General features: G+C 41.0%; 1 protein-coding gene and 3 long non-coding RNA genes across 4 annotated transcripts; 3 read left to right on the top strand and 1 right to left on the bottom strand.

Annotated features, from left to right (window-relative positions):
• Positions 1-95,102: 95,102 nt before the first annotated feature.
• On the bottom strand, positions 95,103-742,083 carry ADGRB3 (adhesion G protein-coupled receptor B3). Its single transcript, XM_045011262.1, has 33 exons — positions 741,666-742,083; positions 740,085-740,255; positions 738,203-738,971; positions 458,905-459,015; positions 453,011-453,172; positions 436,477-436,641; positions 433,058-433,222; positions 431,990-432,154; positions 420,171-420,272; positions 419,617-419,723; positions 396,637-396,831; positions 384,127-384,195; positions 379,547-379,655; positions 339,729-339,875; positions 337,915-337,990; positions 324,259-324,361; positions 317,021-317,064; positions 207,999-208,125; positions 206,242-206,345; positions 202,716-202,818; positions 145,378-145,528; positions 144,711-144,780; positions 140,337-140,403; positions 135,615-135,700; positions 131,717-131,815; positions 131,220-131,391; positions 122,681-122,776; positions 121,124-121,163; positions 118,205-118,848; positions 108,890-108,925; positions 99,083-99,187; positions 97,558-97,689; positions 95,103-95,801 (listed from the first exon to the last, which is right to left on the bottom strand). The coding sequence occupies exons 3-33, from the start codon at positions 738,954-738,956 to the stop codon at positions 95,613-95,615; spliced, it is 4,695 nt and encodes a 1,564-aa protein (XP_044867197.1). The 5' UTR covers positions 738,957-738,971; positions 740,085-740,255; positions 741,666-742,083; the 3' UTR covers positions 95,103-95,612.
• LOC123367179 lies at positions 198,144-214,144 on the top strand. The gene is made up of 3 exons (XR_006578339.1): positions 198,144-198,267; positions 208,010-208,074; positions 214,038-214,144. It is a non-coding gene; the product is annotated as an uncharacterized LOC123367179 (long non-coding RNA).
• LOC123367178 lies at positions 521,720-532,842 on the top strand. The gene is made up of 4 exons (XR_006578338.1): positions 521,720-521,805; positions 522,807-522,854; positions 526,248-526,323; positions 532,345-532,842. It is a non-coding gene; the product is annotated as an uncharacterized LOC123367178 (long non-coding RNA).
• LOC123367181 lies at positions 633,274-656,832 on the top strand. The gene is made up of 3 exons (XR_006578340.1): positions 633,274-633,326; positions 636,847-636,901; positions 656,703-656,832. It is a non-coding gene; the product is annotated as an uncharacterized LOC123367181 (long non-coding RNA).
• Positions 742,084-913,441: the final 171,358 nt, after the last annotated feature.

Here is a 913,441-nt window from a genome sequence, read left to right as displayed (position 1 = left end):
ACGAGCTTTCACTTCTCTCTGCATAAACCTGGAATAACTCCACTGACTTAAATTCCCACCATAACTATAGCTCATGCTCATTTTGAATGTGCTGCAAATCCTGTTTTGGCAGCAAAAGGAGCTGGTGGAGGAATGAGCTATTATCTCATCTGGTGATGTAATTTAATAATACTACTGGTGTCACTACTGATTAAGGTAGCTTGACAGCCTTCTAAAGAATGCACTAGATGCAAAGCTTCTAGAGAGCACCTGAGTCTCTACATATTCACAGACGTTCTAGACTTTGCATAACTCATTCTATTATTGCAAAGACAGCAAACAGCTTTGCAAGTTCCCAACAAAACTAAATCTAAAAGGTAATCCTCAGGTGCTCTGTGGAGTGAAATTTCATGTTACTATCCATTCACTCTTTCTTGGGTCCCTTCCAGGTCCAGATGAAGTGCAAATTGATGAGGGCTAAGGAAACATTTTGAAGGAAGTATTCTGAGCTGTTTGGTGGCAAAAGGTTTGAAGCAATTTTAATTATATCTAATTTTGACAACAAAATAACTTTAAAGCACATGTACTAAACTCCAAAACCATTTCAGCATGATGTATTACTATAATGCAAATCTGTGCCATCTCCCAAAATAATGTCAAATAACAATAGCAAAGTGCAAATTTTTAAGGGACCCTCTAATGACCTCAAAGAAAGTGAAAATACTATGAATGCAAATTTCACTACCTTTTTTAAAATGCCAAAGGGAATGAATTACAAACTGCTGTGAAATAATTAAGATTGTGACCTAAACCCCACAATATGAACATCAGAAAATGTTAGTTCTGCCACAGCACGTGCACCTCATTCATGCTGTGTCTGAGCATTGCAACATGCATGTGATGTAAGGTAACCCACTTTTCTGAACTCCCCTAGTAGATGACCATCTGTGCTACACAAGGTACAGTGGCCAGTGTGAATGAGTTAAGAAAATTGCTGCCGCTCAATTTTTTGCTTTTGTACATCAGTCAGTACCATGGTAAAATGTGTAGGTTTGTGTTTACATATGACATTTCAATTCCTAAATAATATTGTACATTTTAGCAGCCCACTACTGTTCTATACACATTTTAACACAGGGCATTCATCCCTGTTTCCTTTTAACCCTATAGACACGAATTCTAACCTGAAATGCCTTAAGTTGGTTTATTATGGTATGTTACATTTTTAATGACAGCGTCAAAGGTGCTTTGTTTTGTAGCATAGATTAAATCAATAGCATTAGACAAAGCTAGAAGGAGAAATACTCACAGTTGGGATGAAGAATGCAAGAGGTAAGCAAAGTGGAGGAGGGGGAAAATAGGTGAAAGGATGGAGAAGCGGTTCCTAGCACACAATATGAATTTTGCCCTTACATATATTTACCAGATCTTGGGCAGAGAAGAATGAGGATGGAGCACTGCGGTTGACAAATGAAAGGTGGTGAAGAGACACTAGAGATTAGAGGTCTGCTTGTTGTGCGAATCAAGGGTTAATTAAGAGGGAGATGGGTAGATTCCTAGGTAGACTGGCTGATACCCACCTAGATTCTCAATGGTTCTGGCCCATGTTTCTTATTGAAAAAAATGTGACTCATTGTCCTTTTTATACATTTTATTAAAGCTAATAAATAAAACCAAGAAAGCATATCACTAAAATTAAACTACTATCAATACTACTAACCTGAGAACTAAGTTATAGAATAATCAAATAAACAAGTTAGCAGCAATACTGGAATAGAAGCAAAACATCAAATCAGATAAATCATACATTGAATCCTTCTAAATCCTAAACAGGAATCTTAGGAAGTGGCTGTGCATTTTTAGAATTTTACCAAAAGCAGTGAATTCAGATCTTAGCAGATCGAATATTTCACTACCGAAACCAAATTATTGTTTAATGTCTATGCCACAATCTCAAAGCCAATGAAGGCTTCTTCCTTAGATTTACACTTTAATGTGGTGGCTAGCCAGTTCCTCCTACCTCCTCCGCCCCCCAACACAGCTTCATAGATTCCAAGGCCAGACAGTACCATTGTGATCATCTAGTCTGACCTCCGGTATAACACCGACCACAGAACTTCTCTTTCAGATTGAATGCTTTAACATTTAAACATTACGTGATACAGGAAATCTGCACCACTTTCCAGCATCTACATCTACCCTGATGATGACCACTAGATATGCTTAACATGTACTAGCAATACAATTTTTTTAGCTGATGGTACCCTAACATTAATACAACCCCTTTTTAAACCTGGTAGACCAAATTGGTTGCAAACAAGACAATTTGTCAATTTTTATATTTTAAGAATTGAGTTCTAAGTCATGCAGCTTCTCTCTTTGGAAACATCCATCTTATAGGAGGAAAAGCTTACTTTAAAGCTTATCAAGATAAAATCCATTTAAAATACAAATAATGTTTAGACAAGGTCTGTATTTTCATTTATGCTAGTTCATCATATTTTCAAAAATGGGTGCCAAACTTTAGACATCCAAATAAACAGCTTGATGTTCAGAAGTGCTGAACACCCAGCAGATCCCATTAGGTTCTGAGATGTGGGAAACCTGGGTTCAATTTCCCCCTCTTCCTGATGTAGAGAAGGGATTTGTGACGTGGGTCACAAATCTTACAAATAACAGAGAATTAGTCTTTCCAAGACAACCGAAGGCTGAGAGGAACTTCTGATGGATCTAACAGCCTGTGTTGTTTCCCCTTGTTTTTAATTTTCCTTTTCTAGATTAATGGCACATGGACAAGGCGCTCAGTGTGCATCTTACCAATGCCCTATGGCTTGGGATAAGTTTAAATCAGCATCCCTGAACCTCACTTGATAAGTGGTTTCTCATATTCACAGGTTTGAGCTTTAAGACAATCCCATGTATTGAGTGGTTTGTGTATTGCCCTTGATTATCAATAGAAAGAAATTTTCTTTAGAGGTTGAATGGGAAATAACTGCGGTACCTCAGATAACCATTGGATAAACAGTGACATTGAATTGTGACCACTATAGTGGTGCTACCTCTTTTGCACAGAGCAGTTAGCCAGAAATTCAGGATCTTGCACATTGTTCCAGGTGTGAGGAGAAACTGATGGGATCAGGTACCTTGAATGTAATCTTTATATATAAAGAATGCACACAGTCCTGTTTTCCTGAACATAGGAGGAACCAAACAGCAGGAGACAGTTGCTCCCAGCCTCCTGGTCCTTTTAACCAGCACTCAGCTCAAACCCTTCTATCTAGGTTTTTTCAGGACCATATGCTCAGTGCTTGTTCAGGCTTTGTCTGTTATTCCCTTGCTGCCTTCTCTTCTCATGCACACTTACCCAAAGCAGCACCCAGCATAGCCCTCTTCCCACCTAGTTCTAATTCCTGGGTGGACTCACATGTGCTAACGAGTGCTGCTATGAAGGAGCTTAATTGTTTCCTACAACTATCTTAAATGACAGGTGGTGGTTACAGACACCAGCTTCAGTGATGTTCTGACAATCCACAGCAGTATAAATCAATTACACCTCTACCTTGATATAACGCTGTCCTCGGGAGCTAAAAAATCTTACTACGTTATAGGTGAAACCGCATTATATTGAACTTGCTTTGATACGCTGGAGCACGCAGCCCCGCCCCCCCCACCCCCCGGAGCGCTGTTTTACTGCGTTATATCCGAATTCCTGTTATATTGGGTGGTGTTATAATGGAGTAGAGGTGTACTTGTACTGATAGAGTTATAACTGAAAGAGCAGAGCAAAGTAAATTCTTAGGCCATTGCCTTGTTATATGAAATTTGACAAGCACAGACACACTGAGAATGAGAACTGAATTCAGATAGCATACTATTAAAGTATAACAACTTGTTAACACGATTTACAGGCTTTTTTGAAACCAGATAGTTGAGTCATCAGTGACCCAATGACAGAAGTTTTATGATCTGCAATTGCTGGATGTCAGCTTGGTATATTGTGTGGATTTGTTAATGCTCAGTTAGATGAGATCGCCAATGTATATAATAGCTGACACCAAGTTTTTTCACATGGCTTCTGCTGCTAAGTTTTCTAAACAAATTAAATATTGTGGTTTGTGGGCTACATTTGTAATAAAATATATGGGGTAAACCAGAAACTAAGTGTGCTTGTAGCTTATTTTCAGCACATATTGAAATCTGAAGGCAGTTTATAGTGTCCCCATGGATTAGAATTTCTGTAAAAACAAGTAATATGATTTACTGCAATTTGCTCAAATTTTATGCATGTCTGACTGCCCAGATATCACTCTTTATCAATTGAAATCAAAGTAATTGCACCAAGATTAAAAATACATGAATTAATGCAATAGTGATTCAGGCTCTATGTTTCATATGAGTTACAACACAAGAATTTTCTGTGTTTTTGTTTACTGTTCCCATGATCCCACATGCTTTCAGTGCCAGGAGCCAGTACACACCGTGCTATCTCCCCCACAACAATCAATATCTGTAAATTACATAGCACAATTTCACACTCATAGTCACCTTCTGTTGTTTGTTTTAGGATTGCTATAGTGAAACGAGCTAAAAAGGAACTTCTAAGTAGATATTTTATGTGCCTGCCTTTGTCATTCTCAGTGCACTGGATAGTCTTTTAAAAAACTTTAGCTGATGTATGATTTATTTAAAATTGCTAATATTTAACTTGATTTCTAAAATGCTCACATTCTGTTTCTGTTTGGCTCTATTTTCTTAATGGTTTTACACTGTATTTCTATTCTGACTACAAGCTAATAGCTGTTTTAAATATTAGGATGGCAAACTATATTTCACAAAATCTGGTATAAAATTCAAACCTTTACATATGTATTTTATGTATTCCAATCTATGAAATAAAACGATAGGTGTCCAGAGCATTGGATAGGCCCCTACCTCATAATTTAAAATTTATAAAATAAAGAATGACCTGCCCATAAATATATCTACCTTAGTCCCATCTGCAACAGCCTTACAGAAAAAAAGATGGGCCTTGCACCACGTCCAGAAGACTGACAAATCTGGGCTCTGGCAGACCAAGGGGTGGAGCAAGTCCCAGAATTGAGGACACTTTTTGCTAGTGGAGGTTCTTCCCTCTGTTGCTGGAGCTCAAACTTGAGCATCGCTGCTGATTTCAGCTGGGGCAACTGGTCATTTGAGGGGAGGGGATGATTTCATGGTAAGCAGGTCCCAAACCATTAAGTGGTACAAATAACTTGAATTGCATCTGGATTTTATAGGGTTTCTAGGTGTCCAGTTTTCAACCAAATACCCAGTCGAAAAGAGACCCTCCCCAGCCCAACGAAAATGAGTGAGTGAGTGAGGGTGAGGGACAGTGAGCGACAGAAGAAGGGGGGATGGAGTGAGTGGGGCAGGGCTTCAGAGAAGGGGCGGGGCAAGGTTTTCGATTTTGTTCGGTCAGAAAGTTGGCAACCCTACCTGGAAGCTAATTGGAGGCCAATGCAGATCCCAGAGTACTGGTCTAACATGTTTCCAATGCCCAGCTCTGCAGCATTCAACGCTGGCTTCAGCTTCCAGATGGTCCTAAAATATAGCTCCAGGACATTACAGCAATCCAGCCTTGATATGACAAAAGCATGGCTAATTGTGGCGAAGTCTGCACTTGGAAGAAAAGGTCACACTTGTCTTACTAGGAACAGACAGATAATAGCACTCTTAGACACAGCTGCTACCGAACATCCAGGAGCAGCCCGAGATCTGACAACACCCTCATGTTTTGCACCTGTTTTAGAGATGGTGATCACACTCCCTGTATGAGGGGCACTCCACCCTTTGGTCTGCCAGAGTTCCATGAACTCTTCTGGCTGCTTCTCCCAGCATAACAGCATTACCCAGGATCTCACCACAGCACTAGATAATTTGTTCCACAGCTCCCAGCTGGGTCACAGGACAGAGACCTAAAGCAGGGTGTTGTTAGCAGCAATACTACTGCAATCAATGTCTCCTCACTAACACTCCTGGAAGCCTCATGCACATGAAATGAGAGATGACCATACCTAGCCCTGAGACCAACCCACAAAAGAGTTCTTAGGGCAGAATAACAACTGCCCCCAACTCTGAGTTGTGTAGAAAGATAAGGATGGACAGTGCAAGAGCTAGCGCCTGCTAACGAGTTTTAAAAAAATCTCATTGTTAACAGAATCAAAGGCTGCCAACCAAGTAAAAGAATCAGCGTGGATACTTTATCTTCATCCACTGCTAGGAGGAGATCATCAGCTAATACAATCTGTGCAATTTCTCTCCTATAACTAGGCTGATCAGGGTCATTGAATGTAAAAAATGAATTAAGAACATTTCTCCAGCAATGCTGCGTAAGACTGACCGTCTCTTAAGGCAGGTTTGGAACTAAACAGGTTCATGGTGTCCATTAAAACCTCTTACAAAACAAAAACAAAACTGTAAATGGAAATAGTAATTGAGAACAAGAAGTTCAAAAATACCTTTTTATCCATTTACGTCTCTCACTAAACATAAAATCTTAACCTTACACCTGTTCAAGATTTGGCCCATTTATTTGAAAAAACACTGAAATAGCATGGAAGCTTTAATAAAACATGTTCTCAGACCCTTTAAAACAATCTTTGGGAGTAATCCTCCTTCTGTGGCACTAAGGCAGGAAGATGTATACAAAGCAGCTGAGCTCCAACATCACATTTGTAAGGTAAGTGTAATGTCTATTGTCCCTGCAATATGACAAAGATGTTTAGAAAGGACCCTTATTCTGCAATCCTTCTCATGTTCAGCAGTGCCATAAACCAAAAGTGATACCATTAAACTGGAAGAAGTGCCTTGCAATATTTCAAATGCCAAGCCAAATAAGAGATTGTGACACATCAGATGTTATCAATACATTTGGCCTGCTGAAAGACAAATTTCCTTCTATGCCAGAGCCTCATGCTTCTTCCTAAAACTGAAGGCATACCAGGTAAGGCTGAAATGTAGGACCAATGACACTGGTCAGGCTTCTGACCATGGCAAGATGGTACATTTCTGGGGTGCAAGGCTGTGGGCTTTGGAGATTTGTTGGTGCCTTTCTCTGTGTGATTTGTGAGTAGCTCTGGGAGCATTCATGCAATCTAGCTGAGTGGGGGAGCTCCACATGCTGTTGTGTTCAGTGATAACAGCACCTGGAGGGGGTTTGCTGCTTGTCACTAGTAAAGCATTGTGAGAGATAGCCCTGGCTGGAGAGTTAAGGGGGCACAGCGGTATCCCAGTTCCAGGTTGTACCCCAGCGATCCCAGCACAAAGGCACTTTGGGTAAAATTCATCTCTGTGAAGGGAGATCAGTATAAGGACCAGTCACATCTCAAGTCCCACTTAAGCTTTATTTTGAGGACTTCAATGGAATTTAAGTTGTGGGGAGGCCGTGTGCGGTCCCTCTGTACAGGAGATGAATTTCAGCCTTCCTGCGTTGTCTTTTTTGTGCTCAGTAAACTCCTGCTCAGTTTTAAACAGAGATGTTGTATGACTTCAGTAAATGCTAGCCCAGTATTCATATTTGTGCATTCCTGCTCGCTTTGTTACAAAGTGGCAGCGTATTGCCACTTCTAGATTTTCCTATATATCATTTCCCTCCTGCAGGTAGAGAGACAAGGCATGTAATTGCTACACTGTCCAATCTTTTGCCAGTTGTTTTACAGGAAAACTAACAGGTCAGTGTTCCATGCCCTCTGGGATGCCACCTAGATTTTTGACTTTCCTGTTTTCAAGAATATCTAAATTGTTCTCAAAGGCTTTTTAGTTAGCAATTAATAACATGTGCCTCATACATTAATACAGAGCTCTTTAAATTAGCCACCTCTATCCATCACCTTAGGCAGCAGTACAGGGAGAGGTCTTTTAACCACGATGTCCTGGCACTGAGCTTTCTTGCCTCAGGCTCAGGCAATGCACACAACCCGATTATTCTCTAATCAAAACTGCTTTCTCCTTTATAACTATTCTACATTCCCCATCAACCTCTTCCATCCCAGAGCCCCATGCCTGCTATAGGCTTGCTAACATGCCCCTCACCAGGAGGGCTGTTCAATATATATCAGAAAGTAGAGGAGCAAGGTAGGGTGGACATGTAGCAAGGTAGTGGATCTGGATGGACAATGATTCTTTGGGGGCAAGCATGGTGCAATCTGAACTGTACTCTGAGGGGTGCTGTGGGGAGGTAAATGGGGCTCTGTGTGGGGACATGAAAGAGGAATGAAAGTCTGTGATGGAGTTAGGAGAAAAGGCACGGGAGCCATTGGGGCTCTCCAGGGAGGATTATGCATTAAAAATCTGGGAAATTCCCCTCACAAAAAAACACTTATAATTGTGAGTGACAATTGCTGGAATCTATAGCCAAGAAAATAAGTCTTTACTTTCCACAGACCACATCTTCAGCCTCATCCTCAATAACCAGTGTGCAACTTTAATTCTGACCATACATATATAATCTATCACTGAATCCAATTCTGAAATTACTACATGTAAACTAATGGCAATTTTTCACAATCATGTGCAGTGTTTCTCAAACTGGGGTCACCGCTTGTGTAGGGGCAGCCCCTGGCAGGCCGGTCCGGTTTGTTTACCTGCTCTGTCCACAGGTCCGGCCGATTGCGGCTCCCACTGGCCGCAGTTCGCCGCTGCAGGCCAATGGGAGCTGCTGGAAGTGGTGGCCCTCGGCCCACGCCACTTCCAGCAGCTCCCATTGGCCTGGAGCAGCAAACCACAGCCGCGATTGGCTGGACCTGTGGATGGGGCAGGTAAACAAACTGGCCCGGCCCGCCAGGGGTTTTCCCTACACAAGCGGTGACCCCAGTTTGAGAAACACTGATGTACAGCATAGATCACACATCCATGTAAACATACCTAAACCGCACAGGAAAAAACATTGTAATCTGATACCATTCCTCTCATTGCTTACACTCAGCAATACAAAACCATGGACAGACCTACATACAATGTAATTTAAGAAAGCCAGTGCAGCTATAGATCAGGGTGGAGAAAAGTTAGATCTTTTTTTTTTCAATCAGATTTTTGTAATTTATATTAAATACAGGCTTACTTTTTAAAATAAACCTATTTAAAATTATATTTGAAATTGACAAACTATGTAAAGGCCTAAACTTATAGTCTATTAAAATAATTTAAATACAAAAATATAAGTAGTACATATTTTTTACCAAGTTTTAAAGAAAGTAAAACCACTGAACAGGTGGAAGTCCGTGCTAAGCATCTGGAATCAGTTTGCTGAAGTGCTAAATCAGATTTTGACAGCAATAGTCTCTTCCATAGGTGTGGAAAGAATATTTTCTTCATTTCAGTTTCTTCAACTAGTTCAATTCATTTCCAAGTTCATTAAACAAATTGGGAGGCGAAAAAGTAGGAAAGCTTGTTTTCCTCTTCCAATCTATGAATAAAAACTAGGTGTTAGAAGATGAAGTTTACTAGTTCTAAAATCCTGAAGGACAGTGACCTGAAATAACCTGTTCAATTGGCTAATTAAAGATTATACTTGCTTTGTTCAATAAGTTAGCTAGTTGTAAATGAAAAACAAGTTTAAATTAACTTTTTTGATAAGCTTTTTTTCCTTATGTTTCCAGCACATTTAAGGTAGCTTTATTTAATAATAATAATAATAATAATTAATAATAAAATGCTTTTTATACATTTTATTTGACTTTCCATCCAAACAGAGCATGACACAAATCACAAGTAAAAGAATTGATCATGATTGAGTAAAGAAGAAATGCATCATCCCCCATTTTCTAAAATAATAAATGTAAAAATAATCTGATAAATGTAAATGTATATAATTGCTTCAATGAATGTGTATAGATATGGTGTATTCTTCTGGTTAGCAAAAAGAAACACCAAATTTTGTGTAAAAGGCTATATTTAGTTGCAAATCAGCATTTTTAATGGGTCATGAACCAATGAGAATCAACCTTTGTTTAGGAAAGTAAATAAACAGTGCAAGTGCAAAATGCGATTAAAATTGATTATTTAATTCGTTTCCTACTTGCAGATTTAAATCGTGATTAACATCAGTGATTTAAATCAATCCACTCTTCTCTAGATCATCAAAACACATATAATTGTTAAACATGGTCAGCAATCACATGTACCCCTTGATTGTTCAGTATGAGGATTGACTTGGGTGGTGAAAGGAAGGTAATCAAGGCTTAGAAAAAGAGCACTGGTAGCCATGTTGAATGTCTTAACTGTGTATTGCCCTAACAAGCAGACTTACTAAAAAATTAAATCTTGACTCAAGGTGAATACTGTAAGTTTGGAGAGGATACACTATATCCTTCATTCATAATAGAATGTTAATTTTTTTAATCAAAAGCACATTTGATGAACAAGTCTTTCTGACCAAACCAAACATTTTTTGCAGAAATTTTTCATTTTAGTTGAATTTTTCCATTTTTTCAGTGAAAATAGTTTAGTTCCTTCTCTCATCCTTCTCTACTTTTTCTCTTTCTCCTCCCCTTTCATCCCTCTTTTCAAGGAGGAAGTTGAAAGAGAGAGAAGGAGGGGGGGAATTACAGCTGAATTTTTTTAGTGTTCATTTTTTGAAAAACCAGACAGATTGAAGAAAATGAAATTTTTTTGTTTCACTTCAAACTTTTTGTGGAAGATGTATAGTAATTTTTGAATACAGAACAGAATACAAAATATGTATTCCTGACTTTAAGCATGAAACACGAATCACTCTCAACTATGGAGTCTAGAATACATACAGCCTCCCTTGATTAATTTCCTTTCTAATTTTATGCATCTCTCCTTGTTTATTCATAAATATTAAGGCCAGAGGGGACTACTGTGCTCATCTTGTCTGACCTCTTGGTAACACAAGCCAAAGAACCTCAATCAGTAGTCTCTGCATCAAACCCATAACTTCTGCTTGAGCAATAGCGCATCAGTTGGAGAGAGATCTATTTTTGGTTCAAAGACTTCAGTGTTCTGACAAACTAATAAAGCTTCTTTATACTGCTGAGTGGAGTTTATCTGTTTAGCCTTTACTTGCTCTGGTTTGCCCTTCCCTTTCTAAATCAGATCCTTAGTTTGATCATTCAGATGGCGTGATATGGACATTTCCTCATCCTCCCTTGAGCTAACAGTTTCACTCTCTAAATGCTGCAAAATATATTTGATCAAACCTCTGCAGCTGGGACAATAGGATGACTCAGTCTTTGTCTGTGAAAGTTTTTCTAAGATGTAGGAGTAGTGTTCCCTTGAATTACCTTAGTTTGTACAGAATATACTACTTGCCTGTGGCTGTGGAACAGCAATTAACTAAGCAAGTCAGAGCCTTATACAAAGAAAAAGCAATTAGCGTGGCTGCCGCCCCCACCCTAATGCAGCAAGGTTCCCAGACAGTTAACTATTCCCTCCCTAGCCTCAGCCCGCTGTCACAGAGAGATGTACCTCATTGTCCCTGAATGTCAGATATCACTTCACACAGCTACTGGCCTTGTCAGTGCATGGATCCCTGCCAGGTCCCCACCATACCCTTTTGTGCAGCACTTCAGAGCAATTTACAATCAGCCTCAGGATAAGTTACTAGGGTGACCAGATGTCCCGATTTTATAGGGACAGTCCCAATATTTGGGGCTTTTTCTTGTATGGGCACCTATTACCCCCCACACTCTGTCCCGATTTTTCATACTTGCTATCTGGTCACCCTACAAGGTATTGACTCTGCCCTATGTCTCTTTACCCTGATGACCAAATCAACCCCTTGCAAATCATATTCACTGAGGTGTACAGTAACCATTTCAGGTGGTTGCTTCCTGGCTGCCAAAGAGCATAAGGGGGCAGCAGCTGGCCTCAGAGCATGCCCCTCCTGCCAGGCTATCTCAGCATTGCCTCACCACCAAGGCCCAGGTGAGAACTTTCAGGTGTCCTGGCTGCCCCTTATAGGCCCAGTGCACAATATCATGCCCACAGATCCAAACATGTTCCCTTGCTCCCCAGAGCAAGCACTGCCATCCATGCCAACACAGAGATGTCTCAACTCTGAGACCCAACAATTGATTTTCCCAGGGGAACTGACCAATCTGTGAGCCAAAAGCACAATATTACACCCAAGCACCCAGTCACCAACTCCTGTGACCCATATAAACCACATATAAACCGTGGAATTATCCTCCCTAACTGGGCCCTCCATACCCTTCTATGCGTCTGGTCCCACCATTGAGAGGCATAACTCATTGGGGTCTGTTAGGTATAAAAAAAGTTGGTGGTGTTTAACATGTTCGATTAGGTATTTTAATAATGTATTTTTGAAGTAATGTTAAGTAAATCACTGGCTTCAATACAATTTAATATGGAGTATATGAACTATGACCCTTGGACTCCATCTTAGTAAGCAAAATTGTTTACAACTTAGACACTGGAGTCCTCTGGCTCAAACCAGACTGAACTGGCTTTTCCCACCTTAGAGATTACATATGATCTTGCTCAGAGCCTGCACAGAGCTGTCTATTCCAGCGGCAGTGCGTTCACGGTCGGGTCTTCCTAATGCTCCAGAGCTAGAGAGAAGAGTACCATCTATCCCGCAGCAAAGTTGAGGAAGGAGAGGCCTGTCATCACTATCCCTGCCACAACAAACTGAATCCATTTTACCTGTGGAGAGTTTTGCTTTCCTGGTGTCCATCATCCCAGAGGGCCTTCCTGCCTGCGACGAAATCCAACAGTCATCGGGGACTTCAATAACTCAGACATAGGGTAGGGTTTTGTTATTGAAGTGAATAGGTGAGATTCTGTGGCCTGCACTGTGCAGGAGGTCAGACTAATTGTCTCTTCTGACCTTAAACTCTATGAGTCTATGACTCCCCAGTAGTCCTCTTTGAAGGCTCTAAATCAGCCAGAGAATAGAAGGTCCTGGGCTTTGCAGCTGTATGCTGTGTCCACTGTGCCTAAATCGTAGGAAAGGTTTCTGTATTGGGGTTTCATTTATTGTTTTTCTGAATGCCAAGGGAGATTTCGTGGGTTTCAGCTTCAAGCTTCTAAAGCCAGTCACTGAATCACTATATGGTTAAGTCTGTGTTTCTTCCTCTCCATTTTTTCCATTTTCCGTACCTTTACCCTTAATACATTTATCTTTGTTTGCACCATATTACCTTGTCTTTTCTTCATTTTTATTACATCACACAGGGAAGAAAGGACACCCTTATTGGAAGCTAAATCCACCGGTGACAGACACAGAAGGGAGCCGAGTCTGCTCTTCTGAGAAAAGGGGCTTTCCTTTTCTATTTTTTCCCCTACCATTTCTCGAGTATTTTCTCTTGGATGCGTTATCTTACTCCCCTTGGGGTAACAGGTCCTAGTCCAAGCTGTGATGTGGATGTAATCACTCCAATTCTGAACAAATGCGATCCCACTTCACCAGAGGAGTGTCAACAATTTGTGCTCTTTGACATCACCATGAACTGAAATTTCCTTTCCCAAGACAATCCTTTTCCCCACAAGGAAAGTGGGTCTGGCACCAGCAGTGTCCACACTAGGGCAGTCTGTACTGCTTTGAGAGGGCCAATCCCAATCCTCAAATCTTTGTAGCACTATAACATACCTTACCAGCCTTTTATTGGTGTTTTGACACCCTGAGAGTCAGGGGGGTCAGGTCTTCCCCATGCTGCAGAATCCAAAACCCTCTTTAAATCCTCCCTTGCTGACCCCTTATTAACCTTGATAGAGAGAGCTCCTCCAATAGCCCAAGTAAAACCTGTTACCAGGGTTCTGGTAACCAGATATCCTCATGCAAAATGTGCTGCTTGATAAATGACCCGCAGGAGCAAATGATGCCAGCCCTCAGTGCACCCATGATGGCACCACATGGAGACCTGTCTGTTTTTTACTTTTCCTCTCATGCGTCTTCTAAATCAAATTTGTACTACTTACCCTGGTGGAACCCAGACCGGGATGTCCCCGATGCAACTGAATCAGCTTCCAGGTCCAATTCTGTCATGCATTCCTCCCTTCAAGGAAATGCTACGGCATTGATTCAAGAACTGTCTAACACTCAATAAATCCTCTTTCTCTTAATTTTTCCAATAATAATAAATTGGGTACTACCTAGGGTATGGAACTGAGGAAGGCCAACCTTGTAGTTCATGAAAAGTAATCTACTTTGGATGCCCCAGCCCTCTTAGCCAAGGGATTCTTTGAATTGTTTTTTCTGGCAGTACTCCTAACCTACCTGTCAATCTACCATGAAGTCAACAGATATATATCTCCTCTTGAATCCATCTTTGTCAAATGAAGTTTTTTACCAGGGGGTCTATCTCCTCTAAGTCACAAATCTGATTTGTGTCCCATTATCCACTCTGACATGGTACTACTCCTTTGGAGGCTGCGTGCAATCATGAGCATATCTTGGCCTAGCCTGTGAAAACAACTTGACCCCTGTAATAGAGAGTAGCTGGAAAGCTGCTTTCTGAAAATCTTGCTTGTAATCTGCTAGCCCTCCCATGTTTCCAGCAGGGCATAAGAAGAAGAGAGATCATTAGTCTAGGTCTTTCCCATCAATCACTAATGTCCTCGTATGAAGGTAGTGCCTCCCGCTGGGGTGGCATAGAAAACACTCGCCTGACAACTGGTGGGGGTCAGGACAGGCCTGGCCATCTGCAAAGCCATTCTTAACCTAGCAGCAAGGGACAGATTTCTCTCCGTGTGGGCTGTGAGTCAGGGTCCCTTAACTAAAGGGTCCCCCAATATCCACTGCCACTCTCTGTTATAGGCAGCAGCCTCACGGGTGCTTTATATGTATCTTGGGCTTTTCCCACCATAGTGTAGGAATCATATACAGTACTCGTTAAACACCTCCCTTTCCCTACCTTCAGTTGGGTTCTTAGCCACAGTAACACTCAGCTGTGCCCCAGTTTTGCCAGTAGGGGAAGGGAGTGGGCTAGCCCCTGAGCCTGGCCTAAGTGGATTTGGGCAGGCTTCCTTCCACCTCCCCCCACAGATCATACGAAGAGGGCTATAACAAGAAGGCCAGCGCTTATATATCTTCCCCTGGGTGCACAGGGACCAACGGCTTAACCAAACCCTACAAATCTGCCTTCCCATTCAGGTTATGCTTTCCCCCCTTTCAACCTTGGGGGCCACTACCTCTTTTTTCCTGCCATTTCAGGCAAAGGTTGAGGTTGTAGGGAGTGTATTCTAGTCCTGAACTAGGTGCCTACAGCTGTGCATAACCCAGACAATAACAAATGACTTTTCTTAGAGAACAACAGAAAAGCAGCCAAAAGACAGTCACTCCCAGCTATCTTCGAGACACCACTGACTTCCTCGGGAAACTACAATCCATCGGTGATCTTCCAGAAAACACCATCGTAGTCACTATGGATGTGGAAGCCCTCTACACCAACATTCCACACAAAGATGGACTACGAGCCATCAGGAATAGTATCCCCAATAATATCACGGCTAACCTGGTAGCTGAACTTTGTGACTTTGTCCTCACCCACAACTATTTCACATTTGGGGACAATATATACCTTCAAGTCAGCGGCACTGCTATGGGTACCTGCATGGCCCCGCAGTATGCCAACATCTTTATGGCTGACTTAGAACAACACTTCCTTAGCTCTCGTCCCCTAACACCCCTACTCTACTTGCGCTACATTGATGACATCTTCATCATCTGGACCCATGGAAAAGAAGCCCTCAAGGAATTCCACCAGGATTTTAACAATTTCCATCCCACCATCAACCTCAGCCTAGACCAATACACACAAGTGGTCCATTTCCTAGACACTACTGTGCTAATAAGTGATGGTCACATAAACACCACCCTATACCGGAAACCCACTGACGGCTATACTTACCTACATGCCTCCAGCTTGCAACCAGGACACATCACATGATCCATTGTCTACAGCCAAGCTCTAAGATACAACCGTAGTTGCTCCAATCCCTCAGACAGAGATAAACACCTACAAGATCTCTATCAAGCATTCTTAAAACTACAATACCCACCTGCTGAAGTGAAAAAAACAGATTGACAGAGCCAGAAGAGTACCCAGAAGCCACCTACTACAGGATAGGCCCAACAAAGAAAATAACAGAATGCCACTAGCCATCACCTACAGCCGCCAACTAAAACCTCTCCAGCGCATCATCAAAGATCTACAACCTATCCTGAAAGATGATCCCTCACTCTCACAGATCTTGGGAGACAGGCCAGTCCTCGCTTAAAGACAGCCTCCCAACCTGAAGCAAATACTCACCAGCAACCGCACACCATACAACATAAACACTAACCCAGGAACCTATCCTTGCAACAAAGCCCGATGCCAGCTCTGTCCACATATCTATTCAAGTGACACCATCATAGGACCTAATCACATCAGCCACACCATCAGGGGCTCGTTCACCTGCACATCTACCAACGTGATATATGCCATCATGTGCCAGCAATGCCCCTCTGCCATGTACATTGGCCAAACCGGACAGTCTCTACGCAAAAGAATAAATGGACACAAATCTGACATCAGGAATCATAACATTCAAAAACCAGTGGGAGAACACTTCAACCTCTCTAACCACTCAGTGACAGACTTGAAGGTGGCAATTTTGCAACAAAAAATCTTCAAAAACAGACTCCAAAGAGAGACTGCTGAACTTGAATTAATATGCAAATTAGATACAATTAACATAGGTTTAAACAGAGACTGGGAAAGGTTGGGTCATTACACTAATTTAATCTATTTCCCTATGTTAAGTTCTCCTCACACTTTCTATGGGTCATCTCAATTATCACGTCAAAGGTTGTTTTTTTTTCTGCTGATGATAGCTCATCTCAATTGATTGGACTCTTCCAGTTGGTATGCATACTTCCACCTTTTCATGTTCTCTGTATGTATAAATATCTCCTGTCTGTGTGTTCCGTTCTATGCATCCGAAGAAGTGAGCTGTAGCCCACGAAAGCTTATGCTGAAATAAATCTGTTAGTCTCTAAGGTGCTACAAGTACTCCTGTTCTTTCTTTAATCTGCATTACTAACATTCTCCCCCTGCCATCCCCTCAAACCTCCTACCAAAACAAAATGTTTGTCCCCACAAGGAGAAGACCAAAATCGGGCATGAAAGGAATTTTATTTCTATGCTTTAAGCAGAATTGCAGAAAAAAGAAAAAATCACATCCAACCTTGATGGCTGAGGTTGTCTGCACAGCTGCACCTGTCAACTCCGCCTGCCTTTTGTTCTTTCAGGCCTCAAGCAAAAAGTCTTCCCTTCTCAGGCTGGAACATTCAACCTGCTCAGGGACCCTGGTTCCAAACTCTCCTATACTGAAACTACAGGGTGGTTCGACCTGAACCCTGCAGGGTCTACACACACTACCTTTAAACTTCAAGGATGAGTGTCTATGTTGCCTCTCAGAGTCCAGGGGAGAAGATGATAAGCTTTAAGCTGCCTTTTGCACCCTCCTGACTGAGGGCTGGAGTGGCCACTGGTGTAACTTGCAGGTGGGGGGGGCACTGGGTTATGTGAGGGCCTTGGAATAGATGTTCTAGATTGATATTATGCATATTTAGTAATACTTTTGAATATCTTTCTTATTGTAGATATTGATAATAGTGACAAAAACTATAGAAAATAAATGGGAGCTGTCCCTTTAAGTATAGTGTAGCGCACAGTGTGTGAGCTGCTGCAGGGGCTAGAGTGTTCAAAGCCTAGCGCATGCTGCTGTGAGAAGAGGCTGGCCTGCAGCTGTGCGCTGGGGAGGTCTCTGTCTGCAAGAAGCTGCTAAAGCAAGAGGTTTGACTCAGAGAATAAAAAAGGTTCTCTTTGAAAAACTGTGCCCTGTGAGTAAGGGCGCAGCAATACATCTGGAGGTCCCTCCGAAATTATTTGTTCTGGGCCCTTTTGAAGGAGTGCAGTTGAGCAGGCCACAAAATGGAGACTGAAAATTTGCTGCTTGAGACAGAAAACTGTCTGCCTCCAAGCAGAGCAAGAGCTCCTGATTGTGACTGAATGGCTGCAAATTTCAGGGGACGATCAAACAAATGTAAGGGGCAAAAGCTGCAGAGGTTTGATCAAGTATATTCTGCAGCATTTAGAGAGTGAAACTGTTAGCTCAATGGAGGATGAGGAAATGTCCATATTACTCCATCTGAATGATCAAACTAAGGATATGATTTAGAAAGGGAAGGGCAAACCAGAGCAGGAAAAGGCTAAACAGATAAACTGCACTCAGCAGTATAAAGAAGCTTTATTAGTTTGTCAGAACACGGAACAGATAGTGCTGCAGCAACAAAAGACGACAGGGCAATTTAGAGCTAAACGATTGAAAACTGAATCAGTGCAGCCTACTGAAAATGAAAGTAATAAGGGAACAGCCTCAGATCAATCAAAACCTGCTATCAGTATTTAGGAAAGATTTCAGAATTACAGGACAGACTGGTGATTCCACACAAGGCGACAAATTGTTTAATAGTCTGGATTACCAAATTGAAATGGATTAAATAAAGGTTATCCATAGTTAGAAAATACAGAAGGTGAAATTTATGCAGCCAACCCAAGATTAAATCTCCAAAGTTATCTGGAGGGCAAAAGTGAGCTTCACATTGCCCAAACTAAGGCAGATCCTAGAAACAAATTAGAAAGAAGAAAATGCCACTGATCTCTATCAGAAATTAAGTAAGGCAGTTCAAGAACCCAAAAGAGATTCTACTGGATTTTCTGGAGCATGCAATGAATGGATCTTTGTCAAAAAATTAACTTTGCATCAGAGAAGAAGACAGAGTCTTGCACTAAGATATCAGCTTGAATTGTTCCAAAGTCAGTTTCTACAGTCTCTTTGGACTGGGCTGCAAAATTAGAATATTATAGCTGACCTAAAACAGAATTTACAAGATTTAAAAGTAGCCGATAAACTTTTGTTGGAAAAACTGAATATTGCCTGCAGTATTGAAATGGAGCACCAGCAAAAATTAAGAGCATCAGGGCAACTAAGGCCATTACAAATAAATGCTATGCAATCTGTTTTGAAAGAAGGAGAAACCAAAGATCTCACCATGCTCAAAGAATATAAATGGACAAAGACAAATTCATTAGCTATTCAGGCGGAACAGAACAATGAAGCAATCTGACAACCAGCAATTGAAATGGCTGCTTTCACAAAGACCGAGTTATGGGAAGACCTCTAGTAATTCCCCAAATTTTGCAAACCAGAAAGGACAAGCACCAAAGAGTTACCAGAGATGCTGCCAATGGGAAAACTCAGCTAGATATGATCGCTGCTACAAGTGTGGTAGCTGTGAAAGGTGGGCAGTGTCAGCAACTGGAAAATGAGAGGTGCATTACCAGAGAGACCAGGGACAAGGAGTGATCAGCCCAAAATGGAAGTCCCAGTACACTTGCTCCTTTTGCCAAAAGAAAGGAAATGAAGAACATTTTCTTCAGTGTTCCAGGTGTCTTCGGGCACTGCATTGTTCAAGGAATTGTCAAATATAGCACTGGAGGAAACCTAAAACTAATTGCCAAACCCTGGAGAACAGCAGTAAGTACCCAATCTGTGAGTCATCAGAGCTTTAATAGAGGGGCTCCTAGACAGCAAAGAAAAGTTGCCAAGTTGGTTGGGAAAATGGTGTTTAGTGTGGTATTATATCAATGACAGGAAAGTAACAGCATTATGGGATACAGCTGTAGGGTTGACAGCAATCCCTTATTTTTTCATCTCTGTACAACAAGATTGGGAGTTGCAAAGTGCTGCAAAAAGCAGCAAGAAATACCCATGGCAAACATAGGTGTTGGAACTAGGGATGCTGTGGGTGCTGCCGCACCCCCTGTCTGGAAGTGGTCTCCATCATATACAGCGTTTACAGTTTGGTTCAGTGGCTCTCAGCACCCCCACTATACAAATTGTTCCAGTGCCCCTGCCAGGGCCGGCTTCAGCCACTAGCATTCCAAGCAGGTGCTTGGAGCGGCAATCTGCAAAGGGTGGCAGCCTGTGTGTTTTTTGCCCCCAAGCAGCACGCCGAATTGCTGCCACGGACAGCGGGGGCAGTCCATGTGCCGTTAGGGCAGCATGCGTGTTTCCACGGTAGCGGCAGTTCGGCGGCAGCTTCTATGTTTGGCTGTCCACGGCGGCGCAGCTTCTGTCTTCCGGCTGAAGACAGAAGCTGCCTCCAAATTGCTGCCGCCACAGAAACACACGTGCCGCCCTAATGGTGCAAGGATTGCCGCCACCGTCAGCGGCGGCAATTCAGTGCGCTGCTTGGGGCGGCAAAAACAGTAGAGCCGGCCCTGGCCCCTACTGGTGAATGTACGTGAGTACTGCTTATTATTAATTATTATTATTGTTGTTAACGATAATATTGGGAGGTGGGGTGAGGATGCTTAGAAAACAACCCTAAGGTGCCCAGATATCAATGATGAATAAAAAAAAATGGAAAGAGGGGGCCATCTCCCAGAGCAGGACACGAGACTCATTGAAGAGGTGTTAGATACTGAAGGCAGACTAGATTTAAAAGCAGTGAATGGCACTGAAGTTCCTTATGAAAGCAGCCATTAATCATTTCCCTGCCATTGTGGGGGCCTAGGGCATTGGTCCCCCTTGGTTCCTCCTATTTCTCTGCCTGTGACACCTAATAGTCTAATCTCTGTGGGCCGCAATACTTTGGTTCAGTTGTTGGGTTTAGTGTGCAGGTGCTGGGTGGGAGGCCAAACTAGATGATCTAGTGGTCCCTTTTGGCCTTGAACTCTGATGCTATAAAGGTTGGCTTGAAATAGAATTCTGCTTATCCCCCACTGCCAATCATGCCATTAAGATACATGTACTTATGCTATGAGATGGAGCGAACTGTAATGATCTGCCTCATGCCACATCTTCTGTGGCTCAGCCCTCCAGCCAAGTCACATAAAGTTCAGTCCCGATCTGGGAGTAACAACAAAGTCCAACTGAAAGTTCACAGAACTTCTCAACGCAAAAAAGCCTTCAACCCCACCCCCTCTTGGGATATTCGTCAGTCCAATCTTTGGGGTAAGTCTACAGCCCTACTCTGGGCTCATTACTCCTTCCATTGGGCTTGCATGCCCCTTCCTCAGGCATGGTAGGGAAACACAGGCTTAGCCTTTGGTCCAGGTTTCTACCCTGGGACCATGTATTAGGTCAGCTTCTTCTTCAGACATGCTGCTGTTTCCGTGGACCATTTCTTACCACTAATCACCTCGTGCTTTATCCCTACAGCCAATGCTTAACACAGTCTCCCTTTGCTTCCCAGGCCTCTCTGGCTTCTCCATAAGTCCTCCCAGCTACTCCTTTATCTGATGAACTAATCACTCTTCAACCCTTCTTGGGCTCCACTAGAATTCTTTCACTGACCGTACTTAGAGTCTCCCCTGTACAAGTGTAACCTACTCCCTGTGGTTTGTCCTACCTGGGTTCTTGCCGGTTTAAACCCTATATCAGGGCTCCCCCACCACAGGAGCCTGATCTGCTCTCAGTGGGTTTCTTTCTGCAGGACAATCCTACCTCTACTGAGTTCCCTCTACTGAGTTCCCTCTGGTTCCTTGTAATGTCCAAGTGCCTAGTGATCTTTATCCAGCTCCCCCCTTTCTGGCCTGTGTCAATCACAGGTGCACTAATTGGCTCTAACACCTTGTCTAACAGGTGATGGGACTAAGCTCCATCATGTTGTGCAACTCTTAACCTCAGCTCTTCATATAGAGGTAAATTGTGCAAAGTCCATAGTTAATTTAATACAGTAGAAGGGCAAAAAGGCAGAGGATATTTGCACAGTCAAGAAAGAAGCAAGCGTTCTCACTGTTACAAGAGGACAAGCAGTTGAAGTGATGTGTATAGCCACAGCGAACGGCACAGAAGGAAGTACCATTTATTCCAAATGAAACAGCACCACGGCCTGAAGATCTGGAGATTACAGAACACCAAATGTGTTTTCCAAAAGCAAACTCTCAGATGTGAGTAAATGTCAGGAATATCACTAAACATGGTATCATCTTAAAGAGGAGAACCATAATAGGATGATTACTGCAGGTCAATGCTATCTGCCCTATCCAATTACCACAGAAGCCAGAAAGTGAGTCCCCATTGAAAGGAAATGAACATTGTAATAACCAATCAACAATGCAGGCTGAGTATAAAGATGCATCACAAATCCCTAGTGAAAGATGGGCTCCCCCTGTCAGCTTGCAATACCTCTCAGAGGTGGAACAAGAAGAGGTCACAGAGATGCTGCAAAAGAATGCAATGGGATTCAGATGCAGGGTGTACTGAAATTTTGGAAATGAACATTAAGCTGGCTGACACGGTTCCTGTCCAGAAAACATAATGTCACTCTCTGACCATTGTACAATGAACTAAAGAGCTACAAAAAAGATCTTCTTGCCAGAGGGTGGATAAAAAAATGTAAGTCACCGTATTCCCCACCTGTGGTTTGTGTCACAAAGAGAAATGGAACATTTTGACTAGGCATAGACTACAGAGTTAAATAGACCAAAAAAACAAAAACAAAAAAAACCCTATTACCGATGGACATCCTACCCAGAATTAAGAGATCCTCAATAATTTAGGCAGCAGTTTATGGTTCTCTGTCCTTGATCAAGGTAAAGCTTATCATCAGGGTTTTATAAGTGAGGAAAATGCACACCAGATTGCCTTCATCACACCCTGGGAATTATATGGATGGTTTGCATTACTCATAGACTCAGTAATGCCCCTGCAGAATTCCAGCACTGAATGGAAGAATACCTGGAAGATGAGAGATGAAATATGCATACCCTACCCACCTTGATGTGCGTGTCTGCAGCAAGGATTTCATGGATCATGTAGATTATGCTAGGAAAGTTCTCAAAAGTCAAAAGAAAAGTAGTAACAAACTATGCCCAAGTACCTGTGATTTGTTCAAGTAGGGGGTGCACTATTGTACAAAGATAGTGTCAGTTCAGGGGTATAAAATGAACCCAAAAGATGTACAATCTTTGAAAGAAAGAACTCCTTCCATGGTAAGGGAAGTAAAATTTGGTTGGGTTCCTTAGCTGTCACAGGGTATTTATACAGGATTTTGAGGGTTGGAAAACAATAGTGTGATATTCTTTCCAATCCCAAATATCCTTGCTTCAAAAAGAAAAAAAATGTCTAGGGAACAGGACAGTTACCTGTCAACAAACCAGTGGTATGGCCAGAACTACATTGAGGAGTTTTAGAACAACAGATTCATAGTCTGTCCAATTCTCTGATTATGGCCTACCTAGATTTCTAGAAACCATTCAGTTTGAGTACTGATACCTCAAATGAGGGCGTTGGGGGCAATCCTGTACCAGCATCAAGAAGGAAATCTCAGGATGATTGCTTCTGCATCCACAACTCTGACGCCTGTATAGAAGAACTACCACTTACAGTCTTGGAAACTGGAGTTTCCAGCTCTGAAGTGGGCTATATCAGAAAGGTTCAGAGATTACCTCTTCTATTCACCTTCATTTACACTCTGCAGTGGCAATCCACTAACATATGTGATGACACTGGCTAAACTAAACGCTGCTAGTCATAGATGGGGTTCAGGAGCTTTTAGATTTCAACTTCACCACAAAATACCATCATGAGACTGTGAACACTGATGCTGACAATTTATCCAGGGAACCTTTAAATATGGAAGCACACATGAAAGAATGGAAACACGATTATAATCCTGGGAGCATTCCAGAATTCTCCAAGCTGTGAAAATCCAAAATGAGGGTGATGTGGAGTGGGTTTTGGCAACTATGCCAAATCTATATACTCCACAAGCAAACAAATACAACATATTGAACCCCATAGCTTAAAAATTATGTCCTGATGAGTTAAAACCCCATTCTTCAAATACTCTCTCCTGTGCAGTCAGTGCAATTATTATTACTATTACTATCATTTATTTGTATTACCATAACTCCTAGGAGCCCTCGTCATGGACCCCGTTGTGCTGAGTGTTGTACGGACACAGAACAAGAAGACAATGTCTGCCCTAGAGTGCTTACAATCTAAGTAAGAGCTTACAATCTAGTGACAACTACCTTTCTTCCAGGCTGGAGTGGGGTTTACTGCAGGGGTAGTTCCCCAGAAGAGACGCTTATAACATTGGAGGTAGGGAGGTGGGTCCACAAATTAGAAGCTGGGTGTCATGTATTTCATTTACATGCTATGTTTCCGGGCTTCTACTAGCAGGTAAGGCTTCTGTACCAGATCTGGCTACAGAGAGCTTTCTTCCCAGAGAGATACACACCAGATGCGTTCACTGTAGGATACTTTATTGTTCTGCAAGGGATGGCTGAGGTTAGCTGAAATAAGGTTTGTTGCACACAGTGCCACCTAGTGGCTGAACACAATACATTATGCATTCCATTCCATTTGGAAGTCAGCCTATATACGTGTCTTTCTCAACGCAGCAATATTTTAACGTTACTCTTATGTGTTATTTTCAAACCAATTCTGTTTTCCATGTTGTGTGCCTATCCTCTGCTCTTACACTTCAATTTCACTGTCATTTGGAATCTGATATAAAGAGAGAGGCTTGAACCAAAACTCTAGATCTGAACACCCTCAAACACGGAGGGGCTTTAAATCTCAGTATTGCTAACTCCAAGTGTTTCAAAATCACGAGTCAGGTCTTCAAAAATCATGTGATTAACTTAAAAATCATGAGATAATATCCATGCAGTAATGCATTTGGAGCTCCGTTTATTTGCCTTCTGGCATTTTAAATTTTAGAGTTCACATTTTCAAGCTTTTCTCTGGAACCAGGAAGGCTGGGAGTTAAGAATTGTTTTTAAAATGAATGCTGAGAGTCTGTAGTCAGGGTCTAAGGCTTTAAGAAAAACACCCAATATCATGAGATTTGTCATTAAAATCATATGAGTTAGCCACACTGAAACCCGGATCAAATGTTTGTGGTATTAGCCTATTTCTAGATATAACTCTATATGAAAAGAGGGCATAATACTCCTTCCTCTGTCTATAAGCACAATACTTGTTAACTGACAGCTTGTTAAACGATTATTGCAGTAATTCCTGGTTTTAATATCTGTAATAAAATGTAGCATTTGTCCTCCCTTTTTTAGTAGAAATGTATTGATGCTGGCGATCATGCCATGGTTATTCTTCACAGAAGAGGAAAGCAACTATCAATGAAAGATTTCTATTGAAGTAGCAAACTGTAGTGTGAGTTTAAAATTATTGATTTTCACTGAATTTATTACTTGAAGCTTTATGCTGAGAGACATACATTCAGTGTTTGTCTGATGCCAAGGTGCAGGGAAACGTTTCTGACAGTGTTTTCCTTGTGCCCTGCACTGACTGATCTAAATTTACAGTTGACCTCACTGACAATAATTCTGTCAGTAGATAGGTCCTTCAGGCAAATTGCCAATTCAGACATGAAACTCTGCAACTGGAAGAATGCAGAAAGTCTTTTACATTAAAACTCTAGTGTGGTGGAAGATGTAAATTTTTCCTGACAAAGCTGGCATTACAGTTCCTTTGCAACTCTCTCCTTTATCACTTTTCTTCCAAGCAAAGGGAAAAAAATGATTTGTCCACATAAATGAAAATTTGTAGCTACTAATAACATTTTCTTTATTTCCTCATTCTGTGTTCTGAAATAACTTTTCTACTAACTACTAATGGAAGAGTTTGAAAATGTTGAATAAGTGAGAAATTTTTTCTTACTAATAATTTGCTGCAGGGGTTTTACTGATTCAATATATTAACTTTAATGTTGGTAAGTGTATTAGATTTTATTTTATATGTAGGTGTGTGTGAGTGCATGTGCGTGTGTGTGTGTGTAAATCATGCATTTACAAACATTAATCTTACCAGATTCATACTTTTAGTGAACTAGATACTCAATGGTATGAGTGAGTTATAGGGAAATTTCTTACAAGGAAAGTAAAAAAGAATTATAACTCTTCAGTGATTATACTGTTTTATAGGATATTGTTTTTCTTTTTCTTTACAGAAAAGCAAAGCTTTCAGCGTAAGTGTAATGTGTCCTTAGATGAGTGTTTTGTGCTGGCATCTGTTATTGATGTATGTTATTTATGTAGATATGCATGTTATGTGTAGGTGGTAAAATATCTTTGCCTGAATAGGCCTGTCTGAATTTCTAAACCACCTTTTGCAACTAGTCAATAAGCTATGGTTCACAAATGAGTGCCTCCCAGTTATATAGCTTGATATAAAAAATATTAACATATGCTAGATATGGCCTTATCAATATAACAAGATAATATGTCCATAATTGCTGAATTTGAGCTATAGCTGCAGCTGTACTGCCTTATATTGTGAGCCCATCAGATCCGCCAGGTTGGGTCGCATCATTAAAGTGTAGGGTGACCAGATGTCCTGATTTTATAGGGACAGTCCCAATTTTTGGGTCTTTTTCTTACATAGGTTCCTATTACTCCCCACCCCCTGTCCTGATTTTTCACACTTGCGTTCTACAGTGGTCTCCCAGAAAGTGTGGCAGAGAGTGGTGGACAGACTCTTGACCCCTGAATTGATACCCAGCACAGTGCTAGCAGATACTTATGCTGCTTAAAGTGCCATCTTTTGGACAAGTTCTTGACCAAATGTTTAAATATCTGGGGTCACTTTCAGAGATTTAGGTGTAGCCTTATGTCCTAGATAAATGCCAGCTTGGATAACTGCATTCTGCCTTCCTCAGATTCTCCTTTAATATAATTAATTCTTTACTCCCGGACCCTATACCCTTGTTCGCTGTTGCCATGTATTGTCAAATAGCTACTGCATTTCAGTGTCTGGTACACTGTACGTTTGTATACAGATTACCTTTGCTAAGAGAGCCTTTGGGATGAAAAGTACAATATAAAAGTACTGTGGTGAGAGGAAGGATGATATTAGGGTGCTCGAGTAGGGATCTGAAATCTGGGTTCTCCCACAGACTCCCCCCGTGGCCTTGGGCCAGTCACTTGGTCTCTCTTGGTTTCATTTTCCCATTTGTAAAATGCAATAATAATTGTTTCTTTCCCCCATGCTAGTCAGTCTTGTCTGTTTGGATTCTAGACTCTTTCAGACAAGGTGTCAAAATATATTTGTACAGCGGCTACCACAGTGGAGCCCTGACGTCACTTGAAGTCTCTAGGTTGCTGTAATACAAATAATTAACAACAATAATGTAAATGTGATTTATGGTTGTTTACACCCAAATGGCTACAAGTTTCTTCTGTTAATTTGCTTATACATGTAGAGCCCTCCCCCTCCGGCCTAAATGCATTTTTGCTTTCACATAAGATTTATAATGTGAGGAAATACTTCATTTGATTAACCTTCTGATTTATAAAAGTAGACGTTTATCATTATTTCAATGACACATCATCACTGTATTTGAAGAAATACAGTAATGAGAGTTCAAATGTACATCGTTTTCTCTTGGAAACTAAAATTAGCTATTTAAAACAAAGCCACGGATTGATCCTATGTTGATTGAAAACAGAGGGGTCAAATATGTATTTTAGGCAATTTTGAGCCCTTTAAGTATGGACTGACAAGGGAGGTGGAATGTTACTAATATTAACAAGGAACTGTACAGGAGAACTGATATAAATTCAAGATTGACAAGTCAAATTATTTTGGGAGGGGGGAACTCTGGGAAAAATTAGCATAAGACATATATTATAAATAAGCACAAAACATTGAGATGAATGTGGAGAACTCCCTTTAGTGCTAATTAAGAAAGCTAATAGGATTGACAGAAATGTAAATGGGAGAGTGAAAAATCAAGACTTTAAGAGCAGAGAAAGGTAACCTGAAACCTGAAAATGTCCAAATGTTTAAGCATCAGAAGAGCACAGTGTTTAATCTTCCCTTCTCTACCTTCTTTCCTCCATCCCATTTACTGTTAGTCATTAGGCAGCTTCTCACTACTGAGAACATTTCACAAGTTATAAACAGACATGGTCCTGAGCCTCACATTTCAGATTAATTCAGGTTTTGCTGATCCTGGGTTTTATTTCTGGGCCATCTCTGATCTGAGAGCAGCTCTGTTCGTTTTGATGTCTCATTTAAGTACTAGTAATCCTTATCCAAAACCTAAAATTGCTATTTACTATAAAGTAATACACGTAAATTAATGTCCACAATATCGGTCTGTAACACCCTTCTCCAGGCATGTACATACACTGAAGGTATAACAGATTCCTGGCCCCTTAAATATAAAAGTCTCTTAAGGGCAATTACCACTTCCTACCACTGGAGGACCAGTCAATCCATTCAGTGGAAGCCAATTAGGTTCAGGAAGAGTTTTTCCCTTAATAACATAGTGTTGCATAATTAGATGTATTGTGCGGAGGCAAGGTAGCTAACAAGGAGCTGGGAGTGAGTCCTGGCCAAAAACCAACCAGATGATGATATTTAACTTTTTACCGTAGTGTCTGAGGACTCAGGCCCAGGTCCCCTTTGTGCTAGATGTTGTCCAAAGAGAGAGAGGACTGATCCCTCTTCTGAAGAGAAAAGCCACGTAAGAGGTTTGTGTACGGGGAAAGTGATTATCAAAATAGGCAATTATATGCATACACACACACACACATACACATTTTGCCATTACACTAATAAACGTTGACTTTTCACAACTGCAGTGCAGTCCAGTCTATAAACATTGGCTGATTTATTGTAGGTATCATAACAGATGTGGTTCTGTGAAGGGTTTCAAACAATATTGGGTCATTGGGCTGTTCACTCTGATGAGAATGTTTCATGTGTAGTGCCCTTTTAATGCTGATTGTAACACTGTGCAATGAGCTTCATTTATACTCTCACAAGAAACTCATTTTTACTCTTCTGCCCAAAAGCATTCTTTCCTCTAAAATATCCGCTTAGGGCCCAGATCTCTTCCTACCAAAATTAATAATAATATTTCCACTGAGTTCAACAGGAATAGGACTGGATTCTAAGGTACTGATTCAGCAAAGCACTTATACAAGCTACTTTGAATTGTGGATGCAGTCACTACCTTTCTAGAGTTTTAACAGTGTTTTCTTTTCTTGTGGATGATAAGGAATACAATTAATAGTCTGTGGGCAGTAATATGTACCGGTATGAAAATTCCAGAGCTGCTCTTCCTCATAACATATAGAATCCATAAATTATTTTTTTTAAAGAATTATACCTCTAACCACAAAGAAAATTATTAAAAGGAATTAAAAAAAAACAAAAAAACCCCATTGGTTCTGACTTTTCAAAATGTAACATGCTTTCTAGAGCCTAGAAATCTATTTTATTGCTTACCTTGAATGCCCTGGATGATATATTCCTTTTTATTTTTAATATGCTTATTTGCAATATGGAATACCTGTGACGAATCACAACTATGAACCAAAGAAAGCAGAGTTAAATGAAATATACAGGGTACCAAGCAACCATATATTCTTACTAATCTACACAATGTACTATTCATAAATAACATAGGTGCCACTCTGCTCTACAACTAGAACCCTGTTCTATGACTAATATAAAATGACCAGGAGGAAGAACAGGCAACTTCTTCTATTCATTTCTGGTCAGTCTTGCCAAGCCAATTAGAAAGTGCATCTCTATTAGCTCTTTGGCAACCAGTAGAAGATTCACGACCACCGACTACCCATATCTTGATAAAACAAACCAGTCTTATGTGCCACTAACAACAAAATCTTTGTCAATAGCTAAAATATATGAATGAGGCATTAACCAATGAATGAGTTTTAGGTTCAATTCCTGCTCATTTTTCTCAGTCACATAGTTCCATTAACTTCAGTGGAACTACTTGTGTGAGTAAAACTAACAGGCTTTTGCCTCTAGTGGCCTATTTCCAAAGAATTAATTTCTGTCAAAAACAAAACTGAGACGTGCCCCTCACATCAGATCCAATAAGAAGTTCATCAAAATCCACTAGGATTTGGGACATTTCTTAACCTGGAAGGTGTGGCTGTGGGAAAGTCAGAAAAGTGTTTGCAATATGAGGGCACAGAGCAGTTACACTATTCCAGTTCAAGTGCTGTGAATCTTGGGCCCAATCCCAAACTGAAAACATTTTATGTTCACCATAATAAGGAAGGAGAGTCCACACACAAGTGGTCAGTAATCTGTTTTTAACACCCAGCTTCTGCCAAATGCATAATAGTGGTTCATCGGAAATCAATACAATCATTGATTTACAGCTGTGTCTTGCTCGGGGAACATTTCAGGGTGGAGCGGAGTGGGGGCTGGACTTAAAATTAGGACCAGCACCAGAGCAAGAGGGGATATTGGTGAGGAGGGTGGGGGATCCACTGTAATTTACCAGCCCAGGGTTCTGGTTCCTGCTGTGGCTTGGGGTTTTCCTTGGGTTTGTCAGTGCAGGGGAACTTCCTCAACTGGCTTCTCTGGGTAGAGGTGAAAAATCACATGCTCCTTGTGCTCTTGGTCTTCTGGGGCATCCCCTGTGGTCCTTCCTGCCTCTTTGCCTCGGCTCTCATCAGCATTCGAATGAGGCCAACGAGGTGGAGGAGAGGGTCATGAGCGACTTGAGGCTCTGTACTGGGAGCCCTTGACAGCACCCAGTCCAGCTCATCGTAGAAGGAGCATATACAGTGAGCCCTCCCAGAGAGACACTTGAGTTTTTTGCTCTCCTATTCCAGAGCATCCAGTGCTTGATCCATTCCCGGCATGGGCCAGAGTCTGCTCAATGCCCTCCTGCTCCAGTCTCTGTGAATGATCCTGCCGCTCCGTGAGAAGTCAGGGAGTGTGGTGTACTCTGACCACACATTGATCCGTAGTGACCCGGGTGTGATCAGCAGGCCAGGCAGTTGCTCTCAGAACAGGAGCCATGTTCACCTGCATTGATCAAAAGAAAGTGGCAGAAAACTGTTCTGATGTGGTCAGCGCAGCTTGCTACTACTGGCAAAAATAGGGGGCAGGGACCTTTATAGATTGGGTAAGGGTCAGGCAGAAAAGGCTTCCGTGCAATTGGGGGGGAGGGGGAGGACTATTGAAACTCAAGATCTGTCACTTGCCCCTTAACCTTGTATGCACTGCAAATTGGCATGGAGATGGGCCGTGCCACAACCTGAGATGTGTACCTACTACAGCCCTCAGGCATGGTAGTTTACTCACCTCTCCTTTCCTTCAAACACATGATTCTTGGGGCATCTAGATGTGGACATGGGGGAGAGGGTCATGGCACAGCCACGTGCATGGACACATGGACAGGCACTGGTGTAGAAGTACCCCAAGATTCTGAGGGGTCTAGATGAAGGTAGAAGTTATAGCAGCTTAGACTACTGGAGATTTACTTAAAATCACCTCCGAATTAGGCCCAGTGAAAGGCAGATTTTAGTGAACCATGTATTATAGTCTTGAAACACTTACATAAATGTAACCACCTTTGATAGGAAGCAGTAGAAAGATATTAATTTTTAAATTGGGTGTACTCTTCAGTGAAGGTTTCTGACAAAATCTATCTTAAATCCTATTTAAAATGGAAATCTAAACAAGGTGTCAGAGTAAGAAACTGAATAGGCCTGTCAACTAACTTCTAGTACAATATATTACATAAGAAAGATTTCCAGCAATATTCTGTTACTGTGAAAGTCTACTTTTAAGCATTTCTGATAAAACAATAAAACATTTATTAGAATCAATTATGTATGTCTAGATACATCGCCTTTTAACTATAGCTTTTAAATGAATAAAGATGGATACGTGCATTAAAAACCACCCCAAACCTGTATTCCTCTTGCTATTTGAAATTCTCAGTGCATAGTCCCCAAATCTCCATTCTGAGTGTGAATTTAGAGACAAGTTTTTGTGTGTTCAACTGGTGTGAGTCTCCAGAAGGAGTTGAGATGGGAATAGTAATGGCATGCAGATCTCACATGGCGTTTTGGTCCTTTACAGTGTTGGTGTAACCCAGGCTAGTTGTCAGGCTGACTTTAATGTTTATGCAGAAAGTTGCTGTTCAAGATTCTGTTTTTATAGCCACCATGCCAAATATGGGCTATGAGAAGGCATCTCACTCTCTGTATTCTAGCAGGCACACATGGGTTCTTGTTTCGGGTGACATTTCATTACTGGGGAGAGAGTGAATAATACATTTCCCCTCCTATGATCAGACCATTATATCTTGTAATGTGAGATGTGAGTCTGCCTTTGCTTAGATTAGGATAAAGAATCAACGTCAATGGTCCGCCTGTGAAGACGACTAGACCAAATCCAGTTTCAGAACTTCCTAAAGGATTATATTTTTAGCTATCTGTCAATGGTCTCATAAGGCAGTATAACTATCGCTTGTTCTCAACCATTTATCCTAAGTATCATTTTTCTGTATGTCATGCACACAGATCATTGTAATTTCCAGTTCCATTAGACTTATACAACAAAGTATTTAAAAAAAAATAGAAAGAGACCTTTCAGATCTCTGTCAGAAACAGGTACAAACTGGCCACTTTCAGTGTGGTTGGGTTTTTGCTATGTCTGTTTGTTCCTAATTCAATGACAGATTGCTACATAGGAAAGAAAAGGCAGAGCTCATGCTTTCTGCGGAACTAGAACATTGTACGGTTTTTCCTCAATTTTTTAATATTTTTTCTTATAAGTTAATGCAAGTTTCTCCTGCTTTGGACAGTGGCATTTATAGATGTCTTGCAACAATTGAAACATATAAGACACACGATAGAGTGACAATATTGGAAATTGCATTCCAAGTCAGATTGACTGTAGCATAAGAGTTTTTAAAGTCCTGCATGGAGTCTCTGGTGGACATAGAGAGATCATTCTTTCCTTGCACCATTGCATTTGTGGAATTTCATCTAGCAGGACTGGTGGTGGACACCTTGGTAAGTTCTATCCTCAGAATGAGAACCAGATTTTTTCCCCTGCGGTTAGGAGTTGTCTCTCTCTTTCACAGAAAAGATCAGCTAGCTATGGTCTGAGTTGGAGGGTACAAATAGACCATCTTCCTGTGGTTGAATTTAAACCAGTATTTCTCACTGAGAGGCAGCTCTTCAGTTGATGTAAATTGGCATAGCTCCATTGGACCAATAGAGCTATGCCAGCTTGCATCAGCTGAGGTTCTGGTCTTGGGTTTCATCTGGCAACTTTCCCCTCATGCCTGATTAAAATCAAGTGGAGATGAACTGAGTCCACTGTTGGTTAAGAATGTTATTGCCTCCCGGTTGGAGGGCAGGGTGCTAGCTTCCCTTAAGCCTGCAGTTCTTAGGCCCTTGTTCAAGAAGCTGTTTCGTGATACTGGAGATCTTGCATGAACCAGCTGCATATCTGACAGAACGGGAAAGCTATTGCATATTAGTGCAAGTGCCCCACAAATTCCTAGCTAGTGGTCTTTAATCATGCATAGAAATATGTTGTATCTAGAAATAAAGAAGGATAAAAGCAGAAGGGAACACACTACTACTTTATGTGAGAAACATGTAAAACAGAAACAGTGAGGAAAAACTGATCAACTACTAGATACACGAGCTAATCATAGCTACAAAACAGAACTCCCCTATATAACTAGGAAATCTTTAGTCTTTATTATCTATTTAGCCAGTTACCCAGCTATCTAAGAGGAGAAAGGTAATTGAAGAAGAAAGGTAATTCCAAGAAACTTGGGAAAATGTTAGACACAGCTGTGGGCCCATTCAAAGAGCTTTTCCTCACCAAATATTCATATTTTGCCCTTGGCTATAGTTGTGCCAAAACAACACTGGATGAATTCAGGCTGATGCTTCATTTGTGCAGTTCAGTCAGTGGTTTTACACAAGTGGAGCTGACTGGTGTAGTGATGTGGAAGAAATGCAGTAATGGCAACAAGTTACATCAAGTCAATCTTTTGCCTGCTAGTAGTGGAGGCTGAGGACTGAACTGCAAGGCTTACTTTGGCAGGATGGCAATTATTTTTATTTGAATAAAGCATTGTCCACACATTATTCCATTTCATACTGCCCACTGAGCGCATGTACATCCCCTTTCCACTATCTCCTATGTTTTTCACAGCCTTCCTTTTGGTGTCTGTACAACATTATTATGAACAATGGCTCGATGCTTTACTAGGTGTGAGAGAGAACACTGGTTGGTACTAAAAGGTGTGATCCCCAGTGAGTCAGTGTATTTTGGAGATGAACAGGATTTCTTGCTTACAGCTGCTATAGCTGTAATCATGCAACTAGGATTAATTCTGAGTTTCTGTGTAGTCCCATTGACTTTAGTGGGGTTACTCAAAGGTAAAAAGTTAAGCATGTTTGTAAGTGTTGCAATGTTGGGGACCATGTCAGAAGGGTGAAATGTTCCCTTGACAGTGCTAACTGGGAAAGCATCATAGGCAAAAGAAATCATGTTTAGAGGCATTTGTCATAATATCGGGGCCACTTCAAATTTGCATGTAAATGTGTGAGAATGTTTTGTAGACAGGATGGATGATGCAATGCATAGGGCACCAGTCTAGCACTTAGAAGATGTAGGTGCTGTGTGGCCTTGGGCTGTCACACAGCCTCTCCCTCCCTCAGTTTTGCCACCTGTACAATGGGGATAATGACATTTCCCTGCCTCACAGGGGTGTTGTGAGGATAAACACATTAAAGATTGTGACATGCTCAGATACTATGGCAATGGGAGCCATATAAGTACCAAAAAGAGATGAAAATAGGTTGGCTATAGTAATATCTTCTTCAGAAAGCTGTGTTCCGTATAGATAATCTAATAAAAATGATACGGAGAAGAGATCTCTGTGTTGCTGGTGCAGTTGGGAGCACATTTTGACTTGTTTTTATGGTAAGCAGCATGTTCGTGCACGTTGTGGTGTATTGCATGTTGTTGCATATACCTATCATTTCAAGGAAGAATAGCATTGGGATTTTGATAGCTGGGTGTTAGTGACATAGAACTTGAATAATAATATTTTGCATTTAAATAGTCCCTTCATTTAAAGATCTCAGTGCATTTTAAAAACATTTTTAGTTCTCACAAACATCCGTGTGATACAACACTCACCATTAAAAATAAACATTTGCTAGCAAGTAATGTGTGAGAGTGAATGCGTTTCCTATTGGAATATAGCAAATACAGCAGGATCTGATCTCACAGTGTGGTAACTATTGGTAAATGCTACATTTTAATGGAAGGCATTATAGGCAAATCCTATTATTCTCATTAAATAGATGGAAAAATAAGTCTGAGAGGTTGAATGACTTACCTAAGATTACACACCAAGTCAGTGGTAGAACTTTCTCTGTCTTGTCTATTAGATTTTAAGCTCGATGGGGCACCCTTGCTATGTGTTTGTAGAATGGTTTGCATATTGTATCATTATACAAATAATGAATAATAACTCGGAATCAAACCCAGTGTTCAGGATTTCCAATTCTAGGCCACATTTCTTCCCTAAAAATCATACTCTGTGACCAAACAACTGAAGTGTGAAGGCAAGTTCTGTCTTAGCTCTTGCCAAACTTAAGTAAAATCCATTATAAAAGATGGAAACTTTTTGTTTATTAACTCAACTCACATTTTATAAAGAACATGTTCATCTTTCACCTCCTATGATATCAAAGAACAAAAATCCCATTTGAAAAGGACAAACTTTCCTTTTAAAATCTTTGCCAGTTACAGGGAATTCCCTCAGCAGGAGACTGAGCTCCAGAAGGCTATTGGAAATTATAGCCAGAGACAATAAATAAGTGACTCAAAGTTTTGGTGCTCTCGGACTGAACATTTGAACAGTTGGGCTCTCAATTAATGGTAACAGATGGGAAGTTCTCCACCTAGACTGTTCAGCATGAGACCACAGTAATGCTGTGACAGGGCTTGCTACATAAAACTCCATGTAGTATGGTAAATTTATTAGGCTTGTGGGTCTTCCAGAAAATTCGATACCAAATTTTGCTGAAATGCTGATGGAAACTCTGGGAGCTAATAACCCACTATTTCCTTCATGTTTTGATGCAACATCCCCATCTTTAACATGAAAACATCTGGTCATCAGTCTTTCCTTATATTTTTAGGATCTACTCTCAGTATAGACAATGACAAAGTTCACACTGGAGTATCAAAACGCCCTTTAATTTTCTCTACTTATCTATTCATGTTTAAAATAATACTTGTATATGATCTTGCTGGAGGCATTTCCAATGAAGACTAAAATATGGATGGATGCCTAGCTGTTGCCAAATTAACAGCAGTCTATATAGTAAGGGTTTTGATGATATCCTTTTTCTTACCACTGAGTTTAGAACTGTCATCAGAGGTCTCACTTTTATTTTCTCCACCCCAGGAGATGCCAGAAAATGTACAGGACATTCAGCATACATATGGGACCGCTAGGAGAATTAAAGAGGAAGAACGAGCTGTGGTGCTTTTTAGTATGCAAATGACACTTCGCTTTCTATCTTAATTTCACCCAATCCATCCAGTGGTGTTGAATGCCCCGCTCAGTGTCTGAGTCTGGGGCATGGATGAGAGATAGCTGTTGGAAGGTTAATCCACATAAAACAGAAGTTGTCTCCCTGGATTTGAGTGGTGTGTAGATCTCAGAATGTGATCAACGATTGCAACGATATTATGCTTATGTCTGTGTGTGCTTAAATCTAATAAACTGCAGTGTTAGACAAGAGCATGCTTACTTGCTTTTAATCCTTGCTCAGACACAAGTGCTGTGTTCCTGTTGATTTATTCCTGACACCGCCTGGAGTGAAATAGTAAAGTTGCCCCTGCTGGGGGTTCTGAAAACCCCAAGTAACGGATTTTGGCAAGCCGAGCCAGGAGCTGGTGTAGAGGACAGGAACGATTGATGCAAGTGGTTTGTTTGTTTGTTTGTTGCAATAGGTGAAGGGGGCAGTGCAACTGGGTAGCAATCTGTAATTCTCCACTCGTGAGTTCTCGTACTCTGTGAGTTGATTAGCGGTCACATTCCGTTGTTGATTTACGGCCTCAGGCTGAAAAGCCTGGTTGAGTAAAAAGATATTTCAGAAGGACAGGGAACACCTGGAGAGAAAGAAAAGCTAGAAGTAGATTTGTATAAGATTTCATGCAGGTGCATGATGATGGTTTTGGGAAGCCTGGGAGCTGTACCAGTCCCGGAGCGTTCCTGCAGCTTTGTAAGCAGATGGTAGAGTTAAAGGCAGAAATACAAGAGTTAAAGAGAGAAAAAAATTAGAAAGACAATATCCAAATTGAGGGCAGATGAGGTAGTGGTACTGCAGGAGCAGGAGTGTGACAGTGAGAGAGAAAATAACAGGCTGGCACAGGAAGTATCTGGATTGAAACAATAGAAAACTGAGGCAGATCTCGGGGAATGTAAGGGTGAAAGTTGTGCCCTCAGACCCATGTGGGAAGAGCAGAAGGGAATAGTAGTTATGATTCCAGGGAGTCAGGGCAGGGGTGAGTCAGATCTGGATCTCTACTCGTATTCTTCTCATTATGAGGTTGAGAGGAGTGATACCCTTGAGCGTCCGTGTTCCTTGGACTCTTCTGGGCACTCTTGTTTGAAACGCTGGAAGAGCTGCATGTGCCCATAGGCCCCATGGCAAGCGAGCTTTGTCCCCAAGTCACAGTGGGTAACCCAGAAGAATGGGTAGAGATCAGGCTCTTCACCCCTGACCAGGCTAGAGCCACAGGAAAACTGGTTGGCCCATTAACCCAGAGCACAGCCTGGATTGGCTGGCAAGGACAGTTGGGACCCCCATGTCTCACTTCAGCGGATGTGGCAGCAACTCCCACTCTCCTCTCCGAGCCAGGACAGGAGTTGAGGTAGGGGGTTCCCAGAGTCTTTGGCCCCTGGAGCCCTACTTCTGGATTCCTTGTTGCTGTCTGTACTTTCCTTGGCTTAAGTTTTCCTTTTTCCTTAAATCATTCTTTTCTCACCCTCTCCCCTTCCCTCTCCCCCTCCCCATCTCCTATTCCTCTTTCCACCCTCACTCTCTCTGCTTTTCCGGTCTCTGCTTTTTCTCTCCCCACCCCGCACTCCCCCCTCCCCCCACTCTCTTCCCCTACTTTCTTTCCCACCCTCCCCTGCTGACAGTATTTACTGTCTTTGAAGATATGGTTGCCAGGCAATTACTGATTTAGGGCCTGGAAAAACAGTTTAGAGAAAAGCAATACATTAAGAAAAGAAAGATCAGGCCCAAAGACTGAAAAGTTTGTGCCCGCATGAAGCAACCTTGTTTAAAGTCATGGCCCCTCCTAAATAAGATTTTAAAGGAGGGGGAAAAGGAAAAGGGGAAAGTGAATGAAGACAGGCCCTTCAAAGGTTGAGTCAAAGCTCTTGATCCCTGGTGGGTGGAAATTTGGAGACAGCTTTTAAGACTGGTCCACCCTGGAATTTTTGTTAAGACTGACTGAGCACATAGGGAAAATCCTGACACTGCTACTGCAGCCAGCTGCTTCCCTGTAGGGAGGCCGGGCACCCCCTGCTCCCCCAACAGTGGCACATTTTGGACACCGATGGGTGGGGAAGGTTTATGGTTTGTGTGGACTTTGAAGGAGGGGCGTTTGGACAGAATTTGTTGTTAGATACATATACCACTTACTCTTTGATAAGAACCTGCTTGGCCCTCTAGCTGGAGTTAAGAACTAGCAGGGGTTCAATGAGACTGTTGTTCCCTTTTGCAGAATAACTTCTTAGGTGTGGAAGAGGAGAAATAAAAAGCAATTTGGCTAAATGAATTTGGGAGGAGAAGGATTTTGGGGAATTGATGTTTTAAGAGAATTAAAATTGTTAGTTGATTTTGCTAACAGGGTTCTATAGAAAATGCCTCCTGTCACATCCTGGGAACCAGTAGAGATTTCAGCAAGCAACTGGATAGTGGCTCTTAAGACATCTGAAGAATTGGAGTGGCCCACATGGACTATAGAAATTCTGGCAATTGTAGAGAAACACTGGGAGGTGTGGGCCAAGAATAAAATAGGATGTGGTAAAACTGAGGCAGAAATCCTAGTTACAGGCCCTGATCCCCCACCCCAGAAGCAGTACAGGTATCCAAAGGAGGCAGAAGCCAGCCTGAAATAAACAATTGATGGGCTTTTAAGCCAAAGAGTTTTAGTGGAGCAGTCAAGCCCCAATAATGCTGCTCTCTGGCTGATCCTTGAAAGGGATGGCAAGACCTGGAGGGTGGTAGTTGATTCCTCCCCTCCTTTAATTGGGTGACATCACTGATAGCCCCTATAGTGGATAAGTATCAGGAGGCCTCCACTGTGGGGAGAGAGGCACAGCGGTTTTCAGTTTTGGATTTGGTCAGTGCTTTCTTTGCTATCCCTTTGCATCGGGACAGCTATTACAAATCTGGTTTTCCCTTTCAAGGGAAGCAGTTGTTTTTTGCTAGGGTCTCCCTGTAATCAAGATGTGGGATGGGATGCCTGAAAGAGACAGTGTGATTTCTTATGTGGATGACATCCTGATTTGTACTCAGACAAGAGAAGAGAATGTGGAAGTATTGGATAGAGTGTTACAAAAGAGTCAGAAAACGGGGTTTAAAGTAAGCCCAAAGAAAGCCCAGTTGTGTTCCCAGCAAGTGAATTATTTTGGGGCAGGTTTTTATCATTTCAACTTGGCCAGGAGATTCTGGACATCATTTTCAGATGTGGGTCTGGCTACCACGATCCATGAATTTGTTGCCTCAGGACTGCATTACTGCAGTGCTTTATGGGTGGTGCAATACTTTAAATCTGTGCCAAAACTTAATCTGGTACAGACGGCAGCATGCTCACTAAACAGCACCTCTCAGTTATGGGCACATCTTCCCAGTGCTCCAAGATCTGTATTGGATGCCTGTTGGTTTCCAGGAATGTTTAAGGTACTGATTCTGAGTTATAAAGCACCAATGGCTTGAGACCTGCCTATCTGAGTGACCACTTCCCCATAATGTCACATTCTGGCACAGTTAAAATCAGCAGAGACCTCTGAGTTTAATCCCGCTCATGAGACAGAGGGGGGCTTCCGGCAGAGCATTCTCTGCAAGATCTCTTTTCCTAGGATTGCTCTGCTAGTCAAGGTCTGGAATTACCTGAATTTGTTGATGTTCCAGGCATGCTAAAAGAACCATCAGTAGAAGGTGGAGGCATCTGAGGATTTCTGTCTAGTGGGAAAATGGGCAAAGAGGCTTTAAGGTATGTTGGTCACATGACTGATCAAATCCTATGTGGTCAGGTGGGAATAAGTGCTGCTCCTTTAATCACAGTTTTCTTTGTATATTGTATGGTCTTCTGCTTAAATGTACTTTGGATGGGAAAACCTGTGAAGCTGAGTTTATATAAAACTGAAAACTAACTAAATGAAGAGGATAGCTCAGTAAGCAGTTACATTCTGCTTGCGAAAGTGAAGGACTACCTGAATTGTCCTGTAACAGCTGAGTGACTATTTAGTGTGTGTACTCAGTATGCATTTCACTTGTCTGACCCAAAAGAATGGGTGACTGTGTGGTACATACTGAGTGGGATTGGATAGATTGGTGGAGTTAGTGGATCCCCTGCTCTTATTGTCATCACCAGGGAGATATATTTAGGCATTTCCCACAATGTTGTATCTCCACCATGTCTTTGATATTAAAGTTAAAATAGTTTTTCTTATCCATACTTGTTACTACCCAACAGTGGAGCCACTGATTACATTTCCTTAATAAGAAATATATTTCAAGAAATCAAGTTCAACTCTTCGGCGGTCTGGCAGGGATAATATACTGCAAAAGTAGCTGTGAAAACTAGTTTTGTAGCTTTGAAAGAGGTCTCTCTGAGTCGTCAGGCTTAGATTAGCCATTAACGTTATTTTTTTTATTACAGTAGCTCCTAAAAGGCCTTCCCTGAGGTCATTCCCCCATCATAGTGTGGGCTTTATACATACATGTATGCATACACACACATGTAAATGTCCCAGCTCTGGTCTTTTTACATACAGACACACCTGCCCTAAAGAGCTTACAATCCAAGTAGATATGACAACGGGTGGAAGAAAAGAAGCATTATTTTTCTATTGCTTGGGCAAAGTCACACAGGGAGTCTGTGGCAGGGCTGTGAGAGGAACTCTGAGTCACAGTGAAGTGCCTTAACAAGACCATGCTCCAATGAAAGATTTCTTCCTCTTTTTTTGTTCTAATCATTAGAAGAATGCTCACTTACCCTACACTTGTATGTCAGTATTGGTCCTGTTACTTTTTTATATTCCTGATATTATGCTACTGTTGGTCAAACATGATTCAATAAAGAGAAATAAAAATAACAACCCCCGTCCCCTCCCCAAAGAAACAACCCACATGTGACTACCTCCCCTGCACTTAATGCATTTGGTAATTACTACAGATGGGTATGTATTTTTGGCAGTACACTTTTAAGGCTCTTCAGCTGGTGCAGAAAGAGGATGGCTTCCATTATGGGAAGAAACATTAAGTGCGGTATAAAAATGATCTGAAATCCCATAAGGCGTGAGAGAAATAACAGGAACTCTGCCAATCAGATAATGAAGCTGTGGGTGATGGAAAATATCAATAAAGAGTCAACAAAAGCTGATCTAAGCAGTGAGCTAATACGCTCCTGTTTAATAGCATTAGACTTTTTTCCTTTAAAGAGGCACCGTCAGATAAATAGGCCTCAATGTGATCTTCTATTAAGGTAATTTTAATCTGGTGGGAATGTCCTCTTGTGCTGAAATGTCTATTTTGTCTTTAAAATCCCTCACTCTGTGGGAAATTTGAAAAAGAGAGTAACTGCTTAGACAGGATTTACGTATAAATAATATGTTATGCCCTTGTGTTCCCTCTAATACCTTTGCAGCAGCCAAAACATGTGCCAAGATTTTAAAAAAAAATCATTCTTAGTCATTTAATTACTAATGGAAGCCAAATCAGTTTACTGAGAATTAAATATGGTTTGGAAATCACTTGAATACAAATGGAAAAGAGCCAAGGCCACAAACCTGCAACTCCTGCATTTGGGCTTGGGTGAGGAAGAGGTATCATGCCACATAGGTCTCTAATGTTTCTGGTTCCAGACAAAATCAAAGCACTGAGAACCACATTTTGGTTCCAGTTTAGATAGGGCCTATCTTAGGTAGCACCCATTCTTGTGATATTTACCTAACATCAGTAGTAAGGCTCCATTTTTATCTCCAAAAGATTCCCCATCCCCATCTGCCTTCACTGCTCTCCCCTCCCTTGTACATGCATCTCCCCAAACCTTTCTTGCTGCCTGAGGAGAGGATGAAGAGTCATGGATTGTATGGAGGGAGCGGAAAATGAAAATATCTTCCTTCCACACTGATCCAAAGGGGATCATTTCTCCCATTAACCACTAGTAGTCCCTGGACTTCCACCCCTCTTTAAGTGGACTAAAACGCCTCCCTGTGAGTTCTTCCTTCCTGCATGGTCTTAAGGAGCTGCCTGAACACTCCCCAGATCCCCATATCACTTGTTTTAGGAGCATAAGCCCTCAAAGGCTGCAGAATTCTGGGTGTGGAATGGATCAACCTTGAGGAAGGGCAGCCAAGTGCATAAGGGAGGAAGAAGGGAACCCACACTTATTTGGTGGCCAAACAGGTGGAGCTACTTGGATGGGAGGGAAGAAACTATAAAAGAGCTTCTCCAGACAGCTCTACCCATCATTTTTAACTCCTGATAGGACTGTGTAAAGAGAGAGTCATTGCATCCATAGGATGTTAGCTATTCACTTTCATGGCTCCTAATGGGGGCTGAGTGGAGGGGGCCAGGGACTGGTCCTCAGCTGCTTAAAAACAGTAATCTGCACCTTATGAATGTCTCTCTCTTCTCTTCCCTATTTACCTGTGGGGGGATTTTTAGCCTGATGGATGTGAAGGAGCTCAGATTCCAGTGATGACTAGGATTAAAGACCCTGAATAGTATAGCATAAGTACTCTTACTGAAAGGCAACACACATGCTCACTGCCACTTCTTTTATCATTCTTCAAGGGCCAGATGTGGTGGATGGGTGGGTCAGAGTCTCAGACTACACCTCTCCAAAAGGAGAGAAATTGATCAGTCATATAGAAAGCTGCCTCAAAGTGGCCCTAAAGTATCTGTAGAAGCCTCCAGAACTCCCATGGAAGCTACTTGAGGACAGGATTATATCCATAATGTATACCTGCAAGGGACAAAAAAGTTAATGTTGGCACAGGAATCTTATTTATAAATTTTGGGTTTAAAAACTTAAATTTAATGGTGCATTAACTCAGTAACTAAGGTTTTAGATAAGCTATATGTTTCAGAGGATAACGGTATCTTAATCTCAAAGGCTCATAAATGGAACAGTCTCACTTCTATTTGTTCAAACATTACTCTGAATTGAGTGACGGTCTCCCAGACTTGTTGATTCGTATATCAAAGTCTGACTTGGAAATAAAGGTTTATGACTGAAGGCAAGCTCACTTGCTAACAAATTGGCTGAATCCTAAGTATCCTGCAAACTGATTTAAGATTTGGATAATGGTGGTTAATAAATAGACAGACAAGTTGGCCTAGCAGGGGATAAAGGGGGAAAAAACCTAGCAGCCCTAGAGAAGTCAGTTTGTTGTGACTTTAAAGAGATATTCTCTGTTCTGCCTCTGGAGTGTCTGACAGATGATGAGAGAGAGTCTCTATGAGAATCCCTGCATCCTGCATAGTTTGTAAATAAACATACCATTATTTCTGTAACAATTTGATGAGCATGATTTATTTTCCAAGAGCTTTTGAACTGACTTACGGAACTGGTTATTAAGGCAATCCATGATGATATAGATCAAGTGTAATAAGTCTCAGTTCTCCATTGCACTCATCATCAGCTCTCATTATGATAGGTTTATCATTGAAACCTGCTTATTGCTACACTTGCTTTTAGACTGTAAGGGCTTTGTGGCAGAGATGTTACATTTGGCACTGACACCAACCTGTAGAACCATGTATATGATAAACCCCAGCAGATTTTAAATTATTTGCTCTTTCTAGAAATAACTCCACATTCCCAGAGATGAAAATTGACACCCTTGACAAATAACTTCCTTAGTTTTTTCCAGCCAGTGTATTTGGAATGATGTACCCTCTCTTTGTTTTCATCTAGTGTAGCTTCCTCTGCTTACACAGGGAGTTAGAAAGGGTGTAATGGATATAAAATTGCACAGCTGACTGAATAGTTGCAGTCTGACTAGCTTATAAAATAGGTTTGCCATTTATTTTTGTCATTTATGGTGAAATCCTGGTATCTCCTTAAAGTTAAAGTTAAAAGGCTTTTCCCAGGTGACCAATGTGGGATTGAGAAGAAGGAATCCCTTGCCAACCTGGAGATGGTTTGAAGTTCTTAAGCAGTTATGTTTAGGCTTACCATGGAAGAACTGGGGGGGGGTTGGCCCTAGAAGAGCAGTTTATATATTGAAATAAAATATTCCCAAACTTTTTGTTTGTTTCTCTTGTCACTTTAAAGATTGCAAGCTTTTTGGGGGCATGGAATGTTTCTTCCTATATGCTTGGAAAGAGATTGGAGCAATCACAATACAAATAATAAATACTAACAAACTACTAAAACTATTTTGTCTGTGGCTTGAAGTCATCAATTTTTGAAAAATATCAGTAATTAATGGGCAGTCATAGAAAAACTCATTGGCTGACACAGCTTTAATTTATTGCAATAAAAACAGTTATTGTAAGATAGGAAAAAAAAGAGAGATTTTAATGGAACCATCAGATATGGCCTCTTTAAATGCCTATATTCTGTTTTCCTGCTTGAGGCAGTAACTAAACATTGATGGAACACACATGGTGTTTTGAAAGCTGGGAATGCAATGTAAGGTAGCAATTTGCATCTTCTAGTGCAGCTGCAATCTGGAGTAACCATGAATAAATCAAAGCTGGAAGGCTTGAAGTTGCTGTTGAGATATATATTACTATTTCTTTTTGACTGTAGTCTACTCTGATTTATATTGAGTACCCATTTACGGTTGCTAGGTTGTTCCCAACTCTTACCACTTTTCTGGAGGCAGGAATTCATGCAGGATTCACTCTATCACACAGATCTCCCCCAACGCCTTTATTAGCATGTGCTATCTTTGCAAAGAACAGTCAATGGGAGTACAATGTAAGCCCCAAATGCCTAAAAGGAACTTTACCTCCATCAGTCAGTCTTTACTGCCTCTCCAGCCTCAGCTCCTTAGTTCTGGATTAAGACTTCCTTCCTGTTGGGCAGTATTCTATTCATAATCTGGGAACAGCTCATAGAGACCACAGCTCAGGCTGCTTCCTAGGCCTGTCCCCCAGCTCTAAGAACAGACTCTTGGCCTGCTATGTTCCTGCAGAAGCATGTGCTGTCTTCTGCAGCCCATGCAGTTCCTTCTTGTATGTCATTCCCCTATTCTAGCCAGAGGAGAGCTGGCAGCAGGAAGAAGGGGCAGGATTGCCTGCCAGCTCTCTAGCCAATCTAGGTTGTGAGGAAGGGAGAGGCCAACTTCTCCAGTCTGCCCAGTCACAGGCATTTGGGGCTCCAAGGGCGGAGCCAGCCTTCACATCACTGCAGCTGATCTGTGGAGTAGGGCTTCCACACCAATTCACAGCAGCCAAGACAAGCATAGTTCCATTTTTCAGGGGGGAGGGGCAAGGGCTTCCATTAGGTCAAGGGACTTCCCTCAGTATTTGGGTAAAGGCTGAAATGGGGTCTTGATGAAACTACTATAAGGTAGGTGCAAAACTGGTTGAAAAAACACATGCTCAGAGTAGTTATCAATGGTTCACTGTCAAACTGGGGGATGTATGTAGTGGAGACCTGCAGGGATCAATCCTGAGGCTGGTATTAGTTAACATTTTCATTAGTAACTTGGATAATGGAGTGGACAGTGTGCTTATAAAATTTGCAGATGACACCCAGCTAGCATTTTGGAGGACAGAATTAGAATTCAAAAGGACCTAAACAAACTGGAGAACTGGTCTGAAATCAACAAGATGAAAGTCAATAAAAATAAGTGCAATGTACACTCTTAGGGAAAAATCAGATGCACAAATACAAAACGGGGAATAACTGGAAAGGAAGTAGTACTGCTGAAGAGGATTGCGGTGCTCTAGTGGATCACAAATTGAATATGAACCAAAAGTGTGATGCACATGCCAAAAAAGGCAAATATCCTGGGGTGTATAAATAGGAGTGCCCTCTATGTAAGGAATGAGAAGTAATTTCCCCACTTGCCTCAGCACTGGCGAGGCCTCAGCTGGAGTTCTGTGTCCAGTTCTGTGCACCACTTTTTAAGAAAGATGTGGAGAAATTGGAGAGAATCTAGAGGAGCAAATCAAAAATAATAAAAGGTTTATAAAATCGGACCTATGAAGAAAGTGTTAAAAAATTGGGCATGTTTAGTGTTGTGAAAAGAAGACGGGCGGGGGGTGGGGGAGGGAACCTGATAACAGTCTTCAAATATGTTAAGGGCTGTTACAAAGAGGATGGTGACCGATTATTTTTCATGTCTATTGACGGTAGGAAAAGAAGTAAACGGTTTACTCTGCAGCAAGGGTGATTTAGGTTACATATAAGGAAAAACTGTCTAACTCTCAGGGTAGTTAAACTCTGAAATAGTCTTCTACAGCAAACTGTGGAATCTCCATCACTGTTTTTTAAATATCGGTTAGACAAACACCTGTCAGGGATGGTCTAAGTATACTTGTTCCTGCTCAGTGCAGGAGACTGGACAAGATGACCTGTTGAGGTCCCTTCCAGCTACATTTCTAGGATTCTTTAAATCCTAATTGACAGAATCTGATCCTCACCAGGACCCTGACACACTTGCCCAACTTTAAGCAGGTGAGTAGCCCCTTTGACCCCAGTGAGACTACTCATTTGTTTAAAATTAGAAATGTGCTAAATTCCTTACTAAATAGGGGCCCATGTGAGCATAGAAAAGAACCTGCCAGTCATGACTAGGAGTGGTTCCTGCCTGTTAGGCCTAATGATTGGCACTGGGACAAACACTTGTCAGAGATGTCTAGATAATACTTAGCTTTGCCTAGAGTGCAGGGGACTGGATTGGAAGGCCTCTCAAACTCCTTTTCAGTCCTACGATTCCATGATTCTGTGATTGTGAGGAATCCTGCTGTGATGGGCTGGGTCACAGAAAGCCCCCTGGGGACTCCCATCTGATATTCTGAGACTACCTCTGAGCCCGTTTTCCCTGGCAGCTTGGGACTTCAGTACCCTGTCTTGTTGAGCCAGACATGCTAGCCTGCTACAAACACAACAAGCCCATGTCCCCCACAGGCTGCAGGCTTAACTGAGAACAGCTTAAGAAGTGCTCCTGTCTCTAGCACCCCAACACCCAGTTCCCAATGGGATCCAACCCCTCAATAAATCCATTTTACTCTGTATAAAGCTTATGTCCTGTGAGACCCCAAGCCTTCATTTTCCCGGCCTGACTGACAGAAAGGCTTGCAAGTAAACAGAGCCATCTACAGTCAATTGTGCTAGTTAATGGGAGCCATCAAGATTCCAAACTACCATTAATGGCCCACACTTTGTATAATTACAATAAGACCTCAGAGCTATATTTCATATTTCTAGTTTCAGTTACAAAAATGATACATACATACAAATAGGATGAACATACTCAGTAGATTATAAGCTTTGTAATGATACCTTACAAGAGACCTTTTGCATGAAGCATATTCCAGTTATATACATTATATATACATTATAGTCACACTTATTAGCATATTTTCATAAAATCATATGGAGTGCAATGTCACACCTGCATTACTGCTACCTGTGCTGTATCTGTTCTATGGATAGAAGATTTCAGTCACCAAGGCTTTCCACCTGGCACCTTTCATGAACGCTAAAGCCACTTCAGTTCTTAGAATTTTTCAATCCTATAAGGGAGCAGGGGAGGAAATGGCTAAATATACTCTCTTCCAGCCTGAGAGCAAATGTGCCATGTTTGAACCTGAGAGGATTTTATTTTTTTTAGCCAAGTTATAAATCTTTGAAAAAATACTTATTTATGTATCACATTCTATCCAAAGATCAACAGATGTTCCAGAAAAAAATATTTGCAGCTCCCCTGTAAGATGAGGGTTGAAATGTTATCCCAATTCTACACGAGGAGAAAAGGGTATGGAGGTTAAATGATTCATCCACTATCACATAGAAAGTGTGTTGAAGAGCCAGGATTAAAACTCTCACTCCCAACTCACAGTCCTTTGATCTTTGCCACTTAGCCTTTCCCATTATAAATAATTGCATACACTGGAAGTGCCTTCCCTATAGTGGAGCTTCAGCTCTGCTATAATGATTTTTGAAAAATAAAGCTGAAAAAGGCATTTGCTCTAGTATCAAGCTTTTTCAGCCATTTTCTACTTTCAGTGACTGCTCTACAGAGAGACTTCACTGGACATATTAGATTCCTCTCTTTTAATTAGAACATTAATATTCCCACTGTTTCTCTAGCTTCCAACTATGACTAGTTTTAATCCCCCGCCTCCAGTCACTTAGCAAAGAACGTGAAGACTTAGTATCCAGATGAAGTTCTGTGTGAAAAGCTTTCTGAGTCACAAGAGAGAGGGGTGAGTGTTATACCTGTCAGATTTTTCATATGTACATATCCATGCAGACAAATATCACTATCTCTGCACCACAGTAGGACTTATTTGCTTTGCTTCTTTACTCCCCTCAGCAATATTATCCTTTATTTTGAAGTGGAGGGAATTATATAACACAATCATGTTAAAAATGGTTGCAATGCAACAAAAGTTTACCTCTCCAAATTTTTTTTTAAATCAAGCTGTGCAAATGAACATGTTGCCTAGCAACATGATACTGCAAGCTTGAGCAACTGCTGGGTCCATTGAAATTGACAAGGGAGCCATAGATGAGTGACTGAGCTCCACTACTTAACAATTCTGGCAATGAAAGGGGGAGAGCGAGCAAGCAGAAAAAAAATAAAATTGAAAATCAAGAAAGATGAACGCGCACAATGAGAACCTAAGAAAAGAAAGATGTCAATAGGGAGGAAATAGGAAAGAAAGAGAGAAAATACAAAGATTCAAAATAAAAAAATAAGGTGGATAGAATTAAATTGAAAAAAAAATAGTGGGGAAATTATTTTGGCCAGGTGATATATTCAACATGTGCATCTAAGTGTCTTAAAGAAAACTGTTGTATACAATATCAGATGTGAAATTACGTGAATATGTAGGGATGTGGAGACAGCCATTTGCAGATGTGGTTATGTCTTCACTCACTCATATGATTCATGCTCAGATTTTTTGTTTACAGGTCAAAGTGATTGTTTTACCACTACAACCTTTCAACAACAAGTTGAACACACCCTGATGGAAGTCATTAACCTGCATAAAGATTCAAGTCTACCTCCTTCTCTACAGTGTGTAAAGAGCATGGATGTGGCAAGCTGGCACAGCTAGTGTTTCCCTGTAGAGTTCTGGCTCCCATGTCCCTTCCTGGAGGCCACTAGCAGCTGGCCTCACCTAGAGCAGTCTGAAATAGGAACAGGTAAATTATAGCAGTAGTTGATCAATACATTTCCAAAGCAACAAGTTAGTGAGCCTTTACTATAAAATGATGTAGAAAGTGAACCCCAGGCTTTAGTTATAGTCAAGACATGCACAGGGCAGCTCAAGGTTTGGGAAGTAAAAGTGGCCCAGTCCCAGGCTGACTTGTCATAACTAGACTGACTTAGCACTGGACTAATCCCACAGTGTAATCCACTGGGGGAACACAAAGGCTGTATTTATTCCCCGCCATTCCTGAGCTGAGCTTCTGTTGTGTCTCACTTGAATGTAGCTAATGATCTGGACCTGCCATTCTAAAGCACTTTGCAGGGTATGCTCACTGAGTTGTACTCTGAAAATGTATGCAGCAATAATTATTAATACTTTAACTTCAACTCTTTTCGTGGTGCTTCTCATCTCAAAGGATTCCAAAGTGCTTTAGAAGTATAACAGAATGAAATACATACTGTTTCAAATTCTGCTTTCATTTATTATGGTGTCAAGCAACAGCAGTTCCAGAGATTTTAACAGCTACTCCAGCCCTACACCAGTGTAAATGAAGGCACCTACTCACTGTACCTTCACTGTACATCACCAGCTTTGGATGTGCAAGGAATATAACACTGAGCCCTGGGTACATAGACGTGGCTTCACATTCTCCTCAAAGATAGTAACCTCTGGTTGTAAAGCGTGACAACTGTCTAACAACAAAATAACTTAGCTGTTTATAATATACCATAATCCTTTGAGCGATGGTTGCAAAAACATGTTGTTTATGTAGTTGGCCTTCAAATAGTTTCCGGACGTGTATTTTATTTCAGATGATTAATTACAACAATCTCTCTAGTCCTCCAAAATAATGACATTTTAAATCACATCTGTTATCATTGGACTGACATTGATTGAATATGTTGACATGTTTTATCATTTAGCTGGTAGGTAATTTTTTGGTTTTCTGTGGGTTCAATCTATACCTTCTGTTAGAGATAGAGTATCTTATATGCCATTATGATCATACATTGCTGACTATTGCAGATGATTGTAAAAAGAAAAAAAGCGCACTGGTTCCCTTTGAATAGTATATCTCAGGCCTGGTCTACACTAAAAAGGGGGTTCGAATTAGGGTACGCAAATTCAGCTACGTGAATAGCGTAGCTGAATTCGAAGTACCCTAATTCGAACTACTCACCCGTCCAGACTGCCGTTTGCAGTGGTGGAGTACCGGAGTCGACCGCGGCGCTTCCGGAGTTCGAACTATCGCGTCTAGATCAGACGCGATAGTTCGAACTTCGAGAAGTCGAACTCACCGCGTCGACCCGGACGGTAAGTGTAGACGTACCCTAAGTCAATACTATGATCCATAACCCTCTATTATTTAAGAGATTATAGGTGATGTCCTAAGTTTTAAGAATATTTTCTTATGAATTTACTGAAACATTGGCAATTAATTTAGGAAAAAATGAGAACCAGACAGATACCAGAGGGATCGGGAAAATGTATGTGGTACCAGTTTTGAAAAAAGTGAAAGAAGGTCTATCCTGGCAGTGACCATCTTAGGAAATCCAACATCATTCCCTGTTAAACAATGGAGCAAATATAAAAGGGGGGAGGGGAAACCTTTAAGCAATGTGAGATTTCTTGCTTTCCTGCCAGCTAGGTTAAAGATAGTATGTGAGCTCAGAGGGAGAAGGACAGCCACATCCTCATGCAGCTGGCCCTCGCCTGCTAAACTTGTGTTATGATGCAGCATCCGAGCGTAATGCTTTCTGCCATCTTTGGTTCGATAGGAGACTATGCCATCCTGGTGGGCGATGAACTGGCCTCAGCAATATATGCCTTTGTTACCTCCCATTTGGACTATGGCAGGGTTCCCAAACTTCATTGCACTGCAACCCCCTTCTGACAACAAAAATTACTACATGACCCCTGGAGCGGGGACCAAAGCCTGAACCTGCCTGAGCCCCACTGCCCTGAGTGGGGAGGCCAAAGCCCAAGCCCCACCGCTCCAGGAAGGTGGATATAGCTGTAGACCAAGGGCTTCAGCCCCAGGTAGGGTGCCTGCAACCTGAACCCCACCACCCAGGGATGAAGCCCTTGGGCTTTGGCTTCAGCCCTGGGTAGTGGGGCTCGGGCTTCAGCCCCAGACCCCAGCAAGTCTAAACCATCCCTTGCAACCCCATTTGAAGGGGGTTGCAACCCACTTTGGGGTCCCGACCCACAGTTTGAGAACTGCTGGACTATGGCAATGCAATATACCTGGGCGAAAAGCCCGATCCCTTAGGAGAGGCCAACTAGTACACAATGCCACATCACATCTCAGCAACATAGGCTATTGTGAGCATATCAGACCTAACTTCTGCTTTCTGCAGTAGTTTCCCATAGAATATAGAGTCAGGTTCAAGGTCTTGGTTCTTATCTTCATGGCATGGTCTTGGCTCAGGATATCTAAAAGAACTAAAGCTCCTAGATGAAGACCATGATCGACCACTCCACTTCAGAGGCAAAATAGAACTTTCTACCATAAGGATAAAGCTCATCTGTGCAGTAGACAGATTTCTCAGGGACCTGTCTCAGACTATGGAAAAAATTCCCCCTGGAACTAAGGACCATCACAGCTTCACGACCTTCCACTCAAAGTACAAGATGCACTTCTTTGATCTGCCTTCTCTAAAATAAACACAGACAAGTGCATATAGTTAAAAAAATAGTCACTCCCAAAACTCTATCAGAACAGACTACTACAGTATACATGCAAATATCTTCTGGGATGAAGATAGGGAATGAACCACACATGACAGATGTTAGTAGTGTCTCTTCTTGCATTGTTGGCAGCCACGCAGATAGTAAGGTAATGAGTGCAGTATAAGAACCTATATAGGATAGACAAGGGTCACAAACCTTTCAGAAGTGGTGTGCCAAATCTTCATTCAGTCACTCTAATTTAAGGTTTCATGTGCTGGTAATACATTTTAACATTTTTAGAAGGTTTCTTTCTATAAGTCAATAACATATAACTAAACTATTGTTGCATATAAAGTAAATAAGGTTTTTAAAATGTTTAAGAAGCTTCATTTAAAATTAAATTAAAGTGCAGAGGCCCCAGACTCGTGGCCAGCACCCAGACAGTGTGAGTGCCACTGAAAATCAGCTCGTGTGCCGCCTTTGGCACGCGTGCCAGGGGTTGCCTACCCCTGGGTTAGAAGTATCCATTCAACTCATGTTCAAGCTTGGTTCAGCTGAGTCCAGTGTGGCTGGTTCAGGTAGGCTCAGATTACCTCTTTAATGGTGTTCCCAGTCTAGATTGATTGGAACTGTGGTTTATAGTGTAAAACTCTTGGTCTCTGAATTGAAAAGTGAATGTGTGAGACAATGTCCACTCATGGATTTAGGTTAGATATTAGGATAAACTTTCAAGCTATACGGATAGTTAAGCACTGGAATAGTCTTGCAAGAGAGATTGTGGAATCTCTGTCTGTTCTAAAAACAGATAAGATAAACAGGGTGGTGCAGGCGGGAGGGGGGAACTAGTGCCCTGCAATGCAAATACTGGGCAGACTCCTCCCTCTATGTAAATTCATGTCTGCCTGGGAGGAAGGGAACAGAGGCAAGAGTGGGACCCAGAGGGGCTAGAGTGGTTGCTGCAGGGCCTGGGAATGGGCTGGGAGCAGGATGTAGATCGGCTGGAACAAATATTCAAGAAAGAACTCTTCAATCTAGTAGAGAAAGGTATAACATGATTCAGTGGCAGGAAATTGATGCTAAACAAGTTCATACTGTAAATAAGGCATGCATTTTTAACAGTGAGGTTAATTAACCATTGGAACAATTTACCAGGGGTTGTGGTGAATTCTCCATCAATTTTTAAATCAAGACTGGATGTTTTTTAAAAGGTATGCTCTAGTTCAAAGAGGAATTATGCTAGGGAAGTTCTGTGGCTTGTGTTATGCAAGATGATCACATTGGTCACTTCTGGCCTTGGAATCTATGACTATGTTAGCCACTTTAAAAATAAATTAATAAATGAATGGAACTGCTGAGGAGAGAGAAGACAGTGCATAATTGGCTTCAACTATATTACCCAGACACACTTCACTGGAGGTACAGTTTTAGAAACCCATCCAAGTTTTAATCCAACGTGCTTAAAAAAGGAATGAGAGATGCACCAACCAGATCCCTGCCTGTTTCTGGTGATTATTCAAGTGGAAATTAAAAGGTCCCATAACACCCTTTGAAAATGGGGGGGGGGAATAACACAGATTTCCTGGCACACATTCCATCTCACAATAAAAGAGTCTGTGATGTCTAAAGCTGTGTATGCGTTACTGCTTGAGTGCACAATGCTACTGCGTTTGTCAAAATAGCCACTACACAACACTGGCATCTGACTTATTATTGTAAAGTCCTCTGGGATATCTTCACTAGGAAAAGCACTCCCCAAACCCTCCTATCATTTATTAAAAATTAAATTTACAGAGACACATCTTCATGTTGTTTTCAAAGGGCCTTTTTTGTCCCCACTTTGACACATCAACCAGTGCTTAATTTGTGCCAGGGCTTGCCAGGGCTGAGCCATGTCACCTCTAGGCTTGGCAGTTCATAGCCCCTGCACCTCTGGGGTTTGCTGTATCAGTTATGAATGTAAGAAAATTGCTTGAGCCCTGGCACCTTTTTCATTGCAAATTAAGCACTGACATTAACCATTTGATTTTTGTGCAAACATCAATGTTCTTTCTGAGTATTCGGCAGAGGTATTTGTTTCCTGCCTCCGTATCTCAGAGAAATGTTATATCTACAACCAGGACCGTCCCTAGGGGGGTGCCAGGCCCTGGTGATAGACTCGTCACTTCCGGGACTGACCCGCCACTTCTGGGACTGACGGCGCCCCTGCAGCTTTAAAAGATTGTATTAAAACATTAAGTAATTGCCGATGAGATGCAACTTATCTGTTATTGATGATCAGTTAAAAAACCTTTCTAATGTTTCAGAAATGGAATGTGAAGGATTGAAAAAACTGGGAAGTAATGTCTGATACAGTGTAAAACTGGCAGATAAAGATACTTCTGTGTAACTAAAGATTACAGACCAACAAAAACTAGACAATTAAATGATGCCATGTATTGTTCTCATCTAGTAAAACACAGTTCTGCATTGGAATTTCTGTTAGAAAGTAACAGGCTTTCAGCAGAGAGCATATACACAGCTTTCGTGCTAATCTTGTCCTCTGTTAAACATTTACCCTGAACTTCTGACACAATTCTTTTAAATTTGCTGAATTAGGCCAGTTTTATTTCTGTCCTTGAATCTATTTTACCTTTGTGGACTCATAAAAACCTTGTCGTATATTTTTGTATTGTCGAAATCTGTAATAGATTTATCAGACTGAGTTCAAATACTTCAAGGCATCACAACACTACTTCAGGAGTGGGACATGCAAGGGTTTCAGTTCTTTGGGGCTCATGCGAATTACTATACTTGATTAGACCAGCAGTCAACCTAATCCAATATCCTAAGAAGTATCACATAGTTCTGTACTCTATCCAGCTACTCCACCAATATTGCTACTCTGACACTGAGGCCTGGTCTACACTAAGAAGGGGGGTCGAACTAGGGTACGCAAATTCAGCTATGTGAATAGCGTAGCTGAATTCGAAGTACCCTAGTTCGACCTACTCACAGGTCCAGACGCGGCGGAGTCGAACTCCGCGGCTCCCCCGTCGATTCCGCCACCGCCGTTTGCAGTGGTGGAGTACCGGAGTCGACTGCAGCGCTTCCGGAGTTCGAACTATCGCGTCTAGATCAGACGCGATAGTTCGAACTCCCAGAAGTCGAACTCACCGTGTCGACCGGGAAGGTAAGTGTAAACCTACCCTGAAAGTGGTTAAATTACAAGAAGGATGGTCTAACCATTCTATTAGAGCTGATTAATATTTTGCATTCTATGTATTCTATGAATTATATCCTCTTTCTATTTGCAAACTGTCCATGAATGGATCTCAGTACTGTCTAATTTAGATTTATTCCTGTATTTCTGCCCTAAATAATTCTTTGCCTGTTGATCATTCACAAACAATTAATTATGAATATTAGCAGTTCACAACCTATGTTGAACTACTTGAATAGGTTGAGTCTTAAACTTGTTCAAGAGACCAAATAACCAAACTTAGCAAAGTTTATTGTCTGAAGATAAAACAGTACAATACACGAAGGAGACATACATACTTTCCTTCCAGCAAGTAAATTCTCGTAATATGTTCACTTAACACTGAAGATGTGGTTAAAAAATACACATATATAGTAGTATTTGTAGGATTATTTTACAAGTTACAAAATGCTTTATGTCACTAAAATCCAACCCACCAGTCTGTACCATTTCCTTAACTTGCTGTCCTGTACCTTCCTTATTTTTACTTTGGATACTAGCATTCCAGATGGTGGAAGAAGACTGAGATGATATGAAGAGTCTTGGTAGATAGACTAGGACTGATGGTATGTCTATCCTGCAAATAGAAATTGGTGGCTGGCCCATGCCAGCTGACTCAGGTTCCCAGGGCTTGTGCTGCAGGTCTGTTCCATTGCAGTGTAGACTTCCAGGCTCCCACCTCACAGGTTCCTAGAACGTCGGCTTCAACCTGAGCCCACAAGTCTACACTGCAATGAAACAACCCCTTAGCCCAAGCCCCAAGAGCCTGAGTCAGCTGGCATGGGCCAGCAGTGGTTGTCTAATTGCAGTGGTGACAGGGGACATGGGTGAGAAGGGAGGGTGGGCAATTGAAAAAAGGAAGGAGAGGCTGGCAGAAGGGGGACAGACAGACTGGATCAGGAGCCAGGAAGAAGGGAACTGGCTGTGCCAGAAGACAGGGACTGGGATGAGAAGCCTGAGAAGTAGAGACCGAGGTTGTCTAGGTGTGGAAATGGGACTGGAATTAGGAGCCAGGTTTGGAGAAGAGACTGGACTGGGACAGAACAGCTTGGAGAGGATGGGGAAGAAAGGGTTAAATTTGAAGGGAATGTACAGAATAGTCTGTGACCACTAGAGAACATTCACCTTCAGAGCCTGGAATGAAATCCACCATTTCTGAATCTCACCATTCCTCTGCTGTCAGCAAACATCTGTGGAACCCATGGCAAAGTGTCTGTTTCAACCCCCTCTAGTGCTGTTCCATATAGAGAAGGACAATCTGTTACTACTATCAATTGCTCTGTTAGCTCAGGTGGCATGTGCAGTGGGTGTAAAAAATCCAGTACTGCTGATGACCCATCTGGGGGTGGATATGATACCACTGGATGGGATTTTTCTTTTTTTCAGTTTGTTTTTTTAAGACCTAGGAAATCACGTACAAAAAATACATTAAAACATTATTAAGGGGGTCAAATTAAGCACTCAAAAGATAGCAAATGCCATAATTAATGCCTGTTCAACCTTAATTCAACTCACTGGTGCATATGTATTATAATACAGTCTTTGACCTCTATTTCATTCAGTGCACAGAGTGAACGATACTTAATGAGACACTATTCAATATTTTGTTTTAGTCTCGTTGTTCAATATGTGGATATATATCCCAGTATCTGCTAACATATAGGATCAGTTGTAGTCCAGGCAAATAACCTGTTTGTTAAGAACATTGGAATGAAGTCAAAGATAGGTAAAAAGTATTATTTTATTATACCCATGTAATGGATATTAATAGATGGAACACAAGAAGGAAAATTATCAATGCACAAAGCAATCCACGATATATGGCAGTGGTCCCCAACCTTTTTCGTCTGACGGGTGCCAGACGACGAGCCATGGAGGACTGTGGGGGCGGACAAGCAAAATCGGCGGCATTTCGGTGGCGAAGCCTCTGGATGATGCAGCTTGTTGGCGGCATTTTGGCAGATGCTCATCTGCCGTCCAGTACGCGGGCGCACTTAGACGCCTCGGCGGGTGCGATGGCGCCTGTGGGCACCGCGTTGGGAACCCCTGGTATATGGTAACTCTTAAGCAAATTATCAGAGAAGACATATCAATTCTGTGTAACAAATCATATCAATTTCCAATATCACTCTGCATATTTTTAACTTTGCTCTTGCTGAGGAGCTTTCAGATAAAACAGAGTTGTGTCTGTAAACAGCAAGGCTTTCTCTGCTGGGATAGCCTTCCTGTGAGGAAGAATTATAGTTGGAATAGAACTTTACAGTGCACTTGGGCACTTTCTCTTTATTCGGTATTTTTAAAAATACTTTATCTACTTTATTGTAAATAGGAGCCCCTATATCTATAATCCTTCTCTGGGGGTGTCCAAACAACAAGGGCTTACAGCTAATATCACCTCTTGATCCCTGTAATTACCCCTCTGTGAGATGATCTGAGTTTAAAAATGGCAATATGGACATTTATTCAAATTGTTGATTGCTAATACACTGATACAAGTCTGTTGGATTGCTCAGTCTGTCTGTTACCTGCAATCATAGCACTATCTTTTACCTTAACTGCTCTCTTGTCAAAGCATTGCTGGCTTTCTGTAGCAATAGAGAGTTATGTAACTTAATTCCAAACCATTTTACAATGCTTATCACATGCAATCTTTCCAACAGAGGATTTGTGAAGTTGACCTGGCATCTTAAAAAGACGTTGGCTTTCCTTGGAGATGATTTCTGGAGCAATGCTGCATTCTCTGGGAGACAACAAAATTCTCTAAAGGCTCCTTAAGAAATTAGACCTGTCTTAAAGGGAGGATTGAATACAGCTGGTGAAGAGTAGCATTGTTCCTTTCATTGTGAATGATGACCTTCTTCTTAGGCACTGAATTCCATTAGTTTGAGGACTGCTCATTTTTATAAATAAATACATGTCAGAACCCCAGCTGGAGTAATAGGCATAGCTTAGTTTTAGTCAGTGGAGCTACACCAATTTACATCACATGAGGATCTGGTATCATATTTTTTTCTGTGGTGGTCATAACTATAGTATCTGGCCACCTGGTATATATTAATTAATTGAGCATTGCAACACCCCGGTGAAGTAGGAATGTATTAAAATAATTGTATAGTTGAACAACTGATTTTCAAAGGTATTTAGGAGCCTAAAGATACAGATTAGAGACTAGTGGGATTTCCAAAAGCACTTTGGCACCTTTTAAAATCTTACTAAGCACCTAGCTGTATTTTTAGGCATCTAAATACATTTAAAAATCTGACTCAAAGAGATTAAATGATTTGCACAACACTTCACAAAAAGTCTATGACAGAAAACTCAAGGCAGATTTTAAATGTATGTAGGCACCGAAAGATGCAGGTAGCTGCCTAATGGGATTTTCAAAAGTGCATAAATGCCTGATTCCCAGTGTAGTAAAAGCACCCTTTCAAAAATGGCCCCTCCTGACTCCCTTCCACTGCCTTAATCACAAGATCTTACAAGGAAGTATGTAACTAGCTAACATTTACCACTGGTTATGGTATAAAACATAAAGTGATGTTGATCACAAAATTTATTCAAGCTCAGGGATTTGTGTCTGAGAGCAGGGAGACATACAGTGGTCTTTTTTTAAAGGATGTACAATGATTGATGATCTGCCAAGTTCTGTCATTAATGAATACACTATAGTATTGCATTATAGTACTTGAAAGGCTTCTTGCGATAACAAATAGTTCAGACAATTGATTTGTACACAAATTGTTAACGTTTCAAGTCTTTGTCCATATAAATACGTCTTGAAAATCAATTACATCAGACCTGTACAATTTCTGGATGTTGCTTAACTTCCAGATAAATGTGATTTTTTAAATTATAATAATAATAATTATTAATATTAATATTTTATTTATTTTTATTACCATGATGCCTAGGAGACCTAATCATGAACTAGGACCCATTGTGCTAGGCCAGGGGTCAGCAGCCTTTCAGAAGTGGTGTGCCTAGTCTTCATTTATTCACTCTAATGTAAGGTTTCGCGTGCCAGTAATACATTTTAACGTTTTTAGAAGGTCTCTTTCTATAAGTCGATAATATATAACTAAACTATTGTTGTATATAAAGTAAATAAGGTTTTTTAAATGTTTAAGAAGCATCATTTAAAATTAAATTAAAGTGCAGAGGCGCCAGACTCGTGGCCAGCACCCGGGTAGTGTGAGTGCCACTGAAAATCAGCTCGCGTGCCGCCTTTGGCACGCATGCCAGGGGTTGCCTACCCCTGTGCTAGGCACTATAGATAGATCTGTTGTCAGCATAGAGATGGTAGTTAAATTGGTGTTTGCAGATGAGATTTCCTAGAAATAAGTTTCAGAGTAGCAGCCGTGTTAGTCTGTATTCGTAAAAAGAACAGGAGTACTTGTGGCACTTTAGAGATTAACATTTATTTGAGCATAAGCTTTCGTAGGCTACAGCCCACTTCATCAGATGCATAGAATGAAACATATAGTAAGAAATATATATACATACAGAGAACATGAAAAGGTAGAAGTAGCCATACCAACTCTAAGATGCTAATTAATGAAGATGTGCTATTATCAGCAGGAGAAAAAAAAGACTCAGTCCTGGGACGCAGTGACTCTGAAAAAGATTTGGGAGTCATGGTGGATAATCAACTGAACATGAGTTCTCAGTGTGGTTTTGTGGCTAGAATGGTTAATGTGATCCTTGGATGCATAAATAGGGGAAACTTGAGTAGGAATAGTGAGGTTATCTGGCATTGGTGTGACTGCTGCTGGAATACTATGTCCAGTTCTGGTGCCCACAATTCAAGAAGGATGTTGATAAATTGGTGAGGGTTCAGAGAAGAGTCACAAAAATGATTAAAAGATTAGAAAACATGCCTTATAGTGATAGACTCAAGGAGCTCAAGCCTTTCAGATTAACAAAGAGAAGGTTAAGAGGTGAATTGATTACAATCTATAAGTACCTATAAGTACCTGGAGAACAAATATTTCATATTGGGTTCTTCAATCTATCAGTCAAATGTATTACATGATCCAATGGCTGGAAGTTTAAGCTAAATAAATTCAGACTGAAAATAAAGCATAGACTTTTAAAACTAAGAGTAGCTACTCATTGGAGCAATTTATCAAGACTTGTAGTGGATTCTCCATCATTGGCGATTTTAACATCAAGGTTAGATGTTTTTATAAAAGATGTGCTCTAGGAATTATTTTGGGGAAGTTCTATGACCTGTGTTATACAAGAGGTCAGTCTAGATTATCACAATGGTCCCTTCTGACTGTGTAATCTATGAGTACAGAGGTGATCTGAATGCTGCAAGCAGCTTGGTGAGATATTGGAATTCTGCATACAGCTCTGCTGAATTTTAAAAAGGATGTTGAAGAATTAGAGAAGGTGTGGAAAAGAGCTGGACAAAGTGCTTCACAGTGAGACACTTAAAGGTTTCAGTCTGTTTAGTTTATCACAAAGAAGACTGAGAGCTGACTTGATTACAATGTATAAATACCTGAGTTAGAAGAAAATACTGGGTACTAAAGGGCTATTTAATTGAGTGAAGAAAGGCATAACAAGAACCAATGCTGGAAGTTCAAGCCAGATAAATTCAAACTAGAAATAAGGAACACATTTTTAACTGTGAGGTTGATTAACTATTGGAAAACTACAAACAGAAAAAACCTACAAAAACTACAAAGGGAAGTGGTGAATTTTCCATCTCTTGACATCTTCAGACTTTTCTGGAAGATGCACTTTAGTCAAAGCCAGGTTATTGTATGCAATTCAGGGGTAACAAGGTGAAATTTAATGGCCTGTGTTATACAGGAGGTGAGACTATACGATCTAATGATTCCTTCTGTCTTAAACTCCATGAGTCTAAGAGCTTTTTATAATTATGAATTTGGAAAATACCGCTGAAAGGGGTGTGAAAAGTGCCTAGAGGATTAAATTGGTCCTCCTTATACAAACAACTCATGGTGGAAAATGTTGCCTGTGCATTTCACAGCTTATTTTAGGGATTCAAACCCCATTTCAACTGTACAGCCAAGCTGATATCTTACTTAACTATGGAGCTGTTTGGATAGTTCCATTATTAATAGAAGTTAAATTTGCAATATATGCTGAGAAGATTTTTTTAAAATTAAAATACTGGATTCAATTTGTAGCGTACATCTTCAGAGCATTTTAAAATTACATAATTGCCTTTGATTGATTGACTTCTGGATTTCTGAATCACACATTAATTGCATAATTAAATAATGAAAACCTATATTTAGTTTTAGTTGTTTTTCTCACTTGATTGTAGTGTGAAATATTTGTAGGAATAAAATCTAAAGCTCTCAGAACTGAAAGAAAATGTACAACACTTAACATTCTGTACATCTTATTACATAATTCTTTGCCTAAAGGTCTTAGGTTAGGCGAATAGCTGCTAAATAAGACCTGCATGAATATAAAGGACAGCTCTCTTAGAACTGACCCTGTATGTTTCTATTTGGAAAAATCTTCTTCTTGAAAGGTTTTGGAAGATGAAATTTTTACCATTACAAGCAAAGTAAGTCTCCTATGTGTTTGGAATTTCAAATATTGTTACTGAGATATGAAATCAGTGGGGTGTTTTTTCTATATCTCAGTTGTGTTCCTGAGTTTTAGTCATGTCTGTATGAGAAAAATTGAAAAAATTATCACTTTCTTTGTATTAGCATCTTCCATGAGGCTTTCAGGACTCCTACCATTGCCCACCTCACAGAAATCCCTCTCTCCTTGTTTTTTAAAGAAATTTTGTTCTTTCACAGTTCTGAAATTGCCTTTCTGCATTTTGTTAGGGATAATCCTCTCTTGCCTGACCCTGATTCTTCAAGTCTCATCCTGCTGGAACTCTGTGCTACATTTGATACCATAATTAACTTGATAGTTTAACTTCCTCAAATCCATTTTTTTCAGGCACTATTAATGCAAATGTAGGGAGAGGGTTCATATGCCAAATTCATAACTACTTTACACCATGTAAAACCCCATTGATTTCAATAGGTTGCATGTAGTGTACAGAAAGTCAGTGCATGATTTGACATATGGTGTGATGTTTAATTACTGAGCATGCCAAAATACAGTAATAAAATATCTTGTCATATCTTTGTTATAGTTACCATGGCCATAAACAAGCCAAACTTTCAAGTCACACTGGGCTTTTTTGATGGCTATTGTGAATATTACAGAAATGCAGGCCAAGATGTTATGAGCAGTGAAGAGCCCATGTGTTATCATTTATAGTGCAACACAGCAGGAGCTGAGAGACCTCACTTCGCATATTCCATTAGGGTCTATGTACCAAGCACTCCACATGAATTTATTGAAAGATTATTAACTCCTTTATTAATTATCTTGTAGAGGGGTTTTTTGCACATTCTCCCTTCTGTTTTGCATGCAGAAAATGTCTATATGATCTAGTCAGGTCAATAAAGAGACCTCATTTGCATTAACATGTACAGCCTTGGAACCAGCTATATGGTTAACTACCAGAAGTAATGTAAGCTTACCGATAATAGTTATCTTTAGTTTTCCCTTTTCATTCAGCAGGTGCTGGTTGCTATAATTCACCAATAAAAACAATCTTATTTAATGTGATGAAAAATGTTTTTTGTTTTGTAAATATGGGTCTTGCACTGCATTGCATCATGCCTCTTTCTCATCCCCGCTCTAGTGGTAATGATGGCCTCAAACAGCTTCACTCAGGGCCAGGCTGTGAATCCTTCCTCAGCTAAGGGAGCACCTACTTACATGAGTTGTCCCAGTGACTTAAACCAGTGAGACTAAATATGCAAGTAACTACTCACCAGTGGTGGGGGGGGGGGTAAGAGGGTCACAGGCCTACTACTAATGTGGGAGTGGATATAACAAATAATTCTGAATCTAATGCAAAATGTTTCATGCAAGCCAGAGGGAGGGAGTCCCAGTTGGTTGTGAATAGGTCTCATGGTCCTGATTTTGTTTTCCCTTAAGCTGGTTTTACATTGATGTAACTGTCACAGATTTACAGGGTCTATGCTATGCCAAGGCCTTTAAACAACAGTCCCTGGGAGTAGCCCACTAGTGCATTGGATCTCCAAAGGGTCACACTTGTTCGCAAGGCAAGCCACATGCCTTCCATGACTCCTGACTTGAGCCTTTGGCCTCCAGCATCCCCTGTTAGGCACTGGACTGAGAATCAGGAGACCTTGGTTCTGTTCCCAGCTCTACCATTAACCCATTGCATAAAAGTGGGTAAGTTTCCCATCATTTGTCTGTATTGTCTATTCTTATAGTAAGTTCTTCAAAACAGCGACTCTTATGTGGGGTAAGTTCAGCACCCAGCAAATGAACTCTGGGGTCTTTATGTATCAATGTAATGTAGATAATAATCAAATTACTCCTGATTTACACCAGTTTAAGTGGGATCAGAATCAGTTCCCTTTTATTAGAATTAATTTATTGTATCTATTGATGTAGCGCCAAAAAGACCCCAATCATTGTGCTAGGTGATGTACAAACACATAGGAACACACAGCCCCATCTCTCAAGAACTTACAATTTGGAACAAGTCACAAGAAAAGAATATACTAAATGCTAAGAGGAGTTGTGGGGAGGGAGGATGACTAATGATAAAGTCATAGGTTGATCACGTTAACTTCTTGGTGGTTTGAGTTATTTTAAAATGATAATTTTTTTTCTCTTTATAAAGTAAGAGGTTTAGGTCTGCTATCCTTGATGGCTAGGTGTTACAGCAGATGTGGTCTCGAGGAAGGATTTTGAGACAGAGATTGTTTTTGTGAGGAGAAGTAGAATGTTTTTTCCAGAGATCATTATTGCAATATTTAACTTAAACAGTTATGACCTCCAGGACAGGTAGATTCTTGCAGTTAATGATGGTCTGAGCATTTAGCATTGCCCCAAACTTCTAACTGCTCCAGAAAGTCATTTAAGCATGACTTAACCTGCCCGTCTTTATTGTTCAATTTTAACATGTGCTTTTAGGAGGCCTCTCAGCCTTTCAACATTTCATGGTGCTGACTCTTCTTCCACCAAGTATGGTCTGAAAGCATAGTGTACTCTATATATTTTCTTTACACTTTGGTGGTTTTCAGGATAATAGCTGGCCATTAACTTGGGTTGTGAGAGGGTGGATGAGAAATTTCCCCGGCTCCTGGTATTTATTTTAATATGATGGAAAAAACACAGAGTATTAAATAATCTATGACATTATAAATCAGAAAACAGCTGAGCACTAAACTGTATTATGACAATATTCTCCTGCTCTGTTTGTATGGTTCATAGAAACAGATATTACAGTCATATCATCTGAATACAAGAACTACATAAACTGTTTTAATTGTTATTTTAAAAAGCAGATTCAGCTACCAGTCCCTTTTCAGTGTAGATTTAAGTACAGTTTAGCATAATATTTGTTCAATTATACGACATCTGCAAATCTTCCTAAGAGTCCTGAATAGGTCTAGTATGCATGAAAGAATATGTTCTCATTCTGCAGCAAACAAATTGAAGTTATTTCAATGGAGTCAAGATTAGATGACAAGATACAATTTTCAAAGGTCATTCTCAGTATTTGGTATGAGCAAGAAAGCAATATTGCTCTTATTCCTTTGCCAGGTCAGGGTCTACTAATCAGGATATGTACCTCTGAGTTTCCAACTAGAAATAATCAGCAAATAATAAGTCTTTTCTTCCATTAAAGTGTTGTCCTTGTTTTTAAAGGATGCAGTCTGACCTTCTCTCACTGTTTTAACAGTAAGCCTGTAGAAATGTGGATGGCCTATAATTCAGTAATATATTTAGAAGACGAGTTTGGCTGCTTTATATTTGTCTGAATCTCTATGTCAGTATCTTTGCCTCTTGGTGAAGGGTGGAAAACCAGAAACAACTTATTTCTATGAACTGGATATTTCAATTCTGTTCCATATAGGAAAGGCATTCAATTATTTATTGCTTGTAATTTTTCTAAGCTTACCAATGCAGTTGAGTTCTTTATTTGGCAATCTTACCATGGGGTCAGGCTGAAGCAAAACATAAAATAAAATAAAATAAAATAAAATAGATGGAAAGTGTTCCACTGTTATTCTAGAGAACATTTTGCTACTGGAAGTTGGAACTATTGGGGAGAAAACACCAGCATCCAGGTTTGCATTTAAAATATATATTTTACAAACTGGAGAATGAAGAGTGAGTGGGGCATAAAGAGTGTTGGTGATGCCAGCTGTGCATTTGCATTGGCAAACTAAGTGCAGGCATAGAAAATCTCCTCTCTCAAAAAACACCTGATATTGATCTGCCAGCTGAATTGTGGGGGCATATATACGATTCATTTTACTGTTCATGTTTTGCATCATTCTTCCAGCAGTAATAAATAAGTAGCAACAGTCATACAATATAAGATCTATTCCAGCTGCATTAGTATATTCTTGTATTCATGCCCCTGGTTCCTCCTGTGTACTAAAACACTTCCATTACTCACCCCTCTCTCAAAATCATACCTAATACAAAAGCAGAGAAGGTAAAAGACTAACATTTTTATAGCATTGTATTAGTTGCTTATCAAGAATCAAATTCTGTAGCCCTACTTAGTGGAAATTTCCATTGAGACAATAAATGGGAGTTTTGTCTGATTAATAACAACTGAAGGTGGCAAGATTGGTCCCCAAATGAGAAATTATGTCTTATGAAGATATGTTTATCTTCCCTAAACATTGTAAAACATTCACTCAAAGTACTTATGAATCTGGAGTTATCCATAGGGACTTATATACCATATACTGCAATATAGATGTTTCTGTGATATAGTTATGAGAGCAAAATCATTCTGTAGCATGATCTCCTTCCCCTTATGAATTAAGGTCAAACCAGCCCCCACCCCCATTACTCTTGATGACATTTAAATTAATACACGTCATTTACATAGGGGAATGGAGAGAAATTGCACCATTTTGTTAAGATGTGATATTGCATCACTGTGTCCACTGCTCAGCTATGCAGACAATAGGCTCCTTAAAATATCCATGATAACTACCCCTTTATTTCTGAAACTGAAGCATTTTGAAAAGTGATCTACTATATAAGTGGCCGGAGGTAGTTACTGCTACTTTGGGCTATGAATGATTACTTTTCCATTTGGCTAATGCAGCTGACACTTCAGGCTGGTGCAGAGTGAAACCCTTAACTGTAAAGAGATTATTGCAATTAGCTTTATTAATCTTGGTCAACGGATTCATTATAAAAAAAAGGGATGTTATGAAGAGATCGCCTTCCTCACTTGCCTCTCCTTTCACATCCAATTCAGACTCTGCAGTGCACTTTTGAAACAGCAGTACCCAACTATGCTGCTGCCTTTACCTCATCTTTGCTTGTCTCCTCCTGCCCGCACCACGTCCCTACACTCTTTCACTTCAGCTTTTCTTGTAGCTCCCTAGGATTCTTTCTCCCAGAAATGACTCCCTGCCTTGTTGGCTGCTGTCCTTTATATCTGGAACATCTGCCCAGAGACTATATGCCATCAACCTCATTCTCCTCCTTACAATTCCTGCTCAAACTTGCTTCTTTCATTAGCATTCCAATACTGAACTCCATTCCTCTCTTCTTTCTTGACACTGTCCCCAAATAATATAAATATAAAAAGGGATTGAGGAAATGTTTATATGTCAATACATAACAGGGTGCCAAGGTCTACAGACATAGGGGTATGGTGGATTCTCCATTGCTTGACATCTTTACAGCAGGATTGGCAATCTTTCTCAAAGATATGCTCTAACTCAACAGGAAGTTATGGGCATGATGCAGGAATTAGGGGGGGAAATTATATGGGCTGTTTTATGTAGGAGGTCAGACTAGATGATGAAGATAGTTGCTTCTTGCTTTAAAAAAAATCTATGAATTTAGGGATGCAGATGGATGGAAAAAGCTTAGACTGAGCTTTGTGATCTGTTTCTGAATTGCCAATAAAGCCAAACTCCAAAAAGAGGGGTACATTTGACATCAGACAAAATATAGTCTTGATTTGGAGCAGGACTGCTTACATGCGATGTGAGCTTGGTTGAAATCTCCCTCTTCACAAGAAGGGAAAATGGAGGAGTTCCTAGAAATGGATCATGGCATAGCAGAAATGACTACATCCACTGTAGCAGCAGCAAACCCTGCTGCAATTTAGGAATGAAGAGCAAGCCCAACAGGAATGACAGCAGACCTAGGCTACAGCTGTTCTAGAATTAATGACTGATGCGAGATTCATTAACATAGGTGCGCTGCCCAAGCTGGCAGGACCGGTAAGTCCTTTTCTAGATAAGATGGAACCACAAGATGACCCACAGGCTTACCCAGTCTCCTCTGGGCAGGCAGCTATTGCTGGCGAGTGTCAGAAGGAAGTGTTGGCAACCTGTTGAAAGGAAGGAGGTGTCATAAATAAACAGATCAGGGTTAAGGTCTCTTTTACCTGGAAAGGGTTAACAAGCTCAGTAACCTGAGAAACACCTGACCAGAGGACCAATCAAGGGACAGGATAACTTCAAATCTCTGTGGAGGGAAGCCTTTGTCTGTGTTCCTTGTTTGCTCTGTGTTCTCTCTTTGGATCTAAGAGAGGCCAGACATGTCTCCAAGTTCTCCTGGAGTAGTTCCTACTATCCAATAGTGAGTATTAATTAGAAAGGCGGATTAGTCTTATAATTTGATTTCTACATTTGCAATTGTGTGTTTGCTGGAGAAATTCTTTATTCCTGTTTGCTGTTACTTTGATTATGCTGAGGAGGAGGGAGGGGAAGTCTCTCCAGTTTTTATAAGTTAGACCCTGTATTTTTGCATCCTGGTAATACAGAGATAGTGTACTTTCTTTTTGTTCTTTTAATAAATTCTTTTCTTTTCTTTGGACTTGGTTAATTCCTTCTCTTGTGGAAATTCAGGGGAAGGGGAGGGGGGAAGAGTGAGTTCCTCCTGGTTTGATTCACAGAGTTGAATCGGTGCGTATCTCTCCGGAGTAGGCTAGGAGAAAGAGGGAGGGGGGAAGTGGGCTGCTTCTCTTTGTGTTGAGATTCAGGGAGATTGAATCTGTGTTCCCAGGGGAAGTTTTTGGGGGAACAGGCAGTGTGTCAGACACTTAGAAAACTGACTGACTGGTGGCAGCGAGAACCAGATCTAAACTAGGATTTTAGTTTAGAGGAGTCCATGCAAGTCCCCATCTTGGAACCCAACAGCTCCAAGTGGGGGAGAAACCTATGACAGGAGGGTTCAGTGATTAGGCTGCCAGCCTAAAACATAGGAGACCTGGATTCAATTCTCTGTTCTATTGCAGGCTTCCTGTGTGACTTTGGACAAGTCACTTAGCACCTCTGAGGCAGCCTCAGTTCCCCATCTGTAAAACAGGGGTAACAGCAATTCCCTATCTCACAGGGGCGTTGGGAGGATCAGTTCATTAAAGATTATGGAGTGCTTTGAGTTCTGCTGATATAAAGTGCTATATAAAAGATAGGTATTATTATTTGTCCTGTGTCATGACAGGAGAGGTGTCAGTCAATGCAATGAACCCCAGAGAGCCACTGATTAGGAGACCCTGCAGACTGCTGTTTTGGCCTAGCTGGGAATCATGAGAGAAGAACTGGTGGGGGATTTGAGGTTAGTTTCCTTCTTCAGGGCTGTAGCTACACTCCTTTTCTCAGTGCTTGACAGACTAAGGGGATGGCTACACTGTAATGTAAGCCCGGTGTTCAAACTCAGGCTCAAGCTTAACCTCTGCTTCCATCTACACACAAACTGTGTTAAACCATGGCTTGAACCCAGGAGGGTCTGAGTCTGAGTCAAGCCTGGACCCAGGGCTCAAGCCCCATTGCTTTGTAGTGTAGACACAACCCAGCTTGACTTGTGCTCTGAGAGTGCATCATAAGTATCCCAACTTTCTTTGTCCTCTGGACAGTCAAATTTGGTGCACAGTCACATTGCACAGGTTGGGATGCTGGGCTCAAAAATTCCTAACTGGGCTTACAAATATATGTAGGCATTCAAGCCCAAGGTTAACAAACCCAGAGTCTACTAACTCCAGTACAACTAACCCATTGTAGTGTAGGCATACCCTAAGTGATTCATTGGCTAAAACCTGAGACCAAGAACAGCTCTTCAAAAGTCTGGCTGGGAGCTGTGATGCTTGCAAACCAGGTGCCAGCTCTTACCAGGGCTTTCAACCACAGCTGAGCACTGACAAATTCATTGCTGGACACTAGTCTATTTTACCTGTGTGTTAGTAAGTTTAAGATGGGTATTGACGTTGTAACAAGATGTTTAGTGTTTAGACTTCATGAAATGCTTGTATGTTGCTGCATACATTAAGCTTACCTATACTAACTTTATCACATGCTATTAGGTGATACTTAATATTTTGCTTTGTAACTGTAAAAAATGTTTGCTCCGAAACTGTGAACCTGTCAGGAGGAATTGTCTCCTAATCATCGAGAAGGCCTAGCAAAACTAAGTGGGCCATTGTATCAGAGGGGTAGCTGTGTTAGTCTGGATCTGTAAAAGCTGCAAAGAGTCCTGTGGCACCATATAGACTAACAGACATATTGGAGTATGAACTTTCGTGGGTGAATACCCACTTCGTCAGATGCATCCGACGAAGTGGGTATTCATCCACGAAAGCTCATGCTCCAATACGTCTGTTAGTCTATATGGTGCCACAGGACTCTGGGCCATTGTAGGACATCACAATACACATTTTTTTAAAATTGCCGAAGAGTCTATGTGCAAAAGGACTTATCCCATCAGCTTGAATTCTGGAAGAAGGAAATAAAAACAGCTGACAAGAAAATTTTGGATCTCTCTCTGTTTTTTTGCTGTTTAGACTCTGACAGGCCTGGAGCTATGAAATAGAAGCAGTGAGCCCCGGGCTCAATTTTGGTTAGTCCTAAGGACATTCAGAGTTGACAGATTACTACAACTCAGTCACATTTTAAAACCATAGCCTGTAACTCATTTGTGTATGTTTGCTTGCCTTACCCAATCATCATAATGCTCTCATTTCTTTTTCCTAGTTAATAAATCTTTAGTTAGTTTATTACAGCATTGGCTGCAAGCATTGTCTTTGGTGTGAGATCTGAGGTACAAATTGACCTGGGGTAAGTGACTGGTCTATTGGGACTGCAAGCGACCTGCATATTTTGTGATCTTGGGTGTACAGCAACCAACTATCACTAAGTCCAACTTGCCTGGGTGGCAAGATAGACTAGATTGTCCAAGGGGACTGTCTGTGACTCAGTGGTAAGACTGTTATAATGCTTTAGGAGTTCACCCTTTTTACTGGGTTGATTAAATCTAATAATAGAACATACAGCCAATTTGGGGTCTCTGCCCTGCTTGTTGACAATCTGCCCTGAGGTTGGCACCCTCAGTCGTGAGCCACTCCAGACAGTGTGACAGGAGGTGTCATAAACAGACAGTTAAGGGTTAATTCCTCTTTTACCTGTAAAGGGTTAAGAATTTCACATAGCCTAGCTGACACATGACCAGAGGCACCAATGGTGGGGACAAGATGTTTTCAAAGAGGGAGGAGGGAAATCAGTCTTTGGTCTGTTCAGAAAAGTTTGTGCCGGAGTGAAGGATCCAGGAATCAGCCATCTAATATTTCTTAAAACTAGTAAGTGTTTAGAGAAGGAATGTATTAGATTATGTTTATTTTCTTTTGTGACTTCGTTTTTGCATAGTGGGAGAATCAAATTGGGTGTCTTTGTGTAACTAAGAATCAAATTGGGTGTCTTTTTGCCCAGAGGGACATCCTCTGTGTTTTGAATCTGTTGTCTGTGAGAGTAGCTTGCATGCTAATCTCACAGAGGTATTTCTTTTATCCCTTTTTCCTTTAATTAAAAGTCTTCTTTTAAGAACCTGATTGATTTTTCCTTGTTTTAAGATCCAAGGATTTTTTGGATCTGGGCTCACCAGGAATTGGTGGGAGGTGAATCAGTCTCAATCCTGCCAGAAAAAGGGGGATAAAGACTGGGGAAATATTAGGGGGGAAGACAGAGTTTCCAAATGACTCTCCCATAGACGTTTGTTTAAACTATTTGGTGGTGGCAGCTACTAGATCTAAGCTGGTAAATAAGCTTAGGGGTTATCTCATGCAGGTCCCCATATCTGTACCCTAAAGTTAAGAGTGGGGGTGACACCTTAACAGGAGGGCATAGACTTTGGTGTGTCGAAACAAACTATCTACATTCCTAAGGCTGGGCAGCAAACTGGGTTACCTAGGGAGCTCTTCCAGAGAGCTCCTAGAGAGACTTCTATGGCCACAGCTGCAACTTAAAACTGATGGGTATGTCTACACTGCACTAAAACACCCATGGCTGGCCTATGTCAGCTGATTCAGGCTCGTGGGACTCGGATCGCAGGGCTGGAAAATTGCAGTGTAGATGTTTGGGCCCAAAGTGAAGTCTGGGTTGCAGACATACACTGGGGCAGTCCATGATCACCATGGGGTTCATAAAAAATGAAGGGACTTGAGGATCCTAAAAGTGAGCCATAAAGATGTTCACTCAGAATGTAGAGGGAACCACCAGTCCCTCCAATTAACTATTGCTACCATTTGTCTAAAGAGGAGTCTGGGAACACTTTTGATTCTTCCTAGGATACGAATTGTGTCCAGGGAACCATGGAACTTGCTTATAACAAGGGAGAAGGAAACACCACAAGGAGCCTGAAAACCAGATGCTCTTGCAATGACAGGAGCTTTTGAGACTTGAGTCCTGAATGGGCTCTATGGAGGAGGAGAAGAAAGAGTTCCTAGCATTGCTGTGGATGGGGCAGCTCTGACTCTGCTTAGGGATGCAGAGTTCTCCTCTTTGTTTATTTACTGTTTATTATTTCTCTCAATTTATGCTCAATCCATAAACATCTGCTTATCCATTGATCCAGTGCTCCATGACATATTTTAAAAATACGTTACACCAGGAGTTCCCTTTCACCTCAGAATATACCTATGTAATAACCATATTTAAGATTTTTTTAAAATCTTCCACCAGTCATCACTGCCCCTCACAGCTAGGGAAAACAAATGGGCCTTGCTGCATGGGTATGTATACTGCCTGCTCACACCATATCTCAGGTTTCTGTTGTTACATCCTCTAGTGTGGTTTTGCCCATCCATTGCTTATTGTCAGACTTGCCATGTTATGTTTGTCTCTGTCGTGAGGCTGATATGGCCCAGAGAGAAGGGTTAACCCCTGCTGCACCAGTGAAGAGCTGATGCATCCCGTAACAGTCTCCCATTTAATTTTAAAGATTTTTATTTCTGATAGGTAATATACCCCAAAAAAGGCATAACAAGATTCCTTGGTTGAAAGCTGAAGCAAGAATAAGTTTTTAATAGTGAGTAATTAACCATTGGAATACCTTAACTAGGGATTCTCCATCATTTGAAGTCTTTACATCAAGAATGGATGTCTTTCTAAAACATATGCTATAGCTCAGGCAGAAACTATAGACTTGATGCAGAAATTACTGGTTCAGGGTACATATCCTGTGTTATTTAGGAGATCAGACAACATGATTATAATAGTCTCATCTGGACTTTGAATTTATCAGTAGGATGTATCTGAGAGAGAATTTGCAATTTCTGCTTTGTGGTTATTTGAAAGGATATATAATTATGTTACTTACCAGGGACACAAACATTATAGTTTATTTTTCATGTTTTCTAGTCCCTGAAATGGTGGTGATGAAAAGTAGGTATAACAGGTTTGGGGAATGCACTATTCAAATATTTGGTATAATATTTCTTTCCCTTTTCCATACCTCAGTTTACCTCTCTGCTGAGGTTCAGATCAGAGTTTAATCTATTCAGGACCTTAGTGTTTATATATAATACAGAGGTAAATTTCAGAGAGAAAAAACATGTAAGCAAATCTCGAAAGGAAAAAAATATCTATTGCTCATCTTCGTAACAATTTACTTCTAACCTATGAAACGGCTGTGGCTGTTGTAAATAACAACACTTTTAAAGAAAACACTCTTAGGGGAGTTTCTGCCACATGTTCAAACTGAAAATATAATTATGCATGCTCATATACACACTATTCTCTAGGGCTCTTCTCTGGGAAGATTTACTCTTCTCAGTCTCTGTGGAATGGCGTCTAAACTCGCTTTAGTCATTTAAAATCTGGAGGGAAAGTGACAATCCCACAGCCTCCTTCAAACTTCCCTTGAGTCCCTACAATATCAGTCTGAAATTTGCACAGAAAATCTAGTCCTCTTCTTCTTCTCCAGCAGGGTGAGGGAGTCTGTAGACTAAATCCAACAAAAATGGCAAAGTCTCTGGAACACAATCATTTCAGCAGACCTTTCTTCACCACTGGGTTCTTCAGTCTGGCTCCCACTTCTTCTATTTATAAACTCTTCTCCTTGAGTTCTCATTGGTTCCACTCTTAGAGAGTGACTCTGGGTGTGTGCTGCCATACTGCTTGCCCAAAATGGAAATCACTCAAGTAGCTTCACTCAGCTAATGAGCATACCTAGTGCCCACTAGAGCCCTATTTCTGGATGATTGTGGCTCATCCAGCAGAATCACCCTGTCTGGCTCCAGAAAGTCTGTAGGCACACACAGTATCGCAGAGCAAAACCAAGAAATTATTTATCCTTCTCACTGTTCCTTTCCTTATTTACAGGTAAAAGCTGCAATGGAAGCATGTTGGTTATGCAAGCACAAAGGAGACCCCGGCAGTGACCCAAAGGCTAGTGAATCTGTACTACAGCAGGAGGAGATCCAGGGAGGATGTGTTGCAAAATATGCACTGGCTGAAACCTTGCAATTAAGTTTATTTTAAATTATACCTCCATCTCTGCCCTCTTGTGAATAAAAAGATGTTCATGGAGAATATTTAATACCTGAGCCTGGTTCAGCATCCTACCTCACCTTAAATCACTATTTCACTCCATATACAAATCAAGCCTATGAGAGCATACCATGGCCATGATGTATTAGCATAATTCTATGGGACTCAGCTCTGGGACCAGAAAGTAGGTACTGGGACCAGCAGGTAGGTACTGGGTCATAATCAAAATATTCCCTCTTCCTCACAAATATCCATATGAAATACATGGTGATAAATGCACTGCAGTCCAAGTGCATTTGCAGCAATGTCGCTGAAATAATTGCTGACTGAACAAATGAGCAAAACTGTGCTGATGCCATTGATGGCACATACATTTTAGGGGGGCTGAAACTATTTGGGTGACCCTGCCTACTCTCCACTGCCAGGGATTCTAAAATGCTGGGAAAATATCTTCTTTTTCAGAACAAAAAGTAAAATTTCCTAAATTTCCCACAGAAAGGAAAATCTAAAACGTTAAAACTATTCTAATTTCATTTGAAAATTTCTAAACCTAATTGACCTCGGGAGCCCAATCTCTAAGGCTTCCAGCTCAGCCATGACTCCCAGAGCTGCTAGGCTCCTGACTCCCTCTATTCCATCTGCCAGGAACCTAGAATGCCTGGCAGCCATGGCTGAGACAGGTGCCTCAGAACTTGGACTGTCAAACAGCTGTCACCACCACACCCACGGTTGACTTGCCAACCACAAACTGATTACCCACAGGTCTGTCACCATCTAGGATGGCCAGCATCCAGAGGGTGCTTCCGGTCTGGAAGCAACATGCTTCCAGACTGGTATTGTCTTTTTTGTTTTTCTGTTCTAGGGCTGGCACAAAGTCCTCGCACAGCTCCAAGAAGATGGCCTGGCTCATATGAAAGAGCTGGTTGCATTGGTGGAAATCCCATGTCTCCACGCCAATGTAGTCCTACCACCATGTGCGTGTGGGCCTGGTCCACAACCACTACTCAGTAAAGGGAACTACTTCTGACATGAGAGCATGCACTAGCTCCACAGATATTGGTGAGACCTGTCCTCCATCTCTGCATGTGGTTGGCATGCTCTCTGTTTGACATCAAGCCTCTGCATTTTTCAGAACAAGCCTCTGCAGGAACACCCATTGCCACCTTGCAGCCCTGCTGCTGTGGCCTCTCAACAAAATGACAGTTGCTGTCTTAAAAGTGCCACTAGTGGGTGCAAGTCATCAGTCTATGTGAGTTTCATGCCTTGACACCATTTGAGAGGTAGGCCAGATACTGAAATAAGCATTGCTACGTGGAACTACCGAATTGTCTGAGTGCCTGGGTTTATCATCTTTCCACTCTCAGTCCCCAGAAGGGACAGACAAGTTCTCTCACAGAACAGCTCAGTTTTCAGTGGTTCTATGAACCGGGACATGCACCCCTCAGAAGGCTTTGCATCTAACACAACTGAGTGTAGTACCAGTGTGGAAACAGGCAGTAGCAGCAAGCTTGTGGAACATGGTTGTTGTTTTCAGTGTAACCACTCTTTCTAATGCTAGCCTGCATGGAGAAAAATTTTCCAAGATTGACTTGGATTGTAAATTAATCTCGGGACAGGAACTTTTCTTTAGATCTGTCTGCAAATTATCAGGCTTATGTAATACCTATGTTGCTATATAAATTAATACTAGATGAATAATAATAAACTTAGAAAAGATTATTCCAGTTACTCTACCTACACACTAAGAGCTATGGAAAACTAAATTCAAACATTAGTCCATCATCCTGAATTAACTCTCCTATTTGTTTAGGGCATTTTTCATTATTTGTTATCTACAAAAGTGCACCATTTCCCCAGAACATTGGCTCTTTTGAAAGCATTTCCAGCAACCATGAAATGCCTGGTAAGTAAGTTTTAGTTGTTGTTTGCAACATCAGCTAATGCACTGGTGTATAGCAGGTTTTGTGTATACAGTATCATGTATGTGTTGTCTCGGGCCTATGCAGTCCCATCTTGCAACTGACTACCACTGTATTTCATCACTCCTCTCAATTTCTATGTCTGCCTCACCATTGCTTTCTGTTTAGGTTTCTCTGTGTCATTAACTTCATCTGCTGTACCTAGTATCATATTGTCCTGCACAGTGTCTGGCCCACGACCATATACTTTTTATTTTCCAATGAGTCTTGCATGCTGCTTCCCTGTCAAAGGCACCCATTTTTTTTCTTGTCTCTCTGTGCTATTCTCAGCATGCACCCTTTTATATTAATCTCCATTTAGTTGAAGTTTCTTTCTTTCTTAAAGATCATCCATGTTTCTAATCCATAAATCATTGCAGGAAGGACACATTGATTGAAAACATGTCTTCAGGCAGCGTGGCAAATTGCTTTTCAGGATGATTTAGATTTCTTGAAGTCTCCAATTCCACTAGGTCCTCACTAAAAAAAAATAAAAATGATTAACAGTAGGAAAACACTGGGGATGTACAAATTTATTTTGCATACATAGCTTTAAGTACAACTTAGTGCAGGAGTGGAAAACTGATTTTAGTGGCTGCGTCATGGCAGTATTTATTGATAGGAGCAACAATTGTGATTGACTGTTTGGGGGAAGAAAATAATAAAATGTTTCATCAGAAGTCTTTTATGTAGCCAGAGTGGATTATGCCTAACAAAGAGGCTATTGTGTTATTCACAACTTTACTACTTTACACCCTCTAAATAGTTGGATACGAAATGCTGGATGGCTCTTCTTTTTAACTTTAAGATAACAGGAGGGGCACTTCACTGACAGGAGAAAAGAAAGTGGCTGTTTCCTATGATGAAATCAGAGTCTTCTAGCTTTTTAGCACACAGAGGTAATTAATCCATGATGAAGAAGGAATCATTGGGCATTAATATCTGAAAGAAAAGCTACAGTCCATTTGTGTTATGCCTTCTCTTAGCCAGATTCTGCCCCCTTATGCTGAACAGTACTGTGCTTATCAGCTAGCTTCATTGATTTCAATGGACTCAGTTGTTCTAGTCTTACTTAAGGCTACAATTCTGGCACAGGTATTTTTAGTAAAAGTCACAGACAGGTTGCAGGCAATAAATGAAACTTGATGGAAGCCTGTAACCTGTCCCTGACTTTTACTACAAATTCCCTGGGGGGGAAAGGGGTAGAAACAGAGCACTGCTGGGGCATGCAGCTGCTCCAGATCTGCTGCTGCTCTTGTAACGGGGCTAACTACTGCTGCTCCATCCCCCAGGGGGGCTGACCCAATCCCAGCCACTGCCCCGAGGGCCCTGGGGCTGGCTGCCAGTCAGCTGTTCCTGTGGCCCTGGTGCTGGCCACTGGTTAGCTGTTCTGGCAGCCACTGCTCCAGCAGCTCTGGGGCTGACGGTTGCTCCAGTCCTGCCACAGAAGAAGTCACGAAGGTTCCAGAAAATTGTGGAATTCGTGACCTCCATGACAGAACCGTAGCCTTAGTCTTACTCACAGTAAGTATTGTCTGATTATAGCATCACAGATTGCAATAGCACAGTTCAATAGTAAGGTGCTACTTAATGTGAGTAAAGGTAGCTGAATCTGGCTGTTTAGAGCTACTCACATGGTAAAGTCCTGGTACTATACAACATGAGTAAGGACTAGACTCTACCACTCTGTGTAAAGATGTGTTTGTCCCCTCATTCTATTACCCATACAGTAATGAAACTCTTCCAAAATAATAGCCACTTAGCATGCATACACGAATAGTTTACTTTTTTATACAAGGAAAATTGTCTGTATCTTTGTTACAGAGGAGTCTACTCATAATACATGTATTTCCTCTTACTCAGAATACTGCAGAAGGCCATGGAACAGATTTTCACACAGAGCTCGCTGATTCACTGTCATATCTGGCAAGTCTAAGAAAGCATGTTTTGGCCTTTTCCCCAGTGCCTTTCAATGAAGAGACAAAAGAGTCGGGAAACATGATTTTACTAACTCTCTCCCCATGACCATCACGTCAACTGGTTTAATGAGGTCAAATTCAAGCTCCATGCAGCTATGGAAGTTATGTTCCCTTTTTAAAATTGTCTACAATTTCCTGGCACCTATCCTATCTCTAAGAGGCGTGGAAGCTCAGGACAGAGAGTTATTTCAAGCACTGGGAATCAAAACATTTGATGTACATATTTGTTTCTTAGCTCCTTAGACTCATGCCCAATCTGTTATGATGGCATACAGCCTACTCGCAAATTGTTCAGACCCTTACCCTAGAGAATTAAATAATCAGCCAAGTTGGGCATAAAGCAGCAGGCAGGATACTACCAATACTGTGCTCTTCAGACCACTTCTTGTCTGTGACAGCAGCCTATTGGAGACATGTTGGGCTAACTTCTGCTCTGGTCTGTTTGTATATAATTGGAGTAGCCTGTCATGTTTTACACTTGCTCACACCAATCGATACTCCCATCCAGCCTGGCTTTTCAAAGAGATTTTTAAATAAAGCTGAAACCCCTCAGTCTCCACATATAGTGAGTTCTGCTTCAGAGCAGTGATCATTAAAATATGCAAAGGCTCACCAATTTTCTCCCTCTTTTTGCTCAGACTACTGAGAATGGCGTGAATTGAGTAGTTATATTCATGGGCAGTATCATTTTCTGTGTTTCGACCTTTGCTACATCAGCTGTGAGGAGGTTAATTCTTCACACCCAAAATAACAGTGTGGCATTTTGAGGTGTCTTATTTTTCCAGCGTCTTTGATTTTGAAATAAACTGCAGTGCCTGGAATAAAGAGATTTTAGAGTCTCAAAATTAGAAATACACCGCTACCTCGATATAACGTGACCCGATATAACACGAATTTGGATATAACGCGGTAAAGCAGTGCTCCGGGGGGGAGGAAGGGGAGCGCACTCCGGTGGATCAAAGCAAGTTCAATATAACACGGTTTCACCTATAACAGGGCAAGATTTTTTTGGCTCCCAAGGACAGCGTTATATTGAGGTAGAGGTGTATAGTAATATACTCAGGGTGCTGGAACGATTTTATAGTGGGGGTGCGGAGAACCACTGAAACAAACTGTAAACCCTGTATATAATGGAAACAACTTAAAGCCAGGGGGTGCGGCAGCACCCCGGCACTCCTAGCTCTAGCACCTATGAATACATTTTTGTCACACATATCCAAAAACACAGTGAGACACATATAGCTATGTTAGAAACAACTCACTCTTCTGAGTAAGTGTAAGAAATTGTTAAACCCTAACCCTTCAGGTAATAGAAACTCCCCTCTGAGGAGAGTTAGACGAGAACCCGTAAGAAAGTTCCAAACAAGAAAATTTCCGTTAGTGGTTCCAGTGAATGAGGAATATCCTCATACAAAACATTTGGGGAGGCAGTAGATGTAAGAGGGCTCACTATCTGGCTTCTCTCTCTGGTGCCTATTGAGATCTTCCTCTTCTATAAGGGCAAGAGAAAACAAAAAGACCCAGACATACAACAGAACAAGGTGCATATATAAAAGAGGAAGAAATTACTCCACCTATATATACACCATGCATGGAAATCTATGTTTATACTAGGGCAGGGAAAAAGTGAACTAAATTTTGCTCTTAATTACACACATGTAAATGTAGAGTAACTCCAATATGCCAATAGAGTTATTCCAGATTTACATTAGTATAATTGAGAACCAAAATCTGGCCCATGCTGTTTATGTCCTCAAGTAAACTGATTTACCTACTGCTAAACATAATTTCATTTGTAATATTTCTTCTATAAATTTGAGAATTAAATCGACGTTATTGTTCATATATGAGAGATAAGTACTTCCTAGGATCTGAGACGTGGCACTTCCAGGTTTTGCTTGTCCCTAATAGTGCTTAATGAAGGGCCTGTCTCTGAACCAATGTGCTGCAGAGATAATGGTAACAAATGTCACATCCCGTGCTGGCTAGAGCAGTTGCTTATGCTCCCCTGGATTGAGAGGATTCCAAATTTTGCATGTGTATACTGTACCAGCACTTCCTATGTGAGATTTAATCCAGAATCTGATTGTATTAGACGTGACAGGCTTGCTGGACCCTCCAGCTGTCACAAAAATTGATTCTTTACCAGCCCTTCTGTCTTTCCAAACACGTCCTTAGAAGGCAGAGAATATATGTTTCTGGTTCTGGTTCATCTGTGATGACATGGAGCAAAACAGGGGTAAAGCTGAGGTTTTGTCTTTCCTGACATGAGGTACTCATAGTCTGCAGGCTTTTCTCTCATCCAGGGTAACAGTTTTTCTGAGGTCCAATTCCAGCATCCTGGCCAAGTAGCATAAAGCTAAGCCTGCCAGCTTTGCAGATCAGTCTCTTAGGTTGTGAGAGGAATTATCAGTTGAGGTTGGAGACTGAAGTTTAGTAAAATGTTCACACCCCAGAATCAATTGTGTGATTGGCTTTGATAAGGAGGCAGAGCTGACTAGCATGCCAGAGTCTCTATCTTTGGAGACACCCGTGAAAGGCTAAGGCTGACACATATGGGTTTGAAGTCATGATGAACTTACTGATGGCCTTTCTTTGAGCTTCAAAATCAAAGACTACGGTTTAATTCCTGAATGAGAAACCTTAGCAGCTGGTTCTGATCTGACCAACACAACAAAGTCTCTGTGACCAACATTTTCAAAAGCTTGAGTTCCCGCAAATAGTATTTGACTGTCTAAACGTTTGTTTGTTGGTTTGTTTGTTTTGGATGGGAAGCATGTCCCTCTTGGTACATAAGGCATTTTCAGCAAAATGTGTTAATACTCATGTCCCTTTCAAGTTAGTTCAAACTGACTGCCTTCTGTCTCATTAAATCAACTAAATAATCCCCTCTACCCTCTAAGTACATCTCTGCAGGCAGTAGATCTGTGAAGAGGAGCCTGCACCAGAGCTCTCTATACCTTCACCATCCATGTGCATTCAAGAAGGAGATTGTGATATACAGCCCCCTCTCACCAAGCATGGCTGGGGCAGGGAGGGACTCTCAGTTTGCTTCTTCAATCCTCACTGGCCTAAGCAGGGCCGGCTCCAGGCACCAGCTCAGCAAGCAGGTGCTTGGGGCGGCCAAGGGGAAGGGGCGGCACATCGGGCTCTTTGGTGGCAATTCAGTGGCGGGTCCCTCGGTCCCTCTTGGAGGGAAGGACCTGCCGCCAAATTGCCACCGAAGAAGAAAGCGGCGCAGTGGAGCTGCCACCGATCGTGATCGCAGCTTTTTTTTTTTTTCCCCCGCCGCTTGGGGCGGCAAAAACCCTGGAGCCGGCCCTGGGCCTAAGTGAGGAGTGCCACTAAAATCTCCATGTCCCAGAGGAAGGTGAGCAGCAGATTAGGATCTTCCATTATCCCTACACACCTGAGAGGGGTATTGGCACAGTCACTGATATCTTCCCTTCTTTCACCACCTAGACTGCAAAGCAGTGCTGCAGGGATCTTCACATTCATGAGAGAAGGGACAGCTTTGCCAGGACTTTCACCCCCACATGCCCTTTCAAGTCCTTGGGAGGAAGAGGGACAGTAATGCAAGGATCTTCTAGGCCCACACAAGTTTTCTGGGATACTTCACCCCCTCAGAGGCCTGGGAGGAAAAGGGATAGTGCTGCACCGATCTTCACTTTATTTCGGGGGGTGGAGGGGAAGGAATAGCACTACTATGCTCCTCCCCTCCTCTCAGGCATAGGAAGCGTGAGATAATACTGCCAGAATCATCCTTAGGAGGAGAGGGTTAGGAGGAAGTGGGTTAGCAATGCTAGGATCTATACTCCTTCCCCTCTCAGGGCTGGGGTAGGAGAACTCTGCCAGGATCTTCTCCCCTCCCTCAGGCCTGGGCAGGAAGGATGGGAGCAGTGATGCCCACATCTTCTCCTCTCCTCAGGCTAGGGAAGGAGGAAGGAAGCAGCTGTGAAACCTATTATTTCCCAACTAATTAAGAGCTTCTGGAATGAATCACACAGGTGCCATATATAGTTTTAAAGTAAGATTCCACAGACCATGCAGCTTCTCTGTAGCTAACTCAACTCTCTAGTCAAAACCAAAACCTGGAATGGACCGAAATGAGTTGGAATGGACCAGCTGGTATACTGAGTATTCTTAAAGACCAGCACAGATCATGGAATGGATTCTCCATAAACATTAAATCCCTCTTTCCCCCAAAAAACTTTAAATGAACAATTATTAAATTCACCACTTTGACATACTCCTTATAAATAAAATACAATCATAAAATAAATGAAGCAATGTCAAACGTTTGAAGATTGATCAGCGTGTCCACAAAAACACAGTCATTGATTATATAGTCCATCAAATGCACTGGCAGCTAATGGCTACTTCTTTTCAGAGGATGGAGATTTTCCAACTCCGGAGCACAGGGAGCTCACTTGCCTTGGAGAGAGTACTGGAGGTTCAATCTCTGTACGGTTGTCATCATCACCACCATCATCTCATGGGGTATGAATATCAGGAGTGCCACAGGCTTAGGGGAAAAAGGCGCAGAGTGTTTGTAGCAAGGCTGAAAGTTTCTGACTAGAACTATGTCTCTGACATTGAAAGATGTGGTCTTGGCCCGTCTGCGCTGATCAGTATATTGTTTCATTATGAGCTTCACTTTGTTGTCATGCTGTTGTAGAGATTCATCATTTGGTTTTATCTCAACTTATGGGAATTTTGTTGTTAGTTAACTGCTGAACAAGAAAGTTGCAGGCACCATGCCAGTTGAATAGTGAAAAAGGGTTTGATATTTATGGAGGAAACGAAATACTGTAACTCCCTTTTCATGTCCAATACATCAGCTGCATTAATTCAAGGTGCTTTTTTCACATAAACCTCTCAACTTCTCTTGCCTAGTTTGGGTATAATGGCAATGGCAGAAGTAGTAATGACCATTTCAACTTCCAGCTAATGAAAACAGTTGTCTTTAACAACCAGTAAATGTTTTCCATTAGGGAGATCACAAAAATCCATGCTACTTCTGTCCATGGGCAGAGGAGATGCAGGTAGTGGAGGATTGTGCTTTTCCAGAACTGATGCCTGCATAATCTGCAGAATTTAATGCGATCTTCAGAATGGCTATCAATCCCAGGAACCAGAGCTTTTATCTGAGCAGGGATTTTGTTTTTCCCAGTCCCTGATGACCTTTGTGAGCCAAATCAATTGATCCCACAAACAAACATGGACTAACAAGTCTTGTACCTCAGAGTAGGAGGTCATCGTCTGTGACAATAAATTCACCTTGAACACAGGCAAATTATTGTAGAACAACTTGCGTTTCAGGCGTCAAATGTTGTAGGCTCAGAGGAAGTTTTTTTTCCATTGACCACTTCAAATGGTTTTGATGACCATTTAAATATGTGTCAGACTCTGCGGCTGTTTTTGTTTGTTGAGAGAGCTCTGGGAATGATGTGTGAGAGGAGTTTCCATGTGCTTCTGCTTTATCTGTAGTGTTGTAATTGTTAGCTGTTTTGGGAATAGGATGCCTGGAGAAGTAGTCAGCAGGATTAGCCTTTCCAAGCTGATAGATAACTTTGTAGTCATAATCTTGTAGTTTGAGCATCCGCTGCTCAATATGAGTTGGTGGGTGAAAAGAGAGATTGTTCATCATATGATCAATAGGTGTGTGTGATCAGTCAGCATTGTGAAATGACATCCATAAATGTATAAATGAAAATTATTCCTGCGGGAATTCTACGCTACTGCACACTACTGCATAATTAATGAGCCCCGCAGATTTCTAATTTTTTGCGCAGAAAAAAGCTTCTGCCAAAATATTGGTGCAGTTCCTCTGCCTTTTGCCCACCAGGGGCGCTGTGGCATACGAGCAGCCTCAGCTCCCAGCAGAAAATAATTTCTGCAGTGCTACCTTTTGCCCACCAGAGGGCGCTGTGGCAATAGAACAAAGCTGCAGCTCACCGCCAGCTAATGAAGAGAAAGAATGACTTCTTCACAGCGCTTGTGGCCAGGTCAGGAGATATGGGCTATGGGGAGACAGACAGCGTAGGGTGCTGGGTGAGTTAGATGTGCTCATAAGGGCTAGTGCGGGAGGACAGACTGGGGCAGGGGCTGAATGGGAGTGGAGGCACAGGGCCACAGTGGGGAGGTAGGTGCAGAGACACATGGAGATAGGGGAGGGGGTACAGGGAGACATAGGGACAAGGGAGTGGCTGGGTGAGGGCACAGAGACACATGGGGACAGGGGCAGATGTGTCTGTCTGAATGGGAGAGGCTAGGGGTCAGCCAGTGTCTGCATGGGCAAAGCTCCCTAACAATCCCTCCCTCCCCCCCAATAAAACCTGTTCCATACTTTTCCCACCCATACCCAACAACCCTCCAAGTTCACACCCAGGCTCCTCCCCAGCAATTTACTTCCCTTTCCCTGAGATCCTCTGTTACCTCTGACTCCCCCAAGCCTTTGTACTGCTTCTGAGGGGTGTGGGAAATATAGTTCTGTATTGTAGTTTAAATGAATTATTACTCAGAGTTCTGTATTAATACACCTAATAAGGAATCTATTTGTCAAAAAAAATTTCCTGAATCTTTTTTGTTGTCTGTATTGTTATAGACATACTTGTTGACAGGTGTTTTGAAAGAAATGACCAAAAATAATTGAAACATGTTTGATTATATGGTGTTATTTTGATAAATAAACTATGCAGAATTTTGCAGAATTTTAAAATATTGTGTGCAAACATTTTTATTTTTTGCTACAGAATTTTTATTTTTTTTTGGCACAGAATTCCACCGGGAGTAGAAAATGGAACTATCCCCATGCTACAGCAAGAGCTTCTATTTCTGTCTGAGAGTACTTTTGTTCAAAGGGACAAAGAGCCTTGCTGGCGTAAGCAGTGGTGTAAATTTGACCATGCTAGTCAACCTAATCTAACATCTACCAAAAGTTCCGTTCTCTTACTAGACTCAAAATACGGCATGACTACATCACCGGTAAGGGATTTCTTTACATTCTCAAAGGCATTTTGATGTCTATCTGACCAAACCCATATTTGATCTTTCCTGGTTAGAGGTGTCAGCGGCTGTGTGATAGTGGCTAACCTTGGAATGAATCTGCCACAGTAATTTGCAAGCCCTAGTAGGCAATGAATGGGAAGGTCCTCCACTTTCTTTGGATCTGCTGGCATGCCATCTTTGGAGAATGTGTATAAAAAAATCTAATGTGAGTTTATTGTACTCTCATTTGTCTATATTTAACTTGAGATTCTGCTCGTGCAGTCATTCAAAAACAGCTGCTAGTCGAGTTAGATGATCTTCAGATGTGGTGCCAAATACTTAAATGTCATCACACACATTAAGAACTCCAGAGATTCCAGCTAGTATCTCAGATATGGTGTTTTGAAATATTTCTGCAGCTGAAGAAATGCAAAAACTGACATATAGACCCACATGTCATGAAGTTTGTTATGTACCTGGGCTTAGGGTGGAGCTCAAGTTGATGCAATAATGTCATCTACAGGGGGGTGATGTGTTGCTCACATTTGATAGCCTGACTGGATAAATGCATATCAATTCAAATTCAGATTTTGCCTGGTTGCGTTGGTTCCTTGGGTGTGGGGCCTCCCACTTGCTCAATGATGTCAAGCTCTTCCAGGCATGCTAACTCTTCTTCCACCAGCTTTCTGAAATGGAAAGGAACGAGTTTGTGTGGTAGAGCTATTGGCTGAACTGTGTCATCTATATGCAATTTTACTGGCTGTCCCTTCAACTTTCCTATTTCTTTGAACATGTCCTCATGAGACTGAAGGAGTTGATTTAGCTTGTTAGGCTATACGATTTGGGTCATCTGAATCAGTCCTAGTGCACTTGCTGTGGCATAACAAATCAGTGTATCTGTGCCATTAATCATCACATACATTGGACTGGTAACAGACCTGTCCTTAATTACAAAATGAGCTGAGAATACACCACACATTGTCAATGGGTCTGGATTTCCATAGGCATATACTTTTACTGCTGTTGTGGTTTCTGTGGTATGGCATCATAGACACATTGAGCCATCTCAATCAGTGATGCACTAGTGTCAATTAAGACTTCAGTCTCATATCCTTGTATGATGATGTGGTGTCATGGCTGAACGCTGTGCTTTCGAAGACTTTGTTCTCAGGAAATACTCTGAAGACATAAGAATGGTCAACTTCTAAGGTGTTGTTTAAAGCATGTTCACTTGATCTTACATCTTTTTTAGAAATTTGTCTCAATTTGTGAGAGAGTAGTACATCTACAGACTTTTGCATAGAGGTTTTGTTTTCCACAGCTATAACAGAGGACCCCTTTTCTGGACAAACATGACATGTTGGTGTGGTTATGAGCCTCCAGATTTGTACATTTTACATTTGTTATCTTTGTGGCTGGACCCTGATTCTTCCATGGTTGGTTGCCACACTTAATTCCTGACTGAGTTCTTAGTGTGGCGTGAATGTGCTGCTTCTGTACTTGTCGTGTTTCCTCGCTTTATTTGGTTGAGCATATGTTTCCAACATCTTGTTCACTCGCGCAGTGTCCAGTACTCCGAAGAGAGTCATTTAGGGTCTCGGAAAATTTGTCTTCTCAGCTTAGCTGACAAGCATCCTAATATTATCTGCCCTTCTTAACTCATGGTCCACATTTGTGAACTCCCATGAACTCAAAAGTTGGTATAGGTATGCAAGATACTCATCCATGTTTTCCCTTTCTTGATGATTTGCTTGCCAGAACATATATTGTTCATAGTCAATGTTTCTTTGTAGTTTAAAGTACTTTATGAAGACTGTTTTTGCTTTCTCAGAGTCCTTACTATCCCCAGTGTCAGGCAATGGTTTAAAAATATTATGCTCCTCACTTCCTGAAAAATTAGTTTTGTCAGGCTCCTGCCAAACAACTTTTGGAATCTATATGCAGGGGTGCTGGAACAATTTTTATAGTGGGGGTGGTGAGAGACATTGAACCGAACTGTAAACCCTGTATATAATGGAAACCATTTCAAGCCAGGGGTTGCGGCAGCACCCCCAGCACCCTTAGCTCCAGCACATATGTCTGTATGAAGCTTAAGACTCAAGGGAGCCCAGAGGATGGACTGCAGCTGAAACCCCAAAGAGCAAACTCTTTATCAAATAGAGTCTTTACTTCGAAAATCTATGTTTTGTAGTCTTTGAATTGTTTCTAAGTATATTTAAGTTAGCAATAAATATCACAATCCAAGATTTAATAAAGACAATAAGGGTTTGTGTACACTGTGCCACAGTGCAGATTACAGGTGTGTGAATTGCCAAGTGCACCAAAATGTTGTGTCCTGCATGGACACTGCTGGCATGAACTAAAATGTAACTAGTTGACATTAAGGTAGTACAGTTTGAAGAAGACGACATGAATATGATCTAGGTATCTTTTAGTTCACACTAAAGCAGCATCCGCATGGGGCGGTTCCAGTGCAACATTTTGGTGTGCTCTGCATTTCACACCCCCGTAGTTTGCACTGTGGCGCAATGCAGATATAGCCTAAGAAAATATAATTAATGTGGTATTGGCTCCCTTTTGGCAATGTTTAAACTGTAAACCCTTCAGGGGTGAACCTTATTTCCATTTTGTCTGTAAAACATCTACTGCACTTTAGCTGCTAGGTAAATAGTAATTAACAATAATATCTGCCAGGATTTTTTAGATTGTAACTTAGCATCTAGGAACCACATCTTCATACATATGCCTTGTACAATGAGGTCCCCATACTGATTACAGATTCTGGTCACTACTCTAATGAAAACATTAAATAATCCAAGTTGCACCACACATGATCATATACAGTATAAGTTGCAAATTATATTTTGCAGTTAAATATCATGACTTTATACTTCTTGATATAAGCATATACCATACCACAAAAAATGTAAGCAATGCAACATAACTGTTTTATTTTTTTCTGTCAAATGCAGTAGAAGCCAATGAAGAGTTTTTAATACTGCCCACTATTATCACCAAGCATACAATGGTAGCTACAGTTATTTTCTATCTTATTTACAGGGGGAAAGAGTGGTAGTCTCACATAGTATTATATAGTAACTAACTAATTCTGGCTTTTAATGGTGATCTCTGTATTTTTCAAACTTTATTTTATAAACAATGTTAGAAGTTAGTTTTAAACACTAATTTTTCAAGTACTAACCATTAATCAGAACTGGACTGAAGTAGACTTTTTTTTATTTATTTTAATTACTTTGTTTAGTTGGAAATTTTTTAGAAATGCCAGCACTATAAGCTTTAGGTGCCTCTTCTTGCTATGATGCTAATATTGTTTACATTTGTTTATTTGTATGGTATAAAATACGTGATGGTTGACTCTGACATATATACAGAATATTGTGAGGTCTGAGGCTAACTTTCTACACATAAAAGGTACATATATTTCAAGTGAATACCAAGTAGTTGTTGTTGCTATTATCAAAAGAAATCTTACCTGAATTCTTTTCTGAATATAAAGTCTGAGAAGGGATCCATGTCTGAATTCTTTGTGAAACTATAGGTGGAATGTCAGAGAGCTGCCTATAAGATTTCAGAACATCAGAGGCAACCTCCTATAGCCCAAGAAGCTGACATATCCTGAGCTGAGTGGGCTCTCACCAACAGTGGAGAGGAGGCATCTTCTACTTGGTAAGCCTCCTTGGTACATGGCCACATATAGAGATCCAACAAGCTAGAGAAGAGAGAGAGAGGCTTTCAGCCCCCTCCAATAAATTTGGTCCACTGACTCCAAAGGTACAAAGAGAGGAAGATAATGACTGCTCAATATGAAGTTAAAGTTCCTGCCTGGAAAACTTGACAATTAAAAGATGTGTCCCTTGAGTTTGGTCTTTGATGTCTCCCTAGTCATGCACAGTGCTGCCACTCAACCTAAAGATTCATTGCAACATTTGAGAAACTCAATTGGCCTCATACTCCCTTAGAAAGACACCACTTTGAAAATGCGTCTCTCTCTCTCTTAATATCTAAAGTATGTCCTAAAAATTACGTATGTCCAGGAAACTATTAGGGATGGATCCATCTCAATTATTATGTTAATTCCAAGAAGCAAGCCTTCAGCAAGCAGAAGCAAGCAGAGTCCATGTTGCAACCTCTGGAGGACGTAATATTGGGAAAGAAGTGCCATGTCTGTAGGAAATGGGATGAGGTCCATGGATGACAGCTGCAGAAGTTTGGAATTTCAGACCTTGCTAGAACAGTCCAGTCCAGTCCAGAGCAATCAGGATCAGATCTGTTCCCTTGCTCCTCACCTTCCAGAAAGCCCTAGAGATAAGAGGAAAAGGCAAACATCAGGCTCCTCAGTATCCACCTATTCCATTGCATTTATTGTAGACAATCTTCAGCTGTGTTTTGCTGTGGGTTGTGAACAGTTAGCCCTTGGATAGCTCCCATGTTACCCAAATTAGCTAAAGCATATTTGTTGAGAGACCATTCCTTAGGAACTAGGTCTTGGTAAATAAGTCAATCTGCTTTCTGGGCTAGTTTTACAACCAAATGAGTAGCCATTATGGGAAGAAAGTATGACTCTGTCTAGAACATAATTTTTAACACTTGCCAATAAAAACTTCAGCTCATAACATGCCCGTTGATATAAATGAACTGTGAAGGGGAGAATGACACACTGAACTGTCCTAAGGCTCCAAGCTATTGTTGTGGAAACTATCTGTTCTTCCTGGGCCTAATTTGACCAATTTGGTCATGCTTAATTTATACAGCATGCATCCACAGAGATTACCATGTATGCCACTGATACAACAATGGCAAAAATCTCTTTGATAGTGCTAACGGTTCTCCCTCCATTTTACAGATTGAGGTAGAGGGTGCCTGAGAGAGAGAGATCTTGGATCTCAGTTGAGCCGCTTTCTTCATCAGAGAACAGCAGGGAGGCCATGTCTTTGAAGGACCTCTCATGTGGGTGGGTGAGCTAAAGTTCTGATGTGTACTAAAAATGTTGGGTTTTTCTCTTAGAATTAAGGGACCTCATGTTGAACAATAATTGGCTGCTGAGAGGAGGTGAGCATACTTTTTTCTGCATTGATGCTGAATACCAGATTATACAGTAAATGAGTAGTTTTCTCTATTGTCATGACAATTTTATTGGGCAATAAGGCCCTTACCAACCAGCTGTAAAGCAAAGGAAAAGACTATTGTGAATCTTCTGTTGCTACAATGTAAATCCCACCATCTTCTGAGTTGACAAAGGTTGACAATTAAAGCATGGTAAAAATCTTAAATTTTCTGAGTCTATTTCACTCCACGAAGATGGAAGTACTATAGATATGTCCTTTCAGTCAACTGACACATAAAAGCCACCAAGTTTTATCATGATAACCCTGCTTCTTAGTATTTATATTTTCAAAAGTTTGTATTATGCAAATGTGTAGAGCTATTTCAGATCAAGGACTAGGTATGGCTCTCTGGATCTTGGGGCACCTCATAGAAGTGTGAGTCTACCACTGAAACCTCCCTCCCTCCATTTGGCTTGGAAAGCTATCAGACATTGGGTCATCACCTCCTTTTATTTCCCTGGCTCTGATGAGGTAGGTGAGGATACAAAACATGTTTTGGGAGGGATATTAGTGTTTTCTATATAGTACCTGACAGATACCATTGACAACACCTTCATTTTGTGGTATTGCCCCACAGATTAGTGTAGTGGGGCCTTCCGCCCCCTCTTTTCCTTCCCCTCTCTGAGTGGTGAGGGCTGAGTATGTCTTCTGGAGTTATAAGTTCACTTTGGTCCTTATGGTATGATTTCTTGGCCCTGCCTCTGAGAGCTCTGGCTGATTATGACGTGTGATAGCTTAAAATCCAGTCTAAATTTGGAAGGAAGTAGCCAAACCTAGTGCTATTCTTGGAAAAGTAATATATGTATTTGTTGTCAGACAAGGAGGCTCTAGGTCTGCGCTATCCCAAAGAATATTCTCTAAGGTGTACCTGAAGAGACATCAGTCCTGAAGACCTCAACCAAGGCTTGCTTGACTTGAGAACCTACTTAACAAGGACAGAGTCCTAAAACTGATCTTTCTTTTACACTATTGATAAGAATGACAGGGTGATGAAGTGGTTAGATCCAGGGAAACTTTGAATAAGAAATCCAAACATCATTCTAAGCAGTTCTTTCTTCTTTTTTGTACTTCACACATCACTGTTTGCAATTTCCTGAATCAAAAGGCCAGTTTGACACAATACAATGAATCATAGACATTATGATGGAAAAAACACCGAAGAAGCTAGCTCAAAGCACTTTTTAAAATTGAATTCTAGGGATCTCCTATGAATAAAAATTGGTCTTTTTTGACAACAGCGGTGGCACCCAAACCACTCTGAACTCCTACCTAACCTGGCATTTGGGCTTGGGAGTTTTGTGAATTGGACTCATGATTCTTCAATATGCTCAAGATTGGGGTGTACAGGAAAATACTTGCCCATTCCCTCTTCTGGAGAAAGAGGCATTTTGGGTTTCCTTTCTCCACAGGAGTTAAGGAAAGTGTCCTGAAGAATTTAGTATTTAATAAGAATTGAATGCAGTCAACTGCAAAATGAGGTATCTTTCTAGGGCTTTGCCTTCTTGTGGCCTTGGCTGGTATCTTCTGAAAACTTCCCTTCCTCTGATAAAGTTGTGCAGTCTACTCTCTTACTTGCCGCCAGCCACCAGCCACCTTTTTCAGGGGCTGAGGATAGGGGCTATTAGTGGGGAAAGAGAAGCCTTCTCAAAAACTTTGCCTTGAAGCCAAAGAACATTTTCTTTTAGATGGTCATCAGCTTGAAGAAAGAGTGGGATGCTGATTGTGATTAACTGATGGGCTGTCTGACTGGGAGTGCTGAGATTAGTAGGAATGCCTGTTCTCACAGGAGGTGGACTTTCCTGACCTGACTGTGACTTCTGTGCTTTTTTTCAGGGAGGGGAATTCCTGGGCTCTCCTGAAGAACTTGAAGGGGAGTGTGAAATACGAGAATGCTTCATCAAACCACACCTGTTTGCAAAATTCTTTTCTTTGCTTACCAGCCTCCTGGATCCTGTTCACAGACTCAGCCTCAAAACCTTTGTCTATCAAGATGTCTACTGTGCCCTAGGGAGGTTTCAATCAGTGAGCTTTCTACATCCACCCCTCTCCCACCCAGAGTCAAAGCATAGCCCTAGGGGTGTAAAATTATCCTAGCAGTAGATTGAGGAAACATAACCCCACAGTCAACACGCGGTATCCTAACCCTCTGTTCCTAATTAATGACCACTACCTCTTCTTTGGTTGTCGGATGGTTATCACCATCTTGCTTATACTGTGATAGAAGATTGAGACCTCAAGAAAGTTGCTGGAGCGGGAGGGAGGTGGTCCTGGTGCTAAATCTTGCTATGACGACTAGCTCATCTACTGGCAACTGAGAGAAATGGCGGCTCATTATTTCCAGCCTGGGGAAGCTAGAGAAGAAATTGATATTTTATTTAAACCAGCTCAATTTAATCAATTCAAAAACAGCACAAGGTGGATTATGCCTTTCCTCCTGCATAAAAGAGGGTGTTCTTACAGGAAATCTCTGTGTGGGCCAAATGCCTCAAAGACACACCACCCCATTTCCCTGCGTATGTGGGGCAGGTACTAGACAATTGCTATGGCCCTGTAACTTTGGGACTCTATTGGTACAATCTCCTCATGTATCTCAGTCATAAAGTCTCATTCAGTGCCATTGTTTCTATGCAGTCTTCAGGCTCACACCTAAGCACCACACTGCCAGCATGGTTGGCATTACCATGCTGCCATTGGTTGCTTGGCAGCAGCATTATTCATTTACCCCCTCCAGTGGATGTCACACAGCATGAAAGGAAACTTAATACTGATTTAACACTATTAATCCTCATAGAAAATTCTGGTAACAGTTACATCACTTTGCCATAGGCTCATGCAAAACAGCACAGGTGTTTCCTAGCTCCTTTAGGCTGGCTATATCCCTGTTACCCATACTGCATAGTAAAGGCATGGATGTCTTGCATTGCTATCTGACAGATGCGTATCTGCTGCGAGTAGCATGACTTATAGGCACTGCTTCCCCATACAAAGGGGTCCTGGCCATATTCTGACTAGCAGCAAATTGTTAGAAATCATCCCTCACTGTGCTTCAGAGCAGGTGGAGAGCAGATGGCCTTGTGCAATTAATGTGTATTTACACTGTTGAAAAATAAGTTCTTTCTTTAGAATGTATTTGCTTTTTAAAACACATTTTTGGCTTAATCAATTTGTAAATTTAATTAACATTTTTTTTCAAAGAATGTTCTCTGTTTAGAACAAAATAAATGACTAACACATAAAGATGGACAGGATGTTGGGCCTGAACTGTTGAGTTTTCAGCTTCATATTCAGTTTTAGACTTGGCTCTTAACATAAGAAAAAGATCGGTACTTTTTAAAAAATACATTTTATCTCCCTCTTTTGGGTATCCCAGTACATCTGGTCTTCTCTGTGAGTAGCTTCTAGGCTGTAAGCTCTCTTGAGTAAGGCTCTTATTTTTGTTTGGCTTTAGTGTAGTGCCAAACACACTGTCAGTGCTTTACATACTATTAACAAATAATAATACATTTATACATCATTTTTTCTCAGTGCTTGTTTCAGCTTGAGCTGCACCATTTGAAAAAGACAGTGAATGAATGTGCCCACTCAAGCACTTGACTGTTTAAGACAGGACAGGTCAGATTTAACATTAAGTCAATCAAATAAAAAATTGAAAGCTTGGTGGTCTAGTTTGCTTTTAAAGCCTCCTATTATTGTAAATATGAAACGATATTAATATATAATATTCCCTTTCATACTGATTTGAGGGAGAGTAGTGCAGCTAATGAGATCTGAATAGAGATGAGCCTAGTAGGTTATGTTAAAGATTAGGTCCTAGACTCAATCAAGGGTAGGACTGTAGTTTGTGCCTGGATTCAATGGTACCAAAAATCTGCAGAGCTGATCTTGAAATTTCACAAAATCTGCTGTTCTGGAGAGACTTCCGGCATTTTGTAAGAATGTGTAATTTCAGCAGCGTCTGTAGAGTATCTGTAAAGTAGAAAATAAAAGTTCTTTCCTCTTTTGGATTTGAGTCCATAAACAAAGGTACAGATTCATATACAGGAATTCAAACCCCCTCACTCTTGGAAAAAGATTGTGTTTTTTGGCTTATTTTTAGATCTGACCAGAGTGACTTTACCAAATCACACAGGCAGGTTTGGTAATCAGTGCCTTCAGTGTTTGCCTCTTGATTAATTGTATAGTTGGACCCCTAATACGAAAATACATTATGTTCTTGATTTATAATGTGAAGTGTATTCACTTTTATTTAACTAAAAGATATGTTCCTGAGTTTTTGATCCTTTATAGGTGCATAAGTCTTTCTTGCTGTTTGTCATGCAGCAACAAGAGGCACCAAGTGGCTGGCTTTCTTCCTATTGTGTATATACACACAATTTAATTACTATAAATCAACATTTTCCTTGAGGCTTTGAGCATAATACCTTACTTGTTTTCTGTTAGTTGTCTTTCTGCAACAAGACAGAAAAACATAATACTTGTATAATAGAACAATTGTAGCAGTATTCTGACAAGTCCAATTTACATGGTACATTGTTTTCAAAGAATATCTGAGTAGAAAATACAGAACAGCTATACAAACCTACTATTACATTTGAAAATCATTAGCCTCGAAGGAATAATAACAGAATGCTATTAAAACTCAGAATACATTTTCAGTATCTGTGGTTTTAAAGAAAACTTTATAAATATGCAAATTGCAGATCAACAAATCCAAAATAAAATACACTAAAAAACTGATATGTAGACAAAAGTTTATTTACACCATACAACATTTTAAATATTTTATACACAGCTGCAGCAGAGAAAGCTACTCTGAGCTTTCCAGAGAAAACTGCAATAATAAAGATGTGAAATATATTATTCATATAAAAGTGAGATTATTACTTTATTGCATTTAAAGCAATGAAGAATGTAGCTCAACAGACATTCATTTAATGACAAAAACTTTGCTTTTATATTATAAAGTAAAAAGTGTAGTAATGGCCAAACAGACTGTTATAAACTTTAAAAACTGCATAAATATATACATTGTGCTTCATGGTGAAGTTTTTTGAAAACTAAACCAAATGAAGCTGTTACAACATGAATCGTTGCTTGAGGTTTATCTATAAAGATTACCTTACAAATCCATTCCACGGGTACTTACAACACACGATGGTAAGAATTGTACACCTGGTTCTCCACTAACTTTACTAGTGGGAATATATTGTACGAAAAAACCACTGACATTTGGCACATGAAGATCCTGACATAAAGTAGTCACAATGTTCAGACACAAATGTCAGGCTTCCCAAGTCTCTTTAGTGTCAGTGCAATGAATTCATTTTTGTTTTGTTTTCATTTCAGTTCATTTTGATTTTGTTAAACTTCTGTTTGAAAGTCACCTTCCTGCACATCTAAAGGCAAGTTCAGACACTTCTCCCATTCTGCTGGTCTTAGTTCTAAAGCATCTTTTGCCTCTGTATCTAATACGTTTATTGTGGTATAGTGTTGGTATTCGTTTGTGTTTTTGAAACTGTCCCATGGAGCCTTGTTTGGTGTTGGGTTTTCCTGAGGACAGAAAAAAACAGGAAGAAAAAAATTAAAAGGAAGAAATAAATGATTTTCTGTTCATAATTTTGATCATGGGATACAGAAGTCACTGAGAGGAAATGACTTTGAGGGAGCTGAAGTGGCTGGTGTCCAGCATCATTCAGCTTGTACTTCTCTCTGAGCAGTTAGCACTTTGGAAGCCTCATCACCTGAGCTGCCAACTAAATCCTCTCCTTCTAGCATCTGCCAATTCTGAATAGAGAATGGCATGTGGTATGTGGGCCAGCACTGAGAGCCATATTTTAATAACTACCAGTATGTTATAGAAAAGTAGGAGGAAATAAAGGAAAATAAGAGATTTTTTTCTTGAATTATGGAGTGATGTAAAATACAGGTTGCTAGCTTGGTTATAAATTGGGATAACTTGATGATCTGCTAATGAAATAACAACAGTGGCCTGATTCCAGCAGGGGCTGAGAGCCCTCAACTCCTGTAGAGTACAATGGGAATTGATGAGGGTCTGTATGGTGGGATGAATATAGCCTGAGGTTGAAGGCTGACTATTGTAAATAAGTCCCACAAATCATTTTAATGTCAAATTTAAAAAAAAAATTCACTTTTCAAATCAAATAGTGGGATTTTTTCTCATATGTTTGAATGATCCTGAAATTGACTCTGTTATTTCTTCTGAAAAACAAAATCTTCAGTTCTGTAACCTCTTTTTAATGCCAAAACGTTATAGTCATTTGTACCAGCATCAACAGATTGATGTCAGCACAGTCCCAATGTTAATGGTGGCTGCACAGTTAAGTTAGTAGAAGTAACACAAAACATCATGTGAGAACCACAAAATAATGACTATTATTCCCACCTTTAATATCTATGGCAACATCTAACTGCAACCAGCAGTGTAATTTGCAGCTCACGTAGATGTACTGTACTAGTTTTAATCTACTTGGCTTGCAAAAAATAGCAGTGTGAGCCTCAGGATATGTCTACGCTGCAGTTAGACACCCGTGGCTGGTCCATGCCAACTGACTTGGGCTTGCGGCGCTCGGGCTAAGGGGCTGTTTAATTGCAATGTAGATGTTTTAGCTCAGGCTGCAGCCCAAGCTCTGGGACCCTCCCACCTTGCAGGGTCCTAGAGCCTGGACTCCTGGAGCCCAGGTTCCAGTTCAAACCTGACCATCTACACCATGATTAAAAACCCCTTAGTTTGAGCTCTCAGCCCGAGTCAGCTGGCATGCACCAGTTGCGGGGTTTTAATTGCAGTTTAGACATACCCTGAGACCCATGCTGCCATGCCCTCGCTATTGTTTTTAGCAAGCTAGATAGACTACAGCTTGTGTAGGTATGCCTACATGGGCTGCAAATTACACCTTCTGTTGCAGTGTAGACATATCAATTCTTAGGGATTAACTTTAAGAAAAATACGTAGAACCCAGAAGTCATTTTTCACCAGATTTTGTTCAGAAGGCATTTCCCAATAGGTAAGATAATTCAAAGTTTTGGATTTAAAAACAGATTTGCACAGAATCCTCCTGAGAGGGCCTAATGCCATATTCCTTGTGCATCTAAAATTCACATTGACTTCAGCCTAAAAGCTGTATAATGGGACCCTAAGTGATATCAAGTTCTGAATACTTCATCTTACAGCGTAGATTAAAAGATAAAACATGGGTTTCTTTTGAAGATTTGAGTTTAAATACAACATCTTCAGCATATAAACACCCACTGATTTCAGTAGGCTTTGGAACAAGCCCTAAATATTCACCATTTGACCTCCATTTGGTTCCTGATAGAAATCGAAGGTCACGTGATTATGCCTCTTGTGCCTCCTAGAACAACACTGCTTCTCTTGCTGCACTGCAAATTTGTTTTCTGAATTGCAGTCTGGATGTTTGTTCTGGAAAATAAGTTTGGCCATAGAAATCATTTCTGAGAGATTTTGCTTTATAAAATGACAATCAGGCCAAGAAAGCACTATAATTTGGACAGCAGAAACCAATAATTATTTATTTTAGTCACTATATATAACTAAGGGTGCATTTAATATTCAGAAACAAAAGCATCTAATAAATATTAATTATAATTAAAATCATTGTCTACCTAGGACATACAATCTTTTACTTTTATTATAGATGGCACTAGTTGAGCTGTGCAAAATGTTTACAACAAAATGCCAAACCATACAAATTTCATCTGTTGTACAGATGAAACTTACACCATGTTTGTACATTATGTTTTAAAAATCTTTCAAGAATGCTTCAGCCAGTTGTATGGTTTGTATCAAAATCATATTAAATATGTAGATTTGAATGGTGCTGATGTGAAACCAGGTGAGATACAGTGGTTTCAGCTAAGTTTTCCTTTGAGATTTTGAATTCATTCAAACCCCAAACATAAGGCAAAACTTGGATGAGGGAAAGGTGGGAACTGGGTACAAATTCGCAAAGATCATAGCTAAAGAAAATACTCAACAAACCCCTGTGGAACACAAATTCAGGGCCAGATTTCGGTTGATGTAAACTGGCATAGCTCCATTGGCTTCACATTGGCTGAGCGTCTGGCCCTCAGAGTTGAAAATATATAAAGGGAAACACTTCTAATTTATTTTTAATGTGCTCTTTTGAAACGATAATGATACTATTGCTGATTAATAAATGTGGCACAATAAGCTATTTGTTTTAATGAAGGAGAATCAACCATTCTCTCTTCTCATTATTAAGCATACCTACATAAAGGAGGTTATTTTTGTTAGTTATTTTTGCTGTGCACAGACAATTAGGGTAACAGTCAACTACAGATTACTGTATTTTTGATTTTCAAATGGTAAATATTTATAAATCTATTACAGACAAGGCATGATAATACAGGACACTGTATACTCTCATAAGCATGTCAGCTGTGAGTGATTTTAGCTGAAGATATAACAAATGATTTTGGCTAGGACAAGAAAACATTACACTAGCCACACTGCATTGATAAACTACTTTCTCGGTATAAATGTGTTAGGCTTGGTAGACATATACAGATTTTAAATGTGCTTCCTTCAATTCAATTACTTGTCAGCAATAATGATGTTGTGAGTCATTATAGTCTAGTTATGAAATCTAATGAGTCTTGTCAAACATAAGAATACTGCAGATATCTTTGGTTCTCTGTCCTAGGGCTATTTAAGAGTAGTACACAATAATATTATCTTACCATGAAATGGTGTTATATAATCCATTTGCTTGCTTGCTAAAGTCCACAAACCAATATATTTTAAATTCATAAGAAGATAACAATATACTTACCATACTTCCTGATTTTGGTACGTCCCGAAATCTGTCCAGAGTCTGAAATTTCTGATTTAATTCCTGAAACAATTCCATGTGCCTCTTCCTTGTATGCATGACCTTCTGCGAAATGGAACATAATTGGCTATAGTTGTAATTGAATCTGGCCATTTTTCAAAAAAAAGAACCATTATTTCCCCCAACATAATAAAGTAAATTGAATTTGGCAGGACCATCTTTTCCTTATAGACTCAGTAAATGGAAATGAATTGCACTGAGCCTCCTATCTTCTGTTTATAATGTTCTGTCTGTACACAAAGTGTTGCTTTTACTCTTCCATGTATTGAATTGATGAAATCAGGAGATGTTTCTTTTGTGCTAGTCAGATATATTAGGAATGCAACAGCAGCCCTTCTGCAAGTTCTTCATCAGTCACAAGTTAAAACTGTTTTCTAGATATGCATTCAGCATAGAAGAAATGAATATCTTAATTTCAACATGAAAGGAATAGTATCTGCATCTTAAGGGTATATTTTTTTCTGAAAATAGTGGAGGTAGAGCTGACATATTGATGGTGAAAACGAATTTGTCATGCTGATGCTATGATGAGTATGAGTTGCTAATGTATACCACCTCTGAGTTGTGATTATGGTCCAAAACTTTATGTATTATAATTAAATGCCTTCCTGTCATTCACACCTCCCCAAAAGAAAGTTTAATAAATGCTAAAGTTGTGACATGTAAGGATAGATTTTCAATGTTGCATGGGTTTGTATTTGAATAGCGTGAGTTGCTCAACTGTGTAAATCCATAATTAGCATTGTATCCATCTGAGTTTTGGGACATATTCTCTGCTGGTATAAAAGTGGCGCAACTCCACTGACCTCAGTGCAGCAGCACCAATTTACACCAGCAGAGCCTGTGGCCATGGTGTTGTTATGATATTCATGGAGACAGAATTGCTGTAGAAAGGATGCTACTCACGTTCAGTAGGTAATTTTCCAAAAAATAGTATACCCATTAATTTTAGTTTAATGAAGTATTAAGAGAGTTAATTTCATGTTTTGGGCTAGCCAGAGTTACATTTGAAAAAATAAGCGTTTATATGTTAAAAATGTGTAAAAGAATAACTTATGCATAGGGCTATGTTTTAGTCACAGGTATTTTTAATGAAAGTCATGGACAGGTCACGGGTAGTAAACAAAAATTCACGACCCGTGACCTGTCCATGACTTGTACTATATACCCCCTAAATCTTGGAGGGTGGGAGAGCAGCCTGGGGGCGCCCCAGGTGCTAGGAAGAGGGGGGTCCGGGGCTACCACGAGGGTGGGCGGCGGCACGAAACCTGGGACCGCCACTGGGAGGGAGTTGTGGGGATATTTGGTGGTGCTCGTAGGCTCCCTACATGGTTCCTCACCTCCCCGGAAGTGGCAAAATCCCCCTCCCTCAGCTCCGAGGTGGAGCTGACATGGCCAGGCACCTCTGCGTGCTGCTTCCACCCTGAGCACCATGGCCAATGAGGGCTGAGGGGGCAGTGCCTGCAGGCAGAGACAGCCATTTCCAGGGAGCCTCCCCAAGGTAAGCACTGCCCAGAGCCCTCACTCCCTCCTGCACCCCAACCCCCAGCCCTGAGCTTCTTCTCACACCCAAACTCCTGCTGCTGGTGGGGAGGAATGCGCGGTGGCCCGAGACTGTCCCAGCAGCAGCTAGTGTGACTTTCTCAGGAGCTGCCAGAACTGCTCAGGTGGCCCCCAGGCCAGCTGCATCGACCACCGCAGAAGTCCTGGAGGTCCCGGAAAGTCACAGAATCTGTGACTTCTATGACCTCCATGACAAACTTGCAGCTTTACTTATGCATATTTAGGAACTGTATGTGCCAGACGGTGACACAACCTTATGTGGGAGGAGAAGTACACATGTATACCTTGTGCCTCCCATCCTTTATGTGACCCATTCAAAATTGCAGTCTCTATACTGGTGGGAGCCTTCTATAATCATTATCTCCATGCCTGATTCTGCCACCCTCACTCACAGTGGATAACCAAATTAAGCACAATACTACTCAATGTAGGGTGTCAGTAGATGGCCTTGAAATAATCCTTTAGCCCTATGTTTTAATTATTTTATCTTCCATTTGGTGTTTATAAATTGTGTGAAAGGTTCCTGCCTTGTTAGCCATGTATTTTTACCAGTGTTATATAACAACTATATTATCTGTAACATAGCTACTCTGAAACTTAAGCATTTGTTTGATGACAGCTCAAGGAGCCATCTGAGTCCTGGAAATTGGCAACATTATTCACAATAGGCACATGAGATATCGCAAGCAATTAGAGACTGATTAATTTAAGATGAGTTGTGGGGAGAACACAGGAAACAATTTTGCAGGATTCAGTGAGAAATACCTTGCAAAACATTATTTAACTACAGAGAGCTGACCTAAACTCAGAAAGGGGGTCTCACTTAAGTGACTTGCTGGAGATTTTTGAAGATATTACTGCTCTGATAGACAAGGGAGCAGGGTTCATATACACAGAATTTCAAAGGCCGGGTGCTTCTTCAAAGGTTATTATTGGCTAAAATAAGAAATCATGGTATAGGGAGTAAAACAAATTTTGCAGGTTAAAAAACTGGCACTAAACTGGGAAATAGCATATGGCTGTGAAATAAATAATGCCAGCTGGAAACTTTGTAATAGTGGGTAGGAAATGGAATGTACCGAATGCTACCTTTTTTATATTTGTCTGAATGTTTGTCTGAAGTATTTGTTAAATAGCAAATATGAATAAAGCAAATATGTCACATACTTCATTATATAGTTCCTGAAAAGAAGCAGGTGGGAGGGGAAATTAATCATTTTCTGTGTAAGTCTGGCAGGTAAATACTTTAAAAAATGTTGTTGAAAAAAAAAATACAATCCATCTAACTATGGATATTTTCTGCTGCTTTGTATTTTCATGGCTACCCTTCTTTATTCCCTTCTTGCTGATTCGGTGTACATATAAGGGTACGTCCATACTACCCGCCCGGGTCGGCGGGTAGCGATCGACTTCTCGGAGTTCGATATATCGCGTCTCATCTAGATGCGATATATCGAACTCCGAATGCGCTCCTGTCGACTCCGGAACTCCACCACCGCGAACGGCGGTGGCGGAGTCGACGGGGGAGCCGCGGACTTTGATCCCGCGCCGTCAGGACGGGTAAGTAGTTCGAACTAAGGTAGTTCGAGTTCAGCTATGCGAATAGCGTAGCTGAACTTGCGTACCTTAGTTCGAACCCCCCCCAGTGTAGACCAGGCCTTAGTGTGTAAAGAGTAATTTACACTTAAGCATTACATAAATAATCTCTACCTTTAATTCTTCCTATTTCCACTTTTTAATTCCTTGTTAAAATTCTCAGTTTTAACTATTTTTCAAAAAGTAGACTGCTATAGTATTCACTCTAGTGAATGCCCTGCTTTCTCTTCTATGGGACAACAAGCCACAAAAGGAGAGAAATAATTCTGAGTTCAAACTTTTGGTTTTGTGCCCACTTGTCTATTGAGTTCAACAGCCATGGAATAAGTCAGAATCATGTGAAGTCTGTGTGGCATTTCAGATAGCCTCAAGATGTACTCTGGTGATTAGAGGGGTATAAGAATCTGAACAAGATACAATAAAGAGAAAGGGAATCCTTTCTTCTGCCCTGCTGCTTTACACCACAGGCTCATGCTTTCCCTGGACAGCCTGGCTTCTTTAGCAGCCATTCTTCTGGGGATTGTCACAACCACAACCACTCACGAAGCCCCACCCATCCCCCCAAGGCCTGGAAAGGGGGGAAGCAGTGCAAGTTAACATTCAAATATATTAACTTGTGCCAGTTTCCCCCATAGTAAATGGGGGGGAGGGAAATCCAGAAGAGAGAACCTGGCTCCCCTCCTCCATCCCCATCCAGTTCTGCACTGTCCAAAGACCGTAGTGTCCCTGTGAAGGGACTTCCCTAGGGTTGGGGAACAGAGAAGAATGGCACAGAGGCTGCATTTCTTCCTTGTGCACCTGCTTCTCTCTGCATGGAGTCCTATGATTTTATTCTTCCTTTCTCTGTCTTCCTTTTTCTCTTACTGTGCAAAAATAATATCCCTTTTCCCTCCCCCAGACTGGATCAGTTTCTTCTTCCTGCTAGATATTTATTTACTGTTTCTATCTAATTTTGCCCCTCCAGTTCTTTCATTTTTCTCTTCCTTTGGTGCTGCTGTTTGACTTTCTTTACTTCTGCTTATTTTTCTCATTTTCTTCATTTTCCTTCTCCCTCTTCCCAGGCTTTCTCTGTTTTTGCTTCTCATCTTGGTGCCTCTGTGTGTGTTACCCCAAATCCTGCTCATTTACTGTACTCACAGAAAGCGAGAAGTGGCCTAAAAACAGGGCTGGGAGCTAGCAACTCCTGAGTTCCAGACCTAACTCTGACAGTGACCTGGGTAAATCACAGCCTCTCTACTTGAGGGGGGATATACCCCATTCCAGCTTATACTGCTCAAACTAGCAAAGCACAAAGATGGGATGCAGTATGTGACAAGGACCCAAAATGAGAGACATAAAACATTTATGAATGCAGGAAAATGAAAACCCTGTGCAATTCAGTCCTTTAGTGGAAACAGCTCGTTCTTTAACTTCAGTTTATGAATGTTTGTTTCTAATGTAAATACATGTCTACAGTTTTTAGCAGTAAAAGTAAGGCAACACCAAACTATTGTGGAACATAGCTAGCTTTGGGAATAAAATGAGTAACATTCCACAAAATGAGGGAGTGTTGATAAATATGTTCCACCTAGTAGTTCTACCTACAGTTACAGAGTAGCTCCATTACACTCATCGTTTAGACTACTGCACAAGTGACTTTCTCAGTTGCTGCATGGCCCATTGCAATATGCAGTACTATTGTGACATGTGCCCCCTCCATTAAAGTTCAATGATAATAAATGTGTGACCTTCTGCTTTAAAAATCTGTGTCTGTGTTTCATTCTCCTGTGTGTCCTCATCAGTAACAGAGCTTTTCTCCCCATGGCACATCTATTATAGAGCTTTTTGGGGGGGGAGGGGAATTCCCATGACATCTTTGTGACATACACTGTTTGACACAATTAGAATTAATTTTATTTGAACTGACAGCCATACACTGGTACTGAAATCTCCGTACAGGAGCAGCTCTGTAAAAGTTTTACGGGAAAGCAGGCTATGTGGCTAAACAGGGTGCCACATAGCTAGGGGCACCACAGCCAATAACACTAAGGATTTTTTTAAAACCAACAATATTTTTGAATGTGAAAATGTATCAAGGCCCTAGTGAATGTCCCTTATAAAGTAATATTCGACTGGTTTGCGATGGAAACCAGTGTGATTTGTGACTGCAGCAGGAACACAGACAGAATATAAAACTGGCTGTGTGACTTTATGGGTAAATATAAGACAAACACAACATTTTTTGTGGCCTGCATTCTGTCCTTGACTCCATAAGGTTCCATGCTGGATGTTATGTGTAGGGTGTGTGATTCAGCGGGAACCCTGAAGAGAAATTCTGGCTGAGTCAGTGATAATTCCAGTTTCACGGAAGGCCTGTGGTGGGGGTGATCCTACAGTGGTAATGGCACTACCTTGGGAAAAGTTCTGGATTTGTAGGAGCTGGTGGAATGCAGAGCCACAGCGACTATCATTTGTGAGCACGTTAGACAGGGGCAAGCAATATTCTCCTCAACTAGATTCTGGCCCTTCCCCCACCCCTAATGTATGGGTTAGCCAAAATCTGGATTTATTTGTTATATTCTATCCTTGTTTTTTTTTTTTGAAGCATGGATAAAATAGCCTGTGTGGAGGGGCTTTGGCACATAAAATAAGGGGTTTTCCTTGCTGAAGGACGAAAAGAATGAAGCAGGATATTTTTATTATTTACACAGTAGTGAGTGATGAGGTCTTAGGATGAAAGGATGCATTAATGTGTCCAAACCCCAGAACTGCCTGTAGTTAATACCACCAGAGACAGTTTATGATGGGACTGCATGGCTGTGCATGAGTGAGAGATACAGAGGACAGCTGTACAGCTACCGTGGCTTGTGACTGGTCATGCAGGAAGATTTCAGAGTTCAAAGAGATTATAAGGTACTTTGTAAAGACTAACAAAATATAGTATATATTTGGCAGTAATGCCGTCTGTCTACAAAATGAAACCCATGTTTCAGCCAGTGTTAAGTCCCCCATGTAAATAGTACTTTTAAGAACTATTAACTGTTACATAACCCTAAACTGTTTACAAAGGCAAAACAAGACACAGTTGGCCCACTTCTTGAGTCTGACCAGGCTCCTCTCAGTGCAGGGGGCAGCAAAGGTGGCTCATGGCTACCTTTTTGTCCCCTCCAATCCTGGGTGCACATTTGGCCCACAAAACCATTTAGGGCATTCTCAGGGCTATTCTGAGTTACAGTCAGTTGCAGCAGCCTCGAAGAGGCCATTTAGGCTTTAGGCATTAACAGAATGCATCAGCATTTTGGCCCATGACCCCACCCTACCTCACGCCTCTGTCTTACACCTAGGACCAGGGGTGGCTCTAGGAATTTGGCCGCCCCAAGCACGGCGGCATGCCGCAGGGGCGCGCTGCCGGTCCCGCGGCTCCGGGGGACCTCTTGCAGACATGCCTGCGGAGGGTGCGCTGGGAGGGCGGCAGGCGGCTCCGGCGGACCTTCCGCAGTCATGCCTGCGGGAGGTCCACCCGAGCCGCGGGATCAGCGAACTCTCCGCTGTCATGCCTGCGGGAGGTCCGCTGGTCCCGTGGCTCCAGTGGACCTCCCGCAGGCATGACTGCGGAAGGTCCACCAGAGCCGCCTGCCGCCCTCCCGGTAAAATGCCGCCCCAAGCGCGCGCTTGGCGCGCTGTGGTCTGGAGCCGGCCCTGCCTAGGACCGTGAGGGAGGTTGGGTGGTCATGGTACCATTATGGGATTTCCCTATCAAGGGGAATCCTCGGGTGGCCACCCAGGTCAGCTTTCAGAGTGGTGCAAAGCAGAGGTCATGATCTGATTCAATACCGACAATGAAATCTAAAAGCAGGGAAAGGATCTGGTTCAGCACTTCTGCACTACCACTGCCACTGGCACAATATCATTGCTGTTATTATTATTATTATTTATACTGCGGTAATCCCAAATGGTCTCCGTTAGGATTGGTGTCACTTGAACAGAGTAACGTACACACATATAGGATTACACATTCCCCTTCCTGACGTTTTATATACAATGCATGTATATAATATGGTATTTAAAAAAAATCTAGGCAATGCAGCAATTGAAAACAAAACACAATAAAAGATGTAAGTATCATATATACACAATATGAGTCAATTGAAAAAGCATTCCATGATAACTGATACTTGAGAACACAATGTGCATAGTATTGTCAGTAGTTATCTGGTGCTGGAATATGTTCCCATGAGTGCTGTGATGGATGTCTTTGTAGCAGTTGCCATAGAGAATGTTCTCAGAGAGAACTGCACTGAATTCCTGACCTTCAAAATGGAATTGTGTGATTCAGAATTTTTTTCATTGCTGTGATTGTATAATTTATGTTGTGCTGTTTTTATTTAATTTTAGAATTGCTTTTTTTCCCCTTAGATTGTTGATGCATATTTTTCTTCCTTCTTTGAATGTAAGTATCCTCAAGAACATTAACTGATGCTCTTTTAATTTTAGTGTGTGTGTGTGTGTGTGTGTATGTGTATTTCCAGAAAAAAAAAGTAAGTTGGAGTTAAATTTGAGAGGTAGCTTAAAGGTTAAAAAAAACTGCAGGAATATTTTAATTATCCCCAAAATAAGTGTTGCACACCTATGAAATTCAGAGTTACTGTTAAACTTCAAAGAAATTCAAACATGCTAATGGAATGCACAATTAATGCACTCAAATAATCTTAACTCCTTTAGTGACACCATGCAATAACAATAAAATTATGATTTTTTTGTGTTGTGGTAAAAAATTAGATTAAACTGATTGATAAAGAAAGAGGGTTTGTGTCCTTTCATATTTTTTCCCTCAGTGTATCACCACAGGTCAGAACTGATTGGCTGAGTTATCTCAGATATTGCAGTGCCCCAGTTAAGGGTGATCTGAGCTGTTGACTTATGCCTGTCTAGATTCTGTGTAAACATAAGAGTTAGATACCACAGTCATTAATAACAGCTTAATTATAACCTAATTTCTTCAAATCTAGTTTATACACAAGATTTCAATGAGTGTTAACTATCTGGGAATTTTAGTCTCAGATAGTTATTAAGGCTATGTTAGTCTGTTATTAAGATCATTTGAGGGAAAACAAGGCCTGAAACTAAATTGTATTTAAATGGAACCATATTTAAATAAATTTGAACTGACACTAATTAATGGATTCATTTGTAAATTCTGAGAAATTTCATTCTGTATTCAAACAGTAAGTGCTATAATTTTTGGGAGTACACACTGTATTTTTCATACATAAGACAGAAGTAGACTCCTTCCTTTAACTGAACAACTCAATTGCGTTAACTATGGAGGCCTGACCAACTTGTCCATAATAATACTCTCTTTCATAGCATGGAGCATTCCTAGTGAAACACTAAAAAGTATGGCATCCAATATATACTGTGCGTTTTCAAATGTTAAAGATTTTCATAATTCAAATCATTTTGGTTTGGTTCTCTGAACACATAATTTATTGCTTAGAATTTAACACTTGGATAGCCTAAAACTCTGGAATACACAATATTATATACTGAATGATTCACAAGATGAGATAATAAAGGAACTGCCATAGTTTTTGTATCAGTAACTGCAGGCCAGATTCTGACTTCTGATCCAAGATATGCTTCAATGCATGACTAGAAAAATCCACTACCATGGTTGTCCATGGAAACATAGACTATGATTTTTCAAGTATGGATATTACTGGATATTAAAATTTGGTCCTAAGTATGTAAGGTTCTATGCAAACAGTGTGAGAGGCTTCACTGGACAAACACATAATGAATTACATCAAATTATTAATAAGCATGAACAAGACAGTTTTTGCAAAAAAGAAAAATCCATAAATCATTAATATTCTGCTGATTATAGACTTTAACTACACAGAATAGTCACTTAGAGCAACCATACAAATAAATAGGAAGATAAATACCTTCACCAAAATATTTGTGCCTGTAAATCCTTGCATTATCTTAACAACCAGAGCCTACATTTCCAACAAGAACTACAGATTTTGCATGTCTCAAATTTTGGGTATCCAACTTGAGACACCTAGGGGGCCTGTTTTCAGAATGTGGTTGCTCAGCATCTTTGAAAAGTCAGGCCCCCTTTAAGGTGTTTCAACTCAAGTACCCAAAATCACTGACCAGTTTTGAAAATTTAGGTTCCAGAAGCCAGAAGAATCCTAAAGAAAACGAGAGATTGGGCTTTCTCATATAGAGAATTTGTGGAAGGAAGCAGACTTGCTGTGAGAACACCACTTATCAAACAAAAGAGACAAACTTTTTCAAATAGACAATCAGCATCTACAACCAGTGGGGAAATTAATAGATGTATACAAAGGAAAAAAATACATGCAATTGAAATGGTGGAGAACTTAGAACAGAAGCCATGATGGTTCATTTGTATTATGTGGTGGTTCGATGTTAGAATGTTTTACAAGTAACTTTCACCAACGTAGTTTTAATGAAACTCCCATCATATATTATACAGCACCCATTTAAACCATCATATTAATATTGCCTATATCATGTGGCTTAAACTGAAATTTTTTATTAACTTTATTTTAATAAGCAGGAATAACTTAAACTTACTTCAAAGTCAAGGTCCGAATAACGTGATTTTCTTCTCTGTTAAGCATCAGAAAAGGAAAGAAAATAATAGGTGCATTAACATGGGGTCTATTCATGCAATCATAGTCATTAGTTTAAATAACACTGGTGTTTCCTTTTGAATATTTATATTAAAGATTTCTTAAGAAAGATGTACTTTTTGTTTTAACAATTAAAGATTAAGTTGTGATATGACAAACAGTTTGTTAGAAATAAGACGAAATTGCATTTCACAGGGAGGTCTGCATGTAATCAGGCTCCTCATTCAGTAAGTTGTGTAGCTGGATACCATGATCTTGGCTATATTTATAAGACGCCTATCACTCTGGGATCATAGAGACACCCAGAACTTGGTTCTTCTCTCTCACCAGATTGATTTCAATATAGTTACTTCAGATTTACACTGGACTTAGTGACAGAGGAATCAAGCCAATGGCAGCTATATCTTCCATACAAGCTTCAGCTTGTTTGCAATGATGACTTCGTTTGGAGAGAACAACTTCAAATTAGATTCACATTTATGACAAATATTAGTCCAGGAATCTGAATGTAAAAGAAATGATTCTTCAATTGTGATGTATTTACTGTTATACAATACAACAAAATGTCATTTTGTATAGTATCTTTTACCTCTCACATTAACCAGGATATTTAAAGACTAATTGGAAAAAATGTGTCTCAGCACCAATAACAAAACAAAACAAAAAACAACCTAGAACAACAGTGGTAAAAAAAAGTCAGAGAGATTATAATCATTCTAAAATGAGCTAGTACCTCAAGAGATTTATATACCCTCAAAACACAAACAGGTCTCTCAAGGACTTGTGGACACTCAGAATATTTAGTATTATGTTTGGCTGTGTGGTCACAAAAGGAAAAAGGCCCATTCGTGAGTTAAACTTTAGAGTAGTTGTCCCTAAAAAAGAATTGTTTTAAGATATAATTCAGTAATAAACCTGGTTTTGCTGATCTGCATGAATGAGGATGCTAAATCAAATATAGTTTAGAGACCTGGTTTGCAAGAAATCATGATTTAGAAAAATGGAGGATTTAAAACCCATTTTGCATTTTGCCTGCAAGTCTGCTCATGGGCTGCAGATGTACTCTGGCATTACCTATAAGCAGAGATGGGTGATTAGGTTTAAGCACATAACTCTACTGTTCACTTTAAACGTGAGCAAAACACTGAACCATACTTTACTGCAATCTGATTGGATAGATGTCACAGTCGCAATTCAGCTTTTACATCACATCTCCTTGGCACTGTGACTCAGCAGGCTCTTTTGTGTACGTATTACAAACAAAATTCTTCTGGAGTCCAACCAGAATGGAACCAGAATGAGGACATTTATTTTTAACTGTACATTAAAGAATATTAGTTTTGTGCTTTTACTTTATAGTTTTCAGGGCTGCATATGGTGATCAGTCATAGCCTATTCCCCTAAAGTCATCAAAGACATGAGCTGCTGTCATAGGTCAGAGCAGCAATAGTGCTGTGCTTTGAGCTGAAGTCCATTGGAGTTCTGCCAATGACATCAATGGGTAGAAGGTCAGGTCCTATCACACTGGTAACACTGAACAATTTTAATGTTATTTTGGACCTGGCAAATATGTTTAAGGGCCTGATCCAATTAACATTGGAGTGATCAGGAGTCTTTACATTGACTTAAGGAATTTGGATCCTTCCCTAATATGCTATCTCAGAAGCTTTTATTTCTGGATGCCACTATTTCTACTTCCATTTTCTCTGGTTCACATATGTGGTACAGTAAAACCAAAAGAAGCTGCCCATCCACCTCAAGATTACTTGCATGTTTAGGTTCCATAAGTAATCTGACAACCTCAAAAATAGTTTCTTTCTTAAATCAACTAAAAAGATGATTTTCCAGGGTGGTATCTCAGTTGGCTAGGGAAGAGGGTTTGTATATGCACCTTCATGGTCCTATAGATCTAGGCAACCATCTGGCTCATTCAACAAATTAAATTAATGGAAGTCAAAAGCCTAATGAGATTGGGCTAAGGAAAAAAAAACAAAAAAAACCCCTCTGGTCGCCAGTGAATGCATAGCTTGATGAAGGTGGTCCATGGTTGGTCTCTTCTTAGCGTAATTGCATGTATCCACCAGTAAAACCGAGTATTAGTTTAATCAACATAAACTTTACAATGAGAGCCAGAGGGGTTTTCCAGGATCAGTGTTAGCCTCAGCTTTATGTAGTATCTTTTATTAATGATTTGGAAGAATAAGTAACCTTCACATGAAGCAAAATATGTAGATAATATAAATTCAAATATATTGTAAATAGTGAGCATGGAGAAGTAAAAACAAAGTCCTAGAGAGGTGCAAAAATTACAAAATCAGATTCAATCTAAAATATTGAACACGAAGGCATGTAGCTATTCAATGGCAGGAAGAGAGCTGGGAAACAGTAATGAGGAAAAAAGCCCAGGGGTGAAAGCAAACAATGAGCTGGGTATCAATTTGCAATTCAATATGCCATCAAAAAAGTCCAGGCTGCATATACTGGCCCAAGGAGGTGTAAGTCTCTCTCTATGCAACTCTGGTGATATTGCACAAAGCTCTGGGCCAGTCAGTAATAGAAAGATGTCAATACATGGGAAACAATTCAGAAAAGGACAACAAAAACCATTCAGAGGCTAGCAAGAGTGATTTAAAAGGAAAGGGCAAAAAAGCTTATGTACCTTGGCTGAACAGTGGGTGTGGTGGTGGTGGAGTTGGAATACATAATCACAGTTTAGAAGTATTTGGGTGTAATAATGAAAGAAGCTAGTTGGGGAAGAACATGTCTAAGAAGTTATAATTCAGGAATAATGGGATGAAATTAAGGCAACTTTAGACTGGTTATCAAGAAAGCATTCCCAGTAGTGAAGTTCATTTGACCAGGGAATGATCTCCTAAAGGAAGCGGTGGGATGCCCATCAGTAGAGTACCTGAACATTAGGTCGGGCAAGGTGTTGGAGGAAAATACTGCAGAAAATATTCCTGCATTGACAGGAGGTGATCTGGTGGGTCTTATCCATCTCTAATTTCTCTGGCTGTCTGATTTCAGAGCTAAAGCCCACATCACAGGAAAAAGCCCTTACCCCCCTCTGGAGGAAGAGAGGAGGGGGGTAAGGGCTTTTTCCTGTGATGTGGGCTTTAGCTCTGAAATCAGACAGCCAGAGAAATTAGAGATGGAAAAGACCCACCAGATCACCTCCTGTCAATGCAGGAATATTTAAAACCAAAGTAAAATTCTGTGGAAAGGAAGTCTGCAGCGGCAATTCATTTTAAATCAGTTGTGTTTTGTACTAATTGTGTATAGCTTCTCTGTATAAAATTCCAGAATAACTTTTAACTCTGTTCATTGGTGGAAAAAAATTGAAAAGTGCTGAAAGATAATTTCCACACACCAACATGTACTACTCTGCTGGCACCAGGAAGGTGCTGCTCCCACTAAATGACTAATATAATCCCTTTCCATCTGTGTAAAAAGATGAATTCCCGGTTTGCTCCTTATTCCCATTTGCATTATACTGCTACCTGATTAATTACTTAAACTCCTGAAGATATATTATGCAGTGCAAAGTATAATTGAAACCAGAGATATAATAGTGACGGCTATCTCCATGTTTCCATTAATATAAATCCTTATTATCAGCAGTTGATAATTCACTCTGAGATTAAACGTGACATAATACATTTTAGCCCAAGGGAGGATTTTTTCCCCCTACAAAATTAAAGAAAAATCTCTTTTGGCATTTTGGAGACATAAAAGTGCAGCATGAATAGAAGTTCTGATTTTTTAAAATGCTCATTCGTGTTCATGTTAGTGAAAAAAACCAGCTTAGCTTCAAATACAAGGTTGTACAGGCTATTAGTCTTTAGTGAGTCATAAGGCGGTAATTTTGTGTGAAAAAAGTGCATAACCACATAAGTGTGGGAATTTTTGAGTGCTGAATGTCTCCTAGCAATTTTAGCACACAACACACTTGCAACACCCACGAGGCCTCAGTTCACAGCTATTTTGATCTACTGGGCATAAGGCTCCTTTTTATAACAGCTCCTACACACACATTTACTGAATAGTCTATAAACACCTGTTTTGGAGCTGCTATGCTCTTTTGGGGAAGGTATAGGCATTTCTTAATTTAGTACATGACTGAAAATATGTATTTTTCTTAAATATCACATGCAGCTAAAATAGGTACATGTAAAACACTGTCTCAAATACATGTTATTCTCTAGGGTGTTGACTAGAATTCCAGTTCAATACACCTTCAATTACTGCCCTCTCATTGCCTGGTTCAACTTCCACCTTTATAAAGGTTATATAAAATGATGTAGTGGCAGTTTTGGAACTGGAGGAACTCAAGATCCATCCAACAAATCAAATAAAGCGGAAGCTATAATAGGCTTAGGCTTTCATTAAGTCTGAGAGTCACAGAACTGGCAAGCAGCACTGCTTCAGCACATGATTGAGAATGGAAGGAGGAAAGAAAGATAAATCTATGTAAGGGTGGTCCTGAAAAACTGATGCAATCTGGGTGCATTTTAAAGCAGAAACTCCCACAATGCTCTTCTCATTCTATTCCCAATTATTGCTTCAGTTCTCATATCATAGGTCAAAAGGACTTGAGACTACCGTATTACTCCTAAACTGCCTGATGACTGAGTCTTTCCTTGACAAGAAATGCTGTTTTGGTGGTGTACTTCTTCTATCTCTTTCTTTCCTCTCTTGTTACCACACATGTTTTTAACCTTGTTCTTTAATTTTGATTTCAATGTTCTGTTTCTTCTCCCTTAATTTTAAGCCTCCTCTGAACTTCCCTTTCTGGTGTCTCTGACTTTGCCTTTCCTCTGTCTTCTCTTCTGCCTTTCCATTTACCGGTATTATTTTCCCCCTTCTTCATGTTGTCAGCTCCTTCACTATCTTTTTACTTCTCTCATATTTTCCTGTCTGTGATGATGCTCTCCTTCTGAGGCCATACATCAGATCTTTGACTAAGGAGGTCTGAAAGGAGCTACCCTTTGGGATATGTTAATGCCTCTCATTAATGAGTCAGAAGTGATATTTTAGTGATATAACCAAGTGCCTCCCACTTATGGCAGTGTGCCTGTCTCTATAGAAATCTCAGATTGGAGAATGAGGGACTAGGACCTGAAAAAGGAATACAGGGGAATGAGAGACTGGAACTGAATTCCAGTCATTTGTGTGCCAAAGCACCACACTAAGTCCTCTGGTTTAGAGGAGAATATTGAAAAGAGAATACGAGTTTCTTCCTTGTCTGCCACATTCACTTTTAAATTAGAGTTGCTCCTTTTCTTTGACTGTTTATCCTTTTGTCATCTTCCTGCCTACCAGAGCACAGTCTCTCTTTTTCCTTGTTAATATAATTTCCTGCATGTTCCACCTTCATTTTTTTTTTTACAACTCTTACTCTCCTTTTTCCTTTTTGGTCTTTTTGTTTCTAAATATCCCTTTCCCCCCCTTTTCATTTGAAACAAATCAAGTGCAGTGTTTCTTTCATTCTCTGTATTCCTCTAAAAGAAGCAGCTACTCCTGCTCCACTAAGATGCTCCTGCCAGTTCTCCCTGCATTTTTGGGGAGCAGGTGCTCTTCCCCTTCCATAGATCTACAGCTTTCTCTGCATTTAGACTTCCAACCCCCTCCCTCCCCATTGTGTCAAAGTGGATGGGATTGCCCTGCTTCACTTCAAAGTAATTTAGTTTTAATGAGCACAGCACTCTGAGTGTGCACTTTCAAAACAAAAACCATTCCAAAAGAGGACATTCAGAGTGGTTTCTTCATTAAAATCAAAACACTCTGAACTGAAGAAGCACATTGAAAGCCACTTTGATGCCAACTTTATAGCCACTTTACAGCCAACTTCAATACATGCATATGAAGAAGGTGCAGGAGATAAGCAAGATGTTAAATTATTCCCTGTAAGAACCACCATGGTGTACTAGTATGCCCGCCTGTGTCTATGATAACAGCAATACTGTATGGAGCGACAGAGTGAAACCTCACTAGATTGTACCTTGTAATCTGCAAAATCATACATGTATATGTGTGCCTGGGTAATATTTGTACATAAATATATCACCTGCAAAGAACTATCTAACTAGAGAAGCAGATCTTCTCGATACAATAAAGCATAAGAAAAAATACTAACATACAAAAACTGGAAATAAGTCTATGACACACAGAGACAAAAGCTAGGAAATTCCAGCATGCCTGAATATTACAGCTATCTTCTTAAACTGTCATCTCCAGGCATCATACAATGCAATGCCCAGGTATGAGAGAGTATATTAATGACCTCACATCTCAGCCTTAACTTTGAACTGGTAAGGATTTTATGATACAGGTCTCATAACCTTAGTATCACATAAAAGCAGTTTTTGAAGTGAATTGTTCTAGTGGATAAAGCAGATGCCCATTGATGTAACTGTGGAACATTTTTGAGATTTGTAAATATGGAAAAATCAGGAATTTTGCAGACTTTGTAAGAGTGTTAGCGCAAAAACCCCTCAATTTTCCAAGTGCGATGAATATTTTATGTGAGGACACGTATACATGTATGATGTAAGAGACTCGGTCAATGAAGTATGAGATTCTGATTTTTCAGAAATAAAATGGAAATGAGTTTCAAGTGAATTGTTTTTTGTTTTGTTTTGTTTTGTGAGAGCACTTAGAGCTAAAGGCCTAAATTTTCAGAAATGTCCCCTACTTCTGCAGGTTCGGTTTTATGCCCGCAATAAATTGAGAGAACAAATAATAGCAACTAGGTATACAAACTAGCTGTTTTGGGACACAATGTTCAGCTGGAACCAATTACACCCATAATTCTTGATGAGTGTATCAGCAGGTGAAAAACTGCACCCACAAAATCAGAAGTTGGTTTGAGTCCCTCTGAAAATGGGGCCTATGATATCTAATATTATTCCTGAAGCATGGTAAATCATTTCCCAGTTATACCATTTTCCTAATTGCTTTATAAACTTTCTTCCCTTTATTATGTGCTCAATAAATAGTGATCTTAAATTTTAAAATTTTAGAATTAACACGTCAGAAATCACCCAGGTGCATTTCACTTACATGTTAAATGTTGACTATTATAGAATGACATGCTAAAAACACATTTGCAGAGTGATTACAGAGCAACTATCATGATGCCGAGGATTAAAATATGGAGGCGTGCAGAGGAACACAACTCCCTGTCCTACATTGAATGTAAAAGAAGAGCTCCTCCTTCTCTTTCTGACTTAAGGCATCCCCCTCCTCTCTTGCTAGTGATAAGGGAACATGACGTGGGAGCCTTAGGAGGAGCCTGGCAGAGAAGCTTCTGGGGCTCCCAAATTTTCCTATGGATGGAGAAGAGAAGCAACAGGTCCTGATGGGAGAAGAAGGGCTTCTCTGTTAGGTATCGTCTTGCACGCTTTGTCTAAGAGAAAGGAAAGAAAGATTTCCCCTCTCCCCTCTGAAGGGAAAGATGCATCAATAATACCTGATACAAAGTTTTGCATTGAATCTATCTTTTGAAATGTCTTAAAGTTTTCTAAAATGGCGGAAGTGGAACTGGATATTTCAAAAATTTTGAGGAATGATCTCCCCCAAGCTCTACTTTAATTTGGGCTTACATGAGTAAATATTCAACAGTCTTGTCAAGTCTAAGCAATGGCATTTGTAGGAATCTGCCTCTACTACTATTCCATACATGTTACACAGACACACACATGCACATTTTTTTCCAGTTGGCTAGGTACCTGCTAGGAGCCATGAACTCTTTTCACATATAGAACTCTGAACAGCAAATGCAACTGTACAAAGTTGCAAAAATGTATCAGAATGATCCTGTGTGATTTCCTTAGTAAGAGAGAATACATATATTATAATGACCCTAATCATCACTCTTGATTTCAGTGTAGTTACATAAGCATAAAACTGGAGTAATGGAGTGGTAAATCAGACCCGGTGTCAATAACACATCTTACAAGTGAAGTGAAAAGCTTTTATAAATGAAATAAACCTTTTGGATTCTAAAGATGTAAGCCAATATTGTCATAGACTTCAAGGCATATTTTCAAATGTGGCACCAGGAACTGGGCCCACCAAACCTGGAATTGTGCATGCATATCAGGTAACTTCATGTCTACCTAACTAATGTATGCATGCAACTGGACGTGTGTGCAAAATGCAATTTTAAGAAGTCCATTTGAAAATGTGTCCCAAGATTAACTATACATTTACATGTTAATGCAACTTACAAAAAATAGCCAATACTTGGCTTACCTGCCGAGCCCAAAATTCATCTTCTTTCTTTTTAATTTATTTAATTAATCTGTGTTTCTCATGCAAGAGTTGTGGATATTATGAACACAATATAAGGAGTGAGGGAAATATTTTGCTTTCAAAGTTCTTGATGAGAGAAACAAAATTCTGATCTCCAGCCCAAATTCTCTAGTCAACACACTCATAAAAACTCCTACTGGCCTCACTGATATTGGTTTTGCATAAATAAAGACTTTTAAAGAACTGAAATATTTGATCCTTAGGTGTTAAATAAACAAGCAAATGGTTTTCACGTGCAATTTTCTATAATGTTTAAATCCTACAGACAGATTCCAGTAATGATTTCCAAAACAATTTACTAGCCAGAATTACAGCTGAGCAAACTGTGCAAGAAATGTACCTGCACCTGCTGCACAATGCAAATTCTACACATGTTGGCACAAACAGGCACCTGTACATGCAAATTAGGTCACTTCATGGAATGCTACTTAAGAGAGTTACTCTGATTTACACTAGGGTAGAATCAAGCCCATTGTCCGTCCATAATTACTAGTAAAAATTATGCACATTTAATGAGGTAAATAAATAATGAATAATGTACATTGTTTGAGGATGCAAGTAAGTTCAGTGATTAAAATGTTATCCTGTAGGAATGGGTTTTTCTTTTTCACTGGAACTCAGGGTTATTTAATAGAATTCATCGTGCAGCTCAGGACATTTGTGACAAGGCAGGTGGAATTTTGAAGCTCCAAGATTGTATCATTCCATCCTGAAGGCGCTAAAACTTTACTTTGATTTTTATTCCAATTCTAAACATTGTCAGTATTGTTTTATAGAAATAGAATAAGCAAAGCATGATTCCAAACAGTAATTTAATCTTAATTAAGACATTAGCTGTACCCTCAAACATAAACACTGGTTGAAGTCAAGGAGCCATGACTTATTATGTTGCCATATAATTAGAACAACAGAACATGTAATTTCCTTATGCATCACTGACCTCTAAAGAACTCATTGATATTGTGGATCCAGTTTCACTTCTTGCTAATCCTGCATTGTCATCCAACTCGGAGGCTATGAAGTTCTTTACTGCTGTGCGGGGCTCAAAGGGCAAATTCTGCATATGTTCCTGGGTGGGAAGATGCTGATCTAAATTGATATTGAATTGGTCCATTACAGAGGGATTCATGTTGAATTCCGGATTAACTTTATAGTGCAACAGCCGTTCATGAGGCAAGGTATCCATGCCTATATTCAATTTGCTCTCATCTTTCAATGATTGCTGGGTGTTTACTGAACCTCTGGGCATGACAATATAGTCACTTTCCATCATCCGTTCTTGAGGATTGACTATGTCCATATCTGCACCTCTCAAGTTATCATCAGTGCATAAATACACAGTCCGCCGCAACTCACTGTTGTCTTTTTTCAAACACTGATTGGCCAGCTCACTCATGCTCATAGGCATGTGGAGGCCTGCGGGCTGCTGAATGATGACTTTGGAAATGATGCTTCCAGGCAATGTTGAATAGCTCAGACCTTCAGGGTTTGCTCCTTTCTCTTCTTCATCATCATTTAGTGAAATCCTAGAAAGTGTTCCTGTTATTGTAGCTGCTCTGCATGGTCCAATATCCTTATGTAGAACTGTGAATTACAGAACAGGATTCTCATAACAAGGAGTTATCTTTGCTGTTGCTTATTTTACATTGTCATGGTTTTGTTTACCTATGTTCCTTTCACCAGTGTATTTCCTTATATTTTTTTCTATCCATTTAATAACTTTGTTTTATTTCATAAACATTAGTTTGAATGGGCTTTTATTTAATCAGTTTCTTTTAATCTACAGTATATAGCTGACCTGGATCTCTCCCTAAGCCCTAGATCATTTATATAAATTAAAAACAGCCCTTTATCTATTTCTACATTCTGTGATAGACCTTAGGTAAGCTACAGCCTAAGCAGAAGCTTGCCATGTGGAACTTGATTAAGGGCTTCCTAAAAACCCCAATACACTATGACATCTGCACGGCCCTTATCAACTCTGTGTAACCTCTTGGAAAACATCAGACAGCTTGTGCGGCTAGATCTTTTCATCAATCCATCCTAATGATCTCCTTAACTGTGTACATCTTCCCCTGACTTTACTCCTAAATGTTCTTTTCTGCTGAATTTTGTAACTCTCCTGTATTAAATTAATCTCTGAATACATGCAGCATATGGTCAAACTAGGCAAAGAAGCTTATTTATATGAAATAAACATGCTTTGGTGCACTTGAAGAGTCTATAGATTTATATAAACATGGCGAATAAAACAGCCATTCACCACTTTCAGTGAAGGTCTCTCCAGTCAAAGAAGAAAAAGAAAGCTTTGTTTCAGGACTTGAAGGAAAATGAGTGGCAAAATAAGAAAGATAAATTTAAAATATCCAACTGCCACAAATCTTTGACTCTAGCACAAGTATAGCATTTCCCCCCATTTAAACGAATGGATTTAAAGACGATAGTGCTAGCATGTGCAGCAAAATTAAGATTTTGTGAGTTAGACAATAAGAAGTACAGAAATACCCATAAATGCATTTACTCCCTTTCCTGTGTCCTGAAGTTCATGGTGGCTCTAATATTACAGTGTGTATCAGTACACTGATATACAGTAGTAATCAGCTCACCAACGCAGCCCCCTGTGTTAAATCATACATGATTGTCTGTAATTTTTCAAGAATTATTTGCCCTAAAGCAAAGAAATGTAAGTGAGAAATGGGGGCATTTCAACTACCCAATAGCATTACTTAGCAAAAATGAAAAAAAAAAAAGGGAAAAAACTCATTTTAGGAAATGCAAGTGGTTATTAGATTGTTTCTAACCACACATGTCATGACAGCTCACCCAGTCACCTTTTACTAAATCTTTCATTATAGGAAATTGAATTTAAATCACTTAATTTTACATGGTGAAGTCCACTCATGTCTGCATTAAAAGTATCTTTTTTTAAGTGTGTCCTTGACATGACTTTCTGTACTCCATAGCTGATAAAGTGCACAGCTCATGGATTAAGTCTGAACTTATCCTTCAATTAGGAAGGTAGGAGGAATGTATTTGTTTTTAAATTCCATTGCCTTACTTCTTTCAAAACACACCAGCAGTAATGAACATTAGTTAATAAGGAAGAACTATTACTCTATTGTGACAAAATGCATGGAGGGACTCTAAAGCTTAAATTCCCAATGGGTTATAAAGACCCTTAATTTTTCATCGTATTTTATTTAAACTACGTTGGCTGAGTAAGTTGCTGAAGACAAGTATTTTTAAGTAGCAGAAGCAGACAGAAATGGAGCCAATTAAAGTACAGAGTACTGAAATAGAATAAAAATGTGTACCTATAATGTGAAATTAAAATATATTTTTATTTTTTTGTTGCTGCACTGCTTAAACTAGAATAAACTTTAGTTAGTTAGATCCAGAGAAAAGTCAAGCCCTTTAGATTACATACTGATTGTTTTCGCTACTATATATTATATGCATATTTTCAAATGCGCTGTATCTAACAAAAATGTGGTTTGCTAGCTGTATGGCTATTTCATATTTGCATGTTTACTGGGGTGAAGAAAATTCTTGTATGCGTGAAGTTGATTTTATCACCAAATCCATTTGTTTGCTAAGATATAAAAATTCCTGTGGGACACTTATCAACTACCTGAATCCTGTTAAAAGACTCTTACACAATTTGCTTTGATAATGAACTACATTTATCCATATAGCAGCATGTATCTAATGAAAACAATTAGAAAAGGTATTTTTCTGTAAGCAGGTAAAACCTCATCGTTTTTCTGTTTCTTCCTTTTACTTCACAGTGACACTAGTACACATCTTCTTCATTCTTTGTTTTGTTTTGGTTGACTACATATTGTTTCGGTATCCTTACCTGACCGACAAGCAATGTCCACATCTTTTTCAAAATCTGTCTGTAACAAGAAACAATGAAACAAGACAACCATTATTAAATTAAAACCAAACCACAATACCTTTTGCCAACCAGTGCTTCCAAAATGTCCTACTTACAGAATCACAGTCTCTTAAAAGTGGTTTCTTGTTGCTGGGAAGGTGGAGTTTATTGTTTTACAACAGCAGAGTAATACAATTTTTCCTAAAGTATAAGTGGGTTGATTTCAAAGTATGCTGCCTGACCACAAAATAATAAAATAAAATAGATGGAAATATAGTATGGAATTTTAATAAGATGATACAGTATGTAATTTTATATTTACATGGAAGAATAACTTCTACATATCATAGTAGGGTTATTGTTGAAAAAACTTTTCACAGTGATTGTATAAACAAGAATACAGAAAATAGCCTGCAACACACATTACCATTAATAACCTTAATCAAATTAGTTCACTTTATCTGAAACATTCTTATTAAATTTGGTATTTGTTATATAGCACTCTGTATATCTCTGCTTCTAATGCAACCACAGTAAGTTCTGCAGCCCTCTCCGCCCCCAACCGTGAACATAGCTATTATTCATTTCAAAGTGGGGTAAAGATGCTGCCAGGTTTAAGAATGATGCTTTAACATTTAAGAATCTATAGTCACTCCGTCACAGTGAAAGAAATACTATTTAAGTTGATACAGAGATTAAATGCATTTCAATTTTGCTTTCATCGTTTCCTCACAGTTTATTTACATGTATCTAATACAAGCAGCAAATTTTCTCTTTTTTCAGAAAGGGTCATTTTATCCTTTTTCCTGACATCTCAACATTGATTTTTCTCTGCTCAAACAGCTCTTTCAAGGGCATTTGCTAAGAGATCCTTGCATCATCTAGGGCCTGATCCTGTTCCCATTGAAATCAATGCACCTAAGGATATTAGCAAATCCTAATACTTTAGGGTTGCCAACCCTCCAGGTTTGTCCTGCAGTCTCCAGGAATTAAAGATTAATCTTTAATTAACGATTATGTCATGTGATGAAACCTCCAGGAATATGTCCAACCAAAACTGGCAACCCTAACTTTCACTGACTTCTTAACTCTAGCCAGTTCTTTCCCCTGTAGAATGCCCACTACTGTCTCCTCAGTAGAAATAATAGATGCATTTGCTTTGAAGCTAGGGAGGCGGGAAGCCTCTTAAGTCCCCCCAGACTCCAACTTTGCTCTGCAAGCAGACACTAGTGGGTACAGAAATTCAGTATATAGTATGTTTCACACTTCACCACTCATCCTTGAGATTGAAAACATCATCTATACAACACTGTAGTCCCAGCTGCCCACAAAGGCAGAGTCTCAGCTGCTCTTGAACCTTGGTATTCAGAGTTTCAGCACATAATAGCGCCACTGAACCAACAAGCTGAACTTTTCTAAGAAATTTCAGGAGCTGAAGGCAGACTTGTACTCAAGACATGTACAGCAATGTATGGTCATCTTTTTATTTTGGCTAGGGACACTGAATTAGAAGTCCAGGATGAAATAAAAACTCACCATGATTTGAGCATGTCCATTAGGAAAAGAGCTCGAAGAATCTGCATTGATTGGATCTTGGCAGTTTCTTAATCGACATCTAAATGCATCTTGAACCTGTGAAAACAATATCATGCACTGAGTCTTCTGACATTTTTAATACAGCTATAGACAAAATTAAACTGTAAAGTTAGTTTTACTTTAGGATACTAGATATATCACAGCCAGTAAATGCACATTTTTTTATCTCTGTCATTTCACACTCTTGCTATACCCCAGTGCTGATACAAAAGTCTGCCAATCTGCCAGACCCAGTTCACAGAATTAAATTTGTCAAGGAACATAATTAATTAGCAGTCAGCGATGAGGGATTACTCAGGCCCAAACTGTCTTCAGTGGCAGTGTTTGGCTCTGCTCTCTCACTCAGTTTGACTGCAGCAGCAGGTCAGAAGGTAGGTTTATAAAAAGTACTTTATTCCCATAGCAAAATAAAATGTATTGTATGCCTGAAAAATGTAAAGGCTTTGAAAGGTGACCCTTAGCAGCTATTTGCATTAAAAGTGAAGTAGTTTCCTAATTAGAGTGGTTGGTTGCACTTTAAAAAAAATCCATTTTGCAGGGTGTTACTGGCTCACATTGTAGTCTCTAGTTTTAAGTATAGGGAATATTTCTTAAACCTCTTGCACCAGTAAAACCTTTCAGAATGGACAAAACTTATTAAGTGTGAGCACAATGAGTAGGACAGCAGTCTGCTTTGTACTGGACAAAAGTGTAAGATTTTATTATTTATCTCTTCTATAGAACTTGATATAAATTGTCACCACTCATTAATGAGTATTATTCTGTCCAAAAATGACTATATTTCAAGAGTTACTACTTCAGAAGGTTTGATGTAGAGAATTTATAAGAAATTTGACCAAGATCATATGTTTAAGTATATATTAGCAGAGAACAATTTCTAAGGAAAGCAATGCATAAATAGAAAGTAGAGTCCAAAGGGGTAAAGCAGTTCGTGCTCATTGGCAGTCTAGTGTGAGTACATTTGGCTGCACAAATCAGAGATTAAAAATGGAGGAAGCAAGAAAATTCTTGCAATGGGAAAAGATATTTATAAGTGTGGCCTTGGAATCAAACAAGAATATTTCTTTGAAGTAAGAACCAAATTTGCTTCAGTTTTGCTTATGTGTCTTCTGTATTCACTTGCTACAGACATTCTAGAAAACCAGTTTATTGGGAGGAATGTTTGTATTCATAAAAAGAGAATTTAGATTTAATAAATGTTAGTATTTATATTGGAAATCTGATTCTAAGAGTTACCATCTTCCAACCTGGATACAGAAATTTGGCAATGTCACCTGTGTCTCATCTAAACTAACCAATACCATTTCTATTCTGAATATCAAACACTCTCAATGAACTTTCAGGGGAGGGATAGCTCAGTGATTTGAGCATTGGCCTGCTAAACTCAGGGTTGTGAGTTCAATCCTTGAGGGGGCCACTTAGGGATCTGGGACAAAAATTGGTCCTGCTAGTGAAGGCAGGGGGCTGGACTCAATGACCTTTCAAGGTCCCTTCCAGTTCTAGGAGATTGGTATATCTCTAATTATTACCTTTTAGCAGTCTACAGACCATTCATTATCTGTAGAAATTGGTTGATTTAGAATAATCAAATCAGAGAAAATCATAAGCTACTCATGGACATTTTGTAAACAGTAAACAAGGCTAAATGAATCAACTGAAGCTGAGCCTAAGGCCTTGCTTTCTGAATGCCATTATTTTATGCTACAAATTCTTTGAGAGCTTGGACAGGCTTTCCCAGCAGGAAAAAAAAAAGCAGATGGAAAACTTTGCCTTATCTTTATAATTAGAAAGCATTATCTTAAAGTGCTCAACCCTTAAATGAGTTAAAGTGCCTTGCAATATTTAAGTCTAAATGAGTACTGCAGATGGAGGAAGACTAATATAGGGCAGAGAGAAAAGATGTAGCAAGTGTGAAAGGTTTAGTGTGATTTTAAGGCACTGAAACTCCCCAAGTGTGAGAGAGTAATTAAAAGTGTGATTGACCTGGATTATGAATCAGACTTTGAGTTCAGGCATTATGTTTGTTGTGGTTTTGCATGCATCTGACACCAATCTGATTTAGCATCTCTCAGTTGTTACAAAAGTTAATTCAAATCTTTTCCCTCTTTATCAGTGCTGAAGTCCTGCGTCAGACTTTAGAGTTCTATATTGTAGGGAAATCATTGGTGAACTAAGTTGACAAAATGAGGACTACCGTGAATTTCAGTCAAATCTCAAGGTAACTGAACCCAAATCTATTAATGCTTCAAAACACATTAAGTGACAACTTCCCCTACCCAAAACTCTCTCTTACATGTCCATAGAGGCTCCCCATGCCTCATATAGATGTCATTAATCTCGCTCACGTACTCCATCAGCAATAAACTGGAGAGTCTTTGGTGATAGATGCATTCTAAAATGTGTCTTAAATGCAAGCAACATCCTATTAGGATGTTACAGCTGAATGTCTGAGATAACTGTGCCCATCAAAATGATGTAAATTGCAACTTGTAAGCTTGCACCATGAAAATACTATTTTTTTGTCCTCACCAACCCATCCATCTTCTGTTTAATCATTCAGAGACATATTGGAGACAAAAGTAGCTGAGATGAAGAATTATTGTTGCTAATTAAGAATGCTATAGAGTTTTTGGTTTGGAGAAAGAATTTAGAACCAAATCCGCAACGATTTAGGCACCTAAATTCCAGATTTAGGCATCACTGTGATCCACAAAATTCCTGCTCAGCTGCTAAGTCTGTAGGTGCCTAAACTCACTCAGCATCTGCATTTACAGTGTAAAAGTTCCCTAGATGCCTATGTTTCTGCCTCTGGGCATGTGCACTGCTGCCTCAGGCAGGACCCTGCATGCCTGTCATGCCATAGCCCCAGCACAAGCCTCAAACCAGGAGAAGATAGGTGTCCCCTCACCTATCTTGCCTGTGGGTCCTGATCCAGTGGGTGTGCTCAGAAGATGCCTATCTCCATATAAAACATCCAAGGGGGAAAGGCAGGCCCCCCCCCCATAACCTTTAGCGCATTGGTTAAGGGACTCAGCTGGGATGTGGGAAATCCCAGTTCAATTCCCCACTCTGCCTGAGAAGGAATTTGAACAAGGGCTTCCCACCACTTCCTAACCACTGGAATACACAGACAGTTTCACTGTTTCTGTGGCCCAATTATTTATAACAAAGTGAAACAGCTTCAAAAATGGAGTGAGAGAAGCCCTCCTGTGAATATCCCATAGCTCAGTGGTTAAAGCATTCACTTGAGAGGTGGGGAATCCCTGTTCAAATCCATTCCCCTCCTCAGGCAGATGGGAACACTGAACCAGAGTCTCCCACATTCCCCTGGGTGATCACTTGAACCACTGGCTAAAGACTCTGAAGGAAGTCTTGCTGTTTCGTGTGGAGTTAGGCAGCTACCTAAGGCATTCTCACAAGAAATGGCTATGGTACCTGACTCCAAGAGAGAAGGGGTTCCCAAATGTGGGTTGCAAGAGAGAGAGAGCCTCCTCCCCCTCCCAGCTGAACGTAGGTCCCTAATTCCCTGAGATGGGCAGGGGCTGAGGGAACTCCTCTGTCATTGGCATCTCCTATTGTGTAGCAGTGGTGGCTCTCTGTCTAGCATGCTAGCTTTTGTGGATCCCATTCTCAGGCACCTATCTCTCTCTGTGCATTGTATGGAGACCCTTGGTGCATAATGCAGCCTTTGTGGATTCCACTGATTTTCTAGGCTACTGAAAGCTAGGCATTGCAATGCTGAGAGTAGCCTAATTCCCTCTGTGGATCCAGCCCTTACAGACTTTAAGGGCTTTTGTCAAAGGGAATAACCTGACCCACCTATTGGTTTCCTACTCCACAGTCGTAGTACAGGCAGAATCCTCAGACAATGTCACAAACAAAAGGTGGGCCTTTGAAATGCTCATTTGTTTTTCTCCAGCATTCATTCGGTATTGTTTTGTAGTTTATTTTTTTCTTTCTAACATCAAGCTGTAAGATTGTTTTAGAGCCAGGCAGACTAAGAGAGACAGATGTGATGAATGTGCACGAACCAAGGAAGTGGTTTCCTTAGCAACAGTAACCAATTCAAGATTCTTATAACTTATCCTCTCTCCCTAATCATGCACCTTTTTTCTCTTGCAATATAGAAATGTGGGTTGAGATTTAGACACCAAACATATATTTAATCCGAATGCATTTCAATCAGTAGGAGCAGGGAAAAAGCAGAAAATACACATGGGTTCCTCCCATCACCACCAGCCTTTGGAGTTTGTTCAGCATGAGTCATATTAGCTTCAGAAGAGGCTGTGTTCAAGCACGTCAGGCATACTGTTCTGGTATTCTGGTAAGGAAGACTATTAGCACTAGGCTTTTCTATCATTCTCTGTTTTATGACAGAAGCATGCACACCACACTCCCTCTATGTCTCATTAGGTACTTTAACAGCAAGAAGACAAGAATGAATAGTGATATGATAGGGTGGGAATATCCCCATTAGTCTTCAAGTTAAAAATACTAATACTTAGCTCTTCTATAGCATTTTTCATCTATAGGCCTCAAAGCATGAAGGAGGGGAAAGTATCATTATCCTAACTTTACAGGATTGGGAACTGAGGCAGAGGGATGTGAAGTGACACTCCTAAAGTCACACAGCAGATTGGGAACAGAATCCAGGTCTCTAGAGTTCCACTCTAATGCCCTATCGAACAGCCACACAGCCTTTTAAACAGCTCACTTTCAGACAAATATACTGAAGTGTCAGACTAGTGGGTTTTGGATGGAAAGAGAGGGTAGATACACACACATTCTTACATTTCCAATGTTTATGTCCAAACCAATACATCAAGTATAATGAGAAAAAGATTATATATATTTACATGAACAAGAATGCATCATTTTTGGAATATAACAATAGAGCATAGTAAAGCAGATCTGACCTTTTCTTTGCTTGAATTTTTCTATGATATATTATAAGTGGTATGTTATTTGACAGTCTGAATTAATATTTTGCTTACACTGGCATATTATAAACATTAGATGAATCTTATGGAAGATATAATGAGATGGCTTCATTATTTGTATGGCATTCATCATCAAATACATTGGTAAGATTTCAATGTCATGTATGGATAGAGAGAAATGTCTTCTTTGGACTCCGTAAAGTAATGGACTACAATTTCAGGTAAAATGTATTCTAAACAATTTAATAACTAAATTGCGCCTTGAAAATGTGCACGTGATAACTGCTATTTTAGCTTACACCAGGAATTGAACTGCGAACCTCCCAAGCTAAACGCATGAGGATGTATAGCATGATTAAAGAACCAGGTTCTTGAAGTCCTCAAGGCAATAGATACAGAGTGGGACATAACACACCTTGAGCAGTGGTTACATCCTGTCTCTGAACAGAGGAAGTTCCTCCAGAGGTTCTGTGGACCAGACCACTTTGAATCACACATGAGTCCCCACTTAAATATCTTACATCACCTGGATGGAATCAAGGCTGCCCAGAGCTAAAGGTGTGAGTTCCCACAGCTTGAACTAAAGAACTCTTTAGCTGAAAACTGTTATAGACCCATATCCTCTGTGCACTGGGCACAGAGGGGGACATAACACATGCCAATCAGTGGATTATACAAATGTGTTCTCTGAGATGAATGGATACATGAATGCACATACTCTGTTTGTGCAAGCAAATGTATATGTCCTTTTGCAATTATTTTGGGCAACAAAATGGCAAATGAAATGTAATGTGGATAAATGTAAAGTGATGCACATTGGAAAAAACAACCCCAACTATACATACAATATGATGGGGGCTAATTTAGCGACAACAAATCAGGAAAAAGATCTTGGAGTCATCATGGATTGTTCTCTGAAGATGTCCACGCAGTGTGCAGAGGCGGTCAAAAAAGCAAACAGGATGTTAGGAATCATTAAAAAGGGGATAGAGAATAAGATGGAGAATATATTATTGTCCTTATATAAATCGATGGTATTCCCACATCTTGAATACTGCATACAGATGTGGTCTCCTCATCTCAAAAAAGATATACTGGCAGCAGAAAAGGTTCAGAGACGGGCAACTAAAATGATTAGGGGTTTGGAACGGGTCCCATATGAGGAGAGATTAAAGAGGCTAGGACTTTTCAGCTTGGAAAAGAGGAGACTAAGGGGAGATATGATAAAGGTGTATTAAATCATGAGTGATGTGGAGAAATTAGATAAGGAAAAGTTATTTACTTATTCCCATAATACAAGTACTAGGGGCCACCAAATGAAATTAATGGGCAGCAGGTTAAAAACAAATAAAAGGAAGTTCTTCTTTCACACAGCGCACAGTCAACTTGTGGAACTCCTTGCCTGAGGAAGTTGTGAAGACTAGGACTATAACAGCGTTTAAAAGAAAACTGGATAAATTCATGGAGGTTAAGTCCATTAATGGCTATTAGCTAGGATGGGTAAGGAATGGTGTCCCTAGCCTCTGTTTGTCAGAGGGTGGGGATGGATGGCAGGAGAGAGATCACTTGATCCTTACCTGTTTGGTTCACTCCCTCTGGGGCACCTGGCATTCTCCACTGTCGGTAGACAGGATACTGGGATAAATGGACCATTGGTCTGACCCAGTAAGGTCGTTCTTATGTTCTTATGTACTTGTCTGAGAATGTGTGTGCATATTATAAGCGTAGAATTTAGGGATTTTTAAAATGTGGGTACTAAAGTGGTATGAGAAGGCTTCTTGCATCAGTGCCTTATATCCTGTGACAATTAACTAATGCGATGAAAGAAAATTGCTTCAGTAGCGTATCATCTCTTTGATCCCTTTCCCATTTGGAAAAAATAAATCTTAATTAGTTCCTCAATTTTTGCTCCAGCTCTTAAATTTGGATGAGTGTTAGGATAAGAAGGTGGGGGAAAGAAGATTCTGTGTGTGAGCACTTGAGGAAGAAGGGATTCAGCTAATAGTTCTACATAAGACTGCCATCACTTTTTATTGGCCAAAGAAATGAGTTATCAATAATTGTAGTCTTTTACCATTTCACTGTAAGAATGTATGATCTGGTGGCTTCCAATTCTGCAAGTACCTGCCAACCCAATATTAGAAAGGTATACAAAATGTGGAGGGAACAGTAGGCCTTGTGGATGATAAGTAATAACAATACTATACACATTTTTTGAAAAAAAATTCCACTTTATATATAGTGCCTTTTATATAAAGATTTCAAACTGGTTTACAAACATTAAATAATTTTGTCTCCCAACACCTTTGAGGGCTACTGTTAGTATTGTTATCCTTTTTACAGATGGGTAAAATGAGGCACAGGGACTTGTCCAAGATCACACTGCAAGTCAGGAATAGAGCAAGGCATATTAGTTCAGTTTTTAGAACCCAGGAATCTCTTGTTTTAAGCCATAGCCCATATTCCCTCCATTTTCAGACTCCTGCCTGTCTCTAGTGAAAGAATCGAATGACTTAGTGGTTCACAAGGTGACTCCCCCGCCCCTACACACTGGGTAGGATACAATAGTCACACAAATTAGAATACCACAGGAAGACTGAAATAGATTGGGTCACTATCCTGCATGCTGTTTTTGATGAATATAGTGAACTTGAGTTCTTAGGATGGTGAATGATGGAGAGAAGAGACACTGTGCAAGCCTCCTCACTCAGCATGGCCAATAAACCTTAAATGTGACCCGAAGCACCCTGTTATTCCAGCCCTGCAGCTCCCTTGAATAGATACTGCCAATCACTGTGAATTGTGCTACACATGTGGTATGGTTTAGTGATGTTGATAAACATCCTAACCTAGATAAATTGAAAGCACCACACTTACTGTGACCTAACACGATCTGAACCGAGATAGAGTTGAAAGGCTTGTTCATTAAATGATCACACCTAGCTCCTACATTTTTGTATATTTTCAACAGTTTTCTGTTTAAGATGGAATAGTGTAAATGAAAGCAATTATATATTTGATCAGTCTTTCTACACGTGAAAAACTCACAGAATCTGTTCTTTTAGAAAAGGAATCTTAGGTCTGCACTTATTGTGTATAATCATAATATCAAAGATGAATAAAAGTTAGAAATAAACAAGACCTATTTGGCCCAATTTAAAAATGACCTGTAATTAAGTGGACCCATTTTTCCACTGAGATTAACTGTGCTGCATTTTGCATCTGAAAATAAACAATCTTCCTTCAACCTCACGTCCATCTACTCTCCATCTTGTTCATTCCTTTATTCACTTTCAACTTCCCATCTGTCCCTGTCCACTGAGTTTCTACATTTGGGGCTGTTCTCTTTCTTCTGCTGCCTCATCATTTGCCTAGAACTGTTTGAGATCTTTATTCACTTGCCCCTCTTTAAATCTTATCTCAAAAATTTCCTTTTTTCTTTATACCAATAAGGGGATTTCTGAAAGAATATGTTGTATATAATATTAAATAGTATGTGAGAAACACAGCACTTTAGCGATCGAGAAATTATTCCTCACCTCCCTTCGGAGAATGCAGTGGACCATGACAATAACAAAGCCTTGCAATGAATCAAATACTGCGAATAGTATCTGAAATAATATTGATCTTTTGTCTGTCATGGCCAGAACTGCAGACATCCACGTCAGAGCCAGAAGAGGCAACACAACACAGGAACTCCAAAGGGATGCCCTATTGAGAGAGAGAGAGAGAAAACAACATTATATAACTGCAAGTAGATAAATAAAAACCCACTACTAAAAAAAAATCTTTTAGGATGGCAACTTATTAGTTAATTTGAAAACCACAGACAAATATATAAAAAACGTTGTACTTTATGTTCTAAAGAGTATCCCCTATTCAGTTAATAAACACAGTTGCCAATTTTAACAAGAATATTTAAATATGTTCAGTGCTCTAATACAGTATTAGCAAACACAATTTTCATCATCAAAGTATTTTCTCACATGCACTGTATAAGATTTGTAACAAGAAGATGTAAATGATTAGGACTAACATGGCATTACTGGCGGTGGTGGCTGACAAAGCTGTTGTTGAAACTACTCCACACTTGGCACATTTGAGCGTCAAACCGCTATGAGGCTCACTCATCTGACTGCAAACAAACAGAACACCCACAAAAAGAACAAAATATTGAATTTTCACTGAAAAACGTTGCTACTGAAATTTAGCTTTTAAATATGACGTCATGCAGAAAAAGTAAATAGACTTATTCAGGATGAATGCTCTAGGTTGTTGCAAAAGTATATTGATACTATACATTATTAACTTTAACTATTAATACTATGGGGCTTAATTTCATGCAGGCTCTATTTCTTCCATTTAAGCTAAAAAGGCCCCAACGTCCAGAGATTGAAGTTGCTCAATACATGGAGATAAACATAAGCACGTGCTCGTGTAGACACACACCGTGAAATCCCTCTATTCAGACCATTTACAAAACTAATGCATCAATGCTGTATAAAATATTGATTATTATATGAACATTAATAAAGGAAGAGACTTCCAAAATGTGCTCAGGTCATTCAGTCATGATGGACTTACTGTACAGTCAGTAAGCAAATGACTTGGTATAGTAATTTGAGTGTGCTGGCTAAAATCTGGAGACAGCACTTTACCTAGGAGTTCTTGTTCCCATTGTATAAAGGTCTGTATATAGGGGTTGAAATGTATGGAATTTGATGAAAATAAATATTACTTGGACTAAAGAGGGGTGATATGTTATTCCATTTTAATAAAACACAGTACACAAGCATTAAGCTTAAAGCATTTTGTTCAGACAACTGTATTACAAAACTCATCACAGTTAAAATGTAAAACCTGGTATTAGAATTTTCTTCGTCTGTGTACAGCATGCATTCGAATTCGGAAGTTTTGATTAATTAAACAACTTCTTTGCTATCCTATTTCCCACCTGCCACCAGAACCAGTGATTTCCATATCATATCAAGAAACATACGACAATATAAGGAAAGGGTTTTTTATCCATTGATAACTGGAAAAAAAAAACAACCAATCCAACCAACCAACTAAAAAAAACCACAAAAGTTTCCTATATGTAATGAAGAAAAGCAACATTTGAGAAAAATATTTCTCAACATTTCAACTGACTTTGAGCTCTCACTCTTCGCCCTCCCATTTACCGCCAAAGCTAAAAGTTTGCTTTTGCTTCTATACATAATGCACAGAAATAAAGGGCCAGATCCTCAGAGGGTGTAAAATGAAATCAGTGCAGCGAGGTGATTTTCACTATCTAAGGATATACCCAATAGTTGCTGGAGACAGAAAGAATTAAGTCTTGATCTTGATGCTGCAGCACTTACTCATATGAAAAGTCTCATTATTATTGCAATATGCAGAACAGATCTATAGATTTAGAGGGCCAAATCCATTCCTCACATAACTTGGGAACATCTGTGTATATATTACAAAAGAATAGAATGTCTTTCACCTAACATATGATAAGTCTTCTCAAATAGCTCTTTTCTAATTGAATATTTTTGGGGCAGATCCTCAGCTGGGGTCTTATAGCATAGCTCCACTGACTTCTGATCACACCAGATATGTTATTTCACAGCAGTTCATGATCTGGCCTGTTATTTTTACCTGTAGAGTCACCATGTGCTTTACTAAGATAGAATTCTTTGGAGTGCCATTATTTTGCCTCTGTAAATGCTCTAATCCTATTTAAATAGTTTTACTACTGAACTCATCACTGGGCCTAGATGGTAGGTGGGGCTGGTAGGAATACTTAACTAATGAGTGACCATCCTCTTTTGATTGGGGGTTGGGGGAGAGCTAAAGAATTTCCACTGCCCCAGAAAATAACTCAAGAATCTGGGTCTGCATCACTTAATCAAACAGTGCTGAAGATAGATTGTTACCATCTTTATCAGGGTTTCTCAAACAGGGGTCGCCGCTTGTGTAGGGAAAGCCCCTGGCGGGCTGGGCCGGTGTGTTTACCTGCCCCGTTCGCAGGTCTGGCCAATTGCGGCTCCCACTGGCTGCGGATTGCTGCTCCGGGCCAATGGGAGCTGCTGGAAGCGGCGGCCACTACGTCCCTCGGCCCGCGCTGCTTCCAGCAGCTCCCATTGGCCCGGAGAAGCAATCCGCAGCTGGTGGGAGCCGCGATCAGCCATATCTGCGGACGAGGCAGGTAAACACACCGGCCCAGCCCACCAGGGGCCTTCTCTACACAAGCGGCGACCCCTGTTTGAGAAATCCTGATCTTTATTAAGGCATCTAGTTCCTACTCCATCCCTCTGGGAGTGCAGTATTATTTCTGACAGCATATGTTTTAGTGCTTTGTCCAGTTTAGCTTTAAAAATAACATTCATTTTACTGAGATACAAACTTTCAGACAGCAAAGTATTTAGTAAATCAGAAAACTATACTATAAGCAACAAGATTTAAATTGTGCATAGCTGATAACTAGAAAGCTATTCTGCAGTTAAAAACGATTTCTCCTATCCTTTAAATATTACACAGAAAAATGATCAATAGATTTATAGGGTCAAAACTTCTTGAGTATAACTATTGAAAAAGTTCTCACAGATGCTGAAATATTGTGGCTGGTTTTATAATATGGCACATTTAATCAGAACATGAAGAATATATTACAACAGTTAAGAAGGCAGATGGAACATTGTAGACAAGGGGAGAATTAAGAAATTATTATTTTCTAATAAGAAGGAGAAGAAAAAAAGAAGAGAACAAAAAAGAGGTTTTGGTGATGGTTTTGGTTGTTTTTGAAACAGTGCACTAAGTGCACTAAGAAAACCACAAGAGGTTTTAACCAACACTAAATGGCAACGTAAGCACACCAAAGTGTATATGATATCAATATGGACATCTAATCAATTAATTGAACATTAGGAATGATGCTATTACAGGAATGATCAAATAATTCAAAGTAAGGTTTTAAGAAAAGTTTACAGACAGCTGTAATATATGCATGTAAAATAGAGAATCATCATTGCTACCAATGCCAATATTGGGGTAGTCACCTACAAATGATGCAGAAGAGAGAGTACTACAACAAGTGGAGAAGTAAAAAATGCTGATTGCTTATCATTACATGAAGCATTAAAAGACATTTACACATACATTCAGAAAGCTAAGATACATTTGTGAAATGTTTCTCTTTTATGTGGACTGCAGTCATATCCACCGCAGCAGACCTTGAAACCCACCTGTACCTGCTGAAGTCAACAGCAAAATTATTGCTACCTTTTATTAGGAGCTAAGCTGCAGACCCTCCCTCTTTTATCACTAGAAACCCAGAATTTGAATATAAAATTGTAAGTATATTAATGAAAGGAAATCATGGATACAAATACATAGAGAACTTCTCTATTTACACTTTTTTTGCTTTCTCAATTTACATTCAAATTCTGTTATGCTTATTTTAGAAAACTAACACATATACATGTATATACAAACACAGAGCCAAATTCTTCTCTTAATTACAATGATGCAATGCTATTGACTTCAGTGAGGTTATACTGGTATAAAAGGTATAATAAAATACTAAGAAAGAAAGAAAGAGAAAATTTGGCTTCTTCTATACACACATTTTATACAACTATATTGCCGATTTCAGGAATAAAAATGTATGTCTTCCCCATGAAATCCCTGCTCAGTATTGTAACTGTTTAATCCTCATTCTTATTAACTTAATACTGTTGTACTTGTGTTTTATTTTCAGTTTGCTCAGTCACATTCCCTCAGGATAATGCAACTGCAACTTTTGCAATGAATGAAATCTGTTAGACATACTGTTACATTGAGAAAAAAGTTCAAAGCACAATCAAATGCATTTTTGGTGAATATCTGTAATTGAAAATATATGATACATTTGCAATATGCTTTAAAATATCCCAATTGTTGCTTACCCCGCTCTGTGTTTGAGCTTTTTATCTAGGATCCCATCTCTGGAAACAAGTTTATTAAATACCAAAATGCCAATCACCATGTTGACCTGTCAAATAGAAACAAACAGTTGACCTTTCAGTGACAGTGAGGGAAAATGCCTACATGCATTATTACAGAAAATGGTCTCTTTTACATTTGCCAACATGATGGAATTACAAACGTGGACTATAGTTGCACGATACATTTCTGAAGAATTTAGTCTAATGTACTGTATTAGTCTCAGGACACAAAGTGTACTTAACTTTAGGGCTAAATTCTTGCTTCCCGTGCATATCCTCTAACAGGTGGAACAAACATATAAAATCAACAGCTGTATTAATTAAAGCCTGAATTATGTCCTGTATCTGGCCATATATATGCCTGCCTGTTAATAAGAAAGTAGGCAGCTGTGACTCTAAATACTGATTATACGTAAACTTTAATTGTAACAATGTAGTCTGTTCCACGTTAGAGGTAGAATATTTTATCTGAATTTTGTGTACAAGACTAAAGGATTATGTATTATTTGTATTGCCATAGCATCTAGGAGCCCCAGTCATGAATGAGAACTCCATTCCACTTGGTGCAGAACAAACATAAAACAAAGATAATCTTATCTGGTTATTTTAGGTATCATGCTTTCTTGAGTCCCAACTATGCCTTTTTGCTGCAAGGTGTTCTCACTCATGCAAAACCAGAATCCAGGGTTTCTGGTTGTTGGTTTTGTTTTGTTTTTCCAAATTGACGACTGTCTTCCTCATTCCTGGGTTCCTCATGTGTAGGCTTGGCAGAATTTGATTTTTTTTAGATAATTTCTATGGATAATAGCAATGTTTATTTTTATTTTATTTTTATCCCATTTAAATTTTCACAGATGGGAAATTGGTATGTGTGTAGACAGTAGACCTTGAGATTCAAAAAGTTAAAACTTTATAGCTTAAAAAGCAAATTGTCAAATTCTCACATCAAAAATATATAAACAAATATTCTTAAATAAAACTCTAACAAGTTCTCAAGCAGCATTTTTCTGTTCCTACATGGAAATATTTATTCATCGGTTTGTGTGTGTACAGTGAAATTGACATTTAATGACAAATATCTAATCCTTCCAAGCCTAGTCGTATGCCAAAATGTGATTTTGGTTGGCTATATATAGGATTGTTTGGTTGCGCTTTCTTTTTTTATGGGCCAGATCCTTAGCTGGTATCAACTGGTGTCAATCCATAACTGAATAGAGCTATAATAATTTGTAACAGCTGAGTATTTGGCTCAAACAGCCATGCGGTTCTAAAGTCAGTATTTGGTCCTTAATACTTATTCTATGCATCATACTAGGATTTTAATGTAGCCTTTAAATGGACCTGCCAAAAATAATTTTTAGTTAAGAAATGTTTTAAAATGGACTTTTGAGAACTACATTAAACACTGATAGTTTGCCAGTGTGCCCTGCCCACAGCCCTACTCTTTTAGGCCTTTCTTAGTTTCAATTTATTTGAGCTTTTACATTTTTCAGGTGAGATTTTTCTTTTGTATACTCAAATCTATATGGCTAGATGAAAAAGCTCCCTCTACACCTGCTAACTAATGGGGGAGCAAATCATGTCTGTGAACATCAGAGATCTCTGAATAAAGTTTGCCAATTGTACAGAGAACATATCGTCCCATGTGGAAATTATGATTGGCTTTTTGTAAACATCCTTGGCTTCCTCACTGTGCCATGGACTGTGAGCTGTACAAAAGGTTCATGGCTTGACTCTATATGAAGATGAGACATACTCTGTGGGAGCTGCAAACATTAACATCCAGGTAATCTTTGTAGCTATATGCCTAGATCTCTGATCATTACAGATTTCCTTCTCATTTATGCCAATGCAAATCAGGACTAACTCAGCTGAAGTCAATAGAGGTTCACTGGTCTAAAAGTGCTGTAAAGGAGAAGAAAATCAGACCCAAACACTGTAAACTCCATGCTGAAATTATTACCAGAACTTAGTGAAAGATACTAGAGCATTTATTACACAGCGACCAAATTGGCTTCAGAAATAGGTTATTATTAGCTGATCATAAAAGATGGTCCTAAACATCATTGGTGTAGAAGAGGGACAAGTACTGCCAATGGCTGCAGTTTTATTTGATGTGATAAAGTCATTTGGTCAAGAGGACTCACCATTCTAATTTGTGGAACATTTGGCTTCAGCAAAACCTGTATTTGCTGGCTCAGATTAGCCTATGCTTCTCTTAGAGTGACAGTATGTAGAGAGGGGGAGGTATTGTTTTACCAGCGATACTAAGCAAATGTTGTCCCGTCTGTCCCCTTTTATAGATTGTAATGAGAGAAACCTGAGAACAGCAGTTTAGGAGGATGAGCTTATTTGTGGCATTGGAATTCAGCATGATAGTTTGAAAACAAGTATTAATGCTGGTGATATTCAGGTGACCTAGTCTAATTCTCACTTTATCCTACATCCCTTGCAACTTGTAGATAATAGTCGGCTCTTTGTCAGGGGATCGTGTTTTTGGATACATGGCAAAATATAAGATGAGGAAATTTGGAAGAAATATTGTATTATATTGATAAAAGACGTTCAAGATAAGCAAAGTATGTTACTTTATTTTGCTTTGTTGACTAAAGAGTTCGAGAAATCAAGGATTTCCCTCCCGAATTTATTAATTACACACCAATCATTCAAAGATGTGGATTTTTGGGTGGAACAGCTTCATAGCAAATAAATGTACAGTGAGTGGGTTGAGGATAGAGTCAATGCACTTCAAGAGATAGCAAAACTAGGAGGCAAATTTACATTCATAATGTTTAAAAATTTACAGTCAGCATTGTGTGTGTATATGGGGGGGTAGGGAATGTTAGGGATGAGGGCTGGTTGTATGCATGTGGGTGACATGGGGGCTTCTAAAATTAAATTCTTACCTTACCTCATACATTACAGCTACAAGGGGAGGAAGAAGAATCAGTGATTAGCATGTTCTTGGTGGTGAGGTGAATTACCCTATTCATACTGGCCTCTTCTGTGTAAAGTGTACATCCTATAGGACAAGGTCACTGGATCATTTTGTAAGGTACCAGAGCCATATCTAAGAAGGGCTTTGGCCCCTGAAATTAGTATACAGAGCCTGAAGAAGGAATTTCTGGATCAAATTTTCAAAAGAGTGTATGCGTGCACAGGTATGTTTACATGCAAATCCCCAATGTGCCTGCATGATTCAGGGGTTTCATAAATCCAGCTCTTTCCAATATGCGTAACAAAACCTTACAGCAAACCCATTCTGATCTGAGGGCTAGTCTACTCTACCGCGGTACATCAGCATAGTTGCACTGCACATCTGGTGAAGATGTGCTATGCCAAAGGGAAAGCGCTGTCCCATCAGCATAATTACTTCACCCCAACGAGAGGCAGAAGGCACCACTTTAAGTAGATGCAACTTATGTCAGTCCGGGGATGGCTTTTTCACACTCCTGAGCGACGTAACTTACATCGATTTAAGTGGTAGTGTAGACAAGACCTAAGACTTTTTAATACTCTAGAACTGACCAATATAGAACCCCCTGTCAACAGTGCAGGATCAAGATCATGGAAAATTTAAACAAATGGTGACAGATGTTGTATTACCAATTATCTATGACGTACTTTGGATTATTCGATCCAAATATAGGATTTCTCAGATATGTAGATACATTTTCAGGTTTGTGGAAGTTTAATACATAATAAGTTACATTTTCCGGCCATCATGATTTTTTTTCTTCCAAGACAATAGCCACAGAAGACTTGCCTCTGATTCCATCTTTCCTGCCTGCCATCCCTGAAGAACAGTGGCACAGTGCTTTGCACCAGGCCACCAAAGCTGTCACTGAACTTCTCCATAAGAGAACAACCGTTACATGGATACAACTGATAAGAATTCAGTGATGCTTGTAATAAAATTCTTGCGTTAGCAACCAGCATATCATGCTTTCCCAGTTTTATTTTGTGTGGCTCAGGAGTAAAAAATGAACAAGGCATCTTTTGCAAAACAATCATTTTTCAGTTGTACCACAACCCTTTTCTAGAATACCGTCTTACATCCTACTTTACATATAATGAAATATGTTAATTCCTAAATAATTAGAAATTATAACCTATTTTTATAATTATTTAAGTCTTAAATATATTTCCCCTGCCTTTTAACTGGCTCCTCCAGAAAAGAGTAACAATTAGACATTATCATGGATAATAGCATTGGGTGAATCCTGGCCTCATTGAAGTGAATAGGAGTTTTGCCAGTGGGGCCAGGATTTCCCCCTTTGACCTCATCCTGGTAATAAACTCTTGCCAAATCCTGTTGTTGCTCCTAGAGACTTTTTTTGAAGGTGTACAGGGTACACACATATAATATATAAACCTGAATAAAAATATATGCACTAATAACAATATATATGATGAGCTATTTGTGCATACAGAAATGTCTTTGGTTATGCTTGATGTTCATGTGGCTTTGTGTAAACGATGACATACATAGTGTTGATGTAAAATACATAATAAAATAAACAATCAGAAAAATAGCATATTCAAAACATTGAGGGAATCTTAAGCCATTTTTCTCAGGATGTTTGCAGTAAAATTAATACCACTGCATAACTAACCACTCTGTAATTCAGACAGTATTCCACCATTTCTAATGAAAATACTAAAAATAATTTAAGTGTTTACCAAGACAACAGCAGCTGCAGGCCCAACAAATGCATAGAGTAGTCCTCCTTCGAGAGACAGCCAGCAGCTGGAAAGAACATTAGAGGAAAACAACTACCACACATTAATAATATCTTTTACACTATGGAGGTGTGATGTGAATAAAACATATATAGCATATCTATTCACTTGACATAGGGTTCAATCCTACATAGAGAGTTGTATAAGCATAGAAAAAGGAGTGAAATTACAGTACTCTGTTGACGTAATGGTGCTATAAGCAGTCGATACATGAGTTTCATTATTAGGCCCCATTTTCATGCTTTTGCAACTTTTCAAAGAAGTTACACTTACAGTGAAATTCCTTATGCTTATTCTGAGTCCACAGTTAAATATTTCTGTACATTTTTTTAAAATGTCATTTAGCCATTTTTGAGTTAACTGTGAATGACAAAAAGGATAATTTCTACCTATTAAGAAATTCTTCAGAAACTTATTTTGTCTCAGGGAATAAAACCACTTTATTTTTAAAATGTCAGACATCTTATACTTAAATGCTCATTAAGGTCAAGTGCATATGACATGGTTGAATAAACTTGATTAAAAACCATAGTTCTCTATAAATCTTCACTGGTGTAATTTGGTATTTAATACTAGGATAAGGTCTTATGGATTATATGCACTTTAAAAAAGTTATTATACATCATGTAAGGACTAAGGACCAATTGGTGTCTCTGAAATATTAAAAATATTAAAAAACTAATACTATATGTATGAAAATTGTACATCTCTTTTGTGCTATGTCCTACTAGAGGTCCAATAGCACAAGGCCTTTCTGTATGGTGCTTCCATACAGATTTCCAGATCCAGAGGGCTTGCAGAATTGAGTCCTAAACATTTAACACAGTGCTAAGCTTAGATATACAAACACTATCAGGAGCTTCACTTACTGAAGTAAATGTAGCTGTTTTCCCCCCCAGTGATTACACATTCATAGAAATGCATGTTTGTTGGAGTGTGTGATCGTACATAAGGATATGCAAGTAACTGCATTCATTTGAATCTCACATACAAATAAACTTACATAAAGATGCCCTTATCCTCTACCCCCATTTCCCCCCCTTTCTTTTGAAAACCATATAAACACACAAATACATCTTAATGTTACTGTTCTGTTATGGCTGAAACTTTAAAGGCAAAAAAAAATCACTAAATGTAATTGTTTCCCACAATAACCAAAAGCAGAGCTGAACAATGACATTTTAATTTAATAACATTAAATTAAAATATTAAATATTAAACTTTGCCACATGGACCCACCTCTGTTAGTGTGTTGGATGCTAATATGATACACTGATCTAAAATGTCAATATTTGCCAGCAGTTACCCTCTAACAAAAAAGCAATGATAAAATATCTCAGATACCATTGTATGGTAACTTTTTAATGGACCTGGACCTTTTTTTTTTATTTCATTGAAAATATGTTTGTATTGTTTTTTTGCTGGTTTTCTACTGGTTTATAGAATAGTTGAAAGTTGGATAAAAGTTTTCATTAAAAGTTTTGAATTTTTTCCCTGGATTTTCTGACCAGTGTACATGTGAATAGAACTTCCTTCTCAAATTACTGTCGACCTCCTGCATGGCACAACCACTCCCCCATTTACTTTGGTTTTGTACTAGGAATCACAATTTTACCTATAAGGTGGCCACTATAAGGGTGTGATCCAAAAGCAGACTTTTCTGGGAATGTTTCCATTGACTTCAGTGGGCTTTGGCTCAGACCCTAAGCCTTAGGCAAAATTTTCAAAATCTCTTAACTGACTATTTTCAAGAGCGACTATGGCACATAGGACCCCTTAAGTCTCACTGATTTTGTTTTCCTCCCTCTTTCAGACTGACTATTAGGGCTAGATCGACAAAAGGATTTAAGTGTCCAACTGCTACTTTATGAGCCTAAGTCCAACATTTAGGTGCCACTGAGATCCTCAAAAACTCCTGCCTAACCCTGTAGCTGCTTAACCCTTCGGCACCAAAATTTCCACTGTTAAAGTCCCACTGACACCTACATTTCTGGCAGTGAGCATGTGCGCAGCCACTTTGGTCCTATCTCACAAATCCTCAAACTAGTTGTTCCCCATCTGTCTCGCCTGTGGGGCCCAGTCTGGTAAGCATGCTCTGTGCCCACATAAACCCATATAAAACAACTGAAGGAGAAAGTGGTAGTATCCCCCACCCCAACTTTTAGCCCAGTGGTTAGCACACTCACCTGGGATATGGAAGACCAGGGTTCAATTCCTCATGCTGCCTGATATGGAGAGGGATTTAACTTGGGTTTCCCCCAATCCTAGGAGGGGACCCTAACTTCTGGGTGATGGGTATTCTGGGCAGGTCTCTCTCAGTGTGTCTTGTTGACACTGTTACACTGTGTATGAATAATTAAATACCACCATTTCTTCTGGCATAATTAATTATTATTATTTTTACAAGACATTGGTTAAGTACCTTACTCCAGGAGAGAGTTCACAGCTGACAATCCCAAGTGGAGATAGGTGCCTTTGAGAGGTGGAGCTTAGGACCCACTCCTTTCCTCACCATTTCCTATTAGCAAGTTTAGGTGGCTCCCTGCTCTATATGCTAGCTTTTGTGGATCCCTGTCTTAGGTGCCTGTCTCTCCCCCTGCATTGTACAAGGAGCCTATGCAGCTAACTTGGGGCTGTGGATTCCACTGGCTGGCAAAGTTCCTAAAAATTAAGTGCTCCATTGCTCACTGTTCCTCTGTCCCATGAACCTCTCAGCTAATTTGGCACACCTTCCAAGCAGGGCCTGCTCCCCATGCTGAACAACCCCTCTATAATGGGAACCCCTTTACTGGGAACCCCATAGTCTCAACTATGGCGGTTTAAGGGTTAAATTAATGCATAAAGTTATGTGAACTGCAAAGTAATTCAACATGCTGCTTATATGCAAGTGGATCAAGGTGGAAGGCTAACCATAATTTGGAAATCCCTTGCTTTTGAAATATCAACAATAACATCATTGGAATAATGGAGTTTTGCATAAAATATTTTTCATATGTGCAGTAGAAATGACACAAGTTGCTGATAACTAGGGCTGTGTGAAAAATTCAGGTAGAAATCTAAGTTCACCTCAAATCAAGTTCAAGTTCTAACCAAGCCACTCCCAACAGCCCAGGCATACAATTGTTCCATGGATCTGGTCTAACGCTATTTCCCCAGCTCCCCCCCTCAGAGGTGTTTCTTAATCTCCCCTCCTAATCAGTTTTCCCCCGACTTGTTCTAGGACCTCCCTCTTACCAGTAGGTATCTTCATGTGGGGACCAGGACCAATTTCCCTCTTTCCATTCACTGCTCTTTCAGTCTGGAAAAAGTCTTCTGGAAATGGCACCCTACAATCTATGAGTAGCTGGCAATAAGTCTTGTTCCTGCTGCCAGCACCTTTGTAACTGTGGAGTGGCAAACAATGCTACTAGATTCCTTAATACAGGGTAGCTAAAGAACCCACAAAGTTATTTTAGCGACCACAATCTAGGAGGGATAGGACAGAATTCCTACTGGATTGCTTTAGCTACACAGGGCTAAGGATGAGGAGGCACCACCTATCATTGATGAGTTCTAGAGTGGGACAGCTCCTCAGCTCCTGATGCCTGTGTTGAGTGGAAATCATCACCCGCCCTTGTCTGCAAACTGGGGGATGAAGTGGCCAATTGTGGCAGCTTCCAAAGACCTGAAGAGTGGAGGACTGTACCCCACAGCAGAGCTGATGACAGATTGGTCAAACAACAGGAACATGTTTTTGTAAACATGTTTTGAAATCCAGGTCCATATGCATATCCTTTCATGTTTTTTAGTTCCACAAGCATTTGGAAAGCTAGTTTTGTTCATGTGGTTGTTTGGAGAGGAGCTGTCAGGCATACAAGCACCCATATATATCATTGCATTTAAGGTTACTCCTTATTAGTTGGTTATTTCCATCAATATTTCAGTAATCTCCCATTTAAAAAGTACCAAGCATCTCAGGAGGAAGCAGGAAACAAATATGCAGCTGAAGTAACCAGTCCCACATGAATAATCTTAGCAGGATAAGTACAGTGCTACTAACAATGGGCTTGATCCTGCAAAGGACCGAGCATTTCCTGAGATATGCTCGTATCCTCAGTGCTCACTTGGAGTTGAGTGTACTCAGCACTTCACAGGACTGAGTTTAACACTGGACTCTGATTTTCTTTTCACTCTTTGTATGGGGCATTCGGCTTCCAGCAGTGTCCTGCACATGAAGGGACACACAATGGGCCCTTATACTGTGTTGTATAATCTCTAATGGGCATGGCAGCCTTGTTAATCAAAAACATGATTTATCACTGCAGACTGACTTACTAGTGAGATGTTCCATATCCTTTCGTCTTGGTAAAGCCTATTGATATTGCCACTACTAATGCTGGCAAACCTGGAAAAAAACAGCAATTGTCATTAAGGCTCAGCTAAATACCGCTGTTCTACTGGGTATGAAATGATGAGACTGAACTACTTTCATCTAAAATGATCAATTTGATATGGAATGAATCATTTAACAAAGCACTGCTCTGCTGCAGCGTTTGTTTCTTCCCCAAGCACAAGGGAAGAGCTAGATTTTTAGCCCAGTATGCATCATTTTCGTGTTGCTAAGTTACCAGTATGTTTGAAATGGCTTAAAGTGAACAAATAACACAGAGATTCAGTGGATTTTCAGTGAGGGGCTTTTGTCTGTATTACACTATTTTTCAGAAAAGCTACTAAAATGATGCTAAAAGCATATATGTTACAGCATAATAAAGTACCAGAACATTGGAATATTCATCAACTGTATCTTGAACCAAATCAAGAGAATAAAATTACATTGGTGCTTCCAATAAAAAGGGAAATCTCCTTGTACTGATTTTCTGTTTAGTAACTATACTATCGACAACCTGTCAGGAGTATTGAAATAAATACCAACACCCCCAACTGTGTAAATGCATAACGTTCAATTCTAATGATTCTGGCTACATGATTTTTATGGGCTTACCCCATCCAAGGCACAAAAAGCGTTTCCTTATGAGTCGTGTCCTAATTTTTCCAGTAACAGCCATGTACGACTGCCACGCTTCTGTCAAAACCCAACAGAACGAAGCTAAGAAGAAGAAGTGTAAAAATGCGGTGGTCGTGGTGCAGATGCCCTGCAGGGAGCAAAGAAAAGCTCATGCTGAATACTTAGGGACAATCATTTCTCCTTCAGAGGGTTGTCATATTCTATCAGCTTGACCTTTACCCCGAACATCACACCTCCATCTTAATAGCACATTTGACACAGAGATTTGGATTATACAGAACAGGTTGAACCTTGTTTTGAAATACACTAACATAGACAGTTTTGATGAAAAATATTTAAATATAGAAAAGAGCACAGTTTCTTACATCTTTACTTTGGCCAAAGAACATTCCAAAGCCACTGCAGTGAATAGGTTACATGGTTATTGAACATTGCAATTTCACTACACTGAACAGAGTGAATGTGCAAATACAAACAAACCTAATTGCCATTTTTATGTTCTTTCCCCTCATGCAGACAAATCTTGACTATAAATCTGAACTCCAGGGGGCAGATTAAAGCTTCCTGCTTTATTTGATTTTTCATTTAAATCTTACAGAATGTAATGCCATGGGAAGCTTTTGGCATATATGGCCTGACATTTTTTAGTCAGGTTTAAGCAACGTTTCCTAAGCAATTATTTTGGTTATTGTTTTTAATGCATGTCAGTAATTTGTCATCTGAAAAGTACTCTGAACTCATCCAGCACATGCTTTGCTCTGTCACTGTAGCCTTTAATTAAATTTGACATTTTGGCTCATATAAGTAAATTTGACTCTCCCTTGGAAGTAAATTATAATCCATCATTTCACTGCTTTATTTCAGTATGGAATTCTAGAGACAGTAGAATTCAGACTATCAAATGCAGTATGTATAATACCCCTGCATCAAAACCACACCAATACCGTAGAATATAAACTGTATAGATCTTTATTACTTTTTAAAAAATGGTTTAATCAGATCAAGATCAAAACACCCTGCCAAAACAACAGATGTCAGCAACACAAGAACTTAGCTTGATATGGATTTAGAATTTTTTAATATTAGTGTTATTATTAATCTATCTAGCATACTTCTAATAATAAGACAAGTTCCTCTCCCAAAGAGTTTCTAGCTAAGGCACCAGTTCAACAATACTTAAGCATGGAGGCTCCGCAAGAATTAATATTATGCAGGTACTCAAGTACTTTGCTAAATCATATAAATATATAAAGTACAGATAAGAAGGCAAGGGATATACCACGTGTTTATTTTTTAGTTTGCTTTATATTTTTCAATTATTTTAAACTCATCCTATTTTGTGTTTTGTGATTTGATTTGGGTTTTGATCACACTGATTTTCCCAATTCCTCATCTGAGACAAATTACATTCCTTTAATTTATTGCACTTATTACTACTGTAGTTCTGCTGCTTGTTCATGGTTCACTTTTATCTTTAATATTTCTCTCATATGCCTGGTTCCATTGAATTTCTTAATCTGCAAACTACCAAATAATTTCTACATCTATTTCAAGAGTCCAGTAAAGAAATTGATACATACTTTAGTATTATGAATTCAAAGTTGTGACAAATCTTTAGCTTTCTTTAATGAAAATATCTGTGAGATATAAGAGACCCTAGAGGAATTACTTTAATATTAATGAGTCCAGTCTTGCAGCTTTACCTTATCTGAATATTCCCTAGGACCAATTCTGATTCACACTGGTTTTCCACTAGTTGTAACTCCACTGACTTCAGTGGAGATATTCTTGTTTTACACACAGGTAAATGAGATAAGAATCAAGCTTAAAAATTATGCATACAAGTATATACTTTATTTTAAAATAAGTTTGCCATGCTGCACTGAGAAAATTTATTTTGACTGTCATAACAGCCACGTGAGAAACATGGAAGCCTTCAACTGTCACAGTGATGTGTGTGGAACGAAAAACCTAGACAGCGAAAGAGAGGTTGATTTCTGAGGTTATATTGCAGGAGTGCTTCTGACCTAAAATCAGATTGAATCACATTGCTGAATTGGTACACAACCGATCTCAGTGCCTGTTTAAAACAATTAGCATTGAAGTTACTTCCATATAAGCTAATGGAAAAATTCCCACCAACTTCAGTGAGTGCAGAATTAGGCCCACAATATACACCTGAAAATATCATCAGGCAATAAAAAGATATTGTAAATCTGGTCTGTAAAATTATTGCATACTGGAAAAGCACTCTATTTTATTCCGCTACTTCAAAATAAAAAACAGGATCAAGGCATATCATGAAAGCAATGTGACCATTCCATATCTCTTGAGAAACAATTATAAACAGATGTGCTGGAACAACTTATATAGTGGGGGTGCTGAGAGCCAATGAACCAAACTGTAAACCCTGTGTGGTGGAAACCTCTTCAATCCAGCGGGTGCAGCAGGACCCACAGCATCCCTAGATCCAGCACTTATGATTACAAGGGGTAGCCAGTGATCAAAATATTAATTTATTACCATTCATTTTTAAATTTAGCTGCTCCAAAACTATGTGAGCTCATAAAATCCATCCCAGTAAAGCCACAATGACAGTATTATTACACTGGGTGGTAATATTACAATAAAAAGCTTGGCCAGATAAACATATGGATTTGCAGGAAGACCAAGTATTATATCATGGCCATATAAGCATACTTGAGGTGTTAAGATTATGATGAACTAAAGTAATGTGCATTTTAAATCCTGGATGTCTGTGCTTTAGAGCTTTTATGTGTTAAAGCACATACGATGTTTTCACAAATCCTGACATTCTAATTCTAATTTCTATAATATACACTCCTGTATTTTGTCCACTAAGTTAACTGGAGACAGTATTGCAACAGAAAAGTCTTAAACTGTCCTGAATTAGTATTCATCTGATAACATTACTATGCAACATGACTGCAAGCTCCAGAGTTCCATATCATTACACTAAAATCCTGACGTCACTCACTTAGCATGGGCCTCAATTTTTTTTTTTCAGGTCACTTACATCCAACCTCTCTTATTCCATAGCCAACTGTAGCCAACAACTATAGTATCTGGTTTGTGACTATCCTTCCAGCTGCTGTTGTTAATGGTACATCATCTGCAATGTCATTTGTTTACAGATGCAAAATAAGCCTTTCCTTTTTCTCTTAGATAAAAAATCTTAGCCAATGCATTTAATTTCAGCGTTCCATTAAAAAATGCCAATAGAAGGGCATCAGACCTTTTAGAAAGTGTTGTGTAGGATTTCTTCCCCCTGACAGTGGTAAACTGCCTGGCAGGAAGTATTACCATAATATAAAATCTTATTTAAAATAAAGAATATATAGAGAAATGCACAGTAAACAAAATGACAGAAAATATAGAAATGACTGTGTTCCTGTAGCAGCTGGCTCACATATTATAAATTCATATTATAAAACTTTAATTTGCCTTTCTGTCAGTCTTTTTGTAAAAGCTGAGACATGTTCTATGGAGCACAGATTTGCTCCCCAAAGCTGTTTTTTGTCAATGTTAGAAGCTTTCAGAGAAAAACTGCATAGGTAACACAGAGAATTACCTACCCTGAAAACAAAACAAAACAAAAACCACCACAAAAATCAAAGCTTATTACTTTTCATGTAACAAACTATACAACACATACATAATGCATATGGGGACAAAGCGTATTCTCTTTATTTAGTCAAAGTAACTAATAACTGCCATGGAAGTTTTGACTGAGTATGGACTGCAGGATTTGGACCAAATTTATATCTGTATTGAAAGAAAGATAGATGCTAATAATTTTCTGACATAAATATGAACCTGGCGCTTTTTGAGCAAGAACTCATGATTAAAATGTTAACTATCACGTTGGCCCCAAAACCTGAAAACAGGTGAAAAAAGTTTTGCTACAGACTCTAGAAATTACACACGCTGGAGTTTGAGCAGGACATAGGGGTTAATATCTCTAACTCTTCTGAGTCATACATGGGATCTTTAATGAACCCCAGAGGTAAAAACCTTAGTGTCACATATCATCCAAGAGACATTATCTCCATCAGCATAATGTTTCCTAACATCTACTGGAGAATCCTGATTATAGAATCTATTATATTCCCCCTCAAAAAGCAATGTTGGGATATATCCTAGAAACATAAATTCAGTAAGACCCTACTAAATAGTGGCAAATTTTCATTCCTACAAGTGGCTGTCAATGGAACCAAGCAACGATACCCAGAAACGTATGCCTAGAATCCTTAGAACAAAAAGTGAACCAGCAGACCCAAACACAAAAAGGAACAACCCCACTTCCCACCAGCATAACTACATAACATTCTTTTTTTAAGAGACAGCAACATAGGCAAATAATATCTTAGAAGCACTTTGAACAAACGATGGCTGCTCCAGCATAGGTGGGTTGGAGATGGAGATGAGTGGATGAAAAGTCCCTTCTTGAACCCCAATGTCCATGTGCAGGAAGCAGCCATAATGCTGCCTCCAGCACTTCTTGAGTGCAAGGGGCTGGGACAGTATCAGTACCAGTCTCTCTGAAATCTGAGAGGCTGTTTCTGGGTGTATTCAGGGTCTTGAAAATGGACCCAAGCACCTGCATATCAGCAAGTACCAGGGAACTGTCCTCTAAAGACAGTGTATGCTACACTTTGCTGAAGGTGTGTAGCAAGGATTGCCAGTGAATTTTTTTCCTATGGATCCTGGTAGCATTGCCCAGACAATACCGGAAGAAAGACAAGGCACCAGGAATGTAGTTTAAGTAGGTTGCAGCATTATCAAGTAACACATCTGGAAATAATTTATCCAGTACATGTCATCCTTCCTTTGTAATCTGTTCCACCTGCTGAGGGGCTACCATTTCCCCCACCCCCAACTCTGTGAACTTGGTCCCTGAATTGTTGCTGGGATCCAATTGCCTTTCCCTCATCTGGGGTTAAGGGGTTTGGGGAAAGGAGTTCTCTTCATTGTAGTAGAAATTAGGAGCCACAACCCCATTCTCTGCCTTCTTTGATCCATTTAATCTCTAATCCATTTTCAGTTCTGGTCTATCATGGAACCAGAAACCCTGCTGAATGATTACCTCTACTGGGCACATGCCAAGTTGCAACAAAATGAATTTAAAATCTAAATCTATCCACCAGGTTCATGAGCTGCTGAGAAGGTCAATCTGGCAGTGAGGAAAAAATTCCTTTCCAGCCCCCAAAAGGCAACTAGTATGATACCCACATTGAGACCCCCAAAGCTGGTCCAACTCTAATCCCAAAGGAATGGAGCGGGAAGCTTTCCTTCCCAAGGAAGAATCTATGGCTCTAGTAGCCTTAATTGATCTTTCAATTTTTAGCTAGCTTGAATATCTGAGTAACCAGCATCTTCTCTTTTTAATGAACAATTTATCTTTGAATGCAGGAGCCTGTATTAGGTATCAAATTATTCTGCTCTTTTCTGCTTGTGGGGAGACACAATCGTATTTTGAGCACTTCAGCACAGCTTGGCTATTTAAAGGACAAATGGTGGAAATCCAAATCAATTGATTCTAGGGCTTTTATTTTGGTATGTAATGATTTTGAAAGCTATCTGGGAGAGTTATCCACTTTTATTAGTGTGCCAAAAAGATTGGATCTAACCAGGCAGTAATTTCACAATCCCTCTCATTTCACTCAGGGGTTGAGGCATCTTAAATTTTTAATTCAACAGTGGTTTTTGAATAGCAATGTGAACAGAACTCCCACACAACTATAAAAAGCAAGAACCAAGGGTACTTGATTATTCTACTTCCAGGCAACCTGTTTCTTTCATCTACAACAAACAAGAAAGGTGCCTGGATGCTGAGAAGTGGTCTAAGAGCCAAAGCTATTGGAGAGTAAAAAAAGGAATAGAATTTATAGTATTAATAACAAATAGAATGGTCCTAAAATCCACTTAATTGTCTTCAAAGGCAAGAAACCCTGGAAAATGTATGGAAGTAGAAATGACACCTGTATCCAAAAAAACTCACATAAGTGATAGCAAGTCCTTTATGATTACAACATTAACTCAGTCTTCATTTAGATCGGACCCACAGGACAAGGTCTCAGGAGATAAATGAAATGAGTAGGACTTGTACTCCTAAGAAGCCTTGACTCTGGGCATAGCAAACTACACAGAGAGGAATTATTGCCTTGTGTTTAAGACATTGGAGTGGGACTCAGGAGATATATGTTCAATTACAGACGTCCTGTGTGACCTTGGAAAGTCTCCCAGTTCCTCATCTCTAAAATGGGAATAACAACACTATCTTTTCCTTTTCTATTTAAACTATAAATTCATCAGGGCAAATATAATCTCTTACTATATGTGCACAATGGAGCTCCAATCTCTGTTAGGATCTCTAGACATGACTGTAAAAAAAAAAGTACTAAGACATCGCAAGGCATCACGATAAACTCTGGAGTAACATGCCCTTGTGTTTTTGACAATCTTTCAGAGGCTGAGTGTCCATCATTTAAAGGTTTGCCTCAGGAAATGCTTTTTATAAAAAATGCAAAAATGACTTTATAAGATTTCAAAGGAAGAAAAATGTACTGGAAGTGTAAGGCAGGCTGTATTTAAAAAAAATTAGACTATTATATCTTAACGTTCTGAGAACATAAGCTGCAGAGAACTATAAGCTGCAGACTTTTTGAATTCTCTTCCAGGATGAGGAACAATAATGGTAACATAAAGAAGTTTGAAAGAACCAAATTAAACCTTATTTTCTTTCCTTTTGTTGATTTACAGTACACCTCTACCCTGATATAACGCTGTCCTTGGGAGCCAAAAAATCTTACTGCGTTATAGGTGAAACTGCATTATATCGAACTTGCTTTGATCCGCTGGAGTGCGCCCCCCCATCTGGAGTGCTGCTTTACCGCATTATATCTGAATTCATGTTATATCGGGTTGCGTTATATTGGGGTAGAGGTTTACTTATAATGTGACTCTAGCAAAGAAATCAGCTCATATTTCTAAAAACCTTGGGAGGGTGGGGGTGAGAGGGTAGTGGTGATGTGGCAATTCTGCTACAGTACAATGATAATTAATTTTTAAAACAACAGCTATGAAATTGTCCTCTTTGGGTATTTTACAGACAAACTTAGATTTTTGCAAAATTCAAGCAGTTCACTTTTCAGGGTGGAGTGTAAAAAGGCTTAATTTTAGTGAAGTATGTGACAATATTCATGTAGAACACTGCATCTCATTTGACAGCATTGGTGTTGATGTTGTAGAGACATGCATACTAGGATGTGCAGGGAAAGATCCTGGATTTGCTCACACAGGTCCATATTTAATGAGCAGGAAGGACATTTCATTAGGTAAGAAGGATGCAAAGGCAAGGCCATTGCTACTGTGGCCCAATGCTCTCGGGATCAGTTGAAATAGCCAGCGAGCAGAGGGAATGTAATGGCTGATTCCAGCAGCCTACAGAGATGAAAGGACTTCAGTAGCATGTATGTTCAATTGCAGGCACACCTTCTGCTTCCTTGTCTAGCAAATGGCAGTTTTGAATGGATGCTCAGAGCCCCAAACCAACCCCAATTTCTGTTTTGGGGATCTAATTTCTCCTTAAGTGGTTCATTACCATAGACTGCTGGGCCCTCGGAATAGCAGGGAACAGCTACACCATCCAGTACATGCTTCAGCCCCATACATTCCCCATGCCAGCCATGGGTCATTAGCACTGAGGCTGGAAATGGAAATGGGAGTAGGAGAACCGATTCCTTTCCTTCAGAGGGATAAGGGACTTTACTCTGAATATTTTCTTACTCCAAACAACTTAGTAGATCTCTGCTTCATACTCTCTTACAGACGGATCAAGTTTCTCACGGTGACTTTGAATGCCCCAATTCTTTCTCTGCTTCCTTTAGGCTGGTTGGTGCTGTCAGCCTTCAGGTTGCCTACTTCCACAGAACAGAGAGTATCACGGCTCTGGCTGTGAGACAAACATTTTCAGTGTCATCTATTGATTCTGGTACTGAGGTACTACCAAGTGGTAATTACCATAGGGTTAGTCAAATGTTTGGGTTACCAGGATGATATTAGCACAGTCGCAGAACTCAGTGTGGTCTGCTAAATTATTCCGGTTTTCTAATATCCCACCTCTTGCTTTGCTTACTCCTGATCTTCTGTCCCAGATTTGTTCACTCCTTCATCTGGCAGTTTGAATTCAGAAAACCTCGCTGCAAAAGCCTTGCAGTCCCATAAATTTTTACAGGAAGAAAGTTTATGCTTTACAGTGGAAGCTTTTTTTGTCCTATTGAACTTCCAATCAAGCTCTAAACCCTAATCTTATAGCATCCATCTTGGAGCACTTATAATACTTTCACTGATGAGATTCAACTAGTGCTCATAATTCCACAAATTTCACTTGGAAGCTATTTATGCATATCACTTCCCATATCACCATTACTCACATCCACTGAGAAAAGAATTCAGTAAGACCTTCTTGTACTTTTCCCCCCTCATGCAGAGACCAGAAACTTGATGCTATTTACATCCAAGCCAGTACCAGCAACACGAAGCAAGGCAGTTACCAGAATGTCTTCTGCACAGGATTCTGGAATACCACCCTTGGAATGGTAGTGATAATGTCGCATACCAAAAAAGGGTAGTGTGGATGTGGGCACACGCTCTGGCAGTACACAGGCAAGTAACTGCGTTCACTCGCAAGTGCAGATGAACCCTAAAAGTGCTTGTTGGATTACAGTTGCCCGTTACCCACATGAACGATGAAGCTATGACTTGGTACTGCATGGTGATACTTTGGTCTCGCTGATATCTCTTAAAAGCCACTGCTAGTATTTATCCAGAATAATCCCTTTCTCTGCCAGTTTTCTTCTCCAGACCCTTATAAAACATAATGGACAACTTTGCCCCACAAATTGGATGCGAGATGGTTGCTCGATTATTACTTGGATAGTATCAGTTCTTTCCAGAAGTCAGGCAGGTTTTTTATTGCATTTGGAAAGCATTTCTGCTTTGGTCTTATCTCATTACAGAGCATCCAACTGGATTGTTTATCATATTCAGAGCCATTATTTGCAGGCAGGGATTCAGGTAAGTGAGTACTTTAAATCCCATTCCCCTATGTCTATGACAGCCTCCCTAACATGGCAGCATCATAGAATCACAGAATCATAGAATATTAGGATTGGAAGAGACCTCAGGAGATCATCTAGTCCAATCCTCTGCTCAAATCAGGACCAACACCAACTAAATCATCCCAGACAGGGCTTTGTCAAGCTGGGCCTTAAAAACCTCTAAGGATGGAGATTCCACCACCTCCCTAAGTGACCCATTTCAGTGCTTCACCACCCTCCTAGTAAAATAGTGATTCCTAATATCCAACCTAGACCTCTCCCACTGCAACTTTAGACCTTTGCTTCTTGTTCTGTCATCTGCCACCACTGAGAACAGTCGAGCTCCATCCTCTTTGGAACCCCCCTTCAGGGGATAGAAGTTGAAGGCTTCTATCAAATCCCCCCTCACTCTTCTCTTCTGCAGACTAAATAACTCGAGTTCCCTCAGCCTCTCCTCGTAAATCATGTGCCCCAGCCCCCTAATCATTTTCATTGCCCTCCGCTGGACTCTCTCCAATTTGTCCACATCCTTTCTGTAGTGGGGGTACCAAAACTGGACACAATACTCCAGGTGTGGCCTCACCAGTGCCTAATAGAGGGGAATAATCACTTCCTTCAATCTGCTGGCAATGCTCCTACAAGGGCACACTACTGATTCATATCCAGCTTCTCATCCACTGTAATCCTCAGGTCCTTTTCTGCAGAACTGGTGCTTAGTCCTCAGCCATATTCCATCTCAGATCTGTAGCGCATTACCCAGTACTGATCTCTTGATGCTAAGTCCACAGTAAATTGGCAGCAAGGCTAGGAAAAGTTATCTTACAGTCCCCCGTTGTTTATACTCTCTTCAGCTCTTCTCCTGGTATGGATTGCTACTGCTGGCTTATATCCAATTATGGAGGGTCTATGCAGGTGATATAATGGAAGGGAAAGGTACGGAAAGGTAGATTACAGACTAGTAACTGTAATTCTCCACAGTAACTCTCCTCCCTTCCTAGTTTTTTGAACCTATGTATTTCCTGGACAGTCAGACAGGAAGTGAGGGAGGAGGATTCTGTACTTGTTCGTGGGTCTGACCCACAACCCACCAAAGTCAATAGGAAGACTCCCATTGGCTTCAATGGGCTTTGAATGAGGCCCTATAGCCATAGAACAGATGCTGGGAGGTGCATTAATGATGGCACATGGCCTCTCCTTGGCCCAACTGTTTCCAATATTTCTGAAGTATGCATGGCAAGGCCACCCAGGTTACATAAATAATTTCTGCCTATTATATGAATAATTTGACTGTTAAACAAATATGGCCTTAATAGGACACATCGTGAACTTTGTTCTGTTGCTTCTGATATTAATTTTTATGCTAATCTTTAAACATGGGAAATGTCAACCCTATCAGAACAAACCAATGTGCCCTTACATGAGTGTGGTATGTTTCAAAATGTATGCAGCACGGAGGAGCATGCCTTTAGGGAGAACTGAGAAAAAACACAACCTCCACAGCTTGAAAGTGTAAACATGAATGTGAATGCCAGTTTTTAAATATCTTTCTGCCTATGTACACACCCAAAGGTATATGTTGTGTTGTGACAGTGATGCTATCATTAACCCAGAGATGATGCTTATTATTAACACCTTTATTTTCAGTTTCTTGATAACTTTGTTCAGAAAAAAATTACCTTTTAGGGCTCAAATGACTCATGCTTGATCTGAGCACAAAGGTGAACACTGCAAGGAGGTTTCATAAAAATCTGATCACCATGTGTGAATTATCCAAGCATGGAAATCATTTTAAAGTTTTTACTCCAACCCAGAAAGTGACTCTGCAAAAAATGGCTTTGTGGGTTTCTATGTTTATCAGGTCTGAAAGATTTCCGGCTCATTTTTGAAGTAAAAAAAGATTAGTTTTTGAACTGCCAGCCATGCAAAATCAATCCAGGCTCTGCAAGTCAAGCAGAATTCTTACCTTCTTCCACATGACTGAAGGCTAATGTTATTGAACAGGTGTAACTGATTGAAGGCATAATCTGAAGACATTGGGGCTGCACAGACTTAATTTGAAAGCATAATTTGGCCTGCAGAATCTTTGTTCCAGGTTATGACAGATGAGAAAAAAAAAAGAACTTTGACTGACTGTCAGGGTGAGTTTACTGGGCTGGCAGTTAGAAACAATTATTTTCACTTGCAATCTGAGCAAATTAAGCCAGAAATCTTTGATGCATGAAACATGGAATTCCACAATGCCATTTACACAGTTGCTTTGCAAGGCAGGTTTGCACTTAAAGGAATTTTTCCGATGCTTTTGTTATACTTAGAAAATTCCGAATTAGTTTTGTTTTAGAAATGTTGAGCATGGACTGTGCAGGATGCAGGCATGAATGAAATATAGTGCACTTGAGAGGCTGGAAGAAATGTAAAAATGAAGATTTGTAATTGAATAATGAAGCTACAGCTTTTTGATGGTAGCATATTGGATATGTGCTGTACATTAGTTTTAGCTAATTTCATAAAGAAACATCAGGCTCCAGTGCTCTCTCCAAATACTCATAGGTGTAAATATTTGAACATATTATCATGCTCACAGATACAAATTATATGAGAGGAATGTGGGATACAACAGAAAATAACAAATTAGAATCATGAATAGCCAATACTAAAGAGTGTTTCTAGAATTCTAAATCTTCCTAAGCTTCTTTGTTTAAAAATTCATTGTGGGGGCAGTGAACCAGTATTGATAGTGAGGGGGTAGTTGAGCTAAACAGAAGGGCGATGTGTCAGCAATCACTGCAACTGGGGAAAAAAGTGCAGTTTAAAGAGTAGTTCAGCAAGAGTTCCCTAGGAAGTTCTAAGAGAAGGTGATGGAAGTGTCTGGGCCCTCACAAATACAAACAATCGAAGCAGTTCCCTTGAACAAACAGTTCTGTAAGTGGGTTACAGAATGGATATTGATGGGACTGAGGTAATCTGATGTGTGAAGCCTGGTCTACACTAGGCGTTTAAATCGGTTTTAGGAGCGTAAAACCGATTTAACGCCCAACCCGTCCACACCAAGAGGCCCTTAATATCGATATAAAGGGCTCTTTAAACCGGTTTCTGTACTCCTCCCTAACGAGAGGAGTAGCGCCAATATCGGTATTAACATATCGGATTAGGGTTAGTGTGGCCGCTGATCGACGGTATTGGCCTCCGGGAGCTATCCCACAGTGCACCACTGACCGCTCTGGACTGCAATCTGAACTCGGATGCAGTGGTCAGGTAGACAGGAAAAGCCCCGCGAACTTTTGAATATTTCCTGTTTGCCTAGCGTGGAGCTCCGATCAGCACGGGTGGCGATGCAGTCCGAAATCAAAATAAAAAAAGAGCTCCAGCATGGACCATGCGGACGTGATCGCTGTAAGGGCAGGCAAATCCGTTCTATCAGCGCTCCGTTATAGAAGATGAAATTCAGAATCATTTTTTAAAATTCTCCAGACAGAACCCGGAAGTTCCAAGGGGCGGGGGAGGCTGCGGGAACTATGGGATAGCTAGGGAATAGCTACCCACAGTGCAACGCTCCAGAAACCGACGCTAGCCTCGGACCGCGGACGCACACCACCGAATTAATGTGCTTAGTGTGGCCGCACGCACTCGATTTTATAAAATCTGTTTTACAAAACCGGTTTATGCAAATTCGGAATAGTCCCGTAGTGTAGACGTACCCTGAGACTCTCATTTCCTGAAGGAGTGATGTCTGCATCCACCAGCCTTTTCACATTGGGAACTCTCAGTGTCCTTAAAGTTTATTTTTTTAAGAACTTGTATATGTTTTTCATTCAGAACATACATTTCTGTAGAGAATCCACAATATTTTGGTAAAACATGAGGAAGCTACTATTACTCCATGCTGTGTGTCCTAAGCCTGGACTGAACACAGACGTGTACATCAATCATTCTTTCTTTCATACCTACATATTCACACTTTAAGTTATTTTCTCTTTTAAAATGTTGAATTAAATGATTCTGACAGTACCAACTGATAAAACTGGGTAGCAATGTCCTCCCTATAATTACGGAACATGGACGGCACACACAGTTGGGTGCAAGTTTCTGACCTGGCGTGACCAGCTGTGGCAGTAAAAGTCTAGTACAGTTCAATCCTTGACTTTCTCTGCAGGTTACACAGCAGCAGTAACTGTCAGGGTGTTTTTGTGATGGGGACAGCCAGTGGTTAATGTAGATTGATACGGGAAGGGGGAACTCTTGCTACCAGTCCAGGAGGTGTGTGAGTGTTGCTTAACCAGCCCAAGGAGAAGATGTGACTCTCTGCTTCTGCTTTTAGCTGTGGACTGGGGACAGGACTGTACTCCCTTCTCTCCTTTATTATTTTAACTCAGAAATACACCCTTGGTATCAACTAGCAACAGGGTTGAAATCACAAACATATTTCACATGCATTACCGAGGAGTTCCCCATTAGACAGTAATTCAGTCTGTATCATCATGGTCTCAGTCCGAACAAGCAACCTAAATGTGCAATGGTCTGCATTTCATCATCAGTCTTTTGAATTAGATAGTTCCCCCTTTCTTCTAGTTCAAGTATGCTTTCTTCCAGGGATAACATCCATTCATAGTAGCCGAGAAATTAGAGCAAACACTATTGCCAGATTTCAGAAAAAAATTAATGCAGAAAAATAGCAGAATCTTGTATTGCAACGAAAAAAATTGAAATCCATCCAATATCTGTAGCACACAAAGTACAGGGCAGTAGCTACATTAGTGCACCTTTCTCTCTCTGGGGTTTTTGGTAGGGCTCACACTGAAGCTACAATTCATGCATCAGATAATGGGATGGCTGCCGGGCAGGAAAGACAGGTGCAGACACCTCACAACAGATCCTCATGGATTATATTGGCTCCTCATGAGATTCTGAGCCTAGCTAGAGGCCCTGATATTGATCGTCAAGGCTCTCAAGAGATGGTGGCTGGGCTGAAATCCCCTTCTTCCTCTGACCAAGAGAACTATGTGGATGGCAATGTGGCAATTTCACATCCAGGGTGAATTTTCAAAAGCTAGAGGCAGGAAATTCTTAACACAGGACCATAGACTGTGGAGCACCCATTACAAGAAATTGGACTGAGCTCAAGTCTAAGTGTGCTAGGGGAAAATGTAAACCCCCTTTTTGCATTAGTCTTCCTACTCCAATCATAGAATCATAGAATCTCAGGGTTGGAAGGGACCTCAGGAGGTCATCTAGTCCAACCCCCTGCTCAAAGCAGGACCAAACCCAATTAAATCATCCCTGCCAGGGCTTTGTCAAGCCTGACCTTAAAAACCTCTAAGGAAGGAGATTCCACTACCTCCCTAGGTAACCCATTCCAGTTCTTCACCACCCTACTAGTGAAAAAGTTTTTCCTAATATCCAACCTAAACCTCCCCCTCTGCAACTTGAGACCATTACTCCTTGTTCTGTCCTTGATATCTCCTTGATATTGTTGAAATCTCAACACTTCAAAGGGGAGGAAGATTCTGCATTCATGCATGTATGAGCACACAGAGAATCAAACAGAGAGCACTGGTTCTCTTTGGACTGACAGTCTGTCCAGCATTGCCAAAAAGGCTTTATAATCAGTTATAAGAACCTTGGCACCTCCCAACTCAAGCATTACTTCAGAAGACAAAGAAATACATGAGGCGAGTCAATTCACATACCTTGGTAGTAATGCACAAGCCAACAGGGATGTCTGGAAGGAAATAATGTCATAAACTGGTGAGGCAGCAGCTGCGTTCACCAGCTTAAACAAGATTTGTTCATTGAAAATCTACAATTTAAAGACCAAGTTGCAAATCTCTAACTCCAATTTTATTTCCACCTCAACCTATGGGTGTGAAAGCTGAAAAGCCACCAAAGGTACAGACAGATGTCTAAGTGCCTTTGAAAGCAAATGCCTCAGGAAAATAGTAGGTATTAAATGGAATGAGTTTATAGCAAATGCTGAGATTCATCAGAGTTCAACAACCACTTATCCCTAAAAATGGCCACAAAAGATGATGGACATATTTGGTGCATGTATTAAGAATGAAGCCAGAATGTCTGCTGTGGCAGGCATGCCACTGGGCAGCTGTAGGACCATGCAAACAGGGCTGACTGAAAGAATCCCGCCATCAAATATCACACCAAGAGAGAGAACCTATGGGACTTAACAAGACACAAAGAGCGGCCTAGGATAGACAGGGATGGTGGAGCCTTGTTCAAGCCCTAAACACCACCTGGTCACACAGGAAGGATTCATAATTAGATTTCGGTACAGAAATCTGGGAGGACAGCAGCACTTCCCTTACTCCAGCTCTTTTCTTTCTCAATCTTGCTCCAATTACCCCTATTCTTGGATCTTCCTTGTTGCTGAGCCCCAGAAAAGTCAGGCCAAGAATAGGGGTATAGTGTGAGGCTACTCATTCCTTCCCCATGCAGTCATTGGGGAAGAGTTGGGCCATTATAGTTATTTGTATAGCATTGATATTAGAGGTAGGTGTGTTACAGATAGCTATGAAGGCAGGTTCAGACTCCAGAGGGCTTATATTCCTAAGTATATACTAACTATATTCTCTCCACAGAAACCCCTAAGCATTAAGATGTGGCCCAGTAGTCTCTCTGCTAAGCCCTGATTCTGATTAAAGTGTAGCAAGATCTGCTGGAGAGACTTTTGGGTCCCCAAAACAAGACAACTTTCTCCAGGTGGGCTCCTGGCCTCACTCCTCCAGATGTTTGCTATGGAGAACAGGAAAGGTTGTGGAGCTCCCCCTTGACCATGCTTACTGCCAGGGTAAAGGCCATGGAGCCCTTCAAAAGTCTGCTATTCCAAGGAGAGGGAGGAAAGGCAGCATGACTCCACAACCCTCCTGGAGAAAGCCAGGTCTATTTCTGAGGAACAGACATGTAAGCATCAGCAAAAGGAAGGGAGACAAAGGTGCAATGTACAGAACTCCTTTCTGGACATTTTTCTTAACATTATTTTATTTTTGGGATCCATGTATTTTTCATGTTGAGCAAGAGGACATTCTTCTACTGATAATACTCATCTTTCTTTGGGCTATTTATCTTCTTTTGGACTCATGGTAGAGCACTGGCTATTTGCATATTCATAGGAAAGAGATAAATTCTTAACAGGAAAGTTTAATTTCCTAATGAAGTGTATGAGATCACTATGTGAATGGAATATATGTCCCCTGTACTCGGCCTTTAAATGATAACATACCAAAAAGAGAAGGTATTTAAATAAAATTAAATCTTCACTGCTTCAAGTCTGGAGCTTTGATTTGTGTCTGATATGTGTCTGATTTAGACTGCAATCTCTTTGAGGAAGGAACCATTTCTTCCTCTATGTTTGTACAGAACCAAGCAATCCAGTGGCACTCAATAAATAAATAATATCAATAGTAATGTAATAAATATAGGAGCTGCTTCACTAGCATTTTAAAAATCTCTCCTGGGGAAGACAATATATTGAAATTAAAGAGCTTTGTGAAAATGTACATTTCCAGTGAAGTCCAGGCAGGGGAAAAGCAAGCACATTTCTTGAAGGTTTGTTTTATAAATCATTCAAAGGGTGCACAAAGATGCTAGGTTTACAAAACTACTAAATTAGCTTTACACCACATGTCAAAATAAGCACTGACTGTTCAGTAGTTATTTCCCTGTATCTATCATTGCTTAATAAATTACTCATTTGTTTTTGACTGCCTCTTCTCATTGATTCTAGCTGTGCTTAGCTTTAAGTATGCTGTTATTTCCTGACTCTGACGTTCATTAATATCCCCTTCTCAATCTATGCTAGGCACACAGTTTCCTGGAGATAAATTGTTTTCAGCCCTTCAAGGTGTTAACACAAGGACAGCTTTATGGTAAGTTCTTGTTACTAATTATTTTAGAACTAGGATTGCAGTGACTTCTACATGGTGAAGCAGATGTTTTGCTGTTTTTCTCTCTCTCCCTTCTGTAATTAACCTGGCTATTCTTAGATGCTAACTACATACTGTATTTTGTGTCAGGATCCTTGACTATTTTATTTTACATTTGGTTGACCAGTTATCTGGTGGGTTTTCTCCCTAGATGTAGCATATTATCTTTGGGTGATATAATTACTGAGCATGAATTGATTTTATTTTATATTTATGCTTATGACACGCAACCCAGTTTATCAACTGAACTGAATAACCTGCATTGGCAGCTACATTTCAGAAGTGCCCTACAAGTCTTCTAGTCCTGAATCACAAATCACCCACTACTAAAGACTAAATCTTTAATTAAAGAAATTCAAGGTTTTGGCAAATTTATAGCAGATTTGCTGGCCCCTAAAAATGTGACTATATTCTGGAGAAGATGAAATACCACATAACACTTTGACATATATCACCACATTATGTCAATCATGTGTGACAGGTTGGAAATGAGACACAGCAGACCACAATGTAACTAGTCAGTGATGGACACAGACAAGGGAAAAAAAGTTAAAGGCGAAAGAACTTGCTTTCACTTCTCACGCTGTTTTTCCCCCCAAGTGCTTGTAGCTAACATGAGGCTCAACATAAAGACAAACTGTAATGAAGACACAGATCTTGATTTGCTTAGTATTCAAAGTAGTCAGGAGCCTCCCCAGACTAGTTCAGCTTTAGAACTTTGGCATACGGTGTGGCCTAGCAGCTATCTGCTTTTGAGAATCAGGTGAAACATTCTCATCACCCCTCTGCCCCAGTAAAATCTATATATGAGGTACAGAGTGTGGAAAATTCAACAAGGCTCCCTTGCAGAGCTCCTCCAAAATGGTCCTCTTGGGAGCAGGAAGGTCAAATTGAAATAGGCTGTGGGAACCTCCCTCAAACTCCACTGATCCTGATGGATCAGTGTCAGCAAAGAGCCATCTGTATGGAGAGGCTGTGCCCCTTGCTGCCCCTGTACCATTCTCTGGCAGTACGGCTCCATACCAAGGCTCCCCCTGAGCACAGTTGCTCTAAGGAACTCCCACTGAGTATCTGTGACAAAAGTTACACAGGCCAGTCGCCATGTGCATCCCCATTTTGTTACTCACTGCCCCCACTGCAAGACAAGCAGAGAGCCCTCCATGAGATCTTGTAGAATAAAAAATGTTCCTGCAAAGGCATCTAACTACCACTGCTGGAGGTCAGGGTGGGAGCTGGGAAGGGACTGCATCTGTGTGAAGAAGTCTCCTTCACTCGTATATCTAATGGGGAGGAGGAGATCCTACTTGGGTGTGATTTCACAAGTACCCTGCTCAACTGTGTAACACCTCTATGTATACAGCCCAAAAAAGCACTGACTGTTTTTACTGCCATATCACACTGAAACCTTGTCTCTAATTCACCTTCCATTATCATCCCTTGGTCTTTTGCAGAATTACTGCTTTCTCCCTTCATTTGGGTACATGTGCTGTATACTTCTGATTCTTACACATAACAGCTCAGATTAATATAACTGGGTGAGATCAGAAGAATCAAAGTCCCTCTATTTGTGCAGTTCATTTGCTTTGAGAGTTTACCAGTATATTTTAGTACTATCAGTTTAGCTGTTTCCAGCATATTATCAAATTTCCTTGATGTTTTGTGGGTCTTTCCCACAGCAACAGGAGGGAGAAAAACATCTAAAGAACAGGAATACTTTACTGTAAGTCCACAAATTATGAAAGGAGGACTCATGGGTAGGTGTAGTATTGGAAACAATTTTTAGGGTGAGGTAGTGAGGTTCTGTGGATAGGGTACTAGACTAGGAGACAAATGGCCTTGTTTGTATTCCCAATTTGGGCACTAAAATGCTATTTGACCCGGGTAAATTATTTTACCTGTCTGTGCTTCACCTCCCACAAGTATATAGAAGAATGATACATATTGTTCTTTCTAAAACACTCAGATTTGCAGATGATGAATGATATAATATATAACTAAACTTCAAATTGACAGAGCCCTTCAAAAAATATGAAGTTTCTCACAAGAAATGTACATAAAAGACCTTAGTGAAATGTCTTGGAGTTACACTGGTTAAATGCTTTGAAAGTCAAGCAAAAAAAATAATAATCTCAGATTGTTATACATGGACACTATCAGAAGTGTATTTATTGCTATACAACAGTCAACAAATACCACGAAGAGGAAGATACAGAGCTGCTTGAAAAAATCTAAATGGGCTAAAAAAAAATGTTGCCATAGATACGGACTTGCACACCATGAAAACAGCTTCACTTATTGTTGATACTGTTACTTTGTTTTCTAGTATTCTAGGTGACTGCAGCAGACAGCCTCAGCAGGAGGTTTAAAATTATCAAAAGGACAGAAGCAAATCCATGCAGGGTGTCAGAGATTGCTTTAAAATAGTGGCTAACTGCTTATTTGTCCTAAAATTGTGATACATTCAAAATCCAATAATGCAACTATTGGAAGCCAGGCCTGGATGTTTTGGCGCTCAAGCTGTTTCAATATGTACCAGCATCAAGGGAGTAGTGTGGATTCCTACACGTAAACCCAAGAGAAAAAAACAGAAAGAAGAACAGTTGTTTTGTTCCTGCACTTTGCCCTCGAGGGGCAAAGCTGCTGTTAGTTCTTTTAGGGAGAAGGGGTTGTGATTTGAAAATAAAACTCTATTCATGGACTTTCTGGGCAGATATATATTGTTAATTGTATAGTTCTGGTTATACTTACGTACTCAATGTGAGCTCTTTGGATGGACATTTTTGTTTCTGAGTTTAATAAATTGATAAACATGAAATAAATTATAGTTAAATGAATATTTTCAGAATTACTGAGTTATCTACTCACATCTGATAGACTCATATGAAACACAGGAATCAAGTCACAGCCCCCTTTTAGTATATACTGGACACAGTTGTTAGGAACCAGTTAAAAACATATGTGTTGCAATATATTTCACATGAGAAATCAAGCTGTGTTAGAAAAAGAATGGTTTAGCCATATGAATGGATGGATTCTAGAAAAGCAGCCGTATATGTAAAAAAGTAAGGCATATAAATGCTCAAAACACAGCAGGCATGATTAAGGCTAATGCTATCCTGCTTACTGCTTTTATCTGTGGTTTAATTCCAGAAGGAGAGGCAGTGTAAGCATAATTATGCTTTGTTTAACTTGCCCATTTGAATGGCTATACTTTTCCAAGGGAGGCTGTTCTGCTAGGCACTGGTCTGAATTCTGCTCTCCCCGCTGTTAATAATAACTCTTATATGACATATCAAGGTTGAACAGTACTTTTCCTAACATTGCTTATATTACAGGTGAAGGGTGTTAGATATTTGTATTTTATTGCTTTAGAAAAGTAGTAAGAGTTAATCGAATTATAACTGCTGAAAAAATCATGGTAAATTTTAATAAAATAACACCCCCCCCAGCACAATCTGAACTCAGTGGGCCCACAGCTGCACCCTCAGTGTTTATGCTTTGCACTGGTGGAGAATGATATAGGGCTGACAGAGCACCTCCTCTTCCCCGCACAGTGCTGAGGTGTGGCTGGGGATGAGGTGTGGCTGGAGTGCCCTTGCCCTCTTGGGAACTTTGGCTACTGGAATGAGCCTTTGAGCCCACTGCAGTTAGGTACAAGTTAGAATCCCCAGTTGGTACTAGGATGGATGTGGGAGCCATCACAATTGTATTCATCAGGGCTCAGCCAGACATGGGGTTTTAGCCAGTATCTTGATGATAGGTAAGGGTCTTTGATTAATATTCCTGGCAATGTGCAGGTGTTATTTTGGCCTCCAGAAGAGAAATAGAAACATGATAATAAAACAGGAGAGAACGGATAGTCCAGAGGTTAGGGTGCTAACCTAGGAGCTGGGAGACCTGAGCTCTATTGCCTGGATTGCCACTGACTTCTGTGTGGCCTTGGGGAAGTTCCTTAGGGACTGGTTTATAAAGGTGTTTAGGTGCCTAAAGATGCAGCCAGTGAGATTTTCAAAAACATGCGGGCACCTCACTCCTGCTAAAATCATCTGCATTTTTAAGGCCCCTAAATACCTTTACAAATCTGGTCCTGAGTCAATCTGTACCTCCATTTCTCCATCTGCAAAAAATGGAGATAATAGCACATCCCTATCTCACAGGTATGTTGTTACGATAAATACATTAGAGGCTGTGAGATGAACAGATACTATGTAATGAGGGGCGTAAATGCCTTATATAGATATTATGGTTCAGAAGGATTTTTTTAAAAACAAATGCTTGGGATACAATGATCAAACTAAATGCAACTCCTAATTCACACCAATAAAGACATGCAATTCCTGCAAATAAACTGTAATAAAATAATGTTCCTGTGTTTTGTATCTGTATGCTTTAATACATAGGTCACTTATTAAAAGACTCCAAATTACCCATCAGGTTCAAACTGCACAAACATTAATGCTCTTGCTCTAATTTGGATTCTCAGCTAAAAATATTAAAGTGTTCATTGTTCATAGTATCCATCATGCTTAATGTAACTCTGGGGTACATTAGCACTTAGTGCGCTAATTTGCTATTGTCTTGCTCTTTGTTCAGTTATTTATATCTGTGCAAACTGTAAATGTATCATTCAAGGGCTAACATTCCAGGTTGGTGCCATAAGTCAAATGCCAACATTCCAGATTGGTAGCTTTTGTACAGGTGTAAACGACTGCACAAAGGGAGTAGAGAATCAAGCCTTTTATTTCATCATTCTGGGATGTATTAGCAAAAGTGTTGTAAGCAAGACATGCACAGTAATTCTTTTACTCTACTCCGCTCTGATAACACCTCAACTGGAGTATTGTGTCCAGATCTGGGCACCTCTGGGCACCATATTTCAGGAAAGATACAGACAAATTGGAGAAAGTCCAGAGAAGAGCAACAAAAATGATTAAAGGTCTAGAAAACATGACTTATGAGAAAAGACTGAAAAAATGGATTTGTTTAGTCTGAAGTAGCGAAGACTGAAGGGGACATGATAATAGTTTTCAAGCACATATCAAGCAATACCTATGGGTGTACAACAGTAACACTTTAAAAGCCTCTTAAATTCTGAAATATTCTATCAGTATGACAGTGATTCCTCATATATGAAATAGGGAATCCTGTTGAAATTAGTAATAACTCACTTTTATTTTTGAGATAGAATTGCCACTAATATATTGATATATAATGTTAAGAATTGGGAGTGGGTGAGTAGTATCATTTAGTAAAATTTCTATTCTAAAAATTCTATTACTTTATTAAGGACCCTAGAAATTATTTATTATGAAAAGTAAGAATCATAAGTCCTCAGCCTGGCCATTGCTGATTTTTCTTATCTCTTCTGCTGCACTTTTATTCTCCTAATATGTGCATTCTGCACGGGTCCATCTCTTTTTAATACACTGTGGAGCACAGAAGATTTCAGTAATAAGCAAAAAGAGGCAGATTGGTGGATCACTCCTCTAGTAATCCACCAGCAATGAGCCTCAGGGTAAAATTTTCAAAAGTGCATAAGGTCCAGATCCTCAAAAGATACTTAGGCACCTAACCTCCACTGAAATCACTTTTGAATTACCTTTTAGAATCTGGGCCCAGTGAGGCTCTAGGTCATTTTTAAAAGTGACTTCTTAGAAGATTTTAGGGAGGAGAGATAGCTCAGTGGTTTGAGCATTGGCCTGCTAAACCCAGGGTTGTGAGTTCAATCCTTGAGAGGGCCATTTACAGATCTGGGGCAAAACTCTGTCTGGGGAATGGTCCTGCCCTGCACAGGGGGTTGGACTTGATGACCTCCTGAGGTCCCTTCCAAACCTGATATTCTATGATTTTCAAAAGCACATAAGCTTACTCCCATTGATTTCAATGGGACTTGGGGTCCTAAACTGTTTAGGCATTTTTGAAATTCTCACTTTTAGAAGCTTAAGTGTAATTGAAAACCAATGGGACTTAAGTTCCTAAGGGCCTGATTGTAAAGGTATTAAGGCACTTAAAGATGCAGACAAATGTCTAGTAGTATTTTCAAAAGCATCTAAGTGTGTTTGGTACTAACTCCTGTCTGGATCTTTAGATGCCTAAATATCTTTGAAAATCAGGCCTTAAAAGTCACTTTTGAAAATCAGATTTAGGCTCTAATAACATTTAGGTGATTTTCTCTTTATACAGTGATGAACAGTAATTGTTTCAAACTATTCCATTGTACATGAGTAATGAGCAGCATCATTTTGTTTTCCACAGGCAGCTGTGTTGCTTGAACCCAGATGCTGGTTTAGTAACTTCACTGTTCAAAATACATTTTTATAACGAAATAACTTTTCATGCAGAGTAACTGAAAATATATCCCATTTTTTAAAAACAAAGTATATCTTACAAATCTCTAAAAACAACACTGATAAATGTCACTTGGTTATTATTGTTATCGGTCATTTTATGTAGTTATTGGTCCACTGCTGGTTCTGCTGGCACCATTTCTCTTTCCTCTCTCCAGAATTTTACATTCTCTCTTCCCCACTCTGTCTAGTTCAGAAGATACATAGCATACATAATTTCTTTCAGTACAATGAAAAGTAATGTCTGACTTTGGGTATTTTTATACCTATATGGCTTTTGATGTTTAATAATGCTTAAGTACACCTATCTAACTATTTGCCTTTTACATCAGCGTTATCATTTTAATTGGATTTTATGCTTTTGTCTGATCTTTTTTCTTAATTAAATTTGCTTTAATTTCCCAGTTTTTATTTAACTTTTATCATTTTTCTTCCTTTTTTTTTAGTTACAGCTACAAATTGTTCTGAATAGATTCTTCTTTGTTATTACCTGTTCCCTGCCCCTGTCACCCTTTTAGTTTCACAAGCCTCAAGCATCTTCATCTGTCACCCAAAAAACAACCTTGAGCATGTGCCGAAGAACTCTCACTTCCCTAATGCAGTGACTGAGAAATCAAAGGGAAGGTACTTGCACATTCATCCACTGTAACTTTCTGGGCAGTCATATTTCCAGCTTATGCATCACTCTCAGTCCCCATCATGTTGCATATGGTAGCTGTGATCATAAGCAACACAATCATGTAACTGATAAAGGAAATGAATTGCATTGTTACCTATTCTCAGTCCAGGGAGCCTAACACCTGCATCTGCCTGACATTGCTAGCTGCCCACACTATTAGCCCCCAGTATGTAAGTGTATTGAGGTTGCTCTTGAATTCAGGCATCATGAGTGAGTTGCAAGCCAAGCCCGTTTGTTGGTGTATTGTGCCTTGTTTTGTTTTACTGACCCTCCATTTTTCTTTAGTTCCTCTTTATCCTCCATCATTTGAAATGATGTGTTCCCTATATCCCTATCCTCACTGATATTGTTAGCATCATGCCACTTTACCCTTATAGTTACAAAAAGTTCATTTTCTTTGTGTAAACTCTTTTGTTACCATTATTCATTTGGGTTTTGGTTTGCCTTTGTGTTTAAATTCCTATCCGTGTGCTGTATTGACACCAATGCAAAAGTGACCATCACCCAGCTGCACTTAAGAACATAAGAATAGCCAGACTGGGTCATACCAAAGGTCCATCTAGTCCAGTATTCTGTCTTCTGACAGTGACCAATGCCAGGTGCCCCCGCTAACAGCCACTGATGGACCTATTCTCCATGAATTTATTTAGTTCTTTTTTGAACCCTGTTATAGTCTTGGCCTTCACAATATCCTCTGGCAAATAGCTCCACAGGTTGACTGTGCATTATGTGAAAAAATACTTCCTTTTGTTTGTTTTAAACCCACTGCCTATTTGTGTTGTTGGTGGAAAACTGTACCTCCACTTTAAAGGCTGTTTAGTACTTTTCAGATTTCTGTGAGTCAAACCTCATTGATTTCATTCAAACAATAAAAATAATTTAAAAGGAAAACCTCTGAGGGTCTGAACCCTGGACATAATACTGAAAATTTTCCTGAAGATTATTGTTGAAGGATATAATTACATTTCTAATTATTATACATTTATATAGCAAAAGTGAGGTAAGAATGGAAACAAGGTCTTTGCCACAAGGAATTTATTATCCAAAGCTCTGTTCCTACAAACAGATCCACATGAGCACATGGGTCTATCTGTGTAGATCTGATTGCAAAAACTGAACCTAAGCCCTGATTCAGTATGTTATTTAGGCACATACTTACTGTAGTACCATGCTAAATCAGGGCCTTACTTTAGAATCTAAGTACTTGCTCAGTTCACAATGTAGAGTTGTACTCTAGTACACTGGATTCAGTTCATCTTCAGCTTTGTGTATGAATTAAATCCAAATATGATGGTGGCAACCCAAACAAACATACCGAGGTTTTGTAGGCTTCAGAAGCCCAGGCTGAAAAATATATTTACTAAACAAAATTCCTATGGGAGCATCTGGTGTCCTGAGTCCACTATAAACCTTCAGTTACCTGGCATCTTGTGTCTCAGAGGCTTGGACCTTTCCCACCAAAAAAACACAAACAAAACAAAACAAAATAAAACAACCTCTGTGGACCTCTCTTCTCACCACATTGTTTCATACTGCTACCTACTCCTAACTACTACCTTTCATCTATTGTTTGACTTAGCTTAGTGGTTGCCTGGTAGGCAGTTGACTACAGTTCACATAAGATAATGGGGCATACTTCAGCAGTATTCAGTTATTTAATCAGTTGTTTGAAATGTCAGGGAACTCCAAGAATTTATGGGTAATCTCTGGATGTCAGATAAACAGCAGGGATAGCACAAAGCTTAATTTCCTAGCTCAGGAATGGTTCTCCTCTACTGTTTTCAAGTGATAGCTACTAGTATTCATATTATTCATATTTGGATTAAAATGGTCTTAAATATGCAGATATTTGAATTTAAGGACTTGCTCTTGATATAGCTCCATGTTACTCGTGTAATTCTTTACACAGTCAATCTGCATTTTTTCTTATTTTGGGGCCAGTACCCATGTGTGACTACCATATTTCTAAATATCCAGTTCCAGAAGATACTTCTATATGGTCTCCAAAAATCACATTGACACTTAGAGTTATTTCTTGGTCTACCCATTTAATTAAACTGCTGCGAGGCTGACTGAGTCGCTCTGTTCTCAAGATGACATTTTCCTTTTGACTAAGCTTTCATGCTAATTAATTGGCAAGCTGATATATATTCAGGAAAGAAATCTTTGAAAGATCTATTAGTTAAACCTTTTATTTATGTAAAACTGGGATCCCAAAGAGTATTTTGGTCTTACAAATGCAGTAGTACTTTAAAAAAACCAAATAAATAGTTTCCTTCTATGTTAACTTTCTTCACTTGTTGAGATGAGTTTTCTTTAAACAACAAAGATGGAACATGTTTGATATTTTGCTGATCAAGACCTGATCTAATTTGCATGCTGTAGAATAAATAGTGTAGTTTCAAATGAGAACAAAGTCAAATATAAGACACAAAATATTTTAAATAGCAACGTATCCAACCGCAAATGGATACAAGACAAAAACTCAAAAACCTCTGCCTTAGATCTTTGCTTATTTTTCTAGAGTGATCGTGTAGACTTGCTTATGGCATTAACTTATTTCAAACTAATCACATTTTCTGTGTTGAAGGAAGACAAAAAGACGAGGTTGGATATTGACTTATACTGCACCTATGTCTTATGTGCCAATTATTACCCTTATCCTCCAGCTAACAACTTTAAAGAACAACCTGACGAACAATCCCTAACATAAGCAGAACTTCAGTCACAGACAGGATTAAGACAGGGAAAATGTTAAGAGTGTAATATCCTTTACATTTAAGTGTACAGCATAAAAAGTACTGCATACAATTAACGGGTAATTATACCAAGCAGTGATAGTTCATAAGAGAGTAGCCAAAAGCCTTGTTTCCCCATTACCAGAGCTAAAACCTAGGTTAGAGAGTTACCCAAAAAAGCTTAACATTATAATTTATTAAGGGTCTGATTTTAAGTGCTGAGCTCACACAACACTCCCTGAAGTCAGTAGAATTGTAGGTGCTCAGCACCTCTGAAAACGTTTTCCTTGCCATCCTACCATTTCTGTTGCTGTCACCAATCTAGGAGGTGTGCTGGTGTGAGTCCATTCTATCATACAGAGCACCTCCTGTCACTCATTGATAGAAAGTGAGGTACACAGGGGTAGAGACTGCAGTAGCAGAAAGAAGACTGTTGGCGGTGGGAGAAATTGGCTCTCTCTAATCCAGATTTTGTTGAGAAAGGCAGAGTGGAGAAGAGAATAGGGCAGGGCAAGTGTTGTGTGGGGTTAAGAAGAGTAGTGAATAAAGATCAATTGCCATTTTCTTTTCAGTGGGTTACTCTTTGTATCAGTATGCCATTATTTAGGCAGGGCTATACTTTTAAAGCCACCATTACCCGAGCAAAAGATTCAATACACAAATTTACTAAGGTCTTTTAAGCAAAGTAAGTTATGCTTGCAGGGCCTGACTGAAATACTTGATGGTTGTGGGAAGTACTCAGCTCCTTTTAAAGACAGCTACCTTATGTGATATGAATAAATTCAAAATCACCAGTGAGTATCTCACCATTATTTAGTTACTGGATTTAGTAGGGATTCTTCCAAAGACTATTTTCGAAAGGTACTCAAGTGGGCAAGATCATTTTGGGAACAGCAGGGGATCAGTGTAGAGAATGTGGCATGCACAGCATTACGTTGTCAAGTGTAGACCAAAAGGAAGAAAATTGAAAGTTTGAAATGAAATAGCTGGTACAATATTGTCAAGATCAGGATAGGAGAATGTCACAGGTAGAGATATGCCGGTACAGAAGCACCCTTCTTGTGAGAAGCTAACTCAATACCACCAATTTGGCATGAGCTTCTTTCTGAGTGGCTATGATTAGTGGGTAAGGATGGAGGCTGGGGCTGCAGAGACCAAAGGCCATTCTCCATTCTGAAGGTGAGGCTCTGGACTTCAGGGGGCAGAACAGACAGTGCTGGCTAAAGCTTACAGCAGGCTCAATTATAGAAATACAAGTAATTTAATTGTTAAATACAAGCAGTTTGTGCTTTAATAAGTGTCCACTGTGTTTTCCACTGTATTTACTTTTGAATGCAAAGTTCTTGATAAGAGAGGCTGTGAGTTTAAAATTTTGTAAATATGGCAGCCCTCTCCAGCTTTTAGCATGGTCAAGTGTCCATATTCAGGAGCTTTTAAGTCCTAGCATCACCATTCACAGATTTAGTTCTGCAGGAGTTAACACAAATGAAGAAATACACAAGAAATTAAGAGATACCAACTCTCTTCTTTTACAGAGGCCCTATGAGGATTGCACTAAAGGGCCAGAACAGTATTGTGTTTGGATGTAAACAAATACTTGTTGCAAGAACTGATTCGGTTAAATTATAACATCAGACTCAGACATGAAGACTCAAGAATCAAGTCCCGTCCCCTACTTTTTGCTGCATTTTTACTCAGGTCACAGTGCTCAATGTTCTGTTCATTGTTGCATTATCATTTATTTCTTACTTTAATAATGACCATGGAAAGGACTGTGTGTGTGCACGTGTGTATGAAATCTCACTTCATCCCTGGAGACTCAGCAAAGCCTTGCAACTATGGAGAGGAATTCTAAAGACTGTCTTAAAAAGGAATATGATACCATAGGCCTGCTTGAGCCATGAACTGATGAAAAAGTTTTGTTATAACAGCAGCATCCTCTCCATAATTTCAGTGGTTTATTCCAGCACTTACCTTGTGAATAACTTGGAATACACTTGACATTTATGGAAAATGTCCAAGCAGTGCTGGTTTTGTGTAAGCGATCCTCTAAGTATATTTTCTCTTTACATGTCAGAATGTTTTAATCTTTGTTATTATTACACCAGGAGGAGATATTGGAAACCTGAGAGAACATCAGGATTGATATTTTGACTGATTAACTTTGAGTGCAGGGAAACCTGAAATGACCTAGGAATATAAAACATGGGATGCTATACTGAGACTTTTAAAAATTGTGCTGTTAGCGTCTTAACCTCACCCAGTCTTGCAGACCCTTTAAATAATTCCTCCTAACCAGAATTTTAATGCAACCTTTGATATTAAGCATGCTTGTAACAGGGTGGCTGGGGTCTTCTGCTGACCCACCCTGTTAGCAAGAGTTGGGCCCCCTGCAAAGAGATGCTATTGAGCCATGCTGTTCACCTTAGCTCTTTCCGGTTGTTAATCTGCACCAAGAGAGGTAGGAATATCCTCTCTTGTCAGAGAAATCTGGGGCTTGGGGCCAGATCCCTAGGAACAACCAAGACAAGGGAGAAGGCTTGAATTAGAGTTTGATGTTTATTTTAATGTTTAACTTGTTAATAAAGGCAAACTCCAGGGAAGGGATGAGTTTTGACCCAGACAAGCATATGCTGACAGTATTGAAGCAGGGTGGTAAGACAGTCTGCACAGAATCCTAAATTAGAACTCACTGTTTTTAAACTTCATTCAAAGTCTAATGACCCAAGTTGTCTCTCTCTTTCTATTCCCATTTAAAAGGATGATTTAAAAAAAATAAAATAAAATGACACTTTAAATTGAAATATACAGGGTGTTGATTTTCCCTGTGGAGGCTAGGGATTTAACCCTTCAATTTCCATTAGCATTAAGGGATATCACAAAACTATGTACCATAGTTGCAGAAACCACAAACAGCTGTTTTTACTGTCAAAAATGTCAGAGCTATGACATACTGATAAAGCACATTTCGAGAGTCTTGTTGCACCCTGTAGGCTCTACCTGCACATTTTCATTTTAATGCTGATGGCTTTTTAACATTTGAGTGAATGTTATTACTGATGAAGTTTATAAGTCGTGGAAAATCCTGGAGGGAGGCATAAGATGCGTGGGCCCAGTGCAAACTTCCTTATACACAGTTCTGCCAATGCATATCCATACTCAATAGTCTAGGAGGGCTGAGAATACCAACCATCTGATATGGGTGGAAGTTTTCTAGATGTGGCCGGGGCCTAAACTTATGACCTAATCTATTTTCTGGAGATTAAAGACTCATGTATATGGGTTTCTCCCCAAATGTTTCCCATTACTTCCTGTACTTGATGGAAATCTGGTGTGTAGCTTCTCTCTCTCTCTCACTCGCTTTCTCTTTCCTTCCTTTTTAAAAAGATTTTTGGGCCAGATTCTCAACTGGAATAAATCAGCATAACTGCACTGAATTCAGTGGAGTGTCTCCAATTTACATTAGCTGAGAATCTACCTCTCTGGGATTTTTTCTTCTTGTTCATTGGACACCTGTGAATATCTGGTAGCCTGAACTTTGTTCTAGTTTCATTTCCATGCTCTGTGCCCAGATTCTGTCTAACTTCTCTGTACATAGTTGTGAATAGTAGTCCTCCTTTTAATATAGTGTACCATCTAAATGATTTCTTTCTTGGGGGTCAAGGACATATAGTATAACAATATGTTGCATATTACAACAATGAAGATGCTGTTAGGCTTCCATAATTTATGAAGCCATAGAACCATGTCCTCCAGGATAGCGTCGCCATGTAGCACCACTCTGCAGGGATAGTCTATCCATAAAGCTATTTTAAGCAACCCAGGCATGAACAACCCCAGTATGATCCTTTCAGCCCAGAGCAGCACAGTCATTGTAAGAGCTCTTATAATACACATCTTATCTGCTGCTGGCATAGCAGGAGAAAAAGGGTGTGGCTGGAGAAAAGGAAGAATAGTCTGTATACCCCTACACAAGGTGGATCAAAGGCTCCAGTTTTGTCCTGTTGATGCCTGATGTAAAATAGAGCAAACCTCAGGCCATTCTAACAGCATGAGGGAACAGCCATGCACAGACCGGCACCAAAATTAGAAGAATGAAAAGGAAAGCCATCTTTGCACAACACTCTGACTTGTCTTCTGTGCACTTTGGCCGTACCTGCAGATCTGACCCAGAATATCTGAGAATTATTAAATTAGATCTATCCTTGAGTCCTGCGTTACATTTAAAAACGATGTGGGCTGCCACTAACAGCAACTAACACAAAATTATTTGGGTGGTGAAAAGCAAAATGTCCAGACCAGCAGGATGCTCTTTGTCAAACTAAATGAGACAAACCAAATTCACCACTGTTATAAACTGGCCCAGTGCTGATGGAGTCAATGGAAGTGTGCTTGCTTACACCAGTAATATAACTGGCCCAATGCCTTCTGGCACTACCTTCTGGGGCAATATAATGCTACAGATTGCATTACATTTTAAACAACAGAAGTTCATTATTCAAAAGGAGAAAATATGTGCTGCTGAAAACATGTTGTCACTGAGTGGTACAGAAAAAATAATAGAATAGAGAAAAAATATTTACATTGGTAACAACTGGTAAAATCAAACAGACATTAACATTCAAGACAATTAAAAAGTAATTTCAGTGGATTATAATGTTATCACAGGATAAGGATCTCCCACTACTAGATAAATCCTGAGGCTATTTACTTTCAAAGCAGGAGCTATTTAACCTGTAACAAAATACTTAATCCATCAATTAGTTTCTTATATACCAAGTAACTAATCAACAATTAAAACAGACTGATGGATGCTGGTGCCAGAATGACACTTGTTGAAACAAACATCAGGATCTTTTACTAAAAAGCCTCATTTTGTTTGGCTAGGAGTTCAAACCTTCCTTCATTTAAGTTGATGGCAATCTTCCACTTGATTTGAAATCAAACAGGATGAGGCCATTATACAGTATTTAAACAGCTCAGAAAATAGCTTAGTTCTAGAAATACAAAACTGTTGAAGATTAAATTCAGTAAAGAGAAGTGCAAAGTACTTCACTTAGGATGGAAAAATCAAATACACAATTACAAATCGGGGAATAACTGTCTATTTGGTAGTACTGCTGGAAAGGACCCAGGAGGTCTAGCAGATCACAAATTAAATATGGGTCAATGTGTGACGCCACTGCAAAAAAAGCTAGTATCATTATTAGATATATTAACAGGAGTGTCGTATGTAAGACACAGGACATGACTGTCCTGCTCTGCTTGGCACTGGAAGCCTCAGCTGGAATGCTGTGTCCAAATCTGGGCTCCACAGCTTAGGCAAGATGTGGCCAAATTGGAGAGAGCCCAGTGGAGAGCAACAAAAATGATAAAAGGTTTAGAAAACTTGATCAATGGGGAAAGGTTAAAAAAACTGGGTGTGTTAAGTCTTGAGACAAGAACACTGAGGGGGGACTAGATAATCTTCAAATATGTTAAGGGCTTTTAGAAAGAGGATGCTGATCAATTGTTCTCTGTGTGATGAAGAGGGAGAAAAACTGTTCTCCTTAACCTCTGAGGATAGGACAAGAAGCAATGGACTTAAACTGTAGCCAGGGCAGTTTAGGTTGGCCATAAGGAAAAACTTCCCAACTGTCAAGTGGTTAAGCACTTGAATAAATTGCTTAGGGAGGTTTTGGAATCTCCATCACTGGCGATTTTTAAGAGCAGGATAGACAAACGCCTATGGTCTAGATAATACTTAGTCCTGTCATGAGTGCAGGGGACAGGACTAGATAATCTCTTGAGATCCATTCCAATTCCACAATTCTATGATTCTATGTCCACTGAAGGTAGAACAAGAGGTAGTGGGCCTAATCTGCAGCAAGGGAGATTTAGGTTAGATATTAGGAAAAACTTTCTAACTATAAGGGTAGTTAAGGTCTGGAATAGACTTCCAAGGGGAGTTGTAATTCCCTGGAGGTGTTTAAAAACTGGTTGGACAAACACCTGTCAGGAATGGTCTAGGTTTACTTCCTCCTGCCACAGTGCAGGGGGGTGGACTTGATAACTTCTCAAGGTCCCTTCCAGCCCTACATATGAACTAATTACCTTTTCATGAGTAAATTCGTTTCTCATTGGCAGGAGGATTATTTTTTAAAATAATTTTAATACCAAACACTGTGAAAATGATGATTTGCGGCCAGATCCACAAAGGTATCTAGGTGCCTAATTGCCTTTTTAAGTACCTAACTCCACCATTTAGGCACCAGTGATATTCACAAAAGCACTGCTCTGCTGCCACCTAACACCATAGACACCTAAACTCCCTCTGGTGCCTACATTTCCACCAGTGCCTAGGCATTCAGTGCCTAAGTGCTGATGCTGCCCCACAAGTATGACCTGCTCAGAGGCCTAGTTCCAAATCAGGCAGAGCAAGGATTTGAATCTGGATCTCCTACATCTCAGGTTACTGTCCTAGCCACCAGACTATTGGTTATGCTGGAGTGGGGATCTCTCTTGTTTCCCACTTATGAGAAAGCGGAGCTTCAGTTCAGGAGAGCATAGAAGGTTGAGAATCCTGAGCAGCAGGAGGCTCTGGGAGGCACCTATTTCTAGCCTATTATGGCCAAGATTAATTAGAGTTAGTTGCCTAAAAACTTTCGAGGCTCTAGGGCTAAACCCTGACCCTTTTCTTTGCATTTAACTTCTGGCTAGCTTAGGCGACTCCCCCCTCACCTTGCTGGTTTCCGAGTCTCCTTTTCTTAGGTGCCTCTCTCTTCCTGGATAATGCCTGGGGCGCCTTGGCACCTAACTTGGGGCTGAGAATTCGACTTGGCAGCAGGGCACTTAGGTGCTGCAATGAATCTAGAATCATGCCCTGAGATATCTCAGTTGGGTTCACTATTGCTTGCCTTATTCATTCAAACTGTCCAAAATGCTATTTAGATTAGTCAATGAGTTTATTCAATACATATTCACTAACATGATAAAACAGAAAATGGCTAATTTTCATTTTTGAACACAGGTTATTATTATCATGATATTTGTGATCTGGCATATGTTAGTTGCAGATGTTATTTATTCTGAACTGTCATTTAAGCTGTTTTCTCAACCTGACCATAATTATAAACTCTCAAATGAAGGATTTCCGTACAAGACAACAGTGTCACAAATATTTTGGTTTGGACAAAAAATTTTCAGAATGCATTGGAGCTACTGATCACAGAGTCATAAAACTTAAGGTCCGAAGAGACAACTAGATCATCTAGTCTGGGGATCGGCAACCTTTGGCATGCAGCTTGCCAGGGTAAGCACTCTGGCGGGCCAGGCCAGTTTGTTTACCTGCCACGTCTGCAGGCTCCCACTGGCCACGGTTTGCCGTCCCAGGCCAATGGGGGCGGCGGGAAGTGGCGCAGGTTGAGGGATGTGCTGGCCGCCACTTCCCGCCGCCCCCTCCCGCTGCCCCCGTTGGACTGGAACGGCAAACCACGGTCAGTGAGAGCCGCGATCAGCCGAACCTGCAGACGCGGCAGGTAAACAAATCGGCTCGGCCAGCCAGGGTGCTTACCCTGGTGAGCCGCGTGCCAAAGGTTGCTGATCCCTGATCTAGTCTGACCTCTTGTATATAACAGGCCACCAGCACCACCCTGCACCCAAACACTACCCCCAACAACAGAAATGTCCCACAGGAGATTATACTATTATGTGCCAGAGGCAAAGAATAGGAGGGATCAATGCTTGAGACCCCTACAATGCCAGGGAAATGATTACTATTTATACACATCTAAACAATTTACTACCACCAGGTAAATCCTTCTATTCCATGTACACACATACATACACATACACATACACATACACACACACACACACACACACACACACACACCTGGCTACTACCAGAGATATGCATCACTTTGAGCAAAATTCATAATCAAGTCAAAATCCAAGTCAGCAAAACATCCAACCTTCTATAGTCTGAGAAGTATTCTCTATTATGTTACTGTCTTAACAATAGTGTGTTCACTTAGCATTTAATGGATGATTGTATTTGACATTATCTACCAAAAGCTCTAATCATGAAAGCCTGAGTAATCTAAAACCCATCCCTGACAAGATTTCACTGCTGGAAGTCTAATTTCAAAATGTCAGCCAAAGTGGTGGAGCCATATATTGCATGCTCATTAAAGGTAATAAACCCATCACAAACTAAAAAATCTGCTGTAATCATGCCCGTAACCCTGAAATGAGTATGAGACTATACAAAGATGAAAAATGTTGCCTTTCAAATCATGTGCTATATGAAAATGAGGCTTAATAAGGGTAACTGTTTTCATCTGCCTAATTGTATAGTCTATAACAAAGCTTTATCCTTTTGTGAATTAAATGATACTTCAACTGTTTAAATTGCTAGAAATCTATAAGGCCTGAGGGCTTAAAATACAACCTGCAAAATTACACACATATTCTAAATATATATTTTTCATCTCACCCTCTGTATGTCACATACGCACACTACCAACAAGGAAACAGAGAAGATTCAGCCTGACAAAACATTTTAGAAGGAACAGGACATTGCTGTGATTACTTCCCTCTCTTATCAAAATGCTGCTTCGTGCTGTAACAAAGGAGCAAACAAATTATAGGTATATGTTAAAAAGTAAGTGTCGTATCAGCAGATTTATTTTTTGAAATATTTTAAAACATAGATGGAATGGGCATCAGTTTTTGAAAGCAGGCATTTAAAGGTACAGAAATGGCTAATGAAGTAGGGCTAGATTGTGATTTAGATTATGTGTCCATGTAGGGGAGCAAGAAGAAGTAAGGCTAGAAGGAGTTACTCACACCTTGAGTCCAGCATGCAGGAACAAGCGGATGCTGTGCATACACTACTCTACCCTCCCCAGAGCAGATAAGCAAGGTGGAGTAGCAGGGACAGGTAGTAGGCAGAGCTTTAGCTAAACTACATTGGCCACAAGAGAGGTATTATAATTGTAGCAAGTTACTACCCTGCCCTAGATCAAGGGAGAAACAGGGAGAGGACTGTGCTTCAGAGGAGTTTCTCTGAGGCACAATATCTCCCAGAGACATTCCTGAAATGGAGAAGCATATGCAATTACAGAATTAAACACTACCTATAGCTATCTATGGGTTGATTTTGAAATTCTATGGCAACATGATTATTCTCTATCACAATTTCTAGGACTTTCCCATAAAGGAATATTGCTTAATTTCCAAATTTCCATGCATGTATGTTTGATGCAGTATAATCTTTGCAGTCTGTTTCAGATGGTGTCAAAGAAGTGTGATTTATTTTCATCCTGGAACTGGAGGAGGGGCATTTTATTAAAATTTAAATTATTATTTCAAAATGAATTGGACACAAGATACTTGGTAAAAATGCTGACTCTTGCATTAGAAATACTTCAGAAGAGCAAACACTTACTTATAACTTTTTAATCCCAGAATTTGTAGGGCTATTAAAGCATAGGACAGCACTTTGGGGACTTATGCTTCTTTTCCTAGCTCTGCCGCTTGCAAAATAGGGCAAGTCTTTTTATACCGTCTGGGTGAAATCCTGGCTCCATTGCAGGCAAAGACAAAATTCCCATTGAGGTCAATGAGACCAAGATTTCACCCTTCATGCTTGTACAATGGGGATAATTGTACTTATCTCACAGGAGTAAAATCAGAGTTAATTCATGAGCACTTGTAAAGCACTTTCAGCTGAAAGACTTTATATATGTCCAAAGTGTCTCCATATGTCTCAAATGAAACTGGTGGAAATAACTAGCGTGGATGACAATTGCATTTGCACGTTAAGATTTTCCATAAAATGAAAAAAAATATTAGTGTGTTTCTTTATCCGGAAATGCCTTCAGTTAAATACAAAAAAATCATAATTATTTTTAAAATACAAAAAAAGGTTCTCCCTTAACAGCATGGAAAACATGGAAAATGAGGTTAAGTTAATGACTTCTTTATGGCACATGAACTTTCACTAACATGGTAAATAAGATCTGTAACTGAAGAGTTGCAAAATTAAATCAGTTTAATGTTTCATGGCAAATCAATAGAAAGTTTGCATTCAAATACACCTCTATCCCTATATAACACCACCCGATATAACACAAATTCGGATATAACACGGTAAAGCAATGCTCCGGGCGGGGCGGGGGGGGGGGAGGCGGGCCTGCGCACTCCAGCGGATCAAATCAAGTTCGATATAACTCAGTTTCACCTATAACGTGATAAGATTTTTTGGCTCCCAAGGACAGCGTTATATCGAGGTAGAAGTGTAATAGATTGATAGAGGGGATCTAGAGGCCTGAGGATAAAGGACATAATCACTTTAGGGAGCGAAACCTGTCACTGCTTTTTGTAACATGATTGGAAAACCCACAATGCAGTTGCAGCCTATAGGCAAATCAACCCCCCTAGCAGCTTTTAAATGTTAACATGGCTGCCTTGTCAGTATTGTGATTGTTCACAGAAAAGTTTAATAGAAAGAGCAATAAATTCAGTTGGATATAATGTCATAACTACTTAATGTAAAGCATGACTTGACTCTCTCCGCTCATCCAGAACCAAACAGATTCATCATGCAACATAAGACCCAATTTAAGTCATTTGCCAGTAGAAACGCAACACATTCATCTTTTTTGCCTCAAAAACCTTAGATATTCACTTCTAACTAGGACTGTCAATTAATCGCAGTTAACACATTCAATTAGCTCAAAACAAATTAATGCATTTTTTTTTACAAACGTTAATCGCACACCCGGGCATTGTACTCTGGGGGTGCCACTGTGTGTCTCCGGGGTAGGGGTGCCTGTCCTCCCACTGCCCTGGCTCCACTGCTGCACCCACCTCCCACCCCCCTATGCAGCCACCCCTAGCTAAGCTGCTCCGGACCGGAGCCTGCCTCCTGTCTGCTGCGCAGAGTGGGAGTGGGAGCTGCTGATGTCAGGATGTCCCTCTCCCTCTGCCCATGTACCCAGTTGCCACTAAGCTGGGGTTAGGGTGCCCAGATAGCAAGTATGAAAAATCAGGACAGAGTGTGGGGGGTAATAGGCGCCCATATAAGAAAAAGCCCTGAATATCGGGACTGTCCCTATAAAATCGGGACATCTGGTCACCCTAGCTGGGGTCAGGGAACAGGGAGGAGCCAGTCTGCTGCTGGTGCTGGCTCAGGAGCAGGGCTGGCCTTAGAGGTAGGCGGGCTGGACCACCGTCCAGGGCGCCATGCTCAGGAGGGCGCCTCTGGAGCAGGGGTGTCCCTCCTCTCCCCACTGCTTTGCTTGCTGCTGTCTGCTGCCACTGTTGCTCCTACCCCTCCTTCCTTCTAGCTTGGAGCTGCCCCAGCCAAGCTGCTTGGGGCTAGGGGGCCTCCAGTCTGCTGCAGGGCCGCCCAAAGGATTCAGGGGGTCTGGGGCAAAGCAATTTCAGGAGCCCCTTCCATTAAAACTATAAAATACTATATTCTCGTGGGGACCCCTGCAGGGCCCAGGGCAAATTGCCCCACTTGCGGCCCCCCCCGGGCATCCCTGGTCTGCTGTGCAGAGCCAAGGAGGAAGAGGGGCTGATGTTGGGGTGTCCCTATCCCCCCACCCATGTGCCCGGTCTCTGGTGAGCTGGGTTGGGGGGACAGGGAGCCTGTCTGTGCTGCTGCCTCTGGGTCAAGAGTAGGAACTGCCTTCAGCTGCTACTGTCTGAACAAGCATTCAGGCTGATGTGTGCTTTGCTTAAAGAGACAGCGCGCTGACACACTCCCTCCCTCCAACACACACTTCCCCCCCAACACCCAAAAATATTTAAATAAATTGTATTCTATTGTTGTTTAATAGTGTGATTAAAATTGCAGTTAATCACTAAATGTTTTTAATCTCATGATTAATTGTGATTACTTTTTTTAATTGTTTGAAACCCCTACTTCTAATGTACACTAAATGCCATGACTGTAAGACAAGTGATGGAGGAAATAACATGATGTATAAATACCAGATGTCAAATGTACAGGAAATTGTTCAACCTGCTTTTACATGAAACACCTCCCCTACTAGTGTTACTATGGTTAAAAGACTAAAATTTACTTCAAACCATGCAGAATAATGTTAAAAGAAAACAAGACACATGATGAATTGTATTAGCTTGATCAATAAACATTATTCTAATTAATTTCAAATGCCAGTACAGGAATGTATAAGTGATAGTACTAGCCATTACAAGCTTAGAAGAAGAAGAAAAAAAAATTCCTTTGTACATGTACTTTAATGTTCAGAAATACACAGCCCGCTTTAATCAATATTTTACAAACTAATCTTAAAAAAACCCATCTGAAATGACACATCAGTGACATGAATTAAGTATTATACTTGAAGTCAATGATGTTTTGCTGATTTATACCAGCTCTGGAGTTGGTCTATTTTCATTTGACTAATTTCATTATTTGTTAATGCTTGGACTATAACAGGGAGGGTTTGCATTTTGATTTCATAATTGTGAATTTGACTGATGTAATCTCCGGTGGGCCAAATTCTGCCCTCTGATGTGCTCACAGCTCCAGTCGAGGTCAGTAGAAGCTGTATAATTGATGGCAGAATTTGGCCCAATGCTGCTTCCAGTATGCAAAAATCATTTTGTATTAAACCAATATGGGTCTATAGAAGTATAATTAGAGTCTATAGAAATTACTCTAGAAACCCCTGAAATGTAATAGAAAGTGTTATCTTTTCTTGAGGTTTATTGAACCATTCTACAACAATCTACAATTTTTTCTATTAAAGTCTATAGAGAATGGTTAAAATATAGAAAACTCATTATTTTTCCATTATGCTTAACAGGAATTTTCCATAACGGTATTTTGACAATTGAATCAGTAAGTGCTACTCAGTAATGATGCCATAAAACTAACTTAGTCACAGCTCTGTACATTAATAACTGTTCTATCATTTTACCAAAGTCTTGCCACAAATCATACAGAACAAGGCCCCAGTCTTGTAAGGAGCTGCTGCCTGGAGCGCTGAACTTTTGTGGGGCACCAGTGAAGTCAATGGAGGACTGGGGCCAAAATCAAATGCAGTTGCAATGTCATCTCACAAAGTTAAGCAGTTCTGATTAAAGATCCTGTTTACTACATCTATATAACAAAGTTTGTGCATTTGACTGTCCAACTCCCCTTTATACTTATACCATAATGACCACCTCACTAAACGATTCAGACTTAAAAGAAAATCATGGATAGGAACTACTATATATAATGCAGAAACTGAGCATCCCACCAAGTCAACAGATTAGCACCATGGCAAGTACAAACTCTGCTTTTATGGTCCATCTGTCGCAATTAAGTTTATAATAATGTTATCTAAAAGTATGAAGCAATATGGTTTTGTGCTATTCTGCCTGGAGTACTTACAGTTAAGGAGTACATCTTCAGTAGGCGCTACATGGAATTAGTTGCCTGTTTTCCATTAAGATTTCCTGAGGCTCTTTCCCATTCTGACTTCACCTCACACATGCTATAAACGTCTCTCATTTTCAAAACACTGTAGGGATTTATGCTGTATAATTACCATTCTGATAAAGAGGTATTTTACCGTTTAAAAACCTATGCAAAGTTTAGAAAATGTACCCTAAATAATATTTTGGAGGCAATAAATCTCATGATTTGGATTGCAGTCACTGAGGAATTAAAGAAACTAAAGGAAAAGTGACCGTTTTGCTAGCTTTTAGAAAAGCAACTAGTAAATGTAAACAAATAGGGCCAGATTCACCAGTTTGCTCCAGCTACTTTATGTTGCACTGTGACACAAAGCAGTTGTAAACCAGGTACTTAACCAAGCAATGAAGATGGGTTTATGGCTTCTTTGCATCACCAGAGCAGTGCAAAGCAGCTGAATCATACTTAGTGCTTGATTCCTACTACCTTGCACTTTGCGTAGTCACCCACACCTGTGCAAAGGGAACACAAAAATGTTACCATTCTGCTATTGTTCTACCCCTGCTTTGTATAGATATTAATGGAGACATAAGGTACAAGGCAGTAGAGAATCCAGTCCTACATAGTTTGTTTTCAACCAAATTTGTATATGGATTTCAGCAGGCAGGCTTTAGTGCACATGTGCATTAGTTATACTGAAAAGACATACAAAGACAAGCTCTGAACATCAGCAGTGTGATGTTCCTAACCTCTGATTTGCAATGTGCAAAAGCCCAGTGTGCAAAAGCCTCAGGCCAACCTGGAAAGTGGGTTTCTCACATGACTGGAGGGTGAGGCGCAATTTGTTGACTAATTTGACTAGATTTAATTTTCTTTGCTTTTAAAAAATCTTTGGGTATAATTGCTTAAAAATTGTTAAAAATAACAATCCATAAAGGCAGCTTTGATTTTAAAAAAGGCACCATCATAAATTAATCAAAATGTTCCTGACTTAGTATAAAAGATCACCAAATATCTCAAGATTTGATAAAGCTACAAACACCAACTTTCCAAAATAGAAAAAAAACTACACAGGTCTGTCGCATCTTAGGCATCTATTTGGCATGCGCGATTTCAGCTTTACGCGGTCGGCAAAAACAAGAAAAAACAACAACAAAAAAAGAAAAAAATAATAATTTAAATACTGTTTCTGTAGTGCGGGTGATTCTGCCCGCCATTACACTCAATGTAATTTTGACTATACACGATTTTCGCTTTATGCGCTGACTGCGGAACGTAACCCAGCGTAAGATGAGACAGACCTGTATAGCTGTATCTGGTATAGCAATAGGAAAGACGTATAAAAACAAATCAGTCGCCTTAAAGGATGGTCTTGCGAATAAGGTATAGGAGTAGAACTCAAGATTTCTGGGTACAGTTCCTGGCTCTGCTGCAGACTTGCAGAAGTCAGTTTTTCTGTGCTCCAATTCCCTACCCGCAAAATGTTGATAATAACACTTCTCTACATCACAAAGGATAAATGTTTGCATAGCACTGATATGCTGCAACAATGGGGGTCAAAGTAGCACATACATAGACGCTGGAATATAATATTGGGTCAGTAAATTCTGAGGGTGAATCTCTCAAAGAAAAAGATTTAATAATTCCATAAGAATTGAACAGTGCTGGTCCTGTTGTCTTTTAAAGCCATACTTTGATAAAAGAAAGGAAAACAAAGCATCTCTCATAGGATTGCTCAGTGATGGTGAACCACTCGCTCACAATGAATGTACCATTGGCATGGGATGCGAGTCCTCCTAAGGTAGCACAGGGACTGATGGAGGTTCAGCTCAAAATAATGCACTTGTCCACCTATCTGGGAGGCAGAGCTAATATAGGCATATGCTATACAAGACTTGAAACATACCTCCGTTGGAAGTCTGACATTTTGTAGGGAAGGCCAGAAAAGGGGTAGGATACCATTTTATAAGGGGCAATCTGACAGAGAATATGGAGAGAGGAAGATCACCTAGTCAGAGGGGGACACAGAACAGACAGCAAGAGAGTAGGGAGAGTGAACCAGGGAGGGAAGAGAGGCCAGAATGAGGTGAAGTGAGGGGAGCCAGGAAAAATTAGAGAGACAGAACAAGGAAAAAGGAGGGGAGAAAGGAACAGAGAGTAAGAAGTAGAACAGGTGTGTTGGAACAAGGAAATATTAGAGGTGGACAAGGAAAGAAAGGACAGTAAAAGGGTCCAAGGACAAGGAAGGGAAGAGTGAGGAAAGCAGGACCAAAAGGAGGAAAGAAAAATTATAATGAAAAAAGGAAGAAGAGTATGGCATGGAGTAAAGACAGAATAGAAGACAGATAGAAGAGCATGGGGGGTGGGAAAGGGGCTGTCAGACTGAAAGAAGTGATTCATCCCCAACCAACTCACAGTTTGTTTTTCCAACATCAGATCTCTCTCACCCCATCCTATGCAAATCATGGGAACTCCAGCCCTAGGACTGATGGGCCTCCCACATACCGCATGTGGTAAATTGGCTACTTGTCCTCTCCTCAGCCCAGCAATATAACAACTCTGTCTGCTCACATAGAGGATTTTCCTTTAAGGCAGGAAGTGGGACTGGAGAGGGATACAGTGGTTTTGTCCAGTAAGGTAACCTGTCGCCTGAACAAGTTGGTCTGCTGTGCACCTGTTACATTATTTGTGGTTTGGAAGTCACTGGATAATTAAGGCTAGATAAACTCCATCGCTAGTAGCACATTATCTCAGCTTTTAGTATTTTTCCCCTTAAATAGAAATCATTAGCATATATAAACATTCCCTTTCCAGAGTGCTTTGAGCTCTGTTCTAATTTGGATTTAGTTACTTTGAAAGATAAATAACTATAAATATTAAATAGAACTCAACATTACACATAATGCTTAAAGAAACAAGGATGTCTACCATACACTGAGAAACAGCTTCAGATTTAAAAAAAGCACGAACCACTGCATTGTTTTCAGCTTGTGTGACATCATGTTGCTTCTAAATAACACAATTATCATTGATTAAGTTTAGAGATTTTATTATATGCAAATTATGACTTATTAAATGATGCATTAGTAGTATTTTTAAGGAAATAAAATCCTCTCAGTTATTTTAAACGATTAACCACGTAAAGCTCTGGCTCTCTGACTGGCTGAATTTCAAATAAAACATGAGCCAAAAAATGGTGAAAACAGCCCCCAGAGAAAACCATAACATTTTTAACCTAGGTTACGCATAAAGAGGCTGTAAACTGGGCAAAAGTAGTCCCCAGGGAAATCCCCAAATTTAAGGAGGTTCCCCAGCTGGCACAGAGCTGCTAGAATGATTCTGACTCCCTTTGCAGTCCTTGACTTAAGGGCATGCTAGGGGTAGTCTGGGGTGTTGGGGAAAGAAAAGAACATGGGTGAATACACTTTGGCTATTCTCAGCCTGCACAGGAAGCTGGTGTGGCTATTACATTCTGATCATTTAAGGGTTCTTCAGTCCCTAAGAAGAAAGAGGACTTCTGGAGATATCCCTGGATTTACACATACATGCTGAGGCCAGAACTGCCTTTTTCCATCAGCATCTGGATAGAAGGTTGTGACTTTTCCTCTCTGATGTGGATTTCACTAGTTATCTCACCTTTTGTGACCTGATTGTTGGCCACCCTTGAGGACCACTCAGTGAACTAGTTCAAAAAATGGATCCTCATTTTGCACCTAGTCTTGGCACCACTGAAGTCAATGAGAGCGTTCCCATTGGTTTTGATGGGAACAGGATCAGACCCTTTCTTAGCAACACTAGCCATATTAAGCATTGGACACCTCTTCGCCATCAACAATTCTAGCTTCCACTCTACTGCTCGGTACAATTCAAGGTATTTATTTTGATCTATAAAGCCTGACAGTTTCAGTCCCAGTTACCTTGGAGACAACTTCTCCCCCTGTGCACCATTCACCGGTTGAGATCAGCAGCGGGGCACTAAAGGCAGGATGTTCTCTGTGTAGTTGAAGGTGTCCTCCTTTCTTTCCATCCCCTCATGCTTCTACAAGAGAGCTGATAAAGCTCAAGGGTGCTGACCTTGAATGCACAATGCAAGGATAATGTATTTACTCAGGTGTTTCCCTAGTGGGGTGAGTGTGAAAGGAGTTGAGGCTTTTTATATCTGTTAATACATTACATTGAAAGTTTGCTCAATTGGAAACACTCCCAGAGCTTTGAGGATGGACTTCATTTTTATCAACAACAATAATTATTAATAATTAATCCTACAATCCTCTCAAATGTATTTTAGCAGCTAAAATTAGTGAACCTAAAATGCCCAGTTTTAAATTATTCATATGTCATAGATGCCTCCTCTTGCGCAATCTTCCATACCACGTTCATCCAACCTTTCCCAAGCTGATAAAGCCCAAATATCTCAGGGCACTTTGGCCATACTCTGCTCTATCTTTTAGGGTAGGAGAATTCCCTTAGTGTAGGGGAATCTTGAGGGCACAGAGGGGAATTTTTTTTACACAAGGGACAGGAACATGTGTTTAGTGCCAGCACACCTTAGCTGCTGGATGGACTACTGGGGGCCATGTCAAGCCAGGCATCCCTGAGGATGATGCTGGCACCTTAGAAGCCAATCCTGCATTGTGACCTGTGTGAGCAGACTGCTGCATCCACCTGGAGCCCCACTGAAGTCAGTGGGTTCCCATGGGGGCACAGAAATCCTCCATTGCAGATCACAATGATGGATTCAGATCTTTGTGTGGAGTCAGTCTCCACTGCTAGAAGTTAGCATGGGAAGGATTTTTTCTGTATTACCTAAAACTGTGTACCGTCATATAGCTCTGTTTATGTGCCTTAATAGAAGCCATTGAAAACAAAATTCCATATTTAACCACAAACAGAGAAACAGCTTGTTGCAGAAAAGTGTTACCAATATGAAATCAACAAAAAGGACATAGAAGAAATTAACTAGAGACTGCACTGAAAGACCAGTTTTTTTATGTACCCATAATTGTGCATTTTCAATGGCTTTATTTTCACCATCACTTAACATTCCTTCCAGAAACTGCTAAGCTATTACCTAAGCTTTTATAATGCACTTGCAGGTTTCTGCTTGCCAGCTTCTAAGGGAAAGCCATGGGAATCAAACAGTCTGAAGTATTTGAGATACAATGCAAACTTGATAATTTAATGGGGAAAGGAAGCCCTACTAGCTGAGAATTAGCAGGACCCTCATGGCTTTGGGGTTTCTTGAATTATTATTTTTAACTTTAATATTGCATAGCACTGAGAGGCGAACCAGGTCACAGACAGGAAATAGCATCATACAAACACAGGAAATGCTAGCCTCTGCCCCCCAGAGCTTCTTTGGCTCTTCCTCACTTATCACACACACTCACCTACTTTTAAAAACTTCAGCAAAGTCACTCAGGCTTCTAGTTATTCTTGAAAAGACATTGTCACCATCCAAATGATGCATCAATTTACTGACTTTTGTGACCATTCAGCCACAATGTGTCCAGGTCACATATTGCTGACAGTAGGAAATTCGGGAGGTCACTTTGCCAGACAACATACATTTGACAGCAGAACTATGCAGTTTTTGGGAGGCTTCACATCCTGCTAATGCCACTTCTTTGAAAATAATGAGCCTGTTCTAACCGATGTCTTCCTAGAAACAAAAGGGTTAATAACTTCTGCTTACTGAAGATGCACAAGAAAGCTTCCTGTCTTTAGCTAGGGAACACTTCTTAGCATTAAAAATGCCTATTTTATTAATACATAATAGAAAATTGTTTAGTGACTATTGTTTAATGAAGGCATAAATATTGTTAAGATATTTATGGAATTGCATTCATTTTTCTCCCTAGGGTTTAAAAATCTGGTTGAAATACATTTCCACTGCTCTTCAGCAATTCTATGGCTTATCAGGATAGTACAGCCTTGTTGCTAAAATCAAAGGAAAATTCAATATGCTGATGGAGTGATCGAAAAAGATATTTGCTCAGTTTCTGAGCTCTTGCAAATTGGTCATTGGGGGTACAGGTATTGTGAAAATAATGAGCAAGTGAGTGCTGTGACCAGTTTGTGTACAGCATTACTGCTGTCCCTTATATTGAGGTCTAAGGCTATGATTTGTAGCAACAATCACTTTGTTGTCCATTGTGGTGCAATTGCTAGGCCTTGTGAGATTACTCGGTTCAGTGGCACATTATTACTATTCTGTATTTACTTTAAAAGATAAGAAGTACCAAAATGAAGGTTTTATAGTGGTAATTAAATTGGTAACACTCAAGTCTGAATTCTGATTGACATGACATAAGAGGATATGCCGTAAAAGACAGAGACTTGAGAGCCCTTTTACATACAAGAAGTATAAAATTTCAATGCAAATAATAACAGATTATAAAATTAATCCCATCTTTTTAAAACCCAAGTTTCAGCAGCAGTAGGTTCTGACATATTGGGAATTGTTGTCCTGTATGTCTCAGCTAAGCTTATTAAGGATACAATTTTCATTCTAAGCCCTTACCTAACTTCAAATGGGATTTAAGGAATAATAAATCCACTTAGATTTTCTTCCTTAAAGAAATTATTGAACAACTATAGTATGTTTCTGAGATGTGATAGTTATGAAATACAAAGACATACCATAAATTACATGCAGTTCTTCTAATGATTTCCAGTTATGTAATCACAGACTGGTGGTAAAACATTTTGTGCCAACCTTATTCGCACTTCCTTCCAACTGATGGACTCTTTCTTCCAGATACACTTCAATTTTTTCCAGAACAAAGAGATATTAAAATGTTTTTTCACCTGTTTTTAAAACCCACAAAGCTAGTGCAGGCTGAACTTTCTGACATTGCAGAAATATTATCAGTTTTAACAGCTGGAGGCCTTTTTTATTACAAAAATGTAAGTTTCCCTGCAGGGTTCTGAAAAGTCTCACCATTCCATTCATTAAGAAAGGTCATGATTATACTCCAAGGCAGTGCTTCTTAACTTTAACTTTACAGTTTTTCTTTCACAATTATTCCTAGGACAATTTTCAATTCAGTTGCACAACTGCACGTAATTATTTACCCATAAAAGTTTACTTAATCTAAATTCTGATGAAAACAGCGGAAGAGGAATAAATCAAAACACAGACATTGTCAAGTCATTTAGACCCTAAACTGGACCTCCAGCGAATGGTTATCATTTGGTGGAAAATTTCCTTCAGATCCTAAATATCACTTTGACTTCAATGTACCACAAATTAACCAATGTAATAAATAAAACCAACTATTCCAACACAAAGTTCTCATAACTCATATCTCATAACTGCCTGCTACAAGGTTTCTTGTGCCTTCCTCTAAAGTAGCTGGTACTGGCTATTGTCACAGACAGGATACTGGACTGGACTGATCACTTAGGAATTTCTCAGACTAGATCAAACTAGGTATATGATTCTCTCATATCTTTAATCTGCTGCAGCAAAATAAAAAATAATCAGGCATAAAAGGAACATTGATTAACTAGCAAGATCTGTTTCCAGAAGTCATGATAACTAACCAACCCAGTAAACAATCTCTTGCCATATTGGAATATGATCCATCTTCGGACCTGATTCGGTCAACCTTATACATGTATAACCTCTGCTACTAATTACTGGTGTGTAAGGGTGGCAGGATCCAGCCCTATATCTGTTAAATAGGAAAGGAAAAATATGTCAAGGAAATAATTATTTTAAGTCTCTAATCAGCCTATTTGCATAGTCATTGTCCATAAGAGTATTCTCAATGCCTTGACAACTGCAAGATCAGGGCCCTAAGAAGCTATTACTTAGATAGAAGAGTGAAAATCAAAAATTTATATTGTAAAAATGAACCTGACAGTGTTTTTTAAGGTTGAAACTTACCATATGTTGTTGAATACATATAGAGACAATGAGGAACACTAAGGAAGTATAGAAGAAACCTAGTAGAGTAAATGGATAACCCTATTGCACCAAATTTTCATCTTGTGCTTTTAAATGATATTCTTCTAAAAGGACTTTATATTTTCCTAACATGTTTTGGTTTGTACAAAGGAAGAATATTGAATAACAGATTTATTATTATGTCCGTTTTCTATTGCATTAAGCCCAGAATTTATTCTTTTACAATGCATTATTTTACCAAAGGCTGTATTGTGTTTCTATATCCATTTTAGTTTGTGTTACAAATGGATTTATCTGTGTCTGTTGTAATATGAGGACTGGTAATCTGTGCCGCCTACAGTGGAAGACTAACAAGCAAAATGCTGCCTCCCACAGAAGGATGAAAATCACCAAATACTTGAATGCTGATTTATAATTATTATTATAATGGAGTCTATGGAGTCTGTTACTGTCATATCTGCACTTAAAAATCCTATTTCACCATTTTTATTTAGGAACAAAGTACCTCCCCCCTGAAATCTGATAGTATGAATCAAACACATGAGCATTTAAACTGTGCTGGGCTTTACGAGTCTCATCTACCTCCCATTGACTACTTTGCAATTTGAACTGGAATCCAGTAAACAAACCCAAAAGGAACAGAAAGAATGTGTGAAGCCAAAAAATAGGTAGCTTGAGTCATCAACAGCTTGCCAGAAACTACTCAAATAGGTGTTTGAGGGGATGAGCTATTTATCCTGAGGGTTGTGGGGGTGACTTCCAGAGGAGAGGTAGCAATTGAAAACAGGCCTTAGTGGACACGGAGAGAGAAACTCCATATTGGGAGCAGTATGATAAAATGTCTGTATGATGGGGCAATTGTGACCCTGAATCATACAAGGAAAAATCACTATAAAATTTCAGAATGCCTGTAATAAGACTATTTCCCCCCCTTTTTTGTAATGCTGTTTAGAATAGCTTACCAGAGCTCATAACAGGAGTCTGAGCATCACTGGTAGTATTTACACCTTTCTAATTTCTATATAATCTCTTTCTTGTAACATTAAAAGTCAAATTGGTTTACAGAATCCCAAACTGACTGCTACAGTTGATCTATTTTGAGAAAGAGACCGCCTGGTGCTTTCAAATCAAACCTTCTCCGAGGCAGGTATCAATAGTGGGAGTGACAAGCTGTGTACTCATCTTGAGGTAGGAGACAGCAATGTAGGGTCTGCTCCCCAGAAAGACTCCTAAAAGTCTCAGGGTACGTCTACACTACGGGACTATTCCGAATTTGCATAAATCGGTTTTGTAAAACAGATTTTATAAAATTGAGTGCGCGCGGCCACACTAAACACATTAAATCGGTGGTGTGCGTCCATGGTCCGAGGCTAGCGTCGATTTCTGAAGCGTTGCACTGTGGGTAGCTATCCCGTAGCTATCCCATAGTTCCCGCAGCCTCCCCCGCCCCTTGGCATTTCCGGGTTGAGATCCCAGTGCCTGATGGGGCAAAAATCATTGTCGCGGGTGGTTCTGGGTAAATGTCGTCAGTCACTCCTTCCTCTGGGAAAGCAACGGCAGACAAGCATTTCGCGCCTTCTTTCCCTGGATTGCCCTGGCAGATGCCATAGCATGGCAATCATGGAGCCTGTTTTGCCTTTTGTGACTCTCACCGTATGTGTACTAGATGCCGCTCACAGAGGCGATTCAGCAGCGCTACACAGCAGCATGCTTTTGCATGACAGCAGAGATGGTTATCAGCCATACTGCACCATCTACCAATCCATAAATTGGTAATAAGATGATCATGGCTACCAGTCCTTTTGCACTGTTCCATTTGCTGCTGTCATAAGTGCCCCTGGCTGCTCTTAGCCAGGGGCGCAAAAGCCAAAATTGGGAATGACTCCCTGAGTCAATCCCTCCTTTTTGGTATCTAAAAATAGAATCAGTCCTGCCTAGAATATGGGCAAGTGTACTAGAGAACCACTGTATCAGAGAACCAGAGAGCACAGCTGCTCTGTGTCAGATCCTGCAGAAATTATGAGCTGTATGCTATTCACAGGGGGTGCTCCTGCAACAACCCCTCCTGTTCATTTCATTCTTCCCCCAGCCTTCATGGGCTACCGTAGCATTGTCCCCCCACTTGTGTGATGAACTAATAAAGAATGCAGGAATAAGACACAGTGACTTGTTAGTGAAGGCAGCCTCCAGCTGCTATGATAGTCCAGACAGGACAGTAAGGAGTGCATCCCTCTGCTAGTTCAGGGGCACTTGAATCTTTTCTTTACACATGAAGGGTGGGGGCTGATGGAGCTCAGCCCCCTGTTGCTATGACGATGATGGATATCAGCCATACTGCACCATCTACCAGGAAAAATTAGGACCAGGCGACCTTGATCGACCTGTCCCAAGCAAGTTGGTATGGTTACCAGTCCTTTTGCACTGCCCCATGTGCCAATAGGCTGATGATGAGGACGGGTAGCAGTCCTATTGTACCATCAGCCACCCATGGCGGGGTGGGAGGAAGGATGTTGTTGTTGAGTGCTGCACCATCCCGTCTATCTGCAGCATTCAGTAAAGATAGGGTGACATGTAAAAGAGTCAAGACAGGATTGTTTTCCCTTTCACTTCTGGGGGTGGGTGGGGGGGGTGCGTAAATTGCCTAGCTATGCCCTGACCCACCGCGGACACTGTTTTTGACCCTAGAAGCATTTGGAGCTCAGCCAAGAATGCAAATGCTTTTCAGAGACTGCAGGAACTGTGGGATAGCTTGAGTCCTCCAGTCCATGAGCGTCCATTTGATTCTTTGGCTTTCCGTTACGCTTGCCACGCAGCAGTGCGCTGAGTCCCTGCTATGGCGTCTGTCTGGAGATATTTAAAAAATGATTTTGAATTTCGTCTTCTGTAACGGAGCGCTGATAGAACAGTTTTGCCTGCCCTTACAGCGATCACGTCCGCATCGTCCATGCTGGAGCTCTTTCTTTATTTTGATTTTTAACTGCATCACCACCCGTGGTGATCGGAGCTCCACGCTGGGCAAACAGGAAATATTCAAAAGTTCGCGGGGCTTTTCCTGTCTACCTGGCCACTGCATCCGAGTTCAGATTGCTGTCCAGAGCGGTCAGTGGTGCACTGTGGGATACCGCCCAGAGGCCAATACCGTCGATCAGCGGCCACACTAACCCTAATCCGATATGGTAATACCGATACTAGCGCTACTCCTCTCGTTAGGGAGGAGTACAGAAACCGGTTTAAAGAGCCATTAAAATCGATATAAGGTGCCTCCTAGTGTGGACGGTTGTGGCGTTAAATCGGTTTTACGCTCCTAAAACCGGTTTAAACGCGTAGTGTAGACCAGGCTTCAGAGTAGTGAGCTTATCCACCGGAAGTTAACAGGTTTTGTCAGAGTTTGGCATAGGGAAGCAGCATTGTTTAAACAGGCCTAATACTTTAACAGGTATTCATTTAAGTGGGCTCCACTGCAGTTAATTGGTTCTGTGCTGGTCTTTGGAGCACAGACACATTCCAATAACATGGCTGTACCAGCCCTTCAAAGAGCCACTGCATTCAAATTCCACACACAGGCAGAGGTGAGACTCACCAGTGAAGGGGTTAAAATGGCTTCCTGGTGTTCACATGGGTGGGAGGACCTATGCCAAATCCTCAGCTGGAGTTAGTTGGTTATGCTCCACTGAAGTCACTAGTTTAGGCTCAGAGTTTACTTCCTCAACTGTAAATTACCTTCTTCATTCATTGCTTTCTAAACACAACCTCAGTGTTGTTTTCACACTGTGTGTGTGTGTGTTCCAGCTGCCTGAGCTCTTGCCTGCTGTTTCTTAGCTGTGTTGCTACTGGTTCCTCTGCCTCCACAATAACCCTTTCTATAAGGTGGCTTCAGGTAGGGTGCAACAGTTAACATGGGCTAGAAGCAGAATTAATACCCACATGGATATCTGAGGTAATCATGCCAGATAAAGTGCTGCTCCCTGGTTCCGCCCCTCCACAAAGACTCCTCAATCCCCTGGTGAGCTCTAATTACACAGCCAGCTACTTCAGGGAGTGAGGAGGGGACATGTTACACTGGCTCCTGCTGCTTCTGAGGCTTTTTCCATTGCTTTGTAATTTCATGGGCTTCAGGCCATGTGTCAGGGTGGAGGGGAGTATAAAGGCATCTATTTTGTAAAAAGAAGCAACTTGATAGCTTCATCCAGTCAAGGGATCTAATCCAAATTGGTTAATGATCTGCAACACTTTAGGCATGTTTGGTTTGGTTTCTAAGCCATTTTTTTCCCCTAAAGCATTTATGCAAACTGATTATTAGGTTTTTTTGTACTTTAGATGGTCAAAGAGTATATTCAAATCCCCCTCCCTACACATCCAATGTAATGCTCCAAGTTTTAACACAAAGCAGACTTTATGGCTGAGTTGTAAACCCATGTAAATAAGGGATTATCACCAAAATGCTGCAATAGTGAGCATCACAAACCCTAGGCTACAATTAGAGAGGATACAGAAAATTAAACATGCTGTGATCATCTACCTCACTCTAAAGGATATAATCATCCCTTGATGGGCATACATACACCCTATTACAACTAACAGAATGGATAAGTGTGCATGAAGGGAAGAGCATACACTCTGGAAAATGCACCTATTTCTCAAAAGCCACACAGATTCCCTTTGAGGCACCAATGCAGGGCAGTCAGATAACTCTGAAACATGGTAGAAACAGGTAAGATGGAAAAGAATTAATTTCCCCCACCTGTAAAATGTATTTTTGTGGTTTGTTTAGCACTGTTTTCTTCCTAAGGAAAACAGTATTTGTTTCTCAGATGACTAATGTGTTTTAATTTACAATGCAACTCTGAATGAAGCCAGATATTTTAGTATATGCACATTCAGAAACTAAAAAGGGAATTTAGAAAAAAAAATCAGGACAATACCTATCAGTACCTTATGGGGGGTTGGGGAAGCCTACTTGATGAGTTAGAGCTGGAGCATAATCAAGATTTATAGTTTCAAGCAACAAAGTCCATGCAGTGAAGAAATGCAGCCATTTTTCTTTATGGCAAGGAAAGCAACAGTAAGCAGATTATATGGAAAGAGTTACATGACATAATCAAGCCTTCAAATCACTGAAATATAGTTCCCCCCCAAAATGGTAGTTTCTACCAAGCAAAAACTCAGTGTTTGTGTCGGTTTTAGGGACACTTTCTAGTATTTGACAAAACACACATCCATTTGTCCTATTAGCTTATTTATGCAACGTGGCATCTTTACTATTGACTCCAATGGATTCTGAATCAGGCTTTTAATACCAGTATTAATGAGTTTTAAATCAGAATTGAAAGGAGTATCTTCAGCACACTAATCATATTAGAAATATCCCCATGTTTAAGTAAAGTAATATGCCTAATATTTTATACAGAACAAGTTTTACCTAAGAAAAGAAACCAAGAAGCAGAAAGTAGTATCAAAATGTTTCAATAAATTAACATGCTTCATATCTCCTTCCAAGTGCAACACTGATTATATTTAAGCAGGATACATAATCGTAGAAACTTTATAGCCTTTTTGAAAATTCTGCCTCCAACAACCTTTATTTCAAAACAGGTGCTTGAGAGAACAGGAGTCTTTACACATGTCTTATGCATGGTTTAAGAGAATTTTCAACAAGATTTTTCTGCATTTGGAAACTTCTTTGGAAAACATATTGAGACCAATTCTCTCCTGTCTCCTTTAAGAAACTGCACAATATCTTTCACTATGAAGAGAACAAAGAAAAATGCTTTTCTGGTGAAAACAGCTATTCAATCCCAAATCTTCCAACAACCATCATCCTTTATTCCCCCCTCTCTATCTTAAAACAGGTGAAAAAGCTCCATGGCCTATACCTCAGGTCTAATGTCTGAACCCTCTAGTTGAAATACTTGAGAGGAAAGAATTTTTGCCTTTAAACACTGAGTATTTGAAATATAAAAGCTATTCCATCTTTGAAGAACTTAGACTACTTTTATATGGCCCTATCAGTACACTGTCCATTTTTGCCTCTGTGAAATATCGTGACCTTTTAGTGGAAAAAAAGGACAGAACATACTTTTACAGAGAAAGTACAGTATTTCAAACTCACTTAGTCTTAATTAATTCTTCATACACAAAGAAAGTCAAACCATGAATAATACACTCAGCCTTAAAATACTATTGCTAGTTTTAATATGCAGAATACCTATGGTATATTTAAAGTAAATAAAAAAATAAGAAATAATCTGCACTTATTTAGTGCAAGAGTCATGATTCCTTTATTCACCAATTGCCAGTGTGAACAAAAATAGCCCCACAGAAGTACAAGTTTTTTAAAGTTGGAACAGTTTTTAAATAAATAAAAACTGGTCTGTAAAGTGATTAATGCAAAGAGAGAAATCTACAATCTGTAAACCAGGACAACAAGATGCTGTCTGTAATCACTGTATTTTCATTTTGCTTAATTTACACACTGCTCCAATTTACTACTAGAACTTGGCCTTGACCATATCTAAACCTATCCTAAACCCAGATCCAGTTCTAAGTCCAATAATAAATGGAACAAGTGGGGCTATATAATGGAACATCATATGTGAACACCCTTGAACTTTGTGGTGTTGGGATTAGTACACAGATACTGATTAGTGGTGATCAGATACCATGGTGATGGTGGTGGTACAAAAGGAGAATAGGATAGTATAGAATTCAAACTTGGTAAATCAGGTCTCTCTCTCTTTACACAACATGAAGACAAGTCCTCTTATATTTAATGTTTAAAATGCTTCCCTTCCTTCTCAAGTACCAGAGCAGCAACACCTATTCTCCAAGAATCAATTCCCTGCAGTCCTTATTCAGGGAAATTTCTGGCTGACTTGAATGAAACCTTCTCCTGAGTAAAAACTGTAGCATTTGGCCCCCACACCTTTAATAAACTCCACCACGGGATCCTGTTTGTATTACCAGGGAATAACATTAATATAACTCATATAAAAGGCTAATGTCAAAAGGTTTTTTCCTCTCAAACGATGGTTAAGACACAGATCTTTTTTCTATTTCTGCCTCTTCCAGATCAAATTTTCTCAGTTAACATGGCAAACTAAGATTCCCCGCCCCCCAGCTGTTGGCACTGAAATCTAAATGTGGGGTCTTTTTTCGTATATCAACATCAAAAATAAAAATTCTACCATGAAGAATTTAGACCCCGGGATTCAGCAAATCTCAAATGCTTTTCAGCATGTGTTAAGTATATGCTTCAGTTACTCTGATTTCAGTGGGACTTAAGCACATGCCTAAGAGTTTTGCTGAATCATGGCATTAGCTGGCAACTTTTCTGATGATGCATGGCATAGACCTGGTGATCTTCTGGAGCTACAGTATACTAGCTCTGAAGTGGACACAGTAGTAAAAACCAGTTTGAATCAGTAAACAAAGAAAAGAGAAACCTTTGGCCTTGGAAAAGAGAACCACATTTTGCCCTTGATCCATTTAAGGTACTGGGTGTTCTGCACATGGATCAAGGACAACATATGGACTACAGAGAACATATATGGATAGAAAAATGTCCATTTTTAGAGCAGCTTTTCAGACCACAAAACACTTTAAAATGTAGACTTCATAATGTGCTCTTTTTCTCTCATAAATTGCATCAGAAGATCTCCATTCTTAGGACCTCTTATTCTCAAAAAGAAGTCAAAGAAACATCCAAACACTTTTCTGGAATTCAGAAAATGAGAGGGCTACTGATGGAATGACTAGGGCTGTGACTTTCAGAGGAGTTGAATTAGATATTGCCTTGGTTCCAGGCTCCCCATGCTGGAGTGCGATTATCAGCCCCTTAGCTAGGGATTCTGTCTAAACCAGGATCCACAGCCCTTACAATGCTCACAATCTCTGGTCCAACCTCTGTTTTAAGGAGCATGGTTTTTTTCCATGTCACTTCCTATTCTTTTCTGAGAACAGTGGCCAACTACTGGGGATCTCTCCTTTCAATTAAATGCAACTTGCTGTATAATAAAGTAGAATATAAAACGTTTCCAGTTAGTGTTCTGGGGTAAAATTTTCCAAAGTACTGAAATGACTTAGGAGTCTAAGTCTCACTTGCAGTTGGACTTGGGGTCCTAAATCACTTGTGCACTTTTAAAAATTTTAGTCAGGCCTTTAGCTGCATAACTCCTCTTAAAGTCAATCAGATTCACATGACTTCCTTCTGCAGCACCAAATAAATACTTATACAATATTATATTATGAATTATTGTACAAGTATATATTTTGAAGTACATTTTTCAGCATGTTGCCATGTGCCTTTCATTGACTAAGTGGAGATATTCAGCTAAATTCCTAAGCACTGATTTGAAAAGTGAATGACAGTAATGGGGATGGATGAAGGCAAGTACTGTCTGAAATTTAGGTTTGTTGTAGAAAAATATAGTATTCTGTTTTTCTAAACCATTTGAACGGTTTTATTTAATTTAAAACAACTGCTTTTTGTTGCTTGGAAAAGCTACCCAGCATCACTCAGAGATTTGTGATGACCCAGTACATAGAAGTGTCTACATATGATAAAGATAGTCTGAAACCACTAATAGTCTGAAACCAGGTTCTGCAAACTGTACATAAACAAGATGCACAAGGTTATTACTATTCTATATCCATTAGAAATCAAAGGTTTAATAGTTCTATATTTATCTAGTACCCATACAGCCTTGCTACAGCATCTGAGAATAGCTGCTTGTGCACATTTTCAAGAGTTGTACTCTAACTTCCAAGCAATTTACACTTGCCTTCTGAGTGTCAGTGTATTAATAAAAAGACAAAAAACAAAACAAAACAAAAAAAACCCACAACATTGTAGCACACAATCCTATTACAACTATTATAATGAGCCAGAATTTGTGCTTTTGATGTTTTATGTCTTTGAACTATCTCAGCTTTGAAATTTAGTTATAAAACACACAGGTCTACCACAGAGAACACAGCATGGCCAAAGGGAATGATACCAACAGGGATTTTTGGAGGAAAAAAATTAGGAAACGTTAAATAATTTCCTTTGCCTGTTAATATTTTACCAAAAACTCTCTAGTTCTGTGAGAATGGATTTGTATCCAAATTAAACACAAAAAGATAGATATTAAAATACAAAGTCAATATAATCAACCATACCTTATTATGTGTCTGAGTTTGTCCAACCAGTATAAGAATATTTGATGAGATAATAGATAGGCAGAAATTAATTAGAATTATTGACCTCTCAGATCTGATGTACCTGTCCAAATAAATATAGAATAAAAAGGTTCTAGAGCCATTGAAAATGAAAATATTATCATAACAGATAAGCAACCATAAATACTTGAATGCAATTCTTAGAAATGTGGGTGACATTTTAAAATGTAAGAGCTCTGTTACCAGAATTTCAAGAGAGAATTTTCTATTAAACTATTACATTATTTCTCGTTTGGTCTCTCCTACTAATACAAAATAACATGCCAGTTAGAAAAGTTTTTGTTTCCATTATATATTTTATAATTCCCTCAGAATGTCTCAAGACATTAAAGCTAGAGTCTATCAGTGCTTCCATTATAAGCTGTTGGTATTATTGATATGAATCATATTGATAATAATGTGACTGCATAAATTCAGCTTAATAGTAATATAATTTCTTCTGCTGTCTGCTCCTCTATGGGAGTGTTCATAGAGGGGCAGATCCACAGCTGGCATAATTCGAAATAGCTCCATTACTAAGGATACGGCCCACAATATGAATTAAGATGCAGTATAGTAGATCATAACATGGCAGTGCATTCTTAAACACTTACATTATTAGGATAATTATAACATAAATTAATTTTGAAGTTTAAACTACATTTACAAAATAATTTGTGTGCAGAAGTGATAATACAATAAGTCCTTCATCTCCATATGTCCAAATAGCAAAGATAGCTGATCTTTGTACTGGTAGATATTAAATTATAATAGTGAGCATTACATATTCCCTGTTGCCAACTTTTGTTACGTTATTCATTTTACAAGTCTATTAGGAAAATAGTTTATAGGATAACAAAGTAACTGTATCAACTGGTTTCTTAAAAATGTAAATGTCCTCATTTTGCTACACCATGTTTTATAAGCTGAAACACACCAAAACAATGATGACTATTTCAAGAAACACGGCTACCCCTCTGGTATTATTGCTCTGGTTTTCAGACCAATCACTGGGAGCTGTGGGCGCCTAGATTTTATGAAAATTATGCAATTTATTTATAGCTTTTAGTTTGTCAGTACTGCTCAGTTGATGCTATCTCTCCAGTGGGCCAGAAAGTCATGGGTTTAAACCCCATGTCGGGCCTTAGATGCATAACCACAGCTGACACTTCAGGGCACAGTGAAGAGGGGTAGTTTGAGGTGCTGTGCTTTGGATAGAAAATAAATCATTGTCCTTTCTGCCCAGTTGTCTAATTACACTTTTCATAAAAAGAGTACAAGATAACCCAAGAAACATTCCTCCTATAAATAAAAAAGTATAATGCCCAAGGCTGTGTGTGATTTGGCAGATGAATACAAAAAGGCTAATGAATTTGCCTACATACTACTACTCTAACTCCTTATTAGAGATGGACCTGAAGCAGACCCAACATCAAACACCCTGGAACTATGAAGAAGCTCAAATTTGAACATGGTACAAGAACAGTTTTTTGCTACTCAATGTGTGGGTAGATTTAGTGCTCAGGAAAGTTAGGGGCCCACAGTATTGCCCTGAGCCAGGCAGATGATGTGCAAGCTTTCAGCAGCTTTGCTAATGCACCTGATTTCTTCTGACCAGCAGTGTTACTATTCCAAAGTTTTTTTGAGCAGACACTGCTAATCCAGACAAATTGCAGGGGTTTTCTGCTAAATAAAAATATTTTCAAGGATGACATAACCAAGCCCACAAGAATCACAAAAGTTAGTGAAGGAAAACCCTTATTACATCCACTGTTCATCTTTCTGCCAATGCAGGACTGTTGACTAAAGTGCACTCCTGAAAGCTTTGTTCACTCCAGCTTTAAATAACTCAAATGCTGGGAATTTCAAAGGTCATTTCTACAGTTAAAAAGGCCTCACTTTTAGCACATACTTCCTGATATAAATCTAAATTGTCTTTTTGTCAGTTTCATCCAAACTCTGTTTTTATGCCTCTCAGGTCACATGAAACAATTCCTTTCCCAGCTTAGAAGCCCTTCTACTGGGAACCACCACTAATACATTCAGCCTCATACCAGGTCTCCAACAATGCTAGATACATCACAAGACACAGCAATAACCCCATAATGCACCTAGCCAATTCTGCAGTTGGGGAGTTGGGAATCACTTCCTGAAGCCATCTTATACTCAGTTTATTTCTTATTTATTTAGTTAGCATTTGAATATTAGCCAAGCAATAGTGTTCTTAGTGGTCAAGTAGAGCTCCTGGAGCCCTCCACTGCATTTGGTTAGTGGACACTCCTCGACGATGTGAGTCATTGTTTGAGTTGCACTGTCGCTGCAGCTTGGGTTATCTTGAAGATCCCAGTGGGGCTGGTTGGCTGCACAGAGGCCTGCCCAGTTGGAAATCGGTTAAGAAGGGGCCACTGACAATGTGACAGGTTGAAGCTGGGCAGGGGGAGCAGTAGGATCTGTGACGAGGAACTGATTGGTGGTCGATGTTAATTCCTTAAGACATGATGGTTGATAATCCTTATAATATTTTATCCTGGCTGGAATAACCAGGTTTTCTATATTAAACAAAAATGTCTAATCCCCCCCCTCTGTCTGAGAGAGAAATTTAGCTATTTATTTTGGTAATTAAGCTATTTATTTTAGTAATAATGTGTGGCAGCATATTCCATTGGTTAATGTTACAGTTTCCATGCTTTTAAGCTTGATGTCTTTTAATTTCATTAAGTGCCCTTTTGTTTTTGTATTATGGGAAAGGGTAAATAGCTGTCCCTAGTTTGCTGACTCTGTCCCTCATTATTTTATATACTTCTCACTCTTCTTCCTTACTAACTAATCATGCTATTTTAAATCTCCCTCCTACTGAATTCCTCCATGCCTTTCAGTTGCATTTATGATCCTAGGGGTCCCTAAGGTACAAAGCAAGTTCAGTATTAGACTGTGCCACAAAGTCCCAACCAAACATGTTTTTGAAGGCTTACTGCTTCATTCTATGCCCTTCAATGAATGATGCAGCTGAAGTGTGCATAGTAGTCTGAACATCTGTGAACCTGAAAAACCTGAAACTTGTGTGACTTTCATATGTAGCTTTTATTACACAGATACCTCATGTTCAAATGTAAATGGAGGAGAAGTGGGTCAGGAAATAGGCCAGAAGCCTTAATTCAAATATAAGAATTCACTTCTGGAGGAATCCTGTAAAATGTTTATTATCTGTCTGACTACTGCACTGAAAGGGCAATATCATTAATACTGAAGAGGGGAGAGAAGATATGGACTATAACATCACCAGTAGACCAGGACAGACAAGCAAATCAATTACACTAATCGGATTTATTACAGATCAATTGCAGCATGCACTGTATAGCTATTTTGTTTAAAAATGCCTACTATTACTACATATAGAAGATAAGAACATATCTAATGGCATCCTGAACTACTAATTTAATTCTAAACAATTGTGCATTTCCATTCAACCATGTCATCAATTACATACCTCCATAGTGCTGCATAGACAACTGCGAGGGTGATCAAAGCCAAGCATGAGAGACCACTGCCTACTATTAGGGTTACTGAGGGGGTGCCAGATGATTCCATGATCTGTAGGTTACAACAAACTACTATGAGAAAAAACCATCTTCCAGGAATTAAAATGCCAGAAAAGAGCAATAAAGGAAAATGCCTAAAACAGCTACTGTATCATAGCCAGCCTTGGTAATATTAGGTATGAAGCAGACATGTACTCCTTCTAACTTAATTCCCAATTTGATCCATACACATCTCTGAGATATCTTTAATTACTGATGCCATCCAGAGAGGCCTTAGAGCCTTAAAATGTTTTATTATACCATTACATAATGTTTTGTAAAATAAAGCAAATGATGATATTACAACTTAGTAGGACACCACAATATTAATTTAGGTTTAAAAGGCACCCTAGTTAAAATTAATGTAAATACTTAATTTTCCTTGAAAGGTAGAAATATTTTGAAAATAATGTGCTAAACAAATAGCTTGTTTTATTGACAGCTATTAAATATCATCCAGTACTTTATCCAAGATCTGATTCATGTTCACTGCAGAATTACCAAACTTTAGGACTTTTAATAACTTTGTCTGAAGTCCAGTATTCTCACACGCTTAGTTTTCTTGGGCCTCTGATCATATAGAAGAAATGACAATGTAAGGGAACACAAAAATATTGTATGCTTCTTCTGAAGAACTTGGAAATCTAGAATTATTTAATCTGTGCTATTCTGAACTAATAACAGTTGAAAAATAAATACATGACCTTGAAAAAACAAACTTGCTTACTTGCTGTAAAACAATTAGTCTCAGACATCACTATTATGCATTAGGGATATCTGTGTGTATTCTAAAATTAACATGATATTGGCTAATGCAAATTAAAGGATTTAGACCTAAAAGTTTGGCAAAATATTCTATATGGCTTATCAATATGCTGTTTAAAAGTCTCAAGTATGCATTGTAAATTACATTGTATCAAGGTATATTTCGTCAACCAAACAAGAGCTAAGACTAATGTACTTTTAGGCCAGATTTTACACAGAAAGTCATGCTTTATTTCAATCACTTTGTTTCCAAACAGCTGAAGCTTACTGCTAAAAACAATCTCTGATCATACACTTCCAAAAAGAGGAAAACCAAATAATTACCCTTTGGGGTTCAACTTCAAAACAATTTGCTTTTTAGACTATTTTTAAATGCAGTAATACCTAGAGTTTTTGCTTCTATATTTTATGTCACTCCTTTCCATGCAAACTTTGTTATTTTTCTTAAAGATGTCAACAGACAACACAGAAAACCTGTACTAAACATGTCCAATGCAGATCTGCAATCTGTTTAACTACCTTATCTAGGGTTTTCGTTCTACTAACAGCAATAAAACCTTCTACACTCCTCTTGAAAGGATAACACACTTGAAAAAGGCTGTTAAGTTGATAATCATTCAATATGAAAGTTTTCGACACATTTGCATTACAATTAGAAGGCCTTCCTATAAAATACTGAGATGGAAGCCGTCCGAAATTGACTAGGATTTAGTTATATCACAGAATCTGGAATTCATTTATCTGAGCTACTGTAGATAACAGGAGACTAACAACATTTTGCCAACCTGCAGTATTTAAACAATTCCTCGATGCAACGTCTGAAATCTACCTGACAGAGAAGCTGGACAACAAATCTTCCTGCTTTTGCATTAAATCTGGATTTTTTTTCTTTGTTACTTACTATTTCTCTAGGTTGCTGAGCCAAAATGGCGAAGGTAGAGAGACGATCACATAAGCATTTCGTATGGGATGCATCGGTAAGCACAGTTTTACATCCCTGGGTGGACCAGGTTCCCAAAGAGTCGTTCCTGCAAAGGAGAGAGAGAGAGAGAGAAATCGGGATAATTATGCTTGACGGTCAATTCCATGAAGCGAAAATGCAGTTTAATTGAGAGGGGAGTCTAGGGTAGTTCCCGGACAGAAGAGATCTACTTGTTGTTCAATAAGACTTAATTTAGATGCATCTCCAGCTGTACAGTAATGCGAGGGGAGAGGGGGAGAAAAGGCAGGGAGACGGCGAGGCTGCGTGCAGTGAGCTGTCCAGCGTTCTTCGTGCTGAAACCTCGCCTAGCCCTGCTACCAGCAGCAGCCTGGTGCGCGGCCGGCCAGCCACTTCCTAGCCTCATCAGCTCACTGCAAAAACTGATCGGGGGTTGGGGGCGGGGGGGAGACAGGCTTGTTTCTTTTTCATACCAGCTCTGTCTGTCTCCTGCGCCTTGTTTTGTGGGGTGGTCGTTAGCGTTGTCTCTTTTGTGTGCGTGGTTAGTTTAAATGCAGATGGCTTTAAAATGTCTGTCTAGGTTACACTGGTTGCATTGGAAGATGCCGGCTCTTCTGCTCTTCTGGCTATTTTTGTTAAGGGTGGTTTTTTTTTAAAAAAACGATCAGCCTTGGAAATTTCACCCTGGAAACGGCAGCATCAGATGCCTCCGACTATTGCCTTTGCCTCAGCTCAAGCAGAGGGACGGATTTCAGCACAGCAGCCCACAACATCGCCAAGAGACACGAGTTCGCCCTCCAGACATCACTCAGCCCAACTCACCTTTCCCCATCTCCCTCCCCCCTTCCCTGTTTATTTGGGGGCAACAGTACCGGGCTAACCCCAAGCCAAAGGGGTCGTTTTAATAGGACTTTCCACCCTCCACTCCCCCCAAAGACTAAACCAGCCTCCGATTTAATTAGACATTCAAAATGCTCAAATCCACCCCAGCTGAACAATAAAAATGGTATCGACCCACGTTTTCTTTTTGCGGAAAGCGAAAGAGAGGGGAAAACCCCAACTCCCCTGCCTGTGAAACGCAGGAGAAAGGGCTCGGTTTCAACTAAATCAAGCCTGTTATCTTTACATAGGTCATATTTAGAGTATAACCATTGGATTTCCCCCCCCCCCATGTCTAGGGATCAAATGGAGACACTGCAGCTAGTAACAGCATGTGTTGTCAATTCTTGTCTATTTCACTCTAGGTCACTAAATGACTTGAAATGAGAAAAGGAAACAGGAAGACGGGGGGGGGGGGGGAGGAGGGAAATAACTACGTTTAATTTTCATTCACCGGGATCACTCTTCTGTTCATCTCTTCTGCCTCTGATAACCCATATGGGTGTGATTTCTCCAAGCCAGGGCCCTCAGGAAATGGAAATTTGTGATTCCTAATTCCCATTCAGAGTACAATTCACACTATTCCACGTTGGCATCTTACACCACTAGCTTTTTCAGTGTCCAAAGGCAACACTTGTATCATATTCCCTTCAAATCAGTTTCACATAAAAAACAAACAGACACAATGGAGGAATCTCAGATGAGAGAAAATCACCAAATCTCTAACTACTAAAGCTTTTCTTTAGTAGCCTCTATTCACACATTGTCCCTTGCACAAAGCCAAACGATACTATACCAACAGCCACTTTAAAAAATGCTCATACATTTTATTTAAACTATAATAAATTCTGAAACATATCTTCTGGTTCACCTTACAATTTTATTTTATTAGCTTTCCTTTCTCTTATCTTATTGTGGCACACAGTTAAGGCCAAATGAAGTACATTTATCTGAGCTGATTAAATATTTAAGACAAATGATAGCTTAAGAGAAATTGACATGTTTTAAAACATAAGGACAGTATTATTCACTCTGAATTTAGTACACTCTGAATTTAGTACACTGAATTTAACCTGTGTTTTGCATGCACAATGCATCCATTTAACACTAAATCTTTCAAGATTGTTTCCAATGAATAGCGCTAGTTGAGTTATAATAATAATAATAAAAAAACCCGTAGACAGTTATATAGACCAATTCTATTTAAAACAAAATAGCCCTGATCCTGATCACAATTAAACTGGTGTAAATCAGGACACTCCATTTAATCAGTGGGTCTGATTCTGCTTTCAGGAGATAAAGTCACAAATGAGTTGAACCAGTGATTGCAAATGGCTACCAATAAAACCACTATGTCACACCAAACCATCATGCATTCAATATATGTCACATATTTCACAAAAGAATGACACTAGAAATACTTTAAAGATTTAGGCTAGGATTTTTCAAAAGTTCTCAGTGCTGGCCTAACTTCTCCTGTTGAACTCAAGAGTAAAACTCCCATTGATGTCAACGGTAGCAAAGTTAGGCCAATACTGAGCACTTTCAAAAATACCACCTTTACCTTTTTTCTCCCTTTTGATGCAGGATTGTGATATATTGAAATTTAAACTATCACATATTCAATATTGCCCTTCTTTCACCTCTTTATTTTGGGGGGAGAAATTCCACTTTTTGATGACAGCGAGACGCATTTCTGTGGCAGGTTGATTATTTTGAGAATGATGGCTGTTTGAAGCTGTTTAGAATGTCAGTCTAAGTCTCTCAGGGTAGACAGAATATAATACACCAGAAACAATTATTTTTACTATTCAGTAACTTTCCATGCAATTTTATGTGATATACTTAAAAATATTCTCATTCTGGAAACAATGGGGCTAGTGGCTTAGATTTTGAAATGGGACTTTGTACGGTAAAATATTATGTAGGGGCATTTTTCTATAGTAAGATTAATTCTCAGAGGCACAATTGACAAAACTGATAACAGACTGATGATTGGGCCACATCTGATGTGCTAGCAACCACATTTTGCTTACCTGTACTTTTCTAGGTATCATGGCACAATATACCCACTTATTATTGATATGTTTTGTTGAAATTAAGGGTACAAATGTCCTATTAACTGCCGTGCTATTTTCTCTACATAAAAAAATGATTATAAAATTCTGCAGTGGCACTGCTGTCAAAACTACTCACTTAACAATGGACTTATTACATAATGTACACTAACTACCATATTATTCTACTCGGAGTCCTGGCCAATAATACAAAATAGGATGGGTTTATTATGGGCCAGCTTGTTTACTGTTGGTCCACACTGGTAAATAGAGAGACCAATAGAACTATCTGGGTAATTGATCACCAATGTGAACAAGAGGTTTACAAGCTGGCCCTGTGTGTGATACTTTAGCAATGTGTTTGATGGTGGATAGTTGTGTTTTAAGGTAGGATGAGCAGCCCTTTACATTGTTAAATACAAAAAAAAATCTATGTTAGTAAAATAATATGGTGCACAGTTCAGTGCTTAGAAGTTAAGAAATGTCAGAACTAAGGTAGCTGGTGACACCTTAATTCACCCCCTTGTGCATATGTTTTATGATACAGTTTTTAATTACACGATCATATACTATTTTTTCCATAGGACCATTGCCTCATTCACTGCTCATACAGAGACGCATACTTTGCCTTCTTGGTTTCACAATTAGATCCTGCAGCAGAGGAATGTTGGAACTCAAGAATACTGGGTTTAATTCTATGTTCTTCAGGGAAATGTGTTGTAGTGGCTAGAATACCATTTGTATCTGTCCACACCTACTCTGCCTCTACCTCCCTGTGCACTTATCTCTCCCTGAGCTCCTATCTCTGCTCCCTCTGATTCTAGGTGCTGCTGGGTTCTATCATCCTTTTTTCTGATCTCTGCTCTTAACCTCTTTTGCATTTCAGTTAGAAAGATTCCTCCTCCTTGACACTGCCTTGATATTAGCAGGAGGAGCATTGACAGCACAGGAAAGAGTTTCCCTGCTGTCAGTTCTAGTGTCCAGCACCATAGTGGCCCCTGGCAACCAGGAGGAGCAACAGCAGGGAAAGTCCTGCTCAGCCCCTAGAATGGCACATGCTCAGTCAAGCTGTGGGACGGAACAGGCTCATTCTGGTTGATATGTAGGAGCTTTGTGGGATGGAGCATACTCAGTACAGAAGTAATGCTCAGAAAATAATGCTGCCAAACCATAACAAAACTCTCCTGAGCATGTGCAAACTACAATCTTTAGAAGCTTATCTCTTGGTCAAATTTTGACAGAAGTTCATGGGGATGGCAAAAGGTACAATGCCTTTTGCCAAATTTGAATTCCCTGTCACTACAGCTTCTCAGTGAAATCATTTTTTGAGGTTTTTAAGGTCAGGCTTGACAAAGCCCTGGCTGGGATTATTTAGTTGGGAATTGGTCCTGCTTTGAGCAGGGGGTTGGACTAGATGACCTCCTGAGGTTGCTTCCAACCCTGATATTCTATGATTCTATGAAACTTTTAACATGGGCAAAACAACATATTTTCCTCTAACCTCTTACTCAGAAATGGCTGGACTGTTTTTGCTGAAATTGGAAAATGAAACATAAAGAAACAAATGCCACTTTGGCCTGAAGCAGACACTTGGCATGGAAAATTTCAGCTGAAATGGTTGAAGTTTGACAAACTTATAAGCAAATGAAAACAGAGTCTTATAATGGAAAGTGTTGGACAATCTAAACTGTGGATATTGCTACTAGCTGCACCTATAATATTATATTGTATGATTGTTGCTTATATGAATGTATGTAACTCACTGATCATTAAATAGGTGCTCATGGAGGTTTATAAACTGAAATAAAGAAATATACTGCTTTTGATTTTTGCATTAACTCCTACTATCAACTGAGATCAGTGCACATAGAGATAAGGTAATATTTGGTCTTTAGGTCTAGATTCTGTCTTTTCAGTGTACTCTTCATAAAGGGTGGTATGTAGTTGTGAGAAGCACAGGTAAGGAATCATACTTCAGAATTGTGATCCTTCCCTTGCTCCAGAAGAGTTCATGGTCCTTACAAGTAGCAAATTACTACTTCCCCAAACCTGTCCAGCTGTGCTGGCTGGCACGTTGGGAAGAATAGAGCCAAGGCTCCACTCACTCTCCAATCCTCCCAACTCCCACACTGACTTAGGCTCAGAGAAGCCACAGAGAGACTTGGGAAGTATATACTTCCCCATAAACCTCTCCATGTCCACACAGACTTCATGCACATAATGGGGCATGACTTCGTGCACGTAATTCTTAGTGCGATCAATCTTCTGAATATTAATAGTGTACTACAACCAACTGGGCATCACTATAGGTTTTGCTAGTTGGGAAAAAAGATTAGAGGGCAAACACTACATGCAACAATATTACACAGAAATATTTTTGCAAAACCCTGGAAATTCAGAAGTTTATTCTTATGTAATTTATAAAAATGACATTACGGAAACATCAAAATGAAAGTAAATATGTTGGACAAAAATATCTAATACCACATACTGCCACTGAGCTTGTGGGAGGCCAAAAAAAGTAGAAACCCCTGAGAATTTTGTTTCCTTGCTGATCTCTAAATTGAAAATGAATCCTATTTGCATTTTTTTTTTTTAAAAACAAATGTGCACCTGGACTGGAAACCAAGTTTTAGTCCAGTGTGATTTGAAACAGATGAGATACTAAACCCTGAAAAATAGGATTTGTAGGAGAAACACTACAATAATGAGCATATGTTAGTTGTTATACTCACTCTGTAATAATTCCTGACCACCCTTTCGCACAAAGTATGGTCCTAAGTAAAACACAGCAGCCTTGATCATCCCTTCCACTACCATGCACAAAGACAGTCAGATGCATCTAAGCTGGAGCTATGGAAGAAGGGAGTAATGACTCCATGGCATGATCCCACAGATGTACTTCTGCAGCTACAGCACAGAGCTGGAGCACAGCAGAAGAGAAAGAAATGAAGTGGGAGGATGACCACTTCTTCATATTTCTTGGGGTCTGGGAAACATAAGATATTACCGACCTCCTTAATATTATGTTATTCTGACTATTTTATGATTTATCCCCTGATAGGAGTTTGGGAGCAGAGATCAATCATGATAGAAGGGAAATATGGCTCTGGAAGCAACTGTGCTGCTATGGAATGGGAAAGGGCTGACCTGGGCATCTATGAAGAGGATCTCGAGCCATGAATGGATCTCGAGCCATGAATGGGATTTGAGAGCCTGTCTCACAAAGTATGGGGAAGATAACCCCTGCCATCTGAGGAAATGATCTGAAGAAAAAGTAAGGGATTGAAACTCAAAGAGTTTCCTGGCCCCTGCTTGGTAATTCCCATATGGTACGGGATGGTACAGATCCATTGTTATTAAAGTTGTGGGAACCCATGTTTGTTTATACATAATGTCAACAAACTATGGAACAGAACGTTCCTCCCCTACTGTTAGCTGAGGGACACACACCTGTGCAAGGGGCATTTGATCCATAGTATTGTCTCTTTCCCTGCCAGGGCCTCTACAGAAGCTCCTCTACAAGAACTGCAGGGAGTCAGGACCTCACACAAATTTGGGGAACAGAAACATCAGCGCAGAAGACTAAAAACTTTCCATGGCTTCATCTCTGACTAAACTTGTAGATTTCCCTGTAGAAAGTTGATCTGGACTTAATTCTATGCCTTTCTGCTACATGCATGCTGCCAAAGGGAGGAGGGCAACATGGGATGGCTTCGCCCTACTTGTGAGATCTAGGGTTTCCTTTCCCAGGATGAACAGAGGTGGAAGGTTGCACTTCCTTTCAACTCCATTCCTTCCCAAATCAATCCCCCCCCCCGAGGGAATGATTGCAAATAAATTAGCGTTGGTCAAAAAGGAGGAAAATATTTGTAAAAAATTCTTTGTTTTTGTGGAAACATTTTGAAATTAAGTGTTTTTTGACCAGCTTTATTGCCAATTCCACAGAATAATTTCTTATCCTCTTTCCTGCTTCCTATTGTTTCCTCCACATGAGGAGATGATCTGGACATGAGAGTATTGGTCATTATTCTCTGCTCTGATTGTTGCTTCTGTTACAAAACACTTTTGCTGTGTTTGTTGAGAGTGAAAAGGAGAGTATATAAAATACCTGATAATACTTAATATTGTGCTGAAGAATCAAGCTACAGAGAGATCACATTACTATTTTGTAAACAAGTACTCTCTATGTTGATGCTGGGTGATCAGGCTCATTTGTGACTCTCTTTATGACAGAGATTTTGCCTGTTATTTCTAACCTATGTGGTAAACAATAAAAGAGTCATGTAAAGGGTCTAGCTGTGTTAAAAGGAATCTGTTCTTATTTATATTTTCAGTGTTGAGGTTAGTAGTATTTCAGTTGTGATAGAAATAACACATTAATTAAATCAATGTTATACATTACCATTACAAGATATTCAGTAGAAGGCAAAAATATGGGGGTAACATTAATAATACAGTGTTTATGTTAAAATAGGACATAGGATTGGACGGAATCACCTGAATCACTGAGTCCAGTTCCCTACTATTACAGGTAAACACTTCATATAATTCCTTTCATAAGCATATCAAGTTCAATCTTAAAACTAGTTAAGTTGTTAGCCCCCAGTATTCCTGTTGGAAGACTGTTCCAGAACCTCATTCCTTTGATGTTTAGAAACCTTCTAATTTCTAGCCTATATTTATTCATGATTAGTTCTCATGAATGTATTCATGACCAGTTTATACACGTGTTCCTCTATTCAGAGTTTTATGATCATTTTTATTAGCTTTACTCTTCACAAAATAGGCATAAGCTTTGGTAATCATTTATTCAGATTATATAAATAATTTGTACAGATTTATTATGAGCTAGAAGAAACTTTGAAAACTGATATTTTCCCTGTTATGAACCTGAACAATCTGTCAAATGTTACCATTATTTACAAGTATCCCTAGCAATAAGGGACCCCTGTTAAAGAGCATATTGCCAGGGGCTTAAAAAGATGAGGTCAGAAGTTTTGTGGAAATTAAAAATGGAGGGTTTGTCTAAGGCTGCAGAATAGCAGTAGCTTTTCCTGATGTTTTCTTCCAAATGACAAGGAGAGGAGCAATACAATCCTGTAACTGTTATATTATTATTAAACATTTTCAGGCCAGATATGCACAGCATGGAGGGGAATACATGTGAATGAGATTGGAGTGGGTGCAGAGTGAAGGGCAGAATAATTGTTAGGTGATGGTAGTTCATTTACAGTCTGACTCAAACTCCCTTATTGAAGTCAATGGAAAGAATTTCATTGTCTTCAATCAGTGTTAGATCAAGACATATGTGAACAGTGTATGTTAGGGGTCTGTGATGGAATTCCATCTGTTCTGAAGGTCATTATAACAGCATCAGCATCATCATTAGGTTTTAGAGTTAACACCTTTTAGAGTTCAACCTTCAAAGTGGTTGAAGCTCAGAGTCATTATTTCAGGTGGTCTGCAGACTTAGGAAAATGACAATACTTTGGTGACACTTGGTTCACAATTGGAAGGCTTTCTTCAAAATCAAAAGGGCAAGAAACTTTCTTTTTGAAAATAAAAGCTTAGATACTGCTGAATCTGACTATGCCTCATGAGTCATGTGAATACATCAAGCAGGCTAATGTGTCTGACACCACTGAGCTATATAATGCTAAATTGTATGCCATATATAAAGTGTACAAAATGTGTGAATTACGGTTGATGAGAAAAACTAACAGTTTACAGCTCTGATTTCTTCTGTTTATAATATCAAGTAAAACATTGCAGTGATTTTTTTTGATATATTTGGGGGGCAGTGGTGAATAATCAGCTGAACATGAACTCCCAGAGACCTAAAGGGCTAATGCAATGCTTGGATGCATAAATAGGGGAATCTTGAGTAGGAGTAGCAAAGTTATTTTACCTCTATATTTGGCATTCATGTGACAGCTGCAAGAATACTGTGTCCTGTTCTGGTGTTTACAATTCAACAAGGATATTGATAAATTGGAGAGGATTCAGAGAAGATCCATGAGAATGATTAAAGGATTAGAATACGTCTTACAGTGATAGGCTCTAAGAGCTCAATCTATTCAGTTTAACAAAGAGAAGGTTAAGGGTGACTTGATTATAGTCTGTAAGTATCTACATGGGGAACAAATATTTAATAATGAGCTCTTCAGTTTAGTAGAGTAAGGTATAACATACTTCATACATTTTTATCAGTGAGGGTAATTAACAACTGGAACAACTTACCCAGGGTCTTGATGGAGAATCCATCAATGACAATTTTTAAAATCAAGATTGGATGTTTTTCAAAAAGGTACACCCTAGGAATTATTTTGGGGAACTTCCATGGCTGGTGTTTTACAGGAGATCAGACTAGGTGACCACAGTAGTTACTTCTGGCCTTGGAATCTATGAGTTTAACACTTTACAGTTTTTAAACAGGAGACAAAAAAATCTCACTGATCACATAGCCAAATAAATGTATATTTAGAGCAGAGTCTCTCATGCGCCAGAGTTCTGCTCAGCATCAAGGAGAGATGGATGTATGAGGCATACCATTATGGCTCTCTGATTCTCCGGAACAGGGACAGTCCCAGCCCTGATATCACTTAAGCTGGTCAACACTAACACTTAGGTCAACCTACATAAATTGCTCAGGACTGTGAAAAACTTAATGCCCTATGTGACATAGTTATGTTTACCTGACCCCCACTGTAGATGCAGCTATGTGGATGGAAGAATTCTTGGAGGGGTGGATAAACTACACTCGATGGGAAAACACATCTATTGATGTAGTAAGTGTCTACACTATGGTTCAGCACTGCTGCTGTAGCACTTGCAGTGTAGACATACCTTTAGAGCTGCTGTCACTGTCATAAGGTCCTTAATGGAACTATGTTAGCAGAGGATAGGTGTAGTGTAGCACAAATAATAACCTCCCACACCCCTTTAAGGCCCTATCTAGCCTGGGAAAATGAAATATGATTAGCAAACATACTAGCTAACATGTTGAGACATTGTTCAACCCCACATTGCATCTACTTTAGAGAATGGTGGTTGTTTAAAAATGTGTTAGCTAATCATGATAAATCCTAGAGGAGAACCTCTTGGTTGACCACAAGAAATGTGGTTAAATACCACTGTCTTTGTCTATACTAGACAATTGGTGATATCGGAAAATGTCTCAGTTAACATGTATTAGCTAATATGTTGGCTAAGTACACTTCATTTTCCTAGTCTAGACAGAGTGTAAGGGGGCAGCTTATCCCTGCAGCTCTATAGCTGGCAAGTCCCTCTGACCAGTATGTAGAGGGTGATGCTAATGCCCCACCTACTTTTCTCCTTTTCCCGCCTCCCTTTTAGAGAGGTGCTTCTGAGGGAAGCAACTCAGTAGCAGCCCATTACCTCCTGGGGTGCAGGTACTGTGATTCTGGGCATCCCTTCTGTGGGCTTATAAAGAGGAGGGCTTTACTCATCTTGCCTTGCAAGTGTGCAGCTGCATAAGGACTGGCAAACATTTAGCTCTAAATAATTAATAATAATAAGTTCACTTACATTATATAGTACCTTTCATCAGAAGATCTCAAAGCACTGTATAAAGGTGGATAAGTAGTATTAGCTTCACTTTGAAGATGAGGCTCAGGGAAGTTAAGCATCTTCCCCATGGTCACACTGAGTGAGGAGCAAAATAAAGATGGGCAGGTAGGTTTCTTCTTGTTTATAACAATAGTGTAACTATTTATACCCAATTTTCATATCCTATATGTGATTTCTCCAACTTCAAATTATAGCTCAGTGGTTTGAGCATTGGTCTACTAAACCCAGGGTTGTGAGTTCAATCCTTGAGGGGGCCATTTATGGATCTGGGGCAAAAATCTGTCTGGGGGTTTGCTCCTGCTTTGAGCAGGGGGTTGGACTAGATGACCCCCTGAGGTCCCTTCCAACCCTGATATTCTATGATTCTTAGTATTATGTACCTGACCAATATATATAGTAACAGTATGCAGTTTGTGGCATGGAGTCAGCTTTTCTCACTGGAGTGAAAGGCATATCACTTGCTCACTTTTTGTCTGTGACAGGCCACTTAGATGTGACCTGCTTCAGTTGAAAATTCAAAGTCTAATATACTTTCACTTCAGTGAGACATAATGCTACAAATAGAAACTGCTGCAACCTCTTCTTATATCTCACCAAAGTAATTTACATCCTCATGATACATGATATTTTGAGAAGTGCAATAATGTGAAGAATACAATTAATTTATGTTAGGTTACTTACATTATATTTGGATTTCTTAATACAGGAAGTTTATTATCCAGGATATAGTTTCCAGAACCTACATAATGATGAGCATAATGCATTCATTGTCTGTGTACACACAGTATCCCAGGGAGTGTCATAAATCCACTTCATGTCACTGTGCATTGTGTGGGCCTATTGACTTCAAAAGAGTTGCATCAATATAACTCACATCAGAATCTGGCACTATATTTTGATTTCTGAGACAACTCAATGATATCTAAAAAAAAATCTCACATAAACAGACATCTTTCTATGGACTATGCATCACAGGAGGCTTATGTGTATTTTTTTTCCCCAAGGAGGCTAGGGATTGTATGAAGTACATGAAATGTTCTCCTGGTACATTATTTTCAGATGAGAGTTTGCAAATAAACTGTTGTGCAGGTCTCAAAACTTTCACTTTAAGTCCAATCATACCTCATTTTGGTGCTTGTGATGGGGTATACCGGGCAACAAGGGGTTAAGGTGCTGCTCTGGACTCAGCCAGCCCCACCCTGCCACACCTGCAAGATTGCAAAGACTAGAGGAGGAGGGAAAAGAAAGCAGAACAGCTCACTTGGCAGCAGACCAGGGAAGAGAGCAGATCTGCAACTTGCAGCTCCTGAGAAAAGAGCTGAGGAATGGCAGGATCTCTCCCAACGAGAACTGAGGGAAGGGAGGAAGTGCTACAGCTACACCCTGAGAGTGAGGCATTCCCTCCCTCCCCCACATGGACTCAATTTTTTGTGTTAATTCCCCTTGTTTTGTTTAGGGACTACCCTGGCAGGGGAGAGACAGGCTGAGGATCAACCACAGGAGAAGGCAGCCGCTGCTGTCCCCAGAGAGAGGAAGCTGATGCCACACATGGCCACAAGGAGGTGCCAAGCGGTGACCTGATCCCCTACCATAAATGGATGGTAAGAAGTGGCCCAGGGAGGGCAGCCTTAAGGAGCCCTGGCTGTCATACCTTTGATAGCCCTCACAGGGCTCTAGGCCAGAGCATGGTGGAGTGGGAGGGTCCCCACTACAATTTGAAGAGACTGAGCCCTGACCACTAGGCAATGCTCTCCATGAGCAAAAACCATTACAGTGCTCTTTCAGCCTATGCACATTGGACATCTATATCTGACCAGAGCATGCTTCCTGAAGGACAACAATACTGCTCTTAGTCCCTGAACCCTAGCACCCATGTTTGGAGATACAAGATCAGAATGAAGCCTTTAACGCACAGCGGTAAGGTCCAGATCCACAAAGGGACTTAGGCACTTAAATCCTCAATTTAGGCACCACTGTGATCCACAAAATGCCAGCTCAACCCCGTAGGCACCTAAAACCACTTGGTATCTAAATTTGCATTGTAAAAGTCCCTTAGGCACCTGTGTTTCTGCCTCTGAGCCCACACAGTGCTAGCCTGAGCCACAGTACGATCCTCAAACCAGGTGAAGTTAGGCAGGGCAACATGTACCTTGTCTCCAAGGCTGATCCATTAGCTTTAAACATGCTCAACTCTACACAAAATAGCTAACGGGAAGGCAGCTTTCCTTGTAACTTTTAATCCAGTGGTAAGGGAACTCAGCCAGGATTGGGGAGATACCAGTTCAATTCCCCCTCCCCCCCAGCTTGATGAGGAGAAGTGATTTAAACAGGTCTGTGCCATTTCTCAGGTCAGTGCCTCTGTTGTGGGTTGCTTTCATTCTCTCTTGTTGAAGCTGTTCCACTTTCTTTATATACCGGTAATTAAATAGGCATTGGACCAGAGAACTAGTACAAATATATCCATAGTCCAGTGAGTAGGGAACTCAACTGAGAGGTGGGACATCCTTTCAAAGGAATTTGATCCTCACCAGGCAGAGGGGCAAATTGAACAAGGATCTCTTACATCCTAACCACTGGGCTAAAGGTTGAAAGACAGCCTCCCTTACTCCTCCCACAAATGTTTCGTGTGGACTTAGGTGCCTAATGTGTCCAACTCCAAGACAGAGCTTTCCAGCAGTGGAACCCACACACAGACAGGCATCTCCCACACGAGGAGTGGTGTAATTTTGGGGCAGAAAGTCCACCATGGCAGAGAGAAGAGGAAACATTTTTGTAAACATTTAACAGTTAACACTTTTTTTGGGAACACCTCTCTCCTCAGCCTCAGCTATTGGCTAGCTTCGGTGGCTCCATGCATAACATGATGGTTTTTGTGGATCACATTCTCAGGTGCCTCTCTCTCGCCAAGCATTGTATAGGGACAATAGGTATATAACCCAGGGTTTGTGGATTCCATTGGGTGGCTATGCTCCTTAAAGTTAGGGCAGGTCAGAGATCTCTCCCATTGGCTTAATAATTCCACCTCTGCGAGAGGCAGTAGCTATGTTGGTGGGAGAAGCTCCCCCGCCGTCATACCATTGTCTACATGGGAAGGGGGTTAAGGTTGGTGGTGTGGATCTTTCACATCCCAGAGAGACATAGTTATACCAAAGTATATGGCTCTAGGCATTGCAAAGTCTCAGTCTCTTTGTGGATCTGGGCCTAATAGTTTCACTGTTGTAAGTAAAGCATTTCCTGATTCTTTGACTTTATAAATCAGGGATGGAATTTTCAAAAGCGCTCAGTGACAGCCCAACTCCCATTGAAATCCACAGGAATTTTATCACAGAGTTTAGTGGGAGCAGATTGGTGCCAACACTCAGCATTTTTGGAAACCCAACCTGATGCTCTCAATTAGATGCATCTTCTCTTCCTTTGCTGAGCTGTTGTGTTGTGTGCTTTGTAACACAATTGTAGTATTTTCCATAAGAGTGGCTGCATTTCACTGGTAGGCAAAGTCATTAATCCAGCACCACACTGTGACATTACATCACAGCTGTGCACAGGGACTGGTACAGAGCTCTACCATTACAATGGGAGCTCAGGGAAGGATAGTGCAACAGAGGATTTTTCTGGGATGCAAGATGTATAAATACACATGCTCTGTATGCTATATACTCCATACATGGTGGCATTATCTATGTGTTAAATTGATGGGCCATATGATGAATGCATCTGTGCCTCCCCTGCTCATGACCCACTAAGCTATCTCCCCTTCGACTTACCCTTACAGCAGCTCCAGACAGACACCTTTAAAAAACATTAATTATTTAAAAAAAATGTTCCCTTCCTCTTTACCCCCAGATTACACCTCCTTGAGGTCTAGAATGGACAAGTTTTAATCCTGGCTCTGAAACATCTTTTCTGTACCTAAAAATGTCACTGCTTTAAAGTCCAATACCTTGCAGTCATGCAGGGCTGGAGGCAGTAGCTTTGTAAAGGGAAGATTCTCAGATTTCCAGCTGGACACACAGCACTTGCTTCTAACCCTGCAGGTCTGTATGATCAAACTTTAAAGTCATGACATTTTAAAGAAACTGTATAAAGAAGCTATTTTACTGAAATATTTTTAGGTCATTTTAGGATTTTTTTATTGCTCTGTTCTGTCCTATTGGTAACTCGTTTACAGGTGTGGGGATACAAAAAGAGTCCCAGCAAAATGCTTAAAAGTCCCTAAAGTATTCTAAATATATATATGATACATTCATGCAAAAATATAGCATCAATATAAAGTTAAAATTTAGTATTCAAGAACTCAGAGTCAGGAAATATGGAGCCTTAAAGTATAGGGTTTCTTTGGGCCCAATTCATCTCCTATTAAAACCAATGGGTGATTTTCAGTTGATTTCAGTGGGAGTTGAATTATGTCACCTTTCACTGTAAGTTATTTATTAATTAATACAATAAATGTGATACAGCAGAAATTAGAATTTCTTACGCAAGCTTATACAGAGGAAGTACATACAATATTCAGACAAGGATTTTAAATCTCCAGGAAATCTACCAAACAAGACAAGTTTGGGAAAAAAATCAGTTTAGTAATTTTAGAAGTATGAATATTTAAAGCTGCATGGTTAAGAATTTGAAACATTCCCAAATTTGACATGAATTACACAATGAAATGATACCGAGTTTGAGGTGCTTCTGGGTTTGAGATGGCCCCATGTTTTTAAACCACACAAGATTTGCACTGATTGAAACAAACTGAATGAAACATTTAAAACTCACTGATTTTGTCAAAAATAATATTTATTGCAGGGATCCGCAACCTTTGGCATGCGGCCCACCAGGGTAAGCACCTTGATGGGTGGGGCCAGTTTGTTTACCTGCCGTGTCCACAGGTTCAGCTGATCACAGCTCCCACTGGCCATGGTTCACCGCTCCAGGCCAATGGGGGCTTCAGGAAGCGGCACAGGCTGAGCAATGTGCTCGCCACTGCTTCTCGCTGCCCCCATTGGCCTGGAGCAGTGAACCACAGCCAGTGGGAGCCGCGATTGGCCGAACCTGAAGATGCGGCAGGTAAACAAACCGGCCTGGGCTGCCAGGGGACTTACCCTGGCGGGCTGCATGCCAAAGGTTGCTGATCCCTGATCTATTGAATTGATTTTCTTCAAACAGGGTAATCTTAACTCTGAGACAACTTTGTCTATGAGACAGTCTCATTCCAGAACTAACATTTTTAACTTAGTAAATGAACTAAAAATGATTATACTGCTGCTTTGCCTTTTGTAGGCTCCAGTTCAGCAAGGTATGTAAATATATACATAACTTTAAGGCTGTGAGTAGTCCCATTGATTTCAATAGGTTTACTCACATGCTGAAACTTAGCTTCACGCGTAAGTACCTTGCTGCATCAGAGCCATAATGTTTTTCATCTCACGGTCTGAAAATATTAATGAATTAACTCTCAAAATACTCCTTTGAAGAAAGAAAGGATCATTAGCCAGATTTTACAGGTGATACAGTTCCATGGCCTGGGTAATACAGCAGGTCAGACTGCTGTATTACCAATGATCACAATGGTCCCTTCTGGCCTTAAGTCTGTGTGTAGGAAGCTGAGGCACAGAGAAGTTCATAGCCATATTTACAAAACTGTGCACATACAAATGAATGCAAACTACCATATGCTATGTTGGTAATTGTTCATTCAAATTGCCAGTTTTGTAGATCTCGTTGATACTTAAAAAACCCAGACAAAATCCAAAACTGCATATACTATATTGTAACTTACTGCGTGGAAGGGTACATAAAACATTCCAATTTGTAACATATATTATATTGTCTGACAAACAATTATAATGATATACAGAGATTAGTTTTTCAGTTGTGAGATATTTGGACTGGAACAGTTTCTTACTTGTATGTGTTTGCACAGCACCTAGCAATCTAATCGGGGCAGTTAAGGTGCTATTGCAATGCAAAAAATAATAATGTTGCCATCCTTAACAGAAGTCACCTGAGACCCACCACTCAGGATCAAAGCCACCCTGTTATTGTTTTCTGAGTAGCCAAGAAAATATACCCTTTAATTTTTATTTGGCAACCATGTATCAATAGATCAGAGATTAGAATATTCATATCTGGTTAACACCTAGTCAACCAGTTGGTACTAGCCACAGTAAATTTATCCCTATTTAGCAGATTTCATGCTAATATTGTCCCACTTAATAAATAGTCATTACCATTCACTGTTATTGGGCTAACTCAATAGTTATTGAGACATCCCAGCAAAGCCCCTGGCCTGATTCAGCATGTCCCAGTAAAAATTATACTCTAATATTTTTATATGCATATCATAATTCACCCCTAAACAGATTCCTTGCAATACCAGACACCTGAAGTAGCCACTATGGATGTAGTTACACCAATAAAATTAGGACCTACATCTGCAATCAGCAATGGTGCAGCTCCACGGGTGCTACCAATGGGAGAAGCATTAATGTGTAGCTGCAGCTCAGGCATTTTTACTATGATGTCATGAAAAACGACATGATGGTAAAAATGCCTGAGTCTGTTTAAACCAGCACATGCATTTCAACTTTGGTAGAAGCTACTGTAATATTTATACTAACTCTTCTAGTGTAGGCAAGGCTAAAGCTGGAGGGTAGCAACCAGTAGGGGCTCAAATGCTACTGAATAATGGAGTGGGTCAGCAAGGGAGAAGGAAAAAGGGAGATTTTTGTGCAATGATAATACCCTGTCTCTTACCAAAAGCATCATGGGTTCTTTTATGGTTGCATAATGCAGATAGAGCTTCAAATTTTGCAAGTTTGGGCAAAGTTTTCAAAATCACCTAAGTGATAGAGGAGCACATACCTAAGTCAATTTTGAAAATGGGACTTAAGCTCCTAAGTCACTTAGGCCTTGTCTACACTACAAGACTATTTCGAATCTACTTAAGTCAAATTTGTGGATTCGACCTTATGAAGTCGAATTTGTGTATCCACAGTAAATACACTAATTCGAATTTCTGAGTCCACAGTAACGGGGCTGGCGTCGACTTTGGAAGCGGTGCACTGTGGGAAGCTATCCCACAGTTCCCGCAGTCCCCGCTGCCCATTGGAATGCTGGGTAGAGCTCCCAATGCCTCCTGGGGGAAAAATGTGTCGAGGGTGCTTTTGGGTAACTGTTGTCATTGAACCGTCAATCACGCCCTCCCTCCCTGAAAGTTCCGGCGGGAAATCTGTTCGCGCCCTTCTCTTGTCAGTTACAGCGCGTACGCCACAGCACTGCGAGCATGGAGCCCGCTGCGATCATCGCTGCACTTATGGCCGTTGTCAACTCCTCGCACCTTATCGTCCACCTCTTCCACAGTCAGCTGCTGAGAAATCGGGCGAGGAGGCTCCGGCAGCGCGGTGAGGACAGGAATTCACAGAGTGGCGCAGACCTCTCACAAAGCAGGGTACGCCGCGCAGTGGAGATCATGGTGGCAATGGGTCAAGTTCATGGTGTGGAACGGCGATTCTGGGCCCGGGAAACAAGCACGGACTGGTGGGACCGCATAGTGCTGCAGGTCTGGGATGAATCACAGTGGCTGCGGAACTTCAGGATGCGTAAGGGCACTTTCCTTGAACTCTGTGACTTGCTGTCCCCTGCCCTGAAGTGCCAGGACACCCGGATGCGAGCAGCCCTGAGTGTGCAGAAGCGAGTGGCCATAGCCCTCTGGAAACTTGCAACGCCAGACAGCTACCGGTCAGTAGCGAACCACTTTGGCGTGGGCAAATCTACCGTGGGGGTTGCTGTGATTGAAGTAGCCCACGCAATCGTTGAGCAACTTCTCTCAAAGGTAGTGACTCTCGGAAACGTCCAAGACATCATAGATGGCTTCGCCGCGATGGGATTCCCAAACTGCGGTGGGGCTATAGATGGAACTCACATCCCTATCCTGGCACCAGCCCACCAGGCCAGCGAGTACATTAACCGAAAGGGCTACTTTTCAATGGTGCTGCAAGCACTGGTAGACCATAGGGGACGTTTTACCAACATCTTCATTGGGTGGGCGGGCAAGGTTCATGACGCGCGTGTGTTCAGGAACTCTGGTCTGTTTAAACGCCTCCAGGCAGGTACTTTCTTCCCGGACCACAAAATAACGGTTGGGGATGTGCAGATGCCTACAGTGATCCTCGGGGACCCAGCCTACCCGCTAATGCCCTGGCTCATGAAGCCCTATACAGGCGCCTTGGACAGAGAGAAGGAACTCTTCAACTACCGGCTGAGCAATTGCAGAATGGTGGTGGAGTATGCTTTCGGACGTCTCAAGGGGAGATGGCGGAGCTTACTGACTCGCTCGGACATCAGCGAAAAGAATATCCCCGTAGTTATTGCTGCTTGCTGTGTGCTACACAATCTCTGTGAGAGCAAGGGCGAGACCTTTTTGTCCGGATGGGAGGTTGAGGCAAATCGCCTGGCTGCAGTTTACGCTCAGCCAGACACCCGTGCCAAGAGAATATCCCAGCGGGAAGCGCTGTGTATCCGGGACGCTTTGAAAGCAAGTTTCCTCGGAGAGCAGGGTAACCTATGACTCTCCACTTGCTTTCAAGAGAAACTGACCCTGGGCCTGTGTCTGTATGTGTCGATTTCGATCTGCGGTTACATACCCCGTTCTCAAAGTTTCCCCCACTTCCAAAGCACGTTTTAAAGCAAATTAATTGTTACACTCATTATTAATAAATCTTTGTTTTACTTTGCATTTCTGTTCAGGTGTTGAAACATGGACGCATACTGTGCTGGGCACGGTGTGCACTGATGTACAGACCGCTTGTTCCATAGAGGAATGACATCCTCCAGCTCCTACATAGGTCTCTGGGGTGGGGGACGGTTGCAAGTGGTTGTGCATGAAGGGGAGGGATTGCAGGAAGGGGTGGGTTTGAAGGAAGGGGCGAGTGGTGCCTTCTTTGGATAGGGGTTTGGATGACGGCATTGGGCTGCGGGTTTGGGCGTAGGAAGGGGTGAGGGGTATGGGGGAAGGGTGAGTATCTGTCCGTGGATGAGGGCTCTTGTTGGGGCTCAGGGCAGCGGAGAGGCTCGTTGCTACGGTGGAAGTTCATGGTAAGGGCAGCGTGCCTTAACATTAAGGGGGTGGCAGGCGCTAGGACCTTGGACAAGCATACACATCACAGAATGACCTGGGGCAGCATACACCACACAGAGTGACCCTGGTGCCTACTGACTGCAGTGTGTGTGTGCCCTGCAGTTGATCATGGCCCCAAGTCTGTACCCTGGTAATGTAGGCTATACCATGCAATTATAAATCCCCTCCCCCCCCATACACAAAAAAATCCTCTGACACGAAAGATGTGACCGAAACAGTGAATAACAGCAAACAGCTTTTAATAATCTAATACACAGTGGGGGGATGAAACTTGGATTTGGGACTGGGTGAGCCTGTAAGGGAAGCACTTCTACAAATTTATAGCGTGAGAGGTGTGTGGTACATTAGCGCTATGCAGTGGTGCAGTGACAGTTCTCACGGCCCCTACCGCCCCTCCGTCTTGTACTTTTGGGTGAGGGGGGGGCAGGACTTCTTGGCGGGGGAGGGCGGTTGCAGATACACTGCAGGGGGGCTCTGTCCTCCTGCCTGCGGTCCTGCAGAACATCAACAAGGCGCCGGAACGTGTCCGTTTGCTCCCTCATTAGCCCAAGCAGCGTTTGAGTCGCCTGCTGGTCTTCCTGCCGCCACCTGTCCTCCCGTTCGATGTGTGTGCGATGCTGTTGACATAGGGTCTCCCTCCACTGTCTCTGCTCTGCCACCTCGGCTCTGGAGCAGGCCATCAGTTCCGCGAACATCTCGTCCCTAGTCTTTTTCTTTCGCCGCCTAATCTGCGCCAGCCTCTGCGAGGGGGATGCCGGGGCAGTCCGGGAAAGAGCCGCAGCTGTGTGATGGGAAAAGTAACTGATTTCCTTGAACAGATACATGTTTGCGAACAGTGAACACAGTCTAGTCAGTTTCTCTGAACAAGACCATACAGGGCAACAAGTCTCACGAGATCTCAGGACAAGTTCGAGATTTCGGAATACGCTCTCATTGGCTGCGGCATTGCACAGGAGAGCGGACAAGTGGGGAGAGACAGCTGAATCCATCTAGCAGACAGTCCTGGTAAGCCTTACAGTACATTCTGCTTATCAGTTAATGGATAGCTGTGCCCTCCCGCTAAAGGCAATCTGGAAATCATATACTCTGACCCTTTTCCAGCCACTCCCGCCAGTGCACGGGAAAGATCAATGTATGCTTTTCCTATGTGGCCTACAACACGTGGCTGTTAAGCGAGGGTCATTGTTATGCAAAGTAAAAGTCAACCATTCACAACAGTAACAATACACTAATTGCCCTAATTAGATGCAGCATTTCATGAACGAGATCACCCTGATGCGGGTCCCTCGGAGTCACAAAGAGCGGATGCTAAGGGAAGCCCTGCAGAGACCAGGACCATATGCGGCCATGCTTGTGGAGGCGATGATTCCCATCTACATAAGGATGTCCTGGCGCGGAAGAGTGTGCTTCCACGGAGCACCCAACAAGGCACCTCTCCCCAGGAACCTCCTGCGGAGGCTTTTCGAGGACCTAAATGAGACCTTTCTTGAATTGTCCCTGGAGGATTATTGTTCAATCCCTATATGTGTGGACCTACTTTTCATATAGTTTTTCATTGAAAATTTTATATATAGTATTTCTATTTTTTTATACCTGTTTTATAAAAAATAAATGTTTACATGTTTATAGCACTTACCGCCTGATCCTTCCCCTGATTCTGAGTCCGGGTTAACGGCCGGGGAGGGTTGGTAGGGGATCTCTGTGAGGGTGATGAAGAGATCCTGGCTGTCGGGGAAAGCGGTATTGTAAGCGCTGTCGCCTGCGCCATCCTCCACAGACCCTTCCTCATCTTCCCCATCGGCGAACATCGAGGAGGAACTGTCCAGGTTCACTATGCCATCCACTGAGTCCACGGTCACTGGTGGGGCAGTGGTGGCAGACCCACCTAGAATGGCATGCAGTGCCTCGTAGAAGCGGCATGTCTGGGGCAGGGCTCCAGAGCGTCCGTTTGCCGCTCTGACTTTTTGGTAGCCTTGTCTCAGGTCCTTGATTTTCACGCGGCACTGCATTGCATCCCGGCTGTATCCTTTCTCTATCATTGCTTTGGAGACCTTCTCGAAGGTCTTTGCATTCCGCTTGCTGGAGCGCAGCTCCGACAGCACAGACTCCTCGCCCCACACACCGATCAGATCCAGGACTTCCCGGTCTGTCCATGCTGGGGACCTCTTTCTATTCTTGGATTGGCCGGACTCCTCTGCTGGAGAGCTCTGCATCCTTGCAGGTGCTGCGGAGCTCACCCCGATGTCCAGCCAGGACGTCAGGTTCAAAGTGCCCAGACAGGAAAATGAATTCAAATTTTCCTGGGTCATTTCCTGTGTGGCTGGTCAGAGAATCCAAGCTCCGACTGCTGTCCAGAGCATCAACAGAGTGGTGCACTGTGGGATAGCTCCCGGAGCTACTAAGTTTGATTTGCATCCACACCTAGCCTAATTCGAGCTAGCCATGTCGAATTTAGCGTTACTCCACCTGTCGGGGTGGAGTACCGAATTCGAACTAAAGAGCCCTCTAGTTCGAATTAAATGGCTTCCTGGTGTGGACGGTTGAGCGGTTAGTTCGAATTAACGCTGCTAAATTCGAATTAAAGTCCTAGTGTAGACCAGGCCTTAGGTACTTTTGACATTGTTACCCCTTGTCTGAAAAAAGATACACAATAAACTGTAGGGATGAAGAGTTAAGCCAACCCTGCCTACATAATGTTGGCATGCATATTGGTCAGGTATATATATATATATAAATTGCTCGGTGGTGTGAAAAGTGTGGTGCTAAAAATTAGAAACAAGATAAGAGAAATGGGGGGAGGGAAATCTATAACATGGTTTTCCTTGCATGGTGAACTTGTTTAGATCAGCCAAAGACTTAATTTCTCACAAAACTGTAATCATAGTGTGACAAAGTTCCTCCTCTGCCTTGGTGGGCCCTGCGCTTTTTGACAGATTTGCTCGCCTCAGAGGTTCATGGCTGCCCTCAGTTTGGCCGAGTCTGCTAGAGGTTGAAATCTGCCATTCACTCAGCTAACCTCATCACTGGCCAGCATGGGGAAAATGGAGAACAATCGCCACAGTTTCTGTGTCCCACCTAGTGGGTCGGGGACAGGCCAGATCTCTTTCCAAATTAGATCTTCCCTTCTGGTGTTTCTCACAGACCAGGTCAACACCTCCTGTGTCCAATGAGGAGTTGGTGGGATGGGGGGTACCTGGGCCCACCCTCTACACCGGGGTCCAGCCCAGGGGCCTGTGGGTAGCAGCTGTCTACAATATCTTCTGTATCAGCTGCGTGACAGCTACAACTCCCTGGGCTACTTCCCCATGGCCTCCCCCCAGCACCTTCTTTATCCTCACCGCAGGATCTTCCCCCTGAAGCCTGATCACGCTTGTACTCCTCCATCCAGCAGCACGACTTCTCACTCCCTGATCCTTGCACACCCTCCACTAACTGATGGGAGGTCCTTTTTAAACCAGGTGTCCTGATTAGTCTGCCTGCCATAATTGATTCTAGTAAGTTCTTAATTGGCACCAGGTGTTTTAATTAGCTTGCCTGTCTTAATTGGTTCTAGCAGGTTCCTGATTGCTCTAGGGCAGCCCCTGCTCTGGTCACTCAGGGAACAGAAAACTCTCCATCCAGTGGCCAGTATATTTGCCTTCTACCAGACTCCTGTACCCCACTGGCCTGGGTCTGTCATAATAGTTACACTGGTGTGTCACAGAGCTCATCCTTTAAGGGAGACAGGTCCAGCCCAGCTGTGACAGGCTCCACTGAAGGAAATGAGACACTCCAGTTCCGTCTGGGAATAGTTAACTGCCTAAGTAGTTGAAAGACAAGGTGGGTGAAGTAATATCTTTTATTGGACCAACTTCTGTTGGTGAGAGAAACAAGCTTTTGAGCCACATCAGGCTCTTCCTTAAGTCTTAACTTTTAATATTTTTTCCTTAATTAATTCAAACTCCTAGAAATGTCTTGACTAACTCCTTTCTTAAAGCAATAAACCAAAATCACTGAAACAATACAAATGAGGGAGTAGAGGGAGGGAAGAGAGCGCGAGAAAAAAAATCCGCTGATAGATCCTTCCTAATAAGATAACACCTGTTCCTAAATTGAATATTCAAGACAGTTCTGCCTTTTTTCAATCAAAGTCTAGTTTAATAATAAAAATTTAAAAAAATTGTGAGATTGATAATTTTTTTTCACAGAACTCTTTCAAGAGGTAAACTGATTTTTTTTTAAAAAGGGGTTGACTATGAAGCTATTTATAAGCATGTGGCTAGAACAGGGATCGGCAACCTTTGGCATGCGGCTCTCTGGGGTAAGCGCCCTGGCGGACCGGGCTGGTTTGTTTACCTGCCACGTCTGCAGGTTTGGCTGATCACGGCTTCCACTGGCTGCGGTTCACCGCTCCAGGCCAATATGGGTAGTGGGAAGTTGCAGCCAGCACATCCCTCGGCTCTTGCCGCTTCCTGCAGCCCCCATTGGCCTGGAGTGGCGAACCAGTGGGACCTGCAATTGGCCAAACCTGCAGACATGGCAGGTAAACAAACTGGCCTGGCCCACCAGGGTGCTTACCCTGGCGAGCTGCGTGCCAAAGGTTGCCGATCCCTGGGCTAGAATTTGCCCAGAATGGAATTATTGGTGAAAATATAATGTGTTTACAGGGATTTGTATGTTTAATATTGAATTGATTTTGGACTCAATAATGCAAAGGCAAAAGTGGCTTTTTACTGCATTGCAAAGATTCAAAAAAAGGTGGCAACATAAGGTCACTTGATCAGATGCCAGCTATCAATTGCTTCCTTTGCCTAATGGCACCTTTCCATAAACTGATAAAGGAAAAAGTAAATCTAGGTATTAAAGACAAATTATTGTCAAATGACACTAAGTCTCTGCAAGTAAATAACTTAGTGCATGTGAGTAGTCCCTCATTCACACATGGAAGTGTTTGAAGGATCAGGGCCTAACATTGTGAACAACAGAAAATACAGTTGCCTACTGAAATGCAAACCACCGTATGAGTGTGATTGATTTACAAAAACTCTGCAATGAAAAAAACCTACAAAAGTTGATTGCATGTTAGTAAAAGTGTGCTTCTTTAAGAAGGTCTTTGTAAGCAACAAGGCAACATATCAAACATTGTTACAAATAGATGTACTGTACGTACTTGTTTTGAATGATAAGTAAATAGTCATTAAGGAAGGCAAAGGGCCTTCAGTAATCTTGTAACTTCTGCACTATTCCCTTTACCAATTTTTAGTCTTTTAACGAATGCCCACCATATTTTATATGCTGGAGTACTGGAATCATTTTCTTATTGCCCTTTCTCCTTTTGGGTGAGTGAAAGGAGACAGATGGCTGTTCGCATGTAGAGGAGAAATAGTATAAAGAATTACAAAAGCTTTCTTTTGGAAAAGCAAATTCCTCACTATTTCCCAGGTGAATTCTATGAAGAGCTCATGCAAAGAGTATGTATCTTTTTTTGTGACTCAAGCTATCAAGTTGTAGCCACAGACTGTACTTCATTCCATATTCACCAGCAAACACAATTGCTCCTCTTCTCAGCTAATCTTTTATCTCTGTAGTGCCGATTCAGGAATCTCATTAGATTAACAGGTCACTGAAACATTGTTTGATCATATAGTTCAAACACCTTTGTCAACCTATGACTCAACTTTGTAACATAGGAGAGAAATATTATTTTTTGCCCTCACCTTCTCTAACAAATTTTAAATATTTAACGCTAAATGATCGGTTCACTCCCACCTTCTCTTCTGCGCTGCAAGGCAACAGACCTCTTAATTCCAGTCTTATCTGAACAGTGGCAAATGCTGCCAAGATTTCAAAGCCATTAGTTGGTTTTTACTGACAGACATGTCAAAAGCAAATGCCTTCAGTATAACGCCACAGAGTTCTCTCTTTCCAACCTATTGTATTTTCTTAAGAAAACACAAAATTCAAACTCTGGAATAAAAAAATCTAAATAGTCCTATAGAGGATTTAAAAAATAAAATACATCACTCAGAATATTCCTGCTATAAATGTGAGGGAAAAACTCAGGAAACACACACCAATGATTCCCTTTTCTCTGCAATTTGACCTCTGATGAAGGGGACATATTTCTGTCCAGAAAGTATTTTTATATCTTATTTTACTGTTATAGCTATAGATAAAGAGCTCAATGCCTTCAAGTGCTGAACATTCCTGAAAAATGCCAAAGTTCCTTCAACTCTCACTGTTTATGATAGGAGCTGCTCAGAATCTTGCAGAATTGAGCACAAATTTAGGAACTTGAAAAGATACCTTATTCAGGTGGTATAGAGCTCTGCTTTGTTTTCTCTATTATGGTACAATTAAATTTTGGACTCTGAGCTAAACTTGCAAAGCCGGGCAAAAACTTCATACAAGTGCAAATGTGAACACAAATACCTAGAGTCAGATCCAAAGGCCGCTGAAGTCGGTGGCAATCTTTCAGTTGACTTCAAGGGCTTTTAGATCAGGTCCACAATGACTATTTGTGTACAAAAACAATGAGGAGTCCTTGTGGCACCTTAGAGACTAACAAATTTATTTGGGCATAAGCTTTCGTGGGCTATGACCCACTTCATCAGATGCACGGAGTGAAAATGAGTAGGCAGGTATAAATATACAGCACATGAAAAGATGGGAGTTGCCTTACCAAGTCGGGGTCAGAGCTAATGAAGCCCAATTCAATTAGGGTGGATGTGGCCCATTCCCAACAGTTGACAAGAAGAGGTTAATATCAACAGAGGGAAAATTACTTTTTGTAGTGCTAACGAGGCCAATTCAATCAGGGTGGATGTGGCCCATTCCCAACAGTTGGCAAGAAGGTGTATCAACAGAGGGAAAATTATTTTTTGTAGTGACCCAGCCACTCCCAGTGTTTATTCAGGCCTAATTTGATGGTGTCAAGTTTGCAAATTAATTCCAGTTCTGCAGTTTCTCATTGAAGTCTGTTTTTGAAGTTTTTGAAACCCACAAAACCTTATGCCCAAATAAATTAGTCTCTAAGGTGCCACAAGGACTCCTCGTTGTTTTTTTTATACAGACTAACATAGCTACCCCTCTGAAACCTATATGTGTACAGTTATTTACCCTGTCTTAGAAAACGTGGCCCTTTTGCATACAGAGCATGTAGGTTCTCATTGAGTAAGGCACCTCCCTAACTATAAGCATGTGAGTAGTGCTTCAATGAGAACATAATATAGAACACAAACCAGGGTGATGGAATTATTCAAAAAGGGGTGTAGAGTCAGCAGCGGCTCCAGGCACCAGCACTCGAAGCACGTGCCTGGGGCGGCAAGCCGCGGGGGGCACCCTGCCGGTCCCTGCAAGGGCGGCAGTCAGGCAGCCTTCGGCGGCTTGCCTGCGGGAGGTCCACTGGTCCCGTGGATTCAGTGGCAATTTGGCGGCAGGTACAATTAATCAACAAACCGAGAAATCCAAGTTGGAAAACATCCCCTAGTCAAATCAGTGGTAAGAAATAGTTTTGATGTTTTTTTTAATATATTATTGTTCCATATGAGGACACAGTAATTGTGCAGAAAACTGATTTTCTGAGAAAAGTTCCCAAGTTATGTGTTGCATTCACCAGGCTGGAAACCAATGGGATTTTAAAACAGAATTAATAAATGATTCAGGCAAGAGTAACAAGATCTTTCCCCTACAGAGTTAAACTCAGGTTGCTAAAATGAAGAATAAAATTGGTCAATGATCTAATGCCTGAATTTCTTACACAGATGTCTCTGTATAAAGGGCCTACTTGATCATGAAAAGTGCAGAGCACCTCCTGTGAGGTGCAGAGCTGACAGGCCATTGCACCTCCCAGGAGATCCTCAGAACCTCACTGGGTCAGTTTGTATGTGTTATACGTGCTATAATTCTGGAAAGCATTACAGCTATCTCTCATCCTTAATCTGTGCATGCAATTCCTACTGACTTCAGAGGGAGCTGTGTTTGTGCACTGAGGGCAGTATATATTCATATTTTTATACCTATAATGAACAAACATATTAGAAAGGAAATTTTAAAAAGTTTTTTTTTCCTATCCAGGTGTCGCATCATACTCTGGGAAACAGTTAGGGGGAAAAGGATTCCAGAGTTGAGGGACCTTAATGAAGGTATTGATTTGTATCCTATCTAGATCAATCTTAGGGACATTCAATGGTTCCAGCCCCTTCAGTTTCAACACTGCAGTTATTGTGAACCATATCAATCTGCTTGGAGCAAACTCCCTTAGTCAACAGGGTAACCATTGAACAGGCAAGATCCTTGAAATGTTCATTACTGTGGTTACTGTAATGATGAGTGGCCCAGAGATGCCCATGAACGAATCAAAATGTCTCTTCTACCCCATAAGCAATACCCCAGTATTGTCTACATTTAATTTGTACCTGCTCTGGATTCCCATTGAGACAGCAGGATAAGATGCTGTCACTGAATGAGATAGACAGATAGATTTGGGCATTATCTGCATACTGATCATGTTGTACCTCTTATCATGACACTGTGTCACTTCTCCAAATATTCACAGTGTGCACTGTTTGCTATGCTTTGGCAGTTGTGCCCACCAACCTCAAATACCAGAGGATGTAATACTTTATTTTCAATCAACATGTCTCCAATGGAGATTTGTAAACCTGCCCACCTCCCACAGTTTTTCTTTGTGTCCCTATGTTTTTATTATTCTGAGCTCAATGCTTTTTTGTTGTGTACATTACTTCTTCTGATAGGAGTTCATCCAGAAGGTTTTAGTTTTGGCAGTTATGTGCGTAATACAGAACTTAACATTTTTCTTTGACAGCAGTGCTTTTTAGTGCCATTTAATGATCGCAAACTTTAAATCATACACTTGTAAATTGATGAGCTCCAATTTTCTTCAACACATTTTATTTTTTGTCATTTCAGTGGATGCTGCATGATTTGAGTGGTGATGAATTGGCGCTTGGTGATTATCTCACATATGGTCCAGCTGGAGCCTTTGCTTGACTCTGGAGTCATTTTAGAGGTTCACATTTGTATTGCTGTCAAGGATTCTTTCCCCCCATCTAGGAACAATATTTTGATTTAAAAAGCTAGAACAGTATCAAATTATCCCAGCACACATTAAATGGATTAAGAGCTGTCTAAGTGATAGGTCTCAACATGTAACTGTAAACAGGGAATCATCACCAAGAAGATATGTTTCTCATAGTATCCTGTTCTTGGCCCTGTGCTATTTAATTATTTGATTCATGGCCTGGAAGAAAATATAAAACTATCACTGATAAAGTTTGCAGGTGGCCCCAATATCAGGAGAGTAGTGGACAATAAAGAGGGCAGGGTGACTGATGCAAAGTGGATCACTTGGTAAACTGGCTGCAAACAAACAATATGCCAATTAATATGGCCAACATGTAAATGTATATACAGGAACCAGGAATGTAGGCTGTACTTACAGGATAGGAAATGCTATCTTGGGAAGCAGGGACTCTCAGAAAGATTTGGGGGACATGGTGGATAATCTGCTGAACATGAGCTCCCAGTGTGATGCTGTGGCTAAAAAAGCTAATGCGATCCTTGGCTGCATAAACAGGAATCTTGAGTAGGTATAGAGAGGTTAGTTATTTCTGTATTTGGCACCGGTGCGACCGCTGCTGGAATACTGTGTCCAGTTCTAGTATCCACCATCCAAGAAGGATGTTGATAAATTGAAGAGGGTTCAGAGAAGAGCCACAAGAATGATTAAAGGATTAGAAAACATGCCTTATGGCAATAGACTCCAAGAACTCAATTTATGTAGCATAACAAACAGAAGGTTATTGAGTGACTTGATTACAGTCTGAAAGTACCTATGGGAGGAACAAATATTTGATAATGGGCTCTTGATCTAGCAGAGAAAGATATAACCTAATCCAATAATTTGAAGTTAAAGCTAGACAAATTCAGACTGGATATATAGGTACGTTTTTAACAGTGAGAGTAATTATCCGTTGGAACAATTTATCAAAGTTTGTGGTGGATTCTCCATCACTGAGGATTTTTAAGTTCAGACTGGATATTTTTCTCAAAGCTATGCTCTAGAAATTCTTTTGGGGAAGTTCTATGGCCTGTGTTATGTAAGAGGATCAGACTAGATGATCACAATAATAACTTTCACCGTCAACCTTACTTTTAAATTGCTCTTTTGCAGGTTTGGAGTAAGGTAAGCTGGGCCGCTATGATCCTGCCCCATGCCATAGTCCCACCTCTCACTTGGAGTTATAGTGGCAGGGAGAGGGAGCAGAATAGGGCTTCTTTCCTCCCAGAGAAAGGTAGAAGGGGTCCCCTTTCCCCCAAACAAATGCAGGTGGCAGAAGGAAAGTCACCCGTTTTTACCATATCAGTTAGGAGTACCTCTGACTGGGTGACTAGGTGGGCGTGGCAATTTACATTCTTCCCTTCGTGCCACGCAGACTCATATGCTGGGATGATGATGGTGGGGGCCCCCCAAAGTAGTGGGGTTTGGAGGTAACACTGGTGTATGGTGTAGTGCACACCTCTCAGAATGAGTGCTTCAGGCTCTCTGCAAACAGATATCAGTGGATCAGTTACACTCCGTTCATATTTTCTAGCTTTACTTTTTACCTAGGAGGATGAGAATCTTCATTTTTTTTAAATGACTGCTCAGATGCTGTTGACATCAAGAGACTCCAGAAGCAGGAGTCTTAGACATGAACCTATAGTGTGTATGTCTTAATTAGCCCCTGCCTATATATGGAGATTCTTATTTATCTATCCAGACTTGTTAGATTGAAGCACAGTCAATAAAGCAAAATAATCAGAAAACTGCACACTTACAAATACTCTCTTGCCTGTCCTTTCACTAGTTTCAAAAATATAGCCATACTAGTGGAAGAAAATAATGCTTTACAAAGCAGCATGCAGATATTAACTAATCTTCATCACACCCCTGTGGGAAAAGCGGATAAGGGCTTCTTCTCCAATTAACGAGTTGATGCAGAGAGATGAAGTGATTTGCCCAAGGATACTCAGTGTCAGGACCAGGATGAGAACTGAGCAGCTCCTCATGCCTACTGCTATGCTCATTTCTCCAGATCAAACTGCTTCTTTGAACATCAGCTATGAGTAGGTATGTTAAGAATGCTCCAGTTATTACACGCCTCTATAAAATGGGGATGACACCACCAGCTTACCTTCCTCACAGGGATTCTGTGAGAATTAAGGCACTAATATTTGTATATCCCTGATGAAATATAAGTGGTGGTGGTGGTGTTATTCTGGCATTGAGGACATCAGTCATTATATTACTGAGACCTTATTGGAAATCTGGGGGAATTTACCCTTCCAATATAATATGGCAAGACCATCATCTCTTAAGCATCTAGGAGGTATTCAGATCTGACCATTCACACACTTAGCCCAAAACCATGTACCATGTTTTGTATAATACTTCATAACATGGAAGCCAGATATTAAATCCAAGAAAGGAAAAACTATCCTTCAGTAACATATTGCACAACTTCATCCATTAAAAGTTTAAGGCTTCATGTTTTCCTATTCTTTCTTACACTACTGCCTATTAACTACATTAACTATTAACTCTTGCATCTGACGAAGTGGGCATTCACCCACAAAAGCTCATGCTGCAAAACGTCTGTTAGTCTATAAGGTGCCACAGGATTCTTTGCTGCTATTAACTACATTGTTGATTACAATCTCTGTTAACAAATGACTGACATGGAATTGAAGATCCCAAGTAGCAGCAATTTTTAAATGCCATTTACATTTTGTTTGAGAATTTAAGGCACGATCCTGAAAACCTTGACTCTTGAGCTCACATAAATAAGGATCTCAGAATCCAGTCGTAACTGTGATCACTATATATGAGCACTGAGGCCCAAAATGGTTGAAGGGGGCACTGCACAGTTTAGGAAAAGAATGAAAAGATGCACCTTGTACTCCCTCAATCCAGGGCCAAGTGTGCATGGTGGTTTGTTCCTCTGGTGTAATTCAGTCAATCCTTAAAGCTGCTTTAAGTCCTGCTGCCTGCCAAGCAGCTGTGGATTAGTAAGATCCTGAGAAGACTTGGCCTTGTCCCGTTTCCTCCAGGCGATATGGAAGGAGGTGGTACATAAGTTTCTATGCTTGCCCTACAACACCAGATGATCCTCTTACACCAAACTGTTCTCCTATGGTTGGCTATGCTGAGTTCAGGACCAACATCCACCAGTGGCAGTGCAAAGCCGCAGAGATTCTGGGCCTGAGAATTTGACTAATGTTGTGTTTGCTCACATTGTGCCAAAACAAAAAACATCCAAACACCACCTCCAAGGAAAATTTGCTCTGAAAATGTTTACACCAGTATACACAAAGCAATGGGTAAACATTTAAAGACTAATTGCTTGTAAAATGAAACCTGGAAATGAATAAAAACTTTTTCTCCCGCATTTATAAGTTTGATAGTTACAAAATATTGTTTGTATAATATTCTATCACACACATCTTTTAGTTGAAATTGTACTTTTAAAGTTGCAGCAATTAGCTGAGTTTTGAAAAAGCTTTTCTTTAATATGTAATTGTTGGTTTGTGTGTATAGGTTATTTTTGTGTGTGTGTGGTTGTTGTTAATACAAGCAAATTTTGATTCCCATTTTTCACTCAAGGTTCTCAAGCATGCGGTCGCGACTCAAATTGTTGCCCATCTGGAACAAAACTGACTCTAAGAACATTTTCAATCTGGTTTTCAGGCCTCACATAGCAGCAAGACTGCTCTTTTGAGAATAAAAAATGGTCTACTGGCAAGTGAGACAAGGGTTTTATTTTCCTTCTCATTCTTTTAGAGCTTACTGCAACATTTGACTCTACAAACCATGACATTTTACTCTGTAGAACTGAGATGTGAATTGGAATTTCTAGCACTACACTTGAATAGTTCTACTTTGATTTAACATACTGTAGATGGCTTTTAATCATCCAGGTAGAGTCATAGCTGAAGCATCCCCAGGGCTCAATAATCAGTCCTTTACTGTTTGTGATCAATATGTTACCACTGGATACTTATTGGCCATCATGCTACTAATTTGCACATAGAATAATGTTTGCACTTATGGACATACACTTGTTTCAGTCTGGGCTAATTTAATTCTCTGCCATTACTGCTGAAGATCAAGGTAACTCAGGAGTCTTTAACTCTAGTAGTGCTAAACAGTGTCCCTCTGCAATTTCCTCTGATCTGTGTAGAATCTGTCGATTTTTCTGTTGCAAATTTAAGGTGATTAGGTGTTGAGAATATTTTGCTAGCTTGGCAGTTGGTAGTGTGGGAAGCTAAGATGTTTAGGTTTTTAGGATGGGTTAATTAGGCTTTGAGCTTTGTTTTGAGAAGTTGGCCTTGGCTAGTTCTATGAAGTTACAGCTGCGGGTGTGTTAAATTTGTTAACCAATTAGCAACTGCTTGCTTGCCTGCTTTAAGAGTATAAAGAGCATGCTGGAAATGAATAAAGTACTCTCTCTGCTTATGATCACATGGGTTGTCAGACTCTGTCCCTGCTCCTCTGCGATGCAACAAATGGTGACCCCGACGTGATTGAATGAGGACAGTGTTGGTGGCCTGAACTGAAAGGAGGAAAAGGAGGCGCACCTGAGTCTCAGTGTCGAGCGGCTAGGAGCCGCAGGGCGTCCGAAAAGAGGGGCGCACCTGAGCTCAGTGTCGAGCGGCAAGCCGCAGGGCGTCTGAAAAGGGAGGCACACCCCAGCCCAGAGGTGAGCAGCTAACATGGGAACCGCTGCATCAGCGGAAGAAAGGACGGTGCATGAATATTTGATGCGCATCGCGGAGCGGCAGGGAGAGAAGCTCCCCTCTGATAAGTTATCCCGTCTGCTGCGGTGGGGACGGAGAAGGGGACTTTCTGTTCAACCAAGTACAATTTTTGATAAAACTGTTTGGGAGCGGCTAGGCTCCGAGCTTTGGAAGTCGGTGGCTCGGGGCGATAAGGAGGCCTTCTCCCTGAGTCCAGTATGGAATAAGGCGAAGGAGATAGTAGAAACTCTCGCGGCCGAGGCAGGAGTGCAGGCGGCCCTTTCTGAGCTTTGCCGCCCAACGCCCGGAATGCCTTCTGTGTTGCCGGTTGGAGCCAGAGAGTTTTTCGGTGGTGAGGACACGGTGATACCTTTGGCTTCCAACCCCTACCCTATGGATGATGTTGCCCCTGCTACGGCCCCACTACCCTCCAATGTGGCTATCGGCCCCGACATGATTGATCCTGCTACGGTCCCGTTACCCCCCGATACGCCCGAGCCTATGGAGACAGCCTTGCTGTATGCACCCCCTCCAAAGCCATGCCGTGTCCACGGGGCCTGGGGGTGCCTCGATTGCGGGGGGACAGAGGAGGCTCGGGTGGAACGTGTGCCATCAAACCCATATCCCGATTTGACTACGTTTCCTCAGTTTACTCAGTCTGATGCCTTCTATAAGGAGATGGAGCGCCAGGGTCGACAGCTGCAGCATATATGTGACAAGTTGGACCAATTGGAAGGTCTTCCACCTGGATCATCGCGATCGCATCTTCACAAGTGCTTTCATTCGACTCGCCCCCCCGCCCCGCCTGGCCCCGGGGACCCTCCACCTGGAGACCCTCCGGATCCGGTACAGCGCTGGCATGGGGTTTTAAGAGAAGCCATCCTTGAAGGTCTAACACCTGAGGCCTTTCCGGTGATTACGCCAGACCCTCAACACCCTAATCAAAGACGGGGGGCCCTTTGGACTGGAAGTTGATCCGTGAGGCACAGAAATCGATCATGGCTTATGGACTAGATAATTCGTATGTACAGTCTATCATTGAACAGATATTTGTTGGCCAAGCAATGTGTCCGTACGATGCGATTAAGCTAGCTGACATGCTTCTTACACCTACACAGAAACTGTTGTGGAAAGATGATTGGGCTAAGAGAGTTGACTTGGCTCTTGTCCGCAATTTGGATTTACCGGATGATGATCCTCGGCGCCTGGCCACTGCTGATATGTTTTTGGGAGCCGGTCGCTTTGTTGACCCGCACTTGCAAGCTCGCCTTGAGCCCCGGATCCTGCAGCAATCACAGGAACTAGCTTTGGCTGCCTTTAAAGCGGTGCCCCAGATGGGAAAGCCGGTCCCTCCCTATGCTAAAATTACACAAGGCCCATCGGAACCGTATTCCACCTTTTTGGATCGCCTTCAAGAGGCTATTGATAGATCTCCCAATCTGACGCCAGAAGCCAGAACTGCAGTTGGACTTGATCTTGCCACCCAGAATGCAAATCCCACTTGCCGCCGTATATTAGCCACCTTGCCCAAGACTGCGACCCTGATGGAAATGATTGAGGCATGTGGTAGGGCCGCTATGCTTGAGGAGACGGATAAGGCGGCAATTCATGCTAAGGCACAGGCCTCTGCACTGGCCGTGGCGTTACAACCCCTGCTCGGGGGACAGCGGGGGGCTAGAAGACCGACCCGGCCAGCCGGCCCCTGTTTTGGTTGTGGAAAACCCGGGCATTTCCGGCGGGACTGCCCTATGCAAAATGGGCAGCAGGCCTCTGATGTGTCACCTGAAGCTGCAACTGGCGCTTGCACACGATGTGATAAGTTTGGACATCGCGCCGCCGACTGTTGGGCGCGTTACACGAAGGATGGAACACCGCTGCCGGGAAACGGATCACGGAGCGCCCCTCGGAGGAGCGCGACGACACAAGTGCCTCCACCCGCCAACCCGGCTGCCTGGAACACCTCACCGGAGCAACCCGTGGCAGTGCCGGAGTGGACTTGGCCACAGCGACAGATGTAGTTTTAGAGACTGACGAGGTTCAAGTTCTTCCTTCCAACACCGATGGTCCATTAGGATTTGGACTGAGTGCCCTTTTGATTGGCCGTTCGTCGACATCGAAACAAGGTATTTTTGTTTTGCCTGGCCTTATTGATGCCGACTATACGGGGAATATTGGGATAATGGTACGCGCCCTTTGTCCCCCTGTGACTATAACTGCTGGTACACGTCTTGCTCAGTTAATACCTTTCAAGGGATGTGTGCCCCGACCGACCCCGATTGACCGCGGGTCTCGAGGGTTTGGATCCACTGGCCCTCCCCAAACTGCCTTTGCTATGGACATTACTTTGTGCAAGCCCACCCGAACTAATCGGCTTCAGGGATCCGATGGGCGGCAGATCACTCAGGAAGCTTTTATTGGGGATGCAATGCAGAGTGGGGTAACTGAGGCACCTGGGACGACAGAGGTAGAAGATACTGTGTTTACCTTGGAATCAGAGCACACTGAAGCGGTTGCAGCTGAGGCCCCCATGCAGAATGATGTAGGAGATGCGCCATCTAACCTAGTATCAGAATTCCCAGGGGCAGTTGTAAATGGGGCCCCTCTACAGAGCGACATGTGTCCTCAAGAACTGCCTGTGTGTGGAAGGGGAGACGAAGAGGAGCAAGAGAATTTAGCTGTGCAGCTGGCAGATACTGGCTCACCCATTTTTAGTATTGAAAGCTCTGGGGCTCAAAAAACATTTGTGCCTGTTACAGCTGCAGCAATTGAAGAACAAATCATTGCAGAAACTGTAACATCTATGGAAACCTCAGCTGAAACTTTAAAGCCTTTAGAAGCAGTGCCTGGAAAACTATTTCCTGAACTAGTCCAAGATATTACCACTGCTCATTCGGGATTTGAGGCTGCAAACAGTAGGACTGAAGAAATTGCAACTGTGTTAGTATCAGAGATGTCTGCTGCAGTGGTGGATGGAATGTCTGAAAGAGCCACACGATGTACACAACCTGGGCCCCTGGAGGAAAGTTGCTTGTTTGCTATGCCAGGATTCTTTTTGTTTGATCCTCCCTGAATGATTTAATTGATTGAGATAATTTTTGCTTTGCCTGAATGTATAGGATGATGTCCTGATAATTTCCCCCGTAGAACTTGAACCACGATGGTGGTGGAACAGGAGAAAAAACACTCACATCATTGATATTGCCAATGTCCAGAAATTCCATTGAGAACTGACCCTGGTAAAGAAGCAAAGAATTGCACACTGGCAGGAAAAAATTTGGGACTCCTGCTAAAAACTGTGGTATTGATTGGATTTTGGGGTTTATTTTGCAGGCTGCGCCCTGTGTTGTGGAATTTTTTTTTAGCATGTATTGCCCTCCCTAATTGGATTGTAAATGATATTACCCCTCCCCATTACTAACCCCTGTTTTTTAGAGCCTATTTGTTTTTTGTTTTTGAAGTTTGAGAAAATTCGGCCTAAAGGTTTGTTGAGTATTCTTAAAGCGGGGAGTTGTAGGCATAAATCTAGGAAATTTGGGAGAATGGCTTTGAATTTATGTGACCCAAAATACCTTTATGTAAAGTGCTTTGGATCGGGCCCAGGCAGGCACGCAATAGATAGAGAACTTGAGGAGGAAAAAAGGATCGGGCCCAGGCGGCGGGCAACAGACAACAAGCTTGGAATACTGGTTGATAACCTTGAGGGTGTAGTTGATAGAAAAGGTAATTAATTACTAGCGAGTAATGTTAGGCAGAGTACAAAGTTAACTCTGTGGTTGCTGGAGGGAATAGCAGTTGAATTTAGAAGTAAGTTAGGATGCAATTGTATTACTGTAAATGATTTAATTGATGATGTAATTTTCCTTTTTTGCCTGATGGTACTAAGGGTATTTGTATATTGTATGTAATGATTGATTGCCCAGTAGGGGTAGTTTTGTTTTGTTTTTTAGATATTAAGAAAATTGGTGTTAGCTGCATAGCATTTTATGTACCATGCATTTATTTACAGAGTTAAATTTATGTTATGTGTTTTTTGTTTTGTTTTGTGGTGTTTGTTTGTTTGTTTTTTTCTGGCCAGGATTGTTTTTTGTGTTTTATGTGGTTTATGTTGTGTTTTTTCTAGGACCCCCCCCTCCCTCAGTGTCAGTTTGATCGCCTGACATCTGAGGGATAATTTGGTAATAGAAGTTTGCCACAAGTTGGTGTGCTATTGAGTAGGGGGGAATCCTGTAGAATTTACACCATTTATTTGTTGTGCTTTGTTTTTGTTTGGTGTTGTTGGGGTTATGTTAAGAATTGCATGGTTATATAGGTTGGCTTTATAAAGTTTTAATTTTGGTTTGTGATAGATTGTGGTGTTATGTTATAAGTTGGAAATGTTTTGCTAATGTTTTTATCCCTTTTTTTTTTCCCCTCCTTTTTGATTTTGGGTGGAGGGGGGAGGTGTTGAGAATATTTTGCTAGCTTGGCAGTTGGTAGTGTGGGAAGCTAAGATGTTTAGGTTTTTAGGATGGGTTAATTAGGCTTTGAGCTTTGTTTTGAGAAGTTGGCCTTGGCTAGTTCTATGAAGTTACAGCTGCGGGTGTGTTAAATTTGTTAACCAATTAGCAACTGCTTGCTTGCCTGCTTTAAGAGTATAAAGAGCATGCTGGAAATGAATAAAGTACTCTCTCTGCTTATGATCACATGGGTTGTCAGACTCTGTCCCTGCTCCTCTGCGATGCAACAATTAGGCCCTCCTTATTTTCTGCTGCTACAGTTAATGTTACAGACTTTCCCACACACTCTTCTATTCTTGCATCCAGATTTACATATTTTTCCAAAATTTCAAGTACAGTAGGGTCCAAGGTCTTCAAAACACTGACAGTTAATGATAGCTAATAATCACTTCTATTTAGTACCTTGACTATTCAAAGGATCCCAAAGTGCTTCCCAAACTTAAATTCAAAGTATATCTAAGCATCTCCTCACTATAGATGAAATGCAGTCACTATTACATATGTCCCTCATCACACCTTTATCATTGGGAGCATGATTTAGTCTCATTCATTGTGTGCCATACTTTTTCTTAGAGGCACATATAGTCTTTGCTTTACCAGAACTGGTTATCTTTTATGCTGATACCTATAAAAATTTACACTGGACCCTGAAATTCACTGTCATTTAATTTCTAGTTGAAGTTCTTGAGTTGATTGTAGCTAGCCAACTCTGTCAGCTCTCTGATAACTACCTCTTTGTCCAGCCCTATTTTTTTTCAGACCACAATACTGTTAGTTAATTTTTTTAGCAATCTCTTGTAAAATGACAGAAAGAAGAGTTTTCTGTATTTAAACTCCTAGCTATTATAGCTGCTTTTGACATAAGTGGCCACCTGATTTTCCTCAAATGACTTGCAAAAGTTGTTTTGAGCTGATGTGTTGTTTCTTGGTTCTGCTTCATTCTGTTCACTTGAGAGCAACCTGCAGCATGTGATTTGATCTGCATAAAAATCTTTTCTGCTGGAGTCACACAGGTTTCTGTTCTCAGGCCCTTGATTTTTAATTTGTACATGCTTCTCCTAGATAATCTGATCTGTCAACATGGGCTTAAATTTCATTTATATGCTGATGACAAAGGAGATTGATGTTATAAAATTAGGCCTTAATATTCCTTCTGCCACATTTGTGCTGTCTGCTTGCCAAACTAATGTCAAAGTTGGGATGTATAGAAATTTCCTACAATTTAATGCTACCAAAATAGATATCACTTGAAGGAAATACACACCACTTTAAATCACCCCCCTCTCATACACTCTCTTTTGTTTGCTCTCTCAGTGACATATTCAAATGGATAGAAACTTCATAGATTATAAAGCCAGACCTCCTGTATAACACAGGCCACAAGATTTCCCTGAAATAATGCCTATTTGAACTGAAGCATATCTTTTAGATAAACTATCCAATCTTGATTTTAAAATCTCCAGTGATGGAAAATCTACCATCAGCCTTGGTAAGTTGTTCCAGTGGATAATACCCTCACTGTTAAAAACTGCCCCTTCTTTCTAGTTTGAGTTTGTCTAGCTTCAACTTCCAGCCCTTGGATCTTGTTCTGTGTTTGTCTGCTAGCCTGAAGAGCCCTGTAACATGAAATTTCTGAGCCCCAGGTAGGCAGATAGACTGTAATCAAGTCAGCCCTTAACCTGCACTTTATTATACTAAAGAGAGAGGTGTTCTTGAGTCTACCACTGTAAAGCATGTTTTCCAATCCTTAAGCCTCCATATGCTCTAACACTAAAATCATGTATCTTTGCTGTGGCAAAACCTGCCCTCTGCCAATTTGTAACAATGGCTGGAGTACCTTCTAATATTTCTTATGTAGAAGAGAGGTCTTTGGATCATGCTTTTTAAGACAATTCAGAACTCTCATGTTGGTCTTTTATACACTTTATTATCAGTCTAGAGACTATATTAAAGGTTGATAATAATACCGGACCTAGATCCAGACATAAAACCCAGTGAGGATATAATTCTGATTGTGGCTCAATTACACCAATTTCTGATAGAGACCTTTCAAATGGCTGCAGTTAAATCTGAAGCCATGTGAAACTGATGTGGTTCCATGATCACAGTTCATCATAGGAATCCAGGTGGAGAGGGAGGGGAAAGGTGACTTTATATCACCTTTGTGCTATCTCTATTCTGAGTTCAGCCATACACATTTTACAGTGGCCTCAGAGTTGAGGGTTGACGGATCTGGTGCATAATTAACGGAACTTTTCCACCAACATTTTTGGAGTCAGACCTTTTTTCCTGTGGGTATCCTCGTTAAGTGCAAATCTGAAGAAACGTCCCCCCCGCCCCCACAATTACAAAGATAAATGACTAAAGCAATTATATGTTCTTCCTGCAGGATATTTTAGTAATTTTTGATATGCTATGTAATTCTGTAATATTGCATGTGTGCTTCATTGCCTTCTCAAAATCCTGGCTGGGTGAAGTGAAGACTTGCTCTTTTCACCTTTTGGAAGTTAGAAATGATTTTTTTTTTTGCCAGTGTACCCTTAATTAATAATTTATTATACCATTATAACATGATAAAAATAATGATACTTTTTTATGATGGTAGTGCCTAGAGATCCCACCCAAGGATTGGAACACTTTGAGCTAGGGGCTGAATACACATATAACAAAAAAGATGGTCTCTTCCCCAAGGAACTTACTATTGAAGTATACAATCAGAGACAACATGTGAATACAGCAAACAAACAGGTGGAGCATCAGGTAATAGCAAGATAGCTAATGATGACTACAAAGGTCACAGATAAAAGTTTGTGTATGTGTTAAAGAGTTTTAATTGCTTTCGCCAACTTGACTAAAAGTTTAGCAGAATTTTTATTCTGTTGACAAAATTAATTAAGAAGTAATTGACCTAATTATTTTTCAAAACTCACAAACTCAATGTAATTGGCTGATTAAACTGGGTTTATGGCTACTTTGTGCCACTGGAATGTACTGGTGAATCTGGCCTTCCCTCTTTAAAAATGAACATCAAGTGTAAGTAACTAGAGGAAAACCCCACTATTCTTGTAAGAGGCCTGTGTAAAATTTGTTACTTCTAATTTTGTGATTAAAGGAGCCAATAGCATAGTGTATCAGGCTACACAACACAAATTTGCGCAAAATACAAATTCAGACCTGAGTTGGGATTGCAAACCATTCTTTGCTCCCCAAATGTTCAGGGGAGCTTGGGTCTATGGTTTTGTTTTTGTCTGAAATATATTACAAATATTGATCCTTAGGCAGTAGGCAAGTATAATTTCTCCCATTTTTCAGATGAATTAACTGAGAATCTGAGACGTGCAGCCAGTCACTTCTGGCAAAGCTGGAAATCGAATACAAATTGGCTTGAAAGGTTAATATTTGTATTGGTAAATGTTGGTAAACTTTGATTTCAACACACCCAAACCAATAAAAATATTTCCATTGATGATATTCAAAACTTGAAGATAGGTAAAGTAAGGTAAATACTGCTTGAGAACTTAGAGACTGTCAATAACTAAGTATTGTCTGACAACCTCATAATTTCCTGCAACTGTGACAATGTAAATAGATAAGAATTAAAAAAATGCTGAAAAATAAACATCAATATTATCCATCGAAAGCCTAAATATATGTCATAGAACGTTCCTGTTCCTAGTCTTTTTGTATATGTATACAGATGTATTGTATAACTAACAGGTGGCAATGGCATATTATGTAATCATATAGTGTAATGCAGGGGTCGGCAACCTTTGGCACGTGGCCTGTCAGAGTAATCTGCTCATGGGCCACCAGATAGTTTGCTGACATTGACCGCCTACAGGCACGACCGCCTGCTGCTCCCAATGGCCATGGTTTGCCCGTTCCCAGCTAATGGGAGCTGTGGGAAGCAGTGGCCAGCACGTCCCTGTGGCCTGTGCCGCTTCCCACAGCTCCTATTAGCCGGGAACTGTGAACCGCTGCCACTGGGAGCTGCAGGTGGCTGTGCCCGCAGCCAGTCAATGTCAGCAAATTGTCTCGCAGCCCACCAGTGGATTACCCTGATGGGCCATGTGCTGAAGGTTGCCGACCACTGGTCTAATGTCATCGCTGATGTTACCACCCCCATCACCTATTTGTATACCCAAGCCACTGGACAATACACATGCTATTTATCTGGAGAGGACATTTGAAGCAGGGCACAACATGATGGTAGTGTCCCTTTCATAAAGAGAATGATTGGTGTATTAGCCTAAAGCCCATTTTTCACAGTGCTTTGACATTTACAAAATTGAATAAAGAATTTTGAATAAGACAGAGTTAAAAATTCAAGAGTTAATATCTCACACTAAAAGCATGATTTGACTTCATGTTCACAGGCATTGTTTAGCTTATAGATTTTTAATTAAATATTAATAAATAAATTGAAATTGAAATTCTGGCCATGTATCTGTAATCTAATTTAGAATTTATTAGAGGTCTTTAACTATTGTACAAGCACTTCACTTTGGAAAGATTGGGGGTTTGGGTCTAGAGTATACAGCAATTTAGAGTTACTGGAGCGCTTCACAAATTGGAATTCCAATTTCGAAGAATGAAGGTCTCCTAAAAATGTGAAGCACACCAATAATTTTAAATTATTTTATACTTTGCAAGCCCAGAACCCTAACCATTTACAAAGAGAGGCACTTATAACACACTAAAGTGCTACAATAATTTCAAATCATTGTGTGTAATGTAGGGCAATTTTAAGGCACTGAAATACTACAGCTTTTTTTTTTTTGTAGAAGACCTTCAATCAGAAAGCAAGTCAGCAAGTCAAGGAGCTTAAACTCTGCAGAGATTCAAGATATATTGAACTGATCTGAAATGTAACTAAATACATATTACAAAAGAGTGCATATAAATTTCAGCTGAAACTACATTGAAGATATATGTATGTGTTTAGTTTCTTCTGAATTTCATATGCCCACTCTTTTTACCATATTTTTGTTATATTATAAATCAGTTCAATAAAGAGGTGCACTTTGTGATTTTTTTCTTCGTGACTGAGAAAGTGTGCCTGTGTGTATGCCTGCAAGTGGAAACACAAGCATACTTTGCTTGTGGACCTTGGTTCTTACTGGGAATAAAAAGGATCTAAAGAAACCAGTCTGTACATATTAACGTATCACTGAGGTGGTGAAGTGATCACAAATTGAATAGATCCACATTGTGTAGAGAGAAGGGTGACTAAGGTAACCACAGATAATTTAATATACAAGTCTCCTATTTTGCTTCATCTGAAACACCATCAAAAACACCTCCTTGCCATCTCTCTGCCCACATCCTACTTCCTGTGAAACCATTTCTGACTTTGTTTCAACCCTGAATAAAAGCATTTCTCATTTTGACTTCCTTTTTAATACCCTGCATCCCTATCCTTTCCTCTTATATCACCACACAATTAACCACTTCATGTCTACCTGATCTTTCACACATTCACTCAAACTTACCACTATTAACCCACCTTGTGAAATCATCCCCATTTGACACTTCCTTATGTGTGAAAGACAAGATAGCCTCCAACCTCCCTTTACTCAATAAGGGTAACCTTCTCACATCTCACGCCTTCTTGACAAACTCTTGCAACACAACCTGTCTGATTGCTTTTAGTCTGTGTTTGAACCTTACCTTGTACCGAAAATTTCTTCTCTAAGTGGTTTGTGATCTACCTCAGGATTATGATAATAGATTTTTCTCATTTCACTCTGTATGGTCTGTGCAGCTTTCTATATTATTGATCCCTCTTAAGCATCTCAAGCAAGAGGTATGTCTTCAGCATCCTCAAATCCTGTGAATCCCGCCTATCTAACTGCTACTTTTCTCTTTTTTCCCTGCAGGATCTATACCCTTGCCCCATCTACTGTGAAAGCTTGCTTCTTGGTATTCTTTTATTTTCTCTCCTGCTTGCTGTATAGTATCAAATGTGAACATCACATCCATCCAGGAAACACCCAATTCTACATCTCCTTCAGTGTAGTCTCTTTTGTCTCCATAGATTATCTGAGAGATTAGATTCAGTCAAAGAAACAAAGGGCAAGCAGTGGAAAAGACCAGGCCATGAGAATCACTGAAGGCAATTAGATGAATTAGTCCATAGTGGTAGATAAAATGAGGATTTATCCAAGGGAAGTAAGAGGTAGCCAAGTCAGATTTGTTGTCAGCCTTGAAACTGAAGTCACTTCAGATGAAGGAAAGTAGTAATAAAATAATAATACCTAGTTCTCATAACTTTCATGAGTAGATCTCAAATCACTTTACAAGGGAGGTGAGTATCCTCATTTTACAAGGTCACCCAACAGGCCAGTGGCAGATCGAAGAATAAAATCCAGGTAATTTGAGTCCCCGTTAAGTGCTCTATTCATTAGCTGACACTGCCTCCACTTGGATTGCACTTCTCTATTTAGAAACTACAAAAATGTTCCCTGAAAATAGTGTCAAATAGAGCTGGGCAAAATGTTATGTGCAAATCATTTTTTCACTGAACAATGCAAATTTATATTGACCAAAACAATTTGCAAATCTGGGTCAATTTTGGTGAATGTTTTGGTCAAATTTAAAAAAAAATTGGCAATGTCAAAACAGTTTGCTTTGTCATTTCCAAAATAAAATGTTTTGACTTTCCAGAAATACATTTTGTTTTGGAATTTCACTCAATTTTGTTTAAAAGACTTCAAAAAGCCACACAAATGAAACAAAAGGCTTTGTTTTGGGTTATACAAAATATTTTGTTTGACCCTAATTTTTTTTAAACTTTTTCATTTCACCAGAAAACCCCAAAAGGTTTTGTTTCAGGTTGACTTGAACCAAAGTGTTTTTGATTTTTTGATTCAGCAACCAAATTCAGATTAGGATTTTTGACCATATTCTATTCTGGGTTTCCTCCCAATTTCTAAATGTGATTTCTCCTTTTGGCTATGAGAACTCTCCATGGACTGGCTCTCTCCTATATCTGACATAATGTGTGACTGCCTGGCTACTCATTCAGTTGGTTCTTATAGTCTTTCCTAGTTCTGTCCCTTCCACTATAATTCTTCACAGCAGATGGTGGTTCTTTCACTTGTGCTGCTTCATCTGTCTGGAAACCGCTCTTCTTTCCCTCTAAACCAGTAGTATTCAAACTGCAGGTTGCGACCCAGTACTGGGCCATGGAATGTAAGGCACTGGGTTGCAGTGGCTCTGGTCAGTACTGCTAAAAGTCCCCTCGACGGTGCTGCCCAGCTAAGGCAGGCTAGTCCCTACCTGTTCTGACACCGTGCAGTGCCCTGGCCAACAGTAGGTCCGGCTCCTAGGTGGGGGGGCTATGGGGCTCCACATGCTGCTCCCACCCCGAGCATCGGCTCAGCACTACCATTGGTCGGTTCCCAGCTAATGGGAGCTGGGGGGCGGTGGTGCCTCTTGTACACCTCTGGCTAGGAGCCAGACCTGCTGTTGTCCACTTCCGGGGTCCTGCACGGTCCATGGTGCAAGGACAGGCAGGAAGCCTGCCTTAGCACCCCTGCTGTGCCGCTGACCGGGAGCCGCCCGAGGTAAGCCCGCACCCCGACCCTGAGCCCCAATCACCTGCCCCAGCCCTGAGCCCCCCCCCAACCCAGAGGCCCTTCTGACACCCCACACCCTTCATCCCTGGCCACACCCCAGAGTCTGCACCCCCAGCCCAGAGCCCTGACCTCCTCCTGCACCCCAACCTTCTGCACCAGCCCTGAGCCCCTCCCACACCCCAAATCCCTCATCTCCAGCTCCGTTGGGTAGCAGGCATCAACAATTTTCTTCAACTGGGTCGCCAGAAAAAAAAGTTTGAAAATCACTGCTCTAAACCACTTCTGTTCTTTTAAACTAATACCTGCTTTCACACCTTTCTTTTTACTTTATCATAAGATGGAGTCTATGTGTCATGTATTTTTGATGTCCCTTGAATATCATTACATAAAAAACAATTAATACGTTCTTGAAGCTTGTACAAGACACTTGATGAAGACAGTCCTTGCTTCAAAAAGCTTACAATGTAAAAGACAGACACAAATCATTCTTGTCTAATATTTTAGTCATTTCTCTGATGCAATTTTTCAATGTTCAAAATATGTTCCTTTTGATGTACATCAAATGCAGTTTTACACTGAAATTTCCAGTGCTATGTGAGTGAGATTTTCTTTGATGGGCACCCCTTTATCAATAGGCAGAAAAGGCCATCTCTCTCACAGAGACAAGGTTCTCTGTCCTTAAATATGCAAGCACACATTATCACCTTGTCAGCTGGTGGTTTACATGTTGTATGTGGACACAATACACTCTGCCTCCTTGATCTCAAGTCCACCCATTGCCTCATCCACTCACTCTGCTCCTTCCCTCTTCTTCTCCTCTCTTTCAGGCCTTCATAAGTCTCCAGTCAGAAGTTGCTCTTTCACTTCTGACCCAAATATCTATGACTCACCCTCCCCTCTACACAGTGTCTTCTTGTTAATTCCCACCTTTAAAACCTTTTCTTCTTTATAGTACTGTAGGTTATTTATGATTCTCTCTGTACAATGATTAATGATGCTCTCTGAATGAAGGATGCTATATAAATTATAGTTTGCTTACCTTATGATACGAACAGCCAAAACAGTTTTAGGTGCAGTTTTATCAAGCTTTAAATAAAATTTGAATTAATTTTTAAAAGTACACAGTGGGCCTGTTTACCCTGAAGTGAAATAGGAGTAACTGCTATGAAATCAATGGCAGCTACAATGGCTTAACACCAGAATAATGCCTAGTATCTTTTTTCAGAGTAGCAGCCGTGTTAGTCTGTACCCGGAAAAAGAACAGCAGTACTTGTGGCACCTTAAAGACTAACAAATTTATTTTAGCATGAGCTTTCGTGAGCTGCAGCTCACTTCTTCGGATGCATAGAATGGAACACACAGACAGGAGATATTTATACATACAGAGAACATGAAAAGGTGGAAGTATGCATACCAACAGGCAGAGTCTAATCAATTGAGATGAGCTATCGTCAGCAGGAGGAAAAAAAACTTTTTGAAGTGATAATTAAGATGGCCCATAGAAGGTGTGAGGAGAACTTAACATAGGGAAATAGATTCAATTGGTGTAATGACCCAACCATTATCTTTTTGTTCATTTTACCAGCAGGTTAGGCCTTTCCATTATTTAGGGCTCCAGAGATTCCAGATCTGTTTATTTTTGAATTAACTGAACTTTACATTTCAGTTGACTGTTTAAATTCATGCAGAGATATGCCTAATTCTCTAGGCTTTTGCTCACTTGAAACCTATTTGTTACTCATTGCTGATCCAAATATCACTTGTACAGGGAAAGCAAAAACGTTCTCTCTTTATTAAATTTAATCTATGAATTAGGCCATATTTTCAAGGGCATTTACTTAGCCTCTGAGAATGTGAACCCAAGTTTTGGTACACCAAAGCCTGTATTTGCATTCTACAAGTCTAGTACAGTAGTAGGGCACATGGGTCCTGATCTGAAACCCACTGAAATCAATGAGTCTTTCCATGCATGCATGCAAATACCTATTTACACACATCAATGCAGTAAATGTATGCACAAATAGATGCACAAGCAATGTTGCATTTACTAAATAAGGACTACTTTTATAAATGCAGCCCTTTGCTAGATGTAAAATATATGTACTTTATTGTATGAATTAGTTTGTTTTGTTTTAGTGCAAAGACCATTCTAATAACTTTCAAATAAAGTGAAATAGCCAGAAAAGCAGCATGTTAGGGGAAATACTGATCCAAACAGATTTGTTAATATGGAGTTCTGTGCCTATAAAACATTTTTGGAACATTTGGCTATTTCAAGCAATAATTTTCTTATCAGAGCTTTTAATCAGTGGATCACTTTTGAACAAGCCTTTTTAAAACCTTTCTTTACTGACTAGGGAAAGGATGACCTGTAGCCATCTTGTGTTGGAAATGAAGCTAACAAAGAGGTTATTTCTTTCTGCCCTGTCTTTGAGATGATTCAGAGAATTGCTAACAGGTTGAATCAAATGTTAGCCAGAATCAATAACTCAGAGGTGAGAGTGTGAATGGAGTAAATCAACCTGAGTGGAAGGAAAAAAGTGGCCACAGGAGACAGAGTCACTGCAGGAAAACCTAAGTCATCCTCTGGCACTTCAGGAAGAGAAAATGCAAACTTGAAATTAAGGATGGATTCTATAGAATTATTATACTCATTAGGAACAGAAAAAACAAATAACGTTGTATAGTCAGTTTCTCTATCAATTCAAGTTGGGTTCCTACCAAAAGAATATTGCAGTTCATGCAAATATGAAATGTTGCCAAGGATTGCAAATAGCACCTCATAGAGACATAACATATTGAATATGTGTTGAGCAGAAGATTGACACCATATATGTTTAGTTCTTTTAAACTTTCCTCACATAATTCCCCCCAATCTTTATTGTACTTCTCTGATTCACCTCTAGATTAGTGGTTCTCAAAGCTGGTCCGCCGCTTGTTCAGGGAAAGCCCTGGTGGGCCTGGCTGGTTTGTTTACCTGCCATGTCCGCAGGTTTGGCCGATCGCGGCTCCCACTGGCCACGGTTTGCCGCTCCAGGCCAATGCGGGCTGCGGGAAGCGGTGCCGGCCAAGGAACGTGCTGGCTGCCCTTCTCGCAGCCCCCATTGGCCTGGAGCGGTGAACCACGGCCAGTGGGAGGTGCGATCAGCTGAACCTGCGGATGCGTCAGGTAAACAAATCGGCCTGGCCCACCAGGGGCTTTCCCTGAACAAGTTGTGGACTGGCTTTGGGAACCATTGCTCTAGATTAATATACATTCCCTGTAGAGAGCTGACCAAAATGACATACAGTAAAGTAAAAATCTTAGAAAACCAAACACCTTGTGATCATTCAGTTAATTCTGGCAACACATTTCTCATGTGCCCATTACTGTGCTATCTACATAGCCTTTTTTATTGTCAGGGAAGATAAGTTTATATGACTGGAGGTAACAATTACATTCTTTGGTTCACAACTCTGCAAGATTTTGAGTTCCATAGAGCCATAGATCTTCAGGCTGGCTTTCCAGAGGTTGCCTGCACAGAATGGACATTTTAAATGCATAATGGCACTGATCCTCAAAATATCACTATTAGAACTGTAGCACTTCACCTGGCTCTAGTGGAGCCCACAGGTTTGACCTGAGCTCTTTTCCCTCGAAGGAGAGAGAGGTGAAGAATTCTCAACTCATTCTCTCCTAGTACCCTGAAGAGAGATTGGGTGTAACAGGGTGTAAACAAAAAATAAAGTTGTGATTGATACATGATAATTTTACTTCCCGACTATGCAACATTGTGACATGGGCACCACAAAGCCATAACAAAGTGCCATTCCATTGTGACTTTCTGCATCTCCAGTCTCCATTCACCAGGGAAGTGGCTTTCCAGCTCTGCAAGGCTGAGGATCATTGTGTGACAAATTTAATGCATTTTTTAAAGAGACTCATTGGCCTCAAAGCAGCAATCTCCAGCTTTCTGACAGGGCTGCATATTCTATACAACATGAATGCAAATATGAGTAACTATTTCATATTATGGCCATGGATAAATACTAAATTATAACAAACTTGTAAAGACTAATCAACACATATATGATAATATCCTCCCACATCTGTGATAGAAAGCTACATGTGCTGCAATGGACAGGCACCAGCTGCCTTTAGCTGTGGGTATTTTGGCAGTGTTATCTCACAGAATATTCTTGAATTTAAAGATTTTTTTGTTCCACACTTAAAATAATTTTGCTATAATTTTCATATATTTTATAAATAGCAAAATAGACGGGAGTAAAATGATACCTGGGATTTATTAGAAATAGCAAAAAGAAGGATGAGCTGCCAAATTTACTAATGAGAAGCAGTTTATAAACACCATTGCTGTTGTGGTTATCTGAAATGAAGCAGCTTTAGTACCTGAGTTGAAAGCTGCTACAAGTGTTGGGCCTTGATGTAGCTTTGAGCTAGAGGTCTGAACTGGAAGGTTAGGGGAGTACATAGCCACACAGTGCTGCAGCAGGAGATGTTTGGTCGCTCCTTGGTGTGTAAGGGAAGTGCTCCCACTGCTATGCAACCAAAAGGGGTGCTACATGCACAGTGTTTTGTGTATATAATATTCTTTCTTTGGTATTTTGGGGTTCAGCTGCTTATGCCTGGAGGTTTAAGTATATTATTGGTTCTTCAATATCTTTTTAATTTGGAAAACCTTTTGCAAAAAAGGTGATTTTTTCACAGATGTCTGAAGACAGTAACTCTTGGGCTCTTTTGATTTCCAGGAAGAGATGCTACTGATTTTGGAGCAATTTAAATCAAGTACTTTTGGGGCCAGATTTTTAGCCAACCACAACCTGATCTCAAGTGACCAAATTCTGCTCTCAATTAAACATATTTACACCTGGAGAAAGTCGAGTGATGTCAATGCAGTTACTCTAGATGTACAAAAATTTGACAGAAAGTAGAATCTGGTCATTCATTTCCATATGCTTATCGTGCATGCGCACTGCTTTATGTATATTATTATCATGCTTGTGCAGGTGAAGGAGATTGTTAGACTTCCGCTGGGTGAGATCATGCCACTTAGTCACAGTCTTGCTCTGGAGGCTGCGTGGAGGTGTGCTGTTTTGTGGGAATCACTGTAGCCTGCCTGTCTGATAGAAGTCAAATGCCTCCTGCTACTGCAGTGAGTCTGGCCCTGGCTACACCGTTTTGTGAGATGCGGTGCAAAGAGGGCAATGGTGCCACCTCCTCCATTTATTTGTATCATGGTGCACCATCAGGAGACAGAGCAATCTCCATATTTCCGTGAGCACCGGGACTACAATTCTACTTGGCTTTTAAATGATCTGTGCAAACAGGGGTAAGGCTGTATTGCATTTGTGAACACAAATGTGTGTTCACAAACTAGAAGCTGCCCTCTAGCATTTTAAAAATATAAATGCCCTCTACTTTGGACACCAGTGTGCTCATCTGCTTTGTACCATTCTGGCCAGATAAAGCAGCTGGGGTTTCAGATGCTTCGTGTTGCTGGACCATCTCAAAGTAACCAGAGTGTACCAGTGATTTGGCTCAGAAGCTAGACTTACCATGCATATTTCAACAATTTCAAACATGTTGTCTTTTGTGTTTGCCGGTTGTTCTCTTTGCTAATGCAGTTACTGGCCAGACCTTTTGACTATCTCTTTTGAGATCTGGAGAAACCATCAAAAATCCTTGACAACAATGACCTAATTTACTGGCCAATCAGCAATATGACTGTCAAAAGTATTGGCTAGTGAGGTCCTGATGATCAGCTAAAATGGTAAAAAAAAGTAAACCAACCAACTATCCTAGCCCCACAGCAACTAAAACACCAAGGAGCTACATTTCATGTACAGAGGATCATTGTGGGTTGAGTGAATGCAGAGCGAATCCTCTGCTGCTATTATAGTGACAGAAATTTCTAATGTTTCCTCTCCTTTTTAAGACAAAGTAATTTCTCAGTGGAAGATGAACTGAGGATCTCTGTTCTTGAAGGCAGCATATTTCCGAGAGAGAGAGAGAGAGAGAGAGAGAGCACTTTGAAATAAACCTGATAAAACACTCAAATCACGAGTACCTCAATCTTTTAAATTTCTCAAGGCAGGGAATATCAAAGAATCATAATAATGTAGGGCTGGAAGAGACCTCAGGATGTCATCTCGTTCAGCCCCCTGGACTGAGGGAGGATCAAGAAAACCTAACCCATCCATGACAGGTGTTTGTCTAACAAATTCTTAAAAACTTCCAATGACGGGGATTCCACAGCCTCCTTTGGAAACCTATTCTAGTGATCAGCTATGCTTATAGTTACACAATTCTTCCTAATATCTAACCTATAGCTCCACTGCTACTGTTACTTCTTGTCCTACCTTTAGTGGACATAAAGAACAATTGATCACTGTATTCTTTAGAAGATCCCATCACTTATCTGAAGACTGTTATCAGGTCCCCCCTCACTATTCTTTTCTCAAGATTACATGTGCCCCATTGTTTTACCCTTTCCTCATAAGTAAGGATAAGATTTTATCACGGAGGTCATGGAAGTCATGGATTCCATGACTTTCAGAGACCTCAGTGACATTTTATGCTTCAGCTTCACCCCAGGCCCTGGGGCAAAAGAGCTAAGGCTGTCAGCTGCCAGGGATGGTGAGACCCCCAGAATCTTAACCTTACTCATAAGTCATCTTTTCTAAACCTTTTATCATTTGTGTTGCAGTCCTCTGCATTCTCCCCCGTTTGTCCACATCTTTCTTGAAGTGTGGTGTCCAGAAATGGATGCAGTACTCCAGCAGAGGCCTCACCGGTGCTGGGTAGAGCAGGATAATTACCTTCCATGGCTTACACATGACATGTCTGTTGATACTACCTCAGAAGGCTATTAGCATTGTTTGCAACTGCATCATACTCTTGGTTCATACTATAGCTGTGATACACTATAACCCCCAGATCCTTTTCTGCAGTATTACTGCCTAGATACTTATTCATCATTTTGTGTCTGTGCGTTTGATTTTTTCTTCCTAAGTGAAATACTTTCACTTGTCCTTATTGACTCTCATCTTGTTGAGTTCATACCAATTCTCCAATTTGTGAAGGTTGTTCTGAATTCTAATCCTGTCCTCCGAAGTGCTTGCAACCCCTCCCAGATTGATGTCATCCACACATTTTATAAGCATGCCCTCCACTCCATTATCCAAGTAATTAATGAACATATTGAATAGTATTAGACTGGAACAGACCCCTGCTGATCACATTAGATATGTTCACAGTATGACTGTGAACCATCTATAACTACTCTTTGAGTATGGTCTTTCAACCGGTTACACATCCACTTCCAGTTAGACTACATTTCCCTACTTTGCCTATGAGAATGTCATATGGGACTGTGTGAAAAGCCTTACTAAAATCAAGATAGATCACATCTACTGCTTCTCTCCTTTCCACCAGGCCAGTAAACCTGTCAAAGAAGGAAATTAGGTTGGTTTGGCATGACTTGTTCTTGACAAATCCATGTTGGCTTTTATTTATTACCTTTAATATAATCTTCTAGTTGCTTACAAATTGAGTGTTTAATAATTTTTCCAGCATCTTTCCAGTATCAAAGTTAGTCTGATTGGTCTATAAATTTTGGGCCGTCTTTGTTCCCCTTTTTACATGCAGGTACTATGTTTGCCCTTCAGTCATCTGGGACCTGACCCATCCTCCTGGAGTTCTTGATAATAATTGCTAACGGTTCTGAAATTGCATCCTTAAGTGCCCTAGGAAGAATTTCATCAGGTCCTGATAAATTAAATGTATTCAAGTATCTAAATATTCTTTAATATTTTCTTTCCCTATTTTGTCTAGTGTTCTCTCCTCGTTGTTAATATTGTGATAAGTATCGGGTCACTGTTAAACTTTTTCACGAATACTAAAGCAATATAGGCGTTAAACATTTCAGCCTTCTTAATGTCACCTGTTATTAGCTCTCCTTCCCTGCTAAGTACTGGACCTTTCCTTCATCTTTCTCTTTCTCCTAACGTGTTTATAGAACCTCTTCTGATTGCCTTTTATGTCCCTTGCCACATGTAACCCATTTTGTGCCTTTGCCTTTCCGATTTTGTTCCTGCAATCTTGTGCTATTCTTTTGTACTCATCTTTAGCAATTTGTCCACGTTTTCACTTTTGGTAGCTTCTTTTTTGATTTTCAGGTCATTGAAGAGCTCCTGACAGAGCCATATTGGCCTTTTACTATTGTTTCTATCTCTCTATATTTATTAGTCTATGTTTTGTCCAGGACTAAACACATTGTAGTCACTCAGGACCTCATTTGCCATTACTCTGCACCTTGTTTAGTAATTTACACCATTGCAAAGTTGGTGTAAAATGCTGCTATTCTGATTTGGTAACATTTTACACCTATTAGTATTAATGAATACACAGTGCTCAGCGCAATGGTGAATTTGGGCCTCAGTTAATAATGCCAGGAATAATCATGAAGAAGAATCAGTCAAAGAAATTATAGCTTACCAAACAGTGTGTAATGCAGAGAGAGCAGGAATTACTATTGTTTAGTAATATTTCACTCATGTTCTGAAACAATACAGTTTAAAATAATGTGCACTTCTAATCAGTTGTGATTTAGTTACAACATATTCCAGATTATCAGCCTCTCTTCCCAGCAGCTGAGGAGAGCAGCCCATTCACTATGAAGGTGGGTATGTGTTCACAATTTCCTTCAAGTAGTTTCAGAAGAGCAGTTCAGAATCAAAAGGAATACAATAGTGCCTTCAGAAGCTTTGGGAGAAAAACATTAAATTTATGTCATTCTATCCAGCAGTGCAGAGAGTGGTTTATGACAAAAAGAGAAAGTAATATTTTTTCACACCCTCTCAGTGGTTTCACAATTTTGGAAGGCTATCTCTTGAAATGGAAAGATACATGATCATAAATTTTCTTTTACTAATATGGATTTCCAACAAACTGCCTGCCTTTCTGCTCATCTTTTGTGCAGTATTAAAACCCTTTATTTGTGAACTATAGTTCTGAAACAGAATGTAACCTTCAGTCAAACTGAGCTGTTGTAAATGATTGGATTAATCTGTGTTTATATTTGTTATTTATATTTTTCAAGCCTTTATTTCACCCTGGTTATTTTGGTTGCAGCATTGTACATGGAATTAAAAATTACTTGAGTTTACATGGTTTATAACTTCAAGGTTTAAGCACTTTGTTTAAGTGGAATTACTCTGAATGGAAAAAGAGGTGGGGGAATTGGAATAAATGGCTGGTGCTTTTTGGGGAACTTCATGATTAAACTCTATTGTGTTATTTCTGGGTGGGGGCACTAAGCAGGAAGAACCAGAACTGAAATTAGTTTTAGACATTTTGCCACTTGGATCAAAGGAGCTCACATATTTTATGAATGTGCAGTAGTAAAGCAGAAAATATGGACTTATGATTTATCTGCAGCCTTTCAGTCAAGGGACTGATTCAGCTCTCTGTACTTTACTTCAATAGGAGTTTTGCCTGAACAAGTCTTGTCAGTTAGGGACCTAACAAAGTAGCAGTTATGTTGGTCTTACAAGCTACTCACCCCTCAGATATCAAGAGGTGTAGCCGTGTTAGTCTGGATCTGTAAAAGCAGCAAAGAGGCTTGTGGCACCTTATAGACTAACAGACGTTTTGGAGCATGAGCTTTCGTGGGTGAATACCCACTTCGTCGGATGCATGACACCCTCACAGTCAGAGGATGAGTTGATATTTAAAGAGAAGATGGTTCAGGGGCAAAAAATATTGATGATCATAGTGGAGTGGAATTTCTTAGGCCAGTGTACTTGGGAGCTAAGAAAACAACACACAGATGCCTGGGAAGTGAATCATCACTTGTGAGAAAACTGGACATAAGAAGAAAAATATGGTGCCTGCCTTTTCGTTGTTGTTAGTAAGGAGCTAGATAGCTTAATCATTGTCACTCAAATAGTTTTCTCAGTCATTTAAAGCTGTCAGTGAAAAGGAGTCTACATTTGAAAAGCATTTTTGCATTTTAAAATCAAAGTGCAATGTTTTGCTCTCCTAAAACAATTTACCTGGCAATTTATCCTTTTGCAGAGTTAGAATTGTTTATTATTATGTACTCTGGCCTTGTTAAAGGAAGAGAAAATTCACTAATATACTTCATATATTAAATTCTGCTTCTTTCTACATGCTATCACCTGTAATCTCCCTTCTAATAACTGTCAGGTTAACAGGAAAGATAAAAGATAAAGTACAAGACTCAAAGCACAAATTTGAAATAACCTATTTGATCTGGAGGAGCAGATGAATTTTAACAGTAGATAATATAACCCAGTGCTGTATATATGTGCTGTTGGGATGGACTGGAATGAAAACTGGTCGACCAATTTTTGAATCTCACAGTTTGGATGTTAACAGTCCTTTAGATGTTTCATATGTTGCTGAAACAAAGAGGTTAAGAGCCATTTCTTGAAGTATCTCTCAACTGTGAGACTCTGTATTTTCTTTATTCAGCTACTGCTCATAGAAATGATTCCCCTTTTAGATACCAGTAGTAGATTGTCTGATTAAGACTGATATAGGCTGCTCTCAGATACCAGTTCAGTGATGACTCAGTTTTCTCTTGGCATCTAATAACCTTTCTTTTATAAACTGGCAGTTTAATGTTTTTATGATGAGGAGTTTATAAAGCACTTTGACGAAGCAGATATATTTATGAAACTTAATGACAGCATAACATCAGTTGCTGTATCTTGTACAAAACCAATAAAGCCTCTTCAATAAGTACTAATATTTATTTTTTGTCAGGCAGAGCAAACAAATTTAAGCCTGCCTGGTGGCTGAGACTGCAGTGTATTAGGCCAGTGGTTCTCAAACTTTTGTACTCGTGACCCCTTTCACACAGCAAGCCTCTGAGTGCGACCCCCCCCTTATAAATTAAAAACACTTTTTAATATATTTAACACCATTATAAATGCTGGATGAAAAGCGGAGTTTGGGGTGGAGGCTGATGGCTTGTGACCCCCCCATGTAATAACCTCATGATCCCCTGAGGGGCCCCGAACTCCAGTTTGAGAACCCCTGTATTAGACTGAAATATGGAAGACAGAGCTCTGGAATCTACTCGGGGACTCCTACTCCAGGGTTAGTGTAGATTAAGAGCTCTCTAGAGGTGACATGGGGCCACTGTTAAAAAGATTCTATGGGCACTACTCTTTAGCATCACTTACTGGCCATGTTTCAGAATGACATTAATAGTGGTTTCTAAAGAGACTGACTAGTCCAGGGATCAGCACACTTTGGCATGCAGCCCATCAGGGAACTCCGCTGGTGGGCCAGGTCGGTTTGTTTACCTGCAGCGTCCACAGGTTCGGCCGATCTCAGCTCCCACTGGCTGTGGTTCGGTGTTCCAGGCCAATGTGGGCTGCAGGAAGCAGCGCGGGCCAAGGGATGTGCTGGCTGCGGCTTCCCACAGCCCCCATTGGCCTGGAGCGGTGAACCACGGCCAGCGGGAGCTGCGACTGGCCGAATCTGCTGATGCTGCAGGTAAACAAACTGACCTGGCTCGTCAGCAGATTTCCCTGACAGGCCACGTGCTAAAGGTTGCCGATCTCTGGAATAATCTAAACCAGTTGGCTGAGGGACATGTGCATAATTCTTTATGAATCACACAGTAGAACTGTAGAAACTAGAGATGGAAAACCGATTAGTCATGCAATCCACCTCCTTTCTACTCCAGGGTAGTTCTCTACATTCAATTTTGTAGTGCTTTACTCACTTTGGTTTTAAGATATTACAAGCTACGGTGCTTCTGACCCTTCTTTGGTAGACTGTTCTACTGCTTAATAGTACAAGGAAGTTTCTCCTGTACCCTTCTCCCCTCACTGCCACTAGCCCATTTCATGGGCCAGTGGAGAAGGTGTGGGGCTATGGCTGACCACTTCCCAACCTAACCCTGCCTTCTTTGAGAGACACATCATGTGCCCCAAGTGTGCAGAGGCAGCAGTCCCTGTAATCATAACTAAGGCTGCGTGTCTGTCACAGAGGTCACAGAAGTCATGAACTGGGCAGCCCCTGGGCCAGCAGCAGCAGCAGTTTGGGTGTGTGGGAGGGGACTCAGAGCTATGGGCAGGGATTTGGGGTGAGGGGCATCTCCTACCTCGGGGTGGGGACTCCCTGGCTTCCAGCAGCGTATCCCTGCAGCTGCTAGGTGGAGGGGCCAGGGGGTTTCCAGCCAATGGGAGCTGCAGAGCCGGCGCCTGGCCTTCCCTCCCTCTAGGAGCTGCAGGGACACGCGGAGTCAGGTAGGGAGCCTGTGAGCCCCACCAACCCTCCACCCCAGCACCAGTGGGGATCCCAGGCCATGCACCGCTGCCTGCCCCCCAGCACCAGCAGGAGTCCCAGGCCGTGTGCCACTGCCTGCCCCGCCCTATAGTACTACCCTGCCCAGTAGTAGCGGGGATCCTGGGCCGCGCACTGCTGGTCCCCCCCCTGAGCACCAGTGGGGGTCCCGGGCCATGCACCACTGCCCGCCTCCCCCCCCAGCACCAGTGTGGGTCCTGGGCCACCCCCCCAGATCACCCACGGTGGCCCCCCAGAGCACTCGTGACACCCGGTCCCGAGTTTTAGTTAGGGGTATATAGTAAAAGTCATGGACAGGTCGGGGCCGTGAATTTTTGTTTACTGTTCGTGACCTGTGCATGACTTTTACTAAAAATACCCGTGACTAAAAAATAGCCTTAATCATAACAGGCCCTTACTTTGGCTACACAAAGAATTCTTGGCTGCTTCCCCAACTCTTACAAATCTGCAAAAGTGCCTGCCACAAGCTGGCTCAAAATAATTCTTCTCTTCTCTTAGTATTAACAGTGTGGACTCCGTCCCCTCTTTAGTCATTGCTGGTAAGTCATTCTCATCAGCCCTCTGATTATTTCAGTTCCTTTTCTCTGAACTCCTAATTTGTCAACATTGTTCTGACTCTTTGGTTTGTACCAGAGATATATAAAGTGAAGTTCTTACCCTGGTGCTTTAAGATGATGCCATTTTTAATACAGCATGAAAATATATTTTGGTCTTTATTGAAGCCATAGCACATTGTCAAAACATATCTAATATACTGTCCAGTACATCATCGGGTAACTTTCAAGCACAATTGTACCCCAGATTTCTCCCTCCTAATCAGGATGTGAATGTTTCAGATTATTTTGACCCAGATGTATTAGATTCTACTTTTCTAAGATGAATAATGTTTGTTATTTCAGATCATGTTTCAAATCTTTCTAGGTTCCTTTGTGTTATTTCTGTCTTCAGTGATGGTCACAACTCCTACCAATTTACTATTAATTAGCAATTCCATTAGTATATTGTTTACTTCCTCTTCCAGATCATTACTAAAGATATTGAAATAAAACCAATCCTCACACCATTCCCTGAGGTACTCTCTAGATTCCTCCTCTCAACTTGATACATTGCTGTTTATTTTTTTTTTTTAGCCATTTAGCCAGTTCACAGCCTGCACAATTGTATTCTCATTCTCAGGCCAATCTGAATAAAAATTTTAAATTGAGATTTCATGAAATACCCTATCAAATGCTTCACTAAAATCTAAATATATCTACTTCAGTCCCCTCACCCATTAATTTTATAATTGTATCCAAAAAACAACCAAGATTGACTGATGAGATTTATTCTTCATAAGCTCATGATGTCTACTGTTCATGGCTCTGTTATTCTAGTTATTAATGATGTAATATTTATTCACTATTTCTAGGTATTGAAGTTAGATTTATGGGATCCTAGTTGTCAGGATCAATCTCTTCTTTTTTGAAAATCAGTACCACACTCATTTATCTCCATTCACCCAGTACTTTCACACTTATCCGTTGTCAGTGGGTTCAGTAAATTTAGTAATTCTTTTAATACCTTAGAAAACATGTCATCCTGACATACTTATTTGCATATGTACACCTTTACCTACTCTATGCACAGATCTTCTAAAGGGTCTACCTTCTTTTCTGAATTTTTCCCTTGTTGAAGATAGATATTAAAAAAGGAGTTCACTATCTCAGCTATTTTGAGTGATTATCAGTTTTAACTCCCTACTCTACTAATAGTCCCGCTTTCTTCCACGTACATTTTTACATCTTGATGTATTTGAAAGAACCCTTTTTATCCTTCTATTAGCAATAAGCCATTGGCAACTAAGGAAATGGGCCTAAAAGAATCAAATCTGAACTTGGGTGTGCACATTATCCATTACATGTCTCCAAATTCGTTAAATCTAAATTTGTTGATATTTTATTTTTGATATTCCCAACTCAAGTTGTGCATTTTATGGCATGATTGTTTTGAAGAAGCCAACTATTTCCCAGAGCTGTGCCTATATATCAGATATTTCAGAAACAACTCACTTCTTCAAATCAGTCATTGGCACACACCTTTATGGTGCCCTCTTTCTAGTTAGACCAGGACTGTATTGGCAGCATGTTGCTGCAGAGCCCACTGGTAGTCAGCAATTTTCTTCCAATGATCATGTTTAGACCCATAAATGAAAATAAGCTAAAAGAAACAAGAGAGTAACAGAAAGTTCCCAGGGTGCAGACCCCTGTCCTTCTACAGTCTCCTACCCTCTTTGTCTCCCAAGCAGCCAATGTATAGTCCCTTGCCCGCAGTACATATGGAAGGAGAGGGGGAATCAAAGTCCTTTATTCACTGGGGACAAAGTAGGGTCCCTGCATCTATTACAATGTTAACCCCCCCACAACAAAAAGTTATATTTCTCTTTCTTAAATCCTTGTTGGCTGTTTCTAAGCAGGCTGTCCTTCTCTGCCACCGAAGACTGCAAAATTGTTCTGAATGTTTTCCTCATAATTGAATTTGGACCAACTGCCTGCCTCGTCTCTTGACCCTCTTTTGAATAACCATTATGTCTGTTTCTTTACAGTTCTCACAAATCTAGCCTATAATCAGAGAACTTCTCAAATAGCAGGCATCAGTAATCTTTGCCCTCATTTCTTTTTAATCAGTTGATTTATGCTATCTGGACAATCCAATCATTTCACAGCCAGTTCCTTTGTTACCTTCATGCAATTAAGCCCTTCCAGCTCTCAAATCAGAAAATATAAACATTAGGTTATGGCAGCTCTCCATTCTTTCTCTTTTCCTCTGGGAAGCATAAAAGTAAACTGCTTAAAAAATCCATGGGCCAGATCCTTAGCTGATGCAAGTCCATATAGCTTCCCTGACTCACTCAGTTAATGGAGCTACACCAGATTATACCAGTTGAGGATCTAGCCCCATTAATTTAACTCCATCTCAAATAACCCACTGCTGTTTATAGAAGAAAACTTTTCTTCTTACCTTGTCTGTTGATAAAATGTTTGAAGAACTCTTCGTTAGTTGAAATATTCTCTGCAATTCATCATTAAGCATCTTTTTCCTTCTCTAATTAGCCTCTTAAACTGTTCCTGTTTGTAGTTATAGATCTCATATCCTCCCACCCATGTAGCCTATAGTAATAAATCAATAATTTAGACAGATTGTTGATTTGTCTGAGTGGGAGTCAAAATGAATGTTACTTCATGACACCTTTTGGAGCCAAATTTTAGGGAGCCCTTTTTAAAAATCATTTTATTGAAGTGTTTTGTGGGAGTGTTTTTTGTCAAACCAATGATGTTAACAAAGAAAGATGATGCTATCTAGGTTTATTTACAGCACTCCCAAATGTAGCTACCGTTTTTCTCTTCCCTTTTATAGAGAAAGTAATAGTGCATGTAAGTCTGGTTTTAAATTTGGAGGAATAACTTTATAACTTAATATCTTAGCAAAATAGTTATGGCCAAATTTTAATAACTGGCTTCTAATTTGCGCCTTTGATCAACACTGTGGCACGATGTTGCACATGCTATCGGCTGTGCATACAAATCATGAGTTCAGATGTCTAACTACCTGATATATGGGGGTAAATGTCTGCCCATGCAAATCAGTTAGTTAGATGCCTAAGAAGAGATTCCCAACTGGTGTAAAACTCAGCTACTGTAATCATGGCCAGAATCAGGAAAGGGAACTCAGTGGAGTGACCCTGATTAACACCAGCTGAAAAACTGACTGCTCACCTACAATGTATGCATGGAAATCGAACTTCCTTTGACTGAGAGTGTAAAATAAAAGGCTGGTGTTAAAGCCTCTTAGAAATGTGGCCTGTAATGTTTGAAGAATAAAACTTATTTTATCTACCACTAAAGTGGCAGATGCCAAATACTATTAAGAGCCAAATTCTGTCCTCATAAACATAGGCTGGAATTCCCTTGATGTCAAATGTAGTCCCACAGGCAAATCTGAATTAGGTCTTAAAAGATGGAGGATGCTAGTTTAGAAGCCATGACAATGGGGATCCTACATGTGAAATCATGGCTCAATATCATCCTCACTTCTAGAAAGAAATCCCCAAACCCCTACTTTAAACAAAAACTTCAGCATGGATCTACTTTGAAAAGTGGCTGTAAAAATGGCATTGTCTCTTTCCATATTTAGGGTATATCAGTGACGTCATATAAAATATTCTCCATTTACAGGTTGAAAAGATTGCACAGATATCACTGATGGCATATGGCCTGCAGCATCTTTATTATCAGTGACATGAGAAGTAAATAACCCAGTTTCACACTAAGAACCCAGGTTGAGTTTCCAGAAGGCAGACAAATGAAAAAAAAGTCTATATTTATGAACTGAGCAAGTTGATGGAGTCTGTGAGCAACAACAAACTTAGAATCCTACAATATTATGTTATAGAGTTAAATTTCAGAAAAGCACTGCACTCTGACTGCAAATATAACTGATGCTTTTGATCACAGCAAGAGGTGATTCTCAGTACAGTAAAAGCTTTTTTATCTGGCATATTGGGGGAATTGGGGGTGCCTGTCAGTGAAAAATTCTGGTTAACTAAGATGGAAGGAGTTTGGGTGTGAGAGGGAGCTTGGGGCAGGGGGTTGGGGTGTGGGAGGGGGTGCCGGATCCGGATGGCTTCACCACAAGCGGCGACTTGTCCCTGCTGCTCCTAGGCAGAGGCACAGCTAGGCAGGTCTGCACGCTGCCTCCACCCCCAGGCTCTGCCCCTGCAGTTCCCATTGGCCATGGTTCCTGGACATGGGAGCTGTGGACCCAGTGCTTGGGGCAGGGCGGGAGCAGCACGCAGAGCTGCCTAGCCATGCATCCACCTAGGAGCAGCAGGGACAGGTCACCGCTTGTGGGACAGATCACCGCTTGAGCACCACCTGGACCCAGCACCCCAAATCTCATCCCGCGCCCCAATTCCCTGCCCTCTCCCATACCCAAACTCCCTCCCAGATTCCGTGCCCCGCACCCCCTCCCATACCCCAATGCCCACCCTGCACCCCTCCCGTACTCAGACCCACTCGTGGCCGTTCCTCCACCTAGGAGCAGCAGGGACATGTTGTCACTTCTGGGGAGCCCCATGGAGCCAGGTGGGGAACTGCCGGTCCCGCACCAACTGTACTATAAACCAGATTTTCAATGAAGATCAGAAATGCCAGTTTATAGAACTTTCTGGTTGGTAAAGCGCCAGATAACACAGCTTTTACTGTACATGAATTTTCAGAACACAGTGCTGAACAAAATAGGCTTCTTTTAAAGCATTAAGGAACTTACAGTAAAGCAACGGAATCTTTGCATAAAGGTACATTGAGTCTATTTAATACATGTCAAATCTGATCTGATTATTTCCATATAGGTTTGAAATTACTCAACAATTCCCCTTCTCAAGTTATAGGTCAGTTTTTGTTTTTGCTTTTTTAAGTTTGAGGCAAAACTACCAAAGGTTATGGTTTGCTAGCCCTTCTGTGGCGAGCGCTTCTCAAATAGACATCCGGGGATTGTTTAGTTGATAGATGTGAACTGAAATACTATAAATAAATAAACAAACAAACAAAAACAAATAAATAAAACCAAAATCTATGTAAGATCTGAAGTCTCTAACAGAATGTGTGTGTAGGCTTAACATAATGAATATAATTGAAAAAGCAACTTAAAAGGTTTTTTTTTAACCTGCCAGAACATGAATTCAAATGTGAGTTTCTGCTTCAGCACCCAACACCTACCCAGTGTTCTTCACACCTAATTTCTGCAGCACTCAAAACATCTAAGCCAGTCATACTCAGACTGGGGCTCAGGAGCTGCAAGTGGCTCTTTAATGTGTCCACTGCGGCTCTTTGCAGCACGTGATATTAAAACACTGTGTTATTTAATTATTAACCAATCTAAGTTATTAACCAATCAGGAGGCTTTTACCAATTGTAGTTGATAAAATAATAATACTTGGTCAGTTATTTTGCTGTGAAAATTATATGGTATTGTGTATCTATATCTATATCACATATATACAGAAACACACATAACATATATTTCCTGTCATACTGTTTAAATATAAATATATAGTACTATAGTAAATGAAGCAATGAATTCACTCTACTGTGGCTCTTTCGAGTAATGTTAATCACTAGTTTGGCTCCTGAACCACTGGGATCTGAGTATCACTGATCTAAAGAGTTCAGGGACATGCATTCCTAACAGTGCTTTAGGCATTTGGCTGTCATCAAACTTTTGCAGGAGAAAAACAGAACCTTAATGTTAATGTCCTAGCAGGTAAACGAAAAAGGAAATGCTTTTAAAAGTATTGGGCCAGATGTATGCCAACTTTGTTCTCAGAAACCCAGGTAGAGAGCCCCAATGGTGGAAAGTGGCAGTTGAAAGTGGCTTCAATATCCCCTACATTGTGGACCTCTGCAAAGAATGTGCAGGCCCCAAAAAGTGGTAGGGTCAGAAACTGCCCTTACCAGCTATGAGTTGCCTTTGCAACTTAGCAAGTTGCCCTCACCAGATGCAAAGTTCTAAGGTAGCATGGTTCCAGTAGCACAGTCTGCACTCCCTCAGGGAGTATTGGGGGCCACATACATAAAGCCTCAGGGAATCTGACCCATTTTGTTTTAACCTTCCGTACACTGGACAATTCTAAAATTTGACATAGTTAAAGCTTTGCCTTTCCTAAATACCTAAGAGTTGTCTGAAGCCCCTTGGTGCAGGGTGGGAGCAAGGGGACGAGGAGGGAGGATGTGTGTAACTGGAAAACAGGGTCAGGTTGGATTTCTCGCCAAAAGCAAAAGCAAGAGATTATTTGTAATCAGCCCATGTATCCTGACTGTGATTTAAAAGTACTGGACTGTTCTTATATTCATTTATTTTAAAGGCATTTCAGCTCCTCTGTAAGATACTCACAAAGACAACAAATCCTCTTAACAGAAATTTAGTCTGTATTAACTACATGAAGACTGACTTAGAAAGAAAATGCCACATTCCAATGTCTAGGTTTGCTGAAAGCACTGTGAGATGAGCAGTGTACTAATAGCATTAGGGTTGTGAACAAGAGAGGATGACTAGAACCAGGGAGGCTAACATCAGAGGGGTAGGAGGAGGGAGCATTTCTGTCATGTAAACGCCAGCACTTGTAAATAGCTTCTGCATAGCACCACAGATTAGTTGAACATGCTGCTAACTGGGGTGCATCCAAGCAGATAAATAATTAGCAAAGAACAGAATTTTCAGTCCTAGAGCCACAAAATCAATTGTACCAATACTCCCCTTATTGCTTTTAGATAAACATGGGTGTGAACTGGAACTCCAGAGCCAAATTCCTCAGAACATTGGGTGTGTTTGGACCCAGGACAACAGCTCTGAATCTACCCAGATCTCTAGCCCACAAAATTCTAAATTCTGGGTTTGCAGATTGGAAAGGGGAAAAATTAGACTTCTCTGATTACAACTTCCTTTGTCCAGGTCCCCCATGGCGCATATGCTAAGATGATGACTCACCATTGCCTTCTGGGAGGTTTGTGCCATAGCCCTCCCACACCCCAACTTTATCCACTTCTGCCAATGTCTTCAGGGAAGCACTAGTGGCCCAATTCCTTTACACTGCTTATCTATTTGCTTCTTTTACTCCTTCTCTCTCATCACTTTTTTGCTCAGCTATCTTCCCCTCTTTGTTTTTCTCTCTTGCCTCTATGCATTTCTGCCTTGCCTCTCTTCCCTGTTCCTTTCTTTGATTTTATTCCCCTTTCTGCTTCTCTCTCCTTCCTTTTCCTAATATAACAGTACCTAAATTTTACATTCTTTCCAAATCATGTTGCAGTCATTAGCTAACCCTCATAACATTGAGGTAGCTAAATATTGAAGTATTGAAACCCTTATTTTAAAGAGAGGGGAACTGTGGCAGCCAGGTCACCTGACTGCCTCAAGGGCATGATGGGCATTGGGAAATTTTGGCTCATATTCCCTAGCTCAATCCCACTTCCTCATACTTTACCGTATTCTCAGTTACTCTCTTCCTGCTTTGCTCACCTCATTTCTGCTACTTGATACCCTTTTTCTTCATTACCCCTTGCTCATTCTTTTTCTTACTCCTCTTTCTCCCTCCTGTTTCCCTGTCCCACTCCATTTCCACGTCCCCTTTTTTGTCCATTACTTCTTGTTAAGTACAACCTGCTACACCTGAACGAACTGGACACATCAGGAAGCATCACCTTTCAACAGGTACCATGTACTACAGTGCTAATTCAGTGATAAGAAGGGAGGATGGCCTGATGCCGGCCATAACAGACATTTAAAATAAAGGCAGTGTAAGGCTTTTTGTTGTTTTAAATTAAATTACTGTACGTCTTCCTATTGATGGGGGACGGTGATGCATGTCTGACTCACTCTGCCTCCGCAGCCACAGGTGTGTAAAGCCTCCCACGCAAAGTAACTGGGATCCTTCATGTCCTTTACAAATGCTCTCAAGCTACACTGTGATGTGAACTATACGTACATTTACTGTTTGAAAAATGGTGTGAGGAGGAAGTATTGCTACCACATTTACATTTTTATAGTATGGCTTGTTCTGGAAGTGTTAGAGTAGATTGTCTGGCTTAGAGCCTGGCTCAATGATTCCTAGAGGATTTTTTTTTCCTGCAGCTCCAACTACCACATGTACTGCCAAGTAGCATAAAAGAGATTTCAGGAGCAATTCCATGGTCGCATTTACCATACATTAAAGGCACAGAAGGGCTATTGTAAATTATCTGAATGTTTTCTACATAATACATTATTTTCCTCAAGTCACAGATGACAGGCTTCCATAACAGCCCGTTTTATTTAAATGCATGGCAATATTTTTAAACAAATGACTGCTAGCAGCAGAACCTCTGTGATCCCGGTAGTATCTAATCACAGCTCTGCCATTAGCCTGCTGTGTGACCTCCAGTAAGTCACTTCCCCTCTTTGTTCCCTTTGCCTGTCTTGTGTATCTAGACGGTAAACCATCTGAAGCAGAGACTCTCTTATTATTTGTTTGTACAGGGCTCAACACAATGGAGCCTCAACGGGACTGAGACCTGTAGGCACTAACAGGGTCAGCTGCTAGGAAAATATGACTGCCAGGCAAAAAGCAACAATCATATTATTCAGAAGGTTTTGGCATGGGGGAATCTAGGTGTCACTTTATTTTCCTTTTTGTCCTGAAAGAAGCTTCACTCAGAACCAAAGACTAGAGATGTAACAGACATAAAATACCCCACAAAATCAGATAATGGGCTAAAAGACATAGGTTTTGTGTCCCGTGCGTTACAAGAAACAGAAAGGGTGAGAGTGAGGACAGGGGGAGAAATGTGGCTTGAAGTCACTGTATTCTGATCCCAGCCTTTGGAGTAAATTAGAACAACTTCAACAGTGCTCTAACCTATGCGCAGCTGCAATGGCCCCCTTCGAGCCATTTTGCAGCTTGGAAAAAACAGAATGCAATGTAGTCTATATATGTCCCCCCATACGCCTCCTATGCATGGTGGCTGCAGCTAGGGCAGAGTAATGGTATAGGGCTGTTGCAGCAGCTTTCTGATGCCTTGGGAATTCCCCTATATTGGAAGCATTTCCCAGAGGCTGATTCCACCATACTGGGAGCATTTCCCAGAGGCTGATTCCACCATATTTATAACGTAAAAGGGTCTTAGTTTATTGCAGAACCTAACTTACTTTAAGTAACATGAACATTAGCAACTAACCATAGTTGCTAATGCCCTTTAGAACTGTCCTTTGGAATACCAAGAAAGGCAACTGAAAAGACAGGTCTGCACACTTCTTGGCTATCCTGATGATTAAGTTTGTTACTAAGTAAAGACTTCGAAGATTATTAGTGTTAAGGATATTGAACTCCATGGGTAAGCACCATTCATGAAGGACCAGATTTAGGCTCCAGGTGTGAAAAATATACCTGGTAAGGAAGTCAGCCATAAGGAAACAGATCAATAGCCATAAATCCCTACTTGAAAGCGTCTCTCTCTCACTCCCCCAGGGTCTCAAGTCAGGCACTCCATAAATGAAGAACACACAATTAGTGACCACCTGTGAAAAGTTTGGTTCAAGTGACCTGCCCAGCTTCACATAAGAACTCTGTAGCACCAGGCAGAGAGAGAATCCAGAAGACCAGGATATTGTTTGACTGCCTTAACCTTGAGACCATCTATTTTCTGTCTGTAGTTGCTTGCCTTATTCACTACACTTCTTTCAACTTCTCCTACAGATGAGGGTATGGACAATGATCTCATTAACTACACAATCCTGATTAATTTCCTGAGCACCATACATCCTGTGCACTGAATGAGGCCAGGGTCTTGTGGAAAACATAATATGTGATCATATGATTGAAGATTATATCATAATGTATACTCATATGGCAAGGTGGGTGAATAAAGGTTGCAAGGGCAACCTTAATTCTGGTGTTTCCTTAATTTTGAGTGCTAGAATTTGCATCCTTAATGTTTTAAAGTCATTTTTATATGTAATTTCTTAGGTTTTTAAAAAAACTAGTTGAAACAACAGAAATTCCATCATGTGGCATGACACTAACTCCTATTTGGTTCATTAGTAGGATTAGAATCTTCAGATCTATTGCTTAAGACATCTGCCTTGAGCTAACAAAGTAACTGATAGCAGTAATAAGTTGTCATCTTCTTTGTGGAGAAGCCACCAACAGGAGCTGAGGCACATTTTCCCCTGGGTTTCACAGATATCTACTTGACAGCAAAGGAGTGTTGAGGCTAAAGAATCCTGGTTTCTATTCCAGGTTCTGAGGTGAGTGGACTCTAGTGGTTACAGACCCCTTCTGCCCCATCCCTGCCCCAATCCTGACCCTGCTTTGCACCTGACCCCTCCAGACAGTCCTTATCCCAGCCTCAGACATGCTCCCTATCTTCCCCTTGATCTTTTCCCCAGCCTCAGTCTCTCACCAGTCTGCTCCATATGCCAGTCCCCTGCAGGTTCATGTCTCCTTTCAGTCCATCATGCTCAGCTCTTCTTTCCAGCCTCTCTCTCCCGCCACTCATGTATCAGTTCCCTGCTGACTCATCTGGTCCCTTATCACAGTCTCCCTCTCCCTCCTGGGCTCCTCATCCCAGTCACCCTTATTTGGCTCTCATTTGGCTCTTCACCTCTATACATTCTAGCCAGGCTCCTTCCTCCTGCTGCCTAGTTGCCAGCATGGGGATCACTGACAATGCAGGAGAGACAGTCCTCCTGTCTTCAGTTCATGCATCAAGCACCACAGCAGTGTCATAGTGGTGAGTGGAGCAATTTTAGGGAAGTCATGCTGAGACTTTGCTGCCTTAGGCTACAGCATGCTGGGTATAGAGGGAATCTTCATAGAATTTAGCAGCCAAACTCTAACAAATCTCGACCAAGCCTATGGAAACTGAGACTTAGACAGGATCAGAACTTGGTCAAATTTGTTTGACTGCCCTGATTTTCACAGGGATGACAAAAGGCATATCTTTAACAGCCAGGCAAGCCCCCCTGCCAAATTTCAAGTCCCCGCTTCAAAGTATGGAGGCATGAAAGCTTTACATTGAGACAGCTATAAGAAATTTTTAATACAGGTAAAACAACATATTTCCCCTAATCTCAGTCTGAGTAATGGCTGAAACATTTTTCCTAATTTTTTCCCAAAACATTCAGTCTGAGGTAGACGCACCTCATGCAAAAACTTCAACCTAAACAAAGTTTGGCAAAGTTATAAGCAGGGTCTTATAATGGAAAGTATTGGGCAATCTTAACTTTTGGCTATAGGTAAATACCTATATGTATTTACACACACACTATCTACTCTGTCTCTGCCTCCATTATTTAACTACTGAAATTATCTTTATAACTGTATGACCACCATTACAATAATACTTGAGCACTCCCAAAATGGCTGAACTTATAGGGTAATAATAATTACACTTTTGTTTGCCCCCAAGCCCTTTCTAGAATGCAGGAAAGTGCCAATTACTTGAGATACTTCTCACATATCACGCCATCACTTCTAGTATCTTGAGAGAGAAGAGGATTATACATTTGTCTGTGGATAAGTGAAACAGACCTGTGAACTAGGCATATCTGAACTACAGCATGGTAACAACAATGGCACTGGTTTTTTCCACCATAATCATGTGGATGGAGGACTGAAAAAATGTATATAGGATATCATGGCTACATACACTCACAGAAACCTCAGTGTTTGTTGTTTGAATATCATGGTAGCAGTTGTTTGAGGATCAGCTGGGATGGTTGACTTTACCAGTGATGCAAATAGATCAAGAAAGATGGGTACTCCCATCAAGACATAAGGAACTGGGATCCTGAATGAAGCTGCAGGAATCGGTTCACTGCCAATCCTTGTATGACAAACCCATTGGGTTACATGTATGTGATGCTTGCTAACCAGATCTAAACTAGTCAAGCTCCTGTTTCTTTAATTTTCTTTGCAAGAGACCAGTGTTTGGAAGAAATGTGTCTCCACCAATCCTGAATGACAAGGAGTCTATTCCTAGGAATTTTCTGAAAGGTAGAGCAATCAAAAGGGAAAGACATGGATTAGCCTGATCTGAACTTCAGGTTGGAGAGGAATGATATGAACCATGTGCCTGGAAATGAGCCCTACTGGGCTTACATGAGAAAGAAAAATATCTAAAAGTCTTAGAGAGCAAGAAAGACTTGGGCTTCTCTTGGCTGACTGACATGATACCCCTAGAATCCTAAAGAGCTTGTCATAAGAGCATGGCAGAGAAGAAGAAAAAAAGGTTAATTAATTAACTGTATCTATAGTTAACTGGTGATTTTCAGAGGAAATTACAAAGCAGTTTTAAAACCAGAGTATGTGTTTTGTAGTTTACAACTGATCACATGCAAATGTGTGGAAAAACTTGATTATGGCTTATTTTCATTAATATCTGGGAAAGTATTTTTGAATTTGTAACTTTAAAGCTAATTTTGATAATTTTCCTGACAGTCATAAATACTGACTGGGATAGTTTCAATGGCCTTAAAAAGATTTGTATTAAGGATTCATTTTTGGTCAGACCCTGTCTTCTAAGAATAACATTATATAGATCATGGCCACATGAATTTGAGTGAACTTGGTAGAGTGTATTGGTATTAGGGGCTTGTAATGGGGTGGCAGCTACCTCTCGTGAGCACCCCGTGGCCGAGTGCGTGTGCCTGTACTCTTAGTCTGCAGTGATCACTCTTGGTGATTTCTCAGGTGGATTTTCAATGACTCAACCCTCTGTCCGAGTCTCAAACACAGTCTGTATGTGAAATAAACATACCTCTTCTGGGGTATACAGTCCATCAGGGGTCTATTCCAGTACCGCTCTGTTGGTATCTCTGTAGCCATCTTCAGATTCAGTCTTTAAATAGTCCAAGCCCTGGTATAGGGCAATACACCCCGGTCTTCCTACCTGGAAACTCTTCACCCTTTCTGGGGCTTTCTTGCCTTAGACATTTATCTATATTAAGTCCCAGCAGCCAGCCAGAAGCTTCTTCTTGCTCTCCCGCTCCCTGCCAGTAACTGATCTGTCCACAGTCTTGCTGCTCCTTCAGCCACCCAGGAACACAATCCTCACTCCTCCAACTACAGGCAGCAATTGAGTGACTCTAGCCCTGCAGCTCCTTTTATGTCAACCTTCTGGGCCCTGACTGGCTGCTCCTTGCAACCTCTCACATTGGCTGCTTCCCCCGCAGCCACTCTAGGCAGCCCAGAGGTCTTCTCTACTGCTCCTTTCTGGGACGGGGCATGGTAGGACCTTGAAGCCTCCAAGACTGGTACACCCTGTCACAGGGTCACTGAGATACTATTTGTAAGGCATTAATGGACTGATGAACTGAAAATCCCCCAGAAGTGATAGCTGGAGTACATATCTTAGTTCTGGTTAACTTCATGTTCGCTTGACATGGGAAAAACAAATCATCTACTAAGAACCATTGTGAAGAATGTGGTTCTTCATGTTCATCTTTGGGAAAGAAGGACAGGACTTCATATTCTCCCCATCACCTGTTGTGATTCATAAAACTACAATGGAAATGAGATAAATGAAGGATGGACAGAAGCCCTTAATTCAATGGAAGAAAATTTCATGTATTCAGTTTCCTGATCAAGATTTGTTATGTCAATGCTGATTAACTTAAAGAGATCGGATGAAGCAGAGAAGTGGAATAGCAGATGTTGATGTCCTGGAAAGTGCAACAGTTCAGTTTATCTTACACAGGGAAGATTAAGCTAGAAGTCCTGCTTAAACTGTACTTTCCACAGAAGCTTTGGCAACTAGTGAAGGGAGATTTGGTAAAGAAGACTGGAAATGCCACCTTCCAGTTGGAGAAGTTAGGAACAGAAAAAGTGCATTTCTTACCTAATCAAGAGGTTTCTATGCCATTGATACTGACTTTTCTGAGCCATTATTAAGGCAGAAGGAAGTAAACTTATAGACATTTGAGTCTGCGTTACTTGACAGTTAGATGTTGTCAAGGCAACAGGCACAAATAGACTCTACAGTAATGGTTGAATAGGTTCTCTGTAAGGGCCTGATCCAGTACCCATTAAAATCAATTGAAAGACTCCCATTGATTTCAACAGGTATAGGATCATGTCTCAAGTGAGCCCCTCCTCTTTCTTTTCTTCCTCCCCTCTGCTTGATCTCACCTTCTCTTGGGACTCCCCCCCCACATTTTAAAGAAAACTAATTTCCGTGAGACATGATAGTGCAGGTATTTGTTTCCAAGACTAGCTATATGGGAGGATGATGGAGCTCTACTAGTGAAAACTGGTATCAGTGAGAGCACAATCAGGCCTGGTGACATTAACATATTCATGAGACGTTTAATAAATGAATCCAAGTAATTCCCCTATAAAACACTGCCCACACCTGCACATGCTATACAAAAACTTGCACCAAACACCCTTTTTTCTTGGACTTTTGGGATGAAAACAATAAAGAAGAGCTGAGTAGAGCAGGCCATCAAACATTAATCCTGAATCATGACAAAAAGCCAAAACTTCAACAATTTTTTAATGGAAGTTAAAGTCCAGCAGGAACACTTTGATTATTCGGAAACAAAATATGCTCCCCAAGTTCCCAGGCTCCCCGGGAGTCTGGGAGTCCTAGCAAGAGGCAAACTTGCAAGATGCCAGACAGTCTGGTTGCTTGGGAGTCCCAGCTCCATGGCAGCTGCCAAAGATTCAGGAGCCTGGAAGCCCAGGCTTCCCAGCAGCTCACCAGAAGAGCTGCCAAGGAGCCTGGGAGCCTGTGCTACCAACGAGCCAGGATGTTTGAAGCCCAAAAACCACATGGGCTGCTGAAGAGCTTGGGAAGCAGGCAGCTGGGTGGGTTATCTGGCAGGAAAGAAAACTGCTTTGTTTCATTCAAAACCTTAGTCGGAATTGTTATGCACCCATAGATCATTTACTTGAATTTGACATTCCTTCAGAAAATTTCGACCAGCTCTAGAAATTAGGTTTGCCTATGAACAGTGGTACACACAGTACTGAGCCTTAGCCATATCAATATTGTCAATGTTGCATTTGCTAAAAAGAAATAAACATATCAAATAGAGGAGACAAAGTTAAGCCATCCCATTTTCTCTCCCTCTCTAACACCCAGAGTTATGCAATAAAAAGAGATCATAAAGATCTTTCCTGTAGACAACTATGCAGTGATACTAAATAATTCACTAGATTCCTTCTGCAGCCCATGGGAAAAATAGCTAATTCTTTGCCCTTTCGGTATAAAACTAAATATATGGGAACTAATTTATTAAATCTGGTTGAGGTAGGGTTGGTCCTAAATAAAGTGAGGGAAGTGAAGAAAAGCAGGAAAGATTACCTCAAATATTTAAATTACAGTGTATAATTTTGTATATAGTATATATTATAAATCTAATATTAGTGTAACTAAACCAATTTATAATCTACTTTGTGATGCAGATAAACTTATTATTCAAAACCTCTTGGTTAATCAACATGCTTTCAAACAATACCATGTTTCATGTAATTATTTTTAAAGAATAATCATCTCTTTTAAGGCAGGATTTTTTCTTTAATAGCAAGAAATGCCACAAAGCAATCTACGGCAGTTGGGAGGCAGTGTGGTCTGATGAACACTGGGGTGGGAATCAGGAGATGGATTTTATTCCTGCTTTGCCACTTATCTGCTGTGTTACCGTAGCAAGGTCAACTCACTTCTTTGTGGCTTTGTATCCCTTCCAACTCTATCTTTCTTGGCTACTTAGATTGTAAGCACTTTAGGGTTGGGATGATCTACCACTATGTATTTATAGGGCCTATCCTAAGAGGATCCCAGTGTCAGCTGGTGCTTCTGTTATACAAATAAATAATGAATACTAGTAAGAAGCATGCATTACAGCAACAGCACATTTGAGATGTGCATTAGGAAATAAAGTAAAAAATGCAGTTGCGATCCATCTGGGTCACAGAAATAAATTTTATATTGTCCCTTAGATACAATAATGATTAAGCTTTCAAAAGAAACTCATAAAAGGTTTTGCACATTTCACGTGTAAAAAAGACCTGCAAATGGTCAATTTTTAGGCAGAGTCAAAGATCAGGATTTGAAAGGATCCACTAGAACAGACCTTCAGATTTTATTTTGTAATATTTGAAAGAAATAAGGGTGATATGGGGATGGATGAACAGATTTTTTTTTTGGTCTTTTAATTTGTATTTATTTCTAGTGACAGCTCTTGTTTCTGAAATGAACCCAGCAGGAGGGAAGAACCTGAATAGATTTCAGAAGAACTGTTATCTGGGTGCTAATTTTTTTTAAAAAATATCTGAAAGTCTTTGTTCTGTTCTTTGGATTTCCAGCTACCTTTATTTCATATCTAGTCATACTATCACCAGTAAGTTGCAATTCTGGAGGTCTGTCTCAGTCATATGTGGACCCTCTGGAGGGTTATTGAGATATCCCAGTGGCATTTGGAAATGAATAATACAAACAAATTCTATATGTGATTACACCTCAGTCACGTGCAACACAAAGAATATGAGGCACATTCTCAGTTAGTGTAAAACAGTGTAGCACAACTGATTTAAAGCCTTATACCAACTGAGGGACTAAAATTCTCATGACTTAGGCACCCTCAATACCGCTTAAGCACTCTAGCACACAAACATGAGAGGAGACATTCATGCATGAAAATTCATGAATTGCCAATATCCGCAATAACTTATCTAGTCTTTTATTAGAACTGAGTCTTTTGTTGAGCTGAATGCTTCCTGTGGGAGGCTGAAAGTAATAAGAAATGGGCCACTCAACACCTTGCAGGAATTGGGCCAAAATGCATAAACCTCTTTCCTTATTGGTAGAGCTCGTTGAAAAAAATTTGATGGAACAGTTTTCTGTTGCAAAATGCTGTTAAGTCAAACTTGAAACATTTCATGGACCATGTCTATTTTCATTAAATTTTCAACAGAAAAGTTTCAAAACAATTTGAAATCAAAATGGAATATTTCATTATGACTTTCTCATTTCTTTACATTGCAACTCCATTTTTTGTTTGTTTAGTCTTTCTTGTTTCATTTTGTTTTGACTATTATATCATTTCAACATTATAAAAATATATCCTCTTCATAAGGCTGATTTGTTGTTTCTGAAACAAAATATTTCTAGATTTCAACTTTTTGTCCCAACATGGAACAAAAACAAAATCCAAAATTTCAGAATCCCCCACAAGATGGAAATTCTATTTTCTTACAAACTCTCTTTATTGGATCAAAACTGCACTGCTAAATCTTACCATTTAATTTTCATGGTTTGATACAGTTGTGGATGGGAAGCTTTATCGCTTTGATGACTATTAAAAAATCCTTTTAAAACTGAGCAATTCAAAACAAACAATGCCAGAGGGGAAAGGAGGCACCAAAAGGGCAAGGAACAGTTTTTTTTGCGGTATTAGTGACATGTGGCCACAACAATATGGACTCCAAAGGTAGCCACAGTAGGTAAGTGGTTTTATTTTTGCCTCTGGATCTTTAAAGTACTACGTATCCAGATGGAGTACTTGGGCTGACATAGCTGCTCCTTGACATTAATTGCATTGACAACATTGTTTTGATTGTACAATAATTATCGATTATCCCCATTGACACAAAGCAAGCACTAATTAGTTGCACTATTTTGTTAATAAATTCTATCTAAAAATGTGTAGGAAGGCCCTGATTGTGTATTAAGTCATCTCTATGAGCTGCCCACTCAAATTTCCCATCAGCACCACTGAATCTTTGTGATTAAGTGGTGAGAAGAAAGCTACTATCAAAAGATTTCCCCACCCACGAGTGAAAAACTGGAAATTCCAAGGTCAAATAAAGAGCCTGGGATCTTAAATTCATAACTCTGCTAGACACTAAAAATCATGGACTGAACAGAGACACTCGATTCGTGGTTTATTACAACAATCTGTAACCTACTAACTCCCTCTTTTTGTCCTTTGACTGTAGAGGTGTTAACGGGCCACTGTACCTTACAGTATGTTCTAACTCCTTATGCTAAACAATGTGTTCCACCTTGCATTTTGCTCTGATGCTGGTAGTACCTTTCCCAGACCTGAAGAAGAGCTCTGTGTGGCTTGAACACTTATCTCTCTCATCTACAGAAGTTGGTCCAGTAAAAGATATTACCTCACGCACCTTATCTCTCTAAGGTGTCTAGCTGTGATTCCTGATGTAATGGACTGGAATTATAGTTAGATGATTATAGTGACCTTTTAACCATCCCTTCCCCCATCATTTAATTGGCCATGGCTCCAGTTACTTTCATTCGGGTTTTCTGAAAAACCATGTGTGAATTAAAGACATACATTTTTCTCTAAGTTGAATGGTAAGGAATCCCTACATGCAAGAGCAAAATGTAATAAAAGTAATCTGATCACAGTACTTAAGGTAAATTGAAATACAAGTCCCATCGACAAAATGCTGTGACCACATTTTGGTGTGTGTTTTAAACCATTTCCTTCTCTTTGATACTGGGAGCTTTCAGTACCCCTTTCTCTCTTCTGCATTATGTTGGAAAGACAAGTCTTTGGCACAACTATCCACCTGACTCTTGCAGGTTTTGATTTCTTCAGCAGTTAAACATCCTTCATTAACCAGTCATACATGCAGGAAACTTGTTAGTAGTTTGCAACAGCAGAATGGATAGTTGGCTCAAAGAGGTCTTTTAATAAGACAATTTCTATGCAACAACTATCTGACAGCTGAGTATATTTATGCAGTAGCATCTGGACCTGAAATCAAAGGGAGTTTGTAAAGAAATCTCTGTGATTCAACATAACTGCTACTCTTAATGCTAATACATTATTTTAATTTGCTGGTAGAAATTAGCATTTAGAAAATTTTCAAATAATCTTTTAGTTGTGATAATGTTTTAAATGAACCTTGATCATCTGAGTTTATATTTAAACAAAAATCCAATTTTGAGACAATGTTGGCCTGGTCCAAAAGATACCATCCAAAGGCAAATCCATATGATGAGACCCTGAGGAATAGTTCCATATTTTGAAAGTTCATAGTAAGTCCACAAAAACTGAGATATGGGTACAATCATCTGTCTAGGAATGTTTTATGCTGCCTATAGTGGTGAACAGTAGGCCATCATACAGCTGTGTTCTAAAGAAAGCATATAGTGTAAATAGACATTTGAAGTTACAAGTATGCCTCCTTAAAAAAAATTGCTTTTGGCTCCTAATTGGAATACGTGTAGCCCTTATTGCCAAACAGTGAGCATACCTCTAAAATTCAAGGATGAGTTAAAAGAAGATGTTATCCAGGAGCAGAAATCATGCAGCAGACTGACCCTGAAACGGTTCCAGAGGTAGCCTCAGAATTATCAACACATCCATTAATGGAGCCAGCCACAGAGCCAAATACTAGAAAAATATATTTTGAAGTCTTGCCTTTGGGCCTTGAAATGTCAATCATGTCCTGAGTATGACCTTGTGTACAGACTACACTCATGGAAAAGATAGGGGAAAAGTTGAAAAAAAATGAAAAGGAGCAGCATAAAGAGTTTCAGCAAGAGATAACAGCATGATCCAGACAACCAATATTGATATTGCCTTCATTTACTTAGCAACTGCTATGTTAGAAATGTATAATGTGGATTTGCATATGTGGAGATTTGCAAGTATACTGAGGTTGTAATGGAGAAGGAATGGTCTCCATAGAGATGCATGCACACTTGAAAGCTCAGCTGACTCTAGTTAAATAAAAATGGCCTTTTCTGATAAAGGAAGATAGACATGGAAAACCTGCTTTTGCTCCTAGGTAGTTTATTTTACCCATGTTTTTAAGCTCTCTCTTATAAGCATACCTAGAATGAAAATTAAAGAACTTGATACACTCATTTTGCTAGACTCAGCCTGCTATCTTGGTTTAGATAATTAAAGGCCTGTGCTTTTAAGCACCGCCAGCAGGAAAATGAAGGAAATATACCGGAACAGCCCAAATTTGTCAGAGGAAAGGGGGTTAAGCCAATGTAAATAATTCCCTCCTCCAATACCCCTTCCATGCTACAGAATTCCCTACTTGGGTTGTTTGACATTTATGTATTTGGGGTGGATGGGGAAATTAGAGGGTCTGGAAAGAATCATCCTCCATGGCACCATATTTGTCAAATCAAAGCTAATTTGTTGCATTTATAAATTATGATGATTCTCACAATTCTCCCAGGGGTATAGAGCACCTACTTTATATAGTCCCCGATTCATGAAAGCACCTAAGTACATGTTTCAGTCTATCCCTCTTCAGGACAGTATTTAAGCACACACTTAATCTTAACCTATGCTTAAACCCTATTGACTTGCAGTGATTTTTCTAGCCCTTCATGCTTAAAAATGCAGGGTATGATCTAGCCTCAACACAAACCCCAAGTCTGGCAAAATGAGTGTATCAAGCACTTCAATTTGTCCTTTTTGGTGTGATTAGAAAGAAGTGAAAAAGAGCTTGTGGGGTTACTAGTGTCCCAGCGAGAGGCAGGGGGAATTCACTGTGCTTAGGAGACAGCAGAACTACAGTTACTCCTGGTCCCTTCAGTGTTGGAACTCCTTTTGCTGTCTCCACTTTACATCCCTACACCAGGGCAAGATATGAGCTTGCCCTGAATTCTATACACTTTTATTGTGCTAAGGAATTGTATCACTAACTAATTCATACACCATATGAGGGATAGAAATGGCTTGCTAACATGTTCTCTATTATGGGTTTTCTCAAATTATAAATTGCTCTTTAAAAGCCTTGAATTTCAGTGGAAGTGTGAAATTGAGCTATGCAAATTGAAGAAGTGCTTTTTTCTGTGTGAAGTACACTACATGAGAGAGAGAGAGAGAGACAGATTGTCTAAGTGAAAGATTGTTCTTGTGTTTTATAGCAGAGAGGGAGAGAATGTCATTTTATTGAAATTATATGCAGAAAGTTTAAGGAAAGCAACATGAACTGAAATACCAGAAAAATATTGCTTATAGCAGCTTTTGCTGACCAAAAAGAAGCAAATGCTTATTCTGTACTTGCAGCAGACTGAAACAAATGGCTTTTTAAAGAATTGATGACTCAAAATGTTTTCTATTTTTCCCTGCCTGAAAGTCCATGTATATGCAAGTCTAATGCCTGGCATTCTACAAAAGGGCTGCATTGAAATATTTAAAAAGTTGTCTGTAATATGAAAAATGGAAAGTAACCTGCAGTATTCATATATTCCAAAGCCAGAAAGAGACCACCGTGATCATCTAGTATGCCCTCTTGTATTAAGAAAGATATTAATTTTTCATATTCTCCTACTGCAGTCACTACTGGTAGCCTGAAAATTATTCACTGTAGGCTGATCCTGCTTTCATAGATATCAACAAGTAAACTCCCACTAACTAAGGTTCAGAAGCAGGCCCTAAAGATTAATGGATTATTAAATTTGGTGGGTTTTGAATTTTAGATCATCTACTGTTTTAATCAAGAACAAGGGGGAGATTGGGATTCTCATTCTCAAGGGCCATGTGCAATAGATGAAATCTGGACTAAAGCAATTGTTCCTAATGTGTTTATAGTAACTCCCTTTCTTCCCTTGTAACATGGACCCAAGTTACCCTGGGACTCAGGCTCTGACCGCTCCTCCCTCCTAAAAAAGGTCCTAAGATCTGGATCCTGAATGCTTGCTAATCTGAGTCAGACTGATTTGTGTGTGGATAGACTAGGGGCTTGGGCTCAAACCTGAGTCAGAGCCCAGGCTTAGTTTGCAGTGAAGACATGCCCTAGTGTGCAGGACACTAGTGCACTGTAGATTCACATGCCATTTTGCTATGCGCTACCTGTTCATCTAGACTAAACCTTATATTTCATTAAAAAGAGACATTAACATCATTCTAAAATATGAAACAGAAGTGTAAAGAGGTGTTATAAAAATAGTGATTATAAAGTACAGTAACTGGGAACAAGTAGCCCTATATCTAAGATCCTTATTATGAAGGTAGAGTGTGCATATATGTATACAAACAATGAACACTTTGATCAATGTAATCTGTGAAATAAAAAGTGTGTTATTCCAGAATATTATAGTACAAAGAAACCTTGGAGTGACCTGTAATATCTTCCTACAAAATCCCCTTTTGGTTTCATTCGGGGACTGTGTTAAAGCTATAAAGACATCTGAGTTATTCAGGCTCTTCTCCCACGAGTAATGGGTAGTTAGGTCCATGAAAAGCTCATAATTGCTCAGGTTAGCACGTATATTAGTCAAAATATATTTCTCCCCATGGAAACATGACAGTGTATAGTCTGTTAAGAACCGTGTAATCTTAACACAGGCATTTGTTATATCAAGAGCAAATCCTACAATCTTTAGCCAGGAAAAAACTCCCACTGAATGAAATGGAGATTTCCCAAAGTAAGGGCTAAAGATTGCAAGATTTTGATTGCAAGATTCCATTACAGTTAATTTAATGCATAGAACAAACATTTATACAATTTCTGCACATATCATAAACACATTACATTAAAACCAAAGGACCTGGTATCAATTGAAAGTGATAAATCAGAATAAATGGCTAATTATGTGCATCTAGAACCAAAATAATGCAGTCTTGGACTCTGGAGATATGAATTCTAGGCATTCACTTTCAAAGGACATATTTGTAAGCATGAGTTTGGGGGTGACAGCATTACACAAAAGCGGTGAAGCCATGAATGAATTATGCAGGCTATACCAAACAAGCGCCAGTAAGACCATTATACCACACTGTCATGTACTCCATATATGACATACAGGCATCCCATATACTTTAGGGATGTTTCAGAGCATTTAAAAAAAACAAGTGAAGCACACAAATAGTTTTACTGAACTAGAGCTGGGGAAAAATAAAATAAAAGTTATTAACATTTCTAAATTTGAAAGTTGCTTCCATTGTGCATGTTTCAAGAAGGACTTTTTTGAAAAAAAAAATCCTGATATTTAAAATAATATTTCAGAATTTTTTGTTTAGCAGTTTTCAGGAAATGGAAAAATGTCAATCACCAGTTTGAGAATGATTTCAATACAAATGTTGATTAGAAATGTCACAAAAATTTGTGAAAAACAAAACCATTTCTAACCCTGTTTTTGGTGAAAAAAAATATTGCATGAAAAATTTTGACTAAGGTACAACTCATGTGCGTAAGGACCTTCTCTAGATAATACTTAGTCCTGCCAGGTGTGCAGGGTGCTGGAGTAAATGGCCTGTCGAAGTCCCTTCCAGTCCTATGATTCTATGGGTCTATGAATTTGAGACCACTGTTACTATGGGCCAAATCCCACATCCATTGAATTCAAAGGATCTAAGTTTGGGCTCCATGTTTATGACTGAACACGGTTTAGAATAAATTATTTAAACATCTAAAAATTACCTAAAGTAGCCTTTTCATACCTGAAAACTATCATGATTTTAAATATTTTGGGATCTTCCAAGCAAATAAGTAAGTGTTGGGTATACTAATGAAAATTTTCCCTTTTCAGTGGTATACAGCTCCCATTTCTCACTCTTTTGCAGCTATGAGAAATCTGACTTAAAACTGTTGTACTCTTGTTTTGAGGGAGACAGGAGGTGTATATGCATGTGTGTGTATGTGTTTGTTTGAGAGAGTAAGAATTCCACATTTGGGGAAACAAAGTACACATTTCCATGGCAGATTATTATTTATTTATTTTAAATCATGGTTGTTTGAAGTTGCTCTGAAGTTTGGAAAGTTAGTACAGTACTTGTCCCAGGAGAGATGGGCAGAGTGCAGGTTAGGCGGTCAAAGATGGATGATTAATTTAATTTCTTCTTATCTGTTTATTGAAGTTTGTTGTTAGATGTGATAAAAAAAGCTTGATCAAAATATTTCCCCACTAGGAAATTATGGGTTTTGCTGAGAATGAAATATTTTTGCTGTAAAATATAATTTTCAACAAAATTTAATTTTTGATGGGAAATTTCAATACAAAATTAAATTAAAACTTTCAAATTTTTAATTGCATTTTTGGTTCTGAAAACTGAAATCTTTCTTTGTTTTGTTGACTGATGGATTTTTAGAATTTTCCCCTTCCCCTCCTTTTTTCCAGAGAAAAAAGAGGGCCAGTGTAAAAAACTGAGGGGAAGTTGGAAAAACTCTCTCTCTCTCATACGTTTTCTCCCCCATTGAAAACAAACAAACAAAAATGTGTGCTAAATCTGGGGTGATGCTGCCCTGCCAGACCTACCTTACACATTTCTACTTCTTTTCTATTGTGTGTGGGAAGGAGGAGGGGGAGTAAGACCTTCCTATTTTTTTTAAACATTTTTTTACAGTTTTCCAATTGATAAAAGTAGAAAAGTATGAGAAAGGAATTTATTTTTCATGCTTCTTTTTTTTAGCTTTTTCCTTCCCTTGTGGAAAAAGGGACTTTAAAAAAGAAAAAGAAAAAAAAAATGAAAAACTGAAAAAAATGCAAATGTATAACCCATAAAATTCCAAAACAGAATCATTTTGAGAAGTTTAATTTTGTTTTTTAAACAAAATTAAACTCTTTGAATTAAACTGAAAACATTCATTTTATTTCAAAAAATTTCCTGAAAATTTTGAATGAAAATTTTCTGTTCTGAATTTTTTTTGAGGAAAAAAAAGCAGAGGTGGGAAGGGGTTTCCTACCCACTCTATCTTTTATACAATGCCCAGCACCATGACATGGTTTCTACAATTTTTTCATATTACTCCTGCCATCAGCTCTTTGGGCTGTATGGGTATATTTTGTATATTTGTTTGCCTGTATATTGTCTGTGCATTTTTACATTTATATGCAACCACAATCACACTGAGAATGTTTCTTTTTGATTTTTTTATGAATATAAATCAGAAAGTCTATTGTACTCCTGATTCAGTGGGAACAGTCCAGATTTAGATGAATGTGGGCTTACATAGGTAAATAATAAGAAGTTTTGAATGAAAATTAAATATTGGTATAAAGTAGTACTTTTATTTTAACCACAGAAAGATTGGTCTTGTCTTCAAATGGAATAGTAGTTAGCTCCAGTTCATGAAATAGGCCAGGTACCACTAGTTTCTGCAGAATTTGAAAGATATTTTTCTCTTTAAACTCATATTCCTTCAGAGATGACATACATCTGCAGTGATACTTGAAATATTGTGATCAATGTCATAGTACACTGGAAATGAAAATCAGGGATCCAGAAATAGCAAAATGTGGGATGCATCTTGGTAAGTGTTATTTGCAATCCATCACAAGTACAACACTGAAATGTTGCCATTAGCCACATGTACATATTGCTATTTTTAAACATTCAAGAAAGACATTAAAATGAAAAAAAAAACCACAGGAGAAATATTGGGACTTAAATATGAGGGCTTTATTTTTGCTCTCCCAAAATATTTGTAATAAAAATAATAATATAAATTGAGCATTGTACACTTTGTATTCTGTGTTGTAATTGAAAACATTATATTTGAAAATGTAGAAAAACATCCAAAAATATGTATAATAAATTTAAATTGGTATTCTATTATTGTTTAGCAGTGCAATTAAAACTGTGACTAATCATAATTAATTTTTTAATAAAGTTAATTTGTTTTGCATTAATCACTTGAGTTAACTGTGTTTAATAGAAACCCCCAGTTTACACACATGCTTAACTATATACACATTGTGAGTTGCGCCATTGACTTAAATGGGGACAACTCACTGTGTAAATTTAAGCATGCTTTCTCTAAAATCTGGTGCAGTCTGCGGCTCAGGAGCTATTTTGACAGATAGAAAGACACATTTGAGAATTTTCTCATTGGTGAATTGGAAAAGGCATAATGCTTTTACAGGCACCACTGGATTTTAAAAGGGCACCAAAAGACCAGTGGAGACCTAAGCTTTGACCTGTGGAAATGTAAAGGATGTGACTCAAACTGATTTCACACCACTGAATTGAATTGATTTCAATGAAGTTATTCCTAATTTACACCAGGTTAGCGGACAGTAGAATCAGGTACTAAATCTCTAGCACTGTTCCTATAGCCAGAGCTCCTTATTTAAACACCTGTTCATGGAATCTTTTCCTTCTTTCTGCACCTTGCCAACGGGACAGAAATCAGTGGAATGGCTGTTTCCTTGGCACTCTACTTAGATATCTGCTCTTAAGTTGGCTGGCTGTGGCAGCATTGGCATCAGTAGAAATTGTTTAAATCTTTGTCCAAGTATCTGGGCCAATATTGCTTCATCCCATTTTAATTTGGAGAAACGACGTTCCACTGAGGACTTCAGATGTGCTGTCCCCTTCCCTCCCAAAACATTTTTCTCCTCCACCTTTGGTTCTGCAGCACCAGGCATTATCTTGCCCCCCCCCCCCCCGAAACCTTTTTACAACCAGTCTCAGTAAAGACAAGTGGGCACAGATAGTGGTGTACTTCTGTAGGAGTTTTTAAAGCCTCCTTCAAGGTTTGTATGGAGATATAATTTTGAACCCTTGGAGAGGCTGGTGGGCACAGAATCTTTACACATGTAGTGGTAGACTAGATAGTTTCCTCACTTTTCTGCATGTTCACAATAACCAATCATGAATTTATATGAAGATGACAGGAGGTCCATGTGGCAGCATTTTCTGCTGTAGCAATGGCACTTCTTAGATTCCAGAGCAGGGGAAAAGGGAAAGCCAATGAACCTGAAGAAACAAATGGTGAATAATGGAATCGATGCTTTCTGTGAGCACTGTCCTGCTGCTCACATATGGTTAGCAGAATGCTTTGCTATTTGTGCTACAACATGTACAAGTAAATAGTGTGGAGATAGAGCCACCATCAGCAGGGCCTCAGCAGGGCCTCAACACAGGCAGAAGGACTATGAATGCCCCTGCACCTGTCTTAATGTCCTGTGGAGCTCAGCTGGGAAAACCAGTTCCCTGTCTCCTTTGGCCACCAATGCCTGAGGTCATAAACATTTCAATTTTCTTTTTAAATAGGCCTGACCAAAACCTTGCATAAATTGGAAATAAAATTAAGACTAACTTAAGCATTGTCACCGTTAAAATTCACCCTGAATCCCCAACTTTTTATTAGCCACCCAGGAAAACTAGCAAACATCTTATGGCATGGAAATGCACAAGTAGAAACATATTTTCAGAATAATGGCCTCCCTTTCATGGTTGCAAGTTGCATCCACAAAATGAAATGTGCGTGCCATTCTGAGTATTAACCCCTTACCTGCTGCTGCAAATCAGTGCAGGGCAAAAACATGGGCACCAACTTAGTCATGCAATTTGCTCTCACAAAATGCAGCCTGGGCCTTAGCCCAGCTAAAAATGTGCTTCTTGTGTCATACAAACAACCATAATGCTGCCCACTTAATGCTATGAGAAAAAAATAGAAATTCTCCCAAATCCTAGCTGGTATAAATTGGCATCTCTTCTTTGACTTCAATGGAACTATGCTGGTTTACATCCACTAGATCTAGCCTTCTGAGACATTTACCCACTACGAATAGATTCATCTAACCAATGACCACAAAGACTGGTATGTCTGGCTCTTAAATGTTCAGTGGTTGTGCCTCCTCTATCATTCTTTATGCCTATAGTCAGACCACAGAAAAAGACATACTTTAAAAATTCCTGATTAGATTAATACAATTCTGAAGACAACTCTTCATTAAGGCCTCATTCAGGAAAGCGCTCAAGTTCATCCTTATTCAGGAAAGTACTTAAGCACATGCTTAGGTACTTTTCTGAATAAGGGTGCTTTCTGAACTGGGGTCTAAGATTTTGTATGCCTCCAATTCTACAAACATCATTTAACAAAGAGCTTGAGTGTTTATATGTAGAAACCTAAGTCTGCATCATGAAATTCCAACATTTACATGAAAACTGCTAAGGTTATGGTGATGATGAAACATCATACTTAGTACCTGTAGCTATGAAACTAATTGTAAAATCAATGCTTTGTATGAATGTTTTCAATGCTCCATTTGTAAGCTGTATAAATACAACTTCTCTAAATCTGAGATATTCTTACCCACAGTCTGTAGATTTCTGAAAAGCCCTTGTGAAAAACAATGCTGAAGGGAAGATGAATGAAGGTGAGTGTACTGTCCCTGTATCAGTACAGAGATTGCAAACTGCAAAGCCCTTTGAAAAAGTTACTGGAGTGATATGCTGGACAATATTCTCAGGAGATTTTCTTTTCAAATTATTCCATCTAACTGATTGGAAGGCTGGATTGATTTCCTTGACATTTATACAATTCTCCCTCTCATTGGATACGGTTAAATTAGTCTGACCAGTTATTACTTGTCTTTCATGGATCATATTTCAAAAAAGCATTTTTTCCTTTATAAAGCACCAATTTGCAACAAGCATCAAATAATTAGGAAATGTATTGGGGACCCCAGACCTCACAAGCTCCTCCTATGTAAGCTCCACTTCCTTCCACTATTTCAAATGGATCCATGGTGAAAATTACGTTTTACTGTCAATATATTAATTTTCAGGAACAAAGTATTCCAACAAATATATATTTATTCAAAATGTATGTCTCAATATAATGTCATTTCCCCAATGGTATTGGATTTTGATCATATTATGGGAAAACAATTGATGTGAATATAGAAAATATTAGAGACAGATACAATAATGTGGTTAAACACAAGAGGCAGCAACATTATTTAAAACTATTCCTCAGCTGGGGTAACCACCACAAACTACCTGGCAGGACTGTTCCAGTAAAGATCCCAAGTGGTACCAATCGCCCCGGTGCACTATAATCCTTTAGTTAAGTGAGAAAGACCCTGATTAGAAGCCAGAGTCTCAACCCACTCCCCTCCTCCATACCTAAAGTCAGAGAGATCAGATGAAGGGAACCACAAACCATGCAAGACACAGAGGAAAACCCATTCCCCATGCAGTGGAAGTGCCCGCGAGCAATCTTAAGCAGTCTACTATGTTATAGTTATGAGAAAACAGTTTTGCTCAAATGGGAAAGCAAATGAATACATTCCCCGAATCTCATTCCTCCTTTTTCTTTTAACGCTAACATTATTCATATGTACTTTTAGCCTTAGCTTCAGGTTAATGAAGATTTCTGCCTGGGATATTTACATCTACAAAATATAGATGCAGCTGAAAATAAATTAATAGAGCTGATTGCAGAAAAGGGGGGGAAATGTGATTGTTTTTCCTCAAATTCCCTCTCTTTTCCTGAAATATAACATTTTTGAATTTCACTGAAATTTTAAATTCAAAACATTTCAACCGGTTCTAGAAGGTAACTGTTATTATGGTAGGGACGCAAACCTCACACAGTGCTACTACACACATGTATTACTCAACTGTGTTACAGCACCAAGACTAAATGCTCCCTTCCCTTACTGACAGAACCTCAGCTGTGTTGGGGGATTAAAGAAGCAGTAAGTTGTGTTAATAGGTTAGGAGTTTGAGTGCTCCTGCTTTACTGGAACTAAGTTTCAAGAGTTGTGAGGACAGGAGGCAACCTACACATTCATATAACAGGTCAAGGGAGCAGGAAATGTGTTGGCTTAGAGAGTGCCTCAGCTGCTTTGCTGGTCTGGGGGGAGCAGGTTCAAAGCAGTGGAGCCATGCAGTTTGCATAGAAAAGACAGGTGAATGCTGGGGAGACTGCCTCATTGAAGGTGTATACACCTTTTTGGGGACTGGGGCTGTTCTTCAAATATATGCAGCTGATGGGAGGAGAGCAAGATATGTGGATGGTAGGACCCCATTGCTGGATAGCACTGAGAGTTAGTTCCAGGATGCAACTATGATATCACTTGCAGACATAAGCAGATGACATGGGGATATGATTTGGTACCTGTTGACATGGTCTAAGGTTTGTCATTTAAGGGCTTCCAGTGTATCAGCTTAGAGTTGTTCAGCTGAGTTACAGCTAAGTGATTGCTTATACTCTAGCAGTTTAAAGTTATGATAATTGAAGACCACTTGTTAATTTTATGTAACAAATGTATTCTTCATTTATTCATCCTGCCATTTAAACAATTTAAAAATATATATTAATTATTAGGATTACGTGGGGTTTACCTTAATTTTTCCATGTCCTTTGAACAAAAAAAAACGAAAAAAGGAAATAAGAGAAGAAATATGTGCATTTTACTAATATGTACAACACATGTAACTCTGAATACTCTGTGTGCCATTAGCAAGACTATATTGTAATTCCCCAGCCCCCTACACACAAAGATTTACTGCCCATTTCTTATAGTTGTACAACCACTGACATACTCTGGAGAATCATTTTATGCTGCAAAATCAAGGCACAAGAAGTTACAATTATTATTATTATTATTGTGAGATATTTATATTGCAGTAGTACCTAGAGGTCAACCAGGTTGGAACTCCATAGTGCTAGACAGAATGCGCTACAGAAAATGACAATCCTTGCCTCAAGAGCTTAGTATCTGAAAGACAAGACGTGACAGGTGGATGAGAGAAAGGGCTTGTCTATATGGCGCATTAGTCCACACCTGAGGAGTGTAAATTTTAATCTTTATCAGCATGACATGCATTAACTGGCCCACATGGACCATAGTCAAACAGGACTATGTTAATACATTAGGGAACTTTTATAATGCACACTGTCAGGGTTTACATGGGTCAGTCAGTTCATGAGTGACACGCTAGTGAGGAATAAAATTTACACCCTTTTGGTGTGGACTAAAGCACCATGTAGACAAGCCCAAACAAGGGATCAGAGTTGGAGGGAGAGAGAGTGAGACAGAGAGAGAGGGGGAGAGGATAATATTAAAACAACCAGGAGAAATAATCACAACTTGTCACTTGTCTTCTGATACCAGAATGCAATTTAGGGTTTAGTAGAGATACATTTTAAAGTGGGGTTTGAAAGATTTTGAAGGAGGACAAGGAGGTAGCTTTATAGATTTTCTTTGGGAAATTTACCCACTGATAAGGGAAGGCCAAAAATGCTTGTTGGTGAAGTGGAGAGTTGGGCTTTTTGAGGTTGGCATCACTCATCATCTTGTCAGAAGCTAAAAGATCTGATAGGTAGGGAGGGACTATGTTATGAAGAATTCTGAAAATTAGGACAGGAAGTTTGTGGTGCAAAAGGTGGAGGGAGTTAAGAGGGGGACTGACTTAGAATGATGAGCCAGTAGCACTTAGCAGCAGGATCTTAGACGTATGGGCTCTGGATCAGCTTTAGATTAGAATCTCTTTACCTCTGAATCACAGAATTTAGAGATGGAAAAGATCTATTATCTCATATAGCTCATCCCCAAAGCTCTGAAAGGGTTTGGAGTACAGTTAAAGATAGAAAGCTGACTGGAAAAATATTACTCAATATTTCTTCACTCACCAGATCTGTTTCCCTATATATTTCTACTGTGATTAATATCAAAGATAAACCAGTGCATTCCAAGAGACAGGCACTAGAACCAGGAGTCAGGAGACCTATGTTCCATTCTCCGCTCTGCCACTGACCTAATTTACGACACTGGGCAAGTCACAGGAGTGAGTCTGTGTCTTGGTTTTTGCATTTGTAATATGGAGGTAATGATGACACTTACTTTCCTTTATAATATATTCTGAGATCCACAGATGTAAAGTGCTATACTTAAGTGGTACATATTATCATTTTTACTCTTGTTAATGCTGAAGAGCACATACAGCTAAAGGAGAGTGAACTGGAGAGCAGCAGCTGCAGAATTGTGTAACTGTTCCAAAAGAAGACTCTTTACCTCAAGATGTACAGGTGCACCTTTGCCACTTCAATGGCACATTTCAATCAGGACAGAATTATTGATGACCCAGAAGAAACACAGCTTGACTTTCAGATTGCGGGCTGATTTTTACAGCTGGTGGTTAGAAAGAATAATCTTTTATTTAAAAAGTAAGCCAATGTGAAATGGAAGGCACGGAAAGACAGTAAATATGGAACCTCAGGATGCCACTTGCAGAGTCACTTTCCACAGTAGAACTGCACTCCAAGTCTTTTTATTTTTGCATTGTTTTCCCCATTGATGAAACAGAAAGTAAGTTCTACGATGGACAATGAAACTATATAGCTGGAATATAATTTATTTTCCTACAAAAGCAAATCTCAATTTTAGAATCAACATATAAACTTATGACTATATGTACTATATTTTAACATTGTCATGCATCTGCTTGTGTTTGCATCAGGTTTGATACCTTCACTTGGGGATGATCATAATGTAGAGAAGCAGAGCTTTTATACAAGATAAGTTACTCTGTCCTTACTGAGGACTCACATATTTTACTGCCTGGTCAAAAATGGATACTCTTTGACATTAGGTACATTGTTTATTTCAAACATTTCCTCCAATGTTGGGACCTGTGTTAACTGCCTCCTGGAGCTAAGCTTTCTTTTGGTGGATAAATGAAAAACAATGTCCCAGTCCAGCAAAGTAGGTGCTTAAATAGACTCACTGATGTATAAAAAAAATCATTAATTTAACATGGAGATATTAAGTTAAACTTATCTAGTTTGAAGTTAATGGGATTTTTCACATGCTTAAAGTTAAGCATGTGCCTAAGTGCTTTGGTAAACTGAGACTTTGTTTCTCATTCATCCACTATAATTTAACTACAAAGGCTACAGCTGCACTGCAAGCAATGGAAAATTTGACAACCATCGCTGACATCACAATTTGTAAATAACAGTGTTTTCTACCTTTTGAAAAGCAAGAGGAAAACACAAAGTACTTTAACTTGAGTATGTAAAAAACAAAAACAAAACCATACCATATGCTGATATTCAAAATGCTTAGAAAATAGCACATACAATTAGTTCAAAAGTTAAACTTAGCTAAATATTTCTAAGTTAACTGATTTAATATCCAAGGGCAAAATAATTAAATATTGAATTATTTGGTTACCAGAACAGGTTTCTGAAAAATAAATACTATCTTTAAATGTTATTCATTGCCTTTTTACCACTGAAAGTAGCTGCTTGGGAGTTTCCACACGTTTCACTGATTACATTATTGTAAAGGGCAAAATATCCCTCAAACTAAAATTTCATTATTTTTATACATCCTTCTGGAAAGACTGCATAAAATGTAAGAAAAAAAGAAAAAAATTGATTTAACGATTATCAGAATTTATGCCCTATGCTGCACACCAAAAAAATAGGCTAAAATATGAGATTTAAGGGGGGGCTGAAATGGGACCAACCACAAAACAAACGTCATAGTGTACGGAATTATTCAGTGCATGACACAGAAAAACAGAATTTGAATATTTATAAGGCACAATTCATGAAAGTCTTGTTATAATGCTTCTGATAATGTTTTATTGTTAATTAGTTTTCTTGCTATGTAGTCCTGTCTGCTGACACAGGTAATCCTTGCAAACAGGATGTTAGCACCTTAATGGGTTTGACTTTGTATGTGTGAGTGTTATCTGTCTTGTTAAATTAATTTTAATACATAGGTAAATAAAGGTGCCAGTTCTGAAGGTGGAGAAAAGAGATGCAATGTGAACCATTCAGTTCTAGCTCTTCATGAGTTTCAGAATACATTATACAATCAAATTAAGAAAAATAGACAGCAGAAAGATTACTTTTGAGTTTTTAGGCATTATGGAGATGATTTAAGAGGCAATCAGAAATATTGAGATTCAATTGTTATTAATAAATCTCTGAAGGTTGGTCTTTGTTTTTGTCACAAAGCAGAATGAGACTGGATTTTCTGCTTCACAAATTTCAGACCACCTCATTATTAAGAAAATATGACCCCGGAGCTATAAAGCCAGAATATTTAGTCTGATTGATTCTTCGCCCATATAAACTGATAAATGGCCCACACTTGTTATGACAGGTATAGAACTCTGTGAAAAACAGCACTGTTTAACAGAACACAGAAAATGCTGCTCTAAAAATGTAGGAGTTCTCAAATATCTATTCTTCATGTAGGAGACTGAATCTGTGTGTATGTTAGTAGTAAAGAATACAGAATCTACATTTGCTTTTAAACATAACTTGTGATCTCAGTTCAATCTCAAGTACGGCATTTGTGGAGGACCACAAAATTACCGTCCTCAGAATGTCATGAAAATGAAATAATATCTGCCCACTTTATGTTCTCATTACAATTGTTGTCATGAGAATGGATTGATAGTGTACTATTTTCTACTTTCCTTACAACCTTTGCTCTGTAACAAGAATGACACAATATAAGGGCAATATATATTAAACTATGTAATTATTCTGTCTCGTGACAAAGCTTGTAATGAGAACAGAAATTGTACAAAAAATTATTCTGGTGGCAATCTGAAGATTTTAAAGTGACTAGAAAGTGTAACACACTTGTCCAGCTCTGTAACATGTTATTCCAAAAATGGAGAAATGGATATAAATGGTAGATATTTTGTCATTTTTATACTCCGTTTCTGAGTGGAACCACAAATATTCAAATGGTGGCCACCACTGCATCCCCAGTACATGTCCCAAGGTAGCTCCAAATGAGACATATTGCTACCAAGTAACCACAATGAATTATAGTTATTTTTTCTATATTTGATCTTTCTTAGTCCTGTTCAATAGATTGTCTATTGCTTTCTCTAAGATTTTATTTTTTGTATTCTGAGGATAATTCTGCAGTGGAGTGCCTAGTATTCATGACAACAGGAACAATCAAGTTGGAAAGTCCTGCCATGCAAGAAGAAATTTCTGAGGTTGCTTGTGAACCTATTCTCCTGCATTAGTTTAGTTTATCTTTCTGCTATTTTAAAATATTTGATTATTTTTACTTCCTAATAGTAAATGGTGCCAATGGTGTCCAAGATACCTTAAATAGTGAGTACAGAAGACCAGCTCTCTTTTATTCATAGGAGTCTGTCCTGAAAGCTGAGTCTTTCTGAATGGAGTTGGGTCAGTTTGGTTCCATGATATTTTAACATGCTGCAGCAGTTTGTGTTTATAAAATACATATTGTTAAAATACATTTTCAGCATGGGTGAATATTAAAATGTAGGCGATATTTTAGGCTACTGAATCAAACATAATTTATGGAAACTTATAACTTATTCCTGTCCACAGAATATATATCCATAATCTCCTAGTTCCTGTGATATACACTGTTTCAGAAACCATAACACTAATCATAGCCAACTGAAAATCCTTGATAAATCACAGGGGTAAAACACATTACACAAGGCCACAATGTGGCATTTAGACAATGGCCTGAGTTGGAGGCAATGCAGAAGCCCATGCAGAGTTTGTGGAAAAATAGTGTCTCTAGACAGGACAGTATGCCAGGGAGCTGTATAGGTGTAGGCCTTGCTTGACATGCGTGGAAGAGGTCTCAGGGGAACACTGACAATAGGATGCACCATGCATTAGAGGACAACTCCTCCCAAATCCTTACTGCCTCCTTAAGGGTTCCAGGCACCCCTGGAGGCTAACTTGGGAAGCAGTCTCTCTGCTCTCCTGAGCTCAAGGGCTGCAACAGTAACAGGTCTTTGTGCAGGCTGCACAAAAGTGAAGTTTCCTTGCATGTTCCCCATCACCTCCCTGAGCATCTGTATAAGAGCCGGTAACTTTTGTGGGTCTTTAAAACAACAACAAAATAGAAGCACAAGGAAGAACTGTGAGATTACCCTGTGTTGTCAGGCACTACTGGTGTGGTGCTCTGCTCTGTTCAATGCTGATATCAGTCAGCTGCATGCGTGTGTTCCCTCTGTGTGCTGCCACGGCTCTGGAGATTGCTGGCACAGCAGACCCCAAGAGAACCCTAATAAGACTCTAATAAGGTACGAAAGCACCCGGCCAGGTTTATTGTCAAATGAAACACAGTCTCTAGCTCCCCGGATCAGATATTTACAGTTTTGCTAGTACATATGTGCTCCCTGACAATGGACCGGCTCAGTCAGTGATGGGATTTGCCACTGCCCCCTAGGCCAGACAAAGACATCCACTCAGGGATGCATTCTTATACCCAGGTAAAAACTTGTTTTGCATCATTGAATGCACTGAGGTACAGCCCCTCTATGCATTACAGTGTTGCCTTTCTCATGGTGCAGATTGGTTTGAACAAATAAGTTTATCCATCATACTGTTTATTTATCGTATTGTCCTTTTATATTGTCTATCCATCATATTGTCTATCCATTGCATTGTTCTTTCATATTGTTTATCCATCATATTGTCCTTTTATACTGTCTTTAGACTGGGTCTGCCTGTTCCTTGTTATCTGTGTGGGTGCCATCCTGGCATACGTTCATCTTATTAGTACTTACATGTGTATATGCTCTTGCCAGCTTCTGTGAGCAGGGCCTGCCTCTGGCTCACAGCCTAACTGTGCTTTATGTTAGCAATGTCTTGACCATTACTTCAGTTCAGGCCTCAGGCCTCATACAGGGCCTCTGGTACCAAGGGTTTATGTCTCAGGGCCTCATCTTACTACACTCTGTTTTTTTTTTGTCAAAAGGTAAAAACAAGACTAGAAGAACTGAGCCTTATCTCTGCTAAATATCAGTTGAAGTAAATAGGACAGCCCTCTATTTCCAGACTCTTAGGAGGCCTATAATTCTTGTGGTTAGAGAAAAAGGCTGAGACCCAGAAGAACCCTTTAGAACTGGTTAAAATTTCAGGGCTGCCCAGACGTGGGGGGGGGCAAGTGGGGCAATTTGCCCCAGGCCCCGGGCCCCACAGGGGCCCCCACAAGAATATAGTATTCTATAATATTGCAACTTTTTTTAATGGAAGGGGCCCCCGAAATTGCTTTGCCCCAGGCCCCCCTGAATCCTCTGGGCAGCCCTGCAAAATTTTTCTGACAGAACAGTTTTCCACTGGAAAATGCTGATTCGAAGCATTTTGCTGGAGTATGTCAATTTCATCAGAATTTTGGACAGGTAAATATTGAAATGTTTAGTATTGATAAGGTCAAAACATTGTTTCTATAAAGTCAGAATTTTTCACTTAATTATAATAAGGTGGAAATGTTCAATGTCATATAAAAGTCAAAACGTTAAAGTCAAAATGAAATGTTCCAACCTCATTGAAACACATCTGGTTTCATTTCAACAAGGTCATTACTATGAGTCCAAAATGAAATATTTCAGAAATGTTGTTTCACAGTAAATTTTGACTTTACATTCTGAATTGGAACAAAAGCAAATTTTAAAATGTTAGAATTTCCTATGGCACCAAAAATCCATTTCCCAACCAGCTTTAGAACCTTGTGTTCTAAATCTTGGATGAACCACTGGATCACTGTGATATTTGGTGGCCTGGCACGTTTCTCCTCCTGTACTCACAGTGAAGTGGTTATAATAGAATTTACATTGGTGTGTCTTATTTCAAGATGTCTATCTGTTCTTTAATGTTGTCTAACTTCCTGTTAAGAATATGTAGCATCTGATATATAGTGCACTAAGCTGATTATGTCTTGCTATGGAGTAGCAGAGTAAACATGTGCATAACATCGAAATTATAATGGCACTTACTGCTGCTGCTGTAAGATCTAAATAATGTTTACATCCTTCTTTTTTGATTTATGATTAATGTGTATGTGGGAGAATTTTATATTCTAGATTTAGGCTTACTGCTACCTTGCTGCTTTCTGGAACCACAGAACTTCAGGTGCCTAAATGACAGGTGGCCATGCACAGGAAGGAGAGAAGAAAAGGGGATTTAGGAAGACAGATTTACATTAAAAAGGAACATTTACTTTTTTCTACATAGTGTACATGCTGCAAAGTATCATTCACCTAGAAAGAGATTAAAAGTATTTCATGAATACAACCCATTCTACTTTTCAGATTGGATTCCTTATATTACTTGCTGCATGACAGTGGGTAGTTTTAATGAGGTCAAAAGTCACTCAGATCAGATTTTTATATCTTCGTGCTGTTGTGATATTACACCGGGGTTCTATATTTGACAAATTTGTATTTTATGTTATATTAAGGGTACCTAGAGTGAAAGGACAGGCATTCTTATTACTCTGAATAAATCTAGAGAAATATAAGATTATACAAATGACTCCCCTGCTTTCCAAACAGACATTTTAATATCTGATTAGCTCTAATTTTGTCACACATTGGAAGGTCATTATGAGCCCAATTCTGCTTTGTTTATTCACAACTAGAGTAATGCTTTGCTCTATGTGTGCCTATGTGTGATCTATTAAGTAATGCCATTAAAATCAGTGGGCCTACTTGTGGAGGAAGATAATAGTCCATGTCACTAAGGATGGACAGAGTCTGGCCCTATGGTCCCAATCCATGTGCCTAATTTTAAGCATATGAGTAGTCCCATTGAAGTCACATGCTTAAAGTTAGGCACATGCTTACTTTTGAGATATGCAAGAGCAAGTCAGTAACTTAAAAGATAAACATTTTGCCTTTCTCTCACAGAATAGTGGGGGGCAGAGGAGAAAGCCAACTGCTCCAAATTCTACCATTAAGATAACAGATGTAATGGAAATAATAAGCATAGCATGTGGAATTTAGAATTATAATATCATTTTCTCCATTACTCAGAATAATGGAATGGATTGTAGGATGTTATCCCCAGCTCATACACTTCAATACATATGTATATTACATTTAGCTAACTAGCTATACAGGAAATCTCTCTTACTCAACGTTATCAGAGAAGATGATGATAACATTAAAAAATCATCACAAATACACAATGCTTTAGCTAAAAATCTATTGAGCCACAATCTGGCAGCTATTCAGCTGAGTAAATTTTTAGTGAAATTGCTTTTCTTGAAGCTGTTCATCTAGCATATTACCTTCCATGTTTAAATCCTGAGATATATTTGTATTATTCTTATTAAGCCTGGCCATCCTGCAGAGCTTAAGTTTCTTAAGTTTAAGAAAAAGATCTTCTAATCATATTAAGTGGTAAATAGTATAAACATTGTCCTTACTATATTTAAAAAATATTCAGAACTTAAGAAAATAAAAAATAAATCAGTTATTTTAAATATTTCATTCTTGTTTGTTGTTGCTGTGAAACTGCATTCATAGTAAGTATATTCCTTCAGTCAAATGATAGAGAACATAACATTGGCGTCTAGCATTTATCTTTCAATGGAATTCAATCAGACTAACTCATACAGAGAATGTGAAGTGATTTAAAAAAAAAAGAATTCAATGCAAATTGTATCAGTAACTCCAGGGAGGCAGTGCCAGACTAGAATCGACTGCAACATGGCACATGGTAAAGCAAAGACACAATATACCCCCGAATAACTGTGATAAGATAACAGAGAAATGGAATACATTCTACTTCTTTATTTGGCTAGAATAAACTAATATTATAATGAAACAAGAGAGTATAACTTTGGGACCTCGGTGGATTTTAGATACCCTTGTGATTGGGAATTAGAAGCATAACACTGTAGGCAATAAATTGAATTAAAATTTTTTTGAACATCTTATGTTAAAGTTTCAAGACTAAGCTCTTTTACCAATCTCTCTCACATATAGTGAATGTTTTTGTGCAATGAAAGGAGTCCACTGATAATTAGCCCTCTTTTAGTAAGTGACTTAATACTCTGCTGACCAAAATCCACAGAATGGTTCACACCCATGACAACAAACTGGGATACACAGAAATATTGCTGATATAGGGGCCAGATTCTGCCACTCTCACTCTGAAGACTGCCTTATCAATTGCTGGGTAGACACTATGGAATATAAGTAAGCATGGGCAAAGGCGAATCACTGGCTAAGACTCTATAAAATTCAAGTAAGGACAGCAGAAGCTGGCCAACAGTCTTTACATCTATTAATACATCCAAGTGTTGTCACTGTAGTACAGCTATTTTTATGGATTTCACACTATTAGTCTGAATGTTCACACACATCAGAACAGCAAGTACTTTTTGAAACTTTTTGAGGGGTGTTCAGGGAATTTCTGTGCACTGTCCCCACACCCAGCGCTAGCTCTGCAGCTCCCATTGGCCTGGTACCACAGCCAATGGGAGCTGCGGTGGCGGCGCCTGTGGGCACGGGCAGCGCGCATTGGAGCCGGACATGCCATCCACCTCAGGGAGAAAAGCAGTGCAGAACCAGAGCAGGCAGGGATCCTGCCTTAGTCCTACTGCACCGTCGATCAGGAAATGCCCAAGGTAAGTGCCTCCTGGCTGGGGCCTGCACCCCAATCCCTTACTCCAGCCTGGAGCCTCCTCCTGAACCCAAACTCTCACACAGAGCCCACACCCCGAACCTCCTGCTGCACCCCAACCCCCTGTCCCATCCCTGTTCCCACCTCCGAGTCCACCCCCCAGCTGGAGCTGCACCCTCTCCTGCACCCAATCCCCTGCCCCAGCACTGAGCACATTCCCTCACTCCAAACCCCCAGGGGCCCCACAAAATCAATAGCCCTGGGCCCACAGGAGAGTTAATCCGGCCCTGCTCGTGTGCATTAGAATTTACACCCCTGCTGGTGTAGACTAAGGTACCAGATAGACAAGCCCTGAAGAATATAGGCCTTGATTCACCAAAGCATTTAAGTATCTGCTTAGGTCCCAGTGAAGTCAATGGGATTTAATCATATGTTTAAAGGTAAATACATGCTTAAATACTTTGCTAAATATGGATGGACTTAAAGTTAAACATGTGCTAAGTGCTTTGCTGGGACCTTAGGCCTGATCTACACTGCCGCTTAAGTTGATGTAAGTTACGTCGCTCAGGGGGGTGAAAAAAATCCCCCCCGAGCGATGTAGCTTACATTGACCTAACAAGGTGTCTACACCATGCTGTGTCAGTGGGAGGTGCTCTTCTGCAGACTTAACTTCCACCTGTCAGGGAGGTGGAGTTCTGAAGTTGACGGTAGAGTGCTCTCCCATCGACTCATCGCATCTTCACCAGACCTGCTAAATCGATGCCGCTGCTTTGATCACAGTGGCGCCAATTTAGTGTAGACATTAGTCCTCTCACTGAAATAAAGGCACAGTTTTAGCACCGAAGGTCCTAGGTTCAAACCCTCCTGTCATCACAAGCAGGGTCAATTATACATGGAGGCACTGTATAATGTGTACTTCAAAGCTCTGTCAATAAACGTTAGCCATGATTATCATAATTGCTATGCTAATCCTAGACTTTTTGCTGAACTGTGTTATGGTTTTGTAATGTAGAATAATGACCATCTTGCTTCACCAGGCACTCAACCACATTTGGACCCACAGCTCTGGAAGTGAAAAAATATAACCCATTGAGCTATATACAGTCCTCTTCTCCATACTTCTTACAAATGAATATATGTATGCTAGCTGAAATCCTGTCTATCTTCTGATGGCGTGCAATGCAGTGTAACATTAAGAAACACAAAATTGAGCATAATTTCACTTACCTATAAACAATTTATGCATGTCTTGTAATTCAGTCCCTTACATTTCATTTCAACTTTGAAACCAAACCAAGTTGTCTGCAATCCATTACTTTTTTCTATGAATGATTACCATAAACTTTAGTTATGATGCTGATGAGGAAACTGAAATTGCAGAGCAAATATGCATCCTAACCTAATAATTGTAATAAATACAATATTAAAATACAATATATTTTCTGTGAAATAATAATGATTTTGTGGAACCGAGATTTACTTTTCAGATGTTAGTAAAAATAGCTAGTAATATCACTAAACAGAGAGATTGCTATTATCAAACATACGGTATTGGTATCATAATATTCCTTAACACGTTGTTTATTATATAACAACCACCTCTATAGATGCAATTTATACTTTAGTTTTCTGTTAAAACCATAAAGTTTAGTCATTGATAGATACTATAAAGGATGTTTTATAATTTTTGTTCACGGTCATAAATGTTTTGTTCATTTAGAAAAGTCTTGAAACTTGAGCGGATTAGAAAGCTCAGCAAATTCCCTTAAAAAAATCTTCTAGAGAATGCAAGAGGAAATAATAAATTTTCTATATGTTCTTTAAACTATCCTGTAGAAAACAAGAAATTTATGTCAGCTATAGAATTCTAGAGGATGGTTCAAAAATCTATTGACAGTTCAAATTTCCATAAGATTTCAGAATAATTTGATTAGATCTTTATTACATTTCCATAGACCTCTGTTACTTACCTTCCTAGTAAATTATATAGGACATATTCACAGGGCAGGTAATAGGCCTATCAGTTCTAGTTCACGGCTCCAAAAACAGGTAGCAGAGACTAACACCCTGACCTAGCCCAGGAATTAAGTACATGCATAATTTTAAACATGTGAATATTCTCATTACTTTCAATAGAGCCATTCATGTCCTTAAAATTATGCATGTGCTTACATACTTTACTAGACTGGGACATCTGGGTCCAATTCTGAACTCACATATACAAGTGTAATGCTGATCTGCTCCACTGACCTCAGTGGAGATACTCCTAATTTTACAGTGCTATAAATGAGAGCAAAGTTCTATGGGCAAAACTCCATCTTTGGATACGGGCATGTGATTCCTAGGCTACATCTACACTCCACTGGTGGCAGTGTATAGTACAAATGTAATTACAAGTCACAGTGAAAACAAGGCTGCATGTACACTGTGGTGTGTCAGCGAAAGGCTCTGTCAATGCCTTTCCACTGCCAGAATCTTTCCCTGTGGTGAGGAAGGACTCCAGTAGCAGGGAACTGCTGGAAACTTTCCCAGCTGCCTCCCCTCTGCCAGAGCCTTTCTCTGCAAAGGGGAAAACCTCCAACAGAAGGGAGCTGGCAGAGAAGCTTGCCAGAGTCTTTTTTTGGGTGGGGAAGGGCTCCAGCAGCAGGGACTGGATAGCCTTTCTCCACTGCCAGAACCTTTGCCTGCTGTGGTAAGGGCTCCAGTGCTGGAGAACTGACAGAGCCTTTCCCCACGGCTGGAATCCTACTGCCTTCCCCTGACCTTTTCCCTGCTGGTGGAGTCTTTTCCTGCAGAGAGGAAAGGCTCGGCAGCAGGGAGATAAGGGGACACTACACTGCTATAAACAGCAGTGTAACAGGAAACATGTCAACCAAACCAGCAGGGAGCCCAGGCAACCAGGCTCCCAGAAGGGAGCTTCCAGTGGAGCTCCACACACTTCCCCTTCTTAGGTTGGTGGAAGCGCTCTTGGTGATGACATGCATCACTGACCCAAGGAGGGTAGTGTGGACATGCACCACTGCAGTAATTACTAATACAGGTTGACTTACATTTCTAGTGTAGACATACCCTTAGTAAATGCATCTTGGGCATATGCCTTGATTCTAAGAACATCATTAACAACAATTTTGCTGGTGACCTAGTGGTAATTGATTAATCAATGGATGAGCTAGTTGTGGCACTTAAAATCCTGGAAAGCTCAGTGGCAAGAATTGGCCTGAATATTAATTGGGGTAAAACCGAAACTCTTCAAATCAGCAATTTCAAACACTCTGAGGGCTCCAGCATCTTAGGGAGACACAACTCAGCAGAGATTACTGGGGATTTCATTGATGGTGGGTGATGACATGGGTGGCTTTCAGAAAGAACTTAAAGCCCTCACTGCAAAAGCATCTTCAGTAATGGGGTGCCTCATCAACAACATCTTTTGCGAACCAAACACCCCAATTAGCAGAGAGATGAAGCCGAGGATACCATTTCTGAATGATAAAAAACATCAAATGGTGTGAATTTAAGTTGAATGAAGAGATCAGTGTTCTAACTAAACTGGCCCGGCTCTCTCGAACAGCCACCCAAAGTTCTTAGGTGGTATGGACTTCTGCTCTGGATGGCTACCAACTTCCCTGTGAGAATCTTCTTTGACTATGATCCAATGAAAGCAGGATGGAAAAGACCCACTAGAAGACTTAAAATACGATGGCTGGACAGGGTCAACAGACACCCGTCCTTCACAAGCACCCTACACTGTAATGTGCAGATTTGATTCAGGACAGAACATCAGAGAGTCACATAATGTCTTTGGTGGCCTCACTGTCTAAGTAACATCATGAGAACTAACCCCCCTATCTAGGTACAGTGTTTTATTCACCACAGTGTCAGAAGAGCTCTAGGTAGTGTGTTAGCAGAGATATATGCATGTACTGTGTTTTCCTACTAGTTTCAATCAAATTTCAAGACCAGTTAGTAGGCACAGATGCTGTCCCCTCAGCATGCCACAGTGATCATTAATATGTAAAATAAGGACTCTAATTGAAATTTATCTCCTATCTCTCTTAGTTAAGCTCATGAATTCACCCTTTCCATTTTTATTGGAAACACAGATGGTACAATTAAATTGTGATACATTTCTGTCCTGTCCTCATCCTTACTCCAAGAGATTAGACTGTTATCTTCTGTTCCTATATTGCACTACAAACTCACCAACAGATTAAAGTCAAGTAAGGATGTTTTGTTTCAAAATTGAAGATTATATTCCAATCTTTAAAACTCGAGAGCAAACCTGCACCAACTAACCCTTTTTTATCTACATTTCAAAATTATACCTGCCTGACATCTCAAACTCTCCCCCCCATTATTTTTAGTTTCCCAAAATATATATGTATACACAGGCAATAATTAGCAATTGTGTTCTTCACAAAATGAGGTTGATTCATCACATAGCAGCAGTAATTAAAAATTATCAGCAATGATGAAATTAATTTTCTCTTTCAGCTGTAATTCTTAGTGGGCAATGCATCTCCCTATTCAGAGAAGTGTAGGTGTTCCTGAAAGGCAGTGTGACAATAAGTGCCTGAATTATGAATTCCTCCTATATACACTGATTCATTTTATAATGATTTAAATAAAAAAGATCTTCTCTCTCTCTCTCTCTCTTTTTTTTAAAAATAGAAAGCTCCTCAATTTTCACTGGTAAAAGATGTACAGAATGTTAGTGGAATAAGTCCTTCTGCATCACAGTATAATGTTATTAGTCATCACAATCATGTTTTAAAAAATATCCTTAGTAAGGCCTGATTCCCATCCTCATCCCTGCATGTTAAGCAGTAACTTATTGCCTGATCCAAGCCTACTCAAGTGAATGGGAGTCTTTTTATTAACTTCAGTGGACTTTGGGTCAGTCCTTCTACTCCACAAGTATCTGAACACTGAAATCAGAGGGGCTACTTGCAGAGTATGTTACTCCTTAGAACTGGGGCCTTAGTTGAGCACTTTTCTGCAGGACAATAAGAAATTTCTGACTATGTAATGTGGCATTTAGAGATTAATCCATACAAAGTTCTATAAAGCTATTTATAAAGATAGTTTTATGAAGGAACAATTATCTGTTAAGTAAGGTACATGTATAGTTAACTTGGCCATGGAGAATTCATAAACACAAACATGGAAGCTTTAAATCTGGGATTGACTCACCACTCATAAAGAAGGCATTTTATTCACTAGGCTGGAAGCCAAAAATTTGTAAAAGCAGCCATTGTTTTTAAAAGCAGCTCAGCTCAAGACAACAAGAGTCTAATTTTCCTAAAGGTTGGGCACCCACTATTCCAACTTCAGTCAATGTAACGGGCAGAGCCTCAGTTGGTGTAAGCGGCTATAGTTCCAAAGAACTCAATTATATTCATTTTTGTACACTTTTCTCATTTTCAATAAGTTTTAATTTTACTTATAGAAAAATGTAGCCCTGTTCTACTGCCCTTTTGGCCAGAAGAATACCACTGAATATTATTTTACATGGACATGTAAAGAAAGATTTGTGCTATTTTTTTTTTCAAAAGTCACTACTGATTTGGGGTGTCTCAATTTTAAGATGTTCAGTTTAAGACACCTTTGTCTTGATTTTCAAAGTCTCTTCCTGAATCTTTTCAAAAGGTGGCAAAACTGGCCAGAAAGTAAAGCGCAAAAAGTGATTTAGACCCATTATCACCCCAATTTTAAAGACGAAAGAGAGGGGGAGGGAGAGACAGATCAATGATCCATTTCAATTTTAGCAACATGAAATTATCATGCTAATAGGCTATAAGTCTGTGGGTACAGTAGAGTTATGAGAAACCATTTACATTGCAGGTAAAACTGTGGGAAAATTTTGTTTTCACTTTCATTTTTTCTAAAAGAAGCTATTTTCACTTTAAGAAAAATGGCAAAATGAAACAATGCACAAATTTGAAAAAAAAAAGATTATTTGAGGTAGTAGATTTTTTTAAAAAGTATTTTTCACCATGAATATATTTTTACTGGCAGAAACACCAAAATGTTAACCTGAGTGACTTCCTGAAATTTGTAAAATCTCACAATTTGTTTTTTGCTTGCAGATATTCATAATTTGCCACACATTTAGGGTAAACGTATGAACTCCTGTCAGTGTAAATTAGAAATGGGTGAACCTGATTGGAAAAAGAAAATAGAACAAATCAGACTGGCCAAAACTCATGCCGAACCTGAACAAAACATTCAAGATAATAAATTTTTTATTTAATTGTTTCTCTGTTGCCCTCCAGACAATTGGGTATTCGGGGGCACATGGTGCTATGACAGATATATGCCATAAGGACAAATGAATATCTTCCATACTGTTATCTCATCTTTGCTGCAGAAATTGGCAGGGAAGGACCACCAAATCCTAGTAATCCTTTCCTTAACGAGTCAAGGGCGGTTTTAAGGGCAAGCAGCAGATGTGACATATTGCCTGCCAAAAAGTAACACCTATTACTAAAAAAAAAAATTACTTGATTTTTTAAAAAGTTAGTCAGTGCTCACTGAAAACCGTGTGATGCATTATGTCATTCTGTCTATCCATGTACTCATATGGCCCCAATAATGATAGTGGCATCATTAACAGATTTTAGCCTCACAACCCCCAGTGAGGTAGAGAAGTACTATTACCACCACTTTACGGATGGGGAACTGAGGCACAGAGTAGATGATGTGACTTGCCCAAGGTCATTGAATCATAGAAGATTAGGATTGGAAGAGACCTCAGGATGTCATCTAGTCCAACCCCCTGCTCAAAGCAGGGCCAACATCAACTAAATCATCGCAGCCAGGGCTTTGTCAAGCCTGATCTTAAAAACCTCTAAGGATCGAGATTCCACCACTTCCCTAGATAACCCATTCCATTGCTTCACCACACTCCTAGTGAAATAGTGTTTCCTAATATCCAACCTAGACCTCTCTCCCACTGCAACTTGAGACCATTGCTCCATGTTTGGTCATCTGCCACCACTGAGAACAGCCAAGCGCCATCCTCTTTGGAACCTCCCTTAGGTAGTTGAAGGCTCTATCAAATCCCCCCCCCCACTCTTCTCTTTCACAGATTAAATAAGCCCAATTCCCTCAGCCTCTCCTCATAAATCATGTACCACAGCTCTCTACTCATTTTTGTTTCCCTCTGCTGGACTTTCTCCAATTTGTCCTCATCCTTTCTGTAGTGGGGGGACCAAAACTGGATGTAATACTCCAGATGTGGCCTCACCAGTGCTGAATAGAGGGGAATAATCACTTCCTTTGATTTCCTGGCAATGCTCCTACTAATGCAACCCAATATGACATTAGTCTTCTTGGCAACAAGGCACACTGTTGAATTATATCCATCTTCTTGCCCACTGTAATCCCCAGGTCCTTTTCTGCAGATCTGTCGCTTAGCCAGTCAGTCCCCAGCCTGTAGCAGAGCATGGAATTCTTTCATACTAAGTGCAGGACTCTGCACTTGTCCTTGTTGAACCACATCAGATTTCTTTTCGCCCAGTCCTCCAACTTGTCTAGGTTACTCTGGACCCTGCCCCAACCCTCCAGTGTATTTACCTCTCCCCCAAGCTTAGTGTCATCCGCAAACTCGCTGAGGGTGCAATCCATCCCATCATCCAGCTCATTAATGAAGATGTTGAACAAAACTGACTCCAGGACAGACTCCTGTGGCACTGCACTAAAAACCGGCTGCCAACTAGACATTGAGCCATTGATCACTACCTGTTGAGTCCGACGATCTAGCCAGTTTTCTATCCACCTTATAGTCCATTCATCCAATCCCATACTTTTTTAACTTGCTGGCATACAGGGCATACAGGGAGTCTTTGCCTGGAATTGAACCTAGGTGTCCTGAATCCAAATCCAAGTCACTGGTCTAATCCAGTATGGCAATCCCTATGCGGACCAATTTTCAGACCACTGATACTGTATCTGTGAATGGCACTGGCACCTAACAGTGAGAAGGGTGCCCTGATTGTAGCAGTAGGTTATATTGCACACAGCTTGTTATCTGTTGCACATGGTGAAGGATGTGAGGTGATAGATGGGTGGTTGACTGGTTCCTCTCCTCCCTGTGTCTTCGATGAATATGGATCCAATGTACTGCATGCAGTTTGTGACAGCAGTTCCTTAAATCTGTCTTTGCTCATGTGAAAGAATTTGGTGGCAAGGAGAGGATTTCTTTTTCAAAAGCTTTCAGACAGTGGACCAATTCAACTCAGAATTTCAATCAAACATACTTTGTATGTTTTCACATGCTTTGATGTGAAAAACATTCAGCATCCCAAACTTTTATGGAAGGCCAAAACTGGAATGAAATGCAGAGGTCAAAATGGTCACACTAATTCCAGAGAAAAAAATAAATGTCCACTTCATACATTCTGCTGTTGATGCTATTCAGTTAATCATCTGGGAAAGTGGAGACACTGAAGGAATAGCCCAACCTCTAAAGAACCCCATTCTAAATCAGCATAATAAAGGTACTGCATATTTTGGAAGTGTCAGCCAAAATGAATGCTGCACCACTCTCAGAAATTGTATTTTAACATATATAATTCATGCTATGATCCTTCATGTAGTTAGTTGTACCTGTCTTAATGTTATACAAAAACAATAACTAGATGCAGATAGACAGACAGCAAGCCTGTCAGCCTGATAGACAGATAAAAGGAAAGCCTTCTAAAAAGTTATCTAGATAAAAAAAAGTTATATAATTCTATTCCATAGCTAGGAATGAAATAAAACATAATTTCTCCAAACAATTAGACATACCACATATAAAACCACATAATAAGAATAGTAGAAGAAAGTTGCACCATAAAATTGCAGCAAGAATGCAGAGCCAGACCTGATCAGACAGCTCACCGTATAGATTCAGGGGCTTCTCCATGAATGTATGAAAAAAGAGCTATCAATCATTGAACAATAGCCTGTGCAGAATGTTTAAAATCCAGGAAGAGAAAGTTTCACTCACTTCTGGAGCATTTATTAAACTGAGAGCATCACCAGAGAAACATATAATTTACCACATATGGAATTGTAGTGCATTGAGATTAAGATCTGGGCGACTTGCCAGGAAGATGGCTAAAAAAATTCAGCAGTTATAGCTACCTGATGCAGATGCTAAATGCAACATTTACCGTATCTGAAAAACACTTACTTTAAAGCACCTTTTTTTTTCCTGTTGTGGAACGGTGATTAGCTAAGCATCTTTTACTACATGCTGACTACTTTCTTGTTGGATTGATCCCCAAAGTGCTTGTGAAATTTGGGTTGTGAAGAATTTAGCCATTTTTGAAGGATGTGAGCACAACAAAGCTCCACATGATTTTCAACACTAGATCAAACCATTAATCCATTATATTTGGTCTCCTGTTTCTGCAATAGCAAATTCCTGATGCTTTAGAGGAAAGTGAACACAAAACAAAACAAGCCAACAACCCAAGGCACCCATAATTGTATAATGTTGTATATATTTATTTATTTAGATTTATAAATGATAAGAATCTGTCCAGTCTGCTGGGAGCTTTTGCATTAATTTAAAACTCACAATATTAGAATACAAATTCCATAATATAATCAAATAGACTCAAATAAAATGCCCCAAACACAAGTAATTACCAGGCCAACAGAAAGTCTTCATGAATCATAAAATGCCCTCACAGTTAATACTAAGTCCCTAGATCCCTACCTTTTCCAATAATGACTGGGGGGAAATGTTTTGGGGAACTATAGAGCAAATGAATGCTTTTCAGACCTCTGGTAAGTGATCGGTTTACATGCAGAAGCAAGACAAAAAGCACCATCTCATAAAAGAGTGTGCGTATACATGTGTACCAGATGGTGGTGAAATCCATGTGATAAATTGCAGAGCCATATAAATTGCACTTATCATGACTCTTTGATGGTCCCACCTACTCACTGATGACTAATATATCTCCCACGGTATTCCCAATATTTCAAACCTTTCAGCAGCTTCAGCTTCCTCAGTCGCATGGCTCTCTCTCAATTAATCAATTCCCTTTCATTGCAGGGGCTCAAGGACTGGTGCACCTCAGTCCCTTTTATTCCCTGCATGTGGCACATAACAGGCTAATCTAATGTAGTCTGCAATACTTTGGTCTAATTTCGGTTGTTGGGTTTAGTGTGTGGGCATTTGGTGCTGTTGGTGGCTTGTGATATACAGGAGGTCAGATTAGATGATCTGGTGATCCCTTCAGGCCTTAAACTCTATGATAGTTGTTGGTGAGATATTCTGCTAATTCAGGATTAGTAATAGAAAAACAAGCAAACTGTCTTTCAAATCTGCATTACAATGTGACTGCAGAGTATAGAAAGGAAATAATTTCACTCTGTGGATTGCACATTTTCCATGCCCTCATAATGACCACTGTTGACTGTTTGGCAAGTTAAATATTTTTACGTGTTTTGGAATATTTAATCCATAGTAATAGAAGCAAACATCTGTCACTTACATTCTCGAATCATCCCACAGCACACAATAGGGATTCAATGTGCCCTAAAAGCAAACAAACAATACCATTAGTTACTGGTGTATGTAACAAATAAAGTGCTCAATCCCGCAGTCCTAGTTCAGGGCCTGATCCTAAAAGATCACCCTCAGTTTGAAGAGATTTGAAATCAATGGGAATGAAAAACAAATTGAAGTCTGTGGGAGTTGAGGGCACTTAGCACTTCACAGAGCGCACTGAGCACCTTGCAGTATTGAATCTATCGTCCCTACTCAGGAAACAGTCCTGTAGATGTCTCCATGAAGCCACTTGGAATTTTGACTAGGAAAGGACTGTGGTATTCGGTCCAAATGTGCCAGTTACCTACACGTGGAGCCTGCCCAGTTCATATTATTTAAGTAATTTCAATTTTCCCCCTGTATTCCACTCCAAAAAGAATGAATAAAAGACTCTCAAACTGCTGCCCAATCAACTAATGGATTAGTTATTCTCAATAGGCAGAATTTTAGGACTTGTCTGCACCCAAAGACGGTATTAATTTACCAAAATCAGCGGAGCAATTTATGTAAGCTAACTTATTAAGGAGGGCTTTAAACTGGGTTCGCTGGGGGATGGTGACTTAAGCCCAGAGTTAGGGGAAGTGGGATACTGGGAGGAAATACAAGGAGGAGGGTGCAACAGGAGAGGCCTCCTGATGCATACTGAGAAAGTAGGGCAATTGGCTAGTTATGTTAGGTGCCTGTACACGAATGCAAGAAGCCTGGAAAACAAGCAGGACTAACTGGAAGTTCTGACAAAGTCAAGGAACTATGATGTGATTGGAATAACAGAGACTTAGTGAGGTAGCTCACATGGCTGGAGCATTGCCATGGATGGGTATAAACTGTTCAGGAAGTATAGGCGCGGGAGAAAAGGTGGAGGAGTTGCACTGTATGTAAGACAGGCAACACAAATTATTAGGAGGCTGGGGCAGATGACTTATGAGGAGAGACTGAGGGAACTGGGCTTATTTAGTCTGGAGAAGAGTGAGGGGGGATTTGATAGCAGCCTTCAACTCCCTGAAGTGGGTTCCAAAGAGGATGGAGCTAGGCTGTTCTCAGTGGTGGCAGATGACAGAGTAAGGATCAATGGTCTCAGGTTGCAGTGGGAAGGTCTAAGTTGGATATTAGGAAACACTATTTCACTGGGAGTGTGGTGAAGCACTGGAATGGGTTATCTAGAGAGGTGGTGGAATCTCCATCCTTAGAGGTTTTTGAGGCCCGGCTTGACAAAGCCCTGGCTGGGATGATTTACTTGGTGTTTGTCCTGCTTTGAGCAGGTGGTTGAACTAGATGACCTCCTGAGGTCTCTGCCAACTCTAATCTTCTATGAGTCTATGTAGTTTAGTTGTTGCATCTCTTTTTTGTAGACATTCCTAATTCTATTTCAGAATATTCACATTAGGCGGTTGAGCTGATTTAACTACATGACTTTCTAAACTGATTTTGTTAAATCAGTACCGTTTTTGTATGTAGATAAAGCCTTAACTGTGCCTAGATTGAGACTCCCTATTTCTGATGCCAGTTCTTGGACCCACACACTTTAAAGTAGCCCAATTGACCATTGATCACAACAGGCCATCCACCAGTGGAGAATAGCTGGGGCACAGTAACACTTTGGCCACATTCCCATCCTGCCCCTTACAAAGGCCCAATGCCAAGGCTGCAGGAGGAGAAGTTCACTGTAGAAACTGGCTATGCTGATAGATTATTTAATGAAGAGAGAAAATTAATGGCCTTCTGGATCTTTTGTGCCATTAATGGTAAAAGGGTTACATCATAGCAAATATTCTACTTTTTCATGCTCAGTATTAGCCCAGCTCAGCTCCCATTGATATCAGTGGGAGCCTGGGCCCTAAATCTCAGTTTCTTAGACATATTAAAGTGGGGGTAATATTTCAGAAAATTGAAGGCTCTTTATTATTGCTCTTATTTCCTTCTGTCCATTATGAAGTGAAGACTAAAATTCAAAGTTTGGGCCCAATCCAACAAATCTTTTTTCAGGCTAAGTGAACATTAACTCTAATGAACATTTTGATTGAGTAAAGACTGCAGGACTGGGCTACCCATTTGTTGTAAAGATTGGGTATGCATGAAGCCACAGCTACACAAACTACAGTAGATGTATAATACAGAATCACAAACAAAACTGCAGATAACTAAAGGAACAGATTTCAAGGTTCTATTTAGATGCACAAGACATATTTTGTCATGATGTTCATGTAATGTTCTCCTAGAAGTCATATATAGCACTTTTGGCACAGATATCTTAAAGTTAGGAATCAATTAAATTAGAAACTGGGCACAAAAGCACAACTCCGCCAACAAAAGATTGATGGAAAACAAAAACAACGGAAATTGCAAGGAATAGTTTAAAATGATCAAGTTATTTTCATCTTTATATACCAATCTTAGGATAGTATTGAAAAAGTCAGTTGTACAGGTTGCCAGTGGACAATATTTTTAAAGAAGCACTTTTTACACACACATCATTTTATTCCACAGCTGTTTCAAACTGTAGAAACTATTTATTAATATTAATGAAAGAAAATATCCACCCATTTGTTAGAATTCTTCTATCACCCTTTTTACAGAGAGGCATAACTTTCTCTTCCAGACTCCAGTAACAAACATATTTAATGAAGTTAGGATCTTGTAGTTCACTAGTTTGGTGAGTGTATTAAATGTTCTGAGTTTGGTATAATTATTTAAAAATACATGTGGTACTTTAAATTCACATCGCACCTTACAAACATAGATAAGTGACTTCATAATCTAAAATAAAAGACTAACTGCCACATACAGAGCCACTGTATGCATCTTGCACCACTGGCCCAAAGCATTCTGAAGCATCAGTAGAAGAGATTGTGGAAGAATCACAATTGGCAATAACAGGAACATTATAATAAAAGAGGATTCTGCAGCTTGAAAGTGTCTTGAGACTTGAAGTAATCTGCCTATATTCATTCTTATGCAGTCATGATCATACTTAAAACTTATGCCTAAAACCGATGCCACTATACAGTCACGTAGCTGTGATTTTTTTCCCGGTGATGGACAGCCTACACTATCTATTTCCATACTGCACGGAGAAAGGACTTGAAAATACTTTGAGAAAAAGGTGACCCTGTTCAGACTTAACTAAAAGAATGATTTTAAAGAAGAACATTTCAATCAATGCCCAGTAACCAAGGCAAATAGAACACTCTGTGGGAAGGTTTAAGGAAGTGACAAATCCATGTAGTTTTCAGGTCACAAATTTGTGGCCCTTTTGGAGCTCATTCACATGAAGAGGGAAGTGTGTTGACTCACCATAGAAATGAATAGGAGATGAAGCTGTAACATTGAAAGCAGCATAAATGTCACCGATAGTCCTTCAAAAATCCTTGACACACTGGCAGTAGAAATACGTAGGTGTGGCACATAAAACTTTCAATATTCAAAACATGGTGCATAATTGTGCGTGCTATGTAGGCCCACAATAACTGGAAGTCAAAGTTTCAGTGGAAGTAATCATAACCAGAAGCTTTAACTCCCATAATATTACTAGATTGCTGCTGCTGCATTGTCCTTTGATATAAGAGCAGAGGTTCTGCAAAGTTAGGAGATGGTATTTCACATTCTTTCTGGAACAAAGTCCATGATGTTGGTGTCTTTTCCAGCATAACTATTAGAAAAATGTTACAATCATGATCATACTGCTCATATAATCCACCTGTGATCATACTGGATGGCATTAAATACCGTGTACTGCGAGCAACACACTGTAAGCCACATTAGCATGTTACAGAGTACCATGATCAGCGCTATATTTAAAATCATCTACAAGTTCAAATACAGTGCTATATTCCAAATAGCTTACCGATCAGTGGTGTGTGTGTGTGTGTGTGTGTGGCTGTATAATTTGGAGAAAACACACACACACACACACACTGATGGGTAGGATATTTGGGTATACCACTGATGGGTAGGATATATATATGTAAAATAATTCAATGTTATTAATAAATACCAAATTTGAGTGTAAAATGCAATTATAGTAATGTATTCATTTTGAGCACATGAACACCTATTATAGGTAGTTAGAATGGAATTTATTAATTCATATTTTATTGTTTGAAAATAAAGCCCTGAAATATTCTAGCTGTGACCAACAGGGGTTTTCACATGCACATATGTCTTTTTCACAATTACTTATGCGTGTTTGTGCAAGGAGCCCTTCTATATCTCAGATGTATACATAATAGAATTTATTTTAATCAATCAGTGGACAAATAAATTAACAAAAATAATAATTAAAAAAATGTAACTATACTCCCACAGCTCCCTGAGTACATTTTAGAGATCATAAGTTAATCATTAATCCATTCAACTACAGACTTTTTTGATTGGTATAGTATAGATAATATTAAAAGAAGCAAAGTTTGAAAAGAGCAACACCACAAAGAAAACTTCTAGAAAAGATTAATTGGAATAAAGTGTCTGTATTTTAATTCCTATTTAATATTTAATATAATTAATTTAATAATTAGCCCACTTAATTGACATCATGATTAAACTCTGAGCCATTAATGTATAACAGTCAAAGTCTAGAGATGAAGTAAAACCATTTTCACCTTAATTACTGTGTGTGATGTACAAAGTTCAAAGACAGATTATGGTATAGTAAGACATTATAATTAGAGAAAATTAGATTCTAATTTTCAACTGAGGTAAATTCTAATAAAGAAAATGAAGATCACTCAGTCTAAAAATGCAAAAGACACAAATCAGAGAATGTGCCACAGCATCTCCAATTGCTCTTCTTTATATAAAATCTCTTCTGGGAAACTATCATGAACAGAAAACCACTAAACATTAAAGCCATTCAAAATTGTAAAATCAGTTTCTGTTCCCAGTTTTTAGGCCAGGATTCTGCATTTGGATCGGCATAGGATAACTCCCATGTTCATGTGGTGTCACAGTGACCTCAGTGAGATTCCACATGGGGGCAGTGGTCTGGCTGTATAATTTGGAGAAAACTTTCAGATATTTGGAGTAAAATATTATTGAGCTAAAATTGAGCCAGAAGAAAACAGTGCCAGGTCCATAATGTTATTGACAAGGTTACTATCCTCTTGCCTTGTCAGCATTTCTTAGTCCTGTGCTAATACAGTACTCATTAATATCCTGTTACAGAAAGGTAGACAATGCCAGATCACAATTGATGTCCTGCATCTTCCACTGCCAGAATGAACCTTTCTAAAGAACTGGAAAATGGGCAAGTGCTGGGTCTGTACATTTTACAAAAGAATAATAAAACAAACAAGCTAAAGAAACAGGTCCCTCTTTAATGTCTTTTTCTAGAAATCAACCTGTGAAGACATTCATTTAAGCTTCCTTTTACCTTGTTTACATCATGCCATTTTAATTGCTTACTTTGGATTTCTCAGTTGATTTCAACACTGATACAGAGCTTACTGATATTACCTTGATTGTTTCTTACCTCTTATTTTACAGCTATGAACAAAGTCATTACAATCTTCTCTTTTCTTTCCCCCCATCTACCTGGGCTATAGCCCTGTGACTAACCATTCAAGTTTCCACATATGAAATGATCCTTTCACATTCCTTAGCTATGAGCTGTAAAAATAACTCCACAACTAATAAATAATAAAATAATATAAACAAAAATCAAAGATCTAGAAGTATCTTGAGCTCGTCTGAAGATCTGTGATCTGACTTACCTAAATACAGTAAGGGAAATATTTTCCACAAGCTGTCTGGCTTTTCTGAGACATCAGGTACTAAGATCGAGCTTCCATGTTCATTTGTGGTCCATGCCTCAAAGTAGTCTGACTGAATACAGCCCATTATGTTTTTTAGTGAAATTTTTGTTCCTGACAGTGCTGGACATTGAAGTTTCTGTTAATCCATAGAAAAGGTACCACATTGGCTGCAACAGTGTAAAAGCTTCCCCACACTGCCACATCAATGTGTGTCAACCCTTACTTTAAAATACTACCTCTAGGATTCAGAGGGTAGTTCATACTCCTTGCTTATTCCATCTTTTCCTGTCTGCTAAACTTGACCATGAGGACCAATTGTGATGTTCTTTGTAATCCCTGATCACCAGGAATTAGATGAGACCATAACACTAATTTCATACCAACTACTGAATAGTCAGTAGATGGTGGTAATATTCTGTCACTTCCAGCCTGGGCTGGATGTAAACCAAAAACTTAGAGATGAATGGGCCAGATTGCCACATAAATTCTGATAGCCATCCAGTTTCCTACAGAGTCTTTGGGGTCAAATCCACAGGAGGCTGAGTGCAACTCCATTAATGTCAGTGAAATTGCATTCGAATAGGCCAATGGAGAACTCGTCCCATTAAATGTAACAAAATGCCATTAACTTTGAAGTCTTTTATGTTAATACAAAAACTTTATTTTATATGCCTTTCTTAAATGTCCCTTTCCTCCTTGATTCAATATAACTGCTAACTCTTCATTACCAATGTAAAAAGTCAGGCAGAAATTCTGCATATTATAAAGTCTCAGACATCACTGGCAATATCGATAGGCCATGTTCTTATCTGGATGTCTTACTTCACACAACTTTCCTGTAAAAGTTTTCTTTGATATCAAGAGGTAGCTGAAAGCAGCAGGAAGAAATTGTTTGATATTTCTGTACAACTCTAGTCACCCTTTAATATGTAATGAAATTTAGAGGGTTTTTTGGCTTTAAACTCTTTTAATTAAGATGCAAGCCAAGTAAATAGCAGAAAAAACAAGATCTTGTGAATTTGTAGAACTTGAAAACTGGAGTGAGGCTGCATTTTCATATTCTGATAGTGTAGTCAAATATGAATCGGCCTTTCATGTATCTCATAATGGCAAAGAAAAAAGTAAGAAAAGGCCTGAAGCGTGTGTTGCACTATGGACCTCATCTGATAACAAAAAGGAAACCAATGGACAAATACTACATTTGCCATTGTATCTATCAAAGCAGTTAATGTAGAGTTCCCTATGAAAATTGCTGTGTAAATGAAAACTATAAGAATGACAGAAACAAAGGGTCAGGCAGTTCTGTACCCACGCAACATGAAAACAGTCTATTCAGAGTATGCCTTGTATCTCTGTGCTTTGATTTTATCAGGCTTTTTTTTATTTTTAAAGAAGAATACAGCTGGAAATAAAGATTTGCTGCAGCAATACTTACATTAGCCAGATGTGCTAACTCTATCTCTAGAAATGAATCCGCTGTTTTGGGTTCAGGCCTTATAGTCACGACAATGATTTTGGAATTAACAACAGTAAAATTTCTGAAAAATAATGATTAGAAACAAAAGATTCCGTTAATATTAACAGTTACCTCTAACGTTAACAAATTAAAAGAAAGATCCTCTGGATATTTTCAGGTGGTTTCTATACCTAAGAATGAGGCTAGAAAATAAGTTTGTTTTTGATTCGTGTTACCAACCATTCCAGGACAGTGTAAAGATTAGAGAGCAGCAACGCCAACAGAAGCATCATTTCTTAAGTATGAGTCACTGATTAGAAAGAGAGACTGACAAACCAACCTTCAGATAGCCTTTAAATGAACGTCATTCATTTGTCTCAAGGTGGATCTACTGGTTCTGTTTTACAGGAGACAGAACATCTTTCTTTCAAAGTGCTGTCTTTGCCTTTTTCCCCCAACTGCTAACTTTAAAAATGACCACACCACACAGGAAAATGTGTCCCACTTTAAAGGGTAAGAGTGACTTTTACAGCAGCTGCAGAGCAGGTCAGCATCCATCCCTCCCCCCAGGTGACCAGAAGAGAGAGAGTACTATATAGGTCCATGCCAGGCAGGCAAAGTCCTCTTTTTTTCTCCTGGACCAGGTGGCGCAGCACCTCCCTCCCCCTCACCATGGAAGTGGTGAAATAGCAGATTGTCAGGATCTGCTGTGGGCATTTGCAATTCTCACTCCTTTCTTGGGGGGCTGAGAAGGAATTCTCTCCTCACCTCCAGATTGGCCAAGGCGAAGTAAGGGTTTTTTGCCTTCCCCACTGTGGTTTTGGGAGGGCTTAGTTGGGGCAGCATGGAACGGGCATTAAGTAGGATATTGCAACTCATTATGTAAACATGGGGTAGATGTCCAGTGCAGGTACTCCATAGGGAAAGGGTACAGTCATCAGATAAAATGGATTGGTAAAGGATTTAAAGGAGGTATTCATTAAAAGAGAGAAAATAGGGGGTAAGGGGAAGGGGTTTGAGGTTCCTATGACTGATATGTCAGGAAGCAAATCCCCCCTCCTTTATAGTCCTCTCCAGCCCTCATTTAAGGGGAGGATGGTGAAGTCCCAGCAGTGGATTGGCTGGTGTCCAGGATTGGTAAGGGGGAGGGCTGATGGGAAGCCCCCTGGTATTATATGAAAATGATTATGGAATTTCCTGCTCTGTACACTTTTATCTACCAGATACTCCCAGAGAGTTAAGAATAAAGTTGAGGTCTAATTAAACCACCTCCAGCCTCCTGTCCTTCTTCCGGCATAGCCAGACAACGTGAAGATAGATGAGTGCTTTGGGAGAGTCTACTGATTGTTCTATATCTATATCTAACAGAGAAAGGCTGATCCTAATGATTGAAAATCATTTCAAGATACGTATAAGCAACTGCATTATCCAAACACATTTAAACATTCATATTGGCGCTTTCAGGGCTGGATCCAAAGCCTGATGAAGTTAATGGGAGTCTTTGCATTGACTTTGGATCAGGCCCTTACAAATCTCCTTTTAAAATAGATCTTTGTTAACATGTGTTCACTTTAGAAAATATTTGGCTTTCTATAGCTCCTACCATATCCTCAACTACCTTTATGTAGAGCAGGGACTCTCAAACTGGGGGTCGGGACCCCTCAGGAGGTAACGAGGTTATTACATGGAGGGGTTACAAGCTGTCAGCCTCCACCCCCAACCCCGCTTTGCCTGCAGCATCTATAATGGTGTTAATATATTTAAACGTGTTTTTAATTTGTAAGGGGGGTCGCACATAGAGGCTTGCTATGTAAAGGGGTCACCAGTAGAAAAGTTTGAGAACCACTGATGTAGAGTATCTATGTGTATTTTATTGTCACCTCTCTATGACAGAATTCAGTTCTTATCAGGTGATGCCTATGCTAGCAGTGGCAGATTAGCCACTGGGCCAATGGGGACTGTCCCCAGAGACCCCGGCCAATTGGGGATCCCTGGAAAAATGGGCACCCCCGTGCCCTGACCCTGTTCCCTGTCAGAAGTGCTGGGAGGGGGGGCAGTGAGGACTTCAGGCAAAATGGGTTGGGAGGGGCCCCACAAACACCTAATCTACCTCTGCATGCTAGGATAAACAGATGTTTACATGATGTATATAATCCATGTTGCTTATTATCCCTCAGGCTCAGAGCGAGCCTTCAGCTACCAGATAGGAATATTGTTGTGACTCTCAGACCCTTGCTTGCATGGCTTCAATGTTCTTTTTCCCCACCCCCACTCATTTTAAAAATAAGCACAACTGTTCACAGGCGCACATATTAATAGGGCAGACTTTACCATCTATTACAGAAACATCTAGTCCATCTAGATTTTGTTACAATAACATGACATCGCAAATCTTCAATGTTTTTTTTTATTTTCCCTAAGGGAACAGTGCTTGAGAGAGGATTCCATTTTGCTGGAGCACTGAGATATGAAATGTCATTGCCACAATATTAGAAACATAGCTCAACTGAGAGCACAAGGAATCAAACCATTTTTCTGAAGCAGGGCATGAATTCTACGGTCTAATTTAGTTGGCCATGTCATACAACAAGAATTCAAATATTTAAATAGGTTATAGTGCTTATATAAAAAAAGAAACACTGTTTTTTAGTTAACCTCCTATTTTCAATTTTGGTAACACTCTAAATTAAAGCTATTCCGTATTCCTTTTGAGAGTAACATACTACTGCAGCAGACTAATACTTAACAGTAATAAACACATTTCCAATGTAATATGTAGAGCTACAGTTGTGAAACAATTGTTAACATTAATGTTAATACTATGCTTAGTTCCCCATGCATTGCACAGAAAATGTACCCATAAATGCTTTAATAGTATGGCATAATTTGAAAGGAAGCAAAACCAAACAAAATTACAATACATGTTGACTTTCTCTTACGGATCACACAGGATACAAAGTTGGCCTATTAGTCTTTAAGATAAGTCTTTTGTCCAGTTTACGTAAGTGAATGATTGACACCATGAGTCATGTCAGACTTTGTGACTGACCAACATTTTTTGTCTGTACCCAATTTGGGGCTCTTAACTGAAGGGATCTAGACTTTACATCAATGTACTTAAAGTATGAAACCTGTCTCTGTTTCTAGAGACTAACATTAGAGTTGTTCTCTGAAAGTTTTTGTTTAATGATTTTGTGAAGTGCCTCAGACACTTCTGGCATGAAAGGCATGTTAAACAGGAATCAAGTTCACACTGAATGCAAAGGCAGAGTTAATGATGCATTGGTAAGTACAAAGCATTCTATGTATTGCTATTTTCAAGAAAACCCAAGTTGTCTTATTGTAGGGAAATACATTGACAGGTGATAAAGGTCCAAATGACACGGGTCAAATCCAGAAATTATTTACTTAGACAAAAGTTCTATTAATTCCAATGAGAATTTTGTCTGAGTAAAGGCTTCAAAATTCAGGCCAATGAGTGTTTTGGCTGAGTGAGGACTAAGTAAGGGCTTCAGAATTTTCCCTATACTATTAGTTTCAGATCTGAGAGGTAATAGTTTAGAATAGTATTTCTAAAATATAGTTAGGTAATCAAATCCTTTATTTTATAGGTAAATTGGATTTGATAAATAAATAACAAAAAATTTCTATCCAAACATACATATCTCTTCATTATAACTAGATATTGAGATTTCATGGTGATATGAGGTCAGTGGGTGGGGGATTAGTACGAGTTTAGATTAGCCACATTAATCAGGAGAGGTGGAGCTTTGGGTAAGATAAGTGGCAATCTCAAGTAAATGCAAATAAAGTCATTGTATCATATTAAACCATCAGGTATTGTGTAAATGTCATATATGTTACAGGAAAAATAATTAGAAAAGTCATAGAGCTCTATCCTGCAACGTAGTCACTGTTCTGTCCCCAGTCCAACAAAGCACATGAGCAGACCTGTTGAAGTTGATGAGCCTTTTCTGGATTGGGGCCAGAGTTGTCAGCTCCTGAGGAGGAGAGCTGAGAAGGATGGGTGATATGTGGGAGAGCACATTGCAATCTAGTAGCAACAATATGAGGATATGCAAGTAAACTGAGTGCAGAAAAAAAAAGCTTTGCTAACTGCAAAATCATCTCCATTGGATCTGTTATTTTATGTGGGCAAAACTTTAAAAACTACTTTTATGGATAGCATTATGCCATGTGTTCCTTCATAGTACCCAAGAGGGGAATTATACATAATGTTGTTTTGAAAATTATTGTGCTGAAAATCAATTTTCTGAGAATGTAACAACAATATGCATGTTGAGACACCCCAGGGCCTACACCACAGCTGTGGAAACATTATTCAGTGTATACAGTATTCAATGAGGCCCCAGAAATTTCAATAAATTATTAGGAAAACAAAGTCTTGCACATTACAGTACAAAAGTATTGCATACAATATTGCAAAATATGTGTTTACTAAATGAAAATGAGATCATTTCATCTTTCTACTTGTGCATGGGAAGGGAATAACTCTCATTTGGGGAAAAGTATCCATTGTGCCTGTTTATTTTGGGGAAAAAAGTAATATAATTCTAAGTCATTTTAAAGTGGATAGAATAACATACATGCAATAATATACTTATTTGCCTTGTTCAAAAAGGTATTTTAAAGAACAATTAATGTTAATAGGCCCAATTCTCTTTGCTCAGTGAGTTTACAGGATTTATTAATGTTAATGAAGTTATCCTCAGAGTAAATCAGAGTGAAATCAGGTCTTAGCACTCATTGTATACCTTAATTTCCTAATATAGGAGTTTGTGAGAGGTACTATACTGACAGCCCTGGATAATGAAATCCTTAATTTATGACCAAATGTAGTAGGGGGAAACACCTTTCTACTGGGAACTGGAACAACCACAATTCATTTGACATATACTACAGGCACATGGTGATAGAATTCAGTCACTAAAGTCTGGGCCTTATTTACATCAGGTGTCAGCTTCACAGAGGGATGTGGGAACCTACCTTCTACTTCAGGTGCCTAAATCCAAAATGTGGATCTTCAGAATCCCCACTCAGCTGCCTAACCCCATAGGCACCTAAATCCCTGCTAGTGGGCATGTGCAAAACTGTCTCAATCTGGACACTGGCATCTAGCTCACGTCAAAACCCTGATTTCATTCTCAATCTAGGTATCCCCTGCCTGTCTCCCCTGTGGGGTCCAATCCAGTAGGCATGCTCTGAGCACAGCTACTCTGGCAAAATACAGCAGAAAGAGGTGGTGGTTGTAGTGCCCCCCTTATGCCCAAGAGCCGACCACTTAGAGCACTCATGCAGGACGTGGGAGACCTTGATTCAAATACCCAGTCCTAGGTGAGTGCCTTAATCATGGGACTGTAGAGTCATTGTAACTCTCTCTGACCCTATGGATATTTAATTATTTGTGCAAAGAGAAATAGCTTTATAGCTCAGTGATTGGGGCACTCACATGGGAGACCTTGATTCAAGTCTCTACAATACATCAGGCAGAGTAGGAATTGGAACTTGGGTCTCTAATGTCCTGGGCGAGTGCTTTACCCACTGGGTATAAGGGGAGATCCTCCTCCTCAAATCTTTTTTGTTGTTGTTGCAAGAAATGACTGACCTCACTTAGGCATCTGACTCTTGCAGAAGGTTGATGATTGTGAATCCCGTTAGGCACCTAACTCCCCTTTGAGGGTTAGGGCTTAGTGTCCTCTGCATCTCCTACAGGCTATTTTAGGTGGCTCTGTGCTCAGCAGGCTGGCTTTGTGATTCCCATTTTTAGGCACCTAACTCTCCCCATGCCTTGTACAAGGAACCTGGATGCCTAACTCAAGGCTGAGGATTCCACTAAGTGGCAGGATGCCTAAAAATTAGGTGTTGCAATGCTGAGACAATGTCCCCTTTGTAGTTCTCATCCCAGGAATCTATAGGTGAAAAGCTCTGTTCCCCATTACCAATCCACCAAACTATCCAGCCTCCTTCTCCTATCCAGCTGCATTGCATGTGACAAAAAAAAAGTTATATTGTAAATTGTAGCGTGAAAGCTGTTAACCCGTTAAAGAATAACAAATGTTACATCTATCTGTCATTGCATACGGCTTGGAAAATTTGCCTCCCCTCCAAATAAAATGATAAATATTCTTTTTCTTTTTTTAAAAGCACAAAGTAATTCTCTTGTGGTAATCCACAGATCTGCAGACATTTTAGAGCCTGTTTTAAGGAGTGTCACTTTTACAACTACAGTAAAATAGATTTCATATAATTAAGTATTTATTTTCCTCTCATCCCATCCCCTGTCATAGCTGGGATTTAACTCTCTAGGGCCAGTAGCAAAGCTTTAAGTTCATAGCTCCCACCAGTCAAAGTCATTTAGTTTTTCATGCTGCCAGGGCCCAAATTCCTGGGCTCTCAGTGCACACCACAAGGAATCTTGATTTGGCTTAGCTAGTGGTTCATTACTTTGTTTTACTTTATTTCCACTGTTTAGTTGTTAATATATTTCTGGCAGCAGCATTGGTCATTCATTTAGTGCAGCATATTGTAGGATGCTTATCAAATGCCATTTCTAATTTTATTTTGTACATTGTGTCTAGTCACCACACTTATACTAGTTGTTCACCTTACTCCAGAAATAGTGCCATTGTAGCCAATTAGAACAACTAGAATGAAATCCTGTAACTAGATAATTTTTATTGTCAAATGAAAAGCTTTCAAATAAAAAAACCCACCCTAATGTCAAATAGTCAGAAGCCTGTAATTTCTGCTTTACTAAGTGTTGATGAAATTCAAAGAGTACAACTTGTCTGGAGGAGGTATATATTAGTAGGGGAATGGAATCCTCTACCTCTCCCTGGAGGTAATAACCAGGTCCTAATAAATTGGTGTAGCACCATTCAAATCAATACAAATAATTCTAGTTTTTAATTCTAATTTAATGTATGTTTCAGTTCAGTTTTCTGGAAAGTGTCTAATGGATACAGTTATTTAGCATAAAACATGGTTGGAGTTTTTCAGATTCAGGGTTGTATCTGAATGAACATTCCATTAGTAAGATTTAGAGCTCTAGTGTCTTTGCTGTCATACCTTGAGTCTTCAGATCAAATTATGAATGTAGTTGCTGCAGGCAATGAAATGCAACACACTCCATTACCTGATTAGCTGATGGATATAAATTGTATATGTATCAGCAATCTAATTTCAGTATGAAGAAGATTAGAAGAAGATGATTAGGGTTGGAAGAGACCTCAGGAGGTCATCTAGTCCAATGCCCTGCTCAAAGCAGGACCAACATGAACTAAATCATCCAGCCAGGGCTTTGTCAAGCCGGGCCTTAAAAACCTCTAAGGATCGAGATTCCACCACCTTCCTAGATAACCCATCCCAGTGCTTCATCACCCTCCTAGTGAAATAGTGTTACTTAATATCCAACCTAGACCACCCCCACAGCAAATTGAGACCATTGCTCCTTGTTCTGTTATCTGCCACCCTTGAGAACAGTTGAGCTCCATCCTCTTTGGAACCCCGCTTCAGGTAGTTGAAGGCTGCTATCAAATCCCTCCTCACTCTTCTCTTCTGCAGACTAAACAATCCCAGTTCCCTCAGCCTCTCCTCATAAGTCACGTGCCCCAGCCCCCTAATCATTTTAGTTGCCCTCCGCTGAACTCTCTCCAATTTGTCCACATCCTTTCTATAGTAGGGGGTCCAAAACTGGACGCAATACTCCAGATGTGGCCCCACCAGTGCCGAATAGAGAGGAATAATCACTTCCCTCGATCTGCTGGCAATGCTCCTACTAATGCAGCCCAATATGCCGTTAGCCTTCTTGGCAATGAGGGCACACTGCCGACTCATATCCAGCTTCTCATCCACTGTAATCCCCAGGTCTTTTTCTGCAGAACTGCTGCTTAGTCAGTTGGTTCCCAGCCTGTAGTGGTGCAAGCCTCTGCATTTGTCCTTGTTGAACCTCATCAGATTTCTTTTGGCCCAATCCTCCAATTTGTCTAGGCCACTCTGAACCCTATCCCTACCCTCCAGTGTATCTACTCTCCCCCGACCTTAGTGTCATCTGAAACTTGCTGAGGATGCAATCCATCGCATCATCCAGCTCATTAATAAAGATGTTGAACAAAACCAGCCCCAGGACAGACCCCTGGGGTACTCTGCTTGATACCAGCTGCCAATTAGACAGCGAGCCATTGATCACTACCTTTTGAGCCTGACAATCTAGCCAGTTTTCTATCCACCTTATAGTCCATTCATCCAATCCATACTTTTTTAACTTGCTGGCAAGAATATTGTGGGAGACTGTATCCAAAGCTTTGCTAAAGGCAAGATATATCACATCCACTGCTTTCCCCATGTCCACAGAGCCAGTTATCTCATCATAGAAGGCAATCAGGTTGGTCAGGCATGACTTGCCCTTGGTGAATCCATGTTGACTGTTCCTGATCACCTTCCTCTCCTCCAAGTGCTTCAAAATGGTTTCCTTGAGAACCTGCTCCATGATTTTTCCAGGGCCTGAGTTGAGGCTGACCGGTCTGTAGTCCCCCAGGTTCTCCTTCTTTCCTTTTTTAAAGATGGGCACTATATTTGCCATCCAGGACCTCTCCCGATCACCATGACTTTTCAAAGATAATGGCCAACGGATCTGCAATCACATCAGCCAATTCCCTCAGCACCCTCTGATGCATTAGATCTGGACCCATGGACTTGTGTATGTCCAGCTTTTCTAAATAGTCCTTAACCTGTTCTTTCACCACTGAGGGCTGCTCACCTCCTCCCCATACTGTGTTTCCCACGACAGCAATGTGGGAGCTGACCCTCATCTGTGAAGACCGAGGCAAAAAAAACATTGAGTATGTCAGCTTTTTCCACATCATTTGTCACTAGGTTGCCTCCCCCATTCATTAAGGGTCCCACACTTTCCCTGACCTTTTCCTTGTTGCTAACATACTTGTACAAAATCCTTTTTGTTACCCTTCACATCCCTTGCTAGCTGCAACTTCAGTTGTGTTTTGGGCTTCCTGATTACATCTCCGCATGTTCAAGCAAATATTTTTATATTCCTCCCTTCTCATCTGTCCAAGTTTCCATTTCTTGTAAGCTTCCTTTTTGTGTTTAAGCTCACTGAAGATTTCACTCTTAAGCCAAGCTAGTCGCCTGTCATATTTGCTATTCTTTCTGCTCATCGGGATGGTTTGTTCCTCCACCTTCAATAAGGCTTCTTTAAAATACAGCCAGCTTTCCTGGACTCCTTTCCCCCTCATATTAGCCTCCCATGGGATCCTGCCTATCAGTTCCCTAAGGGAGTCAAAGTCTGCTTTTCTGAAGTGCAGGGTATTTTTCTACTCTCCTTTCTTCCTTTTGTCAGGATCCTGAACTCAGCCATCTCATGATCACAGCTGCCCAGGTTCCCACCAACTTCTACTTCCCCTACCAATTCTTCCCTGTTTGTAAGCAGCAGGTCAAGAGGAGAACAGCCCCTGGTTGGTTCCTCCAGTTGTTGCACCAGGAAGTTGTCCCCAACACTCTCCAAAAACTTCCTGGATTGTCTGTGCACTGCAGTATTGCTTTCCCAGCAGATGTCAGGGTGATTGAAGTCCCCCATTAGAACCAGGGCCTGTGATCTGGAAACTTAGCTTAATTTTCCAGGGAAAGCCTCATCTACCTCATCCTCCTGGTCCGGTAGTCTATAGCACACACCCACCATGACATCACCCTTGTTGCTCTCACTTCTAAACTTAACCCAAAGACTCTCAACAGGCTTTTCTCCAGTTTCATACTGCAGCTTTGAGCAATCATACTGCTCTCTTATATACAGTGCAACTCCTACACCTTTCCTCCCCTGCCTGTCCTTCCTGAATGGTTTATACCCATCCATGACAGTGCTCCAGTCACATGAGCTACCTCACCAAGTCTCTGTTATTCCAATCACATCATAGTTCTTTGACCTTGCCAGGACTTCCAATTCTTCCTGTTTGTTTCTCAGGCTTATTGCGTTCATGTACATGCACCTAAGATAACTAGCTGATTGCCCTACTTTCTCAGTATGAATCAGGAGGCCTCAATGTTGCGCCCTCCTCCTTGTGTTTCTTCCCGGTATCCCACTTCCCCACTTACCTCAGGGCTTAGGTCACTGTCCCCTGGCGAACCTAGTTTAAAGCCCTCCTCACTAGGTTAGCCAGCCTGCTTGTGAAGATACTCTTCCCTTTCTTTGTTAGGTGGATCCCACCTCTTTCTATCAATCCTTCTTCCCAGAACAACAACCCATGGTCGAGGAATCCAAAGCCCTCTCTCCAACACCACTTGTGCAACCATGCATTTACCTCCACAATTCAACAGTCCCTACCTGGGCCTTTTCCTTCAACGGGGAGGATGGACGAGAACATGAATTGTGCCTCAAACTCCTTTATCCTTCTTTCCAGAGCCATGTAGTCTGCAGTGACCTGCTCAAGGTCATTCTTGGCAGTATTATTGGTGCCCACATGGAGAAGTAGGAAGGGGTAGAGGTCCGAGGGCTTGATCAGTCTCCGCAGACACTCCATCACATCCAGGCAAGCAGCACACTGCTCGAGTCTCTCAGTCTAGTCGGCAGATGGATGACTCTGTCCCTCTTAGGAGGCAGTCCCCAACCAACACCACCTGTCTCCTCCTCATGGGAGTGGAGGTTGTGGAACCCCCATCCCTAGAACAATGCATCTCATGCCTTCTAGTCGATGGGGTCTCCTTCTGATCCCTTCCCTCAGATGGCTCTTCCAAATCATTCTCTGTGGTAGTACCTGTGCAGAGAGCCTGATCTTACCTCTAGCTGCATAGGGGGTACATGGTTTGTCCTCATTCTTTTTCTGGAGGTCACATTCTGCCAATTTTTCCCCGTTCTGCACTGCCCTCTCTGATTCTTCGGCATGTTGTGCCTCCAGAACCAAATGCTGACTTCATTTTCTCTGATGCAACGCAAGGTTGATACTTGCTTCTTTAGTCCTTTAACCTTCTCTTCTAATATGGAGACCAGTTTGCACTTTGTACGATGAAGTCACTTCTATCCTCTGGGAGAAAGACAAACATCCTGTGCAGGTCACAACAGCTGATCGCTCATTATCCATGTCTTCCTTCTAAAAGCATCCTCAAATGTTGTATTTACTTTTCACAGAAGCCTGAAAGGCAAAGACACTCTGTGGAAACTCCCCCGAGGCAAACTTCCTCTGTTTGCCTGTCCTCTATTTGCTGCTCACTCAGTTCCGAACTGGCTGCCTTTTTATAAGGCTGCAGGCTAGAAGCAGTTGGCCCAGCTCAAAGCCTTCCCTCTAATCAACCACTCAAGGCCTCCCAATTCACGTTTTTCAAACAAATAAACAAACACACACACACACACACACACACATACACACGGTCAGTCACACTTTTCAAACAAACAAGCACACCATCAAACAGTCCCTGCAACTAGTTCTAGTCAAACAAATGGTCACAACAGACAAACACTCGGATATTCACCCCACCAGATCACAACACAATCCCCTAATACAGCACTCACCTTAGCTACTCTCAGATGGTTCCCAGGCAAACTTCCTCTGTTTCTCTGTCCTCTGTTCGCTGCTCACAATAAATACTGATGAAGTGCAACAATGTACATAAGATACTAATGCCCTCATTCAGAAGGTCTTATACACATACTAGGTTTTTATTCCTGATGCGCATACACAAACTTAATCCACAATACCACGTTTGCAGAATTTGTATCACAATATGGGCAGCTCAAAAGTTGACTCTATTTACACAGAACACACTGTGGGGCATCGGGAGATAACTGTATCATCTCATCTTCAGTTCTAAAGGCTTTATTTATAAATAAAGACAGAGCACCAAGCCACACAGGCCTGGAAGCTCACTTTTTATGGAAGGCTGGTCAGTTGTTCAGAGGAGAGGTCAGCTTGCTGTGGAAGCCAAGAACCAGCTGAAAGTAGCAGAGTCAATGGCAAAAATCACATGCAAAATAGCTGTACTTCTTTCAAGACTCACAATGCCCTGTTCACTATACATTTAGGACCCAATCACTCACCTAAGAAGTCTAGCAGTTTAGGATTTTTGTCATCAACCTCAATGGGGGAAGCAATGAATCATTAATTCCTATCCATCCAGAGTACAGAGAGGAGTGCCCTGAATAGTTTTGAATGTGCAGATGGATGGACTTCTGTAGTCCAGACTTGTTTTCTATAAATTAAAATTAAGAAGCTAGGAGTGCTGACAGGGCCTGGCCATTGATAGCTCTTTATAAAATAAAAGTTTGAATGATTCATGGCCACCTTGATGCTCTTCCGTGGCTGGCAGACTTTCCCTAAGGTATTCCAGAGACAGCTGAATATGATAGTCATTTGGCTTTATATCTCAGCGTGTGGAATAATAGAGAGAAACTGCTGCCATAAACAACTCTTCCTGGCTTCTTTCCTGGTTTCAGGAGTTAGCATGCCAAATAGAAAAATGTTCACCAAAATTTGAGAACAGTATGATTTATTCTTTATGCAGTACCATAAGTGTGAATGGTTCCTTAAGAGTACTTCTCTAGGTGGCAATGTCCTGACATTTGAGGTAGACATTTAGTTAATTAAGGTATCGAGGGGCCAAGAGAATGGTGCACTGCGTAGAGATTTCTACCCTAAAAAAATAGTGGCTAGCCACTACAAGTGCAGAACACATTAGAACTTAATTGGGAAGCTATTTTCTTCAGGACTAACCTCTTTTTTCTTCTTTTTTTTTTTTCAGATTATCATTGGCAAAAAAAATCTGCATATTTTTCTCCTATCTCCTTTTGGTCATGATTTCACTCCAACTCTGGGCAAGAGAGAGAAAAGTATCTGGGGTTTCTACTTCACTAATAACTATTATGAAACAATGTTCATTGATTGATTGTGAAACAAAAAAGATATCAGTAGTAGCTACTGCACGTAAGACTGTCTGAAAACATGGAGGTATTTGATTCAATGGTGCTGGAAGAAAAGAGAGAATATTGGTTTCTAGTATTTTAGGCTGCCTGGGAGTAAAGTGAGCTCTCCCTTTCTATTTAGATACTTGTGCAGATCTCAGAACTTGAGTATTTGAGCTGTACAGGTATATGCATTTCTTCTTTCCAAAAAAGTTCCTTCATATAACCCTACTATCCTCTGCTAATGCAATTTAATTGAAAACATATCTGGAAGCTAACGGTGGTGGCTTTCGTGAAAGTGAGGCCAGGCACAATCAGTATATCTTTGCTACAGCACTTTCACTAAACTGATGAGCAGCAGTTTTAAGTACAAGTACATGAAGCCTGAGTATTTTTTACAATTATCCATCAGCTTACATACTTACAAAGGAAACTTCCTTCCTACCCCAGCCCCAGCCCCCCAAGCTAAAGTTCAGAAAAAACATTTACAATATAGCAATATGATTAACAAATCATTAACATAGTATACACAATGATGCATTAAAGAAAGACAATTTTATTTTTTTAAATAATAGTTGTAAAAAGTTTATAATATACTATAAAAAACTACATAAACAAATATGGCCCTTGTTGACTGATTTCACCTTGAGATTTCCTACAGTCATGTCCCTGAAGTAATGTAATTTATGTTGCATATCTTAATAGTTTCTTACCTTAAAGTGGGCAAAATAAGTTCTAAATTTTTGTACAGCACTGCTCCAAGCACAAATACAGTGGATTCATCTAGTTCTAAAATAAGAAATAAAAGTTAAAAATATCTTAGTCAGCACATGCCTCTATGGATAGTATTTATCATTCCAATATATGTTTTATTTTTAAAGAAATCATCATTAGGGCTCTACCAAACTCATGAAAAATGCATCACAGACATGTAATCTGCTCTCCCCCATGAAATCTGGTCTTTTGTGTACTTTTACCGTGTACTATACTCTTTTATACTATAGAGTAAAAGTATATACAAGTACACAGTGTTTCTCAAACTGGGAGTCCCAACTCAAAAGGGGGTCTCAAGCCTATTGTAGAAGGATCGCAGTATTGACACGTCTACTTCTGTGCTGCTGAGCTGAGTGGCTGGAGAGCTGGGGCTGCTGGCCACGTGCCAGGTCTGAACGCAGTGCCGCTACCCGGAGCACCACAGAAGTAGGCATAGTAGTACTGCCACCCTTACTTCTGCGCTGCTGCTGGTGGTGACACTGCCTTCAGAGCTGGGTGGCCAGAGAGCAACGGCTGCTGGCTGGGGACCCAGCTCTGAAGGCTGCGCTGCTCCTGGTGGTGGCGCTGCCTTCAGAACTCAGCACCTGTCTGGCAGCTGCCGCGCTCCAGCTGCCCAGTTCTGAAGGCAGCCCAGAAGTAAGAGTGGCAATACTGCGACCCCGCTACAATAGCTTTGCAACCCCATTTTGGGTCAGGACCCCCAGTTTGAGAAATGCTGACTTAAGGGCTTTACATGTTTATATTTTTCTGTTTTTCAATACATATTGATGCTTTTTTACAACTCCGTGAAATTTAAGTATCTGAAGTCATGAAAATGTTATAACTGTGAAATTTACAAAAATGGACCGTGAATTTGGTAAGGCCCTAATCATCATTGTTGTGAAATATATTCTGCAGAACTCTGTTTATAATGTTAGAACATATCAGACATAAGAACGGCCATACTGGGTCAGACCAAAGGTCCATGTAGCCCAGTATCCTGTCTTCTGCCATTGTCAGGTGCTTCAGAGGAAATGAACAGAACAGATGAATCAAGTGATCCATACCCTATCATCCACTTAGAATTGCTCTTTAATAAGATCCATCAGTATGTAGCAAACTCTGTCAGTGCTTTCCAATGTATTTGTCTTCATTCTGATATATCCAGAGAAACCATCTTTAGAGGGCATTTTTTAATATGAAGGGGGCAGATACTTTAATGTGGCTTATTTGCACTGCACCACTAGTATATATTGTCCCTAAAACCTGTGTAACTACTCTGGGGAGGATTAGCCAGTACAAGTCAGATCAGCCTTTAGGATATTCTAATTTGGTAGAGGAAGATTGGTCCTGCTATCACAGCGATTGTAGGACCAGGGCAATGCATAGAATAGCTTTAAGTCATCTATGAACATACGTTTGCAAGGAGAGCACTGTGCAGAATAGCTGGATCCCAAGATTTTGCCTGACATGAATTAATACTGAATATTGAAAATATTGGCAATACAATGAAGCAAATACTTTGCATTTCTACAGGATCTTTTGTCCAAGAATCTGAAAGTTCTTTACCTACCTTAATTAAGATTCACCACATATATTTAAGGCTGGGTAAGTATTTTTATTATTATTATAAGACCCATTTTAAAGATTGTTAGCAAAAGAACTAGGACATTAAGTACTAGCTAGATGAGTCCATACTTCCCAGTTTCCTCAGTCTAACTATTAAATATACACTTATCCTCTAATAAAATATAATACCTGAATGCTTCTTTACCTGATGACATTGGAGTGAAGATATTTTTTGGAATGACAACTCTGTCTTCTGAGTTTCGTGCCCAGTCAACCATTCCTTTCCTTCCTTTCATTGGGAAATTGATGTCTGTTAAAACAGATGCTGCAGGAAGCTTCTGAATGCTAGCCACTATTAAGAGAAATCATAAAATCAAATAAAATGTGTTTTACACCTCAAAGCATTATTAAGAGGTCATAACAGTAAAGTAGTAACAAAAATGTACAATAATGTATTTAATATAAAATGAAAATTTATAAGGATATTAACTGGGACCACACACTTTATTTTCAATTTATTAGATAGTTCTACTGTGGATTACTGTTATGGCATTGATTCTATCACTTGTCAGCCAGGTTTATGTTAACTCTCTTAACAAGGATTATTGAATGCGCTGGCTCATACCCTGAAATTCACATGTAAGCACATATCTGAGCTGTGTCTTCAGAGCAAATTCTGAAATTATTAAATGTGACAGTACAAGGAAGAGGATGCTTCAAATTGCTTTGGGAGCAATAACTGCTAGAATCAGGCTAATGAAGCAATAACAGTTCCTCTATCCCCTGCACAGGCACAAAAATATCTGGCGACAGATCCATTAAAGAGATTCATATACTAAAGCTACTGTTGTTTCCATACAAAGCAGAATAACAAAATATACCACATGATCAGTTTCCCTTAAAACAACAATTCCTCACCATGAAATATTTATTGTATGAGTTTTTTAAACTAAAAAAACCACAACTAAATATACATAACATCACTGAGCTGAACAGAAAGAAAGACAAACCTTATAATAGGCAATTTGGAATTTTGTTTACCCATCTTAGTTTTCTTTCTGTTTTTAACTCATTTTTTATCTAGAAATCAGTTTTATCTTTGCCTTGAAATCTGAGTGCAACTCCATGGCAACACTGTCAATGTCTAGTAAGATTCAGGCTACTTTTAATCATCTGACAGTGATGCAAGTCTTTATGCACATTCAGAGAGATGATAAGCAATCTGTTTGGAGGTAGCTCCATTCCTAATGTAAACCATGATGATAAGCATTTCTAGTGCAATGCTTTTCCTAATTAATTTATGACAGAGATAATAGAGTTGGTGCAATTTGCACATGAGGTCAATTCCGTGATTTGCATATTGATTTCACTGCAAGTGTTCCATAGAGGAGTTAAAGAGAAAGACAATCACAGCAGCAAAATTAAAGTAGGAAACTATTAAGCATCTCATAAGTGGATTTCATTTTAAAGGAAAAATAAGTTAACATTACCAGCTCCACAAATGTATTATTTGACAACTGGCTCTTAGTTCCAAATTAGAGTGGTTATGTATTATAGCATCACATTAGTGAGGTTGTACTCAAGGCTCTTCCGGGCTCTCTGTTATAAAACTATCACCAGGGGTTTATTGTGACAGTTAAAATCGTCTCTAGGTTACAATTTGGCATATAAATTCACAGCCCTAGAGGAATGTTTTTCCTTGTCAAATTTTGGTTGGCATGTGTGTTTGTGTGTAGTGGGGAGAAGGTAGAGTTCAGATGTTTCAGAATTATTGGAGCATAAAATGGATTGCATATTTTTTCACATACTTTATAATTCCAATATTAAATACATTAATCTTGTATAAAGGAAATTTTCCTGGTTATTGGAGCCTAATTAGAGAGTTTAATTTACAGCAAACCAATTTAAAACTATGTTTATTTAGTTTCCAAAAGTAAATACATGTAATACATCAGAGGGGTAGCTGTGTTAGTCTGGATCTGTAAAAAGCGACAAAGAGTCCTGTGGCACCTTATAGACTAACAGACGTATTGGAGCATAAGCTTTCATGGGTGAATACCCACTTCGTCAGACGCACGAAAGCTTATGCTCCAATACTTCTGTTAGTCTATAAGGTGCCACAGGACTCTGTTGCTTTTTACATGTAATACAATTAACATGGTCACACTCCTTAACACATATTCTTATTTTAGTCACAGAGTATCTGTCTGGCTATCATTCTGAAGTTATACTATTTCATCTGTGCATCAGAAAGGCTGTTCCTCATTTTTCAGATAAACAAAACAAAACAGGAAATCAATGTTATTCAATGGAATTCATTCCGCAGGACAGAAAATCATTTTAGAAGTGGTGAAATGTTAAAGGTCAAGGACTATATTTCTTTGGATTCTATCTATATATTTTTAACTCAGCCCACTATCATGATACTTAAGTACCTCTCAGACACAAAGACTCCAAAACAGCCATTAAGGATAAGCGGTTAATAATACACAAGTTAAACATTCAGTTAATGGCTTTCATAATACAAAATAATCCTATATGTGGTTTAGACCAGTTGTTCTTTCCCTAAAAATAAAAACCAACCACATAAAAAGCTCTCAGTTTAATTTTGTGAAAGTTGCCAGATCTATACTCTGGAGAATGAAATTCTCTGCTTAGCCAGAAAGCAGGCAACAGCCATGCAAGCTCAATTGTGAACAAGCCACAGCCTTGTTCTGAAAGGATTATCTGTAGGGATCAGTGTAGATGATCAGATCACATCAAGCCCTGTCATTCTTTAGCCACTTTGCCGAGACTACACATAATGTGTGTCCATTAATGTCAGCTATGACAATGGAGATATGGGTACATAGTTCATTAGAATCCGGACAGAGGCCCTATTAAGTTCAGTCCCTATTAAGATACCCGCAGGATACATAAAGGGGCACCACATTCTGTACAGTAACAAATCTTCAGCACTGCGGTACATCATATTTTAATTCTAAAACTAAATTTCATCCACATTGAATATTAATATGTGACTCATCACAGAGATCTTGGAGCACGACCAGCTGCATTTCCATTGTGAAATGATGCTTCAGTGTTCTCAGACTCAATTTTAATCTGCAGCATAAAAAATAACTGTTTACTGTGATGTGAGTGTTGAAATCAGAGGGGCATTTAGGGAAGCCTGCATGTAATTCAGGTGCCAGGTCATTCACATACCAGGAACTCAAATGTCATTTCCTTACATAAGTATCCTACACAGAGAATAAAACAGAATGACATTTTATTCACTCTATTTTATCGTGTTCTCTGTATGTTATATTTGCATTAGGAATGATGATCCAGCTACTGGCACCTGAATTATTTAGTGCTGCAATTACCACATACTTTTATATCCAAATTTTCTGACTTCAGCACTCTGTTCAGTAGAAACAAAAGCAACATGTACTTTTTTAATCACCAAAACAAAACCTCATGACCTGAATGCTAAGTTTATAAAACAAAAAAATGACACCAATGGAAATTCAGACACCCTGGGGTATTTTTCTTGAACTTATATAGAAGGGTAAAATGTATATAAAATCCCAAGAAATACAACAATTATGTACCGTCCCAAATAGTTATAATATTCAATAAAAAGTTTAGTAAAAAAATATACAACAAATAAGAAGAAAAAAAAAGAAAGAAAAGAAGGTAGAACAAAAGAAAAGAAAAAAAAGATCTGGGTCCCAGAAGAACAAAAGTATGGAAGCACCGGCTTGAGGAGTAATAATTTAACTTACAATATGAGAAGTCCTCATATATAGTTTATGCATTGTTATCATAATCTACAGTATACATTGCTCTCTAGCACAAAGATTTTTCTGTTAATGATGTGGGCCAATCGTTATTTTGGTTTGTACACATAATACTTACATATACCCATAGGCACCAGTTTTAGGCGGGTACATAACAATTGGCCTAGATAAACCATGCCTCTGCTGCTTCTGCCTGTGCTATCATGGCTACATTGCTAATTATACTTGTGCTAGCTTAATGAGAGCTACCACAGTTATGTGTAAGCGAGCAGGGGACTCAAATCCTTAGGTCATACTACAGAGATAGTCTAAGGCAGTAGTTCTCAATGAGGGGTCCATGGCCCCTTAGAGGGCCTTGAGCAGGTTTCAGGGGAGCCTCCAAGCAAGGACAGCATTAGACTTGCTGGGGCCCAGGGCAGAAAGCCGAAGACCCACTGCATGAGGCTGAAGCCCAGGTCCCTGAGCCCCACCACCCGGGGTTTAAGATGAAGCCTCAGCAATGTAGCTTCACTGGGGCCCCTGTGGCATGGGTCCCCTGGCAATTGCCCTGCTTGCTACCCCCTAACACCACCCTGGCTTTTATATGTAGAAAACCAGTTATTGCGGCACAGGTGAGCCGTGGAGTTTTTATAGCATGTTGGGGGGTTGGGTGTGGGGGAGCTCAGAAAGAAAAAGGTTGAGAACCCCTGGTCTAAGGAATTCTGCCCATGGACCCAAACTACAACCTCAACTTTCAGCAGCAGAATTCAGAATCTAAACCTGGATCTAAATCAACATTTCAAAATTGGTCTCTAGCTCTATCAGGGGCTGAAAACAAAGCCCCAGATCGAAATACCTCTAGATGGGATATTTGAAATCTGGTTCTGAATTTTCCAGCTGTTATTACTTTTTAAACAGAGTGGAGAACATTGGGCCTGATTCTCTTCTCAATTCCACTGATTTACACAGGAATAAATTAGAGGAGACTGGGGGCTCATCATTCTACAATGCATTGGTGCATTGACACAGTATATTTAATGAGGGAAAATGGTTAGGTAAATTTTACTCATGTGTAGAAGGACAGCACAAGGTCTGTACAATTCTTAAGTTCCATTTAACTCCCATATCAGAGCTTGAGAGATTTTAGTAGTGCACAACTTTGTACTTTACCCCTACACAGAGGTGAATTTCACCCACATAGAACAGAGTTCACTTGACAATACTACTATAAGTAGATGAGCACAGTCAAAAATAGCTAAAGAAAGGTAACAATATCCTGAGGCTGAAGTAAAGCATACATATGCCCAGTACAATATATTGAAAAGAACAAGTTGTCCTTCCAAATATATTACTCTAAATTAGTGCCAAATTCAGGAAGAGCTTCGCTTTTCTGCTGTTTGAGTACCAAACTGGTTCTCAAACTAGACCTGTCTGGGACTTATGCCAGGGGATAGCAGCTTCATAGTAGTTTGAGAACCAAAACTTTCCAGGAAAGTTTCTATATTTTGCTTTTAAGAATAAGCAAAACTGGAAGGAAGGTTGTTTATAATTCTTCCATCATTCCTCTTTTCCTGCCCCTTCCTGACTTGCTCACCTACTGCATACTAGATATATGTTTTTTTCTGCATTCAACAAACCTGAGTTGATAATACCAATTGGTTTTGTTTTCTGAGTTCAGGGGTGTTGCACCATCTAAGTATCCATGCATATGTTTCAAGGAAAACTTAATAGATCTGCCATCAATACATGTTCAGTATACAACATATAAAAGCACTATTGCATTAAACTTCAGAACACCAAATCTGTATTTTTTTACAGATTTTTTTCCTGTAAAAATGTCTGTATTTAGAAATAAATATGCCTCAATTGGAAACATATTTATAAATTTTAGAATTATTCTGCTGACCTCTCATGTAAGCTCTTATTTCCTTTGCTGAATAAATAAGCTCATTCCACTCAGCTCACCCTGGATATACAGGGAGCAAAGTCCTCTTTAGCACATCATCAAAAAGCCAGATGAGTATATTAAAGATGATATTCATAGCAGATTTACCATATCCACTTAGCTCCCTGCCTCAAACCTTTCATTTTAAAGGCATTCTGTGATAATCTGTAATGGTGAAATCTGCTTCTCGGGGAGACCCATTTGTGGATCTCTGGATATGCTATGGATCTCTGCATACCAGTAGTCCTGGTGATCCTCTTTGCATTCCTCCTCTATGTGCTTGTCAAATTTTATTCATGTAGATTTGCTTGTGGGAGGGCCTGATCCCTTGACATGATTGATGTGTAACCTATAGTTACAGAGAATCACATATTTGGGGTACTTTTGCACATGTGTGTGTTCACGGTTCACAATTAATTGATTAATCAGATAAAGACTTTCATACTCTATCTATTCACATGTAACATAATAACATTATAACAACGCTCACTAGCCATGTACCTGCCATGTGTGTAGTCCCCTTTTTATATTCTTCACAGATTCCAACTCAAACAGATTACCTGATCATATCGAAAATTGTTTGAATTCTCCCATGCCAATGTCCACTTCAAGGTTAATGTCAAAACAGTGAAACACATAATAGGCTACTAGTGTGGCAGGGGAAAATTCAGGGTAACAAGGTTTAGCCCAGTCAACTGTGCCATAGTTGCACCTCTCAGAAATCTTCAGCTAATTTATGCATTTTCTAGACTGTGACATTTGTCAGTTCATGATCTGTACCAGCAATGACTGAGGACCAAAGTCACAAACTATTTATCACAAAGAATATCACAAAAATAATTCTGCTCGAGATTGCCCCAAATATCATGAAGTCATATATGTCAGAGGGGTTGAGGTGTGATGGAACCCAGTGCTTGAATGGAACTATGTAGAACTACCTAGTGTAATATTCACTCATAGAACAGCGCACACAAGATGAAATATCATAGCAGTATACAGTATAGTATTCCGTGTTGTATTTAAAGTTCATCTATGGTCAGCAATGAGTTTATGTAGGAAAAAAATCACTTTTCTTTCCAACAAATCTGCTCTTTATGAGTATCCACACATAGTCTGGTCCTAAATCAAGAAGACATGACATATGCCCTGCTGCTCCATGAGTATGCAAGGAGGGGAGGGCACTAAGAGATCTTTGCCCACTCCTGGTGTCCCTGAGCAGTAGTGCCTCACAAATGTTATCCCTAAATGCAATCCTTAGAACAAGACATCCCATAGGCCATGGGTAGGGGTATAGAACTGCCAGAGCCAAAGTCCTTCACCCCTGTGCATTGGCCAAGGGGGACTAAGAGTGAGTGGGATGGAATCCCTCTGAGAGCAGGAGAATTCTGGGAGGAATTTTACTTCAGGGGCTGGATAGCTAACACAGAGCTGTGCCTTAAATGCCACACTGAACCCTTCATGACTAAGAATAAGAAACTTCTTATTGCTGTTAGTACCGAACAGCCAATACAGCGATGGGAGAGTGTAATTTTATTCTGGTGAACACGTCAATATGATGTTTAACGATATCCCAATCAGAGAAAAATGCTTAAGAAAGCACCATACATGTGCTCTGTAAATACTTCCATATGGAGCTCTCTAGAGAGTCATTGTGATGGGGATGAAAGGTGTTTGATGCCTACCTTTAGGTAAAACAACATACATATCACAGAGATGAGAACCACAGACTTAGATGACTCAATTTTACTTTGTACTTACAAAGTGCTATAGCCTTTAAAAATATCTGAAGACTAATTAACATGCATGAAAGGTCACATAGTTGCCCACAGCTAAACATGACTATAACACATGTCAGCAATAAACTGGCACAGCGATAATGTGGTAGGTATAATATTTAGCTCAGGTTAAAAGGCAACACAACTGAAGGCAGTGATCAGGATACATTTAATAAATGCTGGAATTCTTGCTATTATTCATGTAATTAAACTAAATACATTTTCATAGGCTACAAGTCAAGCATGCCCCTTTTCCTTTTATGTGTGCTTTAGTGATTCAACAGAATCGAGCTATGCTATCTTTTACTATTTATTAGTCAAGCTCACAAATGCATTCATTTGAGAAGACTTGTGAACTGACAGTTTATTGTAGCTGCATTCTCTTAGTGGTTAAAGATCCCACATTTGTTCTGATGAAAAATCTAGAGATCAAAAATAACCTTGGTAAGGTACTAGGTTGTAAAATCAATTGGGCAAAATCGTAAATCCTCCCTTTCTCTCCAAATCTGTCTTGTTCAAGGAAAACAAAGTGGAAAATTAAAAATTTATCTTATCTTAGAATTAAACAAATTATAGGCTAAGGTTGTTGTAGACAATACATGTTTTACTGTCTGAAAAATAAAAGACGATTTCAAAAGATGGAAACTATTAAATCTCAATCTCTGGGGAAGAATTAGTGATATACAAATGGTCATGGCACCACTGCTAAATGTTATGTTCCAGACGCTGCCACTGCATAGCCCTTAAACTCACTTCAGACACTTAGAAAAATAATATCAGCATTTTGGGGGACACTATTATTAATCATTTATTATTTGTGCTCCCCATAGGTGAATATGGCTCTTTACTGCTGGTCAATGTGACATACAAAGAACATCCTCTCTTTTCCAACTCACAAGCTTAAGGCATGAGCATGAAGAATATACAGTATAATAAACTCATTACATACAAACAAGCTCCACACAGGCAATCACAGAGGGATGTATCTTCATGGTAGGTAAAGTTCTTCCTGCAGGAAGCTTCTGAAATAAGGAGTGATTGGGGGCCTGTCGTACATTAAGTGGAAAGTTTTTCTATGTGCAAGGAGCCATGGTAAAGGCAAAAATAGAATAAAAGAAAGCCCTGGGGCCCCATCTTTAGGAGTTTAGGAGGAAACAATGTCTAATATTTAGGTTGGTGTAGGACTCTAGAATGCCTTGACATTTAAGAAGAGCTTGAACTTTATAGACAAAAGGAAGGGAGCCAGGAAGACATGCCAAACCCATGAAAGAAACACAGAAATTCGGCTTGTTTTTGGCTTAATTGACTTGTGAGTTGCTTGTTGTCTAGTTTTTGGTTTATTGCGTGTTGCTTGTTTGGCTTGTTGCTTGTTGCTTCTTGTAGCTTGTTGCATCTTTTTTTTTGATCGGCTCCCGGCAAGCAGGGACAATGGAGGGAGAGAGTCAGGGGTGCACAGCAGGCCCACCACAGTCCCAGACTGCATGCCGGGGGGATCTAGACACATAGAGTGTTGTGATTCTTAGGGATTGGCTTTGTTTTGAAATGAGATTAGCTTGATTTTTGGATTATTGTGAAAGTCGGGGTGCTTATTTACCATGTGAAAGTTGGCAACTGTGGAGCCAGGTGGTGGGAGAGATGGTTAGAGCAGCAGGACAGGAAAAGGATCCTGACAGTTGCATTTTGGATAGACTGAAGAGAGAGAGACGCCAGAGAGCAAGAGTTTTCAATAAGTGGGTGAGGATTAGAATATGGATTAAAGTCTTGGTAATGGGGGTCCTGAGGAACGAAAGAATTCAAAGGGAAGCAGTAGCAAGATGTAGCAATTGCCTGGATGTGAGCAGAGGAGAGAGTGGAGCTGAAAATGACTTTGAGGTAGTCATAAAGGAAAGGAAGACGGAGGAAGGGTTTTGGAAGAAAAATCATATGCACATTCATCAGGGTTAAGGTGTTGACTGGTCATCCAGTCAACAAGATGATATAGTGGAAAGACAGGCAAAGATGCAGGACTTGTCAGAGAGCGTGAGGTCTGTGGTAGAAAAATATGTTTGGAAATTATCAACATAGAATCCACAGAAACATGATATCACCCAGAGAGAAGGGTAACAGAAGAGAAGGCTCATAAATGGATCTGGATTTTACTGATGAACACCTCCATCATCATCTGAAATGACATTATCAGGTATTTTTAGATACAGGTATCAATCTATGAACAGACTAAAATGAAGGTAATGTTATACTTTTTAAAAGAAGTAATTAGCATGAATATTCCCATGTGTCTGATAGACCCAAACCCTGTATCTGTACAGATCCTGAACCAATGATTGCACATGGCCCTGACTTTCATAATAGGCTGAATTTCAAATTGAAACAATCCAGAAATTTCAGATGTTTGATATCTGGATCCCAGTCCAAATTTTGTGTCTTTAGTTATCCATCTCAACTCTGTGCTCATGCTACAAATTTAGCATGGAAACAGGAACTGAATTTTCCTTTTCAGTAAAGGAATGGTGTACTCACTATAGTCCATATACAAGGCTGCTAGGAATGCAAGTCACAGGGTATCTTGCTTTTAATACCATGAACTGACTCTACTGGATGGAGAGAGACAGAGAGAAATTGTGTTCTACAGGTTTGAACACAGAACTTGGCATCAGGAATTGCTGAGTTTAAATTCTGGCTCAGACACTGACTTCTTCTGTGGCCTTGGACAAGTCACTTGGTAATGGGGGTCCTGAGGAATGAGAGAATTCAAAGGGAAACAGCAGCAAGATGTAGCAATTGCCTGGATGTGAACAGAGAAGGAGAGAGTGGAGCCAAAAATACTTTGAGGTAGTCATCAAGGAAAGGGAGAAGGGTTTTGGAAGAAAAATAATATGCACATTCATCAGGATAAGGTGCTGAGTGACCAAAAGGGTCACTTTTCCCATTTGCAAGTTACTTCCTATCTAGATCACAGAATGTTGGGCAGATTAATAGAAGAGTAAAGCAGTCTGTAAGTACTAAATATTTATCATTGTAATGAGAAATTCTTTGCAAACTGAAGTTTAAAAGTATCCATTTATGTATGGTTCTATTCAGATCAACCAAAAACTGAATTTGTATGTTCTAGTCTTGAAATGAGGTGCATGGTTTAAGGAGCAATATTGCAAGCAAAATGAGGTACATCTTAAATAAAATGTGAACAGCATAAGATGTATTTATTTACAGAGCACCCAAAAACATGCCGAGCATCATGCAGACAAATAACAGGCCACGTTTCCCATCCCCAATGTCTTACAGTCTATGGACAAGGGTGCCTTGGGTGGATAGGAAAATCAGGGTTACAGTGATAAAATCATCATTCCTTAGATTTGTTGTGCATGTATCCTGGCACTAATGATTTATTTCTAAAATAGCAATGGTGTTGAATAAAAGTGGTGATGATAACAGGGTTCAAAAAAGAACTAGGTATGTTCATGGAGGATAGGTCAATCAATGGCTATTAGCCAGGATGGACAGGGATGGTGTCCCTAGCCTCTGTTTGCCAGAAGCTGGGAATGGGCAACAGGGGACGGATCACTTGATGATTACCTGTTCTGTTCATTCCCTCTGGGGCACCTGGCATTGGCCACTGTCAGAAGACAGGATACTGGGCTAGATGGACCTTTGGTCTGACCCAGTATGGCTGTACTTATGTTCTTACGATAATGATTATTATTTCCTTTTCTGAGGAAAGGAGGGCTGGGGGAACATTTGGAGCTGGTGGAGTACGGGGCAGAGGTGACATGGTGGTGAAGGAGTTCAGCACAGCCAAAAGGCCAGAGATGGGGAGGGCAGAAATGGTGTCATAGGAAGTGTGGCGAGCAGGAAGGGTATGAGGAAGGAGGGAACAAGGGAGAGGTGGTGTGTGATGGCAAGGAAGAGCAACAAAAGGGGATGTGATCTGTGATAGAGGCAGGTGGAGAGACATCCAGGGCGTAAACTTGCACAGCAGTTTGTTTTAGGTGATGTCAGGAAGCTGGGCTTGTGAAGGGTTTCTCCCTCTGGTTTGGCTGCTGATGTTGGATGGTGAGAGTGGTATCTGGGGACTGTTGGTCATTGACAGACTGCTCTGCTCCATATTTGTTGGGGAGTTAATGCTACTGGGACCTTGAGCTCTGGACTGGCTGCTGTCTAGTCCAGTAAGGCAATGAGGATGGGGGCAGGTGGACCATCTTTCCTGCTCTGCTCATGTCTGTTAATAATAATGAAATAATACTTTGCATTTACATACTACCAGTCATCCTATGATCTCAAAGCACTTTGCACACAACAGTTAATAAAAACATAGAGTCCCTACAAGACAGGTAATTATCACCCTTATTTTACTGATGGGTAAACCAAAGCACAGAGAGATAAAGGGACTTGGCCAAGTTCACACACAATAAATCTTTGGCAGAACTATGAAGAGAAACCCAGATCTTCTCAGTCTTAGTCCGGTGGCAAAAAAACCCACTTCTTCAGATCTGAAGAAGTGGGTTTTTTACTGATGAAAGCTTATGCCCAAATAAATCTGTTAGTCTTTAAGGTGCCACCGAACTCCTCATTGTTTTTGTGGATACAAACTAACACACCTACCTCTCTGATACTCAGTCTTGGTCCTGTTTTAAACCTCAACTCCATCCTTCCTCCTGCACATTTATAAAAAATGTTTTCAAGAGAGGAGATAAAATGGATTAAGATTCACTAAGGGATTCTCAACAAATGTTATCCTAAGGCACCAGAACATCTAATTTCCAAGGTAATGCACATTGTTTATTTAGATTATGTGTGTAGTGCATAGCACAGTGGGGCCCCACTCCCTAATTGGACATCCAGGCACTACCACAATACAAATAGTAAATAATAGTATTTAGAAAGAATAATTAGTACACATTGCTGGGTTCTAAATTAACTAAGGAGAAGATGTTAAGTGTTATTATGTACAATTTAATAAAACAACTGCAATGCACAGAGTTAGTAAAACAGACTAACTAGACATTGGGCCTACAGAGAAGAAGAATACCATTTGTCATTATATATGTCAATGGTACAATCTCACTTTGAATAAAATGTGCAGTTCAGCTCTGATCAGCCCATCGAGAGAGAGAGAGAGAGAGAGTGAGCAGAAACAGAAGGGGGCCAATATAAATTAAAGTTACGGAAACTATTCTGTAGAGAGGAACTAATGGAAAGAGTTATGGCAGAAGTACTATTTTGATACATTTTTCTTACTTCAACAACATCTTAAAAAAAAAAAGACATGCATTCTACACTCATGCTGTGTCATCAGCACACATGCTTCTGATTCCCAACTGATCTGTTTGGAGTATTAGTGAGGTGCTGCATTTCCAGAGACTATTCTGTGTTTCAGAGAGTCTCCATGTTGAGGCACTTCAGTGCACTGATCCGAGGATAAGGATACATTTTCTTTAGCTTTTCACGAGACATACAGTATACAGAATAAACCTGTCACAAATTGCCATCTCAGATTCCAGTTCTTAATTGTCAATATTTTGCTTTTCAACTGTTCCATTAGCAGAGATATGTGCAGCATACATACATAGTATACCCATCTACCATCTCTTCAGTGGCTCTGCATCTAACTGAACTATCCACTATAGATATTCCTCCCCACAGATTCTTTTGTTTTATTTTTGGAATTTGGCACATCCTTTACATCACTCACACCTGTAACAGACAAATTGAGAATAAGGGTTCACTGAATCAAAAAGGCCCTATTTCTCAGAAATATTGGCCCAAAAGTGAATGTGTTGCTCAGACAGAGCTAATCCCTTTCTGGAATATGAAATGTTCTAGAGAAGGACAATTCTGTATTGAAACCAAGTGAGGTAGCCATTTATGCAGCACACCAGAGATGAGCACATTCACTCCAAATCATTTGTTCTTGAAAGTTTGCAAAATGTTATTTTCGGAAAGACCTATTTTATAAGATCGCTCTACAGTTTTTTCCTGATGTTTAGAATACTATGTCATAAAAAGTGAGAACTAGCTTAATATTATTAAAAGTATGAAAACTGGAGGTTGGAAGTAGCTATTTTACTGAAAACTTCTGTCAGTCTTATTGCAAAATAACCCACATTTTTGCTCTGAAAAATAAAACATCAAATCTAAACCTGAGTCCAGTTTTACTCACATGACATCTTTGCAATTATTAGTATCCTCTACACTGTCAGCACTTTTATGTAGTCAGAATAAATGAATTTATGCCATTCTACAGTATTTGACTATTTGCCAATTATAACCACAATCCAGGTGGCTTTCCTAATATAAATCATCCCCTTTGAGATTGGACAATCATACAGCAGGTGGCTTTCCTAATACAAATAATTCCCTTTGGCATTGGACAATCAAAAAGTGTCATCATAGTTTGTCTTTTTTCCCATTACATCTTGATTATAGTATTGCTACCTAATAAACAGGGTTTTACAGAATGTTGGAATGAAATTGCTTCTGAGCCTTAAGTTACTATTTTTTGTTCTCTGTTGTACGTAGTTTGTACTGTACTATTGCTTTTATACAATATTTTTGATGTACTAAATTGTTTTTTTGTTTCTAAACCCAAAGCATCTAAATGGTACTTTATTGGAAACTAAAGCTAACTGCACTCCAGTGGCAAACATTCATAAAAAAAACATGACTAAACTGAACAACAAAGGTATAAAGTTAAGGGTCAGTGTAAGGCTACCCAGCTATCCGATATTATTCCAAAGGAATGTCTTTTTGCAATAATAGAAGTCCCTGCTATGGTGGATGGGGTCTAGCCCAATCCTGATATAAATTGTACCTGCTAATTAAATCTTGATGATTTAAATATTTGAGTTCTATAAATCATGCTATGTAACTTGCACAGGGACTGATTCCATTTGCATGGTAATGAAGCATTCTCAAAAGATGCTGAATGTCTTCTGTGAGTGAATGAGACTTTATGTGTATGTGCTAAGAAAACATGCTAGTTGCACTCCTTAGAGCAAAGAATTAATTGGAAGTAGAGAAAAACTTTGTTGTTCATAATGCACACCAACATCCACATAAACATTAACACAGGAAGAGACAAGAACTTAGCATAAGCAAATATAAGGAAGAAAATCAGTTTTGTATAAGAGCTAATCTAATCAAGCTTGTTTTTTTTTAACAAGAAGAAATAAATTGCACTACTCTGGATTGACTCAAGATTGGGATCATTCCACAATAGTGTATTAAACTAGGTAAAACTCTCATCTCACAAAAAGAGAGGTGCAATGGTGCTGAAACATTTTTTATAGTGGGGGTGCTAAAGGTGGAAACCATGTATTTGGGTTGTTATTATTGTTTCAAGCCAGGGGGTGCGAAAGCACTCCCAACACTCTTAGCTCTAGCACCTATGGAAAAATGACTAATTCTAGAGTCCCACTTGACACAAAGAGACCACTTGCTGGAGAACAGCTGACTTTGGGGACTCCATAGAGAAGATAACTCCAAGTGTAGAATAGAGGAGCCACCAGAAATGACTGGCCATTGTGTAATATGTTCAACTGTTATTTCTTCTATTTCTGCCTTTACTTGCTCTTCACAAAAGTCCACTGCAGTCAATGGGGCTGCATGAGGTATAAGTCAGAGGAGAATTTGGCCCTTAAACAATAACTTCTAGGTAAGGTCTGGGGCCTGGTTTTATATACTTTTGGATAGTGACTCACTAAATTAGTATATTTCTTTAGCCAACTTTAATTTCATGTCTTTATTTTTATTTTTAGTACTTTGTAAATAAAGTTGGCTTCTATTTAAGATAATTGGACTTGGAGACAAATATTTAAGCTGAAGATACTCATTGAAGCATGTCTCAGAAAGAACGAAGCTGAACTTAGTTTTCAAACAGGGCTGAGTCAGGACTAGGGTAATGACCTGATCATTCAGAGAAGGGGGAGGGAGGTTTCAATTCTCAATTCCCAACAGTGTCAAAAGGGGTTGTGATAGCTTCTCCAACAGTGCTGAAAGGGGAATGGGTGGAGGGTAGGGAGAGCACAGGGAGTGCCGAACGACTCAAAGAGAACTGGACCCAGTAGCTCCTGGTAGGAATAGAAAATATATACCTTTACCCCAATATAACGCTGTCCTCAGGAGCCAAAAAAATCTTACTGCGTTATAGGTGAAACCACGTTATATCAAATTTGCTTTGATCCGCTGGAGTACGCAGCCTCCACCCCCCCCGGAGAGCTGCTTTACCACATTATATCTGTATTTGTGTTTTATCGGGTCGCATTATATTGGGGTAGAGTTGTATTAGGAAATATGAAAAAAATAGTTCTATACAATTGTAAGTGTGAGACAAATTTATAATACACTCTTTTGTAAAGGGATCTAAAACACTAACAATACTGTAAGAATAAAAGAATGAAAGAATAAATTGTGAGTTTTAAAAATTCGGAACAGAGGAAAATATTGCAGTAAAGTGTACAGAGTACACAGAGATACATGCCTTACAGAAGAGAAAAGATTAATTGCTCAACTCCTGACTCTTCCAGCTTTCAGAAGAAAACCCTAAATGTATATTTCAAACCCATGCAAAGAGAAAAAATAAATTCAGAAAATAATTGAATCCTCCCTCCTCACACTCTCTGGTGGAATAAAATAATTTTAAAAGATCATAAATACTAATCAAGCATTTCAAGCTCTTTCTACTTCTCCCATTGAATAGTAATGCTAAGCAGCCAAATTACTTTAGAATTTGAACTCCTTATCCTGCTGATGTGCAGTCAAGATCACTTAAGTTTATATCAGAGTTGATATCTACATTTCTAACGTCTGAAAATGAATTCTATGTAGAACCGTGCATGTAAAATAGTTGAAGCAACATACAATGACCAGTCATACTTTTTAGTAGCATAACTACTCATCCAAAAATCAGGTATAAGCTAAATTGGGTAAAGTTAAGTGTCAGTCATTTCACAGAAATTAATTGTTCATTGTCAATTGTTGACTATGACTGGAGAATGGGTTTTTTTATTGCCCACACAGCAATGTGATTTTCAGAATGAAATGAGCAATAAAGGACATTCACTCTATGCTTCCACAATGAACAATCAAAGATGCCTAAAGGCATAATGAGCTACTGCTTTTAATCTTTATCAACATATTGTATCCTCCTGTGGTCAAAGCTAAGAAGGGGACAGAGGGCCTATAGCGGAGTGTCAAGTATCAGAGGGGTAGCAGTGATAATCTGAATCTGTAAAAGCAGCAAATGCATCCGAAGAAGTGGGTATTCACCCATGAAAGCTCATGCTCCAAAACGTCTGTTAGTCTATAAGGTGCCACAGGACTCTTTGCTGCTTTTATAGCTGAGTGGTTATCCCGCTCCTGCCCTGAAGGGCTTAAAACAGCCCTGGGGGAAGGTTGAGCCTGGGAGCTGCTAAACCTGGGCTGATTGGGGAAAGTAGGCTCAGCTGTGGCTATGCCCCAATCAGACCCAGCTGGCCCCTATAAGAGGCTGTGAGCCAGAAGCCCAGGCAATCTCTCCCTGCATTCAGAGAGAGAAGGGCCTGGCTGCAGGGTGCTAGAGACAGGGTATCTGAGTGAAGCAGGGCTGGGGAAAGGCAGAGGAGCTGGGGAGCTCCAGCCTGGAAAGCCCCAGGCTGCAGCCTAGCACAAGGCCAACAGGTAGTGGGGATTGCAGAGGGCAGCCCAGGGGGAGGCAAAAGCAGCAGATCCAAACCCTCCTTGCCAGTGATGAGTAGACTGATACTGCAGTCTGCCCCAGGGCATGGGGCTAGATGATGACTGGCAGTAGTCTTCTACTGAGGTGAGGTGGGAATAGTGGATGGGGGTTCCCTGGGGAGGGGAGACCCTAAGACTGAGGGGTTACTGCCAGGGGGAAGCACCCCAGGTACAAGGGCACTGGGTCTGGAAGGGACATGGGGGGCCAGAGGACAGCTGGATCACCAGCCTGCAGAGGGTGCTCCTGGCTGGAAATTGAGCTAATTCCCAGAAGTCACCAGCTGGAGGTGCTGCCGGGGTGAATCTGCACATCTACAGGGCCCAAGAAACACACTAAGGTTCATGTTACAGAATTTCTGATAACTGTTCCCCTCAGAAGGGGAGAAGGTTTGGCGTGTGCAAAGATGGCAGATTGCATGACCACACCCTGAAGATCCAACCCTGCTGAGAGGCTGTCCAGCTTTCCCTTCATCTTTGATAGCCCAGTTTCTCTCCGTTCCTCTGCTCCATCTAAGATAAGGGTTTTGTGCAGGTATGGTCAGGAAGTGAATGCTGCATGGGACAGTTTTAATTTGTGACATAACCCTTTGAATATTTCTAGACTCTTTTGGAGAGCATGTGATAGATATCAGCTACTCTCCAGCCAAGTTCCAACACAACAGGGCCTGGCCAGGGGGAGATGGGACAATCCTGGGGAATGTCACAGATATGCTACTCCTCATTCAGTGTTTCCTGACCCCTCTCTACTGGCAGTGATCACTTCCTGATTAGGTGGAAGAGAGCATCCGGCTGTATGAAATAATTTTTATAATATCTCACCAAAAGTATGCATATTAATACTGGTATGTATTAACTAATGTAGGTGACATCACAGCTGAAGTACAAAACCTTACTGAAAATCTAGCAAAACTTACCTTAAGGATGAAAATCAACACAGAAGGGCATGATGTTTGAATCCTAGGTTGTATTAAAATCCCACCATTCAAACAGTGTAAACAATACATCTTTTTTGTACAATGTTTCAAACTGTATCCTTAAAACCCTTAACATGTCTAAGGGTAAATATTCACAAGGACTGAGTCCAAGGCCTGGTCTACACTGGGTGGGGGGGTTCGATCTAAGGTACGCAACTTCAGCTATGCGAATAGCGTAGCTGAAGTCGAAGTACCTTAGTTCGAATTACTTACCCATCCTCACGGCGCGGGATCGATGTCTCGGCTCCCCTGTCAACTCCGCCACTGCCGTTCGCGGTGGTGGAGTTCCGGAGTCGACGGGAGCGCGTTCGGAGTTCGACATATCACGTCTAGATGAGACGCGATATATCAAACTCCAAGAAATCGATTGCTACCCGCCGATATGGCGGGTAGTGAAGACGTACCCCAAGTCTCCTTGTATGTAGGCAAAATTGTCACTGACAAAATTTGCCAGGCTATTTTGCACCCAACATATGAAATCTGAATATTTGTGCCCCTAGTTGCAGATCAGTGGACACCCTACTGTTAATTCATCCCATATTGTCAATGGGACAGATTGCTTCCTGTCACTTTAAATCCCTCAAAAGGGACTCAGACAATTGAGGAGACCAAGGGGATTCCCTTACAGAGTTCCTCCTGGAGTTTCCATGAGGAGAGGGGGCTGTATTTACCCCTGGTGGAATAAGTCTCAGCTCCATTTCACAAATCCTCACCCCAGCTCAGGCCCCTTTACATTGAGGACAGAACAAATTTAAAGGGCCTTAAAAGCCCCAGTCCTGGCTGAGGGAAACAAACATGAGGTAAATTTGCTGGAAAGGCTTGGAAACCAGAAGGCAAATAAAAAGAACTCATATTTATATATTTAAACCTTATGATCTGTAAGCCACTGTCATGAATTTTGGGTGGCCTGACTCATTTATTGAGGTTGGCAATATTATATTATTCTCTCAGTCACAGTTACACCTGAGCAACGTCCCCACTTCCTGTTACTCTCAAGAAGTGTATGTAAGGTCAGAAATTGGCTCAGGATAGTTCCTGAAAATTAACTCAGAACCCAAATGTTCACATGTTTAAAAAAAAGTCTCTCTCTCCTAATTTAATTTGAGAACCAAAATGTTTATAGGATTTTGAAGCTTAATGAAAATATAAGAAATATTTGAGTTTACCAAATCAATGATTAATCATTTATTAACCATAAAATACTTCTCTTGATCTGATAATACAGAGCAATTAAAAATCTCCAAAGAATTAAAAAACTGAAAGCTGTTTAGTCAGTTTGTTAACACAATAGTTATGTTTAGATTCTGCAGTGTGAAAGAAGGAAATAAATGTACAGTCGTTTGGGATTAAAATCTACAGTCGCCACAGAGGAGATAATGTGTTAAAAGTACTTTTCTTTCAACAGCAGCAGGTCATTTTATCTTTTATACTAGATGGATTTTATTTACTTAAAGCAGTCTATGATGTAAAAGTAACAACTTTAACAGATGGTAGGCCACAACTTCAACTGGATGTAAATCACACATAGCTCCACTGATTCCGACAGAACTACACTGAATTACACCACCTGAGGATCTGGTTTGGTATATTTAAAATATGTATTGTTTGCTGCTACCTATGGAAATAACTTTACTACTATATTTCTCATTCTTAGATAATAGCTCTACATCATAGCTCTAATCATAGATATGCCTAGACACATTGGTGATAGGTAGATTAGAAGTACACAGAATAGGAGATTTATAAATGGCTTTAAACCATTTTATATAGTCCATGTTAAATTGTAAACATTTTGGGAAGGGCCCATCTGTCTTATGTCATTGTTTACTACCTCACAGAATGGGATGGTGCTTACTAAGCATTACTGCATATAAAACCATTATTATCATCATCATCATCATCATCTCCTCTTGGGTGTCTTCTTTACTCCATCAACTTGAGGCAACCAATATAGTCTCCTAATTCCTATTCCCCTGAGTCCAGTGCAATTCTGTGAAGCTGTTGATGTGATCTTCTGTGAAGCTGAAGATCTACCAGTCTGGGACAAATGAGTAAGTAAACCCAGACCTCCATTTCTCAAGGCAGCAATTAAAGGGCACCTGTTAAAACCTGGACTGTCATAAAACAGGTGATTATTTTAGAACACCTTGACTTTTAATTACTCAGGAACAAAGTCATATATAAACAATGATTCAACAGACTTTATTGAAGCAGAAACTAAAGGAATGATATAAAGAAACTAAAACAGATATACTTAAGTGCTATAAATGATTATTTACACTAATGTAAATAATGTCCTGGAGACATTGCCTTCTATCATAAGGTCAGTTATTTTTTTGATTAGACTGAAGACTGTTGAGACAGTGCCAAATTAAGAATTGCTGTGATTGATATGAATGAATGTGGCAAGCATGAGTTTGGTATGACTTGGTATGTCTGAACCTGCTAAAGGATTCTGGGAGCAGGAGTTTCTTAGCATTAGATAAATGGAGTGGAATACTACTGGAGGTGCTGAAATTGCACTGGAATGGTTAACAATGGCTCGATGGGCATGTGTGTTTTTAACCCCAAACTTTTGAATATATCAGCAGAGAACCCACTCACAAAGTAAAGAACACATAAGGTCATGCAATCAGTGAACTTGGTGATATGGCAAACATGGGTCAGAATGACCCTATTTGGATACACTCATGCTAAGAGCGTGAGTGAATGATTTATGAGAGGGTAAATGATGACTGAGCTTTGGTCTGTCTGTGCGTCCACTTTGCAATCCCTTCCAAAATTATGAAGAAAACCAGTAATAAATGACTACGAGGCATATTTCTGGCACATGTGACTCCTTTGAGAACAAAAAGTATATAAATGCTAAACATGTTGAATGAGATTAGATCAATTCCCCAATTAATATCTGAAGAGGTTTGAGACTGAGACAGAAGTCATCAGTAATTGAGACCCCACCTCAAAGGACCTTAGAACCAAGGTGACCAAGGCCCTGCTTTGAGGGACAGACCAAATGCCTGACAGGGGAAAGAAGAAAGAGGAGTAGTCCCCATCTACAGCTGGTAGATATATCTGCTTTGTTTGCCAATCAGGATAATGTGTAAGGCCAACATAGTTATTGAAGGTTTATCCTTGGGGAACAGAGGCTTATGGAAAAGAATGTATACCATGTAACCTTAATTATTGCTTGTGTAATTGTTTCTCAAATAAATGTGTATTAAGCATACTGTTTTCCAAATTCTCACTGGCACCGGTAAACCCCTGTCCAACTGTGGGCCATTAAAAGATCCATTTCAACAAAAGCCAAGTACCCTCATTTTTATTGTCTCCAATTTCTTTAGAGAAGTTAGAGAAGGATAACACCTATTAGATCATCCAAGCTTCACATGGAAGCCATCTTAAAATACTGATAGGTTAGCTTATTTACATTCTGCTCTTAGCCTTTCTTGTACTGTTTATTATTTTGGCGAACTGCTGAATTGTGCCCATTATATGGGATAGAGTAGCAGAACTAAATTAGCTACATCTCTGCAATTGTGGTGGTGGCTTGTTTAAGATTTTTATAGCAGTTTCCCTAGTTTTAGACATTCTCTTTCTCCAGCTATGGTAAGTTTTTAGATAATGAGTAATTCTCTCCACTCCTCTGATGGTCTTATATTCAGAATCACAGATCATACAGAAAAGTGAGGGGAAAAATCCCACCCCCTAGAGACTGTTATTTTATCTGAGATCTCAGTTGCTGAGTCACTTTTAATATGAACATTTGACACCAGAAAAAAATCTGAAAGGATCTAAATCTATTGGTCAAATTTATCCATTTATCCAAAGTTCAGTGGATGAATATATATAAAAACTGTTAATTACTCATTGCTTAATAACTAACTATATTTTACTTCTTACTGGTAAAGAAAGAAGCAGCTAAGGAAAATATTCTAGCCTGAGAAGGCGATTTGTATTTTTATGCTTGGCTGGGTAATAAATATTCTCACTACAAAACTATGCAACATTTCCACCTTATTTTTTTTCTTTGCAGAAGTGCTTTGAGTGTGATAATGATTATGGAATAATGAATCTGAATGTAGAAATACTCAACACAGGAAACAATTACAGTTTGCTATACCAAAAATAACAAACCTTCAACCCACTGCAGTGCTTACGTAAAAGCTAACAACCTTAACTTCTGATTCCTGTAAAATTCACAGTGGAAATACAGAAGAGTAGGTTTTTCTGAGATAACTGCCAAGGATCGGAGACCAGTGGTATTGGTTGAGTTTTTTTATATAATGGTGTAACAGGATTCGCACCCACCTCTCTCAAGTACCCCATTCAGGCTGGGTGAGTCTGCATTCTTTAGTTCTTGTGACCCCTTCAGTGGCTTTCAGGTGGGTCTTTCAGTGACACAGTGCTCTGGCTGAGTCACACTGTCTGCATGTTAACCAGCATAAACCCCTTCTGGGGCATAGGCCTTGGTGGACCATATCTCAGTACTCTTGTTCTCTCTCTTTCCCTCCCTGGGCTTTGGTCTTTAAGTAGTCCATCCCTGGTATGAGGCTGTCTCCCCAGGGCTTCCCTACAGACACTATCTTCCTGCAGCCCACCCCAGGCTCAGTCCCTACTCAGTCCTAGCAACCAGCCAGAAGCTCCCTCATTGCTCTCCTGAGCCCTGCTGCTTTTCCAGGCAGCCAGGTCTGCAGTCCATTATTCTCCCACTCCAAATAGCAACTGACTACTGCTCTGCTCTGCAGCTCCTTTTATATGGCCCTCCTGGGCCCTGACTGGCTACTTCCCCTGCAGCCACTCTAGCCTGCTTGGAGGACCTCTCCACTGCTCCTTCCCTGGGATGGGTGTGGCAGAACTCTGAGGCCTTCAGCTGGGGGCCTTTGGGCCTAGTCCACCCTATAAGGAGTGGACATAACATTGTTTCATTGGAACTTTGCAACCTGGTGGAACTTCAAGGAATGTGATGTGTGATGATTCATGGGCATAAGTGTCTGTATTAATTACATTGTATGGTTTCTATCCAAATCATAATTTATATGCTTGAGGTCTAAGATTGCAAGTTGGACTGAAAAAGGGAGCTCATTATATTTAAGACAATTTTCAACAAGCCTCACCCACAGGGGAGAGACATCCACCAGGCTAATGATTACAGCCCACTGAAACTGAATGGGTCTAAGAGTCCAAACAGTGAAGCAGCCATTATGTGGATAATTCTCCTGGATAAGTCCTGCTGGATGCTCTGGCTGACTGGGGAGAAAAATAAAGGTCTTCAGCATGGGTACTATAAGCCCATCACAGACCCTGGGTATGTACTTGGCTAGCTAGCTCACTCTGAAGTCTGCACTGCTGTGTTCACTGGTATTGTTACCTGTGCTAGTAGGACTTGTGTTAACTTGGGTAGGCTAGCCTAGTAATATGACATTGACTTAGGGGATCAAGCAAGTCTTTGAGCCTCCTGCTCTCCATTCTATAAACCCTGGATAAATTATTTTGGTGACCTGTCTGAAATACAGAAGTGAAAAGGGGATAGGAAATCTGTTCATTATGAGCCCAGTTTAAAACCCATTAAAGTTTTATAGAGTCACAGAGTTTAAGGCAAGAAAGGATCATCTAGTATGACCTCCTGTGTATCACAGGCAACCAAAATCAACCCACTGCCACACACTAAATTCAACAACTTAAACCAACACTCTCACTGGATGAGGTCAATGTGCATTTTGTTTATTGGTCCATGGAATAGTAGTGGGAGCAGATTCAAAAGAAATATCTTGCCTAATCTAGCCCTTTGGACTAACATTAGATGCTGTCATGGAAGATATCAGTGCAAAACAGCAAAGAGAAAAGGTGTTGAAGAACAAAAGCTGAAACCATCTGCCCTCATTGCCTGACAGGGAATGAGGTAGCAATAAAGACTTGCTTTAATGCAGTAGCGATCTAAATCACAACCCATCCTCCAAACACTTTCCTTCTGCCAGGAAAATAGAAATTTGGGGGTTTTTCTGCATTGTCCATTGATCTTTTTAAATTAATTATTGGAGATATACCTATCTCCTAGAACTGGAAGGGACCTTGAAAGGTCATTGAGTCCAGCCCCCTGCCTTTGCTAGCAGGACCAAGTGCTGATTTTTGCCCAGATCCCTAGGTGGCCTCCTCAAGGATTGAATTCACAACCCTAGGTTTAGTAGGCCAATGCTCAAACCACTGAGCTATCTCTCCCCCACCCTTGATAAATTACAGCATCCTCACTAATGATGGACCAATGAGCAGATCTTACTAATATTTAAAATAACTTCCTAGACTGTCTCACTGCTGTTCAAAACTTCAAAATGCAAATTTAGAAAAATTTATATTGCTTATAACTAATTCTTTGCATAGATAAACTTCTCAGGTTTCAGGGCTAATTCTCCAAAATGTTATTGTGAGCACACTTATTACATATAGTTCTTCAGCTCCAGCTGCTTAAATAGCACCCATCTGATCTCTCCCCTTTTATGTCAAAGAAAGCAGATATGTTGATCTTTGCTCTTATTCAGAACTATGAGCAGTGCAATGAAGCTCCAGAAAACTGTTTTTCCTACAAAATTGATCCATCTGATCTTGTGAAAATTATGAGTGGTGTTTATCCAGTGTTGATTCATTTCTTAAATGACCATTTATTGATGGGTATAAAACAACCACCAACACTCTCAGTAACAGTCCAGTATTTTACATGATTAGAGACTTGTTGCTGTTTCTAATAGTTCTGCAACAAGTTCACTCCTATTTATTTGACAGATCAAGTTTTCTCTCTGAGGGAGACTATACCTGTTGAATTCCTGTTAACCTCAAAAGGGCTCTTGTTATTTTATTTTGCAACGGCTCAGTTTAGGGATATGTCAATAATTTTATTACAAGCTAAAGGTGAGAGTATGCGTGCTAGTAAAACTAAAACAAAGTTGTTTTTCTGACTGAAAGTTTCAGGCCATTAATTTATATACTGAAGAAGAAATGAACATCCTAGTTGTTTTATAACTTTATTTTTCCATTTGTCAAGAAATAGGCCAAAACACAAGAATGATTCCTAAAAGCAGCTCAGCTTTTTAGTGCATTTATAGATCTGCACATTATTTATGGCATGTGACTGAACAACCCCGAAGTGCTGACGTTAAGATACACAGCACTAAATCTCATATCAGTGTAACAGAAAGACTGGTCAGACACCATTAGGATAAACAAACACTCTGCAGAAAGAAGAAAAGTTGCCAGAAAGGACTGGAAATAGCAGTGAGACTGATGGTCAGAACCCATTCTCTCTTTGTATTAGAAACTGTGTAGAACTACATCTTCTTGTTTTTCACTAGCACTAGGTGTTCAGATACTATAGCCACCAGGAGCCATATAAGCAGTTATATAGTATCACTAACCTAGCTATTTAGAAACAAATCTTGTATTAAGGGGCATCCATGGTGCAAAGTTCCAAGGACCAACTAAGTTTCATGGCCAAGGAAGACTAAATGGATCCTGAAATTCCTCAGCTGTGGCTGTTTAGCACCAACATGGCCAGCTAACTGCAAGGCCTCCCCAGGAGTGGAGTCATTCACCCTGACTTATTTATTAGGTATTCTAGAAGATTGTCAGGTAAGATAACATCTTAGCTGGGAACGAATCTGTGGTTTTCCCAGATAACTGACTTATATGAAACTAAATAGCCCAGCATAGGTATTCCAGAGGAACAGGAGGTTACCAGACCTGTCGGCTTGTACCTGATAGGAAACTTCATGGATATGCACACAGAGAGGGAGGGGAGAGAAGAGATAACTATAGAAGTGGTTGGAGGGAGAAGAGCCTTTTGGAATGATGCAATGAGACCTAAAACCTAAATGGTTGTTTAGGATTCTAATAGCATAGAGGAATCCTCAGCTGATGTAAAGCTAGTGTAACCTGCTCTATGCCAGACCCTCCTGACCTCCAGGATGTAGAGGGTGTATGGGTGGGAAAGACAAGGGACTTCTGGAGGCCAGAGGGGGCCAGACTGGCTCACATGGCAATGATCTTTATCAGAGTAAAGGCCTTACACACCATTACAAGCTGACATAAGTTAGAATAACTCTTAAACTACACCAGTAATTGTGCTATGGCCCAGCTTGGTCCCTAGCTAGCCACAGGATCAGAAGGAGAAGAAAGGAGGCTTAGTATTGCTTCCACATTCTCCTCCTGTACAGCACATGTGAGGAGTGAGACTTCTCACGGCATGAGGCAACAGATATGAGAGATATTTGGCTGAAACTTTAACCTTAGGCAAAATCTTGACTCCACTGCAGTCAATGGCAAAACTCCCAGAATTTTACCCAAGACCTGAGCAGTTGCTGGAGACCACAAACATTATGTACATTTTTCTGCTGATTATGCAGTTTTTGCTAAAGAGAAATAGTTCAAAGCATTAATAGGAGCTAAGCAGATATTGTAAATAAATATAGATAAGTAAGGATTATCCTGATTCTCTGTCAGTGTTTCCCAAACTTGGGATGCTGCTTGTGTAGGGGAAGCCCCTGGTGGGCCGGGCCGGTTTGTTTACCTGCCGCATCCGCAGGTCCAGCCGATTGCGGCTCTCCCTGGCTGCGGTTTGTTGCTCCAGGCCAATGGGAGCTGCTGGAAGCGGCAGCCAGTATGTCCCTCGGCCCGCACCGCTTCCAGCAGCTCCCGTTGGCCTGAAGCAGTGAACCGCAGCCAAGGAGAGCCGCGATCAGCCGGACCTGCGGAGAGGGCAGGTAAACAAACTGGCCTGGCCCGCCAGGGGCTTTCCCTACACAAGCGGCAGCCCCAGTTTGAGAAACACTGCTTAATAGCATTTTGTAAAGGACTCTACTGAAAGGTCAAGGAAATTTTAGAGACACAAGATAGGTGAGGTAATATCTTTTATTGGACCAATTTCTGTTGTGAAAGAGAAGCTTTCAAGCTACACAGAGTACTTATTGTTTCAGCAAAGGAAGTTGGGCCAATAAAAAATATTACCTCACCCATCTTGTCTCTCTAATATACGGGGACCAACATGGGTACAACAACACTACAAACAAGTACATATGGTCAGCCAGTTTTCTTTTAACCATCCCTTTGCTGCTACACTGAAACAAATCTAGTTCAGAACAGATATCCAAGAGTCCTTTACAGAACAATCCTGATCTGTCCTTCTGTACAAGTGTCTATCTTTCATTACTGTTTGAAGCATTTTACTTGGTTCTGCAGTAAATCTCACTGTTCTATAATTTCCAGATCCAGCTGATCAGTTTTTAAAGACAAATACAATATTTGCTGCACCCCAATCTTCCAGTCCAGCAGTTGATTTTAATGAGATTGAAGATTTTTTGTTAGCAGCTCAGCCACATTATTAAGTTCCTTCAGAACTCTTGATGGAAAACTATTGGTTCTGGTGACTTGTTGCTATTTAATTTTTCAGTTTGTTCCAGCAACTCCTCCTTTGTTTGAGAGAAGAATAGAGAAGGAGTGGGGCGAGCTGTAGTGTGAATGGACCTGTTCTGACTGTGCTGCAAAATTTGGTCCTGGAAAAGAAAGTGGTTTTTTTTTTGATTTATAACTACACTTTGATGTGTGGTTCAGAATAAGCAGTTAATCTGAGTTATACAGAGATCACCTAAGGATTAGTAAGGAAAATGACACTCCATCTGCAGAAGATCTGAGGAGCAGGGGCGGCTCTAGGCACCAGCAAAGCAAGCCCTTGCTTGGGGCAGCCCATTTGGAGGGGAGGCAGGGAAGCTGAGAACCAACAGGGGGCTCTGGGAGCCAGCCCTGGAGCAGGGAAAGAACTACATTTCCCAGCATTCCCTTGGCCACTACCAACTGGAAAGGAAGGAGGGGGGAACTCATCCAGCAGTGTGCTGTGAGTGCTATGAATGGTAGGGAGACCATATTTTAACATTCAAAAAACAGGACACTCCACGGGGAAGGAGGGTAACTCCACCCTGCCACCATTCACTCCCTCCGACTGCCCCCCACAGAACCCCCAACCCATCCAACCCCCCCCGCTCCTTGTCCCCTGACCACCCGCTCCCAGGACCCCTGCCCCTAACTGCCCCCCAGGACCCCGCCCCCATCTAAGCGCCGCTGCTCCTTGTCCCCAGCTGCTCCCTCCTGAGACCCCCCCACTCCCCCCTAGGACCCCACCCCCTACCTGTCCCCTGACAAACCCCTGGGACTCTGATGCCTATCCAACCACTGCCTGTCCCCTGACTGCCCCCCCCGAACCCCTGACCCATCCAACCTCCCCAGCTCCCTGTCCCTTGACTGCCTCCCCCAGAACCTCCTACCCCTTCTCCAACCCCCCAGCCCCCTTACCATGCCACTCAGACCAGCATGTCTGGCTCCATGCAGCGCCAGACATGCTGCTGCATACATGCTGCCATGCTCCCCTGCGGAGCCCACAGCCTCCCCCCCCCCCAGCACCTGCCTTCCAGATTTGAACACCTCAAAATTCAAGAGTGCTCAAGCTCAGTTTGGGCAGGTGTTACTTCATTTCTCCCAAATCAAATATACTGATCCACTGTAACTTGCTGTAGAAAAAGTAGGATAAAATTGAGCAAGAAATGCTTCTCAGTGGTTATTAGGACTGGAATTGCTATTTTCAACAGCCATTGCCTTTTTTGTTTGTTTGTTTGTTTGTTTAAAAGGAAGACAGTGATATTGCATTGGCAAATTCCCCATAGAAAGAAAGAGTGGAACAAAAGAATAATAAAGGTACCTCAACTTTCCCCATAGAAAGAAAGAGTGGAACAAAAGAATAATAAAGGCACCTCAACTTTTCCTCATTTATGGAGGACAGTCTTATAATATGCATCCAGGTATCCTCCAATTACACAAGCTGAAAACTGTTCCACTTTACTGCAGCTTTGTAACCATATCGGACCCAATCCTGTCTGTGTTCTGTACACATCCAAAATTCCTGCTGAATGACCCGCCCTGGGAGCGAGTTACCAGTGACCCAGAGCTGCGGCGGAAGGAGGGTGCAGATGGGGGGGAAGAGCCCAGGGCTGGGGCAGCAAGGGGGTTGGGCGGGGGAGCCCAGGGCTGGGATGGGGGGCAGCCAAAATTTTTTTTGCTTGGGGCGGCAAAAAACCTAGAGCCGGCCCTGCTGAGGAGATTGGCGTATCTGTCAAACCTGATTACAAGTGTGGATGCCCAGGATAAATGATCTATGGATTCAAATTGGAACAGGTTCAGAGACGGGCTACTAGGATGATCCGAGGAATGGAAAACCTGTCTTATAAAAGGAGACTGAAAGAGCTTGGCTTGTTTAGCCTAACTAAAAGAAGGTTGAGGGGGGATATGATTGCTCTTTATAAATATATCAGAGGGATTAATATTAGGGAGGGAGAGGAATTATTTAAGCTTAGTAACAATGTGGACACAAGAACAAATGGATATAAACTGGACACTAGGAAGTTTAGACTTGAAATTAGATGGTTTCTAACCATTAGAGGAGTGAAGTTCTGGAACAGCCTTCCAAAGGGGAGTAGTGGGGGCAAAAGACATATCTGGCTTTAAGACTAAGCTTGATAAATTTATGGAGGGGTTGGTATAATGGGATAGCCTAATTTTGGCAATATTTTGGCAATTGATCTTTGATTATCAGCAGGTAAGTATGCCCAGTGGTCTGTGATGGGATGTTAGATGGGTTGGGATATGAGTTACTACAGAGAATTCTTTCCTGGGTGCTGGCTGGTGAGTCTTGCCCACATGCTCAGGGTTTAACTGATCGCCATATTTGGGGTCGGGAAGGAATTTTCCTCCAGGGCAGATTGGCAAAGGCCCTGGAGGTTTTTCGCCTTCCTCTGCAGCATGGGGCACGGGTCACTTGCTGTAGGATTCTCTGCAGCTTGAGGTCTTCAAACCGCAATTTGGGGACTTCAATAACTCAGACATAGGCTAGGGGTTTGTTATAGAAGTGGATGGGTGAGATTCTGTGGCCTGCATTGTGCAGGAAGTCAGACTAGATGATCATAATGGTCCCTTCTGACCTTAAAGTCTATGAGTTTACTTCTGTACAACTGGATGCAGAAATGCAAATTAAAATCAGTGAATAGAAACCAAAGACACTTCTGAGGCTGTGAAATTTGCTACAGAACTGGAATCTTTCTATTCCGCAGCACATCAGAAAAAGAAGCAGTCATCGTAAGTACTGAATCTTGTTTCTCATGCTTATGTGAAAAGGGAATCTGAATGGATGCATGAAATGTTGGAGGGGATTGAAAATTATTATATTCAGTTTTTACAAAACGGAACATGAAAATAAGTATAGTGCAGTTCTGCTCTATTAATTATGTGTAAAAAATGGCCCCTTCTTTCTGCACAGATCTGCTTCCTGTATTCAACATATTTGCTTACTTTTGTGAAAAAAATTACTTTTACTACTTTTTATGCTAGTTAGCACTACAGAGTTTATACAGCTAAGAGAGCATGAGCTGGATGTATTCCTTCTGATGTAATAGCAAAAAACTTACATTCCAATTACATGGTCAATCAGTCACACTCGTGTAACTCCAATGAAGGCAACTATGTCGCACTGAGGGTATAATTTGGGGACAGTGGGATTGTACAGCTTAATCAAGGGCAGAATTTGGTGTGACTAACCTTTATTACTGGTGCAAAAAGGAAAAACCCAACTTGATTCTTAGGTCATAGCTACATTTTGAGCTGGATGTGTAAATTCCAGCAGGAGGAGACATACCTAATCAAGCTAGCATGCTAAAAATAGAATGTAGCTGTGGCAATGTGAGTGGTGGGAGGGGCTAGCTGCCCTAAGCAGTTACTTGTCCAAGATGCTAGATACATACTAGGGGCAGGCAGTCCCTTCTGCTATTCGCACCACTGTGGCTACATTCTATTTTTTAGCACACTAGCTTGATTAAAGCTAGCATGTGTATGTCTCCTCAAGCTGGAATTTACATTTATAGCTCAAAGGGTAGACATACCCATAGATCCCAGGGTAAGTTTGGAGGACTGACAGTAGAAGCTGCCTGCATTTTTTAAAATTATTATTTATTTGTATTGCTGCAGCAGCCAGAGGCCTTAATTAACTTGAGTTTAGGAACAGCCCTGAGCAAGAGGTGATGTGTAAGATTAACCAAAACAGAAATAACTCTGGAAGGCATTGTGACTCAGAGATCCCCCGTCCTTGTTCTTGCAGGGGTTAGTAATTTACAGACAGACTATAATAGCAATCAATTTCTCCCTCCTCATGCCACACCAGCTCAACTACTGTGGCCAGTGAGCAGAGGTAGTGGAGCCAAGACTGTGCCCATTTCATATCCTTCCTTGCCATCTGGGTCCAGCTAGGGAGAATGTAGGTGGATAACCCATTTGCTTCAATGTGCCAGGACCCAAGGTCCAGGTAGCCAGCAGAGGTCTATTAGTTTCTCTTTTCTTAATCCCTTTCACTTTCTTGCCTGGGCACATAGTCTAAGTAAGACTCTAGTTCTACGGGTTTAAAAAACATTAGGTGTGAAAGGGAGGAGGATGATCAAAGGATAACTACTAAATTTATGCAGTTACATGAGTAGCTAGTGCACACCACAATTTCTGGTTCAGGTTGTTACTTCCCATTTGATATGGGGATGACGTAGAAGCTATATACACAGGATCCCTACATGAGCAGCAAAGAATCCTGTGGCACCTTATAGACTAGCAGACGTTTTGCAGCATGAGCTTTCGTGGGTGAATACCCACTTCTTCAGATGCAAGTGGGTCTTGCATCTGAAGAAGTGGGTATTCACCCACGAAAGCTCATGCTGCAAAACGTCTGTTAGTCTATAAGGTGCCACAGGATTCTTTGCTGCTTTTACAGAACCAGACTAACACGGCTACCCCTCATGTCATTTTTATAGTCACTCTTGAGCACAAATGGATTGGGCTGGAGTCAAACATGCCAAAAGGTATAGGCTATGCTGTGTTAATCAACAAATCTTTGATTTTGCCATAAAATGGTTTCAAACACACTCTCTGGGGCAGGGAATGTCTTTTTCCCCCCCCCTCTATATGGCCTAGCACACAGGGTCCTGGTCCAGGACTAGGGCTCCTAGGTGCTATGGCAATACAAATGATTAATAATAACAATACCTCCTGATTTGGGGCTTTAGGTAGTACCACAATACAAATATTAAACACCACCACTGCTGCCACCATGACACTCATTAACAGCAACAAACTATTAGATTATTTAACATTTTAAACATTCTGAGGCACAGAGAGTACCTTCTGATGCTTTCCCTAGAACTTCCCCAATACAAGACTATGCCTTACATCATTGATTGTTTACAGTTCTAGGGTTCATCCAATTCTCAAGCTGGGCAAATTATTTTAAGAAATATTTAATGAATAATTTAATAAAATATGGATGGGTTTACAATATTGCTAAGTCAATCTACTTTACGTTGTTCAGGGGTATGAAAAAGACTCCCCTCTCCCGAGCAATGCAAGTTACAGTGGTGCCATGTCAGCAGATGATGTCCTGCTGACATAGCTTCCGCCTCTCATGGAGGTGGAGTAATTATGCCGACAGGACAGCACTCTCCTATCAGCATAGAGCATCTCCACCACACACGCTACAGTAGACCTGTCCTGTCATTGTCTGGCTAAATTATTCAACAAATATTATCAAATAGTGCTGTTCATCAAGGTAGTGATTTATATTGGTCAGGAATCAAGAATATCGGAACAATATATCAAATATTTTAACTGCACGCCAGTATACTTATTCTGGTTATAAATTTGGTTCTTCATTAGCAATGTTTTGAACATTTTGTACGGTGTTTTCAAGATCAAGTAATTCTTCAATCATAGTGTCTTCTGACCAGTTCTACTGCCTCACTTTAAAAGAGATTGACATTCTGATGAGACAAGGTGGGTGAGGTAATATATTTTATTGGACCAACTTCTGTTGGTAAGAGAGACAACCTTTAAAGCTTACAAGAGCTCTTCTTCAGATCTGGGAAACTTACTTAGACCTGGTCTACACTACATGGTTATGCTGATGTAAGTTGCCTTGTGTCAACCTCGCTGTGAAACTGTTTTCACTTAAATTTGGCTTCCACTGACATAAGAGCCTCTCTATGCTGATTTAGTAACACCACCTCCCCGAGCAGTGAAGAGAAATGGTAGATGTAATTAGGTCCACACTATCTGTGTAGACACTCCTTTGCTTACCTAGACTTTTACTGGCTTTCAGAAGCCATCCCACAATGTCCACATTGACAATACAATTGATACAAGTGCTCCTAGTGAGGACACACACCGCTAACACAAAGAGCAAATTGTGCACACACAAATGCAATTTAATAACTTGTGGTGGCTTATGCTGATATAAGTTAGGTCAACCTAATTTTGTAGTGTAGACATGGTCTCAGAAAGTCACAGCTAATTACGAGATGGAGGAGACTGTTTAGCGTAAGTAGTTAACACATATTTCAAGGGACCATTCAAGGTGAAGTGGCCCATTAAAACCCCTCCAGTCACAAGGATGAAAGGAAGTGGTGGGGAAGCAGCTGGGTGGGTTGTTTTTAGTGTCTAGCAAAGTTATGAATTTAAGCTTGTCTTTTCAAACTGTTGTGCATGATTCCTTTGAGGATGAGGACTGATATATCAGAGATAGAAGTGATCACTATGTAGTGTTTTTGTATTTTATCTTTTCCTGCGTGAATTTATTAGAAAGGATAGTGATTGTATGGTTTCACCTATATAGTTGCTATTGAGCCATTTGGTGCACTGGGCAATGTACACCACCTGTTGTGATAGGTGTGTGTAGGACCCATAGATCTTGAAAGGTGTGTGGCGGGGAGGGGGGCATTGTAGCAGTGAAGATGTCTGCAGGTTTTGCATCTGTTGTTCTGGTACTACTTTGAGTTGGTGTGTCCTGGTCTGTGGGGAGCTTGCTTCTGATGATGAGCTTGGGGGCTGTTAAAAGGCCAGAAAAGGGGGTTCAGGAAAGATTTTTTTCAGGATGGGGTCCTCACTGAGTTTGGGTTATAGCTGTTGGGTGATATATGTTATGGGTTCCTGTGTAGGGTAGTAGGTGACAACTAGGGGCGTGGGGTCAGAAGGGGTTTTATTTTATCCAGAGATAACCTGCTTCAATATAGAAATAAACCCCCCTCCAACCACACGCTTCTAGTTAACATACATGTTAAGTTTATAAGAATGAGTTCAAATGTTTGGACTTCATGGCTTGTGCATTGCATTAGACTTATTATATCTGTATGCCATGCTATAAGGTAATATTTAAGGGTACGTCTTCACTAGCAATGTTAAAGCGCTGCTGCAACATTAAACCACCACACTTGCAATGTTAAACCAGTAGCTAGGGGAATAGCTACCAGCACTGGTGCACTGTCTACACTGGCGTTTTAGAGCACTGAAACTTGCAGCTTTCAGGGGAGTGCTTTTTTCACACCTTGTAGACATGCGGACTCACCCCTGAGGCGCCTCCTGCTGGTTGTCCTCGGGAATTAGCTCCCTTTCCAGCCAGGAGCACCCTCTGCAGGCCAGTGATCCACCTGTCTTCTGGCCCCCCCCATGTCCCTCCCTGGACCCCAGTACCCTTTTAACTGGGGTGCTGCCCCCTGGCAGTACCCCACCAATCTGGGTATCCCCTCCCTGGAACCCCCAACCCACTATCCTCACTTTGCCTCAGTTTTGGCTACTGCCTAGTCTCCATCTAGCCCCCATTCACTGGGGCAGACTACAGTATCAGCCACTCATCATAGGCAAAGGGGTTTGGACCTGCTGCCTTTGCCTACCCCTTGGGCTGCCCCCTGCATCCCCCAGTACCTGTTTGCCCAATGCTAGGCCACAGCCTGGGGCTTTCCAAGCTGGAGCTGCCAGCTTGTCCCCTAGCCCTGCTCCACTCTGGTACTTCAGCTCTAGCTCCCTGCAACCAGGCCCTTCTCCCTCTACAGGCAGAGGGAGACTGTTTGTGCCTAGCTTCCCGGGCCTTTTTATACAGGCCAGCTGTGGCCTAATTAGGGTGTGGCCCAGCTGCGGCCGCTTCCCCAATCAGCCCAGCTTTTAGAGTTGCAGCTTTTAAGCCCTTCTTGCCCTAGCCACAGCCCTCTCCTGGGCTGTTTTAAGCCCCAAAGGGCAGGAGCGGGTAACCACCCTGCTACACACCCCTGAGTGTTCCCGGAAACCCAATAGATACACACCCCTGAGTGAGCAAGTTGCAGTGCTGTAAAGTGCTGGTGTAGATAAGCCCTAAGTGTTTGCTTTGTAATGATAACATTGTTTACTGTGAAACTGAAAACCCCCACAGTCAGGACAGAATCATAGAATATCAGGGTTGGAAGGGACCTCAGGAGGTCATCTAGCCAACCCCCTGCTCAAAGCAGGACCAATTCCCAACTAAATCATCCCAGCCAGGGCTTTGTCAAGCCTGACCTTAAAAACCTCTAAGGAAGGAGATTCCACCACCTCCCTAGGTAACCCATTCCAGTGCTTCACCACTCTCTGAGTGAAAAAGTTTTTCCTAATATCCAACCTAAAAAAAAATAAATAAATAAAAATAATTGGAGATATACCTATCTCCTAAAACAGACCTTGAAAGGTCATTGAGTACAGCCCCCTGCCTTCACTAGTAGGACCAAGTACTGATCTTTGCCTCAGATCCCTAAGTGGTCACCTCAAGGATTGAACTCACAACCCTGGGTTTAGGCAAGCCAATGCTCAAACCACTGAGCTATCCCTCCCCTCCAGAAGCATTGCCAAGTGTGAGATACTAGTTTACCACAAGAGATATCCTCTCCTGCCCAACAAAAGAAGGCCTATAGACACCAGGCAAACCATTATGGAACATCAATGGACAAAAGATGCTGTTGATTGCTCCCCCCTACACCCACGAAGAGGGGATGTGAACATAACCATCCCATCACCCCGTCACGGTTTGAACTCTGAAGGAAGGGAATAAAACTCCCTGACCAGAAGGAACTATATCACTATGCTACTTGGAATTCGGAAAGGGCAATATTTCTAAGGTTAAGCAAGGATCCCTAAGCTGCTCAGCTTTGGTTAGCCCTGAAGGACATATAAAGCTTACACATAACAGCGGCTTCTATTGCTATTTGGATCCTAAGACTGTAACTCATTTGTTTGTATATGTTTACCTGTTTTAACCTTGTAAATAACTCTATTTCTTTTTCCTAGTTAATAAACCTTTAGTTAGTTTATTAAAGGATTGGCTTCAGGCATTGTCTTTGGTGTAAGAACTAGGGTGCACTTGACCTGGGGTAAGTCACTGATCCTTTGGGACTGGAAGTAACCAGAATTTTATAGTGATTTTGGTGCAAGCTACCATCTATTACAAAGGCAGGTTTTCTTGGGTGGAAAGATAGCCAGAGTGGCCAAGGTAGACTGTCTGTAGCCTGGTCTACACTAGGGGTTTAAACCGGTTTTAGGAGCGTAAAACCGATTTAACGCCACAACCGTCCACACTAGGAGGCACCTTATATCGATTTTAATGGCTCTTTAAACCGGTTTCTGTACTCCTCCCTAACGAGAGGAGTAACGCTAGTATCGGTATTAACATATCGGATTAGGGTTAGTGTGGACGCTGATCGACGGTATTGGCCTCCGGGAGCTATCCCACAGTGCACCAGTGACCGCTCTGGACCGCAATCTGAACTCGGATGCAGTGGTCAGGTAGACAGGAAAAGCCCTGCGAACTTTTGAATATTTCCTGTTTGCCCAGCGTGGAGCTCCGATCAGCACGGGTGGCGATGCAGTCCGAAATCAAAATAAAAAAAGAGCTCCAGCACGGACCATGCGGATGTGATCGCTGTAAGGGCAGGCAAATCCGTTCTATCAGCGCTCCGTTACAGAAGATGAAATTCAGAATCCTTTTTTAAAAATCTCCAGACAGACGCCATAGCAGGGACTCAGCGCACTGCAGCGTGACAAGCGTAACGGAAAGCCAAAGAATCAAATGGACGCTCATGGACTGGAGGACTGAAGCTATCCCACAGTTCCTGCAGCCTCCGAAAAGTATTTGCATTCTTGGCTGAGCTCCAAATGCTTCTAGGGTCAAACACAGTGTCCGCGGTGGGTGAGGACATAGCTTGGCAATCTACTCACCCCCCCCCCCAGAAGCGAAAGGGAAAACAATCCTCTGACTCTTTTACATGTCACCCTATCTTTACTGAATGCTGCAGATAGACACGATGCTGCAGCCGTCAACACCAACATCCTCACTCCCCCCCTGCCATGGGTGGCTGATGGTACAAAAGGACTGATAACCGTCCTCATCATCAGCCTATTGGCACATGGGGCAGTAACCATGCTGACTAGCATCTGTTAGGTCGATCAAGGGCGCCTGGCCCTAATTTTTTCTGGTGGATGGTGCAATATGGCTGGTAACCATTGTCATCATAGCAACAGGGGGCTGAGCTCCATCAGCCCCCACCCTTCATGTGTAAAGAAAAGATTCAGTTGCCCCTGGACTAGCAGAGGGATGCTGGGCTTCTCTCCTACACACTGCTTAATGTCCTGTCTGGACTATCATAGCAGCTGGAGGCTGCCTTCCACTCATTTCTCACTAACAAGTCACCATGTCTTATTCCTGCATTCTTTATTACTTCATCACACAAGTGGGGGGACAATGCTACGGTAGCCCAGAAAGGCTGGGGGAAGAACGGAATCAACAGGTGGGGTTGTTACAGGAGCACCCCCTGTGAATAGCATACAGATCATAATTTCTGCAGGATCTGACACAGAGCAGCTGTGCTCTCTGGTTCTATGATACAGTGGTTATCTAGTACACTTGCCTATATTCTAGGCAGGACTGATTCTATTTTTAGATACCAAAAAGGAGGGATTGACTCAGGGAGTCATTCCCAATTTTGGCTTTTGCGCCCCTGGCTAAGAGCAGCCAGGGGCACTTATGACAGCAGCAAATGGTACAAAAGGACTGGTAGCCATGATCATCTTAGTTCCAATTTATGGAAGGGTTGGATGGTGCAATATGGCTAGTAACCATCTCTGCTGTCATGCAAAAGCTTCTGTGTAGCGCTGCTGAATCGCCTCTGTGAGCGGCATCTAGTACACATACGGTGAGAGTCACAAAAGGCAAAACAAGCTCCATGATTGCCATGCTATGGCATCTGCCAGGGCAATCCAGGGGAAAAAGGCGCGAAATGCTTGTCTGCCGTTGCTTTCCCAGAGGAAGGAGTGACTAACGACATTTACCCAGAACCACCCGCGACAATGATTTTTGCCCCATCAGGCACTGGGATCTCAACCCGGAAGTTCCAAGGAGCGGGGCAGGCTGCGGGAACTATGGGATAGCTAGGGAATAGCTACCCATAGTGCAACGCTCCAGAAGCCGACGCCAGCCTCAGACCGCGGACGCACACCACCGAATTAATGTGCTTAGTGTGGCCGCGCGCAATCGATTTTATAAAATCTGTTTTACAAAACCGGTTTATGCAAATTCGGAATAGTCCCGTAGTGTAGACGTACCCTGTGACTCCATCTTAAGGCTATTACCGTGCTTGATTCTTGGTTGGTGAAATCTAATTATGAAACACACAACCAGTTTAGGGTTTATGCCCTGATTTGTAACAGTCTGCCTGGAGGTTGGCACCCATGTTCATGAGCCACTCCAGACAGCTTGATAGTAGTCACTGCAAACAAGATGAAATACTCAAAACTGCCTTATAGTCTGGGTCATTTCAAACGCATTAATACTCCATGCCCTAGATGAAGTGATACTTCAGAGATAATTACAGCACCTAATAGGTTGAGTCCAGGTTGATGACATCTTTCATATGTTCTGAATGTTATTTTATTATATTGTCTCAGTCTTCACCACTGGCATTATGAATGCTGTACAGCTGTTCTAACAAGTCTTTTAAAAAATAAATCAAAACAAAATTTTGAATACACACGCACACACACACACACACACAGAGAAGAACTGAAAACCTAAGTAACCAAATTTTAAATGATTTTGTTTTATAATGACAACTGATGTTTAGGTTTTATCAATAGTATTTGCTGAGACTGATTACTATCATACTACAATGTGCACAATAAGGTCTATGGGCAAATGAAAAATTAGTAGAAATATTGTCAACAAAATCAACATTTATCCAGTGAATTAAGCAATTCATTATATATCTATCTATATATACTCACACACAATTTAGCTTTATATATATAATTTATATATATATATAATTAATAATTTTAGTGTGTGCGTATATATATGTCTCAAATTGATATATATATATACACACACATACATTATATATATACACAATGTGTATATATATATATATATATATATATATATATAATTAATATATATATCCACACATAGATTATATATATATATAAATAATGTATGTGTGTACATATATATTTATATATATATCTATCAGTTTGAGACATTATACATTATACACACATTATATATACATAATATATATACACTAAAATTATACAGTATACACAATATTCAAATAGCAATTTGAGACATTATTAATAATATATACGTACACTAAAATTATTAATTATCATGTCTCAAATTGCTATTTGAATCCTTGTGTATACTGGCAGGCTTCTAGTATATGCATAGCATAACATGGACTACTTTTGGATTTTATTTAGGATTTAAGCTTTATATTCAGGTTGTGAGAGATGAGAAAGTAGAAGATTCACTACTCACACATTCACTTTGAAATAGACTAGTAAACTAGACAATAGATGACCAAACACCAAAACACAAGTTTAGAAGAGGATCCCAATCTTATAGACAGCAGGTATAAAGTACATACTTGCATGTTTTGATTTTCAAATATTTGATAAAAGAAATTCCTATTTCTTACCTACATTTCCAGTCATTAGGTATGAATTCTGAAAGTCCATCATCCCCATTCCAACAATGTGTATAAAATCTTCAATCACCTGCATTAGCTCCACTGATCCTGGATAGATCTAATAAATGAAGGTCAGATACACAATAACTGCAAGACCTTCACAAACTCTATCATTCACATAAAATACTAACCAAGTACAATAAAATGAGCTGGGACATTCAACAGCTAAATTATACTCATCATGTTTTAATGTCAAAAGTTTTATGTTACAGCAAAACAATATGTTTTAGTCTTCAATGCATCATTCATCTCCAGGTGAGCAGACACGATCTCTCACAATATCATTCAAAATCAGCTTTGCCCAAGAACTGTGGTATGTTTGCCCATAAATTAATGCACTTAACAGAAAAAGATTCAAATTCTTTGCTCTCCACAGCCCTCAGTAACGGTTATTGTATTTCAGAGTAATATTCCAGAAACAAATGTAGACCAAATTTTGCCTTCAAATCTGTGAAGGCACCCTCCAACAATGTTGATAGGAGTTGTGTATGTATATGAAGGCTAAATTTGGCCCTTAGTTCTTTGCAGATTGTTATCATCTTTGTTGCTTTGAAACAATGTTTAACTATAAAATATATTCTTGAATCTGTGTGTATTCATTTTTAACATTATTATTAGTGCTAGCACAGAGATAAAGTACTAAAATAAAGGCATCCATATTGATCTCTCCAACAGCAGAATTGCACCCTTATATAATTGCCAAATGGTAAATGGCTAGTCCATTTACAAGAAAACATATTTCATTTTAATGGACCTGAGAGGGCATTAGGACAAAAAATATGTATTCATTATGCAATAGTGTCAAGAGATTAGAACCTGTTACATTTATTAAGACATTTTGTGGATAAACTGATATCTTTTACAACATATACATCAGTAAATCATTGAAAGGATTACTGTCTGCATCATGAACAAGGGATAATTTCCTGTAAAATAAACATTTATTTATTTAAAAAAAATGGATATCCTGCTACACACAATACATTTTTTGTCCTTAAACATAAGGGATGGTCAAAATACAAAATGTAAATGATATTCACTGTATACTGTTCTGCATTTGGGAATACAGCCACTCTCTTTTTTAATATGCATGTGTTGCTTTTGGAGACGAAAAGTCCTAACATCCAATACTGTTCCTTCCTATGGTTTGATGTGTCTAGCTCCAGAGCCTCTCAGACCAAGGTGGCCAATTGCATGCTCTGTTCTGTAGACTATGCCGGCCCTTATATTAAAGATTTGGGCAGCAACAACCTACTTTCTTTTACACTAATTAATTGTGGTGTTCAAGATCCTGGCAAGGTGCAAACGCTGCCCTGAGTGATGCAGATTTAAAATTTATTTTCCTAATGACTTCTTGTAAGGTAACAAATGTTTTAGTATCAATATTATCCACACACCAAACAAGCAGTACATGTTCCTGGACTGAGTAAGAAGGCTGCATTTCAATCAAAAGTGTCTGTTGTCAGTATTTACTACAGTTAGAATTTCACAGTAAATAACTGCAGGAGAAACCATTGAGCCATAGGTGTTACATCGGTGCTCTATATCTGTGTATATGTAAAGTATGTAGTTAATACATAAAGTGCCAGTCGATGGCGATAAAGAATATGTAGCATAATTTCTGAGTTTTGCAGGTCCAATAAAAAATTATTGTTGTAGACTGCAAATGGTGTCCTCTATGAAGCAGGGCCGCCCAGAGGATTCAGGGGGCCTGGGGTCTTTGGCAGCGGGGGGCCCCTGCTTCGGCGGTAATTCGGCGGCGGGTGGTCCTTCTGCTCCAGGACCCGCCGCCGAAGTGCCCCGAAGACCCGGCATTTTGGCAGCGGGTCCTGGAGCGGAAGGACCCCCCAATGCAGAATTGCCGCTGAAGACCTGGAGTGGAAGAAGTTCACAGGGCCTGGACTCCGCAAGAGTTTTCCAGGGCCCCTGGAGCGAGTGAAGGACCCTGCTCCAGGGGCCCGAAAACTCTTGTGGGGGCCCCGGCAGGGCCCGGGGCCTGGGGCAAATTGCCCCACTTGCCGCCCCCCCGGGCGGCCCTGCTATGAAGCACTTTACATCAGCTCTTAACAAAAGGCATGTATTAAAGTGGGTGATGTATATTTGTATTCTATATAATCCATAATTAATGGTTTCTGATGCTGGCAATTAATGTAGAAAATGGATGTTGAGCTGCTGCATCTGTATTCTGATAGAAAGTCAGCAATTTATTGATAGTGAATGAGGCTTTCTTTCTACCAGAAAGAAGAATGCAGAGCACAATCTGAGGGATCCAAAGTAGCGTACAAATGCAGTTTGCTCAAAACAAATCATCGTATGCAAGCTGGCAGGAAAAAATGGTGAAAATTCCCTTGGTTTGCAAATCTTAACTCTGTAGTCTTTAGAAAGAACACAGAATCAGATTGCTTAGCGCTGGAAAAAGAATTCTCTCTCTAGCACTTTAAGCTAGTTAATGCTCTTTATACTAAGTGAAATATTCATCTCATATAATGAAATATGCATGCGTTTTTCATGATTATTTGCTGTGATCAGCTTAGTATAAGAACTTTAAAATACTTTTGCACAGGATTTATTAGTTTCAGATGCTTTTGTTTCTGTCTCATAAAATATTATTTTATTTTTAATTGTACCTTAGCACGTTTTCATTCCATAAAAAGGACAAATTAATGAATATTTGATGAAAAGAAAAATAAAACTACACTAAACCTGAAACAAGGACTCAGCACTGCCTCAAAAACAAACAAATAAATTAGGGCAGTTGATTAATTGCAGTTAACTCACACGATTAACTCAAAAAATTAATTACCATTAAAAAAAAATCGTGATTAATCGCACTGTTAAACAATAGAATACCAACTGAAATTTATTAACTATGTTTGGATATTTTTTTACTTTATCCAGTATATCGATTGCAATTACAACACAGAATATAAAGTGTACAGTGCTCACTTTGTATTATTTTTTATTGCAAATATTTGCACTGTAAAAATGATAAACAAAACAAATAGTATTTTTCAATTCACCTCATAAAAGTACTGTAGTGTAATCTCTTTATCATGTAAGCGGAACCAAATGTAGTGTATTTTTTTTGTTACATAACTGAACTCAAAAACAAAAAAATGTAAAACTTTAGAGCCTACTAGTCCACTCAGTCCTACTTCTTCTTCAGCCAATTGCTAAGAGAAACAAGTTTGTTTATATTTACAGGAGATAATGCTGCCCACTTCTTAATTACAATGTCACCTGAAAGTGAGAACAGGCATTCACATGGCACTGTTGTAGTTGACGTTGCAAGATATTTACATGCCAGATGCACTAAAGATTCTTATGCCTCTTCATGCTTCAGCCGTCCTTCCAGAGGAGATGCTTCCATGCTTATGACGCTTGTTAAAAAAAAATGTGTTCATTAAATTTGTGACTGAACTCCTTGGGGGAGAATTGTATGTCTCCTACTCTGTTTTACTCACATTCTGCCATATAGTTCATGTTATAGCAGTCTTGGATGATGACCCAGCACATGTTCATTTTAAGAACACTTTCTCTGCAGATTTGACAAAATGCAAAGAAGGTACCAATGTGAGATTTCTAAAGATAGCTACAGCACTCTACCCAAGATTTAAGAATCTGAAGTGCCTTCCAAAATCTGAGAGGGATTTGATATGGAGCATGCTTTCAGGAGTCTTAAAAGAGCAACATTCTGATGCGGAAACTACAGAACCCAAACCACCAAAAAAGAAAATCAACCTTCTGCTGGTAGCATCTGACTCAGATGATGAAAATTAACATGCATTGGTCTGCACTGCAATAGATTGTTATTGAACAGAACCCATCATCAGCATGGACGCATGTCCTCTGGAATGGTGGTTGAAGAATCAAGAGACATGAATTTTTAGCGCATCTGGCATGTAAATATCTTGCGACGGAAGCTACAACAGTGCCACGGAAACACCTTTCAGGTGACATTGTAAACAAGAAGCAGGCAACATTATCTCCTACAAATGTAAACAAACTTGTTTGTCTGAGCGATTGGCTGAACAAGAGGTAGGACTAATTGGACTTGTAGACTCTAAAGTTTTACATTGTTTTATTTTTGAATGCAGTTATTTTTTGTACATAATTCTACATTTGTGAGTTCAACTGTCATGATAAAGAGATTGCACTACAGTACTTGTATTAGGTGAATTGTAAAATACTATTTATTTTGTTTTTTACAGTGCAAATATTTGTAATAAAAATGAATATAAAAAGTGAGCAGTGTACACTTTGTATTCTGTATTGTAATTGAAATCAATATATTTCAAAATGTAGAAAACATCCAAAAATATTGGAATAAATGGTATTTTGTTATTGTTTAATAGCATGAACAATTGTGTGATTAATCACAATTATTTTTTTAATCCCTTGATAGCCCTAAATAAATATATAAATAATTAGGACAGGATTTGGGAGTACTACAGAGCATATTTAGGGCAAAATGTAAAACTCCACTTTGGTAATTTTTGAAACTAAATAGCAACAGAGGCAAATCTTACCTGCTGTGCGTCTTCCCATTTCTCTTTGTTCTCTTCATCAAGCAGATTACTAACTATTTGAAAGAAGTTCTGCAAAATTGAAATAAAAAAAATCAAAGTAAAATGAAATTCAGGAATGTAACAAATGCTCATGTTATAATTAAGATTTTGTACTGTTGTGACAGAGGTGCATTGGCACTTCACCACTCTGTGTCAGCAACTCTTGTCAGCTGTACATACCTCGTACATCTGTGGAAGGTGCTGACTGAGGAAAAGTCAGCCATAGCTGGGAAGAAGGAAGATTGTGAGAGAAACCATTTTGAACAAAGCCTATACTTTGTTAGATTAAGTTTTAGACTTTATATGAGTGTTTTCAATCTGATTTGCTTCCTTTTACTTGGCATCACTTAACGTATGTCCTATTGTTAATATTTTTGTTTTAATTTTTACTATAAACCAGCTCAGTGCTGTTTTTAAAGGGAAGGGTGTAGTTACCCCTGTTAAGTTAATAAGCTGTGATGTACTTTTATTTCTTTAGGGGAACAAACAAACCTTATTATTTCTCTAAACTGGTCAGGACAGGGCCGGACATGGCACATGGTTTGGGGGAAATTCAAGATGGGTGTGTTTTGGGATCACTTTGGTGGTTGTAACCAAGGCTGGTGGAAGCCAAATAGGGGCTGTAGACGTCAGAGCTACCGAGCCATGACTGTCTAATACTGAGACACTTCAGGGTGTGACCTGGATACTTGTAGGCTGGTTTTGAGCATCCCAAGCTGGGAACTAAAGCAGCAAAGCATTTTAAGGCACCTAGAGTTGCAGGGCAAGTGGTGACACAACCTCTTACTGGTCTGGATTGTACCCCAAACCCCATAACAATTGTCATTACTAATGCACTTTTGTAGTCTGTTTCCTGCCACCAGTATAACAGATCAACCAGACACTACAATAAAACAAAGAAAAGTGGAATCTACTTTGCCAGAGAGGCTTAGACTATGAAATTATTGTGTCCAGCCATTTAGACATGGGCTCAGTATTATCAGTTTAGGGAATAAAAACTAACCGAAATCTTTTCAATATCCATACTTAACCTATTGGTCTCTCCAATTTTTCCTGCATCTCTGCATTTTCTGGTTTCAGTCACCACAAGATTGAAAACATAATGAAATAGTTTGACCCAGGCTAGTTGTATTTCCATTCCAGCTAAAACCTGGAAGTACTGGGAATTTCAGAAGAAAACAGCCATATTTCCAGAACCAAACCATTCAGGTTTGCTCATCACCCATTTATACTAACAAGGATTCCACCTCACTTGTCATGGAATTTTTCCATTAGACAGATAAGTTTGGGAAACAGAAAAAATAAAATAGACAAAGTATCTTTATCACATATCAAAGTAATGAATGTACCAATGGAAAATATTTCCCAAACAAAGGGTTAGAAAATAATGCAGTGGCATTATTTTATACTTACACAGTGCAAGATTTCACTTCGGATACAATATGGGCCTAAAAACCTTACAAGAGTCCTTGCACCAAAGCAAAAGCTACATTGACTGATGAAGAATTTTGCTTGAGGATTTTTGGACTGGGTTCTTTGTGGTACACAGGATAAGGCAGAATTTGGTGAATCAATTTTACTTTTGATAAATATTGCCCAACGCTAAGTGGATATAAGGCCAGTATATCCACTCTTTCAGCATCAGCACCAGCATTAATACTGTCTTTAAAATAATGCAATAAGTGAATTTAGTCTTTGCATTCACACAACAGTTTAACTGTACTGGTATAGTTGAAGTGGTACAATGCTACTAGTGTGGAGACACTTACAGTTGTACTAGTATAGTTGTCTCCATAGTAGGGGGTTGTGTGTGTGTGTGTGTGTGTGTGTGTGAGTGTGTGTGTGTGAGAGAGAGAGAGAGAGAGAGAGAGAGAGGCACCAAACTAAAAAATCAATTATTCTCTCAGCTCTACTCCTGAGTATAATGCAATGATTGTGAGATATGGGCCAATGTTTACTGGGAAGTACTTTGACAGTAAGTCACGATATTCTTTTCACTTGTTTTTATCTACGTTTGAATGGAGGTCTCTGGCAGTAAAATATCATAATAGGTTGCCTTTAGGGGCTTTGAAGCAGTCACTTCATCCAGAAACTGGTAAAGGAGACTAGGTTTAATTCAGTCTCCTTAGGCAGGGAAAGCTTAATAAATTTCCATTTGAATGCAATAATGTCACAAAAGGGTTAATGATGTTTCATGTCCCCCTCTTGAGAACATGTGGTCCAATGGCATTTTTGGAATAGAGGGGTTATGTGGTTGTGGGATGAAACAGAGTGCTGTGTACTAAGCAGAAGTTCTGGTTGTGAGAGTACCTGGAAAAATACAGAGCAAGAGGGTATTATTATTAGGATAGGGTAGAAGTGCCTGGTCCAAAGCCTCTTCCAAAGGCAACTGCCTGTGCGCCATTTTTAAGCCCCTACTTGTTTCAGAAAACAAGACTTGTGGACATTTTGAAAATAAACAAATCACACTAAAAATACCTGACTCGGTGTCATCAATTTCTGCTCCAAATGGGAAACTGACCTGGGAGGCCTCAAAACTCTTAACAGAATGGTAACAATAAATAAACTAACAGGCAGTCTATGATCACTCTCTAACTAGATGTGCCAGCTGCTTTTCAAAAAAGTAGATGTCTTTTTAGGAGGCTTAAACAGAAAATATATAATTGTCTCTAGCTGTTACTTTCTATATTTGGTTGCCCTATGTACTGAATGTCTGTAAGCAAATCATATGAATGACACCTAAAGTCACAACCATCCTTAACAGCGTCAGCTTTTAAAGCATACTTTAAAAAAAACAATTTAATTCGTGTTTCTCAGACCTTTCTTTTTTAATTTCATCAGCTGCATCCTCCCCTCCCCCCACTTTTACCTACAATATATTTTGTCTGGAAGAGTTACATTTTTTTGTGCAGACCCTGTTCAGCTCAAATCTGTATCCGTTCTCTTGCACTCATACAATTTTGTCTGCAGTCTGTTAATTATCTAATGATTTTTATATTCATTTATAAAAGATTCCTGTAGCTGCCATTAACTTCAGTTAGAGTAATGGGTACTCAGAAGCTCTGAAAAACAGATCATGAGTGACTTACTCAAGGTCACAAAGGAAGTCACTTCAGAAATTGGATTAAGGATCATATGCTCTCCTTTCTCCTGCACCATTAGTTTTAACCCCCCACCCCCGAAAGGGATGGTGTGAAGCATAATTAAGTAGCATTTTTAAAATGATATTTACTGTGAGTACAAAGTATTAAGGATAGACAGTGACAGAGGTGAAAACAGAACTAGTTGTTCCTGGCTCCCAGCTCTCTAGTCAATGCACTAACTACACCAGTGATAGTCAGACAGCGGCTTGTGAGCTGCAAGTGGCTCTTTAATGTGTCTTCTGCAGCTTTTTGCAGCACATTATATTAAAGATATTGAACAATCAGGACGCTTTTATTGTTATTAACCAATTAAGTGACCAACTTATTTTCTGTGAGAATTATATTTATAATTATTATTTATAATATATATATTATTCTCACAGAAACATATAAAATTAAATATTTCCCATCATAGTGTTTAAATAGTACTGTAGTAAATGAAACAGTTAATTCACACTACTGTGGGTCTTTTGAGTAATGCTGATCGCTAATTTGGGTCCTGAACCACTGAGGTCTGAATATCACTGAATTACACCATGCTCCCACTTCAGAATATTCCCATGCTCCATAAAAATATTGCACATGAGATTTTGTGAATAAATTTGATTTTTAAGAATTTTTCAGTACCAAAATTCTCATGACTGGAAATATCAAAATTTGGGGAATATAAAACTGCACAAAATTAGGGAAAAAATTTTCACAAAATAAAATGTACACCAATTTAACCTGACTCTCTAACAACATATGATCTTGGGAGAATGGGAGGAGGAATGCACTGAAAACACTTGTTTTCCTCCATAGTCTCACACTGCACCAAGGGAGGAAGCTAATAATGCCATTTACAATGTGAGAATTACATTGCCAATAATTTACATTGCTAATAATGATTCAGCAAAGCACTTACATATGTGCTTTAGGGCTTTGCTGAACTGGTACAAAAGAGACTTTAAAAAATGACCTAACTGAAGGCATGGTCATTCTCCCATTGAAGTCAGTGGCAAAAATTCCATTGGCTTCAGTGATACAAAATTGGATGATAAGAATGCATAAGGGAGGGAACATTGGGGATCAATGCAGTAATGAAAACATAGAAGCAAAATGGTCTCAGGGATTGATCCAGTGCCCACTGAAATCAGCAGGAATCTGTTCACTGACTTTAATGGGTCCTGGATATGACCCTCGGTATTTATCTATTCAAGCACTTAGATTATCCATTCACATTCAGCACTACATCGTGAGGACTATAAATACAATAATCCATCATAAAATATACTCTGCAAATTAAATGTCAAGTAATTTAACCTACAAAATTCTTTCCAAAGGAGATTCTTCATCTCTAAGAGTTTTCCTCTTTCAGTTCTCAAGATATGTAAAAGGATGCAAAGCTCACATGGATATTGCCAAATGTCTCTACATTTCAGAAAGGTTAATTAAGGACCATGCAAACAGATTTTCATGTCAAAAATGCCCATAGAGATTTGTTGGTCTTTCTTTCTTTCTTTCTTTCTTTCTTTCTTTCTTATGCCTTATTAGCACAATGTAAGACACCTACAAGCCATATCATTTTTCAGTTAACATATGTTTTATATCCAAAACTAGTCTAGTATCTAGGAATCATATTTTTCCCCAACCAAATTCATATTCTGGATGCTAAATAATGTTCTTTTTCCTTTTTAAATAACAAACATTTTAATTTGCCACATCCCACTTGAATAGGAAGGTATTAGATTCCTATATATTCTATAACTGAATCTCTATATATAGATATAGGCCCAGTCCTTGACTTCATGGAAGTTTTGGGAATTCATTAATGCAAGTTTGGACTCTTAGATCTTAGTCCCAGTGGATATTTTATATACTTGTGTATCTTTCCCTTGTGTAAAATCCATATTAGGGACCAAATTATGTGCTGACTTACACCATGAACACTACCACTGGCTTCAGTACCATTGCACAAGATTTAGGTCAGCAAAGTATTTGTCCCTGCATGTCACAGTTCATATCTAAAATGATAAATGGCTACACTACAGAAAATGAAGAGTGCCTGGAAAATCTACAGTGTTAAAGGTGACCTGTCTATGGAAGGAAGAGGTTGCTAGAATCACTTGTCAAAAATATTACAGCACTTGTACAATATTACCTTTCAATATTTGTGAGACTCTGTGTCACCTTAAACATCTGGTCTCTCTCTCTCTCTCTTTGAGAAGAGTGTTGTGTATTTGTAGTGCTCTCTTTTCATGTTCTTGAGTCTTGTGGTTTATGTCATGCTTACTTTGTAACGGGTTGTTGTAAATTATTTTATAATATGCATACTCTTCACTCCTGCTTTAGATATATCTGTGTCTCTTTATTGGCAGAGACTGAATGTTTATGCAGGTTTCTTTTCTCTAAAAAGTTTTGAAAAGAATGTATATACATTTTAAATTTAAAATAAATGTGCATAAAGTATGGGTGCATTCATAAATATAAATGGACTTGTCTACAGGCTGGCCTGATTTTCATTTGCAGTTAGTTCTTTTTATACCAGGCTGGCAGTGTACATAAGAACAGCCATACTGGGTCAGACCAAAGGTCCATCTAGCCCAGTGGCCAATGCCAGGTGCCCCAGAGGGAATGAACAGAACAGGTAATCATCAAGTGATCCATCAAGTGTAAAAGGAACTTAGAGTGGGAGAAAATCACATTTACACTGCCAGGATGGTGTAAAGGAGAATTAGGCCCTTTAGATATAGATAGATTAATATCTATAATATATTTAGAAATCTATAGATAGTTAAGACCATTGATGCTTATTAATCACAATTAATGCATTGACTAACTTACTGTATTAATCTAACATTTTTATAGCACTTGTAATGAAGAGACCTAGGTGATATACAATAATTAACAAAGGGACTTGGGTGATATACAATAATTATTAAATACATACAGTGTTCATGCCCAAATTAACTCAAACAATTCTGTCCTGTCAAAAGTATATGAATATAATTTGAAGTGTAATATTTCAACATTGTAGCCATATTATGCATGGCTCTTCTTGTGGATGTGCAAGAAAGAGAATCTCCCAGCACCTCAAAGCAGCAGTAGGAAACAATTGTGATCCCTGCACTCACTGCTGTACAGAGATTCCTCCCTCTATGCACTATTTATAAATATTACTAATATTTATGGCATCTTGCTACTACTATTTTTACTCATGATTATTTTAACTACCGGTACTTCTCTTTATAATAAAACTAACTATTTATTAATAGTAGCATTTGTTAGGTTTTTGGTGAGAATATGTAATCAGGCTTAGAGATAATCAGCCTAGAATCAAGGTCTGATTTAACATATACGTTCTATTTGCCCATAAGTCATGAGTATGAAACAAGTGACAAGAATATTGAGCTTCCTGAGTCAAGTTACAATACATCTGTTTTTCCTCTATTTCCATCCTTTTCTGTGCCCCATAAATAGCAGCTGTGGAAGCTGAGATGCATGGAGATTTTCAGACTGCAGATACCAGTAGCGTGTAATTTAAACAGAAGAGCTGGTTGATAAGAACATAAGAACGGCCATACTGGGTCAGTCCAAAGGTCCATCTAGCCCAGTAACATGTCTTCTGACAGTGGCCAATACCAGGTGCCCCAGAGGGAATGAACAGAACTGGTAATCATCAAATAATCCATCTCTGTCACTCATTTCCAGCTTCTGGCAAACAGAGAGTAAGGAAATCATCCCTTCCCATTGATGGACTTATCCTCCATGAACGGATCTAGTTCTTTTTTGAACCCTGTTATAGTCTTGGTTTTCACAACATCCTCTGGGAAGGAGTTCCACAGGTTGACTGTGCGTTGTGTGAAAAAAATACTTCCTTTCGTTTGTTTTAAACCTGCTGCCTATTAATTTCATTTGGTAACCCCTAGTTCTTGTGTTATGAGAAGGAGTATATAACACTTCCTCATTTACATTCTCCACACCACTCATGATTTTATAGACCTCTATCATATCCCCTCTTAGTCATTTCTTTTCCAAGCTGAAAAGTCCCAGTCTTATTAATCTCTCATCATATGGCAGCTGCTCTATACAGCTAATCATTTTGTTGCCCTTTTCTGAACCTTTTTCAATTCAAATTCTTTTATTCAAGATGTGGGCATACCATGGATTTATATAGAGGCAGTATGATATTTTCTGTCTTATTAGCTATCCCTTTCTTAATGATTCTCAACATTCTGTTTGCTTTTTTGACTGCCGCTGCACACGGAGTGGATGTTTTCAGAGAACAATCCACAATGACTCCAAGATCTCTTTCTTGAGTGGTAACAGCTAATTTAGACCCCATCATTTTATATGATTATGTTTTCCAATGTGCATTACTTTGCATTTATCAATATTGAATTTCATCTGCCATTTTGTTGCCCAGTCACCCGGTTTTGTGAGATCCTTTTGTAGCTCTTTGTGATGTGATTTTGCTGTTTAAATTGTGAAATATGAAATGAGCACCAAGAATCTGATAGGCCTACCAATATTTCTGCCATTCCCTAGGTCACAACACACAAAGTATACATATCAAAAGGCATTTTGCAGGGCACAGATATAAGGAGAGACAGTGACTGACAGGGGACTAAATTCTGAACGGGTGGTAAACAATCTAATGGTTCAGTCCCATGAGGTGCTGGATGTTCTTGTGGAGCTGAGCTCCCTCATTTTCTATCACTGCTTAGATATGACAGTGATGGCCTCTATAGAAAACTCTACTATAGAGAGCCCCAAATTCTGAGGTCCTTAATTTTCATTCACTCCAACTGCAGTCAGTTTCAGACAACTATGGTTTTTTAATTTAAATTAATTCCTTTCAAATATTTTCTTGCTGTCTGCAATTCTTCAGTCCAATCTGTCTGCTTTGAGCCATTCTGGGGGTTTAAAGCTGCTGTAAATCCTATTATATGGCTAGGGTAGGATTTCCTTCCCCCAACCTCCAAACAAGATGTATCCCTGGGTAGCATGGAGGCTCTGGAGTCATCTCCGCTTTTGCATCTCGCCATAGGGGACATGTCCTGGGGAAATGGAGGAGGGGAGGCAATCCTAGGTCCTCTTGATTTCTGGCTACAGCAATGGCTCCTTGGGATCATGTGAAACCAGGCATAAATTAAAACAACTGTCAGACTGTTGTAACTTACACAGGGGACAAGCCTCATTCGTAGCCAGTCACAGGATTAGAGGATTGTAGAGCTGGTTAATAGCCTCACCTCTTCAAGTCTGGCAGAGCATAGTTCAACTAGACCTAGGTTACTTCTGGCTAATGTTCTAAAATGCTGTTTTATATTAATGCACATTATTTTCAACCTTAATTCTGTCTTATTATTTTTTTCTTTTAGGGATAACAACACGGTTACCATCATTTTAGTTCTAATGTTCATTCAGGATATATTTTCTAACCATCTCCATGCTAACAAAAAACCCTAGCTGCTCAGGCTTCTTTTGCCATTCATGAATATACTGTCAGTTTCACTCATTGATCCAGGATCCTGTTCCATGTTATTTAAACTGTCTCCTGCATGCTTAGTCTTCTTTCTGATGCTGTGTACAAAACACCCCAATTGTTAGCAAAAGTTTGAAATATGCAGAGAATAACTTTTATATAATTAATAACTTGGCACCTGAGTTGCATATTTAAAAAGGGCTGTGATACTTTTGCTATATTGTCTGACTAAACAAGCAGCTCATTCTCTACTACATTGGAAGCAGTGGCATTTTAGTTTGCACAAATAAATATATTGAAGTCTTCTAATTTTATCCCATTTCTCTGGTGTGACGCTGTATGATTGAAACATGACCATTTATATCTTTAATATTGCCAAGACAATTGCAACAAATCTTGTACAAAGTAAATGACGTAAGGTGCAAATAGAAAAGTTATGATCTGCTGAGTATGATTATCCTCTTTATGTGCATATATCATTTTTGTATCTGAAGTTATGAATATTGACTATATACCTGTATTTCAAATGTGTTTGCTCCTGGTATAACACCCATAGAGTGATTTACATCCAGCCTGGCTAGCAGATTGTGAACGAACTATTCAAGTTGATGACCCATTGAAGAATATTTAACTTTCACAATGAACCATAGAAAAACTTGTCCCTGCCCGGTGAGTCGTCTTGTGGATGCCTTAGCCCAGGGTTTCTGAAACAGGGGTCACCGCTTGTGTAGGGAAAGCCCCTGGCGGGCCAGGCCGGTGTCTCTACCTGCCCTGTCCGTGGGTCCAGCCATTAGCAGCTCCCACTGGCCACGGATTGCTGCTCCGGGCCAATGGGAGCTGCTGGAAGCAGCGCAGGCTGAGGGACGTACTGGCTGCTGCTTCCAGCAGCTCCCATTGGCCTGGAGCAGCGATCCGCGGCCAGTGGGAGCCGCGATCGACCGGACCCGCGGACGGGGCAGGTAAACACACGGGCCCGGCCTGCCAGGGGCTTTCTCTCCACAAGCGGTGACCCCTGTTTGAGAAACCCTGCCTTAGCCAGAATATGGGTAATGTCTATGCCCATTAGTCATTGAAGCATGCGAGATCATGTGACTTGCTTGTGTGACCCTGTACTACATCTTGTGCCTGTAATTTCCCACAACCTGAGAGCATTCCCTCCACATGGGAGAAGGTATAAAAAACCCTGGAAGCATTTCCATTTTGCCTCTTTCCTTCTCTGATCTCTGGACTATGGGTTTACACTAAAAGGAGCATTCCAATCAATGGATCTTCTAATCTTTTGGAAGTTACCAGAGACTTTACAAGCCAACAGTCTGTAATATCACTGCTATAAATCTGATCCAAGAACTTTGCAATGAGTGTATGTTTTTGTTTTCCTAGTGTTTGTTTTCCTCTCTCTTTTCTCTTATAAATAAACCTTTAGATCAGGGGTCAGCAACCTCTGGCACGCGGCTCGCCAGGGTAAGCACCCTGGCGGGCCGGGCCAGTTTGTTTACCTGCCACATTGGCAGGTTCGGCGGATCGCGGCTCCCACTGGCCGCGGTTCACTGTCCCAGGCCAATGGGGGTGGTGGGAAGCGGCGCGGGAGAGGGTTGTGCTGGCCGTGATAGGCCAAACCTGCATCCGACAAAGTGGGTATTCGCCCACGAAAGCTCATGCTCCAATATGTCTGTTAGTCTATAAGGTGCCACAGGACTCTTTGCTGCTTTTATAGGAGTTAGGCATCCAACTCCCACCGAAATTCAATTTTATATCTCCTAATTGAAATATATTTGCAACATGAACTATAGTTTAGCATTAGTTTTTTCGCATTTACTCCTCTGGTCTGCACCCTCAGAATTTCTCTATGTTTCTAAAGGAAAAACAAATAAACAAACAAAAATTAGTTTCTCCTGGCTGTGTCTACTAGGGGTTTAGGGACCAGTTCTGCCTCATTGATATCAGCACAAATTTTGCCATTGATATTAATGGAAACAGAATCAAGTTCTTACTAATTTAGCTGAGCTGAGTGTAACCCCATCTGCTAAGTCCATAAACAGAAACCACTTATATCAAGCAGTTTCTCAAGGCTGTTTCTACCAAAAGTTTTTGTAGTCTCTGTGAGCCTTGGAGAAGCTACTTTGGGGCTATTGGACTGATGACAGTATGAATGATTTGTAGCAAAATAACTCCTTGTTTAAGCAGTCAACCTTTCAAAAAATACTCAAAGCCACTACTGCCTTTCATGAAAGAAAGACAGATTAAAAATGGAATTTCCAGTCCAAACTGTTTTTGAGACATGTGCTATTTTTTTCCTTACAAATTAAAAAAATTATCATTTTTCTACACTCTACATTTTAATAACACTCTGTTCAATTCACCTCAAATTGGGATGCATATTTTTCCAGTGGATGAGGACCTGTAAACAGGTCGACTCACCCCTGCGGCGCCTCCTGCTGGTTGCTCTGCAAATTTAGCTCAGTCCAGCCCTGGAGCACCCTCTGCAGGCTGGTGATCCACCTGTTCGTAGGCCCCCCGTGTCTCTCCCTGGACCCGGTGCCCTTCTAAATGGGGCGCTGCCCCCTAGCAGCATCCCCTTTCTCTCTGAGGGAACCCCCACCCTCTATCCCTACCTTGCCTCAGTATTTGGCTACTGCCAGTCATTGTCTAGCCCCACACTCTGGGACAGACTGCAGTATCAGCCTACTCATCACAGGCAAAGTTGGGTTTGGACCTGCTGCCTTGGCCTACCCCTGGGTTGCCCCTTTCAACCCCCAGTACCTATTGGCCTACTGCTAGGCCGCAGCCTGGGGCTTTCTAGGCTGGAGCTCCCTGGCTCCTCAGCCATCCCCAGCCCTGCTGCACTCAGGTATCTAGTCTTAAGCTCCTAAGCAGCCAGGCCCATCTCTCTCTATAGCCAGAGAGAGACTGTCTGGCATCTGGCTCCTGGCTTCCCTGGCCTTTTATAAGGCCTGTGACTCAGTTTGGGGCGTGGCCCCAGCTGCAGCCACTTCCCCAATCAGCCTAGCCTGAAGGCTGTCTTCTCAAGCCCTGCCAGGCCACTTTGTAAACCCCTTCGGGCAGGAGCAGGGTCCACCCTGCTACAGGGCCACACACAAGAAATCTTAGAGACTGTTTTATTTTGAGCAAAGAGTTTTGTGTATGTGGGAGAGAAAGAGAAAAAGACAGAAAATTGGGAGTATGATGGAAAGCTGGATAAAACCTTAACTCTGGAGAAATTACTGTCTTTCTAAAAGAGATCATACATTTTCAATTATATTTGCAAAAAACAATACCTGATATGGGAGTCCTGCCGAACTTTTATTATTAAGGACTTTATATACTGATACAGGCAGCACATTATGCTGAAGTAAACACTGTGGCCCATGGCACAGGAAGAGTTAATCTAATATGCAAAATACAAAGTTCACATCAAATGCACTATACATCACTCCTGTGCTCTTTTAATGAGCTTTAATTATTTGAATTGCAGAAGCAATGGCAGAATGACTTAAGTATCTAAACATCCTAGGTAGATTTTCAAATGAAAGGAACTAGAATAAACAATGCTGCAGAACTGATTGATCTAAAAAATAATAATAATAAAAATATCACCACTGAGAATGGAAAGTTACTAGAATAATAATTATAAAAAAGACTTTTGTACTTTTGACACACTATGTTGTTCTCCGACATACGTTCACTTAAATGTAGCTGAGTCCTTTTGCCCTGTTACACTTCACCCTATTCACAATTAATGTTTACTGTGCTTCTATTATACCTACTGAGCAGATTTAACTTGCTCTTGGGGCAAATAGATGATGCTGAACATTGATTAAAATACAGCAGCTGAATCATTACCCTTTTCTACAGAATTTCTCTTACCTGGACACCATCAGATGCAGGGATATAACTTGCCCTTTTAAATGTGTCTGTCACATTTCTGAGAATTTCCACAGAAATCAGAAGATCCCCTGCATAAAAGTTTTTCCTCTGAGTTAAATCCAACAGTGTTTTGGTCACCTGGGACATTCCATCACCAGCCAGCATCCTCTGTCCTTTGGCAAGATGCTCTTTAATCTGTGCCAATGAGAAGAGTGAAATAAATATCAGAACCTACTTTACTGCATTTAAAAATGTCTCAACCACAATAAACATCATATAATCCAAACATCCTTAGGAACTTCAAGAATCCCACTTCTCTAACAACCAATATATTTTGTATTAAGGATGAGACGAAATAACGTTAGAACAGGATAAATAAGAAGTATGTGATTTCTCACTGATCATTAGATCGTTTAGTTTGACCTCCTTTAGATCACAGGACATTACATTTCACACCGTTACCCCTGCATTGAGCCCAAAGACTTCTCAGCGCCTACTGGCCACAGTATGATCATGTATTTCCAGGTTTTTTTTTCCAGAGCAGCAGCTGTAGAGCCATTGTGCCTGATTCAGAGACAATGGTTCAGGAACCATGTGGGAACAAGGGCCAAAGCAGCCCTTTAAAAGCTTGCTTTGGTCTTTAAAACCTTGCAGTACATGCTATCAGCCTTGCCAGCCCAGCTTGGTTGACCAATGTGGAAACAAAGGCAATGTCATTGACCATCCTGTCCCCTTTAAGGGCACTAACATTATTAGAGGTGCAATCCCGGAACAAACCTTGTGCTCAATAATTTAAAAAACTGGAACTGTGAATAGCTCCTGTGCAGCAATCAAGGAGAGGGGGCTTATTTTGCCTGCTCACCCCCTGCAGATCTGTGCAGGGCCAGTGAAAAATGTAGCCCATAGTGTGCATAGCGATGGAAGAATATGTCGATCCTTGGTTGGAAGCTGAACTTGTGGATTTCAATTATTTCTAAAGTCAACTCAATATTTAAGTAAGATGTGCAGCATTCCACAAAGAGGGATGTCATAAGGCCAGCATGTGCTGAAAAAGAATGCAGCGGTTTTAAGAAACCTGCTTTTTGTACCTTATGAAAGTGCAAGTTCCTCTGAATCCAAGATAAGTTGAAAAAAGATAAAGTAGCCCAGACAGACCTTCACTCTATCCAAGATAGCTACAGAGGCAACTTAAAAGCTAGCAACCAAACTGACTGACACCACCTCTGAAAATGTACTTTCAATAGCTTTTTATCTTGGCCTGATTACTGACATCCAAAGGAAAGAAAACTGATGTAATGCAATGTGATGGTGGCATGGAATGACGGGAATAAATGTACCCTACATTACCTTCCACTGCCACTCTTTGTTTTGCTGTTTTAATTTCAAAGAAGGGGAAAAAACTGTAGCAAAAAATGCAGTACATGAAAAATATCAACAATGTTTTAAGGAAAGTGATATATAAAATGCAAGTACATTCTGACACACAAAATTTAAATATTATTCACACTATAGTATAGTATCATTTGGGCTACCTCCTTAAATGCTGTTGAGATACACTAGATACACTCAACATAGCTGGGTGTTGGGTGCGCAAACGTGGTCGACTCTAAGCCACTTTGTGGCTTTCCAATTCTGGGATGAAACCCCAGCATAAATTAAAAATCAGCTTCAAGCTGCTCCATGTTATGCTCAGCTGCCCACTGCTCCCAGGGACCTTTCCAGTATCAGGAAAACAAACATATATATAGAGAGAGAGAGAGAGAGCGCAACCTATCTCCTAGAACAGACATTGAGTCCAGCCCACTGCCTTCACTAGCAGAACCAAGTACTGATTTTGCCCCAGATCCCAAGTGGTCCCCTTAAGGATTGAACTCACAACCCTAGGTTCAGCAGACTAATGCTCAAACCACTGAGCTATCCCTGACAAAGCCCCAGGAATCCTCTGGGTATAGAGGCAGCTCTAAACCAGCCAGGGATTGCCCCTATTTTGGGGGGCAGAGGAATGCTCAGTGGTTTTCCTCTCCCAGGTTATCAGCTGCTGCAGGCAGAACAGGGTGAGGATCTGATTCTATATGTTAACTACAAGAATTAGGGGATAAAAGCATTATTATTCAGTTTCAACAAACAAGTATTAGTAATATTAATGTAGGCAAATGAATTCTTTAGACAAATGTTTCAGAAGAACGCCTCCTTCAGTGTACAGAAAACTGCAAAGGGTAATTAGGTGAGAAACTTGTTTACAGAATTCATTTTCTTCAGTTTCCATCAGACTTAAGAGAGGGTATTTAAAGTGAGCTTGTAAGAAAACAAACAGTATGAAATGGGCATGAGAGAGGATAGAAGCTCTTGTGATTCAGGCACTGGACTGGGGGGTTGAATAGACCTGGCTTCAATTCCTGTCGATACCACAGACTTTCTAGGTGACCTGGAGTGAGTCTTTTCATCTCTCTATCCTTCAGTTCCTTGTCTCTAATCTTGGGATAATTAAACTTCTTTCCCCCATTGGGGTGACGTGAAATACATCCATTAAGGTTGCAAATGCAATGGTGATGGGAACCATATAAGCATCCAGACAGATACTTGCACATGTTGGGAGAGACCATTCCTGCACTGGCCAAAACCACTGGGGAGGGAAAGTGATTCACGTGTGCAAGACAAAAAATATGTAATAGAGACACTGTTCTATCCCTCAGTTTGTTTGCTACTGGCTGTCTTAGCTGCACATCTATAAGTTCACGATAACTGCTTTTCAACAAAACAAACACTGTGAACCCAAATACAGATTCAAGACTCCTTGTCTCTGGCCACATGTCTTCCTTTCCCTTTTTTATATTCCATGACACACACACTTGAGAAGCAGCAGAACTCAAAGTCAGAATTTGTAAGTTCTGTTCTTGACTGTGCTCCTGACTCTATGGCCATGGGCAAGTTACTTAACTTCTTTGTACTCCCGCATCCCCACTGGTAAAACAAAGATAATACCTATCTACATAACTGAGAGATGGGGGCTCCAATATTAATTAGCTAGAGTTAAACTGGACTGCATGCGTGTGTAAGAGAGTAAGAACCTTGCTTACATCTCTACCTGGGCTACCTAGACATGGTTACTTCTTTTTGGAAACAGACAAGGAGTGAGTGGGAAGGGTGGTAAATGGGGGGAGCCTTGTCTCTAGCCCTCCTATGTCTGTGTGGAGGTGGTTTGGTACCACTATATGCTGATATAAAATATTACTACCCCAGGAGAAAGGGAAAGCAGAGAGGAAATTGTGGCCACAGCTCCTTCATGGAATGCTCCTACTGTAGGGCCTAACAAGAGGCACTATGGCTGTATCCTTGTGACAAATTGAGCCCTTGTGACAAAATCTAGCAGTGGCTACCAGCTGCCTAACGATATTATGTTTTTTGTCGGCTTTGCAACAGAGGAGAGTTTTAAGGAGGGATTTGAAAGAAGATGGTGAGGTGGCTTTGAGGTCCCCGCAAACATCAATAAAGCCACCTGGCTGTCCTCTTTGAAGATCTCCTTTGTCTTGATGCCTACTCAGTTACCCACTCAACAGTGGCTAGCTGTGGCCACTGTTTATCATGCTGACCACTACTGTCTTATTGTTATCTTGTGTTCCACCCATTCATGTATCCACTTGTCATCTTTCATCTTAGATTATAGACTGTCGGGGTGGAGACCATCTTTGTTCAGCACCTAGCCCAGTTGGGTCTTGATCCATGACTGGGGTCCTGAGGTGCTACCACAGTACAAATAATAAACAACACTAATTCCCTTAATGTCTTTAAAGCTCTTGAACATATAAGGCACTGTAGGGGTGTGTTTACACAACAGAACTTTACAAATCTGTAGCTGTACCAGTGGGAGCCCTAGCACAGACATAGCTCCCAAAGCAAGACACATTTTTACTACATGCTGACATGGTGGTAAAAATGGTCCCAGCAGCAGGAGCTTTGCTGACACTAATGTTCTCCCAGGCAATGGGATTTTATAAAACTAAATAGTGGTAAGTATTAGATTTTGGGGCCAAATTTAGGAGTGGCATAAATGGTGGAGGAAGTTACAATATCATGAAGCAGTGAAAGTGAGTGCAAATGAGTGAGAGTTAGTGGAAGGGTGCAGCTGTAGCCAGAAGAGCAACCAGCAATAACGAGGAAATAGGAAGGTGTAAAATACAGCAACCTCCCCACCACCAATGTATCTTAGCAAAATATAATGCTCGCCACCATTTACATCACCCCTGATTTGCTGCATAGCAAATGTGGTTGTGTCTGCATGCGACACAGAAAGTGGTGCAAGATGCTGACTGCCATTTCCATAACTGCACTTTGTCCTTGTTCTCCTACTGTAGAATGGTTCTCAAATCCCCTATGCATGCCATGCAGGTTCACTGCTGTTGTGTGAAACAACTGAGCATATTTTCACAGTACTGCATGAATCTGCAGACAAATACCTTGAATGGATTACTCATCTTACGCATGAAGCTGCTACATACCACTTTAATCACAGGCTAGATCCTCAGCTGGTGTAAACTGGCATAGTTCTATTACCTTTAATGGAGCTAGGTAAATTTATACCACCTGAGGATCTGGCCCCAGATGACTAGTGCTCTGCATGTGTACTGTAAGTGACAGTCAGGCTTAATGGGAGTTAGATATGCCTAGTTATGTCATGCAGATCTGTGAAAAATGTAGCAACCTGGGCACCGTGATTAGGCCGACCTCATCCCCAGCCTAGCTGCAGCTAGGTGGATGGAAGAATTCTTCCGTCAATGTAGTTACCACCTCTCGGATGGTGGATTAACTACATCAACCAACGGAAAAACCCCTTCTGTAGACACAGCCTCAGGGTGAGGATGCAGATTGTTCCCATCAGAAGGCCCAGACAATAAAAGTTAATATTTTTCCTCTACATCCTGGTTATTGTCTATGCCACCAGGATTATTCACTGCCTTCCATTGCCCAAGAAAGTTACTCTGGACAACACTCAAGGTCTTTCTAGCATTCTGTGGAGGTCATTTTTTAGTAGCCTTCCAGGCAAGCTCATTGAAAATAAAGTTTATGAGCCGAGAGATGGTGAAATGAAGCAGCTGTTAAAGTGATACTTCAATTGTCAGCCCTGCCTGTAGCAGCACGTATGGCATATCTACATACTTGAAAAAATTACTGAAATGTTTAGCTGGACATTGACTCAGAGTTCAGCCTGTCTACATCCCTTGATTTGTCAGCATCTATGACCCATCTAACGGGTATAAAAATTAACCTTGACAATGTCAAACCTAGGCCCATAGTATCACACTGATAATTTATATACAGTACTATAGTTACAGTAAATCTGAATAGCTATACTCAGTGTAAAAAGACTCCGAACAACTAATATTCAAACAAATGATAAAAGATTCTAAGTGATCAGTTTAAAGAATCACTAAGAATATTCCCATCCTTTATTTGTTTTTAATTTTGTCATTTGATGGCTTGAGTTAATGATTTGGTATTGCTAATACCATTGGTGCATTTTAATGTAGGACCTCTACATAAAAATAAAAAAATAAAAATAAATTAGTTGAAAGAAAAATATATCCTAAAATATTTTTTCTGATCTGCAAAAGACTTTGTTTTGTATCTTCACACCTCAGCTAGTCCTAAATGATAAATTAATTTAACATTAAAACTTTGTAGAGTCTTAACCTGAGATTTCAACACACTTAGGGTATGTCTACACTGCAGTTAGACACCTGTGGCTGGCCTGTGCCAGCTGACTTGGGCTTGTGGGACTCAGGTTAAGGAGCTGTTTAATTGTGAAGTAGACATTCAGGCTTGGGCTGCAGCCTGAGCTCTGAGACCTTCCCACCTTGCAGGCTCCAGGCCAAGCCAGAATGTCTACTCCACAATTAAACAGCCCCTTAGCCCAAGTCCCTTAGCCCCAGTCAGCTGGCTCAGGCCAGCCATGGGTTATTAATTGCAGTGTAGACATATCCTTAATGAACATTAATTAATTATTTTATCCTTACCACACTCCAATCTTATGTCTAGAAGGAATTGTGGCTCAAAGAGGTTTTATCCAAAATTATCAATATGAGTATCTAAAGTTAGGCACCTAAGTAAATGGCCTAAAATATATCCATGTCTTATAGACCCATTCCATAGACATATATGCCATTCTAGGCTGCATTGAACTCATTCAGCATAGCAGTGTTTAACCTTTAACTTGGTGTCTCTGCAAGGAATCCGTCCCTTTGATACTTGAACTGAAGGAGAGAAAAACATGTTAACAGTCCTTACTTTGGTTTCAGGAATATGAAATCAAAGTTCCATATATTTTTCTTTCAACTAATTTATTATTATTTTATTAATTTATAATTAAGGATTTTAATGGAAACAAATTGAGTTTAAAAAGGCTTTAAGAGTCCAAGAGTATTACTTCATTCTTCTTTTTTAAATTATGATGGTAGCACCTAAAGTCTCAGATAAATATAAAGAACATAAAAACACAGAAGAGCAAAATTCCTCTTTGTGAATATTTACAATCTAATTTCATATAACAATCATCTCTCCTTTTTGGCATTAAAAGGCTTTTATTAAAGGGATTGCTAATGCAATGAATAACTTTTTCCAAATACGTTATAGTGAAATGAGTTGTTGGTGCCAGTCCAGGTCATAGTAGATAGCTGCATATTTAAAAAACCACCACCGCAAGTTGCACTCTTATAAAAAATGTCACCAGAGTCAAAGAATTTAATGGACATGAAAACTGAATTTTCTTCTTTCCTCTAGATCAGTGGTTCTCAACCAGGGGTACATGTACCCCTGGGGATATGCAGAGGTGTTCCAGGGGGTACTCAACTCATCTAGATATTTGCCTAGTTTTACAAGAGGCTACATAAAAAGCACTCGCGAAGTCAGTACAAACTAAAATTTCATACAGACAATGACTTATTTAAACTGCTTGATATACTGTACACTGAAATGTAAGTACAATATTTATATTCCAATTTTTTATATATAATTATAAGGTAAAAATGAGAAAGTAGACAATTTTTCACTACTAGTGTACTTCTGTATTTTTATGTCTGATTTTGTAAGCAAGTACAAAAGTGAGGTGAAACTTGTGGGTATGCAAGACAAATCAGACTCTCCTGAAATGGGTACAGTAGTCTGGGAAGGTTGAGAGCCACTGCTCTAAATGTGGTCCCTCACAGTTATGACTGGAAGCTCACTGGAAGAAAAATGTAGAAACTGCCACTGCATCTGTTCTGTGGAGTTATGGATTCTCCTCTCACATGCATCAGATTTACACCAGTGCAACTCTATTGTCTGTGGTGAACTTACTCTTGATTTACACTGGTATAAATAAGAGGAGAATTGTTTTCACTGTATAGAGCATTTCTGCCCCGGTGTCATTCGGTTACCAAAACAGTTTATTGAAAGAAAAAAGAGTGTATGAGCATACATGCCTCCCCACAACATACATAGTTCACTGGCAAACTGAATCTTTGCATATAAACCAGACAAACTGTATGTGTTCAGCCCTTACCGTACAGTGCATGTTGCAGAAAATCTCAGAAAATCAGCTACTGCCAGTGCTGCTCTTGTATATTGTTAGATGAAGAATGAGAATTGCCCGGAGAGCTCCTAAATTCTAATTGCCCTCCCTCTATCCCCCAATAGGAGGCTTTCAAGAGATTTTTACAACTCTCACCCATTCCATAGTCTTCTTTTTATTATACTATTATTAATTGCTTTATTGCCACTAATTCCAGCCCTAGAGCTTTGGCCATCAAAGAAGCATCATGTGCAGCTGCATTCCCCTAGGATTGATTTTGACTACTACATACAAATGCACAAATATAGTAATTGATTTTTAGGGGACATGCAATGATGCATTCGTTAGTACAAATGGCCACGATTAAGCTTCTACATTTAAGTTCTCCCACAAAATTTATGAATAGGAAGGTTGTAGGATTTTTCTCCAGTAGTGGAAAAATGGCTTTGGGGGACACAATCACAAAAGGAAGTTCCATTTCTTTTGTTTTTCATATTTTTTCTTGTTCAATTTGTCACTGAGTTTGTTGAACCGCATTTATATGATGTTTTAAGTATTGCCACTTAGAACGGCAGTTACCTGTGACTAATTCAACTCACATTGGAATGCTGTGTGAGAGGTGGTTGGGTTTTGTTTTTTTAAACCAGAGGGTATATCTTTAAGTTTTGGCATTATCTATGTATAATGCAAGTTGACAGGAGCAGGAGTTGAGGGGAAAGAGAATGAGGAATCTGAAAGGTTTGTTTTCATTTTATGACAGACATAGTATTGCTTGGGGGGGTAAGTCTCTCATGGATCTCCATACTGAGGGAACTGCCAAAGCTGGGGGGTATAGTGAGGGTATGTACTTCAAATAATTTGTCTTTCCTTTTACACAGTACATCCTGTTTATCGGGAATCCTTCTTAATCTCTCTCTCTCTCCCGTTAATATAGGTAAATTATGCATTTATCTGATTATATATTGATGTGGCGGTTGAAATCCTAGTCACCTTGTTTGTGTGTACAAGGTAATCAGAATTTGGCCCAATTTGAGTACATTATTATTATATTACAGTAGTGTCCAGAGACCATAAATCAGATTGGGGCTCCATCATGGCACACTGGATACACAGCAAAAATACGGTTCTTGCTCCAAAGAATTTACAATCTAAGTACAAGATGAGAGACAACAGGGAGAAACAGCAAACAGGTGGGGAGAGCAAAAGGTAACAGAGGGATGATTATGTTAAGTGTAATGTACTGTAACCATTGTTTTCCAAGAGCCTAGCCAAATTCCTGAAATCGTTCTGCAAGTTACATTACAGTGAACAGTTTTACTGTGGTGATAGACTTTAAGGAACAACTGCATGAGTGCTTTCTTTATCTAGTTCTTAAATGGCCTTCATCTTTCTTTTTCCCTCTGTAGTGGAGTTCACCTGTCGGCTGCAGTGTTGGTTGGCTTAGAATATCAATGCGATCAGGGAGCACTCAGAGCTGATCACTGCTGTAGCACAACTCAGCATTAGGGAGCAGTGGCAGAAACAACAGGAGAAAAGTTCAGTTTACTTTTTCTTTTTTTTTTTTTTTTGAAAGCAGACGTGATCAGAGTGATTGGGGATGGTGAGGCAGGAAACTTTATTGATGTTATGTGGGATTTAAAGAGAGGCAGGAAACCTTATTGATGTTCCGTGGGATTTAAAGAGAGGAGGTACAGAAATGGAAGGGAAGAAAGGCAAGGAGATGCAGGGGCTTTGGTGATTTCAACCACCTTTGCACTCTCCAGATCCTGGCTGCCCTGGGGACTGGCGAGGTGCTTGTTGTAATACAGAATGCCCTGTAGGCCTGTCTAAGGCCTGGTCTACACTAAGAAGGGGGGGTCGAACTAGGGTACGCAAATTCAGCTACGTGAATAGCGTAGCTGAATTCGAAGTACCCTAGTTCGACCTACTCACCCGTCCAGACACGGCGGGGTCGAACTCCGCGGCTCCCCCGTTGACTCCGCCACCGCCGTTTGCAGTGGTGGAGTACCGGAGTCGACCGCAGCGCTTCCGGAGTTCGAATTATCGCGTCTAGATCAGACGCGATAGTTCGAACTCCGAGAAGTCGAACTCATTGCGTCGACCCGGAAGGTAAGTGTAAACCTACCCTAAGTTAGAGGAAATGCCCAGGACTACCCAGTATCTCCTGCACAGCCCTGTGTTCCAAACCCTAAGCCTCACCTCAGCACACCTGGGCTTGTGAGGGGATCCTCAGGAGGCAGCTTTCTGGGTTAGCCACACTGGGGAATCTTCCCACAGCCAGAGTCAGGGCTTTTAGGGCCCTTTTATGCCTCTCTGGTCCTTTCATACTGCCATCCCAGGGGCCAAAGCAGGGGTCAGTCTTTTTTGCCGTCAGGCTTTCTTTTAATGTAGGATTTCTAGAGGAAAGAGGGGACATAGAGCTTGGAGGGGAAGAGGGAACATTTATTTTTGTACTAATTTGAATGTATATTAGAGCAGCATTTCTGAAACTGGGGACTGTGGGGTTCTGAGGGTACTCCAGGGGTTCTGTGGACAATGCTGATCAACTCCTCCCTTAACTCCAAACCGGGAGATTTTAGGTGCTAAAAGTCCGGCGGCGCAACGGGGCTAAGGCAGGCTTCTTGCCTACCCTCACTCTGTGCCACTCCCGGAAGCGGCCAGCACGTCCCTGCGTCCCCTAGGGGAGGGAGGGCAGGGGGGGTCTCCACACGCTGCCGCTGACCCGACCTTCAACTCTGCAGCTGCCATTGGCCGGGAACTACAGCCAATGGGAGCTGCGGGGTCGGGGCCTGCGGGCAGAAGCAGCACATGGAGACCCCTACCCACCCCCTGCCTAGGAGCCACTGCCAGAGGAATGTGCCAGTCACTTTCTGGACCCGCCCAAGGTAAGTGCCGCCCACCCGGAGCCCACACCCCCAACCCCCTGCACCAGCCCAGAGCCTGCACCCAAACTCCCTCCCAGAGCCCACACCCTGAACCCTCTCCTGCACCCAAACTCCCTCCCAGAGCCCGCACCCCTCACCCCCCACACCCAAATTCCCTCCCAAAGCCAGAACCCCCTCTTGCATGCAACCCTCCCTGCCCCAGCCTGGTGAAAGTGAGTGAGGGTAGGGGAGAGCGAGCGATGGAGGGATGGAGGATGGACTGAGTGAGGGGAGTGGGAAGAGGTGGGGCAGAGGTGTGGTCTTGGGGGAAGGTGTGGAGTGGGGGTAGGGCTTGGGGCTGAGTATGGGGGTTTAGGAAGCCCCAAAAATGTTAAATCAAAATGGAGGTCCTCGGGTTGCAAAAATTTGAGAATCGCTGTATCAGAGGGATTAAATGAGACTTCAAAGGAATTACTTGCCAAGAAACAGGAAGAGCTCATCTTTACATTTCTTTGTACCAGTTCTGAAGCTCATATGTAAGGAAAAACTCTCTGCATCAATACTATACTCTGCCAAGAAAGGGTGAAAAGAGGGTAAGAGAAATGAGCCAATGCTGGACTTCTCCATTCCTTCAAGTCCATTCCTCTTCCAGAATGGGGCTAGGGAGAAAGGGAGAATTCTCCACCATAGGTTTTCTCTCCGCATAGTTGTAGTTGCTAAATGGTAGGCAGTAGTTGCCTTTTTTCTCTTGATCCTCTTTTTCTCTTTCTTCACCTGCTGGCTACTTCCTCATTTTGTTCAGCACAGTGGGGAGCCAGAGACAGGAAATGAAAGAACATAAGAACATAACATAAGAACAGCCATACTGGGTCAGACCAGAGGTCCATCTAGCCCAGTATCCTGTCTACCGACAGTGGCCAATGCCAGGTGTCCCAGAGGCAGGGCTGGCTCCAGACCCCAGCGCGCCAAGCGCGTGCTTGGGGCGGCATTTTGCCGGCAGGGCGACAGACGGCTCCGGCGGACCTCCCGCAGGCATGACTGCGGAGGGTCCGCTGGTCCCGCAGCCCCGGTGGAGCTCCCGCAGAAATGCCTGTGGAGGGTCCGCTGGTCCCACGGCTCCGGTGGAGCATCCACAGGCATGCCTGCGGGAGGTCCACCAGAGCCGCGGGACCAGCGGACCCTCCGCAGGCACGTCTGCAAGAGGTCCCCCGTAGCCGCGGGACCGGCGACCGCCAGAGCGCGCCGCTCTGCTTGGGGCGGCAGAATTCCTAGAGCCGCCCCTGCCCAGAGGGAGTGAACCTAACAGGTAATGATCAAGTGATCTCTCTCCTGCCATCCATCTCCACCCTCTGACAAACAGAGGCTAGGGACACCATTATTTACCCATCCTGGCTAATAGCCATTAATGGACTTAATCTCCATGAATTAATCCAGTTCTCTTTTAAACGCTGGTATAGTCCTAGCCTTCACAACCTCCTCAGGCAAGGAATTCCACAAGTTGACTGCGTGCTACGTGAAGAAGAACTTCCTTTTATTTGTTTTAAACCTGCTGCCCATTAATTTCATTTGGCCCCTAGTTCTTGTATTATGGGAATAAGTAAATAACTTTTCCTTATCTAATTTCTCCACATCACTCATGATTTTATATACCTCTATCATATTCTCCCTTAGTCTCCTCTTTTCCAAGCTGAAAAGTCCCAGCCCCTTTAATCTCTCCTCATATGGGACCCGTTCCAAACCTCTAATCATTTTAGTTGCCCTTCTCTGAACCTTTTCTGGTGCCAGTATATCTTTTTTGAGATGAGGAGACCACATCTGTACGCAGTATTCGAGATGTGGGCGTACCATCGATTTATATAAGGGCAATAATATATTCTCCGTCCTATTCTCTATCCCCCTTTTAATGATTCCTAACATCCTGTTTGCTTTTTTGACTGCCTCTGCACAATGCATGGATGTCTTCAGAGAACTATCCAGGATGACTCCAAGATCTTTTTCCTGATTCATTGTAGCTAAATTAGCTCCCATCATATTGTATGTATAGTTGGGGTTATTTTTTCCAATGTGCATTACTTTACATTTATCCACATTAAATTTCATTTGCCATTTTGTTGCCCAATCAGTTTTGTGTGATCTTTTTTTTAAGTTCTTCACAGTCTGCTTTGGTCTTAACTATCTTGAGCAGTTTAGTATCATCTGAAAACTTTGCCACCTCACTGGTTACCCCTTCCTTCAGATCATTTATGAATAAGTTGAATAGGATTGGTCCTAGGACTGACCCTTGGCGAACACCACTAGTAACCCCTCTCCATTCTGAGAATTTACCATTAATTCCTACCCTTTGTTCCCTGTCTTTTAACCAGTTCTCAATCCATGAAAGGACCTTCCCTTTTATCCCATGACAGTTTAATTTACGTAAGAGCCTTTGGTGAGGGACCTTGTCAAAGGCTTTCTGGAAATCTAAGTACAGTATGTCCACTGGATCCCCCTTGTCCACATGTTTGTTGACCCCTTCAAAGAACACTAATAGATTAGTAAGACACGATTTCCCTTTACAGAAACCATGTTGACTTTTGCCCAACAATTTATGTTCTTCTAGGTGTCTGACAATTTTATTCTTTACTATTGTTTCAACTAATTTACCCGGTACTGATGTTAGACTTACCAGTCTGTAGTTGCCGGGATCACCTCTAGAGCCCTTTTTAAATATTGGCGTTATATTAGCTATCCTCCAGTCACTGGGTACAAAAGCCAATTTAAAGGACAGGTTACAAACCCTAGTTAATAGTTCTGCAACTTCACATTTGAGTTCTTTCAGAACTCTTAGGTGAATGCCATCTGGTCCCGGTGGAAGCAAAATGTGGAACCAGGGAAAGGGGGAGCATGGATGGCACTGATCAGGTGTTTTGAGAGATGAGGGAAAAAGCGTATGTTGCAACCTCTTGCAAAGCTATGAAGGTGACAGAACAGGTTCTACTGCTGCAATTCCCTGAGCCCACAGCCTGGTAATGGGAAGATGATTCAACATGAACTAAAGTACGAGTGGGACCTCGGGACAGCAATAAGGGAACTGCAAGTTCAAATCACTGCAAAAATAACTGAGTCAGCTCTACCCTGCAACCACGTAAAAAGAGATGAACCAGTAAACTCGCAGAGGAGGCAATACATTGTCTGGAAGCAGAGCAGTCATTTCATCGAGGAATACACTGACTGGCTGATAAGCTGCCCTTGTAATATAATTTGGAAAAATGAAATCAGTTCTAATGAGCTGCAGCTGAGGCAAATCATTATTCACCTCAGAGTTTGTTTGATCAAATTATATTTCAGCCTACCAATTGCAATATAGTGAATAATATTGCTGAGCAGGAAGCGAAAGCAAAATTATGGCATGATCTAGAAGGAGCAGAAAAGCAATTTTATGGCCTATACTATCATTTTCATATGCAAAAATTCATCTGCATAATTCCCAATACACTCGGATGAGAATATATTCATGTAAGCAAAGTTGGGAAATGTGTTCTTGATGATACCACTATAAGGTGAATTCATAACTGTTTGAAAGACCATGCTCAAAGAGTAGTTATAATTGGTTCACTCTCAAACTGGCAGAACATATCTAGTAGGGTCCTGCAGAGGTCTATCTGGTACAATTCAAGATTTTCATTAATGACTTGGTTAATGGTGTGGAAAGTATGCTTATAAAATGTGTGGATGACACCAAACTGGGCGGGGTTGCAAGCACTTTGGAGAATTCAACCTTGACAAATTGGAGAATTGGTCTGTAATCAACAAGATGAAATTCAACAAAGACAAGTGCAAAGTACTACACTTGGGAAGGAAAAGTCAAAATGAGCACTAACTGCCTAGGTGATAGTACTGCTAAAATGGATCTGGGAGTTACAGTGGATCACAGATATGACTCAACATTGTAATGCAGTTGCAAAAAAGGCTAATATCACTCTGGTATTAATGGAAGCATTGTATGTAAGACAAGGGAGGTGGTATTAACAGGAGCGTTGTATGTAAGACAAGGGAGGTAATTGTCTTGCTCTACTTGGCACTGGTGAGGCCTCAGAGTATTTTGTCCAGTTTGGGGTACCACATTTTAAGAAGATGTGGACAAATTGGAGAGTGTTCAGATGTTCAGATGAGAGCAACAAAAATGGAAAAAGGTTTAGAAAACCTGACTGTAGTGGGTGGTCACCCGCTCGGGCCTTAGACGGCTTAAAACAGCCCAGGAGAGGGCTGTGGCTGGGAGCAAGCAGTTCCCAGGCTGATTGGGGAAGCAGGCTCAGCTGTGGCCACGCCCCAATCAGGGCCAGCTGGCCCTTATAAGAAGGCAGTGGGCCAAGAGCACAGTCCATCTCTCTCTGTCTTTAAAGGGAGAAGGGCCTGGCTGCTGGGAAGCTGAACAGAGTACCTGAGGGGAGCAGGGCTGGGGAATAGGGCAAGGGATATGGGGAGCTCCCGCCCGGAAAAGCCCCAGGCTGCGGCCTTGTCAAAGGTACTAGCGTGCAAGGGTGCAGCCCAGGGTAGGCAGAGGCAGCTGGTCCAAACGCTCCTTGCTGGTGATGAGTGGTTTTTACACTGCAGTCTGCCTCAGTGATTGGGGCTAGATGGTGACTGGCAGTAGCCCAAGACTGAGGCGAGGTGAGGATAGTGGGTGGGGGTTCCCCTGGGTGGGGAGACCCAGAGAGCAGGTGTACTGCCAGAGGGCAGTGCCCAAGGCTAAGGGGCACTGGGTCCGGGAGGGATATGGGGGCCAGCGGCAGCGAGGCACCAGCCTGCAGAGGGCGCGCTGGGTCAAAAGAGCTAATTCCCAGGGTGACCAACAGAAGGTGCTGCAGGAGTGAGTGCCGCACCGTTACACTGACCTATGAGGAAAGGTTAAAAAAAGCTGGTTGTGTTTAGTCTTGACAAAAGAAGACTGAAGATGGACCTGATAACAGTCTTCAAATGTGATAATGAGAATGGTGATCAATTACTCTCCATATTCATTGAAGGTAAGACAAGAAGCAACCAGATTACTCTCTAGCAAGGGAGATTTAGTTTAGGTATTAGGAAAAAATATCTAATTATAAGGACAGCTAAGCACTGGAATAGGAAGTTTTTAAGAACAAGTTAGCTGATCACCTGTCAGGGATGGTGTTGGCATTTTTGGTCCTGCCTCAGCATATGGGGCTGGTTTAGATGACCTCTCAAGGTCCCTTTCAGCCTTAGATTTAATCACTTGAAACTAGTCAGTTATTTCTTATGTGAATCTTTGCTCCCAGACTCCCAAGAGTTAACTGTTTTTCTAACTTAATCTCCTCTTTAGAATAAGAGCCTGATTTTCATGTATTCATGCCTGATTCAGGAGATTAATTACACAAATACTAGTGTTTGGCATCTAAGTGCCTAAATATGGAATTTTAGTCATCTAAATTTGAAAATTGGGCTCCATTCATTCTTTAAGTTAGATTTAGAAAATAAGAAACAATTGAGAGATTTTCAGATATTTCTGATGACATTCAGAAAGCAAGACATATTATGTGCTTTCATAGACATCACTATTTATTAGCATTTTCAGCACAATATACACATATTATGCAGTCTTTAAATGGCCAAGAGCCACTTCAAGGAATTTCACTTTAAGTGCACAGGTTACTCTATCTTTGATGTGGAGCAGTGACATGTTATCAAGACTATCTTGTCTTTTCCAAAAGCTATGTTTGCTCTGGAGAAGGTTTTTAATGGTCCCCATGGACAAGTCATTTGAGCTAGCAATGAATTCATGGTAACTCCCCCTTTTCTAAGTCTTGGAGAGGTTGGTGGTGGAGTCACTGCTAGTTTTAGTGTCTGATCATTTTCTTAGGGGTACAGGCAGAAGTTAAATGTTGATTCTTTAAGATCAGTGAGCATCATTGGTCACAGTAGCTTCACCCATTCCTTCCAGAAAGCTCCCATAGGGTTATGATGAGTAATTGCTCTTCTGTCCCAAACCATTCTACTCTTGTCCTACATGTTCTGCACTAGCCACCATTTCATTTCCAGGTGCTGTTTAATGTGGCTACCATCTTTAGAGCTGGTCAGGGTATCAAAAATACTTCTTCCCTATTTCCTCATCCCAACACCTGTGTTCAAGCTGTTGGTCTCAGAGGTGGGTGTTTATTCAAAGGAACCAGCTGCAAGATATTCTCAGTGGTAGACTCTTGGCACTGTAATCCTCTCACTGCATAGCTACCAGAATTTGAGTCTAGTCCAGTGGTGGGCAACATGCAGCCTGTCAGAGTAATCTGTTGGCGGGCCTCCAGAAAGTTTGTTTATATTTGCATGGCCACCCACAGCTCCCAGTAGCTGTGGTTCACCCTTCCTGGCCAATGGGAGCTGTGGGAAGCGGTGTGGGCCACAGGGATGTGCTGGCTACCACTTCCTGCAGCTCCCATTGGCCAGGAACAGCGAACCACAGCCCCTGGGAGCTGCGTGCGGCCATGCAAATGTAAACAAACTGTCTGGCAGCCCACCAGTAGATTATCCTGATGGGATGCGTGTGGCCCACTGGTCCAGTCTGTCCAGTTGTGATGCAAAGGACAATTCTCTGTCACGGCATTTCACTGATTGTAGGTGGTGGGACTTCCTTTCAAAATTACTCTCCTGGCTGCTAATCCTGATTCTGATTCTGCTCCTTTAGGGAGTCTGATCCATTCATTGTAGAGATTTCTGAAGCATAGGCCCTTGATTATCTTCTTTATCTAAATGATGTAAGAAGCACCCATAAATCACCAGGAGGTCAAACCTACAGCTTCCAGGCCAGATCCAGCCCACTTTAGGTATTTATATTTACTGCAGGACGTATTCAGAATGTAAGGTTTCACTTAAACTGGAACTGAAGAAGTGTAACCTTCCTCAGTAGACAGTGGAAACAATGAATCAGAGATGTGAACTGTCTGACTTGCAGCTGATGTCATTAGAGTTCCAGCTCTTATGCCCAGTGATGACACTTCAGTGTCATCATTAACAATTTCATCAACGACTTAGATATTGGCATAGAAAGTACGCTTATTGCAGATGATACCAAACTGGGAGGGATTGCAACTGCTTTGGAGGTCAGGGTCATAATTCAAAATGATCTGGACAAATTGAAGAAATGGTCTTAGGTAAACAGGATGAAGTTTAACAAAGACAAATGCAAAGTGCTCCACTTAGGAAGGAAAAATCAGTTTCACACATACAAAATGGGAAGAGACTGTCTAGGAAGGAGTACAGCAGAAAGGAATCTAGGGGTTATAGTGGACCACAAGCTAAATATGAGTCAACAGTGTGATGCTGTTGCAAAAAAAGCAAACATGATTCTGGGATGCATTGACAGGTGTGTTGTGAGCAAGACACGAGAGGTCATTCTTCCGCTCTACTCTGCGCTGGTCGGGCCTCAGTGGAGTATTGTGTCCAGTTCTGGGCACCGCATTTCAAGAAAGATGTGGAGAAATTGGAGAGGGTCCAGAGAAGAGCAACAAGAATGAGTAAAGGTCTTGAGAACATGACCTATGAAGGAAGGCTGAAAGAATTGGGTTTGTTTAGTTTGGAAAAGAGAAGACTGAGAGGGGACATGATAGCAGTTTTCAGGTATCTAAAAGGGTGTCATAAGGAGGAGGGAGAAAACACCTTAGCCTCTAAGGATAGAACAAGAAGCAATGGGCTTAAACTGCAGCAAGGGAGGTTTAGGTTGGACATTAGGAAAAAGTTCCTAACTATCAGGGTGGTTAAACACTGGAATAAACTGCCTAGGGAGGTTGTGGAATCTCCATTTCTGGAGATATTTAAGAGTAGGTTAGATAAATGTCTATCAGGGATGGTCTAGACAGTATTTGGTCCTGCCATGAGGGCAGGGTACTGGACTCGATGACCTCTTGAGGTCCCTTCCAGCCCTAGAACCTATGAATCTATGTTTGATTGTTTTAGAGGCTAGAGTATGGAAAAGGGAGCAACTCAACTGGAAAATGCAGCAAGGAAGGAAATGCGGTGAGAACATAGGAAGCACACCAAGACTGAGAAGAGGGAGAAAAAGAGAATGAAGGATGGGGAAGCAATAATTTATTATGAAGAAAAATAATAAATGGCAATCAAAATTTAGTTATTACATAAAAACATATTCTACCCCTGGTCTTCTGCGCAAACCTTCATTAATATCAGTGAATGTTTTGATGTGCATTGACAGTAGTATATGGTAGAGGGGTCTGTAACGTAGAAGACAAAATGCATAACAAGATCCAATGGCTGGAAGCTGAAGCTAGACAAATTCAGACTAGGAATAAGGTGCAAATTTTTAGCAGTGAGGGTAATTAACCATTGAAACAAGTTATTTAGAGCAGTGATGCATTCTCCATCATATGAAGACTTTAAATCAAGACTGGATATCTTTCTAAGAAATATATTGTAGTTCAATTTATAACCAGTGTTCTGAAGGAGTTCAGACTAGATAATCAAAATGGTCCCTCTCTGGCCTTAAAAAGCTACAATTCACTTAATACCCTTGTCCACAAACCATAATGAAAACTAGAATTTGGCCCTCTTTACTGAATGAGCTTGTGGCAAGAATAATGAGTACTTTTTATACTGTTATATAAAATAATTAATGCATAATAATGCAACTCCTCGAAATAAAAAGAATGTCACACACTTGTTTTTGAACACTGACATACCACAAGCTAGAAGTCAGATGGCAGTTTGGTGGTCTCCCACAGCTGAAACACATGTATTTGCCATGTCTTTTGATTCAAAGTCATGTGTGCCATGACAAGCAACAATTCCTATTAATTCAGTTTGGAATTTCTCATCGTGACAGTAAATGAGATATGACAAATTATCTTTCAAAGGAGTTAATTGGTATTTAGATATTCTGAAAATATTTTCAACTACTGTGAATTAATATTTCAATTTTTTTGTGGGAATCTTGTTTTTACATTAGTATTTTCTGATGTATATTTATGTTCCTAAGCTAAATTAACAATATAATGATAATTTCAGGTAGTGAAGTAACAAATGCATCTATTTTTAGTTGCGTGTTTCTAGACTCCAATTATAACAAAATACATGTAAAACATGTTCAGAAAAAGGGCAAGTAATTGACTGAACTGTGGACCATATGATTGCAGAGGGCAAAGAATAGCATTTATCTTTTTACATATTTAAAGTATAGCATCGTACTAAAAGTAATCCTCACTAAGCTCTGCAAGTATTATCAGGAGAGCTGACCAAATCATTTCCCAAAAGTTTATTTGACAGATTTTGGCATCTTTTTGTCCCTTGAATTATTCAGTGAATGATTTTTCATATTATTCAAACAGCTGTCTAAGATGGTCAAACATTGTTTGTTGAAGTGATTTGATGATTGTTTTGTGCCAAATGTTGGATAAGTTATTCATGAATAACTGGTTCCATTATTCAGCCAGCTCTAATTATTATCCCCGTTTTACAAATGCTGAAAACAGATACAGACAGGTTATGAAAATTCTAAAAGTGACTGGAAGGTGGCATGCACCAGACAACAGTTTCTAACAGGAAGGAATAAGGGATTTTGGTAGCACGCTCAGATGGGGACACTGCTCATCTTATACCCTCATGTTAGCTGATTTTCCTGTAAATCTCTTTCGATACCCTCAGCCTGGATGTATAAGGCTTATGGAGCTGTGTAGTGGTGAATCCACTGTCATTCCCCACACCACAATAGCCCCACTCCCCTGCAACCCATGGAAGTTCAACAGTCACACTGTTGAAAAATCATGTGAGTCCTGCTAATCCTCTAATGCCCTTCCCATGATTCCCCCCAAAAGGACAGATGAGTTCTCCCACAAGAACTCATCTCCGCACAAGGAACCATGGGTTATGCCCCTAAACACACACTGGTGAGTGCAGAAACAGAAAGGATACTGTAATAGGAGCATGGCTTTGCTGTGGGAATGGTCACACTCAGGCTAGGATAACCCAGATGCTCAGGCCTAGGTGCCAATCACCTGGGTTAACTGCCCAGTGTAGAAACACACTTAGTCTAAAAGTGTCAGCTCTATTTCATGTATACCTGATAAAATTTGTTTAACCCTTTCAGTATTTCATATGAAACACTTCAACTTCTGTACATGTCACTGAATGCAACATTCTAGGTTTTGTTTTGTGGCTGTTCTATTTGCCTTTGCTCCAAAATGATAGGTTCAGTGAATTCCATCAGGCCATGGATGTTTTAACAGCTATTGAATTTTGAAATGCTAACAATCCCATCAGATATTCCGTAGTCTACTGCACTGAATTGTTCAGGTGTGGAATGTGCCTAGGCCATCACAACAGTAATGGAGACTTTTAAACAAAACAAAACAATATACTTAAAACTCCAAGAGTGAAGTCCTGGCCCCAGTGAAGTCAATTGCAAAAATTCTAATGCCTGCAGTGGAGCCAGGATTTCACCTCAAATCAGAACCAATACGAAAATTTTGAATAATATCAATTTTTCTGATCTGAATTATTTCTATGGCAAGAGATATTTGTAACACAATAGATCACTGTGAATGTTATTAAAAACTGGACATGTATCATCCTCAGTTGTTAAATATGCAGTATTTATAGTATTTCCCATTTCAAGAAGAGGCAGTATGTAAGTATCACTGCAACTGTCCATTTGTAATGGAAATCACTGTAAAGTGTGTCTAAACTGCAACACACTAATAGGAAAAGAGCAAAGAAACCAAGGTATTTGCAGCACATTATTTATCTACTGGGAAATTACTAAGATGTTTTATACAAAAATATACATGATTAAATCATAGCATTTAGTCACGGCACTGCAGTAGGCGTGATGCAGAGCCACTTCACCCCAGAGAGACATTCTGCCTTAAAGTGAAGCGTCCCAGTTGTGCAGGGGGAGGGCGTAATCTCTGACATCCCTTTAAGGCGCACAACATAGCTGGTGCTTGGAGGGGTGGAAGCATGTCCCCACCACTTTTCCATTGAGGTGAACCCAGGTGAAAGCAACTAAGTACCATCTCTTCTGCTCCTTCAAGCACAAAGGCTGCAATTCCAGGCAGTGGTCCTGCAGGTCATGGAAGGAAGGGACCAGAGGCTCCTTACTCCATTGTGCCACCTGCTATAGCTCTAATGTGTGCTGCCACGCAAGGACCAGCTATAATCAAGCCCATAATTTTCCTTTATTTCTGAAAGGTCTCCAAAACTTGTCCCCAAAATACAGTTTGCATCATTTTTCATATACTGCAAGATCCTGTCTCTAGTACTTTGATACTGTATTTATCGAGGCTACTATAGTACTCGTTTGCAGTAGGTTTGCATTAATTAGCACAGAACATATTGATATTAATTGGCAGGTTATTTTTAAGTATACAGAAAACATGTTTCATTTTTTAAAAACTTTAAAAATACCTAATTGCAAATAATTACAAGCCATATTGTTTGCTCTGCTCTCCTGAATGAAAGGTAGAGGGATACCACAACTCCCAGCCAGGTGCATGCAGAAGAGGGGAGGTCTGGTCTAGCACAGGTGCTTTCTCCTTGTCTGAGTTTAAAAATAATGCTTCTGTTGGCTAATGCTGAAACTGCATCCCTTGTCTCAATTAAGTTGGAATCTAATGAAACAGAAAGGCAGCTCAGGGGAATTCATCACAATCTCCTCCAGGTGGGAAATCAGATTCAGCCACCAGATTGTTAAGCACATTACATGAGTGTTGCGCTTGGTTGAGAGGCTGGGAAGTAGTCATATTCCTTCACAAACACACAGCTGTTAGTGCCCCTCTGTTGAATGATTAATGGAGCAGCATTAATGGTGACCTTTGAAAGAGGAGGGGGAGTAATAAGGTGTCAGGAAAATATATCTTGGGAAGAAAAAAAAATGAGTGTCCATGAGAATCTTAAAATGGGCTCTGCCTGCACTGGAATGACCTGGCAGAGTCCTTAACTGGAAAAACAGAATTTAAAAAATACATTTAGGAAGACATTGTTAATATATTTATATGTTATATCTTGTCAAGAAACCTTTCTATGTATGTTTGAAAAGCATATCATATTGCTCCATGGGATTATTTATTTTGTTTGCAATCCAGCGCGGTATTTTTACCTTTCAACTGTTTTCCCTTTTATTTCACCTAAAGTGGAAGTTCAGAATTTGATATCACAAAGAGGCATCATAGTTCCTCACTTGCTAGCATGCAATCAACAAATCTAAAGTATTATAACATGCCCTTAGTAGGTTGAATTCCTGTAAATCTCATTTATTCCGATCTCATTTGCTAATAAATCTAAAATATGTGCCTTTACCCCCCAGGACCTCGATAAAAACTTTATACAATGAACAATGAAAAAGGGAGCCTTCATCATTCTTTTCACTGCTACAGTGAGACAAAGAGCTCTTTCATTCAAACAGCAGCAGATATACAGGATCACAATTATATACATTGGATATAAATTATCCTTCCTCAAGTCTCCCCCACCCCTCTTCCTCATCAGAAGTCTGACTGAAGGGTAAACAGTTAAATGCTTATATGGTGATGATTAGCAAAGAATAAACAGAGCAAGTACTAAAGCTGGCTTTGCACCTACTGAATGCTGCAAGTGTCTGTACTCATTTGATATGCATCTAGCAAAGCTTGGATGTTCCCAGAAGGCCACTCCATGAACACTGAGAGAGCAGCGTCTGCTAGTGGTGCCTGTGAGTCATAAAGAACAGAGAAAATATTTATATAACTGAGAATAGTCAGAGTGAACAAAGCCTATGTAGGATACATTCTATATTATTTTAGAGCACACACAGAAACAATTTCATGCAAATGAGCATCAGCAGCATTCAAAGAGCAATACATGTTATGTTCTTACTTATATCTTATGTTTCTGTAACAGATTTGCTGTGTCATATAATTGGCATTTACGAGTTTTAATTAGAAGGCTTTATGATCTGCTTGATTTTCAGCAAACTGCCTAATACATCCTGGCAATTAATTATTACTCATTATATTATATATGTTTATATATTTCACTGTAGTAGCTGGGCAACGGTTAGATGTGTTTGAACGCATGTGGAAGGGCAGTTTTAACAAAAAAGAAAACAGTTTTTTTCCCCTCTATTGTCAGCATGTAAATTTGATGTACTAATGTACCTGTGGCATTGAGAGGACATCGATTGAATGCCATGTCACCAGCTGGGGTCCTTTTCCACACCATTGACATCAAATAATCTTCAGGACATATTTCGTAAGGTGCTGTGATTGAAAAATGAGTATTTGAATATAGGCTTTTGGAAAATGTATACACTGCATATCAGAGAAAATACATCCTCAGCCTTAACCCCATACTCTCTGAGAAATGCAGATTGTTGTCTTTAGGGGCTCATTTTAACATGCTTTAACACATAAATGTAAGATCTCCTTTGATTTTTGTGTAGGATCTCTCTTCCTGCTGGGCTTTCATTTCACAATCTGTGGCATTTACTCTCTCTCTCGCCTATATACATACATATGCAATATTAGCTCTTTTAAAAATATGCCACATTTTACCAGTTTCTGTTTAAAACATTGTGTCTCTGTTGCAAATCAGTATGGTTAATAGGCATGAAAAATGCAGAAAACTCTTTAAGGCTTTTGTGGGGTTTTTTTTAAACTTTAGTTGCACCCAAAGCAATTATTTTAAAGCCATTGCTGAAACATTAAATGTGATAAGCATGTCAATTGTGAAGCAGATATTCTGGAAACAAGAGAGTAGGTCACTACTTCTTTTGAAATGGCTTTCATCGCAATTGTGGTATTAGCGAGTGAGGCCAATAATGTGAAGCAGAATGGCTATAAGCCAAAATGACCTTTACTGATTATCACAAAAAAGTTTTTAAAAGGAAAGGAAATGACTTTCACATTCCCATGGTAACAGATTCCTACTAGCAAATATGGACAAGGTAAAAGAAAACTACATTTGTAGCATTTTCACATAATCAAGACTTCTAGATTCCTTTTGGTGTTCAGTATTTTTGTTGTAGTTTCCCAGTTTGTATTTTTTTGAATATAGTAATTCTAAAAAATCTCCATTTTGACAGATCTGTCTAACCATTTGAAGTGATGGAAAACACTAGCAGCTGAAATCATTTCAAGAGTAGCAGAGAAAAATGGGGAATATTTTCCTTCTATCATTGTCTGTATTAGAGTAGAAACTATGGCCCTCTGTACTAAATGCGGTATATACTCATAATAAGTCCCTTCCTCAAAGAGCTTGCTAGACAAGATAAAGGGTTAGAGAAATGAAGTATAATTATCGTCACTTTCCAGATAGGGAAGTGAGGCACAAAGGGATTAAAGGACTCACCACAGTTATACAGGAAAACTATGGCTGAGGCAGGAATTGAACCCCAGTATCTTGAGTTTAATTCCAATTCCTTTTCCACAAGACAGCCCTTTCCCTGTACTTCTACTGACAAAACTATGCAGAAGCAGTGAACTCTGTCTTTGTGGATGACAAAGAGCTCCTTGCAGATGGCTCAGTGATACTAATATGAATCACAGTCGTTCTGAAAATTGCTTGCTAAATTTGCCTCGGCATCAGCACTCCTGAATCGTAAGTCAAGGAAAGTTGATGATGCTAGAGAAGCAAGAATATCCCTTAATGGCAAAACCCTAAGAAAGCGAGCTGTTTCACTTATCCAGAATGCTAATTTGTTTCAGATAAGGCAGTCTAAAAGTGAACTCATGAGGCCAATGTTCTAATGGGGGAAAGCAAGGGATGCATGATAAATGGGGAACATCTGGTGACATAAGCATGTTCAAATTACTGTCATACTTTAACCTTGTGGGGGAAAAAAAAGAAAGATGGTCTTTGGGCTCTGAAAACTGACACAGCTTACCCAGTATCAGAGGGGTAGCCGTGTTAGTCTGGTTCTGTAGAAGCAGCAAAGAATCCTGTGGCACCTTATAGACTAACAGACGTTTTGCAGCATGAGCTTTCGTGGGTGAATACCCACTTCTTCGGATGCAAGAAGAAGTGGGTATTCACCCACGAAAGCTCATGCTGCAAAACGTCTGTTAGTCTATAAGGTGCCACAGGATTCTTTGCTGCTTCTACAGCTTACCCAGGTGCTGACTTACAACTGACTTTCTTTTTTGTAGGGGTCTTCCCCCTTCATATTGACTACATAATGTCTAATCTGGCTTTACAAACTTGCTCAATCTGTTTTATTCCAGTTCAGACTCCATCCAATACTCAAACAGATTATATAGAATTACAGAGTGAAAGGTTGCTTGGATGCTTTTGGGACAGAAATTCTCTCTTTATATCAGTTTAAATATGGTAAATTTGCATTAGTTTAAAATCAATTTTCCTAAGCCTTTTAGGGTTAGAAGTGTGAGTTCCCATTTAGAAGCAACAGTACAAGAAAATACCATTTATATTTTTGAGGATGATTTTATGTATAGAAAAGCTATCATGGTACTTCGGTTGATGGACATTTTAGGGAAATTCCATGTCTGGGAGTGAAGTAGTGAATATTTCTCTAGAAGGTTAGTAAAAAAAAAGTGGCTGTTTGACACTGTTCAGGAGGTTAGAAAGTTATTACATAATTCTGCAATTTATCACCTGTCTCTAAAATGTATCACATGAATTAATACTTCATATGTGTAGGTAATATGTAGGCCCTTTGATACATTAATTGATCATATACTTAGATTAGTGAACAGAGGGCATATGAAGTGGTCTATCACCTCAGGACTTACTTTCACATGCCAAACTCCTTCCCCTTCCAAATGTTGAATTTTATATGTGTGTGGCCAAATGTAATTTAGACATTTTATTTGAGAGAGAGTTGAAGGTAGAAAATGTGTGGAGACCTTTCAACTATTTGGAAGTGTGCCAAGGTACTGTATTTTAAGTAGGAAGTAAAACAGACTGAACAGTACTGACCTATTTTGGTTCTATTTGTAGTGGCAAAATTACATGTGTGGGGGTGTTTTTTCACAGAATTCGAACCTTGTGCAGTGTTAGAAGCTTACAGCTCCACTCCTCAGCTACAGCTTGGGGGAGCACAGAGCAACTCAGGATTAGGGGCTGGACAGATGGCTTTGTGCTATTTTGGTTCTCCAGTCTGAGTGCTAGTTAATTGACACTGTTGCGGTAGCTGAGGATCACCAGGATGCTGGTCAGTGAGCCACTTGAGTTTATTCGTATATGGAGATGTCATAAAGGTCTTTTCCCATGCTTTATTAACTTCTATTTCAGCTAATAACCCTCAACTTCTGTGTATTTTCTCCTCTCTGCCTATGATTGCTGATGATACAGTATTGTATTACAGTGTGCCATCTTGGCCCCAAGATATAAACTTATTAAATTCTGACTCTGAGAAGTTGGAGGCATGGTTATTCTTTAATGAGCTGATTTAAAATTAAATTAAAACGAAAACCATGGATTTGCATTCACCTCCAAGATTACAGGAACTGATTACCCATTGTTGGTTTAATCATTAATGAGGTAATGACATTAAGTGGGATGTCAGGTAAGTAATTTAAAAACTGTAGAATCTGGCTTGCTCCTTCTCTTCTTTCTAGTTTAGCAAATATGGATTATATCTACACATTTACCATGTTGACGAGCACAGTGTACAAATGAAGAAGAATGTTCCCTGCATGGTGCACCCAAAGTGGGGAATAATGTACAGAACAGCTTACACTGTGTAAATATCTACATATCTGGACATCTGCTGATTTATGATCACTTTATTCAGTTGTGTAACCCTTGATAATCTCTCAACTGGGATATCTGTGACCTTTGCAGACTGTGCCAAACCAAAGGCGAGGAAGGGGCCAGAAGAGACTAACACAGAGCAGCTATTTGGAGGAGTTCTCTCTGAATCCAGTGGACTGACTGGGAGGCTCAAGACCACTGTGGCCCTCAGAGTAGCCTTGTGGATTACATGTGGGATTGAATTTCTATGATTCTTTTGTGTGTTTAGTTTATGTTACTATTGTAGTAATTTTTAAATATTTTTAACCTGGACAATTGATATAATCACTTGCATCATTTACTGGTATAAATTAGAGACTGTGTTGTGTGTCTAGAGACGGTAACTATCTCCTTCTAATCTAAGGTCAAAGACACCAGGGTTATGGGGGCAAATTTGGCAAACCAGCTATATTGCACATAATGCCCTTCCCTCAAACTGTTCCATTACAGGCCAAATCTTGTTTCCCTCATGTAATCTCAGTAAGCAGGTGCGGCACAATGGAAATCTGTGGAGATGGATAGAGGAAAAATCTTTTCCTTTAGGCCACTCTGGGGCTGCTGCTTTCTTTCCCCCAAATGCTGTGGATGTTCAGCAGGCGGATATTCATAGCTGTCCCAGCCCACAAAATACTTCTTGACCCTTCTGCAGATGTTGCCTCCTGAAGCACAGCTCTATGGCATGCAAGTGTTGTAGATCTCCATTTGTGGTCTCCCAAGAGCCAGCCCCATATTTCTGGGTGTCAGTTACGCTGCTTGTTGGGCACTGTCATTTAAGAGAGCAGGGTCCAGGGCACTTGGACTAATTACCTGCTGCCCAAGAGGACTTAAGGGAAGGCTACTGAGCCTTACAACAGGGGAGACAGCTGCAGGTGATTGGGAGATGCCTGAAGACACTGAAGGAAGTAAGGAAGGGCCCTGAATTGGAAGGAGGAAGGCACCAGCTGGGAAGGCCTCTGGAGATGGCTGAATTCCAGACATGAGGTGAGCAGGAAGACAGACCCTTAGGGAGGAGGGACTGCGCCCAGCCTGGGATGAAGTTGAAAGAAATTAATTAACAAACTTTTAAAGAGAGGATATCCCTCAGGCAGGAGGGGCTGGGCCCAGCTGAAACTGTGATGAAGACTTTGTGAATTTTCTTTTAAAAGACATTGTGCAGGACTTAATAAAATGAACTCCAGAAGGGGGAATGTGTTGAATATCTGTCCTGTGTGGTCTTTTTAAGTGAGCCTGACTTAAGGGGAAAGTGAGGCAGGTCTCAGCAGAGCCATATTGACCTGAACAGGGTGCTGCAGGACCAGCATGCCCTTTGAAAGATACCCACAGAGGGGCATTTGCCTTCATATTAAGTGTCTATAGCTAAAACTGATTTGCTTACAGTGAAAACTGATTATGGGAGGCAGGCTTCGGGGACTACCACCCCCAACAATTGTAATTAATTTTTTTTGTATTAAAACTGTCACCTACATTGTTTGTTCTGGGATAACTTTTAATCCTATATTTTAATAAGCCCTTCATTATAAAATTAACTAAAATGGTGACAGATCCATGCCAGTTGCATTTAGAAAGTCCCAAGCATTATATTGTTAATACCTTTCTGAAGATTACTGAATAAGAATCTATGCCTGAGATGGGAGTGAGCTGTATCATGGCCTGGCTCAGTGAGCAAAATATAAATTTAAAAAGTATCATGCAAGTGAGGCTATCAATTGAATATATTAAAAGAAAAAAATATGACTGGTGTTCTCTTAATATAGAATGCTATAGAAGTACATGAATGATTCTCTACAAAGTCTAATATCTTGGAATGTATAACATTAATTCACAATTGAAATTAAATAGTGAAAATCATTCACATACTTCTATAGCATTCAGAACCAACTCTGTGCCTGAAAAAGCACAAACTGTCAACATACATATTCTATAGGCTTGCTCCCACTTACTCTTCAGACCTTTATTGTGTTTAGGATGAATTTGCAAACTAATGCCTTCAAGTCTGTTTACAATTTTTCCCTTTTGTGAGATGTATTGGTCAGAATTTAATTAAAATGAGACTAATATTGTGTTCAGGAAATTTGCACTGCTAGTGAACCCAGTCAAAAATGTTTTTTAGCTGGATTCTTGGAAAGCAATACATTCAGGGCCCAAGTCCCCACTGGCACAAATGCACTCCCTCTATGCTAGTTATGCCACCAGTGTGTTGAGCTCTTGGTGTTCAAAGTATTTTGTGAAAGCAGTTGGAGACAGCACTGGTAGGTACTATAAGGACATGTCTACATTACGCACTGGATCGATGGGCAGTGATCGCATCTAGTCTAGATGCAATAAATCGACCGCCAAGCACTCTCCCATCAACTCCGGTACTCCACCAGTGCGAGAAGCGGAAGCAGAGTCGACAGGGGAGTGTCAGCAATCGACCTACCGCAGTGAAGACACCATGGTAAATAGATCTAAGTACGTCGACTTCAGCTACGTTATTCATGTCGCTGAAGTTGCATAACTTAGATCGATTTCTCCCCCCCCTCCAGTGTAGACTAGGCCTGTCCCAGTGAGTCAGCCCTGTCTTCCCAGGCAGAGCATTGGAACACTGAAAATTTCCATGCTGCCCCAAAGTAATGATATGAAGTGAAATAATTACTATGACTGGCCAGAAAACAAGAATTCCGTCTTGTGAATAATTTCAGGATTTTGAAAATTAGTTTAATTCCAATAAAGAACAAAACTGAGACATTCCAAATGTTTTCACAAAACAGCAAAACAAAACACAAGAGGTCCCTTCCCCCCTCCCCCAAAATAGCCAACAACCCAGTGGTTAGGGCATTCACTTGGCTGTGGGAGACAAAGGGACATAACTACGGGGGGATATGAGAGAGAACACACAACTCAGAGTCAACCTGTGAAACTATTTGTCAAGGGATGTTGTGAAGGCCAAAACTACAATGGGGTTCAGAAAAGAATTAGAGAAATTCATGAAGGATATGTCCATCAATGGCAATTAAGCAAGATGGTCAGAGACAGAACCCAATGCTCTGTGTGTTCCTCAGTCTCTGATTGTCAAAAGCTGGGACTGGATGACAGAGGATAATTGCCCTGTTGTGTTCATTACCTCTGAAGCATTTGGCACCAGCCACTATCAGAAGACAGTATACTGGGCTAGATGGACCACTGATCTGATCCAGTAAGGCCGTTCTTATGTTCCCTCTTCTAAATCAGGCAGAGGCTTAACCACCAGGCTATTGCTATTCTGGAGTCGGTTGATCTCTCTTTTTGACCAGTAATTCCATCCTAGACCTGAGAATTCTCAACATTTTTTTTGTCAAAACAATTACATTTAATAGAAAAAAAGCATTTCATCATGAAATTCCCAACCAGCTCTAATAATTACATGAATTTTCCCAAGTGTAGCTTATCTATCTATCTATCTAGTAATTATTTTGAGGCTATAAAATAAAATGTTCAAAGCATTCTACAGACACTATTACATATTTTTTACTTGGTACAGTGGAAACTCTTGTAACAGTCTTCTAGAGTTTTCTTTTTGACTGCATATCGAAAGTCTGTTTTAAAAGCTGATGTGAATATATACTTCTCAATGTATTGATAAATTGCATCACCTTCAACCTGTTTGGAATTTTGCTCAATGACTTCAGTGGGAATTTATGGCACTCAGTATCTTGAAGTATCCAGTCCTATATCTGCACTTCTAAATTCGGGATGGCTTAAAAAACTTTGTTGGTCATTAAAGTCAAGAACTAGACCCTAACCTTGCCTATTAATATCTTTATTCATTTTTATTCTACTGATCATAGTGACAATAGTGACAATTGGTTCAGTATTATTTTATTAGTAGTATTATAGTAGCACCTAAAGGCGCTAGTTAAGATTGGGGCCCCATTGTGCTAAGTGCTCTACACACACAGTAATTTTTTGCTCCAAAGAATTTACAATCTAAATTGGCAAAACAGACAAAGGATGGGAAGGGAAAACAGGGGTACAGAGAGGTGAAGTGACTTGCCCAAGGTCACACAGCAGATTAATGGCAGATCTTAGACTAGAACCCAGCGCCCTATCCCCTATCAAAACTAACAAAGCAAAGTTTTCACAAATCTTGTGTCATAAACAGATAGTTAAGGGTTAATCCCTCTTTTACCTGTAAAGGGTTAAGAAGTTCCCCTAGCCTAGCTGACACCTGACCAGAGGAACCAATGGGGGAACAAGATGTTTCAAAAGGAAAGAGGGAAGTTTTCCTTTGTTTAGAGTTTCAGTTTCAGCGGGAGTGAAAAAGCTCAAGGAACCAGCCTCTTATCAGAGTAGTAAGTTTTAGAAAGGGATAAATAGGTTTATGTTTATTTCCTTTGTAACTTGTCTTGGTAGCATTAAGGGAATTATCAAAATTGGGTATTCGAGTATTTTTTGTGTAACTAAGTTTTTGCCCAGGGGAACATCCTCTGTGTTTGGAATCTGTTGTCTGTGAGAGTAGCTGGTATGCTAATCTCTCCCAGAGGGTTTTACTTTTACCTTTCTTTTCTTTAATTAAAAGCATTTTTCTTAATACCTGATTGATTTTTTCCTTGTTTTTAGATCCAAAGGGGTTGGATCTGGTTCCACCAGGAGTTGGTGGGAGAAAGGAGGGGGGATGGTTAATTTCTCCTTGTTTTAATATCCAAGAGGTTTGGATCTGTGTTCACCAGGAAATTGGTGAAGTCTCTCAAGGCTACCCAGGGAAGAAAAGTAGTGCTTGGGGGTGGTGGCAGCGATACCAGATCTAAGCTGGTAATTAAGCTTAGAAGTGTCCATGCAGGTCCCCACATCTGTACCCTACAGTTCAGAGTGGGGAAGGAACCTTGACATCTTGTAAAAAAGATGGTATAGCTGGAGATAATTTATCAGGTCTCCACATTTAAACAAAACTTAAAGCATTGGCATCAAATAAGTAATGATATTAAAATATTTTCCCTTTTCTCATAGTCTATCATAAAAAGTTGATATCTCCTCTTTGCTGGTAGAGGAAGATGGGATGGATCTCTCCGGAATTGCTCTGTTCTGTATTCTCCCACCGAAGCTCTGGTACTGGCCAATGTCAGAGACAGGGTATTGAGCTAGATGGGCCATTGGTCTGACCCAATATGACAGTTCTTATGTTCTTATCTTTCGTGTGAAGGCATTAGCTATTCTTTAGCAGAAGCAGTTGTGTTCTGTCATCTTTAGGTTAACATAGAAAATAATTTGTCATCCCTTCCATTAATTATCAAGTTAAAGCAATTCATATGTTATGTTTTTCCTTACTGAGAAGAGGCGCTTGGTGGTGAATTTGATGGATTTGTTTTGAGTAAAAACTGAAAGATGCATAAATATAAAAACACTATGGAAAAAACATTATAGGAGCTTCCATTAACTTAAAACCAAAACTAACACTGACTGAACACAAGAAAATTTATGCAGGCTTCATTGTTTATACAGATCATTTGAAAATGGGCTCCTGTGATCTGATCTTGTCTGAAAAAAGACACACTTCTGAAATGTGTTAACAAAAATCTGAGATATTAGATTACTCTTCCACGCTTGATGTGGGGGAAAGGGACATTGGCTGGACTGGGAGATGAGGCTCCATATAAGCCTCACCAGTGTGGTGAAAGGGTGTCCCCTTCCTCATGGCATCTCATGCTCACGTGGATGAGAATGGACTTGGGTAATAACATGGGCTTTGTCCTACCCTCTCACTCCCATTGATCATGGTTGGCTCATTTGAAGGGCCCTTCTCTCTGAATTGGCCCAGTCATGTGGCTGCAAGTCTTCATAAAGCTCCCTCTGGGAATGGGCTGCCACTTTACTGGTGCCCAGCTGACCCTCCCATCCTTCTCAGATCCTTAGCTTGTGTAAATTCGTTAAAATTATATACAAAAGTGGAAGATCTGGCATAAAACTAATGTCAATAACAGAAGAATCAGGCCTTTTGTGTCTGTCAGATGCTTGATGATCATCTATCATAAAAAGAGAAACTAATTAGACACAAACATTTTTAGTGCTGCTTTTCTGAACAATGTTTACAAGCTATAAAAGAAACAGTAAATTAAGAACACTGCTAAATTAGGATGATCATTCCTTGGTGATTTTGGCAACTTTCTTTAATATGTATTTCAAAATGTCTGAAAGGAAAAAGGGCCAAGTAAGTATAGAGTCATTCTTATATTGAAGCCTTAACTTTTATTTTATTTTTGTAAAGTGTTGTTATATATATACACAGTAAACCAGTAATTTGGATAAATTATCCAGTATCTTTGCTTAAATCTTAGCTATACTGGGAGATGAACAGTAACTCTGCCTCAAAACAGTTAAGTCAAATTTATCATTAAACTTCTATAAATGTGTGTATAATCTCCTGCATCATTATTATCATTTGATAAAAATTTTAGGTTTTGACGACTCCTGTTAGCATGCTGATTGTGATCTGGAGAATCAAGTCAGTAAACAAATTCAGTGAACAGCACATAATGCTCTGAGTGCATTTGACTTGTAAATATATTTGTAAAATATTTTATTAACAGCAGGTGGCAACCTTTGAAAATTGGATTGAAGCAGTATGGTTTTATCTCTAATTCCACAAATGCAAATGATTTAAAGAATATTTAGTAGGTCAAGACTGGTTTATCTGAATGTCTGCTTATCCAGAAGATTCACATAAATCCTGCTATAGTGTACTGTGCAGCACTACTATGGAAAATAATATTTTATATCAAAATTTGTATTTCTTTATGATTACTACACAGTTATTTTGTATTGCTTTTCAAGTAATGTAGATTACATTAAAACTATACACCAAAGAAAACATTTGCATATAGTTAATTACTGTAAAATATTATTAGAGATTTGTAACTACAATTACTCCTTTGTTGCTCTTGGACTGTGTTGTTCTAGTTCATAGTTTTATCTTAATATTTTTAGTTCTGTTCTTGGGGATGGGATTGATTTTCAGTCAGGGGACAGATTTTGCTGCTTATGAATATGAGGGTTTCAGACTTGATAAACCTCCCAATTCCTGACCTGCATTGTCCCTACCATTCAAGTCCCATATTTCCAGAGCTGAGAGTGCAAGCTTTGAAACAGAAAGTGGAATTGTTCAGGGGTGAGAGAGACTGCTAGATTTGTCATTACCCCATTCAGAATTTAGAACACAAGACTTCCAGTATGAAGGACTAGCACACAAAATCACTAGACCACATAGCCCCTGTTTGTTATCTGGTATTTGTCTAGTAATGATTATTCTGCTTCAGGTCAATGACTCCACACAGATAAATATAGAAAGATAAATTTGTATTCACCAACTGTTTTTGCTTAGTCATCACTTTAGTAGTAGCCCAAATTTGTTCTTAAGTGTCACCCAGGAAGACTTAAATTTGTGGGCAGAACAATACAAAATATGCTGCAAAGAAATGCATTTAAATATGTATAGTAAAACTGGAAAGATGTACATCCTTTTCATTTTAACCACCTTCTTTTTATCATATATTGCTCACATACAGTAGAAGCAGCAAAGAATCCTATGGCACCTTATAGACTAACAGACGTTTTGCAGCATGAGCTTTCGTGGGTGAAGACCCACTTCTTCGGATGCAAGCTTGGTATTCACCCACGAAAGCTCATGCTGCAAAACGTCTGTTAGTCTATAAGGTGCCACAGGATTCTTTGCTGCTTCTACAGAACCAGACTAACACGGCTACCCCTCTGATACTTCACATACAGTATTCATTCATTCGATACATTACAGTAGGGTTTATTCTTTTGGATGCCCCAGACGCATGACATAGAGGCCTTTTGTATGGAGGATAAAAGGAGGAGGCTGAATCCATGAATTACAAACAAACCAAAAATACCTAATTTTCTCAGAAGCTGCATTGTCGGTGATGTTTTCTATAACAAATTATCCCCCCAAAATAATGCAGTTGCACCTATGTAATGAAATGTTTTTCTGAGAGCTTCAATTTTTTTTATTAAAATTTTATTTAAAAAAAATACTTCATCCTTTAAACACCCATTGGGCTAGACAGTGTCCACAGTCATTGACAGAAATAGCAATTGCTTGTCTGGATCAAGGGCATGCTAGGACCATTTACGAAGATTGCTTTTTATATATTGATCCTACCTCAAATATAATATATTAAAGTGATTTTTGTCAGTGAGAAACCACACTGAATTACATACAATAATAGTATTGAGATTTGCTTCTCACCAGGGCACCTCTGTTCACTGCATCGTCTGATCTCCTCACCAGTTCCTTCGCACTGTTGCCCAGTCACAGCTGCACCTTGACAAATCCTTATTCGCCTTTCCCAGCCACCATCACATGACTTGGAACAACCACTCCAGTGACCCCATTGGTTCCACTGACCATTAGCTGTTTGGAGGAACGTCATTATCAGAATTGTGACAGACTGCACTGTAAGAAACTATTAAGGCCAGAATTTTCAAACTTGTTCACTAAAGATAAGCTCCGAACATTATTCATGCATGTAAAGAAAAATAAAGTCAGTGGCAGGTGTAGGTGCTTGGTGCCTCTGAAAAATCAGGCTTCTTTGATTGTTCCTCAGTGCATCACAACTCAAGTTTAAAAAAACATCACTGCACTTAGGCTTTGAGTTAAGCTACTGCTCTGAAGCCTGAACATAGATGTTATTGTCTTTGTATTTTTTCTTTTCTCTGTATGTACTTTATTTTGTTATTGTATACATGTGTATGCAATGAATAGAACAATAAAATTTAAAAAAATCCCCCATATGCTATTTAAAGGCCAGATTTTACATGCCCTGGCAGCGTAAAGCAGTCTTAAACTAAGTGTAAGTATAATTTACTCACACTGAGAATTAGGTCCTTCATGTACAATTTCTTCTTGTTTCTTGAAATGCATTGTTTTCTAGTCCTCAACTTTTTATTCCTAAACATAATTGTTTTTAAAGAAATACTTATAACACTAACACATAGGAATGTCAGTGTTTCAGAGCCCAGTTTTTTCAGCTTTACTGACACGGTCCCATTGTTGTCAACAGGCTTCTTATGTGAGTAAGGATTAAGGCCACTGTTCCAGAAATGAATCAGTGCAGGAGCCAGAGTGTTGTCTAAGGGACCCAGACAGGCACAAGATCAGCCCATGCAGAGACATTTGTAGGATTAGAGCCTAAATGATGTGGGCCGGCAGGATTGGGGCCTTAGATCTCTTTTTAATCGCAAATTAATGACATGAATGTTGCACTAAGTCGGATTTTTCCACATGAATCATTTCAATTTAGAGGATCCTACTTACCTGTACATTCTGGGTTATGGCACTCCCTGCTTTCAGCCCAAGGACCTCTGCATTCAGAACCTCCATGAGCAGCCGCAGTGCACTGTCGACTTCTCTGCTGGGTGCCATTGGAACATGTCACTGAGCACTGACTCCATGAACTCCACTCTTGCCACTGTCCATCAACTAGCACAGCAACACATAAAAGACAGACAAGCCAACATTACCATCAAATCTATGTAGTAACAGAATGGTTAGTTTTATCATAACCAATTTTATCTGCACTTTGAAAGCTATTTTTAAGACAGAAATTGCACCAGAAAGCATCACTTTAAACATCTTACAACAATGGCATTTACATTATTGATGTTTTCTTCATTTGTGGTGGGATTTTTTGTTTTGTTTTGTTTGTACTGACTGTATTCTGATACACAGGGTCACATTTCCAAAGCAGGTGAACCTACTAAATGTGCAAGAATTCGTTGTACCAATCAAAACTCTGCATTCACACTGCCTAACAGCAATTATTCTTTGTGCACACCATTACCCAATATGAATTCACAAATTTAGCTGGCAATAGCCTGTTATTCACCTATTGTCCTTCTTTGAAAATCTGGTCTTACAAGTACACTTATACCTAAAAACAACACGACTATAAATCAGTAACTAAAACTGCCCATCCTAACTTCAAGAGTCTGCATTTCACTTCTCCAGGATAGAGAAATCACATAAATAAAGCAGTGCTGGGATGGCAGCACAGTGTTTTAGGGGGTTGTGAGTTCAACAGTTATAGAGGAAGCAGAATTCTTAAACAAAATTATTGAAAGTCAAATCACTAAGTTAAAACTAAATACATCTGTATCTCTCTTGTAACCCTCTTGGGGTTTAGAGAGCATGGCCCCTTTAAATCTTTTTCCTGAGGGGGGGAATTGCTGATTGTTTCAGGAGGAAGTGTTGTTTGTGGGAGGAGGAGCAGAGAGAGAGGGGAGAGCAAGAGGGATGTGTGTCTGGAGCTTTGGAGAGAAGCGCTGCAGCAAGCAGGCCCTTTCTCCCTTGTGCTTGGTGTACCACCCTCATTTGCCCTTATTACCTGCATCAAACAGAAGCACAGGACTGTAAACTCACCTTCTGATACACCATCAGATAGCTCCTTTGCAGAGAGCCAGGCATGATGATTCAGACTGTAGTACTGAATATTGTTCAAGCACATTATAGTTGCTGCTTAAGACAATAACTAACAATCAGCTGCTACTTTTAAATGTTACATTGTTATGCCAGGAAAGGGCAAATTATCCACAGGGATATAATCACTGTGGGTGAAATTCACTCCTGTACAGAGAGCCTGCAAAATTCCTATGCACCACATAAGTCCAACATAAACCCTACTATGACAGTTAAAATATTTTGGGGTGCAGGAGGAGGCACATTTCTTGTGCTTTCCTCAGCACAGAGGTGAATTTCACACTATAGTAGCATCTTCTCTACTCCTATTTGGTATTTCTCACTTCCTCAATTCCAGTTGAGATTCATATATGATATTATGTACTTTTCTGGAGGCTCGTGTAAATGTGCTAGGGTCGCATTCTTCCTGCTCACATATTGTTCGGCTCTCTTTGAAAGCAGAGGTGTAGACCCATGTGAATTTCACAGTGGTGGTGAGAGCGTGTGTGTCTTCCAATAGGCCCAAGTTACAAGAAACAGAATGTGTGAAAAAACTGAACAGCTGGCAAAATTAAATAAATCACAAAAAAGAGGCACTTAAAATTGAAACTTGTCACAGGTCTGGTCCTCGGAGAAATTATTGTTCTAATTCTCTAGGGTCCTCATGCCCTAGTCTTTGGTTTCGCTCTTGTTCATTTGTTAATGCGACAGTCTCAAAAGTTACCATTTTCAGAGTGGCAACATTTTGTTGAATTAACACAATGTTTTCTTCTCAATTTATTTTTAAATTTTGCAAATAAACTTCAATTTTCACCGCCAAAAATATGGGGTGTGACAATCAGATATTTCAAACCATTGCATAGAGTTAATGGACAAATGATGAACAGGATGTCTCCATAATATCTTGTCAAATTGAAGAAAAGCAAAATAAATTAATTTTCACATGTCTTGTGTTGGGAAACACCTATGGCTGTAGATTACAAAATGAGGTCAGAGCATAAAAGAGATCTGTTGACTCCTAATTATCAGGCTACAGTTCAGGCAAACGGTAGCTGGCAAAGCTATGGCAGACCGATGAAGAAAGCTGATGTATGTTATCTCTTAAGGGAAATGACTTTTCAACAAAACTTAGGCTTTAATGCAAACATCACCATCTTTTGATGGGATGTTTCCACATATGGACATGTACAGGATATTGCTACCTGTCTCACTCTAGTCATGAAACCTTTCTCAAAGTCTGGATTCAATGATTTACGTCTGTGGAGCAAGTTTATCCATGAGCAACATTGCACTGCATGCCACTCAAAACTCGTGACCAGAACTGTATGCACTACAGTGGCCCCACTCCTTTTAATATTTTTTTGGCAGAAGGCCCTAGGAGTAAACTGATTTAGAAAAAGCTTAAGAGAGAGTATTTGTAGAGCAAAACCTCATGGAATTATTTAGATAATTTTGTCATTTCATTTACAGATATAACTTTTGTAAAGAGTAAAAATACTGGTTAAAAATAATCACAATCAATCCACAGTCATTTTAAATTGCACAAAGGAAGTAGCTTGTAATAAAGTCAGTTATTTTATTTTATTTCAGTGTGAAAGGCCAATTTAAAACCTATGCACCATTTAAGTGCTTAGGTTTTAAGTGAAATTAAAACTGTGCATAAATCTATGCTGATCCTCCCTCTGCACAGGTGAATAAACTAATATAAATAATTGGAAAGAAAATCTTAGTCTCCTACTGTTTCTAAATATGTGACATGTACTGTGTGTAAATAAAAAGGTACTTATTTATTATTATTATTAAGACCACCTAGCAAGGTATATTTAAAATGTACATGATGGACATTCAAAATGAACACACTTGGAATGTTTTCCCTTTCCCTACCTTTGGTATATTGCTTGTCTTCTTAGGTGTCCCTCCTGCATTGGGATCCCCTAGCACAGAATCCCACACCATGCAGAATCTGTTTGAAATCAGTGGCACTCCACATGGATACAGGGCTCCTTGATAGCACATCCCAATACAGGATGAGTTTACATTGTAAATTCTTTGAGAGAAGGACCTTGTCTTCTTGTGTGTCTGTACAGCATGTAGCACAACAGAGTTGCAATCCTGATTGCATCCTTTGGGTACTACCACAACAGCAGATGATAATGCGTCCTACCTATAAGACTTTACTCACCAAATATTCAAGTGCACGATATATAATAATAAAGCAAGTCAGAAACGAGTTACACTAAATTACTCTAGCTGAGCAACCAGTTACTATACAAGCTCACCGGGGCAGAGAGCAATATTGCAAGGTTTATGTTGTGTTTCAGGTCCGTCACACGATCTTCCCCCATACTGGGGAGGTATACATGACCTTGTTCTTGTTCTTTGGCCTCGACCACATGTGAACGAACACAAACTCCAAGGTGACCACTCCTCCCAAACTCCATGTACTGTAACAAAGCAAACAGGACAACGGTAACAGAGAAGATTCAAAATAAAAACAACTACATTGTAAAAGGGACTATTTTGCCCAACAAGAGAAAAAAAACACAGTGATTAGAAGTTTGCATCGTTAGCATATACAGATTAGCTTCAGAAATTAAGTTCACTAAAATAACATCTTATTCTCCATATACTACATTGAGCTCTTGCAAATTTTATTTTCTCTTTTATGAGTTAGTCTAATCTCAATACAGTTTTTTTTCTTTAGTCTAATTGTAAGAAGCATGGCCTACATTTTCAAAGTGAAAAGTGATTTTGGGTGCCCAGCTAGAGACATTTTAAAGGGGTCTGAGTTTTTGTGGATAGGTAGTCAGCACATGAAAAAATCAGATCCATTTTGGGTGTTTCAAGACAGGTACTTAAAAGCTAAGACAGCCAAAATCACTAGTCTCTTTTGAAAATACAGACCTATGTCATTTCTTAGTCTGGGACTCTGGTACATTAAGGACCTAGTCTTGCAAGTATTATTCATTTCAATGGAACCATGACAGGATATGGTCCTAATGTTTTTCTTCAGGTTAACCTCAGTTTTGCATTATTTCCTGATATGACAATATATGGGGAATTATCAGATTGAACAGTGCATGCCCTGTACATCAGAGTTTTGGACCAGACTATTTAAACTACTTTATGAGATTATATGATATAAATACATACACATAAATATTTTATATAAACAATGACTTCACAAAACAACTAAGGAATGTTATAGCTAGCATTCTTCCCTATTGTTTTCAATATAGAAGAAACTGACATACATCGTATCTTAGCCTATTATCCTTATATTGCATTTCTTTTTCAAGAAGAATCTGAGTCAAATTTACAGCTGATACCACATAAAAAGCACATTATAAATAATTAACAAAATTCTGTAAAAACTCAGTTCCAGGGGAATATAACCTCTTTAAAGAGAGAAGCCTTGCAAAGAATCTTAGTTATATTCTATAAAAGCAACAAAGAATCCTGTGGCACCTTATAGACTAACAGACGTTTTGCAGCATGAGCTTTCGTGGGTGAATACCCACTTCTTCAGATGCAAGCTTTTACAGATCCAGACTAACACGGCTACCCCTCTGATACTTGAGTTATATTCTAGTTAATCTAAGAATATGTAGGATAAAATGCAATGAGCTAGCACCCATCCTGAGCAGCAAATGTGGTGTGTGTCACACACAGCTCAGTTGTCTCTGCAGGGAATCCTCCCTAACTGGCCATGGAGTGTCTGGGGAGATGGAGTGGTGTGCTACAGCCCCAAAACATCCATGGCATGATGCTGAGGATCAGCAGTGACAGATTCTCTGGTTTTGTCCTCATTTTCCCTTGAGCGTTGCCTATAGGGAACCTCCATAGAGCTGGCTCTCTCCTGTCCAGGGGTCGTAAATTCCTGCTCGATTCCCCTAGTCAAAGCCTTTGTGTTCTTGTGCAGCAAAACCACACTGGTTGCACCACCAGGTGAATCTCAGTAGAGTGGAGACTGAATTTGCCCTATTGGACATAATCATGAAATGATATGCAATGTCAATGGGAATTCTGCCTGTGGAGAGCTTGAATTTCATTCTCTTAGGAATATAGCAAGGTGTCTTTTTAGAAGATATATTGAGATTGAAAGTTTTATAGATAACTTCAGAGAAGACAATTTCTGACAAGAAATGTCTAGCTTCATGTAAGTAGATATTTTACTTTTTTTCATCAACATGAGTTCTGTATTGCTGAAAGCTTATTGAGTTGGCCAGATACAAAAGGTCTGCAAAATACCATTATTATTTCACACCCTACATTTCAGGTTGCTAGCTTCATTAACTTTCTCATCTAAATATTACATAAATATGCATTGCATTAGCAGAAAAATAGGACCATTCTAAGTGAATGTTAAATTGACAGATTTTAGTCTATTAATCTTAAAAACCTTGATTAACCTTGACAACTTAGTTAAAAGATGAAACCCAAAGCTTCTGAAAATTAATAAGCTGATAAATATATTTTTGCCTAAGCTTTTATATTTCACCTGTCTACCACAATCACTGTTCGTGGAGACATGTTATGATTCAACCACAGCATTTAAAGCACTTTTTCATTGGCAATGCATTACATTTTCAATCCAGATCTGACTCCAAGGATCAAAATTCTTTTGATCAGATGAACATGAGAAACCAATTTGTCAGTTCAGGTTCTGGAGGGCTGTTAAGAACAACAACAAGGGAATAATTTCATTTGCTGCAGTTATAGTTGAACAAGAAGCTCATGCTGAAACAATGATCATTTCAAAGAGTACAAAACATATAAAGCCAATTCTTCCAGGTCAAGTCAAGAATAAATGGTAAATTTTCAGTACATTGCAAAAAGTATTAAATGGGAAAGTTCTTGGTATTAAGTAGATATGGGCTAAGAGAATGTTATTCAGTTCTGGATATACATTAGGGTTAGGGCTAGTGTTTAGGCTTGGTAATCTTAGATTTGATGATGTTAGTATATTGTAAATTGTCCCCAAAAGATTTCATTTCAAATCTGCAGCATTCTCATGAGCTGTTCTTCAAAGATATTGCATGAGCATCTTGAGCCAAAAATCTTACAAGACTGTTCTTGCAAAATGTTGACTGCAACCAAACCATAACTCTAAAATAATTTCCCTATGATTTGGAGTCTGACCAAGAGCCAGAAAAGTAGCTGAGTTTGGATCTCGGGGTTCAAAGCTAAACCAACCTTTTCTCTGTTCTCGTTTAGATCCATCTCCTATATTAAAGAAAAAGACAGTTACTCACCGTTGTAACTGTTGTTCTTCGAGATGTGTTGCTCATATCCATTCCAGTTAGGTGTGCACGCGCCGCGTGCACGTTTGTCGGAAGACTTTTACCCTAGCAACACACTCAGTGGGTCGGCTGGGCGCCCCCTGGAGTGGTGCCACCATGGCCCTGGATATATACCCCAGCCGACCCACCCACTCCTCAGTTCCTTCTTGCCGGCTACTCCGACAGTGGGGAAGGAGGGTGGGTTTGGAATGGATATGAGCAACACATCTCGAAGAACAACAGTTACAACGGTGAGTAACCGTCTTTTCTTCTTCGAGTGATTGCTCATATCCATTCCAGTTAGGTGATTCCCAAGCCTTACCTAGGCGGTGGGGTCAGAGTGAGATGTGGCGGAATGTAAAACCGCCAAGCCAAAGGCCGCATCGTCTCTAGATTGCTGGACTAGAGCATAGTGTGAAGCAAATGTGTGGACTGACGACCAGGTCGCTGCACGGCATATCTCCTGGATCGGTACATGGGCCAGGAATGCGGCTGAGGAAGCCTGAGCCCTGGTAGAATGGGCAGTGAGGTGGCCCGCTGGGACATGGGCCAAGTCATAGCATGTGCGTATGCACGCTGTTAGCCAAGAGGAGATCCTCTGTGCAGAGATGGAGAGGCCTTTCATACGGTCCGCCACTGCCACGAAAAGCTGAGGGGATTTACGGAAGGGCCTTGTGTGGTCAATATAAAATGCAAGCGCCCTGCGGACATCTAGGGAGTGTAACCGCTGCTCCCGTGGGGATGAATGAGGTTTAGGGAAGAAAACTGGGAGGAAGATGTCCTGATTAGTATGGAAGGCCGAAACCACCTTAGGGAGAAAAGTGGGATGTGGCCGCAACTGAACTTTGTCCTTATGAAAGACAGTGTAAGGGGGGTCTACAGTGAGTGCTCGAAGCTCGGAGACCCTCCTGGCCGAAATAATGGCCACCAGAAAAACTGTCTTCCATGAAAAGTAAAGCAGAGAGCAGGTTGCCAGCGGCTCGAAGGGGGGACCCGTAAGCTTATTTAATACCAGGTTGAGGTCCCAGGTGGGGGCAGGACGACGAACTTGAGGATGGAGGCGTTCCAGCCCCTTTCGAAACCTAGCGACCACAGGGTGAGAGAACACAGAGTGACCATCCTCTCCGGGATGGAAAGCAGATATGGCCGCCAAGTGAACCCTCAGGGAAGATATGGCAAGGCCCTGCTGCTTAAGGTGCCAGAGGTAGTCCAGAATGACTGGAATGGGGGTCTCAGAGGGAGTAAGAGTCTGTGACGTACACCAGGCTGAGAAACGCTTCCATTTGGCCAAGTACGTGGACCGAGTGGAAGGTTTCCTACTACTGAGCAGAACATGCTGCACAGGGGCGGAACAGCGCAACTCCGAGGTGTCTAGCCACGCAGGAGCCACGCCGTGAGGTGGAGGGCTGGAAGATCCAGGTGACGGAGACTGCCGTGCTCCTGGGTTATAAGGTCCGGGCAGAGAGGGAGGGTGATCGGTGTGGCTACGGAGAGGCTGAGGAGCGTGGTGTACCAGGGCTGCCTGGGCCACGCTGGAGCAATCAGTATAAGATGGGCTCTGTCCTGCCGGAGTTTTAACAGGACCTTGTGCACCAGCAGAAACAGAGGGAATGCATAAAGCAGCTGGTGCTTCCACGGGATGAGGAATGCGTCCGAGATCGAGCCTGGTAAATGACCCTGGAACGAGCAGAACACTTGGCACTTCCTGTTCGCGCGAGACGCGAATAGGTCCACCTGGGGAAAGCCCCAACTGCGGAAGATTGCATGGATAATGTCCGGTCTTTTGGATCACTCGTGACACAGGAAGGATCTGCTCAGTCGATCCACGAGAGTGTTCCGAACTCCCGGGAGAAAGGACGCCACCAGGTCTATCACATGAGCTGTGCAAAACTCCCATAGTTTGATGGCTTCGTGGCAAAGAGGGGAAGATCAGGTCCCTCCCTGTTTGTTTATGTAATATATGACCATTGTGTTGTCCGTAAACACGGAGACACAACGGCCGTACAGAAGCTTGTGGAATGCGTGGCATGCCAGGCGAACCGCTCTGAGCTCTCGGACATTTATATGGAGGGAGAGCTCCTCTGATGACCACAGCCCTTGGGTGCGCAGGCGACCGAGGTGGGCTCCCCAGCCGAGGGATGACGCATCTGTCGTCAGAGACAAGGTGGGCTGCGGTGGGTGGAACGGTAACCCCGCACACACCATGGAGGGGTTCAGCCACCAGTCGAGGGAGCGCAGTGTACTCGGCGGGATGGTGACTAAAGTGTCCATCATGTCCCTGCTCGGGCGGTACACCGAATTGAGCCATATTTGCAGTGGGCGGAGGTGGAGCCTGGCGATTTTGGTGACATACGTACATGCCGCCACGTGGCCTAGGAGACCGAGGCAAGTGCGGACCGAGGTCGAGGGAAGGGCCTGCAGACTGCGGATGATCGCGGTCACTGCCAGGAATCTTGGCTGAGGCAGACAGGCCTTGGCTAGAGTGGAGTCCATGGTAGCTCCTATAAAGTCCAGCCTCTGAGTGGGGACCAGGGTGGATTTGTCCACGTTGAGCAGTAGGCCGAGACGTGTAAACAGGTTCTCTGCCACTCGTACATGTACCCTGACTTGCTCCTCAGAGGCTCCCTTGATGAGCCAGTCGTCCAGGTATGGGTACACGTGGAGCCCTTGACGACGGAGGTGGGCGGCGACCACTGCCATACATTTTGTGAACACTCGAAGCGCCGTGGAGAGGCCGAAGGGAAGGACCGCAAATTGGAAATGCCGATGATTGGCTACAAAGTGGAGGTATCTCCTGTGTGGAGGAAAAATGGCTATGTGAAAGTAAGCGTCCTTCATGTTGAGGGCAGCATACCAGTCTCCGGAATCCAAGGATGGGATAATGGTCCCCAGGGAGACCATCCGGAACTTCAACTTTATCAGGAATTTGTTGAGGCCCCGCAGGTCTAGGATAGGCCTGAGACCCCCTTTTGACTTGGGGATCAGGAAGTAACGGGAGTAAAACCCTTTGCCCCATTCCTCCTTTGGCACCTCCTCTATCGCTCCGATGGTGAGAAGCGTCTGGACCTCTCGTAAGAGGAATTGCTCATGAGGGGGTCCTGAAGAGGGGTCCTGAGAGGGGTCCTGAAGAGGGACTGGGAGGGAGGGTGGTAAGGCTGGGTTGAAGCAAATTGGAGGTGGTATCCTTGCTTCACAGTGCGCAGGACCCAGATGTCTGAAGTCAGGTGGGACCACGCAGGGAAAAAGTAGGAGAGGCGGATGGAGAAGGGAGGGAAAGGATCCTGGACGGGAAGTGGTATGCTGTCCTCGGGCGTGCCTTCAAAAGGACGACTTTGGACCCGCCGGCGGTTTGGATGGGCCGCGGCTTTGACCCGTTTGTGGACCTGAGTACCGTCTGCATCCACCGCGCCCTCGGCGCCTGCCAAAATCCTGTCTCTGCCTAGGCACAGAGTAAGGACGGAAGGGCTGAGGGCGGAAAGTGCGACGCTGGGTCACAGGGGTATGCATGCCCAGATTCCGCATGATGGCCCTGTTGTCTTTTAAGTTCTGGAGCCTAGGGTCAGTTTTCTCCGAGAACAAGCCTTTACCATCAAAGGGCAAGTCCTGGATGGTATATTGGAGTTCCGGCGGAAGGTTGGAAACCTGCAGCCAGGAAATGCGCCTCATGGTGATACCGGACGCTAAGGTTCTGGCTGTGGAGTCTGCCGCATCTAGGGAGGCCTGCAGGGAGGTTCTGGACACCTTTTTCCCTTCCTCCAGAAAGGCCGTGAATTCCTGGCGGGAGTCTTGGGGAAGCAATTCACAGAACTTGCTGATCTTCTTCCAGGTGTTGTAGTTGTAGCGACTCAGCAGAGCTTGCTGATTCACTACCCAAAGTTGCAAGGCGCCCACCGAATACACCTTCCAGCCCAGAAGGTCCATCCTCCTGGCTTCCTTGGATTTTGGAGCCGGGGCTTGCTGTCCATGGTGCTCCCTTTCATTAACAGACTGGACCACCAGGGAGGAAGGAGGAGGATGTATATATAGGTACTCGTAGCCCCGGGATGGTACCATATACTTACGCTCGACCCACTTGGCTGTTGGCGGAATGGAGGCCGGCGACTGCCACAAGGTGTCTGCATTGGCTTGTATAGTTTTAATAAAGGGTAGAGCCACCCTAGTGGGCGCATCAGCTGAAAGTATGCTGACTACGGGATCCTCGACCTCCGGGACCTCCTCCACCTGTAGATTTATATTCAGGGCGACCCTCCTGAAGAGGTCCTGGTGCGCCTTAAGGTCTATCGGAGGCGGGCTCGAGGATGATGTGCCTGCCACTGCCTCATCCGGCGAGGAGGAGGACGAGACACCAGGAACAAGGGGGTCCTGTACCTCCTCTTCCTGGTCTTGCGGTGGTTCCTGCTCAAGCTGCGCCATTGAGGCAGACACTTGAGCCAACTGATCGTCCGTGCCAACTGGTGGAGGGTGACTAACCGTGGCCTCTGGGGCCCGGTGCTCCGACGAGGCAGCATGGGAGGGAACTAAAGGAGCACCCGGGGCCTGATGATACACCCATGGTGTCCAAAAGGGCCACTGCTGAGCACCCTGCGCTTGGGGATGGGCTTCTTGAAACAGGCCCTCGGGCATGTCCTCATTGCGGTCCTGTGAGTAATAGCTGCCCACGTGGGACGACACCGACGGATGTCTGGATGGCCAAGGAGGAGCAGAGAAGCCCTGGGCGGATGTCCCGATAGATATGGTGCCCCTGCGCATAGGGGACCGGTGCCGTGAAGTATCCCGGTGCCGAGATCGAGACCGGGACCTGCGACCGGCTCAGTGCCGGGAGGTCGACCGGGATCTGGAATAGCGGCGCCGTGAGCGGCTCCTAGGTGAACGGTGCAGGGAGCGGTGCCGAGACCTTGAGCGATGCCGAGAATAGTAGACCAGCGACTGGGATGTAGAGCGGTGCCGCGAGTCCGACCAGTGCCGTGCGGTGGAGCGGTGCTGGGACTGCGAGCGGCGCGAAGAGCGAGAGCGGTGCCGGGACCAGGATCGTCTGCGGGACCGCAATCGAGAGCGGTGCTGGTCAGGGGCGCTGATAGAAGCTGGGCGAATCAGGGCCGGCTTTCCAATTGATTGGATCACCCGCACCGGTGGTGCCGGGGGTGGTGGCGGTGCCAGGTCCATCAGCGCAATCAGGTCCTTTGCCACTGCGCATACCTCCGGCGTGGAGGGTATAACGAGCTCAACCACGGCCGGTGCCGGGGAGGTCACAGGTGCCGGACTCGACGGCCCTTGCCTGACCGGAGTCGATGGCGCCGGCTTAGCTGGTGCCACGGCGGGAGCAGGCGCCGGGCAGTGCAGCTGAGCCGTGCCCTCGTGCCGCGCATTGGGCGGTGCCGGAGCGGCAGGTGTCTTAGTCTTCTTTGCTCTCGGCGAGAGCGAGTGCCTCAGGCCTGGCTTTGGAGCCGGCGACGTCCGGTGCCGAGAGGGCTTAGGCGTACCGGTGCGGCCCGGTGCCGATGAGGAGCTTCTCGAGTCTGATTGCGCCGCACTCGGTGCCGAGGATGGAGGGGTGAGAGCCGCCTCCATAAGGAGTTGTTTAAGCCTAATGTCCCGCTCCTTTTTAGTGCGTGGCTTAAACGACTTGCAAATTGGGCACTTAGCTGTTAAGTGCGACTCGCCGAGGCACTTCAGACAGGAGTCGTGCGGATCCCCTGTGGGCATCGGCCTGTGGCAAGCCGAGCACGGCTTGAAACCCGGGGAGCCGGGCATGTGCTCCCGTCCCGGTGCGGGGAGGGGGCTAAGCCCCGAATCCGACTAAACTCACTAACTCACTAAACTACTAACAATTAACTACACTTATCTACTTTTCAAATATAACTACAACTATATACACAATACAGAACGAGAAACTATGAGAATGCTAGGGAGGTGGAGGTCAGCTAAGCCGCACTCCACTGTTCCAACGACCGACACGGGCGGTAAGAAGGAACTGAGGAGTGGGTGGGTCGGCTGGGGTATATATCCGGGGCCATGTTGGCGCCACTCCAGAGGGCGCCCAGCCGACCCACTGAGTGTTGCTAGGGTAAAAGTTTTCCGATGAACGTGCACGCGGCGCGCGCACACCTAACTGGAATGGATATGAGCAATCACTCGAAGAAGAACTGTGGGTTCAAAAGCAAGTCTTCCATGGTAAAACTGGATCCCTATAATCTTTCTTTATTGTATCCACCCCCCAGCCAAAATACAACCCAACAGTTCACAGTGTCTTTTCTTGTATGCAGATGACATATGTAAATTTAACTAGAAGGTAATTAGTGAAGTTAGGGGAAAAGGCCCACAGCAACAACACACATTTTCCTTAGCTTAACATCATTAACAAAGTGCAAAGAACCCCAGCTAAAATGTGCTGAAAGCTTAAGGGCCGGATGAGCTATGTCAGTTTATACCAGCTGGGGATCTGGCCCAGAGACGAGTTAGTATTTTCTATAATACAGTTGCAGTTGTGAAATTCATTATCTGGGATCAAAAAAGATGTTCAAGTTATTGCAAACATTTCTGTCAAAAACACTGGTAGCAAATCTAGTCTGCATCACTGCTTTCATTAATTATTGATGGGAAGAAAACTCTTTATTTTGGGAATATTACATAGTAGCTCTTATTAAACTTAAATATCAAATATTATTTTATGAAAGCTGTTAAAGCTGTTTTATAAAATCAGGCTGCCAATGACTTCCCTTATTCTCACTCTGATGAAGGTTAAACAACATCAGTCAGAGCTCACAGAAACTAATTATTGACAGGGTCAATGTTGATTTATGTGCATATTTTCCCATGGATTGGCTGAGAAAATATTTCATGCAGAGTGGCTATTCTCTAGTCCCACCATCTCCTGGCTTAAACATGCTGAAGTGCAAACCCACAGTGTTCACCCTAAGCGACTTCTGCAAGGTTGGAGGAGAGGCATCAGACTATCCTTTACCTTCCTTCCAAGAGATTTTGGTAATTTTTGTTGGATCTTAAGATACTTTCATTTACTCTGTGTTAAAAGAAGGAAAGATAATTTGGCCAATGATGTTCAGTGGCACAAGGCTTAACAACTTCATATAATGAAATAAGAGTGCTCTGGCTGAAATTAGATTTTGGCCAACTTTCTCAAAAGTGACTAGAGGTTTTGGGCACCCAACTTCAGGCATGCCAAAGAGACATGATTTTCAGACAGTGCTCAGCACTGAGCACCTACCTTCTCAAAATCAAGCCCCTTTAAGTGACAAGTTGTACACCCAAAATCCATATTCACTTTTGAAAATCTTGATTTTAATTGGCTACAGATAATTCACCAAACTTTTTTCAACCTGCACCCCTTATCTACAGACTTTTCCTATAGCTCACTGGATTGACTCTACTTTCTACTCTCCCTAGACAGCCTCTTGTCTTTCTGCATCTTGAGTTTTATCATCCTCCCAAGTGAAGGCTTGCTTCTGCAGGCTTTTGAATGCTAATGATAAAGTTCCAAAAAAGAAAAGTGATAGTGCTAAGCTGTCTGCTCCTGTGGAGATAGTGCACTTGTGGAGGTGCATAATATGGCAAAATATGCACACCCTCAGCAATGTGAGTACATGTGTGTCATAACTATAAAGGGAAGGGAACAGCCCTCCTGTGTACAATACTATAAAATCCGTCATGGCCAGAGACACCAAAATCCTTTTACCTGTAAAGGGTTAAGAAGCTCAGGAAACCTGGCTGACACTTGACCCAAAGGACCAATAAGGGGACAAAATACTTTCAAATCTTGGTGAGGGGAAGTCTTTTGTGTGTGGTCTTTGTTTTGGGGGTTGTTCGCTCTTGGGACTAAGAGAGACCAGACATCAATCCAGGCTCTCCAAATCTTTCTGAACCAGTCTCTCATATTTCAAACTCGTAAGTAACAGCCAGGCAAGGCATGTTAGTTTTATTTTTGTTTTCTCAACTTGTAAATGTTCCTTTTTGCTGAGACGATTTTACCTCTGTTTGCTGTAACTTTGAACCTAAGGCTAGAGGGGGTTCCTCTGGGCTATATGAATCTGATTACCCTGTAAAGTATTTTCCATCCTGATTTTACAGAGATGGTTTTTACCTTTCTTTCTTTAATTAAAAGCTTTCTTTTTAAGAACCTGATTGATTTTTCCTTGTTTTAAGATCCAAGGGGATTGGATCTGGACTCACCAGGAATTGGTGGGGGAAAAGAGGGGGGATGGTTAAATTCTCCTTGTGTTAAGAACCAAGGGGTTGGATCGGTGTTCACCAGGAACTTGGTGAAAAAGCCTCTCAAGGCTACCCAGGGAGGGGAAGGTTTTTGGGGGAAAGAGGGTGTTCCAGACACTGAGGAATCTGGATGGTGGCAGCGAACCCAGATCTAAGCTGGTAGTTAAGCTTAGAAGTGTTTATGCAGATCCCCACATCTGTATCCTAAAGTTCAGAGTGGGGGAGGAACTTTGACAATGTGTATGGCATGGAGGAATAGAGGGAAATACTATGCAATAAGTGGGAGCAGCAGAGAGCGTTGTGATGATAGCTGAGTGGTCTAAGTGCAGTTCTGCACATGCAAATTATTTCATTATTTTCGGATACTCCTGATGACTCTCTGGAGTGCTGCTATACCCAAGTGTTTACAGAAAAATGAACTTTGGCCAAGTTTTCTACACTGTATACAAGCAGTCCCAACTCAGAGTATTTGTGTAAATAAGATGAACAGATGTTGTCCCTCTATAAGAAAATGAAAACAGAGATGACAGGAAGGCCAGCCATTGAAAATTACATGCTTCCAACAATTCCCAAGAAATAGTATTGCTGACAGCCAGATGATCAGTGTTTGATAGTGTAGGCTGGCCATGTGTTCTTTCTGGCCCATCAGTCTGCAGGTATGGCATGGAAATTTCAAATGAATATTTTGAACAGGTTCCTTTTAAAGGTTTTAGTTGCCCAACTGCATTTGGGAACAGAGCAATGATCAGTCTACTGATCTTTTACTAATAGAGGAGGGAGAACCAGATATACACAAATGCAGACCTGCTGAAATTTCCACCAGGGAGTTTAGCTTTGTTATTAACTATCCAACAAGATGAAGTAAGTCTGTACTGCTCCAACCAAGAAGTTAGCCATTAAGCAGTTGGCATCAGACACACTGTTTTGGCTGGACCCTGGGTATCAAGACACCTGGTGAGCTAACTATCATTATATATATAGAGAAAGAGAGATACCTATCCCATAGAACTGGAAAGGCCCTGAAAGGTCATCAAGTCCAGCCCCCTGTGTTCACTAGCAGGATCAAGTACTGATTTTTCCCCAGATCCCTAAGTGGCCCCCCTCAAAGATTGAACCTACAATGCTGGGTTTAGCAGGCCAACACTCAAACCACTCAGCTATCCCTCTCCCCTCTGATCAATATTTATAGGGGATGTATTATTGAAGTTATAAAGAATTAAAAAAGAGTCACTTCATAAACTAATTAGTAAAGTTCTCTTTTCAATATTGGGAGTAACTACTAGTCCATATGGTGTTGATTCAGTGCTAATAATAACAGAAATGAAATCCAACCGAAGGAAAAAACAGAAATCACTGGTCAAGTGGCTTTTCTAATAGTTGGAATACCCATGTTAAGGAACCAGTCTGTGGCCCAGCTCACCATCTGATAATAGTGGGACTAGTGTGTACCACTCTCAAAGCTCTCCCAAAGATTGTAGCACTACTGTATTTGTAAATGCACTTTACTGATATCAGGGAGAAGGATTGGGGGATATAAAGAAATGGTGATTGAAAATGCACTGCCATCCTTGATCAGGAGATGAGCTGTTTTCTATATTATCTATTTCAAAGTCTAAGAGGGAGAGGGAGAGTCCATTCACTGAAGCTCATGGATAGGCGCTTGAGGTGCATCCCAGGTACCTCACCGTGTATTACTTTTTTATTTCTTGGGAGGCAACATTTCTTATGAGGAAACATTGTTACATCTCTCAAAACTGGCCTATTTTCATGGATGGCATTGTGCAATGAGCATTCCCCAGGAGACTGTGTATTCATAGATTATAAAGCCAGAAGACAGTATTGTTAAAGTTTTGTATGTTTGTTGCGCTCAGAGTGAACATGAGGCATGGGAGCTGTTAGCTGGCTATCCAGATAGTATTTTTGGGGATGCAAAAGCTTGTTCTAAATTATATTATCCACTAACTGCTTGGAATGGATGGTAGAGTTGAATGGAATAGGAAACATAAGTCAGTACCTGTATATACAAGTTGGTGTTTGCTTTGGTTTTGTTTCCCTGTCCCCCTCTCTTTTGATGGCCAACAAACTGTTTTGTCTTGCTTTAACCAGGGGTAACCCTGAAACAGGGAATATATTGAGGACAGAGGGTCTTTAAACAGACTAATAATTGTATGGCTATCTGAGCATTTCAAGAATCATTTTCAGGAAAAGTAAAGGTAAAAGGCTCTGATCTTCCTGTTTTCAGCTGGACTCTGATAGCTATGTAGAGTGTCATTGGAGTCAGTGGAGCTATAGGTGCAGGGCTTTGACCATGTGGAGTATGTTTGCAGGAGTAGTCCTACAATAAATTTAAGTGAATTAGTCTAAAGAAAAGGTTTAAAAGGGGGGAGGGGCGGGAGGTCAAAATTGAAATGTAACATTTTGACCAACCTGAAACAAGAATGTTTTCAGTTAATTATTATTTTTAAGATTTTTGACTTTTCATCCCAGTTTGAGATAGGAATTTTTTTTTCCAACTCTCAAAAATATTTGAGCAATGGGAAATCCATTTCCCATCTCATCTCTACAAAGGATAGCCAGTGACAACTGGGAACCATTATCCACCATGGGTATCTGGATATAGGATGTCCTAATAATAAAGCTATGCCCAGAGCTGAAGTTCATACTCTTAAGCAAGAGGTGAGAAGCCTTGGCTACTCTGGAAAATGTTGTTGGGGAATTAGGTGGTCATTTTGTGTGTGTATCTTTTTACAGTGTGTTAAAATCACATTATTTAAGAATTATTGTTGTGCACTTGGATGATAACTTACTTGACTTTTGCATCACATGGTAATAATGGTGGGTTTTTTGGTTTGGTTTTTGAATGAGGAGGGTTTTAACTCTTCAGAAGAGAGACTACATATAAAGGTATCCTAGAAAATAACAAAACAGCTGCAGGGAGGTTACTCATTAGTTTTCAGGTAGTCCTGGAAGGACATATTTTGCTATTTTTAAATCAAGAGAAGTTCTTACACAATGTATACCACCCTTTGTTCTTTAAAAGCAGCAAAGAATCCTGTGGCACCTTATAGACTAACAGACGTTTTGCAGCATGAGCTTTCGTAAGTGGGTATTCACCCACGAAAGCTCATGCTGCAAAACGTCTGTTAGTCTATAAGGTGCCACAGGATTCTTTGCTGCTTTTACAGATCCAGACTAACACGGCTATCCCTCTGATACTTTGTTCTTTAATGAGCTATCCTAATCTCTCCTGGAAATAATGGTGTCATAAACAGATAGTTAAGGGTTAATGCCTCTTTTACCTGTAAAGGGTTAAGAAGTTCACCTAGCCTAGCTGACACCTGACCAGAGGAACCAATGGGGGAACAAGATGTTTCAAAAGGAAGGAGTGAAGTTTCCTTTGTTTAGTCAGTTTCAGTTTCAGCTGGAGTGAAAAAGATCAAGAAACCAGCCTCTTATCAGAGTAGTAAGTTTTAGAAAGGGATAAATGGGTTTATGTTTATTTTCTTTGTAACTTGTCTTGGTACCATTAAGGGAATTATCAAATTTGGGTATTCTTGTGTGTATTAAGATTTTTGCCCAGGGGAACATCCTCTGTGTTTGGAATCTGTCGTCTGTGAGAGTAGCTGGTATGCTAATCTCTCCCAGAGGGTTTTCTTTTACCTTTCTTTTCTTTAATTAAAAGCTTTTTTCTTAATACCTGATTGATTTTTTCCTTGTTTTTAGATCCAAGGGGGTTGGATATGGATCCACCAGGAGTTGGTGGGAGAAAGGAGGGGGGATGGTTAATTTCTCCTTGTTTTAAGATCCAAGGGGTTTGGATCTGTGTTCACCAGGAAATTGGTGAAGTCTCTCAAGGCTACCCAGGGAGGGGAAGGTTTTGGGGGGAAAGAGCGTGTTCCAGACACTGAGAAATCTGGATGGTGGCAGCAAGACCAGATCTAAGCTAGTACTTAAGCTTAGAGCTTCTCATGCAGGTCCCCCACATCTGTACCCTGAAGTTCAGAGTGGGGAAGGAACCTTGACAAATGGGTATTCTTGTATGGACACATTTAAAATAGTCCATTCCATTCTTGCTTTGGGGTTCCTAGATCATAAAATATTAGGCAATTCATATGGAATTTTCTATCTAGAACATAGTGTAAAATTATAAAAGGTTGACAATAATTCTCATTAAATTAGTTGTTTACTGGATAAGCTGTTTTGTGCTTTTATAATGCCTTTCATCTCAAAAGTTCCCAAAACATTTTAGAAATTGATATACAAACTGTATAGGAATAACCATATTGACATGTCCCCGCTACCAGGGTGAAACTGCAAGTCTTTAACTCAAGATAACTGTAGGAGACTGAGTCTACAAATCATTATCCAGTTACATGTATGCTCTGCGACTGGATCTCTCCCACCTCCCTACTTGTAAAGGAAGAATCAATTGCCTTTCCTCATAATCTGCAGACAGCTCTCTGTAGTCCTGAGCTCCTGTGTTGCAGGAAGGTTAGAGAATTCATGTACCTGGAGGGAAGCGCATAAGTCTTCGACTGCAGAGATTTCATAGAAAAAGTAATATAATCTATTCTATGGTTCTATTATTTTTCTGCTGCATCCCTTATAAGACAGACCCCAAAGGCAATGACAGCCCATAGAACATGAGAATTACTGCAGGAAGTCCAGAATTGTAATGGAAGCATAGGGCTTCTATCCAGATGGCCATGTACTCATGGAGTCAGGGGGACTTGCTGGCCAGACTCTTTTTTTTTTCCCCCTGTGATGGGCAAATCTTACCCTTCCTAGACAGAAGACTGTAGAGGAAATTCCACAAGGGGCATTCTCATGATCTCATGAATGATTCTCATCATTCAGGCCATATCAGACTAAATGGTTAAACAAATGCAGTGTCTGATGACATGTTAGCTTCACCACCACTGCTTATCAATGGAGTTTTTACATCTATTTAGTGTGTTGATGATCAGGATTTCTTCCCCTAAAAGTACAATCTGTATTGTGCCTTTCCCCCCCACCTTTATCTACAATACAGAAAACCTATGAGCAAAAAAGGATGATACAAGAATTATTTTTTTTTAATCTGGAACTGACAGAAAAAAAAAATTCTTCTTCAGTTCCTTGGCTTCTCTGAAACAGGAAATAATCACTCAGAAAATAAAAGTTCACAGATGAATAAGAAGTACAATTTCCATTCTAATTAAAGTTCTTCTATGCAATTCATGTTTAAAGAAAAAGGTATCATTTGAAATTCTTAGCATTATACAGTTCAATAACATCCACAATTTTATTGATTGGCTGCTAACACTACCTGGACAGAGGGCAGTGTTATTGCAAACCCTTGATTCTCTTAAAGGGCCGCTGCAGTGTGTCCCGTAAGGTGATACACAAGTTCTGGTTCGCACCTGCGACCCTTGACCACAAGTAACTGAACATGTGCTCCATTGGGCCCACTCTTCAACACCAGATTCACCTGTATTCAAGACAACAAACAAACATGAATACTGTCATGAGTATTAATAAAGATTTTTGTTTGCCAAAGTTTACTATGGCGTGCAGGTATAATTGAAAGACAATAAACCGAACTAAAATAAACTTAAAAGTTAATGGAAAGAAAGCAGCTTTGAAAAATGTTCAATGAATAGAAAACAAATACACTTAAAAGCTGGAGAAAAACCAATTTGACCACATGGCATCATTTACAGCTTCCTTAGAACTACTGTCTTTGAACATTCCAGAAACAACACTGCCCTTGGCACACCAAAACAACAGAAAAAGTCTAGTTTTTCATAGCTAAAAATGATTTATTTTTGACTGATTATATTTAGCACTCCAAAATGAAGGCTAGATGATAGTTTTTAAGGAATGATGACAGCAGAGTCAAATTTTAAAAACAAAACAAAACAAAAGTATTGAACTCCATTTGGGTGAGAGAAGCATTTGAGAGAAGATTCCTGACCCTCTGATTTTACCCATAAACAAAAAAGAATCTTTCAGAACTTTACTGTAGCTACGCAGACTATTAAGCTGAATGGTGGGCTAAGAACTTTGATTTAATATTTCATCATAGTTCTTCATTACTAGACTTTGATATGGGGATGAGCTAAACTGTTTGCTGCTTTAGACACTGTTACTGCATACAGTAATTACAGCTATTTTCAATGGAGTTATATAGTCAGAACTTAATAGAACAAATAATTGACAGTGAATAACTTAGCCAAAAAATATATCTGCTATTTCCGCTCACAGAATATGTTTAAGGAATTGCAATATCTTCAAATGCATTTGTTATTTTAAAAATATCTGACTTTTTTTTATTCTATGGATTATCACCAAAAGCAAGATTCTCCTACTCTTTCTCATAATGTGTACTACCTTAGTCTTTGAGCAATCATACTGAAATGAATAGGATTACTTAGCACAAGGTACTACCCAATATGAGCATCGGTGACAAAATTGGGTCTGATTTGTGAAGATTTTCTATTTGAGCTGAGTCAGTTTGTTGTTAGTGATGAAATCTACTACATGGTATTACTTCCGTTCCCTGACCTGATGCATGCAGAAACATTCTGGTATGACTACTTGGGCAAGGGTATTAAAAATTCATTTTCACTTGTGTCTCTGAAATTCTTTATCTGAAGGCATTCATGCTAGGAAAATACAGAAAGGGTATGAATCTGGCTGAAGCAAATTCATTGAACAATCTCTGTAAGTAATCATGGAATCGTATTCACCTAGCTTCATTACAGTCATTGTAAAATACAATGCCATGGGCCTTATCAGGCCATTGATTTTAAACCTAAGTCCCTTCTGAAACAAACTGGAACTTATATTTAAAAATCAATGTTATTCTATGATCTTTTATCTTGAAGTAATTATTAAAAATTTAAAATCCTGTTTGCATCCCTATATCTTTATCTATTCTTCCAAGGTTTTGCCCACAGCAGCAATCACGAAAACTCTGCAGCCGGGAAGACTCAGGTAGTGTCTTCCTCGAGTACCGTAAATGCCATATAGTGATTTGTCCAGAAACCATGCTCTTGTAGCAGGGCATCCGGCCTGCCCCTTTCTCTCCACAAAGCAAGCCCATCACTTTTGCCGCATGTCTGGTCTCCACTACTCCATTAAACAGGAATCGTAAGGATATTCAAAACCTCCCAGAAACCAAGCACAGCATAAGGTGCCACTTATTCAGTATCAAGCCAGAACACTTTATAATTAAAACATACAAATCCTCTAGCCTTTCATAAAATTGTAGAACATTGCAAAAACATCTATGAACAATGACAATTGCTTAAGGTTTATTAAGGTGTGAAAGCTCGCAAAATGTGAATCTTGCAAGCTTTACACTCATTTGTTACAAGGATCAAGTAGAAAATTAAGCATTTTATTGATTTTGATTAGGCTGTTACATGACTTGCGTTGAGATCAGAGGAAGTAATGTAGTAGGTATGATTATTCTATAGGCAACCAGTAACTGTAATAGTTAGTATTATTCAATATACACTATAGTCCCTGTGAAGAATGTAGTAAAAGAACTTATTGTAGTAGCATCTGCACTTCTATTCCAGGCAAATCCTTCATTTTAGTTTCTTTCTTTTCCTACAGCTTTGACACTTGACTTTGCCTTTGTAAAAGTGCTTTAGATGAAAGGTCAAACAGCACAAAAAGTCAAAGCAATGCTTCTCAATTTGTTCCTCATTATGTAAAACAGTCTTATATAGTGAATGCAAATTACCCATTATCCCACACAGACCTGGTGACAGTGCACTGCTATTAAAATGCAGAATGCAGTATTAAAAATTAAAACTATTGGCTAACTTATACAGGATAAAGTTGTTTTTAACCTTCACAATGTAATGGACAAAAGTAGTAGCTTAGTATTAAGGAATGTGATTGTATTTAGTGAGTTTTAAGATGAAAAGTGCTTACTGAAAGCCTTGAAGAATCTATGTACCATACAACAGTATATCTTGGCTCCCAATCCAGAAAACACTTAAGCATGTGCTGAATTTTAAGCATGTGAGTAGTCTTTGAAGGCAATGGGACTACTTAGATGTTCAGAGTTTTGCACATGCGTAAGTGCTTGTTGGATCGAAGCCCTAAGAAGTAACATGACATTTCATGCACAAGGAATAGCAATTTTTGTGAGATTAGAAAATATAAAGAACAGATTTGTCTCACAAAATATTCCATTCCTTTTGCAGAATCATATTACTTTTTACTAATCCTTGCTCAAAGAAACAGGATATATTTGATATTTTTCAGAGGGGGGGAGACACATTATGTAATTGTTAGCAAAATATGTGCTTTATATTTTCAAATATATTAAAAGTTTTCTAGATTAAGCCTAGGTTTTGACTATCTGCCTAATCCCAGATTGCACTTCTTGGTTTTTTGTTTGTTTGTTTCCCTTCTGAATATTACAAAAAAGGACTATGTTTTGTTTTCTTTTTAGCTGTTAGTGACTTTATACCTACCATGTTAAACCTATGATCTCAAATTAAGTGGTAACAAACTAACAATCCTTCCTTTTCCTGAGTTGCTAGACCTGTAGGAGAAAATTCTGTCTGGAATGTCTCATTGATCTGTGAAACACTTACCTGCATTTATATATTCTAAATCCCATAATATCTAAAGAAAGGATAATTTCAGGAACACAAAAATAACAAATATAAGATAATTAAATTATGAAAGTATTTATTTGAATTTTTTTATGTTGTACACAGATACACATACAAACACTTTCTTTTAGTACTGAATATTAGGCCTGACACTCTATTGGTATCAAAGGGATTGGATCCAGTCTTCTCAAAACAGTATTGAACATTTCTCATATTTTTCCAGCACAATATGTGTTTCCTAGAATGCAATTTGTACTTCTACTGTGTCTTTGCCCTTTCATTGCATGAAAATGGTATGCTTACAGTTTAACTATAGTTATTTTTCATTATTCTTTATTAGATAAAAAAATTAGACTAAAATAACAAGAAATTATATAAACCAAAAGAAATCTATATGATTTCCATTTTCAAACTCCACTAGTTTTCTTAGTGTATGAGTAAATCTATGAAGTATGTTAGAAAATCCCTGTGGTTCTGTTTAAGAAGATATCACATTAGTTTTATCACAAGAAAATAAATACATTACAGTGAAAAGATGAAATGATCACTACAAAGGAAAATCAAAATGAAAAGATGAAAATTAGTAACACTGTTCTAAAAAAGAACACAGTATTATTTAAAATGAGTTCTCTACAGTATGCAAAAGATATGTCCATAGAATTAGGCATGTGAATTTGTATGCTCTGCACACACATCTCTCATGCTTTCAAAACAGGAACTTGGAAACCAAGCCTGTATAATTCTGAACTTCCATATTCCACTTCGTTGTCACCATATTTCCAGAGTAGAGGATATTGGTGGTCCATTTGAAATGCAGTTCTCTAAAAACCATAGAAAATGCACTGCAAATGGATGTATAGTTACTGTTCAGTAGTAGGTTTACAGTTAATTTATATAAAATGCTAAAACAGATTCTGAATTTTTTTAGGGTAATTATAAGAAATCAAGAAACAGCATTAAATCAAAAGGGTTAGTCTAAGTAATAAGAAACTGACATCATCAGTCTAAAATACATATGTAAGTAATAAGCTCCCACTGTACCTAAACAAAAACTGTATGAAACTGAGGAACTACTGAGATAATTTCTCCATTTATGTCTGACATATAACTGCAGACATCTTTCAGTATTGTCGATTGGGTTCATGCATAAAAGCAATCCCAGGTACTGGTGGGAGGGTAGCACCTTTTGTCTTCTAAAATCTTTATAAAAACGGATCACTATCGATTTTTATACATTTATGTTTACATTACTTACTATACAACTTCTGAAAATCTGTTAAAAGTGTAAAGCACTCTGTATCTAAGAAAGTCAACGTGCAACTTAACTAAATGCAATTATAGCTCATTTACTAAAATGAATATTAAACTTGAAGCATTATGTAGGAAAGATGCAGACAGTCTTCTAGGTTAGTATCTATGGAATATAGTGTAAATTGGTGTCAAATCCATACAATGCTTATGTGGCACAAGATTTCTGATGCAGTAATTTATTAGAATGCAGTAAAGTGGGCACATCAAAAAGTCAGCATATACCAACTGTTACAACACAGTGGTATCTGAGATGCACTGTTATTAACCTATAATTAGAACAGGACAGGATTTCAGTATCTTAGGACCTGATCCATCCTTTACTGAAATCTATGGGAGCCTTTCTTTTGACCTCAAAGGGAGCTGGATTGGATCCATAGATACTATTGCGTGTTAATTGTTGGTAAATGCTGATTTTTAGAGACAAGAGCAGGGTGTAGATTCTTTATGTAATATTTTGGTATCTTTATCCAAAGATAGTGCAGTTGTTAAAATAAATTTCGAAAATACACCTCTACCTCGATATAATGCTGTCCTCGGGAGCCAAAAAATCTTACTGTGTTATAGGTGAAACCACGTTATATCGAACTTGCTTTGATCCGCCGGAGAGCGCAGCCCCACCCCCCCAGAGAGCAGCTTTACTGCGTTATATCTGAATTCGTGTTATATCGGGTTGCGTTATATCGGGGTAGAGGTGTATGTCTTAGATGTAAAACTGTTAGATATTTTGCACGTCTAATTCATACCTATTTATATATTTAACAATTATGAATCCGGAACCTAGAGAATATAGTATTATGTTGGGGCAAGGACACTAAGTGCTGAATACATGCACATTAAAGTCTTCTAATAATTAATTAATATGATAAATGTCCAAAGCAGGGATTAGATTTCAGTTGTTCTATTTCTATTAAAATTCTAACACTTTTCCTTAACATTTTTTTTTCAAACACTGATATATGGTCACTGTAAACTACAGTTAATCTCAAAACTAGACTATGTCTTTCATGTGTAAGCCTGCTTTAATTATTAATAAACTCATGTTCATATTAAATCATTCAGTATCCACATTCACAGTGCATGTTTTTTATATGTTCTACCTAATTCTCAGCTACTTTATTTATGGACTTTAACTGGTGGAAAAATAAATAAATAAATGGTTCAAAAATATCAGCTTAGAAAACTGACAGGTATGCAGTAAAAGATTATGGAACATGCAGTGGCTTTGCTAAAATTAACAACAGTAAATAGAAAAATGTAACTAATGTATTACCAGTTTGTGCCATAAATTTAGCAGCATCAGCTTGTTCCTGAGGGACCCTTTTCTCATGAACAGATCGAGGTCGCTGACTTTTAATTGTATGATCTCCCATCATTCCAAATTCTAAAGACAGAATAAAGGTTTATGAAAGCTTGTGTGTAGACATTTCTCAAAGGTACATACTGTCTCATGCAATATGTTCCTAAACATACCTGGACATTGCTGGTAAAGTTCAAATGACCATGGCAATTATCAGCTTATTTTGCTATACTCATCTTTTAAAAACTATACTTAAATTCACGTTTGCAAAACTTTAAACATGACTTTATTGTAAGAAACAATAAAAACATTCAATGTAGTGACACTTGTACAATAATTCAGCTGCATGTTACAAGACAAAAACAATTATTCAAATGGAGACATTATATTCTATTTTAAATCAGTGCAAACCACACCAGAAAATTACCACCACAACGTTCATTATTGCTGTTCTGTGACACAGCCCAGTTCCTTGTGCAGAAAGCTCCCATTCCTGCACTCATCCTTCAGACTGATGGACTGGCAAGCAGCTTTCCATGAGAATGATGTCAATGCCACATAATAAAATGGCCACAAACTGCTTATTATACAGACTTCAACAACAGTCGTGTTTGTTCCCTTCATTGCTTTGGAAAACACTCTATGAGTATGTCTACACTGCAGCTAGCAGTGTGCCTCCCAGCACAGGTAAACAGATGCCAGCACCGCTCCAGCTAGCACACTCAAAATAGCAGTGTGGACACTGTGGCACAGGCTAGCCACCTGAGCATAGACTCCGGGAGCCTGTACTCCGGCAGCTGTCCTGCCACCCGTATTGCAACATCTGCACTGCTATTTTGAGTGCACCTGGTTGTGGTAGGCAGACATGGGCTAGGTCTACTCCAGTTAGAGTGAGTCTGTCTACCTGGCTTGGAAGCACGTTCCCAGCTGCAGTGTAGACATACCCTGTGAGGTCCAGAGCTATATTTTGCCATCAATTTTTAAACAGAACTCCCCATTTATTTCAAAGGGGACATCTGCATAACAATCAGTGGGATAACATGGGCTTCAGTGCTGAAGCCAACAGTTCATGATTTTTAATCCCAACGCTGCCACTAGTTCCCTCTTTGGCTTTGGACAAATTCATTCATCCAGTGCTCCCTCTGTGATTGCATGTGCCCTGTAAGTGATATTTCTGCCTCTGGAACATGTCCCCCTCTTTTCATCACAGGTGTATAGAAAAGCCTTCTGCTCTCAGATACTCTACACTCAAGCCCAGTGCGGGTTGGGAGGCAAGGGGCATAGGCAGGTGATCCATGAGGCAAGAAGGCAATTCTCTCTACTGAAATGTGAGAATGTGTCTGAAAGTCTTGCATCTGAAGAAGTGGGTATTCACCCACGAAAGCTCATGCTGCAAAACGTCTGTTAGTCTATAAGGTGCCACAGGATTCTTTGCTGCTTCTCTGAAACTCTGGAAGTTTAAAAATTCAGAGTTGCTTCTCTGAAGGCAGGTTACTTGCAGAGAGAGAGAACAGAAACCCAAGTCTCTTCATCTATAAAATGGGGGAGATGATAATACTTACTTTCCTGCCCCAAAAGGTGTGGGTGAGGCTTTTACAGAGTTAATGTCTGTAAAACACCACATATGAGCTAAATGCTATTATAAAACAGATTACTGTAATTTTTAAAAAAATCTCATTCTCATACCAAGACTGTCTCAACTTTTAGCGTTATGAAAATATTAATAAATCACAATCATACAATTTCAACAGCCAATCAGCAGAGAGGATGGGTATTTTTTGGCCTTTTCTAATAATTGTCAAGATAGCATTTCAAAATCAGTATTTGTCTCTGTAAATATTCTTTTATTAGCTTCTTTTAAATTAAAAATGTAACTATTCATTTGAGAGTAACAGCATATTTTGCATTCTAAAGAGAATATTTGAAACATATAATTAATAAAATATTTTGTGAATTATATATGATATGCTAAAAGCTAGAAATATTTATTACAGATAATTAAATTATTTAACATATATTTTAAATTCCCCCCAATTTAAGAAAGGGCACCTTGATCATTCACTTTGTGATTTTATATTTTCTAATATAAATTAACAATGGGATCTTTATTCAAACAATTTGGGGAGATGTAGTCTGGATGTCCATTTAAACTGAAATAAACAGTGTGATCTGAAGATTATCTGGAGAGAGATGTTTGCTTCTTGAGCACCACCCATGTATTGAGCGATACTGGCACCATGCTTGCAGAATGCTGCTTACCCATATTTCAACCTGCCAAATGAGTGCAACAATGGGAATCCTTTGCAAGAAGAAGGCATTCCAGAGGCATACAGGGAAATGGTAATGCTTTGGCCTCAGTCCTGCAAAATGTTGAGCACCATTCAGAGTTGCAAGTACAGATTTCTCAGCACCTCCAGGAGTTGTTGCTCAGCATCTAGCGGAATTAAGCCCTAATGAAGAGATCAGAGAACTTTAAGGAGACCAGGCTTCAGTTTTGTCTTTGTTACACCAGCATTACACTGGTATAACTGCATTCATGTCAATGGAGATATTGATGGCCAGGAACGGCAACAGAGAAAAAAAACACTTTATACAGACGGGAGTCATCTAATTTTATCCAAACCGCTCTCTTTTTCCCCAATAAACAGCAAACTTTCCTTTTAATTTACAGATGAATGCACATTAGCTAGTTTTTAACTTATCTATCCACAGTACGTTGTGTATTTATAGTGCGCCAGTCATGCTCAGTAGTATCTCTTGTAACTAATATACAATATTTTCTGTATATATTTTGTCAAATATACCACAGGAGTTATGTAGTCCTCTTATTTTGCCTATTTAGTTGAGGTACTTAACAACATACTGCACATGAACAACATACGGAGTGAGCTTTGCAAGCAGTGCATTCCTGGCCCACGAGGTGAGGACTTGTGTCACTTATAACTTCCTGTGTGTTCATAAAGGTCCCCTTCCACTCCCTAGCATTGTTGTCTTGCACACTTGGGCTGGGTCTGCATGGTAGCGCGGTTTACCCAAATAACATGGGATCCTGGAGATGTAGCAGGCTCAGCAAGGATAGCAAAGTTTAACTAAACCTGGATCACCCCTGTTAGAAAGCCATAGGTGGTTAAACTACTTTCTCACAATAGAGGAGCACTCTATTGTTTGTCTGCAGGATCAGGCTTTTGGGGGAGCATGGAGTGGTATATTTGAAATCTTGTGTCAATAACAGTGTTCTCAATTTAGTTGGTGTTGGTTCTGCTCTGAGCAGGGGGTTGGACTGGATGGCCTCCTGATATCCCTTCCAACCCTGATATTCTCTGATTCTATGATTCTATGAAGTGTATTGTACTAGTATCAATGAGAACTTAAAAGGCAACAATTGCCTCACTAAAACTCAGATTTCTCATAAGAAAATCAGGGACAAGTACATTTTCTTAATGGGATCAAAAGTGTTTATGTGTATATCTATATATATCTGAAATGTCTATGTATATATTACAATCATGTATTTTAAATAAGAGCTTGTTAAACATTTTGTTTTGCCAAAAGTTCCCCTAGAAGTACAAAAAAAATACTAACTAAAATAACATGGTTTCCCTTCATTTCTAGTTCCCATCTAATTATAAGTATATAACTTTTAATACTTTCTGTGTTGCTAAAATATTACCAAATCTCACCTTAGCTTGAGGGAGCTGTTTGTGGGGAAATGGGAATAGTGATAGAGTAGTACCACATTGCTAGACATTGTCTGGCACAGAGGTATCCTACAGTTACAGGCTGAGATAGTTCCACACAGAATGCTGCAATATGTTTCTGGTGCTTTTAATTGCATTTCTGAGCAAGGGAAGTTTGCTCACTTTTGCTATTCTTGGCTAAGTCTTGTTGCTATGCGGGAACATATGTCTGCTAGCCCAGAGACCATGAATCTTTGGGGATATGGGTTTCTGACAAGCTCGTCAGCTGGATATACCTCCTAATGTTCTCAAGTGTAATGGAGAGATCCTTTCCTGCTCTGACCATATGTCATAATTTATTAATGTGAATTAAAATACTGCATTAAACCATTGCCTTGAATCATAAACAAGGCTTTCTCTCACCCCAGAGGACAGATATATCACCAGGTCCAAAGCCCACTGAAGTTAATGAGAATCTTTCTGCTGCCTGTAACTGGCTCTGGATTAAACCCATGCTGTATAAACCACCCAAAAAGCTTTGACATTTTGCACTATAATGGTAATATACTTCCATGTTCTGTCTGGAACCAATCCCATACAGAAACGCCTCCACAATCTACAAATACAGGAGCGGAAATTGTGTTTGTTGAAGACTGTGAATAGACCATTGCCAGGTCAGGAAATGTATATGTATAAACATATAGATCACATCTACTAAACCCTAGGCCACAACATAGCATAACATGCTCCAGGCTCCTGTTGTAGAGGTTCTAAAGGAATAGCCACTCTACACGTATTTCACACTGCTGGCATTAGCTTTTTCATGTGCATTGGAATTTAAGTACCTCCCAGCAATGTGATGTCATCTCAGTTACAAGTGAAAAGGCCAGGAATTAGCTCGGTTTTAGCCACATCAAATCCAGATCCATCAATCTGGATGTGGCTTGATAATTTTCTTTCATTTATAACTCCAAAGTGTGATAACATGGTCCCATGACTTTTGATAGCGAAAAATTATAACAGCAGCTTTTGAATATGGGAAAGCTTCAGAGCAGGTGTTAACTTTAACATTGTTTATCTGCAGCCTCATTGTCATTACCTTTACTTTTCATGATATGTTATGGGAGTTTTTATTCCTATTTAGTAATCTTTTTATTTCATATTTTTAAGTGAGAAGCTAAAATCTTGACGTCAGTGTAGGCATTTATAGGAGAGGTGCCATGTGCTCTCTGTAGGAACAAAGAAGAAAACATCTGTTAATAGTACAAAAATGCAAAGAAGGAAACCTGTGCAATACAAAACTAGATAATAGCTTTGCAAAATTCTACTCACCAATGGCTAGTATTTTCCTTCTGACTGGTGGATAATATATCATGAATTTTTTTTTCTATCATCATCAAAATTAAGGTATAGGACAGCCAAGTAAATTTTATGCCTGGGCTGCTTAGGCAGTTTTGCAAGCAGGCTACACATACATCTGGGAGATCAGATGACACAACAAATCACTTGAGCTTCGCGCTCATGATTTCCACTATGTCATTAGAACCCCAGAATATAGATTTATTTCTCACTGTTATCTGTGTGCTACTCTCTACATAATATGCATCATGGAATTGTTAAATGGACAGCTCACAAAAGAAAATATGGCATTGTTCGACATAAAAGCTGTGACTCCAGTATGAAAGATCTGCTGAGCTGGAAAAGTGACGCAGAGAAGTCTAGTGTTACTTTTTTAGAACCTCATCCTGTGAGGTGCTAAAGCATCCCCAATTCTCACTGAACTCAAGTGAAAGTAAAGGGTGCGCAGCAAATCTCAAGAAGTGATCAGCACTTCACAAATAAGCGACTCTTGACAATCTGTCATTTTGTTTTCTCGGCCATGGCATTCTCCTGTGCTCTCCAGGGTATTGTATCACCCTTATGTTATTTCTTCATGATCCCAAAATGTAAATAGTGCAATTACTCTTTCCTCCTTAGTATGGACTAAAGGCCAAATCCTAAAGTTCTTGCTGCCAGGAGCTTACATGTATTAACTTTCTACAAAACCTACCTTCAAATTCTATGCACAAGCATCTTAGTATGCAGCCCACACCAGCATAAATATGGTCCTACACACAAGGTGCACAAAATAACTGCAAAATGGGATGTGGGGTGGAGAAATGTGGAAGGAGCCAGGATAAAAAGCCATATTGCACCACGAACTTTCCAGCAAAACAACTCATTTATTTCTAGAACTCTGCACGGATACAACATTTTTATCTGCATCTGATCTGCGATCTCTAAACATGGTCCACAGATATCCGTGGACATAATGGGGATATCCACAGATTTTCTGGGCTCTATTTATTTCAGTAGATTCAGTCTATTTCAGGCTGCAAGAAGCTTTGAAAAGGTTTGCGCACATTTTCTTCTTCCGTAGCCCCTTATCCAGACTCTGCCATAAGTAAAGTAGTACAGCATTCAGCATTTGCAGGTTTGGGCGTGGAATTAATCTTTGCAACGTGTGTTTCTAATCACACCCACGGCTGGTCAGTACAAAAAAAAATTCTTGTCACTAGATGGCAGGATGTGTATTTATTTACACAGCAAAGTTTTGCAATAAATTGGAGAATTGTAGCTCTTTCCACTGCTTTTTTTGTTACAAAATGACCTTCAGGTCTTGCTAAAGCAAAATCCCCATTAATTTCAAAGGGTTTTTTCCTAAATAGGGCCTGAGTAAAATCTCTAGAGCACCATTCCTCACTTCCACTCCATAGCATTGAAGTTCCACTGGAACCAGGCTGTCAGGGACTCGTATCATGGCTTCCCTTGGGAACACCGTGAAAGAGGATTTCCCCACCATGGCATGCAGGCTGAAATAATAAATAAATCAATAAATAATGAAATAATAATATAAATAATAATTAATAATAAATGAAGTAATAGAGCCCTAAGCTGTAATGGAGTTCTGTGGGAATCTCTGTTTAACCAGTGAGGGGACAATATTTGTCTCCCGTATGCCACCACCCAATGCTTCTGCACTTCACAAGTAGACCCTGCCTCCTCCCTGTACAGGTCTGGACTCAATAAAGAGTCTTCTGTGGCCTCTCAAGAAAAGTGGAGAATGGTACCATGGAGGTATTAATCCCTTCTTTTTCATCGGAGGAGTGACAGCCACACAAGGAAGGCACCTTTCAGGCACATAACATCGGTAGCCCAATCTGGCTCTGAATAAGGGTCTTTAGGATTTGGCTTAATATATACACACTCACATTGTGGACCAGCCAGTGTCATTTTTTTTTCAGAAGGTAACAGCACAGATGTCTTACCTATCCTCCTGGAGGTAAGCAAGGCTTCTGATGTTATCAGTATGCATATCACTGGCCCCGAATGACTCTTTAGCTAGCCCCACATTCTCACATGCAACAATATATACCTTCCTCTCCTAACAGAGATGGGAAAGCTGTCGTTAGGATTTTATTTATTCATTCACTTTTTCATATTTTACTTTAAAAACTGAATTTAATATTCATTAAATAGATTTACATTGACAGTATCGGAGACTGACCACTATTTTTATCCAGAACACAAGGTTCTCTGCACTAGTCTGCCAGTGTGCCTTGACTCTGACCTGGAGGGACTCAATTTAAGGCTACCTATTCAATCCATTGTGGGGGGGTTTTGCTACCAGTGGTGGTGGTATTTATTTATTTATTTTTGTGATGCTTCCTTTATTTTCAAAGAGTTAAATGTTAAATAGAATAAGTTCTGTCACTAAAGGGTAAAGTTAGATCTGGATTGTGAAGGCAGACTCTGCTGGGTTGTTTTTATGGACATAATGGGACAAAGATACCTTATGATTCATGTCTACACAAAGAGGACCTTAATGATAGTGAAAATCTGGACTGTGGGCACTTTTAGAATACTTCCCTTCAGTCCGACACCAAATAAAATTTACAGTTAGATGAACACTTACAATCAGATTGCTATCTTTAGCATTCAGTGCTATAATATTTTTATGTTATAAATATAATGATCAGAAATGGGAAGCCAATGTCCGTTAAGACATGACCTAACTTCATGTAAAGGATTCTCAGAAACTGTTAATTTAGCTGACACAGTTATATCATCTCTTCTAATTTACAAAATAGCCTAGACAAACCTGAAGAAGAGCTCTGTGCAGCTCAAAAGTTTGTCTTTTTCAGCAACAGAAGTTGGCCCAATAAACAATATTATATCACCCACCTTGGGACCAATGTGACTATAACAACACTGCAAACAAAATATCCTAGAGTTACTCTGAACTAAGATATCAGAAGTTAGAAATATTAAAACCTGAAAAGACAAAAAGGGTACAAGTTTAAAAAATACCTAAGTGGGTTACGTGTCTAAGTCCCATTTCAAAGTTGACTTAGGCACTTACGTTCCTAAGTACCACTGATGTTCACATCTATTTTTGAACATGAAACTTAGGTCCTTAAGACACCAGGCAATTTTTTAAATTTTATACAATCTTTTCACAGATGTTAAAAACAAAGCACCTTATGTAAAGTTTGCATGCAATAGGAAGTTATTACTGAAACCTATTCACAAAGTGTTTGGATATTTTTTCAGTTATAATAAATTTAAATGATAAGGTGTATTTTATATTTTGTGTATTATACGGCACCTTCACTTTAAGGAATGTCAGGATGGTACATGTACCAGTATTTTTGACAATCAATATGCTCGCATTTGCATTAAGGATATATATCATTTTCTCTATGCATTCCTCTAGTCTGGAAATTTTATTCTCAATTCCATACATTGTGCTTAACTCCTTCAACTCTGGTTAGCATTACTGTAATTGGATGTGTGCTACCAAAATTGCGTGGTTTGATTTCAGATACACACTCATATTTTGATATCAGAATACAACTTCATATTTTGATCAGGAAAAAAAACTGTATTAAAAATGTATAAATAATTAGAGATCACAACAAGACCTTTAATCTTGCCCCTCAGATAAAGAGACAGATACACAGACCTTCATAAAATTATTAAAAAAAGGAATAATTATATGGGGTATGCATTCATCATACATCAGTAGCTGGTTCAAGAACTTGTATACCTCAAATTGCATGGTGAACCCATTAGCTCTAACAACCATTGCTGGATTAATACTACTACTCTTGCCACTGCAGGTCCATTAAGAAATGAAATATTGCTGAATCATAGAACAAAGTATTGTATAGATCCTGGTGAACCAGATAGTCTCAAGACATGGCCAACTCATGAGATATCACAATGTATCAATGAAATAGAACAATTAAGTGCTAAGTCTGAGAGGATGGGAAGAGGGAGAAACAAGAGATATCACTGATTAAGTACAGCGATAGCTTTTATTAGTTCCCAATTTTATTATGGTAAAACACAAAAATAACCAGAGACAGATCTAAAGTAAGCCAAAAACAACTTGTAATAGCATGTGTAGCAATAGAAGTACCTTGTAAGAAAGAAGTTTCCCCATGCTTTAATTTATATTAGGGCTGTCGATTAACCACAGTTAACTCATGCGATTAACTCAAAAAAATTAATCGTAATAATCACAGTTTTAATTGCACTGTTAAACAATAGACTACCAATTGAAATTTATTAAATATTTTGAATGTTTTTCTGCATTTTCATATATATTGTATTGTGTGTTGTAATTGAAATCAAAGTGTATATTATTTTTATTATAAATATTTGCACTGTAAAAATGATAAAAAAATAGTATTTTTCAATTCACCTCATACAAGTACTGTAGTGCAATCTCTTTGTCGTGAAAGTGAAACCTACAAATGTAGGGTTTTTTTGTTACATAACTGCACACAAAAACAAAACAATGTAAAACTTCAGAGCCTACAAGTCCACTCAGTCCTACTTCTTGTTCAGCCAATTGCTAAGATGAACAAATTTGTTTACATTTACAGGAGATAATGCTGCCCTCTTCTTATTTACAATGACACCCTAAAGTGAGAACAGGCATTTGCATGACACTTTTGTATAAGGCACTGCAAGGTATTTACATGCCAGATATGCTAATCATTCGTATGCCTCTTCACGCTTTGGCCATCATTCCAGAGGACATGCTTCCATGCTGATTACACTCATTAAAAAATAATGCATTAATTAAATTTGTGACTGAATTCCTTGGGGGAGAATTGTATGTCCTCTGCTCTGTTTTATCTGCATTCTGCCATATATTTCATGTAATAGCAGTCTTGGATGACATGTTGTTCATTTTAAGAACACTTTCACTGCAGATTTGACAAAATGCAAAGAAAGTACCAATGTGAGATTTCTAAAGATAGCAACGCTCCAATGTGGAAACTACAGAACCCAAACCATCAAAATAGAAAACCAACCTTCTGCTGGTTGCATCTGACTCAGATGAGGAAAGTGAATATGCGTCGGTCTGCACTGCTTTGGATCTTATCAAACAGAACCCATCATCAGCATGGACGCATGTCCCCTGGAAGGGTGGTTGAAGCATGAATGAACATATGAATCTTTAGTGCATCTGGCATGTAAATATCTTGCGATGCTGGTTACAACAGAGCTATGTGAATGCCTATTTTCACTTACAAGTGACATTGTAAACAAGAAGTGGGCAGCATTACCTCCTGCAATTGTAAACAAACTTGTTGATTGTTTGACTGAACAAGAAGTAGGACAGAGTGGACTTGTTGGCTCTAAAGTTTTACATTGTTTTATTTTTAATGCAGTTTTTTTGTACATAATTCTACATTTGTAAGTTCATCTTCCATAATAAAGAGAATGCACTACAGTACTTTTATTAGGTGAATTGAAAAATACTATTTCTTTTGTTTTTTACATCATAAATATTTGTAATAAAAATAAATATAAAGTGAGCACTGCACACTTTGTATTCTGTATTGTAATTGAAATCAATATATTTGAAAATATAGAAAACATCCAAAAATATTTAAATAAACGGTATTCTATTGTTTAACATAGCGATTAAATCTCATGATTAATCGCGATTATTTTTTTTGTCTGATTAATCATCATTAACTTTTTTAATCTCTTGACAGCCCTAGATTTTACATATTCTTAATTCAGCATTATAAAGATCAACTGGTATATACATCATAGCTCATTTTAGTAGTGGTTTATAACTTTGGAGGGCCCATTTGCTTTTTCTGAAAGTTTTTCTTTTCTCAACAGTAATTAATAATGATCCCTCCAGCTTCCCATTCTCTCTACAAGTGACTGCATGTGCACATACACACATACATCCATAACATTCTTACTTCATAACCTCTCTCTTCTGGCCAGGAAGGGCTGAATAAGAGTAGACTGACAAAGAAGCTCAGCATAGAAGCTGAGCAAATATTTTTTAATTTATGTCAGAATGCTCTCAATAAAAAACTGAATTTGCTTCAAGTTGTGTTTGTACCTCTCATGTGTTTGCTGTACACAAATAGTCTAACACCTGGGTCACCTGGAATGTTCACAGAAAAATTGCATTCAAGCAAACATAATGGAACATTTAAGGTAAGAAAATATTGAATTGATAAATATGATTCTCTGGAGACCTAATTGTATGGGTTACCATGTTGCATGAATTATCCAATCAGAGATCAAAATTAAAACTATGCAACAAACGTCTAGTCAAAACTACCAACCCCTGATGTATTTTGAAAATCAAACACTCACAATAAAATGTTGATCAGTGATTACTAGATTAATGTTTTTCAAAGAGAATTCAACAAATAACTTCAAATAGTGAATTCATTTTCGATAAAACCATAAGTTGGTAGCTAAAATTTCACAAACAGAAATACAAGCTAAATTCACTATAGAAATAATGCACTATGAATTAGTTCCTCAGTTTCACTCACATGCTAAGTAACTAAAAAAAGCCAGAGTTGAAACACACAAGGTTCCATTTCCCAGAAGCAGCACTACACTCTGTGGCACTTCTATTTTCTGCTAGCTCAGAAGCAGAACATGTTATGAAACTGAGCCCTGACCTGACACATGCAAACCAAGGCTAATCATCATGAGTTGGCTCTGAGAACAAATTAAGAAAAAAAATCCTTCTGGACATTTGCTATTTCAGACTGAGTTCAATCATATCCACAGAGGAAATAAAGTAGTTATAAAAAATCATGTTTATAAAATAATTTCTTTGTAAATGAAAATACAATTTGGGTTAAAAAGTAGCTATTTGCTTGACATATTGGTGTTAAATTCCACTACAAACCATGCAAGTGACCCCAGGATTCAAAATAAATGTTTGATTAGTTTTAATACCGTGTTTCTAACTGCTGCTGCAGCAGGCCTCCTTAGACTGAATGAACTCGTATGCATTGAGTCATAAGGTATTACATCCTCAGACACAGCTGCTTGCTTCCCAGGATCATTACAGAGCACATCCACATAAGACATGGATATATGAATGGCCTCATTCCAACATATGTATAATATTTCTAAAAATCTTAAGGAAAGTCTGGGTGAATATGATCTAACTCTGGGAAATAGGTTGCTGCCACATGGCAGCAATGTATGAAGTTTAGGCCACAGAAAAGATGTTTCCATGCCTGCCCTCCACTTAATCTGCAAATTTTGAATATTAGAAACTCCCAAAGGACATGAAGAGGTAATTTTTTATATAACAGATGCCTTCTAAAAAAACTACCCAAAAACTAAATGCAAGCAGCCCCCATGTTTATAATAATAATTAGCACTTATAAAGCACTTTACTTATCCAATATGTTTCACAACTATTTACTAATAAATTTTCACCTCACTGATTATTCCCATCAGTAGAGTAGACAAGTGTTATTTTCTCTACCCTACTCCCTCTCCCCCATTTTTTTAACTTCCAGGAAAACAGATACAAACGGCTTAATTTCACTTATGCCAGTCAAATGAAAAGAAATTGAAGTCAATGGAATTACACCAGTGTAAAATTTATGTAAGTGAAAGCAGAATCAGACCAGAAAGGTTAATCCAGGATTCATCCAGTGGCACACAGTGACTCAAAAGGTTGAGCCAGAATTATAACTCGGGAGGGTCTGGCTCCTAACCCCATGCTCTGTCCATCAACCCATGTTGCCTCTCATTTATATCCACAAATGTACATCTATCTTTTACATCTAGAATTTTTGAAACCTTATAGCTTGTCCAAATGGTGTTCCATTGAACCCCCATGCCTGCAGAGGTAATGGCTAGATTTGCTGCTTAATAAAGGGCAAATATTATTATATTCTAAGTAAAAGACTAGCCAGGGGAAAATATTTTAATGCTGTTGCCCATTTACTATTTTCATTATTATGCCAATGTTTAATGTAGTCATCTGCATATATATTTCAATACTGCATGTATGTATAGGTGATTTTTATACTTCCATGAGAGAGTCACTTGGCATTCAGGGGAAGGGCCTTTCAAATTATTTGGAAATCTCAGGCAGTATTCTTCCTATCCCACATCTATGGCAGAACTCAGCAAGTTTGCTGGAATATGCAAGAAGGACCAGATCTGATAGCAAAAAACTAGGCTGGCAGAGTGAGAAGCTCTGGAAAGAAAGGACTAAAAATGCCAGGTTTGGCACAACTAAAACGTAACTCCAGCAGTAATACCCAGGCAAAACTAATGGAAGGGAACAGGAATGGAAGAGAAGGGAATATTGGAATAATTGGAAGGGAAGGGAATGGAAGGGAATATGAGGGGAGGAAGGAGTCCAGGAGAGCTGGCTGTATTTTAAAGAAGCCTTACTGAGGATGCAGGAACAAACCATCCTGATGTGCTGAAAGAATAGCAAATATGGCAGGCAACCAGCTTGGCTTAACACTGAAATCTTCGGTGAGCTTAAACACAAAAAGGAAGCTTACAAGAAGTGAAAATTTGGTCGGATAACTAGGAAGGAGTATAAAACTATTGCTCAAGCATGCAGGGGTGTAATCAGGAAGGCCAAAACACAACTGGAGTTGCAGCTAGCAAGGGATGTGAAGGGTAACAAGAAGGGTTTCTACAGATATATTAGCAACAGAAAAAGGTCAGGGAAAGTGTGGGATCCTTAATGACAGATGATGTGGAAAAAGCTGAAGTACTCAATGCCTTTTTTGCCTCAGTCTTCACAGACAAGGTCAGCTCGCACACTACTGTCCTGGGCAACACTGTAAGGGGAGGAGGTGAGCAGCACTCAGTGGTGAAAGAACAGGTTAAGGACTATTTAGAAAAGCTGGACTTGCACAAGTCCATGGTTTCAAATGTAATGCACCTGAGGGTGCTGAGGGAATTGGCTGATGTGATTGCAGAGCCATTGGCCATTATCTTTTGAAAACTTGTGGAGATCAGAGGAGGTCCCAGACAACTGGAAAAAGGCAAATATAGTGCAATCTTTAAGAAAGGGAAGAAGGAGAATCCGGGGAACTACAGACCGGTCAGCCTCACCTCAGGCCTGGAAAAATCATGGAGCAGGTGCTCAAGGAAACCATTTTGAAGCACTTGGAGGAGAGGAAGGTGATCAGGAACAGTCAACATGGATTCACCAAGGACAAGTCATGCCTGACCAACCTGATTGCCTTCTATGATGAGATAACTGGCTCTGTGGATATGGGGAAAGCGGTGGATGTGATATATCTTGACTTTAGCAAAGCTTTTGATACGGTCTCCCACAATATTCTTGCCAGGAAGTTAAAAAAGTATGAATTGGATGAATGGACTATAAGGTGGATAGAAAGCTGGCTAGAATGTCAGGTTCAAGAGATAGTGATCAACCACTTGATGTTTAGTTGGCAGCCAGTATCAAGTGGCGTGCCCCAGGGGTCGGTCCTGGGGTCAATTTTGTTCAACATCTTTATTAATGATCTGGACCAGGGGTCGACAACCTCTGGCATGTGGCTTGCCAGGGTAAGCACCCTGGCGGGGCGGGCCAGTTTGTTTACAGGCCAATGGGGGTGGCAGGAAGCCACAGCCAGCACATCCCTCAGCCGCGCAGCTTCCTGCTGCCCCCATTGGCCTGGTGTTTACCCTGGCAAGCCGCGAGCCAGAGGTTGCTGACCCCTGATCTGGACGATGGGATAGATTGCACCCTCCGCAAGTTCATGGATGACACTAAGCTTAGGGGGAGAGGTAGATATGCTGGAGGGTACAGATAGGGTCCAGAGTGGCCTAGACAAATTGGAGGATTGGGCGAAAAGAAATCTGATGAGTTTCAATAAGGACAAGTGCAGAGTCCTGCACTTAGGACGGCAGAATCCCATGCACTGCTACAGGCTGGGGACCGACTGACTAAGCAGCGGTTCTGCAGAAAAGGACCTGGGGATTACAGTGGAGTAGAAGCTGGATATGAGTCAGCGGTGTGCCCTTGTTACCAAGAAGGCTAACAGTACATTGGGCTGCATTACTAGGAGCACTGCCAGCAGATTGAGGAAAGTGATTATTCCCCTCTATTTGGCACTGGTGAGGCCACATCTGGAGTATTGCATCCAGTTTTGCCCCCACCCCCTACACACTACAGAAAGGATGTGGACAAATTGGAGAGAGCCCAGTGGAGGGCAACGAAAATGATCAGGGGGTAGGGGCACATGACTTATGAGGTGAGGCTGAGAGAACTGGGCTTGTTTATTCTGCAGAAGAGAAGAGTGCAGGGGGGTTTTGATAGCAGCCTTCAACTACCTCGAGGGGGGCTCCAAAGAGGATGGAGCTAGGCTGTTCTCAGTGCAGGGCCGGCTCCAGACCCCAGCGCGCCAAGCGCGCGCTTGGGGCAGCATTTTGCCGGGAGGGTGGCAGGTGGCTCCGGTGGACCTCCCGCAGGCATGCCTGCGGGAGGTCCACTAGAGCCGCGGGACCAGCGGACCCCCCGCAGGCACGTCTGCAGGAGGTCCCCCGGAGCCGCGGGACCGGCGACCGCCAGAGCACCCCCCACGGCCTGCCGCCCTGCTTGGGGCGGCGGAAATCCTAGAGCCGCCCCTGTCTCAGTGGTAGCAGATCACTGAACAAGGAGCAATGGTCTCAAGTTGCAGTGGGAGAGGTCTAGGTTGGATATTAGGAAACACTATTTCACTGTGAGAGTGGTGAAGCACTGAAAGGGGTTATCTAGGGAGGTGGTGGAATCTCCATCCTTAGAAGTTTTTAAGGCCCGGCTTGACAAAGCCCCGGTTGGGATGATTTAGTTGGTGTTGGTCCTGCTTTGAGCACGGGGTTGGACTAGATGACCTCCTGAGGTCTCTTCCAACCCTAATCTTCTATGATTCTATGAATTCTTTGGAGTAGCAGGAAGCAGATTGGCAGTTCCAAACTGCAAGTCATCAGTGAAAATAGGAATCCAAGATTGTAAAACAGGCAATGAGTAACCTGATGGTCGAAGGAGCCTAGTACAGGGAAACTCTGTTGGGAGATTACACAATAAGAAGGATCCAGGAAAAGTCTTCAGAATGGAGTGTTTCCAAGGGACTTTGGGTAACATATGTGTCTGTAAACTGGAAAAAGTATTCTTGTATATTGATTTTACCTGTGATTTGTTACAGAGTTTGCTTTACACTGTTAATCTCAGTAGCTGTATAGTTGGATAAAACACACCAGCTGTCTGTATGCTAAAATGTATCAAATTAATGTTTGTGTTTGAATGGGACTGAGTGTGTTAATAAAAGCTATTAGCTCCTAGAGATTGATAAGAGAACACACAGGCTCTGCTTATCTCTGGGAATTCAGAAGCCATGATGCTATAGACTTCTACAGCAGGGCTAACATGTACAATAATATTAATAATAATTAAGTAAGATACATACCACATTTTCACCCCTACTCTCAAAGTGCTTTATAATACAGGAGAAATACCGAATCATTATCTTCACTTCCCTGCTATGGAAACTGAGGCAGAGAGAAGTAGCACACTGTTTGACCAAGGTCACACTGCAAGTCAATAGAAGTCCTGAGAGTAGGACCTCAGGCACCCAAACCCCGCCCTCTGTCTCATTCACCAGACTTCCTGGTACTAATTACCTCACACCATTTTTATCAAGTATTTGTACCCCCTTGCCAAACTCATTTGTTTATACTGTTGTTTATACTCATTTGTTGGTGCTTATGTGAGGGCTTTTTAATAACTTATTTGGACGCTGCTAAGTGACTAAAGTCTATAGCTAAGGCCAGCCCTAAATGTTACAGTAATTAGTAGAGAGGAGAATAAATTTCTCCCCAGAAGTATCATTGAGGAATTAAGAACGAAATATTGATGGGTGCAATGTGATGCACTTTCAAAAACAGACAAATTAAATTACGTTCAAGAAATATCTACTGTCCAGCAAGATACGTCAGCCCTGACCGGGATCGGTTAGCACAGTGGAACTCAGACTGGGGCTCGTGAGCTGCAAGTGGCTCTTTAATGTGTCTCCTGTGGCTCTTTGCAGCATGTGATATTAAAACATTGTGTGATTTAAGTATTAACCAATCTAAGTTATTAACCAATCAGGATGCTTTTACTATGTTATTACGCAATTGTAGTTGATAAAATAATAATATTTGGTCAGTCATTTTGCTGTGAGAATTTTATATATATAGTAAATGAAACAATGAATTTATCCTACTGTGGCTCTTTTGGGTAATGTTAATCACCAATTTGGCTCCTGAACCACTGAGGTCTGAGTATCACTGGGTTAGAAGATAAGGATGAATCTCATTAGAGTCAGGGAAATCACATACACACAAACACACTGGGCCCAATCCTCAGATTCAGCCAAGCTCTTTTCACTGCAGGCACCTGGAGGGTGGAGGACAACAAAGGTTCCCTAATCCTGGCTGAATTCTAGTGCAATTCAGAACAGCGTAAGAGCATGTATCTTATTATGACCATAAGGACAGTTTTTAATTACTCTATTTAGGTAAATTTCCATGGGGTACGTATGGATTTGTTTTTTCTTTACATTAAGATAGTGTCGCTTGTTCACTTTGCGCAAGCTGATTTTAATTCTATTACATTAGGAAATCTTAAATAATACTTGCACTCTTGTTATAGAAACACGATAGTAAAGTAACAGTTAAATTTGGATTAAACCAGTTCTGAAACCACTGAATAGATACTGTATCCAAATACCACAGTGATGGATGCATTTGAAATAACTAGAATGAAAGAAAAGTACATAGAATCTACTAATTTCAGTGTGGTTTACATGGAAAAAAATAAATGTATACTACCTGTGTTAAACTTTTAGATTGATTTCAAGTGGATGATATTTTAGTGGATGAAGTGCAGATATGCATAGCTATTCTTTTAGACTATCATAACTTTGACCATTATTGCCCTACAGACCCATGCTACAGCACTTCCATTATCTCCCTCTGAGAAATCCCAGAAAGTATATTTGGAAAACTTCTCATCTGCCCATATAGTTAAAGAAGCAAATTTACAGAAGAAACAAAAAATTTAAAAACCTTAAGTGCATGGTTAGAGCACAAAAAAGTACTGAATTTCAAAGCTAATGACTCAATATCTAGTCACTTTTAAAGTTGTTCAAAACTACCCTACCATAATAATAGTATGCCACGTTCATTAGCTTTAATTTTCTAAATTATACGCTGTAGATATAAGAGATATATTTATCTTTCTTTAGAATCAACTTCTTATGTTAATACATTAATATTTCCTGTCTCACGCTACTATTCACTGATGGAAAAACACAATATTTTCTGGATGCACTAAAACTGAATAAAGACACAGGAAGGTGTACTAAACCTTGAGTCTCAGAGTAAAAGCCTCTTATTCTGCTGTGGACTTGGCATACTGCTTCTTGCCCAGTGAATGCTGACCAGTTCAGATCTATTGATACTGCTGTCTGTCAATAGCAATTTTTTACCAGAGTAAAAAGTGTTACAGCTGATAATGGTACCTGTAGAAATTTATTAATATCTAGTCACTGATGATCAAAAACTGTTGCAATGAATCAATGCAGAGAAATACTATATGTATCTTTGGCTTTATATCAGATGTGCAAAAGTGAAAATAAATCCTTTCAGCATGACACAGAATTATCAAAATGTAAAATGTACATCTCTACATGCCTTTTAAGTAACATGACATGTCCCATGAAATCTGATGTAGTGTTTATCTGGCCTTGTGCAGTAAACAGGCATACTTATTGCCTTCTGGGATTTTAGTGACCATGTCTCTTTTCGATTTGCTCAGGATCTCAGAACCAGCTACTATGACAACTTCATGACTCATGCCAGGTGATTTGGGGCTTTATTCAGAGAGCTGGGAACACTGTGGATCTTGTTTATGAGAGGAATTTGGTAATCGAAGGGGTGATGAACTACTATTACTTCTTGCAGTATGAGACAAAGGCTGAGCTTTGCTCCCATTAAGCCACATGATTGAGTTCAATGTACATTTAGAGACACTGATGATTATCAGACTTCTCTAAGAGAAAATGTTCTGCAGCTGGATATCTACTCCACTGGCATTCCATTTCCTTGATTACTGATATAGTGTCGCTAGGGATCCTCTACCTATAGATCAAATATACAAATAACCTGACGTAGGAAGCCTGTAGGATAGTGTTTGGAGTGCCAATGGTAGATATCATGCTCTAAGACTGATTGATTGCAGTATGGAGAGTTTTTGAAGTTCTGTGCATGGCAGGGTGGGACCACTGTTTTAGCAAAGTTTCATCCACTGAAAAGCATTCCAGATCACAGACAGCTTGGTGAATTCTGGTTACCTTCACTTGAAGACAATCAGATTTTTCATACTCGGGGGAATTTTCTGTGCTATCTGTGCTATCTGATTTGGTATGGCAGGTTTATCTGACCTGGAGAGGACAAAAGCAGTACTCCTTCTCAAGATCAAGATGGCATGCAACATGTACATTGGACTCAAGCTCCTCTGGGATAATAAAGGCAATTGTGAGATATTGGGTACACAGAGTATGAGATTGTTAATCTCTCCCTGTGAAACATAAGGGAGCCTTATTTCTTCTAACAAGTGCTTACTAGTCCTTTCTTTTCATGGAAGATTACTGAGATGGTGGCAGAAAGGTTTCTCTGAGGTCATCTGGAGTTTTCACATTTCCTCCATCCCTTTCGTTCTGGCTTGTGGCCTAGCAATACATGGAGAGTGCACAGAAGTCAGCAAGTGGATGATATTTTAGTGGATGAAGTGCAGGTATTCACAGATATTCTTTTAGATTATCATAACTTTGACCATTATTGCCCTACAGACCCATGCTACAGCAGTTCCATTATCTCCCTCTGAGAAATCCCAGAAAGTATATTTGGAAAACTTCTCATCTGCCCATATGGTTAAACCATGTGGAGTTTTTGCCATGCTTTTAAGGTAACATTACTCCCTGCTTATCATGTATGTAAGTGGTAGCTAATGAGATGTTTTGGTCTGTACTGTCATCTGTATGTAGATACTGCTCCTCACACCCTATTTTCATCATAACCAGGTGAAAATTAGGTGCATTTTATAAATACAACACAAATATAAACACGGTAACACAAAATCTATCATGAACTTTTTTGAAATTTGCTCAAAGATAGTTTTCATAGATTCACAGAGTTTAAGGCTAGAAAGGACCATTATATCTAGTCTGACCTCCTGTATATCACAGACCTTTAAATTTCACCCAGTTACCACCACATTGAGCCAAGAACCTGTGTCTGGCTAAAGCATATGTAACCCATGCCTGCTTGATGTGGTGCGCTGTCCTCTTCTACTGGCACCTAGATCATCGTAAGATTAATGAATCTACTACAGCCTTAGGTAGTCATGTGGCTTTTAGCTCATGCAGTAGGGGTTCATGCATTTAACTCCAGAGGTCCCAGGTTTGATCCTGCAGACCAGGATCTGTCAGCGTTACACATATCTTCTAGAAAGGCAACAATCTTGATCTGAAGTCATAAAGAGAATTCACACTTCCCTTGGCAGTTTGTTCCAATGGTGAATCACCCTCACTATTACAAATTTCTGCCTTACTTATAATTTTAATTTGCCTGGCTTCAGCTTCTAGCCATTGGTTCTTGATATGCCTTTCTCTGTTAAATTAAAGAGCAATTTAGTACCCAGTATTTTCTCCCTGTCAAGGTGCTTATGTGCTTGCTGAATCCCCATATGTTGACAATAAGCATTAGATGCCATCATTATTTTTTCCCTGTCAAGATGACTATTCAGTGTATCAAGTCACCTCTTAACCTTCTTTTTGATAAACGAAACAGACTAAGCTCTAAGTCTTTCATTGTAAGGTGGGGTTTCTCCAGCCCCTGAATTATTTTAATGGCTCTCATCTGCATGCTCTTCAATTTTGAAAAAAATATGAACACTAGAACTGTATGCAATATCCACATTAATAATGCCATATATAGAGGTAAAATCACCTCCATACATCTACTCACTAGTACTCTGTTTATGCATCTTAAGGTTTCATTAGCTCTTTTTGACACAGCATTATACTGTGAATTCATGCTCAATTGCTTGTTCACTATGATTCCCTAAATCAGGGGTCGGCAACCTTTCAGAAGTGGTGTGCCGAGTCTTCATTTATTCATTCTAATTTAAGGTTTCGCGTGCCGGCAATACATTTTAATGTTTTTAGAAGGTCTCTCGCTATAAGTCTATATTAGATAAATAAACTATTGTTGTATTTAAAGTAAATAAGGTTTTTAAAATATTTAAGAAGCTTCATTATAAATAAAATTAAAAGGCCGATCTTATCAGTTTAGTGTGATCCTTTTCCTTGCTGAGTTTTCCAGTGTGCGCCACAGCAGAGAGTGGCTGAGGCCAGGAGCAGAGCCCCAGGCTGGCTGCTGGTACCCCAGGCCAGCAGTGGGCTGAGCAGGGCTGAAAGGCTGGATACTGGCTGGCAGGGGGGCTGGTGGCCGGAACCCCAGAACGGCAGCGGGCTGTGCCTCTCAGCCTGCCACTGGCCCCGCTCAGTCCATTGCTGGTCTGGGATTCTGGCAGGGGTAAAATTAACTTCAATTTCTTACAGGTACTGTCGTATTACAACACCCCTTGGGGTGGGGAGGAGCTCAGGGGCTGGGATGTGTGTGTGGGAGCACTCAGAGCAAGAGGTTGGGGTACGGGGGGATCAGGGCAGGGGGTGGGGATGTGGATGGTGCAGGGCTGGGAGCATGGGGTGTAGAAGTCAGGGTTGGGCGGTGTGAGGGGTTCAGGGCAGGAGGTTGGGGGGTGTAGGGGGAAGTCCCGGGTGGACGGGGACTTGGGGCTGGCCTGGGACAGTCCCGGTTGTGGCCGGGTTACCTGGATGATGGATGGGTCACTGCCCCACGCTGTTCCTGTTTCAGCCAAGGGAGCTGTGGGCCAGCTGTGGGGCACTGCATCTGCAGGCAAATGGGGGTGGCAGCTGAAGACCAGGGGAGCAGCCAACGGGGGGGGGGAGGGCATGTCTGGCTCTTCGGCGGCAGGTCCCTCACTGAGGGAAGGACCAGCCACCGAAGACTGAAGCGGCGGCGGTAGAGCTGCCGCAGATCGCAATCGTGGCTTCTTTATTTTTTTCCTGCTCTGGGTGGCAAAAACGCTGGAGCAGCACTGCAGAAGACCCTCTGGCCTACCACTCCCTTCCCCCAGGGGCCGCAGGGACGGCATGTGCCTGCAGTGCCCTGGTATCCAGCCACAGAGGCGAGCGAGGGGCAGCAGGACAGGCTGGGATGCGGACACCTCCACCGCGCCTCCCGCCAGCCCTTTCACTTGCCTGACTGCCTGCTGCTTTGGCCACCAGCACCAGCCTGCAGGAGAGCTCTGGCAGCCAGCAGCCCCCCACCAGCTGGGTGTGCGCCATGCGCTGCGCCCCAGTATTGGTCGGCTCTGGGTTCTGGCTGGGTTTCGGTTCTGGCTGCTCACCCCTTGCCAGCGGGATCTCAGCCGCCAGCCTGCTCAGCCCACTGCCAGCCTGCGGTTCCGTTCACCCAGGCTGGCGGTGGGCTGAGTGGAGCCGACGGCTGGGACCTCAGCATGCCATTAAAAATCGGCTCGCGTGCCACCATAAGTTGCCGACCCCTGCCCTAAATCCTTTTCACAGTCACTACTTGCTAGGATACAGTTCTTCCCCCTCCCACTGTATTGGTATGGCCAGCATTCCTTGTTCCTGAGTGTATAACTTTGTATTTGGTTGCATTAAAATGCATTTTGTCTGACTGGGCCTCTAATAAATAAAGTGTGTGGGGAGGATGGTGGGGGTGGGTACCTCCCTTTGATGGACACCCACCACCAGTTAGCTGTAAAATCCCTCTTGATAGCTGTTCTCTACTTACTTTACCTGTAAAGGGTTAAAAAGTTCCCTAGGTAAAAAAAAGAAAGTGGGCACCTGACTGATAGAGCCAATGGGAAGGCTAGAACTTTTAAAATCGGGAACTTTCCCTTTGTTGGGAGTTGTTCTCTCTGGGCTGAAGAGATGGGGCAGCAGGAATGCTGTGTAAAGTTTGAACCAAATATGAAAATCATCAGATCTTATCTAAAATTACTTTTAACAACCCAAATATGTAAGTAAATTTGGAATGTTTTGGAAGACACAATTAGGTTTATTTCTGTTTATTTTTTAAGGCTTGTAGACTCCTCTGTGCTAACCCCAGATGCTTTTGTTTGCTTGTAACCCCAAGAAAGCTATTTTGGGTGCTTAATTTTTTGTAATTGCTCTTTTAAAATCTAGCAAAAGCCTAAGTTCCAGATGTATTTTCTTCCTTTTTGTTTTTAATAACATTTACCTTTTTTAAGAACAGGATTGAATTTTTGGTGTCCTAAGAGATTTGTGCATATGCTGTTTGATTAGCTGGTGGCAACAGCATTTGCACAGTGCTTTATAACTCAGAAAGGTGTACAAAATTAAAGCATCAAAACACAAAAGTGAGGTGGGTAACTCTTCCCATTTTTGAGATTGAAAAATTCCTTTGTTTTCTTTCTCAGCTTTGTTTTCTTTCCTGGGGGGTGGTGGTGGTGGTGGTGAAAGGGCTTGAGGGTACCCCATAGGGAGAAATTCCCAAGTGCTCCTTCTTGGGTCCAAGGGGTTTTTTTGCATTTGGGTGATGGCAATGTTTACCAAGCCAAGGTCAGAGAAAAGCTGTAACCTTGGGAGTTTAATACAAGCCTGGAGTGGCCAGTATTAATTTTTAGAATCCTTGCGGGCCCCCACCTTCTGCACTCGAAGTGACAGAGTGGGGATTCAGCCTTGACAGGACCTAATTTACAAAGTGATCCAGATCACTCTACATGACTTCCCATTCCTCATCATTAAATTACCACTCCAGCAATCCTTGTATTACCCACAAATTTTATCAGAAGTGATTTTATATTTACTTCCAGACTATTGATGAAAATGTTGAATAGGATCTGGCTTAGTACTGACCCCTGAAGAACCCCACTAAAGACACCCACATTTGATGATGATTCCCCATTTATTACTATTTGTTGAGGTCTGTTGGATAGCTGGTTGTTAATCCATTTAATGTGGTCTCGGTTGATATTGTATAGTGTTAATTTTTTAATCAGAATGTCATGCAGGACTAAGACAAATGCCCTATAAAAGCCTAAGTATATCATATCTACACAGACAGACACCTTTATCAACCAAACTTGTAATCTCATTATGGAATTAAATCAGGTTTGTTTGACTTGACCTATTTTCCATAAAACCACATTGACTAGCATTAATTATATTCCTATAGAAAAAGCAATATTAGGCACCCCAAGATGGAGCATCAATTTCCATGAGATTTCAAACCGCTGGAAAACATTTATTTTCCAATAATATTTTACATGACTGCTTACCGAATCCAGACTGAAACACTGGAAAATACTAGTTGTTGAATATTAAATATTTGTAAAAAAAATGGTAATTTTAATTCCCAGAACATTTCCCCCAGTTTTGTTCCAGACTGTTTCTTAGTTGTCAATGCTACAACAGCAGAACCCCATTTATCTGATCTAATTGGGACTGGGGCCAGATCGGATAATCAAAAATTCGGATAAGCCAGAGAATGGAAAGTGCAAGGCTGCAGTGCCATCTAGTATCCACAGGGGAGATTGCCTGCTTCTGGACCTGTGTGGGCTGGTGGTTTGATTAATACGGAGAGCCAGATAATGTAGGCCTGGCTAAATGGGGTTCTACTGTATTTCATTATGTAAATATTTTGGACTGTTGAGGCCTTTGTTATTTGAACGTATATAATTTTTTTTAATTGCACATCTTCAAGACTTTGAAGGTATGCAAATTTTCTGCACCTCATCCTAATCCTAAAACATACCGCCAATGTATTATAAAACTGCATACTACAGCAGTGATTTGGAGGAAAATTTTAACTCATGTGTATGCCAGCAATGTTGTTTATTGTACATATATAGTCATGGGAAAAATACTTTCCTCATATAATATACATCTAGGTACAGAATGAAAACATACCACTTGTGAGGTATTTTAGATAGACAGATAGACAGGCACATTATATATATAGACATATGTATGTATGTGTATAAATAAACGGATACATTTATATAACTGGAATTTTACTTTAAGGTGTTCGCCTGAAAAATAGTCCACTTCCGAAACTCTTCCTATAGTAACTATTCTACTTAGGCAACTTGGCAAAATGCTTTCATTTATCATCATGCAGTCCAGTTGGAAAATCCCGATGCATATGTTGCTTTTCAGACAGGAGGAATAAATTCTTACTTTAGCTTCAAAATGAAAAATTGGCATGTAACTTTACATTGCAGTATAAACTAAAGATGGACCCATGTGTCTACTTTTAGTTATATTTTGCTATGGTAACAAAATGCCTTTTGGTAATTTTGTACGTTTCAATTACTCACAAAGAGTTAGCCAGTCTAAATTACTATTTTTTGGTTTGGTTTTGGAAGAAAGACATGAAGGAAACAACTGAAATACAAATAAAGAGACTTCACTGGCTATGTGAATAGAAGAATATGAAATAGCATCTGTTTGGACTGGCAAATGAAAATGGGACAAGCATGTATACTGGCGACTTAAACCATGTAAGGTTTAAGTGAGAGACAGTTCATTATTAATGGGAATTTAAGATGAGGAAGAAAACTTTATTCTTTTACCTTGTATATAAATGCAATTGAAGTTTCCAATGCCAGGCAGACATCAGAATCCATGAAATGTAATTCAACCCCACATTATAACATACACAAATTCCAGAAATTCTATACTTACAGCAGTAGGAGTTTTCAGTAAGTTTATTAGTGAAATAGTTGTTAGCATGGGAAGATGCAAATGAAAATTAGGACATATCCTGATAAATGAGAGGAGGGATAGCTCCCTTTTGTGGACACCCAACCAGCCAGTTAGCTATGCAATCCCTCTTGGTTGTTGTTCTCTACTTGGTTTACCTGTAAAGGGTTAACAAGCCCATGGGTAAAAGGAAAGGAGTGGGCACCTGACCAAAAGAGCCAATGGTACAGCTAGAACTTTTTAAAATTGGAAAAAAACTTCCTTTGTCTGTGTGTTGTTGTTGTCTGGGGAAGAGGGGAACAGGGAGCAGTTATGCTGTGAGAAGCTTTATGCCAGGTATGAAAAACTATCACAGGGATCGGCAACCTTTGGCACAGGTCCCGCCAGGCCAATTTGTTTACCTACCACATCCACAGGTTCAGCCGATCACGGCTCCCACTGGCTGCGGTTCACCACTCCAGGCCAATGGGGGCGGCAGGAAGTGGCGGCCAGCACATCCCTCGGCCTGCGCCACTTCCCGCAGCCCCATTGGCGTGGAGCTGCAAACCGCAGCTCGCCGAACCTGCGGATGGGGCAGGTAAACAAACCAGTCCAGCCCGCCAGGGTACTTACCCTGGCAGGCCACATGCCAAAGGGTTCTTTTTGTTTTTTAATAAAATTTACCTTTTTTAAGAACAGGATTGGATTTGTGCATATGTCGTTTAAATAGCTGGTGGCAACAGCTGATTTCCTTTGTTTTTCTTTCTGAGCTCTTCCCCCGATGGTGGCAGGGTGAAAGGGCTTGAGGGTACCCCACAGGAAGGAATTCCCAAGTGCGCCCTTCTGGTTTCAAAGGGTGTTTTTGCACTTGAGTTGTGGCAGCATTTACCCATCCACAGTTGGAGAGAAGCTGTAACCTTCGGAGTTTAATACAAGCCTGGAGTGGCCAGGATTAATTTTTAAAATCCTTGCGGGCCCCCACCTTCACCACTTGAAGTGACAGAGTGGGGAATCAGCCTTGGCATACTCTTATTAGACATCCACCCCAAATTCATTCTTGTTTTGCAAAGTCCATTTCCACAAAAGCTTCCTGTAACCTCCCAGACAGCCAGGGAAAGGTAGCTGACAGCTGTTATTCACCTAATTCCTTAGGCTTCAGAAAGCAAAGTGAATCCTCACACACTGTATCCAGCCGACAGTATATTTAAATAAATCTATCACAGTAAACAGATAACCTTTCAAATATATTTAGGTGTGTGTATTGTACATATAAAAATAGTCCTAATTTTCAACCTATATCAACAAATTCTGTATCTGCAAACAGGCTTCCTCCTTATGATCACATCTCTGGATCAAAAGCCCTCCCTTTCAGGAACTCATTTATTTGGTCTCATTCTTGCCTTAATTTTCATCAGCAGTAAACAGCTCCTCTAATTCTTTTAGAAACGTATCTCACTATGATATAGATGCTATAAAGTAGGCAATCCTGAGCCAGTAAATTTAAATGGGACTTCCCATATATAACATGAAAATGGGGCAAACACAGGAGCAACCAGTAGAGCAAAGCTGGATAAAGCTTTAAAATCATCTCAAGCCTCCAAGCAAAAAGAGCAAAATTATGCTCTCTGAAGTGAATGAGTCACAAGCACACATCAGAGGGGAGAATTTAACCTGTAGTCCGTATTTCTTTGCCATTTTCTACTGCTTCTGACTAAGATTTGCATCCAAAAGAAGGGGGAAAATAGGTATTCTTCCTATTCTTTCTACTATACTGGAGTACGCCATCATATGCCAGCAATGCCCCTCTGCTATGTACATTGGCCAAACTGGACAGTCTCCACGGAAAAGGATAAATGGACACAAATCAGATATTAGGAATGGCAATCTACAAAAACCTGTAGGAGAACACTTCAACCTCCCTGGCCACACAATAGCAGATCTTAAGGTGGCCATCCTGCAGCAAAAAAACTTCAGGACCAGACTTCAGAGAGAAATTGCTGAGCTTCAGTTCATCTGCAAATTTGACACCATCAGCTCAGGATTAAACAAAGACTGTGAATGGCTTGCCAACTACAAAACCAGTTTCTCCTCCCTTGGTTTTCACACCTCAGCTGCTAGAACAGGGCCTCACCCTCCCTGATTGAACTAACCTCGTTATCTCTAGCTTGCTTCTTGCTTGCATATATATACCTGCCCCTGGAAATTTCCACTACTTGCATCTGACGAAGTGGGTATACCAGCTCTGTGGATGAGGGGAAAGCAGTGGATGTGCTATTTCTGGACTTTAGCAAAGCTTTTGATACAGTCTCCCACAGTATTCTTGCCAGCAAGTTAAAGAAGTCTGGGCTGGATGAATGGACGGTAAGGTGGATAGAAAACTGGCTAGATGGTCGGGCTCAACGGGTAGTGATCAATGGTTCCATGTCTAGTTGGCAGCTGGTATCAAGTGGAGTGCCCCAAGGGTCTTTGCTGGGGCCGGTTTTGTTCAATATCTTCATTAACGATCTGGAGGATGGTGTGGACTGCACCCTTAGCAAGTTTGCAGATGACACTAAACTGGGAGGAGTGGTTAATATGCTGGAGGGTAGGGATAGGATACAGAGGGACCTAGACAAATTAGAGGATTGGGCCAAAAGAAATATGATGAGGTTCAACAAGGACAAGTGCAGGACGGAAGTGCAGTCCTAAATGCAGGACGGAAGAATCCTATGCACTGCTATAGACTAGGGACCGAATGGCTGGGCAGCAGTTCTGCAGAAAGGGACGTAGGGGTTACAGTGGACGAAAAGCTGAATATGAGTCAACAGTGTGCCCTTGTTGCCAAGAAGGCTAATGGCATTTTGGGTTGTATAAGTAGGGGCATTTCCAGCAGATCGAGGGATGTGATCATTCCCCTCTATTCAGCACTGGTGAGGCCTCAATTGGAGTACTGTGTCCAGTTTTGGGCCCCACACTACAAGAAGGATGTGGATAAATTGGAAAGAGTCCAGTGGAGGGCAACAAAAATGATTAGGGGGCTGGAGCACATGACTTACGAGGAGAGGCTGAGGGAACTGAGATTGTTTAGCCTGCAGAAGAGAAGAATGAGGGGGGATTTGATAGCTGCTTTCAACTACCTGAAAGGGGGTTCCAAAGAGGATGGATCTAGACTGTTCTCAGTGGTAGAAGATGACAGAACAAGGAGTAATGGTCTCAAGTTGCAGAGGGGGAGGTTTAGGTTGGACATTAGGAAAAACTTTTTCACTAGTAGGGTGGTGAAGCACTGGAATGGGTTACCTAGGGAGGTGGTGGAATCTCCTTCCTTAGAGGTTTTTAAGGTCAGGCTTGACAAAGCCCTGGCTGGGATGGTTTAGTTGGGTTTGGTCCTGCTTTGAGCAGGGGGTTGGACTAGATGACCTCCTGAGGTCCCTTCCAACCCTGAGATTCTATGATTCTATGATTCTCATGCTCCAAAAGGTCTGTTAGTCTATAAAGTGCCACAGGATTCTTTGCTGCTTATACTGGAGTGTAAATAAATAAAATCTACCATGTTAATAGAGCAGAGGAGACAAAAGACAGAAATAGAATACTGGGCAGATTGTCAGAGACAAAGCTGTATCTGAGATGAGGGACTTGGATCAATGCTGAAGCAATAAAAGACAAATGAAAATGGACTGCATTCAACTTAAAATGACCTTTCCCATATAGGCCAGGTAAAGCAGATAAATGCAGGTGATTGGAATGTATTGAATGTTGACAGCTCTATAGTCCCAGCTTCTGTTTCTGTTTCCCAGTCTCAGTTCGACTTTACCAACCTGCCCAATTCAAGATTGCTTTACTGAGAAGCCGGAAAGAGAGAGCAATCTCATGAGAGCAAAGCTGGCAGTTCACATAACTGCTTATGTTTTCTTTCTTTCTTTTTGGTTTTCCCTCCATGACATTTTAGTGAAACCCACATACACGCATCTGTATTTTCTACATTGATGTTCATTCTAATCTTTTGTTGTTTAGTAAAGAATAGCATACCTAAGAAACATTGTGTCTCACCCATTGCTTAAGGCTTCTTACTCTGCTTTGTCTTCTTGTTCACCTTTCCGTAGATAAGCCTTCTTTTACAATAGAGGAACATCCTTATTAATGTCACACACTGAGAAACATTCATGAAACTGCACACATCTGTCAAACTTTCCAAGAAACAAGCTGTAATGTGCCCTTCTTCAGTGTCATATGGGCATTTAAACCTTAATTTTAAGAATCCTTAAGTCATTTTATTTAACATGACTTTTTTGGCAGCATATTTTGAGGTATGGAAGGGAGGAGCTCTCATATACTCTTCAAAGGTATCTGCTATCACCTGCAACACGAAGGCATTGTTTTATAAATAAGCTCAATAGTCTGCAATGAATCATTAAAAAAAAAACCATTATTTAAGACTAAATTTAAAATATACATACCAAAGAGTCAACCAGCGCTGAATAGTCAGGATAGCAACTAATAGCTGAGGGCAGATATGTCAACTGTATACATCACCAGCATGAGATTCATATTTTGCAACAATAGGGTTTTTTTTCTGGCATTTCCTACTCCTTGCACCTTCATGCTGTGGAAATGCCTCTTGTTCTTATATATTTCATCATCTTTTACTATAGTCACATTAGAAACATGGCTGAGGCATTTGCACCCAGATTACAGATTCATCTTCATGCCAGTCCCCTCTAACCTTTCTACAAATGCTGTGCTTAGGACAATCAGACCACCCTTTTGGTAAGAGAGAGTAAAAAATGACACTTCCTTCTGCTAACTTCCAAACATCCAAGGCCTGACTCTCCTCCCTTTTGTAGCTGTTTTATGTCAGCATAACAGCATTGACTCCAATGGTGTTAATCCGGATTTAGAGTGGTGTTAGTGAAGAATCAAGAAGATTACAACCACATTGGACACACTGTTCACAGCCTTTACTACTTTATATGATACATGGTTCATTATGAGCCCTCTCTCTCTCTATTACTTTCTCTTTAAATTTATCAAGGAAGTTAAGGTACTGCATAGTCTACATGAAAAAGAAGCCATCAGTGTCAGTCTCGCTCTCCAAACATCTATAATCTCAATTAACAGAAAAACATCCAATATGCATATTAATATATTTATATGTGCATTGCAGCATGACTAAGTGTCTTAGTAAAAAGGTTATGTATTGGCATCCCAATATGTATGCAGCTCTGATCTTCTGCCTCACAATGTATTCTTATATCTCTGTTTAACTTCACTACCACAATTTTCTTCCTAAATAAATAATTCCACATTCCCCTATAATAATATATGCTCATGCAGAGCTTGAAATTAGAGGGAATGTGAAGTACTCTATTTAATGGTATAAAATGTTGGTAGTTAAAACTGTATTAATTATTCATTTATGTGTGCAGTAGGTTACTTCAATGTGTGTTAGACTTAATTTATCATGTGTCCGGGATATCAGATATTAACTGTTTGTGTAAAAAATATTGTTCAAAGGATAATTTTACAACCTCACTTAAATGACTTTTATGGTTTGTGAATACAAGTGAAAGAAGAGAAGTATACCATGTCTCATGTTATCTAAATTTAAATAGGCTCTCTAACACATTTGGCCATTAAGTAATCCAGACGCTAGGCTCAAGGAATCTCACCCTTAACTACCAAGGCTGCTCTGCTTCAATGTATGGAATATTGCAACTGTCGCTAGCACTCTTTACCCTAATTTAACCCAAACATCATTTTATTCCATATGCTTTCTTTCACTCCTTCATGGGGGGCGTGGATCAGCGTTCATGTTGCGCTCCCCATCAGTACACAGCCCAGGCCGGGGAAGCTAATGATCCAACTAGCAGACCAAATTCAGAGACGATTCCTGGTCATGTGCCACCTGAATCATGTTGCACATATGCTAAGAAGACTCCTTTGTCACTTAGGCGTCTTTGATTTTATAACTAAGGGTTTGTTTACATAGGGACATTGTGGGTATGTTTACATTATGGAGCCTATGCTGGCATAGTCCAATAATGTTGACACAGACTACACTGACAGAAGGAGTTTCTTGACTAGTGTAGGAACAGTATCTCCCTGAATTACATTAGGCCTACCTACATCACTCATGGTTGACCACCATAGTTTGGTCAATTTAACCCCAGTGTAGATGCAGCTGGGTGGATGGAAGAATTCTTCTGTTAATTTAGTTACTGTCTCTTGGAGAGATGGATTAACTATACTCATGGAAAACCCTCTTCTGTCAATGTTGGAAGTGTCTACACTATGACATTACAGTGGCACAGATGCAGCACCGTAGTATAAACATGGCCAAACTAAGTCATTGACAGAATCCTTCTTCCATTGATATAGTTGTATCTAGACTGGGTATTTTATTGACATAGCTATGTTGACCATGTTTTTCACACCTGACTGATGCAGCTATGATGATATAATTTTTAAGAGTAGATCAAGCCTCAAGAAACAATCTGAATTAACTAAAGATGTGGCTTTAAAACAGATTAGTTAAATTGCCCTAAATCTCTGCGTAGACACTCCCTTTCAAAATTAAAGTGGCCTTAATTCAATTTGATTAATTAGTGAATTCAGAATGAGTGTATTCACACAAGGGTTTAATGTGGTTTTACTGATGTACTTTAAATTCACACCTTTAGCTAATTTGGATTAATTTTCCTGAGTGTCCCCATGCAGACAAGCTCCTTAGTCTGTTTCTCTTGGCCTTACTGGTCTTGTGGTATGGCCTGCCACAATTCCTTCACTTCCACGTGGCACTGCTGCTGATCCCTGTCATTCCCCTTCACCTGCATCCCCCTGTGCAATTTTTAGTAGATATCTACATTTCTATGACTAGTCCACAGCTGTGCCTACACAGTCTCTTCTCCTCACAGGCCCAGGAGATCCACTACCTCCTGTCTACTCCAGGCAGGAGCGCATCCAGAGCATGGAGCCAGAATAGTCAGTTGAGCAGATGCACACTACAAAAGAGAGGTGCTAGGTGTGCCCATCAAGCTGGGAAATCAGAAGAAAGACGTTTCAAATATATGAGGATTTTTTAATCCTCACAGTCTCTGTGAGCTCTGGGCAGTGGAACTCACAATTGTGACCAGAGGCATTGTGGGACAGCTGCAGGAGGACTGGTAGTGTCTAAACTTCCACTGAGTGAACCACAGTACATCAACCATGGCTCAGCACTGTTTAGGGAGTTGGTGTACCAGAGTACTTATATCAGCGGGAGACAAATCTGAGTGCAGATGCATGCACAAACAGGTTGAGGCAAGGCAACTTACGTCAACCTACCTTTGTCATGTAGACCAGGCTTAAGTCTCTATTCTTTACCTCATCTCAAAATCTCTCTTCCTGTTTCTTCCAGCTAAACATCTTTTTCCTTTTTCTGTAACCTGTCTCATTACTCTCTTGGATCTGTAATATTTAGAGATTTGATCCACAGCTCAGCCTTTATATTCCTTTATATTCCTATAATTTATCAGGAGGTAACAGAGCCAGACATCCAGCAGCTAGAGGACAATCTGACTCTGTCCATCTTTCAGTCTGACTCTGACACAAGATAGGTGTTATATCTGTCTACGTGGTGCTGAGGTGAAGGAAGTAAAAGAATTAATTTTAAATGTGTTTTAAAAAGTATCTGCTTTAGATACAGCCAAAATGCCAAAGGATTGTAAACTGGTTCTCAAGAGAATGCGAGATAAAATGCACAAGTTTAGTATTTTTATAGCACAACCCCAAAATGGTAAATGCTAATTTACACATACACACGAAAACCACACTGAAAATAACCTGAGTGAGGCAAATATGTCATGCCATTCATAAAATACTTTGTATGAGATCCAAGCAAAGAAAGTCACCAGTTATTAGTATCTTCTATACATGATTCAGAGTATGCTTACTCCAGTAAAGGAACCCAGAATAACACCCGGGAGGAGAAGTGGTGGATTCTCCATCACTGACTATTTTAAAATCAGGATTGTATATTTTTCTAAAAGCTATGTTCTAGGAACAATTTGGGGGAAATTATATGGCCTGTGTTGTACAGGAGTTTAGGCTCAATGATCACACTAGTCCCTTCTCGCCTTACAATTCCTGAATCTATGAAAAAACGTACATTCAGCACAGCAAATACAAAGAGGCAGCTATACATTTTCTGGTGAGTATTTTCTACATTCCTCTTGCAAAGCAGAGTTGATTAGCAGAGGATATAAGCACAATAATACCATAAATTATCAGAATGCTTAAAAAGCATTTGCCTTGACAACCTGTAATACTAGGATCTTCAATTTGGGATCACAATAGACTGACTCCATTCTGCTTCCCTTAATTTCCTTTTTAAAATTTCCCCTTTGCAAGCAGTGAATGTACAAACTTAATGTTGCTCCTGTACATGTACAGGGATGTGCTGGCCACCGCTTCCCGCCACCCCCATTGGCCTGGAGCAGCGAACTGCGGCCAGTGAGAGCTGCGATCGGCAGAACCTATGGACGCGGCAGGTAAACAAATTGGCCCGGCACGCCAGGGTGCTTACCCTGGCGGGCCGCGGGCCAAAGGTTGCCTATCCCTAGTTTACAACCTAACATTGACTTAATGCAGCTTGGAAATTTTACTATTTGCTTTTTTTCTTGTCTCTGCTTCTCTCTGCTTCTGTATTTCGGGTTCCAAATGAGATGTGTGGTTGACTGGTCAGTTTGTAACTCTGGTATTCATAACTCTGAGTTTCTACTGTATGCATCATTGAGTCACTGGCATTCTTAGATACATAATTCTATGAAGTCTTTAAAAAAGTGTTTGCATTTGTTCCTGAACCTTTGTATCTAAAAAGAGAATGAGACAAATGTATCTTTGGTTTAATTCAATGAATCAGGGAGATTACAGCGGGGATGAATATAGCCTAATAAATTTAAGTGAGAATGATATTTATTCTACTTATTTACAAACTTGAAATATGAAGCCATGCATGGGTGGAAATCCTTGGAGCTACTAGCAAATTTAAAAACGTATGTATGTGTTCAGAACTTTGAAGAATATGGTATTTTTCCATATTGAAATAGGTTTAGCGTCCTAAACTTTTGTTGAACTTTTGGCATCATTCACAACATTATGTGCAAATGTGATTAATGTGAATTATCTATTGCAGTGTTCTGAATAGTCTTTGGACTAAGAATGGCCAGTAGTGCCTTTGCCAGTAGTTCACAGAACAGAACATTTTGGGAAGCAAGAAGTGAGAACTGAGGGGGGTAGACAATCCATGAGGGGAGCTCTTTCTTATGAAGTGGCTCTTCAGAATGAAACAGTAAGAGAACCTCTGATTTGTTTAATGCACAAATACACACAAGCACAAGTTCTCGCCTAAGTTACATCTAATGACTTTAGTGTGTTTGAATAGTTGAAACTGAGGACAAAATGTAGCCTAAACATTTTGTATTGTGATTATATGTCTGCAATAAGCAATATACACACACATATCTATCTATCTACATACAGACACATACATATATCTATCTATATATCTACATCTATCTTTATACATATATATACACACACACACAAACACACACCTGTTCGTGTATGTGTACATTTTTTCAAAATCCTGATGCTACAGTTACTTGCAACAAGCCAGATTTTTTGATCCAGAAGCAACCTTAGGGTAACAGAAAATAGGTGTGCAAAGGAAGTTGAACCCTTGGAATGGTGTTGGCCATAATTATCTTACAACACCCTCTACGATCAGTACAATATTGCAAGATGAATGGTGCTTTCCCATTCAGACAAAGAAAGCATGAAAAGGAGAGAATGGGCTCTAAAAGTAAATAATCTGACCAACCGGACATAAATTATTTTCAAATGATATGTTTTTTTTAAAGATCATAATAGACAGGGGAAATCACTTTTATGAAGACAATGCTTTTTTTTGTATTTCACATGCTTCTGAATAAACTTAGCAGAAAACTGTATAATGAACAGAGCTGCTACATGGTTTAGTCTTATAGCTATTTATAATTTTTGCCCAAAACATGTTTTCCAGATGGTGGCAACCTCAGATCTACAACTGTTCTCAAATGCTGCCACCTAAAGGCTAAAACAGAGTACAACCATAGAAATGTGCTTATAGAAAAAATGAGGGCAAATGAGATCTGATTCCGGGACATCCAAGATTAGTGAGATTAAAAAAAAAAATCAGGCCTGCTGTTCTTGCTCTCACACATCAAATTCAGTCACAATTGAGCTCATATTTCTAGTTCCACTGTAAATGCTTTTTGCATGTAGTACAATTAAAAGATAGGTTAGGATTCAACATTACAACATTATCAACCATATTATTGATGTGTCATCATACTTGTAAATAAAGATAAATACATCTAAGTGATCAGAAGAATAACCCATGTACCTGATGTTCATCAGTGGTAGGTTTATGATGTCTTTTAGCAGTATCTGTTTATCCTTGAGAGACAGACTACAAACTTGATTCCTAAATACATATGTGGTCTCTTTTTTATCCGAGCAGGTTAGTCATGTTAACTCATTAACAAACATGAAATGCACAATATACAAGCTGCTTGGACATCTGTAATGTTGATGATCATATAAATATGTAGGAAAAACAACATAAACAACACCACCTAAGAAATATTCCTTTAAAAAAATTAATCTATTTTCATTTTGTAATTAAAAAATCAAATCTGGTCAGACCTTGCTATTTTGCATGTGATTTAATTCTTAAGAGACAAGCTTTAAATATAGTAGGTAAATTGATAGTTATTTTAGGAACTTTTCATCACCTTCATAAATTGCATGGTACATTTATAGTATAGTAAAAGAACCTACTTAGCTAAACTTAATGCACATTTAATACAGTTCATATCTGCCATCTTTATAGTGCTTAAAACTATTTTAAAAATTAAATAATAATTTGCTTTACTGAAACATTTATGTGTTTTAGATTTTAGCTTTGAAATTGCTGGATTTCCTGACACGAAGAAGTCTGCTGAATGATTTTTGTGGGTGGGTGATGGGAAGAAGGGAGTTGCTGGGGGGATGGACAGAAGGTATACTTCAGGTTTTATACCAACATTTTTTGCAATTTTCAGCCAATTTTTCCACTGCTCCTGATCTATATGCCCCATCTGTTGGTGCCTCTCTATTTCCCAGTGTGAAATTGACCAGAACCAGGGTAAGTAGAGATAAGGGGTGGTGCAAAATCATTTGTTGGGATTTTTTTCTTTTTTAAAAAAATCTTTTTAAGTGAATTTAATATTCATGAGAGTGGAGAGCTAAAGTAGATCTAACTAGCGAGTAAGTTCACACTGGCAGAAATTTATGAAAAAGGAAAAAAAATATTGTGAAATACCTCAATCCTGATCTGCAATCACTCTTTTGGGTGCTGGACCACCCAAGATGAGACTGGCAAATGTATCTACTTTTGTCACATTGAGTGCTAGTTTTTTTATGTAATTTAGGGAGAACACCATCAACAGGTATTTACTAGGGAGCTAAAACAAAGTCTGAATTCACTAACTCCACTCCTTCATTTCCATAAGCCCCAGCCCTAATTTCAACAGCCTAGTCCTGTAAAATAGTTTAAAATAGCAATGAAGAGCCGCAGCTGTAAAAACTGTCAAATAACCAATAATTACAAAACACTCTGAATTTGTTTTTGCAGTGAGCAGGATGAATTAACCAAATTCATAATCAGTTATACATCACCAGAATTTTTTTTCTTTAAACTTAAATGTTAATTTTGTATAGCTGCATATTAATGAACACTTACAGTATGAAATCACTGTAGTAACTACAGGTTCAAAAAAACCCCCAAACCTCTAGTATATTGTCTATTACTACCTTGGTTTCCTTAACAAGAGGCTGGCAATAAAAAGTGTCTTATTTTTATTCCGCATCTATTTTTGTTGGTCTAAAAACCAGGGTATTCTCCAGACTGAATGCTCTTGGGAAAAATAAAAATTGTAGTGAAGTTTAAGGCTGTTCAGTGGTCTGCAATGTAGTGGTACTGATGGGAATGAGGATAAAGAACCTGTAACAGAAGTTAGTTCTGACAAATTGGGGCAAAACCTATAGAACAGAATTCAAGAAAGGGAACATTAAAAAAGATTATCACTGTATAGTATCCCCCAGGAGATAAGATATTTAGGCCATTGATTCAGATAAGAAAATAAGGTTTAGGCAATAGATTACCCGGATCGGCGGGTAGCAATCGATTTCTCGGAGTTTGATATATCGCGTCTCATTTAGACGTGATATATCGAACCCCGAACGCGCTCCCGTCGACTCCGGAACTCCACCGGAGCGAGTGGCTGTAGCGGAGTCGACGGGGGAGCCGCGGACGTCGATCCCGCGCCGTGAGGACGGGTAAGTAATTCGAGCTAAGGTACTTCGACTTCAGCTACGCTATTCACGTAGCTGAAGTTGCGTACCTTATATCGCCGCCCCCCCCCCCCCCCCGGAGTGTAGACCAGGCCTTAGAAATGATCTAACATTAATAGTGCTGTAGTAACACAGCATACTGCTTAACCTGTAATGCTATTTTTCTTAAACTAGTATTTCAGGGACTTAATATGAAGACACAGTTTCTGCCCCCTGAATCTTACAATCTCAATAGCTCTGCTTTAATTATTAATAATTTTAAGAACCACAGTTACACTTCATTCGAAATGTAGAATTTCCCAAGTCACATCCAAATATTTGTAGTTATTGGATCTACATCAATGTAGGCACAATACAATAAAGATATACTCTTGCCTATATTACAGTGCAATGCCTAATCCTGTAGACCTTGTAGAACCCCCATTGTTTCGTTTATGTACTGTGGAAAATGAGAAAATAAGCATTCTCAGTGTCTTATTCTGCAACCCTTATTCCAGATGTGTAAAAAATAATGCCCTTCAGGCCATTCATACTGAACACAAATTTCTACTACATTGTACATGTAAATGTATTTCATATACCTTTTTCAAGAGCCCTCTAGCTGGATTTACCGGTGACAGATGTTTAAATTGCTTAATGACTATTTCCACTATCCACTTGCACCATGAAAAAGGAAGAGTGGTTAATCACGGATGAGGCCAATCCAGGACAAATACAAGGTTTTCCTATCACATCAAGGTTGTCTTTTTCCCACTTTTTAAATATCTATCCTTTGTCTGCTAACCCATAAAATTCAACAATGCTGGTGACATTTGCTGTACCTGCATCTGCTGAATTAAATGTTGTCTCAGCTACTGTACACTGTCCGTCATGGATCACAATGGTTAACCTCCAAAATACTGTCAGTGCCAGAATAAGTGGTAAACCAATGTCTCGGTAACTACAAAAAAGGATGATAGTGTACTCTGATACTAGACTACTCTCTTTTTCCTTAATCTTTTTATGATTTCCTTGTAGTTTATAGTATCAGAGGGGTAGCCGTGTTAGTCTGGAGCTGTAAAAGCAGCAGAGTCCTGTGGCACCTTATAGACTAACAGACGTTTTGGAGCATGAGCTTTCGTGGGTGAATGCATCCGACGAAGTGGGTATTCACCCACGAAAGCTCATGCTCCAAAACATCTGTTAGTCTATAAGGTGCCACAGACTCTTTGCTGCTTTTGTAGTTTATAGTCCATTTGATATTAAAGGGGAGCTTTAGCTCTAATAACTTTTTCACAAATTCTGACTAGATTTTACAAGAGTAGCACCAGAACCCTGTGTAGAGTTGTGCAAAGAATGGAAATTCCATTTCAGAAGGATTTGTAGACTTCAAAATCTGGCTTTGTTTTGAATTGAAATGAAAACTGAACATGTCTTAATTCTCTGCAAATGAAAATTCCAGAAACATGTTTATTTTGGGTCAGTCAAAACATTTTGTTTTGATTTTTACTTTTTATTTTGTATTATATTGCAATATATAATAAAAAAAAGAAAAAATGGAAAAAAAATTCATTCTGAAAATGGGATGTTTCAACACTGATCCTTCCCCGCCCCCGCCAAAAAAATGAATTCTGGCAAAATCAACCTGATTCCCCAACATGTTTTGATTTTGAAGAAACTGCATAATTCGTCCAAATATTGTTCCATTGAAGTTTCTCTGATCATGTCTACTCCAGGGATGTGGTGAAGTTCAGATTGTTTCCAAAGTTTATAATGAGCCAAGCCAAGTCAAAACTCTGGATCTAAACACCCCAGACTTTGGTAAATTGAGACCCATATCTGAACTTTGCTGCTCAAAACCCTCTCTGGTTATGATATTATTATAAATAATCCAATTTCAAATAAATACTGACAACATCTACAGTACTGTGTATTTCTCTTGATGCAGTGAACCTTTTTATGAAAACATCTTAAAACAAAAAGAAACCTTAATTAAACTCTTCCTATCTGAAAATCAGTTTTTCAGGGGTTCTATTTTATTTACTATTCCCAAGTCAATGCATAATTGCTGTGATATTTCACATCTAGTTACCTGATGTATTAATATGACTAGCTAGACATGACTCATTATATCGAGGTCATTAGAGTCCGATACTTTTTTAGAAAATGTGATTCTCAGTAGAATTATTATTAAATTGTATCTTTTAACCAAGAGAATAGATTTTCTTATTTTAATCAAGTCCATTTTATTATTTTGTGAGCAGCGTGGTTAAATAAGGATGGGTTACTCTGAAGGTAGTTACTGGGTCAACCCTGCTCTCAGTTATATACCTGCAAACTCACTAACATCAGAGTGTGAAATTAGACCCCCTTTTATTTTAAAACAGAGGTCACTATGGTCAGAATGGGAAGAAAGGAGGACTAACATGAACACCATTTTTAGTTGGACATGCACCTGCTTATTACATCTAGGACAAATGTTAACCAATGATTTGGCTCAGAGGCAGATATTGAGATTTTTAGGTGTCTGTTAACTGATGTAAACATAAACATTAGAGAAAGATAAACAGGCTCAAAGAAAATAAGAAATGACTGAAAATTTTGCCGGCAATTAGTTTGTGATGGCTATAGATCACCATGTCACACAAGGGAATAGGTTGACCATCTCTTTATGCACCTATCAACAATATGTAGACAAAAAAAAAGCTTGTGATTGTGGGGGACTACAATCTGTGTGACATATCATAGAATCATAGAATCACAGAATCTCAGGGTTGGAAGGGACCTCAGGTCATCTAGTCCAACCCCCTGCTCAAAGCAGGACCAAACCCAACTAAATCATCCCAGCCAGGGCTTTGTCAAGCCTGACCTTAAAAACCTCTAAGGAAGGAGATTCCACCACCTCCCTAGGTAACCCATTCCAGTTCTTCACCACTCTACTAGTGAAAAAGTTTTTCCTAATATCCAACCTAAACCTCCCCCTCTGCAACTTGAGACCATTACTCCTTGTTCTGTCATCTTCTACCACTGAGAACAGTCTAGATCCATCCTCTTTGGAACCCCCTTTCAGGTAGTTGAAAGCAGCTATCAAATCCCCCCTCATTCTTCTCTTCTGCAGGCTAAACAATCCCAGTTCCCTCAGCCTCTCCTCATAAGTCATGTGTTGCAGCCCCCTAATCATTTTTGTTGCCCTCCGCTGGACTCTCTCCAATTTATCCACATCCTTCTTGTAGTGTGGGGCCCAAAACTGGACACAGTACTCCAAATGAGGCCTCACCAGTGCTGAGTAGAGGGGAATGATCACATCCCTCGATCTGCAGGAAATGTCCCTACTTATACAACCCAAAATGCCATTAGCCTTCTTGGCAACAAGGGCACACAGTTGACTCATATTCAGCTTTTCGTCCACCGTAACCCCTAGGTCCTTTTCTGCAGAACTGCTAAAGGTCTCATGCTGCCAGTATTAAAACATCCTTGGATTTTTAAAATATAATAGATGACAAATTCCTAACTCAAAAACTGTTGCAATCAGCAATATATTAGAGCTTATCTTGACAGATAAAGAGGGACTGATCACAGAACTATAAATTAATGGTAGCTTAGGTACAAGTGAACAAGATTTCATCACATTCAGAATGTGCAAACAGAATAAAATCTAAACCAGTAATATTTATACCTGGTGCTTTAAAAGGGCCAATTTAAAAAAGCTGAAAAAATTATTGACCAAATCAGCGAGGAGAAATAGTTTAATCAGAAAAATTTGAATGATAATTGGCAATTGTTGAAGAACACTTTACTAGGTGCCCAAAATGCCACAATCTCACAGGGAAGAAGTCTGTGCTAGTTAAAAAATAAATGACATAGTTTAGAGGGGAAGTGAAAATAGTTATAAAATAGAACAAACGGAAGAAAGAGGAAGTTAATAGTGGTGAATATACGTCAGAAGCTAGGACTTGTAGAAAACTGATAAGAAAAGCAAAGGGAATCGAGGAGAAATCAGTGGCCAGGAGAGTTAAGGACTATAAAAGGTGTTTTTAAAGTAGATTAGCAACAAAAAGAATCCAGACAATGGTATTGATCGATTACTAGATGGAAATGGTACAATTATTAATAATAATGCAGAAGAGGCAGACATGTTCAATAAATATTTCTGTTCTATATTTGGGGGGGGGAAATGATGAGCTCATTTCCTCATGATGATGATGATAACACTTTGCATTCCACTAGTATCTAATGAGAATTGATCAGCAGCTGCTGAAATTAGACATTTTAAAATCAGCAGGTATAGAAAACTTTCATCCAAGAGTTTTAAAAAAGCTGCCTGAGGAGCTCACTGGACCATTAATGTTGATTTTCAATAAGTCTAGGAACACTGGTGAAGTTCCAGAAAACTGGAAGAAAGCTAATGTTGTGCTAATATTTTTAAAGATAATGAAGCAACTGATGTGGGACTTTATTAATAAGGAATTAAAGAAGGATAATACAATTAATGCAAATAAGCCTGGGTTTATGGAAAATAGATGCTGACAAACCAACTTGGTATCTTTTTTGATGAGATTATAAATTTGGTAAACAAAATTAATAGTGTTAATGTAGACTCAGAGTTCTGTAAAGCATTTGACTTGATTTCACATGATATTTTGATTTAAAGATTTGAATGATATAGGATTAATATGGCATACATTACTTGGATTAAAAGCAGGCTAGCATTTTGTAAATGGGGAATCATTGGCAAGCAGGTGCATTTTTAGTAGGTACCAGAGTGATAAATTCTTGGCCCTATGCTACTTAACATTTTTATTAATGACCAGGAAGAAAACATAGAATCATCAATGATAAAGTATCAGAGGGGAAGCCGTGTTAGTCTGGATCTGTAAAAGCAGCAAAGAGTCCTATGGCATCTTATAGACTAACAGACGTTTTGGAGCATGAGCTTTCGTGGGTGAATACCCACTTCATCCGATGCATGCATTCACCCATGAAAGCTCATGCTCCTATATGTCTGTAAGTCTATAAGGTACACACAGGTCTCTTTTCTGCTTCTATCAATGATAAAGTTTGCAGATGATACAAATTGAAGGAGTCACTGATAGAGCATGACCTGCATCCAGTGGTGAGCTGCAGCTGGTTCGCACCGGTTCACGCGAACCGGTTGTTAAATTTAGACGCCCTGTTAGAACCGGTTGTCCCGCCTGGGACAACTTGTTCTAAAAGGGCATTTAAATTTAACAGGCCGCAGCTTACCTCAGCTCTGTCTCCACCTCCTCCCATGAATGCTCCGCCCGGCTTCTCCTCCCCCCCTGCTTCCCGCGAATCAGCTCTTCGCAGGAAGCCTGGGAGGGCTGAGAAGCATGCAGGCTTCCCGCTCATGCCCAAGAAGACGGAGCTCAAGTAGGGGTAGAGGGAACGAGGAGGGCCGTGTGCCCCGGCCGGTCTCCGGCCGCAGCCCTCCCCGGCCCCGCGTCCCTCCCGGCCACCCGGCTCCGGCCGCGTCTCTCCCCGGCCGCGGGGCCCTGCCCGGCCCAGCGTCCCTCCCCGGCCGCCGCCCGGCTCAGGCTCCGGCTCCGGCTCCTGCCGTGGCCCTGCGTCCCTCCCCGGCCGCCCGGCTCGGGCTCCGGCTCCCACCGTGGCCCTGCCTGGCCCCGCGTCCCTCCCCGGCCGCCCGGCTCGGGCTCGGGCTCCGGCTCCTGCCGCGGCCCTGCCCGGCCCCGCGTCCCCGGCCGCCCGGCCCCGCTGCAGTCCGGCTTCGGGCACGGCGGCAGCTGCGACACCACCTACCCAGATGCCGGGGTCCGGGCGTGGCAGCGGCCCCGGCTGCCCAGCTCCAGCTGCGTGGCTCTGGCCGCGGCCTTCCCCGGCTACGGCCAGCCAGCCGCCTGGCTCCAGCCGCCCGGCTCCCGCCATATTCTCCGGCTCCGGGCTCCGGCTGCGCGATTCCTGCCCCGGCCCCGCATCCCCGGGCTCCCGACTCCAGCTGCGGCCGGACTGTAGCACTGCCAGGCAGCGCGGTAAGGAGGCAGGGAGGGGGTGTTGGAGAGAGGGCATGGGAGTTTGGGGTGGGGGGTGGATAGGGGTTGGGGGGGTCAGAGGGTAGGGAACAGGGGGATTGAATAGGGGCAAGGGTCCTTGTGGGGCAGTCAGAAAGGATCAGGGGTTGGATGGGGGTGGTAGGAGGCAGTCAGGGGCAAGGGTTCCAGGGGCTGTCAGGGTACAGGGAAGGGGGGTGGATGGGGCAGGGGGTCCCTGGGTGGGGGGGGCATGATCCCTCCTGGGGTGAGGAGGGAACTGGTTGTTATGATTTTGACAGCTCATCACTGCCTGCATCCCTTAGTAAGTGGAGCATAAGAAAACAATATGTGTTTCAATACATCAAAACATACATTTATATATCTAGGAACAAAGAATACAGACCATTCTTATATTATGAGGGTCTCTATCCTGGGAAGCAGTGTCTCTGAAAAAGATTTGGGGATGGTGGTTGATAATCTGCTGAGCATGAGTTCCCAGTGTGATGCTGTGGCCAAAAGGGTTAATGTCATCCTTGGATGCATAAAGAGGGGAAACTTGACTAGGAGCAAAGAGATTGTTCTACCTCTGTATTTGGCATAGGTGCGACCACTGCTGGAATACTGTGTCCAGTCCTGGTGCCCACGATTTAAGAAGGATGTAGATAAATTACAGAGGGTACAGAGAAAAGTCACATGATGATTAAAGGATTAGAAAAACTTCCTCTTAGTGATAAACATAGATTGAGCTGCTTGAGTCTAACAAAGACAATGCTAAGGGATGACTTAATTACAGTCTATAAATATCTACATTGGGAAGAAATATTTAATAATGGGCTCTTCAATCTAGGAGGGAAAGGTATAACGTGAGTCAATGACTGGAAGGTGAAGCATAATGAATTCAGACTGGAAAGAAACCATAAATTTTTTAACAGTGAGCATAATTAACCATTGGGATAATTTAACAAAGTTTTTTTTTGTGATGGATTTTTCCAATTTTTACATCCAGATTGGATATTTTTGTAAAAGGTATGTGCTGGGAATTATTTTGGGGAAGTTCTATGCTCTGTGTTATACAGGAGGTCAGACTAGATGATCACAATGGTGTCTACTGGCCTTGGAATCTATGAAAATATAAAATGCACAGGGTTGTACATCGTTAGAGCCGAATTGTGGGCTTTAAACAGTATCACCATGTAGCGCTTCTATAACAGTTTCCATCCATAAATCTCAAAGCATTTTAGTAAACAAGGTAAGCATCACTGTCCCCATTTTATAGATAGGAAATTGAGGCACACAGTGGTGTGACTTGTCCAAGGTCAGCCAGCAGGCCAATGGCAGAGCCAGGAAAAGAAACAGATCCCTTGAGTACCAGTCCTGTAACCTATCCGGCAAGCCACGCTGACTTTCACTGAATAATGGGCAATACGGTGCACCTAAGGCACAAACAGTCATGTAAGGCATCTGCACACCGGACAAATGATAATTAGAACTGGTTGAAAGTTTTCTGATGGAATAGTTTTCTGTCAGAAAATGCTGATTCAATTAAAACAAAACACCTCCTGGTAATCACAATTCCATTGACATTTTAATGGGAAATTATTGCAATGTTTCATTTGGACAAGATAGAAGCATTTCATTTAGACTATCATTTGCCTTTTATGTGAATGAAAAGTCGGATATATGAAATTTTCATCAGAATGACCACTCTGCACCTTTAAGCGGAGGAGAAGGGGTTAGGGAGGTGGTAGTTGGCTGGCTGGCAGAATGAAGAGCATTGTGCTTTGTGGCTTGGTGTGGGGGAGATGAAAACTTCTGCAAAAGGGTCAGCATGGTCACTGACTCGTCCCCTCGGAATGAGGGGTTTAAAGGGGCAGCTCTGTGCCTTAACTCTCCTTTTTGCACAGAGCAGGCTTAGGGGGCACCCACCCTCCCTCTCCTTTAGGTGGTAAAATACCAGATTGGTCTAGACCTACTGTGACCATTACACTAGCTGACCCTTTGATGATGGGGGCAAGGAAGGAATTTTTTCCTTGCCAGTGTATTGGCCTACATGGAGCTGGGGGTTCAGGAAGGGCTTTGTTCATGCACGGCATGACAGGCAGTCAGCCATAAGTCACAACTCATTATTTAAGTGTAGGGTGGATGTCCAGTGCAGGTGCTCCATTGAAAAGGTATACAGTGACTGTATAAATGGCTTGAAAAAGGACTTGAAAAGAGGTGTTTGGTAAACGAGCGAATGGGGGGTGGTTGGGGACACCTATGATTGTTATGGCGGGAAGCCAACCCCTATTATTAGGGCCCTACCAAATTCACGGTCTATTTTGCTCAATTTCAAGGGCACAGAATATTTAAAGTAATAAACTTTGTGATTTTAGCTATTTAAATGTGAAATTTCATCATTTTGCAATTGTAGGGGTCCTGACCCTAAAAGGAGTTGTGGGGAGAGGTCACAAAGTTATTGTCTGAGGAGTTGTGCTACTGCTACCCTTAGTTCTGCGCTGCAGCTGCTGGCGGTGGCGCTGCCTTCAGAGCTGGACACCTGGAGAACAGCAGCTGCTGACCGGGAGCCCAGCTCTGAAAGCGGAGCCATTGCCAGCAGCAGCACAGAAGTAAAGAGGGTGTGGTATGGTATTGCCACCCTAACTTCTGTGCTGCTGTCTGCAGAGCTGGGCCCTCAGTCAGCAGCCACTGTCCGGTCGTCAAGTTCTGAAGGCAGCAGAACGGAAGTTAGGGTGGCATGGTATGATAGTCACCCTTACTTCTGCGCTGCTTATGGCGAGGCACTGCCTTCAGAGCTGTGTGCCCAGCCAACAGCTGCTGCTCTCCAGCCACCCAGCTCTGATGTCAGTGCAGATGTCAGTGCAGAAATAAAGGTGACAATACTGTGACCTTCGTATAATAATCTTGTGACGCCCTGCAACTCCCTTTTGAGTCAAGACCTTCCCAATTTGAGAAATGCTGGTCTCCCTGTGAACTCTGTATTGTATAGGGTAAAACACACAAAAGATCAGATTTAATGGGGGGAGCCCAGATTTCACATTCTGTAATGTGTTTTTCATAGCTGTGAATTTGGTAGGGCCCTACCCATTATTATAGCCCACCTTAACCCTCCTATGGGGGAGAGGTTGATGATAAGGTCCCAGCAATGGAGTTGCTGGAGGGACCTGGATGGAAAAAGAGGGGGAGCTGATAAAAGCCCCCCAGGTAATTCTGGAATAAACATGGGGTCACCTGCACTCTACACTTTTATCTGCTGGGTAGTCCCAGACATCTAATAATAAAGTTGCGGCCTGATTAAACCCATGTCAAGTGTCTCCTGTCCTCCTTTAGTTATAGCCAGACAATTGACATGTTCCCATGGAACATTTAAATTCTATCAAATCAGCATTTTCTGTATGAAACCTGTTGTGGCCAAAAATTTTCAACTTGCTCTATTATTTGTCTAGACTATTGGGAAAGTGATATATTACTCCCAACTCCTCTTCATGGCTTACAGATCCATCCTGCAGTTGTCAGAAGGAAACACTCTGTTCGATCCATATAGTCCCTTTCATGTTCCCTCAACTAGAATATTAGGACAAGCACCATGCATGTTCAGTAACCCCTGGCATTGTCTCTTGGCACTGGCTGAGGTGCAACCAGGGACTCCACCTCTTAATATGGAGTGGGATTGGATGGCTACATAGGTGCTACATGGCTACACATGAGGATCTCCTCACAGTGAAGCCTGTCTGAGAAGCTCTGATTGGCTCCATAGTGCAGATTCAAGTTGGGCCAGCTCTGGTCCTTCAAAGTTGGTGAGCAGGATTAGAAATAGTACATCCTTTCAAATAGAAATAGTACATCCTTTCACAAGCATTTTTGGATAGGAATCGTGTTCTGAATCCTCACAACTGATGCACGTACATGGTGTCTGTTGTCTCCTTTCAGGCTCATCTCATCAGCAGGCATGGTGCTTGTTTACAAGTTCATCAGACCCTTGCCCTAGGGTACAGGTGTCAAGCAATGAAAGGTGACTGCTTAGATGCCAGCAAGTGATAAATTTAGATAGAAAACATTTCAAGTAAGGTGTAGGTTTAGAAGAACCTGAAGACTTTGACTTGAGGTAGAACTAATCTAATTCTGATAGTTCCCAGAAAAAATAAGAACATTTGCCAATATATCATGAATTACATATGGACTATATTCCAGTAAATCACCTAATTTAGAAAACATTTTCCAACCATTTTTGTTCCTGATTCATATTTTCTCTCCATATCTTTAAACATTCTGTATTTAATTTACTTTTTCCTTTCACTTTACTTCCAAAATCCTTATTTTTATTTAATTTTCTTGGTTTCTCTCTCAGTCCCTCTCTAAAAAGCTTTCCTTTCACCATTAGCTACTTTGCTTCCCCCCTTTACACTCTATTTTTCTTTCCTTCTTATTTTTTTTCTCATTTCTCTCCCCATCTCCAAAATGCTGTCATCTCTCCTCTGTCATTTCACATCTCATTCTTTGTTTCTCTCCTCTCCGCTCCTCACTTAGTGTTTTCTTCTCTAGTCATTCACTCCATCCTTTACATCCATCTTTTTTCCCCTGCCATCAGAAATATAGCTGTTTGTCACTAGAAATACTATGGAGTTGTTCCCATGGTATTTCATGAAATTAGCATCACAGTCAGGGTTCTTGAAGCAGTTTTGCTGTTGATCCATTTTCATCTTATTTTTCAGAACCCAGGAGAGTGGGAAAGAAAACAGTAGTAGTAGTAGTAGGGAATCTGATTCTAATAAAAAACAAACCCTAAACCTTGCAAAAATAACATTCCTCTTTGCTTTTGTGAAGTATTCAAGCATTAAATACTCATCACATTTAATCACACCTGTTGACAATTATGTGCCAAGAAATAATAACATGAAGGAAGTGAGATCTAGAGTTCACGGGCAATTGAGATTGCCAAAATAACAGGCTGATTTGCAGCAGCTGCTTTAGCAACCAATGATGGCCTCCTGACTGTGCCAAAAAGCTTGTAGCATGGTGTCTTTTGTGAAGGTAACCCTCCTGCAGACAATGACATAAGCAAACATAATGAACTACAAAGGACTAAATCTAGCAGAACTCAAGCAACAGGTTGTTCTCGTCTCTGGAAAAGTACACAACCATGTTAGGGACAAAGAGCCAAATCTGGGTTACAGTGAAGTTGGTGGCAAAACTTCCATGACTTCAGTGGGGCTAGGATTTGGTCTATAATTTTTAATAGCTGACAAACAGGTGACACATATGAACCCTCTCCTGCCCCCTTCCTCATGGTCTCTAACCCCCTCCCTCCCTTTGTTTTTCCAACTAGCTAATCCCCATCTAACATAACCCTACTGGAAGGATTTAAATAACAAGATAACACCAAAGAACTTATAGAATCAGCATGATGTTTACAGCCATCACATTGATCACTCTGACTGTATGTTCTATCACTTTTCTCCTACCCTGTTTCTGTCTTGTCTATTTACATTGTAAACTCCTCAGGGCAGGGATTCACTCTTATTCTGTGTTTGCACAATGTCTAGCAGAAGGGACACCCGTTCCCAGTTGGCCCATGGGCACTACTGTAATAAACATGATTAATAATTAGTAATTAGCACAAGAAATGTGGCCCATTATTATGTATGTGTGAGTAATTCCTTTGATTTTGTGTGCCATAGATGAAAACAGGTGCAAGATGGATTAAGCACCATGGTTACAGTTTGTACACAGATCAACATGGCAGACTGTGACTGACATAGAATTGCATGTATCTGTTTGTCAAAGGCAAACTTCAAGACAACCTTCGTGTGTTGTCTTTTTAAGTATGATAGGCTATGAAGTTGTTCTCAAAGCTCTCTCCAAGAGTGCTTCTTTATGTGTGAAGAAGGGTTTTGTCAAAACAAACTCTCTTGCACCAGTCTGACTTTAATAATGTAGACTTAGCTATAGGTTTGGTCAGGAAGTGTGACCTCTTTTTCCATTATAATTAAAGGAGATTTCCAGATCTCTGCATTTGAACTCAACAAGAGCAATACTGTGTAACTTGTTCTTGAGTCCTCAATCAACGGAACCTACAAAGAGCCCACGGAATCTTTAAGGCCCTTTGATTACTGCTATTATTGTTTAGACTACAAAATGCCTACATTTCTAAAATGGTTATTTAAAACAAGTTCCTGAAATGTGTGTATTCCCTCCTCCCTCACAGTAAGACTTTCTCCCGCTAGTAACGTATTGCAGTAAGGAACATTGACTTTTGCACTTCAGCAGTATCCTGTCCAAGTGAGCCAAAACAATTACTGACTTACAGCAATATTGTCCTCTCTGATCCTCACTGCAGATCTTAGTAAACCTCTACCCTGATATAATCCGACCCAATATAACACAAATTCAGATATAACGTGGTAAAGCTGTGCTCTGGGGGGGCGGGGCTGCACAATCCGGTGGATCAAAGCAAGTTCGATATAACATGGTTTCACCTATAAGGCGGTAAGATTTTTTGCCTCCCGAGGACAGCAGTATATCGAGGTAGAGGTGTACTGATATTATAGCCTTTAATTTTCTATTAAAATCAATGGAACTCTGCAGGTACACAAGTGCAGAAACAGCTAGAAAGATCCGGACTGGTGATAAGAGATTCACAGTGTGGATCTGAGTGGGAATAAATTTTTGCCTTTAGTAATGACTGAGGTTAACAAAGTACTAAATGTGGACTGTATGGTACAGTTCTGTACATGAACTTAAGTTTCAAATAAAGGATTTTAGAATGTACACACATAAAGGACATTATACCAATGCCCTCAAAGAAGACTAGAGAAAAAAGAATCAAGATCCGGAGGAGATTTCTCTTTAAAAATAAAATAAAATTTTACCCTTATTTGCAATATTTATGAACTGAGCTGTCAAATTATTTTTGCTATGCAAATTTTGTTTACTCTGTGTCATTGTTACCCTTCAGTTCCTATCACCATAAGTTAAACTTTTTAAAATGAGCTCTGAAGCTTTTGAACAAATGCTAAACATGTTTTCCATGCTAGAAAATCCAAGGCTACTTGCCGCTAATTACTGCTGTTAATGTGGATTTTTTTCAAGCAGTACTTGAAAAAACAGTTGAAAGTCCCTCCTGTATATCACGAATCAAAACTGTAATGTATATTATCCTTTCATATCTTTGATCAAGAATCTGATTATACAAAGAAAACCAACAGCCCATCAAGTAAATTTAATTTAGCAACCATCTGTGTAACTGCAGATACTGTATCAACATTTCAAGAGAGAAAACAACAACAAAAAAACCTTTGCAAAGGGCTTTATATTTACTCCTTCATTCTTGTATAAATATATTGAAAAATGAGTGAGATTACAGATTCCACTGACAAAAAACTCAGACTAATAGAATTGCAAGCTTCCTGATATCACTTTCTAATGTGCTTTTGCTCCAGCAAACTCATTTATCCATAGAAAAGACTCAGTGGATAGGTATAGTCCTGAAGTTTCAATTGTTTCTACTTGACAGTCAAAAAACCCCTGCACATCACCTTGGAAAAGTACATTAATTTTGTGCTCAGACAGTTACAAAAAACAAAACAAAAACAAACAAACAAAAAACACCCCTAAGATGCTCTTTCACTTGCTGCCTGTATTTGTGGGGCATGTTAGTCACTGAAAGTAAGCCAGTACGGTCCGGCAAGAGACGGCCATGCCAGACTGGACCGGCTTCTCTGATGGTGATTTAAAGGGTCCAGGGCTCCAGCCGCTGCAGGGAGACCCGAGCCCTTTAAATCCCCACCAGAGCCCTGACACCCTGGGGTAGCGGCAGCAGGGCTCCCATGGTAATTTAAAGGGCCTGGAGCTCCACGGCGGCCAGAGCCCTGGGCCCTTTAATTAGCCCCTGAGCTCCCAGCCACCTCTGCAGATCGTAGCTCTGAAGTGATTTAAAGGCCCTGGGGATCCCAGCCACAGTGGAGCCCCAGGGCCTTTAAATCTTGAAAGGCCTCTCCTCTTCCGGTTGAAGCCATGCCTCTTCCAGTTGAGGCCACGCCCCCCCACTCAGGACTCCGGCGTACTGGTATGTCCTTTAAGTTACTTTCACCTCTGCTTATAATATGAGAAGTAACCCCACTAAAGCCAGTGAAATTACACAAACCTGAGTGGAGCCCAGGAGCTGGTCCAAGAGGTAACTATAACAGGACCGCTTAGAAATAGTGACCATAATATAACAACATTTAACATCCCTGTGGTGGGAAGAACATCTCAACAGCCCAACACTGTTTAATTTCAAAAAGGGAAACTATGCAAAAATGAGGGGTTAGATAAACAGAAATTAAAAGGTACAGTGACTAAAGTGAAATCCCTGCAAGCTGCATGGATGCTTTTTAAAGACGTCATAATAGAGGCCCAACTTAAATGTATACCCCAAATTAAGAAACACAGTAAAAGAACTAAAAAAGAGCCACCATGGCTTAACAACCATGTAAAAGAAGCAGTGAGAGATAAAAAGGCATCTTTTAAAAAGTGGAAGTCAAATCCTAGTGAGGAAAATAGAAAGGAGTATAAACACTGCCAAATTAAGTGTAAATATGTAATAAGAAAAGCCAAAAAGGAGTTTGAAGAACAGCTAGCCAAAAGCTCAAAAGGTAATAAAATGTTTTTAAGTACATCATAAGCAGGAAGCCTGCTAAACAACCTTTGGGGCCCCCTCAATGATCGAGATACAAAAGGAGCGCTTAAAGACGATAAAGTCATTGCGGAGAAACTAAACAAACTCTCTGCTTCAGTCTTCACGGCTGAGGATGAGATTCCCAAACCTGAGCCGGCTTTTGTAGGGGACAAATCTGAGGAACTGTCACAGTTGTGTGTCACTAGAGGAGGTTTCGGAATTAATTGATAAACTTAACATTAACAAGTCACCAGGACCAGATGGCATTCACCCAAGAGTTCTGAAAGAACTCAAATGTGAAGTTGCAGAACTATTAACTAGGGTTTGTAACCTGTCCTTTAAATTGGCTCCTGTATCCAATGACTGGAAGATAGCTAATGTAACACCAATATTTAAAAAGGGCTCTAGAGGTGATCCCAGTAATTACAGACCGGTAAGTCTAACGTCAGTATCGGGCAAATTAGTTGAAACAATAGTAAAGAATAATTGTCAGACACATAGAAGAACATAAATCGTTGGGCAAAAGTCAACATGTTTTCTGTAAAGGGAAATCGTGTCTTACTAATCTATTAGAGTTCTTTGAAGGGGTAAACAAACATGTGGACAAGGGGGATCCAGTAGACATAGTGTACTTAGATTTCCAGAAAGCCTTTGACAAGGTGCCTCACCAAAGGCTCTTACGTAAAGTAAGTTGTCATGGGAAAAAAGGGAAGGTCCTTTCATGGATTGAGAACTGGTTAAAAGACAGGGAACAAAGGGTAGGAATAAATGGTAAATTCTCAGAATGGAGAGGGGTAACTAGTGGTGTTCCCCAAGGGTCTGTTCTAGGACCAATCCTATTCAACTATTCATAAATGATCTGGAGAAAGGGGTAAACAGTGAGGTGGCAAAGTTTGCAGATGATACTAAACTGCTCAAGATAGTTAAGACCAAAGCAGACTGTAACAAACTTCAAAAAGATCTCACAAAACTAAGTGATTGGGCAAGAAAATGGCAAATGAAATTCAATGTGGATAAATGTATAGTAATGCATATTGGAAAAAATAACCCCAACTATATATACAATATGATGGGGGCTAATTTAGCTACAACAAGTCAGGAAAAAGATCTTGGAGTCATCGTGGATAGCTCTCTGAAGACATCCACGTAGTGTGCAGAGGTGGTCAAAAAAGCAAACAGGATGTTAGGATTCATTAAAAAGGGGATAGAGACTAAGACGGAGAATATAATATTGCCCTTATATAAATCAATGGTACGCCCACATCTTGAATACTGCATACAGATGTGGTCACCTCATCTCAAAAAGATATACTGGCACTAGAAAAGGTTCAGAGAAGGGCAACTACAATAATTAGGGGTTTGGAACGGGTCCCATAAGAAGAGAGATTAAAGAGGCTAGGACTTTTCAGCTTGGAAAAGAGGAGACTAAGGGGGGATATGATATAGGTGTATAAAATCATGAGTGGAGAAAGTAGATAAGGAAAAGTTATTTACTTATTCCCATAATACAAGAACTAGGGGTCACCAAATGAAATTAATAGGCAGCAGGTTTAAAACAAATAAAAGGAAGTTCTTCTTCACACAGCGCACAGTCAACTTGTGGAACTCCTTGCCTGAGGATGTTGTGAAGGCTAGGATTATAACAGCGTTTAAAGGAGAACTGGATAAATTAATGGAGGTTAAGTCCATTAATAGCTATTAGCCAGGATGGGCAAGGAATGATGTCCCTAGCCTCTGTTTGTCAGAGGGTGGGGATGGATGGCAGGAGAGAGATCATTTGATCATTACCTGTTAGGTTCACTCCCTCAGAGGCACCTGGCATTGGCCACTGTCGGTAGACAGGATACTGGGCTAGATGGACCATTTGTCTGACCCAGTACGGCCCTTCTTATGTTCTTATGATTCTCCAATGCCTTGTATCTTACATAATCATTAGCACCTGTGGAAATTGAGTGTGAAAAACTACCAAATCAGAATTCTCCACTCATTAGAGTAGCCTTTCATGTTCCTTGTGCACAAATATTAAAACAAAACAAAACACTACATAAGGCACAGGGCAGTGGAGAACAGGTCCTATGTATATTAGCCACTTTAGTTCTTCATCCTGAAAAATATACAATTGGCGAAAAGGAAAAAAAAGACTCAATTTTGTATAATGGAAGGTAGCTAGCAGCATATGGTCTGGCTTACAGAAGGAGACACCACAGGAAATGGTGTGGCAACATTCACAAATTACAATCTTAACTATTAAAAATAGATCTGTGACTAGAGTTTTTTATTTCAAAGGGGCTAACTTTAAAAAATTAAGGTAATTATTTAGGGAAGTAAATTGGACTGAAGAACTTGTGTATCTAAAGGCGGAGGAGGCCTGGAATGACTTCAAGTCAAAGTTCCAAAAACTATCAGAAGCCTGCATCTCAAGAAAGGAATTGTAGACCAAACCGAATGAGCAAGCATCTCAGAAAGGTGATTAAGAAAAAGCAGAAAGCCTACAAGGAGTGGAAGATGGGAGTTATGAGCAAGGAAAGCTACCTTATTGAGGTCTGAACATGTAAGGATAAAGTGAGAAAGGCCAAAAGCCATGTAGAGTTGGACCTTGGAAAGGGAATTAAAACCAATAGTAAAAGCTTCTATTGCTATCTAAATAAGAAGAAAACAAAGAAAGAAGAAGGGGGACCGCTAAACACTGAGGATGGAGTGTAGGTTAAGGATAATCTAGGCATGGCCCAATATCTAAACAAATACTTTGCCTCAGTCTTTAATGAGGCTAATGGGGAGCTTGGGGATAATGGTAGGATGACAAATGGAAATGAGGATATGGAGGTAGATATTACCACATCTGAGGTAGAAGCCAAAATCGAACAGCTTAATGGGACTAAATCAGGGGGTCCAGATAATCTTCATCCAAAAATATTAAAGGAACTGGCACAATTGCAAGCCCATTAGCAAGAATTTTAATGGATCTGTAAACTCAAGGGTTGTACCGTATGACTGGAGAATTGCTAACATAGTTTCTATTTTTAAGAAAGGGAAAAATGTGATCTGGGTAACTACAGGCCTGTTAGTTTGACATCTGCTGTATGCAAGGTCTTGGAAAAAATTTCGAAGGAGAAGTAATTAAGGACATTGAGGCCAATGGTAATTGGGATAAAATACAACATGGTTTTACAAAAGGTAGATCGAGCCAAACCAACCTGATCTCCTTCTTTGAGAAAGTAACTGATTTTTTTAGACAAAGGAAGTGCAGTGGATCTAATTTTCCTCGATTTAAATAAGGCATTTGATAAAGTTCCACATGGGGAATTATTAGCTAAATAGGAAAAGATGGGGATTAATATGAAAATTGAAAGGTGGACAAGAAACTGGTTAAAGGGGAGACTATAATGGGTCATACTGAAAGGTGAACTGTCAGGCTGGAAGGAGGTTACTAGTGGAGTTCCTCAGGGATCGGTTTTGGGACCAATCTTATTTAATCTTTTTATTACTGACTTTGGCACAAAAAGTGGGAATGTGCTAATAAAGTCTGCGGATGACACAAAGCTGGGAGGTATTGCTAACACAGAGTAGGACCGGGATGTCATACAGGAAGATCTGGATGACCTTGTAAACTGGAGTAATAGTAATAGGATGAAATTTAATAGTGAAAAGTGCAAGGTCATGCATTTAGAGATTAATAACAAGAATTTTTGTTATAAGCTGGGGACGCATCAGTTGGAAGTAATAGAGGAGGAGAAGGACCTTGGAGTATTGGTTGATCACAGGATGACTATGAGATGCCAATGTGATATGGCCGTGAAAAAAGCTAATGCGGTCTTGGGATGCATCAGGCAAGGTATTTCCAGTAGAGATAAGGAGGTGTTAGTACCATTATACAAGGCACTGGTGAGACCTCATCTGTAATACTGTGCAGTTCTGTTCTCTCATGTTTAAGAAGGATGAATTCAAACTGGAACAGGTACAGAGAAGGGCTACTAGGATGATCCGAGGAATTATTTAAACTCAGTACCAATGTGGACACAAGAACACATGGATATAAACTGGCCATCAGGAAGTTTAGACTTGAAATTAGATGAAGGTTTCTAACCATCAGAGGAGTGAAGTTCTGGAACAGCCTTCCAAGGGGAGCAGTGGGGGCAAAAGACATATCTGGCTTTAAGACTAAGCTTGACAAGTTTATGGAGGGGATGGTATGATGGAATAGCCTAATTTTGGCAATTGATTGATCTTTGACTATTAGCGGTAAATATGCCCAATGACCTGTGATGGGATGTTAGCTGGGGTGGGATCTGAGTTACTACAGAGAATTCTTTCCTGGGTGTCTGACTGGTGAGTCTTGCCCACATGTGCAGGGTTTAACTGATCGCCATATTTGGGGTCGGGAAGGAATTTTCCTCCAGGGCAGATTGGCAGAGGCCCTGTGAGTTTTTCGCCTTCCTCTGCAGTGGGGGCACAGGTCACTTGCTGGAGGATTCTCTGCACCTTGAAGTCTTTAAACCATGATTTGAGGACTTCAATAGTTCAGACATAGGTTAGGGGTTTGATACAGGAGTGGGTGGGTGAGATTCTGTGGCCTGCGTTATGCAGGAGGTCAGACTAGACAATCATAATGGTCCCTTTTGACCTTAAAGTCTATGATTCTAAAAACACTGAGCATATTGGGAGACATTTACAAAGGCACAAATGGGTGCTCAACTCTTATCATCCCAGGTGTTAATTATGCCTTTAAAAATCTCTCCTAATATGTTTAATTTTTTGAAAAGCTCTAAAACAAAACATGCCAATTTTTTTTAATTGCAAGAAATATTATTTTTATCCTATTCCTCTTTCCCTGCTTTGCCTTCATGCACTACTTGAGCTTAAAAATATTTGAATACTTTTTCCTCAAACTTTCCCAAACGTATCACCTTGAGGCAGATAACATCATGGAAAATTTAATCTCAAAATGTCTCATGACTTCTGAGGAAAGCTGGCTGGAAAATGGATGTTTTCAGTTGAAAAATTTTATAAAAATGAAAAGAGTAGGAAAATTGATTTTTCATTGAAACAATTAAGACCCCCAAACTGTAACTTAAAACCTCAAAATATCTAGCTGAAAACTTGACAAATTAACAACTTTTTTTTCTTTTCTAGTTTTCCAACAACAAATGTTTCAGGGAAGCACACACTATGAAAATTTGTGTTTTGTAGAAATCTCATTTTTATTTTGTCTGTTTTACCAGCCCTAGTTCTGACTCATGGATGGAAGGTGCTAGAATGGAAACCATTATGCAATCTTATGTAGTGAGGCATGGTAAGCAGCCTGTTATAATAGTATATGTGTTGAGTCCAGAAATAAAGAGAGAAAATATATAGGTAGTTTACTAAACAAGCTAAATTAATGAACCTCAACTTCTCTGTATACCTCTTAATCACTTTAGATCAGTAATTTAAATGTGAAGGTTATTTTCAGTGTAACAAATACAGTTTTGTGAATATAGGAGAAAAAGCATGCATGAGTGTTCCTTTGTAAATTAAACCTGCCAAATTAGTTTCACTAGTATTCAAGACTTCTTTGTCCTAGTTATTTATGAGCATTAAGTTAGCAAGTTTTTATTCAGAAGAATATTTGTAGATACCAAAAGCACTGTGAACAAATATTTGTAATAGTAACTGCACTAGGAGTGGTCTAACAGCCATTTTTAAAAGCTTTGTTTATTATTTCCACAATAAATTCATTGGATAATTAGGAATATTCAATTAATTTATAATCAGAAAAAGGGAGATCTCTCTTGTTTATAAAGCTAAGGTCATCCGGTCACGGCAAGAAAAAATTCCATGTGACTTAGGTGACCAATTATATGATGTGAATAATTAACAGAAAATAAAGTGCCTTGTTTGTGAACAAACCATACTCTATTTTTTTTCTTAGAAACTCTTTGTTGAACAGTTCAGAACAGGTAATTCAGAAACAGAAAAAAAATAGGGATAAACTACACCTCTACCACAATATAATGCTGTCCTCAGGGGCCAAAAAATCTTACCGCATTATAAGTGAAACCGCATTATATTGAACTTGCTTTGATCCTCCAGAGCGTGCAGCCCCGCCCCCCCAGAGCACTGCTTTACCACATTATATCCGAATTCGTGTTATATCAGGTCGCGTTATATCGGGGTAGAGGTATATTCACAAAAAATAATCTGACCAGCTTTAGCACTGAACGAACCCATAGCTCTATACAGTCACACACCACAGTCCAAAATCCAGAGTCATCAGCAACTGAAGTACAACTCCTAGACACTTAAGCTAAATGAGTAAGTGTTCTATCTTACACGGTGCTGAGCGTATCTGTGAGGTGCTGAATGCCACTAGTGGTAGCTGAAGGCATCTAGGACATCAAACGAGTGCCCAAGCATCTTGCAGAATTGAGCCCTTACTATGTTAGCTGTGAGGGATGATGTAAGTAGCAAGCAAGCATTTATCCTTGATGGGGTCAGCCACCAGTGGGAGCTATGAGATCACACACTCAGCCAGAATATTATATAAGGCACCCATTGTTGTATCATCTGGGTGGATGGCTCATAGTAAAATGATATTGCTAGATGTTTGTATTCGGAACCTATTCAGCAGTTTCTGAAACTTTACCTGAAGTAACTGCTGGAGAGTGAAATATTACAGGGTATAATATTTTATAATTGTATGGTTACGTTCTGAAAAACTCACAAATGGGATTCTTTTCCTGTGAGCTGATAAGGTTATTTCTTAGTCAACATGCTCCACTGCTTTCTAGGTTTCTCTTTTTCTAGCCTTGCTTAAATTTTAAAACATTGTAGTTCTTCAGCTGGGTACTTTTTTTGTTTGGGTTATACAGGTTCATATAAAGGATCTTGTGTGGGATTAAGTGCAGAAATTGGCCCAAAAGTTAATGTGTAGATTTTAGAGACAATCATACTTAACTACTTCATGGTGCAATATTTGATGTTTGTAAAGCATATGGAAAATTAAAAGTAAGTGCTTAATATTAACATGTAAACCTTTAAAGAACAAATTACGACGGACAGAAGATTTCATTACGGTCATACTACTTGTTCTCTACCTGTGCACAGGCTATGGCCCTATCCTGTAAACACTTATGAATGTGAATGACTTTGTGTGAGACATCAAAAGAACTCAATGGCACTATTGTTGTAAATACATGTTTGCCGAATCAGAGGCCTATATATATATGTACAATCTCTCAGCAGAAGTCAATAAGAAAAATATCCTCTATGATTAATAAAAATTCACTGTCACCACCTCCAAACAGCCCAGCTGAGGAGGAGCAAGCTGAGCTGTATTTATAAGGCAGGCCTTGACTACTGAAGTGAGGGCCCCCGAGCCGGAATCTGTATTAGAGGGCAGGCCTCAGAAATAACCTGTGGGCATAGACCAGATGGCAGAAAGTGAACTGCCCGGAACATATCCCAGTAGGACGAAACACGCTGAGTGACCAACTTCTGTTAGTGAAAGGGACAAAGTTTCTACCTACACAGAGCTTTTCTTCAGGTCTTTTTTTAAAGAAAAAAAATTAACAAGTTCCTATGGCACTTTTACTTCCCCCGCCCCGCCGCCCATCACCAACATTGAGATTTCTGATCTGCTGTCCACACTCCCTTCCTTCCTAATGTCTCCCTCTCCTCTGGCTCAGTGGAGATCTTTTTAAAATGATAGTGGAGACTCAACAATGTTTGTGCTGCAAAGGGAATGAGCCATAGGAGAGGAAGACGTTAGGAAGGAAGGGAGTGTGGACAGCAGATCAGAAATCTCAATGTTGGTGATGGGCGGGGGGGTTTGAGAGAGAAGGAGGGTCGAGAGCAGATGAGAAATTTCAATGTTCCTGATGAAGGAAAAGGAAGAGAATAAGGTAAAAATGCCAAAAGAACCTGTTAACTTTTTTCTTTAAAAACAAGTCAACAAGAACCTGAGTGGAGAATGAGAAGGAACATGTCGGGGGAAGGATATAAGGAAGCAGTTGAAAGCAGCCTCGGTGAGGTCAGCCGGGGGCACCTGGGCAAAAATGGGAATGACTCCCAGTCATTCCCTTCTTTAAGCTTTGTCTCCTGGAGATTCAGTCCTGCCTGGAATATCATAGCAGCTGGAGGCTGCCTCCTCCCCGTTTTATCTCTGATTGCAGACGCAATAAAGTCAGTGTTTCTTATTCATGCATTCTTTATTACTTCATCACACAAATGGGGGGGATAACTGCCACGGTAGCTCAAGAGGGGTGTGGGAGGAGGGAAGCAACAGGTGGGGTTGTTGCAGGGGCACCCCCTAGAATGGCATGTAGCTCATCATTTCTGCAGGATGTCTGGGGCTCTGACCCGGCATGACTGTTTGCCTCTCTGGTTCTTTAGTAGACTTGCCTGATATTCTAGGCAGGACTGACTCTACCTTTAGACAAAACTTAAAGAAAGGAATGACCTGGGGAGTCATTCCCATTTTTGTCCATGCGCCCCCGGCCAACCTCACTGAGGCCAGCCAGGAGCACCCATGACAGCAGCAGATGGTACAATATGACTGGTAACCATCTCTGCTAACTTGCAAAGGCAAGGGGATACTGCTGTGTAGCACTGCAGTACCGCATCTGTCAGCAGCATCCAGTAGACATACGGTGACAGTGAAACAAGGCTGAACGGGCTCCATGGTTGCCGTGCTATGGTGTCTGCCCGGGCAATCCAGGGAAAAGGGTGCGAAATGATTATCTGCCGTTGATTTCACGGAGGGAGGATTGACTGACGACATTTACCCAGAATCACCCACGACACTGTTTTTGCTCCATCATGCATTGTGATCTCAACACAGAATTCCAATGGGCGGGGGAGACTGCGGCAACCATGGGATAGCTACCCACAGTGCAACACTCCGGAAATCGATGCTAACCTCGGTACATGGACGCACACCGCCGAATTAATGTGCTTAGTGTGGCCGCGTGCACTCGACTTTATACAATCTGTTTCCAAATACCGGTTTCTGTAAAATCGGAATAATCCCGTAGTGTAGACATACCCCCAGTCATGTTACTACACTGAAGAGAACTGAGTCTGCTCCTTGGTACACTCACTTTACAGAGGGGTGTTTATTTTTCCTTGCTGTTCCATGCAGTTCCCACTGCCAGATGGGAGATACAAGGACTCTTTTCCAGAAGTTGTCTTTGGCACAGATACTTTCCTGTCATCTCTTGGCTGCATATCCTCATGCTTCTGCTGTTTGATACAAACAGACTGTCCTCTAATTTTTGCAATGAATGCTGTTGTCATCTGCAGAATTTGACTGCTGAGCTGCCCTGAAGGACCAAAAAGGATCACCCAATTAGCTCTCTAAAGCTTCACAGGATGGCTCTTGAAATAGTGTCACAGCAAGGGGCCATTTGGTTCCCTTTTCTGCCCCTAAGTGGAAGCTCATCTCGCCCAAGACCCTCAAGATGGTCTAAATTATGAAATGTCTTTGATTTTTTCCTCTTCATATTGTTACTTGTGTGTTAGAGCAATAATAGTATGTCAGGTAGGGGGTTTGCAGGATTAGGAAGGGGTCCCAGGTTCCAGCCACTCACCTCTGCACAAACAACACCCTCCCTCCTGGGGTGGAGGGCGTCAGAGTTACCCCTGGAGCAAGTACCACACATAACAATCAAACAACACTTTTATCTAACCCAGGCAAAGCCTGTAGATCCATGTCAGGCTCTCCAGCAGGGGCTTCATAGATTCCCTTTCCCCTGGCACAGCATACAGCAAGACAGGCCCCCATTCACTGCCCCCCATGCCTGGCTCAACACACACATATCCTCTGTTCAGTCAATGCAATTTCCTCCCACCTTTGGGTTAGTCCAGCCTCTCCACGCACTCTGATGCTGATGTGAAGTGTGAGCTCAGAATGGTGAGTTCTTATGTGTGGTCTCAGGTGTTCTGTAAGCTCCAGGCTGGGCATTTATAACAATCTGCTTTTGCAAGCAGCTGGCTCTCCTCCAAGTAGTTCCCTCCTCCTCCCTGCTGTAAGTCAAGGCTCCTGCCTCTTTGTTTTCTCTCCAAATTTTCCTGGGCTGGTCCGCCATCCCGTATCCCATCTGCTCCTTCACTCAAACCTTCCTGGGCATCAGAGTTAATTTGGTGCCCTTGTTTTGGAGCGACACTCCCTGTCCCCAGCCAATCAGTTTTGTGTAGAGTAGCGGTGGAGAGGAGAGGGGGAGAAAGTAGGGAGATGGGGATCTTTCGCCAGCTCCATAAGTATATCAATATGCACAATGCTTCATTCACTCATTTGCCTTCAATATAGAGAAAAAAGACTTAGCCCTCAATACTGAAGTCATTTTAGGATATTTTATTTATATTCAGCTACAATTTTACAGAGCTCATCTGGGGTCTGAAGTATACTATAAAGCTTTTCCTGGAACCTTTTGATGCACACAGCATATAATTATCCTTATCTCACTATAAAGGTCTTCTTTAGCTCATCAGATATAACTACCTCATTTTTATGCCTTTGGTTTCTTTTACTATTTCTCTTAATTTTTATTAGAAAATTGATTTTATCAAACATATCCAGCTAAATACCTCTTACAGATTGAGTGCATTATCAATAATTAGGCTAACATTTTAGGTTTACTTAGAACTGGCTCTCTCGTCCCAGAATTCTGGTGTGAGGAAAATGGCTCATTTGTGTATATTCTCTCTCACCATTATTATTTATCTGGTAGACCTGGCAGATGTTCAACTGTCATTATTTAGTAAGTCAAAAAGAACACACAGGTTTATCCTGTTCTTGATGTGCACTTTGTGTAACTTACACTATCAATAATGGGATCCACACCTGTATTTAGAAGAAAACAGTTCCCTTAAAATATATTTCCTTCATAAAGAAATGCATACTAATGATTAGCTGTTTGCATATGCTCATTTTGAAGCACTAAATATATATTATATAAGTAAATATAACAAACTTTGTAGTAAGTTCTTTCTCTGATATCACCTTTCTGCTTTCTTCTGTATAAAAAAGGACTGAAAAAAAAATCAGTTGATGTATCTTGAAAGGGACACGGTTAAGGTCAGTATGCCAATATTTTTTCTTGTATTTCATGGAAAATTGCTGAACTGAGAGCCTTGGACAGTGAAGTCATCTTATTTATCAGCAGAAAATTGCATCCTGAATTGTAGCAGAATAAACTTCTCCACTAATGCGTTTCAAACCCTGACCTGGAGAGATCACACTGAGCAGTACAAAGGAAGTTCATTTTTAGTGTCCACTCAGTACTTTGGCCATTTGCTAAGATTACCAGCAAAGCTGCTAATTTTAGTAATGAGGATACCAAATCGTTAGGGATTGAATTATGCTGTAAACATCTAGGGTTTGTCTATACACAAAAGTTGTATCACATTGACCATATTGGTATAGTTAAAGCAGTGTGGAAGCAGTTATATTAGCATAAATGGGCTTATACTGATATAGCTATTCCCATATGGGAAGGGAATAAAAGATATCATGGTATAACTACATCCACACTAGGGATTGTACTGGTATAACTAGTTAGTTAAAATAAACAAAACAAAAAACACAACCACCACACAGCTATCCAAAATAGTTATACCGGTGTGTAGATCAGGTCTTACTCCTGTGCATAATCCTACTGATTTAAATTGGATTATTTGAGTAAGAACTACTTGGGTGATTAAGGCTTTGAAGGATCTCACACAAAGAATGTAAATGAATTTCACATATGACTTCAACAGACACATAATGGTAACAGTGAATCACTCAGAGATGGATTCAAACTTTTAAACTATATATGAAAGCCTCAATCTATTATTACCAAGTTTTTGAGCCATCCAATCTATATCTATCTTTAGGTATTTATATGGCCCCCATTCAGGGCCAGATTAATGCAGGGGCTTTAGGGTCTGCAGCCCAGGGCCCTGGATCAAGGTGGGGTCCGCAAAAATAAATCACAGGCAGCAATCTCCAACTCCGGGCCGCTAAAAGTCCCGCGGTGCAGTGGGGGGCTCAGGCAGCCTGCTGGCATGCCATGGCCCCATGCCACTCCCAGATGCTGCTAGCTGCTAGCATGTCTCTGTGGCCCTGGTGGGGGGGAGGTGGCTCCGTGCGGTGCCCTCGCCTCCAGCACCATCCTCACAGCTCCCATTGGCTGAAAACAGGCCAATGGGAGATACAGGGGTGGTGCTTGCAGGCGCGGGCAGTGCATGGAAACACACTGTCCCCCTCCCCCAGGCACTGCAGAGATGTGCTAGGAGCCAGACTCTTCTGGGAGCAGCGTGAGGCTATGGCAGGCAGGAAGGCAGCCTGAGCCCTGCTGCACTGCCAGATGGGAGCCACCTGTGGTAAGTGCTTCCCGGCCGGAGCCTGCACCTCGCACCCCCTCCTGCAGCCCAACCCCCTGCCTCAGATCAGAAATCCCCTCCTGCACCCAAACTCCCTCCCAGACCCCAGACCCCCTCCTGCACCCCAATCGCCTGCCTCAGGCCCCTCCTGCACCAAACTCCCTCCCAGGAAAAAGACTTGTATACAGGGGCCCCACAAAATCTAATAGCCCTGGGCCCACAGGAGAGTTCATCCGGCCCTGCCCCCATTACCATATTATCTGAGCACCTCCCAATCTTTAATGCATTTATCCTTATTAAGTACTATTATCCCAATTTTATAGAAAGGGAATTGAAGGACAGATAGACTAAAGCCCAGATTTTAAAAGGTATTTAGACTCTTACAGTTGCAGGCAGGCACATAGTGGATTTTCCAAAGTGCCTAGGAACCACTCATTGATTTGGAAAAGCCCAGTAGGCACTTAACTGCATCAATAGGCTCCTGAAGAACAGCTCTATGGAGCTTTAAGGCTTGTCTCTTTCACCAACAGAAATTGGTCCAACAAAAGATATTAACTCACCCTCCTTGTATTTCTCCTATCAACCAAACGGCTAAACCACTGCAAACAGTAACCACTGGAAGAGGCAACTATCTTCTCATTTTTATAAATGGTATTTCAGAGACATGGCTGACAGAGTACTGTATCTGTTCCATGGATAGATACAATATAAAGTTTCCGTTTCCAGTTCCAGCTCACACCTTTCTTTAACACTAAATTCACTTGAAAAAAAAATCATGCCTCCATGTATTAACAAGGTCACATTATACTTTGTTGACATTAGTATCACAACAATATGAAAAAATAGAGTTTCTAAACAAAACCTTGAATATGTCATTTTGATCTCTTTACTATTAAGAACAGTACCGTATGTTGTTTGGTTCAGTACTTGCATGTCGTCATTGCAAATGACAAATAAAATTGTTAAGCACCTAATATATTATAAAGTGACATTCCAGAGATAATAAAGGGAAAAGATTATGTGAATGCTCTAAGAAAAAATATGAATATTACTGAAACACACTACTGTGTACTTGATCTTTCTCAATTTGGTTTATTAAAAAATGTTTCCAAGCTAATTAGAATGCTTTGAAGGCTCTTTAAAAAGCTAGGCTTAGAGGGCACATGCACAAGTATTTAGTTTGCCTAATCTCCAGATTTGAACTTGTATTCAGTTTTGATAGTTTTAAAATAATTTAAATAGATAATTAAATGAATGTTTCATGCCTTGTTAGAAATATTCCTGTTTAGCAACTGACCATGAAACCTAAGCCTACCTTACTAGAATAAGATGGGTATTTTGTTTAAATCTAGAAGCAAAGTAACCAAGGGCCCAATTCTGCAAGTTACTAAAGCCTTAAATCTCAGGACCCCCAATCCAGCACTGCAGGATCATGCACTTAATCAATTTCAGTGGTTACTAGTCTCTTCTACTCAGCAGAGAATACAGAGTGGAACCACTAGAATTTTTAATATTAAACATGAGAGACATGACACTGCAGTAATCAGTGGGGAGCAATAGACCACAAGGTAAAAGAAATCCATGGTACAAAGCTCAAAGTGGGAGTAGAAAAGTGCATACATTTAAGATCTCATATTTAGCAAAACGGCTGAACTAGAAAAAGATTAGCTGTCCAAATTGCCATAAAAACAATGCACAATTAGAGCTAACTGAATTCGCCTCAATTCAGACTTTCTAAATCTGGATTTATGAACTCTCCATGTGGGCTGAGTTTTCCTCTGATATTGTCTTGATAAAAATTGACATTTATTTAGTACATCAAAGGCATTGGACAAACTTCAAAAACTGATTATAAATTATGAGTCAGATCCTCTGGCGGAGTGTTCTGCATTACCAAAATAATCTGGCTTTAACTCTGATTTAAGCAGTACAGAGGATCACCCCAGTATACCCAGATGGCATAGACCAGATGAAGGGCTTTTATGCTACTTATACTCCTTGCGAGCATAAATAGGAAAAGAAGGCACACAATAATGCACAGCTAGGATGCCCCTATACTACACCAATCCTTGGATGAGTTTTTGGCCTCCCATTATTGTTGCAGCTCTCAAGACTGTTCTGCCAAAGCACAGAGGAATCAGCTCTACACAGAATAGCACCAGGATCAGCGAGACGCAAAGGTGAGCTTTAAATCACTGCATATGCATTTGCGAGCACACAGGTGCACATTGCATGCACACAGACATACACACCAGTAACCTACCTCACGTTGCACTTTGTGCAGATTAATTGTACATATGCAGGAATATCTACAACCACCTCTATGGAGAATGGTGGTACCCTTTAAACTGCACACAACAGCAATTCAGAATGAAAAGGGAAGACTACCTCCTCTATCTCAAGCTGGTTTTTATTAAAACATTGAAAGAAAGTGCCAAATCCGAAAAATATATTTTTCACTATTAATATATGTACCAGCTCTAGTTGTAACAATTACATTTGTGAAATACACTATTTTATTCTCTTTCACTTTCCTACGATTATTCTAAAGAGTTAAATGTCAAATTTTTAAGGATGGCAAATGTTTTTAATGCTTTCAAAATGAGTCAATAAAATAACGGTTTAGAAAAGGTGCAGTAAACAAGTAGCCATGTTATTGCTTCTGATGGCTGTTAGCTTGTGACAACTTCCAAATTAACCACGACACACAATAATTGATACATTATACACCTGCACAAGTCAAACTGAAACTTCTTTAGCATTCTAAGCCACATTGTGAAAAGGAATGGATTAAGCTACATTTTACTTTCAGGTCAAAAGAATCCCCAGAGTTTTCTGTGACACAACACAGATCTAACATGAAAAACTATAGCACTTGCCAGAACTTTACTAAATGTATCAAAATAACAGGTAAAGGGATGAATATAATAATTCTTACAGAAAGTGAGGGCTGCTGTTGCATTCTTCTCCCAACATCACTTTTAGGACCTAATCAAATTAAACAGACCTGAAGGTTCCTCCAATAGCCCCATCGCCGCCTCAGCCAATAAGATACCAAAACCTTGCTGATTGCCTAGGACCCGTTCCTATGAGATGATGAGTAACGGCTGGAAGGTACAGAGTGCCCTTAGCTGCCATTAAAGTCAATCAAAGTTGAAGGTTTAGCACCTTATATGGAGTACTCCGCACCCTGCTAGACTGAGCTAGTCAAGCACAAAGTCAGTAAATGTTCCACATTAGGAAAGAAAGTTAGATGATGCTACAGGTCCAAGATCTGGCATCTCTACTGTGGCTTTCACTGCTTTCTGATGTCAATTACTACTCCTTCTCTAAATTACCTAACTTGTGAGACAATAACTATTTTTCCTCAATACCAAATAGCCCATAAAATATTATCCACATTAATGAACAGGGAATATGAAGCTACAAACTTGAACAGAATTTGGTGTTAAAAGATGCAACTTGTATACACTGCATTGCGAAGGCTAAGCTGGGCCTAGTACAAAAATAATATTTAACAGGTTTGTGCAAAAGGAATGCTTAGTGGTTATGCTTCAGAAGTACACATCAGGACATGGATGGGAAGAACCTCCCAACAGAGCTATATGCAAAGGAGAAAAACTGCCCCTTGTTACCCAATGCTGCAATATTTAAAGGGCTATATATGCAGGTCAAAGGAGGCCAGCTGGGGGACACTCATAGGCCCTCAGAACAACGCATCAGGCCAGACCAACTGCCACCAGAGTTGTATATAAACAGCAGTTTATTCAGAAATCAAATAATGTCTTTACGGAGAAAATGCAAACTGGAGTTCCAACATAAAATATTAGTGACAGTCCAATTAATAAGTTCTTGGTTCCATCAAATAATCCATATAGATGCTTCCTACAGCAAATTTTCTTAATAAGCACAAGTTTTAATACGTGATCAATGTGCTCATTATTTCACACACAGGACTAAACCATGTATGTAACGCAACCCACCAGGCTTGTCACTTGATATTCCAGTCACACTGGTGACATGGCTTCGTATTCTTGGCATTTTAGCCTGTTGAGCCAAAAGTAGTAACTCTTATTATTCTACACTCAAAGCCAACAGTTTCCACTTGAGAAACAATTCCAACAAAATTAATGTCAGATGAGGAAAGCATTAATTCATTTTCCAAGTAAATTGGTTATCTAGTCTTTGACAGCTTGCATTGTTCCAGCGTGCAATGCTGCAGGCAACAGAGTTTTTAAAAGTAAAAAAAAAAGGCAAGGAAACTTTTTTACCGTTATAATATGCACAGACAGCACTACAGGCAGAGCAATGTACTTTAAAAAGATGTCAGAGCTGATTTTTTTGGCATCAGTCCTAGAACAAGTGAATTTTAACCACATTTCAAATTTTATTAAAAGAAAATCCATACTACTCACTTTGGATGAAGGCTTAAATACATTTATTTAACTCCAATCATATTGAATTCCTGGTAGCTGTTGTGAGATTCTTCTGGCAAATACATACAAATTAAGATTTCCTCTCTACAGATATCTTAAAATAAACTAAAGTTTAAAAAACAATGGACATATATATGGCATTTGATGAGTACTAGTTTTCCCAAATCACACAATGTTCTGCTTGTATAGACTGACATTTTTCAAACTTACCTTTCCCATCACTCATATCTCAAAGATTTTTGCACATTTTTATTAAGCGTAATTGTTTACCTTTCTCAATCAGAGGGATATATATTCTTTCCATTGTTCCCTCAAGACCACATTGGTGGGAAATAAACAATAAGCTTTTTACACATTTCAAATGCATGTGCTGCAAAAATATGACATGCTGATGTGATGAGAATAGGTAACAAGAATGTCTTTAATAATGTTTGCCATTTTGTTTTTAGAATTATAAAATGTTGGGGTTGGAAGGGACCTCATCTAGTCCAACCCTCTGCTCAAAGTAGCACCAATCCCCAGACAGATTTTTGCCCCAGTTCCCTAAATGGCCCCCTCAGAGATTAAACTCACAACCCTGGCTTTAACAGGGTAATGCTCAAACCACTGAGCTATCCCTCCCGCCCAAAGATTTCTTATTGAGCAAGTTATCCAGATGGTAAACAAAAAAGCAATCTTGCATAAAAAACATTCAAGTTTAACTTTGGAACTCAAACACCCCACTGAGGCTGTCTACATAAGACTACATGAAAAATGAAATTATAGTGCTACCATTTGAAGACATGTCTGTTAAGATGGAGAATTTATTAGGGTTTATGTGTCACTGACTGATTATAACAAGCAAAAAGCCAAAGAATCTACATTTCTTATATTTACTTCCTTATGTCTCGGTTAACTCATTGACAAATGGGAAAAACAAAACCTCAGTGAAAATGAGATGCCACATCTGAGATAACATTCCTAAGTAACTAAATAAAAATGTTAATGCAGACAAATCAAATTGTTCCAGTACACTTACTATATCTCATGGAAGAAGAGGGTGAGATCTGATCCATATTGGAATATGGAACCTGAAGGAACGCCCACATTTTATGCAAGAGATGATGTTAATGCCTCTCAATACAGAACTTTTCTCTCCAATTTAATAACAAACCAATGCACCAGCACTATGTTAAGGGCAAATAAAACCAGGATGAAATAAAACCAGAGGGTTCTTAATTAAAATTCCACTGGTACATTTTACATAAATAAGAGAGTCAGCCATAGTGTCCTGGTCAAATTCCTACACATCTAACATCTGCTTATATAGATTAATCCTGTACATTTCAGTTGAATAATGCAATTTTGGTTTTTCTCAAAGAATAGTTGTTCTGCTAGGTGGAAAAAAAAGTCTGATGTTTACAGTTTAATCATGGCTAATTAATCAGTTCTCTCAATAATCCTGGTGAAACTGCAGTCTCAATCACAGATAGGGAAGCTGAGGCAGAGGGGTAAGTGACTTGCCTTAGACCATACAACATGTTAATGGCAGTACAGGATTAGTACATTTTGAAAGCTGAAATTCCAAGCTCCAAACTTGCAGATGGTATATAAGTAGTCATTCGAATGAATACTTCTCAAAATATACATTGTTGAAATCATGACTGTACTGAAATGGAACAAAAATAAGATTGCAATCTGAATGATGGGTAGTTAAGGTCCAGTATATCAACAAGCTGCCAGGGCAAGACATTAATGATTTAGATTACTGGAGATCCAGAAATCGTCACTTCCTAACACAACATTTGTTTCTATGCATTGTACTCTTCAATATTTTGAATCCTAAACTAGTCATTGGTCCCCCAGCTTTTTGGTAGTTGGCCATAAGTGAATATTGGAAGCCCCAGGCCTCTAACTAATGTGATTTTCAATCCCTACAATCATAGCACAACAGTGTACACAAATACAGAGGAGATAGCTGAGAAATTCTTGCGTACTACAAAGTCAAGAATCTCAGCAGTTATCAGTACTGTATAGTATACAAGGAGATATAACAATCCAATGAAAACGTAGTGAATATGTGAAGTATGGCAACGGTTGTAACAATATTTCAGATCTGACAACATAATAAAAGGGTATCTTAAAGCACAGGACAAGATCAAAAAGACTCCAATATTCTAAACTCTACTAGTATAAAAAAAGAAATACTAGAACTGAAAAAATATACTTTTTTCAAAGATGCAGTTTGAAAAGAAAACTATTTATAACTTGCCTCTATGAAGGTAACTTTAGCATGTAAACTATCTGGGCTTAAACTTTGTACTGATTATGCCAATTACTGGCTTGATCCTGCAAATCGACCCTCACGGAAATAGTCTTTATTCAAGAAACAAGTCCCATTGACTTAATAGAGCCTGCTTATATGGGGATTACTCATGGGTAAAGGTTTGGCAGGTCATGAACCAAACTGCTATGTGATTGTCTTAGGGTTGCCTATTTTGGTTGGACATATTCCTGGAAGTTTCATCACATGACATAATCTTTCATTAAAGATTAATCTTTAATTCCTGGAGACTCCAGGACAATCCCAGAGGCAGGGGTGGCTCTAGGCATTTTGCCCCCCCAAGCACAGTAGGCAGGCTGCCTGTGGCTGAAGAAGATGTGAAAATGCTTTCAGAATTTTTCTCTTTCTTCTATAACACTAGATGTTTTCCAGAAATAAAACCATGATAAACAGATAAGGAAGCATTGTAAATAAATAAATATAATAAATACCATTCGATTTCTATTGTTGTAGCATCTGTATAATAATTTCTCATATAAAAGATTCCAAACTAGTCATTTCTAGTTTTATATCAAGGGCAAAGATTATATAAAAAGAATTATTTTGGATACATGATGGGATTGCCCAAGGTATGATAGTTCTGGGACATGATGCAAGAGAAATTAAACACTCCATTATATTTTGCAGTGACTAAAGTTCTAGGTTGTGTACAGAATGAATTTTCATTTGCTAAATCACAGTAAGTGCTCAAGTTCTTGATACTGGAAGTCAGTATCACAAAAGCAGTATACTAGAGAAGTTCTATATCACAGCTTGTTGACCTATAGTTCTCCAAAATTTCTGGGTTTAAAATTAGGCCTCCCAGCATCTCTGCAGATATTGTGATCACCATTTTACAGATGGTAGGCATAAAACAGAGAGGGCTCAATACAAAAATCTTTACTCACACAGATTTCCCATTGAAATCAGATGTAGCTTTGCTAGAGCAATGTCTTCTGGACTAGGACCAGTGAGGTTATGTGATTAGAATAAGGATCAACATCTTGTGACAGAGCCAGATGAGAAAGGGCTACTACAGGACACACATTTGTGTTTAGCTTCAATGGATACAATTCATTGGTACTACTGTGTTGTGGTATGTAAGTATCAACCCAACATTGTTAATTTATATTTCTTTGCTAATCCTTTGCACAAGAATATTATCAGCACATCAGAAGTGAAATGATCTTAATGAAAAACAGATACCAAATACCACTTCAAAATGGAAAGAGGCAATTTCCCCTGTAGGTGGACCCAGACCTGAACATTTCAGCTCTCCCCGATTTTGCAGAGAAGTAGCTAATGTTTATCAGCACCTTGAGCAGACACTGAAGCATTGAAAGCTATCAGCTAAAATTCAAGTCATTGAAGTGGGAAATGTATTGATTTTTTTTTATGAAGTGTACTTATCTGGTTCTGTAAAATTCTAAGTAAAAATGAAATTCATTTCTTTTCTTTTCTAGGAAGGGCAGATCACACTTTGTTTATCTTTAAGCCTTCACTACTCTACAATACTTTGAGCATAAAAATCTCATATATCCGAAATGAGATCCAGGCCATTACCCTATTTTACAACACCAACTTGGATTCTTCTTAACGTATTGTGATATGTCTAGGGGAGAATGACTAAAGTCTAGAGTAAAAATGATGAAACATCACAGATATTTGATGGCAACCAAAGTAATTTAAAATTATGAAGGACCCATTACATTCTTTTATTGCCTGCCACTAACCCTTCCTCGTAAGTGTGTCCCTTTTGTAGACCCAAGTCCCTAATTTTATTAGATGATGTGACTTCTGAATTAATGGATGTCCCCCTCTGGTACCCTTTCCCACTATCTGGCTGCTGAGCATGATCCACATAGTCAAATGCTGGGGACCTTTATTTAATTATCTGTTTACTCTCTGTCCCAAACTTTCTAGTATTGCCAACACTCTCTTTGTTTACTAAGCCCCTAACCAGCCCCCGCTTAACTATGAATTTCTTTATTTTTATGAGTTGAAAATAAACTCTATCACTTAACTATTGAAATATTGTTGGGGTTTTTTGAGGAGTTTTGAACAAACATTTACACCCATTCATATTTTACTTATTAATGGGTGAATAGTGTTGTATTTTTACTGCTAACTTGGAACAAACAGCTTGATCACTTTTGAAAACAGGATTTTAAGTTAAATGGATTTCTACGGTACATAGGTGAAGAAGAGAAAGATAACATTAGCATATGACTATAGCCTGTTTACTGGTTCTTGCTATACTATACTTATGTTTAATGTGCAATATGCTTTGTATTAAACAACCTGTACAATCTAAAAAGGTTTTAGTCATTAAAAGCCAAATGCTGAAATCCCTGTTCTTAATATGGCTAACCTCCTATTCAAAGCACGTTCTTAGGCCCCGATTAAACACACAGGCATTGAACATTACGCATGTGAGACGCTCCACTGAAGTCAATGATTTCTCACATGCTTGAAATTAATCATATAAGTGTATGCAAAATTGGGCTTTTACAATCTATAGTTGGTTTTTTTAATCGTGAGATGGTGATGCAATAACTTTAGCAATAACTGCATGGAACTTGGAAGGAGAACAAGTTGCAGGAGGAAAGATTTTGGAGGAGGCACCAGGAATTAGTCTGTGTGCACCTGGATTAAATGTTAGCTGCAGTTACAGCACCTCTGTAAATAATTCTCTTAATAAAGAGCCAGTTTAGTTTTATAAGCATGGAGTGTTCTCATGTTATTACACACCACGTAGTTCATGAAAAAATATTAGACTGATTTTCACCCATTCATTCCAAACACATTTAACTTATTTTTACAACGCAGATCAATTATTCCTAAAAATCTACTTATTTTTCATTATTACTCTTTTAATAAAACACAGTTAATTATAGAACTTTTTTTAAACTTACTGTCCAGACTCTAAGGCATTTAAATTTGCTTTGCCGTGGCTCCATGAAGTAATTTCTTATATGAAAAATTAATTTAATAAAAGGAAAAAAATCGATCCAAAGTAGAGAGGTTTACCTAGTTAACCCTTTAATTTAATCCGACATGCAATCACAACAATATTAAAGACTTCTCAGAGCATTGCAGCTCTACATTGCTTATAACCTAGCAGAAACCAGAAACTTATAATAATGGCTGGCCTGGAATATTTCGAAGGTTTAGTCCTCCACAGTATGTCAGGGAGAAACTCTCTCCCCTTTCCGTTATGGGTTGAAGCCTTCACAAATTCTTTTGTTCCAGGTTTCTTTTAACTGCTGTCCTATATTCCCCCTGAACAGACTGCTCCCCTTGAAGGAAAGATTTTCAAACTATTAGAGACAGTCTCAAACTAGGGTGACCAGATCACCCAGGTCAAATATCGGGACGCGGGGGGGGGGAGTCGCGGGGCGGGGGCAGAGGGGGGAAAAATGGTGGCAGAGCAAAAAAAACAAAACAATCCCCCACCCCCGATTCCTCCTCCCTCCGCAAGCGCTGGAGGGAGGCCCGGGAGACTCAGGGGAGCACGGGGCCGGGGTGAGTGTGAGTCCAGCCTGGCCCCGAGCAGGCAGGACTCGGGCGCGGTATCTGGAGGGAGAGTACGGGGTGGCCTGCGGGGCCAGGCAGCGGCTGTTCTCCCCACCTGGGCAGCAGGACTCGGGAGCAGCCGCTGCTGCAGCTCCCACTGCCGCGGGGGGAGGAAGCGGCCGCTGGCCAAGCTCGGCGGCTGCGGCTCTGGCGCCCACGAACCCCCCGAGCCCGGGTCTGCTGCGGGGACCCAGCGCGCACGCTGCGCATACCCAGCCCCTGGCCACTCGCGTCTGGGCTGGCTGCCCAGCCGGTGCAATCCTGCGGGCGGCCTCGGAGTGGGGGCAGCAGGCCCCAGCCCCCCGTATCCCGCTCGGGTCCTGCAGGGGAACGAACGGGACTGGGCTGCCGATGCCTCCGCCACGGGATTGCACCAGCTGGGCAGCCAGCCCAGACGCGACTGGCCAGGGGCTGAGCGCGGTGTGCGCGCTGCCCCGCAGCAGGCCCGGGCTCGGGGGGTTCGGGCCCGGGCACCAAAGCCGCAGCCGCCGAGCGCCACGTGCTTGGCCACTTCCTCCCCCCACAGCAGTGGGAGCTGCAGCAGCGGCTGCTCCCGAGTCCCCTGCCCAGGTGGGGAGAACAGCCACCACCTAGCCCCACGGGCCGCCCCCCTACTCTCCCTCCAGGTACCGCGCCCGAGTCCTGCCTGCTCGGGACCAGGCCAGACTCACACTCACCCCGGCCCCGCACTCCCCTGAGTCTCCTGGGCATGGCATGCTTGGAAAGAGGTGGGGATTTGGGGAGGGAGACAATGGGGGAAGGAGAGGGCGGAGTCGGGGCAGGGGAGGGCGCGAGCCCTTCGGGCTCCGGAGCCTTTGCTTCTTTGTCCAGTGTCCCGACCTAACATTGGTCGGGACGCGGCACAAACAAGCAAATATCGGGACAGTCCCGATAAAATCGGGACGTCTGGTCACCCTATCTCAAACCAAAACTCAGAGCTCCTCACCCTGTATTTAGCTTAGATCCAAAAATCACATGGAGAGGGAGATTGGAATCCTGGACTGGCTCTGCACCAGGCAAGAGGACCAAAATTTCATGAGAACAGCTGGTCTTGTAAAAGTTTGGCCAACTTGTGCAGAAAACTTCTGCAGACAGCTTGAGAGGATTCAGACTCCTCCCCCAAAAGACCAGTATGATGTTACAGCAGCTGAATGGGGGAGGCAGCATCGCACAAACAGCAGTCTAGGAGTAAGGACCAGGAGTGAAATGCACAGCTATCACATCCAAATATTTCATGGCTTAGAGGGAAAAAAGCAGAGATGAGAAAGAGAAGGAGACTCTTGCGCTCCACATGGGTAGAGAAAGCAGGTGAGTCCTGCCCAGCTTCCTCCATTCCTGCTTGTAGAGAGCTGTGCACTGAGATAAATATACAAGTAGCTTTAACAATCCTCTACAAATGGCGTTCTGGGAAATCCCAATCTGTACAGCACTCGGGTTTATAATATTCCAGCATGGTGGTGTACATAAAGCACTCTTCTTTAGAATAGCAGAGACCCTTTACCCACACACTGTATTTCAGATTACAAAAGAGGTCCGCTATTCCACCATTAGCAAACTGCATTCCACATTGTAATACAGGTATTTTCATGCACCACTGATGTACTTCACACATCAATGTACTGCACAGTCAACCTGTGGAACTCTTTGGTAGAGGATGCCGTGAAGGCAAAGACTATAACAGGGTTCAAAAAAGAACTAGATACATTCATGGAGGATAGGTCCATCAATGGCTATTAGTAGGGCCCTACCAAATTCATGGCTGTGAAAAATGTGTTATGGACCACGAAATCTGGTCTTTTGTGTACTTTCATCCTATACTATACAGATTTCATGGGGGAGACCAGCATTTTTTAAAATGGGGGTCCTGACTCAAAAGAGGTTTGGGGGAGTTGTGAGATTATTGTAGGGGGTGTGACAGTATTGCCACCCTTACTTCTGTGCTGTTTTCAGAGCTGGGTGGCTGGAGAGCAGTGGCTGCTGGCCAGGCTCCCGGCTCTGAAGGCAGCATCTTGTCAGCAGCAGCACAGATGTAAGGGTGGCAATACCATACCATCCATCCTTACTTCTATGTTGCTTCCTTCAGAGTTGTTTCAGGACCCCTACAGATACAACATCACTAAATTTCAGATTTAAATATCTGAAATTATGAAATCTATGATTTTTAAAATCCTATGACCATGAAATTGACAAAAATGGACCATGAATTTGGTAGGCCCCTAGCTATTAGCCAGGATGGACAGAGATGGTGTCTCTGTTTGCTAGAAGCTGGAAATGGGTGACAGGAGATGCATCACTTGATGATTTCCTGTTCTGTTCATTCTCTCTGGGGCACTTGGCATTGGCCACTGTCAGAAGACACGATACTGGACTAGATGGAGCTTTGGTCTGACCCAGTATGGTTGTTCTTATGTACTGTATTCTGCATTTTGGTAGTGGTATTTTCTTGCACCATTAATACAATATTTTCCTTTGTCTAACAGGGTCCTTCTACTGACTCTGTGCTCACACTAATTGTATATTGCATTACTGCCATCAACTGAACTACAGTAATCCTTTCAATCCAGTGGTCCATTTACATGAATATTTGTCCAACTTTGTATGAGATTGATTTAGGAAAATCAGGGCCACAGGAAAACAGTAATGGCCTTAGGAAGAACGATACATGAGTCTTTATGGGAAAAAGAGTAACTTGAGCATCTTTGCACTGTGAACTACGTATTGATGGATGACAGTGCAACCTAATCACGTGGGCCAGTGTTAACCAAAAAAACCTGGTCAGCTCTCAGGGTATGGGAGATAAAAAGGATGCTGTAGTGTGAGAATTACTACCTGCAACCATGTTAGATCCATGGTTACAGAGCATTTTATCATCCTTGCTATGCCCAGGTAAGCCTTCACAGTTGAAACACTTCATGGAGGACAAAAGAAAAGCTTGCCATTTGCATGTGGAAGGCCTAGTTGGGAACTGGCTGAGTAATATGTCTGTGCTTTGCTGCAAATTGTGTGCTTGTGCATCTCTACTATCTACACCTTACAAACTCTCTCCTTCTCACTGACTACAGCTACAGGGAGAACACATACAGGACTAGGTCCCAGGGACCATTCATTTGAAGCCTGATGCAGCTCACTAGGATGGAGAGGAAGTTGACTTTAAGTTATACCCGTTGCTCCTTGATCCCTCAAACTGTGGGGTGATGGTTTGTGTAGCAAGGTCTCAGTTGGTCTGCTGAGCGACTGGGGAGCAGTGGGGAGCTACTGCCTCACCCAAAGGCCTGGGTCACACCTCTCTGTCAATGTGGAATTAGCAGAGGGAGGTGTGTCATTGCAGTTGGTGCGACACGGGAGTATCGGCCCGAGTCCGTTGCATGCCCCTCAGGCTGGGGAGATGCTGGCAAGAGTCCTTAATACTTTATCGGGGATCTGCTATCCCACTTCGGGGTGGCAGGGGTAGGGGAACGCAGGCCCACCCAACTCCACTGTGTTCCAGCCCAGGGCCCTGACAGTGGTTGGGGGAGAGGGTCCTGCCACTGGGTCAGTGGGGATCTGTCCACAACATGCTGACCAAACACTAACTCTCCGCACTGTCCAGTTCCACCCCTGAGCTACTTCCTACCCTGTCTCTTGCATGGGTCCCTCTGGTTCCTCCAACTTATCGGGGTGTTCAGCCACTGGTAGCCCTGGTAGCTCCAGCTCACTCTCAGCGTCGGGTTCACTTGGGCTCGGGTCGCTGCCCAGCTCCTCCAGTTCCTTGGGATACTCTGCCACCAGCAGTCCTGGTAGCCCGAGTCCTTCCTCTGGGTCAGGTTTGCAGGGTCTAAAGGAAACAGCCAGCAGCCTGTGTCTGTTTCCCTCCCTGGTCCTCTCCTCACAGGGATAAGGGCCCCGCCTTTTGTACTTCCTCTTCCACTCCTCCTTTTCCAGGATGGAGTAAGCTTGGCCTGGCTCTGCCCACTCAGCCTGACAGAGTGGCTCCTTACCCTCCGGTTCAGAGGGAGGCCACCCCGGTTCTCTACAGTTCGGTCTTCAGGAGCAACTTAGTGCAGGCTCATGGCTGGGCCAGCAACAACGGTCCCTAAGGGATTACTGGAATGCATCACTCTGGTCCGCCCCTTATGTTGGGAGATGAGGGCTGGGAGGGATGGTATGGAGCCAACCCTCCCCATGCCAGGCAAACCCTCAAGAAGACAGCAAAGAAGATTTCACAATTGCTTTGCCATGATGGACCGACACAAAGCAGCAACAGCCAAGCCTGAGCTGGCTCATAAGGTTTGTGGCCAAAATCCAAATTCTCATTATACCATGTTTTTAATATTCTCTTTTTTAATGTCAATGCATTTCCACCCATCTTATGAATGTGGTGTGTTGATGCCACAGAAAGTCTGAGGAAAAAGGCCATCTGTCCTTTCTTTGGACACAGCATGCAGTGATTGGACATGTTTCATCACTTTAGGGTTAGAGGTGGCAGCGGAGGATAAAAAGAAGAGAGACATTAGAAGCTGCAGTAATATCTATAGTCCACAAAACCCTCACCATTCATGCACACTCTCTTTCATTTGTATCATCCATCTTACTCTGTTTTTAAAATATTACATTTTCTTTCACATGGCTTCAAGTGGCTTCATTCGTTTATTTGTAATCTTCTGATTTATTTAAATTGTTCCTGATACATCATATGCTCCACCATATGTCAATAAGTTTCCACTCTGCTTCTTGGGTGTGGTTTGTTGGTGGAGTCTTGTAGCAGCCATATTATGGAAGTCTTAGATGTTGCTGCCTGCTGAGATGGCTGCTGACTCAAGCAATTGAGATTTCTGAAATAACATTCAGCATCAGACTGCATTGTAGAACTTCAGTCTCTATGTGTGAACATCTGCTGATGTGAGTGGGATATACACACCATCCTATTTAATCAATTAAAACTGCAAGAGACTTTAAGCAGTATGAGCTGAGAATGTTATGTTATGAGACCAGGAGGTGCACAAAACTTGTGCTCTATCAGGACATTTCCTTCATGGAGGGATGTGTTCAGTGTATGCTAAGATGTGGGCTCACACATCTGCCACAGTATCATACAGTACCCAGGTGGTCTTCAGGTAGCAATGTGTATTTGGCATAAAGTACACACACTTAGTATCACTGTTGTGAAATATTCAACCATCTGCCTAAAAGCAGTGTGGCCATATTCAGTGATTAGACTGACCATTCACTGAGCAAAAATGTTTTACTGTGTGGGGAGTGGGGAGAAAGCTGCTCTGAGAGAGGGGGTACAGTAATTATATCTGCAGTGTTCTACGCTACACACTCTCTCGCCTCCTGTTTTCATTTGCATTTTTATCTTGATTTTTACAAAAGTAATTTTGCCAGGGCAGGTAGGAGTAGCTCAATTTTATTGTCAATAAACTCCTTAATTTTCTGCCATTACTTTTGTTTGTCTGGCATGCTGACTAAGTAGGACCAGAGAGGATGCTGAATATAAAAGGGTATCTTGACATATGTGAAAGGAAGTGGTGACATGCTGAAAGAAGTGTGTATGTGGGACACTGATTGGGAACAGCCTGTGCTGTGTCTAAGCTCTGCTGTCAGCTGTGTGTGTGCCTTGTGTCTCTGCACCCTAAAACAGTTTGCTCATCATTGATCTGAGAAACAATGGGAGAGGAGATTATGGGCTCTGTTCCCTTGAGCGATCTCTTGGCCCAGTTAGGACTCAGTTCCTCCCCCAGCTCACCAGTGTGCATGTAGAACATGCAGCCTGCACAATCCCTCTTGCTCTCCTTGTCCTTCTCCCTGTGAGATCAGAATTGTTATCTACACTGTGCCATCTCTAACCCTAAAGTGATGAAACATGTCCAATCACTGCATGCTCTGTCCATAGGCCCATCTACCCTACAAGCTGAGTAAGGCACACAATGAGTGCCCTCTTTTCTTTTGTACCTGGGAAACAGGTACAAACATAGTTTTTTCACTCACTTGAGTACAGGGACTTATCTTAACCAGCTCTGCTGCTAATATTAGCTTCTCCAGAGGCTAGTCACTCAAATGTACAGGTATTTCCTATTCCTGCACAGGTTGGAATCCCATTCTGTCTACAGTGATGGAGCAATAACACTCACCATTTCTAGAGTCAAAATGTACTCGTTAAGGTAGTGTGTGACTTTAAATGAACACTATATGCTGTATGAAACCTAGTTTTAAATGATTATCTATTTACCTAGGTTCTTTTCAGGTGCCCATCATGGTGATGTCTCAGTATCTCCCACAAGAGAATGAACATAGGGCAGAGTGAAATAAGTGTAGTTTATATCATCCTCCGAGGAGGAGAAAGGTTGCTGGAATTTTTCTTCCTCCTCTTCCTTCAAAGAGTGTTTGTGTATGTATAGGTGCACACATATTTGCATAATGCCACCCTTCTATAATCATTTTCTTACTTGTTGTCACTGTTGTGGAGGAAAAATAATGGTGAGAATTTTGAATGTTGTCTTCTCACTGCACTGAGCTCGGTGGCCATTGTTACCACTTCTGGAGAGGATGCTGAGAAAGCTCTGTTGCTTGCTTTCATGAGTTTGGCCCTTGGAGATGGACGGTTTCCTCATTCCCGTGAATGTAACCACTGAAAGAGGTCTTGGTTCCTTAGCAAAAGGCACTGTTTCAGGTAACTTGGTCCAATCTCATGGAGATCTTTAACAATGAAGATTTCTTCTTGAAATTAAGCCAGTATTCTACTTTGTGAGCAGCGGGCTGGGTTAACATGCTCATGACAGCTGGAGTTGCTCAAAAGTTAGATTGATGTTTTCTGGACTGAGCTGAAGCTATTTCAAGGTTGGGGCATCTGTTCCCAAGCATTGTGAGCTGCAGTAATAGGATCTTGGGCATCTCATATTAACTACGAGGGGCTTGGTCTAAGCCAGACATCCCCGAACTGTGGGGCATGGAGCTGGTAGATTACCTTAGAGCAGGGGTTCCCAAACATGGTTTGCAGCTTGTTCAGGGTAAGTCCCTGGTGGGCCGTGAGACACTTTGTTTACCTGAGCATCCGCAGGTACGGCTTGCAGCTCCCAGTGGCCACGGTTCGCCATTCCCGGCTAATGGGAGCTGCAGGAAGTGGTGGCCTGGCCCATGCTGTTTCCTGTAGCTCCCATCGGCTGGGAATGGTGAACCGCAGCCATTGGGAGCTGCGAGTGGCTATACCTGCGGACATTCAGGTAAACAAAGCATCTCGTGGCCCGCCAAGGGCTTACCCTGAACAAGCCGCGAACCAAGTTTGGGAACCCCTGCATTAGAGGTAAGGGGGAGTATGACTTAAAAAGTTTGGGGACTACTGGTCTAAGCCCATTTACAGTGGCTTGAATTTCTTGTAGTTCATCAAGTGTTTCTTATTTTTTAAGTAGGCAGAAGAGTGTACAATAATGTTTCTTCACATCTCTCTGGTGACAGTGTGTTTCCTATGTGCTTTGGGAGACTACTTTCTAACTTAGGAAAATTTAGCATTCATAGGAAGAAAAATCTTTGTTCTTGTTCCATTACTTCTAGTTACACGTCCCTGGACAGATACAAGTAGTGTTTTATATCCTTCAAATACTTTCAGATGGTTTAATTATTTAAGAAATAAGAAAAAAAAATCAAATCATACTATATGTGATGAGACATAGGCATTGCAGTTAGAAATGCTTTTCCTATGGGCAAGTGATTCCATAATTTTTCATAACAGGGTTTCTCTCATCTAAAGCATCTGGTACTGACCACTGCTGGAAGTAGATTGTCAAAATAAATGGAGCATTGGGTCTGATTTTATGTGAGTTCCCCTGTTCCTGTATTTGCCTCTGTCTGTACTATGCTGCACAGTAAAGAGGTTACACTCCTTCACAAAGGTAAAGGGAAGAGCCACATAAAGACCATTGTCTTGCTCAGGAAGGGAGAAACCTCCAGGTGTGGCTCATGAATTCTCTCTCAAGAAATGGTACGAAACAATTAGGCATCATATGTAAAAAGAGAACTAGTTTGGGGGCCTTCTTTTTGTTAAGGCTTGCTAACTAACCAGCCAACAATGGGAACTGTTTGCTAACCAACCTAAAGAAAGTTAGGATAGAACTGTTTATTTGTCTCTCCTCTCTTTTTTAATAAATAAATAAATAAATAAATAAAAATCTGAAGCTTTATTTGCAGTTGTTTTATTTCACCCTGAAGGCAAGAAAACTAGAGCTGGCCCTTTTAATCCTTTCTCAATTTTCTAAGATTCTTTTGACAACCTAGACTGATTAGTGCCATGTAATACAAATTAGTGGAGTTGCAGTCACCTCATACCAAATGTGGCACAACAACCTGTTCACATCTTTAAGCCATCCTCATGCATGCATGTGTGTGTGAGACACAGATGATTCATAAAGTCCACAATAGAAACTAATTAAACACTTATAAGCATTCCGGTTCTATTTCAATTTATCAGTCAAGCTTCTCATTTACTCCTTATACAGAAAAAAAGGTACTAAAGCTTCAAATCTTATTACTTTCTTTTTATCTGAGTGGGCAGAGTGCCCAACATTCCAACTTTTGTGATCTGTCTTTGCTTTTTCTTCTTGCATTCAGCCTTCTGTCATCTAATTGTGAATTATTCTGTGAGTGAAATAAAAATAGCAGTTTTGCTAACCCAACAACAAAGACAGTTGCCTTAATTTTTTCTTAAATTAAACTTTGTTGGGAATTTAAAAACTGATAGAACAAACAGATAATCTTCTTGAAATCAAAATGGTTAACTGCAGTTTCCTAGTGAAATATAGTCACCCAAAATTAAAAAAACACCTCAAATCCCATTGACTACATTTAAATGACTGACATATATAGATCTGGATTGATAGTTCTGGGCTTTGTGTATATTTTATTAACTGAAACACTGAATGAAACGTCATTGCTCTAACAGGAAGAGCAAGAAGTGCATTTCAGTGAGGTTAATTCATTTGTTTATTTTAAGTCACTTTTTATACATTTTTTTTACTTTGATATTTTGTTCTTCAGATGGCAGTAAAGGACAAGGTCTTTTCAATTCTCATTGATATCATGCTAGTCCTGGAAATGTCAAAAATAATGTTTCCTAATGGAGACTGCTAACTGATGCTGATTATGATAATACATCTGATTCATAACAAATCAAGTCTTTTATTATAAATAAAAGCCTCATCTGTCACTATTCTTTTTGAAGGACAAAGTTTAAGTGCTTTTAAACACAGCTGCTTTTACAATATGCATCTCGGGAACTACTGTGTTGCTCATATCTTGTCCTTCAGCAAGATATAATTTTCCTATGAAAATCGCTTGGACCAAGTATATAATATAACTGTGTGTATCCCAAGATCTTAAAAGAGTAACTAGCAGTATTACTTCTGATACAAGACAATTTTGCTTCATCTTTCAGTTATGGTGAATCTCATTCTAAAATGAGTTTTTCTATTTTTCCCAGCCAATTTCAAGAGAAGGCTGTTGTTTCATGATACAATAGTTAAAAATGGTTCATAGACTGGGTATGGTGAACAGGATAATGCAACTTTCTACAGTGAGGGTAAAGCTCATCTGTGCAGGAGCTTTCTCAGGGGCTAGGTCACAACAGCGGAACGAACTGACATAGCAGCTAAGAACCAGCACAAACCTCCTCACATTCCAATCCAAGTGGAAAGCACACTTCTTTGACCTTGCCTTCCCTAACATAATCATGTAGCAACAAGTGTGTGCATATATATTGTTAAATAAATTCCAAAACAAAACACTTGACTGCACACACTTCTCTCCTTGAAGAGAGGATGAGAGAACAAACAGGTGACAGATGGTAGTCACGTTGCTTAATACACTACTGGAAGATGCTCAGATTAATTATGGTTGATTAATGTGATATAAGAACCTATATGGACTGGACTAGAAAGAGAAAACTAATGTTCAAAAAACATTTCCTACTCTAAGCATTTTTACTGAAAGCTGAGCGAAGCACAAAGCTGAGCAATGTCTCATAGGTTTTATCTGAAAATTCTTTTTTTTTAAATAGGCATTTTCCTTACTGCACATTTCTCTTAGCTAGTTTATATATGATTTCATACCATGAGTCACTTCATCTGTGTCTGGCAGTAGGAGACATAATTATTTCTAAAAATATCCCCTAACTGCTCTTTCCACCTTATCACCATTTGAGATTAATTCTATAGCACACAAGACACCCCCGTTCTGGATTTTTTTCTTATTTTCAGTCTCTTTCATAACAAACTTTAAAAAGGAGAAAAGTGTGACAAATTTCTCTGATGCTCAGTCTGTAAACACGCTGGAGAAAGGACTGTCTTCTTGAGTAGTTGTCTGTAGACTGCCTAGTACTGATCCTTAATTGAAGCACCTAGGCACTATCATATTACAGGAAAAGCAATGAGACAACCTTCATTACTTCTGTTAATGTTACTGCCATAAAAACATCATATAGTGTCTAGAGATGGTCAGAGAATGGGTTTTTCCTCATGAAATATTTCAATTTTTTGGCAAAAAAATGTATAATAAATATTATGTCCATAACAGTATTTAAAAATAACAAATCTTCTCTACAAAGGAAGAGTATATTTGTCAGTGTAGCACTCTACGTAAAGTATTTTTACTCAAACTTAACTGCAAATCTTCACAATTTTTTTCAAACAAACTTTATTTTTGAGGGCAAGGGGTGCAAAACTCAGAGGTAAGCTGCTTGGTTCAGAAACTGCCGGTACTTCAACCATATATCCTGCTTTCTCTTTGGTGATTTATCATTCATTCAATTTATGTCTTAGATTAGGGAGAATCTCTGACATTCCAATGGCATTTTATCCACCTCTGATTATTAAACAATCACCACTATTTTTTATAATAGGTTATTTCTGTCCCCACCCTAGTTTCACCACAGTCCAGTATCATCCAATATTCCACCAGTGACCAGAGTAATCAAGATTATTTCTAGTTTTAATATTCCCCACAAATTCCTACACTTTTTTCTCCCCCAAAAAACTTTTTTTTTAATCCTTGAAGTTTGGTTACTTCATGCAATTTCTGTCTTTCACTGGCTCTACCTACCTACCGTAGGCAGTTATACAAGACCACATCAACATAGTGCTAAGCACTTCCTAGGTACGAAGAAATTCTGCAAATCCTTCCTGTTATGGTGGGAGAGATTCTTCATTGAAAAGGAGGAACTTGCACTTCTTTCTAAGAGGTTAATTTAAGTTTGGGTAAACTCTAAACTAAGAGATTTTAAATGAATCTAGAAGCAGCAAAGAATCCTGTGGCACCTTATAGACTAACAGACGTTTTGCAGCATGAGCTTTCGTGGGTGAATACCCACTTCTTCAGATGCAAGTGGTGGAAATTTCCTGGGGCAGGTATTTCCACCACTTGCATCTGAAGAAGTGGGTATTCACCCACGAAAGCTCATGCTGCAAAACGTCTGTTAGTCTATAAGGTGCCACAGGATTCTTTGCTGCTTCTACAGAACCAGACTAACACGGCTACCCCTCTGATAAATGAATCTAATCTCTATTAGTTCATTCAACTGTCAAACCCTTGACTGTGAGTGCTTTTTTCTCTGGTTCTTATGCACTTTGAGTTTTGTGAGCCGGATAGTTCCAGAGGAGCACAGATAGATCTGGGATATAGATATGATCATTGATGTAGCTGGGTTTTGACCCTCTTAAAGCCTTGGAAATCTGTATCAAGGCCTTCAATTGGCAATGTTAACACACTCTAACAACTCATATAAATATGCTACATAGTACTCTATCTACAGAGTCTAGAGGTTGTACCTTGAGCACATGGACAGACCTCAGAGGAAAATCCTTTCTTTGACTACTCATTTGACTAAGCAATCATCTCTGTGTGAATACTCCCCAACAACCTAGCACTAACTGTTATAACAACATAATTCTCCATAATAGCCAGACTCTCAATGCAGAAAAAACAGTGCTACATGGCGTTGCCACTGAAATGCATACCAATGAAACACACATAGAAGGTCGTGTTGGAGATTATCATTTATGGCTTAAAACTGCTTGGTACTGAAAGAGTAAACATTTCAAGAAACAAATGTATATGATATACAAATATACACAGTCAACAAAACAAAGAGATGCTCATTCAAATAAGAAGCATAAAATATACCACCTTGTTGCTCCATCCATAATCTTAATAACCTAAGATATAATCTCATAATAACCTCTTCCCGCATTATTCTAGTATAGCTTGATTCAGTCCATTTTGGAAATAGGAATTAAATATCATATACAGATACGGTCAAACAATTTCCAATCATTACCGCACTAGTTTGGAAGAGAAACTTATAAATCAATGCTTATAGAAACTTATGCTAGCTATCTGCAATAGAACTGAAGGTTTTTCCATCATGCAAGATTTTTTTGAAATATTGCAGAATTTTCTCATGCCAAACTGAATTTTTTTTTGCAAACCAACTATTTTTTTGGAGTGGGTCAGTCAAAATGCTTTCTTTGAATAATTTTGAAACATTTCAATTCAATTTCAACCATTTCTATTTTTAATTATTTATGATAAATAGCTGAAATTTCTAAATAAAAAGTCATTTCAAACAGGAGAACAAGAACTTTTCATTTTGAAAATGTCAAAAAAAAGTTTAAATTATTTTAAAACATTTTTTCCCAAAAAATATGTTTAGAGTAAAAACAATTTATCAGAAATGATCCTTTCCCATGAAAAGTTTGTGTTTGAATGCATCAGGATTTTCTGACCAAAAAAAAGTTTAGTCTAAAAATTCTCAGCCAGCTCTAAGCAAAAGCACTCCTTGCTGAATGCTACATCTGCCAAAGAGAGCCTATGATAAAAAAAACACTGTAAGCCAAGCTGCTTTTCTCAGTAAGATTTACTATTTCACTAGAATTAATTCTTGGGAGAATGTTTGTTGTCCTTTTAAATACTGGTATTGTGTTATCTATTCCATTTTACCAATACATCAGTTAAAAGTTACTGGACCTTTTTTTGGTTGGGTACAAACAAAACAAATATTTTTTTTGAAGTGAGACAGTCCTGATAAATGAGATAGTAAATTTTCCAAGCTCAAAATATCCAGAGAATGCAGCTTCAACTCCCAAGAATTACATGGCTTTAGGATTACTTTTTTCAATTATATGGAAATTTGTGTTCACTTCATTTAGAACAGGACTGTTATCATTTCAGCTGTGTGGTGGAGAACAAAAAAGACGGGTTAGATTAGTAAAAGGGACTTGCAACTCACTAACACTCAAGGCTGGGAAAATTGCTACAAGTTTTAAAGCTTGGAAATTCACTTAATGCTGAGTTAAGCGTCTTAAATGAAGAATCCATAAGAGGTTTGTGGAAAATATTTAAATCCCAAGAAGGCTGAAGTCCTGATCCAATGTCTCAAGTTAGAAACAGCTTTAACAGAACATATAAGGCTAAATTAATTGAAGGAATCTGACCTGTTTTATTGGTATGTGATGAAACTGCTTTCCCTTTAATACACAGTTTGATGGGCATGAAGTTTCAGATTTTCTCCTATCCTAACTAGCACTGCAGAACAAGTAGACCACTAATAAGGCACCTGCAACACAGAGAGTGAATTGTTCAAAGACTGGAATGTAGGAATGGCCCTATTGGGTCAGGCCAAAGGTTCCTCTAACTCTGATATTCTGCATTTGGCAGTGGCAATTATCAGATAAGGTTTTAGAGGATGGTATAAAACCCCAATAAACCTTTGTCCAGCTATACCAAAAGAAGGACAGGAAACATTTGATATGGTTTTAATCAGGCCACAACTTTATGATTAGATGTCTGGACTACCCAGCAGATAAAAGTGTAAAGTGCAGATAACCCCGTGCTAATTCAATAATTACCCGGGGGTTTCCACCAGCTCCCCATGTTTTTCCATCCGGATTCCCCCAGCCCAACCATTACTGGGACCTTATCAGCTACCCCTGCTTGTAGGAGGGCTAAGGTGGATTATAAGAAAGGGGGTTGGCTCCTTGCCAGATCATTCATAGGCGACCCAACCCCTCCTCCCATTCCATTCCTTTCATGAACATGTAATTTTTAAGTCCTTTCCAAAGCCATTTATCTGGTTACTGTATACCTTCCCTATGGAGTACCTGCACTGGACATCTGCCACACACTTATATGAGCTGCAACATATAGCCTACCTTCCTTCATACCACACGTCAACAAAGCCCTCCCCAAACCTGCTGTGGGAAAGCGAAAAACCCGCAACTCCACCTAGGCCAATCTGGTGGTAAGAGAAAAATTCCTTCCCAGCCCCCCTAAACAAGGGGCAACTGGTGTAATGCCCACAGCAGGGTTTTGACCAAACCTGGTATTTTACCACCTAAAGAGGAGGGAGGGTGGGCCCTGCCTCAGCCTGCTCCATGTAAAAGGGGCTTCAGCACAGGGCTGCTCCTTTTAAACCCTTCTGCCCATCCAGATCACAGGGGATGAGTCAGTGTTGCCATGCTGGCCTGTTTTCTCCCCCCACCAACCCATAAAGCATTATTGTTCCTTTCGTTCGGCCAGCCCGCCAAATTCCCTCTCCCGCCCCTGCTTAAAAGTGTGGTGTGGTCACTTCCTGACATAGTGCCCCTAGACTGCACTTTCACAATTAAGATTTGCATCCATATTTTAAAAGTTACTGTGGAAGACAGGACTGAATTTGTTTTTAATGTGTACTGTTATCTAACAGTGAAAAGATGAAGTGAATGACTTTATAGCTAAAATTCTACATTCCTCTTTAATCTAAAGGAATCACATGCTCAGAAGTTATATATGCAGAGTTTCCCAGGGAACCATACTGATGGCAGTTGTCCATATCTTTCAACTTGCTCATTTACTTCCCCCTGAACTTAATTGCTATCAACACCTGGGTTTCTAGGTGGGAACACCCATTTACTGCACCCATTTACTGCATTCCCTTCTGCTGTGCTCTCTGCCTCATAGTCTGCTGCCTCCATACCTTGCACTCCAAAACGGGAAGGGGGAGGAACAAAATCACCAGAGCAATGGCAGCCACACTGGCCTGGCTGGGAGAACCCTGTGATTAATGTGCATAAGTCTTGTCAAGTACTGTCAGGCTGAGCAGTGTTAGGCCTCAACCTTCTGGAAGTTGTAAGAAGCGAGCACAGTTGAATCCTGCAAGCATAAGCATAATCAAGCTAGGAAGCTTTATAGACTAAAAAGGAAATTCTGTAAAGATAGATACGGACTTGGGGTTACTATGCTCTGCAACCAGATACTTCTTTAAGCTGACTCAAGCTTTTTTGAGTCTAGCAAATTGACTACAATTAAGACAACAGGCCGCATAGAGAAAAGATGAGCTGAGCACGGTTGCACAGTTCATAAGTTCAAGACAACCAAAATACCATCCTAGAACATTTGGCCACCTTAATTGGTTGACCTGTTTTGAAACACGGCCAACAAATACCGTATAAATAAGGTGTAAAGATGAAAGTGTTTGTGTGCAGGGGCGGCTCCAGGCCCCAGCACGCCAAGCGCGTGCTTGGGGCGGCATGCCGCAGGGAGCGCTCTGCCGGTCGCCGGGAGGGTGGCAGGCAGGGTGCCTTCGGTGGCATGCCTGTGGAGGGTCCGCTGGTCCCGTGGCTCCGGTGGACCTCCCACAGGCATGCCTGCGGAGGGTCCGCTGGTCCCATGGCTCCACCGAAGCCACGGGACCAGCAGACCCTCCGCAGGCACACCTGCAGGAGGTCCACCGAAGCCGTGGGACTGGCAAGCGGCAGAGCACCCCCCGCGGCATGATGCTGTGCTTGGGGCGGCGAAATGTCTAGAGCCGCCCCTTTTTGTGAGTGTGTTGGCCTAGAAGAGATCGCTCTTTGTCAGGCTCATATACACACCCCCTGAACCAAAGGGACTTGCGCTTCACCAACTATCTGTGCCTGGCCAGTGCGGAAAGCAGTCGATTGAAGGTAACGTATCTTTGGAAGAATGCAGGCTAAGGTTTCAGAGTGAAGAGGTCTGGTTGTGCTCGAGCTAGTTAATCTTAAGTCGGTATCAATATTATAACTTAGTTATCTTGGTAAAGTGTTTTAGAGTTGTTTAAGTTGTTTGAAGATAATAGTAGTCAATAGTTAATCAATATATAACAACTTGCTGGGAATGGGCACAACGCTGGTAAAGCTAGTAGTTTGTAAACAATAATAGCTTTACATGTTGCTGTGCCTGTCTTCAGTATAACTTGCCATTTATATTAATCCTCACTCAGTGTTGGTCTTTAATTCTGTTTTTCTTATTCTGTCTGTGTTGCCTTTATAGTCGTAAGTTATTAAAAACCTTTCTTGAGGAATAATTACCGGTAGTTGTTTAGTTTCTCTTTGCAGACACTACTCAACCTCATTACATCTGTGTTGGGTGATGGGAAGTAGTGATCACCCAGAACCCCATTTGGGTCCTGATGTGTGACTCCTCCTTCCATTACTCTCCACAATCCTGACTGAGCTGAGGTCTGGGAATTAGTGTGAGGGGTTAGTCAGATGGGGTTGGTAGATGTAGCATGCAGTGAAGGGAAGCTTGTGGAGAGCTGGGCAAAAAATGTTGACAAAAATTTCCATCAAAAAATTTGCTGAAACCAAAATGTTTCATGGACACATTTGTTACAATGAAAATTTAGTCAGAAAGGTTTCTCAGGTGCAGGGTGGAGTTTCTGTTCAAAATCAGAGTGAGAGCAAGAGAGAATATTACCAAAACCTGGTGGTTAAGGCACATACTTCAGCTAGGGAAGACAAAGGCTGAAGTCCCTGTTCTGCCTGATTCAGATGTAGTCTGTCTCTCCTGTTGGAGCTGTACAACTCTCTGTAAATAACTAACTATTTACTGGGTCAAAGAAAGAGAGAGGCTCTATAGCCCAGTGATTAGTCCCTGGGATGCAGGAACCCCACATTCAAGTCCCTACTTTTCTTGATCCAGGACAAACATTTCAAAGCCTCAATTTTTTTGTGAAAAACAGAATTGTTGTTTTCCAGCCACCCCTAACCCTGAGTTTAGGGAGAACGGAGCAAAAAGGAGTCTGGAGGTTGGATGCAGCCTGAGAGGAGTAATCTAGAATCTACCAGGAGAAGAGGAAGGGGCAGGAAACAGAGGCAGAATCCTCTATCCTAAGTGGGCAGCAGAGAGTACTTTGAGGCTGTGAGGAGTGTAGGAGAGGAGTATACTAAAAAGAAAAGGAAAGATGGATAGTAGAAAATACAGTGAAAAGTGGGAAAGAAAGTAGAAGGGGAAGAGGGAGAAAAGATACAGAAAGAAGAGTGAGAGGAGCTGGGCCTGCAACATTTCATGTCTTGGAGCAGAGAAAGGAGGGAGGGGTTCACATAAGAGAGTGCTGGGGAGGAAAGGAAAACGCTCTTAGGTAAATAAAATATTAGCGTGAAACAAAAAGATTAGAGTGAAAATAAAGGAAAGAGTGGAAGACAGAGGAAAAATACTAATAAAATGAACTAAAACGTAACAAGGGAAAACCAGAAAAGATTATAAGGATGGAGTTGGACAACATAAAAAGCAATTCAGATTTTGTGAAAGATTTTTAGAAAAACATTTTGAAGAAAAATATATAGAAGAAAAGAAAAAAGAAAAAAATGGGACATTTGGCAGTATTTGAAAAAAATTAAATGAAAATAATTATTATAAAATGAGATAATATTTCATGTGCATTGAAAAACTGCTTTATACCACATTTTGACTCTTCCCCTCACTCTTTATTCCATGTTACTGTTTCTGAGAGGTGTTTTGGTCTCTTTTGCCTCACATACTGTCCTGGCCCATTTTTTCATTAATTATGTTAATAGGATTACAGATAGTACATTGCTGGCTGTTGAAAGATGAGGAAGTTTTACATTTTGGAATTCCTAAGTAGTTGCACTAGTAAAAGGCTTCTGTCATATTTTAGTCAATTTCCTCTTGGAAGCATTTGGAAAAGACATAGAGAAGTGGATGACGGACTTTGTTTCCCTATTCTGAAAAGCTATTCATTTTAGTGTATGCTAACTCTACGATTGTTACCAAATCTAAAAATATTTATATATTGTTAGCCAAAAAGGGCTCGTTTCGCCCCGGAGCTTACCTAATTACACCAAGGAGGCACGGAAGACAGGAAGACGAGTACCACTCTCTTTATTGATCGATCAGCTGAGCGGGTGCTCTCATCGGCTAGTGCCAGAAAAGAGACACACCTTACAAGGCCGAACAGGCCCATTTTATAACCAGTAACAAACAACTTAGCCTACATCCTTCTACGTCATTTGGCTGACCTATAGAACCTGTAAATGTATCTGTAGGGAATAATAGAGTACATAGGATACATATATCATTTGCGGGGGGGCAAGATACATCTGTTGTGGATACATTTACCATTCTGAAGGGGAAACAAGATACATCCGTTGACCCTTTGTACTAAATATTTTGGAAACATATATGAGAACGCAGCTGCATATGCTTGGGGAGCCAAACAGGCTGATAAGCAAAATAGCTGACATAAGTAAATGCACGTCCGTTGTTCTATTGAGTTCTTTAAGCTTTCCAACATATATTACATGAAGTCTACCAAAAATCTAGATCCCTGTTAAAAAAGACTAGTTAAACTTTTGATGTACTATCTAATCACCCACTACTTTAGCCACAGTAAGCAACTTGCTCCATCTCCCAAAGCAATGTCTTCCTAAAAGTAAGATCATATCACATCCCGTATCTGCAAGTAAGATGATTTGTGAGCCTAGAGAGGTTTGGAGTTCCTTGGCACAAGAGGTGACAGCTATAAAAGTGCAAACTATATAAATACCAGCCTTATAGATTTCTCTATTTAACTCAAACGATCTTCAAATTGAAAAATCAATCTTCCAGCTAGCCTTTAGTCTTCCTTGAATTCTCATATCTGCAGGAAAGAGAAGTTTCAGAAGACTGAACTGGTAGAATTGGGGACTGAACCAAACTACTGGGGAAAGTGTTATATAGTTCTCTGACAGTGAAAGTTCAGCTGTTGAGAAGAATGTCTCAGTTCTATTTGTATGTGTCCTTCTGAATGAATATAAGACTGAGAGGCTGCATATCTGACAATATTTCTAATAGTTAATTGTCTTTAAAGATTACATTCACCTCATGGCTTGCTTTAAGACAGACCAAGTTTCTAGGTCATCCTCATTCATAATTCTCACCCACCCTAACAAACACTATGGTACAGATTTTATAATCAATTTGGTTGTGCAGTGATTAGTCTTAATTTATTACTTTTTAACTGAGGTATTTTTAGTCTGGAATGTTTATATGGGAAATTCATGAGATTCTCCTATACAAACTATCATTTTATTCTAGAGCTGTATGTTTACTGCTCTGGGGCGGGCAAACAAATCTTTGTAAGGGGTACGGTTTATTCAAACACAAAGAAAAGCTTTATAGAATTCTTTGGTAATTACACTAGTTTAACTAGATGAACACTGATCATGCATTTGAGCAGCGATGATCTGAAACATCTTTTACTGCTGGATCAGCACAGCAAACTTTTGTTGTAGTCAAGACAACGACTTATGCACAGACAACTGCAGGCTATCTGGATATGTACTCAGAACTCTCTAATAATAAAATGAAGTCCCAAATCTGAGATTATTTTACAGTCCTCACTGATATCATACTAATCCTGGAAATGTTTTTTGAATGATGCATACTCATTTTAAAAGACAAGTTGTTTAGATCACAAATTTATTTTACCTATAAAGTAATATTTATCGTACATGGTAGAAAATGGGCTCCTTATTTAACTTTAGTGGTTTCTATTTAATGCATTTCTCCAAAATCAAATAATAAAAATCACCAAATAGAGCAATTACTGTATCAGCTAGATAGATTTGTTTATTTTTAAGGATGCTCATACAGAACAGAAGCACACATTTTTAAAATAATATAGTGCTAAAGGTATTCTATGTTGAGTTTGAGACCTAACAGACATGGCAGTTGTCCTTTAAGCTTTCATTTTAAAAAATATATAGATCACATTTTTCTTATTCTTTACTTTAAAATGTTTATAGAAAAAGATGTTTTGCATAAAATACACACAAGCCATGCAGATCCAGTTTTAAGCTCTGTTCTCTGACCTGATGGAAATTTATTGTAAATTAAAATATAGGATTCAAGATTAAGACCGCATTTTGCTTCCACTGAAATGAATGGCAAAATTCTCACTGACTTCAGTGGGAGAAATATCAGGTCCTTAAGTACTACAAGGAGCAATGTCTCAACCACTAACATGTCTGTCTACCACAATGTATAATATCAATCTCCAAAATAAAACAAAAAATGATGTTTTTTTTCCTAAAGTTCCCTAAATATTAGAAATACTTTTGAAGGACAAAGAAAAAAACAAACAATTGGAGTCTTTCTTCATTGCTTCTGGCCCTCAAAATACAGCTGTATCCACTTGTAGGTGAACCTCTTTACCTAGTTGCTACTACTCACACGTTGAGAGAACAACTTTGAAAAAAATCTGACTAGCTCATTCAACTTGTGACGAGGAAGAATAAATAATGGCAGAAGTCCCACAAATTTCAGGTATTTAAATTAAACTTTAAAAAAAGAACAATATGATAACAAAACCACTTTAATTCATACTAATGATGTGGTGATCTATTACACATTATTGAGGAAATGAACAATACTGATATTCTATGATTCTATGATTCCTGTATGCCACAGCTTATCTCCTAATAACCAGTCATTGAGGGTATATTAAATTCCAGATTCACTTTAAGGTTCTGTTCCTCATCTACAAAGACCTTCATGGGTAAGGGCCTGACAGTGTTAGGGATTGCCTCTCTTTAGGTAACCCACCAAGAACAATATGACCTCTGGGGACACATCAGCAGTGGGATTATTACATCAGATAGTGCCCAGGGTGGATTTTTTGGAATCTGGAATAAGGTAGTTTTGGCCAGATACAGAACTTCCATCCTAGAAGTGCTTCTTTCTCTCTCTCCCTGCCCAAAGAGTCAGACTTTCCCTTTCTCTGTATACCTACTCCCTCAATATCATTTAAGCAGTATTTCTGCTTGATGGAGAAGAGAAAGCATTCAGTTATGGATGACAATTATTCTTTTTAACTACCCTATCTGGCATCTAAATACTATTGTGTTGGATGCATTAAAATGGGATACATTAGATAGTTTGATCTGTAGTAGCTAGTGAAATCACTGGCAAATTTTATAAAAGTGATGAATTCTTACTGTTATGAAACCTCTCTAAAACATTCTACCATCAATCTGTTCACCTTCACAGTACTTTACAACTTTAACTAATCTTCACAGCATCATGTGACGTAAATATTATTCCCATTTAAAGATACTTGTACAAATATGTCTCAGATTACAGGATAAAATTCATACAAAATGTTAAAGGTACCATAAAGTAAGCAACTTCTCTATTTTAGTATCATGCAATTTTAACATTTGTACATTTTCTGACTGCAGTATAGTCAATTGGGAAAAGAAAACATAGATGAGAAGAAACAAGATTAATATGCCTTGCACATAGGAGTCACTGATGTATAAAAACAGAATGAAACTCTCCATAGAAAGAGTTAAGGATGCCATTCAGTAACCACCTTCAGAGAGTCATGAAAAGGCATTACCTGGGCTAAATCTTCTTTATCTGGGTCATTAGACCGTTCTGAGCTTACTTTCTATTGCAGAACAAGTGCTCACAAGAAGTCTTAAACTACCTTCCTGACTATGAGGTCTGAGGGGAGTCTTGGACAAGGGGCTTCCCAGGTGTAAATGTGAAGGGACTGAGGGAGCAAAAGGGGTACAGTGTGTTTTTAATCAGTTGAATCTGTCTGGGATTGGTGTGACTCCTTGAGAGAGACATAGGTCCAAGGCAACTGCTTCTTGGAAAGAACTGTTGTGCCTGACCTGAAGATTCTGCAAATGGAAGTTACCTATGTGCAGTTTATCACCCCGGTTCCAGGAAACAGGACTTGTGTATAGTTTGCAAATAAACATATTACACTAAGAGAGACACGGTGAGTAAGAGAATATCTTTCATTAAATTGTCTCGCTCATCAACAGAAGTTGGTCCAATAAAATATATTATCTCACCCACCTTGTCTCTCTAATATCCTGGGGCTGGCATGGCTACAACTACATTCTATATTTCACTAAGAACTTGCCCAGCGATTTCTGCTCCAAACTGGAAACTGACCTGCCAGTCCCCAAAATCTGCTAACACTTGGCAAAGGAGAAAAAATATGACCAAGAAAAAGTGTGTTCGTATCCAAAGACAAAGAAATACAATGCATTTATTATTCATTCATATATGTTGGATTGTATGTTCCTCTGTGGAGAAGAGACTTTCTGTGTGTATGTATCATCTAGCTCTGATATAGTGTGCGCATGTGTGTGTGTCACAATGGGCTCTGATATAAGTTGGGCATCTAGGCACTACTGTAATACAAATAAATAAAAATATACTGCACCTTACTGGAACACTAGATTTCATGAAAACTGGTTATGGAATCATATTTTGTAAAATTAAATTAATGTAAATTACCTAGATGGCTCATATCCTGGGATGTTCTGCAGCTGTTTTGTACTGCACAGCTGGGACAAAGCAGTTCTAAAGTGGGCATCCACTGGTGGTATAGAGTGCCTGGAACAAGGGACTTCTGGATCAGGACTTCAATGCACTTTGCTGATCCCCGGCTGGGGGCTGGGATGAATTAGGGAAGCCAACATAGGATTGGGAGGTCACAAGGGTGGCTTAAAGCCTGACACATACACAGGATCCTGAATGTGCTGTGAGCTGGGCAAATGGCAGTTAAATCCCTCCCTAATATACAGAAATGGAGATCCTTTCCAGTACTTTATTAAAAGCTTTCTCCTCATCCTTCTTGAAAAGGCTGGCTAAATACATTGGGTGTGGCAGTAAGATCCTCAAGGTCAACAGTGAAGACAAAAAAATTGGCATACAAATTGGCCACCGAAGAAAGAGATCTTGGAGTCATTGTGGATAGTTCTTTGAAAACATCCACTCAATGTGCAGCGGCAGTCAAAAAAAGCAAACAGAATGCTGGGAATAATTAAGAAAGGGATAGATAATAGGACAGAAAATATCATGTTGCCTCTATAGAAATCTATGGTATGCCCACATCTTGAATACTGTGTACAGATGTGTTGCCCCAACTCAAAAAAGGTATATTGGAATAGGTTCATAAAAGGGCAACAAAAATAATTAGGGGTATGGAACGGCTTCCATATGAGGAGAGATTAATAAAACTGGGACTTTTCAGCTTGGAAAAGAGACAGCTAATGGGAGATATGATTTAGGTCTATAAAATCATGACTGGTGTAGAGAAAGTAGATAAGAAAGTATTTGTTTACTTCTCATAATACAAGAACTAGGGGTCACCGGTCACCAAATGAAATTAACAGACAGCAGGTTTAAAACAAGCAAAAGGAAGTATTTCTTCACAAAACACGCAGTCAACCTGTGGAACCCCTTGCCAGAGGATGTTGTGAAGGCCAAGACCATAACAGGATTCAAAAAAGAACTAGATAAATTCATGGGGGATAGGTCCATCAATGGCTATTAGCCAGGATGGGCAGCAATGGTGTCCCTAGCCTCCGTTTACTAGAAGCCAGGAATGAGCGACAGGGGATGGATCACTTGATGATTACCTGTTCTGTTCATTCCCTCTGGGGAACCTGGCATTGGTCACTGTTGGAAGACAGGATACTGGGCTAGATGGACCTTTGGTCTGACCCAGTAGGGCCAGTCTTATGTTATTAAATAAAGGTCTGACATCATGCTACCATTTACTATTTCCACTAGAGGTAAATTAGGCCAAACTTAACTGCATTTGTATCAAGCTAAACAGCCCAACAGAACAGCTCATTAGGCTTTCCAAGGTCCTAAATGGTCGTTATTTCACGCAGGACAAATTAAGGGACATTTACTGAGAGACCAGAAGAATCTTTAATTAAAGTAAAAGATCATAATAATTGTTTGATTCAAAATTGAAGCATAAGAAAAAGGAGTAAAAATTAACTTTCCATCACAGCTGACATTGCTGTAAAACTCAGAAAAACATCTAAACAGACTAAAATAAATATATTGATTTCTTAAACCACTCTATAAACCAAATAAATCAGAGCAAGGAAAGAAGTGCCCTATCTAATTGTGTCCTAATTAATTCTGCAGGCATTATACTTGCACTCCTGTAGAGTTAATTATGAATCAGTTTAGTATAATTAGATAGTAATATCCTCCATAATATTTTCTAATAACTCTTAAGTTAACAGCGTCATTCTCAACAGAGACTTTTAATCACCATGGGCCAGAGTCTGCAACCCTTATTTGCACTGAGGAGCACATGGGAGTATTTGCTTAAGATGTTATTCATTCAGCAATAGTAGGGGTTGCAGAATCTGGCATTAACATCTGAAAATATAATTGTACAGGTTTTTTTATTTTATTGTAATAAGCTTTGTGGCCATCTAAAGCTATCTGAGAATTTCAGTGGTGCAAAAGAAACATTTCAGAATCATTCCAATCTTTTTCTCGAAATTTGGTGAGCAATATTATTTTTTGCCTTATATTTAGTAATCTATTGAAAGGTATTAAATATAGTCCAGTTTCAGCATATCAGACTTCTTTGACATTAATGCTATACAGAATTTGTCCCAGATATTTGAAATATGTTTTATTTATAAAGAGATGACATGTAATAGAAAAGCATGCTTACTGCATGGTACATAATATATCATCTTGACCCTGTTAATTTAAAATCTTCTCCTACAACAAATTATCACTGAGAAATCTTATGGGTAAATAGCGCTATAATTACTAGCGATAACTATATCACTGCCTTTAAAAATTAAAAGAAAATGTAGGTCTCTGTTGGGGTTGTTGAAAAACAAAATATTTTGCAACATCAGACAAGACATTAAAATATTTTTTTCATTAAAGTATTAAAATATTCTGCATTATATTCCGCATTAAAATATTCCACAAATGTTTCATTAAAGACATTAAAATATTCCGCATTAACGTTCCATTGCAAATACTACAGAAAGTCACCAATTACTTTACAGATTATGCAAAGTGCTATAGTGTTAAAAGAAAAATAAAAGAAAGGAGAAACCACTAAATACAGTAGTTACCATATTTACCATCTAGGGAAAAAGTTAGCATGTATAAAAGTTTCAGTGATCAATAACATATCCTTGGAAAACCAAAGGTACAATGTAATTGAGAATAAGATGTTTTTAATAATCAAAATGCAACTACAAGTCTAAAGAAGGACCCAAGCTACCAAGAAACAACTTATTTTAAAAAAAAGCTTTTAATTTAATCCCAGTGCATTAGTAGACTCATAGATACATAGATGTTAAGACCAGCAGGGGCCCCTAAGGTCATCTAGTCTTATCCCCTACATAGCACATGCCATCAAATTTTGCTCAGTAATTCCTACAGGGGAGAGAAATATTCTTCTTTACTATATCATGTACAATGTCAAGCCCAACAAACAGGGGATGAACTAGATCATATATGTTAGAAACATCTCCTGTCCTACCTAAAAAGACTTCAAGAAATGATGAATTTACTGCTTCCTTTGGTAAGCTGTTCTAATGGTTAATCACCTTCACTTAAAGAGTTGTGACTATTTCCAACTTCAGTTTGCCTTGCTTTGATTTTCATCCTTTGGATCAGGGTCCTCCTTTATGTAATTCCATCTGACTGGATTCTAAATTGCTGTGCATTCTCGGGATTTAAAAGAAAATATACATCTTGACTTGGTGCAACCATATTAAACCTTACACGGTAAAAGATTGCATAGGCAATTTCTAACTCATTGCATTGCTTTTTAACTCCAGCATGTATTGTTCTTGATTCTGATGTCACCCTGATTTTGCACACATTAAATTACTAACTTTGATGAAGTTACTCCTTATTTACATTAGTGTAAATCAGAGCAGAAACATGCCCCAAATGAGTTGATGCACACTGAGGGAAAATTCTAAGGATATTTCCACTATGACCTGTTAATAAAGATATTTCCAGACTCTAGGGGTAGCTTTTCCAAGGGTATGGTTGTCCTCATCAGATTCTTCTTGCAATTTAATTGGAACACTGTATTCTTCACATTCTGTTCTCAAACTTTTGTATAGTGTAGTTACATACTGTTAAACAAGTGTTATCCCAGAAATGGCTTAATTTCCTGGGAAGGTAAAAAGGATTCTTTTCTATATATGCAGTGCATAAGGCACTCTGAGAACCTATAAGTAAGAGCTGCCATACTGCGACAGACCATGGTTCATCTTGCCCCAGTATGATGTCTTCAACAGTGGCCCATACCAAAGCTTTCAGGGGAAGTGTATGGAGCACGGCAATTGTAGAATGATCCGCCCATCTTCCACTTCTGGCTTCAGACAGTCAGAGGTTAGGGTTTCCCCAAGCATGGGGTTGCATCTCTGACCATCTTCATTAACGGCTATTGATGGACCATGAATTAATCCAATTCTTTTTTTTAATCCAGTTATACAATGTTCAGGATGAATGGCAATCAGAATATGTAATTTATTGTTTCTTTAATTTTTATCTTTATTAAAATCTCTAGAAGTATATCAGGGAATGAAAATATGCTTCAAGAAAGTGCCATAAAGGTATTTACCATATAAAGTCAAACACTGGCCTATTTCTGATCTCTCAGTGATTTTACAGTTCTATTAATCTCCTAACTTCCGTGGAGTTACTCATGATTTATACCAAGAGCAAAAAGCACACCCAATATTTCTATATTATTACACTAACATTACATTTGATCATAATTTATTGTCACATTTAATATCATTAAGTGTGGAGGCAAAGTAATGTCTTATACCCTACCTTGAAGGAGGTACTTTAGGACAAAAATTTAAGCTGAAATTTTGCTTGGGGCATCTTTCATGCCCCTACATTCAGTATAAATACTAATATCTGACTAAATATATTTTAGAACTTAATTTCCAACCCAGCTTTATCACCACCTTGTGGATATGCCATTTTAAACTGTATCATTTTATTCCAGAAAAATCCAGTTTGTTATTTATTTTATGATTCTTTTCACGGTAATTTCAGAAAGCTATTCACAGCTCTAAATATGCATTATTTTGCACTTCAGTGCTTTTATAGTTTTGGCTACAGTTATCTTGATAGTCTTACAGGCATTAATAAAATTAAAGTTAGCATGCCCCTGCTTTACAGAAGATAATTTAATCATCAGAAGAAATGAGTAAGATTCAAAACAAAGGTTTACTACCTTTGTAGAATTTAACACTAAAAAATAAACAAGTTGTGCTAGCATTATTCAGTGAGGTCTGATGCTTTTTCACACTCAGATATAATGACTTTACACCTCTTCACCTTAGTTTTTAAGTGATTCTCAGTAGGCATGCACAGTATGATTCACTTTTTGGATTAGTTCAGAGGAATTATATTGTCTATTTTTTGCAAAATGCTTTGAGATCATAGGATGGAAAGTCTAATTATACAGTACTACTGCAAAGTATGGACTTATGGAATTCCACAATTTATTCCTTTATATTTATATGGCACATGACACAACAGGGCCCTGATCCCAATTAAATTAACTGAGAACTACCATAAAATAAATAAATAAGAAAGAAGCAATCCTAATTATATAGATCTATACTGTCTGGTTATAGTGTTTCATGACTTATCACCAGATACACCAGAACAGTTCCAAAGAATCCCATAAAGTGTAATAATTCTTTGTTTTTAACTTACACCAGTAGGGAAATTGCTTTGGAATTGGAATTCTGCATTTTTTTTACATTTCTATTAGTTAAGAAAAAAATAAACCAAAGATGTATGCTAAGTTTGCTTCTTAGTTGTAATTCTATTGTGACTAAAGTAACCCAACCAAATCTACAGGTTATATAATTCCATAGATTCAAGGCTTGCTTCTGTGGGCAAAATAAAAAAACATAGATCTTATTTCAGTTTGGCTTACAGATAAGATTGATTTATTTCTACCGAAGTGGGACTGATAGTGTGCAGGTTCTCTTCTGAGACCTCTATTGAGAGATATCTTAACACCCTAGCAATTGCCTTGAAAGTGCCTGAAGAGTCTGGGATGTGAATATCAGCCCTCTTGGCCATGGAATTAGATGATGCAATGTGATAACACATGGAAAATGAAGGGAGAAGGAAAGTGTAATGGGAAAAAGTTGTGCTATGGCAGTTAGGGGCAACTAGGAAAAAGCTTGAAATTAATTACTGTGTGGAAGTATAATCTCCCATGGCATAGACTTTAGCCATGGCCAGACAAAATGCCCACATTCTGATGCCTCAGGCCCCACAGCTACAAAGAAATTGAACTTTTCACTAACTAATTTATGCTAAAATATGAATTTTCTGACATTACACTTTCAGAGCTTGGAAAGAATTGACCAGATTTACATAATATGCTTGTGCTGAGAAATTGACTTTTAAAAACAGACACAGCCTCATAAGGTGTTTCATAGAACCATAGGATTAGAAGGGACCGCAAGGGTCATGTAATTTAACTCCCTACCAAAATGCAGGATTTGGTGTGTCTAAATCAACCAAGACAGATAGCTATCCAGCCTCCTTTGGAAAACTTCCAGTGAAGGAGCTTCTACAACCTCCTCGGGCAGTCTGTTCCATTGTCCTACTGTTTTTACAGTTAAGAAGTTTTTCCTGAGATTTAATCTAAATCTGCTATGCTGTAGTTTGAACCATTGCCTCTTGTCCTGTCCTCTTTGGGAAGAGAGAACAACTTTTCACCATCTTTTTTTATCTCCTATTGTGCAAACTGTTTACCCCTTCATCCTCCAGGCAGGGGCGGCTCCAGGCCCCAGCACGCCAAGCGCGTGCTTGTGGCGGCACGCCGCGGGGGGCGCTCTGCCGGTTGCCGAGAGGGTGGCAGGCAGCTGCGGTGGACCTCCCGCAGGCGTGCCTGCGGAGGGTCCGCTGGTCCCGCGGCTTAGGTGGAGCATCCGCAGGCACGTCTGCAGGAGGTCCACTGGAGCCGCAGGACCGGCGACCAGCAGAGCGCCCCCCGTGGCGTGCCGCCGTGCTTGGGGCGGCAAAATGGTTAGAGCTGCCCCTGCCTCCAGGTATTTGCAAATTGAGTATTTTATACATTGCTCTAGTAGCTTCCCAGGTATCTAGGTCAGGCTGACTGGGTCTATAGTTCCCCCTTTTTAAAGATGGGTACTACGTTAGCTCTTCCAGTTTGTAGCACAACTCCTAAATGCACATGTCAAACTAAGCTGAATCTTCAAGTGTTTTTCATTAATCAGTAAGCATGGGCATAAGTGTAAAAGGGTTTTAAAACAGACAAATTACAAAATTATCTGCTGTCTTTTGGGATAATAATCATTTGGGGATTTCTTTTTTCAAATTACTTCTCAAAAGTTATAAATGTTGCCAAGGTTAAAACAGGTTATAACTTCACTTCACGATTTTCAGAGACTCAGTGAAGACATTTATTTTTTCCACTTCAAGAACTGTTTTCTTAAACACTGGTAAAGGAGAGGGAAGAACATTTTAAAAAAATCATCTGTACAACTCAACTCTTCATCCTCACAGCACTTCTCTTTGAACAACATGTTGACATCCATGTTCCCCAGTATCAGTCCAATTTTTATGAAAGAAATGCAATCATAGTTAGCCCTTGCATAGTGGTTTCCATTTGTACATATGAAAGTGCTTTACAAAAAGCATTTTTGTACAGTTATCCTAATTTTTAAAAGATGGGAATTTGAAACATCAAACATTATATGTCCCAGATCACAGACTGAGTCAGTGGTGAGACAGGAATAGAACCTGCATGACTCTCAGTGAGGTGCATTAATCACTTGACCCTCTGAATGGCCTAGTTGCCTCCTAGACAGAACAGAGGAAGCACATAAAGATTTACTTAAGTTTTATTTAATTTTATTATTCAGACACTAATTGAAAGTTTTCTGATTTAGCCCTCAATACCCTACTTCTGTGCTATGGTATTATTATATGGTCAATCTTTACAAAAGGATCCAATGAACTTGGCTTAAGCCAGCGCTTTACTCTTGGGGTTAAGAAGCAACTCTATCATTATAATTATTTCATTCTTACAGTACAATGCAATTTCCAAGTCCCTATCAAGATTCTATTCTATATAAGTTCTTACACCTTCATCTGAGCACCTTTCAATAGAACATTGCACAATGTTACTAACATTTGTCAAGTATGGTTCTCTCTCTCTCATTTTCTTTCCACGGAGAGAATTAAGTGCCGTGCAGTATTTTGTTTTGGTAGTGGCTCTTTTTGTTTGTGTACATGTTGCTACCTGCTATTATATATTATATGTTAAGGAAAGGTCAAGGAAGTGCATCTTCCATTTGGAATGGAAGGTGGTGAGATTTCTAATGGTTCTTAGTTCCTAAGGGATGTAGTAAGTGCAGGCCCTGATAAAGGCCCGGTATAAGGCCTGAGGCCTGAACTGAAGTAATGGTCAAGACTTTGCTAACATAAAGCAAAGTTAAGCTGTGAGCCAGAGGTAGGCCCTGCTCACAGAAGCTAGCAAGGAAAGGGCTGATGCTGCAAGAAGATACGTACCTAAAAGGTACTGAACATTCACATACTTGCACATTCCACACAGATAATAAAGAACAGGCTGGCCCATCCCAATGACAGGGGCAAAAGGGTAATATGATGGATAGAGTTGTTTTGATCGAACCAACATGTACAAGGTGAGAGGCGGCACCTTAATACGTAGAGGGGTTGTACCGTGCTACGTAGAAAGGTTGCACCTCATTACGTCAGGTGTGATGTGTAACTTGTTTGTATCTGTGTATAAGAATGCATCCCTGGGGCGGTGTCTTTGTCCAGCCTAGGGGGCAGTGGAAAGTCCCGCCACTGACTGAGCTGAGTCCATTGCCAAGTATGCCCTGAATTAGGCTAAGAAACCTACAGGGAACTGCCATTGTGTCCGAGGTTGCAATAAACCTAGTCGACGTGACTTTGCATCTTACTGGACTCTGTGGTTATTGGGGATTCTCATCGGGTCTGCTGTGTCAGCTATCTTCGAAGAGCTGGGGTAGCACACAGAGGGAACACACGCACGCAGCCGAGTGATATCAACATTGGAGAGAGCAGAGCACCATACCGGTAACACTCTGACAACAAGGGAGTTCATTCAACACTCTTGGACTTCCTCCTGAAAAATCTCTGTATACTGCACAGAAGAGCTTTACTCTTGTAGAAAGTTCCACGGTGCCTGAGGAGAGGGGTTGTCAACCGGGGTCTTCATCTTTGAGCTTTAGATAGTCTTTTAGGTATCATGGGCCCAGGCCATTCAGTGTCTTGAAGATAAGGACTCAGACCTTGAACTTGACTGAGTATTCTATGGGAAGCCAGTGTAGAGAGCAAAGAATCATGACACCATTGTGCTAGATGCTCTTCACAAATATATGCAAATACATCCCTCTTCCTGAAGAGCTTAAAAGGCATGTTATTCTACACCTATCTACTGTGAGGTTTCTTGCATCTTTCTTTGATGCATTTGATATTGGTCATTATCAGAGACAAGATACAGGACTAGATGGATCACTGTTCTGAGCCAGTTTGACAATTCCTAGGTTCCTATTTCTATCTGATTTTATTTATTTCCATATCTATATCTATATCAAAATCTATAGCTATAGATATATATTATCCTAGGTCAGATTTAATGCAGCATACTACTCAAAACCATTATCTTTCCTTGTGAGTTTGTAGCAGGACTACTTTTGTTATGTATCATCAGAAAATACAGCTTTTCACAGCAATTCAGAAATAATTTGGTTCTTTTAAACTTTCCTATTAAAAAGATTTGTCTAGCATCTTAATAATTTGATAATCCTTCTCTCTTAATTCTCTGTAATTGTTTGAATCTGTTGGGTACTAAAGTTCCCAGTATGGTTAGCAGTGTTCTAGATTCGGTCTCACTAGTTCTGTATCACCAACCTGTGACATATTGCCTGAAAATATAAACCAAATATCATACTGACTTTCATGTTACCACATTGCATTGTTTGTACTAATTGGTGACCCTCAAAAGGTTTGAAGAGTGCATTAATTTCAGACAAGAACCAAAATTCAGTTTCAAATATATTAAGGGGCACTATCCCACATAACATCATTAAGAATTTATATCATAGTGCAACATACACAGTTAGAGTAAACACAGATTTGAGTAAATAGTTCAAAATAGACACTGGTGTCAAACAACTCTCACCTCTGTTTGGTATTGCCCTTATGAGAAGAAGAGTATGGGTATGCAACACTGGGATCACATGACTGAACACAGTACAAGATCTAGATTTTGCTGACAACATATCTCTTCTATGTGAGAGCTCAAGCAACACACAAAGACCAAATAACTGTCCAGCATCACATAAAAGATGTGTGACCCATAATAATCAGTTACAAGAAAACAAATGTAATGATAACCCCAGCAATGCCTAATTTAAGCATTACTTTAGAAAGCAAAGGAATACAGTAGAAGTCAATTTATGTATCTTGGCAATAACATGCAAGCCAAAGGGGATGTCCAGTAGGAAATAATGTCACATATTATCAAGGCAGAAGCTATATTTACCAATTTAAAGAAGATCTGGTCATCCAAAACGTAAAACTTAAATTCTAACCTATCAATCTTCAACTCAAATTCTATCTCCATCTTAACCTAAAGATGTGAAAGCTGGAAAACTACCAAAGATAAGACGTCCAAATGCCTTAGAAAAATACTAGGTAATGGAATGAGTAACAAATGTCAAGATTTGTCAGAGAATTCAACAATCCCCCATCTCAAAAGTTATTCAGAAAATAAGATGGAAATATTTGTGACATGTTGACGATGCAGCTAGAGAGTCTGCCTTGTTATGGAGACGTTTCCCACATCTGGCAATAGCATACTTTGATAATGTCAGTTTTCCTACCTACCATTGGAGCTTCCTCATCAGAGGTTGTGTGTCCTCCTGCCATTAGGAGAAGTTTTCACATGGTGACCTATCCACCAATAATAGATCTGTTGTGGGAAGTGCATCAGCCACACTTCGCCACAACACCAATTAGAACATTATGGGGGAAAAAGAAAAGAAAAGAAAAGGATGTGAGGTTTCTTCTGTGACGATTCCTACTAGTGGACAGAAGCAAGCAAAATGTCCGAGATGGGCCACAGCAGCAGCATTAGAGATATGATGAGCAAAAGTTAGAAAGATGAGGATTTAACAAAGCCAACCATTTACCTTCAAAAAGTTCTGGGCACAGCTCAAGACATGGGAAAACAGCTGATCCGGTTATCATCATAATGGCCAAACCAATTTTACCACCTTTAGGTCCCAATTCAGATATGTACTTAAGCAACACTTAAATATATCACATTAAGAACATTACTTAAATGTGTTTACTTTAAACAAATACTTAAGTCCCATTGACTTCAGTGAAATTTAAGCACATGCTAAAGTGCCGACTTGCACGAAGATGATTCCTTTAATTAGGGTCTTAATGCATATTAATTCTGGTATGTAATAATTACCAGAAACCAGGGTCAATGAACTTTAAACATTAACCATCAGTATCAGAATATGCCTACCATATTTACTATACTTTCAAGAGTCATGTATATGTAACTGCGTAAGTACAATACATCAGAGTGCATCCCTAGAACTTACATATTTATACTAGATATACTGTCACAGCTTGTTTAGTAGACATTTTGCTATTATCACAGGACAAACAATGAAATTTAGAAATTATTACATTATTTTGCAAATCTGGTAATTACAAGACATCCTCTTTTTACTGTTTAGAAAGAAAATGGGATAATGTGATTACTTGTTATGAGCTCTTATTATCCCTGTAGAAGTGATTAGGCCATTTCTTCAACCATGAAACATTATATTGTTACCAGCAGGGGTAGCTCTATGTGTTTTGTCGCCCCAAGCATGGCAGTCAGGCGGCTTTCGGCAGCTTGCCTGCAGGAGGTCCGCTGGTCCTGCGGCTTCGGCATACCCGCCACCAAATTGCCACCAAATTCGCGGGACCGGCAGACCTCCCGCAGGCGTGTCCCCCGCGGCTTGCCATCCCGGGCATGTGCTTGGAACTCTGGTACCTGCAGCTGCCGCTGGTTGCCAGTTAAATGTTCCAAATTGTTCACATCCAGTAGAAGATGAGATTGGTCAAAAGGCCATTAAAGTCAATGTGAGTCTTTCAATGGGCTTTGGATCATGCCCTTTGGAACAGTTTGTGTGCACCTGATTAAATCTAGGTATCGAAACGTGCAAAATAAATGTTATGCTAATTTTATCTTTTTGTACAGCATATATTAAATTTTAATGTACTCAGGAGGATACTACTAAAACTAAAATAATTATATGTGAAACTTTACTTTGCATTTCCATTTACAATGTATTATTAAACACAGTATCTATTCTATATGGGTCGTCTAGGAAACTGAAGACTCTGCATATTATCAAAAATATGTTTTCAAAGACACAATAGATAGTAAGTGTATATATGGGTTACAAGGGCATCATAAAAAAGATCTTTACTGCGAGAAGTACAATACTAGATTAGTACTAGATATGTCTGTGCCAGGTTGACAACTGACAGTACCAAAAACAGATTTTGCTTAAACTCTGATTGGTATCTAGTGGCAGGCTGATGGATGATAGGGATAGTCCCTATTTGAAAAAGATTTTTTGAAGACAAAAATACTGCCCACCCAGGTATTTTAAAAGATTTGATGTCTCTGAAAATTTTAGTAATGTATTTCTCAGTTGATCTTCCTGGAAGGCACCATTAGGCCTTCCAGGTTGGTTCGTACTTTCCACCTGTGCTAAAAGTGTCTGGCTGAGATGGTGCCAAGATTTACAACCTTCTAAAGGTATCAAATTTACAAATCATTTCTACTGAACCAACCCTCTTTGCAGCTAGTTAAATGATCAGTGCAATTTTATCCTATAACTAAGGCCCTTCATTTTCTGTTTTTATTTTGTTTATAAGTTGCTGGAAATTTATTGGTGTTTATTACAAAAATTATATCAGAGTTAACACAGCCCATACGTCAACACTCAAGTCATCATGGTACTTCTGACCTGACTTTCTTCTCCGAAAGGAGAGATGGTGGCTTGGTAACCTGGGCTGCCAGATTACCAAGAGACCATGGAACAGGGAGCTGGGTCTGGAGCATTCTGGCATTTCCAAAATTTGAATGGAAAAAAAAAAACCCTGGTAAAACCTGGGCATTGTTTGATAAAACTCAGACAAAAACAAAAGTGAAGGGCCTTGTCCACAGCACAGTATAATGAAGAACTACTGCAGAACATGCTTGGTTGCTTGATGTAGTCTTTCAACACATTCATTTGTCAGCTCTTCAAGTGCAAAAGCACAACTGTGTGCACTGATAGTAGCAGATCTTTATTAACATGGCACAATAGATGGCATTCCTATTCGTTTTAGAAGCTGTTTATACAAACTGTGTACAAAGTCAAGGGATTCCTAACAGTGGATAGCCTGTGCACATGCATAGTAATTGCCACTAAATAATCAAAATTTGCCACCAGTTACCACATAGTGGTATATTTAAAGTGGGAATTAACCTTAGTATTTCTAATACCATTGTTAGGTAAGGGTTGGCCAACATTGACTTTTGAAGGGAAACTGTTTACTTTAAAAAAAAAAATCACACTTCCGTTCTTCCGTTAGAATTTTTTAAACTTACTATCATTATTAAATTATTACTTTGCCAACATTACAATAGATAAAAGTCAGAGAAAATATTCTTTTTTTTTTAGTTGTTATGTTCATCTGGCAGGACTCTGTACATAGTCAATTAGGCTTCAATCCTGTGTGTGAATTTATGCATGTGTGCAATTGCAGAACTGGGACCTTAAGCACTCAGATTTCTGTTACTTATATGGGTCTTCCACACAGCAACAGGGGCGAAAAAAATATATTAAAACAAAACAAAAACCAGGATATTGTGAATGTAAAGCAAAAACTGACACACAGACAGGTGTAGTATCCAAAACTCCTTTTTTAAATTAACTAGATGTCAGTTGGATGGTGTCCCTTTGATAATGATTAAGGTATGTGCATCAAAACAAAAATGGCAGAGACAGAACCAAAATAGGTTTATAGAAATAGATAATATTTAAGATGCTCATAATTCTCTATGGAATGGACTTAACAATTCAAATGAAAACATTAACTATAATTCCTTAACATTAGGTAACTAAATCCATATTTAAATGCTTAAATGAGTGGCCTGACTTTTAAAAGTGCTGAGCATCATTAGCTCCCACTGAAGTGAATTGAATGGGAGTTGGCAGTATGCCATTCTTCTAAAAAACCCAGGCCACTAATTTACCTCTAGAGTGGTTTAAATGAATTTACCTGCAGCAAAATCAGTACATTGCAATGGAGAATTCAGTTCCTTTGTCCCTGAAATTTCAGCAAAGCATCTCTTAAACTGCTTGAGTCTGTGCCTAAATGTGGAAAAAGGTGACTAACTTTAGGTAGCTATGATTGAAAATGCATATTGTACATAAGACTAGTGTAGGAAAAACTATCCTAAGTCTGCACCCACTCATTTTTCTTCTAGCTTGAGAGCAACACATTCCAAAAAAAAACCTTACAAGTGTTTGGAAGCCAGCATAAATACACATAAATAAATAAATAAATAAATAAATAAGTAAAAATCCACATGGATTTAAGTGGTAAGTGTTTGGTGGTTAACCTGAACTTTTTATGAATAGATCAAAAACTTTGAAGGAAAAATATCAAAGGTTATATTCTATTTATATCAGTTAAGCTTCTTAAATGCACATTCTCCTCTCATTTCAAGTGCACAACTCCCACTAACTTTGAGTTGTGTGCACACATGAAAGACAATAGTTCCCATGATTTTACCATTTACAGTGCTTTTCAAAAAATGGTATGTAACATTTTACAAGGATAATATGCAACACAATCTAGAAATTACAAATATCATACAGCATTATCCAGAACGAGAGTTGTTTGGGACTTAAGCTTTTTAGCACTATTTCACACTGTTAAAACCAAACTCTTCACTACCTGCATGCAGTATTTAAGATATGTACTCTCTTATGCCACTGTCATAAACAGATAGTTAAGGGTTAAGGTCTGTTTTACCTGTAAAGGGTTAACATGTAGTACCTGGTGACCACCTGACCAGAGGACCAATCAGAGATAAGATTTTTTCAAATCTCTGTGGAGGGAAGCCTTTGTCTTTGTGAGAACTGGTTTTGGATTTAACAGAAGACAGTCATGTCTCCAAGTTCTCCTGGAGTAGTTTCTACTAATTAATAGTGAGTATTAATTAGAAAGGTGAATTAGTCTTATGATTTGATTTCTATATTGGCAATTGTGTGTTTGCTAAAGGAAATGCTTTATTCCTGTTTGCTGATATTGCTTTTACTGAGAAAAGGGGGAGAGGGGATTCTCTCCAGAGATTGATAAGGTTATACCCTATGAGTGTCCAGCTTGGATTCATAGAGATTCTGTATTTTCTTTTGTTCTCTTAATAAATTCTTTTCTTTTCTTTGGACTTGGTTAATTCCTTCCCTTGGGGAAATTCAGGGGAAGGGGAGGGGGAAGTGGGCTGCTTCCCTGTGTGTGTGAGATTCAAGGAGTTGAATCAGGGGGGAGGGGGAAGGTTCCTCCTCTGTGAATTGATCTGTGTTCCCAAGGGGGGAAACAGGGGTGTCCCGGCCCACGGAATTGACCGGGTGGTGGCAGCCGAAGGGAAGACCTACCCTAGGATTTTGGGGTGGGGGAAGACATGCGGGTCCTCACTTTGAAACCGCCCAGTTTCAAGTGAGGGCAGACTCTGACAGCCACACAAGCATGGAAAATATTGGTCACTGTATACATGATGTCCTGCTGAGGATGCATTGTTTAGAAAAGGTTAAAGCTTTAAAAAGTTTCACTCATGAATAGGGCATTGTGTGATTAAAGGAGGTGATGCCTACAAATAACTTAACATTTAGGGATTATACACCAAGCAGGAGTTAAAACAGCTATTACTATTACTGTTAATGGGATTTGCATGCCCAATTCTCTATGCACCAAGCTAAAGATATAACCCTTAAGACACATTGTTTAAAAAAGCTGCTCATAAGTAACACACTAGGGAACCAGAGAGATTATTTTTTTAAGAAGATATGTTCCAGAGGCAATGACCGACTATCTCATGTCTTATTACTTGACTGATCTTTATGTGCCGTATATACTTGATCATAAGCCACTTCGTTATTAAGCCGACCCCCCCACCAAGATGGATAAGTAAAAATGGAAAGTTTTTATAACCCGTTCATAACCCGACCCTATAATTCAGGGGTCAGCAAACTTTGGCTCCCTGGCCATCAGGATTAGCCACTGGTGGGCCGAAATGGTTTGTTTACCTTGAGCGTCCGCATGCACGGAGGTAAACCTAAGTAAACAAAGTGTCCCGGCGCGCCAGCTGCTTATCCTGACAGGCGGGGAAATTTTTTTCGGGGGTGGGGTGGGGGAGAAGCTGGGAGTCAGGGGAGTAACCCCTCTGACCACTCCCCACATGACCCCACCCCTAGCCCAGGACCCCCACACTCTCCCCATCCCATCGCACCTTATCTGGGGAGGGCCGAGGAGGATGTTTCTGACCTGGCTGGAGCTGCTCTGGCAGGCTGGGCAGCGCGGCTGCAGCCTGCTCTTGTGGGCTGGATTGGGCAGTGCGGCCGCAGCATGTTCCAGCCGGATGGGCCAGGTGGCACGGCCACAGCATGCTCTGGCGCCCGGGCGGCATGGCCACAGCCTGCTCGGGGGGGGAGGGGGCGAGCGGCACGGCTGCAGTCTGCCAGCCCCGGAGCTGCAGCTGCTTCGGATCCTAGGAGGAGAGCAGCATGGCCAGAAGCGGAGAGACTCTGGCCCCGCCTCTTCCCTTCTTGCTCAGTTGGCTGTGCTGCCTCTCCTTGCTCTCTCTGTTGGGGGGAGGGGCTGTGTCCCACTTCTCCCTCTCTATACCTGTTCATAAGCCGACCCCCTTCGCTGGTGCTTCCCTTTTGTCTCTTTTATTCTCCTTTAAAATCCTATTGTTGTTTTCAGTGCCTCATAATTTATACTTCATCTGAAAATCACTCACTACTTTCTTGATTTTTGGTGGTTTTGTTTGTTTGTTTGTTCAGATTATCTTCATTTGCGACAACACAACATTCTTTTGCTGCAACTTGTTACTTCACCTTGATCTCAGAAACCTTTGGAGAATATTCTCATCTGAGTATATAGACTCATAGCTTTTCAAGTGGGAAAGTACCATTGTTATTATCATCTAGTCTGATTTCCTGCATAGTGTGTAGACCATATTATTTCACACTCAAAGTATAGGCATCATTCATCATACATATATGGTATGATAAATTACAGACGGCTCATAAACTAAATGACATTATTAAGGACATATGTTTTATTTAAATTATTTGGACAGTATTTAAATATAAACTGTCCTAATTATCTCCCAGTTTTAAAAGAAAATCTTTTCTATCATGAGTGCATGAGGTAGCCTAATTCCACAGCTTGCATGTAAAAGACTTCCAGACCCAGTTTATCCAGGCTTTTTAAGAAGTCTGTATTATTGTAAAAAGGAGGCTTAGCACGCTGCAGCTATAATTTCAGCAACAAAATGGGGTTCTGCTGACTTTTTGCAAGATTTTCTCTAATACAAGCAGCTTAAGTGGGTCACTATATCTTATTAGTTTATGGGCCCATGGGCCATTTAAAAATGAGACTTACTTTGAACACTGTATATAGCTCTTTAATCTTACTCCCACATATTTGTGTTAGTCACAGAGGAAAGGAAAATAATTTCTTTGTGATTAGAAAGTATTGGAATTCACAGGAAAATCAATGGACTTTAGCAGAGCTGGCATTCAGCATAACTTAAAAGAATGTGGTATGTGCTTGGCAGAAGAGTTTTCATTGTCATGCTAGATAATGTTTTTTTCAGTTTTGTTCTTCTTCCATCCTTTACAATTAGCTCTGCTAATTTGACCAAGGCGGTTTAGTTAGTATTGTCATTAGCGACCCAGTCTAACTCCCTTGAAAATCGATGGGAGTCTTTCCATTCATTTCCATGGAGGTTGGATCTGTGTGTTGCCTGTACATTGTGTGAAGCACTACCTTTTTGTTAAAAAACAAACAAAAGGAAGAATTTCTTCACACAACGAAGACTAACAGATTTATTTGGCCATAAACTTTCATGAGTAAAAAAACCACTTCAGATATATGGAGTGAAAATTACAGATGCAGGCATTATTATACTGACATATGAAGAGAAGGAAGTTACCTTACAAGTAGAAAACCAGGGTTGACAGGGCCAATTCAATCAGGGTGGATGTAGTCCATTCCCAATAATTGATGAGGTGTCAATATCAGGAGAAGGAAAGTTACTTTTGTAGTGAGCGAGCCACTTCCAGTCCCTATTCAAGCCCAAATTAATGGTGTTAAATTTGCAAATGAATTTTAGTTCTGCTGTTTCTCTTTGAAGTCTGTTTTTGAAGTTTTTTTGTTCAAGTATAGCTACCGTATTTTCCGGCGTATAGGGTGACGGGGCGTATAAGACGACCCACTAATTTTACAGTTAAAATATAGGTTTTGGCTTATATTCGCCCTATAAGACGACCTCCCCTTCCATGGGGGAAAGCCCAGAGCCTTTTAAATCCCAGCCGCGGCCGGGAGTCAGAGGGCTCTGGGCTGCCCGCTGCGGCGGGGAGCCCAGAGCCTTTTAAATCCCAGCCGCGGCGGGGAGTCAGAGGGCTCTGGGCTGCCCGCTGCGGCGGGGAGCCCAGAGCCTTTTAAATCCCAGCCGCGGCGGGGAGTCAGAGGGCTCTGGGCTGCCCGCTGCGGCGGGGAGCCCAGAGCCTTTTAAATCCCAGCCGCCCGCTGTTTATACCTGGCGTATAAGACGACCCCCGATTTTTGGGGGTTGTTTTTTAATATAGAGAGTCATCTTATACGCCGGAATATACGGTACTTTTAAGTCAGTTATAAAATGTCCAGGGAGATTGAAGTGTTGTCCTACTGGCTTTTGTATGTTACCATTCCTGATGTTTGATTTGTGTCCATTTATTCTTTTATGTAGAGCCTGTCTGGTTTGGCCAATGTACATGGCAGAGGGGCACTGCTGGCACATGATGGCATATATCACATTGGTAGATGTGCAGGTGAATGAGTCCCTGATAGCGTGGCTGATGTGGTTGGGTCCTCTAATGCTTTTGTGGATAGAGACTGGGGTTGGGTCCTTTGATGTTTTTGTGGATAGAGACTAACACGGCTACCCCTGATACTTCACACAATGCAGAGTCAGCCTATGGAACTCTTGGTCAGGGGATGTTGTGAAGGCTAAAACTATGACAGGGTTCAAAAAAGAACTAGAGAAATTCATGGAAAATAAGTTCATCAATGGCTATAAACCAGGATGGGTAGCGATACAACACCATACTCCTGTTTGCCAGAAGCTGGGAATGGGTGACAGGAAATGGATTGCTAGATGATTGCCTATTCTGTTCATTCCCTCTGAAGCACCTAGCATTGGCCACTGTCAGAAGATAGGTTACTGGGCTAGATCGACCATTGCTCTGACCCAATATGGCCATTCTTATGGACTGAGCTGCAGGAATGAACATGACTGAAATGGCCCCGGGAAGCTGAAATACACCATTATAAATAATGACATCTCCAAGATCTTTGTTACCTGGAATTGCAGTGCCATTTTATGATCTTTCTCCTTCACATTACACAAAGGAGGAGAGGAGGGTATATTCCTATCTCACCACTTGTGAAGTTACACATGTAAATTTTCAAGCACTGAGATGAGGATAGTTATCTATATTAAGTATGCAACTCTTGTAAGTGCAGGTAAAATCTGAGCACAAGAAATTTTAGTTTTAAATGACACAAATCAATTGCTGGAACAACGGATAAGGTCCATAATTAAAACCATAGAGATTATACTACTGAGAAACTGGAGGGTGTAGTTTTTTCCATACAATCGCACAAAAATAATTGTAAGTGGAACACCAGGATGAAAAAGCATCACAGATTCATCCTGACATAGTAAGTGGCTGAAAGCATACTGTACTTTCTTAGATTAGCATTGAAAGAGAGCTCCCTAATCCTAGGCAATATGCACACATGGATTTTAGTACTTTAAGAATAAGACAGCAACAGAAAACTAGCAGACTCAGCAATCTGCTGAATTAGAGTTATATTACACAGTGGGAGGTGGGAGAAGATAAACTAGCTTACAATAATTCTGGAAGTATATATTACTAGGATTCAAGGGATCTTGGTATGTACTTTCTTCATCCCAATTATTTTAATAGAATATCATAATATTTGTCATAAAAAGAAATAAAATCAATGCAAATGATGTGTGTAACTGATTTTTTTGAACAATGTTTTTATCTCTGTGATTATTAAGTGCTAATAGGAGATATATTTCTAACAGTCCTAACAGAAACATAAAACCACACCTGCCTTTTAAAATGACTAGTAACTACTTATTACTAAATAAGACAACTTTATAGGTCTGTGCTTTCACACACAGAATATTGGCATAAGATGCCACTATTTAAAACTGTAACTATAATTATCACATTAGTTCTAAGGCAGAAGTTTAACGGGTATGTAATAAATAAAGACAAGATTATAAACCTAGTGATGCACAATGAAACAATATGAAGTTACAGAATGCAAGTAGACTAGCTATATTTACTTTATAAAACCCTGAGTGGGGGATGGAAGGATGAAAGCACATCAGAAAAAGTAGGAGATTATTGTATAATAACAAGATTAACATTTGTTCTTAGGGAAAGAGGCTGCAGCATTTATAACAGAAAGTATACTGCCCAAGTGAGATGACTATGAAAGAATGTAACACATTACAAATGGTCCCTTTAGGAGCCATATTGTTATGTAACTGCAGCCATGTGTGGAACTCTGTACCTCAAATCAGCACCCTGGAACTCCCATATTCACCTACCGTATAATAATGATATATTGCATATAAAGCATGCTATGTAAGATATCATATGACAGGTCATGATCTGCTGAAATCCATTGTTCTGCCAGGGTATGTTTTATCATTCGTGTGTATCACATTATCAGATTTTGCTATATGGTTGTTACTGAAATATGTTGTAAATTTGAGAGTCTCCACTGCTAATTCTACAGTAACAACAAAGGAGGTGACCCACTCCCGGGAGGGTGTTAAAGGACCATTAATCAGCAGGGTAGCTGTAATCAAGATATTTACAATGCTGTAAGAGGACTGCACAAGCATCATACAGTGGGGGGTTGCTCAGCTCCTTGACTCTGCAAAGCCCACAAGGACCTCTCTGGGTTACTGTTTTCCAGGCACATTGATTGAGGATATAAAATATGGGACAATTAAGGGGACAGAGCAGTACCCCAGTTCCAACTTGTATCCCAGGGATCCTGTCACTTTGTTCACTGACATTGTTAAACCTTAAGAACCACTACTAAATGAGGGCAAGCCAGGTTGGTTCTGGTAGGTCACAGTGACCTCTATGCATCATTAAGTTTTCAAAAGCTGGTGTTGGGAACTCAAGGAAGGCACTCTTCCTTCTAAGTAGTACTGAGTCCAAGCACATTAGATACTGGAAGTACCATCCATCAGATGAGATGTATTGCTAAACTAAGGTGCTGTCTACTGTGGCTCTCGTAGAACTAAATTATAATGTTTTAATCTTGAGGTCATAATTGCATTCTTAGGAAATCCATACAGGCTAGCTTACCCTTATTTCCTCGGTAATGTATTAAGAAAAACTATCACGTCCCTGACTTCAAACATAAATGGTGTGTCGTATGAAGTCACACACAGGGGTGCCTGCATTTTAATGGCTAGGAAGTGATTCAGCAGTGTCAGCCAGTATGAAATAATGACATTCATCATTATAAAGGCAATGCAGATGCTTGCTATAATCTCCAGTGCCAGATTCTCAAAGAAGATACAGCATTTTGCACCAACTAAGGATGTGTCTAATTTCAATGGGTTTGGTGAACAATAATCTTGTCAATGTAACTAAGTGTTTCTCTAATGCAATGTGAGTAACTGTCACCAATGGCAGATAATCAATTGATAGCAGAAAAACAACAAGTTCAGATGCGAGTCTGTATGTAATTACCAAAGTGTATGTGCTAAAAGTTGAGAGGAAAAAATGAAAATTCATTCTCTCTCATTGGTATCTGTTTGTGGCAGAAATGCAGCAGCAGGAGCTGTTTTTTGGAGCTTGACAGTGCCCGGTTCTTCTGAGCTGCTCAGTGCTCTCAGGCCAAAATGAAGGTTGCAGCAAGGGCTGACTCCAACAGCCACAATGTGGCAGACAAGCCTTAAGATGCTTGGGGTGGAAATTCAGCAGTGGGACCTGGCATGTGGAAGCAACAAGCCAGAGGTACCTGGCTACTTTTTTTTTTCTATTCTGGCTGGGATGCAATATGGTGTCAATGAGTGTTTCAAGGAGGCTGGCAAACCAGAAGGGTGGGAAAATCCTTAACCTCTTTCAGTCTATTTGAATACTAAAAGAGTAGGCTTCCTGGCTCCTACTCCCTGGCGTCTTGGCTTGCCTTTTGCAGAGAACTTCACAAATTTTTATTTTGTTTCCAAATCAGAACTAAACCAAAAATCAACATATCTAAATCCTCCATGAAATACTATTACCTTTTTCGAAACAGTTCTATTACTAGCCTATCAGTTGCCAGTAAACTTTCTGTTTGGCCCCGTTTAGGTTAGTGTGCTCTAATCCAGCCTGCCATTTTTACCACTCCTACCAATGTCTTTTCTTATCATTTCAGTAGAGCAGCCTAGAGCAGACTGCCAGAATTGGAATCTGCAGGCAGATGTGTGATTAAGCATTTCTCCTTCCAGTTTCCCTTCATGTGTGCCAGATTTGCCTAGCGTTCCATTACAGTGAACAAGGTAGCAACTTTCTTATGAGCAACACTGCTGAGAATGTACGGCTGCTAATGCTATCAGCCTGCCAGTTCCAATGGACAATCTGAATGGCAGTGACCCTGAATTAAAATGTTAAACAGCTGTAAAATAACTTCTGCAAGGTTTCAAAGCTCACAAAAAATTTTGGGCCTGAGCAAGGGCATCAAGCATGAGTGCTCCAGCCCAGCTTTGCTCTCCCACCTCCCTCATTATCAGCAGCAGAGCTGCGCAGTGGACTGGGAGTATCACAGATCGACACTGTCCCTTTAAGGAGGAGCTGGGCCAGTGCACCTGTGTGTGGTCAGCTGACCCCAACTGGGCTAAACATGAAGGCACCTGGGCCCTAGAGGGGGAAGCCTGGCTGAATCAGGCCTGACAGTCAGTCAGGAAAGGGGCAGAGAAAGAAAGAGTGAGAATGTGCAGACATGGGGCTCTGACTGACTGCTCCCTGGGAATAGGGAGGAAGGCCAGAAACAAGAAATTGCCTGAGAGTGACTGCCAGAGTCCCCTGGGATGGGAGGCAATGGAAACCTGCTGGGGAAAAAATGAGTCCTCAGGGTTGAAAGCCCAGGGAGGCTGTGCTTGAAGCATGGATGATTCCTGCAGGAAGCCCTAAAATGGGAAGGACTGACAGGTGAAGGGGGGAAAAAACAAAACATGGCAGCTGTAGCCCATGGACTGAAGAACTGTTTCGATTTTGCTTATGTTGTGGAAAATAAAACTGCCTGGAAAGAGACTGGATGTGGCAGCGGATCCTCTGTGAAGTCAGAAGCGGCCAGTGTATTACAGGGGGTTTGCTCTACCATTTCTGAGGTGGTTAGTTCAAGGCTTCAATAAGATGCTTTTATGTACTATGATACACAAAGTGCATCACAAAGGGTAAGAGAAATGGAAAGAAAGGAGGAAAATCATCACCTTGGGCTCCTACCATTTCCCCCCCCCTTAGTACAAATCTTTCTTCCAAAGATTTTAAGCTTTCCAAATCAATTTAGAAAAACATACATCAGACAGATAGGCTCTCAAAACCACCTGAGATGCTTGCCATAGATTTTCAAGTTTCTTTCACCCATCATGTTACCCTTCCTTCCTCTAGACCAGTAAAAAATAGGAAATGAAGGACAGCATTGCAAACCTCATTTCACCAGAAACAGTTACTCCTTTTCTTGAGGATTTTTTGGGTTTGTTCATTCAAGCTTCTTCCTGGTAGGAAAGAGAACAAGCAAGTTTTGCCCAGTACAGGTTCTGTCCATCCTGACAGTGTGCAAGGCCCATTTCTGCATGCAGCCCAGGTCTTTCTGATAGACATAATAGATTCATAAAAGATTAGGGTTGGAAGAGACCTCAGAAGGTCATCTGGTCTAACCCCCTGCTCAAAGCAGGACCAACACCAACTAAATCATCCCAGCCAGGGCTTTGTCAAGCCAGGACTTAAAAACCTCTAAGGATGGAGATTCCAACACCTCGCTAGGTAACCCACTCCAGTGCTTCACCATCCTCCTGATGAAATAGTGTTTCCTAATATCCAACCTAGACCTCCCACATTGCAACTTGAGACCATTGCTCCATGTTCAGTGATCCGCCACCACTGAGAACAGCCAAGCTCCATCCTCTTTGGAGCCCCCCTTCAGGTAGTTGAAGGCTGCTATCAAATCCCCCTTCACTCTTCTCTTCTGCAGACCTCAGTTCCCTCAGCCTCTCCTCATAAGTCATGTGCCCCAGCCCCCTAATGATTTTTGTTGCCCTCCACTGGACTCTCTCCAATTTGTCCAATCCTTTCTGTAGTGGGGGACCTAAAACTGGATGCAGTGCTCCAGATGTTGCCTCACTTCCCTTGATCTGTTGGCAAAACTCCTACTAATGCAGCCCAATATGCTGTTAGCCTTCCTGGCAACAAGGGCACACTGTTGACTCTCATCTAGCTTCTCGTCCACTGTAATCCCCAGGTCCTTTTCTGCAGAACTGCTGCTTAGCCAGTTGGTCCCCAGCCTGTAGTGGTGCATGGGATTCTTCCAGCCTAAGTGCAGGACTCTGCACTTGTCCTTGTTGAACCTTATCAGATTTCTTTTGGCCCAATCCTCCAATATGCATAGGTCACTCTGGACCCTATCCCTACCCTCCAGTGTATCTACTCTCCCCCAAGCTTAGTGTCATCTGCAAACTTGCTGAGGGTGCAATCCATCCTGTTATCCAGATCATTAATGAAGATGCTGAACAAAACCGGTCCCGGGACCAACCCCTGGGGCACTCCACTTGATATTGGCTGCCAACTAGCTATCGAGCCGTTGATAACTACCCATTGAGCCTGATGATGTTGCCAGTTTTCTATCCACCTTATAGTCCATTCATCCAACTCATGCCAATTGCCAGTCTATGAGAGGAAGTTCATAGATGACTTGTTGATAATCCGCCTGTACAAAAATAGTATTTGTACATACCAACTGGACTTTTCAACATCTTGAGTGCCTCAGCTTCATCTACTTTTCCTATCTATTCTTTCAAGATTTGTCCAAAGCCTGGGCCTTCTGTCAAGCAATCCTGCAGTTTGTATTTATCATGGGAACAGCAAGTATTTGCCCTCCAGGAATCTCAGTTACTTTTTATGATGATGACTGGATGTGGAAACTCTTGCATGATTTTGATACACCTCTGTATTCTACACATTTTCCTGATTATCACTGAAATTTCTGGAATCTGGAACCACATAATCTTCTACACCATTGAGGGATCTCAGATAGGCCACATTCAATGGCCTGTGTTATACAGGATGTCAGACTAGATTATCATAATGGTCTCTTCTGGTCTTGGAACTAGGAATCTATTAATCTATGAATTCAAGGCAAACTGTTACTGCGAAAGCTCAAAAGAACATATTTCTAGAATTAAGAAGGTGATTAAACAGTTCAGAAGGTGCTTCTTTCTTTATTCTCATGGTTCCCTCTGCATTTGGTTGTCATTCACATGAAAAAGCAACAGGACCTCCATAGCATACTTACACTTCTAGGCTGGAACAAGAAAGTACAAATGAACAATCCTGAATAATGAAGAAATTCTCTTGCTCCTAGAGCAGGAAGTTTATTGTTTATTCCTTACATTATTTCTTCATAATAGTGCCCACTGTGTGCTGGCTGCTTTCTAAGCCCTCATTAAGGACCGCTTCTGCTCAGAGGAGCTGACAGCTTAAGGCATCTAATGATTAAAACCACCTACATTTAAGCAAAAGAGCAGTCCATAGGTCAACTGACTAAACAGACACCAGTTGAGAACTAAATAATTATGAGAACTATTATAAATATGAGAACTAAATAATTGACTTCTCAAGCAATTATTAGAAACTGACTCAGGCACCTACAGTATCTCTGACTCCTGCAGATGTCAGTCCAGCATCTTTGAACCTCCTGGACTGAAGGAATATTTGTATTCCAAGATCTTGTCTAACTCCCAGACCTGAAGCTCATGGCCCAGGAACCCGAGAGGGTTTTCACCTTTTAGAGCATAAATATTCAGGAAAGGTCGTGGGCTTCCTGCTCAGATTCAAAAACTCTCCACTGATCTAGTTATTGCAAGCGATTCTGAGACCTTGGTCCTCATGGTGCTCTTGAAAGGACAGGCATTTTGTCTCACATCCAGGGATACACTGAAGTTTCTTCTAGATGAGTTCTTGATTGAATCTGAGTCTACTGATTCCAAGTCATGGTGTTCTGAACCTTATAGCCTATTCCTTCCACTTCTAGCCCTATTTTCAGCAGCCTCATAGTTCTCAATTCCTTAGAGCATCTCTGCAGAGACAATGTCAAGAGACTGACAGAATGTCTTGATGCTTTAGGTAATCTGAGACGGTTTTTGAAATATGGATGTCTTTCCTGTACTTTCAATTAAATGTTTTCCTGCTAGCAATAGCAATTACAATTACATTGGCTGGGAGAGTTTGTAAGTTTGGGAGTCTTATCCATCTGGAATGCTTCCATGCAGATGAGTTGATTCTCAGGCCTCCCAAAATTATGGTTTTCACACACACACACACACACACACACACACACTTTTTTGCCTTCCTTGTTTTATAAAGCCCCTCCACAACTAGAAGAATCAGTTTTATGCTTTAGATGTGCTAAGGACATCAAAATTCTATTTTGGCTAAATAAATAATTAGATAAAAGAGTAAGTCTCCAATCTGGAGATGTTTAGTTATTTGTAATGTTTATTAATAAGTCTTTTCAGCTGTGACAGTTGATGGAGAGTAAGAGAGGCAATCAATGCTCTGAACAGTTCCACCTGCTGGCAATACATTCTGAAGTTAAAGAGAGGGTTTTTTTCTAATTAAAGAGGTGCCTCCATGCTTGGAAGAATAACCCAGTTGCAATGGATCACAGAACACCAGGTGTCTACCTCAGAGAAGGAAAAATTACAAGTAAATTTGACCTTTTCTTCTCTTAGGTAGAAAGTGATGTCAGTGAAAAAAGAGAGAAAGCAAGAGTAAAAAGTCTAATATAATGAATTGGCCCAATCAACACATTGTTATGATCACACATCTACATGCACATCTAAGCATCAACTACTGTCAACACAGTCGTGCAACCCATAAAATACTCCTAAGAATCTTCATGAGTTAGACTTAATGTTGCAGTTTTGCCAAGTTAATTTATTTTTAAAGAAAATTGTGGACTTTAGCTTCAGAAAAAATGTAAGTGGTCATGAAATCAATCAGATTTAGTGAAATGTCATTATGAAAAATTCCTTCACGTAACCGAGTCACAAAATTAGAGAAACAGAAAACTTCATGCAATGCTTATACATTATGCTTCACATTATGCAACATATTAAGAACTGTGTTTATATGCTACTGGGAAAGGAATATTTAGAAAAATACCGGTACATTTTATTAATAATAAATAAATAATAATACCAAGTCTTACAAAAATACAATCAAAAATACATTTAATAAAATTGCATACATTCCTGCAGGGAGTATAAGAGTCATAGACTCCAAGGCCAGTGTCATAAACAGATAGTTAAGGGTTAAGGTCTCTTTTACCTGTAAAGGGTTAACATGCAGTACCTGATGACCACCTGACCAGAGGACCAATCAGAGACAAGATCATTTCAAATCTCTGTGGAGGGAAGCCTTTGTCTGTGGTCTTTGTTAGAGCTCTCTTTGGATCTAAGAGAGGTCAGTCATGTCTCCAAGTTCTCCTGGAGTAGTTTCTACTATTTAATAGTGAGTATTAATTAGAAAGGCGAATTAGTCTTATAATTTGATTTCTACATTTGCAATTGTGTGTTTTGCTAAAGGAAATTCTTTATTCCTGTTTGCTGTTACTTTGCTTTCACTGAGAAAGAAAGGGGGAGGGGGGGATTCTCTCCAGAGATTGATAAATTTAGACCCTGTATGGTTCTATCTTGGATTACAGAGACAAATTACTTTCTTTTTATTCTTTAATAAATTCTTTTCTATTAAGGACTTGTTTGGTCTTTCCTTGGGTGGATTCTCAGGGAAAGAGAAGGGGGAGGTATTCCTCTGTAGTTAGATCCCGGTATCTCTCCTAGGAAAAGGGACGGGGGAGGAAGCAGGGGGAATGGTTAATTTCTTCTCTTGTGAAGATTCAAGGGAAGGGGAGGGGGAAGTGAGTCCCTCTTTGTGTTGAGTCAAGGATTTGACTCGGTGTATATCTCTCCAGAGTGGCTAGGAGAGAGAGAGGGGGGAAGTGGGCTGCTTCCCTGTGTGTAGAGATTCAGGGACATTGAATCTGTGTTCCCCAAAGAAAGTTGGGGGGACAGGCAGTGTGTCAGACACTTTAACCTGACTGGTGGCAGCGAGAACCAGATCTAAACTAGGATTTTAGTTTAGAGGGAAACCAAGTCAGGTCCCCACATTGGAGCCCAACAGCTCTAAGTGGGGGTGAGACCTATTGCAGCCAGGAGGTACCATGGTGATCACCTTGGCTGACATACTGTATAACACAGGTGTCAAAACGTCCTCAAAATAATTCTTTAGAAAAAACATCTTTTAGAAAAACATCCAATCTTGATTTTAAAATTGCCAGTGGCACCTTCGTAAACTGTTCCAAAGGTTAATTATCCCTGCTTTCTAAAAATGTATGCTTTATTTCCAGTATGAATTTGTCTAGCTTCAACTTCCAGCCATTGGATCATGTTGTGCTTATCTTCGCTTGACTGAAGAGAACATTATCAAATAGTTGTTCCAGATGCAGGTACTTATAGACTGTCATCAAGTCATCCCTTAATCTTTTCTTTGTTAAGCTAAACAAGTGCTGCTTCTTGAGTCTATCACTATAAAGCTTGTTTTCTAATCCTTTAATCATTCTCATAGCTTTCCTCAGAATCCTCTCCAATACATCTACATCCTTCTTGAATTGTGTACACTAGAACTGGACACAGCATTCCAGCAGCAGTTGCAACAGTGCCAAATACAAAGGTAAAATAACCTCTCTACTCCTACTCAAGATTCCCAGGATCACATTAGCTTCTTTGGCTATAGCATTGTACTGGGAACTCATGTTCAGCTGTTTGTCTACCATGACTCCAAATTTTTTTTTCAGATTCTCTGCTTTCCAGTATAAAGTCTCCTCTCCTGTAAGTATGGCCTACATTCTTTGTTGCTAGATATATAAATTTAGCCACATTAAAACACATATTGTTTGCTTGTGCCCAGTGTACCAATTGAGCCAGATCACACTGTATCAATGACCTATCCTCTCATTATTTACCACTCCCTCACTTTTTGTGTCTTCTGTAAAGTTTGTCAGTGATGATCTTATGTTTTCAAGGTCACTGAATCAGAGATCAATTTTGTGTGTGGAATTTGGGCAAGTATAGTTTACATATACACAAATGCCTGCATAGCATACATGCACTTATACAAACATTTTATATATGTGTGTGTGTGTGTGTGTGTGTGTGTGTGTGTGTATATATATATGTATGAGAGGGAGGGATAATGTGGTAAATGCAGCTGGGCTTTGGCTTGAAGGCAGGAAAAAGAGGTAGTGGCTCCTTTACGGCTCTTCCACTGACTTTGTCTGTTGAGAGGTTGAATAGGAGCACCTATATATATATATATATGCATGCCCCCTTAATTCAGGAGTCATCCTGAATGATTTTGGATGCTTTGATATATGTTTCAGAATCATGAACATTTTAATCTAAATATATTGAGTTAGGTCTAATTTTGTGCCTACAAACAAAATACCTTCCTGCAAAATGTCTTGTCTCTAGAGTAACTAGGTGGGCAATACTCAAAAGTTATTACCCATCTGATGGCTGTTCAATGTGAAATCAGATTGTGGTCTCGGTCAAATCCCTAGCAGGCAGTTCTCAGATATACAAACCCCTCACACTGGCACATTTGTTGGCAGTTTCAGATGACTACTGAATGGTCATGGAGGTGACCAGGGTTGAGGCACACAGACCTTTGCAGTATTCATAGGTTTATGAAAGACAAGCAGCTGTTCAGCCTATATGATAAGCCTCCAGCCAGGAAGATACAGGGAGCATGGCCCGCACAGCTTCCCGCAGCTCTCATTGGCCGAAAACAGCGAACCCCGGCCACTGGGAGCTGCAAGCAGCCGTACCTGCAGACGCTCAGGTAAACAAAGTGTCTCACGGCCTGCCAGGGGCTTACCCTGAACAAGCCACGAACCAAGTTTGGGAACCCCTTCTCTGGGCAAATAGCAGACAGAATGCCTAGGGACATGCACTCACACAAGATAACAAAACTTTTTCATCAGTCTTTCTGCTGCTTTTTGCGTAAACTGTTCTTAACATCAGTTCTCTCCCAATTCCTACTTACTTGTATGTTTATTTGTAATAATGATAGTTTACTTGTCTTTGTGTGCTCTACAGAGTTCCCAACAGGGTGTGGCTCCCAGTAAGAGAGACAAAAATCTGGAGCTCAATTTGTGTGGAAACTTAGTTATGTCTGTAGCTATAGCTGTAATTTTTAAATTGATGCTTCCTGTTTAAGGAGGACCATGATACCATCTTTCATGACAATTCCAAACAAGCATTTAACATTTTTATGTTAGCATCAGAAAGCATAGCTAGTAATGCAACATTCCACCTTGACCTTCAGTTCCACACTGTAGGTCCAATCTTCTTGGCTGGGCAGACAACGTCTTAAACAAACAATTGTTTGTTCACCTCCCAGAGGAACCAATCTGGCCTCAATGTCTTGGTTGCTACTCTGGTAAATTGGTAATGTAGGTTGGTTATAAACAGAACTGTGTTAATACCACAAACAATTCCCAGAAATACTCACTGTCAACAGTGTTTTTCAAAATTTTCAAGCAGTGTTCACAGAAAACAAATTTTAAACTTGGACATTGAGCAGCTGCACTGAAACTGATGTATTATACGGGGCAGTAAACTACTTGATGGCAGGGTTCCTAAAAGCCCTTGATGCAGAGGCAATTAAATAAGGCAGACAATGATCTACTTTGTGGACACTTGGAAAAGTATGATCATGGAGCAAAACAACACTACAACTTTTGTTAGCACTATTGTCAGATATCCAAACTTATTGGCCTGAATAAAACTGTGGCAAGTTTCAGATTTGGATCAGATATACAAAGGTATTTAGGCACATCAGATTCAGTTAGACACCCAGCGGGATATATAATCTGCACCTTTATAAACCTGTGTTTCAGTTCAAACATATGCAGTGCGTGCTTTGGGCTTGATGTGACTTGTTTCCTATAACATCAATTTCTTTTCAACGGCAATGTGATGCAGAGGCTGTTGGAGTGGGTGGGCAACAAAGTACATAATTTATGGTCCATTGCTTTGTTTGTCAGTCTATATTTGCACGGCATAGCTTTCTATATCAAGACAATTGAATACAGAGCACTCTGTTTTACAAGTCCTTTAATTGTCTGGACACTTCTTTCAACTTTTTCATGTGGGGATTTGCTATATTCAAACTCTCATGACAGTCCCTATGTAAAGGAATAAATGGACACAAATCGGACATCAGGAATGGTAACATACAAAAGCCAGTAGGTGAACAATTCAATCCCCCTAACCTGAAGCAAATACTCACCAGCAACTACACATCACACCACAGAAACACCAACCCAGGAACCAATCCCTGTAGCCAACCTCGTTGCCTACCCTGTCCCCATATCTACTCTAGCAACACCATCAGAGGACACAACCACGTCAGCCACACTATCAGGGGCTCATTCACCTGCACGTCTTCTAATGTTATACATGCCATCATGTGCCAGCAATGCCCCTCTGCCATGTACATTGGCCAAACCAGACAGGCCCTACATACAAGAATAAATGGACACAAATCAGATATCAGGAATGGTGACATACAAAAAGCCAATAGGTGAACATTTCAATCTCCCTGGACATTCTATAACAGATTTAAGAGTAACTATTCTTGAATAAAAAAATCTTCAGAAACAGACTTCAAAGAGAAACAGCAGAACTAAAATTCATTTGCAAATTTAACACCATTAATTTGGGCTTGAATAGGGGCTGGGAGTGGCTGGCTCATTACAGAAGCAGCTTTCCCTCTCCTGGAACTGACACGACCTCATCTATTATTGGGAGTGGACTACATTCACCCTGATTGAATTGGCCCTGTCAACACCGGTTCTCCACTTATGAGGTACTCCCTTCTCTTCATGTGTCATTATATAATGCCTGCATCTGTAACTTTCACTCCATGCATTTGAAGAAGTGAGGTTTTTTGCCTACAAAAGCTTATGCCCAAATAAATCTGTTAGTCTTTAAGGTGCCACCGGGCTCTTTGTTGTTTTTGTGGATACAGACTAACTCAGCTACCCCCTGATACTTGCCACCACAGTGAGGCACTCTCAGCTCTGTAGAAGTTCTCTTGCACTACCTGTTTTCATAATAGCTCCTTAGGCCCCGGTGAACTGCTTAGTAGATGCGACTGCAGGTCCTGGATGACAAACATCCTTGGAGGTCTTGGAAAGATGGAAGTAAGGGAGGATGGAGCTCTGATGCTCTAGCCCAATCTGCCCCAGAACAACCCATGAAAATTTAAGTAGTGTGTGGGGCTTCTCAAACTCTACCAGCTGGTAATAGTTCCTTCACCATACATCAGTGAAGGATTGCTGGAGCACAACACACTCTGGCCAGGCCTCCCGTAGGTAGCCCTGAGTGTGTCCTGGTGGTACAGAAGATGGGCACAGTGGCTCTATGTCAGCTGAAAATCTCCCCCATGCTGGAGGAGTTCTCAGCTGACAAGAGCTGTCTGCTTTCTGGCTCTTTTGCACTTCTCTGGACTGCAGGAAAACATCTAGCTGTAGAGCAGTTATTTATTAAGTATACATTTGAGGGTTGCAAATCTCAGACTCACTGCTCAGTCTTAAATTTAACAAACAAACCCACAGATAATAGTAAAAACATATGTGTGTGTATAATACGTAATTTTGTATGAAGCTAAAAGGGCTAATGCAATCCTTGAGTATATAAATAGGGGAATATCAAGGAGAAGCAGCATAATTATCTCTGAATACAGAATTGGTGAGATCACTCCTGGACCAGTGTGTCCAGTTTAGGGTGACCAAATATCCTGATTGTATAGCTACAGTGCTGATATTTGGAGCTTTTTCTTAAATAGGTGCTTATTAAGTCCCATCCACACACCCCCAGCGCCTGTCTCGAGTTTTCATACTTGCTATCTTGTCAACCTAGTTCAATTCCAATGACTAGACTTTAAAAAAAGAGGTCAGAAAATTGGAGAGCGTTGAAAGAAAAGCCATAAGAATTATTCTAGAATGCATGTCATAGAACAGATCTGAGGATCTCAAAATAAGTTGTAGGGGTTACTTGATCACTGTCTGTAAGTGGCAACACAGGAAGATATGAGACACAAGAGGGCTCTTTAATCTAGTAACGACATAACAAGATTCAATGGCTACAAGCTGAAGGCACAGATTTTAACATGTAATTAAGTATCAGAGGGGTAGCCGTGTTAGTCTGGATCTGTAAAAGCAGCAAAGAGTCTTGTGGCACCTTATAGACTAACAGACGTTTGGGAGCATGAGCTTTCGTGGCTGAATACCCACTTCGTCGGATGCACGTTTGGGAGCATGAGCTTTCGTGGCTGAATACCCACTTCGTCGGATGCATGCATCCATCCGACGAAGTGGGTATTCAGCCACGAAAGCTCATGCTCCCAAATGTCTGTTAGTCTATAAGGTGCCACAAGACTCTTTGCTGCTTTTAACATGTAATTAATCATTGGAAGAGTTCACCCAGAGATGAGTTGGATTCTCCATTTGAAGTCTTTAAATCAAGATTAGATGTCTTTCTAAAAAAAATATACACTTGCTAAACCACAAATAATTGAGCTCAATGATGAGACAAATTCCATTGCTTATATTATGATAGAGGGCAGACTATTGAGCAGAATGATCCTCCCAGCCTTAAAAATCTATGAAACTGCTTTATTTTTAAACTTCATAATATTAATTAATGGATATGTGACGATTATGTATCTACCAGGGCAATTTTACATTGGCAAAAATACTAGGACCCTAGCATATTCTATCCATACAATGTTTCAGGGAATCTTCTGGGGCTGGTGGAAAAATTTCAATACAGTTTTTTGTCAAAATTTCAAAATGATCAAAAAATTAAATTTAATTTTAACTAACTAACGTACTTACAAAATGTGTGCTTTGTTTTATGACCAGCTCTAGAATCTTCACATTACAGTAATTTTTAGTCACACATTCTCTCACTTTCCAAGTTGTAATGGCCTCATTTCAAATTGCTAACCCTAACTCTTAACTCCTCTTTTTTTTCTATATTGTTTTACATTGTGTGGTCAAAGTATTCTAGAAGACAAAATTCTGAGCATGCATATATATACAAAATTAAGATAGAAGTGCATTTTCCATAAACCAGAGACGGCGGGGAAATGCCTGATATAAAGATGGTACAACATGTCAATTTCTACAACAATGTCAGTATCTGAGGACAGGATCCTGGAATATTTGATCAACAAGAGTCATTTGAAAAACTACTCTTCTGGCTGAAGAACTGGAAAGGTGGAATACTGATATGTGTGGCAAGCAGGAGACATGGTAGAATCTGAACACAAATAGCACAGCTCTGACTTGTATGCATTCAAGCAATCAATGCAGTAGTGATGACAACCCTGTTATCTGGAGCAGAAACATGGCTGTACAAAACAGCGGAGGAGAGGAAACTAAACAATTACCGTGTCAAAGTTTACAGCTTATATTTAACATCTTTTGGTTTGAGTTTGTCACAAATTAGGAGATACTTTGATGAGCCCAGCAAGATGGAATGTTATACCAGTTGAGAACAAGATGGCTGTTTTGAGCAGGGGCGGCTCCAGGTCCCAGCACGCCAAGCGCGTGCTTGGGGTGGCATGCCGCGGGGGGCACTCTGCCGGTCGCTGGGAGGGTGGCAGGCGGCTCCGGTGGACCTCCCGCAGGCATGCCTGCGGAGGGTCCGCTGGTCCCGCGGCTCCGGTGGAGCATCTGCAGGCATGCCTGCGGGAGGTCCACTGGAGCTGCGGGACCAGCGGACCGTCCGCAGGCACATCTGCGGGAGGTCCACCGGAGCCACGGGACCAGCGACCAGCAAAGCGCCCCCCGCGGCGTGCCGCCGTGCTTGGGGTGGCGAAATGGCTAGAGCCGCCCCTGGTTTTGAGGTAATTGTTGCGTCATGTCCAACGTGCAGAAGAAAGTATGCTTTTAAAGAAGGTTTTTAGAGCTGAGTTTGAAGGAAGTAAAGCAGAGGCCAAGCATGAATGAGGTTGGAAGTTGCAATTTTGAGGGATTTAAAAAGCCTCAGTGACTCTTATGAAAGGAAGAAAACTTGTAAGGGACCATTCAAGATGGAAGCCCATTCTACACACTACCACATCTACATGATAGCCATGTGAAGCTGCTGCTGCTGCTGAGTGAGAGGTTCAGATTATGCACTTCCACAGCAAAACCAGTGAGGAGGGGGAGGAAATCTAAGTGAAAAATACCCCCAAACATCACAGCAAGATGAGGGGTTTCTCCATCTCCCCCATGGAAAAGAACATGTTGTTTGCACCCAACTTTTGTGGATTTTCAGAAATCTGCAAGGGAGGACAAGGTCATCAGCAACTAAAGCCCTGGGCCTTTGCACCAGTTCTGACTTCCAGAGCTACCAGGAAGCATAAAGAAGTGTCTGGGAGACTCTCCCTGACTGTTGCTGCCCATTGGATCCCTGGTGGGAAGGTCTCCAGGTCATATTATTATTTCCAGGGATGTCTCACAAGGCCAGAAGTAGCACAGTGTCCATTTCCCCTGACCCATCCATTCCTCACCTGCCCAGTCTCAAATCATTCCCCTAGCATGCACACTAGACCAACTGAGACCTTGATGGTTTTGTGGGAGGAGGAGGAAATCTGCAGTGGAGGACCCTGGGACAAGGGGAAAGAAATCCAGGCTCTACTGAGACGTCTTCATTGCCAGTATGATACTATTGTGTCATGTTGCTGTTCACTGTGAAACAGCTACCATGTCCTACTCACAGAGGTGTGTGAGTTAATCCATTTATGTAGTTCACAGAGCACTTAGAGTTCCTCTGGGATAAAAAGCACTTAAAATGTAAGATATTATTTCTTATGTGTTTAACGTGTCAAATCTCATTCTCTCCTCATTCCCATCCTGCTGTAAAACTCACTTCAATGAAGCCTGCAATGCTAACTCATTATAATTAAAATGCTATTGCCCTCCCACTACCTATACATACATATGTGCTCTAACGCAGAGCCTGCAAGTATCTGATTTATGCCTTGTGCCACTGTGGCCTTCTTCGCTGGGGCATCTCTAGTGGCAGCGGTTCTGTTTCAGGGTCTATGCCTGCTTCTGCAAGTGCCATCCTCTGAGTGAAGCATGTCCACTATCTGTTTATTTTATGTTTATCTATCACTTACCTATGGATCAAAATCACAGATTTTGTGCCCGCTTGTCCCCTAAGCCTTGTAAGGGACCTACTCATCCTAAAACAAATACCTAGAGGTGAATAAAAGAAAGACTGTTGGAACATGCTGACACTTATCATGTTTAAGGAAATAACAATACCAAGTCCAGTGCTCTAACCATTTTTTCAGTTTGGAGTATCATCCACCTAAAGTTGCTCAACAAGAATGAGAGTGTGCTGAGCACATTTAACACACAAAGTTTCCTCTCTGTCCTTACATCCAGTCCTCCATTTAATCTTCACTCATTTGGCAAGGAGTTGAACCAACTGATCAACCTTGTGAAGGCCATATGCTCAACACTGATGGCATTTCTCTATAGTGCTTTTGAATGCAGCATCTGATCTATTTCAAAATTTCAAGCAATAGTATAAACATCAATAGTTACAATCCTATTGATTTTAGGGGGAAAAATCAGAAAACCAGAAGAGGGAAAATGGGCACATGAAGCCTCTGCCAGCTCTTTAGCATGGTCACAGTCTCAAGCCTCTCTGCAAACAACTGGTTGAAAGCAATCAGTATCTTACAGCATAGCAATACCCCATCTCATCATTGGGGGTCCTCCCAATAGAGTTTAACATGTTGTACCCAAATGACTTCTCTCTCTGGGGGAAGAAGGTACGCACACAGTCCAGGATGGAGGGGAGAATGGGGGAAAACTGGTATGGGGAGAGGGAGAATGGAGTATACAGAACTCCTAGGAGTGAGAGAGATTGGGAGACATTGGTATGGGAAGAAGGGTGGAAAGTGAGGCACATGCAGAGTCCCTGCCATAGAGGGAGAATGCGGGATGGGAAGGAGGATTGGAGGAACATATTAGGGAACACACAGGGTCTCTACCATGGGGGAAAGAGGAAATGGGTATGCACATAGAGCTCCTGGTATGGAGGGAGAACCAGGAACTCTGGTATGGGAGATGGCACACACAGCCCCTAGCAGGAGAAATATTCGGGGGAATTCCTGTAAAAGAGGGGCAGGGGAGAATACAGAGATGCAAAAAGTCCCTGGCATGTGTGCACAACCCCCTAGTTATATGAATCTGCTAATGCCTTTTTCAAGTCTTTTATGTAAATGCGAAAAGCAACAATGAGTCCTGTGGCACCTTAAAGACTAACAGATGTATTGGAGCATAAGCTTTCGTGGGTGAATACCCACTTCGTCAGACGCATGTGAATGCATACTCCATGAAACTCACTTTAGTGTAGAGGGTTTGTACAAGGTGCTCTGTACCACTTACACCCTGTAGGAAGAGCTGTTGTGCAAGGATGGTCTCTGCAGTTTGTGTGGCATGGAGGTGCCCTTGTGGTGGGCTAAGAGAGGACCTGTGAAATCCAGTGCCCTCACATCTTATGTAAGTGGTGTAGAGGGTCTGCTAGCGTAACCTTATGTGGCTGGTGCTGCACCTCCTCATTCTGACCCCAGATTTCAGGGGAAAAGGGGGCTGAATTTCACTAACATTTCTTTGAGGAACATGTAAAAATGTATTTATATATGGAAGTGTACTGATCTTAGGTGCACTTTTTATGTTCAGTTAAAGTCTTAGCCTGGTAGCCTTAAAAAAACCCCCAAAACTCCAAGCAGTTATTTACAAATTTTAAAAAACCCTTATTTTAGAAATCAGATTTCCAAAATTACTATAGTTTAGAAAATAAAATTTTGCATGAATATTGTGGCCCAATTATTTTATTTCATTGCTAAAAGTGCAAGCCATAGTGGTTTAAAAACAACTTTAGTAATATGATCTCAAGATATATCTGAAATCAAGTCAATAAGTTGTACGTTAAAAACTTCCTAAATACATGACACCCCTAGGTCAATAATCCATAGTCTCTTAGAGATTAATTAATACATACTGCATTTTAACTTGCAGGGGGGTGGAAAATCACCTAATGCTGAACTCTCCTTAATACAGGACCATACCAACACCCCAAGTATGAAACAGTGAATTAAAAACTAGATTTAACTTTACTTCTGATTTTCCTGCCTTTTGCAGGCTTAAGCAAGACCCTTAATGTTACTTTAATGTAGTTTTTGGTGGCATAATTCTCTTTAATTCTGTCCACTGCAGTCCTTTGATACTTTATGAATTACTTATCTCACATTAATAAGGCTTAACATGGAGTATTAACCTCCTATACATTCCTAATTAGTTTTTAATGAATTTTAGTTTCCTTGTTAGAAAGAGGAGCTAGCTAGCTAACTACCACAAATTTAATCTCCATTACTGAAGCATAAGACAACCACCCCTGGGGATGCATGTCCTTGAGATTTTTGTGTTAAAGTGGCAGCTTTATAAAAGAGTCAAACAAACGAATATGCATCTCAGCTTATCCCTTCAACTGAGATGGTATAATGAATTCTGAACTATTTATAACTAATGACACAATACACCAGATAATCTTCAATACATATAAAAATGATGACGTTCAGATACTTCAAGAAAGCCAAAAAGGCCATATATTTATCTTCTTGCAAAAAAAAAGGAAAAAACAAGAAAAGAAGCTAGTTACACTCTCTTTTATATAAATAATAACAGCTGCTTCCATCCCAGAATATCAAAGTCCTTTAAAATATTAGGGAATATTTTTTCTTTTTTGATGTGTCTCTGATTATCACAGTATTTTCCCTTGCAAAATTAGCTTATTCATGTATGTACTTAAATCAAATATATATGTAAATAAGCGCTTCAGTTAAAAAAAAAACTATGACAAACGTACTACAGGTAACCATTTTCTTGATAAATTGCAGGAATGTAGGATAACAAACCATCTGTTTTGACAATATTTATACAGAAATAAATAAGAATATACTGCATCATCTAATATGCTGGATACATAAAATTCTTTAAAATGAAAATTAACTCATGGAGAATAACTGTAGTTCAGATAATTAATTACTGGGTGGAACTGCAGTCCAGAGGTTGCTGTTGAGACAAGTCTCAGTATAAAACAGCCATTGGTATGAATAGACATAAATGCAAACAGCCCTCTGGTTCAATTGTAAGGGTGCTGCAAACAAGACATTTTCAGTGCTGGATCTTTAATTTAAGATTCTGATTTCCTTGGTGGTTCACCAAAGCCATACATTTATAAATTCAAGACCCATTTCTTATTCCCTTAGGCTTTTCCTGAGGGGGAGGGATAAGTGGATTGCTGTAGTTAGTGAAGGAGGATTCAGTTTGTCAGACATTGGTCCTCATTGTTTTTATATTGAGCGCACAGGCATACAGAGTAGTACATTTTTTTTATAAACAGAAAAACATCTGCAGAGCTGTATGTTTAGTGAATAATATCTGTTCATAATAAAGTGATAGGATCATTTGTATTGATAAATCAATAGCAAATGAACAAATTCAAAGAAGCTTGGGGATCATTTTAAAATTCAAAAATATTAAATAGCAAAGTGATAAACTATACAGTATAGGAAAGAATTTCTGTGGATGTAACAGCATATGGTGTAGATGATTCTCTAAATTGAATGTGTCTATTTCCTTTTGAACAACACAAATTGTATTTGGTTCATTTCACTTTATCAACAATTAGAAGGGAAAAAAAATAAATTATGGTGCCCTAGACGGGAAAGTTAATACATGTGTTAATGTATGCAGTAAAAATATTTTAAATGCAGACAACTCTGCAAAATAAAACCCAATTGAATTTTATCTAAATAAGATCATCCAGCATTCTGATATCCATTTCATAGTGGTTTTATATTTTTACTCATTAGTCATGCTGAGTGAAATTCACTCCTCCTAGGCAATGCTTGAATACTTGCATAGCTTGAATTCCCAAATCAAAAGGCAAGCCTTCCAGAAATGCAGTGTATGTACCTTTCCTCACTTGCTACCCCAGGTCAAAAATTATTTCACTATCCAGTACACAGGGGGTGTGCATCACAGGATCCATGTAAATCATACATGTAGTCAGGCCCAGGGACTAGTTTGTGCATAGACAGCATTGGATTCCTTTCAACAGAACATAAGGGATGTGGAGGTTTCCTGCACAGCTGTTCCGTCAGCATAGCCCAGCCATGCTGATGGCCTTAAGTGGCACAAACAGCTGAAGCAAAGGAGCTCTGCATTACCACTGAATTTCACCCCTTAATCTTTTATTTTTAAAACCATGGTGGTAAAAACAATGGGTTTCTTAGGGTTCCTTTCACACTCTGATCTTTGGGGTACAGATGTGAGGACCTGCATGAAAGACCCCCTACATTTATTTTTACCAGCTTAGGTTAAAAACTTTCCCAAGGCACAAATTCCACCTTCCCTTGAACAGTATGCTGCCACCACCAAGTGATTTAGACAAAAAAAAATCAGGGAAAGGACCACTTGGAGTCTTATTCCTCCAAAATATTCCCCCAAGCCCTGTACCCACTTTCCTGAGGAACACTTGAAAATAATATCCTCACCAATTGGGACAGGTGAACACAGACCCAAACCCTTGGATCTTAAGAACAATGAAAAATCAATCGGGTTCTTAAAAGAAGAATTTTAATTAAAGAAAAGGTAAAAGAATCACCTCTATGAAATCAGGATGGTAAGTACTTTACGGAATAACAAAAGATTTAAAGACACAGAGGATTTCCCCTCTAGGCAAAACTTTAAAGTCAGAAAAACGGGGAAAATTAGCACAGGGAAAATTCACAAGCTAAAACAAAAGATAACTTAATGCATTTCTTTGCTATTACTTACTATTTCTGCAATATTAGATGCTGAGCTTAGATATGGTTTAGGGAGATGTATTTTCCCTGCCCTGGTTCCTTGTTGACTCTGGGAGACACAGACAAAAAAACTTTCCCCCACAGATTTGAAAGTATCTTCTCCCCTTATTGGTCCTTTTGGTCTGGTGCCACCCAGGTTATCTGAGCTTCTTAACCCTTTACAGGTAAATGAGGAATTAACCCTTTACAGGGTAAAGAGTAATTTTATGCTACCCTTAGCTGTATGTTTATAACAGGGTTTGTGGTACATTCATTAATCACACTGTGCATTACACAGTGCATGTTGAGACCCGGCATTTGTGTGGCAGCTGATGAAAAAGTCTAGGCATAAATGAAATGCTCTCTTTGAATGCTACAGGCAACTTAATCACTACAGGTGATAATAAAAATCCTCCATTTGAATTCCATACTACAGAAGACTGTGCAAAGCTACAAGGGTTCCGATTACTATTTCATTGTCTGTTGTAACAAAAAAATTGGCCTAGACTGAAGAGCTCAGCTGCACAGGAGGGAAAAAGATGAATGCAAATCAATGAGTGGGCATCAATGGAATTACATCATGGTTTATGTTGACCCTGGGATTCCATCTTATTCTAATTTTTTTTCTGGGGTAAAAAATATTCTCAATTTCAAAAGTTGGGAATGTGATATAGCACAAATTACCCTTCAATGCACACATCTCAAGAAACAAAATTTACAATAGGAATCTTCTAAAGCAGGAGTGTTCTTTGATGAAAAATAAACAAAGCTTTAATCTCCTTTTCATTTGTGAAATGCAATATAGAGTTTACTTCTCTATTAAAAGTGTTATCTCTTGCCTCGTAGGTAACACGATAGTTAAGATAAAAATGTTAACTCTTTGCCATTAATAATGCTACTGTTACTACTGTTTTAATATTACAAGAAGATGGCATATATATAAGTAAGTATTTTAGAATTATCTATCTAGCTCTAATTAACATCCACAACTGATGACAGTTGGAAGCAGATATTCTTCAAGTTTCCAAGGATGAAAAGTTGTAGAAACTGCTCTCTAGTCCAGCTGAAGTCTTCTCCTCTCCCACTCCCTTTCCCTCTTTGATGTGGCTATGGAATGCGGGGGTCACACTTCTCTGGAACATGAATAGGACCATGCCAAGCCCAGCTGTTATATATGATGTCTCAACAGGATTGAATTCTTCCCTGGCTCAGTCAACCAAGAAAGAATTTTCAAAGGGACAGCATGGTCTAAAGACTCCTCCCTGGCTGAGAACTCCATTCTAGAACTCAATCAGAGGGGAAGAGGTGCCCAAGGGGCTGGAGTTTCATCTCCACTTCTCTGCCAAAACAAATGGTCATGGGAGGGAGGGAGATACCCACTGAGGGAGTGAGAGAGGAAGTTTTGTTAATATTAAAAAAAAAACCTATTAATGATTACAAATATTTTTCATATTTCTCCAGCAAGGTGAGAATTCATTCTCTTCTGTTGATGACATAGAATCATAGAAGATTAGGGTTGGACAAGACCTCAGGAAGTCATCTAGTCCAACCCCCTGCTCAGAGCAGGACCAGCCCCAACTAAATCATGCAGTCCTACTCTAGAGTTCTAGTGAATCCCTCTGATCATATGACTCATCTGAAAAGGAACAGTGCAGAACATATAGATTGTCCTAAAACTTAAATGGCTGAGAACCAAATAAGCTGCTTCAAAACTTCCTAACTCTGCATCTCCAGTCACACCACTGTTATTGTGAAAAACATGTTGAATCACTCTTTAGTTCAGTGTTGTAACCAATATGATCACTTTTACTAGCCACAACCCCTAGTTTTATATAAAAGTTTTAGTATATTTAATATTCTTGTTCAATCCTCAATAGACATCAGTGCTGAATCTTAAATACCTTATTTTTAAAGCATGCAGCAGCAGTGACATTATAATTTCTGCAAAAGATCATGGTAACTTACCACAGTGATTAAACTGCAGTGATTTATTATAGTTTTTATACTATTTTTTCCCCCTGGCTGTCGCAACTAAATTGGCCAAATTCAGATTATTACAAAACTGAATCATGATGCAGGCATTTTAAACCACTTTCATTCAGCACTATAGTATCCAATATGGATAGAACATTGCCAATAAAATTTAAATACTGGAAACTGTGATTTTTGCCAAATGGCAGCATAAACCCTGAATGCTCGCTGCTGCCAATGCAACTTTTCATTGGCTAGCCTTGAACATTTTAGATTTTATAGGCTATCAAAATTCCACCTATACTTTAGTATTCTATTTTATTCTTCTTCCCTTAAATATATATTTAGCACTGTACTTACAAATACAAAAGACTGAATTGGTTAGTTTTCTTTTATTTTAATGTGAGACTATTAATCAAAAGGTGAGATTTAAAAAAAACAACAAAAAAAGCAAGAAGGAAATAAAAGCACAGTAGTCCATGTCACTGGTACGGCAGATTCATCAGTTTGGACAAAATGAGAACCTCTGTCTTCATCCAGGCAAAAGACAGGGAGATCTGTGGAGGCTGTTCTGGAAAACTACAAGCAGACAGGTGAGACAAGGCACCAAATCTCCACCCAAGGACAAAAAAAAATCAAAGGTTATGTTGGAGCTTCTGTGAGAGACTGGAAAGAGAGAGTCAAATGGAATGGGAAGGAAGGAAATGCAGGAAGAATCAGACTGGCAAGGGGAATGACTGGAATAAACAGCTAGTCAGCGGGGGAAAGAATGTTCAGGGTAAAAGTCTATAGACAGAAGCCTGATGACATCAGTTTTCAAGGATCTCTGCTGCAGCTGCTTATGTGTCTACTGCTGCCAGTTGAGTCTGCCTCAAACAGGCTCTTCTCTGAATTTTTGCTCCCTCAAGCTCAGGATGACTTCAGAGAATTTTTCACACATGGGGCTAGTCACTTTGATTTGCAGATTTTCTTTTGACTCATTGGCTTGAAATAACCATTTCACAGTTTTGAAGGGTAGAAGGGACCATTGTTATCATCTAGTCTGACCTCCTGTATAATGCAAACCACAGAACTTCCCCAAAATAGTTTCTAGAGTAGATCTTTTAGAAAAAAATATCCAATCTGGATTTTAAAATGGTCAGAGATGGGGAATCCGCCACGGCCTTGGTAAATTGTTCCAATGGTTAATTACTTTCACCATTAAAATTTATTCCTATTTCCAGTCTGAATTTGTCTAGCTTCAACTTCCCACCATTCGACAGTATTATATCATTCTCTGCTAGACTGATGAGCCCTTTATTAAATATTTGTTTCTCACATAGATACTTATAGTCTAATCAAGTCACCATTTAACCTTTTCTTTGTTAAGTTAAATAGATTTAGCTCCCCGAGTTGAACACAGGTTTTCTAATCCTTCAATCATTCTTGTGACTCTTCTCTGAACCCTCTCCAACTTAACATCCTAATACTGGCCACAGTATTCCAGCATCAGTCACACCTACTTGAGATTCCCCTGCTTACATGCATCCCAGGATTACATTAGCTCTTTTGGCCATGAGATCACACTGGAAGCTAATGTTTAGCTAATATCCACAAACCCCGACACTACTACCCTTTCTGAGACTTGAACTCAGGGCAGTCAGATCATGAAGCTTACAAGCTGACAATTGTACTAAGGAGGCACCTTTGAGGGATTTGAGTTAATATCTTTGAGTGAAATTCAGATGAAGTTTTGACATAAGACCTGAATTCCCATGAGAGATATGCAGGCTTAAATAATTCAGTTCTCAGCTTATAGCCCATAGGGCTAGCTTGCCTTTACTATATTCATTGCCTTGCCTTCATTATAGTTAGCTGCTTTCATTATATTCAGCCATAACACAAGAAATCTACAGGTCTGTATACTGTAAGATATTAGCTAAAGCATAAGTTAGCGTGAGTGTGGTTAAGTTGGCCGTAACCCTTGGCATAGATTAATGGTTTCATTTAGATTTTGGGAACTAAGAAGAGCTTTCTCAATGGTAGTAGGTAGAATGTTTCAGTAAGTGCTATTGCAAGGAACATGGAGTAATAACTGTAAATCTGTTTAAGCAAGGGCTGAAATGGTAGTTACACATATTAATATACTAACCTATAGAAGGAGGACACCTGATTACTAGTAGTTTGAGGAAATACAAATAAGGAAGAGGGGAAATACTCCTGAATATGCATTAGACATAGTGATGTCAGTGTAACATGTTATAAAAGTTACATCCCAGCCTGTGGGCACTAGGAAAGAGAGAGATGCAGCCCTTGGGAGGTGCCAGAATGATGGCCACTAGTGATGATGAGGAAGGTGATGTTGATGAGGAAGACAATGGCTAACATTTCAGGTTGTCCTGCAGGGAATGGTGAGAGTACAGGGTATTCAAATATACATTCTGTAGTCTCCCTCTGAGTTAGTTTGTTTGTGACTTTGCTAAATGTATTAATAAATGATTTGTAAATATAGAAGGAGTTCCTATAGTGTTGCAACCATGCACACTGGGATTCCCAACTATACAGTAATCTTAATAATACTGGGCCTGATATTGGGACAAGGACCTGTCAACCCTCAAAGTCAGAACTGAAAATTTTTAAGTAATCAATATAATTAATACATAATCTATAGATCAGGCTACAAACTCTAGTGTCAGAGCTTTTTATTTTTAGACAGTCTAAGGATTCGAAGACTACCTTTCATTGCATCTCTCTGTTCCCAGATATGTGATCTTCTGATCTTTCTCCCCATAGTGAACTACAAGAACTAAGGTTTGCATCTGCAAACATTTGTAATATAGCCAGGTTTGTTTCCTTCATATGATTTTGACAATATGAATTAGTTTGAGTTACGTGTGCACTTTTTTTCTTGGTGCCATCACAATCACCTATTTGTCATTCTTGTGAAGCTAGAGGAGAGATTATGCTAATCTAAAGGGAGAGATGCTTGCATTCAAAGTGTAAATGCCCATCAGTAATCCTCAAGAATTCTTGAGGACTCTGGTTAATGGAGTGGAGAGATGCATTTTTGAGTTGAGGAAATACCACTTAACATACCGCACTGTTTGCTGCTAGAGTAAGTCTTCCCGATTTCATTGTGAGGCTTTGACACTAAGGAGATGCTGAATAGTCAGAAGGATTTTTTTTGGTGAAAGGAGATGTTTCCTTTATTTTGCCAATTATATTGCTTTACTAAGTATGACAAGGAACAGAACAATAGCCCTTACACCAGAGGTAGAATGGGAAGCAATAAAAATTGGATTGAAAGTAAGTGCAGAGAAAACAAAGTTTATGATAATAGGAAACTGGACAACAGATGCAAAGTCGTATATGGATGGAAATAAAATCAAACAGGGGGACAAGTTCTGCTATCTGGGGAGTGTGATGACATTTGAAAATGGCTGAGATAAAGATTTCATATGAGACTAGGAAAAGCAAATACCTCTTTTGGAAGGATGAGCAACATCTGGTCAAATAGAGGTCTCCATACCAAACTAAAGGTCAGATTATACAATGTGATTGTACTGAACACATACTGTATAGAACAGAGACTTGGTCAATGACAGTAGCTAGTTGAAAGCTTGTCTCTCTCACTAACACAAGTTGGTCCAATAAAGGCTCTTACCTCACCCACCTTATCTCTCTAGTAGCTAACAAAGAGCGATTGGAGGCTGCCAATCACAGATGGCTGAGGAAGACAACACATTTCACAATGCTACACATTTCATGGAAGACAAAACAATTATGAGAATACGGGAGCAGGCCATAACAGAAAATATCATCAAAGAAAGAAGTCTCAGGTGGTTGGGATATGAACACCATATGGAAGATGGGAGACATGCTAAACAAGATTAAATATTGTGACATTTGTTCAATCTTTGAGAAAAATAGTTTTGCCACCACCTTTCTTCTCCCAGGTCCTACCACATCTGAGATCTTTGAAGAAGATGATGAATTGCCAGAATTATTCCTGACTGGATTTCCAGTGTCCCTGGAGTGGCTAGGATTGGAACCAAAGATGCAAAAATAAAATTACTGTTGAAGTTTAGGAGGGCTCTGTTTTCTTTGTTTTATTATTTTAACAGGCAAAGGAAAAATTGCAAATGCAAAAATGTGGTATGTATCTCGAGGAAGAGGCCAAATTATTATTTTGGAGTGGGAGGATGTGCCGGAAGAGTGATTAGGGACACCAGTGAGATATAGCGACTCCTTTGTCGTGTATTTTCAATTCCTGAGATAGATATAATAGTATCTGGAGCACGTATCAATACTAGTCCAAACCTCTGGGGATACTTGATTAAAGTAACCAGAGGAAGGAAGGGCCTTCATCTTTTTATGATTTGGCTTGTGAAATGCCTTTCTTTCCTTTCATTTAGAACTAGATTCTAACTACTGGTGGGGCAAAGCACCACTAAATAAGAGTAACCTGAATCTGTCTCATATTTAATAAGCCATGTGACGTGTCAGCATATTGCATAGCATGTTGTTTTATGATAGTAATGGTAAAGTAAATGGATGTATAGTATACAAACTAAAGCAAAAGAGGTCTGGCAATAATGTAAAATTATTGCAAATAAACTTCATATGGAATCTTGTGGACTGTTAAATACCTGTTTTTAACAATTTCCAGATGATCTTTTTGAATATTTATCCCTTGTCTGGTTCTGAGTTATCTTTAGCATTCTCAGAAAAAGGAAAAGCTTGCGTCAAGGAAAGGGAAAGCTTTGGGTGATTCATTTCTGTGATTCATTTCTTTAACCAGTGGGCTCCACTTACTGAGCTATATTCATATCAGCTAGAAAGCTTTTCTCTTTTTCAAAAATGTGTCCTCGTATAAATTATTTATAAACCATAGCCATAATACCCATAGCTTGAACTGATTTTTTTAAAGTTCAACTCTATGACAAACTATATTTTAAAGATTATTGGCAACATATTTTAGGGCCCTATCCATCCAAATATATATGTAATTTTCTGAGTTATACAAGCCCTTGAACACTGCAAAGGCTAGCTCCACAGCAGGTTAACCTTTTCAACCAAAACATCAGAATATCACCTCAAAACAATTCACTCTTTTTTTAAGAACAGACCAGCTCAGAGTAAGTGAATTGAAGGGCATGAACTCTTGGTAACTCAATTTTCATGACCATGAGTGCCAGATAGGTCTGCATAGCCCAGTAGAGTTATTATTACTCCCCACAGTTGCTAGATTTTAGGATATTTTCAGGAGTAAGGTAGTTTTCTGGGCTAAACGAAACTATCAGTCAGAGCCATGCTTTCCTGGTTAACTGACATTCAGTCAGCCAAGAATGAACTAAATTCTCTGTTAACCATCTTTAAATTTAGAGGAAACTGAATTATTTATGACTTACCCACCCAATCTTTGTTAGTTTTGTTCTTTTCACAATCCAGTAAATGCACATCTTTTAGAAGAGCAATGTCCACTTTATGGACCTAATTCTGCAATCTTTAAATCTCCCCAGAACTCACACTGAAGGACAATGTTATTCTGGGAGATTATTTCCTATATATGTTCCTCTAAATTGATCACAACTTTTTAATCACATTACTAAAAATGGTATTTTTATCATTTGTGCAATGTTGCAAGATAACAGAAAGGATTAGGAAGGCATCTTATATCATTAGTGGACTAGAAAGTCAAAAGAATAGGAATACAAGGGGAATGGGACAGATGTGGGATCACATGAACAGAGATTACTAAAGAGAACAATTACTGACATTCATTGATAAGGAATGTGCTTTGTTTAAAAAGAAATATCAATATACCATATATACTTGTTCATAAGTCAAATTTTTTTAATAAAAAAGGGAAGCATCAAAGAAGGGAGTTGGCTTATGAACGGGTATAGACAGGGAGAGGTGGGACACAGCCCCTCCCCCCCAACAGAGGGGGCAAGGAGAGGCAGTACAGTTAGCAGAGCCAGAAGAGATGAGGCGGGGCCAGAGTCTCTCTGCTTCTGGCCATGCTGCTCTCCCCGCAGCCTCCGAAGCAGCTGCAGCTCCAGGGCTGGCAGTCTGCGGCCATGCCGCCCAGCCCCGCCTGTCGGAGCATGCTGCAGCCATGCTGCTCAGCCACACCCGCTAGAATAGGCTGTGGCCCGCCACCCAGCCTGCCAGAGCAGCTCCGGCCAGGCCAGAGATATCCTCACCTGGCTTGCCCCAGCTAAGGTGGGAAGGGATGGGATGGAGAGAGTGTCGGAGTCCCGGGCCAGGGGTGGGGGGGTGGTCACAGGGGTTACTCCCCTGACTCCCAGCTTCTCTCCCCCCCCCGCAAAAAAAAAAATCCCCACCAGTTGCTGTCCCGGCCCGTCAGGGTAAGCTGCTGGCGGGCCAGGAGACTTTGTTTACTTCAGTTTACCTCCATGCCTGTGGACGCTTAAGGTAAACAAACCATCTCGGCCCACAAGAGGCTTATCCTGATAGACCGGGAGCCAAAGTTTGCCAACCCCTGAATTATAGGATCGGCTTATGAATAGGTCATAAAAAAATTTCCATTTTTACTTATCCATCTTGGGAGGAGTTAGCTTATAAACGAACTGGCTTATGATCAAGTATTTACGGTACTTATAATTACACATAAACAGAAAAGTGTCCAATGCAAATTACTTTAGGTCAAAGAAATGGCATGTACTAATATGGTACTGTCGCAATCCGATACGAAGTTATGGCTTTGGATGGCCAATTGTCGGTCCACGGCCATCTTGTCCTGTTAAAAGGACAGGACTGCCTCCATCTTGGACTAGGTTCTTGTATATAGGAGAGGGCAGAGACTCAATCCTGCCCAGCAACACTGGCTGTGTATGTTCTCCTGTTTTTGTTTTTTCTCTCTCCTGCTGGGCCATCTAAAGGTCAGGCTAGTTCTGTGTGTGAAGGCCTGATTCTGCCCAGCAACCTGTTTTTTGGGGCCGGTCGTCTGGAGGTCAGGTTAATCCTGCCCAGCGACTCACTTTCCCGCTCTTTTTGGACCCAGTCATCTAAGGGTCAAGCTTGTTTACTTGTCAACTCCAGTGTGCAAATCCTGCCCACGTGGGGTGGCAACGGCTCGGAGCCTGGAGGGAGGAGGGACCAGGGAGCCAATCAGATACCGACATGAGGGAGTGAGACCTCTCAATAAAACTAGGTTTCCCCCCAAAATTTGTGTGGAGCATCCGCGTGTTAGCTGAAGGACCTGATCAACCTTTCGGCCAGGGTCTCCTCCCGGTAAAGCGCGCTCGTGTCGTATCGTTTGGATTCGTTGTCGTTTGGACCCGATCCCTGTCAACTTCCGGTGTCTGTTCTGCTGGTCAGCTGCGCCTGGAGTGCGGTATTTGTTTTTTGATATCTGACAGTTAGCTTATCTAGCCTCTTATTTTTCCCCTCCCTAACTCGGTACCAAATATCTACTCAGGATATCAGAATTGTATTAATGAGCTCAGAATTGCACAATTGCTTAGCTAGCTTGTATAGTTGTTCTAGTTGTTAGTGAATTGTTAATTGCAAACTGTTTTATGCGTGTGAATCACTGCTCTGTCTTTGTCCGGAGTGCATGAATCTGGGAGCTGTCTCCACCTGGAGATTAGCAGACCAAGGGGTTCCCGTCCCCGCGGTCTAAGTGAGTGGAATCTGCCCAGCTGCAGCCGCACCACACTCTGGGTTACCCTTAGTGTGAAAGCAAGGGTGGCTGAGGCAGTGGCCCGTGGGTCTCTGTTCTGTGTTGCACTGGGTACCGCCCTGACGAACCCGATTCCTATCTTGTAAGATTGGTGTGTCTGCCTATTTGGTGTGGTGTGGTGAGCAGTATAAAGTGTATTATTACTGTGTTTTGGGGTGTGTTTGTACTTTTGATACCATCCCAACCAAAGTTGCCTACTCCCCCGGCCCAAGTTGTAATTATCCCCCAAATAAACGCAGCCACTTGGCTTTTCACTGTTATTCTAGTCCTGCCTGTTTTTCTCACTCAATACCAAGCTTAACGGACCGCAATCTATTTCGGACAGGTACAAAAGACAAAGGATAGACTATAAAGGCCTGAACTTGATACCCATATTCACATCCATGACCAGTCTCATTTACTTCAGCAGAGCTATTTGTGCAGTAAATATGCTAGTCAGTCTAAAGGCCTGTGGTAAGCAAGACGACTTAATGTGTTATCTATAACAGAGAAAATATAAACAAAATTGGTTGCAGCAACTGTATTTTGGGAAAAGTTCAGTTAATATAGTCTCAATATATGGTGATGATAATACTCTTTCCATACCACTACTCTCTAAAGGCTCTTAAACAAATGCTACTAAAGTTAGACATTTTTAAATCTGATGGTGCAGATGATTTGTATACCAGAGTTTTAAGAGAGCTGGCTCAGGAGCTCACTGGATGGTTAATGTTGATTTTCAGTAAGTCTCTGAGCACTTGGGAAGTTCCAGAGGTCTGGAAGAAAACTAATATTCTGCTACATTTTAAAAAGGGCAAAAGGATGACCTGGGTAATTATAGGCCTGTCAGCCTGACATGGACACTAGGCAAGATAATGGAGTGGCAGAAACAGCAATTGATTAATAAAGAATTAAAGGAGGGTATAATAATTAATGCAAATCAACATGGGTTTATGGAAAATAGATCCCATCAAACTAACTTAATATCTTTTTTTAGTTTTAATGAGATTACAAATTTAGATGATAAAGGAAATAATGTTGATGTAATATACTTAGACTTCTGTAAGGTGTTTGACTTGGTACCACCTGAGATTTTGATTTAAAAAAATAAAATGACATAAAATTAACATGCCATATGTTGCATGGATTAAAAACTGACTAAAATAATAGAACTCAAAAGGTAAATGGGGAATTATTATTGAGTGGGTGGGTTTCCAGTGGGATCCCGCAAGGATTGGTTCTTATCTCTACGCTATTTAACATTTTTATCAATGACATGGAAGAAAACATAAAATCATCACGGAATGTTTGTAGTTGACACAAAAATTGGGGGAGTGGCAAATAATGAAGAGGACAGTTTACTTAAACAAAGCAACCTGGGCACAAACTTCACAAACTGGGCACAAGGAAAAGACATTTGGTGTTTTAATATGGATAAGTGTAAATGTATACTCTGTTATAAAGTTCCTCCTCTACCTTGGTGGGTCCTGCGCTTATTGGTGGATTTTGCTAGCCTCAGAGATCTTCCTGTGTTGGAAGGTTTTGGAGGGAACCCAGGCCCGCCCTCTACCCCAGGTTCCAGCCCAGGACCCTGTGGACTGCAGCTGTCTAGAATGCCTTCCGGAACAGCTACACAACAGCTACAATTCCCTGGGCTATTTCCCCATGGCCTCCTCCCAACACATTCTTTGTCCTCACCACAGGACCTTCCTCCTGATGTCTGTTAACACTTGTACTCCCCAGTCCTCCAGCAGGACATCCTCTCACTCCCAGCTCCTTGCGCACACCTCACTAACTGGAGTGAGAGCCTTTTTATACAGGTGTCCTGATTAGCCTTAATTAATTCTAGTAACTTACCAATTGGCTACAAGTGTCCTAATTAGCCTGCCTGCCTTAATTCATTCTAGAAAGTTCCTGAGTGTTCTGGAATAGTCCCTGTTATCTTACCCATGGAAAAGAGACCTGCTTAACCTGGAGCTAATGTATCGACCTTTGACCACTCTCTTGTAGCCATCTAGCCTGGCCCTGTCACAACACCTAAGAACAAACAGTGCAGGCCATTCTTACATGATAGGGGATGCAATATTAGGAAACAATATGAAAAAGATTTGGGGAGGGGAGATGGATAGACAGCTGCATGTGAGCTCCCAGTGTGATGCTGTGGCCAAAGGAGCTAATACAATCCTGCAATGCATAAACAGGGGAATCTCAAATAGGAGTTGAGAGGTTGTTTTGCCTCTATATTTGGTATTGATGCAACTGCTGCTGGAAAACTGTCCAGTTCTGATGCTCACAGTTCAAAAAGGATGCAGATAACTGGAGAGGATTCAGGGAAGAGTCATGAGAATGATTAAATGCTTTAAATATATGCCTTTTAGTGATAGATTCAAGGAGCTCAATCTATTTAATTTAACACAGAGAATGTTAAGGGGTGACTTGATTACAGTCAGTAAGTATGTACATTGGAAACAAATATTTTATGATGGGCTTTTCAGTGTGATAGACAAAGGTATAATATGATATAATGGCTGGAAACTGAGGCTAGACAAATTCAGACTGGAAATAAGGAACACGTTTTTAAGGGCAACCATAATTAACCATTGGAACAATTTACCAACCATGGTGGTGGATACCCCATCACTGACAATTCTTAAATCCAGATTGGATATTTTTCTACACGATGTGCACTAGAAGTTATTTCAGGGAAGTTCTATGGTGTGTCTTATACATGAGGTCAGAAAAGATGATAACAATTGTCCCTTCTGGCCTTGGAATCTATGAAATCTAAATTGCAATTTCTTAAAAAAATACTAAATTTCCAAAATCTAAATACTATTTTTTGTATTTGTTTTCACTAAGCATAATAGTCTATATTGGTACCAATTTGTTTTTAGAAGATACCATAATTGCAAAGTAGTTTGTCAGCTTTTTCAGGTATCAAACATTAGGCCTTAAATTTTATTTGGAAAGTAACCAAGAATCTAGTTAATGAGCCATACTACAGTGTGTCTTTATTTTTCTTTTAAAAGGGGACCTTGTAGAAAAGTCATGATCTATTCTGGCTTGTATGTCATTTGTACTCATGGTCACTACTAGAATATATGACTTTCTTTCCTTAATAAATCTGACATCATGGCATCAGGAGTGGATATTTGAGCCTGGAGAGGAGGCTAGAAAACCTGATTTAGGTCTGCAGAAAAGACGGTTACTCACCATTGTAACTGTTGTTCTTCGAGATGTGTTGCTCCTATCCATTCCAGTTAGGTGTGCGTGCCGCGCGTGCACGGCTCTTCGGAACATTTTTACCCTAGCAACTCCGGCGGGCCGGCTGGGCACCCCCTGGAGTGGCGCCGCTATAGCACTGGATATATACCCCAGCCGGCCCGTCCGCTCCTCAGTTCCTTCTTGCCGGCTACTCCGACAGTGGGGAAGGAGGGCGGGTCTGGAATGGATAGGAGCAACACATCTCGAAGAACAACAGTTACAACGGTGAGTAACCGTCTTTTCTTCTTCGAGTGATTGCTCCTATGCATTCCAGTTAGGTGATTCCCAAGCCTTACCTAGGCGGTGGGGTTGGAGTGAGATGTGGCAGAGTGTAAGACTGCTGAGCCGAAGGCTGCATCGTCTCTAGATTGTTGCACCAACGCGTAGTGGGAAGCGAAGGTGTGGACAGAAGACCAGGTGGCCGCTCTACAGATGTCCTGGATAGGGACATGGGCCAGGAAGGCGGCAGACGAGGCTTGCGCTCTCGTAGAGTGAGCGGTGAGGCGGCGTGCTGGCACACGAGCAAGCTCGTAGCATGTCCGGATACATGTCGGGAAATCCTTTGGGAGGAGACCGGCTCGCCCTTCATGCGATCAGCAACTGCTACGAACAGCTGGGGCGAACGCCGGAAGGGCTTCGTCTGCTCTATATAAAAAGCGAGGGCCCTGCGGACATCCAGGGTGTGAAGCTGTTGCTCACGAGGTGAGGCGTGCGGCTTCGGGAAGAAGACTGGAAGGAAAATGTCCTGGTTGAGGTGGAAGGCCGACACCACCTTAGGGAGGAAGGCCGGGTGTGGTCGAAGCTGCACCTTGTCTCCGTGGAAGACGGTATACGGTGGACCAACCGTTAGGGCACGGAGCTCGGAAACTCGTCTTGCTGACGTTATAGCAACGAGAAAGGCCGTTTTCCACGAGAGATAGAGCAGGGAGCACGTGGCCAGGGGCTCGAAGGGTGCTCCCATAAGCTTGGCCAGAACTAGGTTCAAATCCCAGGACGGGGTAGGACGTCGTATCGGCGGGTACAAGCGGTCCAGGCCCTTAAGGAAGCGGGAAACCATCTGGTTGGAAAAGATGGACCGACCTCCTATGGATGGACGAAAGGCAGACACGGCTGCCAGGTGTACCTTCAAGGAGGAGACCGCGAGTCCTTGTTCCTTAAGGGACCAGAGGTAGTCCAGGATCGTAGGGATAGGGACCAGGAAGGGATTAAGGCCTCTGTGATCGCACCAGAGCGCGAAACGCTTCCATTTCATGAGGTAGGTTGAGCGAGTGGAAGGCTTCCTGCTTTCCATCAGGACTTGCTGCACCGCCGCCGAACAGTCCCGCTCCGCGTGGGTCAACCACACAGGTACCAAGCTGTAAGATGGAGGGACTGTAGGTCTGGGTGGCGGAGTCTGCCGAAGTCCTGCGTGATGAGGTCCGGCCATAACGGAAGGGGAATGGGATCCCGAACGGAGAGCTCGAGCAGCAGAATGTACCAGTGCTGCCGTGGCCAGGCCGGAGCGACGAGAATGAGGCGGGCCCTGTCCCTCCGAAGCTTGAGTAGCACCCGGTGTATGAGTGGGAACGGAGGGAAGGCGTAGAGGAGGTGATCCGTCCAGGAGCAGAGAAATGCGTTCGACAGGGAGCCTCAGGAGCAACCCTGGTAAGAACAAAACCGGTGGCACTTCCTGTTCTCCTTGGAGGCAAACAGGTCTATCTAGGGAGACCCCCACCTTCGGAAAATTGTGAGCGCCACATCCGGATGAAGGGACCACTCGTGGGCGAGGAACAACCTGCTGAGATGGTCGGCCAGTGTGTTCTGCACTCCTGGAAGAAAGGACGCTGCCAGGTGAATCGAGTGGGTTACACAGAAGTCCCACAGGAGCATCGCTTCCGTGCAAAGCAGGGAGGAGCGGGCTCCGCCTTGCTTGTTGACATAGAACATTGCCGTCGTGTTGTCTGTGAACACCGCCACACAGCGCCCTTGCAGATGGGCGCGGAAGGTGTGACACGCCAAGCGGATCGCTCGCAGCTCCCTGACGTTGATATGGAGGGAGAGCTCTCGGGGCGACCAGAGACCTTGGGTGTGTAGGTCGCCAAGGTGAGCCCCCCATCCCAACGCCAAGGCATCCGTGGTCAGGGTGATGGATGGGCGAGGAGGGCGGAACGGGACTCCTGCACACATGACCTCTGGGTCCAGCCACCAGCTGAGCGAACCGAGGATTGGCTTCGTGACCGTGACTACCATGTCCAGAGGGTCTCAGTGCGGACGGTACACCGACGTCAGCCAAGTTTGAAATGGGCGAAGGCGCAGCCTCACGTACGTGGTCACGAACGTGCAGGACGCCATGTGGCCCAGGAGGCGTAGGCAGGACCGAACCGTTGTCGTGGGAAAGGCCTGCAGGTCCCGGATGATGGAGACCATCGTCTGGTGCCGAGGTCGAGGGAGGCAGGCCCTGGCCAAACTGGAGTCCAGGAACGCTCCGATGAACTCCACCCTTTGTGATGGAGTTAAAGTGGACTTCTAGGCATTTATGAGAAGGCCCAGGTATCGAAACAGGGCTAGAATCTCGGCCATTTGACCTGCCACTAGCTGTCGGGATGGCCCGCGAACCAGCCAGTCGTCGAGATACGGGTAGACGTGCATGCGACAACGGCGGAGGGCAGCGGCAACCACTGCCATGCACTTGGTGAAGACCCTCGGCGTGGTGGAAAGGCCGAAGGGTAGTTCCGTAAACTGGTAGTGCGCTTCGTTGACTACGAACCGCAGGTAGTGCCGATGGGGAGGGTAAATCGCGATATGGAAGTACACGTCCTTCATATCGAGGGCGGCAAACCAGTCTCCCAGATCCAGGGAGGGAATGATGGTCCCCAGGGTGACCATGCGAAACTTGAGCTTGAGCAGGTACCTGTTGAGCTCCCGAAGGTCTAGTATAGGTTGGAGACCTCCTTTCGCCTTGGGGATGAGAAAATATCGGAAATAAAATCCCCTGCCTTGCATGACGTTCGGCACCTCCTCTATGGCACCCAAGCTCAACAGAGCCTCGACCTCTTGTAAGAGGAATTGCTCGTGAGAGGGGTCCCTGAAGAGGGACGAGGAAGGTGGGTGGGAGGAAGGGGGCGAAACAAACTGAAGGCAGTAACCATACTGGACCGTACGAAGTACCCAGTTGTCCGATGTTATTTGGGACCACGCCGGGAGGAAGTGGGAAAGGCGGTTGCAAAATAACGGGGAAGGATCCGGTAAAGAGTCTGATGGGCCGTCCTCGGGCGTCCCATCAAAATGTCTGCTTAGGCCCTTGAGGGGCCTTCGAGGGCGCCTGGGCCTGGTTACGCCTGTTGCCCGACGGTCTACGGCGGTTTAGGCTGCCTCTGCGACTATTATAAGGCCGTGACCTGGCCTGAGTAAATGGTCGGTATGGCTGTTGCCGGAACGACCTCCGCTGGGTAGCCGGTGTGTGCATACCCAGGGTGCGGATGGCGATTCGACCATCTTTGAGGGTCTGAATCCTTGAATCCGTTTTCTCAGAAAAGAGACCCTGAGTGTCAAAGGGGAGGTCTTGCAGGGTGTACTGCACCTCGGGCGGCAAGGTGGAGGACTGCAACCAGGAGATGCGTCTCATGGTCACTCCCGAGGCCAGAGTTCTGGCCCCTGAGTCCGCCGAGTCGAGAGCGGCCTGGATGGAGGACTGGGAGGCTTTCTTGCTCTCTTCAAGGAGGGCCGAGAACTCCTGTCGGGAGGCTGTTGGGACCAGCTCCGAGAACTTGGACAGGGACACCAAAATGTCATAGGTATAGCGCCCAAGGAGCGCCAGCTGGTTGGCAATCCGGAGCTGGAGACCACCTGCCGAATAGACCTTCTGGCCCAACAGATTCATGCGCCGGGCGTCTTTAGATTTTGGCTCTGGAGCAGGTTGCCCATGCCTCTCCCTGTCATTTACGGACTGCACCACGAGGGAGTCCAGAGTCGGGTGCGTATATAGGTACTCGTATCCGCTGGGAGGGACCGAGTACTTGCGTTCCACTCCACGAGCGGTGGGAGGGACGGACGCCGGTGACTGCCAGATGGTAGTGGCATTCTTTTGGATGGTGCGGATAAAGGGCAGGGCCACCCGCATCGGGGCCTCAGCTCCAAGCACCCTGGTCACCGGGTCGTCATCCTCAGCGACCTCCGCCACGGGGAGGTCAATAGCCAGCGCCACCTGGCGAAGAAGGTCCTGGTGGGACCGCAAGTCAATCGGAGGGGGGTCCACTGCAGATGCCCCCGCCACCGCCCCGTCCGGCGAGGAAGACGAGGACAAACCCTGGACCATGTCCTCTGGAGGTGGTTCTTCCAGGGGGTGGAAAGCCACCTCGGCCATAGGATGCTCTGCCACTACAGGTGGCGGTGGGGCCTCACCCTGTGATGATGGAGGAGGCCTGCTGAGCGTTGCTTCTGGCACCCTGCATTCGGAGCCCCTGGGGCACGGGGGGGGGGAGCCCTTGAGCCTCGTGGTAGGCCCAGGGGGTCCAGAAGCCCCACTGCTGCGGACCGTGGTCTTGCCCTTGGGGGTCGGCCCGGAGATCCCCACTGCTGTCCGCCTGAGAGGCGACCGAGGCCATGGCGAGAAGGCCATGGGGGGGCAGAGGCGCTCAAGGACTGCGCCGTCGATGCCGCCGGTTTGTCCCTGAATGGTGCCGGGATCGGTGCCGGTCTTCGCGGTGCCGGGAGCGAGAGCGGGACCGTGCCGGTGCCGGGAGGTCGACCGCAATCTCGACCAATGACGGTGAGAGCAGCTTTGCGAGTCGCAGTGCCGGGAACGGTACCGGGAACCGGACTGCCCTCGGTACCGACGGTCTGGAGACCGGGACCGGGAACGTCTCCGGGAGTGCGACCGGTACCGCGATGCGGAGCGGTACCGGGACTGCGACCGGCGCCGAGACGGGGAGCGGTACCGAGATGGTGATCGGTGCCGGGATCTGGACCGGCGTGACGGCGACCGTCTCCGGGATCGGGACCGGGACCTGGAACGCCGTCTATCCCGTCTGTCAGGGGAAGGTGGCCTCATCATAGCTGGCTTTCCCACTGACTGTACAGCCCGCACCGGCGGTGCCGGGGGCCGGAGGCTCGGTGCCTCTGTGAGCTCGATGAGCTCTCTCACCGTTGAGAAAGTCTCGGGCGTCGATGGGAGAGGCAGCTCGACCGCGGTTGGCACTGGGGAGAGGGCGGTACCGGACTCAACGGCCCTTGCGGCGCCGGAGTCGACGGAACCGTGCACGGTCTGTGCACTACCACAGCTGGTGCCGGAGGAGCCGGCGGTGGCTGGGTGAGCGGTCCCGAAGCAGGTGCCTTGATAGGCTTCTGCTGTGGCTTTCGTTTCCCCGATGGCGAGAGGGAACGGTGCCGAGGCCTCGGTGACGGCTGCTTCTTTTTCACAGTCTCGGTGCCGGACCGGTCGGGAACCGCTAGTGCGCTCCGTGCCGAAGACGACTGCGGAGCTGCTGGTGTCGGCACCGCAGGGGTAAGCGCCGACTCCATTAGGAGCTGCTTCAACCTAATGTCCCGCTCCTTTTTCGTTCTAGGCTTGAACGATCTGCAAATCGGGCACTTATCTGCGCGATAGGCCTCTCCTAAACAACGCAGGCAGGAGTCATAAGGGTCCCCAATCGGCATGTGCCGCTGGCAAGCCGCACAGGGCTTAAATCCCGGTCTCTTGGGCATAAGCCCGCACCGGTCAGGAGAAGAGGGGCTAAGCCCCCCTAATTCCCCTTAATCTACCTAATTACTAACTTTACTAACTATTTAAACTGACTATATACATTAACTACACAATGAGAAACAGAGAGAAGCTAGGGATGTGGAGGTCAAAGGAGCACTCCACTGTTCCAACTGCCGTCATGGGCGGGAAGAAGGAACTGAGGAGCGGACGGGCCGGCTGGGGTATATATCCAGCGCTATAGCGGCGCCACTCCAGGGGGTGCCCAGCCGGCCCGCTGGAGTTGCTAGGGTAAAAATGTTCCGAAGAGCCGTGCACGTGCGGCGCGCACACCTAACTGGAATGCATAGGAGCAATCACTCGAAGAAGAAGAGATAAGATCTCACTTTTCCCTCATAACTGTCTGTACCAGCCCATAATGCCTGTTGGAAACCCTCCATGGGTCAAGGATTTACATGTGGGTAGAGAGCAAGAGAATGTACTTCTTACCTCCTACGCTACTTCCAGCAGATTGAGGTTGTTTTACATTTTCTGCAGTTCCTCTTCCATGTCATGGAGTTGCCCTCCCTCTCCCCTTAAGAAATATTATGGGCAGAGGAAGCCTGACAATGAAGTTTGCTTGGAGTTGTGATCCCAGGCAACTAGAAGGGCAATTGTAGGACTTTGAGGAAAAGCAAAAGCCCAAATGAGAAACAAAGGTTCAACAATTCCTAAAACTTCACTAAATGTTAAATTCATACCTTACATATGCTTTGCTTTATTACTAGTATCTCACACAATAAAATAATTAATCATCTTCTTTAAACCAAAAAAGGCACAATCATCAGTCCACTGCACTGTAAAATGATTAGAAAAAAACAAGATGGCTGAAGTCCATAAAAAATTATAACTCCCTCAACCAAATACTCCCTAACAACTTTGGACAGGCATGACCTATTAAATATCTGTGAGCACACCCTTAACATTCCCCAATCTATTTGAAATTTTCTGTGACAGAATGGTAGCTTAGCTTCTTCTGTTGGCCATTCAGCAACTGCACGGTGTGAAATTTCTCCAGGTAAAGCTATAAATTAGAAGCCAACAATAGATAAAAAGATCAAATTACAAACACTGAACCCTGCCAAAAAGGGGTGGTGTTCTTAAAGTGGAAAATATCATATACATTTCCTGTTCTGCAATCTTGTTAAAATACTCCAAAAAGGATTTCATTTTTTGCTCTGCCATAAAAACATGTCATGAAATAAAATTAATGGAAGCATTACACTCAAAGAAAGTATGGGGCTGTTTCCCTTCTTGTATCATCAGAAGAGACTTTTGTTTTTAAATCTACATTTTTGCCTATTTTAGACTTCATTCTTTGCCAGGATCTGCAGTCCTGGAAAATAATCATTATTTACTTATTTTTTAACAAAACCTAATTCCCCTTTTTCTCTACCCATTTGCCAAATTAGTTGCTTAGTGTTCTACATCGGCCACTTAACCATAAAAACAGGTGCTCACTGCCTTGGTGCAAGGAAGCGATGTACTCAGTCAACATTTAATCAAATTGGGGAGGGGGGAATCTAATGAATTAATGACTTTAAACGTCACAAATTTAGATAGATATCCTCCCTCTGCTGATCCAGCTGTTTCAATATTATACATCTACACTTCATTTCTAGATTCTCTGCATTGCCTTAATCAGTTTTTCCTGGGGTTTTATATTCCAGATTGGAGGGTTTTTTTCTTTTCTGTTGCCCTCATAGAAAGGTTTTGTAAAATGGTTCTAATTTAATTCCTAACTTCTGTAGTATCTAACATTTCAGGACATTTCTTTTCCACTGTGTTTTCTTCTTTAAACTCACTACTTGATGGGATCAACTGCAACACCACCATTTGAACTTCCCTCAATCGGTGTCACTCATGGAATCAATCTACAATGTAGCCATGATACATCATGTTGATTAAGTCACACCCAAAAAAACTGAGTTAGTTGCCTGCTTTTTTCTACCTATCTGCATATTTTTGCTTATAAATTCTGCCTCAATATAAAGGAGTTGTGTCTTATTTCATTGTATTTCTTATTAATAATAATGATCACAATATGCCAGCAACATACATGGCACTGTACTAGACTCAAAATAAAGATGGTTTCTTCCTCAAACAAGTTGCCATCTGAGGCCCCAAATCCTCCAGCGAGCTACATGGAAGTAGACCATCATGGCCGAGCAGAGCACAATGCAAGATTGAGGCCTACAAAGCAGTCAGAGGAGGAAATAACTAAAAAATATTTTTATTTTGTAGTTATTAACTATTGACTTACTCCTGGTGGACAACTCAAAAGAACTGTGCATACAAAATGGTGCTATCTGAATCTGAATTCTTCCCGTTCTGTCATACCACTTAGGGCATGAAAAAGGCTCTGCCATCCGTGTCTATCCTGAATTGCTCTCTGCATATCCTCTGTGTCATTAAGTTCTATAAATTTTCCCTCTCCAACTACTGTGTAATGGAAAGATTTTTTAAGTCAGTCCATTTTGCTTGTTCCAGCTGCCAAATGGCACACCTGTTTGGCAGACACTCTGGCTTCATTTTTAATATGTCCCAGATATTTTCATCTTATATTCTGTATAACTTTGGAGATAAGGTGTTGTTGAACTCTCTGACAAATCTCAGCATTTGTTATAAACTAATTTCATTTAATATCTAATATTTTTCTAAGGTATTTGCTTCCAAAACATTTATATGCTGCTGTAGCTTTGGTGGACTTCCAGCTTTCAGATCCATATGTTAAGGTGGAATTCACATTTGAATTGAAGATTCATAGTTTTGCTTTTACACTTTTGATTTTTGATGACCAGATCTTGTTTAAGCTAGTGAAAACAGCTGCTGTCTTGCCAGTTCATGACACTATTTTCTTCTGGACATCCCCAGTGGCTTGCATGTTACTGCCAAGGTATGTGAATTGACTCATCTCTTGTATTCCTTAACAATGGAACTCTGCTACTCAATCAGTGCATCAAGTGGCAATTAACGATCGTGAATACTTTTTTTCCCCATGTATCAGACAAAAAGAAAATGTCAAGGATGCACCCGAGCTCCCAACAATGGTATCTCATCAACTACATCATCATCTGATGTGAAGGTCCATACCGTGTAAAAAAAATCAGTGCAGTCATGTGAGGGGCGGACAGATCCACTCCAAACTGTTATTAGTATTTTGACCAATGCATCGCAAGTTGTCATCTAAATCAATCAGATGGCTCAACGTACAGCAATTGCAGAATGAAGCTATATGAGCACAGCTTTACAGTAACATTACAGAAACCTGCTGGCTTGACTACTAGTGCTAATGTAAACAGTGAGTGGGTGATTTTTCGCAACACTGTATACCAAGCTGGTCTTGCCAACTTAGGTACAGCAAAATTGCTTTGATGAGAGTTAATCCAGAAATTCAACAGCTATGTCACTAAAAAACATGAGATGCATTCTCATATTGTTGTGTCACATGTCCCTGTAGGCACAGTTATAACATACAGGAATCTATGTCATGATATCCAATCTAAGCTTAGAGACATGCAAGATCAATGGTGGAATGCCAAGGAAAATGAAATCCAGGGCTATGCTAACTGTCATGAGTCCAAAGACCTCCATGCTGCTTTGAAAAACATATATGGTCCCCCACATATCACTACAGTGCCTTTGAAGAGTGTGGATGGCCTAACACTGATAACTGAGAAATCATTCAGCGGTGAGGACAGCATTTTCACTGATCTTTTGAACATACTAACATCACAGATAAGGAACTAGTAAGAGTAGAGTATCAGACAACATGTATTGATATCTTGGATACAGCCTTATCCCTTGATGAAATCAGCGCTTGAATCAGTGCCATGAAGACCTGCAGGACTCCCAGTTTTGATGACATTCTTGCAGAAATAGTCAAGTATGGAGGGAGATCGTGATGAGGCAACTGCGTGGACTATTTTGCAACATACAGAGTACTGAAAACATACCACAAGACTTCAAAGACACCACCATTGTCACCAAATACAAAAGAAAAGGGGAAAAGTCTGACTGTAGTAACTATTGCGGTATCTCATTACTCGCCATTGCTGGAAAGATTCTGACCAGAGTACTCTCTGATCATCTGCCAGGCAACACTGCTAATTGAATGCTACCAGAGTCACAATGTGGTTTTAGGCCAATGCAAGACATGGCAAATATCATATTTCTACCCCAACAGCAACAGGACATCGATGCTGTTTTTACTGACTTGGCTAAAGCATTTGACATCCTCGGTAGACCTGGGCTTTGTCAATTATTATTAGGACTCCAAGGCCAGATGTTCAGATGGCCCTGGGGACAGCCACACCGGCCACTGCTATAGCAGCCCCGCAGCCAGCCGCAATGGCCACTGCTCAGGGGGCCCCAGGCAGCTGGCCCCGGGACCACCTGAGCAGTGGCCGGTGCGGCTGGCCCTGGAGACCGCCTGAGTAGCGGTCCATGGGGCAGACGAAGCAGCCGCTGTCGGCAGCCCCTGGGTGGCCAGAGCAGCTGCTTGCCCCATGCCCCCCAGCAGCTCCCTCCCCCTGGGTACCACACCCCAACCATGGCCCCCCAAGATTTAGTCAAGTGTATTTATAATACAAGTCATGGACAGGTCAGGGGCAGTGATTTTTTGTTTATTGCCCGTGACCTGTCTATGAGTTTTACTAAAAATACCCATGACTAAATAGCGACAAAGAGTCCAGTGGCACATTATAGACTAACAGACGTATTGAAGCATAAGCTTACGTGGGTGAATACCCACTTCGTCAGATGCATGTAGTGGAAATTTCCAGAGGCAAGTATAAATATGCAGGCAAGAATCAATCTAGAGATAACAAAGTTAGTTCAATCAGGGAGGATGAGGCCCTCCTTTAGCAGCTGAGGTGTGAACACCAAGGGAGGAGAAAGTGCTTTTGTAGTTGGCTAGCCATTTACAGTCTTTGTTTAATCCTGAGCTGATGGTGTCAAATTTGCAAATGAACTGAAGTTCAGCAGTTTCTCTTTGAAGTCTGGTCCTGAAGTTTTTTGCTGCAGGATGGCTACCTTTAAATCTGTGTGTCCAGGGAGGTTGACGTGTTCTCCTACAGGTTTCTGTATATTGCCATTCCTACGATCTGATTTGTGTCCATTTATCCTTTTATGTAGGGATTGTCCAGTTTGACCGATGTACAATCCCTACATAAAAGGATAAATGGACAAAAGTCAGATATTAGGAATGGCAATGTTGTGTAATTGGTTCAATGCTTGTTGATGCTACAAGAGACTTGACTGCTGGTATCAGGACACATTTCAGATTATCTGGAAAACTATTTACTCTACGCAGGCTGCATTCTTCCCCGTAGGTCTTTGAAGCAATTGCTGCTGTATGCCAAATGATTGTACTCTAGAGGCACATACTCTAGAAGAGACATAACTGATTTTGGACAGATTTGCAGAGTGTATAGAAAGGTACACACTGACAATCTGAAAAAAATAGAGGTCATGTATCAACCTACCAAGGAAACCCTACAAGAAACCAGTCACCATCAGTAACACACAGCTGAATGTTATTACAGACTTCTGATATCTTGGAAGTATAGTGTCAAATGATGTTACTATAGACAAGGAGCTGACAAGTCATATCAACAAAGCCAGTTCATTATTTGGCAGACTATGAGCAAGAGTCTGGCAGCGACAATGTATTAAGCTTCAAACCAAACTAAAAGTCTATAAAGCAGTTGTGCTGTCCTACTTGTTGTATGGGAGTAAGACCTGGACCTGCTACTGGCATCGTATTAAGCTTCTGGATCAATTCCATGTATGACAGCTGCATGCCATACTCTGCATCAAACGGCAGGATAAAGGATGAATAATGAGTTTCTGGAACATAGTCTCTTCACAGATATTGAAAACATGCTTATTGCATAGTGGTTAGGCTGAGCTGGTCATGTATTGAGGCTGGACGACACCAGAACTCCAAAGCATAAGAACATAACTTAAGAACATAAGAATGGCCCTACTGGCTCAGACCAAAAGTCCATCTAGCCCAATATCCTGTCTTCCGACAGTGGCCACTTTCTTGAGTGGTAACAGCTAATTTAGACCCCATCGTTTTGCATGTAAAGTTGGGATTATGCTTTCCAATGTGCATTACTTTGCATTTCTCAACATTAAATTTCATCTGCCATTTTGTTGCCCAGTCACTCAGTTTTGAGATATCCTTTTATAGCTCTTCACAGTCTGCCTGGGTCTTAACTATCTTTAGTAATTTTGTATCATCTGCAAATTTTGCCATCTCACGGTTTACCCCTTTTTCCAGATCATTTATGAAAATGTTGAATAGGACTGGTCCCAGAACAGACCCATGGGGGACACCACTATTTACGTCTCTATATTCTGAAAACTGACCATTTATACCTACCCTTTGTTTCCTACCTTTTAACCAGTTACCAATCCATGAAAGGACCTTCCCTCTTCTCCCGTGGCAGCTTACTTTGCATAAGAGACTTTGGTGAGGGATCTTGTCAAAGGCTTTCTGATAATCCAAGTACACTATATCCACTGAATCTCCTTGGACCACATGCTTATTGACCCCCTCAAAGAATTCTAGTAGATTGGTGAGGCATGATTTCCCTTTACTAAAACCATGTTAACTCTTCCTCAACAAATTATGTTCTGACAATATTCTTCTTTATTAGAGTTTCAACCAGATTGCCCGGTTTCCAGGCCTTCCAGGCCTGTAATTGCCGGGATCACCTCTGGAGCTCTTTATAAAAATTGGCATCACATTAGCTATCCTTCAGTCATCTGGTACAGAAGCAGATTTAAATGATAGGTTACAGACTAAAGTTAGTAGTTCTGCAATTTCACATTTGAGTTTCTTCAGAACTCTTGGGTGAATACCATCTGGTCCTAGTGACTTACTGCTGTTTAATTTATCAATTTGTTCCAAAACCTCCTCTAATGATATCTCAATCTGGGACAGTTCCTCAGATCTGTCGCCTAAAAAGAATGACTCATATTTGGGAATCTCAAATTTGGGAATCCCTCAAATCCCCAGCCATGAAGACTGATACAAGTTCATTTAGTTTCTCCGCAGTGGCCTTATCGTCCTTAAGTGCTCCTTTAGCACCTCGATCATCCAGTGGCCCCACTGGTTGTTTAGCAGGCTTCCTGCTTCTGATGTACTTAAAAAAATATTTGCTATTACTTTTTGAATCTTTGGTTAACTGTTCCTCAAATTCTTTTTTGGCATTCCTAATTATATTTTTATACTTCATTTGCCAGTATTTAAATACTAGTGAGGAAAATAGAAAGGAGCATAACTTCCACTTTTTAAAGGATGCCTTTTTGCCCTCTCACTGCTTCTTTTACTTTGTTGTTTAGCCACGGTGGCTCTTTTTTGGTTCTCTTACTATGTTTTTTAATTTGGGGTATACATTTAAGTTGAGCTTCTATTAAGGTGTCTTTAAAAAGTTTCCACGCAGCTGCAGCTGTATGGTGAACTGAAAGTGGGGAACCACATAAGTATTTCTTCTGGCTGCCTCATAAGAATAACTTGAAAGACTGCAACATTGTTATTGACAGCTAGGAGTCATCAGCAACTGATAGATAATGCAGTTGTTAATGGGATTACCCAGTTTGAGATTCATTGGTGTATGGATCTTGAGGCACGGAGGCGGAGACAGCAGGCACAGATTGTAATCTCTTCCTAGGCATCAAGTTATCTATGCACTGCATGTGGAAATGACTATCACTTGCACACCAGTGTTTTTATCTATAACCTTATGCACAAGACATAATACAGTCATCAGTACCACTCTCAGTTATGAAGGACTAACAACAAAAAAGTATGTTTGATGCATTTCCAGCTTTTACATCCATATGTTAAGTTGGAAATCACATTTGAGTTTAAGATTCATAGTCTGGTCTATAAACTGTAGATTTTTGATAACCACATCTTGTTTAAACTGCTGAATACAGCTGCCATCTTGTCAATTCGTGACATTGTTTCCTTCTGGACATACCCACTGGCTTGCATGTATCTGCCAAGATATATGAAGTGACTCATCTTTTGTATTCCTTTGCTTGATATCATAATGCTTGAGTCGAGAGTTGCTCAGGTTCTCATTAGATTTTTTGCCCCATTAACTGATTATTAACCATGTCTTTTTAATGCCGAACAGTTATATACACACAAAATATTTATCAACAAAGTAAGGACCAAGCTACCTTTATTAACATAGAATTTAGATTAAGAGTACTGATCAGTAATTTATGTGGTAAAAAAGATGTTTAGTTATCCCAGTATCAAGCATTACAAACCAAAGAAATTCAGAGTCAAGGTTACATTGAAAGAAATCCATATATATTAAAGTATAGAAATGTACAGTGAAGGTATCCAAACCAACCTTAATCCTACTTTGTAGTGAAGCCATACAATCACCACGTGATTTTGATTAGGGTATTTTAGCATTTGTGGACCTAAATTAGATTAAGCTGATTTTTAAAGTCATCTATTTCCTTACCCCTTTAAAAAAATAACAAAAAAACAAACAAAAACAAAACAAAACAAAACTCCTCTCTTGGTGTCTGTCAAAGCAGAGATTGCCAGATTGTACATTTGAAAGCACCAGGAAAACACAGTGATAACTACCACTATCTTTATAAATATTAAACAGCAGTTATTAAAAGTCTCCTGCTGTTTGGGTCTTAATCTTTTCAAAATAGCTAAATAAATACTAAATAAACTTGCTCTTGCAACAGAGCTAATGTAACAGGTTTAGTTTCCATTTAAACAATGTGGTTAAAAGTGTATTACTTCAGCAATTTCTTTCCTGTTTACTCTTATCAGGAGCCTAGGTCTCTGATAGATATCCAGTTTACTTAGTGTAACAGGAGGTTCTTCAAGATGTGTGGTTCCTATCTATATTCTATCTGTGGGTATGCGAGTCATGTGCCCAAGTCCAGTTCCTCTTCTTACTGCAATCCAACAGAATCCAAAGCAGAGGGAATGGGTGGTGGGTAGTGGAATACAGATAGGGACCACACATCTCAAAGATGCTGAGGTGCCAAAAGGTCCAGGATGGGTTACCACCCAGTCTTTTTTGAAAATTAGGAAACATGGGGAGTAGAATCCTCTCCCATGGTAATGAGGTGGAACACACTCTATTCCCCCTCTGCATAAGAGGGATTCCACTTTCCATTTAAGAATTACCTCATGAGAGTGGTCCCTGAAGGGGGACTAGGAAGGACTTTTGTGAGATAGATAATCTCTGTGACCCAACTGTCTGTAGTGACCTTGTCCCAGGTGTGGCAAAGAGTGTAAGATAGCCCCCAAAGGTAACAGGGGATGAGGTGGTTGGCACCAGTGGTGGTATATGGGTCTCGAACAATATGAAAAGAGTGATTCTTGGTGGGTGCTTGAGTGAGTAGAGACTGTGGCAGTAGCAGGGGCTGAGAAGTGAAGGCCTCTGAATCTTCTGACATATTCTCAGTGGCTCAGCTGTGCACTGGTAATAAGGTGCATCCAGAGGGGGTAGCCTCGATCTATAGTGTTGCATCTGGTGTTTCCTCCTGCGGGCCAGAGTATAAATTTCCAGAGAATACAGAGATGATTTTGAGTCTTTTAGTGACTCATCTGTTTTCTCACTGAAGAATTTTGACTCATCAAAAGGGAGGTCCTGTTTATTGTTTTGAACCTCTCTAGGAAACCCTGATGATTTCAGCCAGGAGTCCCTCCTCATAACTAGAACAGTGGCCAAATTTCTGGAAGCAGTCTGCTGCATCTACTGCACCCTGGAGGGCTACCTTTGCCACTAGCTTCCCCTGATCTAAGAGAGACTGAAATTGAGCCACTGTCCTCTGTGGGAAGTTTGCTTGAAGTCTGCAAGGCTGGAATAGGTATTAAAATTGTATTTCACAGCTTGGTAGCTAGCAACATGAAATTGTAGGCCTGAGGAGGAGGAGACATTCCTCGTCTGGAGGTCCAATCTCTTAGAGCCTTTTACAGTGTGACCTATTCCTTTCAGTAGCCACCTGTACCACCATCGAGTTGGGGGCAGGATGGGAGAATAAGAATTCATCCCCCTTTGCAGGTACAAAATACCACCTCTCAGCCTTTTTTAGTGACAGGGTAGTTCCAGTATGGCCTCATTGATGGGTAAACCTTAGTCGGACCCTGCGGCTGCAAGATGTCCAGGAACTGGTGGTGAGGGTCCTGGACCTCCTGTAATGGGATCTGTAGGTCAGTGACCATGTTTTGTAACAGCTACTGGTACTAGCAATGGTCATCTGGTGGTGAAGGTGAACAAGGAGTGACTGCTTTGTCCAGGGAAGATGAAGAGGCACCCGTTTGAACCACTGGTACCTGCGGATCCAGTTCCACTTCTTCCTTATACACTGACTTCTGACCAAGGCCTGGGCACCTGCCATAAGGATCCTGTGGATCCCAAAAAGGCCAGAAAGAGGAATCAATCAGTTGTAGGGGACCCCAAGGAAATCAGTACCACAAGTCCTGCAGGGTTCATACCTGGCAGAATGACAAGAGTCACCCATCAACTGCCTCTGTGGAGATACCAGTGCGGCCATCTTATCTGATTCATCCAAGTCTGAGAACTGTTCCATCGGTAGTGGTGGTGCTGTTGGTACTGGGGCACTTCTGCTGGATTATTGGAGGTGAGTCAGGTCCTATGATCATGATGCAGATTCCTCTGGAGTAAGAACATCCTTTATGAGGGCTGGGCAGAAAAGAAGTGGAGACTGCATATAAAGGAGGCATATACCCTCTGGTGTTATGTAAGTCTGAGTATGCCCTAATGTCCAAGGGGTTCTGATGTATTAGCAGCTATCAGACGATCTTTAGGTGGATGAGGAATTACCAAGAATGGGCCTGGACCAGCACTCATAGATGGAACCAACAAGCACTTATCCTTACGTTTCTGTACCAAGATGACCAACGGAAGCAGCAGATCTGTCTTTTTACATATCTTGTCCTCAGATCTGGTCTTCATCGGAGCAAGTGCCTTAGGTTCCATTCATGAAGTCTCACCCAACCTGGACTGGCTCAGGGAGGAAATGCATTTCTTATGGACAGTTCTTGCAATCATGAGAGTGCCCTCTACTCTCCTAGGGAGCCCTGGAAGAAGGGTCCTTGGGTTTAGATGTTAACAGCTCCACTCCAAGGCACATGCTTGGAGGGACACTGCTGAGCAGTTGAGACTGATATATGGGGCAGGGGGAGGTCTCCCTCACCCAGACAGGAGAGGTGCTCCACAGCCTTCTCCATCAGATGCTTCTGCAAGCAAAACTTCTGGGCTTATTGAGCTCTGGGTGAGAAGGAGTGACTTTTCAGAGATGATGTTAAAAAAACAGAGATGGTACTAATCACTGATGGAGAGGATCAAGGGCAGGAGATACAATTCTTGAATCCTGGGATTCTGGGCATAGTCCTGGAGCCAGGTGAGGGGTTCCCCAAATGGGGAGACAGACGTACTCTATATTATTCTATATACTTTTCAACTACTAATCTAAGAATATAACTATTTACAGATGTGTTCTATATTGGTTATACAATGAAGTGAAGGAGGATACAATTCTGACTCAGGCCATGTGGCAGTAAGAAGGACCGGGAGAGGCATTGACACACACTGCCTGTTATACCCTTGGTTGGGGGCATGAGGAGAACCATTTCACATATATGTGGACCAATGCAAGCTGTTTTCAACAACTTCTAGACTCAGGCACATGGTGCATATGCGGATCCACGTGTGAAATAAATATAGGGACCATCACTCAAAGAATTACCAGACTTGATTACAGATTTGGGGGGCTCCACCCATAATTCTATTGGACCTGAGTTTTTTCACTCTCAAAGTAAACCTGAAGTCTGGATTGACTGAACCCACTGCTACATTATGACACAAAAAGTTGGATGAATTAGTGTACCATCTTGCTTGGTCTGTCTCTCTGTACTCCCCTCTCACACATCCAACTTCCACAACAAAGCAATCTTGTTTATATTAAATAGTATTGATAAAGCATAGCAGGATGCTTGTTGTGTGTATTGTTATTTCTAAGGGCTCTACCTGCACTGCTGCAAAAGCAGCAAATATTGGCTTTGCATATGGCCAGTTGATTCCGCATGGCCTTATAAAATAAAATACATCTTTATATGGCAGCAAGCCATAAAGAGGTGGAGAGGTGACCTGGATTTGGACCAAGCTCCAGCTCTAAATACAGGATTCAATTTAATTTATTTAGCCTAGTTTGAGGCTGTACAACAATTTTTCCAGGCTTAGAATTTAGAATTTACTTTGGCTCTAGGCTAGAGTATCGCCCTTGTGTGACAATGGATTAAGGATCAGGCTTCCAGGAGCCTATCTTGAAAATGCCTTAAATGACAAAGAACAGACTCGGTTGTCATGAGGAAGTGGCTATGTCAATCATCTCTACTTTTAGTGAACCTAAAAGGTCTCTATGACTGACTCTCCTTTTTATTTTTAACTTCTAGGGGTTGTTAATTCAAAGCTTATTTCTTGCTGACTGGTATGTCCATCCATTACATCACTAATATTCAGCTTATATAGATATATGAATGCAGTATACTGTAGCTATACAGGTAAAACAAGGCTCCTTAGAAATTAACAAGTGGATATAGCAATCAGCCTGAACAGCCATTACCACAATAGGTTTCAGGATCATCCTGAGAAGTTTCCCTTCTCCAATCAGTACCAGTAACCTCATTGTAGTATGTATGGAGAAAGAATCTCTGTCCACACCAATCATTAGATCTGATTAAGTATAAATAACTTCATATGTGATTATGCAATAATAAAGAATCTTTAGAATTAAAAAGGAGACATATATCCTATGCACATGGTATGAGATACACAGAAGGAGAAAGAATGTACAGAGGAGGATGTGATGACAAGATAAGGGACAGTTAAAATGGAGGGCTTGGTGGTGGCATGATGTGGGGACAGGAAGGGTGTATCAAGGGAAGGTCTGCAGTATGCAGGGCTCTGGATAGTTCATAAGGTGCCTGGAGAAATTTCTGTAACTTCTGTAAGGCCCCAGAGCTGTCTAAGTTATGCCAGGCCTCTTCAGTTCTCAGAACAGCCCAGCATCAGGAGGACTCCTCAGGTGTCCTATGCTGTGAGTTCTGTGCTGCTCCTTACTTTAACAGGGCCTCCAGACATTTTTAAGGTTGGTCTAGCATCATTATTTTTATTATCATAGTGCCGAGAAGCACTCAGTCATGCACCAGGACCTCATTTATGGTTGGTGGTGTACAATCACAGAACTTTAGTGATGGAGAGCCAGGGAGTGGGATATTAGAAATGTTTTTACATTTTAGGGATAATCTCACATCAAATAAACATGTTTTTGTTATTTTGTGTATATTATATAGATGCTACTAATTGTTTAGGTGTTAGGCACCAATATAACAACTGTGATAGGAAGCTAATAATAATCTACCTAAAATTTTATCAAAAACATTTTATTTATGACACATAGGGTAAAAAGTGGTACATATCACAACATGTTAAGATAACTACACCTCTACCCCGATTTAACGCTGTCCTCGGGAGCCAAAAAATCTTAACGTGTTATAGGTGAAACTGCGTTATATCGAACTTGCTTTCATCCGCTGGAGTGCACAGCTCCACCCCCCTAGAGCACTGCTTTACCACGTTATATTTGAATTTGTGTTATATTGGGTCACGTTATATTGGGGTAGAGGTGTATATCTATCTACCTTATGAGAGGAGACTCAAAGAGCTTCTCTTGTCTTGCTTAATCCAAAGAAAGCGCAGGGGAAATATCATTTCCCTCTATAAATACATCAGAGGGATAAATACCAGGGAGGGAAAGAAATTATTTAAGTTAAGCACCAATGTGGAGATGTAACAGGGGCTGGCCAGGAGATCTGTGCCAGGCCCCTGTTAGCCCAGCTCCAAGTAAGGAATATTAATTGGAGCTGGCTGGGTGTGGCTTGCCTAAGGGGTTAAGGAGAAACACTTTCTGGCCTAATCAGCCAGGAGACTAAATAGAGCTCACAGGCAGGAAGCGGGGGGCTGGAGGGCTGGAGGGGGTGCAAAAGGGGGGAGCCTGTGGCTGGAATTCCCTGCTAGCTGAAGAGACTAGCAGTCCCCCAGGGAGCTGGCTGTATTGACTGAACTGTATATAGACGGTGGTGGGAACAAACACTGCAAATAAAAGAACTCTGGTGTTTACACAGAAGAGGTCTCCGGCTGATTTTTGAGAGGAGCGGTGAAAAGCACCGTTACAGGACACAAGAACAAATGGATATAAACTGGCCATCAGCAAGTTTAGGTTTGAAATTAGGAAAAGGTTTCTAACTCTCAGAGGACTGAAGTTCTGAAACAGCCTTCCAAGGGGAGCAGTGGGGGCAAAAAACCCTAACTAGCTTCAAGACTGAGTTTGATAAATTTATGGAGAGGATGGTATGATGAGACTGCCTACAATGGCATGTTGCGGAACTGAGACTGCTAGCAGCAAATATCTCCAATGGCTGGTAATGGGACACTAGATGGGGAGGACTGAGTTATTGCAGCAAATTCTTTCCTGGCTGTCTGGCTGGTGGGCCTTGCCCACATGCTCAGGGTCTAACTGATCACCATATTTGGGGTTGGGAAGGAATTTTCCTCCGGGTCAGATTGGCAGTTTTCTGGGGGGGTTCGCCTTCCTCTGCAGCATGGAGCACGAGTCACTTACAGGTTTAAACAAGTGTAAATGGTGGATACTCTGTAACTTGAAATCTTTAAATCATGATTGAAGGACTTCAGGGACTCAGTCAGAGGTTTGAGGTCTATTACAGGAGTGGGTGGGTGAGATTCTGTGGCCTGCAATGTGCAAGAGGTCAGATTAGATGGTCACGATGATCCCTTCCAACCTTAGTCTAGGAGTCTACACGGAGCCTGGGCCTGCTGCCAGTGAAGTCAATGGAAGTTTTAAATGGAAGCCAACAGTATGAAAGAACTGAAAATACCAAATATTCCACGTGAATCATTTTGGCAACAATAAAGTCATAGCCTCATCCCTATATCATTATGACCAGCTATTCTAAACTATTTTATGATATTCAAAATAACTCTGCTTTAGGGTTTGGTTTTTTTATGTATATAACATGCATAGTACCAATGCACCCAATCTGGGAGCTGACCTAATTTAATAAATCCTAAATGCTGCAGAACCTATGAATGGTAAAAACTTCAGTAATTATGAAGTCCCAACACACTCTATCCAGCACTGACTATGGGTCAGGAAAAACTCTCGGGTCACATTAATACTTAGGTAGTAGCAAAAATAACTCTTATTGTCACAGGTTAGTAATGAATGGTGAAAAATGGATAACCAGAAATTGATCAAGTGAAAAAAGGAAAGAAATCCCGGACTGTAGAAAGAAAATGATTTCAGCACTGCAATGGGATTATTTCTAATTCAGACCTCAAGTTGTATTATTCTGATTATCCTTAAGGGTGAGGGTTATTATATCGCTGTTTACCAGAGAGCCTGCCTGAAGAACCTCTGACATTCAAGTCTCTGAAAACTCATGGAGAATTTTTGAATCCATTAACCTTAAAAAAGCTTTTATCAGTCTCTGAATTAAAACAAACAGACAAACAAAAAAATCCAGCAGAGATATCCTAAACAGAAAGAGATTAAACTGAAAAATGAAAGACAAAACATTGAATTAAGCAATAAGAGATGGTAGTTAAAAACAGATTGACAAATTAACTAGTGAAGAAGTTTTTACATCTCCTGAAACATGAATAGAATAAAAATGATCATCATAGCCCAACTGGCACATAATATGTTTTAAACTAACATTTTTCTCCTTCCTTGTTTTTTCATACAGAAAAAGCAATGACATATGTTTAAATTTGAACTACTGATTTTAGATTAAGGGAAACAACCAAACAAGAAATTTCCCTGTGAGAGAGCGCAGCATGTAATATGAAGCATTAACTTTTCTTCATAAATGGCAGCTGCCTCTGCAGACAGCAGATTTTTGGAAATTTAAAGGTGCAAAACAGAGAAGACAATCATAACATTTACACATTGCTACATGCATCAGGATTTCAACTCCTCAAAACTGAGTTGGTCACTTCCTGCTTCACCATGGTACCCCAACATGGATCATTCTGAATGTCACTGCTACCACTGGAGCCCAACCGCACCACATCATTGGAATTCCACTATAACAGCTGCCATGAGACCTAGAGCTGTTCTTTAGAGATGCAGGTAACTGGAAGCTTTTCTTTACATGATGCAGTTTTTTAAGGTATTAATTATAAATGTAGTTTCAAAAGGGTTTCAGATAGGTAAATGCTACATTAGAAACACATTACATTAACTAAAAAAAATTTATTTGATCCTCTATGAGCCGATTACATGCTTCAGTAGATCTTTGATGGTAACTATGAGGTCACAGAATGATGCATTGTGGAATGTCACAGCCAACTGCCTTACATTGAGGAAACTAAATGAAGGGAAAAAAAGGTCAGTTTAAAATTAGTTATGTGCCAAATGCCCCACTTGCTCTTACTATTTGGGGATTTCAGCTCATCATGATACATATAAACCTAATTAAAATAATCATTTACAGTTACATAACATTTTAATAGGGGGCTGTTCAAAGTGCTTTACATACATAACCTACCTTCAAGGTGGGTAAAATATACTAAATTAACAGATGGTTTAAATTGTTCGGTGAAAAGAGTTATGTGGAGATGTGAATTATCAAATCTCAAAAATTGCTGTGAAGGGAAGAAACTCCAAGTCTCCTCATTCCCAACACCTTGCTCTGATCTCAAAACACTGATCCCATAATACTCCAATATCTGTAATTCAACATTAAGAGCTCTGTTATATCTTTCATTTTCCTAATACATATTAGGTTTGTATTGGCAAAAGTGTATTATACTTCAAAGTTGTATGTCTCAGAATGTGTATGCTTTTAACGTTCAAATAAAAAGAAATTCCCTTCTTGCCACAGAGTGTTTTCCTTGCTTCATATGTCATTCAGCTAGACAGTATTTCTTGGGTTAAAAGTATGTCTTTTTTTAAAGGAGTCAGCTTAGAAGCAATAGCGTTCATAGAATCGTAGAAGATTAGGGTTGGAAGAGACCTCAAGTGGTCATCTAGTCCAACCCTCTGCTCAAAGCAGGACCAACATCAACTAAATCATCCCAGCCAGGGCTTAGTCTAGCCGGGCTTTAAAAACCTCTAAGGATGGAGAGTCCACCACCTCCTTAGGTAACCCATTTCAGTGCTTCACCACCCTCCTAGTGAAATAGTGTTTCCTAATATCCAACCTAGACCTCCCCCGCTGCAACTTGAAACCATTGCTCCTTGTTCTGTCATTTGCCACCACTGAGAACAGCTCCATCCACTTTGGTAGTTGAAGGCTGCTAGCAAATCCCCCCTCACTCTTCTCTTCTGCAGACTAAACAAGACCAGTTCCTCCAGCCCCCTAATCATTTCCCTTGCCCTCCACTGGACTCTCTCCAATTTGTCCACATCCTTTCTGTAATGGGAGGCCCAAAACTGGATGCAATACTCCAGATGTGGCCTCACCAGTGCTGAATAGAGGGGAATAATCACTTCCTTCAATCTGCTGGCAATGGTCCTTCTAGTGAACCCAATATGCCATTAGCCTTCTTGACAACAAGGGCACACTGCTGACTCATATCTAGCTTCTCATCCACTGTAAATCCCCAGGCCCCTTTCTGCAGAACTGCTGCTTAGCCAGTTGGTCCCCAGCATGTAGTGGTGCATGGGATTCTTCTGTCCTAAGTGCAAGACTCTGAACTTGCCCTTGTTGAACCTCATCAGATTTCATTTGGCCCAATCCTCCAATTTGTCTAGGTCTCTCTGGACCCTGTCCCTACCCTCCAGTTGTGCAAGGCTGAATGCTAGTTAGATTGAAATTCAGCCCATTGTCAGTGGCTCCACCTGTTCTGGAATCCTCACTGTAGTTCTGCTGCAGGCAGAGCAGCCACATTAGGCTTCCATTCTATTTAAACAAACAAATGGATAAATTTGAGAAAGTTTAAGAACATTTTCTTATAAATGGTTAATTTCTTAGTTTTTCTAATAATTTTGTGTTATGTTATTTTGATGCTCATTTGATTTTCATATTTTGGAACTAAAAATGCTAAAAAAAAAAAGTTCAGTGGTTCAGTTCAAAATTCACTCATTGATTAGTTCCATCTCCTAAAGGGCATGCAGAGGATACTGAAAGTGAAAGATGTGAATGCCACTGACCTTCAGGCATCAAAAGTGGCAGCATAAAAAGCATTAGAACAGCACATGGAAAAGCAGTTCTGTCACTCATTTTCAGTTAACTCGAGTAGTTCTCTGCACTCCAGATTGGCAAATCCTGCCTCTCTGTGACAGTGTCCTAAAATCAGCAGTCGAGCATATCCAAAAAACTCAAACTTTACTTCAGCCCCATTTTCTAAGCACAGGATTTAAGAAACCCCTGCAGTGGGAAAATAGGGCCCCTTGTGACAAATGTGAGGTTTGCATGTGTATGTGCATGCACACCTAAGTAAAAAATGGCCATCCTACATTTTGATGACTGTCTTTCTCAACATGCTTTATTAGTTTACCCATATATACCCCCGCAAGCTGTTCAAACTAAAGGGAATGGAGGCAGAAGACAAATTAAACTCTCTGCTAAATGAAAGATATCTTCATGTTTGCCCCCTTTTAAGCCACAATGCTTAGATTCATTCTTATAGTGTAACTGGATTCTAATCTGAAAGCAATTTCAGTATGAAATCTCAGTGTGCCATTTACATTGTTCCACTAGGGAACTCAGACATGCTGTGCTCGAATACCTGATCTGAATTTCGCTTTGATAGTTACCAGATTGGCCATTAGTACAACTTACAGTGTTTTAACTGTCTGTGGTTAAAACACCACCCGTATATCTGAAATTCCAACATGAGCTGGATAATAATAAAAATTTTTACAAACATTGATTTTATGACAGAATACGTTTGGGGAAAGTCAAATATTTTGTTCATGCAATAGCCTTCTGCTAAACAGAAATCGCATTACTGAAAATCCCTTCTGTATTGTCCATATAATCTTCTCTTACTCGTACTTTTCATACCAAACAGTAATACCCTGAATGTCAAAAGATAATACTGATAGACATCCGGCACTAGACTACATACAGACAAGGATGGTGCTTTTTTTTTTTTAAATTTTAAAATAAAAGAGAGAATTGTTCTTGCTATCTATCTCTCAACTGTAGTAAGAGTTAAGCAACAAAACTTATTGAAAGTTACAGTTTGCAATCAGACATTTTAAGATATCAATACTTTTAAAATCAACAAACTATCATATTACATGATACAAATTTGTTCCTAAGACGCACATGTAAATCAGGGTTTGAGATGTGTTGAAAGTGCTCTTATGCCAGGGTCATGAATAGCAGACTAACTACCAGGGGTTCTTGAAATCCATTAGCCACGGAAAAACACCGAATTTATATTTTTACAGGGAATCTTTAGTTTTTACATTTGATGAAAAAAATAAATATATATACAGTAGAACCCCGTTTATCCAATCCACCATTGTCCGGCTCTTCATATTAATTGAACTGGGGCTGACAACCGGAGCCGTGGGGTTCCTGCTGTCACCTGAATTGCAATTATATATATATATATATATAATTATATAAAAATTATAATGATTGATGGCACAGGTAAGCTTCAACTTTGCTTAAAAATGGTAAATATAGCAATAAAACATTGTGTTCGACTGTTACCTATATATATTGTGTCTAGAGAAACTAAAGTGCAGCATTTCATTTTAATCATGGAAAAACATGGATTTTTATGTTTTTTTTTAATCAGAGAAAACTAGGATCTCTGCTAATGACTATAAGTAGATAGTCTTAACATGTTAGACTCCATAAATATATCCAGATATGGCTCTATGCTATATACAACTTCAGGTAAAATGTGTGTGTGTAAATTGCTAAGTGACAAATCCTCTCTCTCAGATGTAGAGAGATCATACAGCTCCAAGTGGACACAGGGAGGAAAATGTGGCACACTGTAAGTGATTAATAATACAGCATTTTCAGGGGTCAATAAATTCGCAGCATTTTCAGGGGTCAATACATTTCCATCTAACAGTCTCTATAAGCAATTTTAACCCAACATGTATTAGGAAGTTATTAGTATGCAATAATGTAATTCAACTGAAAAAATTCAGTGTGACCAATGGAAATGGTATTTGCTTTTAACTAGCCGAGCCAGCAGTAGGTCCAAATTATCCGTGTCTCATTTTGGATTTAATTATTGCAATAACATCTCATTTGCTTCGAGGTATTATAATTATCTTCTCATTTAAATGGAGAGGTATTTTATTATGAATGCAGTTAATGAGGCAAAAGGTTGAAAATGTCCACAGCACTAAGTTTTTGCAAATCACAAAGCTGTTAAGTGAAAAATTATGTAAGACAAAAAACTGATGACAAGTGCTGCCACGAATAATTTTTTTAAACTTTGCCTGTCAGACTGTGTCAGGCCACAATTTAAAAATGTAAGTGCTTGTTTAATGTGCTGTTTTTAAAAAACATACAAATCTATAACTGAGCAAAACTTGATATCTGTAGCACAAAAACAACTACGTTGACCTATTTATAAATATATCTGACCAAAAAGTAACCTACAAAAACACTAGTAATTCTTTCATTCATACTATGCATGAACATTAATATTTTAATTCCTTTTATAATTAACCTGTATTACAAGATGTGCATCCATGAAATTAAGATTGTCCTAAAACAGGGGTCGGCAACCAGTGGCTCACGGCTCGCCAGGGTAAGCACCCTGGCGGGCCGGCCTGGTTTGTTTATCTGCCGCGTCAGCAAGTTCGGCCGATCGCGGCTCCCACTGGCCGCGGTTCGCGGTCCCAGGCTAATGCGGGAGGCAGGAAGCCGCGGCCAGAACATCCCTCGGCTCGCGCCGCTTCCTGCCTCATGCATTGGCCTGGGACCGCGAACCGCGGCCAGTGGGAGCCGCGATCGGCCAAACTTGCCGACGCAGCAGATAAACAAACCGGGCCGGCCCGCCAGGGTGCTTACCCTGGCAAGCCGCGAGCCACCGGTTGCCGACCCCTTCCTAAAATGTTTGTGATTTCATAAATTGATTTGGTATTGTATATTTTTCTCTAAAGATCTGTAAATATTATTATTCTATTTCACATATTTATAAAAATATGCATATCACCACTTTAAGTTAAAGCAGCAAAGAGTCTTGTGTCACCTTATAGACTAACAGACGTTTTGGAGCATGAGCTTTCGTGGGTGAATACCCACTTCGTCGGATGCATGTATCCGACTAAGTGGGTATTCACCCACGAAAGCTCATGCTCCAAAACTTCTGTTAGTCTACAAGGTGCCACAAGACTCTTTGCTGCTTTTACGGATCCAGACTAACGCGGCTACCCCTCTGATACTTGACACTTTAAGTTAGGAAGTATCAAGCATCCTCATTTGAATGTGAAGCAATTTAAAACATAAAAATAAAATGTAAATTTACAAATTCAGAATACTACATATTGCTCGTATAGAGATATGTGAAAGACCCCATGCTATTCTACCTTACCCTTCTAAAATACAATGGATGGGCAAAGGGAAAGACATTCCTTAGCAAAGCAAAATATTGGCTTCTATTCAGTCTCTCATTCTATAATTAATAAATAAACCACATCACAATCAGATGTATTAGATAGTACCGAAGAGATCCTTTTGAGGAATAAAAGCTGAACTGTACTAGCTTACTGACACACACTATAGTAAGTCTTAGCATTTTTTCAAGTTCACAGTTTCTACCTGGCAATTAGAACTGCTCAAAGTTTTCAGAATTTTGACCAAAAATGGGATGAATTTTCCCATTTTTAAAACCAGCTCTAATGGCAATATAACACATGAAATGATGAATGATTCAGGCTTACATAAAAAGTGCTATAATCTTTGTTTCATTAGCAATAGGGGAGCAACATGCAGATAGAGCTATTGAAAAGGGTATCTTCATTAAATACACTGTGTTTAATTAAATACATGTGCTCCATGCCACATTCAGGAGCAAACTCCAGGCACACATCTGCTTAGCCTTTAGTCCTCTCCAAAATTTGATCATCCTCCTTCAGTCATTCTCACTGTACAACAATCCCATTTTAACAACAAATAGTTTAACTTCCATCCCTACAAAACATTTATAAGCCAGAGGTTACTAGCTGGAATTAAGTCTTTACTAGCATCTCAGGTAGATACATACTTTTTACTATATTCCAGTTTACTTAGTCAAAAATAGTGCAGTCCAGCTTCACTTGTCTACTGTCACTAATTCTGTATCTAGCAACCTGTTTCTTCCTAAAGTCTCTTTCCACTCTGAAGTATTAGCCTCAATATTATTATTCCTCAATGTCATGTCTGGTATCTAAGATGACTATTGATGAGTGATTTCCCATTCTTCCTCCTTGAGTCTACTACCTTATAGATGTCTGTGGTTTCTGCATACTACATATCCTTCCTGAGTGATCACCTCTTAAAATCTAGGTCCACCACCTTGTTAACCACTTGTTTAATCCACCTTGTGGTTTTCTAAAGGCTAGATCCACAATGAGGTGCACTCTCTCAGAGCAAGCAGATGTTTGGTTGACACGCTGCAATCATTCACATGCTTCCTCTGATTGTTGGCTATTTCCATTTTGCATATTCCTACTACTTCTGGATATAGCATGTCTCTCATTGTCAGTAAGTTTTTTTCTTGCAGTTGCAAACCACAAAACCTTCCAGCCTTACTCTTTTCCTATATAGGAGTGACACATGCATTCATGCCAAGTCAGTAATCACATTCTTGAAGCTGTTATTGACAACTGTTATTCGAAGTGTGACATACTTTTTTGCATTACCTCTTTGATCAAGGTAACCAAAATTATAGCTTTCTGTTCTAGAAATGTAACTTTTCTGCATACTCAGCTCTATCTGGCTTTTGTATGATGGCCACCCACCTTTTATCAACTTACTGACCACCTTATCTTTGTGTCTTATTCCATAGCTTCTTTGGTTTCCCTCAGTTTTGCTGTTGAAATAGACAGACTGAGTCAATCAACATGTTGCACAATGTTCTGACATCCTTGCACCAACTCACCAATGTCTGACATATGTGTCCTGTTCAGGATGTTGAGCAACAATAATAATCATACAGGACAGTATCTGATCCGTAACTCAGAGCACTTAAAGTGCATCAATGTGCTCTGCAGTCTTGTTGGGGGCCTAAAAAGTACTTAGCCATAATGGTCTCTAGTGTTTTGTGATCTGATTTTACCAGTACAGAGTAACCATTGTTTTATTGGTGGAACCACTTTAACCGAAACGAAACAGAGTTCTTTTTCTTGTTGGTCATAGCCACACAGCGTCAGTTTCCAATAGGACTCTGCTTGTGTAAATCAGTTGACTGTCCTTTAATTAAGCTGCCCCCCAAAACTTTTCTCCAGTTCATTACATTGTAGAGTAACTGTATCCCCTATTCATCAGTAGCCTTACAACAAGGGCATCCATAATCAGCTTTCACTGTTTCAAATACTTAATGCTATGGTACTGCATTGTGCCACTCCATGTTCTTCCTCATATGCTGGCATGTGTGTTCTGCTATTGCCCCCAAATCAGGCCAGAAGTTTGACAGGAAATTTATCATCCCTACTAAGTGCCGCACACCATTTACATTACTGTGGCAGACATGTCCTTGACTGCCCTGTCTTTACCGCAGTCTGCCTTCAGCTCCTTCACTCTGAACAAATGACTTCTGAGTGTTTTGGTGGAGAGTGGGGGTAAGAGGGGTTCACTTTATGTTTTTGTCTTTTCATTTTTGCAATAATCCTTGCATTTTGCCATCATGAATGTTTTCTGCCTCTGTGCTGCTGTTCTCACCTGTAGTGAAGATGTTGGCTGCAATGACTTTCTCAACATGAAGCCTCTCCAATACCTGGGTCACTATTCTCTGGAATACACCAGTGCTAAGTTTTTCCTCAATGGGCATGAGCAGCCAGCTGTAGTGACAAAATGATGTTGCAAAACTCACCAGCTTTCTGAACACTTCATCCTGCTTTATGTGCCAGAACCCAAGCGTTAAACGTATTCCTGACATCACAGAGTATAAATATTCTCTCTCTGGAAAGGTCTGTCAGAATCATTATCAATATATAAAGTACATAGTGACATCTTCTCGGCACCCAGTTCAATACCTTTCTGTCTAATGCAGATCTGTAATTTGCCTGACCATTATTTTACACTACCATGCTGCTTAGCTAAGCAGTAATATTATCTTCTCATTCTGTGTTGTCTTTTGCTTTGAAGACTTCAAACCACTGCTTTTCCTCTAAACAGTCATCAACCTTGAAAGCACTATATACCATCTTAGGGATAATCTTTTTATTGACAGGACTAGCCCTAACTTTCTTGTATTGTGCATACAAAGTTCATGAGCTGTACTCTGATCAGATACATGGCCTGAAGAGATATTTCCTCAGGGGCATCTCTAGTACTTGCCATCAACTACCACAAGGTTTGCTTAGTTGGATTGAATTGTTATTGAGTTTGCATTTTACTACACTGTATATTATCGAAGAGTGGTTTCTCTAATGGTTGTGTCTGGATCCAGTTCACCCTTGGGAATCACATTGGATTGTCTAGCTGAGATCTAGCCATATGGCTTCCTACCAATATTGCTCATGCATTGGGGCTGGTATTGTGCCCAATTATTTTTTCTGTCTAGAGTGTCTGATCCTTATATGCTCTAGGACTCAGGCCACTGTCTGATCATCTTTAACAATTCTGGCAAAATCCTTCCCTGGCCTGTCTCCACTCTTACATTGTGGGTAAAGCAATTCTATTTTCCATACTCATTGCAAGTGTTCAAGTTCATGGCACTTCTTCCATCTGTTCACGCCATCTGCCACAGTAAATGCAATTTACTTTGGGTATGGATTCCTGATTATAAAAGTCCCGGTCTGTTCTCACTATGCATACAATGAAATACTACGCTGGTAGGGTGGTGGGCATCCCTGGATTTTCATCTTGCTCCTGCTGTACACCCAGGCGTAGGAATCTATTTAAGCTAAAATTCCTTTCTGGAACACTGTTCATACTGGTGGCAGTCCCTAGTGCACAGTTACTCAGATCTCCAAAATTTCATGACACCATCACTGTTCACAGTGCTGTCAAATAAGGCTCTCTCTCTTTTCCCTTGTATCGGCTCCTTACAGAACTTGTTCCAGTCTACAGTTTTGCTGTGTTTTGGAAAACAAAAAACATCCTTAAACTGTGAATTGCCAATGCTCTCTTTGGAGAGGCAGCTACATCTTTATCCTGCTCCCCGATGAAACAAAATAATAGTTCCTGCACTGCGAGAGATGTGTGAGCTCTAAAATGTTACTTCCATCAAGGCTGTGCCTTGGCTACATTCTTTTCAGCAAAATCCAGAGTGCCTCAGGCTATGTTCCATGATTCATGTTGATAGCTGCTGCACTCTGGCGCACCTTATAGCCATCTTTCAGCCCACCATGTTTCATTAGCAGTTAGTGATGTAAAACCAGAGTTGTAAGAAACAGAGACTTAATATGCATTTTGTATGGCCAATATTACATACTTTCCATATCACACCTACAAACAACCCCAATTACACCTCTAGTCCCTCAGCAATAAATGTCCTTCATGAAATCTGATCCTCTCTTTCCTGTTCAGATAGAACCTTCATTAATGATTTCTTCCCACACAAAAGCTGCTTATGGCGGGAACTAAGGATGAGTACATATCAATAATATATGATGCATACATTACAGGGAAGGTATAATTATAACTGATACATTTCCTTTTTTAAAATATTTGTATTTCTTTAAATTTCACCTTGATAGAATATGGGAATGCACAGTTAGGGAACCTAAACAACCTTAACTCCTTCCCTGTAGTTACACTATGCAAAAGCCATATGGTTGTAATTAGATTTTTAGTGTTTGTAATTCCAAATTAGATTAAACTAATTTTTAAATGAATGTTGACTCTCTCTCTTTCTTTGTGTCGCTAGTGTACGATTGGACAGAGTTAACATTGTCTGGGTGCTTTAACTATGCATTTCCCTTCTTTTGATGTGATTGGATTCTAGAAATCGGAGCAAATAAGTAGTAGAAAAATGTCCTTGAATGTTGATTCAAATTCAGAACCAAAATTTTGCTTTCATTTCATTCAACCTTTTCATGTCTGCTTTCCATGAACATTTAAAATGTTAAAAATTAACCACCATATAAACTCACAAAAAGTGACTATTTGTTAAAATGTGGGTTTGCTCATCCAGCCCTGTTACCCGGGGTTTTCAGAAACCCCAACAGGGGCAACTTAACTATTTCACTCCAGGCTATGAAAGGAATAAATCAACAGGAACACAGCACTTCTGTCTGGTAAGATTCATGCAAATAAACGTGTTCTATCTAAAACTGCAGTTTATTACATTTAAGCACACACAAACATAATCAATAGGTTTAGAACATCCCAGATATTTGCCTAACATCTGGAATGGTATTGAGTAATTAAACAGCAGGTTTGCAGTAGCCAGTTGCTCACCCACCGGGAAGAAAGTGTGTCAGAAAAACATCTCTCTGAAGATGGCTTCAGAGGACTGCTCCAAAGTACACTAATTAGCTAACCTATAACTAACTCCTACGAAACACATAGGTCACTACTGGAGCATCACTATTCTAACTTCCAATACATTTTTAATATCAGAAGCATCCGGATTCAAGATTTTCCAACCACCACGGGTTTCAGACTCAGTTGTTTACTTGTCTGGCCCCTCCTCCCATTCTGATTAGCCGAAACTGTAGCTAGTTTTGACCTTGCTTCTGAAAGCCTGTCTCCAAATTAACTCTTAACTATGTGGTGTTCTATTTCATTCATTCAGGGTGACTGAATGCACATAATATGGTTGCAATTGGCTTGATCACATTCTGGGGTATAAACACCCCTCAAATCCAGAGCTACAGCCCTGTAGTTAAGTGAGATGGAAACCTGCTACTTACACTAGTTGTCGCCGGTTCAATTTGGAGTGTCTTATACTGCAAACACAATCAAACTGGGGCTATTTATCCTTGGAAGGGCAAGAAGAACGTTAATCTTAAACCTATAGTTTAATAAATGGGTGGCCATTTTGTTGTTTACATTGCTGTTTGTTATTGGTTACACTAAAGAATGTTGTTTTCCTAAAGGGAGTTTTATATTAGAGGGTGGAAATGAGTAACATCATCCTACACATCAAGGGTTTTTTCTTCCTTTCTCTCACTCTCCTCTGAATGGGCAAAAATTATACTTTTTGGCTTGGAGAATATGTGTAATTTTCTCTTACAAAGGAGGCTGCATGAAGCAGTCAGAGAAACTTCTAGTAAAAATTAATTAAGGTCAGAGGTAACTTGGGAGGAGATAGAATTTTGGCTGTAATAGTAAACCCTGGGCTAAGAGTTTTAATGCAGTTTTGTTCTGCAGGCTGGTTGGTAACTCCTTAAATAGAGTCATAGTACTTCATTTTTGTATTTTGATAATGTTTTCCCTTTATTTAATGTCCAACATAAAGTAATTTTTCCATAATCCCCCCTTTGGTTTTTCAATGAAATAACCCAACCTCCTTCAACACCACTGCCCCTTCATGTATACTACTCACAAGCTGTCCACGGGCTGTAACTCCTGTGGGCTGTTTCTCTCCAGTGGAGTGGGCAGAAGGAGTACAACAGACAGAGCGTGGGAAGCACTTGTTTGCCTGAGTTCTTTTCTGGACAGTTTCAAAACTCTCCCTCACACTGTACTTCTTTGGCTTTGTTTTGTTTTTTTTTCCTTTTCATGAAAAGCCAAATTCTCCTCATTGCACAGAAAGGCTGTGGGTGTATTGTGTTAGATCTGGCAGTTTGAGTGTAAAAAAAAAATCTTAAAAGGTTTTTGTGCATCCATTCAATCATGTCTTATACATAAACCACCACTGGTCAGCACAAGTTTGGGAGGAGTGTTACTTTACAGATGATCCAAGGCCAACAGAGGGACTCATATGCTGAAGGCCCTGATCGTGGTTTTTTTTTTTTTTTTTTTTTTTAAAGATGAATGCCTAGACCATTTAATTTTAAAAGGTCAAATTTTTGGTCTAAAAACTTGTTATTGTCCCTTACAGCTAAATTTTTATAGTAAAATTACATTAAGCCGATTATACATTTTTGGGTTTTGTGGCATTATGTTAAAGGGTCACAGTTAAGGCTGCCAGGTTTACAGTTAGCCTAGAAGTTTTGTTTTGATTCAAGGGTATTACAGTGCCTTTCCACACCGCCTTCTTGTTCAGTTACTGGGTTTTACAGAAATCTTCCTCTTTCACAAGAAGAGAGTAGGTAAGCAGACCTGTCAGAGGAACATGCATATTCCAGCACGAGAGTCTGCTAAAAATAGGCCTCCTCCATGAAGCAGACATTTTAACCACACTGCAGCCCTTCTTTGGGAATTTGACTTTTTTTTTTTTTTTTTTTAAAGAGACGGATTTGTGAATACACATGCACACACCAGTAAAGAAATAGATTTAATGTTAGGTCTATGGATGTAGAGTAGAATGTTGGCAACTGTGATAGAGCACTTAAGACAGTGATTCTTTCCAGACTACTGTACCTCTTTCAGGAGTCTGATTTGTCTTGCATGCCCCAAATTTCACCTCACTTAAACTACTTGCTTACAAAATCAGACATAATAATACAAAAGTCTCACAGCACACTATTACTAAAAAAATGCTTAATTTCTTATTTTGTCTGTATGAAATTTTAGTTTGTACTGACTTCACTAATGCTTTCTATGTAGCCTGTTGTAAAACTAGGCAAATATCTAGATGGGTTGATGTATCGCTTGGAAGACCTCTGTGTATCCCCAGGAATATGTGTGGCCCTGGTTGAGAACCACTGGCTTAAGCCAGTAATTCAAATTGAGCCTAGATGACTGAGTAATGATTGGATGTGGCTGCACTCTAAATGCTCTTTGGTAGTCTACATGAAACAAGTTTGGTGCTTGTAATTCAATTCACAGTGGGCAGCGGTTCATATAGCAGAATCCACTTCTACCAGATGACTCTCTTTTAAGCTCAAGGACAGCCGGGTATTGAATGGGCACAAGGATGGAATTATTCTCTCACCCCTAGGTGTGGTCCTTCCAGATCAGAATTGAGGAACACTGGTAGTGCACGCTAGGGAGGCCTACACTTCTGCTATGCATACAGCAGCTATTCTATGGCTTGATAGTGCGGGAGACTGAACTGTTCTATCTGGAAGCTAGAAACCTTCATGCAAGTTCAATTCATGCCTTTTAACTGTAATAATTAACTCAACCATATCTCTTTAAAAAAGCTGTTCAGCAATCTGTATTCGACAAACTGATTTTGTATCTCTCCTGTACACTGATATGCATATAATGTCAAAAATGTTCCTAGCATGTTTGTGATTATTCCCCAAAATTACTAAGAAACAGGTCTTAAAACAAAACCAAAAAACACTGAAAGTATTGACCTCACATGATTGTCCAAACAGATAAGCAAAGTGATACATTTGTTTTTCCAAAACCTTTCACAATTAGTCACTTTTTAAAGTTCCATGTATTTCATAAACTGCACATTAATGATTTTAACATCAGATCACCAAAAGAAAATCAAAAGGCAGATTTTTCCACATTGTGAAAGGATATCAAATGTCATTATTAGACTACCTAATACAAGTAACATACACAAAGTAAGATAATCAAGTTTTTAGATGGCAGGCTAATTTCTTAAGGCCAGCTTGTCCTAATCACTACTACAAATGGAGGTTGTAAGAGTAGCAACTGGAGTCTGCAGCTATTGGTCTCATCGCAGGACAGAGGTATTAGAATGATCAAAAATTGGACAGTCTCATGTAGGGTGACCAGATGAGAGGGAGAAAATATCGGGACACATGAGGGTGGGGAGGGGTCCGCCGGTGGTGGAGCAAAAAAAACAAAGAAAAAAGCCGAGTGCTGCCGGCGGAGCAGCGACGGGAAAAAAAATAAATTAAAAAGCCGAGTGCTGCCGGCGGAGCAGTGATAAATAAATAAATAAATAAATAAGGCGAGTGCTGCCGGCGGAACGAAATATCAGGACAAATTGCGTCCCAACCGAAGATTGGTTGGGATGTGGGACAAACACCTAAATATCGGGACGGTCCCGATTTTATCAGGACGTCTGGTCACCTTAGTCTCATGGGAAATTCTAGTATTTCAAAATTAGATTTAATCTCAAACAAAACAGGATGAAAATTGAAATTTTTCATGGACCAGAAAGTTCTGACAAATTTCAGTTTGGAAATGGCAAAATGCTTCATTTTGCTATTTTTGGTCAAAGTGAAACATTTCAACATTCCAGAATCAAAATGTTTCATTTCAACCAAGTTTGATTCAATATTGAACTGCATCCACCTGAGCTGCCATGGTGCTTCATGCTTTCATTCTCCTCTGCGGGCCAAGCTCTGGAATGTGTCATAGACTCCCCCAAATGCACAATAGTGATTCAAACAGATAGGAGATAGTGGTGCATCATGAGAGAGGTAATCTGGCCAGGGAGCCTAGCCCAGAGAGAATGGAGGCATGAGGCATCCAAACTACCACTCTCATCAAGCATCCTGGCATTTCTGTGAACGCAGATTAATGCCCAACTGACCTAAAAGAAAACATTTCACTTCAGTCTGACAAACCCAAATGTTTTAATTTGAGTTGACCTGACTTGAAAATAAAATTCTTTCATTTAGACTTTTTTGATGGAAAATTGAAACATTTCAGCAACATCAAAAATTTCCCATCAAATAAAAATAAATTTCAAACAGAGCCCTGACAAATATCAGTTGGCTAGAGCCAAGAAACAAAGACCATTCTTTTACCAGCACTCTTGAGTATCACATCTGTATTACAAGGTGTCAGAAAAAAATTAATTGTTTGGCAAAAACTGAGTAAAATAGTCATTTGGAACCCAGCAGGGAACTAGATCTAAAGTTCACATGCTTTAGGGTCTATCTCCTTGCTAGTTGATTATATGCTTCCAAAAATACCCTGACCAATATACAACAGAGCCATACTCAGATAAAAAATGAAATGCTGGCAATTATTTTTAGTTACAAGCAATTTCCTTAACTTCTTTAAGAGCACCACAATCAATTGAGATAGATCATAAACTGTTGGAAATAGTCTTACAGAAAAGACTGTACAAAGCATCACACAGACTTCAGAAAGGCTCTTCTAATGTTTTAAAGAGTACCTATATATACGGTAGTTACAAGCAGGTTGCTGAGAGAAGAGGAGGAGTTTGAGAGAAATATGGTCTCAGATACTGTCTGTTTCAGAAACAAGCTCAAACGAAATACAAGATGACTCAAATGTACAACAGCCTGAAATAGTAATTCTAGAATGATGGTCAACAGAAGCAGCTCAGGCCAGATGTTCAGCCAGAGGCAGATTAATCCTCTCATCTGTCACAAGGTTTGAATCATTTATCCTGACCTCCATCCTAGGTGTCTATTTTATTAACAGGCTGAATCAGTTTGTGGCTGGTTTTTGTTCACTTTATGTGTTACTTGCATTTGTGGTTTTTAAGAAAGGGGGAAGATGGACTCAGACAAAAGATATTTAGCCCTGCCATCTCACCTTTCAGCCAGGAAATAAAGATCAGTTTCTTACTGTATAACAAACATTCTGTATAACTTCTGTATAACAAACCTTTATTACAGCCTGACATCCAGGCAGGAAAGTAACTTTTTCCTTATTGACTAACTCTACAGAATTTTTCTAGCTAACTGAGAGGAGCTTGGCACACAAAGCTGAACTTTGTCTAACTGACAGCTCCATTATGGAATCTTAGTTCTAGAATAATTGCTACTGCATGTGTGGCTCTAGCAGAGGCAAAAGATCTGAATGTAAATAAGGATTAACAGTATGTGGAGGGTAGATTGTTTTGATGCTCAACTCTACAATGTTCTTTCTTTCCCCTAACTCTCCCTCTAGTTTTGTTCATTTGCTGTGACACTGAGCCAACATTTCCTCTAAATAGTTCAACCCTCTGAGCAACCCCCATTCACAAACTCCTCAGGACTGCCCAGCCTCCAAAAGGTCATTTACCTTTTATTCTGAATAGGACCTTACGTGAGCTTTTGCTTACCACAACATAATCATAACGGGGCTATAACAAGGAAAATTCAGAAGTTGAATTGCTTTGTTCTTTGTAACTAAAACAAAAACAAAAAGCATAAACCAGTCTCCAACACATACTCATTACTATGACAGCAAGGTTCTAGTGTTGTCTCTAGGCTCTTGCCTTCTCTTGATCAGGGCCGGCTCTAGGCACCAGCACTCCAAGCATGTGCTTGGGGTGGCACTTTCCAAGGGGCGGAACTCCGGCTCCTTTTGTTTTTTGTTTTTTTTGCTTGGGGCACAAAAAGCCGGGAGCCGGCAGAGCCGCCCAGAGGATTCAGGGGGCCTGGAGTCCTCAGCTGCGTGGGACCCCTGCTTTGGCGGTAATTCGGTGGTGGAGGGTCCTTCCGCTCTGGGACCCGCCCGCCGAATTACCGCCGAAGACCCAGCTCTTCAGCGGCGGGTCCTGGGGAGGAAGGACCCCCTGCCACAGGTCTTTGGGGCACTTCGTGCGGAAGGACTTCCCGCCGCCGAATTACCACCAAAGATGCGGAGCGGAAGAAGCTCCGGGGGCCCGGGCCCTGTGAGAGTTTTCGGGGCCCCTGGAGCGAGTGAAGGACCCTGCTCATGGGGTCCCGAAAAACTCGCGTGGGGGCCCGGGGCAAATTGCCCCACTTGCCCCCCGCCCCAGGCAGCCCTGGGAGCCGGCCCTGAGCGGAGGTGAGCTGCGGTGGTGGGGGTCACGGGGAGGGCCACAGGAAGTAACCCTGGGGGGTGCAGGAGAAGAACCACTCCCCGCAGCTCACCTCTGCTCCACTGTCACCTGCTCTCCCGAGCGCACCGCCACTCCGCTTCTCCCCCCTCCCTCCCAGGCTTGCCGCAAAACAGCTGATTTGCGCAGCAAGCCTGGGTAGGGGGGAGAAGTGGAGCTGCAGCTGAACACTCAGGTGAGCAGGCGGAGTGGAGGTGAGCTGCGGCAGTGGAGGGCGCAGGGAGGGCTGCAGGAAGTAACCCTGGGGGGGGCAGAGGAACCACTCTCCCCCAGCTCACCTCCGCCTCCTCCCCCGAGTGTGCCGCTTCTCCCCCTTCCCTCCCAGGCTTTCCTGGGAGGGAGGGAGGGAAGCGTAGGAGGGGAAATGCGGCACGCCCGGGAGAGGAGGCAGGGCCCGCGATTTGGGGAAGGGGTTGGAATGGGGCGGGAAAGGGGCAGAATTGGGGCAGGGCCGGTGGGCGCAGGAAAATTTTTTTGCTTGGGGCGGCAAAAAACTTGATTTTCCCATGGATCTACCACTTTTTCTCCTTTTGACTGAACTAAGTCTTCACTTTGCCTCAGGAGAGCATCTCCAAGAGCATATTACTCTCTGGGTAATTTTGAAATTTTGCCCTAATAGATTATTTTGATTCAAGAGGCAGAAATAAATAACAGTTGTACACAGCTGCTCCTAAATCACATTATAAGAATAAACAAAATGAATACTCCGTGCATTTCTTGCTCTAACTGTTCTATAACCTACACAAAGTAAATAAATGTACATGTTCAAAGCGACAGATAAGAAAATAACGGATTCAGCGCAAGTTCCGTATGAGGACTAAGGATAGAATGTAGCCAATCTACACATGGTAGTTACTACTTTTTTACATACCAATAAGGTTGGTTTATTGTATGTTTTTCCAGGTAGTCATGCAATGCTGATGTAGATTTAAATTAGTGAGATATGTTTCGTATAACAGGCCAAAATTTTCAAAGAATACTTTTGTAATTAAAAACGACTTCATTTGAAAGTGGTTGTGAAAAATGGTTCTATTTTTTTATTAAAATTAAAAAAAAGTTAAAAAAAAAAAATCAGTCCCTCCGTCCCCCTCCCACTGACCAACACACTTTTCCGATATTTTTCTCTTTCTCAGTGGCAAAAAAGAAAAAAAAGGAATAAGAGGAAGAGAGCAGGGAGAATGTGAAAAGTGAAAACAAACCCCAAATATTTAATAAAAATATTTCCAAAAAAATGTGAGCAAAAAGAAAAATCATTTTCAAATATTTAGAATGAAAAATATAATTCCCCCTCCCAAACAAAACCTCTTTGTTGCTCCTGTTCAGTGAACATAGATCTTTATTCTCTCAGATTGTCAAAGTGGCACCTTTCTTGATCTCTAAATTTACTTTTTTCTTTAAAAAAAAATGGTTTAAAGTCACTGGTTAGGTATTTTTAATTGAAAAACATAATGAATTTTAGACATCAAGGAACATATCCTGTGTAGTCTCTGTGCCCCGAATAACTAGGATTTTAGTATAATTTAAATGAAAATGAGTACAACGTGGCTTTCTGTTTGAACATAACAAGGATAGCATTTGTCCTTCTAGAATGTATTGCAGACCTTGGAAACCTTCCAAAATGTGTGTGACTGGATATAGGTGAAGAGCAAAGATAACATGCATCGTAAATGGAGAAAATAACTGGAGAAGGGAATTATCCAAAACAATCTACTTGTACATATTTTTCCTTCTAATATTTTTGAAATCTTTGAAATAGTCTGTGCATATTTTAAGCCACAGGAAGCCTGCTGCAGGCAGCTTTAACTTGCATGATTTGCTCTTACATAGCAGATTACTCTAGGTCTCATTGACCTTGGCAGCTATATCGGGGTCATATTTGCATACACATGACATATTCTTGAGCAATTTCTTCAATTACACACAAAGTGACTTCTTCTGTATTATGCATTACTTACTTTCTAGTTGGGTTTTTTTTACCTTCAATAAACATGGTTTTAAGTGCATTAAGGAAGCACTATTCTGTGTTGAGATTTGGCTCTCCTGTTCTGTACATTATCACAGCACACTGCACGACATCTCCAGGTTTTATCAGAATGCATATTTTTGGACACTTCTCTCCAGTGCCACATCATCCAACATAAGCTCGATTTCTTATGAGACTTTTATTTTGGCATGTAAAAATCCATTGCATGTCCCTTTCCCCATGGGATATCAGCAGCAGACAACATGGATGTAGCATGCTTCAGGCAACAAAGATGGCAGCAGCACCTACAGTAGAAAGCTATTTCCCAATTAATTCAAACAGTTTCTGTTCACTATCCACTGATTACTTCTAGGATGGCCAACTTTCTCATTTGTGAAAAATGGACACTGAACACTGGAACCTCCCCTGCCCCCTGCTCTGCCTTTTCCCTTGAGGCCCTTCCCCCCACTCCTCTTCCCCCCACACCATCATTTGCTGCTCTTTCTACTACCCTCCTCCTGCCAGCTGAGCAGGACTTTAGGGGTGGAGAGGTGAGTGGGGCAGGATGGGTGAAGGAGAGCTGGGCTCCAGGAGTGGAGGGTCATGGTACAGGACAAGCAGCGCTCAGGCAGGATGGGGAAGCCACCGACACCTCTCTCTGACGGTGCTGTTTCTGAGTGCTCCACTGCTCCTTCAGGCTCCAGCATCACCTGCTGCTCTTCCCTCCTCCTGGTGGCAGAGACTGGTTACTTCAGGTAACTGGACTTTTAGCCAGGTTCCTTTTTGACCAGACTTTCCTGTCGAAAACCAGACACCTGGTAACCTTAACTACATCTGTTGCATTTTGGCTGAGTAACATTTAAGCTGAACATTGTTATCTAGAGGAGCAGCATGGATAAATAACAAATAAATAATTCTGTGCATAAATGGCATTGTGTTGACAATAAAACATGAAAGGAAAGATTTTCAATGTGCTAAGGGCCAATCATGTGATTAAAACAAAATTTAGGCACAAACCCACAAACTCCTACAAAGGCATTTAAGTGAACAGGGACAGCTTATTTCAAAAGATGGTGAAACTCTTAACTGATCAGTGCATATCCAAAATGGGTAGAGTGCATACAGGAGCCACTGAAGGTACACTACAGTTAAACACATATAGGTGTCCCATGCTTGCTGACTTGGGCTTGGGCTGTTTAACTGATGTGTAAACATTTGGGGTCAGGCTACAGCCCAAGTTCTGGGAACCTCCCATCTCACAGGGCCCCTGAACGTGGACTCCAGCCTGAACTCAACATCTACACCACTATTGAACAGCCCTGTGAGCCCAAACCTTGTGAGCCCGAGTTAGCTGGCATGGGCTAACCACAGGTTTTTAAACTGCCATGTAGACATACAGTGAAAGAACTAGTCAGACAATAGATGCTGAAGTGTCAGCAGAACTCTGAAAGTCTCCATTATTGAGGGAATTTGCCCCTAAACTGTTAAAGCAGTATGAACTCTTGGACTCCTCATTGGCATTGGACACCCAAATAGCCATGTTAGCAAAAACATCCCTGTTCCATCTGTGATTGGCCAGAGAATTATACCTCTACTTATCAGACACACACCTGAGCTAAATAGTCTGTGCATTTATATCTCCAGGCTTGATTACTGCTACTTATATTCAGGAATAAAGGCAAATTTTCTGCTAAAGCTCCAACTAGTACTAAATACCTGCCTGTCTGCTCATCAAAATGGGTTTCCATAGATGTATCACTTCAGTGATGTCCTATATGTAGAACAGAGGAATACAGAGTTGAATTCATGGTCTATGCCCTGTTATTCATAGCCCTTCATGGGATTTCTTTTAGTTACTTGAGAGATTATCTCCATATTTACAACTATGACTTCCAGGGAAAACTACATTCAACTGCCACACTGAAAAACTGTCCACGAGCAAGGGGAAGCTGATGAGTGCAGGAGACAACGGTCACAAGAGCTGACTCTATACTTTGGAGCTTACCACTCCAAATGGTAAGAATGATCGTGGATCACACCATTGTCACAAGTAAACATGGTACTCATTTCTGTCACTTAGCTTTTCCTCAATAAATTTCTTCACCCACACAGACTTGAATCACATCCACTCACCCACAAAACCATACATTAAAAAAAACCAAAAAACTATAAACTGATTAAATTACTTCTCTGATAGGCTGGGAAGGAAGAAAATGGGAGAGGCTACTTTTATTATTAATTATTATTATTATATACTTGGGCTGCATTTTGTTTTAATAATTGGGCATACGAATCTACCCTAAATGTGAGCTCAACTGTAAAAGTTTATAAAATGTCACAATAACCTATAACAACAAAATGTTGATGGGAAAAACATATAAAAGAAGAGATCAAATCAGCCCCTAAAGGCCTACTACTGTAATTCAAGAAGTGTTTTAAGATCATGTCTCGTAAACGAGAACAGCATGACACAGGAAATCAATTGGTGGACAAAACATCGAGGGAATGGGCTGTTCCATCCATCACTCCCTTTTTGGGTCCTTAAAAAAAGACGTTAGAAGGAAGCTGGCTACTGCAACACTGTCTGACAAAGATGAGAGAAGGGGAATGAGCAAGCTTCACTATCATGGCTGTCACCTTCACCATATTCTGGGACTTTGAATCTTCTTCATCCTAATCCTATGAGATGTCCTGACCAGACCAGGCCAGAGAGAGGGATCCAGATAACACCGCCACCTCCAGCTAAATCCTGATTACCACCTAGGATGTGAAATTTCATCTCCTTCCCTCTTCTCCAACTCAAAAAATCATCTTTTTCCTTCCCTACCTTACTTCTCTTTTCTATCACTCTCCTTTTGCCTTCTGTCTAATGAGAGTCTGGCTTAGTTGACCGAGATTACCTGTTTTGCAACACTGCTGTAAGCCTGTGACCAGAAAGGCAGCTAAATGCAATGCCTAAACAGCTGGATGCTGAAACAATTTTGCCAGGTCTCAAAGTGGATTATAAAACCCTGTGCTGTGCCTGTATTTTTCCAGCAGCCAGACTGCAAGTAAGAGTCAACACCAGACACAGAATTTGCATTTTCTATCCTTGCTGTTCTTTTCTTTCCCCTTTTATGTGGGTGTTTTCTTGTTTTGTTTTCTAGAAAACAGGATTGGACTTTAACAGCAATAGCTCCATGTGAACTAACTTCTTCTCTTGTCCCAAAAAGGAGAGTTATTACCGTCTTTAATATCATCCAAAAGAATGTGAAGCATGGGGGTTTTCTTTATAAAAACCTCTCTATAGCTAAAGGGAACAAGAGATGTTATTAAAATAAAAGCCTTACTTAATACTTTACATGTCAAATGCTTTAACTCTCCTTCTCCTTTTTCAGTATCTTTAATAAAAGTTTTAAAAGGATTTTTAATGTCATGTTTGCCGTGGTACTAAGTGGACTAAGATCTCTGTATACCAAACCTCAAACCTTGTTTAACGCTGTTTAATGTTGGACAGTTATGGGGTCATGTAAACACCTTGGGCTGCATTTTGTTGTAATATGGGCCTCTTTGGTCCCATTTATTTCATCTAAATTAATACAATGAATTTAATACTACAGTGATGGGCCCATCTCAGTGCCCAGATAGTATTACGCATCTAGAAATGAATTTTCTAATAAATTCTTTGTATGTATGGGGCCATTCTGGTCAAGACATTCTAGACAGCAGAAAACAGCAACAATAGACTTGACAAAAAACTAATCAGGCACAGCATGAAGGACTGACTTAATCCATATTAGTTGCTAAAACGTCTCTTGCAATTGGATTAGCAGAAAGAGCCCTTGTACAGTTCAGGAGGCAATATATTAAGAGACCAAATTTATGATCCATAACACTAAAACTGTTACAAATTTTCTTTGTATGATCTGATCCTATCTACACAGGCAAGCCCAAACTGTGTAAAACATGATGTAAAGACTACTGTGCAGTAACAATTTCCAAATGTCAATGTCATTTTGTCCATGTAGACTGGCCCTTAGGTATTCTATTCTGAGGAGAATAAGTTACCATAGGCCTGATCCTGCAGCTTGATGCAGGCAAAACTCTCTCACAGTCGATGGAGCTTTTGACAGTACCAGGATTACTGGAATGGGCCATATATTTGTAATCCCTTTTGACAGAGAGCCGTAGATGGAAGTATTGTATATATTTGCTAAAATACCTAAGGTATAGGAATTCTAGATGCACCCATTTAGGTACTTCCTGAGCGTCTCAACACTAAATGTAACAGAATCTTTTAATTCTTTATGAAAATGAAACAAAGATGTATGGTAATTTATTTTTGGAATATGTACAATATTTAAAATATATATGAAACCATAACTACAACAATATGTTATATGGACAGAAAGTGCAGGTAAAGGAACTTATAAAGTCTCAAATTAAGTAGTAATTTACTCTACAAGTGTTCTCATATTGATGCCAGAAACTGATTCAAAGTCACTAATATACTAAGATGACACTATGAAGACAACACAAAGGAATTTCTCATATAGAATATGCTGATAATTTCAATATATAAGGGTAGAGCAACAAGAAATTGTGGGCTTTATTGTGCAACATTTAAAGTCAATTAGACCACTAATGTGAATAAGAGCTTGCCAATGTAAGGGTTACACAATTAAGCCTTTTGTGCGTGATTATAGCTACCTGCTTAATATCTTTTAAACTTCAAGAAAATAAACAGACAGGATATATGCGGTTTGGTACTAAAACTAGCTCTCTTAATATGCAATAGGAGAACATTCAGTACTCAATAAATGCTTTTAATTTTTTTTTAAATTATCCTCTTTTTCTCCCAAATCAAACAAAAATTGTACATATTCCAGATATATGCATTTAGCAAGCTGTCTTGATCATTATCTTTTGAACATTTTTCCACAGATCCAAACCCTGGCCTGGGAGTAGCTCATGGATCCATAAAGTTTGGCTCAATTGTTGGGAGCATCACCAAAAAGTAGTAGGAGGAGGAGATACCATTCCTGCTCTGCCAATGCAAAAAACAAGTAGAGGGTTGTTTTGTTGAGGGAGGGGGACAGGGGATTAGTCTTGAGCATCTCTGCTCTGGGACTCTGAATATTTAATAAATATCAGCTTTTATTTCACTGGCTTTTCTAGTTCATTTTATACTGTTGACCAGCACTTTGAAAATTCTGAATTTACAGTCTCACAATATCTGATGTTTATTCTTAAAGCCACAGGAGTCCAGAAGCGGCGAGTACATGAAAGTCTGTATTTTCAATTAAAATAAAGTAAACTTCTAGCCCTTGTAATTGTGGAAGCAGCTTGAAAATGTGAACTCTAAAGACTTAAAAACCAGCAGGCAAATAAAAAAATATCCAATGTGTTATTTTTAAAATCTCATGATTCTAAACCAATATTACTGGAGCATCCTGATTCAATTTTGAGTGCTTAGATTGAGCAATACTGATCCTGCTTGGATCTTACTTGCTTCAGTCTTGTAACCCCAGAGGGCCACAGAGATCCTGTGGTTTGCTGAGATACTCCTCTTTAGCCTTTAAGTCCTATCATGACAGATACTTTCTCAATCTTTTCATTCATTGGCCTTTCTAAGAAGTCACTAACTACACATTTATATCAGGTGTAACCCACTGGTGAATATGCTACAGGTTCCCCCTGTGCCTGACCTTCTGAGGATGAGTCTGTTGCAGTGTCAACTAGAGAACCTTTGCTCTTTAGCAGTGCTTTTAGCTCTGGAGGACCCTGCTTCAACCCCTGGTATATTGGTGAAGATGACAGCTGTCACATAAGCATAGCCTGAGAGTTGCATTCTGTAATAAGCTTACAGTGTTACAGCATGAGTGCACACACGCACATTAGTTCTTAATTTAACATTCTTTTAAAAAACATACACACCATCTTACATACATTTCTGCCTTGTAATAATAACTTTTTTAAAGCTTTGGGCAATTTCTACCTACTTATAAGCAATGTAATTCCATAGAAGTACTATGGGACCCATTTATATCAGAGCTCAATATGACCCATGGGTTCTTTCTTTGTACTGATTTTCTTTACTTTGAAAGTGCAGAGTTCGTTATTACTGCATCAGGGTGTTAACACTACTATTGAGAAGGCACGTTTGTTCCTGTACAAGAGAGCTGGTTAGCGAAGTTTTGATTGAACCATATTTTGTTGGAATACGTGACTATCAAAGTCAAAGTGTTTTACAAGATCAGGTCAATTTCATTAGAATTTCATTTTGGAAGAAAACAATAACAAGTTTGACAATGTCAAAACAGAATGCTTCAACAGTTCAACAGAATGGAATGCTTAGATAGTTTCATTTTGAAATGACTTGGTTTCAAAGGGGTTTTTTATTGTGCATTACAATATGATACAAAAAAGTGAAAATCAAAATAAAATGTTTTGATTTTATCAGAACAAAACATTTCAACTGACCAGAAGTTGTTTTTTTTTTTTAATTTACTTTGGAGAATTTCAAAGTTCTGGGATATGAAAGAAGCAAAATTGCAAAATCTCAAAATCCTTTGCAAAATAGAACTTCTGTTCTCTGCACAGCTCTCCTATACAGTCTGGAAAAAAAAGTCAGCCAACGGAGTTGTACATGGAAGTTATACATATATGTGTTTTGTAAGGATTTGCTGAATTATGTCTGGATAAGTGAAAATATTTTACTTCTGTACACCACTTGAACAATACATTGCTAGATTTAAATTATTTTTATTTAAACTACAAACTGAACTGAACTGAAATTTGTAAGCTACTCTATTTGCTTGCAGTAGCACTATCACATGAGTGAACTGCGTAATTACGTACAAAGCCATAACATTTCTAGGTCAGTTGACAATTGCATTTGGATGCACAGGAGTCCCAAGGAATATCTGAAAGTCATAATTGGCAACAGCTACATCTGCAGTATCTCAGTATTTCACTTAAGGGGCAGTGGTTCAGTCATTCAACATTCATCTACCAATCAACCCAATGCCAACTCATTATCGTAAGCCTCTGGACTCTCCACGCAGCTGTGACCCTTAAAAACTGAGAATAAATTTTTAGATGTTAAAAAGAGTGCAAAACTACCAGCATTTGTCAAACCTAAGGCAGATAGTGAACACAGAAATAAAAACCACAGCTATGTAAACATTCTAGAAAACGAAAAACACAACAAAAGGAAATCAATTCTGAACTAAGTGATAAACTTAATCCTTTAACAGCTATATTGCACCAAAAAAAACCTAGTATAATTTAATTAATAACTAGGCTCAATGGCTGAAAAATTCTAGGCCTGATTCCCTTCTCATTTATGCCTTTTGTACCTCCATTTTCTTCTTTGGCGTTGCTCCTGATTTACTTTGGGTTAAGGGAGAAGATAATCAAGACCCATTGTTTTTACTTGAACATGATGGGGTTCAGAAAATCTGACTCAAGAAGGTGTAAATTATACCTCCTTATTCCAGAGGAGTGTTGACTGGTGAATGGTTCCACCAGCACCCTATTCCAGGATTTCCTCTGCAAGGGAGGGGGAACAACATTAACTCCCATCAGAGCACTGTAGGAGTTCTCTCAACAGAAGCCACTGGGTACGAAGGAAGGAAGGAAATTTGAAAAAAATATGGACTCAAATACTGTCTGATTCAGAAACTAGCTCAAACAAGAAATACAAGATGACTCAAATTTACAGCGGCCTGAGATAGTAATTCTAGAAGGATGGTCACCTCTTTTGTGAGGGTTGAAAGTAAGTACTTTGCACTGCTCCAACTTAATCCTCTGCTGGGCTTTTCACCATCATGGACCTCTGCTAAGATTTATGCCAACATAAAATGGCAAATACATTGAGTTATCCTTTAAAAATACAGTACAGATGTTATTTTTAGTTGTTTGCAACTGTATTTTATTTCACTATTCTTAATGGGCGTCTGCTGTTTGTGCATGAAAAATCCAGTGGATTTATATACATGTCTTGTACTCTTTAATGCCCCAAGCACCCATTTGCTTCAACTGAAATTTTGCTTGTGTAAAGATTAAGGGATATTTACATCAACACTTCCTGTGCAGCAAGCTGGCATGTACATTTACAGTGCTCCAGCCTAATGTGTACTAACTGTCTGTCTGGACCGAGCTGCTGTGCTCTAACAAGCTCCCTAGTGCGCACTGATGAACTGAAGATTGAAAAATGTGAGAGAGAGAAAAAATACATGAAGCCCATAAATGAGTCATGGTCAAGTCACTGCCCTAATCAAACTTGTACTGATCAGCTGCAAACAAGTGGGAGAAACTGAGGCATCCTTTTAATTGAACAAGCAAGTGCTGCTACGATAGAGGGAATAAATATTGGAAAAACAATACTGTGGGAAGGCTGACACAGAGAACTAAATTAAATGACCATGGAAGTTAATTACTGGAGAGGTAAAACGTATTGGGAGAGGCAATAAGAGAAGACAGACAAATAGAGCTGCTACAAACTCAACTTGATTTAATGTACACCTCCTTTTATTCCCTGCAGTGTGTAAATTACACCAACTGAACCGACTTCAATGGAGGTAAACCAGTATAACTGGGATCAAAATGTGGCACACATTTACCAACTTTCACCTATATTACACATGGAAATTAGCAGCAGTCTCCTTGGTGTTGTGCAACTATAGATTAGAAAATAATAGAAATCTGGCCCTTCTTTTCATGTCATCAATTTTTATTCTGTGGAGAGAATGCAGCAGGAACCAAGTCTTTCTCTGTGTGCTGCACAGTGCCAAGCAACTGTTAATAGGCCTTCTACTGATGCATAATAAAATCAAATTCTAGGAGTCAGACGTCAGCTTTGCATATGTAATAGCTCATGCAAAACAACTAGCTGTGCTCAGTTTAAAACTCAGCTATAACATTGATACATGTCTCGCAAATTTTAAAAAAATGAGTATAATTCCAATGCTTGCTTGTTCTGCAGCTTAATTGAAAACTGAAATATTATTTCTTTGAGATTTTATTTTAAAGGATTTTACTAAAAAAAGTTCTCAATATTTTAGAACTTTATATACAAAAAATAGCCTTTAGACAATTTAAGTATAATAATCCACTGCTGTTAAAATCAGTATTTTATGAGTTCTACTATCCTAGTAGGCTTTTGTACACAGATCCCATAAAGCAATAAACATAACGGGATGCTTTGTGTTTTGTTAAGTTGGCAACATTAATACCCTTCTATTAAGTGCTTATATGAGACAGAAGATACTACACGATGATCAGATTCCACAGCAGTAGGGGTGGTAGAAGAGCCAGAATTGCACAAACTGTTTGCTACTTTCTTCTACTGTTGTCTTAGGCAATTAATTCTATATTCTGTTTTTTCATGCAAAGAAATGTTAAGTATTTTAAATGTCTTCCTCACTGGAATCCTTACTAGTTTAAACAGCAACATTGTAATTGGCTGTAGTGCAAGTGTGTACAGTAGCAGAGTTGGAAAGAGAAACCTCAGTTCTGGGTTCCCCTTGCACCCGCACAGGCACTTCATGGTATGGCTTCCAAAAAATATTACAGACTTCTTTCAGAGGAGGCAGCCCTTGAGGAATTCCACCAGGATTTCAACAATTTCCGCCCCACCATCAACATCAGCCTGGACCAGTCCACACAAGAAATCCACTTCCTGGACACTACAGTGCAAATAAGCGATGGTCACATAAACACCACCCTATACAGGAAACCTACTGACTGCTATACTGCTATACTTACCTACATGCCTCCAGCTTTCATCCAGACCACACCACACAATCCATTGTCTACAACCAAGCTCTAAGATACAACCGCATTTGCTCCAATCCCTCAGACAGAGTCAAACACCTACAGGATCTCTACCAAGCATTCTTAAAACTACAATAGCCACCTGGTGAAGTGAAGAAACAGATTCACAGAGCCAGAAGGGTACCCAAAAGTCACCTACTACAGGACAGGCCCAACAAAGAAAGTAACAGAATGCAACTAGCCATCACCTACAGTCAACTAAAACCTCTCCAGTGCTTCATCAAGGATCTACAATCTATCCTGAAAGATGATCCCTCACTTTCACAGATCTTGGGAGACAGACCAGTCCTCACTTACAGACAGCCCCATAACCTGAAGCAAATACTCACCAGCAACTATACACCACACAACAAAAACACTAACCCAGGAACCAATCCCTGCAACAAACCCTGTTGCCAACTCTGTCCGCATATCTATTCAAGGGACACCATCATAGGACCTAACCACATCAGCCACACCATTGGGGCTCATTCACTTGCACATCTACCAATGTGATATATGCCATCATGTGCTAGCAATGCCCCTCTGTCATGTACATTGGCCAAACCGGACAGTCTCTACGTAAAAGAATAAATGAACACAAATCAGACATCAAGAATTATAACATTCAAAAACTAGTAGAACACTTCAGTCTCCCTGGACACTCAATAATGGACTATAAAGTGGCAAAAACAGACTCCAATGAGAAACTGCAGAACTGGAATTAATTTGCAAACTGTACACCATCAAATTAGGCCTGAATAAAGACTGGGAGTGAATGGGTCACTACAAAAACTAATTTCCCTCTGTTGATACTCACACCTTCTTGTCAACTGTTGGGAATGTGCCACCTTGATTACATTGGCCCCATTAGCACTAAAAAAGTGATTTTTCCCCTCCCTTGGTATTCACTCCTTCTTGTCAACTGTTGAGAATAGGCCACTTCCACCTTAATTGAATTGGATTGTTAGCACTGAACCCCCACTTGATAAGGAAACTACCATGTTTTCATGTGCTGTGTATTTATACCTGTATTTTCCACTCCATGCATCTGATGAAGTGGTTTTAGCCCACAAAATCTTATGCCCAAATAAATTTGTTAGCGTCTAAGGTGCCACAAGACTCCTCGTTGTTTTGACTTCTCTTTGTTTTTGACCCCTACACTAGCTGATAAATTCATTCTTTTCTGCCTCCCTGAAGTATTGATTTCAGGAATACCAATTAGTTACCTACTCATATGCATGTCTCTAATTCTTAGAGTGGTGTTTGGCTTCAACTTACTTAAAAAAAAACCCACAGAAACAAAATAAAATTAGAAATGCATGAGAGTGGACACCTCCGAAAAGGTCCTTCAAACAGTACTTAGGAAAGAAGAAAAAAAAGTTAATTTCAGCTTCCATGACGCTAAGTGTCCCTGTTTGACTCAGAATGTCTCTCTCTCAGCCTGTCACAGCTGCATTACTTCTGGGCATGAGGTTCTCCTGGATGAATGTCTCCTCCACACTTAGACATCACATATTGATGCTTTGATCCCCAAAGGTAACAATTACAAGAGGTGTTATCTTTTTCCAGAAATGCAGACCAGCTTTCCTTTAACACAATCTTGTATTTTTGATGCATTTTCAGTTTCCTTTTGCACAAGATATATTGACTTTCTTTTAAAATGAAACTTTTGGGATATGGTCTCCCCTGACCTCTTCTTGGTCCCTTTTTATCCATTTGTTTAAACAAAAATGTCATGGAACTTCCAACATTAAAACACAGAGACTCAAATCCTTTGCACATTTTCTAGTTAACTCTCCCTTTACCTAAGTAAAAATTGCTTTTAACACCTGAGAACAGGCTCAAATCAACATACCAATGATTGTGCTACTTCTAATAATTTATTATTTAGATTGTAGTAGGCTCCAAAAATGCCGGGCACATTACAAACACTGAAAAAGACAGTGTCCCTGTCCCAGATTGCTGGTGCAGTCCCAGAATTACACATTAATAGAGAATTAACAGTAATCAGTAGAAACATAGGTAGAATTTTGGCAACAGTCCTGCTATCTAAACTGTGCAGATGGACCCATATGCCCAGAGCCCTACTGAAGTAAATGAGACTGTGAATAGGTACCTGGGTTCACTAGTATGATTGCAATATCACAGCCTAAAATTGAGCATGGTCACATCTCTCACAAATACCAATGATATTTTATAAGTAAGATGAGTGAAATCATGCCACCATTGAATTCAATGGCAAATCTCCCATTAACTATAATGTAGCTGGATGTGTATCTACTAGACACAATTAATGTTATTTTAACTGAATGAATTTGGTGAGAATGAAAGGCAAGAACTGATAGCACTGGCTAGAATTATAGACAGTCCAAGTAAGTGCTATATATGCTTCCTCACACATCTGTGTCAATATTTCAGATTTTTGTCACCCAGTTGTCAATCCTGGGCCTCATTGGAACAGAAACTGTAAATTATGCCAAACTAGGCCATCTATTATTTATTATTTGTAATATCTAGAGGTCTCAAATGAGATTGGCACAATGGTACTAGCAACTGTACGAGAGTAAGAGAGTCCTGCCCAAAAGAGCTTATAGTCTAAACAGACAAGACAGAGAGAGGGGAAGTGGAAGGAAATGATATGGCATACAAGCAGAGTGAGCAATCTGATAAGTTTTCAAATGCTAGATTTTTTGGGGGGGGAGGAAATGGGAGGAGTTAGAAAGGAACTTTTCATTTTTTTTTAAGGTGAACAAATACTATCTAGGGAGGTAGTTTTGTGGTTTACAAAACTCATTTTGCTAATATTTGAAGGAAGAGTCCATGCTGAAAGGCATTCATATAAATTATTCCAGTTTCAATGGGGTCCGAATAAACACTGGGTCAGATTTACTACATTATACACAAAGTGAAGTGTTTTCAGAGAGATTTCATAAAACTATATTCAACAGAAACAAGATAATCAGCTCTGCAAGCAGTTGAGACAAAAACCATGCAAATAAAGGTACAAGGGAGAGTGCCACTTTTGCAGCATTTTCCAATCCTTCCCCACCCCTGCAGAAGCCTGTCCTTTGAGGCAGTATGGGGAGTGAAGTCGAGAATTTTAGGGATGGAGGGCTGCAAGAAAGAAGAAAGGGACCATTCTTCTCTGTAGTTTTGTTCCAGCTGAGGCCAAGGATCTCTCTGTAGATGTTCTATCAGAAATTAATGACCTTTAAGAAGGCATTAATACTTATGTACTCCATAGCTGATACTACTTGGAACTTAATCACGGGTAACAGGGCTGCTGCTGAAGCCATGCTCTCAGAAAGGTCAATGGGAACAGAGCACCACTATGAAGGAGCCAAAGCTCCACATAACTTCTTCATGCTTCAGTATATTTGAAGGTTCTGTCCCCACAGATTTTGAAGCCTCATCACCTACTCAAGTAATTCTCGTTCCTTCCTTCTCCACATGGCGAATCTCTTTGTGTATCTAGCCCCTCTTCTCCTGTCCTACAGAATGATTCAGCCTCAGTTACAACCTAAGAGCATGCTCTGGTCACTGTTTCACCCTGCAGTAAAAAAAGGGCAGTGAATCCAAGGAATCTTCCCATGGAAGAGGAAAATCACTATGTCCATGATGATACCAAAGAGGAAACCACAGGATGAAAACCCAAACCATATGCCCCAGAGAAAGCAGCATTAGCCATCTCAGTTTAGGTTACTATTTCTTCAATGTGTAGGGAAATAATTCAGTGTGGAGCTAGATCAAGACAAGATCTGGAAACAAGAAACAAAGAAAACTAACCAGGAGAGCTCTGTCCTTGAAAAGGAAGGATAACAGTCATTGGATCTAGTGGTATGTTTTCTTCTAACTATCCCGAGGCCATAATTTCAATAACTTGTCAGTGGAAAAAAATCCCTTATGTGGTTTTCAACATACAGTGTCAAAAACAACAAGGGCTAACCCCTGCTTACCATGTCACAAAGTGAAAAGAGTATTTGCTATTCCACCAGCCGCAACTCTCATGCAAATTTCAGGTGGGAATTCTATACTAGGTGGAAGGCAGTGTGCCATGTCCAGCAACTACTCTCTCTCTCTCAATCCTCACCCTGCAATGCCCACTCTATAACCACTGAGCCTCAACTCCACAAATCATGCATGAGGGTTGCTTTCACAGTAACAGCTGGCAGGAGGGAACATGCCAAAGAGGCCTAGTCCAACTTTTCCACAGAAAACTGGTACTGGGGGAAGGGCCTGTGGAGACAACAGGTAACTAGGAAGCTAAGACAGAGGCAGTCCTGAAAGGAAGCCCTATAAACAGCCAAGAATTCAATAGAAGGTTAATGATGTGTTATATGTTGGAGCAACAATAAAACCAAACTCTAAGGAGGGATTGAGCTTGAACACTAATTTAGAGTCTATGTGCTCTTCTGAGTGTTAGTTAAGGGACTCAGTCAGCCCATAATAAATAACACTGGAGTTTCTGCAAAAGTTGCCAAGTAATTTAACTTCCTATCCTGGGAAAGGAAGACTTAAAACTAAAGTAATGTCTGACTTTTTTAATTCAAGAGTGGATCATCTACTTGCAAATATATAGAGATGCAATCTCTTAATGGAAGCAAAGAAATGAAGGTAAAATATGTTCTGCATATGTCATTCCTGTCTCAAACTCCATCTGTTTATAGAAATTAAATTTAGAGCTGTGAGTACTTCAAAAGGCCTGACCAAGAAATACGCCTTTTTTTAAGATCATGGGACTTTTTTAATGTATGGGACTTAAAAGTATTTTCACCATATTTTGCTAAAATAAAACACACATACATGTGAAGACTCAACAACATAGAATCAAAGGGAAAAAAAACTGCAAACTCAGATTAAATCTCAGGCAGATAGCCACTCTCAGCTCTGTTGAAAACTTAACAATTTGTTTGTCTTGTTCATTATTAATACCTCACTAAGAAAACCAAAGTAAATGGTATTCAGATACAGGGTGAATTTGTATTTCACCCCTTACTGCTGATCTCTTTGCTAATCAGTCAAAATCAGCAGATATTAATTATTACTTATTTGCTTCTGATAGCTCCCATAATCTATATCCCTGAAAGGATCTAGCAGCTGGGTTAGTTCAGATTTTGAAAGGATATCTACTGGTGACTGATAGGATGACAGAATAAGTTTGACCTGACTACCACTTTAGTAATGAAGTTTCTTTCCTCGGAGAGAAATTAACTTTGAAAGCTGTCTCTATTTTGAGACAGTAACTCAAGTAGACGTGTTTCTAGATCTACTCACCAGGACAAAAAAGGAAAAAGGAGCTATAGGAAGGACATTATCTTTATCTTACATTATGAGTTCTTTGCCACAGAACAGAGCTGGGTGAGTTTCATGAAACTAAGGCAATAGGACAAAATATTTTGAAAGTGACAATGACATCTCAGCCAAAGTAGAAAACAAAATGCCATTTTACTTTGATAGCTTGAATTCTATCTTTTCTTCTATATGTTCTCTGGGATGTCTAATATCTACTGTAGCTTTGTTGTATATCTAAGACTGTCCTCTTAACAAGTCAAAATACTGTATATATTGCCCTTATGAAAATCTATTATCATTTGCAATGGAACTCTGACTCACAGATATACTATTAGTCACAGATAGTAACTCATGCATACCTTGTTCAGCTAATTATAACCTTCATGCAGAGCATATCTAGAGGGAAGTCTTAAAATCATTTCACACATTATACCACTACTGTGACCCAGGGACCAACTGGCAGTGGGCACAAGGAGTGCATAGAGTTTTACAGGGACCCCGGGTCAGATATATGCATAATTATTCACTAAGGGATGGCATGTGAGCTCTCTACTGAGATCCAGTAGCCCACCGGTCATCATGATCATTGTGAAATGTATATATGGATAATGTTTAAGGAATTACATGTCTATACTGAAAATGATATGCTTAAGCCAGGTAACCAGGAGGTGACATTGTCTCAGACAGGTTCCTTTCAGGCAGGGTGTAACAGGTGCTTATCGCCCTGTCTAGTTATTGTGTATCTCACAGTGTATGCCTATTTGCATACTGAGCCAGATTCTGATTAAGAAAACTACAAGAAAGCAGTATTGCGGGGAGGGGACAGGAATTAACCAGCAGTGAGGGCATCCTGTTTATGAATAGGAAAATGGACTCCCTGAGTCTTTCACCAAGGAGGCTAGCTGACAGTGTAATTTGTCTCACAAACAGGAGATCATAGCCAAGCTTGGCTGTAAACACCCAAAGGACATTGGTAAGCATTGCTCTGTAAGTCAAGAAAATATCTAGTTAAGTATGTCTAAGTTCTAGAATGCACCTTGTGATTTTATTTTATATGTAACCATTTGTTTCCAATATTCTACCTGTTACTTCTCAAGTCTCAATACTTTGCTAAATAAACTTTTACTAGTGTTCACTATAAACATATCTAAGTGCTGTGTGTCAAGCAAAGCAGTGATCTGAAATGAAACTGTTAATGTGGGCTATGCTACTTTCTTAGAAGCACTGAATTTGTAAAAACTGTGAGGGTCCAGTGGACCAGGGGCTGGAGGGCTCGAGTGTTGGACTGTGACCATCTCTAACTGGCAGAGAGAGCAGAGTCTGTGTAGGCCTGGAAAGCAATGTCTGTGTTGCAAATGAAGTTGGAGAGCTTACCTACAGGAGGCACAGACAAGGCTTCCTCACGCTAAGAGCAGGTGGAAGTGAAGTGACTCACAACCCTGCATACCCAAATACATTTATGATTAACATATTCCAGATATTTCCTTCCAATGCATTTGTCAGCCTGTCATCAGTGAGTTATGTTTAAAATGCATTAATGGATATGTTAAGATAAAAACCTCTTAATAACTATGTTATTAAATAATATAGCTGCCAAGTCATCAACTGCCACATCTTCCTCCAGAAATTTCCTGTTTCTCACTGTGAATAACTACCTGGCTCAGAACTCACCCTTTTAATATAGTACATCAATTCTATTGCTCAGACACCATTGTAGAAACACACCAATCAACTAAAATTGTGTCATTTACATTAGCAACATTTCAAGCAATAGCAAGATTTTTTTGGATCAACAAATAACATTCTGACACATAACTCAGAAGGACAAAGTACATTAGGATGCAATCTCCTTACAATGAAGCAATATTAGCCACTGTACAAAAATACCAAATCCTGGAAAAAATCTTCCAAAAATTGTATTTTTGGCAAGGCATTGTTATGAGTTTTATTAATCTAACATATTGAGTAACTACTTTTTAGGCCACATCCTGAAATCTATACTCTGATAAACTCCTATTGGAAGCCATGAGGCTTTGCTTGAGTAAAGATTGAATAACAAGATCTCAAGATTTAAGCACTAATGCCTGGTGATTTTGTAACATCTTTATGAGTGAGGATGTAATAGTTCAGGAGTTAGCAATAATTTATTCTGGGCTATTCACTGCTAAATTGTTGAAAATATTTATATTCACAAATAAAGGAGTCAGAAAGCCATAAATCTTCAAAACTAATGTCAAGATTACAAACTCATCTTGGATATGTGCTTGCTTCATATATATGCACTCAACTGTGGCACATTACTGGGAAGTCTACAATGGCAAAAAAACAGGCACAAGCAACAAGAGAAGGCAAGCTCAGCCCAAAGAACAGGCTTCACTGGCCAGGGACTGTCTATGACTACAGCAGCTAGGTAATTAAATGACTCAGCTCATCTCTAATGACAGAAAATTCTTGTTTGACTTGGAAATGGAGATTAAAATGAGTAGGTACTTGTATGCTAATTTTCCAATGATGGTCATTTTTATTCACAACTTATTTACAAACCTCTGAAAACAGATGTTAACAATGGAATCAGCACTCTTATGAGCCTACAAGGAAGAATTTGTCATCTGTTGATGATGATTCTGCTTCTCATACTTTTCTTAACATTTATATTCTTATATGGCTCCATCACAATAGGATCTGAGTACCTCCCATGTGTTTATGGAGGTATTCTCAGAAATTACTTTTTAGGTAATTTATCATTATCTAATCTTACTGATGGGAAACCAAGGCATAGAGAGAATAAGCCATTTGTCAAAGGCCACAAAGAAATTGTGGCAGAGCCAAGAATTCTGTGAAAGAGTGGGAATAAGAACAAGATCTCCTGAGTCTCACTCCACTGCCTTTACTACAAAAGAATTCTTCCACTAACAGCCATTTTAAAATTCCATGAGTAAATCAAATTTCTGTTACTAGGACAGTGAAGATGACTTTAAAAAATATTTTAAACTGGATACAGTTCCTACTATTGCTGTACAAAAACACTAGAAAATAGCATATGCAGAATAATTCTGCATGGGTGGGAGGGTGACTAATTACCCTTCACTAGTTTTTTTTTTCCCATTTCTAACGGATATGGTCCTAGAAATTATATCACACTGGTTTCACAAATTTTAAAAAGTAAAAATGTAAAATAGAATTGTAAAAACTGTTACTAAGGGAATTGTTCCCATAGAATTAGATCAGACTTGTTTTATGATTCCAAAAGTAAAGACCGAATGTAATATACGAATCTTATAATTATCGTACATCAGATTGATTTGGGGATCTTACTAATCAAGTATAAATTAAAATCTAAATTAATGAAACAATAGTACTTAGAGAAAGGTTGTTTTTCTGTTATGTTTTGATAATCCTTTAATTTCTTTTTTAGAAAATTTAGGTTTCTGATGTTTACTCAAACAGATAAATATTTAAAGAGATCCTCTGTTACTATCGTTTTAACTCTTCTGAAGATAATTTTGATTTGTAATCTACCTCCCACATTCATAAAGTGTTTTGGATTCTTTGACTGAACAATGAAGTAAATGCAGCTTCTCAGCTGGTATAAAATGGTCGTAAGCTCCCTTGAATCAATGGAGCTATACCAATTTATGACATCTCATCTGACTCTGCCCATACTGTTAACGTGTGACTTAACATAGCTGATAAGGATTATTACTGAGTGTTTAAGCATCCTTGGTTGTTAGATTGTCTTTTTAACATTCTCAGTCCATTCTGAGGGATTCACTACTCAAAAAATGACATCAGAATTTCTATTTGGGCAACCACAGACAACTAGCAAAGAGGATGCGAGTTTGACTGTATGGTACCTGTCTAGTTGTACACTTTTATATAAATATTGGGTATGAGTCAAGTCCTGATGAGGGATTTAAGTAGATTACCTCACAGCCCTGTGGAAAGAGTTGTATGTTTAAGCATGACTCAACTGGCAGTTGTCCTATTATAGATTGACAAGAGATTGGATTGCGATATGAAATATAAGTACTCTGTGCTCATTAAAAATGAGCATGCTGTGGAAGACTTTTGCCTCTCATTCTACAAGTACCCACTGTGAAATACTAAAGAGTAATGAATATGTAATCTGAATAAATGTTTTATGGAAAAACCAATGCTTTGGCCAGCCGAAGCACAACCTCAGGAATCCCAAGCGTAACTGTAATTTTCCTCTCCTATTCTTCTAACTATAATTTTGAATGAGTTAATTTGTATGGTGCCTTTTCTTTCAAGTATTTGCTGGAATGCCATGTTGGGTTGGTTTTTATGCACACACAGTGTTGAATTTATATTCATAGTACCCTTTATATGAGGTAGTGATTTCTACGTGATACATTTATCAAGCACCTCTGGCCATCTTATGGCAGCCTATCAACTAATTCATCCCTACTGCAAAAGAACCTCTGAACAGCTTTTAAGAGAGACACCATATGGGGCCAGGGGTAGGGGGTGGATTTCCTCCCAAAAAAAGTTTCACGAGTCTAAATTGCAGGAGTGGACAGTATTCACAACTTATCCAGTGACAAGTCTGAGATCTCATGACCTTTCAAGGCTTGAAATAGGAGGTTTAGGTCATTGGGAAAAGGAGAAGTCACAGCTTCCCAATGGGAAACACAGTACTTGCTTCCAGTCCTGAAAATTCTGAGATATCAGACCTTAAAACTATGAAATATTCTAGGTATAGAACATTTTAGGTTATCCATAAAGGTTTTTATGGCTCTCTCTAAGCCCTATACAGTTGCCTTCATGGTAACTGATGTATCTGGCACATTACAGAAGAAAGATAGATAAATAAAGTTGTCCCAGTTACAGTTTTTAAAACTCTATTTGTAAAATAGTTTCTCTGTAACATAAGTGTCATAAACAGAATACATGATGGCATGGGCGAGGTATAAATGTTTTTGTCATCGTGAGTCTGGGTGATTCAACCATCCCAAATTCATGCTAATAAAACAGTTATACCACCCCACACCAGTATGCATTTACACCCACACTTATCAACAGAGTTGCACCAGGATTTGAGCTCTGCTGTTGTATTTCAGAAATAAATGACACTATGCAGTAACAATAGCACAGTTCCCTGGGTAAAACAAATCTTAACTTTCACCTCCTAAATCACCAGAATGAGAGCTCCCATTTTACTGGGAGAGAACTCTGGACAGTGTTGAAATAGAACCAAACCTTTTGTTGCTCTCGTCAATAGCTTTGCTACACTTAAAACTAAATTCTTTATAAAAATTAAAAGTTATGGATAAGGGCCAGCTTGTCTCCTTTGTGGGCCATAAAACAAAATTCAAATGTAGAGCAAATGAGTGGAGACACAAAACTAACCAAATGAAACAGAGAAAAAATAGTTTTGTTCCCAGCTAAACAGAAAAATCTGTCTTTAAAAACTTAATGGATATTGCCATCAACAAAGTTAGTTCAGTTTAATTGATTTTTACATATCTAAAAGGGACAGAAGTTATATATGAAGTGGTCTTGGGAAACATCATGGAGCTGAACACAGAGATCAGTCTGAATGATGAATTTTGTAAAGAGAAATTCTCTTGATTCAGATTTCTGACATTAACTCATTCCATCTATTTTCTCCTCATTATAAACAAAGAATCCAGTTTAAAACACAGGGCAGGTGTAGGTGTTAATCATATGGTCTTGGCAGAGGTCTCAGACTACGTTATCTTTTATGTAATGGTTAAACCCTTTTTGTTCAGAACCAATGCTCTTTCTTCAGTTCCAATATTGTTAAGCACCCTTTCCCCTCCAATCCTTGTCTTGAGGAACAGTTAGTTGCTGGACAGTACTTTTACAGTGGATATGAGGAAACATACTTAACATTTTAGTTGCAATAGGTCTCAAGGTTATTTCAACTGTAACTGTAAAGACAACTAAGATATTATATGATGCATGATTAAACCTAATAAAAACAATAAACATTATTAATGCCATTGGTCTGGAATACAGCCAGCCTTAAAGTGACTGTAAGTGGGGAGGGAGAAAGGAGCCTCTACCTCTCTGAAGCCTGTGCAAAGGCAATACAGAATCACTGTCCCTGCACTTGAGACAGCACAAGGTCTATTACCAAGTTATGTACTTAAGAGCAACTTGGTTACAAGGTGACTGGGAGTGACAAAGAATAGGTGGAACCATGCCTCTCCTCTGCCCTTGTGCTGTCTGTCAGCAGAGCAGGCCTACCATACTGGAGAGGAATTTGCTGCATCCCTTCCCCTTAAAAAGATCTCAAAAATTTCTCTCCCAAAAAAGTTTAGGCGCTCCAGGAGGCATTATGCCTCCCAGAGCATGTTGTGCTCCAACTGGAGTAGTACAGCTCTATGCAATTTCAAATACAGGGCTGTGGTGAAAACCCAGCCCATAGCGATCTATACAAGTCTGAAAAGAAAACAGCACAATTCTATTATGGTTACAATTTTCCAAATCTTAAGTCCATTTTCAAAAGCACTTGAGTCATTTAGGAGCCTGCATGCCTCTGAAAGCCAGTGTGTCTTGGGCACTTGAAATTTTATCTGATATGAATTTTATTTGCATCTTAAATATTTATCTCTCTCAGGGGAGCCATATGTTCTAGATTTTGAATTAAATATTGATTCTATGAAGTTGGTGCTGTTTAACATTTTATAAATCAAAATAAACCAATGTTCTTATCTGCGTCTTTATTTTTGAGATGTATAAACTAAAACAGGAACCTCAGTTTTCATATAAGAATGAGACATCCCCCGACAGAGCACTAGCAGCAGCACTCTGATCACTGACACTGATGCTCCTGCAGCAGCATGAAGAATGCTGTGGGCTCAGCAGTGGGACACTACATGCTTTCTGTTGGGGGTTTATGAGCACTTGTGTGGTAATCACTGGGTTAATGATGTAATTAGGAGAATATAAGTAGAAAGAAAAGAAAGCAAGAGGGAAGCTCAGAAGGCCTGTGTTGAGGCAAGAGGCTAACTGGAAAGCTCCTGTTACAAGATACCTGTGTTATGTGTTGTGTGTAAAAGAGTAGAAGAATAAAAGGTGCACATGGTAAAAGGGAAATAGCCTAGACATTTTTGTGACCATGAGGTGACAGAAACAGGCTAGACAGAGTAGCTCAGGGATAGGCAACCTATGGCACGCGTGCCGAAGGCAGCACACGAGCTGATTTTCATTGGCACTCACACTGCCCGGGTCCTGGCCACCGGTCCGGGGGGCTCTGCATTTTAATTTAATTGTAAATGAAGCTTCTTAAACATTTTTAAAACCTTATTTACTTTACATACAACAATAGTTTAGTTATATATTATAGACTTATAGAAAGAGACCTTCTAAAAACATTAAAATGTATTACTGGCATGCAAAACCTTAAATTAGAAATTTAGACTCAGCACACCACTTCTGAAACGTTGCTGACCCCTGGTGTAGCTGATGGAGTGCCCTCTGATACAACCCATTGTGCTTTACCAGATGTAGCATGTGCCCAATTCTGCTAGGTGACAGGTACCCTCAACTCCCACTGAAGTCAGTGATAGTGGAGGGTATTCTGCAGCTCTCAAGAGGCATTCAGACCCTTACGACAGTGAGCCTGTAATCCAGCTATTACAGAAATAAATTGAAAGATTGTGATTGCCTTGAATGGGAGTTAGGTCAGGCCCAAAGTAAATCTCATTAAGAAAATTTAAATTACTTAAACTTTGAAAAGCTCTGGATAGGACGACAGCAATTCACTTTTCCCATCTCAACTTTACTTCCTTTAAAAAACGAATTACGTTAAATACTGTAGTTCTTAATTATTCTTTGTGGATCCTTTTATCAGTGTCAATATCAATACTCTCAGTGTATGTTAATTTAACACCACAATGCTAAATACACAGTACTGCATGTGGTACTGTATATGAGAAACATGTTTTGAAGCTCTGGAGCAACTATAACATAATAGCTTAGAGAAGAGTCAAATATTAGCATCTGGATTTTCTCAACCAAAAAGCAGATTTTGTGTGCGTTTATTAGTGCCTCCAAAGTTACTTTTATGGAATTAGATGAGGGTGTTTAATTAGAAGTCCTAGCAAAGGGCTATAAGTACTACAAAGTGAAGAAAATTATTTTCTTTACTCATAGCAGAACTGTGTGTGAAACACAAACTAACTGAACCTGAGCAGTCACTTATATATTTACTGGGAAGGATGCTAAAGTAACAACGGTGAAAGCAAAGCCCAGAAAATTTTATTTATACCTAAATTAACACAGACATCTCCAAAATTTAACAAAACAGGATAGTCCAGTGTTTGTAAGAATTATTATTAGACAAGAGTTATTGATTGCGTTGGTTTTTATAACCTCAGCAGCATGAGGCATCTGTATTATAATTAGGAATTTTTATATAGTCTCTTGTCATTGGTTGAAATACTCCCATGATTTTGATGTTAGAGTCCTCAAAGACTATGATGTAGTCTTAGAACCAGAGACTGCAAACACTGAAAATATCTGCTGAACCTAATTCACAGAATGCTGTTTAACCTCAGTTTAACCTCAGTTAATCTGCAGAAGTAAAAAATCTGTTATACACATAACTGGAAATTATTTTTTAACAAAAGCAGGAAGATCAAGTATGAATCTTTGATATTTTTTCATCACATAAGCTTTTATCATATCTTAACAATATAATATTTATGCAGTTAGGTGTTGCAACTGATCAAATGGTAGAAAGATTAAAGTAATAAAAAGAACACTTGTAGGCTATAATTAATAAAAATATAAAAGCAAAAGAAAAGCAGACACAAGATGTTATAAAAAAATTTAATCAAAAGTTTAAGCAAACATGAATCTGTCACAAACAAAATTAGAATACCTCTTGAGAGCACACATTCTTAAAGACTGCATAACAAAATAATCATTTTAGTTATTAGAGATGGTTCTTTTATATTATCTGGTAAATGAACACAATTATCTTTCCAAAAAATAAAACAAAATTGGTGTTGGCAAGATATACTTTTTAATGAAACACAACTATATGCCCCTTAGGAAAAATATTTTGTTAATTCAAACCATTTTAAAGATGAGGGAAGCTTTCAAATGAGAGATCAGTATACAATACAAATGAAATGTTTTCACATTACATCTAGTATTTAAATTGAAATATAATTGAAGCACCACTCAACAGTGCACTTGTCAGAAAATTCATCAGTAAGAAATCTCATTAAGTTTGGTAAACAGTATTAGATATATTATACTTTGGTGTATTTTGCATTTACATCTGTTATTAAAACACTGGGTATAAAAACATGAGTACATGTGGAAAAAGACTAATGTTTCTCAGTGCATGTAACCTGCAAGCCATGCAGCAGCAGAAACCTTTCCTTATGTGAACAAGGAAACTCTTCCTATTTAGAAACCCCTTTAAGAGGATGAACCTTTTCCCTCTCCCTGACAGCTCTGTCATGGAGTTGGCAGCCAAGAAGAGGAAAGTTGCCCGTTTGTATAATGTTTCCTTGAAGATGGCGATCAAAAGGGAAGAAACAAATAGGACAGGAGCCTAAACTTAGATTAGGCAACCTTGATCAAGAGCATGTTGCCTTATACCTCTCTCTTCTCCAGCTGATTACAGTCCATCTGTGTTACAACCTCTTTTTACATAAAGCTTCAACTCCTAGAAACAACTGTTTGAGAGAGAATCTCAGCTTTCACTTTAAAGTAAGTTTCTAAACCTCATGGCTGCAGAGAGAAGCTTAAAATGTGTCCCAAATGCATCTTAAGGTCTCAAAAACCAGAAGGCAGATAAGAACCGAAGCTAATTTTTATCTCAATTTTAAGCCAAATTCATGGTTTTTGAGGCCTAACTCATGATAGTTTAGTTGTGAGATTGGTAGAAGAACTCTCAAAAGTGTGAGGAAAAAAAAAAGAACCTCAAATCATTGTCAGGATACGGTACAATCTGGGGTCTAATAATTCACAGCATTGTCCTTAGGGGAAAGTATTGAAAACCCAAAGGAAGACTTTAGGAACACAATAGTTCTCATACCAGATCAAACCAGTCTATTCTAGTATCCTTTCTGACAATAAACAATACTAAATGCTTCAGAAGAAATCACATGGAGGCCTTAAAAAAAAGTTTCTTCTAAACCACAGCTAGCATTAGGGTTTAAACTCTGAAGCATGAGAGTTGTACATCTCCTTATAATTTAACTGTGGAAGTTCTTACTTTTTCATATAAATATCTAATCCTTACATTGAGCTGTCCAGGTCTTTCTTCTTGAGTGGCTACAGTTAATTCAGATCCAACAAAGTATATGAATAGTTCAAATTATTCCTTCCAGTGTTCATTAGCATGCATTTGTTAGCAGGTAATTTAATTTGGCATCATGCTTATTGAACTAGCTTTAAATCCCTCTGAAGTTCCTCAGATTCTTCTCTTGTTTTGAGTAACCCAAATTATTGGGTCACCCATCCCTATTTAAAGCTGTATGTGGGAGTTTTTGAGATTTTATGCAAATGACTTAATGCCTTTATTTGCATGTTTGATGAAGATACATTATATCATTTTCCTGATTAACAAAATGTAAACCTCATAGCACAATCTGAAGCTTTCTGCAAGCAAGGAGACACAGAGAAATGTCCTGCAATGTAATTAATGATAATCTTTACCTAATCTCTCATATTGCAGTGAATAGTCGTATATTTTTAATCCAAAATCCTCCTCCTCCCTCCCACAATTGATTCCCCTTTCTCCTCTTGTAAAATCCAAAATTCTACCAATCAAATATATGATCACCCATCTGTCCATTCACATCTTGATTTTCCCCTCTTCATTCTCCTGAGTTCCATCTTCCCTTTGGAGAGCCCCACTAACCTAACCCTTGGCCCCTTATTCCCCCATGCTGCCCCCACCTCCAGGATAGCAGTACCTATGTCCCTTGAGCTCTGGTGAAGAGACAAAGGTTCTCCCACCTAAATGCAGGGAGCCAGAATCTTAATCCCTCTGCATCCTGCTGTGGATGGACTCCTGCCTCCCTCTTGATCTCCCTGCTGGCCAGTTGCTTAGAAAGCAAGCTTCATCTGTGCTGCCCAGCAATGACTGAACATCTGATGAGCAGAGATCTGCGGGGGAATGAGGCAGGGGAAAATCTTTGCAGTAGTTCTGAGCTTGTTCTGGGCACCCTGTCCCAGGCTCCTAAGAAAACTGACCTGAAAAAAAGGAGGAGCAAGTAGTTGCTCAGGAGCACAGGAAAGAGCAACTGAATTTGGGTGACTTCTGGACAAAGGAGAAGACTTAGCAGGCAAAATTTGCAGGCAAGCATGCCATCTCATGTGCCACTCCATTTTCCTAGTCGTTCATAAACCAGTGGTTTTCAAACTTTTTTTATTTGCGGACCCCTAAAAATTTTGAATGGAGGTATGGACCCCTTTGGAAATCTTAGACATAGTCTGCAGACACCAAGGGGTCCATGGACTACAGGTTGAAAACCACTGTTCTATGGTAATGACAACCTTTTGCAGACCTCTGAGACACAGTCTGTGGACCCCCAGGGTTCACTGCATTAAACAATATTGGTCTTAGCACAACCTTGGGTAACCTTCTGCTCACCATTACTCTGTTTTCTCTTAGCTAGCTTATAAATTGAAACAGATCTTGACATTTAACCCCATTCCAGGTGAGAATCCACTGAAAAGTTATAGCCCTGAATTGCCTCACAAACTCAACAAAACAGAGACTTTTACTGGTTCACAGACAGACTGAAGTCAGAGAAGCAAGAGAGGGTTCATTACATCATCCAGACCACAGGTATGCAGATGTGCTGATGCAGTTTACCTCAAAGTGGACCTATTGGATAGCTATTTAGGAGCTCGTTCTTGTTTGTTTTCCCCAACCACTTGGGAACTGGGAACAGAGAATGCATCTGAAGAGCTATCCTTGGCAGAGGTAAACTAGTAGTTAAGATTAGAGGATTTACTAATTAATATTTCTTTTGCAATATAAAAAGCACAGATCCTTTTCTGATGTTGTATTTAAAAATGTAACCAACTCGTATTTTTCTTATGCTCTTTAATGACTTGCTTGTTCTTACTAAGCCCAAACTGATGGCGACTTCCATTTCTGTTGAAGTTATGTCTGCACCATTTGCAAAGGAAACATTCTTTCCAGTCCCCAATTCAGGAAGCGGAGTTCAGAGAAAGGGAGTACAGCACACACTAGCTAATTTCTGAGAGATGAGAACTTGAAATTGCCATTAAAATCAATGAGAGTACCTCAGCACTTCTCAGGATTTGTCCCCAAATCAGGAAAGCCATTTCATCGGGATATCTCCCAGTGAAAAGATTTAAACCTAATGATATAGCAGCTACTGATTAATAGCAATTGATAGTGGCTACTGATTGCAATTCTATTTATTGGCGATACCTTTAGGTGATTTATTGGTGCTGAGGTTTTCTGGTCTTGTGCTGGTTCAGTCTTTTCGCTCCTCTGAAAACAGCTTCCATAGCTGTCACTCAAGCTGGTAGAATATGAATTATTTTACCACTGCCTGTGTCTGACTTAGTTTGCTCCTGCCAAGCCAGTAATTACATGCTGGGCCATATGAATCTCACAGCAGCCCCCTTGGTAAGTAGCAAGCTCAAATCTTTATCAATGCTTTCAGTGCCTCCTCCAAAATCCAAAAGCCTCACCACAAATCTGCAGCTCCTTGCACAGCAGCAATGGTATTAAAATGCTGTCCTCTGTTAATCAGAAATCCCTAACAAAAAGTGTCCCAATTAAACATGGCTTTCCAATTAAGACCGAAGTTTTAACTACTGTATCGCTCATCTGACAGAGAAGGGGCACAGAGTTAGAGAACCAAGTCTTGGAAATTATCCTGCTACTGCCTAGGGTAGTCTAAAGTCGATAAAGGCATAGAAAAATAGCACAAAAGAAGGTTAAAGCCTTTCACACAACACGTTTTATTCCATAAAGAGGCTGTCATTAAAAAGTCAGCTTTTATCAAAAGTTATTCCATGTGGTATCTGATATACCACTATCTCCTGTACTTTAATACTAAAAAAAGAAAGGCTGACTTTTTTAGTGGCAGCCACAGCATTATATATTAGCGGGTTTTTAAAACTTAGTTTATAAAGTGTTAGGTTGTATTCTGAGGTAGTGAGAACACATTGACACCACGTGAGTTTATTTTGTGGCAAAACTGAAAATATAAAAAATACACCTTATTTTTAGTTATAGCATTTTCTGTGTTTGATACTTTAGCAAATTAGGCCACGTGACTAGAATTCTCAATTTTTTTTTTGTATCTTCTAATCTTACATCTACAATCCTTTTATCTCTTGAAATGATTTTTTGTGCAAAAATCTTACTGACAGTGCAACTTTTCTATTGACTTATGCTTTCAGAGAAAATGTAATTACATTGAAAACTCTATGCTGCAGATGTTTTATTCAGTCTACTTTGTAATTTATAAAAATTATTAGGTATAGACGATAAAATAGGTCAAAATACACTAAAATCTTTTAAACTTTGTTAAATCTAGAAATAAAATGTAACAAATGACACTTCTAGATGCACAATAAAGAATGTAATTAATTAAATTTCTGATTTCCATTTTGGACTAATTAAATGCATCTCAAAAGGCACAACTGGCTCCCACTGAAGTAACCTTGTCTTCCCTCCTTTTTATGGTTCAGAAAATAGGGCAAGCAAGTGATAGAGCAACCACTATGTAGCCACTTCTTCCTTCTGGTTCAGAACAATGGTTTTGAACTGATTAGACGGAGTGCTTGACTTATCAGACTCCTCTTGCAATGTAACTGCCTAATACTATATAAAATGCTGTGACCCTGCAGAACAGTCGGGGCAGGAAGCATGCATTTTAAGTTATGTGCAAACATTTATACTGGTATATCAGTATGCCCTGAACTAATATTTAATAGTTATAAAAACCTTAATGTTCTGACTGGCATTCCAAGTTTCCACAAAACTTTTCAGGATGCAGACAATATATATATTAAAAAACCACACACAAAACCAAAACAAAAAACAGGATATATGGCATCTTTATACTATGCCCAAGCCTCTCTCTCCTCGCTTCTCTTTTTTTCTCTTCCCTACTTACCTACATTGTGGCTTCTTTCATGCCCAGCCTTACAGCTGAAAAGAAAGGTCCCCTCCCCAACTAATGCGCACCAAGTGCCAGCTCTTTCTCCTCCTTCTAATTACACCTCAAAGCCCGCCTAATTCCACAAAACATATGAGCAATGATGTCCACAGTCACTCTGCTTATCCACTCTGCTGAAGAGTGCCCCTTCATGTCTTCAGATTGTAAATCTTTTGAGCAGAGATTTTGTGGTTTCTGCTTAACGTATTTGACCTACTGTAAAGTGCTGTGTACTAAACAAATAATAAATCCAGTTCCCAGGATCATGCACTCCTCAAATGGATGAGGAATTTATCTTTATCATGTTGTGACGTATATTCATCCAAACAGGGACTTTTATCACAAAAAACGACTTTTGCTCTTGAGCTTCCCTTCCTACCTTTTTTTGGATAGGTCTTACAATATGCTGCCATTTCTGCATTGTCTGTGCTTCTGTCTCCCAGATAGCCTTAAAAAGATACAATGGAAGGCACTGAGAGGGGAATACCTCTGGAGAGAGCACAGCACTATAGATATCCCCAGCCTTTTTGGGCCATCTTTCAGTGGCAGAGTATGTATGTATGTGCTGAGTTTTACTCTCTAGGCCAGGTAGACATACAGCAGCTTCCAAGCTACTCCCATCCTAAGGTCTTAGTAGCTCCACAGGGGAGTCTTTGGCTGACATTAGGAATGGAGAAATGACAGCCTGTAACAGAACTTGTAGGAAGATGGGGAGGGCAGCAGTAGGAAGTGGCTTCAATATAAGTGCCGCATAAGCACTGCAAGAGCAAAGCTTCACTTTCATAAACTGTTGAATAATTCAGTGCAGCTCTGATGCATATATTAGGGGGCTTCCCTGTATAAATTTAAGGTCTAATATGTCTGTGGTATATGGGACTTAGTTTTAGTCAGCTCTTGGAATCACTGTTATCACTTTTCTCATTTATATGAATATAAACTTTAAAAAACTAGTGTTTGCTGCAGGTAGTGGGAAATTGTGGAAGGTGCGTTCAGATTTGGGCATCCAAGAGGAAAGGAGAAAGATAAACTTAAAATTTCATTCTTAGCAGTCTTCTTTCTACCAGTTTGTTCTACAAGTGGAAGAAGTAATAGATATTTAATATTCATTCATTCCAGCTGCTGAGCAGATGTTCAGGAGAGGTTGAGTACAATTAAATGTTGTTTAGGTTTTTGGCACAGGGTTTTCCCAATCAATTATAATGCAGAGGTGCAGTAAAGGACTAACAATATCCCTCCACTAGTCAGGCAGTCCTTCCCATTCTATAATTAAAGGCCTGATAGGTTATAAGTAACTCCTAGAAAGAGCTGAATTTCAGTAAGACCTGAAGGTGCTGATCACTTCCCAAGACTGAAGCCATTACCAGGCCAATTTCAACATGCCTGTCTAATTTTCTGAGAAAAAAAATATTTTTGCATAGATTTCTTCATGTGTAGCTTCTAGCAAGATTGCTTTTTAAACAATAATTTAAGGTTAACTGGACAAGTCATTTAAATTTATGAAGCTTTGAAAATATGGATTTCCTTTTTGAAAACTCCTGCTTTTAAAATTAATTCATAACTCATTTGCCATAAAAGCTTCCAACTTGTTTTATACATTAATCATCCATGACAATTAGGACATAGGATTATTTTTACCAAATTGAAATGGAAAAGGTTATAGTTGCTTAAAGGATAAATTTTTTGGTCCTCTTCCTGCATTATAAATTCATTGGAATGGCTAGCAAAAATCACTAGCTGTCCTGCATTTACCCAAATTTGTCATTAAAAAAGTGTTTATATACCTGCCTTAGGAAAAGAAAGCTTTCAGAGCATAAACCAATCAGGAGAATTGTAACTTTGTTTCAATGATATTATCTAAACAATCATCAATCACCTCTGATTTTAGCCAAAGTCACAGTCATCCCTCATTCATATATTTAACAGGTGAAAGACATTCTAAAGAAGTTCTTAAAGGCTGGATTCTTCAGAGAATATTTCCCATTAAAAAATTCAGACATACACTTCCCAGTCCATAACATGGGGGAAAAAACTGTAGAATTAGGTTAATCAGAGACATAATCTATCCTTCTTATCCAGCCTTAAGTCATTTGTTTATTAAGTCTGATTTTCTCTAAATATATTCATAAGCAGGTCTGGGATCAGGCCGATTCATGATGGTATGCCACACTGGCACCTCTCTGAACCCATCATCTTGTTCTCTAAAGTTTCATCTTTCATTTAAACAACAAAACAGACAGTCTCTAACTACTGTGATTGCAAAGAAAACCAACCCCCCCCCCCCCCCCAAAAATTAACCAAATGCAACAAATCCAATTAGGTCTACCTGAATCTGCAGAGATCCTGGACCAATAGCTCAGAGAGGTGTGAACTGCCCTATTTATCTCAGTGAGGTGTTATGTCAGATACCCAGTAATGAGAATCTAAATGTCAGCATTGTTACCTATTTCACACCTCAGTAATAAAGGAGAGGACGGATCACATTTTCTGTGGCACCAAAATGAGATGTTGCTCACAAGGAGATGACATTTGGGAGATACAACAACTTATTTTTTTCCCCAGCCAAGAAGTCAAGCTGAAGGAGGCTAGCATAACCAGTGGTCATATTCAGTCCCCACTGTAGGAATGTGAAGCTCAAGTAGCCCAGTGGAATTCCAAAATCATGCATGATTAAATCTCATTTTGGTGACTCACTATGGCAGAGCTTATTTTGTGAGTAGGGCATGGAAGGTTACCATCACCATTTTCTCCCAAAGTTTGACCCTTGCTCATAAGCATTTAGTTAACACTTTTCACAAATTACATTCAGATTATAGGTTGTTTGCAGACTATTTTTTTCTTTTCCCAATTCATTATTCAAAGCTGGTCCCATGGCATTGGTTCTGCTTCTTGACCAGATGACTGAAATTTTTCCACAGAAGAACAAAGAGGGTGCAATAACCTTAGTGCAGACAGTTAGTAAAAGTCCTGTTCACCAGATTATCAGAAATCATCTGTTTCAAAATTTTGAGTAGAGGTGGTACTATAATTTATTTCACTGAAAATGGAAGATAACCATTAAAGCTCAAACAATACATAAATTAGCGTATCTCGGGCTATTTAACTGTTCTGAAATTAATAATAGATTAATTGTTACTTATCACAACAGCAGTACTATGACAAATGGGTACCCATTATATGAAAATACAATTATACAAGATACAATTGATGAGAAGACTGTCTCTTTCTTCAAGTTCAAACTGTATTATTAAATTGCATACAATTTCTCTTATTTAATTGGTATGCCATTTTAAATGTTGCTTATCTCACTGCACTAACTGTAATGATCAAGGGGCGGGGGGGGTTCACACTGTTTGACAACAATTAAAAATGCCAAAACATAGCCAGATCTCTGTAAGCTGATTACGTATCCTAAACAAAAAGAAACAAAGCCAGTAGTTCCGTTTGTCAGCTATATTTGCTGAGTCATACCTTTAGAACAACTGCAGTGTTTGTTACGGCATTTTGTCCCCATGATCTTTCTGAATTGGGAATATAGAGCAAGAAAATTTACAGCATGTGAATTCAGATCTTACCTTTTAATGTTTAACACATAATAAAACTCAACAGAAGGGCTTCTATTAATACAATTATCAGCACAGTTTTCAGTATTCACATTTTTAAATGGTTATTAATGTACAGTATTCCAGAAAAAAGAAGGGGGGTCTATTTGGCATTCAGTTGATCTGTGCTTATTCTCAGCATGGCTGGCTGGGTCTGCAGCAATAGCAGAAAACAAAATATTATAAATTCTGCATCAGCCTGTGATTTTCTCATCAACAAAATTGTAGATTTGAAATATGTATATACGCACACACACACACACACACACTTTTACAGAAGACATAGATCAAACAAATATTAGGGCATGAAGGCCTAAAATGATTAATACTCTTTTTCAAAATTATTTTAAACTAAATTCCTTTTTGGTTCCATGTCAGTAAAAACCACAGAAAATGGTAAATTTTATCCCCCTTTTTTTAAACATGGGAAAATTAGAGTCCAACGTGAATATTATAAGCTTTATATCTGCTATCAAATCATCTTGACATGTCATTATTGTATTGCACATATATCTAGGAAAAATTCAAATGTATGTTCAATTAACAGGTTTAATAATATCTGCAGATAAGAATGGAAACAGTAATATACACCTCTACCCCAATAGAACGCTGTCCTCAGAAGCCAAAAAAGTCTTACCGTGTTATAGGTGAAACCCCATTATATCAAACTTGCTTTGATCCACCGGAGCGCATAGATCCGCCCCCCTGGAGCACTGCTTTACCACGTTATATCCGAATTCGTGTTATATCGGGTCACATTATATCGGGGTAGAGGTGTACTAGTATATTCTGATGCACAGAACATCAAATCAAGTTCACATAAATATCCCTACATTTGTCAAACATTGACAAATTATTTTATATATTAAACAGCTATAGCCCATACACATTGCAAGGGATGGCTCAGAAAAATGCAGCATTTCAGCCTGGGTCAAAACATTTGTTTGGAACTAGGAGTCAGACTGAGACATCTTGCAAAAATACACAATAAAAAACTCTCTCTCTGATGCCACTCCATTTTCTCCCTCTCCCCCCTCAACACATAAGCTTCCTCAGAACTGAGGCTTTCATTTTTTAAAAACAGTGTTTGGTTCTCTCTGAGCACAAACCCCACAATGACTTGGTCTGAGGACAAAGGCAGAAACCAAGAACTCCACGGGACAAATGCCCAGGGAATGAACACACACACATACTCAATTGGATGGTTTGAATAAGGTCATCAAAAATTGGTCCCTACTGTAATGAAGCACAATCTGAATTCAATGCACTTCCTTCACAAACGCCCAACTCTGCAAAGTGGTGAGCACCTCCTGTGAGAAGAGATTCAGCTGCCATTGACCAGGAGTTCAGAGTGCATAGTTTCACAGGAGACAATACCATCCAGGATTGGGTCCAAAATGACTCCATATTCCTAGCTGTCTAAATAAGACATTAGAAACTGATCTACTGAAAACAAATAAACAAATGTCAGACTGGGAGAGTTATGTATAGAAGTCCATATACCATCCTGTCTTGTTTTCAAAATAAGGATCAGTTATTCACATTGATTTTATTATGCAGATATAGAGAACTCAGAGGAATAAAACTGAATTTAAAAGGAGTGAGGGTTCTGAAGACCTGTACTGTAACTTCACTCCAAAATATTTAAGGTTGGACTATAGATTTTCTTCTCTCATCATCTCTCTACAAGCAGTTGGGCAGAATGACAGCCTTAAGACCTCACACTACAGCTTCAAATAAATAAAAAGGTGAGTACTACAAACATAGAAATGAAAATTGAGTGTAAAAAACAAACAAACAAATTGATCCAGTAGAGGTTCCATAGGTTCCTTTGTGAAACTACAAACGTTACTTTTTATTTCAGTAGTCTTAGTTTTTGTAACTTTTGGAAAAATGCCAACCTGAAAAATGATTTATCTTGAAGTAAGGCACAAATTTCAATTCACAAGCCTCCAGTGATTTTGTCACTAGTACTTAAGAGTATTTCAAACTCTCAATGCCCTGATTAGTTTATTTACAGACTGCTAGATTTTCATAGCATACCAGTAGCAATAGAAATTTCTTTCCTTTCCTAGCCAAACACTGACTCACAAAACTTTTCATTTGGACAGAAAGGGCTAAATTCTCTCCTGGCATAAATTAGTGCAGCTCCACTGACTTCTGTTTAAACTCATATGTCCAACTATTTGTATTGGAAATATCTTCACTATCATCCATGCAGGGAACAGAAAAAAATACCACAGCGCCTGACCATTTACAACTAACCAACAAGACTCAATTTTTAAATATTTGTGATCAATCCAAAGAGTGAAAATTTTGAAAATCTGTTAATCTAATACAGTTGGGTGAATTAATTTAAGGAAGTCATGACCAGCAGGAGGGCTTTGGCTTTCTGGACCATGGGATGCTGTTCCAGACAGGAGGTCTGCTTGAAGCCAGGGGAGTCCATCTGACCAAGACAGGGAAAAGCATCTTTGTGCACTAACTCACTAGCTTTGTGAGGAGGACTTTAAACTAGGTTCAAAGGGGTAGGTGACAAAAGCCCACAGGCAAAAATTAAAAAAGGCAACCTTAACAGAGGGCTAGATGTCGGGAAGGAGAGAGGAGACATGGAAAATTACAGTTGGGTCATAGGAGCAATAAGAGGGAAACTAGTGGGGGAATCTGCTCAATGCCGTACATGTCTGTACATAAATGCGAAGAGTATGGGGACTAAACAGGAAAAACTAGAAATATTTGTACACAAGCTAAATTATTACTTTAGTGGCATCACTGAGACTTGGTGGGATAAATCTCCTGACTGAAATATTAGTATAGGGAGATATAGCTTGTTCGTGAAGAACAAGCAGGGGAAAAAGGGGAGGAGGGGTTGCATTATACATCAAGACTATGTATACTTGTTCTGAAGTCCAGAAGGATGTGAGAAGCAGACCAGTTTAAAGTATTTGGATGAAAGGAACAAAAAAAAAAAAGGGGGGGGGAGTGACATCATAGTAGGGGGTATGCAACAGACCACCAAATCAGGAGGTGATGGGGGATGCGGCATTTCTAGAACAATAAGAATCTCCAAAACATAAGCTCTAGCAGTAATAGGGGACTTTAACTACCTAGATAGCTGTTGAAAAAGTAATAATCCAATTTCCAGTAAGTTCTTGAAATGTATTGGAGAAATTTCTTGTTTCAGAAGGTAACAGTAGTAGACCGGTGCGGGGGGGGGGTGTGCTGTTTTAGACTTGATTCTGACAAGTAAGGGGGAATTGTTTGTGGAAGTGAAGGTAGAAGGCAATTTGGGTGAAAGTGATCACAAAATGACAATTTTAATAATTCTAAGGAAAGGGAGGAATGAAAGCAGCAAATAAAGACAATGGATTTTTAAAAAGCAGACTTTAACAAACTCAGAGAAGTAATAAATAAGATCCAATGCTATGAAAATCTAAAATAAAAGAAGTTCAGAAGAGCTGGCAATTTCTAAAAGAGCCTTTATTCAAGGAACAACAACAAATTATCCTGCTGAGGAGGAAAAACAGGAAGAATAGTAAGCGGCCAATATGGCTCCATCAGGCACTCTTTAGTGACCTGAAAAATCAAAAAAGAATCCTACAGAAGATGGAAATATGGAAAAGTTGCTAAGGATGAGTATGAAAGAATAGCACATGAATGAAGGATAAAATCAAAAAGGCTAAGGCAGAAAATAAGTTCTACCGAGCAAGGGATATAGAAGGCAATATGAGGTTCTTCAAATACATTAAGAGAAAGAGAAATACAAAGGAAAGTAGAGGTCCTCTACTTAGTGGGGAAGGAGAGTTAATAATGGTCTCAAGTATCAGGGGGGTAGTTAGTCTGGATCTGTAAAAGCAGCAAAGAGTTCTGTGGCACCTTATAGACTAACAAACATATTGGAGCAGGAGCTTTAGAATGAACAGAATAGGTAATCATCAAATGATCATCCCCTGTTGCCCATTCCCAGCTTCTGGCACACAGAGGCTAGGGACACCATCCCTGCCCATTCTGCCTAATAGCCATTGATGGACCTATCCTCCATCAATGTATCTAGCTCTTTTTTGAACCTTGTTAAAGTCTTCACCTTCACAACATCCTCTGGCAAAGAGTTCCACAGGTTGACTATGCATTGTGTGAAGAAATACTTTCTTTTGTTTGTATTAAACCTGCTGCCTATTAATTTCATTTGGTGACCCATGGTTCTTGTGTTATTAGGAGTAAATAATCCTTCCTCATTTACTTTCTCCACACTCATCATGATTTTATAGACCTCTATCATATCCCCTGTGATAGACCCAGGCCATTTGGGTACAGCAGAATAGCAGAAGGCAGATATACTAGCCACTGGATTAACAGTTTTCTGTTCCCCGACTGACCAGAGCAGGGGCTGCTCCAGGCTAATGAGAACACCTGACTCTAATTAACCTGTAAAGAGTCAGGTGAGGCTGTTCAGTTAATGTGACCACCTGACTCTAATTAAGGCCCTGCTGATACTATAAAAAGGGCTCACTCCAGTCAGGCAGGGGAGTCAGGGAGCCAGAGGAGAGGAAGTGCGGCTGAAGGGCTGGTTACTGAAGACACCCTCAAACCATTGTTCAAGGAGCCCTAAGGTAAAGGTGAAGAAGGGAGAAGCAGGAGAGCTGTGGGGAAGTGGCTCAGGGAAATGTAGCAACTCTGGCAGTGAAAGGTTGGCTGCCAACAACTGCTACCATTAGGGTCCCTGGGCTGGAACCTGGAGTAGAGGGTGGGCCTGGGTTCCCCCCAACCCACCACTACAGAAACATCTCCTGGAAGGGGAAGTCAGGTCCCTGTCAGGACAGGAGGCTGAACAGAGACTGTGGGAGTTCTCTCACCAACCTCCTTGCAGCCTATGATGAAAAGGGCTCAGTAGACTGTAACCCTGGCCCTAGAGAGAGAAGGGCTACGTGGAGGGTCACAGTGAGCCACTGAGGCTAGCATAAACTGCCTAGCGCAGGACCCACGGGAGCAAGGTCAGAGCTCTGCCACACACCCCTTAGTAGAGCTGTAGAGGTACATACATCTTGATTTAATAAGGCTGTTGATACAGTTCAGCATGACAGTCTCAAAGTAGGGAAATGGTTTTAGATTACTATAAAGTGGGTACAAAACTTGGCTAGAGACCACACTCAAAAAGTATTAAAGCTTCACTGTCAAACTGGGAGGTTGTATCTATTGGGGTCCAACAGGGATCTGGAATTAGTCAACATTTCCATGAATGACTTAAATAATGGAATGGAGAGTATGCTTATAAAATCTGCACATTACACAAATCAAGGAGGAGTTGAAAGCACTTTAAAGGACAGGATTAGAGTTCAAGGTGACCTTGACAAATTGTGAGCTGGTCTGAAATCAACAAAGTGCAAAGGAAGCGGGGGAAATCAAATACACAAATACAAAATGGGGAATTAGATGGTGAAAAGAATCTGGGGGTTATAGTGGATCACAAATTGAGTAAGAGTCAACAATGTGAAGCAGTTGTTAAAGTCATTTGGGGGGTAGGGGGCGTACAGGACTGTCATATGTAAGACACGGGAGGTAATTGTCCTATTCTGCTTGGCATTGATGAGACCTCAGTTGGAGTACTTGGAGATTTTTAAGAATAGGTTAGACAAACACCTGTCGGGGATGGTCTAGGTTTACTTGATCCTGCCTCAGTATGGAGGTGGGGGGGGCTAAACTAGATCATCTCCTGAAGTCCCTGCCAGCCCTACATTTCATTGATTCTATAATCTGCTCACAGGTATTCTCTGAGGAGAGAAAGTGGCTAAGTTAAACAAAGAACCTATTCATTGCAAGTTATTCATTCAGGTCTGCTAATGAATACCATTTAAGAAGAAGGTGGTAGGTGATGGTTACAAGTCATTGACATCTTATAATATCCAAATCACATAACATATCAGCTTTGTACAGAAGCTAGTGAGAGGAATGGCCAGTCTATAATATCCTTGGAATTTATTCAGAAGAAGGAACTTATTTCTTCTGAAAGTTTAACATTTCAGAAAACATGATTAATAAACTGCTGAATAATTTTCCACCAATGGTTTATGAATCAAACATTGTCAGGAGAAGATAATTTACAAATAGATTCACTAAAAACTCTATCCAGAAATAAGTGGTGCAAATTATAGATATTATATATATATCACATGACCTTAAAATCTCTAAGTTTTCATTATCTTGATGACCAGTTTGTGGTTTATCAACTGTGCTTTGTAATCTTCAATAAAATTTTTAAAATCTAACAAGAATGTATACAACCTCTCAATCTATTTCAGGACCTACTTAGTTTTGAGTATCTATTGAAGTAGCTCAGAGTATTTTTATTGAAGCTGGACCTTGATAGCAGGTAAACAGTGTTCTATGTCAACAAAATATTACAAATTTAAATAATAATTTTTTACTGCCACTTTGCAATGGAATAAAGGACTATAGACTCAGGATGCTAAAAGATGAAATCCTGAGCATGTCAAGGTAAGAAAGCTTGTGACACTGTTGCCATTTAAAGTGAAAAGGAGAATTCAGTGGTAGAAAAAACACTGGGAGAAGTCATTTGTACCTGATCTTAAAAGGTCATGACTGGAGATCATGATCAGTTAGCTCAGTGAGGAAGTGAGGTTCTAGCAACAAACAATCCTCACGGTACCTAGAAAAAAAATAGCTTGTAATTTTAAGAACTGGAAGGAAAATCTGAGAAGAGGCAACCATGGACAATCCTGATTCCCCTGAAACACACTTAATGGTGGTGAAGTGTTGAAAGAAGTTTATTTTATTACTTGTTACAGAAAACTTCGAAGTTTTGTATATTAGCTTTTCTGTATATATGTTGTGTCTGGCTGTGTTTGTTTTTACCATTCCTGGAATTTTATTTTTTACATTTTTTCCTGGTTCACCGAAATATGTTCTCTATGTTTATAAATAATTTATTTTTGGCTTCGCCTTACCCTTTTGACTTGTTACATTTAGATGTAAGTGAATATACAGTGAGACAAACCAACCTAAACATCACACACCCTCATGTACAATTCAACACTATATACAGCATGGAGAACCATAGCGTGGCAATAAGAACAATAATTCTCTTAACAACAACTGTTATGGCCCTGTTATGGAGAGACCTATGACATTTATCTAAAGTGGCAACTACTGAAAGTTCAGTATTTTCTCTTAGAGTCTGCAGTCTCTATACAGTTCTTCTCTACAGGACACAGCAGAAAACAATGTATTCTAATGTAGATTTCCTTGATTTTCTGCCCACTCTCACAAATCCCTCCAGGCACAGAGTTCATTTTAACTGTCTCCACAGTAAACTACTGTGCAAATGGCTCCAGCTTTTTCTTGAAAAAAAGCCAGTATTGCTTGTTTGTTTTTTGAGTATAAGTAAGCTGGAAATTATGCAGGCCATTAGAATGCTGTGCTATAAAAATAACTATAGAGTTAAAAAATTTCCACAGAAAGCACCTCTCACTGTGCTTACAATATCAGAATAGCTTCTTTTCTAGGACTCATTCTTCCATCCTTTTATCCCTCTTTCATTTCAAAGGCCATTCTGTCTTCATAAATGGTATTTTGTAATCCTCTAGGAAAAAAACACTCAATGCCATATCCTCAATAACAAATACATGATTTGATTCATTTTAGTATTTTTTCTAATAAAGGTTTCTTTTCCCTCCAATATAGTTTTATAAACATTGATTCACAGAAACATACGAAGTGCCATATCAGATCTAATTGATGGTGTTTATAATTCAGTATCTTGTCATTATGTTTGGCTTGACTAGGATTTAATAGTGTGTTAAGTACTAGCTAACACCTTCTGAGTACTAAAATCTAAAATAGATTTTTAGAACTTAACGTTTGCTAACTAGGACCAGGAACACCCCTCTTCTCTCTCAGCTCTTTTAGCACACATTGAAATCTACATTGCCTTGTCTACTCTAGAGCTTTAGAACACTGTCTCCTCAACTGGGGATCCACTAAGGACCCAGCCCTGGGATGTGAGGCTCAGGAAGGGTGTGCCACCTCTGCCCCAACTCACCTCAGTGGTCCACCCAGTCCGTCTCGGTTGGTGGGAGGCACAACCAAAAATTGCAGTGTCACTGCAGAAGAGAGATCTCCCCCTGCCATCAAAAGGGGTTGCCTCATAGCCATTGACTCCAGGAGTAGGCAGCAGCTAGCCAAGGAGACATACCACTGCTCTGCTCTATCAGCACTTCAGGGAACAGGACCAAATGGAAGGCAAAATCTGGAGAGGGGGCAAGTGACCCCATGTGTCCCCACATGCGTTGCATCTAGTTTGGGTTCCATGGGTTTGTCTATTTATTTGTCCACCCTCTGACAAACAGAGTCTAGGGACACCATTCCTTACCCCATCCTGGCTAATAGCCACTAATTGACTTAACCAACATAAATTTATCCAGTTCTCTTTTAAACGCTGTTATAGTCCTAGCCTTCACAACCTCCTCAGGTAAGGAGTTCCACACATTGACTGTGCACTGCGTGAAGAAGAACTTCCTTTTATTTGTTTTAAACCTGCCGCCTATTAATTTCATTTGGTGACCCCTAGTTCTTGTATTATGGGAATAAGTAAATAACTTTTCCTTATCTACTTTCTCCACCATCACTCATGATAGAGGTATATAAAATCATATCCCCCCTTAGTCTCCTCTTTTCCAAACTGAAAAGTCCTATCCTCTTTAATCTCTCCTCACATGGGACCCTCTCGAAACCCCTAATCATTTTAGTTGCCCTTCTCTGAACCTTTTCTAGTGCCAGAATATCTTTTTTGAGATGAGGACACCACATCTGTACACAGTATTCAAGATGTGGGCATACCATCGATTTATATAAGGGCAATAATATATTCTCCTTCTTATTCTCTATCCCCTTTTTAATGATTCCTAACATCCTGTCTGCTTTTTAAAAAAATTAATCACAATTAATTACACTAATAAATAATCTAGATTAATCATGCTATTAAACAATAGAATACAATTTATTTAAATATTTGTGGATGTTTTCGACATTTTCAAATATATTGATTTCAATTACAATACAGAACAAAAGTGTACAGTGTGCACTTTCTTTAGTTACAAACATTTGCACTGAAAAAAACCCCAAAAGCAATAGTATTTTTTAATTCACCTCATACAGATGCAATCTCTTTATCGTGAAAACCTTGGGTCGAGTGCTGTAGTTATCTTTAGCAATCTCAGAAATCTGCAGTGAAAGTGTTCTTAAAACGAACAACATGTGTTGAGTCATCATCTGAGACTGCTATAACATGAAATATATGGCACAATGTGAGTAAAACAGACCAGGAGACATACAATTCTCCTCCAAGGAGTTCAGTCACAAAATTAATTAACACATTGCCTTTTTTTTTTTTTTTTTAAACAATCCTCATCAGCATGGAAGCATGTCCTCTGGAATGGTGGCCGAAGCATGAAGGGGCATATGAATGTTTAGCATATCTGGCACATAAATACTTTGCAATGCTAGCTACAAAAGTGCCATATGAATGCCTGTTCTCACTTTCAGGTGACATTGTAAATAAGAAGAGGGCAGTATTATCTCCCGTAAATGTAAACAAAACTTTTTTGTCTTAGCAATTGGCTGAACAAGAAGTAGGACTGAGTGGACTTGTAGGCGCTAAAGTTTTACATTGTTTTGCTTTTGAGTGCAGTTATGTAACAAGAAAAAGAATCTACATTTGAAAGTTGCACTTTTATGATAAAGAGGTTGCACTACAGTACCTGTATGAGGTAAATTGAAAAATACGATTTCTCTTGTTTATCATTTTTACAGGGCAAATATTTGTAACAAATAATAATATGAAGTAAGCACTGTATACTTTGTATTCTGTGTTGTAATTGAAATCAATATATTAGCAAATGTAGAAAAAATCCAAAAATATTTAATTTTTCATTGGTATTCTGTTGTTTAACAGTGCGATAAAAACTGTGATTAATCGTGATTTTTTTTAATTGCAATTAATTTTTTGGGGTTAATCGTGTGAATTAACTGTGATTAATCAACAGCCCTACTTTAAATCCTAGTCAAGATGAACCTGATGATGGTACAAGAAATCCCATAGTGAAGAGTTATGAAATAACCTACCCATCAGGGAAATTTCTTCCTAACTCTCATCCTTTGAGCCTTTTAAAGTCCAGTTTTAAATTTCTATCTGATATAACTGTGAATGTTCTCTTATTATTCCTAGAACTGTCTAATCCTTTCTTTATAATACTACTAAGTTCTTCCCCTCAATGAATTAATTCTTTGCTTTGTTATGACACACCTGGTCTCTTTAGCCCTAAGACAGTCTAGAGGCATCATCAGGAGTAATTCCGCACTCCTCATTACTCTTGGAGGAATCAATCCTAGAATGGGCAATTGACAAGACAACAAGAAAAAGTACTGGAGGCTGATTTGAAGATTGGATTTTGCCTTAATTCTACAAAAGAAACTCATGGAAAGTGGAATAGGGATTCAGTATAACCCATAATCCCATAATTACTCCAAAGGTAATAACAAAAGGTTTTTTAAGTACATCAGAAGCAGGAAGCCTGCTAAACAACCAGTGGGACCCCTTGACGAACGCAATACAAAAGGAGCACTTAAAGATGATAAAGTCATTGCGGAGAAACTAAATGGATTCTTTGCTTCAGTCTTCACGGCTGAGGATGTTAGGGAGATTCCCAAACCTGAGCTGGCTTTTGTAGGTGACAAATCTGAGGAACTGTCACAGATTGAAGTGTCACTAGAGGAGGTTTTGGAATTAATTGATAAACTCAACATTAACAAGTCACCAGGACCAGATGGCATTCACCCAAGAGTTCTGAAAGAACTCAAATGTGAAGTTGCGGAACTATTAACTAAGATTTGTAACCTGTCCTTTAAATCGGCTTCAGTACCCAATGACTGGAAGTTAGCTAATGTAACGCCAATATTTAAAAAGGGTTCTAGAGGTGATCCCGGCAATTACAGACCGGTAAGTCTAACATAGGTACTGGGCAAATTAGTCGAAACAATAGTTAAAAATAAAATTGTCAGACACATAGAAAAACATAAACTGTTGAGCAATAGTCAACATGGTTTCTGTAAAGGGAAATCGTGTTTTACTAATCCATTAGAGTTCTTTGAAGGGGTCAACAAACATGTGGACAAGGGGGATCCAGTGGACATAGTGTACTTAGATTTCCAGAAAGCCTTTGACAAAGGTCCCTCACCAAAGGCTCTTACGTAAATTAAGCTGTCATGGGATAAAAGGGAAGGTCCTTTCATGGATTGAGAACTGGTTAAAAGACAGGGAACAAAGGGTAGGAATTAATGGTAAATTCTCAGAATGGAGAGGGGTAACTAGTGGTGTTCCCCAATGGTCAGTCCTCAGACCAATCCTATTCAATTTATTCATAAATGGTCTGGAGAAAGGGGTAAACAGTGAGGTGGCTAAGTTTGCAGATGATACTAAACTACTCAAGATAGTTAAGACCAAAGCAGATTGTGAAGAACTTCAAAAAGATCTCACAAAACTAAGTGATTGGGCAACAAAATGGCAAATGAAATTTAATGTGGATAAATGTAAAGTAATGCACATTGGAAAAAATAACCTCAACTATATGTACAATATGATGGGGGCTAATTTAGCTACAACAAGTCAGGAAAAAGATCTTGGAGTCATCGTGGATAGTTCTCTGAAAATGTCCACGCAGTGTGCAGAGGCGGTCAAAAAAGCAAACAGGATGTTAGGAATCCTTAAAAAGGGGATAGAGAATAAGACGGAGAATATATTATTGCCCTTATATAAATCCATGGTACGCCCACACCTCGAATACTGTGTACAGATGTGGTCTCCTCACCTCAAAAAAGATATTCTAGCACTAGAAAAGGTTCAGAAAAGGGCAACTAAAATGATTAGGGGTTTGGAGAGGGTCCCATATGAGGAAAGATTAAAGAGGCTAGGACTCTTCAGCTTGGAAAAGAGGAGACTAAGGGGGGATATGATAGAGGTATATAAAATCATGAGTGATGTGGAGAAAGTGGATAAGGAAAAGTTATTTACTTATTCCCATAAATACAAGAACTAGGGGTCACCAAATGAAATTAATAGGCAGCAGGTTTAAAACGAATAAAAGGAAGTTCTTCTTCACGCAGCACACAGTCAACTTGTGGAACGCCTTACCTGAGGAGGTTGTGAAGGCTAGGACTATAACAGTGTTTAAAAGAGAACTGGATAAATTCATGGTGGTTAAGTCCATAAATGGCTATTAGCCAGGATGGGTAAGAATGGTGTCCCTAGCTTCTGTTCGTCAGAGGATGGAGATGGATGGCAGGAGAGAGATCACTTGATCATTGCCTATTAGGTTCACTCCCTCTGGGGCACCTGGCATTGGCCACTGTCGGTAGACAGATACTGGGCTAGATGGACCTTTGGTCTGACCCGGTATGGCCATTCTTATGTTCTTATGTCCTGAGGAGCCTCGCTGGGGTCGAAGAAACCTGGTTTAGAGGTATGACAATTGAGTACATAGGAGGGCCAGCACAAATCCTGTGCACCACTTAAGTCCTATTCTGAGGATCTAACTGGTACATGAGTCTTGCGCTGAACCTCTGCACAGGGGGAATTTCACTCTTAGAGAACTGAAGTAAGTTCTTCTCTTCTGAAGCTGGAAATTAGCACTACTGTTAAGTTTGCATATCTTGCTTATCTGTTTTAGTTGTTCCATATTGTCTCTCTTTTGGTTAATATTTGTAAATACTGATACATACAAATGTCTTTTTTTTTTAATATTGCCAAGTGAGGACGTTCTATGTGGGAAAAGTATAAACAAAGATACATATAGCTCGATGTAGCCCTTATTCAAGAGATGCTACATGAAAGACAGATATGAATGAATACAATCCTTTGGCAGTATTATCTTGGGAATATCAATGAAGAATAGGGTGGTGATATTACCTCTGTATACGGTATTACTAGAGTACTGTGTCCACTTCTGATGTCCATACCTTCAAAATAAATTGGAAAGGGCTCAGAAGAGAGCTACAAGAATGATTTGAGTTTGGAAAAAATGCTTGGAGTGGAAGACTTAAAAAGCTCAATCAATTTTGTTTGTCCAAGGGAAGGCTAAGAGGTGACATGGTTACAGTCTCCAAATATCTACATGGGGAAGACATAATCCAGCGGGGTACGGGGAACGGGGGAGAGAACGAGACAAAGAGACCCAGTAGTTGGTAGTTAAAGATAGACAAGATCAGACTAGAAATAAGGGGACAGTTTGTTTGTTTTAAACAGTGAGGGTAATTAATCATTTGAACAATTAAGGATGTGTTGGATTCTACATGACTTGAGTTCTTGAAATCAGGCGTGAATCTCCTTCTAAAAGTTATGCTGTAGCTCAAACAGAAGTCAAGGATGTGATGCCGAAGTTACTGGGTGAGGAGTTTGTGTCCTGTGTTATTCAGAAAGGTCAGACTAACTCATAATGGTCCTTTTCTGGCTTTAGGAACTATCAATCTGTGAGACATATTCTGCTCTGTGCAGCATATAATCAATAAAAGAGAAACTAAAAAAACCACTTGTTCAGACCAATCCAGCGCTTCTGGGTTAGTTCCATTTTATTCAGAATGTTAATTTTTTTGGTTTGGATTTTACACGAGGATAAGACCAGAGCCCCAAAATGGATAAAAGATTGACTTTCACAGATTCGCAGGTGTGCTTGTTCTGAGCTAACAGCTGCTATGAACTTGGGAAAAAAATATTCATGGGGTTTGAAGGACTATTCACCAGCCAGGTGACTTGATAGAGTTGAGGTGATCTCTGCTAAACTTATTAGCATGCAAGTTCTTTTATTGTTTTTAATATGTTTTCTCTCTAATGCTTCTACCTTTAGAATAAGTGCACTTGCTTAGCTGTGTGGTAACTTCCAACTCTGCCAATCACACTGTTTATAACTTCTAAGAAGAAAAGTAGAGCAGACCAGCTTAGGTAGTCTGACTTTGCCAGGGAATTCACAGGGAACTACCTGGGGGGGGGGGGTGAGAGAGAGAGAGACACACACACACACACACGTGTCTCCACTCAAGAGAGGAGACTGCTGGAGAACCATTTGCATGAGGGTCGGTGCCCTTGCTAGACCACAGAGACAGAGTACAGGTGCAGTTGTCCTAAACTGTGACACCTCTTACCATCAAGCTGAAATTATTGTACATTTCTTAGTGTTTTGACTGAAGATATTTACTACTTCATTTAAAAAAAGCCCACATATTAAAAAAAAAATCCTTGAAAACAGCATACTAAATTGCACCACTTGGACATACTGCCTTTTTCAGTTTCCATCTCTTCCCACACATCCACAGAGTAAACTCTACAAGGCAGGGTCCTTTTCTTCCTACTTTCCCTTCCTAAGCACCTCGTTCATTGCTGGCACTATACAGATAATTAATAATAAATGGACCTAACTATGTGGCTTCCACCATTCCCTTAGGCAACTATACCACAGCCTGTAGATCTTACTGTCAGGAAGTTTTTTCCTGACATTTAGCCTACATTTTCTTATAATTTTATTTTATTACTCCTAGTTCTACCCCTTTGAGCTACGGTAGATAATTCCTCTCCATTCTTGATCCCAATACCCTTAAAATATTTCTGGACTGACTATTTACTCTCCTTAGATGTCTCTTAGCTAACCTTCACTCACTCACTGATCCACAAGCACTTTTAATCTTTCCTTATCATTCACTTTGTAGGGATATTAAAGAAGGTTTATATTAGACATGGTTTATATGAAAAATGACTTATTGTTAATTGATGCCTCATAACTAAAGGTTTATGTTAAAAGTAAATTTGTGATTCTAACCTGCAAGCCACCAGCTGTGTCTGTGTGAAGCCTGCTCAAAGAAATACTTTGTATAAAACTTGTTAAACATTAATTAACTCTAAGTAAGCCAAAACAGTAGCTGTTATAGTGTATAAATAGAGACCCCCACCCTCTGTAAGTTTTCATCTCACTTTATCTTTGATTGTTAAAAGACAGGGAGTCTCACATAAATTGGTAACACCCCAAAAAGTAAAGAAACAGTGAAATAGATGTGATTAAGATAAAGAATGTATGTGACTAAATGGTTAGGGAGTTACCAGTCTGAAGAATTCAGTGTTGGCTGAAGAAGGTGTCAAGTGGGATCAACCAGATGACCCACCACACCTCAAAGGAAGGAAAAACAAGCATCTGACAGAATGGAGCCAGCCATCTGCTGATTGATTTAGCAACAGCAGAATGAGGCAACTCCTATGAACTAACATAGGGAAAAATCCCTATAAAACTGGACTCTAAAGACTGAGGACTTTGAGTCTATGGTTCTGATACCAACCTCCAGGAGCATCAGATGCATCTGACACAGACTCGGCTCCATCCTCATGACCAAGATACCTGGCCAGTAACTTGGCATGAGCAACATCTAGGCTGGTAACTATAACATCTATACAGAACCTGAATGAATGATTGTGTGAATGAATATATGTGTGTGTGTGTATAAGGAATAAGTAATAATAGAAACAAGTAGGAAAACATTGTCTTTTGTTTTGTTATGGTATTTACAATAAATGTGGCATCTTTGCCTTATCCCTCTTAATAAGATCCTGCTGGTTTTTATTATATTGGTACAACATTTTGGTGGAGAATAGCGAAAGGGGGATTATGGTATTTTTGCCTCACTTATTGTAAACCAATCTGTGTGCACACAACCGGCTCTACAGAGCACGGTTCTATTCTTGGTTAACCAAAACTTGCTGGCCCCCGTGTGGGTAGCAGGAAAATAAAGAGCTCATAAGATTTTTAACAAAACCTGCTGGCCTCCGTGAAGGTAGTAGGAAAGGTAAAATTGTTGTTAAAACCTGCTGGCCTCCGTGAAGGTAGTAGGAAACATAAAATTGTTAACAAAAACTGCTGGCCCCCGGGTGGGTAGTAGGAAAAGTAAAATTGTTAACAAAAACTGCTGGCCCCCGGGTGGGTAGTAGGAAAAGTAAAATTATTAACAAAAACTGCTGGCCCCCGTGTGGGTAGTAGGAAAATTGTTAACTAAATCTGTTGGCCTCCGTGAAGGTAGCAGAAAAAGAAAAAAAAAATATATATATATATATATATCAGAAGCAACAAGAGGGTCCCAGGGACCAGACAGTGCTGCTCGCTGAACAAAATTTAAAATGTTTAAGAAAAGGCAAGGGAAAACAGTCCCAGAGGAAGAAATGAAGTCAAAAGTAGCTTCTACCTCACCTTTTATTAAAGAGATAACGCCTTTTCAGCAAATTCTCCAAAGATATGGGCACAGTCCTTGGACTGAACAAGCCCTTGCAGATATCTGCACCATTTTGGACCTAGAGGATAGATTGGCCCAATATATCCTCATATGCAAACCCCTAGATGCAGCAAACAGAGATGCTGCAGGAATCTGGCTGCTGTGGGGGGCTTGTAATGACAGCTACCTCCGCCTAGCAGCCTGTAAAGAGGAGAAAATAGCTCTAAAAGAAAAACTATCCCAATTGGAAAAAGGGGTAGAAAATTGGAAAGTAATGGCTCATTGGGAAAAAGAGGCTTGGGACCCCCGAAAAACATGGGAAGAAAATATGTGAAACAACCATTGTAAGCTGCTCTTTTAGGAATTAAGGGTTATAGTGCGTAATATTTATCAGTTTGGTTTTTGTTGTTGTTGTGGTTGGTTGTTGTTCACAACTGTTGGGAAAATGTAAAAAAAAAAAAAAAAACTGCATTAAGATTTACAAGCCTCTGCTGCAAAAGCAGAAAAATAAAAATGTATGTAGTACCCAAACCCAGTTAAGTGCCCTTAAGGTTGGGTACAGAGAGTTAAAACAGCACTCTCACATCTTACAACAGCAGTAACATCAGAAGAAAAAACATTTGAGACCCCAGAAGGGGCAGGTTTTTGGGACCCCTCTGGACAGTGGGAAGGGGGATATTTGGGTAGATTCCTCCTCCCAGGGCCAGAATGCCATGGCAAAGTGGCTGGGAATTCCTGCATCTGCCTCAGACCTCCAGGCCATGGCAAAGTGGCTGGAAATTTTAAAGTAAAAAAAAAATTTTTTTTTGGCACCATGTAATTAGCATTTGTGCAGCCCCAAGTACCAAACACACTGTGGCAGAAACTAAGCAGGGTCTGCCATGTGGAAGCACTGTGCTAATTTATTTCTAAGTTTCTATTTTTCAGGCTCTAAAACCAAAACATCAGGAGAGCTGGTACCAGCTGAAGAGTTATAAAATACCATGGTTATAGTGTCGCGACAAAGTCTGTGTTCAGTGTTCTGTGTTGCATGTTCTCTGTTGCATGTTCTGTGTCTGTCTCTAGTGGTGTCCTGTGCTAGCATTGGGTCCAGAAAAAATATACTACACTAGACAGAGCAAATGTCTCTCTACTTCCCCCATGTCCATCCAACTTATCAATCACCACTTGTGTCCAAAAGACTTTGGTCCCCAGTGCATCAGGTTTATTTTTTGTTAGGTTTTCCACACTTTTCTCTATACACTCTGGTTCTACTTCCCCAAGTCCTAAAGGGTAGTTCTTGGGCCCCCATAACCTGTAAGACCTTGACCCATAATTGCAGGGCCCCATCTTTCAGGTCCCCAAAAACCTCTTAAGTACAACTGTTAAAAATAGGGAATTCTGCAACATTTTAGCAAATAAATGTTAAAGTCCAAATCAGCTTAACCCTGCATAACAACTGTGGTCCTCCTACAAAATCTTATTTCTTGTGTGTGCTTAAGAACCTCAGAAACTTTTATTGTTTGATGGCTATTGCAGCATCAAACTTAGACCTCATCTTATGTGTCAATGTACCCAATTATTGTAATGGTTATGGTTTTATTGTATTCCCAATTATTATAACTATAATTGTTTGGATTTGTGTTTAGGTTATATCTGGTCTTTAGTCAATTGTAATGGTTTTAGTTATATTCACCTGGTTATAATTGTTTGGTTTGTTTACAACAGATCACCTGTGCCCTACCATGACAACAACTACTGTAATGATCATAGATCAAGGGGCAGAGTGTTAGCAGCCCCCAGTAGATAAATGTAAATGCAATGTCAGTACTGTTTTTACTAAACAAATAACTTATTACTGGTATAATATATTCTTTGGATGGTCCCCAACCACTACTGGCATCCTATCAGTAATGCTACTTCCCTTAATAGTTGTCTTAGTATTAAATTGTATTTGTATTATTAAAATGTTTAGCATGTGCTTTTGGATAAAAAGAATGTACAATAGATTGGAATCACAAACCCATGTTGCCTCACAGTACCTTCTTTTAAACAGGTTACATAGAAAGTGACACTAACGAATATATGTATATCGTAGTGTCAAAAGGGGGATTATGTAGGGATATTAAAGAAGGTTTATATTAGACATGGTTTATATGAAAAATGACTTATTGTTAATTGATGCCTCATAACTAAAGGTTTATGTTAAAAGTAAATTTGTGATTCTAACCTGCAAGCCACCAGCTGTGTCTGTGTGAAGCCTGCTCAAAGAAATACTTTGTATAAAACTTGTTAAACATTAATTAACTCTAAGTAAGCCAAAACAGTAGCTGTTATAGTGTATAAATAGAGACCCCCACCCTCTGTAAGTTTTCATCTCACTTTATCTTTGATTGTTAAAAGACAGGGAGTCTCACATAAATTGGTAACACCCCAAAAAGTAAAGAAACAGTGAAATAGATGTGATTAAGATAAAGAATGTATGTGACTAAATGGTTAGGGAGTTACCAGTCTGAAGAATTCAGTGTTGGCTGAAGAAGGTGTCAAGTGGGATCAACCAGATGACCCACCACACCTCAAAGGAAGGAAAAACAAGCATCTGACAGAATGGAGCCAGCCATCTGCTGATTGATTTAGCAACAGCAGAATGAGGCAACTCCTATGAACTAACATAGGGAAAAATCCCTATAAAACTGGACTCTAAAGACTGAGGACTTTGAGTCTATGGTTCTGATACCAACCTCCAGGAGCATCAGATGCATCTGACACAGACTCGGCTCCATCCTCATGACCAAGATACCTGGCCAGTAACTTGGCATGAGCAACATCTAGGCTGGTAACTATAACATCTATACAGAACCTGAATGAATGATTGTGTGAATGAATATATGTGTGTGTGTGTATAAGGAATAAGTAGTAATAGAAACAAGTAGGAAAACATTGTCTTTTGTTTTGTTATGGTATTTACAATAAATGTGGCATCTTTGCCTTATCCCTCTTAATAAGATCCTGCTGGTTTTTATTATATTGGTACAACAACTTTAACCTAGGGTGACCATATAGCAAGTGTGAAAAATATAGATAAGAGGGTGGGAGATAATAAGCGCCTATGTAGGACAAAACCCCAAATATCGGGACTACCTATATAAAATCAGGACATCTGGTTACCCTTGTGACGTTATTAACATGAACTGTGACCGTATAGATCATTGTTGCAATCAGGGTCCTATGGTTGCACCAGGTCTCCCACAGAGGAGGTCAAGTGGGGTGTCTATGGAAAGGTGGTAGTTTGCTGGTCATGATTATGCTGTCTCTGTGTGTGTGTCATTTTTGTATTTGAAGTTCTGAATATTGGCTATGTACTTGTATCTCAATGTGTTTGATTCTAAGTAGCTTCAATGAAGCATTTGGTCAGCTTCTTGAGAAAGGACTATTCTCAGTAAGTGCCCAATCAAGAAACACTTAATTGACAATGGACTTTGGGAGATGCCAATCCACATCTGAGCTTTCCTGGGAATGTTCAAACTAACGTAAACAATGGCGTCAGCCTGCAAAAAGCTGAATCATTCATGGACATGTGACTCGCCTGGTGGCTACAAACTCCATCTTGTTGCTGTGACTTTGCATAGAAGAACAAAGGGGTTTCCGCCCATAAGAGAAAGAATATAAAAGGCCCATGAAACCCCTCCATTTGGTTTTCAGCTGGCTTACGAGATAGCCTCTCCGCCCCCAGGAGATGCCTGAAAGAAACTGGAACAAAGGACAGTAACTATGAGGGTGTGAGTGATTGCTGGATTCAGACTAGGAAGGAGCCCAGTCTGTGAAAAAGCTTATTGGAACATCTCTAAGGGTGAGATTTACCTGTATTCAGTTTAATGTATTAGGCTTAGACTTGCATGTTTTGTTTCATTTTGCTTGGCAACTTACTTTTTTCTGTCTGTTATTACTTGGAGCCACTTAAATCCTATTTTTATACTTAATAAAATCACTTTTTGCTTATAAATCAGGGATCAGCAAACTTTGGCAGGCGACTGCCCAGAGTACGCACCCTGGTGGGCCGGGCTGGTTTATTTACCTGCTGCGTCTGCAGGTTCAGCCGATCGTGGTTCCCACTGGCCATGGTTCGTCACTCCTCCAGGCCAATGGGGACCGCAGGCCGAGGGATGTGCTGCCGATGGCTTCTCGCAGCCCCCATTTGCCTGGAGTGGCAAACCGCGGCCAGTGGGAGCTGCAATCGTCCAAGCCTGCAGACATGACAGGTGAACAAACTAGCCCAGCCCACCAGGGTGCTTACCCTGGCGGGCCGCATGCCAAAGGTTTCTGATCCCTCTTATAAATTAACCCAGAGTAAGTAATTAATTCCTCGAGGAGTAAATAGCTGTGCATATTGCTCTATCAGTGTTATAGAGGGCGGACAATTTATGAGTTTACCCTGTATAAGCTTTATGCAAAGTAAAATGGATTTATTTGGGGTTTGGAACTGGGTATCTGGGTGCTAGAGACAGGAGCACTTTCTAAGCCATTTTCAGTTAAGTCTGCAGCTTTGGGGGACATGGTTCAGACCTGGGTCAGTGTCTGCAGCAAGCTAGTGTGTCTGGCTCAACAAGACAGGGTATTGAAGTCCCAAGTTGGCAGGGAAAATGGGCTCAGAGGTAGTCTCAGCACATCAGGTGACAGTTCCAAGATGGTTTCTGTGACCCAACCCGTCACAACCCTATTTTAACCGCCTCTTCATTTTGGTTGCTCTTCTCTGAACTTCCTCCATTCATTGATATATGTTTTGGTAACAAGCTACTCAGTAAACAGTCTTCCAGGAACGGCTGCACCAGAGTCATTTAAATGGTCATATTAGCTTCCTGTTACATGATGAGGTTCATTATTACTACTTTCCAGGTTTCTTCCTCCTATTGTATTTCATATTATTTCCCACAAATGTATTACCTAATATTCTTCCAAGTAGATTCTCATTTTATTTTCTGCCCATATTTCTAATCTGTCTAAGTCCTTTTGTATTATCTCTATCCTCCTTGGTATATGCATTATCAGTTGTGAATTTAATTAAGAAGCAGATTATTTTCATTTCTAGATCATTACTGAAGATGTAAGACCAAACCAGAAATCAATTTCTGCATCGGAAATCAGTACCTTTGGCCTTTGCTTATGGAGTTTTTGATAGAGTTCCAATCACAGACAATTTGAAATAAGTTTTAAAACAAGATTTTATAGGACACTTTGTTAAAAGCTTCACTAAAATCCATATACACATTTACTGAATTCACTTCAGCTACTCATTTTATAATTCCGTAAAAAGACGACAATCAAGTTTGTCAGGCAATATATATTGTTTCAGAATAAATTTTTGAATTTAGATGTTAACACCGACTATTAAATAGCTTTGTTATCCTCAGATGTAGTAATAGTCTTCTAATGCTCTTCCATAATTTTATTAGTATTAGAAATTAGAATCATGGAACAGTAATTCCAAATCTCACTATTCTTGCCTTTGTTTAAAAAACTGAAGCATGTTTGCTTTTCTGTAATTTTCCAATTCCACCAAGTTACACGATTTTAAGAAATACCTTTATTAGTGGTATAGTTCTTATGTTAGCTACTTTTCTTAGTGCCCTAGGATTCATATCATCAGGACCATTTGATTTGTTTATATTCAGATTTTTCAAGTATTTCCTTATTTGCTCTTGATCAGTCTTCCTTACTTCTTAATAATTCTACTTGCTTGCTTCTTAATTTTTTTTTATTTTTCTTAATTTTAAAAAGGAGTTTAATATCTTAGCCATGTTTAGTCATTCATTTCATCCCCTTCCATCTCTGCAATTTTATTTTTCCTTCAGATGTTATTATGAAAACCCTTATTATCTTAACCCCTTTGGCTAGCGTTCACTCCTTTTTCTTTTTTTTGCTGCCTTATCTTTTCCCTGCAAGCCTTAACTGACTCTGAATATTATTGTTTGGTTGCCTCCCCTTTTCCATTTCCAGAATAGGATTCAATTGTGATTTATTTTCTTGTCTCTCAGAGCCAGAAGCTACCAAAGGCATGGCACAGCCTGCGTGACATATCACAGGCAAAAAAAGCAGACATGTAAAATGCTTTTCACTTCACTTATGTGAATGACATAACACTGCAGAAACTACTACTTTTAGGTAACCTCATGGTTAATAGTGGCCATTACTTAACGGAAGTCTTTTGCAAGACAGTTACAAAATCCACATCCTATGCTTGATATATACATACCATTCTTGAAGATCTTTGCCTAGGATAATACATTATGTAACAATTTTTCAGTTCACTTGTTATGAGCTTGCTCTTCCAGTAAAATCAATGTGCTTCAGATCATTTTAATCATGGTTAGGATATTGTGTCCTAAAGCTGTTTAAAGAATAACTAAGGAGCCTTTTATGTGATTGACAGCAGAACAAGCTGCTTGAAATATACACACATAAACATAGCTCCATTTGCGGGTTTAACTATTGACTGAATCCTGAAGTGCTCAAATGATTAAGATTTTGAGTCCGTCCCACCCCCACATCCCAAAGACTAGACTGCAACTCAGAACTATGTGGCAGATAGAAAGGTTCTGAATACTTTCTAGTGCCCTCCTTTCACACAGGGATCAGCAAATATTTGGGAGATCCACCCATACAAATCAGTCTGAATGTAAGTTTTCGCCTTAAGTTATTACACTTAAAATTGTTGAGAATAGCATTTATTTATGACCTGGCAATAAACAAACTTAGAAATTCATGCTAATGCATCCCTATGATATTCTTTGAATTGTATGTTAAACTACTAGGACAAACTCATCCATGAACGCCACTGCAGTCAGTAGAATTACATAAAGTATGAATTTAGTATTTTCTTGACTATATGAAGTAACAGATGTAATAAATACTGAAATATGTAAACTGAGCAGGTAAATAAATGAAAATTAATGAAATATAATAAAGACATCACAGAGACTGGCCAGTCAAAAGCAAAACCATCTAACACCCTGCTCTGAAAAGGTCATCAGGCCACCTGCAGAAAGAGATGACAACCAGTCCACACTGATTACTTCTTCCGAGCAATATTTAACATTCTGTAATCTTCAGACCAAATAGAATCAACACTATAAAATTGCATAAACAACTCTTTGTTAGTACAAATACATTGTGATAGAAAGCAACAGAGGTAGCTGTGAGATAAGGCAGCATTGACATCAAAGATTTTTGATAACATGTTTACAAAAGGGAAGTGATATTAGAACCAGTGGTAAGTATTCAGAACTATTTGGAATTTTTTCTGTTTGTATTTAAATACAGAAAATTAAGAATATATTGTTTTAATTAAAACATTTCCTTCTGTTCTTCTTTAGATATTTTGAAACATTCCATTTATAGATTTTTATTAATAAAAGATTTTTAGACTTGTTTACATTAAATTTTATTTTAAAAGACTCCTGTTGGCATTGTGACATTTGAGTTAACACAGCCAATTCAAACATAATTGACTTCAGATTGTTATGTACTGCAAATGTATTAGTAAAAAAGATAACAGTGACAACACTGTGATAGTTAATAAGGTTTCCTGATGAAGTCAGAGACATAAATTTGTCTTTTTTCTGCTAGTCAGCAGTGAGAGAGTGAGAAAATGAAGTGTGCCCGCTACATAATAGGCTGCATTTTCACTGAGAATTTCATGTTACAGTGTAAGTGACAAGAGTGTAGTTCAAGTTACTACTTTTTTTATATACATATGTCACCACTATGATTCAATGGCACAGACAAAAGGATGCAAAATCCTGCTTACCTTACTCATTGAAGTCCTACTGAAGTCAATGGAACTTACTAGTATCACTAAAGCAAGCAAGATTTGGCCAACAGCTTTATAATAATTTGGTTTGTAGCTGCTTTTTTATTACACTCAACTATTCAAAAGGCAGATACTCTAAAAGTTCCTACATTTTCATTATATTTAAATTGTACTGTTGCCCTCATGACTTTGATTTTCAGAATGGAGCGAGAAATGTAAAGACAAAACAAATTAAACCCAAGTCCAGGTTCTTGTAAAAACACTGTTGCAGTATAGCTATTTAATTTCCTTAAAAGTATTAGTTACCAGAGTGACATTATGGACCTGATCCTGCAGGTAGTGCTCTGTGTAAAGTGTCACGCTCCCTCAACTCTCATAGACTAAGATGAACTCAGGATAGTCAGAAAAGGTATTTAGCACCTTGCAGGATTGATCTCTAAATCCTGAAATGATACATCTTTGTATGTAACCATGAAATATGTCTGTAAGTGTCTGTCCTTTAAAGGACCTAATCTAGCAGAGTATGTGCATGCCTTTTCTTTGACACAGAAGCGGACTTTGTGATCAGACAAACAATCCAAGAGATAGTCTGGCTTGCTACTTAAGCTAAAAATAACCAGATAATTCTCCAGTTCTCCACAAAAAAATAGAGTGAACCAATTAAGGTGAAGAGAGCTCACAGAAAAGTGTGTATGTCCATCACCATTCACATACATCTATAGCCTCTTCTAATTTAAAATCCAGTAGTGTGTGCTATGAAAGCTTTCCAGTGGCTTTCAAAACAGTCTTTTATACTTTCTGCATATGTGGTTGGTTGGGTAACCATGGAATGGGCAGGCAGGGACCAGCTACACATAAGCCACCATGAACAATGGGGAAATGGCCACAGAGTCTACAGCCAAACAATCTGGTAATATTATAACCAGCATAGTACGAAATTGAGAACCCCAATCCCCGGAAGCTTAGAAAGAGTGAACCAATGCACAGTATAATCAATCCAAAGAGCTGAATCCTGATTTAGGAGGTTTCTGATGCACAGAGGAGAAAAAGAGTGTAGATAGCTCCCACCTCCAAGTCCCAGAGACCCTTACATGTGCAGTGGTCAAGCAGCATAGCTCCAGTACACCCAAATGAGTGCTAATGATTTATGGCCTACAAATATGTTGGTATGCACTCCGGATCATCAGGGAGATAGTCTTGTGGATGGCAAAGTGCATGGCTATCCATCAAGCTGGTATGAATATGTAGTATTCTACCATAATCATAGAATGTCTTCTCCAGCATTATTACCATGAGTAACGGTACTGTATTTTTGCCTGTATGCCTGGGAAAATTCTGTCCTGTGATAGCAGGATTCTTCATGAACTGGATGTGCCAGACAGCCTGTTTCGTCTCACAACACAGGCTTCTGGAAAGTACCGTAAGCTTTGGCACATAGTGTGACACTGCCAATAAATTATCTGTTTTCTCAGGGAAGAGAAAGTTACTCACCTTGCAGTAACTGAGGTTCTTTGAGATGTGTGTCCCTGTGGGTGCTCCACTGTAGGTGACGGTGCGTCCTGGCGCTGCTGATCGGAGATTTTCGGTAGGAGTGCCTGGTCGAGACGCACACACTCAGTTGGTATCTCCCGTCTCGTTGGAATCTTCCTGAGCACGTGCGTCCCGCACCCTCCTCAGTTCCTTCTCTACCGTGGAGAAATTATACTAATACTCCAAAGTAGAGGGGAGGAGGGTGGGGAGTGGAGCACCCACAGGGACACACATCTCGAAGAACCTCAGTTACTGCAAGGTGAGTAACTTTCTCTTCTTCTTCAAGTGCTGTCCCTGTGGGTGCTCCACTATAGGTGAATGTAAAGCAGTACCCACTATGGTTGGTGGGATTTTGGAGTTGTGTGAGGAACAAAGGTAGAAAGTACCATATGGCCGACTATGGTGTCTGCTGTAGTATCCCATGCAACAGCATAATGTTTGGCAAATGTGTGGTCAAATGTCCACATGGCCACCTTGCATATGTCTGTAACAGGAACGCTGTGGAGGAAGGCAATGGATGTTGACATTGCTCTAGTAAAATGAGTCCTAACACCTTCTGGTGGTTGAATATTCTGGGTCTGATAGCAAGATCTGATGCAGGTGGAGATCCACTTGGAGAGTCTTTGCATAGAGATAGCATCACCCTTTGATCTCTTGGTAGTAGAAACAAAAGCCTAGGGGATTCACGAAATGGTTTAGTTCTGTCAAGACAGAATGCACGAGCCCGTCGGACATCGAGGGTATGTGATGCAGCTTCCTGTGGAGTCATGTGAGGGTTGGGATGGAATACACGTAAGTGTATTGACTGGTTAAGGTGGAAGGTAGACACCACCTTGGAGAGGAATTTGGGCCAGGTTTGTATGGTAAGCTTGTGTTTAGAGAAAATGGTGTAGGGAGGGTAGGCCATCAGGGCGCTTATTTCATCAACCCTTCTTGTTCACGTTATGGCAACCAAGAAAGCCACTTTCCTGGACATGTGGAGCAGGGATGAAGTGGCCAGGGGCTCAAAAAGAGGTTTCATAAGAGCGCAGAGAACTAGGTTGAGACTCCAGGAGGCTACTAGTGAATGAATCTCAGGGTAGAGGTTTTGTAGGCCCGTGAGGAAGCGTTTCATGGTGGGGCGTGTGAAAGTGAATAGCAGTCCAGAGTGTCATGGAAGGTGGTAAGGGCCGCGAGACATACTGTGATAAAACTGAGTGAAAACGTGTCCTGTTTTAGTTTGAAAAAATGGTCTAAGATGTCAGAGAGGGTTGCAGTCTGAGGTATTAAGCATCTGTGGAAGCACCAGATGGAGAAGCATTTCCACTTTTGCAGGTAAGTCTTAGAAGTGGAGTCCCTTCTACTGTGCAGGAGGAAATGTCGGACCTGTTCTGAGCAGGCTAATTTGTGGGATTGAAACCTTGAGAGAACAACACCGTCAGATGGAGTTTCCAGAGCTGCAGATGAAGAAGCTGACTGTAGTTCTGGGAGAAGAGATGTGGTCTGTAGGGGAGAGTACGAGGAGGATGGATGGACATGTGTAGCAGGTAAGGATACCATGTCTGCCTGGGCCAAGCTGGGGCAAAAAGTATGACCCGGACCTTGTCCTCTGTGATGTTGCGTAGAACCCTGTGTATGAGTGGAATCAGTGGAAAAGCGTACATGAAGGAGTTGTTCCAAGGAATGAGGTGTGTTTCCGAATCCTGTTCTGGAGCAAAATAAATGGCATTTGCAGTTTGAGGAGTGGCAAACAGGTCTATCAATGGAGTGCCCCAGTGGGAGGACAGCTGTTGAGGTATTGATGGATGTAATTCCCATTCGTGTTTCTCGGAGAAATGTCTGCTGAGTGTGTCGGCGGTAGTGTTGTGACACGTGGGCAGGTAGGAAGCGGTGACTTTTATGTGATGATGTATGCACCAATTCCATAGTTTAATGGTCGTTGTGCATAGGGAGTGAGATTGTGCTCCTCCCTGCCTGACAGCTCAGAGTTCTAGGAGATTGATGTGCGGACGCATCTCTAATAGGGACCAGCAGCCCCGTGCCTTGTGGTTGCCTAAATGCGCGCCACAATCTATCTGGGACCATGGTTAACATGAGTGTGTAACATGGGAGTGTGGATGGAAGGGAATGTCTGTGCATAGGTTCTCTGGTTTTGTCTACCAAAGTAGGGAGGCCAATATGTTCGGTGGCGGAGTCAGTGTTATGCAGAAAACTATGTCTGCTGGGTTGGATGAATGTATATATGGAAATAGGCATCTTGTAGGGTGAGAGCTGTGAACCAGTCCCCTTGTGCAGTGTGGGTATTATTGTGCCCAATGTGACCATCTTGAATTTTTGCACCTGTACAAGCATGTTCAGTTGGCGTAGATCCAATGTAGGTCTCCACCCCCTGCCTTTCTTTTGGGAGTAGAATCCTTTTCCCCGATGTTGCATCAGCACATGTTTGACTGCATCTAGGTGGAGAAGATGAGCCACCTCCACGCAGAGAAGGTGCTCGTGAGAGGGGTCCCTAAGAGGGACAGAGAAGGAGAAAGGATAGGTAGGGAAAATAGGAAAGGGATGGAGTAATCTGACTCAGCTATTTCCAGGACCCAACGGTCCTGCGTGATCTGTTGCCAGACATGGTGGAAAGTCTGGAGGCAGTAGCCAAATGGGCAAATAGGCGATGGAGTCAAGGGGTGGTTGCATGTACCCCTGACCAGCACTTTCAAAAAATTTTGTTACCCAATGGTGGAAAGTAGTTGGTTGTGCCTGAGTTTGCCTGCATCTAAGAGGTCTGTTGCGGTTTTTACCAGTGTCATACGGTGTAGACTGGGGTTGGTGATATTGTTCTGCGCTGGGCGTTTGGTAAGGTTGATACCCTTGTCTTCTGGGGAGGGACGGGTAAGTGCCCAATGTGCATAAAGTGGCTCTAGAGTCTTTCATAGTGTGAAAGATTTCATATTGGGTTTGTTTGTTTGTGTTTGTCTGTGGGAAAAGAGGTTATCTTTGTCAAAGGAGAGACTCTCCACTTTGGACTGCAAATCTTTGGGATATCGGATGCCGAGAGCCAAGAAGACCAGCACATCACCACTGCAGTGGTGCGGGCTGCTGGATCAGACACGTCCAGGGATGCTTATAACGCCATGCTAGACACCAATTGACCTTCGACGAGGACTAACTGGAAGTCTGCTCTCCTGTCCTTCGGTATATGGGAGGCAAATCAAAGAGCTTGTTGTAGCTGTCATGGTCATAGCTTGCAAGGAAGGTAGAATAAATTTGCAATTCTAAATTGCAAAGTAGAAGAGTATAAACCTTGTGGTCCAGGAGGTCAAGACGTTTGAGGTCCTTGTCCTGCAGAGTGGGCTAGTAGTGTGGCTGCTTTGTTCTGTGTGTTGCTGCATCAACCACAATAGAATTGGGTTGTGGGTGGGAAAATAAGAAATTAATGTCCCTCGCAGGCATGTAGTATTTATGTTGAGCTTTCTTGCATGTTGGTGAATGGAGGCAGGGGTCTGCGAGAGAGTACCAGCTGGTTCTAGGAGAGCTTTCTCTATGGGTAGTGCTATCTTTGAAGGTGCAGAAGGTTGGAGGATTTTGAGAAGCCTATGTTGTGTCTCCTGGACTTCCTCCAAAGGGATGTCCTGAGTTCATGGAATTGCATAAAGCCGTCCATGTTTTGTGGAGGTGGAGGCATAAGGGCAACTTCTGTGGCTGATGGCGAGGCAGGAGCCAGTAAAACAGGGACGGGGTCATAGCCCACATCTTTAGGAGGGGGTTCAGGAGCTCTAGATGTTGATAGAGCTGGGGATATAGGCATAGGATGAGCTTGCGGTCTGGTAGAAGGAGTGCAAGGAGAAGCAGTGGCAGGAGCTGACCACGGGTACCAGTGAGGCCAGGGCATCGGGTAGGAAAAAAAATGGGTCCTGGCCACTGGGGGACAAAGTAGAGAAACTGAGGCTGATTCTTATGATGCCCCATGTCTTGGGTTATATATGGCTCGGGTGGGGGCGGGAAGACTATCAGTGAAAGTATCCAGGTCACGTGGGGAGAGCTGCTGTTCAAACAATGAGTGCTCCCTGTCCTGGAGCGGAGAGTCAGGCCTAGGGGACACAGAGATATCCTGCTAATGCAGGAATTGTTGCTGCTCCGTAGGCTGGTGTGCTGCAGAGCATGAAGTCTGAGCGGCAACCCAGAGTGATTTTAGTTTCACTTTGGCAGGAGCCGAGAGCTGTTTGTGAGAGCCTCGCAGAGGGTCTGAATCTGCTGGGGGTAGCAGGCAGGCTCGGTGCCGGAGGTGGAACTCGTTGGCACCGGGTCCATTGTCGGTGCCGGGGAAACTGGTGCCGAGGAGAGCTTCCCGCTGCAGAAAGTCGAGTCCCTGCTTTAGAGCCCCGTGAGAGTTGCTTGTAAAATGCAGGGGCGGTCAGAGTTGCCTGCTCTCGGCTCTGACAGCACTAAGGGTAAAGACTCTGCAGGAAATCAATTACCCTCTTGAGTGTCTCTGAGAGGAGACATTAGGGCTTCCTGCCTCTTCAGGTGAGAGGGTGAAGCTGGACTCCTGGTCGGTTCTGATCTGGCAGGGGAGCGTGAGGGAGCGGGTTTACTGCTCTGCTCCATAGGCAGCTGCAATGCTTCTTGCCTCTGCTCCAGAGAGGGTGAAGCCATGCTCCCGGTCGGTTCTGCCTTGGCAGGGGAGCGTGAGGGAGCGGGTTTGCCATTACCTGTCTCCAGAGGCGGCTGCAGGGATTTCTGCATGAGAAGCAGTTTCAGCGGCAGGTTCCTGTCAGGACGAGCCCGGGTTTTGAGGCTCATGCAGTGGACACACTTGGCAGGGACATGTGTCTCGCCAAGGCACTTCACACAGCACGAGTGCCCATTGGACATTCGCATAAAGTCCTGACAGGAAGCACATTCCTTGAATCCTGAAGCCCCTGGCATTATTGAATTAGTAATGCCAGGGGAGAGAGTCTCAGTGGGAGACAAACCTGAGGATTTTTTTTTTAACTAAGTTACTATTCTAAAGGAAGGGAAACAACTAGGATATTACTAACTAACTATTTCTATGTAATTGTTTCATTCAAAGACCAGGGAAGAGGATCAGCACTGCTCCGAGTCCCATCTTCGGCCGAGAGCGGTTGAGAAGGAACCGAGGAGGGTGCGGGACGCACGTGCTCAGGAAGATTCCAACGAGACGGGAGATACCAACTGAGTGCGTAAGTCCTGACCAGGCACTGCTACTGAAAATCTCCGATCAACGGCACCGGGACGCACCGTCACCTATAGTGGAGCAACCACAGGGACAGCACTCGAAGAAGAAGTTTAACTACATCCATTATAGAAACTTCTGAATTTTATTTATTTCCCCACGTTTCCCTAATATTATTCCATCTGCACAAACACCCCCACTCCCAATATTTTTCTCTGGATCTCATGTTAGGTCTACTATCCTTCAGTAAATGAGTTTCAGATAGACCATTCTTCAGAATACCACAGCAATTCTCCTTTATTCACTTAAAGAATCACTGATGAATAAAGGCATTCCCCTTTACTAACTTGCCCAGATCCTATATGGCCATGAAATGAGCGAACAAGACTTAAAATTATACCTTCAGTGCTGAGCGTGAGGATGTTTATAAACCAGTGACAATGCTGAGTGTGAGGATCTTTATAAACCAGTGGTTGATATTGTGTCATTGTTATGTTAATGTGTATGTCTAACATCTATTTTCTACCCATACCTCATATATTTAATACCCTTAAGTATCTGCAAAATGTAACTTTTTCATTTAAAAATCTCTCTTAGCTGGATGATAAAAATAGCAAGTAAGCCACCAAAACCAACTGTCTCCTCTTTTAATAAATGTGTACAGATTTTAATTAAATTTCATGCAAAATACTGCACCTATGTCTGAGATCTTCTAAATCAAGTTTCAGTTTGGAGTAAAACAGTATAGCCAAATTGTAAACCCAATGGAGAATGGAACTGACAAAACTTCAATCACTAGTTGTTAACACTGCACTACAGCATTATTTTAGGATATTTACATACGAAACAAATGCTTCTTTAACTTCCACATCTAATTGTATTGATGCCTGCAGAAAATTCAGTCCCCAGTTGTATGCCCTCTCATGGCTGAGCCCGGCACAGCAGCCCCTCTGTCTTTGTTGCCTCCAGAAGGCAGTAGCTCAGGCCACCCAATGGTGTATCCCTCCTTGTGATTCAGCCCTCTAGCCGAGTCATGTAGCCTCACCTCTCTTAGTCTCAACCCTTCTGGAGTAACACAAAGTCCAAATAAAATCCAGTAACCTTACACCAGATCTTCAGCCCCAATCTGGGCTCAGTAGTCCCTATTCCTTTATGGCCAAGGCTTATATCTCCCCACCTGGGGGAGGCTGTTAAGACAACCTATGCCTACTGTCTCCTCTGGTTCTAACCCAGGGACCAAGCCAGCGAAGATCTACTTCTTAAGATCCCTAACGGCTTCCCTGGGCTGCTCCTATGTTTGTCTGTTTGCACACATCTTTCACAAAACTGCACATTCTATTATTTTCTCCCTGGAGCTCTGTCTCCTCATATCTTCCTCCCACGCTGCTGAGGTGCTTTCCTAAGGTAGTTCTCAGCCTGTCTGTTGGCCAAGTCTCCCCCTCCCCTGCCTTTTATCCCAGCTTTTGCTAATTTTCCACTTAGTCACACCTGGAGAAGTAATTGATACACCTATTAATCACTTCTTAGCGGCTAGTGTGAGGTCTATACACCCCATCACAGCCATAGTTCTGAACAATTATTTAATGGAGCATCATAACTTTTCTATTACATGAACTAGCTTTTCTAATACCCATCTCTTTCTGCTCAAGTCCATGCTTCTAACATTCTTTATGATTCATTGTTCTGATCATTCTCTCTCTCTCTCACACACACACACTTTCTGAGCAGCAAGATCCTCTACTGATTAGCAGTGACCTGGGGTGGGTTTTGCCTTCCTCTGCAGGGTATGGGTATGGGTCACTTGCCAAGATCAACTGGGTATATCTCAATCACTTCCCTGCCATTGCAGGGGCTTCGGGTACTGGTACACCTCAGTCTCTCTGCCTCTGGCACATAATGGTCCAGTATCCTGTGGCCTATAATATTTTGGTCTAATTTTGGTTGCTGGGTTTAGCGTGTAGGTGTTGGTGGCCTGTGATATACAGGCGGTCAGACTAGATGATCTGGTGGTCCCTTCTGACCTTTAACTCTAAAGCCTGGTCTACACTACGCGTTTAAACCGAATTTAGCAGCATTAAACCGATTTAACCCTGCACCCGTCCACACAATGAGGCCCTTTATATCAATATAAAGGGCTCTTTAAACCGGTTTCTGTGCTCCTCCCCGACGAGAGGAGTACCGCTGAAATCGGTATTGCCATGTCGGATTAGGGTTAGTGTGGCCGCAAATCGACAGTATTGGCCTCCAGGCGGTATCCCACAGTGCACCACTGTGACCGCTCTGGAAAGCAATCTGAACTCGGATGCACTGGCCAGGTAGACAGGAAAAGCCCCGCGAACTTTTGAATTTCATTTCCTGTTTGCTGAGCATGGAGCTCTGATCAGCATGGGTAGCGATGCAGTCCCAAATCCAAAAAGAGCACCAACATGGACTGTACGGGAGATACTGGATCTGATCGCTGTACGGGGAGACAAATCTGTTCTATCAGAGCTCCGTTACAGAAGACGAAATGACAAAGCATTTGAAAAAATCTCCAGGCTATGATAGACAGAGGCCACAGCACAGTGCTGCGTGAGAAGCGTAACGGAAAGCCAAAGAATCAAATGGATGCTCATGGAGGGAGGGAGAGGGTACTGAGGACTCCAGCTATCCCACAGTCCCCGAAGTCTCCAGAAAGCATTTGCATTCTTGACTGGGCTCCAAATGCCTGAAGGGTCAAAAACATTTTCCCGGGTGTTTCAGGGTATATGTCGTCAATTTACACACTTCCCCCCACCCCGAAAGAAAAGGGAAAAAAAATTGTTTCTCGCCTTTTTTCAATGTCACCCTATGTCTACTGCATGCTGCTGGTAGACGGGGTGCTGCAGCGCTAAACCGCAGCATCCTCTCCCCTCCCCTCCCCGGTGGCAGACGGTACAGTGCAAAAGGACTGATAGCCGTCCTCGTCATCATCCTGTGAGTGCTCCTGGCTGGCCTCGGAGTGGTTGGCTGGGGGCACCTGGGTAAAAATAGGAATGACTCCTGGTCATTCCCAGCAGATGGTACAGAACAGCTGGTAACCGTCCTCATCATAGCAACTGGGGGCTGAGCTGCATCAGCCCCCCCCCCCTTCATGTCTAAAGAAAAGATTCTGTACTGCCTGGACTATCATAGCAGTGGGGGCTGGGCTCCTCTCCCCGCCCCCACCCTTTAATGTCCTGCCTGGACTATCATAGCAGCTGGAGGCTTCCTCCCCCTCATTTTCTCTCACTAAAAAGTCTGTGTTTCTTATTCCTGCATTCTTTATTACTTCATCACACAAATGGGGGGACACTGCCACGGTAGCCCAGCAGGGTTGTGGGAGGAGGGAAGCAATGGGTGGGGTTGTTGCAGGGACACCCCCTAGAATGGCACGCAGCTCATCATTTCTGCGGGATCTCTGGGGCTCTGACACGGAGCGGCTGTGCTCTCTGCTTCTCTAGTAGACTTGCCCCATATTCTAGGCTGGACTAACTCTATTTTTAGACAAAACATAGGAAGGGAATGACCCAGGGAGTCATTTCCATTTTTGCCTATGCGCCCCCGGCTGACCTCAGCGAGGCCAGCCACGAGCACCCATGATAGCAGCAGATGGTACAGAACGACTGATAACTGTCATCTCATCGCCAATTTACAATGGCAGACGGTGCAATATGACTGGTAACCGTCTCTGCTATCTTGCAAGGGCAAATGAATGCTGCTGTGCAGCAGTGCAGTACCGCGTCTGTCAGCAGCAACCAGTACACATACGGTGACAGTGACAAAAGGCAAAACGGGCTCCATGATTGCCATGCTATGTCGTCTGCCAGGGCAATCCAGGGGAAAAGGGCGCAAAATGATTGTCTGCCATTGCTTTCCTGGAGGAAGGATTGAGTGACGACATTTACCCAGAATCACCTGCGACACTGTTTTTGCATTGGGATTTCAACCCAGAATTCCAATGGGCAGGGGAGACTGCGGGAACTATGGGATAGCTACGAGATAGCTACCCACAGTGCAATGCTCCGGAAATCGAGGCTAGCCTTGGTACATGGACGCACACCGCCGAATTAATGTGCTTAGTGTGGCCGCGTGCACTCGACTTTATACAATTTGTTTTACAAAACTGGCTTATGTAAAATCGGAATAATCCCGTAGTGTAGACATACCCTAAGATTCCATTACACTAAATACAAGCCCCCAGTCCTCATCTTCATGTGCCTTCACAATTGAACTCCTCTTTATTCTTTCATATTAATCTTAAGGGGTCACTCCAACTGCTCTGAAAATGATGCCAGCCTCCAATGCCCATCTGTCCACTTCTCACACAAGTATATTTGCAGAATATCTTCATATACTCAAAATATATGGGATAAGGAAAATTTATTTTTAACATGAAATCATGTTCAGAAAAAGACCACGAGCTGTTAAACACCCATTTCTCCAGCAGAACATCCAGTCATATCCAGAAACCAGAAAATTGCTGCAAGAATGACTCCATTTTTATCCAGGTGGATCTACTGTGATGCATTAGTCAAGTGTAAATCAATAAACCCGTTTGAGGTATTAACTTTTCTTTATCTAATAAAAGATATGCTTTCAGAATCCTGAAACTCTGTCTTAAATGCCACAAAAAAAAACCTCTTAGAGAAGGTCCACAGAGTAAAAGGACAATAAAGACAATAGGTGCCACTCTAACTGATTAATTCTATACAGTTCTTAGCCCTTGAGAACAGACTAGAGATAGATCTATAAAACTGAATTGATTTGAAAAGTCATTGTAGATGTTAGGTGAAGACAGTATATGAAACCACCTCTGAGGCAAGGAGGGAAAGAAGAATTGGATATTTAATTAGTGGGTGAAGAAAGAAATAAGAAGGGGAGAGGAAATTGCAAAATTCACTATAAGATTAGACTACTCAAATATGGTAAAGTACCCGAAGTTTCAGCTGTTTGTATTTATCATAAGATTGCAACCTATATTAAAAAGAGCTGGGTACTATCCAGTATGTTCAAAAGTCTTTTATATCTCGCATCATGCAAAAAAAATAGAAAATTAATTATCAAAGGATGCAAAAGTCTATCTAAATTCTGAAAACATAATAGGAGAGAGAGATGCTGAGGGCAAAACATTTTGTTTTTTCAAAATGATCCTTCTCTCTGGTAAACTGACCATGCTCATTCCTAAAGGGAAATGTTAACAAAAGTCTAATTAGCTAATATTGCAGTGTTCATAATTTCCCTTAATTTTTGTTGCCTTCCCAGATAACTTCATACTAAACATCTATAGTTTGGCTTCCTGCATTTATAATGCTATACTACTAATAATGAATGAATTGTTCTAATACTGCTTTTCTGTATTGAACACTTTTTTAATATAGAGTGGTTGAATGTCATATTTTAGGACCTGATTCTGAAAACACACATATAAGTAACTTTATTTATATGAAGAATCCCACTGATTTCAATGAGATTACTCATGTGTGTAAAGATCCTCATGTCTGTAAGTGCTTGCAAGACCCGGGTCTTGGCCTCATTTGAAGAAAAAAGTCTTTAAATGCTAGCTAATGGCATGCTTGGATTTCCCACACATACAGCTTAAAATTGCATATAGCTAAGAGCCAAGGCAGAATTGTGCATGCCTGTACTGCACTAGCAGATGTGCTTATTTTACTCTTCCTTCCTCTAGATCCTCCATCCCTGTCAGTATCGATGTGAGAAAACTGCAAGTATGATGGCCATCATCTTGGCCAATGCCTTGGATTAACCTCATAAGCTTCAGAGGTAAAAGCACAAGTCTTTTGCATTTGTTCCAGAGAACCAGGTTCACAAGAATAGAACTGCAAAGACTCACATCCCCTGGGCACATAGGGAGATGCAGAAGACACACTGACCAACAGGTTACTCAAGTGAAATACATAACAACTGACTGAAATATGAATTTTGGTAAGTGACACCAAAATTTACAGATTATCATAGTTTTGAAGTACAAATGTATTAAAAAAGAGGTCTTCTCATTGCCTGAATCCCATGATTCCCCCTGTCATAAATATAAAGGGAAGGGTAAAAACCTTTATGTATGCAGTAATATAAAATCCCTCTTGGCCAGAGGTACAGAATCACTTACCTGTAAGGGGTTAATCAGTTCAATTAAACCAGTTGGCACCTGACCAGAAGGACCAACGGGGAAAGAAGATACTTTCAAATCTGGTGGGGAGGGTTTGTTTGTGCTCTCTTTGTGTGTGACCTCTTGGGACAAAGAGAGAGACCAAGCAGGAAAAACACATCTCCTAAAAAGATCCTGAAATGATGCATCTAAAATTACAGAAATTGTAAGTAATAGCAAGGAAATGTATTAGATTATCTTTTGCTTGTGAATTTTCCCTATGCTAAGAGGTAATTTTATTTCTGCTTTGTAACTGGGAAGCAGAATCAGAGGAGAATCCTCTGGGTTTTAAATCTTTTTATTTACCCTGTAATGTTATCTTCCATCCTGATTTTGCAGGTGTGAATTTTTTATTTTATTTTTTAAATAAAATTCTTCTTTTAAGAGCCTGATTGATTTTCAGTGTCCTAAAAACCAGGCATTTGGTCTGTACTCACTTTGTTAATCTATTGCTTGATTTATTATTTTCAAGCTCCCTACCCCCAGGAAAGAGGATGAAGGGACTTGGGGAGAGATCGGCTCCAAGTGGCCCCTCCCTGAATGTTTAAATCACCTGATGGTGGCAGTAATACCATCCAAGGACAAGGAAAGGAATTTGTGGCTTGAGGAAGTTTTTAACATAAGCTGGTGGAATATAAATGTAGGGGGTCTTTCATGCGGGTTCCCACATCTGTACCCCAGAGTTCAGAGTAGGGAGGGAACCCTGATACCCCCACATAAATCAGCAGCAGGATTAGAACCCCCCTAGAGCATCACATCCCTAGCTTACTTACTATTTGATGTAAAGGAGTAATTGTTAGCTGTTTTGTAAACCAGTCACTGGAGGAGGCCTAGCCCACTTTCACAGAGGTTAATACAACTATTTATTAGTCAGCTGTAGAATAGTGGTGATCAGGAACCCTGGATTCTATCCCAGGCTGTGGGGGAGGAGTGTGGTTAATTATGTTTAAAGACAGGATAACCAAAACTGGTTTAGTCACTTCGAAGGCAGTGAAGAGCAGTGGGGATGACTAACTGCTAACTAATTTAAAAAATGGAGTGGAAGAGTTTTTCAGCAGCTCTTCCCTGACTGCTTTCTAGGTTGGAGCTAATAGCCTTAGTCAATAAATACTTTATACAGCCATTAGAAGAAGTGAGATTTGAACTCCTAATCTACTTTTTCACACTTTAGAGAACTTTCTTGGGAGCCATAGACAGTAGTTAGTGACAGAGTTTTTCTCACTTCTCTCCCTTCACCCCTCCATGAGGCATTCTCACAGCAGCAGATTTGTTGTCAAATTAATCAGATTTAGCTTATTTCACAAATTTTCAGCCTTTCAGTTATAAAATGTTCTATAGACAATCACTATCCTTGGGTAACCAATAGTTGAGCAATCAGCACATCAAGAGCAGTAACGTGAATAAAGAATAAATCCCAGAGTGGTTTAGATTTTTGGGGGGAAAATATAGAGAGGACAATTGAATGAAAAATTACCAAATAGGGTGATTTTTAAAACTCTTATTATCCTCGCTGTATGAACTCAATCTTCATCAAACCACCATGAAAAATTCAAATAGTGCTCAAAGTTTATATCCGATATTTTGTTTTTCTGCCATATCAAAGATTTTTACAATAAGTTTAAAGCTCTCATTAAACTGAGCACTGCTGACTCAACTTAACTCTCAAGTGTCTTTTGTAATTAACTGAAAATGGCCCACTTCTAAGCTTCTACTGTATACATTTAGAAGACAGTTAAAGAAATAGCTATGGTATCATTTATGCAATTTGCTTTGCAATGTTCTGCACTGTCCACTAACATGAACATTAAAGAAAACCTACTAGCATGAATATCTCTGTTTAAATTATGTACCACCTTCTCAAGAACAAAAAAGGGGACACTGGGGGAAAACATAACAGGAGTTAAAGAGTACCTATCTGTTGGAAGAGAGGAAGATATACCAGGTAGCAATCAGTTACAAAATGGCTACTTCAGGGCTGCAGCAGCTTTGTTTTGCCAAATGTATATGGTTGGATCCAGAAAGGAATGCTGAGAAAGAAGTTCTTGTAAGAGGGCAGCCTGGACACGTTTAATAGGAAATATGAAGTCGTGTGCTCCTGACAGAGGGACTGTGCACTGTACATCATGTCTGCCTTATAAGACTCCAGCTGGTAGAGGTAGCCAAAGTAGGAATTGCTGCACTGATGGGGGACAGGGCCGGCTGCACGTCCATGTCTTCCGACAGGGACTAAGGGACCCGCCGCTGAATGCATGTTCCTTGGCCCCAGGGCTGGCTTTAGGACATGCGGGGCCCAATTCGAAAGAGCTGCCGCCGAAATGCCGCCGAAGACAGCGGCAGGGATTGAGCTGCCGCCGAAGATAGCAGAGGCAATTCAGCAACCGATTGAGCTGCCGCCGCTGTTTCCAGTGGCACTTCGGTGGAGGGTGCGGAGCACCTCTTCTGGATGCTGCGGGGCCCTCTTATGCGCAGGTCCCGATTCCCAGGAATCGTGGGACTCACCCTAAAGCGGGCCCTGCTTGGCCCATGCCACTTCCTGCCATTGGTCTGGAGCGGTGAAACGCAACCAGTGGGAGCCGTGATCAGCCAAACCTGAGGATGACGCAGGTAAACAAACTGGCCCAGCCCATCAGGGTGCTTAACCTGGCAAGCCGTGTGCCAGAGGTTGCCAACCCCTGCTCTAAGGGGTTCTAGACAGGCAAACACAAGCAGCGGGGGTTGTCCTGTTTTCAAGTGCAGACAATGACTTTTTGACTTTAACCATAAAGACAGAGGAAAAAACTCTCTTTCTACTGAGAAGGCAAGAAGACAGCCCAGCCTGGCTGTAATATGTTGAAGGATTTTGGGTGAGCTTTTTTGCTTTATAGGGCATGACAATAACTTATTAATTTTATTTAGGCTCTAGAAAGCGTGTTATGATTTTATTTGCTAGGTAACCATTTGTTGCCATTCATTTGAGAAAGTAACAGATTTTTTAGACAAGGGAAATGCGGTGGATCTAATATATCTTGATTTCAGTAAGGCGTTTGATACGGTACCGCATGAGGAATTACTGGTTAAATTGGAAAAGATGGAGATCGAAATGAAAATCCAGAGGTGGATAAGGAGCTGGTTAAAGGGGAGACTGCAGAGGGTCGTATTGAAGGGTGATCTGTCGGGTTGGAGGGGGGTTACCAGTGAAGTTCCTCAAGGTTCGGTTTCGGGTCCGATTTTATTCAATCTATTTATCGCTGACCTCGGAACCAAAAGTAGGAGTGGGCTGATAAAGTTTGCGGATGACACAAAGTTGGGAGGTATTGCCAATTCGGAAAAGGATCGGGATATCCTCCAAGGAGATTTGGATGACCTTGTAAACTGGAGTATTAGTAACAGGATGAAATACAATAGTGAAAAGTGTAAGGTTATGCATTTAGGGATGACTAACAAGAATTTTAGTTATAAGCTGGGGACGCACCAGTTGGAAGTAACGGAGGAGGAGAAGGACCTAGGAGTCCTGGTTGATCGTAGGATGACTATGAGTAGGCAATGTGATGTGGCCGCTAAAAAAGCTAATGCGGTCTTGGGATGCATTAGGCGAGGTATTTCTAGTAGAGATAAGGAGGTGCTAGTCCCGTTATATAAGGCGTTGGTGAGACCTCATTTGGAGTACTGTGTGCAGTTTTGGTCTCCCATGTTTAAGAAGGATGAATTCAAACTGGAACGGGTACAAAGAAGGGCCACTAGAATGATCCGAGAAATGGAAAGCCTGTCGTATGAAAGGAGACTTGAGGAGCTCGGTTTGTTTTCCTTAACCAAAAGAAGGATAAGAGGAGATATGATTGCACTCTTTAAATATATCAGAGGGATAAATACCAGGGAAGGAGAGGAATTATTTCAGCTCAGTGCTAATGTGGACACGAGGACAAACGGATATAAATTGTCAGTCAGGAAATTTAGGCTTGAAATTAGACGAAGGTTTCTAACCATCAGAGGAGTGCAATTCTGGAACAGCCTACCGAGGGAAACAGTGGGGGTGAAGGACCTCCATGACTTTAAGATTAAGCTAGATAAGTTTATGGAGGGGATGGTATGATAGGATAACGGGTTTAGTCAATAGGTCAATAACATGCCACAATGGTAATTAGTACAAAGGGTCAATGATAGGATATTGTTAGCCTTTTTCCAGAGGGTCTGGCTGGAGAGTCTTGCCCGCATGCTCAGGGTTCAGCTGATCGCCATATTTGGGGTCGGGAAGGAATTTTCCTCCAGGTTAGATTGGCAGTGGCCCTGGAGGTTTTTCGCCTTCCTCCGAAGCATGGGGCAGGGGTCGCTTGCTGGTGGATTATCTGCTACTAGAAGTCTTTAAATCATGATTTGGAGCATTCAACAGCAGAGTCAAGGGAGAGAATTATTTCAGGAGTGGGTGGATCGGCTTATGTGGCCTGCATCTTGCAGGAGGTCAGACTAGAAGATCATAATGGTCCCTTCTGATCTTGAATTCTATGATTCTATGATTCTACTGGCTTCTTCTCAAATCTCTGTTCTTTGTTAAATACATTTTCTCTTGTTTCTACTATAAACAAATCTAAGTGGTGAGCATTAAGCAGAGCTGTATTCCAAGGTGTAACTGGTAAACCGTGGTGTACTGTTCCTTGGGAAATAGAAGAGCAGGGGATACACTGACTTCCCAGTGGAACAGAGGCTAGACACACCAGGGAGATGCTTGGAGGGCTTTGAGGTTGGAGTGTGCCTACCACTAACCTGCAGAGGGACAGTGGAACCTGTGTCCTGGAAGCCAAATCTAGGCTGCTAGGGAAGAGACTGAAATCCAGGACCTCTATGGTGGCATTTTCAGAAATGCTCCCAGTTCCACGCGCAGGGCCAGGTAGGCAGGCAGAGCTTCAGAGTCTCAATGCGTGGATGAGACGATGGTGTAGAGAGGAGGGGTTCACGTTCATTAGGAACTGGGGAAACTTCTGGGATGGGAGGACCCTATACAGGAGAGATGGGCTCCACCTAAACCAAAGTGGAACCAGACTGCTGGCGCTAAACATTAAAAAGGTTGTAGAGCAGTTTTTAAAGTAGGAGATGGGGGAAAGCCGACTGCTGCAGAGGAGCATGTGGATCGGACACAGACTTCTCTTAGGGGAGAGTCTGATGATAGAGAATCTCCAGGTTATAGTCAGGAGCAGAGGAATGAGAAGTATAATGTAAGGGCCGGATCAGATGATAAACAGTCACATAAAAAAGAATCTGGCACATCAGAAAAAGGTAGGCTAATAAACAGGGACAAGTTTTTAAAGTGCTTGTACACAAATGCCAGAAGTCTAAATAATAAGATGGGTGAACTAGAGTGTCTTGTGATAAAGGAGGATATAGATATAATAGGCATCACAGAAACCTGGTGGACTGAGAGCAATCAATGGGACACAATCATTCCGGGGTACAAAATATATCGGAAGGACAGAACAGGCCGTGCAGGGGGAGGAGTGGCACTATATGTTAAAGAAAGTGTAGATTCAAATGAAGTAAAAATCTTAAGCGAATCCACAGGTTCCATAGAGTCTCTATGGATAGAAATTTCATGCTCTAGTAAAAATATAACAGTAGGGATCTATTATCGACCACCTGACCAGGACAGTAATAGTGATGATGAAATGCTAAGGGAAATTAGAGAGGCTATCAAAATTAAGAACCCAATAATAGTAGGGGATTTCAATTATCCCCATATTGACTGGGAACATTTCACTTCAGGACGAAATGCAGAGATAAAATTTCTCGATACTTTAAATGACTGCTTCATGGAGCAGCTGGTACTGGAACCCACAAGGGGAGAGGCGACTCTAGATTTAATCCTGAGTGGAGCGCAGGAGCTGGTCCAAGGGGTAACTATAGCAGGACCGCTTGGAAATAGTGACCATAATACAATAGCATTCAACATCTCTGTGATGGGAAGAACATCTCAACTGCCCAACACTGTGGCCTTTAATTTCAAAAGGGGGAACTATACAAAAATGAGGGGGTTAGTTAGACAAAAGTTAAAAGGTACAGTGACTAAAGTGAAATCCCTGCAAGTTGCGTGGGCCCTTTTTAAAGACACCATAATAGAGGCCCAACTTCAATGTATACCCCAAATTAAGAAAAACAGTAAAAGAACTAAAAAAGAGCCACCGTGGCTTAACAACCATGTAAAAGAAGCAGTGAGAGATAAAAAGACTTCCTTTAAAAAGTGGAAGTCAAATCCTAGTGAGGCAAATAGAAAGGAGCACAAACACTGCCAACTTAAGTGCAAGAGTGTAATAAGAAAAGCCAAAGAGGAGTTTGAAGAACGGCTAGCCAAAAACTCCAAAGGTAATAACAAAATGTTTTTTAAGTACATCAGAAGCAGGAAGCCTGCTAAGCAACCAGTGGGGCCCCTTGATGATCAAAATTCAAAAGGAGCGCTTAAAGATGATAAAGTCATTGCGGAGAAACTAAATGGATTCTTTGCTTCAGTCTTCACGGCTGAGGATGTTAGGGAGATTCCCAAACCTGAGCTGGCTTTTGTAGGTGACAAATCTGAGGAACTGTCACAGATTGAAGTGTCACTAGAGGAGGTTTTGGAATTAATTGATAAACTCAACATTAACAAGTCATCGGGACCAGATGGCATTCACCCAAGAGTTCTGAAAGAACTCAAATGTGAAGTTGCGGAACTATTAACTAAGGTTTGTAACCTGTCCTTTAAATCGGCTTCGGTACCCAATGACTGGAAGTTAGCTAATGTAACGCCAATATTAAAAAGAGCTCTAGGGGTGATCCCGGCAATTACAGACCGGTAAGTCTAACGTCGGTACCGGGCAAATTAGTTGAAACAATAGTAAAGAATAAAATTGTCAGACACACAGAAAAACAAACTCTTGAGCAACAGTCAACATGGTTTCTGTAAAGGGAAATCGTGTCTTACTAATCTATTAGAGTTCTTTGAAGGGGTCAACAAACATGTGGACAAGGGGGATCCGGTGGACATAGTGTACTTAGATTTCCAGAAAGCCTTTGACAAGGTCCCTCACCAAAGGCTCTTACGTAAATTAAGCTGTCATGGGATAAAAGGAAAGGTCCTTTCATGGATTGAGAACTGGTTAATGGACAGGGAACAAAGGGTAGGAATTAATGGTAAATTCTCAGAATGGAGAGGGGTAACTAGTGGTGTTCCCCAAGGGTCAGTCCTAGGACCAATCCTATTCAATTTATTCATAAATGATCTGGAGAAAGGGGTAAACAGTGAGGTGGCAAAGTTTGCAGATGATACTAAACTACTCAAGATAGTTAAGACCAAGGCAGATTGTGAAGAACTTCAAAAAGATCTCACAAAACTAAGTGATTGGGCAACAAAATGGCAAATGAAATTTAATGTGGATAAATGTAAAGTTATGCACATTGGAAAAAATAACCCCAACTATACATACAACATGATGGGGGCTAATTTAGCTACAACGAGTCAGGAGAAAGATCTTGGAGTTATCGTGGATAGTTCTCTGAAGATGTCCACGCAGTGTGCAGAGGCGGTCAAAAAAGCAAACAGGATGTTAGGAATCATTAAAAAGGGGATAGAGAATAAGACTGAGAATATATTATTGCCCTTATATAAATCCATGGTACGCCCACATCTCGAATACTGTGTACAGATGTGGTCTCCTCACCTCAAAAAAGATATTCTAGCACTAGAAAAGGTTCAGAAAAGAGCAACTAAAATGATTAGGGGTTTAGAGAGGGTCCCATATGAGGAAAGATTAAAGAGGCTAGGACTCTTCAGTTTGGAAAAGAGAAGACTAAGGGGGGACATGATAGAGGTATATAAAATCATGAGTGATGTTGAGAAAGTGGATAAGGAAAAGTTATTTACTTATTCCCATAATACAAGAACTAGGGGTCACCAAATGAAATTAATAGGCAGCAGGTTTAAAACAAATAAAAGGAAGTTCTTCTTCACGCAGCGCACAGTCAACTTGTGGAACTCCTTACCTGAGGAGGTTGTGAAGGCTAGGACTATAACAATGTTTAAAAGGGGACTGGATAAATTCATGGTGGCTAAGTCCATAAATGGCTATTAGCCAGGATGGGTAAGAATGGTGTCCCTAGCCTCTGTTCGTCAGAGGATGGAGATGGATGGCAGGAGAGAGATCACTTGATCATTGCCTGTTAGGTTCACTCCCTCTGGGGCACCTGGCATTGGCCACTGTCGGTAGACAGATACTGGGCTAGATGGACCTTTGGTCTGACCCGGTACGGCCTTTCTTACGTTCTTATGTGTGGACTGCGAAAAGAGTGCTTGTGCCCATGGCTAGTGCTGTTAGGGAGGTGACCCCTGTCAGGCAGAGAAACATCCTTGGGTACCCTCAGGAAGCATCACACTCCTTTCCCTCTGCTTATAAGTCCATTTATCTTATTCCTTTCTAGCTAAGCCCACCTCTACAAAAGATGGAAAAACCTGGAGCTAATGTGCCATTTGCTGCCATCACATTGTTCATTCCACTTGTGAATTATGTCCCTTTCCCAACACTCTGTCTGCTGGTCTGTTCAGATAGTCCGATCCCTAAAGAGCTTACAATCTAGTACTCTGTGCTAGAGTAGTGTCTAGCACAGTGGGACCCCCTTTCTGTCTGGTACATAGGCACTACTGTAATAAACATGAATAATTATGTCCTTATTCAGGCAAAATTCCTGCTGACAGTAGATGGAATTTGTCTTAAGAACTGTAATATTGGCCTCAAAATAAAGAACTAACACCCACATTATATATTGTTTATTATAAATTGTTTTCATTAATTCTAATGAAGTTTAGCCCATCAGAAAATTGTGTTATAAATAAAGTTCATGTGAAATTAATATCGCCTCAAATAGATTAACAAAACTGAATACAAGCCTGAAAAATCCTATTTTCTTCCCCCATGGAACTTAACTAGAAACAAAAGGGGTTCAGACACTGTAATATTTATAAATCAATTATGCATAATTTGTAAACTTGTACTATATCTCATATACAACTTTGCCTGTCTTACAGAATGTTTTATATTTCTTGTTAACAGAGAATGCAAATGAAGCTCAAAGGAATTCTACAGTGACCTTTGTTTTATTACAATTACTGCATATTTATAGACGAACAGCTAAACTTCAGTTTGAAATTTCAGAGCCACAACAACTTTGAGTTTGAATCCTTTGATAAAGCCCATAACGTGATTGAATAAACTTAATAAAATTAATTCCTCAAGAAGAAAGAGCTTCTCAGAATAAGATATTGAAATGTGTATATTGAAATGTTAAATAGAGCTGCCAATGTATTTTTACAAATTATAAATTAAACAAAACTGCAATACTGATATATGTCAAGATGGGATAATTTTTTTTTAAATAACTCAGTAGAGAATTAATTCAGATTCCATTACTGGTCTGAGATGTGAACATGAATGTATTGTAGGAGAGGCAGTGTTATCTAGTGGGTAGGTTGCTGGATTAGGAGCTAGAAGACCTGAGTTTTATTCATGCCTATCCCACTGTGTAACTGGGCACCTTTGTCTACCTTTTCTATTGAGACTGCAAACTCTTTGGGGTAGGGACTGTCTCTTATAATGTGGATCCTAGTCCCAGTTGCACAACTGAAATACAAATAAGTACATTTTTAAAAAAAGATTTGACTCAAGCAAAAAATTAAAGGTTCTAGCTTCTGAGGCAGACTATAGAAGCCAGTTTTTGGGAGGCTCTGGTGGTGTGGTTGCCAGACTTATACTGTATTGTTTTAGTAGGCCCACCAAATCCACTTTACAGTTAATTAGCTTATTGAAAGACTAAAATATTCAGTTATTGTACAACAATATAGACCTGATTCTGCTTCCATTGAAGTGAAAGGCAGAAATTCCATTGACTCCAACAGGAGGACTGAGCCTGAAGAAGCTACTTGCTGCCCATCATCTTCACATGAGCACTGCCAAATAAGACACAAAATTGAATCTCTGCCACCACAGACTTGGTATTCAGATTTATATATCACTAGTAAATATTCATTAATAATACTGCAGAGTATATCTATCAATTCAGGCTTTTCCTGTGATAATGGATGATGAGTGAAGGGTTATTCTGTTTCAAGGGTGTGAGGAAATTCTTTCAAGGGCTGACCCAAAGTCCACTGAAGTCAGTGGCTGTGCAAAAGTGTGAGTGCATTTTTATATGCAAACTTTAAACAAACAAACAAACAACAAACAAGTAGTAAGGTTTTATAAGCTGCTAAAATAAAAGAATGGAAATGATCAATATATTAGACTAAAATACAATCATTAGAAATAACAGCATGTAATCCTTGACAACAAAATTAGGTATTACTAATTAAAAGATATTGTGATCAGTACGTGTTTCTTTCACAAAGCTATCGTTTACTTCAAAGAATATCTGAAATCAAACATTCAAGGTTCTGATTGTGAGAGGTGCAAGCATAACTTAAACATCCACTGAAATCATAAGGAGTTGAGTTGCTTATAACCACCTAATGAAATAACTCATAGTAGGCAGCCTGATCCAAAGTCTACTGAAGTCAACAGGAACTTCTTAATTGACTTGTGGGCTTTGGACCAGACCAAGTGAGCAGAAAAATGCAATTGTCATTAATTTTTGAAGAAAATAACCTGGATGTTCATTTTATCAAGAATCAGTCTCACGTATAAAAATTTCACTTCTTTCTTTGTATTTTATATTCTTGGTGAGATCAAGCTATTTGTAAACAACATGCCAGTTTTGTTTTTTTAAGAATATCTTGTATCAAATTTTTATTTAATTCTTCTAGTAACCATCCATGTAAAGCTGAAAAGTGTAGTGTTCCACTTATGCTTATCTTCCCATCACAACTTGCATTCTAAGGTCATGGATGAAAGAACTACTATACACACACACTCACTCTTTTCCTATAAAAGCTTTTTAAGTAGTTCTTTGTACTGACTCAATGCTTTGGAAGATAGAATTAGTTATTTTAGTTCCTTCTAAATGTCGATCTAGACTGGAATACTAGTTGCACATTAAATATTGCATATCCCAATATAAATATACTAGGCTCCATTCTGCCTTTTTGGTCCTGAATGGGCATATTTCCCCTCCTCTACACCTTTCGTATACTATAACTTTACATTTTAATTCTTTGATGAAGCCATATTATATAATACAGCATTATTGCTATATGGTAGCAATCTTGTGTTGGCCTTGGGACAGGTTTGACAGTGCTGCATTTCATTTATTTCTCAAATATGAAAACAAAAAATGTTGTCATACACGGAAGTGTATAAATGTATAAATATTCTATGTAAACTTTACAAGTAATTTGCACACTTACTTTCTACCATGGAATAGTGCATCAAATGTGTGAATTTAAGGAGAAGTGTGGTACAGTAAGTCTTCCCTTTCTGATGCTCTTGGTATCTTTATGTCTGAAATCAGAAAAGAGCCTGCCACTGATGTGTTCAGATGCCAGTGCATATGCTATTGGAATTTGTGACAAAGTGACTAACACTACATTTCCTGTGTATTCAGAAATCCCATTGAAATCATTTCACAGTGGATGAGCAAGTAATGCAAAATCAGGCCAAAGGGCAGCCCTGGACTGCCAATTGCCAAGACCCAATTAATCTGAATTTCTCATCCTCTCCCCCTTAACTAGAATTACTATGAAGAAGAGGAGTAAATGCCTATAGTTGTTCTATGGCGGTAGAGTACTGAAGAAAATTGTTTGTAATGAGACAAGAATGTGGAATAAGATTGCAAACTTTAGTATTATAAAACACAAAATAATGTAATATTTCCTTGTAGTAACCATAATGAGTATAATCCTGAGCCTGTCACCCTCACTCATGCAAATTATTCCTGCTGAATTTATGGAGGTGCTTACTCATGTATGAAACAATTGTAGAAGAGGGTCCTATTTATGTTGACTAAAAACTGCATGAGAAAACTTGTATATATAACATACAAGATCAAGAGAAGAAACCCTATTGGGTCATTTAGTTCAGTCCCCTTCCAGTGCAGCAATTATCCATACAGTATATGTGCTAGTGCTTTGTCCAGTCTAAATAGCAGTAGTGCTACTTCTCAAAAGTAGTACTAAAGAAAAGCCTGATTGTACATTACATACATTCAAGTACAATGGATTTGCATCTTAACAAAAATGTGACCCATTTTCACGTTGCTAGGATCAGTGACACGAGAAATGATCTATGTATTGCAGTCAAGTATCAGGGGGCAGCCGTGTTAGTCTGTATCCACAAAAACAACAAGAAGTCCAGTGGCATCTTAAAGGCTAAGATTTATTTGGGCATAGACTTTCATGGGTAAAAGAACCCACTTCTTCAGATGCATGGACGGTATCTGCATGTCCATGCATCTGAAGAATTGGGGTTTTTACCCACAAAAGTTTATGGCCAAATAAAGCTTAGCCTTTAAGATGCCACTGGACTTCTTGTTTTTTTTATGTATTGCAGAAGTACTAGTTATACTACATGTTTCCAGAAGTATATTGTTTGAAAGATAATAGGTACAGCTTCCTTGTTTGAGCTAATTCCTCCTATTGCTGAACATCTCCCCCCCCCCCCTTGGACAAACAACTACCCATCGTGTGGTTCTCAGGTAAAATACATCAAGCTGTAGGAGGGGAAAATTCTGGCTTTAATCTCTTTTAGTCATTTAGCACTTTCAAAATAGTGAAAAACTTCAGAGGTGAAAACAGTTGCATTCTTTTCTAGGTGCTTCTAAACAGAGGATACAATATGGAGGTTAGGTCCATCAATAGCTATTAGCCAGGATGAGCAGGGATGCAAAACCATGCTCTGAGGGTCCGTAGCCTCTGTTTGCCAGAAGCTGGGCATGGACAACAGATGATGGATCACTCAATGATTGCCTGTTCTGTTCATTCTCTCTGAAGTACTTAGCACTGGCCATTGTTGGAAGATAAGATATGGGCTAGATGGATCATTGGTCTGACCCAGTATGACTGTTCTTTTATTCTAAATTGTAGTCATAAAGAACTGTTTGGCTTATCACCTCATATGGTCAGGCCCAACAGAGGAGAATCTGAAGAACTTGAGAGTATTTATCACACTGAAGAAGGCTGTCAGCCCTCCACAAAATCTGTCCTAAAAAGTCATCATTGAAGTATTTTAGTACTATTATAAACCTCTGAAGAATGCTTTGAGACAAGAGACAATGCTATGAGAAATGATTCCAATGGAAATGAGGAGCCTCAATATCTTTGAAGATCAAGGCCTCGAAGCCCAATCCCGCAAGGCCCTGACCTCATCCCAAGAAATGCTGAGTAACCTCAACTCCCACTAAAGTTCCAAGTTACACTAACAAAACTACTGTTGACAACTGTAGTGGTAAGATAGTACCAACAGTGTTTCCCTTTCCTTGTCTGGGTTGTTCAACATAAATATTTTTTAACACTTCTGATCTAACCTGAATCAGCTCACCCACAGAAACATACTTGGCATCTTATGTGTAGACGTTTTCAGATACAAGTGGCAAAATTCATAATGTTCATGCAAAGAATAATTTACATTTTGAATCTTAAATTGATGTCACACACAACCTATCAATCACAATTTTACATACAAAATATTTAAGTGACATAGATTTAACTCAGTGGCAAGTCATTGGTACAACTTTTGTGTATGGTTTATATGTAGAAAACACAGAACTATAATACCTCTCATGTAGATGTATCCACAGGAAAAGCTGGTAAACAAATACTTTAACCTGAATGCAAAATAAGCAGTCTACTGCTATTAAAAGTTACCTCAAAGCCTTAATTTTGTAGTTGATAAAATACATTACAGCTTTAAGATAACAGTCCAATGAATCAAATCCAATTGTACAAAAGTAATGAAATTATATAAAAAAACCTATATTATTCTGTTAAATATCCCAACAACATAAAGTAAACAAGCTGCCACCTACACTGGGAAAAAAATAAGAATATTTCTCTTTCTACAAAACATTTAGGGAGTTTCCCCTTTAATAATGAAGTTTAACCTACTAATATAATGATCCTGAAATGACATACATAGGGTAAGAATTAAAATAAAATATAATTGAAAGACATTTTGAAGCATGTTCTAGATATTCATATTCCAAGATGCAGAAATAAAACTTAGTCGTCCCTAGCTTTGTCTCTTCAGTCCACTAAGCACAGTTTGACAAACATCTTTGTTGAGTATGTTACACATACATTCCTCTGAAGTTCAGCATATTTTGAAAAACCCCGGACAGATTTTGCAAACATGATTTTGATATCTCTATGCTTGAATTTCTCACCCCTTCTATCCCATAAAATGAAGCAATCAATGGATTATAAAAATATGGTACGGGAAGCTCCATCTCACAATTAAAATTTCATTATGTGCAAAATGCAGCCGCTGAAGAATGATACCACAAATGCTCTTCTTGCGTGACCCCTTCAGTCAGGTTATTACTTCTGTCTAGAAAACCTGGATTTTCGCAGGTGGAAAGCCAAGGCTGGGGGCCATGCTAGTTATTTGAGTAGCCTCAAATATGTTTGCCCATTGACATTTAAAGTTGACTTGTTCAGGTCCATTAAAACGTGGGCAACCTTAACACCAGGACTGCTATACTTAGGTCCTTCTCTTTGGCCCGGCATTTTTATTGCATTCAGTCTCTTATTTCTCTCCGTCGGAAAAACAGCAAACCTATCTTTGCAGTCTCTAATACAACTGCTATTGTTCGTTTAGAAAACATGCTGGGAGCCCCATTACAGTCCCTCTAAATCCTAGCGCTATCTTCATGCATCCCTCACTATCCTGACAAGCAAATTCTCAGTAAATCACCCCCACTGCGCAGGCAGCAACTTTGCCTGCCAGCTGCTGCCTTTGGAGAAGCTCAGTGGGCAAACTGGACGCGGGGGGCTTGTATAGTTGCTCGCAGGAGTGGGTTAAAGCCCGCAACGCTCCCAACAATTAGCGCCTGGAAACCTTAATAGGTTCCCCAGACTCCGCGCAGAGAGAAGCCGAGATACTTTCTGCGGCTTAATTGTCTTAATAGTCAGCTTCTAACATCACATTGTTGGGGAAGTTTCTGATTCTAAGGGACACTAATTAGCTTTAAATGATGCTAAATACCATCCCTACCGTTGCAAGGGCTTCTCTGGGACTTTTACAAGAGACAAGCATTCCGGTAATTTAAAATCACTTTGTTTTCTTCTCCGAGCTGTTAACCGTTTGGAGAAACACTGACCCGCAGGACAACCAGGGGAGAACCTCCCCCTCCCCCCCGACCACCTCCCCCCGTTTCTTCAAAGTGCCTTTGGCAGTGCACAACTGAAGCAAGTAGTTCAGCTTTTCTTCTCCCACACCGCTCAGGCTTGGCTACCCTTAAAGAAAATCCTCTCTTAACAACGTGTCAATGTTACATTCCTCCACAAAGGCAACTTCTATTAGAGGGGCTGGAAGCTTGGCTCCTAGACAGGGAGCTTTGTGGCCATGCAGAAACCAGGGAGAGAGGAAACATTTCCTGCATTAAAATGCAATAGCTTGGCTCAGTGATTCATGCCTGTACAGGGGGCAAATTCAAACCCTCTCAAATAGCTGCCCTCGAGCTCCAATTCCCAGCCAGGCGGCGGCTTTTCTCCTTATCTCTAGAGATTTCTCTGTTTTGCATTTCTCATTTGATAACTGTATTTTGACCTCACGTGTATCGCTTTCCCTGCAGCTTCCAAACCACAGCGTGCCTCTAGGATCTTCTTTAATAAATCAGCTTGCCCTTGCTCCGTACACCAAACATTGATAGGACCAGAACACCAGGTATTAAGAAAGACGAAAAAGGAACTTAGACCCTAATTATTATAATTGGGTGGCTGCTCTGATGACCGGATCCACAGCTTCCGGGCCTTCCACGCCCTCCCGCTTTTCCAAACTCAGGTGATTAAGATATCAGCCGCGTGTTATTAGCACACGTGCAAAGCCATCATCTCCCCTGGAGCTGGGCCGCCCACGTGCGTCTCTCTACTGACCAAGGGAGCACGTGGGTGACATTGCACGATGCAATATGTCTCCCCGAGCCACAAATTGAGGCAGGATTTGCTATTCACTTGGTACTTGTGCTGCGCAGTTTTGAGGTCTGACCCTTATTGTCGTTTAGGGTTCTGGTACTTAAGTTGGGTTGCTCGCATGCCTTTGGAAATCTCTTCCTTGCAAAGTCAAAGAGTAGCATGAAAGAGAATAAGATTTTATTGCTGGGTGGTTGCAATAAAAGAGGGAGAACTGGCTCACAACGTGTCCGCATTATTGTAAGTGAGAGCTGAGAACAGCGACAGCTTAAATCCCCATTAAAGTATAAATTATCTTTTAGTAGGAATCAGAATTGTATGCTGGAGATGAGATTAAATTTAAAATAACATCCTCCTTCCTGTAAGTGGTTGGAGGATGTATCTGCAGTTCCCCCTAGCCCTTTCATGGGAGCGGGCTGGAGGTTAGCAGACCCCACAACTAGTGTGGAGTGCAAGTCAGATACAGATACGTGTTTAACTATCAACGAGAGGCAAGAGCAGAACCCTAGATAGTGATTTGAGATTGAAATAGACCTTTGAGACCCCATTAGAAACACCTACCTTCTTTTGGCGGCCGTTTAGCTTCTTTGCTAAGGTTGCAGACCTGGGTAGTTTGCAGCTCCTGGGTCAGACACCCCTCCGTCTGCTCATTAAGGGGCAGCACCACATTGCTGAGCAACACCAGGGACTGGTCGTCTATTCCCAATTCTCCCAAATGCTGAGGGCAGGTACATTTTGTATACATGATCCCACAGGACTCAGTTCTCCCGTTCTCGGATTTCAGGCAGTTCTCTAGCCAAGTGCATAATACATGGCAACCAAACTGGCTCGGGCTCACCTTATTCAACACCAAAAACTCAAAGAAGGATTTTTGGTCTTCTTCCTTTTTGTGTAATCCTGGGAAATCGATGGGATAGACCCGGCGTATCTGAATAAAATTCTTATCATATTGCAGAAATACAAAAGCATTCTTGGAATCGCAGAGCTGCATTATAGAATGGTTATTTTTTAAAAGATCCTTTATTTTTTCATGGGAAAAATGATCAAACTGATAAGCCAAAAGAGAAAAGTTGGAGCAGCTGAAGTCCTTTTTGGAAAATTTCAGGTAAATACTATATTTGGTCGGATCTGGATTTTCCAGCGTCCAAGTGCAGTTTGTAAAGTTTTTAGGAAACATTTCACTTAGAGAATACGATCCATAAATGACCCCCTTCACCAGCGTGGAACACCAGAAGTCTTGGGCAGCATTAAATCCAAACATAACCAGTAGATAGGTGGAAAATATATAAATCAGCAAATTACGAACAGCCTTCATCCTATGTCATTTGGCCTGTAGAAAATGAAATGAAACAAAAATGCAAGTAGAGTTCTTCACGCATTGAAAATCAAACTCCTTCCAATATTCCAGCCAGCTGTTTTCAAGATTCCAGTTAGAACCCTCTTCAAAAAGAAGGGCAAGTAATTTTTATTTTTTAACACAAGGAAATTGTTTGATGCTGTGTGAACAGCGCCATCACGTGGCCATCACAACAGTCAAATTCCCTAAATTCAAATTAAAAAAATAACATTTATTAGATTATTAAGTGGAATGCCCTCCGTTGTCTAGCATGTATTTGGCGTGATCTGGAACTATTAAATTTAGATAAAAGTCAGAGACTTTCATCTGGTGGACCAGAAGAAGGACTATGTATATATTTATTTATTTAATTTTATTTTTTTAGAAGTCAATCAACAGCCTGGGCACCGTTTATATATATGCACAGAATTTCACTAGACCAGATCAGAAAAGCTGGTAACAGCTGTTGTTACATATTATTTTTTCTATTAAGTCTGAGAAGTAATTGTGATGAATTACAGTCATAATTTAAAAATGCACAAATTATTATTTGCTACAGATGGAACATTATCTCCCATATGTCTACATGCCTCTGCAGTGGCCACCTGGTATACAAAGGTCTCTGTAAAAAGAAAATCCGGAGAGGAAACACTGAGATTAATATGTGTTAATAAAATCTCGAAACTGTTATCCGGGAAAGAAATATAGATGGTTAGATAAATGGAAATTGTGGTTGCCTGACACCGCCATTGAGACCAATAATTTTAAAGATAATCATTTCAATGTGATATAACCTCTTGGAGTAGATAACGTTGATAAGTATATTAGTATTTATAACCAAAGGAGCTGTATAGAGAGCAATGCTATAGCAGGACCTGTATAACTGGACCGAACTGAGCCTCTAAGTTGCCCTTTATTAAGAATGTTTTGTACATTATCTACTGTATTTTGCATATATGCGCTTGAATGATGAAAGACAGATTACATTTTCTCTGCTAGTATCTCCAACTAAAGCTTTTATTGGCCCCCTCCGCGGAAACAGCCTTGACATCTTCTGTTCTCTAACAGTGGCCTAGGATAATAAAGTGAACCTTTGGTTATATTTACCTCTGTTATCCAAAAAATAAAACTTGAATGTTTTCAGCTTTAACCTTTGAGAAGTTGCTTATCTCTTATCAATGAGTGTCTTTTCGCTTTCTGTTTACAAGTGTGAGCAGACAAAAGTGATGCCAAGTTAATTAAAAAACTCTTTAGATGGCAGCCTCTTCCACTGTTGCTCTGTAAACAGAGACAGACATACAGACACATACACAGTTACTGAGTTTTAACGTGTGTCTTTGCCTAGCTTTCATCTCCCCACCCCCAATGGCAAGGCATCTTTCGTCCCCCATTGCATAACACAGAACAAATCGGCGGATTAAATTCCCTGTAAGAGATTTTTGTATTTCCCAGATTATAATTCAAACTCTAAATCTTGAGATGGGCAAAGCAGCACGAACTCTAACCCTCTTTATAGCTGCGGTTTAAAACAAAATCGGAGCTGCCGCCGGATCTATCCAAACTATTGGATTTTCCCTTTTTCGAACGTGCATCTCACTGAGTAACAAATTCATCCTTCTGGAAATAAGGTCGAGAGAGCGGTTAACGTTTTTTAAAATAGAAATGAATAGGCAGTTCTGGAAATAATTTCCTCTCTACAAAATTTGCTGTAGCACTTTGCAGGCAATGCAGCCCTGCGCAGTATTATTTAGGATGGTGTAGGCGTTGAAAGCCAATGTGACAATAAGTGTCTAAATTAGGAATTCTACCCATGAAAAAGGATTAATATTATAATCTGGAGACCAAAGAGGGTTTTTTTCTTAATTATTTTAAAATAAAAGCCCCTGACTTTTCCTCCTGTGCAATATTTGCACTAGAAAAATAAAGACGTCCGCAGTGCTAGGCTGTTTTCCATGAGGAAACCAAGTCTAATAGCCATCATTTTAGTTACGTTTGTTCATGCAAACCTATTGGAACAAAATACTGCTTTAAATTATCGCTCTCTGCATGAATAGGCAGGATTTCATTTTGCTTAGAATAGTGCTAAATACAAAAGTGAGGCTGCTCAGGGAAAGCATCAGGCACTCAGATTAAACGATCTTTCTTTTCGGGGGGGGGGGGGGGTGTTAAAGAACGGCCACCAAGGTTTAAGGTTGCCCATTTTGGAAGAAATCTCTTCTGCTGAAAAGCAAACAGGCGTTTAGTTTGGATAATCCCCAACTGATTTTCTAGGTGACACTGTAGTTTGGTCGAACATAGACGGCGCCATCACTCCACTTATTTTTTCCCCAACAGAAGACCTACTGACTTCCCTTATTTTAACTTCCTATTAAGCTAAGATTCCCCCCTCCCCATAAAATTACCCCAGCCATGCACAAACCTCAGGTTTTCTTGGTCTCGCTGGAAATTACTCTCAGGGAAGCAGACCTGTCGCAAACCCGACTTCTCTAACTTTTAAACTGTAGGGTAGAACTAAATGCAGAGATAATTCTGCATGTGTAGGCTCTCTCTATCGTTCAGCAACAGCCTGTCCTCCTCCTCCTCCTCCGCCACCGCCACCGCCTCCTCCTCCCCGGAATCCCGAGCTAACCGCTCTACAGTCATAATCCCTGGAAATGGGAAATGGAAAATGCCCCTGGATACCCTTACCTTCCACTCCGAAAGCTGTCAGGCTATTTCTCTAAACCACTAGCACCACAGGCACACGTCCCAACAACAGTGATGGAGAGATTCCCCTTCTGTCGGATGCACCGTTTCCCATTTTCCCAGGCTCAGGTTCAAAACCAAGATTTAAAGGAGAGAAGAAGAAAGGGAGGAAAAAAAAAAGGCAGAGAGGAAACCCCAGCACGCGCAACGCTTTGGCTCCGGATCCACCAAATCCACCATGTGAAGGGAAGGAAAAAGCCCCAGACCAGAGAGACTGCGGGTGGGGATGGACCTGGCTGAACAGCGAAGATTTTTTTTTAACTTGAACTAAAGTCTAACCCAACAAACCGATCCGCGGAGATACCAGGCAAGCGATGAGCTGAGAGGAGACCTACAGGCTACTGCTGCCCTAACGCAGATGTGGTGGCGGGTTTGGGCTGTTGTTATTATTACGAATATACTTATTCTTATTCCTCTTTTCTCCCTGCTCCTCCTCCCCCCTCAGGTACTGATGGACGGACAGCGGCCGGGGGAAGAAATCCTTGGCTGGTGGTGTCGGCAAGCTGTTTGGCTGCTGAGTGAGGAGGGAGTACAGCGGGAGAGAGATAGTAAAGCTCTGCGCGTGTGTGCGTGTGTGTGTGTTAGGAAGAGAGCAAGTCAGTCAGCGTGTGAGAGAGAGTCTGTGTGTGTGCGCGCGCTCCCGTGTGCGCCTGTGCGCTCGGCTCCCCGGCCGGTGGGGTGTGCGCGCCCCGCAATCCCCCTCCAGCGCGCGGGGGGTGCGGTGCGGGCCCCGCTCTCCTTCTCCGCTGCGTGGGAGCGCGCGCGCTGCGCGCCCCGCTCTCCCGCTCCCGCCCGGGCGCTCGGCTCGGCTCGCCTCTCTCCTTCCTCTGTGTGAGTGTGTGTGTGTGTGTGTGTGAGAGAGAGAGCGAGACTCCCCTCTCGGCTCCAGCGACCGGGCCCGCGGTGCGTCTTGCACGTCACGGCTACTCAATACCAAGCACGTCCGAAAAACGTTATTTTCTGCGGCTGAGAGGTTTTTCCAGCCTCAGTTCCCACAGCTGGAGCTGGCTGCGACCGAGTGTAAGAGAAACTCACGGGCTGGGAGGGAGGCGAGGGGAGGAGGGAGTAAACCCAGCACTTGATCTCCTTCCTCTTGTTCTTTCTTTTAAAGCACAACCCCCCTGCCGCCCCCCGGAGCTGTCAATGTGCCACCGCGATGCAGATTAAGTGATATAGCGCTGCAAGGAAAACACATCTCCTCGCTTTCAAACTGCCGCCTGCCTCTGAGTGGAACAATAGCAATTTTCTCAGCGAGGCTGCAATTAACACCTTATTTGTTCATCGCCAGAGATAGGGCGCCGGTTGGGATCACATTAAATCGCTCAGCAGGGCGAGGGACTGTGGGAAGCGGCTATTTTCTCGTGATTTTTTTTGAAGTTCCATTTTAGCGCAGCTGGGTTGTGCTGGTGGCTGCGTTCATTGACGATGCCCGAGGGCCGCGGTAGGGGATGGCGGGCTGAGTGGGTGGGTATGCTGTCAAATGTCCGAACAGCCCCACCGTTAGCTGCCCCTTGCTTAGGCTCGAGTTTGCAAGGCAAGCGGCCAAATAGCACAACTGCTGGAGGGGTAGGGGGTCGTAATAAAGGAGAGTTGTGAGAATGGGGTTGTCTTCTGATCACCCAAAGAAACACCTGCTTTGTTGGTGTAGCTAAGTAGAGTTGAGTAAGCTGTTTCCCTCTCTCCTCCCCTTGTTTCTCTCCCGTTCTCCGTTGGTGAGCTGGGTTATCCTTTGGCTAGTGCTCCGGGGTGTCAGTGAGAGAAAGATGCCTTATATGCGACATCAGATGATAATAGGGGGGTTACATTTAAATAAGTTTTAATACCAATCCAGCCCCTAACTTGAATACTTGTTCTGTAGCTATCACACACCATTTACATTCTGCAAAGGGAACAAAGCATTTATCAGAACGGTGTGGTCCCGCTACATGTTACAATCCCACTCAGTTTGAAAGTGCATTTGAAAAATGCCTGGTTTTAGATGTACTCTCCGCCCCCTCCCCCGCCCATGGAAGGAACATGAACAGAAGTTTAAACTTCTGGCCACCATCCAAGCCAATCATTTCTTAACGCAAACAGGTTTTTCCCCCCTCACAAAAGGCTTGAATTCAAATAATATAGAAGTATACATACATGAATACTTTATACCATTCTTGTAAAAAAAATAAAGTGCAAGGTTTGCATGATCTACTCCTTGTATTTATATTTTTATGAATTTTTCCAAATACAGCAAATATACCAAAATAGCAGGTTTATCATCACACACAAAGTAAATAAAGACGGTAAGATAAAGGGAGGGGAGGGGAAGCGACATGTCTATTTTCAGGGTCTACATTAATCATAGACCTCAAAAAAGTCAGCCCAAATTGCTTTGAATTTTTCAGGCATTCCCTTTCTGCAGAATGCCAGTCATTAGTTACCTGCGCCGTCAGCCATATCGCTGAGCCATGCATCAATATTTGGTGGGGATAGATTTTTCCATTCTTGCAAGATTAGTTTTTTAGCGACCAAAGCTGCATGTTGGAACCATGCAGCCCTGCTATCAAGTTATCTCCAGGTATCAGGAACATATCCAAGAATGAAAATTAAGAATGAGGGCTCCAAATTAGCATCCAATATCAAATTGGTCCTTTGACCCACCTCCTACTAGACATTTTTGAATGATCTACTCCTATCAAATATAATACAAAGGAAATAAGGCTATTGCTGATTTAGGAATAATGATACGCCTCCACATACAGTTGCACTCCACATTGTCTGTGAATGATGACCATCATGCTGTTCTGAAATTCTTGAGGAATAGCTTGGTTTACTGTCATGATGACCGAAGCATAACAGTCACAGAGGTGCATGTATAATACGAGCATCTTAAATTCAATTTTTTCCTTATTTACATTAGATGTGGGACATGATAGGTCAAAAAAGCAAGCCACCCATAATGAAGCAGTTCATTCTCTACACTGCTTCCTGTGGCCTTTGCAAATTGCAGTTCCCTTGATTGTGGAGTGAGGTGTATTTATATAACACTATTTATAAATATGGAGTGGATAAGCCATTAGTCTCTAGCAAGCCCCTATATATTACAAGCCTTTAATTAATTTCCACAAATAAGTCACGTTTGAAAACCTCTGAGTGAATAATCAATAACGAACAACTAGTGAAGATTAAGGTCAAGTGAAGATATGGTCGAGATGGAGAGAAAACTGTGAGGAAAGCTCTTCCTCGATCTCCTGCATTCAATTCCAAAGTAAGTTAGAATGTTGCAGAAGTAACATCTAGGTTAACCTGAAGAACAGAAGTCTGGAATGGCAGTGCATAATATTATGTAGACTCTTTCTGGAGGTTTATGGTCAGGCTTGGGTGATCCAGGTATTAATTGCTGGAACATATTCTAAAGTATCATGTTGCACTCTTTGTTACTGCATAGATATCAATTAATCACATGTATATGCCTACCTGAAAAAACTGCTCGGAGTCACAAAACAAGACTTTCCTACATACATATATCTCAGATTAAATTAAACAGAAATTGGCTAATTGAAACCACAAGGCTTGACAAAATAAAGGTGAAGATCAGGATATGTTTGGTACTGCAAACTTTTCTCTCTGTGTTAAAAAAAATAGAGTCTCATTAAGCAACCACAGTCTGATCTTCTATTATTAAAGCTTTTAAGATTGCACCTGGAAAGGTGTGATTTTGAGTGCTAAAGTACAGAAACAGAAGTGAATGCAAGACACGGCTGTGCATTTGTAGATTGAGCATCTACATATTATCAAGAACAATACTAATTTACCTGGATACCTTCCATCATATATTTGAGGAATGAGATGCTAGCTGCAATATCACTTTTTTTTAAACAGATTTGCTGTCAACTTTCCCAGACACATATGGTCCCACGTATATTACAGACAATATAGTTTATAAAAATTTTGCTAAAAAGGTTTTATGTGTCACAGTCATACTCTAGTATGGATGACCACACTGCACCGTAAGCAGGGGAACATTGTTCAGGCTTGCCAGAGGAAGGGTACCAGTGCTTTACGGGGGGGCGGGGAGGGGGAGCAGGGGGAAGGGAAGGAGGTCAGAAACTGCTTCAAAAAGAGAGCTGGGGGTCACCGTGGCAATGCTGACTATTCCTCTAGGAATGTAAGGGCAGAAGAGTTAAAAGGGGCACACCCAGGTGTTAGAACAGTGGTGGGAAAGCTGCAGCCCATGGGCCGCATGCAGCCTATCAGGGTAATCTGCTGTCAGGCCATGAGACAGTTTGTTTATATTGACCATCTGGAGTGGATGCGCTTTTTCCAGCAGGTGTCCGCCTTCCTCGACTCTTTGGATCCTCTCCAGTGCCTGGTTCTGGGCGGGGATTTTAACACCACCCTTGAAACTGCTTGGGGACTGAGCAGTGCCCAGCCACCATGGACATCCTCCGGGAGATTGTTGACCATCACTCCCTGGTGGATGTCTGGCGCGATCACCACCTGGATGCTGTGTCAATGTTCACCTATGTCTGGGTGGAGGCTCATCGGTCATGCCACTCCCGGTTGGACTGCATCTACTTATCTCGCCATCATCTTTCACAGGCCCAGTCCTCCGGCATCTGGCCAGCCCCATTCTCGGATCACCATTTGGTGACCATGACGGCCTCTCTCACCTCAGAGAGGCTGGGGCTGGCCTACTGGCACTTTAATAACAGCTTGCTGGAGGACGTGGGTTTTGTGGCATCCTTCCGGGAGATCTGGCTGGCCTGGCGAGGGCAGAGGTGCACCTTTCCCTCTGCTCAGCAGTAGTGGGATGTGGAGAAGCTATGTGCCCAGATCTTCTGCCGTGACTACACCCGGGGTGCCAGCTGGCAGAGGGATGTGGAGATAGAGCTGTTGGAGTGGGAGGTCTTGGAGCTGGAGAGGCATCTGGCTGTCAGCACCAGGGATCCATCTCTCTACAGAGTGTGCCGGGAGAAGCGGGAGGAACTCCGGGTCCTCGAGGACCATCGAGCCCAGGGTTCATTCATTTGATCCTGCATCTGCCTGCTTTGAGAGATGGATTGTGGCTCTCGCTTTGTCTACGTCCTGGAGAAAAAGAGGGGGGCTAAGAAGCATGTCACCTGGCTTTTGGCAGATCCAGAGGAGATGCATGGAAAGACCAGGGCTTTCTAAGCCAGCCTCTTCTCCCCGGATCCGGCCAATGTCTGTAAAGTGCTCTGGAACGAACTCTTGATGGTCAGCACGGGTGACCAAGACTGGCTAGAGCTACCTCGCACTCTGGTCAAGTTCTTGGAAGCCCTCCATCTCATGCCCACTAATAAATCTCTGGGAATGGATGGGCTGACCATGGAGTTCTACCGCATGTTCTGGGACTTCCTGGGCAGGATGTCTGAGCTGCTGCGGAGGTGGACGGGACTGTTCCCGTGCCTCTCCCTGTGGAGGAGACCACTGGTGCTCAACCAGCTAGTCCTGGCCATGCTCTGGCACCAGCTCAACACTCTGATCCCAACCCTGGGTTTCCTGGCAGATATCCAGAAGCTGGTTCTGGAGTTCTTTTGGCCAGGACTGTACTTGGTCTCTGTGGGGATTCTGCATCTCCCCCTGAAGGAGGGAGGACATGGCATGACATGCTTGCACACTCAGGTCCATGTCTTCCACCTCTGGGCCCTGCGGAGACTCCTCTATAGTTCAAGAAGTCCGGCTTAGAGCATGTTGGTGCACACCTTCCTGCGCCGCTTCTGAGGGCTCTGATATGCTCCTTTATTGCTCTCCGAGGGATCTTCTGCGAGACCTCTCTGGGCTGCCAGTCTTCTACCAGGACCTCCTCCTGACGAGGAAGCTGGTCTGTGGTGACCACCGAGGGGCAGACCAGGTCTGTGGCGGCCACCGAGGGGCGGATCTCTTCACGGAGCCCCTGCTACACAATCCCCAAATCTATGTGCAGGTGTTGGAGTCCCCCTTGGTGTGCCAGAGGTTGGTCCTGGGGAAGTCACCAGAATCGGAGACCTCCTGGACTACGACTGGGGAGACTGGTTGGATTCCTTGATGCTCACTCAGCTCATGGGAGTCTCCACCTTTCATAGTCCCCGGTGCGTACTTCAGGAGGTGAGGGCAGCTTTACTGCTGACTACTTGGATTTACCTTGACTGGGTCCTGCGGGATGGTATTCCCTGCTCACCCTGCATCCCAGGCCCTCCAGACATTTTTACTGGCCTCTGCTCCATGACCCGGCCATCCTACCTGTACACCGCAAGCCAGCTGTACAACTTGCAGCCAGTTCACTTCTGGACCGTGCCGAGGAACCATCTGTACAAGCTCAAGCTCCACTCCCTTCATTTCCTCATTCTCGTGTCCCGCCCCGATACGAAGCGGTGGAACCTATTACCACCTCTTGGGCGAGGAACCCAGGAGAGCCAGCCTATACTCTACCTTGGTCCCATGGCCCACCGGGGATATCAGTTGGCGGCTCCTCCATGGAGCCGTGAGCATGGGCATGTACTTGGCATGGTTCACCCCTGTCCCTGATGCCTGTCCCTTTTTGCAGGACCTCCTTGTCAACCTCCTCCTTGTGCTGGCCAAAGTGGCCATCTATAAGTCCAGGGAGAGGAAGTTGGCTGAGGGGGTTTCCTGCAACCATGGAGCATATTTCCGATCCTCCCTCCATTCATGCATCTGGGCAGAGTTCCTCTGGGCAGTGTCCGCTGGCTCCCTTGACACCTTTGAGGAGCAGTGGGCGCTGTCCGGGGTTCTCTGCTCGGTGTCCCATTCTGGATCCTTATTTTTGGCCCTTTGACCCTAACACCCCCCTTGTTATTTTTTCCATTGTTCCCCATAACTACTTGAGTTACTGGGCCTTGTGGAACCTCCCCAAAGGCTGGGAAAGGGTCTTTTAGCAGTGGCTTGCACCCACCCACTTACTGGAACCCAATATTAGCACTCTCCTGTAGCCGTCTGGCCTGTCCCCATCACACCATCAACACTTTCACACATGGCACTAGAACAACCATCACCACATTCAAGTACTGGTCTAGAAACCTTGTCAACTTGTTTTCTCCCAGTTCCAAACAGGACGGTCTTCCAGATTACAAATGCTAAGGCAGTATTTATTGCAATTATACAATGGTCTAGTATTTTTGTGAGTGTTATAAGAGTGATTACTATAATCCTGCATCTTCATACATATTTATTTGCAAACATTTAAAGGTGAATTATATTACTGAAGAATAATACTGAATGCCTCCAACAGCCAGGCCAATAGGCAATGCAATACCCTGTTGATGAGCTATATAAGAACCTAGATACAGGAGCCAGAGATAAGAAAAATAGATAGATTTAGCAACTTATAATTAATTACTATCCCAAACCTCTGGCTCTGCTGATTCTCACTATTAGTCAGGATGGGCAGGGATGCAAAACCATGCTCTGAAGTGTCCCTAACCTCTGTTTGCCAGAAGCTGGGAATGGGCAACATGGAATGGATCACTTGATGATTACCTGTTCTGTTCACTCCCTCTGAAGCACCTGACATTGATCACTGTCAGAAGACAAGATACTGAGTAGATGGACCACTGGTCTGACCCAGTATGGCCGTTCTTATTTTCACTTAGTTATGTCACCCAGTATACACAATGATGGAAGTATACAAGAGCACACAGCCAGCCTATTGGGAGGAGGTAAGTGCTAATTTTTCTTAGCCAGTTTGTTCCAGTAGTGGTGGTACTGACATTTTCCCCTTTGCACTCTATGCTACTCTGCATACATGGCCACGCACAGATATGCATGACTCTTAAATTCCCCGTTATGTGTGGATTTCCTTACTTCACAGGGTGAATTCCACTGAATAATACTGAGTCCTTATAAAAGCTGGGCAGGGGAAATTTTAAACATTATTTGAGTTATTCTGAACTAAAGGAGTTTTGAATTCAGTTATTTTAACTTTAACAGAAGGTATTGGACATATTATGAATATCAGCAAATTAAATAAAATAGTAGGTGCCTGAATAAGTTGATAGCAAACACTGAAGAGGAAATTATTTTGAGGCATCATATGTCATCTTGTCCAGTGTTTTGTTAGCTGTTCAGGAAATACTCCCCTTCCCATTTAAGTTGACCTGTTTAGACTAGAGCACTTCTAGGTTATTTCTCTCTTTCTAATCAAGGGAGGGGTACGGATTTAAAAAATAATGGGTTATACTGTGCCAGCCTCATTTTCAATATCTTTTGAAACAGGAGGCTGTCTGGTGGCATTTGAAATATGTCACAGGAGTGCTCTGTATCTGCATATTTATAAATAGTTAACAGATAAAGTGTCAGCAGATGGCACTCAAGAATATGTAGCATAGCTCCAGCATAAGGCTGGGTGAAAGTTTTTCTTCCAAACTTTTTTGTTCCAAAGGATAATCAGGTTTTTGATTAAATAAAAACTTTCACAGACAGTATCTGTTTTCCTCAAGAAAAATGGATTGTTCACAGGAAAATCAAACCCCCCAAAATTGTCATCCAGAATCTGTTCTTTTTGCTTTGGGAAATTTTCAGCTGAAAAAATTGAGGAGTTTTTTAATGAAAAGTTAAAGTTTTCAGCTGAAAATTTCAGGGAAAATTATTTTTTTTGTTTATGTCAAAATTTTCATGCAAATCCCTCCCTTCACTTTCTGACCACCTCTATTCCTGGATTTTGTAGGACCAGTTAAACTTGTGCCCTCCAGATGGCTTGCAGCTTGTTACTTAGGCCTGGTCTACACTAGGGTGGGGGGTCGAACTAAGGTACGCGACTTCAGCTACGCGAATAGCGTAGCTGAAGTCGAACTACCTTAGTTCGAACTTCTTACCTGTCCAGATGCCGCGGGATCGAAGTCCGCGGCTCCCCCGTCGACTCCGCCACTACCGTTCGCGGTGGTGGAGTTCCAGAGTCGACAGGAGCGCGTTCGGAGTTCGAACTATCGCGTCTAGATTAGACGCGATAGTTTGAACTCCGAGAAGTCGAACGCTACCCGTCGACCCGGCCGTAAGTATGGATGTACCCCTAGAGTGCTGTTAAGCTCTGCTATTCTAGATGATATACTCTAGGTCAGTCACAAGTTGTTGGGCTAGATGCAGGAATCACTGGATGAAGTTCAAGGGCCTAAGTAATGCAGGAAGTCACACTAGGAACATAGACATTGTCATGCTGAAACAGACCCAACGTCCATCTAGTCCACTATCCTATTTCTAACCGAGGAAGGTGCAAAGAAACCCCATAATAGGCAGATGTGGGCTAATCTGGCCACCATGAATTTCTCATACTAATCCCTAATAGAGATTGTTTTAAATCCTGAACATGAGGTTTCATCTCTCTTCCAATACTCTTTTAGGTAGCATTAACTATTATAACACTGGATAGTCTTATAATCCATATAACCATACAATCTCTCTGAATCTTAATATGGTTTGCCCTCAATGACATTCTGTGGCAATGAGTCTCAAAATCTAATTACACATTGTGTGAAAAAGTACTTCCTATTACCATTTTTTAATTTTACACCTTTCAATTTAATTGACTGTCCCCTTTTTCTTGTGTTATGAGACATGGAAGAAAACAGAAGCTCCTGATCTACCTTCTCCAATCCATTCATTATTTTGTATATTCATATCATGTTCCCTTTTATTTGTTTCCTTTGGAAAATAATCCCAGTTTTTCAATCTTTCTCCATATCAGTGTTATCCCTTGCCCTCAAGTCATTCTTATTGCCCTTCTCTGCATCACCTCTAATTCTGCAATGTTCTTGTAGAGATGGGATGACCAGTACTGTGCACAGTATTCCAGATAAAACTGCTATTGAGTCATCTACTATAATGGCATTATAGTTTCTCTGTATTATTCTCCATCCTATTCCTTATGGATCCTAATATCTTGTTTGTTTTTTTTAAATGCATCTACGCATTAAGCAGAGGTCTCCAGTGAGCTTTGCTTTATTAGCCTCTTGTGAACGACTTTGTCAAAGACCTTTTCACAATCTAAATAAATTATGTAAACTGGTTCTCCTTATCCAATATTTTATCGACATGTTCAAAAAATTCTAATAGATTAGTGACACGTGACTTTGCTTTTCAGAAACCTATGATATCATGATTTTCCAAATAATTTAAAAATAGAAAAATAAAACATCATTTCAATCAATTTGCCAGATGTAAGGCATACTGATCTGTAAATCCTGGATCACCCTCAGAGACTTTATTACATATAGGTATAACATTTGCTAGCCTCTAATCCTCCAGTATAGTAGCTGATTTTAACCAGAGATTGCATAGCTCAGCCACTTCATACTTGAACTCAGTCAGAATTTTTGGATATATGCCTGTAATGGGGCAGCTTCCCCTCACTGGCAGAAAAGGAGTTAAAAACAGCCCTACGTAGGCTGCACTAGAGGCATCCAATTAAAAAGGGGCTGAGAGGATTAGTCAGCCATCGCCCAACGGGCCCATATAAGAAGGGCTGCAGGCAGAGCAGAGTTCAGTAGCTGACTGAAACTTGAGGGGAGAAGATCAGGTATCTCCTTAACATTTTGTTCAGTGAGGACTGATGCAAAGGAATCATATAGCTTCTTAGCAATGTCCTTATCTTCTACAATTGCTCCCTTTCTTCCCTTGTGACCTAGAAGACCCACTGATTCTTTTTCAAGGTTTCCTGCTTCTGATATACTTAAAGAATTTAAGAACATAAGCACATAAGAATGGCCATACTGAGTCAGATCAATGGCCCATCTAGCCACAGGTGCCGGCTTCCAATTTTCCCCAGGGGTGCTGAACCCCTTCTCAGTCCCAGGCCCTGCCCCCACTCCACCCCTTCTTCAACCCCCCACCTTGCCCTGCCTCTTCCTCACTCCACCCCTGCCCTGCTTCTTCCCCACATCTTTAAACTCCCAACCCATGTCCCATCCCCATTCTTCCTCCTCCCACCCAGCGCCTCCTGCATGCCACGGAACAACTGATGCATGGTACTGGGAGGGAGAGGGAGGAATTGATTGGTAGGGCTGCTGGTGGATGGGAGGCATTGTGGGTTAGGGGGGAGCTTGGCTTCCAGTGGGTGCTAAGCACCTGCTAATTTTTTTCCATGGGTGCTCCAGCCCTAGAGCACCCACAGAGTCAGCACCTATGCCTCTAGCCTAGTATCCTACTTTCCTCCCATAGCCAATGCCAGATGATTTATAATAGGGCAGTTACTGAGTGATCCATCTCCTGTCATCCAGTCCGAGCTTCAGACAGTAAAAGATGTAGGGACACCCAGAGCATGGGGTTGCATCCTTGACCATCTTGGTTAATAGCCATTGATGGACCTATCCTCCATGAATGTGTTCAATTAGTTTTTGAACCCAATTAGGCTTTAGGACTTCACAGACTCTCCTGGCAATGAGTTCGACAGGTTGGTGGTGTTTTCTTCTTTGTTCTTATGCTGTTAATTATTCAAAAATCCCTTTTAGCCCTCTGAATTTCCCTCTTACATATTGTCTGCTGTAATTTATGCTCATTTTTACTGGTTTCCTTAGGGTTGGATTTCCAGATTTTTAAAGATCCCTGTTTGACTCTCAAATCATATTAATTTGCTTCTTGCCTTTCTGATTTCTGTTTTTTGTTCAGAGGTACATGCGCTTTCTGAGACTATTCTTTTTTTCTTAAGCAGCATCCATGCCGCATCTAAAGATTTTACTTCCTTTATTTTTGGCTTTAGAGCCTTTGTGACCAGTCTCCTCATTTTTTGAAATATATTTTTCTAAAGTTTAATGCCATTATGTCAATTTTTGGTACCTTACCTCCTGCTAGGATGCTGAACCTAATTATGTTATGGTCACTATTACTTAGAGGCTCAGCTACTGTTAAAACTTGAATTAACTCCTGTTTGTTATTATTAAGCTCAGAATTGTCTCTCCTTTTGTGTATTCTGGAACTCACTATCCCAAGAAGCAATTATTTAAAGTTTTGAGAAAATGCTTCTCTAAATGCTGTCCTGTTGTGCCATTTGACCAGTTTATATGCAAGTAGTTCAAGTCTCCTGTTATCAGCATTTTGTTACATTTTGCTGCCTCTTTCTTCTCTCTCAACATTGTGTGCTCAAGATCCATAGGCCAGTAGGATAGCCCTAGTAAATATATTTACATTCTTACAGCTTGGGATTTATATTTACAGATTCAACTGTGTGGTCATCTCTGCTCAGAAATTTAATCTCACTAGATTCTGTGTAATCTTTTACATACAGTGCTATTCCCATACATGTTTGGCTTAGCCTTTCTGTTCGATATAGTTTATAACTAGGTATCCCCTTATCTCACTGATTTTTATCATTTCCGTAATGCCTACTATATCAATATCCTGTTACACTGAAAGTCATTCTATTTCATCTATTTATGATTTTAAGTTTCTTGAAATTGTATATAAACATTTATAGTTATTTTTGACCAAGTGCCTATTTTTATTTACCTCCTTAATATGACATCTGTGCTGATTTCATGGATATTTCCCCTCTGATCTTTTCCTTTTTCTGTAATTCATTTGTGTTTTGCATCATATTGTTCATTGGATGCTCGAATACCTTTGTATGACTGACATCCTTAAGAAATATCTCTTTCTGTCCTGTGTTCCTTGGTTCCTGTCTATTAGATGATCATAAAGATCCCTTCTGGCCTAAAAATCTTAGTTTTCTCAGTTGACCATTTAAGCTATTGTATCAAGGTGTCTAAAAATGTGCATAGTGAACTGGTGATAAATTATTCTCCAGTAATGAGATCCCAACTAGCTACTGTCTTCATGCTAGCATAGATCTGCAGATGGACAGTTTGCAGTTATTAGACGTAGGCTGTGCCTTAAACCTTACCGAATTAATTGAAGAACATTTATTCACAGATAGACAATAAAAGCAAGCCACTATTTTCATGTTAATTATCTAAATGCATCAAAATCCTCTTTATAATAGGAGGGCTAATTTAAACAAAAAGGCCCTTTCATCTGATATTAATCTACTCTTAAATCTTGCCCAGCTATTAATCAAATTGAACAATAATAAATCCAAAAATACCCAACCTGTTTTAGTTTGGCTCACCTCAACAAATGACGAGACAATCCGAGTTAATTCTGAATCAGTGCTTAAATCCCTTCATTTTGGCTATGTACTGTGGAAGGCTGATGAGTGAGTGATTTTATGCCCTGTGGGTGTCACTGAGATTTCTAATCACGAAGGGGAATATTAAAAATAAAGTCTCAGATTGCTGTTTTTCTTATATTAGTGAAAGTGAGGGACTAATAACATTGGTCTCATCCTTAAGGTATATTTTAATACAACTAAATATAAATGTACTAGGAACAAATGTATAGGAACAAAGACTCTAGCCATACTTACAGGATGGAGGACTCTGAAAAAGACTTTAGGGGCATGGTGGATAATCAGCTGTCCATGAGCTCCTACTGCAACGATGTGGCCAAAAGGGCTAATGCGAACCTTGGACACATAAACAGGGGAATCTTAAGTAGGGTAGAGAGGTTATTTTATCTCTGTATTTGACACTGATGCAACCACGCTGGAATACTATGTCCAGTTCTGGTGTCCACAATTCAAGAAGGATATTGATGAATTAGAGGGTTCAGACAAGAGCCACGGGGCTGATTAAAGATTCCTTATAGTATTAGACTCAAGGAGCATAATCTACTTAGCTTAATAAAGACAAGGCTAAGGGGTGACTTGATTACAGTCTGTAAGTACCTACATGGGGAACAAATATTTAATAATAGGCTCTTCAGCCTAGCAGAGAGAGGTACAACACACACACACACATGAGAGGGAAAAATTGTAACACAATCCAATGTCTGGAAGTTGAAGCTAGATAAATTCAGACTGGAAATAAGGTGTAAATTTTTTTAACAATGAGGGTAATTAGCCTTTGGAACAATTTATCAAAAGTTGTGGTGGATTCTAAATCACAGGCAATTTTTAAATCAAGATTGGATTTTTTTTCTAAAAATTATGCTCTAGGATTATTTGGGGGAAATGCTGTGGCCTGTGTAATACAAGAGATCCATTTAGGGGGTCACATTGGTCCCTACTGGCCTTGGAATCTATGAAAATTGCCTTAATGCTTGGCTGGCTTAGCTAACAAAAATGATGATCACTACTGTTCCCACAAAGATAAGTGCTTAAGGTGACGTAGGCTCAGATCCTCAGTAGTATTTATGTTCTGGATCACAGAGGTGCAATATCAACTCCTCTGCTGAGGGAACTGGGTGGCCAAAACGTGATGTGTTTTTGGGAGTTCCTGAACCTGCCAGTTCCTATTAAGAGTCCCTTGGGGGCCTACTGGCAGCAGATACAAATTGGAGCAGCCTTCAGGTAATTCTAGTGTGCTAGGGCCAGCCCAGTGCAAAGTGGCCCCAGAATCTGCAGAATACTTTCCTCATCCAGAGCTGAAGTTATTAAACAGCACCAACCTACACACTAATGGCTCACTTACTAATTGTCTCTATGGTAATTAAATAAATGTTTCATTCATATTAAAAAAAATCTGATGAGACGGTATTGTGATCTAAAAGGCATCGTGCAAGCTTCCCACGTAGAACTCTGTCATTGGGTCTCAATATAATAGTAACCGCCAATATCCCTGATCATTCAATTCTGGATTTTTTTCTGCTTGGAGAGCATACATCAGGACAAATGTTTAGTAATTTCATAGAGGAGACATAAGTCCACAAGACTTTAGGATCACCAATGTGCAGGGGCGGCTCCAGGCCCCAGCACGCCAAGCGCGTGCTTGGGGCGGCATGCCACGGGGGGCGCTCTGCCGGTTGCCGGGAGGGCGGCAGGCGGCTCCGGTGGACCTCCCGCAGGCATGCCTGCGGAGGGTCCGCTGGTCCCGCGGCTTCAGTGGAGCATCCGCAGGCACGCCTGCGGGAGGTCCACCAGAGCCGCGGGACCAGCGACTGGCAGAGCGCCCCCCGTGGCATGTTGCCGTGCTTGGGGCAGCGAAATGGCTAGAGCCGCCCCTGCCAATGTGATTAAACACCTCCTGCCAGATACCCACCAGGCTGCAGTTAGGGGATTCTAAACACTGAATCCCACATGGCCTTAGCTTCCCGGGGCTGGGCAGTTTAGGCACTGTGCCTGGCCTTGTGCCTCTAGGCATACATTGTGGGTACAGACCTCATGTCTAACACACCTCTTGGGTGGGGGGATCCCTCAGTCCAATTGCTTTGGCCCTGAAACTATCATAGTCTTCCCCAGTCTTCCCCAGCAGTTCTTGCACATTCCCCAGAATAGCATAGAAGGAGTACACAATAGTGAAAGCCAAGAGGCAGACTTTGCACAGGATTCTAAAACACCGTTGCTGCTTACTTAGATAGCATGAGACATACAAATATACAAAATAATGGTAACATTGATACGCATTTCCCTGCCTTAGTTTTCTCACCTCTCTGGAGAGATCTTTGGATGTAAACCGGAGTCCTCTAAGGAATCCGGGATCCTTCCTTTTCCCTTTGCCCTCATCCACATGGCTTCTTGTTCAGAACATGGGATCCCTTGTCATCTTTGTCATTATCTTCTTCCTCCTTCGGCTTCTCCTCTCTAAAATGTCTGCTGAGAGATTCTGTCTTTAATAACTTCCAGTCCTCTCTGTCAGGGGACTTACTGATCAGCCTGAGAATGTGACCACAGACCCCCACAGATGACTTTGCTGCAATGAAACTATGCAGACTGGAATTCATTTTAGTTTTAGCTTCTAAACCTTTGTTGATAGAGTCCTGAAATAACTCATAATTATTTTATCGGGATCGATGTCAGGCTAACAATTCTATAGTTCCCTGGCTCATCCTTTTTCCCTTTTAAAATATTGGAACTTCATTGGTAGCCATCCAATCCTTTGGAAATTTCCAAGTTTTCCAAGATTTGTTAAAAATTAACATTAGTGGTTCAGAGAGCATCTCAGCTAGTTCCTTTAACACTCCTGGGTGCAAGTTATCAGGGCCAGTTGATTTGAAAATGTTTAATTTTACCACATGCTGCCTCACAGCTTGGCTTGTTACACCTACATCCTTGCAGACATTTCTTCTCATCCTCCTACTTCCAGTGCTCATCAAACTTTTCATTTTGTATTGTTGCTTCCTTCTCTCACTCTTGGCTTGAAACTTTCTGCTATGCTGCCTCATGCCTGAGACATTGTCCCTATCCTTATCTACTAGGTGCTATTTTCCAACCATTGATTACTTCTTAAATCTCACCTCCACAAGCACTCTTTCCTGTCTACTTGTCTTCATTTATATGACCCATACTTTCCCTCTCCAGAAGTGCTGACCACCAACTTGTCTTGTGATGTCTCTTTTTATCTGTAAGCCCTTTGTAAATAGGGGCATGTCTTGTTTCAGTTTGGCATGTTCAATTTTTGCCATCCTAAAATAAAATTAAAAAACATATTAATGAGATAAACTAAAATTCTGCACTCAATATATGTCCATGGTTGGAAGTGCCGGTCTGAAGTCAGAATCAGGCTCAGTACTCACACAATAAACTGTATTGGCTGCAAAGGTCTAGCCTCTTAACCATATATTTTATTATGGGTGATAATTTTGAAACTATGAATTTGATTGGGTAGACGGTAGAAACTTTGAAATAAATCCCTATTTAGGCCCTTTTAAATTTTTTGTTTTTGACACAGTGGTTGGCATTGACTCATTGTTTTGTTTGCACCTTAGTTCGTTGACTTTGAATTTCAAGGTTTTTCTTGAGTCACATCTTCATTATTTAAAACTCATTTGAGAATGCAATGTTAATATAATACTTTATGTAGGGGATTAAAAAATTAGAATATAGGTGGGTTATGTAAATGCAATATCCTTAATAAGCCTTAATTACCAGCTTGATCTTTTTGCATTAAACTGATACCTCTGTGATTTTAATATGGTAATAATATTACCAATAAAAATTATCACATATATTTTCTATTACAACTTGGTGTGTATTAAAATCCATGAAAATGGATAAAGCCAATTATTACAGTACAAGGCCATTTAATATAACACATATGGTGCCATAATGCAGAAGTCATAACTTGCCACAATAAACTTCAGTTATTTCACTTTTAAAATATTTTGTTTTAATATCATCCAGTTGAATGCGTTTGTTTTGTCATATTTTTGGAGCAAAACATTTTTCACATTGCTGTCTTAATCTGTCATTTGGTCATTTATACCAGTGGCTCTCAACCTTTCCAGACTATCGTACTCTTTCAGGAGTTTCACCTCACTTAAAAACTACTTGCTTACAAAATCAGACATAAAAATACAAAAGTGTCACAGCACACTAGTACTGAAAAATTGCTGACTTTCTCTTCTTTGACATATAATTATAAAATAAATCAATTGGAATATAAATATTGTACTTACATTGTAGTGTATAGAGCAGTACAAACAATTCATTGTCTGTATGAAATTTTAGTCCGCACGGACTTCGCTAGTGCTTTTTGTGTAGCCTGTTGTAAAAGTAGGCAAATATCTAAATGAGTTGATGTATCTCTTTGAAGACCTCTGTGTACCCTCAGTTGAGAACCACTGATTAATACCAACTGCCCGTTTGATTTTCATTCTACTCGGTTGACAGTAAAGTAAAAATAAGAGCGAGAGCAAAATCTGAGATAGTCTTTGAAACTGGGGTATGCAAAATCTTATGGAATATGCCCATCTTTTCAGTGTTCCCAGTCAAACCGAAAGAGGATACCAACCCAGGGGAAGAGGATGTGGTGGTTGGTTTTAGGGTAGATCAGGATGATTTCATTAAGGGAAGAATGACAGGACTTCCCTGCTCTCCTGCTAAGTCCTGCAAAGGCAGTCGGAAATTGAAAACTGAAAATTACCCATTCAGGCCACATCATGGAATTAGCAGACAATTGTACCTCGCTGTTTGATTTGCCACCTGCTGTGTGACTACACTATAGCAGTAGAAAAGTAAATTGTCAACTATTGGATACATAGAGATTTCTGCACTGCAGGACTCACAAGGGAGGAAGCCACAGGTCCAGCTATACAGACATACAAGTAAAGTACTATAGTGCACATTCCGACAGCAGTCAGAAAAAAGATCATTTAGAACATTTGCAGTTTATTACAGAAGAAAAAGCCTTTTAAAAAATAGCTATGCACAATTAGTGCCTGTGAAAAATGCTAGCATAACAGTCCTGGAGATTGAAATCCCCTACTTCAGGACCATACTGTTCACTGTTCCTTGTTCACATGCAGCAGAACATTACTCTGCTGGTAGCCCCACTGACATATCATGTGAGCTACTATTGCATGTGAGAAAGTGGCAGTCTAGTCCAAAGTAGAGGAGCTACAGCTACAGCAAATATCTGCTGGTCTACGGATTCCACAACCCAACATGCTGAACAATATTGTTTCTCTGAATTCCCCTGTTGGTCTTTTGTTGTATTCATCTTTTGTCTTTTACTTAGATTGTAAGTTCTTTGGGGACTTTTTTGTTCGGTGTCTGTACAGTACCTAGCACAATGGAGTCCTGGTCCATGACTAGGGCTTCTAGGTGCTATGATAATACAAATAATAAACAATACAATAATGGAAGCTTTCCTAGGCTGTCCCACCAAAGTGCATCCACCTTTGTTCTGGAGGAACTGCCATTAAGTGTGAATGAAAAACTTATTCTCCATGTCTATACAGTATTTACCATTTCTGAGCCCCTGCCAGCAAGATCAGCAGCTAGTGCTAACTGTGATAATATTTTGTATTGTGGCCATCTCCCTACTAGGAATGGAGAGAAAAATATGAATAGCTTAACTGTTATAGTTGGATTTTCATACTTGACAAAATATCATGTAAGAGCCAAATTTAAATCCTTTTACCTTTCATCTGCTTTTTTTGTGATGTGTTTTATCATAAATATTTGTTTTTAAATCAGACCTTCATTTCTCATAATTGATCTGTTTGATCCATCAGTCCTAATCATGTATTTGTGATCTTATTGTCATTTAATACATAATAATAATAATGCTTAGCTTTTATATAGCACTTCTCATCAGTAGCTCTCAACGCACTTTACACTGGAGGTCAGTGACTTGCCCAAAGTCACCCAGCAGCCAATGACAGAGCTAGGAATAGATCCCAGATTTCCCGTTATTCCATAGATGTAACCTGTGCCTGTTAGTAAAAATAAATGTGACTTTCCAGCAGGATCAAACAGAAGAGAAAGATGGGATGTGAGCATAAGAGGCCTTTTAATAAAACCCCATGAAAATCTTCAGTAACAGAAAGGATTTCAGTGCCCTGATTCTGTAAATATTGATGCCTAATATTACAATAACAAGCTTAATAGTATGCCTAGGAGTAATCTCATTGAACTCAATGGGACTGTTCAGGTGAGTAAAGTTAAACATATGTTAAATATATGTGTAAGTATTTGCAAGACTGGGGGATTATTTTGAAAAAGTTTCACATTTTCAAAGCTGTTTTCTATTCCCTCTCTATGCCCAGACCCTTTACATTTAATTCTGATTTAATTTTTTTGTTTGTTACTGAATGCCCTTCTTCAAGAACCACTACAAGAGAAAAGGACAAATGATCCTTGCCTTATTCACAATGTGAGCATAATTTGGCCCAATATAGGAGGAAACATACAGTAAGATGAAGAATAAAGTATTCTGTGATAGCCACGAACAATTGAAACCTATGATGCATGTACACGCTATTTTTAAAATTTCAAATCTCTTACTGTCTGATTTATAAAATACAAGTCTTACTTAATACACATCTACATTAAACATTTTTATTGAACTCTCATTTCCTTTTTTGTTAATTTGAATGATCTTATTACTGTAGTACATTTGCAAACTATTTTGCGAGGTAAAAATTGGTGCAGCTAAATATAACTTTGAAAAGATTATACGTAAGTGGTTTAAAATGGACAGTTTTAAGGGAACACCATCTGGTATGTGGTTATTACAAAAAGTACAGATAAAAAATTAAATGACAGTATTTATATGGAATTAAGTGTACATCAAAACTAAATTAACAATTCAATATCGTGATTGTGATTCATTTTGTGTGCCTTGCTTTTCAGCTCTCTGTTATGGCCCAGAGGACCCAATTCTCAGAGACACCGCATTTTTATAAGACACTCAACACCTACTGCTTTCAGTAGGATTTGAAGGGAATCAGACTCCACAGCACCTCATTGAATTCAGCCTATGATCTTAACAGGGAAATATAACTGATAAAATATTTAACTTAATGAAAGATTTGTATAGTATGATTTTTGAGGCACATTGGGATTTTCATAAGCTCCTAAGTGACTTAGGAGCACAAGTCTAATCAAAAGTCTGTGGGGCTTGTGTTCCTATGTCACTGAGCATGTTTTGTAGAACCTATTCATCATCTGTAACTGCTAGGTTGTGGTTGTAAAGCCACCCACAGTTTTATGGTGGTGGATGGTGAAGAGGTACAGTGCCCAGAGGGAGCTTTTGCTGCATCATGATCAGTGCAACTGGACTCAGAGAGCCCATGTTCCCTGGAGGGACTGTTATTGAGGGGACACCAGTGGCATAGGGAATATAGACCTGAGGCTGGAAGCAGCTCAGCCACATGGACAGAGAAGTTGACTAAGTTTAATAAAATTCTACTTGTTCAGCTTAACAACCTGCATCCAGCTTTGTTCTTTGCTAATGAAACAAAGTTACAGTGGGTGAGCTGTAAGTTCTCTGAAGTGCAGCAGCTGACAATGTGAGTCGTGGGACTTGAGCTGAAACCTCCTGGAGCCCTGGCCATGCAGGAGGACAACAGCAGTGAGAAAGTGAAACTATTATTTTACCATATAGGAGAACAACGCAGAAAGGTCTGCACCACTCTGAAGCTCACCACTGTCTCAAGCCTCATAGGAGTCCTAAGTGCCCTGGGGACCTATTGCTCCCCAAAGCAGAACAAAACTATAGAGCAACGCTGGTTTTTCACTAAGGACTAATCTGAAGGGGAGATGAGACCTGCCCCCCATGTTACAGACTTATGTAAAATGGCTACTATATGCAATTTTGGGAATATGACAAGACTCTCTGATTCAGGACAGGATAGTTTGTGGAACTTGGGATCATCACTGGTGGGAGTGGCTGCTCCGGGATGGTGCTCTCACATTAGACAGATGCTTGCAGGGGCATGCAGCAGAAGCCTCTACATCAAGGATAAAAGCCCTAGAAGTCACAGCAACCCCAGAAGTAAGTGGAGTGAGACATCAGCAAAAGAGAGCAGGTGGCCCAGGTTCCATACCCATGATGAGATGCATTTACTGTGGGAGACAGCATGAGTAAGTAACGGAGAAGTGACCTGCACTAGGACAGCATTGCAAGGAAGGTCTCAGAGATTCAGCCAGACTTGCACAGGATTGGGGTGGCACATCAGACAGCGGTGATGACATCAGGAGTCTCAACTTTGAGTATGAGAGCATATCAGGTTCAGGCTGTCTGGACAGAAAGCAACAAGAGACAATACCAACCTCGGTGCATGCAATGATTGACCACTCAATAATAATGCAATCAGACCACAAACCCCTGGAGACAATTAGAGCAAAGCTCCAAGCATATTGCAGCACATGTTGATGCATCACCAGCACTGTCAGAGATCAGATATTGTCCAAAATGACTACTGGTGTTAGTTGACACCATAAGTATACACACCCAGCATCAGGAATTTGGGGGGGAGTGAATCAGGACATAATAAAGCATGGAATCATAGAACTGGAAAGGACCTTGAGAGGTTATCTAGTCCAGTCCCCTGCACTCAAGGCAGGACTAAGTATCATCTAGACCATCCCTGACAGGTGTTTGTCCAACCTGCTCTTAAAAATCCCCACTGATGGAAATTCCACAACCTCCCTAGGCAATTTATTCCAGTGTTTAACCACCCTGACAGTTAGGAAGTTTTTCCTAATGTCCAACCTAAACTGCCATTGCTGCAATTTAAGCCCATTGCTTCTTGTCCTATTCCCAGAGGTTAAGAAGAACAATTTTTCTCCCTCCTCTTTGTAACAACCCAGGGCCGCCCAGAGGGGGGGGCAAAGGGGGCAATTTGCCCCGGGCCCCGGGCTCCGCAGGGGCCCCCAAGAGAAGAGCGGAGGCTCCCGCCTCCGCCCCTCTCCTGGAGCCTCAGCGCATCAAGCGCCGAGTCTCCGGCCGAGCCCCTGAGCCCCGCCCCGCTCCGAGCCGCGTGGTGAGGGGGCGGGGCTGGGAGCTCCAATGGGGCCTGAGCCCCGCCCCGCTCAGAGCGGCGTGGGGAGGGGGCGGGGCAGCTGCCTCCGCTCGGCGTGCAGCTCACAGCCCCGCCCCCTCACCACGCGGCTCTGAGCGGGACGGAGCTCAGGCCCCGCCGGAGACACGCTCGGGTAAGAGGCTGGGGCCGGGGCGGGGGGGAAGCGGGACCCGCCGCCGCCGAAGCGCAGCCCGGTCTTCGGCGGCGGGGGGCTCCTTCTGTTCCGGGACCCACCGCCGAAGTGCCCCGAAGGCCTGCGGCGGGGACCCCCCCCCCGCCACCGAATTACCGCCGAAGACCGGGCTGCGCTTCGGCGGCGGGTCCGGCTTCGGCGGTAATTCGGCGGCGGGGGGCTCCCGCCGCGGGTCTTCGGGGCACTTTGGCGGCGGGTCCCAGAACGGAAGGGCCCCCCGCCGCCGAAGACCCCGGGCCCCCGGAATCCTCTGGGTGGCCCTGTAACAACCTTTATGTTGTTGAAAACTGTTATATCCCCTCTCAGTCTTCTCTTCTCCAGACTAAACAAATCTATTTTTTTCAATCTTCCCTCATAGGTCATGTTTTCTATACCTTTAATCATTTTTGTTAATGTTAATGGCGTCAATCTCCCAGTTTCAACAGTAAAGCTGTTGGAAATCAAAGAGGCTACATGCAATTACAGGCAGCCAAGACAGCAATAGTAGTAGGGTGGCCAGATGACAAAAGCCAAGTAGTAGCAGAATGATATTTTCAAATTAAAGATGAGCTGAGTGTGCAGGATGGAATCATATTTTGAGGAGAGAGAGAGCTGTTGTCTCCACCTCATTGCAGAAGGCTGTCATGCAAAAAATACATATTTCACACCTGGGCTTTGACAGCTGTCTTAGATGTGCTTGTATTCATTCTGTCTGGGAATGAATACACAACTCCGCTCTTTGATAGAAGGGTGTTAAACCTGCCAGTTGTGTGATAACTATCATCAGAAAGAGACTGTTTCCACATGAGCTGCTCACCGGACTTTAGGAAAAGGTGGGAGCAGACTTATTTACCTTCAAGAAAAAGCAGTATTGATTAAAGTGGACTCCTATCCAAATTTTTGGGAGGTGGATGCCCTGCCTGATAAAAGATTGGAAAGATAAAGGCCCGCTTTGTGAACTATGGCATTCCAGAGACTGTATTCACCAATAATGGCCCAGTTTGCCTAACAAGAATGAAAGGAATTTGAACACAAATGGGAGTTTGACCACCACACTTTCTCCACAGCTCAGCCACAGAGTAAGGTGGTAAGGTGAAATCAGCTGCAAAAACAGCTAAGAGACAGTTATGCAAGTCTGTTTCTTCTGGTTCAGACCCCATGTTAGCATTTTTGGCGCATAAGAATACTCCATCACAGGGGTGCCAAAATCGTGTACCATGGGCATTGATGGACCAAAGGACCAAAACCCCGCTACCAATGAGGACAGACCTGTTACAGCCAGAAGGATGGAGAAACCGCCAAGAAAACATAGGTAACAGTCAGAGAAAGCAGACACTAGAGTAGGTCAGGTCAGCCAAGGAGCTACCAGCCTTGGAGACAGGTACTCCTGTCATTAGAAAGATACCAGGAGAGGACTAAAGGAGTCTTGAGAGGTGCAGTGACATCCTGGTCATATGGGATAACTATACAAGAGGGACAAGTGAGCCAAAGGAATAGGAGACACTTATGAGCCAGCGATGCAACACCCAGAGAGCCTATAGAAATAAAGAGATCATCAAAGAGTGAAGAGACCGAGAACCAATCTCACAGGGAGGGAGGAGACTCCACAGAAAGATAGTTTGCTAGACTCAGAGACAGGTGACAGGGAGACAGAGATAGATCACTCCCAGTGTGGTAGCCTATTGAGGAGACCAAGCTAGCTAAATTATTCGGTAACCAGCTGAATCTGTGGTAAAGATCAGCCTCCAGTTTGGCTATGTGCTAGCGAGCTCCAGCTGAAAGGACTTGGAATGGGAAGGCCTGACCAACAATTATTTGTTTTAAATGTTTATATTAGTGTTTGTAAAATAGGGAAGATGTACCATGATCAGTGGACCTGGAATCAGATGGCCTGTGTTCCCTGGAGAGACTCTTATTGATGGGACAACAATGGAATGGAATGGTTGGAATTAAGGTGGCAGTGATTCAGCATAGGCATAGAGATGTCCACAGGTTTAATAAAGTTCCACTTGTTCAACTTAACCAGCATTGAGCATCACTCTTTGCGAATGAAACACCTGCACCATTGGCCAAACTGGCATTTGTTGAAACCTTGGACAGGGTTCTGTATGCACACTCTACATCAGTGGTGGGCAACCACTGACTGTCCGCAGGCACAGCTGCCTGCAGCTCCCATTGGCTGGGAATGGTGAACTGCAACCACTGGGAGCTGTGGGCAGCTGTGCCTGTGGACAATCAATGTAAACAAACTGTCTCGGGGCCTGCCAGCGGATTACCCTGATGGGCCACATGTGGCCCCTGGCTGCAGGTTGCCCACCACTGCTCTACACTCTGTTTTCTGGTGTGGAGGGGCACAGTGCCATGGACCTCAGACTCTTTTGATGGAGTACAGCAACACTCTCATCACAGTGAAGCCCTTATGCTGAGATTGTGACTACATAGAGAAGGATAGGAGGAAGACCTCTTCCGCCCCCTAGTTACAATCTAGTCCAGATTGTTCATTTACACAATCAGGAGGATCAATACATTAAGTGATACTACATGGACATATAACCTGATTGCTAGAATTGAATAGACTGAACCAAATGCATTATCATGATGCAGATGAATTAGCTATAAAAGACAAATCTGTTTTGACCCAGAACTCAGCAGGTTAAACTTGTAGTGAGAGAGGAAGAAGACAAGTTATACAAGTGATTTTTCTTTTTCTTTTTGACTGATTTATAAAGATTTTGTAGAATCTGTAGAGATAAGAGATAAGCTTGTACTTAGAACAAACAATGGCATTTATGTTCATCCTGTAGATGAAGAACTTGGGCCTAGATTCACAAAGATATTTATGCACCTAACTCCAATTGAAATCAATGGAACGTAGGCACCTAAATACCTTTATGAATCTGGGACTCTAAACAGCAAAGCATGTATAAGGCAGATGTGCACTCTCTGGCCTCCTCTAGTAGCTCAATCACATGGGGTTTATAAATCTGGTCCTGGTTCTGAGCTAATAGAGCTTGGTCTTTTAACTGAGGCAGTAGAAGGTTCCACGATGGTCCTAGATCCATGAGATTCCATGCTCATTCCTTGCTGCTGATAACCTACCAGCAGTATCACTTTAATATTAGCTATATTGTCTACTCTTGTAGTGTTGATTTGTTTTGTATTCTACTGATAGTCTTCAAAACAGAGCAAAAACTCCTTAAATGGGAAAAATAGATATTATAGTAGGAGAAACAAAACACTTGTAAAGCAGCAGCAACAACAAATTCCATATACCTATAGACCATGAGTCTAAAATTGAATTCCAAATGATCTCCTCATGCAAAACCAATATATGATTGGTCAGCTTTTTGCAAAAATCAAATCCCAAACCATCCTGGTTTTGCCCCGTTCTAGCATTATCCCCAAAAGGCTCTAATTTTCTCTGTCTCTTCACTGGCTTTAGTTTTGGTCTATGACAGTCACTTTGGTACTTTTGTCTTCAACTGAGGTTGTGCCAAACTTGTCTCTCAGCAATCTCTCCCGCATTGATGAGATCTCTCTTGGTGTGGTCCAGTTTCTCTAACGTTCCAACATTGTCTGTCCAGAGCCAGTTATCTTGCTTGACTTGTACACAGAAATCAATGGAGGCACAGCAAATAATATTACTTAACAAATTTAGCATCCTTTTCGGCTTGTGAAATAACCTACAGACTAATGATGAACAGCTAGCCAAAGGCAAGATCAGTGGAATGTTTAAAAAGTCACTGTTTTCTAGCTGTTTGGCAATGAGATTTTAAGTTTGTATAAATCATCTATATGGAAGTTGGAGGGGATATTGAGTAAGAGTCTAAGCCTCAGGTTTGGAATACCTTGACTTCTATACCTAAAAGCTCAAGTACCTGAAGTCATCTCAGCCGTCTATGCTTCTAGAGTAGATAAATTTAGTTTATTATGTGTGGGCCCTTTGCATAAAGCCTTAAAAAAACTGAAAACCTGTTTGCTTTGTGTATAGTCATTTAATCTGGTGTGCTTGACTCACATTTTCATAATATATCCACTATTGTGCAGCATGTTTTTCACTTACTGTCTGCCCCAGAGATGGCTGTATTTCTATGGTGATGTTTCTGAAGAGCTTTGGGATCCCACAAATTGAGATTATCCAGATCCTCAATTAATATGAAATTGGAATAACAGGGATGATTTACTGCAGCTATATATTTCACTGTTTGGGGCCAATATTCATTCATCTCCTGCCTATTCCCATTAAAATAGATAACCTCAGATTTTGCACTTTCATTTCATTGTAACACTTCAGCATAAAGCAGAAGAATCCTACCAATCAGTTTCTTTTTTTCAACCTGTACAGCTTGGCACTTTGATATCAGTTTTGTCATTTCTCTTAAAAGTCAAGTTTTTAAAAAAAATATTTTTGTTATTTTGACCAAGAATTCCAGACTTGCATGGTTAGTTGTTTCTTTGTAATAACTTTAAATATACACATATTTTGTACATCTATTCTTTTTTTATACCTGTGATCTGATGTCAGCCATTTTTACTGTTTGGTGCTTTGATGGAACACAGTTATACTTTGGGGAAGGAGATGAGACTTTTTTATATTCTTTAATAGAATGATTTATTTTCAACCTCTTTTTCCTGCTTTTTGGGTGGGGCTAGATCATGTCTGTTAGGCATAACCCATAGTAAGGAATGGTCCAGAGCTGCACTGCTCCAGGAAAAGCACTAGCAGGCATTCTGCCTCAGACAGTTTCCTGGGACAGAAAGGGAGAACACCCACTGCTGCACGCCTTTGGTTCTCCCTTACATTAGGTCCTGTTCCATTGACTAACATAGTGGAGGGTGAGGCCATGGGCGAAATCCTTAACCCACTGAAGTCAATGGATGTTTTGACATGGACTTCAATGGGACCAGGATTTCTCAGCATTGTTCAGTCCCTCCCATGCTCTGTTTACCCCCTGGGGAGTAGGGGAATTGCAGTTCCTTTTCTCCCTTTAGTGCAGGGACTGCAATTGTGCCAGGATTTTAAGGGACCCATGAAAGATGAGCAGGAGGATTGCGTCCACCCTCTATGGTGCACCTGCATAAAGGGCAGGCAGAATTTTACTCTGTGTGTGTGTGTGCGCGCGTGCGTGTGCACATTAATTTGCTATATCTGAGACTATTGTGTGTTTCCTCAGTTTCATTTTACAGTTTTATTTTCCAGGTGGGGCAAGTTTTATTTCCACCAGTATTTTTGTGCACACCTACACTGCATTTGGAGAGTGGGTGCTAAACCTTTATGAGAACATGTATAAGATTCTCTCATTTCAGTTATGTGCATCCACTCTTTGAAGATGGCCTTGGTTACAAACAAGCATGATGACTAAGATTCAAAATGTGTTCTGATGCAGAAAAGCTCAAGGACTGTGTTAAAAGGATTTTTAAACCACTTTAAATCAGTGTGATTATCCAAAGAGGTTTTAGAAATCACTAAAAGAAGCTATTTTTTCTTTTCTCCCTGACCTATATTAAAGGATAACACAACCTAATTGTGGAACACAAAGTGATTATGTTCAGTATATTCAAAATATTAACAAATGATTAAAATATAGCAGCTGAAATAGCCAAATATAACAGATGAAATAAACATAGACGTTTCAATATTTCAGCAGAAAACAGAGTCTGGAATGGAATGAAACAAAAAAAATTGAAATTTCCTGGAAATAGAAATTAAATTTTTTTTTTGAATTTTAGGTTGATCGAAATGTTTTGTTTTGACAAAATCTAAACATTTTGGTCTGATTTAAATTTTTATAAACTTTATATTATATTTTATCATATAAAATAAAAAATGAATTTAAAATAAGAATGTTCCATTCTAAAAAAGTCAAGTTGCAACATTTCAACTTTATTAAAATATTTTTTTCAGTTTGGTTCAAAATGAATTTTTGTAAAGGTGACACATTTGTGTTAAGTGTTTTCTGTTGACTAATGGGCGTCTTCTGGTGGGAAAAAAATTTCATTGGAAAATTTCCAAACAACTCTATTTATGGGCCTAATTCTGATGTCACTTATGCTGATTTTACATTGCTTTAACACTGTTGACTTCAATGGAGAATATCTTGATTTACCACAGGGTAAATGAGATGAGACCTGGACCCTATTTTTCAAATGTGCAAGGGAATGTTTTAATCAGATTTATGCAGCAAGACTGAAAGTCTACTTAATAAAAATGATGGCAAAATCATATGAGAGAAGAAGAGAGCTGAATGAATGATACACTACAGATATAGTGGACCCCTGATTATCCAATCTAACTGGGATTGAGGCCAGATCGGATAACCAAAAATCCAGATAAAGTGAAGAGTGGTGCTTCTGGTGTAGCCCTGGGTGGTGGGACTCCAGCAGTCAGACCCATACGCTGAGCTAACAGCAGGAGTCCTAGTCATGAAGGGCTGACAACCTGAGCCGCAGCCATTTAGGCCTGACAGCCCGAGCCCTAGCTCCACAGGACTGACAGACGAGCCCCAGCCATCCGGGGCTGACAGCAGGAGCCCCAGTTGCCTGGGGCTGACAGCCAAAGCCCTGCTGTCTGGGGCTGATAGCCTGAGCCCCAGCCGCCCAGGACTGACAACCTAAACCCCAGAAATCTGGGGCTGACAGCCTGAGATCTGCCACTGTCAGTCCCTGGCAGCTGGTGGTTCGGTTAATATGGAGAGCTGGATAATGGAGGCTCAGTACAATGGGTTCTACTGTAATATATTAGCTAAATTTCACACATTTATCTCCTTGCACAATGTCGGTGAAAATTCTCAAATTTGTTTGTTATTCATGTTATTCACATGTTTAGCGTATGGATTGCTCTCAGTTTGGTGTAAGCAGTCAATAAACAGAATTCAAAAAGTAAGCTGTCTAATTTATTTAGAGACCAAAATTGTATAGTTTCTGTTCTCTTATTAAATGACCCTAAATGTTGTGAACTGGTCTTCAGTAAGTCACTGGAGTTTTGATTCTCTTTAGGGGAGAGCATTTTAGAAAAAGGAAGCAAGAAATAATGTAAATAATTGAATGTTTGTGTAAGAGCCCAGTCCTAGTTGAGAAAGGTCTGATAATAGAATGTGCCCCAGGGCTCTATTCAGGAGTTTGTGATACATTGTAAGATTGTCCCCTTGCTCTGTGTAGGGATTGTGTTCCAGATGCTTTGCATTTACTGGTGTCTAATTTTCTGTCTTCAGCAAGATGGTCATTGACACAAAGTAACTGCAAAGTGTATATGTATATGTCTTGATTGGAAATGGTGAGGTCTGATCAGAGCAATAATTTCAGAGCCAGGGTTTTGTCCAGGGTTTTGTTATTAATGTTTGGAGAATATTTATGACAAGACTTTGCCCCTGCAATGTTAATAAATGTTGCTCATGTCCATATGAAATAAACCTAGCCAGGGCACTGCATTTACTGGTTTCTATATTTTCCTCCATTCAGCCTGATTCATCAGGGTCATTGACACAAAGTAAGTGATTTTACACTGTTAGATATGTGCAGTACTACTTGGAAAGATGCCATCAGATCGCCATAATTATACCGCTGCCAAGCCAATGGAGTTGAACAAGTCCATTCACTCTGCTTGAGCTGTGTTCCACTATTAAGTGCCTTTATGTGTCCTCAGCACATATAGAGCTTGATCAAAAGACTATTAAAATCAGCCACTACTGTCAGCTGTGCCCTTCCTGTGAGTACTGACTTCAGTCTCCAAGGTTTTGGATCAGGCCCATAATTAACATTTGCTCAAATGTGCAAGCAAAGCAAAATACAAAAAAGAACATGAGATCAGCTAAAGGAAATTCAGTTCATAATTCATACCAATACATGTGGAACTTTTAATTTATATAGCCACACCTCTAGTAATTACTAAGTATTCAGAGACCAAACCCACTCCAACCCCCAGCCTCCCACACAGCTGCAGAAGAATCCAGCACAGCAAAAACATGTTGCCTGACTGAGCCAGAATACAAAGAACCTGTACAGGGGATACCTAATGTCTTACATGCCGCAGAACAGTTTCACTTTCTGTGTTGGAATGCAGAGGGGAAACTATGGGAAGGCTGACATTGTGGATGTATTGCAGTCAGTGTGCAACAGGCTGCACAAATCCCACCTTCATACCTGGAGATCACTCTTGGTTTCGATCTAGCAGAGTTTAAAAATAATAATAAAGTGAAAAAGAAAAGTTTTCAGAACAAATGACTGCTAGCCCCGTAATTCATACAAACCATGCATTACTTGTTATTCTCCTGTTTGGAAAGTATCAGTCATCCACCTGGGAGCAGAGCCAGAGACAATATCATGTGACATAGATGACCAACCACACATCACCAACAGCAAATAGTTGGAGCAAGTAGTTTGTGAACAATCTGTATAGTCTGAAAATTATACATCCAAACAAGGGGGCAAATTCTCTGAACAATATTTGAAGAAAATCAGGATCAGCTCATGAATAATTCACTAACTAACACAGTGGCAAAATCCAGGGCAAATATTATTCATAATGAGCAGTTCAACCAGATCAACCTGCAGTTTTCAGAATGGCATTTCAAAGCAGGGCTGAAGAATGAACATCCATTCAGAGGCAAGGCAGGGCATTCTATAATACTGGCTCCCAGGTCATTTGGGAGGAGAGGAAAGAGACAAAATTCCATGCCAAGTTCCTGAAGATGGCAGGTTGCAGACTGAGCGGTGTCTTTTGTCTTTGTTTTTTCTTGTTTCTTGTTATAACCTATGCACCCTAAACCTCAAAAATAAAGCCTCTGAGGAAAAAACTTGCTTGGTGAAATATTTTTATTTTTTGTACTACTGAACTAGATGGTTAACTACCACGTTATCTCTGTGCACTTTTAAAAATCTACTATAGGCCTTAGTCTGTGCAACTCAGAACATTTTTTTATTTGAGATGCCATAGACCAGCACACAACTGTGATTAGCATTGTATCAGATATAAGCAGTGCTCAGCAGGGATTGTGGGACTCAAACAACTCAGCCAGTATGTTTTACCAGGAAATTTAATGTATGTAACACATTTTCATTTTTTAACCTGGTTTTTGGTTATTACAGTCACAAGATACATATAACTCAGAAATACAATTTTCCTGGCCACTAAGGGCTAAATTCACAAAGGAGACTTAAGTGTTGCAAAACCTAACTTTAGATGTCTTGCCGCCTAGTGAAATTCACAACTCTGAGTTAGATATCTAAGTTCCCTGTACAATGGGGTGGGTAAATGCCTAAAAATGGGATTCACATAAGCCAACATACTGAGTAGGGAACTGCCTAGATTAGCCAGTAGGAAATACCATAGAGAGGAGTGTGGCCTAAGACCCATCTCTCTAAGGGAGTTAGGCACCTAAATCTGCAGTGGAGGGAGGCACCTATCTCTGCTTAGGATTCACAGCTATGAACGCTCTCCTGCAGTTAGGCACTTAAACCAGGTCACTGTTGTTTTGAAGAAAGACCAAGTGGAGGCTGCCTTCAGACTTTGACCAAAGGTCAAAGCACTCACTGAGGATGTTGGAGATCCAGGTGCAGTTCCTCTTTCTGCCTTGTGAGGAGCAGGGAGTTGAACTTGAGTCTCCCACCTCATAGAAGAGGTCATAACCACTGAAGTATGGAGTATTCTGGGGCAGGTATCTCTTCTTTTGGAGCAGTTGTACTTTGTATAAGTGTTAAATAATCATAGAATCATAGAATATCAGGGTTGGTAGGGACCTCAGGAGGTCATCTAGTCCAACCCCCTGCTCAAAGCAGGACCAATTTCCAACTAAATCATACTAGCCAGGGCTTTGTCAAGCCCGACCTTAAAAATCTCTAAGGAAGTAGATTCCACCACCTCCCTAGGTAACCCATTCCAGTGCTTCACCACCCTCCTAGTGAAAAAGTTTTTCCTAATATCCAACCTAAACCTCCCTCATTGCAACTTGAGACCATTACTCCTTGTTCTGTCATCTGGTACCACTGAGAACACTCTAGATCCATCCTCTTTGGAACCTCCTTTCAGGTAGTTGAAAGTAGCTATTAAGTCCCCCCTCATTCTTCTCTTCTGCAGACTAAATAATCCCAGTTGCCTCAGCCTCTCCTCATAAGTCATGTGCTCCAACCCCCTGATCATTTTTGTTGCCCTCCACTGGACTCTTTCCAAATTTTCCACATCCTTCTTGTAGTGTGGGGCCTAAAACTGGACACACTACTCCAGATGAGGCCTCACCAATGTCGAATAGAGGGGAATGATCACGTCCCTCGATCTGCTGGCCGTGCTCCTACTTATACAGCCCAAAATACCATTAGCCTTCTTGGCAACAAGGGCAAACTGTTGACTCATATCCAGCTTCTTGTCCACTGTAACCCCTAGGTCCTTTTCTGCAGAACTGCTTCCTAGCCATTCGGTCCCTAGTCTGTAACAGTGAATGGGATTCTTCCATCCTAAGTGCAGGACTCTGCACTTGTCCTTGTTGAACCTCATCAGGTTTCTTTTGGTCCAATCCTCTAATTTTTCTAAGTCCCTCTGTATCCTATTCCTACCCTCCAGCGTATCTATTACTGCTCCCAGATTAGTGTCATCTGCAAACTTGCTGAGATTGTAGTCCACACCATCCTCCATATCATTAATGAACATATTGAACAAAACCGGCCCCAGGACCGACCCTTGGGGCACTCCGCTTGAAACCGGCTGCCAACTAGACATGGAGCCATTGATCACTACCTGTTGAGCCTGAAGATCTAGCCAGCTTTCTATCCACCTTATAGTCCATTCATCCAGCCCATACTTCTTTAACTTGCCGGCAAAAATACTGTGGGATCCCATACCAAAACCTTTGCTAAAGTCAAGGAATAACATGTCCACAGCTTTCCCCTCATCCACAGAGCCAGTTGTCTCATCATAGAAGGCAATTAGGTTAGTCAGGCATGACTTGCCCTTGGTGAATCCATGCTGACTGTTCATGATCACTTTCCTCTCTTCTAAGTGCTTCAGAATTGGTTCCTTGAGGATCATGATTTTTCCAGGGACTGAGGTGAGGCTGACTGGCCTGTAGTTCCCCAGATCCTCCTTCTTCCCATTTTTAAAGATGGGAACTACATTAACCTTTTTCCAGTCATCCGGGACCTCCCCCGATCACCATGAATTTTCAAAGATAATGGCCAATGGCTCTGCAATCACATCCGCCAACTCCTTTAGCACCCTCAGTTGCAGTGCATCCGGCCCCATGGACTTGCGCTCATCCAGTTTTTCTAAATAGTCCCAAACCACTTCTTTCTCCACAGAGGGCTGGTCACCTCCTCCCCATACTGTGCTGCCCAGCTGACCTTGTTCATGAAGAGAGAGGCAAAAAAAGCACTGAGTACATTAGCTTTTTCCACATCCTCTGTCACTAGGTTGCCTCCCTCATTCAGTAAGGGGCCCACACTTTCCTTGACTTTCTTCTTGTTGCTAACATACCTGAAGAAACCCTTCTTGTTACTCTTAACATCTCTTGCTAGCTGCAACTCCAAGTGTGATTTGGCCTTTCTGATTTCACTCCTGCATGCCTGAGCAATATTTTTATACTCCTCCCTGGTCATTTGTCCAATTTTCCACTTCTTGTAAGCTTCTTTTTTGCGTTTAAGATCAGCAAAGATTTCACTGTTAAGCCAAGCTGGTCTCCTGCCGTATTTACTATTCTTTCTACACATCGGGTTGTTTTTTTCCTGCAACCTCAATTAGGATTATTTAAAATACAGGCAGCTCTCCTGGACTCCTTCCCCCTCGTTATTCTCCCAGAGGATCCTGCCCATCAGTTCCCTGAGGGAGTCAAAGTCTGCTTTTCTGAAGTCTAGGATCCATATTCTGCTGCTTTCCTTTCTTCCTTGTGTCAGGATCCTGAACTCGACCATCTCATGGTCACTGCCTCCCAGGTTACCATCCTTTTTTGCTTACACTACTAATTCTTCCCAGTTTGTGAGCAGCAGATCTAGAAGATCTCTGCCCCTAGTTGGTTCCTCCAGCACTTGCACCAGGAAATTGTCCCCTATACTTTCCAAAAACTTCTTGGATTGTCTGTGCACTGCTGTATTGCTGTCCCAGCAGATGTCAGGATGATTGAAGTCCCCCATGAGAACCAGGGCCTGCCATCTAGTAACTTCTGCTAGTTGTTGGAAGAAAGCCTAGTCCACCTCATCCCCCTGGTCTGGTGGTCTATAGCAGACTCCCACCATGACATCTCCCTTGTTGCTCACACTTCTAAACTTAATCTAGAGACTCTCAGGTTTTTCTGCAGTTTCATACCAGAGCTCTGAGCAGTCATACTTCTCTCTTACATACAGTGCAACTCCCCCACCTTTTTTGCCCTGCCTGTCTTTCCTGAACAGTTTATATCCATCCATGACAGTACTCCAGTCATGTGAGTTATCCCACCAAGTCTCTGTTATTCCAATCACATCATAGTTCCTTGACTATGCCAGGACTTCCAGTTCTCCCTGCTTGTTTCCCAGGCTTCTTGCATTTGTGTATAGACACTTAAGATAACTCGCTGATTTTCCCGCTTTCTCAGTCTGAGACAGGAGTCCTCCCCTCTTGCACTCTCCTGCTCATGCTTCCTCCCGGTATTCCATTTCCCCACTTACCTCAGGGCTTTGGTCTCCTTCCCCCGGTGAACCTAGTTTAAAGCCCTACTCACTGGGTTAGCTAGCCTGCTTGTGAAGATACTGTTCCCTCTCTTCATTAGGTGGAGCCCATCTCTGCCTAGCACTCCTCCTTCTTGGAACACCATCCCATGGTTGAAGAATCCAAAGCCTTCTCTCCGACACCACCTTCATAGCCATTCGTTGACTTCGGCCTTGTCTACACTACAGGACTATTTCGAATCTACTTAAGTCGAATTTGTGGATTCGACCTTATGAAGTCGAATTTGTGTATCCATACTAAATACACAAATTCGAACTTCTGAGTCCACATTCACGGGGCCAGCGTCGACTTTGGAAGCGGTGCACTGTGGGAAGCTATCCCACAGTTCCCGCAGTCCCCGCTGCCCATTGGAATGCTGGGTAGAGCTCCCAATGCCTGCTGGGGGAAAAAATGTGTCGAGGGTGGTTTTGGGTAACTGTCGTCATCGAACCGTCAATCACGCCCTCCCTCCATGAAAGCGCCGGCGGGAAATCTGTTCGCGCACTTTTCTGGTCGGTTACAGCGCGGACGCCACAGCACTGCGACCATGGAGCCCGCTGCGATCATCGCTGCACTTATGGCCGTTGTCAACTCCTCGCACCTTATCGTCCACCTCTTCCACAGCCAGCTGATGAGAAATCGGGCGAGGAGGCTCCGGCAGCGCGGTGAGGAGAGTGGCGCAGGCCTCTCACAAAGCAGGGTACGCCGCGCCGTGGAGATCATGGTGGCAATGGGTCAAGTTCATGGTGTGGAACGGCGATTCTGGGCCCGGGAAACAAGCACGGAGTGGTGGGACCGCATAGTGCTGCAGGTCTGGGACGAATCACAGTGGCTGCGAAACTTCAGGATGCGTAAGCGTACTTTCCTTGAAGTCTGTGACTTGCTGTCCCCTGCCCTGAAGCGCCAGGACACCCGGATGCGAGCAGCCCTGACTGTGCAGAAGCGAGTGGCCATAGCCCTCTGGAAACTTGCCACGCCAGACAGCTACCGGTCAGTAGCGAACCACTTTGGCGTGGGCAAATCTACCGTGGGGGTTGCTGTGATTCAAGTAGCCCACGCAATCGTTGAGCAACTACTCTCAAAGGTAGTGAACCTGGGAAACGTCCAGGTCGTCATAGATGGCTTCGCCGCGATGGGATTCCCAAACTGCGGTGGGGCTATAGATGGGATTCACATCCCTATCCTGGCACCAGCCCACCAGGCCAGCGAGTACATTAACCGAAAGGGCTACTTTTCCATGGTGCTGCAAGGACTGGTGGACCATAGGGGACGTTTTACCAACATCAACGTCGGGTGGGCGGGCAAGGTTCATGACGCGCGTGTGTTCAGGAGCTCTGGTCTCTTTAGACGCCTCCAGGCAGGAACTTTCTTCCCGGACCACAAAATAACGGTTGGGGATGTGCAGATGCCTACAGTGATCCTCGGGGACCCAGCCTACCCGCTAATGCCCTGGCTCATGAAGCCCTATACAGGCGCCCTGGACAGAGAGAAGGAACTCTTCAACTACCGGCTGAGCAAGTGCAGAATGGTGGTGGAGTGTGCTTTCGGACGTCTCAAGGGGAGATGGCGGAGCTTACTCACTCGCTCGGACATCAGCGAAAAGAATATCCCCGTAGTTATTGCTGCTTGCTGTGTGCTCCACAATCTCTGTGAGAGCAAGGGCGAGACCTTTTTGGCCGCTTGGGAGGTTGAGGCAAATCGCCTGGCTGCTGTTTACGATCAGCCAGACACCCATGCTGAGAGAATATCCCAGCGGGAAGCGATATGCATCAGGGAGGCTTTGAAAGCGAGTTTCCTCGCAGAGCAGGGTAACCTGTGACTGTCCACTTGATTTTAAGAGAGCCTGATCATAAACCAAGTTTCCCCCACTTCCGAAGGACGTTTTAAAACTAAGGACATGTTTTAGTAATTAATAATAAATCTTTCGTTGACCTTGCATTTCTGTTTCCTGGTTGAAACATGGAAGCATTCTGTGCTGGGTAAGGTGTGCACTGATGGGTGGGTTTGCAGGAAGGGGCGAGGGGTGCCGTCTTTGGATAGGGGTTAACATGACGGCTGTGGGTTTGGGCGTTGGAAGGGGTGAGGGGTGTGGGGGAAGGGTGAGTATCTGCCCCTGGATGAGGTCTCTTTTTGGGGCTCAGGGCACCGGGGAGGATCGTGACTACGGTCCAAGTGCATGTGAAGGGAAGCCTGCCTTTACATTCGGGGACGGCAGGCACCAGGACCCTGCACAAGCATACACATCAAGGAAAGACCCGGGGCAGCATACACCACACAGACTGTCCCTGGTGCCTAGTGACTGCAGTCTGTGTGTGCCCTGCAGTTGACCCTGCAGCCAAGTCTGTAGCATGGCACTGTGGGCTATGCACTGAAATTACAATTCCCCCCCCCCACACACACAACAACAGAAAGTCTTCTGACACCAGAAACGTGACGGAAACAGTCAGTAACACCAAACCGCTTTTAGTAATGTAGTACACAGTGGGGGGTTTGAACTTGGAGTTGGGACTGGTTGATGCTGTAAGGAAAGAGCTTGTACAAATTTACAGCGCGAGAGTTGTCTCGAACATTATCGGTGTGCTGCGGTGCAGGGACAGTTCTCACGGCCCCTACCGCCCCTCCTTCTTGTAACTTTGGGTGAGGGGGGGACAGGACTTCCTGGCGTTGGAGGGCGGTTGCAGATGCACTGCAGGGGGGCTCTCTCCTCCTGCCTGCGGTCTTGCAGAACATCTACAAGGCGCCGGAGCGTGTCCGTTTGCTCCCTCATTAGACCAAGCAGCGTTTGAGTCGCCTGCTGGTCTTCCTGCCGCCACCTATCCTCCCGTTGACACAGGCTCTCCCTCCACTGTTTCTGCTCTGCCGCCTCCGCTCTGGAGCTGGCCATCAGTTCCTGGAACATGTCGTCCCTAGTCTTTTTCTTTCGGCGTCTAATCTGAGCCAGCCTCTGCGAGGGGGATGCCGGGGCAGTCCGGGAAGGAGCCGAAGCTGTGTGATGCGAAAAAGTAGGTGATTTCCTTGAACAAATACATGTTTGCCAACAGTAAACACAGTCTAGTCAGTTTCAGTTAAGAAGACCAAAGAGGGAACCAAGTCTCATGAGATCTCAGAACTAGTCCGAGATTTCGGAATACGCTCTCATTGGCGGCGCCATTGCACTGGATAGCGCACAAGCGAGGAAAGACAGCTGCATCCCTCTTGCACAAAGTCCTGGTAAGCCTTACAGTACAGAGTGCTTATCAGTTAGTGCTTAGCTGTGCTCTCCTGCTGGAGGCAATGTGCAAAGCAGAAAAGATGACCGTTTTGCGGCCCCTCCCGCCAGTGCACGGGAAAGATCACTGTATGCTTTTCCTCTGTGGCCTCCAACACGTGGCTGTTAAGCGAGGGTCATTCTTATGCAAAGTAAAACTCTGTTAAGCGAGGGTCATTCTTATGCAAAGTAAAAGTCTACCATTCACAATAGTAACAGTACACTAATTCCACTAATTAGATGCAGGACTTCCACAACGACATCACCCTGAGGCGTGTCAGGCGGACTGAGAGAGAGCGGATGCTAACAGAAGCCCTGCACAGACCAGGACCATACGCTGCCATGCTCGTCGAGGCGATGGTCCCCCTTTACCTGAGGATGGCCTGGCGCGGAAGAGTGTGCTTCAACGGAGCACCCAACAAGGCACCTCTACCAAGGAACCTCCTGCTGAGGCTTTTCCAGCTGCTCTCTGAGAGCTTTTTTGAACTGTCCCCAGAGGACTATTGCTCCATTCCTGTATGTGTAGACCTGCTGTTTGTATAGCTCCTATATGTGTAGACCTGCTGTTTGTATAGTTTCATATTTAAAAATTTTTGTATAGTATAGTATAGTATAATTTTTGTATAGTATTTCTATTTTTTCTATTTTTTATATAGTATTTCTATTTTTTATATATATCCCTGTTTCTTAAAAAAATAAATGTTTCCCTGTTTGTAGCACTTACCGCCTGATCCTTCCCCTGATTCCGAGTCCGGGTTAATGGGCGGGGACGGTTGGTAGGGGATCTCTGTGAGGGTGATGAAGAGATCCTGGCTGTCAGGGAAAGCGGGAGTGGGTTCGATGTCGCCTGCGCCGTCCTCAAAAGACCCTTCCTCATCTTCCCCATCGGCGAACAGGCAGGAGGAACTGTCCCGGTACACTATTCCGTCCTCGGAGTCCACCGTCACTGGTGGGGCACTGGTGGCAGACCCACCTAGAATGGCATGCAGTGCCTCGTAGAAGCGGCATGTCTGGGGCTTGGCTCCGGAGCGTCCGTTTGCCGCTCTGACTTTTTGATACCCTTGTCTTAGGTCCTTCACTTTCACGCGGCACTGCATCGCATCCCGGCTGTATCCTTTCTCTTTCATGGCTTTAGAGACCTTCTCGAAGGTCTTCGCGTTCCGCTTGTTGGAGCGCAGCTCCGAGAGCACAGACTCCTCGCCCCACACAGCGATCAGATCCTGGACTTCCCGGTCACTCCATGCTGGGGACCTCTTTCTATTCTGGGATTGCCCGGACTCCTCTGCTGGAGAGCTTTGCATCGTTGCAGGTGCTGCGGAGCTCGCCCCGATGTGCAACCAGAACGTCAGATTCAAACCGCCCAGACAGGAAAATGAATTCAAATTTTCGCGGGTCATTTCCTGTGTGGCTGGCCAGAGAATCCAAGCTCCGACTGCTGTCCAGAGCGTCAACAGAGTGGTGCACTGTGGGATAGCTCCCGGAGCTGCTAAGTTCGATTAGCATCCACACCTAGCCTAATTCGAGCTAGCCATGTCGAATTTAGCGTTACTCCACCTGCCGGGGTGGAGTACCAAATTCGAACTAAAGAGCCCTCTAGTTCGAATTAAATGGCTTCCTGGTGTGGACGGTTGAGCGGTTAGTTCGAATTAACGCTGATAAATTCGAATTAAAGTCCTAGTGTAGACCAGGCCTTCCACAATTCGATGGTCTCTACCCAGGCCTTTTCCCTGCACAGAGAGGATGGACGAGAACACCACTTGCGCCTCAAACTCCTTTATCATTCTTCCGAGAGCCACGTAGTCTGCAGTGATCTGCTCAAGGTCATTCTTGGCAGTATCATTGGTGCCCACATGGAGAAGCAGGAAGGGGTAGTGATCCGAGGGCTTGATGAGTCTCGACAGTCTCTCCGTCACATCGTGAATCCTAGCTCCTGGCAAGCAGCAGACCTCTTGGTTTTCTCGGTGGGGGCAGCAGATAGATGACTCCAACCCCCTGAGGAGGGAGTCCCCAACCACCACCACCCTCCTTCTCTTGGGAGCAGTGGTTGTGGAACCCCCATCCCTAGGACAGTGCATCTCATGCCTTCCAATCGGTGGAGTCTCCTTCTGTTCCCTTCCCTCAGATGTATCGTCCACTCTCCGCATTAATACCTGTGGAGAGAACATGAAAACAGTTGCTCACCTGTATCTCCATTGCTGGTACATGGATGATCCTCCTTCTTCTTCCGGAGGTCACATGCTGCCAAATTTCTTCACCGACCCTCTGTCCCCTCTGCGCAGCCTGCTCTGATTCTTCAGAACATTGTGCCTGTAGAAGCATATCCTGATGTCTGTCCAGGAAATCTTCATTTTCTCTTATGCAACGCAGGGTCGATACTTGTTTCTCCAGACCTAGAGTCTTCTCTTCCAATACGGAGACCAGCTTGCACTTCGTACGGACACATGCTCAGGGTTTAACTGATCGTCATATGTGAGGTTGGGAAGATTTTGTCTTCCTCTGCAGTGTGTGGGTGCAGGTCACTTGCCACGATTATTTAGGTATATCTCATTTAATCATTTCCCTGCTATTGCAGGGTGCTCAAGCACTGATGCAACTCAGTGCCTCCTATTCTCTGTCTGTGGCACAAAATACATTTCTTATATGTCTCCATTTACTTTGGTCTCTCATTTCCACTGTTGGGTTTAATGTGTGGGTGCTGCATGGTGTTGGTGGCCTGTGATATACAGGAGGTCAGGACAGATGATCTAATGGTGCCTTCTGACCGTAAATGCTAAGACTTTGAGAGGTAGTAGACACAAGTTCAAATCCCTGCTCCCTATCAGGCAGAGGGGGAGCTGATCCTGGGTGTACCACTTCCACACTGGGCTAAAAATTATAAGGGGGTGGGTCTCCACCCCCTTCTCCAGCTCTGTTTTGTGCCAGCCTCCATCTGTTAGAGGGTCTCAGTGAAAGCCTCTTGTGTTGGGCCTGGGATGAAGCCTTTTGGAGCTTAGGTGTGAATGAGGCACTGAGCTTTTGGGCACTGTCAGGACTGAAATGTCTGTGTGCATGCATAGCTGCAGAAATTTAGGCACCTCAGGGACTTTAAAATGGTGGAAACATAGGCACCTAAAGACTTTAGGCACCTACACAGCTAGGTGTTAGCAGAGAAGGGGTTTTGTGAATGCCAGTGGCACCTAAATGTTGGACTTGGGCTCCTGAAGCAGACGTGCCAAACTCATGAAAAAAATTCAGAAATTGGGCTTGTTTTTGGCTTAATTGGCTTGTGAGTTTCTTGTTGGGTAGTATTTTTTGCTCGTAGTGTGTGGCTTGTTTGCTTTGTTGCTTGTTGTAGCTTGTTGCTTCTTTTTTTGATTGGCTCCCAGCAAGCAGAGGCAAGGGGGAGAGAGAGTCAGGGATGCACAGCAGGCCCATCACAGTCCGAGACTGAACGGTGGGGGGATCTAGTCACACAGAGTGTTGGGGTTCTTAGGGATTAGCTTGCTTTCAAATGGGATTATCTTGATTTTTGCTTTATTGTGAAAATCGGGGTGCTTATTTACTATGTGAAAGTTGGCAACTGTGTCCTGAAGTAGGCACCTTGTGATTGTGTCTTTCATTCCTTTTACTATATACAACAATTTATAGTCCATTGTGTTCACTCACAACATTTTTCTTGGCTGCTTCAGAACATAAAGAATATTTTTAATGTATAATAAGAAATTTGCTTTCAGTTATACTAGAGTTATTTATTAAACAGAGATTATTGAACTTTAATATGAAGAATCTTTATATTGTATCTGTCACAGATGAGCAAATTACAGTCATGGTTCAGTGTAATGCCTTCATTGGTTCATGGATCCCAAAGTCCTTCAGGCTGTATGACAAATCCACATCATGTCCCTGAGTGCCAGGTTCTGCATTTGTGGCTCTGATTTAGTTGATAGATGTGATTAAAAAAAAAGAAACCCTCATGTACCTATGGCTACACATCTGAGAAATCTCAGGAGCATAATGTTATTGCAGTCAAAGTTGGCAGTAATTTACACTCAGTAAATTGGTTCCAGATCTGCCTGTTTCAGATGCTATCACAAGAACAAGGCTTTATGCTAAATTCACTTACCTTTGGCCAAACTATGCTCCTTTTAGGAGATTTGCCATCACAAATTCAGATGACATGGAGATAAAGAGACTCTCTTGCTCTGTGGCGCATGACAGAATGTGGTGGATCAACAATTAAGCATGGAGCTGCTGTCAGCTCAAACAGAAAACTTCTTCCAAATTTGGAAATGAGAGTTGAATGTTGATGGCAGAATCATGATGTCAGGGTGTAACGTTCCCAATACAACATTAGTAGATAATCCATTTTTAGAAATACAGAACACAGCATCTATGAGAGAAAAATCATTGACTTTAGTGTACTGTGTGATCTTAAGAGGCAGGAGTCAGTTCTAAATAAAGATGAAGGTTATGCACCTTTATTCAGTTAGGCCCTGATCCAGAAAACAAATTAAACATATACTTAGCATTTTGCACATGCTGAAGAGCTTTGCTGGATTGGGACCTTTAGTGAGGTGGAGTAGCCTCCCACTGAGCCAGAGAGGGAGGAGCCCCTCTGTGATCCCTGGTGGTTGGAGCCAGACTGGGGTCACCCCTTCTGCCAGAATCTAAGGGGTGGGATAGGCAGTATAAAAGGTGGAGCCGCTAACGCAGTTGAGTCTGAGCCAGGGAAGGGAGCAGATGTCTCCAGGCTGCTGCAGATCCCTGGAGCGGAACCTGTGCTGCGCCAAGCCCTGTCTCTGGAGGAGACTAACTCAAGAGAAGAGCTGCCAGGACTGCTGCTCACCACATACTCTGAAGAGGCAGGGGATGACCCTAAGCCACAGGTACATAATGGTGGGAGAGTAGGAAGTAGCCCAGGGACAGCTGACTATAGTCCAGTTGTGTTGCTGCCTGAATCCAGGCAACAAGGCTGGATTCCCGTTGAGCCAGTGGCAGAACACTCTGCCACTGTTAGGGCCCTGGACTGGGACCCAGAGGAGAAGGGTGGGTCTGGGGACCTCCTATCCCCTGCTGACAATCCCACCTCTGGGGACCCCCCTACTCCTTGCTGCCAAGTCTCCCCACCTTTGACCAAGGGGCCTGCATTTGTCTGCCATCTTCCAGAGCTAGGATGACAGATTGTTTGGTGCTCCACCCTGTCTGAGGACCTGAGCTCACAGACTGTTTGTGGCTCCACCCTGCTCGAGGGCCTGAATCCTAAGACTGTTTGCTCTGTCCTGCCTGAGGATCTGAGTCCCAAGACTATTTGATTCCTCTGTCCTGCCTGAGGCCCGGCACCCCGAGACTGTTTGCTCTACTCTATCCTGCCAGAGACTCTACAACTCCACAACTTGAATAGCTACTCCCCTGAAACAGGGCGGTACCTAAGTGGTGTAGTGAAGCAGAGTGGCCTCCCATGAAGCCAGATAGGGGACGGAGGGATGACTGCTAACACATTACAGGCCATACAGAATGGATTGGGGCCATGGTTCTTACACGATGGATTAATTTGGGCCATTAATTATTAGGTTTACAGAAGGATGGTCCTATCTGTCTACAAGTATTTGAGAGTGCAAACTCCTAGAAGGAGGAAGTATTATTTCAGATGGTAACAAAAGAGATTAAAAGGAGTGATAGTATGAAATTAAGAAAAGGAAAAATTAGACCGAATATGAAGAATAGCTTTCTCAAGTCACGGCGATATCTATTAGTTTGTGGACGCCTCATTTCTTGAAATCTTTAGAACTAGGAAGGACAAAGCAGTAGAAAATCTACTGTAAATAACAGTTTTGCACTTGCAAAAGATGATTTAATAGATGTTTTCCATTTCTAATTTCACTGATTCCATTAGTCTGTGCATGGGTGTAATTTTAGGAGAGAGATGGAAAATGTGTCTCTTTCAAATGTTGGCTGTGTGTGTGTGTGAAAGAGGTGGGGGATGATGGTACCCCAACATCCAGTTTGTTATGGAACAGCAAGAGGAGAGAAGTCATCAGTGGTGAGAGGAGTCCAGTAGAGGGGCCAAAGGGAACCAGTCAATGCTCTGACTCAAGTTAGAGCAGCTGTGTGGGAGCAGCTCTAATTTATGCCACTGATGTAAAGTCCTTTAAGGACCTTTCATCATAGGAGGACGGGGCAGAGCCACATCCTCTCCCCTTCCTCTCCTCTTATGTTGAGGGTGGGGATGGGGTGACTGATGCAGAAGTGGCTATGCTCCTTTCACTAGCTTTATGTTGTTGGAGAGTTGCCCTACACAGGGGGAATTCTTTGCTGACCACCTGTGGCTTACATGACACAAAGGAGTGGATGGGAGAATCTAGCCCTCTGTCTCTTTATTAATTGCAAAGTGCTCTAACTTCAGGAAAGCCTGAAAATGTAAGATCCAACCATATTTACAGTTCTTAATATTTACATGTTATATTTCTTTAGTCTAACTTGAATGTAAACAAACATCATGAACTTTTCTGGATTACTGACCATGGTTTTGTTTGTGGTAACTTTTTCTCTTTTCTCTCATAGCAGTTTGATAAGAGTCATTTCTAGCATATGATATTTTCCTCCTTTTTGCACTTGAGAGGTATGAATTTGCATTTATTTGTCTTTTTATTCATATCACAGCTTTGCAGCTAGAGCTTTATTTCTTCAAGTGTTCCTCAAAAGTACATTAACTGTCTTGGACAGATCTGTGTGAAAGACCCCTTCTGCTGAAATAAAACTAATCCAATGTTCCTTTATACAAATACACAAGATCTCCAGTGATGTGTAAAGATATTGGACGGATATACAGGCAGAATATAAAACTTCTTTCTTACTGTGTATATATGTGTGACATGGGAGGCCTATTTGCATGTTACCATTTTTGTTTTCATTTTGAAACTTCAATTTTCAAAAAAATCTAAATTAGCTTTTACATTATCTTGGGAGTTGAAATTACTGATTTTCTTGCTTTGTTTTTACAAAATGCAAGGAAAAGTGTGAAACCAAAACTTCATTAGAATAAAGTGAAACATCACTGATAAACACATAAAAATAATGTGAATGCTCCCTTTTGTTCTTAAGTACTGGACATTTATAAAAATATATTTTAATTAAAATTTTAGTATATAGATAGAGAATAAAAGCAAATCTTATGACTAGAATGGTACAGCAAAGAAGAAATAACTGAAAAATTATATGTAAAATGATCAAACACTGCAGTTTCTTGGAAAATATGACAACCAATTTAATTGTAAAAGGTTAGTTCTAGAAATTATTCCAGGGTAGGATTTATTGAAGCAGTTTGCCAGTGCTACATTTACCATTAGTTCTAGGGCACCATAGCATTTATTTAGGTGCTGGCATCTTGTATAATTTTCTTCCATTGACAGGGAGGACAGAGTGGAGTGTTGCAGAAGCAGAGGTATGCCTCAGTCAAGTCTTAAATTAAGAGTGGAGGGGAATGGAATCCATTTTGCTTATCCATCTTGACAATAAGAGACAAAGTCTTGCTGCTTTCAATAGTGGTCAAAGCAGAGGGAGGAGGGGCAGTTTCAATAGTTTTGTTGTATTACTGCACAAGACAGGAAAAGTCTTGATAGAAAAGTATCTAGGACTGACAGCAGGTTCTCCTCAAAGACCTTGTTAAAAATATGGACCTGGTTTTAGCTTTGGTTTCTGGGGTAGGATTTTGAGGCTCTGCTATTTGGGATTAGTGGGAAGTTTGTGGTCAGAACTCTGGATTTGATTTCAACTAAACTCTTGAGGGATTAATCAAAAATAGGATCTGGAAAGGACTTAAAAAGGGGTTTTGCCTCTACCTCCCCTCCCCCATATATATATCTATATCATAGAATATCAGGGTTGGAAGGGACCTCAGGAGGTCATCTAGTCCAACCTGCTCAAAGCAGGACCAATCCCCAACTAAATCATCCCAGCCAGGGCTTTGTCAAGCCCGACCTTAAAAACCTCTAAGGAAGAAGATTCCACTACCTCCCTAGGTAAACATTCCAGTGTTTCACCATCCTCCTAGTGAAAAAGCTTTTCCTAATATCCAACCTAAACCTCTCCCACTGCAACTTGAGACCATTACTCCTTGTTCTGTCATCTGGTACCACTGAGAACAGTCTAGATCCATCCTCTTTGGAACCCCCTTTTGGGTAGTTGAAAGCAGCTATCAAATCCCCCCTCATTCTTCTCTTCTGCAGAATAAATGATCCCAGTTGCCTCAGCCTCTCCTCATAAGTCATGTGCTCCAGCCCCCTAATCATTTTTGTTGCCCTCCACTGGACTCTTTCCAATTTTTCCACATTCTTCTTGTAGTGTGAGGCGGTAGCGGGATGGTCATCCACTGCTGCCTTAAAAAGGTTTAAAACAGCCCGGGGAGAGGGCTGCGGCAGGGAAGGAAAAGCTGGGCTGATTGGGAAAGCAGCCTCAGCTGGGAGCCATGTACCAATCAGGCCAAAGCTTGCTTAATGAGGGCCCAGCTGGCCCTTATAAGAGGGCTGGGGCCAGAAGGCAGAGACAGACTCTCTCTAGCTTTGAGAGGGATAGACCTGGCTGCAGGGAGCTGAGAAAAGGTACCTGGAGTGGAGCAGGGCTGGGGAACGTCAAGGTAGCTGGGGAGCTCTAGCCTGGAACCCCCCCAGGATGCGGCCTAGTGGAAGACCAATTAGGTACTGGGGTTGCAGGGGGCAGCCCATGGGTAGGCAGGGGTAGCAGGTCCAAACCCCCCTTGCCTATGATGAGTGGCTTTTACATTGCAGTCTGCCCCAGTGAGCGGGGCTAGATGGTGACTGGCAGTAGCCCATGACTGAGGCAAGGTGGGGATAGAGGGTTGGGGGCTCCCCTGGGTGGGGAGACCCTGAGACTGTGGAGGTATTGTCAGAGAGCAGCACCCCAAAGACAAGGGGAACTGGGTCCTGGGAGGGACACGGAGGCAGCGTCAGCAGGACACTGGCCTGAAGAGGGCGCTCCAGAGGCTAGAAACACTAATTCCCTGAGATGACCAGCAGAAGGCACTGCAGCAGTGAGGCCCGCACCGTCACAGGGGCCCAAAACTGGACACAGTACTCCAGATGAGGCCTCACCAATGTCGAACAGAGGGGAATGATCACATCCCTCGATCTGCTGGCAATGATCCTATTTATACAGCCCAAAATACCGTTAGCCTTTTTGGCAACAAAGGCACACAGTTGACTCTTATCTAGCTTCTCGTCCACTGTAACTCCTAGATCCTTTTCTGCAGAACTGCTGCCTAGCCACTTGGTCCCTAATCTGTAGCAGTGAATTGGATTCTTCCACCCTATATATTAGGGCTGTCGTTTAATCACAGTTTACTCACAAAATTAATCACGATTAAAAAAATAATCACGATTAATCACACTTTTAATCACAATGTTAAACAATACAATAACAATTGAAATGTATTAAATATTATTTTTCTTCATTTTCTTTTATATTGTATTCTGTGTTGTAACTGAAATCAAAGTGTATATTTTTTATTTTAAATATTTGCACTGTAAAAATTATAAACAAAAGAAATAGTATTTTTCAATTCACCTCATAAGTACTGTAGTGCAATCTCTTTGTCATGAAAGTGCAATTTTAATCACGATTAAACATAGTTTTTATCACACTGTTAAACAGTAGAATATCAATGAAAATTTATTAAATATTTATGGATGTTTTTCTACATTTTCTAATATATTGATGTCAATTACAACATAGAATACAAAGTATACAGTACTCACTTTATATTATTATTTTTATTACAAATATTTGCCTTGTAAAAATGATAGACAAGAGAAATAGTATTTCTCAATTCACCTCATACAGGTATTATAGCGCAACTTCTTTATCTTGAAGGTGCAACTTTCAAATGTAGATTTATTTTCTTATTACATAGCTACACTCAAAAACAAAACAATGTAAAACTTTAGCACCTACAAGTCCACTCAGTCCTACTTCTTGTTCAGCCAATTGCTAAGACAAACAAATTTGTTCACATTTACAGGAGATAATGCTGCCCTCTTCTTCTTTACAATGTCACGAGAAAGTGAGAACATGCGTGTGCATGGCACTTTTGTAGCTTGCACTGCAAAGTATTTATGTGCCGGACATGCTAAACATTCATATGCCCCTTCATGCTTCGGCCACCATTCTAGAGGACATGCTTGCATGCCGATGATGCTTGTTAAAAAAAATGTGTTAATTAAATTTGTGATTGAACTCCTTGGGGGAGAATTTTATGTCCCCTGCTCTGTTTTACTTGCATTTTGCCATATATTTCATGTTATAGGAGTCTTGGATGATAACTCAGCACATGTTGCTCATTTTAAGAACACTCTCACTGCAGATTTCACAAAACTTAAAGAAGGTACCAATGTGAGATTTCTAAAGATAGCTACAGCACTTGACCCAAGGTTTAAGAATCTGAAGTGCCACCCAAAATCTGAGAGGGATGAGGTGTAGAGCATGCTTTCAGAAGTCTTAAAAGAGCAACACTCTGATGCAGAAACTACAGAACCCAAACCACCAAAAAGAAAGCTGCTTTGGATTGTTATTGAGCAGAACCCATTATCAGCAGGGACACATGTCCCCTGGAATGGTGACTGAAGAATGAAGGGACATGTGAATCTTTAGTGCATCTGGCACGTAAATATCTTGCAATGCCGGCTACAACAGTGTCATGAGAATGCCTGTTCTCACTTTCAGGTGACATTGTAAACAAGAAGCGTGCAGCATTATCTCCTGCAAATGCAAACAAACTTGTTTCTCTGAGCGATTGGCTGAACAAGAAGTAGGACTGAGCTGACTTGCAGGCTCTAAAATTTTACATTGTTATTTTTGAATGCAGTTTCTTTTTTTACATAATTCTACATTTGTAAATTCAACTTTCATGCTGAAGGGATTGCACTACAGTATTTGTATTAGGTGAATTGAAAAATACAATTTTTTTTGTTTTTTACAGTGCAAATACTTGTAATAAAAAATAAAGTGAGCACTGTACACTTTGTCTTCTGTGTTGTAATTGAAATCAATATATTTGAAAATGTAGAAAACATCCAAAAATATTTAAATAAATGGTATTCTATTGTTTAACAGTGCGATTAATCACAATTAAGTCTTCTAATCTCTTGACAGCCTATATAAACACATACTTGGCATGGGAGTGTGGGGGTTGGTGAACTAGGCCTAAAATGAAATGAGACCTTATCTAGAATAGCATCAGTATTTTAGTCAAAAACACCCATATGCCTCAGTGTCCAAAAATTTTAACTTACTAGATCTAAAACATGGGTAATTTGTTATTTTAGATATTTTAAATCTGAAGAGAAAGGGAATTTACAAATTGAGGCAGATTAGCCAGATCTATCTGTATTCTGTCCCTTTGCAAAACTTTAGCTGGGTCTTGGCTTTTATCATCTCTTATCGAGGTAAGTGAGGGCTGGTTAAGAAATATTAAAAATAGTGTTAAGTTTTCAGCTGAATATTACCTCTTTGCCTCCATGTCTGGCTGCTCACCATCTGGGTATTAGGATCATTCACTTCTACCTCCAAGTCATACAGCTTAGATATCTGAGAATTAAATATATTAAATGTATTACCCCTTTTCATTCTGGTTCTGCTCAGTTGTTCCTGCAGAACTTTATAGCAGTATACACTATCCATAACCAGAACATTATGGAACAGTCAGAGGGATAGTGCTCAACAAATTCTTACTCTAGAGGCACAGAGCCATGCCACTTGAATTACAGGAGACTCTCCATTAGCTGCTATCATGATAGGGCCTATAAAACACGGTTTAGCAACACTGAATCCTTCTTGTAGAAGGAAGCAGTATACATTCACCCTAACCAATACATTATAACATACCAAAACTGTGAGAGAAACCAAAACAGTAAATATAGTTAACTGGTTAGTGTGTATGTGCATATATATCCCAACTCTTTTCTTCTCCCATCCTTTATTTGTATTATGACTATTTAGACTGTAAACTCTTGGGTGCAGTTGTAAGCCACACACCTTCTGGGTGTGGTGTTCTGTCCCATCTGACACCAAAACCACTTAGAGAGAGACAGAAAGATTAATGAGTCTGCTCCACTGCCTTAGCTAAGGGCCAGTTGGCTTTTAGCTCATGCAATAGACGCTCATGCACTAAGCTCAGAAGGCCCTAAGTTTGATACCGCCAGCCAATGACTGAGGTCTGTTGTCATTACAAGCAGTCTCTGAAGCTCGGGACGTGCTTCCTCAGCTAGGGGAAGTATGTAACCCACACACCTCCTGGGAGCAGTGTTCTGTCCCATCTAGACCACTTAGAAAGATTCATGAGTCTGCTGTACAACCTTAGCTAATAGCCATGTGGCTTTTAGCTCATGCTGTAGAGGCTCATACACTAACTTCAGAGGCCCCAGCTTCGATCCCACCTGCCAACGACTGGGGTCTGTTGGTGTTACACAGTGGCCTTGTTTTCAGCATGTCTGTATAAGTGCCAGACTCACTTATAATAATAATAATAATAATAATAATAATAATAATGTGATAACCTTATGCTTATTTTCATAAAGTGTCTAAATAAATGTAATTAAAGCCTTTTAGAGAGCACAGTATTAGCAGTGCTATTGTAAAGTCAGTCCTTGACTGGCAGATTTAAAAAAAAACAAAAAATCCTAGCTAATGTGGCGCCACAGTACTGCATCTGATTTCAAACTTAAATATATTTTTCTAATTTAGTGCCATGCAAGTAAGTCTTACTGACATCAATGAGCCAGTTCAGGTGATAAGGTGATCACAGTTTGGTCCATGTGACTTGCAAGGCCACAACACAGTGGTGAGAAGTAGGGCAGAGTTACACAACAGCTTATAATTAATCTCAGAAGTTTTTCAATAAACTCATAATATAATAACACTACTAATAAAAATAAGTAATAAAGGCCAAAGGAATGTGCATGTTACATAGGGTGACCTGATGTCCCGATAAAATTGGGACCGTCCCGATATTTGGGTTGTTGTCCCAATATTTCACTCTGCCGGCAGCACTCGGCTTTTTTTTTTTTTTTTTTGCCTCCACCGGCAGCACTCAGCTTTTTTTGGTGTCCCGATATTTTCTTCATCTCATCTGGTCACCCTAATGTTACAAGAGGAGGTCTCAAATCTGCTTTAAATTTGCTAGAATATTTTTTCAGTGCTAGTAATTTAGTGTTCTCTAAGCATTTTCTTCAAATGTCTTGGTGATTTTAAAGACACAATTTACCTAAATTGCAGCACTCGAGTTGCAATAGGTATGACCTATTTTGCTAGCATGTTATGTCTGTGTTGTTCCATTTTACCATTAGAGTGCATAATTATAATTAGATGTTTGATTTTGATTAAAGAAAATTGTTATGTTAAAAATCAACTCAAATGATAACCAGACCTTTGAAGTTTTTCATGTTGTTACTACTAGAATAGGCATAGTTATGAGAGGCAAATAGAATGGTGAACAAAACATATTTTTAAACCATTTTGCTTACAATTAATCGAGCTGATTTGCATAAACATTTTCTGTTGAGATACCTATTTTCCTAACTTCTCTCTACTTGTTTGTCTTAAATTGTGAAATCTTGGGATGAGGGACTACCCTTTCTTGACTGTTTGGAAATAATTTTAGTCCACTGTGGATGCCACCATAAAATATTAAGACATAAATAGCAATAGTAACAATAATAACCTAAGATACAATAGGAACAAGACTAATTTTCAAGCCTATGTATGTGAAATAATACATTATTTTGTGTCTATATACAACTGACTGAAATTTCTGCTGCAGCCAATACTTCTAGAGTTTTTCTATCCATCATTAATGTGCATGTCTGAGAATGGCAGAATGGTAATAGAGAGATTTGGCAGCCGAGAAAGGTCATAAGAGATTTACGGTAAAATCCTACATTTTTTTTTTAGAAGTAATATAAAGTTTATTTAAGGACAGGTATCAGATCAAACTCACCATTGACGTGAGCAGTACAACTCCATTCATATCAATGAAGCTAGCCTAGAGATTGTATATTCTAAATGAAACACTGACATGCATAATTGCTTGTTTCCTCACATGGTCACAGAGTCAAAATATTGGCAGATTTATGTTTTCTTACCTTTGTAGTACAGTTTTCTCACAAAAAAAGCCACTTCTTCCATATCGGCAAGCTGAAATTAAAATAACATGGAGGATAAGGAAGAACATGCAATCAAGATTTTTAGTAGTTGCTCCTTTCTGCATAAGATCTTTAACGAATCTCTCTTTTCATATATCTGAAAACTGTCTAAATATATGGTTTAATCTGAACTTTCATCAACTGAAGGCCAAGCACAGTACCAAGTGCCTCTTGAAAGGTGATTTGAACCATCAGTGTCTTACATGAGAGTTGAAAATGCAGATGATTTTCCAAAAGGGGCTTAGAATTCCTTCTCTTCAAATCCCACAATCTCACTACTGCTGGTGCAAAAACCTCCTCTGTAGTGCCTGCCAATTAGAATAGCCTACTCATTTCTCTCTAACTCAGACGCTCCAAATCTTAAACATATTTTGTCCTCTATTGCTTATTTCTCCTAATGACACTCCCCTGCTGTTGCTTTTATAGTTAAGTGCCTTGAGGACCAAATCTTGCAACCATTGAAGTCTTTGTCAACACTCTTATTAATTTCAGTGGTGAAGGATTAGGCTCTAATTTTTCCTCACTTATGTTTTCCACGATTTATAACACATACTTGGGGTACAGGTTTCATGTATTAAAGAGTTTTATCATTACTCTCTAAAACCCAGATCATCTTCATTCCTGCCACAAAGGCTTCAGCAGCTACCTTTTAATAGAAAGGATTAAAGCATTATCGGGGATCTGTCCATGTTAATGATTCATAATGTCAGGAAAAAGGAAATGAGCGCAAAACATACTCAAGTTTTACAATGATGGGAAAATATAGAGGCGCTTAGAGAAAGAAAGTGTTAAATTGTAATTGTTAGGTTGAAGCAGTGGCATCAGGCTTGCTCTAAAGAGGTGATAAAAACATGTTGACAAAGATGTTTTGTAACTTCTTGTTTACTGAACTCCCATAAAAGAGATAGGATTTTGTAATATGCATAAATTAAAATATTTCACAAAATTATCTTTGTGTTGCAGTTTATTATATTCAATATTCCCAACAAAAACACTCTTCCTTTAAAAAGTCTAAACATATATGCAAAGAGGAGAGCTGCTTAGGAATTGCTGCAGATTTGTTGACAATGTTCTCATGTACATGTAGGCACAATATTTACAGCTCTGCCAGCCACTCAGCCCACTCTGGCTAATTTCTTTTCACAATTACCCATATCCCTTATGGATTAGCCAGATAAACAATCACCAACATTAAAGAATTTATGCACATATTAAAAACCTTTCAGTTTTACTTAGTAAGCTGCATAAACGGCAGTTCAAAATTACATTGTAAATTACTGGATTACAATGTTAAAAACCCCCACAATGGGCAAGAACCAGCAACTTTCATGAGCAAAAGAGCCAGCTTTGTTCTACGATAGAGCAAACATACAGGTTGTGAATATTGGGAGATCAGTGCTGAAATGTAATATCTATTTTTCAAGCAAGGTTTAGAGCAGTCTCACACCATTACTTTCAAGGGTTATGAGTCTATTACGTGTCCATTAGGGCACTTACCAAAGACAAAACAAGGAATTATTTCCACCATTCATTCCTGTAATGGATGAGAGCTCAACAAGAAGTTTCAGAGAATGAATAAGGAACCTGTGAAAGAAAAAAAAGTTTTGATTTGAACATCTAGAAACTTTCAATTATTACCAATTTACACCTCAGTAAGTCTATAAATTACAATGCAAAATTTAAGCTGCATTGTATAATAGAACATGTTCTTGTAGGATGGTGGCAGGTCAAAATATCTTCATATACCAGATTTCAAGACATTTCACCTTCTTCATGCTCATTAACATGGGTGGAGTGACTCTTTCTTTTTCACACTGATCCATAAAACATTCAAAGAACTATTTTGTAACACAACAGTGGCAATTTCTGTGGAAATGGCAGTGGAATTATAAGTGAGCTTTTTATGGATAGATTCTGTGATGTTTGTATGGTTTGGCTGTGTTGGCTGTAGAATTCCAAAAAACATGACTTTTTTTTCCTCTTTTGAATATGTAAAATGCTAGTACAAAATCAAAAACTCAGTTTCATTCTCTTCTTTGCTCTCATTTTCCAGCCTGACGCGTTGGGGTACCTTTATGTATTACTTTCTTACTGTCAACAAGCTCCAGCCCTAGTTACTGGGGATTCAGTAAGGTATCACTAAGTAAACAGCTGATTAGGGTAAGCAGTGATAGTTTATTACCAGATCTAGAACTCTCGAACTCTGTCTTAAAAGGATGAGAACCTGATGTATTCAGGGTCAAATCCTGCCTCTTGCTTCCCCTTTATGGGAGCCCTAGACACAGAAGACTTAGGGTAGTTCTGCCATGTAGGTTATGGGGAGTTTGTACAGTTTGTCTCAGTTTAAGAATATTGGGGTCAGACTAATTGTCCATCTAGCCCAGTATCCTGTCTTCAAAGAGTGGCCAATGCTAGATGCTTCAAAGGGAATGAACAGACCAGGGCAACTATCAAGTGATCTATCCCCTTTTGTCCAGTCCCAGCATCTGGCAGTTGGAGATTTAATAACACCCAAATGGGTTGCATTAATAGCCATTTATGTACCAATCATCCATGAAATTATCTAATTCTTTTTTTAACCCAGTTATAGTTTTGACCTTCACAACATCCCCTGGCAATGAGTTCCACAGATTGACTGTGTGTTGTGTGAAGAAGTTAAAAAAGAAAGAAGAAGGCTAGGCACTAGCAGAGGCTTGCAGGCTATAAAGCTCAGCTATGAAGTCTCCCTGCAGACTGTAAAGGTCAGCGTCACAGAGGCTTCCCGCAGAGTAGGGTTTTAAGGTTGGGTTGTGTGGGAATAATGGATACAGGATTTCTGTTATTCCCCACAGAGCAGTGGTTGGGGCTATTGCAACTTAAGGGCTTCAGTAGCAATTGCAGAGAACATTCCTTTTCCCTGAAGTCCCTGAAGAATTCTCTGCTGCTGTACCACGCTTGGATACTCGTGTAACCTGAACTCCAGTGTATCTTGACTTTTGAGCGCTATGCTGTTCAACTTAAATGTTCTAGTAACATATTTTTGATGGGCTATTCAAATATTTATAAAGTGTTAAAGGGAAATGATCTACTGCTTGATGCCCAGCCTTTGACTCATCTCTTTAATTCTAAATTTATTTTATTCAGAATCTATCATTCTGTTTCCAAGAAATTAAATACAAAAATCATCACACCACTGGGTGTCATCACAAAAAAAACCTTGCTGTTTTTCAGTTGCAGTTCATTAACAAACGCTTCCTTTATAACTGTACACATATCATGATTGATGCTAGTGCACAGAGAAGGAAGTAATGAATTGTCAAAAATGCCTTTGGCTTGGTCACTGAACCTAGGATCTCTGGATCTAAATGCAAGATTGTCTACTATTTGAGCTAAAGGACCAGGTCTGCTGGCTTGAAGGTAGTAGTAATTCATAAACATCTTTTTGTGATCCAGACACTAGAGGAGGACAAAGATCCACACGAAGCTAAAGTGGGTTACACCCAGATAATCAACTTGCTAGTGCAACACTAGAACTATAACAAAATAAAATGTTTCCCAAGCAAAGAAGGTTAAGAAAGAGAGAGATTGTCATGCTTCTAAGAAGTTGTTATAAAATTCAGTAAGCAAAATGCATGTATTTGATATGATCCTCTGGTTACATACATGCTGAACATAGCTTTATCATAGGAATTACAGAATAAGAAGGTCTGTAAGGTCATCTATGGAATCCATCTCCCACACAATATGTTTAAATGTGTGTGTAGTCCATTTTTAAATGGCTCAAGAAAAGGCCTCTCAGCATTTCCCTAGAGACGCTTTTCAATAATTGAATAGATATCACTCTCAGTGTCGGTGACTTTGGAACATATTTATAAAGTCCCTCTGAGTAAAGAAACCTATCAGACTCAAACTAGATCCAGAGGAGGATAATTTTTCTCTCCTAACCACTATATCACACTTGTCATTCTATTCATTATTGCTATAATTTCATCTCTCTAAATATGCTTGGGCTAGGTGTTTCACAGAATATAGAACAAGACCCAGTCCCTGTCTGAAGGAGCTTACAATCTAAGTTTTATGCAGTGTGACAAATGAGGGTAACTAACAACGAGGGCTGGGGGACACTGGGGAAGGATGAGGATTATAATGATACACAGAAGCAGTTATTCAGTTTATGCATGTGCACGTCTTAGTGGTTGTTAAATTTTGTTTTTTAATGTGTAAAATTAAGGCGGATGAAGAGATAAGATAGAATTCTTCAGTGATATGGAATCTTATGCTACCTGCTATTACAGACTAATTGCTTGCAATCAAATAACTCTTATCTTCATAAAATTATTGGTGTTACTTTGGTTATTAGTGTTACTTAGGACTAGATTTTTTTTCTTTCTAAATTAAACACACACCATATTAGACTCCAACATGAATAAAAAGTTTATTTTTACAGGGAAAATCATTTAATTGTAATGTACTATCAATATTGTACAATACATCAATGCTACCTTACAAAGGCAATTTAAGTGTGCTTGCAAAATAATGGAAAACCATTTTAAGGGGTATACTGTAATTCTCAAGTGGAAATAAGCGTTGATCACTGTTTCACACTCTATATACTCTCTCATCATCCATAGTATCATATCTTTGATTTTAATCTGTAATTCCTTCACTCCGTTTCAGAACCTTCCATTACTGATCATTCTCCCATCAAATTCAACTTTGCTCTTGCTAAACCAATGCTCCCTTTTGTCTGATCTTCCTGTCATCCCCTAAAACAGATGGCCTCTTTGGTTCTTACTCTCAACTCAGTTCTCTTCACTGTTTCTTTCCATAAAAGTCATCATTGACTGCATTTATGAAAAGAGCATGAGACTTCCATCATTTCCTCAGCCCCTCTACTCTTACCCTTGTGCTATCACTGTTATGAAGCTATCCCATTTTCTCTTTCATTTAAAAAAAAATCTTTTGAAAAATCACTACTTGAGTTTCAAAATTTGTTAACTAAGACCATCCCGTCTCGAGCCTGCTTTTTTAAAGCAAGGTTGTAGATAAAGTATAACTGATATATGTGATATGGTTCGTGTCCTTCACAGATACTAGAGGAGACAGGGATGTGTTGCAGCAGGAGGATTAACAAATGCAGGAATTGAGTCTTCCTGGTTAGGGAGTTCTTTAGTTGCTGCATAAAGCACAGCTCTTTGTATGTCCTCATGCCACATGGTATCAGGAGTGAGTGAATCCCTTTTTCTAAAGAAGGTGCAAAGGAAAGAAAAGAGACACCCCACGCCACAGACTGCCAGAATTGTGAGTAAGTGGAAAATCAGGGAGGAGGCCTGTGAAAGCTGCAGCAGGAAGTAGGCAAAGCGCTGTCTCAGCACAGCAGTGGAGCTCATAGCACAAATGACTGTTAGAGAAGTTTGATTTTGGCAACTCAAGCGATCAACTATGCTGGATTTGGAGATTTGAGTGATGCCAGACAGCTTCTGATTTAGCAGAGAAAGCACAAGAATACCAGACAAATGTCGTGATATTTTCCATGGCTGCTGCTGCTGATATCCTAATGTGCCCTACCTCTCACTGAAGAGGAAAGAAAGAATACTCCAAAATGAAACAGGCTTTTGATGCCCATTTCATAAGACAGAATATTGTATATGAAAGGACCAAATTTAATACGAGATGCTAGGAAGAAGGAGAAACAGATGAGACTTTTGTTAGTGTAGTTCATAGTCTTAATGAACATTGCAAATATGCAATGTTAAAAGAAAAGCTAATAAGAAACAAGATAGTTGTTGGTATAAGAGACATAAGTTTATCAGCACAGCTTCAGTTAGATCCAGATCTCACACTAGCAAAAGCTATAGCTAAAGTGAGAATGCAAGAAACCATAAAAAAAGCAATGTGACTTACAAGCTAGCAGCGTATGAAAGGCTGCTTCAGACAATATTGACACAGTAAAGAGAAAAGATGCAAATGAGACAGGAGCAGTCTGACCAAATTTACAACATAAGAACAGTGCACTATTTGACTGGGAGACTAACAAATGTGAATAGGGGGGAAACTTGGAAAAGCTCTGGAAGATGTAGCAAGAGTGTGATATTCTATACCTTAAGGGAGTGTCTTGTAATCCCCATATTCCTCATTTTTATATAATTGTGATCTTGTATATAAAGCTTGTCTTGTAAGGTATCAGGGGAAAGCTTACGATCTGCTGAAAGACATTGTTCTATCTAAATATGTGTATCATGAATGCATATGAAATTATAAGAACTGTGTTGTATGCTTTTCACTAAAATATGCTGTGGGTTTGGGAAGCACCCTGATACTAGCTCTACAGAGACAATGACAAGGGAGGTAACCGACACCTGGGTGGGTGCTGCTGAACAGATATGACCAGCCATTGTCCAAAAAGGGAGCTACAATGTAATGACTCACCTGCATAAGGCCACACCAGGGGAATTGCTCAACCTTGCCTGGGGACTCAGCAATGCCCACCAGACATGCCTGGACTTGTGTTCTCTAAGCACATGGACAGAGGATGTAAAACAGAACACAGGAGGCCTATGCTTAGCTTTTCTCCTGCCCCTACCTATGCTGCAAGCAATAATGACACGCAGAAGACTCCAACAGAGGAGACTGGCCCAGGTTTCAAGGTGAAATCTGTGTACTATGAACTGCAATATCCATTGGGTTGAGAAAAACTGCTTAATCTAGATGTTGCCCAGTCTAATAGGGTTGAGAGTTTAGACTGCGTTCTTATATTTTCTTTTCTTTTGGTAACTAACTCTGACTTTTTGCCTATCACTTAATATAACTTAAAATCTATCTTTTGTAGTCAATTAATTTGTTTTACTATTTATCTTTACCAGTGAGTTTGCCTGAAGTGTGTGGTAAATCTACTCAGGTTTGCAAAGGCTGGTATATATCCACTTTCCATTGATGAAGCAGTGAACCAATTAATAAATCTTCATGGCTCATCTTGAGCAGTGCAAGACGGTATATTCCTGAGGTACAAAGCTGGGAGCGGGGAAGATTTGACTGGTGCCTTTCTCTGTGTGATTCATGAGTGGCTCTGGGAGTATTCATGCCATCTAGCTGGGTGTGGGGCTCCACATGTGGTTGTGCTGAGTGATAACAGCGCCTGGCTGGAGAGAGTTAAGCGGGGCACAGCAGTCCCATAGTCTCAGGCTCCATCCAGGGGTCCCAGCACAAAGATACCAAACCATAGCTGGCAACAATGTGTAGGAGATGCCACAAAATGAGACATTTTACAATACCATGAAGGTCACCAAGAGTATCAGAAACAAAACAAGAGGTAGTGTTATCATCAGATGACAATAAGTCCATACTTCTAGGGAATATATCCTCAAAAGAGCAGACAATACCTTAATACACAAGCATACATTTAAAGTAAAAAAGCTTAAATTAAAAATTGATACTGGGGAAGCAGTCACTGAAATTCCCCCACCCCCAAATTATAATTGACCCCAGGATGGAGATCTGCAAAGACCAAATAAAATGTGATGTGGAGCTAGTAAGAATACATTGGGTGTTTGTGGCCAGTTACTCAGGAAATTGGAGAAAGGAAGGAAAGTTCTTCAACAAATAATATATGCAATACAAAGACTGACAACTCCCTACTAGGGTTGCGAGCAATACAAGCACTAGTACACCTAGTCCAGAAATTGGAATGCATTAACGGTAAAAAGCAAACTATACAAGATATGTATCTATTCATCTTCACAGGGCTACAAAAGCTGTCAGGGAGTACAAAATAAAACTGGGATCATCAGCTATTCCCTCTGCTCTCACAGCCCTAGTGGCATCCCAATACCTTTGCTAGAGAAAGTTAAAGGAGAAGTAAAGAGAATGGAAGATATGGGAATTATTTTCAGAGAGAAGAATCCACTGACTGGTGTGCAGGGATGTTGTAGTACCAAAGCCCAAAAACAAAACCTGAATTTGTGTAGATCTTATACAACTTAATAAAAACATGAAGAGAAAGACACATGCTCCTGCAGCTGACTAGACATTAGCTCAGTTATCAGATGCCAAAGTCTTCTCAAAGTTAGATGATACAACAGGCTTTTGGCAAATCCACCTTGCTAAAGAATCTACACAATTAACTATGTTCATCACCCTATTTGGAAGGTACTATTTCAGACATCTGCCTTTTGGACTATCCTCAGTACCAGACCATTTAAAAAAAATCTCTCAGATTGTGGCAGAAATAAAAATGAACACGATGAGTGACTATATGTAGTTTTGAGACACTGCCAACAAGACAGCCTCACTGTATGAGAAAGGAGCAGATAAAATCTTTAGGACACATAATTAACAAAAAGGGAATTCAGCCAGGCTAAGATAAACTGAAGTCATTACTTGCCTAGCCTGAACCTCAAGAAATTTCTATGGAAAGATGATTCTGGGGCATGACTAATCATTTTGGGAAATTCTTACCAATTTAGCTTATCTAACAAAACTGTGAAGAAATCTCCTTACTGATCACAATATGTGGATCTATGGTTGCCCACAACAAAATGCACTTAATAAAATAAAAGAATTACTGACATCTCAACCTGTTTTGGCACAATATTCGGTAAACTAGCCAATAACAGTAGCAGCAGATGAACCTTCATATAGTTTAGGAGCAGTGCTCCCACCAAAGCATTCAGGAGACCTGAGATCTGTTGCATTCAGATCAAGAAGCCTCACAGAAACTGAGCAGCAGTATGCTCAAGTGGAAAAAGAAGGTCTAGCAGTCACTTGGGCATGTGAACAGCTCAGTGCATATCTCTTTAACTTGAATTTTAACACAGAAACAGATCACAAGTAATTAGTGGCATTATTTGATTCAAAACCACTGGATGACCTTCCACATATGATTCAAAGATTTTGACTACAGCTAATGTGATTTTCTTTTCACATTGAACACACAACAAGGAAAGCACTCATAGCAGCTTTCTTGACTATCTAGAACACCAGTTGAGCAGCCACCAATGGAAGAACAAAAGACTTCAGAGAAAGACATCAGAGTCTATACTGACCTTGTTCTGACAGCAGTTCCAGCATCTGTCAGCTGACTTCAGCAAATCAGAGATGAAGAACTAAACACTGAGACTTGCCAGAAACTGACTCAACCCTCCGAGGAGGGGGAGGAACCAGACCTCAATGGACAGGGAGGAGAGCCCAAGGACCCCCCGCCAGGACCCGCCATCGAGCCCAGGCTTAGCACCGACTTTTTCCAGGACCAAAGGGATGACCCCACCCTCAGTCGAACATATGAGCAGCTAGTGGCTGTTGATGGGACCCTGATCGATCAGTCCCGGGCAAAGTGGTGGCCCCATTTCGAGTTGCACTGCGACCGTCTTTATCGGGTGGAATGAGATCCCCACACCAGAGAGATCCAGACCCAACTCCTCATGCCTCGATGTCACCAACGAGCTGTAATGAAACTCACCCACGACACCCCGGTTGCAAGGCACTTGGGCCATTAAAAGACCCTTGCCCAAATTCTTTCGCAGTTATTCTGGCCCGGTGTACATCAGGAGGTGAGGAACTTAACGTCATCTTAAATGAATCCACATGTTCCACAGAATCTCTATGGATAGTAATTCCATGCTCTAATAAGAATATAACAGTAGGGCTCTGTTATCGACCACCTGACCAGGACAAGAGAAGAGGCAATTCTCGATTTAGTCCTGAGTGGAGCACAGGATCTGGTCCATGAGGTGAATATAGCTGGACCGATTGGAAATAGTGACCATAATATAATAACATTTAACATTCCTGTGGTGGGAAGAACACCTCAACAGCTCAACACTGTGGCATTTCATTTCAGAAAGGGGAACTATGCAAAAATGAGGAGGTTAGTTAAACAGAAATTAAAAGGTAGAGTGACTAAAGTGAAATCGCTGCAAGTTGCATGGACACTTTTCAAAGACACCATAATATAGGCCCAACTTAAATGTATACCCCAAATTGAAAAACACAGTAAAAGAACTAAAAAAGAGCCACCGTGGCTTAACCACCATGTAAAAGAAGCAGTGAGAGATAAAAAGGCATCTTTTAAAAAATGGAAGTCAAATCCTAGTGAGGTAAATAGAAAGGAGCATAAACACTGCCAAATTAAGTGTAAAAATGTAATAAGAAAAGCCAAAAAGGAGTTTGAAGAACAGCTAGCCAAAAACTCAAAAGGGAATAACAACATGTTTTTTAAGTACATCAGAAGCAGGAAGCCTGCTAAACAACCAGTAGGGCCCCTGGACGATCGAGATACAAAAGTAGCACTTAAAGACGATAAAGTCATTGTGAAGAAACTAAATGAACTCTTTCCTTCAGTCTTCACGGCTGAGGATGTTAGGAAGATTCCCAAACCTGAGTCATTCTTTGTAGGTGACAAATCTGAGGAATTGTCACAGATTGAAGTGTCACTAGAGGAGGTTTGGGAATTTATTGATAAACTTAACAGTAACAAGTCACCGGGACCAGATGGCATTCACCCAAGAGTTCTGAAAGAACTCAAATGTGAAATTGAGGAACTATTATTGTGGTTTAGAACCTGTTCTTAAAATCGGCTTCTGTACCCAATGACTGGATGGGTATTTAAAAAGCGCTCTAGAGGTGATCCCAGCAATTACAGACTGGTAAGTCTAACGTCAGTACTGGGCAAATTAGTTTTTAATATTTGCATAAATTCTTTAATGTTGGTGATTGTTTATCTGGCTAATCCATAAGGGATATAGGTAATTGTGAAAAGAAATTAGCCAGAGTGGGCTGAGTGGCTGGCAGAGCTGTAAATATTGTGCTTACATGTACATGAGAACATTGCAACAAATCTGCAGCAATTCCTAAGCATCACCGCCCGAACTGTTGCTGACGAACTCATAAAGGTCTTCACTCATGTGAGCCTGACCCGGGAAATCCTCACCTACCAGGACAGTAACTTCACCTCCATGCTGCTGTGGCAGGTGTGCAACCTCCTGGGGATTAAGCAGCTGCACACCTCCATCTACTACCCACAAACCGACGGCTTGATTGAACATTTTTACCATACCCTGAAGGACATGCTGCACAAGTCTCCCCCAGATGACCTACGCCAGTGGGATCAGTTACTCCCGCTCTTGCTTCTGGACTTTGGTAGAGTTGCCCCAATCCTCAAAATTTTCCATCTTTGAGCTATTGTATGGACATTGCCTGCAGGGGCTGCTGGACCTCATGCATGAGACATGGGAGAAAACCCCATCACCGACCCAAGGCCTCCTGAAGTACATCCTCCAGCTTCAGGAACACCTTGCTTAGGCAGGAGCCCTAGCTTGGGAAAACTTGAAGGCTGCGCATTAAGCTCAGGCCCAAGTCTATAACCAGGACACGCGGATCCGCACTTCAAACCCAGTGATTGGGTTCTGCTCCTCCTGCCCTCAAATGAGTCAAAACTACTGGCCCATTGGCAAGGGCCCTATGAGATAGTCAGAAAGGTTGGGCCCATCACCTGTGAGATCAACCAGCCCAACTGGTGCAAGAAAACTCAACGATACCATGTCAACCTCCTGAAGCACTGGCGGGAGCGAGAGGGCCTATTAATTAACTGTTGCCCACCAGAGCCAGATCTGGGCCCCCATGCACCTCTGACAGAAGACCCCACAGGACCCCAGCTCAGGGAGAGACTTACTGAGGAGCTACGTAAGCAGACCCAGTGCCTCCTGCAGGCATTCCCATGTACCTTCACAATCCAACTTGGCTACATGAGCCTAGTCCATCATACCATTCAGATAGAGCCTGGGGTGGTGATTTGGGAGCCAACCAGGTCCTTGCTGCACTGCATGTGGCAAGTTGTCGAGGAGGAAGTACAGGCTATGCTAGACCTGGGAGTCATCGAACCATCACAGAGCAAATAGCGCAGCCCAGTAGTGCTGGTACCCAAGCCCAATGGAACATGGCACTTCTGTATCGACTTCTGATGCGTCAACGCCATTTCAAAATTCGATGCATATCCGATGCCCTGTGTAGATGAACTGCTGGGCCATTTACAGTGCTTCCTTACCACCCTCAATTTGAGCAAAGGGTACTGGAAGATTCCCCTCGACCCCACCTCCAGGGAAAAGACTGTATTTGCCACCCCTGCAGGCATGTATCAATTTACTCGGAGGCCCTTCGGCCTCCATGGGGCAGTTGATGGACCGCATCCTCCAACCCCATCAAGAATACGCTGCAGCATATCTGGATGATGTGGATGTTTACAGCTGCCATAGGGAGGATCCCCTAGAGCTGCTAGCTGCAGTCCTTAGGTCCTGGGTGAGCTGGAGCCGGTTTGCACGAACCCGTTGTTAAATTTAGAAGCGGTTTTAGAACCGCTTGTTAACTAGCTTCCCTGCTAGGGAAGCTTTGATGGGCTCTGCCTGGGAAGCCTGTAATTCCTCCTCCCGACCGCCGGGGGGCGCTGCGCTGTGCTGCGAGAGCCATGTGAGCTGCCTCCTGTCCCTGTTGCTGCTCCTGCTCTTTGGACCTCTGGCCCTGGGGCTCCGGCTGCTGCCTGGTGAGTCCCCGGCTGCCTCCTGCTGCTCCCAACCCCCCCGCCCGTGTGAGTATCTGCGCCCCTCCCCCGCCTTCCCTGCCCCCAGCCACCCCCAGCCACCCCCTGCCAGCCCCTGCCCCCCCTACCTCCAGCCAGCCCCTGCCCACAGCCACCCCCTGCCCCACCCCCCTGCCCCCAGCCACCCCCTGCCCCAGCCACCCACAGCCGCCTTCCCTGCCCGCAGCCACCCCCAGCCAGCCCCAGCCCCCAGCCAGCCCCAGCCACCCCCTGCCCCCAGCCAGCCCTGCCCCCAGCCACCCCCTGCCCACAGCCAGCCACAGCCACCCCCCTGCCCCACCCCCTGCCCACAGCCACCCCCAGCCAGCCCCAGCCACCCCCTGCCCCCAGCCGCCCCCCTGCCCCACCCCCTGCCCACAGCCCCCCGCAGCCAGCCCCTGCCCCCAGCCAGCCCCAGCCAGCCCCTGCCCCCAGCCAGCCCCAGCCCCCAGCCATCCCCCAGCCCGCAGCTACCCCCAGCCACCCCCTGCCCCCAGCCAGCCCCAGCCACCCCCTGCCCCTGCCTACAGCCGCCCCCTGCCCCACCCCCTGCCCCCAGCCACCCCCAGCCAGCCCCTGCCCCCAGCCACCCCCAGCCAGCCCCTGCCCCCAGCCACCCCCAGCCCCAGCCACCCCCCTGCCCGCAGCTACCCCCAGCCACCCCCCTGCCCCCAGCCACCCCCAGCCACCCCCTGCCCCCAGCCACCCCCCTGCCCGCAGCTACCCCCAGCCACCCCCTGCCCCTGCCCAAAGCCGCCCCCTGCCCCACCCCCTGCCCACAGCCACCCGCAGCCACCCCCAGCCCCCAGCCACCCCCAGCCACCCCCTGCCCCTGCCCACAGCCGCCCCCAGCCAGCCCCTGCCCACAGCTGCCCTCTGCCCACAGCCAGCCCTTGCCACAGCCACCCTCTGCCCACAGCCAGCCTCTGCCTGCAGCCCCTGCCACAGCCACCCCCTGCCTGCAGCCAGCCTCTGCCCACAGCCGCCCGCAGCCACCCCCTGCCCACAGCCACCCGCAGCCCGCCCGTCTGCATCACCTGCCCACAGCCAGCCCGTGTCACTCCCTGCCTCCAGCTAGCCCTGCCCCACGCCCCTATCTGCAGCCAGACCCACATCCACTGGTGCCCTGCAGTTCCCAGGGCAGTAACCCTGCACACCTGCTTTAATGAGGGGGGGCAGGGAGCAGCTGGGACCCACACATGTGCACACCCTAGAGTGACCAGACAGCAAGTGTGAAAAATCGGGACGGGGGTGAGGGTGAGGAGCCTATATAAGAAAAAGACCCAAAAATTGAGACTGTCCCTGATCACCACCCACACATGTGAAACGGAGCTCATTTCTAGTTCAGCCCCATCTTTTTAAAAAAGAACTTTAGGTAGGGTTAAAATACATCTGTATTTTCCTGGACATGTCAGGCTTTTCGGTTCTTAATCACCTCCTGGGAAAATATGGACGTACGGTAAACCTATTGGTACAAAAAATACATGCTGTCGCACATCCCTTAAATCAGAACTTTTTATAGGGAACCCGTTGTTAAATCAGAACTTTTTATAGGGAACCCGTTGTTAAGATTTTGGCAGCTCATCACTGAACTTCTGATGCGTCAACGCCATTTCAAAATTCGATGCATATCTGATGCCCTGTGTAGATGAACTGCTGGGCCATTTACAGTGCTTCCTTACCACCCTCAATTTGAGCAAAGGGTACTGGAAGATTCCCCTCGACCCCACCTCCAGGGAAAAGACTGTATTTGCCACCCCTGCAGGCATGTATCAATTTACTCGGAGGCCCTTCGGCCTCCATGGGGCAGTTGATGGACCGCATCCTCCAACCCCATCAAGAATACGCTGCAGCATATCTGGATGATGTGGATGTTTACAGCCGCCATAGGGAGGATCCCCTAGAGCTGCTAGCTGCAGTCCTTAGGTCCCTGCGGGCAGCCGGGTTGATGGCCAATCCAAAAAAATGCCACTTTGGATGGCAAGAGACTACATATGTTGGGTACACCATCGGGAGAGGATAAGTGAAGCCCCTTGTGGGAAAGGTTTGGACCCTAGTGGCCTGCCCACTGCCCGCCAAGTGCGCCAGTTCCTGGGACTTGCAGGATACTATCAGCATTTTATTCCCCAATTTGCATCCATCACAGCCCCCTTGACCGGGCTTCTGATCACGGACAGCCCCTGGCGTGCAGTTGGGACCCTGGAGTGTGAAGACGCCTTTCAGACACTCAAAGAGAGTCTCTGCCACAAACATGTCCTATATGTCCATTTGGGTCTGGTGACTTATTACTTTTTAATTTATCAGTTCATTTTAAAACCTCCTGAATCTTGGACAGTTCCTCAGATTTGTCACCTAAAAAGAATGGCTCAGGTTTGAGTATCTCCCTCACATCCGCGCTGTGAAGACTGATGCAAAGAATTAATTTAGTTTCTCTGCAATGGCCTTATTGTCCTTGAGTGCAACTTTAGCATCTTGATCGTCCAGTGTCTCCATTGGTTGTTTAGCAGGCTTTCTGCTTCTGATGTACTTAAAATTTGTTTCCTGTTACTTTTTGAGTCTTTGGATAGCTGTTCTTGAAATTATTATTTGGTCTTCCTAATTATAATTTTACACTTACATAAGAATGGCCATACTGGGTCAGACAAAAGGTCCATCTAGCCCAGTATCCTGTTTTCCAACAGTAGCCAATGCCAGGTGCCCCAGAGGGAATGAACAGAACAGGTAATCATCAAGTGATCTTTTCCCTGTTGCCCATTCCCAAACAGAGGCTAGGGAAACCATCCCTGCCCATCCTGGCTAATAGCCATTGGTGGACCTATCATCCATGAATGTATCTAGTTCTTTTTTGAACCCTGTTATATTGGCCTTTACAATATTCTCTGGCAAGGAGTTCCACAGCTTGACTATGGTTTGTGTGAAAAAAATACTTCCCTGTGTTTGTTTTAAACCTGCTGCCTATTAATTTCATTTGGTGGCGCCTAGTTCTTGTATTATGAGAAGGAGTAAATATCACTTCCTTATTTACTTTCTCCACACTAGTCATGATTTTATAGACCTCTATCATATCCCCCCTTAGTCATCTCCTTTCCAAAGTGAAAAGTCCCAGTCTTTTTAATCTCTCATCATACGGCAGCTGTTCCATACCTTTAATCATTTTGTTGCCCTTTTCTGAACCTTTTCCAAGCCCAATATATCTTTTTTGAGATGGGGCAACCACATCTGCACACAGTATTCAATATATGGGCATACCATGGATTTATATAGAGGCCATATGATATTTCTGTCTTATTATCTATCCCTTTCTTGATGATTCCCAACATTCTGTTTGCTTTTTTAACTGACGCTGCACATTGAGTAGATGTTTTCAGAGAATTATCCACAATGACTCCAAGATCTTTTTTTTTGAGTGGTAACAGCTAATTTAGACCCCCAACATTTTATATGTATAGTTGGGATTATGTTTTCCAATGTGCATTACTTTGCATTTATTAACATTGAATTTCATCTGCCATTTTGTTGCCCAGTCACCCAGTTTTGAGAGATCCTTTTGTAGCTCTTCGCAGTCTGCCTGGGACTTAACTATCTTGAGTAGTTTTGTATCATCTGCAAATTTTGCCACCTCATTGTTTACCCCTTTTTCCAGATCAATTATTAATATGTTGAATAGGACTGGGCCCAGTACAGACCCTTGGGGGACACCAATATTTACCTCTCTTCATTCTGAAAACTGACCATTTATTCCTACCCTTTGTTTCCTATCTTTTAACCAATTACCAATACAAGAGAGGGCCTTCCCTTTTATTCTATGGTAGCTTACTTTGCTTAGGAGCCTTTGATGAGGGACCTTGTTAAAGGCTTTCTGAAAATCTAAATACACTATATCCACTGGATCCCCCTTGTCCACATGCTTGTTGGCCCCCTCAAAGTGTTCTAGTAGATTGGTCAAGCATGATTTCCCTTTACAAAAACCACGTTGACTCTTCTTCAACAAATTATGTTCATCTATGTGTCTGACAATTTTGTTCTTTACTATAGTTTCAACCAGTTTGCCCAGTACTGAAGTCAGGCTTACAGGCTTGTAATTGCTGGGGTTACCTCTGGAGCCCGTTTTAAAAATTGGCATCACATTAGTTATCCTCCAGTCATCTGGTACAGGAGCTGATTTAAATGATAGGTTTCAGATGACAGTTAGTAGTCCTGAAATTTCACATTTGAGTTTCTTCAGAACTATTGGGTGAATACCATCTGGTCCTGGTGACTTATTACTGTTTAGTTTATCAATTTGTTCCAAAACTCCTCTAATGACATCTCAATCTGGTACAGTTCCTCAGATTTGTCATCTAAAAAGCATGGCTCAGGTTTGAGAATCTCCGTCACATCCTCAGCCATGAAGACTGATGCAAATAATTCATTTAGTTTCTCTGCAATGGCCTTATCGTCCTTGAGTGCTCCTTTAGCATCTCGATCGTCCAGTGACCCTACTGGTTGTTTAGCAGACTTCCTGCTTCTGATGTACTTAAAATTTTTTTGCTATTACTTTTTGAGTCTTTGGCTAGCTGTTCCTCAAATTCTTTTTTGGCCTTCCTAATTAAATTTTTACACTTAATTTGCCAGAGTTTATGCTCCTTTCTATTTTCCTCATTAGGAATGAACTTTCACTATTTAAAGAATGCCTGTTTGCCTCTCACTGCTTCTTTTACTTTGTTGTTTAGCCTGGGTGGAATTTTTTTTGATTCTCTTACTATGTTTTTTTAATTTGGGGTATACCTTTAATTTGAGCCTCTATTATGGTGTCTTTAAAAGGTTTCCATGCAACTTCAGAGATTTCACTTTTGGTGCTGTAGTTTTTAATTTCTGTTTAACTAACTTCCTCATTTTTGTGTAGTTCCCCTTTCCTAAATTAAATGCTACCATGGTGGGCTGCTTTGGTGTGTCCCCCTCCTGCAGCACCCCCTGGCTTCAAGTGGTTTCCATCTATATAGGGTTTACAGTTTGGTTCAATGGCTCTCAGGACACCCACTATAAAAATTGTTCCAGCACCCCCATGAGAGTAGGTGGAGATTTGGCCCGCAGAGTAAGAGGGTGCAATCTGCTCAGAACGGCCCCAACCAGGCGGTATCAAATACCAGGAAGGTTGGGAATGGATTGTGCCACTCCATGCAACTTCTGTGAGGTTTGGGGTCAACAGATCTGTATAAATGAGGATCCCATCACTCTGCCCCATCTTGTCCCCTCACTTCTCTCTCTATTGGCTGAGGTGAGATTGGTGCTGACCCCTTTTATGAGTTTTTAAAGGGTGGACAGGCAATATGGAGTTTAAATGGTGTGGTAAGTCTTGTTCTGGCCTTCCACTCCACCACTGTGAAATTCACCCTGGACACATGATCATGTATTGTTACACAGGAGTAGGCACAGTGTTCAAGATTTAGTTTTCTGAACATAAGGTATGATGGGACTACCTATGATGGTATGTGGCAAAAATCTCCAATGGCTGGAGGCAGAACACTAGATGGGGAGGGCTCTGAGTTACTATAGGGATTTCTTTCCCAGATATCTGCCTGGTGGGTCTTTCCCACATGCTCAGGATCTAACTGATTGCCATATTTGGGGGTTGGGAAAGCATATCCCCCTGGGTCAGATTGGCAGAGACCCTGGTGGGGTTCGAATTCCTCTGCAGCCTGGGGCACAGGTCACTTGCAGGTTTAAACTGGTGTAAATGGTGAATTCTCTTTAATTCAAAGTCTTTAAACTATGATTTAAGGACTTCAGAGAGAGGTTAGGGGTCTATTGCAGGAATGGGTGGGTGAGGTTCTGTGGCCTGCAATGTGCAGGTCAGACTAGATGATAATGACAGTACCTTCTGATCTTAAGTCTATGAGATAATACTTAGCTGGAGCGGGAAAAGTTGTTCTCCATCAGATTTTTTATTAACACACTGCTAGATAGCTACCTCTAACTGCACCAACCGTGTTAGTGGTCACGTTGCTTGTAATGGCATGTCTTCTTTGGGGAAGATTACAGGCACACTGCAGACAAGAGGCAACCGATTGGCCAGAGTGCATACAATTTTCAAATTGCTAGCTTCACTCTGCCACATAATGCATTTTTCTTACACTAGAACATTTTTCATAACTCACATATCACTCTTATGGCATCACTCATTGGTTCTCACTGACCCATTCAAGATTGAAAACAGAAGTTACTCAGCTATTCGCACTGGTAAAATGCATTAAAAAACAAAACAAAACATCAACATCATTTTTTTTCACATAGATCATATGCTTTAATATTCTCTATTTTTCATGCAATCTATATTTATGAATCAGAGAGGTTTTTTTTTCAACAGAGAAAAAAACAAAAGCCATACCTTTTCAGCATGTTACAAGCAGCATGGTATTGATAGAAAGTAATCTCACTGTACAAGCCAGACAAAGATGAGAAAAAAATTATCTTAGCAAGGATCAAAGAAAATAGTTATGTCACTAGCAAGCTTTCATTTCACAGCAAGAAACAATGCACATTGCTACAAGAGCAAACTTCCCGAATTCAATAGGTAAATAAATGAATAAATTGATTAAATAAATAAAAAAGAGAATATTTGTTTTTGCTAGGAAACAAGCTGTAGAGGCTCAAGATACACTTACTTATTCATAGTGATCTTTGCTATACTGGTGTAGTGCCTAGAGGCCCCAACTGATATCGGGCACATAATAAGCATATAACGAGAGACAGACTCTGCCTTGAAGAACTTACAATTTAATTTAACAAGAAAGACAAAGTATGGGGAAAAGGGATTATTATTATTACCATTCCCATTTCATAAGTAAGTGGGGAATGGAAGCAGAAATTGATTAAGTGATTTGACAAAAGTCACCCAGAAAGTCAGTGGCAGAGATGGGAATTGACCCCCCAAATATTCTCATGCCTAACTCATTGCCTTAACCAAACAACAACATATGCCTCTCTATAGCCATCACTCGCTAAAAGACCCAATTTGTTTTCACATTACAAAAGATGCAATAATTCTTAAATCAAATTTTTGTTTCTTTGTTTCATTTTAGCTTTATCATTTTTTAAATGTTCAAATAATTTCACTAGGATTCATTTAGCTGACATTTGGCTTTCTGATTTCATTTAGTTCCTAAGAAAACACCAAATAAGCTTTTAGGAGTTATCAAGAACTTTAAAATAAATTAAAAAAAAAGTTTGCCTAGACCACGAAATGGTAACAATAAACCAGGACACTACCTTGCTAGTGCTTTTATTATTTACATAAAAGCTAAATGAAGTTGCTGGATTTTGTTCTTGTCAGAATTGTGATATTTAACATTGTTCTCACCCCAAGAAATAAACAATAGTTTAAGGAAATGGGTGATAGTTGGTCTCAGTGCTACAGTGCTGAGTCTATCATGCAGAACTAATTTCCTGGCTGTATATGAATGCACATAAAGCGCTCTTTAGCTGCTGCTGCTGACAATGAACTAGTGACTGGAAAAAGGAATCTTAAACACAGTCACATCTCCTGACTGTTAAAATCCTTTTCGCAAAGCATGCTGATCTAATGTACTGTCCTATAAGCATTACACTTTTTTAAAAGGAGTAGTAGTGGGAAAAGTTTTACTATTTGTTATCTTTTGCAGTAGTGGCTAAGTAACCAAGTGCTCTTTAAAGGGATCTTTCTTACTAATAATGTTACATTATTGACTTTTTTCTTTTAGTGACTTGCTGTATGTTTAGGATGAAACAGCATTATGCAATGTGTAATTAGAGACTTAGCTTTACTCTGGAGAAAAGTGTCATGGATATCTGAACATGTTCTGTCAGTGGAGGACAACCAATTAGCAGAAGTTTCTTAAGGAAGTTTTTTGTATTAGGTATGTTGTATTTGAATTTGACTAATAAAGCCATGCAATATTTTAGGACCAAAAGGACAAACAGAGCTAAGTTGGCTTTATAAAATCATATTCCTTTTGCACCTTTGAATCATATAATTTATGAGGATAAACCCTTTTCAGGGAATGTGAAACTTAAAAAAAATGGTTCACTGACATCTTTTATTTCATAAATAAAATCAATTTGATTAAATGGTGTCTCAGTACATAATAGAAAATAAGCTAGGTTAGTCAGAAGAAAAATGTTACTGCAGGGCTTTAGTACTATACATATATTAATCCAGACGTTTAGGAGCACAGGAGTTGACACAAAGCAGCAAGAGTCCTTCTAACATCATATAGATCTAAGGTTATCTCTGAAATAAACCTTAATAGTTGGTAGTAGAGAAAGGCAAGAAGAAAGAGCTCCCAGATCCAAGTGTGCAATGTCATAGCCCCTACTGGGATACAAATAAAGTTTTGGACACATGATCTTCAGAGTGGAAAAGAAGGTTTTACTGCCTTCTAGTAAACTGTGGTTACAAAAATATCTCTTAAAAGGTAGGCATGCAGAGTAAACTTATTCAATAATTGTTACTTCAAACTCTACATGTACAGTTCCTGGAATGTCATCTCTTTTGATGCAGGAAAATAATAATAAAACATAAAAGAAAAGTCTCCAGGGCTGCATCTGCACTTACAAATGTGATGCCATTTTTTTCAGCACTGCTGTTAGCAACACTGTAAGTGATAGTGTATTCTGTGATAGAACGGAATTTTCATAACATGGTGGTCAAAATGCCCGGGCTCTATCTACAAGGGGCCTCATGCTGTTTCTACTGAAAAACAAGGACTGACTTTACTACTGTAGTTGCAGCCTAAGAGTGAGCCCAGTATTTGTGTCTTTTCTTTTATGGCTGCAGCAACTCTGAAAATAAAATGGCAACTGAACTCTTCATAGAGTGCTTAGACAGTACTGTAGAAAACAATAAAATAGGTAGGGAAAAGTCTGAGTTATTTAAAGGTGCAGTTCACAGAATAAAAGGTATCCTAGTTTCATAGCTCCATACACAACAGTATTATGCAAAGTTATAACACTCAGTTGTAGATAAAGCGAATAATATGATGAGAGGGATGGGAATAGGCAGTGAAGATTCTGATTGTAATAGTGCCCAGTATTACTGTGCACATTCAGATTTATTAGCTATTGTAGCCTTTACCACCTGAAATAACATTAGAAATAATTCCTAAGAAAAGGCTGTAATTTTCAATACTTTTTTTTTTAATTCAAAATTTAAAACCAGCAGACTTCAGAAACCACCTGGACTTACTGGGAAAACAACATTTTCATTTGTCAATATCAGCCGCTGAAAGGTACAAATGTTCCCCAATGCTACCTCTGTTTTCTGCAGAAACAGACATTGGATCACCCAAAATTCTTATTGATATAGCTCCATAAATATAAAAGGGCCTGTGAAAATGGAATGTGTGAGTTAGAGTGGGGGAGTTTTTTGAAGTAAATATAACAGAATAAACAAAAGGAGAAGCATGCTGTTTTGAAAACAGTAAGGAATAATGGTGGTGTTTATACCACAGTCCTGAGTAGGGGGTGAAGCAAATCCACCCCATTCCTTCCCAGATATGAATTATATCATAAATGAATGCAGTAAGAAGTGGGAAGGAGTCCAGTGAGAACTACAGGACTAGTGTTTGTAGTGTGATACATCAAAATATGTGATCTATGGATTTTTTTTCTTTGTGGAGGTTTGTGATCGTAAGAACTCCTCAATGCCAACTGCTTTCAGACTTGACCAGCTCATTACACCCCACACCCCTTCAGGGATGGCTTACTTGGTAATTTCTGTGAGGGTCCAGTGATAGGATCTGGATACTACAGAGGGAATGCTTTGAGGTATCGGGAGCTGGTGTGTGCCTATTAGTAACCTGGACTGAGGAAGCAAGGTCTGCAGAGGTCTGGATGGTACCGTTTGTGTGGCCAGAGGCTGTTGGTTTCAGGGAGCTGAGAAATAGCAAGCACAAGCAAGACTGCTGCACACTAAGAACAGGTAATGGTGGTGTGTCTCAGAACCCTTGCTACCCATGGGGACTGTCACAGAGATCTTCCACGAACTTTCCAAGGACCCAACAGCCAAATTATGATTTGATTATGAGTTCTGACAAGATCACAGACCTTAGGAATCAATTGCAGTTATCACGGAGAATCAACAAACCCAAAACATAAGGTTGTCGTGTTATATCTATTTGTGAAGTAACTAACTACTTCCCCTTGAAATATAATTTAGGCCCTGATCCTGCAATCGATAGCATGTGGACAGGCAGTTGAACCTTCATTGCACCTTAGTGACTTCAATGGCTCTCTGCAGGTGCAGTACTCTGCACTCTATCAGTTACAGAATAGGGTGTAATACTTCTGCATCTACAACAGGGTATTGAGGACATACTACATCCGTGATGAACAAGATGGGAATTCATCTTGATTCCTCCTCTAGAAAAATCCACTTAAACTAGAAGAAATCTACAGATTCTATGTAGCTTGGGACTTTTATTTTGGTTACAAACACTTAATGAATATATACTAGGATGTATGAACTAAGTATTGTTGTGGCTGAGTACTCTATACATTTTACTTTTTTTATTGTATATCAAGTATCAGAGGGGTAGCCATGTTAGTCTGGATCTGTAAAGGCAGCAAAGAGTCCTGTGGCACCTTATAGACTAACAGACGTATTGGAGCATGAGTTTTTGTGGGTATTCACCCACGAAAGCTCATGCTCCAATACGTCTGTTAGTCTATAAGGTGCCACAGGACTCTTTGCTGCCTTTATTGTATAGATTAACTATCATCATATGTTTTGAGCAGCAGGGTTTCCAGCACTAATGTTTTTACTTAGTGAATATTTACTTTGAGTTTTTTATGCATATCATTATGATTCAATGCCTTCAATCAATATATATTCTCTCTGGAGCTTCTTTTCCTGTTTTATATCAAATTGGCCATTTTTCTGTTGTTATCTGCATTTTGTGCTGATTCTATAACAGAAAAAGAGATCTTTAAAAGGGTGGGAGGCAGGTAATGGAGACTGATCATCTTGTGGCCTGATTCTTTAGAGGGTTTAGAAACTTGCTGTGTATTTATGAGCTTGTTGAAAAACTGCCTGGATTAAGTCACCACAACCTCTTCACCTCCCTCTTTTCTCTCACACTGTAACATCTTTCTAAATCAGTAGCATCAATAAGAATGATCAGATCAGTGCAGCTCTGAACATTACAAGATGCGCACTCCAACAAACATGAGATGCATGAGCGCTTGGTGCATATTAGGAGATCTGTCACTATGAAGAATCAAAGGCGACACAGCTAAATAGACCAGGGAATTCAAATGTTAACTTACTTCCCAATAAGATGTTTTCAAAATTGTCATGATTAATGTTTTTATTAAGGATTAGCTGAATGAAAAGTAAGCCACTTTAAAAGCAAAATACTGTTGATTGATGGCAGTGCAAATAAATATATATATAAAAAATAAAAAATAAGAAAGGGATACTGTTAAAAGCACAGAAATAATGAATATTTTCACAGCCCACCTGATTTTGCTGGAACTTTCAAGAACAAGAGAAAAAGAAATTACTTTTGGGCTGGGATTGAGCATGAGGAATCCCAAAATGAAGTAGGGTTAGAATGGAATGGCTTCCCCTCATTACAGCTGCTCTGCGTCCTCCACTGAGAGAGGCTGAGGGACAGTGAATGCTTCAAATTATGGTTTTGCAGAGCTATAGTAAGTTCAGGGCATGGTACAAAGTGCATTTACTTAAGTAGGCCTTTGTCTTAGGGGTGATAAGGTGTATTTTTGTTTATTTATGGGTTTATTCTCTTAACCTGAAAGGTGAAAATATAACATAGAAAGCTATCTTTGTCATTTGCATGTAACCCAATCAGTGTATGATAGAAGAAAATAACTGATTGTCCTTCTTCTATCACTTAATTTATTTCAAAATAGGCATTTGTAAATGATCTATGCAATTTTATACTTTGGTTTTCTAATTTATGTTGCATTTTGGATTAACATGTTGACTTTAAAATTAGTCATGAGAATGTGCAAAGCACTGGAAAAAGATGGGGGTTTGAATGTAATAGGCTTTACATGAAACTCCAACATGGATTAGATGAATGATGGAATTATGCTAATACTCTTAAGGGGTTTTAGTGATCAAACACTCAGTAGATCCATGCTGACAATAAGGCTAACACCTGAGGTACATTTAGGAGAGGGTTAGAGCCTCTGAGAGTATGTCTACACTGTAATAAAACATTTGTGCCTGACCTCTGTCAGCTGAGTCTGGCTTGTGGGATGTGGGGCTATAAAATTGCAGTGTAGATGTTTGGGCTTCATCTGGAGCTCAGGCTCTGGGACCCTCCCCCCTCATAGGATACACATCTTGAAGACATCAAGTTACTGTACAAGATAAGTTACATCTCCTTCTTCTTCGAGCGATGGTCTCTATGGGTACTCCAGTCAGGTGATTCCCAGCCAGGAACTCTATTGCAGGGGGGGATCAGGAGTTCTTTTTAGAGTAGACTGCAATGCAACCAATCCCACCAAGGGATCATGTCTAGAAACTTGCACTAGAAAATAAGGTTTAGTAAATGTATGAATTGATGCCCACATAGCTGCCTTTCAAATATCCACAATGGGCATGGTAAGCCAACCAAGCTTGAGAGGCAAGCTATATGCTTGTCAAATGTGCTCTAATATTAACAAATGGTTCTACTTTTAAAAGCTCATAAAATGACTTGATGCATCCTACAATCCAATTGAACAATCTCTGTGAAGAGATTGGAGAGCCCTTCATATTTTTTTGCTATTGCAATTCAAAGTCTTTGGGACTTCCAAAAAGGAGACCTTCATGGACAAATGTTTTAAATAACAGTTGGCCAAAGTTTCAAATGGGGGGCTTCATTAGGACTGGTGAAACATTCAGTTCCCAGGTCTGCGGAGGATTTTTTTACAGGAGACTAAAGATCCACTATGCCTTTTAAGCATCTGGATGTAAGTGGATTTGCAAATACAGGACAGCTCTCTACTAGAAGATGGAAAGCAGTAATTGCTGTTATGTGGACTCAGTGAATTTATTGATAAGCCAGACTTTTTTAGCCCCAGTAGTAGTCTAATGTATGGTAATGGAGAAACCTGGGTAGCAATTCCCTTTATTGATATCAAATCTGGAATCTTGTCCATTTGTGAATATAAATCTTTCTAGTGGATAATTTTCTGTTATTCAGCAGAACATTTGCACATTTTACTAGCACGTTTCTTCCAACCTTTTGAGCCATCCAGTAGCCAAGCTGTTAAGTGCAGGAAAGTCCATTTTGGATGGAATGTGTTCCCTTTATTCTGGATCAACAAGTTGGGAATAACTGGCAGATGAATTGATGGATGGACCAAAAGTTGAACTAGATCTGGAAACCATATTTTCCTGAACCAGAATGAGGCTATTAGCACTACCAATGCCTTGTCTTGTTTTATCTTCTTCAGAATTCTGAGAAACAAAGGTACAGTAGGAAGGTGTAGTTTCTTTGTCCATGAAATAATAAATGCATATCCCAGAAAAGCCTGACCCAGGCCTCCCCTAGACCAACAGACCTGAGAGATCTATTTGTGGATAACTCCATTTCTTGAATATCCCCTGGAGCCCTGTATTTTGAATCTGCCATTTGTGGCCCATGGAGAACACTCTACTTAGCTTATCCATCAGCATGTTCTGTAGACCTTGGCATTTGTGTAATAAACTGCCACCTTGTTGCCTGTCATAATTTTGATGGTCTGATCTTTGATTAATGGTAGAAAGTGAAAATATGTATCCCTCATCAGTCTCAGTTCCAATACACTGATATTTCTTGGAGGGACCATCTACCCTGAATTAAATTGTTGTCCAGATATGCACCACAACTCATCAGTAATACATCGATAACAATGGTCTTTGTTGGTGGAGCAGGGGTAAATGACATACCTACACAAAACTTATTATTGTCCTTTCAGCAATCAAAAGATTTAATTATCTTCTGGGGAATTGACACTAGCATATCCAAATAATGCTTCGTGGGGACATAAACTGACTTGAGTCAAGCCTGGAAGCATTACCAATGTGGCTTGGCGTAATGTACAAGATGCTATGTAGCGTAGAATTTGGGGGCAAGAACTCACTGTTATACTTGGAACTGTCTGAAGAAGTGAGATGAGGTGTGTCATGGTCTCTAATCTGTCTCTTGTAAGAAGGCTTTAGCTGCTCTGGAAGCAAAAACCACCCCTATAAATTCTGTTTGTTGAACCAGGGGTGTGTGTGTCAATGTCAACTTTGTCTGTGTTCATTCTCAACCTGACAAACAGGTTCAGGGCAATTCCTATTTAACTCTGTACTTCTCATTAGGTACGACCAATCACCAAAATATGGGAAAATCAGCCAATCATCAAAGTATGGGAAAGTCCATTTCCTCCTTAGTTATGCTGCAACCACTTTTGTAAATACTCTGTATGCTGATTACAGGCCAAATGACAGTACTCTGTATTATTAATGATGCTTGCTCAAAGTATATTGAAGGAATCTCTTGTGCACCAGATGTAATGAAAATACCCATCCTAGAGGTCTAAGTTGGCAAACCTGTCCCCTGGATCTAATGATGGAATGATAAAAGCTAAGTGTGACCATCCTGAATCTTACTCTTTGAATGAAGGTGTTTAAGTTCATTAGCTCTTGAATGGGACTCCAACTTTCTTTCTTTTTTAGTATCAGAGAATGCCTTAAATAGAACCCCTTTCTGATGTAAGGGAGAGGAACTAGTCCTATCACCCCTAGCTTCAATAGAGAGACTATTTCTTGTTTCATATGCCTCTTATACGAGAAGCCCCTGAAGAAGTAAAAAAAAAATTGTTGTAGTTTACATAGTTGTACCTCACCATCAAAGCCTGGTAATTAGCTACTTTAAACAGAAGAGTAGCTGACGAGTAACCTTTTCTACCAAAAAGATCTAGTTGCTTGTTTTGCTTATTGTGTGGTGTTTATCTAGAATTATGCTGTTTTGTTCTTTCACTGGCAGCATCTATTACTAGAAAATTTGGAGATGGATGATAAAATAAAAATTCTGAGCCTTTAGGTGATATATGATACCTCTTATCAGCCCTGTTGCACTTAGAAGGTACTATAGCTCCATTTGGCTTTTGCCAATTCCAATTTTTTGGAAGAGCTACTTATCCTGGTGTTATTGACTGAAGAATATCTAATTGTTTATGTTGAGACTCTTGAATGGGTCCCAATCAAATTTGTAGAATATGAAGAGAATTGCAAACAATCTCTTGGAATTGCTTGAAGAATCAGCCTCATTTGGGGAGGAAGGAATATTTCCCCTTCTGTTATCTGCTGATAATCCTCCTGCATCCTCCTCTTGCTGAGGAGATTGCTGTTGATGGTGAAGGAAGTTGTCTATCCCGAGTCTCTGTACTAGGATGTCTATCCTTATCCCAGCCCTATTGCCACAAGGATCTCAGGAGTTCCTAAAGTTCCATCGGAGAATCCCACATGCAAAGGGAGAGGGTCCCCTTGGGGCACCATACCATGGATTACATGACTAGTACCTAGAATTTTTCCCTTGTGACTGCTTAGAGTAGTCAGGCTCTGAATATTATTTTGAAGTGGGGGCTTCCTGTGAATCTGATGGTGAGCCTAGTATGCTCTGTTGCCAACCTGATTAAACGTCTTCATCAGAATCTCTAGGCATCCCCAACTCCATTGGTACCAGAAAGTCTGGTGGTACTGGAGATGCACTTCCCCTTTATGGTAACCCCAATGGGAGCTGCAGAGCCGGTGGTTGGGGCAGGGGCAGTGCACTGAGCCCCCTGCCTGCCCCTATGCAGAGGAGCCATAGCAGGGACATGCAACTGTTTCTGGGAGTCGCACAGAGCCACTGCAGGCAGGGAGACTGCCTAAGCCCCGTTGTGCTGCCAATCAGACTTTTAATGGCCCAGTCAGCAGTTCTTACTGGAGCCTCCAGGGTCCCTTTTCAACCAGGCGTTCCAGTCAAAAACCGGACACCTGGCAAACCTAATTTGCAGGCACATGTCAACCAGTGTTAAAGTGTGCATTGGCGTTTGGATATTTTGTAAAATATGGCCCACAGTTTAAAAATATGCTAACAGAAAAACAATAGAAACAGAAAAGAATTATTTCTTAAAGAGGGAGATAGGTGACAGACCTGGGTAGAGTAGAGGAGGAGGAATATAGAGAGCATTTTCATAGTAATAACCTTAAATGTTCAGGGCTAAATAATAAAAAAAATAATAGTAATCAGATCATTCCACTGACTGAATTGAAGGCAGCCTTCTTGGCCACTAGGACTGCCTTTTTGCCTTGGTCCCGCTTTGGGGTCTGAAACATAGCTAAGAAAAGCTGCACATCTGTTTATTATAAAGCACCAATAGGTTTTTAACATTCATAGGTGCTTTGCAATGTATTTTTAGGCGTGCTCTTGCTTTTAAATATTCTAAAGAGCTCTCATGTACCATTATGGGATTTCTAATAACTGCTCACCTGTGGTTTAGGATATCTAGCATCATCCCAATGGCTCACAAGAGCACTTTATCATACCTAAAAGAGTCAGGCAAGAAAGAGACTTATAAATAGAACAAACAATGCATCCAAAAATTAAAACTAAATGCAAATGCTGTTTCACTTTAAACAAACAATTGGCAATTATTTACACTGACCCTTTGCCTAATGGGATAATGAAACACGGAATTATAAAATGTATGACTTATGAGTGAATCCCAAAGGTTGTTACATAAATGACTTTATTTTGGTTTCCATATATCTCAATCGTGTTTAATTGTCCAATGCATATCTCATATCTCATCCCGAATTCTCTTGATACCTCTTAATAGAATGTAGCACTTTCTGACATAAAAACCAGGAACAATATAACATGCTCACAAATGATTTACTAATTGGAATTTTGTATATATGAAATTGTATATTTGCTAATAAAAATGTCACATACAAAGGATAATTTAATGCCCTGATCTGCCCATACCATTTCCATTAACATCAGTGGGAGCTGTCATGTGGAGCGGGTCATGCTACAGCCCTACCAGAAGACAGTAAAACATATGGGGGAAAATAATTGAGACAATAAAATAAAACAGCATTTGTCTTTAGAATATAAAAACATTGACTCCAATATCTACTATTACAGGCGATATATTACTTGTGTTCTTTTGCCAATTTCAAGAACTTTTCACTTGTGGACTGCAGTATTCTGGATAACTCCAATAAGAAGACTACTAAAGAAACAGGCAGGGGAGTCCTTAACCCTTAGATACCAAGGAAGTATGTGCCTTAGAAGTCCTTTAAACAGATAGCCAAGACAGTGTTCCTTTTTTCAGATAATTTTTCTGATCTTTTTGAGTAGCTTTCCTAATCCAAATGTCAGAAAAGTGGAGTGCTATTTCTGATCACCATAGTTAATTTTGACAGTTATTGCTATTTCTGTCCCAAAGTTTGATTTCAATAGTGTCTTTGCACTGGTTGTTTTGCCATTAGGTGCAATTGAAAGAGAATGGTTATCAAAATGTTAACAAGGATGGTCATCAATCTCTGTCAGATTTATTATAAGCAAATACATTTACAAGTTCCACCATAAATCTAGGTCAAGTAATGAGATTCCTGACTTATTTTCCATAAGCCAGTTATTACATTATGCAGGCAAAATGACATAACACACAATAGTTCAATTTCATCAGTTTCATCAAAACTGCGCTGTTTAAAACTTGATATATTTAATTTTTATCTATTAGTGTGGTGTATGTAGAATATTTCAATAAAATACCTCATTAAAAACTTGAAATTCTAATATTTCTGTTGAAGGCAAAGTAAATTTCCCATAAAATGAAATTCCCCCCTCCCCAAATTATTTCAAAAATATCAAAACAACATTATCAAAGTGCTTTGTTCTGATAAGGTCAGAAATCTTCATTTCAAATTTTAGATCTTATATTTTAATATGAGTCAACTTTTGAAAGAGTACTTCATTTGCATTAGAGCTAGTGAAATGGATCTTCTTAATTGAACACCACAAACAATTGCTAGCGCCCAGTTGCAGTGAATTCTATACACCTAATCATCAATAATAATTTAAATGTGTAGAGCACAAAATATACAGCAATAATGACCTGAACTTGTTAGCCCTAAATCAACATTTGAAAAAACAAAACTAGAGATTTTTCCATACATTTGTAAATAGTGGGCTCAATGATTGGAAATTGTAGCTCTTAGCTATCTTTCTCCTCTGCTGATCATGGGCTAATTTATCCCTTGGTGTAACTTGGAGCCTATGGGCTGTTTTAAATTATGTTAGCTGTAGTAGTCTCATTGGGACCCCTGTGCCAGCTATAATAGAGGTCCATGCATCCTGCCTACTCCCAATTTTATCCTAATCTAGATCTCACTCCATCTGTACCACTATGCAGCCCTAGGATTGCTTTCAGTCCAGAGTAATCATTGGCTGCTTTGTGCCGCTGAGGTATGCAAAACAACCAGATCAGGAGCCAAGGATTAAGCCTTATATGTTTGTTTCAATTATATTTCAGGCTCCATCTTTCTGTTGTATGTTTTCTGCTCTCTCTGTGTTCTGCATGAGAAATGACATATACAGAATAGTACAAAAAGACAAAGGATGCAATGAAGTCAGAGGATATCCACTTGATGATTTTGACGTCCTGGTTTCTGTTCATAATTTAGGTGAAGTCTTGGATAAAATATTTTAATGGATGTTGTATTTTTTTAAATAGTCTTATGTTTGAAACATTGAAGTGCACCTTGATCTGCAGAGATGATATTTGCCTTCTTGGCCTACTTCTTGCACAGTATACCACCAGATGTCAATATTAAACACTTAATGGGTATATTATCTTTTTTATGGGCCATATTCTTTCCTCCGGTTGAAGTGGGGAAGATTAAAGAAGTAGAAAAGCTTCTTTTGGGCCAAAATTCTGTCAAGTCAACGTGAAAAAAGATTCCAGAATTACACATCTTCCCCATTATTATAGCCCTATCATTCTACAATGGGTGAGCTGTGTCAAACAAAGTTTGGTCCCTATGGGCTTATAAATAGGGAAATAAAAGATGCTACATGACAGATGAAAGAAATAGCAGGCAGCAGTCTTTGTGGATGGAAGTGTTTTACTGACGGGGAGAGGTTTTGAAGGAAGTGAGTAAAAGGACTTGCTGTCGACTGGTTGTAAAGCTCTTCCAAATGGACATGTGCACAGGGAGTGAGGTGAGGGCCAAAGGAACTAAGGGAGTAATCAAGAAATAGGCTTGAGTGGAATAAGACTTGGAACCAGACTTCTAGAAGCGCTCTGAAGTTCAAGGCTACCTGACAGTAAATCACATCAAGAGGAAGGAAAAAAAAACACTAAAAACATTAATTAAATTGTTTTCAGTTAATTAGGTTGTCTTGAATTCTAATCTGTTCACTGGGAACAAAGGATTTCTTTCAGTAAAAATGATAGCCAGCTTCTGCAGTGAGAAAACTGTTTGTCCTGTAACTGAACTGGGCCCTAAATTTGCAGCTTGACAAAGAAGAGGCAAGTGTTTTATTCTGGTGTCTGATTCCTTTGGCAGTGATGCTTTTCAATCATACAGTTCAGCACAATGCACCACTTAAGGAAGTATGTCAAAAACATCTTATGGCTGGGTTGAAGGCTATAAAATGCAATATTTTTTGCTAATCATATCTAGGCAATGCTATGTTTAATGTTGGTGAAGCCAGTCTAAGATTGCACAGGAATGACAGTGCTAAGAACCCCCAACATCAGTGAATAAAGGGGACAACCCTGGAATCCTGATGTAAAGCAATATTTAGGGTAACCTATCATCAAGCAATAATAGAAGAAAATCAGAGGGAAAAGCAATGCCAAAAATGTTTATTTACTTTATCCTTATCATCCTGCTCCTATCCAACCTGGTAAGCAGGAACTGGAAGTTGCCAAACATGTTTTATTTTTATCCACTGGCAATGCTGCATGTTGCATCAAATCTCATAAATATGCCTTACAATTTCATTAAGATTTTCCGGTCCATCAGACCTCACATACAGACAGCTCTTACACTAGCAGTGTCTTTGTGAGCATATTGGATACGGCTGCTAAACACTCCAGTAGAAACTAAAAGGTACTCAGCACGCTCTGTAAACAGGTAATACTGAAATAACAGGAGTATCCAAATGAATGAAGTGAGATCATATTGTCTTCACATCCAACAATCTTGTAATGGAGCCAGAGCTCTTACACAACAATACCTACTTCTCTAGAGCTGGGGACAGGCACCATCACAAACAAACATACTTTGGTTTTCACTTTCCATTCCCTTAGCACCTTTCTAGCCCTATCCACGTGCAACCCAACTAGAGAGGAAGGGAAAGCAATTATAGTCTGTCCAAGTATATTAAGATTCAGCTTCTAGTTACTGTAGATGATATAAATTCAGTTATTGTTAGCTATTAAGCAATATCTGGCACTGTTCTGTGGCTAAAGGCTCAACTGAGTGCAAATTTAAATCATGGAACTGAATCATTTCAGTTAAACCCCAGAGCCAACAGGAAAAAAAAAAGGTGCAGTGATTTTTTTAGACATTGTTGTTAGGTATAGGGAGGCCCATTGTATCACACTACAATTGAATTTGACTGCCACTGAAATGCTGAGCTAAATTTCCAAAAATATTAGTATGTGAACAGTTGTCCATTGTGTGCCTCACTGAGTGTGCAATTCCACATGTTCCATAGCATGTTCCGAAGGTTATTGGTTGGTTATTATTTGTATTACAGAAGTGCTTAAGAAGTGTAAAATGTTGTATAAACATACGACACAGTGATGATTCCTCCCATTGGTCCTAGCCACGAAAGCTATTTTCCTAAATAAGAACAGGATTCTTAGGAAAGTGTGGTCATCCTTTGAAACATACAGTGTAGCAGATGCCAGCCTTAAAACCAGAGATTGGCTCAAACCAAAACTTCCAGATCCAAATACCCACAAATGTTAAAGGCTTTCAAAATCAAAACTCAGTATTAATATATAGCAATATACCTATCATCTCACAGAACTGGAAGGGACCCCAAAAGGTCATCAAGTCCAGCCCCCAGCCTTCACTAGCAGGACCAAGTACTGATTTTACCCCAGATCCCTAAGTAGCCCCTTCAAGGATTGAGCTCACAACCCTGGGTTTAATAAGCCAATGCTCAAACCACCAAGCTATAGCTTTTTAATAGTCTACAGCAAATTGCCAAATGTTGAGGACGTTTGAAATCTGAATCTTAATTTTCTGTTTTGTTCAATATGTAACAGGGTGCTGGCCAGGAGGTCCTGAGCCAGGCCCCTGTTATTCCAGCTCCAATTAAGGAGTATTAATTGAGGCTGGCTGGGTATGCCACATCTAATTGGTGAAACAGAAGCACCTGAGGGCCTTATTAACCAGGGGCTATATAAAGCTGGCAGGAAGGGCCAGGCCAGGCTACAGGGTGTGCATTCCTGCTAGTTGGAGAAGCTGGCTGTCCCCCAGGTTGCTGGTTTGCAACGGTCTGTAAACAGAAGGTGGTGGGAGCTGACACTGTTAATAAAAGAAGCCCTGGTGATTGCACTTGGAGGAGGTCTCTGACTGATTTATGTGAGCGCAAGGGAAGGCCTCATTACAAATCACACAAGAAAACATAGACTGTAAATTCTTCAGGACAGGAATTATGATTACCAAAACCAGACAAAGGATACAACATGTAACCAAAGTGATTAAAGTGAAGCTAGGCATACAGCTGGTTAGTTCTCTTCCTTTTAAATAATGTATTTGTATGCATTTATTTATTATTATCTGACCACGAGAATGCCATGGTAACTAACTGATGTAAAGAATCATAGAATCTCAGGGTTGGAAGGGACCTCAGGAGGTCATCTAGTCCAACCCCCTCCTCAAAGCAGGACCAAACCCAACTAAATCATCCCAGCAAGGGCTTTGTCAAGCCTGACCTTAAAAACCTCTAAGGAAGGAGATTCCACTACCTCCCTAGGTAACCCATTCCAGTTCTTCACCACCCTACTAGTGAAAAAGTTTTTCCTAATATCCAACCTAAACCTCCCTCTCTGCAACTTGAGACCATTACTCCTTGTTCTGTCATCTTCTACCACTGAGAACAGTCTAGATCCATCCTCTTTGGAACCCCCTTTCAGGTAGTTGAAAGCAGCTATCAAATCCCCCCTCATTCTTCTCTTCTGCAGACTAAACAATCCCAGTTCCCTCAGCCTCTCCTCATAAGTCATGTGCTCCAGCCCCCTAATCATTTTTGTTGCCCTCCGCTGGACTCTCTCCAATTTATCCACATCCTCCTTGTAGTGTGGGGCCCAAAACTGGACACAGTACTCCAAATGAGGCCTCACCAGTGCTGAGTAGAGGGGAATGATCACATCCCTCGATCTGCTGGAAATGCCCCTACTTATACAACCCAAAATGCCATTAGCCTTCTTGGCAACAAGGGCACACTGTTGACTCATATTCAGCTTTTCGTCCACCGTAACCCCTAGGTCCTTTTCTGCAGAACTGCTGCCCAGCCATTCGGTCCCTAGTCTGTAGCAGTGCATGGGATTCTTCCGTCCTAAGTGCAGGACTCTGCACTTGTCCTTGTTGAACCTCATCATATTTCTTTTGGCCCAATCCTCTAATTTGTCTAGGTCCCTCTGTATCCTATCCCTACCCTCCAGCGTATCAACCACTCCTCCCAGTTTAGTGTCATCGGCAAACTTGCTAAGGGTGCAGTCCACACCATCCTCCAGATCGTTAATGAAGATATTGAATAAAACCGGCCCCAGCACCGACCCTTGAGGCACTCCACTTGATACCGGCTGCCAGCTAGACATGGAACCATTGATCACTACCCGTTGAGCCCGACCATCTAGCCAGTTTTCTATCCACCTTACCGTCCATTCATCCAGCCCATACATCTTTAACTTTCTGGCAAGAATACTGTGGGAGACTGTATCAAAAGCTTTGCTAAAGTCCAGAAATAGTACATCCACTGCTTTCCCCTCATCCACAGGGCCGGTTATCTCGTCATAGAAGGCAATTAGGGTAGTCAGGCATGACTTGCCCTTGGTGAATCCATGCTGACTGTTCCTGATCACTTTCCCCTCCTTTAAGTGGTTCAGGATTGATTCCTTGAGGACCTGTTCCATGATTTTTCCAGGGACTGAGGTGAGACTGACTGGCCTGTAGTTCCCTGGATCTTCCTTCTTCCCTTTTTTAATGATGGGCACTACATTAGCTTTTTTCCAGTCATCCGGGACCTCCCCCGATCACCATGACTTTTCAAAGATAATGGCCAATGGCTCTGCAATCTCATCGGCCACCTCCTTTAGCACCCTCGGATGCAGCGCATCCGGCCCCATGGACTTGTGCTCGTCCAGCTTTCCTAAATAGCCCCGAACTACTTCTTTCTCCACAGAGAGCTGGTCACCTCCTCCCCATACTGTGTTGCAGAGTGCAGCTGTCTGGGAGCTGACCTTGTCTGTGAAGACAGAGGCAAAAAAAGCATTGAGTACACTAGCTTTCTCCACATCCTCTGTCACTAGGTTCCCTCCCTCATTCAGCAAGGGGCCCACACTTTCCTTGACTTTCTTCCTGTTGCTAACATACCTAAAGAAACTCTTCTTGTTACTCCTAACATCTCCGGCTAGCTGCAACTCCAAGTGTGATTTGGCCTTCCTGATTTCACACCTGCATGCCTGAACAATACTTTTATACTCCTCCCTGGTTATTTGTCCAATCTTCCACTTCTTGTAAGCTTCTTTTTTGTGTTTAAGACAAGCAAGGATTTCACTGTTAAGCCAAGCTGGTCACCTGCCATATTTACTTTTCTTCCTACACATCGGGATGGTTTGTTCCTGCAACCTCAATAAGGTTTCTTTGAAATACAGCCAGCTTTCCTCGACTCCTTTCCCCGTCATGTTATTCTCCCAGGGGACCTTGCCCATCAGGTCCCTGAGGGAGTCGAAGTCTGCTTTTCTGAAGTCCAGGGTCTCTGTTCTACTGCTTTCCCTTTTTCCTTGTGTCAGGATCCTGAACTCGACCATCTCATGGTCACTGCCTCCCAGGTTCCCATCCACTATTGCTTCCTCTACTATTTCATCCCTGTTTGTGAGCAGCAGGTCAAGAAGAGCTTTTCCCCTAGTTGGTTCCTCCAGCACTTGCACCAGGAAATTGTCCCCTACACTTATCAGAAACTTCCTAGATTGTCTGTGCACTGCTGTATTGCTCTCCCAGCAGATATCGGGGTGATTAAAGTCACCCATGAGAACCAGGGCCTGTGATCTAGCAACTTCTGTTAGTTGCTGGAAGAAAGCCTCGTCCACCTCATCCCCCTGGTCCGGTGGTCTGTAGCAGACTCCCACCACGACATTACCCTTGTTGTTCATACTTCTAAATTTAATCCAGAGCCACTCAGGTTTTTCTGCAGTTTCATACTGGAGCTCTGAGCAGTCATACTGCTCTCTTACGTACAACGCAACTCCCCCACCTTTTCTGCCCTGCCTGTCCTTCCTGAACAGTTTATATCCATCCATGACAGTACTCCAATCATGTGAGTTATCCCACCAAGTCTCTGTTATTCCAATTACATCATAATTCCCTGACTGTGCCAGGACTTCTAGTTCTCCCTGCTTGTTCCCCAGGCTTCTTGCATTTGTGTATAGGCACTTAAGATAACCCGCTGATTGTCCCGCTTTCTCGGTCTGAGACAGGAGTCCTCCCCTCTTGCAGTCTCCTGCTTGTGCTTCCTCCCGGTATCCCACTTCCCCACTTACCCCGGGGCTTTGGTCTCCTTCCCCCGGTGAACCTAGTTTAAAGCCCTCCTCACTAGGTTAGCCAGCCTGCTTGCAAAGATGCTCTTCCCTCTCTTCGTGAGGTGGAGCCCATCTCTGCCTAGCAATCCTTCTTCTTGGAAGACCATCCCATTGTCAAAGAATCCAAACCCTTCTCTCCAACACCATCTGCGTAGCCATTCGTTGATTTCCACGATTCGACGGTCTCTACCCTGGCCTTTTCCTGCCACAGGGAGGATAGACGAGAACACCAGGCTAATGAGTTGGAGGTAAAAGGCCTAGTAACCTATGGGAGAAGGGAACCCCAACATTGGGAGGGTGAGGAAACACAGATAAGGAAAAGGGACTTAATATGCATCAGTGTAACACATTATAAAAGCTGTTTCCCAGTCTGCATGTCTTGGGAGATGCCAGGATGATGTCCACTGATAATGATGAGGATCATGACTAACACTTTGGGTTTTTCTGCAAGAGCGGATGTGAGTATATGAATGCTCAAACGCAGGATGTTTTGACCATCTTGTATTATCAATATACTTTACTGCACTGGAGTGTTTGTGAGCTTGCTAACTGTACTCATAAATATATTACAAGGATAGAACTCCTTTCCTCAATGTAATTGTCTTTGTAGCCAATTATTTTATTGTTCATTCATTGTGTGGTTATGATTAACTAATGTGTTATATTACATATATTGTAAATTTGTAGGATTATAGAAGTCTAAGATTGATCAGTATTTGGAAGAATCATGTATTAGACACGAGTAAGACAAACTGAAATGCAAGAACATGTAGGATGAGGCCTGCAAGAGCTTAGCTTAGCTATTTTAGGCCTTGGAGACAAGAAATGGTAACGCAAGTGACTGGAAAACAACCTGATGCTGTAAGATTATGGGAAAAGAGGTAACAATTGGTAATATTGCGCAAAATTACCCAGAAGATTAATATTAGCTCATAAAAATATTGTAAATGTGCATCTCTCTCAGACATGTGTCTTAACCACAGGATACAGGTTGTGCATCAATGCTAATGAGAATAAAAGGAATTTACACGGACTATAGAAAATTGCAGTCCCTTAAGTTTCCAGAGGACACAGACCAATAAGGGAAAAGAGGTTTGATGCTTTTATGGACATAAACATATAACATACATATACAGAATGTAGGTATAGACAGAATCACATTATAAAAAGCGGATGCCCAGAATGGAAAAATTGAGCTCCCTATGGGAGACTCTAGCAGGAACTATCCCTCTACTGATGATCAAGTCATGAGAGACCAATCAGACCCTAACACTGTTGTTAAGGATGTGAATAAACTATATTTGTAACTTGTGCATGGATCTGTGTAGGATTTCTACTTGCTTGCATACTCATAATTTTAATTGTAACTTTAATAAAACTAGTAATACAGACTAGACCTTGTACTTGTGAATGTATGTGTGGTCACTACCCTTGGTCTGTATGTATTCCTAGAAACTCTAAATCTGAAGCAAGTAGCAGAGGTGATGTTCACTCTGTTAAGCTTCAAACAGTAGCCGCCAGGGCTGAATCCATAGTGGTGTATTACAAAATTCACTTTAAAGAAAATAAAAGGCTATACATTTATACACACTGGAGTCCACATAATAACTTTAATATTTCTGGGTCTGGTCATGAGACAGAACCTTGCCAAACCATTGAATGCTAACTGGGAATTAATACATAATCAATAGATCAGGCAACAATAAGGAATGCCTTTTTCCATCTTTGGATGGCCAGGAGACTGCACCTGTTCCTCATGGCTGAGGACCTATCCACAGCAATCCAGATATTGTCATCTCCAGGTTAGATTGCTGCAATACACTCTGCTTGAAGCTGATGGTGAAGGCACACAGAAGTCCCAGCTGGTGCAATGTGCACCTGTCGACCTCCCAAGCAAGAAAGACCAGAAAAGAAAGCACATCTTGCTAGTGAGCACTACATTCCACTGGCTCCCCACTATATTCTGTGTCCAAAATGCTTAATGGGCTGGGGCCTAGCTATCTTAACGAGCATTTTCCTCTCCATTACTCATCAGGCTGGTAATTCTCTATGGGAACATTGTGCTTGACACAGCTCAAGATGAAAGCCCGTGGCTGTGAAATTCTCTGCTACAAGCATTTTCATCTCTGTTTTTGCCTATATAGAACTTGAGCCAACTATTTTTCATGCATGTGCTCTAAAGGTGCTCTGGCTGGTGCATATGGTACCAGCCACTTTAAGTGTCTCCCTTCACTAAGTACTTTTAATCCATGTGCATAATTTGGTCAGACATTCAGATTTTTTTTTGTGCAGGTGGTCTTTCTTCAATGAGGAGAAAGGGCCAGTGATGCCCTTTATGGAAGAAGGAGGAAACAATGATCTGGAACACAGAGTGGTGGAGCCTAGTTGCCCATAATGGCAATAGTTATTTAATCTTGCTCAGTACATGGCACCCTGATCCCAAGGTGAGTGTGTTACAGACAGTTTCCATTGTACATGTTTTTAAAGAGTTGCACTGGGTATGAGAAATCCAGGAATCGTATTAAATTGCTAGGCTGTGCTGCAATATGTCTCAATTAACATATGAGACACAGCCTCCATCATAAAGTGAGATCGCACAATTGCAAGAGAAATATGCAACAGGAGGAATAAATAGCAGAGAATTTTCAATTTGATATTGAATCTGCTGTGTAGACTGAGAGAAAGGAAGTAGCTCAGTTTTTCTGGACATTGAACTGTTCTTGGAGGAGAGCAGAAAAGAACAACCTTTCTTTTACCTACTCCAGATTCAGAACTCTAAAGCCTATAACAGAGAAAGGAGAAAGCTTTAACACCTCAGATGATGTTTGGGAAGGAAGAAACACAGTTTGAGACTCAGAACCTAGCCTGAGTTTCAAGCCTAGTGCTTAGATCAACACATCAAAGCAAATTTGACGTGGAATTGGTGAGACATAATATATATTTCTTTTAATTAAGAGTGTTAAGACAGTTTTTACAGAATAAAACCACATTTTAAGCTGCTTCTTCTTCTTCAGTGCTTAGCCAGACAGTCGGCCATAGTGTTCGTTTACCATTTTGGTGTGGTCCTGCGTGAAGGCTTGACGACCTGAGAGTCCAACATGGGAACGGACTTGATGAACCCGTGTAATAGGGGGTCTGCCTCTTGGCCGCCTCTACCCCTCAGTTGGTGGAATTTTACCCCGGATGTTACAAGCCACCTGGAGAACAGGTTCGCTGGAACGTCTCGTGGCATCCTTGTGACATGTTCGAAAAGAGTAAGGCGCTGGCTGCGGACAATGGCCTCAGTGCTACACTAATAAAATAATACCAACAGGATCTTATAAGAGGGATAAGACAAAATGCCAGGTTTATTGTAAATACAGAGAAAGTTAGAAATCAGGATATGCAATTTAAAATTATTTCACTACCATTCCTTATTCATTAACACACTCATTCATACAAGTTCTGCAGAGTTGTTATAGTTACCAGCCTAGAGGTTGCTCATGGTAGAGTACTGGCTAGGTAGCCTGCACATGAGGGTGGAGCCAAGTCCTTGTCAGATGCACATCTGATTCTCCTGGAGGGTGGTTGCAGAACCAGACTCAAAGTCCCTGAGTTTTTGGTTCTGTTCTTATAGGATTTTGTCTTTATACAAGTCTATGGGAATCGCTTCATCATGCTGATGTTTGTTTGAAGTGATTATCAATCAGCAGGTGGCACATCCCTGACAGCTGAGTGTTATCTTGTTCTTTGAGTCTTCAGCCCTCCATCGGGGCGGTGGGGGGGCACTTGGGTGGATTCTGGCTTGCCCTGCGGGGTCATCCGGCTATCTCCATGCTACCTATTCTTCGGCCAATCGAGACTGAAGTTGTAATTCTTCGGCTGGCACCTCCCTGACCATTCATCCTTTATCTAAAGCAAGCATCCATCCACATACATCCTCTGTTTTAACATACATTTATCACTTATTACTTCACTATCTCTTTTAACTTCTAACAACTCTCAGGATGTTGCAAATCTACTTAAACTTTAACATACATAGCAAAGAAGTTAAAAGCAACAAAGAGTGGGAAGCTGTGTTCTGTTTTGAAGAACACTTACAGTTGTTTTTGCAAAGCCTTATCACTCTTTGAGAACAGACTTTCTGTCTTAGGGTGTGTTAACACAATTAGCAGTTTGGCCTTGCATGTTTCTCACAGTGAAGGAGAGACATAAAAATGAAAAATCAAGAGGCCTGTTCTGTTACCAATATCTTGGAGTTTAAGCTGTGGGGAATTCAATCTTACCCCTTGTCTCTCTTGGCCTGAGACTTGTTACAGGTCTGTTGCATCTTACGCGCATTTAACATGCGCAATTTCAGCTTTACGCAGTTGGCAAAAAAAAAGAAAAAAAAAAGAAAAAAAAAAGAGAAAAATAACAATTTAAATACTGTTTCTGTAGTGTGGGTGATTCCACCTGCCATTCAATTCAATGTAATTTTGACTATACGCGGTTTTCGCTTTATGCGCTAACTGCGGAACGGAACCCCCGCGTAAGATGAGACAGACCTGTATACACATACACTTTATGGTTCTAATACAGAAATTCCCTGATATGGTCCAACACCAGTAATCTGTAGACCCGAACGACCATAAACATCTGCATTACAAATGAAGTAATTCCACTTTTTTTGTGGAAAGCCTCTAGCTTTGTCCAGATTGTGCGGCGTAGTGTCCATTTTAAGCTGGGATCCAGGGAGCATTTTTGAGCTTACCAGACCAGGTGTGGAGAAGCATACTACTAAACAACAACAGGAGTGAAGCAGTAAAGTCTTTAGCTAGGTAGTGGATACTCCCCAGAATGTCTGTATTGGAAAACATAATTTTTAACCAGCTCAAAACATTGTTTCAAATTAATTGCATATAGCATACTCTGAGCGCCAATTGTTTGGGTAGTAAGGGTGACGGTGTGGCTGATCTGGTTAGGTCCTGTGATGGTGTCGCTGGTGTAGATATGTGGGCAGAGTTGGCATCGAGGTTTGTTGCATGGATTGGTTCCTGAGCTAGAGTTACTATACCAGTAACTGCACACCGCACCATCACAGGACCTAACCAGATCAGCCACACCATCACCGGTTCATTCACCTGCACGTCCACCAATGTAATATATGCCATCATATGCCAGCAATGCCCCTCTGTATAGCAATATACAAAATATACAAAATATACAAAAACCTGTAGGAGAACACTTCAACCTCCCTGGCCACACAATAGCAGATCTTAAGGTGGCCATCCTGCAGCAAAAAAACTTCAGGACCAGACTTCAAAGAGAAACTGCTGAGCTCCAGTTCATCTGCAAATTTGACACCATCAGCTCAGGATTAAACAAAGACTGTGAATGGCTTGCCAACTACAGAACCAGTTTCTCTTCCCTTGGTTTTCACTCAACTGCTAGAACAGGGCCTCATCCTCCCTGATTGAACTAACCTCGTTATCTCTAGCTTGCTTCTTGCTTGCATATATAAACCTGCCCCTGGAAATTTCCACTACTTGCATCCGAAGAAGTGGGTATTCACCCACGAAAGCTCATGCTGCAAAACGTCTGTTAGTCTATAAGGTGCCACAGGATTCTTTGCTGCTTTTATAGCCCAATCAGGAGCCTAGAGCTGTCAATTTTTTAGTGTACATCAGAAAATGATGATTTCATTAAATTGAAACATTTGACGGGAATATATATATTTTGTTGAAAACTTAGATAAAAATGTATCAAAACTTTTCATTTTGGCATACATTATAATGAAAGATATAAAAATTGAAGTGCAGTTCTTTAACCTTATCAAAACAAAGTACTTTGATTATGTTATTTTGGTATTTCTGAAATAAAAGTTTTGGAAATTCCATTTTGTGTGAAATTTATTTTTTCTTCTGATTTAAGATGAAAGGAAGTTTCAGAATGTTGGAATTTCCTGGGGAATGAAATTCTGAGTTTTGACTAGCTCTGCAGGAGACATCATTACAACATGGTCCTATAATTAAAACCCTGGACCTTCAGTAACATACTACTACCCTCAGGAGCATACATCGTACCAGGAAGGGTAAGACTTAAGTGTGCCTTCTTTCTCATCTATAGGTCAACTTTTAACTCAGCTGCAACTGGGGTCCCTGAGTCACTTTCATCTGTAATTTAGGTGGAAACCAACAAAAGTCTGACGGTCTTGTGTTATTGCTGCATACAATGGCAATATCTTGCTTCTAAGAAGAACTCAAGAAGAATTTGAATTTGAGCACATGGAAGACAAATGAGGAGGGAACTGAGACAGATGCACTGAGGGCTTAATAAGAAAAAAGCCAGTCCTATAATTAATTTAAATTAATTTATATTTTAAATAACTTTCAGATTTGTTTTTAACATCAACTGAACAAAAGTATGAAGCTTTAGTGGTGGTGAAGGTGGGAGTCTTTATTATACTAAACATGATTAATTATAGAAAAGTAAACATGCCTGGAAGAAAGGCCTCAAGCTAAAATGATTGGACATTCAGGAAAAAAAAGACCATTTAAATGTGAAATTGCACAGAGAGCTTGTTATTGCTCCCTCAAAGGATGATCTGATGACAGCATTCAAATTTTAATTAGAAGAAAATACCTCCGCACTATTCCTCAGTCATGTTAGAATATTTGGCATACAAACTGATCACCTTTGTGTAGTGTTTTGTTCTTACTATAGCCTTTGCCCCAGATCCATGGAGGGATTTGTGCATTGCAACATTGTGTGCTGCAACCCTTAACTTTTAGGCCCCTTGCCCCCTAATGCCACAAAACCTTAGGCATCTAGACACCCTATACCAGGGGTCGGCAACCTTTGGCATGCGGCTTGCCAGGGTAAGCACCCTGGTGGGCTGGGCCGGGGTGTTTACCTGCCACATCAACAGATTTGGCCAATCGCGGCTCCCACTGGCCATGGTTCGCAGTCCCAGGCCAATGGGGGTGGCGGGAAGCAGAGGCCAGCACATCCCTTGGCCCATGCTGCTTCCCGCAGCCCCCATTGACCTGGAGGAGTGAACCGCGGTCAGTGGGAGCTGTGATCAGCTGAACCTGTGGATGCGGCAGGTAAACAAACCAGCCCAGCCCATCAGGGTGCTTACCTTGGCAAGCTGCATGCCAAAGGCTGTCAATCCCTGCCCTATACAGTGCTTGGGAAGAGATCATTGCCTGAGAGTGGGAGCCAGAAAAGCTGGCATGCTAAGAGGGGAACTGCCTAAATTAGCCAATAGCAGAAATTGACAAAGAGAGATTTGTCTTAAGCCCACTCTTCTCTGAAGTAGGTACCTAAGTCTGGGTTGGAGTAGTAATTCTCTGAAGTAGGAACCTAAGTCTGGCTTTATCTCTGCTTGCAATCCACAGCTGGAAATCATTTCCTGGAGTCAGGCACCTAAACCATTCTTGCAGAAACAGAAGCAGTGTATGCCTAATTCCATACAAAAACAGCCCTGAGTAAGGAGGAGGTCTCCCTTATAACTTTTAGTTGAGTGGTTAGGGCACTTTACTGGGATATGAGATAAGTTCAGTTCTGCCTCATCTGCCTGATGAGGAGAAGCCCGAGCTACAGGATTATAGAGTCATTGTCATGATCTCTTTCTGGCCCAGTGCATATTATTTTTACATAGTGGATCAGCTTCAGCAGGAGAAATTCAGATGAAAATCAGTATAGCCCAGTGATTCCAACACTCACCTGAGAGGTGGGAGAGCCCAGTTTAAATCCCTTCTCATCAGCCAGATGGGGAATTGAACTGGGGTCTCCCACATCTTGGGGAGTGCTCTAACCACTGAACTGAAAAGTTATAGGGGAGGCCATTCCCTCTTTTCCCCACTTACTGGGTTGTTTTGTGTGAATTTCAGCATGCTCAGAGCATGCCTACTAAAGTAGGCCCTGCAGGCAATATAGGTGGTGCAACAATTATTTTCCCCTGGTTTGAGGGTGGTGCTGGGGCTTTGGTCTGAATAGCCAGGAGCCTGGAAACCTAACATAGCAGTGTGCAAACTCAGAGGCAAAAAACTTAGGGGCCTAGGAATTTCTAGAGTGAAGCTTTAGGCACGCAGTGAATTGAGGCAGCGACTGAGCTAAGGATTTTGTGGCTCACAGTAGTGTCTCAATGTGGGACTAAAACACCTCGTCCCTTTGTGGATTTGTCTTTGTCACAAAAATAAGGTATCAGAATACTGAGGGTGAAAACATGTCCCCACTGAAATCAATGGAAATGTTGCTAGTGATTTCATTGGAGCCAGGATTTCATCCCAAAACATGCTTTACTTGGGAAGCTGGAGCAGTGTTTGTACCACTTTGATCTCTCTCTTTCCCTTATTGAAACTAACTAGCCATTTCACATTAGGTGGTCAAATCTCCACCCATTGAAGTTAATTGAAGTTTTGCTATCAGTCACTTGTATTCCCCAGCAAGTTGGGATGGGTGTAGTGTAGCACCACAGGATGAAATAACTATCTATTTCTTTAACCTCTATAGCTGTATCTACCTGTTCATTCTTTTTTCTTATTTGACTTGTATGCTGGAAATACTTGTGAGCTGCATGCCTGCGTACTTCTAGTCAAGCAGTGGACAAGCCTTGTGGCCATTCACTTCTTATGGTACACTTTGATGGGGTTTATTTGAAGATTTCCTGTTCACATTGACTTTTCAACATATACATTGAATGCTTCACTCAGTCATTAATATAACAGATACCTGTGTTCCTAATCTGTTATGTATATTTGTAGCGGGATGGTCACCTGCTTCTGGCCTGAAAGGTGTTAAAAGCCAGCCCTTGGAGAAGGCTGGGGCTGGGAGCCTTAGGCTGAGCTGATTGGGAGGCAGCCTCAGCTATGGCCACGCCCCAAACAGACCCATCTGGCCCTATAAAAGCCAGGAATAGGAAGAGTCTCTCTCTGCTTTTAGAGAGAGACAGGCCTGGCTGCTGAGAAGCTCAGGGTACCTAGAGTAAGACAGCGCTGGGGAAAGGCCATAGGGGCTGGAGAGCTCCCAGCTGGCAACTCCCCAGGCTGCAGGGCTTTGTCCAAGGCCCCATAGAGGTACTGGGTTGTAGAGAAAGGCAGCAGGTCCAAAACCCCTTTGCCTGTGATGAGTGGCTTATACTGCAGTCTGCCCCAGGGAGTGGGGACTAGTTGGTGACTGGCAGTAGCCCACAACTGAGGTGAGGTAGGGATAGGGGGTGGGGGTTCCCTGGGGAGGGGAGACCCCAAGACTGAGGGATGTACTGCCAGGGGGCAGTGCCCCAGATAACAGGGCATCGGGTCTGGGGGGGGGCAGCACCAGCAGACACTGGTCAGCAGAGGGCACTCCAGAGGCTGGACAAGCTAATTCCCGGAAGAGACCAGCAGAAGGTGCTACAGAGGTGAGTCCCACATCACTACAATATTCATTGGCCAACTTTTCTTTAAAAAAACAACAACAAAAAACCCCCAAAACACCACCTTACACTTGTCATTATGGTCTCCTAGCAACAGAACTTTCTCTTACAATGAGTTGTCATTCAAGGGATTTGTGTCCGGAATATTTTAAATAGCCTTAATTCTCCATATAGTTTATTGATCCTTTTCTTTATAGAAAATGTGTTTAACTACAACCCTGTAACATAAGAGTCACAAAACAACTTAAAACCATCATCTATATTTCAATGTAAATCAGATCACAAGGAAAAAAGGAAGTTGATTCACAAATAACTAGGAGTTTGTTAATAGATTAGTTGTTTCTTATGCTGATCTCATTCTTTAAACCACAGAAGGCAGCTTCTGTTTGCTCTGTCACAGGTTCAAGACCTGTAATCCAATGATATGAAGAACATTAACAGCAATATTAATATTAAAATCCTTACTAGTGTCACAGTTGTGTTTTTCCCTCCTTCATATGGGTTTTATTTCATCCCTTACTTCTATATAACTCCTTGGATTCATGGAGTTCTTTACCTTTATAAAGATCCACAAAATACACTAATTTCTAAGTATTATAGTCATGACATCATAGATTTGCTAAAGTGGCCTTTGAGATTATATTTTGACAGGAATTTAAAATCTTTATTGTAAAAATCTCACAAAAGTGGCAAAAAAAATCAAACACAGAATGCAAACTTTGTATGCTATTTGAATTTTGTATGATTTAATGAAAAATGGATTGATACAAGGATTGATAGTCCTCCTCCCCCACCCCCAAATAAATCACACCTTTTGGCAATTTTGTCTCACTTTTTTGGATCCCTTTTATAAGAAATCTGAAACACTCTGGCATCTGTGTTTTGCCTCACATTGTTTCGCCTCATTCTGCCAAGATCAATTAGACCTAGGTAGCATTTATCTATAGAGCATGTTATCACTTTTCAGAGGTAACTGTTGAGATAAGCACCAAGACAAACCCACTGCATTTAGCAGGGAGGATGAAGGAAGGCAGAACCACTTTCATGAATGCCCAAATGACTCCCTATAATTGATCCTGGAAGCATAACCGTCACAAAAAGGTGAATAAAAGTGAGGAAAGGAATGAAGGCAGGTGTATAACAGTTGCCCCAAACACTGTACAGCTGTTAACACACTTTCATGTTATTCCTAAGGATTGAAACATTCTTCTTTAACTTTACTTACTTGGACTTAGGGTATATCTACACTGCAAAAAAAACAAGCAAAACCCTGGATCATCAAGTCTCAGAGCCCAGGTCAACTGACTCAGGCTCATGGTGCTTGCAATGGTGTGGCACTGGCACCTACCTCTTGTAAGCGCCCCTTTTGGTCAAGTTATCTGCAGTCTTTAAAAACTGTCCTCCTTGATGGCAATGGTTTCGCCCTCTTGGACTGTTCTGGCCTCAGCTTGCAATTTGGGCCACTAAGTAGTTCAGATCCCCTTCTGAGGATTTATTGCTGTCCAACTGTAGACCACTTCCCCAGTGACCTTTGAGATGGACACAGGCCTGCCCACTACTCCAGGTCCCTGCTCAGGGACCCTGTGATGGGATGTACTTTCCCTGCACTGGAGAAAAGGGCTTAAAACCATATTGTAGGCAGAGGAAGCCACATCATCTTTCCACCGCTGGGGATACTCGAACTGGAACCTCAGCGTAAAAGGAAGCAGCCCAGCTCAGTCATGGCTGACCGCCAAGGAAAGAGGACCCATATTGCTGGCTCCCTTCCAGGAGCTGTTGATGTCCCAGATTGCAGAGGCTAAGTATGCTGAGGCCCAGATGAATCCTCTGACTGCCTGTGGAAGCCCAAGAAGAGACTGAGTCGCAGAGAGCTTCACAAGCCAATGACCCCAGAGGCACAGGCGACTTGTGGACAGCAACACTGGAAGATAACGTAGGAAGTAACAAAGGGGAATTAGACATTGGTCCAGTTGTGGAACCTGGACAAAGGCAGCAAGTTTCAGACAAATCCCCACTGATCTAGTGCCAAAGACATTTGCTGCTATCAGGGCCCTGGGTTGGGACCCGGTGGAGCAGAGAGGGCCTGCATCCCCCTACCCCAGGCACCACTCACTGCTGAGTGGCAGCCCACTTCCCCACTGGCCACTGGGCCATGCAGCCCTGCCTGACCACAAAGTCAGGAGGACCCCCTTATTAACTCTGGCTCTTAGGTAATACTGCCCTGAGCCTAAGGGTAGTCATTTGGACTCATCTGTGGTGCTATAAAACCCTCCCCATACCCAAAAAGGTGACGGTGTATTTGCCCCATGGCATACCCTAAGAATAGCAGCCATGTACCACCACATCCCTTTAATGAAACTGCTCTCAGTTCCCTGGGCCACTTTCCTGCAGCTTGAGCCTTGACCAATGCTTCACCCTTACCTCGGGGTTCTTCTATGTTCAGGCCTCGCAGCCAGTCGGGAGCTCTTTCTGGCTCCCATGATCCCTGCCACACTGTCCATGGTTCTGCAGTTGTGTGGCTTTTTTTTGTTTTGTTTTGTTTTGTTTTTGGCCAGCAAGGAGCACCATCTGCACTCCTCTGGCTCCACCAAGGAACTGACTGTGGTTCCTTTTATACTAGCCTGCAACCCTCTGATTGGCTGCTTCTCCACTCTAGGCTGCTTGGAGGACTCCTTTACGCGTCTTTTCCTGGGATGGGTCTGGCAGGATCCTGAGGCCTCCACTCTTCTGGGACCACTTCACCCTGTCACACCCCTCCCCTCGACAGGATTGGGGTGGTAGTTCAATGGGGGTAATTTCTCTTCTTACATCATCTTTTACCCTGATTTTAGCAGGATCCTCTCCCTCCCAGCCCTATGTCTAGAGAGCCTCTAAACAGGTCTTTGCCCTGGTCTCTCAGAGTCTACTCTCTCAGGACTTTATATGGAGAGTGTCTATGGTCCCTTGACTCACTTTTTTCTCCTGGATTTCAGGGTCTCTGTCTCCCGAGCCTCTAGCTGCATTTCATAATCTTATACTGTGTGGAGCAAGCACTCTTTTTTTTTTTATCCTCTGAATTGGAGATCTTTGGTCAGCTGTTCCTTCCTGAACTTGAGATCTTCCAGTTCTGTTTTGGCCGCCTCCAGTCATTTTGCCATGTCCTCCTCTCTTAGGAGGGAGTTCACAATGACTACCTGTTCCACTCCCTTCCCTAACCTAGTGTCGAACCACAGCCACTGGGAGCTGAAGGGGACATGTGTACGGATAGTCAACGTAAAGAAAATGTCTCATTGCCACCAGCGGATTACCCTGATTGAATAAAAGCTGAAGGTTGCCGACCCATGCTCTAGGACCACCTGATCCATAAGTTTCTCCCTCAAGTTGGTCTCTGGGCAAAGCCAGCATGTAGTCAGGTCCTGTAGCTTCTGCGCCACTACCAGTGGCCATGCCCCTCGCGGGAATGATTCTGTCTGGAACTTGCACCTATACACCTCTGATGTCATCCCTAGCCAATCCAAGATTGCTGCCTTCACCACAGGGTAGGAATTCACCTACTCGTTGCTTACCACCTGGTAAGCTGCCTGTGCCTCAGCCATCAGGTATAGTGCTGTGTGGGATGCCCAAGTTGACTCTTTCCAGTCTTCTGCCTTTGCTACTCTCTCAAACGGTCCAGAGGAAGGCCTCAGGGTGATCTGGCCTGATCTTCACCAGGCCAGGAACCAACTGATGACCAGTTCCATCACCAATTGGGTTTTCAGGTTTGGTGTGACCCAACCATCCCTGTATCCATTCCTGCTGGCTGGAGTGGATCTCCTGCACCATTGCTGTGCCTCAGACTGGGCCTCCCGTTGCTTCTGTGGGTTCTACATCAATTGCATCAGCAGGGCCTGGGTCCGCTGCTGCTGTTCTTGCTCCTGCATAGCAGCCTGCCACCAACAGGCAAATCATCTCTTCCATGTTGATCAGGTATCAGTCTGAAAGATCCCCACTTCTGGTACCAACTGTAATGGCGTGGCATCCACCTCTCATGAGTGCCCCTTCTGGTTGGGTGTGTCTGCAGTCTTTAAACCATCGTGGCCCTGGTATCAGGCCATAGCCCCAGGGGTTCCTCCTTGGAGACAATGATTTTGCCCGCTTGGTCTCTTCTGGCCCCAGCTCTTCAGCTGGACCATTAAGTAGTTCAGATCCCCTTCTTGGGATTTATAGCTATCCAATTATAGGTCACTTCCCCAGTGGCCTATGTGTGTGTGGGGGACACCTGGGCCTGCCAGCTCAGGGACCCTAAGAATAGCAGCCATGCACCACCACATCCCTTTAACAAACTGGGATACTTCATCGCAGGTCCAGCCTTGACCAATGCTTCACCCCATGTTCAGGCCCAGCAGCAGCCAGCCAGGTGCTCTTTCTCATTCCCTGATCCCTGCCAGCACTGAGCTGTCCATGGTGCTGCAGTTCCCTTTGGCCAGCCAGGAGCATCATCTGTACTCCTCCAGCTCCACCAAGGCATGGTCTACACTTGGGGGGGGGGGGGGGAAAGGAAGGGGAGAGAGAAATCAATCTAAGATACACAACTACAGCTATGAGAATACTTCGACTTCAGCTACGCTATCTTAGATCGACTTAGAATCACTTACTGCGTGGTGCAGGATCAATGGCTGCCACTCCCCCGTTGACTCCGCTTCCGCCTCTCACCATGGTGGAGTTCCGGAGTTGATGGCAGAGCGATCGGAGATTGATTTATCGTGTCTACACTAGACATGATAAATCGATCCCCGATAGAGCGATCACTACCCGCCGGATCGGCGGGTAGTGTAGACGTACCTCAAGGAACTGACTGTGGTCTGCACTGTAGCTCCTTTTATACTAGCCTGCAACCCTCCGATCGGCTAACCCTTGCAGGCTCCCTGATTGGCTGCTGCTCCGGCAGCCACTCTAGGCTGCTTGGAAGACTCCTCTACTGGTTCTTTCCTGGAATGGGTTTGGCAGGACCCTGAGGCCTCCAGCAGGATGTCTCTGGGCCTAGTCCACCCCGTCACAGGGATAATAGCAGTGTGTAGACATTCTCTCGAGCTGGAGCCCATGCTCTGAAATCCACCTCTTTGCCAGTTTTCAGAGCTCTGTCTCCAGCCTGAGTGGGAACATTTACACTGCTATTTTTAGCCCCTACCATGAGTTTTGTGAGCCCAAGTCAGTTGACTCAGGCTCTAAGACTTGCTGCTGGGTTTTTTTATTTTATTTTAAGTGTAGACATACCCTTTGAGTCCCCTGGTCCTAGTGGTACATGAGGTAATCCACTTTGCACACTGCTGTCTGTCCAGAACAAGATGTTTGACTCTATCGTAAGGTGTCTCCATGGTGGCAACATCCCTTTTAATTGCCCTGTGACACAGCTTCTCTTCTCTATGTGTTGAATCTAATCTAAGAAGTGCCTTGTGCTTCTGCCACTGGGTAGCCTGATGACATGGCCAAACCCCGGCAGCCATCTGTCTGATTATTGAAGCAACATTTCCACATTGGTTATAGATCTTGCCGATAAATTTCCAAATTTCTTCTTAAACAATGCTGTTAAAATGCATCCAGCTTTTTGTTGTGTACTTCCACCATCTTCCCTGTTTCTGATGCAGTGTTAGCAGGGCAATACGTTGTACAATCTTATTTTTTACTGTATAGATTAATATTTTTACTCTTCGAGATGTTTGACTGATGGGAAAATGATTCACTGGCTTTACCAGTTATTGCCTTCACCTCTTTACTGACCTGGCCATTAGGAGATATTGTACTTCCAAGATTAACAAACAGTTATCAGATTTCATACTTTTCTCCATCAATCATACATTCTCCAGTGTTGAGAGCTTTCTCTCCAATCTCAGTGATCTTGGTCTTCTGCATTGTGACATGAAGTCCGACTTTGGTAGCTTCTGCTTTTAGGCTCATAAAGAATCTTTTTCTTCCATCCAAGTTGGTATCCAGTATGACTATATCATCTGCAAAATCTAGTTCTCACAGTTTATTTCTTGCCCAGACAATACCAGTGTCCTTAGCAGCAGCTGTCATTCTTCACATCACAAAGTCTGTGATAATGTAGAACAGAAGTGGGGATAGCCTTTCACCAATAAGGATCTGAAACTATTCTATGTCTCCACTCTGTGTCCTGACACAGCACATGAGCTTGTCATACAAATTAACAATCTTTGCTGGAATTCCATAGTGACTCAGGGTCATGAAGAGGGCTTCTCTGTGGACACTATCAAAAGCTGTCATAAAATCATTGAAGTTAAAAATGATCTGGTGCTGATATTCTAAATCTTTCTCAATAAGTCTCCTCAAGGTGAAATTCTGAACTGAAAGTGACCTAATGGATCAAAATCCAGCCTGTCTTTCCCTAAGTACTTTGTCAACAGCAGTTTTCATCCTATTCAAAATAATAGTGCAAAACTCTTTTCCGGGTAGAGATAGGACTGTCGCCCCTCTTCATTTATCATTAATAACACATCATCTCCAATTTTTAGGACATATTTCCTTTTCCCCAAGCCATTCTATATAGCCTGCATGTGTTAATTCACCATCACTTCCTCTTCAACTTTTAACATTTCAGCATCTGTCTTGTCATAGCCTGGTTCTTTACCACTTTTCAGTTGTTTTATGACCTTAGTTACTTCCTCAAAGGCAATTGCTTCTAATGATATAAGTAAAGCCACTAATTCTTCCCATCTCTTAATGTGTTACTAGTTCTGGCTGGTTGAGCACAGCCTGGAAATATTCCATCCAACAGACTCTCTGTCCTTTCTTTGTGATTAAAATTGTACCATCTTGAGCCTTCACAGTGCCACAATGGTTTGAGAATTGTAAGGTCAGTGGTTTGGATACTAGAAGAAGCTGTTTAGGATCCTCTCTCTTGTACGCATCCTCAGTTTCTCTTACTTTATTTTCCATCCATTCTCTCTTCTCTTCTGGCTGATCTCTTAAATTCCTTGTCTTTGCCCACATATTCTTGTTGAAGAATAGTTCTTTTAATGCTGTCTCATTCTTGTTGAATTGTCTTCTTTAGTTCTTTCCTCTATTCAACAAACCTCCATGCATTTGGTTCGAGTCATATTTGTCAGGGGCAGCTCCAGGCACCAGCATGCCAAGTGCGTGCCTGGGGCAGCAAGCCATGGGGAGCGCTCTGCCGGTCGCCGTAAGGGCGGCAAGCAGGCTGCCTTCGGCGGCTTGCTTGCAGAGGGTCCGCTGGTCCCGTGGCTTCAGTGGACCTCCCGCAGGCTGCCGCCGAATTCACGGGACTGGGGACCTCCCGCAGGCAAGCCACCGAAGGCAGCCTGCCTGCCGTGCTTGGGGCGGCAAAATACCCTGATACTTGTTTCAAAGATCTTCTCACCTCAAAGGCTGGCTGCATCAACACTTGCTTCTTTGAAATCTGCTGTTGTTCTTCTATGTCATCTGTCAGTGTCTTTAACTCTTCAAATCTATTCAGTTGCAACATGAAATGTGCCTTCATTGCTGGATCTACTAACTTACTAGTATCAGAGGGGTAGCCGTGTTAGTCTGGTTCTGTAGAAGCAGCAAAGAATCCTGTGGCACCTTATAGACTAACGGACGTTTTGCAGCATGAGCTTTCGTGGGTGAATACCCACTTCTTCGGATGCAAGCCACTGCACGAAAGCTCATGCTGCAAAACGTCCGTTAGTCTATAAGGCCTTGTCTACACTACAAGACTATTTCGAATCTACTTAAGTCGAATTTGTGGATTCAACCTTATGAAGTCGAATTTGTGTATCCACAGTAAATACACTAATTTGAATTTCTGAGTCCACAGTAACGGGGCTGGCGTCGACTTTGGAAGCGGTGCACTCTGGGAAGCTATCCCTTACTTCTATATAACTCCTTGGATTCATGGAGTTCTTTACCTTTATAAAGATCCACAAAATACACTAATTTCTAAGTATTATAGTCATGACATCATAGATTTGCTAAAGTGGCCTTTGAGATTATATTTTGACAGGAATTTAAAATCTTTATTGTAAAAATCTCACAAAAGTGGCAAAAAAAATCAAACACAGAATGCAAACTTTGTATGCTATTTGAATTTTGTATGATTTAATGAAAAATGGATTGATACAAGGATTGATAGTCCTCCTCCCCCACCCCCAAATAAATCACACCTTTTGGCAATTTTGTCTCACTTTTTTGGATCCCTTTTATAAGAAATCTGAAACACTCTGGCATCTGTGTTTTGCCTCACATTGTTTCGCCTCATTCTGCCAAGATCAATTAGACCTAGGTAGCATTTATCTATAGAGCATGTTATCACTTTTCAGAGGTAACTGTTGAGATAAGCACCAAGACAAACCCACTGCATTTAGCAGGGAGGATGAAGGAAGGCAGAACCACTTTCATGACTAGTCCGTTAGTCTATATATAGACTAGTCCGTTAGTCTATAAGGCCTTGTCTACACTACAAGACTATTTCGAATCTACTTAAGTCGAATTTGTGGATTCAACCTTATGAAGTCGAATTTGTGTATCCACAGTAAATACACTAATTTGAATTTCTGAGTCCACAGTAACGGGGCTGGCATCGACTTTGGAAGCGGTGCACTCTGGGAAGCTATCCCACAGTTCCCGCAGTCCCCGCTGCCCATTGGAATGCTGGGTAGAGCTCCCAATGCCTCCTGGGGGAAAAATGTGTCGAGGGTGCTTTTGGGTAACTGTTGTCATTGAACCGTCAATCACGCCCTCCCTCCCTGAAAGCTCTGGCGGAAAAACTGTTCGCGCCCTTCTCTTGTCAGTTACAGCGCGTACGCCACAGCACTGCGAGCATGGAGCCCGCTGCGATCATCGCTGCACTTATGGCCGTTGTCAACTCCTCGCACCTTATCGTCCACCTCTTCCACAGTCAGCTGCTGAGAAATCGGGCGAGGAGGCTCCGGCAGCGCGGTGAGGACAAGAATTCACAGAGTGGCGCAGACCTCTCACAAAGCAGGGTACGCCGCGCCATGGAGATCATGGTGGCAATGGGTCAAGTTCATGGTGTGGAACGGCGATTCTGGGCCCGGGAAACAAGCATGGACTGGTGGGACCGCATAGTGCTGCAGGTCTGGGATGAATCACAGTGGCTGCGAAACTTCAGGATGCGTAAGGGCACTTTCCTTGAACTCTGTGACTTGCTGTCCCCTGCCCTGAAGCGCCAGGACACCCGGATGCGAGCAGCCCTGAGTGTGCAGAAGCGAGTGGCCATAGCCCTCTGGAAACTTGCAACGCCAGACAGCTACCGGTCAGTAGCGAACCACTTTGGCGTGGGCAAATCTACCGTGGGGGTTGCTGTGATTCAAGTAGACCACGCAATCGTTGAGCAACTTCTCTCAAAGGTAGTGACTCTCGGAAACGTCCAGGACATCATAGATGGCTTCGCCGCGATGGGATTCCCAAACTGCGTGGGGCTATAGATGGGACTCACATCCCTATCCTGGCACCAGCCCACCAGGCCAGCGAGTACATTAACCGAAAGGGCTACTTTTCAATGGTGCTGCAAGCACTGGTAGACCATAGGGGACGTTTTACCAACATCTTCGTTGGGTGGGCGGGCAAGGTTCATGACGCGCGTGTGTTCAGGAACTCTGGTCTGTTTAAACACCTCCAGGCAGGTACTTTCTTCCCGGACCACAAAATAATGGTTGGGGATGTGCAGATGCCTACAGTGATCCTCGGGGACCCAGCCTACCCGCTAATGCCCTGGCTCATGAAGCCCTATACAGGCGCCTTGGACAGAGAGAAGGAACTCTTCAACTACCGGCTGAGCAAGTGCAGAATGGTGGTGGAGTGTGCTTTCGGACGTCTCAAGGGGAGATGGCGGAGCTTACTGACTCGCTCGGACATCAGCGAAAAGAATATCCCCGTAGTTATTGCTGCTTGCTGTGTGCTACACAATCTCTGTGAGAGCAAGGGCGAGACCTTTTTGTCCGGATGGGAGGTTGAGGCAAATCGCCTGGCTGCAGTTTACACTCAGCCAGACACCCGTGCCGAGAGAATATCCCAGCGGGAAGCGCTGTGTATCCGGGAGGCTTTGAAAGCAAGTTTCCTCGGAGAGCAGGGTAACCTATGACTCTCCACTTGCTTTCAAGAGAAACTGACCCTGGGCCTGTGTCTGTATGTGTCGATTTCGATCTGCGGTTACATACCCTGTTCTCCAAGTTTCCCCCACTTCCAAAGCACGTTTTAAAGCAAATTAATTGTTACACTCATTATTAATAAATCTTTGTTTTACTTTGCATTTCTGTTCAGGTGTTGAAACATGGACGCATACTGTGCTGGGCACGGTGTGCACTGATGTACAGACCGCTTGTTCCATAGAGGAATGACATCCTCCTGCTCCTACATAGGTCTCTGGGGTAGGGGACGGTTGCAAGTGGTTGTGCATGAAGGGGAGGGATTGCAGGAAGGGGTGGGTTTGCAGGAAGGGGCGAGTGGTGCCTTCTTTGGATAGGGGTTTGGATGACGGCAGTGGGCTGCGGGTTTGGGCGTAGGAAGGGGTGAGGGGTGTGGGGGAAGGGTGAGTATCTGTCCGTGGATGAGAGCTCTTGTTGGGGCTCAGGGCAGCAGAGAGGCTCGTTGCTACGGTGGAAGTGCATGGTAAGGGCAGCGTGCCTTAACATTAAGGGGGTGGCAGGCGCTAGGACCCTGGACAAGCATACACATCACAGAATGACCCGGGGCAGCATACACCACACAGAGTGACCCTGGTGCCTACTGACTGAAGTGTGTGTGTGCCCTGCAGTTGATCATGCCCCCAAGTCTGTACCCTGGTAATGTAGGCTATACCGTGCAATTATAAATCCCCTCCCCCCCGATACACAAAAAAATCCTCTGACACGAAAGACGTGACCGAAACAGTGAATAACAGCAAACAGCTTTTAATAATCTAATACACAGTGGGGGGATGAAACTTGGATTTGGGACTGGGTGAGCCTGTAAGGGAAGCATTTCTACAAATTTATAGCGTGAGAGGTGTGTGGTACATTAGCGCTATGCAGTGGTGCAGTGACAGTTCTCACGGCCCCTACTGCCCCTCCGTCTTGTACTTTTGGGTGGGGGGGGGCAGGACTTCTTGGCGGGGGAGGGCGGTTGCAGATACACTGCAGGGGGGCTCTGTCCTCCTGCCTGCGGTCCTGCAGAACATCAACAAGGCGCCGGAGCGTGTCCGTTTGCTCCCTCATTAGCCCAAGCAACGTTTGAGTCGCCTGCTGGTCTTCCTGCCGCCACCTATCCTCCCGTTCGATGTGTGTGCGATGCTGTTGACATAGGGTCTCCCTCCACTGTCTCTGCTCTGCCGCCTCGGCTCTGGAGCAGGCCATCAGTTCCGCGAACATCTCGTCCCTAGACTTTTTCTTTCGCCGCCTAATCTGCGCCAGCCTCTGTGAGGGGGATGCCGGGGCAGTCCGGGAAAGAGCCGAAGCTGTGTGATGGGAAAAGTAACTGATTTCCTTGAACAGATACATGTTTGCGAACAGTGAACACAGTCTAGTCAGTTTCTCTGAACAAGACCATACAGGGCAACAAGTCTCACGAGATCTCAGGACAAGTTCGAGATTTCGGAATACGCTCTCATTGGCTGCGGCATTGCACAGGAGAGCGGACAAGTGGGGAGAGACAGCTGAATCCGTCTAGCAGACAGTCCTGGTAAGCCTTACCGTACATTCTGCTTATCAGTTAATGGATAGCTGTGCCCTCCCGCTAAAGGCAATCTGGAAATCATATACTCTGACCCTTTTCCAGCCACTCCCGCCAGTGCACGGGAAAGATCAATGTATGCTTTTCCTATGTGGCCTACAACACGTGGCTGTTAAGCGAGGGTCATTGTTATGCAAAGTAAAAGTCAACCATTCACAACAGTAACAATACACTAATTGCCCTAATTAGATGCAGCATTTCATGAACGAGATCACCCTGATGCGGGTCCCTCGGAGTCACAAAGATGGGATGCTAAGGGAAGCCCTGCAGAGACCAGGACCATATGCGGCCATGCTTGTGGAGGCGATGATTCCCATCTACATAAGGATGTCCTGGCGCGGAAGAGTGTGCTTTCACGGAGCACCCAACAAGGCACCTCTCCCCAGGAACCTCCTGCGGAGGCTTTTCGAGGACCTAAATGAGACCTTTCTTGAATTGTCCCTGGAGGATTATTGTTCAATCCCTATATGTGTGGACCTACTTTTCATATAGTATTTCATTGAAAATTTTATATATAGTATTTCTATTTTTTTATACCTGTTTTATAAAAAATAAATGTTTACATGTTTATAGCACTTACCACCTGATCCTTCCCCTGATTCAGAGTCCGGGTTAACGGCCGGGGAGGGTTGGTAGGGGATCTCTGTGAGGGTGATGAAGAGATCCTGGCTGTCAGGGAAAGCGGTATTGTGTTCGCTGTCGCCTGCGCCGTCCTCCACAGACCCTTCCTCATCTTCCACATCGGCGAACATCGAGGAGGAACTGTCCGGGTTCACTATGCCATCCACTGAGTCCACGGTCACTGGTGGGGCAGTGGTGGCAGACCCACCTAGAATGGCATGCAGTGCCTCGTAGAAGCGGCATGTCTGGGGCTGGGCTCCGGAGCGTCCGTTTGCCGCTCTGACTTTTTGGTAGCCTTGTCTCAGGTCCTTGATTTTCACGCGGCACTGCATTGCATCCCGGCTGTATCCTTTCTCTATCATTGCTTTGGAGACCTTCTCGAAGGTCTTTGCATTCCGCTTGTTGGAGCGCAGCTCCGACAGCACAGACTCCTCGCCCCACACACCGATCAGATCCAGGACTTCCTGGTCTGTCCATGCTGGGGACCTCTTTCTATTCTTGGATTGGCCAGACTCCTCTGCTGGAGAGCTCTGCATTGTTGCAGGTGCTGCGGAGCTCGCCCCGATGTCCAGCCAGGACGTCAGATTCAAAGTGCCCAGACAGGAAAAGGAATTCAAATTTTCCCGGGTCATTTCCTGTGTGGCTGGTCAGAGAATCCAAGCTCCGACTGCTGTCCAGAGCGTCAACAGAGTGGTGCAGTGTGGGATAGCTCCAGGAGCTACCTAGTTCGATTTGCATCCACACCTAGCCTAATTCGAGCTAGCCATGTCGAATTTAGCGTTACTCCACCTGTCGGGGTGGAGTACCGAATTCGAACTAAAGAGCCCTCTAGTTCGAATTAAATGGCTTCCTGGTGTGGACGGTTGAGCGGTTAGTTCGAATTAACGCTGCTAAATTCGATTTAAAGTCCTAGTGTAGACCAGGCCTAAGGTGCCACAGGATTCTTTGCTGCTTCTACAGAACCAGACTAACACGGCTACCCCTCTGATACTTGACACCATGCAAGGCACTGCATTTAGCCACTGCTTGCATCCGAAGAAGTGGGTATTCACCCACGAAAGCTCATGCTGCAAAATGTCCGTTAGTCTATAAGGTGCCACAGGATTCTTGCTAACTTACTAGTATCCTACATACCCTTTGCCTTACATGGTGTTGCCTTCCTTAGTTTTATTTTGACTGTCCCAATAAGATGATGGTGGTCGCTTCTGACATAAGCACATTTATACACCCTGGTGTCCAACAGTGATTTTCTCCAGAGCCTACTAATGGCAACATGGTCAAGCTGTTTCTGAATGAAACCATCACTTGATATCTATCAGTTCATGTCTTTCCTTGTGTGGAAATAGTGTTTCTGCAATTCAAAGAGTGTATAGTCCACAGACTCCAACAAAATGTTCTTCACTCTCAGCCTGTTTTCGGATGCCATGTCAGCAAATAATGTGTTCATATCCAGTGTTATCATCAACCTGTGCATTTAACTTTCCCATGGGTTGTTTTTCTCTGGGTTGTTTCTATAACACAAAACATTTTTACATGGACAGGTTGTTTACCTGACTTACAACCCGCTACCAGGAGGACAGGTGGGCTGCCTTTAGTCTGGCTTCTATCCTTTGACCTGTCTAGCTTGGGTGGCCCTACTAGGAGTTATACTCCTGCCAGCATAGCTCTCAAGGTCACTGGAACATGCAAGCCCTCCACCACATCAAGGCATATTCCCTGGGGAAAGTTCCCTAACTTTGCTCTCCTTTAATCACTTATAAAAGGAGTCTCCCAGGCAATCACAGTACCACGTTAGGGGAGATATGCAGGAAGGATGAAGAAAAGCTCTGTTGGGGAAATTTTAAGGAACTTTTTCACAGATTCATACATAGGGATAGTGTGATCATTTCCTCCTGCATAACACAGCCTAGAAAGCTTTGAGCTCCTTTAGCTGCAGTTGCAAATCTCCTGAGAGAGCACTGCAAGCTTTGGCAACCTGCTGCAACTAATCCCAGGATCAATATAGTTACACTTAATACAGTTAGGGTCAGTGAGAATGTATGAATAGGATTAATTATCTGGAACTGCACTGGGCACACAGAAAATGGATCTGTTATGTTCCCAGCACCTCTCACCATCTCCAAAGTGGCAAGGTTGTGCAGGAGATATTAACTGAAGACTATTTCCTGGGCTCCACAGGTTTAAATGTAGGCACTCTCCACATCTGGGAAGAGAACAAGGGTGCTGGTAGGTAACCTTAACTATTCACTAACAAAGATTTGTTGCAGTGAACTATAACAGTTGTTCAGTCTGGGTAATGGTTATCTGGTAAGTGCATTATTATTATAATATTTTGTTTCTAACTCACTGTGTTAATTTTTTTTTAAAAAGTTATAAAAATACTTTTAAGAGTTAGACCTGCCCCTAGATCTGTTCGGTTGGGAATGATGAAGAGCAATAAGGGCTTACAGTATCTGCAAACAGCAGGGCAGTATCTTTCGATGGCAGTCAAAAAAACAATAACTGTTGTCTGACTATCACATTGACCCACATACTGCAACTCCATGCCAAGCCAGCTAACATGGATTCTGGAATCATAGCATGTGCTAGTCAGTAGCAGTGCTGCTCCTTTTCACAACAGCAATTAATCATGTCATTGTGAATTCCCCAGGGGCCACTTGGAGGGATTTTACCCTGGCTGCCAATATTCATGAAGCGAGGAAAGCATCTATTATCATCCTTGCTTTCCCTTGCCAGCTCAGGATTTGTCCCCAACCCCTTACTTGCATGAGAAACCATATTATTTGTTACAAAGCTAACAACCCTTCACTAACTAGCTGTGAGAACAAAGGAAACAACCTTTCAATGATCCATTTTGTCTCTAAATTGTTGTATCTGATGTGATCATCCTCAAAGTTTTTCCTTCTTGAATTCAAGTGAAAACTTCAATGATGAAAAATTCTAAAGCACTGCATGTCAGTGGAAACTGTTTAACTGAGAATGTGGTATTAAAATTAAAATATAATCAGAACAAGTTTAAAAATTGTGAGCTCCAGGGGGAACAAGGTTTAGAATTCTATGTTTTCTACAATGAGGAAAATACTTAGCTACAATGTTCTGAGGTCATGAGTAATAAGGAGTGACGATGAAAACACAGAGGCAGATAGCAAGAGAAAGCAAATAATTAACAGTAGTAGAGAGCTATAAAATGTGTACTTCTGTTTTATGGTTAAAATAAGCAAAACACAACATATTTTGCATTTACATGAAAACCTCAATAAAAAGGAAGTTAACAAAACATCATCTCTGTTTAAAAATATCTTTGGTTTTGCAGATGTTACCTTTTCATTTACTGCCTTTCAGCCATGTGGGAATAGAGTAAATGAGAAAGTAAATGAAAATGCAGTATAATCAAAAACTAAATTCTACAACACATTACTGTAATTCACATATTTTACAGTACTTTGTACTCTGCAAACTCATAAGATTTTTAATGAGAAAAGAAAATGACATATATATAAATATATTTTCAGATGGCAAAGGTTGTTATAAGAAATAAAAAAAACCTGCACAATATTGACCCATTAACTACACAAATTAGAAATAGCAAAGATACAGTATGTTCTAGGTGTGATTTAGTCACCTCACTGTCACTGTTATAGGATTCAATAATCTAGTTCGTTTTTAGAGCAGTTTATAACTTTCTACTATAGCTGGTGCTAAGCCTGGATGTTCCATTCCTGATGGTGATATACTGTAGAGAATAGAACATTGTTAACTTAGGCATGGACAATGTGAACCAATCATTCCACATTATAACTGCTAAGCAAGTAAAATGTAAAGTCTCAGAAAATCTTATTCAAACCATTTCTAGGCCTCAACTCAGGGGAAAAAAGGATCAGATTGTATGAGTCTCACTGTCTATTTAGGTTTGCCAATAAACTTGGATTTTGCCAAAGTCTTCTAAAATGTTCTGACTCCAGTGAGTTTGATCCTGAAACTGTTGGCTCAAATACAAATAATGACTGGTAAAACTAAAATCTGCTGCACTAAAGATAAGACTGGATCACAATAAGCATAAGCTTCCAATGAGGAGGAAGAAAACAAATGCTTTTTAAAAACAATAACTATGAATATTCACAATAATGTAGTATTACTATTGAGAGAAGCAGGGAATGTTTTCCCACAGACTATAATATGGAAAGTAGTATTAAAATGGTTTCTGTGGTAAACCCATAAATGGTATATCTTTGGCTAGTTTATTTGCCTCAAAGATATGGAACATAATATCGTTTTCATGTTTAAAGGCACAATACATTTCTTAAGCAGGGTCTTCCTACATACATCCTGTCATGTAAGGTGAATATCTTAGAACAGAAACACTCCAATTTAATAGAAAGAAATACAATATATGATTCTTTATATATACAGCAAGAGAAAAGTTATGCATAACTGAAAATACTTCTAAAATGTTTTCAAACTTAATCAATTCAAATACATCTATTGATTTGAGTTTGTGTGCATCATTATGAAACTGTGAGTCTGGTGCTTGGAACATAGAACTGAGACTCAATAATAGTGGGTTTTATTCCCCACTTTATCACTGATTTGCTGTGTGACTCTAAGCGAATCATTTTACAACTTGGCACTTCAGATTCACCTGTAAAATGATTTATTACATGATTCACAGGGATGTTGTAAGACTTAATTAATTACATGTTTGTAAAGTTCTTTCAGATCAACAGATTAAAAGGTGCTAAATAAAAGGATTAGGTATTATGATTATGACCTATTGCCATGTCCATCCATTAAAAAAAACATATGTACCTTAAAAGCTGGGCCAAGTTTTGGTTGTCACATACACCTTTTAAGCATGTCAAAAAATCCACCAGTGAAATGAGGTGGCATGACTATTTTCCCAGACTACAGAAAGATCTGCTAAAAGTAGCAGATCTTTCTGTAGTCCTGAAAGGAGGAGTTGCCAAGACACAATCTAGAATGAGGTTAAGGAAAGACTTCATAGTCTGTGTGTTTGTCCACTATGCCCCTGCCTCAGTAATGGCAATTATAGACGCAGTTGTGCAGACTCTTAATGATCTCAGCAGAAATATTCCTTGTAGTGGGAGCTGTGGGAGGGAGTACTGGTAAGTCAGACTGGTAAGTCAGAGAACAGATTGTATGGTATTCTGCTTTTGTATTTTTAATGTGTATTGGTTTGGGGTTATTTTCCCCAATAGACTGAAATTTGGCCATAAATTAAATTACTTTTGACCATTTTCCTTGCCATATTTTCGACAAAAACATGGTTATAAATTCCATGCAATTGGAAACCTGAGAATCTGCAGTGCCTTGCAGGAACTGCACCTTTTATCTGCTCTCTGCCTGGCTTGCAGGAGAAGGCAAAGTCCTACAAAAGAAGTACAGAAGATGGCAAACCCTCATCCTAAGCCACTACTGCAAAAGTTCTACTGTTTCAAGGAAGCACAGAAAGAAATCAGGCCATTCATTTGAGGCCATTTGCCCACCAATCCCCCTCACTCCAGCCCACACCCACCTAGCTCCCTGGCAGTAGCTGTGAGAAGGGTTCTAACCCAGGGATGAAGAGCAGGTGGTTTGTACAGGGAGGGATACTCACTTTGAGTGAGTAAGATGAAAGCAATGGAGCAGGGGAAAGAGGAGGAGTGAGAAGACAAACTTCAAAGTTGTTTAGGAGAAGTTTAATTTTTGTTTGTTAGGCTTTTCAAAATATCATCATGGCCCTGTATGTGAAAATAAAACAAACAAACACTCTCCACCGCCACCTGACCTGAACAATTTATATATATATATATAAAAAGATCAGCTACAAAAATTCTTCTTTTAAAGGCAGTCCTACTTAACTGTGCCAAAAGTTTGGGAAATTGCAAGATTTTGTCTAGTTTGAGTTGTAACATAAAGTATGTTTTGCTCAGGAAGTCATCTCAAGTAGAAGAACATTTTTGACCCAGGAGCTTATTTAATTTAAAAATATTGATGTACTTCACTTCAAGAAGACACCCTTTTCTAGGAAAGAACATTAAAAGCCTTATTCATCAATATTTGACATAACTGCCTGTATTTCTACTTCTGTGCAAGTTTGCTACATGGATGAATAGGTGTTTTAGCTGTAATACAAAAGGATACCTGGAATATTGGTCAATTTACTGGAATCTGGAATGGGAGGAGGGTGGGAGACTTGATGACCAGCTACTTTATTGAAGATTTTAAATAAGATAGATAAAAAGATATATTCCTTATCTTTAGACTGGATGAGAAAAGTGAGCAAATCTCTTTAACATCATGTAATCTTTAGAAAAGTGGCATTTCCACTAACTGCAAAATGCACAGGCTGGTTTCATAACAGAATGTGGAAGAACTGCCAGACAATAGACCGTTCTTGCAGATACTGCAACATGACCATTTAAGATTCCCCAAACTTTGCTGCCTCTATATCCATTCATGTAATGGAAAATATTGTATGTTTATCATTTATATAAGTAAATGAATGTGGAATGAAGTGCGGTAGGCTGAATTTACACACATTGTGCTGAAGAATCTAGTATTAGTCAAAATCAGAGAAGAATTCTATGTCAGATGGACCATTGGCTTCAGAGTATGGTCATTCATACATTCTTAAGAAAACAAGTTAGTTGGAGCTTATAGAAAGTCTGAGAATTTAATAGGAATTAGATAAATAGGATGGTATGGAAATTGCTCTAAAATCTATGGAAAGACAAAGACTGACATGTGTGGGCTGTAAGACTTGATACATAGTAATAGTAATACAGCACAAGAAAACGGAGCAGAGGACAAAACCAGAACATCAAAATATGGAACGAAGTATGTTTGGGATCACAGACATTACAAAAGGGAAGAAAGCCATCCAAGATGAAGTCATTTTGATGACTGAAGAAAATGATATTGCAAAAGTCTCTTTTATAAGCTAGAAAATGGACTGTAACTCTAATACAAAGGATGTAGAAAGCAGCTTCCAGTTTTGGACATTTAAAGAAAAATGAACAGAGTTTGAAGAAACATGTGGCAGTAGCAAAGATGGTTGGTGCTATCAAAAGTGAGGAGTTTGTCATAGATGAAGTATCAATATGATTATTGTAATTTAATAATGGTTTGAACAGAGCTTTTTTCTTTGAGACAGTTAACTCTGTCTTTATTTCTTAAGTTATTTTGCTCAATGCTGCCTTTTCTCCATCATTCCTGAGTATGCCTTTGGGCTGCACTTTTGTGACTCAGTTCAGTGCATTATTACATGCTGAGGAATCTCTGCTGGTGAATATTTGATTTTAAGTTAAATGTGAAATGCATGTTATATGATGTTTTTCATGAAAGTCACATGCTTAATAACCTTAGATATAGTTTAAGATTTTTATGGTGAAAGTCCTGAAATAGCAAAATAATTGATTAGGGATTTTCATTCAGCACAATAAAGTTCTTTGAAATTATGTTTAAAGTATCATCAACTTTTTCTTATATTACAAACAAAAAATCTACAATAAAATAACATTAAGATTGCAAAATCAAGCACTCGGAAGTTTGGAAAGGCTAGAATTAAGGTTGTCTGTGCAACCGTAATTTGCCACTCTTGCCTCCTTGTGTATTTTGATAATTTTTAAAATATGTGATCATATACTGTTTTTTCAACAGAACCTCATTGAATGCAAAGAATGGATGATACGCGTTAAGTATGAATTCAATATTTTTTCTCTCATTGTTTAATATGTGTTCCTAGACTATATTTACTGCACAATATTCAAACCTTACTCTGAGGACAGAATTATTAATTTCCTCATGGACATTTTTGTAAATGCTCATCATGGTAGCACCTGAGTGCTTCACAAACATTAATTTATTTTTCCTAGTGCCCTGTCAGATGAGAGAGTATTATTATCCCCATTTGACAAATGGGAAACAGAGGTACAGAGAGTTTAAGGTCAAATTTTGGGTGTCCAATTTGAGACACTTTGGACTTGATTTTTCAGAGTACACCTCGACCCCGATATAACGCTGTCCTTGGGAGCCAAAAAATCTTACTGCATTATAGGTGAAAAGGTGTTATATTGAACTTGCTTTGATCCTCCGGAGCATGCATCCACCCCCTACCCCGGAGCTCTGCTTTACTGCATTATATCCAAATTTATGTTATATCAGGTCACATTATATCGGGGTAGAGGTGTACTTAGCATTTTATAGAACTTTATAGTACAAAGCAAAGCTTCCATTGGCTTTAATTACAGTTGTGAGTGATCACCACTTCTGCAAATAAAACCTCAGAGTCTCCAGTCAGAAAATGAGGAGCACACAATTAGTGACCACTTGTGGAAAGAATTTGGCTTAAGTGACTTACCTACTAACATATGTGGCAGTCAACTGCCTTAACCACAAGACCATCCTTTCTCTTCCTACAGTCCCCTGCTTCATTTGCTACACACCTTCCAACTACTGCAACAGAAGAAGCAGAGGTCCTATAGACAGTTTCCATCACTACACAGCCCTGATTCATCCCCAGTGCAGGTTCATGGTAGGGACTGATTAGGGCAGGGATCCTGGGGGTGAGGGGGAAAGTATGATCATATAATAAAATACTGTGTCATAATATACCCACCAAGACTGGAGCATGCCCAGTGTGGATAGAATCTTTGGAGATTTTAGCTGTTAAACTCTAAGAAGGTCTCCACTGAATGGGTGAAGAAGTTACATACCTTACCTAAATGAAAGTAGGTTTCTTGGAGGTCAAGAGCGATATACCATTTTCTAAGATCTAGGGATGGGATTATAGTGGCTAGTGTCACCATCCCACAGTGCTGAGAAAGGATAGAGGAGTTCAGATTTCTCCTCTTGGGAACTAGGATATAGTTGGAATAGTACCCTCTTCTGATGAACTCTGTGGGAACTGGCTTAATTGCCCCCAAGAGTAGGAGAGACTGGTCCTCTTGTTTCAAGAGCTCTGTTGTGTCTGAAGAGGGAGAGGAAAGAAGGTGGAATGGGGGATAGTATGGAAGTGGATGGAGTATCCCACGCTGATCTGTCTCAGGAAACCTGTTCCGAGGCAGGGAGGAAGTGGGAAATTAATCTCCAAAGGGAGTGGAGGTTGGATGCAATAATTCAACACAGGTTCCAGCCCTCAACCAAGATATCAAAACTGTGTAGATGCAGATGATGTTGCTGTAAAAGGGGTGGACCCCTTTTCTGGGTCTAGGTCTCTTCTAAAAGTCCAAAGTTCTAGGAAAAACCTGTTGCAAGTTATCCTGAAGTGGCCTAGATTGCTGTGACAGTTGAGACCTGTTAAACAACTCTTTGTTGCAGGAATGTAAATTTCCAGCAACCATAAAGAATCTCTCAAGTTCTTCAGAATGTGTCAGAGCTGAAGAGCTTGGGCCCTTCAAAGGAAAGATCTTCAACTATATTTGGCACCTCTGCACATAGTCACAGCTGTGGCCAGGGATCTAATGTCTGCAGCATGGACGGAGGTTTTGCCTATCCACTGGCCCACCAAAACGAGGGCCTGAAATTGTTCCCTCTGGTCCTGTGGCAGATGTTCAATAAAGTTAGTGAACTTGGAATATATGTTACTCGTATTTCAACAACAGGGTTTGATAGTTTGCCACCTGAAATTGGAGACCTGCTGAGGAATAGTTTTTCCTAGCTAAAAGGTCCAAATAGAAAAAAAAGAGGGTCTGGATCAGGCTTGTCTGTTTCTTTCATTGGCTGTGAACACCACCATGTAACTGGGAGTAGGGTGAGAAAAGACATACTCAGTTCCTTTGGTGGAGTACAGTACTTTTTATCTGCCTGCTTCCACATGGGCTGGATAGTGGCAGGTGTTTGGCAGATGGTGTGAATGGGTGATACCAGAGTCTCATTTTCCCTGAGGGGTGATATTTAGAATGCGTGGAGACTCCTGCATCTCTTCTAATGGGATTTGGATAGATTTCACCAGGCATTTCATGAGGTCTTGAAAGGCCCCAAAGTCATCACTGTAATAACATGGTGGGGTCATTACCACTTCATCTGGGGATGAAGAGGACATAGCTGATGGGGACAAGTTTTCCTTCATCTGTGGGTCCTGCCACTCCTGCTCTCTCAGTGCAGATGGGACATAAGGTACTGGAGAGTGATCATCTGGTACCAAAGTTTGGTCAGAAAGTGTCTGTGAATGTTGCAGTATTGGTGGATATTGGGGTCTATCTCTGGTTGGAACCCTATAAAATTGTCCACCAAAATAATCCCAGGGATTGTGAAACGCACTAAAGGGGTGGATAGAGGAAAGATAAAAACATATAGTCATAACTCCCAGCTCTAGGGCATTTATTGGGGTCTGCAATAATTTCTTCAGAATACTGGTTCAGCGGGGTGTGGTGGTAGGATGCTGAAAAAGAGCCTTATTGATAGAATCATAGAATATCAGGGTTGGAAGAGACCTCAGGAGGTCATCTAGTCCAACCCCCTGCTCAAAGCAGGACCAATTCCCAACTAAATCATCCCAGCCAGGGCTTTGTCAAGCCTGACCATAAAAACGTTTAAGGAAGGAGATTCCACCACCTCCCTTGGTAACCCATTCCAGTGCTTCACCATCCTCCTAGTGAAAAAGTTTTTCCTAATATCCAACCTAAACCTCCCCCACTGCAACTTGAGTCAGCTGGTACCACTGAAAACAGTCTAGATCCATACTCTTTGGAACCCCCTTTCAGGTAGTTGAAAGCAGCTATCAAATCTCCCTTCATTCTTCTCTTCTGCAGACTAAATAATCCCAGTTCCCTCAGCCTCTCCTAATAAATCATGTGCTCCAGCCCCCTAATCATTTTTGTTGCCCTCCGCTGGACTCTTTCCAATTTTTCCACATCCTTCTTGTAGTGTGGGGCCCTACAGTACTCCAGATGAGGCCTCACCAATGCCAAATAGAGGGGAATGATCACGTCCCTCGATCTGCTGGCAATACTCCTACTTATACAGCACAACATACTGTTAACCTTCTTGGCAACAAAGGCACACTGTTGACTCATATCCAGCTTCTCATCCACTGTAACCCCTAGGTCCTTTTCTGCAGAACTGCTGCCTAGTTGCTCAGTCCCTAGTCTGTAGCGGTGCATGGGATTCTTCCATCCTAAGTGCAGGACTCTGCACTTGTCCTTGTTGAACCTCATCAGAATTCTTTTGGACCAATCCTCTAATTTGTCTAGGTCTCTCTGTATCCTATCCCTATACTCCAGCATATCTACCACTCCTCCCAGTATAGTGTCATCTGCAAACTTGCTGAAGGTGCAATCCACGCCATCCTCCACATCATTAATGAAGATATTGAACAAAACCAGCCTCAGGACCTACCCTTGGGGCACTCCGCTTGATACCGGCTGCCAACTAGACACGGAGCCCGATGATCTAGCCAGCTTTCTATCCACCTTATAGTCCATTCATCCAGCCCATACTTCTTTAACTCACTGGCAAGAATACTGTGGGAGACCGTATCAAAAGCTTTCTTAAAGTCAAGAAATAACATGTCCACTGCTTTCCCCTCATCCACAGAGCCAGTTATCTCATTATAGAAGACAATTAGGTTAGTAAGGCATGACTTGCCCTTGAAGTCCAAAAAAGTATATCTACCTTGGAATCCAAATCTTCCCCTGCGCTAAAGCAGAGGAGCATCAGACATTGGTGGTGGCACTGCAGGTTAGAGTTGTGACCAGGGTTCATTCTGGTAGGATTGTATCTGGAAGTGTCTGACCACTACCAGGGAAGGGGCCTTTGTAGAGGACCATACCAGTGAAGATGCCACTATCTCCAATATAAACAGGTTCTCCAGGGGAAAAAATTGGGATAGTGTTGGAGGGCTATGGTATCTGGAAGACTGAGTCCCTAGCAGGGCTTGGAGAAAGGATCATTGCCGAGATTGTGCGTGCAATACCGGAAACTTTTCTAATCTCAGAACCCTGGTGCAAGGAAGTTGGTGGTATCAGAGCATGTGTAGGAGGCCTGTGCACATCTCAGTGCCTGGAAGTGTCAATTGGTACCAAGGAGATTGCTCCCTGCGCTGTCTGTTAGAAGACTCCTCCACACGCTGCTTCTTGTGTGGTAGTGGTGGTTCAGTACTAGGATTAGATGGAACTTAAGCTGTACCCCTGGAGAGAAACAAAGTTTCCTTAGAGCGGGATTTATGAGTGACCTATACCCTTACTAGTTTCTCTGGAAGGAGAAAGAGGCTTCTTCTGTTTAGAAGTCCTAGTCTCTGAAGGTGCTTCTGGAGCTGCAAGAGCCTGGGATGTTGAGGCTGATGTACAGGGGAAAAGGACACCCTGCTGGGGCTAATGAAAACTCCATTAGAAGGAGCTTTAGTCTAATTTCTCTGTCTTTCCTTGCATATAAATCCCATACAGACCTTACACTTTGATGGGATGTGACTGTCTCTGAGGCAGCGGAGGCAGCTCAAAGGCTTGTCACTATGGGGAAAAGACCTGTGGCAGGTCTGGCAGGGTTTAAACTCCAGGTCTTCATCATAATTCACAGTGATAATGGACCAAAAAAAGAAGGGAAGTGAGGGAAGTAACCCCCTTCTAAACACAACTGTGTTAAATAAAGAAATAAAATAATTAAAGAAAATAAAGGAAAACAACTAAGAATAAAATGGCATACTAAGGAAGGTGGGAATCAGTGGACCACAATCACTCCATCTTCCTGGCAGTTGAGAAGAAACTGAACAGCGGCAGGTCTGCTCTCCTTATATGCCCTCATATGGAGGCACAAGGTGCTGCTTTATACAGACACTGGTTTGCATTCTGCCATCAAGTGTGTGCACATCTTATGGTGGAGCACCTATGGGGAGACATATACTCAAAGAAGAACCATGGTTTTTCAAAGGCTTTTAACTTAGACATATTTGAGCCGATTTTCCGGAGGATGGCAAAAGACACATCCCAGATACCAAGGCCACCCCATTACCAAATTTCAAGTCCCTTCTCCAAAGCATGGGGGCATACTAGAGCTTTTCAATGAAAAGGTTGCCAGAATTTTTTTTAACTTGGGCAAAACAACATATTGTTCCCTAGCCTCATTCTCAGAAACAGCTAAATCATTTTGGCTGAAACTTATTTTGGCCAAAAATATTTAGCTTAAGGCAGACACCTAGCATGTAACATTTCAATGGAAGTTGTTAACATTCAGCAAAGTATAAGCAACTGAAAACAGGCTCTTATAGTGGGAAGAGGCAGGCAACCTTATTAATAGGCAGTGTTACCAGTCCACCCCACCTATTTAAAACAAGCAAAACAAACAAAAATGAGAGGTGACTATTTTCCTTCCTACTTTGTTTCTATATGTCAAATAAAGTGTCTCTGTATTGTAATATTTCATACTGAATATATACACAGCTACAAATTTACCTTAGATATTGCCTTTTAGAATTCTAATAGTTATGAACAGAACACACTGATGAAAAGAATATGCCTTTGAACACACATTTTAAAGTGGGCAGGAAGAGTGTAATTAGTTTCAAGTAAACATGAAGGATAGGCAAGATTGCCATGCTTTATATATATATAAACACACTGTTTTTTCTTAGTTGTTAAGAGACTATTGTTTCATGCCTTAAGATATCAGAGTACAGTTTTAAACTCAAAAGTTCAAATATGAGATAGGACATTTTTTATTTATTTTTTCCATTGGAAAAAAAATCCAAAATATTTTTGTTCTAAATAACATTGATTTCAGTCCTGATCCCGCACATACTTACCTATGAGTAGTCCTATTACTGCTCATGGGAATAAAGTTAAGCCACTTGCTTAAGTATTTTCTGAATTATACCCCTCTTCATATATGTAATAAACTGACATAAAATAGCATTTTTTACCACACTTTGAAGTCAAAGATCTTTAACTATTGAGATGCATTCTGTTACAATAATTGGGCACAAAAGAAATATTTTTGAAACACTGGTACTCATTTCAGCTGGTGAATGACTTTTTCTTTTGGAAGAGTATTCCCTCATTCCATTACTTTATTGCAATTGCATTATTTCATTATATAAACACAAAATAATCACACAAAAATATGCATGACAAAAGTTCTGAAAAAGACATGTATTTATAGGAAGAATGAAACATTTTGTTTGTCAGCAACCTAATTTTACACTTTTTAAAAGCACTGCCAATTAACCTTTTTAAAATTAGTGTTCATATCTTATTTTATATTTTGATCTTTTACCATGCAGTACAATGCATGTTAATAACTTCATCACAGTGAAATCTCTAATCTCTAATACAACTGAAATGCTCCACTTTATGCCTGCTACAATAAAGTATAAAGTGGCTTCAGCCAGGTCACTATAGACATTTGTTGCCTTGTATCTCTATCCACCCTGTGTGAAAGTTTAGGACAGCTGTACCATTCTCAGCTGTCTAAAAGTGACAATTGGACCACCTGCTACATTTAGAATTGTAATGAGTTTGGCCACTCAGAGAGAAAATTGTCCCATCACAAGATCACTGAAGGCCCCCATGGGAGGTTGTACACATGGCACCAAAAATCATCCTTTGTGTAATGGTAATGGTATTACTCAATTGTATTACAGTAAGGATGAACATGGCCCTCAGTGCTACTTGCAGAATTTGTTCTTTATCAGATAGAGGACAGCACACAGTAGAGTTCCTGAAGCAGTAAGGCTTTTAGAAGGGTCATCAAAGCAAGGCATTACTGTAGCTAAACTGGTGCAGCAGTGTTACAACAGTCACCTGGAGAGCCCAGCACTAGGGAACATAGAAATTGAGTACAAAGGCTCAGCATCTCACATCTATGTGAAACCATTTTATGGGACCTGTTATAAATATAAAGGGAAGGGTAACCTTATACTATAAAATCCCTCCTGGACAGAGGCACAAAATCCTCTTACCTGTAAAGGGTTAAAAAGCCCAAGTAATCTGGCTGGCACCTGACCAAAAGGACCAATAAGGGGACAAGATACTTTCAAATCTGCAGGTGGGGAAAGGCTTTGTTCTGTTTGTTCTGTGTGGCTTTTGCTGGAGACAGATCAAAGAAGCAAGCAATTCAACTCCTATAGAGGTAGTAAGTATTTAGCAAGGAAATGCATTAGATTATCTTTTGTTTTGGCTTGTGAATGTCACTGTGCTGGGGGGAATGTGTATCCCTGTTTTTTTCTTGTTGTAGCTTTAAGGTTTTGCCTAGAGGGAAACTCTCTGTGTTTTGAATCTGATTGCCTGTGAGAGTATCTTCCATTCTAATCTTACAGAGTTACTCCTTTCACCTTTTTTCTTTCTAATAAAGTTCTGGGTTTTTTTTAAGAATCTGATTGGTTTTTTTAGGATACTAAAAATCCCAAGGCTGGTCTGTGCTCATCTTGTTTATTCTCAAGCCTCCCCAGGAAAGGGGGTATACGGCTTTGGGGGCTATTTTGGGGAAATAGGACTCCACGTGGTCTTTTCCCTGATTCATTGTTAAATCACTTGGTGATGGCCGTGTTTACTAATCCAAGGTACAAGGGAGAATTTGTGCCTTGGGGAAGTTTTAACCGAAGCTGGTAGAAATAAGTTTAGGGGGTCTTCCATGCAGGTCCCCACATCTGTACCCTAAAGTTCAGAGAGGGGAGGGAACCCTGACAGGACCCAACACTATTAGCCTTCTGGGTGAAATGAGGAGTACAACAGAACTCAGGATGAATTACTGAAGAATTCCCACAATCCTATAAAGAGACAGCCTTTTTGCTCTTCAGAAATATTAATTAAAAGAAAAGGGCATCTCAATACCAGCTGCTCTAGCTTATTACGACTAAGGTACCCTGTGTCAAAGGGTAGAAAACTAGCAAAGTATTGTAAAACTCAGTACCATATGTTTTGCATTCACAGAACCATGGGAAATTCTGAACAGCCTTCCCTTCCATCCTGTTGACCCCCATAAGCAAGGCTGTTGTGGCTGAGGGTATAGAATGTAGACTGACTTTGAGAATGGGTGTGTGAGCATAGCATCCTCTTGTGTCTGACCTATAAGAAAATTGCTAGGATAATGAAAGGAGATTGCCTTTAGCTTGAGTGGTAGAGGCATGGATTTTTTTGGAGCTGAAGGACAAGATCTCTAGTTCCACCTCTGAGGGTGTGTGTCATTTATATAGTAATTGTGTCTGCAGCATGTGATTTGTTACTTATTTCTGTATGGTAATATGGATACAAACAAGGATGTGAAGGCTAACCAAAACAAAAGCCATATGCAGAGAGTTAAAAGAAACATACACAAAAGTTTACCACATCAGGATCTTTGCATCAATCTGACAAACAAAGTGATATATATAGTCTTTTGTTCAGAAATTGGTTCAGACCCCTTTCGGAGGGGTCTGCCTTAAAATTAAAACTAAAGAGAAGTAGGATCACTTCCCTCTATGTTACAATCTAGAACCAGCTGCAGAAACTGCCTCCCTCCAGGTATCTCCTCTTCTGGGGAAGGAACAGGCTTTATATAATCCCTTATTTCTCAAGTTGCCTTGTCCCACCCCAGAACTAAAACCTGGTTGCGAGACGAGCCCAATGAGAGCCCAGCACAGAACTACCCTGAGACAGCCTTGTTATTCACCAGTGAGGGGAGAGGAGACTTCTTCCCACAATGTTCACGGCACCCTAGTCTTGGGCCCTAAACGCAGAGTCAAAAGTATGGGTTTTGTTCATACCCTAGACTGCCTCGCTGAGACTGCTTCCCTTCCTGCAGTGGACCTACTCCCTGAGAGATGCTTTAAGATCCAAAAAACTTCAAACAGGATAGTGGTGGCCTAGAATAATTCCCCCACAGCCGTAAAAGAACAGAACACTCTGTTGAAGGTGCATACACTGAAGATGAATAGAATGGAAAAAAGAATACTGCAGGGTAATACACATGGAAGTACAGAGGCACGGTGTATTGAAGGTTCTGTTGGAATCGCAAGCTATTGCTTTAAGACAAATGGCCAGGGGTGGTTCCCGATCCTGCTTACAGCCTAGAGGGATTGTTCTGCCTCTCTGCCTCAGGGAGCAGCTTGTTTTTGTGTGTCTGTTTTGGGGTTCTTGTGTGTTCTGAATTAAAAGTAATAAAGTAGTACATTGCAACCCTCCAGCAAGAGTATTTTATGTTTTTACCTAATTTCTCTGTCTGTAGGCTGTGAAAAAAAAGAGATAATAGGATGAAGTTATAAAAGGGTAAATGTGGTCTGACAATCATGAATAAATTCCTGATATTGCCAGGGAAGTAGTAGAAGCATCATCATTTAGGACATTTAAAACTACATTGAACAAAAACAGTAGGATCATATTCTCAAAAACACTCCTGGTTTAGCAGGGAGATGGACTGAATGATCTAGTAGCACCTGGATGCACAAAAGGGGTTAGACACCTAAGTCCCAGTTTTGGGACCACTGTGATGCCCAAAACTCCCGCTGAAGCCAATAGGTGTCTAAACTCAGTTGGCACCTAAGTCTTTGAAATAAAAGTTCCTTCAGTTCCGATTCTGTATCTGAGCACATGCACTGCTGCCTCCATTTAGATAACTGAACATCTAAGTCCCAAAGCAATTCACAAACTGAGGTAAAATTGGTGTTTGGCCTCCTGAGCCATGTGCCTGATCTTGTAGGTGCCCTCTGACCACACCTTCCGGATCAGGCCCCTCACATGAATTCACACAAGACAGCAGGAGATGGGGAGGACTGTCCTCATAATTTTTAGCCCAGTGGTTATCATATTCATCTGAGAATAGAAAGACCTCTGGGTAAAGTCCCCTCCTGCCTGAGGGGGAGAAGGGATTTGAATAGGGATCTACCGCCTCCTGAGTGGGATAACCGCTGGGCTATGAGATACTCTGAAGTGGGTCTCCCTCAGTCTTGCCTGCTGAATCTGTTGCACTCTAGTTAAATAATTAAATAGTCATTTGGGCCAGAAAGAGAGGGAGCATTATACGGGAAGCCTAGGCGCCTAACTCAGGTTTTGTGAATCACAATGATTTTCTAGGTGCTTAAAAGTTAGGCACTATGACCCTCAGCATCACAACAACTAACTCCTTTCCTGCATCTAGGCCCAAGTTTTTTTAATCTCAAATCCACAAATTTCAACATGATTATTTTCAGCTCCAGGTGGCCCCCAGAAGGTTGACACCTACTATCTCCCTCTGGTTTGGGACCCCCATCTCCCACTCTTCATAAGAACCATTTTGGGTGCAATATTTTATCTAGCATCTCAGAAGATATATTTCCTATCATCACTTACCATCATTAAAGGTTGTAGCAACTTTGAAAAAAATAAAACATAGCAGAATCAGAGTCACTGGCTGCACTTTCTCCCCATATGATTTAAGTAGGTCAGCAATCAGAATCAAATTATATTGGCTGATAAAAGTAATCTTCCAGAGCTTACTAGCTGAGGTTCTTGGCAGCAGGAGTCTCAAAATAGGTAAACAGACATACCAATCTATCTAAGAGATGAGAAAACTCTTACTGAAACCTTTTATTTATTTCCCCTTTAATGTTAGAAAATATACATGTTAAAACCCCTTAAAACACAGATGTATGTCCTCCAAAATATGTACAGAAAAGGTGGGTGGGAAATGATTTTCCCATTCTGTGAATATTTTCAAGAGTCCAAAGTTTTTCCCTGTCTCAGTTTGGGAGGGAAAGCTGAAATTTCAAGAATATTTGCAAATTGAAAATCTGAATTTATTTTTAGTTTTCAGTCAATCAAAATGTTTTCTTTTGATAATTCAAAATGTTTCATTTCAATTTTGACCATTGTTCTTTTAAGGTTTTTTTTTACCCTAACTTGCTTAAATTTTGAAATGAAAATTCATTTCAAACTAGAAAACCCAGAATTTGTGCTGAAAGTACTGAAATAAAATTTTCCAACAATTTTTAAACTTTTTTCCTCTCCACATATTTTCAATTTGGGAAATTCGAAACTGTTTTTTGAACAGTTTTGTTTTCAACAATCAACATTTTTTAATGAAAACTGATTTGTCAAAAAATTCCTGACCTGCTTTAGTGTACAGGTCAACAAATGAATTAGAAACGTAGACCTTGATTTTAGAGATCTATGCACAAAGGGGACAATAAAAATATGGCTCCCCTTACTTCCTTATGGAAGGGAGCAGGGAATGGCACCTCCAAAGCACTGTTACTCAAGTCACCACAGCACAGTAGGGTGAGAGATATGCTGGGGGAGTGCCAGGCTAGTGCATAATTTTCCTGATACCTGAGTGAGGAAAACTGGAAGAATCAATACAATCTAAGCTGTATGAATTTTTCTGTAGCTCTCTTCCACCCATACACAAAGAAACCTAATTGAAAAGGGAGATTCCAAGGGAAAGTGTTTGAAGGCCTCATTCTGACAAAAGAGAACAGGGAGCTTGGAAGCAGCCTGGACATACAGCCTGACTGTTGATGACCATTAAGAGTGCTCGACCATTTGCTTCTTTCACAAGAGAATTGGAGACAACTTCACAAAAAAATCCTCATATTTCTTATCCTGCTGCAGAAAGACCCATGGGAGATGACCTGGGGTGAGGTGAGAGAAATGACAATTGAATCTGTGTTTTCTCAACTAATAATGTTTGAAGCAAAGTACGAGCTCCAGCACAAAACCAAAGGTAAAAACAAGACAGTTCTATCTTATACTTGGAATACATAACTCAAAGACGACATATCAATGATATATCTATTTTGGTTGCCTTGCAAGTTTGGCCAAAATTATAACAAAAATGCTTAATAAAATCCACCTTATTTCTCGTAGTAGCTTTATGTTATTATATTCCTAAATAATCATGGGCATTCCCTTACCAAAAACTGACAAGTAAATCCAGTAAAGATTGTATCCAATAAAGGCTTCATGTTATTTATGATAAATAAATTAATAATAACCAATAATAAATTATACCAGCACTAATTTTATTATGAAGGAGAATAAAATATTATTTTTTGTTTACAGCATTAAAATGAAACTATGGAAACCTTCTTGGCTGCCAACTATCAAGAATTAGTGATTTACAAAAACCAAGAAACACTTTTTCTGACCTCATTACAATAACAAAGCTATCTAATTCTTCTACAAGTCTGTGTGCCAGAATGTAATGTGGCTGTCTTTAATCTTTCAAGATAAAGAGGTTTAATATCTTAGTAAACAGCTTATCAATGATATCAAAGAATCTGCTAGGAGTTTTACAATATGCTTTGTTGATTTGTCTTCTACTCTTTCCTCACAGAATAAATTGCACACATTCCTTAACAGAATGTTTTACTATTTTAGAAAAATAATGGATACATGTATTTTGTTCTGTGTATTTTGTGTAAGAAAAGTATTGGGAGAAAGTTTTCATTGCAAAATTATATACAGTACAGCTGGCTACTAACATTGTTTTTCTCCCCCCTTAAATCCAAAATGTTATTCCTTTCAACTCATATTAATTCCACCTGCCTTTTCTAGTACAGTACAGTTCATCTTTCAGCACTTTATAGGTTAGCCAAGAAATGAAGGACTGGATCATGTTATTTGCACATAGCCCTTCAGAAGCGGTAGATAGGCACGCTGTGTCAAATGAAGCACTGGAAGACATGTTTCTCAGAAACATACCTCAAAGTCACAATGCCTCCCAGCGTTCCTCAACTTCATTGGTTCGGAGTAAATTGTGATGTCTTTGTATACAGTGCACAGGCATACTCCCTTAAATGCATATGTTAGAAATGAACTCACAACATACTATTTAAGAGGTCACATCCTGCAACAGGACCCACATAGGTGGACCTATTTGCAGTCTAACTGAAGTCAGTGGAGCTATGTGGGCCACAGTGTCCACATGAATCAAGTTGCAGGAACTGGTTCTTTGAAATGGTAGTCTATTTTACTATTGTTTATCTGTATTGAGCTACAGTTCACAAGCCCCAGTCCTGGACTAAGAGCCTATTTTGCTTGGGAGTATACAAAGACAGAACAAAGATGTTCCCTGCCCCAAAGATCTTATAATCTAAATATAACACAAGAGACATCAGGTGGAGACAGACAGATAGGAGGTGCAGTACAATGAAACAATGAGACAATATTGTAAGCAGAGGTCTCACCACCCCAGCTGCCCCTAATCATTGTCAAGATTTTTATAAGCATCATGACTAATTTTTAAGTTAGTCATTTGCGAAAGATTTGAGTTGACAGTAGAATCCCTTTAGTAATCTGCATGCTCCAAAGCACCCACACAAGAAACATTGAAAAAAACATTCCAATTATATTTTAAACTATGGATCAGCACAACACTGAAAATGGACATTTTTTCTTTGACTCAGCCACAGGGTAGCAAATGAGTAAGTAAGAAGGGATAATAACCTCACTCTGGTGTCAAAATTTCCTTATTTATAGCAAGTATTGCTTTAATCTCAGCCTTTTTTGGCATTAAGCTTTTTAGAAATTGATTTATAAACAAAATGAAAGCACTATCATCCTTGTTTCTCTGATGTGTCTGGGTACACAAATACAGACATCAGACCCAATCCAACACCCATCAAAAGCAATGGGAATCCTTCCATTGATTTCAATGGGAGTCATTCCATCAATTTCATTAGACGTTTTACTGGGCCCATGGAACATAAAGTACATACAAAAAAATATCAGGGTAGAAAAAGGCAATGGAAAAGCTAATTCAGAATAAATAAGAAGGGGAATAGATACAATGGGAGTTCTATGCGAATAAAGGTTTCAGGATTGGGCCCCAAGAGCTATTTTTAAAATACATAAAATAAGTTCAGTGCTGATATACTATTTTTATGACTCTCTGAGGTGAACTAACAGGTAGAATCACTTATGTTACTGCATTACATAAGCCTTTTAAAAGTGAAAGTGTGTACAAAAACATAAAACAACGTTTTATTGCACATGCCAAGCAGCCGTACAAATGTTCAGTGCAATCAGTCAGTACCTGAAATCACGAGAAATAAATATTTAAAGTAATTCCACAGTAAATCTCAGTGATTATAGGAACTTGGGATATACTAAAGCTAACTGCAAGTGCAGTAGTATGTGACCAACACTCGTTCTTCCCAACAGGGAAATCATGATCTTCAGTGCAACTGGATGCATTAATTTAGTTTTATTTCCCTATTTCTACCATTTCCCCATTAGAAATATAGAGGATGCATTTATTATAATCTGGTTTAGTTTAATTTTGATCAAAGCTGGTTTTTTTGCTGGAGTGCCTCAGAGGTAAGGAAGAAAGTAGCTTAGTAAACTTCATCTTGTCTTTTCCCACGTGGGAATACAGATGCCATTTTCTCAGATAGTTTGTTTTTAGAGAAGAATCTGAAAACCTAAGAGAAGAGGGAACACAGAGCAATTTTCTGTAACATCATGCTGAATGTGACAGGCTTTAGGGTACTTTGATAGCTTTTTACATTAGATTAAATGAATGGGTTATGGGAAAGACAATGTCAAGTGATAAGTGGATGTTCAGACCTAATGGCTGAAGCAGTGGTGGTCAGGTCAGACCTAATAGTTGCACAGAGGACAGGAGCCCAGGGTCAGAGCAGGAATCAAGAATGGGAGTGGAACAAGGCTGGAGCAGGAGCAGACTGTCAAAACCACCAGGCAGGAGATGATCCCAGTGAGGTAGCAACATTGAGCTACTGGAGTGGCTGCTCATATTGGGAGCTTAGCCTGCCAGGTTAGACCTTCTGGTTAGACCTTCACCTCTGGATTGGCTCAGTCCTGGTTGATTGATGTGGAACCCTCAAGTAATGAGACTCAGAGATGACTCATTACAGACAGACAAAATCCACCTTCTAATTTGTTGGCAGCCCAGGCTACGCCAGCAAAGGATTGGAGTAGTGACTGCTACTCTTTGTGTCCCCTTATAATTAAGTAAAGATCCAGTAGCCCTTCCCTGGGCTGGCCCCAATGGCATCCTCCTCACTGGCCCAGTGCCAATATGGAACTCTGCTGCACAGGGTGCTGGGTGTATGCAACTATGCTGCTTCCTCTCTCACACCTGTCCCATTGGAGGGGTATTGTAGAAAGTTACAGGGAAGGACTTGTGTATGCCCAACACACTGGGGTGACAACCTATGTATTTTTAGGGTTACCAATTTTGGTTGGCCATATTCCTGGAGATTTCATCACATGACATAATCTTTAATTCAAGATTAATCTTTAATTCCTGGAGATTCCAGGCCAATCCTGGAGGGTTGGCAATCCTATGTATTTTGCTTGTTCACTTAAAATGTGCAAAGACTATTTTTTCCCTACAGGTAGAAGATATATTTCTCCATAAATGTGGCCTGCATTAAAATGTATTTGGAGTATGAATAGTATTGTTTCTGTTATGATGACACATAGAGGCTTGGATCTGGGCATCATTACAAACGGCACTGTACATACACATAATAAAGGAGACATACACTGTCACAGATTGCTTACAATCTATGCATATGACAAGACAACAGCAAATGGATACAATATAGATGGGGAAGGATGGAAAGGTAAAAAGCAAACTAATCCTAATCTTCTTAATAAGGAGCATCAGCAACATCTCAATTACCTATGATTAATGTTGTGTGTCCATCTCAGAGGTTATGGAAGTCACGAATTCCATGACATTATGTGACCTCCATGACTTCTGCAGTGGCTGAGCAGATCAGGCAGCCCCTGAGCCAGCCACACCATCTGCTGCTGGGGCACCTTGGGTGTAGGTGGGGGCTCAGGGCTGGGGCGGGGTGCAGGGTGGCGCTTACCTCAGGGGCATCTCCCTGGAAGCAACTGACATATCCCTGCAGCTCCTAGGTGGACAGGCCAGGGGGTTCTGTGCACTGCCCCTGCCCACAGGTGTCACCCCCGCAGCTCCCATTGGCTGCGGTTCCCAGCCAATGGGAGCTGCGAAGCTGCAGCTCATGGGAAGGGCAGTGTGCAGAGCCCCCCTGGCCTTCCCTCCCCCTAGGAGCTGTAGGGTCATTTGGAGCCAGATAGGGAGCCTGCCAGCCCTGGCAACCCTCCCTCCCCCAGCACTAGCAGGGGTCCCGGGCCGTGCACCACCACTCGTCCCCCCGGCCCAGCACCAGCAGGGGTCCTGGGCCACCCCCCAGCACCCACGGTGCCCCTGGACCACCCCCTCCCAGAGCAGCTCCCCAGCTCCTCAGGCCACGTTTTAGTTAGGGGTAGATACTACAAGTCATGGTCACGTCACAGGCCATGAATTTTTGTTTACCGCTCATGAGCTGTCCATGACATTTACTAAAAACACTCATGACTAAAATGTAACCTTACCTATAATGTACTTACTGTGTCAGTGCAAGGATGATTAAATGATTAATTAAAATGATTAAATGAAAAATTAAAATGATTGATATTAGGGTAATAATAAGTCTCCCAAAGTCCCCAGTGTGTTTAGTCCAGTAGAGATAGGAATGGTAGCACTTTTCTCTAATTCAGCCTGAGTCATTTCCATCACTCTCAATAACATATTTCTTTACACATTCAAGTGTTCAATTATAACTTATTTTGCTGGATGATTAAAATGTGGAGTATTAAACTGGCATCAGTTCAACTATCACAGATCATTAAATTACTCAGGAGATCATGGACTGCAGTTGGGAAGGCCCATGTAGTAAAATAAAATGTTCTATTCATCAAATTGTACCCTGCTGTTATATTCATTTGATAATAAAAACTTTATTTTCTCCACTTGTGTCCTCTGTTATTAATGAGATGAAAAATATAGACAGGGTACTGATTTGTATGAATACACGAACAATCAATCAATGACCAGCAAAACAGAGGTAAGGCATGCTTGGACGAAAAAATATGGAGACTGGCATTTATTAATGAAGAACTGAATATTATATATGTGCATTTCAATTGTTTCCTAGGCTTACCACACATTCATTTTTTGCTTACATTGAATAAAGTGCTAAAAATGTGTTGTATAGGAAAAATATTTCTTAATGGTATGCAGACAGGTGTTTCAATGAAGCAGCTTTGATATGTTTTGTTCTGTCTTCTCTCACAGGAGTTTGCCTTGTTAAAAATGGTGTGGTAAACATATCTTTCACCTTGTGCACTGAATGGGGGCAGGATCCTGAAGAAAAAAATGCTACTTTGCCACAAGCCCTGAGTAAGTGGCAGCACACAGAAGCAGGCCAGGAAACACTGTGGCTTTGAAAGCCGCGCTCTGGTTCCAGGTCTCCCCATGCTCCAGCAGATGGTTATCTGCACAGGCCTATACCTGGCACAAATTGGTTCTCTGGTCTGCCAGCTCAGCTCAACTAAGCTGGATGGCACATTGAAAGGTGAAGCCAGGCTTTGTCCACTCCTTGCCCATACATGTAGAAGTAGCAGCAGCACTATTGGGACTGCTCTTCTCCTTATGACGTGGAGAGCCTGTCCAGGGGAGTTTAAGGTGCCTTACACTTATGCTCAGGTACATAATGCAACTTACAATTAAGGCCCCAATGAATAGCTTATTTGTATATTCTTAACAAATTGAATCTTGTAATCAAAGTTTTGTGGTGATATTTTCTACTGTAAAATGCAAGCCCCCTAGGGTGACCAGATGTCCTGATTTTATAGGGACAGTCCCTATTTCTTGGTCTTTTTCTTATATAGGCTCCCATTACCCTCCATTTGCTGTCTGGTCATCCTATGCCCCCCTATGAACTGAGATAGACTCTAAATAGAGGTACTTTCCTGATTTTGCCTCAGGATTACCTACTGCTCATAAATGTTTGACTGGCATAGAAAATATTTTAACCAAGGAACAAATAGAAAGCTACTCCCCGCATACTCTGTCTACTTTGGAATGTCAGAGTAAGGAGTGAAGTATGACAAACATGAAAGCCATAGCTTTGGAGGAGAATATTACTATGGAGGTCAGGAAGCAAGAACCTCAGACAGTGTTAGACAAATAAAGCTCTCCATGTATTCCATTAGCAAGCAGAGGACCCCTGAGTGCTGGAAAAACATGAATGTCATTTTAGAAAAAGAGAGACATCAGGAACTAAAAACACTTTTATAATGGTTGTATCAAATCTGTATTGTTGTCAGCAATGGACTGACTGATCATCTCCCTGTCACAATGAATTTGAATCAAAAGAACTGTAAAACCTTGAGTTAGTATTCTGTGGTAATAGGCACATCTTCACCTGATAAATAAACTAGAACTAGTAGCAAGGCCAAATTAATAAAACCACCTTTGCTGGCACATATTCAGTGCCTTTTTATAGTTTTATAAATAAATAACCATAATGAGCCATACAGATCTAAGTCACAGAAAAAGTTTACATTAAGCTTCTAGTATCAGAGGGGTAGCCATGTTAGTCTGGATCTGTAAAAGCAGCAAAGAATCCTGTGGCACCTTATAGACTAACAGACGTTTTGCAGCATGAGCTTTCGTGGGTGAATACCCACTTCTTCGGATGCAAGTAGTGGAAATTTCCAGGGGCACGTATATATATGCAAGCAAGAAGCAAGCTAGAGATAACGAGGTTAGTTCAATCAGGGAGGATGAGGCCCTGTTCTAGCAGTTGAGGTGTGAAAACCAAGGGAGGAGAAACTGGTTCTGTAGTTGGCAAGCCATTCATAGTCTTTGTTTAATCCTGAGCTGATGGTGTCAAATTTGCAGATGAACTGAAGCTCAGCAGTTTCTCTTTGAAGTCTGGTCCTGACGTTTTTTTGCTGCAGGATGGCCACCTTAAGATCTGTTATTGTGTGGCCAGGGAGGTTGAAGTGTTCTCCTACAGGTTTTTGTATATTGCCATTCCTAATATCTGATTTGTGTCCATTTATCCTTTTCCTTAGAGACTGTCCAGTTTGGCCGATGTACATAGCAGAGGGGCATTGCTGGCATATGATGGCGTATATTACATTGGTGGACGTGCAGGTGAATGAACCGGTGATGGTGTGGCTGATCTGGTTAGGTCCTGTGATGGTGTCGCTGGTGTAGATATGTGGGCAGAGTTGGCATCGAGGTTTGTTGCATGGATTGGTTCCTGAGCTAGAGTTACTATGGTGCGGTGTGCAGTTACTGGTGAGAATATGTTTCAGGTTGGCAGGTTGTCTGTGAGCAAGGACTGGCCTGCCACCCAAGGCCTGTGAAAGTGTGGGATCATTGTCCAGGATGGGTTAAGCTTCTAAGAAATACACATTAAAATGGCCCTGTACACCCTATTTTCTATATTATGTTGATAAAGGAAAGATTAAAATGAATATATGAATGCAATAAGGAGAGAACATCAAATGATATGAAAACTCAATGAAACACACAAGCCAGAGATGAAAAATGAGCCTGCATACACCTTGATCACAAATATAAACTCTATTTACAGATATGCAGAGGGCTGAATCTTAAAATGGAAACATACCGTACCTTAATTACATTTATATTACAATAGTGCTTACAGGCTCCAATCTAAATCAAAGCCCCACTGAATTATAATGCTGTACACAATCATAATAAAAGACAGACTCTGCTTCCCCACCCCCATCCCAAAGTTTATATTCTAAACAAACAAGATAGGGAAAGAGTGTGAGAAAGGAAGTATTATCCCTCTTTTATGGGTATGGAACTGGGACATAACCAGGTTAATGAATGATTCACCAAAGATTATATAGGAAATCTTTGGCAGAGTCAGGAATTAAATCCAGATCTCCTGATTGAATAGTGCCTAAGGGTATGGCTACACTTACAAATCTGCAGCGCTGGTAGTTGCAGCACTGGTCATCCAGCTGTGCAGGGCCAGCGCTGGTGTGTGGCCACACTCACAGCTACCAGCGCTGGTGTGTGGCCACATTTGCAGCATTTGCAGCGCTGTTGGGAGTGATGCATTATGGGCAGCTATCCCAGTGTTCAAGTGGCAGCAACGTGCTTTTCAAAAGAGGGGGGTGGGGTAGGGTGTAGTGTGACAGGGAGCGGGCGAGAGAGAGAGAGAGAGTGGATTTTTGGAGCCAACACTGTGTGTTACCTTCCTGCCTTGAAAAATCAGAACATGTTCCTGATCCCTTACCCTTAACTCTTAACTGCAAACAGCCTGCAGCCAACGGACTCCCTCTCTCCCCTCTGCCCCATTTCTGTCAAGCAAACACTCACTCCCTGCCTGCCTCATTATCTCATTTGATTGTTCACAGATTGATCACAGCAAACAGGAGCTGTGTTTGTAAATAAGCAGCTCCGGGATCAACGGATCAACGGAGCTACGGAGCTCTGAGTTCACAACAAAACAAAGAGAGGCTGCATAACAAAACAAAGAGAATAATTTATAAAAGCATTCTGGGATATCTGCTAATACCCTGGAGGCCAATAACAGCGCTGGTGTGTGGCCACACTTGATGACCAGCGCTGCAGCACCAGCGCTGCAATCTTTATTCCCCATGCTGAGCCAGGTGTACGGCCAGCGCTGCAGCCAGGGAGTTGCAGCGCTGGATGTGCCCTGCAGGTGTGGACACTTACTAATTGCAGCGCTGGAAAGCCTCCACCAGCGCTGAAACTCCCAAGTGTAGCCATAACCTTAGCTATAAACTTGCATATACTTCCTCTGTCTGTTCCTGCATACTGAGCTGCTCTCAGATCAGACAGAACTTGAGTGAATTAGAGAAGCTGGAGAAGAGTCTTTTACTCATCTTCACTCTCCAAACAATACAGCTTTTTATAACACTGTGGCTGTAATAATACTCTATATTTTAGGCATAAAAAGACTGCAATGCCAATAAATCATATGTCTGGTATTGGTTAGACAAATGGCAAACCAAAACTTCCATATCTTTGCTCAACTCTGTTCATTCTGTTAATTCATCTCCTCCCCTTCCCTATATAATTTGTTTTGCCTAGCTCTCATGTCCTGGCTACCTACATTGTAGTAATTTTAGGGGTTACATTCTCTAAATTGCAGCAAAGAATCCTGTGGCACCTTATAGACTAACAGACATTTTGCAGCATGAGCTTTCGTGGGTGAATACCCACTTCATCGGATGCATCCGACGAAGTGGGTATTCACCCACGAAAGCTCATGCTGCAAAACGTCTGTTAGTCTATAAGGTGCCACAGGATTCTTTGCTGCTTTTACAGATCCAGACTAACACGGCTACCCCTCTGATACTATTCTCTAAATTGCAATTACTAGTATGTAATATGATTATAGAGAACCATATTCAGTTACATCAGGGTAAATGCAGCGTAACTCTGACTTCAGGGTGAATCTAAATTAACTCAAATGAAGTCACAGGGTCTGTCTACACTATGGGATTATTCCGATTTTACAGAAACCGGTTTTGTAAAACAGATTGTATAAAGTCTAGTGCACACGGCCACACTAAGCACATTAATTCGGCGGTGTGCGTCCATGTACCGAGGCTAGCGTCAATTTCTGGAGTATTGCACTGTGGGTAGCTATCCCGTAGCTATCCCATAGTTCCCACAGTCTCCCCCGCCCATTGGAATTCTGGGTTGAGATCCCAATGCATGATGGTGCAAAAACAGTGTCGCTGGTGATTCTGGGTAAATGTCGTCACTCAATCCTTCTTCCATGAAAGCAACGGCAGACAATCATTTTGTGCCCTTTTTTCCCTGGACTGCCCTGGCAGACACCATAGCATGGCAACCATGGAGCCTGTTTTGCCTTTTGTCACTGTCACCGTATGTGTACTGGATGCTGCTGAAAGAGGCAGTACAGCAGTGCTACACAGCAGCATTCATTTGCCTTTGCAAGGTAGCAGAGATGGTTACCATCCCTATTGCACCGTCTGCCATTGTAAATTGGCGATGAGATGATGGTTATCAGTCATTTTGCACTGTTTGCAATTGGAAATTGGCGATGACGGTTATCAATCATTTTGTACCATCTGCTGCTGTCATGGGTGCTCCTGGCTGGCCTCGCTGAGGTCGGCCGGGGGCGCATGGACAAAAATGGGAATGACTCCCTGGGTCATTCCCTTCTTTATGTTTTGTCTAAAAATAGAGTCAGTCCTGCCTAGAATATGGGGCAAGTGTACTAGAGAACCAGAGAGCACAGCCGCTCCGAGTCAGAGCCCCAGAGATCCCACAGAAATGATGAGCTGCATGCCATTCTAGGGTGCCCCTGCAACAACCCCATCCATTGCTTCCCTCCTCCCCCAACCCTCCTAGGCTACCATGGCAGTGTCCCCCCATTTGTGTGATGAAGTAATAAAGAATGCAGGAATAAGAAACACAGACTATTTAGCGAGATAAAATGAGGGGGAGGCAGCCTCCAGCTGCTATGATAGTCCAGGCAGGACATTAAAGGGTAGCGGGGAGAGGAGCACAGCCTCCCGCTGCTATGATAGTCCAGGGAGTACAGAATCTTTTCTTTAGACATGAAGGGGGGGGGGCTGATGGAGCTCAGCCTTCAGCTGCTATAATGAGGACGGTTACCAAGCATTTTGTACCATCTGCCAGGAATGACCAGGAGTCATTCCCATTTTTACACAGGCACCCCCGGCCGACCTCACCGAGGCCAGCCAGGATCACTCATGGGATGATGATGGTTTTCCACCATTTTGTACCGTCTGCCATCAGGAAAGGAAGGGGAGGGGATGCTGCTGTTCAGTGCCGCAGCACCGCGTCTACCAGCAGCATGCAGTAGACATACGGTGACATTGAAAAAAGGCGAGAAACGATTTTTTTCCCTTTTCTTTCGTGGGGGGGAGGAGGGGTAAATTGACAAGATATACCCTGAACCACCCCGGACAATGTTTTTGACCCTACAGGCATTGGGAGCTCAGCCAAGAATGCTAATGCTTTTCGGAGACTGCGGGGACTGTGGGATAGCTGGAGTCCTCAGTCCCCCCTCCCTCCCTCCATGAGCGTCCATTTGATTCTTTGGCTTTCCGTTACGCTTGTCACGCAGCACTGTGCTGAGTCCCTGCTGTGGCCTCTGTCTAGCATAGCCTGGAGATTTTTTCAAATGCTTTATCATTTCGTCTTCTGTAACGGAGCTCTGATAGAACAGATTTGTCTCCCGATACAGCGATCACATCCAGTATCTCTCGTACGGTCCATGCTGGAGCTCTTTTTGGATTTGAGACTGCATCGCCACCCATGCTGATCAGAGCTCCACGCTGGGCAAACAGGAAATGAAATTCAAAAATTCGCGGGGCTTTTCCTGTCTACCTGGCCAGTGCATCCAAGTTCAGATTGCTTTCCAGAGCGGTCACAATGGTGCACTGTGGGATACTGCCCGGAGGCCAATACCATCGAATTGCGGCCACACTAACCCTAATCCGACATGGCAATACCGATTTCAGCGCTACTCCCCTCGTCGGGGAGGAGTACAGAAATCGGTTTAAAGAGCCCTTTATTTCGATATAAAGGGCTTCGTTGAGTGGACGGGTGCAGGATTAATTCGGTTTAACGCTGCTAAATTCAGTTTAAACGCGTAGTGTAGACCAGGCCACAGTTACTTCAGATTTATGCTTATGTAACAAAATATTAGCAGTCAGCACTGTAACTCATATGCTGGTATTTAGCCACCAGGCCTGTGTTGTGATACTGTAACTGGGCCTACAAATTTACCCTAACTATGAGCTCAACTGTAAAAAGTAAGTGAATGTTCATAAGATGTCACAACAACAAATGTTGATGGGAAAAGGTATGAATTAGTCCAGATAAAAGTGCCTATTGATATAACTCAAGGACTATGTTAAGATAGTGCTTGGTAAATAAGAAAAGTATGGAACCAGAAATCAATGAACTAAATTGGTGTGCTGGAAACTAGGCCTCAGTGGTAGATAAAATAATTCCACTCATCACTCCCTTTTGGAGTCCTTAAAAAAGAGACTTCGGTTTGGCTACTGAACCATCATGACTACCACCCTCACCGTGTCCTGGTATCTTGGCTATCCTGATCCTGAGAGATGTCCTGATCAGACCAGGCCAAAGAAAGGGATCCAGATAATTTTGCCATCTCCACTGGCTCCAGCTGAATACCAAACACTGGGATGAAACAAGAGTGGACTTTAACAGCAGCAGTAACAAAAGTTCCAGCCCATCTCAACTAATTTCTTCTCTTTTTCCTAAAAGGACAGGTATTACCATCCTTGACACCATCTAAGAGACTGTCAAACAAGGGGAGTTTCTTTCTAAAAACTCTCTCCATCTAGAGGGCAAGATAACAAAAGATGTTTTTAAATTGAATGCCTTATTATTGCCCTTATATAAATCCATCATCTCGAATACTGTGTACAGGTGTGGCCTCCTCACCTCAAAAAAGATATACTGGCATTAGAAAAGGTTCAGAAAAGGGCAACTAAAATGATTAGGGGTTTGGAGAGGGTCCCATATGAAGAAAGATTAAAGAGGCTAGGACTCTTCAGCTTGGAAAAGAGGAGACTAAGGGGAGATATGATAGAGGTATATAAAATCGTGTGGAGAAAGTGTATAAGGAAAAGTTATTTACTTATTCCCATAATACAAGAACTAGGGGTCACCAAATGAAATTAATAGGCAGCAGGTTTAAAACAAATACAAGGAAGTTCTTCTTCACACAGCGCACAGTCAACTTGTGGAACTCCTTACCTGAGGAGGTTGTGAAGGCTAGGACTATAACAGTGTTTAAAAGAGAACTGGATAAATTCATGGTGGTTAAGTCCATAAATGGCTATTAGCCAGGATGGGTAAGGAATGGTGTCCCTAGCCTCTGTTTGTCAGAGGATGGAGATGGATGGCAGGAGAGAGATCACTTGATCATTGCCTGTTAGGTTCACTCCCTCTGGGGCACCTGGCCTTGGCCACTGTCGGTAGACAGATACTGGGCTAGATGGACCTTTGGTCTGACCCGGTACGGCCGTTCTTATGTTCTTATTTAATATGTTACCTAAATTAATAAAACAGCTGCCATGGGACCAAATCCTGCTTACTTTGAAATCAATGGGAGGTAGGTGCTTAGTAGCCTTTGAAAGTTCCATTAGACCCCAATCTGCATCTGTTAATATGACCAGGAATTCACTGCAAATTTTTGGGTGTTTTGTTTCTTTTCACAGTTCAGATCCTCTCTTTATCCCATATACGAGGCCTATCTATGATCCACTGTTTCCAGATAACTTTTTCCGCAGTTTAATGTCTCATCTGAACTTCTGCCTATCTAAAATAACATTAGCCCTTCCCTTAGTATTCCATTACCACTGAGTTTAAATGCAGGTGCCAATACAATATTAGGACCTGCAAAAGTTTAATGCAGCAGCGAGATTTGGATCAGATGAGTCACACTGATACATCTGTGCTTTACATATACTGCAGCTTTAAGGTAAGTTTCCTTACTTTCATTTCTAGAAATAACTGCTTTTTAGTTTTGCTTAAACTATTCCATACCATTCAAACAGACCAGCTGTGGACTTTTCTGGCATGTCTAAAGAAATATCAATGAGAAATTGGTGAGGAAACTTATCACCAACCAAAGATCCATAAATACTGAAATGATGTACATTGAGATTGAACTCCAATGTCAAATCAATAGCTACACAATAAAAGAACTGCCATCATGGGGAAAACCAAGAATAAATAAGCATAAATAACAAGGTTGAGAATGACCTCTTGGCCAAGTACAATTATATCCTAACCGTACTATCTTGCCTGTTGTCAAACAGCTCTAGTGCTAGTGATTCAGTGAACTCTCGGGGAAGTTATTCCATTGCCTAATTGACTTCTTTGTTAGAAAAAGTTTTCCAAATGACTAGCTTGGAATTTTCCTTTTTTGATATTCAAGCCATTACTTTGTTATATCACCCCCAACAACCTTAAATAATGTTTCCCCATTGCCAGAAGAACAGAGAACAGGTGGTCATAGATAGTCTTAGGTTGAATGCCAAAGCCTAGAAAGTTCAATAGAGATGCTAAGTGGAAAATTAAATGCATGGGATTCAGCAGTGATGTGAACAATCCTCTACAGAAGAGCAATTGACCAGCAATGGACTGAAAAAAGCTGAAAATGCTGATGGCACTTGCACATAAATGTTCAATAATATGACGTAGAATAGGTGTGACAATTTTAAGCAGAATTAACCCCTTGACTTCCATTCCCCACTTGTTACATACCATACTACACTTTTAAAGATAGGTTCTTTGTAATTAGTAGTGTAAATACACAGGATTATTTTTTAAAAATAGAATAGGTCTGCTTTTCAGCTCACTGAACAGGGAATTAGCTGCAAAATTTCTGTTAACAACAACACTAGTTATTCAACTGATTTGCTACACACAGCAAAACAAATTTACCCATCCTCTACATTTTCAAATCTACATACAGGGATTTAGTTAAATGGTTCTTATGAGCCCACTCATCCATTTGCTACCACATGCAATGTGTACCTCAGAGTTAATGTAAATGGAAGCAATGAAGCTAAATCCCCAAATGTGCTTTGTAAATGTACCATATCAGTACTGGCAATTCATGCCATTAATATGTACTTCTGCCCATAAAAGTTGGAAGACTTTTCTAATTAAAAAAATCTGTTATAACCACCAAGTCATATTAATATTGTTATATTACACTTTCAAACAATTAGTACTGTACAGAAATATAGAGCGGGGATTGTCTTTTTTGTAGGTTGTCTGCTTAATACAAGGGTGCCCTAATCTTATTAGTACTACATCTAAAACCAGAAATATTTAGAATATTTTTAATCAGACCTAGTTATGAGAACAGGGGCTTCTGAATCCTGCAAGATTTCTGACTTTTCTAACTCTACAATTGACTCTTTTCTGATCTTGGACCTCAGTTTACCTAGCTGTAATATGAAGTTAATAATATTTACCAGATCCGATGTAAGGCTAAATTAACTGATGCTTGTGAGGAGCTTTGAGAGCCTCATATGAACAGTTTTGTTTCAATAAATGTTTCATTTAAGAGAGAACAAGTAATTTTAATTTTATTTATGCAGCAAATCAACCTGGTACTGTTTGAGCTTTGTATTCCTTTAACGCACATTTGAAATGATAATACCAAGGATTTTATTGGAAATGGCCACAGCTTTCTTAAAAGCCAATAATTCATATAATCAATAACACATAAATTAACCATACTTCTCTTCATTACAGAGGCCACCATAGTACTGGCCTCTCACAAGGCAATATAAACAGTCTTCATTGTCAAATAACGTTGAAGTCAGATTTTCTGGTGTCACAGGATGCACCACTCATCGCTTGTCTGGTCCCTCCTCCTGGCTGTTCTGGAGATTAGCTCATCAGATTGATGCCCATTCCTGCAGCTGCATGCTGTCACTCTGTCTCTCTCTTTCTGGTCTGCAGCCCCTCTCTCACTCCAGGAACCACAGTGTCTTCTTCATGACTCAGCCCAAGTCACTAAACATTCCCCCATTCTGGGATAAATCAAAGTCTCTTCTTCAGCAGTCCTAGGCAGTTTTCCCATTCGTTGCCTCAGGTGCCACTCCTACAGTGGCTGGTAAGGGAAACTGGGCCCACGCTCTACTCTGAGTTCCAGGCTAGGGACCCCCAACGTAGCAATTCTAGGCTCTACTCTCCCAGCCATCCCTGATCCTTCCTGGAATGCTTTCTTCCACTACTGGTTCCCCCACTTCCCTGGGATTACCAGCTCCAAACCCTACTCCCTCTTCCCAGGTAGTGACTGCAGCCTCCTCATCCCTGCAGCCTCTTCTCAGAGAGTGACTGTCATTTCCCAGCAACAGCTCCTGTCTGTTTCCAGCTTCCTGGCTTTATAGGCCCCACCTATCCCAGCACAGTTGAGCCTGCTTGCAGTCAATTCTCTGCTCCCCAGCTCTTCCTCCTATGGAGTTAATAGGCCTACATACCTGGCCACCTTCACCCCTTCCAGTCCTGTGTGGGCTGGACACCCATCACACCAGGAAATGACCATTACCACTTAATTTTCTTTAATCACACCTGCCTGACACTTCCTAGTGAAGAAATACCTACTAACAAAGATTGCCTTTTTGAGCAAAACAAAACAAAGTTGAAAACAAACACAAAAAAAAAACCAAAAAAAAAACAAACAAAAAAAAACCAGTTTGTTGTTTAATTAACTTTCAAGTTACTGGTACTAATCAACAATGGCTAATCTTAAGTGCACACAAAGTACTGAACAAACCAATCACATTCCCGTATTGTATCCTTTTCCCACAACAAAATTGTCTTTCAGTGCTTATCACCTCATGAAAGGTTGGGCAGGGTCATCCACCAGCAGAACCCCAAATGAGTTACTTAAATAATCTTCAACAAGGAAGTGTAGACCTTCCCCATTTAATATGCAAAATCCTCACCTATCAGAGTACAGGGCAAGGTGCCTCTTTTTAAGCTAGGCATCCAGAAAGATCATTAACTTAAGAAAATGTTTCAACAATTGACCCTTATTGTACTAAAGGCCATATCCTATCCTCTTCGCCTTCATGAAGAGGATAGGCTATGGCTTTTAGTACAATAAGGTCTTTAATCTCTGTTCCTTTATGGCATCAAGCATGCTATAATATACTTAATTAATTGAACAGTTATGAAAAAAACAGAGCGTGGATTGGTTTTTAATAAGAAACTTAAAATATAAAATTGCTAAAAGAGGGGGGAAAGACATTTTCTTTAACTAGCTTTTAGCCAATGATTTAATGGTAATATTACCTATTATTAACAAAAACTGTTGAAGAGAAAAAGTAATGCCCGACAACAAGGAAAGGACATTTACATAAATCAGTACTAATTGGTTGCATATGTGAATTATGCATCTTGTTAAAGATGTTCACAAGACATGAGAGATTTAATATAAGATGTGTAGAACAAATGATCTGTCACTTTTTGCAGCAACCTAATAATTTGAGTAATTACAATATATAACTGAAAAAAATGGTTTCTGCATTCTGTTGTTTTTTTTTAAATCATTCTACAACTTAATATTGGGGCAAGCAAAACAGTTATAAGCCCCAGTTCTATATCTCTGTGACACTGTGGAAGTGTAGAGGTCCACTTATATAAAACAGCTAGCATGATCTATGCACTTACACAGCTTTTTCATCTATAGTTCTCAAAATACTTTTAAAAGATCACTAAACTTTATCCCAATTTCTCAGATTGGGTAACTGAGCCACAGGAAGGTTAATTGAGTTCTCTCAGGCCAAAGAGTAAGTTAATGCCAGAGTCAGAATTAGAACCAATTTCCCCTGATTCCCAATCCTATGCATAGTTCACAGCTGACATGTAAACCTACATACTGTAATATTTTTATTTATTACAGCAAGTCAGGGATGTACACAATGAAAGTTGAGTGCAACTTCTGTCCTTACATTCTTTTTCAGTGGCTCATAATTTCTCTGAACAAATTTCAATATTTGTTCTCAGATCACAGGTGATTCTTGACCCCTCTGGAAAAGTGCAGGAATATTGGCTTGTCAAATTTTAATTTATGCCAAGATGAAAACTACTCTCTTTCTTCATATGTTCTGATTAGAAATTTTGCACGCTGATAGTTCAAAGAGATTAAACTAGAAACCTCAAACTCTCTTGGAGATCTAATGTTCATATCAAATGTGAAGAAAATTAGTTTACAGTTTTAAAATTTCAAGTGTTTAAAGTAGCCATGTTTTTGCATGTTCACTTGTATATTACTAGCTGCTTTTTCTGTGGCTGTGTGGAGTTTGGAACAATTCCAGTTTGTCATTTTTAAAGGTTCATAATTTTCAAATGGCCTAATTTTCCTCCAGTCTTGTTTGGTTTTAAATCTCAATTACACTGATAACACAAGCCAAGTTTTGTAGTGAACATATTAAATCAGCAAATTAATCTCCAACTTATAAAACCTTAACAAATGCATCCAGAAAATTTCAGGATGGTTCAAGGCTTGTGACAGCCAATGAATTAATAGGAAGTCAGTGGGATTCCAAATGGGAGCAGGGGTCAGCCCATGCAGTTTAGGAAAAGGACCAATATCTGAAACACTGGGCTCTTAATACGTAGCTAGAGCAATCTGTTCATCCACCATTTCAGTACAGCCACTACTAAGGTGAAGACATTATTTTTTATTCATTTTCTAAGCAACCGTTTGGGATAGTAAGTAAAGAAAAATGCTATATTTAATTACTTTCAGGATAGGATAATATATATTTACCCACATTGGCAATTGACTGGGACACCAGTACTAAAACCTTCACTGTAGTGAGATTGGAACTTTGTCAATGACCATGAGTGCTAAGCATTACTGTACATATCATTCTATACACAGCATCTTACCCTGTAACACCATTCAGGGATGTTGATTCAAGACTGAAACAGGGAGAAGACAAGGCGGGTGAGATATCTTTTTTTGGAGTATTGTTGGTGAGAAAGACAAGCTTCCATTTCATAAGCTTGATTCTGTCTCCAACAGAAGTTGGTCCAATAAAAGGTATTACCTCACACACTTTGTCTCTCTAATATCCTGGGACCAACACAGCTAATGCAACACCACATACAGAGAGAAGGGTAACACCTATTGAATCCACTACAACACTTACTATAGTACCTTGGAGCTGATATTTTTTTCCAGAGCACTCTTCTCTTAATACTGACCTGGTCCAAACCTGCTTATCTTGTGAAATTTAACAAAATTATTACCTCTAGTTGAATGCCCGCAGGCCATAATAGACGTAGCTTGGGCTAGTTCCACGAAGGGACTTAAGCTCAACATTGAAACTTGTAACTTTAGCTCCTTCCTCTCCAATTGAATCCTCAACTCTGAGATAGGTGCCCAGGCACCTAATACAGTGCGTGGGGGAGACCTCTTGGGATTTACAAGAGCTAGCATAATTAGCAGAGAGCCACGTACGGTAGCCAGGGAGGGTGATAGGTCCTAAGCTCCCTCATCCCTCCGCCCCCGCTATTCTAAAAGAGTTGGGCGCCTAAATCTAGGCCAGAGGAAGGCACCTATTTCCACTTGGGATTCACAGCTGTGAACTGCCTCCTGGAGTTAGGCACATAAGCCAAGTCAACCTCTTTCTCATAAAAAAACTGAGGAGGAGAAGACCTTTTTGTACTATATAACCCAAAGGTTACAGCATACACAGGTCACAGAATAAGTTAATTTCTCTCAGGATGTGGGAGAGGTGTGTCTAAATCTCTACTCTGCCTGATTTGGACCAGGGCCACCCAGAGGATTCAGGAGGCCTGGGGCAAAGCAATTTTGCGGGCCCCTTCCATAAAAAAGATTGCAATACTATACAATACTATATTCTCATGGAGGCCCCTATGGGGCCCGGGGCAAATTGCCCCCCTTGCTCCCCCACCCCACTGGTGGCCCTGGGAAAAATAAACCTTCCGCAACTCAGCACAAACCCAGTTTTGAGAAAACTTCTTTACAAGGTATCACTGGTTCTCAGCATCAGCTACTGCTAAAAGGCACTAAAGTTCATTAAAAGGGTGGGACAAATATTTTCCGTCAAAACATTTTTTGGATTGAAAACTAGGAGTTTTTTAAAAGCAGAAAAAAATCACGGACAATGTCTGCTTTCCTTCAAAATTTGTTGTGTTTTTTTTAATTGAAAAGCTGAAATTAGTCTGTCAAAACCTGAATGTGGTTTGGGGTTTCAGAAGTGTGTGGCCAAATATTTGCTGCTTGCTGTGTTTGATTGTTTAAAGAAACAATAAAAAAATTCTGCTTAAAAAAATCCAAAACTTTTGAACCACCTCAGCTTGTGACCAAACGCCTGAGCCCATCCAGTCAGAGATTTTTCCAGGTTTCTGATACTCTGCTGGCTTCCTTGACTCATATCTGTCTCCATAACTTTGGGTTCATTTAGCTTAGAAGATAAGAACAGCCATACTGGGTCAAACCAAAGGTCCATCCAGCTCAGTATCCTGTCTACCGACAATAGACAATGCCAAGTGCCCCAGAGGGAGTGAACCTAACAGGTAATGATCAAGTGATCTCTCTCCTGCCATCCATCTCCACCCTCTGACAAACAGAGGCTAGGGACACCATTCCTTACCCATCCTGGCTAATAGCCATTAATGGACTTTACCTCCATGAATTTATCTGTTTCCTAGAGACTGGCTCCATGGGGTCCCTCACACACTGGAGATGGTTACTGTGGGTTTGTCTTTAGTATAGCTTAAGTACATACTCCACGAACTGAGCATTTGAGCTTGTTCCAGAATCTGGGATGAGCCTATGTTGTGAAAACTGAAATGCTCAAAATAGCACATGCATGTGAATAGACACAGGGTGCTAAAATTAAATTAACCCAGAGGTTCTCAAACTGGGAGATGGGACCACTCAGGGAGTCACAAGGTTATTACTGGGGGTCACGAGCTGTCAGCCTCCACCTCGAACCCGCTTTGCCTCCAGCATTTATAATAATGTTAAATATATAAAAAAATGTTTTTAATTTATAAGGTGGGGGTCACACTCAGAGGTTTGCTATGTGAAAGGGGTCACCAGTACAAAAGTTTGAGAACCACTGAATTAACCCCTCTGAAGCCTCAGGGAATGCAGGGGACGGGGGGGGGGGTCTCCCTTGGTAGGGTTGGGAAGGAGGTAGGTGGTGTAGGATATTGCTCTTCTCATGTGATGTGTGGCTGTCCAGGGATGCTCCTGAATGCACTGAGGCTCCCGGAGAGGGTTGTAGGCCAGGTCAGGCTGGGGAGGGAGCCTCAGCCATTCTCGTGGGGGCCCCTGTGGTGCCCGGGGGCTGGGGCAAATTGCCCCCCCCCCGGCGGCCCTGATTTAGACCAGTGACTTCAACCAGTATCTCCAACTTCACAGGACATAATCCTAAGCATTGGTTACAGGGTATTCTGGGGTGACACTCTCTCAGTCTCTCCTGTTGAAACCTGTTCCACTTTGCATGGCCTACTTAAATATTCAGTGAAGCAGAAACTGGACTCTCGGTCTCCCATGTGCCCTAGCCACTGGGCTATAGATTCCCTTTTACTCTTGCTCTGGCCTAGTGAATATTTAAGTATTTATACAAAATGGAACAGCACTACCTACTTCACTGGCTGTGTTTTGTGCAGGGCCCAATCTGATGAGCATGCTCTGACGTGGCCTCTGAGTATGCCTAACAGATTGGGGCCTGCAGTCAAGATAAGGGGGAATGCCTACCTTAAGGATCCTGCTGGAGCAGCTAAGTGGCATAAGAATTTAGGCAGCTTTGTGCATGCCCACTGGCAGAAATTTAGGCACATAGGGACTTTAGATGCTTACAGGATTAGGCATCAGCTGAGAAAGGGTTTTGATTATCTAAATTTTGGATGTACATGCTGAAATAGTGCCTACATCTCTTTGTTGATCAAGCCCATTAAGTTTTGGTTCACATAGAGCAGCTTGACTGGATTGTGTGTCAGTCATATACGACAAATCTTTTTGTTTATTTAATATACATTATTTATATCAGAGTACTGTTAACATCTTTACACTGAGCGCAGAATAATAGATAATTGAACGATGATACTCCAAGCTGAGTTATAATTTCTGCAGTACAGTAGGTGTATCTGACCTGACCTAGTTCCCAGAAACCTTTTATTTGCTGACTGATCAGTAAAAGCTACAGTTAGGAGTAGAAAAGGGCAAATACGACCACTTTTCTGTTGCAATGCTTTGAGGTGGAAGTAGTTTGCTAATTAGACAAAAACAAGTTGACAAAATTTTACACTTGAGTAACTGAAAATAGGCTTGTTGTGTGTCACAGGGCTTTTTACAAGTTCTTGACACTGATAAATGCTGAAAGACTGACGACATATAAATTAGTGTTATAAAGGCAAAGAAGCAATAAAATCAAGATGACTTGATGTTATCTCCATTAAGGTTATTTTGATACCCTATTATTATGTATTGACTTTACCATCAGTTGTGTCATGGTAAGCAGTCTGATTCCACCCCAGTCTCCATGGAAAATGAATTTACATAATTGTTACATTTAAGGAGATATTCTCAATCAGGGCCGGCTCTAGGTTTTTTGCCGCCCCAAGCAAAAAATTTTTTGGCTGCCCCCCCCGCCCCCAGACATGAGCCCCCCCGCCCACCAGTGCCCCCCACTCACACCCCCTGTTGCCCCAGCACTGGCCTCCCCCCCAAATGTGGGATCCGCTACCAGCACACTGCAGCCGAGCCCTGGCCCAGCTGCGACTCTGTCCCCATGCGGGTGGAGCTGCTGGGCAGCACGGAGCGGGAGTACTTCCAGGTGGCGGCACGGCTACGGGGTGGCGCAAAGAACACGGCCCCCTCCCTGGGCTTCGCAGCACTGCTGGTGGCCAAGGTGGATCAGTTCGTGCTCACCGCCCTCACCCTCGACATGCTGGCGGCCAAAGACCTGGAGAGCCCCCTGGACCTGCTGCTCTTCAGCCTCACGGTGCCCTGGCCCAGCCCTGGCAGGAGGGAAGGCGAGGATCTCCGGCTGCAGGGCTACCTGCTCAGCACCGATGAACCCAGTCGGCCGCTCACTTCCTCACACACTCCAGGAGCCCCTCGCCGCCATCGCAGCCCGGGCTCGGCTCCAGGGGACCCCTTTTCCCTCCCTCCCCGGCTCCTCACACACACTGGGTAGGGCCGCCCAGAGGATTCAGGGCAAAGCAATTTTGGGGGCCCCTTCCATAAAAAAAAGTTGCAATACTATAGTAACATGTATTTGGAAATGTAAAAAATAACTAGTGAAAATTAATTTGTAATAATTTGAAAATACATTATTTAAAAACATTAAATGCTTTACTGGTCTGTATACATTTGCAATTACAAAATGGGCTGTTGCTGGGTGATGATGATGGTTGGTGCCAATGGGCTGTCACTGCCTGGAGGTGGTGCTGCTGTTGCCCAGGGCTGGGTGGGGAGCTGGGCTATGGGGGGTGCCCGGCTCACAGGGGCTGGACTCAGGACTGTGAGGAGATGGGGTCGGAAGTTGTCTGGCTCAGAGGGGCTCGCATCAGAGCTGGGGGTCTGGGGTGGGGGGATGGGGTCGGAGGGTGCCCACCTCAGAGCAGCTGGGCTCAGAGCTGGGGGTCAGGGCAGTGGGGGATGGGGTCGGGGGTGTCCGGATCAGAGGGGCTGGGCTCAGAGCTAGGGGTCAGGGCTGTGGGGGGAATGGGGTCAGGGAGGTGTCCGGATCAAAAGGGCTGGGCTCGGAGCTGGGGGTCAGGGCTGTGGGGGGAATGGGGTCAGCGGGGTGCCCAGCTCAGAGGGGCTGGGCTCAGAGCTGGGGGTCAGGGCTGTGGGGGGAATGGGGTCAGGGAGGAGTCCGGATCAGAAGGGCTGGGCTCGGAGCTGGGGGTCAGGGCTGTGGGGGGAATGGGGTGAGGGGGGTGTCTGGATCAGAGGGGCTGGGCTCGGAGCTGGGGGTCAGGGCTGTGGGGGGAATGGGGTCAGGGGGGTGCCCAGCTCAGAGGGGCAGGGCTCAGAGCTGGGAGTCAGGGCTGTGGGGGGAATGGGGTGAGGGGGGTGTCTGGATCAGAGGGGCTGGGCTCAGAGCTGGGGGTCAGGGCTGTGAGGGGGATGGGGTCGGGGGGGTGCCCAGGTCCTAGGGGCTGGGCTTGGAGCTGGGGGTCAGGGCTGTGGGGGGAATGGGGTGAGGGGGGTGTCTGGATCAGAGGGGCTGGGCTCAGAGCTGGGGGTCAGGGCTGTGGGGGGAATGGGGTGAGGGGGGTGTCTGGATCAGAGGGGCTGGGCTCAGAGCTGGGGGTCAGGGCTGTGAGGGGGATGGGGCCAGGGGGGTGCCCACCTCAGAGGGGCTGGGCTTGGAGCTGGGGGTCAGGGCTGTGGGGGGAATGGGGTGAGGGGGGTGTCTGTATCAGAGGGGCTGGGCTCAGAGCTGGGGGTCAGGGCTGTGAGGGGGATGGGGCCGGGGGGGGTGCCCACCTCAGAGGGGCTGGGCTTGGAGCTGGGGGTCAGAGCTGGGCCTGGGGGGTAATGGGGTCGGGGGGTGCCTGACAAACACCTCCCTGAGACCCCCCCAATCCAACCCCCCTTCCCTGGCCCCTGACCGCCCCCCCCACAGAACCTGTGCCCCCTCCCTGCCCCCTGAGTGTCCCCGGGACTCCCTGCCCCTTAGCCACCCCTCCCCGCCCCGGCTGCTTACCCCCGGCTCACCGTGCGGCAGCCGCATGGCTCCGGAGGGGGCTGAGCTCTTCCCCGCTCAGAGCGGCGTGGGGAGGGGGCGGGGCCGCAAGCTCCGGGCTGAGCTCAGCTGCCTCCGCTCGGCCCGGAGCTTGTCGCCCCGCCCCCCCCCCCCAGCCAAGCTGCTGCCGGGCTGTTTAGGACCCGGGGAACAAGCGGAGGAGGAGCGGCCCGTCTTCTGCAGCCAGGCGGGGCCGCGCTACCGGTAAGGGGCCCCCCCTCTCCCCCAAGCGGAGCCGGTAGCGCGGCCCTGCCCAGCTGCAGGGGACGGGCCGCTCCTCGGCTCGCAGCGGCAGGATGAGCTGGGGCCCCAGCCTTTTGCCGCCCCCTATATTTTGCCGCCCTAGGCAGCAGCTTGTTTTGCTGGTGCCTAGAGCCGCCCCTGTTCTCAATCATTGTACACACTTGCAGAATCCATAAGATATGTTTAACTAAATCAGTGGATTAGTGGTTGCAATAATGATTGCTCTAGTTGCTTATGTGAGATAAGGTTGTCTTTTTCAGAAATTATCGTATTTGTTGCTTTATCCACTACTTGTTAAAAGGTGTCATCATTTACAGATTACTATAGGGCAACCCTGATGGCACAGTTGTGGTTCAGAGGCATTCTCATTGTACGCTATTGTCTTCAGGTACATATAACTTTCTGGGGAAAAAAATATTCCCTGAAATAAGCAGAAATTTCTCATGGTTATGCTCATCCTAGTGATTATTTGATTTGCTAATATATTGTTTGGCCTGTTCTGAGTTATTTAAGTGTCTCAGAAAAAAGATTGACATGAGTCAAATTTTTCAGAATTTCTCTTGGGCCAATTTACATCCCATTGCTATGCATATCAGGATGGGGACTGACAGGAGGTAAGTTCTCTGATATTTCCCAAAAGGAGTTTCAATCAGATTTTTCTGTGGGGAGGTAAGGGACAGGATGTCACCCATGTGGATCCCCCAAACTCCGTAAATCTCTGGGAACCTTCCGAAGACAAACAACCATGAACGTGAGGCATTTGCACGTCTGCACCAACTGCCTCCCTTCGCTTTCTATCTCTTTGGCAGGAATGGCCCACACTGTCAGGAAATCTTTCATAAGCAGCTATCACAGCATATAGGTAGATCCATTCAAAACCTAAGAGACACTGCCATTGCATTACCTTTTGCACATTTCCTTCTAAAATTTGAGAGGATGATGCATTTCCCCCCCCACACACACACCCTTCTGATCCTATGCATACACAGTGAAGTACAGAGCTCCTGATTATGTATATATTCCACCATGTATATCGCTGAACCTCTACAGAATGCATTTATAGAAACTATGCAACTCCCAGTGACTTCTGTGGGAGCTGGATAAGGCCTTATATGAATATCACTTTAAATATACACATGAAAATACATTACATTTTACATATACCATGAAAATAAATATATGACATTGGCCTATTTCAGTAGGACAATTTCAAAAATATTTAACATTTTTCAATTGCCTTATATGATCAAAGCAATATGCAGATATGCAACAACAAATTCTCAGCTGCTCTCTGAGGTAGTCAGATGAACATTATTATTCCCTTTTTACAGAAAAAGAAAGATGAAGTGATTTGTCCAAGGCCATATAGTGAGTCCATGGCAGAGTCAGGATTGCCTGACTCCCAAGTCCACACTCATACAGCCATAGTGGCTTTCATAAACACAGATTCAGAATTCCAGATGTAGCATGCACATATGTATCTCAGATCTCACACTGAAACTTTTATTTCAATAAACAATCAATTTGTTTTCATTTCACTTTCTTCCTTTTATATTTATATCTGACCTATATACCTCTAATAATTTATTTTAATAAGCAATCGTGCACATTTTTTCACTTAAAAAATCAAAAATAAAGACAAATGACAGTTAAAAATGTTAGTGAAACATTATGACTGAGAATTTAAATGCACAAAAAGTAAGAAATTCAGAGTTATCTTTTCTTCAGCAAGCGTAATTTGTTTGTACATCTACATTAAGGGATACATTTGTGATAACATTGTATTTTCTGCTATGTACATTTAGTATGTGGGTGATTGGCAAAAAGTAATCTTCTTTCCTAAAACAGCCTCACTTGGATAGAAGTCCAATGTCAATTAAATACACCTTGAAATTGGCTAGTTTTCTATATTATTCTTTATTTAATGGGACAAAAGATACTGTTAAAGTAACTCAGAGTTTACTCTTTTTCTTGCATAACTATCTGACCAGCAGGAAGGGAGAAAGGTAGTGTGAGATAAAAAGGATATGGGCATACAAATTCTATGCAGATATTAATTATTTTTATGAGTTGATATGCTTTAAAGTAACTTTTCTCTATCAAGATGAAAACTTTCCAAGATAAACTGTATGATTTATGGCCTAGTTCCTAAATATAAAGATTATTTAAAATTGTCTTGTTTGTAAGAAGAATGGTAACAGCTGGTTATAAGATGTTCTGAATTATTTCAAATCTTTCTGATGGATGAATGTTGATTTGCTGTCAGTAGGCCTTTTCAATTTACAGGATTTTGGGTGCACTTTCTGTAAAGTGTCGATATAATGCCATCTTAAGACTTTCACCTAGACAAGGACATTTCATCTTCCTCAAAAGTGGTCTTGTGTTTTGATTTTTTGTGGGGGATGGGGAGGGGGATTGTGGCCTTGGCAATCTCTGGTATGTAAACACTGAATATTTTTAAAGTTGCTGACTTAAGCAGGACTTTTCCAAGTTGATACTAGGTAAGGTGACCTAATTCAAATCTGATTGGACCATGTTGCTGGGCTCCAAAGGAAGTCTTTATCTGATTTATCCAAAGGCATTGGATGGAGGTTGCAATACAAAGTGAGCAAAGCTCACAAACAGGGGCAGCTCTAGCAATTTCGCCGCCCCAAGCACGGCGGCACGCTGCGGGGGGCGCTCTGGCGGTCGCCGGTCCCGCGGCTCCGGTGGACCTCCTGCAGGCGTGCCTGCGGAGGGTCTGCTGGTCCCGCGGCTCCAGTGGACCTCCCACAGGCACGCCTGCGGATGCTCCACCGAAGCCGCGGGACCAGCGGACCCTCCACAGGCACGCCTGCGGGAGGTCCACCGGAACTGCCTGCCGCCATCCCGGCGACCGGCAGAGCGCTCCCCGCGGCATGCCGCCCCAAGCACGCACTTGGCGTGCTGGGGCCTGGAGCCGCCCCTGCTCATAAACCATAAGAATCAAGGGTAAAGCTGAGAAGTCTCCTGGAAGGTGGGAAGATCCCAGATCCTGGGCTGCAGACCAAGCCTGAATGTCTACACTGCAATTACACAGCCCCTCATGGGTGCTGGAACAATTTATATAGTGGGGGTGCTGACAGCCATTGAATCAAACTCTAAACCCTGTATATGATTGAAACCACTTCAAGCTAGGGGGTGCAGCAGCATCCCCAGCACTCCTAATTCTAGCACCTATGCAGCCTCTTTACCCAAGCCCTTCAAGTCCAAGTTAGTTGACAAAGGGCCAGCCACGGTTGTTTAATTGAAGTGTAGACACACCCTAAGAATCCTAAGCAAATTGAAGCTGTCAGCTATAAAACTTTTAAGCAAGAGATGTCAAACTTCCACTTAGGCCTGGTCTACACTACGCATTTATACCGAATTTAGCAGCGTTAAACCAATTTTACGCTGCACCCGTCCACACAACGAAGCCCTTTATATCGATATAAAGGGCTCTTAAAACCGATATCTGTACTCCTCCCCGAGGAGAGGAGTAGTGCTCAAATTGGTATTGCCATGTCGGATTAGGATCAGTGTGGCCACAATTCGATGGTATTGGCCTTCGGGAGCTATCCCACAGTACACCATTGTGACTGCTCTGGAAAGCCATCTGAACTCAGATGCACTGGCCATGTAGACAGGAAAAGCCCCACGAACTTTTGAATTTCACTTCCTGTTTGGCCAGTGTGGAGAGCTCACCAGCACAGGTGACCACGCAGAGCTCATCAGCACAGGTAACAATGCAGTCTCCTGAGAATCGAAAAAGAGCTCCAGCATGGACTGTACGGGAGGTACTGGATCTGATCGCTGTATGGGGAGACGATTCCATGCTAACAGAACTCCATTCTGTCCCTGCCTGCAGGTATATGGGATCTTGGGGAGCAATTACCGCATGGGTGGGGTGCAAATTAATTTCTTTATTAAAGGAAAAAGGGAGTGGTGAGAATTTAACAATGAAATATGATGGGATGGGGTGTATAGGGGGTTTACAATAGACAATGATGGTGGTGGGGGGTTTCTTATTGAACAGTGTAGGGAGTTCTAACAGTGGGGTACAGTAAGTGGGGTTTAGCACAATGGGATACAGTACAGTTAATAAGCAACTCAACTTTATATAGGAACAGCTCTAGATACAGTGTGGAATGTAAAACATACCAAAAGGAAATGCAAAATAAAATAGTAGCTTCTATATAGAATGGTCAACAATCTTAGGCCACGTCTATACTTACCCGCCGGGTCGACGCGGCAAGTTCGACTTCTCGGAGTTCGAACTATCGCGTCTGATCTAGACGCGATAGTTCGAACTCCGGAAGCGCCGCGGTCGACTCCGGTACTCCACCGCGGCAGGAGGAGTTGCCGGAGTCGACCTTGGAGCCGCGGAGTTCGCTTCCGCGGCGTCTGGACGGTAAGTCATTCGAACTAGGGTAGTTCAAATTCAGCTACGTTATTCACGTAGCTGAATTCGCGTACCCTAGTTCGAACCAGGGGCTGTGTGTAGACCAGGGCTTAGATAGAATGTATTAAGTGGTTGGTGGCCTTATACACAATGTAATACAATAGTATTAATGCAAATACAAAGTATATCAGAAAGGTGGAAGTAAAATGTGAATCACAGTGCAATAAATCAATATGGGTGATAAGTGAAATTATGCAGTGTAGACTTAATTTGTGAGCCTGTGATAGCAAGAGTGTACCCAAAGGCTGGGTCAAGAAACAGGAGGGGGGGGGAATGATAGTGGCAACTGATGAGAGATGCAGCTGCAAGCAGCGAGAGACTCTGAAGCCCTGCGAGGTAAGGACAACAGAGCAGGGGGGGCGGAATTTGGGAAGTTCAGATGGTGATGCAGACACAGGGGAAAAAACCAGCAAGGGGTTTGGGAAGTTCAGAGGGTGATGCAGAGGGTGATGCAGACACAGGGGGAAAAAAAGCAGCAAGGGGTTTGGGAAGTTCAGAGGTGATGCAGACACAGGGGAAAAAGGCAGCAAGGGGTTTGGGAAGTTCAGAGGGGGAGATTGGAGCAGCAAGAACCTTATCTATCCTCTAACTTAATCAAACTTATATAAAATGACAAGCAACTTCTACAAAGTAACAAAACAGGTACAGAATACAATCAGGCAATGACTTTTTAAATCTATCTTAACCAACGACTAGGCAAAACAACAAATATCACAATTCTAAGCAAACTATAACAAGCAGCTATATGGAGCAACAAAACAACGAGCTATAGCAAGGCAGGTGAGACTTACAAGCTTTATAATCTTAACAAACTATGACTTATTAAACTAAAGAAACAAAACCTATGGTGCACCTTATGCTATGGGGAAGTTACAGAGGGCAGAGTGGTATGTGCCCAGAATACAGCTCCCAAGGCAGCCCCCAAGGAAGCCAAGGGAGGTGGCTGCAGCAGTGGATACAGCTGAAAACAGTGAGTCCAAGGCAAAGCCCACAGGAGCAGAGCTTAGCAGCAGCACAAACTTACTTTTAGAGGCAGAGTGCCATGGAGTCTAGGGGCTAGTCTACACTTACCTGCCGGGTCGATGCGGTGAGTTCGACTTCTCAGACTTCTAATCTGGACGCGATAGTTCGAATTCCCCGTGCACCCCAGTCGACTCCGGTACTCCACCACTGCAAACAGCGGTGGCGAAGTCGACCCTGGAGGCGCAGACTTCGATCCCGCGGCATCTGGATGGGTAAGTAGTTCGAACTAGGGTACTTCGAGTTCAGCTACGCTATTCACGTAGCTGAACTTGCGTACCCTAGTTCGACCCCCGCCCTTAGTGTAGACCTGCCCTAAGAGAGAGGTTTTAAAACACAGACCAAGGTTTAGCTTGAGTCTGTGTGCTGGGGAGACAGAGCCAGCAGCTAAAATAATAAAACAAAAGTACAGAAAGTTTCATAGAGGGATTCTTACCAGCCCCCAAGGCAGCAGCAGAGGCAGAAGCAGCAAGAACATCAGAAGGCTTGGTACAGTCTAGATAATCAGGAGATCTCTCAGGCAGCAATTCGTTCTTCGTGCGGGGGGGGGTTAAAAAAACAGAGGTATGCTCAAAAATAAAACGAGAGCGGAGAAAGGACCCCCAGAATCCCCTGGCTGATCAGACCAGGCAGCAATGCAGGAACCTTTCTAAAGTCTGTTCAGAAAATGTCTGTTTATAAAGGCAAACCCAAGCAGCTTCCCGCCAGTAACTCTGATTGGCTCCCCCTCTTACAGGGAGGAGAGAAGACAGGGAGGAGACTGCAGGCAGCCACAGGCATGTCTGGGCAAGTCCTGTGCAATAGGTGACTCAAAAGCACATGAGGTCTATGACTCATGCCCAGGATCTTAAAAACACAATAGGTCTTGCAGCTCTGGACATTGCTTACCCTACACCAAGCCCAGGTTTTAACAAGGTGATAACAGGACTAACCCTTTGAACAGGGCAGTGGTCCCACTTAGCACAAATGGCCATCCCTTTGAGAAGGGCAATGGCTCTTGTTACACAACTTAAGGGGCCCTCCCTTTGAGAAGGGCAGAGACCCTGGTAAACAACTTAACAGCCAGGGAGGGGCGGCCACAGAGAACAAAAACAAAATGGAGTAAGGAGGCAGCTTTAAGAAACAAAATGGAGCTGTAACAGACACGTTCCAAAAGACTAAATGAAAAAACATTTGAAAAAATTTCCAAGGCCATGATGCACAGAGGCCACACCAGGGACTCAGCACAGTGCCGTGTGAAAGTTAAGGAGCTCAGACAAGCCTACCAGAAAACCAAAGAAGCAAACGGAAAGTCTGGGGCAGGGCCAAAAACATGCCGCTTCTATGCTGAGCTGCATGCAATTCTAGGGGGGGTCCGCCACCACTACCCCACCCCTGTCCGTGGATTCCGAGGTGGGGGTGGTAATCACAGCCATGGCTGAGGATTCTGTGGACGGGGAAGATGAGGAGGAAGAGGAGGAAGAGCTTGTAGAGAGCACACAGCACTCCGTTCTCCCCAACAGCCAGGAGCTTTTTCTCACCCCGATGGAATTACCCTCCCAAGCAACTATCCCAGACAATGAAGCTATGGAAGGGACCTCTGCTGAGTGTACCTTGTAAATATAAGACATGGTTTAAAAGCAAGTGTTTTTTAATGATTAATTTGCCCTGAGGACTTGGGATGCATTCGCGGCCAGTACAGTTACTGGAAAAGTCTGTTAACATGTCTGGGGATGGAGCGGAAATCCTCCAGGGACATCTCCATGAAGCTCTCCTGGAGGTACTCCAAAAGCCTTTGCAGAAGGTTTCTGGGCAACACTGCTTTATTCCGTCCTCCATGGTAGGACACTTGACCACGCCATGCATGTAGCAAGTAATCTGGTATCATTGCATGACAAAGCCTAGCTGCGTATGGTCCCGGTGATTGCTGGCATTCAAGCAACATCCGTTAATTATCTCACTGTGTTATCCTCAGGAGAGTGATATCGTTCATAGTAACCTGGTTGAAATTCAGGAATTTAAGTAAGGGGACAGAGATGGCCATTCCTACTGGGCTGTTTACCTGTGGCTTAAAAGAAATCCTTCCCTGCAGGTAGCCAAGCGGGGGGAAGGGGGGGCATGATTGGCGCTGAGCTTTTCCGTGTTTGGCTAGCAGGGATCTTTCCTGCTACCAGCCATGCAGTTGGGGCGGGGGGAAAAGAGGTGTGTTTAGCAGTGATCTTCCATGATACCAGCCACGGGGTGGTTTCTGCTGCTGCACGTTAACAGGAAAGAAGCAGCTCTCAACGGTAACACCAAAGCTGCAGGCACTCAATATTAAGATGCAAAATGCGACCTTGTAGTGAAGACACATGTGCTATGTAAGGTGAATAGTGTTGTTCACCATGAAAGAGTAGACCATTGTTCTCTAAAATGTATCTTTTTATATACTTCTCTCCCTTTTTTCCCTCCCTCATGCAGCTGCAAATTTTTCAAGTCTCCAATCCGTCCCGAAGGCTATCTCAGATAAGGTGGCGGAAAAACAAAACACAAGAAGAAATGTTTTCGGAAATCATGGAAGTGACCCGCAATGAAAGAGCTCATCTGAATGAGTGGAAGGACTTGGTAGCAAAGTACAGGAAAGATGCCAGTGACCGTGAGGACAGGAGAGATGAACGTGAGGACAGGAGAGACGCTCGAGATCAGAGGAGAGATGCTCGAGATGAGAAGTGTCGGCAGGAAGATCAGCGGTGGCGGGATGCAACTCTGGGGCTGCTGCATGATCAAACTGACATGCTCCGGCGTATCATATGATGGAGCTTCAGGAACGGCAGCAGGATCACAGAGTGCTGCTGCAGCCCCTGTATAACCACCCTCCCCCCTCACCATGTTCCTTAGCCTCCTCACCCACCAGACGAGTAAGAACTCATGGGGGTAGGCTCCGTGCACCTGCCCACTCCACCCCAGTGGACAGCCCAACCAAAAGGCTCTCATTATTATGAAATTTTTTTAGTGGCCTTTTCCTTCCCTACTATTCTCCTCCCAAACCCCACCCGGGCTACCTTGTCAGTTCTCTCCTTTTTATAATTAAGTAATAAAGAATACATGATTTTTAAACGAGAGTGACTTTATTTCCGTAGAAAGCAAGCTATGATCGAAGGGCGGGGTGGCTTACAGGGAATGAGTCAATCAAGGGGCGGGGGGTTTCATCAAGGAGAAACAAATACAACAGTCACACTGTACCCTGGCCAGTGATGAAACTGGTTTTCAAAGCTTCTCTAATGCGCACCGCTTCCTGGTGTGCTCTTCTAATCGCCCTGGTGTCTGGCTGTGTGTAATCAGTGGCCAGGTGATTTGCCTCAGCCTCCCACCCGCCATAAAGGTCTCCCCCTTACTCTCACAGAGATTGTGGAGCACACAGCAAAGCAGCAATAACAATGGAGACATTGGTTTGGCTGAGATCTGAGCGAGTTAGTAATGTGCGCCAGCGCGCCTTTAAACGGCCAAATGCACATTCTACCACCATTCTGCACTTGCTCAGCCTGTAGTTGAACAGCTCCTGACTACTGTCCAGGCTGCCTGTGTATGGCTTCATGAGCCATGGCATCAAGGGGTAGGCTGGGTCCCCCAGGATAACGACAGACATTTCAATATCCCCTACTGTTATTTTCTGGTCTGGGAAGTAATTCCCTTGCTGCAGCCATTTAAACAGAGTAGTGTTCCTGAAGACGCGAGCGTCATGAACCCTTCCCGGCCATCCCACGTGGATGTTGGTGAAACGTCCCTTGTGATCCACCAGTGCTTGCAGCATCATGGAAAAGTACCCCTTGCGGTTTACGTACTGGGTGCCCTGGTGCTCCGGTGCCAAGATAGGGATATGGGTTCCATCTATCGCCCCACCACAGTTTGGGAATCCCATTGCAGCAAAGCCATCCACTATGACCTGCACATTTCCCAGAGTCACAACCTTTCATAGCAGCAGCTTAGTGATTGCTTTGGCTACTTGCATCACAGCAGCCCCCACAGTAGATTTGCCCACTCCAAATTGATTCCCGACTGTCTGGCATTGCAAGCTTCCAGAGGGCTATCGCCACTCGCTTCTCAACTGTGAGGGCTGCTCTCATCTGTGTATTCTGGCGCTGCAAGGCAGGGGAAAGCAAGTCAAAGTTCCATGAAAGTGCCCTTACACATGCGAAAGTTTTGCAGCCACTGGGAATCGTCCCACACCTGCAACACTATGCAGTCCCACCAGTCTGTGCTTGTTTCCCGGGCCCAAACTCGGCGTTCAATGGCTAGAACCTGCCCCATTACCAGCAGGATCTCCAAAGCGCAGGGGCCCGCAATTTGACAGAATTCTGTGTCCATGTCCTCATCACTCTCGTCACCGCACTGCCGTAGCCACCGCCTCCCCGCCTGGCTTTGCAGGTCCCGGTTCAGCATTGACTGAACGAGAATGTGTGAGGTGTTTAAAACATCTATGATTGCTGTCTTGAGCTCAGCAGGGTCCATGCTTGCCGTGGAATGGCATCTGCACAGTTCACCCAGGAAAAAAGGTGCGAAACAGTTGGCTGCTGCTGCTTTCATGGAGGGAGGGGTGAGGCTGTACCTAGAAGCACCCGCAACAATGTTTTTTGCCCCATCAGGCACTGGGATCTCAACCCAGAATTCCAATGGGCAGGGGAGACTGCGGGAACTATGGGATAGCTATGGGATAGCTACCCACAGTGCAACGCTCAGGAAATCAACACTAGCCTCGGTACATGGACGCACACTGCCAAATTAATGTGCTTAGTGTGGCCGCGTGCACTCGATTTTATACAATCTGTTTTAAAAAACCGGTTTCTGTAAAATCGGAATAATCCCATAGTGTAGACGTACCCTTAGAGTTTCCTGTTAAGGCCTGTATTATAATATCTCTGTTTGGAATGGGTGAAGAAATGGATTAGCTATCACTCAAGAACTGACATCTAAGGAGGAAGTTTTTATTGACTTTGAGGATGTTGTTTAGACATTAACCAAATATGTTGTTTTCAGTATCTAAATATTTTGACTGACTTTGCTAAAATTCTTTAGTTGGGGTTCATAATCAAACAGACAGACACCTCCTGAGATCCCTTTTTTAGGATTTACAAGGATTGATCTGCGTTGTATTAATCTGATGATTTAACTAGTTTGCATAGGCGGCAGGTTTGTATAATTTTTGGTGGGGCCCAAAATGGTGGTCCCCCCACCCCGCTCCCGCCCTGTAAGCCGATATAAAATGAAGCTACAATGCGTCAGTGCCACAAGGGTCAATTAAAAGTGGAAAGTCAGAAGCAGCACTTGCCTACTTCAATATACATTATATTTTGTTGCACCTGTTGTGATGAATTGGGAATGTTCTTAATATTTTCTCTGAATACTGTGTGGGTGCCTCAGTTTCCCCTGCCAGATGGTGTTGGGGACAAAGAGATCAGGTGGCCTCCCTGTCCGGCAGAGACACAGAGGCCAGAGGAGGGAGTGTCAGTTTGGAGCTGGCTGGGGAAATGGGGAGAGACCCAGAACTTGGTTCTGGGCTCCCCACCCCCCCAAGATGGACCTGACAGAGGGGTTCTGTTTTCTGTACCAACAAGCTCTGTTTAAACTGTGTTCCCGTCATCTAATAAACCTTCTGTTTTACTGTCTGGCTGAGAGTCACATCTGACTGCGGAGTTGGGGTGCAGGGACCTCTGGTTGCCCCAGGACCAGCCTGGGCAGACTCGCTGTGAAAAGTGCATCATGTAGAAGGGCAAGCTGAATGCTCTGAGGTCAGACCCAGGAAGGTGTAAGCTTCTTGCCCTGGAGACAGTATGCTCCAAGAGAGGAGGCTCCCCCAGAGTCCTGACTGGCTTTGTATGGAGTTGTTCCAAAGCATCACAGCATCCCCATCCACACCGTGCACTTCCCAGAAGTCCGCACAGGCACTGACACTCCCTCCTCCGGCCTTCGTATCTTTTCCAGGCATTAGGAGGCCACCCGATCTCTCTGTTCTCCAACACCTTCAGTTGGCACCTTGCAGGGGAAACTGATTTGGGAGAAATGAAGTAAAAGCGGCCCAAACCGAGCTTGAGCACTCCTGAATTTTGAGGTGTTCAAATCTGGAAGGCAGGTGCTGGGGGTGGGAGAGGGCTGTGGGCTCCATGGGGGAGCATGGCAGCAACTATCTGGAGCTGCACAGAGCCAGACACGCTGGTCTGAGTGGCACAGTAAGCGGTTTGGGGGTTGGAGAAGAGGTAGGGGGTTCCGGGGGGCAGTCAAGGGACAAGGAGCAGGGGGGGTTGGATGGGGCAGAGGTTCGGAGGGGCAGTCAGGGGACAGGCAGCAATTGGATAGGCATGGGAGTCCAGGAGGTTTATCAGGGGACAGGTAGGAAGGTCCTGGGGGGAAGTTGGGTGGGGTCTCAGGAGGTGGCAGTTGGGGACAAGGAGAAGGGAGGCTTAGATAGGGGCTGAGGTCCCAAGGGGCAGGGGTCTCGGGAGGGGGTAATCGGGGGACAAGGACCAATGTGCTTAGATAGGGGGTGGGGGTCCTGGGGGGCAGTTGGGGCAGGGGTCTGGGGAGAGGGCAATCAGCGGCCAGGGGCTGGGATTCAAAGGGCTCTGGGCTGCTGGCAGCCGCGGGGAGCCCAGAGCCCTTTAAATCCCAGCTGCAGCCGGGAGTCAGAGGGCTCTGGGCTGCCTGCAACCGCGGGGAGCCCAGAGCCTTTTAAATCCCAGCCGCGGCCGGGAATCAGAGGGCTCTGCGCTGCCTGCAACCGCGGGGAGCCCAGAGCCCTCTGACTCCCGGCCACGGCTGGGATTTAAAAGGCTCTGGGCTCCCGGCAGCTGCCAGCAGCCCGGAGCAGGGGAGAAACCTAGCTCCAAATATTGCTGGAGCAGAGCCCCTGACTGTGAATATTCCTGGGGCTAAAGCCCCAGGAGCCCATATAAGTTGGCGCCCATGCTAGTTTGATATAATTCAAATCCAATATTAAAGATCACTTGTTGATTTGATCTTGATTTGATAGTTGTATTGCTTTGTTCTCCATTTAGTAGTGTTAGTAATAGCTTAGCTTTGGTGATGTATGTTCTTGATTTTATTTTGTTTCTTTACTAGCTTTAATAAAATTTATAAAACTCATACTGAGTTATATCTCTTTCAGTAAGCAAGATGGTGCAGAACCTTGGGGACCTAGGTGGATATTGGCCAGCTAACTAAAAATTAGGGCTGTCAAGCGATTAAAAAAATTAATTGTGATTAATTGCACTGTTAAACAATAGTAGAATACCATTTATTTAAATATTTTTGATGTTTTCTACATTTTCAAATATATTGATTTCAATTACAACACAGAATACAAAGCGTATAATGCTCACTTTATATTTATTTTTGATTACTAGTATTAGTACTGTAAAAAACAAAATAGTATTTTTCAATGCACATAATACAAGTACTATAGTGTAATCTCTTTATCAGGGATTGGCAACTTTTGGCACGTGGCCCACCAGGGTAAGCACCCCGGTGGGCCAGGCCGGTTTGTTTACCTGCTGTGTCCGCAGGTTAGGCCGATCACAGCTCCCACTGGCCGCGGTTCGCTGCTCCAGGCCAATGGGGGCAGTGGGAAGCGGTGGCCAGCACATCCCTCGGCCCGCGCCGCTTCCCATAGCCCCCATTGGCCTGAAGCGGCAAACCACGGCCAGTGCCAAAGGTTGCCAATCCCTGCTCTTTATCATGAAAGTTGAACTTACAAATGTAGACTTATGTACAAAAAACCTGCATTCAAAAATAAAACAATGTCCCTTCATTCTTCAACCACCATTCCAGGGGACATGCATTCATGCTGATGATGGGTTCTGCTTGATAACAATCCAAAGCAGCTTTCTTTTTTGGTGGTTTGGGTTCTGTAGTTTCCACATCAGAGTGTTGCTCTTTTAAGACTTCTGAGAGCATTCTCTACACCACATCCCTCTCAGATTTTGGAAGGCACTTCAGATTCTTAAACCTTGGGTCAAGCGCTGTAGCTATCTTTAGAAATATCGCATTGGTACCTTCTTTGCGTTTTGTGAAATCTGCAGTGAAAGTGTTCTTAAAATGAACAACATGTGCTGAGTCATCATCTGAGACTGCTATTGTAATGCCGACAGACTCCAGTCATGAGCAGGCGGGATCGAACCTGGGACCTCTGGAATTTAATGCATGAGCCCCTGCTGCATGACCTAAAAGCCAACTGGCTGTTAAGCTGTGTGTGTGTGTCTCTGTCTCTTGTGTCTTGGTGCCACTAGATGGGACAGAACACCACACCCAGGAGATGTGTGGGTTACATACTTCCCCTAACTGAGGAAGGGTGTCCCGAGCTTCAGAGTCTTCCCAGTTGAAATCCTGGCTGAGCCCCAACTTGTAATGCTGACAGACTCCAGTCGTTTGCAAGCCGGATCAAGCCTCTGGAGCTTAGTGCATGAGCCTCTACCGCATAAGCTAGAAGCCAACTGGCTCTTAGCTAAGGTTGTAGAGCAGACTCATTAATCTCTTTTTTAAGTGGTCTCGGTGCCACTAGATGGGACAGAACACCACACCCAGGGGACATACAATTCTCCCCCAAGGAGTTCAATCACAAATTTAATTAATGCATTTCTTTTAACAAACGTCACTAGCATGGAAGGACGTCCTCTGGAATGGTGGCAGAAGCACGAAGGGGCATACAAATGTTTAGCATATCTTGCACATAAATACCTTGCAATGCCAGCTACAAAAGTACCATACAAATGCCTGGTGACATTGTAAATAAGAAGAGGGCAGCATTATCTCCTGCAAATGTGAACAACCTTGTTTGTCTTAGCGATTGGCTGAACAAGAAGTAGTACAGTACTGAGTGGTCATGTAGGCTCTGAAGTTTTACATTGTTTTGTTTTTGTGTGCAGTTATGTATCAAAAAAATTCTACATTTGTAAGTTGCACTTTCATGACAAAGAGATAACACTAAAGTACTTGTTTGAGGTGAATTGAAAAATACTATTTCTTTGATTTATAATTTTACAGTGCAAATATTTAGAATAAAAAATATACACTTTGATTTCAGTTACAACATAGAATACAATATATATGAAAATGTAGAAAAACATCCAAAATATTTAATATATTTCATTTGGTATTCTATTGTTTAACAGTGCGATTAAAACTAAGACTAATTGCGATCAATTTTTTTTATCACAATTCCTTTTTTTGAGTTAATCGTGTGAGTTAACTGAGATTAATCGAGAGCCCTACTAAAAATCTGCCCAACTCCTGCTAGCTAACCTTAGGTCCTCACAAAAGACATGTTATGCTTTTACTTTGACAAGAGTGCTCAGCTGATACCTAATGCAACAAATACAGTGGGTTACAAAACATGAACAACTTTAAGCTGTCCAGAATGCAGAACCAGTAGAAAGAGTTTAATCAGAGGGGGCAAAAAAGCTTATAGAGGAGGCAAGGGACAGGACTCGGTAGGGGTGCCAGGTGACATCTTCCTACTCTTAGTCCACATTTTCAGACACATGACACTTTGGGTTGAGAGTAAAAGGATTCTATGGTCTTACAACACACATATAATGTAAATGGAAGCTTTCAAAACTAAGAGCAAAATTTAATAGCAAATATTCACATGGGGTAAAATCTCTTAACAAAACCTGACATTGGCAGTTGCTATACACATATCACCTATTAGGTCCACTCAAAATGAAAGGTGCTTGCTTTTTTTATATATATTTGTGTTATACAAAAGTATCTTTATTAATTAAATAAAAGTTTTTGAAATAAGAACATTAGCAATATCCAGTACAATTTTTAAAAGGCCTAACAATGCCTAATAGCAGGCAAAATAATTTGCAGTTTGTGCTTATAGCAATATGTTCAAAAGTAAGTTGTGCTTTTCTTTTTCTCTAATGGTCTGGGTGTTTCTGGCAGTCATTGTCATTGCAAACTAATATTTGAAATGCCAGACTGTCTGATATATTCTGTCCTTCATCATTGTGACTCACTACTGCTACAATTTTTTTCTTTGCTGCTGCAGCAGCACTAACCATGCTAGAAGTTACTACTGGGTTCTGCCTCACCAGAGACAGCTGTTCAGGTTACTAAATAGTTAATGATTATGTTTTCAATGAACATCTCCTAGTTCAGATGTTTATCTGAACCTGGTAGTCAAATGATATCTTTTCCCATCCTCTGCTTTCCTTCAGAGCATCTCTCCCTCCACCTGCCCCTTTCTATTTTCCTCCTAGGGCCACAGATCTTGGTTTCATCTTTGATCTCAAACACTAGTCACCTCCTGCTGTAACCACTGCAGTCTTGTGTTTTATGGTCTCCATAAATCCCATTTTTTAAAAACTTTATTAAATCCAGATTTCCATGACCACACAATTTGCTCACATCAGAAACCACATTTCCTGTCAACTTTGTTGGCTTCCTATTCTTC

The sequence above is a fragment of the Mauremys mutica genome, chromosome 3 (assembly GCF_020497125.1).
Source record: "Mauremys mutica isolate MM-2020 ecotype Southern chromosome 3, ASM2049712v1, whole genome shotgun sequence".
Classification (NCBI taxonomy): domain Eukaryota; kingdom Metazoa; phylum Chordata; order Testudines; family Geoemydidae; genus Mauremys; species Mauremys mutica.
The sequence above is the reverse complement of the archived record's forward strand: the minus strand, read 5'-3'. Positions and strand labels throughout refer to the sequence as shown.

Bases quoted from the DNA above. Each gene is read 5' to 3' on its own strand.
- ADGRB3 (XM_045011262.1), bottom strand. From the start codon at position 738,956: ATGAAGGCTGTTCGTAATTTGCTGATTTATATATTTTCCACCTATCTA. The intron at 206,346-207,998 runs GTAAGTAACAAA...TGTAACCTACAG, and splicing joins CTCAGCAACCTAGAGAAATA to ATCATGGAATCATCTGGCAC. The intron at 118,849-121,123 runs GTAAGGATACCG...TGTAATTCACAG, and splicing joins GGACATTGCTTGTCGGTCAG to TTCTACATAAGGATATTGGA.